This window comes from Oryctolagus cuniculus, chromosome 5 (assembly GCF_051225735.1).
Source record: "Oryctolagus cuniculus isolate XC-2025 breed Fujian yellow rabbit chromosome 5, ASM5122573v1, whole genome shotgun sequence".
Classification (NCBI taxonomy): Eukaryota; Metazoa; Chordata; class Mammalia; order Lagomorpha; family Leporidae; genus Oryctolagus; species Oryctolagus cuniculus.
This window is the reverse complement of record NC_142871.1, coordinates 103,281,213-104,434,645: the sequence shown is the minus strand read 5'-3', so window position 1 is coordinate 104,434,645 and position 1,153,433 is coordinate 103,281,213. Positions and strand designations below refer to the sequence as shown.

General features: G+C 37.2%; 2 protein-coding genes and 1 pseudogene across 9 annotated transcripts; 2 read left to right on the top strand and 1 right to left on the bottom strand.

Moving 5' to 3' along the window:
• Nucleotides 1-231,260: 231,260 nt before the first annotated feature.
• Nucleotides 231,261-232,312, bottom strand: LOC149126603 (uncharacterized). The gene is made up of 2 exons (XM_089333074.1): nucleotides 231,849-232,312; nucleotides 231,261-231,522 (listed from the first exon to the last, which is right to left on the bottom strand). The coding sequence occupies exons 1-2, from the start codon at nucleotides 232,177-232,179 to the stop codon at nucleotides 231,407-231,409; spliced, it is 447 nt and encodes a 148-aa protein (XP_089189200.1). The 5' UTR covers nucleotides 232,180-232,312; the 3' UTR covers nucleotides 231,261-231,406.
• Nucleotides 232,236-1,090,171, top strand: ADGRB3 (adhesion G protein-coupled receptor B3). 8 transcript variants are annotated; one of them, XM_002714524.6, is made up of 32 exons: nucleotides 232,254-232,837; nucleotides 234,239-234,404; nucleotides 235,514-236,285; nucleotides 557,293-557,403; nucleotides 563,594-563,755; nucleotides 569,743-569,907; nucleotides 582,983-583,147; nucleotides 583,582-583,746; nucleotides 602,507-602,608; nucleotides 602,959-603,065; nucleotides 623,340-623,534; nucleotides 661,943-662,011; nucleotides 666,524-666,632; nucleotides 694,639-694,788; nucleotides 696,908-696,983; nucleotides 713,128-713,230; nucleotides 730,130-730,173; nucleotides 906,088-906,214; nucleotides 907,790-907,893; nucleotides 911,725-911,827; nucleotides 1,021,866-1,022,016; nucleotides 1,024,916-1,024,985; nucleotides 1,028,073-1,028,139; nucleotides 1,030,406-1,030,491; nucleotides 1,037,066-1,037,164; nucleotides 1,037,475-1,037,646; nucleotides 1,051,736-1,051,831; nucleotides 1,053,654-1,053,693; nucleotides 1,059,399-1,060,042; nucleotides 1,072,284-1,072,319; nucleotides 1,082,479-1,082,583; nucleotides 1,089,364-1,090,171. In XM_002714524.6, exons 3-32 carry the CDS (start codon nucleotides 235,529-235,531, stop codon nucleotides 1,089,550-1,089,552), a joined length of 4,569 nt encoding a protein of 1,522 aa, XP_002714570.1. In that variant the 5' UTR covers nucleotides 232,254-232,837; nucleotides 234,239-234,404; nucleotides 235,514-235,528; the 3' UTR covers nucleotides 1,089,553-1,090,171. The 8 variants fall into 8 exon arrangements, with proteins under 8 accessions (XP_017200713.1, XP_002714570.1, XP_089189198.1 ...); XM_017345224.4 differs by lacking the exon at nucleotides 1,037,066-1,037,164 and having other exon boundaries at nucleotides 232,236-232,837; XM_002714525.6 differs by lacking the exon at nucleotides 234,239-234,404 and having other exon boundaries at nucleotides 232,463-232,837.
• LOC127493282 (U2 spliceosomal RNA) lies at nucleotides 718,956-719,127 on the top strand (annotated as a pseudogene).
• Nucleotides 1,090,172-1,153,433: the final 63,262 nt, after the last annotated feature.

Sequence of the window (1,153,433 nt, the reverse complement as noted above, 5' to 3'; positions counted from 1 at the left end):
AATCAAACTCTAAAATCAAACGTGTTTAATTGTTAGGAAAAACAAAGATATTTCCCTCTCTCCAGTCTTTTGGTCTTATAATTTACAGCACAAGCAATTTCTTTTCAAACGAACATCCAAGAACTAAAGGTGCTAAACGTTAACATCTGTTCTGAAGTAATTTGTTAGCCTTGCTACACACAGATGAAACATTCTTAAATGCCCACTTAAGCCACTTAAGTTTGCATGTGTTAGTAATGAATGTTAGGCACTTGACAACTTGTTTGCGTTGTTTGAAAGAAACATGGTATTATATCACAGCTTTATAATTATAATTATTAATGAAAATAGTTCTAGAACAATACTGAAAAGGAGTACAATTGTGTGGTGTGTGTGGGGGGTGGAGGTGTTAGTTTCTGTCTATGCTGTAAGAAGAGAAGATGAAACCATGATTGGGTTGACTGACAGCAGCCTGTTTACATGATCCAAACACCAGATTTGCTTGCTGGCATGTACGTACTTGTGTCTAAGAAATCACCCAACTGAAACAATTGATTGGACCTTTTAGGAATGGATACTCAGAGACACCATGTGGGCTAGCAGAATGTCCATAGTTAAGGATTTAAGCCAAATCTAAATAAACCAAGACCAGTTGTCTATAAATAGATTATTTAGTTAACCATTGATTTTGGTGCAGTCACTGTTTTATTTGTAATGAGTGATGAAAGAATTCTCATCTATAAAAATTATTGTAATCATTATCCAAGCATTCTGTTGTTGAAAATCTGGTAGAAGACATAGTAGTCTCATATTTCTGGCAGCCTCTTACACAAAAAAATTTTTTCTCCAGACAATGAGATTACATCAGCTAAAACAACAGGCCCATGAAGTGACATGTATAAAAATAATTTTAATGCTAACATTGTCAAAAAACTAGGAATTCTCTTTCGAATGAATTACTCTTGTTTTAAGACGGAAATCATACATAAAGGAAGCTAAGTTATTACTAACCATTCACTAAGGAGCCAATAATGACTACTAAATTTTCTCAACAGATTATTTATTAAATTCTATTTTTCATCTTCAGGCTAGTCTTGTACAAAAATAGTAAGTATTTTGAAAAAAAATTTTGCTCATACTCAAAATAACTGGGCTCATACACACTTCCAGATGACAGGTATAGTAGTAAGACATTTTTAAATTATCATAAAGGCCCAAGTCTTCCCAGTGGTGGGACTGATGCTTAGCTCTCCCTCTCAAATATATATTTACTGTTCAGTGGAAACATGAGGATGTGGAAATATTTTTATTTATTTATTCATTTATATTTGAAAGGGAGAGAGGAAGAGGAAGAAAAAGAAGCCTTCATCTGCTACTACCCTCCCCAAAATCCTCACAACAGCTGAGGTTTGGCCAGGTCAAAGCCAGAAGCCCAGTACCCAATCCAGAACTCCCATATGAATGACAGGAACCCAACTACTTGAATCATAGATTTTGCCTACCAGATATGCATTAGCATGAAGCTGGACTTGAAAGTGCAGTCAAGACTCAAAGTCAGGTATCAGATATGCAATGTAGGTGTCCCAAGAACATCTTAACACCCACCCTATGGACCTTAGAATATTAATCACTCTAGTAAAACTAGGGCAATTCACTTATTATTTCAAAAGCATTATTAACGTATTTGTTTTATCCATATTATCTTTTGATAGAGAAATTTCAAGAGAATATAGAAATGATTAGTTCAATTTTAATTCAGTGTTGAATAACTAAATGCAGTCACTATTCAATTAATGTTGAGTTATTTTAAATCATTACTATGTTAACACTTTCTTCTTTAAAAATTATTTTATTTTGTTTTATTTGAAAGGCAGAGGTAGAGAGAGAGAGAAAGAGAGATAGACAGAGATGTTCCATCTGTGGGTACACACCCCAAATGGCCATAACAGCTGGAGCTGAGTTCCGTCCAAAGCCAGGAGCCAGGAGCTCCTTCTGGTTCTTTCACCTGGATGACAAGGGTACAAGCATTTGCACCATCTTCCCCTGCTTTCCCAGGTGCATTTGTAGGGAGCTGGATTGGAAGTGGAGCAGCAGGATTTGAATTTGAAATGCCAACTTTGCAGGCAGCAGTTTTACCTGCCACACCACAGCACAGGCCCCTTTGATCTAATGAATAACATAACATATAAATTGTTATAGGAGTTAGAAATAAATCTGGATCAAACTTCTTCTATCATTCCTAAATTCTTTTAATCTAAGAATATTCCCATGGAATATGAAGATTACACTGAAGACTTCAATGAGGTGTTCTTGAAGATTAAATTAACTACATGTGAAAAGCATGGATTAATTTTTATCTCACAGCAAACATGTTTTCATAATTTACATAATTCTAGGGGGGAGATGAAACCCACATGGTACCTAAAGATCAAATTGTTGCATCAGGAGATATCTTTGTTTAGCTTTAGAATAAAGTTTATCTTAGATTTGTGCCCTAAAGATTGCACCTCAGACATGGGCTTTTTACCTGGCACTCCCCATACCCCAGTATTGTCAGCCTGCTCCATCAGCTATGGCTTGTATTAGGTCTACTTCATCTACTACAACATTTATTCCTGACTTCTAAAATGAAACCTGGAACTCTATATCCTCCTCTCCAAGAAGGCTGTTGGCTTGATTTTGCAAGTAAATATAACATTTAGTGATGAAAGCATTACCAATTTGTTGAATCCTTAAAAGTACAAAGAAAAATGTTAAGTAGTTTATGTGGATTATCACAATTATCCCTTTCAATAAATCTATGAGGAAGTTCCTACCTTCATTTACCATTTTAGGAACTTGGTAATTATAAAGGTTAAATACTAGCCCCAAGTCACACAGCTGGTAGGAGGCAGAGCCAGAATGACAGCCCAAGTCTGCCTGATGCCAATGACACTGCTCTGCACAGCCCTCATTAATCACCTCTCACCTGGATTATTGGAACAATTGTCTAACTTCTGTTTCTCCCTTTTTTTGTTGTTTTTTTTTTTCTTTACTGCTCCCATTCTAGGTGGAAAGATTAATAAGTATTATAAATCTGTCCTTGTAAGTTCTTGTACTAAAAGTTTTCTGGCTCCTAATTGCTTCTTAGGTAAAATTCAAACTCCTCATGGTGCCATGACTTCAAGGACAAGGACCCAATCTCCTAGTCAGCATATTCTTCCACCACCACTATCTTTCTACCTTATGTTTTTCTTATATTACACTATTTCTGCTCTGTTAACGCTACCAGTTGTCACCTTCTATTCTATATGCAATGAAGATGAAAATCCTCCAGAGGAAGACCCATTTACCCTTTCACCTAATCCAAAGTATCATTTAGTGAGATCATGTGGATATAACTGCTCCATGGAGACTTTTGAAATATTCCATTGTGAGTTAGACATTCCCACTTTACTACTGTATTTTATGCAATGCTCTAATCATTGCATACATAATTTGATGATTTAAGCCTATGAGCCCTGGCATCTGAAAGTTATGGGTTTCTACATCAACTCTCCCACTCTCTTATTATACTTTGACAAGTTATTGAACCTTTCAAAATCATAGTTAAGTAGTTAGTAAAAATAACATAAGTATAGAATTTCCTGAAAAGATTTGTCTTTCATTGTTTTTGTTTAGGATTACATTAAATAATTAACACAGTGACTGATTATAGTTAGAATTCAATAAAATGGTTGATGCTTTTAAATTTCACTCATTAAGCTTCTTAATGTTTTTTATTCTTTAAAGACACGTGTCTAATGTTAGTGGACTCCAAGTAAATATTGCTACTTGAATTAATGGATGTTTTTTAATTTGGAAGACATTTAAGTTGTTTGAACACTAGGGTTAACTCATTCAAGATCTCTTAAGATACCAAAAAATGTCATAAAAATATATATTTCTGGGTTTTGGACAAGAGGAGAGTTGATTCTACTCTCGAGTCTGTAGGAAAGAGTGGAAGAAACCAAATGAAGAATGTTGAGGTAATGAAAGTATTTCTTACAAATTGCCTGAACACACTAAGTGTTTCTGCTGAAACTAAGATTGAGGAGAAAAAACTGGAACATGCTTTACTGAAGAGATTGAATCATTTTGGAGAGCCATGAGCCAAAGAGTCAATGAGGGAGAAATATCAGGCATGCTGAGCAGTGGTCATGGCCAAGCTGCAGCTGCTTGGTATAAACATGAAGAAGTCCAGGTCTACTTGGCTTTAGTTCCTTTTCCAGTGTGGATGGAGTCCCTCATCCTGGAACCTGTGAAGGAGATTATCAAGGGCAGCACAAAGTGAGAATAAAGATTAAATAAGAAGAGTGCAAGCTGTTACTGCACAGTTGCAGAGGACCCAATCAGGTCCCAAAGGATTAGCATATATAAGAATTTTAACAGCCATTGAAAATGCAGTGATATAAAAATCAGATATGCTAATTCTGGAGCGTATCTTTCATGGATAAATCTCAAATGAACTAATATGATATGATTTGAACAGTGTAATGCTCCTTCTAAGGAACAGGTATTTTGTGTCAGAGTTAGAAAATTCCTAGATTCTACTTTCCAAAGGGTACTCAGAATAAAATTAACATAAATAAATGAATGAAAATAATGCCAAGCTCCTTTACCTTGAATGATAATGTGTAGAGGGTATTATATTAAAGAGAAAAGAAAGGCTCAGTATAAAATTAATCATTACTTTTTATAATCACAATAATCATAACACAGGTAACAATTTCATTCAAGTCAATTGAGAGAATTAACCTATGTAAATATAATTCATTTTGATGTGAGAAAAACTGACAAACTTTGCTTAAATTAATATACAGATTTTGTGGTTTATTTCTGTCTCTCCCTCTCACTGTCTGTAACTCTACCTCCCAAATAAATAAATAAATCTTGAAAAAAAAGTTGAAGACAATGAAATGGGAAGTCAGAATGGTCTAAGGTTTGCCCATGTGGATTCAGGGTAATGCAAGGCTTACACATAGGGCTGAATTGATAACCATGGCAAGACTTCAAGGAGAGTATAAATGGGAGTGGAGTATTGACAAGCAATGGCCAACAGCAGACATGACGAAATTATATAGAAGATAAAATCAGAAATCATCAACATCAAAGCAGAGTATACCTGTGTACAAGAATTTGGGGTCATAATGGTTTAGAGAGAGCAACAATGCAGTAAGGAACTTTTGAAATATCCTCCACATCTTGCATCTCCTGGGATTTGGGGAATTAATAAAATTCCATTTAAAATACTGGAAGTGAGATCATATGCTTAGGAAAGAAGGAGGTATCAGTAAAGGTTAAAGGAGGACCCATGGTGCAACAAGGCAAGATGTTTTGTTTTCATGAGATTGGAATTCCTCGGTTGAATACAAAGGTCTGAGTTGTGCTGGAGGATCAAATGTCTTGGAGCTGCCTCAAGAGCAGGAAGATGTTTTTCAGTGCCTAAGGATCCACCACATCTGGTGAACATCAGAATTCACATGACCAAAGACAATTTTAGCTTCTTATATATAAACCCTTCTCCAGAATATCTTTAAAAGGATTTGAATAAAAACATCCTCCCCTCTACATATGACTGAGTCGTGCAGTTATAGTCTAGATTCAAAGTGAGCCATTCGGATTCACTCTCTGCTGTGAAATTTTGATCATGAAAAAAATATACAGACTGAAATCTCATGAGATGCATGACACTTGATGGCAATTCCTTGGTTTTAATATCCAAGAATTCCTTGTCACTGGAGTTTTACTACTATCAGTTCTTGCAGAGGTTCTGCTGCTCTGTTCTTTCTTTACCTTTTGAATCTATGAAACCTTACAATAAATATCCTTAGCAGGTAAGTAGGCCAAGGGCTAGTGCTTTCTATTGCATATACCTGAAATAATCTTAAAAGATACAGTAAACTTGCTAGTCATAGACATGGAACTGTTCTAAGCCCAAGGGCATCATATTTATACTTAGACAGTTTTTAAAAATCTCTGCCATAAATAAATGTTAAATTTAGACCACAGGTGAATCAGAGAAAGTCCATTATGTCTCTGGAAAAGCAAATGGATATGAGCAAATCATTCTAAAAGTAGATTATAACATAAAGGCATACTTCAGAGATGTGTATAAATTGTGATTATAAAGATATATGGCTCATTTCTTAAATGTGTCATAGAAGTGATTTTATTGCTAGTTATAGCATATGTTTATCATTTATGAACAAAAATTTTATGGGCTGCATTTCTGTGATGATTCCTACTTTTGTTCAATTTACCAAGGGAAAAAAATGAAGGGAGATAAAATTAATCCATCTCTTATATTTACTGCAGTTCACTCTATAAAATAAAATGAAGGTGGTTGAAGAAGGCAATTATGAGATGTCGTTTTCTCTCTAAGAAGCTCATAGTACTTATCTGTCATTATTCAATTGATTTTGTGGGATTCCCTTGAGAGTTGTGGAAAACAGCTATTTTATAGCCTTAAAATTAATGCAGAAGCATCACATATTGTGTTAACTAAAAGAGCAGGATTAGGAATCACAACCTCTGACTTTGTGAAATGTTGTTAGCCCATTAAATTATGCCAGGTCTGTCCCAGTGCTTACATAGCTTCCTCCTCTTAACTGTGCTTCCAGAGCAGCAGTGAAATAACTGGCTAAACATTTTATGAACCTTATGCTTGTGAGGTGAAAGAAATCACTCGGTGTCAATTAACATCACTTGTGGATTAACCCCTGTCTTTACAATTCTCTGTGAAAGCATGTGGGTCACTGTTAAAATGCTCATGTGAAATAGGATTAGGCAAAACCATTCTAGTAGTTACAGTCACAATTTTCTGACTTCTGTTAATTTCATAGCCTGGCATTCTGTGTGTCCATTATGTCCTTAATGACATATGCCCTTGATTTTCTACATTCATCATCCACTTCAGCCAAACTGTTTTATTTCCCATGAGGTAAACATTACTTTGATCTATTCCACTTATTTTCTTTACATTTTTAATTTTTTTTAAGTCATGCTGATTTTCCTGGCAAAAGAACATTGTTTTAATCTGACTCTACCCAAATTCTACCTATCCTATCTTCTCTACAAACTCTTCCCTGGAATTCCAAGTGAAGTGATCCTTCTCACTTTTGAATCAAAACACATTTCTGGCACTGCAGCTCAATAGCCTAATCCCCAACCTGCAGCGCCAGCACACCGGGTTCTAGTCCCAGTTGTGGCGCCACATTCTGTCCCGGTTGTCCCTCTTCCTGTCCAGCTCTCTGCTGTGGCCCGGGAGTGCAGTGGAGGATGGCCCAGGTCCTTGGGCCCTGCACCAGCATGGGAGACCAAGAGAAGCACCTGGCTCCTGGCTTTGGATCAGCGCGGTGCGCAAGCTGCAGCGCACCAGCCCCAAAGGCCACTGGGGAGTGAACCAATGGGCAAAGAAAGACCTTTCTCTCTATCTCTCTCTCACACACTGTCCACTCTGCCTGTCAAAAAAAAAAAAAAAAGACACATTTTTGTCTTGTTAGGAATCTTACTACTGTTTATTGAAGTGAGTCCTCTTTCCTTGTATATTCATCCACCACTATTTTTATTATATTCTGTACTTTTATCTTTCCTTATGAAAAACAGGAAAATTAACTTACTTTAGCACACATAAAAACTAGCACAGTGATTTTTCTTAAAAATATTTATTTATTTATTTGAAAGGAAGAATTACAGAGACAGAGAGAAGCAGAAATAGAGATAGCGATAGAGAGACAGAGATTCCATACACTGGTTCACTTCCCAAATGTATGCAATGGCCAAGGCAGGGACAGTCCAAAGTCAGGAACCAGGAGCTTCATCTGGGTCTCCTATAAGGGTGGCAGAGGCCCAAGCACTTGGGTCATTATCTGCTCTTTCCTAGGCACATTTAGAGGGAGCTGGATAGGAAGAGGAGCAGCTACAATTTGAACCATCACATACATGGGATGCCAGGACAGCAGGCAGCAGCTTAACTTGCAATGCCACAGAACTGGCCCTGCACTATAATTTATCCACATATAAAATGCTAAATCAGTGAACAATTTAGAAGTGTTCATTGATTTAGTAGCAAGCTTAAATAAATTTGAGAACTATGATGTTTTGGAAAGAAGAGGGAAATAAATTATTGATTTATACTTATTAATAATATAAGAAAATTATATAGTTCATCTTTTCAAAATGAATGTTTGAAAAAACTTGATTTTAATAATTTCATAACACTGCCTAAAATGCTTCAGGATATTTTATGCAAGTTTAGCTTGCATGTGGTAGGCTGAGTAGAGCAACACTATGTTAATATGGTCTTGCTTATCATCTGAAATAAGATACTGTTTTTATTGATTCAGCATTTTATTCCACAGTCTATTCAGGCAGTCTCTGCTTTCTGTCTAAAACGCCAATGGCTATCCCTAAACTTACCTTAACTTTGAAAGCTCTGCCTGCTGTTCTGAAACTACCCATCCACAATTGTTACTTGCTGATACCCTAATTGCATACTTGATATGGCTCACAATTTTAACTATTTATATACAATTGTTTACTCCAGATTCCCTAGACCACCTCATTGCTCTGGGCTTCTTCTACGTGTATCATCCTATTCATTTCTTTATTCAAAACTCCACACATTCAATTAAACTAATATCTCTTGAGATACTAGCAATAGGGTACTAGGCTGGCTGCTTTTAATGAATCTACCTCTGTGTCAAAATATTTAAGAAGGCATAAAATGTGATTTAATCAAGTTATGCCACTCTAGGGTTTTACTCTAAGGAAACAATCAAAATTCAGTGAGGATATTTATGCACAATGATGTTTATTATAGCATTATATAAAGTGCCAAAACATTCAAAACTAAAACAAGGAGAATAAACATTATGTATTCATAAACATAACCCAGTATCAACAATAAGGAATATTTTAAAAGAAAAATTTGATGAGGAGCACAAATGGGAATCAAATCTTGTTCTATGGCATAATCTGTATATTCATTTATTTGAGCATATTTACAATTTCCTGCAATATGTCAGGCATAATTCACAGCACTATTTATATAGCCATAAACAAATAAACAAGTCTCTAAAGTTGTGAAATTTATATTTTCATGGTAAAAATAATAATAAAAATACAAGAAAATAAATAGAAAGTATCAGACAGCAATTGAAAAAATTAAGAAGAGCCAGACTCAGGTACTATTCCATGAATGGCCAGAGAAGATAGAATTAGTTAAACAAATATACAGAAAAGAGCATTTCAGATGAAGCAAATAATAAAGTGTTGATATTGAAGTGTGCTTGACATTGAATGTAATTGGCATCCAATGCCAATGAATGAAAGAATGAATTATTCAATTCTTTCTTCTGTGGTCTCAGAGTGTCATAAGTTTTATTGTTCAGCTCTACAAAGACATGTCCTATTAGACTTGGGCTTATAATAATTGAGTGTCTATAATTTTCCAGGTCCCTTTTTCAACTTATTTGAAATCTTTATCATGAATATAAAATTTTGGTATTATGCCTCCTCACTTCAGTGATAAGGGAATTGAGGTCTAGGTGGCTAATATATTTTTCCACACTTCCACAATCAAGAATTCAAAAAGAGTCATATACATTCTTCTTGAAAATTTTCTACTAGGTTCCATTGTCTTTCATGACAAATGATGTTATGAGGATATAAATATTTACATTTAACAAAAGAGTAAAAGTTGTCCCAGGTATTTACTCCCATAGGAAAGTGGACATGAACTTTCCCTACCTTTGGATATAGCATACTTAAGTAATCCTTGATACATTTAACAAAGGGATATACTATAATTTAACACTGTGATTCTCTTTAGAAAAATAATTAAGTAGATGGAAAACAGGTTAAATAGGAAGAATTGCTTTCTACTATATTTGCTTTTCATCATTTGAGTTTTGTATATTTTTCACACATTATCAATTTTGAAACTATAACATTCAAAAATCATACAGCGATCATTTTGGTGAACAGATACTGAAACACTGCACTATTTCTTCTGTACTTTGTACTCAGGTTAGTAACATATTAAGAGTTCTTAGATTCACGTAGAATATTTTATGGTATTTTATACCAAACTTTATACTAGATACTGAGTTTATAAACAGAATCAACAGTCTTGGCCTTCATCTCAGGAAGCACATTATTCAACTGGAAAAGCAAAGTATGGTCAAATAAATAAATATTTTAAGTTTGCTTTATTCAATATTTTTCAAACTCATTTGAATACATAGTTACTTTCAATGTGTGTCACTTTTAACAGGTCTTGTGACACAATCTAAGAACTCTAGGAATCCTCTTCTCCAACAGGAAGAAATTACACAAATGAAATATTCAGCAAAAGGAGAAGGAAGTGGGAAGTAGAGGATGACAAAAATAGGTTTACTACATGATTAACCAATACTTAATAAAGGAACTTAGGCAGCCATTGTGCATCAAATTAAGGCATCGCTTGGAACACCTGCATTCCATACCAGAGTGTGTGAAACTCAGTCCTGCCTCCACCTCTGCTTTTGATCCAGCTTCCTGCTAATGCACCTGGGAGGCATCAGATAATGACTGAAATACTGAGTCCCTTCAACCCTTCTGGGAGAGCCATGGATGGATGTTCTTGCTCAGGCAATCAGCATGGCCCAGCCTCAGTAGTTGCAGGAATTTGGGAAATGAACCAGGAGGTGAAAGATTTCTGACACACTCTTGGTACTTTCTCACTTTTCTCTCTCTCTACCCCTTCCTTTCAAATAAATAAAAATTAGTTAATAAACATTCTTAAAAACCAAAGGAAGAAAGTTTTTAACTCCTGACAATATACTCAACTTAATACCCAGTTCTTTGTTGACATTCTGTAGAATTAAGAAGATTGAATAAAACCATTTTATAAAGCATTATTTCTGGCACATAGAAATGGTTAATAAATATAATCCATCATTGATTTTTAAAGTAGGTTATCCATGATGGATTTTAAAAATATATAGTAAAATCATTTGAAATATTAAAGATGGCTGAATAGTGAGAAGCCACACTAACCTCAGTCAGAGAAATATATGAGAAAAACAAAGGAAGGACCATATTCACAGGGGGACAATTGAGATAAATTTTCAATGGATGGTGGACAGAACTGAACACAGACTCTGTGGGGCAATGAGGAAAAATGGCAGGCACCCTACTGCCAGTTGTGCTGCCAGCCACACCTACATCTACAATATCAACTCCCAGCTGGGAAAACGATGTTGCCAAGACATCAAGATAAGGTAGGAAGAAGCTGCTGTGGCTTGCACCACTTGCAGTTTTGACTGATAGAGAATTTGATGTTCTCCACTGGTTTCAAAGCCATGGTGGGGAGCTGGCAGGGTAAGAGAAATGACTTTTCTCTATGAGGGAAGCCCATGTTACCTCCCTCACCTCCCCCAACTAAAGCACCAGACACAGTTTGTCGTGGTGGAGTCACTGCTGAACTCTGTTCTGAACTAGGGGACAGAAGAATGCCTGCTGCTCCCAGTGGCCACTGGAGCCAGGGTCAGGGCACACAGCAGGGTGGAGAGCAGACTCCTTGCACCCTGTGACTGGGGATGTCTGGGTATAAATCATAAGCTAAGAAGGTCACAGTATGTAGCTGAGTGCCCAAGCATCCACCCAATATGTGGAGGCTCAAACTCCCTGCACACTGGGGATGTATTTCATGGTGGGGTCAGAGGATGCACCGTAGAATGAGTCGGTGCCATGGATGGTGCTCATACATGGGTACTTGAAGTGTACTCACCTTAATTGATAAATTGGCTGGCTCATCCCAGCACAGAGAAAAGCTGGGACTGCAAACACACTATAAAATGAGACAAATAAGAACATTATATATTAATAAAAGGATCAATTCAGAAAGAAGATATAAGAATCACAAATATATATGAATTCAACAAAAGAACATCCAGATATACACAGCATTCTATTATTGGTCAGTTGATAAGCACTCTCTATATGAGCTCCCAATACCCAGACCTCAGTGTATGGATCCTTCTCTTAGGAGCCCCTCTTGGCAAGCCAGTGTCTGTTTCTCAATAAAATCTATTTTCACTTGTTTTGCTCACTGCTCATCTTCTTGGTCTACATCATAATTCTTCATCTCTGTGCGACAAAGAACCAACTCTGACCTCCTGTAACAGAAAGACAAATATCATGTTTTCTCTTATTTGTGGAAGTTAATATAGAGAGAGTATAAAAATTGTTTGAAGATCATATCACTTGGTATTTAGTTATAAATACTGCTTCACTGAATTATACCATGTAAATGACACTATATTCTTTCCCAGTTTAAAAGAAAAATAAATGGAAAGGAGAGAGGGGAAAAGTAGGTACTCTTGAGGTACTAGCAATACTTTGTTTTTAATTTGGATGTTGGTTATGAATGTGCTCAGTGGACAAATATCTCATTTATCTGTATATGCATTTGGTATACCTGTTGTACTTCAATAAAATGGTTTATAAAAAGTAAGAGATGTTACGATAGATTATCAAAGCTGTATTTGCAAGCCCTTTTCCTAGGCTACCATCTAGTGTGATTTGAGTGGAAGTGAGCACATGATCTAATTATGACCAATACAATTAAAGTGATTATCCCTGAGTAGACCTTCCAAGATGCTATCCTAAAAGAGAGGATTGACAGCCATGCCTCTTTTAGCATTCACTATTTTTTCCTTGCTTTCCAGAGCATAGAAACAAGAACAGCAGTCATCTTACGACTTGGAGGGAGAAAGTCACATTCTACCAATGGCACACTGAAATATCAAAAACCCCCTGTTTCCTGATAGCATCATTTATCTTATAGGTAAGCTCAAGTCTGCTTATTGCCAGACTTCCTATTAAGTGGAAAAAATAAATGCATATGTGTGAGTTGGTTTTCAACTATTTGCAATGAAATGCATTCCTGGCAAATAAAAGAAGAAATGGGTCTCTGAGAAACATTGCTACAAAACTGTATGTTACCAGAAAACCAAATTTAGCAAAGTTATAAAATAATTAATTGTAGTTAAGATTGCTGCCCTCAAAATATATAGAGGGGCCAGCACTGTGGGGTAGTGGGTAAAGCCGCTGCCTTCAGTACTGGCATCCCATATGGGCACCAGTTCAAGTCCTGGCTGCTCCATTTTCAATCCAGTTCTATGCCATTGTACCTGGGAAATCAATGGAAGATGGACCAAGTCCTTAGACCCCTGAACTCACGTGGGATACCTGGAAGAAGCTTCTGGCTCCTGACTTCAGCCTGGACCATCCCTGGCTGTTGAAGCCATTTGAGGAGTGAATCAATGGAAGGAAAATCTTTCCCTCTCTCTCTCTCTATCTCTAAATAAATCTTTAAAAAACATACAGAGAGATAATGCTACCTGTATTTAACAGCCATTTGCTAAGATAGGAGAGTTTTACTGAGTTTACCATAACAGAATGGTTGTCCTGGAATGTTGACGGACAAGGAACAGCATGTCATAAATTCCCAGCTTTAAAAGATTTATTTATTTATTTTAAATGCAAAGTGACAAAGATAACAGAAAGAGAAAAAGAGACAGATAGAGAGAGAGAGAGAGATCTCCCATTTTCCATTCACTGCTTCACTTTTCCAAATGCTTACAAAGGCCAGGGCTGGGCCAAGCAGAAGCCAGGAGACAGAAACTCCGCCCAGGTCTCTCACATGAGTGGCAGGAATTCAAGCGCTTGAATGATCATCTGCTGACTCCCAGGTACACTAGCAGAAAGCTGGACTGTTAGCAAAGAGTAACTAGAAATTGGACAGGAGACTGTGATATGGAATTCAGGAGTCCCAAACAGCAGCTATCCCATTGTGTCACAAAGGCCACCCTAAATTCCCATTTCTGATAGGTGAGTTATCCATTATTCATCATGGATGCTTGAAAATTTGATCAAAGCGATCTCTGTTATTTTAAAAATTTTTAGTCAATCTGTGGACTTGTTCTTAGGCATACTTTATACACTTATTGATGAGAGAGTACCAACTCAATATTCAAAGAGTGCCATTTTACTCTGAGACTACAGGGACCTGAGCATAGGATCATGGGGATTTTTTGATTTAGAAAAAAACATTCACTGAAATCACTTTGTTGAGTGCTGATAAAGAGAATACAGGTAAGACTAATTCTATATAAAGGAAATTTCAGTCTAGTAGATGAGCCAGATATTTACAGAAATAATTTACAATGTGATATAAAGGAGGTGAAGTACTGAATGATGTGAAGACATCATAGTCCAGGTGCTATTATGCATTCTTGCAAAGCTTTCAGAGTAATGACTGAGTGTTGGAAAAAATCTGCCCAGGATCAGCAGTGATGTTCCTCCATCTCACAATCACTGGCACCAGGATTCCCAGATACACCCCTCCTCAATGCCACCCCTTCCTCATTGTCTAAAGGAATGATCATGGAGGGGGTGATTGGACTTTTAAGTCTTTGAAGTGGCTTAACATTCTCTCTTTGTCTATCAGAGTTCTCTAAATAAAAACTATTCACTCACCTTTATCCCTCTTAACCCCCCTGTCAGGCTTCTCTTCTACATTCATTCTTATCTTTTGTAGAACTCTTCAAATCCAGTGACTGAAGTGAATTCTGCCCCTCCCTGAAGCTGGTTGTATGGGAGGCTACTCTGTCTTTCTCCACATGTTTGATCTATAAAGATAAAATGCACACTTCTATAACTCTTTTAGTTTTCCATCTGCAAGCAGTGACTCCCTCCACCACCCATGTAGCTCTTGCCTTGCCTCTTTACCCACCCTTACTGCTCCTTCTCGGTGAGATGAAAGAGTTCCCAGTCCTCTTACAACCCCACACTCCCACCACAAAGGCAGACTTGGAGCCTTCGTTGAAGGGGTGCCGGTACTTCACTACGTATGTGGATGGCAACTCAACATCTTAGGAAAACCTCCCAGAGTTCTGACATTTTACTTAGAAATTCAATCACTGAACCCCGGATTCAACAACTCTAACATGCTATTTTCGGATTATTATCCTTAATCCCTATATTTTTTCATGATGTACCGACTCTAAATGTGTTCTTCATCTCATTAATTTCTACATTTTCTTGAATACTACCTTCTGTCTGTATTGATTAATCCCTTTCACTTCAGTGGTGTTTCAAAACAGCAACCTTACCCACCCAACAAAACATGCATTATAGGTTGGGTCTAACTCTCTAATCAACATGCTCAGCCTCCCTGGCCACTTACTCTCTAATTTTAGATCACTATGAATTTCTGAATTCTCAGTTTCTAAGCATGTTGAGTGATGATAGGGAAAAATCTTATGTTGCCCAGTGCTAAGGTATCTTAGTTATCACTCAGTCTCCTCCCGTTTCACCATGAAAATAAACTTACCAGCAGACTTTCTGGATTTCTGAATATCTGCTTCTCTCTTTTCCCATAGCAACTTCAAGTATTACAAAATATTTATCAATATGTTTAAAATGTGCATCTCAGTCTGCTCAAGCTGCTGTAATAAAATATTTTAGACTCAGTAGTTTTGAACAACAGAAATTTATTTCTCACAGTTCCAGAGGCTAAGTGAATCACATCAGGGTAGACCAGTCAACATCTAGTGAAGGCCCATTGCATAGTTCATAAGTGATAACGTTTGAATATTTAGATGATGGAAGGGGAATGGCAACTCCCAACTCAGAAGAAAGGGCACCGAATCCATTTAGGAAGCATTCACCCTCATGACATAATCACCTCCCAAAGGCCCTACCTCCTCATACCATCACACTGGTGATGAAGATATTTTTATATTTTTTATTTTTTAGAAAAAAATATTTTATTTATTTATTTCAGAGGTAGAGTTGCAGACAGAGAAAGAGAAACAGAGAGAAGTGTCTTCCATCAGGTGGTTCACTCCCCAAATGGCTGCAAAGGTCAGAGCTGGGCTGACTTGAAGCCAGGAGTCAGGAGCTTCTTCTGGGTCTCCCATGTGGGTGCAGGTGCTCAACTGCTTGGACCACTTTCTACTGCTTTCCCACGCCGTAAGCAGAGAGCTGGGTCAGAAAAGGAGCAGCCAGAGCCGGCGCCGTGGCTCAATAGGCTAATCCTCCACCTTGCGGCGCCGGCACACCGGGTTCTAGTCCCGGTCGGGGCGCTGGATTCTGTCCCGGTTGCCCCTCTTCCAGGCCAGCTCTCTGCTATGGCCAGGGAGTGCAGTGGAGGATGGCCCAGGTGCTTGGGCCCTGCACCCCATGGGAGACCAGGAAAAGCACCTGGATCCTGGCTCCTGCCATCGGATCAGCGCGGTGCGCCGGCTGCAGCGGCGGCCATTGGAGGGTGAACCAACGGCAAAAGGAAGACCTTTCTCTCTCTGTCTCTCTCTCTCACTATCTACTCTGCCTGTCAAAAAAAAAAGAAAAATAAAAAAAAAGAAAAGGAGCAGCCAGGACAGGAACCAGCACCCACATGGGATGCTGGTGCCGGAGGTGGTGGGGGAATACATTCAGACCACAGCACTGTGCTAGCCCCAGACTCTTCTCTATTAAAAGAGTTCCTGTCCTAGACTCAGAGAAAGTTAATCAGCAACTGCCTTGTTTTTGTTGTTGTTTTTTTTGTTGTTGTTGTAGTTTTGTTTTTTTGTTTTTTCTGCAGCTAACTGCAAATTTATCATTTGAATGGACTCAGTATCCTATTTGCTCACCTCCAGTCTGGGCTGGGGGGGAATCCCTCTGCTTATCTAACCATAATCAATTCAAGGAGTCTGGGTCAGAGTTCTCAAACAATAATGTGCTTATGAAATACCTGCATCTTCTTTATCTGAGATTGTTTTAGTAGGCCTGGAGCAGTGAGTGAGTTTCTGAAAAACTGCCAACATTGTTTACATTCCTGGTGCACCAACTACATGTATCCAGTCAAAAAAAAAAACAAAAAGCAATTTGGGTCCTGTGCTATGGCATAGTGGGTAAAGCTGCCGCCTGTGGTGACAGCATCCCATAGGGGAACCAGTTGGAGTCTCTGCTGCAGCACTTCTGATCCAGCTCCTTCTAATGTGCCTAGGAAAGCAGAGGAAGATGGCCCAAGTGTTTGCTCCCACGTGGGAGACCTGGAAGAAGGTCTTGACTCCCGGCTTCAGCATGGCCCAGTCCTGCCAATTGTGGCCATTTGGGGAGTGAACCAGCAGATGGAAGGTATCTCCTTTGCCACCTGTGTGTGTATGTGTGTGTGTGTGTATTCTGCCTTTCCAAATAAATAGATCTTAAAAAAAAAAAAGGAAAAGAAAAAGTTTAATCTTTTTTTCCAAGAAGTGGCTCATGAAGACAAAAATTCTTGGGACCCCACCAAGATACTAACATTGCCACAGCCATTATTTTCTAAGCCATAATAACTCTACAAGTCTTCAGAGAACATTTTTATTTCTCTAGTCCTCAAATGCAATCTATCACTGAGTGTTCGTAATTATACATCATTCTGGAGACAATAAATTCTGGCTTTTTCTTCTTTCCTCGCTGAGCTACTATTTATAATTTTACCCGCATGAATCTCTGTTTCATAGTGATTGCATTAAAATATAATGCCTATTATCATTACTTTGTTCAAAGGCCTCCAGGAATTTGAGTTTCCTACAGGAAAAAAAAAAAAAAAAAGACAGAACACAATCTCTTTAATGATAGGTGCTTTAAAAGCTTGCCAGCTTCACTTTCACTTATATACCCAATACTCTGTCTAAGCTAAATTATTGAATTTTTTATTCGCTTTTTGTGTTTGCCCAGTATTCTGTTATTTCTACATGCAGTTGCTTCTGACTGGGAAAACCATTTTTCCCCACTTAGCATGATAATTTTTCATTCTCCTTTAAAAAAAGTTTGTGTCTCCTTCATGCAGACACTGTAAGTATATGTAAGTATGGTTGTCCTTCAGTAACCTTGGGTGATTGGTTCCAAGACTCCCTGTCGATATCAAAATCCACAGATGCTTATGTCTCTTACATAAATAAAATGGCATAGTTTTGCATATATCCTACATACTGTCTCCAGCATATTTAAATCTTCACTTGATTACTTATAAAAAGTAATACAATGTAAATGTTTTGTAAATAGGTGTCATACTATGTTGTTTAGGGACCAATGACAAGGAAAATAAATTTTATGTGAGTTTTGTAGATTAAAAGTTTATGTTCTCCCCAAATTCATATGTCAAAGTTCTAAAATTCAATGTGACTGTTTTTAGATATAGACATTTTATGAATATGTTCTAACCTTCAATGCCACTGTGTTTGGATATAGGTCTTTCATGAACGTAATTAAAGCTAAAGGAAGTTATAAAGATGGGGTCCTGATCAAACAGGATTTGGTACACTTTTAAGAGATGCAGAAAAGATTGCTCTTCCTCTATATCTACCATCTGAGTACACAAAAATAAGGCAGCTGTCTACAAGCCAGGAAAAGAACTCTAATCAGAGTCCAACTTTGATGAAAAGAATTTCTAGCCTTTAGAACTGTGATAAAATAAATATCCTTTGCTTAAGCCATCCAGTTTATGCTATTTTATGTCATCTCTAGACTAATACAATGAAATAAAGGATATTAATGGAGGATACATGAAATAATTTTTAACAAGAATGTAAAGACAATTCAATGAGATAAAAAGTCTTGAACTGATAGTGTTTGAACAATGGAACATCCATTAGCAAAATACTTAAGGTGAACCCTCACACCAAATACAAAAATTAACTCAAAATCACATCAGATTTCTAAGTATATGAGATAAACTATAAGATACTCTGAAGAAAACACAAGTGAAAATCCTTGTAAACTTGGATAAGGCATTGGTTTCTCTTGACATTTTGTATCAAATGCAAAATCAACAAAAGAAAAATATAAATGAGAGAAAATATCGGCCAATAATATACTTAGGAAAGACCTAGCATCCAAAATATGTTAAAGAACTCTTACCAGTGAACAATATGGAAACAAACAACCCAAAAGAAAAATGCGTAAATTACTTAAATATATATTTATTTATTTCAAGATGATATACAAGAACAAATAATACATTAGTAGAATATTAATATCATTAGTGATTTGAGCCATTCAAATCTAAAGTTGTGTCACAACCAGTTATGCACTGCCTGCAATATCGGCATCCCATACTGGAGCACTGTTTTGAGTCCCCAGTGCTCTGCTCAGATTCAGTTCCCTGCTACTGCATCTGGAGAATCTCTGGAAAATGGCCCACATAGTTGGTTCTCCCACATGGGAGACACAGATGGATTTCCATTCTCTTGGCTTCAGTTTGCTTCAGCCATGACTGCTGTGGCCATTTTGGGAATGAACCACCTGATGGAGGATTTCTCTCTCTCTCTCTCTCTCTCTCTCTCTCTCTCTCTCTCCCCTTGTCTATCCCTTTCTCTCCCTCTTTCTGCCTTTAGAAAATAAAATGTATATTTTAAAAAATGAAAGTTAAATGAGATGCCATGTAATATACCCCAGCATGGCTATCATCAAAAACAGGACTAACCAGTTTTTACCTGCAGTGAGAACTGGGAAAATTAGAATCCTTATAGATTGCTGGTAGATAGTAATAATGATTTATCAGTTTTGGAAAACAGTTTCACTCAAAATGCTAACCATAGATGTGTCAGATGATCCAGTAATTCTATTCCTACAATACACACAAGTTTAAAAACATGCCCACAAAAAAACTTGCACACAAGTATTCATAGCAGCATTATTGACAAGAATTAAAAAAATTAAAAAGAACTCTAATGCTCTTGAACTGTTGAATGGATAAGCAAAATGGGATATATTTATACAATTGAATAATTAAATGTTATTTTTGCTATAAAAAGGAATGAAGTCCTAACATACGGCACTCCATTGATGAATCTTGAAAACATTTTAAGTGAAAGTAAAATGGTACAAAATAATACATCTCACATGATTCCATTCATATGAATTTTCCAAAATACGTAACAGAAATCAAATATAGATTAATAGTTACCAAGGGCCAGGAAAATGGAGAATGATGAATGATGGTTATAGGATTTCTTTTCAGATGAAATGTTCTGGAAACAGAAAACAATGATGGTCACTCAATATTGTGCGATGCTCAGGAATAAAAACAATAAAATTAATTGAATTATACAATTTAAAATGGTAAATTTAATAGTGTGTGAATAATATCTCAATATTTTTATGAAAAAAAATAAAATAATAAAGGATAATATGATATCACAAGGAGGATCACTGACCATATTTAGATATAGAAGAAAATTTCCACAGGATGTATAACCCAAGATTAGGAAACTACCAGGGCTGTCAATGTGTGTGTGTGTGTGTGTGTGAGAGAGCAAGAGAGAAGGAGGAGGTGTTATAGTCTGGTGTAATATATTGTGTCAATGGGAAAACTGGTGAAAGATGACAGGAAAGGTAAGTAGGCACAAAATTATGCAAAGACTTTGAAAAATAAATTCTTCTAAACCTGTATAAGAGATATGAGAAGATATTAAACAGATGGGTAAGTTCATTCAGTCTGGAATAGAGTAACTAATGACAAGAGCATTGAATCTTTTAGAATGTCATTGCAAATTCAGATGGGAAAGTATTATAGCTTGTATTGGAGAAAGGGCACTGGTCCTTGAGAAAAAATACTTCAAAAATATTTAAAAAGAAGGATCAAATGAATTTTAATTACTGAAGAAAATATCAATGTTCATGTAGTATAGAAATCTATGCATTCTATTTCTGGACTTCAGAATTAATCATTACTCCACAAAGACACTGGTAATAATCTCTATATTTAATTTATGAAAAAATTACACATTTTGTTTATTCCCACCTCTTCACATTTAACAAAGTTTAAAGCTTCTGAACTTCCATGTTAAATCCTTAAAATGCCACCAACAAAAGGAAGAATGAATTATTTTCTAAACAAAAGTGATATCTGCACATGTAAAAAACAGCATACTGATAAAAATTCATCACTTTTATTCAAACCAATAATGCAAATTGACTCAACAAAAATGAATAGTTTAATTCTACTGATTATATATAGATGCATTTCATAATGCATGACACTTCTTTTTAATTGCATAAGAAATTGATTCCAAAGAAGAAATGATCAAATCAGTTGACCATGAAATATCCTTAAATGATTTGAAGGCTTTCAAAACTTCACATAATCTCTATTATCTTAGAACATAACTGTATTTTATTAGGTGATCTTTGAAAAGGTAGAAACTTCAAAATGAGGTCATTAGGGTGGGAACTATTCCAATATGACTGTTGTCCTTGTAAGAAGAGATCTGTACACAGATATACCCAAAGCATAGGGTACACTGACATGAAAATTCAAAGACCTGTAGAGAGATTCAGAAGAAAACAGCCCTGGTAATGCCTTGATGAAAGTGGGTATGAGCTTCTGACCTCCACAATTGTGAGAAAATAAATCTCTGTTTTTTAAGCCACACAATCTGTTGCATTTTATTATGACAGCCCTCCAAGTGGCTGCCATGGCCATCGCGCTGCGCCAATCCAAAGCCAGGAGCCAGGAGCTTCCTCCTGGTCTCCCATGCGGGTGCAGGGCCCAAGCACTTGGGCCATCCTCCACTGCCCTCCCAGGCCACAGCAGAGAGCTGGACTGGAAGAGGAGCAACAGGGAATAGAACCCGGTGCCCATATGGGACAGCAGCACCACAGGCGGAGGATTAGCCAAGTGAGCCATGGTGGCAGGCCCTAAATTTTTTTAACTATTGTGAATATTGTGAATCAGACAAACTCTTTTTCAGCCATGGTATTGTTACTGTATATGAATGCTATTGACTTTTGTTGTTGATTTTATAGTTCAACAGACAGACTCCAGTAACAGACTATTGGAATGTAAAAGAGAGTTTGCATTCCAATAGTCTTGTAGTGGAGTCTTTTGGCTCATCTAATCTGCACACATGGATATTTTGACCCCCTCCTTTTCAATTTGTTTCATTTTTATTTGTTTTCATTTACTAATGGCTCTGGCTAAAATCTCCAGACTATTTTGAATAGTAATGGTGAGAATGGGCATCCATGTCTGGTTCAGAATCAGCGGAAATGTTTCCAGCTTTTCCCAATACAGTCTGATACTGGCTGTGAGGTCACAATACCAATTTCAAGACACACTATTTAAAAGTTATAATCAAAACAGCCTGGTATGTAGATGATGCTGTGTAAGTGTCTCTCATGGCAGCAAACTGCTCTGTAATTAAAGGAAAGGCCTCAGTTTCTGATTTATACCAAAACAGGCCAGGGGAAGGGCACACCTGTCCCCAAGGAATGTGGCAGTGGAAATAGCAGGGAGCTAATGGACATTAATTGGTACCATGGGTGTTTGGGGGAATTTGTAAACTTGAATGAGCATTTGAATGGACCTGTCTTTGAAGATGTACACCACAGTTCTGTTCTCTGTCATGGATCCCCAGAGCAGATTCCTTTCCACCTAAAGTTGTATACCAACTGTACCAATGTGCTTCCTAGCTTGTAGACTTGTTGGTACCCTCTAATAAAAAGTGCTGGCCAGAGCAATCTGGGGAGCACTCTTCCCGTGCAGATGTCTGTGTTATATCTCATTCATTTTTGAAGCCCCACGCTGGTACTGGCAAAAATAGATGTGTGGACCCATGGGAAAGAATACGAATCCCAGAAATCAATTTGAAGTAGGCAGGTATGCAGGCTAAAATTGATTAAATTTGTGAACTGGAAGACCACACCTTTGCCACGCCCCTGTGTGACCTCATGCCCCTACAGGACTAGTGTCTGCTAATACTAACTGATAGAATTAAAAAAGGAGAGAACCATCCAATGTGGGAAATGGGATACACAGCAGACTCATAGAATGGCAGATATCCTAAACAGCACTCTGGTCTCAGAATCAGCCCTTAAGGCATTTGGATCTGGCTAAAATGCCCATGAGAGCATTGCAGGCATGGAAAGCCAAGACACTATGGCAAAAAAAATGACCTAAAGGAAAGATCTCTGTGAGTGAGGTCCCAGTGGAAAGCACAGGCTATCAAAGAAGGAGGTACTTTTCTCTAAAGGGAGAAGAGGACTCCCACTTTGATTATGGCCTTGTTTAAATAAGATCAGAGTTGGTGAATTCAAGAGGTTTCCATAGCCTTGGCAACTCATGACAAGAGCCTCAGGTGATTAATGACTTCATAAATAAGAGTGTCAATTGTTAAATCAACAACAGGAGTCACTGTGCACTTACTCCCTATGTAGGATCTTTGTCCTTAATGTGTTGTACTATGTGAATTAATGGTAAAACTAGTATTCAAACAGTACTTTATACTTTGTGTTTCTGTGTGGGTGCAAACTGTTGAAATCTTTACTTAGTATATACTAAGTTGATCTGTATATAAAAATAATTAAAAATGAATCTTAATGAAGATTGGGATGGGAGAGGGAGTAGGAGATGGGATGCTTTGCTGGTAGGAGGGTGGTTATGGGGGAAAAACACTATAATTCAAAAGTTTGCTTTCGAAATTTATATTTATTAAATAAAAGTTAAAAAAAGAAACGTGAGGTTCTTGTTAAACACAGAGTGATTATAGGTTTGAGTTGTAAGCTTAGTCATTTATCAGAGAGTTAGCTCATGTTCAGGGTAGGGGCAGGGTGTTTTCCTGACATAGAGGTCAATGTTAAATTACAGAATAAGAGATTTAATATATGGTGGTAAACTCTCTTTGGAAAGAAACTCTTGGATGATTCAATCCCCAAACTAGCATGGGAGTTTAATAGATAATTATCTGGGAAACAAGCTGAGGAATTTTAACATTGTTTGGTTGTAGTTAGATTGTAAAACCTCATGTAAGCCATGACAAAATATTGACCAAAGATGGTTATGACTTGGAAAATTTGAGCTATGTAAAAGAAATTTATAACTAGCTAACCATTTAGAATGTAGACAACAAAATCCTCAAAGCAACAGGATGATACATTTTGAATGATGACTCCACTGAGATATCTTTTAAATACGGCTTAGATTTATATAATGCCAGTGCTACTTGTTTCCTTCCCATCTGCACAAATGTTAAGATAATATCCTCTAAATGATAAATAGGAGACCAGAAGAGTTGTCAACAGCATGGATTGGAACTCATACAGATAATCATAAGAGAAGTGATGATTCTATAACTCAGAATTTCCTGTGCAAGACAGTGGAAGATAAATGGAAACATCTTACCCAATTGTCTGTTTCATTATTTGGTGACAGCCAAAGCTGACTGAGATCAAAAATGCTACTAGGATCAAAACCTCAAATAATAAGATGTTTTTGCCAGTGAGAGGTGCTGTCACAGTGGATCAAACAAACAAATGCAGCCAATGTAACATGGGCAGTGGATTAGAGGATAAGACCCTGGCAACAACAGAAAGCAAAGCTGCTAAGCTGTTTATACTATTAGTAAGAACTTCAGAAAGAAATGGATGACATGCTCACGTTAGAATACTTTGACAGAGGAAAATATGTATGAAAGTAAGGACAATGCAGGGAACAAGTAATGAACAGTGCAGTATGCACAGCGTGGAATAGAGAACTTTTATCACTCCTAGGACTAATGAGGTAATGGCAGAAATTAGTTATTAAAACCTGGAGAGATTCTTGTGGAGAGGACCACCTTTAGAGAAACCTGGAACAGTCTGAAGGAATGCAGTTTCACCTAAATTAACTCTGCAAGGAGATCCCACAGGGTTTAAACAAGCACCACTGCCTTATCCAAAGTTTCACTTTCCACAGTTTTAGAAACCCATGGTAAATTATGGCTTAGACAAACTATTAAATGGAAAATTCCAAAGGAAACAATTCGTAAGTTTTACTTGTACAAGCTTCTCAGAGTGTGGTGAAATCTTGCACCATCTTGCTCGGTCCCTCCCAGATCATGAATCACTCCATTTATCCACTGTATCCATGTCATATATGCTTACCGGCCTGTTAGTCACTTAACAGTCAGATTAATGGTCACCATATTACAGTGTTTGCATTGAAGTATCATTTATTTTACTTCATAATGGACAAATAGAAAAGGACTAGTGATGCTGATAATTTTACTACAGTATTTTGTTACACTGTTTTATTATTAATTATCATTGTTAATCTTTTATTGACACTAGTTTATAGACTAACCATATCATTGTTACGCATGTAAAGAAATAAACATAGTATTATAAGGATTCAGTATTATCCACACGTGCAGTGTAGAGAGAAACTCTGAAAGAGAAAATGAGTAATAAGCAGAAACATAGACTTTTACCAGCTATTGTTACATTGAAGAACTAAGGAAGCCTCTGTCAGCAGACCAAAGGCATCTCTAAGAGTCTATACCACAGAATTTTGCTCTCATAGACTAGGAGTTGTCAGTACAATAATAGAGATTTCCTCAATATTAAACCCAAAGAAGAATATGTTGCCCTTGATTATTTTTTCTTTGCATAAACAAATGTATTCCAAAATAATTTAATTCCATAATCTTTTATATAAACAGCTACAAACATCTAATGTGGATTTATCTGTTATATTCAGTAAGAACATTCCACAATATGAAGGGAAAAATGTGTGTTCATGTAGTGACATTTATTTATATCAAAAAGGGTTGCTGTTACTATATATATATGTATATACACACACACAATGTGTTTGGAAAACAAAACTATGAAAAATAATGAATATGTATAAATATTTTCAGATATTCATTAATATTCATAAGAATATATATTTAGGTACTAATCCAATGTATAGTTATGTGAAAAATTATATTTCTTTTTTATACACTTGAAATTGCTTTTAATGATACATTCTTGTGGGAGGAAACAAAATTATGTCTTCATATCTTTAACAACTAAAGCCAGAGTTCCCACTGAGAATATTAGCAAGCTATTGAGATTAAATTTATCTTATTTATTAAAATATAACCTATATATTTCAAAAAGAGTGGAAAGAAGTGTATAGTAAAATTGAACTTAATGCAAAATATGGATATTGGAGATATGAAACAGAATAAAAACCATGTAAAGGGAGCAGAGAATGTAGATACTGCCAGGTAACTTTGCTATGTTTATCACATTCTGAATTTAATTCTAAACTTGTGAAAATCTAGCATAAATTCAATAACATTTATATTCTGAAGTGAACACATATGTTCACACATGCACATATACACACATATCAACCTAAGAAAAAATTTTTACCATGTATGTGTTTTTATGTTATAATGGTCAATAATGTAGAAAATGTTTTCATGACTAGTTTTCTGAAAGAAACAAAAATGCTATCCAAATAGATATATTTAAAAAGTTTTTTTGAGGATTAAATCAATGCATTAAAATGTATCCCAGGTACATATTTAATAGTCAATAAATGATCTTTATCATCTATATGTCATTATGAAGATTTTAGATATACCTTTAATTACTGAATAGAAATATTTATTACTTGAAAAAATGTATATGATTATTAGATTTCTGGTTATATATCTTAGTACTGGGATAGAATTCACAGACATAAGGACAGATAATTAATACATCTGTTATACTCTTTCTATTTGAAATTTCACAAGTCTTAAGCCAACCGTTGGCAGTTTTTATATTTCAGTCAATTAGTATTGAAATTCTTAAAGATGAATTCTAGTGTACAAATTACCTGCTGTTGGTTAAAGCGAGACACATATGCTCTAAGTACTGGATGTGAGGAAGGAAAAGACATATCTCTGGATATTACAAGAGTTGTCCTTGAGTCTTTTTTTTTTTTTTTAAAGATTTATTTTATTTAGTTGAAAGAGAGTTACAAAGAGAGGTAGAGACAGAGAGAAAGACCTTCTATCTGCTGGTTCATTCCCCAGATGACCGCAACAGCCAGATCTGTGCCAATCCAAAGCCAAGAGCCAGGAGCTTCCTCTGGGTCTCCCACATTGGTTGCAGGGGCCCAAGGACTTGGGCCATCTTCTACTGCTTTCCCAGGCCATAGCAGAGAGCCGAATCAGAAGAGGAGCAGCCTGGACTAGAACTGGCACCCATATGGAACACCGGCGTTTCATGCCAGGGTGTTAACCCGCTGCGCCACAGCGCTGGCCCCTGTCCTTGAGTCTTGATCATGGAGCATGTTAATATATTTCACTGCAGTCCTCAGCAGTTCATATTAGTCTCTAAAGTATTTGATTTTAATTTAAAGGTGAGACTATTTTAAAATGTCATCTTAAATGAACTGTCTGGCTCCCACAGGTGTAGAATATTCAAATCTCTAAAATAAGAAATAGTTGATAATAGCATCTCATTGAATAGAACACCCTATCAATCAGTTATCGGGAGAATGTAACCATTATCTTTATGCCAAGTACGAGAACATTTTCTTGGACACTCCAGAATCGGTTTGCCCTCGTTCTTGGGAATGTGTTATCAAGAGACTCCTTTACCCTCTTGAATACATGTGGGATCAGCCAAGGCAGAATACTAGAAAAAAATTAGAGGCAGGAAAGTGAGTGAGTTCACGATACTTATTTCCCCTTATATCCCTTCCCTGATTAGAACTGACTGGAGATGACCTTTGCACATAGCTTTTTCTCACTCCAGAGTTCAACACTGCTTTGTTCTCTTGATGTAGTCTCATCACTCTTGACTATCAGACATGGCTTGAGTTGGAGTACAAATAGAGAAGGCATTTGGAGTTATGAAGGATTTGACACTTACTCATGACAGGTACCAAAATACCATAGCTCACTTGCTACCGGGAGCATGGAGTGTGAGGTAAGGAAAAGGAGAAATTGAAAGTTGTATGTATTGAAATAAGACTGTGAGGGAAGAATTTGGCTTGATGGTAGCTCTGAGTCTCTACATCTTAGAAATGATTTTAAGCAATCATGTTTATCCATGTTATACTGCCAAATATATATTCAAAATATCTGGTCCCTTACTAAATAAAGAACACAGTAAGTTTTGTGCTTAATTTTTAAATACTTTATGTACTTAAAATACAATTTATGAATTACTTCCTTGATCAAATTTTGACATTTGCCTTTTTTATCCATCTTTTTAACTTGTTTTTATATGGCACTGAGAGAGAGGGTGCTTTCATATACTGATTCACTCACCAAGAGCCTAAAATGGCCAGCACTGGACTGGGGGCAGAGACAGGAGCCAGGCTTGCAACCCAGGTCTCCCAGGTAGGAGACTGCCTTCCTAGGTCTGCACTGGCAATTAGCTAGGGTCAGGAGCAGAGCCTGTAACAAACTAGGCATTTTGATGAGGTACAAGCACTTCTCAATTGTTAGGCTAAACTTCCACACCAATTTTTTTTTATTATTGCAGATACAGATAGCCCATATGATATCAATGTTTTAGAACTTGGTAACTGATCCATATTCTTTTTAAATTTTCAGTTTCTATTTTAAAATATTTCATGAGTATCATCAGTGATTTTTAGAACTCAAGTCTGAAACTATCTGGGGCCAGGCAATAAGGAGAAATCTTGTTGTTAAAATGAATAAAGCTATCCACATTTTCTATTTATTTTTTTTTTAAGATTTATTTATTTTACTTGAAAGTCAGAATTACACATAGAAAGATAGGCAGAGAGAGAGGTGTTCCATCTGCTGGTTCATTCCCCAATTGACTGCAACGGTCAGAGCTGCGCCAATCCAAAGCAAGGAGCCAGGAGCTTCTTCCCGGTCTTGGGCCATCTTCTACTGCTTTCCCAGGCCATAGCAGAGAGCTGGATAGGAAGTGGAGCAGCTGGGACTGGAACCAGCACCCATATGTGATGTCGGTACTGCAGGCAGTGGCTTTACCTGCTATGCTACAGTGCCAGCTCCTCTATTTCTTCTTGAGTTTTAATAATAAAGTTATAGTTTCCTAAGTCATTGTTTGTAATGCCAAGGTTTTCTTTGGCACAGATTCTTTTTTTTAGTAGCCTCTTACATTTTTAAGTCAAACTGGTAGTTATATCTATAGTTTCTCCATTTTTCTGAAGTTCTGCCTTGCATAATGTTATTTAGTTAATTTCACCTAAGTATTGTGCATTTTGTTATAATTTTATTGAATCATTTTCAGTTTGTAGAAACTACTCTATGCTTTCTATTCCTTGATTTTTCTGCTTTATCATTTACTTTTTTCCTCCTTTTCTCTTACTGACTCTGTACTTCCTTTTCTAGCATTGATATTATTTTATTAATTAATAAGTATCACTTGAATATAACATTTATGGCTCAGTTCACTTAATGATCCTAAAGTTAACCTTATACTAAGTGAAAGAGTTCAACAAATAGTATGAAGAAAAAATACACTGTTCCTCAATGGAAGAAACAAGGGTTATAAACAGTCACCCAATCTCAAATCTTTGTTATTACTTCTTCTCAACACTTTATTATGTTTTTTGTATTTTCTATTTTACCTGACTTCTTTGGGGATAATTAAAATTTTTAAATTCAATTGTATACTAATAATTACTCAGAAAGATATACATTCTATTTCTGTTCTTTTATTTGTAATTCTTTGATATAACTATCTGTAATTACTATAGCAAAGAATAAAACTTATTAATCATCTCTATTTTTTAAAGATTATTTTTAATTTATTTATTTGAGAGGTAGAGTTACAGACAGTGAGAGGGAGAGACAGAGATAAAAGTCTTTCATCCACTGGTTCACTCCCCAGATGGCCTCAATGGCCAAAGCTGTGCCAACCCAAAGCCAGGAACCAGGAGCTTCTGACAGGTCTCCCACATGATACAAGGGCCCAAGGACTTGGGCCATCATCTACTGCTTTCCCAGGCCACAGTGGAGAGCCAGATTAGAAGTGGAGCGCCAAGACTTGAACCAGTGCCCATGTGGGATGCCAGCACTGCAGTCAGTGGCTTTACCCACTATGCCACAGTGCTGGCCACTTAGCAGTACAAAGTTGTTAAGTTCTATAAGGTCTATAAGTCCTAAGTCTATAAGTCTTAAGTTCTTCCAGTCTTTACCAAAAAAAAGAAAAGAAATATCAACTTTAATTTGCTGCCATTTTTAAAAGATAGTTTAGTAGATGTGGTATTCAGTGTTGACCATTGTTTTTTTTTTTTTTTTTAACTTTTATTTAGTGAATATAAATTTCCAAAGTACAGTTTATGGATTACAATGGCTCCCCCCACATAACTTCCCTCCCACTCGCACCCCTCCCATCTCCTGCTCCCTCTCCCATTCCATTCTCAAAAGATTCAGTTTCAATTATCTTTATATACAGAAGATTGATTTAGTATATATTAAGTAAAGATTTCATCAATTTGCACCCACACAGAAACATAAAGTGAAAAATACTGTTTGAGTACTCGTTATAGCATTACTTCACATTGAACAACACATTAAGGACAGAGATCCTACATGGGGAATAAGTGCACAGTGACTCCTGTTGTTGACTTAACAAATTGACACTCTTGTTTATGGCGTCAGTAATCACCCTAGGCTCTTGTCATGAGCTGCCAAGGCTATGGAAGCCTTTTGAGTTTGCCGACTTTGATATTCAGACAGGGTCATAGTGAAAGAGGAAGTTCTCTCCTCCCTTCAGAGAAAGGTACCTCCTTCTTTGATGGCCTTGTTCTTTCCACTGGGATCTCACTCACAGAGATCTTTCATTTAGGGTTTTGGTTTATTTTGTTTGTTTTGTTTGTGTTTTGTTTTGTTTTGTTTTGTTTTGTTTTGTTTTTGCCAGAGTGTCTTGGCTTTCCATGCCTGAAATATTCTCATGGACTCTTCAGCCAGATCTGAATGCCTTAAGGGCTGATTCTGAGGCCAGAGTGCTGTTTAGGACATCTGCCATTCTATGGGTCTGCTGTGTATCCCACTTCCCATGTTGGATCGTTCTCTCCCTTTTTTATTCTTCCAGTTAGTATTAGCAGACACTAGTCTTGTAAGAGTTAAAGGGATCACACACAAACAAGACTATTGGGGTTTTTTTTAAAGATTTATTTATTTTATTTGAAAGGCAGTGTTACAGAGAGTCAGAGAAATACAGAGAGAGAGGTCTTCCATCTGCTAGTTCACTCCCCAAATAACCACAAGAGCCAGACAGGGCCAATCTGAATCCAGAAGCCGGGAGCTTCTTCTAGATCTCCCACATGGGTACAGGGGCCCAAGGACTTGGGCCATCTTCCACTGCTTTCCTAGGCCATAGCAGAGAGCTGGATCCGAAGTAGAGCTGCTGCAACTTGAACAGGCACACCTATGGGATGGCACTGCAGTCAGCAGCTTTACCTGCTATGCCACAGAGCTGGCCCAAGACTATTGTTTTCTTTCAACACCTTAAAGAAAGAATTTCTTAAATTCACATTATACTGTTACTGTTAATATCAATATAAATTTCCTTGAAGAATACTGAATATTGATATTATTTCTTTAAAGATTATCCTGCACTTTCTAAAGATCTTCACTTTGGTTTTGGAGCTCTATATATTTATTTCTTTACTTCCTTCCTTTCTTTTATCTTCTTTTATCTTGCCTAATGCTTGTGACTCATACATACTAGTGAACCAGTAGATGGCAGATCTCTCATTCTGTCTGTCCCCCTATCTGTCTGTAACTATGCCTCTAAAACCAATAAGTAAATCTTTCAAAAAATTTTATTAGGGGCCGGCGCCATGGCTCACCTGGTTAACCCTCCGCCTGTGGCGCCAGCATCCCATATGGGCCCAGGGTTCTAGTCCCAATTGCTCCTCTTCCAGTCCAGCTCTCTGCTATGGCCCGGAAAGGCAGTGGAGGATGGCCCAAGTTCTTGAGCCCCTGCACCCGCATGGGAGACCGGGAGGAAGCATCTGGCTCTTGGCTTTGGATCGTTGCAGCACCGACCATGGCGGCCATTTGGGGAGTGAACCAACAGAAGTAAGACCTTTCTGTCTCTCTCTCTCACTGCCTATAACTCTACCTGTCAAATAAAAAAAATAAATTTTTCTAGAAGAATTACTTGTGGCTATTCAATTTTAAGATAATTTTTGTCTTCTGGGTTTGATTTTTATCCCTAATCATTTTCAATACATGTGTATCTATATAATCTCTATCAAATAATTTGATTACCGAACATTCTTGGATTCAAATAAGGTTCATTGTCATTTGGGACTATGATTCATTGTAGCTTCTTTCGTAGTGTTTTGAAATTTTAGAATATAATTTTTTCTTTTTTATTTATTTTTTACATTTTTTTTACTTAGAGTAAACAAATTTAATGTAATTCATATACAAAGATCTAGGAACATAATGATGTTTGTCACCCTACACACCCCCCCACCCATGCTCCCACTATTTTATTTTCTCTTTTAATTTTTACAACGATCTACTTTGTTTACTTTGTACTCATAAGACTAACCCCACATTAAATAAGGAGTTCAACAAATAGAAGGAAAAACCACTGTTCCTCAACAGTAGAGACAAGGGCAATAAAAAAAATCATAGAATCTCAAAATGTCAATTTCACTCCTGTGCATTCCATTTTAGGTACATTATTAGTTATCAAAGATCAGGAAAAACATACAGTGTTTATCATCTTGGGACTGGCTTATTTTGCTAAGTATAATGGCTTCCAGTTGCATCCATTTTGTTGCAAAAGAAAGGATTTCATTAATTTTTATGGCTGAGTAGTATTCTATATTATACATACATACCACAATTTCTTTATCCAGTCATCAGTTGATGGACATCTGGGTTGATTCCATATCTTAGCTATTGTGAATTGAGTTGCAATAAGCATGGGGGTACAGATAACTCTTTCAAATGCTGAAAGTATATGGACTTGTGCCATCTTCCACTGCTATCCCAGGCCATAGCAGGGAGCTGGATCAGAAGTGGAGCAGCCAGGACTAGAATCTACATCCATATGGGATGCCGGCGCTTCAGGCCAGGGCGTTAACCCACTGCACCACAGCACCAGCCCCTAATATTTTATAATTTCCAAGTAGGGATCTTTCATATCCTTGGTTAAATTTACTCCAAGGTATTTAAGTTTTTGTAGCTATTGTGAATGGGATTGATCATATAAGTTCTCTCATCATGGTATTTTCTCTGTGTACAAAAGCAATTAGTTTTGTGTCTTAATTTTATATCCTGCAACAGTACCAAACTCTTTTATGAGTTCCAATAGTCTCTTAGTGGAGTCTTTTGGATCCCCTATATATAGAATCATGATATCTGCAAATAGGGATAGTTTGACTTCCTCCTTCCCAATTTGTATACCTTTGATTTCTTTTTCTTACCTAATGGCTCTGGCTAACACTTCCAAGGCTATATTGACTAACGATGGTGACAGTGGACATACTTTTTTGGTTCCATATCTCAGTAGGAATGCTTCCAATTTTTCCCCATTCAAGAGGATGCTAGCCATGGGTTTGTCATAAATAGCCTCGACTGTGTTGAGGAAGGTCCCTTCTACACCCAATTTGCTTAGAGTTCATCATGAAAGGCTGTTGTATTTTATAAAATACTTTCTCTGCATCTATTGGGGTAATCATATTGTTTTGTTCTTCAGTTTGTTAATATGATGTTATTGGTCTGTTTAGGTTTTCTATGGCTTATGACTCAATTTTAGTAGATTGTATGTGTCCAGGAATCTATCCTGTCCTTCTAGAATTTCTAATTTGTTGGCATACAGGTTGTTGTGGTAATTTCTGATTATTATTTTTATTTCTGGGTAGCCTTCATTACATCTCCATTTTCATCTTTACTCCTCATCTTTATCAGCATTTGGTTTTGTTTTGTTTTGGTTTGGTTTCTGTTTCTGCTTTGTCTTTTTGGTAGTATATATTCTAACTGGGGTGAGATGATACCTAACTGGTTTTTGTTGTTGTTTATTTGAAAAACAGAGGGACAGACACAGGGAGAGACAGACAGACAGAAAGACATATTTTCCTTCAGCTGGTTCATTCCCCAAATGACCATAATGGCGAAGGCTGAGCCAGGCAAAATCAGGAGCCTGGAACTCCATCCAGTGGCAGGGTCCCTTGCACTTGAGCCATAATAAGCTTCTTACTAGACACATTAGCAATGAATTGGATCAGAAGTCGGGGAGCTTCAGGATTGCAAGTCATGGCTTAACCTGCTGTTCCACAATTCCAGCCCACCATTGTGGTTTTACTTTGATTTCACTGATGGCAAATGATGTTCAATACCCATTTTTTCATATATTTGTTGTTCTTTTGAATTTCTTCTTTTGAGGAAGGTCTATTCATAAACTTTGGTCATTTTTAGTTGGATTATTTGGCATATTTTTGTTACTGAGTTTGTTTTTAAAAAGCTGTTTATTTACTTTTATTTGAAAGACAGAGTTTTCCATGCACTGGTTCATTCTCCAAATAGCCACAACACCCAGGCAGGGCAGAGCCAGTCCAAATCCAAGAGCTAGGGTCACCTACATGGGTGGCAGAAGCAAAAGCATTTAACCCACTATTGGTTGCTCTCCCAGGTATGTTAGCAAGAATGCTGAATTGAAAGCAAAGCAGCCAGGACTTGAGCTGGCATTCTGATACATGGTTTCAGCATTGCAAGCAGGAGTTTAACCACTGTGCCACAATGCCAGCACTTCTTACTGAGATTTTTTGAGTTGCTTATGCATTCTGGATATTAGTCCTTTGTCAGATGAATTCTTGACAAATACTTTCTCACATAATCTAAGCCTTCTCATCATTCTTTGTTTCCTTTGTTTTGTAGAAGCTTCTTAGTCTGCTAAAATCTCATGTCCATTTCTACTTTTCTTGATTGTGCTTTTGGGTTCTTATCTTAAAAAAATAGTTATATCATTATATAATATCTCAGAAACTAGAATATAGGTCTATTTGAGTTGGTGTTTGTAGAGGATGAAAGGTAGGAGATCAAGCTTGACTTTTCTTCATTTGGATATCTAGTGTTTCCAGTATCCTTTATTGAACAGGCTATCCTTTCTTCACTGTATGTTTTTTTGGGAACTTTACTGCAAATAAAGTTGATTGTGGATGTGTAGAATCATGTCAGGTCCCTCAATTCTGTTCTATATGTCTGTGTATCTGGTTTTATGCATGTGCAATACTTTATCACAAATTATCACAAATTTAATGCAACATTAAAGTTAATTAGCTATGCATCAAGTATGACTAGCATAGACATGAAAGCAATGGGTCTGGATTATGATGAACCTCCCTCAAAGTGAACATCAGCATAATAAGGTAGACCATTTGTATTTGGATATCACCAAAAGGTAGCTGTACTACTGATGATCTGATTTGAATATTGACAGGTAAAACTTGAATACAACTTAAAAGGTGTTAGAAATTTAATTAAAAAGCTTCAGAGTCAGGTACCTGATTATTAAATGTAATATAGGGGCTGGCGCTGTAGCGCAGTAGGTTAATCATCCTGCACCTGACTCCTGGCTTCGGATCGGTGCAGCTCCAGCCATTGCGGCAATTTTGAGGAGTGAACCAATGGAAGGAAGACCTTTCTCTGTCTCTCCCTCTCACTGTCTGTAACTCTACCTTTCAAATAAATAAATCAAATCTTTAAAAAACGTAATATGAAAGAATTTTTATTTTTTAAAGAGAATTCAAATTGTTTTTCCACAACGTTAAGAAATTTATGAATTTAATTTACTATTGATTCAGACATGGAGCTATTTGGGAAAATATTTCTTTTCATGATTAACAGCAAGTTTTTATAAACATGTTTTCCAATCTTGGATATTTTATCTTTTGATAGTTTTAAAAACAAATGTGGCTTGAATTATGAAATGGTGAAATAAAGTTTAATTGTATCTATGTGAATGAAACAGTGAAATAGTTCTGTTGTGAAGAATAAGTAAGATTAGCTTATTGGAGTTCAAACTATAATTTAAGATTACTCATTGTTTTTAAATAATCTAGAAAGATTCCTTATAGTTTTTAAATATTCTAGAAAGACTGTATCATCCTAAATTCTCCTTTTTAAAAATCGCATTTTAAAATATAGTTCTTATATTTTATTTATTGTAGAAGCATGAGTATGTATATTCATATATATGGGACCAAAAAGAAAACAGAAGTCTAAACGGAAATAATAAAGATAGTTTTTTAGGCCGGCGCCGCAGCTCACTAGGCTAATCCTCCGCTTTGCGGCGCCGGCACACCGGATTCTGTCCCGGTTGCCCCTCTTCCAGGCCAGCTCTCTGCTGTGGCCAGGGAGTGCAGTGGAGGATGGCCCAAGTACTTGGGCCCTGCACCCCATGGGAGACCAGGAAAAGCACCTGGCTCCTGGCTCCTGCCATCGGATCAGCGTGGTGCGCCGGCCGCAGCATGCCAGCCGCGGCAGCCATTGGAGGGTGAACCAACGGCAAAGGAAGACCTTTCTCTCTGTCTCTCTCTCTCACTGTCCACTCTGCCTGTCAAAAAAATAAAAAAATAGATAAAATAAAAAAGATAGTTTTTTGTATTTAGTGTGAATTGGCTCTTATTTTTAACTTTTATTTAATGAATATAAATTTCCAAAGTACAGCTCATGGGTTACAATGGCTTCCCCCCAATAATGTCCCTCCCACCCGCAACCCTCCCCTTATCCACTCCCTCTCCCCTTCCATTCACATCAAGAATCATTTTCGATTCTCTTTATATACAGAAGATCAGTTTAGCATACATTAAGTAAAGATTTCAACAGTTTGCTCCCACACAGAAACATAAAGTGAAAAATACTGTTTGAGTACTAGTTATAGCATTAAATCTCAATGTACAGCACACTAAGGACAGAGATCCTACATGGGGAATAAGTGCACAGTGACTCCTGTTGTTGACTTAACAAATTGACACTCTTGTTTATGGCGTCAGTAATCACCCTAGGCTCTTGTCATGAGCTGCCAAGGCTATGGAAGCCTTTTGAGTTCACCGACATATTTAGACAAGGCCATGGTCAAAGTGGAAGTTCTCTCCTCCCTTCAGAGAAAGGTACCTCCTTCTTTGATGACCTGTTCTTTCTACTAGGATCTCACTCGTGGAGATCTTTCATTTAGGGTTTTTTTTTTTTTTTTTTTTTTCCCCAGAGTGTCTTGGCTTTCCATGCCTGAAATAGTCTCATGGGCTTTTTAGCAGGATCCACATGCCTTAAGGGCTGATTCTGAGGCCAGAGTGGTGTTTAGGACATCTGCCATTCCATGGGTCTGCTGTGTATCTCACTTCCCATGTTGGATCGTTCTCTCCCTTTTTGATTCTATCAGCTAGTATTTGCAGACACTATTCTTGTTTATGTGATCCCTTTGGTTCTTAGTCCTATCATTATGATCAATTGTGAACAGAAATTGATCACTGGGACTAGTGAGATGGCATTGGTACATGCCACCTTGATGGGATTGAATTGGAATCCCCTGGTATGTTTCTAACTCTACCGTTTGAGGTAAGTCAGCTTGAGCATGTCCCGAATTGCACATCTTTTCCCTCTCTTATTCCCACTCTTATATTTAACAGCGATCACTTTTCAGTTAAGTTTCAGCACTTAAGAAGAATTGTGTATTGATTACAGTATTCAACCAAAAGTATCAAGTAGAACAAACAAAAAAAATACTAAGAGGGATAACATATCAAGTTGCTCATCAACAGTCAGGGTGAGGGCTGATCAAGTCACTGTTTCTCATAGTGTCCATTTCACTTCAACAAGTTTCCCCTTTGGTGCTCAGTTAGTTGTGGCGTAAATTGGCTCTTTACTTGCTTTATAAATTAAACATAAAGCAGAAGAAACCAAAATAGCTTAATGCTTAGATTTATTTTGATTAAATTATTCACTCAATGGATGAGAATCACACTGAATTCTCACCATTTTAATAAAGGGTATAGGTTGATTCTCAGCTGTTTAGAAATTTGTTAATGGCACAAGGTTGTGTATCTAATTGAATGAAACAATTAACTATGCATAAAAAGTCAACATCAACAACAATAAAGCTGTTCTACCAACACAAATCATGACATTAAGTGTGGTCAGCCATCCCAGGAAAGCAAGTCAACAGTCCCAATGGGATGGGTGCAACGTATTTTCTCTCCTGGAAAAGCAATTAAATATACATTCCCAGCTGTTGGCAGTTCAGCAATGGCATCTTAATTCAGGAAGACATCTTTGAAACAGAGATTCCTAAGGGAGAATGTATCTGTGGTGAAAGAGTAGGCACAAAACCCAAAGTGAACAGAACTAAATATGCAAAATGCCATAACTGCAACTACTTACAGATCTGAAGCTATGCGATAGTTTTGGACTTAAAGCCAATGCCAGGGCTTTGTTGACTCTCAGAAGCCTTTCAAACTTTCCTGTATCAAGTATACCAGGACATGCTAACTTATTAGCTTAGAAAAAGTAGATATATTGAGAACCCTAATAATGGGTCATTGCACAAGGTATATATTTTTTGTTTATCTTCAGATATATTTTCTGCTCTTAATATATACCTAAAAAGCTGACCCCTCTGAACTGCATCACTCAGCTTCTCCTTTCAACTAGCTTCCTGTTCAGTGTAGCAAATTGGTGGCACAATGGATCTGAGGGCAGGAGGAGAGTTGAATTATAGTATTTTTGCTTGTCTCTCTGTACTCTTCAGCAAAAGACAAAGTGATTGCACTCTAAGGCTTTCCACACACTAGAGACAGGACACGGGAAGCAGGTGAATCTTTCCTGTTCAGGCGAATCTCTGAAATTGACATAGAATTTGAGTAAGTTGCTCAATTTCCATTCTTCACTAACTCATTGATCTAAAGCCACAAATATTCTCCTTCTTTTCTTGTCTCCAAGTTTCGAGATGTGACCCTTCACATTTTTTCCCCTTGCTAAACTTACTTATCAAAATTGTTAAATTAATTTGGTAAATTTTCAATTGAATAGGTTAATTTACATAAGAAAATCACACAAATATTTATGTTCACAAAGTGAACATATCCATGGAAAAGTATCCTGCCTTCTGCCCCCAGATACCGGTTTTGTTTGTTTTGAAAGTCTATAAAAGGAATCATACAGTATATTTTCTTCAGTATCTGACCTTTTTCATTTAATTACCTATATCTGAGATTCATCTTCTCGTTCATCTTTCTCCATCACCATTCTTACTCTTGCAAAAAGAAAAAATAAATATTATTAAAAATCAATTTTAAATCAATAATTCTTTGCTATTTCTCTGTTGGACAGTCACAAGCCTAGCATATTTTTGCTGGTTCAAGACTTCTCTAAGGCTGGCGCAGCGGCTCAATAGGCTAATCCTCCACCTAGTGGTGCTGGCACACCGGGTTCTAGTCCAGGTCGGGGTGCCGGATTCTGTCCCGGTTGCCCCTCTTCCAGGCCAGCTCTCTGCTGTGGCCAGGGAGTGCAGTGGAGGATGGCCCAAGTGCTTGGGCCCTGCACCCCATGGGAGACCAGGAGAAGTACCTGGCTCCTGCCATCGGATCAGCGCGGTGCGCTGGCGGCAGCGCACCAGCCATGGCGGCCATTGGAGGGTGAACCAATGGCAAAAGGAAGACCTTTCTCTCTGTCTCTCTCTCTCACTATCCACTCTGCCTGTCAAAAAAAAAAAAAAAAAAAAAAGACTTCTCTAAAACCTGAAATTGGTCATTTTCTTCTTTCATTCTAAACACTATGTGGAAACTACTTCCTCCAAGTTATGAATGTTGGAAGACTGATTTCATTATTACGGCATTTCCTTTTTATTTTAGTTATCAGAAGGTTTTATTTGGCATTCACCTATGTCAGAAAATAATTCTGTAGAAGTCACAAAACCCTAGGTTTATAAATCATACTATTATAGCATGTGATGTGAAGTAATTACTGTTATAATTTTAAATTTGATACACAATCATAAAAATAGAATATTTCATAAAAACAACAATTTTACTTTTATTCCTTTGCAATATTAGAGTGGGAACCTAAGCATCCGAAAAAATGAAATACTTGCTTTCTTATATATATATATATATATATATATTTCTACCTATAATATTTGTTCGTTTTTCCTTTTTAAAAATTATTTTTATTAATATAAAGAGAACAGATCTCATATATTTCCTAGATGCAATTCTAACAATACAATGCAATTCTAAGATATTTTTAGTCTCTCTACCACCCTCCATCCTTACTTTTTAAAAAATTTTTGCAATAACATGCTTTTAATTTAGTTTCACGAGACTATAGACAAGGGCTATAAACAATAATCAACACAGGATGTTAATTCGACTCACATGCAAAGTTTTTGTACTCCATATATTAGCTACCACAAATCATAGAAAATATATATGTCTTTTTGGGTCTGGCTTATTGACTAAGAATAATGTTCTCTAGTTTCATCTGTTTTGCTGCAAAAAACAGAATTTGATTTTTTTTTATAACTGAGTAGTACCCATCATGTGTGTATATATATCTATATATATAATTATCTTTTATTTTTATAGGCAGAGTTAGACAGTGAGAGAGACAGACAGAGAGACAGATACAGACAGTGAGAGAGAGACAGATAGAAAGGTCTTCCTTCTGTTGGTTCACTCCCCCAATGGCCTCCATGGCCGACGCTGTGCCAATCCGAAGCCAGGAGCCAGGGGCTTCCTCCCGATCTCCCATGCGGGTGCAGGGACCCAAGCACTTGAGCCGTCCTCCGTTGCTCTCCTGGGCCACAGCAGAGAGCTGGACTGGAAGAGGAGCAACCAGGACTAGTACCTGGCGCCCCAACCCAGGGTGCCGGTGCTGCAGGCGGAGGATTAGTCTATATCACATTGTCTTTATTCAGTCATCAGTTAACAGACAATTGGGTTGATTCATATCTTAGCTATTGTGAATTGAGCTGATATAAACAAGCAAGTGCAGATAACTCTTTTCATATGCTTTCATTTTTTTGGATATATTCCCAGGTGTGAGATGGCTGGGTCACACAGTTCAAGGTTATCAATTTTGAAATAATTTTTAGTCTTCCCATTATCCCTCAACTTGATACAAAATTATGGTGATGTTTTAATACCTGCATGAGTCCAGCAGAGATTATACTGTCTTATTTATTGTTTGTTATAGTCATTCAATCTAGAATCCAAATGTGGTAGACTTCTTCCCTTGCTGCGCCATCTCTGTTACTGAACATCATTACTCCTCTTATAGAAACAATTCAAATTTCTGTTAAAATCTGATGTCAGAAGCATTTGAATGAATAGACATTGGTTCTTTCTCTGATAACTATAGTAAAGCGTAATTGTTATGGTGACCAGGCTACAAAAACAGTATTAGGAGCAGATATTGAAGCACAGCAGAGTAATGCCTCCATCCCACATTGGTATGCCTGGAATCAGTTCCTCCTCCACTTTCAATCCTGCTTACTGCTAATGTACTGAGAGGCAACAAGTGAAATTTCAAATGCTTAGGCCCCTGACACCCACATAGACTGCTGGAGGCATCTGGGGATGAACAAGAGGATGAAAGTTTTCTCTCTCTCTCTCTCTCTCTCTCTCTCTCTTTCATTATGTCTTTCCAATAAATAGTTTTTAAATGATTTATTTTTATTTCATTGGAAGGCAAAGTTACACACACACACACAGAGAGAGAGAGAAAGAGAGAGAGAGAGAGAAATTTTCCATCTATTGGTTCACTCCCCAAATAGCACAACAACAAAAGCTGGGGCTGGGCCTAAGCCATGATCCAGGAGCTTCATCTAGGTCTCTCACAAGGGTGTAGGGGCCCAAGCACTTGGACCATCTTCCGTTGCCTTCCCAGGCGCATAAGCAAGGAGCTGGATTAGAAATGCAGCACCCAGAAATCCAAACTGGCATTCATATGAGATGCTGGTGCTGAACACAGTAGCTTAACTGGTTACACAAAACTCTGGCCCCAATAAGTAATTTTTTACACCTGATATTACAGTATATCACTGTATGACTTATTGAATGATCCATTCCAAATGAGAATTTTCAAGATCCCTTTCAAACCAATATTTATATTTCCACTTATTTTTCAAATATTCACCCTCCATTTTGCCCTTATCTGAAAAAAAATCCCTGTATCTACAGCTATTCTCCTATAGTTATAAATCTAACTCAGTGTTACAATCATTCTACATGTTCCAATTCCTTCCAAGATCCATCCTTGAAAATAATTAACAACTTTCTAACGTGAATGTCAAATAAAGCCCTTTGAAATCTTCAGAAAAATTTCCTGTGCTAATTTCAGGTGGCTCCAAAGATGTTGACTTGTCATGAGAACAAATTTTCTGTTTCTTTGCACAATTTAACTGAGACTAGAAGGAAAAAAAATGAAGGAGAAATGAAATGCCATCCTACATATCTACAAGCATGTAGTCAGATGAATTACTTTCTTAAAATGTGATTTATTTAATAATCATGATGCTTTACAAACCAAATTTTCAGAATGGAAAGTGTAAAAACATTTTTCCCTAATGTTTTACATGTGCCAATTGGGAGGGCCAATTATGAAGTAACAGATGGTAAAATCAGATGAACTGTTTAAGCATTGATATGATGAGGATAAGTATACTTGGGCGAACTATAAAAAAAATCAACAAACAAAAGGAGTTGCAGCAATATGTACACCCTTATTCAGTACTATCATCAATCACGCATTTCTTCTGCTGTCCATACAAAGTAAGTAACAAAATTAAGAACAGTACCACACAAGATAAATTAAAATGTCATAAATAAACTTATATAATATGTACATTATGTAATTTGTAAAGGAACTGTGGTTAAGGCATGAAGAGTAGTTTATAGTAAGGTAGTGGGAGGAATAAGAAAGATGAGCACATAGATGGTATGAAAGGGAAAAAGTATAGACTCTAGCAATAAAAATAACAATGAAGTACGTGATTGTCTCTGAGAAGATGTTTGTGTTTATTGCGATTCTTTCACCCCAAATTTATGTAAATATATATGAACAATTATTCCCAGTAACCACATGACAACAGATAATATCTCTCATAAAAAATTTTCCCCAAACGTGTTTTTTGTGAAATATTTTTGAAAATAAAAGAAATAGGTATATCACTGTGATACCAGTGTGTGATTTGAAAATCCCCCTAGCGAATGCCAGGAAATACCTAGATGTATTTCATTCTCTCTCTTTTAAAATCTGTCTTACAAAATACATATTTTAGAACTTCAAAAGGTTATTCAAACACAGTTTGAAAAGTACTTGTGAAACTCAAGGAAAAACTGGTGTCTTTCTCTTTGAATTTGAGATTTCTAAAAAGAAACATGGCAAAATAAATTCTGAGAACACTTCTTTCCTCTTTCTATTGCAATAAGGTACAAGTGGCTAGATAGTTTTCTTATTCATAAACACAAAAGGTAAGCCTTGAACAAGCATTTCTTATGCAAAAGACTTGCTTTAATACTGTTTAATTCTGCCTCAAACTTCTAAAACTATATAAAATTGCTTTGACTTCCATCAGCAAAAAATGGGGTAAGATGAGTCACACCAAAATATCAAGCATCTTAGATGGTAGTCAAAATAAAAATGCATATTCATATTCATATGTATATGTCAGAGACAGAGATTGTCTTCAGATGATAACTCATAGATTTCAGTGTACATTTGTGACAGGCCCTACCTGCAAGAATTTGAAGACATTGTTTTGCTTCTGAAGATCAACAGATATGGTGATGCCAGTCATAACTCAACTTTCAAACTAGGACCCATAATTTATCTACAGGAAAAAGTAACCAATTATTTTCAAATAATCATAAGCTTTCATTATTTCCCAGATAAAAGTGACTCTTCAAAATCTTTCAGTTCTCATCATTTTTTTTTTGCTTTCTTCAATTCTTTTAGTTTATTTTTTAAAAGATTTATTTATTCATTTGGAAGGCAGAGTTACAAAGAGACAGAGGCAAAGAGAATAGGTGGGAGAGTCTTTCTACCGATTATTCACTCCCTAAATGGCCATAAGGGCAGGAGCTGAACAGATCCTAAGCCAGGAGCCAGGAGCTTCCTCTGGGTCTCCCACACAGGTGCAGGGGCCCTAGCACTTGGACCATCCTCCACTGCCTCCCACCCCTAGGCCACAGCAGAGAGCTGGATTGGAAGAGGAAAAGCCAGGACCTGAACTGGCACCCATATTGGATGCCAGTACTGCAGACGGTGGCTTTACCTGCTACGCCACAGCACCAGCCCCAATTCTTTTAATTTAAACACCTCTAAAAAGTAATTATTCCAAACTTTTTCTCAATATATACAGCAATATCAGAAAATACCTGTTTTTCCAGTCCAGTGAAAATCTATGTTTAGCTTAACAGCATTACAATTACAAGTGTGTTGTATGCAGGTAATTTTTGAATAAATTGACAAGCTGATCCTAAAATTCGAATGGAAACACAACGGCTCAGATCTGCCAAAACAATCTTGAACAAGAACCAAATTGGAAGACTCAAATTTACTATACAGCTATAGCATCAAGACAGTATAATAAATATAGGTCAGTTGAATGTAATTGAATATCTATGACTTTTAACCAGAGTGTGAAAAATATCAAGAGAAAAAGGATAGTCTTTCCAAAATAGACCCAGGATAGCTAAATTCACTGGCCAAATATCAAGGCTTAACACCTTCCTTGTACCACATTTAAAATCCATAGGAAATAAAGAAAGCAGACATTAAGCACAGCATTTAAGACACCTCTAGTGTGCCTGGGTTCAAATTAGAGTTCCACTACCAATTTCAGCTTCCTAAACTCTAAAATACAGCAGATGATGGTTTATGTAGTTCATGTACTTGGACCACTATACCCCATGTGAAAAATCCAGATTGAATTCCAGATCCTGGCTTCCCCTTGACCCAGTCCCAGCTGGCAGTCTCTGCCACCATCTCAAAACACTGACAAAAATCAATACTCCCATCACATAGAGTGGCCAAGAGACAGAGAGCTTAGGGCTATGTGTTAGAACTCAAAAGCCTGGACTACCATGCCAAGATCTGGCACCTGATAAATCCCAAAGACTTCTAGCCCCTAGCCAGTGCTCATGGACTGAGCCTAGATTTTCCTGGCATCAGGTAGAGATCTGTGATCCAGGAGCTCAGATTCATTCTAATATTTATCACTGCCAGCCTCTTGTGGGGTGGGCCAACACTCCTGAGATCTGTAGGGTCATGTGAGTGTGAGACACAAGTGAGAACAACTTAGGACCAATCTGTAAAGCCAGAGGGCTATTTTTATCATCTCCCTCCTGGACAGACCAAAAAAGTTCACAACACTACATCTTGGAACTCAGTGATGGCTGAATCCTAATGGTTTCTGTCTGAGACAAGTATTTGTGGACAGAGTTTCTGGGCATGCCCTAGTGTCAAGCACAGACCTGCATCCTGATAGGATAGACTTGTTCTGGTGTATATCACCACCAGGCTCTTTCAGGTCTGGTGTGCACCGCCAAGATTGCACAGGACCTGGTGCTTGTGATACCCAGGAGTGACCCACCTAGGTTCTGCCTGAGTAGCTAGGGCTGCCTATCTTACAACCTTAGGCAGACAGTGAGAGATCACAGTACACTTTGGAGACTCAATGATAGGCTGATAAAAATGTAGCATTGAGAAGATCCTAACGCTCCCTCCCTTAAGGCTTGTGCCAACAGACTAATCCTCTGGACCTTTTCAGTGCCCAGTAGAGTTCCATGGTTCTGGTCGTGCAGTCATATACTCCAGTCAACATGACCAGTTGCTGATAGGGCTTTCATTGGCAGTGAGCTCACCTCAGCAGTAGACAGACCATAGCAATGTGAGCTTTTACCCTATCCTAAGGCAACCCTGGTCTTAGTGGACTGAGGGCTGTACCAGTGACCTAGCGCCGTGCTGTTCATAGACCCAGGAAAGAGTCTGAGCCTACCACAAGACCAGAAGATAACTGCAGGGATGGACTTAACCTTTCAAGGCACTTCCTACCTAAATTCACACAGAACAAAACATCAGCTGCAGATTTGGGATAATTTAAGTTTGAGGAATACTGTAAGACTGAATCAGAAAAAATATATCAACAGCAAAACTGGGGCAAACTCCAACTTAGAGTGATATCCAGTGCTGAAACAGCAGAAGTATATGTAGGCTCAGAGAAAATACAGACTGCTTAGAATATCTAGAAGGACAGCCACAATCAAAGCCTGATTACTATAAATATTCCTTCAAAGTTTACACAATATTGTACACCAAGAAGCATGAAGAATTTCCAAGGAATTACAACATCAACTAAAGGAAAAAAAAAGGTGCCAGAAACCAACTATTGAGGAATTGAAACCCAACACTTGAAGATTTTCAAATAGCCATTTCAGGACAATTTAAGAGAACACACAGAAATTATTCAATATTGTAATAGAGGAAATTCTTAGGATAGAATAACTAAATAGAATCAAGAAGAAATTTTTAACTACAAAGTAATAAGTAAAATCAAAAAACATAACAGAAGGCATCAATTGTAGAATAGATCAAGCAGAGGAAAGAATCTGTGAGCTCAAAGATAGACTATGAAAATACACATAGCCGGAGAAAAAAGAACAAGAAGTAATAAAGAAAGATTATGAGAAATACAGAACAGTATAAAAAGAGCAAATATTCAATTCTGGGGGGCTCAAGAGGGAGTTGAGAATTCCAGAAGGATAGAAGGCACTATCAAAAAGATTACGACAGAAAACTAAACCTAGAGAAAGCTGCAACTATCCAGATAGAGGAAGATCAAATGTTACCACTCAGATTCGTTCCAACCACATCTATCCTAATACATATTATAATAAAGCTCTCTAAGATTAATGATAAAGAGAGTTTTCTCAAAGCTACAAGAAAAAAAGAAGAAGATAACACTCAAAATGATGCCAATACAGCTGACTGCATACTTTTCAGCAGAACTCTTACAGGCAAGGAAGGAGTAGGATGAAACTTTCAAAGTACCAGATGAAAAAAATCATTAACCAAGTATGTGTATCCACCAAAACTATTCTTCAAATATGAGGGAGAGATAAAGGATTTTTCAAACAAACCAATGCTGAGAGAATTTACCACCACCCTATCTGTGTTAAACAAAATAATAAGGTATATTCTTCAAACTAAAAGCAAGAAACATTAACAAGTTTAAAGAAAACATCAGCAGGTAGAAAACCCACAGGTAAGAGTAACTATGCAAATAAAATCAGCATATGCTAATATTTTAAATATGGTGGTAAATGATTTATATCTTCACTATAAATATTTCAAAGTACTATAATCACTACATTAAAATGACAAGAGTCAGGCAATATAAGAAGAGATCAAATGCAATATCCAAATTTCAAAATGTTATGAGTGGAGCACAAATTTAGAGGGTTTTTTAAATCAGTATTTATTATCTATTTCTTTTTATCTCTTTCTCTATATCTGTAATCAAGGATAAATTATTATTATTTCAAAGTACCTTATTATACCCACAATAACTTTGTAAGCCATATGGTGACCACAAAGGACAAATTTATAATAGACTTACTAAAAATAATAAACAAAAACTAAAATATAGCACTGGAGAAAATCACTTAACCACAAAATATTATAAGAGAAGGAGAAAGAAAGGAGCTAGAATATAAATACAAAACAAGTATTAAAATGACGATAGTGAGACCTTACCTATCAGTAATTATCTTAGGGGTCAGTATTGTGTCAGTATCAGTTAAAGTACCATTTGCAATGCTAACACTCCGTATTGAAGTGCCAATTTGAGTTCTATTTTCTCTGCTTCTTATTCAGCATCCTACTAACCCTACTAAGGTGTCTGGAAAGGCAGGGGAAGATGGCCTAAGTAAGATGGCCTGAGCACCTACCACCCATGTGAAAAACCAAGACGTAGTTGCTGGCTCCTGCCTTCAACCTGGACTGGACATGGCTGTTGCAACTATTTGGACACTGAACCAGTAGTTGGAAGAACATCCCCTCTGTCTTTCAAATAAGTAAATCTTTAAAAAAAATAAATATGAATTACCTTAAATGTCAGTGGACTAAATGTTCCAATTAAAACAAAGTATCACCAAATAGCTCAAAAACAGGGTTAAATTATATGCTGTTTATTAGAAACTCAATTCACTTCTAAGGACACACATAAACTGAAAGGAAATGATACAAGATGCAGATGGAATACACCCCAAAAAAGGAAGAGCAGTCATACTTCATTAAGATAAAATCAATTTTAAATCAAAAGCAGTAAAAAGAGAAGGTCACTATATAATTACAAAAGTTTCAGTGCAGTAAGAACAAATGTAGCCCAGGGGCCAGTGGCATGGCTCACTTGGTTAATCCTCCGCCTGCGGCGCCGGCATCCCATATGGGCGCTGGATTCTAGTCCCAGTTGCTCCTCTTCCAGTCCAGCTCTCTGCTGTGGCCTGGGAAGGCAGTGGAAGATGGCCAAGTACCTGGGCCCTGTATCTGCATGGGAGACCAGGAGGAAGCACCTGGCTCCTGGCTTTGGATCAGTGTAGCTCTGGCCTTAGCAGCCACTTGGGTGTGAACCAACGGAAGGAAGACCTTTCTCTCTGTCTCTCTCATTGTCTTACTCTATCTGTCAAATAAATTTTTAAAAAAAAGCATAAAAAAGAGAAAATGTAGTCAATACATATGCACCTATTAGTGAAGCATCAAAATAGATAAAGCAAATATTAATAAACATAAAGGAAGATGTAGTCTCCAATGCAATAATAGTAAGTGACTTTAAACTCTCTACTTTTGGAAATTGACAGGGCATCTAAGAAAGAAAATCAACAAAGCAGCAGAGCTAAATTGTATCCTAGATCAATTGGAGCCAACAGACATTTACAGAATTTTCTATCCAAAACCTGCACAATATATATATTTCTCAACAGCACGTGGAATATTTTCCAGGAGAAATCATATGGTAAGTCACAAAATAAGGCTCAACAAATTTAAAAGAGTAGAAATCATATTGAGTACTTTTCTGACCACAATACAGTTAAATCAGAAATCAATATCAAGGAAAAATGGAAGCTTCTCAAATACACAGAAATTAAATAAATTACTCCTGAACAATCAATGGATCAAGAAAAAAATCCAGAAGGGAATAAAAAAAGGTCTTGAAACAAATGAAAATGAAACCACAATATAACAAAATCCACAAGTTATAGCAAAACAATACTAAAAGGAAAGTACATGGCAATCAAAGCTTACATCAAAAAAAAAAAAATCTCAAATAAACAACTTATCAATGTACCTCAAAGAAGTAGAAAAATAAGGATAAACCAAATCCAAAATTGGTAGGTAGGAAGAAACAAGGAAGCTCAGAACACAAGTAAATAACATGGAGACTAAAAAGTGTTTTAAAAATTAATGAAATGAAGAGCTGCTTCTTTTACTAGATAGCCACAATCGATAAACCCTTATCTAGACTAACCAAGAAAAATGCCTACAAGAATACAAAGCAAATAATACCACGTTAAACCCATAAAAGTGTATAATTATTAATAAAATACTTAAATATTTAAAAATGAAAAAAATTAAAAACAAAGTATTCAAAAAGAAAGGTTTCATATACATAGAATCAGAGATGAAAATAGAGACATTACAACTGACACAACAGAAATACAAAGAACAATGGCAGTGTTGTAGTGTAGTAGGTTAAGCCTCCGCCTATGGGACTGGCATCCCATATGGGCAGCAGTTCCAGTCCTGGCTGCTCCACTTTCAACCCAGCTATCTGTTGATGGTCTGGGAATGCAGTGTAAAATGATCCAAATGCTTGGGCCTCTGTGCCTCTTTGGGAGACCCAGAAAAGGCTCCTGGCTCCTGCCTTGGGATCAACCTACCTCCATCTGTGACAGCCATCTGGGGAGTGAAGCAGTGTAGGGAAGACCCCTCTCTTTGTCTCTCTCTTTCTGTAAGTCTGCCTTTCAAATAAATAAATAAATCTTTTTTAAAAAATGAAATACAAAGATTGTTAGAGAGTATTATGAACAATTATATATCTACAAATGTGATAACCTAGAGGAAATGGAAAAAATCTTGGATACATATAAATTATTAAGGTTAAATTATGAGGAGGAAATAGGATGCCTAAATAGACCAATACTGAGTAGGAAGATTGAATCACTAATAAAATGTTTTGAAACTTTCATCAAAAATAAATAGCCCCAGACCAGATGACTGCATTGCTATATTCTACCAACCTTTTAAAGAAGAATTAATACAACATTTCTTCAATGATTAAAAAGGACAGATGGGAAGGGACTTCTTTCAAATTAATTCTATGGGGCCAGCATTACTTTTTCTTTTTTTGGGGGGGTGGGGGACAGGTAGAGTTATGGACAGTGAGAGAGAGAGACAGAGAGAAAAGTCTTTCCTTCCATTAGTTCACTCCCCAAATGGCCCCCAAGTCCGGCACTGCACCAATCCTAAGCCAGGATCCAGGTGCTTCTTCCTGGTCTCCCATGTGGGAGCAGGGGCCCAAACACTTGGGCCATCCTCCACTTCCTTCCCAGGCCACAGAAGAGAGCTGAACTGGAAGAGGAGCAACCAGGACTAGATCCTGGCGCCCAAATGGGGTGCCGGCGCCACAGGCAAAGGATCAACCAAGTGAGCCCCGGTGCCGGCCCCGGGGCCAGTATTACCTTAATATCAATGCCAAGGACACAATACTACCACTACCAAGAAAGGAAGAAGGAAAGAAGGAAGGAGGGAAGGAAGGAAGGGAGGAAAAAAGGAAGGAAGAAAGAAAAAAAGGAAGGAAGGAACAAACTTAGATAATGTCAATATTATTGATGAACAAAGATGCAAAAATCACCAATAAAATACTAGTTAAACTAATCCAAAAAGATCATGTAACATGATCAAGTGGAATTGATCCCAGGGATGCAAGAATAAATCAACATATGTATATAACAAAAGTGATGTATGACATCAACAGAATAAAGTATATAAATCATATAATTATCTCAATAGAAACAGAAAAGGCATTTGGTAAAATTTAATATCTGTTATAACAAGCCAACAACTATTATTGTATCAAATTTGGGAAAGCTGAAGGCTAGACAGAGAGAAAGGTCTTCCTTTGCTGCTGGTTCACCCTCCAATGGCCGCCACGGCCAGCGCGCTAAGGCTTTCTTTCTAAGATATGGAATAGGACAATAACGCCCATTTTCACCACTTTTATTCAACAAAGTACTGGAAATTCTAGCTAGACCAGTAAGGCAAGAGAAAAAAATAATGAGTACCAAATTGGAAAGGAGGAAATAAAATTGTTACTGATTGCAGATGACATAGTCTTTTACATATAGGAAACCCCCAAAGACTCCACCAAAAAGCTTTTAGAACTAACAAATAGGCAGGCACTGTGGCTCACTAGGCTAATCCTCTGCCTGCGGTGCTGGCACCTGGGTTCTAGTCCTGGTCAGGGCACCGGATTCTGTCCTGGTTGCTCCTCTTCCAGTCCAGCTCCCTGCAGTGGCCTGGGAGTGCAGTGGAGGATGGCCCAAGTCCTTGGGCCCTGCACCCCATGGGAGACCAGGAAGAAGCACCTGGCTCCTGGCTTTGGATTGGCGCAGTGCTCCGGCCGTAGCTGCCATTTGGGGGATGAACCAATGGAAGGAAGACCTTTCTCGATGTCTCTCTCTCTCTCTCACTAACTCTGCCTGCTTAAAAAAAAAAAAAGAATTAACAAATAAAGTTGCAGGACACATTAGTATCTTGGTCCTATGTACATTCATAAATTGTAGTGAATGTTTCTCAGTTGCCTATCTCACCTTACTTTTCTCTTTTGAAAAATATTCTGTGATTGAGGATTTTTATACTGTTTTCCACAATGTACAAATGTATATTTGAATTAACTGTATGCAAGTGTTCCCTTTTTTCCACATGCTTTTTTTTCAGATTTATTTTATTTATTTGAAAGGTAGTTATGGAGAGAGACAGACAGACAGACAGACAGAGATCTTCCTTTCTCTGGCTCACTCCCAAAATGGCCACAATGGTTGGGTGCTAGGCTAGGCCAAAGCCAGCAGCCAGGAGCTGCTTTCCCATGCCATTAACAGGGAGCTGGATCTGAATTGGAGCAGCTGATACTGGAACCAGCCCCCATTTGGGATGCTGGTGCTTAACTTTCTGTGCCAAACAGTGGCCCCTTTTCTTCCTACATCTTGCCAACACTTGTTATCTTTTGTTATCTTTTGTTTTTTGATAAAAGTCAATATTAATGGATTGAGGTGATATTTCATTATAGTTTTCATTTGCATTTCACTGATTAATAGTGATGTTAGGCATTTTTTCATGTTCTAGGCCATTTGTATTATCTTCCTTTGAGATTCAGCTCTTTAGATTTACTGGCCATTTTTATTTATTGTTTTTAAAGATTTATTTATTTAAAAATCAGAGTTACACAGAGAGAGAAGGAGAGGAGAAGTGGGGGGGGGGGGTCTTCCATCGGCTGGTTCACTCTGCAACTGGCCACGACAGCCAGAGCTGTGCCTATCCAAAGCAGGAGCAAGGAACTTCTTCCAGGTCTCCCACATGAGTGCAGGGGCCCAACGACTTGAGCCATCTTTTACTGCTTTCCCAGGCCATTAACAGGAGCTGGGTCTGAAGTGGAGCAGCCAGGACTGGAACTGGCACCCATATGAGATGCCGGCACTGCAGGCGGCAGCTTTACCTGCTGGGCTACAGCACCGACCCTTCCTGCCCATTAATTGGATTGTTATTTTTCTTCCTATTGAGCTGTTTGAGTCCCTCATATATTCAGGATATTAACCTCTTGTTAGGTGCAAGCTTGCAAATATGGACAAAGGAGAACCATTAAGGGATATTTTAGCAAACACGTATGTATTCCACACAATGTTTGAAAATATCAAATGATGACATGGTATCAAATACCTGATAAGAAAGGAAAGATATTAGGAGAGAAGTTATTTTGGTATTTCAAATATGAGTTTCTGAACTAAGGTAAAGTCAATATGAATATAAAGATGGTGCTAAATTAAAGCTTATTTTGAAAGAAAAATCAATAAAAATTGATGGATGATCAATTATAGTAGATTTAAAAACTGATATCAAATGCAGTTGCAACTGACAAAACTTGTGATAGATATAAGGAGACAGGGAAAGACAGAGAGAGGAGAAAGAATTTGGGAGGGACGTCTGATATAACAAGGGAAATAAAAAAGTTTCATAGATTTTTTAAAAATTTCTACTATATTAAGAAAAATATTTCCTTTGCATTCTTTGTGTTCATTTTTACTTCTCTAAAAATACATAAATGTTCATGAATGAATGAAACTATAAATACATGGCAACAGTTCTACTTTACTGAAAGAGTTTTCTGTGCTACATCAAGTGACTGTAGCCTGTAATTTGGGAAATGTTGCCTAATGCAACAAAAATGTATTTGAAATAGAACTCATTCTTCTAGTGAGCAAGCTACTACCTGAAAGCAAATTAGACACTTTTCCACATTGCATCAAACAATAATTTAAGGCCATGGGAGTAAAGTAATGCTTCTGATACTAAATGTATTCTCGTGTTTTATAGGAATTGATTCCACTTTCAAAAGCAGCTGACACCTACACTACGGTTTATTGACTGTAAAAATCAGGTTCTGGTTACATCTCCATGTTTTTGTCCTTCTATGAAAGTCCAGCTTCTCTTTATACTCTTATTAGCACCGTGTAGAAATCAGAGCTGCCTGGTAAATTTTTTTTTTCCTGTTAAAACACATAGATTTACAATACACTTCATCTGTCAATTGCCCTTTAGGAAAACAAGTCTAAAATGACTGCATACAGTATCTCAAACAGAAGATTTTGGGTTAATGTTTTGACTATCTCTTTTGGTAATCATTTAATACCAATACATTTAATACCAATACACTTCTCATATCCTTGGGAGATATTGTAATATCTCCAGTGAGCTTGACTCACTGCAAGGCAGTGCAAACAAAAAAATACAGTATATATAAAAAAGTATATATACAGTGGAGAAACTTGGTACACACTGTTTTAAGCAGATAAACCAAATTGAAGTACCACAAAATATTTGATCTGCACCCTCAAAAGTGCTAAGAGGGGTAGGTATTTAGTCTAGCAGCAAACCACTGATTGGGACTCCCATGTTCCATATTGGAATGCCTGATGTTGAAACATGGCTCTGGCTCTGTCCAGATTTCATCTTCTTGCCAATGCAGACTCTTAGAGGCAGCAATGATAATTCAAGTAATTAACTTACTGTCATCCACATGGGCAATCAGGTTTGGGTTCCCAGCTCCCAGCTTCAGTCTAACTCCAACTCCAAGCACTTGTGGGAATTTGGAGAGTTGACACACTGGATAAATATTCTTTCTCTTGCTCACTCTTGCTGTCGCTCTAGCTCTCTCTGTTCTCCCCTCATCCTCTCCCCATCTCCCCTTCTTTCTCATATAAGTAAAGCACACTGATAGTCTGGGGAGAGACAGTTTAATAAAAGTGGAGATACTGCAGGTTCAAGGAAGAGTAGGGGAAGAAACAGCAGAAGAAACTCTTCTGGAACGCGTGATTCACAGTGGACCTGCGTGGAGAGCGTGGGAGCCCACAGTTCGGGACACCAGCGGCAGACTCAACACACCAGAGCTGGAACACGAGGTGAGCCGAACCTCAATAGCCCGAGACACTTGCAGGCAAGCGGAAAGAGGAGACTAGAGGGAACGACCCCGGGGGGGAAAGTTCACCAGGCTAACTAGAAGAGAGAGAAAAAAAAAGTGATTGATATGGACACGGGTTTTTCTCTCTCTGCTCACCTCTCAAAGGCGAGCAAGACAAAGAGCAGGTGCCATCTTGGACATATGTCATAAGCAGAGTGACCTCAGGTCTGCACTGGCCCTGAGCCTAGCAGAAAAACCTGACTCTGGGCGGGGTGAATTAACAGGAGATTAGGACCTAGTGAATTTGTGGTGCTACTGAACTGAGACTGAAAAAAGAGACGGTGGGGGAGAGAACTCACGGAATTCACATGAGTACTCTCCAGAGACGCTACAATTCGGTAACTTTGGCAACCCAGTGGGAGACTGAAGGAGAATTTGAGCCCACTCTGAGGGCAGAACAGATTCTCTGTGTGGTCCTTGGGAAAGAGCTTCCAATCTCTGGCTCCTGTGGGTATATCATTTGCCTGCTAACTACCTCCAACTTCGTTCAGCTGTGCAGAATTACTTCCCTTTTGAATCAAAAAAAGAAAGAAAGAGAGATCTACCACGCCAAACCTGGGAGTGTCACCTTTGGCACACCAAACAGAGCTCTCAGGCCACACCCATCTCAAGCCTCTAAGGCTCCATCAAAAACAGACAGTCCACTTAATCTAGAGTCATAGTATAACAAGAAAAAGCACCACAGTGAAGAAACCAAATATCTCCAATATGCCAAATAACAAACGCAAAAACCGAGGTAATAAAAACAAGGAAGTCACTATGACGCCCATAAATGAAAAAGACACCCCAATTCAAGATTATGAAGATGATGAGATAGAAGAAATGCAAGAAGCAGATCTCAAAAAATTGATAAGAACATTAAGAAGTTCTCAAAAACAAATTCTTGAACTACAGAAATCCTTAATGGACAAGATAGAAAATCTCTCTCGTGAAAATGAAATATTAAGGAGGAATCAAAATTAAATGAAACAACTAGTACAACAAGAAACTGTGATAGTGACGAGAAATCATAATGAAGTGAAGAATTCAATAGATCAAATGAAAAACACATTAGAGAGCCTTACAAACAGAATGGGTGAAGCAGAAGAGAGAATATCAGACTTAGAAGACAGAGAACAGGAAAGGATACAGTCAGACCAAAGAAAAGAAGAGGAAATTAGAAATCTAAAAATATTGTCAGGAATCTTCAGGATTCTATTAAAAAACCTAACATTCGGGTTCTAGGAGTTCCTGAAGGCATGGAGAGGGAGAAAGGATTAGAAGGCCTTTTTAGTGAGATATTAGCAGAAAATTTCCCAGGTTTGGAGAAGGACAGAGAAATCCTAGTACAGGAAGCTCACAGAACCCCTAATAAACATGACCAAAAGAGATCCTCACCACAACACGTGGTAATTAAACTCTCCACAGTGAAACATAAAGAAAAGATCCTAAAATGTGCAAGAGAGAAACGCCAGATTACTCTCAGAGGATCTCCAATCAGACTCACAGCTGACTTCTCATCAGAAACCCTACAAGCTAGGAGGGAATGGCAAGATACAGCCAAGGTACTAAGAGAGAAAAACTGCCAGCCCAGAATATTATATCCTGCAAAGCTCTCATTTGTGAATGAAGGTGAAATAAAGACTTTTTATAGCAAACAGAAATTGAAAGAATGTGTCGCCACTCATCCAGCCCTGCAAAAGACGCTTAAAGATGTGTTGCACACAGAAACACAGAAACACGGTCATCAATATGAAAGAAGGTAAAGGAAGGAAACCTCACAGAAAAGATCACAGGGAATTCAAAGCATATATTAGAACTTATCATTGGCAACTGGCAGTGCAAAGTTACCACTTATCATTAGTCACATTGAACATTAATGGCCTGAACTGTCCAGTTAAAAGACACCGATTGGCTGATTGGGTTAAGGAACAAAACCCATCTATTTGCTGCTTACAAGAAACACATCTTTCCAACAAAGATCCATACAGACTGAAAGTGAAAGGCTGGAAAAAGATATACCATGCCAACAGAAATGAAAAAAGAGCGGGCGTAGCCATCTTAATATCGGACAACATAATCTTTACCACAAAAACTGTTAAGAGAGACAAAGAGGGACACTATATAATGATTAAGGGATCAATTCAACAGGAAGATATAACAATTATCAATGTATATGCACCTAACTACAGGGCACCGGTTTATCTAAAATATTTGTTAAGGGGCTTAAAGGGAGACTTAGACGCCAATACAATAGTACTGGGGGACTTCAACACTCCACTCTCAGAAATAGACAGATCAACAGGACAGAAGATCAAGAAGGATACAGTAGATTTAAGCGACACTATAGCCCAAATGGATCTCACAGATGTATACAGAACTTTTAATCCTACAGCTAAAGATTTTACATTCTTCTCAGCAGTACATGGAACCTTTTCTAGGATTGACCACATACTAGGTCATAAAGCAAGTCTCAGCAAATTCAAAAGAATTAGAATCATACCATGCAGCTTCTCAGACCATAAGGAATGAAGTTGGAAATTAGCAACTCAGAAATCCCTAGAGCATATGCAAACACATGGAGATTGAACAACATGCTCCTGAATGAACAATGGGTCATAGAAGAAATCAAAAACTTTCTGGAAGTAAATGAGGATAACAGCACAACATACCAAAACTTATGGGATGCAGCAAAAGCAGTGTTAAGAGGAAAGTTTATATCAATAGGTGCCTACATCAAGAAATTGGAAAGGCACCAAATAGATGAGCTTTCAATTCACCTCAAGGATCTAGAAAACCTACAGCAAACCAGACCCAAATCTAGTAGGAGAAGAGAAATAATTAAAATCAGAGAAGAAATCAACAGGATTGAATCCAAAAAAACATTACAAAAACTCAGCCAAACGAGGAGCTGGTTTTTTGAAAAAATAAACAAAATTGACACCCTATTGGCCAAACTAACTAAAAAGAGAAGAGAAAAGACCCAAATCAATAAAATCAGAGATGAAAAAGGAAACATAACAACACACACAACAGAAATAAAAAGAATCTTCAGAAACTACTACAAGGACTTGTATTCCAGCAAACAGGGAAACCTATCAGAAATGGATAGATTCCTGGACAAATGCAACCTACCTAAATTGAACCAGGAAGACATAGAAAACCTAAACAGACCCATAACTGAGACACAAATTGAAACCGTAATAAAGGCCCTCCCAACAAAAAAAAGCCCAGGACCAGATGGATTCACTGCTGAATTCCACCAGACATTTAAAGAAGAACTGACTCCAATTCTTCTCAAACTATTCAGAGCAATCGAAAAAGAGGGAGTCCTCCCAAATTCTTTCTATGTAGCCAGCATCACCTTAATTCCTAAGCCAGAAAAAGATGCAGCATTGAAAGAGAATTACAGACCAATATCCCTGATGAATATAGATGCAAAAATCCTCAATAAAATTCTCGCCAATAGAATGCAACAACACATCAGAAAAATCATCCACCCAGACCAAGTGGGATTTATCCCTGGTATGCAGGGATGGTTTCATGTGTGCAAAACAATCAATGTGATTGACCACATTAACAGACTGCAGAAGAAAAACCATATGATTATCTCAATAGACACAGAGAAAGCATTTGATAAAATACAACACCCTTTCATGATGAAAACTCTAAGCAAACTGGGTTTGGAAGGAACATTCCTCAATACAATCAAAGCAATCGATGAAAAACCCACAGCCAACATCCTATTGAATGGGGAAAAGTTGGAAGCATTTCCACTAAGATCTGGTACCAGACAGGGATGCCCACTCTCACCACTGCTATTCAATATAGTTCTGGAAGTTCTAGCCAGAGCTATTAGGCAAGAAAAAGAAATTAAAGGGTTACAAATTGGGAAGGAAGAACTCAAACTATCCCTCTTTGCAGATGACATGATTTTTTATTTAGGGGACCCAAAGAACTCTACTAAGAGATTATTGGATCTCATAGAAGATTTTGGCAAAGTAGCAGGATATAAAATCAATGCACAAAAATCAACAGCCTTTGTATACACAGGCAATGGCATGGCTGAGGAAGAACTTCTAAGATCAATCCCATTCACAATAGCTACAAAAACAATCAAATACCTTGGAATAAACTTAACCAAGGATGTTAAAGATCTCTATGATGAAAATTACAAAATCTTAAAGAAAGAAATAGAAGAAGATACCAAAAAATGGAAAAATCTTCCATGCTCATGGATTGGAAGAATCAATATCATCAAAATGTCCATTCTCCCAAAAGCAATTTATAGATTCAATGCAATACCAATCAAGATACCGAAGACCTTCTCAGATCTAGAAAAAATGATGCTGAAATTCATATGGAGACACAGGAGACCTCGAATAGCTAAAGCAATCTCGTACAACAAAAACAAAGCCGGAGGCATCACAATACCAGATTTCAGGACATACTACAGGGCAGTTGTAATCAAAACAGCATGGTACTAGTACAGAAACAGATGGATAGACCAATGGAACAGAATTGAAACACCAGAAATCAATCCAAACATCTACAGCCAACTCATATTTGATCAAGGATCCAAAACCAATCCCTGGAGTAAGGACAGTCTATTCAATAAATGGTGCTGGTAAAATTGGATTTCCACGTGCAGAATCATGAAGCAAGACCCCTACCTTTCACCTTACACAAAAATTCACTCAACATGGATTAAAGACTTAAATCTACGACCTGACACCATCAAATTATTAGAGAATATTGGAAAAACACTGCAAGATATAGGTACCGGCAATGACTTCTTGGAAAACACCCCAGAAGCACAGGCAGTCAAAGCCAAAATTAACATTTGGGATTGCATCAAATTGAGAAGTTTCTGTACTGCAAAAGAAACAGTCAGGAGAGTGAAGAGACAACCGACAGAATGGGAAAATATATTTGTGAACTATGCAACTGATAAAGGGTTGATAAACAGAAGCTACAAAGAAATCAAGAAACTCCACAACATCAAAACAAACAACCCACTTGAGATATGGACCAAGGACCTCAACAGAGGTCCTCAAAAGAGGAAATCCAAATGGCCAACAGACACATGAAAAAATGTTCAAGGTCACTAGCAATTAGGGAAATGCAAATCAAAACCACAATGAGGTTCCACCTCACCCCAGTTAGAATGGCTCACATTCAGAAATCTACCAACAATAGATGCTGGAGAGGATGTGGGGAAAAAGGGACACTAACCCAATGTTGGTGGGAATGCAGATTGGTTAAGCCACTATGGAAGTCAGTCTGGAGATTCCTCAGAAACCTGAAGATAACCCTACCATTCAACCCAGCCATCCCACTCCTTGGAATTTACCCCAAAGAAATTAAATTGGCAAACAAAAAAGCGGTCTGCACATTAATGTTTATTGCAGCTCAATTCACAATAGCTAAGACCCGGAACCAACCCAAATGCCCATCAACAGTTGACTGGATAAAGAAATTATGGGACATGTACTCTATAGAATACTATACTTTATCCACCACCCCTCAGTACGTAGGGTTCCCCTGGCTGCCAGCAGCCCCTTCTGCAGGCTTTTTGTCTGAGCTCACCAACCCCTCCTTCCAAAGCTGGACAGCTGTGGAAAGTCTGCTCCAATAGTGAGGAGGCTAGCCGCAGGGAGGATACTTGGTGAGTTTCCTTTTCCACATCGCTAGCGGCTGGATGTTCAGCTTCTGCTTGGGCACCTCCACCTCCTGAGGCCCTGGTTCTACTGTAGGATGATTCTAAATCTTAGAAGTTCTTCCTTGTAATGAGTGAAGTCCGCTTTCCTATGATTTCTACCTACAGGGCCTCGTTCTGTTCTCTGACACTGAAGAGAACGACTATTTACCCTCCTTTTCAGACTATAGAGAATAAAGATTTGGTTTTAGAAAAAAAAAAAAAAAAAAAAAACGAAACCTGGTCATTTGCAACAAGATGGAGGAATTTGGAAACATCATGCTGAGTGAATTAAGCCAGTCCCAAAGGGACAAATATCATATGTTCTCCCTGATCAGTGACAACTAACTGAGCACCAAAGGGGAAACTTGTTGAAATGAAATGGACACTATGAGAAACAGTGACTTGATCAGCTCTTGTCCTGACGGTTGATGTACAATGTAATACTTTATCCATTTTAGTATTTTTTTTTTGTTCTAGTACCATTGGTTGAACTCTGTAATTAACACACAATTATTCTTAGGTGTTTAAATTTTAACTGAAAAGTGATCCCTGTTAGGAATTTGGAAAACATTATGCTGAGTGTAATAAGCCAATCCCAAAGGGACAAATACCACTTGTTCTCCTTGATAGGTGACAACTAACTGAGCACCAAAAAGGAAACCTGTTAAAGTGAAATGAACACTATGAGAAACGGTGACTTGATCAGCCCTCACCCTGACTGTTGATGAGCAACTTGATATGTTATCCCTCTTAGTATTTTTTTTGTTTGTTCTACTTGATACTTTTGGTTGAATACTGTAATCAATACACAATTCTTCTTAAGTGCTGAAACTTAACTGAAAAGTGATCGCTGTTAAATATTAGAGTGGGAATAAGAGAGGGAAGAGATGTGCAATTCGGGACATGCTCAAGCTGATTTACCTCAAACGGTAGAGTTAGAAACATAGCAGGGGATTCCAATTCAATCCCATCAAGGTGGCATGTACCAATGCCATCTCACTAGTCCCAGTGATCAATTTCTGTTCACAATTGATCATAATGACAGGACTAAGAACCAAAGGGATCACATAAACAAGAATAGTGTCTGCAAATACTAGCTGATAGAATAAAAAAGGGAGAGAACGATCCAACATGGGAAGTGAGATACACAGCAGACCCATAGAATGGCAGATGTCCTAAACAGCACTCTGGCCTTAGAATCAGCCCTTAAGGCATACGGATCCGGTGAAAAGTCCATGAGACTATTTCAGGCATGGAAAGCCAAGACACTCTGGGAAAAAAAAAAAAAAAACTAAATGAAAGATCTCTGTGAGTGAGATCCCAGTGGAAAGAATGGGTCGTCAAAGGAGGTACCTTTCTCTGAAGGGAGGAGAGAACTTCCACTTTGACCATGGCCTTGTCTAAATATGATCAGAGTCAGAGAACTCAAAAGGCTTCCATAGCCTTGGCAGCTCATGACAAGAGCCTAGGGTGATTACTGATGCCATAAACAAGAGTGTCAATTTGTTAAGTCAACAACAGGAGTCACTGTGCACTTACTCCTCATGTAGGATCTTTGTCCTTAGTGTGCTGTACATTGAGATTTAATGCTATAACTAGTACTCAAACAGTATTTTTCACTTTATGTTTCTGTGTGGGAGCAAACTGTTGAAATCTTTACTTAATGTATGCTAAACTGATCTTCTGTATATAAAGAGAATCGAAAATGAATCTTTATGTGAATGGAAGGGGAGAGGGAGTAGGAAAGGGGAGGGTTGCGTGTGGGAGGGACGTTATGGGGGGAAGCCATTGTAATGCATAAGCTGTACTTTGGAAATTTATATTCATTAAATAAAAGTTTAAAAAAATCAGTAACTAAATACCTACATATTTTTAAAACGTATTTGAAAGGCAGAGAGATAAAAAAATGCTCCATCCACTGGTTCATTTCCCAAATGACTGCCAACAACCAGACTAGGTCATGTTGAAATCAGAAGCTGAGAAATTGATCCAATCATACCACATGGCTTTCCGGAAGCCAGATACTTGTGTGAGCATCGGTTGCCTTCCATAATTTCATTAGCAGGAAGCTGGGATCTGGAGTGGGATCAGGACTTCAATCCGGGGCAATTTGATATCAGATGTGGGCATCCCAAGCAGCATCTCCATCGCTACCTCAAATGCCCACCCCAATAATTGCCAAGGTCATGAGAAATAAGGAGGTCATAGACAAAAAACAAACAAACAAAAAAACCTTGTCATGATGACCATGACTAAAGCATTATGGAATTCAGGATTAGATCTGGGAAGAGAAAAAGGGCATTAGTGGGAAAACCTGTGAAATATGAATAAAGTCTACAGGTTAGCAGCATTGTAATGCAGTTAATTTCTTTGATGATTATATAACAATTATATAAGGTGCTAATTTTGGGGTTAGGTAGGGTCAGATTCACTTCTGCATTATACCTTTGCATTCTTCTGTAAATCTAAACTTATGTAAAAATAAAATGTTTAAAAATAGTTTACCCTCTTTATTTTCTATTTTTATTTGAAAGAGAGACAGAGAGTGATGTTCCATCTACTGCTTCATTCCTCAAATGTCTACAATAACCATGGATGAGCAAGGCCAAAGCCAGGAGACTGAACATCAATTTGGTATCCTACGTGGGTGACAGAGACCCAAGGATTTGAACAATCATTTTCTATCTTCCAGAATGTGCATTAACAGGATGTTGGATCAGGAGAGAAGTCAGAAGTCAAAGCAGGCTCTCTAGCATGGGATGCAGGCATCCCAAGTAATGACTTAACAGCTGAACCAAATGTAAGCTATTTAACCACATAAGTTTCTTATGAGAAAACACTTTCACCTAGGGATTACGGAACTACATGGGAGAGTTATGACTTTCTTCAAATCATAGTTAGTAGGAGATGCAAGACCAGAACCCAATTCATAACTCACCAAATGGCATTCTTTCCTTTTGTGTACTCTAATGAATAATTTAGCAGCAATGTCTTTGTCCCTTGTGTTAGTTTTTGTCTATGCTGTCTGTTTCTTTTTTTTAATCTCAAATTTTGAATTTTTAACTTTGTACAAGAGTGGTTGTCAAATTCTGTTCTGTGGGTCTCCTAAAAAATACAAACTTACCAGGACCTATAAATCTTTGAATTTGAAAAGCTATAATAGCGTAAGTTAGATTTTATAATATAACCTATTAGCCTACCATTATTATTATTACTAATTGGGTTTCTCTACACCACAGTTACTACTGTGAGCTCCTCACTAGATCCCTCATCTTGTGTAAAGTTGTTGATGGATAAAGTTTCAATGCAGCAACACATTTCTGACCCATCTCTAGCAAATTCAACCAACCCAGGAACAAAGATTTGTTTTCATTTTACTCCTATTTAATATTTTCTAGAAGTAACACTTCCTGGAAATAAAAATGAGGAAAACAAATGGTACAAATGTGCAAATGTAATACAAGAAAGTATGCATGACAAGAGATCATACATTGAATAATCAGTAGGCTCAATTAAATATAATTTCACATATTATTTATTACAGATAAACTTAGTATGGCAGAGTGTTGATCATCTATCAAATATCCATTGCTCTCTTTCAACCTACTCAGAAGTAACTAGTTTTGTTTATGTGTCTACTTCTCCTTCCTATACTTAAGGAAAGATGACCCACTCTTCCCCATTCTTTGAGTAAATCCTGAGTCATTCAAGCCAGGCACAGTGATTCTGCGGCCCACTGAGTTATCTAAAGTTTAACTGACGAATCCGAACATTGTGAATGAAGAAAGATTAATGAAAACAAAGCTATAATTTATGTTATTTTTCTGTCCTCCTTCTATGAAGAAAGGATGGCTCCCTGACTTGGTTCTGGCATGTATAGAAGTGTTGCCTAGAAGTACTGCATCCATCTTGCCATCTGCCTGGGTGAGAAGAGACAGAAAGGAGCACTACCTGGATAAAAGCCAACCTGTAGTCAGGGTTTGTTATCGCTTGCCATCCAAGATATTTTAACTGTCATATTTAACTCGGGCAAAAAATCAATTGCTGAACGAACTGATTGAACTGTATTGCGTAGTAATGGTAAAGTAACCTATTTTTACGTTGCGAAAGCTAACAACTAAATTCAGGATTAGGGTATTGTTGAGCTTCAAATCCTTAACAAACTGAAATAAGATCAGAATGGTCAGAGACTGTTGTTTATAGCCCTTGTCTATTCTCTGGCAGAACAGTGGTCTTTTTTTTTTTACTTGTTGAACTCTTCATTCAGTGCAGGATTAAGCCTGTGATTATAAATTTAATTTAAAAATATGTTGCAACAAATTTAAAAGAAAGAAAGAAGGAAGAAAGGAAGGAAGGAAAGAGAGAGAAAAGAGAAGAAAAGAGAGAAGGAGGGAGGGAGGAGGGAAGTATTACATTCTCAGAATTGTATCTATGAACTACATGAAATTTGTTCTTTTTATATTAATAAAAAATAATTCCTTCAAAGGATAAATTTACTCTAAAATAAGGATTTGTCAAAGACTTTCTGCCTTTACTGATGGTTATTCTTAGGATTAAATATTGTGCAAAATGCCAGCATAAAATTTTGTGTATGTTATTTGCATAATATGAAATTTAAATTATTTCTACACATTCTTTGAATATTAGTGCTATTGTCAATCCCATTCATTTCACCAGCTATAGAAAAAATATTCAGGAGAGATTTTTCAAGATACTAGTGAAAAATGATTAATTACATGGTTCTTAAAAAGCTACACTTACCAGCGAGTTACATTGTGAAAATACGTTATTGAGGCCGGCGCTGTGATGCAGTGGGTTAACACCCTGGCCTGAAGTGCCGGCATCCCATATGGGCGCCGGTTCTAGTCCTGGCTGCTCCTCTTCAGATCCAGCTTTCTATTGTGGCCTGGGAAAGCAATAGAAGATGACCCAAGTCCTTGGGCCCCTGCACCCTCATGGGAGACCTGGAAGAAGCTCCTGGCTCCCGGCTTCGGATCAGCGCAGTTCCGCCCTTTGCAGCCAACTGGGAGGTGAACCATTGGATGGAAGATCTCTCTCTCCCTCTCCCTCTCTCTCTCTCTCTCTCTCTTCCTCTCCTCTCTCTGTGTTACTCTGACTTTCAAATAAATAAATAAGTTTTTGAAAAAATAAAATGTATTATGCATTTATATTATACCAATAATTGAAGAGTAAGATATAAATGAGAATCACAAATAAACACTCCTATTCATCAAAGGAAATATTCAGAAAATGGTAAATTTTCATTCCTGAGCAAATGAAATAATTTGAATAACCATTGCTGTTGCTAATAAAAGTTGTACACTAAATTTTTAATGATCTGAAAATAAGTTCTATATTCTGAATTTGATAAATTAATAGTATCAATTAAAGTCAGTCTTGAAATTTTCTCTTTGGTTGCTAAGAACATGTAAAGTGTTCATTAAGAATATAAGAAAAGGAAGTATTTTTTTAACTTTATTCATATGTCTCTGTGCATATAAAGAGGCTATTTATCATTACCTATTTATATATGCCATTCATTTAATGCACACAAACATGCCATTAGTTTTTTTTCCTAAATCCCACATTGTTCTTTAATATTGAATACAATGTTCTCTCTGGAACAGAAAATATTGCTGTGTTGGTTTAATTTAGCTTGGTTATCCAGGGAAGAAGCCACAGACTATGAAATGTCTCATATATGTATGTTGCAGTCATCTACTGGGTCACCTTTTTCTAATAAGCAGAAACTGTCACTAACTTAAGCAAAATAGGAATTTATTGCAATCATATGATGACTTTTTAGAATCTAGAGAAAAATTAGAGAAAAGGCTGATAGAGGAAAGAGCAAAGATTATTCCACATACCCGTGAAGCAGAAATTACAAAACTGAACTAAATGCAGGATGATTTTTCCAGGGAAGCATTACTCAGACAAATAAACTTCAACCTTTGACTCCATTCATATTCCTTTCTGAGAAAGTCAGACATCAAGCACCAGTTATTTGCAGTTTAATTTACAAGTGCTGTGAAGCATACAGATAATTTTTGAAAGATACTGCCCTTGCTTTCAATAATCTTGCACACTGAGTCTGGATTCTGGTGCAGAGGGTTGGGCTGCACCTGCCATATATCAGCATCCCATATGGGAGCCAGTTCAGTCTCCACTGTTCTGCTTCATACCTAGCTCCCTGCTCATGAAACCTTAAAAGGCAGTGAAGGATGGTCTGAGTGTTTGGGCCCCTGGTACCCATGTGGGACACCTGAATAGTGTTCTGAGTGCTGGCTTCAGCCTGGTCCAGCTCAGGCCATTATAGCCATTTGGTAAGTTAACCAGCAGTCAGTCTCTCTCTCTCTCTCTCTCTCTCTCTCTCTCTCTCTCTCTCCCCTTCAAAAGCAAAGAAGGTACTGGCAGTGCTGTGGTGTAGTAGGCTGACTCAACCTGTGGCTCTAGCATCGCATATGGGCACCAGTTTCGTATCTGGCTGGGAAAGCAGCAGAAGATGGCCAAAGTCCTTGGGCCCCTGCAACCAAGTTGGAGACCCAGAAGAAGCTCCTAGCTCCTGGCTTTGGATCTGCCTTGTGACCATTTGGGGAGTGAACCAGTGGATGGAAGACCTTTCTCTCTGTTGCTCCCTTTGTCTCTAACTCTACCTCTCAAATAAATAAATAAAATCTAAAAAAATGTAAACAAAAAAGTTTGCAATCGAATAAAGACCCTTCTGACAAAAGAAATCATCAGGAGTTTAACATAAATATCAGTGAAACAGAAGCCAAAACTACTAAATACATAACTTGCGGATCTGTCTTCTTAAATTTATCTCTTGCCATTACTCTCCAAGGCAAACCTGTCTCAACATCTTTTCCTTTCATAGTTCTCTATCTTAAATTCTTCAGCTGGAATTCTGTCCTTTCCTTCTTTACATATTAAAGTGCTAAGAAACCATTGCATTGAGTTCAACTCTAACACTTCCACTAAAAAATCTGGTCCACACATCCTCAACGAATTTACTCCTTTCGTAAGTAAGCCTAACCAATAATGCCTATACTGTGCTTTTGGCAATTACACTCAAAATAATTGGACAGTAATGATTCATTTTTTGTTTACCTACATATGTATTTCTCCTTTTCCAACTTGCACTGTATGAGAGCGAAGAGTCATTTCCTAATTCTGTTTTCACCTTCTTTCCATTCTACTCATCTTCCCCCTAACATCTTGCTTCAAACATCATGAGCCCCAGGTATCCATTGCAAGATAACCAAGTTTGCCATAACTACTAGTCATTTTTGCAAATATATATTTTTAACAGAGTAATTTGTTTAATTGAAAGGTAGACTGAGAAAGTAAGAGAGAGAGAGACAGAGTCAGAGTCAGAGAGATATCTTCCATCTGCTGGTTCACTCCGCAAATGGCTACAGCAGTTAGGGTTGTGGCAATCTGAAGCTAGGAGCCAATAACCCTGTTCTGAGCTCCTACATGCATGGCACTTAGGCCATCTTCTGTTACTTTCCCAGACCTGTTATCAGGGAGCTGAATCTGAAGCAAAGCATCTGGGTCGCAAACTTGTGCTAATATGGAATGTCAGTGTCACATGCCAGCTTACCCCAGTGTTTCACAACATCAGACCTAAAAACATATAATTTCTTTTTTTTTCTTTTTACAGGCAGAGTGGACAGAGAAAGAGAGACAGAGAGAAAGGTCTTCCTTTGCTGTTGGTTCACCCTCCAGTGGCCGCTGCGGCCGGCATGCCGCGGCCGGCGCAACGCGCTGATCCGAAGGCAGGAGCCAGGTGCTTCTCCTGGTCTCCCATGGGGTGCAGGGCCCAAGCACTTGGGCCATCCTCCACTGCACTCCCTGGCCACAACAGAGAGCTGGCCTGGAAGAGGGGCAACAGGGACAGAATTCGGCGCCCCGACCAGGACCAGAACCCGGTGTGCCAGTGCCGCAAGGCGGAGGATTAACCTATTGAGCCATGGCGCCGGCCCATATAATTTCATTCATAAATATTTGTATTGATAAGGATGGATTCCATTTAATCAGCTTCCTCTGTCCATCATTAATGTGATTATTTAAATTTTTATTTTTCTTGGCTTTTGAAATGAACACGTAACACTTGCAAACTTTATGGGGTACAGTAAAACAGTTGAACACATATACATAGCATGAATATATCATTCTTTCATTTTCTTTATCCTTTTTTCCAAATCTTTATAGAGGTTGTAGTATGTTGTCATGAACTATATTCACCACAGTGTACTGTGGAAGACTAGACCTAGTTATTTCCATCAGAGTGTTTGGGTACCCATTATCCAAATGCCTTCATTTTTACTTGCCCCACCCTTTTCAGCCTCTAAGAATCAGCACCCTAACTGCTGATCTATTTTTCTAAACTTCCACATGTGAGAAAGGACATGTGAAATTTATCTTTCAGTGTCTGGTTTATTTCACTGAACATAATGGTCTATAATTTCATCCATTTGGGTGCTCTAGAATTAGCTGAATATACATTTAAGATCACCATATTTTCCTGTTGAATTGATACTTTATCATTGTATAATGACCACCTTTGTCTCTTTTTACTGTTTTCATCTCAAAGTCCTGCTATAACTATTGGTATAGCATAGAATTTTTTTTCTTTTCTTTCATTATGAATCTGTGTGTGTGTGTGTGTGTGTGTGCATGTATGTATGTGTTCTGGTGGAGTAAGTTTTTGTAGGCAGTATATCAATGGATCTCATTCTTTTTTTTTTTTTTTCAACCCATTCAGTCTCTACCTTTTAATTGTGAGATTTAGAGATTTTAAATTCAAAGTTATTACTGATAAGTAATGACTTACTGCTATCATTTAAAAATCTTATTTTTATTTTGAATATTTTTGTTCTTTTTCTGGTGACTCTTGCTTGTACTATTACATGTTTTCATCATAGTGGTTATCTTAATTTATTTCTGCATATAGTGATCTCTTATGCATCTTTTTCAAGGTTTATCTGATGTGATGAAGTCCTTCAAATTTTGTGTGTCCTAACTTTTCTTTATCTGTGAAAGATAGCTTCACTGTATAAAGTATTCTTTATTGGCAGTTTTTTCTTTCAGACCTTAGAATATATCGTTCTGTTCCCTTCTGGCCTGTAAGATTTCTATTGAAAACTCTGCTGTTTTTCTAAGTACATTTCCCTTAAAAGTGACTTGGGATTTTTCACAGAGTTTGAAATACTCTCTGTGTGTGTTATACTTTAGAGATTTTGGCCATAATATGTCATAATGAGAATCTTCACTGGTCATGTCTTTTTTTGGATCCTATGGTCCTCCTGTTCTTGAATGTTCATTTTCCCCAGATGGGGGAAGTTCTCAGCTATTGTTTCACGGAATAAGTTACCCATGTTTTTACTCTTCTCTCCCTGAGTAATTTCAAATTCTAAATGTTACTTGGTTAAAGATACCCCAAAGGTCTCTGAAGCTATCTTTATTTTATTTTGTTTTGTTTTGTTTTGTTTTTTTGTCTGAATGGAATATTTCTAAAAACCTGTCTCTTGATTCAGATTTTCTTTCTGTTTGCTCTAGTCTGTTGTTGAGGTTTTGCATTGCAATTTTATTAGATTTACTCAGTTGTTCATTTCTAAGATTTTTGTCTGATTCTTTTTCAAGGTATCTATCTCTTTGCTAAATTTCTCATTTATGTGAAGAATTGATTTTCTAATTTCACTTGATTATCTATCTGTATCCCTATCTATTTCTTTGAGTATCCTTATAATCATTATACTAAATTCTTTCTGAGATAATTGACCAATCTCTTTCTGTTAAGTCTGATATCAAAACATTATCAAGTTTCTTTTGGTGTGTCATAATGCATTTCATTTTCATGTCTTGTATCCTACTAGACAGTTGCATATCTAATGAATAAGTTGTCTCTTGCTTTTGAAAGGTGGTTAGGGGATTCAAAAGTTTTCTTTGACGGCATGACTTTTGGTGTTAGTTTGATAGGCTAATCTGACTTTAGTTCCAGAAGGATGCTGAAGTGTCAGTATCGCCTTCCAGGGGCTGTGAGAGTGGCAGCAGGAGAATGCGTGGAGGGCTCTCAGTTCCAGCAGGGCTTTCACATCCCAATAGTGGTGACTGAGGTGGTTGTAGTGCTAGACCTATATGTGAGGCATGTGTATGCAGCTGCCTTTTATCCACTAAGGCAGGGTGGGTTTGGATAAGAAACTGTATTGGAGCCAGAGTCCAAGGAACTCACCCAAACTGGAACAGGCTCAGGCAGAGGAATCACTTTGCTGTTGTGTAGGTGAATGAATGCTGCCAACCGCATTTACTAAAGCCAAGGAAGGCCTGGGTTGCAATTAAACTACAGACCAACGCACTCAACAAAATCAGGGCTCAGAAGGCTCAGAAGGGATACTTTTGACTGTTCAAGGTGCCAGTGGGTGTACAAACGCGTCAAAGCCAGGGCACACTGGAATCATGGTGGGGACAATATCCAAGGTGTTCAATAAAGCTGGGGCAGGCTCAGCAAGGACTTCCTGGCTTTTGTGACTTCACATCTGGGGATGACAAAAAGTGAAAAAATGATATAAAATGAATTGTTCCTTCCTCAAAAAATAAATGAAATCTATCCAAAGGAAAAAAGAAATTAATTTTTTTCTTTGGATAGATTTCATTTATTTTTTGAGTATTTTATTTATTAATAAAGAGAATGTAGTTCATGAATTTCATAGAGATGATTCCAAGAATACAATATTTGTCCTCCTCACTATTCCTTCCTTCTTCTCCTTTTTTTTCTTTTTTTTAAAATAACATACTCTCAATTTACTTTATAATCATAGACTCAACACCCCTCTAAACAAAGAGCTGTACAAATAAAAGGTTTATAGACCACTATTCTATGTAAAGACAAGTGTTATAGACAACAATCAAATCACAATATGTCAGTTTAGCTCAATATACATTAAGAGTTTTTTGTATCCTCTGTATTAGCTACAACTAGTGAAAACATGGTATTTTTCTTTTTGGGTCTGGTTTATTTCACTAAACATAATGGTCTGCAGTAGCAGCCCCTTTTTTTTTTTTTACAAAAGCCAAGTTTTCATTAATTTTTATGGCTGAGAAGTATTCCATCATGTGTATGTACCACATTTTACTTATCAATCATCAGTTGATGGACATCTGGGTTGATTCCATATCTTAGCTATAGTAAATTGTGCTGCTACAAATATGGGAGTACAGATAACACTTTCATATGCTGATTTCATTTCCTTTTGGTATATTCCCTGAGGTGGCATGGTTGGTTAAAAGTTTGTGGCTTTAGACTTATTTCTTGTAGATTACTGATAGCTAATATAGATAGGCATTAGGCTATTAAACTGCTGAATATGTCTAAATCTTATGTTTTTTTCAACACATCAAATAGAATCCAGAATATACATAGTTTTCTATTAATTGAATTCATGAGATAAAACCAGCCTATATTTTATATTATTAGACTTAACCAATCAATACATTTTGTTATACTCTATATCGTCTATTAAATCATTTTTGCATATGACACTTCTTCTTTTTATTATATTCCTTTGACTTCATTGTTAGTGTATACACACAGAAGAAGTTTATGTACCTATTAGAATACAGTCAACAATAATCCACAAACTTATGTCTCCTCAATCTAATCTCATGAATGAAGTCTGAGGCCAATGTGCACATATTCATATAAGATATACATTAGTCTTATGTTTTACACCTTTAGATAATATTTTTATACACAAATCAAATGAAAGTGAAATACTGTTTCATGTGTATGCATATTTCTTAGTAAATGGATGTAGACTTCTTGTACTCTTTCTCAGTAGAAAATGTTAGCATGCTTAGACTTCCTCAATTCTATGATTTTTCTCCAAATAGAAAATTTATGTATAAGATATTAGCCAGCAGCTGACATTAAAATTTTTTTTTGCTTGATATGAGCTAATTTATACACTCTTACAGAATACTAGATCTAAAATTCTCGAGTTGTTGGATTAGAGATTTAGAATATATCTTTGAGGTCATTATGTTCTGATACCAAAATTTCAGGGTGTATTCTTGTGAAGCATGTATTTTATATTGCTTTCTTGGTTTTCAAAATAACCTTATGAACTTATGATTATTGAAATTGCTCAATTTTGTCACCACAATACTATAATTCAGTCAAGAAAATTCAAACTTTTGCTTGAATCTACCTTTATATACACAATTTAGACAAGTCCCCCTGTTCTAAATTTCACACAATTTAGACAAGTCCCCCTGTTCTAATTCCGTCAAGAAAAATAGATAGTGTCTCACTATCTATTCAAGATAAAAAGAAAAGAAAAACTAGAAACAATAACACTAACAAAAACAGATACTAAGGATTTCCAGGCACTAAGATTTGAAATTCTAATTGAATGTGCTCCTTTATTTTGCATATATATTGAAAATCACTTTGCCCCTAAAAATATCCAACTCCAAACAGTAAAAGCATATCAAAATAGTTAAAGATATTGATTTCATACCAACTCCAGTAGGACAGCAGGGTTCCAGCTTATCGATGATCTTCTGTATATTAAGATAATCTTCTGTATACTAAGATAATCGAAAATGAATCTTGACGTGAATGGAGGGGGAGAGGGAGTGGGAAGGGGGGGGTTGTGGGTGGGAGGGACGGTATGGGGGGGGAAGCCATTGTAACACATGAGTCGTACTTTGGAAATTTATATTCATTAAATAAAAGATAAAAAAAAAATAACCTGTCAACACATAATAAATAATACATATTTTATGTATAAGCTACATTACAGTGACTTGACTTTCAAACAATATTTAAATGACTGGTAAATACTATACAAAATAAAATAATAACTCATTTATTGTTTTATAAATATATACTTATAAATAAATTATAAATAGTATATCTTGTTATTAGTATGTATAATTATGAATATATTTGGATGCATTTTTATTAAATGTAGGAATTATTGATATCTGTATTAGTTAGTTTTTATTACTTTAAATTATCAGGGAGGAGCTTCTTGAGAAAGAAAAAATTGGTTATGGCTTACTATTTGGAGATTCACAATCAGAATTGGTTGGCTCTATTAGTCTAGCACCTGGTGGAAGCTGGTACTGGTGTAGTAGGTGCAGAGAAAAGATCACATGGTGCAAAGGAACAATCTCATAGCAAAACAGAGAGAAGCTGGGCCAAACTCAATTTAAATAACCCATGCTCATTCCAGCACTACCTTTCAAGAACAAGTTCCAATGACCTAAAGACCTCCCATTTGTGCTTCTTTAGTGTTACCATAATTAGAAATTAACAATTAATTGTTAGCATAAGACTTTGAGGTTTAAACATCTGCATAGGTCTGGAGAGCCAGAGTAGCTGTATTGAAGGAAGTAAACAGGTAGAAAATGGTACAGGACTTTTGGAATAGAATGGCTAATTTACCACCTGAACTTACTAATTCTTATACCCTTAATCAGATTCGAATTTAAATGTTACTAAAAAATAAGAATAATTTCAGAATCTTTTAGGAAACTCTACTCCTCCAACTTTTTTATCATCAAAAATTATTAGAAAATATAAAAGAGATGGAATAACAGTGATGACAGAATGAAATAAACCAAAGAATTCACAAGCTTATCAAGTAACAAAACTTTCAAAATGTGAGTATCCCTTGAAAAACTACTCAGTAAGTCTACGGTCATTGGTATTAGTGAATTTTAGAAGGAAAAATCTGAGGCAAATGTCCAAGAAATTAGAATATTATCAGAAGACTACAGAACAGAGTGGATCTGGCATTTGTCTCCAGTAGAAAGCAACAAAGCAGTTAATCCAAAGATGCATAAATTTTATACTACATACAAATATAGCTAAATGGAACTTTAATTAATGAACCCGGGTATTTACCTCTCTTTTTCTCTCATCCATAGAACTAACATACTGATCCAGGGTACTTGAAATTAGATGTATCATCATCAGTGTTCACTTCAGCAATGGCTGCAGGAGGATGGAAAACGGATCACTCAAATATAAAATTTTAAAAAACTAAATACGAGGTTAAGCCATAAGTGTGAAGTTCTTCGGCTATTTTTTAATTAAATTTTACAATGACTGTATCAACAGAGAATTCTCATTAACAGTTTTAAATATGGAAAACTAGTAAAAATAAGAGCAGGAATATATATATATATATATATATATATATATATATATAGGCTGGGCAAAGGAAATTGAACCAACAAAAAAAAAGTATTAAATGAAATACAAAAGGATACTTAATTTTGTTTTAAGATTTATTGATTTATTTGAGAGGTAATAGTTACAGACAGAGAGAGGGAGCCACAGAGAGAAAGGACTTCCCTCTGCTGGTTCACTCCCCAAATGCCTGCAACAGCAGGATGCTAGGCCTGTCCAAAGCCAGGAGCCAGGAGTTTCTTCCAGGTCTCCAACCTGGTGCAGGGGCCCAAGTCTTGGGCGCTCTTCTGCTGCTTTCCCAGCCAACAAGCAGAGAGCTGTATGGAACAGGAACAGCTGGGACACCGGACATGAACAAATGTCGTTATAGGATGCCGGCGCCACAGCATGAGCCCCTGGATAACTTCAGTTTTTAGGAGCGAAAAATTTACAGATATAGAAAATGGTTAAAAGCCATTTATTTTAAGGAATATTAGTAGTGTTACACTGGGAAAAGAGGTGAAGTTCCTATTATAACATTTCTTTCTTGCCATTTCGCACTTTAAAATATAATTTTAGAACTCTAGTATACTGTTTTCTAAAATAAGAGTCATTTGGGCTTCATGAATCATGGATTTGGAGATACATAACTTCAGCCAAAATTTTAAGTCAAGCATTTCTAAGCAGAAATAATTGTATTAAACCTAGTATTCTAGTTCTGTATAATCACAAAATTACACATACATATTTATTAATCAAATATCATTCAACAGTAATTATGTCAATAAAACCTTGTAATGTGTTTCTTCCTCTTCTGAAAAGAACCACTGATTTTGTGATTTAACAGTATTGTGTTTACACTCACAAGTAAGGCTAGAGAGCAGGCTACTAGATTAGGATTACACATAAACTACTTTGGAAATCATAGGCTATTCTTTATAAGTGGCAATATTCTGTCATAAAAAACTAAGAAAAAGCTTAAAAGCCATATGTATAAATAACCAGGAAAAAATAAAAATATATGCTAAATAGGATATTTGAAATTCAAATTTAAATAAATCAGGCTTGATAGATAGGTTGTTTGTTACTAACATTAGGAAATGGAAAGACTGAATTAAAAAGAAGTAATCACAAACTGAAGAACTAAGTATTATGTTTTTACAACTGAAAAATAGTTGAAATCAATTGTTTGTAGTATTGATTCACAGGAGGATTGAGTACGAGTCTATACAAATGTCCATTGCACTATAACGCTTTAGTGATGGCCACTGTTAAGTGACTTCTGCAACAAAAGCTATTGTGGTAATGTGGCTTAGATAAAACAAATGGGCTTTAAGACCATCATTTTGAGAGCGAATCAATGAATGAAATTATGGTGGTGAGGCATAGTAACTGGGACTTTAGTGGGGTACAAGTGATATCACATATCTAGAGTGCCTTTGAAGAATGATGTTATGTACTAAACAATGATGGGAACCATGTGTCCTGATCATTAAGGCCAGCTAGAGTGTTTTCTGGGCTTGCAACATTAGAGAGAAAAAAGACACTCTGTTTTGTGGTTGGTATTTTTAATTGGAAAAATTTTGTTTTCTTGGCTAAGTTAGAATTTTTTGTCTATAGAATATATTGCTATGACTTTTTCAAAAACTACACATTAATATAAAATTAGAATGTGTGACATTTGTCTTTCTGTGTCTGACTTACTCTACTTAATATAATGTCCTCTAGTTCCTGTGATTTTGCTGTTCATGATAGGATATCATTACTGATGATATTCTATTGTATCACTGAATAATATTTCACATATAATTTTTATCCATTCATCCACTAATGGATATTTGATTTTTTACTTAATTTTTAATTTTCATAAATTTTAAGTTTTTTATTTATTGAAGGAAAAAGAGATTGACAGAGTTCCATCATTAGTTCACTCCTCAAATGCCCTCAGTAACTAGGGTAAGGCCAGGAGCAAAGAACACAATCCAGGTCTCCCACATGGGTGGAAGGAATCTAATTGACTCCTTATTGCTGCCTCAGGATCTGCATTGGTAGAAATCTGGAGTCAGAAGCTAGAGCTAGGAATCCAATGTTGGGCACTCCATATATGGCACAGGCATTTTAAGTGTAGAAGATATGACCTCTTGGATATCTTGGTTGATTCCATTTCTTGCTATTATAAATACTGAAGCAAACATGAGATTGTAAGCAGTTCCATGATATTGTAATTTCATTTCATTTGGGTATTTACAAGAACTGGGATAGCTGCATCATATAGCAGATCTACTTTCAGGTTTGTTTTTTTTTTTTTGGAATCCCAAGCTATTTTTCATAATGATTGCATTAATTTCCTAAAAGAGTGGGTAAAGTGCTATTTTTGCACCATCTCACCAGTATTTGTTATTTCTTAATTTATATCTACCATTCTAACTGGGGTGAAGTTATATCTCATTGTGATTTTGACTGGCATTCCCCTTATGGATAATGATGTTGACCATTTATCACAAATTTGTTGGTCATTTGAATCTACTTTGAGAAAGATATATTTTGTTCCATTTTAATTGAGTTATTATTTTGTTATTGAGTTTTTTTTAGTTCCTTTTATATTCTGGATATTATGTTGTTGATTAGTAGTAGGAAAATATTTTCTCTCATTATGTCTGTTGTCTCTTCAGTTTGTTAATTTTTCCTTTGCTGTACAGTCGCTGCATAGTTTGATATAATCTCATCATATCCAAAATAATCATTACCTATGCCAACATCTTGAAGTGTTTCCACTATTTTTTTCTAGTATTTTCACGGATATTAGATTTACATTTAGGTCTTTGATCCTTTTTGATAATATAAAATCGGGGCTGACATTTGGCATAGCAGTCAAGATATTGCTTTAAATACTTGCTTCCCATATCAGAGTGCCTATATTCAAGGTCTAGCCCCACTCCTGATTCCAGCATTCTGTTGGTGCGAATAGCGGGAGATGGCACATAATAGCTCAAGTAGGTGGGTCCCCGCCACGCACGTGGGAATTCCTGACTCCGACACCAGCAAATGAGATCTCTCTCCCTGTCTCACTCACTTTCTCTCCCTATCCCTTCCACCATTCTTTTCAAATATATAAATTAATCTTTTAAAAAAAAACTGAAAATCAAATACTGCATGTTCTACCTTATATGGTGGAGATAAAATTTAAAAACAAACAAATACTGCAAATATAGTTTTGTAAAATGCTGTTTTATACCTTTGTCAAACCCATTGTTAAGAATGGTATGCTACTATAGCTTTAATGCTCTGTGAGCATCCCAAAGTTTACTTAGAGTAATGGGTGAAACGATCATTTTCCCATTCAATTATTTTTTATGGTCATTGTCCGTATCCCCACTAAACCAGGGTATTTTTGCTTTTTACTTGTTAAACTTCTTATCCAATGAAGTATTTAGCCTTTTTACTGTAATATAAGTTAAAACACAGTATCTCAAAAACTAAAAAATGACAGAAAAAATAAAAATTAAGAAATGTGGGAGGAGAGAGGAATGCAGGGAGAGAGGGAGGAAGGCAATATCATTATGTTCTTACAATTGTAGCTAAAATGCACATTGATTCTGTTAAAATGAGTTAAAAATTAAAATTAAAAAATAAGCAGAATTACATTGAATTTATAATTTTTAAAAACTGAAAATCTATTGTTATACAAAGACTATGTACATGTGAATAACATTGGGTATTCTGTATGCTCACAAGCAAATCAGTGAAACATCATATGTATGACCTGTGAGTCTCATTAGATTTTGTCTTCCTCTAATTTTAAGGTTTCATAAATTGGTAGAGACAGTTACTGCACACAACTTCATCATGAAGTGGTAGTCATGGCAATCATGTATGGTTTATAAATAACAGATCATTAAAATTTGAATACAACAGTGTACATAGAGGGGGCAAGCTCAAATAACAATGTGAGAGAGATTTTTGCACTTTTGTCTCACCACCAAAATCTCCCAATCATATGCTTCTTGACACCCTCTCTTTAGGTTCCCAAGGAAGATTAAAAAGCAGTAACTAGAGAGGAATAATGACTCTTACAAAGCACTGAAAACTGAGTTTGAAATCTGAAAGACTAAAAATACCAAGAGAATCAGATTGTTTATCATATAGAATAGTTTACTGCTTTTAACCATAACTTCTTTTAGTAAACTAATTCATATAACAAAGTATTTATCAATGACATACCTTAACAAGTCTTCCTTATAGACATCAGGAATACTGTGAGAACTAAATCGAGACACCTACACTTAGGGAACCTAATAAACTAACAAGAAGAATTACAGTGAACCAGTGACTCATAGTACAATCCCAGAGAGAATGAACACAACTAAGTTGAACAGAGTGAAGAGCATTAGCAGCTAATTTAAATTGGCTGAAAGAAAAGTATTTTCTTAGGGGTAACCTCTAAGACATAGCCTGGAAAGACTACCATACGGCGAATACCACATCCCAATTACAGAGAGAGGCAAGTTCAAAAATGTTAATGCAGGTATTTTGTCAACTTGTTACTGTAAACATAAAGAAGGCCAACATGTTAGCAAAGGCTATAACACATTTTTATACATCAAAATCTTCTTTAAAATTAATTATAAAGACCTAGTAAGAATCCCAGATCTTATATAGAATTATTTTATCAACATATACTCTATATCTCTGTGACTATCACACAGCTTAAATTTCAGCTCCACTGTACCATTTTTAAAGAGACTTTCCTTCTATTATCCCTTCCATAAAAGAAGAATGCCATTTTCTGTGAGGGGACTCTTCTTTCGACAGTCAACAACACAATGGCAAGGCAGGGTGTCTTAGTCAGTGCAGTTACAACAAAAATATCATAGACTGAGTGACTTAAACGACCACATTTATTTATCACAGTTCTGGAGGATCTATTTCCTGGTAGTTTCATAGAGAGAGTGTTTTTCTTGTCTTAGCAATGGCATCCTTCTTGTATCCTTCCATTTGAAAAGAAAAAATTCTCTCTCTCTCTCTCTCTCTCTCTCTCTCTCATATATCTATCTCTATGTCTCTCATCTCTCTCATCTCTCTCTCTTTTTCCCTGCAAGAGTACTTATCCCAGAGCCAGCACTCTACCTACGATGTCCGAATCCCATAAGACTGCCACCTGTGATGTCTGAATCCCATAAAGGTGCCTGGAACAGTTCACTTTTCCACTTCCAAACCAGCTCCCTGCTAACAGCCAGGGAAAAACAGCATAATATGGCCCAAGTAGTTGGTCCCCTGTTTGTCCATATGGGAAGCCTAGAAAAAGCTCCTGGCTCCTGGCTCCTGGCTCCTGGCTCCTGCCTTCAGCCTGGCCCCAGCACTGGTCATTGTGGCCATCCAGGGAGTTAACAAGATAAGCTCTTTCCCTCTCTCTCCCTCTATACTTTTCTCCCTTTCCCCCTCTCTTCTTCTTTCTTTAACTTTGCCTTTCAAATAAGTAATATTTAAAAAAAATATTTACCCTATTAATGAGGGTTCGTTCCCCTCTCAATGCTAACCACCTACAAATTCTCCACCTACAAATTCTATTACATTGTGGATTAGCCTTGAACATATAATTTTTAAAACTTTTATTTAATAAATATAAATTTCCAAAGTACAACTTTTGGATTATAGTGGCTTTTCGCACCATAACCTCTCTCCCACCCACAACCATCCCATCCCCCACTCCCTCTCCCATCCCATTCTTCATCAAAATTCATTTTCAATTATCTATATACAGAAGATCAACTTGCTACATACTAAATAAAGATTTCATCAGTTTTCCCCCACACAGATACACAAAGTATAAAGTACTGTTTGAGTAGTAGTTTTACCGTTAATTTGCATGGTACAACACAGTAAGAACAGAGATTGGCCAGCACCGCAGCTCAATAGGCTAATCCTCCACCTGCAGTGCCGGCAGCCCAGGTTCTACTCCCGGTCGGGGCGCCAGATTCTGTCCCGGCTGCTCCTCTTCCAGTCCAGCTCTCTGCTGTGGCACGGGAAAGCAGTGGAGGATGGCCCAGGTCCTTGGGTCCTTGCACCCGCATGGGAGACCAGGAGGAAGCATCTGGCTCCTGGCTTGGGATCGGCACAGCGCGCCAGCCGTGGCAACCGTTTGGGGGGTGAACCAACAGAAGGAAGACCTTTCTCTCTGTCTCTCTCTCTCTCTCACACTGTCTAACTCTGCTTGTCAAAAAAAAAAAAAAAAAAAAAAAAAATCCTGGCCGGCGCCACGCCTCAACAGGATAATCCTCTGCCTGCAGCACTGGCACCCCGGGTTCTAGTCCCGGTTGGGGCGCCAGATTCTGTCCTGGCTGCTCCTCTTCCAGTCCAGCTCTCTGCTGTGGCCTGGGAAGGCAATAGAGGACGGCCCAAATCCTTGGGCCCTGCATCTGCATGGGAGACCAGGAGGAAGCACCTGGCTCCTGGCTTTGGATCAACGCAGCGTGCTGGCCGTGGCAGCCATTTGGGGGGTGAACCAACAGAAGGAAGATCTTTCTGTCTCTCTCTCTCACTGTCTAACTCTGCCTTTCAAAAAAAAAAAAAAAAAAAAAAAACAAAAGCGGAAGAACAGAGATCCTACATGGGAAGCAAGTGTACAGTGAATCCCATTCAACATATAAATTTTTTGAGGGACACAAAAATTCAGTCCACAGCACAAGGTGAAGAGGAAACAGCAAAGCTAAAAGTGCACAGCACAATGATGAAGATCATATCAAAGTAAATAGACTGTTTCAATCTTTTATTTGAAGACAGTTTTCAAGGCTGTGTAATTCTCATTTACAATATCCAAAATATGCATTTTCAACATACATATAGTTTAGAGTGAATAGATTAAAATAATCATATTCATCATAGTGAATATATATATATCTACACACACAGTTTCAACTTGTGGTATAGTAAGTCTAACATTTTCTAGCTAATGAAGGGGTATGTAAAATATACATAAATTTAAATATGCCTATTTATCTGTAGATTACATGTTTTTGTGCCTTTACTTTTTAAAATATTTTAATTTAAATTATTGTTAACACAATTTTAATGTTCTTAATTTTACATTGATGCAAATAAAAACAATTTCACAAATATCATAACAAGATAATTTTTTGTAAACTGTTACATTTTTAAACATATGTATAGTCCCTCAATATTGTGGAATGTAAAAAGCTTGAAAACAAACTGTTTAGATGAGAAAAAAACTTAAGAAAAAAGTTAATAATACAAAAGTGACCTTATGATACTAGAAGGAACCCCTGGATGTTTGTAAGAATCAATGCTTCGCATTTTTCTGGGAGAAAAGAATGAGAAGTGCTTTGAAATCCTGGAACTCCTGCCTAGTTTTTTGGTTTTTTTGTTTGTTTGTTTGTTTTTTAAGATTTGCTTATTGGGGCCGGCGTTGTGGCACAGTGGGTTAATGTCCTGGCCTAAAGCGCTGTATCCCATATGGGCGCAGGTTTGGACACCCGGCTGTTCCACTTCCAATCCAGCTCTCTGCTATGGCCTGGGAAAGCAGTAGAAGATGCTCCAAGCCCTTGGGCCCCTGCACCCATGTGGGAGACCCTGAAGAAGCTCCAGGCTCCTGGCTTCAGCACAGCTCCGGCCATTGCGGCCAATTGGGGAGTGAACCATAAGATGGAAAATCTCTCTCTCTCTCTCCCCCTGCCTCTCCTCTATCTGTGTAACTCTGACTTTCAAGTAAAGATTTATTTATTTATTTGAAAGAGTTCCTGGTTCTTCCTGGTCTCCCATGTGGGTGCAGGGCCCCAAGGACTTGGGCCATCTTCTACTGCTATCCCAAGCCATAGCAGAGAGCTGGATTGTAAGTGGAGCAGCCAGGACTTGAACCAATGCTCATATGGGGTGCCAACACTGCAGGCAGCGGCTTTACCCACTACAGCACCAGCTCCCTGCCTAATGTCTTAATGACCTTGGAATTTACTAGAATAACTTTACTGAGATACACAGACCCTAAAAAAGAACTGAAAAAATAATGAATACAACAATAGATCAAGTAAAGATGTGTTATTAAAGCCCACAAACTAAAGAATTGAATATGCTTAGCTAGGTTGCATTCCCAAGAGTGTGTCTACTGAAAAAGTTCATTTTCAATTTTTTTTTAATTTTTCACATGGATAATTCATGAAATTTACCAATTTATATATCTAATATGAGTAGAATATGTGTCAAGAATAGAAAAAAACATCAGAAAATAACATTGTATATGCAGATAAATGTAAATACTGACTATTAGGTCATTCTCAAATTATAACATACAGATTTCTTCACAGTAATTACAAATGTCAACTTTTGAGGATTAGTGAAAGAAGCAAAATTGATCCTGAAAACAAAAAAAAAATCCCTTAAATATATTTTAGAACATGCATTAATATAGCATGTAACTTAATTTAGAACACAGTTTAGGAAGACCTTGTACACAGAGTACATTTTTTTCACAAACATGTGAGGGCAAAGGCTATGTACATGAGTACAAGTGAATATTGTTCTATACTGTGACAGCTTTTTCAGAAAATATATAAATTATATTTTTCTTAATGGCTTTCACAGAAGTTGTGCCTTTTTTATGCATGTAATCAAATGAATAAAAAAGCAAACCATTTTTTCTCATACATAAATTGAGACTGAGCTCTATTTTAGAAAAAAGTAGCTTGCTTGCATTTTTCTTCATAGATACGTAATTTCATAAAGCCATTCCACCTTTGAATGTGACTGCTAACCTGACCTAACATGCATATGAAACTGCCAAGTGTATTCTGATCACAGCATCGTTAAACTATGAAAAATGAGTGTTATAGTAGAACAAGCAATCTAATTTTTATTGTAGTTCTGGCAGTATAATACTATTATCCTAAGATGAAAACTTTGTAGATCTTAGACCTTTATGCGTAGGTCTAAGAGTAAGGCAATGTAATAAAACACAGTATTCCAGCAATTCTTCTGCCATTAAGTTCAAGTCCCGGATGCCAAAGGTCTTAGAGTTATTTTAAATTTATTGTAATAAAACTCCACCTATAGAGAGTATTCTCTTGTACACCTCTGGTAAGTATTAAGGAAACAGTTTTATTCAGCCTTGTAAATCATTCATTTTAGATTAAAAATAATTAGTGATTAATAACTGCACAAATAATATCTTTTCCAACAAATTTATTTCTTTGTGGAGAACTAGTATGAAAAAGATAGGCAATTTTATTGTTTCCCTATTTTTAATGAACTTGAAAATCATACATATATGTAGGGTGCTGTGTGATTTTTCAATACATGCATAACTTTGCCTTTGAAAAAATTCCATAGAATTTTTAGATATGACTTTAGTTGACATTTCTATTTTCATGAGACCCTAGTGTAATATTTTCCTTCCCATATATTACTATAATTAATAACACTTGACGTTTTTGTGCAGTGTTTCTTCAGGGAAATTCAAAACATGTTAGTATTTTTCAGATATGCTTCAAGAAGACCTATTTCTATAATAACTTTAAAAACTAATCATGCACAACTTACCCTTTCTTCAAGGTCACTAGAGTGAATCAGTTTTTAAAATCAGGATTATAACCAAGATTTACAATGAAATGTCTATTCATAGTGCAGAAAATGACACCACCTCCACATCTCCCATTAAAGTTTGTAAAGGAATATACAGAATCCTTTGGATAAAATAGGCATTACAATTTTGTGACCTTGAAAACATTATTTTATCCTATTGTAAATTAAAATTGAACTCATCACATATAATAGGCTCATTATGAAATATAGAAGAAAATGAATTGAAAACCCTAATCGTATTTATGAAGAATGTTTTAAATTATTTCATCTGTACCTATGGCCAATGACCAGACAGACATTTAATTGGAACCAGATTCTAGCAGAAGAAACTCAAGACACATAAAAGTGCCACTTTTTTTCTATCTATTCTATTTCCAGACAGATTAGGCAATTCTGGTAACACCAAAAAAGCAAGTACAGAGATAATGTCAACACGGAGATAATGTCTCCTGTTACTTTCACTACTGGAATGAACACAGAAGTTAAATTGGAGGGACGGACGACAAGGGAATGTTGGCTCTTCTACTTAATTAATCCTGCCTAACACAGTGGAGAGAGGCCAAGTCCTAAACTTCAGGTGGCAAAGTCCAGGCTGAAAAGCAGGAACAATTGTTTGTAAACCTCCAATCATGATCATTTGCATAACAAATGACATATTCTAATAATTTTGTCATTTTTCCTATCTTTAACAATTTTTGAATCCTTTTAGGAGAAAAAAAGAAGAAAAATTAAGATGAATGCCACATTGAAAGAGTTTTTCAAACTGTGGTTGGGTGGCCCTGTAGGAAGCAGAAACTCAGACATAACTCAAGCTGCTGTTTAAGAATGAAAACTGTCTGGGGCCCGTGAGCAGGTAGGGCTGCCGCCTGCAGTGCAGGCATCCCATATGGGCGCCAGTTCCAGTCCCAGCTGCTCCACTTCCCATCCAGCTCTCTGCTGTGGTCTGGGAAAGCAGTAGAAGATGACTCACATCCCTGGGCCCCTGCACCCACGTGAGAGACCTGGAGGAGGCTCCTGGCTCCTGGCTTCGGATCACCACAACTCCGACCTTTACTGCCTATTGGGGAGTGGACCAGAGGATGGAGGACCTCTCTCTCTCTCTCTTTCTCTCTCTCTCTCTCTCTCTCTCTCTCTCCCCCCCTCTCCTCCCTTCTCTCTCTCTCTCTCTCAAATAAATAAATAACTATAAAAAAAAAAAAAAGAATGAGAACTGTGGTCACCCTCATCTTCTCAGAATCGACATCTAGAAAAGATAATTAATGTGTACCTAGTGACTCAAAGTGAATATGAAGAGGTTACAGACTCTACAGACTCTAAGTATATGCATTCTTTATTATGTATAATCACTTAGTCTCTTTCACTCAGGCCTTGTCTTCAAAGCTAACACAAGTTTCCCAAGAAAGAATTTAACTGATTCATCATAAATAAATCATGTTTGTTCATATTAGCTCCCACCTCCCTTGCCATCTTTGGAAAACTGACTTGGACTTATCTGAATCTGAATTTTCCAAATTGCAATTATTAAGATCCTAAATACAGTTCTTTTTCACTTTTGGAGTCTCTGAGTTGGATAACCAACAGAACCCACAAAATACTTTTCATAGAAATTTCTCAAAATATTGGATTATACCATTCAGATTTTTCTAAATCAGATTCCTTCAGACAAATGTAGTACATTTATTTAGGCAGTAAATGCAACAAAAAGATTAAAATTCTACAAAAATAAAGTTGAAACACCTTAGTTTAATTTACTTGGAAATAATACATAAGTAGTAAAATTGAAAAATGTCAGAGTTACGTTGAATCACATGAGCTGTTCCTATTGCAAATGTTGTTGATAGTATAGTTCTTAGAAGTAATTTTAAAGTTAAAACTTAAGGTGATTATACTTTTATGTTTATCCTAAGGTGAAGGAGCTTAGGTACATAAATTTAGTGGTAGAATTGCATATGACAAATGAAGTGCAGTTGAACTGTGAATTACATCAGCCCAAACAATTCAGATAATAACAATAAAAAGTGTGAGTGCTTTTCTGGTGATCTCAAAGTTTCCAAAGCACCATATTTTCTTTCTTTTTTTTTTAGATTTATTTATTTGAAAGTCAGAGTTACACAAAGAGAAGGAGAGGCAGATAGAGGTCTTCCATCCACCAGTTCACTCTCCAATTGGCTACAATAGCTAGATCTGTGCCAGTGCAAAGCCAGGAGCCAGGGGCTTCTTCCAGGTTTCCCACATGGGTGCAAGGGTCCAAGGACTTGGGCCATCTTCTACTGCTTTCTCAGGCCATAGTAGAGAGCTGGATGGGAAGTGGAGCAGCCGGGTCTCAAACCAGTGCCTATATGGGATGCTGGCAATGCATGTGGCAGCTTTACCCACTATGCCACAACACTGCCTGCCCCCCAAGCACCATTTTTTTTATAGTGGTTTTGTTGACTTCATTGCTGACTGAATAATCCATACTTCCCTTTTCTCCATTATCCTATCATGTTTTCAGAGTCTAGAATTGTGTGAACTTCATATTATAATACGAGAATATAATAGGCTTTCACATTACTGAATTAATTCTTCAAGTCTAAGCATCTGACCATTTACATAGCATTTCTGATTATTTTACTATAATAAGTATATGAGACTGCTGTGTTACCTAATTAGATTGCTTTTTTATATATGTTTGAAGATTGATTTATTTATTTGAAAGGCAGAATGGGGGAGAGAGAGAAAGAGATCTTCCACCCACTGCTTCACTCCTCAGATGGCCACAAAGCCAGGGTTGGGACAGGCCTAAAGTAGGTATCAGGAGCTTCATCCTGCTCTCCTATATGAGTGGCAGGTGCCCAAACTCTTGGAATCTTTGGCTGACTTTCCAGGCACATACCAGAAGCTGCTTCAAAAGCAGAGCAACTAGGACTTGAACTGACCCTCGCATACTGGATGCCTGCATTGCAAGAGAGCAATTTAACCCACTGCACCACAATGCCAGTCCTAATCTTATTTATTTATTTATTTATAGAAAATATACACATACATTTTTAGAGCTGATGAATCATGTTTATAGCAGATGACTGATTACCACACAGCTTGGTTTAAAGGAAGACTTGCCCTAAATGTGGCACTTTTAACTTTCTGTTTAAATTTGTAAAAAGAGGCAATATTAAATAGCAAGTTCTATTCATGGCATAGAGCTAGGAATACAGGATTTCATTTTATGGAATAAAGGATTTCACTTTATAGAACAGGGATATCTAGAAAATGTCATTTTTTGAGACTAAAGTTTACTTAGCATTTAAATTATGCTATATAATATATTGAACCAACAAAAATATGTAAGATGAAATTTTCTTCTACTTGATCTCAAAATAATTAATAATCTGAGACACAGCCCCTTACACTTTACAATTTTTCAAAATATTTATCAAATAGGCCCATTTATAAATACCACTTTTTTTTTTTTTTTTTTGAGGTAGAGTTAGACAGAGAGAGGGAAACACAAAGGTCTTCCATCCTCTGGTTCACTCCCTAAATGACCCCATTGGCCGGAACCAAGTCAATCCAAAGCCAGGAGCCAGGAGCTTCTTTTAGGTCTCCCACATGGTACAGAGCAATTTTCTCCTGCTTTCCCAGGCAACAAGCAGAGAGCTGGATCAGAAGAGGAGTAGCCGGCACACAGGACACAAACAATCGTTCACATGGGATGCCAGCACTGCAGGCAGAGGCTTAGCCTATTATGCCAAAGTGCCAGCCCCTATAAATACTACTTTCAATGCAATTTTTAATAGTTAATTTTTCTCATTTTGAATTAAAATGAATATGCAAATGATACCTTCAATATATTTACAACAAAGGGTGACAAAATTATATTTATACTTATTCCTATATATTTTCAGTTTTAGTCTCCATTTTCTACCTTCTACTTCTAGTTTTCAGTAAGACCCCTCATATTGGTCATTTATTTATTTATAGTTAACATTTAAAAATAAAGCATTCACATAACCTCAGCAAAGCCCACATGCAAGAAACCTATATTTTTATACTGAAAAATCATCAAGCTATTTCAAATATACATAATAATCTATATACAGAGATAGCTGATCTCTGTATCTCAGATTTAATCTCTTTATGATCCATGATACGACAAGGAAACTAGATAATAAGAACAGACACAATGACATTTTTTGTGGATTCCTCATGAAATTTGGAATGGCACTTTTTTCTAAAGTGCTAATTCCACTCTCACTATAATGACTTAAAAACCTAAATACCATTCATTTATTACAATTTGATTCTGATAGTATAAATTATGATAGACCAAAAAAAATAGCTTGCAGTAATGCAATTGTCATACGAGATACATAACCCTAGATTAAACTCTTCCTATCAATTTTTTTATGCTGCAAGAAAGATTGGCTGATATAAAAGTCATTTGTGCTTCCATTATACATTAGCAATTCTATATGGGTAATGACAAAATTGAATTTGCCCCATCATTACAAAAAATTGGAGAATTCTATATTATTTAGTAATATTTTGTCTCTTCTGTATTTCTGACAAGAGCTTTGTCTGTATATGCTTTCTCCTCAAATCAATATTAACTTGGGTGGGTGACTGACTGACTGCCAAGCTTCTATAACAAGAGGAGTGGAGGAGTCATAATAGCTCTGTGCTAATGGCTCTGTGCAACACATTTTTCAAGTTTCACATCAGGAACAGTTCTATACCCTATGCCCTCCAAGAAATCCAACATTAATTAGTTAGGATTTTCTATTGTACAAGCCAGTTATTTACATCCCACACATTTTTAATATGTTTTAATTTAGGTTTCAGCCTTGTTTGGCCCTTTGCGAAGCCTTTATTTTCATATCCTCTGCTACTTTATTTCACTTTTATTTTATCGGATTTCTTTCCCATTTGTCTGTTTTCCTTGGTTTAGTTTATTTTTAATTAACTTCAAGTAGGAATGGAGGAAAAACAGAATGTACACACACTCTGATGGTACAAGTTCAACAATTTTCTTTGATTTTCATCTCCTCAGAAGCCTTTAAAAGAAACCTGAAAGTCCCACACCTAGACACGGGGCCCTTGTTTTCTGCGTAGATCAGATTAAAACTGTTTCCTTTAACTATGCAGTACTACTCTGACCTGTATGGTTAGTTCAGGGGTGTTAAAGGAAAATAACTATTTTCTTATATTCAGAATTTCAATTGTAATACTAGATGATATCAGTTTACTCAATGCTTTTATTACACTCAATTTATCCAATGTTACTTACAGTGCTTATGACTTTTATGGATGGAGAAATCTGAGGAAATGTGCATTCTCTTTCACCTAAAGGTGTTCCTATACTTGTTTTCCAATGACTAGACAACTTAATGGAAATGTGTAAATATGTAAAAAGAAATATAAAGCTTTAGCAATTTAAAACCATTTGTATATTTTTGTAATATTTGTAATATTTTGTAATATTTTCTATATTGGTATTTGTGAAACCATACATTTTAAGTCTTTTAAGGAAGCAAAAGACCTGTAAGGTAGAACTGATTCTTATCTATGAAAAATATTAGTGAGTAGGGACAAGTTTCAGAATAAGAAACACAAAATGATAAAATGTTCTGCATAATATAATATGGGAAACATTTATTTTCAAGGGAGAAGAGCTGGGATTGTTTTGAGCACATTATTATTATTATTATTATTATTATTATTGCTTTTGGAGGGTTTGCGCTCAGCTCATGGATCTCCACAATGTATTCTTATATTTATACAGCAAAAAGAATTTTATACTGTATGTCATCTAAGAAATTCAGCTTTTTTTGATCAGATTTTATATTGTCAAAGTTGGTCATTTATTTCACTTATGATTTTAGTACCTTGCCAAGATGTCCAAAGTGATCATCCATCTGCCTTGCCACTACTGATTGCAGCATATCTTTACCACCTTTTAAACTGCACCATCTTCCAAGTTGTAGCTATTCTTACAAATCTATAATGATATTGCATCATGGTTCTATTTTGCATTTCATTAATTACTAATAGTGTTGAACATGTTTTCATATGCCTAGAGGTCATGGATATATTTTCTTCTGGAGTGTTTATTGAATTCTTCTGCCTGTTATTTATCTGTAAAAAGTTATTTTTATATTTAGGATATATATTCTTGGTCAGATAGATATGCAAGGAATGTATAACTATATTTATTTTCTTAAGTATTTTTCAAAAATCAAAAGATATTGAGCATATGAGTGTTGAATTTCACATCATCTTTATTCTTTATTCTGTTAATATGATTAATTCAATTTGTTTTCAAGTGTTATATAAACATTGCATGCTGGTATACATGTAATATTGGAATAACTTTACTGTATCAATTTGGTTAGACCAAAGTCTCCAATTTTTAATCAAACAATAATCTGGGCTTTGCTATGAAAATTTCTTTCAAAAATAATTAAAGTTTCTAATCAGTTGATATTAAAAGTAAATGAGTAAATGAGATCATGTTGGGTAAATTTCCTTGGTAGTCTTAATTCATCTGTTAGAAGGTCTTCAAATCAGAGCTAAGAATTTCTCCATAGAAAAAAGAATTTGTGTCAGTGGAGGAAGCTTTGGTTTATCCATAGAATTTCATCTTAGTCATGATCTTCTCTTCCTGAGAGCTATGGTCTGAAGATGATTTGTCCTCAAGAATTTATGCAGGAGTGTAATTCTCCAAGTCTCTTAATGGTATTAAGAGAGTAGAAACTTAATCTGATTAAGGTGTCTAAAGGCGAGACGTTTGGGAAGTGATTATATCAAATAAAGTCATAAGGATAGAGCTCCCACGATTGATCCTATTGGCTTTCTAAGATGAGTGAGAGAGGCACACAGACAGAAAGAGAAGGGCATCTGCATGTCTTATCTCTTGCCATGTGATACTCTGTGCTTCCTCCTGACTCTGTCAAAGAGAAAAAAATTGCTACATGAGGCCTCTAAGCCTTGCACCTCCAAAACAAGGATCCAAAATAGGCCTCTTTTCTTTTCAAAGTAACCTGCCCAGATATTTCATTATAGCAGCACAAACTTGACTAATACATTGATTGCCATATGAATTTCACACTTACTAGATTCCTATAATCATGTTAGGCAATTACTTACAATAAAGCTAACTGTCATATCTCTCTATCACCCATCTATCTAATCTCCTACTGGCTTTCTTTGTTGAATGTAATGCAATAAAAATATATTTTATGCATTGCTTAAATTAATATACTTGTATATCAAGATCTTTGTACTTATGTTCATGAGGAATTTGTTTTTAATTTTCCTTTATTAACTTGGCAAGGTTTTGTAAAAGAATTATGCTGCATTATTATAATTTCTGAAAGTTTTTATATAACTGGTAGTATTTCTCACTTAAATATTTATAATATTCGCCACTAAAATTATTTTGTTCTGGAGTTTTGTAGAAATGGCTTAAACAAATTTAAAGATGTTTATATGCATGTGCAAGTCCCTTCAGATTCTCTATGTCCTTTCAACTTTTGATAAGTTACAAGGAATTTGGCCATTTTTATCCAAATCATAATATACGCTGGCATGAAATTGTTTATAACATGTTCTTATTACTATTATAAGGTCTCTAACACTTACAGTGATGTGTGTCCCTCAACTTTTTTCTGGATTAAACTCTGTATGTTTGTCAATTTTTAAGTTAATTTTGGGTTAGCATTACAATCCTTAAGCTAGATCTGGATGATAATTAGTTACCAACTCTACAAATTATTAAATACATAGTTTTTATAATTACTTAATTTTTCTAGGCTCAGTTTCTGCATCTTAAAAATTAAGACAAAATCTAGCATATAAAGACATTGTAACAACCTAACAAGAGGTGAAAAAATTATTGGGAGAACTTTAATTGCACATACTGAGCTCCCTATGGAGAATCAGAAGTGTTTCATCTTGAAAACTGCTTCCTTGTTCATCTGTTTTCTTTAACAAACCCTTGCATTGCACCCCTTTTAGTTTAGGAGCTATTCTAAACACTCTACAAATACCAACTGTTATTGTTTGCTTAAGGTTTTAATGTCCCCCCAACACTCCAAGTGTTGAAATTTAATTTCTGTTATGAGATATTAAGAGGATGCAAACTTATTCTGACTGTAGTAAGACCTTTGGACAGTGCCAGCCACCAATCCGAAATGTAAGGTCTGAAAACCTTTTCAACAGTCCCAGACTAGAGCCTCCTAGAGTGAAGCCTCTCACCTCCAGAGTGTAAGACCAGCGCAGGAAATATCAACATACTTACTGAAATTTGCTTACTTAGGAGCAAAATATTTGGTGGAACATATTAATTAGCCTTTTCTAGTGCCCTAAAATTTCCAGAAATTATCAAAGGAATTAGTGTCCTCTGATGTAGTAAAAAAAGCCATCTCTAACCTCCTGTTACAAGCATTCTGGGCAATGTATGGCGTATAATTTGCCTGCAATAAATGATAGCACTTATTATAGTCCCATAGGACATTCCTCTAAAGTGTATGCAATTTATGCTATTAAAAGTGGTGTTTGCAATGCCTTTATAACTTCTTGATGTCTTATTTACCAACTAAGTCAGAGGGAATTTGTGTACAGCTAGTTACATTTATACTGTTTATTCATTGTAGGATGTTCTGTTTTTATACATATATATTTGCTTATGTATAATATGGTTAATTTTAAAACCAGACAATATAGATTGAAAAATGAATATATAAGTTACCCAATAAGGCCTTGTCAACAAATACTTATTAACATGAAAATCATGTAAGACAATGGTTAGACAAGGAAGACATCTACTAACTGTTTTCTTATGGGTATGTTTTCCCAGGGCATCCATTGCTATAAAAAGAATTTCACTATTTTTTTCTACTTTTTAAGAAATTGTATAAGAAGCAGTTTATAATCTGTAATAAAACTTATGTATAATATCTGAGAGTTTATAAGGTAACATTAACATAGATCACCAAGTAGGGTCCAACGTTGTAGTATAGTAGGATAAGCCTACCTTGCGGCACCAGCTTCCCATATGGGCACCACTTCCTGTCCTGGCTGCTCTCTTCTGATCCAGCTCTTTGCTTATGGCCTGGGAGAGCATTAGAAGATAGCTCAAGTGGTTGGGCCCCTGCACCCAGATGGAAGACCTAGAAGAAGCTTCTGACTCCTGGCTTTGCAGCCATTTGGGGAGTAAACCAGCAGATGAAAGACCTCTCTGCCTGCGCCGCGGCTCACTAGGCTAATCCTCCGCCTAGCGGCGCCGGCACACTGGGTTCTAGTCCCAGTCGAGGCGCCGGATTCTGTCCCGGTTGCCCCTCTTCCAGGCCAGCTCTCTGCTGTGGCCAGGGAGTGCAGTGGAGGATGGCCCAAGTGCTTGGGCCCTGCACCCCATGGGAGACCAGGAGAAGTACCTAGCTCCTGCCTTCAGATCAGCGCGGTGCGCCGGATGCAGTGTGCTGGCCGCGGCGGCCATTGGAGGGTGAACCAATGGCAAAGGAAGACCTTTCTCTCTGTCTCTCTCTCTCACTGTCCACTCTGCCTGTCCAAAAAAAAAAAAAAAAAAAAAAAAAAAAAAAAAAAAAAAAAACCTCTCTGTCTCTCCCTCTCTCTGTCTGTAACTCTCTCAAATAAATAAATAAAAATTTTAAAACAAAAATATATATCATCAAGACAAAAATCAAACTCAAAATACGTCATACCTGACTTCATATTTCATAACATGGCTTAATGTAACAAAAAATAAATTTTATAAATATTTCCATTATCATGACATGATTTTAATAAAACTAAATATCTATTTTTTTATTTAGTTATCTTTCCAAGTCAATAAACATTGAAATTAAAATTATGCATAGTAACAGTAAATCACTTAATAATATATGTATTAGTCAAGGTTCTTCAGATAAATAGAACCAACAAAATGTACATATAATAGAAATTTATTAAAAGTAAATGGTTCATGAAATTATGAAAGAATGTGAAATTATGTTCCCAGATTTGCAGGGTGAGTTGAAAAGTTAGGGAACTAAGAGAGCCAATGGTGTAGTTCTAGCCCTAAGATTGAAAGACTAGAAATTCCAGAAGATCTGATATTCCAGTTTGAGTCTGAAGGCAGAGAAAAGCTTATTATGCTTCAAGGACAGTAGAAGGAATCTTCTCTTGCTTAGGAAAGATTATACTTTTTTTTTCTATTCTGCTTGAAGTTGATAGGATAAGGCTACATCACAGTAGAGAGGAAAATAGGCCTTACTTAGTCTACCAACTTAAATCATAATCTTATACAGAACAATCTTTAATACTATGGCCATGTTAATAAATACTCATCCAACATAACATGCTTACACAAGATGAAATAAAATACTGGTAACCTTAGATGTGACTGGTAGGTATAGAAAATTGTGAGAGCACACTATGTATAGTGGTAAATTGAGGTGTTTTTCATCTTTCTGGGCTGCTATCTCTCATGTTAGTGACTTCTCTTTACTGACCACATTACCACATTCGAATCTACATGGTTTTGGTTTGACAGCATCTGTAGGATACATTGATCCTTCAGAGTTTGTGTATTTTTTCTAATATTTCTACATAGAAAAGGATAAAAACAGGTTACAATTTGTGAAATTTAAGTTCTGTATTTATTTGTTCAATTTTTACCAAGTATGTTTATATTTGTTACTACTATCCCAGTTTTCTGGATTCAGTAGTTCATTTCAAGATAGATGATGGTTGAATCCAGTTAACTTCCATGTCCTTTTTCTTTTTATAATATCTAAGAAAGATGCAGATAACAACTTTTATTTTTATGGTATAGAAGCTAACCTCAAAAAGATAAGGAATTTTTATTCTCCCTTGGCTAGTGTATTATTCATGAGACTGTTACTTGGCCAACTAAATGCTTAGAATCCTCAATTTTCACTTATGTAAAATGTGAAAGAAAAAAGCATACTTTATGGAATTAGTATATGGACTACTTAAAATAATGTATAGAAAGTCCCTAGGAAAATATCCAGCATAGTAAAAGTACTTGATTTTGTAAATATATTTCAACTAAGAGAATGTTAAGTTCTTATTTCTTATTTTAACTGGTTTGCATATCTGAGAATATTGTTCCCACAATAATATTACATTCCTATTTCAGTAACTCATCTTTTCAGAATTAAAGTTTTATCTTAATGCAATTGAATGTAGGAAAGAAAGAAATTCTTTTTCATCTTCTCTCTCTTTTAAGTGCATTTGAATTCTCATATGATCTTCACATTCAATACCACCAATTGTTGTCAAGTTGAGAAAATAATGGCCAAGATTTCAGGTTATAATATCTAATCTTGGACAATAGGACAGGCTTTGAACGTGTTTCAAATCCCTTGGCTTCTTGAGAAAACAGATTCTAAATCTGTCACTACACTCAAAATCAAGTAGTCAGCCTTTGGCCCCTTTCCAGTCTGTAATGGAACAAATTCCAGGCCTTTCCCAGAGTAATTCTTATTTGCAGTCCAGAGACATCAGGTTGTTTTGGTTAAACATTAAGAAAAAAAATCTCAGTGCAGTAGAGCAAAGCACAGAAGTAGATCTTGGTGTGTAAACCAAAGGGTCAGCTGTCATCTGACAGCTGTCAGGAAGAAAAGCAGAGAACAGAATTACAAAGCATGGTAACATTTACAGGTTAAAAAAATAAATTGCCATATTTTCAGAGGATTTTAAGAAAACCAAAGAGAGAGAGAGAGAAAGTCTGTGTTATATAAACATGAAAAGAAAAAAATGGGATTGAAAGATTTAGTGAAAATTCAATTATTTCAACCCAAATAATCCGAAAATTTCTTCTATAATAATATTATAACATTAATTATTTATTATTTCTATTAAAAGAAGACCATGTTCTGATTAACTCAACATGTAATTCATGACTTAATCCTCTAAACTGAATCCTTGTGTGGTTACTAAAGCCAGGTATATGTTGAAATGAGCAACAGCATGTAGAGAATAATATGTCATTATTTGTAGAGTTTTGTTGGTGACTAAATGGGTTAGGTTGCATTTATTGGTTATGGTCAATTAAGTAACAGCATTTCTTTTCACATGTATACAATGTCTTTAGAATTAAATTTAAAAATATATTTTTTCAGGCATTAAGATGGCAGAGTAGGGAGGAACTTACTGCTCTAGTCTAAGAGAAGATAATTTTTTTAAAAAAGTGGAGAGAGTGCAGTGTCAGGGAAGAGTTAGGGAGGAAACTCCATGCAAATTAGAGGGACACAGCAGCCCAATGTGGAGGATGTGGGCAGGCACAAATCAGGAGGACCATGGTAACCGAGAGCCTCTGCACCAGCTCTGGAGAGAGATGAGACCAGACTGCAGCAGCCCAAGCCACTGGCAATAATGCTGCATGAAAAGCCTGGAGGAATCTGGCTTGGAGCCCTGTGGGGGATAGCGTACCTGCCAAACTAGAGGAGGAAAAATAAGAGGGAAGAGCACATTTCTCTCTCCACAATCACCCCGCAGTGGCATCCTTAACAAGCTGATAGAATGGGCGTCATTTTGGACGTACATAACAGCTGTGCCAGCTTGTATTTGAGATCAGCAACCAGCCGAGCAGAGACTCCTGAGTCTGGTGGGGAGAATTTATTGGGGGCTGGGTGCTTGTGACTATGGGAGGCTTGTGTGCTGGGACTGTGAAAACACTGAGACTATGGGACTTGGAAAACACTGAAGCTGCATGGGAGGGCTCAGGTATGGCTGGGACTTTGGGCAGTTACTGGTTCCCTGGTTCCCTGGTGAGACACACTGCTGGGGAATCTACTTACAGCAAGGACAGCACAGATCCTTTGTGTGGTCCTTTTGGAAGTGTGGAAAAATATACCCACTGGGGCTAGTGCCCAGGCACTGGTCTCCTTTGAGGGGAGCAAATGAGCTGAGTCTATGCCAACAGAAGAAAAAGCTCACCTCTGATTGAAAAAAAAAAAGGAAAAAATGATTTACCACAACCAACTTAGGTGTCACTGTAACACTCCCTTTATCCTGGAGCACTTAACAGAGCTCGCTGGCCACACTCACCACATTCCTCTAGATATTACCTGAAAGCAGACACTCCAGTAATCTACACAGACATAGTCCAAAGGTAAAAACCTCCACAACAAATAAACAAAGAAGAAATAATTGAGTATCTCCACAAATACCAAATAATAAATGCACCAATTCAAGAAACAAGAATAAGGAACACAACGTTATATCCCCAAAAGAATACAACACTTCAATACTAGATTGAGAAGATGGAGAGTTTGAAGAAATGGAAGAAATGGAATTCTAAAAATTGATCTTATGATTACATAGAAGTAATCAGATGTGAATGCATTAACTAATGAAATCTGTATATGACATGAAAGAAAATTTTTCCCATGCAATTGAGATCTTAAAGTAAAAGCAAAATAAAATCTTGGAAATGAAAGATTCTATAGAACATTAAAAAGTACAGTAGAAAGCCCTAACAATAGAATCGGTTATGTAGAAGAAAGAATATCAGACATAGAATACAAATCACAGGAAACTATACTATCAGATAAAAACAAGAAGAGAAAATTAGAAAACTAACATACACTGTTGGTAATCTACAGGAAACTATTAAACCACCCAACATACAGGTTCCAGGAATTCCTGAAGGCATGGAAAGAGAGAAAGGATTATAGCAGTTTTTTAGTGAAATAATAACAAGAAGCTTCCCTAATTTGGAAAAAGAAAGGGACATGGAAGTACAGGAAGCCCATGACCAGAAAAGATCTTCACCACAACACATTGTAATCAAACTCTCCACAGTAAAACATAAAGAAAGGATTTCAAGAGGAAAAGTCTTAATAGAAAAAACTGTCAATCCAGAATAATATAACCTGCAACTCTTTCATTTATGAATGAAGGTGAAATAAAGACCTTCCATAACAAACAGAAATGTATAGAATTTGTGACCACCCATCCAGCATGCAAAAGATGCTTAAGGATGTGTGCTGTACACAGAAACACAAAAACATGGTCATCACTACTTTAAGAAGGTAAAGAAAGAAAATTACCCAGTAAAATTACAAAGGAAATACAAAGTAAATAATAGGAATATTTATGGAAAAATTGCAGGCAAAGTTGTTATTTATCAATTGTCACTTTGAATGTAAATGTCCTCAATTCTCCACTTAAAACACACAGACTGGCTGAATGGATTAAAAATAAACCCATCTATTTGTTGCCTAAAAGAAACACATCTCACCAACAAAGATGTATGCAGACTGAAAGTGAATGGATGGAAAAAGTTATTCCATGCTAACAGAAACCAAAAAAAAAGAGCTGTTGCGACCATCCTAACATCAGACAAAATAGACTTTGGTTGGAGGGACATTATGGGGGGGAAGCCATTGTAATCCATATTCTGTACTTTGGAAATTTATATTCATTAAATAAAAGTTAAAAAAAAAAAGATTTCTAACCCTAAAAAAAATACACAAAGAAGGACACTATGTAATGATAATGGGATCAATTCAACAGGGAGATGTAGCTATTATAAATGTATATGAACCTAATTATAGGGCACCTGGCTATTTAAAAAGAAATGTTAAGGGATCTAATGGAAGACATAGACTCAAATGCAATAGTAATGGGGGACTTCAATACCCCACTTATAGTAATGGACAGATCAACCAGACAGAAAATCCACAAGGAAACCACAGAATTAATTGACACTGTAGACCATATGTTCCTAACAGATATCTACAGAACTATCCATCTTACAGTTGCAGAATACACATTCTTCTCAGCAATGCATGGAACTTTCTCTAGGATTGCCCACATGCTAGATCATAAAGTAAGTCTCAGCAAATTCAAAGAAATTAAAATCGTACCATGCATCTTCTGGGACCACAATGCAATGAAGCTGGAAATAAGCAACTCAGGAATCTCTAGAACATATGTAAACACATGGAGACTGAACAACATGTTCCTTAATGAACACTAGGTCATAGAAGAAACCAAAAGAAAAATTTAAAAAATCCTGTAATCAATAACTACAACAATACAACATATCAAAACTTATGGGATAAAGCAAAAGCAGTGTTAAGAGGAAAGTTTATAGCAGTTGGTGCCTACATCAAGAAATTGGAAAGGCACAAAACAAAAGACCTATCAATGCATCTTGAGGATCTAGAAAACAACAGCAAACCAAATCCAAAACTAGTAGGAAAAAAGAAATAATTTAAATTAGAGAAGAAATCAACAAAATTGAAACCCAAAATTGAAGACAAAAGATCAGCAAAATGAAGAGCTATTTAAAAAAAAAAATAAAGAAAATTGACACACCATTGGCCCAACTAATCACAAAAAGGAAAGAGAAGACAAAATTAATAAAATTAGAGATGAAAAAGGAAATGTAGCAGCAGACACCACAGACATAAAAAGCATCATCAGAAATTACTATCAAGAGCTATATGCCAATAAAGAAGTTGATAGATTCTTGGAGACAGAAAACCCACCAAAATTGAGCCAAGAAGAAAAAGAAAACCTAAACAGACCCATAACCAAGACAGAAATGGAATAAGTAATAAAGACCCTCCCAACAAAGAAAATCCCAGGATGATGGCTTCACAGCTGAATTCTACCATACTCTGAAGAACGAACTTCAATATGTCTCAAGCCATTCAAAGCAATTGGAAGGGAGAGAATCCTTGCAAATTCTTTCTATGAAGCCAGCATCACCTTAATTCCTAAACCTGAAAATGATGCAACTGAGAAAGAGTACTACAAATTTCCCTGATGAACATATATGCAAAAGTCCTCAACAAAATTCTAGCCAATCAAATCCAACAACACATCAGAAAGATCATTCACCTGGACCAAGTGGGATTTAACCCTGATATGCAGGAATGGTTCAACATTTGCAAATCAATCAAGGTGATACATAACATTAACCAACTGCAGAACAAAAAACATGATTATCTCAGTAGATGCAGGGAGAGCATTTGATAAAATACAACACCCTTTCATGATGAAAACTCTAAGGAAGTTTGTGGGTTCAAAAGGCTTCTATGGCCTAGGCAGTTCATTTCAAGAGCCTTGGGTGATCACTGACATCATACATAAGAGTGTTAATTGTTAAATTAACAACAGGAGTCACTGTGCACTAACTTCCCATGCAGGACTTCTGTCCACAAAGTGTTGTGTTATAAGTATGTCTAAGTGCTTGCAAAAGATGTATCATTCTTGCGTGCTTTGCTAAAGGTAGGCAGAATATGAAAGAATTTAAAGTCAAAAATGCAAATAGCCCATAAATGAAAACTTCAAATACTTGCACAAGCAAAAAAAAATGGAATTTCTATATAAGATCCATAATCAATTATATTTGTAAACATTATAGAGACAATGAGGAAATATGTAAAATAAGAATATTTTAATAGGAATGATGTGGAAAATGGCAGAGTAAGGTGACACAGTTATGAACTGGCAAAAATAAACAACATCATTGTTTTTGGAACTCTCGAATCTAGTCCAAAACTTACAGCAAATAGAGAATTGATTTATGAAGAAAAGTGCAGTTGATTTTTAGTCAGATATTCCTATGGCATTTTTTTTCATTCGCCTATGATTTCTAATTCCCCAGCATAGTATTGGTACCGCTGGGTCTGTGATGTGCAGGCAATGTTAACTTTATTTTTTTAAAGATGTATTTTTGTTTATTTTAAAGACAGTGTTACATAGAGAGAAAGCCAGAGAGACAGAGAAGTCTTCCATCCACTGGTTCACTCCTCAAATGACTACAACAGCCAAAGCTGAGATGATCCAAAGCCAGGAGCTTCTTCCAGGTCTCCAAGGACTTGGGCCATCTTCTACTGCTTTCCCAGGCCATAGTAGAGAGCTGGATTGGAAGTGGAGCAGCCGAGACTCGAACCTGCGCCCACATGAGATGCTGGCGCTGCAGGCCAGGGCTTTAACCTGCTGCTCGACAGCACTGGCCCCCAATGTTAACTTTAAAATGTCTAATCTTATAGTAAACAAATTTAACCTTTGTTTAAAAATATGCTTTCCAATTGCTGTTTTTGAAGATATTTGTCCAAAGGAAACTAACAGTTGAAGAAAACACTGATTACCTGAAATTGAGGATGATTCTAGGAACATTTTACAAATGGTCTGTAACTTTTATGAAAGTCAAGGGAAAATGGATAAATTCCTCAAAATTCCAGACCAAAAAGAAATGTAATACAACCACCTGGACTCAAACCTTTTGCTATACATGACATTATTGAAACAACTGGTGATTTCTGAATAATATATATGGATTGTATTATTTTCTTGAATAAGTGTCAACAACCTGACCTGATGATGGCAATGAGCAGCTGGGTCCTTTTCAACGTGCCTACAGTTTTCAGGGATGAAGGGATGTCTTATCATCAGCTTACTCTCAGGAAAATGAGAGGAGTGGAGAGGGAGGAGAGAGAGAATGAATGTTCTAAAATGGTAAAAACAGTGAAACCTAAATGAAAAGTAAAAATGGTGTCCATTTGTGTTGTGCTTGCCTTACCACCTTAATTCTTATATTCATGTATTTGATCAATCTAACTCTACTGATTATTGTAAATGTGTTTGCCTTTGCAACTTTGTTCACTTTCTTGGTTTTAACCACTACTTTGATTTTAATGACTACCAAGTCCATACACTCATTTGAGAGCTTGCGTCTTAGAAAGCTCATCTATCTAGTTCCTCAGTGTCACAATCACTTTAAATTTCACACAATTATTCATTCATGCATTCATTCATTCATTCAACAAATAGTCACTGAACTCCTATACAGCAAGTGTTACACCAGGCATTAGGAGTACTTGTATATTTCCTATCTTCATATTAGATAGCTAGGGAGTTGAACTTTCACAAAGCTAACAGTCTTGCCATATTACTTTTAAGCTTTCCTTTGCTAACACATGTACCCTATAACTTCTTAGAGAAATCTAGGAATTTTCTGAGCATTCGTGGTTTCCCACACTCTACACGCATTTTGTTAGAAAGTAGTGTCAATTTCATTTCTAAGGACTTCTTGCATCTGCATTTCCTTTCTTGCCAAAGCTCCTTTCCTACCCCTGTGATTTCTGCTTTAATTTGCCACTAACTCGCCAGACTTTCTCAGAAACCTCTTAAGGGATTGTGTTACTTAGAAGTTTATCCAACTTAAATCTGTGTGGCATGCTGCAGTCAGGCTGATGCATTTCAACTAAAAGTTTAATTGTATTCATCCACTAAAATGATACCCTGAGCATAAGTTATCTTTAAAAGGTGTATTACTTTCAGCAGCACAATATGTTAGGGTAAGATATTTTGATGTTTCTACTAAAATATCACTTTCTTAATTATGCCTTTTCTGGCCATTTGTCCTCAATTTTCACATCTTACACACATTGTCCCCTTTGTTACTCTATTGCCCCGCTTTGTTCTAATCACCATAGCAGTTTCTTCATTATTTACTTATTTCTCTTGATTAGTGATAGTCAGGTTTCCTCTTCTTTGAGTAGAAGCTCTGAAATATCAGGACTTATATTTGTCTGTTTTGTTCTTTATTGAATCTCCACTACTTATAATAGTATTCCTATTTACATGAGGAGGTGAATTACAACCAAACTTTAAATTCTAAAACATATGAAGGAAGATGATTTAGAACGAAGATTGCGGACAAAACACGGTCATTGACTACTCTCACCTCACGTGTCTAAACCTATTATGACTTTGTTTTCTCTAAGGAACTCTAAAGCTACAGTTAGAGGTTATTCACATGAGACCCAATTATCAGCTGTGCATCTCAAAAGATCTCTTCCTTAACTTGTGTTCCAGTGTCAAGGATCATGGGTCTCCATGTATTTCTCCTGCTCTAGCCAGGCTGTGCCAGGCCCCTTCGTATACTCAGCCTACCCTCCTTTCTAAATACGGCATTATTTTCATTCTTTTCTTTTTCAAAAGAACAAAGAATATTTATGTATTTATTTTAGAGGTAGAGGTACAGACAGTGAGAGAGAGAGAAAGTCTTCCATCTGCTGATTCACTCCCCAAACAAACGCAACAACCGGAGCTGTACCAATCCGAAGCCAGAAGCCAGGAGCTTCCTCCAGGTCTGTCACAGGGGCTCAGGGGCCCAAGAAGTTGGGCCATCTTCCACTGCTTTCCCAGGCCATAGCAGAGAGCTGGACAGGAAGAGGAACACCCAGGACTCGAACTGGTGCCCATCTGGAATTCTGGCAATGCAGGTGGAAGATTAACCTACTGTGCCACAGCACCGGCCCCTACATTTTTTCTTTTCAGCTTCTACCCCCACATCAAAGAAACCTCTCCACACTCCCATATGTGACTATACAATCCCTTTCTAAAATAACAATCACTCATATTCCTTTTGAAAAAAACCCTATACACCTGCACTGAGGAGATTTTATTGTATGTAAACTATTACACAGCACAGCTGTCAAAAATAGTCAAATGTGAAATGGAACATCTTTCCAACTGGTAGGATAGATAAGGAGAATTTTTGTTAGTATAAGGAGAACAGATTTCATGTAGTTCATAGATAGTGTTCTAAGAACATACTGATACTTCCCTCCTACCCTCCTCCTTCTTTTCTTTTTTTCTTTTTTACTTTTTGATAACATTTTAAATTTACTTTATAATTACAGACTCCATTTAGTAAAGAGTTCAAATGCTACCTTGACGTTTTCCCATTTAAAATATTATATTGAGATTTTCATTTTTATTTTACACGCAATATTATAACCATGAGGAAAGCCTGGTTCATTGATTGAAATCTGATAAATGTTGGATAAAGATTTTAACAGGTGTGAAAAAATTGGCTTTAACAATATTCAAATATTGTGCTGTTTATAAATGAAGCATCAATATTATGTTGGGTTTCAATGTCCCAAAAATGCAGAACAAATAATATTATCATTAAGCTTCTTAATTCTTTTGATAGGCAAATAAACAGACCAACAGAGCTCCCAGTCTCTGGTTTACTCCCTCAATGTTGACAACAGCTCGAGCTGGGCCATGTCTCCTACATGAATGGCAGAAATTCAACTATTTGAGACACCACCTGCTGCCTCCCACAATGCACCTTAGCAGGAAACTAGAATCTAGAGCTGAACCAGGACTCAAATCTAGGCACTCTGTTACCGTGCACAAGTTTCCTTACTGGCCTCTTAACCACCTAGGACAAACACCCAGACCCCCTAATTAAGCTTCTCTTTTATATAAAAATCTATTATTCTGTATGGTTTTAATTCAAAATCAGAGATGTAAACTACTATTTACCTGATAAAGATTAAGGAAAACCAAACCATGTGAAAAAACACCAATAAATTAAACACATGAAACACACACATATATTTAGTACTTGAAAACAATTTTTTGCATTTTTTCCAAACACAAATAAAGAAAATAAAATTCTTAAGAAATCAGATATACTGCTCAAGGTCATGCAACTTATAAGGATCAGAGCTGAATCTCATGCTGATTTATAACATTTCAAACTACATAATATTTCCACTCTTTAAAAGTGTTCCTTTAAGAGCCATAAAATCAGTAGTAGCTTAAGATAATTGAATTTTTACTTGAACTTGGATTTTTACTTAACTTCTATTCATTGACTCATAAAAATCTTATGATTAATTGCTAAGATCTGAATCTTGATGTCTCCCCAAAATTTGTATCTTGGCACTTAATCTCCAACTGTGATAGCATTAAGAGGTGAGGCCTTTCGGAGATACTAAATCATGAGGTTGGAGCCCTCATGAATTAGGGTCCCACTCATATCATAGAGGTTGAACAGAATTGTCCTCCCTTTCTGTCATGTGGGGAAATGGAGAAAACACCATCTTTGAAGCAGAGAGCAGAATTCTGACCAAACACTAGTCTGCAGGTGCCTTGATCCTGGACTTGCCAGCCTCTAGAACTGTGAGAACCACACCTCTGTATATTGATGCAGATATACATTACTCTGTCTAACAAATATACAAATCATGCATCAATGGCATCTCCATTTCCTGAATGAGGAAACCAAGGTATAGAAAGATGAAATAATTCACACTTCCCTGAACTACAACTTTCAGAGAGTCTGATGTCATAATATTATTCTTACATATATGTGAATAACCAATGGGCTACAGACTTCTTGAGAGAACAATTTCTAGATACAGAATTACATGCTACTAAACATATATTACTAAACAGTTTGATTCCTATGACTTCAACTGTGGTGTAATGAATGAGAGATCAAAGTATTTTCCAATTATCAACAAAAAGTTCTCATAGAGAAGCAGAATTTCAAAAAGACTTTAATAAGAAATTAAATGAGAAAATATTTTTCTGAATAGGATTTGTTTTCTAAGGCAATTTCTAGTGTAGTTTATAAATGTAGTATTGTTTACTGAATATAAAAACTAGGCTGACACAAACTATTGTGTATCTTCTTCATTGATTTATCACAGTTGTCATGAATACCTGGGTTTGACTCATAAATATTATCTGATTGTATAATGGTAGGAGTAGAAATTATAGAGTAGCTTGCATTGAGTTAAAGTGTTATACTTTTATCTACAGTGCTACCTCCACAAAAGATAGCCTAAAAAGGAAATATTACAGCCAGGGAACAAGTTTGTAGTATGAACAAGTTTATAGTATGTGTTCCAGAAAGCAAAAGTTAGCATAACTAACAATTTCAACTAATATAGGAAGCCATCTAATATTATCAATGAAGCAAGGTCAATCTTAGTTCTCATCTTATAGGCCATGCATGGGAAACTGAAATTGATTTGAACATGAAAAAAATATTTGCAGATTGAGCTTATCCTGAAATATTCTGCATTTTTATGTGTATGAAGCATAAATACTATATAAATATATTCATATAAAACAAAATGTATCAAATGATCAATATTCCTAAAACAAATATCCAGGAAAATTCTGTTGAAACCTGTGAACTTAGGTGATATAAGTATAACTGTTTGGTAAAACATGAAGAAATATGATATCTAAACACACCAATAATGATTAGTGAGACTGAATCAATAAAAAGTTTACAGTCAAAGAAAAACCTAGGAACATATAATTTCTCTGTTGAATTCTAAAAACTGCTATAGGAATTAAAAACAAGAGTGCCTAATTTATTCATAAAAATAGAAGAGGAGGGAATCCTTCTCAACAGACTCTTAGACCAGCATTACCATGATTCCAAATCCAGACAAGAACACTATAACAATAATAAAAAGCAAGCTACATGCCAATATTATTGATTAACATAGAAGCAAAACTCAACAAAATACTAGCAAATTGAATTCAACAGCACATTAAAAGTAGTATTCATCATTTTCAAGTTGGTTTCATCCTGAAGATATTAGGATGACTCAACATAAGTATATCAATAAACATTGTAAACCACATTAGCAGGATAAAGAATAAAAATTATATGATCATATCAGTAAATGCAGAAAATTCATGTGATAAAATTCAACATCTCTTCCTGTGAAAAAAATCCTGAACAAATTACATGTAGCTAGAAAGTATCTCAATACAGAAACAACCATATAAATAAAGCTCTGTATCTCAAAAGATCTTGTTAATTTGTACATTAACATGAAATATTTTCCAGCAGTACATATTATGAAACATTCATAGTCAATACTGTGCTGTTCTTTCCAATTCATCAGAAGCAAAATATGTGTCATGGTATAAGTTTTATCTATATTCTCAAAAGTATCTTTCAAATATAATTGAAAATATACTCAAAACTCCAATGGCTAAAATTTTTGTGACAACTTGGAAATAGTCAGAGATTTCAAATGTAATAATTTGATAAAGTCTGAAGTTTGTTGCTTCAGTATTTATTACATATTTAAAGTAGGCAAGTTAGCCTCATTAGACTCATTTTTAAAAACTTTTAAACAAGCCGGCGCCGTGGCTCAATAGGCTAATCCTCCACCTTGCGGCGCCGGCACACCGGGTTCTAGTCCCGGTCAGGGCGCCGGATTCTGTCCCGGTTGCCCCTCTTCCAGGCCAGCTCTCTGCTATGGCCAGGGAGTGCAGTGGAGGATGGCCCAGGTGCTTGGGCCCTGCACCCCATGGGAGACCAGGAAAAGCACCTGGATCCTGGCTCCTGCCATCGGATCAGCACGGTGCGCCGGCTGCAGCGGCGGCCATTGGAGGGTGAACCAGCGGCAAAGGAAGACCTTTCTCTCTGTCTCTCTCTCTCACTGTCCACTCTGCCTGTCAAAAAAAAAAAAAAAAAAAAAAAAAAAAAACTTTTAAACAAGGGAAATACCAGGCCCTATCTGGACACCAGTGAAATTCAGTAACATGATTCCTATTGGACCCTGCGCTGTGGCACAGTGGTTAAAGCCCTGATCTTCAGTGCCAGCATCCCATATGGGCACTGGTTTGAGTCCTGGCTGCTCCACTTCCAATCCAGCTCTCTTCTACAGCCTGGGAAAGCAGTGGAAGATGGCCCAAGTCCTTGGGCCCCTGCACCTGCGAGGGAGACCTGGAAGAAGCTCCTGGCTCCTGGCTTCATATCAGCACAGCTCCAGCCATTGCGGCCATCTGAGGAGTGAATCCAGTGGGTGGAAGACCTTTCTCTCTCTCTCTCTGCCTCTGCCTTTCAAATAATAAACATATCTTTAAAATGAAAGATTCATGTTAACAATCCTTAGATTTAAACACAACAAATTTCAGCTGTGGATTATCTCCTCATTCTGCTTATTAGAAGTTTTTCCAATAGTATGGATAAGCTTCAATTATTAACATCATGATTATGTGTTATGACCAAAAGATAACTTCATTCAATATATTAACTCTCCATCAAGTTTCTGCAACCAAGGAAATATGATGGGATTGAGGGAACCTAAGAAGATAAAATTTAATAGGATTACTAGATATTTGCATGGTTTTGCTTCCCTTTGGCTTCAGAAATCTATAAATCCAATTATCTTGTGTTGTCTATTTAAGCTCTACCTTCTTATTAGTTTCTTCTGAAAAATTTTTTTCTTAGGGCTGGTGCAGTGGCGCAGTAGGTTATAGCTCTGGCTTGCAGCTCCGACATCTCATGTGGGTGCTGGTTTGAGCCCCATCTGCTCCACTTCCGATCCAGCTCCCTGCTAATGCGCCTGGGAAAGCAGTAGAGAAGGGTGCAAGCCCTTGGGCTCCTGCACCCAAGTGGAAGACCCAGAAGAAGCTCCTGGCTCCTGGCTTTGGAATGGCCCAGCCCTGGTCATTGTAGCTATTTGGGGAGTGAACCAGAGGATGGAAGATCTTTCTCTCTGTTTCTACCTCTCTCTGTAACTCTACCTTTCAAATAAACAAAATAAATCTTTTTAAAAATTTTCTTACTCTAAACTAGGTAGTGTCATTCTCTCTGATCAGAGATACTTTAACAATCATTAATTAAAAGGTGAAGTGAGGAGCCAGCGCTGTGGCTTAGCAGGTAGAGCTGCCACTGCAGTGCTAGCATCCCATATGATTCGAATCTCGGCTATTCCACTTCTAATCTAGCTCTCTGCTGTGGCCTTGGAAAGCAGAAGATGACCTAAGTGTTTGAGCTACCACTCCCATGTAGGAGATCCAGAAGCAGCTCTTGGCTCCTGGCTTCGGAGTAGCTCAGCTCCTGCTGTTGCAGCCATTTGAGGAGTGAACCAGTGGATGGAAGACCCCTTGGGCTCTCTCTCTTTCTCTTTCTTTCTCTGTAACTCTTTCAAATAAATAAATAAATAAATCTTTAAAAATTAAATAAAAGGTGAATTGAATGTCCCTCTCTGTAACTCTTTCAAATAAATAAATAGATCTTTAAAAAAATAAATAAAAAGTGAATTGAATGTCCCATAGTCAGATAAAGTAATTTTCAATAATGATTATGTGATTTTGTTAGCAAAAGTGATTAAAATATGAGCAGCAAAATGGAAAAACTTATTCATTTTTTAAAATTATTTTTTGAAAGGCAGAGAGACAGAAGGAGGGAGAGAGAGATTGAGAGAGAGAGAGAAAAAATATCTTCTACCCATCCTCTGGTTGAATCCTCAAATGACTATTACAGACAGGGCTGGGTCAGGCCAAAGCCTGGAGCCTGGAACACTATCTGGGTCTCCCACAGGGGTGTCAGAGGCTCAGGGACTTAGGCCATCATCCTCTGCCTTCCCAAGCACATTAACAGGGAGCTGGCAGAAGTCATAACTTTTCCTAGATGAGATGCTGACATCACAGAAGTTGCTCAACCCACTGTGACAAAATGCTGGCCCTAGAAATTGTTGCATCTTGAAAAATACATCATAACTTGATGACTTGAATCTCTGCCACCCACTTGGGAGATCTGGATGGCATTCCTGGTTCCTTGCTTTTGACTGGCTGTTAGGGCCATTTGGATTGTAAACCAGCACAGGGAGTCAGTCTCTCTCTCTCTCTCTCTCTCTCTCTCTCCCCCCACATCCTTCTCCCTCTCCCTCTCCCTCTCCCTTTCACCCTCCCTCCCTCATCTCTCTCTCTCCCTCCCCCTAACAAATAATTGAAAACAAATAAATAAATGTTAACAATACCAAGATAACTTTTCTTGCACATTTATATTCCATAATTTTATGGATGTTACATGATGTAATACGAAGGCAAAACGTCTATTAAAGGTGAATATGGAAAGAGGGACCAAATGAGGCTTGAAAAGTTTTTAGTAAAATTTGAAAATCCTTCAAACAGAAGAACACCTATGGGAGAGGATCAATAGTTTTTTACTTGATGAGTTCTACATTTTGGATTATGCATAACAAGAACAAAAAATAATAATTCTTATATGTACTAATCACTTAACATTCAAGAAATAAATTGTGATCTTAATGAATATTATGTAGTTATTATGTTTCGCTTCATGATGAACCCAAAGAAATGTTTCTATTTTGAATTTAAATTATTCCAAAGGGTGATTTATAATGAAAACTAAAATAAACTGTGCTGTAACAAAATGAAAATCAAGAACAATCTGGTTTAATTGACTCAGTTCAAAGCAACTTTAAGAACTTTTCAAAATTATTAGCAGTTGATTCTCCCACTGTAACATTGCATATAATTTTAGAATAAGATATGCAAGACCTGTCAACACCATCATTGTAAAAATGTCATTTATAAATCTCATATTCTTACTCTAATATTATGCATGGCCTTATCTTATGAGATAGAACAGATATCTACCAAGGATGCTGGTAGGCTACTCTTACCTATTCCTTTTACACCTGTTGCAATGGAGGATAAAAAAATCAACGTAACATGAAGAACCAAACCACTCCAAATTGGGACACGGAGGAAAATCATTAGCCATTTGCTTGTATTTATTCTGATTCCATCATCTTTTAGGTTCTGTTTTTGTTTTCTACTCTGAAATCTCTATCAGTAGAGTGCATTAACATGATGCATAGGTAAATACACATATATTTAGAGGGCACACACTAAAAAAAAAAAAAACTTAATTAACAGGGTTACATAATACACTAATTTAGGAGACCCCTATGCTAGATAATTATTCTTCTGTTTTGAAATAAGCTTCATTTTAGAAAGAAAAGAAGGTTATTTGCTCTTGTTTTATCTCAGTATTATTGTTGCTTTCTTCTAGGGCTCTGACTGTGTCACTATTTCAGTTTGTAGGGGAATAAGGAGTCTGTTAATAGAGAAATCAAGAATTACTTTCTTAAATTTTGGTTTTTTTTTTTTGAAGATTTATTTATTTTACTTGGAAGTCAGCATTACACAGAAAGAGAAGGAGAGGCAGAGAAAAAGAGAGAGAGAGGTCTTCCATCCGCTGGTTCAGTCCCCAGATGACCCAAGGGTCGGAGCTGTGTCTATCTGAAGCCAGGAGCCAGGAGCTTCTTCTGGGTCTCTCACTCGGGCGGAGGGGTCAAAGGACTTGGGCTAACTTTTACTGCTTTCTCAGGCCATAGCACTGAGCTGGGTAGGAAGTGGAGCAGCCAGGACTCGAACTGGTGCCCATATGGGATGCCAGCACTGCAGGCAGCAGCTTTATCTGCTATGTCACAGCACCATCCCTTTCTTAAGCTTTGGCCTATAGTCAAACTGCCCTGTTGGATTCTTAACATCTCAACTTATATTTTTAGTACACTTTTTTTTTTTTTGGAGACTTAATCCATTTTAGGTTAGTAATTAATTTGCATGTTTCTAAAATGATTTTATTTATTTATTTGAAAGACAGAATTACAGAGAGAGATAGAGAGACAGTGATCTTCCATCTGCAGTTCCAATCCTCAAAGGCCACAACAGCCAGGCCTGGGCCAAGCCAAAGCCAGGAGCCACGGGCTCCTGCATCGCTTTGTTTTAGTCAATAACATACTTTTTACAGGAAATAAGAACACTTTATACAAGAGGAGATTGTAGGGAATCAATACTTTCATCTTGATGTTTTCCACGTGTATGAGAAGAAATTTTGCGCTGGCATTGTGGTACAGCAGGTTAAGCCACTGCCTGCATCACCAGCATCCCAAATCCGAGCAGTGATTCAAGTCCTTGCTGTTTCCATTTCCAGTCCAGCTCCTTGTTAATGCACCTGGAAAGGCGGGGCAAATGTGCAAGTGCCCCTGAGATCCACACAGGAAACCTGGATGGAGTTCCAGGCTCCTGGCTTCCACCTGGTCTACCCCTAGTAATTGAAAATATTTGGGGAGTGAACATGTGAATGGAAGACCTCTGTCTCTTTCTCTCTCTCTCTCTCTCTCTCTCTCTCTGTCTCTCATTTTTTTCCCCCTTTGTAACACTTCCAAATAAGTTTTAATATTCTTTAAAAGAGACCTAGAAGATATTTAGCAAATAGGAGGTTGGATGACATTTCTACTTCCCACTGGCATTTTCAACCAAAGCAGATCCATTTTCATTTGCTAATTTTTGAAACATCAAGCAAAACTTTATTTTAAGAAAATATTACATTTGGGGCTGGCACTGTGGCCCAGCGGGTAAAAGCCCTGGCTTGAGCGCAGGAATCCCATATGGGCGCCGGTTCTAGTCCCCGCTGTTCCACTTCTGATCCAGCTCTCTAATATGGCTTGGCAAAGCAGTGAAAGATGGCCCAAGTACTTGAGCCCCTGCACCCACGTGGGAGTGAAGAGTTAAAATTGTATATGTGCGGGTGCAAAAAGTTAAGCTTAAGCTTACAGGTTTAAACCTTCCTGGTGCAGCTGTGAAAATAAGACAGAGTGAAGTAGCACCTTGACAGTAGGGACTCCATTTTGGAGCACTTGAGACTGCATTCTGAGAAAGCACCCCCCCCACCGTGAGACTCTGGTCTGAAACTATGATCTCAAATAGTCGGACAATAGCAGTGCACTACATCACGCTTGGCAGAGCACAAAAACCCCCTAGCATGATTGCTCAAGCTTAAAAGTAGAAAGGTTGCACCTGGGTTACCTGGGCTAATAATAAAGATGTGATTTGTCTGTATCTTGCATTAATGTCAAGTCCTAATTGCTAATTGTAATATTGTAACTGGTATTGTCAAGATTATGATAAATATTAATTTCACTTAGGTTTTAGGTTATGTTGACCCCAGTAACCATATACTCTCTTTTGATTTTAGCAACTGTGTATAGCAACCATGCATAGCAATCGTGTATTCCCCCCTTCCCGGTTTTGCGGTTTTTGCCTTTATAAACCCTAACCTTTGGTTATTCGGGGCTGCTCTGTTCATGTATGATCAGACAGCCCCAGCATGCTGGATAATCAATAAATCTTTAACCCTTTGCTGGTTGCATGAGAGAAAAGTCTCTTGGAGTCGTTCCTCGGGCGGTGGGCTTTTTCAGACTGTAACAGGAGACTCGGAGGAAACTCCTGGCTCCCGGCTTCAAATCAACGCAGCTCCAGCCGTTGCGGTCAGCTGGGGAGTGAACCAGCAGATGGAAGACCTCTCTCTTTGTCTCTACCTCTCTCTCTAACTCTGCCTTTCAAATAAATAAAATAAATTTTAAATAAAAAAGAAAATGTTACATTTATACAATGATTTTATTAAGCAGATTTTAAAGTATAATTTGACTCTGCTTTCATTTTCTTTTTATTTCTAATTCATGCAAGTAATTTTTCTAACTTTCATAATGCATTATTTCTCTTTAGCATTAAAACATTGCTTTTAATTAAACATTCTTTTCTTTTAATTTAAAGACAAAGAGACAGAGATCTTCCATTTGCTGGTTCACTACTTAAATGCCACAAGAGGTAGGACTGCACCAGGCCAAAGCCAGCAGCCTGAGACTCCATCTGGGTTTCCCATGTATGTAGCAGGTACTCAAGTGCTTGAGGCATCACTTCTCACCTCCTGGGGTGGGCATTAGTGGGAAGGTAGAATGAAAGCAGAGGAACCAGGAATCAAACCATGCACTCTGGTATGTGATGTGCGTGTTCCAAGAGGCAACTTAACTGCAATGCCAAACACCACACCCCATAACTTGGTACAAGTAGTAAAATATAAAAGATACATTTTTCATGCAAAAATAACTTTATAGTATTAAGTGGTTTTCAAGTATCATTAGTTAGTTACTATTTTCAAAGTTCTATGGAAAGTATGCACTCTCCTTTTTTCCTGTAATATTTTTTTCTTTAATCTAGGGCTAAAAGTCAAGTGTAACTTCTGTATACAAGAACATCTATTTTAGTTTTCTTTTTTTTTTTAAATCATGGGAATGTTAGAATGGAGCTGACCATTTTACTTATCTCAAAAATTATTAATCCTCAGGAACCATGCTTTCAATATTTCATATGTGTATTTTCTGTCCTTTTTGTTGCTGCTTGTTTTGGTTACCTCTTCCAAGAGTAAAATCTTCTCAGTCTGTGGGACTCCACAGGTTATAAATAAGCACATCGAGAAAAAAATAACAATGAGAGGCTGTTCCCTAAGAATAAGACAAATAGAAACTGTGAGTGGGTATTCAAATTTAGATTGTCTAATTGAATAATAAATATAATCTTATACAATAGCTTTCAATGAAAGTTTGATACAAATATTTAGATGGTTTTCTAAAGTACATCTACTTCTAAATGGTGTTTCAGGCAGAAGAAAAAGTATTCAATAAGTATTATTATTGTATTTATAAATATTCGTGACTGACATACATCTCTGAAATATGAGGGTCACTAGAAAGTGTGCCAATAGTTTTTGGACTGATGGTGTCAGCTTTATAAAAGACTGTACTGGAATTTTGTGAAGCTCACAGATATGGTGTGACTTTCTCTGTGTATTATGCCTTAAAAATTAATTCATTATGTTATAACATACTCATAAAGAAACATAAAATATAAACATACAATTAAAAAGGTAAGTAAAGAGAATCAAGCCGTTAGCTTACAAATTAAGCAACAGAGCATTCACAACACTTCTGAGTGCCTTTTATATTCCATCCTATGAAATTTTCATATCTCCCTTTGCAGAGTTGATGGTTATTCTAAATTTAAAGTTTATTCTTCCCTTGAATTACTCTATAGGTTTTCCATTATTTAGATACGAATGAGTAATATTTCCTTTATTTTTGTGTAACATGGTGCTTAGCAAACCTGGATAATACTTACATTTTCTTCACCTTATTGCTTTTATTAAAATTATTTTTTGAAAGATCTATTGTGCAATCTGTTCTTCACATAACATTCTTTTTTTTTTTATTTATTTTTTTTTTTGACAGGCAGAGTGGACAGTGAGAGAGAGAGACAGAGAGACACAGAGAAAGGTCTTCCTTTGCCGTTGGTTCACCCTCCAATGGCCGCCGCGGCCCGCGCACCGCGCTGATCCGATGGCAGGAGCCAGGAGCCAGGTGCTTCTCCTGGTCTCCCATGGGGTGCAGGGCCCAAGCACTTGGGCCATCCTCCACTGCACTCCCGGGCCACAGCAGAGAGCTGGCCTGGAAGAGGGCCAACCGGGACAGAATCCGGCGCCCCGACCGGGACTAGAACCCAGATACCAGCACCGCAAGGCAGAGGATTAGCCTAGTGAGCTGCGGCGCCGGCCCACATAACATTCTAATGCACTAAAATTCATGTAATCTCTTTCCTGCTTGGAGGCATTTTTTTCTTTCATGCTACTGATAATTCAAAATAATATATTATGGGTTTTTTAAGTATCTTTTGATGTGCACTTGGAAAAGATGATCAAATCTGTATCTTGCAATAGAATTACTATGTTATATAATCTTTCTCCTTTTTTCACTGCTAAAGATCTTTTATTAATTTTAACAAAATTATTATGCATTTATTGTGCACAATGTAGTATTTTGATATGTATATATATATATGTGTGTGTGTATATATATACAGACACATAGTCAAGCTAAATAACTTATTTATCTCTTTACATAGTTACCTTCTCTGTGTTTAGGAAGAACACTTAAGGTCTATTCTCGAAGGAAGTCTCAAATATATAATAAAGTATTATCAACCATAGTCCTCATATTGCATATTAGTATTTATAATGAAGTTATTCATTCTGTATAACTGAAACTTTTTAGCCTTTTACCAATGCTTCTCCATTCTTTCAATCATAGCCCCTAACAATCTCATGTCATTTTCTGTTTCTCTGAATTTGGCTATCTTGTATACTACATATAAATGAGATCATATCATTTTTTTATATCATATTTTTCATATCATATTTTTCTTTCTGTTTGGCTTATTTTACTTAGAAAATGTATCTCTGTACACTGTAAGTGGAAATGTAAATGGCTATAGCCATTATGGGAAATAGTATGGAGATCTCTAGATAAATATCATTTTTTTCTCATTTTTGAATTTATTTGAGAAGTAGAAACACAGAGAAAGAGAGACGGAAAGACAGATATACTGTACTCCCATACACTGGTTCACTCATCAAATGCCTACAGTGGCTAGGGCTGGATCAAAGCTGGAACCCAGTGCTGGGAATAAAATACAGGTCTCCTACATGTGTGGAAAGAACCTTATTACATGCTCCATCACTTAACGTACATTACTTACTCCATTGGTGGTAAGCTGGAGTCAGAATGCAAACCCAGACACTCCAATGTGGGGTACAGGAGTCTTGGCGCCAGTACCCACACCCCTAAATATCTTTATTTATTCTCAGCTTCATAGCCATTATTACAATTTCATTCTTTTTTTAGCTCTTTTTTTAATTGATCTGTTTTGGTTTTTTTTATTTAATAAATATAAATTCCCAAAATACAGTTTATGGATTACAATGGCTTCCCCCCCCCCATAATTTCCCTCCCACTCGCACCCCTCCCATCTCCCACTCTCTCTCCCATTCCATTCACATCAAGATTCATTTTCAATTATCTTTATATACAGAAGATCGATTTAGTATATATTATGTAAAGATTTCATCAGTTTGCACCCACACAGAAACACAAAGTGTAAAATACTGTTTGAGTACTAGTTATAGCATTACTTCACATTGGACAACACATTAAGGACAGATCCCACATGAGGAGTAAGTACACGGTGACTCCTGTTGTTGACTTAATAATTTGACACTCTTGTTTATGGCGTCAGTAATCTTCCTAAGCTCTAGTCCGACTGAGCATGTGCTGAACTGTACATCTCCTCCCTCTCTTATTCCCACTCTTATATTTAACAGGGATCACTTCTCAGTTAAAATATAAACACCTAAGAATAATTGTGTGTTAATTACAGAGTTCAACCAATAGTACTAGAACAAAAAAAAAAAATACTAAAATGGATAAAGTTATTACAAATTCATTCTTTAAGTCTTTGAAACTTTGCCTCCCTTCCCAGCATACTAAGCTTGTAAAAGTCACTTCCTGATGTCATACTTTGGGGCAAATATATCAGCCTTTTCTTAGAACTTCAATTTTTCAGTCACTACAGACCTTTGTAAGGCATTTAACTGTGGGAAATCACACCTTAAAGTTTCCCATGGTGTGGAGTCTTTCTTCTTTGTTCCTCCTGGTGACCCATGTTTTTGTCTAGAACTTCCCTGTCCCTGTCTTGGACCCTTATTTTATCTTTACTCAAATGTTAGATGTAGTTATTTTATAAAGATTGGTCTTTTGTTCTATTTAACACTCATTTAACATTGTTACTTTCTTTGGAAACTTCTTGTACTCATTTGGTTTTATAAGTCAACTTTTACAATTTCAACAAAGAAGGAACTTCAAAAAGTTCAGGGAGAAATAGAATTAAAAGATCAGTTTATTTGGATAAAAAAATGAAATTGTATATAAGGAGCTTTCAAAATGTTCATAACACATTAAAAAACAAAAATGATGTATGGATTTCAAAATCTTTTCACAAAAATTAGTGTGTTCTTTGAACAACATTTTATTTGTTTTTTTTAAGGTAACATTTACTAATTTACACTATAGTCAAAGGCTTAATGGCTGTAATAAACAAAGAGCTCAAATAATAAAAGGTAAAAAGACCACAAGCCAGCAGGAAAACAGGCAAGGATGATAAACAATAATCAAATGAAAATATGTCCAACTTCACTCATATGAATCTTAAAATATTCTTTGAATTCTATGCTTTTCATAAAAATTTTTAAATACTCTCATATGGAGAAGTGTTGGAACACAGCAGGCAATATTAATTTAATTAATCAATTAATATTGGATAGTTAAACCTCTACCTCTGACTTTTCACACAAAACAGATATTTTCATTTGTCCATTTGAATTTCTAAAAAGGTGAAACAGAGAAATATCCAGCTAATTAAACAGTACAAGTCAACATCATCATTCCCAGCCTCCTCTTTCTCACATTCTGGTTGTTGAAACAACAATTAGGATATTTATATTTCATCAAATGAAAATCAACCAGATTTTGACAGATACACTGATATTTAGGAGATCTATCTAGTAGAGAATTTTAAATTAGAAGATGAATTCATTTACTTCCCAAAATAGCCTATCTTTTAATTTGCTAAAACAGAAGACAAGAAAGGGACACAGCAGCTTGAAAAGTTATTAACGTCGTTCATCAAGAAGTAAACACTAGCATATAAACCTCTGCCAAATAAGTGATGCCTACAAAATGTTTACAACAGTTTATCAAAAAGTTCATGGAAATGCAATATGAAAAAACTAAGCATGGATTTCAGAATTTTTGCACCAAAATAAACTTTGAAATTCAATTTCCATGAACTTTTGAAGTCCCTGATTATTAAATAAGTTTCTGTATACAATTTTATGGTACACTCATTTGCTCCAATAATAAAATGTTTTTAGTAAATTCAAAGTGTGATCCACTTTACTTTGACTTTTCAAAAATGCATGCCATATATTAATTTTAAACTTACAGAAGAACACTTACATAAGAACACTAGTTAAAAGAACACTACCAAGAACAATACAAGAAAGTACATACTTTGAATCTCCACTGTTAACATTTTATTACATAAGCATTATTAGTCACTCTCTATTACCTTCTATAATTTGTTTCTAAATGATTTGAGGTAAGTGTAAATGTGATATTCTTTTACCCCTAAAAATATTAGCTTGTTTTTCCTATAAGCAATTATATTCTCCTTGATAACTTGAGTACAATTATCAATATTAAGAAACAAAAATTGACATTTTTGTATCTAATTACATCAACCATATTCATTTTTACAGCTACACAATTAATGTATTTTACAGGAAAATGAAATTCTGAGTCATATTCTGAAATCAACATTCAAGTCTCTTTATTCTCCTTTTATCTCTGATATTAACTCATATTTTGTCTTCATGACTTTATGTGTGTGTGTGTGTGTGTGTGTGTTGTATTAATTGACACTTTCTTATATCCTGGCCCAAATACATATTCCTTGGTCATATTAACTACTTACAGGGGCCAGTGTTGTGGTACAAGTTACGCCACTAGTTGCAACAATGGTATCATATGCTGGAATGCCAGTTCAAGTCCTTGCTGCTCTGCTTCCAATCCAGCTCTCTGTTAATGCACGTAGGAAAACAGCAGAAGATAGCCTAAGGAATTGGGTCTCACTTGTGTGTGAGACCCAGATGGAATTCATGGCTTCTGGTTTCAGCTGAATGCAGACCCACCTGCTGTGAACATCTGGGAAGTGAACCAGCAGATGGAAGATTCTCTCTCTCTCTCTCTCTCTCTCTTTCTCTCCCCTCTGTGTCTATCATTCTGCCTTTCAATAAATACATAAATATTTTAAAATAAATAAATTCTTTCATCTTTGACCCTGAGAAAAACTGTTTATCCAAGGAGCCCAGTTCCTTTAGCCAAAAATACTTAAGATCAGAATGCTAGGATTTACTTTTTGTCTCCGGGAAACGCATATACACATCCCAGACATATACATGCCTGAATGAATGTGGTATGTGTGTGTGCGTTTATCTTTATGTATATACTTCATGTTATTTCTATACTTGTATTGACATTTATTTAAAAATATGAGTTTTTATCATAACTCTAACTCAAATCAAGTAACAAAAGACAGCATAGGTGTCCTTTATCTATATAGTAACCTCTCTTGGTAATGTTGAGAAAGCTACTCCAGTTACTTACAATATAATTATCTATTTGCACAATTACAGAATATTAAGAAAGTAGCTTCAGAACTAATGAAACATATGTGGCACGTACATGGAAGTGTGACTGGTCCAGAATTCCAGCTGCTGCCCTTTGATTTTCAGTGCTGTACAGTACGCAAACCAGCTCACGCTTCCCATTAACTTCCCATGGGTCAGCAATGGAGGATGCTAGTGATAAGACAGAACTGTTCCTGGGAAAAGAAGACTTCCCTAACTGACTTTCATTCAGGTACCCACAGATTTTGCAAAGCTTTTCTTAGGCAACACAGCTATCTGAAATGCTTATACCTAACTCTTTCTCCTTCAGTTGTGATAAAAAAAAAAAATTAGCAAATTGGAAAACATGGCAATGTAAATTACTGAAAATAAAACACAGAAATTGCACTGCAGAACAACAAAAAGGGCCTAATATAAATGTAGATGGAGTTTCTGTAGGAAAGGAAAGAAGTGAGGAGACAATTCAAAGAAGTGTCCCAAACGATTCTTAAAGACAGACACACATAAGGAAAATTTTAAAAAACACAAATTTGTTGAAAAATGAAATACACAGATCCAGTAACATCAACAAAATGCAAGCTCAAGAAATAAAACTATGGCAAGACATATCTTAATCAAATTGAGTAAGATCTTCTAAAAATTTTAAGACAAAAATCTTAAGCAAACAAACAGCCTTAACATGTACAGAGAAATAAGAAAATGACAGCACTTTGCACATTGGAAATAGTGTAAGCTAGAATGCAGTTAAGCAGTTAAAATACTGAAAGAAAAAATTGCCAACCAGAATTTCAAAAAAAAGTTTTTAAATTTATTTGTGAGGCAAAGAGATAAAGATGGAAGCCAACAGACACACACACAGAGAAAGAAAGAAAGAGGGAGGGAGAGAAAGAGAGAGAGTTCCCATCTCTTGGTTCACTCACTAAAACCCACACGTTTGGGACTGAGCCAAAGCCAATAGCCAGTAAGACAATCCGTTTCCCACGTGGTGGCAGGAACCAAGTTACTGGAACCATCACCACTGTCCCGGGATCTGCATTGTCAAGAAACTGGGGTCAGGATCCAGAACTGGGAACTGAACCCAAGCACTCCAATGTGGAACAGGGGCATCTTAACTCCTAGGCTAAATACCCAGTGAAAATACAACATTTTTCAGATACAAAACTGAACACATCCATTATCAGCAGACATGTACTTAAAAAACTATTAAATGAAGTCATTTAAGCAAAAGAAAATATACCAGAATTAAATCTGGACTGCACTGAAAAATATGTAAGATTGTATTTAATCTTCTTAAAGGGTAACTACATGTTTCAATAAATAATAATAGGAGCCGGCGCTGTGGCACAGTGGGTTAACGCTCTGGCCTGAAGTGCTGGAATCCCATATGGGCACCGATTCAAGTCCCGGCTGTTCCACTTCCTATTCAAATGGTCTGAGAAAGCAGTAGAAGATGGCCCAAATCCTTGGGCCCCTGCACCCACGTGGGAAACCCAGAAGAAGCTTCTAGCTCCTGACTTCAGATGGCGCAGCTCTGGCCATTGCGGCCAATTGAAGTGTGAACCATCAGATGGAAGACCTCTCTCTCTCTCTCTCTCTCTGCCTCTCCTCTCTCTGTGTAACTCTGACTTTCAAATAAGTAAATAAATCTTTAAAATAAATAAATAATATATTAAAGTATTTATAACAGGACTTTTAATAAAATGTGTGACAATAGTGTCATAAACACCAAAAGAGGATAATGAAAGTATACCAGTTGTTTAATGGTAAAAAACACTTTAGTGATTGAATGACTATATGAGTTAAAGGTGTACACTGCAAGTGTTAAAGCAGTATTAAGATAATAAAAGAAAGATTTAGATCTAATGAGCCAGCAAAAATACATAAAATAGAAAAATCAAAACACAATGCAAAAGAAAGCAGAAAAACAGGAAATATTTAAAGTACAACAGGACAAATAGAGAAAATGTAAGGGGATAAACTGAAGTACACTGATAATCAAATGAAATATAAAGGGGCTGAAATTCACAGATGTTTTTGATATAAAAATATCTAATTACATGCTTCTCATTTCATATGCCTTTAAATGCAAAGACACAAAGATGATAAAAGAAAAGTAAGACAAAAGACATACCATAAAACTTAAGTAAAAAATATTTGGGTAGATGCTTAAAATCAGGGAAACATTTTCAGAACAAGTACATGAGTTAAAGGTATCCATTTCATAATGAAAATATGTCAGTTAATTAAATCAGCATTACAATACTAACTAGGATGTAGCTGATAATAGCTTCAAAATGTGTGAAGAAATGTTGATAGAAGTATAAAAAGAAATGAAAAAGTTCAAAATTATAATTGGAACGTTTTTACTACCTTCTTAGATATAGAAAGTAGACAGGAAATCAGTAAGAAGATAGATGTGAGTAAAACTATCAATCAACTTAACCTAACTGATATTTATAGAACATTTCACTATCAAAACAAAATATATTATTTTCTAAAGCATAAAGAACATGATTTTCCATGTTTTGAACCACAGTACAATTCTTAGTAGAATTAAAAGAACCCAATTTGTAAAAAAAAAAAAAAAAAAAAAAAAAAAAAATCTCCAGGCAAAATGAAATTGAGTTAAGAAACAAAGACACAAGACATTTGGAAAACCTACAGATAATTTTTTAAATTAAGTAACATTTCTTAACGACAATATATCAAAGGCAAAATCACAGAAATCACAGAAAACTTGTAGAGCATACTGTAGAACATATTAATAAAAATGTAATATGTCACAGTTTATGAAAAGCTACAAAATAGTAGTAGTCTGTCATTTATCAATTAAATACCCCTTTTTTACAAAAGAATTATCTTAGGTCAATGACCTCAGCTTCTATAACAAGAAGCTAAGGTAAGAAAGAAGTTTTATTAAACAAAGTAAGCAAAAAAAAGGAAATGAAAATTATTAAATAAGAAAACAACACAATAAATAGGAAAACAATAGAAAAATCCTAGAAACCAAAATCTGTATCTCTGAGAACAATAAAGCTGATGAATCTCTGCCTGTAACAGAACAAAAAAAAACACAAACTATTGTTTCAGGAATTAGAGATGTTATACTACTGCATATGCCACAGCTATTAAATGGCTGATAAAGAGATACTATGCCCGCAACTTCAATCTCATATGAATTAAAATAAAGCCTTAAAACACGAACTTTTAGGAACAGATGCTGTGGCACAGAAGGTTAAGCTGCTGCTTGGAACACCCACATCCCATATTGAAGTAACTGGAACAGATTCCCAGGTCCTCTTCCAATTCAAATTCCTGCACATGCATACATTCTGGGAGGCAGCAGCTGGTGGCTCAAGTAGTTAGGTCTCTGCCACCCATTTGGGAAATTACCTTGAATTCCTGGCTCTGGTTTTAGTCTGATACAGCCCTGGCTCTTGCGGGCATTTGAGGATTGAACCAGCAGATGGAAGAAGATTCATTCTCTCTCTCTCTCTCTCTCTCTCTCTCTCTCTCTCTCATTTCCCCACCCCCTATTGCTCTGCTTTACAATAAATAAATAAACTAGTTTTAGGAAAAAAAAAAACATAGACTTTCAAAGCTCACTCTAAAAAGCTTATACAATGAAATTACAAACTGTTGTTGAGAAAAAAAATAATGATGACCTAAATAAATGAAGAGTTATACATTGTTTACAGATTAGATGACTCTGTGCTGTTGGGTTATCAGTTCTTCCCAAATAGATCTGTTTAATCTGCTTATTCAATGCATTTCTCACCTAAGTTGTAAGCATACTTATTGGTAGAATTTGACAAGCTAGTTCTAATATTCATGTAATGAAATGCAAAGGACATAGGGTAGCCAATAACAACTTTGTTAAGGAATGATAAATTTAGATCACAGTAATCAAGGTAGTATTGTATTGTCATAAAGATGGATAAACAGAGTAACACAGTATAAAAGAGTCTAGAAAACCAATATATTCAACTTATTTTTTGACAGAAGGGCAAAGCCAATTCAATGGAGAAGAATTAACTTTTCAATGAATTTTGATGGTTGAATTAATATCCATATCCAAAAATGAGTGCATAAATTTGTTAAGGTCCATACCTCTCCTATCACACTAAAATTAACACAAATTGAATCCTTGACCTAAGTGGGAAGCATATAAAAATATAAAATTTCTAGAAGAAAACAGACAAAAATCTTTGCTAAATTGACCTTGGCAAATATTTATTTTTTTAAAGATTCATTTTATTTATTTGAAAGACAAGGTTACAGAGAGAGGGAGAGAGAGAGAGAGAGAGAAAGAAAGAGAGAATCTTCCACTCACTGCTTCACTTCCAAAACAGCCACAGTGCACAGAGCTGGGCCAGGCCAAAGCCAGTAGCCAGAAGCTTCATACCGGTCTCCTATATAGCTATAGAGGCCCAAGCACTTGGGTCATCCCCTGATGCTTTCCCAGGCACATTATCACAGAACTGGACCACAAGCGGAACTGCTGGGACTCAAACTAGCTCTCATATGGGATGTAGGTACCACAGGTGGTGGCTTATCCCAACACACTAATATACCGGTCCCTGAGCAAATATTTGTAAAAAATTATATTGAAGAACATCTAGGAAAAATGTGTAAGTTTGGCTTTCTCAAACTGAAAAACTTCTTTTTTAAAGATTTATTTATTTATTTATTTGAAGGCTAGAGTTACAGAAAGAGACAGAGGGGGAGACAGAGAAAGAGATCTTCCATCCACTGGTCACTCCCCAAATGACTACAATGGCAAGGTCTGGGCTGGGCCAGGCCAAAGCCAGTAGCCAACAGATTCCTCCAGTTCTCCCATGTGGGTGCTGGGGTCCAAACACTTGGGCTGTCTTCCGCTGCTTTACCAGGCACATTGGCAGTGAACTGGATCAGAAGTGGAACAGCCAGAAATCAGGATTTGAACAGGTGCCCACATGAAATGCTGACTTCATAGGCAGTGGCTTAACCTGCTATGCCACAATTTGAACACCCTGTGCAAATATCTAAGATATTACATTGAAGAAGAATATAGGACAAATTGAAAAGTCTGGCTTCCTCAAAATTAAAAACTTCTGCTATTTAAATACACACACACACACACACTTTTAAGAGAGTTAAGTCTTCCCTATTTAATCTTAGATAATTAGAACTAGGACAGAAACCTCAAATCTTGCAATTTGTTTATTCACAAAGAAAAAAAAAAAAGGACGTTATTGGGGGGAAGCCATTGTAATCCATAAGCTGTACTTTGGAAGTTTATATTCATTAAATAAAAGTTTAAAAAAAAAAAAGAGAGAGAGAGAGATAAACAACAGGGAGCAGAATGGTAGAAAATATCTGAAATCAGTTCCTGATTAAAAAAAAAAAAAACTTTTGTCTAGAATATTCAAAGAACTCCTAAAGCTCAATAATGAAAGATTAAACAATACAATTTTTAAAACAGACAAAATAATTCAACAGACAATTCACCAAAGAAAATGTATGACTAATAAACGATCACATGAAAAGATGGCAACATCGTTAGTCATTAAAATAAAATAACAGCATACCATTACACAACTATTTGAGTGGTTATAATTAAAAGATGAACCATACCAGTTTTCGGAAAGCAAATAGAGAAACTGAAACTCTCACACACGTTATGGTAGTAGTAAATATTGCAATCACTTAGCAATTTCTTAAAAAGTAAAATATATATCTACTGAACAATATAACCATACTACTCACAGGTATTTAAGTAAGTGAAATGAATTATATATCTACAGAGTCAAGCATGAATATTCATCACAGTTTTATATAATAGCCAAAAAATTAATCATAAAATAACCAACATTTACAATTACTTTCAACACTTCAAAGTAATTCTAGATTCTAATAATTTTAGTGTATGTCACCATATATTTTTATATCTATGCTTTAAATGTTTATTACATGCTGCATGAATAAGATAGGTTTTATATTCCTTTAATTCTTGTGAGTGGAATAAACATATTATGTTACAAAATAGTCTTTCACTGCTGAAAATACAGTGAAAATATATTTATATGTAACTCTTTTTCCCATTTTACCATTCTACTTAGTATTCCTTTATCTTACTCTTCCAGCATTTCATTTATTCTATGGAATGGGATATTCTGTTTTTAATTCAAACCAGCTTTTAATTTTCTTTTTCTATTTCTTTCCAGTTGTTGAGTTTTTCTACAAATTTCAGTGTAGTATAATCACACATGATAATATTAAAAGTAATCACTTATTTTAAGGGTAAATGCTAAAATATGTCTCTCACTTATAACTTAACTTTCAAATAGCAGCATGAATTTTATGATACTTGCAAAGCCTACAGTCAACTCTCAAGTGAAATGAAAGAAAAGAGAAAAAATAAAGCACCATTTTTATAACTATGGCATCTCTCAACAGTTTTTATTTTGTTTTCCATAATATCATATATAGCAAGTAAGATGTGCACATTCAAAGGTCCAGGGAGTAAGGCCCCTAGCATGACTTGTTCTGAATTCTGCTGTTCTGAATTCTGCTGATTATGAGTCTTAGAAGTATTATTATAAAAAAAGAGAAAGGAAACTCAGAAGTAGAGAATTAGGTATAATGTTATAAACTTCTGTATTGTAATATTTTATAGTTATACATATATGTGCATTTTTTAAAGTCAAAAATAAGCATCCTATGACCCCACCATATATGCTTCACTCAAGAAACTCACTTCACAAAGCACATTATATCAAAACTTGTGGGATATAAAAAAGCAGTATGAAAGAGAATTTTATAGCATTAAGTGCTTACATTAATGTCTCAACTTAAAGATCTAATGATACATCTAGAAGATTTAGAAAAACAAGAATAAAACAAACCCAAAATCAGCAGGATGTGAGAAATGATAAGGATCAGAGCACAAATAAACGAAATTGAAACAAAAAAAATACAAAAGATCAACAAAACAAAAAGTTGGTTTACTGAGAAATTAAACAAAATAGATAAATTTCTATCCAGTCTAGCAAAGAAAACAAGGGGAAAAAAAATAAGATTAGAGGTAAAAAAGGAGATATTACAATTGACACCACTGAAATACAAAGGATCCTATGAAACTACTATGAAGAACCATATGCTGGAAAATCTCAAAGAAATGGATAAATTTCTGGATTTATATAATCTACCAATATAAACTAAAAAGATACAGACAACCAAAATAGACCTATAAAAAACACTGAGATTGAAGCAGTAATCAAAAGTATTACATCAAGAAAAAGTCTGGGACCTGATGGCTTTACTGTTGAAATCCACAAAGCAGTCAAAGAGGAAGTAACTCCAACACTCTCCAAACTATTCTAAAATATTGAACAGGATGGAATTCTGCCACACTGGTTTTATGAGGCCAGAATTGCTTTGCTACCTAAAGCAAACAAACAAATGACATGAATAGAAAACTAAAGACCTGTATCCTTAATGGACATAGATGCAAATATTCTCAACTAAATGCTATCAAATTGAATCCAAAACTACATCAAAAGGATCATTCATCAAGCTCAAGTGCAATTTATCCCAGCAATGCAAGGGTGGGTCAACATTCACAAATCAATAAACATCATAAATCACATCAATAGAACAAATAACAAAAGCTATATTATTATCTCAATAGATGCAGAGAAAGCATTTAAGATTCAATACCCCTTCCACAAATGAAAAAAAAAAAAAAACCTTCCTCAAATTAGGTGTAGAGGAACATTCCTAAAAATTATAAAGTCTATATATCATAAACCAATAGCCAATATCATACTGAATGTGGAAAAGGTGAAAACATTTCCCCTCAGATCTTGAACTTGACTAGGATGTCCACTTTAGCCAATCTTATTCAATATAGTACTGAAAGTTGAGTGAGAGCAATTAGGGAGAAAAAAAATAAAGGACATTAACACTGGAAAAGAGGAAGTCAAGATGTCCATTTAGATGACATGATGTCGTACATAGAAAAACCTAAATTCTCCACCAAGAAGCTGTTAGAATTGATAAACCAACTCTGTAAAGTTGCAGATTATAAAATAAACATACAATATTAAGATAATCGAAAATGAATCTTGATGTGAATGGAAGGGGAGAGGGAGTGGAAAGGGGAGGGTTGTGGGTGGGAGGGACGGTATTGGGGGGAAGCCATTGTAATCCATAAGTCGTACTTTGGAAATTTGTATTCATTAAATAAAAGTTAAAAAAAATGGAAAAAAAAGAAAATAAACATACAAAAAACATAGCTTTTTGTATGCTAATGATGAATTCACAGTAGCAGAAATCAAGAAACAAATCCCATTTACAATAGTCACAAAAATAAAATATTTAGGAATAAATTTAACCAAAAAGCGAAAGATATCTACAAGGAAAATTATCAAACATTGGTGAAAGAAATCATCACAGACACAAAAAAAGGAAAGATATTCCTTGCTCATTAATTGGAAGAATTAATATCATTAAAATGTCTCCATTATTAAGATAATCGAAAATGAATCTTGATGTGAATGGAAGGGGAGAGGGAGTGGGAAAGGGGAGGGTTGCGGGTGGGAGGGACGGTATGGGGGGGAAGCCACTGTAGTCCATATTCTGTACTTTGGAAATTTATATTCATTAAATAAAACTTAAAAAAAAAAGAAAAGAAAATGAACATCATAAAGATTAGACATGAAAACAGCGCTGTCATAATTTGCAGACAATATGATTATACATGGAAAACCCATAAAGATAACTATTACAATTAAAGAGTGAATTCATGGTGGGTGTTTAGCCTAGCAGTTAAGGGACCAGTTAGGAAGCCCGCGTTGGAGTACCTGGGTTTGATTACTCCAGCTATAACTTCAGCTTCCTGTTAAAGCAGACCCTGGGGAAACAGTGATAATGGCTTAAGTGATTAGATCCCGGTCACCCAAATTGGAGACCTGGATTGACTTCCAGGCCCCTGACTTTCACTTCAGCTCAACCCCAGCCTTTGCAGGTGTTTGGGGGAGTAAACCAGCCTCTCAAATAAATAAATAAATAAAGTTTAAAAAAATTAAAAAAAAAAAGTCTCCATTATCTCCATTATCCAAAGCAATCTACAGATTCAATGCAATGCCCAAAAAATACTAATGGCATTCCTTACAGAACTAGAAAAAAACAATTCTAAAATTTATATGGACTCACAAAAGACCTAGAATGACCAAAGAAATTCTCAACAAGAAAAATCAAGCTGGAGGCATCAAAACACCTGCCTTCAAATCATACCAAAAAAATTGTAATAAATAAAGCAATGTGATACTGGTATAAAAACTGATAAACAGATCAATGGAACAGAATAGAGAGCCCAGAAGTTAATCCACATGCACACAATTGATTTTTGATAAAAGTATTTAGGCCATACAGTGGAGTAAGGATAATCTCTCCAACAAATGGTGCTGGCAAAACTAGATTTATTTTTGTAGAACAATGAAATTAGATCCATACTTCTCACCATATATAAAAATCAACTCCAGATGGATCAAAGACCTAAATTTAAGATCTGAGAATATGAATTTGATGGAAGAAAATGTAGGGGAAACACTCCAAGACATAGGTGAAGGGGAAAACTTCTTGGACAAGACCCGAAAGCACAGCCAACAAAAGCAAAAATAAACAAATAGGGCCATATCAAACCAGAAGCTTTTGCACAGCAAAGGAAACAATCAATAGAGTGAAGAGACATCCAACAAAATGGGAAAAGATGTTTGGAAAACACCTATCTGACAAAGGATTAATATCTTGAATATAGCAGCAACAAGAATCTCAACAACAAAAAAGCAACCATCCTGGGCAAAGGACTTCAATAGACAGTTCTCAAAAGAAGAAATACAAATGGCCAACAAATATGTGAAAAAAAGGCTCAACATCACTACTCATCAGGGAACTCAAAATCAAAACTATAATGAGATATCACTTCATCTCTGTCACAATGACTAAAATAAAAAACAGAGAGAATAACAAATGCTGATGATGCGGAAAAAGGGACCTCTTACACACTGTTGGTAGAATGTAACTTGGTGAAGCCACTGTGGAAAACAGTATAGATATTTATTTAAAAACTGGAAATGGACTTGTCATATGATCTAGCAATCCCACTACTGGTTATATACCCAAAAGACTTGAACACACTATATCAAAGAAATATCTGCACCACCTTGTTCATAGCAGCATTGTTCACAATAGCTAAAATCTGAAATCAACCAATGTGTCCATCATCAGATGAATGGAAAAAGAAACTGTGGTATAAATGCAGAATGGAATATTCTTCAGCTATATAAATAATGAAATTCTGCAATTTGCAACAAAATGGATGCAACTGGAGGACATCATGTTGAGTAGAATAAGCCAGACCCAGAAAGACAAATACTGCATAATCTCCCTTGTATATGTGAGATAAAATTTTAAAAAATAAACAAAAATGAAGAAAGAAAAAAGAAAGAAATGTCTGTGTGTATCAGTATCGTGGCAAATATAGTTTTGTAAAGCTGTTTTATATCTTTGTGAAAAAATGGTTAAGAATGTTATGCAATGGGGCCGGTGCTGTGGCATATTGGGTAAAACTGCCACCTACGGTGCTGGCATCGCATATGGGCACAGGTTTGAGTCCCGGCTGCTCCATTTCCAATCCAGCTCTCTGCTATGGCCTGGGAAAGCAGTAGAAGACGGCCCAAGTCCTTGGGCCCCTGCAACCACGTGGGAGACCTGGAAGAAGCTCCTGGCTCGTGGCTTTGGATCAGTCCAGCTCCAGCCGGCAGTTGCAGCCGATTGGGGAGTGAACCAGTGGATTGAAGACCACTCTCTCTCTCCCTCTCTCTCTCTCCCTCTGACTCCCTCTCTCTGTGTAACTCTGACTTTCAAATAAATAAATAAATCTTTAAAAAAAAAAAAAGAATGTCATACTACTGTAGTGTTAATGATCTGTGATTACCTTAAAATTTACTATATATGAGTGAAATGGTCATTTTTCCATTCAATTATTGTTTATAGCAGTTGTCTTTATTCCCACCAAACTAAGGTCTTATTGATATTGCTCGTTAAACTTATTTGTCAAAGTATCAAGACTGTTTACTGTAATATAAATTTAAAATATTTAATTCCAAAAACTAAAAAAAAAGGGAGAAACAAGAAGAGTAGGAGGGAGAGAGAGAGGGAGTGAACACAGAGGGAGGAGGAGAATATCAGTATATTCTTAAAATTGTACCTTCAAAGCATAATGAACCTATCTAATTAAAAATTAAAGGAAAAAAATAATACAGCAAAAATAAAGCTGGGAGAAAGTTGTTAAAATTAATTTACAGTTAATTCTGGATATTGTTGATGAATCTAGAAAATAACTAATTTTCTAAAAATTTTCTTTTTTTCTTTTTTAATTCCAGTATACACACACATGTGCACACACACACACACACAATCTTTCTGAATATATTTAGTTGACTTCATGTCTTTCATCACAAACTTCTCTCATAAACTCTGAAAACCTTCATCTATTTACTCTCTGAATTAAAACTAAATTATTCAAGCAGCTGACTTGGTTCATTAGAGTTTCAGATAAATCTGTATGAACCCCACCAAAATATTCTGCGTTACTTTGCCTACTACAACTGATCATTGTAAAATCACAACTCAGACAAGATTCAAGAGTAAAGGAACAGCTACAAGAGTGCTAATTTAATGTGAGTTTCAAAGATAACTATCAAAGGCTCTCCTCATTTCACATGTTTAATATTTTAAGAAAGATATCAAACAGAAAATTGGGTTTATTAATCACAATATTTTACATAACATTTTATGTGTTCTAGGAACCATTTTTTTTCTAAAATTGAATATTTGAAGTAACCCATTTTTAACATTTCTGTAAGGACCTGTAAGAGAAAAAAAGGAATGGTGAAAATTAAGTTTCTACTTCTTATTCATTAATAGTGTGACATTTTAGATTGCCCCTTAATGATCATTGACTATAGCAGCATGCAATAGAAATTTTTTCAGGTAAGTTAAATGAAAATAAAGATCTGAAAACTAAGTGTACACTTTATACATTGTCATCTTAAATTTAAATGATGAACAAAATTGGCCAAAGTGGCTTCAGTGAATACCTGTTTCATTACAATATGGAATATGTGTCATGTTTTAGCAGTTCTCTCCCTAGTCCTCAGTCATGTGCTGAGCTTGTGTTAGTCACAAAATGGCATAATAGGTATTTAGAAAGACTTGAATACATATTTCCCATAATTTTTATCTTTTTTTAAAGATTTTATTTATTTATTTATTTACTTGAGAGAGAATTACAGACAGTGAGAGGGAGACACAGAGAAAGGTCTTCCATCCACTGGTTCACTCCCCAGATGACTACAATGGCTGGAGCTGTGCCAATAAGAAGACAGGATTCAGGTGCTTCCTCCTGGTCTCCCATGTGGGTTCAGGGTCCCCAGGACTTGGACCATCTTCTACTGCTTTGCCAGGCCATAGCAGAGAGATGGATCAGAAAAGGAGCAGCCGGGAATAGAACTGGCGCCCACATGGGATGTCGGCACCACAGGAGGAGGATTAACCTATTGTGCCATGGTGCCTCCCATAATTTTTCTTACAGTCGGGTTTTTATTTCAGCAAGTTTCATTTTGCTTTCTCATTGGTTCATATGCTATCATTGACAGATTTCTAAAATTCTGATCTTGTCTAAAATGTATTGCTATATTAAGTTGATCAAGGCCAGTGTCATAAACCCACACAAATAATGAGTCAGAAAAGGAGTGGAGTTTATTAACTCATCTAATATAAAAAAAAAAATGAGCAGAGAGCCATGGCTGAGCTTCTAGAAAGGCAGGACACTACACAAGTACATGAAAGATCCCAAGAGTATGAACAAACTAACAGACTGTAGTGGGATAGCTTAAGATGCCCACATCCCTTATAAGAATACTTGAGTTCCATACTTGGCTTCAGCTCCTGACACCAGCTTCCTGCTAATGCAGAACCTAGGAAGTGGTGGTGATTGCTTAAGTGACTGGGTTCCTGCCACATATATGCAGGATCTGGATTGAGTTCCAAGCTCTTGACTTCACTCACCCAATCCCAGTATTTGAGGCCTTTTGAACAGTGAAGCAGGAAATATGAGATTTGTATGTCTCTCTACCTGTGTCTTTCTGCCTGTTGAAAAAAATTTTTAAACAGAAACTATGGAATTATATACAATGGAATGTTATTCGCATAAAGAAAAGAAAGCGATCCTGTTATCTATGACAACATAATGAACTCAGAGGCAATTATGCTAAACGACAACTTTTGCACAGAAAAAATGCTTTACCTCATTTATACATAACATTTTCATTTAAAAAATGAGCACACAGAGAGTTAGAATCATATTTACTGGGCGTTGGTGAGGAGATGAGGATCTAAGTATGCAAATTAGCAGTCATGGAGGATAAGTAAGTCTAAAGATCAAATATACAACCTGAGTAGTGTCAGTTATACTATATTGTATTTTGGTAATTTGTCAAGGGTGTACATTTTAAGTACCATTACTGTAAATACAATGTAGTGGTGACTATATATATATATATATCATGGGTATGCTAATTTTCAAGACTGCAGCAATCACTTCACTATGTATATGAACATCAAATAAATAAATGAAAAGATCATATTGAGAATTTTAAATATAAAATAAAAATGTACAATTATAAAATAGTAGGAGACTTAGTTAAGAGATATAATGTGGTCATGAATTAGAAAATTCTAAATTTAATTTAATTTAATTCTTCCTGAGCACGTCTATAGGTTCAAAGTCTATAATTTCCAACCATAATTTCAGCAGTATTTTTTTCTGGACAATGTTAAGCTGATTCTAAAATTAATACAGAAATGTGGAGAGCTTAAGATAAACAAAAAGAAATCTTCATAAGGAACATACTTGGAAAATTTACGTGTTACCAGCAATAGTTAAAAGACTGAATGACACCAAATGTTGGAAAGGAAATACAGTAAAGAGACTCTCATCAGTGTTACTGACAAAAAGCTACTGTCACTGTGGAAAAAGATGTGCCAGATTGTTAAAAAGACAAATGTGTACTTGACCTCTGGATCTGAAGTTTCATTTCAAGATAACTATACAAGATAAATAAAAGTGTAGGTTCACAAAATTATATGTACAATATGTTTATAATAAGCCCAAACTAGAAATAGGACATGTTCTGTTAATATAAGAATGTATAAACCAGCTGTGATATATCCATACTATAAAATAATATTCAGCAGTGAAAGAATGAACTACTGATACACAAACGCAGATAACGATCAAAAACATTATGCTGATAAAGTATACCTTATTGATCCCAATTATATAATAACACTCATTTCTTGAAATAGAAGAACAAATCTATGACAGGAACAAAATGAGAAAAGTGATTGCCATTTGGTGTCAGGGTCAGAGACTGCCTGTAAAACAGCATGAGAGAACTATTTGGGTGATGACAAAGTTCCTGATTTTAATAGGGGTTATTGTTACAAAATAAATTTCACAGAACTCATCAGAAGGTGGGTGTAGAGTTTACTCATTTTACCTTATATAAATTTTACAGCAAAATAAAAGTGAGAACTGAAAATAAATATTGAAATATATTTAAACATATTGAATGGTGACTTTTAATGATGGCTACATCTTTCATTGAAATTTCTTAAAATAAGAGAATGTATTGGTAAATGGATATACAGATACATTAATCAGATTTTCATCCCTATAACTAAACTCCTGACACGAGCTACTTATGAAAGAATTAAGTTTATTACAGCTCATGGTTTTGAAGGTTCACAGTGCAAGATCAGGAAGTCTCACTGGTCTGCAGGCTGACGTAGGCAGTGGAATGCAGAATGTATGAGTGGGGAGGATTACATAGAAGGCCAAGAAGCAGAGACAAGGAGCATGCTCATTCATGTGCTCTCACCTTATAAACCCTTCCTCATTCCAATGCAAATCAATCATTTCTGAGGGCTTATATTCAAGAATCATGATTGAATTTAGTCTTCACCCAATTCATAAATCTACGATTTTGAGGTTTTAATACATACATTAGTTGGGGAGCCGAATCATATTCAAACCACAACATAGATAATGAAATTATAATTCAATTATAGCAAAATGTTAAGAATAGTCATTAGTTATATGAAGATTCACTGTAAAATTTCTCCAGTAAAGCTGTTGAAAAGAAAATTCATATACTTATGCTCTTGTTCTGTGACACTTTTCAGAAGGTATTGTAAGGGGTCTGCATATTATAACCTCTTACTGATGGCTGCAATGCAATAATGCCAGTGTGTTAACATTTTCTGTCTCCTATGGCTATCTCTTAGAGTTAGCGTAATGTGCTCCAAATCCTATTTTCTAAGCTTTGGATATTAGTTTGGATGTTGAATGTCCCCAAAGATCTATGCGCTAAAGTCTTGTCCCTAGAGTCATCTGTCAATGGTACTAAGAGGACAGAAAACTAACCTAACTATTGTGTGGGATAAGGGTTGGGTTTTGGGGGGTGATTGATTTGGATTGGGTCATTAAGTTGAATCCCCCATGATTAAATGCGAATGGCTTTATGAGAGACTACATAACATTTAGAACAGGGTGCTCTGCCCCTTGTCTCCCTGTGATGTTCTCTGCCACATTGGGACTCTGCCAGGAAGAACATCAGTGCTGAAGTAACAGGTCCTGTGAGATAAAATAATCTTCTCTCCTCTACAAAATCGGGCTGCCTTACGTCAATGCCTTCAAAGCTACTGCTGAGGTCTCCATATATCATATCCTTGTTTCCCCAACTATAGCCAAGAGAACCACAGTTGGTTATGTGAACTTAGCTGGACAATCAAAGTCCTTCCCTGGGACTAAAGAGAGTGTCAATGTTAACTCTCACCAGTTAGCACAGAAGTTATCAAATTCAGGAGCCACATCATGCATCTTGAAAAGTGTACAGTTAGTCCAGACAACAAACACACAAAAGCAAAACCTCTCCACCCAGAAACATAAGTAAATAAAACTGAACAGGAAGGTATATAATAAAAGAGCCCAGAGCAATTACCTGGTTGACCCAGTCCCAGTCATTCAATGCCTTCTGCAGGGTGCAGTTCCATTCTTCACACGACCTGGTTATTTATAATTCTTGGTGTCTCATGAACCAATATACTCTGTGTTTTAGTTTGAGTTAATTCTCTCTCACTTGTACAAATACTTGAAAGAAATGCCCTAGTAGAGCATTGATTTGGGAAAAATCAGGGACCTTAGAAATTAGTTTTGATTTACAATCTGGGCTCTTCCATGGTATCAGTGTTTCTGAGTCATTTTCTTATTTCATGAATTAAATAACTTGGACTGGATGACTTCCAATTTCCCTGTCATTGAAATGCTTTGCATTGCCCCCTTCTACCCCATCCCTCAGACAACAAATGCTACAAGGTAGATTGGACCCAGGGTTCCTTTTTAGTGATTCCTACTAATGTAGTGAAAAAGCAGGAAAACTTAGGTTAAAAATGATTAGACTTTCTGTGATGAAGAGAAAACTGCTTGAGTTTAAATTATCAAATCTAAATAATGTCCTAGGCCTATAGTACTGTAATTTTCATCACATTCCTCCATACTTCCTCACAGATTGCTGTAAAGTCTGGAAGTATGGAAGAACATTTTGTAGAATAACTCTTCTAAGCTAAAACAATCAGAAAATACCTTGCCAACATACCCTTTTAAAGACATTTCAGCAATATTGTCTGCATTGTTTAGATTAAGTGACACCAAGAATAAGTTCTTATTCTTTTTTCTATACAATGGAAACTAAACTATTTAGTAAACAGTTTGAGATTTTCATAATTTTGGTTGAAATTTAATCATTATATAATATTTTTTTCTGAAAAATCCACTAGAATATATTTCTCTCTACTTGGAATTTTCATCCAAGTCCTTGAGAATCTCTCTGGATGCAAAAATAATTCAAAAGTATTTTAGCTGGCACCACAGCTCAATAGGCTAATCCTCTGCCTGCGGCACCAGCACCCTGGGTTCTAGTCCCGGTCAGGGTGCCGGATTCTGTCCCGGTTGCCCCTCTTCCAGTCCAGCTCTCTGCTGTGGCTCAGGAGTGCAGTGGAGGATGGCCCAAGTCCTTGGGCCCTGCACCCGCATAGGAGACCAGGAGAAGCACCTGGCTCCTGGCTTCGGATCAGTGTAATGCGCCGGCTGCAGCACTCTGGCCACGGTGGCCATTGGAGGGTGAACCAACGGAAAAGGAAGACCTTTCTCTCTGTCTCTCTCTCCCTCACTGTCCACTCTGCCTGTCAAAAAAAAAAAAAGTATTTTAAACAAGAGTATTTTTATCAGAAATATGATTTACATAACCTGCATATTCTTATTTTATCTGTAATGAGAGCAAATGCAGTGAATATATGTCACCTATCTACAAATCAAAATTGTTTGAAATTTATAGGTAAGTTGTGTGTTTCCCAAATACATGAATAAATTAAAAATATTTCTTATACTAACTTAAATGATGAAAACTCCATAGTTTTAATTAAATAAAATTATGTTTTGATTCCATCAGTCTGCTGAATTTTTATTAAACTAGCTAAAATAGAGCTTTCAGTTAGATTTTTAGAATAAAATTTATTATACCTAGAACCTTGAAAGTTTGATTCAATTTTAGGGGAAAATTGATTACATATATATATAACATTAAATCCAGAACATACAGATAACAGATTATCAACTTTCATAACCATTAACTTATTCTCTATCACCCAGAATTGAGATTCAATCCTTCAGATACATGTGGACCTCATCACAACACAAAAGCATTCCTACAAGTTCAGCATCTCTAAAATAAAAAACAATAATGTTAAAAATTACTAATATTAAAAATACTGCTGGATGCCCCTTAACAGATAATTATATAGACATCAATTTTCAATATATCTCCCCTCAATATTTCCATAATATATGATAATATTTTGAATATTTTTCATTAACAAAATAAATTTATAATCAGGAAAATGCAGTAGCCTTTACAATAATGAGTAAAAGCAGTGATTCTAACCTGTCCCAGTACTCTTTGGTGGCAGATTCCTCCCAGTTCTGCTATAAGTCAAAAGATTTGCTTCCAGCTATTAAGACTCACTTCATTATAGCTGGAAAAAAACTATTTGAATTTTCAGTTAAATTTCTGTAGCAACATCTTCCAGTGTTTATATGGATGATACCTTTAATACTTATTTTTTTAAATATCCTGATTACCTAGAAATTGCTGCTCCCTCAAAAAGACAAACTATATTAAAATTCATGTAAATAATTAGATGCTTAGATCAGTGTTCTGCAAGGCAAGGATTTAGTGCATAACTCCCTAGTGATTAAGATTTAGTGTTGTAATCAGTGAAAATCTATAACTCTTTGATCTTCTAATAAGCATTAATTTGCATGACATTTTACATAACATTGTTAAAATATTCCTTTGATATTAATAACCAAATATTTGACTAAAATTTTGTTTTCTTATTTATTATATCCAGTTTTACCAGTTATCGATAATTTTGACTAGATAGAGTAGAAAAAAAAAGAACAGTGTATTAACCAACAGAGTTTATTTCTCTTCCATAAAGGAAACCTAGAGGCAGGTGGTCTAATGTAGGTTCTACTGAACCATCAATGACTGAGATATTTAATTAAATTTTCTGCTTTACTGCCAAGTTCATCATTTCAATTCAAAGGCTCTTCACATAATCCACTATGGCTGCTGAAGATCCAGCCACAAAATGAAAACTGAAAAGCCAGAGGAAGGAAAAGAAGGGACAAATGAAGCTCCTCCCTGTTGAGTTGGCTTGTAAAAAGCACCTTTCTTGGAAAACTACCTTATCCTTCTTTTATCTCTGCTTCAGAATGGTTGCTGTATGTTAAGTTGTCTCTTGCAGAATTTGGTTCAAGCCAATAAGACATTCCCCCAATATCATCTAGCATATCCTCTAGCCTAGTACCACAGAACTGATGGCTATGTTTCTGATGTTTCTTTTTATGACATAAAATTGACATTAGTAGTTATCAACACTATTTAAAAAATATTTATTTTATTTTTTGAAATAAATAGTCACTCTCTCAGAGTGACTGAGAGAGAGGGAGAAACAAAGATAGAGAGACACACACACACAGAGAGAGAGTTAAAGAGAGAGGTGGAGGGAGAGAAAAAGAGAGAGAGAGAGAGAGAAAGAGAGAGACTGAAGATCTTCTGTCTACTAGTTCATTCTCCATCACCACAACAGCCAGGGCTGGGCCAGGCCAAAGCCAAGAGCCCAGAACTCCATTCAGGTTTCCCACATGGCTGTCAGGAGCCCAAGTACTTGGACCATCTTCTGCCGGTTTCTCAAGGACATTATCAGGAGAGCTAGATCAGAAGTGGATCAGTTGGGACTCGAACTGGCACTTCAATGTAGGATGCCAGCATCACAAGCAGTGGCTTAACCTGTTGTACCACCACACTGGTCCATATGTATCACATTATTGAAACGGAATTTGACTCATTATTTTCTAGCGTTCTTCTTTATAAACTAAAGTCTAAAACCTTCCCTTCCTTCCTAGATAAATTGTATCAATTTTTTTTTGCCTGATGATTTGAAGATGCTATTTTTACTATTAAAAAACAAAGGACCATGATATAAATATTTGTAGTTCTTGACCTTAGTGGCATGGGTCATTGGACATATAAGTTCAAGACTTTTTCAAATTACAAAATTTTTCATGTCTTTCACGAATTACACTGTGTTGTTTATGTTCTGTTTTGCATGTATTAACCTGATATCCAAATAAGAAAAGAATAGATATTTCTGTATTTTATTATTCTAATATGCTTAGTAAGATAATCTCAAAATCCATAAAAACATGCATTACTCTAATTATTCTCTTATTATATATTTGGGTTTATTTCTGTACTATTAATTCTGCTCAGCTAGTCTATTTTTTATCCTCGTGCCAAATGTAGCCTAAATTGACTTTATAGTAAGCATTGATTATAGGTAATATAAATAAATAGTCAATTATGGATTTTAAGTGTTTTGACTATTCCAGATATTTTGCATTGCCATATATCTTGACAATTTATATTTTTTTAAAAATTTGCCTGATATTTTCTTGTGACCATTATGTAAAAGCTGTAGATCACCTGGGAATAATGAAGATAGAAACTTTAAGATGAAAAATTATCTTGTATTATTTTGCATAGTTCATTGTACATCTTTTATATATACATCAGTAAATTGCTTATTATATGCTTTATATGTTGTTCTTCCATTGTAAAACTCAATATGTTGTAATTTTCTTTTCATTTGCTTGTTTCTAACCTATCAATATATATTTGACACTTTGCTGAACTTGCATTTTTAAATTGTTAAATTTTTACTGATTAGTTTTAATTCTTTAGAAACATTTATATACATGGTTACAAGATTTCCTTTTCAAAGCATACATCTTATATATACTTTTTGCCTTATTATCATGACTAAAAATCTCATTACAATGTTGACTAGAAAAGTCAAAATTTGATTAGGATTTTTGTTGGTTGTAATTTTATAGCAAAACCATCAACAGATCAGCATCAAATTTATTGTTACCTTTGAAATTTAAGTAGATGCCCTTCATTAGATACAAAGATTATCATTAATATCTTTTTTATACTATTTTTATCAATACATAATATCCAGTTTTGCAGATACTTGTTTCTCTTTCTATTAATATTTTCTCCATCATTATTTTAGTATGGTAATTTATATTATTTGATTTTTGAATGTTGGGTTAATTTCTCATATGTGAGATAAAACAGCCGGCACAGCAGCTCAATAGGCTAATCCTCCGCCTTGCAGCACCGGCACCCCGGATTCTAGTCCTGGTCGGGGCCCCAGATTCTGCCCCCATTGCCCCTCTTCCAGTCCAGCTCTCTGCTGTGGCCCAGGAGTGCAGTGGAGGATGGCCCAAGTCCTTGGGCCCTGCACCTTCATGGGAGACCAGGAGACGCACCTGGCTCTTGGCTTCAGATGAGCGCGGTGTACCGGTCGCAGCACGCCGGCTGCAGCAGCCATTGGAGGGTGAACCAATGGTAAAGGAAGACCTTTCTCTCTGTCTCTCTCTCTCACTGTCCATTCTGCCTGTCCAAAAAAAAAAAAAAAAAAAAAAAAGAGAGAGAGAGAGGGAGAGATAGAACACACTTAGTCACAGAGCTTTATTTTATATCTATATCTATATAGATATGAAGGGTGTTTAGTGACAATATTTATTATTTTATAACCTACTTGTGAGTTTTTCATAAAAAGTTAAACTGGTATCAGAAATTGAATCAGAAAGTATCTCTTTTCCTCTATTTTTCAAGAAAATTATTTCAGATTGTTGTATGGTTACTCCTTTATCTATTGGACAAAATTTACCAATGAACAAATCTGTTGCTAGGATGTTCCTTGAGGAAAGAGAATGCACTTTCAATATTTAAATAATTCTGTAATCATTTCACAGAAAATGTGTTTAAAAAATAATGTGGCAAAAATGTTTAAAAAGTCCCATGACCCTCATCTAGTTCCTGCAAACAGACATAATGAATATAACTACATATCAACCCAGAGATTGAATTGGTACAATTTGAGTACATAATTCTATACAATTTTATCACATGTATAGATTTATAAAAACACAACTACTATCAAGATACAGGCTTAAACCATTATCACAAAGATCCCTCAGCATTCCTAACCCCTGGTGAACACTAATATTCCTTCCATTCAATAATTTGGTCATTTTGAGAATGTTTTATAAATTGAATCTTGCAGTCTATGTCTTTTTGAGAGTAGCTTTTTGTTCACTCAGCCTTTGAAATAAATCCAAGTTACTACATGTCTCACTAGTTTGTTTTATTGATGAGTAATATTTCATCAAATAGAATGCAACAAAATGTGCTCTGTGGTGTTCCCAACTATTTCCTAGAGTCACTTTCAGGCTGCATTTTATAAAGCAGTAATCCCCGAAGAGCTCTGGATCTCCCTGAATATTCAGAGAGGTTGTGGTGGCCGGTGCCATAGTTCAAGAGGCTAATCCTCCGCCTGCAGTGCCGGCACACCAGATTCTAATCCCGGTTGGGGCACCGGATTCTGTCCGGGTTGCTCCTCTTCCAGTCCAGCTCTCTGCTGTGGCCCGGGAAGGCAGTGGAGGATGGCCCAATGTCGCTCCCCCTCTTCGTGGAGGAACGACACAGGACCCTGCGCTGTTCTTTCGTCTGCTCGGCCCTTCCCGGGTTTGCCGCTGGTTCCTCCCGGGTTGGCTACTATCCCTTCCACCTCCGTGGAAGGGCAGTTCCCCCTGGCCACATTCCCCACCTCCGCAGGGGAGCAGCACACCGCCGGCCGGCTCTTCTCGGGGGCTGCACAGGCGTTCCTTCAGCTAGATGTTCCCCTTAGATGTTCCCGGTGCATGCCGTCTCTCTCCTCCTTTATAGTCCTCCTCCGCCAATCCCAACTCGGCTGCCCACACGCCGAGCACGCTGCTCTCCAATCAGGAGCAAGTCCTACAGTTTATTGGTTGAACTGGAAGCAGCTGTGCGGAAGCTGTTTACTTCTCTCCCAGCGCCATATTGTGGGAGAGCAGATGCATAGAATAAGTCTTAATTCCAGTAACTCAGTCCAGTCCGGGCTGCTCCCCACAGCCCAAGTGCTTTGGCCCTGCACCCACCTGGGAGACCAGGACAAGCATTTGGCTCCTGGCTTTGGATCAGTGCAACACGGCGGCCACAGCGACCACTGGAGGGTGAACCAACGGAAAAGGAAGACCTCTCTCTCTCTCTCTCTCTCACTGTCCACTGTGCCTGTCAAAAAACAGAGAGGTTGTGGTGGCTAGATATTGTACGAGAGGACAAAACCAGTCAACTCTTCAGATAAGTAATGAATTTTATATGTCTAGTTTGAAACTCCTCATAAACAGGAAAATAAATGGGTCAAAAAGTCCCCAAAGCACAAACAACTGTAAGAATAGTAACTGAGAAATTTCATAACATAGGTCATTGCCTAACAGTATGTAAAGGGTTACAATTTAGTAATGAGGCTAAATTAAAACCTGAACAATGGCTAATATGGACTCAAATTTGTTAATAAAACTTAAACTTCAAAATATTGATTCTCAAATAAGTTAAATGCCTGCCAGAATAAAATCCAAACTTCACACAAAAATCCAGTATTTAGTCATAAAAAATTAACAATGTCTAGTATGCAGTCAAATGCATGCAAAGAAGAAAAAGAAATGGTCCTCAAGCAAAGAAATAAATCTATCACAAAATGAAAATTTCAGAAATTATGAATGTAGCAGATAAGGAATTCAAGACTGTTATTATGTATATATGTTTAAGTTTACAATCAAAAACTTGAAAATGATAAGTAACAGATAAGAAGACAAATGACCATATGATAAAAAAGATAAAAAAAATAAACTCACCAATCCTCTTGTGTACTCAAGCAGAAAACATGTGAAGAAAAACACAACACACATGATAACCGAATATCCAAACCCACTGGTAAAAACAAAAATCTTAATAGTGCAAGGGAAGACACACATATGCAGCATGAAAGAATAATGAGAGACATTTCATCTGAAACTCCACTGGCCAACAGACAATGGAATGACAATTGTGGGGTGTGTAAATGCATATTTATCAAAAACTTGTTTCAAAAAGCATAGTGAAAAAATATTTTCCAGGGAATTTTTCACCTAGAGGGAACTTTATACCTGGTGAAAATAAATCTATACAAGGAATAAAGACTGACTCCCCTCCAGAACATGGCAAATATATAGGAAAAGATAAAAAGAGTGTTTTCTCAATTTATATATTTTTAAGATTTATACAACTAATAAGAGCAAAATAGTAGTAATGCATTATACGGTCATTAAGACACATGGCAGAAAGAATACAGAGGTGGAGAATGGTACATATTGTTGAAAGGTTATTACATTATGTATTAAATGTGACATTATTATTATTATTTAAAAGTAGCCTGTGAAAAGGAAAAATATTACAATTCCTAAAATAACTACTAAAAATAAACAGATAAATAATTAATAGTGGAGATAAAATAGTGTATTTAGAAGAAATGAAATGTATCCAAAATAATACAGAGAAGGAAAAAGTAGAAATACATACCAAAAAAGTAGACCTAAAATTAACCATATCTGTAATTAAATAAATGTAATTTATCTAAACATATGAGTTACTAGAAAGATATTGTCAGGCAAGTAACTCATTTTGAATATAAAAATATGGAGAAGTTAAAAATTACAAATATAGTAAAAAGCTCTTATGTTTATTACTCATGTTCGATATTCTTTTATGAAATTATTGCGCTTATGTTACATACCATCCCCTAAGAGAAAAACAAAGATGGTATTTCTTTTATTTCTCACCGTATCCATATATGAAAACAACGTTGCATCACACCTCTTACAGAGTTTAAAGAAAGGCTTATTAAATAATGGATCATTATTACTATAAGCAAGGAAAGAAAGAAAGGAGCAGGGGAGGGAGGCAGAAAAATAGGATACTTTGGAAGTTACTTAGTTATCCTCAATAGAAAGTTTCAAAGAAAAGCTGGCTAACACTTAAAAAAAAAAAAGATTTATTTATTTATTTAGAAGGCAGAGTTACAGAGAGGCAGAGACAGAGAGAAAGAGAAATCTCCATCTACTGGCCCACTCCCCAAATGGCCACAATGGCCAGAGCTGGGCCAATCTGGAGCCAAAAGCCAGACTCTTCCTCCAGGTCTCCCTTGTGGGTGCAGGGGCACAGCTACTCAAGCCATCCTCCACTGCTTTTCCAGGCCACAGCAGAGAGCTGGATGGGAAGCTGAGCAGCTGGTCTGGACAGCGCCCACATGGGATGCAGGCGCTGCAGGCTGCAGCCCCACCTGCCACACCACAGTGCTGGCCCCCTAACACTTCTTTTGATTTGCCACAAGTGTAATGGAAGGAGAACAAAGGATTTGACATAAATCCAATGTTCACAAAGTGTGCATTCCAGAAAATATTACCACTGAAAATATATATGTGCCCTGCACTGTTGTCAGTCTACAGCTCTGTGCTTTCATTTAAAACAAAATTCAATTATTTGTTTAGAAAGGCAAAGCAATAGTGGAAGAGACAGAAATTCATCTTCCATGAACTGGTTCACTCCCAAAATGGCCACAGCAGAGCAGCCAGGACTTGAACTGGCAATCCCATATGGGGCACAGTAGTCACAGGTGATGGTCTAACTTACTGCACCGGAGCACCAGTACCCAGTTGTGTGCTTACAGAACATAGTGACATAAGGCACAGAAAATGAGAGCGAGCATGTTGGAATATTTATAGCTACTGGACAGGTTAGCTTTATGGCTTTTGAATCTAATAAAATGAGGGGTTTCAAAAGTTATAGTCCTTGTTTTGTTTTTATAATCTTTTTGTTTTATTTTACAAAAACATCAAACCAAGCAAAGTAGGTTTTTAAAATCTTTTACTCTGAATAGTTTGAAAGTACTGCTATAGAATGACAGTTCCCAAAATTTCTTGTTCTCTAATCATTGCATGGTAAAGTAAGTGTGGAAAATGTATTACTTTCTTTCTCCTAAAGATTGCAATGCACAATGTGGTAAATCAAAGTGTTAAAAATCTATGAAAATTAATGCCACCTCTTTAGTTTTAATAACCCCTTTATTTTTTCAAGTATATTTGAGCAAAGAATTGTTTTCATATGCTGTTATTAAAATTCTTGGGGACAGAATGATCAAAGGAACACACTTAGAACTCTGTGACATGACAATTACTAGTAATTATCCAAATTTGTGGCATTGTAATGAACATGTGAAGACCCTTTCAAGTTTCTTTTTATTTTATAGTGGTTGGTAAGAACATTAACATAAAATCTGCCCTCCTAACAAAATGTAAATTGCACAATATGAGGACCGTGCAGCATTTTTTAAATATTTAATTTATGTATTTTATTTATTTGAAAAACAGAGAGAGTGAGAAAGCAAGAGAGAAAGAGTTAGAAATCTACCATTTACTGGTTTACTCCTCTATTTAAATACCTGAAACAGCTGGGATGGGCCAGGCTAAAGCTAGGAAATCAATTTGGCTGTGTCATATGATCCAAATACTTAAAGGATCCAAATACTTACGCCATCACCTGCTGCCTCCAAGGGTATGCACTAGCAGAAAGCTGAAAGAGAGACTGGAATTGGAACTTGAACCCAGGCACTCTGGTTTAGGTGACCCAAGCAACAGTTTAACAGCTGCACTAAACATCTACTCCTCATACAATATTGATAACCATAGACACACTACTGTACAGCAGGACTCTAGAACTTGTTCATGTTGTTGAAGTGCAACTTGTTTTAAAAAAAGTGCAAACCCACTGAACAAACCTTCATTTCCCTTACCCCTACTCTTTGACAACCACCCATTATACTCTGTTTCTACATATTTGACTTTTCTGGATATTCCATGTAAGTGGATTGTAAAAATATAAAAATTGAGAATTTGTCCCTCTTTATTATTTTTTATTTTATTTAAAGCATATAAATTGAATGTATATCATGCATACAGATTTATGAACATAGTGATACTTTCCACCCTATCTTCCTTTCCTCCTCCTTCCTCTTATTCCTACTCTTAACATATACAGTGATCTACTTTTAGTTTATTTTATAGTCATAAGATTAATCCTACACTAAGTAAAGACCTCAAGATAATAGTAAGAAGAAAAAAAAAAAAAAAAAAAAAAAAAAAAAAAAAAAACACTGTCCCTCAACAACATAGACAAGGACTGAGAGAATTTGTCCTACCCTTAGAACAATGCCCCGAGGGCCCGCGCTGTGACATAGCAGGTAAAGCCTCCACCTGAAGTGCCGGCATCTCACATGGGCATCGGATCTAGTCCCAGCTGCTCCACTTCCGATCCAGCTCTCTGCTATAGCCTGGGAAAGCATTAGAAGATTGCCCAAGTTCTTGGGCCCCTGCACCCATGTGGGAGACCCAGGAGAAGCTCCTGACTCCTGGCTTCAGATAGGTGCAGCTCTGGCTGTTGCGGCCAGTTGAAGAGTGAACTAACCAGCAGATGGAAACTCTCTCTCTCTCTCTCTGCCTCTCCTTCTCTCTGTGTGTGTAACTCTGACTTTCAAATAAATAAATAATTCTTAAAAGAAAAACAATGCCCCCAGATTCATCTATGTTGTTACATAAAGCAGAATCTATTTTTAAAGCTAAATCATATCCCATTCTGCATATATATATATATATATATATATATGGACCACATTTTCTTAGCCACCTATATTTGGGTTGATTTTATATCTTGGCTATTGTTAGCAATACTGCCATGAACACGGACTGTAGGTATCTCTTCAACATTCAGATTTCCATTATTTATGGATATTTTCCCGCAGGTGGGATTATCCGATATGATAGTTCTGTGTGTAATTTATTGAGGAACTTCCATACTATTTTACGGAGCAACTGCCCCATTTCACATTCCCCTTAAACAGGATATAAGGATTCCAAATTCTCCACATCATCACTACCATTTGCTACTTCACTGTATCATGATAGTCATCCTAACAGGTATGGGATGGTAGCTCATTGTCATTTTGTGGAAAACCTAAAACTGTAAAACCCCTAGAAAAATCACAGGATAAATGCTTCATGACATTGGTTGAGGCAGTGTATTTGTGGATATAATACCAAAAGTATAGGCAACAAAGCCAAAAATAGACAAGTGTTACTGCATAAATATTAAGATTCTGCCTGGCAAAGAAAATAAGCAAGAATGAAAATATTTGCAAACCATTTAAGACAAGAAGTTAATATCCAAAATAAAGGAAGAATTCTTACAATTCAATAGCAAAGAAGGAGGAAGAAGAGAAGAAGAATAAACAAAACCTATTATAAGAATGTGTAAGAATTTGAATAGAAATGTCCCCAAAACATGTTAAAATGTCAATGAAGTATATGAAAAGCTGATCAACATTATTAATAATCATGAAAATTCTGCTATTTCTGGGACTAGTGAGATGGCATTGGTACATGCCACCTTGATGGGATTGAATTGGAATCCCCTGGTATGTTTCTAACTCTACTGTTTGAGGTAAGTCAGCTTGAGCATGTCCGAATTGCACATCTCTTCCCTCTCTTATTCCCACTCTTTTTTGTTTTTGTTTTTGTTTTTTAAACTTTTATTTAATGAATATAAATTTCCAAAGTACAGAATATGGATTACAATGGCTTCCCCCCCATAACGTCCCTCCCACTCACAACCCTCCCCTTTCCCACTCCCTCTCCCCTTCCATTCACATCAAGATTCATTTTCGTTTCTCTTTATATACAGATCAGTTTAGCATACATTAAGTAAAGATTTCAACAGTTTGCTCCCACACAGAAACATAAAGTGAAAAATACTGTTTGAGTACTAGTTATAGCATTAGATCTCAATGTATAGCACACTAAGGACAAAGATCCCACATGAGGAGTAAGTGCACAGTGACTCCTGTTGTTGACTTCACAAATTGACACTCTTGTTTATGGCCTCAGTAATCACCCTAGGCTCTTGTCATGAGCTGCCAAGGCTATGGAAGCCCCCTGAGTTCACTGAGTCTGATAATTTTTAGACAAGGCCATGGTCAAAGTGGAAGTTCTCTCCTCCCTTCAGAGAAAGGTAGCTCCTTCTTTGAAGACCTGTTCTTTCCACTGGGATCTCACTCACAGAGATCTTTCATTTAGTTGTTTTTTTGTTTTGTTTTGTTTTGTTTTGTTTTGTTTTTTGCCAGAGTGTCTTGGCTTTCCATGCCTGAAATACTCTCATGGGCTTTTCAGCTGGATCCGCATGCCTTAAGGGCTGATTCTGAGGCCAGAGTGCTGTTTAGGACATCTGCCATTCTATGGGTCTGCTGGGTATCTCACTTCCCATGTTGGATCGTTCTCTCCCTTTTTTATTCTATCAGCTAGTATTTGCAGACACTATTCTTGTTTCTGTGATCCCTTTGGTTCTTAGTCCTATCATTATGATCAATTGTGAACAGAAATTGATCACTGGGACTAGTGAGATGGGGTTGAATTGGAATCCCCTGGTATGTTTCTAACTCTACCGTTTGAGGTAAGTCAGCTTGAGCATGTCCCGAATTGCACATCTCTTCCCTCTCTTATTCCCACTCTTATATTTAACAGTGATCACTTTTCAGTTAAGTTTCAGCACTTAAGAATAATTGTGTATTAATTACAGTATTCAACCAAAAGTATTAAGTGGAACAAACAAACAAACAAAAAAACTAAGAGGGATACAATATCAAGTTGCTCATCAACAGTCAGGGTGAGGGCTGATCAAGTCACCGTTTCTCCTAGTGTTCATTTCACTTTAACAGGTTTCCTTTTTGGTGCTCAGTGAGTTGTCACCTATCAAGGAGAACAAGTGGTATTTGTCCCTTTGGGATTGGCTTATTTCACTCAGCATAATGTTTTCCAAATTCCTAACAGGGATCACTTTTCAGTTAAAATTTAAACACCTAAGAATAATTGGGGATCACATAAACAAGAATAGTGTCTGCAAATACTAGCTGATAGAATAAAAAAGGGAGAGAACGATCCAACATGGGAAGTGAGATACCCAGAAGACCCATAGAATGGCAGATGTCCTAAACAGCACTCTGGCCTCAGAATCAGCCCTTAAGGCATGCGGATCCAGCTGAAAAGCCCATGAGAGTATTTCAGGCATGGAAAGCCAAGACACTCTGGGAAAAAAAAAAAAAAAAAACCTAAATGAAAGATCTCTGTGAGTGAGATCCCAGTGGAAAGAACGGGTCATCAAAGAAGGAGGTACCTTTCTTTGAAGGGAGGAGAGAACTTCCACTTTGACCATGGCCTTGTCTAAAAATTATCAGACTCAGTGAACTCAGGGGGCTTCCATAGCCTTGGCAGCTCATGACAAGAGCCTAGGGTGATTACTGAGGCCATAAACAAGAGTGTCAATTTGTGAAGTCAACAACAGGAGTCACTGTGCACTTACTCCTCATGTGGGATCTTTGTCCTTAGTGTGCTATACATTGAGATCTAATGCTATAACTAGTACTCAAACAGTATTTTTCACTTTATGTTTCTGTGTGGGAGCAAACTGTTGAAATCTTTACTTAATGTATGCTAAACTGATCTGTATATAAAGAGAAACGAAAATGAATCTTGATGTGAATGGAAGGGGAGAGGGAGTGGGAAAGGGGAGGGTTGTGAGTGGGAGGGACGTTATGGGGGGGAAGCCATTGTAATCCATATTCTGTACTTTGGAAATTTATATTCATTAAATAAAAGTTTAAAAAAAAAAACTAAAAAAAATCATGAAAATTCAGCTATTTCAAATTTCTAACCATGTATAGAAATTTATTTATATTTTTGAGAACTTATTATTGTATCATAATTTTCTGTTTCCAAAATTAACTGATTCACCTTTGAAATAATAAACTATATATTTATGTATATATCTCACATAAATTACACTTTATGTGGCAAGTGTAAAGTTAGATAATAGTTTTAAATTATGTGATCATTTTAAAAATTACTAATAGGGGCCAGTGTTATGGTACAACAGTTTAAGCCACTACTTGGGATGCCTACATCCCACATCAGAGTGTCAATTTCAGTTCTGGCTGCTCTACCTCTGGTCTAGCCCTTTGTTAATGTGCCCAGGAAACAGCAGATGATGAATTACCCACGTGAGAGGGCAGGATGGAGTTCTTGGATCCTGACTTCAGACTGGCACAAGTATAGTTGCTGTGGACATTTGGAACATGAACCAGTGGTTGGAAGATCTCTGTCTTTTTATGTGTCAGTTTCGAATAAATCAATAATTTTGTTTAAATCACAAGTAGCAAGTAGTTTCCTTTTGTTGAATGCATTATCTGGATAATAAAGTTAATATGTAATTTCCACAATAATAAACTATAAATCTATTTTTATCATTCATCTCTAAGGTATGAGAGCTTTAAGGCTTTTCAACTTTTGCATGAATCTTCTTTATTTTCTCCATTGATCAAACTATTTTACTCTCGGCTGGTAAAAATTACAGAACCCCTTCCAGAGGATAGAATATGGTGATTTTTATTTATCAGGTACCTTTCAATCTGTATGTTGTTAGGAGTGTAGCACTATGAAATTATCTCAACATCTGTTTTTCCAAATTGATTATGTATACAGTTAGGAAAAAGTCACTGGTGTAACACAACTTTTCATAATCTCAGAAATACTCAAAGTATAAAGTACTCATAGATCCTATCTATCTTCACAGCTTATTTTCCATTCAGAAGATAACTAAACCTTAAAATCAAGAGCGAATAAAGCATGCTGGAAAATTGCCAAACAATAAATTGTCATCGTAAAAAAAACAAATAATTAAAAATAGTACTTACTATGATCCACTAATCAAGTAATATTTAGTTCTCACTTCTCTCATTCTTTTTTAAGCATGGAAATATTATCTTGTGCAGACAGATTTGACTTTTTTTTTGTTTAGTTCAACCAAAAAAGGCTACAGAAATGTTAATGAAAATCACAGAGTGTAAAATGTGTTATGTTTCTAAAATATCCAGTGATCATTTTATGATTTGTAGGGTTCATTAAACCAATTTGCCTATCTTTATATTATAGTCCAGTTTAAAAAATATTGACATGTCTTTGGAACAAAATAATGCTGCTCAAATTTTAGTTTTGTTCAAGGATGGAAAATATTTTATAAACTTGAGAGTCAAGATAACTTCAGTATTGATTAATTTGGTTAATGACTTTTTTCCATTTATTCCTGTAGGCAAATACCTTCAAAATTAAAGGAAACTAGTTTTTCATACAAGCCAGATCTGAACATCGGAAACATGGAACTTGAGTTATATCTATAAAATTAGTTTCACTTTATGCTTACAAGTTCAAGAAGTAAACTTCCTAGAGAAACAAGGCAAAAAATACTATAGGTGTGATCCTCAGGATGAATGATTTATTAGTGACTTAAGCTAAATGCTACAATAACTCAAATTGAGGCTTCAGGTTCTAGAGGGAAAGGAGTTTTGTTTCATGGAATCATCAAGAGACCAAGGCTCCTGTCATTATTTGCACTATCTTCCTTCAGATCCTAATAATTCTCTCCATTCAGACTGTAGGTGGAAGAAAGTGACAATTGCCCAGAATTTCTTCTTAATTCAACAGACAGAACCATGAAGCAATTTTATTAAAAATACAAAATTATGTACTATTATTTTTCCTTGAACTCCTGAAAAAAATCAAGACAATATCATACCAATTGTAAATATTTAGAATGCCTTTTTGACAGTCTTAATATAGAAGTCAAACTAGATAACAAACACAAAGCATTGTACAGGAGCAAGCATTTGGCATAGAAGATGCTGCCTGAGACATCCGTCTCCTATTGAATGCCTGATTCAAGTCCTGACTCCTCTCCTTCTGATCCAGCTTCCTGCTAAAGTACACCCTTGGAGGTAGAATAAAATGGCTCATGTACTTGAGTCTCTGACATCCACGTGGGAGCCCGGGATTGACTTCCCAACTCCTGGGTTCAGTTTGGCCCAGCCCTGACATTCGGAAAGTGGTTCAGTACATAGAAGCACTCCCTCGCTCACTCTCTATTGTCTCTCCCTTTCAAATAAAGTGAAAATAAATAAAATTTTTATGCATATAATATGATTTTAATATATATTTTGCAATATTATTTATCTAAATTGGATATCAAATTTTAAAGATAAAATGATACATATGTGGCTGGTGCCACGTCTCACTAGGCTAATCCTCTGCCTTGTGGCACCGGCACACCAGGTTCTAGTCCCAGTCGGGGCGCCGGATTCTGTCCCCGTTGCCCCTCTTCCAGGCCAGTTCTCTGCTGTGGCCCGGGAAGGCAGTGGAGGATGGCCCAAGTGCTTGGGCCCTGCACCCCATGGGAGACCAGGAGAAGCACCTGGCTCCTGCCATCGGATCAGCGTGGTGCACCGGCCAAAGCGCGCTGGCTGCAGCGGCCATTGGAGGGTGAACCAACGGCAAAGGAAGACCTTTCTCTCTGTCTCTATCTCTCACTGTCCATTCTGCCTGTCAAAAAAAATGATACATATGCAAATATATATAGCAATATATATAGCATGTATCTGTATGCCTGTATATATACACAAATAAAAGATATTGGACCAAGACTACAAACCTAGTATAAACTTTTAGCTTTCTTCCAACCCTTAATCTATCAATTTTAAAAATCTATATTTGAAAAAGCAATAAATTTATATGAAAAAATACAATTTGATGTTTTACATGAAAACATTATAGAAACATGTAAATTTCATGTTTTACCTGAAAATATGAAATTAAGCCATCATCAAAAAAGCAAAAAAATACAGAAATTTTCTTGGAAAGATGGAAAATGAGTGGGGTGAGACCAATAACAGGTATGAACTGAACACTGTAGCCCCAAACATCTGCATCATATTTTTTGACTGATTTATTTTTTTGCTCTTCCTTTCTGGATTCTTCCAATGGTGTACTGCTCTGGGATGGACTTTTGTTCCCTTAGCCAAATGAAATTTTTTAAATTGTACAAATCAAGGAGATTATGCATTATTTTTGTATTACAATCCTTAATATTAATATTGTAGATACTCATCATTATGATGCTAAAGGCTTTTAATTTGTTCAGCATTTAAGCACCCTATGTTTTGTCACAAGAAACCATTTTCTTATTAGGTATCTTGCATATCTTAATATATACATATATAAAAATGGGTATCATATAGGTAGGAGGAAACACTTGAAAGTTGGATTTTACTCATGTTAATCATTTTACTTAATTTTCATTTCCTATGGATGTGTACAGCTGGACTTTGAAATAGAATTAACCCCAAATAACTACTTTAAAAAAAATTATTTATTTGAAAGTCAGAGTTAACACAGAGAGAAGGAGAGGCAGAGAGAAAGAGGTCTTCCATCTGCTGGTTCACTCCCCAATTGTCTGCAATGGCTGGAGCTGCACCGATCTGAAGCCAGGAGTCAGGAACTTCCTCTCGGTATTCCTATGTGGGTTCAGGTCCTAAGGACTTGAGCCATCTTCCACTGCTTTCCCAGGCCATGGCAGAGAGCTGGATCAGAAGTGGAGCAGCTGGATCTCGAACCACTGCCCATATTGGATGCCTGCACTGCTAGGCTGCAGCTTTATCTGCTACACCACAGCACTGGCCCCAAATAACTACTGTTAAGGAAGCATTTTTAGTAACTTCTATGTTTTTCCTATAGGCCAATTTACTATTATCCTAATTAAATCATGATAAAAATTACGATCATTAAGTAAACTGAAAGAATGTGAAAAATTAAGAGAGGGAGGAAGAAGAAGGGTTGGAGCAAAGGTGGGAGGGCAAGTAGGAAAGGACGTATCACTGTGTTCCTAATCTGTACATATGACATACGTGAAACTTGTATGACTTAAATAAAAGTAAACAAGAAGAAATGAAAATTCCTAAAATAAATAAGTAAACCTAGGATTTATAGGGGTGTTTTGGTCTTACCTCTTCAAATAGTACAAACAGGGCCTATTATTTTAAATGCTTTAATATCACATAATTCACTAAAACATTGTTTCCTAAGGAATAATGTATTTCTTGACTTTCAATAATTTCACTACCTCCACACCTTCTTGGGCTGAATCAGCACAAGGAGATCCTGTGTTAGGATTCGAGAAGCTTTTCCCAAGTTAATTATCAGTAGAAGTTCCCCCAAGAATTGCTACTGCTAGAACTAAGAGCCAGGACAGGTAAAAGATAGCAGATTGGAGGGAAATGGCTTTAGCATTGTGGCCAAAAAGGCAGTATCACATTGTACTAACAAGTAAATGAGAGCCATGAGGAGTCATACACACAGCTCACAGCATAACACTGGGACTGAAATTAGTTTGAATTTAGAACAGAGAATAAACATAGAGTGATTTGACTTCATTTTGGATTTTTTTTCTCTTTGTTTTCTTTTTTTATTTATTTATTTGACAGGTAGAGTTATAGACAGTGAGAGATAGAGACAGAGACAGAAAGAAAGGCCTTCCTTCCATCGGTTCACCCCCCAAATGGCCGCTACAGAGCCAGGTGCTTCCTCCTGGTCTCCCATGCGGGTGCAGGGGCCCAAACACTTGGGCCATCATCCACTGCCCTCCTAGGTAACAGCAGAGAGTTGGACTGCAAGAGGAGCAACCGGGACTAGAAATGGCGCCTATATAGGATGCCAGCGCCGCAGGTGAAGGATTAACCAAGTGAGGCATGGCGCCGGCCCTTATTTTCTCTTTGTTTTCAACAATTGTTAACAATATTTACCAAATGTTTTCTAAGTACCTATTTTCAAGCTCAAAATGGCCTACTGAAGAGCAATGTTTCAAACAGAAAACAGGAAAAAGTTACAGTGGAAATGAAGCCAGACCATGATGCTTTCCACAGTTATTTAGCCGTCATAATTCACAAGGTTTTGAATGAGTGACGTCTTCATGGAGAAATGGAGGCTTATCTATGTAAAAATGTTTCATTTTTTTCCTGTTTCTCCCTATTTTTTCTCTTGTCTTACTCATGCAATCTTTTAGAAAACTTAAACTGTCAGCAACACAAACATCTTCTAGCCATAAATGAGGGTTTTTTTTGCAAAAATGAAAGTAGACATTTCAAAGTAGTCTTTGTGCTTTCACAGCTACAGGCATAGTCAAGAAACTTGTATTCCCTGGACATGAACAGATTCAAGTAAGCATATGCTCTCTTGAACAGCCCTGCCCGGAAAGTCTGGTTCTGCTACTAAAATAAGATTGCCATTTAGAGCAGGTGGATTCTGCTATTGTTTTTAGTCTTCTTCCCTTCCCCGACACAGTTCAGAACTAAGAAATCAGGTGAGACAAATATACCTTCCATAGTCAGGTGTCACAGTTTTTGTTAGAAGACCCATGACCATGTAGGACCAAATATCTTGAGTTGTGGTTACTTCTTAAATAGCATTTTCTTTATTCTGTCATTTTTTAAGGAACTGAAAACAGCTATTAAAATAACCATACGTTGCTGAACTATAAACCAGAATGGAACTCTTCTCAGATCCTATCTTTCAAAGATCTGTTTCCTTTTAGAACTGATTTGCTCAATCCTCCTTAAGAGAAGTATTGAGGGCCCACACTGTGGCTCAATAGGATAATCCTTTGCCTGCGGTGCAGGCATCCCAGGTTCTAGTCCCGGTCGGGGCGCCGCATTCTGTCCCGGTCACTCCTCTTCCTGTCCAGCTCTCTTCTGTGGCCTGGGAGTGCAGTGGAGGATGGCCCAAGTGCTTGGGCCCTGCACCCGCATGGGAGACCAGGAGAAGCACCTGGCTCCTGGCTTCGGATCAGCGGATCAGCACAGTGTACCAGCTGCAGCGCGCTGGCCGAAATGACTGTTGGGTGAACCAACGACAAAGGAAGACCTTTTTCTCTGTCTCTCTCTCACTGTCCACTCTGCCTTTCAAAAAAAAAAAAAGAGAGAGAGAGAGAGAGGAGAGAGAGTGACAGAAATATTGATGATGTATATTACCAAGGTGGATAAATTATGGTTTTCTGTATGGTTTTGTCAGTGGCCATTTTTGTGACTATCATAGTTAATCCAGACACATGTATCACAACCACTTTTAAAATCAGATGTTTGATGTTACACTGAGGCAAAATTGTAAAACAGGTGTTTTCCCTTCAGCCCAATTCATCTTCCCTATCAAGAATTCCCTTTCCCCACCAGTCATTCATTAATATTTCAAATTCTTTCCCACATAGCGTTACATTTATAATTTTAAGTAATTACTAGAAGTAAAGAAAGAAACTAATTCCTACCCAAGTGATAGTTGATAAATCTTGTGGTTCCAATACCTCTTAATGTCTGTCACTTTATAGCATGTAAGCAAAATACTCTTTAAGGCTGAAGCCTATTTGCTCCAAAAGAATTTATAACAGCAACATGTCCAAAATCAGGTTCCAGGTTTGAGGAAACAACTTTGTCCACAAGAATATTCTCAGTTAGCAGAGAACCAAGTCACTGCTTTCTTCTATCTAGAAGTTAGGACTAATTATAGGTTGTTCTCTATATCTCCAAACATGATATTTACAGTTTCAAGAAATGCTGAAGTTCAGAATTAAAATATCCTCCAAGTAATAAGCATCAAAGAAAATAGCTAACTCTGTGAAAAAAGTATTTCCCTAGCAAGGTCCAAGTATTTATATTCTGTGAGATGAATGTCACATGACATGGTCTGGGAAGAGGATATTAGTGAGGCCCAGATTCTTTGATAAGATGATTGGCCCCTGAGCTGGAGTTGATGCCAGGAAATTGGAATATGCTAGTGATGTCATATTGTTTTCAGTGTATTCTTGAAGTTGTTGGCAGAGAGTTGGGGGAAAAAATTAAACTCAAATGAAGTAAATGTAAATGCAGTAACCCTATTTAGCTAAAATACCAATATGGAGCATAGTTCTAACCAAGTGGAAGTGGAAACTACCTGAAGGCTGAGGCAGAGGTTCACTCACAAGAAATAAGAGTGAAATAGTCAACACTAGGGGCAGGGCCAATGCATTCTGAATGTCTACTTCTGATCACAACACATTAAGAGATTTATCCCTCTTCCTTAACTATAGGCAGGACGAAATATATGAAAGAACTGCTTTTCCAATGTTGAACAAGAAGCACAGGAAAATGATCCTTGAGAGAAAGGAAACAGGCAATGCGAGCTAGGACTAACCTAGCCCTACAGCCTGGAGAGAATATCCAGGCTCCAGTGAATCCGTTCCTTTATTGCTTACAAACAACATCTGTTTCCATTCCTTTACTTTTAACCTACTGGCTGATATGTTTTGATTTATTGTATCAGCAAAATATTGGATTTTCCTTTTCTGGAATCAGACAAGATAATCTGTCTGGAGTGTTTCAACCACTTACATTTAGTGTGATTGTTCACATTATTGTGAGTAAATTTAGCATCTTGATATTTGTCTTATCTTTTTCGAATCTGCTCACTGTGAAATTATTTTAGAATTTTCTGCATTGCTTTGAAATATTAGAGTAATTATAAGTACACCGAGTATATTCATTGTTTTGTAATTTTAGTGATTAATTTGGAGCTTACAACATGCAAACATACCACAATCTAATTTAAGCAATATAACATATAAATAAGAATATTACAACAAAGGATGTTAATCTGTATGCTATTATTGTCATACACTTCTTACATATAAAATATATAAAAATTTATTATATATTATATATAATATTTAAGTACACATTATATATAAAAATTATTTATAAAATTATATGTAAATTATTTTATATAAGTAGAACAATGTTTTATATTTTATGTATTTTTAGCTTTAATTTTTAACAGACACATAAAATTATACATTTTTATGAATTGCCATATGATGTTTCTATATATGAATATGTATATTGTACAATCAAAATAAATATTCCTATCTTTTCAAACATTTATCATTTACTTATGGGGAGAATATTACAAAATAATTTCCTGTGGTACTATTTAGAGAAATACACTATTTTCATGATCTGTAGTCACCTACTGGGTGATAAAAGTCCAAAAATTCTTGCTCTGATCTGGCTAATTCATAGCACCCATTAATCATCTTTTTCTAATCCCTTCCTTCCCAGCCTCTGGTAACACTATTATACTTTCAACATCTATGAGACCAATTTTTATATCTTATACCTATGATTGAGGTAATATAATACTTGTCTTTCTGTGCTTGACTCATATCACTTAACATAACAGCCTCTAATGTCATCTATATTTCTGCAAATGATAAAATTTCATCCATTCATGGCTGAATAGTATTTCATTGTGCTTATGTGCTATATTTTCTTTATCTATTCATCAACTGATAGACACTTAAGATGTTTGCACTCCTTCGATATTGTGAATAGTGATGCAAAAAATGTGGAAGTGCAGATGTCTTTTCAACGGAGTGATTTCATTTCATATATATATCCAGTCCTCGAATAGCAGGATTGTATCATAATTCCATTTTATTTATGTATTTATGTATTTATTTATTTTTAGTTTTGGAGGAATCTCCATACAGTTTCCAGAATGGCTATCCATTTCTACCAATAGCATCCTAGGGTTCCCTTTTCTCCACATTCTTTTTTCATAATGGCCAATCTAATTGAAGTGGAATAATATTTCATTGTAATTTTAATTTGCATTTCCCTGATGAGTAATGATGTTGAGCAATTTTTGATGTATCTCTTGGTTATGAGACTATCTTCATGTGAGAAATGTCTGTTCAGACACACTTCTCATTTTTTAATTGGACTATTTGCTCTTTTGTTATTGAGTCCCTTACATGCTCTGGTAATTAACCTTTTGTCAGGTGTAGAACTTGCAAATATTTTCTCATAAACTGTATGCCGTCTTTTCCTCTGATGATTGTTTTCTTTGCTGTACAGAAACCCTTCATTTTGGTGATATACAATTTGTCTATTTTTACTCTTCTTTCCTGTGCTTTTGGTATCTGACCCAAAAAATCCATGCCCATTCCATTGTCTGAAACATCTGTATGCGTTTTTATACAAGTTTCAAAGTTACATGTCTACCAGTTAGGTCTTTAATTCATTTTGAGTGGATTCTTGTACTTGTGAAAGACAGGAATCGGGTTTCATTTCTGTACATGTGGTTATTCAGTTTTCTCAATAACATGTATGAAAAGACTGATGTAGGGGCCAGCACTGCAGCTTAGCGGGTAAAGCTGCTGCCTACAGGGCTGGCATCCCATATTGGCACCGGTTTGAGTCCCAGGCGGGGTGCCAGATTCTGTCCTGGTTGCCCCTCTTCCAGGCCAGCTCTCTGCTATGGCCCAGAAGTGCACTGGAGGATGGCCCAAGTGCTTGGGCCCTGCACCCTATGGGAGACCAGGGGAGGAAGCACCTGGCTCCTGGCTTCGGATCAGCGTGGTGCGCCGGCCGCAGTGCACCAGCAGCGGGGGCCATTGGAGGGTGAACCAATGGCAAAAGGAAGACCTTTCTCTCTGTCTCTCTCTCTCTCACTGTCCACTCTGCCTATCAAATAAATAAATAAATAAATAAAAAAGAAATTGGGACCTTTCTTATATCTTTCATGTTTACTTGCCACCCAAAATTACCCCTACCTTTGTAAAAAGGGATATGTTATTAATACATATTTCTCATGCATCTGGTGTACAAATTCTATAATATACACTATATTTTGTTCTTTATTTTATATTTAAGCAATTTATTAGCACATAAGTTCTCAGGGTTACAGCAAATGTGTGACAATTACTATATGGCATATTTATCATTAATTTTCCTGTTAATGTGATATTAATACAAAGAGAAAAGATTCAAAATAATTCATAGGTACAAGTCTAAGAATGTAATACTTCCCTTCCTTCTTCACTCCTTCCTCAATTTTTAATTTTTGATATAACATATTTTTAATTTAAATTGAAGTCAAAGGCTTAATGCTCCACTAAATAAAGAGTTCAACAAGTAAAAATAACAGAATTCATCAGTTTGTTTATATGATTAGTTTTTGTCTTCATTGTATATCATAGATTTTTCTGTCAATGAATATCTAATTTTTTATTGGATGCCAGGTATGGTGAATTTCATATTTTGTGATCGAGTTTTTGCATTTCTTTAAATATTTTGAAGAATTGTTCTCAGGTGCAGTTACGTTACCTGAATAATTATTTGACTTTTTCAATGGTTGTCTTCAAAGCTTTGTTAGGTAATTTTAGTAATTCATTTAATTTAGCACAAATTTCTGCAATTATCTTTCTGAAAACAGTACTTAACACCCTGTGTTACAGGTTTTTTTTTTTTTTTTTTTTTTTTTTTTTTATTATGCTGGTTGGAAGAATTCCTGACTCTCTGAGAATCCGGGAGAATATTCCACCTGTGAATTTTTCCCCAGCTTTAGTAGATTCTTAGAAAAAGAAGGGCATATGAAACATAAAATTGGAAAAAAAAATTAAGGCAACAGTTAAAGAACATGAACCACTGGAACAAAAAAGAGAAATCCATATAGAACATCATAAATGCAAAAGCTTATTCTTTGAAGTGTTCAGTATGTTAATAAACTTGTATTCAGACTGAATGACAAAAAATAAAAAAAAAACAGATCATCACCAATAAGATAAAGAGAAGACATTAAAAGCCTGATGATGATGTATTATGAATAAATTTGTACTAACTTAAAAAGATAAATTGGGCAAATTCTTTTTTTGCAAGATTTATTTACTTACTTGAAAGGCAGAGTTAACAAACAGAGAGAAGAAAAAGCAGAGAGAGAGGTCTTCCATCTGCTGATTCACTCCCCAAATGGTCACAACGGCCGTCCGGAGCTGGGCAGATCTGAAGATGCTTCTTAGTGTTCCACATGGGTGCAGGGGTCCAAGCAGTTGAGCCATCTTTTTGCTGCTTTCCCAGGTGGATTGGTAAAGACCTAGATCACAAGCGGAACAGCCAAGACTCAAAATAGGTGCCCATATAGAATGCTGCTGTCACCTGCAGTGGTTTTACACACTACACCAAAATGCTGGGCCTCTGGTAAATTTTCTTAAAAGAGTTTATCAACACTAGTCTTGTTTATGTGACTCCTTTGACTCTTAATGCTATCATTATGATCAATTGTGAACAGAAATTGATCACTTGGACTAGTGAGATGGCATTGGTACAACCACCTTGATGGGACTGAATTGGAATCCCCTGACACATTTCTAACTCTACCGTTGGGGCAAGTCCGACTGAGCATGTGCTGAACTGTACATCTCCTCCCTCTCTTATTCCCACTCTTATATTTAACAGGGATCACTTTTCAGTTAAATTTAAACATCTAAGAATAATTGTGTGTTAATTAAAGGATTCAACCTATAGTATTAAGTAGAACAAAAACAATACTAAAAGGGATAAAGTATGAAGTTCTTCATTTACAGTCAGGACAAGGGCTGATCAAGCCACTATTGCTCAAAGTGTCCATTTCACTTCAATAGGTTTCCTTTTTGGTGCTCAGTTAGTTGTCACTGATCAGGGAGAACATATGATATTTGTCCCTTTAGGACTGGCTTATTTCACTCAGCATGATGTTTTCCAGATTCCTCCATTTTGTTGCAAATGAACGGATTTCATTGTTTTTTATGGCTGTATAGTATTCTATAGAGTACATGTCCCATAATTTCTTTATCCAGTCTACTGTTGATGGGCATTTAGGTTGATTCCAGGTCTTAGCTATTGTGAATTTAGCTGCAATAAATATTAAGCTGCAGACCACTTTTTTGTTTGCCAATTTAATTTCCTTTGGGTAAATTCCAAGGAGTGGGATGGCTGGGTTGTATGGTAGGGTTATATTCAGGTTTCTGAGAAATCTCCAGACTGACTTCCATAGTGGCTTTACCAGTTTGCATTCCCACCAACAGTGGGTTAGTGTCCCTTTTTCCCCACATCCTCTCCAGCATCTGTTGCTGGTAGATTTCTGAATGTGAGCCATTCTAACTGGGGTGAGGTGAAACCTCATTGTGGTTTTGATTTGCAATTCCCTGATTGTAGTGATCCTGAACATTTTCTCATGTGTTTGTTGGCCATTTGGATTTCCTTTTTTGAAAAATGTCTATTGAGGCCCTTGGTCCATCTCTTAAGTGGGTTGTTTGTTTTGTTGTAATAACTGATTGAATTAAAAAGGAGAGAATGATCCAACATAGGAAGCAGGATACACAGCAGACTCATAGAATGGCAGGTGTCCTAAACAGCACTCTGGCCTCAGAATCAGCCCTTAAGGCATTTGGATCTGGCTAAAAAACCCATGAGAGTATTTCAGGCATGGAAAGCCAAGACACTGGGGGAAAAAATGACCTAAATGAAAGATCTCTGTGAGTGAGATCCCAGTGGAAAGAACAGACCATCAAAGAATGAGGTACCTTTGTCGGTAGGAAGGAGAGAACTTCCACTTTGACTATGATCTTGTCCAAATATGATCAGAGTTGGCGAACTCAAAAGGCCTCCATAGCCTTGGCAACTCATGACAAGAGCCTTGGGTGATTACTAATGCCATAAACAAGAGTGTCAATTGTTAAATCAACAACAGGAGTCACTGTGCACTTACTCCCCATGTAGGATCTCTGTCCTTAATGTGTTGTACTATGTGAATTAATGGTATAACTAGTACTCAAACAGTACTTTATATTTTGTGTCTCTGTGTGGGTGCTAACTGTTGAAATCTTTACTTACTATATACTAATTAATTTTCCAAATGAGCTGGCTAGTTTTATTGCAAAATATGCTAAGTAATTACTCAACACAATGTCTTTTGTAGAGCTGTCATCTCAAATTTTGTATGAAAATAATGCAATATCAGATTAATTATTTGGAGCTGATTGTCTTCAAACATTTCCAAAATGTCTCACAGTGGCAAAATGGTTACTTGTTTCCAAGTCGAAGGACTGGTGTAGGAAATTGCTGAACAGTAGTCTGAATGCCTGAAACAAACAATATAGCTTCCAGAAAGTTTTCATTAACTGAAAGACGTAGTTTAAGATATAAGAAAATCTGCTGACCTCTTAAGCAATTATAGGAGTCCTTAGTCGATACAAATACACTGCTGAAATCTCAACTCCTCAGTTGAGTTGCTGGAATTAAATAATAAGTGCTTCAGTGACAGAGAGAAATTGTTCTCAGTGCTCTGAGAAGCACATTCAGAACAAAGAATGGAACACAGTACAATTCACTTTAAAATCCTTTCCTAATTTAATATAAGATTGTTAGAATTCTATAAATATTTTCTGCTTTTCAACTAACAGACATAATTAAAAGTTATGACATTTAATGACAAACTGTTTTCCACTGTCTTTTCATATTTTGTGTTTTATATGCAGCTCTTTAAAATGCATTTTCAGTCAAAGGACTATGAAGGCATTATAATTCCTTCATGATTCAGGTTGTAATCACTGCAGATCTTCAGATACAAATGTTTATTCAAGGTTTTGTACTATAAATCCAATTGCTACTTCTCATTGTACTGCAAAGCTACTACATAGAGCTATACACATAGTTTGTATTCAATAAATTTTATTAAATAATGAATGATTGATACGAGTTACCTTGACTTACACCTGAATTTCTTAACCTTAATGAACCCTCACATGAATTTTTGAAGAACTGAGATTATTCAAATTGCTGCATATAAGGTTTTATTGCTTTAAGGCTGTACTACCTCAGCTAATATTTTCATCAGCACACTGAATTAACCCCATTAACACCTCATCCATCCTTTGGTCCAAATTGTACATCTCCTCTATCAAATATATAACGACATTTACAGTAAATGGCCCCATCCATTTATGTCAATGATTTTGCACGCTGTTCAGCCCTTACTGAAATAATACCATCTCAATATTTTAAGATTTTAATAAATTTTAGGGAAGTAGACTTACTGTAACTTGAATGCAGAAGAAAATCTGTTTAATCATGTTGTCTTTGATTCAAGATCTATTTCTAAGAAAAAGACATATAGAAAGTTATAAACTTGCCTAGCACACTGGATTGAGTAGTACCTACCCAAACTTTGAGTACTTCCTGGAATCTCAGAATATGGCCATATTTCAAAATCAGGTCATTGCAGATGTAATACATGAGGTCATACTAGAACAGGGTGGGCTCTGAATCTAGTATAACTAGCATTATTATACAAAAGAGAAAAAGGGACACATAAGAAAGGCAGCTATGTGAATATAGGGACGGATATTCATCATTCAGCTCCAAGCCAAGGAAAGGCCGGAATTCCCAGCAACCACAAGAAGCTAGGAAGAAGCAAGGAAATGCTCCGTTGCCAAAGCCTTTAGAAACCAGCTTGACTCTGCAGATGCCTTTATATCAGGCTTCCAGTCTGCAGAACTACAAGAGAATGGACTTTATTATTTTAAGTCACTTAGCTGTGGGTAGTGTGTTAGAGCTGCTGAAGGAAACTATCATACCTATTATTTTTCAGGATTCTGATGCTTGTAACATTTACTAATGAATGAATTGACTTGATCACAAATGTTAAATTAAGAAAAAAATGGCCTGTTAAAATATCTGTAGACTTTCCTGGCCACTTGATCTGCAATAATCTCTTTGTAAAGTTTACTAGAATGCTTGAAACAATTAATTCTATAGCAATTTTGTTTTTAATCCTGAGTCACTTTTTATGTTTCAATAGAACTAATATTTAGGTATTAAGAAAAGCTTAAAGTAGAAATATTGAAAGTTTTGGATATTACATCATATGTTTTCAGATTTTTTTTTGTTACTTGTTTTTTGTTTTGTTTTTTTGACAGGCAGAGTGGACAGTGAGAGAGAGAGACAGAGAGAAAGGTCTTCCTTTTTTCCATTGGTTCACCCCCAATGGCCGCTGCGGCTGCTGCGCTGCAGCCAGCACGCCGAGCTGATCCAAAGCCAGGAGCCAGGTGCTTCCTCCTGGTCTCCCATGTGGATGCAGGGCCCAAGGACTTGGCCATCCTCCACTGCACTGCTGGGCCACAGCAGAGCTGGACTGGAAGAGGAGCAACTGGGACAGAATTCGGCTCTCCGACCAAGACTAGAACCCGGGGTGCCGGAGCCGCAGGTGAAGGATTAGCCTATTGATCCGCGGTGCCAGCCCTTATTTTGTTACTTGTCACCTATATTTGTCATGTGTTTTTCTTTTAGGCTGGCAATATAAAATAAATATTACAGACTGAAGTTTTATCTAGTAAGAAAATCACATTTCTCATATTATTATTATATTTACCACTGTGCATGCATATAGCAGTCTAGTAGTTTTAAAAATCAGTTACTTGGTGCTGATACACACACATACACACACACACACAGAGAGAGAGAGAGAGAGAGAGAGAGAGAATATATATATCTAGATGCCCATAACATTAAAATAAAAAGCATAATATACTATTGAAGAGATATCCAATCATGTTATATTTGGGGGCCCAAAATATATTCTTTATTTATTCATGAAATTTTTTTCAAGGTGTAAATAGGCATACATACATTTTAGTATTTGAAGAGCCATCAGGAATTTTATACGTCATTAAATGTAGGGACCTTGAATAGACCATTTAAGAGATAAAATCTCTGTGTTAAAAATTATAGCATTTACAGCTAAAATTTTAGCCTTTATAGCTGTTTATTTTGATAAGATCAAAATCATTGGTTTATTGTTTGGCAATAATGGAAATATGACAAGCAATTACTGAAAAATGAAACTTACTAGATAATAGTTTTTACAATATTGAAAAAATATACTCATGTAAATTTGACATATTTTAGAACTGTATATATTTACCATGATATAGAATTTAGAACTTCCTTTGTATGTGGTTAGATTCAACTTACATTGTAGGCTTATTTGATAGAGTCTTCAATGTTAGAAACTTTGTATCCTTCACAAACTAAAACAGAATTGACTATTTTTTAAGAAGTTGGGATTCCTCCAAGGGAAAAGTAGTGTCTAGAACAAGCACATTTTTGTACATTAGTCTATAGCCATTAATCTCCCACAAAGCCAACTTTAGCAGTTCTCATTAGATTTCTTCCCTACCCCATGGACATGATGATTTGCAAAGGTTAAATTGAATCATGAGCCCCAGCCCACAGAGTTTCATCAGATTCTGCTTCTTTACTGTCATAATACTGCCTTTCCCAACTAATTAGGTCTCTGTTGTGCTTCCTATTTTTAATTCATGGATAATATCCAGCCTTGCCTTGGCAAGTTATGTCTTTCGCATGATCAATGCCTCTTCTCCTGTAGGTAAGGTAATATTATCTCTGTTGAATGACCCAGACTCCTTCTTCATTCATTGACCTCCTGATGTTTACTGCATGTCTAGAATTAAAGGTGTTCTTACCATATACTTTATATATCAGTGTGTACTTGTTAATGCAATTGCCTGCCATTGAGCCAATGATATTCCCATCCAATGCCTATATGGTAGAGCTTGTCCCATGTAGTCCCATTATATGGTCTCCAATATTCTAAATGAGAGGCTATTTTAAGAACTGAATATTAAATATTACATCTTTTTTTTTTTTGACAGGCAGAGTGGACAGTGAGAGAGAGAGACAGAGAGAAAGGTCTTCCTTTTGCCATTGGTTCACTCTCCAATGGCCGCCGCGGCCGGCGCACTGCGGCCGGCGCACCGCGCTGATCCGATGGCAGGAGCCAGGAGCCAGGTGCTTCTCCTGGTCTCCCATGGGGTGCAGGGCCCAAGCACCTGGGCCATCCTCCACTGCACTCCCGGGCCACAGCAGAGAGCTGGCCTGGAATAAATATTACATCTTTAAATTTAATTATTGTGAAACTGTTGATCATATTGCAACTCTACCTTTTATATAAAAAAGAATAGTACATGTTCAGGAGACTTTTGACAATGTTATATTTCTGAAGTGTCTACTAGAGGGATTATAAACACCCAAATCAACAATACTCTTATGTAGAAAGGAATACTATGGAATAGCTGCCTGAAGAAACTGTATTGGGAGTGAGACTACTGGGTGGATACAAGACTCTATTGAATTGTTGAACTTTTTAATCACACACTGATAATAGAAATGGTGTATTAAATAATTTTAAGGAGATGGATCATCTGAAAGAATTTGTGCTGTAGATAGTTTAGGTGGATGCAGTGAACGGTGGAATGGAATACAATTTTTGGAAGGGAACCTAGAAACCTAGATTATGAGCAAAAATTGATTACTGCACCTATGCAAACTATCAACAAAGAGGATTTAATACAGAATCTTAGGGAAAAGCATGAATATGACTGATCTGTGGGAGTTACTTAACTCTGAAACTTCTAAATATGTTTCTGGGACTATTGATAGTTTCCTTTTCCCAATTAAGATTAATTTACAAGAAAGCCTACGATGGAATCAGAAAGTGGATGAATCAGTGGACTCAGTTCTAAAAAAAGAGGGGGCTGGTAAGGACAAAAGAAACCAGGCAGATGCTGATAACTTTCGTCATCAAATACAGGCATAAAAAGAGAAAACAGTTTCTAAAATGGTTGTTTCTGGACTATGTTGACTTTTAAGTTTGTGGGAATGTCAAGTAAAGGTCTAGCAGAAAGCTGATGTGCTGAGTACAGAATGCTGACGGAAACACGGGCTGAGAGCAATGGTGTCACTAAATACAACACGGGAGAATTTCAAAAAGAGAGAAGCAACATTATCTCATGAGTCGGAAAGATGGAATAGAATAAAGGCTGAAAATGGGCAATTGATTTGACAGTTAAGAGGTCAAACCTTTATAATTTTTGTTTCAATAGTGTGGTTAAGTAGATAGTAGATAACATTGAATACTAGCAAGTGAAGAAGTGAATGTAGTTGACCCATTCAAGGAGTCTGGCAATGAGTAAAATAAATTAGCTTAAAATCTGGTCACCAAAAATACTTTACACATTTCTTAAATCTTTTTTTAACATGAGAAAGTTAAAAGACTACTTTTAAAAAGCCAATGAAAAATAGAGGCCAAATATAATGTCTATAATGGAAAAGGTTTCATAATATAAAAGAGTACAGAAAACATCTTTACATTGATGTTAAAATATAATTTCTACATCTTTTTCAGGGAGAATTTTTCAAGAATCAGAAATGCATTTCTATATTATGTAGAAATAATTTGATTTATATTGTTCTACACTGAATGAATAATTAGGTTATTTCTGTAATTCTCTTCTAAATATATAATCAAATATAGTAGAAAATATATACAAACAAGCATATATAATCCTATTTTAAGTGGTAATAAATTGTAAGCTATTTTAGTGCCTCTTACTATTCTAAATAGTTACCTAAATATATGTGCATGTGATATAATATGGGAAGACTAAATAAACCCTTGTTTGGGGAAAATATGTAATGATGTGGCATAAATTTCAGCACATAACTATTATTTTTAAAAAGTATGATACTATGCTCAACGAAATATGCCAGACATAGGACCAAAAGATCATACTTATGTGTGGAATATAAAAATGTTTAATTCATAGAAGAGTAGTAGTTACCAGAGCCTGAGGGTGGGGTGATGTTAAGATGTTGGCCAACTGGTACAAAGGTTCAGTTAGACAGAAGAAATTAGATCTGGTTCTCAGGTACACAGTATGGTAAGTATAGCTAATAATAATAATATATTGGATATTTCAAAATTGTTAAGGGGATAAGTTTCATACATGTGCTATCACCACAAAAGTGGGAAGTTTCTGAGGTGATGTAAATGTTAATTAGCTTGATAATCATCCAACATATATGTTTATGCCAAAACATCACACTAAACACCATGAAATCATACAATTATTATTTGTCAATGAAAATGATAATAAACTCTAGTAAGTAGGGCATAAATATCTTTAGACCTTATTTCTATAATTTTATAAAATTGAAATACTCAGAGTAATCACAACCATGTGCAAAATTTGCAATTACAAAACAACTACTGAAAAGCAGTATACCAGAATCATTAAATGGAGTCAACCTTGGGTTGGTAAATTAATTAGATGTGCATTTGGATTTGAAAAGATTCATTTTGGGTACAGCAAGGATAGACCTTAAAAAGATTTAAAAGTGCATATGAGGAAAATAGTTAAAAGATTATTAAACAAATATCTGAGATTGTTGGGATTAGTATGCTAGTGTTAATAAGGAAAAGAGTAATAATCCTCAAGTTTTGAATATTTGAAAGTTGAATCAATAAGACTTGATGAAATGTGGTTGATTGAACTAGATCTCTTAATTATGACTCATAGGTTTCTCATAGGAATAGCAACAAAGACATTGGGACTTGTGATTGCTTATTGCTATATCCAACAATATTTTTATATTTCCTTCTTACATGCTCAGCAGTAGTCAGAAGTTTTTGCTACATTATCTGTGATCATCTGTTTTCAAGATGCATCTTTCCTATCTCTGTTTCTTATCCATCTCCTTCACTAACTCTTATCCTACAATATATATTACAATATCTAACATGTATATAATATATGATAGATATTGCATTTGCAGATCTAACGTCTCACTTTTTATTCTATATATTCTCCTTAGGTCAATGGCTTTAAAACAATAGTGATTGTGTTCTAAAGTAAAAAAAATGCATTCTACATGATACATATATGTATTTATGTATAACTGAAAAAAAAGATTTAGGAAATCATATTTACCAAAACCACATGCTTGTGTTCTGTACTATTTTATTTCATTTTTAAAAATTGTTTTAACTCCTCTAAATTTTTTAAAACTCATCAAAAGATCTTTGCCCATGATTTGAAATCATGATCTGGGGGGTTCTTATGGCAATAACCAGAATTATATACAAGCTGATTAAAAACAAATATGAATTCCTTATAAAAATCTCTCCTCAAAATCCTAACTCATAAATTCTTTCATTTTATAATGCCTCCGGAAGAAAATACAGACCATTCCAATTCTGCCATACTTCCAAAAATCCCTGTTTCAGTATATCAGCATCATCTAAACATTGTAGCAGCCAAAAACAGGTGGTTCTCTCTTATACCTCTTTCTCATTCTTCTCTATATTCAAACAATTGCCAGGTATTTTCCACTCTATGCATTTTATATTGCTTAAAGGTGTGTTTTTTATATGATTCCCCTTGATTTTATTGTTGAACACTTTAAAAATTCCCTAGATTAGTGTCATAAATGGTATCTCAGCTCCCAGACTAAACCAGAGAAAATTTTTTCCCCACACTGAATCTAGATGGATATTTGGGGAAAAAAAAAAACTAAGTATGTGCAGTATTTTTCATATGTTTAAAACTCCCGAATATTTTCATGATCACATGTAGCTTTTCTCTCTTGATCAAAATATTGGCAATTATCTCTGTGACACTAGATTCTTATTTTCCATATGTGAACAATTGTACAGATTTCAGCAGTTCCTGCTTGATCTGCTCTTCTTCCCCTGTTCTGAAAGTCATTATTTATGTATCCAGTAAATGCAACTCCTTTAAGAATATTTACTCATTTCCTGTAGACAGATGAGAAATAATTCTGTAATTCTTTGTCTTGAAATTCTTTCTAACATAGAACTAATTATACTGAGTTCTTATTGCTGATTTACTTAACTGTCTCCTCATTGGTCCCTGTACTCTTTTAGGAAGGGGACATTTTCTTGTTCATCACTGAAACTCAGTGCATCGTAATGAATGATTGCTACAAAGAAATAAATCATCTAAATGTAGGTGAAAAATGAGTGATCAAAAAATACCATGTGGTGACATTCAAGTTTAATATGTATGTTGAATCAAGACCCATTTTCCCCAACTTTGCATTAAAATACTGTGTTCATGATATTTATTGTGATTATGGTTTCATAAAAGATCAGTTCAGAACAAAAATAATTGAAACCAATTTAGATGCCCACTGACACAATCAGAGTGAGAAAAATAGGGAGCTATATGACCACTAGGTATGGAAACATACATATAATAGTATATTTACATATACTGGATTAGAAGTGGAGCAGCTAGGTCTTGAACCGGCAGCCATATGGGATGCCTGCACTGCAAGGGGAGGCTTAACCCGCTACTCCCAACGACAGCCCCATGTAAAATTATTTTTTAAATCTACTTTCATCATATTAAATATTACATGCATGAAAAGTATGTATTTACCATAAGCTTCGAATATTTTCGAGTCTGAGAGGGTATCTATCAGATGGAAGTCAAGTAGCTCCATTATAGATAGCATGTTCTGGCTTTTCTTAATTCAAGTTTTGTATTTATCAGTTCTAGAATATCTATTCAATCTTTTTTTTTTTTTTTTTTTTTTTTTTTTGACAGGCAGAGTGGACACTGAGAGAGAGAGACAGAGAGAAAGGTCTTCCTTTGCTGTTGGTTCACCCTCCAATGGCCGCTGCGGTCGGCGCGCTGCGGCAGGCGCACCACGCTGATTCGATGGCAGGAGCCATGTGCTTATCATGGTCTCCCATGGGGGCCAGGGCCCAAGCATTTGGGCCATCCTCCACTGCACTCCCTGGCCACAGCAGAGAGCTGGCCTGGAAGAGGGGCAACAGGGACAGAATCCGGCGCCCCGACCAGGACTAGAAACTGGTGTGCCAGCGCCGCAAGGCGGAGGATTAGCCTAGTGAGCCGTGGCGCCGGCATCTATTCAATCTTACAGTTTCAAATTTTCTTCTTAAAATTTCAATGTAGCTTGTATTTCATTGTGCATATGAAGCACGGTTATTTTAATGTCTTTTTCTGACAACTCCATTATCTGATCCCCTGTGGTTCTATTTCAATTATCTGTTGTTTGTTATGATTTAGAATCACATTGTCTTATATCTTGGTGCATCTGATTAGTTTTGATTGAGTAGTGAATATTGTATTCCAAAATTGTAGAAAGAATTTCAGGCCCATGATAATGTTATTTTCTTCCACAGAGAATTTGTTTTGCATCTTCCAGGTTCCTGGGGAAAACCATTCTGATAGGACTACAATCCAATTCAGTGACTGAAATAATCTAAAGCTGAGGTTCAGTCACTGTTGGATCGTTCCTACTTTCCTACTTCTGATTCACCTTTATTCCCGATGTGCAGGTCTCTGTCTCAATTCATTGCAAGTGCAATTAGATGTGTGAACCACTTGACAGATCTTTGATGTCAAGATCTGACCCTTCGCAATATATGATTGTCAAAATTATTCCTCAACTTTTCATATTATCATTCCCCTCCAAAATGGATAAATGTCTTCAGGGTAAAAGTAAACCCAAATTCTAAGCCTATGTCCCTAGTTCTCTACCCTCATCCTAATCTTGATCTAGTTTTTCTTCACAATCTTGATATCTTTCCATATCTTCCTACAGATATATCTATGTGATTTCTATTCTCTCTCTATATATATAATATATCAAATATGTAACAGTTTATGTATATACATACACACACATACACACACACATATATGTGTGTATATATATATATATATATATATATATATATATATATGAAGCAGACATTTTTGAGCCTGTGTTAAAATTTTCTCTGGGAAATTTTGTCAGAATTGAGTGGACTCTGCTTCTCTTTACTGCATCTTTACATTTGGCTTTATGGGATGTTTCTTTGATTTGGATACATTTTCAGGTTTATTTCTCAGCTTGTTGTTTTATGTGTCACAGAGATAGCTTAAAGTTGAAATCAAAACATTCAGAGTTCAGCTTTTTGACACAAATTTCAGTTACTATATCATTTGATTTAAAGACTAAATAGAAATATAGACAAGCCTTGTCCTCTGATAGTGGGAGTATTAGTCAAGGTTTTGCCCACTTCTCTACTTCTATAAATCTAATCAAGGTTGCACCCTGTCTCCTCAGCAGATGTTAAAATCCAAGCCCTTGGCTGTCAAACTGGAAAACCTCCTCAGCACTCAGCTCAGGTATTCTATTACTCTAATTCCAGTTCCCCTTTTATTTTAACTTTTTAATTTTCATTTCAGAATAGTTTTAAATTTACAAAACAAAAATTGTGAAAAAGTACAGAGTTCCCATTTAGCCCATAAGCAGCTTCTCCTATATTTTTTTTAATCCAAATTCCTATCCTGCTCAGCTTCTAATACTCTGAAAGCTTCTTTAGTTTCTTGAATGCTCAAATGGTCATTTAAAAATATATTTGATATATTTTATCCAGCATTTCTCCATATATGGTAACAGCAGCTTTTTTCAGAACAATTTGTCTGATACATAGCTGGAATTAGAAGTCTATTGAAAAATTTTATGTATACCGTTGCTTTCTGAATGAAACAGCAGTTAACTGTTAATATCAATAGCTGTGAAGATTCCCAAAAGTCACAGCAATCATAAAAGCACTGAAATGTGAGAATATTACTTAGAATGTTTTCACAGAGAAATGATACTAAGAAATCATCAATGAGCAATGAACGTCTTGACTTATAACGTAAATTAGCAGAGTCAAACATGAAGCATGTTAGAATTTAACTGAACCTTACAACAGGCCGGCGCCGTGGCTCACTAGGCTAATCCTCTGCCTTGCAGCGCCGGCACACCAGGTTCTAGTCCCAGTCGGGGCGCCGGATTCTGTCCCGGTTGCCCCTCTTCCAGGCCAGCTCTCTGCTGTGGCCAGGGAGTGCAGTGGAGGATGGCCCAAGTACTTGGGCCCTGTACCCCATGGGAGACCAGGATAAGCACGTGGCTCCTGCCATCGGATCAGCGCGGTGCGCCAGCCGCAGCGGCCATTGGAGGGTGAACCAACAGCAAAGGAAGACCTTTCTCTCTGTTTCTCTCTCTCAGTGTCCACTCTGTCTGTCAAAAAAAAAAAAAAAAAAAAGATTCACAACAATGGTATCTCAGTCATCAGTCTAGACATGCAGTGGTACTTCTTAGTCTCTGGGAAGATCTCTGTTGAGAGCAGTCCACTCTTTACACCCTGATGCACACTAATGCAGGAACTTTTCACAACCAACTGAGCAACACAGCTACTTTATCCCTTCATCCTCTTAGAGTTATAGCCTCCTGGATCACACTAAATTTCAACTAAGTAAGCCTCAGAGCAAAAGAAAGTGTTCTTTATCTACTATATCTTGGAATAAAAAGTTGACAAAAGAAGTCAAGTCAGAAAGTGTCTTCATGCAGTTTATCAGTTATGGTGATTTCATGTATTCATGTTTCTCAAAGAAGCACAAATTGAAAATTAGTATATAGTAATTTTCTCCCACAAATGTGATCAGACATTGGAGACAATATCGCTCCCCAGCCATCAATGCCTATTTATTTATTTATCCATCTATCTATCTATCTATCTATCTATCTGAGAGGTAGTACCCGAAATGTCCTCAACGGCCAGAGCTGAGCTGGTTTGAATCCAGGAGATAGGAGCTTCTTCCAGAGCTTCTTCCAGGAGTCAGCTGCTCCCACACAGGTGCAGGGGCCCAAGTGCTTGGCCCATCTTCCACTGCTTTCCCAGGCCATAAGCAGAGAGCTGGACTGGGAGAGGAGCAGCCAAGAAATGGCGCACATACAGGATGCCGGCGCTGCTGGCAGAGGCTTAGCCTACTACTCCACAGTGCTGGCCCCAACAATGCTGTTTTATACAAATGCAAGATCATGACAATTTGCTGGAAATGTATACACATTTAGACCATATCGTTTAAAACTGAGAAAAATTCTGCCCCTGCCCAGCATAACATTTACGTGCATAAAACAGAATATATATATATATATATATATATATATATATATTTTGACAGGCAGAGTGGACAGTGAGAGAGAGAGACAGAGAGAAAGGTCTTACTTGGCCGTAGGTTCACCCTCCAATAGCTCTCTGCTATGGCCTGGGAAGGCAGTAGAAGATGGCCCACGTCCTTGGGCCCCTGCACCCATGTGAGAGACCTGGAAGAAGCTCCTGGCTCCTGGCTTCGGATCAGCACAGCTCTGACCATTGCGCCCATCTGGGGAGTAAACCAGACCTCTCTCTTTGTGTAACTCTGACCTTCAAATAAATAAATAAATCTTAAAAAAAAAAAAAAAAGAAGCTGCTGAGGAAGAGACGTGGGAAAAAAGGACAAGAAAAGTGTTCATTAACACACTAATAGTAATAGCTAAACAAATTTAATAAATTTTTTCTATGGAAAAAAGTATTTTCAAATGTTTCTATTCCTAATATATGGGAACATAAGGAAAATTAACTCCTGCCAGTAACAGGTGTTCTTTTTAATGTAAACCACAAGTAAATTTTCTACAGATAAATGGAAGGCTCCACATGAAGAAATAAATCATAGGTAATACAGAAAATTAGAAGGAAACTAAAATGTTTTAGGGGCCGGTGCTGTGGTGCAGTGGGTTAACGCCCTGGCCTGAAGCGCCAGCATCCCATATGGGCACAGGTTTGAGTCTCGGCTGCTCCACTTCCAATCCAGCTCTCTGCTATGGCCTGGGAATGCAGCAGAAGATGGCCCAAGTCCTTGGGCCCCTGCACCCACGTGGGAGACCTGGAGGAGGCTCCTGGCTTTGGATCAGCGCAGCTCCAGCCATTGCAGCCAATTGGAGAGTGAACCATCAGATGGAAGACGTCTCTCTCTCTCTGCCTCTCCATCTTTCTCTGTGTAACTCTGCCTTTCAAGTAAATAAATAAATATTTTAAAAAAATTAGTGACTATGTATAATCGCTGCTAATATGTTTTTCTAAGCAGATTACATATAATCTCATTTAATTTCCATAGGAAGCCAATGATGTGGGTATTATCATCCCTCTCCCCTCCACACCTGTTTAGAAGCGGATTAACTGATTGTCAACCTTCAATCAGTGGGGAAACAATGAAGCTGGATTCATATGAAGCCAAGATGGTTATAGAAACTGCACTTTGAGTCATAGGAGGCACGTCACCTAAATTTGTTTTTAAATATCCTGAAATATTTTTAAACAAATAAGCTATAACAAAGAGATAGTGAAACAAGTGTTTTCATTCAAAGAAAAATTAAAATTGATTTTCATTTCCTAATCTTAAACAGATTCGTGGATTAAGAGTTTAACCAAGCTTTTGGCTTAGCAGCTAAGATGTTGCTATAAGTGCTTACGACTTGTGACCAGGTTGCAGGCCTGGTTCTGGCTCCCAATTCCAGCTTACCATTAATGCAGATCCTGCGAGACAGCAGTGATGGATTCTGCCACCCCTGTGGGAGACCTGCATTTTGTTTCTGGCTCTCCACTTTGGCCAAGCACAGCTGTGGTCATTATGGGAACAAGTGAATGGAACTTCTCTCTCTCTCTTCTCTGTCAAATGATATACAAATATGCACATATAAATAAAAATACACACACACATGTGTTTGTGTGTAAATCAAGACGTCTTTGGTCTCTAGTAACAGAAACCAAAATCAATGCATGAAATTTCCTGTTGCGGATCATTACAAAGTTAAACTGGTGTGACTATGTTCAAATGCGACAGATCCAGTGTTTCAAAGGGGCCCTTGAGAATGTGTGTCTCTCTATCTCTTTTCAATTTCTAGTATTGGCTTCATTCACTGGAAAGCCCTCTGCATATGATAACCAAGATATGCACAAGCTTCAGCTTTAAAAATTCTTAGTAATGAATGATTCACAAAGAAAGTAGTCTAGGATAACTAAGGCTACAAACCCTTTTCTGAACCGATCACTGTAGCCAGGTATGTGGGATCACAGCTGTACTCACTCCCGTGGCACAAGAGTGGAGAAGGAATTAATGGCAATCATAAGTGAAGGAGCGCTTATTCTCAAAAAGGATGAAAAGAATGAACAAAAAAGTAATAGATATCCCTTAAAACTTTGTAAATAAATCAAAGTGACATAAATTTATATAGAAAAAAAGGTATGCAAACTACACAAAAACAACATAAAAAATAAAATTGCAGTATTAGCATCAGGAAAATTTTACATAAAAGCACTGGGGTAGCAAATAGATCATTTATACTCAGGAGGTTTAGATGAATAATGAAAATTTAATACATAAAAGCAGCAGTGAATTGAACAATTCAGCAAGAAAATATAGATAGAAAACTGTTAAGAAAAATGAGAAATTGAAAGAAGGTAATTAGAGTGTAAAAACTAATAATACAGCAAACATTCTATGACAGAACGAATAGAAATATGAAGACAAAGAGGATTGTACAATGTAAGCAATGAGGAAAATACTGGTATAGTTTTACTTCCTAACACAACATGAAAAATGTCATTTAATTTTTCATAATATCATTTCAAAAATTAGTCTTAAATTTGAGCACAAAAGTAAAAACAATGTCTAAATTTCCAAAGCAAAAATTATCTTGGTTATAATTAAATAGTATTAAATTAAATAACAAATATTTCTATTAAAAATTCAGAAAACTTGAAAATTTTTTAATTCTCTCAAACTGATTGTTGTGCCGCCAAACAATTTGAAACAAACAAAAACACTCTTTGTAACTCCAAGATTCTAGGATTCTATGAAATGAAAAACAGTAATAAATATATTAGGCTAATGAATTCTACCATTTTTGAAATGAAATCATTGTTTATTCATGATTAAAAGTAATGAACAATTCAATAGCTAAAATTTAAATCATTGCTTTGAACTTAAAAATCAACTTTAATCAACTTAATTTTGTGTTTTTAAAGTCCCAACGAATGTTTCATTTTAAATCAAGTCTTTCAAACATAAAATAATTTATTCCTTCATATTTACTTCTTTAAAAAGACTGTTCATTAGAAAGCACCACATTTACACAAATGATAAAGACAATAAAGTTCAATTAAGACTGCGTCCAATGTAAGTATATTCTAATTGGATTTTATAGGAATGATTAACATGATGATCTTGAAAAAGTTTTCCCTAAATTTATCTTCAACTTCCCAAATTTTAATTAATCTTTACAGTCAAATACTAATGCTCCTTGTCTTTCAGATACCTCCAGAGTTCTAAATATCATGAATTTCCCAAGAGAACTTGGCAAAGCCTGTTGCTACTAGAGGGCAGTAAAGTCTTGTTATGTGCTCCGGAGATCGCCAGAACAATCAGTCCCTTGCAGAACCACTTGAGGTTACTGGATGATGCAACTTTCAGCTTTATATTCTGCCAAGTAGTTAAGTCTGCCTGAGAAATCAATTTGGCCCTAATATTTGCACTTTAAACAAAATCCAATCACTTGATCCAGCTCAATCAATAAACACTAATTAGCAAGCCAAGCATCATAATTAGGTTACAAATGTGTTAAAGTAGTATATTCTTTCTGAACTATCAGATACTAAAATCTAGGAAACTCTTCAAGTTGTTTTAGGATTTCTTAAAAACGACCATTGAAAAGTTTCACAATTGCCTCACTTAAGATGTCATGTCAAATATTTACTCTAAAATCAAGTATCTAGCAAACTTTTCAACAGTTAATGATCCATGGGAAAGAAATACCAAAAATGGAATTTTGGTACTCCAGGGAATGTATGTAAAAAAGGTTTAGTTGCCTAGCAACACTGGGGGGAAAAAAAGAGGAGAAACTTTGTATAGCGTTTAGCCAATTTTTTTTAAATGTTATTCCTGTCGTGAAGCGTATTAGATCAGCGTGGCTTGTGAACAGGATTTTTAACAGTCAGGAGATGTGACTGTTTAAGATTCCTTTCTCCAGTCACTAGTTCATTGTCAGCGGCAGCTACAGAGCAGCTTTATGTGCATTCAGAGACCGCCAGGAAATTAGTTCTGCATGACTGAGTCAGCACTGTAGCCCGGAGAACAGGGATCACCCATTTCCTTAAGCTTATTCCTTGTTGTGATAACAATATTAAATATTATACTCCCAAAGTAGAATAATAGTTATAGGATTATATTTCATGTAAAAATTAAATCACTCCTAAAAGTGTGACCCACATTACGGACTTTATGCTGACATTAAATGTGACTGACAAAGCTTTCCCTTCCTTTTTGTTGCCTTCCAAAGTGCTTGATAGATGCTGATAGCTTACTTAGTGTCTTTAGACTTTCTTCTAAACTACATGAAGCAATGAAATAAAAAGTTCAATTAAATGAACTCAGAGAAAATGGACACTTAAAACTAGCAACAGCTAAAATTAAACTGATCTTTAAAATTAAGGCAAATGATTTTGTTTCTCTATTATTCAAGGGGGAAAAAAGCATGGAATTAAGATGTTTCCAATCTGAACTAATTAATCAGCAGGCTAGATCCCAAAGTAAAGTAACGACTGCCCCATGTGCTTCACTGCAGCCCCATTCCTGCATGCATTCATTTCTCACGCTTCAGTCTCCAAACCACTGTCCATTTTTATCTTTTTTATATATTAAATACTGTCACCTAGTTAAACTGAACTGTTGATCTAAATAATGCTCCGGTATATCCTTTTAGATTGAGAGGAATTTTCCTCATTGCCACACACTGTATACATGCAGCTGTAAGCCTGCAAATAGAGTCTTAGATATTTTTTATATATTATCTGTATAAGCTTGCAAATAATGTCTCAGGTTTTTTTAATGTGTTATCTAACCACATATCAAAATGTGATATATGTAACCTCCTAATATTTTATAGTCATGCTAACACATATACATCTTGCCTGACTCCAAAGTTGTAATTAAAGTCAACCATTTGAGTAGGGAGAGAATTTCAAGATATGTAAGACCAGATTTCTACTTTATATTATATAAATAGGATTCCTGCTTTGATGTAAACAATGAGTGTGTGTGTGTGTGTGTGTGTGTACACATGGCCTCTTTGTAAGACTTCAGCAAAATCACTGTTACCTTTCAGACCTGGGAAACAGGTAAGAAAGTACAATCTAGAAACTGGTTGAAAATTCAAGCTGGAATAGTGCTACTTACAATGGTGAATACAGAAATAGATGTTTCTCTAACATCATGAAAAATACCAATTTACCCATGTAACATAACTTTGGGTTTCAAAATATAAGAATATATTCAACAAAATTAATTTGTTAAATTTAATAATACAGTGGAGAATAGAATGAAACTAGTATATAACCATAGATTTTCAAACTAATCACATTCCATTTTGTGATGAAATGATGGGTTTCCTAACTTGGGAGAATCAAGAGACATAACTTTGTGCTTCTACCTAATCATAACTATCAGCAGGGAAAAGATTAGGACGAGGTGAATCTGGTTTACTATGAACTGTTGGATCTGATGTGAGCAATGGAGTAACTACAGAAATAAATGTTAAATATATTAGCCAAAAAGACAACAGATCATTCCAGTAAAAGTCAATTGTGTAATTTGAACTTGATAAATGACAAAGTAGCAAGAAGCTAGTTCACAAAAATTATAAACCAAGGAACTAGAAGAGATTAGTATGCAGCAATCTCAATCAGGCAAGGAAATCCACGTGCAATAAAGCAAATTCAAAACCAAATGAGTTTTACAACTTGTGATATTTCCCAAAAAGCTGAGTCTCAATTTTTGGTGCATGTTTTGAGGGTATCTTAAAGCCATTCCTATATATAGATCAGAATCAAATGAAGTTACATTCTAAAGAACTAAAGAGCATCACAATTAACTTGGTGAAAATTTTAAATTTGATAAACAATATTAGAATACCAAAGTCACACAAGGGTCATTTTTAGAAAAATATCTGACAGGTTAAATTACTCAAGCTGTAACAATGTTATTAATTTGTGTGGATAGAACTTATCACCATGAATATCTTCCATATTTTATCTAGAATACTCATATGTGGACATAAACCTGGAATGTGATAGTAGGAAGGGAATACTACTGTCCTCTTTAAGCCCTACGATGTATACTGTATAGTGCTTAACTGTAAATATCATTAGGCATGATGTGCAAATTGTCTCCTGTACAAGGGCAATTGTCTAGGGAAGTTCTTGTGGACTGAAATCGGCATAGCCTGTGCTCTTGAAGGAATTAGCCACAGTATGGGGCTCTACTGGCCTGGAAGGAAGGGGGACACACACACACACACACACACACACACATAATTACACTCTGTGCTGAGTCAGTGGAGACCCTAGCTCTTGCCAACCTGTGAAAATTTTTCTGTAATAATGTTTCCTAAAGTTTTGTGCCATTTTGTAGTAAAGATATTAGTACTTTATACTAAAATAGATCTTTAGATGTGTTTCTAGTACTTATTGTAAAAAAAAAAAAAGCATTAATACCTAACTTGTATCTTTTGAGAATTGGTCTAAAATTTTACTATCTCATTGAAATTATTTTTTAAAAGTATCGAATATGTCTTTCATCAACATCTCAAGCACAATAATTAATACATTTAACAAATAACTATCTTTTTAATGATAACTAACCCTGTTTCATGTTCTTTAACAGATATGAAAATAAATACATTGATCTTTGTCTTATTTTATAAGTCAATAGTTGTACCTTGTTTTTAAAAAGAGCTAGTCAAACTGTAAGAATGAAGGAGTCCAGGGGCCGGCACCATGGTGCAGTAGGTAATCCTCCACCTGCAGTGCCAGCATCCCCTATGGGTGCCAGTTCTAGTCCCAGCAGCTCCTCTTCCAATCCAGCTCTCTGCTATGGCCTGGGAAAGCAGTAGAAGATGGCCCAAGTCCTTGGGCCTCTGCACTCACATGGGAGACTGGAAAGAAGCATCTGTCTCCTGGCTTCAGATCGGCGCAACTCCGGTCATCGTGGTCAACTTGGGAGTGAACCAACAGACAGAAGACTTTTCTCCCTGTCTCTTCCTCTCATTGTCTGTAACTCTACCTCTCAAATAAATAAATAAATAAATCTTAAAAAAATGAAGGTGTCCAAATTAGTTTTAAAGTTTCAGTTTTTCTGTGGGAGATTTACATAATTCTTGGGAAAGGAGAAGAAAAATATTAATGTATGCAAAACAGTGGTGTAGCACTAGCCAGTTGGAGCATTGAATACAAAATATTACTACCATTTTGACTACGACCCTGTCGGAATAAGATCGAAGTCAGCGAACTCAAAAGGCTTCCATAGCCTTGGCAACTCATGACTAGAGCCTAGGGAGATTACTGACGCCATAAACAAGAGTGTCAAATTGTTAAGTCAACAACAGGAGTCACCGTGTATTTACTCCTCATGTGGGATCTGTCCTTAATGTGTTGTCCAATGTGAAGTAATGCTATAATTAGTACTCAAACAGTATGTTACACTTTGTGTTTCTGTGTGGGTGCAAACTGATGAAATCTTTACTTAATATATACTAAATCGATCTTCTGTATATAAAGATAATTGAAAATGAATCGATATGAATGGAATGGGAGAGAGAGTGGGAGATGGGAGGGGTGCGGGTGGGAGGGAAATTATGGGGGGGAGCCATTGTAATCCATAAACTGTACTTTGGAAATTTATATTTACTAAATAAAAAAGAATGTTTCAAATTTTTAACTGTAAAAAGGCTACAATTTCACTAAAGTTGACAATCAGTCATAAAAAGCATTCTCTTCAAGGCAATTGTGTGACAAGACTTTGAAAAATTTATTTACTTTCCAGAAACATAATTGCAATTATAAGAATTTGGAGTTATGCCTGAAAATGTAAAGACTTGAGATTTCATAAACTGAGAATTTTATTGAAAGTCGAGAATATACCACAGGTGGTCTGTAGTATATGTGGATTGGTGATTAAGTGTTGATATTTTTAAAGAGAATGTGGCAAATAAAGATAATAAAGGCAAAAAAAGGCACCTTCACCTACATAAATAGACCAAAACAACTCAAAATAATGTCCTCTTTCCCATTTAATTGTCATTTTAGTTTAATTGTGTTTCATCTCTAGTCACTCCCTCGACCAACATTCTGCAGAGGGAGGCTCAGCAAATGGTGAAGGTTTATTTCTACTCTGACTCCTTAGAATGCTACAGTGTGAGGCTCTCACACAGTGTGGTCCATATGCAGGGATTCACTCATGGACCTAGGAGCATGAGTTTTTCTGGGAACAAGAACTGCTAATAGACAATTCCTTATTAGGTTATTACTTTTTGACTCTTACCATAGTCACTCAAGCTTTCCAATGACTTCCTGTGGAGTGTAGGACAAGGAAATCCACAAAAGATGTTCATAAAAGGCCAACACTGTGGTGCAATGGGTTAAGCTGTCACCTACAACTCTGGTTTGAAACTTTGCTGTGCTACTGCAACCCAGGTCCCTGCTAATGTGCCTGGGAAAGCAATGGAAGATGTCCCAAGTACTTGGACACCTACCACCCATGTGGGAGACCTGTCTCGTGATTTTTTCCTGGCCCAGCCTTGGACACTGTGGCCATTTAAGGAGTTAACCAGCAAATGTAAGCTGTCTCTCTTTTAGTCTTCTCTTTCTGTAACTCTGTCCTTCAAATAAATAATTAATTTTTTTCTTTAAAAAAAAAACAACAACAGATTGTTCAGGACATCACTGACCAAACTCATAAATGCTAAAATGTGAGAGACATTTACCATTTGTTGGATTCATGTGTTTATTCTGTGATTATTTTCTGTGGTCGTTTGTGTTTGTTGCAAAATTACACAATGCAGGAACATCTGTATATTACTACCATGTATACTTAGCAACTTTGTTTACACAAGGAAAATAGATGTTCTCTTGGAAAAATATAGTGAGTATAGCAAATAAACAATCAGCATAATTTTTTAAGAGTTCTGGGGGGAAAGAAAACCTACGATTGCTGCAAAATTTAAAAAGAGAGAGAGAGAGAGAGAGAGAGAGAATATCTTTTTTTTTTCAGAGTTACAGACAGAGAGAGGGAGAGACAGAGAGAAAGGTCTTCCACCCACTGGTTCATTCTGCAAATGGCCACAGAGGACTCCAATCTGTGCCCTCATGGGATGCAGGTGCCACAGGTGGAGGCCCAACCTATTATGCCACAGCACCAGCCCTGAGAATATCAATGTTACTATCTTTGCTCAAAAAAGGAATAAGTAACTGAATGGACATCTGTCATTTGAAATATGTTGAAAGTGTGTGGCAATGCTATTTGTTCAGTTAGGAATTACTGTGTTAAATTACTGAATTTCCATGTCCAAAATCAAACAAATACAAACAAATAGGATTATATCTGTTATGTAATGTGGTATTTATGGACATACATTTATTTGTGTGATTTATATTCGTAAAAATCTACTGTTATTTAAAAATGGACCTTTAACAATAATAGAAGTCAACAGAATAATGCTCAGAAAATAAGGTTGTACATGACCATAAGGCATTGCATATTTTCCTGAATAATAAAAAGCTAGAGAAAAGTGAGACTTGCACAAGATATTCAAGTGTAAAATTTTTAAAAGTTCAGAAATGAACTTCGTATTAGCAGACCATAATTGATAATGTATAATCATATTTTCTAGAACTAGATATCCTAACAGTGTCATCAGCTAACCAATTATTTTTCCCTCTTTTAAGTTACTAAATGCTCAAAAATAAAGTTTGTGAAGTAAAGTTTTTTCTTTCCCCAGTAGGCTCTTGACACTGCATCTGGAAGTTCTTATGAGTTTTCATCCATTAGCTGAATGAACCGTGGAAATAATCCCTTGTTTTGTCTTTGGTAAGTGCACTAACAGACATGTGATAGACTCATAACCCTTGAAAGTAATGGCATGAAACTGCTCCAAAACTGGATGGAAAAATTGATCCCATTTCAGTTCTCCTCTCCTGATGGTTGCAAATCATGTACTTTTGCCATGAGAGGATAAAAGTGCCCCCTCAAAGTCTATTCTTTGGTTTTAGTTTTCATGGAAAATAAGACAAGAATTTTGAAGTGTTAACAGTAAAAATCTCTTTATAAACAAATAGTGTGAATACAAAATCTACTCACATTTAAATACTGAGTATTCATGAATAAATCAAAGAGGATTTATTCTTTTACAAAATTTACACATAATGTTTTTAAAAGCATTAGTTTACCAAACATAAGAAATATCATCAAGCACTATGAAATGTGCATTAAATATATTTCAGCATTCCCCCTTTTTTTTCTTTTAACTTTTATTTAATGAATATAGATTTCCTAAGTACAGCTTATGGATTACAATAGCTTTCCCCGCCCCCCGTAACTTCCCTCCCACCCCTTGCGCTCTCTCCCCTTCCATTCACATCAAGATTCATTTTCAATTCTCTTTATATACAGATCAGTTTAGTATATATTAAGTAAAGATTTCAATAGTTTGCACCCACACAGAAACACAAAGTGAAAAATACTGTTTGAGTACCAGTTATGGCATTAAATCACAATGTACAGCACATTAAGGACAAAGATCCTACATGAGGAGTAAGTGCACAGTGACTCCTGTTGTTGACTTAACAAATTAGCACTCTTGTTTATGGCATCAGTAATCTCCCTAGGCTCTTGTCATGAGTTGCCAAGGCTATGGAAGCCTTTTGAGTTCACCAACTCTGATCATATTTAGACAATGCCATGGTCAAAGTGGAAGTTCTCTCCTCCCTTCAGAGAAAGGTACCTCCTTCTTTGATGACCTGTTCTTTCCACAGGGATCTCACTCACAGAGATCTTTCATTGAGGTCATTTTTTTTTTTTTGACAGCCATTCTATGGGTCTGCTGTGTATCTCACTTCCCATGTTGGATCGTTCTCTCCCTTTTTTATTCTATCAGTTAGTATTTGTATCACTAGTCTTGTTTATGTGATCCCTTTGACTCTTAATCCTATCATTATGATCAATTGTGAACAGAAATTGATCACTGGGACTAGTGAGATGGCATTGGTACAACCACCTTGATGGGATTGAATTGGAATCCCCTAGTATGTTTCTAACTCTACCATTTGGGGAAAGTCCAATTGAGCATGTCCCAAATTGTACATCTCTTCCTTCTCTTATTCCCACGCTTATATTTAACAGGGATCACTTTTCAGTTAAGTCACAACACTTAAGAATAATTGTGTATTAATTACAGAATTCAACCAATATTATTAAGTAGAACAAACAGAAAAAAATACTAAAAGGGATAAAGTATTAAGTTGTTCATCAACAGTCAGGGCAAGGGTTGATCAAGTCACTGTTTCTCATAGTGTCCATTTCACTTCACAGGTTTTCTTTTTGGTGCTCGGTTAGTTGTCACTGATCAGGGAGAACATATGATGTTTGTCCCTTTGGGACTGGCTTATTTCACTCAGCATGATGTTTTCCAGATTCCTCCATTTTGTTGCAAATGAACGGATTTCACTGTTTTTTACTGCTGTATGGTATTCTATAGAGTACATGTCCCATAATTTCTTTATCCAGTCTACTGTTGATGGGCATTTAAGTTGATTCCAGGTCTTAGCTAATGTGAATTGAGCTGTAATAAATATTAAGGTGCAGACCACTTTTTAGTTTGCCAATTTAATTTCCTTTGGGTAAATTCCAAGGAGTGGGATGGCTGGGTTGTATGGTAGGGTTATATTCAGGTTTCTGAGGAATCTCCAGACTGACTTCCATAGTGGCTTGACCAGTTTGCATTTCCACCAACAGTAGGTTAGTGTCCCTTTTTCCCCACATCCTCTCCAGCATCTGTTGCTGGTAGATTTCTGCATGTGAGTCATTCTAACCGGGGTGAGGTGAAACCTCATTGTGGTTTTGATTTGCATTTCCCTGATTGCTAGTGATCTTGAACATTTTTTCATGTGTCTGTTGGCCATTTGGTTTTCCTCTTTTGAAAAATGTCTGTTGAGGTCCTTGGTCCATATCTCAAGTGGGTTGTTTGATTTCTTGTTGTGGAGTTTCTTGATCTCATTGTAGATTCTGGTTATTAATCCTTTATCTGTAGCATCGTTTGCAAATGTTTTTTCCCATTCTGTCGGTTGCCTCTTCACTCTCCTGACTGTTTCTTTTGCAGTACAGAAACTTCTCAATTTGAGGCAATCCCAATAGTTGATTTTGGCTTTGACTGCCTGTGCCTCCCGGGTCTTTTCCAGAAACTCTTTGCCTGTGCCAATATCTTGAAGGGTTTCTCCAATGTTCTCTAATAACTTGATGGTGTCAGGTCGTAGATTTAGGTCTTTAATCCATGTTGAGTGGATTTTTGTGTAAGGTGTAAGGTAGGGGTCTTTCTTCATGCTTCTGCACGTGGAATCCAGTTTTCCCAGCACCATTTATTGAATAGACTGTCCTTGCTCCAGGAATTGGTTTTAGATCCTTGATCAAATATAAGTTGGCTGTAGATGTTTGGGTTGATTTCTGGTGTTTCAATTCTGTTCCATTGGTCTATCCATCTGTTTCTCTACCAGTACCATGCTGTTTTGATTACAACTGCCCTGTAGTATGTCCTGAAATCTGGTATTGTGTTGCCTTCGCCTTTGTTTTTGTTGTACAAAATTGCTTTAGCTATTCGAGATCTCCTGTGTCTCCATAGGAATTTCAGCATCATTTTTTCTAGATCTGGGAAGAATGTCTTTGGTATCTTGATTGGCATCACATTGAATCTATAAATTGCTTTTGGGAGAATGGACATTTTGATGATGTTGATTCTTCCAATCCATGAGCATGGAAGATTTTTCCATTTTTAGGTATCCTCTTCTATTTCTTTCTTTAAAATTTTGTAATTTTCATCGTAGAGATCTTTAACATCCTTAGTTAAGTTTATTCCAAGGTATTTGATTGTTTTTGTAGCTATTGTAAATGGGATTGATCTTAGCAGTTCTTTCTCAGCCGTGGCATTGCTTGTGTATACAAAGGCTGTTGATTTTTGTACATTGATTTTATATCCTGCTACTTTGCCAAACTCTTCTATGAGTTCCAATAGTCTCTTAGTAGAGTTCTTTGGACCCCCTTAATAAAGAATCATATCGTCTGCAAAGAGGGATAGTTTGACTTCTTTCTTCCCAATTTGTATCCCTTTAATTTATTTTTCTTGCCTGATGGCTCTGGCTAAGACTTCCAGAACTATATTGAATAGCAGTGGTGAGAGTGGGCATCCCTGTCTGGTACCAGATCTCAGTAGAAATGCTTCCAACTTTTCCCCATTCAATAGGATTCAGCATCTCCTTAACAACAAGGTTAGGAATGCCATTTTAATTTCATGTTAGGTTAAGTACAAAATCAGAAAGACAAGGTATCTTTCTCTGGATCAAGTCATAGTACATGCTTCATTTTATTGAAATCTTATTCTGCAGATTTCAAAGTCTTCAGATCACATTTTTGTCTTCAATGTATTTTTTAAATCACTTCATGCAAATTTGATTATTAGCGTGGACTGATTCCTTACAGAACAATAAATTGTTTTTAAATTGCAAAATTCTTTGATTTGTATGTGTTTGAACCATTTTTCCTCTGTGAGAGCTTAGCTAAAGAAAATTTACATGGCAAATTCTACAGTGTATGTTTTCTGCATATCCAGGAGAAATCTGATTTCTGTCTCATCCTAGCCATTATAATTTAATACCTTATTCTCAAATTACTATATTCAATAACTGGTATATTTCTTCCAGTTTTGAAACAGTCACATTTTGCCTTTAATTATTTGTTTTCTAAGGGCTATAGAGGGAGTTATAATATCTGTGATTTAGGTACGATTTCACTCTGCTGAGATGGATTAAAGGAACATGCTGCATCAGTCAAAAAAACTGCAGACAAGCAGAAGAACACACAGATAGTAGTTTTCATGAGCCAGAAAGATTCAAAGTACTGGAGATGTTATAATACATCTCTATTTTAGTAAAGTCATTCTCGTTTATCCTCATAACACTTCACAGAACAACCTTCACAGAATTAATAATCTTCACAGAATTAAAAATGTAATGGTATTGAAAATAGTTGGAGTAAATGATTTAAAAAATCATTGGTAAAAAAGTAAAATGTGTTCTTTGATGCAATAAAATATTGTGATCTTAAATAAATAGAAGATTGGATTTAAAAATACTGTGTTTGGATGACAGTGAACAAGTCTGAATTGATTAAAGAAACATGATAAAAATTGTGGAAAGTGGGTAAATTATAATGTTCAGCATTCATACCACTTCCCTAGGGAAGTCCAAAAGTGTAAATACATACATACATACATAAAAGGGGGGAGGAAGCCACGGCAACTTTTTGGGTTGCCTGATTAGCCTTTATATGAAGGCTGTGTACGCAAGCTATTAATTCTACCCATATCAAGACACTAAAAAGTTCAAGTGTTTGTCTCAGAAATAGGGGGTGGCACATTGTAGTGCAGCAGTCACTGCTTAGGATGCCTGACTGCATGCAACATAGTGTGCATAAGATCAAGGCCCTGCTCCACTTCCCACCCAGTTTCCTGCTAATGTGCATCCTGGGAGACAGCAGATGATAAACTGAATACTTGGACCCTTGTCACTCATGTGGGAGTTCTTGTCTCCTGGCTTCAGCTTTGCACAGACCTGGCTGTTGTAGGCATTCAGGAGTGAATCAGTGGGTGGATGACACACATACTCTTTCTTTTTCTAAATCGGCCTTTCAAATAAATAAATAAACTGAATTTTACAGGTAACTTTTAAAAAGAATGATTTATGATTCAATTACACAAAAATAAAAAGTTGTTAATGTGCATAATAGTTAAAAGGGCATGTTTTTGACTGAGGCATATAAGGTTTGTAGCTTAGTAACACTATTAGGCTTTCTTAGCAATTTTTAGTTCATGAATGATGTTACAGATTGAGTCACTGGACAGAAAATGTTAAGAAAATTACAAACAAAGGAACAATGATGCAAAATCAGCATATTGCACCATTCTGCTTCCTGTGGTACAGGCAATTCATCCCTTTATCAATATTCTTGTCCTTGTTAAATTCATCTCTGGTAAAAACTAATTCTGACCCATTCAGTCCTCTCATGGTGACTGCTTGGGCACTCACTATCCATGAACTTGTCAGAATAAATAAAAGTGGAGCAGGGAGAGGTGTCAGAATGGAGGGTCTCTAGTAGACTCAAGTCATTGGAAATTATTAAGATTCCAGGGAAATGTACTAGCATGACGAACTATAAATGAGGATGACCAGGTAGATGCTAACACTGACTCTACACGAGAGGTTTCATATGCAGTTAGGTAGACAACATGGTTAAAATCTGAAGAGCAGCAATAAAAAATAAAAGATTAGAAAATATGGCAACAAGGACTGGCGTTGTGGCAAGGCAGGTTAAACCACTGCTGTGACTCCAGCATCCCATATCTGAGTTTGATTCTCAGTTACACTGCTTCTGTGCCAGATCCTGCAAATGTGCCTGAGAAGGAAGCGGAGGATGGCCCAAGTACCTGGGCACCTGCCACTCATGTTGGAGAGCAGGATGGAGTTCCTGTCTTAAAGCTTCTTCCTGGCTTATCCCTGGCTGTTGCAGGCATTTGGGGAGTGAACCACTGGATAGAAGATATCTCTCTCTCTCTCTCTCTCTCCAGCTTCTCCACCCTCCCCCACGTGTGTGTGTATTTTCCCTCTCTCTGTGTGGCTCTACTTTTCAAATAAATAAATCTTTTTTTTTAAAAAAAAGAAAATATGTCAACAAATAGTCTAGGATTTTGGAAACAAAGTCAGGAATGAATATTTTCTTTTATAATTTTGTTTTCAAAGATTTTTTAGGAACTACCAGAAAATTTGAGGGAAAGTATAGATTTCCCACACTTAAATAACTTCCCCAAACCCCCCACCAGAGTGAAAGTATATTTGATAAACTTTCATTGACACATCATAATGAACAAAAATCCACAGTTTACTTTAGGGTTTACTAAAGTAACTGCTTTAGGGCTTACTAAAGTAACCAAATGGGCAGTAAAACATATCCATCATTATAGTATCATATGGAATATTTGTACTTCTCCCAAAATTTTGCTTTCCACCTACTCATTCATCCCTTTTCCTAACCCTTTAGCAGCTACTGATCTTTTTATTATGTCCTTATAGTTGCCTTTTGCAGAATATAGTTGTGCTAATGCAATATATAGCATGTCAGGATTGGTTTTACTCAATTATATGCAATTAAGACTTCTCCAAGTATTTTCATGATTTGATGGCTCATTTATTCTTAAAATTAAATAATACATCATTCTCTGGGTAGAGCACAGTTTACTTATCTGTTATTCTGTTGAAGGATATCTTGGTCAGTGATAAGTTTTGACAAGTATGACTAAAACTACTATAAAATATCTGTGTGCAGGTTTTTGTGTGCACATTTATTTTGATTTTGTGTGGAATTTATTTTCAACTCATGTAGGTAAGTATTAAGGAACACAAGTGTTAGATCACATTGAAGAACATAATAACTTTTGAAAGAAACTGCCAAATTATCTCTCCACGTAGTTGCCCCATTTTGCGTTACCACCATTAATGAATAAGCGTTCCTGTGGCTCCACATGATAGGCAGCATTTAATGTTGTTTTGAGGCATTCTGGATTTTAGAAATTTCAATATGAATGTAGTTGTAATTCATGGTTTTGTTTTGCTTTAGGTTTTATTTTCCTGATGGCAAATTTCTTTCATGGAACACACTTTTGTGTTTATCTAAAGGGTCATTGCCAAACTCAACATCATCTACTCTACTTCTTATGTTACTTTCTAGAAGTTTCATAGTTTTGCATTTTACATTAACATTCTTTATTCATTTGTGAAGAGTGCAAGGTCTGTGTCTGTAAGCTCTACACTTGTCACATAATATTTACATGAGCATAGACAGATCATGCTGAACTTCAGTTTTCTTCACTGAAAAATGGCAGATAGGAATACCTTTGTTCCAAGGTTGATTGGACTGTATTTGCAAGAGATAATATATTTGCATATTGCAAGTAGGACAATTATCATCATCAACATTCTTTTGAAAATAATGTAATATAATTTCAGGTTCTGCTATATCCAGTTGAGCATTAATTCAAGCCTTTAAATCACATTGATAAGGTTTTAAAATTCAAAGTGTTAGATGAGTATATGGCTTACTGGTTAAGACATTATCTAGGATTCCCAAAACCCAAATCATAGTCTCTGGTTGAATCTTAGATGCACTTCCAATCCAACTTGCCGAAGCAGCAGCAGATAATACTCAAGTAATTCAGTCCCTATCACCCTTCATAAGAGACCTGGACTGAAGTATAGTCTTCCTGGCTTTGAACTGACCCAATCCCAGCTCATGAGCAAATCTGCGTTGTAAATCAGAGGATGGAGGATCTATTTGTTTGACTCTAGGCCTTTGAAAATAAAAAGAAGAAGAAAGTAATGTTTTAAAAAAATTCTGTGATAATAAGGATAATGCCTCAGTTTTATTATCAGACCATATCTTCTCATATCTTCTTCATCTTTTTTTTTTCCCCAGGCAAAGTTATACAGTGTGAGAGAGAGCTATAGACAGAGAGAGAGAGACAGAGAGAAAGGTCTTCCTTCCATTGGTTCACCCCCCCAAATGGCCGCTACGGCCGGCACTGTGCCCATCCGAAGCCAGGAGCCAGGTGCTTTCTCCTGGTCTCCCATGCGGGTGCAGGACTCAAGCACTTGGGCCATCCTCCACTGCCTTCCCGGGCCACATTGGAGAGCTGGCCTGGAAGAGGAGCAACCGGGACAGAACCGGCGCCCCAACCAGGACTAGAACCTGGTGTGCCGGCGCCGCAGAGGATTAGCCTACTGAGCCGCGGCACCGGCCAAGACCATATCTTCTCCACCTTAATGATGGTAAAACTTGAGTCTTCATCTACTGCCTGGGACTTAATGCCACTTTGATACCAGATATCCTTCTGGGACCCAAAGCTTGTGCTTTCTTGATGAATTCTCCTCCTATTTTGATATAAGGGTATTATTTGCTACATGGGTGACATAGTGTGGTAGTAATACTTAACTCTTGTTTTTCTGAAAAAAATCTTTCTACTATACTGTTTCAATTTCTTTGTGACTTCAATTAAAACTCCAAATAGAAATCATAATCATAATTTTTGGCCATAAAATAAGACTTTTCATTAAAAATAAAAACTTTAAAATTCTGAGGTTTTAAAATGAATAAAACCACTATGTTTATAATGTATGCTTAATATAAATTATATTTCAACTTGGACAGAATCTTAGGTTGATTTCCAAAACTAGGTTAGAAAGTGTAATATATCCACACTTGTAATCTTTCCATTGTTAAGTTCTGGAGAGTACTGCATTGTTATTCTAGAATTCTGAGCTGTGTTAATCAGTATTATACGTCAACATTAGCTCTAAAGTTTCTTAAGTGTAGTAACATACTTAACATACAACAATTGATTTTTGACAAATTGTCACATTTGTAAAATATTTGAATTTCAATACAGCATTCTATTAAAATGTAATCTAAAGCAATTATAACTCAAATTATTTTATCAAAATAAAATGACTTAAAGAAAATTCCTGAAAGACAGTACATTACCTGGTTGTATATGGGTGATAGAAGAAAATAATTCCGGGGCCGTCGCCGTAGCACAGTAGGTAATCCTCCACCCGTGGTGCCAGCATCCCATATGGGCGCCAGTTCTAGCTCAGGCTGCTCCTCTTCCAATCCAGCTCTCTGCTGTGGCCTGGGAAAGCAGTAGAAGATGGCCTGAGTGTTTGGGCCCCTGTACCCATGTGGAAGATCAGGAAGAAACACCTGGCTCCTGGCTTCAGATTGGCGCAGCTCCAGCCATTGCAGCCAACTGGGGAGTGAACCAACAGAAGGAAGATCTTTCTCTCTGTCTCTTCCTCTCACTGTCTGTAACTCTACCTCTCAAATAAATAAATAAAATCTTAAAAAAAGAAAAGGAAAATATTTCCCCATATATATAGTAATTGGCACTGGAAACATATATAATTTCCCCTTTTGTTTTAGTCTTTGTTTGAACTGAACCCAGCAGAGAGTGGCCATGTGATAATGTAAATGATTAAATACATCCTAAGGTCCTGGCATCTTAAGTTTTATGGCCAAAGATTCAAACTGCTGCGCAACACATATCTCAGCATTAATGTATGAAAGAAAGAAGGATGGAAGGAGGGAGGAGTTATAGAGGAAAATGAGGAGGAAGAGTAGGAAACAGATGGAGACAGAGGAGATAGGAAGAAAGAGGGAAGAAGAAGAACAAGGGGGGCAGAAGGAGGTAAAGAGGAGGGGGAAGAAGAATTGGGGGGTAGTGGGGAAAGAATATGGAAGAAGGGAATACTGGTTTTCAGTGAGATTAATGTGCATATTTCAGTTGCTTAAATTCCAGTGCAAACTACTGTAGCAAAGAAATTAATTCTTTGGAAGATAGTAATTCTAAAATGACTTTAAAAATATATAAAGGTTGATGTTCAGAGAAATGGTTAGTCCACATTAAACATTTTGCTTTGATATTAATATAATCTTAAAAAGAGAGCCGGCGCTGCGGCTCACTAGGCTAATCCTCCGCCTTGCGGCGCTGGCACACCGGGTTCTAGTCCCAGTCGGGGCTCCGGATTCTGTCCCGGTTGCCTCTCTTCCAGGCCAGCTCTCTGCTGTGGCCCGGGAAGGCAGTGGAGGATGGCCCAGGTGCTTGGGCCCTGCACCCCATGGGAGACCAGGAAAAGCACCTGGTTCCTGCCTTCGGATAGGCGCAGAGCGCAGGCCACAGCGCACCCGCCGCAGTGGCCATTGGAGGGTGAACCAACAGCAAAGGAAGACCTTTCTCTCTGTCTCTCTCTCTCACTGTCCACTCTGCCTGTCAAATATATATATATATATATATATATATATATATATATAATCTTAAAAAGAAATGCATGTATTCCCCTATAACTCTCAGAAGTTAACCTTTTTCTGTCTTCCACATCCATGGATGAGAGGGAGATGTTAAGAACTCAGCTATATAATATTATTAAATACTAAGGACAACACAGGTGTTCTGGCAATCTCAGAAACTTTGTTGTTAGTTTTTTTGCCTCCTGTTCTTTTCCTAGCTTGAGGAAAGAGTATAAGACCCTACAATCTGATCCAAGTTTTTTTGCTTCATTTAAATCAGCAAGGACAAAGCAACAGCAAACCTATGTGAAATCGGGCTTATACTTGTGTGATGGTTTAGTTTTGAAAAGTTTCATGTCAAACTGTGAGTTAGAAAAATAATTCACTAGGTCAAGGAGAGGATTTCATTTCTGTCCAATTATTATAAACACAGGCCCTATCTACCCTTGGCCACAAAATTAGGTATTCTTTTTTGCTCATCTAACATGCCATAGTCACACAATTGAGTGCATGTCAGCCTTGCTAAAGCCCAATTTGACTCTTAATCAGGCAAGTAAATGGAACATTATTTAATGATGTAGTTGTTTCCATCACCAAAATACTCTTTAATCCTATAAAATCCCTAATGGATATTTTAATTGTTTTTCAGTTATAAATTTTTATGTGTGCTTCCCTTTTTACTTGAGAAATAATAATATTATTTATTTATATGGTACATGAAAGTTAACAAACATTTCACCTCTAGGATGCACAACATGGAAGTACTTGTCCACTTTTATCAGACTTCCTTTCAGAGAAATGAAATTTCAAATTAATCAGCAACCCAAGCCTAATCTCCCTGTGACAGACCAATTCAAAACCCATGCTCAGTCAGCTGGCCTCCAAGCTGCACATTCTCCTAACATTGATATTATTTATGTGAAATTTTTAATGCCTTTTTAAAGAAATATAGATTAAGGTTCGGTGCTGTGGCACAGTGGGTTAAGCCTCAGTCTGTGACACCACCATCCCAAGTGGGAGTCCAAGTCCCAGCTGTTCCACTTCCAGTCCAGCTCCCTGTATTATAACCTGAGGAAAGCAGCAGGAGGTGACCCAAGTACTTATGCCCCTGCACCCACATTAGGAGACATGGGTCCTGACTTTGGCCTGGCCCAGCCCTGGCCATTTTAGCCATTGGGAAGTGAATCAGTGAATTGAAGACCTTCGTTCCCTCTCTCTCCTTCTCTTGTCCTCCCACTCTCTCTCTCCCCTCCCCCCGCCATCAGCAAATATATCTTTAAAAAATAAAAAAAAAAAGAATAAATATTTTTTGACAGATCTTGTCTTGGCATACAATTCTACTAGGAAAAGCTAATTATTAATCCCTTATATCTAAGACTCAATTCTATTTTATAAAAACTATCACGTAAGAATATATTCATACTCAGTTAATTTAAGGACTATGTTGTCACATTTTATTATTCAAACACTAAAGGAGTTCTTTTTTATTTGATGTTTCCAGATAAATGTAAACCAATACCACTGGCATTTGGAGTTTTGTGATTTTATCCCCATTTTTTAATTTTGTTTATGCATTTTCTTCTATACTCTATTTTCCTTCAACCTCACTGAATAGGCAATCTTTCCTCCTTTGTTACTATGTGGTCTTGCTAACTGTGTATTATTGTGTTGTGTGCTTATAGTTTAAATTTTCATAAAAGCTACAGAGTTAAATAGCTGATTTTCTTTTGTGACTTTCCCATTGAGTGCTACATTTTTAAGATTTATCCATGTTGCCATGTGGACCTCAAATCAGTTGCTGTTAATTGCACTGCAACATAGTGTGAATAAAGCATACTTTGCTTCTACCCTCCCCTGTAATTGACATCCAAATGCTGTCAACTTCACACTTTCACAAATAGTTCCCTGCAAGTGTACATGTACCTAATCCCATATAGATTTGTACAAAAGTTACTCTGAGACTTTCATTTAGGAATATAATTGATGATTAAGCAGCGATATACTTTTCTCTGGGACAGCTGCACCATTCTACAATCCCTACAGCCACCACTGCTTTCAGCTTTGAATCAGACTAGGAGTGGCATAGAAAAATCACGTTTGTTTTCATTTACATGTATATGGTGATAATTAGTTTGAAAATCGTTGCATATGTAGTCTGTGGTCTCTTTGCTGCACAAAATTTCTGGAGTTTTCTATAATCCCAATGATCAGGTTTGCCCTCCGAAATGCACTTTCAAAAATTACTAATATAAAGAGAACAGATTTCAAAGGTACAATTCTAAGAAGATAACCATACTTCCCTCCCTCCTTCTCTCCTTAAACCCCTCCTCCTTCCTTCCTTTCTTTTTTTCCCCTCTAATTTTCACTACAATATGCTTCAATTTACTTTATAATCACAGGCTTAATGCAACTAACCTAATGTTCAACAAGTAAAAAGGAGAAAGACCACTGTCCCAGAGGTGTGTAAACAAGATCTAAAAAACAATAATCAAATCATGTCAGTTTCATTCTTATACATTGTTAGATTTTTTTTTCACTATTAAAGATTGCTTAATATTTTCCTATAGCTTGATCACAATGTTGTAGTTCTGATTCTTTTTTGTCTATTAACTTTTTAGTCCTATATTGAACATGTAGATCTTTAAGCCATCTAGAACCTTCCTTTACATAAGCAATTTTGTCTGTAATGTATAGTGCTTTCAAGTGTCTCAAAAGAACCAATAGGTGTAAAAAGTGGGAACGTGATATAAAGGCATAAGAGGAAGTTAAAATAACTGACAAGAAAATATACTCATGTTGGGAAAACAAATTGGTGAGAAATATTTTTAACAAATTCATTTTTTAAAGAAAGTCTATTTTCAGGTTTTTTCAGATATAGTCTAAAACAAACATGGGGTAAAGACTTTTAGGAAGAACTATGTATGAATTCAAACAGATTTCAACACGCGTTGTGGTCACAATTTTATTTTGAAAGTGAACTCATTATTATAACGTGGATATTTCTTTGTATAAACAAGGAACCAAATTCCAGGCTTCTCCCCTCCACTGTGCTTTTCACCACTCCTTCTGGTATCTGGCATATACATTTAGTAAGGATGAGAAATTAATAATACTATATAATTCTTACGTGTAATTTAATTTTTAAGCACTTGTCCAATCATGAAATAAGATAGATTTTAGAAATATCTTAAGTGTCATATCTAAGTCATTATCTAAGGCTTAAGATAATATGCAAATGTCAGTTTATTTTTGAAAGGTGGTGATTACATATTTTTACTGAACAACCTCTTCACATTGATACCTAAGTGATAATGATACAAAGTTCCATCTGAATGATAAAACCATGGTAAAAACCTTGATTGGCTGAACATTAAAAAGTTGATTAAAGAAATGGTATGGAATATAAAAAACATAATACTGTAATTAAATATATAAAAATAACTTTAAGGATTTTTTTAAAAACTAAACATCTCACATTTCAAAATTTAAATTTTCTTTCATTTGTACATTTAGAAAGAACATGTTAATGACAGTTATAAGTGTTGAAAGCTCCAAAATAGTTTAAATAAGTTTAGAGGAAACTATTTCAAAGGTGGATTAGATACAAACATTAAAAATTGTGAAGAAATTTAAGGGACTATTATAAGTGGACATGTTTTATCATTATATTGATTTTTTATTTAACATAAAATGAAGATGAAGACAACTTTATAAGCATAGAAAAATTAAAAGATCTGTTTTGGAAATGAAGAATTTTTGTAGAACAGTTGAATTAGCATTTTGTTACCTTAAATTACTACCCAGCCAAATATGTTATTTTATTAATTATATATCTCCAATCATAATCTTATTCTTTTATGTCAGATGTTTTGAAATACTTTTTATGATTTTATGCTTCTTTTTATATTTGGAGAAATTTTACTTTATGTAACAAGGCAAGTGCCAATTGTATACTTTGCTTTTTAGGTTTCTGTGAACACAAGTATTCCATAGTTGTGTGTGCATGTGTACAGTGATTGTGTGTAGGTACTATTTTACTTCTCTTAGTAACTTTGAATCAAATTTCCTCTTAGCTTTGACGTGAATAACCAGGTATACTTTATAAAAGCCTCATGCTTTTTATAAACCCAAAGCAGTTATTACTGTTGAAGTAAAAGCTTTCACCAGAAGTTTTGTATGAGCAGAACATAACTCCTACTGATTATCAGGGTCAGTTGGTGTTGACACAGGTGAGAGATCTTCCCCTCTGTCATCACAGCTTTGGGTGTGTTCCTTTTTTCTAGAAAACCAAGCATTTTATCAAAGAGAATGTCCTTCACAAATAAAGATAGACTTACTTTTTTGTGATGGGACTAACAGTAGTGGCAATTTGTAAATAAATTTAAGCAAAAACTGCCTGTGTCAATAATCAAATATAATCAAATGTACCAAGCACCCTGCTGATTTGGTTTCCTACTGCTGTTGAAGCCTGAAAAAATACAACATGATTATATTCTAATACTTGGGGTCAGAATTCTAACGCAGATCTCACTGAGATAACATCTAGGTATCACTTGGGTTGACTCACAGCAGCGTTCCTTTACAGAAGCTCTGGAGTGGTAAGTGTCCTTGCATCTTCCAGGTTTCAGAGGCTTCCTACATTCCTTGGTTTGTGGTCTGCCTTCTCCATTCCTCAAAGCTAACAAAGATGAATCTAGAAGGGGCGGAGCCAAGATGGCGGAATAGTGAGGGCGCGCACCGATAGTCCAGGAAAATTTAGTTTAATAAAAGCGGAGTTACGGTAGCCTCAGAAAAAGGATCAGAAAAAAATTGCAGAGGAAACTCTTCCGGAGCTATTCGCTGTGACTCAAAGGACCTACTGGGAGAGCAGGGACGCCCACCACGCGGAAGCCGAACCATGGGAGCCGCAGAGTCTGAGCGCCAGTGCGGGAAGGGGAGTCTATGTGACAAAGACAACAGCGGGGAAAGGAGAGACGCCCAGGGCTCCGAGTCCACACATCGGAGCTGGAAGCGGAGGTGAGCTCAGTGACCGGAGACATTGGCGGGGAAACGGCGGACAGAATTTTAGAGGGACGCGGGTTTCGAAGCAGGAAAGTCCAACAGACTACAGGAGAGAAGGAAAAATAAATAAATAAATAAATAAATAAATAAAAAAGTGGGGGCATACTGGTACAGACAAGTTCCACTCTCCATCAACCTTGCAAAGGCAAGCAAGAGACAAAGAGCTGGGATATACATAATAAAAGGGGAGACTTAAGGCTACATTCCAGTAGCCTAGGCAACCCAGTGGGAGTCCACAGGAGAAACCTAGCCTGCACTGACTCTTTGGGTAGAAGCCAGCTGAAGCTAAATACCATCCATTCTGCTCAGCCTTGCAGTATTACTTACCTCCTGAACAAAAAATGCAATAAAATAAATAAATGAATAAATAAATAAATAAAGAGAGATTTACCACGCATAACCTGAAGGTGTCACCTTTGCACACCTGTAATCCTGAAGAACCAAGCAGAGCTCTCAGGCCACACCCATCTCAAGCCTCCAAGGCTCCTCCAACAGCAGGCAGTCCACTTAACACGGACATAGTATATAAAAAAAAAAAAAAACTAACAGTGAGGGAAACAGAATTAACCATGCCAAGCAATAAACACAGAAATCGAGGGAACAAGATCAATGATGACATTATGATGCCTCAAATAAACAAAACACCCCAAGCCAAGATTATGAAGATGATGAGATAGAAGAAATGCAAGATATAGATTTCAAAAAATTTATGATAAGAACATTTACAAGTTTTCAAAAGCAAATCCTTGAACTACAGAAATCCTTATTGGACAGGATTGAAAATCTCTCTCGTGAAAATGAAATTTTAAGGAAGAATCAAAATGAAACACAGAAACTAGTAGAGCAGGAAAGTGTGATAGTGAAGAGAAATCAAAATGAAATGAAGAGCTCAATAGATCAAATGACACATTAGAGAGCCTTAAAAACAGAATGGGTGAAGCAGAAGAGAGAATATCAGACTTAGAAGACAGAGAACAGGAAAGGATACAGTCAAGCCAAAGAAAAGAAGAGGAAATTAGAAATCTAAAAAATATTGTTGGGAATCTACAGGATACTATTAAAAAAACCAACATTCGGGTTCTAGGAGTTCCTGAAGGCATGGAGAGAGAGAAAGGATTAGAAGGCCTTTTTAGTGAGATACTAGCACAGAACTTTCCGGGTCTGGAGAAGGACAGAGACATTCTAGTACAGGAAGCTCATAGAACCCCCAGTAAACATGATCAAAAGAGATCCTCACCACGACACGTTGTAATTAAACTCACCACAGTGAAACATAAAGAAAAGATCCTAAAATGTGCAAGAGAGAAACGTCAGATTACTCTCAGAGGATCTCCAATCAGACTCACAGCAGACTTCTCATCAGAAACACTACAGGCTAGGAGGGAATGGTGAGACATAGCACAGGTGCTAAGAGAGAAAAATTGCCAGCCCAGAATATTATATCCTGCTAAGCTCTCATTTGTGAATGAAGGTGAAATAAAGACCTTTCATAGCAAACAGAAATTGAAAGACTTTGTGGCCACTCGTCCAGCCCTGCAAAAGATACTTAAAGATGTGCTACACTCAGAAACACAGAAACACGGCCATCAATATGAAAGAAGGGAAAGGAAGAACACCTACCAGTAAAAGAGCATGGGAAGCTCAAAGCATATACTAGAAAATATCTCCAGGAAAATGGCAGGGCAAAATCACATTAAACGTGAATGGCCTAAACTGTCCAGTTAAAAGACACAGACTGGCTGACTGGCTTAAGGAACAACACCCAACTATTTGCTGCCTACAAGAAACACATCTCTCTAACAAAGATGCATGCAGACTGAAAGTGAAAGGTTGGAAAAAGATATTCCATGCCAACAGAAACCAAAAAAAAGCATGTGTAGCCATATTAATATCAGACAAAATAAACTTTAATACAAAAACTGTTAAGAGAGACAAAGAGGGGCACATATAATGATTAAGGGTTCAATTCAACAGGAAGATGTAACTATTATAAATGTATATGCACCTAATTACAGGGCACAGGTCTATTTAAAAGATATGTTAAGGGACTTAAAGGGAGACTTAGATTCCAATACAGTAGTACTGGGGGACCTCAATACTCCACTCTCAGAAATAGATAGATCATCCAGACAGAAGATCAACAAGGAAACAGCAGATTTAATCGACACTATTGCCCAAATGGATCTAACAGATATCTACAGAACTTTCAATCCTACATCTAAAGACTTTACATTCTTCTCAGCAGTGCATGGAACCTTCTCTAGGATTGATCACATACTAGGTCATAAAGCAAGTCTCAGCAAATTTAAAATAATTAGAATCATACCATGCAGCTTCTCAGACCACAGTGGAATGAAGCTGGAAATTAGCAACCCACTTAAGAGATGGGCCAAGGACCTCAATAGACATTTTTCAAAAGAGGAAATCCAAATGGCCAACAGGCACATGAAAAAATGTTCAAGGTCACTAGCAATCAGGGAAATGCAAATCAAAACCACAATGAGGTTTCACCTCACCCCAGTTAGAATGGCTCACACACAGAAATCTACCAACAACAGATGCTGGCGAGGATGTGGGGAAAAAGGGACACTAACCCACTGTTGGTGGGAATGCAAACTGGTCAAGCCACTATGGAAGTCAGTCTGGAGATTCCTCAGAAACCTGAATATAACCCTACCGTTCGACCCAGCCATCCCACTCCTTGGAATTTACCCAAAGGAATTTAAATTGGCAAACAAAAAAGCGGTCTGCACCTTAATATTTATTACAGCTCAATTCACAATAGCTAAGACCTGGAACCAACCTAAATGCCCATCAACGGTAGACTGGATAAAGAAATTATGGGATATGTACTCTTTAGAATACTATACCGCAGTAAGAAACAACGAAATCCAGTCATTTGCAACAAAATGGAGGAATCTGGAACACATCATGCTGAGTGAAATAAGCCAGTCCCAAAGGGACAAATACCATATGTTCTCCCTGATTGGTGACAACTGACTGAACACCAAAAAGGAAACCTGTTGAAGTGAAATGGACACTATGAGAAACGGTGACTTGATCAGCATAGCGCTGACTGTTAATGAACAACTTAATACATTATCCCTCTTAGTAGTTTTTTTAGTCTGCTCTACTTAATAGGACTGGTTTAATTCTGTAATTAATACACAGTTATTCTTAAATGTTGAAATTTAACTAAATGTGATCCCTGTTAAACGTAAGAGTGGGAATAAGAGAGGGAAGAGATGTACAATTTGGGACATGCTCAAGCTGACTTGCCCCAAATGGTAGAGTTAGAAACATACCAGGGGACTCCAATTCAATCCCATCAAGGTGGCATGTGCCAATGCCATCTCACTAGTCCAAGTGATCAATTTCAGTTCACAATTGATCACAATGATAGGACTAAGAGTCAAAGGGAGCACATAAACAAGTCTAGTACCTGCTAATACTAACCAATAGAATAAATAAAGGGGAGAGTGGTCCAACATGGGAAGCGAGATACTCAGCAGACTCATAGAATGGCGGATGTCCTAAACAGCACTCTGGCCTCAGAATCAGCCCTAAAGGCATTCCGATCTGGCTGAAAAGCCCATGAGAGTATTTCAGGCATGGAAAGCCAAGACACTCTGGCAAAAACAAACAAACAAAAAAAACCTAAATGAAAGATCTCTATGAGTGAGATCCCAGTGGAAAGAACAGGTCTTCAAAGAAGGAGGTACCTTTCTCTGAAGGGAGGAGAGAACCTCCACCTTGACTATGACCTTGTCTAAACAACATAAGAGTCGGAGAACTCAAGGGGCTTCCATAGCCTTGGAAACTCATGACTGGAGCATGGGGAGATTACTGATGCCATAAACAAGAGTGTCAATTTGTAAAGTCAACAACAGGAGTCACTGTGCACTTACTCCTCATGTAGGATCTCTTTCCTTAGCGTGCTGTACATTGAGACTTAATGCTATAACGAGTACTCAAACAGTATATTTCAGTTTGTGTTTCTATGGGGGTGCAAACTGTTGAAAGCTTTACTTAATGTATACTAAACTGATCTTCTATAAAAAAAAAAAAAGAATAAGAAATTATCAATTCCCAACTTGACTCTCACTGGGATTAAACATGACAATAGGTCTGATCTGATTTCATCATCATTTTAAAAATCATCTATTATTTTTCACTTTATGTTTCTGTGTGGGAACAAACTGTTGAAATCTTTACTTAATGTATGCTAAACTGATCTTCTGTAGATAAAGAGAATCGAAAATGAATCTTGATGTGAATGGAAGGGGAGAGGGAGTGGGAGAGGGGAGGGTTGCGGGTGGGAGGGACATTATGGGGGGGAAGCCATTGTAATCCATAAGCTGTACTTTGGAAATTTATATTCATTAAATAAAAGTTAAAAAAAAAGATGAATCTAGCATTTCTTATGTCACACTACTCTGATCTCTGTGATACTCATAGCTCAGCTAACTCCCTAGTCATATTTTAGGCCCACCTTTATAATCCAGCCTAATCTCTCTGTTTCCAGGTCTGTTGACTAACATCAATAATTCCATCTGTAACTTCAATCCCACCTCTCTAATATATTTATGGATTTGGGGGATTAGGACATGGACATTTTTTGGGTGCCATTATTCGTCCTCTGGCATATATCAGAAACTGACAATTCAGAATTTTCTAGTGCTTTATCTAAAAATGTATTGATCCTTATCAATGTTTAGTTCCTTTATTTGTCTATTCACTAATTCAATAAATCTTATTTTAGATTGTTAAGTAATAGGTACTTGCTTTCAATACAAAGCAAAATAAAGTTGCCATTTCCCCATCTCTTGAATCTGTTATCTAGACCAACGGCATATCAAAATAAAAACGGGCAAAACAAAAAGAAATCCTATAAATAACTGGTTATTGATTGTTTTCAGTCTCACTGGTGTATATATTTTTAATTTTGGAGAGTTATTAATATGAGGTTTATATCAGCCTAAGAATATCCAGGAAACAGGTCAAAATTTGAAGCATGATTTCTACTGAATACATATCACTTTCCTGCCATTATTAATTTGAAAAATTTCATCTTGAACCATAATTGTTAAATCAGGGACTCTATACATATCTACTTAACATTGTTCAACATCAGGAAATGAAAAAAATCACAAAGAAATATCTCACACCTGTCCTATTATCAAAAAGATAAAAAATAGGTGCTGGCAAGAATATGGAGAAGTAGGAATCTTTGTACACTGCTGATGGGAATGTAAATTAGTACAGCCTTTATTAGAAAACAGTACAGTTTCTCAAAAACAAAAAATAGACTGGCTATAAGGAAAGTAATTCCACTACTGGGTATGTATCCAAAACTTAAATGGGACTATGTCAGAAAGATGTCTGCTCTTTTGTGTTCATTGCAAACTTACTCACAATAGCCAAGATAAGGAAACAAAGCACATAGCAACAAATGAATGAATTTTACAATGTGGTAGAATAATATTCAGCCCTTAAAAAGAACAAAATGAAATAAGCCAGAAAGGCAAATGTCATTTGTATGTGCAATCTAGGAATGTTGAACTTAGAAGCAGAGAGTAGAATGTTGGTTACCAGAGGATTAGAAGAGTAGGAAGATAAATAAAATGGAGAAGTTGAAAAATAGGTACAAAGTTTGATAGGATGAATATGTTGCACAGAGTGGTGACTATAGTTAATAACAATGGAATCGTATATTTCAAAATTATTGAAGGAGTAGATCTAAATGTTCTCACCACAATATCTGAGGTGATGGATATGTTGATTGAATTGATTTGATCAGCCCAAAATATATAGATACATCAAAGCATCGCATTCTACTCATAAAAATACACTTATCATTTGTCAATTAAAATAAAACTTAATTACAAATAAACTAGAGTAAATGAATAAATAATATCTTTCAGAACTAAGGTTCTCAGTGTGAGAGAAGAGGACATAAACTTGGAATACAAGAAAGAACCCATTGAATGGCTGAGGTCTTTGGAATACTAACATGAATTCAGAGCTTTTCTAGCTCTGATCACTGTAAGGACCTAGATGCAATGAAGCCTCAGTAGCAATAAACATAACCAGTGCCATATTTTGGTTCCTAAATACCTATCAACAAAAATGAGGACAGGGGAAGGATTACTGGTGAAATTAAGGATTCCAAGTCAGGGTTGTAAAAAGTACAAGAGAAGTTAAGCCTGGAATATTTTGTTGCTATGCAGTAGTAAGGAAGTGTTCAAAACCTGATTACAAGATAGAATACAACTTGAAGGAGTTCCTCTTGATGACCCAATTTGGAACACTTACAGCATCAAAAATAATATCTGTGTGGAGTATTATACAACACACACATGCCTGTGTCTGTATCTATATTCATTTGCATGGGTACATGCGTGTGTATTGAGTTGTTACAGATAATAAAATATATATGGATGAAAAGCTTTTTTTTACCAAGTAATGATGAAAAATAAGTACAAACAAACTAATGGATGAAAAATCATCTTCCTCAAACTTCTGAAATAATAATTAATATAGAAAGGAATCAACAGTTGGTTAAAACCGTTGGTTAAATGATTGTTGGAGAACAGAACGATTGAATATATTGGCATTTTGCGCCTCCTGCTATGATATATTAAGGAGGACACAACACCTATACAGTGTTAATTCCAAAAACTATTTAGCCTTATATTGTAACATCATAAAGGAGCAATAATCAGATAAATTCAAATTGAGGATTCTCCTGTAAGACAATTGGTCTAAAATTTTAAGAAAATGCCATTGTCAATATCATGAACTTCACAACTGAAAAAGAGTAATTATTCTGAGAAAAAAGAGACTTTACTACTAAATTCAATACTTTAAGTTTTATTGGATTCTTGATGTGTTTTAAAAGCTAAAAGCACTACTAAAAATTTCAAAATAAGCTGTGTTTTACTATATCAATTGTTAAATATTTTCTCCTGGTTGTTAATGGTGCAGTTATCTGTCCACACTTTCTATCATTACTTAGGGAGGGACCCATTGTGGTAGTTACTACTGTCTTATCCCTTTCATGTCCCTGGCAGTCAATATAAATGCAATGAGTTGATCACAGTCATTAAGGTAACCTACAACTCATATCTGATGCCTAGAATGTTAAAATTTCATGTGAAAATCCAGATGCATTCTGGTCTCTGAAGACCACCTTTATCTGCAAAACCCTTTCCACCTGTTTTGTGTTGTGGGGACCCAATTTATTGTAGGCTCCCAAAACACACATCACTTTAAGTCCCTAAACAATAACACTCTGTGTTAATCCTGATGTTTTCCACCTTTTCCTTTACTCTCACAGCACCTCCCAATTTTCATAGTCAGTTCTTAAATGCCAGGTTTTCCTAAAGCAATTACTAATATAGTATATTAAATGATATATTTATTTATGAATTAATAAAATCCCAGAAATGTTTGAATGTGATCAATAAATAAACTTTTATTCAGAGCTGCAAGGGGATTCAAAGACCTTTGACAAAGTCTTTGCTTGACAGTTAACAACTAACTAGTTAGGAAAAATATTTAATACATAAAAGCATGTATTTTAAAATACAATGCAACATGTTAAAATCCTGTAATATAGAATGATACACAAAAGTGTCAAGTTATATGGTATAGACTAGTGCTTCTTAATTTTTAAGTGCTAATGAATCACTGAGAAAAGCTGACTTACCTAAAACGGTAGAGTTAGAAACATACCAGGGGATTCCAATTCAATCCCATCAAGGTGGCATCTACCAATGCCATCTCACTTGTCCCAGTGACAAATTTCTATTCACAGTTGATCATAATGATAGGACTAAGAGCCAAAGGGAGCACATAAAAAAAGACTAGTGATACAAATACTAACTGATAGAATGAAAAAGGAAGAGAACAATCCAACATGGGAAGCGAGATACACAGCAGACCCATAGAATGGCAGATGTCCTAAACCCTAAACAGCACTCTGGCCTCAGAATCAGCCCTTAAGGCATTCAGATCTGGCTGAAAAGCCCATGAGAGTATTGCAGGCATGGAAAGCCAAGACACTCTGGCAAAAAAAAAAAAAAAAAAAAAAATGACCTCAATGAAAGATCTCTGTGAGTGAGATCCCAGTGCAAAGAACAGGTCATCAACAAAGCAGCTATCTTTCTCTGAAGGGAGGAGAGAACTTCCACTTTGACTACGACCTTGTCTAAATATGATCAGAGTTGGTGAACTCAAAAGGCTTCCATAGCCTTGGCAACTCATGACAAGAGCCTAGGGAGATTACTGATGCCATAAACAAGAGTGTCAATTTGTTAAGTCAACAACAGGAGTCACTGTGCACTTACTCCTCATGTAGGATCTCTGTCCTTAATGTGCTGTACATTGTGATTTAATGCTATAACTAGCACTGAAATAGTATTTTTCACTTTGTGTTTCTATGTGGGTGAAAACTGTTGAAATCTTTACTTAATATATACTGAATCGATCTTCTGTATGTAAAGAGAATTGAAAATGAATCTTGATGTGAATGCAAGGGGGGAGGGAGAGGGAAAGGGGAGGGTTGCGCGTGGGAGGGAAGTTATGGGGGGGAAGCCATTGTACTCCATAAGCTGTACTTTGGAAATTTATATTCATTAAATAAAAGTTAAAAAAAATCAGACTCTATTCATTAAGACCTGAGAGTCTGAAATTCTGATAAATTCTAGCCCCTCTATCACAAATTGAGTAGAAAGGCATATAGAGTGTAGAGTTATAGAAGAGAGTATGCATTTAGAATTATACTAGTTAAGGAAAACTTCCTTAAGGAAAATAACCTTGATATCTTAAGGTTTTCAAAGATTAAGAGGCAAAGGGGAAGGTATAGATGTATAAAAGTACTATTCATTTTTTCATTCCTTGCCTTGGATATCTTCTTAGCATCTAACACGTAAGTTACATGCAGCAGCAAAGGCAGTGTTTTGATTAATCTTGTATTCTGTTGTGTCATTTAGAGGATGTGCTCAGTGAATGTATTTATTAAACTCAATTTAATTTATGGCTACGGAAGAACCTGCAAAAAGAAGTGGAGAGAAAAACCATGATGATGCAATTGTGAGTTGGTGAAATAAATAGTTTTGATTTCAGAGAGCCTAATTGTACCTGGCTGAGTAGAGTGAAAAAATACAGAGCATGTTAAAAGAATACCAGAGAAATATATCTGTAATGTAGTTAAAACTGTATTAATTGTGCAATGATATTCTAAAAATAGTGTTTTAGGAAAATTATTCTGACAATAAAACAGCCTTGATTGGATGTGCCAACTGGAGGCCAGTCAGAAGCTGTTGTATAATCCAGAGCACCAGGCTATCTTTCTAATATGCAGCCTTCTGACTTCAATCATGTCCTTTGCCATTTTTTTTATGTGGCAGAGGTTGAGGATACTAAGTTCATTCTAATTCCAGGACAGTAGATCACTGGTAAAAATAAGACCCTGGTCATTTTTTCCTTTACTAGTATCAAAGCTCTTACATTGGCAACTGATTTCTTTTTAACCTTTTACAAAGATTTCTTTTTAAGTTGACATTAAAGGAACTTGATGTCAAAGCTAAGGGACCATATTAATCTTTTTTAATCAGGTTCTTTCCTGAATCATTGATAGAGTTCAATTAGTGGGGCAATTATTGATCTTAGCTTGTTAGATGCAAACATTTGGAAACCTCTGTGTGTTACACAAAAACCTATTAGTAAATATTCACAAGTATAATGTGAATAATTTCTCCTTGTCCATGCTTGCATTTTCCTTCATGTTGTGTTTTCATGAACAAAATCTATTTTTTAAATAATTTATCCACTTTCTCATCTATACTTAATAAGACATTAAAAATTATCTGGAAACTTTATTTTAAAATTCATAATTTTGAGACATATCGAGAGGCAAATGAGATAGAAAGTTCTCATTCACCGATTGACTCCCCAAATGCTTGCAATGGCTGGGGCAAGTCAGAAGTGAAGCTGCAAGCCAGCAATGCGGTCTAGATCTCACAAGTAAGTAGCATTAATCCAATTACTTCAGTTACCTCTGCTGCCACTCAGACGGTGCATTAGTAGGAATCTGGAGTCAGGAGCAGGAGCCAGGATCAAACTTTAACATGGTGCATGAGAATCTTAACCACTTGTCAAAATATTTGCTCCTAGAAAGTTTTATAAAAGAAGAGAATGAATTTGAATCACTATATTAAATCATTTTATAAAGTTAAATAATTTAAACATCTTTGTTCTTCCAAGAAATTCAATATATAAATATTTGCAAATGGAGAATGCGGCATGCTAAGAATTTGTTAGGAATTCATTCATGGCACTGGAAATAAAGAAAAAGGACCATTGATAATTACTATATAGCAAATCATCATAAATGACCTCTAGATACAGCTTTTCTTCCTTCCTTCCTTCCATCCTTCCTTCTTTCCTTCCTTCCTTCCTTCCTTCCTTCCTTCCTTCTTTCTTTCAAAATTTACTTATTTATTTGAAGGATAGAGTTACAGAGAGAGAAAGAGACAGAGGCAGAGAGAGAGAGAGAGAGAGAGAGAGAGAGAGAAGGAGATGTTCCATCCGCTAATTCACTCCTCAAATGGCCTAAATGTTTTTGAACTGGGCCAATCCAAAGACAGGAGACAGGAGCTTCTTCCAAGTCTCCCACGTGGGTGCAGGGGCCCAAGCACTTGGGCCATCTTCCACTGCTTTCCCCCGCCATAAGCAAGGAGCGAGATCAGAAGCAGAGCAGCCAGTACTTGAATTGGCGCCCATATGGGATGTCAGTAATTGCTACATCTTGCTACATCATGGTGCTGGGCCCCTGGATAGTCTTCCAAAGGCCTCTCTTGGGGTTAACATCACTCAGGATAAGCTGTCTGATTTCTCTAATGTTCCTTAGTTAGCAATCCAAACTACAACTATAAAACCCCATCCTTTTGCTTTATTACCTAATTTAATAAGTGGAGGGTTATCTCATCATATATGTAGTTACTTCCCACATACCAGGTCTAGGGGGTAATACCAGAACATGTACAATAAAGGGTGGAAATTAATTCATTAACTATTAGAAGAAAATAATGGTGAACATTTAGTTCATTTCCTGCTCTAAGAAATAGAGGAATCCTAGAAGAAGATAATAGATTTGCTTATAAAATGTTTGTTTTATCAATTAAAAGTATAAAATGATGCAAGAAATTAAATAATTACATTTATAATTAAAACTTTTCATATGCAAATATCATTTGCTAATTAATAAGACAAATAATCTCAATAGGAAAATAGAATATTTATATTATAGTAAGAAGCTGAAAACAACATATTATTAACCAAATTGTGATACTTGTTTTGCTTTGTGACATTTTGTGGTGAGTGCATGCTGTCCTTTAATCTCCACAAGAATCTTGAGATAATATTATATCGTAACACATGTTAGAGATTGATACGTGTCCACTCCAGAAACAGATGTTAGGGATGTAATCCTCAGTATCTCAGAATGCAACCTTATCTGGAGATAGGTCCTATATGGGGTAATCAATTTAAAGTGAGATCTTAGAGTAGTTCTTAATATAATATCACCTGTAAAAAGAAGAAATGTGGACATGGAGATGGAGTTTAATAGGCAGAAGAAGAAAGAGAAACAGAGAGAAAACATTTGTATATTAGCCAAGGAGAGAAGCCTGAACAGATCTTCTCTCATACCTTCAGAAGGATTCAACCCCATCTACACCTTGATTTTTGAATCTTTAACCATCAGGACAGAAAGGCAATAAATTTCTGCTTTTTTATTTTTTAATAGTCCAGAGATCCTTTATTTATTTATTTATTTTTATACATTCTATGTCATGAATACAAAGGGAATGAGTTCCAGAAACTTGGGCTCCTTTCCACTGGCTCTGACAAAGTGGGCTTCTCTGTATGGAGCTGTCTGGTGCTTCAGTTGAACCCAGGGAATTTTCTCTTTGACTTCCTTCTTTTTCTGTTGATTTTTTTCCCCACACATTTCAGAAAGCTAACTTGGTTCGAAGCTATCTTGGCCCTTAGCTTGCTTAACATGCTCAACACACACTTCTTCACAAGAATCTTGCCATTAACTTGTTTGAATAAATTTCTATTTGTAAGCCACATAGTTCATGATCTTTGTTATTGCCACCCAAGTAAACTAATACAAGTATTCCTGAAAATGTTTATGGAAAATGGAATTAAAAGTGAGTTTATTTGATGCAGGAAAATTTTGAAATGCAGGAAAACAAGAGATGTCCAATAAGTTCATGGAAATAGTTATTAAAAGAAACTATGTATGGATTTCATTTTTTGCACCAAAATAAACTTCAATTTTAATTTCTTTTTTTTTTTTTTTTTTTTGACAGGCAGAGTGGACAGTGAGAGAGGGAGAGACAGAGAGAAAGGTCTTCCTTTTGCCGTTGGTTCACCCTCCAATGGCTGCCACGGCTGGTGCGCTGTGGCTGGCGCACCGCGCTGATCCGAAGGCAGGAGCCAGGTGCTTTTCCTGGTCTCCCATGGGGTGCAGGGCCCAAGGACTTGGGCCATCCTCCACTGCACTCCCGGGCCATAGCAGAGAGCTGGCCTGGAAGAGGGGCAACTGGGAAAGAATCCAGTGCCCCGACCGGGACTAGAACCTGGTGTGCCGGCGCCGCTAGGTGGAGGATTAGCCTATTGAGCCGCGGCGCCGGCCTAATTTCATTTTTCTTAAACTTTTTAATACACTTACATAGTTTTGTACATAAAAGAAGATAATGACTTAGATTAATTAATGTGTCAAATGGAATATATTTAATCATATCAGAACTTAGTCTAAAACTCCTTCCTCTCTGATGCTGAAGGTCATGTTCTTAATCACTGTGCTACATTGGAGAAATGCAGTCAATAAACATAAAAATAAATTTATCAGTAATATGGTTCAAAAGAAAGTGTATTTAAAGGACCAATGATATATCCTATTCTCTTATTAACAGAAAATAGTTTGAATATCAAATACTACATTGGGAGATGGTTTATTAAATTGATCATTCTTTCCAACTGTTAGAATGCAAATTAGGGGCCAGCACTAAAGTGTAGAGGGTAAAGTCGCCACCTGCAGTGCCAGCATCCCATATGGGCACTGGTTAGAGTCCTGGCTGCTCCACTTCCAATCCAGCTCTCTGCTACGGCCTGGGAAAGCAGTAGAAGATGTCCCAAGTCCTTGGGTCCCTGAACCTGTGTGGGAGACCTGGAAGAAGCTCCTGGCTTCTAGCTTCCAACGGCACAGCTAGGACTGTTGCGGTCATCTGGGGAGTGAACCAGCAGATGGAAGACCTCTCTCTCTCTACCTCTCTCTCTCTCTTTCTCCCTACCTCTGCCTCTCTGTAACTCTTTCAAGTAAATAATATTTAAATATATATAAATGAATCTTTATATTTATATATATGTAAAATGATGGGCATGGAATCTTAAATTTGATTTCAGATTATTTGGATACTATCCGTTGATCACCTTGTAAAGTTACTTTTTCCCAAAAAAATACTTGGATTTCTTCTATCAGTCCATCTTCCTTAGAATTTTTAATTACGCATAGTTCATAGTATAACAAAACCATGTGAACATTTCTTTTTAAATTTTGATTTTATTTGTTTTCATTTTCATTTGAAAGGCAGAGGGATATGTCATCTGCTGGTTTACTTCCCAACTGCCTGGCCAGGGCTGAGCCATGCCAAATTCAGGAGCTTAGAATTTCATCTGGGTCGGGGTCGACGCTGTGGCCCATCTGATTAAAGCCCTGCCCTGCAGTGCTGGCATCCCATATGGGCAACGGTTTGAGTCTTGGCTGCTTCAGTTTCGATCCAGCTCCCTTCTAATGCACCTGGAAAGCAGCAGAGGATGGCCCAAGTCCTAATGCACCCACATGGGAGACCCAGAAGAATGTCCTGGCTCCTGGCTTTGGATTGGTCTAGCTCTGGCCATTGTGGTGATTTGGGGAGTGAACCAGCTGCTGAAAGACCTCTCTCTCTCTCTCTCTCTCTTTCTCTCTCTCTGTAAATAAATAAAATAAATCATCTGTGTCGCCTATGTGGATAGCACTGCCATCATGCTGCCTCCCAGGGTGCACATGAGAAGGAAGCTGGATTGACAACAAAGTAGCTAGAACTTGAACCAGGTACTCTGATGTGGGATGCAGGCATCTCACTGAGCCATAGGCTCAACTTAATACAGCATTTCTTAATTTCTCTCCTACTTTCCAACTACTTAAATGATAAAAAATATATTTTTCATTTTCTGTTTTCAAGAGGACTTACAAATAGGACAAATTATTCTAATATTCAGCTACAAATGTGTAACAATTAATTAGGAGTACAATGGAGCCAATGCTTGTAAGAATTAGAATATAGACAAGGACTAGAGAATGGATAATAGAAACAAGAGATCAACAACCTGGGTTACCTTTACCAAATACAAGTGTAGCTCCAAGTAATCTTATAAAAGACATTATTTTCACATGCATTCATCAATCAGATCAAAGCACTTGTTTGACATACTAGATCCCTAGTGAAACTTACTATTTGAGGAGTTAAATATATATAAGTTATCTGGAAAGAAGGAAAATAAAATAAAATTCTTATTTGATAGCTCCAACACTGTCCATCTCAGCTGCTACCTATAAGCCAAAGTAACACAGGCCAGGGAACACTTGCTTGTGACGAAATGGGTTTCTGATTCCAAAGATAGCTTGATTCAGTGTACTAGTTCACAACCTACTCTGGCTCCAAAATATCCCAATCACTTCTTCACCTTGGGGCATCTTATTATTGAGTCTTGGCTTCTGCTCCTGAACATCCCAATGGAAGAAGTTGCAAAAACTTTGTACAGATGACATGATGCCTCAGTCTCCTTCTTTATGTTCTTTCTATTCTCTATAGGTTTCAGGTAATTGAGAAGTTGTGTGCTCAAGTGGCTTCAATGCACTCATGTGAACTTCTTTATAAAAAGATTTATCTATTTATCTGAAAGGCAGAACTAGAAAGAGAGAGAGAGAGAGAGAGAAAATATCTTCCATCCACCGATTCAATCCCCACGTAATCACAACAGGCAAGTCTGAACCATGCCAAAGCCAGAATCCCAGAATTACATTCTAGTGTTCCACGTGGATGGCAGGGGTCCAAGTACTTGGCCATCTTCCACTGCCTTCCCAGGAGTATTAACAGGAAGCTGGGTCAGAAGCATAGTAGCCAAGACTCAAATGAATCTATTATATGGAAAGGTGGTGTCACAAGTGCTGGCTTAACCTGCTATGCCACAATGCTGAACAGGGCTTTCCACTTTTCAGATAGACATTCCCTGCTAAAATTCATGTTACTAAAGAGAAAATAACCTTGGAATTGTATTCAAAACAATTAGAATTTTCATTTGAGTAATTCCACATATGCATAGATTAAATATGTAAGTATAAATATGGAATATTAGTCATACTTTATGAATCTAAGTTTTGGCATTTATAACAGGAATGATAAAATGGTAAATATTTTGGGCCTTGTAGGCTATACAATCTCTGTTACAACCACTCAACCCCCTCATTGTAGCTCCAAAGCAGCCATGAATAATGAGTAAGTGATGGGCATGGCTATGTCCAAGCACAATCTTATTTACTCAGATAGGTTGTTTTTTTGGTGTTCACCCAGAGGTTACAGTTTGCCAGTGTTTATCTAGGAAATCAGAATAATAATGCCAGCCCAGTTATTTTCACAAAATTGTTGAAAGCTGTCAAATGCAAAGAAAGGAATCACTTCATTTCTCGATAAATCACTATAAATCTGAACACTCATAGATGATGTTAGTTATTGTTCATTATGTTCTAAACTTAGAATTAATTTTGTGAGATACATTTATGTTAAAATTTCATGATGTAATCTTTCAATACCACAGTAAATAGCTTGTCTTGCTTCCATGAATAGCCTGACTCTAAAATCTGCTCTACAATGTTAAAATTCAGGATTCTAGTCTGTTAATCCTTAAGGATAACAGTTTTGATTCTTCATCTATGAATAATATGTGAAACAAACCATCACTTTATTTGGTTAATAGCAATTGATGAAAATATAGAATTAAATTAAATTATGAAGGGAAATAAAATTGATGATATAAAATGTAAAGTATGATACCTTTTTTTTTTTTTACTCTGGTACTTTAAGGAGATAGAATGTTCTGAAATGGATTTCCATCAAGAGTACTAAGAGATGATGCTATCCATTTAAATAGATTTTAATTCATTCTAAATTATAATTGAAATACAAAGCACATGAGATGGCCACATTAAAGAGTCATTGTTGAGCAAGTTGGAGCTCAGTGGCAGTTTTGATGTCTGCTTGGGAATGCTGAGCAGAGACAATAGCACTTCTGCTAGGAAATCTGGGAGAGCACATTTTATGGACATCTCTGAGGAGCAATTAAACTAACTGAATTCAATTAAAAATTGGCTTTAAACCAAGAGGATATGAACTTAGCCAGGAGAACAGAGCCATGTATAAAAAAATTAAAATTCCTCGTCTTGGAGGCAAGAGGTAGAGGATTGTACTGATTCTTTCAGATACTATCTTGAATGAGATTGTGTTATTTCTATAATAGCAAATCATTTTAATAAGCAAGGACCTTTAGGAATTATTTCCAGGTCACTGCTTCAAAAGCTGTACGAACGAACTAAGTATGAACCTAGCCAAAGTGTTTAGTTAGAAATTTCTTTTACACCACTTATTCTCTTCTTTCTGACTGGAATTTAAAATGTGCAAGAATTGTCTTAATCTTCCTACATGACACATCAACAATCACTTATATTTTTCTATGTGAATGATTTTGATTTAGTTCAATGTCATGACTATTTTTTTAAAAAAACTGCTCCCTGCATTAGCCTGGTCAAATACACATAAGATGTATATATAAGAAATAGTAATCTAGGAAGATATCCTCAGTAGATTGTCATTCATTTAGATAAATTTATAATTGGGAAAAAAGTATAGATTATCTTCCTTTCTTCATGTGCAAATTATTATTAAATAGAGGTTTAAACATCCAGAAAGATTAAATGCAGAGCATAACAGTTTGTAGAGAAGTGTAATTAAAAATATTTAATTTGGGGCATTTTGTTTTTGAAATCCATGCATAGTTTTTTTTTTTTCATAATATGTGTTTTCCATGAACTTTTATAAGTTCCTTTGTATTTATTTCCTCGTAGATATTATTTTTAAAGATTTTATTTATTTATTTGAAAGAGTTACACAGAGAGGAGAGGCTGACAGAGAAAGGGAGAGAGAGAGGGAGAGAGAGAGAGAGAGAAGGAGAAGGAGAAGAGAGAGAGAGATCTTCCATCCACTGGTTCACTCCTCAATTGGCCGCAATGGCTGGAGCTGTGCCGATCCTAATCCAGGAGCCAGGAGCATTCTTCTGGGTCTCCCATGCAGGCTCAGGAGCCCAAGGACTTGGGCCATCTTGCATTGCTTTCCCAGGCCATAGCAGAGAGTTGGATCGGAAGTGGAGCAGCCAGGACTCGAACCGGCGTCCATATGGGATGCCAGTGCTTCAGGCTAGGGTGTTAACCTGTTGCACCACAGTGCCAGCCCCTTGTAGATATTTTTCTAACTATTAAATAAAGGCTATTTATTGAATTTTAACATGTAGACCCAATATAAAGATTTGATTGTAGGTTGGTTAATATAAGGAATATAATTTATTAAAACTTTAAAATAATATAAAGATGGTCATTTGTTATTATCAATTGAAGAATATACTTAAAGGACACTGTGTTAGAAAATGATGCTGAGGGATGGGTGTTTGGTGTAATACTTAATTGCCATTTGAAATGCCCACATTCCATATTAGAGTGCCTGAGTTCTATTCTTGACTTTGTTTCTGATTTCAGCTTCCTGCTAATGCACATCTTAAGAAACAGCAGATGGTTCAACTAGTTGGATCTCTACCACCCACATGGGAAACCTGAGTTGAGTTTCCAGTTCCAGCCTCAGATGGGCCCAGATCTAGCTGTTGTAGGCATTTGGGCAGCAAACCTGCAGATGCAAAATTTTTGTCTGCTTGTCTATATATTTGTCTATCTTTCAAATAAGTAAATTAATAAAAATGTAAAAATAAAATTATGTACAACCACTACTAACTATTGCAATAAAACATATTGTTCACTACTGTGTAGTTTGAACTATGTTAGAATTTTAGTTGCATTTTTCACTTATACTTCACAATAATTTTATGAAGCTGATGCTATTAAGATTTCTAACTTATTTGGGGAAGCTGAGTAACCATAAAGGATTGAGAATAATAATTAGTAACTAATACTATTCACCATTAATCCTACAACTGTACAAGGTGAAGATAATTTTCCCCATTCTACTGAAGAATCTAGGGTTCAAAAAAAGTTAAGAAACCTAAACAGTGGCACTACATATAATTCCAGTTTTCTGATTTCAGAAGTCATCCCCTTAGGCAACACAATATGTAAAATATAATAAGCAATATCAGTACAAATGCTGATATTGATGTAGCAAAATAATATATCTGAAATCAGAATGTTTCTTGGGGAGGATATTTATTTTGAAAAATATATTAATGAGCTTCTAACAAGTAAGATTTGAAGACAAAGGTACCAGGAACACAGAGAAGATAAATTACTTTTGGCCATTGCTCTAGAGAGAACTTGGAGAGAAGGATACAGAAGAGGGAAATGTATGCACAAGTGTAATTAAATGAGATTTTAGGAATGTGAATGTATAATGTGCAATGTCAAATTGTGTGTTGGGTGGTTTGTAATAAAATCACTACACAGTTGTGAAAATTATTATTTTAAAGCATTCTTGTTAAGATCTCAGGAGACACAAGAAACAGCTAATTTACTTACCAGATTAGCTTTATTAGGAGTCTCATTCTCATTCCTAGGGGTTTCATTCAATTATTTCCATCTCATATACTTGTTTTGAATGTTGTCTTAGTCTTATCAAATAACTTTATCTCATCTAAATTTATAACAGAGCAAATTTGAAAAGAGTGTGAAATTAAATATCTGTATTAAAAAGAAAAAGTAGAGGCCGGCACTGTGGTGCAGCAGGTTTAACTACCATCTGCTATGCCAGCATCCTCTATGGGTGCTGGTTCTAGTCCCATCTGCTTCGCTTCCAATCCGGGCCCCTGCTGATGTTTCTGGAAAGACAGCAGCAGATGGCCCAATTGCTGGGGGCCCCTGCACACACGTGGGAGACCCATAAGAAGGTCCTGGCTCCTGACTTCTGTCTGGTCCAGCCCCAGCATTGGGCCAATTGAGGAGTGAACCAGAGGATGAAAGATTTCTCTCTCTGCCTCACCTCTTTATGGAACTCTTTTTTTTTTTTTTTTTTTTTTTTTTTTTTTTAACAGGCAGAGTGGACAGTGAGAGAGAGAGACAGAGAGAAAGGTCTTCCTTTTGCCGTTGGTTCACCCTCCAAAGGCCGCTGCGGCCGGCCCACCGTGCTGATCCGAAGGCAGGAGCCAGGTGCTTTTCCTGGTCTCCCATGGGGTGCAGGGCCCAAGCACTTGGGCCATCCTCCACTGCACTCCCGGGCCACAGCAGAGAGCTGGCCTGGAAGAGGGGCAACCGGGACAGAATCCTGTGCCCCGACGAAGACTAGAACCCAGTGTGCTGGTTCCGCAAGGTGGAGGATTAGCCTAGGGAGCCGCGGTGCCGGCCCTCTATGTAACTCTTACTTTCCAATAAATAAATAAATTTAAAAAAAAAAGAGTAAATTTTTTTTCAAAAAAAGAGTAAATTAAAGTAATGAAGTACCAAACAGAATATATGGAAATTCTATCAAAATTTAGGTGTCTAAGTCTAATTTTTGACACCACATTCCAAACCACATGAGGAGAATATACAGAGGAATGAATCATCCTTTGATATATAACACTAGATCTAATATAGTCTTCACATACTAATTTTCTTAACATAACAGTGGAGCTAATGTAATTCTAAATTTCCTATTGAATTTCAATAGAATGCCACAATTTTATGAGCTCCATGAGCAGTGATATGAAAATTTGATGTCTTTGCTACACAGTGATTATTTATGGAGATTAAGAATTTATCAGACAACATGAATAATGTTCCCTTCATAAGTTTCCTTGAGTACTTTTTCTCTTCTTGCATTAAAGTAATTAATACACTAAGCACTTATTAGAAAATGAAAATGTTGGTTGCTGTCTCTACTCTTACATCTAGTAATAAAATGTCGCAACTTAGAAACATGTAATAATGACCCCAAACACCATTTAACATCTTCTGAAAACTCCAAAACCTAATAACAACTAGAGTTTAACCTTCAATTTTAATTTGATGGAACTAAGTTTTCAGTGATTATTGCAGTCTGCTATTTGCTACAAGCAAACAACAAAAATTTAATTTTCCTATTATTTTAGTCTTATTACAGAAGCACTCAATTATGCTGCCAGAGTTGTATTCTCTGAGTGTTTTTCAAAATTTAATAAGTAGTTTGATATTAGCTAGAAATGTTCATCTCAGAATAAAACCACGAATGCAGTATCTCTTCCAGTAAACTTCATTCATGTAGATTTTTTGAAAAAGAAAACTATTACAGTTATAATACATCTTATATGCACTTTTATGAAACGCTTAAGAATTAGAATGGTTACTTTTAATCAATCAAGAATTAAAAATTTTAAAGTCCAGTAGTACTTTCTCACACATAGAGGAATTTTAATAGATATTTTCATAGTTTATTGTTTGTCTTATTTTCACAGGAAGAAAAACTAAATTTGAGTTTAAAATGCTAACATTATGGCTGGCGCCGCGGCTCACTAGGCTAATCCTCCACCTTGCGGCACCGGCACACCGGGTTCTAGTCCCGGTTGGGGCGCCGGATTCTGTCCCGGTTGCCCCTCTTCCAGGCCAGCTCTCTGCTGTGGCCAGGGAGTGCAGTGGAGGATGGCCCAAGTGCTTGGGCCCTGCACCCAATGGGAGACTAGGAGAAGCACCTGGCTCCTGCCATCTGATCAGCACGGTGCGCCGGCCGCAAAGGAAGACCTTTCTCTCTCTCTCTCTCTCTCTCTCTCTCACTGTCCACGCTGCCTGTCAAAAAAAAAAAAAAAAAAAAAAAAAAAAAAAAAAAAACTAACATTGCTCTTTAATCATGGGTTAATTATTCATTATCCAAGTCTGATTAAATAAAATTCTACAACAGAATTAGGGATATATAGGGGCACTGATTTTAGGTGTTACAAATAATGAAGTATTATACACAAATAAGGATAGGTTTATGTTTTAGATACTTACTATTTGAAAAAACATAATTCAACCAGGTCATACAAGCAATATATTTTGACAAAGTTTATATATATTCAGAATTTACTGGTAACAAGTCAGACTCTAAAGTTTATGGCAAAAATATATTATCACTAGAAAACTGTTTACTTCAAACATCTCTCTAAACTCGATTTTATTTTGCTTTTCATGGGAATATTTTAAGTAATTTTATTTTAACAATTAAACCATATCAAAGAATGATTTATATGCTATCTTATTTTAACTTTTCTTAGTTGAGTGCTTTTCAATATTTGATAAGCAAGTAATCTTAAGTCTACAGAAAATTCAAATGGGCCACAATTAGAATATTTAGTGTTAAACTCTTTTTTCTCCTCCATACACAGTGCTATCCCCACTGTTCCGATTGGATCTTTTCCTTGCATTTAAGAACAGGAAGCTGGGGGTTGATGTTTTGGTATAGCTGACAAAGCTGCCAATTCCCGCTATGCTGGCATCCGATATGGGTGCACGTTCAATTCCTGGCTGCTCCACTTCAGACCCAGCTCCCTGTTCATGCATCTGGGAAAGCAGCGGCAGATGTCCCAAGTGTTTGGGACCCTGCAACCTACATGGTAGACCTGGGTGACGCTACTGTCTTTGGCCTGGCCCAGCCCTGGCCACTGAGGTCATCTGGGGAGTGAACCAGTGGATAGAAGATTCTCTCTCTCTCTCTCTCTCTCTCTCCATCTTCAACTTTCAAATAAATAAATGAAACTTAAGCAAAAACCAGGAAACTCATATGCATCCCTATTCTCTCATTGCTTAACTCAGTCACATAATGTGATTGTAAACAGCATTAGCAGTTACCATTTTCAAGGTCCTTCTCATTTCCTCCACTAAATGTGATAAAAGATTATCTTTAATCTTCACAGTAATAGAGGTAAATGTTACTCTCTTCACAACTGATTGTTTTCAAATATTGAGAGTTGATGTTGATAGGGACTTCAGGGACACCTGAAAAAGAAAGAAAAACATAGGAAAGAAAGAACACACTATGTGACTCTCTAGGAACACTGAGGGAGAGGGAGACAGGAAAAGATGGAAACAAATACAATGTAATGTTCAGATATTGTTGACTCTTTTGAGTCTGCCAAATTGACCTCATTAAACACTCTGCACACTGAAGTGCAAAACATTCTACTTCAATGTCAGTTCCCTGCTTGGTTCACATAGCATGTCTCATTAGCATTTACTTTCAGTTCCCTGCTTGGATGTTATTTTGCTCTTGATTGGTTGGTATCCCTGCTTCCTGATTGGCTGTTAAAGTGCCCTTCGCATGATTGATTAAATTTTGATATTCTCAGGAAGGGGCCACTCATGCAGAACCACTTTTTGTATAAACAGCTAGTCTTTGAAAACTTCTTTGTCAGTTCCTTGGAGTCCCACTCTAGACTGCTGTGGCAGGAGAGTTTCTTTTTTTCTTTCAATAAGCTTCCTTGTGCTCACTGTATCTGTTTGTGTGGAAATTCTTCAACATGAGACAAGAACAGAGTTAGCCCTCATCATCCCATGACAATGTGACTTGCTCAGATCTACACAGTAATTAGGAGACTGTCAAAATCAAGTTTTAGTATGGCTCAAAAGTATATTGATGCTTATACAAAACCTCACTTAATGTCTTTTGATTACATATGCATTGTGTGCCATGATATACTCCTTTGAATTATTTGAAATACAGTATATGCATCGCTGTAGCAAAAGTATAACATTCTTAAATGGTTGCTTTAATAACATTTTATTAAATCTTTGAACAGCTCTCTTTTGCCTCTATGAAGTTCATACATAATTTTGTATAATTAATTTCAAGGAATTGTGTTGACCTCCCTAGAAGAAAATGAGGTAGCAATCAGGATTCCCATATTGGCTTGGTGAATAATAGAGATAGGGATACCATTTCATGAAATAAAAAGACTACAGGAAAATCACACTTCTTTGGAGTAATCAGGAGTATTGCTTTAATTATCAAAAATCTGAGATGACTGTGCAACATTGTTAGTAGAGTTGTCAATTAGATAGTTGATTATTTTAAAAAACCAAAGCTCAGAGTGGGAGGCCATCGTAAAAATAGATGTGTGGGGCTGGCACATGCGCCTGCAGCACCTGCATCCCATATGGGCACCAGTTTGAGTCCTGGCTGTTCCTCTTCTGATCCTGCTCTCCGCTATGGCGTGGGAAAGCAGTAGAAGATGGCCCAAGTCCTTGGGCCCCTGCACCCACGAGGAAGACCTGGAAGAAGCTCCTGGTTTGTGGCACTGGATCAGTCCAGCTCCGGCCATTGCAGCCATTTGGGCCAGTGAGCCAGTGGATAAAAGACTCTCTCTCTCTCTCTCTCTCTCTCTTTCTCTCTTTCTCTCTTTCTCTCTCTGCCTCTGCTTCTCTGTAACTCTCTTTCAAATAGATAAATATATCTTCTAAAGAAATAGATGTGTGGGTGCCTGTTTCTATGTATGAACGTATATATAGTAACATTCAGTAACAGAGAATAGATTAGCTCAGCAAAGGAAAGATGGTAAAGAGGTAGGAAAAGCAGATTTAAGACACAGCTCTACAGAAGTCAGAATTTCAAATTCATGTGGATAAAGAACCAGAAGAAGTGATCACTGAGGTGAAAGTACACTTGGGAGACTGTGATAAAAAAGAAATCAAAATAGAAATGGTTTTCAAAACAGAGGGCACTGCATTTCAGAATGTTGCTTAAAGTTTGAGTCAATGAGAAAGCTCTTTATACACTTGGTTTAGGCAATGTGAAGTTTGTTCAGATCATTTGATATGAAGTTTTTCAGTGGAATTACAGGAGCCAGGGTGGAGTGAGTTGAGAAATGAGAGGAAGGACAGGAAGTAAAGTGGAGGTTATAGAAATTATTTAAAAATTGGTTATGAATGGGATGGAGAAATAGAATTTGGTTATCAGAAGTTTTAGGATGGGTGACATGGCTATAAACATGTATGGTGATAGAAGTGATCCAAAAGTGAGGGAGACATGTTCGTGTGAGAGTTATAGAAGCAAGATCCAAGTTACTTGTGGAGAGGATGCCTTCCTAAATAAGGACAGAATCTTTCTGGAGACAGGGAGATGGGAAAAAATGGGTGAAGATATGGTAATTTTATCGAATTTATTATGTAAGAGGAGGGAGATCCGATTTGATCATTCTGTAAATGAAGAATGGTTATCAGTTATAATTGAAGAATTGAAGGAAAGCTCTAAGTTTTAAGTTAAAAGTTATAAAAATATGCATATGATATAATAGGAGAGAGAGCTTACCAATGACAGCTAGTGGGGTGAGTCCATGAAGACCTGGTCTTTGTAAACATATGGGGACACCAAACTACCTGAGGGTGTGGATTTCTTCAGCAATGCTCTTCTGTATGGATCCTGGATCATAAAGGGCAGTTGTGCAATGTAAGATATGTGGTGACCCAGCCAGGAAAATGTAGATAGCTTAAGGTTGTTGTAAGTAAATTACTACAGTGCTGAGCATGGAATCCATGGGGTATAGATTAGTTATCTATTGTGCATAACAAAGCATTCCCAAAGTTGGAGGTCAGACACAGCACATATTTTGTGTCTTGGAGTTCAGTAGGTCAGGAATATGAGAGCAACTAAGCTGGGTGGTTCTGGCTGAAAACCTCCCAAAACACTGCAACCAAACTATTGTCAATTCAAGACTTGGCTGAGGGAGTTTCCAATTCAGAGCTTACATGATTAATGGAAGGTCTCAGAAGATTTCCTAAGCAAACTCACATGTGCCTCTCTGCAGGACTGCCTCACTACTGTGGGCCGACTTACCCAAGAGCAATTGATCTCAGGGAGATGGAAAGAGCTCCCAAGATGGAAAACATGGTAATTTTACAACTCAAATTTGTGAGGAGGCACAGCAGGTGAAGCCTGAACGTGGGGTGCCCATATCCCACATGGGAGTGCCTGGTTCCTGTCCTGGCTATTCTGGTCCAGCTTCCTACTAATGTGCCTGGGAAGTGGTAGATGATGGCTCACATGCTGCAGTGTCTGCCACCCACAAGGGAGCCTCTGGCTTCCTCTGGCCTAGCCCTTGCTGTTGCAGGAATTTAGAGAGTGAACCAGCAAGTAGAAGGTCTCTTTCCCTCTCTCCCACCCTCTGTCTCTTCCTCCTACTATGTCCTTGAATGACAAAATAAAAGTTAAAAAAAAATTAAAGTGACATCCCACTACTACAGTCATATTCTATCTGAAAGAAGCCACTTTCTAAATCTAGGGGACATAGTAAGGCATGGATACCAGAAAGTAGGGATCATTTTGCTCCATGTTATAGGCTACTAACCACAGGGTACGAGGAAAGTTAAAAACAAGAGGATAAATAGATGAGATCAATTGATTAAAGAGAATTTACAAAAGTGGAAGGTTATAATAAGAAATTGGCACAGACATAGTTTAACATCTCTGGTCAAAGACCATAGAAAGGAGCCAGTGCTGTGGTGTAGTGGAGGAAGCCACTGCCTACAGTGCAGGCATCCCATAGGGGCACTGGTTCAGGTCCTGGCTGCTGCATTTCTGATCCAGCTCTCTACTATGTCCTGGGAGAGCAGTGGAGGATGGCCTGGGTTCTTGGGCCCCTGCACCCACGTGGAAGACCCAGAAGAGGCTCTGGGTTCCTGGCTTCAGATCGGCCCAGCTCCAGCCAGTTCAGACATTTGGGGAGTGAACAAGCAGATGCAGAATCTCTCTCTCTCTCTCTCTTTCTCTCTCTCTCTCTCTGCCTTTCTGTAACTCTGCCTTTCAAATAAATGAATAAAACTTAAAAAAAAAAGACCCTGGGAAAATGTGAATGTGATTGAGTTAGTGTTAAGGAAGACAAACGAGCAGAACTGAGGACCAGGCAAAACTGGAAAGGACAGATGGCATAACCTCTAAGGAAAAGGAAGAGTAAGGTGAAATGAGTGGTAAAAATTTGAAACCAGAAGGTGAGAGCAAGAATACTGATCTTGCCACTGTTTCTGTTTAACCAGGGTGACAAGGCTAGAATGAAATGCCATTTCTCCCTGAAGAGTGTGGTTCACTCAGTGGAGCAGGTAGAGAGGACATCCTGTCTAAAGGTTTTTTGGTGCTGAAGAGTAAGAAGGTGCAGAAAGCAAAATATGAGAATATGGCAGGAAGAGGAACAAAGTGGTAAGTGAGTTAGGATTGGTAAGGAATAGGACTGGAGAGACTTAAGATCAACAGATGTACTAGCTTCAGCAGCTTCAGTTCTTACCATGGTTAATGGTGGAGTGGGACCTCAGGTCTAAAGGAAAAAAAAATCAGAGTGAAGGAAGAATAAGAGAGAGGAGGGTACACATTGTGGTACAGTGGGTTAAGTAGCTGACTGTGACTCCTGCATTTCACATGGGTGCTGGTTCATGTTTGTGCTGCTCCACTTATGATACAACTCCCTGCTAATGACCTGGGAAAGCAGCACAGGTTGGCCCAACAACTGCCACCCACGTGGGAGACCCAGATGAAGCTCCTGGCTCCTGGCTTTGACCTGGCCCAGTCCTGGCTGCTGTAGCCATTTCTAGAGTGAACCAGGGAGTGAAAGATCTCTGTCTCTCTGTAACTCTTTCAAATAAATACATCTTAAAAAAGAAAAAGGGTGGAAAGGCTTATCTGTAAATAAGCAGATGACAGTAAAGTGGGAAAGGCAAAGCTAAAAAATCATGGAGATTTTCAAAATTAGAATAGAAGAGTCTTTCCAGGATTTGAGTGGGATATTTGTGATCCTTTGTAATCTAGGATTTTGCTGTATTTCTCTTATTGCTGCCATCGCTGGTGTGATGCTTTACTTTATTTAGATATCAAAAAGAACCTTAGAATTTATTCAGTCAATACCTTCTTTGTGAGATAACTGGAGTGCAGAGTCCACAGCTTCTGGTTCATAAAGAGGGATTTAATTAGTGTCAGTTTGTGGGTAAAAATTAAGAATTTTGGCCGGCGCCGTGGCTCACTAGGCTAATCCTCCGCCTAGCGGCGCCGGCACACCGGGTTCTAGTCCCGGTTGGGGCGCCGGATTCTGTCCCGGTTGCCCCTCTTCCAGGCCAGCTCTCTGCTGTGGCCAGGGAGTGTAGTGGAGGATGGCCCAGGAGCTTGGGCTCTGCACCCCATGGGAGACCAGGAAAAGCACCTGGCTCCTGGCTCCTGCCATTGGATCAGCGCAGTGCGCAGGCCGCAGCGCGCCGGCTGCGGCGGCCATTGGAGGGTGAACCAGCGGCAAAGGAAGACCTTTCTCTCTGTCTCTCTCTCTTACTGTCCACTCTGCCTGTCCAAAAAAAAAAAAAAAAAAAAAATTAAGAATCTTGATATCTACTGAGATAAAAAATAATGACACATAAAAAAACCTTATGTAAGATATGGACAAAAAATAACTGGCAAGTGAGGAATTTTGAGGTGAATTTATATTTGATTGAAAACACAATTTTTGGACTTTTGAAGTCCATATTTTCCAAGATGCTTATACAAGTCACAATGGTAACATTATGTTTTAATGACTCATTGCACTTCCTATGTTCCCTAATGAAGCCTTCAGGATTGATGACCCAAAACTTTAACTGATTGAATTTTTAAAATTTAGGTAATTGTATAGGGAAATAATGATTAAAAATGGAAAGTGGGCACTCAGGCTGAATTAAACTCCGGTGTGCCTCACATGTGATAGGTTATACTTGAGCTAACCAAAGATAACTGTCCTGTTGTATTTCCCTCATCACTAACTCTATCCTTTTATTTATTACTTTGTTATATACTTTCTGAGAAGTCTCAGTAGAAAATTATCAAACTTTTAAACATAAAGACTGAAGGGAATCCAACTTGGTTTCTGAGAGACTTCATTATTAAATAACAATTATAAGGAACAGCATTATGGTACAGTGGTTTAAGCTGCTGCTTGCAATGTCAGCATCCCATATCAGAGAAGCAGTTGGAGTCCCAACTTCTCTGTTTCTGATCCAGCTTCCTACTAACACCCCTGGGAAGGCAGTGGATATCCTCTGGCTCAAGTTCTTGGTTCCCTGACATTCATGTGAGAGACCAGGATGGAGTTCTTGGCTTCTGGCTTCAGCCTGGCTCAGATCTGGCTGATGAGGCCATTTGAGGAGTGAATCAGTAGTTGGAAGCTGCTTCTCGCTCTTTCAGTTTCTCCCTTTGTGTGTTGCTCTGCTTTTCATATAAACAAATCTTTTAAAAATAATAAAACCATGAAAATGAGGAGGAGAGGAAGAAATTATTTGTTTATAGTAATTATGCTAATATAAACATAATGATATAATCTTACAAAATGTTGATCATGGTATAACAGTATATTAAAGCATTTATTGACTATGATAAATAATAAAATAATTAAGGCTTATTTCTTTAGATGTTACAGTAATTATCTTTAATTACAAACTAGTAGTTTCAAAGGCTTTTTTTGTATGTATATTGGAGATACTAAGTATTGAAACATAAACTACAAACCTACCTAAGCTTCTTAAAGTCCTATTGATAATGATGTTACAAAATTTAGAATGTGATAAGATAGTAATACCAGAAAGAATATGAGAGAAAAGGGCAAGTAAAGAGAAAATACCTTCTGAAACTGAGTAGACATGTTCTAGAGATGTATTTTCTTTATCTGAGTCTGAGAACTGTGTAGAAGATACCAAATTATTAGCGATGATACTGTAGGTTGGGATTATTCTCAAATGCAGATGGACTAAGTTTAGCAAGAATAAAAAAGCAACAGATGAAAATGAGAGCTAGATTATACTTAGAGTTCTCATTTTCTTTACTGAAGTGATCTCAGTAGAATGAATAAATAACAGATAAATGGGAAGAAGTTTGACCTGAGATACTTGGGACAATTTAGTCTGTTATATCCATCAATAATTTGATGCAACACTGATTTTTCCATATTTCTTTGGAAAGTCAGTGAAGAAACCTAAATCATAAAGTTTATAATTATATAAACTCAATTTATGTTATTAATTTGCCAGTTGTGAAATAAATACAAAGCACTGTACTGCAACTCTGAAATATATGTCTATCTACTAAAATACATATGTACATATTATATATGAGGGTTCTTTAAAAAGTTCATAGAAAATGTGTATGAAAAAACTCAATGGATTTTTAAAATAATTACACCAAAATAAACTCATCTTTTAATTACATTTTCTGTGAACTTTAAAAATCAACCTTACCTATTTTTGTATGTATACTAGGAAATAATATAGGCATACATACACAAATATGGTATATGCATAAAATGTGTATGAGTTTGTATACATTCAGATGTATACACAGAAATGCACACTGCCTTGAAAAAGAGATCAATGAAAATAATTGTAATTTGAAGTGGTGATGTAAAACTAACAAATAAAAACAGTCCAGTTTCAGTAGGAAGGACACAGAGCCCAGGGTGAGTAAACCGCTGTTCTCTTTTTGTTGTTGAGTCAATATGTCAGCAATGCTTTCATATGGAATGTAGTGCAGACACGAAACAAAGTGGTTCCTCCTTGGTTCCTCTTTGGATGGTGCTGTTGTCAGGGTCCAGAGTCTGGATTCTCCACTTACGGTTCTTTTTGTGATTCTTGATTATGACCCCCTGAGGAAAGCAGAGGAGCTCGGGGTAACTGGAGCCCGGGTCTTGCTTGGCACATTTATCATCTACAAATCATCTGCTATAAATATACCTCAGCAGGACCATCATCAGGCCAGCTCAGTAGCCTGCAATTTATGAAGGTTATGGGAAACAGTGTGAAGGGTGAAGTGCTTTATTAAGGGTGGCTTTCTTTCTGACCTAGCCCTGTATTCTACTTGAATATGGATGATCCTAGGAGTGAGTGCTCTTTCCCATCTAGGATTAAGGCCTTTTAAATGGTCCCTTTGGGCTGTATTCTTATGTCACCGTGCCATGACTTTAAGAATTTCTAAAAAAAAAAAAAAAAAAATCAAAACCACACTGTTAAAATATGAAAAATCACATACAAAACAAATATCTAAGCCTCACATTTCTTCTCTTTTATGTAAAAATCATGCAAAGCATATTCTTTTTCTCCATTTTTATTCTACATCTCTCACCAATCTCTTTTTCTTTGGGGTAAAAGAACTGACCAAAATGTCTTGCAGATATCATTAGAATCTCTGCAAGTTGAAATAAATGGAACGTGTTTGTCCTTTAGATAGCTGAAGGCTCTCTGTTTTTAAAAGAAAATGTGTTTGCTTACAATGTTTTGGATTTTGCCTTGGACATAAACCTTATTTCCGTTTCACATTCCCTTAAATGAGTAAAAAATATTGTAATGAACCAAAGATGACATAAAGCCAAAACACCACCCAGGCTGCTCTCATGTGGTGATTTGTTCCTAGGAACAATTTAAAGCCTGCTGGGGGAATGATTAACTGTTTCCCTTACAGGGTGTTCCTGACACTCTTCCTGAAAGAGAAAGCTTCTGAGGAGGGTCGTTCTAGCCCTACAGATTAAGAAGGAAACGGCCAATTTTGATGTTTCAAACAACTCTGGTGGAGAAATGATCACTGGCATCTTCCTCTTTCCACTATAACTCTCTTCTAAAATGGTGTACTTGGCTCTCCAAGGACCCCGGGGAGAGGAACAAGAAGAGAAAGAAAAACAAAAAACACATAGGAGAGAAAATTGCTTTATTCAACTTCACCTGCCGCTCAAGTCACACTCCCTAGGAAAACTGGACACTTCGCAGGAATCCCTCCCACCACGTCTCTGCACTATCTGACCACTTGTTCTGCAAACCCCAACCGCTTTTAACAAGGGGAGATAGAATCAGGAGGCGAATGACCTTTTACAGCACACACCTAACATTAGGTCATCAAAGACTTCGTCAGCCAACTGTCCGGGAGGCAAAAATTAATAAATAAGTCATAAATAGGTTGATGTGTGTGTATATGGAAATTTCTCTCCCCCCACGACCCCCGCCCGCTTATATGGAGACTCAAGATAGCTTCTTCCCACCCCTTTCCCAAACCTGTTACTATGGAAACTCGGGAAAAGAATCGGATACATTAAGAAAACAAGACAAAACAAAAGTTTAGACCCCACAACAACCACGATCCCATCGCCATGCAGAAAGCAATGCAAGGTGCCCAACCTCGGTCGCCGCACCGCGGTCCCGGCAATGCCTGTACGGAGCCAGAACAAATAAGACGTTAATTGCGGCCTCGCTGAGGGAAACTACTGTTGCTTCAGCCAGAGACCTGCAGCGCCTCGGGAGCCGGGGTGTGCCCCGCTCCGCTGCGGAGTCGATGCGCTCTGAATCCCGGGGCTGAGATGACAGCCCTCCGGCCGCCACAGGTCCCCGCTGCAAGACAGGAAGAGAAAGACGGTCGAGTCCAGCGTCCACCTCCCACCCCTCGCAGTCGCCTTCCCGGCCTCCGCACCCCTGGCCTCGCCTCCTGAGGAGTTGGTCTTACACTTGCTCGCAGCCAGCCCTAGCGGTGGGAACTGAGGACGCCCAAACCTCCCACACTCAGAAAATGCCGCTTTCTGGACGTGCTTGGGTTTGAGTAGCCGTGACGTGCGCACCGCGGCCCCGGCGGGAGCTCGCCGAAGCCCACCCCTCACTCCCGTCCCGCCCGCCTCGCGCCCTCCCGCCGGGCCTCCCTCCTCGGCTCTCCTCACACACACCCGCCCGCGCCCGCGGGAGGCTCAACTCCGCGAAGGCGCCGCGCGCGTCGAGCCCCGGGGGCGGACGAGCCCCAGCGCACAGCACGGCCGCGGCGCTGGCGCGGGTCGCGCGGCGCCCGGGGACGCGCGCGCCCACGAGCACGCGGCAGGGTTCCGCGGGCGCGCACACGGGGAACGCGGCGCCCCCATCTCCCCTCCCGCCCCTTTCCTCGTGCGCGCCCCGGGGAAAGCGAGCGCCGCGCGCCGGCGCGCACACCCAAGACAGAGCTTTACTATCTCGCTCCCTCTCGCGCCTCCCTCCTCGCTGGGCATTCAAACAGCTTTCCGACATCAGCAGCCAAGGATTTTTCCCCCCCTCTGCTTAGTCGCCGTCCGTCCATCAGTACCTGCGGGGGGGGAGGCGGAGGGAGCCGAGCGGAAAGAGGAAAAAGCATAAGCTTGAGCCTTCCGAGCCGACCACCATCACTCCCGTAATAAACCCACCGCCCCAACAAATCTGCCTCAGCCGCCGCCGCCGGCCACTTCTCCTCTCAGCGCGTTTTTTGCTGCTTAGCTAATTGGCGTGTTGGGGGGTGAGATTTGCTAATACAAATCCTCGCTCTGAAACCACTTCCTTTTTTTTTTTTTTTTTTTTTTTTTGGTTTGTTTCTTTAGAGTCTCCCTTCGGGGGGCTTCTCCCCCTCCCCATCGGCTTGGAGGTTGGCTCCAGTTGGATAAGGCGCCAGGCTGTGGCTCCTGGAGGCTCTTTTTCTCTCACTTCTTCCTTTATCTCCCCACCACCACCACCACCACCAGCAGCACTCCCCTCATCTTTGGCTTCTCTCATGTTCGCATTTTTAAAAAAATAAAGCCTGCTCTTGGACGCGGAGCCGGGGAAAATGGGCAACGGTGACTGGGAGCGAAGGGGAGTCTCTCCGTCGCTGTTGCTGGGACGCGTACCGGTGCTGGTGTCTTAGAGCTGGAGCCTCCCAGAGCTTTCGGAGTGGAAGGTAAGGAAGGGGTCCCGGGGTCACCTTCTCCCCCGCCCGGGGGTCGCCGCCGAGGGGGCTCCCGGCCGGGTGCCTGGGGAGGGCGCGCGGGCGGGCAAGACTGTTGCCGGCGGCTGATGAGGCAGGCAGCACCTTCGACTGTCTGCATTCACTTCAACGCCGCAGTTGAAAAGTTGGAGAAGTCTGGTTTTCAAGACAGGTGCTGGGTCTCAAGGAATAGGCAGGGAGACCTAGGAAATCTGGCAGTTGTGTGCGACTGGGGTAATTTTATTGGGAGTGGGGTGGGGGATTTAGGTTAAAAGGAAGTTAAGATAAGAGGAGGCAGTGGGGTTTCTGTTGGGGAAAAAATCAGTGGAGTGATGGCGCCGTCTATGTTCGACTGAACTAAAGTGTCATCCGGAAAATCAGTTTAGAGAATAGCTGAACTCAAAGCCGATTTGTTTCTCGCAAGAGACGAATAAATAAATAAACGAATACAACATCCTTGAGACCACGGTGGCCAGACCTTAGGAACCCCCCCCCCCCCACGCCTGCACCCCCATTTGTTCTTTAAGAGAAAATACAGTTGTTTGAACTGGCCCTGCAGTCCGAAAGGGGGGGAGGGTGTCAGTGATTCATTTTCTGTTATTCAGAACAAAACAAGATAACGTACACCAAGGCTGATTGAAAATAAAGAGCATTAGGTTGAGGGTGCTCTCCCTGAGCAGGCTTGAAAGTGAAATCAGAGCTATTTTCTCACTCTTTCTCATCATTGAAGAGCACAGCATTGCAGACATGCACTGTCAAGTAAATGGATGCAAAAGTACCGATTTCATAAGGAAAAGAATTACGACCTCTTTTTGAGTTCCTGATGATAAAAACGAAGCCCCCTTTCATGGATGGAATTCCTAATTTAGACACTTATTGTCACATTGGCTCTCAACGCCTACACTCTATCCTGAAGAACACTGCGCAGACCTGCATTGCCTGCAAAGTGCTACAGCACAAAAAGAGGAAATCATTTCCAGAATTTCTACAACTTTCCCTGTCTCTTAACCTTTAGATGCTCGTTGACTCTGTTTTCTTAAGAAGCAGATGCCTTATGCCTTGAATTGTGTGTTCGAAACAGAGAATACTGTTTTGATAGTCCCAGCAGTTCTGGTGTTATTTTAAACTGCTGCCATGTAGAGATTGAGAGTTGGGGCTGCTTTTGCCTATATCAAAACATAGAATTTGAATTACAATCTGGAATATGCAGCTGTATCTTCAGGGACTTCGGTCACTGGATTTGGCGTGCATGCGTTGGTGTGTGTTATGCAATGGGAAGGCAGAGGGTTTTATCCTTTGCTTCTGAGAGGACCCAGGCAAAGACATGAAAACTCTTAACTGTCTATATGTCTGTATGTCTGTCTCTGTTTACAGAACAGTGGAAGAGACTGCAGCCTAAAGACTTTTAAGATTAACTTGGCATCACTTTTATCAGCTCAAAGGCTAAACAAAAAAGCAGTGTCATTTATTCTAAGAAATAACTCCTTAAAGGTTAAAGCTGAAAAATATTCAAGTTATTTTTGGATAACAACTTACAGAGGTAAATATAACCAAGGACTACTTTATTATGCAAGGCCAGGGTTTTAAAAGAGAAAGAAAGAAAGAAAAGAAGAGGAGCTTTGGGGCTGTTGTTTGAAAGGGAGCAATTCAATAATTGAAATCTGCTAAGAAAGAAAATGCTAATGTCGTTCATCTACCATGTGTAAATCTTAAATTATAATAGATAACTCTAGATAAAATAGCCTTCATTAAAAAAAAATAAAGAATGAAGGCAGCCCAGGTACTGTGTTTGTGGGATTTTTCACTGGCATTGCTTTTAGAAACAGATACTAATACAGTGATCCACTTTATGCATCCCAAGAGGGCATGTCACATTGAAATGACTGCCTTAAATCCTGGTTTTCAGTGGTGACGTTGAACAACAAGTCTTCCCTGTGTATCTGCCCATCTATTCCCTTTCTCAGGTGATGGTTTAAAAAATTATATTCGTCCATATGAGTGCCTGAGTTTTTGCACAGGAATATCACTCAGTTCACATGGTGGCCCCCGCAAAGGCAAGTAGGGACATTTGGGAGATGATGCTCCATCTGCAGCAAATTATCATTTGTGCTTTTAAAATTGTGGCTATAATTTATCATGATTACTTTTCACATTTAAGAGAAAAGAAGTAGTGTGGTGGCAGCTGTTCACAGATTATCAGATTAGATTTTCTGAGATGGTGTTGACTGAAGGCAGAGGACTGAGAGAAAAGGTTGTATAGGTTGTTTGAAAATATTCCAGCAATTCACAGTTAGCTAATGAGAGGGTTTTTAAAGCCCAGTGTTTTCTCTCTTCATTCAATAGGATGATAATGGATGTGGAGGAAATCCTGGTAGATAAATTAGGGCATTGCTATTAATGATCTATTAAATGTTATTTTTAAATTGAATGTTGAGAATTTGACAATTGAGAATGGCCACGTGAGGGCGCTGTTCACACAGCAACAGATAATTTTCCAACGTTATAAAATAAAATCACCTGCCCTTCTTTTAAAAAAGATTTTTTTAAGCTGAAATCTTGAAAACAGCTGGCTATAATATTGGAAGGAGTTTATTTTTTCAATGCGCGTAGACTCCTACTTGCATTTTACTTTTATTGCCATTTTTACAGGCCAAATGACATAGGATGAAGGCTGTTCGTAACCTGCTGATTTATATATTTTCCACCTATCTCCTGGTTATGTTTGGATTTAATGCCGCCCAAGACTTCTGGTGTTCAACTTTGGTGAAGGGAGTCATTTATGGATCATATTCTGTAAGTGAAATGTTTCCCAAAAACTTTACAAACTGCACCTGGACGCTGGAAAATCCAGATCCAACCAAATATAGCATTTACCTGAAATTTTCCAAAAAGGACCTTAGCTGCTCTAACTTCTCCCTCCTGGCTTATCAGTTTGATCATTTTTCCCATGAAAAAATAAAGGATCTTTTAAGAAAGAATCATTCTATAATGCAACTCTGCAATGCCAAGAATGCTTTTGTTTTTCTACAATATGATAAAAATTTTATTCAGATACGTCGGGTATTTCCAACTGATTTCCCAGGATTACAGAAAAAAGGAGAAGAAGATCAGAAATCTTTTTTTGAGTTTTTGGTGTTGAACAAGGTGAGCCCGAGCCAGTTTGGTTGCCATGTATTATGCACTTGGTTGGAGAGCTGCTTAAAATCAGAAAATGGGAGAACAGAATCATGTGGGATCATGTATACAAAATGTACCTGCCCTCAGCATTTGGGAGAGTGGGGTATCGACGACCAGTCGCTGGTTTTGTTAAATAACGTCGTGCTGCCCCTGAATGAGCAGACCGAGGGCTGCCTGACTCAGGAGCTGCAAACTACCCAAGTCTGCAATCTTACCAGGGAGGCCAAGCGACCACCCAAAGAAGGTAAGTGCCCAAAGAAGAGGGGAAGATGGGTCTTGGAGTGGGGGAAGAGGGACATTTGACGGATGGGTTAAAAATGTGGATTTTCAACAGTCAGGCCTCTTCATTGCTTCTTGAACGCTATCGTTTTTGGATTCATTTGATTTGTGATCTTTACTGATAAAGCTCTTTTAAGCTAGTTTTCGGTTTAAAGGTTTCAGAGATGTGGTGATGACTGCAAAGTTGAGCAACATGCCCTAGAAAGGCAGGTGGGATATTCAGGGGAAAAGAGATACAAAAATGTGGCGTCAGCTTGGCTGGAGGTTGGTAAAAAGGGAGAAGGATGCCTTTTTTCAGACTGTAGCCCCTTGGAATATATCCCCTAATTCCCCTCCACCCAATCCCCCAAATGGATTTGTAGACTTCTCCATTCTGTTCCAGTGCAGCAAATGGTCCCCTTCAATTCTCACTTCTTTCCCTCTGTGTCTTACTCTCTCCCTACCCACCCTTCCCCCAAGTTTGCACTTAGGGGCCATGTGACTCGTGTGGCACAAACTCAGTAGCAAAATGGTTTGGACCAAATAATTTCCCGACAAATGAAGTCAGGGATGCCACACCCAATCCCCAATCGCAGAATATTGTTTGAGGTGCTTTGCACAGTAAATTCCATGCCCTCCTCTGGAGAAACCCACTGGAACTGCAAACTCTGGAGGTCTTCTGGCTTTAATATTACCTACTTGCAGGGAAGGGTTGTGGATTAAAACCTGACAGTGACCCTTGAAGATGTGGTCTGCTTCTTGCAAGTGATTTTTTTTGTTCTTATCTTTTTGGTCCACTGTTGATAAAAATGAACAGAGAGGTAGTGTCTCAGAGGTGAGCTAGATGGGGAAAATAACATAGTGCTATGGAAATGCAAAGTAAAAGAAAAAAAAAAAGTACTGATTGATTTGTAGCTTTCACTCAGTCCCCAGTGGGGGAGCACCCAGAGGATTTGAGATTGTGGATTATGTTTAATAATGCAAGAATGCAAGACATTTTCAGAAAATGACTTTCTTGTTTGGAAGGTTAATGGCTGTGTTTCATTGGTTTGAAGACATGGCTGATACATATTCGTTTTTACTCCTCAACCCTGCAAGCAGAGAGTGTGTTGATTTCTTATGCAGGAAATGTTTTCTCATCACCACAAAGATCCCTGTCTGTGGAAAGGGACAGCCAAGCTCCAGTCCCTTTCCTCCCCCTCCCCCAACAGAAGTTGTCTTTGTGGCCAATATAAAATTGACACGTTGTTGGAGAATTTTCTTTAACGTTAGCCAAGACTTTGTAAAGGGAGGGATGTGGGGAGAAGAGTTAACTAGCTTAAGGCGTTTCTCTGCTGGCTGTAATTTGGGGGATGGGAATTATGAAGGAAATGTCACAAGAAGAAAAAAGCTGTTAGAAAATAAATGCAGACTAATGGCAAAGAAAGAGGAGTGAAAACCTTTAAGATTTCCACAGGTCAGTGTGTTCACTAACAGCTGTGACTGAAGAAAACAAAGTAGTTTTAAATTACAGGAGTTCTTTTCTCTAGTAAAAATCCCAGAGAAGCACTTGCAACTGCAGGGATGGTATTTAACACCATTTAAAACTAATTAGCGGCCCCTAGAATAAGAAGCTACAGTACACAGAGAAAATGGGATGTTACAATCTGGTTAATAAAACAGTTAACATCAGAAACTAGTTTTTGTTTCATAATTATTGTAATAAAATCCAAAAAAAAAATTGTTTCTTAAATGGTTGAAGTCTTATGGTCAAATTGAGTACAAATAACATTTGAGATTGAATCCAGTTTTTTAAAGAAAGGTAGGGAGTAACAAAAAGTCTCTGTTTGTGTTAAGCATGGTTTTCAAAGATTTTGCAGGTCATGATCATATAATATGGGTGAATTGCTGGGATTTACGGAACTTGTGCTACTTAGCCATTTATTTTGTAAATGGATGAGTAATTAGACCTTATGTCTTTAAATCATATAGAAGAATGTATATTTGTTATAGCTAATTGTAAATGAAAGGAATACTCCCATAGACAAATAATTATTTTGAAAATATAATGTCAGTACAGCTGACCTAGGAAAAGTTTGTGTAGTACAGATTATGTGCTATGTCAGTAAAATTGTACAGCCAATATTCTTTGTATTCTAAAATTGTGCTCTTTAATTGTTTAGGTAAGGATAAGTAATTTCTGATGACTTAATTGTAGCTAATGCTTTTGTAAGTAATTCTTATATATACTACAGTACTCTTTGCCTCATTCAAAGAAAATCGTTTTGGCTGTGCTACGCTGTAGAGAAAATGAATGAAAAATCTACAGATTCTTAATTTAGTCAAATTTATGCAAAGTATATTAAATCTTAAATATTTGATATAAACAATATGTGAAATAATGTGAAATAATTAATACCATTTCAAATAAACTACCCTGTGATGACATTTGTAGGTCTTAAGTATTATTACTTAAACTATTACCACATATAATTGTGCTGCTCTTATATAATTTTATTCCATAGTGTCTTCATATTATGTAAATAGGTAATTTTAGCTTTTGAAATGAAGCTTTAAAAATTCTGCTTACATTTTATATTACTTTGTGATATCTATTTTCTGTAGAAAACAGTCAAATTTCCCTGTAATTAATCAAGAAAATTAATACAAGATTACTCCCCAGTTTTGACTCCCATTTTACTCACTGTAATAAGTACTGACTCAGAAGGCTTACTTTGAGTAGAATTATTTTCTACATGAATTACATCTTAATGTTGACACAAATTTGATAGAATATTTAAACTTGGTAGTTGCACTTCTGGGTTGTTTTGTGTGAGACTGATGGTGATGGAAAAGATATACCAAATGTTGAATATTGTGAATGTGTCCATTGGAATTAAAAAAAAAAAATCACACTTAATATTGAGGAAGCAATAGACTGCCAAGAGTGGGATTTCTTCTTTGAAACAGTGTTTCTACTATAATGTTCTTTAATAATATATTCACATACTGAAAATATAACCTGAATACAGCAAAAAGGAAATGGTTACTATTTGTGATGAAACCTATAATCACAAAGGTTATTTTGAATATACCATCAAAGTAAATACTAGGATTGCTTCTTTAAAGGATTAAATTTTAGTTTGTTAAACATGTTCTTGATTAAGATTATATTTCACATGTTTGGGGTTTACATGAGATTATGGAAGTTTAAAATTATGAAGGCCAAGGAAATCAATGAAATATTGTTGTTTTTATTTTTTGAAAAAAGTCCTATTTCATGAAGCTAATCTGAAGCTAATCTATATGTAATTGATATATTCCTTAAAAGATGAAACTCAAATAACCTCGCTGTGTAGCTGATTTTTAGTTACAAATCTGGGGAAAGTGAGGCATTTATTCACAAAGTCATCTTAGTTTTCTTGAGGTCTTTAGTGTGCTTTATAATGACTGTTTTGCCAAAAATGATTCTGTACTATATGACAGGAATGAAATGTGGTATATGATCTTATTTCTTACCACTTCATTTAAAATAAGTCATTAAAACAGTTTAGGCTCAAAAATTCTGCACCGGCATATCTAAATCACGTAATAAGCCTTAATGGAATCTTTGTTTGCTACTACCATCAATGGCTCTACTTATGTGAAAGGAAATTGGGAACCCTGTATAGATTCCAGGAAATCTGAACACACATAGCCATTTGTCTTTTCACTCTGCTTCTTCTGATACTTGATATTCTACCACCCAAGGAAAGTCTTACTATGTGCCTGTGTAAACTTTAGACCATGTTTTGTGTCTTTGCATTTTTAGGCACATGTTTGCAATCTAGAACAATCTGTGTCTCTGTGGCTTTCTACCTTTCCTGTATTTGCCCCCACATCATTTTGTGAACCACCTTCCACCCTCCTCCTTTAAGCTCTGTTATATGACCTCCTCTGTGAATGACTATGCTCTCATCTTCTTCATCGGAATGTAGGAAGATAGACTTAATCTGCTGTTCCTTGATGAAAGAGAGCCTGACAGTTTCCCCTTTTTGCTGGATCTTGTAGCCCTCAGCATTTTCTGTACTGATGTTCTAGCATTTATCAAATTGCAGTGTGGTTTTCCATTTATATTTCTGTCTTTATCAACCAGACTTTGAGTTCTTCAAGTAAAAGGACTGTGTCTTTGAATAGTCTGAAAAGAGATTTATTAAAACTGGTTGAAATGAATGATGAGAAAAAAAATCTCAATAGAAAACTAACAGTTAGTTGACTGCAATCAGAATAAAAATACAGGACTTTTGGAAAGCAGCCACCTTTACCTTTTAGGGGAAATGGCTACCATTTATATATGTGTGTATATATATACACACACACACATATATATATATATATATATACCCACATACATATATATATATATATCATTTCCAATTCCACTAATGTGTTATTGGTTCCAGTTCTTGATCAAAAAGATGTTTAACATTTTAAAAATGAATGTGTCATTGAAAATATTACTAATTTCATGCATATATTTATTTTTCATTTTTAAGCATGGTCATCTGGGAAAAAATTAGAAAATTACTAACTTACATCTGTTTAACCAAGTTTATTTCTCTCTCTCTCCCTTCTGGCTCTGACAGTGTACAAACAAGCATATACAGTCTCTTTCCAAGAAAGAGGAAAAGAGTATTTGTATTGTCACATTATTACTCACTTTAGGTTTTAATATGTGAATAAGACTGGTCAAGTAAAATGCTGTAATTTTTCCTTTCCTGTTTTATCTTTTTAATTAATTTGTTTTTATTTATTGAAAGACAAGAGAGAGAAAGAGGGAGACACTAGTCTTGTTTATGTGATCCCTTTGACACTTAATCCTATCATTATGATCACTTATGAACTGAAACTGATCTCTTTGACTAGTAAGATGACATTGGTACATGCCACCTTGATGGGATTGATTTGGAATCCCCTGGCACGTTTCTAGCTCTGCCATTAGGGGTAAGTCCGAGTGATCATGTGCTGAACTGTACATCTCCTCCCTCTCTTATTCCCACTCTTATATTTAACAGGTTTCACTTTTCTGTTAAATCAACAACAGGAGTCACTGTGCACTTGCTCCCCATGTAGGATCTCTGTCCTTAATGTGTTGTACTATGCGAATTAACGGTAAAACTACTGCTCAAGCAGTACTTTATACTTCGTGTATCTGTGTGGGTGCAGTCTGTTGAAATCTTTACTTAGTATATACCAACTTGATCTTCTGTATATAAAGATAATTGAAAATGAATCTTGAAGAATGGGATGGGAGAGGGAGTGGGAGATAGGATGGTTGTGGGTGGGAGGAAGGTTATGGAGGAAAAAGCCTCTATAATCCAAAAGTTGTACTTTCGAAATTTATATTTATTAAATAAAAGTTTAAAAAACAAAGAGCGAGAGAGTAAGGGAGAGGGTGAATGTGTGTGTGTGTGTGTGTGTGTGTGTGTGTTTCATACATTGATTCCTCAAAGCCCCACAACAGCCAGGGCCAAAGCCAGGATCTACAAACTCAATCCAAGTCTCTCATGTGAGGTCTGAGCCATCCTCTGCTACCTCCCAAGGTGTGTATTAGCAAAAGGCTGGAATTGAGACCAGGACCAAAACTCAAACCCAAGCATGGCAATAGGAGATTTGGGTATCCCAAATGCCAAATGCCACTCTTCCTTTGCCATCTTATAATTTTGCCAATTTAGGAAGTAGTTTAATATATACAAATTTAATGAAGGAAATCTCCATTATGTGGCAGAATTATTTTTGCAGACAATTGATTAAAAATACTAAGTGGGACATCAAAATTTAAGTGTTTTTGTATGCATGTGTACCATGCTTCACAGTGTGCCAATGTGTGTGTTTCAATGTTATTTTTTTTAAATGACAGGTATAAGTAAATATTCTGCAAGTTAATTTTTTCCCAAAATTGAGATAGGAATTTTAATTCACTTAGAATCCAGCTTTATGCTGGGTTATTTACTTCAGCTCCTAATGTAAGCAATTTTATTATTTAACAGATTTCATAACTAACTTTTTAATATGTAGTTTTCTTTAGAATCTGTCTGGTATGTTACTTAAAAAAGTCAAAAAAAAAAGTCAACTGACTCTTGGAAGAGAAATCATTGTTCAAAAAGTAAATTTTTTTTTCAGAGTAACATTTGTTGAGCTTTAAGATCATGACCCAGAGAGAGCTGAGTTTTAATCTGTTCTTCACATAATAATGTGTTACTACGTGTTACTGCTTCTTTTTTCTCACATTATGTTAGTAATGCTGATTTCTCTGAGTAAGGAGACTAGAAAATGACATCATGTATAAAAAAAAAGGTCCAATCAACTAATACCATTAATGGTTTGAGAGTGCTTTAGTTTCTGTCAGTGCCTGTGGAAATTTCTTCCTGATTCAATTAACTAAGAAGAAATCAGAGAGGTATTAAATTTTTCTGGGTATGTCACTTTATTGAAATGAAAGAAATTATTTGGCGCTAGATAGACTTTGGTCCTTAGAATGACACAGTCATCTAGTAGCACCTTTGACAAGAGACTGAAGCTTGACTCATTAATAAATTGAGAATAATATCTACTATAATGGAGTGTTGCATTAAATAAGATTGTACTTGTAAAACACTTAGCACATTGTACAGCATGGCTCAAGATAACCTTAGGCCCTAGATAAATGTCAGTGCCTTACTCTTTTCTATAATCTCACTCTTCAAACTTGATGTATCAAAATAATTCTTGGTTAAAACTCATATTTAAGATATTTCCATATTCTTATAAAGAGTTCTTAAAAAATCTTGACAATATAACAATCCAGATATGCTCAGGATGGAAACATGTAACATTAAAAATTAAACTGAATTTGCATAGTGCTTCATATGTTTTTGTTGTTTTCGATCTGTTCTTTGTTTTGCCCTTTAACAAATCTTCATATGCAGTTACGAAACTTGACTCCATTTTTTTTTTTTTTTTTGATTTTGGCTGGAGACAGGGAATAATAGCAAAGAGGAAAAGAAGTGACTTCATTCACATTATAATGCTCCACAGTAGTTAGGTTACAACCTTGCTTTAACAGTGCAACTGAAAATGTTCTTGTGTATATGTGTTTTTTTTTAAGAGGAAAAGATGGATAATGCCAGTGGTTTAAAAATACTCTTTTCCTGTTGTATTCATTATTGTACAAACATTTATTTATTTAGTGGTTGGGGTCTACTGAGTACTTATCCCTGGCATTCTGTGTATGGAATGCTTTCCATAATGAGTATACACCAGATGAATATAAAAGGGAATTTAGGTTGGAAATTTTGAGAAACATTTGGAGTATGGGTTGAAAATCTGAATAACTAATGCAAAATTCAAATGAAGAAAGGCTGATAGTAGTGAAGCAGCTTGATGGAAAAAGTGTAGTAGATCTCCAAGAAGAAAATCTGAAGTTCACAGAGAATTCTCTTATAATCTATGCATTATAGGTGAAATAAGTTTTCACCAGAATATTTTTCACTACACTTATAACTGCTGATGATACCTCTTTGTCAAGCAAGAAGTTAGGTATTCTTTGTGATTTATACATTTAGGATTATTTTGCATCCATTTCTCTCTTTTTTAATACATTAGCATTGCATGGTACTTATCTAGTTGAGTTTACATATTTTAAAACATTTTATTCTGTATTATCATAGAAGATTCTCTTTAAATCATTGAAATTTTTGAAACTTTGATTTTATTCAATCCTTTGGCAATGAACACTGTGAACTGATAATAATGTAGATTATAATTTAGTTCTTTGAACTTGTCTTTGCAGTTAGGGAATGTAACAAAGGATAGTTAGGCCTTATGAAATAGTTTCCAAGTATTTTCATCTTTGCAGCATTATGTTAAGTGAAGTTTGTGCTTTGAGATTTAAATTTTTTTTTTATTCATTTGAAAGGCAGAGTTACAGAGAGTCAGAGGCAGAGAGAGAGAGGTTCTTCCATCCTCTGGTTCACTCCCCAAATGGCTGCATAGGGGAAGCTAGTAGCTTCTTCAGGCTCTCCCTCTTGGGTGCAGGAACCCAAGAACTTGGGCCATCTTCAACTGCTTTCCCAGGCTATAGCAGAGCAGTGGCTTGGAAGTAGAGCAGCCAGTACCTGAACTGTTGTCCATATAGGATGAAGGCACTGCAGGCGGCAACTCCATCTGCTACGCTGTAGTGCTGAGCCCTGTTTTAAGATTTTGAAAAGGAATTATCTTGAAATGCTAGTTCAAATTAAAGCATTTGAAAAAAGTAGGACTTTTCTAGAATTTATTTCACCGAAATGTGATCAGTAGTTGTTACTGATGTTATTGAGAAATACCATTTTGAGGATGGGAGAAGGCACAGTCAGGGTGTCTGTTCCTCTGGGCACATGTTTTGGGTTGCCCCAGGTAGACTGAATGCTCCTATGAAGGTCATAGCTTCTGCTATGTGAGCTCTTGTAGGGCTCTAATATCCAACCACGCTCTCCTGACCTGCTTTAGACCCATGAGCAGTAACAGCTCCCTACTTTTTTCTTCTCTCTGGTATTGAATATTTCTCTTTGATTTCTCCAGGCTGTCACTTGCTTCTTAAATTACTTACTTGAGGCTACCATCTGTTATTTAGTGAGACCCTGACTAAAATAAGAGTGTGTGATTGTGGTGTTGAGGTTGATATCTGATTACAGTGTTTTAAATTTTGGTTGTCCTATTAAATGTGCTAAAGTTCTTATATGCATATAATAATTACATAAGCAAATAAACCAGACCAAGTGAACAAGAAATAAACAATAATTTAATTAATTAATACAAAGTTAAATCACTTGGCCACTTTTAATTTTAGTTCATTTGGAATAGTATATTTTTTGCTTATTATAAACTCATCAGTGTGTGTTCATCGTAACTATTTTAAGTTTAGGACTCCAAGTGTTTTGTATCTTTATTTGGTGTTTTGTTGTTTTTGTTACCTGCCTTTAAATTATATAATACATATGCATCAATTTATATTATATATACATATTTTTCTGCATTGTTGTGATGCTGGAATATTTGAACTGTCCTGAACAGTGAAACAAATTATGTGACTGACTAGTAAAATCAATACCTTCCAGGCAGTCAGATAAAAACATAAAAATTCTTAACAGATTGAACCTTAGTGATAATTTTATATCACTATAAAAATGAAAATAGAATTTCAGTTGCTAATCCAGGCTTCATTTTGCCTGTTGATCTTAGTATCCATATCAAAGCAAAGGAAAAGCAAAACTCACACATTTTATAAAAAAAAATTATTTCAAATAAGGAATCAAGGAAGTTTTCTATTAAAGTTTCATAAAGAAAATTAGTTTTTTTTTCTTTCACATCCAGAAAGGAACCTGGAAGGAAAAAGAGTAACAGCAAAAAACAAACAAAACCAAAAAGGTACCAGCCAACTTTTCTTAACACAGCTTTTCATGTCTTTTGAATAAGTAATGCATAAAAAAATAATTTCTGTATCCTGGATGTTTTTGGAAATATTTCCTTTTACATTTCCTACACTCAATAATTGTACTATGAAAAATAGGGCACCTTAGGATTAGAAAAATCTGTTTACTTTATGTAATCTTTCTACATAAGTCTGGCAGACTTTCAAAGATCTGCTTCTGCACCATAGAATGAGAAATTTCAGTTTATTTTGGCTTCCCATAGAGGTCAGTTTCCTTTATAGGTGTGTCAGCCTGTGGTTAGCTCTCTCTGGCTGGCCTTGGGAGTTGTAACTTAGTGGTGCTTGAGGAACCAACTAATTATAAGAGCCTTTTTATTTTTCAGTGTACTTACTTTTGAATATGATGAAGTAAATAGCTGTAAAGCATGATCTTTTCACTTGCAAGGAATAGAACGTTTTAGTAACTTTAGCTTATAGCATATTAAAAATATACTCTCTTTAAAATGTATGGCTTCTTTCCGATTAGTGGTTTCCTTGGAATTTTCTGATGATCACATATTGTTATTCAATTGCTTATAAAGGGCATAAATGAGCTCTAGCCACAATAAATATTACATGTGCTTGTCTCTGGCCTCTGCATCCTGAGACCACAGAAACCACAAGAATGGAGCAATGGGAATTTTAAAGCAGGGTAGAAGCTGATCTAATAAATAGTTATAACTGAATTAGGCAAAGAAGTAAGTAAATGGTAGGATGTGAACTAATACAGCTTCTTCTATTAATAGTAGAACCTTTTTGTTTTCTAAGAAACACTTAACATCAGCTCTTTGGTTGACGTGGGCAGGAGAACTAGAGGACTGCTTAATCAGTCTTTTCTTAACTTCCTATGTTGGTCCAGAGGTAATCTTGAGAAACTACTGGAGAACTGTACATATTAGTGTTCACATAAAGCCACACATAAGAATTGATGTTATAAATGTCCTTCATCTGAGAAATGAGTGTTTTCAGCATTATGATCTCTGAAACATAGAAGAAGTATCATTTGTTTTTACTGTGTTTTGCTCAGAACAAATGTATGTTTCATTTATGATCCTGTGCCTCACATATCTTGCTTCATTTTTCTCCATACCCTCATCTTCCCCACCCAACACCATGATCAAATTTCCTTGGACCTAACTCCTCATGCAACCCCTCCAGCATCTTTTAGAGTGCTTCTCATGCAGCTTTTCATGCCTTTTGAGGAGTCTCTCACAAGCATTCTTGGTCAGCTTCTCCCCCACATTTCATCCAGTCTGAGGAACATTTGCTGTCTCCTGCAGGTGTCAGTGTCTCTACCTTTACTTAGCAGAGCCTTACTGTAAGGAAGCCCGGCTCAGTTTAGGTCAGAGGCATGACTCCCCTACTCTCCACTCTATCACAGTTTTCAAATAAGAGACCTCATAATCTGTCTCTTATGCCTGTATGTAAATGCTTTATTCATTATGTGTCTTCAGTTTGCCCTGAAGCTCCATGTGGCTCATGTAGGCACCAAGTTCCTTCTATCTAGTCATTTGGATTCCAAACCTCTTCCATCCTAAGCTTTTAAACAAAAATCCTTCTGCAGGTTAGCTAACTCCACACATCTCTTGATCACATGACAGTTTTCTAAGATAAATATGAATGTTCATTTAGAATCTTTATATTTTTAATTGCTGAATATTCAGAAATTTCAAGTGTAAATCTTCATAAGTATATGTGGTGGAATGAGGAGGTGAAAAGGTCATGCCAAGATGGCCACTGAGGTGAAAAGGTCATGCCAAGAGGGCTGCTGACAACAGAAACTGCCTGGCAACAGGCCGTGATGGGATGGCTTTGGAAACCACATGACAACAGAGCTTGACTGATGGCAGGCTGTGATTGGATGGTTTCAGAAACTGCCTAGCAACAAGAGCCTGACTGGCAACAGGCTGTGATTGGATGGCTTTGGAAACTGCCTGGCAACAGGCTGTGATTGGTTTAGGGCATGGACTGCCCCTTGACCGGATTGGCTGCCTTGGCTATATAAGCAACTGTAGCAACTGAAATAAACGAGTCTGTGGGCTGCTTGCCTCAGGCTTGCTTTCACCCGAGCCCCCCTCCCCCCCGGGGGGGGGGTTCTGTGTGGTGACTCCGCGCCTCTTGCCCCCACCATATTCCTCCTCTCAGAATGAACCCTCTCAGAAGAAATCAACAGCAACAAGTATACTGCATTTGGGTGATATTCATTCTGACTCTTCCTTACTCTTTTGTTAATCTCCAAATAGTTCAGTTGCAAATGGAGTAACTAAAGTTACTTAGGGCAATGAAAATTATTCTTAGTTCCATTGATTGTTCTAGCTATCCACAACTGGAGACATGTTGTTATTAACATTGAGATTCCATAGATATAAGTGGATATTTTGATTGAGATGTTAATACTCTTCAACAAGTAATTCCTGACTTCTGCCATTCGGGGCACCTGAGGAAATTCTGAACCTGGCCTGCTAATCATTGTGTAGGATCCTGTGACTGACTGTGATCAATGAATTGTAAGCAAAAGTGACATTACTCCCCTCCAAGCTTGGTCATTTCTTTGCTGGAGTAAGACCATGAAGGTTTCTTTATTTCTGGAGACATGTACTTACAAAGGAGGGAGCTCCACTACCAGCCTGAGTCACTGAGTGACTAAAATGAGAGGAGCCCCTGCTCCAAGCTCTTGGTAATCTGCAATCTACAGAGAAGCCTGAGCAAGGAAGCCTTCCTGTTTTAACACTAAAGTGTTATGTGTGTATTTTTAGTACTGCAGCCTAAGTTATCCTATTATGACTTATATATAATGTCCAGAAGAGGATTGGGAAGTAGTTATAGTGTGGTGAAAGATGCCTAGGCACATTGGTGATGTGTTCTGTAGTTTAACTATAATAATGTGATGGCAGGGTTAGTGCTGTTAGTGTAGCAACAATGGCATCCCATATGGTTGTGGGTTTGTGTGCCAGAAGCTCCACTTCCAATCCAGCTCCTGGATAATGGCCGAGGAAAAGTGGCAGAAGATGGCTCCTGTACTTGGGCCCCCGCCACCATGTGGGAGACCTGGAAGAAGCTCCTGGCTTGAGTCTGGCCTAGTTCCGGCCATTGTGACCATCTGAAGAGTGAACCAGCAGATGAATCATCTTTCACTTGCTCTCTCTGTCTCTTCCTCTCTCTGTGTAATTATGACTTTCAAATAAGTAAATAAATCTTTAAAAAAAAATAATAATGTGATGGCCATGTTAGTATAAGATATTCTGGGGGGAGGAACTCACATCTTGTACACTATATTCTGGGAGTAGCTGTATTTGAAATTACTGCTAACATTCTGGAACTCATTTGAAATATTTCTCAAGATATTATTTTAACCTAGTTAATTAATATTCATAGCTACAATAATTCTACAATTGTGTCACAAGATCTTATTATTTCCGCATTTATTCAAAAAAGCTACTGGAGTTTATATTTTAAAGCTAGATTAGAGAACTGGTATTGTGGTCTTTTGCTGAGCTGTGAGTGTTTAGGACTGAGTGGCAGACATTCATTCTAGGATGATAGAATTGCTGAAAAATGAAAACTCCTACTCTCTATCCTTCAGCTTTCTTTCTGCCTATCTTCCTTCCTACTTTCCCCCTGCTTTTTTCTTCTTTTGTATTGGTTTCATTCCTCTCTCCCTGTCTTATCTCTTTTTTCCTTTACTTTTTTTTTAGATGCATAGGCTATATTTTTAATTTTTGGTCCATAGATTATACATTGTAACAATTTACATTGGTGTGGTATTATTAATATCCAGTAGATGTTTTTTGTAAATAAGTGTTTCTGTGGTAGTTCATGGGGAGCCTGTAATCACTTAGTAAACACTGCTTCATTAATCTTAACAATTTTCTTGTGAGGCTAATTAGGTAGCAATAATTAGCTGCCCCCTTTGAGTAGGTGGGCTTTTGTCACATTGAAAAGTATTCCTACCTCTCCTGAGAGGAGGGAGGAAAAAGTAGGCGCTGTAAACTTTAAACAAGCCTCTGTGAAATCTTACTGGGAGGGTGGGAGTTCTTCTGGATGTTAGTGATACACTGACGAGTTTGTTCAACTAGTGCTGTGCCTTCCATTTGTTTTCCTGGCTTTCCTATTCTCAAGAAGTTTGTATTATCACTAATTGTAAGAGACACACTCTAGAATTCACTGGAGAATATATAGGCCATCGAGCAACTGAGAAATGAAAATAAAATAGAAAACAAAAACTTGTATTTTTTTTCTAAGTATGTGTTCTGAAGAAAATTCAAGGATGGAATTGACTGCTCATTGGGTCCTCACATTGATATATGTAACACACATACACATATGTGAATATGTTGCATTAAATATGCACAGGTGTTATATGCATATGTAATATGAAAAGATAAATATTTTTCATAGTTTTAGAATATTTTTCCTTTTAAACTGCATGTTTACTAAACATCCATTTAGCTGGAGTGACTCATGAGAACAATTTAGGAATGACAAAGAATAAATCTTTTGCAGTGGAATTTTTTTTTTTTTCTGACAGGCATAGTTAGTGAGAGAGAGAGACAGAGAGAAAGGTCTTCCTTTTCCGTTGGTTCACCCCCAAAATGGCCGCTATGGCCAGGACGCTGTGCCAATCCGAAGCCAGGAGCCAGGTGCTTCCTCCTGGTCTCCCATGTGGGTTCAGGGCCCAAGCACCTGGGCCATCCTTGCAGTGAAAGTTTTAAATGTTGTTTGAAAAGTCACTTAGAGTTTTTCTAATAAATAGCTACAGCGCAGTATTCTGGTCTTCTTGGATGTCAGACGTTTAACTTTTAATTAGGATTTACAGATAAATCATATGCCAAGTAGGGTTCTAAATTTGAAAACGAATGTCAGTTTCAAAAAGAGAAATTTGCTTTTATGTTTCTGAAGAAATCACATATCAAGCTAGAACAAATTAAGAATTTCAAATTCTCCTTAATTACTGATTATTACTTTGGAACTTTGTTATGTCATAGATGCCAAATATCCCACAGCTATCAATTCAGTGTTAGATTTTAGATACTTTGTTATGCAAGATAATTTTAATGTAAAACAAAAATTGTTGCAAGAGACATGTCACAGTTGTATTGGGTTTCAGGCTTCCTGGGTTCAAATCTCAGTTTCCCTATTTCAGTCTCTGTGGTCTTGGAACTATCACACAGCTTTGTAAATCTATGGTGTTTTTATTTTCCTGTGAAAAGGTAATGATTTAGTGAGGTAATTAGGAGATTGAATGAGCTAATGCATCTAAAATACCTGTACACATACACACAAATGCCTACATAGTATAGACAGGCTTAATAAATGTTTGGTGTTGTCAATTGTATAATCCTGGAACACTTTACAGCATTAGAGTCTTTACTGCAACAAATGAAATTTTGATTCATCATAAAAATAATTTATTTAATAGACTTCAGAAATTAAAATACCTCCTGGGTTGTTAAGTCTTCAGAAGTGTATTATATCTCTAATTCTGTATTTCCTCTGAATATTCATGTTCCTGGGAAAAACAGTCTAAGTTGATGTCTGTCTTTTTTCTTTTACTACTCATTCCAAAAGTGAACGCCTCTGTTTATAACCTCACCTTTTTATCTATGCTCTTTGAATGAGCTAGTCAGTGATAGCCACAGATTGCGTGACAAAGGGCGACTGCTCCAGTGATGGTCTCCTGAAGGAGATTTGTCCTAAATAACAAGCAGCTCCAATTGCCTTTTGGCCACTTAAGAAACTTCATTTGGGGTTTTTTCTCCTGTAAGTATGTATGCCCCTTTGGTCTAGTCCTTTCTTGATATTAATGCAGCTAAAATGGATTCACATTTTATTGGCTAAATCAAGTTAAAGTCTTCATTCTGACTCATTTCTAAGGACTGGTACACATGTTAAAATGAAGCAAACTATAATTTATGTCTCAACCTGCCAACAATCTCTTCTCCTTCTGAGCAGCCTTTCTCTTGGAAAAATACCTTGCTTGCTGTCTCCTTTTTAACATTTATTCTTGGGCTTAAAGTAGGAAAACAGCAATAAAATAAAAATCCATGTTTTATTTTCAAAAGATCATACATTTTTTACTTTAAGTTTTACAAAAGTTTTACTTTTTTTTTTTTTTTTTTTGACAGGCAGAGTGGACAGTGAGAGAGAGAGACAGAGAGAAAGGTCTTCCTTTTCCGTTGGTTCACCCCCAATGGCCGCTGCGGCCAGTGCGCTGCGGCTGGCGCACCTCGCTGATCTGTAGCCAGGAGCCAGGTGTTTCTCCTGGCCTCCCTTGCGGGTGCAGGGCCCAAGGACTTGGGCCATCCTCCACTGCACTCCTACTTTTGAACATTACAAACAAGAGAATTTAGAATATGACATAGAGTTTTTATTCTCTTTGGCCATCTTTATTTGGAGAAGTACTTGGATTAGAAGAATGAACTACTTGTATCCTGCAAGGGATTTTACCATAACTTGGAAGTATCAGGCAAGTCACATCACCTCTCAGAGATACCTTCAGTTCACTCAGTTATGAAGTCCAGAATGATTATGTAACTCAATAGGACTGCATGGAAAGTAAGATCTACTATACATGAAAGTCATTTAGAACATAGAAAGTAGTGTGCTCCAAAGTTTTGTTGTTATTGTTGCCAGCACAAGCTTGTCCATTTGATTATGTTTGTTAGTTTAGTTCATTGGCATGCTTGTCTTATGATGAATAACACAAATTATTGCATGAATTCTTTGCCTAGCTTTCCAGTAGCTTTGTGACATTTGGTGAGTTGTTTATTTTTATAAACTTTATTTTCTGCACCTGTAAAATAGAAATCATTTATGCTATTTCTTTATTTATTTAAATATAGTCTTAGAAAAGACGGTATTGAGATCAGTACACAAACAATGCAGAAGTTAGCAATTCTCTTAATTCAGATTTTTTAAAAAGATTTACTTATTAGAAAGGTAGAGGGGAGGAATAGAAAGAGAAAGGGTGAGAGAGGAGGAGGGGGAGAAGGGAAGAAGGAAAGGGGAGGATTAGGGAGAGAGACTGCAAGCACTAGGATAAACTCTGTCCATATCTCCTACACTAGTGTCAGGTACTCAAACAAGGGCCATCATTCAGTATTTCCCAGGTACATTCACAGGAAGCAGCATTGGAAGAGGAGCAGCCTAAACGCTGGCTCCAATTTTTAAGGTAATTCTAAATCTTAAGGTTTAGGTTGCCCAGAGTAAATGAAATATAATGACTTCAATTTTATTTAGTTATGTATTTCCTCATCTGCAGTTGATGATTAGAAATATAATGAATCCCTTTATAATAAGCTTTCACTCTTACAAGTAGAGGAGCATTTTGGAAAATAAGAACATCCTTTCTGTTCTTTGATTTCCTGGGAAATCAAAGAACAGATTAAAGGAGAATGAGTACAGATGAGCACTTACAGACATTGGGCTAATGTGGGGTTACGCAGCAAAGATAATAGATACATAACACACCTGTTAATTTCTACTTAAAAAATAGTCAACCTGTGAAGAGTTTTGCAAGCCCAATACTTGCAAAACACTTTATAAAACGAAGGGTTTTGTAGCAAAATCAATAGGCAGATATTTACCCAGACCTTGCATTCAGGTTGTATCAGCTTGCATATTTATTTTGGCTAATTATAGCTTGCTACAACTGGGCATTGCACAGCTTAACCCCTAATGTAATAAACTTTCCTGTTGACTTGGCATCTGTATGGAACAGCAACTTTAGTAATCCATTAATAGAAATTTGCCAATTGTAGTGAATATTTTTTGGAAAATCCAAATGGAGCAAAACAGATTATCAAACCTGTACTCCTAATTTAGCCCTTCTTGATTTGTTCATTTGATCATCACTTCCTGTGTGTCAGGTAAAATTTTAGACTGTACCTCTTGTAATACCTATTACTAATACTCTTTCACTTTTCCTATGAAAAGATGGAGATGTAAAGATGTTAACTGACTTGTCCTGTGTTACCTTCTGAGTGGACAGATTTGAATTCAAGTCCATGCGCTTAACCCTTCTAGTATGCAGCCACTCTATAAAGAGAAATGCATTCTAATATTTTTCAGTAGTTTTAAAGCTATTTAATTCATGTAATCCTTTGTAAACACTGGACGTTTTAAAATAGGATATGGTTTTATTTAAACCCTCTGAAGTACATTTCCTCAGATATGGTTAGTAGCCTCTATTAAGTCACCGTCCAACTCATTGTTTCCCAAGCCATAGGCTGCATGTATCCTCAATAAAATGAAAGGAGCTTCTTCAACAAAGTCCATTGTGTAAAAAATTCTTGTCTCCCGGGAAACCTCCAAGTGATTAAAATCAGGGTGTTGATTTTGACCTGCTCTGAGACGTGCAAATCTTATGAAATATCTTTATTCATTTCATTAATATAAATTTTGAATTTTTATAAAATCAGTTAATGTAAGTATTCATTTAGAGATAAGTACAGCCAGTTTTTAATATTTTATTCTGGAAAATATGAATGTCTTAGGTTGCAGGGGCATAGGTGATAAAAACTTTGCAGTTTAATTATCTTGAACTTCACTTAGCACCACATTAACATAACGAGGTACTTAATCTTTCCTGTAATTGTGATTATAGAAGATCAAAATAAAACTAGAAGTATAATTATCTTTTCTTGTATAAGTTAATGACTTTAAGTTGGTTAGATGTCATTTATATTAGACAAAAATAGTTTATAGTTAGATTAAGAATCTCTAGTACCAGAAGATACAGAATACATATAAAAAGAAAGGTGAAAAGTTCATTCTGTAGCTCAGGGAATATTTTATTTAATTTTTGCCTTTAAAATAATTCTCTAAGTTCCTTTCAAATTCTCACTTTTATTTGCTGGACATTGACTGAAAATGAATACTATCCTATTAGGAAAAAGAATAAATCCTGGTCCATTCTGATCAAAGTAATTCTTTGTGGATTTTCTTAATTGTGATAATATTCTGTTATGGAAAATGAAGCTGATGCATTTTTTTGAATGATAGTGACTCAGTGTTTTGGGTATATAAGGGTTTCCTGAGAGGAAGTAATCAATACAAAATTATTTTTGTTAATGAATGGAATAGTTAGTCAACTTACTCTATGAAAGGGAATTTTTCAGCATCTCATGGAGGTCAATGTTAGTCAAAAAATGGAAAAGATAACAAAATAATTATTGTTATGAAAGTACATCAGAAGTTTTAACATTTCTTTCCATTTTCTCTTTATTTTTTTTTACCTTGAATATCTTTCAGATCTGTATGTGCTAGGAAAGCATACTCATATATTCTCATAGAATTTTTTGATTTTTATTTATTTCTAATGTGCTTTGTAAGCATTACATTTTTATTGCAACACAAATACCAGTCCTGTTTTAATTTATATTTCATCATTTCAAAATTTATTTAATATTAATTACATTATAATTTTATATCATGCTAATTCTGTAGAAGAGGGACTTTAGGTACATGATTAAAATATTTTAGAATTTGAATAATTTAACTGATTAAGGAGAATGACTTAAAAAAGTATTTCAGGACAATTTACTTGTTTTGAACATCTGGTTAACAGCTGGAGTCATGAAAGTTACACAGCAGTAACCATCTTTTACACTGATCCTCCAAGCACACAAAAACACTAGGAAGGATTAACCACTATTAATTCTTGCTTTCTTTTGTCATAGGGATTTACTTTAAAAATGAAGAAGATTTCAGAATTCTTAACTGCAGAATGTCAGATGAAATTTAAATACAAAATGTGAATAACAGATTAAAACAAGGTTTCAACTTAATATAAATTCAAAAAAGGAGCTAGTTCTTGACTGCTGATAGTTCTGAGCACACACCTTTTATGATGTTTAATATGTTTGTTAGATAATAAACTGTATAGTGTATAATATATATGTAGAGTATTTTTTAAAGATTTATATATTTATTTGAAAGGCAGAGTTACAGAGAGACAAGGACACACACACACACACACAGAACTTCACTCTGCTGGTTCACTCCCCAAATGTCTGCAACAGCTGAGACTGAGCCAGTTCAAAATCAGGAACCAGGAGCTGCTTCTAGGTCTCCCACTTGGGTGCAGAGGCTGAAGCACTTGGGCCATCTTCAGCTGCTTTCCCAGGCACATTAGGAAGGAGCTGGATTGGAAGTGGAACAGATGGGACTCAAACTGGTGCCCAGATAGGGTGCTGGTGCTGCAGACTTGAGCTTTAACCAGCTGAGCCACAGGGTCAATCCCTTGCATATATTTTATAAGATAAATTTTAACATTTTCAAGTCCATCTATTTCTTATGTTTCAATTCTTCTGTTTAATATGTTGATGACTCTGGCATGCTTTTAGTTGAAAATGGTAAATAAGCTTGCATTCTCAGATCCCATAGAAAACAATTAATTTAATTTAACTTCAACAAATAAGTAATTGTTAAATGCTTAGTTACCCAGTGTATGAAACACCAAAAGGTGATGATATGAATTATCCTTTCAAGTTAAAGTTATTCAAAGTACACAAATTGGTATTCTTCCTTTTTAAATTTTTACACCCATATGTCTAAAACTCTAGATGTATTTAATACAGTGTCATTTAAAAATGAGGTTGAAACTCTTGTAAATCAAAACATGATGAACATCTTTTCTAAAAAAATTGTATTGTTATTTATTTGAAAGGCAGAAAAAGAGAGAGGGAGAGGAGAGTGATAGAGAGGAATAAAGATAGAGAGAGAGAGAGAGAGAATAGAGATAGAGGTTAGAGAGTGATAGAGAGTCCATATACTTGTCCACTCTGCAACTGTCCACAACAGCTGGGGGTAGGCCACACAAAAGCCAGAAACTTCTTCAGGTTTTCCCAAGTGAATGGCAAGAACCCAAATGCGTGAGCAATCACTTGACTCCTAGTCTGCACATTAGCAGGAAGCTGGAATTTGAAATGGATCTGCTACTTGAACCCAGACACTCCAACATGGAATGCCAGCATCCCAAGCAATTATATCCTATGCCAAGCGCCTAAATGTCTCATTTTTAGCTAAATGTCTTAGAAATACTCCCAAGTTATACTGTTTATAATTACTCTTAGACACTATTTCTGATTTTTAATTTCTTTTATTATTTATTGAAAGGCAGAGAGACAGACACTGATGGAAAAATCTCTTATTCACTGGTTCACTTCCCAAATGTATGCAGTGTGAGAGCATACATCAGGCCAAAGCTGGGAGCCAGGAACTCAGTCAAGTCTCTCACCTCAGTTACAAGTCCCAGCTACTTGAACCATCATTTGCTGCCTACCAAGGTGCTCAGTCACAGGAAGCTTAAATGGGTAGTGGCAATGGAATTCAAACCCAGGTACTCCAATACAGTATGTGGGTATTCCCAGTGACATCTTAATTGCTGTAGCAGATTCCTGCCTCACTAATTTCTGATTTAGTAAGCTCTTTTCAATAGAATTTTTTGAAGATTGATTTATTTGAAAGAGCTACAGAGAGAGAGGGCAAAAGAGAGAAAGAGCTCTTCCATCTGCTGGTTCACTCCATAGATAGCCACAACAGCCAGGGCTGACCAGGCTGAATCCAGGAGCCAGAAGCTTCATCCAGGTTTTCCATATGGGTGGCAGGGGCCCAGCACTTGGGCCATCTTCTGCTGCTTTTTCCAGGCCTTTAACGAGAGCTGGATCAAAGGTAGAGCAGTCAGGGCACGGATGGGGATGCTGCATTGCAGATGGTGGCTTTACCTGTTATACCACTGATGTCCCCTAGAAATGATTTTTGACATGATTTCTTCTCTTCAGCAAAGTGCTGATTTAGTTCATTCTGTGTTACAATAGTGTAGATGATATATATGTAAACAATTTTTATGAACTAACTTAGATAAATGGCTGAAAGGAAATCATGATTCTTGGTGTTTTCTTTCTTCTTGGCCTAAGATCATTTTCAAAAATGGTTATGTTTGTATATAATCACTCACAAATACACAGTTACTAACATATATGGCATCTCAGGGTGATGTAGTATTCTGTGAGTTCAGTGACTTTATATGGAAAGATGCTTGCTTTGAAATATTTTTCAAAAAATTCCTGAAGGTAATATATAAGCTGGTAATGGCTAGCAGATATTTGTTTCTATATTATGTTCTTGGCCTTGAAGTGAGACCCATGAAATACATATAAGAGAATATACTTAATGTATGATTATACCAAAAATGAGGGGGAGCATTTAGGTTTTTGCCTCATTATAAGAACTATATCTAGGAACTACATTGGATCTGTTCTCTTTGTATAAATATCATAATAACAAGAAGAAAAATAGAATATCAGAAGGTCCCAAAAAGAAAAAGACTTTTGCCATTCTTGGGAAGAAGCAAATACTATAGGTGGTCAAACAGAAAAGATCTTAAGTGTTGAAATTTAACTGAAATGTGATCCCTGTTAAACATAAGAGTGGGGATAAGAGAGGGAAGAGATGTATAATTTGGGACATGCTCAAGCTGACTTGCCCCAAATGGTAGAGTTAGAAACATACCAGGGGACTCCAATGTAATCCCATCAAGGTGGCATGTACCAGTGCCATCTCACTATTCCAAGTGATCAATTTCAGTTCACAGTTGATCATAATGAAAGGACTAAGAGTCAAAGGGAGCACATAAACAAGTCTAGTACCTACTAATACTAACTGATAGAATAAATAAAGGGGAGAGTGATCCAACATGGGAAGTGAGATACTCAGCAGACTCAGAATGGCAGATGTCCTAAATAGCACTCTGGCCTCAGAATCAGCCCTAAAGGCATTCCAATCTGGCTGAAAAGCCCATGAGAGTATTTCAGGCATGGAAAGCCAAGACACTCTGGCAAAAAAAAAACAAACAAACAAAAAAAAAAACAAAAACAAAAACAAAAACAAAAACAAAAAAAACCAAACCAAACCAAACCTAAATGAAAGATCTCTGTGAGTGAGATCCCAGTGGAAAGAACTGGTCTTCAAAGAAGGAGGTAGCTTTCTCTGAAGGGAGGAGAGAACTTCCACTTTGACCATGGCCTTGTCTAAAAATGATCAGAGTCAGTGAACTCAGGGGGCTTCCAAAGCCTTGGCAGCTCATGACAAGAGCCTAGGGTGATTACTGAGGCCATAAACAAGAGTGTCAATTTGTAAAGTCAACAACAGGAGTCACTGTGCACTTACTCCTCATGTAGGATCTCTGTCCTTAATGTGCTGTACATTGAGGCTTAATGCTATAACGAGTACTCAAACAGTATATTTCACTTTGTGTTTCTATGGGGGTGCAAACTGTTGAAATCTTTACTTAATGTATGCTAAACTGATCTGTTCAAAAAAAAAAAAAGAAATTATCAATTCCCAACTTGACTCTCACTGGGATTAAACATGACAATAGGTCTGATCTGATTTCATCATCATTTAAAAAATCAATTATTTTTCACTTTATGTTTCTGTGTGGGAGGAAACTGTTGAAATCTTTACTTAATGTACAATAAACTGATCTTCTGTATATAAAGAGAATTGAAAATGAATCTTGATGTGAATGGAAGGGGAGAGGGAGTGGGAAAGGGGAGGGTTGCGGGTGGGAGGGATGTTATGGGGGGGAAGCCATTGTAATCCATAAGCCGTACTTTGGAAATTTATATTCATTAAATAAAAGTTAAAAAAAAAAAAAAGAAAAGATCAATGTGGCCCCTGGCTATTAGAATTTAGGTTAGACTTTCAAATACTGACAAGAGTATAATTTATGTAAAAGGAAACAGGTTTTTTTTTTTTTTTTTTTTTTGACAGGCAGAGTGGACAGTGAGAGAGAGAGACAGAGAAAGGTCTTCCTTTTCTGTTGGTTCACCCTCCAATGGCCACTGCGGCTGGCGCCGCACGGATCTGAAGGCAGGAGCGAGGTGCTTCTCCTGGTCTCCCATGTGGTGCAGGGCCCAAGCACTTGGGCCATCCTCCACTGCACTCCCTGGCCACAGCAGAGAGCTGGCCTGGAAGAGGGGCAACCGGGACAGAATCCGGCGCCCCGACCAGGACTAAAACCCCGTGTGCCGGCGCCGCTAGGCGGAGGATTAGCCTAGTGAGCCGCAGCGCCGGCCTAAAAGGAAACAGTTTTAAAAGAGGTTACCTATGTGAATGTTTATGGACTGTTCTTCTGTAGTGTAGAGATTGGTTTAAAAGAGGTATGGGCTCATGTAGACATAGGTGGGATACATCAGAGAGTTCTTTATTTAGACTGAGGGTAGAGGAGGGTGTTAAAGGATTTTATGATGAGGGTAGGAGGAGGCAGGCAAAAAGTCATCATGAAGACAGTATAGCTTGAAAGAAGTGTAAGTTAGAGGAGTTATACTATCTGGGAAAGAGTATACAGAACCAGACACCCAAGGGACTAGTTGTGGGGCTTCTGCAGTAGTCAAAAACTATAACTAAAACAGTAAACATAAAAAAAAAAAAAAAAAAAAGCGGCCGGCGCCGCGGCTCACTAGGCTAATCCTCCGCCTAGCGGCGCCGGCACACCGGGTTCTAGTCCCGGTCGGGGCACCGGATTCTGTCCCGGTTGCCCCTCTTCCAGGCCAGCCCTCTGCTGTGGCCCGGGAGTGCAGTGGAGGATGGCCCAGGTGCTTGGGCCCTGCACCCCATGGGAGACCAGGATAAGCACCTGGCTCCTGGCTCCTGCCATTGGATCAGCGCGGTGCGCCGGCCGCAGCGCGCCGGCCGCGGCGGCCATTGGAGGGTGAACCAACGGCAAAGGAAGACCTTTCTCTCTGTCTCTCTCTCTCTCACTGTCCACTCTGCCTGTAAAAAAAACAACAAAATAAAAAAAAAAAAAAAAAGGCAGGATGAAAAGCAATGTGATCAATTTGAGAGATGTAAAGTCTAAGAGGTGATAAATTTTTGAAGTATCAAAGCAAAGGGAAAGAGAAGTCCTGAATTTTGGTGATTATGGCATTGTCACAAGTTAGAAATTTGCAGAATGGAGCTGATTCAAGCTGAGTCAAGCATGATGCAAAAATGGCGAGCCTGAGTTTTGGGCAGATCATTAAATTGGCATCATCCTATGAAAGAGTAAAGAAGCTTTCATGTTACTGCTCTGTCACTTAATAGCTGTGGATTTACCACATAAGGAACTGAATAAATCTAAGGAGCTTTGAATAGTTCCTTTTATGTAATTGGTGCTTAATATTGGAGGGATATGAAAAATTGAAGGAAATATTCTAATTTTATAGGAATAATTTATTTCATATTACCTATAATATAGAGAAAGTAATTATGATAAATATAGAATTGAGGTGAATTCCATAGGCTAGGGAAAGATTTTTAGAAGCACTAAATAGTGGTCACATGGTAAGAGCAAAAAATTAGGATCGTGAGACTTCAATAAATAGTGTTTGGTGAGGAATTCAAAGAGTTGGACATAGGTTTTGAATTTAGAAATTAGATATTTTCCAAAACATTATAAAATAAAATGTTTACAATCAAAATTAGTACTGTACAAGGCAAAATGGAACTCACAAATGGTAACTACACAAGGCTATTTTTCCTATGAATATTTCTTAAATATTTTTTAGGAGTTGATGGATTAAGTTAAAGATTGTGTCATAGTGTCTGTATACAGAAATGACAAGTTTGTATTTTTAAATATTGCTAGATATAAAATTCAACATTATAGACAATTTAGACTACAAAGTTTTATCTCTAAAAATATCTGCTATCCTTATTAAAAATCTATTGTTCAAGCAGATTAGTACTATCACAAGAGAAATCATGAAAATGATGTTTTTTACCTTTATTCACTGTTTCAAAATTTATAAAATCATTATTCTAAAACTATTCACTAATAAGAACAAGAAAAAAGAAAACAAATTAATTACTGAGGTTTCCAAAATGGATATTTTTATATCATAAAAATATGGGAAGTTCTTTTTCAGATATGACAAACATTTTATCAAGTGCACAATAAATTCCAAGTAAATTTATTGTATCAGATTTCAAAAAATGTTATAAGAAATTGAAATACATAGGAAAAATGTAATGACTTTATTTTCTTTAACAGTTATTACAATTCCTTTTTTAAAGTTTCATAAACAGATATCAAAGAATTCAGTTTTGCTTTCATTTTTCAATTAATAAATTCCTCTATGTCCATTATATAATTTTAACAGTATTGCCTGTCAATTTTGAGAAACTATTGGAAGTTTTTTTTCCCCCTTAGGTTAAATAATATGTAGTTCAGTAAAAATTTTCACAAGAAAGTATATGTAATGCAAAAATGATATGTTAGTACTTGAAAAATCTTTATATTCTGTGAATAATTTAAAGAATTTTAAACTTGAGTTGATATGATAAAAATACCCATTCAAATTCATGCATTCAGTTTTGTGCCTCCTCCCCAGCCCCAATTTTTATTTAATTGTCTGAGAGGCAAGGAGACAGACAGAGTTCCCAACCATTGGTTCATTCTACAAATGGCCACCACAGCTGGGGCTGAGATGAGACCAGAGCCAGGAGCCAAGAATTCAATCCAGGTCTCCTACATGGGAGGGGGGAAACAAATTACTTAAACTATCACTATTGCCTTGCAGGGGTCTGCATTAATAGGAGATGAAATCTAGAACCAGAGGAAATTATTGAACCCAGGCACTCAGATATGCAATGGATGCAGGCATCCCAAATGGCATCTTAACTTCAAGGGCAAATGTCAGCCCCTTTGTGCCTTTTTAAAATGTCAATTTTTGTTCAGATCTGTCATTAGTGTCCCTGTGTGTCCTGGCCATAGAAGGCAGAGTACTGTAGAAATACAAAGCTAGCATGGAACAGAAACAAATTTCCTTTAAAGAAGATAGAATTCATAGTTGCTTTATTGAAATTCTTGCCTCCATTATTTAGAAGTCATTAATAGCTTTGAATAGAAATAATCTGAAAGTAGCAGAAATTCTGCAGCTATCAATGAGGAAGTTGCCTTGATTTCAACATGAATTATGAAGGAAGAGCTTAATAAAGTATTTGGCCTTTTACTGTTTCTGTTGCATCTAGAATGTTCATAATTAAATATATGAAAGTCAGAGATTATTCCGGTATTTTAGTATACTACAAATTGCATTCTGATCTTTAGACTTACATCATCTATACATTACAAGTAGCCTAACTAAAACATCTGCAGAGTGGTGATTTCTGTGAAATTTAATTTTCACTAAAAGCATGAGAGTCTATGGATAAATTGCCCTGTCAGCAAAATTTGAATACAGAAATTCCATTCATGGTATAAAAAGATTATTTTAAAATGGAGCAAAATATGCTGAATGAAGTTTGTCCATTTCTGAATGATAAATATTCTCATTAATCATAATTTACCTTTACTTCTCCTGATATGTCATATATGTGTAGAATATAATATATGTACATTTTGTATAATACCATCATTACCTTTTTTTAAAAAATATTTATTTATTTATTTGAAAGTCAGAGTTACACAGAGAGAGGTCTTCCATCCGCTGGTTCACTACCCAGTAGGCTGCAAGGGCCAGAGCTGTGCCAATCTGAAGCCAGGAGCCAGGAGTTTCTTCCTGGTCTCCCACGCAGGTGCAGGGGCCCAAGGACTTGCGCCATCTTCTTCTGCTTTCCCTGGTCATAGCAGAGAGCTGGATCCGAAGTGGAGCAGCTGGATCTCGAACCACTGCCCATATTGGATGCCTGCACTGTTGGCGGTGGCTTTACCCGCCACACCACAGCACTGGCCCCAATATCATCATTACTTCAAGGCCATCATATATTGAGCAATATGAAATGTTTAGATGTGTTTGAAATTCAACATAAACTATTATTGTTGACGAATTTTTCTGTACCCCCAAAATTGATAATGTTGAAATCCTGATAAAAATGTGATGATATTTGGAGATGGGGCTTTTGGGAGGGAATTAAATCATTAGAGTGGGGTCCTCATGAAATGAGTGTCTTTATAAGAAGTAGCTGAGAGCTAGCTTGGTCTTTTACTTGCATTTGAGAACAAAAGGAGTTAGTGATCTGCAACCTGGAAGAGGGTCTACACCAGACCATGCTGGCACCTGGTGTCAGATTTTAGCGTCCACAACTATGAGAAATAAGTTTCTTTTGTTATCAAGCCATTCAGTCTGTGGTACTTTGTTGTAGCAGCCTGAGCTGCTTTCAGTCAGGGCAGGAGTCACCAGTTTTGTTTAGGCTCTACTGCTCAAATTAGCTTGTGTGCAGCCACTTCATTTATTTACATTAGCTCTGTGAAGAAACTTGAGATTTTGATTTCTGAACCTATATTTCTAAGGTTTCTTGCAAATTTAAGGTTGTTTCTATGTGACTCTTAACTTTTTAGAAGAGGGTTGAACTAACCAATCTTTATTTGCACCCACCAGTCCATTTAATTGTCTTATTCCTCTTGTAAAGAATGAGTGTTGCTATTTTTTTTTTTTTTTGACACCACAAGTTAATCATGTAGTGGGACCAAAAGGTTCCAAAAAATAATGTTATTTTTGTAAATGCCCATTGTTTTATAATCTATATAATTATTTTAAGAAAAAGGTGAGTGGCTGGCGCCATGGCTCAATAGGCTAATCCTCTGCCTGCGGTGCCGGCACACTAGGTTCTAGTCCCGGTCGGGGCGCCGGATTCTGTCCCGGTTGCCCCTCTTCCAGGCCAGCTCTCTTATGGCCCGGGAGTGCAGTGGAGGATGGCCCAAGCGCTTGAGCCCTGCACCCGCATGGGAGACCAGGAGAAGCACCTGGCTCCTGGCTTCGGATCAGTGCGGTGCACAGGCCGCAGTGCACCAGCTGCAGCAGCCATTGGAGGGTGAACCAACAGTAAAAGACGACCTTGGAAGACCTTTCTCTCTGTCTCTCTCTCTCTCACTGTCCACTCTGCCTGTCCAAAAAAAAAAAAAAAAAAAGTGAGTATTTTTAATTTACTGTAAGCAAAATAGCAAATTAAAATTCTATTAGGTATTCTTAATTTTATCATTGTCTATTTTTGATTAGTTTCTTAGAAAAATTTTTTATAAACTTGTGAATGTCAAAACTATAGCTTTATTTTGAACTTCACAGACTTAATTGAATAACTACCCACAAAATATAATCATAAATGATCTTGTTATAAAAGTTGTATAGTTTTGGCTTCCTAATGATTAAGATTCTGAGTTAATTTAAGCAAAAGTGGTTTATACTCTTTAGAAAAAGGTTATATCCAAGTAACTATGATCATTTTTACAATATTTTGTTATGTAGATAACCCACTACTCTCAACAGTACTACTTGGAAAATTGGAGTTGTCATTCAGTTCTAGTGGATTATTGTACAAACTGCTTTGCAGTAATGGCAGATCTCTATATAGAATTGGTGCATTCTTTTTTAACTTTTGACAAGAAAAGTATTGTGACTAAAATATGAGGATCAAATTTGGTAGCATTAGTTGAGCTTAGTTTATAATCATAACTATAGAATGGGAAAAGATACTTTTATTACTTACCAGGGAAGATTTGATAAGGTTCAGAAGTGATTACCCGGAGTGTAATACAGCTAGAAATTCAATACTGCAAAGTTTAGCCAAACACATCAAAACTTTGATGGTTTACAGTTCCACTGAAGCTGGACTGTAAGCCAGAGAAAAATGCCAATTCTTAGGTCTTCCTCTGCCTGAAACCAGCAGTTCTGTGTCCTCTGTTTTACCCAGAACAACACTTGTGAAACAAACTTCAGGAACTTTCTATATCTGAAATAATATCTCTGGAACCTGAGAGTCAATTAAATGATTTCTAAAATTAATGGGTATTTATAAAATAATTAAAAACAAATAATATGAAAAAGAATCAAATAATAAACAGCAGAATTTCATAGCTAATTTCCTTCATAGCATGATGTCTCAGGGTTCCAGAGAGTTTTTGTAGAAACCACAAGCCATTTTTTTTTCATAGAATCCCAAATTGCATGCTATTAATTTTTTAAAAAGATTTATTTATTTGAAAGGCAGAGTTACATTGAGAAAGAGATAGTGAGAAAGAGGTATCTTTCATTTGCTGGTACCCTTCCCGCATAGTTTTAGCAGCTAGGTCTGGTCCAGGCCGAACTCAGGAACTCCATCTGGGTCTCCCATGTGGGTGACAGGGGCCCAAGCACTTGGGTCATCTTCCCCTGCTTTCCCAGATAAATTAGCAAGGAGCTGGATCAGAAATGGAGCAGCCAGGACTTGAAACCTGTACTCTGATGGGATGCTGGCCTTGCAGGCAGTGACTTAACCTGCTGTGCCACAATGCTAGCCCCCATATTTCACTATGAGTTTTGTCCAAATTAACAACAAGGCCAGCTCAGATTTAAGACTTAGAGAAACAGACTCTTGATGGAAAAATTTGTAAAATATTTTCCATGTTTTCAGTCAACTACATCTTGTGCTTTGCTTTGTCCAAAGGACACTGAACAATGCTTGCAATTGTGACTCTCAAATTGCAGCTATTCCAGCAGTACTCAGCAATCCCAGCCATACAAGCCACGAATCCAGATATATGACCATCCAACTCTAGCAGAACTGCTTGAGAATCCGAAGAATCACCCAATTTCACATAGTCTTGAGAGATTATAAGTGTTTATTTTTGTAAGCCAGTAAGTACTGTGCAACATAGGCTGACTGATGATAATGTTTTCTGGCAACTCACCAAGAAGTTACCATGCCATACACAGGTTGTGTTGCAATTGCTTGAACCAAAATCTGAAGCCCACATTAGGTCTTTTGACAGCCTTCAGTAATGAGTCAATACCCCTAAAGACAAAATGCTTCATGGGCATCCTTATAGAAGAAAGTGCATCTTTCTTCAAACTCTTTTATAACAGCATCTAAAACAACAAAACCAACTTTAAGCAAGTGAGAGAAATGTTGATTTGAGGACTCCATAATTCACAGTACAGAAACTCATGTTAGAAACATATAATAGATGCTAAGCTGTAGTCCACCATATCTATTATAGTCAGAATAGGTTCTTTTTCTGTTTTGGTTATTTTCATTTCTATTAAGCATATGGAAGCTACTATTATTAGTCTTTAGGTATGGAAAATGATAGTCTGCCTTCAATTGATAACCGATTAACTTGTGTATCAAGAAACATAGGGCTAGTTCTCTTAGACTAAAGTCCACTATAGTTTTTGAAGTTTGGGATGGTAGGAAAGGCTCTTCTTTACCCAGTTTGTATATCCATATCCTGCTGTCACACTATTGCCCTGGTTTTTCTTTTGCCTATATTTAAGATATTCCTTTTACAAAACCTCTAGTTTCTCTTCTCTCTGCCTTTGGAGTATAATTAACAAATACTTGTCCTTTTCTTTCCATCCTAAATATCACTTTATGAATAAAACTTTCCCTGAATCCCCAGACTTTATCATAATCTGATAGTATTATAAGGAAATCTTAAGTGTTTCTCATAACACTGTATACTTTCTCCTGTAGTCTGGTGACAAAGGTATAGTTAAATTAATTATGGGAGGAGAATACCTACCAAAGAAGATAGAATTTAAAAAAAAATTTAATAAAATTTATCTAAAGGAATAGATACATCCTTGCATATTCTCAGGAGTTTTAATCTACCTGTCTATCTACCTTTGGGCAAAGGACTTAGGCTTTGTGTACAAGATGTATGATATCTAGGCTGTATTTTAACTTGAAATAAGGGTACTTACTGCCTGCTGCAGTGGAGTGTGATGACTAATTTTGTGTGTTAACTTGGCTAGGCCATGGTACTCAGTTTTTGTCGAAATACCAGTCTACGTTTTCCTATGAAGATATTTTTAGATGTAGTCAATACTTGAATCTGTAGACTTTGGTAAAGCAGATTACTCTCCATGATATGGGTGGGCCTCATCCAGTCAGCTGAAGTTTTTTGAGAAAATACTGAGGTCTCACAAAGGAGAAGGAATTCTACCTCCAGTTTTCCTTTGGACTGGAGCTGCAACATCAGCACTTCCTGGTTCTCCAGCCTTCAGGGAATGCCCTGCACATTTCACACTTACCAGCGTCAGCCAACACATTAAACTCAATCTCTGTATCTCCCTTTACTTTCTCTCTCAGTTCTCAATATTTGTGTGTATGTATGAACACATACACTCTATTTGTTCTGATTCTCTAATAAACTCTGTCTTATACAGAGAGGACAGAGGGAAGCAGGGTAACTAATCTACCATGTACACTAAAATTCTCATAGAAACACTAAAAAGTGAGTGTAATTATTGCCTTTTAGCAGGAGAAAAACTCCAGCTCAGGGAAGACAAGATATTTAACATGAAGATGTGCTTAGATTCCAGCCATATCAATCTCCATGCCCTCTGCTGTTCTCAGATTATCTTGCTACCTGCTCTCCCTGAAAAGAATTCTCTGGGGACCGTTTTATTAGCCAGACAAGGTAATGTGTTCCTAATACAAGAGAGGCTGTGGGAGCTAGAAGAGGGCAAAGGTTAAACCTCAAAATGTTATTAGGAACCTACCATGATTGTCACTGGGGTTTTACTAGCAATATTTTTTCCTCCCTGGGCTTCAGAGATGACAAAACAATTTCCTTTGTTTAAAAAATAGGATGATCTCTCCAGACTCATATTTTGTAACCCATTAGTGAGTTTTGGAAGTTTTTATTTTATGGCTTTCAAATTTATTACCTTATTCTCCTGAGGTAGGCCCCACATTTGCATATTTCACCAAGGCTTTCCTAGGACATATATTTGCCCTCCAGAGCAACAGTGTGTAGGGAATTTTTACTTCTTGTCCTGCTACCCATGTATGCATTTCAGTAGGAATAATTACTGAAAGAGTTGCCAAGATTATATACTCCTGGGGGAAAGAAAATTTAAAATAACTGTATTCGTTAGACTTTCAAATAAGGGATGGCCTTCAAAGCCCAAAGACAAAGCTACTTCTAAATATCTCCATTTTTCAGAGGTTCCCTGGAAAGCATCTCATATCTATATTTAGAGCTGGTTGAATATGATGACCTTAAGACCAGATGGAGGTGAATTCTCATAGGATCTCTGAGTGGTTGGCATTGTGTTTAGATAAAGAGGAAGGATTTTCTGATATAAGTAATGTACTATCTTTTGTTTGATATTTTGGAATATTTTTCACCCCAAGTAAATATAAATGAAAACATATATAATTTAACAGTAGAAATACATCTACACAAATGTATAAATAAATATAGTTGGTGTCATAGAGCAAATTCACATGAAAATCTGGTTTTTTTGATATGTTTATTAGGGATGACAAAACAAGTAGAAAAGAAATGTTAAAATAACTAGAATTTAAACGTAGTGTGAAAGAGGCATGAGTATGATACTGTTCTTGCTTTATCATGTACAGGAAAAGAAGTCTGGGCTATCTATGAGCAGATCCTAGAAGAAAGACTTGAGGGATGTCACCATGTTCAGACACTAGGAAACTCTTCTAGGTGGAGGTTTAGTCTGTGTGAGGGAACAGAGATACTAAGAGCCAGAAGGTAGTTGAAAACTGCATTGTTTTGAGCCTGATGTAAACAGTAGCTCAGAAGAATGGTTTTCCACAGTACCATAAGCAGTTAAGGAAGGGGGACAGTATTAAAAAACCAGAGTTTCTAGCTCCACATCATAGATTTTTTTTTTCAAAACTGTACTGGGATAGGAGAGGAAAATTATCAGCATTCATAGATTAAGTAGTCTTTTCCTGAAAAAGAGGACATGGATTAGAGTAAAAGTTAAGATAGGAAAGTTAGTTAAACTTTTATAATGTGTTTCAAGGGATGTCTGCATTGGGGTATTGAATGTATTTTTAGGCACTTCCTGTAATATGCTTCACAAGTGCTGAAATTTATTACATACCAACCTTAATTTTGATTCACTTTCATTGCATTTAGTTGCCAGGGAAAAGTTAACATTTTTTTAAGAACCCAAGAATAGAAAGGACATGGATAGCTGGAAGCAAGATAACTGCCATAATCCTTACTTTGAAATATTGAAATTCCCTCTTCCAAACTTCTGTCTTGCTGGTAGCTGGTAATCAGTATAAGAAAGGGAAAAAAGGAAAAAGTAATAAATGGATAAGTATTGCTCTCTGCTGTGGCCCTGGAAGGCAGTAGAGAATGGCCCAAGTGCTTGGGCCTTGCACCCACATGGGAGACCAGGAGGAAGTGAACCAATGGAAAAGGAAGAACTTTCTCTCTGTCTCTCTCTCACTAACTCTGCCTGTCAAAAAAAAAAAAAAAAGATTGAAATCAGAATGAAATAAAAGCCTAAAATATACATGGAAGATAGAATAAGACAACTCATAGGAAGAACTAAAAGTCTTGCAGAAGTGACACTGGGAAAAGAAGCAGCAGCAGGAGAGAATGGAGGAGAGTAAAGAAAAGTCCACTAAGATGTCCACTTCACGAGGAGTGTCCTGTGGCAGCGCAGCAGCTTCTCGGGGTTGCTTTCCCTGTGAGAGGGACTGCAGACCCACCTTGTGGAAAAGCCTGCAGTGACAAAGCAGCCTAATGTGGTTCCTGGTGGGGGAATTTTACACAGTCTTCCCTCTGTTTGGAAAAGTTTCCCAAGTTGAAATACCTCAAATAAGTAGTAATTTTTAAAAAATCCAGTTTTTATGAAAACCAGTTTTGCTGTTTGATTTATTTTCCTTTTTTGTTTGTTTCCAATTAGTTTCATCCTAATACACTACCATATCGTTCACTGCTTAACAGGGTTTATTTTTTGTCTCCTTTTAGCATTTATATTAAAAAAAAAAAAAAACTTTGGACATATGTATTCCAAGTATTTTGACTAAATAGAAAGGTGATCTTGCAAAGTTTTGTTGTTTGTTTCCTAAATGAGAATGTACCAGTTATATCAATGGCATTATCTTCCTAGAATTTTAATGCAGGGAACTAATGAAACTAATTCACAGCCAACGAAATTCTGTTTAAGCACCTACCTATGTTGTGAATCTCTTTCATGCTACACTTTTATGCACTTGCTTAGGTGTTACAGTATTTCCATGGTCTCACATTTCCAGCTAGACTGTAAAGTTTTTCAGATCAGGGCTAGCATCTTGGGACTTTTATGTCTTCCATAGCTCTTGATACAGTGCTGAGCAAAATGTGCTTGTTAATGAAGGTGTGTTGAATTAATGACACAGTTTTTATGTGCACATAACTTGAGTCATGTAGCATCTCCAAGTCACTAAGGGTTTTGAGTTAACTTTCACTTAAATGAAAATAGCTAGATAACATTTTTCTAAATTCTGATAGTCTTTAATTCAGTTTGCAAAATTATTTTTAAAAATGAAGTTACTCAGGAGCCAACCCTTTCAGAATATTTTTTATTAAGTTCCATTTTTGCTTTCTGATATAAAATCTTAAGAACAATTTATTTAGAGGAATCTTTTATTTTTGCAGAGTGTGTATATAGAGTAAGTACTCTGTATGTTAATTTCTGGCAAGAAAATTATACTAGCAAGATTTTATTGTTTATTTTATTTAGTTATTTGTATTTCTTTTTTAAAAAAATTATTTGTTTTAAAGGCAGAGTTACAGAGAGGCAGAGGCAGAGAGAGACAGAGAGACAGAGAGAGAGAGAGAGAGAGGGAGAGAGAGAGAGGTCTTCATCCACTGGTTGACTCCATAGATGGCCGTAATGGCCAGAGCTGTGCAGATCCGAAGCCAGGACCCAGGAACTTTTTTTGGGTCTCCTACGTGGGTGCAGGGACCCAAGGACTTCAGCCATTTTCTGTTGCTTTCCCTGGCCATAGCAGAGAACTGGATCAGAAGTGGAACAGCTGGGAGTCAAACCAGTGCCCATATGGGATGCCAACATTGCAGGTGGTGGCTTTACCCAATATGCCACAGCACTGGCCCTTATTTATTTGTATTTCTTAAAAGCCTTACAACAAATTAAAGCAATATGTTATGCAGAAGTGAAAATTCATTCTTTATGCTGTATTTATTTATTTTTTCTTAAATACCAAGATTTATTCTCTTGAGTGCATTTTTACTGGCACTGGTTTAATGCAAACTTTTGATAACTTTGAAGTTTTTTGAAATGTTTATTTATAATTTATTTTCTTTTTTTAAAAAATTTATTTATTTATTTGAAAGTCAGAGTTACACAGAGAGAGAGAACAAGATGCAGACAGAGAGAAGGAGGTCTTCCATCCACTGGTTCATTCCCCAGTTGGCCTCAATGGCCGGAGCTATGCTGAACTGAAGCCAGGAGCTTTTTCCTGGTCTCCCATCTGGGAGCAGGGGCCCAAGGACTTGGGCCATCTTGTACTGTTTTCCCAGGTCATATCGGAGATCTGGATCAAAAGTGGAACAGTCGGGATTCTAACTGGTGCCCACATGGGATGCCAATAGCTTTACCTGCTATACCACAGCGCCGACCCCTCAGTACTGATTTTGTAAGTTATTTTCTTTTGTCACTGCAGATTCTAAGAATCTTTTGCTTGGATATCACTACCTTGCCCTTTTTTGTTCCCAACTTAAGCTGAATGGTTCAATTTATTAATATCAGTGTGGTCAGAGGAAATTTTAATAGATTTTTAAGTAATAATAAAGAGGTGCTAAGTTAAAACAAGATACATCCAAAGTTTTCTCCTTTTCCTTATTTGTGAAAATTATTTTGAAATTTCATGAAATATAACCTTCAAAAAGTAACAGTGCTGATAATTTTCCACTAATAAAACCATCCCTGCAGATACCATGTTGTTTCTTTAGAACATGCTAACTCAAGCAAGAGTCCTAAGTATCTTTGCTTTCAAATGAACTTATTTATGTCCACCTTATTCGGTTACCTCTCAGTGCCTCAGAATTTAAATCATTTCAAATGCAACTCTGGATTTTCACTTATTTTCAAAGAAGACTCAAAGTACTGTACTGCATTTCTACAGGTCAACAATTACCTGTTAGTGTCCATAGCCCTGCTTATCAGCATTAATAAATCTTTCCACTTGAAACCATAGTCTATTCTGACCATAGCACCTCTCATAAGCACAAATCAATGCTAATTTTCAATAAAGAACCAAGTTAAAAAATAATAACTTGAGGATACATAGCTGCCGACATTTTATCACAACTCTCACCCCTCCCAACAAGTACATCCCAAAAATGTTGGTTACTCACCTAAACGCTACACTTTTTGAGTTTGTGATCCTTGATTTAGAACACATAAAAGGTAGATGTATGGAATGAAATACAAGGGAGTAGAGTGGAGATACTGAATTCATTTGGGGTGTGAGTCTAATCAAAGGAAGATTGAATGAAGTAAAAGATCTGAAATTGAGCTATAAACATATATATTCAGGGTCAAGTCATATATTAAAGATTTCTGCTTTTTGGATCTAATAACCAGTCTTGCATGAGAATTGCTCATATTCATTAATTTTATGATTTTTCATATGGAGGATTGTTAATATCATTATAAAAATCATAACGCTCCATTAATTCCAGGATTAACTTAAGACTGAGAGCTTTCAAATTAAAATAAAAGTGCTAGTAAATGCTAATAACAAAATGAGTGGAACATTATAATAATAACACATTTCAAAAAGGATATTTTTTCTAGTTGTTTAATGACTCATCTGACACATGTTTTGATGTTATGCATACAAATTCAAATTGATGATTTTTTAATTTTTAAACATTTATTTCTTTTCCTATTTGAAAGGCAGAGTAACAGAAAGAGAGAGAGGAAGAGAGGGAGAAAGAGAGAGAGATCTTCCATCCGTTGGTTTGCTCCCCAAATAGCTGTGGCAGACAGTTCTGGGCCAGGATGAAGCCAAGAGCCAGGAATTCATCCTGGTCTCCCAGATGTGTGAAAGAATCTGAGTACTTGGGCCATTTTCTGCTGTGTTCCCAGGCACATTAGCAGGATGCTGGATCAAAAACAGAGCAGCCAGGACTTTAACTGGCACTCTTATATGAAGTTCTGTCGTCTCAAGGGGCAGCTTAACTCACTGTTCTACTACAGTGGCCCCTGAATGATGCTTTTCTCAATGCCATTCCTTTTTTAAAAAATTTTTATCTTAATGAACTGTTTCAACTTTTATATTCTCTGTCATTTCCTTTTAAAATATTTATCCTGGGATCTTTCTCATTTCTAAATTATATAGCAGTCAGTTGCATACAATTGAATGTTCATTAGATTAAAATGAAAATATTCAATTGTTGATAAGAAAAAAAAATCACCATTAGGGATAGTGTGTTACTTTGTATTATTGTATGAAAAGCCACAATATTAGTAGTGTAATGTTAGATGCTACAACAAATTCCAAAGTATTAGTGGGCAAACATGGTAGCTGTTTATCTCTTGCTCATATAATACTACAGTGAAGGTGATCTTATTTTCCTTCACAGGGTGATAGGATTCACATTTTTTAAAGATTTATTTATTTATTTGAAAGAGCCACATAGAAGGAGAGGCAAAAAGAGAAAGAGAGAGGGATGAAAGGGTGGAGGGAGGGAGAGAGGGTGAGGGAGGATCTTCTATCTGCTGGTTCACTCCACAACTGGCCACAATGGTCAGGACTAGGCCAGGCTGAAGCAAGAAACCAGGAGTTTCATCCAGGTCTCTCACATGGGTGCAGAGGCCCAAGGACTTGGGTCATCTTCCACTGCTTTCCTGGGCAGATTAGCAGGGAACTGGATCAGAAGCAGAGCAGCCGTGATAGGTTGTCAACACTGCAGGTGACAGCTTTATCCAGTTTGCCACAATGCTATCTCCAAGATTCATACTCTATACTTGTGGATCTTATTGCTTAGAGATATGAAGTGCTAAGGATGTCATCCCATAGGGACAGGGAGTCTAATGGGTCCACGTAAAGAATAGGGAAAGCCTGTAGAGGAAGTATGCTTTGTCCTTAAGAACTGTGTCACGTCTGCTCACATTTTCATCTGCGAAAATTAGTCACATTGACACATCTACATACAAGGAGTATTGGGAAGGACACTCCCTGTGTAGGCATCTGCTTTTTGGGGACAACTTAATTGTATGAAAGAATTAGGAAAACTGTGCTGTACAGGCACCATCAGTCATAGACAATCATATGTGCTTGCATTAATGATTCCTTCTATTTGAAACCTCTGTGTATACTGAACACAGAGGTTCTGATAAGTAGGGAGTCAACTTTATTTTTAATAGAGAAACAAGTAGACAGAAATAAACTTGAGTGACTTGCTCTGGTGATTGGGAGCACTTGGTTGCTTGTGGACACACTTATACTTTGCCTCTCTACTTCAATAAAATTAAAAAGCAAAAATTAATTCATTATTTTTTCCTAGAACATAAATGAAAACACTTTAAAAATAAGTCAACAAATAATGAAAAGCACTCTACAAAATATTGTCATACTATAGTATGAAATATATATATGAGTATATAATAGTCATTTACTGTGATGTGAATGTTTGTGACATTCCACCCCACAACACACAGATCATATGTTGAAGTCCTAACATCCAGGGTGGTGCTAGTAGAGGGCAAGGCCTTTGGGAAATGATGAGGCCGTGAAATTGGGATTATCATGAATGGGAGTAATGCCCTTACAAAGGAGGACTGAAAGGGGTCCATGTTGTGGAATATTGGGTAAAGCTGCTGCTTGTGACACCGGTATCCCACATGGGTGCTGGTTCAAGACCCAGCTGCTCCGCTTCTAGTCCAAATCCCTCCTAATGCACCTGGGAAAGCAGAGGAAGATGGCTCAAATCCTTGGACCCCTGCATCCTTCTGGAATCTCCTGGCTCCTGGCTTCAGATCCACCCAGCTCCAGCCATTGCAGCCATTGGCCAGGGAGGGAGAGTAGAGAACCAGTGGATGGAAGATTCTCTCTCTCTGTGTGAGTGTGTGTGTGTCTCTCTCTGTCAACTGCCTTTCAAATCAATCAATAAATTGATCTTAAAAGAAAAAGAAGACTGAAAATGACTCCTGTCCCCTTCCATTATGTTTAGCTAGCTTTGTGTTCAACTTCCAGTGATGTATGATCTCATATTCCTGCTTCTCCTTGTTGAAGATCTCACTTTTCCAGTGTCTGGGTTTTCAGCTTCTTTAATTTTTAATTTATGTATTCTATTTATTTGAAAGGCAGAGAGACAGAGATGGTAGGTAGGTAGGTAAGTAGATAGATAAATAGGGTGAGATTTTCCATCTGCTGGTTCACTGTTCATATGCCCACAACAGCTGGGACTGAGGCCAAAGCCAGGAGCTTTTCAGTTAAATTTCAACACTTAAGAATAATTGTGTAATAATTACAGAGTTCAACCAATAGTATTGAGTAGAATAAAAAAATACTAAAAGGAATTTTTTTTTCACAGGCAGAGTGGATAGAGAGAGACAGAGAGAAAGGTCTTCCTTTTCCGTTGGTTCACCCTCCAATGGCTGCTGCGACTAGCGCGCTGTGACCGGCGCATCGCGCTGATCCGAAGCCAGGAGCCAGGTGCTTCTCCTGGTCTCCCATGCGGGTGCAGGGCCCAAGGACTTGGGCCATCCTCCACTGTACTCCCTGGCCACAGCAGAGAGCTGGCCTGGAAGAGGGGCAACCGGGACTAGAACCCTGTGTGCCGACGCCACAAGGCAGAGGATTAGCCTATTGAGCCGCAGCGCCGGCCCAAAAGGGATTTTTATTAACTAGATTTACAAAAAGACATGTATGTTAAAATTAGCTAGCATCAGTTATCTTAGAATTAAATTCCAACTAGTATATTCCTTCTCATGTTTTGAATTTTCCAAGTTTTCTATAGTAAGCATGTATTGCTTTATATTAAGGAAAATCAATATTATGAATATTGAATGTGCCTCTGGAATCAAGATGAATTTTATGGCATGATAGCTGAGGTTGTACGAACACTGCAAGGTCTTTTGATTCCATTTATCATGAGATGTGGGGCCAGTGGAAGGCTGTGAGTAGAGAAGTGACTTTATGTGGCTTATGTTTATACATACCTGCCTACAGTTTCCTGCATTAAACCTTTAAGTCAATGTTCTTTTGTCTGTGCAAATGCCTTATATAAGGCATAATAAATGTAACTTGGCCAAGACCAGGACCAGGACCAGGACCAGGACCAGGACCAGGCACATACATAAATGCGTAAAGGTGCCAAGTGATAAGTGAGAGGCCTGACTATAATATTTGAGTGGTGGGGCCACCAATAAACTGTCTGGAGAGAGACATCTGCTTCCCAGCTCCGCATGAATTTTGTTATTTGAAAATTGGAATAAGTGTTACCTGACCTAATTTGTTGTTAAGAAAGACCAGAAATCTACATTTTTATATGAAGTTTAAATTTTGTAATATAAGGGGCCACAGAAGTGGAATAATTATATTTTTGGAGTTGTAATTTGCAGTCTTTGTCATATTCTCACTTAACAGTGCCCCAGAATAATTTCTAATATTCCAGCATAGTCTTGATGTCTCCCATATTTGTCCTCCAGTTTTTCTCTGTCAATTTGGATTTGACCTACTTGATTTATTTACTTTGTCTATTTTATTTATTGACCTGTTTTGTTCAATAGTCTGCACAATGTCTTTCTTTGCCATTAACTTCTTAGTTTTCATTCTGTTGCATTGTTTGTTACAGTTTACACTGTCAGTGAGAAAAAACTCAATTTTAGCATTTTTAAAAATAATAATCTTGTTACCTCAGAGGCAAAAGAGGTATAAAATTGTATTTTTTAGGCCTTCTATGTTTAAGAAATGAAGAATATGGATATTTCTTGAGGGTTTTTTTTCAGAGACAATTTTTGTCATGTTAATGTAATGTTAATACAAACAGAACATATTCAATGCAGTTCACAAATACAATTCTAAGATATAATGATATTCCCTTCCTCCCCTGCTTTTCCTCCCTCTCTGTCCTCCTTTTCTCTCCTCCTTTCTGTTCCTCCCTCACTCCCCGCCCCCCTTCCTCTTCCCTCCCCTCTCCTTCCCCTTCCTTCCTTCCTTCCTGTATTCCTTATTTATTTGAAAGAGTTACAGAGAGAGGTAGAGACAGAGAGGTCTTACATCCAATAGTTCATTCCCCATGTGGCCGCAACGGCTGGAGCTGTGCTGATCCGAAACCAGGAGCTTCTTCCAGGTCTCCCACATGGGTGCAGGGGCCCAAGGACTTGGACAATCTTCTGCTTTCCCAGGCCACAGCAGAGAGCTGGATTGGAAGAGCAGCAACTGGAACTAGAACCGGTGCCTATATGGGATGCCGGTGCTTCAGGCCAGGGTGTTAACCCGCTGCGCCACAGTGCTGGCCCTTCTTTCTTTTTTTAGTTTTCTGAGTTAACATTACAGTCAAGGACTTAATGTTCAGCTAAATAAATAGATCAATAAGTATAAAGACCCAAGTTCAGCAGTATATAGGCAAGGGCTATAAACAATAATCAAATGACAGTATGAACATTTCACCCACAAACAGTAATTTTTTTAAAAAATCACAGATCATTGAATTATAGTAATATAACATTCTTAAGCATTAGTTTGGCAAAGATATAAAACAGTTACAAAAATATATTTTCAGCAACTTAGTTGATTCCATATCATGGCTATTTTGAACAGTGCTACTATGAAGATGGTGGTGCAGTGACTTAATCATATAAAATACTTCAAAAAATTGTGGAAAGTGGAATTAAAAGGTAAGTTCATTTTGTGTAAACATTTTTGGAATCTATGCATAGAACGGTCTTCAAAAACTTCATAGAAATGTGTATTTTGAAAAAACTATGCACACATTTCAAAATTGTTTCCACCAAAATAACCTTGCCTTTTAATTCCATTTTCCGTGAACTTTTTGAAGTACCATTGCACATTTTATAATAGGGTCATGGAAATCTGAAGTGAATTGTCTGGCCCAATTTTAATTAGGCCTTTCTTTTAATATAGCCCTTATTAAAAGGTTGATTTCCACTGGGAGGAAAATGAGAGCAATATGATATAAACTGCAATTATGAAAGATTTTAATGTTAATATAGGGGAAAATTTCCACAGAAATTTTGAGAACATGTTTACAGTACATTTGCTATACTTAAATTGTTTTGGATAGAACTAGAGCTATATAACATATAGCCATCTAATTTTTGAATTGTTATTAATCATTAAGGTTATCATAAAAGTCCATAGTTTTTATATCCAAGTCTATTCTATATATTTAAAAAATATAAATGTATGGAACCAAGAAGTATTTGAGCTTGGCTTCCCAGAGCCATAGGAGTATGGAATGACTTGCTCCTAGTTTTGGCCTGGCTCATTCCTGGATGTTGCAGACAAAACTTAATGAAATATGAAAATATTTTCATCCTCTGTTTTTAAAATCAGGGTACAGGGAAGAACTTTGCGACTTTACAAATATCGGAGCCAGATATAGGCATTGTGGTACAATGAGTTAAGCTGTTGCTTGGACACTCTATCCAGTTAGGATTGCCTGGAGTCGAGTCCCACCTGTGGTTTTGACCCAGCTCCGAGATTATGAGTGCCTCAGGAGGCAATAGTTGATGCCTCAAGTACTTGGGTCTTTGGCCTGCAACGTGGGAAACCTAGATAGAATTCCCAGCTCCTGGTTTCAGCCTGGCCCATTCCTGGATGTGGCAGGCATTTGGGAAATGAACCAGCAGATGGAAGATTTCTCTCTGGACCTTTCTTTTGTTCTTCTCTCTGTCACTCACTCTCTTCCTCCTCCTCTCACCCTGCCTTCAAATAAAATAGCAAAAAACAAATATGAGAGCCAAAGTAAAAGTTCAATATATAAGGCTGAGGTAAAATTAAAAGTACTAGAAAGTAGGAAAAGTAAAAAATGGATAATGGGAAAGGAAGAAATATTAATGTATTGAGTTATTCTGTCTACAAGCAATAGAGTGGAGAACATCTAAGAAAGAAGATGATGGTAACAGTCAGATAAAATCAAAACCCTCAACTTCCATGGTAGATAAATTTGTAAAGTTTGTGTATGCTCTTTATGACATTGAGGATTTGAGGAAAGTAAGAGAAATTTAAAAATAAGCAAAGACTGTTGTAATCAAGAAGGGGAGGATGTTAAGAATATAGTTTTAATCCTTTCTGTGGCTAGCATAAGAAAGTGCTTCCTCCCAGAGCCAAAGAAGTAAAACTGATGAGTTACGATTGAAGTTCTTAAAGAGGGCAGCTGATGAGCAAGATATAAGTTGGTAGCAGATGGAAGGAGTTTCGCTAGTTTTGTCTAGAAGCTGTTGAATCAATGTTGCTAAATACTGTTTTAAATTAATGAGATTTAATGTATGACTAATAGGAGTTCCAGGAATAGAAAAATATGCCAGAAGTAAATGTAGTAAGAAATTATTACATTTTAAAAAGTATTTTTAAAGATTTATTCATTTTTTGAAAGAGTTACAGAGAGAAGAGGAAAGAGATTCTTTCATCTGCTGTTTAACTTCACAGATGGCCACAACAACCAGAAGGAGCCAGGCTGAAGCCAGGAGTCAGGAGCTTTTTCCTGGAAAAAGTGCTTGGCAGAGGCCCAAGCACTTGGTATCTTTTGCTGCTTTTCCTAGACCCTTAGCAGGGAGCTGGATTGGAAATGGAGCAGCTGGAACTTGGACTGGTATTCACATGGGATGCAATTATCATAGGTTGCAGCTTTACCCACTAAGCCACAACACCTGTCCCAATTACATGTTTTAAAATGAAGAGTGAAGTTCTTGAGAATCCAGATTTGGGCCTAATTCCCCAGCACATTAAATTGGGTGAAGAAAGGGTATGTATAGCAAACACTTCATTAATAATTTATGAACATTGGGGAAAAAATGAGATATTGAAATTTTTAGGAAAACAAAATTTAAAAGTGAACAACAAAAACAGAATGAAAGGTAGGAAGCACACAAACAGTAGAACTAATTGAGAGGTAGAATGTTATTCCAGGGCCACATTGTAAGCTAGAGAATAATACAGAAATATCTTTAGATTTCTACTTGAGAGTTTCAATCCCAGTTAAATAATTCAGCAAGAAGGCTGGCTGTAGACACTGTAGGACAAAAAAGACAAAAATTTGTCTCCTGTGTTCTCTCTTGGATAGCTTCTGTGGCATTTACTGCAATATGAGGAACAAAGCAGCATAGGGGAAGATATGAAATCTACAGCATAGGAATTCAGAGAGAAATGAGCAGATGTCAGACTAATGGTAATGGGAAGTCCTACATGCTAATCTGCCACAAATTGAGCAACCAGTCTTGCAAGAAACGCGAGAAGGGTTGGCCCCAAGAGTAAAAGAATTCCTCAGATCTTGGAACATACCTAAAAATTTACCAAAGTCCACCTTAAGATTTTAAGTTCCAGTTCAAAAGTGCTTTCTAATTTTTTATAATCCAGGAGCAAATCAGTAAGCAGTTGTAACTTTTTTCCATGTAGTTCATCATGAATTTTGCTTATTGTATACAATGGCTTTGTGGTCCTTTTTTGTGTGCATGTAACCTATTAGATTGTAGAACCATTGAGATGAGAGGCTTTATTAAGCTACACATCCACCATGCTCCTTAGAGATTATGTCTTGGTAGTTTTTAATATTTGCCACCTTTCTGTCTGTCTCTCCCTCTGTCTGTAACTCTACCTCTCAAATAAATAAATAAAATCTTTACAAAAAAAAAAAAAAAAAAAAAAGAAAAAGGGAGGTGGAGGTCTGCCCTGTGGTGCTGCAGGCTAAGCCTCTTTTCAGTGGCAGCATCCCCTGTTGGTGCCAGTTTGTCCCAGCTGGGATCTTTTTTTAATGAGAGATTATACTGCTTGCATTTAATCTGCCATCTACAACTAATTGATGAAAAATCTGAATTGAATAAATAAACTTAGTGTGTGTTAAGTACAAGTTTATTGGCTACAGTGAAAGAATCCCAGGATAATTATATTGCTTTAGAGCTGGAAGAGAAAAACTTAAAGTTGTTGTTCAGATAGGTAAGAATCATGTTTACAAGGCAGAAATCGAATTTTCTGCACTCTAAATTACAAACACAATTTTAAAAATACATTTTGATTATTTGGAAGGGGAGAGGGAGTGGGAAAGGGGAGGGTTGCGGGTGGGAGGGACATTATGGAGGGGAAGCCATTGTAGTCAATAAGCTGTACTTTGGAAATTTATATTCATTAAATAAAAAAAAAAAGAAAAGTTACTGGCTTCTCTTTTTGTAGATCTTGAAATCTAAAGTACTTTTTCTGTTATGAGTATGATTGATAAATAGTTTTGTCCAAATTTTGGAAGTGAGCCAGCTGACTTCTTGTGAAAAGCAAAAAAAAAAAAAAAAATTGCTTTCTTTGGTCATGGTTGTTTCACATCGTTGCTTAAATTCAGCACACAGCTTACCAGCATTCATTAATTGATTCATTAACAATCAAGAGACACTATGCATTTTTTTAAAGATGTATTTATTAATTAGAAAGGCAGAGTTATAGAGAGAGAGGAAAAAGACAGAAAGTTCTTCCATCTGCTGGTTCACTCCCTAAATGGCTGCAGTTGCCAGACCTGGGCCAGGTTTAAGTGGGGAGTCGGGAGCTTCTTCTGAGTCTCCCGTGTGGGTTCAGGCATCCAAGCACTTGGGCCATCCTCTGCTGCTTTACCAGGTGTTCTAGCAGGGAGCCGGATCTGAAGTAGCATACCCAGGACCTAAACTGGCAACCACGTGGGATGTTGGTGCCACAGGTGGTGGCCTCACCCGCTACACCACAGCACCAGCTGCAACACTGTATTTTATATTTCTCACCATGAGCCTTTCAGAGAACAACTGGAATGTGTCAGTCACATGAACAAATATGCAGCTAATAATTTTTATAAGTTCTGTGAGGGAAAAAGAGTATATCATGTATAAAACATCTGAACATTCTAAAGTTTATATTTTCCCCCATACTGTCATCTACAAAGTGACTATTTCAGATGCATTAGTCACTAAGATTGTTAGGATTTAGTATAAGAACAATGTAATTTTTTGCTATGCCTGTCAAATAAATCCAGAAAGCGAGAAATATATTGTTATCTCTATTTGGCCCTTGAGGATATTGAGTCAAAGGGAGATTGAATGACTTGTCAGAGAAAAATTAAGTCATGAACTCTGAAGTTCTTTAACTCCAGGCAATATCGTAAGACCAAATTATTAGAGTTGACTGAAGACGAAAAACCTAAAAAAAAAAATGAAATAGTAACCCTCATCATTTTACAGATCAAATTTAGGGCAAGGACCTTGCCTATTGTCACAAAAATGCTGGAGCTTACCTAGTATGCAACTGTCTTGATTTTTAAGCCCTCTGTTCTCTTCACTTGGTGTTATATGCTACAATCGATAAATTTAACTTTAGATTGAGTCTAATTTTAAGAGATTTTGTCTCTTTTTATCTAAATATTTGATCTTGCCAAAAAACTATAATTTTCCTTTCCACCTGGCTTTGCTTGATGAGTTAAATGTTCGGTAATCACTCAGCATTAAGATCTGGAGAAGGTGAAATCCCTAAAATATCTTATCTGATTCCTGATTTCATTTCATGATTCCTGATTCATTTTCTTCATGCTGAAATTTATGTTGAGAGGGAAAGGGAGCCATACATATCCATTCCAGTTTATACTCCCCAAAATGCCAAAATGTTTCATAATCACTTAAGTTTATAACATATTATCCATCCCATTGATTTTTATGCATTCACATGCTCCACTGTTTGATTATGGAAAATGTATTACATTGCTGTCTTGATTTTCTGTGAAGGCCTTGTCCTCAATTTCTGTCCCTAATAATTTCCAATAAAAAGTAAACTGCAACAGTGTTTATAGAGAGGATACATTGAATATAAACATGCTTAAACTGATTTTGACTTTACTTTTTATATCCTGAGCTATATATATTCATTCATTGCATTGAAAAAATTCACTATTACTGATCTGAGTTTTGTGCTCCTTTATTAATATACCATTGTGAAGAGGTACTGTTATGTTTCTTATGTGTGTATGTGTATGTACTTCAAAATGTCCATGGAAATGGAATATGTTTATTTTGGTAAAAAAAATGGAAATCCATGAATAGTTTATTCATAATATACATTTTCATGGACTTTTTAAAGTAATCTCATTACATATTTTAAAATTAGGAATAATATTAATCTAGTTGGTGATCTTTTACTTATAGCAGGGAAAAATAACAAGAAAAAATAATTTTGTGATATCTGAGTCCTTACTCAATTAAAAATACAAAAGTAGTTATAAGAATGAATAAGATAAGGAAACAAATTCATAAAAATTGAAAATTTTAAAAATGGTAAATGCTACAAGCATTATGAAAGTCCAGAACAATACTTTAAAAATTGGAGTTGTTAACTGACTTAGGTTTTTAGAACACTTTTTCCCTAAATTTTGCTTGCAAAGCTTTAAATCGCCTTTTCATAGGATCTTATTTTTTTCCTTAAATAAATTAGAAAAAGAATTCAATTTTCCCTCTTGCATGGATTTTGATATAGGTGACTGAAGTGGATAAAACACATAGATTTGCACACAGATAAACTTGCTGTTTCTAGGACTGCTAAAGGTTTTTGCTCTAAAACGTAAGGGTTGTCTAAATACTTTTTAAAAAATATTTATTTATTTATTTATTTGAAAGGCAAAGTTACAGAGAGGCAGAGGCAGAGAGTGAGAGAGAAAAAAAGAGAGGTGTCTTCCTTCTGCTGGTTCACTTCCCAAATAGCCACAATGGCCGGATCTGAGCTGATCCAAATCCAGGAGCCAGGAGCTTCTTCTAGGTCTCCCAAATGACGCAGGGGCCCAAGGATTTGGGCCATCTTCCACTGCTTTCCCAGGCCACAGTAGAAAGCTGGATCAGAAGTGGAGCAGCAAGGACTCAAACTAGTGCACACATGGGAATGCTGGCATTGCAGGTGACAGCTTTACCTGCTAAACCACAGTGCTGGCCCCTGGTTTGTATAAATTCTAATACAATTACTATCCATAAATGAGAGGGAAAACAAGTATAACATATTATCAAGCATATTGATAGGCGAGAATATATGTTTTCACTGGGTATTGATGGGTACTAATTTTTTTGGTAAAAGTTGTATAGACTTGATGATTAGAAGTAATTTTCCACAGAACTTATTTCTAGCACATATTTCAAAATATCTCATCATCAGTTATCCTCTTTCTTCTATGGTTGAGCATGGAAAAGAATGTTCTAACTATAATAAAACTTTCATGCCACTCTATCAGTAGGCAAATTCCAAGCATCTGTACCTACCTTGGAAGTATATCAATAATAGCCCCATTACATATGGGGATTCCTATAGCCAAATAAATAGACCCCATGAAACTCAAGCTAAAATGGGTTCAAAATTGATCTTCACCTTAACTGGATTTCTTATTACCCAAAGTAATTTTATTGTCACCTAATGGGGATAGAATATGATGGAAATTGTCTTGGAAATACCTTTTTAATGCAAATTGTACAAAAATTAATTGCCATGTAAACAGGGTTCTGGAAGATTCCTACCAGTGAAAGTCTGAAGCTGAAGTGTCCCTGACTTCATAAAAAAGGAGCCTCTGGTGTCTGAAAGCTTAGAATCTAACATACAGCTCATATTTGTCAGTAGACCCAGAATTAGAATTTATTTCTGATTCTTCCATTAATCATACCCCATAGTTTCTTATTTTACTTTGTCATGCATTCTTGTATCATAGTCCCCAGCTAGTCAAGTGACACCCTCCAGGATTTACCTGAGGAGTTTAAGGAAGGGCTTATTTACAAACATGAGATCAGAGTTGAGGAGGAAGAGCCCAGGGACAAGGAGTAGTGGGAAGATGTCAAGTACTCCTTGCCCAAAGGACTTGGAGAGAACTCAGATAGAATCCTAAGGGGCTGGACTGGGCAGAGGGAGGGGGATAAGGAGGGAGATGGCAAAGGGGGAGGATTAAGGCAAAGGGCTGCTGTAATTAGACTTGAGGCATTGAAACATGTTAAGCTGCACCTGAAGAGGCTCTTGGTGGAGCTTCCTAACTGGCCAAGGGACTTTTCAGTGTTGAAGTTTCTCTCCCTCCCTCCCTCCTCTCTCTCTCTCTCTCTCTCTCTCTTGCGCGCGTGCATTTTCTTTCATTCTCCTCCCCTCCCCTCTCCTCTCCCATTCTCACTTCTCCTTCCTCCCATCCTCTCCCTTCCCTTTATTCCCCCTCCCTCCTCCTTCCCTCCCTACCTCCCTATCTCAGTGTTGCAGTTCTTAGAGTGCAAAGCATAGTGGAAAAGGAAAATAACAGTGATTGTAGTGGAGGGGAAAGACTGTGATAAGCTGGTAAGAGCAGGTCCTGGATACCTTCAAAGAATATCTGGAATAATGTACATCACTATTTCAATCCCTGAATACATGACCACAATTGAAAATTCATGAAAAAGAAAGCAAAACTGCTGTAAGTTTTGTGGTTGGTTGGTTTTGTTGTTTCTTTTGTTTTGCTTTTCAATAATGTGCCTGAACTAAGCAAGAACAAGTCCATTAAGATGCCATGAATGTAAGTGGTCATATAATACTTAAGGATTTGTTACTGAATGTGCTTGTGAAGAATGCATATCATGAATGGTGGGTGGATTGTAGTTTAGACACCACCAAATAAATTATTCTGCAAATGAAAGTTCAGAACAGTTTCTTCACCCCCAACATTAGCAGGCCTATTGAGAGCATTTTGCCTGCCTCTTCACCATGTGCTTTGCCATTTCTGCACCAGGAACTTCCTAGAAAACATTTTTGTCTTTAGACATTCTGTCTTACTCCTTATCCGTTGTGTCCATGCTGATAAGCCTAAGTGGGTGTGAAACTGAAGCCCTGGATTAAAGCTGTGGTTCTAGCCTCACTCAGGCAGTGAGTGGGAGGTAGCCTCTTCTTTCCTCCTCTGTCTGTGGTCACTGAAATGCACAATTTGCTGCGAAGTGAGTGATTAATGTGAATACACTAATTGTTTAGCCTTTATATGCTATTGAGCTACTGGGAACAAGTTATAAGATGAAAACTGCAGCTCGGGGTGTGTGGAGGAGGTTTGTTCCTAAAAGACTTGGAAGTATTATAATGTACCTTGTTAGTCTGTGTGCTTTTGAAAGCACAGCTTAAACATATTTAGGGGCTATAAGCTTTCTCTTAAACCTAGGTTGCTTGTTCCATATAATGAGAGTGGTTAGTAGCTAATTACTGTAAGGATTAAATACAGTTGTACAGAACAAACTTTGGATATTGTTGAGATCTCATATTTAACAGTTGTTTACTTTCAGTTTTTTATTTTGTGTTTTATTTTGTATGTGTTTTCCTATTTCATAGAGAATGCACTTCATATCTTAGTTTTCTTAAGGAAAGAAACAATGGAAGGGGTAATAATGTGATTATAATCAATTCATAATACACCTAGGATATGGGGTCGGCACTGTGGCGTAGGGGGTAAAGCTGCCGCCTGCAGTGCCAGCATCCTATATGGGTGCTCATTTGAGTACCGGCTGCTCCACTTCTGATCTAGCTCTCTGCTATGGCATGGGAAAGCAGTGGAAGATGGTCCAGGTCCTTGGGCCCCTACACCCGCGTGGGAGACCCAGAAGAAGCTTCTGCCTCCTGGCTTCCTATCGATGCAGCTCCGGCCATTGTGGCAAATTGGGGAGTGAACCAGAGGATGGAAGACCTCTCTCTCTCTCTCTCTCTCTCTCTCTCTCTGCTTCTCCTTCTCTCTCTGTGTAACTCTGACTTTCAAATAAATAAATAATTCTTAAAACCCTAGGATATTTTCCCAGACAACTAGATACTTTACCTGACAATATCACATTATTTTACACATATTAGGGACTTAAAAAAATATTTGCAAAAAACACTCCACTGATTTTATTTCATTTGTTATAATTATAAACTTTAGGAAAAAATAGGTTAAGATATATACAGTATTCAGAATAATTGTCCATTTTAGTTTGAATGTATCAGTTGAATATTTGAATGGATTTTAGCAAACTGATTGTGATTTATAGAGTACATGACTTTTTTCCTTAATTAACTGCTTGAATTGTGGTAGGCATTGTCAGTTTTTCATCATGTTTTCTTCTCTCTAAAAATAACTTCTGAGTTTGTAAGAATGCTAAGTCTCAGCTGCATGAACTCTTCATTTCACTGATCTTTTTTATTTCAATTTTATTTATGTCTTCCCTGGTATTAATTATTTATGCATTGCTACTAATTTTGGGTTTGGTTTGTTGTTGTTTTCCTAGAATCTTGAGATACATTGAAGGCTCATTTATTTATTTGGTGCCTTTCAAGTTTCTTGGTGTAGGCACCAATTGCTACAAACTTCCCTCTTAACACTGCTTTTACTGTCATACATTTTGATATGGTTTATTGTCATCTTCATTTCTGGAAAGTTTTTTATTTGTCTTTTGATTTCTTCCATGACTCATTGTTCAGGAGCATGTTGTTTAGTTTCCATGTATATGCATGTGTTCTTAAGATTCTTCAATTTCCTATTTCCACCTTAACTCTAATGTGGTCAGAAAAGATGCATGGTATGATTTTGATTTTTTTGAATTTGCTGAGACTTGATTTATGTACTAGCATATGGTCTATTCTAGAGAAAGTACCATGCACTGATGAAAAGAATGTGTGTTCTTCAACTGTGGGATGAAAGGTTCTGTAGGCATCAGGTAGGTCCATTTTCTCCATAGTGAGTTAGCTCTGTCGTTTCTTTGTTCATTTTCTGTCTGGGTGATCTGTCCATTGATGAAAGTGGGATGTTGAAGTCTCCCATTACTATTGTATTGGAGTCTATGTGTCCCTTTCAATCCATTAAAACACCCTGTAGTTGACTATATGATTATTATAGTCACATCTTCCTGTGGAATTGATCCATTAATCATTACATACTGCCCTTCAATATCTCTTTTAACAATTTTTGTGTTAAAGTCTATTTTGTCTGATATTAGGATGGCTACATCTGCTCCTTTCTGCTTTCTGTTAGCAAGAAATATCTTGTTCAGTCTTGTTTATGTTTGTTGGTGAGATGTGTTTTCTGTAGGCAGCAAATAGATAGATCTTTGTTTTTAATCCATTCAGCTACCCTGTATCTATAATTGGAAGGTTTAGGCCATTTACATTCAAGGTTATTATTTGTAAGTAACAAGTCATTCCTGCCATTTTTCTGTAAATATTCTTCTTGTTTGCTTTGGTTTTCCTTTGTACTTTCACTGGGAGATCTTCTGCCTTAACATTCCTGGCCTATGATATGGTCAGAGGCTGGGGGCACCTCACAGTCCTAATAAGGTTCCCAGCCCCCTGTCAGTCCTTTCAGCCAGACTCAAAGTCAATGGGGAACACTATCTTTCTGTTTTTTGTGTGGTACATCCTTAAGCATCATTTGTAGGGTTTGATGAGGTGTGAGAAATTCTTTAAATTTCTGTTTGTTATAGAAGATCATTATTTCAAGTTCATTCATAAATGAGAGTTTTGCAGGATAGAGTATTCTGGGTTAACAATTTTTTTTTCTTTTAAAATTTGCACTGTGTCTCTCCATTCTGTCCTAGATAAGAAATCAGCTGTGTGTACAGTTGGAAATCCTCTGAATGTAATTTGGCGTTTTTATCGTGAACATTTTAGAACCTTTTCTTTATGTTTTACTGTTGAAAGTTTGACATCTATGTGTTGTGGTGAAGATTTTTTCTGGTCATGTCTGTAAAGAGTTCTGTGTGCCTTATATACTTGGATATCCCTTTCTTTCTACATGTTAGGGAAATTTTCTGTAATTATTGCACTGAATAAGCCTTCTAATCTACTCTTTCTATCCACACCTTCAGGAAGTCTGAAGACCCATATAGTATCCCATAAATCTCTTAATACTGTTTTTAATTTTTTTCTACTTTCTTCTCTTTTTTTGTGCTATGACTGAAACATTTCTATAGATTTGACTTCCAGCCCAGATAATTTTCTTCTGCCTCACCAAGTCTTTTGGTAAGGTTTTCCACTCTATTTTTTATTTGAAATAATTGAATTCTTCCTTTCTAACATTTTATTTTGATGTCTCTTCAAAATCTGAATTTCATGGGGACATTTTTCTTTGTTTTTTTTTTTTTTCATTAATTTATTTATTTGAAAGTCAGAGTTACACAGAGAGAAGGAGAGGCAGCGCGCGCGAGAGAGATCTTCCATCCACTGATTGACTCCCCAATTGGCCACAATGGCCAGAGCTGTGCCAATCCGAAGCCAGGAGCCAGGAGCTTCTTTCAGATCTCCCACGTGGGAACATGGGCCCGAGGACTTGCACCATCTTCTACTGCTTTCCCAGGCCATAGTGGAGAGCTTGATCAGAAGTAGAGCAGCCAGGACTTGAACCGGCTCACATTTGGGATGCCGGCACTGCAGGTGACAGCTTTACCCACCAAGCCACAGCGCTGTCCTGGGAACATTTTCATTCATGTCATGTATGAATTTCTTTAATTTGTGAATTTGTTTCTCATTGCTTCTGAGTAGTCCTATGATTAATCTTTCAAATTTCATTTCAGGCATTTCATCAGTTCCTTCATCTTCACATTTTAATATTGAAGTGTCGTTGTGTTCCTTTGAGGGGTCATGTTGTCTTCCTTATTCTTATTTCTTGTGTTTTTGCATTTTTTAGGTATTTGTGGAGCTACTTGTTTTTTTTCTCTGATGGCTTTTATCTTTGAACTATTCTTCTGTGGCTTATTGGAGTGTCTGCTCTTTTAGTGAATACCCAGAGGTGTGTGCTGGATGTGGCCAAGGAGCTCTGGTCAGTGCTCCAGGGTGGGGCAAGTATCCCTGTTTGACACCCAAGTTGGATGTGGTGGATCTGGTTTTGGCAGAAAGGAAAGTATGATCACCTCTGTTGGTATAATCACACCCTCACCTCATCTCTTCCAAGGTGATCAGTGCTCAGGTATTGGCTCACAGTGAGTGCAGTACTCTGCCATATGAACCACACAAAGTATCTGTGCAGACCTCAGTATGAACATGGATCCCATTGCAGTGACCCACCCCAGGCAATCAGGAAAGTCTGTGTGTCTGGAGCTGCTCATATTGATTTCCCAGAGACCCATATGCACCCTGTGCCCTCTTGTGCAGTTACAGAGTTCTCACAGTCTTAGAACACAAGGTTCTGGCAGTCATGGGATGTGGAGGATCCACTCCACCCCACTAGACTGTCCCATCCACAGAGAGGCAGAGCTGTTCCCACAGCCAGTTGCCTGTGGGTGCTCTGCCTAGGCTGTTTGAGCCCTGCGGCCTATGATACGGTCAGAGGCTGGGGGCACCTCACAGTCCTAATAAGGTTCCCAGCCCCCTGTCAGTCCTTTCAGCCAGACTCAAAGTCAATAGGGAACACTGATTTTTCCCTCTAGCAGAATCCCTGGATCACATGCATGCACAGGAGCCAACGGCTACAGCCCTCACTTGTTTCACACTGTTGCCTTCTCCCCGCCAGTTGCCAGGTTTGTGCACTGGAGCTGCTGCCACCACTACTTGCTGACAAGATGGTGTCTTATCCCATCCAGTTGCTGGGAACATGCACAGGAGTTTCCGCAGCTGCTGCTTATGTCCAAAATGGCACCCATCCTCTTTCAGCTGGTTGCCGGGTCCTGTTGTGGGGTGGATGTGGAGAGAGAAGCCTGCCCCCTTTTCACTGGGTAAATGTATACCCTATGGCTCTTAGGTGCTCCAAGCCAGACTCAGGCCAAGGTCTTCTGGCTATATCGCCAGTAGCCCAGGCTGCTGCAGTCTTATCTCACCTCACTCTCTGTAGCTGGCTCTTTCTCTAGCTCTCAGCTGCTGGGGTTGTGTGTTTCTTTTCCTTTTGTAGAATTTCCACTGTGCTTTTCTTTCTAACTCTTCCCTGAGAAAGCACTTACCCCACGTTTTTATTTTTACTATTTACCCCTAGCCTATAGCAGTATGCTCTTTCCCTATTCTTCTATCTTTGAATCCCATCAATGTGCTAATTTCTGTTTCCACTCTGGCTGAGAATAAGTACTGTCCAAACCCTTAATTAAAAGGACCATTAAAGAGATATATATCTGGATATGTATTCTCCTTCCCTAATAAATTGTTGGAATTCAATGAAAAATGCTGAATCTTATTTCACAAAATGTTAGTATACAAATTCACTAACAAGAATGGCTACATGTTACTACTGTGTAATTTCTTTTACGACTGTAAATATTGACTCATATATATAAAAACCTATGTTTTATTAATTGCAATATTTAGACCACGTTATAACTGTGAAGCAAGAATTTAATATTTATTCCTAAGCATAATTTCAGATGTTTCCTAGAAAACTTAATTTATGACAGACATTTTCTAACACTTGAAGTGACTATGAAAAGATCTTGAAATCAGTTTCTAGAGTCCATTAACTTTGATGTCATTTAAAATGCTGTTTACATATGGAATAACTACTTTGATTATCTCCTGGGAAGTTAATTTCGTGTTTAAAACAATCAAAGCTGCTTTCTTCCACATTTATTACGGAGAGAGGGGCAAAAAAAAAAAGAAAGCAGAACAGCAAGCGAGGTAACAAACAAATACAAACCATACTGCTCAATTTATGTTTTCTCTTTGATCTTGAACTCTTCCTTGTTTATTTTCTTCTAAGTTGAAGAAGTGAGGTGATGCTTTTAAATATTTCATATGCTACACTATTTCTGCAGCTTGGTTTAAAAAATTAAAATAAAATATACCAGGAGTTACTTAAACCTGTACTGTAGATGCCCAAGGGCCCATGAAATACACATTTGTCAGCAGTGGTCTTTAAAATCAACCCAGCAAGAGAAGCCTTAGAGATATTTTGAAGTAGTTGTTTGAGACTAATATTGTCTACTAAAGGCTATGGAGCATTTCATTGGTATATTGTGTTCCTGTAATTCAGAAATTTGATAGAATTTTGGAAGTCTATATGACTATTTTTAAAAGTTTGACTTTTGACTCCCACTCCTAATTTGAAAAATGGAAAAGTGATTTTTTTATACTGCAGAGAAGGAGGATTGCAAAAAGTAATGAAAGTAGTAGCTACTATTGTAGAGAGACAGTAGCCTCCTTAAAAATGTCAACAATGAAATAATGTTTTCAGAAGTACTTTTAAAATCACACACTTAAAAACATATTGAAAAACAAAGGTTGCCTTTGAGACTTCCATGACATTAGTCAGCTCTGCATAATCAGCTTAAGGAAATTTAAACTCTGATTCATTAAATAAAAGTTAAAAAAAAAAACAGAATTTATTTAGCTTTAAGATAACCATGAGTTTAAAAGGAAATAATAGTAGGAAAATGGTTGTGGTAAAATATTTCCTAATAAAAATATTTACTCTTTAAGTGTTTATTGATGGTGTTTTTTTCTCATATGTACCTATAATCACATCACTTGGTATTGGGCTTTTGATAATTAATTGCACAACAAAAAAAGTAAATGAAATGAATTGTCAGGCCTGGGGTATGACTATCAAACATATTCCAGACATTGTAAGTCTAGGGAAAAGAATATGGCAGTGCTATCTTTTAAAGGTAGTTTTTCATATTTAAGAAATTTCAAAATTTTAAATAAGAAACCCTCCATTTGGCATAATATAAATTAGTTAACTTTAGCAATGCATATCACTTTCCATTTCATAATCACTGAGTACTTTGGAAAAGTTTTGGATTAAACATAGCTAATGCATATTTTTTCTAATACATTATTTTATTTAAAATTTTGATTAACATTTTTATGTACAGTGCAATGCCTTAACACATAAACATGACATAAACTGCTCTAAGCCAGGCAAACAGGCTTTCTTTCCATCTCCTATCTTTTCCTTGTGCTTGAAGCCTACCAGCTCCTCTCCTTCAGTTGTTTATACTTACTCTTGATGTTTCTTTTCTGTGATGTATATAGGTCTTTGATTTTCATGCATATTTATGTCTGTGAATTACCAAAACAATTTTTAAATCCCAAACTTATGATATCAGCAGGACTGGATGTTCTATACTAATTGACAAATTAGATGCACATTAATCACCAGGAACACATGGCATCTACCCCAAAATTTGGAAAGAACTCAAAAGTGTCATTTGCAAATTTGGGACTGATGACAAAATGGGCAGTTTTTCTTTTCAGGAGGCATGGTGCCAGGGGCCTGGTGAATTGACATATTGAACCCTATTTATAAGAAAGTATAAAAGGTGTGAATATAACTTTATTTCTCAACTTGAGTAATAAGATATGTAGATCCATTTAGATTCAACATCCATTAGGGTGGCAGAAACCTAACTATAGTAAATTTCTTAAAAGATCCATCCTCCATGACTTCCCTGAGATTTATCTAAATTCCAGGGGGTAGCTAGTCTGAAGTCATTGGCATGGAAGTGGGACAGAGGGGTTGTGTGTGGGAAGGCTTATCTCTCTTGTTTTAAAGCCCTCTGATCACACACACACAGATCTCTGCTGAAATATCCGTCATCCCATATGGCCCTCAATTATTTTTCCTATAGGTTACCTCAGAGACATGCTGTGTTCCTCTCAGCCTGACCCCGTAAGGTCTGGTGCTCCCTCCTTTTTCGAGGTTGGTAATCATTTTGTTGTTTCCAGATACATTAGGGAAAGGAAGTAGGTATTTAGAGCTTTCCAAAATCCTAACTGCTGATCTCTCCCAGATCTAGATTTTCTTACCCACTTTCTTCTTGCTCCCCGGGCCAATGTTCCTATCTTTGGAGAAGCCTTCAGTTTCCTTAAACCGCAGTCTTCCTAAACATTGTGATTATGCCATTGATCCTGTGGGTTTAGACTTTTAGAAACCAAAGTCAAGAAAACTAATTTCTGTGTTGTGTTCTTTTATATCTCCTGTTATGGGGCAATAGGGACAGTACAGTCAGTTTTCAATGATTTCTTATAAAATTTTATGTGATGATGGAAATATTCAGTGTCTGTGCCATCCAATATGGTAGCCAGTAGCCACATGTGGTTGCTGGGCCCTTGCAATGTGGCTAGTGTGACTGAGAAATAACTTTTAATTTTGTTATATTTTAATTAACTTAAATTGCCTTGTGTGACTGTTGGCTAGAATATGAGATGGCTCAACTAGCTTCTTGTATGAGAGAAATGAGAAAAGGGAGAAATATGTGAGGCATTTTTAGAAAATGGCTAGAAATGCAAAGTATTATGCAGTCCTGAAATCATATCTAGGAACAACTGTATAGCAAGTCAAAAGTGAATTTACTTGTTTTAACTCAGATTGCCGTAGCTATAGTGTCCCTACCTCAGTATGGAATTTATTCTTGTGTTCTTTTAGCACTCTTGGGCAAAAATGGGTAGCAGAGAGAGCAGAGGAACAAATTTAAACTTTGAGTGAAAGGTCTCTTCTGAGCATATTTTTGGTGTTTCATGAGAGTGCTCTCTTTATTCTAAGAGGGCATCAAGATGTAAAAGAAAGCTGATGACTATGACATCTGGTGATAGGGAAGGAGCACCTGACTGCAAGCCATTACCTGGGTCTCTTCTGGTCTCCTAACAACTGGGGCTATACAGGTTTGATGTCTGGCTAACTGCCTAGATACTGCTATTTTAGTTGATGGTTGGTGAGACTCCTGGTGTGTTCTTGATGTTAGCGTGCTGTGGATATCTTGATATTGGATGAAACCCAAAAGGATGGTCAGTTCTCAGGTTTTGTTCATCTGAATCTCCCCTTCCTGCCCTCTGAAGGCTTTCCATCCTTCTCCCCACCTGGGCAGGGCTTCTTATCAATCCTGTTACCAGTTGTTGATAGTAAGTTTTTATGATCTGATTTAGCCAAGTTTGAATCTTAAAATTTAAAGGGAAATTTTTGAATATTTAACTTTAAGTGAAGTGTGGCTTTCAAAATTATTGTCACTGTGAACTAAAATGCCTATCTGAGAAAATAAAAACTCAGTATGATTTTTAAATTGTTAGCTTTCTAGAATGAAAATAAGCCATATATAATAAAGTTTAATAATGATATATATGAACCTTGGGTTTTGTTAATATCTCTTCTATTCCTATATTTTTAAAAATTGAAATTTTTCACTCTTATATCCTAAAAAACAAAATCCAAAAAGAGAAAAGTATGCAATTTCACAGAGCCTAGTTAAAAGTTTAATAAAAAATCACAACCAAAGTAACAGATTTTTTGCATAAGGAAACTCATGAACTTGACATATTAATATTCTGACAAACAGAAAAATGAATCTCTACCAGCTTCTTCTAGAATGTTTGAAATTTTTAAAAGATTTATTTATTTATTTGAAAGTCAAGAGTTAGAAGGATAGAGATAAAAAGAGAGAGAGAGAGAGAGAGAGAGAGAGAGAGAGAGAGAGAGAGATCTTCCACCTGCTGGTTCACTCCACAGATGGCCATAATGCATAATGGCTGGTGCTGGGCCAGGCTCAAGCCAGGAGCCAGGAATTTCATCTGGGTCTCCCATGTGGATGGCAGGGACCCAAGTACCTTCACTGCTTTCCAAGGCCAGTAACAGGAAGCTGGATCAGAAGCGGAGCAGCTGGGACTTAAACTGGTGCCATCATGGGATGCTGGCATCGCAGGCAGAGGCTTTACCTGCTATGCCACAATGCCAGCTCCTAAAATATTTAAATTTATAAGAAATAAGAACATAATTTTTTGTAGTTTTGAAAAACTGTGAATCATAAGCATTTGTATAATTTTTGACCTAATAAGTAAATAAGTGGCAATTTTTGACCTGGCTCCAAATTATTAGGGTGTTAAACTACTTTATGGATAATAAAAGTATGTAAGTCCCTCAGTCAAGAAAATTAGCCATTTATTTTTATAAAACATGAGGTCAGCATGGAGCAAATCTAGGAAAACAAGTTAATTTTTGGTGTGAGCAGTTACTTTGCAGAAAGCCTAGAAACCCCAGATTGCTTTGGTTAATGATAAATCCTTTTACTCTTCTGTAAATTGATTCCATTGTGCAAATCTCCTGTAGTGTGGCACTTCTTACTCTTGGAAAATTACCACCTTTACTTTTAGTCATATCAGTCAGTGAGAATTAAAAAGAACTCATTGAAAAGTATTGTGATTCATCTGGTTAAGTAGCTGCTTAGGATACCCTCATGCCTCATCACTGTGCAGTTTGAGTCCCAATTACTCCACTTTTGGTCCAGCTCCCTGCAAGTGCACCTAGGAAGGCAGAAGATCATGGCTTAAATACTTGGATCCCTGCTACCCACTTGGAAAACATGGATGGAGTTCCTAGTTCCTGGCTTAGTCTTGGCCCTGTCCTAGCTGTTTACTGCTGTGTGGAATTTGAATTAGTATATGGAAGATATCTGTCAATCTGTCTTTCAAAAAAAAAAAAGACTTCAGGAAAGAACCACAAAGAATTCTAACCAAATATTCTGAGATACTTTGAGTAGGATCAAACTTTGAGATCAAAATATTCAACCCAATTTTATGTTTAAAAATATGGTTTGCAATATTTATATCTAGAAATAAACACCATTTTCTTTATTGGTGAGATATCACTTTTACATTATGTTGACAAAGGCAGATTTAATAAGTTGCATTTTATTTTTATTAACCAGTTTCTTAACAGTTCATTTGAATGGACCTCTTAAGATTGCTAATATTTTTAAAGTTAGAAATCTTTACGTATGGATGAAATAGACTTTTTATCTTTGAGCATATAGATTCATTTATATTTTTGTACATTTACAGTTGTATGGAATTCCTTTCTAGGAATTCTTGGTTAAAAAGAAACCTTTTATTTATTTTCATTTCATTTATCATAGGAAGTTAAGCCATTTATAATTTTTTTAGTGTTCACCCATACTGGCTATCTTATTAATAAATTTAGTCAATCTAATGGAGTGACCTAGCTGATTGGTTCTGCAAGATGCCAGTTACTGTCAAGTATCCCTAGCCTTCTTTCTCCTCTGTTCAGTGAAACAAACTGGATAGCACTGTCATTCATCCTACTAATGGGTGATGCCATTATTTGTCAACTGTTATTTAATCGTTAATATCTAAGAAAACAGATAACTTCCAATTTGCTCTACATTATCCTAATTCTCAAACACATGGTTACTTTTATTTTTTGAAGATTTTCAAAGGCCAAAGCATTTGTAATGAGAAGTGTCGCTCCCCCTCTTCGTGGAGGAACGACACAGGACCCTGCGCTGTTCTTTCGTCTGCTCGGCCCTCCCCGGGTTTGCTGCTGGTTCTTCCCGGGTTGGCTACTATCCCTTCCACCTCCGTGGAAGGGCAGTTCCCCCTGGCCGCATTCTCCTAAGTTTCATATCCGTCCTAAGTTTCCTATCCGAGCTAGGTTTCCTATCCGAGTCACGGCACCATTATGTCGCTCCCCCTCTTCGTGGAGGAACGACACAGGACCCTGCGCTGTTCTTTCGTCTGCTCGGCCCTCCCCGGGTTTGCTGCTGGTTCTTCCCGGGTTGGCTACTATCCCTTCCACCTCCGTGGAAGGGCAGTTCCCCCTGGCCGCATTCCCCACTTCCGCAGGGGAGCGGCACACCGCCGGCCGGTTCTCTCGGGGGCTGCACGGGTTCCCTTAGATGTTCCCCATAGATGTTTCTGGTGCATGCCGTCTCTCTCCTCCTTTATAGTCCTCCTCCGCCAATCCCAACTCGGCTGAGTACGCTGCTCTCCAATCAGGAGCAAGTCCTACAGTTAATTGGTTGAACTGGAGGCAGCTGTGCGGAAGCTGTTTACTTCTCTCCCAGCGCCATATTGTGGGAGAGCAGATGCATAGAATAAGTCCTAATTCGAGTAACTTAGTCTAGTCCGGATTGCTCCCCACAGATCCTCCTTTCTTTTTATTTTTTAGCGTTGATACGCGCCTGTCTTCGGTGTCCCGCGGCACACACTCTGCTCTACTTGCTAGAGTTGCCACAGGCTCTTACAAGTCCTATCAATCAGGAAAACCGAATCCGGGTCCTCTCTTCGCCATTGTGAGGAGGTTTTTAGGCGCTGATGCATGCCTGTGTTCGGTGCCCTGCAGCGCATGCTCTGCTCTGCCCGCAGGGGCTTACAAAACCTATCAGGCAAACCGAATCCAAGCCTTCTCATTGCCTTATTGTGGGGGAGACTTATTAGTGTTGGTTCGTGCCTATCTTCGGTGACCTGCAGCTCATACTCTGGTCGAGCTTTGCTGGCGCTTACCGCCTTAAATCAGGCAGACCGAATCCAAGCCTCCTAATTGTTGCATTGTGGGGAAGCTTTACTGATGTTAATTCGTGCCTGTCTTCGGTGACCTGCGGCTAGCCGCCCAGGTGCTCATCGCCTCACTAATCGGGCAGACCGAATCCAAGCCTTCTAATTGGCATGTTGAGGGGAGGCCTTATTTTTCTCTATTTCTCTATCTCCGGGCATTCCTATTTCTCCCATTTTACTTCTGTCTGCCAACATTCCTATTTCTCTTTTACTTCTAAACTTCTATTTCTCTTATCCCCGCAGCTTTCCGGCACCTCGCCCCGCCGGCGGGTTCCCGGCTCTGCACCGCTTCAGCCCGCGCGCCTCTCTCATCTGCGCAGCTTCCCGGCTTTGCGCGGCTCGGCTTTGCGCGCACACTCCGCGGTCTCCACGCTTAACCCTTTCGCGTCTGAACCACGGCCTACGCCAGCGTTCCCTATCTATTCACGCCCCGTGCTCTCTCTGCACGCGGCGGCTTCCGCGAGTAACACAGCGTAGCTTGCGTCTCCACCACTAGCATTCAATCCAAGTTCCCCGGGCTAGCCTGGCGAATTCAACCCAGCGTACGTCTCCGCCCCACGGTTTGGCTTCCCGTCCTTTGCTCCCCGGGCTAATCAGACGGATCCCAATCTGGCTTGCGTCTCAGCTTCTGGTTTCAACTTTTCGCCCCCTATTCCCGGGCTAACTTGAGAATCCCAAAGTGGCTTTCGTTTCCGCCTTGGCCTGCCCCCCGTGGCTTCAATTTCCCTAACATTTTTCTCTACCCGGTATGTTTCCCCAAGCTTTCCTCCAACGATATTCCTCCCTCATTTCTCCTGGCCTCTCCCCACAGTCCGCGTCCGAGTCTGTTTGTTCTAGCTTTCACTTTCGCTTTCGACCTTAGAGATTTCTCCCAGCTTCCCCCCGTAGTCCGTATCCGAGTCTATGCCTAGGCTTTCAATAGCTTCTTCCGGCTCCTTTTTCGTCCGGCTTTTCCCTAGGCTGTTTGCTAGTCTCTCTCTCCGGTATTTTCCCAATTCTTCCCGTTTCTTCCCGTTTCTTCCCTCCTAAGTTTGCTATCCGAGCTAGGTTTCCTATCCGAGTCACGGCACCATTATGTCGCTCCCCCTCTTCGTGGAGGAACGACACAGGACCCTGCGCTGTTCTTTCGTCTGCTCGGCCCTCCCCGGGTTTGCTGCTGGTTCTTCCCGGGTTGGCTACTATCCCTTCCACCTCCGTGGAAGGGCAGTTCCCCCTGGCCGCATTCTCCTAAGTTTCATATCCGTCCTAAGTTTCCTATCCGAGCTAGGTTTCCTATCCGAGTCACGGCACCATTATGTCGCTCCCCCTCTTCGTGGAGGAACGACACAGGACCCTGCGCTGTTCTTTCGTCTGCTCGGCCCTCCCCGGGTTTGCTGCTGGTTCTTCCCGGGTTGGCTACTATCCCTTCCACCTCCGTGGAAGGGCAGTTCCCCCTGGCCGCATTCCCCACTTCCGCAGGGGAGCGGCACACCGCCGGCCGGTTCTCTCGGGGGCTGCACGGGTTCCCTTAGATGTTCCCCATAGATGTTTCTGGTGCATGCCGTCTCTCTCCTCCTTTATAGTCCTCCTCCGCCAATCCCAACTCGGCTGAGTACGCTGCTCTCCAATCAGGAGCAAGTCCTACAGTTAATTGGTTGAACTGGAGGCAGCTGTGCGGAAGCTGTTTACTTCTCTCCCAGCGCCATATTGTGGGAGAGCAGATGCATAGAATAAGTCCTAATTCGAGTAACTTAGTCTAGTCCGGATTGCTCCCCACAAGAAGAACTTGAGGTTGACTTCTGACTCCATCAGTTAATATTCAAATAATGTTGAGCAGCAGGTTATTTATAATATAAAATCTAGTTTATTTATCTGTAACATTCTACTAATTGTATCTACCATTTGAGTTTCCTGTAAGGATCAAATGGATGCTGTAAGCATTTCAGAATGTGAAATAACAAAGAATGGGAAAATAACGATTATAACAACAAAGAATAGAAACCAAATGAAGAAAGACCAAATAGTAAAGAACTTAAAATCATACCAGGAAAAATAAGAATGATTTTTTCACAATAAATAAAAGTCCTTGATTCATAGATAGACTATTAATTGCTCAATTTTGTCAGTTTATTGTAGTCATTTATGATTGTTTATTTTTAATTTGATTTTCTATCTTTTTATTTATTTTATTTCACCTACAGCATTTACTATCATGTAAAGGATAAAAACTTCATTCCTACCTCTCCCAGAGTTTCTGATGGGCACAAAAGCTTTAAAACAAGTTTGTAATTTAGACAGATCATGGTTGTTGTTGATGGAAGGAAAAAAAATGCTTGAGAGAGGATGCTAAAAAAGAAAACAGAAGAGATGTTTATTTCATATGATTAGTTCCAGGGAGATCCTCTAAGTAGGTAGTGATGTGGTTTGCCTTTGTTATTCCAGATAAAACAAAGCAAGGAAGGCACAGGTAACCATCCTAGGTAAGAGCAGGATCATTTATATTGTCACAGATGTGTTGACTCCAAACCTCTAATAGGTAAGGCTTGGTATATGAATTTTTTACACAAAACTTCCAAGATGATTCTAATGTTTGTTTAAGGCTCTTTCTACTTGAACACAGAACTCTCAACTTTTCTCCTGAGAAAAATTAATAAAATCAATATTAAAATATTATTTAGTGACAAGCATTGTGGCTCAGAAGATTAAGTTGCCACTTATCTAAGTGCATGGGATTGAGTCTCGCTTCCATTCCAGCTTCCTGGTAATACACACCCCAGGAGAAAGCACAGGGTTGCTCAAGTACTTGCTTTGCTGCCATGCATGTGGCATTGAGTTTTGGGCTCCTGTCTTCAGCCTGTTCCAGCCTGGAGTTTTGCGGGCTTTGGGGGAGTGAAACAACTTGGAAGGTTGATATATCTCTCTCTCTGTTGCTCTGCCAATTAAAGAAAAAATAAATAAACTTGAAAAATATTGTTTAAAATGGAAATAGTTTGTTATGATGAAAATATTTCCTTATAATCCAGAGCCCAAATACTTGGGCGCTCTTCCAGTGCTTTCCCAGGAGCATTAGCAGGGAGCTGGATCAGAAGTGGAGCAGCTGGGACTTGAACTGGCACCAATATTGGATGTTGGCACTGCAGATGGCAGCTTTACTGGCTGTGCCACAGTACCAGCCCCATATAGTGGTTTATTTTGAATACCAGCACATGGGAGGAACCTTCATGAGTTCTTGACTAGAGTTTAAAGATCTTGGGATATATTTTTGAGAAACCGAACATACCATCTGCAGTACCTGATGGTGCTAGATTGTTCACATTTGTTGTATCCAGAACAGATTCTTCCTTTCACATTGCATGCCTTCTTTTGCATTAAAAGAGAATCTCATTTGTAGCCCCAAATCATACCTGAGGGCATAGTCACAATCACAAAGAGAAAACAAACTCCCAGATCTGTCACCCTGGGTAAAAAAGTAAGAGAGGGAAAAAAAGCTCAGCACATCACTGTCCAGAGCAAGTAAGCAAGACAGTGTGCTAGAGATTGCCCAGCATCCTTATAGCAGTCCTGTAAGCCTCCTGCCCTGCACCCCTCTGAAAGTAGTCTTCCCAGGTGCAACAGCATGACAGGAGACAACTGAGTCTCCCTTTCCAGGGAGAGAGGTGGAGTTAGTGATTGCAGCAGAAAGAAGTCTTTGGTCCTAGTGTATACGGGGTGCCTCCTGCTTTCATTGAATAGTAAAGATATCTATTAGCCATTATTAGGAAACCTGCAAAAAAAGAAAATGCACAAGTGCAGCCCTTGCAAACAAACCTGGGACTAGAGGAGAGAAAGTGGTAGAATAAAAAGTAAAAAAGAACATTATAAGCATTGCACTTAATGCAGAGTTAGGTATTTATACAAATAATGCAAATGTGCATCTTGGTACAGAGGGGAGGAGTTGAGGAGAAGGATCCTAGTTAGAGGAGAAGCTGTTCACCTTAACCCAGAGTTAGGTATTCATACAGATAATGTAAATGCCCCTCCTAGTTTATGGATCAGAGAGGAGCAAGGGGGAATTATCTTTTTTTTTTTTTTTTTTTTTTTTTTTTTTTTTTTTTTAAGACAGGCAGAGTGGACAGTGAGAGGGAGAGACAGAGAGAAAGGTTTTCCTTTGCCGTTGGTTCACCCTCAGATGGCCGCTGCGGCCGGTGCACTGCACTGATCCGAAGTCAGGAGCCAGGTGCTTCTCCTGGTCTCCCATGCGGGTGCAGGGCCCAAGCACTTGGGCCATCCTCCACTGCCTTCCCGGGCCACAGCAGAGAGCTGGACTGGAAGAGGTGCAAACGGGATAGAATCTGGCGCTCCGACCGGGACTAGAACCCAGTGTGCCGGCGCTGCAGGCGGAGGATTAGCCTATTGAACCGCGGCGCCGGCCCGAGAATTATCTTGAATGAGCACAGTAATGTTGAGACAGGGAGAGAAGTTTCATAGACATTTGAGCCCACAGGAAATTTTCTTTCTTTTTCCTTAAACTTTTATTTAATGAATATAGATTTCCAAAGTACAGCTTATGGATTACAATGGCTTCCCCCCCATAACGTCCCTCCAACCCGCAACCCTCCCCTTTCCCACTCCCTCTCCCCTTCCATTCACATCAAGATTCATTTTCGATTCTCTTTATATACAGAAGATCAGTTAGCATACCTTAAGTAAAGATTTCAACAGTTTGCTCCCACACAGAAACATAAAGTGAAAAATACTGTTTGAGTACTAGTTATAGCATTAAATCACAATGTACAGCACACTAAGGACAAAGATCCTACATGAGGAGTAAGTGCACAGTGACTCTTGTTGTTGAGTTAACAAATTGACACTCTTGTTTATGGCCTCAGTAATCACCCTAGGCTCTTGTCATGAGCTGCCAAGGCTATGGAAGCCCCCTGAGTTCACTGACTCTGATCATTTTTAGACAAGGCCATGGTCAAAGTGGAAGTTCTCTCCTCCCTTCAGAGAAAGGTACCTCCTTCTTTGATGAACCGTTCTTTCCACTGGGATCTCACTCACGGAGATCTTTCATTTAGTTTTTTTTTTTTTTTTTTTTTTTTTTTTTTTTTTTTTTTTTTTTTCCCCAGAGTGTCTTGGCTCTCCATGCCTGAAATACTCTCATGGGCTTTTCAGCCAGATCCGCATGCCTTAAGGGCTGATTCTGAGGCCAGAGTGCTGTTTAGGACATCTGCCATTCTATGGGTCTGCTGTGTATCTCACTTCCCATGTTGGATCATTCTCTCCCTTTTTGATTCTATCAGCTAGTATTTGCAGACACTATTCTTGTTTATGTGCTCCCTTTGGTTCTTAGTCCTATCATTATGATCAATTGTGAACAGAAATTGATCACTGGGACTAGTGAGATAGCATTGGTACATGCTACCTTGATTTCAAATAGGCATTTCATAAATTTACTGCCGAGTATTTATATTCCTTGAAGACAAATATTACATGTTTTCTATTGATTAGATCTACCTTATTCTCAAGATAATTTTAAAAACTTAATGTAATCAGTATTAAAGGAGATTAAAAATGAAATCTATGTTGAGTTTGTTGGAATCAGTTTAGCATCCAGTCCTAAGAATTATCCACATACCTGGTGGCGCATTTACATTGCTTACATAAATAACTGACTGTGCATTCAGGTACAGAGCTTCTCCTGTGACTCACTCCCTTACAACAAACACAACACTATGTTCATTCAGGGTAATGTTTTTTAATGTTTTCTTTCCCTTTCCACTATCATCTAAACAATTTTAATATAAAAAACAAATAGTACCCTCTTTATAAAAAAGAGAGAGACACAGAGAGAGTTGTAGACAGTAAGAGACAGAGAGAAAGGTCTTCCTTCCATTGGTTCATTCTCCTAATGGCTGCCACAGCTGGCGCTGCGCCGATCCAAAGCCAGGAGTCTGATGTTTCCTCTTGGTCTCCCATGTGGGTGCAGCGACCCAAGCACTTGGGCCATCCTCCACTGCCCTCCCAGGCCACAGCAGAGAGCTGGATTGGAAGAGGAGCAACCGGGACTGGTACTCAGCATGCTGGTGCCGCAGGTGGAGGATTAGCCAAGTGAGCCTTGGCGCTGGAGCAGACATTTGATTCAGCTGTTAAGTCCATCCATTGGTTCACTCCTCAAATGACTGCAATGGCCAGGACTGGGCCAGGAGGATCTCCTACATGGTTGGCAGGGGCCCAAGTACTTGGACCATCTCCAGCTACTTTCCCAGGCACATTAGTAGGCCAAGGAGCTGGATCAGAAGTTAAGCTGCCAGGACTTGAACCTGCTCTCATATGGGATGCTGGTGTTACAGGTGGTGGCATAACCAGCTGTGCCGTAACACCAGCCCTGGATTTTGCATATTTAATCCAAGAATTCTATAGAACACATGAAAAACTTAAATATCATAATGTATATCTTTGATACTATGCTGCAGTGAGAATAAATGGAATCCCAAATTATAAACACATTTTGAAATGAGTTGAAACTTGCCTTAATGAAACTTGCTTGTTTTTATAAACAAGCAAACGGCCTCTGACTAAAGCTTACATTATTAAAGAGATACAATATTAAAGCCAAGAGATCAATTTTTTTATCTCAGTATTTCATAGCCAATGACTGAAACATAATTTCAGATTAATATTTGACCCAGGGCTGACAAATAAGTCTTGCTGCTAGTTTCCTCCATCCTTTCCAGCAGTAGACATCAGTCATCATTAGATATTCTTCCCCATCTGGCATAAATGAGAATCGAGAATCACACTCACTATAAGGCTGCAGGCTATCACTATCAACTGATCAGAGCTGGCACATAAGATGAAGCCAGTTTACCCCCAACACACACACACACATCAGTATATCTCTTTATAGACTAATCAGCGGGGAAAAAAAAACCTTTTGTATTTGCAGGATGTTTGTGCCTGTGATTACAGTGCTTCTTTATGCGACATTAGCAGAATTTATTGAAAACTTGCTTATTTTACTTAATCATCTCTCTTTCTCTCTCTTTCTCTCTCTCTCTCTCTCTTTTTTACCATAACTTGGTTCAGGGTTCTTTTGATTGACAGCTTGCAAAACCACAAGACCTAAAGAGGTTCATTTTTCTCTTGTATTTTAAAAACATTTAAATTAGCACATCATAACTTGTTCTACTACCAAAAAGGAAATCAGTTTTCTAGGTCAGTTGTTCATAGCCACATGACATGAGGAAAGTTTTCCATTTGTACATTCATTCATTGTCCCAATTACTCTTAATATAGAAAGATTATTCATAAATGTGAAGTTTTAGCTTGTTTTTGTTTTTTATTTTTCATTTTAGTGGAAGGAAAGCAAATTATACAGGCACAATTAGTTCTAGTGTGGCCAGACAGATAAATTGTCCTGAATCTACAAAATATAAATTTAAATACAGTCTTTAACTACATTCATTCAAGTTATCAAAGTACTTTTAGACTCTTTAATGACTTGTCAGAGATGCCTGTCTTTGCTCCCTGAAGAATAGAGTAGGTGAGGCAATCAAAAAGGATCTGAATCCAAAAAGGTAGAGTACCCAGCACACCAAGTCTTTTTAAATGTTAGAGCCCCCTAGTATTTCTGACTTGTTGATAAGAACGTTCATGAAAGTATGAGAATCTACCAGAATATAAATAATCAATAGAGAGCTCATGGTAATATTTTCATCTTTTGGGCCCACTCCAAGTATATTGTTTTCCTAACTGGACCACAGCTGTGGTGCTTAACTAAAATATAAAATACATAGGATTTGCTTTCATTTTCTTCATATATTGATATGTGCTTAGAATTTCCAAACCATTCATACTACTTTGGGTCATAATTTCAGAATATTTAAGATTTTTGAAATTTCTTAGATTTTATTTCAGCAATTATGTATTGTTAATTTATATTAAAATGCATTAAAAAGAAGGTAGGCTGATGGGTATTTTGGAAGAATATTAATGGATAGATATTAATAAAAATGGTAAAATGCTAATAGTAAAATCTAGGTAGTAGACATAAAATTGTTTACTGCAAAATAGTTTCAACTTTGTTGTGTTTGAAAATGATCATAATAAAATTTTGCAACAAAAATCAAGTGATGTGGATTCTAAAACAATTTACTTTTTTTGTTTCTCATAATCGATACTTTAAAATTCTAAATAGTTTTGCATCTCTTAACTTACTAAAAGGAAAATCAAGCATAAATATACATTAATCATTCTCTATAGATTACTACTAATGATTGTAGCATCATTTTATAGTCATAAAAGCCAGATTCAGGTTTGAAGTTTTTTTTAACTTTTATTTAATAAATATAAATTTCCAAAGTACAGCTTTTGGATTACAGTGGCTTTTCCCCCCCATAACTTCCCTTCCATCTCCGTTCCCTCTCCCATTCCATTCACACCAAGATTCATTTTCAATTACCTTTATATACAGAAGATCAATTTAGTATATATTAAGTAAAGATTCAACAGCTTGGGCCAGCGCCATGGCTCACTAGGCTAATCCTCCGCCTTGCGGCGCCAGCACACTGGGTTCTAGTCCCGGTCAGGGCGCCGGATTCTGTCCCGATTGCCCCTCTTCCAGGCCAGCTCTCTGCTGTGGCCAGGGAGTGCAGTGGAGGATGGCCCAAGTCCTTGGGCCCTGCACCCCATGGGAGACCAGGATAAGTACCTGGCTCCTTCCATCGGATCAGCGTGGTGCACCGGCCGCAGCGCGCTGGCCGCAGCGGCCATTTGAGGGTGAACCAACGGCAAAGGAAGACCTTTCTCTCTGTCTCTCTCTCTCACTGTCCACTCTGCCTGTCAAAATAAATAAATAAATAATAATAAAAAAAAGATTCAACAGCTTGCACCCACACAGGAACACAAAGTGTAAAGTAAGTACTGTTTGAGTACTAGTTATAGCATTAATTCACATGAAAATTATCCCAGAAAACAATCATTATCTTTCACTCCTAATTTCCTAAAATAGATTATGGCTATTATTTGGAGCTTTTCCTGGTTGAAATACTTAACTGACATTTTAAAAATATGTCTAAAATATTCAGGGAGCTGTATTCATCAAGATTAGTGTATTGCCACTGATATACTACATTTAAGGGAGGCTTTGCCATGAAAACTACCAGTGGGAAGTCATCAATATAAAGTCCCTGGTACATGTTAAAATCCTATTTAATTATTTATATTTTGCCACTGAATAGTATTTCTCCATTTTAAATGTAAGTTATGAAATTTGAAAGTTGTCCAAGTTTGTTATAATGTAAGCAACAGACTTCCTGTAAGATTGAGATAGGCATAATATTACTGAAGCATTAACCTCACATATTGTATCTTTGTTGTTTTAAAAGTTTTGCTCTGTTTTTAGATTTGGGGCACTTAGAGAATAATGCCAAACTGATTATCATTCTCAAGTGAGCTCTCAAGAGTTCATTAAAAGTTGGGAAGAGAACAGCATGCTCTAGGAAGCAGCTATTTTTAACAGAAACAAATTTGAATTTACCTACTTTATAGCTTTTCACTGTTTTTAGAAAATATTCCTATCAATAATGTTTAGATTATATGTCTGTTGAAGCTGCAACTTTGAATTTCACCTTACAATAATCAGACATTATTGCATTCTGACTGAATTACTGAGAACTATATTATTTTACTTCAAATAGCCTAGAAAAAAAAAAGCAGAAATTGCAGGTTTGCTCTAAAAAGCAAACAAAAAAAATGTCAAAATACTGTTTAATTGGAGTCCATAGGTATTTATAATTATCTTGGATTTGATGAATCACGGCTAAATATTCACGCCATATGAAAACTTTACTGTATGGTAAAGGACTTAATTTAAAAGAGAAAGTTTAGTGCTGGCGCCATGGCTCGCTTGGTTAATCCTCTGCCTGCAGCGCCGGCATCCCATATGGATGCCAGGTTCTAGTCCCGGTTGCTCCTCTTCCAGTCCAGCTCTCTACTGTGGCCCGGGAAGGCAGTGGAGGATGGCCCAAGTGCTTGGGCCCTGCACCCGCATGGGAAACCAGCAAGAAGCACCTAGCTGCTGACTTTGGATTGGTGCAGCTCTGGCCATGGTGGCCATTTGGGGAGTGAACCAATGGAAGGAAGACCTTTCTCTCTGCCTCTTTCTCTCACTGTCTAACTCTATCTGTTAAATAAAAAAAAAGAGAGAAAGTTTAAAACTCCACCAATAAACAAACTCCTGTAACATTAGACATGATCTTCTTCTCAAGTTTAAGTTACAAAAGCAGTTCTTGAAAGCTGTAATATTTGGTTTGCAATTTAGTATTATCAAAACTATATTTATGGGGCCAGTGCCGTGGACTAGTAGGTTAGGCCTCCACCTGTGGTGCTGGCATCCCATATGGGCACCAGTTCAAGTCACGGCTGCTCCACTTCCAATTCAGCTCCCTGTTAATGGCCTGTGAAAGAGTAGAAGATGGCCCAGCTAACGCAGCCATCTGGGGGTTGAGCCAGCAGATGGAAGACCCTCTGTCTCTCCCTCTCTCTCTGCCTCTCAAAGAAAGAGATCTTTAAAAAAAATTTTAAAATAAATCTATGTTTACATTAAATGTATTTCTATAATCATATCAGTGCAAATTTATCATAATTACTTAGAGAATACTGGAAAAATATTTTAAGATCACAAAATGTATTTATGGACGGTTATCACACAAACGACTAATTTCCATTTTTGAAAGTTTGTGAAACACATTATAGATCTTTGAGGGATTCACATTTTCTGAACACTTTTTGCTTCTGTTTTATGTATCAAGATTCTTTCTACTCTTGGGCACCAGCTTAGTAGTTCTTTCCTCTAAGTCCATTTTCCTGATTCTAGAGACTGACTCAGCTGTCATTATTTTCTAATATAGCACCTGTAGTACTTCTACAATGTTTAATTGTGTAATTTCAGCCCCCTGGAATTTAAGTTCAAAGAGCACAAGGACTGTGATTTGTCCAATGCTTATTCATTGCTGTTTGTACCTCTCTGTGCCCAGAGTAAATGCACAATAAATTGGAGTAGTGAGCTTTTGCTATGTAGCCTCCTTTCTCTAAGGGTCATTCTATTGTAAATCAATACTGAAGTGATCTTGAAAAGGACCAAACTAACTTCAGCCCCCCCCCCCTTTTTTTTCATGCATATGAGTGGGTATTTGAAGAATCAAGGTGGTGTCAAATGGTAGTAGTTTGTAATTCTGTCTTTGTCCTTCAGGAATAAGATGGTCATGTGAAATATTTAATTCAAGAATTTAATAAAGGGACTATTTAGCGGTGTTGGCAGGATTAAGTGAACCAACCTGAGATGGGGAAATGGGGGTGAAGGGGACTAAGAACTTCCTTGCCCAGAAATGCATTCTAAGTATAGGTACATAGACTATGCACAGAATGATAAAGTTTATATAAAAGATGATAAAGCAAACATACTCACATGGGTATAGTTGAGGAGTGAAGTGGGCCAGAAGTACAAAAGCATTGGGGGGGCGGGAGCTAAAGAAAGCCATGGTGAGGCCAGCACTGTGGTGCAGTGGATTAATCCTCCGCCTGCAGCGCTGGGCATCCCATTTGGGTGCCCGTCCCAGCTGCTCCTCTTCTGATCCAGCTCTCTGCTATGGCCTGGAAAAGCAGTAGAAGATGGCCCAAGCACCTGGACCCAAGATCCTGTGTCCTGACTTCGGATTGGCCCAGCTCCACTGTTGGGGCCATTTGGGGAGTGAACCAGCAGATGAAAGACCTTTCTGTCTCTCCCTCTCACTGTCTAACTCTGCCTGTCAAATAAATAAATAAATAATCTTAAAAAAAAAAAACAAAAAAGAGAAAGAGAGAGTTCCATGGCACCTCAGCAGTTCCTCTCATCCTGGTCTCCTAGGGAGGAACAAGAGGCCCCTCCCAATTGCTGGCTTCTTTATAAGGTCAGAAGGGGAGTGGTACATGATGTTGCATCCACTCGCCAGCTAAAACAGAGTATTACAAAAACCAGTGACAGTCACAAATGAATTTTATTGAAAATGAGAAGCAAATGAGAGACAAATGAGAGGCAAGGTAACCGATCTGGACCAGCCACCGACCGGGACCGACACTCCTTACCAGAGTGTGGCCCCCAACAGCAGGTTACACAGCTTTTTATGGTATTCTGTCCACTAGGGCTCACAATTTTGAACCGGATCCCGGTATGCAGTGAACAATAGAAAGAAAAACCAGAATATGGTTGTAAGATAACAGTTAACAATAACAAGCCCAATAACAGATCCGAGATATGGTTGTAAGAAAACAGTGAAGGACACATTTCTGTCAACCTAGTTCCTGGGAATTTGGGCCCACATAGTTTCACGAGATATACCCTTAGCTGTTAGCAAGCAAAGCTAATATGTACAGAAGTAAGAGGTCTGCAATTAGCTTTTAGCCACACTTACTCCATTTTGATTCTGATTCTACAATGATACCTCCCAGGTACCAGGTAAAAGTAGACAAACCAGGAAGTGGGCAGCTTGATTGACAAGTAGGTGGGTAGAATAACATGGAGTGGGACCTTGCGATTTGTGACTTCCAGATCAGCTTGCTAACTTATTCCATATCAGGAACTAATGTTAAAGAACAGCAGAGTTGGACTGTCATTAAAGTGGCAAATACAGATTTTATTCAAGAATTATTGCAGTAGATGCAAAGGTAACTGAGTATAGAATTGGACTTAATTCTTAAAGCATCATGGGCCAGTGGTGATTTATAGGCAGAGAGCAGGATGTGTGTGAATGGAAAATTATTAGGAGGAAATATCGGGCATAAGGGAGGGTTCTGACTAAATTAACTATAGAGGATTCCTGCTGAAGGTAGACCAGGGATTAAGGGGGTGGAGGTTGAGGTTGAGGAACTTGATAAGCTATTGTGATCATCAAACATCAAGGATGAGGGATTCTCTGTAATCTGACAGCAAGACTTTTGCTAAAGTTGGGTGATGCGAGCATGGATATGGAAGTCCAAAGGTTAAGCCTCGTTTAGGAGAGTGATCAGGAGAGCCTGACCGAGTCTAGTGAAGAAGAGAGCTTTTTCATTAGCAGTGAGAAGCTGTTGTGACCCTTCAGACTTGAAGTAGCAAGGCAAAGGAAGATTATAGGATCCGGAGCTTAGAGGAATGCAGCCACTGCTAAAATTGGGGGAGCGGCAGGGAGCTGGCCTTCTGGAGGATTAAGGAGGTTTAGGGTGGGAAGGCTAACTCAGCTGGCCTACCCGACAGAGGCCAGTAAGTATGAGAACTCATTTACAGATGGCAACCTCTCAGCTGCAAATTGAGGCAGAGAAAGGCAAATGGAGCCTGGGGAGGGCTGAGTAGTGCCATAGAACAGTCAAGTCCCAGAGAGAAGCATGCAACGGTTGCAGAGCATTGGAATTTGTGCAAGGAACAGAAAGACAATAATTTCTGGAGATTTTCTAGTTATTTTGAGGCACAATGTTTAGAATCTGGGAAATGTTCATGAGTAAATCCCTTTTATATGTAAGCAGGGTTGAATCCCACCTTTCTTGACTAGAGACACATTTTAACTTTATGGCTCTTATCCTCCATTTTTTTTTTTAATTGAGGTATGTTGTAATAACTGCATGAGTATAAAGAAAAGTATAACTCAGGCAAGATTGTATTCATTATTCTTCTGATTTTATAAGAAAGCTAAACTTTCTACTTGCCCCTTGAAAATATTATGGATGCTGGGGTGTGTGGTTTCTGTACACAGTAGCTAATTATCCTTGACTTGATATTTTTTGAGAGGATTCCTATTCCCTATGTTCATCTGATTCCTACCTAAGAAAATGGCATTTTCCAATGGAATTTCTAAATGAATCAGTTCACTGATAACCTGCAATCTGTAAAATTAGTAGGAGTTTACAACATCACATGTAGAGTTTTCAAAAGCAAAACCTAAGGATATTAATGAGGTCTAGTATTTAAAAAATCCAAACTCCTGACATCTGTGCTGAATATTTTAAAAAAATATTTTGAATTCTTTCAAGAATAGCTAATTAAGAACCAGATACTGTCTTACTCTTGAAATATATCAGATTTGAAGCTTCATTTAATCTCATTTTAAAAATAGTTTTATCTCACAGAGAATTAAGTGAATATTTCATACTCACAAATGGTATCTTAGGAAGTTCTGAAAGTTGGCTTTTTTTTAGAGCTTGATTAATGTCAATCCCTATTAACAGTCTGTACCTACTCTCACTTTTTTAATTTAATAGCATTGAAATCAGAAAAAATCATTATATCTAACTCTGGTACATACACTTGGGTTTTATGAAATCAAATGCATTCTGCATGCACTCTCAGTAAGGATTTGTTTAAAATGTAGGTTGTTCTACTTTAAAACTCAATGCTGTAGACATTTTGAACTTTTTGCTTCATTAACTGCATTCATTCTAAAATACCTTTCAATTTAAAATAGGAGATAATTGTAATACCTTGAAGCAAATAAGATGTTATTGCAATAATTAAATCCAAAATGAGATGCAGATACTTTAGACCTGCTGCTGTTTCAGCTAGTTAATAGCGAATAACATTTCCATTGGTCACACTGATTTCTTTCTTTTCCAGTTGAGATGGAGTACTGCATACTAATCGTATTCTAATGCATTTTACAAGAGGTAAAATGTGTATTTAGTTCTATCACACTATTTTAAATTAATTTACTGTTGCAGAAATTATAATAATTATGACATGATGCTTTTATCCCATGGAAAAATGCATCAGCTTTTAAAATATAATTTTACATAACAATAAGATTACTTGAATACTAAGAGCATGTTTTCTCACTAATGAATGTGCTATTGTTATCTGGGGGCTTTTTATTGGCTCTCTCAAGCTTCAGAAACTTTCATTGTTTAAAAATATGCCTTAGGGACTAGTGCTGTGGCACAATGGGTTAAAGCCCTGTCTGCAGTGCTGAATCCCGTGGGTGCGAGTTCTGGTCCTGGCTGCTTCACTTCCAATCTAGCTCTCTGCTATGTCCTGGGATAGCAGTAGAAGATGGCCTAAGTCCTTGGGTCCCTGTACTTGTGTGGGAGACTGGGAAGAAGCTCCTGGCTTCGGATTGGTGCAGTTCTGGCCGTTGCAGCCATCTGAGGGAGTAAACCAGCAGATAGAAGATCTCTCTATCTCTCTTTATCTCTCTGCCTCTCTGTAATTCTGCCTTTCAAATAAATAAATAAATCTCTAAAAAATAAAATAAAATATGCCTCAACTTTTCAGCTGGAGGTGTGGAACCTGTCAGTGTGGTTGGATGTGTGGATGCCTTTGCATAGAGGAAAAAGCCACACTATTCTGCAAGTAGAGTGATTTTTTTTTTCTCTGTAGGGAATATCATTTCGATCAAGGACACAGCCCTGTATTACAATATTAAACTGAGATACCTTATTTGTGTCGAACTACGTATGCAGAAGGAAGTTTCTGTATATAGAATGACCTAAATAACTTTTTTTTGAGGAGCTACTTTGAGTAAATGGATTTCTCTTTTGGCAAAGACAATTGTGCACTTCAGTTTTTGAGAAGATGAAAACCATTGTGTTCTCGAATGTCCCTCATTTAATCCTTGCATTTCATCCCTTTATTTTTAAACATTACTTTGTTAATAATGATAGTAATGGCCATGATAACAGGCATGTGTTAACACTTGCTGAGTATTTACTGGGTGCTAGAAACTGCTTAATATTTTGAAAAATTATCACCCTAATCTTTAAACGATATACATATATATAATGTATGCTCATATTATTTCAATTTTATAAGCAAAAAAAAGGCAGAAACACCAGTGGTACCTACTTCTTAGAGCTAGTTATTAGATAACAAATTTGAGTCTATAAGGTCTAACTCCAGAGCTTATGCATGCGTGTTCTCTCTCATTAGGAGGTTTCACGAAGCAGGGAGGAGAGTTTAATCAATGATGTAGCTCATGCTGTTTAAAATGTATTGGGACTAGAACTTTTAACCAGTACTTTTATTAGAATACTAAGAAATCTCTCATTCCCTAGGTGCCCTTTCCTCTTCTGGTTCTCTTCAAATGATATTAAATAGTTCTGCTCTCATACTGATGCTATACGTTTCCAGTTTCTTTCCCTTGGGCCCAGGATGCTCCCATTTGTGTTGCTGCAGCTCATATCCTGGGTTGTTCTTGATCCTCCACTTTGTCCTCATTACTAACTTTTTGTATTGACTTCAGCATTTTTCAATGACAAGTAACCATCTGTTTTGGGGGTTTAACTCTCTTTCTTCTGGATGCTGATGTGCTGTGCAGAAGAAGAGCTGGTCTCTGTTTTCTATATCTATACTATTTTTACATCTCTAGTTGAAGGCCATGCATTCTCCTCTCCTGCCACAAACCTTCAAGGGATAAACTGGTAGCGATACTGCTGTACTATTGGCTGCTGCAGGCTGTATTTCTATGATGATACTCTTCAAGGGGATTCCTTTTCAGAAACTATTGATAATTAACAGGCCCAATGCCTGTGGCACCTTTGCTAGTTTCAGAGCCTTATTCTTGAGGATAGCTGCATTTCTTATCATTTGTTTGCCTTAGGTTCAGCTGGCAGATATTCTTGGAAGTTGAACACTTGGAAGTATTCATTCACAGTTTAAATCTCCCTGGGGTTTGACTCCTTCAGTAGTTTCTTTCTGGGATTCCTTTATTTCCTCCTTCCTTCTATTTTTTCTTTTCTTTTTTCAGACAATGCTTTCTTGGAGAAAAGTTAATTACTCTTGTTTCCTTTTTATTCCTCTAACTGTGCTATGAGATTAACCCCAGTATATCTCCATTGAGTGTCTATACATTCTTTGTTTTTCTATCCAGGACAGATCTCTCCCCATTAGTTGAGTCCTCACATAATGAAGACAGTTGATGCTATCTTTGTATTTTCATATCCAAATTTCATAACTCAAGATAATATTTCTTTTCCCCTGCCAAGGTTTTGACCTGCTTGTATTGTTCGCTTTTCTGTTTTATACTTATTTAAGAATTTTCTTTGTCTTGAATTCGTTTCCCTTAGAATGCTAGAAAACTATAGCTTCCAACCGTTATTTTACAAAATAGCTTTAAAAAGTAAATAATTTCTGTGGCCTGCCCTGTGGCGCAGCAGGTTGACGCCCTGTCCTGGGGTGCCGGCATCCCATATGGGCGCCGGTTCTGGTCCCAGATGCTCTCGTCCTATCCAGCTCTCTGCTATGGCCTGGGAGAGCAGTAGAAGATGGCGCAAGTCCTTGGGCCCTTGCACCCACGTGTGAGACTTGGAAGAGGCTCCTGGCTTTGGATTGGTGTAGCTTCGGCCGTCGTGGCCATCTGGGGAGTGAACCATTGGATGGAAGACCTCTCTCTCTCTCTCTGCCTCTCCTTTCGCTGTGTAACTCTGACTTAAAAAAAAAAAAAAGTAAATAACTTCTATTTTGTATGAGCATTTATGCTTACTTTATAAGAAAACAAAATAATTTACCAGATTATTAAAATATTCAGAATTATGGAAATGCCAGGAATACAGGAATACGTGTATGTGTATGTGTCTGTGTGCATACCCTAAGGTCTTAATTCAGAATTAAATGGGAGGTAGTTTTGCTTTCTAATATTTCCCCCCAAAATGTTCCTGCCTTGACTTTCTCCAGAAATGCTCACCTGCCAGCATTTTTTTTTTCTTCCCCAGGAGCTCAGACTGCTCAACAAAGCCAGTGACATTTAAGATTTAGTTGACTGCTGGGTTGGCAGTTAACCTGTCCCATCCAAAGAATGTCTGCTGTTTCACTGTTTTCATTCCCTATAGACATTCTGGTTTATTTATTCATCATCATGGCTTCAGTCATCACCCACCACCAGTTACTTTCTATATGACACATAGAAACATGTTTCTTGCTCCTTGGTAGGGGAAATTTAATTAGCATGAAAATTTATTGGGAACTAAGCACTGTGTCTATGAAAATATCTTTCTTAATGAGGTAAGATTGGGAAGAGCTGCTTTTAGGGGAGGCACAGCTTTAATATGACTATATCTTAAACATTCTGTCTGTTCTTGACTTGAAATATGAGACTATAAGAAACAAAAGATAACTCCAGGGTAAACAGTCTTAAAATGTAAAAGTTAAAGCTCCAAAAATAATGACTGAGGGCAAAAATATTATCAATAAATTTATTGACTTCCAGAGCACACTAAAATTTTTATGTAATGAAATTTGAGCAGAGGCTTAATTTATGTATGGAACATTATTTTGCAACTTATCTGAGTTCAGCAAAGATAAAATCCTTTCATAAATAAAGAGGCAGCAATTTTTGGTGACTATGAATGAGAAGGCAAAGGGCATAGCTATATTAGCAATTTTGGTTTTGATCTACACCACAGGCATTTCAATAGTTACTATTTCAAATTCATTTTAAGCTCATTTTTTCTTTTGCATTTTAATAGCTTTGTGTCTAACACTAGAATGCAAATGTGAATTTTTGCCCTTAGCATATTTTATTCCTACCTTGTCAAAAATCACTGGAAATCCATATTTTCTCATATTCCTGCACTTCTCAAAAATCAAGAGGAGAAAAAAATGTATGAATAAAATGAGAAGACATGGAAAAGGGTGGAAATACAAGAAGAAGACCTAGAAAAAAGTGAGGGACTGGAGAGACACAAGAGAAAATAGAACAATGTGAGATAGGAATACGGTAAATAATGATCTTTAATGTTTATACCAGCAGAATGGATTTTACTTTCTCCTGTTTACTTGGGTTAACAATCATTGTTAATTTCTATCACAGTTGTTTAGAATACTCCCTTCTGGGACAGACATTTAAGTCCAGCATAGTTAAGACACCTGACTGTAGGTCTGTGCTAAGGGAGACTTTAGGATGCAGTGGTGAAGACTGCCACCCACATGAGAGAAATGGATTTGAGTTCCTGGATCCTTGCTTCAGCCTGGCCCTTTGCTAACCACTGTGGGCATTAGGAGAGTGAGCCATCTAGTGGGAGCGCTCTCAGTCTGTCTGTCTCTGTCCCTGTCTTTTCCCCTAGTCTCTCTGCATCTCAAGTAAATAATAAGCAATAATAATAAAAGAGAACATTCTGGGGTTGCCATTGTATTGCAGCTGGTTAAAGCTGTGTTTGCAATGCCAGTGTCCCACACTGGAATGCCGTAGCTACTCTGCTTCCTATCCAGCTTTCTGCTACTGTCATGGGAAGGCAGCAGATGATGACACACTTGCTTGTGCCTGTACCACTCATGTAGGAGACAGCCTGACCCAGACCAGTCATTTGGGTAGTAAACTAGCAGATGGAAGATCTCTATCTCTCTCTTTTCCTCTCACTCTCCGTCTTCCTTTCTCTCTGTTGCTTTGTTTACTCTCTTCCTCCTTGGAAATGGCTTTGGTTTCTGTAGTTCAAAGTTTTAATGATCTTATTAATAAATCTTATTGTATAGTAATTTTTTTTGCAAATCCATGCAATAATTTTTAAAAATAAACTCATTTTGTAATCTTGTAAATTAGTTATTTACAGATTAATTTGTAATTACAGATTAATTTTTTGTGTTTTTTTATTTGTGTTTGAATGTCTTTTGACATTCAAATCTGGGCAACAGTTTTTTTTTTTTTTTTTTTTTTTTACTTTATTAAGGCTGTCTTGTACCAAAATAGCTGAAGGTTATACTTTGAATCAGCAGATATTTCTTACTTCTCAGCCTTTTCTTTCAAATAAAACTCAAGTTTATGGTCTAATTAGGGAGAGCATATGGTATGAACAATAACAAAATGACACCTTGATAGAAACAAGAAAGTCTGGGAGATAAATGAATTAGGCATTTTACCACCATTTGCAGTTTTTGTGATCAAATCATTCAGAGAAAATCGTTCTTATTCAGATAATCAGAGCAGCCACCAATTTGTCTATCAGCTCACTTACACACACACTATCTCATATATTTCAACCTCTCCTTTTTTCTCGTTTCCTTGAGTCCCTGCTTTTTATTCTTTTTTTTAAAAAAAATATTTATTTATTTATTTGAAAAGCACAGTTACAGAGAGAGAGGGGGAGAGATAGAGAGAGATCTTCCATCTACTAATTCACTCCCAAGTGGCTATAATGGCCAGAGCTGGGCCTGTCTAAAGCCGGGAGCCAGGAGCCTGGAGCTTCTTCAGGATCTCCCACATGAGTCCAGGGACCCAGGACTTGGGTCATCCTCCACTGCTTTCCCAGGTACATTAGCAGAGAGCTGGATCAGAAGTGGAACAACCAGGACTTGAACTGGTAGCCATATGGATACTGGCACCACAGGCTATGGCTTTACTGGATAAACCAAAACACGGGCCCCATGCTTTTTCATTCTTAAGGATATTTAATATGATAAAGTACTTCCCAGAATGACCACTTGTCTAAGTCTTTGACTTTGCCTCTATTTCTGTGTCTCAATCTGTCACCTTCTCCCTATCAGTTGCTTTCCTCATCAAATGGAAATTTGTTAACTGTACCTTAATATTTGCATTTGTTACACTTATACTTGGTTCTGTGATTGCTCTATGACTACCATTCTTGTTAACATGTTGAATTCTGCATGCTCCTGCATTATAACACTCCCACCCCAATCCAGCACTCTTTCTTTAGACTGAGCACTACCAGGATAACAAAGGGTAATACTTTACCTGTCAGTTATTCAAGTATCTTTCTTTCTTTAAACTCAAATTAAAATTTTATTTTTACTATGATAGAGATGAATATTTCTGATTTCAGAAAATATATTTATCCATGTATTATTTGTATGAAATTATCAATAAATGTTATATAACTGTTTTATAGTTATTAATAGTTTTGTTATCAGTTTTATGCTAATCATTTTATGTTATTTATCCATGACATTTATTATACATTTAATATATCCGCAGCATTTTATAAAGGAACATATAGGGTAATTATTGTTCATTAGAAATACTTAAAATTTATACTAGCTTATGTGGTTTTTTTATTAACATGCAATCTAAGCACTTTTTACCTATGCTTTTACTTATGAAAGGTAAACTATTAATGGCTCAGTAATTTCTATAAAATATTTGATTTTTTTACTTTAATTTGTACTTCTGACTCTAATTTCTAATATAATCTTTTCAATTTGAAAAAATCATAATATTGTATTTTCAAATTTGTCATGCATTCATCAGGGTTGTCTGTTGAAAACCTCATGAACATTTTATTTCCTAAAAACAAGAATATATGAGAGACCAAATGTAAAATAAGTATCTTTCCAAATATGCAGATATTTCTTTGTCAAAAATTATTGCATGTTTGGGATTTTTATTCCACTCACCACAAAGGGCACCATTGTAGTATCTGCAAAAGTTTTCTCACCATCTCGTAATAGTGGAATGACTGATGCACAGGTGTGCATTAACTACTCGTAGGAGCATATATTTATTTTACCTAATATTCAATCTGGAAAACAATGATGAAAAATACTCTGCAGGCTGAAAAACACAGCTTGATTAAATGTCCAGTGTACCACAGTACAATTGATGTATTGGAAAATAATTTTGAAAGCGTTTTCCACTTAAAATGTACATGTAATGAGGATAAAGGTGAAAATACTGAAGAGTTTATAAAATGGCAGGCTTGTGAGAGCATAAAGTTTATGATTTTATATTTGGTTTATTTTAGGAAAAATAGCTATTTTTGTGAGAAGAGGAAATTTTTTTCATAAAATATCTTCTGTTATAATGTAAAATATGTAAGCTTTGGAATTAGATCTGTATTCCTTTTTTTTCTGACATTTCCATCTTTGTAATTTTTGAAAAGTAAGTATTCAAAGATTGAGTATTGTCATATGTAAAATAAGCCTAATAGAACCCTTGTCACAGTTGCGATTGGGAAGAGAATCATGTGAGTTAATGAATGCCAAACATGTGGAAATTGTCTTTATCATCATTAAAGTTTTGCATTAAATAACTGCTTTTATTTATGAGAAAACAAAAACCTTTTAGGGAAAAGGAAAGATAATGGGACAAAACTATAATCTGTTAAGAAAACAATAGGAAAGTGCTTTAGTATTAATAACCATTACTGTTCTATTTATTGAAATTGCTGAGACTTGATTGAATCACTGATAAATGTAATAGTTTCCATAAACCTCTAGTTATTAGCTTCCAGATTTCATAACACACAGATACTCCTTACTTCTATAGGGGCTGGAGTAGAATTGAGTGTACTGATGTTTATCAAGCACTGATAATCTGTGAGATCTTCTCACGTTTTTGTTAGTTTCTCAGAGTAAAGTTTTTAGTAGGTAATATTAGATCCTTTTTGAAAAGTGAAGCTCTGAGGATTGGAGAAGGTTATTTACTTTCCCATAGTCATGCACCTGGTGAGTGGTGTGCCTATACTGGAACCAAGTTTTATCTCATTTCCTAGTCCATTCTCCTACTAATCTAAGTGCTATTGCAAGGAGTACTATTTATCCATCTAGGAAGGGAGAAACAAGCTTTTTGACTAATATGTGAGCAATTAGTGTATTTTCTTTCAAGTATTCCACCAGATGCTTTACATTATTATCATGTTAATTCTTATTATAATTCTGTAAGTCAACCATTTTATTCTCCCTTCCTGTTCATTAGGATACCACTGACAACAATTAACAGAAAATAATTTGGCTCAAAATGGCATAATAAAAACAAATCTACTTTACATAGCAATGTGTCAAAAAGTAAGAATAGGAATGACTGTCGGGTTGACAACTTGCATGATCAATTATACTCTTCAGTGGAATGGGTATGTTAGTGTTTATGTCTGTTAGAGATGATGACAGAGTTAGAGATATTAGTCTATGTAAGTTCCAACTAAGTGCCAAGCCCACTAACATTTTCTTATCAGGATTGGTATTATCTAGATTAGATAAATACATTGATGTGCAATTATTTTGAAAGAGTTATTCAGAGTGATCAAATGATCACTAATAAACTGAGCAATCAAATTACATTGTTCTGAATTAACTTCTGTATTTTTTACAGTGATCATACTATTTGTCCATCAAAAGGACTTGGGGATACTTGGAGTTGAGATATTCATCTGCTTCACTAAAACTAGTGTAAATTTTCACCCCTCATTTTATGTGGAGATACAGATATTAATATGTTTCAAAAAGTTTATGAAAGAACTGAATTAAAACATAATGCATATTTCCATGAACCTTTTGAGATACCCTCACATATATATGTTTGTGTATGTATATATTTATATGGATTACATGTAAAGATATAAATTAATTGAATATATTGAAGAATTATCTCACCTGATTCATCATAGCATCATGGTGTGTTCATGCTCATGAAAGCATCCTTAAGACTTTATGTAACTTCTAAAGTTGTAGATCTATATTTTAGTGTATCTACAGTACAAACTTTATTTTCTGCATTTATTTGTAACATGCTAAAATTTACATCAGTGCTTAGTTTTGGTTTCTTTTCTTGAGGTGTAGAGGAGTCAAGACATTCCAACTCACAGACCTAACGCTTCTTCTTAGCTCTGCTCCACTGATGTCACATCAGTAGCATGAAACCATGCCATTAGGAATATTTACACCATAGAAGTTGACAAATGCTAAAACTAAGAGTTTCCTCCTCCTTCATTTGCCAATCTTCCACCTTTCCCAATGTCTTGAGAGTCAGCTGCTAAACTTTTTCAAGTTCATCACTGTTCCTAACTATTTTACCAGCAAGCTTGCTGACATATTTGGGAGATTTGTGGAGTCTGCATCTAAGCAAAATAATTTATACTCCTGTTCCCTAGAGATAAGCACTGACTTTTGGAAAGAATTCATTTTCTCTGGGTCTGTAAACTTAAGATTCAAATATTTTTATTATAGGATTTATTAATTTTCTCATGTCTTTATTTCCATGAAGAGACCTTGTGATAAGCTGACTTTCTTCATTTCTCACGGAGGTACTTATCTTTCTATGTGGAATATTCAGCAGTTTTCAAGTTCTATCCAACAATGTTTTGTTTGAAATGTCCCCCTTTTTGAAAAAGTGCCACAACACTTTATAACATATTTATAAATAAATTGCTTCAACTTGCCTTGAAAATCCTTTCAATATAGGACAATTTTAAGGGAAATTTTTACTTTTGCTATATCAACAATTTTAAATGTAAAACATGCTTGACTCTTATGAAGGTGTCCTCATAGCAATCGGTGCAAATAAATAATTCATAGCATTTTATTATAATTCCAAATTTAGAACCCCAGCTATAGATGCTAAAATATCCAGCTCAAATACTCTGTAAAAACCTTAGCATTAATGAAAGATAAATTGTAGAATGCCACACATAAATATTGTTCAACAAATGTCTGAGATATTCCAAATGATGAAAATGGAAGTCATTCTGTAGAATTTCTTTTTATATGGCAAGATTAAAATGAATTTGGTGTAGATAAGTACAAGGTAATGCAGTTAGGAAAATTGATTCTACTTGGAAGGCAGTTGGCTCCAGTGGAGCTCCTGTACTGACAGAGGACTAGGATTGCCTTAAGCAATTTGATGCACTTCCTTTAACTCAAGAGGTCTTTACTTCAGTAGTCATGTTTAGTGAAGATATAACAGTTAACCTATTTTTTCTTATGAATTTGTAAATTAATAGTATCTGTCTACCATGTTTTGTAGACTTCATTGATGTGTCTCAAAGAAATCTGGAGAAATTCAGTTGAACAGCTGATTTGTAAGGGCAGGAATGTGAGAAAGACAAAAATGACTTACTACCTTTCAGAAAGCTGAAGCCTAAAAGAGGGAATAACTGAAGTGTAAAACTCATCATTGATATGCCATGGTGAACATAGGCTCATTCAGTGAGTTGAAATAGTTTTTAAGGAGCACCTTCTTAAAAGCACATTAAATAGTGAATTCAAGAACCCTTTTCTTGAATAGCAGGTAACATTTGGAGATAGTATTAAAAATATTCTAAAGTGGGTCAGCCTGTTTTAAATGATAAAAGTGACCAGTCTGTCTTAAATTATTAAGTATGTATATTTGGAGAGGTTTAAAGTGTCCACATACTTCAGTAGTTCTCCAAATTGTGGTTCAAAATAGAGATTTCTACACTCTACCACAAATCTACAGAATTAAAAATGCTGGTGATGGAGGCTCAGGAATCTAAATTTTAACAAATACTGGAGTTGCTGCAACTGAGCCATGGGTCACCTAGAGAAATGCTGCTTTTGTTGTTGTTAAGAAAGAAAATCCTACTACATTTTTAGAAAGCATGACACCTCCAACTAAAATGTGTTCTACTGCCTCTGTCAGCTTCAGTTACAATGATCTACCACTGACTCTTTGAACTAGTACTATGCTGTTAAGGTTTTTTTTTTTTTTTTCCCCCCTCAAAGTTGTTTCCTTTTGCTTATCTCCATATTTACTTTGAGGTTATATTCATTTTTCAAGGCTTGATTCCGGTCTTGCTTCTTCTGGGAAATCTTCAGTCAATATCTGTTTCTCAACCTGTTTCAATAAGACTTTAAACATATCAGAACACTTATAACAGTGTGTTTTATGCTATGGAGAGTTCTTTGCATATTATGTAAGTACTTACCTATCAACTTCAGCAAAGGCTGGACAATTATAATCTATGCAAAAATCCATCCAGCCCACTTCCTGTTTTGTAAATAATCTTGCAAGAATACAGCACATCTGTTCAATTACACTTGATTCAAGGCTGCCTTTTTGCTAAAACAGCAGAGTTGAATACTGGTGACAGTCACCAGTAATCCTCAAAGCCTGAAGCCTAAAGTTTTGCCCTCTGGTTCTTTGAGTTTTCCAAACTGTGCATGAGAATATGTGGTGTGTTTTACGTTAATTAATATTAACTCTCAATAAAATGTTTTCTAGAGATTGGGTCTATATGTTATATAAATAATTGATGAAAGGATGAAGAAAGAGTTGAAAAATAAATGTTTATCACCCAAAATAGGAAATATAAACTGTCAATTCCTGCTTTAGTTGGTCTCTGAGTCCCTGTCCTTGATGTAACTCAGAGATCCAATAGAACTTTTTGGCAAGATGCAAAGTGTCTCTATCTATGCTGTCCAGTACAACAGCCATTAATCCCATGTGGCTTTGAAGCACTTGTGTGACTAGAGTGATTACATTAGTCAGATTCAATTTTTAATTTTAATTGATATAAAGTTAATGAAAGTATTGTCACTAGTGATTATCACATAGGAAAATGTAGAGGAAAAAATAGATTTATAAATAATCTACCGAAAGACAAACATCATGTAATGAAAGTGAAAGAATTTAAACAGGTTTTAAAATCTGTAAGAGTTCTGATGTCTTTGTTAATAGCTATGAATTAGAAAGATATGTGGTTCCCTGGTTTGTGTTTTTTTTTTTTTTTTTTAAGATTTACTTTATTCATTTGAAAGAGTTAGAGAGGTAGAGAGAGAAAAGAGAGAGAGAGAGAGAGAGGCTTTCCATTTGCTGGTTCACTCCCCAAATGGCCTCAACAGCCAGAGATGAGCTGATCTGGAGCCAGGAGTCAGGAGCCTCTTCTGGGTCTCCCATGTGGGTGTAGGAGCCCAAGGACCTGGACCATCCTCCACTGCTCTCCCCCGGGCATTTCAGCAGGAAGCTGTATGAAAAGTAGAGTGGCCAGAACACGAACTGGTGCCCATATGGAATGCCAGCACTGCAGGCCAGGGCTTTAACCTGCTGTACCACAGTGCTCGTGCCCATGGTTCCCTTGTTTTATTTTGGTTAATGAGTCTGGATATGGGTGTTAAAAACAAATTAGAGACCAATTCCAGAAGTTTTCCTAAAATTCTTAAAATATTAATTTATCTTCTAATATTTCCATAATTAAAAATTTTCTCTTTAATTTGGAGGAGTCACAAAACCTCTTTTTTTGTGGTTTTTCAACATGTGTGTTGATACAAATTGAAAGAGTAAATTATACCAAGATAAAAGTGAATGAAAAAATAAATTAGGAACACCTAAAATTCGCACATAAATTTTGTATATGTGAGCCTGTGGTGTTGAGGTTGGACATGGAGTAGTGACCTGAGAGGGGACAGAGAAAAAGGAAGAATAGACTGATGGAAGGCTTTGGGTACATTATCATTGGTAATGAGAAAGTGGAGGACATTTGTGTTTCCCCAGTGTATTTGTCATAGTTATCATTGTTTCACTTTTTTGTAACTCAACTTTAATTAAACTCCACAGTGAACATGAACATATTTGAAAAGAATCCTACAGCTGTGGAAAAGTACAAATTCAGAGTCAACTGTGAATTGATAGGTTTGAGTTTACAGAACTGCTTTGAGGTAAACAATAGAGACCCAGCTAGAATGCACTGAAATGCAGCAGTCACTCTGGAAGTTCATTTTTATAGTTCTTATGTTGCTAAACTAGGATGTGACCCAAAAGAGGGAGATGATTCTTTCAGTATCAACTGCTACGAGAGCCCTAAATTCATATTCTGGTATCCATCTAAGACACATTTCCCTGATCTCTACCACCCTCCCTCAGAAGTGTTCCTTCCCTTGATATAATTGTATTGTTTTTCTTCATTAAGACTAACCTTATATTTTTTGTTTTACCTGATAATAATTGAATAAAATATTAATCAGGCAGAGTGTCTGTGAAATGTATACTGGAAACTCTTAACTTCCAGAAGAAAAGTATGACTTTTCAAACTCGGAAGTGACATTAATTATTTGTTGATACAGTTTCTCAATTTAAGGTGAGGGACCAATGTTATAATATTGACTCTAGTATTATTTAGAAAACCAAGTGAATTTTGTGTGTATGTGAAATCCAGTACAGTATCTCAAATTACAAAGCAAACAAGAAATGAAATGGCCATATGATTTTATTTGAATTCCACACTCTCTCCAGCCCACAGCTTACGTAAGAATCCCGCTAAGTCCTTGGAGAATATTTCCCTGGCCTCTGTGTGCTGGTGTAGGCAGTGATATACACAGGGAGGAAGGGATACTGTTTCTGAGGTTAGATTATAGAATTTGTGGAGCAATAAGACACCATCTTGACATGATAATGATTGTTGTCTTTTTGTTTAAAGTGACCATTTTAATATGTTCAGGCATTCTAAGAGTTTTCTAGCCTTCAAAATGGGTTAGACATACATTTAAATTATCTAAATATCAGTATGATATATATGAAAGTACTTTTAAAAAACTCAAGGAAAGAGTGGGCTTTTGCTGTAGCAATTAAGTTGGCACGTAGGGTGCTCACATTCCACATCAGAGTGCCTGAGTTTATGTTCTGATTCTACTTCAGATTCCAGCTCCTACTAATGTGCACCCTGTGAGGCAACAGGAAATGATTCAAGTACTTAGGTCCCTGTACCCGAGGGGAAGGCCTAGATTGAGTTCTAAGTTCTTGTCTTCTCCTTGGCTCAGCCCTGGCTATTATGTGCATTTGGGGAGTGAAACAACTGAGAGAAGATTGATCTGTATCTCTGTCTCTGCCTTGGTCTCTGTGTCTATGCCTACCAAATTAATAAATCAAGAAGAAATAAAATGAGTTAAAATATGTTTATTTTAGTGAAAAATACTTTGTTTGAAATCCATGCATAAATTTTTTCATGATACACATTTTCCATGAACTTTTTGAATACTCCTCATTTGTATATATTTAAGGTGCTTGGGTGTCCCCTAATTTGACTTCAGAGAGAAGTTTGGAAAGCTCTGTTTTTTTATTTTTAAAATTTTTATTTATTCATTTTATTTATTTGGAAAGCAGAGAGAACAGAGGCCAAGTAGATGGTAACAGCAAATATTAGGTGAATTCTCCTTTTGACGTATGGATATCTTTAAATAGGAGAACAGGAAAACTTGAAGATACTGTAGACATGATATATATGTATTTTTTTTAATTTGACAGGTAGAGTCATAGACAGTGAAAGAGACAGAGAGAAAGGTCTTCCTTCCGTTGGTTCACTCCCCAAATGGCCACTACAGCTGGCACTGCGCTGATCCAAAGCCAGGATCCAGGTGCTTCCTCCTGGTTTCCCAGGAGGGTGCAGGGGCCCAAGCACTTGGGCCATCCTCCACTGCCTTCCCGGGCCACAGCAGAGAGCTACTGGAAGAGGAACACCCGGACTAGAGTCCAGCGCCCATATGGGATGCCGGCACCACAGGCAGAGGATTAACCAAGTGAGCCATGGTGCCTGCCCTAGACATTATATTTTTAACCTATGATATTTAATTTGTTAAACAGTAATAGAATGTTACTGAATTTTTTCTTCACTCACATTTTATAAAGTGATTTTCTTATTCTTTTCATATGTATTGCTACAGCTTTTTGTTATCTCACACAGATTTATAATCTAACATCCTACTGAATTATTGGAAAATATCACTTTTTGAATTTGTGTATGATTTTATTCCAAGCTATGAATATACACTTGCATGAAATGATGATTTGAAAAATTGGTCTTGAGTTATATGTTTACGATGCCACAAAACACTGCTACTTAAAAGATGAGGTTATACTATTTTGAATATTGAATAAACTTGTGTTAAATTCCTTTCCTTCCTTTGTGACTGAACCTATCTGGTTACCTGTGTATTTCAAATCATCATTGTTTAAAGGCATTCAGGTGATTCTGCTTTCCCAAAACAGCATTTTATTTTTCAAAATGAGGTAATTAGAGATTACCACATAATATGAAACACCATAGGAAGGTAGGAAGGTTCAAATTAAAATCAGTTCTTTTCATCTCGTAAGGGTAGTTTAAGGAATGACTTTATTTTGTCTGTATTTAGCATCACCACAAAGATAAATAAATTTTTTTTTGAAATTCCAAAGAGGACTGTGTATACAACAAACGGCCCCTAGGAGCATGTTGCTCTTTGTAGTGCCACCCTATGTCAGCATACCTTTGGTGATTTTTGCCTGTGACCACGGCTGTACTCAGATAACGGTATTTGAAGATAGTAAGCATTTTATCATGTAAATGACTTGTGTTCTGATTTTCTGCTCAGCTAGCAAACTTTTGATAACTTGGCTTCTCCTATAATTTGCTTATGAAAAGATAATAGGAAGATGGTGTCTTGTAGAAAGATAATATGCTACACTGAACCTATTCTTGTTTTGACTCACCCCAAGTTGCCTCTATGACTGTCTGTTTTGTCTTTTTTTCTCCTCAGATCAAGTAGGCCTTCTTTAACTGGTTTCTTCTATCTTCAGATGCTGATATATTCAATGAAATTATATCCAACACCAATCTGGGAGATATCTGACCTCCTTAAGATGACATCTATCTTATCTGCTAGGCATGGTTTGACATTTTAATTCACAAAGGACAACTTCTTTCCCACTTGCTTTGAGTATGTAATTCCTGAAGAGGAATAACTATAGATTGTGCTCTGCTTCACTTAAAAAAATTGTTACTTAAAGACAAGCAAGGCAGATGCTGCTGATTTTTGTGTTTTTCTTTGAGTATGCAGACTTGAGCAATTTCTACAGTACTTATGGATTGGATATAGCCTGGAGCTAAGACATATTCTACTAGGGCACTTCAAAAAGTTAATGGAAAGTGGAATTAAAGATAATGTGCATTTTGCATAAATGTTTGAAGATACGTCTTATTTTTAGAATTTCTGAGATAGAGTATATCACAGAGTATCAAATATTAGCTCATACTAATTTTTTTCAGGAAATGTTTATTGAATACCTAGTATGTGTCATATGATGTGCTAAGTGATGAGTATATAATATTATAAAAAACAAGTTGAAATAGCTCTCAAATGGAGACCGTTTTACCCCATGAAGAAAATTTGGCAATGTTTGGGGATATGTTTCTCACCTGAGACATGTATACTGGTATACCATTTAGTGACATTTAGGGATGTTAATAAGCATTCTACAATGCATTAGGTAGTCTTCAACATCAAAGGTGCTTAAATATCAAGCCCAGCAGTGCCCAATTATCCATTAGCATGACATAGTGAAGTCTCCAAGAGAAATGTACATGGAATATTAAGGAAACAGTGTCAGTGAAAAGGTTGCTTTTATCCAGTTGATAGTTACTTCCTGTTATATTATATATTGATCAAGAAAACATTGAAGTCTTGAAAATTACTTTCAAGAGTTGTATAGATGTCCTGTTATCATTAAGAAGTCCAAGTTTCAGACAGTGACTCCTTTAAGCCATTTATTGCACAGCTTCCAAATTCCCAACAAGGAACAGTTTAACTGAAACATGGAGAATTTGAAATTAAATTAGAGGTTCAGTGGAGTTTTATTGACTTTTGGAAATGGTCAAAATATAGGTCAGCCACAGGTCAGTCTTCTATATCTCAATGGTTTATTGTCTTAGGAAGGAAATGTGTAATTTAATAAAGCTTTGCTTCTGGTGAAACAAACTTTTCTATTTCCTGGATACTAAAATATCTTTTAGAATTTTAAAAGGAGAAAGAAAAAAACAAGCAAAAATCCCACAAAGCTTTGTGAAGTAAGGAAGAAATCAAAACCATAAAATTTTAATGTGAACTTCTTTATGCCTTTGTCACTTAGTGTTTTAGAGTTATGGTTCTGGCAGTCCAGACTACAGCATATAAGAGTTAAGGACAAATAAGCAAAAGCAAGTTGTTTTTAAAATTTCAGACATTTCTTGATGAGTTCTTATGAAGAGTCTTTCCCATTCTTCTCTACTTCTTTAACTTTTCTCATTGGGGAAAATAAACTTCTAGGAGCTACTGATTTAATTCTAGGAATACAAATGAGAGCAAGGCATGTATTGTGTGCTAGATAGAAGTATAGTCACAGAGATTATAACCAAATGTGCACAGAACTGCCATAAATACCAGAATTTCTAGAGCTGTCTTATTGTTTAATAAACTAATCTACTGTGTCCATAAATATATTTATTAAAACTTCTGGCTACACTATTGGGAGTCAGAGAAATGTGCTTTTAATCAATGTTTGGGATATAAGAAAGTTTAATAGATTAGAAAGGGGTTAAATAGTCTAGGCAGAAAGGATGGGATATTCATGGACAATTTGCAACATGAACATGCACCACATGTTTCATAAAGAGTAAATCTGTGTTCTTCCCTGGTTTATTGGAGGAGCAGGGGGAGATGAAAACTAGGGTTCTGTGTAGAATTTGAAGGATGACAAGATATATTCACAGTTTTAGAATTTTTGCCATGAAATTTATATGCCTAAATTTTTAAGTCAGCCAAAATAACATCATATTTTTGTATTAGGACTGTGATCCAGATAGTAGTTCACTTGATGGATTAGATAGAAGGAACTATAGAATGACAGAAATCAATTAAGAAGCTGTTGTAGTTTTGCACATGCCAAAGATCTGAAATAAGCCATTAGGTGATATTACACAGAAGGAGTTCTATTGAAACAACATTTTCATCACAATTTGAAATGGGTTGATGGCCTTTGAGATGTCAGAAATGCACAAAGAACTAGAACTTGAGAATAATGCCATCGTTTCAGCCTTGGTAGCATGGGAAATACAGAACTGACTAAAGAACTGCTTTGAGACTAAGGAAAGTCTTTCGTTATCGTATACAGTATTTAGGGAGCAATTGGGAAAGCTAATCTGATCTCAAGGATTAGAGGGGAAGATTTGAAAATTACTAGCAGTGACAAGTGGTAGTTAGTGATTCTGATTCAAAGAGTGGATGAGTCAATGCTAGTTCAGAGCAGAGTGAAAGTAGGAGACAGTCGATGGAAGGGTAGGGTCTAGGAAAAGATAAAAGTCTGCAATTAAGTTAGTTAAAGAAATACAAAGGGCTTGCAGGAGAGTGTTGTCATAGATGTCAAAATTGAAGTAGAGGAAGGCTAGAGAATTAACAACAGAGTCAAATTATGTAGATTGTCTATGAATGGTAAAGATTATGAAACACACATACAGATTTCACACCTAGGAAATTATTAATATTGACTACAAATCTTTCCATAAAATTTCTGGGTAAGCATGAGTTTGTAGGGTTATGCTAAATGTTGGAAGGTTGCTGTTTACTTTAGATTACTTATGGTGAAGAGGTGAAGATTATCTATGAAATATATGCTTGAATGATTTTCTTTCTTTTTTTTAAAAGATTTATTTATTTATTTGAAAGGCAGAGTTACAGAGAGGCAGAGGCAGAGGCAGAGAGAGAAAGAGAGAGAGAGGTTTTCATCTGCTGATTCACTCTCCAAATGGCCACAATGGCCGGAACTGCGCCGATCCGAAGCCAGGAGCCAGGAGCTTCTTCTGGGTCTCTCATGCAGTGCAGGGGGTCAAGGATTTGGGCTATCTTCTACTGCTTTCCCAGGGCATAGCAGAGAGCTGGATAGGAAATGGAGCAGCCAGGACTGGAACAGACATCAATATCAGATGCCGGCACTGCAGGGGGAAGCTTTACTCCCTGTGCCACAGTGCTGGCCCTTTGAATGCTTTTCTTTCAAAGATCAGTTTTTCTGTTACCATCTGAGTGTTTTTTTTCCCAAATCCAAAGGTATACATGGTTACATAAAAATAGAAAAGGGATACAAATAAGCACTTTAGAGATTAATCAGTTTACAGAGGAAGAAATTAGAGTTAAAAAAAAAAAAAAGTTAATTGTCGACCAATATGGGAAGAAGTTAGAAACCCAAATCTGAGATTGGTCTCCCAATTCCAGGTCTGGTACAAAGTCCATTACTCCATGAACAGAAAGATAGAGGTCATTTCTATGCAGAGAAAAACAAATGAGCTGTGTCATTGCAGAAATGTTCTGCATGGTTTGTTGCCATCTGTCTTAAAGCTCAATCTGGACTGGCAGGAATTGAGACTGCTGAGCTGCATTTAGATGGACCATGTGGGCAGTGCATGGAAAATCTTTTGTTTGGAGGGTTTGGTTTTTTCCATATATGGCAAATTGGAGATACAAAATGTTTATGACAAAATTAAGAGCCTAGAGCTATGGAATCTTTGAAGTCTGACTTTGACATCCCATTTTGTTAGATTTAGTATATTTTATACATGTTAAAATGCTATTGGAGTACAATACTAAACACTGCTTTTAGAGGGAGAAAACTTAAAATCAGGCAGGGCACAGGGATGGAAGTCTAGGGTAGCCTGGATTCTAAACTGAACTGTGATACTGTGTGCCTGTGGACACTTCCTACTCAGAAGCTCAGGTTACTTAACAGAGGAAATCAATGATAGAAGCTGGAGGTATGTTGAAGCTCACTTTGGACTTACCTGGTAACCCACACACACCTTTGGAATGTTGAAATCATCAATCAGAAATGCTCTCTTTAGGTAACTTTAGATTACTTGTATACAACATGGCTGTTTGACATTTTAGTTTGTGATCCCTGATGTCTAATTCCATTTCAGCTTTGCCATTCAGTGATTCAGGAATAGAAGGATTCAGGGTTAGTAGCTCTGTGAGGCCAGGATTTCCTAGTGTGCATTTAGTATGTTGAAAATATAAGAGCAAACTTCCCCAAGTTTGTGTCTATGCAACAACAGAAAAACCCAAATCTAAACATTTAGTTATTTTTTAGATTTATTGTTTCCTGTAATGTAATAAGAGAACTCTTAGAAAACAAATTTAAGACTAAAAATTAAGAATTCTTTAGTTTAAAGAAGTAATGCCATTCAATTTAATTATGGTTATACAAAGAACATCAGAAGGAATGCACTGAGATGTAATCAATACTGTGCTTCTTCACAGTTCATTTATTTTGAATATATTTTCCAAATTACTTTCAATATTATTCAGCAAAGTGTAGAGAAAAAAAAACAAAAAACATGTAATTCACAGTGGTGCATTGTAATGTAACACTTTTTTTCTGAGTCACTTTTTAGATTAAGACATGTTCATTATCATAAGGAGTTATTACAATTCTGCATCTTCTTCCATTTGGATTTTCTGAGTTTAATTTTATAGGGCTCATGAGATTCATCATACATATGAAACATTAGGATTTTTATGTTCTACAGACATTCCTTGGAAATTCAAATGTCATATGAAAAACTAGGAACTTAATGCTAGGAATTATTTGTGTGATTTTTCTAAAGTGGGCCAATTGACAGCTAGTCTTTCTGGGTGATAAAAGGCTTGTCATCCCAATCAAATGAAATAAAGCAATTCTCCCAAGTTCAGCTGAAGCCCTTGCCAAAGATGACAGTCGAACTTTTAATAGCTTCTGAAAATGAAATAATCAAACATTTATTCCTCAGAAGCTTAATATAAATTTCTTCTGTTTTATTTCATCTGAGCATTTTTATTGAATTTTACTTGATTTGATTTTTCCGATTCTTGTATGAGAATGGCTTTTATTTGTAAGTTTCACTCAGATTGACATTTTGATGGTTTAAACCATTCATGAAATTCCAAGAAGATAGGCTATGTTATTTGAAAAATAAAATATTGACAGAGTACACTAGAAGGCACATTTTAAAGTGCATTTGATTTCCTTTGCAGCTTGACAACATATTTACTGATGCTTGGTAACTCCCAAAGCCATACTTTCCAGTACATGTCCAGATGAGATTTGACAATGTTGCAGTACATCTTTCTGCGTCTAGATTTATGTATGCAAATTGAGTTCTTGGCAGTCTGTGAATACCAGGAAAGTCTCATCTCCCTGTATTGCAATATGGGACTAAAAATAAATAAATAAAAAGTGCCCCTTAAATGGTGAAGGAATCTTTTCCAAAGCCATTGGAGCTTCCAGACGACTCAATCTAATTTGCTTTCTAAAACATTTTATTTTACAAAAAACACACATGCACATGTATAAACATTTTCATGGCACTATGTTCCAGACATTCTTCTAAATCACACACACACACACACACACACACACATTGTGTGTATGTATGCTTTTATGTATATATACATATAAATGTTTTCAATTTTTTTGGATAGCATTCCAATGATGTAGAGACTATTATTAGACCTATCTTACAGATCAAGAAATTGAGAAGCACAAAAGTTAAGTAATTCCCCACGGTCACACAGTAAGGAAAAGCAGAGCCACAGTTCAACAAGGCAGCTTGATACCAGGGTCCTCCAAGCTTTACCAACAAACTGTACTGTACAGCCCCAATAAAGGGTCAAAATACTGTGTCAGAGTATAGTCAATAGTCAGACCATATATTTATCAGTTCTTACTGAAGCCTTACTGAAGTCTGCAGTGTGCAATTTTTTTTTCCATTGAGACACACATATTTTTTCACTTTTCTCCTAGTTAAAAGCTAACATAAGCCACTGTGATGTAGGGAAGGAATTTACAGGATGTAAGGACAGAGTCACACACTCATTAAAGTCATAGAGAAATTGAGAACAGTTTTGCGTTCTTATCAGATTTTTAAAACATGATTAACAGCATGTTACTCATCATTCTGAAAGAATTCTTGAATTAGTCCATTTGCCCTTCTCTGGGCCATGGTCTTAGATGGTTAAAGCTATGCTCTTAAATGTTGAAAGTTCTCCTTTTTAATTCTGGTATTCCTTATGCTAATTTTGAGTTCAATACCAGAAGCATACCTGACTAAGTAGGAAAATGGGTTGCTTTTGGAAAGGGAAATGCTGGACCTAAAATATTTTGTAAACATTCCTGATTATGGTAAGGATATGATATGCCATCTGATATCTTATTTAGAGAAACAGAAACACAGAGTCCTATATCTCATGCTGGAGAGCCTGACAGACAATGGATATCAGACAAGAGCACAAAGATTCCAAATGACCACCATGAAGCAGATCCTGGTGGGATTTCTGTTGCTCTAGTAGCTCTATAACCTGACTTTCATATAGGTTTTTTGTGCTCTAAGGATGGTAGACAGTTAAGGCACTGAGCCAGCCTGGGGTCATAAAAGAATTCATGAGAATGTCTATCCTGTGCATGCTATTTACAGCATCAAGGCACAAGTTTTGATTATTGCTCTGTGGTTATTGCAATTACAGTTGTATTTAGGTGGCACTTTTCAGAACAGTTAACATCGGTGCTGTGCTGAGAAAGCATAGTAAGATAATGTCTTTCTCCTTGCTTTATTGATTCTCCATTTACACATACATATTTTTTCTATATTCTTACAGTATAGATCAAAATTCTAAATGCCAAAAATCTATTGTGCCAAGTTATAAACTGGTAAACTACTCAGCTTTGGGAATACAAAAATGAATAAGAAGCTGCATTTTTGTTTTATTTTTTTAAAATTTTTTTTGACAGGCAGAGTTAGACAGTGAAAGAGAGAGACAGAGAGAAAGGTCTTCCTTTTTTCCGTTGGTTCACTCCCCAATGGCCGCTGTGGCCAGCGCCCTGTGCCGATCCGAAGCCAGGAGCCAGGTGCTTCCTCCTGGTCTCCCATGGGGTGCAGGGCCCAGTCACCTGGGCCATCCTCCACTGCACTCCCTGGCCACAGCAGAGAGCTGGACTGGAAGAGGAGCAACCAGGACAGAATCCGGCACCCTACCGGGACTAGAACCTGGTGTGCCAGTTCCGCAGGCAGAGGATTAGCCTATTGAGCCGAGGTTCAGGCCAAAGCTGCATTTTTATTAAAGTCTGATGGCAACAGGTGATTGAAAAAATAAATCAAATAGTATTTGGAAATAGGGCTATATTTTATTTGTTTAGTTATCTGTCTCCAAAATTAAATGATGAGATGTTGGAAAACAGGGGCAGCATCTTATTCATCTTTCTTTTCTGATTGTACATATATAAATGTCTCTCCAAAACTGAATTAAAGGAATATTTAAATTCATAATTTAGTTAGCAAATAGTAAGTGAATATTTAAAATTTTAGTAGATTCTAAGTCATAAATTACCAAGTGATCTTCTATAAGTTGTTTAATTTTCTAAACTTAGAACCATCAAAAGAGGTTGGTGAACCTTCATAAGACTGAGAATTAACTTACCCCTATAAAAGGAGTAGTATTTTATAGATGTATAATACTTATTGATATATTCAGTTATATTAAGACTGTAAATACTATGACACATCTTTCCTATAGACACAGTTTTAGATGGAATTCTAATGTACATGCAGCAAATATCCAATAAGGATGATGACTCAGACACTGTAGAGTGAGGGAGTGAGAAGATTATTGAAATGATTCATGCAGAAGTAATGCATGTGCAGTTGACTGTTGTTAAGGAATTCTGAGTGGTATAGTCCTCTTTCATTCTCTCCATTTGACTTCCTGCTTTACATTGTTGGGTTCCCTCTTGCTGTTTGAGTAGGAAAGAAGTTAATTAAAGAAGGTAAAACTCAAGGTAATCTATTCTGTACTTTTCAACCATTCAATTATAAAGGGATGTAGTGGTGGAATACTGCTTAAACTATTAGTTTAAATAAGACTTTAAATTATATGTAATGTTTACTCATACATGAGTATCTTGATTTTCAGTTAGCCATAAGTCTGCAATTAGCTTTTATTCCAGATGTTGTTGTGCAGATTGAGAAAGTGCTTTATGTTAACACTACCATTGTTTTGCCATCAATCACAGGCTTTCAGAGGTATGTTCAGAAAGGGAAGGGAATAGCTTAATTATTCAGAAAGGCAAGTCAGGCCTCTTTAAGGAGGCAAAAATTTAATGAGTTTTCTGGATTTCAGCCAAATAAGTCAGCCCAAGTGGTTTTTTTTTTTTTTTTTTTTTTTTGACAGGCAGAGTGGACAGTGAGAGAGAGAGACAGAGAGAGAAAGGTCTTCCTTTGCCGTTGGTTCACCCTCCAATGGCCGCCGCTGCAGCCGGCGCACCGCGCTGATCCGATGGCAGGAGCCAGGATCCAGGTGCTTTTCCTGGTCTCCCATGGGGTGCAGGGCCCAAGCACCTGGGCCATCCTCCACTGCACTCCCTGGCCATAGCAGAGAGCTGGCCTGGAAGAGGGGCAACCGGGACAGAATCCGGCGCCCCGACCGGGACTAGAACCCGGTGTGCCGGCGCCGCAAGTTGGAGGATTAGCCTATTGAGCCACGGCGCCGGCCCAAGTGTTGTTTAAGCAAATCCAAGAAGCTATAGGAATAATTTCTGTCAGGATTACTGACAAGAAGCATGGGACACTCTGCTCCTCCCCCACAAAGAAAGCTTCAAAGATAAAGAAAAACAAAAAATAAACAGCTGCTATTCTGCTGGAATATTCAGAGAAAAGTACTAAAGTACAGTTGGGTGAACTGAAGAAATTAGAATATGGAGATTCTAAATGGCCATGTGTCTTGCACTGACTGTCCTACACTCCGAGTGGGGAACAATTTGAATTCAAGTTCTTCTCATCATGGGGAAAAGGTGTAAAAGGATGTCCCCAGTAGTCCCTTCCAACACCATAGATATCTGCAATTTTTGCTTCTGGGGATTCTGCAGCCCTTGTGATCACAGACTCCAGCAGGGAAAGCTCTTGCAGAGTGTGCTCCATTACAGTACTCTAGAGGGGAATCTCATTCATATTGTACCCTCTTCAACCCATGCTGCTATAGCAAGCACCATTTTGAGACAAAATCCAACTGTACTCTGCTCCTGCTACCATATACTGCATATATTTTCTGCATGGCAGAGTGTCACCACTTCCATGCCACCTACAAAGACTGTTAGTTTTGTGCTGTGGTAACCAGGCACCCTGACTCCACTACTGCGTGGGCTGTGGTACACTGGCCAGGCTGCGGAGTAAACCTGCCACCTGTATGTCTCCCATAGATTGACAATTGTGAACCCTACTGCATGGATGCCATGGCTCTACTATCACATGAGTTGCACTGCAGTAACCTAGGACTGTTGGAGTGGCAACTTGCTTGAGTGCAATAATGTTTATGCCCCCACATGAACATTGGGTATGAATGGACTCCCCACCACTTCAATATGCACTGCACCCAAATCTTTGGATTACAGCTGGAGAAGCCTTTCAGGGACTATGCTGGAGCCAAACCAACATGTCATATCAAGCTGACACCCTGCGACACATGTTTAGGGGAAAGTCTATCACTAAGAAAGCTAACCTATAAAGTTGCTAGAGATAACAAATATGCAAGATGTTCAAATATAAACATAGGGACAGAACAAGTAGAAAAAAAGCAAGGTAACGATATGCCTCCAAAGGAACAAAGTTACTCCATAGCAACAAATATCAAAAAAAAGAAATTCACAGAAATACAGAAAAAGAATTCAAGAGTCATTCCATGGCTAATCAATGAGAGATTTTTTTTTTTTTAAAGAAAGTCCATTTAACAAAATTAGGAACATAATTGCTGTTTTTTTAACTTTTATTTAATGAATATAAATTTCCAAAGTACAGCTTATGGATTACAATGGCTTCCCCCCCATAACGTCCCTCCCACCTGCAACCCTCCCCTTTCCCACTCCCTCTCCCCTTCCATTCACATCAAGATTCATTTTCGATTCTCTTTATATACAGAAGATCAGTTTAGCATACATTAAGTAAAGATTTCAACAGTTTGCTCCCACACAGAAACATAAAGTGAAAAATACTGTTTGAGTACTAGTTATAGCATTAAATCTCAATGTACAGCACACTAAGGACAGAGATCCTACATGAGGAGTAAGTGCACAGTGACTCCTGTTGTTGACTTAACAAATTGACACTCTTGTTTATGGCCTCAGTAATCACCCTAGGCTCTTGTAATGAGCTGCCAAGGCTATGGAAGCCCCCTGAGTTCACCGACTCTGATCATATTTACACAAGGCCATGGTCAAAGTGGAAGTTCTCTCCTCCCTTCAGAGAAAGACACCTTCTTCTTTGATGACCTGTTCTTTCCACTGGGATCTCACTGACAGAGATCTTTCATTTAGTTTTTTTTTTTTTTTTTTTTTTTTTTTTTCCCCAGAGTGTCTTGGCTTTCCATGCCTGAAATACTCTCATGGGCTTTTCAGCCGGATCCGCATGCCGTAAGGGCTGATTCTGAGGCCATAGTGCTGTTTAGGACATCTGCCATTCTGTGGGTCTGCTGTGTATCTCACTTCCCATGTTGGATCATTCTTTCCCTTTTTTATTCTATCAGTTAGTATTTGTAGACACTATTCTTGTTTATGTGATCCCTTTGGTTCTTAGTCCTATCATTATGATCAATTGCTGTTTGAATGAGAAATTCAGCAAAGATAATTTTTCAAATATTTATTTATTGAAAGGCAGAGATATAGAGAGAAACAAATGAGAGAGAGAGAAATATCTTCCATCCATAGGTTCACTCCCCAAATTGACCTGGGGCTGGGCCAGGCTGAAGCCAGGAGCTTCTTCTGGGTCTCCCACATGGGTGAAGGGGCCCATGCACTGGGGCCATCTTCCTGCTGCTTCCCTAGGTGCATTATCGTGGAGCTGGATCTAAAGTGGAGAATCTGGAACTTGAACTGGTGCCTGTATAGGATGGCAACACTGCAGGCAGAGGCTTAACCAGCTATTCCACAAAGCTGGCCCCTGAAGAGATATTTTTGAAAAGAGCCAAGCAAAATCTTCGAGCTGAAGAATAATCAGAATAAAAAGTACAGTTGAGAGGTTCAACAACAGATTAGGTTATGCAGAGTAAAGAATTTCTGAATATATGCAAGTCTTTTTAGACATCTCAGATATTTAACATTAAAGAAGAAAAAAATCAAAAGAATGAAAAAAAAAACCTTATATACTTAGAGAACACCATTAAGTGAAGAAATATTTATAGGTATTTTCGAGGAGAACAGAAGAGAAAAAGCATAGGAAATCTGCTTAACAAAAAATAGCTAAAGACTTTCCCAAATTTCAGGAAAAATAGATATCCAAATGCAGAAGGCTCAAAGGACCTCAAATAGAACTCCAAAATAGGACTGCCAAATAGAACTCTCTTCACAACATATTATTAAGTTTTCAAATCCAGGACAGCATCCTAAAAACAGAAGCAGGAAAGATCCAAATCACATTTAAGAAAACCTCCATTGGCCTCACAAAGATTTCTCAGCAGAATTCTAAACAGGCCACAAAGGAATGGGCTGACATTCAGAATTCTGAAAAGAAGGCACTGGTAGCCAAGAATAGTATACCCAGCAAAGCTATCTTTCAGGATAACTAAGAAATTTGTATTTTCTAGGAGAAGCAAAACCTAAAGAAATTTATCACCACCAGATCCACCTTATGAAATACCCTTGAGGGAGTCATTCGTCTAGAGGAAAAATGAAGGTAGCTACCATTATGAAAGCCTGTGAAAGAAGAAATCATATTAAAAGATCAGAAATGCAAAGGAGACAAAGAAAACAAATCTTTTTTTTTTTTTTTTTTTTTTTTTTTTTTGACAGAGTGGACAGTGAGAGAGAGAGACTGAGAGAAAGGTCTTTCTTTTGCCATTGGTTCACTCTCCAATGGCCACTGCAGCTGGCCGGCACACCGCGCTGATCCGAAGGCAGGAGCCAGGTGCTTATCCTGGTCTCCCATGGGGTTCAGGGCCCAAGCACTTGGGCCATCCTCCACTGCACTCCCTGGCCACAGCAGAGAGCTGGCCTAGAAGAAGGGCAGCCGGGAAAGAATCTGGCGCCCCAACCAGGACTAGAACCCGGTGTGCCGGCGCCGCAGGTGGAGGATTATCTTATTGAGCCCCGGTGCCGGCCTAAAGAAAACAAATCTTAACAACACAGAACCTCTTTGAGCCATGAAGACAAACAATGAGAAAGGAAGAAAGGAACAAAGCCATTAAAAGTAACCAGAAGAAAATTAATAAGATGACAGGAGGAAGTCTTTATGTATCAGGAATAATTTTCATTGTAAGCAGATTAAATTTCCGAAGTAAAGACATTATCAGGTTGAATAAGTAAAAGATATACAACACAAGGATGATTCAAAGTATATCACATCAACAAAATAAATGAAAAAATTCTATGATCTCAGTAGATGCAGAAAAAAGCATTCAATAAAACAGCAATCTTTACTGTTAACACTCTCAAAAAATTAAGTTAGAGAAGAGAAAGAACATAGCTGAAATAATAAAATATATGACAAAACATGCAGCTAACATCATATCAAATGGGGAAAAGCTATAAGTGTTTCCATCAAGGTCTGGCACAGGATAAAGATATCCACTTTCACCAGTCGTCAATATAATGCAGGAAATCTAAGAGAAATTAGGCAAGACAAAGAAACAAAAGGCATAAAAACAGGAAGGGAGTATGCCAAATTATCCCCTTTTTCAATATGATTCTGTCTATATAAAAATATGATTCTGTCTATGTAAAGGTATAGAGACTCCACCAAAAGACTGTTGGATCTGAAAAAATTACTAGAGTTGCAAAATAAAATATCAGCTTTACAAATCAGTAGCACTTTTATATACTAATGTTGAATTTCATGAGAAAGATACAGGAAAACAATCCTAATTTTTTTTTAAAAAAGCAAAGTTCTGATTTCTTATACTTTCAAGATTGCTTGAGTTTTAGTCATGAACATAATTTACAATATACACAAGAGATAAATACATATATACAATATACACTGACATATGTTCAAACCAAACTATTTAATTAATAGTAAAACATAAATTAGTCATTGCTAATGAAAAGGAAATACATATTTGGATATTGATATATAGACAATTGTATCCCATTACTATAAACATGTATTGCTATTTTTACAAGTAATGAGATTGAATAAATTAATTACCAATTTGAATATGTGAAATATTGATGAAGTGACAAGACCTACATAGGTATATTTAGCTTATCTTCTCACCAATATAATTTTTTAAAAGATTATTTGAGAGTTAGAGTTAAAGAGCGAGAGCGAGAGAGAGAAGGAGAAAGATCTTCCATCCACTGGTTCACTCTCCAAGTAGCCAAAATGGCCAGAGCTGAGCTGAAACAAGCCAAGAGCCAGGAGCTTCCTCTTTGCTGCTGACACATATGCAGAGGCACAAGCACTTTCTACTGCCCTCCCACACCATAAGCAGACATATGGATCAGAAGGGGAGCATCTGCGACAGGAATTGGTACTTATATGCAATGCTGGCACTGCTGGTGGAGGCTTAGCCTACTATGCTACAGCACCGGCCCCCAATATAATTTTTTAAATAATTTAGTAGCCTATATGGTAAATTTTATTTGTTTATTTATTTAGTTCGTTTGAAAAGCAGTGAGACAGAGTAAAATCTCCTACCATTTTTTCACTCTCCAAATGCCCCCAGCAGTCAGGGCTGGGCCAGGCCAAAGCCAGGAGCCTGAACCTCTATATGGGTCTCCCATGTGGGTGATAGGAACCCAAGTACTTGAATCATTACCTTCTGTCTCCCAGGGTGCACATTATCAAAAAGCTAAAATGGACAGCAGAACTAGGACTCTAACCTAGGCATTCTCATATGGGATGCCAGCATCCCAAGCAGTGGCTTATATCAAGTCTCCCCTCACCCCCCAATAATGTATTTTTTTTAAAGATTGATTTATTTATTTGGAAGTCAGAGTTACAAAGAGGCAGAGGCAAGGAGAGAGAGAGAGGTCTTCCATCCTCCAGTTAACTCTGCAGATGGCTGCAACAGCCAGAGCAGAGCCCATCCGGAGCCAGGAGCCAGGAGCTTCTTCCGGGTCTCCCACGTGCGTGCAGGGGCCCAAAGACTTGGGCCATCTTCCATTGCATTCCCAGGCCATAGCAAAGAGCTTGATTGGAAGTGCAGTAGCTAGACTCTAACCAGTCCCCATATAGGATACTGGCACTGTAGGTGGCTGCTTTACCTGCTACTCCAAAGCGCCGGCCCCCCAATAATGTATTTTTATAAAATTGAAGAATTATTACTCCTTATAAAGCTGAATTAACTATTTATTAAATAATTAGACATTTAAAAACAAATTATTGGTCCCAAAAGTTGTGTTTTAATTACTTTAAATATTTTAATCTTGAAATGTTTCTAATTATATTTACTGATTTTTAATTTATTTGAGTAGCAGAGTCAGAGGCAGAAGGAAAATATCTGTCATTTGCTTATTAATTCTCCAAATGGCAACAACAGCCAGGACTGGGCCAGGCTGAGTCTTAGAACTCAATCCCGTTCTTCAATGACTGTGATAGGGAACTGCTCAACTACTTGAGCTACATGCTGTCTCCCAGAGGGCACATTAGCAGGAAACTGGAAACAGAAGCAGAGCTAGGATTCAAACCCAAGTACTCTGGTCTGAGATGCTGGTGTTTGAAGAGATGTCTTAACTGCTGTGCCAAATCCCAGGCCCTAAAGTATTTTTAAAGGAAAGTTATTTCTGTTTATAAAATACAATTTGAAATTCAGAAACAAAAAAGTAAAAATTCATTATCTCATTGTGTGGCTATTATTACAATTTAGTCTGGTATGGGGAATAGTAGGGGGACTGAGAAGAGGTCTAAGGAGTTTGGGGGAAGAAAGTTTGAGATGGCTTTATAGAACATTCAGCAGAGCAGAACCAGAGCTAGGGCAAATTTCCTGAAATCTGTGTGGGAGTGAAGCAGACCATGGGACTCTCCTCTCATCCTGTATCAGAATCTCTGTGGAACCCAAGACTCTCACCCACATGCTTAGATTCATGCCGTCTGTGGTGAGACTTATAGGCAGGAATGTTATTTAAAGATTCCTGGAAATTGTCAGTGTGCAAGCGGGATTAACAAAATTATTTATAATTCTAAAATTTGGAGATCAGATTCACATGGAGAGTTTGTTGAAGGCTACTGGACCCCAACCCAGCATTTCTGATACAGTAGGACTTGGAACTGGACCAAAATTTTGTATTTCTTATGTCATCCCAGGTGATTATGTGCTGTTTATGTGGAGATCATGCTCTGAGAACCACTGCTTATTACTAGATCCTTTGTGGAAAGTGGCACCATCATAAACAAATCTATAAATTTGTAAACTTAAATATACAATAAAGCTGATATAAATATTTTTGTACTAGAACTGTAAAGTACAGTAAAGCTCAGTAATGGATTAGAGGAGGAAGGAACTATTAATGTTAATGTCAGAGGAAGATAGAACAGAGGCAGAAAGGAACAAGAATTTCTTCTTTCTCATCCAGAACTTTGAACATTTTATATGTGTACATTTCTTTTCCACTTTTCACTGCAAACTTATACATTATCTTCTAATACATACTCCCGATTCATAGTCAGTCATTCACATATGAAAATTAGCTTATTGTCCCTTTATCTTGACTGGAATTTATCCATTCTGGACTGCAGTTTGGCTTAAATAAGAGTTTGTTTTATACTTAATGGTATTTTAATTTATCAAGATGACCTAAGACGCTCAGGACACTAAATTCGGTTGTTTTTGAAAAGCCAGGGGAGAAGGATCAGAATGTTATGACTGCTATCAAAATGATATGATTAAAATCTTGAGCATGTGTGGAATGAAAATGTATAAGAGAAAACATTGAATTTGAGGTTATGAATTTTTGAATTGGCTTTCTGTATGTGTAGATATAAACAGATGACCATGACATTAAACAAGAAGTGTTAGTAGGAGAATGAAAATGTTGGACCATCCTTTAAAGAAAACAATTTGAAAAGTGGTAAACTCTTAAATGTTAAAGAGTTTAAACAAATGTGGTATAAGACAAGAGAAAATTCAGATTTTAATTTAGATGAGCAGAGTAAACCTATTAAAAGAAAACAAGGAGTCAGTATTTGAGGCCCCATGAAAGGACTCTTATTGAAAGTCTAACCCCGGTCTTCTGCAAGGAAGTTCAACCCTAAAATAGGTAAAGTGAAATGATAATGTAGAGATTACTTAATGTCAAATACTATGAAAATGAATAATGCTGATAGACAGCTTCAAGAAATTTTTTTTTTTTTTGGTTCAAATTAATGGTTTTATTTCCACCTTTAACACTAGCAGAGGAGTCCAAGACAAACTGATGTTCGTGGATACAGTTTAAATGCAACAAAGAGCGAGCTGAACTATGTACACTGAAGATGAGAAAAGGGTTTTCTCACACCAGCCTTTTCCTGGTTTGCAGTTTCGGAAGAAACGAAACACATTTTCCCCCAACTGAATTTAGGAAGAAGTAACACAACTTTTATGACCAACCACTTAAGTTGTAAGGATAAAACTTAAATTCTGAAATGGGTGTTACTGTATCAATTCGTCAGCTGGCTGTATGGTTACCTTGACTCCTAGTGTATCATTCCAACACAACAAAGGAGCATGTCCATGAAGCCCAGAGGGAACTTAATGGCAGCGGCACCCAACCAGAGTGCCGACGAGCTACGTGTCAAAATAACGGGTGCTGTGATCCCGTGCTCTTTGACTCCAAGTAGAAAATTATTACTTTCATTCACACTAACTGCCAAGTGAGCCAAAAAGTTAAAAAGTCAGAAGGAAGAATAAAACTATTTTCTTCACACACAGGAGGGACACTCCATCAGCCCCATAAAGTGAGTTCTGTGCTGAGTCCCTGTTCCTTCAGAGCGGCGATCTGAAGGCCAGTTATTGCTAGCAACGCCAGAACGGCCCCTCTCTCATGAAGACGTTTCACACGAAAAGGCTGCGGGTCTGGCTTGAAGCCCTCTGAGGAAGGGGAGGTATGCAGGTGGAGGCGGGCTGGCACTGCCAGGCCTCTCCCCTACCACTACCCCCACGCCCTGTGCTGTCGGGCTGCTCGGGCCACACTGCTGCCCTCTGAGAGAACCTGAGGTCCCCACGTGCCTGTGCACTGGAGCAGAGGTTGTTACCTGGGTGCCCCGGGATGGCTAAGTCGCCGTGGTTTGCCACCCAAAGCCTGTGTAGCAGTCAAAAGCCCAAGGACCAAAGCCCGCTTGGCCAGAAGAGCAGCTTCTGATATAAACACCAGCTGGTGGGGGCTGTTTCCCTGTTTGGGTAGTGTGCCTAAGAGCTGGGGCACACTGCATTTCTTTCTGGCATCTGCCTGTAGGTGGACCAGCCTACCTGCCACATGGTGACAAGCCAGACACAGTCCACCCAGCCCGAGGATCCCAGGTGCAAGAGCGGTCTCTGAGGCACGGAAGACCAACCCCTGGACTTCTTTCTTTGCTTGAGAGTCAGAGATCACCCTGTGATTCTGCCTGCACCTTATTCAGATGTGCAGTGTTTTCTGCAAATCAGGAGAACCTCTGCAGGGCAAACCCCCTGTTTCCTAAGAACGAAAAAGTGCAATAAAGCCCGTTCTTTACCTACTTGTCAGCAGCCCAGGAGATGTAGCACTGTTAGTGTCCTCCCCAGAGGCCTGATGTCTCCTGAGGAGCAGTGCCCATCCACCTTATCTCTGCTCACCAACTGTTCTCAGGAACCTTACCCATGCTCCAAAGTTTGTCACCTGGCACAGGACTGGGAGGTAAATAGGGCAGGCACATGTTTGGGTGCCCTCTCTTCCGGTAAAATCTGTCCTGTGTTTGCCACCACGTGTCCTCCAGTCCTTGCTGCCAGCTGCCTGTGTCTGCCCAAGTTCAGTAGACCCTGGGAGGTGGTGGCAGTGTTGTGGCCTTAATCAGCCAGCCGCTCACTTCCATACTTCTGTCCAAGGCACTGTCACTCCCTGTTTCAAGGAACGTGGCCCACCTGACTTGGCACTGGCTTGGCTAGCTTCAAGAAATTTTTTAAAAATTGTAATTTTATCACTAACCATGCTACTCCTAATTTAAATACTTAGTTTCCATTACAACTAAAACAAACAAAGAAATCCTTTGAGTCTCCATCCTTATCTTGTTCTCCTCTGTGTCATTTGGTATTCTGTTCTTATGCTATTGGGTCTCATTTGAATTACTAAAATGTCACCTTGATCTTTTATGCCTCCAGATCTTTGCTGGTCTCTCTGTCTTGAATAATATCCACTTCATCTTCCTCCAAACTCTCCTTAACTAAGTTTAGTTATGAGCTCATAGCCCTATCCTGTATATCACCCACTGTGCCTGTGGTTAGTTGCTCAATGTTTTTTTTTTTTTTTTCCTTCCTTTTAACTTGCAACCTCCAAGAAGCAATTGAGTCTGTCTTATTCACTGCCATGAGTGGCATGCTTGGTACATAACATAACACATGATTAAAATATTAGTTGAATGAATGATCATATTCAATTCTAGAATGAAAGCTAGTTAAAATATAAAGTATTGTGGGGAATCCCACAAGAATCTCAAAAAGAGTCATGGATCACCGCTTACCTGAAAAGGAGATGAACTGTGGAAACTCCACAGTAAAACATTGAGTTAAAAAGTTACCACTAGCCACAAAATAGAAGTAAAATGGAGTTATTCATATTAAGTCAGAAGCTGAGGCAATACCTAAAGGCTGTTAGGGAGATGCTCCTAATCATACCAAGCAGACTTCTCTGGTCAGTCAGATAACAGTGCGCTATGGACAATACCCTCCTACCCACGCTCACTGGACGGTTCAAACATAAGTAAGGCAGGAACAGTATTGACTGGATTGTTCAACTGCAAGCAAGGAGGAAACAGCATTGATTGGACAATAAGTTGGAGGATGGCAAGCTGGAGGACTGCCAGAAAATGAGGATAAAAATGGGAGCCCTCACACTACTCTCCATCCTTTCGGGGATCATGGCCTGGTGTGTGTGAACCTCTGGATCTCCACACATCTGGAGCTGAAGAGGCAGCCCATTACTCTGCATGGAGCAGATAGTGGCACAAGCCGACAACGGACAAAGGGCCCAGTGGGTGTGAACCTCTGGATCTTCTCGCACTTGGAGCTGAAGAGCCAGCTCGCTAGCCCCCTTGCTAAGTGACAGAAGGCAACTACGGGATCAAAACCCCAGCCGAGATGCTGCCTCACTGCCTTGCCTGGAGTCCTTATCAGTCTGCTGCCAGAGTTGACCACAGAGCTGGACCAGGTCTCAGCAGGGGACCTCTCCAACTTCTCATCTTGCCTTCCACCTGGGAACTTTGAGCCTACTGCCCAGAGTGACAGCCTTCCCACGACTTCCTGCCTGTAAGTGACTGATCTGAGATCCGTCTCTGCCGAGACATGGAGCTCTGGACCTTGAACACTGACACTCTTTTTCGTGACCGTGATACAAGCCTTGAAAACACAGCTTTACAAATAACGTTAGTCATGTGTAATATAATATATGATTATATAATATGATTTGACCCTATGTTTTGACCCTATGCAAGGTATCTGTAAATAATGCTGGAGACCTTGATGTACATATACCATTATAATTGGATAGCCCTCAAAATTACTTTAACACTGTATAATGTGATCTGTGGATTAATGAATAAGTTCAAGTAGTATTATTGATATTGATGGTATTGATTCCAGTAGCCCTCTAGTCATTAAGGAAATAGTGTTACTCTGATAGTTAAGTATTATAGTAAGTAAGTTAAGTAGAAGATAACTAGTTATGTTAAGCTAAGTAGCTAAGTTAAGTAGTTAAGTCATGATTAAGTAGTTGTGTTAAGTTTATTGATTAAGTGTATTAATAGTATAGATTGATAAGTATATTGATGCTGATAACTGTATTGACCTCAATGAACATGCTGATGAGTAGTGTGATCAAAACCCCCTGGTGTGTGCACAATAAAATCTCTCATTGGAAAGACAGTCTTGTGTCCTTGTGTTCCTTTCTTCCCCGTGACTGACAAGTTGTACGTCGCACTTGCTACTGTCGAGCTGTGTGACAGCACGCACTCACGACAAGTATACATAACTGCATTTTAGAGATTTCTGACATGAAAAATATGCTTACTCAGTTTCTGATAGTCTGATCAGTGCTCAAAGTAGCTAACATATTTTTACTTTTCTATAATGGAAAATAAAGTGATGACTTGGTGAAGTCTGAGGAATTACATGAATTAAAATTATATAATATATAATGTATACAATAGAGAAGAAAACATAATTTTATAAATTAGTAATAGAAAACACATTATTAATTTAGTGAGCAATAATTGGAAACTGACAAAGTTATGACAACTTAACAGAATGATTTTGGCTGCATTAAAATGCACTGACAGGCCGGTGCCACGGCTCACTAGGCTAATCCTCTGCCTGAGGTGCCGGCACCCCGGGTTCTAGTCCTGGATGGGGTGCCGGATTCTGTCCCGGTTGCTCCTCTTCCAATCCAGCTCTCTGCTGTGGCCCGGGAAGACAGTGGTGGATGGCCCAGGTGCTTGGCCCCTGCACCTGCATGGGAGACCAGGAGGAAGACCTGGCTCCTGATTTTGGATCAGCACAGCACGCTGGCTGAAGCAGCCGTTTGGAGGGTAAACCAATGGAAGAAAGACCTTTCTCTCTGTCTCTCTCTCACTGTCTAACTCTGCCTGTCCAAAAAAAAAAAAAAAAAAAATGCACTGACAATTACAGATTTGTCTAGTTAAATTGATTGCAAATTTCGGAACCTTTTAGCATATTTAACTTGAAGTTACAACAAAAATATCAGGGAAAGCCTTCTAACTTATATAACCTAAGGGTTGAGTTATTATTGACTCTAGCATGAGCTCATTCACCAATGAAAACTCGGTATTAGACTGACTCTAATTTACAGAGAAGAGGAACTAAAGGCTACATAAGAATATTTCTTTAGAGACAAACTCCTCAAACCTACTTTTTTCATTTTATCGTAACATAGGTGAATTCTTCAGTTGTGTTGAAAGGTTTTGTGTGAAATAAATTCCATGATCTTCATAAAGCAACTATCACTGAATTTTCTTACACTATGTTTTATGGTAATTTTTGCTTTGAATTTATCATTTTGTGGGGAACTATGTGATTTTAAACAATGTATCAATGTTTTATGATGAAATTGATCTATTAAATTTGCAGTACTGGAAGGAGGGACTATTACCAGAGGTCTGACATTTAAATGACAGCTCTGAGAGAAAGACTTCTGGATTTATAAGTAACAGAGAAAAACTTGGGCTGTGAAGCCTTGAGGAGTCTCTTAAAATAAGACTGAGGTGCTTTTAATAAAATGCCCTTAGTGATGATTAAATGAGAATGAAAATTGAATTTTATGAAACCAAAAGGCTTAACAACAAATAAATTAATTTAATTCATTTAATTTATTCATATGGCATCCTTAAATTTATTTACATTCCTGATGGAAGCAGCTAAATTAAAAATCTGGTTATTTTTGCATTTTTATAAATACAGAAAAGTAATCCCAGGACCTAGATGTCACTGCTCCAAGTTGTCATGTTTTCTTTTTTAAAACAAGCTTGACTTGATTTTTTTAAAGATTTATTTATTTATTTGAAAGTTAGAGTTGCAGAGAGAGAGGAAAATGTGTGTGTGTGTGTGTGTGTGTGTGTGTATAGAGAAAGAGAGAGGGGGAGAGAGAGAGAGAGATCCAATGATCGATTGATTGATCGTCTGTCCATTGGGTCACTCCCTAGATAGCCACAGGGCCAGAGCTGGTTAATGACAAAGTCAGGAGCCTGGTCTTCCACGTGGGTGGCAGGGGCTGAAGCACTTGGACCATCCCCAAGCCATTAGCAGGAACTGCATTAGAAGTGGAGCAGCCCAGACTTCAACTGGCACCCATATGGGATTATGGCATTGTAAATGGTGGCTTTATCTGCTGTTACACAGCACAGGCACCTTGAGTTGATATTTTAATATAATATGTCACACCTTTCAGACAGATATTTCCCATCATTAAGTTTTTTTAAAAGATTATTTATTGATTTATTTATTTGAAAGGCAGAATTACAGAGAGAACAGAGAGGGAGAGGGAGAGAGAGAGAGAATCTTCCATCCTCTGGTTTATTCCCCAAATGCTGCAATAGCCAGGGCTGTGCCAGGCATTTGCGAGGAGCCAGGAGCTTCTTCTGGATCTTCCACATGGGTATAGGGTCCCAAGGACTTGAGTCATTCTATGCTACTTTCCAGGCACGTTAGCAAGGAGTTGGATTGGAAGTGGAGCAGCCAGGACTTGAACTGGCACCCTTATGAGATGCTGGTGCTGTAGGTGTTGGCTTGACCTGCTATGCCATGGTGCAGGCCCCCCTCACTAAGTTCTAATAAGCAAGTTCCTATATGATAGACAAAATATTACATATGACTGTGTTGTATTTAATTCTGTGAGCAAACTGTAATTTAACAGGTTACTTTTGCCAGCAAACGGTAATAAATATCTTCTTGCCTAAATCTTTACATCTCTACATGTACCTCATATTGTTATTTTTCCTAAGTGGAATTACTATCTTAAGAGTTAAGAATAATGTTTAAGAGTTGTATGAAATAATTGTCCCTTAACCAGGGAGCCAGCTGCACATATCCTTCATAACACAGAGTAGTTTGTTATTTATTAGGAAAAAAGACATCCCTGTTTTTTGATATATTTCAATTCTAGTGATGTTACACATTTTTAATATGTTTGGGTAATATGTATATGTTTCCATTGGTATTCTTGTTATTACTTGTTTATAAACCTCTTTTAAAAAATTTACTTATTTATTTGAAAGGCACAGAGTTACAGAGAGGCAGAGGCAGAGAGAGAGAGAAGTCTTCCATCCACTGGTTCACTCCCCAAATGGCTGCAACAGCTGGAGCTGGACCCCTCCAGAGCCAGGAGCCAGGAGCTTCTTCTGGGTCTCCCACGTAGGTGCAGGGGCCCAAGGACTTGGGCCATCTTCTACTGCTTTCCAGGCCATAGAAGAGACCTGGATTGGAAGTAGAACAGCTAGGTACCCAAATGGGATGCAGGCACCGCACATGGCAGCTGCAATGTCACAGAGCTGACCCCTGTAAACCTCCTTTTAAAGTGTAAGTTATTTCACAATAAGTCTTTTAACATCTTAAGGATGGAATCAGAATTTCATTTCTGGCCTTTGGGTTCCAAAAATGCAGATTCTTGATTCCTATACATGTTCCTTATATAATGCAGGAACTACTATTAATCACTAAATGGGAGCAGTGGAATAAAGATCCTGTGCAGGAACTTGAAGCCTGGGAAACTGTGGGCCCTGGGATAGAAGGATCAAAGATCAGTTATGGGGCCGGCGCTGTGGCTCACTTGGTTAATCCTCCTCCTGTGGAACCAGCATTCCATATGGGTGCTGGGTTCTAGTCCTGGTTGCTCCTCTTCCAATCCAGCTCTCTGCTGTGGCCTAGGAGGGCAGTGGAGGATGCCCCAAGTGCTTGGGCCCCTGCACCCGCGTGGGAGACCACAAAGAAGCACCTAGCTCCTGGCTTCTGATTGGCGCAGTGCCAGCTGTGGCAGCCATTTGGGGAGTGAACCAACGGAAGAAAGACCTTTCTCTCTCTCTCTCTCACTGTCTATAACTCTACCTGTCAAATAAAAAAAAATTAAGGGAGAGAAGCCTAAGAAGGGTAAGTGGGAAATTTCATACCAGAATCTCAGAAGGCAGACCAGGGGTCATGTGTGGGAGTCTACAGGCCAGACACACAGGAACAGCCTTCAGGGCAGGAGCAGCAGCAAAATCAGGTGGTGTGCAAGAGGTGCAAGGAAGAGCAGGGGAGGGCCCAGCACACTGTAGGCCTCTTATTCACTGCCAAAAGGGAGATGTTAGGTAGTCTGATTGGCAGGTGGGTGTATACAAGTGAGATTAGGTAGGGGTGGGGGGGCGTGGTCTCCACCTCATGAATTTAATCAACCTAATCCTATTTCTCTGATTGGGCCCCATATCAGAGAGGTTCATATTTTAGTGGGTGAAGACAAATAATAAATACATTCATCCTGTAAATATATATTTTCCAAGCTGGTTTTAAGTGATGTGGAGAAAAAACAGAAAAGGAAAGGAATTTCTGGGAAGATGAGACAAAAGTTTTTGTAGAATGTTCATGAAAGCACTAAAACCACTGGTTGAGCACAAATATGTAAAAGAGAAAAAAGAGTAAAAGAGAAAAGAGAGCTATAATTAGCTTTGCGGGAATTTGTTCTCATTAGAAGAAATGGCAAGTGCAAATACATGATACAAGAGCATTGCTGGGGATTTGGAGGAAAAGCAAGGAGGCCAGGTGGCCAGTGTGACATGACTAAGGGTGTTAGAAGCTGCAGATGAAGTCTGAATGGTAAGGAGAAGGTGAGCACTTGTATCCTCTTGCAGGCCACTGTGAGTTTAGTTGTCCTTCTGGAGGTATGAGAGAAGATTGGAGGATTCTGTGTCATGGATTTACATTATGTGACATGCATTATAAATGCATCACTCTGGCTCCTGGACTGAGAACAGTTGGAGGACAGGGTAGAAGCTGAGAGGCCACTTAGGTGGAAAGCCAATCAGGAGTCTATTCCACTAACGTCCGTGAGACAATGACAGCAGACTCAACATATGAAGGTGCTGACTGGTGATATTTTATATTGACAAAGTATATGAGGTCAGGTGAGTGTTTTATTTGTTTTTAAGGTGGGAGAAAGTTTAGCATGTTTTGGTATTCTGACTAAAATTATTCTTTAGGAAGAAATAATGATTACCTAAAACATTTTCTTTTAAAAATATGTATTTATTTGAGATAGAAGACACAGAAATCTTCAAATCCCCACAACAGCCCTGCTGTTGGCCTGGCTGGAACAGGGAGCTGGGAACTATTCCAGGTATCCTGCATGGGTAGAGGGAACCCAACTACTTAGGCCACACCTGCTGCCTCCCAAGGTAGACATTAACAATGAACTAGTATTGGAGCCTCCTTGGAAATCCAGGCACTCCAAGACAGGATGCAGATATCCCAAGAGGGATCTTAACAGCTATGCCAAATGGCCACCACAAAAGTTTGTCTAAGTAGTTGAGAGCATAGTGAGGCATAGTGGGGAAGGGAGGATTTTCTTCAGATAGGTGCATGGAGGGAGACAAGATAGGCCAGAATGCATTAGTACAGATGGCAATTGGTGGTTGATATGATGGTGAGAATCCTTGGAACTTCTTTCTACTTGTTTATTTTTTGTGTTTAAATATCTGAGAGGGGGATAGGAGGTGCTGAAGGTCTGGAGAGAGAGAAGTGGAACAGTTGAACAGGGGAATTAATTTTCCTTCCTTAAATCCAATTTGTTTTCTTTTAAAAATCCATGATAGGAAATAACAATCCCCAGAATGTTTACATATTCAAATTGTAGGTTAATTATTAACAGCCATCCAGTCATCCGTGTAGTTCATTGTAGAGTTTAAGCCATCTAGTCATTTAGTTTCATTATCTCACCTGTTTGGTTTTAATTAACTTTTTATGCTTTTGTTTAACTTTCTGTACTACTAGAAGCAAAAGGTTGTAGCTTGTTAAGGGAGATGCTCACTTAGAATTTTCAAGTGAACAACAAAATTCATCAACAACATTTACAACCCTTAGTGGCTACTGCCAATTATTTAGAAATATTTGATCTATAAAAATACTCCTGACACTTATTTAACAGTTTCTGTATACATGACTGAGCCCAATACAACATTTTCTGCTTTTTTTTTGTCTTCTGCTAGTTAATGAATCCTTTCAAAAACAGATCTCTGGGTATATTGTGGGGAGTGGAAGTCTGTGCTACTAATAATCACATGCAGTGTTATGTGTTTAGAGAGGCTTTTCAAAAGGCTCTGGTTATAGTAATCCATAGTGATTAATAGAAAATAAGGATCAACTACAAACAAAGACACTGTTGTGGATAATTAAAATACCTTAAAACCATCAACTTGTCATTAACCTTCAATGAGAATTTGGCCAAAGGGTAGATGTCAAGCTACACAACTGTTTCTAAAAACATCCAAATTAGCCACTGAGTATAAATCATAAACTTTATAGTGACCATGGTCTTACATGTGCCACAATGTCAACGTTAATTTTTATATGTTCTTTTATTTTTAAAAATAGCATCTATTGAATTTAAAATTATCCTTTTAAAATACTGTGTGTTAATATAAAATATTTATTAAATATTTATTTTTCCATACTCCATAAAATTAGCTTTGTGTATATATATATATAGGATATCAATAATATTTTATAGAATTTATTTGGGACAAAGATTTTTTTCTCTTATTTCATTAACAAAGATTAAGTGAGTTTATGGGAACTGAAATGTAGCTAGAAGAAGTAAGCAGATCATTTTATTTTTTGTGACTGCCCTTACTCACTGTTTTTCTGGGTAGCAGAGAATGATGTCACATTTTAACTAAGGGAATTGGAAAGCTGAATAATATTGTCACAAAAAATTGAACATTTTGGTATCCTAAGGAAACAAAGGATGTGGAAGAGTAAGGGATGGATTTATTAGTTCCTAACATACCAATTGTTTTGAAATACTGAAACAAAGCTGCACAGTTGGTGGAAAAAAACTCACTTTACTTTATAGGAAAAAATGGAGGAAATACCACACCCACAAAACTAATTTCTAGTATCTTTAGAGAGCGTACCATGTGCCTGGTCCTGTTTTAAATGTTTATATTTATTAACAGATTTAATCCTCATTAAAATACTATAGTAAATACTGTTTTTACCCAACATAATGCATATCATGATACTGAGACATGAGGAGGTAAAATAGCTTCCCAAAGGGCACACGGTTATCAGATGACTGACATTTGATTACAAGCTGCTTTGCTTTCTTAACCACTGTGTTTTGTACTTTTTATCTTATAGAAAGAAGAATAGTATCAAACTGGTCTAGAGGAGTGACATTTTGAAATCTTGTTTGTAATTCCTTAGAGCCAGCAATGTTTCTGACAAATATTCTTCAAAAAAATTTCCCCCATCTTCTTTTGCATTTTATTCTTACATTATTTTAGATAATTCTATACATTCTTTCTTCATTTATAAGTGTGTGTGGTTAGGGAGAACATGAGAAAGCACACAATTTTGGAGGCCAAAATCCTTTGTCAAAAATTCAGTCAGGTTGATTTTGGCCTAGTGGTAAAACACCTGCGTCCCATGTCACATTGTCTGGCTAGATACCTGCCACTGCCACAGACTACAGTTTCCTGCTGATGTGGACCCTGGGAGGCAGGGGTAATGCTGCAAGGAGTTGGTTTGCTGCCACCCATGTAGGAGACCTGAATTGAGTTCTTGGCTCCAGGCTTTGGCTCTAGCCTGGGCCTTGGTGGTGGTGGGGGGCGGGGGGTAAAGAGAGGTCATTTGAGAAGTGAACAACAGTATGGGATCTATTTCTCTTTGTCTCTGCTCTCTCTCACATTCAGATATTCAACCAAAGGAGTAAATGTCTCTTGTATGAAGAATTTAGCTTACAAAAATGGAGGAAAACAACAGAGCAACTCTTTGAAATAAGAGTTGTCTTTCATTGACTACTACATCTTTACAAATGACTTTTTATTTTTTTTAACAGGCAGAGTTAGACAGTGAGAGAGAGAGACAGAGAGAAAGGTCTTCCTTCCGTTGGTTCACCCCCCAAATGGCTGCTTCAGCTGGCATGCTGCGCCAATCCGAAACCAGGAGCCAGGCGCTTCTTCCTGGTCTCCCATGTGGGTGCGGGGCCCAAGTACTTGGGCCATCCACCACTGCCTTCATGGGCCACAGCAAAGAGCTGGGCTGGAAGAGGAGCAACCGGGACAGAATCTGGCGCCCCAACTGGGACTAGAACCCAGGGTGCTGGTGCCGCAGGCAGAGGATTATTGAGCCGTGGCGCCAGCCACAACTGACTTTTGAAGAACTCCCGGAAGATAAATTGCTTCTAGTTTTTTCCTCAGTCTTAAAACAAATCATTGTTAATGAGAAGTTTTTTCATGATGTAAAATCGTTTCAAATTCAGCATACATTGTAGGTTTTCTAAGTTCTAATTAAGCTCATTGCTTATGTATTATATTTCATCATAAATGTCTGAATGAAGATTCAAACATTTCCAGTGACAGGTGGTATATATTTAAAAAGAAATCTGACAGTTTTTCCTAATTCTTTTGAGACTTGACTCTGAGAGAGGAAATAAAAATAAAAACACTATATCCATCATTCTCAAAAATAAGGTTTATTCTTTGAAAAGTGAGTTGTTATAGTTGAAAGAGGACAGATTGAGAATATGAAGATTGGAAATTGAGACCTAATTCCTCTACTTCTCACCTCGTACCGACTTTGGAGTCACTCTTCATAAAAAGGATAATAAAATACCTACCACATATATACATTCATATTTTTCTGAGAAAGTTAAGTAAAGGAGATAATGAACTTTTTAGCACAATATTTGATTCTCAATAGGCAATCAGTATATATTGTTAACCTACAGTATTAATTGAAGTTATAAGAAACTACATTCATAAAGTAATCTTGTAAACTCATTCTTTGTTGTTTTTTCTTATATAAGAAAATAAACTTAATGGTGTGGAGTTAAAACTTTTATTTCATACCATTTGATTGCAGATAACTTTTATATTATTTATGTTTTTCTAAAATTTTCCAAGTTTCATATAATAAATATGTACAACTTCTATCTTTGAAAACATTTGCACCCATTCCATGTCTGGAATTGCGTAGAACTTTTATGTTTATTCTTAGAGCTTGGTCAGTTTACCAGATGACTAGGAGTGAATATGTGTTAGCTGGAGTATTTAGATGGGATTTTGTGAGCCATTTATATAGAATCTATGGAATTTTTTTAACTCAGAAAAATTTGCTTCTATTAAATATTTAATTATGATTTCTTTTCTCACGATTCCTTCCTCTTTTTTCTTTGTTAACTAGAATTTTTGTTACTTGAATATATTTGCCAAGTTTCTTTTTTTTCTTTCTTTCTTTTTTTTTTTTTTTTTTTTGACAGAGTTAGTGAGAGAAAGAGAGACAGAGAGACAGGTCTTCCTTTTTCCGTTGGTTCACCCCCCAAGTGGCTGCTAAGGTCAGCGTGCTGCGGCTGGCACACTGTGCTGATCCGAAGCCAGGAGCCAGATGCTTCCTCCTGGTCTCCCACGAGGGCCCAAGGGCTTGGGCCATCCTCCACTGCCTTTCCGGGCCACAGCAAAGAGCTGGACTGGAAGAAGAGCAAATGGGACTAGAACCTGGTGTGCCGGCGCCACAGGCAGAGGATTAGCCTAGTGAGCCGCGGCGCCGGCACCAAATTTCTTATCTTAGCTCTCATATTTTCTTCTCTTGTGGATCTCTCAGGCTAAGATTAAGATCTGAGCAATAATGGTGTTCTCTTTGGATGTATCTTATTTACTTAGTTGAGAAATACAATTTTTCTGCTTATGTTTTGTCGATATCCAGAAGTTCTTATTAGTGGTGCATCTGGATATTTTAAGTGTTCTATTCCTCTTCAATTTTTTTAAAGATTTATTTATTTATTTGAATGTCAGAGTTACACAGAGAAAGGAGAGGCAAAAAGAGAGAGAGAGGTCCTCCATCCAATGGTTCACTCCCCAATTAACCATAACAGCCGGAGCTGCGCGATCCCAGGCCAGGAGCCAGGAGCTTCCTCCGGGTCTCCCATGCAGGTAAAGGGGCCCAAGAAGTTGGGCCATCTTCTACTGCTTTCCCAGATCATAGCAGAGAGATGGGTGGGAAGTGGAGCAGCTGGGACTCCAACCGGTGCCCATATGGGATGCCGGTGCTTCAGGCCAGGGTGTTAACCCGCTGTGCCACAGCACTGGCCCCCCATTATTCTGTGTAAAGTATTTTCTGGCTCAGTAATTCCTGTTTCCTGAGACCTGTTTTCTGTTTCTTGAAGCTTATCTTCCTTTCTTTATTAACTGTGATATGTATGTGTTCTTATAATTTTTCCATTTATTTATTTATTTGAAAATCAGAGTTAGAGAAGGAGAGACAGAGAGTGGTGATCTTATCCACTGATTCACTCCCCAGATCGCCACAACAGCCAGGTCTGGGCCAGGTTGAAGCAGGAGCCAGGAAATTCCTCCAGATCTTCCACATGGATAGCAGGGGCCCAAACCCTTGGGACATCTTCCACTGCTTTTTGTAGGCCATTAGCAGGGAGCTGGGTTGGACCAATGCCCATTTGGGATGCCAACATTGCAGGCAGTGGCTTAACCCTTTGTGCCACAGTGTCATCCCCTTTTTTTCTATTTATAAATTCATTTCTGGTTAACTTGTTGAGTTGCACCAGACATATACAGCCTCTCAGGTAGAAAATATAGTTTACTAAAAATGAAATAGGAATTTCTAAAAACAGAGGAACAGAATATACATATGCACTTATGTCAGTTAAAATAATTGATTTTTTAAAGAGGAGCATAATACTCAGAACTTATCATGGGAATGCAAATTAAAATGTCACTTCACTTTCTATCAACAGGCTATCAGAAATTAAGAAGCATAGTATTAATGCCCAGAGAGAGGAGACTACTTATAAATTGTTGATGGAAATAAAAATGCTGATAACTCACTCCTTTCTCTTTTTTTTTTTTTTGCAAAACAATCTATTAAAATTTAAAACTATAGGGGGCCAGTGCTGTGGCACAACAGGTTAAAAGCCCTGGCCTGAAGCGCTGGCATCCCATATGGGTGCTGGTTCGAGACCTGGCTGCTCCTCTTCTGATCCAGCTCTCTACTGTGGACTGGGAAAGCAGTGGAGGATGGCCCAAGTCCTTGGGCCCCTGCACCCCTGTGTGAGACCCGGAAGAGGCTCCTGGCTCCTGGCTTTGGATCGTTGCAGCTCTGGCTGTTGTGGCCAAATGGGGAGTGAACCAGCAGGATGGGAGACCTCTCTCTCTCTCTCTCTGCCTCTCCTATCTCCGTGTAACTCTGACTTTCAAATAAATAAATAAAATCTTTAAAAAAAAGTATATTATTAAAAAATTTAAAACTATATGGATATTTGGACATATGAAGTTACATGAAAATATTCATGGAAAAACTGAATTTAAAGAAGTTTATTTTGGCTAGACACAAAAAGACAAATACGTTTTTTTCTGATGTGTGGTAGCTAATATATAGAGTACAAGAAATGTAATATATGAGTGAAATATTTTGAGATTTGATTATTGTTTATAACTCTTGTCTATACTCCTGAAGAACAGCGGTCTTTCTACTTGTTGGATTATTTACTTAGTGGAAGACTAAAATTTTGATTATAAAGTAAATTGAAAATATATTATTGCAAAATTTAAATGAAAAGAATCGAAGGAGCGGGGAGGAAGGGTGGGAAGTATCATGTACTTAAAATTGTATATATTAAATACATGAAATCTGTTTTCTTTATATAAAGTAAAAAAGGTTTATTTTGGTGAAAATTTTTTTTTACATTCATGCAGAATTCCTGAATAACATGTTTTCTATGAGCTTTCCAAAGTCCCCTTATATATAGACCCTGTAACATGGAAAAATTATTGCCATGGATAAATTATGTATGTGTGTTTGTGTGGGTGTGATTTGACAAGTAGGGGTGGAAAGAGATGCGGAGAATAGAATTAAGATAAAAGGAATAGAAGAAAGCACACTTTTTATTTTATCTTTGAGGCTTATTTCTTATATATTACTTTTTAATACAAATAGGAAGTTATCATTTTTTCCAAATTAGTATATCAAATAAAAATGAAAGACGGCTTAAGACTCCAATTTGCATTGCATGTGATGTAACTGGAAACTGTTATGCTTAATGAAATAAGCCAGTCCCCAAAACACAAATATTATATGTTTTCTCTGATATGTGGTAGTTAATATAGAATGCAAAAAAAGTATAGGAATGAAATATGAAATGGACAAGTTGTGATTTGAGTTTTGTTTTTAGCCCTTTTTATATGCTTGTGGAACTGTGGTCTTTCAATTTTTTACTTGTTGAATATTATGGTTAGTGGGCCGGTGCCGCGGCTCACTAGGCTAATCCTCTGCCTAGCGGCGCCGGCACACCGGGTTCTAGTCCCGGTTGGGGCGCTGGATTCTGTCCCGGTTGCCCCTCTTCCAGGCCAGCTCTCTGCTGTGGCCAGGGAGTGCAGTGGAGGATGGCCCAGGTGCTTGGGCCCTGCACCCCATGGGTGACCAGGAAAAGCACCTGGCTCCTGGCTCCTGCCTTTGGATCAGCGCGGTGTGCCGGCCGCAGCGCGCCAACCGCGGCGGCCATTGGAGGGTGAACCAACGGCAAAAGGAAGACCTTTCTCTCTGTCTCTCTCTCTCTCACTGTCCACTCTGCCTGTCAAAAAATAATAAAAAAAAAGAATATTATGGTTAGTGGTACATTAAACTTGTGATTATAAAGATTGAAATTGTGTTTTTGCAAAAATTAAGAAGAAGAAAGGAAAGAAGGAGAAGGGGTTGAGGGAGGGAGAGAAGGAAGGGAAATATGGTTATCTTAGAAATGTACCTATGAAATACATGAAATCTGTTCTCTCTATATTAATAAGAATAAAAATAAAAACCTGTGACCCAGAAGTCTTACTATTGGATATGTATGTGTGTGTGTATATATATATATATATATATATATACATTTGCCAAAAAAATTGAAGACCAGTTTCAAAAGACACACACACACACACACACACACACACCAGTTCATATCTGTACTATTAACAGTAGCCAAAAGGTGGAAGTAATCCAAATATCCATTACAGGATGAATAAACAGAATCTAGCATACATATGACTGGCTTGAAAGGGTTTATGGAAAATGGAATTTAAGAAAAGCTTTTTTTGGTATAACTTTTTTTAAATCATACATACAAGAGGTCTTAAAAAAACTTCATGGAAAAATGAATTATGAAAAATATAGATTTCAAAAATTTGGCATCAAAGTACATTTATGTATCATTTGTATTTCTCATGAACTTTTTGAAATACCCATGTTCAATGGAATATAATTCCATCTTTAAAAGGAATGAAATTAGAGGCCGGCACTATGGCTCACTTGGTTAATCCTCCGCCTGCGGCGCCGGCATCCTATATGGGCGTTGGGTTCTAGTCCTGGTTACTCCTCTACCAGTCCAGTTCCCTGCTGTGGGCTGGGAAGGCAGTGGAGGATGGCCCAAGTGTTTGGGCCCCTGCACCCGCTTGGGAGACCAGGAAGAAGCACCTGGATCCTGGCTTTGAATCAGCGCAGCGCCGGCTGTAGCCGCCATTTAGGGGGTGAACCAACGGAAAAAGGAAGACCTTTCTCTATGTCTCTCTCTCTCACTGCCTATAACTCTACCTGTCAAATAAATTAAAAAAAAAAAAAAAAGGAATGAAATCCTGTCATATGCTACAACATGGATGAAATGTTAGGACATCATTCTAAATGTAATAAGCCAGTTGCAAAAGGTGAACACTATATGATTTCACTTATAATGGACATCTAAAATAGACTAATATCAATAGAAAATAAAATGAGAGTTATGGGGGTAGTGAGGAAGAGAGAGAAATTATGTAACGGAGTATAAATTTTCAGATTTGCAAGATGAAAAATTTATGTAGGTCTCATAACAATGTGAATATACTTACATTATTGAACTGTATACTTTAACTAATATGGTAAATTTCATTTTAGATGTTTGTACCAGAATGAAAAATTATCAGTATGCAAACCTCCATTATTCCATAGGATTTTTGTGCTATATGTGTATATAGAAATGAATTTGGAATATATTCATAAGTATGTATGCTTACATGTGTATAAATACACATTTCTAAATACTGTTTTTCCCCAATCAGATATAATTTGTTCTGTGCTGCAGGTGGTTTTTAGTACATTGCAGTATGACATGGCTCTCATTCCATGTCTGTGTTATAGCTTGTAATAATAATATTATTAATGATCATAACTTTAGAGCTATTGGCAACATACTATTTATAGGAACTATTTGCTGTTCTATTGATATATATATATATATTATTTTTATTTTTTTGATAGGCAGAGTGGACAGTGAGAGAGAGAGACAGAGAGAAAGGTCTTCCTTTGCCATTGGTTCACCCTCCAATGGCCGCAGCCGGCGCACCGCGCTGATCCGATGGTAGGAGCCAAGTACTTATCCTGGTCTCCCATGGGGTGCAGGGCCCAAGTACTTGGGCCATCCTCCACTGAACCTCCTGGCCACAGCAGAGAGCTGGCCTGAAAGAGGGGCAACCGGGACAGAATCCGGTGTGCCGGTGCCGCAAGGAGGAGGATTAGCCTAGTGAGCCGCGGCACTAGCTGATATGTATATTTTTTGAAAACTGGTGAAATTTATACATTTTCTAAGCAATGAATTTCTTTCAGTGAAATTTTGTATCACACATAGGAACATTTACACTTTTCCCAGTTTAAAAAATTAATATTGCTAACTTTGCCTGCATAGAGTTTTCTGATATGGCGGCAAACAGTGAATAAAATTAATTTCAACAATTTATCTAAAATTTAAAATTTGTTATTAATGTAATTTTTGATGTATCCTATTATCGCTGTAATTTGTGATTCTTTTATTCCCAGAGAGATGAAAACATTTTCTTATGTTCATTTGTGATTTGTATTTTTTCTTAGCTACTCTTGTTTATAACCTTCACCAAATTTTCCTTTTTTGTTTAGGTTATCTTTGTCCTCTTAATGACTTTACAGGAACCTTTTGAAGGAGAAAGGGTGTGAGGGAGGGCAGGGTGGGAATGTCACTATGCTCCTAAATCTGTATGTATGAAATGCATGAAATTTCTTCACCTTAAAATAAATAAATAAGTAAATTATTTTAAACAAGAAAGTCACTGTAAAAATGCTTATAGCTTTTATGTAATCAAACTGATGTTTGTTGGAAATACATGAGATTATATTGTAATAAGAATCATTGCTCATATCTTTACAAAGTTCATTCCATATGCCTTCTGAAAGACATTTCTTCATTCTTCAGTAGTAATGCTTTTCTCCTTTATCACTGCCACTTTCTAGTCAAGCATTTTATTATTATCCTTTGGCTTTCCCTCTTGTGTATTTTGTTCTCTTCTATAGTTTTTTCCAGACCCTCCAAAAGCATTCACTTGATTTCTTTAGTAATTTTTTTGTTCTCCAGTCATTTTAGACTAACATTTTTATTTAATACTCTTTGAAGATAATTTGATTGGCGTACCCTCTAATATTTCATTCTATGTTCTTTGTCCCATTATCTATTTGCTTTTCCGTGTGGATTGCTGAATATGCTCAATTATTAGGTTATAGTGTCTTTTGGAAGGAGCACATCAGTTGTAAAAGCTGAAGGCTCAGAATCTCATAGTTTCTGTTACTACTTTGTTAAGGCAGTGTGCACTAGGAATGGTTTACACAGGGTTTGGGTGAAGATGAAAAGGAGCAGTGAGCCTTTTAGAAATAAGGAAACAAAATTACCCTCAGGGAATTAAATTATATAATCCTTGTAATACATGAAATTATATGTATATGAAAAATACATTTACATGTAAAAGATAGTTCCCCTGGATCAAAAAATAACTGAGCTAGAACCCCCCCCCCTTTTTTTTTCTGGCTTTCAGCCTACCTGAAGGAAACTCTTGACTGTGTGGACAAAAGAATATGCTCATATGTACATGGCCCTCTGCTTCTCAGAGAATGTTGAATCATATATACATATATGCATCATGAACAGCAAAATAAGTGAAATCACTGTAGGACAAACATTTATATACCATTCATACATCTTACAGAGTTTGTGCTAGTAGATTAGTAACTCTATTATGGCCTATAATCAAATGACTTGCTCTTACTAATTTTTTTATGAATTTGAACTTACAGAATGCATTTTCAAGCCCAGAAGGAGTCTTCTGGAATTGACTCAAAATTGGAACTTAATATTTCCATATACTTTTAGGATATCACATCTAAGTACGTTAAGTGGGATCATTTCAGCCCATTGAAATCGCAAATTTGCCACTAAACATAAAGTAGGAGAAAAGATAGATATGAAATAAGAGAATATTTGATTAGTTTATAGGAGATTATAAAAGCTAGCAATACTCAGAATACCTAGAGTTTTTTTTTTTTTTTTAACAGCAAAATGCCTGAAGCTCTTGTTATCATTGAATAAAACTTGCCATTAGTAGTACTAGTATTTCATTGGCAATATTGCATGTGAATATGTCCCATATTATAATGTTGAAAAAAAGTGGCTTCAGATAACCACATAAAGGGGCCAGCGCTGTGGTGTAGTAGGCTGAGCATCTCCCTGTAGTGTTGGCATCCCATATGTGTGCTAGTTCCTGTTTTCGGGTGACTTTCCTTTCCAGCTCTCTGCTGTGGCCTGAGAAAGCAGTAAAAATGGTTCAAGCGCTTGGGCCCCCGCACCCTCATGGGAGACCTGAAAGAAGCTCCTGGATCCTGGCTTTGGATCGGCTCAGCTCTGGCCATTGTGGCCATTTGGCGAGTGAACCTGTGGATGGAAGACCTTTCTCTGTCTCTCCCTCTCTGTGTCTGTAACTCTACGTCTCAAATAAATATATAAAAGATTTTTTAAAAATCATGATTAAATTTTATATCAATGTGAACTGTCCTGTAACACTGAATATTCAGAAAATTATATACCTTAATTTCACTAATCGCCATGTTAATCACTGTGATTACCTGTTCTAACAGTTTACAATAATAACCATGACACTGCTGTGGATACATCAGATAGGACTCTATAGCAGAGGAAGCGATACCAAGAGTAAGAGATTTTGTATTCACTGGTTCACTCCCCCAATTGCCTGCAACATCAAGATTTCACTTTGCCCCAATTAGAACAACTATCATCCAAAAATCAAAAAAACAATAAATGCTGGTGAGGATGTAGGGAAGTACCCTTATATACTGTTGGTGGGAATACAAACTAATACAATTATTGTGAAAGACAGTATGGAGATTCCTCAGAAATCTGAAAATAGATCTACCATGTGATCCAGCCATCCCACACCTGGGAATTTTTCCAAAGGAAATGAAATTAGCATATGTAAGAGTTATCTCCCAAATCCTGTGTATACCATTGCTAGTGCATGCTACCTTAACAAAGTAGTGAGTTACAGAAACTATAATGTTCTTAGCCTGCTGCTTTTATGATTGATGTATTCCTTCCAAAAGAAACATATTGCAGCTCAGTTCACAGTAGCTAACATATGGAACCAACTCAGATGTCTATCAACTGATGACTAGATAAAGAAAATGCAGTGTATATATATATATATATATATACACACACACACATATACACACACACTGTGGAATACTACTCATGCATAAAAAATAAATGAAAGTCTGTCTTTTACAACAACATGGATGCAACTGGAAATGATCATGCTTAGTGAAATAACCCATTCCCAAAAAGACAAATATCTCATGTTTCTCTGATATATGACAGTTAATATAGAATATAAAAATGTGTAGAAATGAATTAGACATAATGTGTAGGAATGAATTAGACATCTTGTGATATGATTATTGCTTTTAGCTCTTGCTTGTACTTCTGTGGAACTATTCCTGCTTTTTTACTTGTTGAATATTATGACTAGTGGTACATTAAGCCTGTGATTATAAAGTGGATTGAAATTATGTCTTTCCAAAAATTAAAAAAGGAAGAAAGTAAGGGGATTGAAAGTGGAAGAGAGGGGAAAAGTGAAATTTGGTTATCTGTACCTATGAAATGCGTGAAATCTGTTTTCTTTATATTAATACAAAAAGAATTGTGACTGCTGACACATGATACTGTGGAAATGCATAATTGTAATAAAAGCTTTTAGTTTTTCAGAAACCTGTAATTTAATTGATAAAAATTTGTGCTTGAAAATTTGAGATGATCCTATGTGACATATGCAAGATAATACAAAGATAATGTATTATATATATTATAATAAATACAAATTGAAACACAGGATTACTTAGCTTATTAAGATATTATAGGGGCCAGCGCCGCGGCTCAATAGGCTAATCCTCCACCTAGCGGCGCCGGCACACCGGGTCTAGTCCCGGTCGGGGCATTGGATTCTTTCCCGGTTGCCCCTCTTCCAGGCCAGCTCTCTGCTGTGGCCCGGGAAGGCAGTGGAGGATGGCCCAATTGCTTGGGCCCTGCACCCCATGGGAGACCAGGAGAAGCACCTCGCTCCTGCCTTCGGATCAGCACGGTGCGCAGGCCTCAGCGTGCCAGCCATGGTGGCCATTGGAGGGTGAACCAACGGCAAAAAGAAGACCTTTCTCTCTCTCTCTCTCTCTCTCTCACTATCCACTCTGCCTGTCCAAAAAAAAAAAAAAAAAAAAAAAAGATAGGAATTGTCTTAGTCTGAAAAGATTATAGATTTTGGTTGTAGTAGAACATTTCTCACATATGAAGGTAGACTAACAAATCTCAGAATTATATAAATGGAATAAAGAGACATGTTTGAGATGAGAAGATAGATACAGCCAGTGAACACTTCTGAGTGTCAAACTGAGCTATTGGAGTTAGGTTCTAGAAACACTGTTTTAAGTTTTTTTCTCCAGGGAGTACAGACACATACGGTATATGTTTAATTAATTGCTTGACTGATAGTGTTTTGTGGGTAAATATGGTCTACCCTTGTGAAATATTTTTATAATAGAGAAACTTATAAGCAAATTCACTTTGAAGATGCAACTATTTCATATGACTTATTTCATATGACAATAGAATTAGCTTTGAAAATCATTAAGCAACTGATGCAGAAAGTGAAGGAGTTGTGTTCAGTTTTAATAGAGAATGCATTTGGGACAAGACCTATGAAGCAGATTAGGGAATGGTACCATCCTAAGCTATAAAGATGGTGTGGTATATAATACAATCTTGATGACTTGCAGTAAGAGTAGAATTCATACATAAAACTAGCAATGGCAATGTAAAACTATTCCTGCCAAGCAATTAATTTGTCAAATTTGGACACATCTTTGCCATTGAAGATTGATTAGAAAGTCCTTTGGATAAAACTGGACTTGGGATTGTCATTCTCCCACCACCACCCCTCCGTGGTAACATTAAGTGGTTTATTGAAGGTCACAGAGCTAATAAGTGGCAGAGCTAAGATTTGAAGTCATGTTTTGAACACATGACTTCGCTGTATTTGCTATCAATGATTCATTCCAAGTAACACAGAAGGCAGAAAAAGGAAGGAGAGGAAATTATTTCAGTCTCTTAGGTGTCTGCAGGGAGCAATGCCACAAGACATATGCCAGGGAGCAGTAGGACATTAGATTGTGAAAGCAGAGTAATTCAGAAGTCGTTTATCTGGAAAAGGGTCATTGGAAGATTTTTGAGCCAAAGGCTGATATGATAAATCTATTTGAGGAAGTCAAAATTGAGTTTGCATTATTTGACAGGAAGTAGGAACTATATGCAGGTACCTCAGTCACTGTGTAGTTACAATGGTCTATGTTAAATTTTTCAATAAAGAGGAGAATAGTAAAAATATCATGAACATGACAGATTAAAGAATTTTATAAAAATGTGAGAGGTGTGAAAGGAAAAAAAATTCGTGCATGTTTTTGAGATGATGTGTGATTGACAATAATAAATTGGCTGGAGGTGTTTGAAGGAACTTTTTGATTCCCAAGACAACACGATAAGTTTGATTTGAGCACATGGAAGGGTATGCATTGGAAATGCAATTTTTGAAGGAACAAGATTATTTTAAAATGGGATTTTAGAAATTAAATCATTTTATATAGAAGAATTTAGGATTTGGAAAGGCTATATTATTTGTCTGTGGTTACTACTAGAAATATGAAGTGAGTATAAATGCAGAAGTAGTTTGAGTTCTGTAGAAGAGTTGTCCTCAGGGAAGAGTTTACTGTTACATTGTGGTTTGGGTCCCTCCTTCTGTTAGCAAGTGAGATTAAGTTTCCTCCAAAGTCAGAGATTAAAACTATGAATAAAAATTTTACAAACTGCTTTCAAGTGTAATGCATGTTTGATCCTCATGTTTGACATGAATTAGGCAAGATAGTGTTATCCCCATGTTGGATTAAGAAAATTAGATTTTCTTAGTCTTTGAACACTCTTCTTTTATGCTAGTCCTCCAGCAGGGGAATCTTAAAGACCAAGAACTCAGAAGGGCAGGGTTTGGATAAAGGTGATCGAGTATAACTGAAAATCACGCAGATGGAACAGAGGCCTTCCTCTCTCCTGTTCACCATTCTAACATGTTCCACCTGTATCTAATGCAGTACTAATAGCTCTGCATTTTGCTTTCTCTATTCTGATGGATGCCTAAAGTATATACTGTATCTTAATGGTTATTTCCTTCTTTGCAGCATTTAAGATAGCACCTAATATATGGTCAGTAAATTTTTATTGAATGCTGTCTATCTACTAAGTACTGTTATAGAATAATTGGGTATTAAGAAATGTAACAGGGTGCCGGTGCTGTGGCTCACTTGGTTAATCCTCCACCTGCGGTGCCAGCATCCCATATGGGCACTAGGTTCTAGTCCCGGTTACTCCTCTTCCAGTCCAGCTCTCTGCTGTGGCCTGGAAAGGCAGCGGAGGATGGCCCAAATGCTTGGGCCCTGCACCCACATGGGAGACCAGGAGGAAGCACCTGGCTCCTGGCTTCGGATCGGCATAGCTCTGGCCATAGCAGCCATTTGGAGGGTGAACCAACAGAAGGAAGACCTTTCTCTCTCTCTCTCTCTCTCTCTCACTGTCTAACTCTGTCAAATAAAAAAAAGCAATGTAACAAATAGAAAATATGATTCCTGAGTTCAGATAAGTCATAAATTAGGTCTACATGAAAGTCCTTCCATTAACTTTAGAGTGCTTATCTGTGAAAGTTGTGTGTGGAGAATAAGGAAATAGGAAAATCAGAAAAACTATCATTTAAGAAGTTGAAGATAGGAACATATATTTCTGTCACTGATAATGCAGAAGAGAGGAAAAAGACTTGAGAATATTCTTGAATTACAGGATATGGGCTGAGAGGGGGAGACATGGCATGATGTCATAAGCAAGAACTGTCATCCAAACAAGGAATTAATGACGTTAGAGAAAAACAAGACAAATTGAAAGTAACAGTTTCAAATGCAACAGAATACTGAAAATATGGGATGTCTACATATTTGTATATGTGCGTGAGAGAGAGAGAGAGAGGTGAGAGGAGAGACTGCATGTTCTTGTTATTCAATAGATCCATAAACACAACTGCATTCAGTCACAAAGGAATTGGAGCAGAAGCCAGGGTGAAGGCACTAATAAGAGTGGGACAGAAGCCCTGGAATGAATATAGGAATGGACAGCATGGTTAAATACATTTAGCATTATCTTTCGCCTAGGTTATTTGTTGCTGTGATTATGTTTAAAGTTATAAAGGGAGGGAACAGACAAGTAAACAGCAAATACACTGTCACCATTGAGCCCTATAAGTAAAAAGACCCTTCTGGAGGCCGTGTAGGGTAGGATCCTGGGAAGCGTAGTGCCTACTTGGCAGAATGGAGTGGCTGTTTTTGACATTTGAGAGGACAGTAAGAGTAGGGATTGTGATTGAAGAGGAGGGCAACACTAGGTGTGAACTCAATAGATTAGATGGTATGTCTGGAATTTTCTTAGAGAATTAGGAGATAAGGCCACCTGCTGAGAATGAGGTTCATGCAGACCTTAAAGAAAAAAGGTGTTTGGTACAGCTACTCCATGGGACATGATCAATCATAAATGAATAAAGATGAGGGGAGGTTGAAGGGAGCCAGAGATCAATCCAGGGAAACTGGAACATGCAGTACTTGAAGAAAAGAGGGAAGAAACCACAAGAGAAAAAATATTAAAAGTATTTTTGATAGAACTGAGGAGAACTGCAAGTGAAACCTTTACTTGCTGGGGAGTGGAGAGCTCTTTGTCACAGGGATAATGGTTTCTTAATTTATGCAGGGTATTTACTTTGTAACATTTCACCTAAGACTTCATCTTTTATTTTGTTTTCTGCCAGCCTTTGGTTGTAGACATGTCCATTTGCCTAGCTTTACAGTAAAGCTTATTTTTATCTAAAAAATAAGCATTATTGAAGATAATTTTTAGGCAGAGTAAAATTCTTTGTCTTTTCTTCTGGATCCTGTTAGAGCTTTTAGAAAACATTGGTATATATTTGCTCTAAGTCTAGAGTTCCGATTAGGGGCATGTTGGCATGCTTCTGCTTCTTTCACCTGCAGCTCTGGGAAATCTCTTCAGGTCAAATTAAGGATAGAGGACAATGTATAATGCCCCAGGAGATGGTGTATGTAATTCCCATTTAAATGCCACCAATGAAAATATTGCCTTGGTTTAATTTAAAACATTTGGTTAAGGAGAGAGTTACTTTATAATTGAATAACACTGCTTCCTTCCTATCTACCCCATGGGTATGAGAGTTAAGAACTAAAACAATTTAATAAGATAATATTTCAAGTGCATACTGTACTTCCCTTTCCTTACACGGAACGCTTTAAATCCAAGGGGAATTGTGTGTGTAGAGGCAATATAGAAAGCTAGGCTTGAGGAAGGATGTGACTGCCTAAATACAACACAGAGTACCAAATAAAAGCACAGGCTCCTTGTTTACAAAATCCATTTGATAGCATGGCAATGGATTATTTTCCTGTAGTGCAGGTGCTCATTTTACTGCGGGCCATATTCAATACTAAAAAAATCACTCAAAGGACTCACGGGCTTCCTGTGCTACACAGAGACCAGATGGGAGCTCGGGGCTGTTCTGTTTATCATATGGCCTCTAATGTTGGAGGAAGTTGCCGCAAGGAACAGAGGCTGTTTAATTCCAAAACCCTTGGTATTCCAATAGGTACAGATATACTGCTTCTGCACAGAACATATTTTTATATTCATGGAGTGATTAGAATTGTTTGGGTACAGTGTTTCTCCCAGTGTGATAATGGGCATTTAATCGCCTGACATGTGCCATCTATTTGTGAAATATCGTGTAGCATTCAGTTGAGTTTGTGGTGTTGTCATGAGTTCCGTTTATCATGTCAGTGGTATTCTCGCATTCTCCCATAATGGCTGTTACACATCTTTGAGCTCTTCTGTGCTTTCACATTCTTTATACTGCACTCTGGATTCCTGGTGCTGTGAGAAATTAGAAACTGTTGAAAACTATCTCCACTTCCCTTCAATTTGATGATAAATTTCTAGGAATCATCCTTCTCATTATGCTCTGTATTAGAAGTGCTCAACCCCTTTCCAAGCTAATCTTTGCTGATAAGGACCTGGTCCTTAATTTAAAACACAATTTTTCCAACTGTCTGGATATGTGAGAATCATCTTTCCTACTTTCACCATTGGTATCTTTTACCACCACCCTCAGTTTTATATGGATGATCTATCTGCCATCTGCTGGCACTTTAGAACAAAGGTTGATTTCATTTTTGGACACTGCTTTTGTTGTTTTGCAGGACCTCTGAGGTGGCTGCATCTTGGCAGTTACCTTCTCTCAACCCCATTGGTCCAACTAACCTGTAGTTTAAAATATTTATTCCTTTTCATTTATTTGAAAAGCAGAACAATAGAAGGGGGAAGGAGGTGGAGAGAGGGAGAGGGAGCGGGACAGATAGGCAGAGGGAGACATCTATCAACATCTTCTGTCTGCTGTTTCATTCTCTGAATGCCTGCCACAGTTGGGCTGGGCCAAGCCAAGCCAGGAGCCAGGAACTCTATCCAGGTGTTCCATGTGAGTGGAGGGACCCAAAAGAATGAGCCATCATTTGCAGCCTCAAAGGTACATTAGCAGGAAGCTGGATTGAGAAAACAGAGGCACTCTGAAATGGCACACTGGCATCCCATGTGGTTGCTTAAAGCACTGTGCCAAAATGCCTACCACTTGCTTGTTGTTTCTAGCTGAAGCTTTGATCAGAAACTCCACATTGTATCCTCTTACCTTTTACTGTAGGTGTACATTTTTTGTGACTAATGGATGGCATCATGGTCAGAGTCTAAATATATGACCTGTGAGCCTTACAGATCTCTCTTCCTATTCTGGCCTCTGATAGTATGTGACATTAGAGTGCTGTTTAATTCTTCTTGAGCCCACAGATTTGCTGTTAAGATTAGAGGTAGTAGATATTAACATTTAGCAAGTTCTTAATAAAGAGCTCAATAAATAGTTGGTGCTATTCAGGCTGCTAATGTTACCAGCTCCAATATCACCACCATCATCACTATCACTACCACCACTGCCATCCCATTGCAATCATTATCACAATCATTATCATCACCATAATTATTATCACTGCCATTGTCATTACCATCACCTTAAATACTGTATCAAAAAAGATTTTCTCTAATCCTGTTCTTCCTCTATTGGAGGGCTTCAAAAGGCTCATGGAAAATTTACATTATCTTTTAATTCCATTTTCCATGTACTTTCTGAAAACTCCCTCATATTATTTTTTGTTCTTCCTTATCCTTTTCCGTTGACAGTGACACAATAGCTGTAACAAACACAGTACTGAGAAATAGTTCCATGTGTCTTGTTCATGGTAAAAATCTCCTGATTGTAACCCGTTTAATTTGCTGATGCTTTTCATCTTCTGATGTATTCCTATATCTGTCCTATGTTTAAGCCATAGGATGTCACACCCTTTCAGATTTCCTCACCTTAGTTGCTTGCCTGTGCAGGTAAATGTCCTCTGCATATACAACCCCGCTGAATTATTAACTCTCTCTTGATGTCATTTTATAGCCCCAAGTTGGAAGTGAATGATTACATATTCCTCCCACTGAGTTCATTCTGCACTGTTCATAGCATTTTGGCATTTATGTTGTTCTGCTTTGTTGTATAACAGATTGCTTATATGTGTGTTTGGCCTCTCCTCCCAATCCTAAAAGCTGCTTTAGGGTATCTACATTTTTTCATTCATTTTAAAATTACAACCAGCTTCAAACCGCAAATGCATGATTTCTGAGACTGACAGTTTTATACAGGTATACATGCATACACACACAATTTCAAGGGCATTTAGGTATAACAGGTGCCCAGAATATGAAATGCCCGGCCATTAACTTGTGTGCTTGAAAAACCTTGAAAGAGTATTCTGGCAGAAGAGGTTACCCGTGATAAAGGGAAGAAAAAACAACCTGCTGAGACAATAGTGAATTATAGAGAACCTAGGTTATTTAAATATGCATGTTAATGGTTTGTGGCCTGTTTACTATTAAGTAGAATATATGCATAGTTTTGCCAGGCAATAAAAATGAAATGCAAATATAATCAATGTATTCTTAAATATTTAAGTTAATTTGATACTCATTTTTCAGTTCAATATATTTACATATTCCTGTGAAATGTTTTTCTTTTAATTGCTTTCTTCAGTTCTTGAAATATAATTCCTACTTTCTTACCTAATCAAGAATTATATGTCTTTGTTAATCCTTTAGTTTTAGTTGACTGGATCTATTCCAATCCTGTTCTCTATTTTGAATATATATATTTTGTGTGCAACCTTAGATCATTGCTTTAATTATTCTAGAACTATTCTTATATTCTGATGTGTCTTATTTTACATAAAATGGTACCTATAGTTCTTATATAGTTTTCTTATCAAATTGATTTTTATGTCCATGATAATTTCCAAAATTTTTCTTAATGTGCATATTCCTCAAAGACAAATAAAACTTACATACAGAATATTTGTTGTGATAAAGAACATCCTCTCAATATATAAAAAAGAACTTTTCCTCCCAGAAAATAAGCAAAGAAATTGGTCAATCCACAGATGAAAATGGGGGCTAAAGTTGGAAAAAAATGAATGTTAGCACAAATTACATTGTCATATATTGTAAAAGGTTGAACTAAGAAAAAAACCTCATGAAATTTTATTCATTAACTAAATTAATATTCTTATTGTTCAACATTATTTTAGTTTGGCTGGGTACTATACTATACCTATGGTTTCATTCTAGTCAGTGTACCCTTAACTTGGAAAAATTGAATTTAATTGCATAATTTGCTGGTTAGACTAATTATTTTCCATTATATCTTTACTAAAAGCATACAATACAAACTAAAGCAAGTAATTTAGTGTATCTGACCCTGTGTAGCTTTATATTATTTTCAGCATTTTATAATAAAAATAATTTCTTAGTTGCAAATAATTCTACCTCTTTATGCCATCAAAGATGAGGGTAAGAATTTAGTATCTGAGTTACTTCTGGGAATAGCAGTTACACACACGTGCGCCCGCGCACACACACACACACACATACACACACTTATATCTCAAGGACATTTCTTCCCTAGGGGTCGTTGTCATATGCTTCAGTAATGGAGATTAAATTTCTTTTAGGTAGTTGGATAGATTTTTTTTTTCTTACAGAGAAGCTAAAATTCATTAAAAACTAATTAGAAATGTATAGAAAGTTAATTTTCCATGTTAAACCTTATTAAAGTGAGATAAGTAATTCATAAAATATCAAAGGATTGCTCTGGACTGAATCTAATAAAATGGCACTCTCAAGTATGGTTTCTTCATAAATTACAGAAACTATGACAGCAACTCAGGACAAATATCTCAAGTCCAACTCATGTTGCGTTATGTCAAAGGAAAACAACAAACATAATATCCATACAACTCTATTAAATAGTGGCTCCTGGCAAAGAGTCTGTGAAGTAGCAGCTGTCCATGCAGGTGGATCGCCTCCCTTTTAGTATTCTAGCTGGAGAAAACCATGCCATTTGCCAGGATAAATTTACCCTCAGCAAAATGTAACCGTGGGTGAATTCTAGCTAGATTCCATGTCCAATTACTGAGCCTACCACAGGACACTATAATAGCAGCATGTCCAGTTCTCTGAATAAATTTGTCAGCTGCATTCAACATGCAATTTAGATATATGGCATATTCTGGAAACGAAAGAAAAATATTCAAATACTACAATTTTTCTTTTTGCTAAAGTTATAATTTCTAGACTATATTAGCATGATTTTTAATCTTCACGTCTAGCAAAATATCTTGGGCTATTTCCATGCTGGATAAATTAAGTCAATTCTGTTGACATTATTTCCTGCTACCTCGTACAGCAGGTGTTTTCACTCCTCTTTGGTGGTCCTAAGAGACAGGACAGCTGCTGATAGAAGTAAACAGCAGTATGATTCCTGCAGTCCCAGTTCAGCTCACATGTTCTGTTAAGGCAATGAACTCCCAGCTCCCAGTTTCCAGCTGACAGGTAGAAAAGAGAAAAGGAGAAATAAGAAGTAGGTAGTGCACTAAATATCCTCAAAGAAGCACACTTGGATTTATGTACCTAAGTAAATGTCCTAAACCTCTTAACTTGGTTCCTTTTTTTGACTCTACCTAGGTTTTCAGTAAGTAATTTCTTATGGACAGTATCTGCTATGGCTCCTCCATTACCACCTTCCTCTTCCTCCTTCCCTCCCTCTCTCCTCCTTCTCCCACCTTCCATCTCTCCCTCTCCCTAAATTAGGCTTATAAATCCTCCACAGGTATTTCTTATTAAATGTGCCAGGATAGCTTGGGTTGTTTATGCTGTCCTCGACAAACTAACTTAGTGTTGTGTGGTACTTGCTTGGTTTTCTCCAACAAGGACACCATGTATTGTGTTCCTGTGTTCCAAATTAGGAAACAGTCATTTGTTTTCTGTTTCATTATATAGGCTACATTGGACATTAAATTGTCCTATTTATTTTCTCATTGCCCTCTCCCTTAGGTTATAATTTTTTTTAGTCCACCCTTGGTACAAATATGTTTGTCCTTAGATTAGATCTAAGGATTTAAAACATGAAATGATAATACATTTTACTATAAATTGTTTTCCCTAACATTATACTCACTTGTCTTTAATTGATCACATGGAAAATGTTGGTGTGGGCCCAACAGATATTTATGTATGTCAAGTTTGATTTTACTTGAGAAATATTGTATATATACATTATAACATCTAATATTTTTATATAGGAATGACATTTCCATTCATATCGTTCAGTGATTTAAATCATAGCAGCACACTTACAATCTTCCTTAATGTAACATAAGTCTAGTTAGTTAGTAGGTAAAATGATGTGAATATCGCTGAGATTTACCATATTCTTTTACCATGGTGAAGCTGTATAATATACAAATACCACGTTTTCCCCCAGCTACTTTATAGGTTTAATGCATTAATTTCTAAAAGTAACTTTCTTCTGTTTTGTCCTCTTCCTTTTCCTTTTTGGTCTGTCTTCCTCAGTCCCTTTTCTTTGCTTGTTTTTCCTCCTTAATCTTTCCTTTCTCCTCCCTCCTTTCCTCCTCTTTTTACTTTCTTCTTAAAAACTTAGAAGAGTCATCTGGAGTTTGTATGGGCGTACAAAGGGGAAAAATAGATGAACTATTTTTTTTTTTTAATCTAGAAAAGTGGCTTATTTAATCCACAGCTTTAGAAGCTGAAGTTCAAGATCAGGTGGCTCCATCTGTTTGGCTTCTGGTGAAGGCCCCACGTTGGGTGCTTTCATTTAACCTACTACTAAATAATAGCCAATATTGTGAGTCCACAATAAATAAATTAGTAATTTTCAGGTAAAATATAAAATTCAGACAAAATAGGCAGGAGCCCAACTATGAATAAAAATATACTGACAATGGATAAAACCTAATAAACTGATGAGTCAAAGAATTATTGAGTGTTATTCCAATGTGTATGTATATCAAATTTTCTTTTTTTAAATTTTTAAAAGATTTTTTTTAACTTTTATTTAGTAAATATAAATTTCCAAATTATAGCTTATGGATTACAATGGCTTCCCCACCCACCCTGTAACTAAAAAAAAATTATTTATTTGGAGGGCAGAGTTAGAGAAATCTTCCATCTCTTGGTTCACTCCCCAAATGTCTGCAATGGCCAGGGTGGGGCCCAGTCAAAGCCAGGAGCCACAGCTTCTTCCAGTTCTTCCACATGATGCAAGAACCCAAGCACTTGGGGCCAACTTCTACTATTTTCTAAGGTGCATTAGTAGGAAGCAGCCAAGTCTCAAACTGACACTCAAAAGGGATGCTGGTGCTACAGGCAATGGCTTTACCCATTATGCCACAATGCTGGTCCCCAAATTTTCTTTAACCAGTTATCAATTGAAGGGTGTCTGTGTTGATTCCATATCTTAGCTATTGTGAATTGAGCTGCAATAAACATAGGGGTACAAATAACTCTTTCGTATGCTGATTTCATTTCCTTTTGAGTAAATTCCCAAGAGTGGCATGGCTGGGTCATATGAAATAGATGAAACCTTTATATCAAAAAAAATTTTAAATTATTGAATATATGAGATAGTAAAAATTGAAAAAAACTAAAAAAGGAAAGATTGCATTCTTATCTTTCACCTAACCATAAATATAGTGAAATAAATAATAAATATATTTTCATAAATTACAAATGCATGATATTTAAGGTCAAGTAAAATTATCCTCCTATAATTATTGATAAGTAGAGCTCAAAGTTGACTAAGAATTAGATGCATAAATAGGAAAGTAAAGTAATAATAACAACATTGTCATTTACTAAAGCCCCATGTGTTCTCAGGTATTCTGGTCAATGGCTTATTTATGATAGCACATTTTTTTTTTTTTTTTTTGACAGGCAGAGTGGACAGTGAGAGAGAGAGACAGAGAGAAAGGTCTTCCTTTTGCCGTTGGTTCACCCTCCAATGGCCGCCGCGGCCGGCGCGCTGCGGCCGGCGCAGCGCGCTGATCCGATGGCAGGAGCCAGGAGCCGGGTGCTTTTCCTGGTCTCCCATGGGGTGCAGGGCCCAAGCACCTGGGCCATCCTCCACTGCACTCCCTGGCCACAGCAGAGGGCTGGCCTGGAAGAGGGGCAACCGGGACAGAATCCGGTGCCCCGACCGGGACTAGAACCCGGTGTGCCGGCGCCGCTAGGCGGAGGATTAGCCTAGTGAGCCGCGGCGCCGGCCTTATGATAGCACATTTTTTTAAAGATTTTTATTTATTTATTTGACAGGTAGAGTTACAGACAGTGAGAGAGAGAGAGAGAGAAAGAGACAGAGAGAGAAAGGTCTTCCTTCTGTTGGTTCACTCCCCAAATGGCCACAATGGCCAGAGAGCTACGCCAATCTGAAGCCAGGAGCCAGGTGCCTCCTTCTGGTCTCCCGTGCGGGTGCAGGGCCCCAGGCACTTGGGCCATCCACCACTGCCTTCCCAGGCCACAGCAGAGAGCTGGACTGGAAGAGGGACTAGAACCCGGCGCCCATATGGGATGCCGGTGCCTCAGGCAGAGGATTAACCTAGTGCACCACAGTGCCAGCCCCTATGATAGCACATTTAATCCTTTATTAATCATATGATATAATCTCTGTAAACTTCAAGTGAGAAACATAGGGCTTAATGATTTAAAGTAACCCACAAAACTCAAGAGTCAGAACTTAAACCTTAGCTTGACTTCATATATTTATTTGAAACACTTCCTTTGGTGTCATTTAGGTTGTTTCAGTTAATGAATATGTCACTGAGCTGAGCTTTCTGATACACACATATGCATACACATAATTGTGTTTGTTTAGTAGAGAAATCTTTTAACTTCTGTTGTTACTCTTCAAAAGAATTGACCACTTCCATTTTAATTTATTTAATATTATAATGGTATGCCTGTTGATGTTTTATTACAAGAAGGTTGGCACATACATTTTCAAACACTTTTTTATACATGTGGAAGGATTCTATCCTTCTAGTAGAATGCCTGGATGATCGGACACAAATGTTTTAAATGTTAACTAGATTTTATCAGAAGTGAAGTCATTTATGTCTTATTTCTGACTTCAAACACAGTGCATCTGAAGATTGATCATAAGTTAATCTTATGTTAGATTTGTTTGAAGAAGAGTTGCTATTTTTCTTTAGTGAAGTAAAGTTTTTAGTTCTTTTAAATTGGACTTTGTCAAATTTTTATGCCCAATTATTCTCTCATGTGAGTCTGGCAATCCGTATTTAATGTTCTTACAAAATATCTTCTGATTCTATTAATTGAAATTATGGAGCAAGAACAGATAGAACATGTCAGAATTTTGGATAAAGTCAAGATTATATTACATTCTTGACTTTAATAAAATTATCCTAATAGCAAAAAAAATTCTCCAGATAGTTCTCTTTAAGGTTTATATTAGAATTGAACTTGTTAGTTAATCTAAGTCAACATCTTGAAATATGTCAGTATGGTGCATTACTTCATTTATTCATGAGTTTTGTATCCTTCAAATTAAATGTGATAAAATATATAATTCATCTGCATATTTTTGTTATGGAAAAATTAATTCCATTCTATTTAATGAAATGTTATTGTTTATAAAAATTAATAACTGTATATATTTATATTTCAATATAATGGAATGTTTAATTTAGGATGTGGAACTTTTTTATAAAAACCTCTGAATTCTTTTTTTTTTTTTTTGGTTAAATTGATAGCTGTTTTTTTTTTTATCTTTTATTTAATGAATATAAATTTCCAAAGTACGACTCATGTGTTACAATGGCTTCCCCCCCCATACCGTCCCTCCCACCCACAACCCTCCCCTTTCCCACTCCCTCTCCCCTTCCATTCACATCAAGATTCATTTTCGATTATCTTAATATACAGAAGATCAGCTTAGTATACCTTAAGTAAGTATTTCAACAGTTTGCTCCCACACAGAAACATAAAGTGAAAAATAATAGATGATTTTTTTTAAATGATGATGAAATCAGATCAGACCTATTGTCATGTTTAATCCCAGTGAGAGTCAAGTTGGGAATTGATAATTTCTTTTTTTTTTTTTTTTTTTTTACAGAAGATCAGTTTAGTGTACATTAAGTAAAGATTTCAATCATTTGCACCCCCATAGAAACACAAAGTGAAATATACTGTTTGAGTACTCGTTATAGCATTAAGCCTCAGTGTACAGCACGTTAAGGACAGAGATCCTACATGAGGAGTAAGTGCACAGTGACTCCTGTTGTTGACTTTACAAATTGACACTCCTGTTTATGGCATCAGTAATCTCCCCATGCACCAGTTATGAGTTTCCAAGGCTATGGAAGCCCCTTGAGTTCTCCGACTCTTATCTTGTTTAGACACGGTCGTAGTCAAAGTGGAGGTTCTCTTCTCCCTTCAGAGAAAGGCACCTCCCTCTTTGAAGACCTGTTCTTTCCACTGGGATCTCACTCACAGAGATCTTTTTGCCAGAGTGTCTTGGCTTTCCATGCCTGAAATACTCTCATGGGCTTTTCAGCCAGATCCGAGTGCCTTTAGGGCTGATTCTGAGGCCAGAGTGCTATTTAGGACATCCGCCATTCTATGAGTCTGCTGAGTGTCTCACTTCCCATGTTGGATCACTCTCCCCTTTATTTATTCTATCAGTTGGTGTTAGCAGATACTAGACTTGTTTATGTGCTCCCTTTGACTCTTAGTCCTTTCATTATGATCAATTGTGAACTGAAATTGATCACTTGGAATAGTGAGATGGCATTGGCACATGCCACCTTGATGAAAAACCTCTGAATTCTGTTATATCTAAGAGTTCGTCTGTAGATGATTTGGATTCACGTGAAGATTAAATGTCTGTTTTGTAGAAATATGTTCATTTTTACTTTCTTTTTATGATTCTTATACCTTTTCTTTACTTTTATTATCTTTTTGTGCAAGCTGGGCCTCTAGTGTAATGTTGAGTCCAAAAATACTAGCTGATACTCATGCATTGTGTCTTATGGGATGATTGTAAAGTTATGCCAAATAAGATGGTGTTTGCTTGAAACTTGTCTGTTTTTTGATGTAGGGAAGTTATTTTCGTTAGACTAAGGGAGTCACTTTCTACTCATGATTTTCTGTACTTTTTAATGTTATAAATAGACATTGAAATTCATCAAAAACACTTGCTATGTTTGTTAATATTGATGATGTTGTCTGTGTTTTTTGTGATGAAATCACTTGGTAGATTTTCTAAATTTGGACTCTCATTTAGAAAACCCTTTTTGTCTATGTTACATAGACATCTGGAGCAGAGGGTTGAATTAATTAGACCCCATAGATCATACTGTGCTATCATTATTGATCCCTGCAAAGTTCTTGCCTTATTTAATTCATCTTTATAAGTTTGACAAGAGTATAATTTTTGTTCCATTGCATGCTCTATCTATTCCGAAGATCAAAGTTATTCTAATTCATAAAATTGGATACTTTTGTATCTTTTTCTTTTGTATAAAACAGTGTACAAAAGATAAGGAACATTTATTTCATGAAATCATGAAAAAATTCCTTGCAAAATTCTGGACTAAGTAGTTAGTTTTATTCCTTGGTCAATTTTGATAATTTATATGTTTCTATATATTTACACATATTTCTGGAAAAATGTTTCATTTGCATTTTCAGATTGATTTATTGACATACTAACATCACAGATTTACATGCAATTATATCCATTTTAGGTTTTTACAAGATTGATTGATGTCAGAGTTAGAGAGGGAGAGACAGAGAGAGATCTTCCATCTGCTGCATCATTCCCTGGATGGCTGCAACTGCCAGGCTGGGCCAGGATAAAACCAGGAGCCTGGAGCCACTTCTAGGTCTCTCACATGGATGGAAGGGGCCCCAACACTTGGACCATCTTACACTGCTTTTCGTAGACAATTAGCAGGGAGTGGGATTGGAAGTGGAGCACCCAGGACATGAACCAGCGCCCATATGGGATGCCATTTTTTTATATTTAATTTTCATTTAGTTTTGCCATGTACTTTTCCAGTCCTATTTCCTTTATTATTATAATTTTTAATCAATGATAAAAGTGTATGTATGATCACTACAGCATAATATTTTGACATATATATATATGCACAGTTGAATAATTAAATCTTGGTAATTAAGATATGCATTACCTAACATAATTATAATTTTTGTCACTTAATATCCACTGTTAGCATATTTTAAAACAATGTATTTTTATTAATTACACGTACCTTATTGTATAATAAATCTCATGAATTATTTCTCTGCTCTCACTGAGATTTTGTACCTTTTGATCAATATCATGCAAACTCCCTCTACGCCAGGTCCTGGTAACCAGCATTCTACTCAATAGTACCATGAGATCAACTTTTTTGGGTTCCACGTATGAGTGAGATAATATATTTTCTTTCTGTAGCTAGATTATTTCACTTAACATAATCCTGGTTCAGCCATCTTGTCTCAAATGGCAAGATTTCACTTTTTAAATGATTTATTGCATACATGTACCATATGCACTTTATACATTCTTTATCAATTGACAAACAGATCAATTCCATATCTTATCTGTTAAATAAGGCTACAATGTATGTGGGAGGTCAGCTATCTCATAGATATGCCAAATTCATTTTCTTTGAATATATAACAAGTAGTGAAATTGATGTATTATATAATAGTTCTATTTTTAGATTTTTTTAAAGAATCTTCATACTGTTTTCTATAATTTCTCTGCTAATTTGCATTCCCCACAACACTATGCAAGAGTTTCCTTTTCTTTACATCATTGCCAACACTGTTACCATTTATTTTTTTGGAAATAACCATTGTTAAGAGGTGTGAACTGATATCTCATTGTTATTTTTATTTGTTTTCCTAAGGATTAGTGATGTTGAGAATTTTTTTTATATATATGGTAACTATATCTTTTAGAGAAATGTCTAATTAGATCATCTCCTGATTTCTTAATTGGATTACTTGTTTTTTGCTGTTGAGTTAATTTGAGTTCCCTTATATTTTGGATATGAACCCCTTATCACATGTGCAGTTTGCAAACATCTTTGCCATTGTCACTTTATTATGTTAGTTATTTCCTGAGCTGTGCAGAAATATTTTAGTTTAATGTAATCCCATTTGTTTAATCTTTATTTTGCTATTGGTGTCATGAGAAATTATTTTTGCTGATCTACTCAATTTTGAATTTGCTGTTAAGTTCTATTTCTTTTATTTACTTGTTTTCCTTGTTTCTTAACATTTTTTGCATTTATTTCACATATCTTTTTCTTTTTTAAGATTTATTTATTTTATTTGAAAGGCAGAGTTACAGAGAGGCCGAGGCAGAGGCAGAGGTAGAGAGAGAGAGAGAGGAAAAGGGAAGTTGAAGCCAGAAGCCAGGAGCTTCTTCCAGTTCTCCCACACGGGTGCAGGGGAACAAGGACTTGGGCCATCTTCTGCTGCTTTCACAGACCATAGCAGAGATTTGGATTGGAAGAGCAGCAGCAGGGACTTGAACTTGCACCCATATGGGTTGCTGGCACTGCAGGTGGTGGCTTAACCCACTGTGCCACAGTGCCTGCCCCTGCATGTCTTTTTCAGCCAATTCCATTGAAAGCTTACTTACTTTAACTTTTTCGTGTTTTCCATTAAATGATATTTCAACTAAACATTTCCCTGGAGATACTGTACTAGCTTTTTCCTATGCCATATGTATTAAGTGAACATTTTATAGTATCATACATGTTGACTGCTGTTTTGGAGAGCTTATACTAGTTTGTATACACAGTAAAGCAATGTAGGAAAATGATTAAGTTTTGTCACTACATCATTTCTAGATGTGGAATTAGAGTTTATATGAAATTTGTAAAAATAATGAACAAAAATTACATAACATATTTTAAAGATTTATTTTATTTCTTTGAAAGACAGAGTTACAGAGATAGGTAGAGACAGAGAGCGAGGTCTTCTATCCACTGGTTCACTCCCCAGATAGCCACAACAGCCAGAGATGCACTGATCCGAAGCCAGGAACCAGGAGCTTCTTCTGGATCTCCCACATGGTTACAAGGGCCCGAGGATTTGAGCCGTCATCTAATGCTTTCCCAGGCCATAGCAGAGAGCTGGATTGGAAGAGGAGCAGCCAGGACTAGAACTGACACCCAAACGGGATGCCGGTGCTTCAGGCCGGGGCTTTAACCAGCTGTGCCACAGCACCGGACACAACCATTTTTAACTTTAATGTGATTGCCAAGATTTCATGGACAAGAATATTTTTAACATAATTTTATATTTACTTGATTTTTGCTTATTACGTTATTTTAATTTCCCTTAAAGAACATTATTAGCAAATATGCTAAATTGTTATTCATTTTAATAATTTATTTCTTGTTGCATGCCTTTTGATATTTTATAATCACTAATATCCCTTGTGCCAACTCAAAATGGATAAATCCAGAAAAAATCCAACTGAAGGAAAAAGTGTTATATCTCATTCATTAAGCAATTCTATAGCATCTAACAGAATTAAAAGCACAGGAATTATGTAAAGATCAACTCATAATGAAGTCTGATAATAGAACAGTAATCTATTTGTAGTGGACTCATTTTTTTTAAAGATTTTATTTATTTATTTGAGAGGTAGAGTTACAGACAGAGGGAGAGACAGAGAGAAAGGTCTTCCATCCACTGGTTCACTCCCCAAATGGCCGCAGTGGCCGGAGCTGCACTGATTGGAAGCCAGGAGCCAGGTGCTTCCTCCTGGTCTCCCATGCAGGTGAAGGAGCCCAAGCACTTGGGCCATCTTCTACTGCTTTCCAGGCCACAGCAGAGAGCTGGATGGGAAGAGGAGCAGCCTGGGCTCGAACTGGTACCCATATGGGATGCCGGCGCCACAGGAGGAGGATTAACCTAGTGAGCTACGGCACTGGCCCCATAACGGACTCTTTTGTAAACCATGACTCCTCCCAAAAATTGTATCAGGATACTTGTCTTTGGATTTCTTATATACATTTGACTACAAATAACCATATTTTATCATACCAGAAACAGTAGATTTTGCTCTATATTTTCTATATTCTCCAGAATGACCTCTCTGTATTTTTAAAAGTAAAAGCTGTTTTCAAAATGATTTTCACTTTCAGCTCCTTAATTATATGTTTCTAGAGACATAAATTATTTGCTTTACTATCTACATGTCATTGGTACAGAAATAATAGAGTATGCCATGCCAATTTATTAAGTTTGTGAATTAGAATAAGTAACTTTATAACACTGATGTACTTCCAGATCAGAAATTGTAATTTAAGAGATTCCAGGGGCAAAGATGTATATAAAATACTAGTGTTACACAAAGATGTATATAAAATACTAGTGTTATAACTCTTCATTGTAAGAACATAGCTAGGGGTCTTTAAATTAAAAATGTTAAACTTAAATGTTAATACAATTATAACATAAAATAAAAACAGATGTTATACTATATATGTCAGTACAATTGTATTTAAGATGTTGACAATAAAGAAGAGGAAGTAATAAAATTGGAAGTATTAGTAAATAGAGCAGTTCCATCATGAAGCATGTTACCTTGAGCAGTCAGTATTAAAATATTTTTATTGCTGTTTTTATAATGTTTTCTTCCAACTAAAATTCGTTTTCCTAGAAATATAGCTGAATTTATTCTATGATATTTTAAACATTTTTAAGTAACTTTGGATTTTTTTAGCCTAAAGGTGACTAACAAAAAGAAAGATTAATATTCACTGTAAAAAAGGATTCATCTGATTCAAATAAAAGGGAATACACAAAACAGATCTACTAACTTTTTATCCTCATTTTATTTACTGGCATTGTTTTAATAAAAGTAATATGGCACACATAAACTTACATGTGATATTTCAAAGCCTGTATTAAGTATTCTGGGACAAAGCTTCCTTATGCCTTTGAATTATATTGAATTACATTAATATGAGTTTTGATCTAATGTAATTAAATATTATTTTTTAAATCATTAAAACTTTAAAATTATATCTAAATTTTATGAAAACAAAAGGAATATATGATACTATTTCTCTTTGTATTTTCTAGGTGAAATTCTGAGAAAAGTGTTTGAGGTAATTTTATTAAAATTTTTCAAAAGAATGATATCATCATATAAGAATTTATTTCTAAACATCTACTCCTCTTATTCAAGTTGGGGGAAATTGAGGATTTACCCTGTAAAAAATGACCTAGAATGTTAATAGTTTCCTGTTGAAATTAACTATAGCTTAGTTATTAAAAACATGGTATGGCATATTTTTATGCTTTCAAGGCACTATTTTGAATGATTCTGGCTATCCTCATATTCAACTGACAACCACTGTCTTATTATGCTAATTGAATGAGAAAAAGAAATCTGCATACATTGTTTTCTGGTGTTTTATACACAAACCTCAGTAATTGGATTTTGAGACTCCATTTCATTTTTATCCCAGGGCTCTTATTTATTATTTGGCCAGAGAGACATGCACTCTGGAAGGAATACATTAAATGAACAACGGTGCTGTCTGATAAGTGGTTGCCAAAATTACCAATGTTGTAACTCTGGAAATGCACATCTCTGTCTCAAGGTATAAGGATGGCATATGCAGACCCTCTTCTCATCACTTTGTGCATTACCTGTTGCCTTTTTCCTTCTCATTAGCATTTGCAAGCTAATGTATACCAAAAAAGGGAGGAGGGAAGAAAAAATAAACTTGAGAGAATAATTGGAAGAGTTTTCTAGTTTTCATTTGACTCACAACTGCTAACACAGACGTCTATATGAAATAATTTACTCTGTCTCCATATAGAAAATTTGTTACTGAAGTGGAAGAGGGGCCATTTTCAAGGCAAATTTATACTTTGTGCAGGACAGGGATCCAACTTGGAGACTCTGCTATTATTCTTCAATTGTCCAGTGTTGTTGTTTTTTTTTTTTTTTTTTTTTTTTTGGACAGGCAGAGTGGACAGTGAGAGAGACAGAGAGAAAGGTCTTCCTTTACCATTGGTTCACCCTCCAATGGCCACTGCGGCTGGCGCACCACGCTGATCCGAAGCCAGGAGCCAGGTGCTTCTCCTGGTCTCCCATGGGGTGCAGGGCCCAAGCACTTGGGCCATCCTCCACTGCACTTCCTGGCCACAGCAGAGAGCTGGACTGGAAGAGGGGCAACCGGGACAGAATCCGGCACCCCGACCAGGACTAGAACCCGGTGTGCCGGCACCGCAGGTGGAGGATTAGCCTAGTGAGCCGCAGTGCCAGCCTCTCCTCAGTTTTGAGAATACAATAATATAGTATGATTTTTAGAGCTCATTATTTTATAACTAGGAAAGTTTATTGAATATCACCTAACAATTGAATGTAAATAAGAGAAAACGAAGCTCTAGAGGTTTGAGGCTCCATGTAAGACTAATGCTCTAACATCATCTGTTGTGATCTCTGAGACTGAGATACAGATGTATGGAGGGAATTGAGATACCCCTGCCATCAGACATACCTGGCCACACATCCTTGCTCACTTGCTTTGTGGCATTGAGGGTTCACTCATTCATTTCTACAAACTAGAAGATCTTTACTAGAGATCAAAAAGTTAGTTATTGTCTTTGAGCTACCTCTTAGCATTGCTGTGAAATTAGAAGGCAATATGACTGTCACATAGTATGCAGTCAGTAAATGCAGTTTCTCTGTTTGGTCCATTAATCCTAAGTAAAAGTTCTTTTACTTTGAATGAAGAATGCAGCCGTTAGTGGGTCATGGTGAATTATGTTAATATTTCATTGAAACTTTTAGTATATAAACTTCCACTTTGATTATGAAATGATTCTCTTTCTACCTGTCAGAATTTGATGACTGGAAAAACAAAATAGTTGAATTCATGAAAGTTTTTGTAAGAAACTGAAAGATGAGCAGTAATAAAATAAAATACCCAATATGTACACAAAATTCAACTTGATTCATTACTTATTGAATATTTGTAACATGTGAGAGGCTTGCTGTATATATTAGGGGATATACAAGTACATAATACATGAATCTGTGGTGATGTAAGATTACATTCTAGGTGAAGAGGTTTAAACGTATGTAGTTGATTTTATTTTGAAGCCCAATATATTACCCTCCTTCATTCTTTCATACATTCAATTAGTATTGTATTGAGTATTTACTCTCATGTAGACATTATTCTGTGTACTGAAAATACAACAGTGGATGAAATAAAGTCACTATGCTCAGTGAGTTTGCATTCTAACAGAGACAAACAATAAAATAGCAAGTAAATAAACAAATCAATATTAACATTTTTTATCTAATGTCATGAAGCAAGTTACAGCAGCATAAAGAGATATAGACTAGCAAATCATAGGAGTACAGTGTAAGCAGGGTAGGTAGGGGAGAAATTCTCTGATCATTTTGTGTCTGACCAGCAAGGGAAAGCAGAGATTGTAATTGAGACAAAAATGTGTAGAATTTGAGGGAGAAGAGGGTCTTTTCCAGGCACACGTGCAATCAGACCTCCAGGGTTTTTGACTGTTTGGTAAGAACCATAAGAGAGTAGGAAGACATTAATAGTGTCCTTTATTAAATGCTTGTATTTTTAATCAGAGGGCTACTGTGAAGAGAGTTGTACTAAGCTCTACCTCTACTTTGTAGGAGGAATCAAAGTACTAAAAAGTTCAAACCAGGTAAATCATATGGAACTAAGGCAATACTATAGTGAAGTGAGCATTGAGAATTTAATGGAGAAGGCTAATGTGAAGCTTGCAGAAGTGAAACTGAAAAGATTTAGCAGCCTGACGGGTACACAAGGGAAGGTGGGTAGGTGGAATAAAGAATGAGCAGGCTAAAGCTGTTTTTAAAGTTTGTGGTTTTTTTTTTAAGATTTATTTATTTATTTATTTGAAAGTCAGAGAGAGACAGACAGAGAGATCTTCATCCACTGGTACACTCCCAAATGGCTACAATGGTGGGAATGGGGCCAGACGGAAGCCAGGACCCAGGAGCTTCCTCCGGGTCTCCCACATGGATGCAGAGCCCCATGTACTTGGGACATCCTCTCTTGGTTTCCCAGGTGCATTAACAGGGAGCTGGATGAGAAGTGGAGCAGCTGGGATGCAAACCACTGCCTGCATGGGATGCAGATGTCGCAGTTGGTGACCCAACTCATTATGCCACAGTGCAGACCCCTGCTTTTGAAGTTTAAACTTGAGTAAGTAGGGGATGGAGGTGCCATCTTAGGAAACGTGGAAAAGGGATAGATGACTATGTGTCTGAAATTTGGACAGTTTATTTTAGATTTGGACTTTTAAGATATCGATGGGTTTCTTTGCTTGAGATATTCAGGAGATGTGTGCAACTGGGATTGGGATTTTGGAAGATTATAATTATAGATACTAATTCTGCAGTGAATGAATTCATCTTTAAAAAGATATTTCTGTGGCGTGTGATTTTTAAAAATTCTGGTAGTAGATTACTATTCCAGTAATCAATTCAGAGAAATTTATTATTATGTCAGTCATTGTAATGAGAGTTGTCTTCAACAGCATGAAACCAAAGCACTTTAGTAGTATAGACAAAAAATATACAAATTATAAATAGCAATTAAAAACACTGCAAAATAGCTCTTTATATCTTGTAAAAATGAACAAATGACATGCTCTACAAACATTTTGTCTCATTTTTCCCTCAAATACAGTATGTAGGAATCAGTATTAGAAAATTTCTCATTTAATAGAGAATGAAGTTGAAGCTTAAAGAAACAAAAGAACTTTCTCCAAATTACATGTGGCAGAGTTAGGACTTAAGTGCAATTACTCTTACTAGTGTTTAACAGAATACAGCTACTTTCACTAATGTTTAATGTGAAAAGAAAAATGCAGATTCTTCATGCTAATGTGTACTATGCTCAAAGAAATAATAGTATCCTACTTACCATAACTGTCTGAATCAGGAGATTTACTTATGCTGCTCATTTCAGAAACATTGAAAGAACCACAGTGAGGTAATTCATGTTCATTCATGTGTGCATTCATTCAACAAGCATTCTTTGAACATCTACTAACTGTTGGACATAGTAACCCTAGAGATTCAAAGATGAATGAGACAGAAATTAGTCCTTTCTGTATTTGTTTGATGTTCAACAAAAGGTATAGACAAGGTAACTGAGGGTTATCCACGTTATGTATTAAGTTTTACTATGGTAAGTCTGTGGTAATTTAGTAATAATATGTAGTCCAGATTAGGAGACTGAGGGAAGACCTCCAAAGGGAAGTCTGAAGCTAAATCTGGAAGTGGAACCTGGAGGTAATGTGTTCATGAAGAAGGAACTAAATGGGACACAGAGGAAGGAAGAAAGGCTCATTGAAAAGCTTAATGAGGGCTGCAATATCACTGAAGCATAAAGGGCAAAACAGGGAGTGTTCACCTGTAAACCAAAGAGGGAAACTGGGAAAAACTTTAAGGACCTTGACATGAGGTAAAGTAGCCATTGTATTTGCTTTAAATAAGATAATTAATTTCAAGTTTCTTTGAAAAATCCATTTTAAAACACATAAGCCCCATGTTTAAAATTTTTATTTTTCTGGAAAATTACCTGTATAAGCTTATGAAGTCCTGTAGAAAGGGGTCTTTTCTGTGATTCCTTATATTATTGTCTACTAAGTCAATGGTCCTAGGAAAGAATGAAAGGTTCTATAAGGATCAGGGAAAAAAACTAACAAAATAGTCTTAATAATGTATTTTATAAAATATAGTGCTTTTTTAAGATTTATTTTATTTATTTGAAAGACAGAGTTAGAGACAGAGGTCTTCCAAACACTGGTTCACTCTCCAAATGGCCTCAACAGCTAGAGCTGGGCCAGTCTAAAGCCAGGAGCCAGGAGCTTCTTCCAGATCTTCCATATGGGTGCAGGGTCCCAAGTAATTGGACCATCCTCTGCTGCTTTTCCCAGGTCATTAGCAGGAACTGCATTGGAAGTGAAGCATCCTGGATTCAAACCAATGCCCATATGGGATGCTGGCATTTCAGACAGTGGTTTTGTCTACCATGCCTCAATGCCGGACCCATGAGTGGACATTTTAATATCTCCCACCTTTCAGACAGATGTTTCCCATCACTAAGTTCCATCATCTGCTACTTTCCCAGGCTCATTAGTGGGAGGCTGGATCAGAAATGGAGCAGCCATGACTGAAACCAGTGTCCATATGGGTTGCCAGCACTGCAGGTCGTGGCTTAACCCACTATGCCACAATACTGGCCCCGAAATCTAGTACTTTTTTAAGCATATAATTCTGAAACTTCCGTTTTGCCTCTTTTTTTTTTTTTTTGTGAGTAGGTACCTGAAATCACTGAACTTTTCATTCTGTTCCCTTAGTAGTGGCCTCCTCTGAATTCCTGAGGAATATATGAATTTAATAATCTCCAATGAAACTAGGCTGAATTCCCCTCCAGTGTGACTTTTATAATTACATATCTTTTCAAAGACTGTTAATCAAAAGAGAAAGATTTTTGAGTGTCAAGCATTTGGTGGCATGCAATCTTTTTATACTGGTATTTATTGCAGTTTTCTGTTGTTTTTTGAAAAAATTTACTTCTATTCAGGAAAAAATAATGCTTCGGTGACACATTTATTTGTAAGAAACGTTTTTGAAGACATGAAATACAATAGGAAGCCTAGGAATCCATCCCAGTTGGCCCCTGGAATATGTTATTATGAAACATTAATTTGCATGGAAATGGAACTTAAAACAGTAATGTTTTGTTAATAAGTCTGTGTTTCTCAAAAGCAAACACATTTCAACAAAAAACAGTTGAGGATTCAACCATTATATTCCAACAATTGAATAAAATCCTGCTTTGTAAATATGCCCACACCCTGTGAGGTTTATGGAGTAGTTCTGATGGAGATTTTTATTTTATTTTATCTTCTTCTTCTTATTTTACACAGAGGCATTTTTACTGCTTAAGAGTAACCATCAGGTCACAGAGAGGCCTAGGTAATTATTAAAGGCTCACAATTGGGGCCTGTAAAATGTGGATAATAAGAACTTTTCTTAAGATTAAATGAAATAAACCCCACAAAATCCTTACTTCCATATCTTGTACAAGCTACTTGTTTCAACACAACAAACAACAGTTTTCTTGCCTCTGTTTGTTTCAGCTCCAGTCTCTATGTCCCAGTGACTCCTGACATGGGAAGTAATGAAGTCATGAGGGTGGGCATACACAGGCCAAGTTACAAGCACCACCTGCTGGAACGGCCAATGTGGTTGCCTCATGGGTCAGGGATCATGTATAGGCCCCAGACTCTTGCAGGTCATTGGAGATTTCCCTGGGGAATGAGAGCTGAAAAATCCCTTCTTTCAGGGAGAAAATAGTAAAATGAAGGCAATGGCCTCAATATTTGTGTGCCAATAACTTGACAGCAACTGGCCAGAAAGTTTTTGATTCCACGTTCCCTAAGAGAGTCCCAAGTTTCATACTTTGATATCCAAGAATACATGAGTTAATATTTATTAAGCACTCTAAAAAGTGACTGACATAGAGTGGGAGCTCTATAACTGTTTCAAGACCCTTTCTCTCTGACATTTCAAAAATGACAGGTAAGAATAGCAAGACTTCATATTGTGCTTTATGCCTCCTTTTTTTTATGTCCTAGTCATATACTTCTCTGTTTCAGTCATCACCAGTTATGACCTAGCAATGGAAAACTTCCTGTATTGCCTTTCTCAAATCATTTGAATCCAGACGCTTGACTGACAAGACTTTGTATTTAAGGAGATACCAAACTGATTATTATAAAGCAAGTTCGTTCATATAGTTCGTTCATATAGTATTAGTGAAGTACTGTATTGCATTTTTGTTGGTTTTAGTGGTGTTACAAATAAGAACTTGGATGGTTTATGTAGCATGGTGCTGCATCACTTCAGCATGCATAAATACAACCAAGCATTCTCCTTACATGCTTTAGCGCAAAGAGTGTGTGCATGTTCAGTCACGATACAGAGACTGAGACAAACCCAGTTTCTGTTACTGCAATAACCTCTGCTTCTCTAAATTACTCCGTTTATTGTCCACTAATAGCACTTCATTTTTTTAAAAAATGAATTGTCTTTTATTATAAAATATCTCAAATACAGGTAAGTACAACAAGTAATTCAATGAGCACCCACAGATTTAATAAGTTTTCCATATTTGCTTCATATGTAAACTACGTATATACTAAATATATACCTACTATTTTTGCTTTTTTGAAAGTAGAAGTAGATATATTAATGGGTAGTTTCTGACAAAGATCAAAAAATGAGGAAATAAGAGTTTATTATTATGTAAGAGTTATAATTCAGTGGGCAACTTTTATAAATATCTGTATATCAAATATAATATATCTTCCATGTATTTTCTAGATATGCATCTGAAATTTTATATATATTTGTATACTTTTGCATAAGAGAGCAAATGTTTAATTGTCAGTTTTTCTAAGAGTGAAGAATAAGGAAATATGGTACTGAGACTTGACTTTTCTATTCCTGGTCAAACCTACTAACAGCCCTAGTGAAAAAAGTTACAACATTTTTAAAAAGCTTGCAAATTTATGTAAATTACCTCAGACAGAGGTAGATGGGCTACGTATAATGATCTTGAAAAGTAGAATACAGTTTCACCCACCCAGGGTGGTCAGGAATAGAGGAACCTGAAGTCCATGGCGTGGATAGAGTATGACTTCAATGGCTTCCTTTTAGTCCTTTGATTTCATAATTCAAATGCATAATTTCTCATGCATTATTCAGAAATATGTGCACCCAGACTACTTTCTGCTAAATGCAGACTCCCACTCTTAAACATTGGTGAGAGAAGGCTGTTAACTGACATTTGCAATTTCAGGAAGGCATCGTGTGGGAGAGAGAACTGCCAATCATTTCTGCCAACATTACTCTCACGGGGAGCATAAACGAAGCTAGCTTGGTCCAATTAAAAGAAGCAATTACGAGTAATGGAAAGTAAACAAATCCAAGAAAAATGATATTGCAGATTATAGTGGGTACTCACAATGAAAGACTAGCCTGTTAGGTGTCACCTTTATTTCTAAAGCATTTAATCTTTGATTTTTCTTGAATATTTTTATATGAAATAATAAAACAATTTTAAACCTCATTTTGTACTAAGCAAAAGTCACCTTAGTGGAAAAATTTGAAATCTCTTTATAGATCTTTAATTAGGTCAAATTTCTACATGGCTTTTAGGTTAGGAAAATATATAAAATATTATACCATGACCCATTTTGATGCCTGATTATGGAAAATATTGCAAAACAGCCTAGCAGTCCTATTCTTCTTTGTGAAGGTTGAATTGATAATACATGAAATCTGTTTTTTTTTTATGTTATAATACAATCCAGCTGCCTTAAAATATTGACTTTGATAAGCTACATCTTTATGCCTTTCCTTGTGTGTGGGAGGCAGTGAACCTGTATTGTAATAGCCTGTAAGTGTTTGTTCTTATCTCTGAAAGCACAGTGATGGAGCATTACCAGTGACAAGAAATTTCACATTAAATTATTTGGTCTTAGTCCACTTGCATTCATTATGATGCAATAAACAGATGTATTCAGACATCAACATTTTGGATTTATATCCTAAATAGGAAGCAAGGGGAATATGTCTTTGGACACATGGAAAATGATGTTGAATGGCTGAAAAGAAACATGATCTTTAATCTGGAAAATTGCTAATGAGATCAAAGAGGATGGAATCAGTTCGTTGGTCTCTCTAGAAACTAAAACATCTCCTAAAGTAAGCCAATCTGCTAATATCTACCTGTAGAAAAGATTGGAAGCATCTCTCAAAGGTGTTGAAAGCTGAGCCCAAACTGAGAGGAAATGAAGGTACAGGGGATTCATGCACAGACATGTACACAGACTCTGCTTCAAACATACTCAGTTGAAAGCTGGTAGAAAATTGTGCTTCAGCTGATTTTTTAAACATACTAAAAAATGCTATCTTGTTAAACAAGGAAAGAAAAAAATATGCTGCTCTAGTGAGCTACCACACCTTGGAAGCAGTGAACCCGAAGAGCCTGTTGATATCAAATTTCAGTAGGTAAAAGACTACACATACTGAATCTACCCACTCTTGCTAGTCTATGGACCTGGACTTTTATCCAGTCACAGACATCACATCAGGCATCCTGAAGTAGATGCTATTTCATTAGCATCACTTACTGCCAGAAAATGACATGGTCTTGGAGCAGAGCCAGGCTCCTGGCATGAGAGATGTGTTAGAGATTCTGGACTGGATTTCTCCAGGGAATGGGTGAGAGCTATCTAATCTAGTACATGGTGAAGGCTGATATAAAACACAGATGGAAATGCCTCATGTACCTCATTTCATTGAGCAAAGTTGGATTTTTAAGTCCCTTTATCACAATTCTTTACAATTTCTTTTCATGCACATGTATATATGTTTTGTCTTAATTCTACCAGCAGTGCATTGTCATGCTCACTTTCCAAATGAAAACTTGAGGCAATTTTTAGCTTTGAAGCACAGGTAGATTACTAACCAAATGCAAATAGGGAATGTGGCCACAAACTTGAACACATTCTATGTTTTGTGGTTTTGTTTTCAACTCTTCCAGTGTCATGTGGCAAAAGATTAGGTTAGTCATCAAAATATTTTCAATTTAGCAGCTCCAATTGTTTGCTTTTTTATTTTTGCAGAATACTTGTGATGATTTCATATGAAACACCTACACTACATTTCTTACTGAATCAACCTGCATATTTTTCAGCTTTTCTCATTTCAGAAAATACCAGAATTAACATACTTCTCTATCCAAAATGCTGCCTCCCCTTCCCCCCTTAAGTCCCTCATTCTGATACGGGACTGCCATCTGGTGGAACAGAAAAGACACTTCTGGTTTAGGTTTAACCAAATTTAGATGATCAAGTTTTCTTAGGTTTCCAAAGGATCAGTATAGAAAATGGGAATTCTGTTTCTGGTCTCAAATGAGTATTAGCCAATCACCAAGAAAGTGGACAATGATGGTAATGACTGTAGCAGCCGAGAGTTACTGAGCACTGTGGGTGATGAAATGGATAGAAGAGGTCACTTTCTTAGCCTGTGTGTGTGTGTGTGTGTGTGTGTAGTAGACAAGGTAAAGAATAGAAGAGTATAAACATAGACTTCAAATGGTAGACCACATACAGCTGAGTACCTTTTGCCCCTTTATCCCCTGACAAACACATACCCCTCATGCCCATTCCCTAGAGTCCCTAACAGGAGCACACTCACACCATATACTACTGAGCAACACAAGGTCTCTGAAGATCTAGAAGCTGGAAGTCATTATTTTGGCTTTGCTGAAGCCCTGTTACCCTCAGAAACCCTGTCAGCAGGGTAGAAGACTTACACTAACAAACCAGAAACTACTACTGGAGCGTGTATGTAAGAATACATGGTGCCCCTGATCCTGAGCCAAAATCAGGATCACAGCTCCATACTTAGGCTTCTTGGAAGGCAGTGGAAAATGGCCCAAGTGCTTGGGTCCCTGCCACCCGAGGAGGAGACCCGGATGAAGCTCTTGACTCCTGGCTTCATCCTGCTCCTGCCCTGGCTGTTGCCATTTGGAGAGTGAATCAGCTTATGGAAGATCAATATCTCTCTGTCTCTCCCTCTCTCTCGTAACTCTGGCTTTCATATAAATATATAAATCTTTAAAAAAAGAAATATAAGGATCAGTCACTATGGGAAGAAAGCAAGTCATTCTGGATAGTTTTTTTTCCTTCTGGCTTCCTAGATTTTGGGAATTGAGCAGCGTTTTGAATGCCAAACACTGTGCCAAAGTTATCTAAACCAATCATAGACATTAAACATATGGCACTATTTTTATTTTTATTTATTTTATAGACAGAGGGGGGGCTTGGAGGATGAGAGAACTCTAATCCTCCCTTCTGCTGATTCAATCTCCAAGTGCACACAATGTATAATGCTAGACTGGGGCCAGAGCTAGGAGCCAGGAATGTAATCCAGGTCTCGTGTGTGTGTGTGTGTGTGTGTGTGTGTATGTAGCAGGAACTCAATTACTTGAGCACTCACTACCACCTCTCAGGGAAGCTGGAGTCAGGAGATAGAACATGTATAAAACCCATACAGTTCAGTGTGGGACAAGGACATCGTTTAACTGCCCAACAATGCCCACACCACAATTTTACTTTTAATGTGATGTACAGATTAACTATGAATTCCCTCAGAGCCACACATCTTTCATTTACGCTACAGACAGTGTGCTCTCAGCAACTGATTTCATGTGTTGGGAGAAAGAGATAGAGAGACAGACAGACAGACAGACAGACATACACTAACTTGAATTTTCCTGCTTCTTAATTCAAGCTATGACTATGTGATGGGAATAACATTTTGGAAGGAAATAAAACCCCAGAAAAGACACTTTCCTATGCTATAGAGCAATATCCTTAAGAGTATGCTTATTTCTTTGAAAATAATGTATTTAACATTGAAGTATCCCATTTTATCAGAGAAATATGCATGTATGATTTTCATCTGTAGGAAAGTAAAAATGGTAGTTTTAAATTCCATAGCCCTTATTCACTGTTAGAGGGGAGGTGGAGGGACTGGTCTCCATCACTAAGATAGCTAGAAGGCCCTTCTCCAATAACTAAGAAAGAAATCTTTGGGGCCAATGTTGTCTTATATCAAGTAAAGCCACTACCTGCAACACCAGCATCCCACATGGGTACCAGTTGTTGTCTTAGCTGGTCCACTTCCTATCCAGCTCCCTGATAATGGCCCAGGAAAAGCAGCAGAGGATGGCCCAAATGTTAGGGCCCCTGCCACAGGTGTGGTAGACCTGGATTAAGCGCCTGGCTTCAACCTGGCCCAGCGCTGGCTGCTGGTGGCCATCTGGGGAGTAAGCCAGTAGATGGAAAATTCTCTCTCTCTCTCTCTCTCTCTCTCCCCTCCTCCTCCTCCTCCTCCTTCCCTTCCTACCTCCCTCTGTAACTCTTACTTTCAAAATAAATAAATAAGCCTTTTTTTTTTAAAAAAGCATGGAACCTTGCTATTTGTATAAATGCTTCCTTTCTTGCCTAATTCTCAAAAATGTATACGTGTAAATCAAGAGAAAATATCATGGGGCAGTGACCAGGGTGTCAAGTTTAATGTATAGGTCCATGTTCTGTTTATTATTTTGAAAACTGAACTGTAAGGCATTTGATGACAAATTGTTTTCATGTATTCATGAGAGATGGCTAAACCTTCAAGCAGAAGAATTCAAGTTACATGAAACCCATGGCCAAATGAAGGGAAGATCAGAAAAGAAGGTAGCATACATCCTAAGTGGTAAAGGAAGTCTGTAGTAAAACAGCACATTCAGTGCATAATCCTGGACAGTACATGGTTGTAGAATGAACTAAAAATGCATGAATATATTAGTTATATAGCAGAGTAAGAGCTCTGTTTCTAATTTCATGTAGAAAATCCTTTTAAGGCTAAAAAATTAACACTTCAACTTTTCAATGGATTCTACTAAGCACAGGGTTTTTTTAAAAAAACTTTTTAGTTTGAAATAATTTTAAATTCATCAGAAGTACAAATATAGTACAGAGTTTCCATGCATTCTTCTCCAAGCTTTTTCCAGTGATAACATCTTACATAACCCAACTACATTATCAAAACAAAGAAATTAACATTGATACACTATTTTTTCTTTTTTTTAACTTTTATTTAATGAATATAAATTTCCAAAGTACGATTTATGGATTACAATGGCCTCCCCCACATACCGTCCCTCCCACCCACAACCCTCCCCTTTCCCACTCCCTCTCCCCTTCCATTCACATCAAGATTCATTTTCGATTATCTTAATATACAGAAGATCAGCTTAGTATACATTAAGTAAGGATTTCAACAGTTTGTTCCCACAGAGAAACATAAAGTGAAAAATAATAGATGATTTTTTTAAATGATGATGAAATCAGATCAGACCTATTGTCATGTTTAATCCCAGTGAGAGTCAAGTTGGGAGTTGATAATTTCTTTCTTTTCTTTTTTTTTTTTTTTTTTTTTTTTTTAACAGAGGATCAGTTTAGTATACATTAAGTAAAGATTTCAACAGTTTGCACCTCCATAGAAACACAAAGTGAAATATATTGTTTGAGTACTCGTTATAGCATTAAATCTCAATGCACAGCACATTAAGGACAGAGATCCTACATGAGGAGTAAGTGCACAGTGACTCCTGTTGTTGACTTTACCAATTGACACTCCTCTCTATGGCATCAGTAATCTCCCTATGCTCCAGTCATGAGTTTCCAAGGCTATGGAAGCCCTCTGAGTTCTCCGATTCTTATCTTGTTTAGACAAGGTCATAGTCAAAGTGGAGGTTCTCTCCTCCCTTCAGAGAAAGGTACCTCCTTCTTTGAAGTCCTGTTCTTTCCACTGGGATCTCACTCACAGAGATCTTTTGCCAGAGTGTCTTGGCTTTCCATGCCTGAAATACTCTCATGGGCTTTTCAGCCAGATCCGAATGCCTTTAGGGCTGATTCTGAGGCCAGAGTGCTATTTAGGACATCTGCCATTCTATGAGTCTGCTGAGTAACATTGATACACTATTTATACTATAGGCCTTATTTGAAAATCACAACTATGACTATTTTGATTAATTATTGTATTGCAGATAGCTACTTTATGTCTTAATTCAGACTCAAAATCTGCTTGAACCTGGATTTCTTAAGCAAAGCTTTGCTATCATCATTTATGATGCTATTCGTTTGTTTTTATTTGTGTTATTCTAAAATAAGTTAATAATGTAACCTTCCACTGAATCAACTCTCCTGAAGTTTAATATGATTGCTCATCTTTAAAACTTAGACTTTGAACAAAGTCCAAGGTAGCTGTCTTCCAAGAGGCCCCTATCTACAGTAAAATCATAATTTTTACTATTTCTGTCAGTGTCTTCTAACTTAAGAGCTCAGAAAATGTTTGCTGTACCAAGCTCAGTTATGTCTGTGATGTGGTGCTCTCCTTTAATCTACTGTGTAAGTCACATTTGTCATATAAGTAGCATGGTATCGTTAGAGGACATCAGTAGCTTTTAGAATATTGCTATGATAATCAGTGAAGTTAAGTAGTTCCTTTCCCATTGAAAAATACAAGGAGCAAAAAGTTGTGGTTTTGTAACAATTTATAGTTCAAAATGCTTTGGTATACAGAATATTCCTTGATCTTATATAACAACCCTGTGAAATAGGCAAAGCTAGTGTTTTTGTTGCCACTTAAGCTTTGTGCCTCCTGAAGAGAAAGGTCATATTCTTGCACCAAAAAAAAAAAAAAAAAAAAAAATCTGACTTTGGCCAGGAAGACATTTGTGGTAGATAAATCAATAGATGAAATTTAATACAGAGAATTTTATGTGGTGATTAGGATTAGATAAAGAATTTAAAGAGAAAGCAGGGAAAGATTAGACCTAATGTTAACCACTAACAGAAGCTGTCTCCATGCTTAGAGCTGGAAGGCCAGACAGAGCCAGATTACTGGATCCCAAGAAGTGGTGATACATTGTTAAACCAGGGCCACCCAGTGGCCAAACTGAGATAGAAGCCTAGTGACAAAAGGAACCTAAGAAACTTAGTTTCAGTGTATTGCCCCTGGTTTCCTTCATGATGCTGAAGTCTTCTGAGAACAAATGTGTTAATAATGCTGTGCCAGGCATACTCAAGTTTTATAAACATACCGTGTATGCTATGTTACTGGGCTGAAGGGTAGAGATTATAAAGATATTGTCTCTGTTTGCAAAAATGTTTTGATTTGTAAAGGGAAAGCCATCATTTAAACAACCAACCATTATTACTGCTGCTAATGTGTATAGTTACTATCAGTTAAATACATTAAATACTACTTGTATGCCAAGAACTATAACAAATTATTTAAATATAGTTTCTCATTTAATCCTTTGATTTCAGTTTGTCACTCCCATTGTACAGATGAAAAAACTGCTGCTTTGTAAGGGTAAGTGTATTGCCTAGGGTCACAAGGCTAGATATGGACTGTAGGCTTCTAAAATCTGTGCTCCTAACAGTATTCTAAATTGCTTTCCTATTTACAATAAAGTGTTTGAAAGTCTTACATTACTTTTATGTCCAGGATATAATGTAGTGACCATTTTGTCCCCAAGGGCAAGGCAGACTACAGAGGGAACTTTACATATAAGATTCTCCAAGTGAACAAAAAGGCATGGAGGAATCAGAGCAGGTTCAGAACCATTGGAAAACAGGATGGGAGGAAGAATTTTGATGAAAGAAGAAGCTAGGGAGACCATCAGGAGATACTTCACACTACAAAATGGGAACCTATTGAGGATAGTGTGCTGTGGAGAGTCTTAGTCATTTTCTTTTTTTTTTTTTTTTTTTTTTTAATTTTTGACAGGCAGACAGGCAGAGTGGACAGTGAGAGAGAGAGACAGAGAGAGAAAGGTCTTCCTTTGCCGTTGGTTCACCCTCCAATGGCCGCCGCTGCAGCCGGCGCACCGCGCTGATCCGAAGGCAGGAGCCAGGATCCAGGTGCTTTTCCTGGTCTCCCATGGGGTGCAGGGCCCAAGCACCTGGGCCATCCTCCACTGCACTCCCTGGCCATAGCAGAGAGCTGGCCTGGAAGAGGGGCAACCAGGACAGAATCCGGCGCTCCGACCGGGACTAGAACCCGGTGTGCCGGCGCCGCATGGTGGAGGATTAGCCTATTGAGCCACGGCGCCGGCAAGTCATTTTCAATTTAGAAATACTATTCTGTCTGCAGGGTTAGGTGGCTATTACATGTGCATAGAGTACATGATCGTTGTTTAGAGTACTGGTTTAAATGTTACTTTAATGCAGTAGAGGTACCATCAGCTCTATCTGACCTTTTACTATTCTTTCTTAACTTCTAGATCACTGAAAATCAGTTTTCTTCATTAGAGGTTAGAGATATTTTAAAGCAGGTTCAGTATAAATGCTTGATTATAGCTCAGTACTGATTTGGTTTAAAATCAAAGCAGTAGTATCTGAATAAATATATCATTTTAATTATATACTTTATTGTAAAAATATAACATTTTCACATGTGAAACCAAAATAATTCTGTGAGTTTATTAACATGGTTGTTTTTGGTATAATTTGAAGATGAGAAAAATGGATAGCAGTAAAGTGATAAAGCTGTTATAAACCTACTAATTGGAGCCAAAATCATCAACTTGACCCCTTTTGTTCAAACCATTGTTACTTGTGCATATGTTCATGGGTCATATTGTTCTGAATCAAATTATCTCAAAATACTCTGGTATAATCATGTCATATATTTATGTAAAGAAATTAAGCTTTGTTATAATCCCATTCAAGGTTTTAACATATTGTGTTTTCTCTAGACCTAGGTATAGATAAATACACTTTTATTTTTTCCATGTAATAGTGGGTATAATCTGGTGGGTATAATCTTTTCCATTGGCAATTGTCCACATCTCAGAAATGTCACTTGTCAAGTATATACATGTCCTCAGTAAATAGAAAGCTTTTGATATTTTTATATGATCTTTAAACTTAGCTAGACCTGGTTTCCATTATGTTGCAAGATGCTTTCAAGGTAAAAACACGTTTTTGTTCTCACTAACAGGTGAATATTTTCTTGCCTTTCATTTTGCTTTGGTTCATTTTTCTTTGCACTCATATCTGTTATACCTCATTTGTGATAAGATGGAAGTAACTTCCTATCAGCAAAGTAGAAAGAATTCTTGCTGTTGAAATAGTTCACTTCCTTTTCTCATTTTCTGTTTTTTCAGTGTTTATTGTTTAATGTTGTTTATTTGAATGCTGAGATCACTGCTGTATATTGTGACTAAAGCCACCTAGTGACTGGAGATGAGCAATAGCTGAATTTAATTAAGAGAAACGATCATGTGGAGAAAGCATGAAAAAAACCTCAGAATCTTGTAGAACTTCCTCATTACTACTTGTTTGTAAAAAGAATTAGTTAGTGGCTGGCGCAGCGGCTCAATAGGCTAATCCTCCGCATAGCAGTGCCAGCACACCGGATTCTAGTCCCGGTCGGGGTGCCGGATTCTGTCCCGGTTGTCCCTCTTCCAGGCCAGCTCTTTGCTATGGCCCGGGAGTGCAGTGGAGGATGGCCCAAGTGCTTGGGCCCTGCACCTGCATGGGAGACCAGGAGAAGCACCTGGCTCCTGCCTTCGGATCAGCACGGTGCGCAAGCCGCAGCGCGCCTACCGCAGCGGCCATTGGAGGGTGAATCAACGGCAAAGGAAGACCTTTCTCTCTGTCTCTCTCTCTCTCACTGTCCACTCTGCCTGTCAAAAAAAAAAAAAAGAATTAGTATTAATGAGTTTATCATAATTGGTTTATTTATGACTGATTTTTAAATTTTTTTTGAAGATTTTATTGATTTTTTTGAGTGGTAGAATGAGAGACAGTGAGACAGTGAGAGTGAGAGACAGAAAGGTCTTCCTTCTGTTGGTTCACTCCCCAGATGGCTGCAACGGCCGGAGTTGGGCTCTTCTGAAGCCAGGAGCCAGGAGCCTCCTCTGGGTCTCCCATGCGGGTGCAGGGGCCCAAGGACTTGTGCCATTCTCTATTGCTTTCCCAGGCCACAGTGAAGAGCTGGATTGGAAGAGGAGCAGCCGAAACTAGAACCAGCGCCCATATGGGATGCCGGCGCCACAGGCAGAGGATTAACCTACTGTGCCATGGCACCAGCCCCTATGACTGATGTTTTTAAAAAAGTATATCCCTAAGTGACAACTCATATCTTTATTGAGTTGCAGTCTCCTGACTTGCTGTATTAGTATCTTTCTCTGGCTCAGATGTAGTTTGAAGTATCAATGTAGGATTGAACGTGGTTAATGAGGGCAGTATCTTATCCAGAGAAATAATCTTTTTTTAAGAAAGAACTTAGTAAAATTATGAAGATTTATTTTTGCATTTTATTACCTCTATGTCTGAAAAAATTTTTAAATCTTTTTATTATTAATTGTAAGGTCGAGGGTCAGGAGAGAAACAGACGGACAGATAAACATTTGTCCTGATTTAAAAATCTTGACTACAAGAGTATAATGCAGTGCCAATAGTAGGAATCTCTGAAGACTGTTTTACTAAAAAAATTATAAAGGTTAATGCATTATGAAAATGCCTAATTCTTAACATCTTTATGGTGAGTACAATTTATTGTTGTGAATCGTCTGTGAAGAGCCAGCATGGGACTAGTCTATGAGTAGGAGATATGAGTTCTGGTTCACTCAAAAAGTTTACGAGTGTTCAGGCTTGCTCCTGTCCTGTGTGTTTTCATACCCAATTCTGTGACAGAGTCCTTATTGTTAAGCAGTAGCATATGCTTAGTCTCTTTCTCTTGGTCTGCAAAGCCAAGGCTGCTCTGTGATTCTGAAATCTTCCTTCTCTCTGACCTGAATTCCTTCAAAATGGTGTCTGTGCTGTCCTGGAAGCTCTACTTAGAACCATTAACATTCCTTCTCATCATCAAGAAACTTGGCCTTTTTAACCCTCTTTGGAAGATGAGTGTTCCTAGTATTTGGAGTCTGACCTGTAACTGTATCTCCTTGTAAACAGAAACAAGGATACCCTTATGATACTTATTTTTCACCAGCAGTAAACTGCCCCCACCTCTGCCCCTATCCCTCATACTTCTAATAGCTCAGATGCATTATAGTGGAAGCACTCTCTGTTTTATTCCTCATCATGTGAGAGAACCACGCTGGACTACCAGGTGTTCTACACAAAGCTACAAAGACCACTAGCAGAGAAAGAAGACCTGAAGCAGAAATAGGAAAAAAAAAAACCACCATATAGTCAGATATTGGACTCTCTGTACTCTCACCTTGGGCTATACCTCCCATCCTTTTCCATATGTACACTTTTCTCTTGTCCTCTTCTTCCTATTAGATATAGGGCCTTCCAACTTCCCATCTTCCATCTTAAAATTTTAATAAATGATTATTTTATGGAACACTTTTATATTAATAATTGGAACATTTTTCAGTTGAAGTATTTGTTTTGAGATACTTGAGGAAATGTACAAGTTTACCCCCTGGACAATGTATAATACTTACATATTCTAGAAACTCAGTAAAAGGACCAGTATTATAGCACAGTGGTTTTAGCTGCTTGCAATACTGGCATCTCATATCAGAGGGTAGTTGTTCTACTTCCAGTCCAGCATCCTGCTAATGTTTCCATGTGGGAGACCAAACTGGAGTTGCTGGCTCCTGGTTGATCCCTAGCTATGGTGGGTATTTGGGGAGAGAACCAGCAAATGGATGAATTCTCTCTCTGATACTGTATCTCTTTTCTCTTTCTGTCTCTCCCTCTGTGTTGCTCTGATTTTCAGATAAATAATTAATCGTTTTTGAAGAAAGAGACTTAGGGGGCTGATGTTGTAGCTGGCTCTTCTACTTCTGATCCAGCTCCTTGCTAATGCACCTGGGAAAGCGGCAGAGGGTGATGCAAGTGATTGGGCCTCTGCACCCATGTGGGAGACCTGGAAGAAGCTCCTGGCTCCTGGTTTCTGTCAGGCCTACCTCTGGCCATTTTAGCCATCATGGGAGTGAGCCAGTAGATAGAAGATCTCTCTCTCTCTCTCTCTCTCTCTAACTCTGACGTTCAAGTAAATAAAGTAAATCTTAAAAAAAAAGCAAGAAAAAGGGGACTCAGCAAAAGAAACTTAGCTAAAATGCAACTGTAAGCACATTTCTGAACATTATAGATAATTTCTTTTTAGTTTGTGTTTTTTTTTTTTCCCTTCATTTCTCATCATTAAGCACTCATAATTTTTCCTGGTCATTTTTCCCATTTTCTTTATGTCAGAAACCTAAGGCATTTGGCTTTCTGATTTGGTTTAGGATCTTGAATAAACCTAGAGCAATACCTCACAGGCATATGACTAAAATTAAGTAGAGGGAAATAGCACAAGAATATGTACAACAGGTCCTCCAGGCTATTTGTATTTCTCACGGTTACACTGCCTCATTTGTTCCACCCTACTGGCTTCATATCTAGATTTTGATCTTTAAAATTTATTCTTGTTATTATAATCAGCAACCATCAGGTCACACATTGTGTTTGTGTACTTAATTATTTTACCAAGAGGAAATATTCTATACATTTATATTCTTTCATGTGTGCCCTGGGTACATCATATACTCATTTTCTTTTTTTTTTAAGATTTATTTTATTTATTTGAAAAACAGAGTTACAGAGAGAGGTAGAGACACAGGGAGAAGTCTTCCATCTGCTGGCCCACTCCCCAGATGGCTGCAACAGCTGGAGGTGCGCCTATCTGAAGCCAGGAGCCTCCTCCGGGTCTCCCACATGGGCACAGGGGCCCAAGGACTCGGGCCATCCTCCACTGCCCTCCCGGGCCACAGAAGAGAGCTGGATCGGAAGAGGAGCAGCAGGACTAGAACAGGCGCCCATATGGGATGCTGGGACCTCAGGCCAGGGCTTTAACCCGCTACCCCACAGTGCTGGCCCCTATTCATTTTCTTTACATGCATAGATTTTCCCTTTGTCTTCTGAGTACAGTGTGAATCACATTCTTATCCATGTGCATGAATTTTTTTATGGCATATATAATTTTCTTTGAGATTATATTCTGTATTTTAAACTTGTAATTGGATAAACTTTCACACTACTTACAGGTTAGTTTATATTAGTTACAGTGTCACTCATAATTGGAAAAATTGTTCATATTTTATGAAAACTATATCATTAGCATGTAATTTACTGCCCTTAAGTTTGTGACACACTGAGCTTTCCCACTGCTTTCTCAAGATGCATGTATATCTGTCTCATTGGAACTTTAAGTGTTAAAAATCTCTTGTGCAGTTTGAGGCTAGTATATGAGAAGCACTATTTCAGCTCAGGCATTCTCTATTTTTTTAAATTTATTTTTTATTTTTTTCAATCATTCTCTTTCATACCTTCTAATAACAACCAGCACCTGTGCTTATAGATAGATAAATTATTTATTATATTAGCAAATTTTATGTATCCTTTAAAATTTAGAAAAGATTCAAAGCCACTACCAAAAAAAAATGTGTAAATCAGAATATAATCTCTTAGGGGCAAGCCGTGTGATGTTAAACCCTCTTAATATTTTGAATATATTGTAAGTGTATATATATCCATATATGGATATAATTCATTATGTATAATTCATAATTCAAGCTGCAGAATTAGTCTGAAATGCAAGCCAATTCATTTCAGTTTTCTTCAAAATGAAATGTAACCTGGAAAAGAAATTTATGCCATGGTAATAGCTGTAGCTCATATCATATACCATTTTATATACTTGTGTCTTTTCTTTTCACAATAATCCAATAATGTAAGTTCTGTCATTATTCTCACTTTATATGTAAGAGGAAGATTAAAGATTAAAGTAATTTTCCTTGATGTGGCAATTAGAAAATATGTGATCTAGTAGTCTATTTTAATAGTGGCTTTCTTTCCCTTGTAGTTCAGAAGTAAATTAAAGCCACAGAGATGAAACATGTTGCTATTAGAAATACATTTTAGTAAGTGTCTGACTTGGGTTTGGAAACTAATCCTCTTTGAGAGATTGGTATGCAGAAAGGATCACAGAGGTATTGGAGTTACATCACTTAAATCCAGTTTGATCTTGTCCTCTGTAAGATCGAAAGTGAGAAGATAATTTAAAAGTTTCAGTGCTGGCACTGGTGGCTTTGTAAGGTAACAGAATATTGTATTTCCTATTTCATTTCACATAGATGAATCACAGTGGACTTGACTGAGTTCCTGGGGGTATCTTCTGAAAAATTTTGTAAATGCTTTTATTCTTAACCTAAACTGTTTTTTACCGATTTTGAAATGATTGAATAAAGCCATTCATCTATAGGTGGGACCAAGTAATGAGTCTTTTAGGTAAAACTTCCACAATAGTTAAAGTGAGCACAAGTGTGCTAGTGAGGAATCCATGTCCCCCAAGCTGTCATGTGTGTTCAGTGATATTAATAATTAGCTGGCCTAGCATCCTATAGAATGGGGAAAAGTTGGAAGCATTTCCACTGAGATCTGGTACCAGACAGGGATGCCCACTCTCACCACTGCTATTTAACATAGTTCTGGAAGTTTTAGCCAGAGCCAACAGACAAGAAAAAGAAATTAAAGGAATACAAATTGAGAAGGAAGAAGTCAAACTATCCCTCTTTGCAGACGATATAATTCTTTACTTAGAGGATCCAAAGAACTCTACTAAGAGACTACTGGAACTCATAGAGGAGTTTGGCAAAGTGGCAGGATATAAAATCAATGCACAAAAATCAACAGCCTTTGTATACACAAGCAATGCCATGCCTGAGAAAGAACTACTAAGATCAATCCCATTCACAATAGCTACAAAAACAATCAAATACCTTGCAATAAACTTAACCAAGGACGTTAAAGATCTCTACGATGAAAATTACAAAACCTTAAAGAAAGAAATAGAAGAGGATACCAAGAAATGGAAAAATCTTTCATGCTCATGGATTGGAAGAATCAACATCATCAAAATGTCCATTCTACCAAAAGCAATTTATAGATTCAATGTGATGCCAATCAAGATACCAAAGACATTCTTCTCAGATCTAGAAAAAATGATGCTGAAATTCATATGGAGGCACAAGAGACCTCGAATAGCTAAAGCAATCTTGTACAACAAAAACAAAGCCGGAGGCATCACAATACCAGATTTCAGGACATACTACAGGGCAGTTGTCATCAAAACAGCATGGTACTGGTACAGAAACAAATGGATAGACCAATGGAACAGAATTGAAACACCAGAAATCAATCCAAACATCTACAGCCAACTTATATTTGATCAAGGATCTAAAACCAATCCCTGGAGTAAGGACAGTCTATTCAATAAATGGTGCTGGGAAAACTGGATTTCCACGTGCAGAAGCATGAAGCAAGACCCCTACCTTACACCTTACACAAAAATCCACTCAACATGGATTAGACCTAAATCTACGACCTGACACCATCAAGTTATTAGAGAACATTGGAGGAACCCTTCAAGATATTGGCACAGGCAAAGAGTTTCTGGAAAAGACCCAGGAGGCACAGGCATTGGGATTGCCTCAAATTGAGAAGTTTCTGTACTGCAAAAGAAACAGTCAGGAGAGTGAAGAGACAACCGACAGAATGGGAAAAAATATTTGCAAACTATGCAACAGATAAAGGGTTAATAACCAGAATCTACAAAGAGATCAAGAAACTCCACAAAAACAAAACCAACAACCCACTTAAGAGATGGGCCAAGGACCTCAATAGACATTTTTCAAAAGAGGAAATCCAAATGGCCAACAGGCACATGAAAAAATGTTCAAGATCACTAGCAATCAGGGAAATGCAAATCAAAACCACAATGAGGTTTCACCTCACCCCAGTTAGAATGGCTCACATACAGAAATCTACCAACAACAGATGCTGGTGAGGATGTGGGGAAAAAGGGACACTAACCCACTGTTGGTGGGAATGCAAACTGGTCAAGCCACTATGGAAGTCAGTCTGGAGATTCCTCAGAAACCTGAATATATAACCCTACCATTCAATCCAGCAATCCCACTCCTTGGAATTTACCCTGTGGGGAGCAACTCGGACTAGACTGTTACTGGAATTAAGACTTATTCTATGCATCTGCTCTCCCACAATATGGCACTGGGAGAGGAGGAGTAAGCTTCTACACAGCTGCCTCCAGTTCAACCAATAAACAGCAGGACCTGCTCCTGATTGGAGGAGTGCAGCGTACTCGGCGTGTGGGTAGCAGAGTTGGGATTGGCGGAAGAGGACTATAAAGGAGGAGAGAGACAACATGCACCAGGAACATCTATCTGAAGGAACACCTGAGCAGCCCCTGAGAGAGCCAGCTGGCGGTGTGCTGCTCCCCCATGGAAGTGGGGAAAGTGGCAGGGGGAACCGCCCTTCCATGGAGGTGGAAGGGACGGTAGCCAACCCGGGAAGAACCAGCAGCAAACCCGGGAAGGGCCGAGCAGACAAAAGAACAGCGCAGGGTCCAGTGTCGTTCCTCCATGAAGAGGGGGAGCGACATAATGGTGCCGTGACTCGGATATGAAGCCTAGGCAGGGTTCAGTGTCGCTCCTCCACGAAGAGGGGGAGCGACATAATGGTGCTGTGACTCGGATAGGAAACCTAAGCAGGGTTCAGTGTCACTCCTCCACGAAGAGGGGGAGTGACATAATGGTGCCGTGACTCGGATAGGAAACCTAGGAGGAAAGAAACGGGAAGAAGTGGCAAAATACCAGAGAGAGAGACTAGCAAAGAGCCTAGGGAAAAGCCGGATGGAAAAGGTGCTGGAAGAAGCTATCAAAAGCCTAGGCATAGACTCGGATATGGACTGTGGGAAAGAAGTTAGGATTGAAAGCTAGGATTGAAAGTGAAAGTAAAAGGAAGAAGAAACTTAAACTCAGATGCGGACTATGGCGGGGAAGCTAGGAGATTGAAAGCGAAAGTGAAAGCTAGAAGAAACTTGGATACGGACTGTGGGGAGAAGCCAGGAGAAATGAGAGGGGAATATTGTTGGAAGAAAAGTTAGGAAACATACCGGGTAGAGAAAAATGTTGGGAGAATGAAGCTGCGGGGGCAGGCTGAGGCGGAGACGTAAGCTAGCTTGGGATTCGTCAAGTCAGCCCGGGGAGCAAAAGGCGAAAAGCTAAACCAGAGGCGGAGACGCGTAAGCCAGGTTGGAATCCGTCAGATTAGCCCGGGGAGCAAAAGACGGGAAGCCAAACCGGGAGCGGAGACATGAGCTAGGTTGAATTCGCCAGGTTAGCCCAGGGAACTTAGACTGAATACCGGTGGCGGAAACGTGAGCTAGGCTGTGTGACTCGCGGAAGCTGCCGCGCGCAGAGAGCGTGCGGGGCGCTAATAGAACACGGGGCTGGCGCGAAGGCTGTGGTGTGGGCGCAAAGGGTGCGGAGACTGCGGAGTGCGCGTGAAGCCGGGAAGCTGCGCAGAGCCGGGAAGCCGCCGCGGGGCGAGGCGCCGAAAAGCAGCCTTGGGGCAGGCGCCGGGAAGCCGCAGGGATAAGAGAAACAGAAGTTTAGAAATAAAATGAGAGAAATAGGAATGCTGGTAGATAGAAGTAAAATAGGAGAAATAGGAATGCCCGGAGATAGAGAAATAGAGAAAAATAAGGCCTCCCCACAACATGGCAATGAGAGAGCTTGGATTTGGTCTGCCGGATTAGTAAGACGATAAGCACCTGTGGGCGGCTGCAGGTCACCGAAGACAGGCACGTTATCAACACCAATAAGTCTCCCCACAAGACGGCAATGAGAGGGCTTGGATTCGGTTTGCCTGATTGGTAGGGCTTGTAAGCACCTGCAGGCAGTTCTAGCAGAGCAGAGCATGCGCTGCAGGGCACCGAACACAGGCACGCATCAGCGCCTAAAAACCTCCTCACAACATGGTGAAGAGAGGACCCGGATTCGGTTTGCCTGATTGGTAGGGCTTGTAAGCACCTGTGGGCAACTCTAGCAAGCAGAGCAGAGTGTGTGCCGCGGGGCACTGAAGACAGGCGCGTATCAATGTCAAAAATAAAAAGAAAGGGGGAATTGTGGGGAGCAACTCGGACTAGACTGTTACTGGAATTAAGACTTACTCTATGCATCTGCTCTCCCACAATATGGCACTGGGAGAGGAGGAGTAAGCTTCTACACAGCTGCCTCCAGTTCAACCAATAAACTGTAGGACCTGCTCCTGATTGGAGGAGAGCAGCGTACTCGGCATGTGGGTAGCAGAGATGGGATTGGCGGAAGAGGACTATAAAGGAGGAGAGAGACAACATGCACCAGGAACATCTATCTGAAGGAACACCTGAGCAGCCCCTGAGAGAGCCAGCTGGCGGTGTGCTGCTCCCCCATGGAAGTGGGGAAAGTGGCAGGGGGAACCGCCCTTCCATGGAGGTGGAAGGGACGGTAGCCAACCCGGGAAGAACCAGCAGCAAACCCGGGAAGGGCCGAGCAGACAAAAGAACAGCGCAGGGTCCAGTGTCGTTCCTCCATGAAGAGGGGGAGCGACATAATGGTGCCGTGACTTGGATATGAAGCCTAGGCAGGGTTTAGTGTCGTTCCTCCACGAAGAGGGGGAGCAACATTACCCAAAGGAATTTAAATTGGCAAACAAAAAAGCTGTCTGCACCCTTATATTTATTGCAGCACAATTCACAATAGCCAAGACCTGGAACCAACCTAAATGCCCATCAATGGTAGAGTGGATAAAGAAATTATGTGATAAGTACTCTTTAGAATACTATACCGCAGTAAAAAGCAATGAAATCCAGTAATTTGCAACAAAATGGAGAAATCTGGAACACATCATGCTGAGTGAAATAAGCCAGTCCCAAAGGGACAAATATCATATGTTCTCCCTGATTGGTGACAACTGACTGAACACCAAAAAGGAAACCTGTTGAAGTGAAATGGACACTATGAGAAACGGTGACTTGATCAGCATAGCCCTGTTAATGAACAACTTAATACACTATACCTATTAGTATTTTTTTTGTCTGTTCTACTTAATACTACTGGTTTAATTCTGTAATTAATACACAGTTATTCTTAAGTGTTAAAATTAAACTGAAATGTGATCCCTGTTAAATATAAGAGTGGGAATGGGAGAGGGAAGAGATGTACAATTTGGGACATGCTCAAGCTGACTTGCCCCAAATGGTAGAGTTAGAAACATACCAGGGGATTCCAATTCAATCCCATCAAGGTGGCATGTACCACTGCCATCTCACTATTCCAAGTGATCAATTTCAGTTCACAATTGATCATAATGAAAGGACTAAGAGTCAAAGGGATCACATAAACAAGACCAGTGTCTGCTAATACTAACCGATAGGATAAATAAAGGGGAGAGTGATCCAACATGGGAAGCGAGATACACAACAGACTCATAGAATGGCGGATGTCCTAAACAGCACTCTGGCCTCAGAATCAGCCCTTAAGGCATTCGGATCTGGCTGAAAAGCCCATGAGAGTATTTCAGGCATGGAAAGCCAAGACACTCTGGCAAAAAAAAAAAAAAAAATGATCTCAATGAAAGATCTCTGTGAGTGAGATCCCAGTGGAAAGAACAGGTCTTCAAAGAAGGAGGTACCTTTCTCTGAAGGGAGGAGAGAACTTCCACTTTGACTATGACGTTGTCTAAATAAGATAAGAGTCGGTGAACTCAAAAGGCTTCCATAGCCTTGGAAACTCATGACTGGAGCATAGGGATATTACTGATGCCATAGACAGGAGTGTCAATTGGTAAAGTCAACAACAGGAGTCACTGTGCACTTACTCCTCATGTAGGATCTCTGTCCTTAATGTGCTGTGCATTGTGATTTAATGCTATAACTAGTACTCAAACAGTATTTTTCTTTTTGTGTTTCAATGTGGGTGCAAACTGTTGAAATCTTTACTTAATGTATACTAAACTGATCCTCTGTATATATAGAAAATTGAAAATGAATCTTGATATGAATGGAAGGGGAGAGAGAGCGGGAAAGGGGAGGGTTGCGGGTGTGAGGGAAGTCATCGGGGGGTGGGAGGAAGCTAATGTAGTCTATAAGCTGTACTTTGGTAATCTATATTTATTAAATAAAAGTTAAAAAAAATTAGCTGGCCTTAAATTTGTCAAGTTGTCTTGGATAAACTACAGGTAAATGAAAATATCCCAGAAGGAAAATATACCTTGAAAAAAAAAAAGTAATGCATAAATTCACATTATCCTATGACAGACGAGACATTTCATTCTAAAAAAACATTGATTAGATGTTCAAAAAGCTATATGTTGCTATGAAAAATATAGGAACAATTATAAATTCAAGGATGCAGTTTTAAAAATGCAAATTTTAGTATGTTAGGTAGCTAGAGGTCAAATCAATGTTTTTCTTCAAATCAAAACATCTGAATTTTTCTTCAGTGGAGTTTTAATTTGTAAAGGTTGAATATTTATGGGGCATCTGAGAATTGATATTGTCAGAAGTCCTTGAAAAAAGGTTAAAAAATGTAATAAGGAAATAGAACATTCATGAATGGGCTTGAAGATACCCTCGAGCACCTTGAAATAAATTGAAAGCATTCAGAGCAGGAAGTTTGTATTTTTCATCAGATTTTTAATTGAGTCCAAAAATTATGTTGGTGAATCTCTTCTGTTTTTTGCTACCAAGTAAATGATAACCCTGTGCTTAAAAACCACTGGTTTGAAAGAAAAAAAAAATCTTAGGAACTACATAGATTTGAGTTCAAACATTACTGTACAACTTGGTTAAATTTGATAGCCTTTTGAATCTTGTCATTCTTTACCTCATAATGATGCTCATGTATCAAAAATTTTAATGAAAAATAATAATAAAACACTTGACATCTAGGTAAACCTTCACATTAGTCCAAAGTGTTCCATTCTGTATTTTGCCACTTTATCGGAATATTCTATATATAATACTGACTAAAATATGCCTAGATAAAATTTTCCTCCAGTGGTTCCATTTTGACAACTTGTACTTATATGTTTCAAGTATAAACTTCTTCTATATTCATTCCTAATATTCTAGGGTTAGTTACAAGTATCCTCATTATCTTTGTCATTCTTTTGAAATATTCAGAATTTTGTGCTAGAGTTGCTATAGTCATTCTGCCACTGGTCTTTCTAAATGATTTCTGAAAATTTCCTGTTTCAATTGAAAGCTTCAGTTAATCACTTTCTGAATGCACATCTTCTGGGAATATGTTTGTGCTATCTTTGAGGTTCATTGCATTGTCTTGGGAACAATGATACTGTTAACCCAAGTTAAGAAAAATGAAATTTTTGCTTTTATAACTTCTGATAAGTCAGTTTGGGAAATACCTTTGCCCATTCATAGTAACTTGGGAGTAATTCTTTTTGGAAATAAAATAGAAAAGGTTTTGCAGCCATTGACAAAGCTTTCAGATACTAATAAATGTTTATATATTTGTGTTTCTGCTACTTATCTTCATTTGAAAAATCATGGCAAAAGAGTCTCACAGATCCTGGTAAAGCTGCCTGAAAATAATTCCAAAGATATGAAGATTTGCTAGTCTAATTGTCTAGTGTTTTGGGTCACAGAAAACATGGCTAGAATATCCGTTTCTTCTTGTCTCAAGTCATTTCTGGCTGCTGAAGTAGGCTTTGACTTAGAAATGAATGAGCCGTCATAATAATCTCTTATATTTGTCATAATAATCTCTTCTATTTCTCTTCTAACACATCAATGCATTGGTCGACATCTGGCATTAGTCAGAAGCAATGCTAGAAGCTTCTGGTACAGAGAGGAGAACAACAGCTCCTGCCCTCTGGCAGTTACTATGAGTGAAAGAGACAAACATATGAGCAAATTTGATGAGGAAAACAAACCGTATACAGAAATGTTCATGACTATTTAGAGCTGCAATGGAAGACTTTCTGGGAATAATTTTTTATTTGAGTCTCAGCAGTTGAAGAATGGGGAGAGGGTAGAGAATTTTAAGCAGGAAGAGCAGACCTTCATGTGAGGAGGTCAGAGAGATCCTGGCATCCACTGAAACTCCTGAGCTATCTGGCCATGCTTTAGGGCAGGTGGCTTCATCCTCCTTCAAACTGCAATGTCTATAGAAAGCAGGGAGATCTAGAGGCATTTTCTATCTTTTGTAAGTGAGGGCTGAGGTTCAGGGAACTTGAGGGCTTGGCCTGGGAGCTCTTATTTAATCTGTTGATGGCTGACCTTGAACTGAGGACTTCCATCTCTGGTCCAGTGATTTAACGCTCTCTCCAAATGCTTCTTATTTTGGCAGTTTGGAAACAAGGGATCCTTCTATTCATCAAGTCCTGCTCCTCAGATTTTAATTTGAATTCTTTTTTTAAATTTTTTAAATTAATTAATTAATTAATTTTTATTTTTTGACACAGTGGACAGTGAGAGAGAGAGACAGAGAGAAAGGTCTTCCTTTGCCGTTGGTTCACCCTCCAATGGCCACCATGGCTGGCGTGCTGCGGCCAGCGCACCGCGCTGATCTGATGGCAGGAGCCAGGTGCCTCTCCTGGTCTCCCATGGGGTGCAGGGCCCAAGTACTTGGGCCATCCTCCACTGCACTCCCGGGCCATAGCAGAGAGCTGGCCTGGAAGAGGGGCAACCGGGACAGAATCTGGCGCCCCAACCGGGACTAGAACCCGGTGTGCCGGCGCTGCTAGGTGGAGGATTAGCCTAGTGAGCCGCGGTGCCGGCCTTGAATTCTTTTTTTGAGTCATGGGTATTCTTGCCTGTATTAGATGGCAGTTCTTAAACGAGGAAAATTTGAAAACATTTAAGATTACCTACTTTGTTTTATTAGTAAGTAATTTGAATATGTTTGTAAATGACAGATTTATCCAGTGACCAATGGATGTACCAGTGTACTCTTTCTATTCTTACCATGTTTTCCTTCTTCCTACTTATAATTTATTATTATAACTTTGTCAAAGTTCTTATTTCTAGGTTGAGGCAATTCTAAACCAAGTGCATTTTAAAATTAAAGGATATCTTCCTGCTACCTCCTCCTTGGTAACAGACATTTTTCAAGTCAAATAATAAAAAAGCTTAAATAAACCCTACATATGAGATACATTTATGGAAGTATATTTTAAAGCAGCTTAGAAAATATTCATGAAGTCATATGCCTTCTGTTTTAGGTATTCTAGAGGATTAGAAGATGAAAAAACTGTCTCAGGTCAGTAGTGGAAACTGACATTTAAGCTAATGAATTGGAATCCTGAATACAGGATAAGTAGAAGCACATTTAAACTATAGAGATAGCATTGAGGAATGATTCAGTCTGGAGAGTAAGAAAATGTTTTCTGAAGGAACCTCAAAATTGTACTTAAAACTTCAAGGAGTTTTCTAGAAGGAGCAAGTTTGTGGATGTAAAAAATATCCCATGCAAAATGTGGATGGGGTGAAATTCCACGGATTGCTCAGGAAAGTTGAAGTCCTTCAGCCTATGGAACCCTCAAATGTAAAAGGACAATGAAAAGAAGTAAGGTTGGTGCCACTGGATAGGCTGTGGGTAAAAGGCATTAGGCACTGACAATAGTGCTCTGATTATATGGAAGACAGCTGAGGCTTTCAAGGAAGAGAGAGATTTGAAAAATTTGTATAATAGAAAATATAAACACCTAGAGTTTGAAGAATAGGTTGGTGGGTAGAGGAAGGGGGAAGAGTACAACTTTAGATAAGGAAGGCATGTTAGGAAATAATTACAAAATGCAAAAGCAAATAATAAAGCATTAAAACACACACATACACAACCACATTCATAAGTGCAGATGACATTGTACCATGACAGAAAGCTGAACAAAGTTATTTATGGGGAAGAGTCACACAAATCTAGTGGCTCATTGGATTTGGCTAATGAGGGAGACAGAATCCAAAATTACTTCTAAGTTTCATGCCTAGGGGAAACAATAGAAAGTGGTACCCTCAAGGCAGAGAATAAAGAAAAGGGAGGCTTGGGGAGGCACACTCATTCATACATTTTGAGAAACATTATTCCAATGTTGTTATGTGTGATATACATAGAAAATATAAAACAGACAAATTTTGTGTATTGAGGTAGCTTACATTCTATAGAGGAAACAGATGATATACAAAAAGATTGCATAGCAGATGGCGGTAGGTGCTTTGGAGAAAACTAAAGAAGGTAAGAAAACAGATCTCAGTGGGCTGGGTTTGTATTATAAAGTAAATGATTGGAAAAGACAGTATTTAACTGGAGGAATGCATGAAGCAGATGTTCATGTGATGATTGGGAAGAAAGATATTCCAAGAAGTGAGCATGATAAGCACAAACGTTTCAAAACAGGACTAATCTTGACAAGGAATGGAAAGAGCCAAATGGGGAAATGGGTAGGGGAGTAGTGGGAAATGAGTTTCAAAGAGAAAAGAGGAAGACTTGTAATGGAAAGAAATGTGGGTTTTATGCTATTTGAGATGGAAACCCTGAAGAGTTTGGTGATGTGACAAGATCTATGTTTTTAAAGACCATGTTGGTTGTTTTGTAAAGAAAATAGATTACAGGAGGTAAGAATGGACATAGATTTGATGGAAAGCTGCTGGAGCAGTTTAGGAGGGATTTCATGGTGTCTTGTACTAGAGAGCTTGTGAGGAATTGAGGAGGTTTAGAATCAGTATGTTTTATAATCCATGGATATATAGATGGGTTAGTTTTAGTGAAAGGAAGAAAAAGAGGAATGCTTGATTTTGGGGGGGTTGATCAATTAAGGTGTGAGAACAAAGTTTTGGGAGAAGATACAAAAGGGATGATAAGCTTGTGATGCTTTTTGGACATTCATTTAGAGATGCAGGTACTTAGTTGGACATCTTCTGGAGTTAGTGATATAATGTTGGGGATCACCAGCATACTGGCATATGACATCATCTATACTAGAGGAAGACAGCAGATTGAGAGGGGCAGAGGTATGGAGACTGGAATTATATTACAAAAATCAAAACGAGGGCACCAGCTTAACTGTGAATTTCACTGACATAAATAGTACTCATGTAGATCAAGTACGGCAGCTGCCACGTAAGGTTAACAGTATTGTGCTGCTGAATGAACTAGTTCATAAATTATGAGTTAAGGTCCGTAGTATAAAATTAAATACATATGGAAACATGTTATTACTTAAGAAAGACAGAAATTGCTATTGTGGGAACACAGAGAAAGAAGTGCGTGTAGTTAAATGGATAATAAAGAATGGGGTAAAAAAGCTACCATTTCAGAGCCTGAAGTAGCCCTAAACAAGTAGGCACACCTGTGCCTTGTAAATTTTTTAAGGTACCCCACATCTCAAAAAACGATTCTGTGCTTCTATTGAGATGATGTCTAATTTCACTTGTTTCTCCTAGCCCCACTGGAGTATGTATATAGGTTTGTGTAATATGTATAGCCTTTATGTCATTATTTCACTTGCTTGTTGTCCAGGTATGTATGGAAAAATGCAAACTTCCTGCACTGTCCTGTATTATTTCTAGGAGTTCCTTCAAGCAAAGATTCCTCAAATGTTCTGTTTGAAATAGAAACATTTGTCTTCCATTTTCAGTGCCATGTTTATTCTTAGAAGCACTAAGTAAAAACCTTCCTTTAGTTTGGAATAATAGACTCTTCCCATAGAATGGAAACTCAGAAGAAAAAGTGTCTCTGTGCTGTTCTTTCCATTTTTGGTTTTCAACACTTCTTACTCCCCACATCCAGCACCAAGAGCACAATTCTGTCCCCTCCCTTCTTAAGCAAATGGTGGAAATTCTCACAGCATGTGTAGCTATGCTCTGCTCCAGTCTGTTCCAGACAGACATGTCCAATAGTGGCTGAACCACTTCAATGGCTGTTCTCTTTCACACATATTTTTTAAAGGATTTATTATTTATTTGAAAGAGTTATACACAGAGAAGAGAGGCAGAGAGAAGGAGAGAGAGAGGTCTTCCATCTGCTGATTCACTCCTTAGATGGCCTCAACTGCTGGAGCTGCGATGATCCAAAGCCAGGAGCCAGGAGCTTTATTCAGGTCTCCCACACAGACCTAAGTAGTTGGGCCATCTTTTAATGCTTTTCTAGCCCATACCAGAGAGCTGGATCGAAAGTGGAGTAGCCAGGACTCCAACCCATGCCCATATGGGATGCCGGCACTGAAGGTGGTGGCTTTACCCAGTATGCTGCAACACTGGGCCCTCTAACATAGATTATGGGATTTAGAGGAGGTTGAAAGCACACAATAATGAGGTTAACAAAAAATGAAAGAAAGAAAGCCTTAGGGAAAGCAAGGAAATATTCTAACTTCTTTATTTTTCACTGAGGAAATTGAAATCAAATAATTTCAACTGATAAATCTAATGACACAAGGCTCAATTTTGTATAAAATAGATGTGAATCCAAGTCTTAAATCCCATGCTATCTATGGCAGTTGTAATAGAGCAAAATGCACACAGTCACACACAAATACCACAGTAGCTTAATATTGAATTCTTTTTAATTCTTTTTCTGAGTAGGTAAATTAACTTTACTATAATAAACATTGTTATATGTGAATGTGTTAAATCATGAATGTAAATAAAAGTTTGTTCAGCTGATTTCTCTTTGTGTTTCTTTTTTTTATTTTTTTATTTTTATTTTTATTTTTTTTGACAGGCAGAGTGGACAGTGAGAGAGAGAGACAGAGAGAAAGGTCTTCCTTTGCCGTTCGTTCACCCTCCAATGGCCACCGCAGCCGGCGCGCTGCGGCCGGCGCACCGCGCTGATCCGATGGCAGGATCCAGGAGCCAGGTGCTTTTCCTGGTCTCCCATGGGGTGCAGGGCCCAAGCACCTGGGCCATCCTCCACTGCACTCCCTGGCCACAGCAGAGAGCTGGCCTGGAAGAGGGGCAACCGGGACAGAATCCGGCACCCCAACCGGGACTAGAACCCGGTGTGCCGGCGCCGCAAGGTGGAGGATTAGCCTAGTGAGCCGCGGCGCCGGCCCTCTTTGTGTTTCAAGTTCCAAGTTTATTCGCCTGTTACAATGTAGAAACAACATTTTTGACTATATCTGCTTACAGGATGGGAGCTCAATAATTATTGACAAGAAATTTTAAAATATTCATATTTAATTTCTGATAGTTTTTGAATTTTGTGTAGTGTAGCATGGTATAAGAGAATTTTCATAAATCTGTGTTTAGTGAAACAACTGTTGAGTTCAAAAGGAAGTCTAGTGAAGCTAATCATTTGGTTAATGAATCGGTTTTATCAGATGAATTCATAGTTTTGCAGGTTAGAACTTTTAGAACTTAGGTGCACAAGTCCATGAGTTTATGGAACCCATTGTAATTAGATTTTCCAGGGTTGTCTGGGAATGTGTCTGGGCTCTATGTTGCCACTAGAGCTTTTTAAAAACTCTTTCACTAATGCAATCATCTTAGAATATTTGACAACACACTATTTCTCGCTGAATGTATTTCAAGTTTCAACATCTTAGCCATCTACCTAAAGTTACCTTTGAAACGTTGTATCTAGATTCTGTTCTTCCTTTTGTTTTTCTAGCCAATTTATCTACCTATCCATCTACCTATATACGTTTTATTGAATAAGTACCCCAAATTTCAATTTTCCCTACACTTTTCACTCCTGTGCCTTTCTTAATGTTTATATCTGTTACTAGACTGACCTTCTACTTCTTTTCTGCTTGTTCTATGACCTCTCCAAAGCCCTAGATAAAATGTCAACTAACATAAGTATCCAACAACTGCCTACAGGCTCCATTACAGTTCATAGTCTCTGTATTAACAGAACCCTCCCTGCTGCTCAGCTTCCCTTTTGCTGCATTCTCCAAGGCAGACAGATGAGATTTTACCACTTTTTTTTCAACCTCCCCATCATACTACTGTTACCTTTCATTCAACAGACTTACAGCCTGTTAAATGTGAACTCTACCAAATTGTATATATCCTGCATCCACCAAATACATCTGTGTTTTCACTCCAGATTTGCTCACCCCCGTTATGCAAAATGATTACCTTCCAGATCTTCCACCTGTGCTCCTTTTCTCATTCCTTGCATAATCTGGAATTTTGCCATAGACTTTTTGCACCTTTGATACCTTCTTTCCCATTGTCTCTTTCCTATAAGCCCACAATAGACTTGATTTTTTAGTTAGTATTTAATATAACAGTGTTTTCCAAAATCTCTGCTTCTTCTCCAAACTTCCGCCATTTTGATGTTTGCACTTTTTTTATTATATGAGCACATGTTACTTGATATATTTTGTGTTGTTTCACTTCTATTCATTCTTCATCTGTGTGCTTAGATGTTAATTTCCACTGGATTCCTAAAATGGTTCTGAAATCCAAGTTAATAGTTTCTTTTCCTTATAAATGGTCTTTTCATCGTCATTCTCATTTTTCTTCATCTTTATCCAGTTTTCATTATGATTGAACACCTGTTCTTTTATGAAATACTGCTCATTCTCAATTTAAAGATCTGAGTCTTACAGTGTCTTCTACTTTCTCTTTTGGGTCATGTGTTTCTTTTCTGTTGGGAGCTCAATACTATTTGAAGGACAGATGTGATCATTTCTCTCCTTAATGAAATATCTTCAGTGGCTCCCCAATGCCTACATAATCAACTGCATTGCCCTTCACCTCCTTAATAAAATCTAACTTATGCACAGCCTTTGTAGAAACTAAGGAAGAAAGCCTTCTAAATATCATGCATAGTCATACCTTCAGACATTGGATTATTTTGTTGTTCTCTGTCTAGAATGTTGCTTCATACTTTTCAACTTGAGAAAATCATGCTTCTCTTGCAAATTATATTCTAAGCTTTGGCAATTTCTATGTACCATAGTTCTTACTACATGCCATACCATGTATTGAAAGTATTTTTTGAAATCTCTCTCCCGTTATATTGTTTTTTGCTCACTTAGGTTCAGGTTTCTAATAATTAAATTTTATAATCAAGTGCTTTGGGACCATAAAGTGATCACTAAGTGTTGATTTATCTTAGGATTCCTCCATTAAAGCTCTTTGGTGCGGGAAATTCTGTAATATTTTCCCATATTACTTATCTATATTATATAATGATAGTAATTGAATGCAAAATTTTCTCTTTGCAGATTAAGTGGTGAGTTTTCCATAAATAGGAGAAAAGTTGTTTATTTTTTTCTTACAGTTGTTAAAATTAAATATATATATCTTTTTTTTTTTTTTTTTTTTTTTTTTTTTTTTTGCCAGGCAGAGTCAGACAGTGAGACAGAGAGACTTAGAGAAAGGTCTTCCTTCCGTTGGTTCACTCCCCAAATGGCCACCACGGCCGGTGTCTCCCATGCGAGCACAAGGACCCAAGCACTTGGGCCATCCTCCTCTGCCCTCCCGGCCACAGCAGAGAGCCGGACTGGAAGAGGAGCAACCGGGACTAGTACCCGGTGCCCCAACTGGGACTAGAATCTGGGGTGCCGTCACCTCAGGGAGAGGATTAGCCAAGTGAGTCATGGCACCTGCCATAAAATTAAATATTTAAATGAATATTTTAAATACTATAGCCCTTCCATATTTTTATATGTCACATCAGGCAAATTAATAGTTATTGGATTTATTATTATTTTCTTTTTTATCATTTTTCATCTCTGGCTTTTTTCTGGTTTATCATATCAAAATATGAAGGGGCCAGCATTTGTGCTATTGAGTTGAGTCACTATATCCCATATTTTAGCATCTGATTCAAGTCCCAGCTACTCCACTTGCTATGCAACTTCATACGTAGGCTCTTCACTGAGAGACACTGGTTTACATACAAGGGTCACAATCACCCACAGGGGTGAAGTAGACAGTGTTCCAAAGTCCTGGCTTTGGCCTGGCCTAGTCTTGACTGACGTGGATATTGGGAGTGAATTAGCAGATGAAAAATTTCTTTCTTTATATTTTTTAGATAAGTAGATAGAAACTATGCACACTACAGTTTGGAAAAAATATATGTTGAACTAAAGACACTATAAAACAGTGTTTTACAAGTTCTTAAAAAAATTTGATTGCTCATCTGGTAGTCCCTTTCGCTGATCAGTCTAATTCTGCTTTATTTACTTTATTGAATTCTATCATATTAGTGATTATAATTGAATGATTCAGTGAGGCTGTTATGAGGCAAACTGCATTCTCTTTGGCCTAACCCCATGAAAAAATCTCCCATCTCTAAAGGAACATTCTGAAATTCTTACCCACTGAAGGCTTTTAGAACAAGGATGAAATTATTTTACTATCTGGGGCCATTGAACTGTGGGATGTGTTTGGACCCTACCTTTACCAACCAGATCATACCCATCGTTTGGATGGGCCCATGTCTTATATTGACTATATGACACTTTGTGTCACTGATACATAAAGATTGCACCTATTAGTGGAATATCACATAATAAATTGATACATGTATACATTCTATAATATTCATATCATGGTAAAATAGCTCCTTAAGTATTTATCATTTCTGTAAGCAAAAGCATTCAAAACCATTTCTCCCAGATTAATATAAATTATTTAATATAATTATATATAATATGTACTCAATAATTATTATTTATTATATATAGTGCCCTACTATGCCATAGAACAACAGAACTTCTTTCTTCTACCTAAACCGTATTTAGGAACCATTTGTCAGCCTTTCCCTATCTTTCTCTCCCCTTTACTCTCTCCAACCTCTGCTCTCAACTTTCATGAGATCAATTTTTAGATTCCACATATGAGTCAAATCATGTGATACTTCTGTTTTGGTGCCTGATTTATTTCATTTAATGTAATAACTTCTAATTCCATTCATGTTATCACAAATGACAGAATTTCATTCTGCTTTTTTTTAAAATAAAGGATGAAAACCTTGTGTTTTGTGTTTGTACCACATTTTCTTTATGCACTCATTAGTTGATGGACTCCTAGGTTGTTTCTATTTCTTGGCTACTGTAAATAGTGCTGCAGGAAACAAAGGAGTGCAGATGTCTGTTGGACACTTATTTAATTTTCCTTGGGTATATACCCAGTAATGGGATTGCAGTATCCATGGTAGTTCTATTTTCAGTATTTTGAGAAAGCTCCATACTGATTTCCACAATGGTTGCAGTAATTTGCATTACCACCAACAGTGTGCAAAGGTTTTGTTTTCAACACAGCCTCACTCACCTGTTCTCTTTTGTCTTTTTTTGATGATAGCTATCCTAATTTCAGTGAGTGGTATCTCATGGTGATTGTGATTTGCATTTCCCTGTGGAATGATGTTGAACATTTTTTCAAACATACTTGTGATCCATTTGAAAAGTGTCTATTTCCTTTGAAAACTGTATATTTAGATTGATTGCCCACGTTTTATTAGTATTTCATTATTAATATTTTACTATTGAATAATTGGAGTTCCTTATATAGTCTGAACTTAACCCCTGTGAGATGTATCATTTGCAGATATTTTCTCCCATTCTATAGCTTGTCTCTACAGTTTGTTATTTGTTTCCTTTGTTGTTCAGAAGCATTTCAGTTTGATATAATTCCATTTTTTTGTTCTTTTTTTGGGGGTCTTTAATATTTTTTGCCCATTCTGATGTCCTGAGTAGTTTCCCCTGTATTTTTCTCTAGTCATTTCTTCATTTTAGCCATAATAAATTTCCCATTTCATGAACATACGGAGTCTTTGTATTTATTTGTGTTCTCTTCAGTATTTTATTTTTTCATCAATGTGTTATTGTAGAGATCTTTGATCTCTTTGGTTAAATTTATCCCTAAGTATTTTACTATTTCGGTAGCTATTGGAAATGGATTGATATCTTCAGTTCCTTTTCAGATAATTTACTCATAGACTGTAGAAAACCACTGATTTTTATATGTTGAGTTTCTGTCTAGTCACTGTGTTGAATTTATCAATTCTAATACTTTTGGGCTATAGTCTTTGGGATTTTCTACATACAAAATCACGCACTTGATCAGCCCTTGCCCTGACTGTTGATGAACAACTTAATATGTTATCCCTCTTAGTATTTTTGTTTGTTCTACTTAATACTATTGGTTGAATTCTGTGATTAATACACAGTTATTCTTAACTGTTGAAACTTAACTGAAAAGTGATTGCTGGTAAATATAAGGGTGGGAATAAGAGAGGGAGGAGATGTGCAATTTGGGACATGCTCAAGCTGACTTGCCCCAAATGGTAGAGTTAGAAACATACCAGGGGATTCCAATTCAATCCCATCAAGGTGGCATGTACCAATGCCATCTCACTAGTCCAAGTGATCAATTTCTGTTCACAATTGATTATGATAGGACTAAGAGTCAAAGGGATCACATAAACAAAACTAGTGTCTGCAAATACTAACCGATAGAATAAAAAAGGGAGAGAATGATCCAACATGGGAAGCGAGATACACAGCAGACTCATAGAATGGCGGATGTCCTAAACAGCACACTGGCCTCAGAATCAGCCCTTAAGGCATGCGGATCTGGCTGAAAAGCCCATGAGAGTATTTCAGGCATGGAAAGCCAAGACACTCTGGCAAAAAAAAAAAAAAAAAAAAAACCAAACAAACAAAAAACAACAACAACAACAACAACAAAACACCCAACCTCAATGAAAGATCTCCGTGAGTGAGATCCCAGTGGAAAGAACGGACCATCAAAGAAGGAGGTACCTTTCTCTGAAGGGAGGAAAGAACTTCCACTTTGATTACGACCTTGTCTAAATATGATCAGAGTCGATGAACTCAAAAGGCTTTCACAGCCTTGGCAACTCATGACAAGAGCCTAGGGTGGGCCGGCGCCGCGGCTCACTAGGCTAATCCTCCGCCTAGCGGCGCCGGCACACCGGGTTCTAGTCCCGGTCGGGGCGCCGGATTCTGTCCCGGTTGCCCCTCTTCCAGGCCAGCCCTCTGCTGTGGCCAGGGAGTGCAGTGGAGGATGGCCCAGGTGCTTGGGCCCTGCACCCCATGGGAGACCAGGAAAAGCACCTGGCTCCTGGCTCCTGCCATCGGATCAGCGCGGTGCGCCGGCCGCAGCGCGCCTACCGCGGCGGCCATTGGAGGGTGAACGAACGGCAAAGGAAGACCTTTCTCTCTGTCTCTCTCTCTCACTGTCCACTCTGCCTGTCAAAAATAAAAAAAAAAAAAAAAAAAAAAAAAAAAAAAAAAAAAAAGCCTAGGGTGATTACTGATGCCATAAACAAGAGTGTCAATTTGTTAAGCCAACAACAGGAGTCACTGTGCACTTACTTCTCATGTAGGATCTCTGTCCTTAATGTGCTGTACATTGTGATTTAATGCTATAACTAGTTCTCAAACAGTATTTTTCTTTTTGTGTTTCTATGTGGGTGCAAACTGTTGAAATCTTTACTTAATATATGCTAAACTGATTTTCTGTATATAAAGAGAATCGAAAATGAATCTTGATGTGAATGGAAGGGGAGAGGGAGCGGGAGAGGGGAGGGTTGCAGGTTGGAGGGAAGTTATGGCGGGGGAAGCCATTGTAATCCATAAGCTGTACTTTGGAAATTTATATTCATTAAATTAAAGGGGAAAAAAAATCACGTCATTTTCAAAATGTAACAATTTGACATGTACCAGTCTAGCACATTGTTTGTAGATAAAGAATGTTTGTGACTGAATGAATGATGATACCATGATATTTATATCCCATACCTAAATTCATGATATTATATTTCCTGTGTTGTTTTAGGGTTGTAAGGGTGTTTTTAATCAGTATTTCAGATATATTACTTGATACAGCTACTAAAGTTAAGATGAACTATTTTTTTAAATCCAGAGGATTTATTTTTGTCTTTTAAAAATACATCAGCATAATAACACTGACTATAAGTATAATAGAATTAAAATATCCATATGATTACACTTTGTAACTTTTAATCTAAACTTACTGTGGCTCATACACTCATAGCCAACCCTCCTTTTACAGAATCCCACCCATTTGCGAGTTTTTCGGGAATAAGTAAATGTTGAATATGTGAACTCCAGGAAAGAGTTGTAATACTTTTAGATTATGTTCTTGATGTACAAATCTGAGTTCAACCAATTTTCCATTTTTATAAAGCCATATTAATTTTTAAAATTTAAAAACAAAACAAATAACACTTCATACTTGATGACCTCATAAATAATTGGCATTAATCTTCCAGGTTGCATTCCAGATAACTTGTAACACTACCATGAACTCTTATTGACAATTTCATTCTGTGTGTCCACATATTGTCAGACAGGATTGCTTGTATTGCTTAAATCTATTAAATTATTATTTAATATAATACAAATTTGGTTTTCTAAAATTATGTTATAATTATTACTTCATATTCATTTAAATTATTTATTAGAAAATATTAATCAGCAAGCAGCCTAAAATTAAAAAATAATATTTATAATTTGACTTTCCATAAATAATAGCAATATTTTATGGTGTAGCATTAATTTTGAAAATATCTAGCTATATTCCTAACTGTCCATGCAAGCATACATAGGAATATAAATATATATATAAAATGTGTATTTTTAAAACTGTCACCATATAGTAAGAAGAATGTATATTTTATAATTGATTTCTTATAGGAACTGTATTATGACCATGTGCATATTTGTTTTTGAGAGTTACTTCCATAGTATTTCTCTCTTGGAGTATATCATACTTTTAAAGTAGTCTCTATTATTGCACTTTAAAAATATATTTAATTTGCTGATATTTTAAGCAATGAGTCTGTATTATTATCCAGTAGTCTTATTAGTTACTTAGGATAAATTCTATTTTTTTAATAGATTTATTTATTTTATTTGAAAATCAGAGAGTTAGAAACAGAGATCTTCCATCCTGTATCCTCTCCTCCACTCGCCAGATGGTTGCAACAGTTAGGGCTAAGTCAGGCTGAAGCCAGCAGCCAGGAGCCAAGAGCTTCATCTGGGTCTGCCATGTGGTTGGTAGGGCCCCAAACACGTGGGACATCTTTTGCTGCTTTTCTCAGGCTATTAGCATGGAGCTACATTGGAAGTAGAGCAGCCAGGACTCTACTAGTGCCCATACGGGATGCCAATGTCATAGGTGATGGCTTTACCCACTATACCACAATAGGATAAATTCTTAAACCTATGTTAAAAGTATGCAGATTTTTTTAGGCTTTAGCACCAATGGACCATATAACCTCATTTCGGAAAGTTTATGCAAAGTTGTATTCTCAATATCAATGATGTAACCCAGTTTAACCTTTTTGAACATTTTAAATGTACTCTTTAGTATGAATTACTTTATCTGTAAACCTGTTATAAAATATCTTACTCAAATAAAACCCAATACTAGTTATATACAGTGTAAGATAATGGTCACATTGAATATATTCCTTCTTTTCTATCACATTAAAATATACACTAATAAAAAATGAGTGTGTTGAATATATTTTTACTTATTACGTTAAATGTTATTTTTTAATATGACAGCAATTAGTGATATATTCTGTGCTTGTTACTTGATTATAAATTCCAAAATAAATATGAAGGCAGTATGATAATGATGCACAGGAAGTTACATCTCATCAGTGGCTTGTAGACAGAGTTATTTCAAATCAATAATTTTGAAAATGTTTGTATGTGGAAGGTACTTGGCAGATTAGTAAATATATCATTTGAGATACATGCATTTGATATCAGAGTGACGGTGTTTGATTCCTAGCTCCTCTCCCAAAACTGATTTCCTACTAATGTGCACTCTAGGAACATGTGGTAATGACTCAAGTACTTGGGTCCCAGCTACTTATGTGGGAAATCCAGATTGAGTTTCAGGCTCTTTTCTTTGGTCTGGCACAGCCCTAGCTATTGCGGACATTTGGTCAGTGAACCATTGGGTAGAAGATCTTTATGTCTGTTTTTCTCTTTCTTTCTCTCTGCCTTCCAAGGAAAATGAAAATAGCTAAATAAAATTTTATTTATATATGTTTAAATAATATTTCATAAATCTGTGAAACATGAAGAAAAGTCTGTTTTTTATCTCTAGGAAACACTGTATCTTTTATAAGTGAATAGAAACAACTCAGTTAAATGTATCATTAGTTAATGCTTGGAAGAATTTCATAAATGAAATTGAGTGTTTAATGAATGTTATGAAAACATTTATTAAGTATGCTAATTCTCATTTGGTTTTCCTTACCTTAATATCTATTCACAATATTTTTATTATGCATATAATAAAGCTCTAAAATATTTGTAAAATGTGTTCAATAGGAATATTTCAATGTCAAATGAATATAATTTCCTTTTATACCTGGCATGATAAAGTCAAGTATAATTAAATCAGGCTCCCTGGATTCCAATGATAGTTTCTGTTCTAACATTCTGCGTTTTGCAAAGTACAATCAATGAGTAAAGTATTTATTTTGGTAACATTGTCCATCACTCTTTCAACTACACACAAATTAAAAATTTGGCTTCTGTCAGAAAACATCACTGGAACAGTTTTTAGAATCATAGGCTTCTTCCCTACTCTGGTAAGAGAAAACAATCTCATTTTTCAAGAACTTTATTTTGCTACCCTTAACCATATGTTTACTATATTTAAGATTATTTTAAATTTTCAATACTATGTAGTTTTTATAATTTTCTCTCAAGTAGTTTTTTCATGTATGTACTATATTCTATGAATGGGTAAAATGGAAATATTAAATTAAACTTCAAATCTAATAACTTTGTATTTAATATCTCTTAAAATGTATTAATATCCAAGACAGCATTGGAAAATAATATCAAGAAGATATTGGAGGAAAAGAAGAAGAGGTACAAAAAAGGAAAGGGCAGGAGAAATAATGAATTATTAATAAATAATCAGAGGCCTTTGTACAGACAGCAGTTATCAGAGAAGTAGCTACAATGATATTCTTCCAATTGTGGTCAGAGAACTACCTGCAGAATTCCTTGTTAATAACAGAGATACCAGCATGTTACTCCAATTCTGCTAAGTCAGATTCCCAGGATATGGCGCTCATGGATCTGTATTTTTCATGAGTACCAAAGACAGGTCTTATGCCCACTGAAGTTTAAAATCTATTGAACTTAAGTTTAAAGTTAACTGAAAATTCTGACCCCTGGCTTAGAAAATCCATATTATGATTTGTCTTCAGGCATTAAAAAGAATATAAATTCCAAGAACACACAAAGAAAATAAACTTTTATGGAGAACATATGGGAAAGCAAAAACTGGTGGGGACATGTTTATCTCCTTTTGGTCACTGCTGCTGGTATATGCTTTCTAAAAAACAAGAGCACTGAAATTTTAGGATGTAATGGATTATTTTTCTTTCAAAATAACCTGAATGATGAGTGTGAATAACGTTTAAATAACAAAATAATTAAGAGGTAGTGGTAAAGTTTTCTTTCTGAATTACTGAAACATATATATTATTTTAGGACCTTGAATACAAATTCTCTTCTCATGCCAACATATTGACTATAAATTGATTGAAACCACGACATATTTTACCCAAATATTGTAAATGTAAGTTAAAGAATAGGTAAAGTGGCTGCTTGTTGTTAACAGTGAGTTTTGTTAAAATACATACCTCATGTATACTTTTTAATTTAACTACAATTTCTGAGATTATAAATCTCTTTATCTGTAAAATGTATGAGATGTTTTTCTCAACTAATAAAATAGTGTAAAAATTCAAGAAATGAATTCACAGTCTTAAAGGTCAAGTGCTAACTTTATATCTCCTTTATTTAAAAATAGTCAATATCAGTGTAAAAATTATTGGTTAGTAATGAAGAAAATTTCATATGGGTCTTTTTTGACATACTCATGTTAGTATGTATTAATGTATAAGTCGCTTCCTCTTTTCCCTCCAATGTTTGAAGTTGAATTTCAACATAAGTATATTATGCAAATCAAGACAGTTCTTTCCAAAACACTGAAAGTTAATGTCAGAAAAAACATATTTTAGCATACATTATTTAGTGAAAAGTTCATTTTTATTTTTCAGCATAAGCTCTCAAAGCTTTGGAGTAAGAAAATTTTGTGGTTCCTCAGTTATACCATATGCTTTAGAGGCTTTAACTTCCTTGTAGGTATCCAAACATGTTAATATCTGACCTTTCCTGTCAATGCACTAATTTCATTTTCTTGTTGCATTTGCTGCTGTTGTTATCATTATGAATGAACATAAATGGAAAATTACTCAACTGATCAGTGATCAACAACCACTTTCTTTCCAGTCTATTAAAAAACTGTGATTCCTATGGGAAAGTGGATCTGTGTGAATTCCTTAGAGAGTATTGGGAGTACATTTGTCTATAATTAAAAATACCCCATAAATGCATCTGAAAATAATCACTACTACTGCTAAACCTCTTCAACCCAGTTGAGGATCATTGCTTTGGATGCCAACAAAAATAATGTGTTATCTATCATGCAAAGTTTCTACCACAAAGTAATTGGCTATCAAAAATGGGTAAGTAAGTATTGAGATTAAGTGGACATGTTATGCAGTAGAAAATAATTATAAAAAATTAAGATTATTAATAATGAAAAATATTTATGTAAAACAAAACAAACCAACACGAAAAAATGTGCCCAGGATAACTCAGTGTTGTCTGAATCTTCAAACTAGCATACTACTCTGTGCCGACCAGGCTTTAAGTGGGCTTTGTAGTGTCAGCTAAATACGTTAATGGTCACAGTACAAACCAGCCTTCAAAAAATAGTAGATACTATACCTAAAATTACTTGTTCAGGTATGTAGGCACAAACGTGACTTGCCATATGTAATAGAATGTTTCATCTGAGGCAACAAATCCTTCAGGGCCCTATGCTCAGTAGCTTAAAATATTTAGTATGCAGTTTAAGGTAGAATTTAATTATTATTTAATTAAATATTTTTCTTATCAGACTAAATACTGAATCTCAAAGTATAGATATTATCTGGTTTTGAGTTCTTACATAAAATAACTTACAACACTGGCATCCTAATCAACAGATTAAATTTGTCAAAGTAAACTGAAATTGTCTAATATTTATGAAAAACCCAACAACAGCATTCTGTGCAATTGAATGATATTTTCTAGGAGATTTTAAAAAAAATATTTACTTATTTATTTTGAAAGGTAGAGTCAGAGCAGGGAAGTCAGAGAATGAGAGAGAGAGATGAGAGATCTATCTTGAGTCTACTGGTTCACTCCCTAGATGGCCACAGAGGCCAGTGCTGGGCCAGCATGAAGCAAGGAACAAGGAACTTCATTTGAGTCTCCAAGATGGTTAGCAGAGGCCCAAAAATTTTAGCCATGTTCTGTTGCTTTCCCAGGCCATTAGCAGGATGCTGGATTGGAAGTAGAGTGCCTAGGACACAATGCAGCATCCATATGGGATGCCAGCCTCATGGGAGAGAGTTTTACCCACTATGCCACAATGCCAGTCCTATCTAGGATATTATTTTCAACCTCACAAAGAAAAAAAATCAGTTTTCTTAGCATGTTTTTTATTTATCAAGAAATACTTTTAGCGGTAAGCAGTTAACTGTCAAGATAGCCGCAAGACTGATTTGGTTATTAAGAACAATTGTGTGTGTGCATATGTGCATGCAGATTCTGTTCACTATCATAGTTATGTAAAAACTCCTTGTGAACTATGAAATTCTGCTGAAGAAAAAGTTATTGGCCTTAAGCATTTTGCATATACCAATGCATAAAATGGACACATTAAAAGATGCAAAACCAAAAATTCTTAAATATATTCAGTAATGTAAATATTTTTTATTTATCAGCTCACTACTGCCCCCAGGATAAATTTGAAAGTCTGTTAGTTGCCAACTTACAGCTCTTTATAATTGGATCCCACTCATATTTACCACCTCTCATACTTAATTTACCATGTCTCTAAAGTAGTGAGATTAACTTATTAATCTACTTGATGTCTCCAAAGAACACATTGTACATAACCAGCTCATACTTTTATTCATGCCTATCCCGCAACATATATATGTGTGGGTGTTTATATGTTTTTTTTAAAGATGTATTTTATTTTATATTTGAAAGAGTTATAGAGAGAGGTAGAGACATATAGAGAGATCTTCCATCTGATGGTTTACTCCCCAGATGGCCTCAATGGATGGAGCTGAGCTGATCCAAAGCCAGGAACCGGGAGCTTCTTCTGGGTCTCTCTGGTAAATGCAGGGACTCAAGGGCGTAGACCATCTTCCACTGCTTTTCTGGGTGCATTAGCAGGGAGCTGGATCAGAAGTAGAGCAGCTGAGACTCGCACCAGTGCCCATATGGAATGCCAGCACTGCAGGCCAGGGCTTTACCCTCCTGTGCTACAGCACTGGCCCCATATATGCTAAACCCTATACATAAGACAAAGGACAACTGTCTTTTGACAGTTTTTGTAATTTATCTGATAAAGTGTATAAGTGTTTAAAATCAGACGTATTCTGGGTATTTCAGTTTCTTTTCTGTTTGTTGGTATATAAATACGCACATACATGTGTACATATTGCTTTTACTGGTTTTGACAAAACTATATATCTTGAAAGCAAATCTTCAGTAGTATAGTTAGATATGGGGGAAGGGTGTCTTGCAATCCTTTCTTCTTTTTTTAGCTTTCAGGATTCTCAAAGAAATCAAAAAACGAGTCATCACTAGAAGAATAATGGAATGAATTAAAGATCAAGTACAATTAGATACAGTGTACAAAAGCTTCTACTTGAAAGTAAAAATATTAGTTCATTTATGAAATGAACATAATATCATTTCATTATTTTTAATTAACTAATAAATCAGTTTATGTTGAATAACCAATCTAATCAGTCATTAGTATACTGAGATATATTAAATGTGAAAAAAGAAATATTAAACTTGGAACATGGAGCCAATGCTTATTGGAGTAAAAGTTATGCTTATTTATTATCATGAAAATGATTAAAGATTTGTACCAAGTTATGACACTGTTAAATGAAGAGTTATTAGAAAACATAACAGAGTATTAATATCTAATTATATAAAATTGATTTGTAATTAGCTCTACAGAAGTGCAAAAATAATTCCTGCAATATTAATGACAACCAGATTAAAGAGGAAAGATTTTTTTTCTTCTTGCTCTAATTAGTTTGGTTTACAAATTATTATTTATGAAATTTTTATTTATTTCCTCTAAAAGCCTGTGACTCCCAAACCACCTTTTATGGTGCATGAAAAGTTCAGTTATCTTCTCCTTACTTCGCCTTAAAGATAGTAAGTAATCACACAAAGCCTACAAGTAATAACAAGAAAAACCAACCAACCAAAGACACAGATCCAGTACTAATCAATCATGTGAATCAGAAACCTCCCAGATTTTACCTTCCTATTTCATTTTTAATGTTTTCTACTTAAAATTTTAAGACATTAAGATTTAACATGTTTATAGGGTGCTGTGTGACATTTCAATACATTTATACATCGTATACTGTCTATACACTATGTAATAGTGTAAATATATCTATCCCCAAACATTTAACATTTCTTTATGGTGATAACATCCAAAATCCTATCTCTAGTTTTGTTTTTGATAGAGAAATATACAGGACATTAACATTATCTTTAGTAACCCTATTATACAACCCAACATCAGAACTTCTCAGGACTATCTACCTATAATGTAGCCCTGTTAACCTCTCTCCCTTCTTCCCTCTTCCTTGTTCTAATCCCCTGCAGAGTTTAGGAGCCCTTGGGGGTACGTCAGCATCATCCCTCCTGTCATATCACACCTGCCTGCCCTTGGTGAGGCCTGTTCTTTTTAGTCTCATAACTTCCATTGCCTCATCAAAACTCAGCTCTATTGGATCCCATTCCACTGTCTCTCCATTTCTTCTGCTGGCAACTGGTTAATCTGCTGTGAACCTTCTAGGTTTATTATGCTCTGAAATATTATTTGGGAAATATGTAGAGACAATTTCCTAAACAGTCTTTTTAAGTCAACCCTGCCTTTAACCTTTACAACATTCACTTTTATAACATGAATGTGTGTATCCTTCATACTCATTTTATTCCTTGCTAGATTAAAATTCTCAAATATGGGAACACCTTTTTATTAACATCTGTGTTTCTCAGAGGCAAACCTAGCCCCTGCACTATGTGCTCAGCCATTGCTAGTATTTTCTGTGTATTTGAGGAAAGAATGCAAGGGAAAAACATAAGAGTTTTTAAAATATGAATTGTAATATTCAAGGACTTATTTAATCAATTCTGAGGGAATAAGTAATGTGTAAGTATTTATTATTCCTATTCATTCTTATTTATATTAAAATTGTGAAGCTATGGCTTACATTTTTAAATGCATTAGTTTCTTCTAATTATTTTTCCAAATATGAATACAATTTTCCAACTGACAATTCTGTACGATTTAAAAACCCGGATTAATGTAGTATTCTACTGGAATTCTTTTTTAAGATTTACTTTTTTATTTGAAAGTCAGAGTTACACAGAGAGAGGAGAGGCAGAGAGAGAGAGAGAGAGAGGTCTTCCATCAACTGGTTCACTCCCCAATTGGCCTCAACGGCCGGAGCTGTGCCGATCTGAAGCCAGGAGCCTCCTCCGGGTCTCCCATGAGGGTGCAGGGGCCCAAGGACTTGGTCAATCTTCCACTTCTTTCACAGGTCATAGCAGAGAGCTGGCTTGGAAGAGGGGCAGCTGGGACTAGAACCAGTACCCATATGGGATGCCGGTGCTTCAGGCCAGTGCATTAACCCGCTGCTCCAGAGTGCCAGCCACTCTACTGGAATTCTAAAAGAGGACTTTAAAGTCAAAAGTTAAAAACATTTGTGGGTAGAACATGTGTGGTAAAACCACAGAAACACCCAAAATGGGTCTTCTAGCAATAATTAAGGTGGTTCTAATGTTTTGTAAAAGTATTTGTAAGGTATCTGGGACATTGCTTCTCGTATTTCACCCTCAGTAAATTGTAGCTGTGACTGTATTTCATTTTTTTTTAAAGCCAGAAGCACTTTTTTTTATGAGTAGCAGAGAGGCCATTTAAAACAGTGGCATAGGCTCAGAATCAGCCCTTAAGGCATTCGGATCTGGCTAAAAAGCCCATGAGAGTATTCAGGCATGGAAAACCAAGACACTGTGGCAAAAAAAGAAAAAAGAAAAAAAATGACCTAAATGAAAGATCTCTGTGAGTGAGATCCTAGCAGAAAGAACAGGCCATCAAAGAAGGAGGTACCTTCTCTGAAGGGAGGAGAGAACTTCCACTTTGACTTTGGCCTTGTCTAAATAAGATCGGAGTTGGTGAACTCAAGAGGCTTCCATAGCCTTGGCAGCTCATGACAAGAGTCTCGGTGATTACTGCCATCATAAATAAGAGTGTCAATTGTTAAATCAACAACAGGGGTCACTGTGCACCTGTTCCCCATGTAGGATCTCTGTCCTTAATGTGTTGTACTATGTGAATTAACAATGTAACTAGTACTCAAACAATACTTTATACTTTGTGTGTCTGGGTGGGTGAAAATGTTGAAATCTTTACTTAGTATATACTAAATTGATCTTCTGTATATAAAGATAACTGAAAATGAATCTTGAAGTGAATGGGATGGGAGAGAGAGTGGGAGATGGGATGGTTGAGGGAGGGAGGAAGGTTATGAGGGTAAAAAGCTGCTACAGGCCAGCGCCGTGGCTCACTAGGCTAATCCTCCGCCTTGCGGCGCCGGCACACCGGGTTCTAGTCCTGGTTGGGGTGCCGGATTCTGTCCCGGCTGCCCCTCTTCCAGGCCAGCTCTCTGCTATGGCCAGGGAGTGCAGTGGAGGATGGCCCAAGTCCTTGGGCCCTGCACCCCATGGGAGACTAGGATAAGCACGTGGCTCCTACCATTGGATCAGCGCGGTGCGCCAACCACAGCGCGCCAGCCGCGGCGGCCATTGGAGGGTGAACCAACGGCAAAGGAAGACCTTTCTCTCTGTCACTCTGCCTGTCAAAAATAATAAAAAATAAATAAATAAATAAATAAATAAATAAAAATAAAAATAAAGTTGTACTTTGGAAATTTATATTTATTAAATAAAAGTTAAAAGAAAAACAGTGGCATAGCAGAGTTGGCATTGTGGCGTGGCAGGTAAAGCTTCTGCCTGGGACCCCAGCAGCCCATGTGGGCATTGGTTCGTGTCCTTCTGATCCAGCTGCCTGCTAATAGCCTGGGAAAGGCAGTGGAAGATGGCTCAAGTCTTTGGGTCCCTGTAACCCACATGGGAGACCTGGAAGAAGCTCCTGACTTCTGCCTGGTCCTGCCCTGGCCATTGGGACCATATGGGAAGTGAACCAGCACAGGGAAGGTCCCTCTCCCACTCCTTTTCTCTTCCTCTCTAACTCTGTTAAATAAGTTAATGAATTTTTAAAAAAGAAAAACAGTGTTGTACTTCACATGGGAAAGTCGCATGATAGAGCTTTGGGAAAAATTAGTAATATGTTTCCACTGTTATTGTCATCCATTCACTCCAATAAAATAATTATTGTGATTATTATTTAAATATTTATTGCTGTTATTTACATAATTTTAGAGGTTTGTATTCTAAATAATTGAGAAGTACATCCTTTATTGAAAGTGGAAATAGATAGAGGGGAAGTGATTAACTGTGTTACTGTTCCCCTGTTTTAAGCCACCAAAGTTTAGGGGTTCTGTTCTTGCAACTGGGACCAGTTCATTATTTCACTGTGTTACCTGAGAAGCTCACTGACCGTAGGCTGTTAGAGAAGAAAGAACAGAAAATACATTTATGTTTCCCTGAGGCCTCAGCCTTCACCTGCACATTCTCTTTGTACTATGAGCTGAAACAGGTACAGATGCTGGAGTTTCACACAGTTTATTTGTTCACACCTTTAATATTGCTATACTTTCATAAGAAATAGAAAGCTTGTTGCCCGCCTACATTAATAAGGACTGAAGGAGGCCAGGACTGAAAATGTCTAGCACCATGCATAACACGCATGAAATTCTCAAGGTTTTCTCACTTCCCCTTCCATTTCCAGACCCATCATCCAATTGGCTGTGGTGTGTGAAAGCACTGTTGGTGAAATATAATGGCTTGGTTTGGTGGCAGATACTAAAATGGGGAAGCTTTAATTTAGAGTAAATGGTTTAAATAGCATGAAACCTTTATTGTAAAGGAGAAAAATGTTCTGTCCTAGCTTTGTCCCACTAGCTATGTAATCTTGGTCTCTCAAAACTTTTTGGATCTAGTTTTTCTCCCATAAAATTTGAGTTTAATAATTTATCACTTGCAGCTCTAATTATCTACTATTCAAAAGTTAACTATCAGAGGCTTCATATACTCAGGCAGATAGACCCAAAGAAATGTTATTATATGTTGCCAATACAAAAATTTGCAATACAGAAAATTCAAGAACAAGAAAGTCTCTCCATTCTTTATATAATATTTCAGACTTTCTCTTTGTAATACTTAAAAAAAACTCTCTGAGGCAAGATAATTTTCAAAGAAATCTGCATTATTTCTATAAAAGTTTGATAAGTACATATTTTACTGTTTAAAACCTTTGAATTCAATGGAACAATGCACATGGCAGATGCCTCATTTCAAATTTCCCAGCTGTTGTCCGTCTGCATCAGCAATGGTTAAATGAATAGACGATTTACTTCACCAAGGAATTTATGCAGCCATTAGTATATGGATATGTTTTTCTTTTGTCTGACCTGTACATCTGAAAGAATGGCACATACCTGTATTCATCTGTAACCTGCTGCTTATTGACAGATGTGCTGTCCTGTATACCTTCACTCCCCTGTAATAATCCTTCACCCTTTTCACTCTGTTATAATTGATCCTTCCTTTTACAATGACTGTCTGTCTGACCACTTGTTATCTTTTCTCCTCAATTTCTGCACACTATTTGGTACTTTCCATGACACCCTTCCCACGTATACATGCCCTTGAATTCCTCTGTGGTATTTTGTATTCCCTTTCCATTCCTTGCCATCTCTGTTAGCCTACTTTTCTTCTGTCTTCAGCTAGATTGTATCCTCAAATGACTGCTCTCTGTATAACTCTCTTGTATTAATTCACTCCCATAAATTGAGTTTAGTTGGTACTTCTAGGGATATGACTCTCAAATTCCTATATATAGTACTGACATCTCCCATAATTACTCAGCTGTTCCTGGGTGTTTCTGCCAGGAAGTACCACTGTGCACCTCAAAGTCTGAAGATCCAAGGCAAAACTAATTGCTTCCTATGGAAATTTATTTCTTTTTTTTTTTTTTCATATCTTGTTAGTGGAAGCTTTGAAATTACAAAGCGACTTCTTACTTTCACACTCTCTTTTGGTTTTTGTTTGATTTGTGCTATGGAATTTTCTTCTATGATTTTTTTTTTGAAAGTCAGCACTTCTTTTTTTCCCACCATCACTAACCAAATTTTATTACCATTAACCCAAGCTGTTTTTCTATCCAAAGAAAACTTATTAAATATTCAAATCAGTTGTGTCATTTTTCTTTAAAATATTTTTCATTTCCTTCTGCGTTAATCTGGCATTCAAGGCCCTCTACAGAAAGGCTCTGTTCTTCCTTATATTCACTTTCATGTTGCCTGTATATAGGCCAGTTAATTCTGTTGCAGCTGTACGCTTCTCTCTACTCTTGATCATGATTTCTCTCTTCATAAAACTCTCTTGTGTTCTCACTACCACAGTTTGTTAAATTTGTGCCTTCCCTCACCCCTGCCTTCCCCATGCTGTCCTTCCCTTCCTACAGAAAAGAGTCTGGGACAGTCCTTTATAGGCTAAGTCTGTTGTTCAGCACTCTCCTCAGATACTACCTTCTTCAGGAATCTCATTCCAATCACTTGTCCATGATGTAAATTTTGTGCCTCAGTAAAAAATAAAACTTTATGGAAATAAGAATTTTTGCTGTTTCTTTCCATTGTTATAGTCTTTTTTTTTTTTTTTTTTTTTGACAGGCAGAGTTAGACAGTGAGAGAGAGAGAGAGAGAGAGACAGAGACAGAGACAAAGGTCTTCCTTTTACATTGGTTCACCCTCCCCCCGCCCCCCAATGGCTGCTACAGCCAGCGTGCCTGAAGCCAGGAGCTAGGTGCTTCCTCCTGGTCTTCCATGACGGTGCAGGGCCCAAGAATTGGGCCATCCTCCACTGCCTTCCCAGGCCACAGCAGAGAGCTGGACTGGAAGAGGAGCAACCGGGACAGAATCGTGCGCCCCGACTGGGACTAGAACCCTGGGTGCTGGCATCACAGGCAGAGGATTAGCCTACTGAGTCATGGCGCCGGCCCTCCGTCGTTATATTCTAAACACCTTAAGAGCAAGTCATCATGAGTGCTCCATGAATATTAATAAAGTGAGACCCTGATTGATGTAACTGGTTCTTTGTTTTCCCTCATTTTGAGATACTTAAATTAGTATGCTACAGTATATTCTGTGATTATTTGTATATTTATCTTCCCTCCAGTCTGTAAGTGCCAAAAGCTTCCGTTTGACTTACCATTCTGTTCTCACAATGGTTAACTCGATTTATAGTATTCTCAAATATTTATTGAATTGAATTAGCCATATTCATCCAAAGCTAGCAATTTATATATTTACTAATTAGATACTGATATTAGACAAGTGGCAGTGGTCTTATTTGCTACTTGATTATTTACTTTAAATTGGCTGTCTTAATAACTTCATCTGTTTATTATTTGTTTCTGTAAAAATGTTTGAATTTTAAATGAAATGGACCATATATATAATCTGCCTCTCTTTTTAATTTGTGCAAAGTCTAGCACTATGTCATATAAATTGAAAGACTTGAAAAAGATTTACTAATTTTAATAAGCTCAACAGATAACAGAACTGTGTTATTTTATTTAAATGTTTGTTGCACTGACAGTTATTTATGTTTCATACGTGCATTTTGTTAAGAAATGAAAGCACTTAGTCTCCTGATGCAATTGAATCTTTGCAAAGCTACATGCAATACTACTGAAAAATATGTAATGTATTTAGTTTGTGTGTGAGACTGTTCTTAAGACAGAGCCATTCAATATTTGATAACAACAAGAGCGTAGGCAGTGTTCTCTTTTGAAGCTGCAGATGAAGAACCTCAGGTTATCAGAGTTTATGTAAGTTATTGGGCATCACACAGCTAGTAGGTGAAATTGTTATGGCAGAAGTTTGTAAGTGTGGATCCAGATTCTGTGGCCTTGAGAATGTTGCTCTACTACCTCATCTACATATGCGTGTTCCTGTGAAATGAAAACAAGGAATGCTGATGACATTTGGAAAATAGAGAAGCGAGACTAATTTCAAGGATATTCCTAAAAATATTTATTAAATAATTTTGTAGCTTTTTATGCAGCAAATACCATCACTCCTGAAGTGATGAATAATAAAATAAGAAAATTATATAAAAAGGGAATTAAGGGTAAAGTGAAGTAGTTATACTGTGACATATGCAATTCCAGATTTCATCAAATATAGTGATCAAAAGCAGTCTGGTGAGGTCTTAATGACAAAGAGTCTGATTTCTTTCTTCCTACTTCTTCCTTTTCTCATCTTTTGTTCCACTTGAAATATTTAATATATTTGAGATGCGTAGTCATAGTGAGCATAGTTTAAACACTTTTTTCAAATGGAATGATTGTGTCCTCTGGACAATATTCCTACTTTTTAGCAGTTTTTCTCATTAAAATTCAAAAGCTATCATTTGTAGTCTATCTGATGTCTATGTGAACCACCAGATGTCATACCAAAGAATGGTTTTTGTGCAAAGTTTCTGTTTTAGGACCTTGAACCATAGTTTAAGAGAATCTGTAGTGATCTTAAGAAATAGAAATTTGTTCACGTAGGCATTTCATGAAGCACTTCATTTCAGACTCCAGAATAAATGAATCTCTGGTCATTACAGTCAGTGACAATTTGCAGAGACAGGGATACCACGAAGTCTTTGGAGGCATCCTTCCCTTTTATATCCTACAAAAATGCTATGTTCATTTTCCAATCAGAGAGTAAGTTGTTTCACTTCTAGGAAACTAAAAACAAAGCACAAAAAATTAGGGGCACAAAAATTATTGCTGTGTTGAGTAATTCACAACAGAAGAGATATACCAGGTTTGTGTATCTACATGTGTCATGTGTAATATTATGTAGGTACTAACAGATGCTAGCTAAAGATTCTAATCAGTGTTTGGAAGATTTAGAACCGATAATTCTGTAGTTGATAAAATCATAATTCTGAATAATTGTGCATAGGAAAAAGGGAACAAGACAAATATGACTTTTTAAATTTTCTATACTTCTAAAACTTCTATTTTGAGTATGAGAATACTGCTCTTGTGGTTAAAAAAAAAAAGAACCTCTCATTGTACTTTACCAAAGTGAAGTTCTCCCATGTTAATTTTTAGGAGCTGATATACTACCCCATTGAGATAAATAGGTAGATTTATTTTAGTATTCTGAGATTTATTTAAACCACTCAAATGTTTATTAAGGTAATATAGAATGAAATCTGTTTCATTTTCTTCTCTTGATGTTTTCAGACTTTTATGATCTTTTTCTTAGATGTTTCTTCCAGTTGTTCATGGAAAGATTTTTCTTGGAATTACTTATGTTTTGGTGAAAAATCAAGTCAGCGACTAAGAATCTCAATGATGCAAATGAATTCATGCTTTGTTAGATGACCATAGTAGAATTTTGAAAGCTTTTTGGAATATACAGGTTGTGTTATAAAATAGGAAATTGAAATTGATTGCTTTATTAAGCTATATAATCACTACTTGCTTGAAAATGCTTCCTTCAAGTTAGAAGTTTTCAGTGAGTTTCTGTTATTGGTAAAAATTTTCAGGCTTTGTATAACAATGACATAGTCATTATCTTATTCTTATTATTGGGTATTCCATTCTATGTTATTTTCTGTGAACATTGTAGAGTTAACTTATCTTACTTATCTTCTGATACTTATTGTACTATTTTGCCTTACAGTTATTACTTTAGCATACTTTTTCTTTTTAAAAATTTTATTTTTTATTTATTTGAAATGCAGTTAGAGAGAGGGAGGGCAGCGAGAGAGAGAAAGAGAGAGATCTTCCATCCTCTGGTTCACTCACTAAATGGTCATAAAAGCCAGAGCTGGGCCAGGCTGAAGCCAGCAGCCAGAAGCTTTATACAGGGCTACCATGTGGGTGGCAGGGGCCCAAGAACTTGGTGCATCTTCTGCTGCCTTCCCAAGGAACATTAGCAGAGAGCTGGATCAGAAGTGGACTAGCTGGAACTCAAACTGGTGCTGATATGGGAGACATGCATTGCAAGTGATGTCTTACCCTGCAGCACCAGAATCCTGGCCTCATTTAGCTTTTTAGACTTTCTGTGTTTCTTTGTCCTTCTTGAATCTGAGATTTCATGTCCTTCATGAATTGTGGGAAATTTTCACCCATTTTCATTTTGAATATATCCATCTTGCATTGTATTAATTTTCACACTGTGAAACTCATGTTAGATCCAAGTTGGACTTAATCTACTTTCTACATTTCTTAACCTCTCTTTCAACTTTCCATTTTCATTCTATGTGAAGAAGTCTGAACAAATTTTCAGTTTTATCTTTTCAGTCAGCCCTCCTCATATCCAGTCTAACCTATTTTTATATCATTTCTGAATCTTAAATTTCATTGAGTATATTTCTTTTTTATAAATTATTTTTAAATCATGTTTATCAAAGTAGAATTTATAGGCATGTGTTGAGCATATTTAGGGATATTTATATGATACATTTTAATAATTTCAAATGTACAGATCATATATAGGGTCAACATACACAGTCACAAACTCATGAAGGTACTTCAAAAAATTCATGGAAAATTTAAGTACCCCTGTGTGTGTGTGTGTGTGTGTGTGTATAAAATCATGGAGCCATTAACACAATCATTACAGAAAGTACTTATATCAGTTCTTTTTTTAATTTTTTCCTAATTTGCCTCTTTTTTCTTGAAAGCATATTGTTGCTTTTACCTATTTTCCATCATTACTTTATGTGTTTAATTATTTAAATGCATTTATTTTATACTATATTAAGAAAATCTATATCTAAACTCTAATTATACTTTTTTTAAGTTGTTCTCAGAGTAGCTTCTCTCTCCATGTATATTTGCAGATGTGCATTGTGAATGCATGTCTCTGCAAATTTTCGTTGATGACAATTCTATAGTTCTGTGTGATCTATGCTAGGGGTATGTTCTTCAAGGAGGATTGCCATTTGTTTTTACTGGGTGTCCAACAGGCATAACCACTTAAAAGTTTTTTTTGTGTGTGCACTGTTCCACAGAAAACCAGAATTTCAAAAAATTTTAAGTTATAAAAGATATTTCACATCTACAGATTTAGGAACATAGTGATATTTCACACCCTACCCTTCCTCCTACCCCTGCTCCAAACTTTCTTCTTCCTCCTTCTTCTATTCCCACTCTTAATTTTTATAAAGATCTACTTTCAGTTTACTTATGATCATAAAGTTAACCCTATACTAAGTAAAATAGTTCAACAAATAGTGTGAAAAAAAAAAAAAAACTTTTCCTCAAAAGAAGAGACAAGGGCTGTAAAAACAATCATCGAATCTCAAAATGTCCATTTTACTCCCATAAATTACATTTTAGGTACTCTATTAGTTACCTCAAATCAGGGTATCTGTCTTTTTGGGAAGATCTGGGAAAACATGGTATCTGTCTTTTGGGGACTGGTTTACTTTACTAAGTATAATGGTTTCCAGTTGCATCCATTTTGTTGCAATAGAGAGGATTTTTTTTTTTTTTTTTACAGCTGAGTAGTACTACATAGTGTATATATACCATAATTTATTTATCCAGTCAACAGTTGATCCACATCTGGGTTGATTCCATATCTTAGATACTGTGAATTGAGCTGCAATGAACATGGGAGTACAGATAACTTTTTCTTATGCTGATTTATTTTGGTTGGGTAGATTTCTAGGAGTGAGAATCATATGCTGGATCACATGGTAATCTATATTCAGATTTCTGAGGTACCTCCATACTGTCTTCCACAGTGGCTGCAGCAGTTTACATTCCCACCAACAGTAGATTAGGGTACATTTTCCCCACATCCTCACCAGCATTTGTTGTTTATTGATTTCTGTATGAAAGCCATTCTAACTGGAGTGCAGTGAAATCTCATTGTCTCATTGTGGGAAAACCAGAATTTTAAACACATACACACACATTTTATCTAAGTGAAACGTAATAATAAAATAAATACCTTTTCAGTCCTCACAAATTAAGAAAAAGAAGTTGACATTATTTCTTTTCACAGTAATTTCTCAACACTCGACTGTCCTCTTGGGTGGTCAAGGTTTTCCCCCATTCTTTTTGTCAGAAAATGTTTCTTGTGAGAAAATTAATCATTTACTTATATATTCAACAGATATTTACTGAATATGCACTAAGTTTCAGACATGATATTAAATACTTATGGGAATGAGCAAAACAGACAAGCCTCCTGCTCAGAAAATTTCCATTCTAGTATTGTCCAGAAGAAAATGGAAAAGTACTGAGCCAAAAATAAGAATTAAATCTTGTCTTTTGTGACAAAATGGATGCAACTGGAAACCATTATGCTTAGTGAAATAAACCAGTCTGAAAAAAGAGAAATATCATATGCTTCTCTGATATGTGGTAGTTAATATAAAATACAAAAAAAAAGAATAAAATGAACATCATGTGATGATTGTCATTTTTAGCCTTTGTTTATATTCCTGTGGAACTCTGGCCTTCCAACATTTTACTTGTTGAATATTATGGTTAATGGTGAATTAAGCATGTGCTTATAGAGTGGATTAAAATTGTATCTTTGCAAAAATTAATTTAAAAAGGAAGGAGGGGAATTGAAGGAGGGAGAGCAGGAGAGGGAGAGAAGTATGGTTATCTTTTTAGAATTGTACCGATAAAATACATGAAATCTGTTCTCTTCATATTAATAACAATTTTAAAAGTAATTTAAAATAGAAGTAATGCATATATTATGCTAGACATATTATGCTAGATAGAGAAAAATGCAGAGGGAAAAATGAGGAAAAGGGCATAGGCGGTGTTGTTTGGGGCAGGAACTTCACTTTGGAAAAATAAGTCAAGAAAGGTTTCAGTAGAAGAAAGGCTTGAAAATGATGAGGAAGTGAGCAGTAAAGTTGAAGTTGTGCATGGTAGTCCAGATAGAGGAAAACACAGAGACAAATGCCCTGAGGTGATAGGGCCCTTAGAAGGAAAACAATCGAGCCAGCTCGGAACCACCATGTGGTTGTTGGAAGATATTTCATTTTTATTCCAAGTGGAACTGGGAGTCTTTGGAGGGTTTAAATTGTTAATTTATTTATTTAAGAGGGAGAGAAGCAGGAAGGGTGTGTGTGTGTTGTGTGTGTGTGTGTGAGAGAGAGAGAGAGACAGAGAGAGACAGACAGAGACAGAGACAGAGAGAAACCTGGGGAACTCTATGTTCTGACATCTTGAGAGATGAGGGGAACTAGAAAAGCTGATTTAAACCGAGCATCCCATTAATTAGAACGAAAATGAGCTGAGTGTGATGGCCTGGATGTTAGGACACTGATGGAGTGATCAAGTGTGCCAAGTGGTGCTGATGGCATCAAATCAGATGTGGGCTGTAATTTGACCATAAAGGCAGTTGTAATTTGGAGGGCAGGTAAAAGGCTGATTGAAGTGGTTCCAAGAGAGAATGGAAAGAAAAGAAGCAATTCTGTCTTTTAAAATAACATGTGAAAATGGGGCCATAGTTAGCAAGGGGTGGAGATAATAGAGGTTATTTTTTCAGATAGGAAAACATAGCACTGTTTTTAGGGAGAAGAAGTGATGATGCAGGAGAGAGAAGGGAGGACTGCTGGGATTCTGTTCTGGAACAGATGAGATGAGGAAAGGGGAGAGGTAATGAAGCTTAACTGGAAATGCTGTTCTATGCTCACTGCACAGAGAACTTTGGATTTAAATGGATGTTTGTTTTAAGGCTGGAGTTTTTTGATTGTGTAGTCATCATGGTCGTGGTTTTTGATGATACAGTATACAAGGTTATCAGGAAAGACAACATATTTTCACAGAGGTAATGCAACAGCTTTGTGTACCACACAGGGCCTTGCATAATTTATCCCATTCCTCTAAAGTCTGGCAACATGGGCCCTTCAGTTACAGAAAGCCTCATGTTCCTGCTCACCACAGGGCCTTTGCACATCCTGTCTGCGGTGGCATCATAATACATTCTTCATATAAACATTTTCATTCGCTCATTTGATTAGCATCAGCCTGTTCCACTAGGCTTTAATATAAACCTTGGACCATGTCTCTTCATTCTAAAGGCATGTGTGTATATGTGTATATGTGTACTTATTTGAAAGGCAAAGTGACAGAGAAAGAGGGAGATCTTCCACCTAATGATTCACACCCTAAATGCCTTCAGCTGCCAGGACTGAGCCAAGGTAAAACCAGGAGGCAGGGACTCCATCCATGAGTGGCAGAGACCCAAGTACTTGAGCTATAATCTTCTGCCTTCTAGACACGTTAAAAGGAAGCTAGTCAGGACTCTATAGCAGGGACTTCAATATGGTATGTGGGTTTCCCAAACTGCGACTTAACCTACTATGCCACAACACCCACCCACACACCAAATTTCTTGAAAATGTAATACAAAGCACACACCTATGTATTGAGTGACAAACAATGACATCACTTTTCTTGCATATTGGTGTGCTAAACACATTTTTAAAACCAAGTACTTAATCTTTAGTCATATGGGATGAAGTAAATAATGCATGTGCCTCTCTTTATTCATTTTGGCTGCCTAAGTGGCATATAGATGAAGAAGATTATTGCTGTAATCTCACTGTGATGTCTGGATAATATATCCTGGTGAATACATGTAATTTCAGTAAACCAGTAAGTAGTTTGCATTAGAAGATGTTCTATCATTTTATTCAGAAAGAAAAAAATTCAATATAGTTCTGGAGGTTCTAGCCAGAGCTATTAGGCAAGAAAAAGAAATTAAAGGGATACAAATTGGGAAGGAAGAACTCAAACTATCCCTCTTTGCAGATGACATGATTCTGTATTTAGGGGACCCAAAGAACTCTACTAAGAGACTATTGGAACTCATAGAAGAGTTTGGCAAAGTAGCAGGGTATAAAATCAATGCACAAAAATCAACAGCCTTTGTATACACAGACAATGCCATGGCTGAGAAAGAACTACTAAGATCAATCCCATTCACAATAGCTATAAAAACAATCAAATACCTTGGAATAAACTTAACCAAAGACGTTAAAGATCTCTACGATGAAAATTACAAAACCTTAAAGAAAGAAATAGAAGAGGATACCAAGAAATGGAAAAATCTTCCATGCTCATGGATTGGAAGAATCAATATCATCAAAATGTCCATTCTCCCAAAAGCAATTTACAGATTCAATGCAATACCAATCAAACTACCAAAGACCTTCTTCTCAGATCTGGAAAAAATGGTGCTGAAATTTATATGGAGGCACAAGAGACCTCGAATAGCTAAAGCAATCTTGTACAACAAAAACAAAGCCGGAGGCATCACAATACCAGATTTCAGGACATACTACAGGGCAGTTGTAATCAAAACAGCATGGTATTGGTACAGAAACAGATGGATAGACCAATGGAACAGAATAGAAACACCAGAAATCAATCCAAACATCTACAGCCAACTTATATTTGATCAAGGATCTAAAACTAATTCCTGGAGCAAGGACAGTCTATTCAATAAATGGTGCTGGGAAAATTGGATTTCCACGTGCAGAATCATGAAGCAAGACCCCTACCTTACACCTTACACAAAAATCCACTCAACATGGATTAAAGACCTAAATCTACGACCTGACACCATCAAGTTACTAGAGAACATTGGAGAAACCCTTCAAGATATTGGCACAGGCAAAGAGTTTCTGGAAAAGACCCGGGAGGCACAGGCAGTCAAAGCCAAAATCAACTATTGGGATTGCCTCAAATTGAGAAGTTTCTGTACTGCAAAAGAAACAGTCAGGAGAGTGAAGAGACAACCGACAGAATGGGAAAAAATATTTGCAAACTATGCAACAGATAAAGGGTTAATAACCAGAATCTACAAAGAGATCAAGAAACTCCACAAAAACAAAACCAACAACCCACTTAAGAGATGGGCCAAGGACCTCAATAGACATTTTTCAAAAGAGGAAATCCAAATGGCCAACAGGCACATGAAAAAATGTTCAAGGTCATTAGCAATCAGGGAAATGCAAATCAAAACCACAAATGAGGTTTCACCTCACCCCGGTTAGAATGGCTCACATGCAGAAATCTACCAACAACAGATGCTGGCGAGGATGTGGGGAAAAAGGGACACTAACCCACTGTTGGTGGGAATGCAAACTGGTCAAGCCACTATGGAAGTCAGTCTGGAGATTCCTCAGAAACCTGAAGATAACCCTACCATACAACCCAGCCATCCCACTCCTTGGAATTTACCCAAAGGAAATTAAATTGGCAAACAAAAAAGAGGTCTGCACCCTAATGTTTATTGCAGCTCAATTCACAATAGCTAAGACCTGGAACCAACCTAAATGCCCATCAACGATAGAATGGATAAAGAAATTATGGGATATGTACTCTTTAGAATACTATACCACAGTAAGAAACAACGAAATCCAGTCATTTGCAACAAAATGGAGGAATCTGGAACACATCATGCTGAGTGAAATAAGCCAGTCCCAAAGGGACAAATACCGTATGTTCTCCCTGATCGGTGACGACTGACTGAACACCAAGAGGGAAACCTGTTGGAGTGAGGTGGACACTATGGGAAACGGTGGCTTGATCAGCATAGCCCTGACTGTTAATGAACAACTTAATACATTATCCCTCTTAGTAGGTTTTTTTTATCTGTTCTACTTAATATGACTGGTTTAGTTCTGTAATTGATGCACAGTTATTCTTAAGTGTTGAAAATTAACTGAAATGTGATCCCTGTTGAACATGGGAGTGGGAATGGGAGAGGGAAGAGATGTACAATTTGGGACATGCTCAAGCTGACTTGCCCCAAGTGGTGGAGTTGGAAGCATACCAGGGGATTCCAATTCAATCCCATCGAGGTGGCATGTACCAATGCCATCTCACTGTTCCAGGTGATCAGTTTCAGTTCACAGTTGGTCATGGTGGAGGGACTGGGAGTCAAAGGGAGCACATAGACAAGTCTAGTACCTGCTAACGCTAACCAATGGAGTAAATAAAGGGGAGAGTGATCCAACATGGGAAGTGAGATACTCAGCAGACTCATGGAATGGCAGATGTCCTAAATAGCTCTCTGGCCTCAGAATCAGCCCTAAAGGCATTCGGAGCTGGCTGAAAAGCTCATGAGAGTATTTCAGGCATGGAAAGCCAAGACACTCTGGCAAAAGATCTCTGCGAGTGAGATCCCAGTGGAAAGAACAGGTCATCAAAGAAGGAGGTACCTTTCTCTGAAGGGAGGAGAGAACCTCCACTTTGACTATGACCTTGTCTAAACAAGATAAGAGTTGGAGAACTCAAGGGGCTTCCATAGCCTTGGAAACTCATGACTGGAGCATAGGGAGATTACTGATGCCATAGACAGGAGTGTCAATTGGTAAAGTCAACAACAGGAGTCACTGTGCACTTATTCCTCATGTAGGATCTCTATCCTTAATGTACTGTACATTGAGATTTAATGCTATAACGAGTACTCAAACAATATATTTCACTTTGTGTTTCTATGGGGTGCAAACTGTTGAAATCCTTACTTAATGCATACTAAACTGATCCTCTGTAAAAAAAAAAAAAAAAAAAAAAAAAAAAAAAGAAATTATCAATTCCCAACTTGACTCTCACTGGGATTAAACATGACAATAGGTCTGATCTGATTTCATCATCATTTAAAAAAAATCATCTATTATTTTTCACTTTATGTTTCTGTGTGGGAGCAAACTGTTGAAATCCATACTTGATGTATACTAAGCTGATCTTCTGTATATTAAGATAATTGAAAATGAATCTTGATGTGAATGGAAGGGGAGAGGGAGTGGGAAGGGGGAGGGTTGTGGGTGGGAGGGACGGTATGGGGGGGAAGCCATTGTAATCCATAAGTCGTACTTTGGAAATTTATATTCATTAAATAAAAGTTTAAAAAAAAAGAAAAAAAAAGAAAAAAAAAGAAATATGTATAATATTTGCTCATTAAAATAAAACACACACTGGTCCCCAAAAGCATGTGTTTAGTACAGCATGTTCATCTCGAGGCTGAAGGTCAGTTAGTGCTGTGGGACCCAAGGATTGGAAATTAAAAATTGAACAAATAAATTTACATCAGTGATTCCCTATATTCAAATACTGTATAAACAACATAACAAGAATAAAATGGTATAGCTGACTAATATTTTATTGAGGCCCCAAAGTCTGGAGATGTTTAACAGTAATTAAAAACTAGAAGTATAAGTTATTACATCAAACTAGGATTCAAATAAAATGAGTCTTTTAGTTCTGATTATTGCGACTTGTGTTATTGTCAACAGGATTTTAGATAATACAAGCCTCATTTCCATAACTGGGAGAGAGATGCTGTAGGATCCTTCTACTTATGGTTACCATGTGACTAGTGTTTATGAGACAGGAATGTAAATTTAAATGTTGATGACTTAGGTATTCCAACCTTAGGTGCAACAGACAAGTTTTCATAATTGCACTTTTCAAATATAGTCCCTGCTACAGTGCAAAAACAAAATTAAGTCTTAATAGTTTCAGAATACAGTAAATGTAGAATTTCCTGATAAAAAAATCAAAGGAATGAAGGAATCGAGGTAGGTGAGGTATTAACATAAAATCTCTTACATCTCTAGATCTTCAATGTAATTTTCTATATCATCCTGGAATTAAAAGAGGGATGGCAGGAAAATTTTATATTTTCATATTTGAATTATATAGAATTAATTTGATATTTACAAGGATTTAATCATCTTAAAAATACATTAATTTTAGCAAATTGAATATTGTGATGGGTCATGTGCCAGATTGAATTTCGAGCTGTGTTGAATCAAAATGAAGAATGTCAAAATTCCAAAATTATTGTGACTAGTGACTTCTTCTTGGAAAATAAGTTGATAAGTATTGAGGAAGGCAGAATATTAAACATTCACCATGCCTTTAATGCAACTGTATTAATAACCAATATTCTTTTGATGAATAGAAAGTAGGAAAAATTGCATTGCCAAGTGCTTTTAGTAATTTGAGATACTTCTTTTTTGAGAATCTGCTTTTGAATGGAATTGTTATCAAATGAAGTTCACTTAAAATCAACCATTCAGGTTAATTGTTATTAATTTTCTCCACATTGTATTCAAATTGCTATCATGTAATGAAAGATCTATTCTTCACTTTGATTAAAATAGAAAATTATGTTCTGAATGGAATTTACTATTATTATACAATGAAATAAAATTATCTCATGTAAGAAGGAACACAGTGATAATAATGAATATTTGAAGTAGTAGCTGCATCTGTTGTTCTAACATACGAGTTCCAAAATTATCAGTGGGTTGTTTAAAGGAAGCAAAAAAACAAATAAGCTCTTAATATCAAAGCAGATATAATAAGTTCTATCCAAATTTTCACTTTTAGGAATAATAGTAGAATATGAGGCTCATTTTAAGGAAAGTCTTAATTTCTTCTAATTCATAAGCATTTTCATAATCAGAGTCCATTAGCAAGTATTATTTTTGACATTTTCAAATCTAAGGTGGTATTAGGACTGGAATATCTTGCCCTCTACTGTCACATGGACAACTAAATGATAAATGAAAGGAGAAGAAGGAGAAAAAAAATTCCACGTAAGGAAAAGTTTATATTCAGAATTGGAACTTATAATGTGAATCAATGTTTTCTGTAACCTACATCTCTCGATTCCAACAAGTTCAGTGTTTAAAAGCAGAATATAAAACTTGGATTTTTTTTGCCCTAGTTCTTTTCTCCTCTACATTTTATTTGATTTAAGAGATTTAGCATTGATGCCTTTCAGTTTAAAATATACAATTTAGAAGCTTCATTGACAGTTTTGTGCTAAATGGCCAGAAATAATGTATTTAAAAATACCAAAGCCCTGAAAATGTTGGGGATTGATTACCTAACAGATAAAGTAAAGGTTGTAAGGAATTAAGAAACTGTTGATGTACTAAGAATTGCTGGGGTCTCATTGCCTGGTTATAACCATATCAACCATTGATACAAAAGAATCAAAGATGAGAAATTATGAGCTGCAGTTTAGAAACTTTACTGGTGAGCTTGGGTTACCAGTCACCATGCTTAAGAACTTGGATGTCATTATAGAATTAGTAGGGAATAACTGAATTTAGCCTTGTAGAAGGTTTATAGAGAAGGGAATTCTAGAAACACACTGTTGTAGTGATCTGTGTGAAAGTGGCAAAGAACGTCATTATGGCAGGGAAAACAGGAATACATTTTTTAAATGTGTGGAGACAGTACAGGAATAATGGTAAAAAGTAGATATGAGTATAAAAGAAAACAATGATGCCAAGACCTAAATTCTTCTAACTTACAAAATAGGAAAATGGTAAATGTTAAGGAGGTAAAGACAGAAGGAAAGACTTTATTTGAATGATTTTGGGATGTTGAATTTGAAATATTCTGGGTTTTTATGGACTGCATTAGTGGGAAGATCACCAAGCTGTTGAGAAAATGAGCCTGGAACTCACAAGAGAAGATTAGGTTTTATCTATAAGATTGCTCAAAACTGATGTCCATGGGACATACAAGTCTATCTTATTATAGGCTTAGAGTCATTGAATTTTGTGAAACTTGAATAAGAGCAATGAAGGAAATCCACAAAAAATAGTCTTTAGACTTAGGAAAGAAAACAATTGAGTGTGGAACCTGGGGAATACCATTAACTGAGGAAAGCATCAGGGATGTAGGAAGAGAACAAGAACAGAGGGAAGACTTGGAAGTCTGATTTTTCAGGAAGTCATATAAATGAGAAATTAAGTTGTGCCCCAAACACTGGTAGAAATAGTTATATTCTCTTTCCATCCATCTACCAAACTCAGATCACACCTGTGTAAACTTTTTGACTCATACTATAACATTATGATCTGATTCAATGAAGACATCCACAAATTTAGTGAGAAAAGTAACATGGAAACCTAGAATAAACAGGTGAACTCTTTGATATCGTTCTGTGCAACTCTGATCAGTTTTTTAGTCTGTGCAGTATCCAAAGTGACATCATATCACATCACTTAATTTTGAGGTTCCTGCATTTTATACTCTTTGATTCTTAATATATAAGGACCAAGTGAAGATGTATGTCTGTCTGTGTAGTGTGTAAATCAGCACAAACCTAAAACCATCTTAATCACAATTATGCAAACATCATGATTTCTTGAGTATGGGTCAATGTTATTTTAAACCAGAAAAAAATAAGACATTATTAAAATAATATTGGCACAATGTTGAGGATTTTATGTATGATAGTTTACCTTCAAAATCTAAATTATAAATTGAATAAGGTAGTTTGATGGTTTGCTCCAGTGCCTGGTTGAGCTAAATTCAAAATTATGAAACAAAGTAATTTAAAAAATAACCACTTTGTGTGAAGGACCAGAAATCTAGAAGATTTCAGCTAAGTTGCTATCTTTCAGGAGAATACTTCAACACTGTATTTCCCTAGGCTTTTAAATTCTGTTAGGTTTGCTGAGTTTATTCATGGATAATCCATCTGTTCTGTACAGCGACAGCCTGGAAGAATATATTTGTGGGTGGTAACTAAGTACAATCTGATGAGTCACTAAAACAAGAAAGTCCTATGTTCATACTTGAATTCAGCAGGGCAAGGGAAATATTGTTTGTAAAATAAAGTTCAAGTTTGTGTTTTGAAGACTGTTGGTCAAACCCCAGGCATTTAAGTTTTGGACAAATCAGACCTAAGTATTTTTCTCTAACTAAAAGTTCCTACTTAGCCAAATTGAAAATATATGAATTGAGAAAACTAAACTGAATCATTAAAAATTATTTAACATATTTATTTATATAACCTCAGTCCTTGAAATGTTTGGCATACCATATTAGAGGAGAATTTGAGAAGAAAATTTAAAAATGTTTTCAACTTTTAAACTCTGACTTCATAAAGTGGAACTTCAAGACAAAGTGGTCAAAAGGGTCTGCTAAAATAAGGAGATATTATTTTATTTTTTAAAGATTTACTTATTTTTCTACTGGAGAGGCAGATTGACAGAGAGGTCTCTCATCTGCTCGTTTATTTCCTGAATGGCTGTAGCTATGACTGGGCCAGGCAGAAGCCAGGGCCCAGAAATTTCATCCAAGTCTCCTATATGGGTGGCAGGGACCCAGAGTGCTTGAGCCATCATTTACTGCCTTCCTATGTGCATTAGCAGGAAACTGGAATAGAAGCAGAGCAGCTCAGAATGCAACTAGCGCTCTAATATGGTTACACTAGTATTGTGAGCAGCAACTTATTAGCTCCCTGTGCCATTAGGCTGGCTCCCAAGGAGATATTATTTTAAACACATCCACATATCTGCTGCTTTCTGGATGGGAAGTATTGCTGGGCCTCAAGGAGGAGCTAGGCAATTTGATCATCTTAGACCAACACCGATTTCCTTATTCTGCCTGGGTTTATATCATTGGAATATTTAAAATCCTGGATCTCTGTCTTTCTGTGCCATTTGTAGTTAGATAAAACATATACAAATATGTGTGTCTTCCTTGTTCTCTTAATTTTAGAAGGAATTGGATATTTTTAGAGATAATTTTAGAAAAAAATAACTATCCTAAATGCAAATACTTTAGATGAGTTAGTAAAGAACCTGGTTATACTCTGAACTCACATAAAAATGAGATATGATCCTATTACCATTCTTTACTTTTTTTATTTTTACTCTGGCTCTTCCAGCTCAAATTTATTCTATGGTTTTCCTCTTCAGCTTGTACCTGTGTTTTTAGAGTTCTTATATTAGAAAGATCACAACCTCCGCATTTATTATATTTCAAGGAGTCTTTATAATTTTTGTCAGCTTTATGGCATACTTTTTCTGCTATGGATTCATCATTTGCCTTTTTTTCTTTCTTTTTTTTTTTGTTTTTTTGTTTTTTTTTTTTTTTTGTTTTTGGTTAAAAGCTATTTTTCCCCTGAAGTTTACTCATCTTTTAGTGGGGGAGAGTTACTTTCCCAGGCTCAGTCCTAAGCTGGTGGGGGTTATATATGCTGGTGGGTAGATATAAGCTGGTAGGGGTTAGCTCAAGGAAAGTCCACCTCTGCTCTTGGCTAGCAGGTCAGCTGGGCTAGTGGTGATGCTTTGCATATTTATCGTTGCTCTGGGCATTACAATTCATTTTTCTCTAATACATTAAAGATACAAATATTCCCTTGTCTTAACTCATTTTAGCCTCTAAAAAACAGATGATCTCATAGAAATTAAAGATATACTGATTTTACCAGAAGCTGGGGATAGGAGAAGGCAGCAGAAAGGGATGGAGAAAGGTTGATTAATGGGTACTAAATTATAGTTACACAGGAATAAGAAGTTATGGAGTTCTATTTCACCATAGGATAACTAGAGGTAATGTTAATATACTATATATTTCTCTATTAAATAATTAAAATATGGTATTTTGAATGTTTTCACCATGAAGAAATATTAAATGTTTGAGGACATAGATATATTTACTCTGATTAGACATTACACAATGTATACATGCATCAACACATCATATTATCCCATAAATATATACAACTATTCTGTCTTTTGAATTTAATAAATGCACAGCTACATGGGTGTGCATTTGGTGGTTAAGACGCTGGTTGAGACACCTCTGTTCCACATTAAAGTATCTAAGTTCCATACATGGCTCTGGCTCTTGATTCCAGTTTCCCGTGGACCCTGGGAGACAGCAATAATTGCTCAAGAAGTTGGGTTCCTGCCACCCACTTGGGGGACTTGGATTGGTTTCTGACTCCTGGCTTTCGCTCCTGGCTATTACCAGCATTTGAGCAGTGAACAGTGAATGGGAGCTGTCTCCACCCACCAACTCCCCAACTCCCCTCCGCCCCACCCCCGCCACAGCTGTGTGTGGATGTGGGTATGTGTCTGTCCCCCTGTCTCTGTGTCTTTCTGCATCTAAAAAATAAATAAATAATTAAAAACTGAGAAACAAAATATAACACAGCTCTAGAGGTAACTTTACTCCTTCAGGTAACAATCCAGTGCCCAAGTTTTATTAGAAATGTCATGAATCCGTTTTCTTGCCTGACCACACCTTCCCTTGCCAATGTTTACTAGGAGAATGTAGTGTCTCATACATACTGGCCCATACACCTGAATCATCTCTTTCTGGGCAAAAGAGTTTGGAAATGAAGGGTAGAGTATATGCTGCCTGAGAGCTGCATTGGAATGGGTTCATGGATTCACTCTTTGTTTCTTGTTTCCACCAAGTCCAAGTATACATTTTTTTTTGCCTTGCTCTTAGATTGTGGTTCAAGGTTGTGATCATTTGCTAGTTTCAGTAGAGATGGGATTTTCTTTCCTGTTTTTGTATTCATGTTTCAGAAAAAAAGAATCAGGCAGAGACAGCTTTATTTTAACATCTTTAACTGAAAGTTCCAGACTACATTTAAATATGGTCAGTCTCTTTTGAAATTCTGATGAACTGCCTGCTGCAGGTACAGATAGATACTTAATCTGCTAGGGAAAAATATTTTCCTCTTTGTAGTAGAGAGCAAGAATTAATAAAATTTTACCTCACTTCCTGATTTAGAAGTGAAATTTCTGTGAAAGAGGATCCGTGAAGGTGGAACAAAGTTACACATGAAGATATGTTACATGAGGTTTCAAAATCCATTTTCATTTGATTATGAATTTAAAGAATTAAAAATCCATATGTCTGCAGAAGAATAACCTTCCCTTTGTTGCTCTTAATTTAGGGAAGTTGGAAAACTCTCTGACTTTCCTTCTCTGCAATCTGCTCTCATTATTCTAACCTCTGACCCTCCATATCAGCCGCATTCTACTCAAACCCTTTGATAGGAAGAAATGCATTATTTTGTACCGTTTTTCACATCAAATCTAGGAACTGAAAACAAAACAATTGAAGAGTTTTTCTCTAAGACTTACATGCTGGCTATTAGGTTTTCCTAGGGAAATTAATTAATAGTCTCCATTCACAAGGCTACTTCATTGGATACCTTCTGTTCCAGGGGATGTATTAGAATATAAGGCTAAAGATGATAATCATTCAACTATTGTGATAAGGATACAAAAATGGAAAATCAACATATTTGATATATTTTTGCATTATAAATAACCTTTGTAGTAATAATTTTTACATTTATATAAATAATGTATGCAATGATTCATATTCATTATAGATTATATAATTAGCCTATATTTAGTAATATATAATATTGATAAATATAAGAATTTCTAGGGGCCGGCGCCATGGCTCGCTTGGTTAATCCTCCGCCTACAGTGCCAGCATGCCATATGGGCACCGGTTCTAGTCCCAGTTGCTCCTCTTCCAATCCAGCTCTCTTCTGTGGCCCGGGAGGGCAGTGGAGGATGGCCCAAGTTCTTGGGCCCTTGCACCTGCATGGGAGACCAGGAAGAAGCACCTGGATCCTGGTTTCAGATCAGCGCAGTGCTGGTCATAGTGGCCATTTGGAGAGTGAACCAGTGGAAGGAAGACCTTTCTCTCTGTTTTTCTTTCTCTCTCTGTCTATAACTCTACCTTTCAAATAAATAAATAAATAAATGAAAAGAATTTCTATAAAGTGCATGTCCTTTAAAGAAAAAGAAGAAAAGGGAATCATCAATAAAAAGTTTCATTTGCTCTTTTTGATGACTTGAAATAGGATTGAATCTGAGTTATATCATTCAGGGATAGTTTATGGCTCTAGCTGAAGAAATAGATATGGGCTTAAAGATGGGCCTTCCAAACTGGGATTATAGTTTCCCATTTGAAAAATTGGTTGGTGACCTGGGGGGTATTGCATGGCTTCTGAAGGCCAAGAACCCTCTGAGTGGATTTATCATTTGAACCATCTAGATACTTTGACTCTCACTCACTCTTTTCAAGGAGAAAGCTACTGTCAAAGGATTTAACCAGGTTTAAAATCTATTTGTAGCAGCAACTTCTAAACCTTATCTCAAGCTGAGCTATGACAGAGCCCATCAAAGTTAACTTCCAAGCTATTTTGATAAATCATTCTGGACCTTGAGTTTTCATCACCTAAGTTTTCATGTTTATGTGCAAAAGCAAATAATCAGTGTAAAATTGCAGCATTCAGAAAGCAAAAAAAAAATGTACAGAGAAATGCCAGTCTGAAAAATGATTAAAAAAAAAAAAATACCTGGAACTGATTGCTACCAGGTTCCCAGAATCTGGCTTCAGAATCCAGTTGAAAGATGCATGCAGGAAAAAGGGCTTAACAGACCTTGAGGTGTTACCATGGCTTATTTCCCAGTGTCTCCTCAAAACAGGGGACATAGCACTAACATCAGAACACACCATCTGAAACGATGACCTGGTCTACCTCCCTCCCTTTGTAGCTTATAGGATTACAGCTCCTGGGGTTACATGCATATGTAGCAATTTACCTCATTTTCTTTTCTCACTCATGAAAAAATATTGAAGGAGAAAAAGAACTTTAAAAGTAAAAACAATCTTCTGTTACTAAATGTAATTGATTTGCTTCATTTCTGCCTTTCTCACATCACAATTGCATTCTTTTCCAAATACTACTAATTCAGATGACATTAACAGGAAGTAATAATATAATGCTTTTATTAAGTAAAGGGATTTTTTAAAGTGATTTATCTATTTGAAAGAGTTATATAGAGTGGGATGGACAAAGAGAATCTTTCATCTGTTGGTTCACTCAGTAAAGGATTTTATTAATAAATATTAAAGTGTTGTAGCAGGGCCTAAAGCGGTAACAGACATTTGTTTAAATAAGAATCAGTATCCTACCTTTGAGTTCCAGGTTTATGGGTTTGGTTTATACGAATTGCTTCATATCTTCATGCTTGATATGCTGATATGAGGGTGAATATGCTGATTCATCAAGCTTAAAGGGTTATTTTTCAGATGGTTTTATGTGCCAGTTTGTATATATCCTTTTTCCTTGTTTCATTCCAAAATAACTCAGAAGCAAATTACAGGAGTACATTAAATCAAAATTAAGCCAAGGCAAAAGCTAAACTAAAGGTAGAATTGGGGCCAGCATTGTGGCATAGTGGGTGAAGCCATAGCCTGTGAGGCCCGCATCTCATGTGGACATTGGTTTGAGACTTGGCTGCACAATTTCCATTGTAGCTCCCTTTTAATGCACCAGGGAAGGCAGCAGATGGTCCAAGTACTTGAGTCCCTGTACCCACACGGGAGATCTAGAAGAAGCTATAGGCCCTTGTCTTTGGCATGGCACAACTCTAGCCATTACAACCATTTGGGGAGAGAACCAGGAAGTGGAAACACACTCTCTCTTTCTCTCTACCTCTGTCTCTCCCTCTCTCTCTCTCTAACTCTCCCTTTCAAATAAATTTTTAAAATCTTTAAAAAAAAAATATAAAAATAGCCGGCACCGTGGCTCACTAGGCTAATCCTCCACCTTGCGGTGCCGGCACAATGGGTTCTAGTCCTGGTCGGGGTGCCGGATTCTGTCCCGGCTGCCCCTCTTCCAGGCCAGCTCTCTGCTGTGGCCAGGGAGTGCAGTGGAGGATGGCCCAAGTCCTTGGGCCCTGCACCCCATGGGAGACCAGGATAAGACCTGGCTCCTGCCATCGGATCAGTGCCGTGCGCTGGCCGCGGCGGCCATTGGAGGGTGAACCAACGGCAAAGGAAGACCTTTCTCTCTGTCTCTCTCTCTCACTGTCCACTCTGCCTGTCAAAAATAAAAATAAAAATAAAGATTCAAATCAAGCTAACTTCCAGTTACTAGAATTCAACACAGAAGGATACACTAAACTGGTCCCATAATCTAGTCTCATTCTCTCTCTCTCTCTCTCTCTCGTACTTTTTTGAGTGATTTTCTCTTATGCATCTCAACATCATCTAGCTTCTTACAAAAGCCAGATAAAGTTTTATTCTGTCATATTCCTACTCCAGTATTATAGCATATTTTAGTAAATGCTTATCTGAAATCATAAACTTCAAAATGTACAGCTTCCCATCGATGACTTGATTATGTAGACTATCAAATGACAGGTCTGTTCTAAAAGAAAAACATTAACATTTAGTATCCAGAATAAGACTTTTTTCCTTATGATTTTATTTCTTACTTTTGAGATAATATATTTTATATGTACTATATCAAAAGCTTAATGCGCCACTAGTAGAGTTCAATTAATAAAGTAACAAAGTCCATAACTGAGCAGAGAAATAGGCAAGGACTATAAGCAATAATCAAATGAAAACATGTTCTACTTGATGCATGTAAAGTAAATTTTAAAAACTCATAAAATTACTAAAACATAGTACTATATAATTCATAACAATCTGACAAAAATTTAAAACAAAAGCTTTTGTCACTCCCCCTCTTCATGGAGGAACGACACTAAACCCTGCCTAGGCTTCATATCCGAGTCACGGCACCATTATGTCTCTCCCCCTCCTCGTGGAGGAACGACACAGGACCCTGCGTTGTTCTTTTGTCTGCTCGGCCCTCCCTGGGTTTGCTGCTGGTTCTTCCCGGGCTGGCTACCAACCCTTCCACCTCCGTGGAAGGGCGGTTCCCCCTGCCACTTTCCCCACTTCCGCAGGGGAGCGGCACACTGCCGGCCGGCTCTCTTGGGGGCTGCACAGGTGTTCCTTCAGATAGATGTTCCCCTTAGATGTTCCTGGTGCATGTTGTCTCTCTCCTCCTTTATAGTCCTCTTCCACCAATCCCAACTCTGCTACCCACACGCCGAGTACGCTGCTCTCCTCCAATCAGGAGCAGGTCCTGCTGTTTATTGGTTGAACTGGAGGCAGCTGAGTAGAAGCTGTTTCCTCCTCTCCCAGCGCCATATTGTGGGAGAGCAGATGCATAGAATAAGTCTTAATTCCAGTAACTTAGTCTAGTCCGAGTTGCTCCCCACAGCTTTAAAACAGTGTTTCACAAAAAAACTGCATTTGCAGTAAAATTGATATACACAGTCATTTTTTTGCTTTTATTTTGTTTAATTTTTAATTTTAGCTCCTAGATATAAGGGAGAATATGCAGTATTTGGTTTTCTGTATCCAGCTTATTTGATACAACATGATGTCCTCTAGTTATAGCCATTTGTATGCAAATGATACCCCATTAATGGTATGATATATGTCTATTCTTCAGCATACTTGTACTGTTCCTCATTGGCCACTATAAAAGCAAATTAAAGGGAATATGTAAGTATATAAATTGTAAATTCAGAAGAAATTAGTGGTGGATTATATATGGAAAGAAAAAAATAGGCAGATGGAAGGAGAAAGGAGGATGGAAGGAAAAATGGAGGAAAGAAAAAAGGAATAGAGAGAGTAGAAAGTGATGTTAACAAAGTAAAAATTTAAGAACCTGGGGGTTGACTTTATGATGCACTAGGTAAAGCTGCATCCCATATGGGCCCTGGTTTGAGTACAGTTGCTCCACTTCTGATCCAGCTCCCTGTTAATAGCCTGGGAAAGCAAAAGAAGAAGGTCCAAGTGCTTGAGCCCCTGCATCCATGTGGGAGACCTGGATGAAGCTCCTGGCTCCTGGCTTCAGACTGTCCCAGCCATGGCCCTTGTGGCCATTTGGGGAGTGAATCAGAGGACAGAAGATATTCTCTCTCTCTCTCTCTCTTTCCCTCTATGTAACTGCATTTTAAATTAAAAAAATCTTATTTTTTAATTTTTTAATTTTTATTTTTTGTTATTTGACAGGTAGAGTTATAGACAATGAGAGAGAGACAGAGAGAAAGGTCTTCCTTCCATTTATTCACCCCCTAATGGCCACTACAGCCGGTGCTGCGCCAATCCGAAGCCAGGAGCTGGGTACTTCCTCCCGATCTTTCATGCGGGTTCAGGGACCCAAGCACTTGGACCATCCTCCGCTGCCCTCCCGGGTCACAGCAGAGAGCTGGACTGGAAGAAGAACAACTGGGACTAGTACCCAGCGCCCCAACTGGGACTAGAACCTGGGGTGCCGGCGCCGCAGCTGGAGGATTAGCCAAGTGAGCCATGGCACCGGCCATTTTTTAAATTTAAGAACCTGAGTCACACATCTGAGAAATTATGTCCAAACAAAACATCATCAATATAAAATAATTTCTTAAACTCTGAGACTTAAATAAAGAAGAGCTAATAGTTTGTAAACCATATTATGAAACTAAATTGATATTAAATGAAAATAATTTACAAATTTGAAAGTATTAGAATGATTTAAATCTAAAAAATAAGAATTAGTGACTATTAAAAAGACATTTTTAAAAGGCAATTAAGGTAGGCAAGAGTAAAACTAAATTTTCCAAGCCAAATCTTCATGCCAAGGCTATATTTGCCCTGAACTTTACATAATATATAAATAAAAGCTATTTTATTATTACTATTAGCAGTAACAATAATAAAGTGAAAAATACCATTGTAATGCTGATCTTCACTGAAGAGATTCTAAGCAGATGGAACTTAAATTTAAATATTTTCATTTGAAATATACACTTTCATGAAAATAAATTAACTCTTTGGAGTAAAAAAATCAAAAATTAACATAATAGCTATAAAGAAAGAGGGGCAGAACAGAGCAGAGACAGAATAAGAACTCACAGTGAAAACAAATTCATTAAAGGGAAAATAAATTCTCAGAGATGGCCAACTGCCAGTGTGCACACAGACAGTAGCTAGTGTTTTGCTTCAATTTAGGAAACTAGCTATCAAGTATTACTCTCAAATTTTTAAAGGGTCTTTTCTTTCCAAGCAGCAGCATATAACTTTTTTTTACCATGTTTTATACAATTCTACTAAAATATGTGTATAGGTTTTTCTTTGTGGGCTAGTCAATCACAGTTTCTAATTCAACTGATCAAAGGAAGATTCTTACTGAGATAGAAAATAATGTAAGCAGTTTTTAGTTTTGCCAAAATTTGCTTTACCTTAAAAGTCAGTTGTTCTCTCAAAAATCTATAAGAATATAAGCTCTAAGAATGGCTATAAATTAGGAATACTTAATAATCATTTCATACATATCAACAGGAAGGTATTTTACTGAGGTAAAGATAGCGTTCTGTGAATTTTCCATTTATTTTTGAATATTGACGGTTCAAAGTTTTCTAGTTTTTTTGTGCATCTTTCCATTTAGGAATATTGCCAGATCTGGAATTTGTTAGGGGAAGTAGGAGGTAATAGGAAAACACAAGAGATTGCTTTTCAAGGTTAATGAATTAAAAAATATATGTTAAATTCTCAGACTTCGATGATTATTGAAATGTTTGAGGTGCTTGATCAGAAAGATTTTTTAAAAAGCAGTATTTGCTTTGATATGTAGGTGAGAAGTTTCTCGTGAATCATGAAAAAGTCCTATAGAAAAACATTAATGTCCTCAAAGTAAAATGTTCCCAGTAGAAGTATGTTATAATTTATTTGTATTCATTATTTTTTAAAAAATCTGTGTCTGCTCTAGGATTTTACAAGAGAATCTAAGCAATGACCAGAATGGAAACTACCATCTCGCTTTGTATTTTAAGTTAAGGTCAAAGTTAACAGTTAAAAATTGTTACATTATTTTTTGTTAATTAGAGATAAGGTTGAAAGAGAGCTCCCAGTCACTGCTTCGCTTGCCAAACGTCTGCAACACCTGGGTCGGGCCAGGGCAAAAGCCAGGAGCTGGAACCTCAACCCAGATCTCCCACCTGGCTGCCAGGAGCCTTATTACTTGATCTGTCACTGCTGCTTCCCAGAATTTGCATTAGAGAGAAGCTGCAGTCAACAGCCAGAACTAGGAATCTGTCTGAGGCAGGCCCACTCTCATCAAACTTGCAGATTTAAAAAAAAAAAAAAAATCACTAAAAATTAATGTGAATTTCTCTTAGGAGAGAAGATACCAGGGAATGAATAGTTAAGCCAATACACATACATGTTTAAAACATAAATTATCTGGAGCCGGTGCTGTGGTGCACTAGGTTAATCCTCTGCCTGTGGCACTGGCATCCCATATGGGCACCGAGTTCTAGTCCCAGTTACTCCTCTTCCAGTCCAGCTCTCTGCTGTGGCCCAGGAGTGCAGTGCAGGATGGCCCAAGTGCTTGGGCCCCAGCACCTGCATGGGAGACTAGGAAGAAGCACCTGGCTCCTGGCTTTGGATTGGCGCAGCGCCAGCCGTGGCGGCCATCTGGGGAGTGAACCAACAGAAGGAAGACCTTTCTCTCTCTCTCTCTCTCTCTCTCACTGTCTATAACTCTGTCAAATAAATAAATTAAAAAATAAAACATAAATTATCCAAAACTTGAAAAATCTTCAATAGGATTCAACTACTATAAATTACAGTATTTCATTTTTACACATTTGCCTTTCAGTGCTTTTGATACAACTATAAACACTTAAAGAATGCAAATAATATGATAACTAAAGATGAAAATTAAAATTCTACCTCTCTAAAATTATTATTTTTAACTTTAATTGAACCCCATCCCACACATCTTTCAATGCAGCCATTCTAATTTCTTCCCGGTGCAAAAATAGAAATTTAGATGGATGAATGGATGGATGGTTAGATAGAGGGATATATGGAAAAGATTTATAATATAGAAATAAAATGTCCACTTAAGTTTCACTTCATTTTTTTTAAAGATTATTTATCTATTTGAAGGGCAGAGTTAGACTGGCAGAGGGAGATAGAGAAAGAGGGCTCTTCCATTTGCTGGTTCACTCCCCGAATGGATGCATATGCCTGGGCTGGGCCAATCCAAAGCCAGGAGCCTGGGGTTTTTTTCTGGGTCTCCCACGTGGTACAGGGGCCCAAGGTCTTGGGCCATCTTCTATTGCTTTCCCAGGACATTAGCGGAGAGCTGGATTGAAAGTGGAGCAGCCGGGACTCGGGCACCTATATGGGGTGCTGACACTGCAGGCAGCGACTTTACCCACCATGCCACTGCACCAGCCCCCATAACTTGAATTTTATAAAATATAAAGAAGTCGCCAAAGTCTAAAACAGACTGGTAGTTAAAGAGTGTCTTGGAAAGAGGCTAGGAAAAGAGAGGAGAGGCAAGTACAGAAGAGGACAGCAGTAGTAAGAAAAGATTATAAAACTTGTTTATGAATGAATCATTTTAAGCTACCTATTTAACTTAATTCTGGTGAATCCTTGTTTATTCTACAGTTATATCTATGAACTATATTGAATCTGTTTTCTTTGTGTTAATTGCTCTTTAACATGAGAATTGATGAAAACTGTGTTGTAGTAATTTTCATACATTTACTGTGACCTTGAGAATCTTAATGTATTAATACATTCCTTAAAATACTAAAAAGAAAAAAAGTGTATTATTAGTCTCACATATCATCATTTTAACAATATATTTTACTATTTATATTGACTAAATTTATAACATCTATGGCTTATTCTGTATCCTTAGGCCCCATGTATTTTTTTTTATTAATAGTTCTCTTTGTAACTGGATTCAGTGTGCCTCACAAGTCTTAATAGTTCTCTTTGTAACTGGATTCAGTGTGCCTCACAAGTCTTTTATAGTATGAATTCTCCATTTCTCTGTGTTTATTTTCTTGTAACTTTTTTTTTTAAACTTTTATTTAATGCATATAATTTTCCAAAGTACGACTTATGGATTACAATGGCTTCCCCCCCATAACGTCCCTCCCACCCACAACCCTCCCCTTTCCCACTCCCTCTCCCCTTCCATTCACATCATGATTCATTTTCGATTATCTTAATATACAGAAGATCAGCTTAGTATACATTAAGTATGGATTTCAACAGTTTGCTCCCACACAGAAACATAAAGTGAAAAATAATAGATGATTTTTTTAAATGATGATGAAATCAGAGCAGACCTATTGTCATGTTTAATCCCAGTGAGAGTCAAGTTGGGAATTGATAATTTCTTTTTTTTTTTTTTTTTTTTTTTTTTTTTTTTTTTACAGAGGATCAGTTTAGTATGCATTAAGTAAGGATTTCAACAGTTTGCACCCCCATAGAAACACAAAGTGAAATATATTGTTTGAGTACTCGTTATAGCATTAAATCTCAATGTACAGTACATTAAGGATAGAGATCCTACATGAGGAGTAAGTGCACAGTGACTCCTGTTGTTGACTTTACCAATTGACACCCCTGTCTATGGCATCAGTAATCTCCCTATGCTCCAGTCATGAGTTTCCAAGGCTATGGAAGCCCCTTGAGTTCTCCAACTCTTATCTTGTTTAGACAAGGTCATAGTCAAAGTGGAGGTTCTCTCCTCCCTTCAGAGAAAGGTACCTCCTTCTTTGATGACCTGTTCTTTCCACTGGGATCTCACTCGCAGAGATCTTTGGCCAGAGTGTCTTGGCTTTCCATGCCTGAAATACTCTCATTGGACACGTTTCATGGCCAAAACTTTATTTTTCTCAGTAAATGTTCCTGGACATTGAATTGTTTTCATTTATTCTTCTTTGAGGATACTCACCTGTTATCTTTATGCAAAAATAATACCTTGAGTAGTTATATAATTTTTGGTGGTAATTTTGTTCCCTAGAGTATTGTTTTATTGTTTATTGCCTCTTGCATTGAGTTTTGGAAATGTCTGCCTCTGGACTAATGTTTTCCCTCCCCTTCAGTGATGAGGGGGAAGGTTAAGAGGGGTCTGGAGAGTCAACTGGTTGACCATAGCATGTCCTGGCATCAGCTACTTTGTATCGAATTTGTTCTAAGCATGATGTGTTCCTTTTATTTTTAGATGCAGTTCTTTATTTGAAGCAACTGCATTACAGATTTCAAATCCAGCTTCTTTTGCATTTGTTGGATCTCTGCTTCATAGAAGGAAGGATCTTTATGCTGGATTCCCTTTGTCTTATTTGTAGATCTTTGACTTTTTCTCCAATGATTTTGATCCCTTTAAATTTTAAAAATCAGTGCTCACAATATAAACCTTATTGGTTTCCTCAATTTTGCTTATTAAATTTTTAGTTGATTTTGTCTCCAGAGTTTCTAAATTATATATTGTTATAAAATATTAGAATTTTGATCCTAAATTTTGTTGAGCAGTCTTTGCTGGCCATTTTAAAATATTTATTTCATTTATTTATTTGAAAAGAGAGAGAGAGAGAGATGGACAGGTAGACATCTTCCATCTACTGTTTTATTCTGCAAATGTCCACCACAGCTGGGGTAGGCCAGGCCAAAGTCAGGGCCTAGAACTCAATATGGGTCTTCCATGAGGGTAACAGGAACCCAAGTGCTTGAGCTTGTCTGCTGCCTTCTGAGGAGGAGGAATCAGGAGGTCAGTCAGGAGCTGGGACCAGGATTAAAATTCAGGCACTCCATTGAGATGTGGGCATTCCCAAAGAGCCTCTTAGATCCTGTGCTAAAAGCCTTCCTTTTTGGTAGTCATTTTAATGTCATTAGTTGTTTTGTCTCACTTTTCAGCTTATTCTTGAAAACTTCACATTCTCAATGTTATTTTTTAATATAAAATAATTGTGATAAATTCAATTCTGTTTCCTCTATGTTGCACATTTGGTCTTCCTAACTTTGTTGAGAGTTCTAAAGAGATGTTCTATCTGCCTGAGATGTTCTAGCTGTTCTAATAATAAATAAAATAAAATATGGATTACATGTTTATTATCTTCCTACAATATCTTAGAACTGTTAATTTTTTCATTCAAATATGCAGTTTTAGCTGCATACAATATCAATCTCTCACTAGTATTTTAAGGTTTTTGAGTTATATGAGCCTAATTACTGTTATTAATACTGTTTATAATTTTTTGCATTGATGTCATCATTTGTTGCTTATTTTACTTGGTAGTAGTGAAGAAAATTCCAGTGCTATCAATATATTTTGGCCATCTTAACAAGAAGACCTAAGCACAAAACACCTGATTTAATATTTAAAGTTCTGCACACCTGCTGGCAAGTGATTTTACCACATGCGATTCTTAATGATCATTGTGTTTCCAAAACAATTTTGCTACATGAACAGTGCCATTTTAAAAACATTACATTTTAAAATCTTTCATTAATGCTGTAAAGTTTATGATATTGTATTGGGATGATCTTTAAAGATTCATGTATCTCTGGACTTGTGTTTTTGTGTAAAATGTCTTTTGGAATATTTCAGCAGAGTAAATAGAGTCTGTTAAACATGGATTTCACAGAAACAGTTTATCCCATTTCTGATGTTGCAGACTGGTTGATAAAAAAACAATGAGTCCTGGGGCCGGCGCCGTGGTGCACTATGTTAATCCTCCGTTTGCGGCACCTGCATCTCATGTGGATGCTGGGTTCTAGTCCTGGTTGCTCCTCTTCCAATCCAGCTCTCTGCTGTGGCCTGGGAAAGCAGTGGAGAATGGCCTGAGTACCTGGGCCCCTGCACCTGCATGGGAGACCAGGAAGAAGCACCTGGCTCCTTGCTTTGGATTGGTGCAGTGCCGGCCGTGGCGGCCATCTGGGGAGTGAACCAACAGAAGGATGGCCTTTCTCTCTGTCTCTCTCTCACACTGTCTCTAACTCTACCTATCACAGAAATAAATAAAAATCTTAAAAAAAGATGAGTCCTTTTTTTCTTTTCCTATAAAAGCAAGACACCAGCCCATGTTTAAAATATCTTAATGAAATATCCATTTCAACATTTATTATTATTATTATTATTATTATCTGTTGTAGTAGGTTTTTAAGACCTTAAACTTTTAGCCAGCGCCACGGCTCACTAGGCTAATCCTCCACCTTGCGGCACCAGCACACCGGGTTCTAGTCCCGGTCAGGGCGCCGGATTCTATCCCGGATGCCCCTCTCCAGGCCAGCTCTCTGCTGTGCCCCGGGAGTGCAGCGGAGGATGGCCCAAGTGCTTGGGCCCTGCACCCCATGGGAGACCAGGATAAGTACCTGGCTCCTGCCATTGGATCAGCGCAGTGCGCCACGCCGACCACGACGGCCATTGGAGGGTGAACCAACGGCAAAAGGAAGACCTTTCTCTCTGTCTCTCTATCTCACTGTCCACTCTGCCTGTCAAAAAAAATTTGAAAAAAAAAAAAAAAAAAGACCTTAAACTTTTATCCAGTGGCTGGTTTACTACTTCCTAAATAAATTGAAATTTATATTCCCTTTCCTTTTAAAAATCATTAAAAAGTACTAACATTGTCTGCTTGCAAATGTAGTCTAAACATGAGTGCTCAGATTTTAAAGATTTATTTATTTATTTATTTTAAAGGCAAAGAAAGAGAGAATCTTCCATCACTGTTTCACTCTATGTCTGCAATAGCTGAGGTAGGGCCACATCAGACAGGAGCCAAGACACCATCTTGGTCTCCTACATGGGAAAAGACAGGGACTCAAGCACTTGGGTCATCATTGACTGCTTTACAGGTGCAGGGAGCAGGAAGCTGGATCAGAAATGGTATAGCCAGGTCATGAAACAGCACTCTGATATGGGATGTAGGCATCTCGTACAGCAGTTTAAACCATTGAGCTACAACATCTGCCCATGAGTCCTCAGAAATATATAGAAATTTAGCTTTGATCTATATATAAATCACGTATATTCTTTAGTTATTTTATTCTTGGTAAATATTGTGTTCCACATAAATGCATGTAAGTAAAAGGGTTAAGGAGTGTTAAATAATTAAATTAGTAAAATACAGAAAAATGATATATGCTTGTGAATATCCAATAAAAATCATAATATTATCTTACATAAGTCATAGAAAATGTTAATAGTATACACCCAAAAACTTGTGTATCTTTAAGGACAGCTGTTTTCAAAAAATTAACAGAGTTCACCTAAATTTTTTTCTTTCAGAGGTAAATAAATGGATTTTGGATTTATTAAACATCATGAACTTTTAAAAATTTACTTCTGAGGATTTATTGTGAAGTCCACAGAACCTGGGTGGACTCACCCAATGCATGCAAGCCAGTCACTGACCTTAGGATGGTGACAAAATGTAGGTACTTATTTGTCTAGCTTAGACCACAGAGCCAGGCAGCTATCAATTAACTTCCAGACTGAGGAGTGAGAGGTTTAGGATCTTCTAGATTGAAGTGTGGGTTGTTTAACTGCATACAAGTGTGTAGGTTTTTGGTTGATCCACTGTGCTCATGTCCCTCTTTTGGTGAATGATATCATGTTCTTTTAGGAAATCTTAGGATGGCAAAATGGGCAAAATTATGTAGTGTTTCCTATTTCCTTAGGGCCTGAGGTTTCTGGAAAAACTCTTGAGAGAAGACAGAAACATCAAGGTGGTATCTATAGAGGGATAAATACCCTCTTGGGTTTTATGTTCAGCAACACTATAGGGCCAGCTGTACCACTCTCTGAATTTAGTGAGTTAATTTTAGTAAGAGATTCATTTACAAAGAAACTTTAAGCTAAGGGAGGGAGACAGGGAAACTACGACCTGTTATTCCTTCATTAATGTGTTAAGTATAGAGGCCCTGTTTCAGCCTTAATGCCACCACCACCCACCAGTGGTGTATTTTTAATAGTATCACTCTTGAAACAAAAGCAGTATAAGCATATTTTGCTCATTTTTTAAAGTTACCAACTTTTTTTCTTAAAAAGAAAAAAAAACTACCCTTCAGGGCTACACACTGTAGCAATAGGGCTGTCGAAGATTAGATAACAAATTTAGCTGGAAATTAATTAATGCTGTCCTCATCTTCACACTAATTTCGTTCAGATTTTGTCTCAAGTAGACAATGTTGGCTCTGCATGTGGAATAATGAGTTACTTCTTTAGATTCAGTGGACTAAAATGCCAGGAATAGTAACCATGTCACCTTTGTGACTGGAATATGAAATGATAAGCTGTGTACTGCTCAACAGGAAAAATGTCCTCAGTGCAGATTTGATCAATTTGACCAAGTTTGATACTTAATCAAATACCTGAAATACTGTATAGCTTGCATTGTATGTATTCCATAGTCCCAGTTTTTTCTCATAGGACACTTATTCATTAGTGTCCCTAATTATTTTTTACCCATGGGTAAACCTGTAATCATCTCTGCAATCATGACAAACCAAAGCAGAACAAATTATGATATATATTTGTACAATAATATCTGATGGAAATTCCTCAGAGTAAATATAAAGTAAAATGCATTTGGGGAAAAGCAATTAGCTAACAATTTAATTGCCTGTAGATTTCATAACCTGTATTATTTTCAAAAGATTCTAAAGCCTGCTATTTAATAGCCAAACGTTTATAATAAATGAATGGTTTATTCATGTTTTGGCAGTGCATTTAATGTTTTTCATTCTGAAGTGACTTTTATCCTTCCAGGTTAAAAAAAAAAAAGCCCTTTCATTAGTAGAGAAAAAAAAGTTATTACTCAAAGGAGAAACATGTTTGTAATGGGAAAAAAAACAACTAAAATCTTAAATATGTCTTTATATTTTGATTTAAAATTGTATTTGTAAAAGATTTTAAAATCCTTTTGTGGCTAGTCTGTGAATATTCTCAGTGTTTGTCAATTTGGCATCTATTTAAAAATGTTGTTTAACTGAAGAAGTTCTAAGTTGAACTAGAACTGAACTGATATGAGATGATTCAAATCAAACATAGAATATACTGTTTAAAAATTATTAGATAATTCACTTAAATATGAATAAGGATAACATGCATTATAAATATTGTAATTCTGGGCTGGCGCCGCGGCTCACTAGGCTAATCCTCCGCCTAGCGGCGCCGGCACACCGGGTTCTAGTCCCGGTTGGGGTGCCGGATTCTGTCCCGGTTGCCCCTCTTCCAGGCCAGCTCTCTGCTGTGGCCAGGGAGTACAGTGGAGGATGGCCCAGGTGCTTGGGCCCTGCACCCCATGGGAGATCAGGAAAAGCACCTGGCTCCTGGCTCCTGCCATCGGATCAGCGCGGTGCGCAGGCCGTGGCGCACTGGCCGCGGCGGCCATTGGAGGGTGAACCAATGGCAAAGGAAGACCTTTCTCTCTGTCTCTCTCTCTCACTGTCCACTCTGCCTGTCAAAAAAAAAAAAAAATTAAAAAAAAATTAAAAAAAAATTGTAATTCTGATGTTTATTTCCAATCTGTCAGTAGCAAGTAAGTACTGAAACCCTTTACCCCGTGTGGGCCAAGAGAATTTTCTTTGACCTAGTGCTATGAAGATCTTTTATTGATTATCTAAATTCTTAATTCTACATCACCTGCTAATTTCTGGATGTGCTTATTTTTGTGTGATTTATTTAAGCATGGCTAATTCTTGCTTTAGAGACACAATGAGGTTCTTCTGCTTCGGTTGATCAAAGACTCTATGTGCACAGGCTATATGACCTATCCATGTACAGCGCTTGTTCCCTTCTGTTGGGCAGTCTGTAGATCTCTGGCCAAGGTTGCCTTTTTTTTTTTTTCGTTTTTAGAAGGAGCTTCTCTGCATTTATTTTGATCGTTGCAGTTAAAAGAGCTAAATTTTTGGAGCTGTAGTTGTTGCGGAAAGGTGACTGACTCAGAAGGAATTGCCTTCATCTGGTTGTGGGAAAAGACATTTCCTGCCAGTGCCAACATTTTACAGATTTAGAGTGTGGTCTGCCAGATCTTAGCCACCAAATACCTCACTCTAAACTCCATTCTCTCCTACTCTGAAGCTAGAACACATCCTTCCCTCTGGTTTTGTTGCCTTAACTTCCTGACATGACTCCTGACCACCATCTTGTCATTCCATTTCCCCCTTTACACCAGCTGCCAGCCTCAGTGATCCCCCCCGCCCAGTTTTGTCATATCTCCTGGGCAGGGGTATTCATGGAGGTGATCCCTGAGTAGGGAATAATTGCCCTTGATGATCCAATCCCAGGAGCCTACTTCCTGTACCCTGTTCCTTCAAGTAGCTAGCTTCTCACTTCTCCTTTTCTGTGCCTAAAGAACTAGAGCCAAGTAGGGCGGCTCTTGTTAGGAAGGAAACTTCTTCCAAGCTTATTTTGACATAAAAGAGCTTCTTCCAAGCCCCGAGTCTTTTGGTGTGTGTTGCATTTATTAAATAGTCCCTTTGTGAAAGCTCAGGTATCTCTTTTACTCTTTTATGGCTGCCTCTTGGTAAATAAAACTCCAAATATCTTTAAATGTCCACAGCTATGGTGTTTATAAATCATACTTTTATTTTTATTAACAATAACTGTACTTACTTATGAGCTACAGTGAAAAATTTCAATGTATACAATGTGTACTGATAAAATCAGTGTAACCAACATTTCCTATTTTTTGACATTATATTATGATTAGACTCTTGGAGCTCCAATCTTCTGTTTGGCCATAAAATATATAATATTTTAGTCATCCCATTATTCAGTCATAAAAATGAATGAAATATTGTCATTTGCAGCAAAATGGGTAGAACTAGAGAACATAATGTTAAATAAAAGAAGACAGACACAGAAAGACAAAGACTACATATTCTATCCTATATGTGGAAGCTAAAAAACTCAATCTGAGTACAGAATAATGATTACTAGAGTCCTGGAGGGGTAGAGGGATAAAGATGGTTTGCATATCAGGTACCAAACCAGAGTTAGAGCGAATGACCATATGTTTTAAAGACAACATGAACTCTAATTTTAAATACATGAAAATGAGAAATATAAATTTGATTTATAGTGTTTTCAAATAGTTCCATGCCCACTGCCCATATGAGAGTCAACCGTGGACTTTGTGATCCATAAAATTAATTTTAACATTTCAAAGAAAAATAATCAATACCAGCTTTAATTTCTACAGATCTTTATAGTATTCTAAGTGGGATTCTTTTATTATATTTTAGGTAATTTCTAAAAGGATATCCTCTGAGATAACCATTTATTTCAGTTTGCACAAATAAATGAAATAATTTTATGAAAGCATGTTAAATCGTGACAAACTTTATTTTGCAAAGAACAGCAATAAAATATTTTATCTTGTTGATTTAATTCTATTGCCTGCTGTTAAGAATGCATTGTATGGGGCCAGTGCCATGGCTCACTTGGCTAATCCTCCACCTGTGACGCCAGCATCCCATACAGGTTGCTCCTCTTCTAGTCCCGGTTGCTCCTCTTCTAGTCCAGCTCTCTGTTGTGGCCCAGGAAAGCAGTGGAGAATGGCCCAAGTGCTTGGGCCCCTGCAACCGCATAGGAGACCAGGAGGAAGCACCTGGTTCCTGGCTTCAGATCCGCGTAGCTCCAGCCGTAGTGGACATCTGGGGGGGTGAACCAACAGAAGGAAGACCTTTCTCTCTGTCTCTCTCTCTCACTGTCTAATTCTATCTGTCAAATAAAAAAAAATGCATTGTACTAGTAAGTCTTAGCATATTTACATAACTGAATATCTCAAGATATGCAACCATTTAAAAACATTGTTACATAATAAAATGACAAATTTTTAGTTTGTATTGAGAAATAGAAAAGGTAAAAAAAAACTTTATACATATTATTAGCAAAATTAAGAGAAAAAGTGCTGGTTTTAATGAATATCTACTATAGGCTAATGAGTCCAAAATTTTTGGACCCAGAAAATATTGAGGGTCAGTAAAAATAATTTCTATTTTTTTATGTTTTATTTTTATTTGTTTTTTATTTTGGACGGGCAGAGTTAGACAGTGAGAGACAGAGACAGAGAGAAAGGCCATCCTTCTGTTGGTTCTCCCCCAAATGGCCGCTATGGCCGGCGCACAACGCCAATACGAAACCAGGAGCCAGGCACTTCCTCCTGGTCTCCCATGTGGATGCAGGGCCCAAGCACTTGGGCCATCCTGCACTGCACTCCTGGGCCACAGCAGAGCTGGACTGGAAGAGGAGGAACCAGGACAGAACTGGCACCCCAACCAGGACTAAAACCCGGGGTGCTGGCGCCGCAGGTGGAGCATTAGCCTAGTGAGCCGTGGTGTCGGCCAATAATTTGTATTTTTAAGATTTATTTTATTTATTTGAAAGACAGATTTACAGAGAGAGGTCGAGACAGAGAGAGAGAGGTCTTCCATCTGCTGGTTCACTCCCCAGATGACCACAACGGGCGGAGCTGCGCCGATCCGAATCCAGGAGCCCGGAGCTTATTCAGGGTCTCCACAATGGTGCAGGGTCCATCTTCTACTGCTATCTCAGGCCATAGTAGAGAGCTTGATTGGAAGTGGAGCAGCCAGGACTAGAACTGGTGCCCATATGGGATGCTGGCACTTCAAGCCAGGGCTTTAACCCACTACGCCACAGCACTGGCCCCCAAAATAATTTCATAATATAGTAACAGCAATAAAGCATTTTGTGAAAAGTACTAATATTTTCCCAAAAAGAGGGGAGAACAAAAGTGGTATTGTTTTGTATTTTAACATATCCTTAATATCTGGGTATATGGAAGAAAGTTGAATTTCCATATCTGCTTCTGCATTCAGTATTCTGTGATATGCTCTTATGTAATATATAAGAATATTCACATGGATAGGCAGTTCAAACGAAGATCTCTTATTATCCTTTTCAAGTAAAAAGTATCTTATTTGGTGATACTGCAAAACTCAACAATTGATATTTTCATAGAAGTTAGTTACAATGTGGCATCAGAAACCCTATCAATACACATGGCAGGCTTATTCCATTGAAATATATTAGAATTAGGAGAACAGCAAGGGCTGTAACCCATGCACCAAAATATTGGACACAGCTGTTACAACTGGTGTCCTAATGCCTGTCTCTCTCGTATTTTGTCTGTACTGAAGTTTAAGGTAATTTGTGGTTCTTTAGCAATTAATATATTTGGACTAAAATGAATATATTTTATTTTATTTTTTAAAAGGCATAGAAAGCAATGACTTATTTCTTTTTTTTTAAGATTTATTTGTTTATTTGAAAGTCAGAGTTACCCATATAGGATGTCGGCACCGCAGGTAGTGGTTTTATCCGCTACACCACAGCACTGGCCCAAATGAATATATTTTATTAATATAAATAATATTAATATAAATAATATTATAATAAGTCAAAGTTTCGGATAGTCAGTAACAAATCTTTTTACAAAATTTACAAATCTTAATTGAAGGTCAGTCTGATTAGAAAGTCACATGTTTTACAAAACTGTATATCCATATATATGAAAATTACTTATTGATTACCATACTTAGAGAGAGAGAGAGAGAATGGCTTATTTATAGAATGGAGTTTTTTGGATGGCTGATTTCCAAATGGCTGATGATTATTGCTCCTAAGCACAAAAAAGCTTTATTAGGCGGTCTCAATGTACATTTTATTCAACTCTGCCTTCTATAAAAGAGCACAGCCTTTTTCAAAGACACTTAATGAATCTCAATTAATGTTCTCAGGTACTTACAGAATAAAATGGTGAGTACAATATCCCTTTTAGTAAATCACTGTGTTTATTATAGATCTTTGTGCTGTTGAACCTGTATATTTTTGCTAATTATGTTTCCTTCCCGGCTACCAAAGCTCATTATAATTCAGTACTCTAAACTCTTTTTCTGTTTTCTTCATTCTGTTAATTGGTTATTTCTGGACTTCACACCATATAATCAAGATTATTTCACTGGGGTAAAGACTTATAGTGCAGTTTTGAGGGGCTCTTGTGTGACTAAAATGCACCAAGCTTGGTGCATGGATTTAACAATTTATCGGACTGCATAGAATTTATATTTTCATTTATTACTAGATATGGCCATATTTATGTGTGCTTAGTTTAGCAGTATAAGGGATGTATTAGCCAATGCTATTTGCTAGTTTGCCTATGTTTTTCTTCTTCAACAATAGTGTCAACAATGTTGACCAGGAAAAAGCTGCCATGTGACTAAGTTTTGAGCAGTGAAATGGAGAGAAAAATGTGCCATTCTCAGGAGACAACCTTGAAGGAAGAAGTATGGCTCCTGTTTCCAGCATAGTTTTTTGGAGTTCAGCTTACTGTCAGGGAAATGATGAGAGTCTGATGGATTCATGGGACATTAGTAGGGCTGATGGAACAAAAGCCGGTCAGGGATCCACTGAACTGAGAACAGAATAAATGTCTCTTTTTAAAAAAATATGTTGTTATTTAGGGTCTATATTTGTTTCTGCCAATTAATCCTAATTAGTATGAGGGAATAGTTAGTTGTGTGAAAACATCTTCTCTGGAGGTGCTGGCCAGTTCATTTGTGTTGGGTGCACCTAATTGCAGTTACAATCCTTTAAATTTCATCTAAATCTCACCTAGTCAGGTCCTGAGGTTTGACACATTAGCATTTTCTGAAGATAGTTGTCTGTCCTTAAGTTATTAACTTGCAAAATGTTATAAATAAAGGAAGTTGTGGCTAACTAGTCTGTTGAGCATAGCAAGGCTGTTTTTTTCTCAGTCTTCTTAGATTGGAACTCTAAGTGAAAATTAAACTATATTCCGTAATTGGTCATTATTTTGACCTTTTGAAAATTTGAAGGAATGGTGGATGCAAAATATTTGTCTGAAAATTTATTTGTACCGCTGGTTCCAACTTCATCATCTCCAAATACAGATGTACATCCAAAAAATAACATAAGATGACAAACATTAAACTGAGTATTGGTGTAGTCTCAGTTTATTGAGGAATTACATCTCAATTGGAAATTTAAATATAAAGTAGATTTGCTTTTCTTCAGTTGTGGGTGATCCGCAGACATTATTATTTAACAATGTTTTGGATACATTATCATTTTATTATGACTCTGAATGTTAAAAGCTCAATTAATGTAGGAATGTAATCTCATAGTTGATTAAAATTGGACTTTCTCTTCTCTCCGGAGCACAAGCTTGACCATTTCTGAGGGATCTGAAGAAGTAAGGAAAGGGACCAATCTGCTTTTTATTTATTTATTTATTTGAAAGGTAGAGTTACATACAGAGAGAGGGAGAGACAGAGAGAGAGAGGTCTTCCAGCCACTGGTTCATTCTCCAGATAGCAGCGATGGCTGGATTCGAAGCCAGGAGCTTCCTCCAGGTCTCCCACATGGGTGCAGGGGCCCAGGGACTTGGGCCATCTTCTACTGCTTTCCCAGGCTATCAGCAGAGAGCTGGATGGGAAGAGGAGCAGCCAGGACTACAACCCGGTGCCCATATGGGATACCGGTGCCGCCGGTGGAGGATTAACCTCCTGCACCACAGCGCTGGCCTCTAATCTGCTTTTTTTTTTTTTTTGTAACCTTTCTCTCCCTTCAAGGTTTACTTTCTTTCCAGTGAACAAAAGAAACATTAGTTTTCTGATAGAATACACATGTGCATGATTTGAGGGGTTCTGCAGGACCTTCCAGCTGCTCAGTTCCCTGGTGTGTGATTTCAAGAATACCCCAGAACGGAACCCCTGAGCTATCTTAAGCCTCATCTCTGGTGGAATACTCACTCCCTCTAACTACAAGGGTCCATTAATTTGTAGGATTGCTCTCTTGAGTGAACTAAGAATGACTGAGGTCCACAAGTCCCCCATGCTCTTCAGTGAAACATGTCCATGGACACTCTCACGACTTCCCACACCAAATGTGTTGTGGTCCAATGCTTCCCACTCTGTCTTTCAACCAGGCTGTCTCTAATTCTCTTTTGCCCAGAGAGACCAAAGTCAGACCAGTAAACCTATTAACCAACTGGATATATAACCAGGGAACCTAATGATACTCTTGCTCCTTTCAACATGGCCACAAGAGGAAAGTCTTTTTACCAGGAACACAAAATTATCCTGTGACATACGACTCTATCTCTGTGGTTCTCATATGTATCTACTAGTTAAAAATAAAAAGTATTCTGTAGTCTCTTCACTCTTCAGAGAGGGGCAGTTACAGGCACCTCACCATAGAAGGTGGGTTACTTAAAAACTTTTTGTGTCAGTTTGGCAGTAAATCTCTCAACATGTTGTTACTTTTAGGACGTTGTGTGTAGTGGGATCATATACCATTTTTTTTTTTTTTTGACAGGCAGAGTTAGACAGTGAGAGAGAGAGAAAGAGAAAGGTCTTCCTTCCATTGGTTCACCCCCTAAATGGCCGCTACGGCCGGCGCACTGTGCCAATCCGAGGCTAGGAGCCAGGTGTTTCCTCCTGGTCTCCCATGTGGGCACAAAGCCCAAACACTAGGGCCATCCTCCACTGCTTTCCCGGGCCACATCAGAGAGCTGGACTGGAAGAGGAGCAACCAGAACAGAATCTGGCACCCCAACCGGGACTAGAACCCAGGCTGCCGGCGCTGCAGGCGGAGGACTAGCCAAGTGAGCCGTGGCGCCGACCCATATACCATTTTATACACAATAATGCTTAAGCCAAAAATATAAAATTGGTTTAAGCTGTTGTACAGTAGTTTCACAACACACATTTAAAGCATGCATATTTGTTTTACCTTGGTCCCAAAATGCCTATATTTAAGAAACTATAAAGTACTGCTATTTATAGGTTTTGTTTTGCAAAATCTAGTTTGGGGAATTGTTATAACCTTGATAACTATTATCTTTCTCTGAAATGTTTTGAGTAAGTATTATGATACACATTGGTGCAGTATTTCCGTGTAGGCATATGCCAGATGTGTGATGACATGCCGCCTTGTTATACAATAATAGAAGATCCTGGAAGAATAGTAACCAGGAAGTATTTTATATACTGAATATAACTCTGGAGATGGAACTTGCAGATTGTGTGTGTGTGTGTGTGTGTGTGCTTTAAACTTCTTCTCAGCATCCCATCCCACTCTAAAATCCTGTGCTTTGGTTTTTCTAATGCCCTCTCAAAGCAAAACGAATTCTTTGCAGAATATGCCAGTGAAACTAATGAGTTTAACCTCAAAGATTTTATCTTTCTCAGCAGTCAACTGGAAGCTAAAGTACATCAGAGAAAAACTAATTACAAGATGCTTGCATTTCAATTATTCTGAATTTATCATTGCAATTACTAATTTTATCCATCTTTCACTTGCTAAATACAGAAAAATGAAAAACAAAGATCCTGAAATTCGTGATCCCCTCAGAAGTGAAATACTCTGTAGTTGATACACATGCTTATTTATATATTTGTAATTTTAACTCTGATTTTATCTTTATGTTTATAATATAAAATATAAAATTAAAGATTTTCTGAAATAGAAAATTAAGGAATATCTAGTTGATTTGAGTATATCAAATGTATGGTTCAAATTTAGAGTGATAATTATATCTACAGGAGCTTAAATTTTCTAGATTGGAAAAGCTGGGAGACAAATCATGAAAGAACATCAAAGATCTATTTAAGTATGTGAGTTGCAAAAAATGAAAGCAGATAGTAAAACCTAACAAGCAATATTTATATAACCATATCAGATCATTCAGTTTATAAATCCAAAAGTATTGTTTCAAAGATGAAAAATAGGAAATAAAAGTTATTTTCGGTTATTTAGAGTTCTGGGATAATTCTCACATGTGAATGACATATGATGAGAGAGAGAGTGCTCCCATCTACTAGTTCACTCTCCAGATCCCCCCAACAGCCCAAGACTGGGTCAGGTCAAAAGCAGGAACCAGGAATCCAATCTAGCTCTCCCAAGAGGGTGGCACAGAACCAACTATTTGGAACATCCTCTGCTGCCTCTTAGGGTACTGCATTAGCAAGAAGCCGGGTCTGGGAGTAGAGGCAACACTCCAATTCAGACACTATGGTTTGGATGTGGGCATTTCAACTCAGTATCTTAACTGCCAGGAGAAATCCTTGTCTCCCATATAGTGTTACTTTAAATTCCAATTTTATGTAATAGATACAGACATATACCATTTCAAATAAGACAAAATTCTGACTATGGAAAGGTAATTCATCTTCCTTAATATTGTTAGCAAAATGATTTTCTCTGATGACCTATGTCAGGAACAGGTCTCATCATTTACTTAATTTTTCCGTAAGCAATGAATGTTAAATATAGTGTCACATGACACTATTGGTAAGTATTAGGACAGTGACTCTAGAAGAAACCTTAGAGGTCATCGGGTTTAGGTGTCAACTCAGTGGTTCATGGGGCAACGTTCAGTAACAGTTGTGCTTGATCTAGTTAGTGTTTTAAACATTTGAAAATTTCACGTAGAAAATTGATTCTCAACTTGTTTTGAAAAATCAAGATGAAATTGTTTATACTCAGGATTTGTCTGCCATTATTCAGATCTCAGTTAACAATGAATCATTTTGAAAGGACACATTTCCTCTGGGTTTCCACAGTTCATACCATTCCCACTGTTTCACAGTGTCCCAATTATTTACTGACTATATAACCTCCACAGACATTTAAAATGTTGGCTTCAGATGAAGCCCATTTTTTTTAACAGGCAAAATCATTGAAGTCTGTTTTCCCCCTGAGTTTTCTAGACAATAAAAGGCAATGCTTAAGAGCATGGTCTCAAGAATCAGTCATGAGTTCAAATCCCAGCTAATCGACTTAGCAGTTCTGTGACCCTGAGGAAGTCATTGAAAATTTCTGAACCCTAGTTTCCTCATATTTAAAGTGAAGAGAAAAATATTTCCTGCTTCACTGGGTTTTATGAGGCTAGAATAATAAATATATGCATGTGTTTAGAACAGTGCCTGGCAAATGTTACATTTTGGCTATGTGTTATTAAATCAGTCTAGAGAAGTTAAGGCCCAGTGTGCCTGCCCAAAGGACAAATGACCAAGCACCAGATCTAAGTACTGCTCAAATAGACCCATCCATTTGATTCTCTCTCTGTTTATCCTATTCCATGTCAGAATGTTTGAGTTTGAAAGTCCATGCAAACTTGGTGCTTGTGGATTTAGATAATGTGGTCTTAAATATGAGAATATTATTAAGGATGACAAGAAAAAAATCGGTTCCAACATGCAACAGACCAGGCACACAGGTCATCAAAAAGATTGATTTTTGCTGTTCTTATGTAACTTTACTTTTTTATTAAAAGATTGTGGAAATAGAGATGTCACTTGTGAATTCCACCTTTAGTTGTCAGCTATAAGGAGGAGGAATAATTTTTTCCCATTTCTATTTGAAAGATGCATAATTAGTATTAAAATTGTGAAAAGCTAGAAACAGGTCATTCACTGAAGGAGAAAAGGGGTGAGACATGGTAACTCTTTTTCAAAATATTCTTTGAATGTTTTCGGTGAATTTAATGACCTTTTTTGGAATTGCATTTATTGCTTTTGAGGAAAATGGTGTCTTTTTTTAACTGATTGTTTTTATAATTTATACACAATAAAAATAACTTCTTTAGATTTTAGATAAGTTATTTAGCTTGTTTTTCACAGAAGTTAATATATATATATATTTTTAATTTTTAAATTAGATTTGAAGTTGACAAGCCTCTCTGAAGTCCAACCAGGAGAATTTTTCCTCTAATTTTTTTAAAATAAATTATAAATAATTAAGAGAGATGTTCATGAGTATTCATCTATGGCAAAATGGGCTTGAAAGTTCTTCATATAAAGGGGAACATTTTGTTTTGAACAGAAATATGTGGGATGTATGCCATGCTCATCAAAATGGGAGACTCCATTATTCTCCAAAGAAAATTTTGTTTTATCTTCCCTAAAATCTTTGTAGCGACAAGGGGGAATATTTTTATGGTGTGAATAATATTTCATTGGAATTAAATCTATTCCTTCTTCTGACTAGGTATGCTTTTTCCTTTATAAAGATTATTTTATTTTATTTTATTTATTTGAAGGTCAGAGTTACAGAGAAGGGGAGAGACAGAGAGAGAGATGGAGAGATCTTCCATCGGCTGATTCATTCCCCAAATGCAATGAGCTTTTTTTTTTTTTTTTTTTTTTTTGACAGGCAGAGTGGACAGTGAGAGAGAGAGACAGAGAGAAAGGTCTTCCTTTGCCGTTGGTTCACCCTCCAATGGCCGGCGGCCAGCACGCTGCGGCCGGCGCACCGCACTGATCCGATGGCAGGATCCAGGAGCCAGGTGCTTTTCCTGGTCTCCCATGGGGTGCAGGGCCCAAGCACTTGGGCCATCCTCCACTGCACTCCCTGGCCACAGCAGAGAGCTGGCCTGGAAGAGGGGCAACCGGGACAGAATCCGGCGCCCCGACTGGGACTAGAACCTGGTGTGCTGGCGCCGCAAGGCGGAGGATTAGCCTAGTGAGCCGCGGCGCCGGCTGCAATGAGCTTCTTCTGGGTCTCCCACATAGGTCCAGGGGCCTAAGCACTTGGATCATCTTCCACTGCTTTCCCAGGTGCATTAGCAGGGAGGTGGATCAGAAGCGGAGCAGCCAGGTCTCAGCTGGTGCCCGTATTGGGTACCGCTATCTCAGGTGAATGGCTTTACCAGCCATGCCACAGTGCCCATCCCTAGGTCTGTTTCTTTGTAAGATCATTGCTGATTGGACATGAGTGCAATCTGGTTGCGACTTCTGTTACCCCATTGGCTCAGCTGATCTGGCTAGCTAGGCTGGTGTCCCCTTCCTCCCTCACCTCTCCACGTGTTGTCCCTCCTGAAGCTGCACGTTGAGTGAAGAGGACAACCTTCTCTGCTAGAGGCAGGCCAGTCCTCGGTCAAGGGTATACAAGTAGCTGCACTCCCCTCCTAGAACCTCCGAACAAGCTCTCAAGATCACCTTTGATGTTTAAACTTGTGCTAATGATTTTTTTTTAGCTTTTATTTAATGAATATAAATTTCCAAAATACAGCTTATGGATTACAATGGCTCCCCCCCGCCATAACGTCCCTCCCACCCGCAACCCTCCCCTTTCCCACTCCCTCTCCCCTTCCATTCACATCAAGATTCATTTTTGATTCTCTTTATATACAGAAGATCAGTTTTGCATACATTAAGTTAAGATTTCAACAGTTTGCTCCCACACAGAAACATACTGTTTGAGTACTAGTTATAGCATTAAATCTCAATGTACAGCACACTAAGGACAGAGATCCTACATGAGGAGTAAGTGCACAGTGACTCCTGTTGTTGACTTAACAAATTGACACTCTTGTTTATGGCATCAGTATATAGTAAATTAAATTATTTTCACTAGTTATAAATTACCTCTGTAATAGCTTATCATTTGTTAACTTTTATAAATTAATTTTTCTTGCTATACCTTTCATATAAATACAGTGGATAAATATCCTTAAGTGCAGGGATTTACCATTTGTGTTTAGAAAGCATATTGTAATTCTGTGTGGCAATATTTAGAATTTTTTTTAGCAAACAGGGACTTCTGTTGGTTTGTAGGAAGTGAGAATCTCTTTGAAGATAAGTCTATTCCTGCCTTAGATAGTATTTGTGGAAATACTGAGTAGTGACTTGGCTCTCTGTTATTTATTTTCTTTAATGCATTAGCTAAATTAATACTGAGAGGAGAAAAGTACCAAAAAGGCAAAGATAGCACTTGTCAGGGAAATATTCTTTGAACAATAGATACAACTAAGCAAATGATAAAGAGGAAATATATAAGAGAAAGCAAGAATTAGAAGAGTAGTGAATTTATTGGATTGAAAGTTTGATAGTCATTTTTTAAAGCTCCAGCTTTCTTTAATTCCGTTAAATGAAAGCATTATACTGTCTCCAGATCTTCTGGGGGTTGCCTGTGTATATTGCTGGTATGCAGTATACTAGTACATCAAAAATGTTGACTGTTGCAAAAGAGTTTATTAATACTATTTTTTCTATTTTATTATTTGAATTAAGTATATAATTCTTAAAATAGCATATCCACAAAAGCTGTAACACAAGCATCTTTTATTATTTCTTAAAATAATTATTAATATAGAGATTTAATATATTCCATAGAAACAATTCAATATAACCATACATCCTTCTGTCCTCCTCCCTCAATCCTCTTCCTTGCTTTCTTTTTTCTTTTAATTTTCTTTAATTATTTATTTCTTTATTTGAAAGAGTTACAGAAAGAGAGGGATTGATAGAGAGATCTTTCTTCTTCTGTTTCACTCCCCAGATGACTGCAACAGCAGGGGCTAGTCCAGGCTGAAGCCAGGAGTCAGGAGCTTCTTCAGGTCTCCCACATGGGTAGCAGCGGCCCAAGCACTTGGGCCATTTCCCACTGCTTTTTCCAGGCCATTAACAGGGAACAGGATTGGATGCTGTTGTCTCAGGCAGTGGTTTTACCCACTATGAAAAAAAAAAAACATTGACCTCCTTTTCTTTAATTTTTACAATAACATTTTCAATTTGCTTTATAATCAGAGGCTTAATGCATCACTAACCACAATATTCAACAAGTAAAAAGTAAAAAAGTAGAAAGACTACTATTTCACAGGAATATACACTAGGGCTATAAACAATAATCAAATCATTAGATGTCATTTTCATTCTTACACATTTTTTGTATTCTGTATTAACTACCACTTATCAGAGAACACATGAGATATTTGTGTCTTTGAGACTTACCTTTTTCACTAAGCATAATGGTCTCCAGTTATATCCATTTTGTTGCAAAAGACAGGATTTCATTCTTTTTATGGCTAAGTAGTATTCTCTCTGTGTGTGTGTATGTGTGTGTGTGTATCAAATTTTCTTTATGCAGGCCTCAGTTTATGGACATCTGAATTGATACCATATCTTAGCTATTGTGTGTTGAGCTGCTACAAACATAGGTTACAAACAATTCTTTCATCCAAAAATCAAAAAAATAACAAATTGCAAGGATGTGGAGAAAAGATACCTTAATACATTGTTGGTGGGAATAAAAAGTAGTGCGACCTTTATGGAAGACAGTATGGGGATTCCTCAGAAGTCTGAAAATAGATCTACCATATGACCCAGTCATCCCACTCCTGGGAATTTACCTGGAAATCAAATCAGTATACAAAAAAGTTGTTTGTTTTATGATTTATGTGGCTATCCGCTTTGGATGTAACCACAAAGAATAACTCAAATGAACGTCCTTGTGCCTACTTGCTCTGAACAGGAAAAACACACTGGCTATATGCAAAGGTCCATTTGGAGACATCTGGACAAGTTCTGGGACCTCAATCAGAATTCTAGTGTGTTTTATTTTTGCTTGATCAATATCAAGAATTCTACAAACATTTTAGAATTATTTTACAAAAATAGAGAAAGTGGGTAGATGAAAAACATATTGAATACTTAGATGTTTAGACTATTAAATACCCTTAAGTGGCTTCATACTGATCTTTCTCTAAGTTCACAAACCCAAAAACGCATGTGTTCCTTTTTGAAAGGAACTATTTGAATACATGCTGACTTGAGAAAACAAAGCAGTTAAAAAACTAGAATTAAATTTGCAGTTTGGAAAATTGTGACAAATCCTTCCATATATCTTAAAATGCATGGTATTAATTTGTTGTATGCTAACTGCACTAGTTTTGTATAATTTTGATCCAATCTTAGCAAGGAAAATAGATGAAAATCACTTCTAAACAACAGCTGAACATTTTAGTTTTAGGTTTGGGTACTTTTGTGAGATTGTAGGTTGGATTAGGACCATATTTCTCTCAGAAGGCTAATGAAAATCCCCTGGATGTAATACCATTAATCCCTAGAGAAGAATAAGTGGGGCACCATTGGTATAACAGATGTGATTTCTCTAAGTGCCAGTGGTAAGATAGGAGTTAGTACATTAGATTAAAGGATTAAATAAGGAAATTTTAAAAATGGGAACAAAAGTTCTGCTTGCCCTGAAGGAAATTTCACACCTAACCAATGCATTTGATTGTTATTTTTCAATAACATTGAAGTAACAATACATAAGATTCAACCTTAAATTATTGATGGTTAATTTTAACAAGGAAAAGTGTAGGATACTAATATAAGACTAGACTGCATTATCAAAGAAATGATATTAATATTCACTTTTAGAGAGAGGTGAAAAGTAAAGTATTATTATAATAACTCCATTATACTAAGAATTTGTATTAAATATTCAGGATCATTATATTATGTTTCTCTGAAGGTAATTCAGTATGTTTGTATGAGCATTTTATTCCATAAAAAGTAAGCATGCGTTCTCTCTTCACTTGTTATCTTAGTTAATGTTTTTTTTTTTTAATCGGAAACCCCTATTAAGTGAAAATTCTATAAGTATTGGGTCATTAAACAGTATAATGATTCAGTACTTAAGATTTCTGGATGTGATTCCACATATCACAGTATATACTGACTCTGAAGTATAACTTGAGTAATGATGGCCTGTGTTTTTCTCATGTCTTATGAGATTGCTAGAATTTTCTAATAAGATGGGATAATACTCCTTTTAATAAGTGCTGGCATTTGTAAATGTATTTTGCCCAGCTTAAAAATGTATGATTTCACATAAATATTACTATTTTAACTCTTTTTTTTTTTTCTTGACAGGCAGAGTTAGACAGTGAGAGAGAGAGACAGAGAGAAAGGTCTTCCTTTTCAGTTTGGTTCACCCCCAATATGGCCGCCTCGGCCGGCACGCTGAGCTGATCTGGAGCCAGGAGCCAGGTGCTTCCTCCTGGTCTCTTATGTGGGTGCAGGGTCCAAGGACCTGGGCCATCCTCCACTGCCTTCCTGGGCCACAGCAGAGAGCTGGACAGAAGAGGAGCAACCGGGACAGAATCCGGCACCCCAACTGGGACTAGAACCCAATGTGCTGGCGCTGCAGGTGGAGGATTAGCCTAGTGAGCTGCAGCACCAGCCCTGTTGTCATAATTTCAATCATGAGTCACAGACAAAATTTTTGGTTTGCTCTTCAGAAATAAGAATTTAGAGTCCTGAGAAAAGTATGATGATGAATGAATAGTTTCCTATGTGGAGCAAAATTATAAACTAAAAGCAAGCTTAGACTCACAATGCCTAATGTTGCACTTGAAAACCTGTGTGTTAGAGAAAATGCTCCCAATGCAAATAGTAGATATGTCTTAGAGTGCCTTTATGAAAACACCCATCATCAGCAATGTGGGTAGAAATGAAGCACCTCTCTTTGCCTCCATCCCTCCCCCGTTCCCCTTCCCTCCCTTTTCCTCCCCTTCCTTTCTTTTCTCATCCTCTCCCTCCTTCTCTCTCTATCTCTCTCTCTCCCTCTCCCTCCTCTCTTTTCCAGCCTCCCTCCTTTCTCTCTCCTCTCTTCTCTTTTCTGTTTTTTTTTTTAATGCCTAAAGTAAAATTATACAAATAGCATTTGATCTTTTTTTCCCCTTTCTTATCATCACTTGTCTAAATCTACTGTTACATTCGACAGGGTTAAACAGGAAGCAAGAAAGTAAGAAATTGTGAAACAAGTGATTTCCTGTAGCTCAAGATGTCCTACAGTGACACCTAGCAACAAAGGCATGTGCTTAGTTATAACTGTCAAAAGCAGTTTGAGGGACTGGCGCTGTGGCACAGTAGGTTAAAGCCCTGGCCTGCAGCGCCTGCATCCCATATGTATGCCAGTTTGAGTCCTAGCTGCTCCACTTCCAATCCAGCTCTCTTGTATGGCCTGGGAAAGCAGTAGAAGATGGCTCAAATCCTTGGGCCTCTACACCGACTCGGGAGACCCAGAAGAAGCTCCTAGCTCCTGGCTTCGGATCAGCTCAGCTCAGGCTGTAGCAGCCATTTGGGGAGTGAACCAACAGATGGAAGACCTCTCTCTGTCTCTGACTGTACCTCCCTCTGTAGCTCTTTTGAATAAATAAGTCTTTTTTTTCCAACTTTTATTTAATAAATATAAATTTCCATAGTACAACTTTTAGATATTAGCAGCTTTTTCCCCCCATAACCTGCCTCCCACCCTCAACCATCCCATCTCTCACTCCCTCTCCCATCCCATTCTTCATCAAAATTCATTTTCAATTATCTTTATATACAGAAGATCTACTTAGTATTTACTAAGTAAAGATTTCAACAGTTTGCACCCACACAGACGCACAAAGTATAGAGTACTGTTTTAGTAGTAGTTTTACCGTTAATTCACACATTAAGGACAAAGATCCTACATGGGGAACAGGTGCACAGTGACTCCTGTTGTTGATTTAACAATTTACACTCTTATTTATGACGTCAGAAATCACCCGAGGCTCTTGTCATGAGCTGCCAAGGCTATGGAAGCCTCTTGAGTTTACCAACTGTGATCTTATTTAGACAAGGTCATAGTCAAAGTGGAAGTTCTCTCCTCCATTCAGAGAAGGTAGCTCCTTTTATGATGGCCTGTTCTTTCCACTGGGATCTCACTCACAGAGATCTTTCATTTAGGTCATTGTTTTTGCCAGAGTGTCTTGGCTTTCCATGCCTAAAATACTCTCATGGATTTTTAGTGAGATCCGAATGCCTTAAGGGCTGATTCTGAGGCCAGAGTGCTGTTTAGGACATCTGCCATTCTATGAATCTGCTGTATATCCTGCTTCCCATGTTGGATTGTTCTCTCCTTTTTAATTCTATCAGATAGTATAAGCAGACACTAGTCTTGTTTCTGTGATCACTCTGACAATACTATCATTATGATCAATTATGAACTGAAACTGATCACTTTGACTAGTGAGATGACATTGGTACATGCCACTTTGATGGGATTGAATTGGAATCCCCTAGCATGTTTCTAACTCTACCCGTTGGGGTAAGTCCAATTGAGCATGTGCCAAACTGTACGTCTCCTCCCTCTCTTATCCCCACTCTTATATTCAACAGGGATCACTTTTCAGTTAAATTTAAATGTCTAAGAATAATTGTGTGTTAATTAAAGAGTTCAACCAATGGTATTAAGTAGAACAAAAAATACTAAAAGGAATAAAGTAGTAAGTTGTTCCTTGACAGTCAAGACAAGGGCTGATCAAGTCATTTTTTCTCATAGTGTCCATTTCACTTTCCTTTTTGGTGCTCAGTTAGTTGTCACTGATCAGGGAAAACATATGATATTTGACCCTTTGGGACTGGCTCTTTTCACGCAGCATGATGTTTTCCAGATTCCTCCATTTTATGCAAAGGACCAGATTTCATTTTGTTTTAAAAAAATGCAGCTTGATGTATTTTTTTTAAAAAGAGTGTGTGTACTGGGGCCAGCATTGTGCCATAGTGGGATAAGTCTCCCCCTGCAGTGCAGGCATCCCGTATGGGCACTGGTTCAAGTGCTGACTGCTCCACTTCCTATCCAGCGCAGCCCCCTGGTTATGAGCCTGAGAAAGCAGCAGTGGAGAACATCCAACTAGGTTGGGCCCTGTACCCAATTGGGAAGACCAGAAAGAAGTTCCTGGCCCCTGGCTTAGGCTCGGCATGTATGTATTGGACACAACCATTGAAGCACCACTTGGGATGCCTCAATGGTTATGATACAATGTAGTTCCTTTGTTTCCATCCTGGCTCTATCTCTGATTAAGTTTCCTGTAAATGCAGACTCTGGGAGGCAGTAGATGATGACACAAGTGCCTGTGTCTCTGACACACATGAACCAGATTCAGATTGAGTTCTGGCCTCCTGACTTCAGCCTAGCTCAGCCCTGCTTGCTAAAGGTGTTTGGTAATAAAACCAGAGGATAGATGATTTCTCTGTCTCTGTTTCTCTCTTTGTCTTTCAAATAAGTGAAAATTTTAAGATGATAGCTCAATTTTAATTGTTGGCTATTTCCCCCCTTTTCCTAATGCATAACTGTCAATTATTAAAACCTTATTTAGCATCATTTTCTGAGACCATTTATGAGGATAACAGATAATTAATGCCATTGTGAGATAAAGCAAGAAAGCATATTGCCTAAGTATTCAGAAATATTCCAAAGTATTACAGTATTTTTTTGAGATTTATTTATTTATTTGAAAGAGTTACATACAGAGAGAAGGAGAGGCAGAGAGAGAGAGAGGTCTTCCATCCATTGGTTCACTCCCCAGTTGGCTGCAGTGGCCATAGTTGGGCTGATCTGAAGCCAAGAGCCAGGAGCTTCTTCCAGGTCTCCCACGTGGTGCAGAGTTCCAAGGACTTGGGCCATCTTCTGCTTTCCCAGGCCGTAGCAGAGAGCTGGATCAGAAGTGGAGCAGCCAGGTTTCAAATCGGCGCCCATATGGGATGCCGGCACTGCAGGTGTGGGTTTATCCGCTACGCCACAGTGCCAGCCCCAGTATTACAGTACATTAAATATTAACTATGTTCATATACAGTAAATTTTAAAATAATCACAGATAAATAAAGCTAAAGTAACATATCATTCTTAACTATTGGTTCGAAAAAGATATACAACAAAGTTTGACAAAAAATGTATTTGAATTAATACTGATACATAAGGCATTTCTTTCTGTTTTTTATTTTTTTAAATTTTAATTTATTCCACATATTAGAGCAGATATGTGATACTTTTCTTTCTGTGTCCAGCTTATTTCACTCAACATGATTTCCTCCAGTTTCATCCATTTGGCTGCAAATTGTAGAATAATATCCTGATGGGTGTGTGTATTTATGTGTATATATTTAAGTATATATGTGTGTGTGTATCACATTTTCTTTATCCATTCATCTAATGATGGACACCTTGGCTGATTCCATAATTTGGCAATGTGAACAGTGCTGCTGTATACCTGGCAGTGCTGGTATTGCTTTGATCCATGTGTTCATGAATTTTGGGTATATACCTATTAGTGAAATTGCTAGATCATATGGCAAGTCTGTTTCTATTCTCTTAAGTAATGTCCATACTGTTTTCCACTAATTTACATTCCCAAAAATTGTGTATAAGACATCCCATTTTTTCACGTCCTCACCAACATTTGTTAGTCTCCATCTTTTGGATAATACACATTCTGACAGAGGTGAGATGATTTATTATTGTGGTTTTGTTGCTTTTCCTTGATGGCTAGTAATGCTGAGCATTTTTTTTTTCAGATATTGATTGACCATTTGTATTTCTTCTCTTGAAAACGGTCTATTGAGGTCCTTTGCCTGTTCTTAAGTGGGTTGGTTTTTGTTGATGATGATGGTTTTTGAGTTGCTAATACGTTCTGGATGTGAATCCCTTCTTGCATAGGTAGCTTCAAAATATTTTTCCTGTTCTGTTGGATATATCTTCACTCTGTCAATAATTTTCTTTGCTGTGCAGAAGCTGATTTTGACATAATCCCATTTGTCTAGTTTTGCTTTTGTTGCCTGTGCTTTGTTAATATTTTCATTTGATTATTGTTTATAGCCCTTGCCTGTATATCTGCTGAACTAAGATCTTTTTGCTTTTTACTTTCTGAATACTTCATTTAGTGTAGCATTAAGCTTTTGACAGTAATGTAAGCTAAAAATATGTTTCCTCAAAAAAGAGAGAAGGGGAGAGAGAGAATGAAAGAAAGGAAGGAAAGAAAGAAAAGAAAAAGATGAGAATATGAAGAGAAAAGGAAGGGACAGAAAGAAGGAGGGAAGATAGGAATATCATTATATTCTTAGAATTATATCTATGAACTGCATTGAATCTGTTATCTTTGTGCTAATACCATACTAACAAAAAAGGTAATGGCACTTTAGAAACACAATACATATCAACTATGTTAATATTATTTTATTCACATTAAAGAAACAAATTACCTTATTTCAAGTACATAATTTGATATTTTAAAAAGAAAGTTTTCCGGAGAATATTTTATTACATAGCAATTTGTATTAGTTTTTTATTAATTAACTCTAAAGCTACTTTATTAAGGAAAAATCTTTATTTTGGTGCACAGTTGTAATGTTCACAGTCCCCAGTGGTTGAGCCTGTGGTAGTGGCATGTTGAAGTGGCACATGGCAAGATAGAGGGAGTATACATGTCTGTCTCTATGTGGTCTCTCCTAAAGTCACCATATTCAATCATGGGGGCTCTACCCTAATTATAAAACCTACTCTAAACTTTTCCCAAAAGTATATCCTCTAAATAACCATATACATTAACTTTCTACCCTGTTTGTACCATTTATAAAAGACTTGGGAGTTTAACCTCATGCATGAGTTCTCAGGGACCTATAAGAAGTTGCATTGGGTTTTTGTTACTATAATGAAATACGAGACATAACTGCTTAATGAAGGAAAAAGGTTTATTTTAGCTCACAGATTTGGAGGTTCAAGTCCAAGATTGGGCAGCCTCATTACTTTGGCATCTGGTAAAGGTGGCAGATGGCAATAGAAGAGAACAGTTGGAAGAATGATCAGTGGCAATTCAGGGAGCAGAGTGGCTGAGTGCAGCTTGCCTTTTATAATCTACCCTATCATAAGAACTACCTTCTAAGGGCAAGCACCCAGTTTCCAAAGGACCATCCACTGGGTTCCCCTGCATAGCTCCATAATTCAATGAAGGTTCCATCTTTTAGGGCTATTCACTTATGAATTTGAGGTTTAATATTCTCCACATGCAAATAGGAAAAAGCAAGCCCATCCATGTGCACAACAAATGAGAAGGAGCAAGCCTATTAATGAGTACCATATTTGTCAAATAAAATTACAAGTCCTATTTTTATCTGAATCCTATATAGTAAAAAGTTATTTGTTAATGTTTTCTACTCAGTGGTAAAGGATAAACTAAAATGAAACATAATGGAATTATTTTAGATAAATGTATGGCTTTTTAATTTGAAACTTATTTCCACCCATGTTTAATATAGTAGACAATCTTAAGTATAATATTAAGTGTAAACAATTCATTTGTTCTTTCAATCCATAAAGATGTATAGCGGACACCAGACATTGAGTATGGGGACTGAATTAACTAGGGAGAGTCTCTGTTCTCAAGTCACTTCCTGACTAGTCCTGACTATACACATACACAAGGTGAAGAGTGTCTCTCAAAATATAATAGACAGGTGAACTGCTGCTTTGTGAGGACTCCTGACATGAGCTCTATCATGGTGAAGTATGCAGAACTTTTCTTGTGTCAAAACTGAACTCTATCAATCTACAAGAGATGATCAAGCATTGATCTACATATACATTTTAACTAAAATCATAAAAGAGAGACCTGGAAATCAATCCATTGTTTTGTTGATTTCTGAAAGATGACAATAGTAAATAATTTTATTAGAAGTGGTTGTGACTTGAAATTATTAGTAGTAAGTTTTGGTAAATATATATTCACAGTGAATAAATTGATAGATGGTGTCAATGGATGAATAATTTATTTATCTTCCATGAAATTACCTCCAGTCCATTCCCAAAATGTTTTGATTGACCAAAATAATTTTATTTCCCAGATATTATTAATCCTTATGGGAAGTGATAAATATTTTAAAATGTTTATTGTACATTATTTTTATAGGCTAACACAAGAACCATTACATTAAGTAATGTAACAAAAACATTAAGTAGGTTGACAATTACATTTATTATTATTTTTTATTACATTTATTATTTTTTTCCTGAATATACCTTAGTCATTTTCATCAGACTTGGGCCTTAGCCTTCTTTGAATATATACAGATCATATTATGTTTTTTTTATGTAAGGCCAGGTTTGCTTTTTATTGATGATTTTTTTTTTTTCTTTTTGACAGGCAGATTTAGACAGAGAGAGAGAGACAGAGAGAAAGGTCTTCCTTTCCGTTAGTTCACCCCCCAATTGGCGCAATGCGCCAATCTGAAGCCAGGAGCAAGGTACTTTCTCCTGGTCTCCCATGCGGGTGCAGGGCCCAAGCACTTGGGCCATCCTCCACTGCCTTCCCGGGCCACAGCAGAGAGCTGGACTGGAAGAGGAGCAAGTGGGACAGAGTCCGGCGCCTTGACCGGGACTAGAACCCGGGGTGCCAGCGCTGCAGGCAGAGGATTAGCCAAGCGAGCTGCGGCGTCAGCCTTTTTGATGATTTTAACTAGTTTGCATGGGTGGCTTTTAAAAAACCTTTTCTCAAAATTAGAAATATCATTTTATTACGTCCTATAATGCATTGGAAAAATTGAAGTCTGTAGTTATATATTAAATACTTTATCATAAAATAAATTCTTCAAATATTTTATTTAGGAAAATGTCAAAACATTTAAATTTTTTGTTATATGCATTATTTTGGTGCACATTTATGTTACTTGATTTTTTTAACTTTTCTTTTGCTAAGACTACTGATAAAATATTAATTATTCAATAGATCACATCTTTATTTACCTTCAGTGAACATTTAGAGAGATAAATATATATGTAAATTTGAGTAAAATGAGGTTATTGGATTTTTAAATAATTTTCATAATCTCTACTTTTTATTTCTACACATTACAAGGCTGTACTCAATTTTAACCTTTAGGTGGCAGCATTTGAGAAGAGGTTTAGATAGAAAGCTCCCACCATTTAGAAAAATATAACAAAGGACAACATATATGTTTAAAATAAAGCATTTGTATATATTATTATTTTCATTCAGACTCACTTTGGGTGCTTATCAAGCCATAGCACAGTCCCATAATAAGGAATGCTAAAAAGTACTTTCATATCCACATAAGGCTATTAAATTTCCAGAAAACTCCCAGGATCTTTTTGCACTGCCATTTGTTCATTGTTTACATTTTGCTGAAGGAAGGCAAGCTTCCAAATGTATATTCCCAAAGGATCTTTGTTCCCAGAATATCTCCAATTTCAATGCATCTGGGCTAGTTTTACATATCTGAAAAGTCCTTCTGAAGTATTGAAGATAAAAACATGTTACCTTCTTTGCAATTCATTGGTTTAAAACTACTTGAAATTTGTATATTGTGAGACATTAAAGGGGAAAATACAATTTAAACTTATATCAAGAAATATGGTTAATAGTCCATTATAGTTGCCAACTGGAGTAATCATCACAAAATATAAATTATGATCAATAATTGATTGTTCAGACTTATCACTTCAATCTTTTTTTTTCAGAGCTATGGTCAACCATTTTTGTTTCACTACCTTAGTACCTAATCAAGATCAGATCATATATGAATAACTTCATTAAGTGATATAGTCATAACTAGACTCTCATTTAATGAGATTTGAGTGCTTAATTTTATAGTGGATCATTTCAGCCTCTTCATAGTTATATTTTTTCTTGCTATATTAATTTTTTAATTGGAAGAAATAAAATACCACTTTTTATTTTCTTCCATTTCAGTTTCAATATATAAAAAGAAATCTTTTAGGATGCCTTCCATTTAATAGTCATTATTTTTTTGAAAATTAGGTATTACTGGCAAATGTTCCCATACTTCTATCCTGATTTAAATTCATATTTATTTGATTTTATCAAGTGCTTATTATGTTATTTTATAAAGATAAAATTTCAGGGCCGGTGCTGTAGCACAGCGGGTAAAGCAGCTGCCTGTAGTGCCAACATCCGCTATGGGCTCCGGTTTGAATCCAGCTACTCCACTTCTGATCTGGCTCTCCGCTATGGCCTGGGAAAGCAGTAAAAGATGGCCCAAATCCTTGGGCCCCTGCACCCGTGGGGGAGACCCAGAAGAATCTCCTGGCTTCAGATTGGCACAGCTAAAGCTATTGTGTCCATCTCGGGAGTTAACCACTGTGTGGAAGACCTCTCTCTCTCTTTATCTCTCTCTCCTTTCTCACTCTGCATCTGCCTCTCTGTAACTCTGCCTTTCAAACAAATAAATTTTTAAAAACAAAATTTCAAATAATCTAATCAAAGCCATGTTTATAGGTAGCTGTTCAAAAAACTGTGTATCTGCTTATTTTGACCCTCTAAATCTTAAATAGGGGTGCATGTTATGGCATATGTTAATGGTTAAGCCATGGCTTGGGAATAATACATACCATATTGACATGCTGGTTGAATCCTGACTCTCCAACTTCCAACCCAACTTCCCTCTATTGCATCCTGGAAAGCAGCGGATAATGGCTCATCTGGGTTCTTGCCATCCACTCGTGGGAGACCTGGATTGTGTTGTGGGCTCCTGGCTTTACCTTGGCACAGTCCCTGTTGTGGGCATTTGGGGAGTAAACCACTGGATGGGAGGGAGAGCTCTATTCTGTCTCTCTCTCTCTCTCTCTTTGCTTTTCAAATATAAATATAAACAAATATTTCTAAAAATTGAACAGTTTTGCTGACAAGTGTTTGCAGTGACTCACTGATTGCTCTAAAAAGTATCTTGAAAGTTCCCATCATCCTTTAAACATCTAGAAAATTATATATTTTTTAAGAATTATATATTTGAAAGGCAGAACAAAAGAGAGAGAAGAAGAGAGAGAAAGAGGAAGGATGAGGAGAAGGAAAAAGGGAAGGGATATATATATATATATATAGAGAGAGAGAGAGAGAGAGAGAGAGAAATCTTCTGTCTACTGGTTCATTCTCCAAATACCTACAGTGCCAGGGCTGGGCCAGGCTGAATGAGGAGCCAGAAACTTGATCTTATTCTCCCATATGGGTGGCACTTGGGCTAATGTTCACAGCCTTCCCAGGAACATTAGCAGGAAGCTGGATTGGAAGTGGAGCAGCTGGACTAGAACCAGCACTCCAATATAGGATGCCAGTTTCCCAAGCAGTAACTTAACTTGCTGTGCTACAATGCCAGCTGCTGCTTCTTGTTTTAGATGATTGTATCTGTGCTATGTATATTAATGAACATTTGAAAGAGATTTAAATATCCTAATATGGGGGAATTAATAATTATGAATTACTTTGTGCTATAAAATATGCACAGTCCCCATGAAGGCACAATGCAAATGTGTGTGCATTCTGTGACAATTTAAGTTTTTCTCAGGATTATTTCATTTGCATGGGTCATTACAAATGGCTTAGACAAGAAAAAGGATTCATTGTCCCAATTAACTAAAGCTTCCAGGGGCTTGTCTGACTGGATCCAGATGCTCAAATCATGTTGGAAATCTGCCTCCCAATTTCTCTTCTCTGTTTTCCTTTTTTGCTGCCATTATTCTCTGTACATCTTTTCCAGCTGGGGCAAAGGAAGTTCCAGCATTCTTGAGAGCATCCTAACAATTAAAAGCCTAAGCATCCATCTCCCTAGTGGTTTCAGTGAGTGACCCAGGGAAGGCTTTTATTGTCTCCACTCAACTCACAGCCCCATGCCTCAGCTCATCATCATAAGAAAGTGTGCTCTAGTCTGCAGCTGGACAGGTCACATGATTGATCTAACCAAGGAAGGAAGAGTTTGACTTAACCTCACCCACATAGCATAGACTGAGCAGGAGTAAATCTAGTTTCCTAGAGCAAATTTGAGGATTTTTACAAAATAATAAATATATATAATTGCCAGAGGACTAAAATAATAGATATTCATCAAAGTATTCTAGATATTAAATACTAGATTACTTTATTATTCTTTTTTTTTAAAGGGCTGGAACTAATCTTTTTTTTTTTTTTTGACAGGCAGAGTTAGACAGTGAGAGAGAGAAAGACAGAGAGAAAGGTCTTCCTTCCATTGGTTCACCCCCAAATGGCTGCTATGGCCAGCGTGCTGCGCCAATCTGAAGCCAGGAGCCAGACGCTTCCTCCTGGTCTCCCATGCGGATACAGGGGCCATCCCCCACTGCCTTCCCAGGCCACAGCAGAGAGCTGGACTGGAAGAAGAGCAACTGGGACAGAATCTGGTGCCCCAACCGGGACTAGAACTTGGGGTGCTGGCGCTGCAGGCAGAGGATTAGCCTAGTGAGCCGCGGTGCCGGCCTAGATTACTTTATTCTAAGAGAGAAATATTGGGACAAAAATTAGACATATAAATCAACTGTTCTTCGATCTTTTTCAAATTAATGGCTAGTACATAAATGAAATACTGAAGACTGAAGCCACTTACACAAGCAAGCTTGTTTAACTCAAGTATAACTAAATGTACATTGTGCACATAATGTAATACTAAAAATTCTATCTGTAGTTTTTCTACTATCTTTAAAATAGCTATTTAAAATTCATAGAAGGTTTATTTCTTATTTATTTGAAAGGCGGAGTTAGAGAGAGAGAGGGAGAGACCTTCCATCTACTAGTTCAACTCTCCAAATGGCTACAACGGTTGTGGCTGTGGTTGCCAAAGCCAGGAGCCCTGAACTTCTTCCAAGTCTCCCACTTGGGTGCGGGGATCCAGGTACTTGGGCATCTTCCATTGCTTTCCCAGGTACATTGACAGGGAGCTGGATTATAAATAAAGCAGCAAGCAGCCATATCTCATTTCAAATCATACCCATACAGGATGCTGTCATCACAGGTGATGGCATAACCCACTATGCCACAATACTGGCCTCTAAAATAGCTTTTTGATAAAACTTCTTTAATATTTGTCAGCTCTCTACATATTCACATAGCAAAAAACATAGCTGGTATTATTTTTATAAGACTTCCACATACAAATTCTAAGAAAATGTTATTTTTTAAAAAAATGTAAAATTAACAGAGGCCAGTGTCTTCTAAATTGAGGTGATACAAGGCAACCCAGTAGAACATTCAGAATATTTCTGTATCTACTTTAACTATAATTGCCATAGAGCTGTATTATTTTATATAAAACAAGATTGTAATAAACTCAGTTTCCTATTTAGTAATATATGGATATATATAATACACTGCCTTTATAACAATTTAATGAGATTGTAATTCACAGAAACTCACATTGAGGATTTTCACGTATGCCATGATACAAATAATAGTTTTATGATAAAGGTTATTAAAATGAAAGTCTATTTTTTATCTTTGGAAAGAGATTTTATAAAACATTTTCTTATAGTTTTAAATTTACCAAGCAAAAATTATGATGTAGTAATGCAATATGTCCCTCACATTATTTCCCCTAATAGCATCTCATAATAGTATGTTTTTATAATTAAAGAATTTTAGTGATAGACAAGCTGTGTTTTATATATATATTCACAAAGTTAAGATTCAATAGATTCTTTAAAAAATAAGAATATCATGACCCTTTTAGATTTATCTAAAGTCCTTAGTTTTCCTCTTGAAATTGATTTGCCTAAAAGAAGTCAAGATTAAATGGCAGCAGGTGGAGTGGAGAGAGGAAGGAAGAGAGCGAGAGACAGAATGAATAAGATCATGATTGAGTGACTGTTCCTCTTTCTCAATGATAGCATAATCCAGCTGCCTGCTTCCTTGTGATCATGTTATTTCTATTTCTATGAATATGCTCATTCTAAATTTAAAAACAGCCCTCTTGTACTAAAATATTTGGTTTTATGAAGTGCTTTCCATGAATAGGTACTGAAAAATATTGGCAGAATCTGAGAGAATTGATCAATATTTCAACGTGTATTTTTTTCTGAATTCAAACTGCAAAGCAGTTATGATGTGACAAAAGTTTGATTTTTTATTTTCCTAACTGTAATTTTAAAATATTTATTTATTTTTGTTTTATTTGAAAGGGGTAAAGAGGGACAGAGGAAGGTAGTGATATATCTTTGATCCACTGATTCACTTTCCAAATGTTTTTAACTGCCAAGCTGGTCCAATCCAAAACTGGGAGCTAGGAACTCAATCCAGGTCTCTCATGTGAGTGGGAGGGACCCCAGTACTTGAACCATCATCTGGTGTCTCACAAGGGTCCATTAGCAGGAAGCTGGATTGGAAGTAGAGTAGCCAAACTTGAATCAGATACTCTGAAATGGGAGAATGACATCCCAAGTATGGATTTAATTTCTGTACCAAACACCCTCCAAAGACATATATTTTAGATCATGCACAGTCCAGTCATTTGGCAGCATCTGCTGATCTTAATGCTCAATAAAATTCTGGACAAATGAGCAAAAGCTATTGTTGAGGCTTTTTGCTCTTTCTTCTGGCACTTTGATCTTGGTCAGTTGTATTAATAATGTATTTATAATACAGCCAAAGAAATTGTGACATGCAAAACAATTTAAAAAGGTGGAATTGTGTGTATGTTCTTTTTTTTTTTTTTTTTTTTTTTTTTTTTTTTTTTTTTTGACAGGCAGAGTGGACAGTGAGAGAGAGACAGAGAGAAAGGTCTTCCTTTGCCGTTGGTTCACCCTCCAATGGCCGGCACACTGTGCTGATCCGATGGCAGGAGCCAGGAGTCAGGTGCTTTTCCTGATCTCCCATGGGGTGCAGGGCCCAAGCACCTGGGCCATCCTCCACTGTACTCCCTGGCCACAGCAGAGAGCTGGCCTGGAAGAGGGGCAACCAGGACAGAATCTGGCGCCCCAACCGGGGCTAGAACCCGGTGTGCCGGCGCCGCTAGGCGGAGGATTAGCCTAGTGAGCCGCGGCGCCAGCTTGTGTGTATGTTCTTACAACTTCCTAATAATGTGTACACATTCCCAGATTGCTTGGAAACTATTCAAAGTTAAAACTTCTGAATCAGGAGATATTTGTATATTGTCAGAAGATTTATACATTAAACATCTGAATCTTTGACTTCAGATATGTATATCTATTACTTTGAGATGAGGAAATATATTACTGAGATCTGTCTGATAACTCACCATCAGACAGGCAATGTTAAATCAGAATCACAAGCTGTCCCAGAAGCTAGGAACTGCATCTGAGTTTCCCATGTAGGTGATAATAATTCAAATACTTGAGCCATTATCTGTTACTTTCCTGGCAAATTAGCAGGGAGCTGGATCAGAAGTGAATTAGATGGGACTGAACCCGCACTCTGATAGAGGCATTGAAAGTAGTGACTTAACCAGTGCCCACTCTTCTTTTATGTATTTTAATTGTCCTTTTATTGGTGGAAGTTGGGGGCATAAATAGTTTTCCTTCTTTATACGGGATAAGTGATAGACTTGGAAGACTAATTTAGAGGCACTATATTGGTTGATGAAAAGTTCTGGGTTAAGTTGCTTAATCCTGTTATAAAGCATTTTTAAATTACTGCTTCTTATAAGGTTTTTGAAAAATAATACTAAAAATATATGCTGAATATATTTTACATATTTTGTGGCAAATTCACAATTTTGTGAATGATCAACCCACACCTTGCCTCAGTTTCATTTTTTACCTATGTTGCAGTATAATCTCTCTCAAAACCAACCTTTTTCATGATCTTCCTTTTCTACTTTTCAATCTTCAATATCTGCTTCGTGTTCTTAGGGCAGTTCTTCGCGTGTACTAACAAGGCTCTTTATGATTTCATCCAGGCTCATTCCTCCAGCCTCATCTGAGATCTTTTATTCTCAACTCTCCTATCCTGTTACTTTGACCTTCTTTTAGTTCTCCTAATGCAGCATGCTGCCATTTTTATTAAAGCCCCACCGTTACCTCCCTCTGTCCTTCTCCTTAATCAGAATTCACTTTGCTGTAGTGTCTTCCTTTAGAAAAGGTTCTCTGACTGATTACACTCCCCTCCCATCTCAACATTCCTTGGCTCTTTTATTCCATGTATCAGAGCACCTAGCACTTACTATTGCAATTGCTTTATTACTAGCTGCCAAATATTTAGCTCCACAAAGGTAAAGACTATTTGCTTTTTTACAGTGCTTAGCCCAGCATTGTCACATAGGAGGTGCTCCATTAACATATGTAGAATAGGTGATCTATGTTAATGTACAGTGATTTTTCTGAATGAATATTGATGTACAAGCTACTATACTGCATTACAAGGATGAGTAAGATACAGTCCTTCTCTTCCCTTGGCTTTGCATTTAGTATGTTTAGGCACTGGGATAATTCATGGCATATTATAAATCTTAAATCATATTATAAGGCAACATGTATGCACTAAAGACAGTCACTCATGAATAAATGGCTATGGGGACTTAGTCTCAGATATAAATATTATGGAATCCCTCAGAAATTAGAATTTATTGTGGAATATTTTGGTTAGTGCTTTGAAGGTAGTTTTTTCTCATAGTAGCTAGATTTTAATTCACTTTTTGATAAATAAATAAAACATTCTCTTTATGCTTGTGTTTCCATTTAAAGTACTACAATGAAGTATCATATTAACAGGTTGCATGCCAAAGTCAACAAAATATATGATATATGTTTAAGTATTATCATAACTATAGTTTTTATTTTGTTAGGCAAGGTATACCTAGGTTTTATATACACAGGTCTGAATTATAATAATCTATTCCAAATTGCTTTTGTGAAGTCTATAAATCCTTCTTTCTATACTATTGTGTCTTCCTAAGCGTTGATCTTGTAGATCCATTGGCAAGCTTTAATGTTTGCTTAAAGGTTCTTTGACTTTGATTTAGAAATGATACACTCCCATTTGTTTCATAAATATTCTCTGATTTTTTTCTAAACCTGAGACATAATATAGATCTGATTTCTACTGAAAATTATGGATATTATCAGTAATTGCTCTATTACTACAAGGAAAATGCATTTAGATTATAGAGTTCCATGATATTTCAAACAAAAATCTTTTGAAGTAGTGATTCGATATTGGTAATGTATGTACTTTGCATACAAATAATAGTTATTATACTTTCATGTATAACATTTAAGCCACAGGATACTGAAGTTCTCATTTCCTGTTGGGAGTTTTCCATATAAATGTTGTACTGTGCTTCTAACTAAACAGCTACAGATTTCCATTTTATTGTATTAAATGTACAACAGTATGATACATATTTTGGTGTCATTTTTAAGGCATTGTTGTCTCAAAAATCTTAAAACAATTCTATGCTTCCTTACATTGCATATTCTTATTTTACTCTGTGATAATATTCCATATATTGTCTCTCTGAATTGAAGTTTATTCCGTGAATGGAATCATCTTTTTTCTGTGTAGTTGCCTCAGACTCCTCCCTCAACATCAGTAGTTGATATGAATTATTTGGGGTTATTATCTGAATGTATAGATTTCTTCCTCTTGCCTGCTTTTATTTTAAAGTTTATATGAACCTAAATATGCTTTTTGAAATAATGTGACATTAAACATTCCCTTATTGTTTGTTCCCCCTGGAAGACCAACTGGGTAGACATACAATCCTTTTAGCTGTTATTTCTGTCATCACTTATGTAAGGCAGATGTGAGGAACCAGCCTCAGAGTAAGAAACTGCTTATAGGCCAGCGCCGTGGCTTAATAGGCTAATACTCCGCCTGCAGCACCGGCACACCAGGTTCTAGTCCCGGTCGGCGCTAGATTCTGTCCCAGTCACTCCTCTTCCTGTCCAGCTCTCTGCTGTGGCCCTCCCGGAAGTACAGTGGAGGATGGCCCAAGACCTTGGGCCTTGCACCCTCATGGGAGACCAGGGGAAGCACCTGACTCCTGGTTTCGGATCAGCGTGGTGCGCCGGCTGCAGCACACCGACCGCAGCAGCCATTGGGGGGTGAACCAACAGAAAAGGAATACATTTCTCTCTGTCTCTCTCTCTAACTGTCCACTCTGCCTGTCCAAAAAAAAAAAAAAAAAAAAGAAGAAACTGCTTATAATGGTGACTTTGTCATTCTCAGATGGTCTATAAAACTGCTTATATGAAAAGGCACTGAGGAAGAATTAATGCTCATAAGTATTTCATTAATTAATTCTTAATTGACCATGTTATAATTTTTATCTTTTTTGTTTTTCTCTTAAGGAAATTATAAAAATAATGGCCAACTCTTCTCAAAGTACTAAATTTTTTTAAAAATAAATATAATCTATCCGGATGGTCTTACTTAAACTACATTTGTGAAAGAACAATTTAAGGTATGAGCTTTGAGCATGGTGTTAAAAAAATCTACTAGGGGTGTAGGTATGTTGTACAGCAATTAAGACACAGCTTGAGAATCTGCATTCTGTATCAGAGTGCCTGGTTCTAGTCTTAGCTATAATTCGTCCCATCTTGCATCATGCCAATTTGACCCTGGGAGGCACCAGGTGATGGCTCATGTATTTGGGTCCCTGGCACCCAAGTGGTAGACTCCAGCTTGAGCTCTGGGCTTCTAAGTATGGTCTGGCTCAGCCCTGGCTGTTGCAGGCACTTGTCAAGTAAATGAGCAGAAGAGAGTTCTTTTTTTTTTTTTTTTTTTTTTTTTTTTTGACAGGCAGAGTGGACAGTGAGAGAGAGAGAGACAGAGAGAAAGGTCTTCCTTTGTCGTTGGTTCACCCTCCAATGGCCGCCGCGGCCGGCGCGCTGCGGCCGGCGCACCGCGCTGATCCGATGGCAGGAGCCAGGTACTTATCCTGGTCTCCCATGGGGTGCAGGGCCCAAGCACCTGGGCCATCCTCCACTGCACTCCCTGGCCACAGCAGAGAGCTGGCCTGGAAGAGGGGCAACCGGGACAGAATCCGGCGCCACGGCTCACTAGGCTAATCCTCCGCCTAGTGGAGTTCTATCTTTCTCCCTCTCCCTCTCCCTCTCCCTCTACCTCTGCCTCATCCTCTCCTCCTCCCCTTTCCTCTCCTCCTCCCCCTTAATTGGATGAACTTCAATTAAATTGAATCAGGAAATAATGATCTGAGGGGGTAATGGCTTTAGAACTGTGAAGGGAAAGAAAAAAATAAGCCCTATGAAGAATGAGGCAGAACCTTGTACCCCAGGCAAAGGGAAAAGTTTACAGAAAACCCCTAAGGCATGAAATCGACCAGGAGTCCAGGACACAGTCTGAGATGAAGTTGGAGAAAAGTGGGCATTAGGGCTGACCCTAAATACAATGAAAATCTGACAGTAAGAGGGAGGGCAGGAGGGAGCAGGGAGAGAGAGGGAGGGAGAAATGAGAGGGGAAATGTTAACTGTAGGCCACATGGTTTTAGTAAGATGGCCTTTAGAATTTGTGGGAGCGGGAGAGCTGTTTACAGTGTACAAAGATAAGACTCTGGATGGGTGAGCAGTTTGGCTGTTTTTCATTTGTTTATAAAGATGTATGCATTTTTTTGAAAAGGCCTGGTTCTCAGAAAGATAATGTGTGCATGTGTATATGATAAGAGTACATGTGGGAATTTTTTTTTTTTTTAAGGTTCATGTATTTGAAAGGCAGAGTTACAGAGGGGGAGAGAGAGAAAGAAAGAGAGAAAGACAGAAAGAGAGAAAGAAACAAAGAAGATCATCTGCTGATTCACTCCCCCAGATGGCCATATTGGCTTGAGCTGGGCCCATCTGAAGCCAGGAACCAGGAGCTTCTTCCAGGTCTCCCACACAGGTGCAGGGGCCCAAGCACTTTTGCCATCCTTGGGTGCTTTCCCAGGTACATTAGCAGGGAGTCGGATTGGAAGTGGAGCAGCTGGCACTCATCTGGGCACCCATAAGGAACACCAGCGCTGTCAGCAGCAGCTGTACCCACCACACCACAGTGTGGGCCCTTACATGTGGAATTTGAAGTCTGGAAAATTTTCTTCAAAGGGCTTCATATACCTCCTAGGAGTACTTATACTGCCATCTAAAGATCACTGATTTAAAGCTCAGTGCCTAATCTAAAAAAGTTTGATAGGTATATTGGAAAAATTAATCATAAAATCTTTAATAGTTCCAGGAAATAATAAAGGAAAGATAGTAAGCAAGCCATGTGTAATTGCCTTTATAATTGCCTAATCAACTCTACAGACAGTGCTTGGTCAGAGGGCTGCATCGGCCAAGGAATTTTTTTTTTTTTGTATCTAGCAAAATGGGAAGAATTGAAGTGGGCTGCATGGAAGACTTATGATTTTCCAGTACTAACGATACTGGATATGTATAAAGAGGAAAATTGGAAGATATTTTGGGTAACTATAAATTACTAAAGTGAATAGAAGACTAGCAGTTTGATTGCAAAGTGCATGGAATGTTAGCTTTCAATATTTTATTTTGTGAAAATTTTAGTTGACAAATACTGATTGTGTATATTATATATTTATAGGGCACAATGTGATGTTTTGATATGTGTTTGATTATACCGTGGAATGATTCAATCATGCTCATTGACAAATCCATCACCTCACCTGTTTATTTTTTGTGGTGAAAATATTCAAAATCTATTTTAGCAATTTTGAAGTATACAAGTCATTATTATTTATTATAGTCCAAAACATAAGGCAGGCACAGAGAGACAAATATTATAATATCTCACTGACTCATGTTATCAGAAAATATTGAATTTATGGATGTGGAAAGCAAAATGGTACTTACTAGAGGCTGGTGGGAAAAAGGAGATATTGATTGCTGGGACAAAATTTTAGTTTGGCTGCCTTCAGAATGTGTACCTCTTTTTAAATAAACTATTTATTTTATGTATTTGAGAGATACTGAATACTTCATATATGGGCCATGGAGGCCCACTAGAGGGTTTGGAATAGAAAAATAATAGGAACAGTTTGACATGGTGGAGGGATTAGAAAGAGGAAATGGTCAAATTTAGAAGTCTAAAGTCAGAATCCTGTTTTGAGACAATAAAGAGGTTGGATGATGGATATAAAAATGTCATCAAAGCATTCCCTCCCTCCCTCCCTCTCTCTCTCTCTCTCTCTCTCTCTCTTTCTTTCTTTCTTTCTTTCTTTCTTTCTTTCTTTCTTTCTTTCTTTCTTTCTTTCTTTTGACAGGCAGAGTGGACAGTGAGAGAGACAGAAAGAAAGGTCTTCCTTTTCTGTTGGTTCACCCTCAATGGCCGCTGCAGCCGACATGCTGTGGCCGGCGCACTGCGCTGATCCAAAGCCAGGAGCCAGGTGCTTCTGGTCTCCCATGTGGGTGCAGGGCCCAATTGAACAAAGAAGCACACAAAACAATAAAGCAATAAAAGACAAGACTGTATAATTTTATATAGATATGCAAAGAAAAGTGTGGAGTCTAGAAGACAAAAATTTCACTTCACAAGCTTTGAAATTTTTGTAATTATGTAATCACTTGGAATTTTTGGTGAACTATAATTAGGAACATGAGTAACAGTATTCTCCAATAAAAATCATAGCTATGTATCATCTAGAAATTCTATCCTTGTTCTATAATTTTATTTTCTTATTGTAATTGTAATAGTACTGACAATGTATCTCTACAGTTTTCAAATTCTTTTTTTAACTTTCATTTAATAAATATAAATTTCCAAAGTACAACTTTTGAATTATAGCAGATTTTCCCCCCATAACCTCCCTCTCACCCACAACCTACCTACTTCCACTCCATCTCCCATCCCATTCTTCATCACATTTTCAATTATCTTTATATACAGAAGATCAATTTAGTATATAGTAAGTAAAGATTTCAACAGAATGCACCCACACAGAAACACAAAGTATAGAGTACTGTTTTAGTGGTAGTTTTACGGTTAATTCACATAGTACAACACATTAAGGACAGAGGTCTTGCATGGGGAACAGGTGCACAGTGACTCCTGTTGTTCATTTAACAATTGACACTCTTATTTATGACATCAGAAATCACCTGAGGTTCTTGTCATGAGCTGCCAAGGCTATGGAAGCCTCTTGAGTTTACCAACTGTGATCTTATTTAGCCAAGGTCATAGTCAAAGTGGAAGTTCTCTCCTCCCTTCAGAGAAAGGCACCTCCTTCTTTGATGGCCCATTCTTTCCACTGGGATCTCACTCACAGAGACCTTTCATTTAGGTAATTTTTTTTTTTTTTTTTTTGCCACAGTGTCTTGGCTTTCCATACTTGTGAAACTCTCATGGGCTTTTTAGCGAGATCCAAATGCCTTAAGGGCTGATTCTGAGGCCAGAGTGCTGTTTAGGACATCTGCCATTCCATGGGTCTGCCATGCATCCCGCTTTCCATGTTGGATCATTACTTCCTTTTTAATTCTATCAATTATTATTTGCAGACACTGATCTTATTTATGTAATCCCTTTGACACTTAATCCTATCTTTTTGATCAATTATGAACTGAAACTGATCACTTTGACTAGTGAGATGGCATTGGTACATTCCACCTTGATGGGATTGAATTGGAATCTCCTGGCATGTTTCTAACTCTACCATTAGGGGTAAGTCAGAGTGAGCATGTGCCAAACTGTACATCTCCCCCTACTCTTATTCCCACTCTTATATTTAACAGGGATCACTTTTCAGTTATATTTAAATGCCTATGAATAATTGTGTGTTAATTAAAGAGTTCAACCAATGGTATTAAGTAGAACAAAAAATACTAAAATGAATAAAGTAGTAAGTAGTACTAGATTTCAGGACATACTACAGGGCAGTTGTCATCAAAACAGCATGGTACTGATACAGAAACAGATGGATAGACCAATGGGACAGAATAGAAACACCAGAAATCAACCCAAACATCTACAGCCAACTTATATTTGATCAAGGATCTAAAACCAATTCCTGGAGCAAGGACAGTCTATTCAACAAATGGTGCTGGGAAAACTGGATTTCCACATGCAGAAGCATGAAGCAAGATCCCTACCTTCTACAAAAATCCACTCAACATGGATTAAAGACCTAAATCTATGACCCGACACCATCAAATTATTAGAGAACATCAGAGAAATCCTGCAAGATATAGGCACAGGCAAAGACTTCTTGGAAAAGTCTTGGAGGCACAGGCAGTCAAAGGCAAAATTAACAATTGAGATTGCATCAAACTGAGAAGTTTCTCTACTGCAAAAGAAAGAATCAGGAAAGTGAAGGAGCAACCAACAGAATGGGAAAAAATATTTGCAAATGATGCAACCGATAAAGGATTAATAAATTTTATATGATTATGCAAGAGATGGGCATCCTATGTGTCTATGCATTTGATTTTGCAGACTTGAATGGTCTTAAAGGATAAAATTGATATTTCTCTCATTCTCTTTTATTCAAATGATGTTTATTTTTATTTATTTATTTCTCATCAGCATATGTAAGGTACTTTTAGGGGTAGTAGATAGACAACCAAAAGTAAAGCTTCTGCCTTCACTTACATTCTAACCAGATTGATAACAATCAAGTAGTTATGCCATATAATGTGAAATAATGGTAAGAGCTATGAAGCAAAGTAAAGCATGGTAGGAAGATCAAGAAATGGAGACTTTTATTATTATACGGGATGTCCAATGTAGGGAGCGTTGAGGAACTTAAATTTGAACTCCATCCTGATAGACACATGCGTTAAAGACTGAGGAAAAAACAAATGGGAAGTTTCTGAAAAGGAAGTGTACTTTGCTGTTAGCATATTCAAGGATTATTTTCAAGTCTATTTCTAATTTTCTTAAATTTTTTCAAATTAAAAATCCAACTCTATTAATTGCCTTACTTGTATAGAAAGTAAGAAACATAAAATTTATGTTTATTAACATTACTGTTTTCAGGCATAGTGCTTTTTGTTAAGTCCTTTCAGTACTGGAAATAACTTTCAGTAGTAGAAAGACAAAAAGCTGGTAGAGGTGAATGTCAGAGGAAAGATTGGATCTATTGGGGTCGATAGGATAGTAGAAAAAAAAATGTGTAAATTTTAACAAAACTGTTTTAGTGGTGTTACTAATGCCCTGGAAGAATAACTAAACTAATTGGTCTGCTTATTTAAATATTGGAAATCAGACTTCATTTTAGCTCAGTATTTTGCTTTTTTCATGATTCAATTTATAACTTAAAAATAATATTTTAGGGGCATTGTGGCGTAGTGGGTAAAGCCACCACCTGCAGAGCAGGCATCTCATATGGGCAGTGGTTTAAGTTCTGCTCCAATCCATCTCCCTGTTAATGTACCTGGAAAAGCAGCAGTGTGCTGCTTGGCCCCTGCATGCACATGGGAGACCCAGAAGAAGATCTTGGCTCCTGGCTCCTGGCTCCTGGCTCCTGGCTTTGTCCTGGTCCAGCCTTGGTCATTGTACACATTTGGGAAATGAACTAGAGGATGGTAGACCTCTATATCTCTCTATCTCTGCCTTTCAAATAAATAAATCTTTCAAAAAATACTATAATATATGTACATTTGCTTCCTGAATTGTATTCATGGCTAATCAATCTGAGTCCTTGAAGCTATACAGTGATACCTAATGGAACCAGTTATATGATATCCATATTTTAAACTGTGTCCTATTTGTTGCTCCAGTCTAATACCAAATAAATATCACTTAAATCTAAAAGATCAGCAGACCACCAAGCATGAGGCTTGTCAGCAGCACATAAAGATTAATCCAAAACTATGGAGTATAACTGCCACATTCCTTTCTAACTATGTATGTATTTTAGGTACATAGTTGTACAGTGATAGAAATAGTAACAGCTATTTTTACAACAGCTGCTGTAAAATTTTATACATGGCCATCAACTAATTATGAATTCAAAATACTTGAAGTGATTTCTCCAAAATTCTATGCAAGTAGTAAAACTTCAATGATATTTTCTGTGCACCTGATATACAGAAAGGATGAAAGTATTTTCTTCTTGAAATCTCTTATTCAATAAAATCCTAACGACATAAGAAAGCACTAGTTTCATCAAGAAATCGGCTTATCTGTTCTTCATTTTGTTTGCCACACATCGAGAGAACTATACCCAGTATCCAAAAGCAAATCATGACTTTTATGTTCTCAGACATTCATCTTGCAGAAAAGAATCTGAGAACTGAAATCTTGGCAGAAGTTAACTAGCAGGTAAGTACAGTCACTTGAAAATTTCACACATGATGCTTAATTTATCCTTAGCAAATATTTTCACCTTGAAAAAAACAGAACATTTTTTGCTTCTTTCCACAGGTAAGAACTGTCCATCTGAGTGACATCAAAGTGACTGAAGACTTCAGTTCTGACACCTAAAGTTTTTTAAGGAAATATTGTTATAGCTGCATTTGAGCAATCTTTACAAGAGCATTAGACTTTGTTGCCTATATAAATCAAGGCAGGACATTTCATCACAAAAACTTTTAATGACTTTTGGGACACACACACATATAGATATATACATATAATTTAATAAATATTCTAAATGCTATAAGGCATATGCTATTCTTGTTCTGAACATTACTTGGTAAAATACATTAATAAACTCTGTACTCCAAGGTATAAAATTATAAGCTCAAAATAAATAAATAAGACAAAATGACATCAAGAGATTTTTTAAAATGCAATACGAATTAATGAATGAGAATATCAACTTTTTTTTTTTTTGACAGGCAGAGTGGACAGTGAGAGAGAGAGACAGAGAGAAAGGTCTTCCTTTGCCGTTGGTTCACCCTCCAATGGCCGCCACGGCCAGCGCGCTGCGGCCGGCGCACCACGCTGATCCGATGGCAGGAGCCAGGAGCCAGGTGCCAGGTGCTTTTCCTGGTCTCCCATGGGGTGCAGGGCCCAAGCACCTGGGCCATCCTCCACTGCACTCCTTGGCCACAGCAGAGAGCTGGCCTGGAAGAGGGGCAACCGGGACAGAATCTGGTGCCCCGACCGGGACTAGAACCCGGTGTGCCGGCGCCGCAAGGCGGAGGATTAGCCTAGTGAGCCGCGGCGCCGGCCTCAACTTTTTAAAGTACGATTTCGTGAAGGAAATAGCATTTAGATGATAAATTTAAAGAGGGTTTTAACAGACATAAGTGAAGGTGAGACATTTAGCACGTAGAGAAATGAGAGCCCAAGGAGATTTGAGGTTAGAAAAACATGACATGGGTTCCTAGAACATTTTTATAGAAATACTAGGAAAGCAATGTGTATCTTTTAGGACCTTGAAATTTTAAGAGGACAAACACACCAATACTATTTTAGAATGAATTTTATCAAGGATATCACAATAGCTTATGCAAGAATTAACAGGGCCATATTGGCAGTGAACAGTGTATAAAAGATATTATAGTGGTAGATTTATGTATGATGAAACAACTTACTGAATGACTAAGAGGTGATCAGATAACTTCAAGCTGGTGACTAACAGATTGGTAGAGCCATCAGTAAAATCATATGGGTTAGGAAGTCAGTGGTTCATGGAGAAAAGAAAACACTAATGTGTATCCTGAATTAAATTGGCTATCATAATGGCTCTATGCAGTTGTACAGCAGGCTGCTGAATACCTGTTTCTGAAGTCGGGGAAGAGAAGAGGGAGGCACTAAAGGAGAAGGAGGCTTGAAGTGGAAGACTCAGGAAAATGAGGAGTTTTGAGGAAGATAAGAGTGACCTGACACCTGGCAATCCTGCAGAAAGGCAGAGGAGCTGGAGAATAGAGGTCAGGAAGACATGGGTGATGTTCAAGCAGCACAGCTGGGGAAAAAGTGCCCCATCCTGATAAACATGTCCTCCAGCTGTGCTGTTCAGCATTGTGGTCAAAAGACACTTGTGAGTATTGAGCTGGATTTTCAATTATGTTTACTTTCAAATTTAACCACAAGCAGGGAGGCAGCACTGCTGAATAGCAGGCAAAGCTGTCTCCTGCAGTGTCACCATTCCATATGGGTGCTCCTTTGAGGCTTGGCTGCTCCCCTTCCAATCCAGCTCCCTGCTAATGTGCCTGGGAAAGCAGTGGAAGAAGGCCCAAGTCCTTGGGCCCCTGCACCCACATGGGAGTCCCTGAAGAATCTCTTGGCTCCTGGCTTCTGATGGATCCAGCCCTGGCCTTTGCAGCCATTTGGGGAGTGAGCCAGTGGATGGAAGATTTCTCTCCTCTTCTGCTCGCTCGCTCTCTCTCTCTCCCCCCCTTTATCTCTCCCTTTATCTCTCTTTCCCCACTTTGCATCTACTTCTCTGTAACCCTTTCAAATAAATAAACCTCTAAAAATATAAAACAATAAGATAACCACAAGAAGCTAGTGACTGCTGAATAAAGTGCAGTTTGGGAGAATTGTTAAACTATTTAGCCTTATGGCAGTCACTCTTCCATTCAGCCACCAAGTGACATTCCTAAAACATAAATCGGAACATGTTTTTTCTCCAGTTTAAAGCTCTCCAGTAGCTTTTTGTTGGGAATAAGATCGAAACTACCGAACCATGACAATATGGAGGTCTTGGATTTCCCAGAACGGGCTAAATCTGTTCCTGTCCAAAATCTTTTTCCTTTTCTACTGTCCCCTTCCATCCTTCCTGCCCAGAATTTTGTCATTACTCGGGTCTCTAAGTGCCACTCCTGAGAGCAGTCTTCCTTGAGCCACTTATGTAAATTATGCAAATCACTACTATTATTATCCAACTCCACAATCAATTTTTTTATTTATGCTACAGATCATAATTAGTACTCATTTGTTTATTTCCATCAGCCACTTTCATTGGATTGTAAACTCCTTAAGAACAGAGATACCGCTCTCTCCCTTTTTTATTCTATCGCTTAGTATTAGCAGACACTAGTCTTGTTTATGTGACCCCTTTGACTCTTACACCTATCATTATAATCAATTGTGAACAGAAATTGATCGCTTGGACTAGTGAGATGGCATTGGTACATGCCACCTTGATGGGACTGAATTGGAATCCCCTGGCACGTTTCTAACTCTATGATTTGAGGCAAGTCCGATTGAGCATGTCCCAAATTGTCCATCTTTTCCCTCTCTTATTCCCACTCTTATATTTAACAGGGATCACTTTCCAGTTAAATTTCAACACTTAAGAATAATTGTGTATTAATCACAGAGTTCAACCAATAGTATTAAGTAGAACAAAAAAAAAATACTAAAAGGGATAAAGTATTAAGTTGTTCATCAACAGTCAGGGCAAAGGCTGATCAAGTCACTGTTTCTCAAAGTGTCCATTTCACTTCGACAGGTACACAGCAGACTCACAGAATGGCAGTTGTCCTAAACAGCACTCTGGCCTCAGAATCAGCCCTTAAGGCATTCAGATCTGGCTGAAGAGCCCATGAGAGTATTTTAGGCATGGAAAGCCAAGACACTCTGGCAAAAACAGAAACAAAAACAAAAACAAAACAAAACAAAACAAAAACCTATATGAAAAATCTCCGCGAATGAGATCCCAGTGGAAAGAACAGGTCATCAAAGAAGGAGGTACCTTTCTCTGAAGGGAGGAGAGAACTTCCACTTTGACCATGGCCTTGTTTAAATATGATCAGAGTCGGTGAACTCAAAAGGCTTCCATAGCCTTGGCAGCTCATGACAAGAGCCTAGGGTGATTACTGACGCCATAAACGAGAGTGTTAGTTTGTTAAGTCAACAACAGGAGTCATTGTGCACTTACTCCTCATGTAGGATCTCTGTCCTAAATGTGCTGTACATTGTGATTTAATGCTATAACTAGTACTCAAACAGTATTTTACACTTTGTGTTTCTTTGTACACCGTGTGGGTGCAAACTGTTGAAATCTTTACTAAATATATGCTAAATTCATCTTCTGTATATAAAGATAATTGAAAATCTTGATGTGAATGGAAGGGGAGAGGGAGTGGGAGAGAGGAGGGTCATGGGTGGGAGGGAAGTTATGGGGAGAAAAAGCCATTGTAATTCATAAGCTGTACTTCAAAAATTTATATTCGTTAAATAAAAGTTAAAAAAAGAAATGCAAAAAAATAATGAACAGAGATCATGCATGTCTTGTATTTCTCAAGCCTGTCAGTGTGCAAGACATATGCTGTGTATGTGATAAGTATTTGTTGGATTCTTACCAACATCTGGTCAAACAGTATGCATCTATTAGAGAGAAGTTTTTATAGAGAGATTTTTGTTGTTAAATCAGTATATTTTGACAAAGAGGACTTAGGAAAATGTAAACAGATTAGCAAGCTATGTACTCCAAAAAAAATTATAACAAAAGAAACTAATATTAGTTGAAAGACACAGGTTGGGTAGTACTTAAGGGCAAAAAAAAATTGCTTAACTTTAAACTGTAGAAAGCCTTAAGTCAGCCTCTCTTACTTTCATTCAGCTACCTCCTATAAAAGAAGATTTCCTTATTAACTGCTCCTTTAATGCATGCCTCAGATTTGTTCTTTGGGCTCTTTGGTCATTTAAATGCATTTGGAATTTTTTGTTCAAGGTTATTTACTAGAATTTCAATAATGTTTATCATTACCACACAGAAAACAAAACAAAATAAAATTTATAGTTCTCAGATTGACAGTTTATGATAGAAAGAAAGGATCTTGCTTAGAAACACATCATAAATAAGGGTCAATTTATCTCCTAGAAAAATAAGTGTTTACTTACATTGTATGAATAAAATAAAGCAGTTGACCTGTTGAACTGCTTCCATTATTTAAGTAATCAGAGAGTGATACTTTTAATAAAATTTTATTTCAGTAGGAATGAAATTTATGGTGCAACATTTGTAGATGTTTAAAAGACATTGTCTAAGACATAAATTTTTAAAGTTAAATATAAAGAGTTAGATATGTGGAAGTCGGTATTTTTCTTTGGCATTTAAAATGGGAGTGCATATATGCTGATAAGGCCAGGACAAGCAGCCCTTTTTTCCAATATCATTCTTCCTATTCCACTGCTAAGAATATTTTAAAAATAAAGGACAAAGAATGAAAGGGTAAAAAGAAGAAAAGAAAGTAAAAAATGAAAGATGTACTCTAGGAAATATTCTAATATGAACTTGGGAGGTTTGATCTCAAGAGTATGAGTTTAATGAATGCTAATTTGTTTCCAAATTTATATTTAAAAAAATAAATTCTTTGTGCTTAAAATCTGTGTAATTTTTATTTGTAGTCTTTATAAATATCATGGGCCTGGGATATAAAGTTGAATTTTAAAAAGAGTCTAACCCTAATTCTAACTCAATTCAGATATATATATATATATATACCTTTATCCAAGATTTTTGTCTCATATCCAAATGGATGATTGCAGAAGTCAATTTGAAAAGCATAAAATTTACTAAATGTGTATAATATGCATATAGATGACATGAGTTATTTTAATGTGTTCCTAACAATATAGTTACTTTCAAAGGTAAAAAGCAGTCCTTCCAAAATTGTTCTCAAATTGTTGGCAGCCTTATTCATAATGCTGTGAAATAACTTTTCTTTAAAATCCTTTTCTAATTCTTTCATCTTCCCACTCAATTAAACACAATTAGCCCATGACCCAATGCTTGGCAGGTAGTGTTTATGTAATTAGATAAGAAAACATCCCCATGTATGAACACAGTGCTTCCTGACTAATGTTGTTCATTAAGCAGAGTGAGCCTTTGTTTTAACATTTCCAATGACAACCTGGAACATAAATACAGGATATATAGTGTGTGAGCCATGGAAGATTGTGCTGGTATGTTTGTTGAACCTACAGAATGTCTGTTCTGAAGAAAGATTCCTGTACTGTGTGAATTAGAGTTAATGTCGTTAACTTGTTCCTAGACTGCCCCTATTTAGGTAGAAAATTTGAGAAAATAAAAGATGACTCCCAAGTGGTGAAAATTATAGCATAGAGTCCATAAAAGTCTGCTAGTGTTTCCTTTATCTTCCTCCCTGGCCCAAAAGGGTGTATTAGAAAGTAGATAATTACCTTACTAACTTGTGTTGGATCCACAGATAGATTGGTGAAAATTAAAAAAAAATGCATTAATGGCCTGTGAAATGCAGATAAAGTAATTATTTAGATAGCTCCATCAAAACATGATCTCATTCTGATCTAAGGAACATGTAGTGTGCCCTAGTAATTTTGGTATAAACATTTCTCTTCAAAACATGAGTTAAGATACAAGCTTAATTTGTTACTTCAAATAATTATTAATCCACTTGCTATGTGAATTAAAATATTTTTCATCTGTGTATGTAATCAGACAAGATCTCATTACAGCTGGTAGTCCCTCACTAACTGCGTGTTTTAGGTTGTTGAAAACAATCCTAGTTGGAAAAACAAACAAACAAATAAAAAACCCTCCTGCTAGAGTCAAAATCAAGATCTCATGGTTAAAGGGGTTAATGGAAAGTTATTTAAATTACATAAGCACAAAAGACAAAAACAATTTTTCTTTGTTTTATTTTTGCAAGTCTTGAGGAATGTGTATTTAGTGTTCAGAATTTTGCGAATGTTTGTGATATTTAAGAGGTTCTCTTTGGGATCTGGGGTTCTAGCTACACACCAAGAAGAGTGGAGTTGAACAAAATTATTCATGCTTTATTCATGGATCTGTTGTGTGCCCAATGCGAAGGGAAGAGTATTTGTTATATGTTCTGATTCCGTAGGAATAAACTGAAGCTGTCTTATGTGAAAATACTGTGTGTCTTAGAATATGAGTATCTATGGCAAGTGCTGCAGCTCACTAGGCTAATCCTTCACCTGTGGCGCCGGCACCCCAGGTTCTAGTCCAGGTTGGGGTGCCGGATTCTGTCTCTGTTACTCCTCTTCTAGTCCAGCTCTCTGCTGTGGACCGGGAGTACTGTGGAGGATGGCCCAAGTGCTTGCACCCTGCACCCATATGGGAGACCAGGAGGAGGCACCTGGCTCCTGGATTCTGATCGGCGCAGTGCGCGGGCCGTAGCAGCCAGTTAGGGGGTGAACCAACGGAAGGAAGGAATAACTTTGTCTCTCTCTCTCTCTCTCACTGTGTAACTCTGCCTGTCCAAAAAAGAATATGAGTATCTAAACACTGTCCTGTATTCTCAAATTTTGATACTGGGGACAGAAATTACGGTGTACCAATGGTTCAGATATTTATTTTCCCTAGTGATTCCTGATGGTTAAAATCACAAATTAACTTTTTAAAATGCAAAAATATAAAGAACCAGAGGGTATCAGTGAAATCTGAATAACTAGAAGTAGACTGGGAATTCACATGATGTCATTTTTCTCATGAGTGATCTTAGGTGTGCATTATCTTTTTCTTTTTTTAATTTAAAGATCAATTAATTAACTAATTTGAAAGAGAGAGAGAGAGAGAGAGAGAGAGTGAGTCTCATGCACTGATTTGTCCCCAAATTGTTGGAATAGCCAAGGCTTGGACTGCGCTGAAGCCAGAAGCCAGAAAATCTGGGTTTTGCATGTAAATGTCAGGAGCCCAAGTACTTGGGCCATCCTCTGCTGCTTTCTCAGGCCCATTATCAGTAAGCTGGATTGAAAGTAGAGAAATGGAAACTTGAATTTTAATATGTATAAAACTTTAATCTTTAATATGAGTGTCAGCATTATGGCAGCATAACATACTGCAACACAATACCAGTCCCCAGTGTGAATATTATTGAAGGAAAATTTTTTAAGAAAACTGATCAGCAGTAAAAAATAGTAAAGAATGAAAGTAATATTTATAAGCAAAAGTAATGATATTTTATTAAAAATATGAAACAAAGTTAAAACAAATGGCAGTGGTATTTCTTTTTATAGGTAACAATTTCACATGGGGAACTTAAAATTCTGATATAAGGACAAGGAGCCAAAACAAGGTTAGCAAAGGCTTTTTGTGGACTTAAAAGATTAATGAAACTGATAGGTTCATTTAAGAGGACCATATAACTTAATTATGAACATGAGAAGGATAGAGATTCACTTACAAATAATGCTTGAAAGCTATGTTTCTCTTAGATCTTGTTGACCTGATGAGTAATGATCATGTAGGTTTTTGAATAAATATGTAAAGTAGTTGGAGAATTTAAGATGATTTCTAAATGTCCTCTATGTCCTAGTGCATACTATGGAGAGTGAAGACTAGATGAAAAATCCAAATAACATTGGGACCATATTCAGAAATTGTCAGGAAGGGATGTAAGAATTTCTCTTCCTTCTCCTCTCAGCCTAGGATTGTTCTCAGCTGCTATGGAGGAAAAGAAATGAGAAAAATAATTAAGGTAAAATCTTTCAAAAGTGGCAATTTTAAAGTTATGGAAGAAGCAGAACACACTGAGAATAATTTTACTTTCATCAAGAACCAGTTCTGCTTTTAACTGACTATAACTTCTCCAAACTGCAACCTTTCTGCCATAATTAAGTGTACTTAAAAAGGTAAAATCTTGTAGATTTGAATGTTTCACTGACACAATCCTGTTCTTGCTTAGGAAGCAGAAGGTGTGAGAGGAAAGAAGAAAATAAATAAGGGGAATCAGAATGGAAATTGGAGTTGAAAATTTGATGTTTCAGTAGGAAATTTAAGAAAAGTAATATTCAAAGTCATTTCCTGAACCAGAGTAATCATCTAATCATCAAAGGTGAAAATGCCTGTTTGTTGTGCCAGACATTATTTTTCTGTTGCCACGCCTGACATAACTTATGCTAGAGAAGCTTACTTCTAGCACATGATTCATGGAATCTAATTTTAAACAGACATAATTTTAAATTATGCCTCTAATTTTAAACAGACATAAAATCCTTATTCCTATATTTAAAAATCAGTGAATCTCTTGGCCTCCTGGCCACACCCAACAACCATTCTAGGTAACTCTACTAGGAGTTACAAGAGTGATCCTAAGACTTTAATCTCAGCCATGCTTTGCCAATGCTAAGACGCAGTGAAAAGACAACCAATTGATCACAATCTGCTGTGTGTTTAACTGGTGAGAAGATAATTGAATACTGGGGAAAAATTCAGAAAGAAGAGATGAAAATAATTTTATTGTGAAACAGTACTTTAGATTTAATTTTCCTAATACAAGATATGTAGAGAAATACATTTCTATTGATCATGATTCTCCAGAGAGATAGGAATAGGATGATTGCATACAGAGTGATGTAAGATGTGGTTCACTATAGGAACTGTCTCATGTGATTATATGGAGGCTAAAAAGTCCAAAGTGTACGTTGGTTAACTTGAGAATGAGGAAAGTCATGTTGTAATTCATACTGCGTCCTGCGGACTGAGGATTTGGAGGCTGCTGATAAAAGCTGAGGAGCCCAAGGGCTAGAGTACCTGAAGCTCTGATGTTCAGAGACAGAAGAAAATTCGAAGTTCAAAGTGTGGTTTCTATTGAATGCATATAGCTCACACCATTGTAAAGTTGCAAAATCATAAATCAAACCATCTGTTTTGGGAAAATCCAGTATAAAAGAACTGCTGCTGCAGACATAAGGGGCCATTAAATAAAGGGAAGAGGTAGATAAATCCAGGATTACAGAGTTTAATTAGGGACTTGTGAACAAAAGTGTGATCTTTAGTAGCCAGAAGACAGTCTGTACCATTAGGTACGATAGAAGGATTTTACAAGTAAAGATGGATCTTGTGACTAACAACTGGAATGTACCTGGATTTTCTAGAAATTCTAACATTCTGGACAACAGATGAGAGACATTCTAGGAATCACATAAGAGCATCAGGTTATCTTTTTTTTTTTAAATTATTTTGAAAGTCAGAGTTATAGAGAGGGAGAGACAGAGAAAGGTTTTCCATCTGCTGGTTAACTCTGCAGTTGCCCACAATGGCCAGGCCAAAGCAGGAGCAGAACCTTCATCCTGGTCTCCCACATGAGTGGCAGGGGCCCAAACACTTGGGACATCTGCTGCTGCTTTTCCCAGGCCATTAGCAAGGAGCTGGATCAGAAGTGGAGCAGTTGGGACTTGAACCACTGCCCATAGGGGATGCTGGCATTGCAGACTGTAGCTTTCCCTTTTCACAACAATGCTGGCCCCCATTAGGTTATCTTAACAATTTTGTTTACCCCGTAAGTCTTGGTTTAATCTACAGGGTCACCTAGAGGATAAGATGAAGATTATATATCCATGTTGGCTGTAGTCATGTGAAGCTGTATTTTTTTTTTTTTTTTTGACAGGCAGAGTGGACAGTGAGAGAGAGAGACAGAGAGAAAGGTCTTCCTTTGCCGTTGGTTCACCCTCCAATGGCCGCCGCGGCCGGCGCACCGTGCTGATCCGATGGCAGGATCCAGGTGCTTTTCCTGGTCTCCCATGGGGTGCAGGGCCCAAGCACCTGGGCCATCCTCCACTGCACTCCCGGGCCACAGCAGAGAGCTGGCCTGGAAGAGGGGCAACCGGGACAGAATCCGGCGCCCTGACCGGGACTAGAACCCGGTGTGCCGGCGCCGCTAGTCAGAGGATTAGCCTAGTGAGCCGTGGTGCCGGCCGGTGAAGCTGTATTACTATTCCATTATAAGTTGAGGGTGTCTGGACTAACTGCATATGAATTTGCCTTCCCTCCACATGATGCTTCTTTCAATATTATAGTCTATGAATTTATGTAATACCTGATCCACTAGTGTGATATTCCAATAAATACTTCTCAACAAGGAACTAATTTCTTAGTAAAAGGCATACTGTTATCCCATGTGCATTGGACTATTGTTCTCACCATGAAGTATGCATCTATTCCACAAGTCTGTTTTAGTTATCTATGTTTGGAAAACAAGTTATTTAAAAATGTATCAGTTTAAAATAATAAAAAAGTATTCATCATTCCTATGAGTCTGGAATATGGCTTCTCCTTTAGCTAAGTGTGTGAGGTTACCATTGACCAGACTATGGCCCCATCTGAAAATAGCTAGTAGTAGCCCATGTTTAAGGTGCCTGCCTTCAGGCTCATTCATGTGGTTATTTGCAGACCTACTTTCCTTGTAACATAAGAAAGTAACTGGCACAACATGGTAACTGGCTTCCTCCAGAGCAAGAAATCCAAGAGAAAGTGCAAGAGAATACTAGAGAGAAGAATCTGCAGTCTTTTTATAGCCACAGTCTGGAAGTCACATACCATCATCTCTGCCATACTCATTTGGAGAAATAAGTCAAATTCACAAAACTCTGGCACTACATCCAGGGAATTACATAGGGATTGAATGTCAGATGGAGGTTAAAGGGAGCCACCTTATACATTGCTTACTAAGCTAAGTAAATGAAAGAAGAAAGAATGAAAATGTATTCTTTATCATTACTTGTGATATCATTGTACAATTTTAATAGTAACTTAAAATGCCAAAAAATAGGAAAAGAGATTCATTCATTAAAATGTAAGATAAGAAATCTTTAAAATAGTTACATATACCACACAGCGTAGTAGAAAATTCTTACAAATGAACAGAAAATCAGAAAACAAAATTATGTATGTTTATGCATAAGGGGAAAAATTGGCATAAACACAATAGCTAAGATATAGAACCACCCAGATGCCCATCAACTGTTGATTGGATAAAGAAATTATGGTATTTATACACTATGGAGTACTACTCAGCTGTAAAAAAAAATCCTGTCTTTTGCAACAAGATGGTTAAAACTGGAAACCATTATACTTAATGAAATAAGCCAGTCCCAAAAAGATACCATATGTTTTCCTTGATCCAAGGTAACTAATAGAGTACCTGAAATGTTATGTATTGGAGTGAAATAGACATTTCGAGAATAGATGATTTATAGTTTATAGCCCTTGTGTCTTCCATTGAGGAACAGTGTTTTATTTTTTTTATTTTTTTTTCCTCTTCATACTAGTTGTTGAACTGTTTTACTTAGAGGAGGGTTAACCATATGATCATTAAGTAAACCGAAAACAAATCATTGTGAAAAGTGAGAGTGGGAATCCTAGTGGGCAAGAGTGGAGGTATAGAGAGAAGTGACACTAGGTTCTTAAGTATGTATAAATGAAATATGTGAAACTTACATAACTTAAAAAAATTTAAAAATTGGCATAAAAGACCCAAGAAGCTAAACAATGTTGTGGGGTTAGAATGATAGGATTAAGTTTTCGTCTTTCAAAGAATAGCAAAGAATGCTTGCTTTGCTGGAAAATGTTTCTACAATTTAAATGGAAGAAATGGTAAAGTATTTGCAATGTTAAATATCAATGTATTTATTAGCTGTAATAAACGTCATACATATATATATATATATATAAATTTCTGTTAACTGTAATAAAATGCACATGATTGAGATGTGAACCACTCAGTACAAACTTGTTTAGGTTTTTAATAACAGCATCTTAGTCTATATGGAGTCTACAGTTTTGTATCATATATTTTCTTATCTATGTTCTGAAAGGAGTATTTGAGTAATTTGTCATTATTAATACTTTCTAATTCATAGTGTCACATATAGCTATAGATGTTCAACTATTTGTTTGCTAAATATTGTATCTATTATTTCACCCAAAATGGTACTAATAATAAAGGGTTTGTTCTATGTGACCTTTGTAGGACATTAAATCAAACCATCTGTAATAATACTGTTTTTTTTTTCCTGTGTAGGAAATCATTGTTAACATATGGTTATGTCAAATGATTTTAACTTTTCTCTCATTAAGCAAGAGACAGCATGTCCTCCCTTCAGTAGATGGGACATTGTGTGAGTGTTTTTTTTTAATATGAATAACTAATCAAAAATATTGCCCATTGTCCTCTCACTGCTATACCATGAAAAATTTTAAAAGTCCCAAATATATATAAAGTAAGATTTTAAGAAAAACTTGACAAGATTCTGTTAGTGTGGATTTCAATGTGAATATATAATTGGTTGTAGAAACTTGAAAATTGGTGATGGAAAAGTCAACAACCTATTCAAATATTGCCTTGGAAGGATGAACTGTATTATGTGCTATAAAATGAAAAAGGGCATTTAGACAAATATAATTATACAAATCTTTTTACATTTGAATGACAAACTGAATAAAATCTCTGCCTAATGATCTTAGAATTAGCACTTTCTACTTTAATTCAGCATGATGGAATTAAAAGTGTCTGATGTCACATTACAGTGTATACTTTGGACATCATTTTAAAATTGATTAATAACAGGTTGCACCTGATTGCAATTTTTTTGGTTGAAAATTTTCAGAAAATCAAATACAAAAACAAATACCAACCTGCATGTTCTGAAAAGCATGAATGATAAATATATAGAATATTTAAATTGTTATTCTTCCTAAAACTTATGACATATAATTTAATCTTGAATGCAACTCTAACGAAACTAGCAGTCCATAATATACACTTCTGCTTTGAGTTCATTAGCACTAAGCATAGTGATGAAACCATAAAGGAAAGCTTTTGTGAAAAAAAGGTAAGATATTTTGGGAGACTGCAAGCAACTTTGTAAGTAAGAGTCAATCATAAATGATGACAATACATAACAGATAACAGGCCCAAATTAAACAGTTTCAAGATATTCAAAAACATCCTCTAAATATCTTAGTACTTAAAATCAAGAAATGCCAGTGATCTCTCTGCATGAGAACCCAGCATGAAAATTCTGACCGCAGATTTCTTTAAGAATGGAAAATTACAAATTTAATGATTAATTTCCAAAACATTTTTTCCTAACCAACATGTGTTTATTTTCTTCAAGATGTGTGCATTTTTTGTTGCAGATATCAGACTTAAACATAAAGGAACTAGTAGTCCAATACAAATACATCTGCAACAGGTTACTGCTGTTCAGAACATGATAAAATAATTCTCTCTGATACAGATCATTTATTTTAAAAATACTGATACAGATAAAGAGAATCGAAAATGAATCTTGATGTGAATGGAAGGGGAGAGGGAGTGGGAAAAGGGAAGGTTGCGGGTGGGAGGGACGTTATGGGGGGGAAGCCATTGTAACCCATAAGCTGTACTTTGGAAATTGATATTCATTAAATAAAAGTTAAAAAAAATACTGATACAGGCTATTTATTTTAAAAATTTGGAAGTGAAAGAAACTAGAGTAAACATTAAGTGGCAAGGACTTTATAAAGACAGGCTTATTGGAACATCACATTGTTCTGTGAAAATTTCTGATTTCTAGTTTAGTAATTTCAATGTCACACTTGATCCCTAAGAAAGCACAACTCAGCGATGAGCCAAGCCCACTCCTTTGCCCAGCTGCTTTCATCTTAGAGACCCAACCACATATAATTTTTCTAGTTATCCACATTAAGAAAAAATGTTAGATCTGAAAATACTTGTTTTTAGCAAAATTCAAAGGAGTTGTGTGGGTTTATGTCACTGTAGGTGAAATACCATTTTGGAACAGATTAATGCAAATAATGCTTGTGGAAGTGATAAGGGATCCAATAGGACAAACATTTTTGTTGTATTTTGATTGTGGAATTGAGCTGTTCATGACTTGAATACAATGTTCCTATAATGTACAAAGCCAGGGAAGATAAATATAGTGCATTTACACCGAAGTTCCTTATTGTAACAACCTCCCTCTTCAGTCATAGTTCCCTAATGCTCATCTTTTAAATAATCATTTTCCTTGTACTTGTGTCAACAAGTCCACAGCCACCTCTGGTATAAAACTGCCTTGAAAATATACAATCACCTATTATCTTTATTTGGACTTCTAAGTATGAGAACCTTTTGAGTTTTCTTAACCTTTGACTGAAGTTCTGTAGAGACTTTTAAAAGAATATTCAGTGCCAATTTTAAAATTTTTATTACCCATATTCACTGTAAAAATGTCAAGCTATACAAAATTATATTTTGACTACATTGCCATATCCACCATCAGGCTTTAGCACAAAGAGGTAGTTAATCGTAAGTGTTGGTCTAATTCTTCAAAGACATTTCTACATTCATTCATACACAAATGTTTTAGTAAAAGTCTAAATAAATGGAATTAGTGCAAGTTGTCTGATGCTTTATTCACTAAATAATGTACCTTGAAGATTCTTCCTAGCCAACACACAAAACTTTAATCCATGAAAAATCTTCTAGATTTGGCTATCTTCTGATTTATGCAGTTGTTGCTCATTGATAGACATTTGGGTTGCTTCCATGAAAAACACAGATATCCAAGAACTTGCTGGTTTGATTTCTTGTTTCCTTATCTCACTCTTGATCCTATTTCAGACATTGCTGAAACTGTTACCAAAAAATACTCCTTCCTCAAATACACAAAAGAAGTGCTATTGTTTGTCTCATCCCTTAAGTAGGGATAGGACTCTTTATTTTTTTTCCTTTTTTAAAGATTTTATTTGTTTACTTATTTATTTTTATTTAGTAAATATAAATTTCCAAGTACAGTTTATGGATTACATTGCCCCCCCCATAATTTCCCTCCCACTCGCACCCCTCCCATCTCCCGCTCCCTCTCCCATTCCATTCACATCAATTATCTTTATATGCAGAAGATCGATTCAGTATATATTAAGTAAAGATTTCATCAGTTTGCACCCACACAGAAACATAAAGTGTAAAAATACTGTTTCAGTATTAGTTATAGCATTACTTCACATTGGACAACACAATAAGGACAGATCCCACATGAGAAGTAAGTACACAGTGACTCCTGTTGTTGACTTAACAATTTGACACTGTTGTTTATGGCATCAGTAATCTCCCTAGGCTCTATTCATGAGTTGCCAAGGCTATGGAAGCCTTTTGGGTTCGCTGACTTCGATCTTATTCCAAAAGGGTCATAGTCAAAGTGGAAGTTCTCTCCTCCCTTCAGAGAAAGGTACCTCCTTCTTTGATGGCCCCATTCTTTCCACTGGGATCTCACTCACAGAGATCTTTCATTTAGGTTTTTTTTTTTTTTTTTTTCTTGCCAGAGTGTCTTGGCTTTCCATGCCTAAAATACTCTCATGGGCTCTTTAGCCAAATCCGAATGCCTTAAGGGCTGATTCTGAGGCCAGAGTGCTATTTAGGACATCTGCCATTCTATGAGTCTGCTGTGTATCCCGCTTCCCATGTTGGATCGTTCTCTCCCTTTTTTATTCTATCAGTTAGTATTAGCAGACACTGGTCTTGTTTATGTGATCCCTTTGACTCTTAGCTCTATCAGTGTGATCAATTGTGAACTGAAGTTGATCACTTGGACTAGTGAGATGGCATTGGTACATGCCACCTTGATGGGATTGTATTGGAATCCCCTGGCACGTTTCTATCTCCTTGGGGCAAGTCTGATTTGGGGATAGGACTCTTTATGAGTCAGTATTTCCTCCCTCTTAATTTAAAGTGGGACTGATTTATGAAATTAATGATGTTACATGGTAATGAAGTTTACTCCATGTATAAAGATGGACATGGCCACTCTATGTTGAATATCAACTTGGCTCATATTGTATGAAATCCTGATGAAGACATTGTATGTTTAGGATTTAGGGGCTGCCTCTTGTATCTTATATTTTCTGGCCAATATATTGTGTTGTTATTGGTTATATCTGAATTAATAATCTCACATAGTATATCAAAAGCCATGCTGTAGTTTATCAGCATTCATTTTCTACAAAGATGAAAAAAGTTATATAGGATATACATATAAGGTCTTCTAATGAGTCCTAAGGTTTGCTTTCTTTGTGATTATTTTATCCTTTCTCCAACTGACATGAATTTTATAAAGCTACTCACTGAGCCTCTGGTATTAGGAATGCCTAATAATAAATTATTCTCTTCTTTAGTACCTGTGACGTGTCTTTACTTCCTGTCCATCAGGATTCAGCAAAATATTTTCCCTAACTATAAACTGAAAATACAAAATTAATGGCCAATAGATGTATTTTGCAGCAAAATAATGTCATGATCTGTTTTAATCATAATAGCAATGACAACTCTAGCAGGCTTCTCTTTCTGCTTGGTTGGTCAAGCTAACAATAACTTGTGTCCTTCTACCAAGTCTACCTGCTGCAGGCTGGTCCGTGACCTCCATCCTTAACCTTATCTTTCCACAGCACTGAGCAGAAATGGTGATCATCCCCATGTCTCCTTGCTTCACAGCAGTTCATTGATTGTCTTCACACTGTAAATGAGTTTTGCAAATTAGGTTAAAAAGTTTCACAAATATTCAAACTCTAATCTTCCCTCTGGCTATTGTCCTAATTTTCTTTCTTCTTTTCATATAGTTATAGAAGGAACTTTCCTTTTCCTCACCACCTACTCTCTAATTAAATACACAAGTCTATTTCCCCACCCTATATCCTAGAGAGAATCTGTGCTGAACATCAGTGTTTTTCAAAGGTTCACTTCCTTTTTTTTTTTTTTTTTAGATATAATACACCATCATTTTGGATAATTTTGCAGCAGGAAAATAATCATGGAAATAAAATGATAATTTCATAAACTATGAAAGCTATTTTTAAAAATTTTAGTCTTTTCATACTGATTTATAAATGTAGGAGTAACATTTTGTTTTGCCATTAAAATTTCATAAAAATTGTTTTCAGATGCTGTATTAATTTCTCTTTTCCCAAAGAAGCCATTTATTTAATGAGTACAAATTTCATAAGTACAACTTGTGGAATATAGTAATTCTTCCCTCCATATCCACCCTTCCACCCCAACTCCCACCATACCTCCTCCTGTCTCCCATTCCCAGTCCCATTCTCCATTAAGATTCATTTTCAATTAACTTTATACACAGAAGACCAATTCTATACTAAGTAAATATTTCAACAGTTTTCACACACATGCGTGCACACACACACACACACACAAACTGTTTGAGAACAAGTTTTACAGTTAATTCTCATAGTACAACTCATTGAGGACAGAGGTACTGCATGGGAGTAAGGGCACAGTGACTACTGTTGTTAACACTCTGTATGATGTCATTGATCAATCAAGGCTCTTGACATGAGCTACCAAAGCTATAGAAGCCTTTTGAGTCCACAGTCTCTGTCAGTATTTAGACAAGGCCATAAGCAAAGTAGAAGTACTCTCTTCCCTTCAAAGAAGAGTACACTCTTTGATGGCCCCGTACTTCCACTGGGGTCTCACTCACAGAGATCAAAAATGTAGGAATTTTTTTTTTTTTTTTTTTTTTTTTTTTTTTTTTTTTTGCCATGACTGAAATGCTCTCATGGGCTTTTCAGACAAGAATGCCTTTAGGTCTGATTCTGAGGTCAGAGTGTTATTTAGAACAATTGTCATCCTGTGAGTCTGCCACGTGGTATGCTTCTCATGAATGAACATTCTTTCCCGTTTAATACTATTATTATTACCAGACACTTGATCTTATTATATGATCCTTTTAACATTTAATCCTATCTGTATGATCAATTTAACACTTAATATGATAATATGATCACTTTAACACTTATGATGGCATTTTTTCACCCAGCTTCATGGGATTTGGGGTCCCATGAAAGTTTTTAAACTGTACCCTTAGAAGTAAGTCTGTAGGAATGTATGCAGAACTATATAGCGTCAAAATTACAAGCTTCTTCCTCCCTCTCTTATTCCCACTCTTACTTTTTATTGGGATATATTTTCAATTTGCTCTATACACATATGTTTAACTCTATGTTAAGAATTTCAACAAATAGTATTAGGAAGAAAAAAAAAAACTGTACCTCAACAGGTAAGACATGAGTTGTTCAAGTCATTCCTTCTCAAAGTGTCAATTTCACTTCTACATATTGCCTTTTAGGTGCTCTATTAGTTATCACAGATCAGGGAGAACATATGATATTTGTCCCTTCGGGACTAGTTATTTCAATAAGTATGATGTTTTCCAGATTCATCCACTTTGTTGCAAATGACCAAATTTCATTTTTTTTACTGCTTTGTAATATTCCATAGAGTACATATCCCATAATTTCTTTATCCAGTCCTAAGTTGACAGGCATTTAGGTTGATTCCATGTCTTAGCTATTGAGAATTGAGCTGCAATTAATAGGTGGGTGCAGATAACTCTTTTATATGCTGATTTCATTTTCCTTGGTTAAATTCCCAGGAGTGGGATGGCTGGGTCATATGGTAGTTCTTTGTTCATCGTTGAGGTATTTCCAAACTGTGTGCCATAGTGGTTTTACCAGTTTATGTTCCCACCAACAGTGGATTATGGTACCTTTTACCCCACATCCTCACCAGCATTTGTTTGTTACTATATGAAATCCATTTCAACTAGGGTGAGGTGAAACCCTCATTGTTATTTTGATTTACATTTCCCTGATGACTTGTGATCCTGAACATTTTTTTTATGAGTCTGATAGTCATTTGGATTTTCTCTTTTGAAAAAATGTCTGTTTAAGTCTTTGGCCCATCTCTTAAGTGGATTGGTTGTTTTGCTGTTGTTGAGTTTCTTGATCTCTTTATATATTCTGGTTATTCTTTATCAGTTACATAGTTTACAAATAATTTATCACATTCTGTCAGTTGTCTCTTCACTTTCCTGAGTGTTTCCATAGCAGTATGGAAGCTTCTCAGTTTGAAGTAATCCCAGTTGTTAATTTTGGCTTTGATTGCCTGTGTCTCTGAGATCTTTTCCAAGAACTCCTTTGCATGTGCCAATATCTTACAGGGTTTCCCCAACGTTTTCTATTTGATGCTATTAGGTCATAGATTTAGGTCTTTAGCTCATTTTGAATGGATTTTTAAGGTGTAATATAAGGGTCCTGCTTCATTCTGCTGCATGTAGAAATCCAGTTTTACCAGTACCGTCTGTTGAAGAGACTGTTCTTGCTCCAGGTTTTAGCTCGTTGGTCAAATATAAGTTGGTTGTAGAAGCTTGAATTAATTTCTGGTGTTTCTATTTTGCTTCATTGATCTATCTGTCTGCTTTTGAATCAGTACCAGGATATTTCGATTATAACTGCCTTAGGTATGTCTTGAAATATGATATTGTGATGCCTTGGGCTTTGTTTTTGTTGTATAAGGTTTCTTTAGCTATTTGAGGTCACCTGTGTTTCCATATGAATTTCAGCATCATTTTGTCTAGATCTAAGAAAAATGTCTATGGTATTTTGATTGGTATCACATTGAATCTGTAAATTGCTTTTGGAAGAATGGACATTTTGATGATATTGATTCTTCAAATCACTGAACATGGAAGATTTTTCTTTTTTTAATCTTCTTCTATTTATTTCTTCAATGTTTTGTAATTCTCATTGTAGAGATCTTTGACATTCATGGTTAAGTTTATTCCAAGGTACTTTTTTTTTTTTTTTGTGACTATTGTGAATGGGTTTGATCTTAGAAGTTCTTTCTCAGACATGGTATTGCCTGTGTATACAAAAGCTGTTGATATTTGTGTATTGATTTTATCTCCTGCTACATTACCAAACTCTTCTTTAAGTTCCAATAGTCTCCTGGTGGAGTCTTTTGGATCCCCTATATATAGAATCATGTCATCTGCAAATAGGGATAGTTTGACTTCCTCATTCCCAATTTTTATCCCTGTAATTTATTTTTCTTGCCTAATGGCTCTCATTAAAACTTCTAGGACTATATTGAATAGCACTGGTGAGACTAGGCATCCCTGTCTGGTAACATCTCAGTTGGCATGTTTCCAACTTTCCCCTATTCAATAGAATGTTGGCTGTGGGTTTGTCATAAATTGCCTTGCTTGCCTCTCTTATTTGCTCTTTGGGTGTGGACCTGCCCAATCTTTGTTGGTCTCCTGGGCTTCCCGTTGCAAATTTCCCATGGCTCCTAGTGAGAAATGTGAAATAAAGACAGAGATGGAATGACTTAGATTCCAATAAGCTTCTATTAGTGCTCATTTCACTGTTCTCTTAAAGGTATTTACTAGTTTGCAACTTCTGCTGATTTAATATATAAAAGTAATTATTATTATAATAGTTTATGGCATTTGAATTACTATTAGAATTAGCTTGCTTGTTGTTGTTATTTCTTTGTTGAATATGTATGCATGTAACAGCTGCAAATATTTTCCCAAGTTTATTTTTAAACCTCAAATTTTATTTATTATTTTTCTGATAAACAAGACCACTCATTTTGTATAAAAAGACTCCCACAGGAAAAAAAAATCCGTCCTATCTCTGAATATTTACCTGTGTCATCCCCAGTTTCTATTTCATCATGTTCATTACTGCTTTGCTTTTCCTCCTTATAACTGTGTGACACCAGGCAAGTTTATTCACTATTTAAGACTCAAAGGGAATTAATATACATACAGCATAATAATTTTAAGGAGTAAATAACTATGGTGAATCACTCAGCAGTTAATAATTCTGATTGAAATTAGTAGCTTTGCTTCATCTAGCTTTAGCATATTCGTTCTTTTTTTAAGATTTGTTGCCATGAGCATCTCGGGGAGTCTGGCCAGCAGACTCAACCCAGGGCCCGCAACGACAGGTTTCTTGGGCGAGAAAAGAATGAACAGCGCTTATCGGTCTTCAGTAGACTTTTTATTAGAGAAAGTAGACATGACAGAGGTAGGGAGGAAGGAGGAAAGGAGAGGAGAGAGAGAGCTTCCTCCTCACACCCGCGGCTTATATACAAAATGTGACCAATCAGAAGCAAGCTAGAGTCCATGCATCAGGCACACCAATCCGGTCTCTGTTCACGTGAAGGGCACGCATCCTTCGGTCAATCAGGTGAGGTGTCACGCAGCAGGCAGGCAGGCAGACTCACTGCAGGGGTCCTGGTGCCATCTTGTTGTTTACCGCGACCTTGATCCCTCCGCCTCCAGAGAGCCCCGCCCGTTGGAAAGCCCCTGGTCAAAACTGAAACTAAAAACCTCCACCTAGCGATGCTGCCGCGGACTATTCCCCGACAATTTGTATTTATTTATTTGAGAGATGGAGTTACAGACAGTGAGAGAGAGAGAGACAGAGAGAAAGATCTTCCTTCTGTTGGTTCACTCCCTAGATGGCCGCAACTGCCAGAGCTGTGCTGATCCGAACCCAGGAGCCAGGTTCTTCTTCCAGGTCTCCCATGCGGGTGCAGGGGCCTAATCACTCCGGCCATCTTCTACTGCTTTCCCAGGCCATAGCAGTGAACTGGATTGGAAGAGGGGCAGCCAGGACTAGAACCAGCACCCCTATGGGATGCTGGCGCCACAGGTGGAGGATTAACCTACTGCTCCACAGAGCTGGCTCCAGCATATTCATTCTTAATCATTGTATTATACTTTATTTCCAGTAAATTGTTAGAATACATCTTCTAAAATCAAATTTATGGTACAGCAAAACTGTTAAATTGAGCACTTTGTTGCATGCTCAGACATGATGAACGCTTTTTAGAAAAAAGAAAAGATTTATGTGAAAGGCGGAGTTACGGAGAGAGAGGGAGATGCAGAGAGACAGAGATCTTCCATCTGATGATTTATTCCCCAAATGGCCACAGTGGCCAAGTCTGGGCCATACTGAGGCCAGGTGCTTCTTCTGGATCTTCCACTTTTGTAGCAGGAGGCCAAACATTGATCAGTCTTCTGCTGGTTTCCCCTTTTCATCAGCAGGGGCTGGATCAGAATTTGGAGCAACTGGGCTACAAACCAGCACCTGCATGAGATGCTGGTTTCACAAGCAGCAGCCTAAACCCCTATGCTACAATGCTGTTCCCACAACGAACTCCTTAATTCAACTAGTTTGTAAGTTAAGCTTTCTAGGTAGATAACTAAACAAATAATATACATATATAAATAAAATACAAATAAAATTTGTATCTTATTTTAAAATTCTATGAATCTGATTATGTTGAATCTATTTCCAAATCATCATTAAATAAATATTATTACAATTTCCATCCATAATTTGCGGTTTTTACTTCTAAGAATGTAGAGTTTCATCCCAAACTACAATAGAAATATTGGTTTGAGGTTTCTGTTTTTCCCCAGTCATATTAAGGGTTCCCATATTAAAAATATGTAATTATGAATGATGGAGGGAAGGAGAGAGAGAGAATGAGAGAGAGAATAAAAGCAGAGTCAGGTCTTAAAAACAGGCATTCTGACATGGGGTATGGGCATCTCAAGGGGTATTTTATCCACAAGCACAAATGCCCACTCCAACATGCAGTATTTTAGTATTTTCAACTTTTGTTTATCAGACAATGAAATACTATGATACTGTGATTTTACTGAAAATTACTTCCCTTCAATTTAATATTTTACTATACCACAGTGCTGGCACCCATAAATTTATATTTCTAACTACCTGCTGAATATTTCCATTAAAGAATTAAACTCAAAGTGAAGTTAAACTCATTTAGAACCATAAACTTCCCAAAAGTAACTCCTTGTTGTGACTATCCAATTGCTGATAGACAATTTAATTTAATTATAAGCATTTGAAGTTATCCAAATCCTCACCTACTTCCCAAAGCTACAGAAACTAAGTCACTCCTTTATTTGCAGTTCACATAGCATCATGGAAGCATCTCCTTTCTCCTCTGTGTGTGTGAGACCACACCAGAGTCGGCAAGCAATTCTGATTATTAAATGGATATCAAATCCTGATATCCCCCCCCAGGTTTTTAAGTGATTCTCATGAGGTTCACTCTTTTTCTTCTTTTAGGTGAAAAATTGTCAATGGTAAGAAGTTCCCTTCTGTCCTTAGGAGAAACTGGAAATTTTAATTTAGTACATTTTTCCCAATGATGAAATCTTTCACTATTAGATAATCCCTGGAACACGTTCTCAAGAAAACCTCACAACTGCTAGTTATATGTTCCTAACCCCAAAAGAGAGTACCAAATCCAGAAGATAATAATGGTAAAACAATTTTGGTGATTGAGTTGTTACACATACACTATACACTATAATTTTGACAGTATCTCACATTTTCTGAAAGAACCTAAATTATTTGAAGTAAATAATACCCTGCTTCTGTGTTTACTTTTAGTACTGTGGGACAAACAACATGAGCTTTGAACAAAGACATACTCATCTTAGCTCTCTAATTTGTACTGTAGCTGGACACTACTACATAATCCTTCACTTCCTCAATTTTACACTAGGTAAAGGAATAAGAAGCTTTTTCATAGAAAGATAAATGAGGTAACAAATTTTATCCGTCCACCAAACCATCATGGCATCATAAGAGCTAAAAGAATTCTGGTGTCTTCTTAAGAGCAGATGGAAAATATATTAACACATGTTTCTGTGGGTTTTGAGCTTAAATTCATATGATTGTGTTATGGAACATGGTCATGTATTTATCAATATTGCTTTCTCGTTGGTTTCAAGGTGAGACATAAATGGTTCTCACCATCCTTTTCGAGGCAGTCTGTTGCTTGAAGACTAGTGATAGCCATCTGTAGAATTCACATGAGATTTGGAGGGTTAAACTGGAGGTCAAGACAACAAACTACAAGTTTGCTTTGCCACAAAATTCAGAAACTGCACAATAACACTTGATGCTTTATGTATTTAGAGGAGACTATAGAATTTGTATCTTAGCACTCAAAATGAAGATATATGTTTAGTGGAATAATCAAAATGATTCAGCAGTGTTGTAACATTGACATGAGAATTGATGGAGCATTTCTACTTAGTCTGAGCATTTAACAACACTAACTTCAGTGGTATTTGCAGAAAAATTTAGTGCTAGTAACTTCCTTTTTAGCTGGTAATGTCTTTTCATTTGCAAATTTGTTTCTGGGAAAGTTTGAATGTTGGCGTTTTGGAAAATGACTTTTTTCCTACACAAAGGTCATTCTTAAATGTCAAACATGTGTTAATTGATTGTGTTTGATTTTTTTTAATGTCTGGAAGTATATTTTTTCCAGACTTGTTTTTGAGGTCAATTTCATACTTGGGATAGTGGGAAATTTTGGTTCTCTGAAAAACATAAGGTTTGAGAAAAACATGTTACACAGAAAAATAAAGTTCTTGTATGATTCAGTTGTGACCTGTTCGAATGATTAACAGATTGGTTGTTTCTCAGCCAGTTATTGAAGAGAATTGAGTACTGTTGGAACAATTGTAATATTATATTAAAATTTGAATCAAAAAACCTTCAAGATACCCAGAGAACACCAAAATTAATGCCTTTCAAGCCTCAGTAACTTAGGGGTTAAATATACAAACTCTTCTGATTTTTTTTCTGTGCCTCTTTCAAAATGAATGTAGTATAGTTTAGTACTCACACTTTTAAATGCTTCATTTAAAATATAAATTCCCCCTTCTTTTTATGTTCAATATAGGAAACTTTGATACATATAAAATTAAAAAGTAATTCAGTTGCCAAGGGTGCAAACATTATGGAAGAAAAACAGTGTGATATATTACTCACCATTAAAATATTTCCATTATATCTAAATTCATGTTAATGACACTGTATGATTACATTTTTTTCAGGACATTTAAATGTCAGTTAACATTGTGAGGGTCTTAATTTGGTATATATTCTTTCCTGAGGATTATCAAATAAAAACTACAAAACAGCTGGAAGGGAACTACAGTTGAGAATTATAAAAAAATTGAGGATACAGTTTCCTGATTCTATATTAATAAATTTTGGTTCATCTACCATGATTAAACCATAATACTACATACTCCTCTTAATTTAGAGAAACAAGAGATGAGAAGAGCAAGGGTATAAAGTTAATTTAAAAATTATTTATCTTGTTAGTGAATATGCCCTTATGTATTTGAGAGTATGACTTAAGCATCAATTAGATGTGATTTTTTTGAGTCCCATACTAACATATATAATACTCATAATATTGGACAAGCATTAGAATCTCTTGAAGCCACATTACATTCATATTTAAAGTGCGAAAAATAATAGCACCCCATTTTTTACAAAAGATTATGGTTTCTATGTCATTGGAAAGAATTCCAGTCATATGGCAGAATGAGATAATATGAATGAGTCCAAATGTTGAAAACTCATAGAAATACCAGACAAAATGTAATAATCAGAAAAATGAGTCAAGTTCAAAAGGTAAGGAAATCAGTAGGTGTTTCTAAAACACAATGACAGACAACAAGAATTAGGTGACAGATAAAATATTAAATGCAATCTGGGGACTTTTAATTGTTTGTAGAGTTATGAGTGCTAAATGGCTTAGAATTGGGACCTCAGTGCTAAGTGTAGACAAGAGAGTTTTCTCAAATTGTATAGTTTTGGAAAACTGTGGCTAAGCAGATCTAGAACACATTCACTCAGTCACCCTGGGACACTGAGAAGGAAGCTTGTGTTCTTTCTGAAACCTTGGTGTAGTGAAGGGCAGAGGAGAATTCCCGTCTCCCTCAACAAAACACCAGCACATACAATGGAGGTGTATGGTGTGATTTTATACTTTCATAATACAGCAATCTGATTTTAAGAAATTTACTGCTGTGGAAGGAAGATTTTACACAAAGCCCTTATATGAGTTTCACAGGAGAAATTAATATATGCAAAAATGAACCTTTAATGGAAATAAAACAAACTATGGGAGAAAACAAAAATCTGCAAAACAAAGGAACATATTGAGAACTAGGAAAATAACACCAATTGTTAATAAAGTGTTTTACATATTTATATTATATATAGTCTAATGTGACTTTAGAGAGTATAAAAGTTTAAGAACAGAGAATACTTAGAATAAATAAAGAATGCAACAATAGAGGGAAAATATAAGTAGATACATACATTGAAAGACATCACTTGGTACCATGCAAATATGTAGTTTTTGTATGTAAATTAAAATAAATTTCTTAAAAATCAACAATGGTCATAAAAATATAAGTATTCTAAACTATATAATCTGAAATAAGAAATTCAGTGAGTACAGTTTTGGATACTATAAAACAAAATATTTGCGAATTGGAAGACAGATCTCAGGAAGTCACCTAGAATGCAATAAGATTAAGATGATGAAATTATTCAGTAATAATTATCTATCCACTTCCCTTCTCTTTCTTTCTCTCTCTATACCTTCCAAAGTTCTTTTGAATCACTTACAAGACACAAAATGCATTGATGGATAAGATTGACCCCAGTGACCTCAGCATCTCTTTCTTGTGCAACTCACAGTACAGTGGGTTTGTGCTTATTGTTATTAAATAAATGAATAAATCGAAATCTATGTGCATGTATATATAAATTCTTTGCAAAGAATTAAAACTGATTCTTACTAAGTGTATTGCTACTTTGTATTTAGTGGTTAAGGAAGCCTCTTGAATGAATAAAATTTTGCAAGTTAGAATCATCAATGCAAATATAGATGTTTTCTCATTACAGAATTCAAATACTGCAAAGGAGATATGAGTTATGTATGTTTCAGGAACTAAAAGAATATCAGTATTGTTAGGGCATGATGAGTACTGGGGAGAAGGGTGTGGGATGATCTTGGAGACAGGATCCTTATAAGAACCAGAATAAAGACTCTGGATTTTATCTATACACTTGGGAAGCAATAAATGGGCTTTCAGAAGGAGCATTGCATTATCTGTTTTACTTTTTAGTGGATTTGTCTTTCTAATGGAATGGATTTTCAGCAAGAAAAATAACAAAAGGTTGGAATTGGGAGGCTGTTGCTATACTACCAATGACAAAGACAGAGTTTGATTTGGATCTGAGTGGTTTTGTACCAGAGTGATGAGACATTGACAGATTTGGAAACTACACTGGATGAAACATGAAGGAAGTTTAATGTTTATAGAATATGGAGCTTGGAGAAAAATAAGACTCACATTCAATTCACAGAATAGAGATAAATCCATGTAGGAATTTGCCATTCACTGCTTAAACATTTCCATTGATGTTTAATTGATATTATCAAGATTAGTCACACAGAGAGCAGTATAAGGATAGCAGTTTATAGCCTACTGTTGTGATCATAATGTTCCAAATTTGCCAGCCTTCTGAGATAATCCATGTGTTAGTATCAATTTTAAACAAACACATGGATTGAGCTTCCATAAAATTTATAACTAGGATTTCATCCACTCCCTAATAGTCCTGGAGGTTCTTTCAGCAAGGGGTTGCATATTGTCCTGCCAGTTAACTTGTCCATGTGTTACAGCTATGTTACCATTGCTTTGCATTTTCCTTCTGGGTCTATTCTATTTTTTCTTTTCTTTGTCACCTCAATATGAAATCAATCTTTATTTTCTTCACTCTTCCCCTTTATATACTTTTAACACATGTTAAATAGGCTTTTAATAAAACTTGGCTGATGTGGAGACATAGTGTCAATCTGTAGATTCACACCTAAATATCACTGTTAATAGTTTTTCTTTTTGATATCCCTTTCACAAAATATTTCTCAAAGTTTTCTCCTCTACTCTCATCCCGCTATTTTCCGAACACTTCTCTCTACTCCTAAGATTTCTTTTTTTGTAATTTTATTTTATTTATTTATTTATTGAGAGGTAGAGTTACAAACACTGAAAGGGAGAGACAGAGAGAAAGGTCTTCCTTCCGTTAGTTCACCCCCTAAATGGCCACAAGGGTCGGAGCTTCACAGATCCAAAGGCAGGAGCCAGGAGCTTCCTCCAGGTCTCCCACGAGGGTGTAGGGGCCCAAGGACTTGGGCCATCTTCTACTGCTTTCCCAGGCCATAGCAGAGAGCTGGACTGGAAGAGGAGCAGCCTGGACTTAAACTGGCGCCCACATTGGATGCCAGTGCCGTAGGCAGAGGATTAACCTACTGTGCCAGGGCGCCCGCCTCCTAAGATTTCTTAATACATCCCCTTTCTCTATTGACCCCAGTGACCTTAGCATCTCTTTCTGGACGCCTCAGTAAACTTCAAGTTATCATTGTGCTATTATGCAAAATAATCTCTTTAATTTATATCCTTCATCTTCAGATCAGGTTGGTATTTTGTATAACCAGAATGGTCCATCTTAATGTTTGGATAAACCTAACACAGCTTTCTGTGCTATTTCTATGCTTCTCATTTACTTTGCTATTTATTTATCCTCATTTACTTTGCTATTTATCAAATATTTATTTGCAGCACTGTATGTTTTTAAAAACAAATTTGAAATGTACAACTAGGAAAGGTTCTCCTCAGGGAAGTGTTTAACTTGTTTTCATAAATGCAAAATTTGCCAGCAAACTTAACGGATTTGTGACCTAGAAGATTGTAATGGGTCTGTGAGAGTCAGAGGCTGACTTTAGTGTGCCTGAAAGCTATGCATAAATCTGCAGGAATGGATGAGATTGTCAGGGGAGAGACTGTTGAATCAGAACCTAAGGGGAAATTCACATTTAGAGGATGAGGAATAACTAAGGCAATGAAAGAGACAGAAATGTAGTCAGGATGAGGAAGAAAATAAAGCTTCTGTCAGCTTTGAAAGACAAGGGAGGTGAGCACTTCAAGAACGATTGTGGGATGGGGAAGGGCAGGAAGATGTCTAATGGTAAAGGGATTGAGATGAGCATGACAGTTTCTGAGAGGCAGCTGACTTTCCAGAGATCTGATTCATTCAAGGAAGGGGATTTAAAGTCAGGATTTAAAGTCAGATTGCTTGATGTTATTGAGTAAGAGGAGAGTGAGGAATTATATGATACCCTTTTGAAATATTTCTGTAAAAAGGAAAGGGAATTGTCCAGAAAATGAAATGAGAAGTAACTTTTGTTGTCACTCTTTAATAACCAAAAGCCAGGGGCTCAATTGTCCCAGAGAAAATTCATACTGAATGTGTAGGGGATGGAGATTGAAGTATAGGTTGATAGATCTCAGAATGTCCATGCCAGACAAAGAAGAAAACAAAGAAAGGGGAAATTTGGCTAAGGAGGAAAACACATTCAATGTGGCCTGCTAAAGTGCCTGTCTTTGTATTGAAAAGGAATATAAAGAACCAGATAACCTGAATAAAAAAACTAATATCTAAGCAGATATTGGTAAATTTTCAGAACTTCAAGGATAAAAGAAAAATTCTAAAAGGCATCTAAAAATAAAAGCAGATTCTCCTTAGAAGAGGACTTTTCATGGGCAGCGCTGGATACTAGGATTTGGTGAAAAGTTCTATTTCTAAAGTTCAATGAGAATATACCTTTTGGATATTAAATGGCTGGGCCTAGCCAAACTAACATTCAAGTTGAGGGAAGAGCAAAATGAAAAAATGAATCCAACAAAGAATATAAAGTTAAAAGACAAACAGTTACTTCTAAATTATTGAAGCATAATTTTAAAATATCATGGTTCAGAAGTAAATAACATATGATATCAAAGCAGAAGGGGAAATGTTAGCACACCCACTTCTTTCCTGGGTTTGGGAAAATGTTTGGATGCTGATTAACAAAAAAGACTCATTTTTAATAAATACATTTTATGTACATTATAAAATTTTATATAACACTTTTGAATAATTATAATATCTGCAGAAACAAACAGTGATTAAAATTCCTAGTAATCCAAACAATATTGGGAAATTTGAAAATGAATAAACAGTAAGAAACATGCTAGAGAGAAATTCTAATAAAAGATAAAAGAAATAAGTTAAACATTTTAATATAATGAATGTGAATGGATTTAGTTTCCCATAAAAAGAAAAGGATTAGATTTTTTTTAATCTAGCTGTATGAAGAATGTTCAAAAAATTAATGCAAAATGCATATTATGGAAAAGCAATGCATACATTTAAAAATGTATATACCAACATGAATCTATCTTTTAATTCCAGTTTCTACTAACTTTTTGTAATATCCTCATATGTGTTGCATGTAAGATACATGCCTGTGTGATTGTCATCAAGTGGCTGAATATGACATATAGAAAAACTTAACAGACAAATGGAACATCAAAGCAGGAATAACAACCTTAGCAGCAAGCAAAATTTTAGTTAAGCAGAAAAGCACTAATAAGGCTAAAATGGAATGTTACATGTTTTTGAAAATAAAATCAGCCAAGAAGTTTAAACTGCACTGCTGATAGTAAACTACATCAAGATGGATATCTGAGAGGTAAATGCGACAGTATCTATCAAAAATTAAATTGTGCTGAGCCGGCGCCGTGGCTCAATAGGCTAATCCTCCACCTTGCGGCGCCGGCACACCGGGTTCTAGTCCCGGTTGGGGCGCCGGATTCTGTCCCGGTTGCCCCTCTTCCAGGCCAGCTCTCTGCTATGGCCAGGGAGTGCAGTGGAGGATGGCCCAGGTGCTTGGGCCCTGCACCCCATGGGAGACCAGGAAAAAGCACCTGGCTCCTGGCTCCTGCCAGGATCAGCGCGGTGCGCCGGCTGCAGCGGCGGCCATTGGAGGGTGAACCAGCGGCAAAGGAAGACCTTTCTCTCTCTCTGTCTCTCTCTCACTGTCCACTCTGCCTGTCAAAAAAAAAAAAAAAAAAAAAAAAAAAAAAAAAAAAAAAATTAAATTGTGCTTCCTCCCAAACCAAACCACTTTAGGAATTTCTTTTAGTAGTAAGCCTTCAAAGTCAATGTAAATTTCTAGCAAGAGAAAGAGATAAATGATGTAATTAAAGTATATATATATATTTTTTTTCCTTGGATAGTTTTCAAAAATCAAATGTCAGCTTTCCATATGGGCACTGATTTGAGTCCCAACTGCTCCACCTCCAGTCCAGCTCCTGTTAATGTGCATGGGAAAGCAGCTGACGATGGCCCAAGAGTTTGGGCCCTGCAGTCACATGGGAGACCTGAATGAAACTGCTGGCTTCTGGCTCCTGGCTCTTGGCTTTGGCCTGGCTCAGCCCCAGCAATTGTGGCCATTAGGGGAGTGAACCAGCAAATGGAAGATCTCTGTCTTTCTCCCTGACTCTACCTTTCCAATAAATAAAATATTTTAAAAAATCAAAAGAAGATAAAATTCTAAAGATAAAACAGCAAGACCACAATGTTTTGGCCATGGTACATGGCTTTTAGCTTTTAATTTAAATAGTCTTTTAACTGATTTCTGTTGAGTAATATGAGTGAGATACCCACAAATAGTATTTATGTTATATAGTATATGAATGAATTAATTAAAAGATATTAGTATGATAAATTCATACATGGCTGCTCATAATTACATTTTCTACAGAACTGTCTAGTGATTTTAATATCAATATAATATTTCTTAAGCCTTATATATCAGACTAGAAAAACTATAACATTTTTCTTAGAAAAACAAATTTTGTCTGCTGTATTCCCTGAAATTTCTTTAGGTCCTAGAATGCTGTATGGAATTTCATAAGTCCTCATTTAATGTTTGTTGAATGAGTGAAATTCATTTATTCCCAGATGCCTTTTAAAATAATTCTTCTAAGAAACATAGCCATATCCAAATGGATGCCAACAAGAATATAGATATATTTGTGTAAATATTAAAAATTATTCCATATGAGACCTCTAATGCAAAGTGAACCTTGATATAGTGCTTTGATATGGATCAAGACAACTGTTCAAAACTGGTTGGTTGTTTTGAAGTAGTAGAACAACTCCTTAAGTTATTCAGATTCATGAGTGTGTGCTCATGTCTGTCTATGTACAAACCAGTTAATGAAGATGGATCTGGTCCTTGAGACCTCTCAGTCTGTTGAGTTAGCCAACATGTTTGTGGACCTACTTTTCACTTGATAACATAATGTAACTTTAGACTTTAAGGAGACCTTGGAGATAATGTTCCCTGTAGCCCCATTTACAAGTTGAGAAAAACAGGTGCAGGAAATTTGAGGCATGATACTGTGAAAATAAGCTGCATCTCCTGATTGCCTATTTGTTTTTCCACTCTTTCACTTTGAGCTTTAACCTACATCTCAGATAAAATCATCTTAACTATCTTCAGATATGAAACACTGCCTTAAAAAGGCAGATGGTTTTTAGATCTCTCTGTAGAATGCTTGGACTTTAATAGCCATATTGAAAACTTATGGAAACACATTTGAATATATGTTAAATGATTTTAGGAATAATTTATGTAGGAGAAAATACTTAACCTATTTGCCATATACCTTAATCTGGCCCTTAAAAATAAGATAAAAGTTAAGGGATTAATATGGCTTTATTGTTTGTTTTAGAATTTGTAAGCTGTATGTTTATTCTAAAACTGTATGTTTTAGAATAATTTTCATTAACAAAGTCAGCCTTGGTATTTCATTGAATAAATATATATAAATGGTGGTAGTTTAAATTAAAATATTCCACAAACAACTATAGAAATATAGCAATAGATAAATATCAAAACATAACTAGAATAACTGACTCTGCTTTTTGTATGAATATAAGGGATAATATAAAATATAAAAGGAATAATATAATTTTTTCTTCCCTCCAAGCACAAAAATAAAACTTACTGATTTAAAAGTCAACTAAATATAACTCATGTACAGTAAAGATGTATCAGAGTGATATAGATAGCAATGTTTTATGGATATTTCATGGATTACCTAGAGTTTACATATTGAATTTTTTTGATTAAGAAACTAATCATTTAACTTTCAGTAGAGATGTAATATTTATTTTGTACCACTAATATGCTGATAATATAGTAAAAGTAATATAAAATTACTTATTTTTAGAATATCTTATTTCATTATTTATTTCAGCAGTTTTAAATATACATCAAAAAGTTTGTAGAAAACTGATTAAATGATACTTATTTTGGTCCAAAACCCAATAAAATCCATGATTTTTTTCATAACATGTATTTTCTGTGAACTTTTTGAAGACAACTAATCAAGTATAGATTTAAAAAAATTTATGCCGAAAAACCTTATTTTCTATGAAATTTTTGAGTTACTGTCATTTATACAGAGTGATATTGCTTTAAGTTAATTTACTCTATACTATATTGTTCTAATAAGTGAAAGTAAACATTGGCAAATTTACAAGTGTCATGCAGACATGAACCTTGATTAAAAGATCATATAATAATAATATTTTAAGGCAGAGCCTATGGTCTAGCTGTTAAGATGTCACTTGGGATGCCCACATCCAGTATTGGAGTGCCTGTGGTTGAGACCTGGACCAGATTAGAATTCTAGTTGCCTGCTAATGTGCACCCTGGGAGGCAACAGGTAATTACCCAAGTACTTGGGTCCCTGCCCCCATCTGGGAGACTTGGATTAAGTTCTGGGCTCCTGGTTATGGCCTATCCCAGCCCCAGTGTTGTGGGCACTTGGGAAATGAGCCAGTAAATGAGAGATCTCTGTCTCTCTTTGCCTCTCCTCCTGGTCTCTCCCTGCCTTTCAAACAAATAATCATTTTTAATAAAATATCTAAGTAAGTATTATATTACAAGGGTAAAATCTATCAAAAACATTAAACTAGCAAATATCACTAATTAAAATAATGGACTCCCTTATAAATCAGTTTTCCTCAAAACTTTGGGGTTTGGGAGATTGCTTTATTTGCCATGAGTTTGGGCCCAGTGGTCAACCTGTCAGTTCAGTTCGGAATGGCCAGTTGTTGTATGTGGTTCTAATCCTTCATCCAATAGGTGTACCCCTGCCTCCTGCTTACCAAGCTAAGATGCTGCCAGTGAATTGTCCATCCTACCTCACCCTCACTCAATTTTTGAGTATTTATTCATTCATTTATTCATTTTATTTGAAAGAAAGAGATGGAGGAGGGAGGGAGGAAGAGAGGGAAGGAGGGAAAGAGGGAGAAGGAGGGGGGAAGGAGAATGTGAGAGAGAGGGGAGAGGGGAGTGGTGTGAGAGAAGAGAGTGGAGAAGGAAACAAAGAGATCTCCACCCACTGGTTCATTCCCCAAATGTCCAAAACAGTTGAGGCTGACAGACAAGGCCAGGAGCCAGGAACTCAATCCAAACCCTCCCGTTGTGTCAGCGACACAACTCCCTCAGCCATCACCTACTGCCTTTTAGCGTGCACATTAGCTGGAAGTTGGAATCGGTAGCAGAGGCAGGACTTTAATCCAAGCGCTGTGATACGATATGGATGTCCCAAGTAGTATCTTAACCATTAAGCCAAATGCCAGCCCCTCAATCACAGATTTATGTGGATAATTGCAATAGCATTTTAGTGATTTATTCTGCCTCTAAGTTTGTTTCCCTCTAATCTACTTTCCATTAAATTAAGTTAACACATCTGCAATTCAAATCAAAACTTGATTCTTGATTGTTTACATCAAACCCTTCAAAGATTTCACATTTAATCAGATATAGATACATTCGAGGGTTGTGAGTAAAACATATAAGAGGCTTTCTATGGGCCTTAACCTCTTCAGGAACATCTCTTCTCTTTTTAATTCTATATATTCAAAAAACAATGATCATCTTATGATTCACTCAATACTGAATATTCTGCTGTTACTAATATCCATACCCTCTACCACACACACATTTCTTAAGCTGTTCAGTAACTCTGGAGGAGTGGCTTCCTATCTCTAGGTAACGTTATGTTTCCAGGGAAGCCTGAAAGACAAGTGTTCTCTCACTGCCAGTGTTGTGTCCCTTCCCTTTGGAAGCCCCTGCAGTCTGCTCTGCAGAGAGGGTCTCTCTGTGTGTCAGAAAGCTTGTCAGGAATGAAGACAACCCTGATCCAAATTGAAAAATACAGAAACAACTTCATCCAGGGACAATTCAGTTTAGTTTCTTATATTTCAAATTTTCTAAGATCAGGCCACTTTAACAAAAGATTATTAAAATCTTAGAGTGTGCAAATATTTTAGTTTGTACAAAAGGTGTTAGAGCTACAGGAAAGCATCATATTTTGCCACTGGTGTAGTAATTTATTAATTAAATTCTAGGTACAAATCAGACATTGAACAATAGTTTATTTTTGGAAATATAATTATATTTATTATTTACATGCTTTTTCTACATTTATTTTCTATACCACTAAAAATACAAGTATTTTTCAACCAAGTCACTATTGTTAGTTCATAAGAATTTAGTAGTTGCCTCACCAAGAAATAAAATCATAAATTATAATTGGATGCTATGTAAGGAATATTAACAAATATTTCCTACTTGATTATATAGGGTGATGATTTCTTGATGGAAGAATGTGTCTAACTTACAAGCATTTCCTAGGAAAAAAACAGAAAAAATGTAAAAATGATAATGTGAAGATTTATACCCCAGATTTCTTGGAATAATTCTAGAAATTACATATTTTAAATTTTTTATGGATTATTAGTGAAGGAGAGAGAGGGAAAAACACAGAAAGGGAGATCCCTTCTGCAATTTCACTCCTCAAATGCCTTAAGCTGGATCTAAGACTAGACATAGGAGCTGGGAACGCAATGTAGGGCTCCCACAAGTATGATCAGAACCCAATTACATGAGCCATTACTGCTACATCCCAGAGTTTGCAGTAGCAGGAAGCTATAGTCAAGAGCCTGAACCAGGAATCAAACTGAGGTACTCCAGTATGGGCCATAGGCATCTTATGTACTAGGCTGAATACCCACTCCCTAAATACAATATTGTAAAATGCAATTTCCAAATACATATTTGTTTTGAGGTGTTCTGAAAAGTCAGTATGATATATAATTATGTCAAAGTTCCTATATGGAATAAAAGCATAAAATAAAAAAAATATAAAATATAAAACTCATTATCTGAGAGTTGGAGGTGGGTATTTGGATAAGTAGTTAAGATGCTGCTTAAGGAATCCATGCTGTGGCTAATAGACTGGACTTCCACCTGCAGCACCGGCATCTCATGCGGGCACCGGTTCTTGTCCTGGCTGCTTGTCTTCAGATCCAGCTTGCTGCTATGGCCTGGGAAAGCAGTGGAAGATGGCCCAAGTGCTGGGGAACCTGCACCCACATGGGAGACCCAGAAGAAGCTCCTGGCTTTAGATTGCCCCAGCTCCGGCCTTTGCAGTCATATGGGGAGTGAACCAGAGGATGAAGGACCTTTCTGCTGTCCATCCCTCTCTCTGACTATAACGCTACCTTTCAAATAAATAAATAAATCTTTAATAATAACCAAAAAAGATGCTGCTTAAGACACCCACCTCCTAAGAGTGCTTGGGTTTGAGTCATAGGGTCACTTCTGATTCTAGCTTCCTGCTAATGCAGAATTTGGAAGGCAGCAGGTGGTGACTCAGGTAATTGGATTCCTGTGACCCACATAGGAGACCCAGATGAAGCTCCTGGCTCCTAGTATCAGCCTGCACTAGCCTCAGCTGTTGTGGGCATTTCGGGAATGAAATGATGGGAGATCTTTTTCTGTCTGTCTCTATCTAGTTTTCAAATAAATTAATACTTTTTTTAATTTTGAAACTAACAGTTTATATACTAAATATATTTGGTAGTCACCTATGTTTTGTTACATAATTCAACAACTTCTTGAAAACTCAATTTTTAGCTTATTTAAAAACATAATAGCAGAATGAGAGTGTTTGCCTTACCAATTAAAGAACCCACATCCTATTTTCGAGTATCTGGCTGTCTCCTCACTCTAGCTATTACTAATGCAGACCCCAGGAGGCAAAGGTTCTGACTCAACTAATTGCATTTGAGTCACCCACATGAGTGACCTGGATTGAGTTCATTCTGATTCCTGGCTCTTCCTCTGGGTTTGGTCCCAGCCCAGCCCAGTCCAGTGATTGCCAGCATTTGAGGAAGAAAACAGTGTCTGAAAGAAGCTCTTTCTTTATTTGTCTGTGTGTCTCTCAAATAAATAAATTGAATTAAATACTAATGGCATGTGCTTTGACTATTCTGTTTTACCAGTTTTTATAAATGCCATGAAGTTACTTATCTCATTAACAAAGCCATGGCTTTATACTTAATAATGGGGGAAAAGCTATAATTCAGAAGTTGTACTTTGGAAATTTATTAAATAAAAGTTGAAAAATAAATAAATAAATCTTTAAAAAATAATATTATCTCTGTGTGAATATTTTGAAAACCAAAATTCTGTTACTGTAAGAAATTGCATCTTGGATCTTTATAGTCATGTATCTAAATCTGGAAATAGAACCAAAAAAATTGAAAGGAAAGAATTACAATTAACCTGTAAATTTTAATGATGAAATTATCAAAATTATCATCTAAATGATAAGATTCCTGATATTTTAATATGTCCTATTTAAATATTTCCTAATATTTATAACATTATAAATTTTCATCATTGAATTCTTTGTATTATATTCCATACATTTATTTTATTTCAGTTTGCTTATTGGCAACACTAAATTAGTATATTTATATTCAATAGTAAATTTTTTTTATAAAATGTGCTTTGTAATTTCAATTCTGATGTATAAGTCATAAATTCCAGTTTCTCATAGTTGGTCTTCTAGTAATGTCTTTGGTTGTACATCCTCTATTGTTTCTCTCCTTTCATAAAATACTTGGCTGTGTAAATAAAGAATACAACTTTTAAATCTGATCGAATTTTGAAACTTTAAAAAAGTTTTTTAAAACTTCAGAAATCAGAAAGATTTCAACATGCTAATAATCTATCTTACTATCTCCAAATATTAGTCAGGAAAAATTTTGCATGCATGAAAATTATTGTGCCAACATTGTTTCCAATAAATGTAAAAGTAAATAAACAAATTAATTAACTTATATGAACCTAAAATATATTAAAACTTATAATCTTATTTCAGAGAACATTGATTACTTTTTAATGGAAGTTACTTGTCTACACCACCTTTAACCATGCAGATCATAGAATCTTTCTTCAGCTAACAGGTCAAATATTTAATATTTAGTATCATATGTTATGATAATAAAAGATGTAAGTTCAAATATCCAGGTACATGACTTAAAAGATGTATTTTTTTCCTTGAAGATATAACATCACAGAATTTTAGTTAAAGGTTCTTAATGATTTAGGAAATCAATATAAATACTCAATTGTAGCCTAATTATATTTGGATTAAAATAAATAATTTTACATTTTTCAAAGGAACAAATCATATTTAGTGGATTTCCTTGAGCAACATGCTTTAGAATGTAAGACACCATTTCTTATTCATCTTTAAAAATTTAGCATCTAAAATATACTATGTAATTAATAAATGTTTATTGAGAAAAAATAAATCTTTGCAGGGTAATGGGATTCAATTACTGAATAAAGTAACATTTTACTTATTTTAATAATAATAAATACATTTGTAGATAATAAATCAGGTTGACAACAGGAATGTTGATCATCATAATCATACAAAACTAATTTTCAAGTACTTTCTGAGAATTTTAATTCATCAAGGACTTGTACTAGATATCTAAAAACTTGAATTTTGAAGATGCAATTCTTAACATAAAATATATTTAATTTATAAATAAGAATTATATTTTATCACAACTATACAAAGCAGAAGCTAAATTTAAAATTCATAAGCAATGCTTTCTTTCTCTTAGGAGTTTATAAAATAGTAGGTACAATAAAGCATTTTGTCTAATCGTTGAAACTATTGATTCAAAGCAAAATTGAATTTAAGAAAAGCAGAGGCTGCATCCGTTTGGTTGATGAGATAGTAATTCACCATGGAGGTGGTACCATTGTAGTTGGGATTGGAGAGGAGCTTTGTTGCAGGCATAGCTGGAAAAGCAAATGTTTCAAAGTGGATGAAAATCTGTACAAGGGAACAGAGTCTTGACTATTTCCATGATGCAAAGTAGTGCTGTTTGACCACAAAGTGTGAGCAGGATGTAATTCTGTGTTTGCTGAGGAACAATAATGCTCTGGGCTATTATTACCGTCTGGAAATACAAAGGAAATTTAGCTAGCAACATGAAGCTAGAATTAATAACTGTTACCTACTAATTTAATAGTATTTGTCCCTTTGTTTAAAAATAAACATGCTAAAATAACAAGTGAATATATGTGTGTGATTTGGCTTCTTCATGAATTCAATTCGACATGATTGTAACCTTTGATTTCCAGAAAAAAACTTCTTAACTGCCATTGAGTAGAAAGAATCATGTTTAAAGTCCATTTGTTTTTAATGACTAATTTATATATTCCTGGACAAGACAAGAAAACACATAAAACTATACTTAAGGCAGCAGATTTCAAAACTTTTCTCTCATGTAATTTTGATTGTAATCATTTGAAAAGAGGACTGCATTTTAGCAAGCACAGTAAAAAACTGACAAAATATATCTAAATATAGAAGTCATAATCAATCATTTGGGTTTTATACATAAAATTATTTACCCACAAATTCATTGATACTATCATTATTAAGACATAGGAAATAATCCTGTATTTCCATAAGCCATATGCCATATGAACATATATAATATTATGCTATACATTATTTCATTTTATTTCATAGCTTGTTTTTCATTGCTTTCACCAAAGCAGATCATCTTTTTATTTGACTATGCTATTTTCCTTGTGTAACTAATGTAGTATATTATCTTTTCCAACTCAGCATTGTTTTGATATGAGTCAACCACCCATGGAAAGCTGATATTGTTCAGAGAGGGTAATATGCTAAAGGCGCACCCCAACCCACATCCAACACATAGAGAACAATAGCATAAATAATTATTTGGTCTTTTCTGCATTTTGGATGATCTGATTGGCTTTTGTTTTCATTAGAAGTAAAGAAGATAATGCCACCTTGAAAGGGAACAGAAATGTTTTGAAAATAATCTAGCCGGCGCCGCGGCTCACTAGGCTAATCCTCCACCTAGCGGCGCCGGCACACCGGGTTCTAGTCCCGGTCGGGGCACCGGATTCTGTCCCGGTTGCCCCTCTTCCAGGCCAGCTCTCTGCTGTGGCTAGGGAGTGCAGTGGAGGATGGCCCAGGTGCTTGGGCCCTGCACCCCATGGGAGACCAGGAAAAGCACCTGGCTCCTGGCTCCTGCCATCGGATCAGCGCGGTGCGCAGGCCGCGGCGCACTGGCCGCGGCGGCCATTGGAGGGTGAACCAACGGCAAAGGAAGACCTTTCTCTGTCTCTCTCTCTCACTGTCCACTCTGCCTGTCCAAAAAAAAAAAAAAAAATCTATTGTAATATATAGGTAGAATCACATTTCTTGCCAAATATTACCATTGACAATAACCCTAATGCAAAAAAAAACTTTTTATAGTCAAACACTTGCATATAAACATTGGCAAAAGAAATTGGTTAGATAATACTTTACTTATTTACTTACAAATTTCTAATTATTTTATATGTGGAATAATAGGTCTGAAATATTCAAAAAATACCACCATAGTGTTGTTTTTCCAACTGAGAAAAAGAAATTATTAGCATGTTCTCTATTTTATAGAGTTAAGTTATAAAAGGCCTCATATTAATAATGATTTAATTTTTAAATAATAATTTCATTTTAAACTTTCGATTATGAAAGAAGTATGAAATCAAGTCCAACTCCATAAATTACTGAATAAATTCTTCTCTTAAATACTGTAACCCATGAAAAACTTGGTTCATATAACTAATTATTAATAAGTAAAACTGAATATAATGGTTAACATTGAAATTTAAATTTTATTACTTATATTTTTGAAATACATAAGTCATATTTCAGCTAATTTATAAAATAAGTTACCTAAGTTCTGTTTTTAAAATATAAAAGTTTCACTTGTGTTTAAGCTTCAGAAATTATTAAGAATGGAGCATGACACATTCAAAGTCTGACCAGTGTGTTCACCATCAGACCCTGGAATTCAAGATTATAGTCCCTACACAAGTTCTTTTCTCTTAGAAGAGATTGCAGTCTATATCATGCTGCCACCTAATTTAAGAATTGTCTTCTGCTAGAACAAGTGACAAGAGCATAGTTACTATATAAGTTAGAAATTGTAGGCATGAAATAATATTTTTAACAAACTTTTGCCCTCCCAGTGTCCAAACTACCTGACTGTGATCTGAGAGTCCCTGACTATGTAAACATTAAACATTTATAGTGCTTTAATGCTTAAAGTGATGCTCACATAACAAATTATAAATGTAAGAGGAACAAAGATAAACCATACTGTTTTTAAAAATTACTACTAACATTTTGGCTAGTTAAGATTCAGAAAAATTTCAGTTACATGGAGTATTTTAAAAATTGGACAGTATATAGGAGTAGAGATATAATTTTCTAAATACTCAATTTCCAAAATCATTGAATTATGTGTAATTAGATAATTCTGATTACTCTGTGAACCATGATTTAGGGTTAAGTACACAAAATGATGGAATAAAAAGGGTGTTTGAGAATAATGGAAAATAGTAACAGATTTTACAGGACCAAATCAACTGACATTTTATGGAAACTTCCTCTTTCTATCTTGAATATTATATAAACTGACTAAAACACACATTTAGAATTTTCTAATTTCTGAGGAGACTTTTCTCTTTGTGTGGGATATCTAGAAAGAATTTTTATTTTTATGTGGATTTAACTTTTATGTGGGAATTTGCCAGGACAGAGGAAAATGCGTGCTGTCTTTTCTCTTTACATGAAAGATGAGTTGGCAGAACTGGTGCTTACAAAATACATTATTTAATCACCCAAAGTAAGTTATAATATGTTGGCAGGAAATAATTTAAAATTTGATGGGGGAAAAAAGCTGAACAATGAACTAGTGAAATTATCAAATTTTCACTTATTACTTCTGATAATATATCTACACAATCATTATAACACAGTTGACCCAATCATCTTTCTCATGTATAAAAGATGTGGTGCAAACAGCCCAATCATTTTCCTGATGGAAGAGAAAGCACTTAGTGTTGCCTCTGAAGATTTCCCTTCATCCACCTACATTCCTTGAGCCAGAACCAACAACTATTCCGTGTACTGGGCTTTTTTTTATGGAAATCACTTTGTAGTACCAATTCAATAACATAGAACATTTGATTAATTCTAAGCATATGAATTTTTAAGCCCTTAATTTTTAAAAATATATTGCATAGAAGCTATTATTTTGTCAAATGTTTTTTTTTTTCACCTTTTTTTTCACTTGCTTCTGACTTAGGCCCAGATTTTTGTCTTTCTTATGACTGCAGTCCAAAGAATAAGTAACAGAAACCTGGAATCATTCTCTTTTTAAAATACACTAAAACCTATTGAAAGAAAAAATAACATTTTTTCACATGTAATGAGAAATTGGGGTGAGGAATCTTGAGACAACACAAGACAGAATGAGAATTTAAAAGGCCATAATTCGGATTAGAGATTAGTCCATTAAGTGGATGTTTACCTTAGAACAATTAGGTGGCAGGAATACTCATTCCTCAAGATAAGTGCTGAAAAACTCATGGCGGGGGATTACTATTCAGCAAAGGAACAGCTGCTACCCAGTCAGTATGTTCTCTGAAAAAACAACAGTTAACACTGTGGTTGTATTTTTTCTGATGTCTTGCTTCAAAACATTATCAGAAAACAGTACAATATTTCTGCTAACAAGTTCAGTTAAAGCTTGGTGTGTCATTTCATTGACTGTTATTATTGTTTCTTGAAACTTTGCTCATGTTTATAGGTTTTCTGACTTGAATTTAGAGGTTTCCAAGCACATCAGCCTAACAAATTTAGAATTGTGAATTTAATCAATTACTTACAGGTATGTGTAGGAACATATTGCATGAGACAGTGATGTAATTTGTGAGAAATGTCTACACACAAGCTTTCATATACCTTTATTCTGTCTTTAGAATTTGGAATGATGGGAGATCATACAATTAAAAGTCAGCGACCTCGATCTGTTCATGAAAAAAGGGTCCCTCAGGAACAAGCTGATGCTGCTAAATTTATGGCACAAACTGGTAATATGTTAGTTACATTTTTCTATTTACTGTCGTTAATTTAATGAAACCACTGCATGTTTTCATAATCTTTTGCTGCACATTTGTCAGTTTTTGGAGCTGATATTTTTTTGAACCATTTTTTTTTGTCACCAGTTAAAGTCCATAAATAAAGTAGCTGTGAATTGAAAGGTGTGCAGAAAGTATGTAAGACTTACTTTGTTTTTGTATGGAAGATTTAGGACTTACTTATCTTTACTTATTTATGTTATACTTAAATGTATTATTAAACTCCCAAGGAAAGACAACAAATTTATTTCTTAAATACTTTATTGAAATAGGACTTCCAAGAATTAGAATTTCAAATAGAACTTTAGAGGATGAACTTTAATTTAATGAAATTGAACATATTGAAGTTCTCCAATGTAAAATACTTATAAATGTGAGTTGATTGTTAAAATTAAGTAGCTAGGACATTATTTTAGAACTTAATATTTTTATTTAGTGAGTTGTTATATAAGCTAAGTAATAAGAAACTAACCATCTTCTCAGTAAGCTGCAATATCTTACAAATAATTAAATACCAACAAAAATAACTTGCTGTTTTATAAAATTTTTCAATTCTAAATTAACTAGGTTACTTTTAAACCCTCCTTTCATATGTCTATATAATTTGCGCCCATACATTTAGCTATAGAGTTTGAACAAATAAATGCTTCAATTTTTTATCTCCTCACAATGAATGGGCTCTAATTCTAGCTAGGTACATTGCATGTGACATCTCCTTATATGAATAAGTGTTTAGAATTATGTTGTGAACGTGTTTCAGCTATTTCCTTTACTTAAGGAAATTAAAGCTATATATTTTATCTATGTCTTCATGAAGTTTTATACATTCAAATCTAGATTGTTGTATCACTAATAGAGATAAATGAAGTACATGACCAGCTGTCTCACATGATATTCAAACTGATTTTGATGAAATTCCCTAAAAGAATGTCTATTTCTCCCAGTTCAGAGTTCCAGGGTAATGTTTATGCAGAACATTAAATCTGAATCTATAATTCAAAATGAAAATTTTTTTTTATGAATTGTGGGCTCTTGTTAATACTTGAATAGTAGATTTTAATATAGTAATTGCAAGTAGGTTAAATTGTCAGAACCGGATGTTTAGAATACATTTATAAGGGCATATTTTTAGTTTTTTTTTTTTTAAGGTGTTACAGGCAAATCCAGAAATGAAGAAAATGTGCTTATCCGGATCTCTTTTAGTACATCTTTTTACTTAAGAAAAGATGATTTATGTTTTTACTATTTGCGTAAACAAATCCAAAAGTATATTAACAGATTCAGGCAAATTTCCAGTTTTCTAAATATATCTTTCTGTTTTATGGGGAGCAAAAAGTTTCAACCACTGAACAGAGATTAAGGGACGTTTGGGTCCAAGTAGAAGCAAAGAACATATACTGACTGATTACTCAGCCTCTTGGACACCCAATCCTGAGAGCACTTCTGCAAGATTAGAGAAGTTGTCCTTCCTTTGTGCAGAGGAGTTGGCAGGCATGGGTTTATTGAAGTTCCTGAAAAGGGTGTCAGTGGGGATTGAAATTGATTATTAGAATTTTAAACTTCAACTAGTGCAGTAAAAGTAGGGTATGCCTATGTACTATACAATTTAGCCAGGAGATTTTTTTTTTTTTTTTGACAGGCAGAGTGGACAGTGAGAGAGAGAGAGAGACAGAGAGAAAGGTCTTCCTTTGCCGTTGGTTCACCCTCCAATGGCCGCTGCGGCCAGCGCACTGTGCTTTACGATGGCAGGAGCCAGGTCTCCCATGGGGTGCAGGGCCCAAGCACTTGGGCCATTCTCCACTGCACTCCCTGGCCAGAGCAGAGAGCTGGCCTGGAAGAAGGGCAACCGGGACAGAATCCGGCGCCCCGACCGGGACTAGAACCCGGTGCGCCGGTGCCGCAAGGTGGAGGATTAGCCTAGTGAGCCGCGGCGCCAGCCTAGCCAGGAGATTTTTTATAAATCAGTTTTTGAATTTGCCTATTAATATATACCAAGAAAATTCACAATTTTTAATCAAAAGCTTTATGTAGATTCAAATCTCATGGAACATTGTTCTTAGTAATAAGTTACTAATTTCAGATTGTGCATTTATTCATTTTATATAAGCATTGTATATATCTAATATATATTGAGACATGATTTGTTAAGTAGATGAAATATTTGTTAAATAGATTGATGAGTAGATTTAAAACCATATATGTGTTATTTCTAACAATAGCAGAAAAGGTAGTGAACTTCAAAATTATAAAATTCTTAAAAATATTAATTGGATGTCTGAATTAATGATTAAAAAATATTATTTAATGTTAAGCCATAAATGTTATAGGCAAATATAAGTAAATTCATAATAAATATTTTAAAACTAAATAACTATAATACTGATTTAATATGGGAAAACTGCATTGTTTAAAAATTATTAATTCAATTTTAATTCATAACTTAGCAGTAGGCAGTTATAAAAATAAAAATGGACTTTTTTCTACTTAATATCTTCTGAGATTGCACTTTTTGGTTATTAATGTAACTGACTAAATACATGTGTCACACAATGAGATTATATAAAACTCAAGCTTTATTTATTATACTTCTCTGTTTTTCCAACCAAGATATGGTTGTTGCATATAAACAGTTATAAAAATTTGTTAACAGCAATTTAAAAACAAAGAATAATGCAGTAGAAGTAAAAACTGAATAATAAAAGAGACATATAATAATGTTATTTTAATTATGGTAAAAAAGCCTTCATAATTTAAAAATTATAAATTAGTGATATGAGTTTTCAATAACAATGATCAGTAAACTTTTAATTAAAACCAAGCTTTCAAAAGGGAGATTGAGTGAACATTTAAAGAAACACTTAATAACTTAATATTACATTCTCAAAATAACTTGATTATTTTGGTCTATCCAATTAGTAAGATAGTTTAAACATAAATGGCAATGCTCTAATAGCTGAAACAAAAACTATGGTTAAAGGAAAATGAAGTGATGAAATACAGATATAGATATTTAATATTGACATCTAAATTAAATCCAAAAAAAGGACTTAAGATATTTTAGTTACAATTGCTAATGTTTTCTAATATCAGGATAATCAAATGAATTTATGGACATGTTTACAAATTTTTTTACAGTGGGGAAAATAGCCTCCATTAGTGATATTTAGCATTTTATCCAAAACAGAAAAATAAACTTAAAAGTGCCTCTGATTCCATGATTTTGATACACTAAAAACATTTTATATTAATGTATTGTTCATAAATTTAAATGTACTCTTTTACATTAAGCCACTCAGTCTTCTAAATAGATTCTGAGGTACATATATTACTTATTTTATGGAAAAGGTTCAAGGAAATAAAGTGACTTTCTCAAGGTCCCAGAGCTAATCTTCAGTAGCTTTCCATCAAACACAGATGTTCTGACTTTAATTGCAATGCTTTTCCAGTTTCCTTTCGTGTTTCATGCCAGCATGACGAGCCTTAATAGTGCCTTAGATACTGCAATTTTCTACATGATCTTTAAAATGCATTCTCAGTCTACAAGACCCTAGATTAGTTTGTGTTGTCTCCAGATACACATTCCAAAAATAGTAGACTTTATGTTATAGTGTACTATTTTAAAATCACTGAATATTTTTAATATCTTAAAAGTATGTTAGCTATTGTTCACAATTACCTAACATGCTCAACTAGAATAGCCCTTAGCCTTTATGATAAGGAAGTATCAGCATGAAAATCGGAAGTATTTAGAGGAAATGTCACTTGAAACTGTAGCATTTGAGTTATAAGAAAACCTTTTTTTTGTCGGGATGCCACTTTTAAGTTAGTGGTAAAATTTGATGCAAAATTTAAAAGCCCATATCTCTTACTGTTTCTTTTTGGTCAACAACATGAACTATAAGTTTGTAGGAGAATGAAGAAAGCCAGTTCTTAATGTTAATTGTCAATTTTTCATGATCCAGGCACCACTGCTTAGCCTGTTCAGTATCACTGCAGTATCATGATGAAGCAACCCAATTATTTAAATATTTGCACAAAAATGCATTTAAAAGTTGGCCTTCATCCTGATTCATTTCTCAGTTTAACTAAAATATTTTTGCTGTCATAACAATGCAATGGGAAAAGAAGAACTGGTTTTATGGGAAAAATAAAACTAATTTTATGCATAACTTACCATTTCACTTATTATGGAATTCATATTGTTCATAATTTTTGTACTTTAATTAATAATACATAACCTTTATATATTTGCTTAATCTCATCACAAATAGATTGGAATATCATAAAACAGTTCATTATGTTTTTCTAACTTTCAGATTACATTTTTCATTGCTAAATACATATATGCATAATTACATATATGTGTTGATAATTTTTAACCATTGTCATATTACTGGTTTGACTGAGTACTCCTTAATTCAAAACAACAAATTATGAGGCATGGTATTATTCCAATAGTTATCCAAATTTCATGAAATTAAATATCTGAGGATATGAAATACTGAAACAATCAAGGGTGAACTAAATGAATACTCTCCAGGCAAATGTTGATCACACAATAAAAAGTAGTCTTATTTAATGTAATATGTCATTCCAGTTACTACTAGCTATGCCCTTCTGATATATACTCAGCTATAAATCCATTGTCATCTATGCCTCTGGGTGCATAATGCAGATCAGTATATGAGCAAATGCTACTTGGCGTGGTCTGTAGGCCAATGCTTGTCTGCAAACTGGTTGCTTTGAAATCTCAAAGATATAAACACTTTCCACCAGAATGTAAAATCAGCTGCTTCATCAAACCCGTTTTCTCTCAGCCAATGTTTTTCTTCCTTCCTTCTCCCCTACCCACTCCTCTCCTCTCTTCTCCCTACTCCTCCTCTCCTGTTCTCTCCTCTCCTTTCTCTGTCATTTCTCTACCTTCCTTCCTATCTTTCTATATATCTCTCTCTTTCTTCTTTCCTTTCTTTTCTTTTTCCTCCCTCCCTACCTCTCTCCCTCACTCCCTTCCTTCCTGCCTAATAATGAATCTCTCACTAAGGAAATCAGTGTGTTGAATTACATTCTGTTGAGATGATTTCTTCTGTACTTGAGCACCAGTTTGTAAACCAGCTACTTTGGATGGTACTTCAAATCATTTCTATGTCATTTATCAACTTTTCACATAAAGTTGAACAAATATATTCTATCCTTCAAAGTATATTCTGAAGGAATTTCTAAACAGAATCTATAAAATATAAATTATTCCTTGATCTATATCATAAATGATGCAAAGATTTTTAGAACTAGCTTATCTGCAAACTCTTTCAGTGATTAAATGATTAACTTAAATAGTTATTGCTACCATATAAATTATCCAAATTGAATTCAGAGAAAAGAAACTACAAGTTTTCAAATCAATTTCAGAATTTCTCCTGGACATGATACCAGAAGAGATTTAGAAGCCCACTGCAATGGTCTTAGAAATTCTTGATTTTAAGTCTCTTGGGGCCATGATTTTAGATCATTGATAGAAAGTAGACATAGTTTTAGTGTGATTATAATGCCAATAGAAGAATTCAGAAATTAATTGGCTTTTTAGGGTCCTGTTTGGAGTTTTTGTTCATAGCAAATTAATAGGAATTACAGAGGAATTATAAGTGTCAATGATTTACACAATAGAAATCAGATGCACTCATACACTAGGGTTCTACCATATCTGCCACTGTAAAATATGTTACTCTAAAAAGGACTAGGAAAGAGGACATCAATATATCCCTGCCTATCAAATCCATAGGGTCTACTCAGTTTTGTTTTGATTTCTTTCGCATCAAACTGCAAAGCCTTAGGATGGTTTGAAGAGAATTGCTTCAAAAATTATGTATCTAAAAAATGCTGACTAGTTTCTTCAGAGTGTTCATAACACAGTGGAATTTACGAAGAGTAGTTTTTCTATAAAGATAAAAACATTTTGTCTTTGCATTGGTATTATATGCATGACTCTCTAAATTTCCTTTTCTAAATTGTTTTCTTGTATGTCTGATGTATTGTTATATTTCTACATTTAAATTATTCATGCATGTCACTATGTCAGTTTGGTCTAACGTTTATTAAATGAAAATTCAAGACAGTATTTCATGTTTATTTGTTGTCTTACACACAGGTGAATCTGGTGTGGAAGAGTGGTCCCAGTGGAGCACATGCTCAGTTACTTGTGGTCAAGGGTCGCAGGTGCGAACCAGAACTTGTGTATCACCTTACGGGACACACTGCAGCGGCCCATTAAGAGAATCAAGGGTTTGCAATAACACTGCCCTCTGTCCAGGTAGTGTTAGCAGCAACTACAACTGTGGATGTTATTGAATTGTGTCATGCTACGCATTTGGAACAATTTGTTATTTTTATGTGAACTGGGTATAGATATTTAATTAGAGTGGATAAGTCTAATTCTTATTCATTTGTGATATTTTGTTATGTATGTGCTTATTTCTGCTTTCAGAGCTGTCATAAAAATTGCATAAGAGATATTCCCCTTCCTACTGCAAATCTCAGCTTTGTATTTCTATAACTGTTATAATGGTATTTAAGGTTCTAATATCTTTCCTAGGTTTTAGAAGGTAAAAATATCCCATTAAATATTTGAAGAAAAATATAATGTGCTAGTTTAGTGGAAATATGAGATGTAAACATTTTTGAAGGCAGCATCCCCATTTAGTGTCAGATTTTCTGTTATATCAAACTGTATTCTACAATGCACATATGCATATTTTAGATATGTATTACAGTCATACTACTGACTTAAAAAATAATACTAGTGGGAATCTGGCTTTTCTTTCAAGAAGATCAGAACACATGATTTTGTTTACCTTAGGTTTGTATTATTGTCTAATCATTTGTTGGATGGATGACTGTAAACTTACTTATCACTACAGTGGACATATCTCTGCATTCACAACCTTTCCAGAGGCCTCTGAAAGTAGATGGATATAAATAAGGAGACTTACACTGCAACAGCCTTTAATCTGCTAAGTCATGTCTTAAAGTTTCCCAATAAGTTCCATTTCCAGAGATGCCTGATTCTGCAGTTGCCAAAAGCCAGAGTAGAAAGTGGGTGGCATGAAGTAAGGTCAGGGATATTCCCAGTTGCTCAGCTGAGTAGGCATGTGATGCACTGAAAGTCCTGGAGAGCTCCTGTTTAAAAGGTTTATAGTTTCAACTTTGCAAAATGAAGAAGTCCTGCAGATCTGTTTCATCAATACTTAATACTGAACTGTACACTGAAAATGCTTTAGATTAAATTTCACATTATGTAGTTTTATGACAATAAAAAAAGAGAGTCTGAAGGTAATGAAAAGTTGTGGAGTGGGAAAGATGCAGTAAGGTGAGAATTCCAATATAAAAGAATTGGAGAGTAGGAAAGCAATGGATAAAGGTAGAACTAAAAGCTAAATGGGGAAGAAAGCTGAAGTATGAGGAAAGAAAGTCAGAATTATGAGGGAAACAGCAACAGTAATTGCCCCTGAAAACAAGAAAAATCAGGGAGGATCAGTGGGAATTATACTAGACAAAGAGCATGATGTGAAGAATTAAAACCTCAGAGAAAAAAATAGGTTCAGGAGGTAATAGAAGGAGGAGGTCAGTGAAAACAAGGTGATAAAAGTGGGAGTTACTGAGACTCAGATTTTAGGTATATTAGGCAACAGAAAGAAAACCAGGATAAGAGCTGAGGGTTTTAGAAATGAAATCTTCAGGCTACAAGGGTAAATGCTGGTGCATTTTAATTAGGGTCAGAATAAAATGGATTGTATGGGGAGAATACTTAAAGGTGGCCAGGACTTAGAATTTTACAAAAGGAGTTCTAGAATCAAGTTCCCTGTTCTTGTCAATGAGAAAAGTATCCCTAGAGAATTAAATTGCCTTTGAAAGAGGAGTTGATCTGATCAGCATCTATTTGAATAGTCAAGAACCTTTCAACAATTAACAGCCGAATCTAATGGAAAATAGATAACCCAAATGGGAGTGTGAGGTGTTCCTAAAGTCTTCTGCTTTCAGAGTTTATGCTCCAGTTACTAATTACACACATTCATAGGGCAGACATAAAATGTCTTAACCTCTCTGCTGGACACTGTTGATTAAACCCAGTGGTGGGTCCAGAGAGCCTGTGTAGAAAGACCAGACTGTTTCTCTCTTGGGAAACTCCCAGGCTCTCTCTTCAATTCTGGATCCAGTGTCCAAAAAACTGAACGATATTCCATGATGATTTTCATCTGACACCTATTGGAGAAATACATACTAATTGCTGGTTCCTATTCTTCTTCATATACATAAAGTTTTTTTCTTCCTATATTTGGTTATATTATTATATTTTGATTATATATATTATAGAGTGCTGATAATAATTGTAATATAACTTTTAATTATTATTATAGTCACAAAGAAATTAAAAGTTTTATTTATTAAAAATTTTCCAAATATATAGAATAATTTAACAATTTCATTATTTCAAAAATGCAGAATAAGTATCCCACTAAAGGAAACTGGGATTTCTTTCATATTGTTATAGTATTTGCTATTCAATATTTTGTGGACAATATTTAGTTGTTTACTGTCTGGTAAATATATACTTTCTCTTTTTTCTAATATATCCTAAAAACAGTAAAAAATAAATTTTAAAAATTTAAATGATGTTTTAAGCAATATAAACATCTTTCTCAATAATAAGCTCTCAAGAAAAAAATAGCTCAGAAATCAGTAACTAATTTGTCACACTAAATTTTCAAATTTATTTGGCACTTATAAATGAAAATGCCAAAAGAAGGAATTGAATGTTAAAATCACTTTCCACAAAATATGTAGAATGATAGAACTAAGCTTATATTCATCTGAATTATAAAAGCTGATTAATAGTGTTATGCATTAGCTACATTTCACTCATATTCATATTTCAAAAGAATAATTTTTAAATTAAATTGCAATATTATGTGTTGCTTCTAATGTGAATCTTAAGATACCCTGCCTTTTACAGAATTTTTGCTTTGACATACACTTTTTGAAAGCTGAAATTATTGATTAGAAAAATATGGTGATAAACATGAAGTAAATTGGGAAAATTAGAGCTACATTCAGTTATACATGTACTGCAGTTTTATCGTCTACTTCAGTTTCTCAACCTTTCAACTATTGGCATTTTGACCCCAAAAAACCTATATGTTTGTATGTTGAGGGGAGTGAGGAACAGAGGCTTTTGTGTGCGTGTGCAATGTTTAATGGCATCCCAGGCCTCTACCCACCACATGCCAGCAGTACCCATCTCTGCCCAAAATTGTGACAATCACATATCTCTAGATATTTGTGCATGTTCCCTGGGGGCAAAATGTGCTTAGTTGAGAACCATTGGTTGAGAACTACCCTATATATATTCTCATCCTATAGAAGTCTATTTAGGCCAAGAAATGGTTTGGGATTATTTTTATTGGATATTTTTTGGTAAGCGCCATAGTTGCCATGTACATGTATTTCTTACAAAAAAAGAAACTTTCACTTAAAGGAGTTACTTTACATACAATCCAGTCTCAATCAAAAGAGAATATGTGTTCATTTCAAAAATTGGTGGTAGTATATTTTGCATATTGTATATTTTATTTCATTTTTAGGCAGCACCAAGAAGAATTTGATCATACAATGACCTAAACTAAAGAAGAAAGCTATAGTATAATCGGATGAACTTGATTTAAACTTATTGACTATATCATTTATATAGTTTCATTATTGTACTTGAAAATAAAAATTCCTATTAAACAATTTGCCATTAAATAAAATAATTTGCCATTAAAATAAAAATTTCTAATCTTTATCATAAACTTCATGAATGCCATCTATAACCATTGTAAACATATAAACATTATAAAGTATATTCTACAATTTCCTTCTAATTCATTAGTATTTATAACAAATTGTTAATAATTTTTATTTCCAAATAAAAATATTTTAGCTTTTCTTAAAAAGTTCCAGACTTAAGAAATATTACCATGAAAAAATTTAACCATATAAAAAATGGTAACATTAACTTTCTGAGGGTTTCAGTTTCATAATTTTAGCTAAACAGTCAAGTTCATCAACATTTTTGAGATTTGTGTGGAAAAATTTGCTAATTTAGCAATTTGGTTTCTGGGAATGTACCATGCAGTATAATTGGATAGAACAGAAAATGAGCAGGTTCAGAAATATGAAATGGTATGGGATCATTGACATTTTATGTGGAAAACAGAAGACAAAAGTTTATTTTAAATGCTGAAATCTTGGTAAGGAAATAAATGAACAAACTGACCAAATATAGATTCTGCATAACAATATATATAAATGTGAATCATTTTTAAAATATTCTGCCATAATTAATTTTACAAATGAGTTTATACATGTGTTTTTGTGTAAACATATCATTTTCTTATAGACAAATACAGATTTACAACATATTCTTCTATCAATGGATTCAGATTGGCTTTGTTTTTCCCAAACTTTCCTGAAAAATATGAAAACATTCCCATTCCAGTTTCCTCCAATCTCCTGTTCTTTATTGAATGTTATTTTAAAAAATATTTTTCCATCATGTTTCATGGAATTTTAAAGAGCTTTTCATTCAATATTGATCAAATTTCACTAATTTTTACAATATTTGAAGATCTTCACAAGTATTGAACTTAATAACAAACAGAAAAGAATAGGGTACCTCACAATTAAAGTACTATAGCTGAGTTAATTTCTAATTTGTTTATTTTAGAACAATAAATAGCTTTATGTTGATTATGTACTATATGATGTTTTCAGGTGTGTGTATATATATATATATATATATATACCTGTAGTTGATGAGGATACTTAAATATTGTATTTTTGAAAAATGCTAAGAATTAATGGTAAGTGTTCTCACCACAAAATGTGAGATAATTCATTTGTTAAATAGCTAGATTTAGCTGTATATGTTTTTAAAGTAACAAATTGTTCAGCATATACATCAAGAAGACTCTAGATATAGGAGGGTACTTCAAAAAGTTCATGAAAATGGAATTTTTGGTGCAAAATAATGAAATACACACATTTTTCTTCATAACACACATTTGCATAAACCTTTTGAAGATCCCCCTTGTTTGCATTTACTTGTATATTTTTTCTACTTATTTATATGGATTTGTGGTTACTCTACCAACATTGAGAAGATAATGAAAATCATCTTTGCTATTTTCTACAATAATTTTCTACTACTCTTACTCATCTCAATGAGTAACATATAAAATATCTGAATTCTTTTATTAAAACATACTAAGACCAAAGTTTCTGTTCTGCTTTTGAACTAAAGGAAACATTTTTCTTCTGTTCTTTTTATATGTGTTATCTCTGTAATGATATTACTTATTGTCCCAAATATTAAGAATTGGGTTGAGACTGGTGATTTGACTATGCGGGGAAAAAACCTCAGCTTTGAAACCTAATGGTCATTTGTAAAAGATACCAGCATTTATTCATAGTGGTTTTTCTGAAGAAGCACAAACTATGTAATTTCTGATGAATTTTTATTTTATTGTAGTGGCAAATTAGAAATATTTCTATATCCATATTTATATTAGGCAAAAATCATAATTAGATATTTTAAGTTAGAATTTATGTTAATAGGGATTTCCAATCTGATCAAGTTGTCAGAGGAATAAAAACGGTACTGGCTTCATGACAAATCTGTCACTCATTTTGAAACGTGCAAAAGATGAAGTTTTTATGCCAATAATTATAAGAAATTATCCCTCTTACTCAAATATGGTGATGTTAGACCACAATTTTTTGTGGAAAATTATTTCTTTTCTAAAACGTTGATTTAAAAACTTTTAAATATATACCATTGGTTTCCAGATCTTTTTTAAATCCCTTTAATTCTGAAACTTTGTAAATGTTAGAGAAATTTAGTTGACCTTTGGATACTTAAATGCAAATTTGACTCCAGAAGATAATCTTTGTCATGAGGTATTGAGTTGTCTATAATCTTACATTAATTGTGTGACTTTGATTTAAAAATAACTCGTGGATATTTTACCATGAGGGAAAGAAGTGTATTTTAATTTCAAATGCAGAAAAAATGTGTAATTTTCCATTATTTTAGTGAATTCTTGAATAACTTGCATTTTATAACAAATAAGAAAGTGATTGCAACTGAATTTTTAAAATACTTCATAGTGATCTCTTTGGTGAGTTTTCTTAATTATAAAGACAAGAAATTTTATGTGACCCCTCTGTTTTTGTTGTTGAAGCTCTTTTGCTTTATTACAGTACATGGAGTTTGGGAGGAATGGTCACCATGGAGTTTGTGTTCATTTACTTGTGGTCGAGGCCAAAGAACAAGAACGAGGTCATGCACACCTCCTCAGTATGGAGGAAGGCCGTGTGAAGGACCTGAAACACATCACAAGCCTTGTAATATTGCTCTCTGTCCAGGTGAGTGCATTCTGCTTTGAGTGAACTTTTCATTTAAATACTGATTTTATTGTCCCTGGTGTACACAGAAATTATTAAGATCACAACTTTCACCCATTTATATCACAAAATGTCTTTTGTCTAGTCTTTCTTGCCATAAACTGTATTTTCCTTGATTCTATGATATACAGTGATGTTTAACATTACCTTGAGTGAGTACCAACCAATGCTCATCCTTGTTGGGTTTCTATAAATGTGTACATTAATGTTTTCCAATAAAATTGTATCTATATGTTATTTTCCTTCCTGAGAAAATTTCAGAGGCTTAAATACTTGAGATTGATTATTACACTATTTTTTGACAGACAGAGTTAGACAGTGAGAGAGAGAGACAGAGAGAGAAAGACTTCCTTTCGTTGGTTCACTCCCCAAATGGTTGCTACGGCTGGTGCATTGTGCCGATCCGAAGCCAGGAGCCAGGTGTTTCCTCCTGGTCTCCCATGTGGGTACAGGGCCCAAGCACTTGGGCCATCCTCCACTGCCTTCCCGGGCCACAGCAGAGAGCAGGACTGGGAGAGGAGCAACCGGGACAGAATCCAATGCCCCAACTGGGACTAGAACCCCGGGGTGCCGGCGCCACAGGTGAAGGATTAGCCAAGTGAGCCACTGGTGCCAGCCTGATTATTACATTTATATTGTAACTTGAAAGACTTGATTTAGAGGCAATCCTTCCAATGTCATTCTCTCATACTCATTCAAGTAAGGAATGGGAATGTATCACTGATGATATATGAAAATGACAGAAATTTGCTAGGAAATCAGACTTTCTAGATCTCCTACTAGATAATACAATGGTGAGATTATTAATTATATGCCATATCAATGTGTTTGTGAAAACTATATAGTCTATTATTAAAATGAATTTACATTACCTTAAATTTTTCTTCCCTTGACATATTTTAATTTTTTTCATCTTCCCTTGATAGTTAATTTTACCCATTGTGATAGGAATAAATCTTTGTAATGCTGTTATTTAGGTTATCCCAACATAGAAAAGATACCTCCAAAATGGATAAGACTGATTTCCAGGTTCTAGAGACTCTCAGTTTACAATTTCCCATAATTAGCAAAGGCACATTTTGGAGAACAGATTAGTGTGGATGGCAATTGTCCAAAGCCAACAGAAGTACCAAAGACCCATATAAATAATCACTGTCTACTCCTGGGGAGAATTTTCTCATTAGCCTACTTAGTCACATATTTAGCACACAAGCAGCAGAGGTGAGATCCCAGTAATGTAGTGCCGAAATACATTATTCCACTCAGATTGAGTCCCTTTTGGACACTAAATTCCCCAAGTTAATATCCTACACAATAAGGCAGTGCTTCAAATTTCTGTAGATTTTATCAAGCTTTTGGAAGAATGTAAAAGCTATCCTAAATGTATATATGTCAAGGTATTATCAGAAGTTTAATTGGTTCATTTACTTTAGAGATGAACTCCTTAGTTCCTAAGCTTAAGTAACATAGACATAAAGATTATGGAGGTTTGTTGAATAATATCATCACTCTGTAGGATTTTGTAAATTCTATGAATTATAGCTATAGTTCATGCAAGTCAATATTTATGTAATTTTAAGTTTGACAGGGTAAAAGTCATGATTACATGTTTGTAAACACTTGTAGAGAAATCTAGTTACGAGATCATGTTATGCCTTATTTCTCCCTCTATATGTAAATACCCAGGTACACAGAAAGATAAATAAATGCTTATGCCTTGCTTTCTTTTTTTGATTTTTTTAAACTTTTATTTAATAAATATAAATTTCCAAAGTACAACTTTTGGATTATAGCAGCTTTTCCCCCCATAACCTCCCTCTCACCCACAACCATCCCATCTCCCACTCCCTCTCCCATCCCATTCTTCATCAAGATTCATTTTCAATTATCTTTATACACGGATAAGTAAAGATTTCAACAGTTTGCACCCACATAGACACACAAAGTATAAAGAACTGTTTGAGTAGTAGTTATACAGTTAATTCGCATAGTACCACACATTAAGGACAGAGATCCTATATGGGGAGTAAATGCACAGTGACTCCTGTTGTTGATTTAACAATTAACACTCTTATTTATGACGTCAGTAATCACGGAGGCTCTCGTCATGAGTTGCCAAGGCTATGGAATTCTATTGTGTTCGCCAACTCTGATCTTATTTGGACAAGGCCATAGTCAAAGTGGAAGTTCTCTCCTCTCTTCAGAGAAAGGTACTTCCTTCTTTGATGGCCTGTTCTTTCCGCTGGGATCTCATTCACAGAGATATTTCATTTAGGTGGTTTTTTTTTTTTTTTTTTTTTTTTTTTTTGCCAGGGTGTCTTGGCTTTCCATGCCAGCACCATGGCTCAATTGTCTAATCCTCCACCTGTTGTGCTGGCACCCCGGGTTCTAGTCCCGGTTGGCGTGCTGGATTCTGTCCCGGTTGCTGCTCTTCCAGTCCAGCTCTCTGCTGTGGTCCAGGAAGGCAGTGGAGGATGGCCCAAGTGCTTGGGCCCTGTACCTGCATGGGAGACCAGGAGGAAGCACCTGGCTCCTGGCTTCGGATAGGCACAGCGTGCCAGCTGTAACAGCCATTTGGGGGGTGAACCAACGGAAAAGGAAGACCTTTCTCTCTGTCTCTCTCTCTCTCTCACTGTCTAACTCTGCCTGTCAGGAAAAAAAAAAAAAGAAAAAAAAAAAAAGAAAAAAAGAAAAGAAATACTCTCATGGGCCTCAATGGCCAGTGCTGGGCTAGGTAAAAGCCAGGAGCCAGGAGCTTCTTCCAGGTCTCCCAAGTGGGTAGCAGAGGCCTAAATACTTGGGCCATCTTCCACTGCTTTTCCCAAGCCATTAGTAGGGAGCTGGATTGGAAGTGGAGCAATCAAACACAAACTGGCACCCATATGGGATGCCAATGTCTTTGAAGGTGGCTTTACCCACTATGCCACAATGCTGGCTCCTAGAAATTTACCATTTTAAAAATTATTTTATTTATTTATTTATTTATTTATTTGCGGGAGGGAGGGAGAGAGCTAGTGAGTGAGCGAGAGAGAGAGAGAATTCTCCCATCTGCTAGTTCACTCCCCAAATTACTGAAATGGCCAGGGCTGGACTGGGCCAAAGCCAGTAGTCAGGAACTCACTCCAGGTCTCCTATATGGGTGGCAGGAATATGATTACTTGAGCCATCACTGCTGACTCCCAAGATCTGCATTAGTAGAAAGCTACACTCAAGAGTGCAGCTGGGTATCATACTCAAGCACTCTAATATGACACATGGGTTTCCTATCTGGCATCTTAGCTGTTAAATTCACCCCAGATTTTTACCTTTTGATATAACTGTGTTACTCCCTTGATCCTTGATATCTTTGTGTCTAAAATGTGGAATAGTACTCCCCACTTCACAATTATGTTAAGACTATGTGAATCACTTGTAAGGGAAAGAAAATATATTAAGGGATTCAAGCTTGTTATGGGTAACTTGAGGTGGGGTTTAAGGAAGACCGACTTTGTGCGTTGGATGTTATAGGGAGAGGGAACAAGTTCATGTTTGGGTTTCTTAATTATCTAGAAGAAGGGAGGACCAGTTGCAATTGGTAAAGAAGTAGCAGTCACTACATTAGCAACAATAGAAAAATGTCTGGTATTTTGTGGGTTGTACTGCAATCTCTCTTTTTCTCTGAATGATCTTGTCTGATAGTAATATTCTCCTGGATTATTTTGTTCCAAAAAAAAAAAATAACACCACCCATCTGTGAGTAGTCAGGCAAGCTGCTGTCAATAAAGGTCTCACTAAAGAGTCAAACCAGCCCCTTTATAGTGACTCCTCCCCTAGGTTGATTAGATCACTGTATAATCCATTGTCTTTAATGGTCTTGATTTCTATTAATACTTAGCTGAAGAAATGTGTCAGACATAACTGTATGTTTCCATTTTCTAATAGGTCATCCATTAAAAGATAGACATATATCTCTATAATAAAACTTATAGAACCTTATCCAAATTTAAGCACTTCAGGGAATGTGAAAGCTTAGGTTCATATCAAAGCCTCGAGCATCATGGTAATTTTTCATAGTATTTTACTGGATAGTAATAATATTTGCCCTCTGTTAGTAGTTGAAAATTAGAGAAGCAAGTGATTCATGTCTGGTCCTCAAAGGGTTTCTCTTTTGTCATTTATCAATCTGATTACTTATATACATGTAGTAGAATTCAAAATTATATAGAGGATGGGTTAAATGATAATTGAGTGACAGAAAAGGACTCTAATACATTAAAGATCTACTGGCAAATAAGTTTTTATTTATATACTGAAATATGTATAAATGAACCTAACTATATGATTCAGTGGCAAACAGAGTTGTCTAGAATTCAGGAGACATTGATTAAAATTCCAAACCTGTTCTTTCCACTGGGATCTCACTCACAGAGATCTTTCATTTAGGTTTTTTTTTTTTTTTTTTTGCCAGAGTGTCTTGGCTTTCCATGCCTGAAATACTCTCATGGGCTTTTCAGCCAGATCGGAATGCCTTTAGGGCTGATTCTGAGGCCAGAGTGCTGTTTAGGACATCCACCATTCTATGAGTCTGCTGAGTGAACCTCCACTTTGACTATGACATTGTCTAAACAAGATAAGAGTCGGAGAGCTCAAGGGGCTTCCATAGCCTTAGAAACTCATGACTGGTACATAGGGAGATTACTGATGCCATAAACAGGAGTGTCAATTTGTAAAGTCAACAACAGGAGTCACTGTGCACTTACTCCTCATGTAGGATCTCTGTCCTTGATGTGCTGTACATTGAGACTTAATGCTATAACGAGTACTCAAACAGTATATTTCACTTTGTGTTTCTATGGGGGTGCAAACTGTTGAAATCTTTACTTAATGTATACTAAACTGATCTTCTGTAAAAAAAAAAAAAAAAAAGAGGCCGGTGCCGCGGCTCACTAGGCTAATCCTCCGCCTAGTGGCACCGGCACACCGGGTTCTAGTCCCGGTTGGGGCGCCGGATTCTGTCCTGGGTGCCCCTCTTCCAGGCCAACTCTCTGCTGTGGCCAGGGAGTGCAGTGGAGGATGGCCCAAGTGCTTGGGCCCTGCACCCCATGGGAGACCAGGAAAAGCACCTAGCTCCTGGCTCCTGCCATCGGATCAGCGCGGTGCACTGGCCGCAGCATGCCGGCCGCAGCGGCCATTGGAGGGTGAACCAACGGCAAAGGAAGACCTTTCTCTCTGTCTCTCTCTCTCACTGTCCACTCTGCCTGTCAAAAAATAAAAAAAAAAAAAAAATTAAAAAAATAAAAAAAAAGAAGAAATTATCAATTCCCAACTTGACTCTCACTGGGATTAAACATGAAAATAGGTCTGATCTGATTTCATCATCTTTTAAAAAATCATCTATTATTTTTCACTTTATGTTTCTGTGTGGGAGCAAACTGTTGAAATCTTTACTTAATGTATGCTAAACTGATCTTCTGTATATAAAGAGAACCGAAAATGAATCATGATGTGAATGGAAGGGGAGAGGGAGTGGGAAAGGGGAGGTTTGTGGGTGGGAGGGACGTTATGGGGGGGAAGCCATTGTAATCCATAAGCTGTACTTTGGAAATTTATATTCATTTAATAAAAGTTAAAAAAAAAGATATTTCACAGACATTTGCCCAGAGACACAGAGGGAAATTGAATAAAATTCTGCCATCAAAAAAAAAAAAATTCCAAACCAATTCTTAACTAGAAATATTTACTTGGTGAATTTATTCATCTTCTCTATTCAATTATTTCATTCATAAAATAGAGCCCATATTCATTATTCTTCCATATCATGAGATAGGTGTGTCTTCAGAATTAGATGGAAGTACCTTGAAAAATATCTAATTAATATGTAGTGGGTGATGTTTATCATAATTTATGTATACTGATATTCATTTAAAATTAAGGTATTTTGAAAGAAATGGGTCAAATAAACTTTGGAAATTCCAATGATTTTTAGGTTACACAAACTTTTTTAAAAATATGGACTAAAGGGGTCCTTCTCCCAGTTTCATTGTAAGGGAGGACTCAAGCCAAACTCCAGGTGGGATGCCAGTGCTGCAGGTGGAGGCTTAGCCTTTTTTTTTTTTTTTTTTTTGAGAGGCAGAGTGGACAGTGAGAGAGAGAGAGACAGAGAGAAAGGTCTTCCTTTGCCATTAGTTCACCCTCCAATGGCCACCGCGGCCGGCACGCTGCGGCCGGTGCACCACGCTGATCTGATGGCAGGAGCCAGGTGCTTCCTCCTGGTCTCCCTTGGGGTGCAGGGCCCAAGCACTTGGGCCATCCTCCACTGCACTCCCTGGCCACAGCAGAGAGCTGGCCTGGAAGAGGGGCAACCGGGACAGAATCCGGCGCCCCGACCGGGACTAGAACCTGGTGTGCTGGCGCCGCAAGGCGGAGGATTAGCCTATTGAGCCGGGGCGCCGGCCTGCTTAGCCTTCTTTGCCACAGCCCGGCCCCTCCTCCTGTTTTTGAGAAATGTATCGTTGTGCACCCAGACTTCCTGGAAGGACACTACCAGGTCCTAGTTTCCAGATGTATTTGCAAACTCTTACAAACCCTAAGAGGGGAAGAATCACACAAAAGTGGATCTTCGGGAGTACATCCGCATCCAAATTTCTCTGTTACCTAGAGCAAAAGTTGGGTCTTCTGTGGACCTAAAATTTTGATCCTCAGCAACTGTGGGAGGATGGCCTGCCAGTGACCCCTCTGCAGGAAGCCCTTCATAGAAGACAGTGAGTGGAAGGATGCTAAACATTTGCCTGACTTGGTTCAAAGGTCCCTAATTTTCCCTGCATGAGGATGTTATAATTTGAAACTCAAATGTTGCCTTCTTAACCTAATCTTTAATTAATTTGGCTTTTATATTCTTAACCTTCTAGTCTGTTGTATGGCATTTGTGGTTGTTGTGTGTCATTTTAAATTTTAGCATTATTCTGGTGATTTTTAAGTTCTTAGCTTATAAGGCTTTGAAGGTTAATTGTTTCTTTTACAGATCTTGAGGTACTGTATTTTACTGTTTGAATTTTTAAATTTAAACTTGTTTTAACTTATTAACTTTTAAAAATCCTTCTTCACCTTACCATGATCACTTATTTACACTTTTAATTCTGATTTTTAAAAATGATACTGCTTTTGATTTTTTTTCCTTTGGGGTTTATTTTAGAATAGCAAATAGGAAGCACATTTTTATTCTTCAGCATATATCTAAAGCAGAGGGCTGGGTTCTTTTACATGTCAGTCTTGTGTCCTAAGAGAGTCCTTCCAGATTCTAAGGTAATTTCCAAAGCAACAAAAATCTGAACCCACCAACTTCGTCATCACTAAATCCCATAACTTCTAACCCAGTTCTCCCACATATCTTCTCCATACATATGACTAAATCAGCAATTTGCAACCCAGAACAGTTGCTAAAGTATTCATTTTGTAATTCAAAATATTTATGATTTTTATTCATGGATACATAAAATAATTTGTGATTATATTTCTCTTATTTGATATCATCAGTTATATATTTGTGATATGAATATATATACTGAAAAAATATTGATGAAAATCTAAAATTTCATTTGGCCCCTATACATGAAAGAAAGTTTTGTCTTCCAGGTAAATGTAGTTTCAACTCCCTGTGTATGGCAGGGTTAAGATCATGTAACAAAATAAGTCCCAAGAATCTAACAATTTATTCTTTATAGTTATAAATCTTCTGAGTCTGGAAAACTTAGTAATTTTTCACATTGCTGAAGTGAAAATTTAACTGTCCCCAGTGTTACATTTGTATATAAAAAAGCACATTGTGTGATGGTAAGACAAGTCTGATCTCTCAGCATTGTCCCAGGTTCAACACAGTGTTATTGTTCTCTATTCTTAGTCACCTTTGTAGAATGACTCATGAAGTAATAGGCACTTGGAGTTTTTAAACTGAAAGCAACACTAAAATAAAAAATTGCAACTGCAGGCTCTTATGATGGATATGAAAAGAACTCAAAAATATGAGAGAAAATGTCGATTCTGATCTTCCTGAATATTATAGAATAAACTATGTATTTTAATGCAATATTTACAAAATGGTGTCCTATGAAGGAGTTGGGATATTATACACTCTTCAAACAACTTTGAGTGACACAATTTTAAGCAAAGTTTAGTATTACTAACAAAATTTAGTACTACTTACATTATTTCCAAACAGGCATTCCAAATTCTGCCTCATTAAAATAAAAATTTTGCTTTCAGATATATATATATACTCTATCTATTTATTTATTTTGACAGGCAGAGTGGATAGTGAGAGAGAGGCAGAGAGAAAGGTCTTCCTTTTTCCTTTGGTTCACCCCCCAATGGCCTCTGTGGCCGGTGCACTGTGGCCAGCATACCATGCTGATCCGAAGCCAGGAGCAAGTGCTTCTCCTGGTCTCCCATGCGGGTGCAGGGCCCAAGGACCTGGCCCATCCTCCACTGCACTCCCTGGCCACAGCAGAGAGCTGGCCTGGAAGAGGAGAGACCAGGACAGAATCCGGCGCCCCGACCGGGACTAGAACCCAATGTGCCGGCACTGCAGGTGGAGGATTAGCCTATTGAGCCACAGCGCCAGCCCAGATATATATACTCTTGACCTGGTTTAACTCACTGGTTTAACCCAGTGGAAGATGAGGAACCAACCCCTCATTTGTTTATCCAGAAAATAATACAGATTCATCTACTTCAGATATGTTCACTGATGCCATCATAACCTGAGCCCTCATCAACTTTGCCTGCATTGTAGAAGAGTCTCCTAGTATCTCCCAGCACTCATTCTTGCCACTGTATGGTCCATTCTATATATCACAGCAAATTTAAGTTTTATCATTACAGTTCTCCCAAGGTCTAATAGAGCACTGTCAGTCACAACCCAAATTCTCTGTAAATCTTTGCTTGTCAATGCCTAATGATACTCCCAGAGGGGTTGTGTATATATTTTTCAAAGTAATGGAATGCTAAGATTTGAGTCAGCTTTCACTAGGAACACCATTTTTGAAAGAAAGCTTCTAGGCCTTTTAAAGTTGCAATAACCCTAGTATCATATGCCATGAAATGTTGGAAGTCAAGTAAATACCTGGGACAGGTATAGGGAGAGGAGAAGCATTAATTGTCTCTGTTGCCTTGCTACTAAACCAGGTGAAAAACCTGAGTTGAGGGTTGAAGGAGCAGCAGCTTAGTCACCACTTTGTCTCCTCAGGTAAACATCAAAGGAAAAGAAAACAGCCAGGGTGCAGGTGTTTGATACAGTAGGTAATACATCGCTTGGGACACAGTCCTCCCATGCCTGGGTTCATGTACTAGCTTCACTTCTGATCCAGATTCCTGCTAATGCACACTCTGGGAGATAGCAGGCAATGATTCAAGTGCTTGGGTCTCTGTCACCATGTAGGAGATCCAGATTGAGTTGCTGCTTCTTGGTTTTGGCCTGCCCCAGCGCTGGCTGTTGTGAGCATTTGAGAGTGAACCAGCAGATGAAAAATTTCTAATCTATTATATATATATATATATGTAGATTATACAATATGATACATAGATTTTTATCCCTGAAAGATAATCTACATATCCTACTTATAAATGCTTAAATGTCCAAAACAGATCTTTTAATTTCTACCTCCCAACTTTCTGCCTTTTTTTCCCATTCAGTAAAATGACATTACCATTTCTTGAAATGTCTTGGGGCTGACACCCTTAAAAAGAGGTAACAATTAGTCATTAAAAAAAATCCTAAGTGGCCAGCGCTGTGACATAGTGGGTAAGGCCACTGCCTGCAGTGCCAGCATCCCATGTAGGTGCCAGTTCAAGTCCTGGCTGCTCCTCTTCCAGTCCAGCTTTCTGCTGTGGCCTGGGAAAGCAAACGATGGCCCAAGTCCTTGGGCCCCTGCACCCACGTGGGAGACCAGGAAGACACTCATGGCTCCTGGTTTCAGATTGGCACAGTTCCAGCCATTGAGGCCAATTGGGGAGTGAACCAGCAGATGGAAGACCTCTCTCTCTCTCTCTCTCCCCCTCTCCTCTCCTCTCCTCTCCCCTCCCCTCCCCTCCCCTCCCCTCCTCTCCTCTCCTCTCCTTCTCTATGTAACTCTGCCTTTCAAATAAATAAATCATTAAAAAAATTCTAAAATCTCAAACTAAGGAGAAAGAATTCCTAAAAATGAAGCAATACTTCACATTTGACACTAAAAGAAATTCTCATGTTTATGTAATGGTCATTTCCTTTCTAACTTCTCAGTTTTCCATTTTCCCAGTAACTTGGACTGACATACTAAAGGAATACATACTGGGATTTTCCATTGTGCTTTGTAATGGGCTTTTCTGTTTTGTTTATTTTATCCAGTGAGTTACTTTGTTAAGTCAATTCTTTCATAACAGTGCAGTTAATGTTCAAAAAAAAGATTTTCCCGTCTTCAGTGTAAAATGAAGTAGAAAAAAAGTAACTACTTGATATATCTTCAAATTCATTATTTGTTTTCTGTAGCTGACTTTGTAAACAAAATTGTTCACATCTAAAATATATGATTTGCTGATGCTTATAGTAGTGCTAGCCTCAAATTTTCCCTCAAATTTCTAATTTTAAGTCAATCTTAAACTTTAGCCAAAATAGAACATGTGCATTTTCAAAAAGAACTGAACAGGTCATACTGAAAATGTATGAATTTAAATGCATTTTTTAAAACTAATGGTGTTACAAATTCCTCTTCCAAGAAAAGTATACTGAGCAAAACACTTCACACATAGATGTGCTCATACTTCCCAAACTCCTTTCAGAATGGTCTTTCTTGTTCCTCACAGAAAAACGACCACCTGCCAGATTTTCTTCTTTCTCATTTTCGTATCTTGCTTGTTCACTTGTAACTCCATGTCTTTTTATCAGGGAAGAATCATGTTTGCGTCTGCTGGTGATTGTGTAACTTCTACGTTCACAGTAAAACATAATTAAAATGCACCTCTAGCCAGAATATTTAAGGTCAAACACATCCCTTTCTTTGTCACTGTATACCTAAGTAAGCATCACCTAGTTCATCTTTGATTATGTGTTACTTTCTGAATGTTCTCAGTAATGTGCATATTCACACATTCTTTTGCCAAATAGATTATAAAGTGCAGAGTATGAATCTTTTTTCTATAAACCTTTCTCAATGCTTAAGATAGTAAGGGTTCATAATGTAAGCTTAATTTTTGTTACATTTATAAAGCAAAATTCTGAAATGAAAAACACAGTCATCTTTAAAGCCAAAATAGGGGGCAAATGCATAATTTATGAAGTCCTATTGATTTACCAGAACTTTCTTGTTTTCCCTAGTAAATGGACCACATAACCAATAATATTTTATCAGACAATTTTAATATAGTAAGGTGCTAAAATTGCATGAATGAGATGATTAACTTGACATTTTTTTATTTTTAATCTCACAAAGGGTTTATTAAGTACAGCAAGATACCTATTAAACAACCTTCTTTTTAATAGCCACATGTGAGGCTTGAAATTAAGTTGAAAGTACTTATTCATATTCTGCCAATCTTTCTTATTTGCTTGGGTGGATTTTCACAGCAACATTAGCTCTGTCTGAACTTTTGACTTAGAATGAATTCCCTAGTACTTGTAATCAATTGACTAATAACTATAAAATGATGTTAGAAAAAGTAGGCAGCCATATACTAGTGCATTTATGACATTTATATGCTAGTGTATGCATTCTGATCTGATAAATATTTTTGACTTAATCCTGTGCTCCTTTATGTATTGTGGCATATGGCACAATACAGTCAGTGCTTTCTCCTTTGCCTAAATGATCCAAATCTTGCCAATTACTTCCCAAGTAGATGTAATCTCTGCTCTGAAAGCTGGACTACTTCATGTGCCATGTTAAAATGTGATTGCCTTTAACTTTTCATTTATATATTTATACTTAATTATAAGATTTTTGAAGTTAAAATTTACATTATTTTATTTATCTCTCATTAGCAGCTATCACAGTGTCTGGTAACTAACAGATTCTCAAAAATCACTTGAAATAGTGAGTATATAAAAGAACCTCAATTTGAATTTCTCATAGACAAATTCACTGTCTGTATTAAATTCTGATCATCCAATAGTAGTCATTGAGGGGTCGCTGGAGCCTCTGTTTCAGCTGTAATGTCCAATCCTTCAGGAGATCCTCTTGTCATCTCTCTGTAGTAACTTTCTAATTTCTCTAAGACACTCCATCGGCACTAGATCAGAGTGTCCCTGACTCCCCTGATTTTTATGCACCCTGTGATAAATCTAATAATAAATTATCCCATTTAAATCCTTTAACTTCTTTTTAATGATCTAATAATAGTATCCAAAATGTCCAGAAAAATCTGGCATTTGCCTTCTTATCCACCTCCTTTGCTAATTCTTTCCCTCCTACTGTCTGGATTCTGTCTACAATGACAAGTTTCTGAAGGTCCCATATTTCTCTGCTGTGGGCTCTCTGTATCCTTCTGTATGGAACATATCCTAACCCTACACATTTTTACATTATCCTTGAAATCCACCTGAAACCTCACTTGTTATTTAGAAAAACTCTCTGATGCTCTGAACTCTTACCTCACAGTGATCCAAAATTATATTTCACAGCACTGCTGTGTACTTGGTTTACTTGGCAAGTAATTGTTTACTTATAGGAGTTCCTTCTTTTAAACATGAGCTTTTTTAGGTATTGGTCAGTATTTATTTTGTTCATTGTTCTCTGTATCCATCTCCTAGTCCAAGGCTTTGCATTATTGAGTGACCAATAAGTATCTTTGAAGGAATAAATGAGTAAAAAGGCATACAGGCATACTGTATACATAATAAGTAACAGAAGTGAAAAATAAGAAAATGGTAGTTTGAGAAGTAATGATAAAATCTCATGCCAAAGTGACCATCGGTTGTTGCCATTGAGTACGCTGATTTGCACTCATTTCAAGGTTGGATTACATTGTGCTTTCTGTACACGCTTCCCTAATGGAAGATCTCCTTACACTGTGTCTCTTTCTGCTTTGGTAGTTGATGGACAGTGGCAGGAGTGGAGTTCGTGGAGTCAGTGCTCTGTGACGTGCTCTAATGGGACCCAGCAGAGAAGCCGACAATGCACTGCAGCTGCTCATGGGGGCTCTGAATGCAGAGGGCCGTGGGCAGAAAGCAGAGAGTGTTACAACCCTGAGTGTACAGGTAAGGCCTATGACCTATATATAAAGGACCACCTGCCACATGACTGAACTATGCCAGATGGCCATGGATAATGTCATGATAGTTATATATTTCCTTTAAATGAAGGCTATTAAACTACAACTTATTCTATATACCATGCTAATAAGTAATAAAATTCAGGACATTCTGAGGATAAATACCAATAAAGTTGTTGAGGCTTAGTACTAAACTTGCACCTTTTTACGAGTAAGGTTTGTTGTCCATTTGAACAAACTTATGAAAATGTGTGTACCTCACAATGCCCTGTAGTTAACCAGTAAGTCAAATATCTGAATAAGATTTACTTATGTTGGCAAATTAATAAAAATTGAGGGGGCAATGATGTCTTCAATTTAAAAATCCCTACAGCAGTGTGCAGTACATTGCTACCATTCACCATGATGCATTTCTTCCAGCCAATGGTCAGTGGAATCAGTGGGGTCATTGGAGTGGATGTTCCAAGTCCTGTGATGGCGGCTGGGAAAGGCGAATAAGGACATGCCAGGGTGCAGCAATAACGGGACAGCAATGTGAAGGAACGGGCGAGGAAGTGAGAAGATGCAGTGAGCAGCGATGTCCTGGTGAGAGAAACACAGAAATTGCCCCAACTATAAGCATGTTGTATCCTGAAAAACCAAAGGGTTCAAATATTGTCATTCAGGTGGGTGTTGTGGCACAGCGGACAGGTTAGCTGCCCCAAAGAAGCCAGCATCCAGTATTGAAGTGCAGCTTACAGTTACAGCTCCTCCACCTCTGATACAGCTTCTGGCTAGTGCAACCTGGCAGGCAGGAAAGATCTGAAATTGCCCAGATTATAGAGTATGTATTTTAAGAGATTACCTAAGACAGAGACTCCTTCCAAATCTTGTATACGTCCCATAAAATATAACTGACTCATTGAGAACTCAATAAATATGTGAGAATCAGGATTTTGGAATGATATTATATGCAAAATCTTTATAAATTTATTAAAAAGATGATATTATAGGATTTTTAAATTTCATAAGAGATACAGAGGAAAGTACTGAATTTAGAGAATTTATAGACCCAGTTATGGTCCATTGGCTGTTAGTGATTCTTTAGGGGAAAGCTACCTGTTCTATGGGTCTTTGTTTCCTGGGAGTACAAATGAAGCTGGTTGCAAAATCTTCAAGCTTCCTTTCCAACTTAGAAAGCTATAAATTTCTTTCCCTATTTAACATAACTGCCTCATTATAGGAAAAAACAGTGTGTTCCTAGACATATCCAAGAGTCAAATATTTATATTTCTCCACAATGCGAATCCTAAAGACTTCTTTTAGTTCAACACTGAAATACCAGCAGAAATTCGATTTCAAGAGTAACAGTATGCCAGGAGATTTTTCAGAGCTTAAGAAAGACTTGGGCTGGTGCCGCGGCTCACTTGGCTAATCCTCTGCCTGCAGCGCCAGCACCCCAGGTTCTAGTCCCGGTCAGGGCGCTGGATTCTGTCCCAGTTGCTCCTCTTCCAGTCAAGCTCTCTGCTGTGGCCTGGGAAGGCAGTGAAGGATGGCCCAAGTGCTTGTGCCCTGCACCCACATGGGAGACCAGGAGGAAGCACCTGGCTCCTGGCTTTGGATCAGTGTAGTGCACTGGCTGTGGCGGCCATTTGTGGGGTGAACCAACGGAAGGAAGACCTTTCTCTCTGTCTCTCTATCTCTCACTCTCTAACTCTGCTTGTCAAATAAAAAAAAGAGAGAGACTTGGGGCAGGGGGTTGTGGTGTTGTGGCTTAGAAGGTAAAGCTGCCACCTGCAACACCAACATCCCATATGGATGCCAGTTAGAGTCCCAGATACTCCACTTCTGATCCAGCTCACTGCTAATGGCCTGCGAAAGCAGTGGAACATGACCCAGATGCTTGGGCTCCTGCCACCCACATAGGAGACCTGGAAGAAGTGCCTGGCTCCTAGCTTTCACCTGGCAAAATCCCAGGCTGTTGCCATCTGGGAAGTGAACCAGTCAATGGAAGCTATCTGTCTCTCTCTCTCTCTCTAGTTCTAACTTTCAAATAAAGAAATAAATCTTTTTTTTTAAAAAAGACTTGAAATTAGTTTTGTTTATTCTTACAGCCATTTGAATTCAGAATGGTAAGATATAACCCACATGAAGGATTTTGATGAGAAGGATACCTACCCAGCTTAACACTGTGGAATTTCTCCCTTGCTGCCTAAGAATTAAGAAGCATTAAACAAAAAACATCCATTTTGCCAAGAGAGAAATTTCATTAGAACAGTAAGGCATGATTAAATGAGGCTTTTTTTAATATTTGAAGTTGTTTAAGCCTGTCTTAGCATACTAAGGTTCTTAACTGGTCTTTTAAAACCGTCTTTCATCTGTGTATAGAGAAGGAAGATAGTGCTGCTGAAATCAAATTTACAAAGATTGCCACCTGCTGTTTGGAAAACATTTTACAAACCTATTTACAAGAAAGATTTTATGCCTTATTTGCTTGGTTTCTTTGTTGGTTTTCATGATTAAAGACAGATTGAAAAAACTATTACATAAAAATGAAACATTTTGCATTGTACCATATATTTTTTATAAATATTTAACATTTTCATATTGCTGTATAACCAAATAATGTGATTTGAGAAAAACTACAAATGCTAGAATATAAATATACTTTCGTAATTAAAATGAGTTCTTTAATTGGCTAAATAATCTACAAATTGATATTTATTTAAGGGATAAAAAATAAATACATATGCCAAGTCATTGTTTCCTAATCTGGTGTTTGAGCATGAACATAAATTGCATTATCCATAAAAAATTCTATGTGATTATAAATTTCAAAAATGCCTTTGTTTTTAGAGAATATAGAATTTTCTCAAATAGAAATGGCAATTTCTTTTATATTTCTTTCTCTTTTTTAAAGATTTTTTTTTTTATTCTTTTGAAAATCAGAGTTACAGAGACAGGGTGATCTTCTATTGGCTGGTTCACTCCCCAGATAAACTAATCCGCCAGGGCTGAGTCAAGCTGAAGCCAGGAGCCAGGAGTTTCATCCATGTCTTGCACGTGGGTGACTGGGACCCAAACACTTGGGCCATCTTCCACTGCTTTTCTCAGGCCATTAGCAGGGAGCTGGATTGGAAATGGAGCAGCCCGGACAGAATCCTGTGCCTATATGGAATGGTGGTATCACAGGCTTTACCTGCTTTGCCACAGTGCTGGCCCCTTATATTTCTTGTTTAAATTTTCATGTGTAGTCATATTAAAGTATTTTATCAAGAGAAAAAGAATTTTATTTTTCCTTGCATCAAAATAAACCTATCTTTTAGTTCTGTTTGTCCATGAACTTTCTGAAGTGTGATTAGGAGCATGGTGTTCCTAATGTCAGCTATTACATTTCTTCACATTTACACAATAACAAAGTAAATTGAGAAAATTCTCTAATTACTCTAACATTTACTGAAGCATTGTTTATTTCATGTTCATAACAAAGCCTCCTAAATGTTTATTTTAATTTTTAGTTTTAATTCACTTACCTTATTTATTTGAAAGCCAGAGAACTAAAGAGAGAGACAGACAGATGGATAGAGATCTGCCATCAGCTGGTTTATTCCCCAAACGCCCACCCGCAACAACTGGGCCTGGACGAGGCTGAAACCAGAGGCTGGAAACCAGAAGCTTGGGAACTTGTGAGCGTCCAAGAACAAACACTTGTCATCACCTGCTGCCACTGAGAGTGCACATTAGCAGGACGCTGGAATCTGTAATAGAACCAGGACTCTAAAAGAGGCACTCCAATATTGGATGTAACATCCTAAGTGGTGCCTTAAGGGCTACACCAAATAATGCCCCTGTTTCTTTTAGAGCAATGTGCTTTTTCTAGTGTTATTTTTACTGTTCATTCTTAATTTTTCTTCATGTTTCTAAAAACAAAAAACAATCATTTTCTTTTTGCACTTCACTTAATTTGAATGCAAATTAATAAAATTTGCTGAGAGGCCCTGTGTTTTCAGGAAGAGGAAATATAATGTATGAAGGTCTTTGTCTAGGTAATTAATAAAAGTAATTGGTCATCAGAATTTAGTCAAGAAGCTCTTATGATGTCTACTGAAAAAAGAAAATGAAAATATTTTCCCAAAATGTTAGGGTATTTGTTTATTGATAAGTAGATAAAAAATATTGAAAATGGCATCACTGACCACTAATAAGGTAATTCTTTTGCCTGCATAAGATTAAGGAATTGTAGAAATTAAGCATTATTTTTTAAAAAATATTGCTAGCTGGGAAATAGAACAGAATAGAATAGGGCAAATAATTAAGTGGCCTTAATTTTAAAATGGTCAAACTCATCAAATCACAATTTTATTTGTCTCACTCCCATTGTACCTGCAAGATTTGAGGAGTAAAATGTTAAGATGGTAATAGTTCTCCTGATTTTATAATGTAGCTAAAATATGAAAACATACAACTTGTAGTTTCATTTTTCCAGGATCTTTCTGGTTAATATTATTCAGAAAGAAAATGTTACTGCTGGATTAGCCTAAATTAATTTTCTGGCTTCCCGTAGATCTCTTTGCTCTGTTCTGGGGAAGAGCTTTCTTCTCTTTCTACAATCCCAATCTAGGATCTAGTATACTTTAGTCATCAACTAACTGCTAAGTCTGAGTCTACCATTTATAGGTAGATATCACACTTATTTTAAACATAAAATGTCCTTCTTTGCAAATGGTGATCAGAACCTGTACGTTGAGACAAGCCTGCCTTGTCTCAAATGGCAAGTGCTGAGGACTTATGAAGATAGCTCTATCATAAATGACCCAATAATAGCACCAACGAGTGCTCTAACAATTATTGTGATATTTATCTCTAAATATTCATACCAAAGGAGGGCAGCAGTAACATTGTTAATGCAAAACTTGTCTTGAATATTGTAATGCATTTGTATTTGAATGTGACTCCCTATAATATAGCGAATGTGAGCTCACTACCTTCCACTTAGGAGAAATATCATACCACGACTGAGTATTCCTTATCTCTGTAACAATGCTCTCCCACAAGATTAGTCTTCTCTGGAGACCAAGAGAGACCTCCTTTGATTTTTGAGTAATTAGTTTCCAGCAGCATCAGTAGGAAGAAAGAATCATAAAGCTTGCTTCCTTTTTGATTCTGTGTTTCTGAGTGTTTCCTGTCATTGACTGAAGCAGAGCCCCTCAAATTGTAGTATACATAGGAATCACCCAGGATGCTTGTAGCAACACGTATTCCTGAGACAGACTGCCAGCAACTCTGATTCAGCAAATATAGTATGGGTCTCAGAATTCACATTTCTAACAAGCTCTCAGGTGATGTTTGTGATGCCTATCTATAAATCATACTTTTGATGTAAGTAAAATAATATTAATGATGATAGTAATCTGATAAAATTAACAAAGAAATGGAATATACATATAATCCTCCACCTCAGATCCTCTGTGAAAGTTGAGATTTTTTTTCTCAAGAAAATTATAAAATTTTACTGTATTCGTGCTTCTTTGTAAATAATGAGGGATTGTTTCTGGAATCAATTAATAATGAAATACAGACAATTCAGTTCAGGTCTGCCCAGTCAATTCATGTTTCACTCAAAGTAAGATGTTTAGAGCAGCCATTTAAAGAAAAATGGGGTTATTAACTACTTGTTGTGGACAAAGAAATATAGTGTCATCATTATATAATCCTCAGTTTTCCACTCCTCATTTTTCCTGTTCCACAAAGAGAAGAGAAACAATGTGGGTATCATTTGAACAAGGTTGATATAAAATTATCCACACCACCAGATCTTCTGTCATGCTGCCACCACCATCCCAGTAACTTTTCTGCTGAGCAAGGGTGTTTGCACTGCCTCCTATCCTCCATGGCTTTGTAACTATAGATAGATAGATAGATAGATAGATAGATAGATAGATAGATAGATAGATAGTGCAGATGTCTAACATTCGGCATGGGGTGGAGTCAAGGAGGAAGATAGGTCTCAGCTCCCACTAACTTTCTACTCAGGTCTCAGTTAGTGGAATTGGTGAATTAATCACGTTCAATACAAATATTTTTGTCTTTAGTAGAAACAAGTTTAGTAAGTTTAATATTAGAGTTTTCCAATTGTTTGGACTGCTTCATTTTAAGGATAGTCATTATTAGAAACCCAAACACATCACCTTTAAATTTGCAGTTCTTTTCTAAAGAGAACAGACATGTCAAAATGTTTGCAAGAAATTGACACTAACTTCACCAATTCTATTCCAAACCACAAGGTTAGTTCATTACAAGCAGTACTTTAAAAAGCTCCTATTCCATTGAAGTTTCTATCTCCCCCTACCAATTAGAACAAATGTTTCCACTGAATGATTTTGGACAGAGCAAATAATGTCACACTCAAGAGTTCATAGCAATTCTTCACCTAAAGAAACCACCGAGTTCAGTGTTGACAGCAGGTGGCACTACATATTGACTTCTTTCATCTTAAATGTATTTGTGCTTGTGAAGTCACCTCAGATAGATTTTTAAAAGTAGAGAGAACTAAATTAGAACTTAAATCACCCAGGAAGTGAAAAAGGCACTTAATAAGTATCCAAAATAGCATCTGATCCTCCCAAATAGTGGCACTAGGTTTTATTTCGTATTCCAATCAATGGCTCTGGAAATAATCAGATCAATTTTATGGGAAGAATTGAGGAGGATCTACTGAGTTCTAAAGGAATCTATTTGTATACCATGTATTACTACATTCTGTTCTTCAGACCTGTTGCTATGGAGATAATTATAGCATAATTTGCTTTATCAGATTGTTCATCAGATGTGACTTTGAGAAAATGCATCTTCTTCATGGCAGAAACTTAAAAATAATTTATTTTAATCTTGTATGACCCTACTGGGTCCAATAAAGAAATAGTTGGCAATGTGCTGATTTTTCTAAAATTGAAAAGAAAATCCAGTCAGCACAACTTTTTTTTTTACTATTTTTCTAAATTTCTTTCATCTCACATTGTTTTCAGAGTAAAAATAAACAAGTTTTAGGAGCCATTTAACAATCATCATAAAATTTATAAAATTAAAATTAATAAAATTTAAAATAATGAATACGACACCTACAAAAAGGTGGCTGTGTTTACCAAGGCTCAATGTTTATCACGCTCCATGTTTGCTAAGACAATCAACCCTGAAATTTAGCCCTTGATGTTTCTCATACCTACTTATTTCTAGGGATGACCCTAGAGTTCTGCCCTGAACTCTTGTGCCCTGTCTCCCACATCTTCTATCACTCTGTGAGGAACAAATCTACATCTTTATGTTTAATCTCTGACAGTGCCTCCTATAACCTTTTCATCCAGAGTGTGCACACTGAATCTCTGTGACATGGGGACTTTTTCTAACGACCAAATTCTTTTTGTCGTCTTGAATAATTCCTCATTCTGGCAATCCCTTTTCTAGAGATGAATTCTACATCAGTTCTGTCCTCAGTGGCCCTGCTTCTCTTCCCCTTGTACCACCCACTAGTGAAGGAGGAGTAATACCTCATAAAGAGCCTGAAATGTGTACTCCAACAAAGTTTGAATTTGAGAGTCAGTGCTGTCATGTGTAAAGTGCAGCAAGGGGTGGGGGCCATGGTCAGTCAGTAGCAGAGTGGTTATGATGCCTTTTGGGACACCCACATCCCATATTAGAGTGCTAGGTTTGAGTCTAGGATCTGCTCCCAATTCCAACTTCCTGCTAATGTGCATGCTGGGAGGCAGCAGGTGATAACTCAAGTACCTGGGCCACTACCACGTCCAGATTAGGTTTCAGGATCCTGGCTTTGGCTTGGCCCAGTCCCAACTGTTGCAGGTATTTGAGGAATGAACAAGCAGATGGGCAATTTCTCTGTGTACTTGTCTGTGTCTCTGTCTCTCTGCACTTCACATAAGATATAATTAATTAATTAATTAAGATAGAGCAGATGATTCTTTCATGGATGAAATGATGGAACAGCATTGCTAATTAGGGTTATTAATTGGCAGTTTATGAACTCTTTTTCCCCTACATTATTTCAAAAATCTCTTCTACACAGGTTTATCTAATTGTCCTTGCCCATTCATAGTCTTAGTCATGTGACTCACTCGCTCAAGAAACTTCCATGGATTTTTATTACTTGTCAAATTCAGTGGGCCGGCGCCGCAGCTTGCTGGGCTAATCCTCCGCCTTGCGGCGCTGGCACATGGGGTTCTAGTCCCGGTCAAGGCACCGGATTCTGTCCCGGTTGCCCCTTTTCCAGGCCAGCTCTCTGCTGTGGCCAGGGAGTGCAGTGGAGGATGGCCCAAGTGCTTGGGCCCTGCACCCCATGGGAGACCAAGAGAAGCACCTGGCTCCTGGCTTCAGATCGGCATGGTGCGCCGGCCACAGCGCGGCCATTGGAGGGTGAACCAATGGCAAAAGTAAGACCTTTCTCTCTGTCTCCCTCCTCTCTCTCTCACTGTCCACTCTGCCTGTCAGGAAAAAAAAAATCAGTGCATACTGGGATCCCAGAGATTTCAATATACCCATCTATGGCCTCTCCTAGTTTTTAGTTCTCTCTTTCTCTGTGTTTAACTACATATGATACATTAATCTATTAAATATAATACAGACAAATTGATATGTCTCTGGTTCCTTACTTCAGGGGCACATATTCTGTCTTTATGCTGTTGTTTCTTGTTTGCATTGTTATCCACTTCAATTCTCTTAGTATCTGCCCTCCACATTTGCCTGTTGATATGGAAACATCTTAGAAGCACATCCTTTAAAATCTGTATCATTCCTTAGTAATTCTCATCTCTCCCACAGGCTCATGCCTGCTGTTTCTTTTTGAACCCTACAAACTTTATTTCTGCCTCCTGTATTAGGTTTGATGTATTATTACATACAATTATATAATATCTATTAGCTAGAATTCTTTTTTTTTTTTTTTTTTTTTTTGGGCAGGCAGAGTGGACAGTGAGAGAGAGAGACAGAGAGAAAGGTCTTCCTTTGCCGTTGGTTCACCCTCCAATGGCCGCCGCGGCCGGCACGCTGCAGCCGGTGCACTGCGCTGATCCGAAGGCAGGAGCCAGGTACTTCTCCTGGTCTCCCATGGGGTGCAGGGCCCAAGGACTTGGGCCATCCTCCACTGCACTCCCTGGCCACAGCAGAGAGCTGGCCTGGAAGAGGGGCAACCAGGACAGAATCTGGCGCCTTGATCGGGACTAGAACCCGGTGTGCCAGCGCCACTAGGTGGAGGATTAGCCTAGTGAGCCGCGGCGCCGAGCTAGAATTCTAACACCTTTCTGAAGAGCAATCTACTTTCAGCTTATGGTATCCCTTCCTCTGCATTTCACCAAGTTGAACATGATAGGTCATATATCATAAATCCTATAACTGAACTAATGAAAATGCTTGTATAAGAATATGTAAATGAAAAGTTTACAATGACTATGATATTAAGGCCTTCTATATTAGGATATTTTATTCTTTCAAAATTGTATTAGTTAATTACATGGATAAACTAAAGGGAGGATATTTTATCACATATGCAATTTTTATATTGTAGTGATAATTTGTGGTGTGATTCTACTTCTATTACAGATAAGTGAGATTTAAGAGGTAGGAAAAATATAGTAACTTATTCATTTTTTCCCAAATATCAGCTCATCTTATTCTTTTAAGCCAGAGCTCTTGGAGGCAGTCCCATAGATCCCTGTCATTTTGGGATTGGTCACAGATATGTCCAACAGTGATTCATAAGGCCTACTGACAGTTGGATGGACAAGAAACTGTGGTCAGTGACCTCCAGTCTTATGTTTCTTTGCCTGTTTAATCCACTATGCCTCCAAATGTCATCATTTTCTACATGTTTTAGGACTTATAAAAGGCCAGGAAGCACTTTTGTCTTCAGCTTTTTCTTAAGTAACACAAAAGGCTAAAAAACTATCCAGGGCCAGCGCTGTGATGTAGTGGATAAAGCCAACACCTGCAGTGCCGGCATCCCATATGGGCACCGGTTCCAGTCCTGGCTGCTCCACTTCCAATCCAGCTCTCTCCTATGGCGTGGGCTCCTGCACCCGCATGGGAGACCTGGAAGAAGCTCCCAGCTCCTGGCTTTGGATTGATGCAGCTCCAGCTGTTGCAGCCAATTGGGGAGTGAAACAGCAGATGGAAGGCCTCTTTCTCTCTGCCTCTGCCTCTGTCTCTCTAACTCTGTCTTCCAAATAAAATAAATAGTAATTTAAAAAAAAAAAACCACAATTTTCCAGAAATGTCTTGAATGTATTCCAACGTCAAACTTAATCCAACTAAATTTAGTAAATCGTTACTTCGAACTATTTCTCAAAATTAAAGTTAACTATTATTAACTTTGCAACATATTTGAACTGGAATTACATTGTCTACTGGGTTAAGTATGGTATTAAACAATAATAATACAGAATTTTCTAGGGCTTGGTGCTGAGCCTGGGGGTTAAAATTCTAGTTAAGACCTTTGTGTCCCATGTTGAAGTACCTGGATTCAATAGCAAGCTTGGACTCCTGACTCTAGCTTCCAGCCAAGGCAGGAACTGAGAGAAAGAGAGACAGCCACTATTGCTCAAATAATTGGATTCCTGACATCATATGGCATATCTGAATTGAGTTCCCAGTTCCAGGCACTGGCCTAGCCAAGGCTAGGTTGTTGTGGGCATTTGGGAAGTAAATCAGTGGGGGTAAATGTTTTCTCTCTGTTTCTCTGTCTCTGTCTCAAATAAAAGCAAAATTTCAAAAGATAATAGGTAGTGCATACTATTTGTGAATAAACTTTAAATTCATGGTTTGTTGACTTCCAGATCTAAAAAAAAAAAAAAAAAAAAAAAACAATCAAACAACAACAGAAAAGCTTTCACAAAATAGATATTTAAAACTTGCTTGCCATCCTAACAAAAAGGATGCCTAGATAGAGAATACGTAAATTTCTCTGAGAATTAACTTAGCAGTTTGACCTTAATCTACTCCCTTCTCACTGAGTATCCTCATGCTAGACACCTCTCTCTGCCTTGGTTTCCTCATGTTTAGAATGGATATAGCAATTCCATTCTCTTCCTTGACTTACTATGAGAATTTGAGAAACTGAAATATATAATGCACTTAGAAGAATAACTAACTCATAGTGATTTGCAAATTGCTGTAATTGTATGCTGTTTCAACTTGAGAGAGATAAAAACCATCTTCTATATGAGGAATGCTGTGATGAGACACACTTCATATACACTCTTCTTTTTCCCTCCGACCTTTGCAGCCGCAGGAATTCCTCACATGAGTAGGTTCCACCTCTGAAATTAGAGCTGTGAGCCATGTGGATCTGCTTATTTGCCTCTACAACCCCCTGCACAGGGAATTCCCAAAACATAAGAATTCCTGAATTACCGGCAAGTGAAACTTACATGGAGTCACCAGTAGTGCATGTTTTCCTTTTTATGCATTCTAGCTCTACAGTTTAGAATCAATTTCTCTTTAATGCTGAAATTCTAGCATATGGAGTGAAAACTAATTTTCCACATCAAATTGATTTAAGCTCTGTATAATTTTTGCTATTTTTAAGAGACAGAAAATCAGTTTGAATAGACAGATTAACAGCTAATCACTAGGTAATTGCTACCTTGTTCCAAGGGAGCATGCTAACTACATACTTGTGACTTGAAGTACAGTTGTATCTGACAAATGAATTTTTATAATTTTGCACTAGTGAGGGTAAACAGTGGGATCTTTCAGCTGATGAACAGAGTTGCTATGGCATTTAAGGTGTGTAAACAAGAGCCCTTCATATTGCCATACAACAGTATATTTTTCTTTTAAGGGAGTGCCTGAACTAAGTAGGCGTTTTCTAATTTATGAAATACACACAGGTAACATTGAACAGAAAAAAAAAAAACCTACAAATCTCCACCTCCACCTTGTGTTTCTCTCTTTAGCTTTGGTTCCATATTCCCACTGACTTTCTGATAATACCTAGATGTGTTCAGATATCTCAAACTCAACAATATTTCATCATCTCCTCTCCTAAGCCATCTCTATTCATGTGTTATAGCTCAGGGAATAGCAATCAGACATTCTTCTGGAAACTTGAGTTCTGTCTTTTCTTTCTCTCTTCCTACTTCATACATCCAGTCAGTAATGAAGCTGGGCTAATTCTGTCTCTAAAATAGATTTTTTAATCCATCTACTTCCTACTGCCACCTCCTGTGATTCTTCACTCCTTCTCCCATGTAGACTGTCAAAAGGCTCCCTACCTTCAGCCTGTCTCATTCAATCCATTTTCCAAACTGTAGATGTAGTATTTATGACAGTATAATAAATGTCTCTTGCTCTTAAAATAAATCAAAACTTCTTGCTTCTGTCATCATTCATCACCCCTGCCCTCTTAAAGTCACCTACCTCTGCTCATTCTCAGCTGTACACACTCTCCTTTCTGAACTCCCCCCCACACACACCCAAATATCTTGGATATACCAAATTCTCTTTGTCCCAGATCTCCCCACATGTGATTCCCAGGGAACACTTTTCCCTGCTTTGTAGGTGAACTCTCATTTATCTTTTAGATCTCAGCTTGGACATCTCTTCTGAAAATCCTCTGCTATTAGGCTGTCTCCTATGTATTTCCAGATCAGCCTGACATTCCAACCAGAGTGGGCGTCTTTCTGTACCACGATTTCTCAGATTGTCTTCCTGATGATCTTGGAAACTGAGCAACCCTGACTATTCTTATTCATCCACTTGTTGACTGGGGAGGACCTAAAAAGGTTCTCACTAATTGGGACTTCATAAACCCAATATAGCAGAAAATAAATTGTTATTTTAATGTATAGTTTGTTTTGCTTTTTGTTATAAGCATAGATGAAACTATTTTATGGGCTAAATTTTTTAAAACTGAAAAATCCTGAACCGGGTCGCAACTTTGAATCTGTGATTCCCATGCCATTTTCTTTGTCATTTTTGTTTTGGGTTTCCTGCTGTACAAAGTACAATAAATTAATTTTCTTGATTGTACAGAGGAACAAAGCAAACTTTGTTGACCTTTTAGGTTTAAAAATTAATGTTTTTTAATGTTTCTTGTTTTGTTGGTCTGTGCTTGTCTTTTTTGTCTAAAGACCAAACTGATAAGAAAATCAGCATTTGTTATTAAGTGGTGTATTGGGCAAAGGAGAACTACTATTTAGATAACTTCTTCCTTAACTAGAGCAGGGGTAGTTGTAAAGCATATTGGGAGATTCTAAACAGAATCCCAGTAGATGTTACCCAGTCAGACATAATCCTCCAATATCAATATTGGTCAACACCTGATACCTTGGGAATCTCTTTTCAGTAATTTTTAGGAAAACTATAGTAGCTGACTTCTTTCTCTGTCTTTTTTTTTTTTTTTTTTTTTGCTCCTAATTGGGCTGCCTAGGTACTTTCAGAGTGATACACACACACACACACTCTCTCTCTCTCTCTCTCTCTCTCTCACCCCCTCCCTCCCACCCTCTCTCCTGCCCTACCCCCCACAAAAATATACACATAATGTTCTCACTGTTTTTCATAATCATCTTCATTCCCTGTAGTCTTAATAATTGAGGAAATTGAAAAAAAAATTTAACCAAATGAAACAAATAAATTAATATACTAGGAAAATTAGGTTTACATTACAAGGTGGCAGGTACTTTGGAGAAAAATAAAGCAGAGAAGGGGATTGAAGAGTGTGAGGGTATGGGGCTGGCGCCATGGCTCACTTGGTTAATCCCCTGCCTGTGGCGCCGGCATCCCATATGGGCGCCGGGTTCTAGTCCCTGGTTGCTCCTCTTCCAGTCCAGCTCTCTGCTGTGGCCAGGGAAAGCAGTGGACCCAGGAGGGCAATGGAGGATGGCCCAAGAGCTTGGGCGCCTGCATCCACGTGGGAGACCAGGAAAAGCACCTGGCTCCTGGCTTTGGATCTGCACAGCACGCTGACCGTGATGGCTATTTTGGGGGTGAACCAATGGAAAGAAGACCTTTCTCTCTGTCTCTCTCACTGTCTAACTCTGCCTGTCTAATAAAAAAAAGAAAAGAAAAAAGAAGAGTGTGAGGGCATGGTCAGGGAGTCATTGAGGTGAGATTAAAGACTGAAGGTGGTGAAGACCTAAGCCACACATGCTTGAGCAAAGAGAGGAGGGATATCCTTGGCAGTAAGAACAAGCACATAAGCTCTGTGGAGCAGGCTTCCTGCAGTACTGGAGAAGGAATAAAGAGATGCAGGTATCTGGGAAGCAGACAGCGTGAGTGAAGAAAGTGACAATAGAGGTAAAGGCAGACATTGTGACCAAGGGCTAGTGTAAGCATTAAATATACTTACAGGAAAAGAAGAAATTTTCCTCCAGATAGTAAGCTTTAAAAAAAAAAAAAAACACACACACAACACACGCTGACCTACTTTTTCCAGCAGATAGTTACTACTTCTGCCCACCTTGATTTTGAATTTCATCAGTTTCACCTAGAGCCCAGTGAACATTTCACCCTTTTGGCCCATCAGTGCCATCTAGTGGTGAATGTTGGAAATTTTGGAATTTTACTTCACAAAAATTACTCCACAAAATTCCAAATCCCACAGCAGTGGATGTGTAGGTTGAACAAACAGAGTAATCAATTGTAATAGAGTTGTGATATTAAATACAACCAATCATTATTAAGAATAGATAAGTCATTGTATGTAGAACTCAATTATGTAATATTTTAGTCATAGAGTATTTTATAGAATTTATAAAAATATTCTGTAATAGTTTTTGTTAACATTTACAGAAACTCATTGTCATTTACAGTAGCATTGTCCAATATTGGTAGATATTTGATTTAATTTACATTGGTTAAATTAAATAAAGTTTTGGTTCTCAGTCCCACTAATTGTGTTTCAAGAACTTGCTATTTGCATTTGGACAGTGAAATACAGAGCATTCCCATCATTGTAGAAAGTTCTACTGGATGGCCCTGGTCTATTATGTTGTTTTCTCAGCAAAACTGATTTAATTAAAAAACTTGTTGGAAACACCTACTATACGCATCATGGGAGTTTATTACAGCAGGTAGTCTTCTAAAAAGAAAGCTTTTGAAAATTGAGGAGATTCACACACATAGTATTTTCAATCCTTTGAAAGAACATCTATAATAGCTGCATATTCAATTGCTGTGTTATTAAAAAAAAAAGGCTTGTAGGAGAATACATCATTTAAGCTGTTTTAAAAAATAAATCAAAATTTTACCCAGAAAAATGAAGGAAGAGAGTATTTTAAGTAGAAGCTACAACTTTTCCAAAGACAGGTAAGTATGGATGTGTGGACCATTTGGGAGATGGCAGTTAATTTTGTGTGACTGATGAATCAGCGACTAAATATGAGCTTTGATGAGAAGGGTAGGTTAGGGCTTGCTACAAGGGCTTTTTTCATCACACTGAGCATAATTATCTTTATCCTGTCAGGACTGAAGAACCATGGGAAGGTTTTAAGCAGCAAATTATGGGATTAAACTTCATTTTAGAGATTGCTCTGTTGATGAGGCATAAAAATTGGATTAAGGGTGAAGATGCAGCAGAATGGCATGATTTTATGCCCGATTCTTCAGCTCAGAAAACAGGCATCATGTTTGATCCTTTTGTCTCCTTCATTCCCTCACCTTATTCAGTCCACAAGGAAAATGCATCTTGTGTCTATTTTGTCTTTAGTCCAACTGCCCTCCCTAAAGCCACCATCATTTCAGGTCTGAAGCACTGTATTAGCCTTCTCAATGGTTTTGCTTTTATCTGTTCTGCCTACAGAAGGCAAACTGACTCTTCAAATTAGAAATTGGATCACATCAAACCTTGTTTAGAGCTGTAGTGGCTGCTCATTCTTGGCCTGTCTCAAGGCCATTACTCCACAAACTTCTCATCCCAGCTCCACTGTCCTCAGTGCCCAAGATCTGCCTTGCTTCAAGGCCTTTCACACACTATTCTCTCTTCCTGCATCACTTAACTGCACCTCACACTACCAATCTCAGTTAAAAATATGCCAGGAAATCTTCCATACTCCTTCAAATTTTAGATTGAAACACCACACTCTACTTCTTTTTGAAGTGCTTATCAGAATTGTACCCACGTAGTTGTGTGTTCAGTTGTTTGACCTCTGCCTCCTCCATTTGTCTAAAAGCAGCACAAGAAAGACTGCTATTATTATGCACCATTGACTTTCTCCAGAATGGTATGTAGCATTTGTTAGGTAAATATGTGAATGTACTGATGAGGTCATTCTCTAATTCAAACAGGACAGTAGAGATAGAATTAAAGAAGGTTAAGAAGAAGAGAATAGTGAGTAGAAGATAGATTTGATGGAACAAGACTAGGGCATTATTATCATAGTTTGGAAATATAATACAGGAAACAAGCAGCATTATGGAGAAAAATGGTGGGAGCAGACATGTGGGTAGCCTGACTTTGAGATTACTTTGAACTAGCCGTGTAAAAACTGCTAGTCAGCCGCTTGCTCTGCAATCTAAAACCCAAGACAGCCAACTGATCCAAAGTATATTTATGTTTCTAAATCATAGCTGTCAGTAAAGGAAGTAACTATACTACAACAAGCTAGAGTGTGAGATCAGTAGCCAGCTGATTGAATTCTCCCTGGGACTCCCACATTTACTAACTTTTCTTCTTCTACACTGCTTCCACTTCATTGGCATTAATCTGAGCATGATCTTGTTCCATAGCAGTGACTTCATCACCACTGTCTTATCTCTGGACTTTGGCTTTTCTTCCTGATATTATTGTCTCTCCCTTTACTTCGTTGGAAATCATGGCCCCTGAGTGGGTTGCTGATTGGGGCAGCAGGACCAGGTACACGATTTTCATTGGGATGGGGGACAGACACCACAGATAGTGAAGTGTCTCCCAGCTTGCTAACTTCTGCAACCAATGTGGGAGTTAGTGGTTTATGAGTACTTGACTGATAGTGACTGCTGCATCCGTTAGTTTATTCTTCGGCTGGTTTTGTTTTTGAGATACTGGGTGAGAGAGTCCTGCACCGAGGCTGCCTCTCCCCTCACTTTAGTTGTACATCTTTTTTGTAATGAGTTTTGTTTGCTCATTTTATATGTTTGATTTATGATTATGACTCTACTCCTATTTATAACTATCATTCCCAGGCCAGTCCTAATAACAAAATGAACTCTCGGGTCTCAGAAAGGGCTCTTGACAACCCACAGACAGAGCTCCTGCTGTGTTTAACAGACAGGTGTATTGAAGGGGCCAGGAAGTTGTGGGTTAGCTCTCAAATAGGGAGGGGACAGTTGGGCACCTGGATAGGTGAGCTTTTCCCATGCAATATGCCCCGTTTGCACTTTCTTTATCCTCTTGATTGTACAAGTGATAAAGTTTGGAATTCATAAGGGAAAAGTTAATTCACCTCTCTGTGCCTCTATTTCTTTTCTGCCAAATAAGGATAGCTGTCATGTCTAACTGAGAGTTGAGGGAAATTAATAGAGTCTGTGTATGTTAGGACCCAATGAATGTAAATATTATTGCTATTACTATTATTAATATGTTTAAAATTATCTAAGGAAGCATAAGGAAAGGATAATGTAAGAATGATGCTATAAAAGACACAAAGAATGAGACAAAGAATGGCTCAAGGTCTTGGTGAAGGCCTGAGAGATAATGTGTTTCTAGAACCCTATAGAAAGTATTTTTAAGGAGGGAAATCTCAAGGTATAAAGTTCTGCAGGGAAGATCTGATAAGTGAATATTAAGATGAACTCCTTATGTCTGGTGGGAGATCATTGGTAAGATGAATAAGAAGCATCTTATGAAAAATGAAGCTAGTGAAAATTAACTCAGCTGTTGAACCATTCATCAAGCAAAGAGTCCATGATTTGGAAATAGTCACATATGTCTTTTAATGAGACTGCAGGGGGTTATATATATTTATATCTATCTATCTATGTATACACACACACACACACACACACATTAACTCAGAGGGAGAAAACTATCTTGAACAGTTTAAAGTAATAAACAAGATATGTGGGAAGTCAAAAAGAAGATACTGAGAAGTCAGGATTCCAGGATCCAGTCCTGCCTGTACCTGCCCTGGCTCTGACACCTTAGAGTAGGCTCTTCGAGGGCTTTGGTACTCTCACCTGTAAAAAGGAAAGTCAAGGTATGGAATGATTATACTTTCAGCTCTAAAATGCCCACCTGTGTAAATCATTCATCTTCTCTTGGTAATTATAAGAGAAATTTTAGTTCAAGTTCAGTGTGTCCAGTTGCATTTTTTACCTACTAATAAAAACAATGTTACCTGATGAGTTCATAAATTCAGAAGTAGTATTGGTAGCAGTAGAATTATCATGATCACAGATTAAATACCACAGTATTTCTAAAAGAAGACATCATGGACTTATTTAGGTACTTTATCATTTACTTATTTTATTTAGATGCCTTATAAATTATTATTACAAGGTATTATTTTATTATACAAGGTAATAAGTGTTATATAAATGACTTATTATTTATAAAGCATTTATGTAACTATGTAATCATTGAAGCATTCATTCAATTTTCTGCAAGTCCCTTGTGCTAGCCACACTTTAGGTGCAGGTGATACAGAGATAAAAAAACACAAACAAGATCCCAGGAAAGTGATAAAGTGCATGGACCATAAATGACGTGTATGTAAAAAGTACATGTCTAGAGAAGAGACTTTTATTGAAGGCCTTCATTTAGGAGCAATATGTTAGACTTAACACAATACAGATAAATCTCCTTTCATGATGATTTGGTTTTTATTATGTCATGTTATTTATGTGTCCATTATTATTAAAATTTCTTCCAGTTTTCTTGATTAGTAATTAAATTCAGACTCTGAAAATAATAAAACAAAAAGATCAAATCAATTTCTTAACATCATTGCTCTTGGTTGAAGAATTTTGGTTAAAGATATATATTTGCTCTTTAGGAATATTTATCCCTAACATTTATAATTAATAATTCTATTAATTATACTGTACACAATGCAAAACATTATTAATATTGGAGGGATTTGGGACTGATATTCTTGAGTGGCTTCAATATATAGACAAATCCAAATTGTTTCTTTAAAAAAAAAAGTTTACAGTGAGTAGTTTCAAAAGAAATTACATTTGTATGAAGATTTTGTAGATACTGAAATAATACCTTGAGTTTTTGATTATGAAAATATCTCTTAACATTTCAATAAACAATATACTTTAAAGAAAATGGAAGAGCTCTGCAGTTAGAGTGCTGCATTTGAGGATTGTTTATTGCCAATATTTTGAAAAGTAAACACAGCTGTCATTCAGTTCTCTCTGTTTTAAATTGCAGCACCTTATGAAATATGCCCAGAGGATTACCTGATGTCTATGGTGTGGAAAAGGACTCCAGCAGGCGACTTTGCATTTAATCAATGCCCACTGAATGCCACAGGTACAGTAGAATAAGCCACCCAAATCCAGATGATAATTTCCATCCAAGAACAATGTGCTATGTTTGTGAAGTCATGCTTTTTCTCCTATATCCATAAATAAGTCTTTGAATAAGCACTTAATGAAATAATTTTAGTGAAATTTCCATAATGAAGCCAATGAAGGGACCTAGAAAATATTGCCGATGATTTCTTAGTGTGACTAATATATATTATAGAAATCATCAAAATTATAATTTTATGTGCATGTTTTTTGAAAGCAAACATGTATAATCCCAATTTTTAGCCTAATTATGTGATGCCTTTAAGCATCCCTGTTATAAAGCTTTTTTCTGTTCTTTGTGACACACAGGCACCACTAGCAGACGCTGCTCTCTCAGTCTTCATGGAGTGGCCTTCTGGGAACAGCCGAGCTTTGCAAGATGCATATCAAATGAGTACAGACACTTGCAGCATTCAGTAGGTGCAAAGCCAGCTTTAGTACTTGCTCTGTTTATTTTTTGTTAACGATTACTGTGTGAGAATTTAACCTTCTGCTGTACAATCTATTCAGCAAAATCTGTGAAAAAATATCTAAAGGAAAATGAACGGTGATAGATAGCTTATTTTTATAAGTCAGGGCTAAATTGTTTGTTCTTAGGCCCTTGGATTTTTATGGAACCTGATATCTAAATGAAAGAAATCTTTGTTTTATGGGGGAAAGACCTGAGCAAAATCTGTTATTCAGTTTTATGTATCAGAGTTAAATTATATATTATGATTCACTTACTATAGATCATGATTTGACTTACATCAAAATGCCATTCATTTTTAAATGAAATTCATTAACCTTTCAGTAGGAAAAAATGCTGAAGCTGTGTCACAGGTAACAGATTAACAAATTCCTTCCTGAAGTTTGATATTGAAGCATTAAAAAAAAAAAAACCTGAAAACCAAATACTGTCAAATATGTATACATAGCAAATCAGTAATTGAGTTGATGGATATTAACTACATACAGCCTTACTTCTGTCATATATGGGTGTGTATATATACGCATATATATTAATGTGCCTATCAGTAACTGATGATTATTTTACTATACACAGTCCTACTTCTGTTATAAGTATATATTTTTTAATGTTTAAATGTTTTATATTTATATATTATATAAAGATTGAAAACAAATATGAATACAGATATGTATTTCTTGAGTGGTCAAATAATCATCAATTCGATTACTGACTTTGTAAATAAAGGTATTAGGTAGTTTTTGGTTTGCAGATCTTTATTTGTGTTTGCATGCATATATATATATACACACACACACACACACAAACATGTATATAGATACAATGGCAAGAAACATTGCATAGTTTTATAACAAAAATGGAATATTACTTCTAAATTGCTAGAAGTAACTCAGACCATTGTAATTCAGAATTAAATATAAGAACTTTAATGAATTAATTTTTATGAATTTTATTTTCCCAAATTTTAGATATTAGACTTTGTTGTTTGTAATTCATATTCAATTCTAATTTTTTCATAGTAATGAATGGGAATAATTGCATAGATTAAGTAAATTATAAGCCAATCCTTAAAAATTTGTTAAGAATGAATAACTTTACTTTTCTTGCAGAATTTCTTTTTTACTTTCTAAATTCAATGTTTTATACAGAAATACATAAATGACTTTGCATTCTATAAGTACAGGACATCTAATAATAGGGACAGATTCTCTCCATGATATAGAAGAAATTAAATCTCAAATTATGAATCCCCTAGAAGCCATTAAGTCAGTAGTTTGACAGCCAATGTCCATACCTGTTGGTTTGGTAAGTAATCTTGTAAAATCAAAAGCATTATCTATGAGTTCAGCTCCTACAAGTACCGAGAACTTGATGAGGCACTTTTATAAATAAACTCCAATTCTCACAAACCTGTAACGTGGATATTCCTCCCTCAGTTTGCCCAGAAACAAAATCTGTATGGCAGTAGTCCACTTAAGAGAGGTAAAAGTGAAGGTTACACACAAGCACAGGTTTTTGTTTTCCAAAGCTTAATCTCTTTTCTGAATGTCATACAACCTCCTGAAATAAGTCTGTGGGTTTGAAATCATCTTCCCTAGCTCTGGTGCTGGGGGCAGTATTTTCTGGTTGCATATCCTTAAGAAAAGTCATATTATTTCACTCAAGTCTTAGTTTGATGTTTACAAAATGGAAATGGTACCATCATGTTAGCATCTAAGTTTTGCAGAAGGAACAGATGAGATACCATAAATGTTTGTAAATTGTAAAAGGATGTATAACTATGAGACATTAATGTCTTCGTGAATGAGGAAACAGAAAAGCTAGAGACCAAGAGACTGAAAAAAGGAAAAGATAGAGAGTGGGAGAATAGATTTGCTTTACTTTTCCCCACACTCTCTATTCCCAGTTGAATTTTGCTCCTTTGCAACAAAGCACCTCACATTTCCTACATTTCTAGCTACTGCCTCATTGCATAAAAATGGTAGTTCCTTTTATTACTGCATCTTATCTAGAAGAAACAGAAAAACAATAGTCATATTTTTGTTTACATCAAATATTTATTAAGCCAAAAAGTATGTAAGTCTTACTGTTTCTTAAATGACTAATTAAAGGACAAAGATACCAGTTCAAGGTCCAGCTGGTCAGGGCAACAAGCAGAGGATTTTAGTTTTCAAAAACTCACCAATTAACGGAGGGTGAGTGAGCCTGAGAAATAAAAGTTCGGCAAATTTTATGTAATACAGTATGGCTACAAGACGGCAAATGAGGGGGAAACAGTGAAAAGCTAGTTCTTAATCCCAGCTGAACATTATACTCGCATGCAAATTCTTATATACGAGGAAGCTCCCCAAGACCAATTAAAATAGAATTAATTGTTAGCAGGCTATACACATTCAATAATTTGTTATTAATAATTACAAAGTTGATTTGGCACTCACATGTTTGTGTGATCTTACGTAAGCATCTGCCAGGGACTGATTCCAGGACTCCACTCCCCACTGCCACCACCACCACCACCAGCAGCCTTGGCCATGTGGTTCCAGAATTGAAGATGCTCAAATCCCTTATGTTAATAGAATGCTATTTATGTATAACCTAAGCATATCATCCAATACACCTTAAGTAATCTCTAGATTACCTGTTACATCCAGCATATTGTTGGTGCTATGTAAATAGTTTGTTGTATTGTTTAGAGGTACAGCGTCTATACATGTTCAGCACTAACACAGAGTTTTTTCAAATACTTTTATGTTTAGGATTGTTACAACTATGTGTGATCCAAATGTATTTTTTTTTTTTTGACAGGCAGAGTTAGACAGTGAGAGAGAGAGACAGAGAGAAAGGTCTTCCTTCCGTTGGTTCACTCCCCAAATGGCCGCTGCAGCCGGCACGCTGCGCTGATCCAAAGCCAGGAGCCAGGTGCTTCCTCCCGGTCTCCCATGCGGGTGCAGGACCCAAGTACCTGGGCCATCCTCCACTACCTTCCCGGGCCACAGCAGAGAGCTGGACTGGAAGAGGAGGAACCGGGACAGAACTGGCACCCCAACTGGGACTAGAACCCAGGGTGCCGGCGCCTCAGGTGGAGGATTAGCCAAGTGAGCTGCAGTGCCGGCTGATCCAAATGTATTTCTAATAACATGGCCCTCTCATGAAATAAGATGGACACCTTTTTTGTAACTATCCAATACATAGCATTTACTGCCTTTTTATTCTTGTTACCAAGCTCCAAATGATTGTCAAACATCTTCACTCCCTGAAGTCAAATAGTCATTATAAAAATTGAACAATGCCAAGGAAAGTTAAAGGGCATTTCTTCCTTTAAAATGACCAGAAGCCTCTTAATTTTATCATAACAATGTGTTAAAAGTTTTGAGATCTGAATTCAACTCCACAATTACAAATTTTAAGCTTTTTCAACTGTTTTAACTTTGTATGTTTAATTACAGGTCTAGAGCAAGTCTAGAAAACTGTTTTTGCAAGGACAAAATAGTAAATATTTTAGACTTTACATGACATATTAGTGCAAGAACAGCTCAACAAAGCTGTTCCAGAAAAAATTTTATAGAAAACAGGCAATGGATTAGATATGACCCATAGGTTATAGTTCACTGATTTCTGCATTAGAATCTGTATTTCACTGTTTTAAAGGTTTTTATTATTGGGTTTTAAAAGATATCTTTAATTTAAAGGGAGGGGAAGAGAGAGTGACAGACAGACAGACATTCCATCTACTGGTTCACTCCCTAAAAGGCCTTGACAGCTGGTACTTGGTAAGGCTAAAGCCAGGATCTTGGAGCCGTATCTGGGTCTCCTACATGGGTGGCAGTAGCCCAAGTATTTAGGGAGCTGGATCAGAATGAAAGCAGCCAGAACTTGAACCAGTGTTCCATTATAGGGATGCCAATGTCTTAGGCAAGGGGTTAACCTGCTGTACCTCAATGCTACCCCCAGTTTGCTCCCACACAGAAACATAAAGTGAAAATACTGTTTGAGTACTAGTTATAGCATTAAATCTCAATGTACAGCACACTAAGGACAAAGATCCTACATGAGGAGTAAGTGCACAGTGACTCCTGTTGTTGACTTAACAAATTGACACTCTTGTTTATGGCCTCAGTAATCACCCTAGGCTCTTGTCATGAGCTGCCAAGGCTATGGAAGCCCCCTGAGTTCACCGACTCTGATCATACACTAACTGAGCACCAAAAGGGAAACTTGTTGAAATGAAATGGACACTATGAGAAACAGTGACTTGATCAGCTCTTGACCTGACGGTTGATGTACAATGTAATACTTTATCCATTTTAGTATTTTTTTGTTCTAGTACCATTGGTTGAACTCTGTAATTAAATTTTAAATTTTAACTAAGTTACAACTTTTGAGGCCTATGTTGTGATGTAGCAGGTAAAGCCACATCCTGGTTTGAGTCCTGGCTGTTCCACTTCAGATCCAGCTCCTTACTAATGCACTTGGGAAAATGGTGAGAGATGGCCCAAGTACTTGAGCCCCTGAACACATATGGGAGGCTGGAAAGAAGTTCCTGGCCCCTGGCTTTGGATTGGCCCAGCTCAGACCGTTGTGGCCATTTGTGAAGTGAACCATTTGAAAGATCTCTCTCTCTCTCTCTCTCTCTCTCTTTGTTCCTCTCTCTCTGTAACTCTGACTCTCAAATAAGTAAATAAATCTTTAAAAAATTAAAATAAAATGCTAAGTTTTAGAGATTTTCCATTGAAAAATGAATAGTTTATTTTGTCATTTTTTTCTCATATTTTCTTTAGCAGTTAAGCCGTAGTAACGCAAAGTTCATTATCAGCTAAGTCTAATATTTATCTTCCTCTGAGTTCATTCTTTTTTCTTTTCAATTATCAGTCATATCTTCTTGCCTCTTTAATATCTAATAGTTTTTAATGGAATATCAGACATGGTATAAAAGAAATATAGTCTCAAGACCATGTTAATGTTCACCAGAAAGCATCATTTTTTCCTTGGTTATTCACATACACTGAAGATTGGAATTGATAGGTGACAGGGCACTTTTATATTTGGGTAAAAGTACATCTACTTAGCCCCCTTTCCTCCACTGTGCCTCAGATAGGCTTTGAATGGAAAGCTTTTCTGTGCCCATCCCATCAGCATTGAGAAACTGTGGAAGATTCCGCTCTGCCCTTCAGTCATTCCTAGCTCAGTGATCTAGCTTTTCTCCCTCAGTAACTTCAGATCTTGGTGCTTAAGGTTGAACTACTCCTTCAGTAGGCATTTGTGTCCGAAGTTCTTACAAGAATAAGGAAAATAATACTCTGCATTTGAGCAGTTTTCACCCTAACTCCTAAGCTTCCTACACAGGCCAAAAAATCAAAAGCCATCTTATGGGGTAACATCCCATCCAAACATTTAGGGTCCCTCCAATGTCCAATGTAATTCTCCAGCCCTTGGCAAACAAACAGCAATAGTCTGTCTCCTACCCTCAAAGTTTCTGCATGGACCGTACCTGCCTTGCAAGTGTTTTCCAGATTTAACAAACCTTCCCAAGAGATGGAAAAATGGTTGAGAATTTTGATTTGCTTCAGAAGGCATCTTGGCTTTCTGGAAATTAGTTTCTTTCATTCTCAATGCTTCCATGTTTCTCTGGTGTCCTTAAAAGTGTGATTTATAATTTCTGTGGTTTCTAGTTGTATAGGAAGAGCATTTTCTTATAAGAATTAGAGGTTATACTAAACCAGTGAATTTCAGCTGTCTTACAGGGAAAAAAAAAGCATGTTTGAGCACATACAATTGTACATCCTGGGAAATTTAAAAGACATCTACTATATAGATATATCAATGAAATGCCTCTTATATGAATTTGACTTCTTTTTTAAAGATTTATTTATTTATTTGAAAGGCAGAATTACAGAGAAGGAGAGGCAGATGAAGAGAGAAAGGAGTCTTCCATCTGCTGGTTCACTCCCCAAATGGCCACAATGGCCAGGGCTGGGCCAGACCAAAGTCCAGAGCCAGGGGCTTCATCTGGGTTTCCCATATGGACTCACGGGCAGGAGACTTTTCTGCTGCTTTCCCAAGAACTTTGGCAGGGAGCTGGATCAGAAATGGAGCGGCCTCGACTTGAACTGGCACCCATATGGGATCCCTGCGCCACAGGTGGCGGCTTTACAAACTACTCCACAACACCAGTCCCAAATTTTACCTTTTTTTATTCTTATTATGTTGTACTTTTTTTTTCTATACAAATCCAAAATATTTTCAGGCTCCTCCCAGATTATGGAATTAATGTGAATTGAGGAAGAAATGCTAAAAGTTAATATTAAACATTGAAATTCACTGAATTGAAAATTAGTCATAGAATTATTTTAATAGAATATAATTATGCAGAGAATTATATTGAGACTAATACTAGAGAAAAAATATTACAAAGTAAAATATGCTGTGGTCTTCTTTCTTTTCTACCCTTTAAATCATTCTACAAATGTTCACTGAGATTTGATAACGTGCTAAACACACTACTAAGAACCTGGGAGTACACACACACAAATACAAAATAAAGTAAATGTAAAAAAAAAGACATAACAGTTAACAGATTGTGATATATTAGGGGAAATTAGCAAGCATCAACATGGGCAATGATGTTTGGGGACTATTTTACATAAGAAAATCAGTGAAGTTTCTATGAATAAGTGACATTTGATATTGTAATTTGAGAGATGTATAGGTCTAAAAATGCAAAGGCTGAATAGGGTGAGTTTGTCAAGGAAATGAAAGAACGTTTATTTAGAGGGAATTGATATAGAAAGATCTGGAGGTATTTAAGGAAGTGAAAAAAGGCTCACTGGCCCGAGGGAATAATTAAGATGAAGGCTGAAGAGCTAGGTGGGGAAGGATTTGGACTTCACCATAAAGCCTTTTCTAGGTGTTAGGATTTTGCTGTAAGTGTGAAGGGAAGCCACTGGGAGTAGAGGAGTGATGTGATTTAATCTAATTAAAGGGGTCTTCACTGTTCTGAAGAATAGGCTATAGGGTGGCAGAGCTGAGAGCTGTGAAGCCTGCTGCAGTAACCATGTGAAAGCTGATGGTATCTTTATGAAGCTTCAGTGGTCACATTTCGTGCTCTGTGATGTTATTTTCTGAGATGTGGAAGGCAAGACCAAGAGGGCTAGCTTGGCACAGGTGGGATTTGAGTTTGAAAGGGTTGTTTTTATTCAATATGAAGAGGATAATTGAATATGAGTGTCAGACTTCAGCATCAAACTCCTGGACAGGAAATAATTTTCATAGTCACCACCACAAAGAATCGGAGATGAGGAAGTGAGGAAAGGCCACGTGGTCATCGCTTTCTACATTGTGATGGTGATTGAGAGCAGGAGACTGAGTGAGTAGTTAAAAGGAGAAAGAAGGTCAAAGCAGATTTTTGAACTGTTTTATTTTAATTGAGGAGTATTTGAATATCCTACCATTCCAGCTCAGGCTCCGAATAGGAGGTATGGAGTACCAATGTCTGTGGTTGGTAGAGAATAATCAACGATTAATGAACGTAAGTAGGGCTAAAATGGCTGAGTAAGCATTAGACTGTAAATCTAAAGACAGAGGTTGAGCCCCCTTTTTACCAAGCTCTGAGGTGAAATTTTCATATTGACTAGGGGCTGGGCTTGAGTGCTAAAAGGCTCAGAAGAAGCCTGCAAAAAAGAAGACTTCTGAAACAATGAATAGAATTATTCTATTTTCAAAGAAATGATCCAATAGAAAGAAAAAAAGCAGAATTTAATGAACAAGAAAATTAAGGAAGATTCAAGAAGTCACAAGCAGCCAAGATCTATAGAAAAAGTAAAAAAAATAATTTTGGTAGAGAAGATAGTTATTCCATTTTTTTCTAGGAAGAGCAAAAAAAGATGGAGAAGATGAACACAGGGAAAGCAGCTTAGTGGGTTTTGTGTATAAAGGATTATGGGTTTTTTCATGTGATGGACTCTCTTTTCTCCACTAAGTATGATGCAGAATCATTAGCTAAAAGTGAGGATTTAAGAGGAGATGTGTGTCTTCAGGGGAGATGAAAATGTGTGAAATAGTCATTCCCAGGATGTTCAAAATAAGCCTATTTGAGAATTATAATAGGATTACGAGGCTGCCTTAAGTACAATCTGGTTTGAAATAAGGAATTTACAGTAGAGCCAGTTTCGTTGTGATTTCTCTTCAGCAATATTGGGCTACTTGGATACAGGTACAAAGAAGGCACTTATTAGAGCCCTGCTATTCTAAATGTTTAAATGTTTTCTTTCTTTCTTTTTGTTTTTGTTTTTGTTTTGAGGACCAGAAGAATTACCAGTACCCAAAAGCTTATGATAAATGTAGAATCTCAGACCTTGTACTAAACCTGCTTAATTAGAAACCACATTTTGAAAAGTTCCCTTTGTGATTCATATGCACATGAAAAAAATTGAGATACACTGTAATAGATTTTATTAAGGGTTGGAATTTTGTTGAAAGAATTAAAGGAGTCAGCTAGGGGCTTGAAGATGTAAAGTGACTTTACCTCCTTACCATCCTAAGGCATAGTGTACTAGTTGATTCTGATTTTCCTCTCCTGGGCACACCGAGCAGACTGGACCCCTTCAGCCCCTGGAAGCCAGGTGTACCCATGTAGTCTGGTGATTGTGTATGGGAAGTGATCTTTTTCATGTCAGGCCTGAAGATGTCAGAGCCAGTGCAAGATCTATTAACATACATCATCTCAAGCCACTGAATGACCATGAAGAACAGAGCCTCTCTAATGGTGTTGGTTGTTGTTTTCAGGCACTGAGATTTTGGAGTAGTTTGTTGTCAGAGTATGACCTTTCTACTCTGGCTGATGCACTGTCACTAAAATTAGAAAACTTAAGTAATAGAAATAGAATTGAGAAAGCTTTAGAGAAATGCTAAGTTACTTAGTGCCATGCTTCCCACTAGGGGGTTCCTGAAATCTTGTGACCACTATCCTGCTTTGAGCTCATAGAGCATACCCTAGTTCTATCCTATGACTCTAAATATTGATGAAAACATCTGGATTTATTTGGTGTTCAGAATAGCAATCTAATTTACATATGCCTTTTGCTCAAGAATTGTGCTTTTGTCAAATTCTAGCCATAAACTTCTAAATTGAAGCTTCTTCAGTTTCCTCTGGATAGTTAAATATACTTTCCTTGCATTCTCACTTTGGAAACTTAGAGATTTTATACGCTTCATACTTAACTTGGTTTTCTTGATGAATCAGTTTATTCTTCTAAAAATAACTAAAAATCTTCAAATCCCTGCCATCCCATCTCTGATTTCAGAGATCTCACAGACAAAAAAAAACTGGAATTTTAATGCCTGGTTGGCCAAATGCCATTCAAACCATAAGACAAGTCATATAAGTGGTTTTTTTGCAGAAAAATTCTTGTCTAAATCTTTTTTTTTTTCAGGGAAAGAGGAATTGAAGATAAATTTATTTGGGTGTAAACACTCATCAAATAATTTTTTTTACTCAAAAATTTCATGGAAAATGCATATTATAAGAAATCACATTTTTCAAAAATGTTCTGTATCAAAACATAGTTCTTTTAAGTCCATTTTTCCATGGCTTTTTTGAAGTGTCTGCATGATATCTTGCTGATTTTATATGTCTTTTTTTTTAAGATTTTTTTTTAACTTTTATTTAATGAATATAAATTTCCAAAATATGGCTTATGGATTACAATGGCTTCCCCCCCATAACGTCCCTCCCACCCGCAACCCTCCCCTCTCCCACACCCTCTCCCCTTCTATTCACATCAAGAATTCATTTTCGATTCTCTTTATATACAGAAGATCAGTTTAGCATACATTAAGTAAAGATTTCAACAGTTTGCTCCCACACAGAAACATAAAGTGAAAAATAATAGATGATTTTTTAAATGATGATGTAATCAGATCAGACCTATTGTCATGTTTAATCCCAGTGAGAGTCAAGTTGGGAATTGATAATTTCTTCTTCTTCTTTTTTTTTTTTTTTAACAGAAGATCAGTTTAGTATACATTAAGTAAAGATTTCAACAGTTTGCACCCCCATAGAAACACAAAGTGAAATATACTGTTTGAGTACTTGTTATAGCATTAAGTCTCAATGTACAGCACATTAAGGACAGAGATCCTACATGAGGAGTAAGTGCACAGTGACTCCTGTTGTTGACTTTACAAATTGACACTCCTGTTTATGGCATCAGTAATCCCCCTATGCACCAGTCATGAGTTTCCAAGGCTATGGAAGCCCCTTGAGTTCTCCAACTCTTATCTTGTTCAGACAAGGTCATATTCAAAGTGGAGGTTCTCTCCTCCCTTCAGAGAAAGGTACCTCCTTCTTTGAAGACCTGTTCTTTCCACTGGGATCTCACTCAAAGAGATCTTTCATTTAGGTTTTGTTTTTTTGTTTTTGTTTTGGTTTTTTTTTTTTTTTTTTTTTTTTTTTTTTGCCAGAGTGTCTTGGCTTTCCATGCCTGAAATACTCTCATGGGCTTTTCAGCCAGATCGGAATGCCTTTAGGGCTGATTCTGAGGCCAGAGTGCTGTTTAGGACATCCGCCATTCTATGAGTCTGCTGAGTATCTCGCTTCCCATGTTGGATCACTCTCCCCTTTATTTATTCTATCGGTTAGTATTAGCAGGTACTAGACTTGTTTATGTGCTCCCTTTGACTCTTAGTCCTTTCATTATGATCAATTATGAACTGAAATTGATCACTTGGACTAGTGAGATGGCATTGGTACGTGCCACTTTGATAGGATTAAATTGGAGTCCCCTGGTTTGTTTCTAACGCTACCATTTGGGGCAAGTCAGCTTGAGCATGTCCCAAATTGTACATCTCTTCCCTCTCTTATTCCCACTCTTACGTTTAACAGGGATCACATTTCAGTTAAATTTCAACACTTAAGAATAACTGTGTATTAATTACAGAATTAAACCAGTCATATTAAGTAGAACAGACAAAAAAAAAAAACTACTAAGAGGGATAATGTATTAAGTTGTTCATTAACAGTCAGGGCTATGCTGATCAAGTCACCATTTCTCATAGTGTCCATTTCACTTCAACAGGTTTCCTTTTTTGTGTTCAGTCAGTTGTCACCGATCAGGGCGAACATATGGTATTTGTCCCTTTGGGACTGGCTTATTTCACTCAGCATGATGTGTTCCAGATTCCCCCATTTTGTTGCAAATGACTGGATTTCGTTGTTTCTTACTGCGGTATAGTATTCTAAAGAGTACATATCCCATAATTTCTTTATCCAGTCTACCGTTGATGGGCATTTAGGTTGGTTCCAGGTCTTGGCTATTGTGAATTGTGCTGCAATATACATTAGGGTGCAGACCGCATTTTTGTTTGTCAATTTAAATTCCAAGGAGTGGGATGGCTGGGTCGAACGGTAGGGCTATATTCAGGTTTCTGAGGAATCTCCAGACTGACTTCCATAGTGGCTTGACCAGTTTGCATTCCCACCAACAGTGGGTTAGTGTCCCTTTTTCCCCACATCCTCGCCAGCATCTGTTGTTGGTAGATTTCTGTATGTGAAAATATGAGTTGCCTTTTCTAATTTGGACTCCTAGCCCAAGTCAACTCTGAGGTGAACACAAATTCTTTATACCAAATAGAGAAAAATATAAGAAACATTCATGTTCTAGAACTTCAGGTATATCTTCAATTTTTAAGATTTATTTATGTATTTGAAAAAAAAAAAAAGATACACAGAAGAGGGAGACAGAGAGAGAGAGAGAGAGAGATTTTTCATCCTCTGATTCACTCCCCAAATGGCTGCAATTGTTGTGGCTAGGCCAGACTGAAGCCAGGAACCCAGAGTTTCCTCTGGATCTCCAACATGGGTGCAGGGGTCCAAGAACCTAGGCCATCCTCCGCTGCTGTCTCAGACATATCCGCAGGGGAGCTGTATTGGAAGTGGAACAGCTGGGACAGGAACCAGGGTCCATATGGGGTGTCAGTATCACAATCTGTAACTTACCTTCTGTGCCACCTTCTTTTCAATACAGGGTCCTCTCTGTCTCTCCTGGAGACTGCAGATAGATACGTAAATAATTTAAGATTATCATCCACTGAGTGACTTTGGTCTTCAAAACTAACAGGATGCTGAACTAAATCAAATTATGTATACTTAGATTCTTGCTTTCTGAAAAGAAGATTAATGTATAATTATCTTTAATTGAAGCCACTTAGAACTGTGAATACCTTTAATATACCTTACAGATGGACTGTAGGAGTTACTGCTGAAAATTATATATAAATATATGATGTTTAAAGTGTGTCATTTGCACAGAGCAACTATGATAAACCTTTTTTTGGATTCACACAATAGAGGCAATTGTGGCTGGCTGTGGGTGGCATGAAATGAAATGAATAAGGTTATTTCAGAAACATGCCTACTCTTTAGACCATGACCCTCACCACATCTCTATTTATAGAGCAGGGAGGCTTAATCCAGAACTATGAAGAGCAACTATTTTTAGACTTCATTTTTATTCCCCTTTCTCTGTTGATCTTGTCAACAGTACTAAATATGAATGACACAGAATCTTTTAAGGCTTGTCCTTTGCAGCAAAATTGCTCACAGAGTGTTGCAATGTGAGCAGGCATAATCACTTATAATTATAATTTTTAAAAGTACTATTTAAATTATAAAACCTTTTTGACACTGTAGTGACTAAATGAACAGAATTTAAAAATACTACCCACAAGAAATAGAGTCCTTGATGTATCCTTTGGAGCATTCTTCTCTACTTGAATAAGACAACCTACAAAATCGTTTGTAGATGTTAGTAAATGGTTTCAAAAGCATGTATGTATTATATTCCAAAATAATAACTACTGCTCAAACAATTGACAATACTTTAATAGTCTGGTAAATTGCTTCAAGTTTGTTTTTTGTACTCCTTTATATGAAAAGGTTTAATGTCTCCTCAAACATAGTTGAGAGTGATTTTTAAATATTTAGGAATTTTGATGCTTTCTAACAAAAGGACTGCAAAAAACTGAGTTCAAAATTTAGTAGATAAGTTCATGGATTCTGAAATCATTCTACCTGTACTTAAATTTCAGTACAACCATTACTTAGGCACTATGCAGTACTGGAGCCTGTGTTTAACCATGTTAAAGTCTCTGCTCCTTCATCTGTAAATGTGAGTAATTATGGCACTTAAATGGTCATTTTAAAATTCAAAAGGTACTTCATGAAAAACATAGTCCTAATCTTGTCATATTATAGGCGCTGAACAAATGATATATTACCAGTGTTATTCTTTTGTAAATATAATAATTATATACCTATAATTATAGTTGCTTAAAATTTGTGAAATCACTTACCTGTTCATATTAATTGGATATTATTTAAAGGCAATTCTTCCAGGAAATATGAAAGTTCTCCCAAGTATTATATATTTCTTAATTTTAAATAATCTTGAACTGCTGTTTTTACTTTGTCAAGGTTTAAGGGTTATAGTACACAAAAGAATAAAGGAAATTCTTCTTTAGATTCAGTTCAATTTTGCAAGCACTTTGGAAAGATACCTTTGTGTAGCAGAGAATATACCAGAGATTACAGGGGGAAACAAAGATGAATAAGAAACTGTAAGCCCTTTAGGGGTTTATAATCTAGTTGAATGGATACAATAAGAACACAAGCACTATAATAATGTTAGATAGAGCAAGATTACTTCCATGAAGCTTGAAAGGAGAGATCATATCGTGCTTGCAGTTTTCTAAAAAGAATTCATGATGGAGAAAGGAAACTAGAGAGTTTAGGGTGGCATTTAAAGTTATGGTGGAGCAAACAGGGTTTGTAAAGTACCAAGAAGTTCAGAATGGTCAGTATTAGGGTACATGCAGCAGTAGTGGAAGAGGGGGTGGTTCAGGCTGTCCTTCATGGATCATAATGAGTTATACATAAACTAAGCAAGTGTCTATCTCTAAAAACTGAGTTACAGCTGAGCCCAAAACATAGATAGGGAAGCCCATCGGCCCTGAAAATTAAGGGGAGTGATTCAGAACTATAAGGAAAAGGGAAATTTGTAGGAGTTTCAGATCATATGCAATCTCTAGTTCTTGGAGCTACTGACATGTCCTCTCCTCTACAAGCCATAATGCCACACCAAGCCATCTGCAACAAACTGACCCTGTCTTGCTGCTTTGGCATTGTAAACTAGAAAAACCTATGCCCTCCAGGCCTAGGATGTGTCTGGGAAATTTATAATTCTTAGAAAATGTGGGGGGAGGAAAAAGCAAGAAATTACCTTTCAAAAACTGAGAGTTCTAATCTGAACCATGAACAGATGGAATTAACATGAGTCCCCTCCCCCAGAGACTCAAAACTACTGTCAAGCAAACTCTTTCACAAACCAGGGAGTTTGGGCTTCCAAAGGGTAAGTGCAACCCACTGAATATGAATTTATTATGATTACAAATACCATGAGCCAAAAACACCATTAGGGAAAATCAGCAAATTCAGGATCAAATTTAGCAGAAATTAAAAATAGAAAGTATGGGAAAAATTATATTTGTTTAAAATAATTTAGAGATAAGAGAAAATAGTTAAATGATGGAAGACTGTGAAAATAATTAAATAGAACTTCTAAAAGAGAAACATACTGTCATTGAAATTATTGAATAGGATAGTGAATTAGATCTAGCTGAAGACAGAATTAGTGATCTAGAAGATGAGTGTTGAAGACCTGGGCCCGATCCATCTCATGTCCATTAAGAAAAGGAGGGATTACAATAAACATTATGAGCAAAGCTGATATTTAGAGGAATTTGAAAGTGGAGATGGGAGAAGAGGTAACAGTTACTGAATGTCCACTTTTAACCTCTATCTTTAAATTAACCCATTATAACACTCATGTGGCATTTTCCCAGTTTTTCCCCACACAAATAAAATGATCCTAGAAGAAAGGTAAATAATTTGTCCACTGGTCTTGTGTGGTAAGTGATAGAACCACAATTTAAATCCAGGTCTTTTGGCTCCATCCATTTTTAGACAACATATTAGCAAGATTTCCAGAAAGAATGCTTAGTAGGTAATTGGAAAGTTTAAATTGCAATATGAAAGATATATTTCAAACTAGACTTACTACTTCTCTACCACAGAGAAAACAGCAGGTGAAAGGAAGTTATCAATATACAAACTCGATATTTGAATAATATATTTAATAGGTTATATTTTTGAGAAAGGGAATTACTAAACTTATTAGATGCCATTCAAAAATCATAGCAATAACTAAAGGGTTAAGCTAACAGACAGACAAAAGAGGAGAGCCAGAATTTATATTAAAGGCCATTAAAGTAGCTCACTAGGCTAATCCTCTGCCTGCGGTGCCAGTACCTCGGGTTCTAGTCCCAGTTGGGGCACCGGATTATGTCTCGGTTGCTTCTCTTCCAGTCCAGCTCTCTGCTGTGGCCCGGGAGGGCAGTGGAGGATGGCTCAAGTGCATGGGTCCTGTACCCGCATGGGAGACCAGGAGAAAGCACCTGGCTCCTGGCTTCATATTGGCGCAGCTCGCTGGCTGTGGTGGCCATTTGGGGGGTGAAACAATGGAAGGAAGACCTTTCTCTCTCTCTCTCTCACTGTCTAACTCTGCCTATCCAAAAAAAAAAAAAAAAAGCCAATTACATTATATCAAAGCTAAGATGAGGAAACTAATTTGGAATCATCTTCATAATCTAGAAAAGTGAGTCTAGCAGATAAGGTTGAATTTGCCTTTTTAGAAAAAGGTAGTAAAAAGGAAGCAAAAAGTAAAAAAAAAAAAATCTTTTGCAGTATGCTCACGCTGTGAAAAGAAAAATCAAGAAAGTGGAAATTGTTTTTCAATTAGTCTATGTAGAAATGCATCTTATCCAAACAGTGTTTATAATTTGTACAAATGTTATGAGTAGTCTACACCAATGTGACAACATATTACAAGGTGTTTTTCCTGGTTACTTTGTACTGACAGTGCCAGAAAGGATGCTAATTAGAGCCAATTGTGAAAGCTGATGTAGTGATCTGGGCACCTGTGTGCTAAGCGCAGGACTGAGAACAACTCATTCCACATTAGGCTGCTAAACAGCTGTCAGATGGCAGTGACGTGAATTTATTACTGACTCAGACTGGGTTTCATGCTGACCCAGATTGGGAACACTGGCTTTCCTATCTCTGATTAGTAGAGCCATCCAGTGCCTTCTGTAACTTTTTATTGCAAACAGAGAATATGTCTAAATGTTTTATTCTTCAAAATTCAAGTGAATATTATGGTGCTCTTATTTGACAAGAAGCATACGTTAGATCTGTACAAGGTAGACCCCTCACAGGCATAGGTGTTGGATGCCAGAATAATAGATGAGGGACTGACTTGAGGCAATTGGGTATTATTTACCTTGGCAACCATTGCTGCCGTCTCATGGAGAACAATTTAAGTCCTCTGCAGCTCTGAGGATCACAGATGTGAATTATATTACTAGCACAAAATTGAAGCCTGAATTTTATGACATTTTAAAGGCTATACCCTGTTAAAACTTCATTTGTCTTCAAAATGTTCTTCACTCTCCGTCTAGTGAAGTAGACACATTTTTTTAAAGATTTATTTATTTATTTGAAAGGCAGATTTAGAGAGAGGCAGAGGTAGGTAGAAGAGAGAGAGAGAAAGAGAGAGAGAGAGAGAGACAGAGAGAGAGAAAGAGCTTCCATCCGCTTGTTCACTCTCCAAATGGCCACAATGTCCAGAGCTGGACCAATCTGAAGCCAGGAGCCAGGAGCTTCTTCTGGGTCTCCCACATGGGTGCAGGGGCCCAAGGGCTTGAACTGTCTTCTGCTGCTTCCTCAGGTGCATTAGCAGGGAGCTGGATCCAAAGTGGAGCAGCCGGGACTTGAATCAGCACCCATAAGAGATGCCGGCACTGTTAGTGGTGGCATTACCTGGTAGGCCACAGCACCGGCCCTGAAGTAGACACATTTTAACCCAGAAGCTGCATTGTCTCATTATGTTGGGGAGCTTACTTATCCCATGCTATTGCTACAAGTGTTTGCAATGGGCCAAGTTAATGAATGTCCTCATTTATGAGGTAGGACAGCTTTGAAGTGAGCATTACTTAATCCTATTACCTAACAATATGAGAACAGAAGAAGCTTGAGTTGCTCCTTCACTCTATAAGTTAGATAGTCCTCTACATGTTTGGAATATATCAGTAAAGAAAATAGACAAAATATGGACAGGCAAAATTGAGCACGATGAAGTAAGGATATGATGATGGAGAATGACAAGGCTGTAATTTTAGTTAGGTAGTCAAGAAAGATCTCTCTGAGTGACAAAAAAGCCCTATGAATCTCTGTGGAAACATGTAGTCCAGGCAAAGGGGAAAACAAGCAGAAAGGCCCTGAGCCTGGCTTGTACTTAATAGGACCAGAATGCTTAACACAACAAATGAAGAAGATGTCAGAAATCTCTAGGGACGGAATCACGCAGGGTACTCAGACTGTGGTGAGGCAAGATGCTTTTATGTACATGTAGTAGCTTCTGTTAATTCTCTCCTGATTGTGTGATTTCATTTGAATTAAGAAAATGATTTTTAAGGATCTATTTATTTATTTGCAAGGAAGTTTGGCATAGAGAACAGGAGAGACAGAAAGATCTTCCATCTGCTGCTTCATTCTCAAATGGTCACAATAGCCAGATCTGTGTTAGGCTGAACAAAGAGATAGGAACTCCATCCTGATTTCCCACATACTTGTTGAGCAACATACTAGTGGCCTACATACTTGGACCAGATTCCACTGCCTTCCCAGAAGCGTTAACGGAAAGCTGGGTCAGAAGCAAAGCAGGTGTAGCTCTAAATGGCAGTCCTATAAGCAGCAGTTTAACCTACTGTGCCACTGCACTGGTCCCAAGAAAATGATTCTCAAATGTTTTTCCCATACAAGTGTATTTTTCAAATCTTAGAAGAGACAAGATAAAATGAGTCTCCAGTGTACTCACCTATATAACTAATAATCTGCAAAGCTGAAATCCGAAGCAATAGGCCATAAAACCCTTTCTGTTGTATTACACCCCAAAGGAATAGTTGGGACATAACAACTGAATACACTCTAAAAAAATTTTACTGTGTTATATGCCTAGGCTGTGAATAAGACAGGAAACTTCTCTTCAAGATACAGAAAGACTTCTGGGGCAGAAAAATAAAGTAGCAAGGCATTGTTATTCACTGTGATAAGAGGGATGCATGTATAAAGTGATACAGCAAAAGGGAATTATTAACTCTGCTTAGAAATTTAGAAAGAACAAGAGCTAAATCTGAGTGATTTTTAAATAAGAGATAATGAAAGGGAAGAAGGTAGAATAAAGCAAAAACATGAGGCCATGGAACACAGGGCCTCAACAGAAAATTGCAGGTAGTTATCAGTAATTTGGTAGTGGGGCTGGATTTCAGGGCAGTGGTACATATTATTGCAGCAACACAGCTCCTACTCTGAGGATTAGTGTCCTTATGATTATCCAAAGCTGTGTCTCTTCATGATTGAATGTGCTAACATCACTCCATAGCAACTGGCACTGAGACTAAAGAGATAAGTAAAGGCTAGATCATTTATGCATGCTCATCATTTAGGGATCAGTCTGTGGTTGATGTCTACCACTGAAGGGAGATGGAGAAAAATGAAAGAAGAAAATGGGAAGAAATAAACTGCTTGCATTCATTTCTTAAGCATAACACAAAGGAAATAAAGTATGTCTCTGAAAATGTGTATTTTACCAAAATATAATTTGGACATTTTCATAGATAAAAAAATGAAATATGGGAAATGTCAAGATAACACTTTGGAAAATATGATCTTCAGAACATTCTTACTTTTTGATTAACTCAGATGGACTGCTTTAAAGAATTTGTTAGCTTTTTTTAGAGGGAAGTTGATAATTACAATTTTTACCCTTTAATTTTTCTGTTTCAATATTTCTCTGGTATATTTGTTCTTTACTGTTTCATGATTTTTAAGTTAATTTTACCTTAGATTTAACAATGGAAGGATGAAGATTAGCCTTATAGAAAATTAATCTTTTAGTGAAACTATAATGGATCCTTGCTATGTCATTATTTCTCTTTCCTTTCCATTTTGCATCCTAGGAAATGTTTTTCTTCCCTCAGACTGTAATATAAGTAAACATGAGAATTTAAAATCACTTCTCTGGCCATTAATCTAATTTAGTTTCTGTATCTCAAGGTTTTGTTTACTTCTGACAACCAAGCAGAAACATTTTCTAGGTGTTTTTTTTTTTTTGCTTTTTTTATTTAAAATTATAAATCTATAATCATCTAGCTTTCAATCATGTCATAGCAAATTTTTAAAGTTTAGAAATAATTTCTTAAACCAAAATTTTCCTGTGACAACTTTTTTGCTGCTATATGATACATTTATTTTTAGAAGTAAGGCAAAAGTTATTAAGCTCAACATATTAATAAACAAGGATATTTTGAAATGTTTTTATTCTCCATCTCTGGTCATACCTTACGAAAAAAGAACTCATGTTTACCACATGCAAAAGTATTTTGAGGCCGGTGCCGCAGCTCAATAGGTTAATCCTCCACTTGCGGTGCCAACACACTGGGTTCTAGTCCTGGTTGGGGCGCCGGATTCTGTCCCGGTTGCCCCTCTTCCAGGCCAGCTCTCTGCTATGGCCCGGGAGTGCAGTGGAGGATGGCCCAAGTGCTTGGGCCCTGCACCCCATGGGAGACCAGGAGAAGCACCTGGCTCCTGGCTTTGGATCAGCGCGATGCACCGGCTGCAGCGCGCCGGCCGCAGCATGCCGGCAGCAGCGGCCATTGGAGGGTGAACCAAAGGTAAAAGGAAGACCTTTCTCTCTGTCTCTCTCTCTGTCCACTCTGCCTGTCAAAAAAAAAAAAAAAAGTATTTTGAAATACTTTACTCCAGTTAAAAACCTAAATTATTACACATTTTTCCCAATGTGTTGAATTATATATTCCAACCAGAAGAGACAACTCTGTCAAGCCTGAGAGAAGATATCTACTCATGAGTTTTTATCAATGAATGTTTACCCACCTGAGTGTGGGACACACACAATTTCTAATTGTGAAATCCTCCCAAATATTGCAAGTCTATTTTATAATTGTGCAATTTTAAATACAGTTGTTAGATGAAGATAAGTAGTGAAATAGTAATGAAGATTCTGATATTTATTCTCCTCTTTGACCATCACAGATTAAAGAGCACCTTGCTAAGGGACAGAGAATGCTGGCAGGTGATGGAATGTCCCAGGTAACCAAGACACTGTTGGATTTAACTCAGAGGAAAAACTTCTATGCAGGAGATCTTCTGATGTCTGTGGAAATCCTGAGAAATGTGACAGACACGTTTAAAAGGGCAAGTTATATCCCTGCATCTGATGGTGTCCAGGTAAGGGAGGCAATTCAAATATCAGTGAAAATGGAATCTGTGTTTAGCAATGCTTCCATCTTGGAGGCAGCTTGGACTGGAAAGAGAGAACATTCACTCCTAGAAGGAGGTGGCAGTGGAGGGGGTGGGGGATATCCAGGTTATGCTTAGTGTGAACTCTGGAAATGACCTCAATTCTCTTGGTAATTCTGCCCCTCAGTGTCCTCAGCCATAAAATGCACATATCACACCTCAAGGAGAAACTGAATGGGAATGTGTGAAGTGCTTTGAGCCCTCAGATAAAAGGTGTTATAGAAAATTCAAGGTGGTGTAATGGATATTTTATTCCCACATTTTATATTATCATCTTACCATAGGAGACTATGAAAAGTGCATTAAATATAATGAAAGCACATCAGCTATAACATACAAAGAAGACGGAGTTTAAGGTTTCGTTGGGAGTTTGCTATTGGGGGGGAACATTTAATTTTGAGGGACCATTGACTAAAAATATAAGAAAAATAGATAATTGTTTTGTATTGAATAATAGGGAATTCCATAACTGCTCCTAGCATTTTTTTTCTTGTTATGGAAGACTTTTAGAGCAATATCATTTGTTTCATAACGAAGTTTAAGTATTCACCCAACTTCAGTATTGCCTTTTCTATTAACAAAGCTTGTTGAAAGGCAAACAAAGCATTTTAGTACAACCTCAGTTTGCATTTTAAATTAACTCTTTTCGTGCTATAGACTAACATACACTCCTGCCAAGAATGTTGAGTTGATTTCTGCATTTCCAACATTATGTTCTTCCTGTATGTCTGCATAAAGTTCATTAAAATAGAGGTTGGCAAAACTCCCAGATCGGGTCTTTTTTTTTTAGCTTAATCTTCATTTGGAGGTTTTATTTGCATTTCAGTTGGAGGAGGCATTATTTTTATTTGTTGTTGTGGTAGTGCTGGTAGAGTTTTTGTTTGTTTGGTTTGGTTTGGTTTGAATTAACTATTGAAGGAAAGAGGAAAAGAAGGCTTTTGGAAATCATGAAATCATTCATAAATGATATTGATTTTCTGATTTGAATAGAAGTACATATATTGCTAATATATGCTTTCACTGCTGAAAGCAACTGCTGTGAGATTAGTGCAACAACCTATATAATACCAAGAATGTCCATTTTCAAAACTGTAATTGTCAAAATATATTAAGAAAGTTGAAGAGATTAACACCATTGATCGTTTTGAAGATGCTATTTTTCTTACAAAGACTGAAACAGTTTTCTAAGTAAGCCAACTATAACGTTTCCCACATTTCTGAATAATTCTATTAGCATTTACATTAAAAATAACATTTGAAGTCCTTACCAACAACTGTAAATTATAATCCCCCCAAAACCCAGACAGTGTGTTTATAGTTGAAATAGCAGGCAGGATACTGCACTAAATTATCTCTGACTCTCAAGAGTATAGGGCTTTATGTTTTAGATGCTGAAGTTCAAGCATTAATGACCACCAGGTAACAGGGATTAAGATGATGGAGTAGGGAAGGAGCTTGCTGCTCTAGTCTAGGAGTAGATAGTTTTAAAAATGTGGAAAGAGTACAGTCTCAGCGAAAAGTTAGGGAGAAAACAGCAGAGGAAACTACACAAATTGGAGGGACACAGTAGGTCTACATGGAAGGTGAAGACACAACTCAGAACTCCAGCAGCCAAGAGCTTCCGCACTAGTGTTGCAGAGTGAGATGAGACCAGATTGCAGCAGCCCAAGCCACTGGCAAAAAGCTGCAAGAAGAGCCTAGAGGGAATTCAGCTTAGAGGCCTGTGGGGGATAGTGTACCTGTCAAACTAGAGGAGAAAAAAAAGTGGGGGCATGTTTTCACTCTCCCTGATCACCCTGAAGTGGCATCCTTTAACAAGCTAAGAGAGCAGGCACCATTTTGGACATACATAACTGCTGTACCAGCTCATGTCTGTGCCCGGCAACCATCCAGCTGGAGACTCCTGAGTTTACTTGGGAGAACAGATGGGGCTGGGTGCCCATGTGGGAGGCTTGTGTGCCGGGACTGTGAAAACACTGCAGCAGCATGGGAGGAATCAGGGTGTGGCTGGGACTTTGGTCAGTCACCATGGGAGGCTCCACATGATCAGGGCTCCCTGGTTACCTGGCAAGATACATTACTGGGGAATCTGAGTTTACACTGAGGACTGCACAGATCTTTTGTGTGGTTCTTGTGGCAGAGTGGATGAATAATGTACCCACTGGGGCTAGCGCCCAGGCACTGATCTCCTTTAAGGAGAGGAGCTCAGCTGAGTCTATACCAACAGGTAAGAATAAACTTCCCCTCTGAATAAGAGAGAGAGAGAGAGAGATTGAGATTAACCATGCCAAACCTGGGTGTGTCATCTCAGACACGCCCTTCACCCTGGAGCACTGGGCAGAGCTCCTTGACCACACCCACCACACACATCTAGGTACTCCCTGAAAGCAGACACTTCTTTAATCCACACAGACATAGTCCAAACATAAAAGCCACCACAGTGAGAAAACAAAGAAACCAATGAGTATCTCCACAACTGATGAATGACAAACACACCAATTCAAGAAACAAGAATAAGGAAAACAACATGACGCTCCCAAAACAAAACAACACTTCAGTATTAGATTGTGAAAATGATGAGATTGAAGAAATACTAGAAATGGGATTCAAAACATTGATCATAGGATTACTTAGAAGTAATCAGAAGCAAGTGCACCAACTAATGAAATCTATAGATGACATGAAAGAAAATTTCTCCCACAAAATTGAGATCTTAAAGAGAAATCAAAATGAAATCTTGGAAATGAAGAATTCAATAGAAAAATAAAAAATGCAGTGGAAAGTCTTAACAACAGGCAAGAAAAAGAAATTTAAGGGATAAAAATTGGGAATGAAGAAGTCAAACTATCCCTATTTACAGATGACATAATATATATATAGAGGATCCAAAAGACTCCACCAAGAAACTATTAGAACTTATAGATGAGTTTGGTAAAATAGCAGGATATAAAATCAATACACAAAAATCAATAGCCTTTATATACACAGACAATGCCACAGCTGAGAAAGAACTTCTAACATGAAACCCATTCACAATAGCTACAAAAAATCAAATACCTTGAAATAAATTTAACCAAGGATGTCAAAGATTTCTACGATAAGGATTACAAAACATTAAGACAGAAATAGAAGAAGATGCAAAACAATGGAAAAATCTTCCATGTTCATGGATTGGGAGAATCAATACCATCAAAATTTCCATTCTTCTGAAAGCAATTTACAGATTCAGTGTGATACTAATCAAAATACAAAAGACATTCTTCAAGATCTGGAAAAAATGATGTTGAAATTCATATGGAATCACAGGAGACCTCCAATAGCTAAAGCAATCTTATACAACAAAAAGAAGGCCAGAGGCATCACAATACTAGATTTCACGACATACTACAAGGAAGTTATAATCAAAACAGCCAGGTATACCTACAGAAACAGGTGGATAAACCAATGGAACAGAATAGAAATTCCAGAAATCAATCCAAGCATCTGCAACAAACTTATATTGGACCAAGGAGCTAAAACCAATACCTGGAGCAAGGACATTCTCTTCAACAAATGGTGCTGTTAAAACTGGATTTCTACATGCAGAAGGATGAAGCAGGACCTATACCTTACACCTTACATGAAAATCCATTCAAAATGGGTTAAAGACCTAAATCTATGACCTGATACCATAAAGTTATTAGATGGTATCTCCAATGAAGAAACCTGTAAGATATTGGCACAGGCAAAAAGTTTTTGAAAAAGACCTCAGAGGTGGCCGGCGCTGTGGCTCAATAGGCTAATCCTCCACCTGCAGCGCCAGCACACCGGGTTCTAGTCCCGGTCGGGGCGCCGGATTCTGTCCCGGTTGCCCCTCTTCCAGGCCAGCTCTCTGCTGTGGCCCGGGAGTGCAGTGGAGGATGGCCCAAGTACTTGGGTCTTGTACCCACATGGGAGACCAGGATAAGCACCTGGCTCCTGGCTTCAGATCAGCACGGCCATTGGAGGGTGAACCAACGGCAAAGGAAGACTTTTCTCTCTGTCTCTCTCTCTCACTATCCACTCTGCCTGTCAAAAAAAAAAAAAAAAAGACCTCAGAGGCACAGGCTGTCAAAGCCAAAATTGGCAAATGGGATTACATTAAATTGAGAAGCTTCTGTACTGAAAAAGAAACAATCAGGAAAGTGAAGAGGAAAATGACAGAATGGGAGAAATTATTTGTAAGCTATGTAACTGATAAAGGATTAATAACCAGAATATATAAAGAGATCAAGAAACTCCACAACAACAAAACAAACAACCCAGTGAAGAAATGGGCCAAGGACTTAAACAGAAATTTTTTCAAAAGAGGAAATCCAAATGGCCAACAGAAACATGAAAAAAAAAAGTTCAAGATCACTAGCCATCAGGGAAATGCAAATCAAAACCTCAGTGAGGTTTCACCTCACCCCAGTTAGAATGGCTTTCATACAGAAATCAACAAACAACAAATTCTAGTCAGGATGTGGGAAAAAAAAAATCCTTAATCCACTGTTGGTGGGACTGTAAGCTGGAAAAACCACTATGAAAGACATTTTGGAGATACTTCAGAAATCTGAATACAGACCTATCATATGACACAACCATCCCAATCGTTGGAATTTACCCAATGAAATGAAATCAGCAAATAAGAATTATCTGCACCCCCATGTTTATTGCAGCTCAATTCACAATAGCTAATGGAATGCATTCAACCTAAATGCCCATCAACAGAAGACTAGGTAAAGAAATCATGGGATATGTACTCTATGGAATGCTACACAGTGGTAACAAAAAATGAAATCCAGTCATTTGCAACAACTTGGATTAATCTGGAAAACATCATACTTAGTGATATAATCCAGTCTGAAAGGGACAAATACCATATGTTCTCCCTGATCTGTGATAACTAATAGAGCACCTAAAAGGAAATCTGTGGAAGTAACATTGACATTTTGAGAAGCAATGACTTGAACAGCCCTTGTCTTGATTGTTGAGGAACAGTTTTTGTTTTTTCTTCTTAATGCTATTGGCTGGAGCTCTTTACTTAACATAGAGTTAATCATATATATATATATATATATACACACATACATATATATATGTATATATATAAACTCATTTTAAAATAGATCTCAGTAAAAAATAAGAGTGGGAATAAGATAAGGAGAAGGAAGTTTGTTACTGTAAAATTCTATAGTTCTTCATATATTCCTATGGACTTACCTTAAAGGGTACAGTTTAAAAACTTGTCATCGGTTTTATACCCTGCTACTTTGCCAAAATCTTCTATGAGTTCCAATAATCTCTTAGTAGAGTTCTTTGGGTCCCCTAAATAAAGAATCATATCATCTGCAAAGAGGGATAGTTTGAGTTCTTCCTTCCCAATTTGTATCGCTTTAATTTCTTTTTCTTGCCTAATAGCTCTGGCTAGAACTTCCAGAACTATATTGAATAGCAGTGGTGAGAGTGGGCATCCCTAGCGAGATACTCAGCAGACTCATAGAATGGCGGATGTCCTAAACAGCACTCTGGCCTCAGAATCAGCCCTAAAGGCATTCCGATCTGGCTGAAAAGCCCATGAGAGTATTTCAGGCATGGAAAGCCAAAACACTCAGGCAAAAAAAAAAAAAAAAAAAAAAAAAAAAAAAACACCTAAATGAAAGATCTCTGTGAATGAGATCCCAGTGGAAAGAACAGGTCTTCAAAGAAGGAGGTACCTTTCTCTGAAGGGAGGAGAGAACCTCCACTTTGACTATGATCTTGTCTAAACAAGATAAGAGTCGGAGAACTCAAGGGGCTTCCATAGTCTTGGAAACTCATGACTGAAGCATGGGGAGATTACTGAGGCCATAAACAAGAGTGTCAATTTGTAAAGTCAACAACAGGAGTCACTGTGCACTTACTCCTCATGTAAGCTCTCTGTCCTTAGCGTTCTGTACATTGAGACTTAATGCAATAACTAGTACTCAAACAGTATATTTCAGTCTGTGTTTCTATGGGGGTGCAAACTGTTGAAAGCTTTACTTAATGTATACTAAACTGATCTTCTGTAAAAAAAAAAAAAAAAAAGAAATTCTCAATTCCCAACTTGACTCTCACTGGGATTGAACATGACAATAGGTCTGATCTGATTTCATCATCATTTAAAAAATCATCTATTATTTTTCACTTTATGTTTCTGTGTGGGAGCAAACTGTTGAAATCTTTACTTAATGTATGCTAAACTGATCTTCTGTATATAAAGAGAATTGAAAATGAATTCTTGATGTGAATAGAAGGGGAGAGGGAGTGGGAGAGGGGAGGGTTGCGGGTGGGAGGGACGTTATGGGGGGGAAGTCATTGTAATCCATAAGCTGTACTTTGGAAATTTATATTCATTAAATAAAAGTTAAAAAAAAAAAAAGAGAATGGGCATCCCTGTCTGGTACCAGATCTCAGTGGAAATACTTCCAACTTTTCCCCATTCAATAGGATGTTGGCTGTGGGTTTTTCATAGATTGCTTTGATTGTATTGAGGAATGTTGCTTCCATACCCACTTTGCTTAGAGTTTTCATCATGAAAGGGTGTTGTATTTTATCAAATGGTTTCTCGGCGTCTATTAAGATAATCATATGGTTTTTCTTCTGCAATTCGTTAATGTGGTGTATCACATTGATTGTCTTGCGCACATTAAACCATCCCTGCATACCAGGGATAAATACCACTTGGTCTGGGTGGATGATCTTTCTGATGTGTTGTTGCATTCTATTGACGAGAATTTTATTGAGGATTTTTGCATCTATGTTCATCAGGGATATTGGTCTGTAATTCTCTTTCAATGCTGCATCTTTTTCCGGCTTAGGGATTAAGGTGATGCTGGCTTCAAAGAAAGAATTTGGGAGGACTCCCTCTTTTTCGATTGTTCTGAATAGTTTGAGAAGAATTGGAGTCAGTTCTTCTTTAAATGTCTGGTAGAATTCAGCAGTGAATCCATCTGGTCCTGGGCTTTTCTTTGTTTGGAGGGCCTTTATTACTGTTTCAATTTCTGTCTCAGTTATGGGTCTGTTTAGGTTTTCTGTGTCTTCCTGGTTCAATTTAGGTAGGTTGCATGTGTCCAGGAATCTATCCATTTCTGATAGGTTTCCCTGTTTGCTGGCATACAAGTCCTTGTAGTAATTGCTAGTGATTCTTTTTATTTCTGTGGTGTCTGTTGTTACATTTCCTTTTTCATCTCTGATTTTATTGATTTGGGTCTTTTCTCTTCTTTTTTTAGTTAGTTGGGCCAATGGGGTGTCAATTTTGTTTATTTTTTCAAAAAACCAGCTCCTCGTTTGGCTGATTTTTTGTAATGTTTTTTTTTGGATTCAATCCTGTTGATTTCCTCTCTGATTTGAATTATTTCTCTTCTCCTACTAGATTTGGGTCTGGTTTGCTGTAGGTTTTCTAGATCCTTGAGGTGAATTGAAAGCTCATCTATTTGGTGCCTTTCCAATTTCTTGATGTAGGCACCTATTGATATAAACTTTCCTCTTAACACTGCTTTTGCTGCATCCCATAAGTTTTGGTATGTTGTGCTGTTATCCTCATTTACTTCCAGAAAATTTTTGATTTCTCTTTTAATTTCTTCTATGACCCATTGTTCATTCAGGAGCATGTTGTTCAATCTCCATGTGTTTGTGTATGCTCTAGAGATTCCTGAGTTGCTAATTTCCAACTTCATTCCTTTATGGTCTGAGAAGCTGCATGGTATGATTCTAATTCTTTTGAATTTGCTGAGACTTGCTGTATGGCCTAGTATGTGGTCAATCCTAGAGAAGGTTTCATGTACTGCTGAGAAGAATGTAAAATCTTTAGCTGTAGGATTGAAAGTTCTGTAGATTTGTGTTAGATCCATTTGGGCTATAGTGTCATTTAAATCTACTGTATCCTTATTGATCTTCTGTCCTGTTGATCTGTCTATTTCTGAGAGTGGAGAATTGAAATCCCCCAGTACTATTGTATTGGGGTCTAAGTCTCCCTTTAAGTCCCATAACAAATCTTTTAGATAAACCGGTGCCCTATAATTAGGTGCATATACATTGATAATTGTTATATCTTCCTGTTGAATTGATCCCTTAATCATTATATAGTGTCCCTCTTTGTCTCTCTTAACAGTTTTTGTGGTAAAGTTTATGTTGTCCGATATTAAGATGGCTACGCCCGCTCTTTTTTCATTTCTGTTGGCATGGTATATCTTTTTCCAGCCTTTCACTTTCAGTCTGTATGGATCTTTGTTAGAAAGATGTGTTTCTTGTAAGCAGCAAATAGATGGGTTTTGTTCCTTAACCCAATCAGCCAGTCGGTGTCTTTTAACTGGACAGTTCAGGCCATTAATGTTCAATGTGACTAATGATAAGTGGTAACTTTGCCCTGCCATTTGCCAAAGATAAGTTCTAATATATGCTTTGAATTCACTGTGATCTTTTGCTGTGAGGTTTCCTTCCTTTACCTTCTTTCATATTGATGACCGTGTTTCTATGTGCAACACATCTTTAAGCATCTTTTGCAGGGCTGGACAAGTGGCAACAAATTCTTTCAATTTCTGTTTGCTATGAAAAGTCTTTATTTCACCTTCATTCACAAATGATAGCTTTGCAGGATATAATATTCTGGGCTGGCAGTTTTTCTCTCTTAGTACCTGGGCTATATCTCGCCATTCCCTCCTAGCTTGTAGAGTTTCTGATGAGAAGTCAGCTGTGAGTCTGATTGGAGATCCTCTGAGAGTAATCTGACATTCCTCTCTTGCACATTTTAGGATCTTTTCTTTATGTTTCACTGTGGAGAGTTTAATTACAACGTGTCGTGGTGAGGATCTCTTTTGGTCTTGTTTATTAGGGGTTCTGTGAGCTTCCTGTACTAGGATTTCTCTGTCCTTCTCCAAACCTGGGAAATTTTCTGCTAATATCTCACTAAAAAGGCCTTCTAATCCTTTCTTCCTCTCCATGCCTTCAGGAACTCCTAGAACCCGAATGTTGGGTTTTTTAATAGTATCCTGAAGATTCTCGAAAATATGTTTTAGATTTCTAATTTCCTCTTCTTTTCTTTGGTCTGACTGTATCCTTTCCTGTTTTCTGTCTTCTAAGTCCAATATTCTCTCTTCTGCTTCACCCATTCTGTTTGTAAGGCTCTCTAATGTGTTTTTCATTTGATCTATTGAATTGTTCACTTCATTATGATTTCTCATCACTATCACAGTTTCCTGTTGTACTAGTAGTTTCATTTCATTTTGATTCCTCCTTAATATTTCATTTTCACGAGAGAGATTTTCTGTCTTGTCCATGAAGGATTTCTGTAGTTCAAGAATTTGTTTTTGAGAACTTCTTAATGTTCTAATCAATTTTTTGAGGTCTGCTTCTTGCATTTTTTCTATCTCATCATTTTCATAATCTTTAATTGGGGTTTCTTTTTCATTTGGGTGCGTCACAGTGACTTCCTTGTTTTTATTACCTCGGTTTTTACGTTTGTTATTTGGCATATTGGAGATATTTGGTTTCTTCCGTGTGGTGCTTTTTCTTGTTATACTATGACTCTAGATTAAGTGGACTGTCTGTTTTTGATGGAGCCTTAGAGGCTTGAGATGGGTGTGGCCTGAGAGCTCTGTTTGGTGTACCAAAGGTGACACTCCCAGATTAGGCTTCGTAGATATCTCTCTCTCTCTCTCTCTTTCTTTTTTTGACTTCTTGGAAAACACCCCAGAAGCAAAGGCAGTCAAAGCCAAAATTAACATTTGGGATTGCATCAAATTGAGAAGTTTCTGTACTGCAAAAGAAACAGTCAGGAAAATGAAGAGACAACCGACAGAATGGAAAAATATATTTGCAAACTATGCAACTGATAAAGAGTTGATAACCAGAATCTACAAAGAAATCAAGAAACTCCACAAGATCAAAACAAACAACCCACTTAAGAGATGGGCCAAGGACTTCAATAGACATTTTATAAAAGAGGAAATCCAAATGGCCAACAGACACATGAAAAAATGTTCAAGATCACTAGCAATCAGGGAAATGCAAATCAAAACCACAATGAGGTTTCACCTCACCCCAGTTAGAATGGCTCACAATCAGAAATCTACCAACAATAGTTACTGGAGAGGATGTGGGGAAAAAGGGACACTAACCCACTGTTGGTGGGAATGCAAACTGGTAAAGCCACTATGGAAGTCAGTCTGGAGATTCCTCAGAAACCTGAATATAACCCTACCATTCAACCCAGCCATACCACTCCTTAGAATTTACCCAAAGGAAATGAAATTGGCAAACAAAAAAGCTGTCTGCACATTAATGTTTATTGCAGCTCAATTCACAATAGCTAAGACCTGGCACCAACCCAAATGCCCATCAACAGTAGACTGGATAAAGAAATTATGGGACATGTACTCTATTGAATACTATATAGCAGTCAAAAACAACGAAACCCGATCATTTGCAACAAGATGGAGGAATTTGGAAAACATCATGCTGAGTGAATTAAGCCAGTCCCAAAGGGACAAATATCATATGTTCTCCCTGATCGGCGACAACTAACTGAGCACCAAAGGGGAAACTTGTTGAGGTGAAATGGACACTTTGAGAAACAGTGACTTGATCAGCTTTTGTCCTGACGGTTGATGTACAATGTAATACTTTATCCATCTTAGTATTTTTGTTTGTTCTAGTACCATTGGTTGAACTCTGTAATTAACACACAATTATTCTTAGGTGTTTAAATTTTACTGAAAAGTGATCCCTGTTAGGAATTTGGAAAACATTATGTTGAGTGAAATAAGCCAATCCCAAAGGGACAAATACCACTTGTTCTCCTTGATAGGTGACAACTAACTGAGCACCAAAAAGGAAACCTGTTAAAGTGAAATGAACACTATGAGAAACGGTGACTTGATCAGCCCTCACCCTGACTGTTGATGAGCAACTTGAAATGTTATCCCTCTTAGTATTTTTGTTTGTTTGTTCTACTTAATACTTTTGGTTGAATACTGTAATCAATACACAATTCTTCTTAAGTGCTGAAACTTAATTGAAAAGTGATCACTGTTAAATATAAGAGTGGGAATAAGAGAGGGAGGAGATGTGCAATTCGGGACATGCTCAAGCTGACTTACCTCAAACTGGAGAGTTAGAAACATACCAGGGGATTCCAATTCAATCCCATCAAAGTGGCATGTACCAATGCCATCTCACTAGTCCCAGTGATCAATTTCTTTCACAATTGATGGTAATGATAGGACTAAGAACCAAAGGGATCACATAAACAAGACTAGTGTCTGCAAATACTAGCTGATAGAATAAAAAATGGAGAGAATGATCCAACATGGGAAGCGAGATACACAGCAGACCCATAGAGTGGCAGATGTCCTAAACAGCACTCTGGCCTCAGAATCAGCCCTTAAGGCATGCGGATCCGGCTGAAAAGCCCATGAGAGTATTTCAGGCATGGAAAGCCAAAACACTCTGGGGAAAAAAAAAAAACCTAAATGCAAGATCTTTGCGATTTAGATCCCAGTGGAAAGAACAGGTCATCAAAGAAGGAGGTACCTTTCTCTGAAGGGAGGAGAGAACTTCCACTTTGACCATGGCCTTGTCTAAATATGATCAGAGTCAGTGAACTCAGGGGGCTTCCATAGCCTTGGCAGCTCATGACTAGAGCCTAGGGTGATTACTGATGCCATAAACAAGAGTGTCAATTTGTTAAGTCAACAACAGGAGTCACTGTGCACTTACTCCTCATGTAGGATCTCTGTCCTTAGTGTGCTGTACATTGAGATTTAATGCTATAACTAGTACTCAAACAGTATTTTTCACTTTATGTTTCTGTGTGGGAGCAAACTGTTGGAATCTTTACTTAATGTATGCTAAACTGATCTTCTGTATATAAAGAGAATCGAAAATGAATCTTGATGTGAATGGAAGGGGAGAGGGAGTGGGAAAGGGGAGGGTTGCGGGTGGGAGGGACGTTATGGGGGGAAGCCATTGTTATCCATAAGCTGTACTTTAGAAATTTATATTCATTAAATAAAAGTTTAAAAAAAATAAATAAATGAAAACAAAGCTTTGAAGAAAAAAAAAAAAAAAAAAAAAAAAAAAAAAAAACCTTGTCATCGGACCCCAAATCTCATTAAGCCGAATGGTAAAAATGGTCTTAAGTGTTAAAAGTGAGTATATTAAATGTTAAAGTGATCATATAGATAGGATTAAGTGTTAAAGGGTCATATGAATAAGATCAAGTATCTGGTAATAAGAATAGAATTAAAAAGAAGAGAATGTTCCAACATGTGAAGAAGTCCACACAGCAGACTCATAGAATGACAATCACTTTATTTATTTATTTATTTATTTTTGACAGGCTGAGTGGACAGAGAGAGACAGAGAGAAAGGTCTTCCTTTTGCCGTTGGTTCACCCTCCAATGGCCGCCGCGGACGGTGCATCACGCTGATCCGAAGCCAGGAGCCAGGTGCTTCTCCTGGTCTCCCATGGGGTGCAGGGCCCAAGCACTTGGGACATCCTTCACTGCACTCCTGGGCCATAGCAGAGAGCTGGCCTGGAAGAGGGGCAACCGGGACAGAATCCGGCGCCCCGACCGGGACTAGAACCCCGTGTGCTGGCGCCACAGGTGGAGGATTAGCCTAGTGAGCCGTGTGCCAGCCCCTACAATCACTTTAAAAAACACTCTGACTTCAGATTCAGCCCTTAAGACATTCTGGTTTGGCTGAAAAGCCCATGACAGCATTTCAGGCATGGAAAGCTGAGACAGTGGGGCAAAAAAAAGTTTTACATGAAGGATTTCTGTGAGAAAGACCCCTATGGAAAGAAGTGGCCATCAAAGAAGGATGTACTTTTCTCTGAAAGGAGAAGAGAACTTTCACTTTGCATATGGCCCTATCTAAATCTTGACAGATATTGTGGATTCAAAAGGCTTCCATAGCCTTGGTTGCTCATAGCAGGAGCCTTGGGTGATTGCTGACATCATACATAAGAGTGTTAATTGTTAACAGGAGTCACTGTTCACTTACTTCCCATGCAGGACTTCTATCTTCAATGTGTTGTATTATGACAATTAACTGTAAAACTTGTTCTCAAATAGTTTTGTGTGTGTGTGTAAATTTTTGAAATTTTTACTTAGTATAGTTTGTCTTCTGTGTATATAGTTAATTGAAAAATGAATCTTAATGGAGACTTGGACTGGGAATGGGAGAAGGAGGAAGAGGTAGAGTGGGAGGCTGGGTATGGTGGGAATAATCATTGTATTTATAAAGTTGTACTTACGAAATTTGTACTCATTACATAAAAGGTCTTTGGGGAAAAAAGACCACAAATTTATACTGGGAGTGTATTTTGATTGAACTCTTCATTAAAATGCATTACCTCCATGAACAATTACTTCACCCTATTGCTTAGTCATGGGCATTAGTTGGTTTAACTTAAAAAAAAGCAATTTGGCTGATTATTTTGTTGTAGGCATAATCAGAAATAAGCTTCTCTGTTTGGATCCCACTTTCTTATCAGTTCTCTACACATTCTTAAAATCCTAAGCATCATTGCCTCAGGAATGGGATCTGGATTTTCCTATCTCATTGACTTTACTGGTATCTTTTCAGCGCCTGGAATGCACTCCCCTTCTAACGTTCCTCCTTTTTCCATCTCTGCCAGTCAAAATCCCAGTTGAAGTCTATTAAGTGTTTCTGAATGTCAGCTGTCAAGACTTCATTCTTCTTTACCTGATTGTAAACGAGTTTGTAACCTTACTTAGCATTCTCTGTACCTTAGATAAACAAGGTATCTGACATTTCTTATTGACTAGCACCTCAGGTTTAATAAGGCATAACATTAAAGTTAACTTACTTTGAATTCTAACCTGTATTTTATACTTTTCTTTGTAAAAATTAGCAATCTTCAGACTAAAATTGTAACATAATTTTGACTTTTTGCTTCTCTTCTTTCTTCTGCATGATACTTCTTCCATCCATGCTTTCCTTTGTCTTCTAACTGCCATTATCCTGTCAGCCTCTAATCATTTCAGCCTACGTTGTGTATATGTCCTCTTTCTTTTGATCCTGACATAGTTTCCTACATTCCTGTCTCTAGTCCTATTAGTTGTTCTAGAACAGCTCCAATTATGTTACTCTTCACTGAGAAACATTTGGAGCCTCAAGGCCCCATGAATAAAAGCCTCAAATCTTTATCCTGGCTTCTAATGCATTCCACTATATGTATGTTATCTACCTTTCCAGCCTCATACATGGATCATTACTATTTCTTTATACAGACCACACTCTTGAACATCTTCTTGCATCCTGAATACATTGTGTGTTCTTGGTTCTGGGTCTTGGTTTCTTTTTTGCTTTCATACTGTCTTTGTCCTTCTCAGTATTCTAAAGTGATATCTTGGTACACTCTGGGCCTGTGAATGCCAACAGCATTCTCTTTCATGCACCTACTTATATCTTGTATTATTAGCACTTGTCAGCAAATCTTTGCAAAATAAGACATCTTCCTGGTCCATCTTTGAAACTTAGCCAAGCTCCAGCTTACTTCCCCCCAAGAAGATTTGTATAGAATCTTGATTGTAGGTTGTTTAACAAATGTATATTGAATTAACTAATTAACATCATAATTAATAATCATGTAGGATTTTTCCTCAGCTTGGAAATTATGAGCAAAGACCAAAGAAACATTGAGTAGACCTACTTAAAAATAGTATATTCTTCTATATGTAGTTGTTTGTAAGACATTTTATTTAAAATGCCCAGTAATGATGGGTTTAGTAAAAGACTGATATCATATTTTGATGAAAGAGACAAAAGATAGCTACAACACTAGAAATCTGATGAAGTAAACTTTTGTGAAATCCTTAGAAAAGATTAAAGGCCTTTAAGATGGTGATTACAATGTTATGAATTAAGAGCATGAAAACTGCCATGATTTATTCCGATACATGAGATCCTTCTCTTTGTTCAAATGGCTTCCCTGATAATTATCTTTATTACTTCCCAAAGGCAAAGTGTTTGTCTTTGGTTTTCAGAGACAGTCTGTCCATGGAAAACTTCATTGAACAAAATTTCTAAATACTATTAAGACATTTTATTTTTATAATTTTATAACATCTATCCCTGCTCAATAATAATACACTGAGATGTGAGAAATTAATGTAAATATTTTAAATTAACAAACCTTTAGAACTGTATGTTTACTTTTAAAGTTTTAATTTATTTTCACTTTTACTTGAAAGAGAGAGAGAACTTCTATTTGTTGGTTTGCTATCTTCAAATGCTTACAGTAACTAGATCTTTAAGAGGAGAATTTAATGCAGCATGTGCTAGCTGTACCTGGCCGGTTTAGCTGCTGGGCCATAAAATCAAGCTCTTCATGAAGCCACTCTATTTACTCAAAGTATCCATTTTTTTATCTGATTGCACAACTACAGTTTTTCCTGGTATATACAGATGTTAACTATAACATAATATACACTATCATTTTGTGTCCCTCCATTAAGCATAGCAGTTTTTCATTTTTAGTGATTTGTGAGGTATTAAAATAGAAAAAAAAAAAACTAAAATTAAAATGTGATTCTCTGTATTAGAATGACAAGCCATGGTAGCACTTTTCCTTTTTTCAGAAACTGGTAGAAGATATTCCAGAAGTCTTTTTCCTTCACGGACATTCTTTTCCAAACCTTTAAACTTTTTTATCTCTGAGACTCAGCTCATATTAGTTCTCTGCATTATATCCTGCCCTTTTCCATTATGACATATGGTTCTTCAAGATCAGGCTCAAAGATCATTTCTTCTCAAAAATCATCTCACCAAATCCCAGGCAGAATTTGATTTTTTTTATTACTTGCTTGGCCTTTTGAAACCTTGTAAACATCCCTACTGTAGAATCCTCACATAAAATATTGTAATTGCTATTTTTAAGTCTGCCTTTAATAGTAAATTTTAAGCTTGTTGAGAGATAATCATATTCCCAAGACTTGTCCAGGAACTTGAAGTCTAGTAGACACTCAAATATTTGATGAAATAGTTACTGAGTGAATCAAGGTAATATAATAATGTTTGGGGAATTCACTTGTTTCCACAAAAAATAAAACATCTCAGAATACCCAATTTAGATTGAGAGGGGAAGATAAACATTTCCATGTACTTGTTTTTATTTATTTGAAAGTCAGAGTTATGGAAAGAGACGAAGAGACAAATCTTCTCTGTACTGGTTCACTCCCCAGATAGCTGCAATGGTCATAGCTGAGCGAGGCCAAAGCCTGGACCTGGGAGCTTCATCCATGTCTCCCATGTGGATGGTAGGGGCCCACGTACTTGGGCCATCTTTTCCCAGGCCATTAGTAGGGAACTGGATTGGGTGTAGAGCAGTTAGGACAGGAACTGGCACCCACATGGGATGCCAGTGTCTCAAGCATTGACTTTACCCACTATACTACAACACTGGCCCCCATTTACTTGCTTTTATAGCACTGGAAAAATTCACACTATATCTCATGCTATCACTAAAATATTGGATTTGCAACATCCACAGAAGAAGCTGTAAATCTTGATAAAGCCCAATGAAATATGTAAGTTAAAATTTCAACTTACCCAGTAACTAACTTGGTCTTCTCAGACACATTATTTATCCTTCTTCTATCTTATTTCTTCATTTCTAAAAAGGAAGTAAAGATGGTATAACAGTACAGTTTATTGCCATTATTTGTGGTAGTTATATTCTATAAAATTACAGCAAACACTAAATTGATGATTACTGAATCATTGCTCCGAGGGGAAATACAGGATTCAGTTACCTTGATATTCTGGTCATAATATAATCATCAACCAATCAAAAGGACCTTGTTTAACTTGTGTTTTTGTTAAAAGATATCTCATTTAATGTATGTTGTTAATACAACAACATTGAACTCAGATAACAGCACTATTCCTCAGATAAAGTTTATCTGACATGCATTTTCTACTTAAGGCACATCACAGACTTCTGCTTTTAATCACTCAAAAACCTTTCGGTACTATGCTGACCACCTTTTATATAGTGAAATCACCACTAAACAAAAAACACAAAGAATATAAGAAAATTTGTACTAAATAGACCATGAAAATATGATTGTTTACAATATAAAATATGAAGAAAAAAAGGTAGAGTATCGCCATGTTTGACATCAACCAGGAATATGCACATTTTGCAACTCAAATGTTTCTCAGTCAGCATATTTCCATGATAGACCATGATAGCATATGGGATTTGATTTGGGGATTACAAGTAAATTTGGTCGGTGTGTGAATTCACAAATACAGACTCTTTTAATAAAGAAGATTGACTGAATCTACTTCTCAGGGTTGTCATGAGGCTTAGAAATAATGAAGGTTAAACACACAATGATCATTGTTAATTATCCATTACACAAGAGTTGCTCCATAATGCCATTGTTGATACTGTTATGAATCTTAATATGAAAGTAAAATATGGACCTTGCTCTCAGCTGCTTATAATGTCATTGAAGAAAAAAGTACTAATGAAAAAGGCTCCTTTTCTCTGCCTCTCTCTCTCTCTCTCTAACTCTGTCAAATAAAAAAAAGGGCAGGTGCCAGGGCTCACTTGGTTAATCCTCCAATCCTGCGGCACCGGTGTCTCATATGGACACTGGGTTCTAGTCCCGGTTACTGCTCTTCTAGTCCAGCTCTCTGCTGTGGCCCAGGAAGGCAGTGGAGGATGGCCCAAGTACTTGGGCCTCTGCATCCGCGTGGGAGACCAGGAAGAAGCACCTGGCTCCTGTCTTCGGATTGGTGTAGCTCCAGCCATGGCCGCCATTTGGGGGGTGAACCAACGGAAGGAAGACCTTTCTCTCTCTCTCACTCTCTCACTGTCTAAATCTATCTGTCAAATAAAAAGAAAAAAAAGGCTAAACTGTGATAATGAGAAAGGTATAAGCACATTGTGTTACACTTCTAGCAATTCTAGAAATATAGAGATCTGAACTGAAGTAGTTAGAAAAGAAAACATGAGAGAATTAGGACTTGAGTTGGAATTTGGAGAAGCAAGATGAGCATAGAAATAAACTACAATCAAAAGCACAAAAGTGACATAAGCAAGGCATATTCAAGAGACCAAGATTTGTAGTAAATGGGATGCATGTTGGAAAATGTAGATCATGAAAACTGGAAAATTAAGACAAATGAGAAAAGTTGGCTTATGATTCTCTATAAATGAGGTCATTAAATGGAGATTTCATTTTTAGAAATTCTTTTTTTTTAACTTTTATTTAATGAATATAAATTTCCAAAGTACAGCTTATGGATTACAATGGCTTCCCCACCATAACGTCCCTCCCACCTGCAACCCTCCACTTTCCCACTCCCTCTCCCCTTCCATTCACATCAAGATTCATTTTCGATTCTCTTTATATACAGAAGATCAGTTTAGCATACATTAAGTAAAGATTTCAACAGTTTGCTCCCACACAGAAACATAAAGTGAAAAATACTGTTTGAGTACTAGTTATAGCATTAAATCTCAATGTACAGCACACTAAGGACAGAGATCCTACATGAGGAGTAAGTGCACAGTGACTCCTGTTGTTGACTTAACAAATTGACACTCTTGTTTATGGCCTCAGTAATCACCCTAGGCTCTTGTCATGGGATGCCAAGGTTATGGAAGCCCCCTGAGTTCAGTGACTCTGATCATATTTAGACAAGGCCATGGTCAAAGTGGAAGTTCTCTCCTCCCTTCAGAGAAAGGTACCTCCTTCTTTGATGACCCGTTCTTTCCACTGGGATCTAAATCGCAAAGATCTTGCATTTAGGTTTTTTTTTTTCCCCCAGAGTGTTTTGGCTTTCCATGCCTGAAATACTCTCATGGGCTTTTCAGCCAGATCTGCATGCCTTAAGGGCTGATTCTGAGGCCAGAGTGCTATTTAGGACATCTGCCATTCTATGGGTCTGCTGTGTATCTCGCTTCCCATGTTGGATCATTCTCTCCATTTTTTATTCTATCAGCTAGTATTTGCAGACACTAGTCTTGTTTATGTGATCCCTTTGGTTCTTAGTCCTATCATTACCATCAATTGTGAAAGAAATTGATCACTGGGACTAGTGAGATGGCATTGGTACATGCCACTTTGATGGGATTGAATTGGAATCCCCTGGTATGTTTCTAACTCTCCAGTTTGAGGTAAGTCAGCTTGAGCATGTCCCGAATTGCACATCTCTTCCCTCTCTTATTCCCACTCTTATATTTAACAGTGATCACTTTTCAGTTAAGTTTCAGCACTTAAGAAGAATTGTGTATTGATTACAGTATTCAACCAAAAGTATTAAGTAGAACAAACAAACAAAAATACTAAGAGGGATAACATTTCAAGTTGCTCATCAACAGTCAGGGTGAGGGCTGATCAAGTCACCGTTTCTCATAGTGTTCATTTCACTTTAACAGGTTTCCTTTTTGGTGCTCAGTTAGTTGTCACCTATCAAGGAGAACAAGTGGTATTTGTCCCTTTGGGATTGGCTTATTTCACTCAACATAATGTTTTCCAAATTCCTAACAGGGATCACTTTTCAGTTAAAATTTAAACACCTAAGAATAATTGTGTGTTAATTACAGAGTTCAACCAATGGTACTAGAACAAACAAAAATACTAAGATGGATAAAGTATTACATTGTACATCAACCATCAGGACAAGAGCTGATCAAGTCACTGTTTCTCCTAGTGTCCATTTCACTTCAACAAGTTTCCCCTTTGGTGCTCAGTTAGTTGTCGCCGATCAGGGAGAACATATGATATTTGTCCCTTTGGGACTGGCTTAATTCACTCAGCATGATGCTTTCCAAATTCCTCCATCTTGTTGCAAATGATCGGGTTTCGTTGTTTTTGACTGCTGTATAGTATTCAATAGAGTACATGTCCCATAATTTCTTTATCCAGTCTACTGTTGATGGGCATTTGGGTTGTTTCCAGGTCTTAGCTATTGTGAATTGAGCTGCAATAAACATTAAGGTGCAGACAGCTTTTTTGTTTGCCAATTTCATTTCCTTTGGGTAAATTCCAAGGAGTGGTATGGCTGGGTTGAATGGTAGGGTTATATTCAGGTTTCTGAGGAATCTCCAGACTGACTTCCATAGTGGCTTAACCAGTTTGCATTCCCACCACAGTGGGTTAGTGTCCCTTTTTCCCCACATCCTCTCCAGTATCTATTGTTGGTAGATTTATGAATGTGAGCCATTGTAACCGGAGTGAGGTGAAACCTCACTGTGGTTTTGATTTGCATTTCCCTGATTGCTAGTGATTCTGAACATTTTTTCATGTGTCTGTTGGCCATTTGGATTTCCTCTTTTGAGAAATGTCTATTGAGGTCCTTGGCCCATCTCTTAAGTGGGTTGTTTGTTTTGTTGTTGTGGAGTTTCTTGATTTTTTTGTAGGTTCTTGTTATCAACCCTTTATCAGTTGCATAGTTTGCAAATATATTTTCCCATTCTGTCAGTTGTCTCTTCATTTTCCTGACTGTTTCTTTTGCAGTACAGAAACTTCTCAATTTGATGCAATCCCAAATGTTAATTTTGGCTTTGACTGCCTTTGCTTCTGGGGTGTTTTCCAAGAAGTCATTGCCAGTACCTATATCTTGTCTTGCAGGGTTTTTCCAATGCTCTCTAATAATTTGATGGTGTCAGGTCGTAGATTTAAGTCTTTAATCCATGTTGAGTGAATTTTTGTGTAAGGTGAAAGGTAGGGATCTTGCTTCATGATTCTTCACGTGGAAATCCAATTTCCCCAGCACCATTTATTGAATAGACTGTCCTTACTCCAGGGATTGGTTTTGGATCCTTGATCAAATATGTGTTGGCTGTAGATGTTTGGATTGATTTCTGGTGTTTCAATTCTATTCCATCGGTCTATCCATCTGTTTCTGTACCAGTACCATGCTGTTTTAATTACAACTGCCCTGTAGTATGTCCTGAAATCTGTTATTGTGATGCCTCCAGCTTTGTTTTTGTTGTACAAGATTGCTTTAGCTATTCGAGGTCTCCTGTGTCTCCATATGAATTTCAGCATCATTTTTTCCAGATCTGAGCAGAAGGTCTTCGGTATCTTGATTAGTTTTGCATTGAATCTATAAATTGCTTTTGGGAGAATGGACATTTTGATGATATTGATTCTTCCAATCAATGAGCATGGAAGATTTTTCCATTTTTTGGTATCCTCTTTTATTTCTTTCTTTAAGGTTTTATAATTTTCATCGTAGAGCTCTTTAACGTCCTTGGTTAAGTTTATTCCAAGATATTTGATTGTTTTTGTAGCTATTGTGAATGGGATTGATCTTAGCAGTTCTTCCTCAGCTGTGGCATTGTCTGTGTATACAAAGGCTGTTGATTTTTGTGCATTGATTTTATACCCTGCTACTTTGCCAAAATCTTCTATGAGTTCCAATAGTCTCTTAGTAGAGTTCTTTGGGTCCCCTAAATAAAGAATCATATCATCTGCAAAGAGGGATAGTTTGAGTTCTTCCTTCCCAATTTGTATCCCTTTAATTTCTTTTTCTTGCCTAATAGCTCTGGCTAGAACTTCCAGAACTATATTGAATAGCAATGGTGAGAGTGGGCATCCCTGTCTGGTACCAGATCTCAGTGGAAATGCTTCCAACTTTTCCCCATTCAATAGGATGTTGGCTGTGGGTTTTTCATAGATTGCTTTGATTGTATTGAGGAATGTTCCTTCCAAACCCAGTTTGCTTAGAGTTTTCATCATGAAAGGGTGTTGTATTTTATCAAATGCTTTCTCGGCATCTATTGAGATAATCATATGGTTTTTCTTCTGCAGTCTGTTAATGTGGTGTATCACATTGATTGTCTTGCGCACATTAAACCATCCCTGCATACCAGGGATAAATCCCACTTGGTCTGGGTGGATGATCTTTCTGATGTGTTATTGTATTCTATTGACGAGAATTTTATTGAGGATTTTTGCATCTATGTTCATCAGGGATATTGGTCTGTAATTCTCTTTCAATGCTGCATCTTTTTCCGGCGTAGGAATTAAGGTGATGCTGGCTACATAGAAAGAATTTGGGAGGACTCCCTCTTTTTCGATTGTTCTGAATAGTTTGAGAAGAATTGGAGTCAGTTCTTCTTTAAATGTCTGGTAGAATTCAGCAGTGAATCCATCTGGTCCTGGGCTTTTCTTTGTTTGGAGGGCCTTTATTACTGCTTCAATTTCTGTCTCAGTTATGGGTCTGTTTAGGTTTTCTGTGTCTTCCTGGTTCAATTTAGGTAGGTTGCATGTGTCCAGGAATCTATCCATTTCTGATAGGTTTCCCTGTTTACTGGCATACAAGTCCTTGTAGTAATTTCTAGTGATTCTTTTTATTTCTGTGGTGTCTGTTGTTACATTTCCTTTTTCATCTCTGATTTTATTGATTTGGGTCTTTTCTCTTCTTTTTTTAGTTAGTTGGGCCAATGGGGTGTCAATTTTGTTTATTTTTTCAAAAAACCAGCTCCTCGTTTGGCTGATTTTTTGTAATGTTTTTTTTGGATTCAATCCTGTTGATTTCTTCTCTGATTTTAATTATTTCTCTTCTCCTACTAGATTTGGGTCTGGTTTGCTGTAGGTTTTCTAGATCCTTGAGGTGAATTGAAAGCTCATCTATTTGGTGCCTTTCCAATTTCTTGATGTAGGCACCTATTGATATAAACTTTCCTCTTAACACTGCTTTTGCTGTGTCCCATAAGTTTTGGTATGATGTGCTGTTATCCTCATTTACTTCCAGAAAATTTTTGATTTCTCTTTTAATTTCTTCTATGACCCATTGTTCATTCAGGAGCATGTTGTTCAATCTCCATGTGTTTGTGTATGCTCTAGGGATTCCTGAGTTGCTAATTTCCAACTTCATTCCTTTATGGTCTGAGAAGCTGCATGGTATGATTCTAATTCTTTTGAATTTGCTGAGACTTGCTTTATGGCCTAGTATGTGGTCAATCCTAGAGAAGGTTCCATGTACTGCTGAGAAGAATGTAAAATCTTTAGCTGTAGGATTGAAAGTTCTGTAGATTTCTGTTAGATCCATTTGGGCTATAGTGTCGTTTAAATCTACTGTATCTTTGTTGATCTTCTGTCCTGTTGATCTATCTATTTCTGAGAGTGGAGTATTGAAGTCCCCCAGTACTGTTGTAGTGGGGTCTAAGTCTCCCTTTAAGTCCCATAACAAATCTTTTAGATAAACTGGTGCCCTATAATTAGGTGCATATACATTGATAATTGTTATATCTTCCTGTTGAATTGATCCCTTAATCATTATATAGTGTCCCTTTGTCTCTCTTAACAGTTTTTGTGGTAAAGTTTATGTTGTCCGATATTAAGATGGCTACGCCCGCTCTTTTTTCATTTCTGTTGGCATGGTATATCTTTTTCCAGCCTTTCACTTTCAGTCTGTATGGATCTTTGTTGGAAAGATGTGTTTCTTGTAAGCAGCAAATAGATGGGTTTTGTTCCTTAACCCAATCAGCCAGTCGGTGTCTTTTAACTGGACAGTTCAGGCCATTATCCTTCAATGTGACTAATGAAAAGTGGTAACTTTGCCCTGCCATTTGCCAAAGATAAGTTCTAATATATGCTTTGAATTCACTGTGATCTTTTGCTGTGAGGTTTCCTTCCTTTACCTTCTTTCATATTGATGACCGTGTTTCTGTGTTTCTGTGTTTCTGTGTGCAACACATCTTTAAGCATCTTTTGCAGGGCTGGACGAGTGGCGACAAATTCTTTCAATTTCTGTTTGCTATGAAAAGTCTTTATTTCACCTTCATTTACAAATGATAGCTTTGCAGGATATAATATTCTGGGCTGGCAGTTTTTCTCTCTTAGTACCTGGGCTATATCTCGCCATTCCCTCCTAGCTTGTAGGGTTTCTGATGAGAAGTCAGCTGTGAGTCTGATTGGAGATCCTCTGAGAGTAATCTGACGTTTCTCTCTTGCACATTTTAGGATCTTTTCTTTATGTTTCACTGTGGTGAGTTTAATTACAACATGTCGTGGTGAGGATCTCTTTTGGTCGTGTTTATTAGGGGTTCTATGAGCTTCCTGTACTAGGATTTCTCTGTCCTTCTCCAAACCTGGGAAATTTTCTGCTAATATCTCACTAAAAAAGCCTTCTAATCCTTTCTCCCTCTCCATGCCTTCAGGAACTCCTAGAAATTCAGTATAGGAGAGTTAGATAACACAAATTAGTAAATGAAGCCTGGAGGGTGAGGAAAAAAACCATGATGATTCTGTGATAGTGATCTGGAGGTGAGAAAAGAAGAAAGTATGTCTTAGTACTAGTGTGTCATAAGATACAGAAAAAGAGATCTCTTAGTGGAATGAAAGGTAGGTCCTTGAGACAGTTTAGATTTGTGTCAGGAAGAAAGCAGATATTGGAGAGAGTACGAACAGGAGTGCCTCTACTCAGGCATCTGTCTGTTCCTTGCCAACAATTCTGTTGTTCTAACACAGTGCTTTCTAAGTATGTTTGGCTATAACCCACGCTAAGACAGGCAGTTTAGGGGCAGGCGCTGTGGTGCACTAGGTTAATCCTCCGCCTGCAGTGCTGGCATTCATATGGACGCCGGTTCTAGTCCCAGCTGCTCCTCTTCCAGTCCATCTCTCTGCTATGGACTGGGAAAGCAGTAGAAGATGGCCCAAGTCCTTGGGCCCCTGCACCTGCATGGTAGACCCTGAATAAGCTCCTGGCTCCTGGCTTCGTATCGGCACAGTGCCGGCCGTTGCGGCCATTTGGGGAGTGAACCAGCAGACAGAAGACCTTTCTCTGTCTCTCCCTCTCCCTGTCTGTAACTTTACCTCTCAAATAAATAAATAAATCTTTAAAAAAAAAGGACAGGCAGTTTATATCAGCAACAGAAAACTAAGGTTTGACACAGTAATATTCACCTTGCTATGTTTAATGCTGTATGTAACACACCCTTGCACTTTCTCTTCTATTTCATTAAGAAAAGCAATCATGACCTTCAAACAGATCATTACTCAATACTGGCAAACAATTTGTTTATCTGACACATTCTCTAGGGTTGAAAAATTGATTTTCCAATGATGACATGAAGTAAGAAGATTTAACCCTAGTTTTCCTGTTCCTTTTTTTTAAATGCTGACGGTATTCCAAATAAATGTTTCAGAATTATGTAATCAAGGAATTAAATTGAAGGCACAGATAGTGGTTTCAGTTAAGTCAGACATCTTCTATATTAATTAAAACACTTGATGAGCTAATGTAGGTGTTGAGTGGTGTGCCATTCTCATGCTGGCCATCAATAGCTGTGATCACCTGGTAAGGACAACAATCTATGTATTCCAGCATGCATCCATTTTCCACAAACCTTGGTCTCCTGAATGTGCTATGCTTATGCCACTTTCTGTACTTTTGATCACATAGTTCCTTTCTGTGCTCATCTTGCTTCTCCACATTCTATCTCAAGTCCTAACTCTTCAATGATTTTTCCATGTTTATTTTAAGATTATTTATTTGAAAGTTAGAATTACAGAAAGACATAGAGAGAGAGAGCGAGCAAGAGAGAGAAAATGAATCACAGTTTTACTCCCCAGATGGCCACGATTGCCAAGGCATTGAGACATGCTAATTAGGTATGTATTCTTACTGATATCTTGTCTGAAGCTAATTGTTTCTCACATTCCTAGCAGGTGGATCAGTATAGGCCCTTAGGTACAAATTAGGTCGGTCATTTTCCTATGCAGTAACTAAATGAATACCAGAGACACTATATGTTACATTCAAGATTTTAACCTACAACTCTCAAAAGAAAGTTTAACTTCATTATTTAAAATACTTTGAAGAGGATTATAACATTTATATATCATCTTTCTTTTTGAGGCAAAACGCATTTTATCAAATTTAATGGACCTAGCAGCACATGAGGATTGAGTAACTTTTTCATGTCTCCTACAAATTTTTTTAGATTTATTTGTTTTGTTTTGTTTTGTTTTTTTGAAAGAGTTATAGAGATAGGGAGAGACACAGAGATCTTCCATCCTCGGATGTACTCCCTAAGATGGCCACAGTGGCCAGTGCTGGGCAAGGCTAAAGCCAGGTGCTCTTCCAGGCCTCCCATGTGGGTGGTAGGGGCAGAAACACTGGGACCATCTTCTGCTTTTCCAAGGCCATTTGCTGGGAGTTGTATTAGAAACAGAGCAGACAGTACATGAACCAGCACCCAGATTGGAAGTCAATGTCATAGTTGGCAGCTTTACCCACTATGCCAAAATGCCAGCCCCTCATGATTTCTTTTCTTATTTCTACAGTTCAGACCTCTCTATTTCTAGAATTGCTAGAAATGGGGCATACTGTATTCATGTCTCTCTTCCTCATTACCACAGCTTAGCCTAAGGATTTAGTAATAGGCACTTTTACTATTCGCATGTAAAATAGAATGTCAATAAATATGACAGCAATTGTTAACATGATAATATATCATATGATGATAAGCCTCATCTAAAGAGTAATTTAATTTTCTTGACCTAATAAGATCTGATCAGGGCTCGTTTGGTCTGGAATTACGGTACAGCTCTAGCATTCAAGGCACAATCGGATACCTTGAAATCATTATCTCAACAAGCATGGTGCCACCAGAAAGGTTATTTGTTTTCTCAACCTTGAGTATAGTAATAGGAAAGGCAGTAGAGTATGAGGATTAGAGTGTTTGCTCTGGGGGCCGGTGCTGAGGTGTAGCAGGTAAAGTAGAGGATGGCCAAGACCTTATACTGCTTTCCCAGGCCATAACAGAGAGCTGAATCAGAAGTGGACCAGCCGGGACATGAACTGGTACCCATATGGTATGCCAGCACTGCAGTCAGTGGCTTTACCCGCTGTGCAACAGTGCTGGCCCCTAAATAAATAAAACTTAAAAAAATAACAACAACAACAACAACAAAACAGTACTTGCTCTGTAAGCAAGATTCTAAAATTCTGAATGTGGCTCTGACACTTGCAAACTATGTGACTATGTGCTTACTTACTCTCTATTTGCTTCAATTTTCTCTTCCATAATATGGGACAATAATACCTGCTTCATGAGAGTGATCTGAGGGTTAAATTATCTATGTGAATCATTTACAAGGTGTAAGGCAATAGTAAGGAAATGTAGTTGATATGATGGAACAAAAACAATGTCACAGGTAGCTGCTGCCAATGCATATTTACATAGTATCTCTCCTTCCAAGAAGGAAGGGTATAATATTTCTCATGGCACCACCTAAGGAAATGTGGCCATTACTTTTTTCCCCCTACTTGTTATGGGAGATAGGGTAAGGAATATGTCAGGAGAATTGGGAACAGAAAAAAAGCATTTGTCTTCAAGTTCAACACTGCCAGGCCATTTTAGAGTTTGAGAGCAAGTAGAGAATTGCTTAAATCAATAACTGGGATTCCTGACTGTGGAAACCAACTGGCAGCCCATACCATAACTCCCAGCTGACAACCACTCTCAGTCAGAAATGGTAGCTGTTTTCAATGCTGAAAGGCCTGAGAGAATTTCCTATTGTTTCTCTGCGGTAAAAAGAAAACCTTGTACAGCTAGTGTCTCTTTATAGCTGGCATTGAAACCTTGTCCTTATTATTAACACAAAAATAAGAGATTCCATACCTAATAACTCCCTTAAATGGGCAAAGTATTAAGCAGCAAATCTTGCTTCATAAATCAACTTGATTAAACCCTGTCATGAACAATATTTAGAAGATAGCTGCTGGGAGTATGCATACACAGCAACCATGTGGGAACAGGAGGAGAGGCAAAGAAGTGTTAAAAAGATGCATAGTGCATTCCACCACCAAATAAATGTCCCATAATATGAATCAATGATTTGGGTTGAGTTTTAAAAATACAATAAAACCTGTAATGTGTGACTTTACCCTTTCAGAATCTTCCATAATTGCTTTCAAAGTCAAAACAGTATTGAGATTTGCATTAACAAGATAAACAGTCATTTTCTATTGTTATTTTACTTACTAGCACAAATCTTAAAACATATTATTGGAGAATGTACCTATTTGTTAGGGCTCCCATAACATACCATAGAATGGGTAGCTTAAACATTTATCTCACAGATCTGGATGATAGAAGTTCAACTTTTCAGCAGATTTGGCTGCACGGGGCTTATTTGGTTTGCATATGGCTGTTTTAACTCTGTGTCTTCACATGGTCCCTATTCACCTGCTGCACACATGCATCCCTGGTGCCTCTGTGTGTTCCAATCTATTCTTTGTGTAAGGACACCAGTTATTCTGAATTTGGGTCTTCCCTAATGTCCTCTTTTCAGCTTCATCTCCTCCAATATCCCTATCTCCAAATATAGTAAAGCTGATAACTGGGTATTAGGGTTTCAGCATATAGATTTGATGTGTAGTTAGCAGAGCTGCATTTCAGTCTACAAAGGGAATCTTAAAGGACTGAGAGAAATTCCTTTTATTGAAAAGGTGTGTGCCAGACACTGTACTGCAGTAATTGCCTTGGTGCTGCCTGCAGTGTCTCCAGGGGTAAACCTGTCTTATGAGGATGTGTCTCTCATGTGGTGGTCAATGGACACATCATCCAGGCCTGCTCAAAATTAAGGCACACTGCTTACTTCATTCCTTGCTTAAGAAGCATGACCTGTCTGGATTTGATGATGATTTTGCCACACAGAGTTTATATATATATATATATATATTTATTTATTTATTTATTTATTATATATTATATAAATATATATATATTTAACATTGGCTGCTTACCAGGCTGCATCTAGGGGGATAATCAGTTAGCATATTTAATCTTATTAGCATCACTGTTTATTACCTTTCATTTTTAAATTAGTGCTAGAAAGCAGCACAGAGCTCATGCCCCAAAGCATTGAGGATTGGATGGCTTCTCCATTCCCTTTAGTTGTACTGGATCTACTGTACCACAAACCACACTCTGCTGCCTCTTGCTGGAGTCTGTGGTCCCAAACTTAGTATGGAGAGGCTAGTAACATTGTTTGAAAAATTGCCCATCCAAGCTATTCAGAAACTCTACAGGTCATACTGCCTTATATCATGGCAGAGTAATGAGATTAGTATTAAAGACAACCAATGATTCCTGGAATGCTGTTTTTATGTAATTCTCAAAATGAGTCAGAACTTTTGTGATAAGGTGACTCAAAGAAGAAGAGGGAAAACAAAACAAAAAGTGTCCTTGGATATTCCTATTTATTTAGTTTTGCTTTCCATAACTGGTGCACGTTAGGGGATATTTGTTTCAACAACCTGCTCTCACTTTCTTCTGGGAATGGCAGATTAGTGGCTGAGTTGGGTCAGTCCAGCCCTGCTATTGGGAGCCCTCTGACCACAGCTCTCAGGTCCAGTATTCTTGCCCTGCTGCTGATTCCTCTACTGGCCTTAATATCCCAGGTACTTCAGATGAGCACCTGACTTTCATTTTCTCATGTTCTAGAAGTTCATTTTCTTGCCTTTAAATTCCCTATTCCATATATTCTTGACCCTGAAACTAGCCAGGAAGCTGCCTTCTTGAATCCTTTGATAGTTTCTAATTTCCAATGGATAATTGATATGCTGCTTGGATAAATATTCTAGATAAAAATATCTAAACCACAGTAGTGTGACTCTGTCCTTATAAATTTTAAATATTTTGTCTGTCTGTTACAAAAATAGAGCATTCTTTGAGGACTGTTTAGTTTTTTCTCAATTTGTATAAGGAAAAATTTGAGATGGTTTGTATAGTAATGTTTATGTTACTCAATTTTATTTCTGAATACTTAATTGACTAGTAGCAAAGTAAATCACACTAGATCACAGAGAATCTTTAATCTCTGCTTTAATCTGTAACCATGATTTTATACATGGCAAATGTCATTGGCTAAGTGCACCAAGGCTGAAAAAAAATGAGACTTGTAGATCTGTATATTGAACTGTCTTTGTATTTTTATGTGGAGAATGGTCACCCTTCTCTAGGTTGATCTCACCAGTGGGTTGCCTTATTTCTGAATTCAATATTATTCTGACACTTTGACGATCTGCTTCTCTTCTTGCTTCCTCAATTGTCTTACTTACTCCTCTTCAAGTCTGTCTCCAATATTTTAACTTTGACTTTATCCCATCCAACTCTGTAACTAGTAATCCTGCTTTTTATTCCCAAAGGCTGTTGTTGCCAACTAAGATTAATTATTCACCTATTTTACCTCTTGGGCTCCAGGCTTGTGGTTAAACCTGACTGCTGAGCCCCTTATCTTAACCTTATAATGAGTCATCATACTCAACTTGTTCAAAACTAAGGTCGCTATCTGACTCCTGAACACTGTTCTTACATGGTATTCAGCATACCTAACTGCATCATCATTCTGTATTGCCCAAGCTGAGAACCAAAGACGATCTTTGATTCTACACTTTGTTTCCAGTGCGATTCATTATCACTCGTATCTTTTTGTTTCCCTATATCAAGATACTGTAATCTATAGCCTCAGAAATTAAGACAGACTACCTTCTGATCTCCGTGTTTTTTGCTCTTACTGCCCTATATTTTATTTTCAATTCAGTGCCCAAAGCTAGACTTTAACTTATAATGGAATTTATCATATAACTACTGTGAGATCAAGGCCTGACCCCTGTCTTTTTTGTCCTACAGGAACTACTCCAGCTATATTGTCTTTCTTTTTATTTCCAAACTTATACAGACTGTCCATTAATCAGGAGTTTGTACTTTCTCTTCCCATAATTTTCTGGAAGATAGCCTCTCTGTCTCTCTGTCTCAGTCTCTGTCTCTCTCTCTTTCACACACACACACACACGCCCCTACCTACCTCAGTTAATCTATTAATATAACATTATATTTTTAAGATTTGCTTACTTATTTTGAAAGAGTTACAAACGGAGAGGGAGAGACAGAGACAGAGAGGGATGTTCTTACATCCACTGGTTCATTCCCCAGATGGCCACAGCCAGGGCTGAACCAGGCCAAAGCCAGGAGCTTCTTCTACGTAGGTAGCAGGAGCCCAGGCACTTTAGCTATCTTCTACTGCTTTTTCTCAAGCCATTAGCAGAGAGCTGGATCAGAAGTGCAGCAGCCGGGACATGAACTGGCACCCATGTGGGATACCAGTGTCATAGACAGAAGCTTCATTGGCTGCACCACAATGCCGGCCCCAACATATTACTTTTTTTTTGTTACTGTCTCATTCCATTTGTCAGTCATACCAAAATACCGGAGACTGAGTTACTTATAGAGAACAGAAATTTATTTTCTTATAGTTCAGGAGGCTGGGAAATCTAAGATCAAGGCACTGGTAGGTTTAATTGTCTGGTGAGGGCCACTGTCTGCTTCCAAGATGGAGACTTGTTACTGCATTCCCCAATGGGGATGGGAGGCTGTGTCCTTACATGGCAAAAGGGAATGCTAGCACATACTTAAGCATCTTTTGTAAGGGCTTTAAGCTTGTTCATGAGGGAGGAGCCCTTGTGGCCTAGCCACAATTTCCTAGCACCATCACATTGACAATATCTGAATTTTGAGGAGGAGGCCACATTAAAACCATTTCAATCACTTTATTTATTTGTTCATTACCACTCTTCACCCACTGGAGTATAAACTACATGAGGGCAGGTACCCCATGTGTCTTGTGCACTGTTATATTTCCAGCACTTAGAATGGTGCCAAATTTGGAGAAGACATTCAAGACATATTTCTTGAAGAAGTAAATACCGTTCTACCTCAGGTATTTCCCATTATTTCCTTATCTTTCCATTTCTACATCAACTGCTCTCCTTTTAACTCCTAATTGCTCCTTTGGACTATTGATAAAGCCATTCTAGTGTTGTTCCTTTCTCCAGTTTCTTCCCTTGCCAAAGCTCCATGCACTTTACTGCCTGGGTTATATTTTTGTAACTCTATGTGGGATTCTTTAGCTAGACAAAAATGATACTTGTATTACCAAATGCATTCTTCCAGGGCAAGGTGAGGAGTAGTAATGCATAGGGAAGCCTCCCTGTATTTAGCAAAGAAAATTATCTGTGTTTATGGAAGAGGAGGCCCCTATCTTGGGTCTTATTGCATCTAAATCTAAGGACTAGACTTGTATATCACAGCTACTTCCTCATTATTAAGCTCTCTGACTTTTCAGTGTATCTGTATTCCACAGTGGCCTTGGAACTTAAAAGTACCATAGGAAGAGTTTGATACCATACTCACTCAAGATAACCAGTTTTCCTGTCTGTAAAAATTACTGTCAGATCTCATTTCCTGGACACATTGAGAACAATAGTGGCATTGTGGTCATCACTAGTGGAGAATGGTGTTAGATTTTGAAATGAAGAATAAAATTAGATGAAAATCATCTTTATAAATTCTATGAATGTATAACCCATTACTTTAAACATAGTAGTCATACAGTTAATTTACCCATCTAAGCATATAGTCAATTCATGTATGTGTTTACAGTTTTTTGTTTTTGATGCTCTGTACTTGGGGCATAAGAGTACACAAAGTTGAAAGAATCCATGATAGATTATAGGGTGGTAAATGACAAAGCCCTAAATAAATAAATCATCATACAAATAAATAAAATTATAAATTATGGTATACTTCAAAACAAGATTACACCATGCAATGAGAAAAAAAGAGAATACATAAAACCTATACACTAGGGGACATGGATGGTGATCTGATAAGTCCTCCTTTGAGAAAAGTGCATGTAAACCTGGACATGAAGGACCAGAAAGAGTTATGTGAGTAAAGGATGGGAAATAGCAGTCTGAGGAAGAGAATTGCATGTGTTTATAAGAGGTCTTTAAGTAGTTCATGAAAATGTCTATTATGAAAAAAATGCATAGATAGAAAAAGCTTTTACATCAATATGAATTCTTTTAATTCCACTTACCATTTTAAATTCCCCTGTACATCTACAGGCAGGACAAAAAAGAGTTTGATATGCGTAAAGAACTATGATGAACATAGAGTATAGAGAATACAGATCTGGATAGCATATGACAAAATTGGAGAGACAAGAGTCTAGACATACATAGTCTTGCAGCCATCAACTGATCTCTAGATTGTGGATCAATTATCTATCCTTTGCTTTGCATCCTTCTCCAAATACTTTGTCTTTACTTGATTCTTTAGCCTTCAAGTCTTTCATACAGCCACTCCCCATATTTATAGTCAAGACCATCACATTCCAAGTGTTAAGCTCTATATTATTAAATCTTGTTTCTTAAAATTTGTCTTTTTCCCTTGGTGTCCAAGCATTTTGCTTCTGAGTTAAGATGGAGAACACATTTTCTGTTTTCTTTTCTCTTTCCATTATGAATTCATCAAAAGTTAAATGCTAAGATATGCTTTAGCATATTTGTAGAAAACTATATAATTCATAAGAAATCTGCAAAGGGAGGCCCATGAGAAATAAAACAAAGAATTACTTTCTGCTTTCCTTAAGATAAAATATTTCTTTTTTGTCTCTTAAAGAAAAATCTAAGGCTTGCACTTTGAATGTTGCAGAAGCACTTGTGCTTCTTTTTATAACATACATTTACTACACTAATTTTCATAATACTTCCTGCAAAGAAAAATCAGTGTTATGCCTCTTTGACCTTTGTGTCTCACAGCCATTTAGCACAGTGCCTCTTACATATAGGTGTCTAATAATAGCTACACTGAAAACCCCTTCTAGCAGAGCATATTCTGAGGAAGGAGAGCTTTCTGCTGACCAAATTACAGACCTTGAAGTTAGTAGTGGCTCAGTGTCGCTCCCCCTCTTCATGGAGGAACGACACTAAACCCTGCCTAGGCTTCATATCCGAGTCACGGCACCATTATGTCGCTCCCCCTCTTCCTGGAGGAACGACACAGGACCCTGCGCTGTTCTTTTATCTGCTTGGCCCTCCCCGGGTTTGCTGCTGGTTCTTCCCGAGTTGGCTACCATCCCTTCCACCTCCGTGGAAGGGCGGTTCCCCCTGCCACTTTCCCCACTTCCGCGGGGGAGCGGCACACCGCCGGCCGGCTCTCTCGGGGGCTGCACAGGTGTTCCCTCAGATGTTCCTGGTGCATGTTGTCTCTCTCCTCCTTTATAGTCCTCTTCCACCAATCCCAACTCTGCTACCCACACGCCGAGTATGCTGCTCTCCTCCAATCAGGAGCAGGTCCTGCTGTTTATTGGTTGAACTGGAGGCAGCTGTGTAGAAGCTGTTTCCTCCTCTCCCAGCGCCATATTGTGGGAGAGCAGATGCATAGAATAAGTCTTAATTCCAGTAACTTAGTCTAGTCCGAGTTGCTCCCAGTTGCTCCCCGCAGCTCAGTTCTGTGTTCTTCATATTGCTGAGACAAGAACAGATATTAAATGTTGATAGGAGAGAGTGCCACTGGTTGTGAACATCTATATCAACTTTATAGGAGCCTGCTCACCATAATATGCCTATAAATACAAATCGTACAGCCAGTCATATAAAAGATAATATAGTGGGAATAAAATTATAAAGCCACCATATATCAAGCACTTAACATGCATTATGCACTGTGCTAAGAATTAGCTCCAAGCTCCCAACAGCTCTGCCAGGTATCTGTTATTATTCCTCTCTGGTAGATTAGAGAAGTAAGCATAGGTGGGCAACACTTAGCCAGAACTATACAGTTAATAATCCATGGACAAAATTATTTGATTTGCCAAGTTCAAGCTTCAAACAACTCAGACTGCACTTGAGCAATCAGTTTTTCAAATCAATCTGGGTCATAGAGATGAGAACTGGTTCACACACTGGCACATGAAACCTACTGTTTGATGCATTTCATGTACTGACATAAGTGACCCAATTCATAAATCATCAATCGAGACATTATCACCATTTGCAGAGCTTTTAAAGAACTTTAGCAAGTAGTGGCTTTGCTACCATGAAAATAACTTCATACCTTGATTAAAATTTAGTCAAGTAGTTCGAAATGTTTTGAGTCCCCTCTTCAAAATACTGTTCATTCTGTCTACCATTATAATATTTGAGCAAATTTTAAAGTGAATTAATATATGTAATAATTAATGTGTGTTTTTTTTTAATGTGTGTGAGGCAAGCTAGAATAGAGCCAGCTCAAATGATTGTACTGAATCTTGTTAGAAAACTTGAAGTATACTAACTTGGTAACTTCATTATTTCCTTGCTTTAAAAATTCAGAATTTTATTGAATAGTTACTTTGGGCAAGGCATTACATGGGCTAAATGTACACTGATGAACTAGGAAGATTCTGTTTCTCCCTAAATGCTTCATCACCAGCTGAGACATTCAAGTTTAACTGCACCCCAACATAGCCAGCACTAGTTGAGGCACTACTACTGATTATTCTGAAACCAATTAACAGTCAGATCAAAACCTTAATTTTACTGCCTTTCCACTCTGATTTAGTAAATCCCATTTTTTGGTCTTGAAGAATAATACAAAATTTTTCTCTATGTTTACTTGATACATTGTACATTTTAATAATTTGTGTTTTTTTATGTCTACCCTCTTACAATTTAAAAAACTGAACTCAGGATTTATTATTTTCATCGAGGAATTGTATGTGTCCAATGGCCTTCATGTATTGCAAGGAGTCATTGACCTGCTCTCAGTTAAACATGATTTGCAAAATGTTTTCCCAGAAACAGAGATGCATTTGCACAAATTGCTCCTATTCTCTTGGTGTCCCTAGTTAGCAGCAGCATGCATTTTACATGAAAGCTGGTAAGGGTTAGAATGTAGACCGAGGTCATGGACCTCAGCATAGCTAACTGGCATGCACAGGGATGATACCTGCAACTTTTGCCTCATTAGCACCGTGTCCCCCACTGAGTTAACCAGCCACAGGCAATTGGAGAATTCAGAAGGTTAATGCTTTCTAGCCATAGGTAGAGTTACAGCTCAATGAACTAAGGCCTTAAAATGTTAACACCTGAAGAAGGAAAATTTAACTCGTAAAAAAATGGCTGGTAGTACAAAAGGTTAAATGAATTAAAAACAAACTTAAAAGAGACTTGCAATTTTCTCAACAGTTGAAAAAATATTCTGCAACTTTTATAGAGGTTATGACTCAAAACATGTTTCAACCATGTGATTGCTAAGAACTATTAAAATAAATAGCACAAATAGGGCAATTAAATATAGATACTAACAGCTTCAAACCACACGAGAAGAGGAAACGAAGCAGCTTTGTTTTTCATCTAAAAACACCCAGGTGAATTTATTTGGAATTAAAGAAAAATGCTATCACTCCTAGGCCTTTTGGCTAAAATCAAGTGAGAAAAATGCTTGTTTTTGAAAAGCTAGATTTAGAGGAAGACTTATTAGACAAATAAATCAGGCTTATTTCCACCCTTGGAGTTCTACCCTACAGTAATTTATCAATATAAAGTAATGCTCCTACTAAATTATGTACAAACTAGTTTAGACAGGGAGGGTTCTGAGCACATAACCGAGCAACCATCATTCGTGTAGCTGAAGAAAAGTCCCATGCTTTCAGTTGATATTTCTTGGGTCTCTTGTGACCCTAAGTCCCTGCTTAGGTACCCTGGTTTCCCTCTCCTGGTTCCTGTGTCTTAATGCACAGCATACTGTGAGAGTAGTAAAAAATATCTCCCTGTAAATGTAAAATGTAAATGTAAATGTAAAATTTAAATGTAAAATGAGCACTAACAGCTTAACTGATGTTCTTTGTGTGTCCATGGTGAATTAAAAAGGAATGTTAAAATGTGCCCATCTACATGGAAAGAGTAAACACAGGGCTCACTTATGTGCTGCTAGTTGAAGATAAAGCCAATAAACTCTTCAACAATCAGAGACAAGCATAATGGCAAGGATTTGCAACTCTAATAGGAACATTTAATGTGTTCACTCATTCATCCATGTTGCTTTGCTGGCAAAAGTCCAAAAAATAACGAGTAATAATTTGAAAATACCTTAGATTTATAGAGCAGTTATATGCTATTTGCCTAGAACTTAGAAAGTTTCAGTTGATAGTTTCGATAGGTACTTTATTTTTTTTTTGAAACTGTCATGGTTTTTATTTTACTTTTTTAACTTTTATTTAATAAATATAAATTTCCGAAGTACAGCTTTTGGATTACAGTGGCTTTTTCCCCCCACATAACTTCCCTCCCACCCGCAACCCTCCCATCTTCTGCTCCATCTCCCGTCCCATTCACATCAAGATTCATTTTCAATTATCTTTATATCCAGAAGATCAATTTAGTATATATTAAGTAAAGATTTCAACAGTTTGTACCCAACGGAAACACAAATTGTAAAGTACTGTTTGAGTACTAGTTATAGTATTAATTTACATTGTACAGCACATTAAGGACAGAGATCCTACATGGGGAGTAAGTGCACAGTGGCTCCTGTTGTTGATTTAACAGTTGACACTCTTATTTATGACATCAGTAATCACCCGAGGCTCTTGTCATGGGGTGCCAAGGTTATGGAAGCCTCTTGAGTTCGCCAACTTCAACCTTATTTAGACAAGGTCATAGTCAAAGTGGAAGTTCTCTCCTCCCTTCAGAGAAAGGCACCTCCTTCTTTGATAGCCCGTTCTTTCCACTGGGATCTCACTCACAGAGATCTTTCATTTAGGTGGGTTTTTTTGTTGTTTGTTTTGTTTTGTTTTGCCAGAGTGTCTTGGCTTTCCATGCCTAAAATACCCTCATGGACTCTTCAGCCAGATCCAAATGCCTTAAGGGCTGATTCTGAGGCCAGAGTGCTGTTTAGGACATCTGCCATTCTATGGGTCTGCTGTGTATCCTGCTTCCCTTGTTGGATCATTCTCTCCTTTTTAATTCTTTCAGTTAGTATCGATAGGTACTTTAAAAGTACATTAGCCAGGAAGGACAGAATCAGGATCTAATTGAGAGAGCCTATCTTGCTTCCAGTTTGTGCATAGTCAATCATCTTACTACAATGTTCTTCAAAGCAGTAGTATAAGTAGCAATCATGGCCCATAATCAACAGGATAACTTATGAGACAAATACCTGTGTCTTTCATTACAAAAGTATCAGTACTTATTTGTGAGGAATAATTATACAATGGCAGTGAAGAATAGAATCTGGAGACTATTCTGTAGGAAATAATTGTGAGTCAAAGTGTTTTACTTCTTTTTTTTTTTTCCTTAAGGACATGCAGTTATGTAGAAATCCTAATATTCTGGTACAGAAAAGAAGTACCCCCTACTGTTTTAGGACCATAAAGTGATAGAACAAAGCTTTTTAAATCTTTGTTGCATAATCATTGTATGTGGTTGAAAACTATATTTTCCCATATAACATGAATTATATCTAATTTAATTCACAGAACTTCTTTCAAATAGTTAGCAACCTTCTGGATGAAGAAAACAAGGAGAAATGGGAAGATGCACAACAGGTAAGTTTCAGGTTATTTACAGAACATAAAGTGAAGGTGGCTGAATGAAGTGTAAAAAAATATGAAAAATAAGTTGCTTGATATTCCAAGTACATAAAAGGAAGTGTTTAGAAGTCTCCCAGGATTATATGTTAATAGTTTTAGAAAAAACAAGTGATCTTTTATAATATCAGTCTATGGAAAAAATAGTATAGATATAGATGTAGATATATAGATATATAATATTAAAAACTGAGGAAGTTTAAGTAATTTCTAACTTAGAGATAAAATAAATAATAGCTATGTACTTTACAAATCAATTTCTTTTCAGTCTGTAAATGATGGGAAAAAACAGCAAATCTAAAAGCACAAGTGTAAGGGAAAATGAGGGGGCATGACCAGTCAAGTCATTTACATTTAACACAATACTACATATGATTTGGATCATATCTTTGATGGACATTGTATTCAAAGCTGAGATTTGTAAAACTGAACTCTCATAAAAATTTATATTCTGAGTTTTCTCTTTCTGTTGTGCCTTATCATTGCAGCAAGTGACCTTATTGGTTTCATTATTGTTTTAAAAGGACTTGAATTGCCATTGTGATATACAGACATGATTGTAAATTACAGAAAATGTGGGTTGGAGTCAAGAAAGGAGGAATAAACATGTTTTCTAAAGATCCTATGGAAACTTAAATCTTCTACTTGACTCTTGTTAAGAAAAAAAAAAAACTAAACAAGGGATCTTGAAAAAAAAAAGAATGAATATTTACAGAGGATCAAGTGAACTATCTCTTTTTCCCCTTATAATCATATTCTGGGCCTTCAGGAATAAAACTTGCCCTTTATTCCTATTGTGATAGGAGCTCTAAAAATAGTTCAGTGTGGGTCCACTTCATTATCAGACACAAATTCTGTGCTTCTGGCATGGCAAGAAAAGTCACCTTTTAGCTTGAGACCCCAAATCTGTCTTTTCCTACTAGTTTGAATTACATATTTGTCCTTGGCTTTCATCTAGAGGACAGCCTCATTCACTCCATTTAAGAAAATTGTGTCTTTCCTTGGAAAAAAGCTGCAGAGGTTAAGCACATCCCTCTAGAATGCCAAAGACTATTATTTACAGACATATTTAGAACAAATGCATAATACCCTATTTAAAAAAAGATTGACATTATTTACTGTGATTTTTTAACTTGTACAAATAATCAATGGTGGCAGAATTTCTAATTAATGGAAAATCTTGAATCCATACAACACTTATTTAACTTATGAATTTGAGTTAGCTCTTTTCTTAGTTTTTAAATGTTTTCTCATTATGCATGATTCTTAATGCTATTCTGAATGACTTAAATTTAAAAAACTGATTTTGTAGCTTTCACTAAATGTAATGCCATCAGCTCAGTCAAATAATAAGTGAATGAGTCTCCAAGTTTGTGGCACAAAGAGTGACTTCTCAGAAATAAGCGCTGTTTAATATCTACCAAAAATAGCCCTTGTGCATCTCTTATTTTAGAAAAGCCTCAACAAAAGAAAATCTAAATCAGAGTTCTGTATGCATTTGGGAAGCTAGCTGAGTCAAATGGTGAATATTAACATCAGAAGGTTATTTTAGAACTTAAGCTGAAGATGGCTAAATGAATTATAAAAAAAATGTTGCTTGATATTCCAAGAACATACAGGGAAGATTTAGAAGACTTCCAAGATTATATTGTAGAAGACTTCCAAGATTATATTATATATCAAGATTATACCAAGTTTTGCAAATAAATTATAATTTTGAACAATAAAGTAATTTCAGAATTTCTTAGTTAACCATGAGCCTCAGTTATAAAGGCTGAAACTATGCTTAGATAAAGTATCCTCTGAAGGATATACTTGTACTATTGCTTCTCGACCTTTTGGCTAAGATCAAGTGTACTTGTACTAAAGTGAAAAAATACACACTTTTTAAAGCATTACTTTATATAAAACCAACATGGAATTAACAAATGCATTTCAATCAAGACAAGTCATTTTAGTTATGTATTATGTTTTGTATTTCATTGTGATACTGAAAATATGTGTCTCTAGCTCAGGAGTGGGCAGCAGCCAGCCAAATTAACCCTGATGCTTTATTTTGTAAATAACATATTAGAATATAGTCATCTATATTCATTTACATATTGTTTAAGGCCTTTTATTGTACAATAAACTCAGATTTGAACTGTTCCAACTGAGACTCCCTCCATCTGCTGGGACTAAAATATTTACTCCTTGTCCCTTTACAAACAAAGTTTGCCAAGCATTGTTCTACAACATTTCACTGCTGTTGGGGAAAATATATTTTTTTTTCATCTGTAACCTAAAATCCTCTCCGCAGAGGTAGAGAAAAAGGAACATTTCTTTTGCTGATAAACATTTAAACCAGAATGTGATGCATGTCATAGGCAATCCCCTACGACAGAAAGAAACCGTATCCATTTTTAGAACCAGACAGAGACAACCTTTGGTTTAAGTGTTTTCAAAACACACAGTAACTAGTCCTTGAGTAAAAGGACTTGACAGCACCATTTGTCACACATACTCCATCCTAAATTTACTTGGTATCTGGGGGTGACCATCTTGTTGGTTATTTGGCTGTATTCAAAGGAAAAATAAGCTTCTCTATCTTTATGACTGGAGGTAATTTTGCAACTTGAAGGAAGACTGATGACCTTTCAAGTCGGGTCCTACCATTCTATACCCTTCTAAGGGAGAGGGACACTATCTCCCTTGATGTTTACATTTCAAAGGGAAACATTCCTGGATCTTTAAGCTGGTAGGAGGCTATTTAACTTTTATAAAGTGTATATACATATCAAAGAGGCAGAGGAAGAGTTTAACAATTACTGACTTTCTAAAGTAAATACTGTATAAAAAGGCAAAAGAGAGTGGATGGGAGAGGAAGAAAGTGTGAATCTTATTATTTTCAAAAGGGAAAATTAAGTCTCTCCTTTTTAATTTGTATCTATTCTTATATTACACAATGCACACACACAGCTACACAATAACAGGAAAAAATGCAGTAGTGGCAGGAAGCTTTATAGCCAATGGAAATTTTATGCACATTGTTAGAATGGGTATGTTGAACTTTCACAATTCATATTTCATGACTAAAATGTAGATAAGAAACAGGATTTACCCCCCCCCAAATCTTCGTGAAATTAAAATTGCAACCATCTAAGTCATATGTTCCCAAATGTAAGATCTATTTACCATATCTTCTAGTATATGTAGTTATATCATGGATATCGTGTGTGATTTTTAAATGTTCACAGCCACAAGCACTTATAAAATAAACACTGTGTGCCTGCTACCTGACCTGATCAAACCATTTTTCCTTGTAGTCCAGTCCCTTCTGAATATATGCTTTTCTGCTCATCAGAGTATGTCTTCCCCTCTGCACTTGCCTTTGCAAATACAAAGCAGCCAGAACTCTCTAAAATCCACTTAATTTTTCGTGCCTAGAAGCTGCAGTCATGCTGAATGGCTACAAGAAATGAACCTAACTTCAAAAGACTTTCTTCTCTAATGTGGTTATATAATGCAGGCTGATTTTATAAGGTTTATGGGTTGCACATGTGGAAATTCATGTGTCCTTTTTAATGGCCTTCACTTTCCACACACTATGAACTATTGCCAGAATCCTGTTGTATTTAAGAAAACACTCAAATGTTTGTACTTTATGAGGTACCATGTTATAAAGAAAAATATGTGGGCCATGGAGGCAGATAGCCTTATAAGTAGGAAGGTATCTAGGAAGTAAATAGCTAGGTGGTCATAAGTATGAATAGACAATAGGTAGGTGGGTAGATAGATAGATATGTGGATAGACAGATAGATTGACAGATATAGTTTAAGTCACTAACAGGTACAATATGGCTTTAGTTATACTGTTTAACCCCCTTCAGTTTCTACTGCTTCGTATCTAAAGTATGTATAATAATCTCATAGGTTTGTTTTGTTTATGGACATGTAGAGTACCTACACTAGAGTTGTTATAATCCTAAACTTATTGCTAAATGTTATTATCCAATGACTATTATAATTAATAGAAATGAATATTTCTACCAAGATATTTATTTATTATGTAATAGATTGCATAGTTTGTAAATATTCTCATGATAGTAATAATAATGGCTTTTTTCTTCTTGTGTATCTCATATAAATGCTAAACTAAAAATAAAAAAATTCAGTACATGTTCTATGTCATAATGAGCGCATCAAAAGTAATGTCATGCTGTTTCTGAGTAGACAACCTATTGGATGTTCATAATTTCTATAGATTTATGGCAGACCAATTACTTCAATATCACTTCCCAAGTTCTTACTGAGTGATGCCTGATGTCATCCTCAACTATTAATTAAAAAAAATACAGCTATAGCCAGTTGCAGAAATTTCTTCATTTTGATCTGACATCATTTTGATCTCATTATGTAAAGGTTTCAAATTCCAGTTATATATTTTCTTATAGACTCCTTGTTCCATCTAACGTTTGCTTGTTTTTCTAGATTTATCCAGGCTCAATAGAGTTAATGCAGGTGATTGAAGATTTTATACATATTGTTGGAATGGGGATGATGGACTTTCAGAATTCATACTTAATGACTGGAAATGTAGGTAAGAAATAGGAATTTCTTTTGCAAAATCTTTCAGAAAGTAAAAGCATTGCAAGTATCTGCAACATACATTCCTAAATGTAATGTTCTTGTCATATGAGTGAATATATTATGGAGACTTGGTGTCTGATTTTTAAATGGGTACAATCAGATGGATACATTATATAAATATGTACACACATACATACATATGCACACAGTAGGCATTTATATCCATTTTCATGCATTTATATGGATACCTGTAGGCCTATTTGTACATATATATGTAAAGCCTAATAGCTACATCTTTTTTCCCTTTTAAAAATATTTATTGATTTATTTGAAAGGCAAAGTTACAGAGAGAAGGAGAGACACAGAGAGATCTTCCATCCCCTGGTTCACAACAGCCAGTCTGGACCAGGCCAAAGCCAGGTGCATCTGCAGGTCTACTACATAGGTAGCAGGGGTCCAAGAATTTGGGCTACCCTCTGTTGCTTTCCCAGGGACATTATCAGAGAGCTGGATCAAAAGTGGTGCAGATGAGATACAAACCAGCACACGTATGGGATGCTGGCATCATAGGCAGCACCTTAATCCACTACACCACAATGCTAGCCCCAACCACTGCTTTTTCTAGTTGGCAAATGCTCTTTGATATCCAACCTCACTTTGAATATTTATACTCAGGGATTTTTAAAAACCTACTTTTCATTGTCTTCCATTCATTACTTATGAGGACACTAAGTTACTTAATGCTAGGTTTTCCCAAGTAAGTCCTGAATCTGTGTGTTGTAGAACATATCAGATACCTTCAGGAGTCAAGATGATGATGCTATTGCTATCAGATTTCCTGAATGCCCTTCAGAACACAATGGGTCTCTCAGATCCTTCAGTCTGCAATTTTAAACACATGAAGTGAAAATGTGTTTCTTCCTTAGTTTTCTTCAACACTGTCACTTAAAATAGGGAGAAAATCTAAACCTATACACACTTGTATGCTGCCACAATCACCTTGAGCCAACAGCAGTCATATTAGCCTACTGGCTCATTTGTCTTTACAGTTAAAAAATTGTTAGGAGCAAACAAATGGTTTTCTTAATTATTATGCACATTGAATTGATGTAGGTTTACAATACTCTCATTTCTTTAAAGCTTTTTCATGTTTACATGATTCAGAAAGATTTTCTTTTTATATATTAATAATTTTCAGATAAATATCACTGAACTACAGTTAACAGTATGTTTAAATAAATTTTTTATCCCCAAGTTCCTAGTCACAAGACATTTAGGTTTTAGTTTGCCAGCTGCATAGACACTGCCTTCATTGGGTGTTAACTAGGGAGGTTCAGTATAATATTTTTGTGGTTAAAGCTTTTAGTGGTTCATTTTATACTTAATTTCTTCTAAAGGATCTCAAGTCTTGTAGGGATTTGTTTGATACTAGGCTGCCTTCTACCATGTGGTTTCAGATTGTAATACGTTTTAGCTAAGTATCAGTAAAATCATTCAATTGAGGAAAGTGTGAGGGAATCCTTAAAAATCAGGTACAGTTTGATGCCTCCCTACTCCTTTCATGCAGCACAAGGCCTCACCAGTTAGACTGATGTCTTCATTCACCTTTTGAGCCACTTTGAGGGCAAAGCTTTTCCTGAGTGGCTTTGAAGCATCTTGTGCTACTTTAGAAATGGAGTAAGTTATCCCTTCCTGTGGGCATTGAGCTTAAAAAGGAGTCAAAGATAGTACTTTTGTGAAGGATGAAGTCAGAAATCAGAGAAAATCCAAATTGTGTCCATTCCTTAAGTGGTTGATCAAAGGAAGGAAACAAAATCTGCAGGACAGCATTGCCATGGTGGGCTGTGACTTAAAGGGCATTTGGAAGGAGGAACCTAGATAGAGTCCAGGGATGCTGGTCATTCAAGCTAGAGAAAGAGCTAAGTAAGGTCCTTGGTGGGTGGCAAAAGAGAAAGAGGGAAAAGTGTACCAGACTAAACAATTGGCAAAGTGATTTAGAAGTAAATCTGAGGAATAAAAATAAAGAACTATTGTTTTCTTGTTCTTTCTGTAAATGTTAACCTAATTATAAAGGGCCTTGCTAATTAAAAGTGTTATCAGATCAATACTTGCCATTTCTTCAAGAGTGTTTGAGAAAAAAAAAAAAAAACCTTAGGGAAAACCAAGTAGATATCAGAGTGTAGTAAGCTTAAACTTGCATTTATTAGGGTTTTAGAGTAATAGCAAATCAGATTATCTAAAGTACTGCTTTAAATATTCTTTTGACTTATAAATATTGTATATTTGAAAATATGCTATCTTACTTTTTGCAATGATATTATGTTATCTAGCTTTTTCTACTTCCTTTACTATCCAAAAGCTTTAAGGGTTGTGCTAAGCATGACTCCAAGCAATTCAGTACTGCAAAAAACCAATGTCATCCTCTATTGACTCCAATCTTGTGAAAGTACAGTGTGAGTGCTCAACCTTCTTATTGCTTACGTAGCACCAGTTATCTGTACTTTTTAGAAGATGTATTTATTTGAAAACTAGGGTGACAGAGTACCACACACATAGAATCAGACATACACTGGTCCTACAAAAACTGGTTCACTTCTCAAATACCCACAACATCCAGGGATGAGACAGGCCAAAGCAAGGAACCTGAATCTCCATCTATATCTTCCATGAGAGTGGCAAGGACTCAGGTTCTTTGTTTGTTTGTTTGTTTGTTTAAATATTTATTTATTAATTTATTTGAAAGTCAGAGTTACACACTGAGAGAAATATAGACAGAGAGAGAGGTCTTCCATCTGCTGGTTCACTTCCCAATTGACCGTAATGGTTGGAGCTGTGCTGATCTGAAGCCAGGAGCCAGGAGTTTCTTTGGGTTCTTCGTCTACTGCTTTCCCAGGCCATAGCAGAGAGCTGGATCCAGGTCCCTAACCGGTATGTATAGGAGGCCAGCACTGCAGGCAGCAGCTTTACCTGCTATGCCACAGTGCCGGCCTGAGGGACTCGGGTTCTTGAGTTATCATCTGCTGCCTTCCCCAGGTGGGAGGAAGTTTGATCAGAGTAGAGGAACCAGGACTTGAACTAATACTTCTATATGGGATGTAGGTGTCCCAAGAGGAGGCTGAACTCACTGTGCCACAACACTATCTCTAATTAATCTGTTTTTTTTTTTTTAAAGCTTAAGTTATATGAACAAAAATACCAAACATTATACTGACTGTTGAAACAACATATTAGTCATTGTTGATTTCCTTAAATCCTAGCCCAGGGACTGACTTAACTGACTGTAGTTTGATGCCAGACTGGAAGGTTTTTTTCATATTGAGGAATTTTCCGCAGACAGAAGGCGATGGCCCGGGTACTTGGATTCCTGCCACATACACAGGATAGTGGAATGGAGTTCAGTTTGGCCCAGTCTCAGATGGTCAGGCATTTTCAGGAGTCAGCTGGTTGATGGGGAATCGATCTCTCTCCATCTCTCTCTCTCTCTTCCCTCTTCTTCCCCCTCCCTCTCCCTCTCTGTCTGCCTCTCTCCCTGCCCGCTACCCCATCTCGCCTTCTGTTCCTACCTTCCTCCCTCCATCTGTGTCCCTCTTTCAAATAATAAAAACAAATAAAAGTACTTAAAATTATTTTTTCAATAAAAAGGGCATTATTTTTCTTCAAACAAAAATATTCTTTTGAAGAATCATTTAAACTCTTTCCCTACTCCTCAAACATTTCCTCTACATCCCAGGCAATTCAATGTTTCTCTCACCAGTTTTCTGAAACTCTTGTTGGAAACACTCTGAATTGTCAAATTAAATCTCCATTCACTCTGCATGTTTTGTGTCCTCTCTGCCCTGCTAACCATTCTCTTTTTCTTGGAACTATCCATTCCTTTAGCATTTTAAATTTTTGCCTCAGCAGAAAGTAGAATTAAATGATAAAAAATGATCTCATGATTTGGAAATATTTGCATTTTTTGAGGTAATCACAGAAATTGAAGAAGATGATACACTGACAAGGAAAAAAGTACATTATTTGAGACTCAGCTGTGTCAATTTCAAATAAGGAATACAATATTTGCAATCTTACATGATTGGAACACCAGGGCACATGTGTGGATCTCTTTTGTTCTGATAATTTGTCAAACATTACAAGGAAGTATTGTATAGTATTTTAAATTAAGTTTTTAATAATACATCTTCCACAGTAACTTTAGATAGTCTACTGCATTTGCTTTATTGATAAGAGTAGCCTATTCTTTGGAAATTAATTGTTTTAATCTTGAATTTAGAACTCGAATTACATTCACTGAACTAAATTCAAGACAGAACAGTGATATGCTGCATATTGCTAGCCTACTGATTATGTTCAGTTAAAAGCAAAAGGAATTTATCTTTTATCATATGCAAAGCCTTTGTTAAATGATCCTGGTCATTAAAGTAAATGAATTCTGTTTAGCCTGCATGGAGATTATATTCTAGTTTTATATAAAATGATTCTATACATAAATAAATACCACTAGTATTTGCTATGTGCCAAATAAATCCAAACATTAGAGATTAATCCCAAGAGATATTATTCTGTGTAAGGATCAAGAAAACTTCTTAGAAAGGAAAAATTTAAGGTAGATTTTGAGGATGTCTAGATTATTGGCAATTGAATAAAAAGGCACTGAGTAACAAACAAATGGTTCCATTCCAGAACATTTCTTTAGCAAATACGGTAAAGAGACTTGAAATTGTGTTTGTGGGATAAGGTGTCTATTTTGATAAAAACAGTATGTATTATACAAATAAAAAAAAAGTAAAACTCAGAGTGCTATACTGAAACATGGTTCTGAATTCTAAAGACAATAAGGAGGCACTAGTAAGACATACTGTAGAGCAGAAAAAAAGATTCTATTGGGATTTGGGAAGAGTACAAACATAGCTAATCTACCTATAATAATAAAGCTTTTCCTGGTTATCCATGAAGAAGTTAATAGACTTGAATTAGTGGGAGGAAGAATAGAAATGAAAATTTGTCTATGAATTTGAACACCATCTGAGGCTAGAACTGATAGATAGGATTCCACAACTGATTGATATATGGGGAGAAAAATATCTGAGAGTATCTTTCACATGTTGATGTTTAGACAAATGTAACCACTAAGTGAAACAATAAATGAAGATCCTGGGTTTCAGTACAGAAAGTGTACTTTGGTGATTAAATATTAATATATAATTAATATTTGGTGATGAAGTCCTAGGAGTTTTTCCAATTGTCAAGAAAGTAATGAGAGGAAAGAGACATAAAGTGTTGTCTACATTAAAAACAAAGAATCATGGACGTTATCATAGTAAAAATGGTTAGAGGTAGCAATTCTAAGAATTCCAGCATAGGGCAGTATAAAATCAGTGTTATATAATTAACAGGAAGGAGAGACTGTTTCAAAATGAATATTCTAATTAATATCAATTACTAATAAAGTTCAGAATATTAGAATTAAGAAAAATTGTATGTGATTATTGATGACAAAGCATGAAACTTCTCCATGAAAAGTGCATAGACAATGAACTGGCTTTAAATTTGCAAGCTCTTTAGGGTGGTTTCAATGGATCACACTCTTAACATTTTGATATTGTTATCTACAAGGGTTTACTTTGCAGATAAATGTCACTATACTCAGTCACTCCTGAGTCACAATTGTCCCAAAGGAATTATTTTAAATGAATCTTATACAATAAAAGGGAATATTCATTAGGTCAATATTATCTCTGGGGTGAGTGTTTGATGCAGCTGCTAAATCGCCTCTTGAGAGGCCTCTTTCCCATGTCAGCATGCCTGGTTTGAGGTCAGTCATGCATTTGCTTCTGATTCCAGCTTCCTTACAATATATATAATGAGACAGCAAGTGATGACTCAAGTAGTTGGGTCCCTGCCACTCATGTGAGAGACTGGGGTTAAACTCTGGGCTTCTGCCTTCAGCCTGTCCTGCCCCTGGCTGTTGCAACACTTCACTTGAGGAGTGAACCAGTGATGGAGTTATCTTTGTCATTCTCTGCCATTCAAATGAATAAAAATAAAGAATCTGATAGCTTTAAAAAATTTAGAACTATCTTATGGCTTAATTAAAAAACTCCAAATATACAATGTTGTAGTTTTTAATTATAAAAAATTTCAAGTTTTTCCCATATGTGAACCCTAAGAGATACACAGTTCTAGAAAGTATGATTGCAGTTCTTCTCCAGTAATCCAGTAAGACCTGTGCCTTGCAAACATTAACTTAGGAAATCTCTGTTTACCAAACTAAATATCACTTGCTTTAGAAGTATATTCTTTAGAAGTATATTAGAAGTATGAAATATTGGACTTTCCAAAATGAACATTTATACTTTATATTTTGTGGAAATTGAATTTAAATTCAATATGAATTATTGTATAATACAATTTTGACATCTCTCCATAGTACCTTTCCGTTAACATCAAATCTATGTTATTTCTTATATTCACTGGCAAAATTAATTATTTCTTTTGTTAAATATCTTGTTATTCAGTTGATAAGCTGATTTTCACTCTGATGATGTAATTATAAAAATGGAATGACTTCTCTTTCTAGGCTTGACTTTTTTTTTCTCCTTTCTGTCACTATTTAGTTATGTGCCTCACACACCTCAGTCACTTGCTTAACTTCCTTTCTTTAAAAATAAGACACTTGTGAGTTGACACCAATCCCTAAAAATATACAGTGGATCATCATTTTTGTTTATTTGTGGCACCGGATGTCAGTTCAGTCAGCTAGACTTGAGTCTAACAGCGTTAGATTCCACTTCTGCCTCTGGCTCACAATCAATCTTGCCAGACATTTGAAGCAAGTGAGTGTTTTCTTTTCCCTGTAGTTCACCAAGAAGAAAAAAAAAGTACTTGTTTCTTTCTGGTACAAACATAACAGTTTTCTTGAGAAAGCAAATAGTTCAAGCATAGTTTAAAAGTAGGACTTGAAATTCCATGTAGCACTATGATTAGTTCTCATTTTGCAGGGGTTATCTAATGGTATTTGCTATGATACGTTTCTTCCAAACAAATGGCAGGAGGTGGAAGCACTGGGGAGGTTTTAATGAAAGGCCATATCTGACCACTCAAGGTACAGGTGAGATGAGCTATTAGGGGATAGAGATGGGTTCTGTATTAGTCCATTTTTGTAGCTGTAATGAAATATTTGAGGCAGGTTAACTTTATAGAATTTTATTTTTACTCATGATTCTGAATCAAGGTCTAAACAAGAAGATCAAGGCATTTGAGAGGGTCCCTTTGACTATTTCACATTCTAATGGGAGCATGCATGTCCATCTGAATCTGTGGAGACTCTTTTCCCCTCCTTATAAATCAAGCAGGATTCATTCATAGGTGCTTCCATCCTTATGCCCTGTTCTTCTGCAATCATTTCCCAAAGGCCCTATCTGTAATTATCACACTTGGATTAAGTTTCCACCCTCCTAATGCTGTCAACATAATACTTTGAGGATCAAGTTCCCGCAAGAGTTTGGACAGGTGAACTTGTGTTCAAACCTTGACAGACTCCCTTCCAGCCTGCTGAGAACCCCAGTTTACATTGCTCCCTAGTACCAGTATAATAGATTGGCAATTATTTATAAATTTAACATGCCATGTTCTGTTCTATGTTCTGAGGATTTTTCATAAAACAAATTAGACAAAGCTTTTGTTGTTATGGTACTATATTTTATAATAGAGAGACAAATGCCAGACAAATACCATCTACTATGCCCTGTGGTTGTGTTATAAAGAGATAACAATCCAACCAGATAAAGTAGTAGATAGTTAAGGAGGCTGATTTCAGATAGGATGGTCAGGAAAGGTCTCTCATAAGTGAGGTGATAGTTGAAGGTAGAACTGAATGCCTTCAGAGCATGAGCCGCGGTGATATGGAGGAACGGGACACTTTCAGTAGAATGGAACAGTGAGTGTAAAGGCCATGATGTGGGCTTTCTGCTTCATATTTTGGAGAAACCAAAGGAAGCCACTGAGGTGAGGGTACTGAGGAAGGAACTGTGGGAGGAGCTGAAATAAAAAGGGAGTGGGGAGGAGATTGTGAAAGGTGTTGCCCCAAGGTTTGAATGAGATGCACTACTCCTGGAGGGTTTGAATGGAAGAATGACATAATCTGGTCAATATAGTAAAAGATTCTGACTCTGGAGTCGGGAATGGACTATAAGGAGCATGAGTGGATTTAGGGAGAACAGGGAGATGCTTATTTCCATAAGCCAGGTGAGAGAACGCAGAGACTTGGAGCAGTGATGATGGAAGTAGTGAGAAGAGATGGGATACTATACATAATTAACAGCTGATCTGACAGAGTTTACTAATGGTTGTAGAGTATGAAAGAAAAAGAGGGTTCATGGAAGTGTCTCCACTGCCTCTCTGAGAATCCAACTACAGAAATAAGACAATTTATGTCTAGGGCCTGCCTCCACTATCTTTTAAGTGCTCTAAACTTTAGCTTGTTTTGGGTTCATTTTTATACGTTCTTTCTCCTAAGCACAACACAAATCCTCATTAATGCAAAATTTAAGCTTATTTTAGTTTTCACTGTTTTCAAGAAGATTGAAAAATTATCCTGGAAGCTGTCAGCTTCCTGTCATCTTTCTACCATCTGAATCCTTGCTTAAAAGCCATAAAGATATTGCTCATTAAAATGACTTTGTAAGGCTGTAATTCAGATTGAGCTGCCAGTTAACAAATGAAGTAGATCTTACTTCCCTACTGTTTTTGTGTTTCTTCTTCTATTTGTAAAGTCATGGAGCCTCAAGAACACAACTCTAAATGTTCAACAAAGTCTTTCTTTTGACTAGTCAGCTCCATTCTACTTTTAAAAAATTGTTTTATGTGTTTTGTAAAAAATTAAAAAGAGAAATATATAAAAGTTTATTACCTGTGGTAGAAAAATTCTTGAAAAACATCCTTTTCTCTACAGCTTAAAAATAATTTTTCATAATAGTGCTTCTGTGATACCACTGGTGGTATGGCAGTGCCCCTATTTTAACTCTGTGGAAAACACTGATAATGTTATGGTGTTTCAAATTATCAGCAGACTGTAATTCTTTCAGAAGTTAGATGAAAATAGTTACTTAGTGTTTTCAGGGTTACATAATTTATTTCTTTTTTAAAAAAACTTTTCTCTCTCTGTCTCTCTCTCTCTCTTTCTATTTTAAGATTTATTTATTTATTTGAAAATCAGAGTTACACAGAGAGAGAAGGAAAAGCAGAGAGAGAGAGAGAGAGAGAGGTCTTCCATCTGCTGGTTCACTCCCCAATTGGCCACAATGGCCGGAGCTGTGCTGATGGGAAGCCAGGAACGAGGAGCTTCTTCCTGGTCTCCCACAGGGGTACAGGGACCCAAGGACTTGGGCCATCCTCCACTGCTTCCCAGGCCATAGCAGAGAGCTGTATCGGAAGAGGAGCAGCCGGGACTCAAACCAGCACCCATATGAGATGATAGCACTGCAGGCAGTAGCTTTACCTGCTATACTACAGCTCCGGCCCCACTTAATTTATTTCATATAGCTGCACAAGGGCAGTTATTCATGGAGTCATTATTCAGTAGTGTATCTTGTTCCTGAAAAATTTGAAATGCTTTGAATGGGCATGCTTTGTTATTTTCAGTAATCCAAGTATCCTAAACTTTTTCTAGCTCTAATCTTTTTTTTTTTTTTTTTTTTTTTTTTTTTTTGACAGGCAGAGTTTAGACAGTGAAAGAGAGAGACAGAGAGAAAGGTCTTCCCTCCATTGGTTGACCCCCCAAAATGGCCGCTACTGCCAGCGCGCTGCGCCGATCCAAAGCCAGGAGTCAAGCACCCCCTCCTGGTCTCCCATGGGGGTGCAGGGCCCAAGCACTTGGTTCATCCTCCACTGCCCTCCCAGCTAGCTCTAATCTTAATCCTAGCTCTAATCTTAATCATCGCTTTTCTGTGATGTCTCATTAATCTTCAAACCTATATATTAACAGTTTTTGCTCCTTTGTCTTCATTTAATATACCATTAAGAAATAATAAATCTAAACATTGCTACTTTTAAAAACCTCATTTTTGTTGTACCTTATATGAAATTATATGAGAACACTTTTATGCTTTTTATAAAAAAAAGATTTATTTATCTATTTGAAAGTCAGAGTTATATATAGAGAGAAGGAGATACAGAAGAGGGAGACAGAAATCTTCCATCCACTGGTTTACTCCCCAGTGACCGCAATGACCAATGCTGGGACAGGCCAAAGCCAGAAGCCAGGAGCTTCACCTGGATCTCTCATGTGGGTGGCAGGGACCCAAGTACTTGAGCCATCTTCTGTTGTGTTCCCAGGCAAGGAGCAAGAAGCCGGATCAGAAGTGGAGCAGCCAGGACTCAAACCGGTGCCCATATGGGATGCCCGCATTGCAGGCATTAGCTTTACCTGCTATGACACAATGCTGGCCCCATGAATACTTTAATGACAGTTTGCCAGTATTAGACAGTGACTGTTATTCTATGGAACTCTTTTCAGAAGTGACATTAAAATGTGATGTAGATTAACATGTTTTTGTTCATTTTTTTTTCTTTTTATTCCTCACACTTTCTAAGAAATGTTTGAGTGCAACATCTCTTACATTATATAGTAAATTATATTATATATAATATATATAATTATATAGCATTATATAGCAAATTAGTGTTTTCACAACTATCCATAATATTCTTTACTCTTCACAAACTTGCTAGCTGAGTGTTAAGGGCATCCACATCATTTGTCCTACATCAGTGCTTCCCATTCAGATGATGCATTTTTCTCCCTTTCCTCTTAGTAATTGAAAGTTAAAGATTTGTTTCATTATCTTGCTCAGCCAACCACACTCTAGCCTACTTCTATTACATGAAGAACTTCAGTATAGTTTCTTTTTTTTTTTTTAATATAACGTTAGGGAAATATCACTCCTATGTTTTGTATTTCTATATCAAAGTAAAATGATTCCTATTTGTTTTCTTTTGTAGTAATAGTCTTCATAGATACCTAATTTATTAAGCACTTAAAATTGCCTTTCTGACTAATTGCATGTTTTAAAGGATGTTAAAATTATACCTCTTTTTTTAAAAAAAGATTATTTATTTTCAAGTCAGAGTTACACAGAGAGAGGAGAGAGAAAGAAAGAGAGAGAGACAGAGAGAGGTCTTCTATCCCATGATTCACTCCCCAATTGGCTGCAATGGCAAGAGCTGAGCTGATCTGAAGCCAGGAGCCAGGAGCTTCTTCTGGGTCTCCCATGCAGATGCAGGGGCCCAAGGACTTGGTCCATCTTCCAAAGCTTCCCCAGGCCATAGGGGAGAGCTGGATTGGAAGTAGAGCAGCCAGTCTCAAACCAGCGCCCATATGGGATACAGGCACTTCAGGCCAGGGCATTAACCCGCTACACCACAGTGCCGGCCCCTCAAATTATACCTCTTATGAAACTTTTATAATACATCTAAGCTATAAACATTTGGTGAGCTTATTTATTACTCATTCAGTCTCTATTTTTTTTTCAGTAACTGACCAACAGGAAATATATAGATATAGGACCAAATTGTTGAACCTAGGGCTCATCATTTATTTTGGGTTATATATTTACTGGGAAAATGCTCGTGGTATAAGTAAACCTAAGGAAGTCATATGAAAATTGGAAAAGTACAATACCTGGAAAGCACAACAATGTGCAGAGGCATGTGACCACACTTGGTTAAAGCTGAGGAAAAGTTGGATTCTCCTACAGCTATGCATATCTATGAGGAAAGAGTTTAAGGCCTATGGATGAATTGTATATAGCAGAGATGGTTTGCAGGATAAAGTTGTAGTCATACATCTTGTTGTATGGAACATGGATTGTGAAGGCTGTAAAACACAGGCTGATAATTCTTGATTTTCACATACGTTGACATATAGACCTCACCGCAAACATTTTTGGTTTGAGTTCCCCGTATTTTCTTTCAAGAACACTGGTTTATGCAAAGATATTTTGATGACTGTTGTGTTCTAGGGAAGCTTTGAAGAGGACCTTTGCATAAAGGAGTCGGTGCTTTGCCTCATTTCAAGAGGTCTAGCAGAGAATTTTTGAAAGCTTTTAGAAATGGGGTTAGAAAAAAAGGTTCATCTGAGAAACTAAATGACTTATTTATGATTTTCCTGGAAACCTTTATTTGAAATGTTTTTGGGGTGGGCATTTGTTTGTTAATCTTCTGTTTGGAGCACCCACATTTGATGTGCATTGGTTAGAGTCTAGGCTGTGTGTCCATTCCGACTTCCTGCTGTTCAGACTTTGAGTGATGGTTCAGATGGTTGGGTGCCTGCCACCAAAGTGGTAAACTCTGATTTTGTCCCAGCCCTCGTTATTGTCATGGTCTAGCCCCAGTTTTTGCTAGCAATTGAAGAGTGAACCAGTGAGTGGGAAATCTCCCTCTGTCTCTTTGTCTTTCAAATACATTAAAATTTAAATAAATAAATAAATGAATAAATAAAAGATCTTGGAATTATACATCTTCCCAAGATGACTTCATTCTTCTGTTTGAGATAAGTTCTTTCAGAATTTGATACAGTCACACTTATAAGCATAGATAAAAAGACAAAAATCTAAAGCCAAGTAAAAGCAAAATTTGAAATTCAGAAAATATAAAACTTTGTAAAAAAACTATAAAATTTGAAAACTTTGTAAAATATTTCTGGTCTCTTTTGGTTTATGCAATAAGTAAGGATTTTTTTAAAAATGATGTATTTATTTATTTGAAAGTCAGGGTAACAGAGAGAAAGGGAGGGACAAAGACAGAGAGAGATCTTCTGTCTGCTGATTCACTCCCCAAGTGCACACAACAGCCAGGTCTGGGCCAGGACAAAACCAGGAGTCAGGAACTCTACCTGGATCTTTCACATGGCTAGCAGGGACCCAAGTACTTGGGCCATCATCTGCTGCCGCCCAGGTGCAGTATCAGGTAGCTGGACCAGAAGCAGAATAGCAAAGACTTAAACTAAGCCCTCCAATAAAGGCTATGGTCATATCAATCAGCAGCTGAACCCATGGAGTCACAGTGAGCGACTCTGGTAAGGAATTTAAATTAGTAGGAATTAAGTGTACTATATGCCATCTTTCCAATATTACTATTCAACTGAATTAGAAAGAAGTTACTCTAAGTTTATGTGAATATGAAAAATAATGATATATTAACTGTTTCTATGGCTTTAATTTTTATCTTTATGACAATATTGGTCTCCCTTTGTCACACTAACCAGTGAATAGAAGCACAGACTTTTAACAATTTTTTCATTTTTTCTATTTTCATGTTGTCACCTTTCCAGAGTCTTTATTTCATATAAATTATACTATGAATTTTATGCTAAATTACTCCATTTCTTCATTGCTTCCTTCACTGAATTCCAAATAAATAGGCTTTCATCTGAATTTTCAGACTGAAAAGTCTGACTCAGATGCTCTTATGTCAGTGCTGGTAGCTATGTCATTCTATTTCTTTTAAAATGTGCTGGCTTTGGAGGAGACACAGCTGGCTGCAGGCCTTGGCTAATTGACCTTTCTGCAAGTTATTCTATCTCTGAATTCCTCATTTTTCTTCTTTTCATAGTAAAAACACTTTTATCTTCCTGGTAGAATTATTGTCAAATCTAAAGATAACATATATTTACCACCTAGAACACAACAGGTCCTCAGTAACTGGTAATGGAAAAAATATGGAGCTAAATACAAGTTCTACTGATTTGGTGTATGAATTTGGTTCTAATACTCAAAGGCTTTAGTCAAGGTCTACACTTTTAGGGAAGGAACTTCTAAAGTTCCCACCGAGTTTTATTATCCTGTATTTTATAAAATCTGAGCATTTTGCATATTGTTTCCTTCACAAGAAAGATCAGGATCTCAGATTTATAGGAAGGTAATACAACTAATGTAGAAAACCATGTGTGCTGTCTACTTTAAAATGAATGTGATAACAATAAAGACCCACAAATATTTCAATGGTATTTTGCATTATGTTATTTTAAGAAGCTACTCTTCTATTTATTTGTCATTAGTCCATATCATATTCTAGCTCCCTTGAATAATCATACAAAGAACTCTTTCCTTCTTTAATTTTAAAATTTCTCCTTAAGTAATTCATCAACTGCAGTCTGCACTTATTTTCCCTAATTCCTTCAAATATGTTTTTCATGGTCCCTAAAGTGAGATGATATAATCTCTATTATGTCTAAATGTATTTGGAAAATTTAGACTATTTTAGAAATATATAATTTTAAAATATGGAGCATTTATTTTTAAATAACAAAAAAGTAAACACACTATTGTGTAATATTGAGGTGACATAGATGAAACAAATTATAATTGTTATGCTCTTTTTAAGTATATATAATTTACTATAGTGAAATAGAGCACTCAATATGATATTAGAGTGTGGGTCTGTGTAGTGAACAAAGAGGAAAGAAAGCTCTTGTTAAGGATTGTGTGTGTGTGTGTGTGTGTGTGTGTGTGTATGATCCAAAGGCCAAAATCGTTTTCTGAACCTTAATTGCCTTTATAGTCTATATGGGAAAAATTGTTTTTGCAAATATAGAGTTATGTATTGATTTTTTTTCAAAAGACATTATTGGCTTGTTTATAATTCTAACTGTAAACTCATGAATCTCTACTATAATACCACTAGGATTTAAAGATTGTTTTTGCTTCATGATGATTGAAAACTGGTCCATAAATGGGATTAATTATGCTTGATTCAGAGTGTGTGGGAGATCAAATAAAGGAATGTAATGGCGTCAACACTTAAATGCTTAGTAAATGAAGTCTTTGTTATTCTTATTTTTCTCACCTCTTTCTTCAAAAAATTATGTTTGGCTAGGTACATGGATTTTCCTAGCATTGAAAAAGCATAGAGCCTATGGTTTCTTTTCAGTGACATGAAGTAGCTAAAATTCTACCAACAAGCTAAGATCTAATGGTTGAGTAAGAATTGACTAAGAAAAGTTGTTAGAAAACAAAAGGATGCAAGTATGACTGGAGAATAGTTGTTCATGGGAAAGTTTATGAGGTTACTTTCAAAGGAAAGTTGAATACTGGGTCATGGAGACCTTAGAATGGACTTTATATCTTATGTAAGTGTAAGGGAAACCATTGGAGAGACACAATTCAATTTATGCTTAAAACCTATTTTGACTCAAGTGTGAGAGTGAATGTGAAAGGCATAATAATGAACAGAGGAATATAGTGAATTGTTAATTTCGTTAAGATTTGATGGTCAAATACACTAGGCACAGTGCTGAATTGAGTTCAGGGGCTGAGAATAGGACATGTGAAAGGTAACTTGCTGATTTCCAATGTGAGAAAAGGGTGGGTGCAAGTTCCCTTCACAGAGATGGAGACTGCATAAGGAATGGATAATTTGATGAAGAGTATATAGAGACCAAAAGTTAAGGGTGGATTTGTGATGTTTGAGATGCCTGAATACATTCAGTGAAACAGTCCAGATGGCTAAGTATTAGATCTAGACTAAGAAGAAAATTTCCTATACCCATTTTGCTGATACTTAAGATATTTGTATGATACATGTCTCTCACTGGCTTGTAGTTTCATTATATGTAAAGAATATTTCTTTATAAATTTTGGCTCTTCTACAGTGTTTTACACAAGGCAGATAATGGTTAGGGAGAAGAATAAAAGGGAACTGACATATATTGTATCTCACTATATATAATAAATGAGCTAACTGCATTTGACTTTGTCCTCCTGAAAGGCTATTGATTTTTGCAGATGTTCAAACTGAAGAGCAATTAAATGACTTGCCAAAGCTCACAAAGTAAATGAAAAATTCAGACTGTGTAGCCTGAGTTAATCATATTAAACCCCCTGCCTCCTATTGAGCACCTGGTAAATCTCATCTGTTAAGAAATATACAGGCACTTATTGTTATCAAACCCACAATATGCTAAGATCCTACCATATAATAGTAAACAGGAAAAATGTGCCATTTTTGATGCTGATCATCTAGTGTGGGAGTTAGAAAATGAACATGTCTATGTAAAAAACAGGATGATATAATAGAGAGAAATGGGGACTTTGATCTCCTTTAGATGAGGTGGTTAGGATGAGCTAAGCTTGAGAATAATTTAGCAGAGAGCCAAAGATAGGAATAAGGAAAGAATGTTCTAGTTAGGGAGAAAAATCTCAGTGGTAGAAAAGAAAATACCTCCCCAGCTTGATCATGGTCAGAAAATATGACAACTCTGGGTAATGTTACTGTAAAGACAGACAGCAGCCAAGCCACAGAATGCTTTGCAGGCCATCCTATAAAATACAGATTTTAATCTGTATCTCAATGGCCAACCATTGAGATATTTCAAGTAAGGGGGAAACATGATCTGCTTTGTATTTTAAAAAAGTCAACTCTGGTTTTTGAGAGAGGAAGGAACTCGGGACAAGAGTAGAATAAAGGTCAGTAAGACAGCCCTTGAATTAGTTCAGGTGAGAGATTCTGGTGGTCTCCAAAGGGTTTTGGCATGGAGATGAAGGGAAGGACAGTGATCTAAAACACACTCAAAACAATCCCAAGAGTAAATGTTGATGGAAGGGTTATACAAGTAAAGAATGATCCCAGGTTCTTGGTTTGAATGTCTGATTAGATGACACTTTTTACTAAGATTGGGGATGTAGAGGCAATTCCTTTGATATGAAAAGCAAATGTTCTACCCAATAAACATTTGTTGAATTAAAGAACCACTGTATCAGTCAGGTAAGACAATTTTGATTATATAATTAAGTACTACATTTCCTTGTATGAGCCTTCACTTATGAATTGTATATGGCTACTTTCACATCGTAATAAGAGGTAGGTAGTTACATCAGAAGCCCAATGGCCCACAAAGCTGAAAATATTTATTTTTGATCCTTCATAGTAAAAGCCTGTCAACCCTTACTATATAACATGACCTAAATCTAAATTTAGATATGGCATTGCTTTTTTAATCCAATGGCTGTTCATTCTCTATAATCTTTATATAGTGTCTATACTTTTCACTATCTTCTTATTACTAAATTACATCTTCCTGTTTTGTATTCTTGAGTTAGTTTACTAAAATTGTTCTCTAGTTCTTCCCATCCCCCTCCATTTAGTGTGGTGTCCTTCAATGTTTATTTCTTCTTACCACCTAAAATTGGGTCTTTCGTAAGTTAGAGTTTTCAGCTTTTTGTTCTGTCATTTCCTTAATATCTTCATAGCTCCATATTTTCCTTCTTTCCAGTATCTACACAAATACCAGATTACCAAAGAAAACGTCTATATTCAAAAGAGCTTCCTAACTGTAAACCATTGTTCGTTCTCCTATTATTTATCATTACTGATGCCCTGCTCTGTTGTTTATTTATTCTTTGTCACTCCCCAGAGACTGTCCGTTCTATACGGTAGGAACATTAACAGTTTTGTTCACAGGTTTATTTCCAGTTCCTAGAACTGGCACATAATAGATACTCAGTATTTATTGAATCAAAAATCACTCTATGATATTCTCTCTTTAGGGAAACTTATCCATATTTACATTAGCAATTATTAATTAGAAGACATCCAGTTTACATTTCTATATTCTAAATTTGATAATTCTCAAAGCCTAGATCTCTAATACAACAATGTTATTTAAAGATTTATTTATTTATTTATCTGAAAGAGTTACAGAGAGGGGGGAGGGGGAAAGGGAGAGGGAAGGAAAGAGAGAGTTTCTATCTGCAGGTTCACTCCCCAAAGGGGCCACATCAGCTAAGGCTGAACCAGGCTGAAACAAGGAGCCAGAAGCTTCATCTGGGCCCTGCCTTCCCACCATGAATGGCTGGGGCCCAAACATGTATGGCATCTTCTACCGCTTTTCCCAGGCTATTAGGAAGCTGGCTCAGCAGTGGAGCAGGGGGCTGGTGCTGTGGCTTAGCTGGTAAAGCTGCTGCCTACAGTGCTGGCAGGGTGCTGGTTTGAGTCCCAGCTGCTCCACTTTTGATCCAGCTCTCTGCTGTGGCACAAGTCCTTGGGCCCCTGCACCAACATGGGAGACCTAGAAGAAACTCCTGGCTCCTGGCTCTGGCTGGGCCCAGCTCCGGCCATTGTAGCCATTTGGGAAGTGAACCAGTGGATGGAATACCTCTCTCTCTCTCTGTCTTTCCCTGTCTCTCCGTTTGTAACTCTGCCTCTCAAATAAATAAAGAAATCTTAAAAAAAGAAAAAAAAATATATATGGAGAACCTATTCTTAGATTATATTTCTCATTAATGAAAAATTGTAAAATTCAAAAATAACCTCTCGAAAGTATATCTAGAGAAGAGATAGACAAATATTTTTCATGAAAGTCCAGATAGAATTTGTGGACCTCATAGACTCCTGTGCAACTACTCAACACTACTATCATAGCATGAAAACAGCCAAGGACAATAGGTAATGTATGAGCATGGTTGTGTTGTAATAAAACTTTATTTGAAGCCATTAAAAATTTAATTTTTACCTGGCAAGAAGTATTATTATTATTTCATTTTTTTCAATCATTTGAAAATGTGAAAAGCATTTTAAGCTTATTGACCATGCAGAAATAGGCTACTGGGACAGATTTGACTTGCAGGTTATAGTTTGTCAACTCCTGGTCCAGACAGTTCAGCTTGAACAAGCTGTAAGTATAGCTTTGAATGTACTTGAATATTGCTGGGAATGTGTAAGTGACCTAAGAATAAGCTGAGTCTCTCACAGGAAGCATCAAAGCCTGGCAGAAAGCAAACATGGGCTCTGCTGCTCTGAGACTCCCAGGCATTGTAACAGATAATGGATAAATCACAGAATTTAAGGCTGATACATCACAAGTAATTTTCAGGTGTTTTTCTCTTTTGATACTGGAGAAGAAATGTGCAAAATGGGTAATTATTTAAAATTTCTTTTAAAGATATTTATATACTTGAGTCGCACACACACAGATGGACACAGAGAGAGAGAGAGAGAATCTCCCATCTGTTGGTTCACTCCCCAAATGTCTACAACAGCTGATGCTGGACTAGATGGAATCCAGGAGTCAGGAACAATATCCTGGTCACCCATATGGATGGCAGGGGCCCAAGTGCTTGGCCACCATCTGCTGACTTCTCAGGCATATTAGTATGAAACTGGATTGAAAATGAAGCAGCAGGGATTTGAACAGGCCCTCTGTGATATGGGATGTTAGTGTAGTAAGCTGTGGCTTAACCACTGCACCATATAATGACATTAAAAACTAACAAGTTGAGGAGTCTGTGCTAATGTACAGCAGTGCTGATATGAGTCCTGGCTGTTCCACTTCTGATCCAGCTCTTTGCTATGGACTGGGAAAGCAGTAGAATATGGCCCAAGTGCTTGGGCCCTTGCACCTGCGTGAGACACAGAGGAAGCCTGTGGCTCTTGGCTTAAGATCAGTGCTGCTCCAGCCATTGCAGCCATTTAGAAGACCTCTCTTTCTCTCTCTGCCTCTGCCTCTCTGTAATTCTCTGCCTTTCAAATAATTAAAAAAATCTTAAAAAAAAAAACCTAACAAGTTGAAAATCTTTAAAATCCCCATAGTTACTTTCTTGACTGTCTGCCTATTTTGTCTTCTTTTGAAAATCAGAAGAACTGTGTTTTCTCTAAAAGAAATTGTAAACTCCTAGTGGGAAGAGTGTTTCTAATCCAAATCCCTGTGACATTGCTCCTGAAACTTGGAGACCTTCAGCTGTATAATTATGGAAGAGAATAAGCTGATAGAGCTGTCAGAGCACTGTGGTCACTGCTGATGCCCATTGTATGTACCCTCCAGCAACCCTCTTCTTTCTCTGTGATCTTCAACAGACAAGATGAAGGAAGTAGGGTATAGAGCAGTGTGACCAAAAATTGTATCTGTAAATATCTAAATGTTTCCCAAATGAATAGTCCAGTGTTTCAGGGTCCAAAAACATGATTTTGCATACTGATGTTAGAACATAAATATTGTGCTAGGTAAACTGAAGTGCATATATTTACAAGGAAACTTCAAAAAGTATGTGGAAAATGGAATTAAAATATATTAATTTTGGTGACAAATTTTTTGAAATCCATGCATGGTTTTTTCATAAATTCATTTTCCACAAACTTTTTGAAAATCCCTCATGTATATATATATATCCCTTTTGATACTGCCATTCTTTAGTGAGGTCTAGTTTTGCTCTAATGATGGATGTGTGAGAGTTTTATTTCCTTGATTGAATTGTTAGGTCTCTTTCTTTACCACGTAGAAAATTTAGCCATGAGGCTAAAAACTAAATTTGCTGTTAATTTGTTAGGTAAAATCAATCTACACCACACGGTGCAGAATCATAGTTTTCTGAATAGACAAACTGAGATTTGAGACACAATAATACCACTTGTGACCTTGGGGAAGTAACTTAAATGGAGTCTGCTTCCTCACTTGTAAAATGAGAATCTTGGTAGAAATGATGAGGCAACTAATAATTACAATACCCTGTAGGGTTGTTTTGAATATTAAATAAGATATCATGTATAAAGCATCTGGCCAAGTGTTGTGTGGAAGAACAGTGCCTAGCACAGAAAAAGCATTTGATAAATACTTAATGGTTTAGCAATTACAGGATGAATGAAAAGTGCCAAGCTCTGACAAGGGTTCAATAAATGTTAGCTATCTTTCTCTTTCCTCAAGTGCCCTCAGTATTCTACAAGGCACTTAGCATTTCTGTATAAGTGTAAAACCATGGTGTTGGGGCCAGCATTGTGGCACAGAGAGTAAAGCTGCCACCTGGGACACTGGCATCCCATATGGATACGGTACCGGCTAGTGTCCCAGCTGCTCTGCTTCCAATCCAGCTCCCTACTAATGGCCAGGGACAAGCAGCAGAAGATAGCCCAAGTACCTGAGCCCTTGCCACCCACATGGGGACCTGAAGAAGCTCCTGGCTTCCATGTGGCCCAGTACTGGTCGTGGTGGCCACTGGGATGTGAACCAGTGAATAGAAGATCTCTCTATCTCTCCCTCTGCCCGGCACTCTTTCAAATAAATAAGTAAGTCTCTAAAACATGGTGTTTTAAACTAAATACCAAAGGGTCACATTGTGTGTAGGCTCAGATCAGTCCCTGTGGTGCTTGCTGTGAATATGCTAACAAAACTAAAAGGTTCTCTCTAACACAGTGAGAAAGTGCATCATTCTCCCTTGTCCCCATATTATTCTTATAGGATTTCAAAACTGTGCAAGTGACCATCCTGTAATATTGAGTGATATTTTCCAAAAGAAATTCCATTTTGATACTGGAGTGATTTTCTAGTATTGATAAGTCAAGGCCTAGTTTGTAAGCTGTTTCCTTTGAATCATTGTGGAAAATGAGGCAAACTTCAAGTATATTGGAAACATCAATATAGGGGAACAATGAAAAGGAGGGTTTTCAAGGTAGCTCTTAAACTTCTATACCCCCATACTCATATGTCTATAGTAATAAGGTGCCCTTGCCTGGAGCTTTCCTCTGTTTGTATTAAGCTCTACAGCATTTGTGGTGCTGCATAAACCACTTATGTGGATGCTTTAAAAGCAGGGCTTTTGAAGTGCTCTGTGCAGTCTGTGGGCTTGGCTGCAGTGAAAATACTGCATTTGTCATTCATGATGCAGTGATTCTCTCACTCCCCTCGGGTAATTTATTTTTAACCTGGCTGATCTTGTGTATTCAAATAACCTGAGAAATCAGCCCCTTCTTTCTGGCAGAGACTATCAGGAAGAAAAGAGAAGAAGGAGGAAAAGATGACGAAAAAAGAAAATAAGATTGAGTATGAAAGAACCCTTATTCAACTCCATATGTGGTGTATTTTAATTACTGAACAATGAGCTCATTTATTTTAAGTACAATCTTCCTTTGTTTATTTGAATATAATCAACATAAAGTTTTAAGTATATAATTTCAGCCTGGGGTCACTAAAGAACAAACAAAAAGTAATGCTGACTACAAAAGTCAAATATTTTATCATATATGGATTATACTAAGATGTGGTTTACCTGGACTTGATTATGGGAAAACTACTCCAGAAATAATAGCTAGCACTTAACAAGGGGGCCACCCATGCTCCAGACACTGTTCAGGGGGCACTGTTCTCAGCTTTGACAGCTACTGATTTATTTACTCTTTCAACAGCCAATGAGATAGATAATATTATTATTCTCAGAAGCCCAGATTGGTTAGACAATTTTCTGAGAGTAACACAATTTATAATACACATATGGAAGTTATCTTTCATACAATCTTTTAAGACTGATAGGGGATACTTTTAATAATTATACAGAACTGGGGCCAGTGTTGTAGTATAGTAGTTAAAGATGCTACCTGCACTGTTGGCATCCCATATGGACCCTGGTTCATGTCCCTGCTGCTCCATTTCTTTTTTTAAAAAATTAATTAATTTATTTGAAAGACAGAGTTACAGAGAGGCAGAGGCAGAGAGAAAGAGAGAGAGGTCTTCCATCTGCTGGTTCACTCCTCAATTGGCTGCAATGGCCGGAGCTGTGCCGATCTGAAGCCAGGATTCCAGGAGCTTATTCCAGGTCTCCCATGCAGGTGCAGGGGTCTAAGCACTTGAGCCATCTTCTACTGCTTTCCCAGGATATAGCAGAGAGCTGTATCAGAAGTGGAACAGCCAGGACTGGAACCAGCCCCCATATAGAATGATGAAACTGCAGGAGGTGGCTTTACCTGCTAAGCCACAGCACCAGCCCACCTGCTGCCTCAATTCCAATCCATCTCCCTGCTAACTTAAGTCCTTGATACCCAGGTTGTAGACCCAGAAGAAGCTTCTGTCTCCTGACTTCAGCCTGACCTAACTCAGGCCATTGCAGCCATCTGGGGAATGAACCAGAGGATAGAAGATCTCTCCCTCTGTGTCTCTCCCTCCTCCCTCTCTCTCTGTAACTCTGAATTTCAAAACAATAAATAAATCCTCAAAACAATAATTATACAGAACATATGGATAAACCAGACCTCGCCTTTGATAACTAGGATGTATGGTTATCCTAAAAGTTAGGGATCTGAATCCAGGGCTCTGAGCCTAAGTCTACATGTAAGTCAAACTGGTAGAATGCCATTTTCAGTAATTGGCCATCATTTGCCTATTTTCTCATCTCTACAGCCTTAATCTATGGACCCCTAGACTCTTGCTCTCTAGTCTTCTCTTTCCACATATCCATAACACAACTCATATATCCAATCACCTAACCTCAGTTTGTAAGCAGAGCAATCACAGGTTAACAATGATAAGCAAGACAGAGTCCTCACCATCTGGGACCTCAAAAAAGGAAGAGTTAGAGCCTCATAATTTTCCTCAGGGAGTAAGTTTCAAAGCACTATCTTTCTTTGCTGTGTCAAAGAAGTGCTCATTGGTTACTTGGTTACCTAAAAAGAAACAAAAAAATGGTTGAAATGCTTTTAGATCCATCTGCAAAAATCCTCTCATGCTTTGTGACGAACAGAAGTCTATACTGAACCAGAATCTTTTTAGAGATCAGCCAATAAAAGATATGATGCTCTCAAAGGAATTTTATGCTGCATATCCAACTTCAAAATGTTAGTATTAAAATTTTAAAATGGAAGTGCAGCTGGTTTTTCTGCTGAGTTTATCAGTGATGAGTCACCTATTTTTATTGCATAAGAAATGAAATTTAGTGTTGTAATGTAACAGTACACTGAATTTAGGATGATTCTTGGAGCATTCAAGATGTGCCTGTTTGTTCGGGGACACTATGTCCTTTAAGATATCTTCCAAACTCTTTAATCTTCTGTAAGAAAGGGATTTTTTTTCTTTCACCATTTGAGGAAAATTGATCCATCACCTAAACAACCACACCAACTGGTGTGTAACAGGTGTCACAGAAGCAGAGTATGCAGATTGGGCACTTGCACTTTACTTTTTTGCACCTTTGTTGGCACTGGGTACATATTTACTCTAAATACAGTTTAAAGAATTAATTTTGCAATCTTCCCACTTTTCTGTTTACTTAACATTTGAGCTTCCCATTTCTTAGAAGACTTTAACTACATCTGAATTCTAGCTGTGAGTTTAGAACTGTTAAACTCTAGTGGAGACAGGAAGGGATTGGGTTTTGTTTGGTCCAAATGTCTAGTGTAGGGACTGAAGGAAAGAGGAATAAAAGTTGTCTTTATTTTTGCCACATGGAAATAGCTTTCCTCATAAATCCTCCAGAAATCAGGAAGAACCACAGTGTTATCATGGATGCTGATAGGTTTGAGGTAAATAATTGTAAATGCTTCATAGTTTAAAGAACGTGTGCGAATGGATCTTCAGACAATTTATAGAAAATGGGGCCAATGTTGTGGCATAGTGGATAAGGCCACCAAGTGGGATGCCAGCATCCCATATGGGTGCTAGTTTGTGTTCCAGCTCTGACACTTCCGATCCAGCTTTCTGCTAATGACCTGGGAAAAGCAGCAGAGGATGATCCAGGCGCTTAGGTCCCTGCACCCATGGGGGAGACCTGGAAGAGCCTCCTAGCCTTGGCCTGGCCCAACCCTGGCTATTGTGGCCAACTAGGGAGTGAACCAGCAGATGAAAGATACTCTCTCTTCCCTCAACCCTGTCTCTCACTCCCTATATCACTGAAACTTACATAAATGTTTTAAAAGACGTTTATATTAAATGAACTTTCTGAAAAAGTATGGATTTCAAAACTTTTTGCACTAAAATAAACTTGTCTTTCATTCTATTTTCCACAAACTTTTTGAAGTACTCACATATATTGATGATTTGAAGGTTAGCATTTGAATTCTATCAGTCTACTAAGACATACACCTTTTTATAATGGTTTTATTGAAGATATCTTACTTTAAGAATACATTACTAAGAGTTAATTGTGAATGATTCACTACAAAAAAAATAAAAATATGTGAGACAATTCTTGTGCTAATTATTTTAATTTAGTCATTCACAATGCGGACATATATCAAACCAACCTGTTATTGATGATAGTTATATATAATGTTATATATGATGTTATAAATTGTGTTATATATTATTTTGATTGTCAACCAAAAAAGAAATACAGGAATATTTCAAAATCTTAGTTACTATCTACACAAAAATCTCAAACTATTTGGAAATTATATATATTTGTATAATATATATTTTATAAAGCAATTATGTTCTTAAGTATAATTAATGAATAAATTTTTGTTTTTGTTCATTCCCCATGTTGAAGACTATGAAATTTAAAAGTCTCGTTGTACAAGTTAGTGATCCTAAATGAGTTTTAAATTTCTTTATTCTAGACTATGTTCAAAGATACAATCAAATATAAATTTCACAGCTAGTGTACCTCTAATGAGACAGTGAATGTTTTTCTTAAACTAAAATGCACACTTGTATAACAATATTAATTTATATACTTATGAATGTACTATTAAATTAACATTTATTCATGCTAAAGTGATGTACTTTTGGTACAGAATATGTTTCCTCCATTTGTTACTACTTTATTCATTTTGTTTTTATCCAATGTATACAGAAACAAAGGTATTATTAGATATCAAGGCCAAAGAATTTATCTTGTTTGTCTTCCTTGGATTGGAAACCAGTTGTGTGAAAATCAGAAAAAATTCTTCATTTATTTTCTTCAATTTTTAGACAAGAGAGGTGTAATAAATTTATTCTAGATCTTAAGACAACCATAGTTAAAGTCAAAGAAATTGGGGCCGGCACCATGGCGCACTTGGTTAATCCTCCGCCTGCGGCGCCGGCATCCCATATGGGCGACGGTTCTAGTCCCAGCTGCTCCTCTTCCAATCCAACTCTCTGCTGTGGCCTGAGAAATCAGTGGAAGATGGCCCAAGTGTTTGGGCCCCTGTGCCCACATGGGAGACCAGGAAGAAGCACCTGGCTCCTGGTTTCAGACTGGCATAGCTCCGGCAGTTGTGGCCATCTGGAGAGTGAACCAACGGAAAGAAGACCTTTCTCTCTCTCTCTCTCTCTCTCTTTCTTTCTCTCTCTCTCTCTCTCACTCACTCTCTCACTGTCTGTAGCTCTGTCAAATAAATAAATAAAAAAAGTCAAAGAAATTGAAAACAGATGCACTTAGTTTTACACGTTGAATAAAGCTTTGGGAACTCATGAGGGAATGTGCTGTTAACAGGTAGCCCTGTCCCTCTATATGCGACAGAGAATTTTTTTTTTTTTTTGACAGGCAGAGTGGACAGTGAGAGAGAGAGACAGAGAGAAAGGTCTTCCTTTGCCATTGGTTCACCCTCCAATGGCTGCCGCCGCCAGTGCGCTGCGGGCGGTGCACCGCGCTGATCCGAAGCCAGGAACCAGGTACTTATCCTGGTCTCCCATGGGGTGCAGGGCCCAAGCACTTGGGCCATCCTCCGCTGCATTCCCTGGCCATAGCAGAGCTGGCCTGGAAGAGGGGCAACCGGGACAGAATCTGGCGCCCCCGACCGGAACTAGAACCCGGTGTGCTGGTGCCACAAGGTGGAGGATTAGCCTAGTGAGCCGCGGTGCTGGCCACGACAGAGAATTTGGACCTTGAGAATACTGGTGCTGGCTTATTTATGACCAACAAAAAGTATATTATGTAAAAATTAAAGAAATTCAAATAAGTGGAACTTTTTACCAAAAATAGTATTTAATTGTGTGCGCTTCAGCAGCACATATACAAAAATAGTATTTAACACCCATACCTGATTTATATGTTACCTAGTATCCTCTCTCCTTCAACATTCAGTTTAAAAACCTTATTTAAGCTTAATATGTCAAATTACAGACCAAACAAAATTCCATCTTATACTTATAAACGATGTGTATAATGGCCTAAAAGAGCTCTATAATAGGTACAATTTCATTAGTGGGGCATGGTAATACATAAGCAATTTAATTTGAAACTAAGCTAGTAGTACAGAAATATATTTATCTAACTTATACTGTTAAATTCTTAATTTTCAACCTCTATTGATTTAAATTACACATTCCTTTACAATAAAACACACCAAAGAGAGCCCTAATGGTGTTTTACTTTGGCTTTCCTATTGTGATAGCTTTTGTAGATTTCCCCCATCATCTTTTCATTTAAGTCTTCCATGGGACATTTGAAACTTTTATATAGAACAAGAAATGACTATATAAAATTTTGCAATTTTTACACTCTGCTGAAAAAATATATAATCTAAAAGTACCTAAATATTTATATAAAAATTTACATGTAATATAAATATATTGAGATGTCACCAAATATATTATTCATGATTTTCTCTTTATTTTAAAATTATTTATGGCTATGTAACATTAATGTCTATACATGTTTTTATTATAACATTAATATATATACATGTTTTTATTTCAATTTTGGGAGGGAATTTTTAGAGATTATTTCTTATTAATCTATTCAATGAACATTTGTGCATATTATGTTGGTTCTTTGGTAATAGCATTACTGGTGCTTCATTATTTGGATGCTGTATTAAAGAACAGTGTGACATTGTTTTTTATTTCTTTATGGTGGCCCATCTAATCTATGAAATTTTTTTCCAAAGACAACATTTGGATGAAAATGCAGAATGTATATTCTGAACACAAAATTCAGATTTAAATGCAGATTTCAGATTGTCAAATGTGTTAGTAAAAATATTTAACAAAAAAATACAGTATGAGCTTCTAACAATTGAACTGGAGGCCAACCCTAAAAAAATAGTATGGTAACAATTGCTGATAGAATATCCCCTGATAGACTATCTTAGAATATCGATTCTATCATTGACCAGCATTGTATGATTCTTGCTGAAGACAGCAAAACTAGACTAAATGAAGCAATTAGTAAACTTATTGAAAAGCATTGCTTACCAATGAGATATGTCTATTTTGTTCCTCTGACAAATATAATTTGGATGTTTCATTTTGAATATATTACAAGGTTTAGATTAATCACTTTTTGTCATGCTGAAAAATACAGCAAGATTAGTTGACAATATGATTTCTTTTTTAATAGTGGCTAGCATTCAGAAGCTTCCTGCAGCCTCTGTTCTAACAGACATCAACTTTCCAATGAAAGGACGGAAGGGAATGGTTGATTGGGCAAGAAATTCAGAAGATAGGGTTGTCATCCCAAAAAGCATCTTCACTCCTGTGTCATCAAAAGGTAAATATAGGCTATAATATGAACTTTGGACAAAAAATTTCTGATGTCATTTAATGAGATATGAGGTACATGCCATACAATGAATAATTTGGAAACAGCCTGCAATCATATATATAAATTAATTTTGTAAAAATAGAAACTTGTCTAAATTTGCTAAAGGAAAGAATCTATTAAAGTGGGAAAAAATACAAGTGCAAATTATTGACCTGAGATTAGCATGGTCAAGTTTTAGTATTGAACATTACCCTGGGTTAAGGCATGTGTTCTAATATTTTAACTTTAGATATTGAAATGTTACATGTTCCATGGAAAGTCATTTTTATTTCTGCCTCATATTAACTTTTACTTTGGTTTGAAGATAATATTTTTACATATAAAGATAATTTTTGGAAAATTGTTTTAAGAACATCTTAAGTTAGCCTCTAAAATTGAAGGCTAATTTCTAAAGTGACATTCTTATTACCAGGCACTTGATGCTATTTATATGATCTCTTTAACACTTAATACTAACTATATGTTCACTTTAACACTTACTATGATCACTTTAACAATTAAAATGGCATTAATAGGCATAATTAAAAAGAGGGAATGTTCAACATGGGAAGCTGTCCACAAAGCAGACTCAGAGAAAAACAATCACACTAAATTGCACTCTGACCTCAGAATTAGCCACTAAGGCATTTGGATGTGGCTGAAAAGCCCATGAGAGCATTTCAGGCATGGAAAGCCAAGACACTGTGGCAAAAAATATCTTAAATGAAGGATCTCTGTGAGTGAGACCCCAGTGGTAGGAATGGACCATCAAAGAAGGATGTACTTTTCTCTGAAGGGAGCAGAGAACTACTTTTCTTATGGCCCTGTCTGAATACTGCCAGAGTTTGTGGTCACAGAAGGCTTCTGTAACCTTTGCAGCTCATGGCAAGAGCTCAGCTCATGGCAAGACATCATAAATAAGAGTGTTAATTGTTAAATTAACAACAGAAGTCACTGTGCACTTACTCCCTATGCAGGCCCTCTATCCTTAATGAGTTGCACTATCTGAGAATTAACTGCAAAACTTGTTCTCAAACAGTACTTTATACATTGTGTGTGTGTGTGGGGGTGCAAACTGTTGAAATCTTTACTTAGTATAGAGTTGGTCTTTCGTATATAAAGTTAATTAAAAATGAATCTTAATAAAGAATGGGATGGGAGAGGGAGTAGGAGGTGGGATGGAAGTGGAGGTGGGAGGGTGGGTATGGATGGAAGAACCACTATATTCCTAAACGTGTACCTATGAAATTTGCATTCATTAAGTAAAAGCATAAAAAAGAATACCTATGTAAAATGTGGGATATACTTGAATGCTACAAAATAAAGATACGAAATTTGTCTTGTTAAAAAGAAAAAAAGCCGGCGCCGTGGCTCAATAGGCTAATCCTCCACCTTGCGGCGCCGGCACACCGGGTTCTAGTCCCGGTTGGGGCGCCGGATTCTGTCCCGGTTGCCCCTCTTCCAGGCCAGCTCTCTGCTATGGCCAGGGAGTGCAGTGGAGGACGGCCCAGGTGCTTGGGTCCTGCACCCCATGGGAGACCAGGAAAAGCACCTGGCTCCTGGCTCCTGCCAGGATCAGCGCGGTGCGCCGGCTGCAGCGGCGGCCATTGGAGGGTGAACCAACGGCAAAGGAAGACCTTTCTCTCTCTGTCTCTCTCTCTCACTGTCCACTCTGCCTGTCCAAAAAAAAAAAAAAAAAAAAAAAAAAAAAGCAACATTGTGTCCTTATTGTCACTAAAGATTTTTGACCTTTAAACTTAATGCTCCAAAAGAGAATTGGCACTCTTTTCCCATGTAATTAGGAATTTAAACGCTTTAAATGCAACTAAAACAACTTCTTGTCTCAGTATTTTGAAGGAATATTTGTTTCGTGATGAAAAACTACCAAAAATACATCTTACAGAACTATCATCAATGTAAAGAGTAGATAACCTGTCCTATGCATGGTTAGGAATGTATTTATCTACTCAGCTTCATTTTTTCATCAAAAACTACAAGAATACTCTGTGATGAATGTGTTAAAATTTTATAAAATATCATCTTTTCCTTGCTGTTTTACTAATATTTTTAATGTTATTCTTTCTAGAATTAGATGAGTCATCTGTATTTGTTCTTGGAGCAGTTCTATACAAAAATTTAGATCTAATTTTGCCCACTTTGAGGTAAGCTACAAAGTAATAAGCTGTTGTAATCTTTGTAAATTATTCTAAAATGTGATTATAGCTCATTCTATGAAAATTGTCAAATAAGCTTTGGTAATACAAAAGGCTTTTCTTAAATGGAATGGAAAATACCAATTTAATGAATAGGTCATTAGCATATTATGCATTTGAAAACAACTAGAAAAGACAATTTTGGTGTCTGATTATAGCCCTGAGTTTCTTTTGTAGCTAATCATGACTTGCCTTAAGACTGAAAAAAAAAATTCAATTCTCTTTAATAGGATGGGTCATTGTAAAAATTAATTTGTCTTCTTTCTTTATTTGTGCTTAATGATGCTGTTCATCAACATTACATGAAATTACAGGAGTGTCATGATGACAGGGAAAGCATGGTTTTGTTTCTCATTTGCACAGACCTCAATTTGTTTAGAAATAAATTTTCAATTACAATTACATTAAGAAAAATGATATTGTTCAATTAGAGAACTATTTTGGGAAGAAATTATTTTGATTTCTTTCTTCCTAGTCATAAAATAACGATTACAAATGTAATTCTACCAACATTAATTTATTTTCTCTGTTGTCTTATCTGTTTTGCCAAATCTCACAGAACATATCATTCACATGTATTAGGAGAGTGATGTTATCACTCATGATGATCGTTTCCTCCATACCACACCATTTTAGAGAATTTAAACCAAGTTGTATTTTAGTAACACACAGCCACTGTCGCACTTACCTTTTTCTCATGCGATCATAAATAAAGCTTTAAGTGTTTAGGGATGAGAGAATCTGAATGATGTGTATAGTTATACCAGGGCACAACAAATAGACTAATAATAAAAACAATTAGAGTTTAGTCCAGCAGAAAATGATCTCCAAGGAAGCAGCAGTGAACAGTTGAGATTCTTTGAAAAAAATCCTCCTGTGTGAAGCATGTCATGACCATTCATGTGTTGTTTTGTTGATGGAATGCAGGTCCTCTGTCAGCCATAGAGACAATCATGGGAAGTTGAGTTTTCTTTTCTCTCTTCTCCTTTACATAGAATTCAGGATTTATGTTTGGTTTTGCTTTGCTAATAAACAATTCTCAAAAGTAATTCTCTCAATTAATCAATTTTTTAATTAAAAGACATTAGACATGTTACAGAAAAAAATATCCGTAGTTACTCTTCCACTGTCCATAGGATGTTTATTGGAGGAGCATTGTGCTGAACTTGAAAAGGCTCAGATAATCAAAGTTAGACAGTTATTTCCACAAGATGTTCATTTATATAAAACTTATTGCACAAGCAGTCCAGAGTAAACACTTAAAATTAGGTGACCCATGTTTTAATTTCAACTTAACATGACAAGAGTTTTATAAGCTTGTCTGGTCACTCAACAATTGTCCACCTTCAGTCCCCTTTAAAATAAAAGCACATTTATGCGCAGTATTCGCCTTATTTTGCCTAGAGAGTTGTAGTGAATGCAAGTAAAATATTCAACACAAAAATGCAGTAGATGATCAATTACTTTTCCTCCTAGTCTAGCAAAGTTACAGTATGATTAATCTAATTCTGTGTAATATCATAGAACTCACTTCTCTTGCACAAAGGAAATCAGGTTATTTCAAGTTTGATTAAAAAAATCTATGCAGTCAAGGACATTTGAAATTAATCCAGAGATATCAGACATTGTGGAAAAAGAAGAAAATATTTAATTAGTGTTTTAGTATTTTTTTAATCATGGGAGAGGCAGTTTTCACTTATATTTTATGGATAGATTAATGGATATATTGTGGATAACTTAATATAGCACAGAAGAGTCTGGAAGAGTGGCTCACTTAATACCACATTTGATACAAAGAGATTCAGAAAGCCTAGGGGTCAGTCATGGACTTATGAAAAATATGCAAAATGTGGAAAAGGAACTTGAAGCTTCTTTCTTTTTTTAAGATTTATTTTCATTTGACAGTCATAATTACAGAGAGATAGACTGAGTCTTCCATCCTCTGATTCACTCCCCAGGTGGCCACAATGGCCAGCCCTGGGACAGGCCAAAGCTAGGAGCTAGAAGCTTCATCCAGGTCTCCCATGTAAGCTACATGACCCCAAACACTTGGGCCATCTTCTGTTGGTTTTCCCAGGCCAGTATCAAGGAACTGGATCAGAAGTGGAGCAGCCAGGACTGGAACCAGCATCCGTATGGGATGCTGGAGGCATTACAGGCAGCATTCAAACTTCAGAATTTCGATCTTTGTTATAGAAAGTTTGTGTATATTCTTCAGACTGAAATCTTTACTAATCTCTGTATAAGAATTATGAATATGCAATCAGTACAAAGTAACAGGAGGAATAAGCTCTATGTTCTGCAGATAACAACCATTTATATTTAAAATAGCTAAAAGAGAGGATTTTAAATGTTCTCACCACAAAAAAAGTTAAAAGTTGGGAATGATAGATACTTTACCCTTATTTGAACATTACTCAATTTTTACAATATTAAAACATCTTTCTGTATCTCATAAACATGTACAGGCATTATGTGCCAGTTAATAATTTTAAAGTTTTTATGAATATATATATATATGTATACTCATACTTTCTGTCTAGAAAAAGAGTCATGAAATGACCATCAGAAAACTAGTCATTGACTAGAGATAATGACAATATCAAGCTCCAGATGAAATGTTTACGTAATCTTTAAAAATGGCATACCAGTGTTAACTCTTTTTTTTTTTTTTTAAGTATAGTGGGTAATGTGACCATTATGTGTTCTCAGGCTTGTTTTTTGGATTTTTCAAGAAATTCTTTCAGGTGCAAGCATTTGGCACAGCAGTTAAGCCTAATCCCACTCAGAGTGCCCAGGTTTAGTCCTGCCTCAACTCCCAATTCCTGCTTCCTACTAATGTACATCTGGGAGATGATGGCTCCAATTGTAGGATACCCATGGTGGAATTTCCAGCTCTTGGCTTCAGACTGGTCCAACTCTGGATGCTGCAGGCAACTGGGGAGTTAGCACCCAGCCAAAGGGAGAGAGTTTTTCTCTCTCTCTCTCTTACTCACTGTTCTTGAAAAAAATGAAAATCTTCCAAGAATTCTAGTAAGTGACTGTACCAAATTAGAAATCTGCTAAATAAGAGTATAACTTCTGGGGCAGGCGCTGTGGCATAATGAGTAAAGCCTCGGTTTGTGACACTAGCATATCGTATGGGTCCCAGCTGCTTTACTTCTGATCCAGCTCCTTCCTAATAGCCAGGGAAAAGCAGCAGAAGATGGCCCAGATATTTGGGCCCTTGCCACCCATGTGGAAGAGTCGGATGAAGCTCCTGGCAAGTGGCTTTGGCCTGGCCCTGCCCTCGCCATGTGGCCATCTTAGGAGTGAACCAGCAAATGGAGGACTTTCTCTGTCTCTCCCTCTGTTATACTAACTTTCAAATAAATCTTAAAAAAAAAAAAAAAAGAATATGCCTTTTAACAGACAAGGGTGATTCTTTCACAATCACTCAGTAAACATTTGCTAAGCAACAACTTTGCTGATGGCACTATATTAATGGTTTTAAATCTCCTCTATTGTCAAAATGCCCAGAGTAGTCATTAATAAATAATAAAGGGTGAAGGATGTTTTCTGGAATAATTGTTCTATTTTTCAGCATATCCTATGTAAGCCATTTTAAAAACTAAGGTTCATAGAAGTTCAATGTTATACTTTGAAGCCATTTTAGGAACAGAGGAATAAAATACATATATCTCATTGTTTAACCATATAATTTTGTGTTACTTGAACACAGAAAGAAAGGATATGTCTTCTTACAGAAACTGAAAAATGTACAAATTTATTCAGTATGTTAATTGATTATTTATAAATTTTCTTGGAATTTATCCTCCGTGGAGAAAGTTTGTCATAAACAAAATGATGTTAGGTTTGCTGTTAGATTTCCAGAAATTTTATGTTTTGGTATAATAATTTTCAAAATCATACTTTGCATCATTTCCCTTGTGGGGACTATGAAGGAGGACTTTACAGAATGTTTAAAATAAATATAAAATATATATTTTTAAATATAAGACATTATTCTGAGGAATAAAGTGGGAGTCTCAGGATAGCACAGATTTAGTTTGAACTTGAGATTAGTATCCCTCCTTCAATTGAAGGAATAATTTGAATCTATTTAAATTTAAAAGGAAAGACAAACAGAGAAATGAAAGTTGCAGCTTGAAGAATAATAGATGTATGTATATTAGCAGAAGCAAAGAAAAGAAATATCTAAATAATAAAGTAAATATGCAAACTATTCATGTCTTTGTATGAAGCCACGTCTAATTTATATTTATTTTAAACATTCTGTAAAGTCTTCCTTCATAGTCCCCACAAGGGAAATGAGATATTAATTCTGCAAGACAATTTAAAATGGTGACATCTCAAATCTCATCTTTTACATGAGATACCTGATATCCTACAGCTAGAATGACCTGCCCAGGATTATATATCTAATCTGAAACAGATCTAATCCAGCTCAATTCTCTTGTCAGCCAAAACAAGACTCTTTCATTCACCATATCTCAGCGCTTCTATGCTGCTAATATTAATTTCCTTAAACAAGATAAACTGTGGTTAGCAATATGGACTGTGATTTTGTGTGAATAGACATGTTATTCTCTGTAAAAAGTATTGTACAGTCCAGGAGGGAGGTGGCTATGTGTGTGAAAATCTCAGGGAGCCCTGGTTTGACCTGATGGCACCAAACTAGGCAGTCAACACCAAGGCATGAGTTTGTGATTCCTCCCACCCCTCACAATCACTTAACGTGTTTGACAGATGAAGGCGGGACAGCTCAGGCCACAGAATCCTCTGGGGTAGATGTGACACACAGACCCCACTTACATAAAGAAATTCACAAACACCTACAGCCTGACTAGCTCATAATTTGCCTTGAGAACTTAACTCATTTTCATAATACTTGTGGAGATAAATTTGGTAATGTCAAAACTTAAAAATTGTTGTAGCAATTCTACTTCTAAGAATCTTCATTAAGGAAATTATCTCTAAGAAAATCGGAATTATACCCAACCATAGATACACCCAAGTCAAAACTTTAAGAAATAGTTGTAAACAATCTATTCTCTGACTCATTTCATTGATGGAAGTTCCAGTTTTGTAGAAAAACCACTGTACTGCTGAATATGTGAACAGTGTGTGGTTTTCCTTGTAAGACATATGGAAAATTTAGTCCGTAAAAGAAAAAAAAAGCCAATATATTTTAATGTAGCTGTTAACATTCAAGATAATACAAAGAATCTAACTAAAATTGCACACAAATTTTGTGGTATAGCAATGCCAGAAAAAAAATACATATGAATTAAAAATTACAAGTTATCATAAACCAATAGTAGTTAGATGATATCTTTTTTTTTTTTTTGATAGGCAGAGTGGACAGTGAGAGAAAGAGAGAGACAGAGAGAAAGATCTTCCTTTTCTGTTGGCTCACTCCCCAATGGCTGCTGCGGCCAGCGCACCACGCTGATTCGAAGCCAGGAACCAGGTGCTTCTCCTGGTCTCCCATGCGGGTGCAGGGCCCAAGCACTTGGGCCATCCTCCACTGCCCTCCTGGGCCACAGCAGAGAGCTGGACTGGAAGAGGAGCAACCAGGACAGAATCCAGCGCCCCAGCCAGGACTAGAACCTGTGTGCTGGTGCCACTGGTGGAGGATTAGCCTACTGAGCTGCAGCGCCGGCCAGACAATATCTTTTAAAAATAAGCAGATTTCCATATGGCAAAATCATATAGGATTCCTGTCAAGTGCAGTAACTTGATAAATTATGGTTAAATTTTTGTATATCTAGGCCGGCACCGTGGCTCACTGGGCTAATTCTCTGCCTGTGGCGCCGGCACTCCTGGTTCTAGTCCCGATTGGGCGCTGGTTCTGTCCCGGTTGCTCCTCTTCCAGTCCAGCTCTCTGCTGTGGCCCAGGAAGGCAGTGGAAGATGGCCCAAGTGCTTGGACCCTGTACCCGCATGGGAGACCAGGAGGAAGCACCTGGCTCCTGGCTTCAGATCAGCACAGCACGCAGGCCGTAGCAGGCATTTGGGGGTTAACCAATGGAAGGAAGACCTTTCTGTCTCTCTCTCACACTAACTCTGCCTGTCAAAAAGAAAAAAAAAAAAGAAATTTTTGTGTATTTAGGAAATGGAACTCATTTGAGTTCCCAATATTATAGGAATTCAACAAAAACAGGAAAAGAAAATGAAGTAAATAATGTTGAAAATAATAAAAAGAAACAAAGGCAATCACTTTTACACAAGTGCACCCTGAAGGCAATGAACTAAAAGTAGTCAGTTCTGTGAAGAGAGCATTTTCTTTAGTTTCAGTACCTCAAGTTTTAGCCTTGCTTCTTCAATCTTAGAGTGCACTGAAACCTTGTAATTTCATGACATGTATCTTGTGGTAATGTCCTATCATGAAGATACTAACAATTAAAATTATCCATGGAGATGATAAATTGCTCCGGCCGTAGCTGCCATTTGGGGAGTGAACCAATGGAAGGAAGACCTTTCTCTCTGTCTCTCTCACTGTTTAACTCTATCTGTCAAATAAATTAGAAAAAAAAAAAAAGTGAACTGACTTCCTGAACATTTTTGTTATTCTAAGTTCTATATTTCTTAATAAACCTAACTTGAAATTCTACTTGGTTTCTGTGGGGAGCAACTCGGACTAGACTAAGTTACTGGAATTAAGACTTATTCTATGCATCTGCTCTCCCACAATATGGCACTGAGAGAGAGCCCAAACAACCTCTACACAGCTGCCTCTCGCCAGTTTGACTGATGAGATGCAGGAGCTGATCCTGCTCCTGATTGGAGGAGAGCAGCATGCTCGGCGTGTGGGTAGCAGAGTTGGGATTGGTGGAAGAGGACTATAAAGGAGGAGAGAGACAACGTGCACCAGGAACATCCGGATAACATCTGAGCAGCCCCCGAGAGAGCCGGCCGGCGGTGTGCCACTCCCCCGCGGAAGTGGGGAACATGGCAGGGGGAGCCGCCCCTCCACGGAGGTGGAGGGGTCGGCAGCCAACCCGGGAAGGACCAGCAGCAAACCCGGGAAGGGCCAAGCAGACAAAAGAACAGCACAGGGTCTAGTGTCGTTCCTCTGCGAAGAGGGGGAGCGACATAATGGTGCCGTGACTCGGATAGGAAACCTAGGAGGGATAAAATGGGAAGAAGCGGGAAAATACCGGAGAGAGAGACTAGCAAAGAGCCTAGGGAAAAGCCGGACGGAAAAAGTGCAGGGAGAAATCTAGGGTTGAAAGTGAAAGTGAAAGCTAGAAGAAACTTAGACTTGGATATGGACTATGGGGGGAAGCTGGGAGAAATCTAAGATTAAAAGTGAAAGTGAAAGCTAGAAGAAACAGACTCGGCTACGGACTGTGGGGAGAAGCCAGGAGAAATGAGAGAGAAATATTGCAGGAAGAAAAGTTAAGAAAAGTACCGGGTAGAGAAAATAAGTTAGGGAAAGTGAAGCCGCGGGGGTAGGCCGAAGCGGAGACGTAAGCTAGGTTGGAATTCGTCAAGTCAGCCCTGGGAGAAAAAGACGGGAAGCCAAACCGAAAAGCAGATACGTAAGCTAGGTTGGGATCCGTCAGATTAGCCCGGGGAGCAAAAGACGGGAAGCCAAACCAAAAAGCGGAGACGTAAGCTAGGTTGGAATTCGTCAGGTTAGCCCGGGGAACTTAGACTGAAGACCGGTAGCGGAAACGTGAGCTAGGCCGTGATTCGCGGAAGCCGCCGAGCACAGAGAAAGCGCACGGGGCACAAGCGGAGAGAGCGCACGGGGCGCAAGTAGGTAGGAGAGCGCAGGGCTGGCGCGGAGGGGAAGCTGTGGTGCAGGCACAAAGGGCGCGGAGACCGCAGAGTGCGCGCGAAGCCGGGAAGCCGCGCAGATGAGAGAAGCACGGGCTGAAGCCACGCAGAGCCGGGAAGCCGCCACGGGGCGAGGCGCTGAGAAGCAGCCTCGGGGCGGGCGCCGGGAAACCACGGGGATAAGAGAAACAGAAGTATAGAAGTAAAATGAGAGAAATAGGAATGCTGGCAGATAGAAGTAAAATAGGAGAGATAGGAATGCACTGAGATAGAGAAATAGAGAAAAATAAGGCCTCCCCACAACACGGCAATGAGAGGGCTTGGATTCGGTCTGCCTGATTAGGCGATAAGCACCAGCAGGCAGCTCGAGCAGAGTATGAGCCGCTGGTCACCGAAGATAGGCACGAATCAACATCAACAAGTCTCCCCACAACACGGCAATGAGAGGGCTTGGATTCGGTCTGCCTGATTAGTAAGACGATAAGCACCTGAGGGCGGCTAGCAGAATATCCGCTGCAGGTCACCGAAGACAGGCACGTTATCAACACCAATAAGTCTCCCCACAAGACAGCAATGAGAGAGCTCGGATTCGGTCTTCCTGATTAGTAAGGTGATAAGCGCCTGCAGGCAGCTCGAGCAGAGCATGCACTGCAGGGCACTGAACACAGGCACGCATCAGCGCCTAAAAACCTCCTCACAACATGGCGAAGAGAGGACCCGGATTCGGTTTGCCTGATTGGTAGGGCAATGTCTCAGAACATCCTGTTGCTATACCACCATATTGGCCCCACCACCCTAGGCACCAAGCTTTCAATTTTTTTACCATAAGCTATTATGTTAGCCTTGCATATACGGTCTTTACGATGTTGAGATCATTTTCTTCTATTCCTAGTTTGTTTAGTGTGTTTTATTTTTATTAAAAGGTGTTGAATTTTGTCAGATACTATTCTCCAATAGTTGATATAATTATGTTATTTTCATGTTTAGTATTTTAATGTGGTCTATTACATTGATTGATTCTCATGTCTTGTATTGTCTTTTAATTCCTGGATTTATTGATCATGGTATATAATATTTTTAATGTGCTACTAAATTAAGATTACTAGTATTTTATTCAAGATTTTTACTTCAATGTTTGTTGGGTATATTTGTCTGTAGTATTCTATTCATACTGTAGTTTTGTCTGATTTTAGTATCCAGGTAATGGAGGCCTCAGAAAATGAGTTTGAGAGTGATACCTTCTTCAGTTTTTTTGGTAGGGTTTAAGAATGGTTGATACCAATTCTTTAAATGTTTTGTAGAATTCTCCAGTAGAATCCTATGGGTGTGGGATTTTCTTTGTTGAGAGGTTTTTTTATTTGATTCAATCTTTTTGTTAGATAATAAGATTATTTTGAAAATTTATTTATTTTAGATTTTATTTATTTATTTGAGAGGTAGAGTTATAGACAGTGAGCGGGAGAGATGGAGAGAAAGATATTCCTTCCATTGGTTACCCCCCAAATGGCCGCTACGGCCAGCGCTGTGCCTCTCCAAAGACAGGAGCCAGGTGCTTCCTCCTGGTCTCCCATGTGGGTGCAGGGACCAAATACTTGGGCCATCCTCCACTGCCTTCCTGGGCCACAGCAGAGAGCTGGACTGGAAGAGGAGCAACAGGGACAGAATCCGGTGCCCCAACCGGGACTAGGACCCTGGGTACCAGCACTGCAGGTGGAGGATAAGCCTAGTGAGCTGCAGCACCGGCCCTGAAAATCTATTTTTTATAATTAAGTATAGTAAGTTTTATGATTCTAGAAATATTTCCATTTCTTTTAGGTTATCCTGTTTGTTGTCATATAAGTAGTTCTACCACTGTTCATAGTAGTCACTTACAATCATCGTTACTTCTGTGACTTCAATTATAAATTCTCCATTTCTTATTTGTTATTTGATTTTTCATTTTTCTCTCATTGGTCTAGAACAGTGTATCGATTTTGCTTATTTTTTCAAAAAACCAACACTTAGTTACATTCATTTTCCTTTTTGTGTATTTTTACTCTAGTTTTTTGTGTTTTTTTTTCCTCTAGCTCTCTGAGGTTTGCTTTTTTTTTTTTTTTTAATTTCTGACAGGCAGAGTTAGACAGTGAGAGAGACAGAGAGAGAGAGTTATATATATATACATTGAGAGAGAGACATAGAGAAAGGTCTTCCTTCCGTTGGTTCACTCCCCTAATAGCTGCCATGGCTGGCGCTGCGTCCATCTGAAGCCAGGAGCCAGGTGCTTCCTCCAGGTCTCCATGAGGGTGCAGGGACCCAAGCACTTGGGCCATCCTCCACTGCCCTCCCGGGCCACAGCAGGGAGCTAGATTGGAAGAGGAGCAACCGCGACTAGTACCCAGCGCACCAACCGGGACTAGAACCTGGGGTGCTGGCACCACAGGCGGAGTAGTAGCCAAGTAGGCCTCGACACCAGCCTAGTTCTCTGATTTGTAAAGTTATATTTTATTATTTGAGATATTCTTTTTATAAAGTAGGTGTTTAAAACTATAAATTTTTTTCTTAATAGACTTCTATGACATCCCATAAGTTTTCTGTGCTGTATTTGCATTTGTTTAAACATGTTTTCTAATATGTCCCATGATTTCTTTTTTGACCCTTTGTGCAAAAATGTTTTGTTTAATTTTTACATACTTTTAAATTTTCCTTTGGATATTTATTGTTTTCTAATTTAATTCCATGGAAGTAGAAAAGATACCTCGTATGATTTCAGTCTTCTGCAATTTGTTGTCACTTGTTTTGTGGCTTAATATGTGACCTATCCTAGAAAATTTTCAGTGTCTACCTGAGAAGAATATATTCTCTGCTGTTATTGTGTGGAATGTTCTATATATGTTTGTTAAGTACATTTTATCGTCTATTTTGTTCATATCCTAAATCTTATTAAGGAGTCTGATTGATATATCCATTATAAAAATAAGGTATTGAAATTTTCTGGTATGTTACTGAATATTTCTACCATAAGCTTAGTCAGTTTTTGCTTCATATATGCAGATTTTCTGCTGTCAGGGGAACTTACAATATTTTTAAATTGTTACATGTTCTTGGTGTATTGAACTTTTTTTGTTATCTAATGTTCCTCTTTGTCTCTTATGGAAGTTTTTAACCTGGGGCCTATTTTATCTAAGTGTGTCCAATTATCTTCTTTTTTGAATGTCATTTATGGGAAATATTTTTCTTTCACTTTCATTTTCAGTCTGTCTTTATAACTTTATAACTTTCAGTACAAAAGCCTTTTCTTTTAAAGATTTATTTATTTATTTGAAAGACAGAGTTACAGAGATAGACAGAGGCAGAGAGAGAGAGAGAGGTCTTCTATCCTTTGGTTCACTCCCCAAATGGCCACAAGGACCGTAGCTGGGTCAGTCTGAAGCCAGGAGCCAGGACCCTCCTCCAGGTCTCCCACATGGGTGCAGGGCCCCAAGGACTTGGGCCATCCACTACTGTCTTCCCAGACCATAGCAGAGAGCTCGATCAGAAGTGGAGCAGCCGGGACTCAAACCGGTGCCCATATGGGATGCTGGCACTGAAGGCAGCGGCTTTACCCACTACACCACAGTGCTGGCCCCAGTTATATTAGTCTTTGTAACTGCAATGAGTCCTTTGTAGATAGTTCTGCTGTATTTTTAATTTAATTTAAGGTAACTATTTAATTTTAAGGTAACTTTAAGATAATGGGACCAAAACATTTTAAGGCTTTGCACACATTGTCAAGAGTAAGTTGGTTCTACTTTTAGTTTTAGAATCAAACTACCACAAGTCTCAAGGACAGGGAAGAACTTCATTACTTTAGTCATAAAATCCATTTGGCTATAAGATTTGCTTTCCTGACAGTGAATACAAACATACACTCAGCCAGGAAGCATTAGCAGATCACAAAGCCTGATATGGCACATCAGGAGCCAGCTATTCACTTATGCAAACTAGAGTAAATTCATGGAATAAATTAAAGATAATTTACTATACACTTAAAAAAGGGGGGAGTTATTACATAACATAAATTTTTCTAATTTTTCCTTCCTTGGGCATTTTAATACCACCATATGGACATTACATTTTAAATAAACTTGGCCACAATTTTAATATTTTATTTACTATGCATTTATTTTTAAAAATATTTATTTATCTGAAAGGCAAAATTGTAGAGAGACAAAAGGACACACAAAGAAAGACACATTGAGATCTTCCATCCACTGACCACTCCCTAAATGGCCACAATGGCCAAGGCCGGCCAAAGCCAGGAGCCTGAAACTCCATCTGGGTCTCCCATGTATGTGGCAGGGGCCCAAGTACTTGAGCCAACTTCTGTTGCTTTCCCAAGTACATTAGCAGGGAACTGGAGGAGAAATGAAGCAGCCCAGACTTGAATAGGCACTCATAGAATCCCGCATCACAAGTCACAGCTTAACTTGCTGTGTCACAGCCTGGGCTCAAGTATTTGACAAGACATTCTAACATATTTTGAGCATTAAAATGAGCAAGTGGGGCTGGCATTGTGACATAGCATGTAGAGCTTCCACCTGTGATGCCCACATCCCTTATGGGTGCTGGTTCATGTCCCTGCTGCTGTACTTCCAGTCCAGCTCCCTGCTAATGGCTTGGAAAGCAGTGGAAGATGGTCCAAGTGTTTGGGCTCCTGCCAAGATCCTGAGACAGCCCCCGACATTGTGGTCATCTGGAGAGTGTACCAGCAGTTTCTTTAAATAAAGAAAATAAATAAAATGTGCCAAGCATAATGCAAATGAAGATATATCAATGATATGTACAAATTGTGCCCTCATTGACTTTATAAATTTAGATTATAATTTTAGGAAGGAGGCATGCATAGAATTGATAAATTGCTATAAAGATGGGTGCGTGTTACTGTGTTGTAGTACAAGATGAGGGATATTCACATAAATTAGATGAGCATATCTAAATTTAAGTGCACAAATAAATGGTCACATATTCCTTCCCAAATAGTTTTTAAATATTTTACAACATGGGACCAATGTTGGGGGCATTGTGGCACACTGAGAAAAACTGCCACCTGTTTCACTGGCATCTCATATGGGTGCCAGTTGGAGCAACTGGCATCTCACATGGGTGCCAGTTGCTCCACTTCCTATCCAACAGCCTGCTGATGTACCTGGGAAAGCAGTGGAGGATGACCCAAGTACTTGATGGCCCTGTACCCATGTAGGAGACCCAGAATAAGCTACTATATCCTTGCTCCTGATTCATGACCAGCCCAACTCCAGCTGTTATGGTCATTTGGGTAGTGAAGTAGCGGATGGAAGCTCTCTCTCTGTGCAACTCTGCCTTTCAAATAAATAAATATTTTTTAAAATGAGGCAACACACATTTGCATACACCCATACACAATGCAAAAGCCATAAAACAGACTCCTTCCTTTAGGGATCTTTTCCACAAGCCCAATAAAGTACAACATACACGCATAGGGCTGTTTGTCTTAGCTGCTTCCTTTCTCAAAGTCCAGTCCCCAGAGAACAAAATCCCTACATTCTCATACCCACAGAGAACTTCACACATACCTTTTTAAAATTTGATTTGTTTATTTGAAAGGGAGAAAAGGAGAGAACCCATCTGCTGATTCACTTCCTATAACAACCCTGAGAGAAATCAATCCAGGACTCTCATGTGGGTGGCAGAAACCCAATCACTTGAACCATCACTGCTGACTCCCAGGGTCCAAATTAGCAGCAATATAGAGACAGGAGTAGAACCTGGATCTGGGATTTGATCATCCCGACCTGCATCTTAACCAATCCCATTAGTGTCTTAACATAATCTCAAATTTCAATACAAGAATACCTACATCTGTATTTCCCAATAATTTATCCAGCTATGCAACTTAAAAAAATACAAATACACACGTGCTATAAAAATTAACAAACATGAATTAAAAATAACAACCATTGGATTTTCTCTGTGGCATAGAAATTGGATTATAAATATTTCCAAAGCAAAGAAGCAGATGGAATTTGGGGGATGCATCATATTGTTGTGTTGTCAAGTAACCAAACCAAAATCCAAACATACTCGGGCTGATCTGAGGGGAAAAAAAGGAACTTGTATTTATGCATTCAAGACCAATTGTTATCTGAGAGAAACTGCCTTAATTTTTCTGGTGGTGACAGGCAGACATTCCTTCAACTCCCAACTATATACCTTGCTGTTGGCTGGGAGGCCTGTCAGCTCTGCTAATGTAATCAATCACCCAGGATCACCTCCCAACTTTATTAATTCCCTCTATTCCCACCTGGTACCCTGATTGCTTTCATTCACAGAAGATAATTTGGCATACAGAAATTGACATTTAGAACTTAGTTTTTTATATCCTTTCCCATTCAGCTTACCTTCAATCGACTCATTTAGTAGCAAATGAATCAAAGGACAAATAACCAGCTCTCTCTGTTTTCAGTCATCTTCCCTCTAAGGAAAAAAATAATTTGTGTTTTGATGTTTTGTATAAATTACTATTAGGCTGAATAGCTTCCTGAGTGTTTTGCAGTTTGCTATTTGACATGACTAAATACATGATAAATGGGTTTAAAATGTTGTCATCCTTGAAATGTTCTTATAGTCATTTGCTACTAAATTTAGTAAATCCCTACAACCATGGAGTAGCTCAGCCTTCCTTTCAGCTGAAAGCTCTTGCAAAATATCATCCAATTAGAGAAAGTATTATCAACAAAAAACGTGAGGCTCAACATTGTTCTACCATTTCAGAATAATATGACTTCTTCAGTGGTACAGCCACTCTAGAAAATAGTTAGGCAAAAGCTTGTAAAAATAAACATGATTTTACCACATGATCAAGCAATTGCATTCTAAGGTATTTACCTCAAAAATATGAAAACGTATGTCCATGCAGAAAAAATGCATAGCAATTATTTGTAATAACCAAACTTGATTAGCTCTTGTTCAGAAAAACTAAAGACTAGAAGAATCTCAAAGTGTGCTTACTTAATTTGTGAATAAATCAATGTTGTTATATGTGCATTCCATGGAATATTACTTAATATACAAGGATACAGAAGAACTGTATCAGAAACATTATACTATGTGAATTATGTCAAATAGAAAAATTAGTGTACCCTATGGTTTTATTTAAAAGATATTCTAAAACAGGCAAAATCATACTGACAGCAATTCCTTGGTCACCTGGGACTATGGTGGGAATGCATGGAAACTATTTAGGGTGAGAATTCATTTGTCTGTCTTGATTGCAGTGGTGCTTCCATGGTAATGAACAATTACCATAGTACTGTGCTGTACACTCATAATTGCTGGATTTTATTTTCTGTTAATAAAATCTTTAAAAACAAAAAAAGGATGAAAAAATAACTTTTTCTTTGGTACCTAATAGGAATTCACCAGAATAATATATGCTCTATGCAAGGGCGGGTGGGTGGTTTATTTCAAAAGAAGGGATGAATATATAAATTTCTTTAAACACATAAAAGTACAATCAGATCTATAAATCTCCAAATAACAGATGTTCTGCAGCATTTTAAATTTTTTGGATGAAAACCTCCATTTGAAAAAAGTCCATTTCGTTTTTTATGTTTATAATTTTTGTAGCTAGTAAATATAATTATACTTTAAAATCACTTAAGCTTCTTTGTGAACAAACTATACTCGGTAAGACATTGCAAAGGGAAAATATGTTTCTTAAATTGAGAATACTGAGATATATGTAAATATATTTGACATGTAAATATTGCTGACAAAAATGGTGGTCAGTTGCATTTATTTATCTTTAAACTCTACCAGCGTTTATGTTATTCTACATTCTAATTATTCATCTTAATGCATTTTGCTGTTTTACAAAAAATGTCAAGGTAGTGCTTGGCAAGAAGAGTATTTGGTCTTGTGAAAAGCAAAACTGTTAAGTCCTCTTTGAGATATATGAACTGCATTCATCCAAAGATGGCGCTAGAGTTTGAATTCACAATCTATCACTCTTGTAGGTGATTTAGATTTAAGTCAACAAAAGTGTGTCAGTGATGGCGCTTTTTCACTTCTTCTGCATCCAAGTTAGCAAAATTATTTTCTCTGCCAATCCTCTCCCCCAAGATTTTCTAATTCAAAATAGGCTTTGTTTATCAAAGTAAATTGCTTGTGATCATTCAAGAATAATACCATGATGTGTATGTTTTGCTTAGGATACATTTATTTAATGTCATCCTAATTTGTACTGAGCTACTATAGAAATCAGTTTTCATCAATACTTTCTCCTGATAATCATGATTATTTTGTTTCAGAAATTATACTGTCGTTAATTCCAAAATCATCGTGGTCACAATACGGCCTGAACCCAAAGCAACTGATTCGTTTCTGGAGATAGAATTAGCTCATTTGGCGAATGTAAGTACCATCTCATTGGCATTGAATTGCTTCTAGAAGTACTCTTTAAAGAATGTAAACAGTCATTCTTTTGACCAAAGAACCAGACCATATTTTTTGACCTTTCATAGTTGAAAATAGATTAATTTATTGTGAGCATTTGTATTACATATAAACAGAGTGACATAATATTCTATGCTTTTGTTCCTGAAAAGACTGTTTTCAGCTTGTCCAAGATAACAGTTAATAAATTATTTATCAGTATACACATTTTTACTGAGCTCTGTGCCAGGTACAGGAAGACCAAGTGACTAACAGCCTTTCTATTTGGTGGAGAAGACTAGGTTTAAAATAATGTAGAAATTATAAACACAGTTACAAAGGGGAGTCTTTAACTCAGAGGAAGTGGTAGCTAGTGAGGCAGCATGTGAAAGTACTAAGTTATGGAACAAAGAAGAGATTTTATAACTATCTATGTGATCCTTTTGTCAGAGGTGAGGAAGGTGATTCCTATAAGATCTATCTTATTATACTTTGATACTTTCTTATTAAAATAAGCTAGTCTCATGTTTTACAAGGAAATACTTTCATTTTATACTTTACCAAGTTTCTATAAAATTGATCTTTACATAAAAAATAAACTGAAACAAAAATAATTAAGTCATTTTTTCAAGTTCATATATTTAGTGAATGACAGAATTTATAAACACATCCTTTAGGCTACAAAACTTGCCTGTTTCTTGATATTGTATAATTTCCGATTTCCCCCAAGAAATCTGTCTTGGTTTTATAAAAAAATGATAATCATCTGCCTTGTGAACGAACCACTTTTTACTAGATGCCTCACGCTTCCTAGATTGTTTAATGAAAGCTGCAAATCTTTCTACAATAACTTTCAAACATCATGATTTTTTTATTTTTTTATTTTTTTATTTTTTTTTTTTTTTGACAGGCAGAGTGGACAGTGAGAGAGAGAGACAGAGAGAAAGGTCTTCCTTTTGCCGTTGGTTCACCCTCCAATGGCCGCCGCGGCCGGTGCGCTGCGGCCGGCGCACCGCGCTGATCCGATGGCAGGAGCCAGGAGCCAGGTGCTTTTCCTGGTCTCCCATGGGGTGCAGGGCCCAAGCACCTGGGCCATCCTCCACTGCACTCCTGGGCCACAGCAGAGAGCTGGCCTGGAAGAGGGGCAACCGGGACAGAATCCGGCACCCCAACCGGGACTAGAACCCGGTGTGCCGGCGCCGCTAGGCGGAGGATTAGCCTAGTGAGCCGCGGCGCCGGCCCAAACATCATGATTAATATTTAAACTGTTAGGTTTTTTTCTACTTTTAACTTTTATCAAATTGTTACCATACTGGTTCTGTCCAACCTCAAGGATGTGTTTTATTTCTATAATATCTACCTCCGCATACATTAATATGGGTCTTATCTCATCATTGCATTGAAAACTAGGAGATAATTTTAACATTCTAACATTTGCTTTTGAATAAGGAATTTATGTATTTATGTGTTCAAAATTTTTATGAATTTTTATCTATTTGCTTGTTTTCTGTTTATGTTGCTAGTATTTATTATTTACAAGCATTTATTAAATATAAAAACATTAATTCCCTGTATCAAAAAATTATTGAATTACTGAAATAAAAACACAATGTGAAAACCTCTTTCTTATGCAGAAAACTCTTCCCAAATGTATATTTAGCAGACTTTTCTAAATAAAGTTAAAATTATTATTTATAATTTAAAAAGCATGATAATTAAAGGAAAATTTTTGACAAGTTGAATAAAGAGTAACCTCAGAAATAGCATTGAAAAAATTGTCCCACATTTTTTTCAATTCAATAAAACCATTTGAAATAAACATATATAAGCTTTGAGTCAAACTTTTATCTTCTAGGACTACATTTTATTAACCAACTTACAAAAGAGGTAAACCATATATGAAAAAATTATTTCTACATATAGAAAACAGATTGTATAATCAACAATTGTTATTAAGCACCAGTTAGATAGTGGAGTGGTAATAAAAGCATAAAAACAGATGAGATAATTACTGCAAATCATTTGGAATTAATTTGATGTTTTTAAGTATGCATATTTTGCACAAGTGAATGATCAGGTTCTCAAATATAAAAGTCCCAGGTTAAGGAAAGACTGACAAACCTATTACCAAAAAAGGGGGTGGGAGAGAAGAAGAAAAGTATTTATGCTATGGAAAAAGAAGCCTAGAAGAATTTGCATTGCCCATCTATCTATCTTATCATCAGAAGCCACTCCAATTACCAAACTCACAATGGAGCTTCTCTGGGCTGCTGTGGACTCCATCTATTTTAAAAAAATATTAATTTGTTTAGTCAAAAGGCTAAGAGAGAAGGGGAGGGAGGGGAGAGAAGGAAGGTAGGGGTAAGAGAGAGAGAGAGGGAGAATGAGATTGAGATCTTCCATTGCTGGTTTACTCTCCTAATTACCACAACATCTGGGGTTGGGCATGTCTGAAACTGGGAGCCAGGAACTCTTGCTAGGTCTCTCAAATAGGTGGTAGGGGCTCTTCCTGCACTGCTTTCTCAGGCACATTAGCAGGAAGCTGGTTAGGAATTAGAGCAGCCAGTACTCCAACTGGCACTCCCATATGGGATGGTGGCTTCACAAGCAGAGGCTTAACCCACTAGGCCACTATGTCCCCTCCCTCTATTTTAACCATATATTGCACTGCTGCCTGTACAATTTATATATAGCCCTTCATGCTTTGCTGTTTTGAATTTCTAATACTTGTTGCATCTATACTAATCTTATCACCCAAATTAACTTGTAAAATGCCTTATTGTTCATTAAGGGAAGGAATATGTGACTGATGTATTGAATATATTAATGTCTTCATTTATTTATTTATTTGAGAGAGAAGGAAAACACACGACAAGCACACTCCCCTCTGCTGAGTCACTCCCTAAATGTCCAGAAGGAGCCAAGAATTCAATCCATATTTCCCACATAGGTTTCAGAGACCCAACTACTTTAGCTATCTCCTGCTGCCTCCCAGAGTGTGTTTTTTTTTAAACTTTTATGTAATGAATATAAATTTCCAAAGTACAGCTTATGGATTACAATGGCTTCCCCCCCATAACGTCTCTCCCACCCGCAACCCTCCCCTTTCCCACTCCCTCTCCCCTTCCATTCACATCAAGATTCATTTTCGTTTCTCTTTATATCCAGAAGATCAGTTTAGCATACATTAAGTAAAGATTTCAACAGTTTGCTCCCATACAGAAACATAAGTGAAAAATATTGTTTGAGTACTAGTTATAGCATTAAATCTCAATGTACAGCACACTAAGGCCAAAGATCCTACATGAGGAGTAAGTGCACAGTGACTCCTGTTGTTGAGTTAACAAATTGACACTCTTGTTTATGGCCTCAGTAATCACCCTAGGCTCTTGTCATGAGCTGCCAAGGCTATGGAAGCCCCCTGAGTTCACTGACTCTGATCATTTTTAGACAAGGCCATGGTCAAAGTGGAAGTTCTCTCTTCCCTTCAGAGAAAGGTACCTCCTTCTTTGATGACCCGTTCTTTCCACTGGGATCTCACTCGCAGAGATCTTTCCTTTAGGTTTTTTTTTTTTTTTTCCCCAGAGTGTCTTGGCTTTCCATGTCTGAAATACTCTCATGGGCTTTTCAGCCGGATCTGCATGCCTTAAGGGCTGATTCTGAGGCCAGAGTGCTGTTTAGGACATCTGCCATTCAATGCGTCTGCTATGTATCTCACTTCCCATGTTGGATCATTCTCTCCCTTTTTTATTCTATCCCAAAGGGATCACATAAACAAGAATAGTGTCTGCAAATACTAGCTGATAGAATAAAAAAGGGAAAGCCAGAGTGTGTTTTAACAAGAAGCTGGAAATGGAAAAGGAGCGAGGACCAAAACCCAGGCACATGGATATAGGATTTGGGCATCCCAAACAGTGTTTCTTTTTTTCTTTAAATATTTATTTGTTTATTTGAAATCAGAGTTACTGAGAGAGAGGAAGAGACAGAGAGAAAGAGATGTTTCACCCACATATTCACTTCCCAGGTGGCCACAGCAACCAGGAGAGGGCCAGGATAGAGCCAGGATGAAGTCAAGAAACAGGAACTTCCTCGAGGTCTCCCATGTGAGTGGCAGGGGCCCAAGTACTTGGGCCATATTCTTCTACTTTTCCCAGGAACTTGCAGGGAGATGGATCAAAAATGGAGCAGCCGGGACTTGAACCAGCGCACATATGTGATGTCAACATCACAGGCAGCAGCTTTACCCACTATGCCACAATGCTGGCCCACCAGCTGGCAGCTTAACTACAACATCAAACACCTGGCCCAATTATCTTAGTATTTATTACCAGTCAAATGAACATATGTTCTGTAAACTTATACTATTTTATTTCCATTAAAGCAATAATAAAAAGCCTTTGTTGAAAAATAACAGTCTTAGCTAAAATATGAAGAAAACACAGATCATGAAAATTAATATTGAAATTGACAAGAATAAACTAAAACTGGGGCTGGTATTGTGGCACAGCAAGTAATGCAGCCGCCTGCAATGCCCATGTAGGCACTGGTTGGTGTCTTGGCTATTCCACTTCCAGTCCAACTCCCTGCTGATGGCCTGGGAAATTTAGCAAAAGATGGTTCAACTGCTTGGGCCCCTACCAAATAAATGGGAGGCCCGGGTGAAGCTCCTGGCTCCTAGCTACAGCCTGGCTCAGCCATGGCCATGCAACCACTTGGGGTGTGTGTCCATAGATGGAAGATCACCCTGTCTCTGAAATTTTCAAATAAGTAAATATTTTTTAAAAAGCTATAATTTCATTATATATATATATATATGTATGTATGTGTGTGTGTGTGTGTATGTCTGCTATTACCTTGACATAGAAATATTTTAGGTATGGCATATCCCTAATATGAAATCTGTCTCCTTTTTCTGCTGCACTGGGATGAAAATTAAAAGCTATATTTAGTCAAGGGAAAAGCCTGATAATATTTTCTAAATGAAATGTTTTCTTTTAGAAAGCATTTTACAAAAAGCATTTAAAGTATGTTAAATATAATAAGGCCCATGGGAACTGATAGGAATAGGTAATAGAATGTAGAACCTTGCAATCAAAATTGTATTTAGCAAAGTCAATTGAAAATTTAAGCAGCTCCTAGCTCATTAGTGAGTAATATACTATTTTAATCACTTTTTTTCAGGCTGATGGCTTCATTTTCATGATCCATACAGTCAAGAGTTTGTGGTACTTACTGTTTGGACATAGTCATTATTTGGGTTTAAGGAATAACAAATTTGCTTTTTCAGGAAATGAATTTTGTTTTTCAAAATTACTTATAGTCTCTTTAAAGTGACATTTATATTTATCAAACTGTTAGATGCTATAATGCATAAGGAGAGCTAGTAATTTTACTGAAAATATTGTTGAAAACTAAGTTAAATTGAGTATGAGTGTATGTGCAAAACACACACACATATAACATATATATGCACACACACACATATACACAAACACATACCTCTTATTAGAATTTCTTGGGTCTGACAGTTTGGAGCCTAGAATGACTTTTCATGGTGGATGGCATCTCCATTTTATAGAAGAGTTAGAGGAATTTTAAAAATGCATCTTAGTTATCTCGTGTTCTAGCAACTTTGCAAGCCTCAATGCATTATTTTTCCAAATAAAAAGTCTTCATGTAGTTTCCATTTAGAGCGGAAAGATAGATTGCTTCTGCACCTTTTGGCTAAGATCAAGTGTAATATCTGTTCTTATCAGTAAAATAGAAATTAGAGTAGCCTTTACTCTAATCTTGCTTTTTATTTTTTAATTTCATCCCCTGGGTACCAACTCTAATGTAGGGAACTACTGCCATCTTTCAAGGTTGGTAAAAACCTATCAAGTGTATATGTAGTTCCGAAATTGGTCATATGTACAAAAGAGTCAATGAGAATTTCAGCTTCTGGATTTGTGTCTTTTCTTGCATACAAATAGATCAAGCTATGAAATTAAGACATTTGATTCATGAGTATGTACCATAACCTTTATAAATAATGTTGAGAAACATAATGGACTACTTTAATACATGACTATATGCTTGCTACCATTAGATAAGCATGAAAAACAATGCAAAGAAATTACAGCATTCATCAGTGGATATTTTCATGAATGCCGAGGGCTAATCAGCTAAAGAATTAAAAAGCATTTGGCAGAGCTATAAAATGTCCAGTCTATGCATCTATATTTGTCAGCAAGGAGTGTTTGTATCCATTTACTTTTAAAATTACTTTTCTACCTTAGCTTTTGTTCATTTGGAAGAGATTGTTGGTTTTTACTGCTTAGAGTTCTTGGAAATTTTTATGAGAGAGTCTAAAAATGGTAACTAGACACTTAGGCTAGGAGATTGATGATTCTGCCAATAGCTGAAATTGAGATAGAAATTGTTCTCCAGCTACAATTGTTTCTCAGTTATATCATAAATTCCTAAACTTGAGTAAGCATCTTTCTCACTTTTGAAATTCAGCTTGTTTTTATTCATAATATGTAATTGATATTCTTCAAGATTTTTAAATAAATGTGCTACTCTTGGGGAGCAAGGATCAGCAAACTTTTTCAGTAAAGAATCAGAAAGTAAATATTCTAAGATTGAGAGCTGCAATGGGTCCTGTCACATCCATTCAACTATGCTGTTACAATGTGAGAGCAACTGTAGGAAATATATAAAAAGATGGACGTGTCTATCCAAGAGTATTTTATTCACAAGAGTAAGTGGCAGGCCAGATTTGATGAGGGCTGTAGTAGTTTGTTAATTCCTATGTAGTAGGTAGAATAATGATCTCCCATAGTAATCCCCAGAAATTCTAAATATGCTATTACATATTACATGTATGAAAAAGGACTTTTATATGATCATACATCAATGGGGAACTCCTGTGTGCTGTAATTAAAGGTAAGGATTTTTGAGATGGGAAAATTTTCCTGGATTATCTGAGTAAGCCCAGTTTAATTATAAAAATCCCTTATGAGTGGAGGATCTTTCCTAAATGAGGTCAGAAAGATGTAATGTCAGGACTCAACCTGCATTACTGTCAAGAGGGCTGTAGGCTAAGGGAAGCGGGTGGCCTCAAAGCTGGAAATAATCCCTGGTTTGCAACCAGGAAAGAAATGGAGATCTTACTGCAAGGAGCTATAACTGGATTCATCGCCACATGCTCCAGAAAGGAGTTCAGTCTGGACAACACTTTAATTTCCACTGAGTGAGACTCACTCAGCTGAACTCACTAGACTCCTGCCCTATGAAAACTGTGAGAAAATGCATGTGCTTCTGTGTTTGTGGCAATTTGTTACAGCAGCTTTCGAAACCTAATACACTTTACATTAAAATATGGTAAATTCATTTTTAAATAATGATAACATATGTGTATATCAGTAGTGCTATTTTACATCAGATTCACTGCAATATTGTTAATGCGTTATTCAATGAAAATCAATTAGCAGTTCATTTTTTCTGGTAAATTTTAAAAATAAATTTATTTATTTATTTATTTATTTTTAAGTCAGAGTTAATATCTTACATTCACTGCTTGAATTCCTAGAAAGGGCTGGGCCAGGGCAAAGCCAGGAGCCAGAAACTTCATCTTTTTTTCCCACGTGGGTGGCAGGGGCCCAAGTACTTGGGCCATCTTCTGCTGCTTTTCCTAGGCTGTTAGCAAGGAGCTGAATCAGAAGTGGAACCACTGGGACACGAACTGGCACACTTATAGGATGCTGGCACCTCAGGAGGCAGCTCTACCTGCTGTGCCACAATGCCAGACTCTTTCTGGTAATTATTAGGGTAGCACTGTAGGAACTTTATTGAAACAATCAGCAGACAGTGAGAATGGACATTGAAAAGTGCTGGATAATCAGGGAAATAGGAGAATGCCATGAAACAGAATTACCTAGGCAGCCTAAAGAAGGGCCTTATGGAACAAGGTGCTAACTGTCAAGGGAAACTCTAATATTTGAAGATTTGTTATGCTCTTGAAACAACTTAGAAAAGCTTCTCTACTGGCAGATAAAAGATTGAGCAGTGGAAATCACTCTTGCTCTTTTCTCTGCTACAGCTGGAAAATTATTATTAGGACATATTGTTATGTTCTCTCAGATATAAAGGGAAAATTCCCAAGCTATATGCTTTATTTAAGGACTCGTTTATTAAGTTATTGGCCACTTCAACTTATTGAAATATTTGGATCGTTTTTACCCGTAGAAGATCATTTATTTGCTGAGAGTTACACCCAGACTTTATGTAGCCATTGCTGAAATGATGCAATAATGTCTGGGTAAAATACTAGAAGATGTTAGGCAGTGGCTTTCTTTGAATAATATACAAACCAAAAAATTCCTAATGATGGTTCTACTTTTACTGCTTCCCAGCAGAAAAATAGAAGTAGTCATCAGGCAATAATGTACATTCAGATTAGTGCTATGTGTCAGAAATTAGAGAAGCAAGCTCATATCACATTTATAAAAACAGTGTCATTTGGTTAATATTGTCTACAAAATAACCATATCACAGAAAGTGAATTAAGTATGTTCCCTCTCCTTGTGTTCCTATTAAATAGCTGACAACTCCCTGAGAAGAGCTATGTGACACAGATGTGACTCATTCTGGTAAAACAATATTCTGCATTTCTTACTTCCTTGTGGGTTAGCTAAATCCAGCACTTCTTTTCCACGCTTGTGGTTTAACTGGTTCTCAATATGATGCTCTATACAATCCTTGTCAGAACATTTAAATATGTAACAACACATATTTGTGTTAAAGAGACTCTTTATACATTAGTTTTATGATAGCTACCCCCTCAAATACAAAATAAGAGTAATATAAAAAGTTGCTTCTTTCTTTTATCATTTAAAATACTAAAATATATTGAATAGAACTTACCATACTTCGAGAAAAGGTTTGGAGAAGCACATTCAGAAGACTTTTTCTTGGTATTTGGTTTTATACTATATTTTTTCATGTACTTCATCCACTTGGATGGAGTACTACACTTTCATTGACTGTGGAGCTCTGAGAGGGTTCCTTTCATTATTAGCTCTTAGAAACCCATCAGAGGTTTGACTGTGAAAACGTTTATGTCTCCTAATGCCGTTTTTCTCCTCCCACACATTTCTAAGAATGTTTTATGTCTCTTTTTTCAAGTAGTATCAGAATTATAAAGAGGATATGGATTTGTCTTTGCAGGTCAGGTCAATCACATTGGAAATGTTCCTAACGAATCCCTCAGATCCATTTATGCAATCATTTGTAATAACGATTACACTTTAGTGAGGAAAGAAAGGGTGGATAGGCTCAGCAAAATTTAGCTCACTTTATGTGTTGCTTTGCTGTCTAAAAATTGGAAAATAAAAGTGAGGTTGTGGAGTGTCAGTTGAACAACTTTTCTTCCATCCATACCAAGAAGTCAATGTCCAATTCACTGGATAATGTGACAGAAAGAATCATCCTGGGATATCTGACTCAGAGCAGTGGGAGTGAAAAAGTAGGACAAAGTCACTGCCCTTCTTCCTGACCTTGGCAGCTTTGCCTATTTGCTTGCTTTACCTCCACAGAGGAGGGGTTAATTATGCCTCAAGAGGAAAGTCACAGGAAAGTTGTAAGGTTTCCCAATTAGTAATTCAATATGGCACATGAGCACTAAACAATCAAAAGTTTAAACAAAAACAGAGTAAAGTAACCATAGTATTTCTTTTATTTAATTTTATTTTTATTAAAATGTTATTTATTTGAGGGGCAGTGAAAAACAGAGACAGAGAAACTCCCATCTGTTGGTTCACTCCCAAATGCCTATAATGCCAATGGTTGATTGGAGCTAGAGCCAGGAGCCACGTACAGAATGGGTGACAAGAATATAATTACTTGAGACGTCATTGCTACCTACCAGGGTCTACATTTTCAGGAAACTGGAATCAGCAGCCTGATCTGTGAATTGAACCAGGCTATCCAAGTGGGATACAAGTGTCTTAACCACTAGGCTAAATGCCCACACCTATAAGTTTATTTTTAATTGATAAATAATAATTGTCTATAATTATGGTTTACAGTATAATCTTTTTATTTTTAAAGCTTTTATTTAATGAATGCAAATTTCATAGGTAGACGTTTAGGAATATAGTGGTTCTTACCCCATACACACCCTCCCACCCTCATCTCCCCTCCCCCTTTCTGCTCCCTCTCCTATCCCATTCTTCATTAAGATTCATTTTTAATTAACTTTAAATACAGAAGACCAACTCTACACTAAGTAAAGATTTCAATAGTTTGCACCCACACCCTCACAGAGTATAAAGTATACAGTGGTAATCTTTTGATATATGTTTGCAAAATAGAATGACTAAATCTAGTTGACTAATAAATCTATCACTTCAACAAGTTTCAGACAGTTGAATATAGTGATCTCTTGCAGAGAATGGAGACTATAATAAATAATAACACTGCTGGATTTCAGAATTACTGTAAGAGTAGAATTTAAATGTATCCACCATGTCATTTCTGTGCCTTCAGTAGTGATTCTCCAAATTTCATGTAAATATGGAAAGTGGGGTTGATAGAGGAAGTTATTAAAATGTAATTTCTTAGGTTTAGCTCCTGTCTCAAAATTCCTGGAGCTAAGGAATCTATTTTGATAAGTATTCATTGCACCTGGTTCTATAGTAAGTACAAAGAAAATGCTTTGAAAACATTAAGTAAGCAAGAGTGTGATTAAAATGACATATGAATTTAACTTAGAATTTAAATAACAAAGGAAAATTTAAATAAGCATGGTCACCATTTGCTTTTATTGCAACTTTCTTATCTTTTGTGTAACCAATTTCCTTCAGATCTCTGTTCACATATCATCTTATTAGTGAAATTTTTTCAATACACAAATTTGCAAACTGTCACCTTCCCCAGTCTTTCCTATTCACAGTGATTTGCTTTTCATTATAGCAAATGTGATGAGACTTCAAAAAGGTTTTGTAAATATTGGATTAAAAGATAATATTTCATTTGATGCAAAAATTTTGAAATCTGGGGCACATGTGTGGTCTAACCACTAAGATGCTGTTTCAGATGCCTGTACTCTACGTCAGAGTACCTGGATTCAATACCTGGCTCTTACTCTTACAATGTGCTTCCTGCTGATGTACGCAAAGAGGCAACAGATGATAGTTTGTATAACTGAACTGGGTCCTTGCAACCTATGGGGTAGACCTAGGTCGAGTTCCTGGGTCCCAGCTTAAGCCCAGCATAGCATTGGCCACTGCAGGCATTTGGGGAGTGAACCAGAGGATAGGAGTTTCTGTCTCTCTCTCTCTCTCACTCTCTCAAGTAAATAAATACAATTTAAAAATTTTATAATCCATGCATACTTTTACTCATGGTAAACATTTTCCATGAACTTTTTGAAGGCTCTCGTATTATATATTTACTTACTGACTTTTTTTTTTTTTTTGCCCCTTCCACCGTTTCTGAGGCAGAGATTTTCTTTGGTTCAGTCTTATATTACAGTGTCTACACTGTGGTTGTTTCCTAAATTATTTCTGCCTGAATGAGTAAAGGAATGGATGAACTTGTTTTGATCATCTTTCTCTTTTTTTCTGACTTACCTGTTTTATAAGAATAATTTACCATAGTTAAATGTAAGGTATTCCATAGAAAAATTATTCTGAAAAATTTCAAAAGAATAAAATGAATTTAATTATGTTATTGTCAAACCAGAGAGAGCTAGGGTTAGAAAAGTTGGGCAAATTATCTATTTTATTAATAAGAAAACAAAAACTATTCAAACAAAAAGACAATAGAATGCCACTTACATACTTATGTGGATAAAGTTGTTGATATAGTCTACTGTTAAATAAGTCAGTTTTGTTGATATTGAAATAAAGTAGAGAAGATTAAAAAATAGGAAATATACTTGAAAGTGTAAGTGAGAATTAAGAAATATGGGTCATGTAGTATTTTTTAAATGCTTAAAAATGAGTAGAAATGTTTAACTTATGTTCATCTATGCTCTTTTTAATACAGTCAAGGAGGCAGGTTTCTGGTGGTGTTGTGTCTGTGTGGGTTTCTTTTTCTTTTTTTTTTTTAGTGTATTTTGGTTTTCTGCCAAAAATGCTTGTCAGGAATAGCATAATCTTCTCAAAAGTTTTCAAATATACACAGTTTTAATATTTTAAATGCCAATTATATTGACAGCTTGGCAAATTAATCTCTTTAGCCCATCTGTCTCATTTACCTGGCAAATTTTGTTTTCTTAGTTTAACATTTCTAGATCAACTCCTAGAGGTTAGTTCGCAGCTTGCTTATTTTCCTCTTGCTCTTGTCATTGCATTTTTCTTTCTACTGTTATTGGGCTCACAATTTCCTGTTATTGATTTCCTATAAATTTCTCATAACTGTTATAGCCACGTCCCTTTGAGAAAGCGATCTGAAAATTATAGCAAATAGCTTGTAAGTAGTTTCGCAGCAGAAACTTTTTTAGCCTTTTTAAAAATGTTTAGAATTCATTTATCACTGTCTTTTAAGTTATGTGTTTCATTTCACTTTCTTATCCTTTAAGTGACTAGTCTATCCAGGTTCTAAGACTCATCTACTTTATTTGTACAGATCGTTTTTCTAAACTTCAAATATTTAACTAACTTCAGCATGTAAACTTTCATATCCATGGAAAATGTATTATGAAAAAATTATGCATGAATTTCAAAAATTTTTGGATCAAACTAAAGTTATTCTGGGGATGACGTTGTGGCACAGTGAATTAAATCACTACTTGCTATGCCAGCATCTCATATTGGAGTGCCAATTCAAGTCCAGGATCATCCATTTCTGATGCATTTCTCTGCTAACATGCATGAGAAACCAGAGGATGATGACCTTACCACTCACGTGGGAGACCCTAATGGAGTTCCTGGCTCCTGCCTGGCCTGGCCCAAACGTGACTATTGTGGCCATTTGAAGAGTGAAACAGGACAAGGAAGATCTCTCTCTCTCTCTCTCTCTGTTTCACTATATCTCCCTGGTGTGTGTGAGTGTGTGTGCGTGCACAATTATATCCTTCTCTCTCTCTGTCATTTTCGCTTTCAAATAAATTAATTAATTAATCTTTAAAGTTGTCCTAATTCCAATTTTCCATGAACTTTTTGATGTTCCTTAATAGTGGTGATTGTATTAAAATAAATACTTACTTAGTAATATCTGTTGTATACTTCACACAATAGTGACATTTAATATTAAACACTGTATTTTGGAACCAATAATGATTTTCACATGGCTGGTGTCTTAATTCTCAGAATATGGTTAGACATTTAGCCTAGTGGTAAGATCCCAATTAAGGTACCCATGTCCCTCATGAGATGGAGTTACCTGGGTTTGATTTCCATCTTGGCTCCTGATTCCAGCTTCTTGCTAATGTAAGCCTGGGAGGAAGTGGCAATGGCTCAAGTAATTGGTTCACTGCCACCCAAGTGGGAGACCTGGATTTTGTTCTCAGTTTCTGGCTTAAGCCTGATCCATCCCAGACCATTCCTGTCATTTGAAGAATAAACTAGCAAATGGGAGCTCTCTGTATCCTTCTCTGTATTTACCTCTCAAATAAGTGAAACATCTTTAAAAGATAAATTTTTGTAAGGACAGGAGGAGAAATGGTATAGTATCTATAGATAAGGAGGAGCTAAGGAGGCACATGATATAGTGTCTAAGAAGCAAGAGTGAAAGATGATCAAGTGTAAAACTGGGTGTTGACAAAAATATGGAATAATTAAAAAAGTGTTTCTTTTTTAATGTAATTTTTATTTATTTTTATAGAAAGCTTTTATTTAATAAATATAAATTTCATTAGTACAACTTTTGGATTAAAGCTGTTCTTCCCCCCATAGCTGCCCTCCTACCCCCAAACCATCCCACCTCCTCTTTATACTTTTGTTTGAGTGGAGATCAGTTTCTTTAACGGAATAAAAAGGAAATGAATATCCAAACAAGTTTATATTGTATTTCTTTTCTAATATTATTTTGTTTTGCCATAACATATTATGAACAATAATGATGAGGTAATAAGCGTTTAGACAGTATTGTGTATTAGTTTATATATAGACTTAAACTAATTAATATATTTCTAAAATCATTGAGCTATGTGTAAATGCTCTAATATCATCTACATATATGCTCCCATATACTTCATTGTCGTGTTCCAATGACAACTTGTTGCTTATAAAGTGCTTTGAGCTCTGTTGAATATAACGCTAAATAACTACAGAATAACCTCATAATGCAACATTTTAGCTATGCTGATGGCTTATCAGTTAAGTCATAAGCTGCATGAAAAAAAAAATTCCAGGTAAAACTAGAAAGGGCTGGCTGGCACCACGGCTCACTAGGCTAATCCTCCACCTTGCAGCGCCGGCACACCGGGTTCTAGTCCCAGTCGGGGCACCAGATTCTGTCCCGGTTTCCCCTCTTCCAGGCCAGCTCTCTGCTGTAGCCTGAGAAGGCAGTGGAGGATGGCCCAAGTGCTTGGGCCCTGCACCCCATGGGAGACCAGGATAAGTACCTGTCTCCTGGCTTTGGATCAGCGCGGTGCGCCGGCCGCAGTGCGCTGGCCGCGGCGGCCATTGGAGGGTGAACCAACGGCAAAGGAAGACCTTTCTCTCTGTCTCTCTCTCTCACTGTCCACTCTGTCAAAAAACAAAACAAAACAAAACAAAACAAAAAAAAAAAACAACAACAACTAGATAGGGCTTCATAATTTAGAGGAAGACACATACCCTTTTATATCCCTCGAACATCCAGATCCAAGACTTTTATAAGAAACATATAAGAACCTTCTTCTTCCATAAAACTCTACTAAATGTCATTTTCCCCTTACTTGGTAAATTCTGACTAGTGACATTGATACGAACATTTCTCTTGTGTTGTTAGATAAAAATTCCATATGTGCATTCCTTATCTACTACTGTGTGACTAGGACTCTTTTATTTTCAGGGAAGGATGTTTTTATTTTCTAGGAGTCTATTCTAGAAATAGTAACATTTGACAAAATAGATACTTTGAATATGTGGTTTGAGGAGAATGGTTATGATCCCTTAATATTGGCGGTAGTCAAATTTCCCAGTGAAACTGAATGATAAATTAAATTTTGGTAGATTTCTTAAATTCTGGAATAGTGAGTTTAATTTTTATTTCTACAAAATTCTAGAATGTAAACAGCAAACAGCACTTTATAAGGGCACCATTCACAAAAAGCCTGCTTATATTTGTGAACATGTTGTTATGCCAGACCCACTCTAGTACTTGTCAGATTATTGACAAAATTGAAGCTTGAGATTTGTCACAGCTTTCTGGCACTAAGGGAGTGTCTCAACTTGTGGAAAAGAGCCAGTGGCCTGTTTTAGAGCTATATCTTTGAACTGTGTTCACTTATTTATTGTCTTTTATCAATGACTTGGTTGGATAAGAACGCAGATGACCCTTTTTGTTTCTTGATCCTGCAATGATGCAAAGCTTGGAAGAAATAGTGAATGTGTGGGATGCCAAAATCATGACTTAAAAAGAACTCAAAAGATTGCAATACATGAGTCATGCCTGTCAAGCTCAAGAAGAGTCTACCAAAATATCTGTTAGCATCTTAGTTTGCATTGTTGGAATTATAGCATCTAAATTGTAGAGACGGTAGTTCCACCCTGCTCTTCACAGAGCAAATGGGTATTTCCCTACTCTATGAGTATATGCACCAAGAAATGAATGATGTGGAGGATAAGAGAACTTGAAGACTACAGAATATGTTTAATGGTTAAGTGAAGATTCTACAGGGATATAATAGAATCTGTATATATCTAAAGATACTAGTTAAGGGAAAAATTACTAAGTTGTTTCAAATGGCAAAATAAGGCCCAGTGAATGTGAACAGGCAGACAGCAAGAAGAAGCTTTACATTATTAGGACTCTTTAAATAAAAAAAATATATACTTGGGAAAACAGATCAAAACTTCCAGGAAGAATTCTGTGCAAAATGTTGTAAATAGCTAAATATGGGTTTGGTCACAATATTAAATATGTTGCAAGTTAAGTTCTGACTCTAATTGTTAGTCATTTTTAAAGCATTATATTGAAAAAAATCTGAAGTCACATCTAGTTTTAGTGAAAAAAAAGCATTAGATCAACTAAAAAATATACTTGGGATAATTGTATGGAAATTTCATGTGTCATCCTAAATGTCTTGGTTAATACTCAATACTTCATGATTGAACTGAATGAAAATCTAGCACTTCTTTCTCAAAGTTTCACTAGAAGTAATGTTATCCAAACATGATCTGTCAGTGAATAAAGTACTGAAAATCAAAAAACTCTGCAGAAGTGGACAGTTTAATATACCACCTCTTGCCTCCAGGAAGCACCGGCTGGAGGGTGAAGAGGAAGTGGTGGTGGTAATTGTACATGTGTCTAATATGATATGCTTCATTGTAATTTAAATTTTGACTACTTAAAATTTGACTATTTTTAAGGAAAGTAGCACAGCAATTAAAATTTTAGAGAAACAGATATGCAACTGAAACACTCAAAATATGGAATTACACTGTATGATAGCTTTGCTTTCAAATTCTCACAAAAGTAAATGTAGGTTGTAATACTAAGACTAAATATATTATTGCTTTCACAGAGTGTCACAAAATGTGTTATTAAGTCTACAAGAAAGGAAATGTACATTTCTTAAGAAAAACAAACTGAGGTGAAAGCTTTAAAGAATCCTACTGCAAGAAGAAACCTACCATTCTGTTTGAATCTCACATAAAAAGTTTATGTGAGATTAACTTAAAAGTTAAGTTTTTTGTATGTATTCACGATCTATTTATTGAAACTTTCTCTGCTTTTTTTTAGGGTACCTTGAATCCCTATTGTGTATTGTGGGATGACTCAAAAACGTAAGTGACAGATGTTTTCTTATATTACTTTGTGCTGAATATTCAAAGCACATTAAATTATTTCAGCCACTTGTTAGTTAACAGGAATATAATCCAGTGAGATGTGAGTTACACTTAGAAAGCATTCTCCATTTTGGATCTACAGGAGAGTGTGATGAATGTATTTGTGTGCAGTGATGACATCAGGTTACTTCTTGAGATAGGATTGCATTATCTAATGCTTAAGTCACATTGCAATGTGAATTCCAAGAGGATTTTTTAAAAGCTCTGATATTTTAGAATTATAGAACCTCAAATTTATTTTCAGTGTCTTCACCAGTAATTTGGCTTAGTATTGAAAAATGATGTAGCAATCTCTGCGATCATACAGCCAATACATTACTTGCGTGACCTTGAATTTACTACAGATTAGTACAATATTTCTATTTTTCTTCCACTTAGTTTTATTATGAATAGATTAACATTTAATTTTTTCCTGCACCGCGGCTCACTAGACTGATCCTCCACCTGCGGCACCGGCACCCTGGGTTCTAGTCCTGGTTGGGGCGCCGGATTCTGTCCTGGTTGCTTCTCTTCCAGTCCAGCTCTCTGCTGTGGCCCGGGAGTGCAGTGGAGGATGGCCCAAGTGCTTGGGCCCTGCACCCACATGGGAGACCAGGAAGAAGCACCTGGCTTCTGGCTTCGGATCGGCATGCCAGCTGTAGCAGCCATCTGAGGGGGTTAACCAATGGAAGGAAGACCTTTCTCTCTGTCTCTCTCTCTCACTGTCTAACTCTGCCTGTCAAAAAAAATTTAATTTTTATATATTTTATGATTTCAGGCAAAAGAATATAATTTCACAAAAAAGGATGAGTAATTCTTTTGTGTATTTCTGTTTGTACAAGTAGTTGCAATATATCTGATCAAAATCATTTTCATATCATGGATAATTCTGTGAGATTTAAATATCTCAAATAGCAGAAAAAATTAACAGTTAAGTCTTACTCTCCTATACTTTAAGTAGTTATATAGATTATAAACTATGTTTGTGCTTTTTTTTTTTTATGGCAGAGAGCAGAGGTTCAAAGCTAATAGCACATGTGTGCTGTCAGAGCATGATATTGTAGTGTTCTATGTATTCAAAGATTCTCTCAATGTTCTTCAACCCAAATGTGACCAGTATTTCAAGTTTTGTGCTGTTACTTATCCCTTAACAGAGAGTCTAGGAGAGAAATATTATTAGAATTTTTGGAAAAGGAGCAAAACCCCCTAGCAATTTTCTCAGTCCAAGGGAATTAATTTAATTGAAACAACAAAAATGTCTTTATGTGGGTGAGAAATCAATAATATTAAGCATATCTTTCACTTCTACTTTCTGATATTCTAAGGAGTCTTTTCTCCTGGTACCTTAGGAGAATCCCAGCTTTCCCGAGTGATAAATGGTCAAATGCCCTTGTTGATAAAGTTTTTTCTTTATTCTTTATTTATTTGAAAGAGAGAGTAGGAAGGGGAAGAGAAAAGGAGAGAGCAGGACACAGGAGACAGTGACCTTCCATCTGCCAGTTTACTGCAAATGGCCACAGTGGCTGGGAGTGGGCAGACCAACCCAGAAGCCAAGCATTCCATCCAAGAATCCCACATTGGTAGCAGGGGCCCAAGCACTTGGGACATCATCCTCTGCCTTCCCTGGTGCATTTCGAGGGAGCTGGATTGAAATGGAGCAGCTGACACTCAAAACTGGTGCTCTGATGTGGAAAATCAAAAACCATAAAATCTCTGTAGGCTTTCCTCTCTACACAAATAGCTGTAGAAGACTTTGGTTGTATATTCTGAGGTGCTATTTAGTGTTGTTTAGTGTGTTTTATAGCCAAAGAAAGAATAAATACTGTAAAGTTCCAACTTAATTATCAACTTATACTATCTTAAACTCCTTATTATAGCTACTTGCATATCTCGGTGAATAAAAGCCAATTTTGATTTAGTTTCATCATCATTTTACTGGGGAGGATGGATTTTTGTGTTGACCCAAACAAAGGAAAGTGTTATTTACTCCAAAAGTCCTTTATGACTATTAAAGGGACACTACAAAAAGAAACATTCCCCTATTTTATACCTCCTTTGGTTTCCTTTCACAGACAGTGTAAAGTGTTGGATTTTATTTACAAAGCCATTGGCATTTGAGGTCAGCATTAACCTTAGGAATCAATCACACTCCACTTTCCCCAACATTTGCTGATAATGTGACTCTGATCCATCACAAAGAACATGTGTAGCTTTACAAAATTCAACTTTTAAGGTGTCCTTGAAAACACTATTGAGAGAGAGAGGATATGAGTTTAGTTGCTTTTCAAAGCAGATAATCTCAAGAGATCAGTATATTTCATGTTTCCTTGATGTACCTGAAAAGCAATCAAAAGACTTTACACTGTGAAGGTACTTGTGTCCTATTACACTTTTTACCAGAATGTTTTATCATCAAACAATGTTTTTCTGCGTCAATTTTAGAACAATGAAGGTTAAGACAACTTTATTTTCTTTCTCCACATCTGTTCTATTTTAATTATGTTCACATATACAATAATTTTATTGATATGAATATTTTAACTTTTAGTATAGGTCTTCTAAGAACAGTTAATAGTTAAGAGGTAGTGCTACTTTTTTTTTGTATCCCGAGAAAGTTTGACTTAAGTGACACTACAGCAATGAAGTTGAAACAAGAAATGTTTTAATATTGATGGGTCAAGTTGCTATCCTTTTCATTTCTTAATTTTTATTTACCTATTTGAGATAGAAATATATACAGGAATACAGGCAGAGTTCTTGTTCATTGATTCATTGCATAAATGCCCATAATGCCTACCCCCTGGGCCAAAGCCAGGAGCCAATAATTCAATTCATGTATCCCATGTGGGTGACAGGAACCCAATTTCTTGAGCCCTCACCACTGCCTATCAGGGTTTGGGAAACAGAAGCCAGAGCCAGGAATTCAACCAACTCTGATATGGGATAGCAGCATCCCAAGTAGTCTTAACTGCTAGACTAAATGCTTATCTTCCTTTTAAATTTTTTAGCATTAATTATAATTTCAAAAGGCAAAGAATGAATATCTCTTACATGCAAAATATTAAAACATATTGTTATGCTAAACATTGACCATCACTACTCTTGGTCTTCATACCTGCCCACATCTCGAAGGCCACATTTTTGTAATTGTTAGCAACCTTAATTTCAAAGTCAACATATATCTTGGACTTTTTTGTGTTTTGTTACCTGTATTTCATGCCTTTGACCTACTGCCTTGTATAGATACTGTGTATGTATATGTATACACACACACACACACAATTTATATATGTCTCACAATTTATCTAATACTGTCTGTATTGATGATTGTTGATGTGATTTCTATTTTGTTTTATTCTATACCCTGTGCTGGGTATACCTCCTTATACATTCTTCCTTGAGGATGTCTCTGGCTTATTCCAAAGTGTTACCTTCTTGCTCCTTTGTGTCACCTCATTTTATATTCTTCACAGCATACTTTCCTACTGTTATTATTTATTTTGGTTTGTTTGTTTTTGCCTATCTCCCTCACCAGAAAATTGGCACCATAATAAAGATGCTTTATCTTATCACTGCACTTTTGATGCCTGCTATACATTCACTTGGTATGCATTCATCAAATTTGTTTTTTGTAAGAATAAATGCAGGTTTCTTATGTGCTCTTCTTGTTTAAGAAGTATTACCATTTTGGTTTTATCTTATTGGTTTATAAATATTTCAGTAGTTTTCAGATATAATATTAGAAGTTTGAAGGTAGAATGCCCCAGCTTGTTACAGTTCTAAGCTCCATTATAAATAACTAATTTCATTTCTAAGGGTACTCTATTATCTGATAATCTGAAACAAAGCCACTTTATTTTACTCTCGTTAGACCCAACAGTTTTAGGCAATTTAAAATAATATTTTGATCTTGCTTTAGCTCACTAATTACCAGGATGCCGAAAGTGCTTTATAAATTGATCCATAAAGAAAATTAAAGAGCAGTTTCCTCACTTCAGAATAGGGTTATTTTAGATAAGAGAAATATTTGTTTTTACATTTTTCTTTTAAAAAATAGCCTACAAAATTATCATTTAAATAATTGACAGATAATTTTCACATTTTTTGCGCTACCATAATCGTAGTTTTTGAATGTTAGACCATGTGTGTTGACTGCATAACCCAGAAACCTTATTTTTGTTCCTTTTAAATCATCCTGTAGTTTTTCTCTGTGGATTTTGTAGTGCAATCCATCTGATGTTGTCATACTTGTGAAGGATTAACGTTTTTTTCAGAAAATGTTTCAAAGGTTTAATTGCCTATGCTTCCATTGCAATTATTAGTAACTATTGCTTGACTGTTGCTAAACTATTTTATTAATCTATTTGTGATTTATTTACCTATCTTGTAGGTAACCAAAACTTTATAACCCTGAAATTTCCCACATTGCTATATTTCAAATTGATATATTGATTGACGTGATAATAGTTTGTCTCACAGTTAAGTAATTGAAGTGATTCATCTCCTTTGCTTGTGTTATCCTTATTTCTTTACAACCAGAACAACATCATCCTCTCCTTTTGTTATTCATATTGGAATCATCATTTCATTTAACTTATAATCTAACTCCTAGAAAATATAAAATAAACACCTCTATGTCATTGCATTAGTGCAAATAGCTTATCATTTCTTTTCTCGCTGGGTGATTTTGACAAACCTATGCATTAGGGCAACACAGTCATATACCCTAAGAAAGATCTGCTACATCTTAGAGGTTCAAATCAACTATACAAACCATTATCATTATTGGATGGTTAACCTTTCCTCTCAAGGGAATAATCAAATGGTAAAGCCTATCTATCTATCTATCTATCTATCTATCTATCTAGTTTCATTCAAATGGAGCTAGGCCGGGAGCAAACTAATATAAAGTGAGATTAATTTTCTTGCAATTATATTAAAGAAGAAAAAAAAAAACAAGAGAGTCTTATTGGGAGCCTAATTTGTACAATAGTTACTAGAAAAAATAGACCAAGAATAACTAACCTTATAAAACAGTGATTTCATGGCCTTTGAGGGAAATATCGAAGTATACTTGCAGTTATCTGCCTGAATCATTTCCTTGAGTAGCAATGAAAAAAGAAACTACATTGCAAATATTCAATATACTAATAGGCATGATTCTAGTAGATTACTGTTTCTAGAATTTCCTGGTAAATCATTGATTAGAGAGGGTTTAAAAAAAAGAAAAAAAACTAATTTCAAGAACTTCTGATCCTTTTTTATTGCACAAATTGATGAGTTTAAAACTTGTTTATTTTTTCTGATTTTTTAAAATTTTATTTAATAAATATAAATTCCCAAAGTACAACTTTTGGATTATAGCAGCCTTTCCCCCGATAACCACCCTCCCACCAGCAACCATCCCATCTCCAACTCCTTCTCCCATCCCATTCACATCAAGATTAATTTTCAATTATCTTTATATACAGAAGATCAATTTAGTATATGCTAAGTAAAGATTTCAACAGTTTGCACCCAACAGAAACACAAAGTATAAAGTACTATTTAAGTACTAGTTATACCGTTAAATCACATAGCACAACACATTCAGGACAGAGATCCTACACGAGGAGGACTCCTGTTGTTGATTTAACAATTGACACTCTTATTTATGGTGTCAGTAATCACCCGAGGCTCTTGTCGTGAGTTGCCAAAGCTGTGGAAGCCTCTTGAGTTGCCAACTCAGATCTTATTTAGACAAGGCCATAGTCAAAGTGGAAATTCTCTCCTCCCTTCAGAGAAAGGTACCTCCTTCTTTGATGGCCCATTCTCTCTGCTGGGATCTCACTCACAGATATCTTTCATTTAGATCTTTATTTTTTTGCCAGAGTGTCTTGGCTTTCCATGTCTGAAATACTTTCATGGGCTTTTTAGCTGAATCTGAATGCCTTAAGGGCTGATTCTGAGGCCATAGTGCTGTTTAGAACATCTGCCCTTCTATGAATCTGCTGTGTATCCCGCTTTCCATGTTGGATCATTCTCTCCTTTTTAATTCTAACAGTTAGTATTAGCAGACACTAGTCTTGTTTAAGTGATCACTTTGACTCTTAATCCTATCATTATGTTCAATTATGAACTGAAACTGATTACTTTGACTAGTGAGATGGCATTGGTACATGGCAGCTTGATGGGATTGAATTGGAATCCCCTAGCATGTTTCTAACTCTACCATTAGGGGTAAGTCCGAGTGAGCGTGTGCTGAACTGTACATCTCCTCCCTCTCTTATTCCCACTCTTATATTTAACAGGGATCACTTTTAGATGAAATTTAAACACCTAAGAATAATTGTGTGTTAATTAAAAGTTCAACCAATGATATTAAGTAGAACAAAAAAATACTAAAAGGAATAAAGTATTAAGTTGTTCCTGTACAGTCAGGACAAGGGCTGATCAAGTCATTGTTTCTCATAGTGTCCATTTCACTTCAACAAGTTTCCTTTTAGGTTTACAGTTATTTGTCACTAATTAAGGAGAACATATGATATTTGTCTCTTTGGCGCTGGCTCTTTGCTTTTTTTCTTTTTTTTCTTTTTTTGACAGGCAGAGTGGACAGTGAGAGAGAGAGACAGAGAGAAAGGTCTTCCTTTACCGTTGGTTCACCCTCCAATGGCCACCTTGGCCGGCGCGCTGCGGTTGGTGCACTGCGCTGATCTGAAGCTGGAAGCCAGGTGCTTCTCCTGGTCTCCAATGGGGTGCAGGGCCCAAGGACTTGGGCCATCTTCCACTGCACTTCCGGGCCACAGCAGAGAGCTGGCCTGGAAGAGGGGCAACTGGGACAGAATCTGGCACCCCTACCAGGACTAGAACCTGGTGTGCTGGCGCTGCAAGGCGGAGCATTAGCCTATTGAGCCGCAGCACCAGTGGGACTGGCTCTTTTCACTCAGCATGATGTGTTCCAGATTCCTCCATTTTGTTGCAAATGACCAGATTTCATTGTTTTTTACTGCTGTATAGTATTCTATAGAGTACATATCCCGTAATTTCTTTATCCAGTCTTCTGTTGATGGGCATTTAGGTTGAATCCATGTCTTAGCTATTGTGAATTGAACTGCCATAAACATTGAGATGCAGAAAGCTCTTTTATTTGCCAATTTCATTTCCTTTGGGTAAATTCCAAGGAGTGGGATGGCTGGGTCGAATGGTAGGGTTATATTCAGGTTTCTGAGGAATCTCCAGACTGACTTCCACAGTGGCTTGACCAGTTTGCATTCCCACCAACAGTGGGTTAGCATCCCTTTTTCCCCACATCCTCTCCAACATCTGTTGTTGGTAGATTTCTGTATGTAAGCTATTCTAACCAGGGTGAGGTGAAACCTCATTGTGGTTTTGATTTGCATTTCCCTGATTGCTAGTGATTCTGAACATTTTTTCATGTGTCTGTTGTCCATTTGGATTTCCTCTTTTTGAAAAATATCTGTTGAATTCCTTGGCCCATCTCATAAGTGGGTTCTTTGTTTTGTTGTTGTGGAGTTTCTTAATCTCAGATTCTGGTTATTAATCCTTTATCTGTTGCACAGTTTGCAAATATTTTTCCCATTCTGTCAGTTTCCCCTTCACTCTCCTGACTGTTTCTTTTGCAGTACAGAAACTTCTCAATTTGATGCAATCCCAATATTTAATTTTGCCTTTGACTGCCTATGCCTCCGGGGTGTTTTCCAAGAAGTCTTTGCCTGTCCCTATATCTTGCAGGGTCTCTGATTTTCTCTAATAATTTGATGGTGTCAGGTTATAGATTTAGATCTTTAATCCATGTTGAGTGACTTTTTGTGTATGGTGTAAGGTAGGAGTCTTGCTTCATGCTTCTGCACGTGGAAATCCAGTTTTCCCAGTACCATTTGTTGAATAGACTTTCCTTGCTCCAGGAATTGGTTTTAGATCCTTGATCAAATATAAGTTGGCTGTAGATGTTTCTATTTATTTCTTGTGTTTCTATTCTGTTCCATTGGTCAATTCATCTGATTCTGTACCAGTACCACACTGTTTTGATTACAACTTCCCTGTAGTATGTCCTGAAATCTTGTATTGTGATGCTTCCAGCTTTGTTTTTATTGTACAAGATGGCTTTAGCTATTTGAGGTCTCCTGTGCCTCCACATGAATTTCAGCATCATTTTTCCACATCTGAGAAGAAAGTCTTTGGTATTTTCATTGGTATTGCATTGAATCTATAAATTGCTTTTGGGAGAATGGCATTTTGATTATATTGACTCTACCAATCCATGAGCATTGATAGAACATTTTTCTATCTAATTCTAAAAATGATAGAACATTTTTACATTTTTTGGTATCCTCTTCTATTTCTTTCTTTTAAGATTGTTTTTGTAGCAATTGTGAAGTGGATTGATCTCAGCAGTTCTTTCTCAGCCGAGGAACTGCCTGTATTTTTAAGGCTGTTGATTTTTTTGTTTGTTTGTTTGGACAGGCAACGTGGACAGTGAGAGAGACAGAGAGAAAGGTCCTCCTTTTTCCGTTGGTTCACCCTCAAATGGCTGCTATGGCTGGCATGCTGCAGCTGGCGTACCACGCTGATCCAAAGCCAGGTGTCAGGGGCTTCTCCTGGTCTCCCATGCAGGTGCAGGACCCAAGGACTTGGGCCATCCTCCACTGCACTCCCTGGCCACAGCAGAGAGCCGGACAGGAAGAGGAGTGACCGGGACAGAATCTGGCACCCCGACTGGGAGTAGAACCCGGTGTGCCGGTGCCGCAGGTGGAGGATTAGCCTATTGAGTCTCGGCGCCAGCCTAAGGCTGTTGATTTTTGTGCACTGATTTTATATCATGCTACTTTTCCACACTCTTCTATGAGTTTTAACAGTCTCTCGTTGGAGTCATTTGGATCCCCTAAAGAAAGAATCATATCATTTGTAATGAGGGATAGTTTGACTTCTTCCTTTCCAATTTGTATCCCTTTGATTTCTTTTTCTTACCTAATGGCTCTGGCTAAAACTTCCAGTACTATATTGAATAGCAATGGTGAGAGTGGACATCCCTGTCAGATATCAAATCTCTGTGGAAATACTTCCAGTTTTTCCCATTCAATAAAATACTGGCCATGGGTTTTTCATTAATTGCTTTGATTGTATTGAGGAATGTTCCTTCTATATCCAATTTGCTTAGAATTTTCATCATGAAAGGGTGTTGTATTTTATCAAATACTTTCTCTGCATCTATTGAGATAATCATATAGTTTTTCTTCTGCAATTTGTTAATGTGGTGTATCACATTGATTGATTTGCAAATGTTGAACCATCCCTGCATACCAGGGATAAATCCCACCTGGTCTGGGTGGATGATCTTTCTGATGTGTTGTTGCATTCTTTTGGCCAGGATTTTATTGAGGGTTTTTGCATCTCTGTTCATCAGGGATATTGGTCTGTAATTCTCTTTGAATGCTACATTTTTTTCAGGTTTAGGAATTAGGGTGATGCTGGCTTCATAGAAAGAATTTGGGAGGATTCCCTCTGTTTTCGATTTTTCTGAATGGTTTGAGAATTGGAGTTAGTTCTTCTTTAAATGTCTGGTAGAATTCAGCAGTGAATTCATCTGGTCCTGGGCTTTTCTTTGTTGGGAGGGCCTTTATTACTGTTTCAATTTCTGTCTCAGTTATTCTGTTTAGGTTTTCTATGTCTTCCTGGTTCAATTTGTGTAGGTTGCATGTGTCCAGGAATCTATCCATTTCTGATAGATTTCCCTGTTTGCTGGCATACAACTCTTTGGAGTAATTTCTAATGACTCATTTTATTTTTGGGGTGTCTGTTGTTAAATTCCCTTTTTCATCTCTGATTTTATTGATTTGGGTCTTTTCTTTTTTTAGTTAGTTGGGCCAATGGGGTGTCAATATTGTTTATTTTTTCAAAAAACCAGCCCTTTTTTTGCTGATCTTTTGTAATTTTTTTGATTCAATTCTGTTGATTTCTTCTCTAATTTTAATTATTTCTCTTCTCCTACTAGTTTTGGGTCTGGTTTGCTGAAGTTTTTCTAGATCCTTGAGATGCGTTGAAAGCTCATTTATTTGGTGCCTTTCCAATTTCTTGATGTAGGGACCTATCGGAATAAACTTTCCTCTCAACACTGCTTTTGCTGTATCCCTTAAGTTTTGATATGTTGTGTTGTTATCCTCATTTCCTTCCAAAAAGTTTTTGATTTCTTCTTTGACCCATTGTTCATTCAGGAGCATGTTGTTCAGTCTCCATGTGTTTGCATGTGCTCTAGGGCTTCTTGAGTTGGTCATTTCCAGCTTCAATCCACTGTGGTCTGAGAAGATGCATGGTATGATTCTTTTTCTTTCTTTCTTTCTTTCTTTTTTTTTTTTTTTTTTTTGACAGGCAGTGTGGACAGTGAGAGAGAGAGAGACAGAGAGAAAAGTCTTCCTTTTGCCTTTGGTTCACCCTCCAAAGGCCACTGCAGCCGGTGCACTGCGGCCGGCGCACCGCACTGATCTGAAGCCAGGTGCCAAGGGCTTCTCCTGGTCTCCCATGGGGTGCAGGGCCCAAGGACTTGGGCCATCTTCCACTGCACTTCCGGGCCACAGCAGAGAGCTGGCCTGGAAGAGGGGCAACCGGGATAGAATCCGGCGCCCTGACCGGGACTAGAACCAGGTGTGCTGGTGCTGCAGGCGGAGGATTAGCCTATTGAGCCATGGCACTGGATGATATGATTTTAATTCTTTTGAATTTGCTGAGACTTGCTTTATGGCCTTGTAAAAGGTCAATTCTAGATTAGTTTCCATGTACATCTGAGAAGAATGTGGATTCTTTATGTTTAGGATGAAAAGTTCTGTAGATATCTGTTGGATCCATTTGGGCGATAGTGTCAATTAAATGTTCTGTTTCCTTGTTGATCTTCTGTCTGGTTGATCTGTCTATTGCTGAAAGTGGAGTATTCAATTCCCCCAATACTATTGTATTGGAGTCTCAGTTTCCCTTGAATTCCTAACATATCATTTAAACAAACCAGTAATTAGGTGCATATATGTTTATAATAGTTACATATTCCTGTTGAATTGATCCCTTAATCATTATATAGTGCCCCTCTTTGTCTCTCTTTTTTTTTCTGAACTCTAAATTTATTTTATTTTATTTTTTTAAACTTTTATTTAATGAATATAAATTTCCAAAGTACGGCTATGGATTACAATGGCTTCCCCCCCATAACGTCCCTCCCACCCGCAACCCTCCCCTTTCCCACTCCCTCTCCCCTTCCATTCACATCAAGATTCATTTTCGATTCTCTTTATATACAGAAGATCAGTTTAGCATACATTAAGTAAATATTTCAACAGTTTGCTCCCACACAGAAACATAAAGTGAAAAATACTGTTTGAGTACTTTGTCTCTCTTAACAGATTTTGTGTTAAAGTTTATTTTGTCTGATATTAAGATGGCTATGCCAGCTCTTTTTTGGTTTCTTTGGCATGGAATATCTTTTTCCAACCTTGCACTTTCAGTCTGCATGCACCTTTGTTGGAAAGATGTGTTTCTTCTAAGCAGCAAATAGATGGGTTTTGTTCCTTAATCCATTCAGCCAGTCTGTGTCATTTAACTGGACAGTTCAGGCCATTAACATTCAATGAAGCTATTGATAAGAAGTGACTTTGCCCTGGCATTTTCCCAAAGAAATTTCTAATATATGCTTTGAACTTCCTGTGATCTTTTGCTGGGAGGTTTTCTTCCTTTACCTTCTTTCATATTAATGGCCGTGTTTCTATGTGTAACACATTTTTAAGCATCTTTTGCAGGGCTGGATGGGTGGCGACAAATTCTTTCAATTTCTGTTTGCTATGAAAGGTCTTTATTTCACCTTCATTCACAAATGAGAGTTTTGCAGAATATAATATTCTGGGCTGGCAGTTTTTTTCTCTTGGTACTTGGGCTATATTTCACCATTCTCTCCTAGCCTGTAGAGTTTCTGATGAGAAGTCTGATGTGAGTCTGATTGGAGTTCCTCTGAGAGTAATCTGACATTTCTCTCTTACACATTTTAGAATCTTTTCTTTATGTTTCACTTTGGTAAGTTTGATTACAATGTGTCTTGGTGCGGATCTCTTTTGTTCATGTTTAATGGGGGTTCTATGAGCTTCCTGTACTAGGATGTCTCTATCCTTCTCCAAACCCGGGAAGTTCTCTGCAAGTATCTCACTTTCTAATCCTTTCTTTCCATGCCATCAGGAACTCCTAAAACCCAAATGTTGGGTTTTTTAATAGTATCCTGTAGATTCCCAACTATATTTTTTATATTTCTAATTTCATTTTCTTTTCTTTGGTTTGACTGTATACTTTCCTGTGCTCTGTCTTCTAAGTCTGATATTCTCTCTTCTACTTCACTGATTTTGTTTTTAAGGCTCTCAAATGTGTTTTTCGTTTGTTCTATTGAATTCTTCATTTCATTTTGGTTTCTCTTCAATATCTCAAAATTTCATGTTCTACTAAATTCCTCATTTCATTTTGATTCCTCCTTAAGATTTCATTTTCACAAGAGAGATTTTCTGTCCTGTCCTGTATGGATTTCTGTAGTTCATGCACTTGTTTTTGATAACTTCTAAATGTTCTTATCATAAATTTTTGAATTCTGTATCTTGCACTTCTTCTATCTCATCATCTTTATAGTCTTGTATTGGAGTGTCATGTTCATTTGGGAGCGTCATGATGTCTTCCTTGTTCTTGTTTCCTCGGTTTTTGCATTTGTTGTTTGGCATTGTGGAGATATTCTTTGGTTTCTTTTTTTTTTTCTCACTGTGGTGACTTTCCTCATTATACTATGACTCTAGATTAAGTGGACTGTCTGCTTTTGGTGAATCTCTAGAGGCTTGTGGTAGGTGTGGCCAGAGAGCTCTATTCAGTCCTTTAGGGTTAAGGGTGTGCCAAAGGTGACACAACCAGGTTTAGCATGGTAAATCTCCTCTCCCTCTTTTTTTTTTATTCAGAAGGGAAGTAATTCCGCTCAGCTGAGCTCTTCTCCTTGATGGAAGTCAGTTCCTGAGCACTAGCCCCAGTGGATATAATATTTGTCTGCTCTCTCCCAAGGACCACACAAGGGATCTATGTAATCCTCAGTGTAAGCTCAGATTCCCCTTCAATGTCTCTCACCAGATTGCCAAGGTTACCGAGTTTGTGGCATCTCACACTGAGACTACTCAAGTCTCAGCCACACCGTGAGTTCTCCCACACCCCCTTAATTTTTTTTCTCAGTCCTGGTTCATAAGCTGCACACATTCACTAGGTCTTAGTCTCCTGTTATTACTCCCAACCAGAGTCAAGTTTTTCTGTTTGGCTGAGGGTGGACACAGTCCCGAACTGGCTGCCAAACTTGTTTAAATGTAGTGGTAAAGCAGTCAATACTTTGGAAAGAAATCACAATATCATATGACAGATATATGAGGTTCAGTTTTCTAAATTAGTGTTGATGATGAACACCTTATAATATGTCCAATACGTGACCTAGATGTCAACGTTAAATTTTTGGGTAGGGGGCCGGTGCTGTGGCTCAGTGGGTTAACACTCTGGCCTGAAGCGACAGCATCTCATATGGATGCTGGTTCGAGACCCAGCTGCTCCACTTCTGATCCAGCTCTCTGCTGTGGCCTGGGAAAGCAGTAGAAGATGACCTAAGTCCTTTGGCCCCTGCACCTGAGTGGGAGACCTGAAAGAAGCTCCTAGCTCCTGACTTCGGATCGGCATAGCTCCAGCCATTGAGGCCAATTGGGGAGTTAACCATTGGATGGAAGACCTCTCTCTCTGTCTCTCTCTGCCCCTCCTCTCTATGTGTAACTCTGACTTTCAAATAAATAAATAAATCTGAAAAAAAATTTTGGGGGTAGTTCTTAAGATCATATTTGTTCTTCTGTAATTGAGTTGGTAAGAAATAACTATTTGGGGCTGGCATTCAATCAGAATGGATATAATTATAGAAGTTATTAAGTTTTTGGAGTTAGCATCTAGGATGTCAAGCTTCAACTTTTGTTTAGGTCCAATAGTCAGTTCTCTAATAATATAAAACTATAAAATGCTTTTTGTCTCTTTATTATATTTATACTGACAGAAATGAAAATAGTTAATTTTTATATTAGAAAAACATTAGTCCTTGTAAATGAAAATTTGTCTGCTCTCAAGAAACAAAATACTCTGTCATAGTCAAAAATAGTAATTCCTAACTTTGGGATAGTTTCTTCTCAGGATTATTGATAAAATTTTTCCTTCTATTTACAAAGCAACAATGCCCTTTGGAAAGCATTTCAGGAGTAGACATTTGGCCTAATGGTTAAGATGCTAGTTGGTATGCATACATCCCATTTTTGTTCATGTACTGGCTCTACTCTTGGCTCCAATCTCCTGCTGATTTACAGCAGTAGTGATGCTTAAGCAGTTGGATGCCTGCCACCAACATGGAGACCTGGATTGAGTTCTTAGCTCTCTACCTCATATTTGTTCCAGCCCTGGCCACTGTGAGCATTTGAGGAGTGAACCAACAGATGAGAGTGTTCTCTCACTCCTTTCTCTGTCTGTCTCTTTCTGTATCTCTTTCTTCCTTCCTCCCTCTCTCTATACCTCCCTCTCAAATAAGTAAATACAATATTTTCAAAGTGTGTGTAAATGCACTGCAAAAGGCAATCAAGAAATCTTAATTTCCTAAAAAAAATATAGTTGGGCCAGCACTGTGGCTCACTTGGTTAATCCTCTACCTGCGGTGCCGGCACCCTATATGGGCGCCAGGTTCTAGTCCTGGTTGCTCCTCTTCCAGTACAGCTCCCTGCTGTGGCCCAGGAGGGCAGTGGAGGATGGCCAAGGTGTTTGGGCTCATGCACCCACATGGGAGACCAGGAAGAAGTACCTGGCTCCTGGCTTCGGATTGGCACAGTGCCGGCCGTAGTGGCCATTTGGGGAGTGAACCAATGGAAGGAAGACCTTTCTCTCTGTCTCTCTCACTGTCTGTGACTCTACCTATCAAATAAAAAAATTAAAAAATTAAAAATATAGTTAATATATAGATATAGTTACAGTACTCATTGGTGGGAAATGAAGCTTCATTTATTTTGCTTTTCTGCCTTTCACTATATATTACTTTTTGAAGTTTTGCAATATCCACCATGGTGTATTTTCTTATAAAGTAATTATAATTCAAAATGAACTTGTTTCAGCTTTCTTCAGGGAAATTTTTTTTAGCTTTAAAGTGTTTTAAGTTTTCTTTACAATTTTTTAAATTACATTGTAGATTTTATAGTATTGTCTTTTTTTTTTTTTTTTTTTGACAGGCAGAGTGGACAGTGAGAGAGAGAGACAGAGAGAAAGGTCTTCCTTTGCCGTTGGTTCACCCTCCAATGGCCGCCACGGCCGGCGCGATGCGGCCGGCGCACCGCGCTGATCCGATGGCAGGAGCCAGGAGCCAGGTGCTTTTCCTGGTCTCCCATGGGGTGCAGGGCCCAAGCACCTGGGCCATCCTCCACTGCACTCCCTGGCCACAGCAGAGGGCTGGCCTGGAAGAGGGGCAACCAGGACAGAATCCGGCGCCCCGACCGGGACTAGAACCCGGTGTGCCGGCGCCGCTAGGCGGAGGATTAGCCTAGTGAGCCGCGGCGCCGGCCATATAGTATTGTCTTAAATTCCAGTTTCCTGAAGACAAATTCTTGAATTAGTGTATAAATGATACCTTTTTGCTGATAAATTTTATATAGATGCCTCTAACATTATTAACAACCCATTATGTACATTAGCATGGGATATAAAGTTCAAGAAACATTGCATAAAGTGCTCAGCAAGAATTCTGAGGGCAAACAGTGGCAGTAAAATGGTGCCACATATTTTTTATTGTAACCTCTGCATTGACCCTTTAATGCAGGGGTTGGCAATCTATAGCCTGTAGCACAAATCCAGACCATTTTTTTCAGTAAAGTTTTATCAGACACAATCATGCCTTGTATGTATTTTCTGTAGCTGCATTTGTGCCACAACTGTGTAGTTGAGTCACAATAAATATATATAGTCCACAAACCCTAAATATTTACTATTTTTATTTAAAAAATTTTTATTGGAAAAATATTCATCCCTGGACCAAAATAGTGCTTTACCACATTTTTCATTGTCACACAGAAAATATTGATTATATATCACATTGAGGTAAATGAATGAAAATGTTTGCAAGTAGGGTCAGCAAGGGTAGAGCAACTTGATATCTCTGTTCTGAAAATTCTCAATCATCATTTTTTTCAAATATAGATTTCCCCATTATCTCACTCATCTTTATATGGAACTCTAAATTAGGTTGTTTTCTATCATTATCATATAACCTGTCATCCATATTTCTACTTTTTCCCCATCTAAGACAACCACTTTAATTTATCATTCGGTTTCCTAATTTTCTCTTCAATTTTATCTAATCTGGTATTAAATTAGCCATAATGCTTCTAATTCAACATATTATCATCATTTGTAAAATTTATACAGTTTTAATTTGGTAATTTTTTTTCAATCTGCTAGATAACCTTTTAGAATTTTATGTTTTTGCTGGAGATTTTAGGTTTATGTTTTATTTCTTTTAACTGAGTATGCACAGTTATTTCATAGTCTGTGGCTGATAATTTTTACATTTGGAATGTTTGTGGTTCTGTTTCTGAGTACCTTATTTCTTAGAGCACAAGATTATGCCATGTAAGTTGCCTTTAAAAATATATTGGTCAGGATTCTTTGAGGCAAGGAAATATGTATTTCTCCAGAGATGATTTGTATTTACTTCTGCATATGCTTGATAACTGAATTGAATCTTGAAGTTTCCTGGGTCATCCAGGAGATGTGAACCTGGCTGAAAATCCATGTGATGACTAGATCATTGTTACTTTTTTTTCACATATTTTAAAGCATTTCTAGCAGCATCCAAATTTTTATCATTGGAAATAAGAAATCTCATCAATGTCTTCTCACAGCTATCATTTTTGAACAACATACTGATGTTCCACAGCATATTTGTTGGAATAGTATGTTCAAAGGTAAAAATTTCATAGGTGAACAGATTAAGACAAGGATAAGGAATGCCATTTAATTCAATAGATGTATTTTTATTCATTTGAATGACATATGTCAAGATGTCACCATTCATTTATACAATCCCTGTTTATTTAGTGATTGCCCAACATAAGCAAGGAGTCAGTTCAGGATCCATCACTGTTTTTCCTGAACCACCTAACCAGCTCTTACTATTTTGTTGTATGGTTCTCTCAATTCCTGTTAGCCTCCCTCAAGTGTTTGGCCTTAATTTTCTGTTTGCTGTCAAATCTGTCACTCTGGCACCACAATAGTCATCATTCCAACTATCCAGTTCATTTGTGTAGTGATTGAGAAGTGGTAGGCATAAATTATTAAATGAAAGATAATATTTTCTGGAACTGAAATAGCTAAGAATTCTGGTTGAAAGAAATTCTTATTTAAATTAAAAAGACATTTGTGTTAAAACAAGTCACTAAAGGAGCAGAATCTATTTATATTTGCCTTTGTTACTCCAGTGATATATTCAGTCTGCTTCTCACAGCGAAAAACTTTATTTGGCTCACAACTGTAGAGACCAAAACTCCAAACATCACAGTGCAGACTCTATTGCATAATTGATGATGGATGTAGGAACACATGTCAGAGATTCAGATTACATCTGGAAACACAAAACCAGAGAGTGGGAAGGGGAAGAGTGAACCATAGAGTTCAACTTCTATAACAACTCTCTCCCAAGAACTGACCAGGTCCCACAAGAAATATCTCAATCCATTTCAAGGATAAACCCACAGATAACTAAAGAGCTCCACTAGGCTCTGCCTCTTCAAGTCTTCATCAGCTCCCAATACTACCACCCTGAGGAGTAAGCTCCCAATATACAAACCTTTGCAGGGGGAGAGGATTAAAAAAACCATATACACTACATAACTACTTTTTTCTTAAAGATGTATGTATGTTTTTGAGAGGCAGATTCACAGACAGAGAGGGAGAAACAGAGTGAACAAGGTCTTGCCTCTGCTGTTCACTCCTCAAATAGCAACATCAGCTGAGGTGGGCCAGGCTGAAGCCAGGAACCAGGATCTTCTGGGACTCCCACGTCATTGCAGGGCCCCAAGCACTTGGGCCGTCTTCCACTGTTTTCCTAGGCCATTAGCAGGGAGCTGGATAAGAAGTAGAGCAGGAGCTGACACTGTGGCGTAGTGGGTAAAGCCGCAGCTTGAAGTGCCAGCATCCCATATGGGTGCTGGTTCCAGACCTGGCTGCTCCACTTCTGATCAGCGCAGCTCCGGCCCTTGTGGCCAATTAGGGAGTGAACCAGCAGATGGAAGACCTCTCTCTCTCTCTGCCTCTGCCTCTCTGCAACTCTGCCTTTTAAATAAATAAATAAATCTTTTAAAAAAGAAGCAGAAGTGGAGCAGCCAGGACTCAAACTGACTCCTATATCAGATTCCAGTGCCACAGGTGCAGGTATAACCTACCACATCACAACACTGGCCCCTGCATGCTTTTTTTTTTTTTTTAGAAAGCAAGAGGATTTATTTGGCATCTGCGCAGACAGGCCTTCTGAACTCGGGAGTCCAGAGAGCACCCCCAGTACAAAGCCACACAGTTATATACCTGCAGCGACCAATCAAAAGCACTATAGTGTCCATGCACACAGCAGTCCAATCCGTGAGCTGATCATTTGATGCGTCTTCTATCTAATCAGCTACGGGATCACATGGGAGGCATGCACCTCGTCGCCATTTTGTTGTTTACTTCTTTTTTTTTTTTAAACTTTTATTTAATGAATATAAATATCCAAAGTACAGCTTATGGATTACAATGGCTTCCCCCCCCATAACATCCCTCCCACCCGCAACCCTCCCCTTTCCCACTCCCTCTCCCCTTCCATTCACATGAGGATTCATTTTCGTTTCTCTTTATATACAGAAGATCAGTTTAGCATACATTAAGTAAAGATTTCAACAGTTTGCTCCCACACAGAAACATAAAGTGAAAAATACTGTTTGAGTACTAGTTATAGCATTAAATCTCAATGTACAGCACACTAAGGACAAAGATCCTACATGAGGAGTAAGTGCACAGTGACTCCTGTTGTTGACTTAACAAATTGACACTCCTGTTTATGGCCTCAGTAATCACCCTAGGCTCTTGTCATGAGCTGCCAAGGCTATGGAAGCCCCCTGAGTTCACCGACTCTGATCATATGGTCAAAGTGGAAGTTCTCTCCTCCCTTCAGAGAAAGGTACCTCCTTCTTTGATGACCCATTCTTTCCACTGGGATCTCACTCACAGAGATCTTTTATTTAGGGTTTTTTTTTTTTTCCCCCAGAGTGTCTTGGCTTTCCATGCCTGAAATACTCTCATGGGCTTTTCAGCCGGATCCGTATGCCTTAAGGGCTGATTCTGAGGCCAGAGTGCTGTTTAGGACATTTGCCATTCTATGGGTCTGCTGTGTATCTCACTTCCCATGTTGGATCGTTCTCTCCCTTTTTTATTCTATCAGCTAGTATTTGCAGACACTATTCTTGTTTATGTGATCCCTTTGGTTCTTAGTCCTTTCATTATGATCAATTGTGAACAGAAATTGATCCCTGGGACTAGTGAGATGGCATTGGTACATGCCACCTTGATGGGATTGAATTCGAATCCCCTGGTATGTTTCTAACTCTCCCGTTTGAGGTAAGTCAGCTTGCGTATGTCCCGAATTGCACATCTCTTCCCTCTCTTATTCCCACTCTTATATTTAACAGCGATCACTTTTCAGTTAAGTTTCAGCACTTAAGAAGAATTGTGTATTTATTACAGTATTTAACCAAAAGTATTACTTTTTAATATTAATTTCCAAACAAGGTATTAAATTTCAGAAATGAAAACTGACCTTATTACTAGCATTTTTAAATCCAAAATATTTCCAACAATATATGGATTACTATTTATGAATAATGATCTGAAAATGCCATAATTCCTTAAATGACTAATATTGTTCAATAATCTCTTCATAGTTTAGTTAAACTGGCTCTCCATGTCTTTAAAAGATTTATTTATTTATTGGAGAGACAGAGTTACAGACAGAGAGAGGGATAGACAGAGAGGTCTTCCATCAACTTGTTCACTCCCCAAATGGCTGCTACAGCTGGAGCTGGGCCAACCTGAAGCCAAGAACCAAGAGTATCTTTCAGGTCTCTTGCATGGGTGCAGGGTTCCAAGAATTTAGGCCATCTTTGAGTGCTTTCCCAGGCCATTAACAGGGAGGTGAATCATAGGAGGAACAGCCAGGACATGAACCAGCGCCCATATGAGATGCCAGTGCTACAGGTGGAGGCTTAACCTACTACACAACACCACCAGCCCTATGGATATTTGCTAGTAAAGGTTACCTATCTATTTGTGGTTATAGGATTGAAAATTAGCTTCAATTTTTTATCATCAATAAAAATAATGCCAACATATCAAATCCATCTAAGTTCCAGTTTACTTAAAAAAAATCCAAATGGGCATAATGCTGCTATTGGCATTGGGATAGTATTGAGGATCATCAAAACAGTGCTCTAACCTTTTAGTAGACCAGTGTCTAAAACACAGCAGGTGCTTAGTAAAGTGTTGGGAACAAATTAATTGTCTGGTACAGTTGTTGGTTAGTGGGAGACTCTAACAGGGAAGGAGAGGTATTCATGTTCCCTTATTTAAATAGTGAGCCTCATGTATCTAGAAAAGTTATATTTTTTAAAGACATCATATACCTCAGGAAGGAGTTCCAGAGTGGAAAGGGGAAAAAATCTGGATGAAGCAAGGCTAAGAGATGCCAGCCAAAAGACTCCTAGGTGCCATGAACAGATTTTGTTAGTCTGTGTTAGAGATATGCATTGCAACTTGCCCCACTTATGTTCTTTGTCCCTGCTAGCTCAGAAAGTCATTGAACTCAGTTTTAAAAGTATTTACTTAAACCAAATGTTATAAAAATCAATAATAGTAAAACTGGGAATTCTTCCAATAGTTCTTACCAATTTATACTGATTTTAAGGGCTCTGGAATGTTTCCAAGAGATACTTTTGACAAGATTTTTAAAATTATGTTGTTAAAATATTAATGAGTAAAGTATTAATAGGAACAACTAGATCTGGTTGTTAGAGATAGATCCCTGGTGAATCTCCCTTAATTTGCTAATGTCTGTGGTTCTATTTCAAAAAGATGCAGGCTTTAAATTGCTGAGATTTCATATTAGATAATTTTAGGATAGTGCTATTTTTTTCAGTCATTTGAATGACTCACTAAAATTTTCCCTGCACCCTATAAACAACAGACTGGACACTTCCCTTAATATTGAATTTGCTATTTCTTTTCTTATTTTAAGCCTCAGAACTGCCCACTTATGCTGTACTTAACTATTTTACAAGTTTGGTGTTACAAACACTCAATAATTAAAGATAGCTAACATCCCTCCTTAGACATTATTAACCAAGCAATCTACTATATATTGTAAATAGTCCCTAAAATTCTTATTAATATCTTCAAAAATTATTATTTTTTTTTGACAGGCAGAGTTAGACAGTGAGGAAGAGAGAAACAGAGAGAAAGATCTTCCTTCCATTGATTCACTCCCCAAATGGCTGCTACGGCCAGCACTGCGCCGATCCGAAGCCAGGAGGCAGGTGCTTCCTCCTGGTCTCCCATGTGGGTGCAGGGCCCAAGCACTTGGGCCATCCTCCACTGCCTTCCCAGGCTACAGCAGAGAGCTGGACTTGAAGAAGAGCAACCAGGACAGAACCCTGTGTCCCACCTGGGACTAGAACCCGGGGTGCCAGCACTGCAGGTGGAGGATTAGCCAAGTGAGCCATGGCACCAGCCCCAAAAATTATTCTAAAATTAATTTGAGTGAACATTAGTGAATATGAGATCCATGTAAAGAAAGATATTTTGATGTCTGTTATTTGATACAAAGAGTATAGATTCAGCTTTGGGTGTTATGAGGTAAAAACAGTAGGGTAAAAATCCATGTAGTGACAATTATTGTGATTGAAAAAATTAAAAGCTTCCATTTAATCATTTTTGTTTGGTATAATGAACATAAGTAATTATACTTGAAGGTTGTAAATCAAGTTACAATATTTTACAAATTATATTTGGAATCAAACTGAGTTCTTATTGCAAATAACATGTTTTGCAAAGACTGAAAACACAGGAAAGCATTTAAAAGTATATGCAAATAAGGAAAATAACTTGACAATCTGCACTTAAATAGATATGAGTATGTTCAACATAAAACTAAAATGCTATATTGTCATTATATATTATGTAAATAACTATATGTCCATTCTTTTTGGTTTATGCTAGCAGCTCTTTTAATATGATCTGATGTTGTTCAACTACTTATTGATGCTATGACTATAATTGGATTTTGGCAAGAATTGGGCAAGTTTCATTGCCTCAAATTTTTACCAGCATCATAAGCCAGCTGTGTTCTAAAATGGTGTATATACAGTAGCCTAACTCAAAGTGGAGGGCACTATTTCCAGTCATTGTAGGTTGTAGTAATGACTTTTAAAAATATAATTGTGTGGTGAGAAAAGGAAACAGGAGAATTTGAAGAAAAATTTTTAACCATGTACATTTATAGTTATTTCAAGCATTACAATGCTAACTACTCAGGAATTTTTATGGGAGGATATCTGTGTGCTTGCAATATATTATCAAGTAAGCAGTCTATGAGATTTATTATATAAACAAGATTAAAAAATAAATATGCTCTGATATGCAAGGGATACTTTGCATATAGCTTTAAACTACTGTATTAAAAACATTGAAATAATGTTTCCTGTAGTGCCAGAATTCAAATACGACTTACCAAAGTCTGCACCCAGTAAATACTTTTTATGGGATGTTTATGGTTTACGACTTTGAACCTATACTAAAAGTGAAATCAGAGAAGGGACCTAGACCATATTCATATATGTTTCCAACAATGGGAATTTCATTTCTTTGTTTTGCTTTTCTTTTTTTTTTAAAAAAAAGATTTATTTATTTGAAAGGCAGAGTTACAGAGGGGCAGTGGCAGAAAGAGAAATCTTTCATCCCCTGGTTCACTCCTGAAATGGCTACAACAGCCAGAGCTGAGCTTATCCAAAGCCAGGACTCAGAAGCTTCTTCCAGGTTTCCCATGCAGGTGCAGGGGCCCAAGCACTTGGGCCAATATTCTACTGCTTTCCCAGGCCATATACCTCCCAGGCCATAGCAGAGAGCTGGATTGGAAGTGGAGTAGCCAGGACTTGAACTGGCAGCCACATGGGATGCTGGCACTGCAGGCGGAGGCTTAGCCCACTACACCACAATGCCAGCCACTATTTCCTTTTATTTTTGTCAATTTCAAGTATGAGTACAAGACAGTGGAGACTTAGAAGTCAAATTTACCATTACCTTTCTAAATTCATTATCATTGACCTCTCCTAATCTTGGAACCATCTGGTTAATCAAACAGCTGTGAGAATCTGGAATAATACTTAGGCTTGTGGTCAATACTCCCAAAATCAGTATGTTGAAACCTAATTTCCAGTGCAGTGGTGTTGGTAGGTAGACATATGGAAACTGAATAGATTATGGAATTAGGGCTCCTGTGAAAAACAGCCAAGAGAAGTATCCATTCATTTTTCTTCTACCATATGAGGAATCATCTTCACCAGATACTACATCTTCTCACACCTTGACCTCGGACTTCCCTGCCTCTAGAACTATGAGCAATAGATTGATGTTGTCTGTGAATTACTCAGTCTAAAGTATTTTGGTATAGCATCCCAAATGAACTAAAGCAATGGGAAAACCAAAAGAAAGTATTTTTTGGAAAACAAAGAGTGCTAGCCTATTTTATAGTTAAAAGAAATGGTATTGACATCTTATGATTTCATTATCATTTCTAGCCCTTGGCTATATTCCTGTGGAACAGTGGTCTATCTTCTTTGACTTGTTGAACACTATATTTAGTGGAGTTTTACGCCTATGATTATAAAGTGAATTGAAATTATATACAAAAAATTGAAATTGTTGGAAAATTGAAAGTGTTACACAAAAATCTGAGTTTTATGATTAGATATAAAGATTAAAATACTTTCTTAGAGTTTATAGTTCATATAATCCAATATAAATGTTGTACTGCAATCTTACATGTTCCCCAAAGTTAAAATGTTCTTTTTTCATTCTAGAAATAAATAAATTCTTTTTGCCATAAAAAAATACAAAGTGATTCAGTGTTCATGGGAGGAATTCATAATTCAGGCTCTTATTTTCACACTGCCTTTCAACAACACCTACACCACCCAGAATAATAATTGTTAAGCTGCAGTGCTACAAAAAATTTCAATGAAAGAAGGAAATTATTTTCACAATTACTGATAAGTTCTTAATTTGTTCTGCTAAATGGTAAATCAGCCATAGTTGGTGAAAGAAACAATTATTGTGTGTAGGTATTACAGGTTTAGAAAAAGAGCTTTGCAGTTGTCTTGAAATACTAAGGAATGATACTAGGGAATACTAATATACTAGTATACTAGGGAATGATAATTTCAAGAAGACAAAGGGTTAATTAATGGAAGTGTTCTGAAGCTCTAAAGAGACATTGTTATTGCTTTCTAATATTTACAATGTTTAGGAAAGCCAATTCTACTATTACTGAAAGTACATGATAGTTTTTTTTTTTTTAATGAATAGGCTTGCAGGGTATCAGCAGGACAAATTCAGTTCAAAACATAATTAAAAACAAATATCGAACGGTAGGGTTATATTCAGGTTCCTGAGGAATCTCCAGACTGACTTCCACAGTGGCTTGACCAGTTTGCATTCCCACCAACAGTGGGTTAGTGTCCCTTTTTCCCCACATCCTCGCCAGCATCTGTTGTTGGTAGATTTCTGTATGTGAGCCATTCTAACCGGGGTGAGGTGAAATCTCATTGTGGTTTTGATTTGCATTTCCCTGATTGCTAGTGATTCTGAACATTTTTTCATGTATCTGTTGGCCATTTGGATTTCCTCTTTTGAAAAATGTCTATTGAGGTCCTTGGCCCATCTCTTAAGTGGGTTGTTTCTTTTGTTTTTGTGGAGTTTCTTGATCTCTTTGTAGATTCTGGTTATTAACCCTTTATCTGTTGCATAGTTTGCAAATATTTTTTCCCATTCTGTTGGTTGTCTCTTCACTCTCCTGACTGTTTCTTTTGCAGTACAGAAACTTCTCAATTTGATGCAATCCCAATATTTAATTTTGCCTTTGACTGCCTGTGCCTCCTGGGTCTTTTCCAGAAATTCTTTGCCTGTGCCAATATCTTGAAGGGTTTCTCCAATGTTCTCTAATAACTTGATGGTGTCAGGTCGTAGATTTAGGTCTTTAATCCACGTTGAGTGCATTTTTGTAAGGTGTAAGGTAGAGGTTGTGGGGAGCAACTCGGACTAGACTAAGTTACTGGAATTAAGACTTATTCTATGCATCTGCTCTCCCACAATATGGCGCTGGGAGAGAAGAAAACAGCTTCTACACAGCTGCCTCCAGTTCAGCCAATAAACTGTAGGACTTGCTCCTGATTGGAGGAGAGCAGCGTACTCGGCGTGTGGGCAGCCGAGTTAGGATTGGCGGAGGAGGACTATATAGGAGGAGAGAGACGGCATGCACCTGGAACATCTAAGGGGAACATCTGAAGGAACACCTGTGCAGCCCCCGAGAGAGCCGGCCGGCGGTGTGCCGCTCCCCTGCGGAAGTTGGGAATGTGGCAGGGGGAACCGCCCTTCCACGGAGGTGGAAGGACCAGCAGCCAACCCGGGAAGGACCAGCAGCAAACCCGGGGAGGGCCGAGCAGACAAAAGAACAGCGCAGGGTCCTGTGTCGTTCCTCCATGAAGAGGGGGAGCGACAGAGGTCTTGCTTCATGCTTCTGCACGTGGAAATCCAGTTTTCCCAGCACCATTTATTGAATAGACTGTCCTTGCTCCAGGAATTGGTTTTAGATCCTTGATCAAATATAAGTTGGCTGTAGATGTTTGGATTGATTTCTGGTGTTTCAATTCTGTTCCATTGGTCTATCCATCTGTTTCTGTACCAGTACCATGCTGTTTTGATTACAACTGCCCTGTAGTATGTCCTGAAATCTGGTATTGTGATGCCTCTGGCTTTGTTTTTGTTGTACAACATTGCTTTGGCTATTCGAGGTCTCTTGTGCCTCCATATAAATTTCAGCACCATTTTTTCCAGATCTGAGAAGAAGGTCTTCGGTATCTTGATTGGTATTGCATTGAATCTATAAATTGCTTTTGGGAGAATGAACATTTTGATGATATTGATTCTTCCAATCATTGAGGCTTAATGCTATAACGAGTACTCAAACAGTATATTTCACTTTGTGTTTCTATGGGAGTGCAAACTGTTGAAATCTTTACTTCATGCATACTAAACTGATCTTCTGTTAAAAAAAAAAAAAGAAGAAATTAGCAATTCCCAACTTGACTCTCACTGGGATTAAACATGGCGATAGGTCTGATCTGATTTCATCATCATTTAAAAAAATCATCTATTATTTTTCACTTTATGTTTCTGTGTGGGAGCAAACTGTTGAAATCTTTACTTAATGTATGCTCAACTGATCTTCTGTATATAAAGAGAATTGAAAATGAATCCTCATGTGAATGGAAGGGGAGAGGGAATGGGAAAGGGGAGGGTTGCGGGTGGGAGGGACGTTATGGGGGGGAAGCCATTGTAATCCATAAGCCATGCTTTGGAAATTTATATTCATTAAATAATAGTTTAAAAAAAAAAAAACAACAAATATCCAGGCCGGTGCCGCGGCTCAATAGGTTAATCCTCTGCCTTGCAGCACTGGCACACCGGGTTCTAGTCCCAGTCGGGGCACCGGATTCTGTCCCGGTTGCCCCTCTTCCAGGCCAGCTCTCTGCTGTGGCCAGGGAGTGCAGTGGAGGATGGCCCAAGTACTTGGGCCCTGCACCCCATGGGACACCAAGATAAGTACCTGGCTCCTGCCATTGGATCAGTGCAGTGCGCCAGCCGCAGCGCGCCAGCCGTGGCAGCCATTGGAGGATGAACCAACGGCAAAGGAAGACCTTTCTCTCTGTCTCTCTCTCTCACTGTCCACTCTGCCTGTCAAAAAAAAACATATCCAAAAATAACAAAAATCATTAAAACAAAGTCTATATTGAGACTTACTTTGAATATAGGCATAATAATTAATTTTCAGATTTTTGATATATGTGAATTAGGTGCTCAGTAATTATTTGTTAAAGGAAATATTTGTTCAATAAGTGGAGATTTATATCATTTTTTTCTAAGTCTCTCCCTTGTAGGATATATATATATATATGTACACACACACACCATGAACACTTTTGAGCCTCTATTGTTTTTTTTATTTTTAACTTTTATTTAATGAATATAAATTTCCAAAGTCCAGCTTATGGATTACAATGGCTTCCCCCCCATAACATCCCTCCCACCCGCAACCCTCCCCTTTCCCACGCCCTCTCCCCTTCCATTCACATCAAGATTCATTTTCGATTCTCTTTATATACAGAAGATCAGTTTAGCATACATTAAGTAAAGATTTCAACAGTTTGTTGAACCTCTATTGTTAGGGCAAAGTAAATTAGTGGTTCGCCAACACTTCATTATCTAGCATCACTGGAGAATGAAGTAATGCTGATTAAGGAATTCCTGGTAAAATGAGCTTATCTCCTTTTACAACCACTTTATAATCATACCCATTTAAATCTTTCTAGGACCTATGTCATCTCCTCAAATCTGTATCTTGAGCATGATCCAGAATGATATAGTCTTGCTGCCTTAGACCATTCGCTGGCTGTCTCCCTCTATACCCCTTCCCACAACATGCAGCAAGTAGCAGTGTCTCTCAGCTTTGATATTGCAAAGTGTTGAGCAGCATCCCTGACTTCTGTTCACTACACTCCAGTAGAATACCCTATCTTAGTTGTGAAATACAAAATGGTCTACAGATATTGCCAAACATCTCTGAAGGTGGGGATGGCAAAACCATCTCTGGTTTAGAGCCATAGAAATAAGGGAACTTGTTTAACATGCAGACTTCTGTCTCCAACTTAGATTTACCAAGTAACAACTTCTGTGAACTTTCTAAATACTCTGTGTGTGTGTGTGTGTGTGTGTTTATTTTATTGACAAGTTAGTCTTTCCAAGTGAGTCTAACATACTAAATTTGAGAATCATTATTCAAGTAGCCCTCACTGCTTTTCATCTTTTTAACTTCTGTTACTTAGGAGCAAAAGCAAGTACCTAAGCTAAGTGTGTCAACTTAGTATTATGTGTGTTTCTAAAGATCTTATTAGTATCCAAGAAAATGCATTGACTATGAAATAATGAATTTCCTCAGCACCACTGGGCCCCCAGCTGTTTTTTTCTCCAGTTGGAAACCTGACCACACACAATTTCTGTAGTGATGTTCTGTACAAACTAGAGGAATGGGTGATGTCACCAGGCAAACAATCCTTTGGTTGGAAGTACACTATGGACATGCCTTCCACTACATGTGATGAATTTTCCCAGACCAATTAAACAAATAGCCAGCACAGTGGATGGGGGCTTCACAGGCATTCATTCATTCACTCTTTATTTCACTCAATTATTCATAATTCAAATGTTATTTAATGCGTTCATCCATTCATTTATTCAAGAATGATTTCATTGGCACTTTGTACTGGTAATATAAATAGAAAACAAGGTCTGAAACATGTAATCTACAGGAGAAATATTAAAGTTGTGGTCAGAGCCCATGCTCTTCATTAGAAAAGGGCTTTAACTGAGCGAAGCAGCTGTGGAAAGTTAATTAGTAATGCATCTATTCAGCAAATGAAAAATACCTTGATTATCTGGAAAAGATAATTTAGTACCTAATGTTTTCCTCAGGCACAGCAAATAGGGAAAATTAGTTTAATAATGCTGTACAAATATTTCCTGTATTCTTACTATTAGGAAATTTTCCTGAAATTTAATTAAATTAACATAAATGGTTTAATTTTAGGAAAAAATAGTAGCCATCCATACCTTCTATTAATTTTAAGTTAATAATCATTATATTAAAAGTCCAGAGTATTTTTGGACAAGATTAAGAAAATGTTAAAAATTTAATTATGAAGTTGGGAAACAATCATTGAATGAGCTATTTCTTTCAGTTCCTGTCTGGAGCCTATTTACTGAAGCAGTTTATGGATGTGACCCCTTTTTCTAGTCCCTAGATTCCCATTTGTTTTTAAATTCATCAGGGACTTCAACAGTTGCACCCTTTGTCTCCTGTTTCTTCAGTCTTGCCCTCACCACAGGTTGCTGTCCTTGTTACTAGCAAAGATTCCAAAATATTTCTTAAATAAACTTCTTTTAAGCTATTTAAATGTTGTATTCACTTCACAAGTTTCATTCACAAGCTCCAGAAACATCTTGTACCATTATATCGCTTACATTGTCAATTTTGGAGAGAAAGAGAAACAGTAGACTGACTCTGTATTTTATCTGCCATTGAATGGATAATTTGAAGTAACATTTCTAATTAACTTTTAATGAGTTTACTTCTTTCACCAACTAGATTGTAAATTTGTTGCAGACAGAGAGAATGCATCTTTCTACCTCTATATCCACCTCTGACCCCATCAGAAAACTTTACATTCTTTTGTATGCAGTAAGTGATCTGAAAAGATGTTGGAAAAATGATTTGTTGGTAATGGTTGTAACCAACATGAATTTAAAAACTTTCATAAGCAAGTCTCCGAACTGGGCACTGAGAGCACACAAATTAGCAAGCACAGGTCCTTCTCTTTGGACGTTTTGGCTAGTGATGAAAATAAACAAAAAAAGCAAAGAAATGATAAACAAAAAAAAGGATAAACAAAAAAAAATGCATACGGGGAGCTGGCACTTCACGCAGTGGTTGCCACTGCTTGAGGTACCCATATCATGTTTCAGAGTATCCCTGTTCAAGATCTGATATCAACTTTCTGCTTATGTGTACCTTGGGAGGCAGCAAATGGAAGATTCTCTCTCTGTCTCTCCCACCCTCCCTCCCTCCTGTGTGTGTGAGTGTATGTGTGTGTCTCAGCCCTTCTGCCCTTCCTCCCTTTCAATAATAATCAATAAATAAGTAAATACATTTTTAAAAAGGGCAGATAGGGCATTGGCTATCAAAGTAGGGGATCCAGAGAAGATCTTTCAGAAGAGATGATGCCTGAACTGACTCCTAAAGGCATTTCCCTATTAAATTTTGGGTGGTTGATTGGCAGATGAGGTGAGGAAGCTAGCAAAGCAGAATAAGCAGCATGCATAACAGCATGGTGTGTAAGTACCTAGCTTGCTCAGAGTACTTAGGGCCTAGGTTCAGGGTATGGAGGTAGTGGGCAGCCCCAAAAGTTGAAGGTAGTGAGACCCAAAGAGGAAAAAGTTATGTTTGCCTTGCTAAGGAGTTTGGACTTTTTCCTAAAAGCTATGGTAAATTATGACAATTGCTCAAAGCAGATAAACGTACAAGGAAACATTTTAAAATAAATTATCTTAGATAGTGGTTGAGAATGCAGACCAGTGGCATCAAGACTGCAAGCAGGAAAGATATTTATCCAGTGGTTGTAGATGAGGATGTATGGACAAGGTAGAGAGGTGTCTAATACCTAAAGCCAGGAGAACTTGGTGATCAACTAGACCTGAGGTATGAGAAGGGAGAAGGGTTGAAGAGGACTCTCAGGTAGGTACAAACACAGTGTCTGTGTAACATCTTGTTAGTATAGATTCTTATTCTATTCTGGAAGGAAGTTTAATTAATGTCCTTTGATTAGACTCAGAACTGATGACTCTCACATGCTCTGACCTATAATTGTTGAAATGATTAAAAATGTAATCCTTTCTTTCCAAAATCATTCACTTAAGAGTTACTGTTATGTTTATGTTTATGCAAGATGCTGGGAGTGACATTTATTAGGCCAAACTACTTTCTGACTTGGCACCAAGAGCAGACTAACTCACAAATGCTAATTAATAGTTAGCATCCAGATATCCATATCTAAATTAATTTGGCACTCACACAATGTAAGATTGAATTTTGCTGTTGCGGTTGAATGCTATATATCTTTCTGTATTTATAATTATAGTTATCATAAGTTTGCTTTCGTTATTCCATCAAATGCAGTTGCTCTCTCAAATCTTCATGGTTAGCTCTCTGTATAGAATGTAAGATTAAAGGCTTTTTAATTACAAATTTTAATTTTTATTATTTTTAAGATTTATTTATTTGAAATGCACAGATACAGAGAAAGACGGAGATTCAGAGAGACAGAGATCTTCTATCCACTGGTTCATTCCTCAGATGGCCACACTGGCTAGGGTTCAGCCAGACCAAAGCCAGGAGCCAGGACCTTCATCTAGGTCTCCTACATGGGTGGCAGGGGCCGAAGCACTTGGCCCATCTTCTGCTACTTTTCACCTATGGTGCCTACTATGTCTGCATGTTGTTTAACACTTGAGAAGAAACTAGATTAAAGAGCAAGAATATGCCAAAAAACAAAATATTTAATGATCTGCTTTTGAAATTTCTTAGTAGTCAGAATTGGGAAATTTGATCCCAGGAGGCCTTTAGCTAAAAGGAATTGTGATCAGGATTTCAGAAAGGAAGTGTGCTCTGTGCCTGCACAGATAAAGAGAGATCTGAGAGGCATGGCTGACAGTGGCTTTTACATTGAGGATGGGGGAGTTAATTTGTTCAAAGACATAACCAACATAGTCTTCAGTGAAAACAATGAAAGTAGGCTGGTTACAGTGGGAAAGACTAGTCAGTGAATATTATTGAATTGCAGGCTAAGAAGATTGGGTTTGGCAGAAAGATTTTTTTTCAGTTTCTCCAGATGTTTTAATAACTTTTCAGTCTGGAAGAAAGTACAGTGCTTTGGGATATTTTTACTTTTTACTTCATGAGTTCTAGCTACAGGATATTTATTTACTTCATAGAGCAATCACAAAGTACTTTTCAAACAGAGTTGCCTATTGAAATTTATTGCTTTAATATCCTGGATGACACCACACACACACACATACACACACACACACACACCACACACTTTGCTTGTTTGTACTGTTATATTGTATTTTGAGTGTTTTTCTTTCTGATATGTCCTAAAAGTATCACACCAGTTTTGATCATTTCTTTGTTAAAATTGTGAAAGCACAGAACAGATATAAAAAATGAACAAAATTGTCAGAGTGAGGACATAGATACCTTCAAAGACAATTGATTGTCTTATTTCAGATTTTTCTGTGACTCACATTGACTTTTTTGATGAAGATTTCTGTTTCTTCTTAGAATTTATATTAATATTATGATTGGAGCGTTTCTAATATGAGGAAGCCTGGAAGTCCCTTTAGATCATAAATAAATATCTCTTAGTTTGCCCAACTTTTCACTACAAACTTTTATCATCCAAATAATGAAATTTAATTTAACATTTTTGCATCATGATCCATAGTACCAGATATAGAAGCAACCCAAGTCCCAAAGCTATGTGAAGTTGTGTTCATTGAAAACGATTATAGTCTGACCAGGGAACAGGAATTCTTTCCATGCCCTGCCTGTCATTATTAATCATTTATTACCTGCATCTACTCTGTAATCCATATTTCCCCTGAGACTAAGAAAAGTATTAGCAATTATGTTAACTATATGAAGCCACCAAAACGTTCTTGGAATATTAGCTTCACCATTGCCCTGTTTTAGTAAGTATCTAAGTTCCTAGCTTGTTCACTTCAAATCTAATGTTTTCGTGAGCCCAGGCTTACTGTTATTTTTGCTTATAGTTTGTGATTAATGTTTTTCTTTATCAAAAAAATCTCTTTCTACTCATATGACCCAACTCCCATAGAGGCTAGTCAGTTTTAAAAGTCACCAGCACACCATCCAAATGCATTGTCTCAGCTTCCCCATAGATGGCAATAACTTTCTGACCTCTCTAATTGCCTCATTTAATCTTACAGAACAGTTCTGGCACCCAGAGGTTTTTTCTTCTATATTTTAACTATACTAAACAGTGCATTTAAAGTGAGATGCAAACTGAATCTCAAGGTCTCTCAGGAATCCAAATGGAATTTGCATGGAGCCTTTGAAAGAAAGTGAATTCACATTTTCTCTGAGAGTTAGCTATTTGAAATTCCGCCTTATTTAAATACTGGAAGCTGACCCTGATGTCCTCTAACATTAAAGTAAAAAGAGGACACTAAGGATGTGATTTCACTTTAAAGGCTTTTGCTGGTAATGAGAGTTAAGTGTTAACATTCTGTTTCATTTTATCTTTGGGAATGTTCAATAATGTTTAAAGACAGGTCATGTTGATGCCACTTGGCATGTCATGAGATTAGAATATCTATGATTCAGATTAAGCTATACTCAGTGACCAGCCTAATAATAATGAACCAAATATATCTCTGTATTTAAGCATTTCAAGTGAATGGCACTATTACTAGATGAACAGCTTTAAGCCAAATGATTTCACTAGAAGAAAGTTTGTTCTTTAAGTAACTGCTAGATCATGGATGAATTCATTAATCTTTTGCTTAAAGGACATTTCAGTTTTGGTGATCTTTGAGGGTTGTATCTTTCCTAGTATTGTTAAATGACAAGCATCTCCTACATATAAATGCAATATATCTGATCAACCAAGTCTAAGCGCCTGAGACAGTTTGTCTCAATACATTGTACTTTTCAAGGCAGTGTTAAGGATAACTAAGTTAACAAATCATATATAATAGTAACATCACCATATGCTTTTTTAAAGGCCACATACTGAAACAATGGATTATAAAATAATGAGAGAGACAATGTGTGTGTGTGTGTGTGTGTGTGTGTGTGTGTAGGATATTGTGAATGTTGGAAAAATCTGGATATACCAAGCACTTTGGAAGTGTTTCCTAAAGTTCTTTTAAAACATGAATATATTCACCACAGCTGAAATATTATGGTACTCTCTCAACTTTATCTCAACAGATAAAAATCTTTAAAAAATACACATTTATAAGTTACCTTAAATTATATTACTTGATAGAAAAAGTGAAACAATTACATGAGCATTAAAACTCTAAATTTTGTTGCTTCATGTTTGCAATTGGATTTAGAAAATTTGAGTTAAAAATAGGTAATTCTTTGAGTTACTCAGTGAATGTCTTCTGACTTTAATAAACTGCCTCAGCCATATCAATTATTTTACAGTCCTGTGTTTCACTGTGATTCCACGTACACACAGACACACCTAAAACTTATTAAGGAAAGTATACAACTTACTCAGATTTCACTACTTTGGGTATCAGAAACATAACTGAAATAAACACATAGTTTAAGTATTACTAATTTAAGTCTCTGAGAGACAGCATTAGAGAATATTCCTTAAGAATGAATGAAACCACACTACAAGATATAAACTCATGCTTACTATGTTTTGGGATGCCATAGGATCCCAACAAATGACTATCAACTTCTTATTTTATTAAAAAAATAAGCACTTGACTGTCACTATCACATCATTAAAGAAAGGACACATTGAGCTTAAAAATTGAAGTTAAAAAAAGCAATATAAAGTATGAGGGACCTTCAAAAAGTTATTGGAAACTGCATATGATGAGAAACCTGTGCAGGAAAATAAAAATATTTTTGCAGCAGAATAAACTTTTAATTACATTTTCCATGAGCTTTTTGAACTACTCTGATACATTTAACTGTGAAAAAAAACACAGTCGCATCTAAATTTTTCTTACTTTGTTTCATTTCTAAGAAAATTTCATCAATGTCAATTTACTCTCTCGAAATTGATATTTGAGAAAAATTCACTTAAGCTCCACCCATAAAATGCTGGTATGTCCAATTTTGATGTCAACGTCAAGTATCTTCCAGTGATTCACAACTAGTGGTGGTTTCACTTCCCAGAAGACATCTGTCTATATCTGAAGAGAATTTTTTTTGTCATGAGAGGTGGAAGTGCTACTGACATCTCCTGGTGTAGGCCAGGGGTGCTGCCACACAACATACAATACATAGTGCAATCCTTTTGGAGACTCATATTGCATTACTGTTAACATATACATTAGTGAAAAGTTTCTTTTAAATAAAACCTCTGTCCATATTTTCCTGGAGAGGCTTTGTAAAATATTCTACAAAAATATGGCCTTCCTCAATCCTCCTATGCTGTACTTGCTACTACTAAGTTCTTATTGATTAGTTTTTCCCAAAATACAAACACTCTGAATAATATTATATGACAAGTGATCATCTGAGAATAAAATGGGTTTCCTTCAGTCACACATGGCAAAAGTGGGGCCATCAGCTCCTGTGTAATGCCATACTCTGGGGTAAGAAGGTCCAAAGCTTTCCTTGTCCAATATCCTGTGAACTGTATGTAATAAGACAAGCTTAATGTCATCGCTCACCAAGATTTACATATGGAATATGTGTTTTCAGTCCTTTGTTTCATTGTGTGAATATTTATGTTCATACATAAATATCCATTAAAGAACAAGGTAGGAAATGTGGAATAAATCCAAATGTTGAACTTTTCAAGTATATTTTGTGCATCATATTACTAGATTTACACTAAATTAAATAATATTTTCTATAAAAAACTCCTGATACCTCTCTAAGCATTATTTCAACGTTTATTAGAGATGCTCATTGGCAAAGGGATATGTGTGAATTTGTTTCCTTCTGTTTTAGTAGATATTTCTCTTTAAATCATTCTGGGTACATCTATAAGTTTTAAAATATATATCCTACATTAATTTTGTCTATTAATTGGACTTCCTTGCTTTGGGGGCTTATTTGTTTTTCCCTTACATCCTGTGGAACACATATATAATTCATTGTTCAACTGGAGAGTTGTAACTGGATACAAAATAACAAAAAAAATTTAAATACATTCATTCTAAGTCATAATATGTTCACCAGGAAAATAGTGTCTTGAAAATGAGTCTCAAAAAGTTATTTATACTCTGAAACATGAATAACCTCCAACAAATACTGTTTATTTTATACCTCTGTTTATTTTGTTGTACAACTGAGAAGTACATCGAGTTTTAGTGAGGTGTATATCAGGTTCTTTATACTCAGAGTGATAGCCTAAGAGACAATGGTGTTCACAGCTATGAATTTCAGCTTTCAGCATAAAAGATGAAAAATGAATGCATCCCCAGGCTAGTATTTTTTTGTCTGGCTTCTTTCCACAAAACAAACAAAAACAAAGATTTCTTTTGTTTAAGAATAGTGAGAGAACAAGAGGAGAGGGTGGAGAAGAAAAGCCAAAACTAAGTTTTAATGTACCTAAAATATGTGTCTAATTACAGAAAGTGATTGTTATGAAATTTTTTACCTTTTAAAGGATTTTAAATTCAATTTTACTCTTAGAAGAAGGATAACTTTAATGGGAGAAAGGAAAGAAGAAATGAGGAAGAAATTAAGGGAAGGAGGCAGGGAATGGGGTGGTGGGCAGACCTATTAAATCTAGAAGCAGGCTTGACAGGTATACCCAGACACTTGGACACCGCTGATATGCTGTTATGCTCCGTGGGGAAGCATTCCTAAATATTACAAGGGATTTCACTTCCTGCGTTGTTTTCCAGATTAAGGACACTTAATCTGATCATTTTCAGTAGTGTCTACAGTGTCTAACCATCCCCTAGCATGAATAATCTAGAACACTTCCAGAGTGGATAAATTGCTTAAAAGAATATGGTCCTGTGGTTTGTTGAGGCTAATGTATATAAACATGTATAGATTGCTGGTGTTTAAATCTCTAAAGCACAGGAAAATGAAATTTTGCCAAAATTTTTTCTCAAAAATAATTCTATCTCTTTGTTTTTATTCAAAAGATTATTTTGAATACCAGAATACCTTTAAGGGCTATAAATGCAAATGGTATGTATTATATGTTTGTACTACAGAAAAATAGGAACATACAGTACGGACTGGGTTGAACTGGCACAGAATTTAGCCCTGAAAACTGCAAACTTTTTGTTGGGGTTTTTACTTGTCACTTATTTATTATAAAAATAGGCTATTAAAGAAATAGATTTTGACTTTTATTTGCTTTTTTCCATACTGTACCAGAAATATTTATATGATACCCTGTCCTAAGTTACATGTAAAACAATATATGTAAATATATGCAATCTCATAAAGCCTTATAAAATAATATCATCCCCATTTTGTATAATAGGAAATAAGCTCAGAGTGATAAATTTGCACAGCATCACAAAGCTAGTGAAGGTAGGATGGAATTTGAAGACAGTCTACTCTGCAAAAGTATTATGTTTCCCTCCTATTATATATATTAAGGAGCTCCAATAAAACCATTTTAGCATAAAACTTGCTTAGTCAGTTTGAAGTCACATTTGAATTATTATAAATTGCTATAATGGATTTAGAAAATTCAAACAGTAGAGAGACATCTTTTCTGAAATTCTTACAGAATTAAATAGGTCTATATCACGAGAACCCTAGAAAAAGTCCACAAAATATTCGAAATATGTGCATTTTTGTACATTTTAAATGGTTTTAATGTGCTTTTAAGAAGCACCTATTTAAAAAGATGACGTTAGGAATCAGGTCACTGGCATTGTGATAGAGGCCACATATCCTGGCTAACCAGAGGCAAGGCATTCATGTCACCATGAGTATAACGTGATGTTAAGGCACGGATCAGTGAGCAACAGGCCTGCAAAGGAAGGGCTGGTGGCACCCGAATGGAAAACAGAGCTTCAGTAATTTTATTCTGATTACTTGGTAGAAAAGAGTCTACCTGGTGCCACATCTGATTTATGGAACAGATTGGACTTGTAATGAGAGTCCAAATATAACTGACCTCTTCCAAAGGAAGTCACAACCTTTTCTTTTGACATATTTGTGTGTGGACTCTTGAATAAAGTATCTCTCTGCAACTTCTTATTTTATTCTGGAGCTCATTTTCTGTTTAGATTTATTCATATTTTACCATAAGAATAGTCAGCTGTAGCCTCAAAAGTATAATCTGTTTTATTCTTTAATGCTCCCTTCCAACTGTATATTTTGTGAAAAAAAAAAAAACATTGTGTTATATTGTACTTGTATATTCATTCTCATGACAACAGTTCTAAAAAGAAAAATATGCTTGGCATGAAGCCATTTCTATACGATACTCAAAATGAAAATTTTCTAGTAATCAGGTGTCATCCTCAAAAAAACCGACCAAATTCTACTGACCTTCATAAGGAGAGTGGCACAGCCTTGTTGCAGCATGTACATACGATGTTCAGCTATATTGTATATTAGGGACAGTCCGTATGTTTCTGCTATACTGGTTGAAATAAGTGAGTAGTAACTCTGCAATTGTTACTGAATCTGTTGAATCGAAATTTAGACCATGCCAATACATAGAAATATCAAGCAAAGTAAGTATCAAAAACCTGTTTCACTAGCTCTGCCTAGATAACTACATTATGCAAGTTATTTTTACAGATTTAACTACACATTTGGTAACTACAGTAAGTCAATATCCTGTCTAAGTATTCACATTTTCTTAATATACTAGCTAAGAGGGAAAAGGGAAAAATAAGAAGTCTCATTAGGCTGTGAACTTCTGCATTTTTGTTAATAATGAAGTAGTCATGTCTTCTTACCCAATTTTTAAAAATCCTTTATCTTATCGTAAATGGCTTAGAGATTTTTAAACAGTCTTCTCTTTGATTGCCATCGTTAGTTTCATTCTGTAATGAATTGTGAAAGTAATGAACAAGAAAATTTGAATGGCTCATTTTGCATCTATATTCAGAAAAGTTATCTTGGTCATCTACATATCCAAGTGAGTTTGAACAAAACATTAAAATTATAAGTAACAGATATTGCTGAAATATTTGTGTTTAAGAGTTATCAGGTAGTGACAATGGGGGAATTTATAGGCAGACTAATTAGCAGTTAGTTCCTATTTCTCAAGTGTTCATGCATGCTGTCATCAATATTTAAATTAGATATTAATATGCTAGGGACTGAATAATGTTATGATGTTGGAATTTTTGTTTATAATCTATACTCCCTGAAACTTCATATTTTAATGTGTTAAAGATCAAAGGACAAAGTTTGTATTTTCCTTGTAAAATTTTAATTTGGAACTTTTGTTTGCTTTATGATTATTTTTTATCTTTTGATAAAAATGTATAAACGTAATGAAATGATCATGTGAAGTATATTCTACTTATTTCTCTAATATAATAAAGGAAATGGAAATTCCTAACCAACTACTTATGTGGTAAAAAACCAAAGAATAACACTGTACACACACTGTTTCAGAAAAAATTTCCCTTTTTGTTCAGTAGTTCAATATTCCATTAAATTAGCCTCCTATTCCCAGGTAATTCTTTTCTGGAATTCATTTGTAGTCTGCCTCAAAGAAGTTTATGAAAACATGTGTATTCTGTTTTAGTTTCATCATATGACCATTTTCATCTGGATTGTATCTTTCTTGTTAGTGAGACACTAAGTTCCACAATTGAAGTATGACTTTTGTATATGCGGTTTTCATAACATTTGGAAAGTGAACATACTTTAACATTGTACTTTATATCAAATGACTTAAGAATTGACCCTCCAATATATGAGACAGCAGGTTTGTCAATACTGTTAATAATGGTGCTATGGGCTAAGGAGTCCCTGGGTGGATTTATTCCAGATTCTTCCTTCAAGGCATGAAAGAATTCAAAGTGGAGACATAAAGATGTTCAGGGAAATAAGTTTTACACAAAGCAAAGGAAAAGTGCAGGAAAATTTGAAAGAAAGAGGAAATGAACAAAAAATATATAAAGTCCCCAAACAAGGATAAAACCCCTACAATGAACTGCACTCTGTCTACAAGGTTAGACCTTCCTTTTATATATCTGGAGGCAGAAAGAGTGATGTCTGGAGTGCAGCATAATTGAGTGTTCAAAAGGAGAAGAAGTTTTGGGGCAGGGCTTGAATGCCACCCATTCTAGGCCCCCTTTTTTAAACATCAGAAATACCATAGTCAGGTGCATGATGGGTGTGCAAGAGTCCCCCATAATAAGTTTATTACAATGACATTATAATGACCTAAAGTTCATCACAGGGACACACCCTGGAGCAATAGTGGATATTTCTAACTAGCCCTGGTTCTAAGTTAGCAGTTTCTACTACATGAGAGGGAGTGGAGAGGAGAAGGGAGGATTAAATGATATACAGAAGGCAAGGCTAGATGGAGCACTTAAAGGGAGGCTTGGGTGGTGATCACAGAAAGAAAAGGGAGTTTCTGTGGTGCACAGAAATGGAGGCTTGTTATGGGCCAGGCCAGACTGTTATGCAGTGGCAGGCCACAGCAATACTGTAATGGATCAGCTTCAAATCTTGAATGGCTTGGAGTTGTCCATCAGTGACCCACATTACCACACCGGTTGGCAGGAGCTGTCCAACAACAGTTCAGCTGGAACTGTCAGACCTCAGTTCTCCCCTTATCTGCTGACCTTCCCACATCATTAGTGACATAGGGACAGATATATTGTGGATATAACTTTTGGTCCATAAACTGTGTAAGACACATCTCATTATCCATTTTCTTCAAAATAAAAATTTAATCTATTTCCATGCATCTCTCTGGTGCTGAGTTCCCCAGAAATTCCCTCTAGCATCACTGTACTACCTGTCTGTTTCTCCCTCCATTCCCTCCTGCTCATTCTAGCCTTTAAAGATCCCAGATATCCAAAGGGGACATTTGGGGACTTCCACTGCTACTGACTTCACTTTGGCTACCATGGATGAGCAGCAGTATTTCTGCTGCTTCCTTTACCTTCCAGGGCTTGGAAATTCTTAGCACTTGATCCAGGCACACTAGTAACTACAGAGATACTCTGCTACTTCCTATCCTCTCCTAATAGTGATAACAAACAGCACCATTCAGTCTAAATGACCTGCTGCCTCCTTACTTTTCAAAATCTATCTTTCCAGTCCAAACTCATATTTCATCTCTCTCTCTCACTCCTTTCCATCCCCTCAGTCCCATTCCTGCCAAGTCTAGTACTGTGCCTCATTATGTTTTGTTGTGTTTTTGTAAACCTATTTAACATTCATAATAACTCTGTGATAATGTTACTGTTTTGTCCTCTTTTTATGAAGCAAAAAACTGAGAGTGGGACATGCTTAGTGGGGTGCCTAAGTTCACATGAAGGGTTAAGTGGAAGAACCAGTGTTGAACTGAACCTATTACAAAGATCTGGTTATTTGATTAATGGGTAAAAAAAAGTAATACTAGAAGAACAAGAAGGTTAGAAGAAAAGAAAAACTTTCTGCATTATTTTTTATTTGTTACTTAGACATACCTACTCAGCTGTGCATTTCCAGGTATGAGCTTGTAAAGAAATATAAATTGTATTTAATTAAATGATGGTACAATTACCCTGGCAAGTTTAGATTGAAGTCATACTTCTATCACTTACTTCTTTTATTGAACCTTATTTTTGCTGTCCTTACTGGAACTAACAATGAGAGAAAGGGCATTCATATGCTCTCCTACCTTCCAACAAAAAGCAAGTTATCATTTGAAGAGAATAAGTAAGTAAAACTTTTGCTTGTCAACCAACTTATTTCAGTTACCATTGCTGGTCAGAATCATTTGTTTTACAGAAGAGTTGAGTGGATTCAGCAGTATTCCAGAGGCTTAATCATATTATATATTGCAAAGCTAGAAAAGGCACTTTCCTCAAGGGACTTCTGTTGTAAAGGTCTGTGTTACTAGGAAAACATTCATTATAAATTCTTTGTTTGTACCTGCAGTATTTGGTATTGTAGAAATAACCACTGTGGCTGCCGCCGTGGCTCAGTTGGCTAATGCTCCGCCTGCAGCGCCGGCATCCCGGGTTCTAGTCTTGGTTGGGGTGCTGGGTACTAGTCCCAGTTGCTCCTCTTCCAGTCTAGCTCTCTGCTGTGGCCCAGGAGGGCAGAGGAGGATGGCCCAAGTGCTTGGGTCCCTGCACCCTCATGGGAGATGGGGAGGAAGTACCCGGCTCCTGGCTTCGGATTGGTGCAGCGCCGGCCATAGCGGCCATTAGGGGAGTGAACCAACGGAAAGAAGACCTTTCTCTCTGTCTCTCTCTCTCTCACTGTCCTCTCTGTCTCTCTCTTTCTCACTAACTCTGCCGGGCAAAAAAATAAAAAAATAAAAAAAAATTTAAAAATCTATTAAAAAAAAGAAATAACCACTGTGCTATGGGCCACATAAAAGGCTAACGGAATGTTCACATAGTTGAAGTGGAATCCCATCAGGATTTGCATGTACTTAAAGTGTTCTACTAAGGGAGTATCAAAGGGTATTTCTGGGGCCCACACATAAGAAGCATGGAAAGCTTCCTAACAGAAAAAATCAGAAGGCAAGAAATTTTGGTCTATTCACATTAGCTCACTTGAACATAAATCTATCCAAATTCCCCAGTCTCTCAAAACCTGTTTTACTTCACTGAGGTTCTTCATGATGCTATCATACATAAATACCTTCAGTGATTTTCTTCCCTAAAGAATGTCTAAATACATCTGGGATGTACTTATTAACTAGTAAAACAATAGGCCCTATGACTAATCTTTGTCCAGTTTTTATAAGAAAATTACATGGTAAATGTAGGTGTAATTTCTAATTAATTGGCCTTTTATAATTGAAGAAACAAATAGATTTCTGCTTAAGTATATGAATAAGAGATTTGGGAAATCCAGTTTTCCTAAAATTTTATGTTGTTTTTATTCATATATATGTATATCACTTTCAATTGTATATTTTTAATATATCACATTAAATGTTTGCAAACATTATATAAAGTGCTAGGAATAAAAGTTTTCCCTCTACATTTCTTCTTGGATTGCAGCTTTCTTATTGTGAAAAGCCAACAGTGCGTGCATTATTAGAACTTAAAAAAAATACACTAGAACCTATTTATACATTTTCAAAAATATTGCTCACATAAAAAGTAGTAGCCAAAGAAAGAACTGTCTTGATTGGATGGATAGTGGAGTAAGTTAGTAGTAAGAATTGGGACCCTTACCTTCAAGTTACAAAGACTGTTGAGGCTTCTCCTTTTAGGAGGGATTGTTAATGTTTAATCTCAGCCAAGAGGTCTCTTCATAACATTGCAATTCCTCTACCTCTTGAAATGGAGTACAGTGAAGTTACTGTTTACTTAAACTGTCAGATTACCACAGCATGTTCAAATGTTTGAGATATGAGTCAGATAAACTTGAGTTCTCATATTTGCTCCATTTGTAACTGACAAATTTCTTGTGTTTCCTGAATCACAGCTCTGAAATGAGGATAAGAATGACTACACAGTGGATTTTGGGGAGATATAAATCAAATATTATATGGAAACACTTAACTTCTTCTACCTTAAAATGTAGAAATGAAGTAAACAAACACTAAAGCTCTTCATTGTGTGTATGTATGTGTTTATAATGGCAAATTATGATGATAAGGACAAGGATTGCAAAGACAGAGATGCCATGATACAGAATGAGGTACAGTTCAAAATTTCACATGGAGAATTTGAAGAGTATTTTTGAGGAAGCAAAATCAAACTGAGGCCTGGATAGCAGGTAAGGATTATCCAGGGAAAGTACTGGAAGAATATTGAAAGAGCTTAGTGCCTGCCCTCAGAGATCTGAAAAGCCAATGGTAGGGTGTGGCTGGGCATGGGACACAGAATACATTGGACCTCATTCGGAAGGTGATTACTTAATTTATATTCTGAACTAGGAAACTTTAAGAGGGGAGGTGATGTAGAAGATGCAGTATTCATCTTTATGTAGAAACAGCAGGCATAACCTGTATCTGTCTTGGGTACATATGGCTCTACCAACACTTTGAAGCAATAGCTCATTAATAAAGTAAATGAGGAAGAAGGAAAAGTGTCTTATAATTTTTAAGAGGATGTACAAGTGCTTTCACTGCTGGCTACTCTACTTCCAAAATCAATTGCTCAGGATACAAAAATTGTATAATTTTCCTTTTCCATTCTTACATTTCCTGATGCTCCATTTTCTTTGTCCTTTTGTACTTAAGTGTGTGGTTTATTAATCCTCACATTATTCAATAACAATAAACTATGTTAATAAATATGTTAACAAGCAATTATGTGAACTAGTAGTACTGACTATCAGAAAACATGCTATTGATTTCACATCATTATCTCATTTAATTTTCAAATTATGAGGTAGTTACTATTTACTTATTTTATAGATGAGAAAACTGGGTTTTATGGGGGTTAGGTAACTTTTCTAACTATATAAATACTAGATTAAAAGTTGAAATTCATCACAGGCTGTCTGATGGCAGAGTACCTGTTCCAGCTGTCTCTACGGTGAATGGCAGGTTGGTGACTTTCAATTTATTTTCATGATGCTCTGAAACTAGAAAGAGAACAAAATTAAATATACTTTGATGGGTTTCATAAAGCAAGTTTATTTCTAAGGTCAATTTTTTGTGCAATCAATGTTATGAAAGATTTCTCCTGATTTGAGGGGTCATTGTCATCATTATTTCATCTTTTAAAAATGCTTGTTCAAATCCTTAGCCCATTTCTTAACTGGATTGCTTGTTTTGTTGCTGTTGAGTTTTTTGAGCTCTTTTGAGATTCTGGATATTAAACTTTTATCAGTTTCATAATTTGTAAATATTTTCTCCCATTCTGTCAGTTGCCTATTCACTTTGTTTCCTTTGCCAGGCAAAAGCTCTTCAGCTTAATGTAATCCCATTTGTCCATTTTTGCTTTAATTGCCTGAGGTTCTGAGATCTTTTCCAAGAACTCCTTGCCTATGCCAGTGTCTTGCAGAGTTTCCTCAATGTTCTCCTCTATTAATTTTATGTTATTAGGTCATAGATTTAGATCCTTGATCCATTTTTAGTTGAATTTTGTGTAAAGTGTAAGATTGGCATCGTGGTTCATTCTTCTGCATGTGGGGATCCAGTTTTCCCAGCCCCATTTGTTGAAGAGACTTTCCTTTCTCCAGAGATTGATTGTAACTCCTTTGTAAAAAATTTTGTTGGTTGTAGATGTGTGGATTGAATTCTGGGGATTCTGTTCTGCTCCATTGGTCTACCAGTCTATTTTTTGTGCCACTAGCAGGGTGCTTTGATTATAACTGCCCTGTAGTATGCCTTGAAATCTGGTATTGTAATGCCTCCAGCTTTGGTTTTGTTGTTTAAGATTGCTTTAGCTATTTGGGGTCTCTTGTGTTTCCACAGGAATTTTAATACTGTTTTTTCTGGTGAGAAGAATGTCATTGGTATTTTGATTGGGATCACATTGAATCTGTAAATTGCTTTTGGTAATATGGACCTTTTGATGATATTAATTCTTCCAATCCATGAACATGGAAGATTTTTCCTTTTTTGTGTGTGTTTTCTTCTTTTTTGAATGTGACTGTTCTTACAAGTTCTTTCTCAGCCATGGTATTATCTGTGTATATAAAAGCTATTAATTTTTGTCTTAATTTTGTTCCCTGCAACTTTACCAAACTCTCTTATGAGTTTCAATAGACTCTTGGAGGGTCTTTTGGTGTCCATATGTATAGAATCATGACATCTGAAAACATGCATAATTTGACTTCCTCCTTTCTAATTTGTATCTCTGTGTGATTTCTTTTTCTTGCCTAATGGCTCTGGCTAAAACTTCTAGGACCATATAGAATAGTAATGGTGAAAGAGGGCCTCCTTGTCTGGTCTCAGATCTTAGTGGAAATGCTTCCAACTTTTCTTCATTCAATATGATGCCTGCTATGGATTTGTTATATATTGCCTTGATTGTGTTGAGGAATGTTCTTTCGTATAGAAAAAACTTGCTTAAGGTTTTCATCATGAAAGGATGTTGCAGTTTATCAAGTGTTTTCTCTGTATCTCTTGACGTAATCATATGATTTTTATTCTTTAAGTTGTTACTGTGACATATCATATTTATTGATTTGTGTGTGTTAAATCGTCCCTACATGCCAGAGATAAATTGCACTTGTTCTTGTGAATGACATTTTCAGTGTATTGGATTCAATTGGATGCAATTGGCTAGTATTTTGTTGAGGATATTTGTGTCTATTTTGATCAGGGTAATTGGTCTGTAGTTCTTGCTCTTTGTTGTATCTTCTTTAAGTTTTTTAAGTAAGTGGATGCTGGCTTCAAGAAGGGCTTGGGAAGATTCCTACCCTTTTGATTATTTTGAGTAGTTTGAGAAGAATTGGAATTTGTTTTTCTTGAAAAGTCTGATAAATTCAGCAGGGAAGCCATCCAGTCTTGGGCTTTTCTTTGTTGGGAGGGTCTTTATTACTGATTCAGTTTCTATCTTGGTTATTGAGCTGTTTAGGTTTTCTAAGTATTCATGAGTCAATTTTAGTAGATTGTATATTTCCAGGAATATATCCATTTGTTCTGTATTTTCCAATTTGTTGGCATATCGCTGTTTGTAGTAATGCCTAATGATTCTTTTAATTCCTCTGGTAACCATAGTTACATCTCCTTTTTGTTGAATTGAGTCTTCTCCCTCTTTTTTTTTTTTTTTTTGGTTAGTTGTGCCAATGATGTATCAATTTTGCTTATTTTTTCAACAAACCAGCTCTTCATTTCACTGATCTTTGTTTTATTTTTCTGGTTTCAATTTTTGTTGACTTGTTCTCTAATTTCAGTTATGTATATCTTTCTACTAATTTTGGATTTGGTTTGATGTTTTTCTAGATTGTTGAAATGTATTGATAGATCATTTATTTGAAGGCTTTCCAATTTCTTGATGTAGTCACTAATTGCTATAAACTTACCTCTTTACACTGCTTTTACTGTATCTTATAAGTTTTGATATGTTATATTGTCATCTTCATGTTTCCATGATTTTTTTTTATTTCCTTTTTGATTTATTCTGTGATCCACTATTGATTCAGGAGCATGATGTTTAGTCTCCCTGTCTTTGCAAATTTTCTAGAGATTCTAAAGTTGTTTATTTCCAGCTTCATTTCATTGTGGTCAGAAAAGATGCATGGTATGACTTCAGTTTTTTTGAATTTGCTGAGACTTGCTTTATAGCATAGCATATGGTCTATCCTAGAGAAAGTTCCATATGCTGATGAAAGGAATGTTTATTCTACTGTGGGATGAAATGTTGGTAGATACCATTTAGGTCCATTTGGTCCATAGTGTAGATTAGTTCTGTTGTTTCTTTGTTGATTTTCTGTCTAGTTTATCCATCCATTAATGAAGGTGGGTTCTTGAAGTTTCCCATTATTATTGAATAGGAGTATATGTCTCCCTTTAGATCCTTTAACATTTGTCTTAAATAGCAAGATGCCCTGGCATTGGGTGCATATACATTTATTATAGTCTGTTGAATTGATTCCTTAATCATTACATAGTCTCCTTCTTTGTCTCTTTTAACAGTTTCTGTGTTAAAGTCTATTTTGTCTGATATTAGGATGGTTACACCTGCTTATCTTTGCTTTCTGCTAGCACAGGATATCTTTTTCTATCCTTTCACTTTCAGTCTGCATATATCTTTGTTGGTGAGTTGTGTTTCTTGTAGGCAGCAAATACATGGGTCTTTTTTAATCCATTCAGCCAGTCTTTATCATTTAACTAGAGAGTTGATGCCATTTACATTCAAGGTTACTATTAGTAAGTAATGACTTGCCCTTGATATTTTCCTATAAATATTCCTGTTGTTTACTTTGGATCTCCTTTGTACTTATTAAAGGAGATCTTTTGTTTACACATTCTTTCATAGTGATGACTATCTTTCTGTGTTTCTGTTTGTAACACATCCTTAAGTATATTTTGTAAGGCTGGACAAGTGGTGAGAAATTCTTTCAATTTATGTTTGTTATAGAAAGTCATTATTTCATCTCCATTCATAAATGAGAGCCCTTCAGGGTACAGTATTCTGGGTTGACAGGGTTTTTTTTTTTCTCTTTAGAGTTGGACTGTCTCTGACCTTTCTCCTATCCTATAGAGTTTCTCATAAAAAATAAGCTATAAGCCTAGTTGGAGATACTCTGATGGTAATCTGCCATTTCTCTCATGCACATTTTAGAAGTTATTCTTTATTTTTTACTGTTGAAAATTTGACTGCATTGTGTCATGGTAAATTTATTTTCTGGCCATGTCTGTTAGGAACTCTTTGTCCTTCCTATACTTGGATTTCTCTTTCTTTCTCTAAATTAGGGAATCTTTCTGTTATTATTTCACTGAATAGGCCTTCTAATCCATTCTGTCTTTCCACACCTTCAATAACTCCTAAGACCCATATGTTGGGGTTGTTTGATAGTATCCCATAAATCTCAAATATTGAATACTGTTTTTAGTGTTTCTAATTTATTATTTTTTTTCTTTTCCGGGGCAGTCTGAATGAGTTATTTCTTCTAGCTCAATTAGTCTTTCTTCTGCCTCACCTAGTCTGTTGTTAAGGGTATCCACTGTATTTTTCATTAACATATAGAATCTTTCATTTCTAATAATTTAGTTTAATATAGTTTCAAAAATATCTATCTCATGGGAAAATTTTTCATCCATGTCTTGTATGGATTTGTTTTTAATTCATGAATTTGCTTTTCTTTTATGCTTAGTAATCCTATAAACATTCTTTTGAATTCCTTTTCAGGTTTTTCATCAGTCTCTTAGTTCTCGCATTCTAATAACTGATGTGTTGTGTTCCTTTGAAGGAGTCATGTTGTCTTCCTGTTCTTGTTTCTTGTATTTCTGCATTTGTTTTTAGGCATTTTTGGAAACACATATTGATTTTCTCCATTAATGGGTTTTATTTTTTAACTATTTCTCTGTGGCTTGGTGAAGTGTCTACTCCTTCAGTGTATACCCAGTGGCATGTGCTGGGTGGAGCCAGGGAGCTCTAGGCACTGCTCAAAGGTGAGGTGAGAATCTAAGGTGACACCCAAGATGAACATGGTAGGTCTCCTCTATTGTCAGCAGGTGGGCAGGTATGCTCCCATTTGTTGGCATAATCACTACCTCACCCTCTGTCTTCCAAGGTGATCAATGCCCAGTGTTATCCAGCAGTGAGTGCAACACTCACCCATACTGCCACATGAATCACACAAAGGATCTATGAAGTTCTCAGTGTGAGCAAGGATCCCTCTGCAATGACTCAATCCAATAATCATGGAGTTTTGAGCCTCTGGTGCCAGTCAGAGTGATTGCCCAGAGACTCTGCTACACCCTGTACCCTATCGTGTGGTCACAAGATTCCCACAGTCTCAGCAGGCAAGACTCCCACAGTCATGGAGTACAGAGGATCCCATCTCTGCTACGTGAGCCTGCCCCAACCACAGAAGGAGCTGTGTTGTCTCTAGACCCAGATGTTTTGGGTGCTCTGCCTTGCCAGTTTGAGCCCAGGAGCCTATGATAGGTTGAGAGGATGGGGCACCTCACAATCCTAATTGGGTGCTCTCCCTCTCTGTCTCCCTCCCTGTCTCTTTCCCCCACCTCTTCCCTCCCCTTCTCCCTCTCCTCTAATTTGAGAGGGAGAGAGAGAGAGAGAGAGAGAGAGAGAGAGAGAGAGAGAGAGAAATTGAGAGAGAAGAGCTCCCATCTACTGGTCCACTCCAGAGCTGAAGGCAGAAACCAGGAATGCAATACAGGCCTTCCACATGCATAGCAGGAATCTAATGACTTCCAGCTACCACCTCAGCTTGCCAGGGTATTCATTAGCAGAAACCTGTAATCCTGAGCTAAAGCCCAGAATTGAGCCCAGGTACTCTGATGTGGTTTCTTAACTTCTGGGCTAAAGAACAACTCTCTCCTTTAATCTTCTTAATAGTTCTTAGGTAGGCAGAGAGTCCAGAGGGTGTAAATAGCTCTGGTTTCTGAGATCACCTGAGAGCTCCCACCACCCCAAATGGCTGACGGTGCTACTTCCTCGTCATCTACTCGGTTTCTGTATCTGGATCCAACAGAGATAGCTGCTGCACTCATCACCCTTTCAAGCCAACAGAAAAAGGAAGATGAGACTAAATAGTGTTTTTTTGCCTATAAAATATGATTTGGTAGTTGTTCATATTGTTAACATTTATATCCTGTTGATCAAAATTTAGTCAAAAATCACATGACTCACTCAGTTGCAATAAAGACTGAAGAAGGTAATCTCTGGTTAGAAATTTATAGGATCCTAAAAGTATAGAGAAGGAACACTGGGGACACTTTATGCGTCAAAAGAACATTACTGTATATAGCTCCATCACTGATACAGCTTGGATTATGGTTTTTAAGTGTGTCCCCTAAGGATTATTGTGTTAATTTTAATATCCACTGTGAGGTAGTAAGAGGGGAAATTTTTATATGACTATGTTATTTAGAAGTAGGATCTTTGGGAGGTGATCAGGATTAGATGAAGTCATTAGGTTGGAACCCAATAATTGGATACTGGTGGCTATGTAAGAAGAGAGGGAGTAGGCAAACAGAGGATATAGATACATGTGTATGCTTCCTGTCTTTTGCTTTGTAAAGCCTTGTATTTTCCCATGGACTCTGCCAGCATGCAGCCCATCATCAGATGTGGCTCCATGACTTTGGACCTCCAGAACTATGAAGCAAAGTAACTTCTTTATAAGCTATCCAGTTTATGGTATTGTTAGAGTAACAGAAAGACAAATACGATGCACCTCCAGTTCCTCGCTGTAACAATACTTTTTACAAATCTCCTATAACACTGGAAATTAATGGAAACTCAAGTTAATAAAAAAAACTAAATGTTATAATTAGTAAACACGGTACAATATAATTGAATCCCTTTATAGTTTTCTGTAAATTCAATACAAAAAGAAAATTTTCAATAGATTGTAAATATTTATATTTGTCGCTCCCCCTCTTCGTGGAGGAACGACACAGGACCCTGCGCTGTTCTTTCGTCTGCTCGGCCCTCCCTGGGTTTGCTGCTGGTTCTTCCCGGGTTGGCTACTATCCCTTCCACCTCTGTGGAAGGGCGGTTCCCCCTGGCCACATTCCCCACTTCCACAGGGGAGCGGCACACCGCCGGCCGGCTTTCTCGGGGGCTGCACAGGTGTTCCTTCAGCTAGATGTTCCCCTTAGATGTTCCTGGTGCATGCCGTCTCTCTCCTCCTTTATAGTCCTCCTCCGCCAATCCCAACTCGGCTGCCCACACGCCGAGCACGCTGCTCTCCAATCAGGAGCAAGTCCTACAGTTTATTGGTTGAACTGGAGGCAGCTGTGCGGAAGCTGTTTACTTCTCTCCCAGCGCCATATTGTGGGAGAGCAGATGCATAGAATAAGTCTTAATTCCAGTAACTCAGTCCAGTCCGGGCTGCTCCCCACATATATTAAATGACCAACTGCATTAACATGCTAATAAAGTTCAGAAATTTATATTATGATTTATAATATGAATATGTGAAAAGATAAAATTATGTGATTCTAGCTATTGGTAATTTATTTTGCTTCTGGTGGATTATTTATTCAGACTACATGAGCAACAGAGGACATAATTTTTTTCTTTTACAGATTAACAAGGTTTATTGGAGATAGAGCATGTGTCAGAATGGAAGGGACAAAGAGATTGCTCAGTCACTCAGACTGGGGGGAATTATGATTACTTGGTTAAATGGAGAGAAAACACCTGGCAGGCCGGTGAGCAGCTCAGCAGAGAGCTGAGTGCTGAGTGCACAGTCTTTGTTCAAAAAAGCAAACAAAACACAGCATTCAATCCTCTAAAAGGCTGACATGACTAGGCCCCCCACAACAGAACTGCTAAATCCAGTTTTTCAAACAGGCAGGCCCTACACCTGCTTAACTGCTGCCCAAGAAAGTACTGCCAAACTAGGGGTCAAAATAGAGGACATAATTATTATGCTTATAGTTTCTCCTAATAATGTTTTTTAGAATCAAATAATTTAATGGCAATTACCTTAGGTCTTAATTAGACTGAAATTCATCACATCACGTCAGTCAAATGGACTTGTTGAGTTCATACACTATGGGAGCTCTCTTTTAAGTGCACATTAAAACAGATTTGTAATACTAAATTTTGTGTGTCCCCAGAGTATTACTACAGTGTAACTTTTGCAGAACTTAAGGTGCTGGACAGTTAAAAGCCCAAGCAATTTAATTGTGACAGAGAAAAATGAAAATAGCATTTTAACATGGCTTTGGTAGTTTTTGGTCATTATTTTATGAATATGCACTTTGTCCCGGGCACTGTCCTAATTTAATCAGTCTGTAGGCAGTTACTATCATCACCATTTTACAGATGGAAAACCTGATGCTTAGAAAGATAATGGGAATAGATAATGAGCAGGAAATTTTTCCCTCTCCTTTTTCTAATTCCAAAACTTTGTAGTGTGTACAAATCTTGTTCCCATTTATGTAAAAATGGATATATAAGTCAAGGTTCTCCAGATAAACTGTTTCCCAGATAAACAGAACTACTGGAGATATGTATACACAAGATCTTCAAAAACTTCTTGGAGGGGTAGGTATCTTAGAGTAGTTAAAAAGCCCGTGTCTCACATCAGAGTACTTGGATTTGATTTCTGGCTCCAACTTTTCACTAATACACCCTAGAAGGCAATGGATGATAGTTCAAGTACTTGGATTCCAGACACTCCCATGGGATACTTAGTTAAAGTTCGTACCTCCTGGTGTCTACCTCCACCCAGTTCAAGCCATTGCAGGTATCTAAAGAGTGAACTGCCAGATGTGAACTCTTTCCCTGTCTCTCCATCATTCAAACAAATGAATAAATATTTATGGAAAAGGCATATTATGAAAAAAGCTATAGATTTCAAAATTTTGTCCCAAAGTAAACATATTTTAATTCAATTTTCCAATAATTTTTGAAGTACTTTTGAAGTATGTGTGTGTGTGTGTGTGTGTGTGCATGTGTGGAGAGTGCGAGAGAGGCAGAGACAAGACAGAGACATAGAAAGAGGTATTTGTTTTAAGAAATTGTTTTGCACAGTTATTAGGGTTAGTAAGTCAGAAATAGAGAAGGCCATCAGGCTGAGAATTCAGGTGTTTATGTTGCAGTCTTGAGTCTGAAATGTGTAGGGCAGAGAAGCAGATTGGTAACTCAGGCAGTTTCTGTTTTATGATCTAAATCAGAATTACTTTACCAGAAAACCTGATTTGCTCTTAAGGATTTCAACCTCTTTGATGAAGCCCCTCCACATTAAGGAGGATGATCTGCTTTATTTAAAGTGAACTGATTGTAAGTGTTAATCCCAACTAGTAACATCTGCACCAGTGTTTGACCAAACAACTGAGCATCCTTGCTTATCTAAGCTGACACACAAAATTAACCATCACAGTGGGTTTCCAAGTAACACCCTATACACACCTGCTTTCTCCTATACCTTTTTTTAAGCAATGGCATAAACCTAAAACTAAAAAAAGAAAGCACATTAGGTGTCCCACGATTTGAATAGGACTGTGAGGAAGCTGGACATGCATGCAAGTTATTTTCCAAGAGACAGATTGGGTTTAAAGTTGTATAAATTGGAAAAAATATTGTAATACTCATGTGAACTAAAGGAGGGATCAATACAAATAAGCAATTGTGGGCACTTATTTCCACCGATTATAATAAAATCAAAGGCAGCCTTTTGCCCCAGGTGATATTAAGGAGAAGTTTCTGAAAGATATAGTATTAGACAACAGCTGTGCCTTCTTTAAGGTTAACACTGCTAGGGTGAGATGAAGGTAGATGGTTTTCAGAAGCACACTTTCATTAACAAACTGATTGTCCTTGGGCAGGTGGTTCATTGCCTGGGGCAGAGCTTTGTGAAAGCATATTACAACAATGTACACGCTGCACTTAGTAATGTGCTTCGTTGATAGGCCTACTTCATTAGTACTTTCCAAAGGGGGTTCAGTATTGCAAAGTTGGCTGCATAGCTGCACCCTATACCAGTTTGTTCATGCTGACTTCAGAAGTTAAAGCCCTAAGGATATTTTTTCTACTTCTAATTGTTAATATTTTTTCTTATTGAAAAAGTAATACATGTATATTTCCTGAATAAAAATAAGAAAATAAAGGATAGACCAAAAAAAGTATCTTTAATCCCACCAATTACATTGGTGCATTCCTTCAACTCTTTAAGTTTAGCATGATATTTACTTGAATTTGGTTATGGATATAGGTAGAATATAGTTATAAAAATAGATTAAAGCTTTGGATTGTGATTTATAACTTGTCTTCTCATTATTATATCATTAATAAAGTTCCCTGTCAATAGTATTTCTACAAGTGTCGCTTGGACTCCTTAGAATTCTCTTATATTGACATTCTCAATAGTGATTGCTGAAGCAAAGTGTGTAATCCACTGATAAGCATAAAGTATGATATTCTACTAGAATACACATTCCTGAGATTTTTGTGGCTCTCGGGCTACCAAGCAACAGTAATTATTTTCTGTCTTTAAACAGGAAGAGTAGAAAATGAAAATGATATTCTTGTGCTTTCTAAATCAGCACCCTCTGATAAGTAATATCAGAGCCTTATTAAAGTAAGCCAACTTCTTGGAGGTGATTTGTAATACTTCAAGGGTAAATATTACTTTTAAAATTTAATTATCTCAACAATTTCAGAAATAGGAGTGATGAATCAAGGATGGCTCATTTTTAAAATTTTTCAGTGTCTCGAGCTTTAAGGTAGCAGGCTCCAAACAAATTTTCGGTACCCTCCATATATAGTCTTGTCTTCTTAAGTCTGAGTATGATGTGTTTTATTGTATTAGATTAAAATTAAGCTTGGGAGCTATTATGCAGTGATCCCTAAGAACACACTTTTTCTCTGTTTTATGAATTGCTGATATCCTTGATGTAAAGCTGTGCCATTCTTTTCTAGAAAGACTATCTTAAAACATGTGAAGATAACAGAGCTGACTAATCCTTACACTCAGGTTTTCCTTCACTGTATTTTGGACCTTTCTACCAAAACATGCATCTCAAGTCACAAAAAGAGCAGTTTAACTAATACTTTTAGGTCTAAGTCTACGTGATATAATAAGGCCTACTTTATACAAAAAGGAATGCTAGGAATCTAAGTGTGGGCTGTACCACAGTCAACTTAAGAATAGCTGGCTGTCAGTTTCATTAGCTGAAAAATGAGGTGGTAGAACATAAAGGGCCATATATAGTGTATATGTGTATGTAATTGTGTAGAGTCTAATATAATATTCCTTCTTGCAGTGATCATTGAGTACCAGTCCTGGGATTCTATAGTGGTCAAACTAAAAATGCCAAGAAAGAGTCCAGTATAGGAAGTTTAATATACAATATTAAAAGGTTTAGTGAATCATCTGAGCTGAACTTAAAGAAGTGATTCCCAAAGCCTCGAAATAGAACTTGGCCTGTCCACTGAACAACTGATGTTCCTGCTATAATAAACTCTCAGGCATTCAGGATAAAGGCCTAGGTATAATCTATCCTTTCAAAATGGATGTCTGGTACCCTACTTTTCTTCTCATTTACCTCAGTTCTAAATATAAGCATCAAATGAGTACATACAATGGCTTAGTTGCAAGTGTCTAAGTGTCTCTGGAACATATCATATTTTAGCTGTTCAGCCTCCAATGGCATTCCACCAGACAGAAGGTTGTATCTGATATGAAGGGGTTCATATCACAGTCCTAAATGTTTTCACTATCAGATTGGTACCAGAAACCTATAAAAAGACCACTGTTTTTTTTAGAAAAAAATGCTTCTATATTGTAGCAAGTACATATGAAGATATTGCTGTAAGCTTTGAAAGTTATTATTTAATAAAATAATAACCAAGCATATTAGATCCATCCATAATAAAATTTCATTTTTGTATAGTATATCAAATATTGGTTTTCCTCTTAAAATGTAGAGGATGTGATAAATAAGCCCTAAAAGAATGTAAGATAAGCTATAATGCTGCAAATATTGTATTCCAATCAAAAAGAATTAAATCTATTGTAATGGACATATTTCCATGCTTTACATTACAGATTTCTCAGAGCTAATGTTAGTTGTTGATAGTATTTGAGTCCACATACTGCCGTATAAATAGTGCTATACCAGGTAATCTCTGTCATAGAAAATTTCTGATTGGCATATGTGTTTTCTATGTATGACTGAGCTGATTATTTCAGAGAGGGTTGGTGAGTGGCTGGTTCTAAAAACAGATCATTAGCATTGAATTTATCAGCCTAAGATAAAATATTAGGTTAGTAGTAAGAATTATTCACTCATTCATTCAGCAATTATTTATTTGTTTCTTCTATGTATGAGGCATGGAGTAAGAGTTTATAATAAATATATGAGAAAAGCAGCAAAAGATTTCTGTCTTCTTGGAGTATGTATTCTAACATGGATAGATCAGCAATAGATAATTAGATAATAAATGAAAAAATTGTATTATAGAAGATAAGATTATTTTGAATAAGTTAGAAGTAAAGCAAGGTGATGTGGTAGGGATTGTGGTGGGGTATTGTCAGCATAACCCTCACTAAGGTGATTGTAGTAAAGACTTGAAGGAAATTAGAAGGTTTGATTTTGTTATCTTCTGGAGGAAGAGAATTCCAGGGAGAAGGATCAGGTAGGTGGGGGAGGTATTAAGTTGGAGAGTGCCAAATTTGCATGCAGAAGAGGGAAAATACTGACATGGCTGGAGTGCAGTGAACAAGAAGACTCAACAGAGATTAACAGTCTTCAGAAGGCTGGATCATAAAGGTCTTACAGGCTACTGACAGAATGTGGAATTGGCACTGAGTAAATGAGGAGTCACTACAGGGATTTGAGCAGAGCAGTGTTACAAACTTATATTTAAGTGGTTTTTGTTGTGTCTGCTGTGTTGGCTGAAGGCTGCAGTGGGCCAGGTGAGAGATGATTGTGTCTCCTTCACAGTGCTTACAGCAAGGTTAGTGAGAAGTGATCAGATTTTGGATTTAGATTGAAAGATTAAATTTAGAGTCTGTGGGAAGTAAGGAACACCAGAGTAACTTCAAAGACTTTGACCTGAGCTACTAGAAGAATGGAGTTGCCATTAAGTGAGATTGGAAAAATAATACAAGCAGGTCAGATTTGTGGGTTAGGAAAGGAAGTTCTGCATCATTTTTGCTAAAGACTGGAAGATACGTATTTGTTTATTGCAGGGCTTCTCAAAATGTTGTGCCTGGACTAATAGAATCAGCATCATCCGAGAACTTAGTAGGAAGGCATACCCTAGATCAATTCAAGCAGAAACGCTGGCCAGGCTCAGCAATCTGTGCTTTAACCAGCCCTCCAGGTGACTAGTGTACGCTCAAATTTGAGAAACACTTATCATTTCCAAGGGATAAGGACTAGAGACCACTGTTTTTTTTAGAATGGGAGCATCTTGGGGTTTGGAATTAGAAGAACTGAATTCAAATCCTGACTGATTTGAGGCAATATGACCCTTCTACCTGAGCCTTAATGTCTATGTCTTTAGAGGGTAGATAGTAGTGACATCTATGTTACCAGCTACATGGATGAAATACTTTGTATGAGCAGGAAGCAGGATGTACAACATAATTTGACTCTATTTTTTTCTAATATACTTTTAGTTTCAAGAAGTAACAATGAATACGTGGAAAGTCAAAGATTTCTTTTCAAGGTTTGATAGATATTTAAAAGATAAATAATAAAGACAAATGCCTATCAAATGGAAGACTAATTCATTTAGAAGGGGTGGCTGTTTGGGAGGGAGGGTAGGGTAGGAAGCATCACTATGTTTCTAAATATATATATATACACATATATATATATGAAATATATATATGAAATACATGAAACTTGTATAACTTAAATAAAAATTTTAAAAAATGAATGGCTATTTGAATTTCAAAAATTATTTCAGTTATATATTAAAGTAAATATAAATATATTTTATTATAAAGTGGGAAAACCCTGCTTTAATATGAATTCATTCTCCAATTCTGTGTAATTACCTATCTTTTACATCTGTGTAAATTTGGTTTGCAGTCTCCAGGTTTGTTTTTTGTATTTCACAAAGGTTATGATGTCTATGAGTTTTACAGAAGTTTGCAGATAAGTTAAAAATAATGGAAATATAGACCTTTGAACTGCTTCTCCTTGAAATATCATTATTTGTTCATTGATTTCGTTATAAGAAAAGATCTTCAAGCTGTTTGTTAAGACCAAGTCTATGTAGTGACAAAATAGTGTTTTAAATTTCAGAGGACTTGTATGTCATGAGTTTTTACATTTGTATCATTACCAGCCTCCCATTGGCGATGCTTTAACCAAATACATATATCTGAAGCCAACTTAGTTCTACCATTGCTGATTTCCAGACAGAAATGTCAACTAATAATTAGCCATGCTAATCTTCATTTTTGTAGGTTTCTGATTAAGGAGCTATAATGGTTCATATAGAAATGAATAAATTTTCAAAGTACAGACTACATCAATGAGCTGGAAAATTGCAAATTAGCTATGAATTTTTATTTGTATGCATTCCATAGAAAATGAAGACAACATATAGGACCAAATAATACAGTTGTTAAAAATAAAGTCTGCTTCCTCCGCCTTGCGGCACTGGCACACCGGGTTCTAGTCCCAGTTGGGGCGCCGGGTTCTGTCCCGGTTGCCCCTCTTCCAGGCCAGCTCTCTGCTGTGGCCAGGGAGTGCAGTGGAGGATGGCCCAAGTGCTTGGGCCCTGCACCCCATGGGAGACCAGGATAAGTACCTGGCTCCTGCCATCGGATCAGCGCGGTGCGCCGGCCGCGGCGGCCATTGGAGGGTGAACCAACTGCAAAGGAAGACCTTTCTCTCTGTCTCTCTCTCTCACTGTCCACTCTGCCTGACAAAAATAAATAAATAAATAAAAATAAAGTCTGCTGCATATAATTACAACTTAAGTAAATCCTCATTTGCCTTTTTTGGCAACTTGATTCCTGCCTCTGAAATTTTCCACATATATTCTTGTAGACTGTTCAACTTTCATTCACCAAGTATATGCTGAGCTCTTACTTTGTTTCTGCCACTATTACAGATGCATAAAAGTAAACTAGACAAACAATCCCGCTGTCCCATAAATTATATTCCAATGGATTTAGGCAGGCAATAAGAAAGCAGATTATGAAACATGCTACATCTGCTACATAATGATTGCATGTAGATATATAAAAACAGAAGAGAAGGAGATTAATAAATATTGGAGAATTAAGGGAAAAGGAGTTTTCCACAGAGTGCTTAAATAAAGCATCATTGAGAAGGTGACACTTGCGTGTAGACCTCATGAGAACGAAGGAGTAGCCCATGTGGATATTTGAGAAAGGGAGTTCTTTGAAGAGGGATTATTAATGCATGCAGTTGGATCACAGCTGGCCTTTCCTTGGAGCAGCAAGATAGCCAGTGTGACCAGTGATGAATGGTGGAGACGTTGGAGATGAGGACAATAAGATTCAAAATGTATACTGTCTTAGTAAAGATTGAATTACTTAAAATGAAATAGGAATCACTGCAGATTTGGGGACACAGGGTACTCATGATAGATATTCATTCCAATGATCATTCATTTTTGCATTTTCACTTGATTGGAAGTTTACTTGGAAATAAGCTTGTAGGACTAAATCATCTTTCCTATAAACTTCGAGCAACCATTGACCACCACATGCAGCACTGCATGTGACTCTGAGTTTTGTTTGTTTTAAAGGTGACATTGTCTGTTCTTCATAATGTTTAGCATTTCTAATTATATTTCTATTTTAGATTGAGTGGCTTTTCAGGTGCATGCCTTTTCAGTTTTTCCCAATTTTGTTCTTCTCATATAGCTAAAAATTCTGACCTTTCTTCATTTCAGTGACAACCCCTTCTATTATTTCTTTCTTTTTCATGTGACACTTTCTAAAATAGTAATAAAGTGAATTAATGGATTTTTTTGTATTTTTCTACATCTCCTAATGTTTCATTTTATGAATCCCACTTTTTTTTTTCTACACCACGAACTGCTGGTGTTAAGATTCTGTGTCTGCCAACTTACTCTGTCACCTTGAGCTAATTGCTTAAATTTTGGGTGTCTGTGATTCTTCCTGTAGAAAATAAGCATAATAAAACCTACATTTTGGGTTATTGTAACATTTAAATAAATTCATAGGAATTAACAAATTAATGTTAATTATTTGTCAGCCAGATTACTTATTCAAGTTCAGTCATCTTTGTTTATAATTGAGCAGTTCTTTTGGTTTTAAAAGTAGTCAGGCAGTTATAATTTTAACTTTGAAGGATTTTTCCTGCTTTTTTATGTCTCCTTTCTATATATCAGCTTATTTGTTTTATTATGAATATAAGCAGTATGATACCAAGTCTCCTGAGGAAAATTTTTTTTTTTTTTTTTTGACAGGCAGAGTGGACAGTGAGAGAGAGACAGAGAGAGAAAGGTCTTCCTTTGCCGTTGGTTCACCCTCCAATGGCTGCCGCTGCAGCCGGCGCACCGCGCTGATCTGGTGGCAGGAGCCAGGAGCCAGGTGCTTTTCCTGGTCTCCCATGGGGTGCAGGGCCCAAGCACTTGGGCTATCCTCCACTGCACTCCCTGGCCACAGCAGAGAGCTGGCCTGGAAGAGGGGCAACCAGGACAGAATCCGGCGCCCCAACCGGGACTAGAACCCGGTGTGCCGGCGCCGCAAGGTGGAGGATTAGCCTATTGAGCCACGGCGCCGGCTGGAAAATTCTTATAAAAATGGGGAGTTCTTTTCTTCCCCAAGTTGATTATTTCTGTTTCCTGAGTCTGAAATTCTATTTCTATCATCTGGTAGTTTTATTTTTGCCATTGTTTTTCTTCAAATGCCTGGAAATGGGCAAAAAGGCTCACTTAGGGTCTACATCTCCAGACTGGGGTGTCAACAGGAAGGCTTCCTCTAACAGGACATGAACAAGGAACAGGCAGTCATACCAGACAGCTGCCAGCCTGATGTTCCTCCAAGACAGTATTGCCTTTCCCTGACGGTGTTTATTTCCATATCATTTGTGGAACTCCACATTTCCTTGAGCCTTGCTTAGATTCTTTTCAGCTCAAGGAACCCTCTTCAGGCAGACCAGGTACTTTCTTTGGGGTCTTTTTAGGCTATAACATAATTTCTCGGTAGATATCTGCTATGATCTGAATGTTCATTCTGCTGAACATTCACATGTTGAGATTCTAACTGTCCCCCATAAGATGTTAATATTAGGGGGTGAGACATTTGGGGGATGATCAAAGTCATGAGGACTGAGCTCTTATAATTGGGTTAGTGCCTTCATAAAATTAGAGACCCCAGAGACATCCCTTGGTCCTTGTGCCATATGAGGATAGAAGGTATCATCTAAAACAGAAGCTAAATCTACCAGCACCTTGTTCTTGGAATTCCCATTCCTCAAAACCATAAGAAATAAATTTCTGTGGTTTAAAAGTCACCCACTCTATGGTATTTTGTCATACGTATTTTATTATAAGCACTGTCATGACAGTTCATAAATATTCTAGCAACTTCTAAGGACTATGTAAAGTTATCATATAACATAGTCTATTCAAAAGTCACTTACAAGATGCCCCCACACCATCAATTTCACGCTTTTAAAAACTGAAAGTGTGACTAGAAACTGAGTTTTCCCTTACCACACTTAGTCATAAAAACTGAGGCCCTGAAGTGGCATTCAATTCATCGTAAGCCTACCAAACATATTTTATATATTATTACTTTTACTGAGACTTCTAAACCAGATTCTGCCTTAGTACATTTTAGTCAATTGGTAAATATTATTTGATTTAGTACTAGAGAGGGGAAGATGGTACAATATGCATGGAGTTATTTCATGCTTCACAGACTCATATTAATTACTGTTTGTACATGGATTGACCTAAATGAATTTGAAATTAATCAAATTTAATATTTCCTGCCTTTGTATTTGTGTATTTTTGTCATTGAAGTTGTTATTTCTAAGTTGTAGTTCTCAACTGAATTTTTCACCATCTGTTATATAAAAAAAATAAGTGTATAACTCAATGTGAATCTCTTTTGGGTTAAGAATTTCATTTTTCTCTCATGAGATTTTCTGAGCTATGTTCTAAGTCTGTTTTTGATCTGTGATTCCTGTTTTTTTTAACTTTTATTTAATGAATATAAATTTCCAAAGTACAGCTTATGGATTACAATAGCTTCCCCCCCCCCCATAACTTCCCTCCCACCTGCAACCCTCCCCTTTCCCACTCCCTCTCCCCTTCCATTCACATCAAGATTCATTTTCGATTCTCTTTATATACAGAAGATCAGTTTAGCATACATTAAGTAAAGGTTTCAACAGTTTGCTCCCTGTTAAAACTGATCCTGTGCAGGTCAGTATGACCCATAAACTACATAAAATTATTTTTGAGATTACAAACCTTAATATCAGATAATGTCTAAATCTATCACACAAATGTGCCTAATGTTTTCTGTTCCACAGATATTAATTGCATCCTTCATAATCACATTCAAGTCTTAATAGCTATGCTGCTTTAAAAATAGAGGGAAAAATCTTTTTTTAACCCTTAAGTTCCAACTTTTCAATTTTGTGAATATTTCAATGAAACTGAAAGTTGGAAATCATAATCTAGAGTTTATATATTTTTTATTATCACTTAGAACAAAAATAGAGATTCTCCTAAGACAGTAGGACAATATAGTATTATTTATGTAAATATAAGCTTCTGTATATAGAATATAGAATATTTCCCAAATATAGAATATTTGGGAAAGTATGATATTATTTCATACATTGCACAATACAAAAGTGACTTTTGTGACCTGTTCAACAGTTACTTTTGGCAGAAAGAAGCAAAACATTTCAAACAAAGGTTTATATCACATTTTTGACAATATGTGTTTGGTTTCACATGACATGGCTTGTTTTGATATATCACTGTTCTTGCCACTTCAGAATAATATGGCTTCTTGTGTCAAATCTGATATCATCTTGAACAGTAGCAAGTCCAGGAGTATATGCTTTCTTCCTCCTGATGGTTTCTCATTGTATCATTTTAGGTATGCTAAGCAGATGTGTGTTTTGCAATCCTGCAAATTTCTGAGAGCTTTCTCATCTTTGTTCATAAATTTATGAATAATCCATGAATTTATAATGCATATATCAATTATTTGAGTGAACAAAGTCCAATACTAATTTACTTCTAATACAAGTGGAATATTTGGAAACCAACCAACCATGTTTATCCGTAACACCACTGAAATTGTTATAGGAACCCAGTACCTTTAATTGAGGCATATTGGTTCTACTTTCCTTTTTCCATTGTTGAACTTTGCCAAACAGTTCCACTATATTGCTGTTCATTCCAACAGTGGCATATTTACTGTATAACCATTTTACGATGAGAACTTCATTATTTTCAACAAATCTGTAATCCTACAACACTCTTATTTGGTTTTTCATCACTGTTGTCGGTGTGAGAACACACTTGTTTGGTCTGTTTTACATCATGCTGCCTGTGATTTGGAATTCAGTATTTTGAAGTTGTACCAACAAGTCATAACAAATGAATAGATTGTTGAAAAAGGCAGTATGATTGTGGATTTTCCACCACTTTAAGAATTTGTAGAACCATTTCACTATCAAGCACACAGGTCTAAGCTTGTCAGGAAATAACCACCCTAGAATCTGGTCAGGCAGTAATGTGGTACATGTTACTATGCAGTGTACATTGTCACAGCGTCCTATTTATAGGACAGCTAGTTTCAAAAATTGATCATTTGAAATATGGCACATTCCTAGAGACACATGACAAAAAATTCTAGAAAATACTTTCACAAATTCACTTATAATATATATCAGTTACATATGTAATCTTGTGTTCAACTGAGCTTTTAGTAAAAGTAAATTTGCAGTAAGGTTTATGCCATATTCACAATGATTTTTAAAAAATTTAAGTGCTACAATTGTTCACCTGTTGCTTTTCTCAAAAGAATAGAAGTCTAAAAAAGCATATTTATTTCAAAGTTACCATACAAGTATATTTATTGTTCACTTAAATTTTTATATGTGTCAGATGTTTAGGACTGTGGGTTAAAAACACATGATTCTCTTTGCAAATTAAGTACTGATACCTATTATTTCTAAATGAGGAATTTATTCTATAATTGTTTTCTTATTTATTGTAAAAAAAGAAGTTGGTGCTGTAATTCAAGTCACTGATATGTGACTCCCTGCTCTAATATTCTTGAATGTGAGTGGAGTCTGTCCTTATGTAAAATTTCCCCTGTTTCTTAAATACAGGCCATCAGTCAAACTGATCATGTCTTTAACTGTCAAATGAGGGTGTGGTGGTCTGGTTATTTCTCCAATTCAGTTTTTATTCAGTGACCAAGAGACTTGGTACATGTCAAATAACTTTCTCTGTTATAAAAATGTGAATATAACATTAAGTTAAATAAACCAAGCACAGAAACACAAATACCACAAGTTTTCTTTTTTCTTTTTTTTTTTAAGATGGAGAATAGAGTGTACCCAGTTTTCCTTTTTTTATATATTTTATTTTATTTAATGAACATAAATTTCCAAAGTACAGCTTATGGATTACAATAGCTTCCCACCCCATAACTTCCCTCCCACCCACAACACACCCCTCTCCCACTCCCTCTCCCCTTCCATTCACATCAAGATTAATTTTCAATTCTCTTTATATACAGAAGATCAATTTAGCATATATTAAGTAAAGATTTCAACAGTTTGCACCCACACAGAAACACAAAGTGTAAAATACTATTTGAGTACTAGTTATAGCATTAATTAAACACCTAAGAGTAATTGTGTATTAATTACAGAGTTCAACCAATAGTTTTAAGTAGAACATAAAAAATACTAAAAGGGTAAAATATTAAGTTATTTTTTTCTGTTTCTTTTTTTTGTTTGTTTGTTATATAGTTATTTTATTTATTTAATAAATGTGAATTTACAAAGTGCAACTTTTGTATTGTTGTGGCTTCTCCCCCCCAACCTCCCTCCCTCCCGTGTCCCTCTCCTCTCCCACTCCCTCTCCCATCCCGCCCTTCATCGAGTTTCATTTTCAATTACCTTCATATACTGAAGATCAACTTAGTATATACTAAGCAAGGATTTCAACAGGCTGCACTCACACAACCGCACAAGGTATAGGGTATTGTTCGACTAGTAGTGTTGTTTTTAAGTTTCATAGTAGAACACATTAAGGACAGAGATCCTATGTGGGGAGCATGTACCCAGTGATTCCCGTTGTTGATTTAACAATTGGCACTCTTATTTATGACGTCAGCAATCACCCGAGACTCTTGCTATGAGCTGTCTAGGCTATGGAAGCCCCCTGAGTTCACCGACTCTGAACTTGTTTAGTCAAGGCCATATCACAGTGGAGGTTCCTTCCTCCCTTCAGAGAAAGGCGCCTCTCTCCTTGATGGCCTGTTCCTTCTGCTGGGGTCTTGTTCACCAGGATCTTTCATTTAGATTGTTTTTGCCACCATGTCATGGCTTTCCATGCCTGTACCACAAGTTTTCACTCATAAGTTAAAGCTAAAAAGAAAAAGAGAGTAGAATATTGATTACTGGAGACTGATGGAGTTGTGGGGAAGAGGTGGACAGATGGAGGTTGGATAGGAGGAGTAACTTCTAGTATTTTACAACGGTTTCCAACAACCTATTATATACTTTGTGATGAGCTAGAAGAGAAGAGTTTGTAGGCTCAAGCACTTGAAGTGATAAATGTTTAAGGAGATCAAAATTGCAGTTATCTTGATTTGATCATTATACATTATAAACTTGTATTGAAATACCACATTGTAGTGTATATATTCAATTATTATGTGTCAGTTAAAAACTTTTTTTAATGGAGATATCAACTACTGAAAGGACACTCAATGTACAAAAAATAGCTTGGTTATTGTTAATGTTTTTAAAAAACAAAACAACTTTTTCTTGTTTATGTTGTAGAAATCTGTTATAATTCTAGAATAGTTAGATCTCCTAATTAGGTTGTATTTCTTTTTTCAAAAATTGATATTGAAAATGCCTTGGTACCAACACAGAAATCAGAATTTACAGCTGTAAAATATTAAAACTTTGCCAGATGAGTGCGCCAGGTAGTGTAGGAATTTTTATGAAGCAAGGTCTATGAAGCAAAGTTAAAACCAACATAATAGGTATTCTTTCTGTCATGGTGTTTGGATGCAAATGCCTTTAAAGATCTCCTTCATACCCTACCCTCAAAGAAGTCCTGGAGCTGTCTCCTTAGAAAAGAAAAAAAATGCCAAGAGTCAGCATAACATATCAACATACACAGATCCACTATTTAAAAAAAAACCAGTTAGTCTCTTTCTAATGAAAAAATACAGGTAGGTTGTACAAGCTGTGAAATGTACAAGCTGACCATGAACTATCTATGCTTATTAGTATTTAGGGCACATTCTCTTATACTCTCTGTCACTTCTCTATTCATAAGACTGTCTCAGCTGTTTCTTTATTTGAAAGTCAAATGCATTTCTGTATCTTTGCCACATCAATTTCATTTAAATACTTAATTCCCCAAAGACAAAATGACAAAATACACAGCTTAGAGTATTTTAATAAATTTAATTTAGAGTATTTTAATAAATTTATTAAAAATTTAAAGCCTCAGTTTAAGTAAAGAGAGCTGTTAGGAGACCATGTGGTCTGTGCTTTGAAGACAGTTGTTTAGTCTGCAGGAAAAATATTGATAATTTAAAATGTCGCTTCTCTGCCTTTAACATACAGTAACTGTAATCATAGATTTTTTTTCCTAAGGTCATTCTCTGCCATTTGGCGAATCGTGGAGGAGATGTAAACCCATTCCCACCTCCAAAAAAAAAAGAAAAAAAGTCCTCCAGGAATCATTGATCAGAGCTTGTTGCAAAGCAATCTATTTTTAGTACTTTCTCAACAAACCACACAATAAAAATATAAATGGAATGGTGCTGCTTGCTCCCGAGACTACTTTATAAAGTGTCTAAGTTGATGCTGCTTATATTGTTTATTGTCAGTCTTTAAAGAAGTTAGTTACTCTAATTTAGGGGCCTTCTTATTCCAATTTCAAAATAATTGAAATTGGCATGTTTCTCATGGGCTTATAATATCTGGCCTTGATTAAAAATCCGAGGATCAACTTGACATATCTTCCTACCGTTGGTTGGTTGCGCTATTGTCATGCAGCAATTGTTTCTCAGCAAAGTCTTCATGTGACTCATAGATCAGTGAATTTCAACTTGTGAATCTGTTTTCCATGTGATGTTCATTCAGTCAGGCTTTTCTGGGGGCATTTGATTACCTTTCTAGAACACCGCTAAGTTATGAATTCATTAGGGACAGAGAATGGTATTTTAAACCTTTGTTAACCTTTGCAGCTTTATGAGGTAGACATCACTATTATCTTCATTTTACTGATGAATACAGCAAATATTTTCATCCCAGGCAACTCTTTAACCATATCTTACATTGTCCGCTAACTATTGGAGAGTAGGAATTCAGAGCATTTGTGTAAAATTAAATAAGCTCCTGTGGAACCAAGTAGAGCTGTTTAAAATTGGAAATGATGTACATGATATGAAAACATAAAAATGAAGGAAATGGGAGCTGGCATTGTGGCGCACTGGGTTAAGCCACCACATGCAATTCTGACATCCTATATGAGTGGTAGTTCGATTCCCAGCTGCTCTGCTTCTGATACAGTTCCATGCTAATGTGCCTGGGAAAGCAGTGGAAGATAACCCAAGTCCAAGAGCCCATGTGGGAGACTCGAATGGAGTTCCAGGCTCCTGAGCTTTGTCTTAACCCAGCCCCAGCCATTGAAGCCATTTTGGCAGTGAGCCAGCAGATGGAAGATCTCTCTCGGTTTCTCTCCCTCTCTCTGTAACACTGCCTTTCAAATAAATAAATAAATCTTTCTTTGAAAAAAGAAGAAATTTACAGAATAAGGAAATTGTAGAATAGCTCCAAAAAAATAGAAATTAAGAAATGATGAAGAAGAAAATTAGCCTAAGTGTGAAATATTTAGTGGTAACTTAGTAGGAAACAGTTAAAAGAGCTAGAGCAAGATTCAGGGTGAAATATCAAAAACATGAATCACAAAGATGACACATGAAAAATAAAAATTGTATGCCTCCTAAATTATTTCTGAAATTCAGTAGCCACTTAATTAAAACATGTCCAGGAATTTCAAATAAGCACATGCACCATTAGTATGGTCAGGTCAACCTGAGAATACTATTCCATATAGGATTGCCGCCAGCCTACACAGGGCAGTTAGTCTTATCTCCCAATACCAGTATTTAAAGATCTTTAAAGACTCGTTGCTGGCCCGGTACCATGGCTCAATAGGCTAATCCTCTGCCTGTGGTGCCGGCACAGCAGGTTCTAGTCCTGGTCGGGGCGCCGGAATCTGTCCTGGTTGCCCCTCTTCCAGGCCAGCTCTCTGCTGTGGCCTGGGAAGGCAGTGGAGGATGGCCCAAGTCCTTGGGCCCTGCACCCACATGGGAGACCAAGAGAAGCACCTGGCTCCTGGCTTCGGATCAGCGCAGTGCATCGGCCGCAGCATGCCGGCCGCGGAGGCCATTGGAGGGTGAACCAACAGTAAAGGAAGACCTTTCTCTCTCTCTCTCTCACTGTCCACTCTGCCTGTCAAAATAAATAAAAAATAAATAAATAAATAAATAAAGACTCATTGCCCTGAGTGGCCACATATTGAAGTCAGCTCACAGAAATGGCAGTTCTATTCCATCTTGACATTCTGAGCTGCCATCGTTGCTTGATTATTCTCTTAGTGTGTCAATTTTCCAATGGATGGAGCAGCTATAATAGTCACCTTATTTCTCAAGGATACTGTAAAGTCAGTTATAAATTGTCTTCACAAAATTTATTATACCAATTGAGGCATCTTTGTATTTCAGCAATTTATTATATATAAATACATGATACATTTATCAGCTACTACTTCTAAGAGTTTAATATTTTTTCCCAAAGAAACCATTTATTTAATGAGTACAAATTACATAAGTACAACTTTAGGAATGTAGTTATTCTTCCCACCGGGCCTGCCCTCCCACCTCACCTCTTCATCCCTCTCACATTACCAGTCCCATTCTCTACTAAAATTCATTTCCAGTTATTAACTTTGTACACAGAAGACTAACTCTATACTAAGTAAAGATTTCGACAGTTCACACACACACACACACACACACACACAAATTGTTTGAGAATAAGTTTTACAGTTAATTCTCATAATCAAATCATTAAGAATAGAAGACATGCATGGAAAGTAAGTGTACAGTGACTCCTGTTGTTAATTGAACAATTAACACTCTTATATATGACGTTAGTGATCATCCAAGGCTCTTGACATGAGTTGCCAAGGCTATGGAAGCCTTTTGATCCACAGTCTCCATCAGTATTTAGTCAAGGTCATAAGCAAAGTGGAAGTTCTCGCCTCTCTTCAGAGAAAAGTACATATATCCTTCTTTGGTGGCCACTTCTTTCTACTGGGTTCTCTCTCACAGAGGTCCTTTATGTAGGACACTTTTTGACATAGTGTCTCGGCTTTCCATGCCTGAAATGCTCTCCTGGGCTTTTCACCTCAACCAGAATGCCTTAAGGGCTGATTGTGAGGTCAGAACAAAATTTAGAGCAATTGTCATTCTATGAGTCTGCTGTGTGGACTTCTTCCCATGTTGGAACATTCTCTCCTTTTTAATTCTACCTATTATTATTACTAGACACTTGATTTTATTTATATGAGCCCTTTAACACTTAATCCTATCTATATGATCACTTTAATACTTAACATCACTTTGATACTTAAGATTGCATTTTTACCACCCAGTTTAATGGGATTTGGGGTCTCATGGCAAGTTTTTAAACTATACCCTTAGAAGTATGTTCATAGAAATGTGTGCAGAACTATATAGCCTTCAAACTTTCTCCTAACTTCAAACTATACAAACTTTCTCCTCCCTCTCTTATTCCCACTCATTTTTTTTTACTGAGGTCTATTTTCAATTGACTTTATACACATATTATTAACTCTATGTTAAGCAAATAGTTCAAAAAATAGTATGACAAAGAGAAAAAAAACTGTTCCTCAATAGTCAAGACAAGGGCTGTTGAAGTCATTGCTTCTCAGAGTGTCAATTTCACTTCTACAGATTTTCTTTTAGGTGCTCTATTAGTTATCATAGATCAGGGAGAACATATGGTATTTGTCCCTTTCAGACTTGATTATATCACTAAGTATGATGTTTTCCAGATTCATCCATGTTGTTGCAAATGACTGGATTTCATTTTTTGCTACCACTGTGTGGCATTCCATAGAGTACATATCCCATGATTTCTTTATCCAGTCTTCTGTTGGTGGGCATTTAGGTTGATTCCATGCCTTAACATTTGTCAGTTGAGCTGCAATAAACATGGGGGTGCAGATAATTCTCATTTGCTGATTTCATTTCCCTTGGGTAAATTCCAAGGAGAGGGATGTCTGGGTCATATGATAGGTCCATATTCAGGTATCTCTAAACTGTCTGCTATAGTGATTTTACAAGTTTACATTTCCACCAACAGTGGATTAGGGTACCATTAGTCCCACATCCTCGCTAGAATCTGTTCTTTGTTGATTTCTGTATGAAAGCCATTCTAACTGAGGTGAGGTGAAACCTCATTGTGGTTTTGATTTGCATTTTCCTGAAGCTAGTGATCATGAACATTTTTTTCATCTGTCTGTTAGCCATTTGGATTTCCTTTTTTAAAAAAAAATTTTAAAAATATTTATTTATTTATTTATTTGAAAGACAGAGAGTTACAGAGATGCACAGGCAGAGAGAAAGAGAGAGACTTCCACCCGCTGTTCACTCCCCAAATCGTCGCAATGGCTGGAGCTGCACTGATCAGAAGCCAGTAGCCTGGAGCTTCTTCCAGGTCTTCCATGTGGTTGCAGGGCTCCAAGGACTTTGACCATCCTCCAATGCTTTCCCAGGATGTAGCAGAGAGCTGAATTGGAGGTGGAGGGGCTGGAACTCATACAGGCATCCAAAAAGGATGCCAGCACTGCAAGCGGTGGCTTTACCCATTATGCCACAGTGTCAGCCCCTGCATTTCCTCTGTTGAAAAATATCTGTTTAAGTCCTTTGCCAATTTCTTTTTTTTAAGGGAAAGAGTTTATTGGGGGAAACACGCAGACTGGAGGAAAGGGGCAAAGAAGGAAAAGAGACAGAAAGAGAGCATAAGAGAACAGAGACAGAGTTCAGGAGACAGAGGAAGAGAGAGAGAGAGAGAGAGAGAGAGAGAGATGAGAAAAAAGTAGAGAAAGAGAGAAGAGAGAGCCACATGTTCAGGAACAGGTCCATTTAAAACTTTGCCAGGGGGTGGGCACGGAAGTAGGAGCAGCGAATCCCATTAGGATGGGGGTGGAACTAGACACCAGTGGTTGGGCCATGTGGCCACCTGGCTTCCAGCAGTGGTGGCGGGGTCTAGATCCTAGGATGGTGTCAGAGTGTAGATCACACCATTGATAAGACTGCACCATTTTACTCATATTCCCCCCTTTTGTTTTTTATAAAGCAAGAGCTGTATGGGATTACATTAGTCCCGAAAGTCCAGGAGAGGTAGAGGGACTATGATCTGCCTTTAGAGCTACTTCCTGCTGACATGGAGCGACAAGGTACTTTTCGCTGACGTGTCTCAAGATGCTGTCTCCTGGGTGGGAAGCCGAGTATATCCCTGTAGCGGCATTTGGTTGGCCGCCTGGCTGCTGAAGGCCTTGGTTCGTTCCATTATCACCTCCTGTAAACACTTATGCAGAGACAGTAGTATAAAAGACAGGGTGAGAATAGCAACCATTGATCCTAAGAGCGGCATTAACCAGGTAATGAGAGGATTTCACAGAGGAGAGGAAATGGGGAGGGGAGGAGCGTGTCTCTGAACCCTTGGGAAGACTGTTTAATGGACATGGTTTAAAGCTGATCCCAAACAAGACCAGGAGAAATGCCACTCAACTTTTGCAGGTAGAGGGGTTTGTCTGTAGAGGAAATCCTGAACAATCACAGCATTAAGTGGGGGAGAGGACCATCTACCCACAGGTTGGGAGTAGAGCCATTGATGTTAGAGTAGAGGCTATGATTAAAAAGGAATGAGGCCCCAAGTTGGCTAGACAGGCTCTAGAACAAAGGACAGGGTCATTATTAGAGGACCTAAGAAAGGTGCTATCTAAGCCACAACTGTTTTCTGATTAGGAGGCAAATAGAAACTGACAGAATGGCTTGATAATAATTTGGTGGGCTTTGAGGCCTTGTCAGGAGGCCCAGACCTATCTATCTCTTCACATGGGGTACATCCTAAGGGAGGTGTGAACCTCTTGGGGAAGGCACCCTATTGACTCCCATTATCTAGCTGGCCCTTTGCCCATTTCCTAACTGGGTTGTTTTATTTTTGTGGAGTTTCTTGATCTCTTTATATATTCTGTTTATTAATCTTTTATCAGTTGCATAGTTTGCAAATAATTTCTTCCAAAATGTCAGTTGCCTCTTCACTTTCTTGAGTGCTTCTTTTGCAGTACAGAAGCTTCTCAAGTTGATGAAATGCCATTTATTAATTTTGGCTTTGATTGCCTCTGTCTGGAGTCTTTGCTCTTTGCCCATGCCAACATCTTGCAGGGTTTCCCCCAATGTTCTCTAATAATTAGTTGATATCACATCATAAATTTAGGTCTTTAATCCATTTTGAATGGATTTTTGTGTAAGGTGTAAGGTAGGAGTCTTGCTCCATACTTCTGCATGTGGAAATCCAGTTTTCCCAGCATTGTTTGTTGAAGAGACTGTACATGCTCCAGGGATTGGTTTTAGCCCCTTGGTTGTAGATGCTTGGATTGATTTCTTATCTGGCTGTTTTGATTATAACTGCCTTGTAGTATGTCTTGAAATCTGGTATTATGATACCTCCTGCTTTGTTTTTGATGTATAAGATTGCTTTAGCTATTGAGGGTCTCCTGTGTTTCCATTGAATTTCAGCATCATTTTTTTTTCTAAATCTTGGAAAAATGTCTTTGGTATTTTGATTGGTGTCACATTGAATCTGTAAACTGCTTTTGGAAGAATGGACAGTTTGATGATATTGATTCTTCCAGTCCATAAACATGAAATATTTTTCCATTTTTTGTATCTTCTTCTATTTCTTTAATGTTTTGTAATCCTCATTATAGAGATCTTTGGCATTCTTGGTTAAATTTTTTCCAAGGTATTTGATTTTTTGTAGTTATTGTGAATGAGTTTGATCTTAGAAGTTCTTTCTCAGCATTGTCTGTATATAAAAAGGCTATTGACTTTTGTGTATTACCAAACTCTTCTATGAGTTCCAATAGTCTCTTGGAGTCACTTGGATCTCCTCTATACAGAATCATGTCATCTGCAAATAGGAATAGTTTGACTTCCTCCTTCCCAATTTGTATCCCTTTGATTTCTTTTTCTTGCCTAAAGACTCTGCCTAAAACTTCCAGGACTATATGTATAGCAATGTTGAGAGTGGGGACCCTTGTCTGGTTCCAATTCTCGGTGGTAATGCTTCCAAATTTTCCCCATTGAATTGGGTGCTGGCTGTGGGTTTGTAATAAATTGCCTTGATCATGTTGAGGAATGTTCTTTCTAAACCCACTTTGGTTAGAGTTTTCATCATGAAAGGTGTTGTGTTTTATCAAATGCTTTCTCTGCACCTATTGAGATAATCATATGGTTTTTGCTCTTCAGTTTGTTAATGTTATGTATTACCTTGATTGATTTGTGAATGTTGAACCATCCCTGCATACCAGGGATAAATCCCACTTGGTCTTGGTGCATGATCTTTCTCATGTGTTGTTGGATTCAATTGGCTAGAATTTTGTTGAGAATTTTTGCATTTATGTTCATCAGAGAAATTGGTCTGTAGTTCTCTTTCTCTGGTATGTGTTTTCCGAGTTTAGGAACTAAGGTGATTCTGGCTTCATGGAAAAAATTTGGGAGGATTTCCTCCCTTTCAATAGAGTTTAATAATATTAAACCTCTTGTCTTTCAAGCGATATAAATGAAAAGCTCAAAATAAATACATAGAAATATTTAAAGGAAAGGGTATTAAATAGAAAATCTTCAGAAAACATCAGTGGCAAGCTGGGAATGCTATCACAAATTGAAAATAAAGGCTCAATATTTTATTTTTAAAATAGTTATATATTTGTATTTAGATTTTTGCTTCTCATTTTACATCCTTTGTAATCACCCAGCCTGTCAATCCCTTATTCCCATATTTGACACCAGTTCAGGTGATATGGTTAGGGAAGTCATTTCACTGGACTCTTCATATTGGTGGAGTTTTATGGTTCACTGAATCTTTTATACCCTTTTGTCACCTTGTCAGTTTTCCCTTTCTACTAAACAGTCTATTAATAACCAATGTTTGTAGAGTCTGGTTAGTTATAAAGATGGCAAGAAGTCTCTTTTTTTTAGCCTTTTGGAGTGGTTAGTTGATGACAACATAAATGTTTATCTGATTGTTCTGGAAACTTTGAAATCTAAACAAAGGCACTGACGGACTTGGTATTTAGTAAGAGTTCATTGCCTGGTTCATAGATAGTACTTTCTCATTCTGTTCCCACAAGTTAAAAGAGGAGAATTGGGTGTCTTGGGCCTCTTTTAAATGGGCACCCAATGACAAGGCTCCCACCATCATGAAGTAATTTTATCCCAAAGGCCCAACACATTAAAGTTATGATTCAAAACAGATAAATTTTAGGGTGACATAAATATTCAGACCATAGCATCACTATTTTATTCTTATAATGCATTATCTTAGCTACCTTAAGGTATCCAATTTAGAACTCATTTTCACCGTAATCATACTTATGCCCTCAGATGGCTCTATCTATAGGAACCAGCATTCTTGTGTAGTGGGTAAAGCTGCCACCCGTACTGGCCAGCATCCCATGTGGGCACCAGTTCAAGTCTTGGCTGCTCTGCTTCCAATCCAACTGCCAGCTAATGTGCCTTGGAAAGCAGTGGAAGATGGCCCAAGTGCTTGGACCCCTTCATCCACGTGGGAGACCCGGAAGGAGCTCCTGGGTTCGGACTGGCCGAGCCCTGGCCATTGTGGCCATTTGGTTAGGGAACAGGCAGTTCTCTCTCTCTGTCTCTTCCACCCTCTGTTTAACTCTGACTTTCAAATAAATAAATCTTTAAAAAAAAATAGTATGAATTAGCTTGAAAATATTTAACTCAATACCCTGAAAGTATAAGACAATTATAAATTATGGAATTATCAAGGAGGTCAAATAGAGCATTGAAGGCTAATGTTGGAAATTAACCAAAATAGGATCAAGAAATGACACTGAAAACTCTCACTATGTCTAGCACCAAACTGAAAAAAAGTAATTTTCAGTCTAAACACAAGTCCCTCCTATGAAATGTCAGTGAGCACAATTTCTATGTATGGCTTCTCAACAGAAGCACAGGATTTAAATGGGACTGTTGGAAAATTACCACTTGCAAATATGTTTTTAAGGAATATTCTCCCTACATATCATCCACTCCATTCTTCCTCCCTTTTCTGTCCCCATTTATTCTCTCTACTCTTCCTCTGCACCTCAGTTCTTACCCTCTCCAGCTGAAGGCAAAAGTGAAGTCCCATTTTCCCCTGAGGGTTTTCTTCATCTCTCAATTCCCTATTTCTTTTTCTTGTTGTTTAAAGATTTATTTTTTTACTTGAAAGTCAGAGTTACACACAGAGAGAAGGGGAAGCAGAGAGAGAGAGAGAGAGAGAGAGAGAGAGAGAGAGATCCTCTCTCCGCTGGTTCACTCTCCAGTTGGCCACAATGGCTGGAGCTGTGCTGATCTGAAACCTGGATCCAGGAGCTTCATCCAGATCTCCCACATGGGTGCTTCTACTGTTTTCCCAGGCCACAGCAGAGAGCTGGGTCGGAAGTGGAGCAGCCAGGACTCAAACCAGCACCCATATGGGATGCCAGCACTGCAGGCGGCAGCTTCACCCACCACACTACAGCACCGGCCCTTAGAATTTGCTATTTCTTTTAGAACAATGACATTTTATAGATACCACCCCACAATCCATTGATTGATCAGCTATTGTTGCATGTATTGTTTTGCTAATCGAACTCTAAGAATACACTTGATATTGAGGATTAGACCTTTTACCTCTATATCATCTGTGTACCACACTGTGTGTCATGTTGCACAAAGGATTCTTACTGCATTTCTTAGCCCTATAGTAAAAACTGGGCAAGAGGATGCAAGGATTTCAAAAGGACATTTTCTGCGCTCCTAAATTTAGTGAGATCTAATTGAAGGGCATACACACATACCCGCCTAAAAATAATTGAATAATACTCTTAAGTACATACTCAAGCATGAGAACAATAGGAAATGCAAAGTAAATTAATATATTTCTTTTTTTAGGAGATTTATTTATTCATTTGAAAATCAGAGTTACACAGAGAGAGGAGAGGTAGAGAGAGAGAGAGAGAGAGAGAGAGAGAGAGGTCTTCCATCCAATGGTTCACTCCCCAATTGGCCCCAACAGCTGGAGCTGCACTGATATGAAGCCAGGAGCTATTCCAGGTCCCCCACGTGGGTGCAGGGGCCCAAGGACTTGGGCCGTCTTCTGCTGCTTTCCCAGGCCATAGCAGAGAGCTGGATAGGAAGTGGAGCAACTGGGTCTCGAACCAGCACCCATATGGGATGCTGGCACTTCAGGCCAGGGCATTAACCCGCTGAGCCACAGCACCGGCCCCTAAATTACTATATTTCAAGAACATTTGAAGAGTAACATCTACAAAATGCAGTAAGTCAAAAAGGTTAACTATATATATATATATATATATATATAGTTTTGGATGTAATTTTTTTTCTAAGTTTATATGTCATCCTGGGCATATAAACAATCCTTGTTTATACTGCTATTTTTGGTTTCTGGAAAGAAAAATACTTTTTATAATATTCTCTGGTATAAATTTCAATGCATTGAGCATTTCATTTCACACAGGCCTTGACATATTCTGTAGAGACATGAAGGACCACCTGTCTTTGTAGATGTTAAAGTAATAAAAGGAAGCTTTTAAAATTCCAAATAAGTAACAGATCTGATTATACTAAATAATGACCTTTTTTGTCCATTGTAGATTTTTTATCTCCCATTTTCTTCCAGAAATAGACTTACAGATACAAATGCTATTCAGCAGAAATCACAATTGCATTTTATTTCCTATTGATTTTAATGTATTATATAAAGTCTATTTCAGTAAAGCATTTTCATATTTTCACCTGGTGACACTGATTTCAAAAGGGTCCATAGAAATGTACTATGCAAGCTAATTTAATGACAAGAAAAAGGTACTAATCTTTTTTAGAAAAAAAGTTCTCTTAATTCAACTGAATTCATGTACTGCTATATTAGACAAGGGAAAGAGGTATATATTAATTTCTACATATAAATTTTATAAATGTAGACAACATGGCAGTTACACATTTTTGTGTCTTTATTTTAAAAATTCTTGTCTCAGTTAAAAAAAAATCTCGCAAGTGAACATATATTAATTACCAAGAATTCTCAGTCTTTTTTGCTTAAGGACACCAGAGAACCAATTTCAACTCCAACATGGGAAATTCAGCAACTTTTGTTTTTTGACAAACCATTATCGAAAGCCTGCCTGAGAATAAAAGGTCCATAAAATCCAAGAAAATATACCATGGGAACAATGAGGAGAAAAAGAAAATATGCCAAGTGTTGAATTTGAGAAAGTCATAACAAGTTATTTTGTGGCAATAAGCAGAAACTAAAACAGAAAAATGTTCCCTGTACGGAGGATTACCTGTATAATTGAAATGAAATACAAAGAAATGTGCCAAGACATAACTTTGACTTAGTCTTCACAAAGGAAAGTGGAAAATCACAGGAACCAAAATTAAATATTAACTTTTTATCTCTTTCCTACATACCCTTATGAATATATCTAAGGATACATCAAAAGTGCATATAAAATGGAATTAAAAATAAGTTTATTTTGGATCAGAAATATGAAATCAGTGCATAGAGGGGTTTTGAAACAGTTCATGAAAAATGCATATTATGAAAAAGCTCTGCATGGATTTCAAAAAATTTTTCACTAAAATAAACCCCTCTTTTGATTCTGTTCATCCATGAACTTTGAAGCACCCCTGTATAATATACAAGGATATATATATGTATGTATGTATGTACACTTATATGTTTATAGGTATGTGAGTATATGTGTGCATGGAGGTATGTGTGTTCACAAAAATGTACATATGGTTGTAATAGGTACAAACTACAATGGTCATAAAAATTTTAGAACATAAGAAATGTTACACTGAATATAGCATTAGTTTTTTCGGTCTCATACCCTGTATGTATGTAACACTGGTACCAAAAATATTTTATGAATATAATACATGATGAGCTCAAAAATTCAGGAATGTACATTTATTGCTTTTCTTTTTTTAATATTTGAAACTGAGTATTTTTTTCAAAGATTTATTTTATTTATTTGAAAGTCAGAGTTACAGAGAGAGGTTGAGACAGAGAGAGAGGTCTTCCATCCACTGGTTCACTCCCCAGATGACCACAACTGCCAGAGCTGCGCCAATCCAAAGCCAGGAGCCAGGAGCCTCTTCCAGGTCTCCCACGTGGATGCAGGGCCCGAGGACTTGGGCCATCTTCCACTGTTATCCCAGGCCATAGAAGAGAGCTGGATCAGAAGAGGAGCAGCTGAGACTAGAACCTGCGCCCATGTGGGATGCCGGCACTTTAGGTCAGGGCTTTAAACCACTGCACTACAACGCCGGCCCCTTTATTGCTTTTCTCAATCAATGTATCACTTTAAAATTTAAATAAGTCCCTTTTAAGTGTTGGACAGCCTATACTACATTCCAGTAATGTTTTATAAGACTTATGTATATTTTATTGAAAATTAATGTTTATTTTGTTTAATATTAACTTCTTGTCTACTTGTATAGTTCTGTAAATTTCAAATTCCCCAAACAAATCTATTCTCTTGTAAAAATTGCCTTCATCATTGTTTCCCTTTTGGTTATTCTGTACTTTTTATCTGTTTTTCTTCTTCAAAATGAAGAATTCAGGTTTTATTTTTGATCATTTTAGTTCCTCTTTGAAACTTAATTTCATTTAGTAGTTAGAGCTATATTTACAACCCAGAACTTCCAGTAATAGCTTGTTTTGGTGATGTGTGTGTCTAGAGAATATTTTTTCAATAGAAAATATCCTTCATCAACCCACCCCCATAGTGTAACAGTGTTTCTTTTTTTGTAAGATTGGTTTAAGCCTCAAATTAAAGAATATGATCAGTAGCCCCTTATAATTGCCTTTTATGAAAGTGTTTTTAATTTGAGAATGAGGTGTGCCCCATCTGCTATTTCAGTTCCCAAATACATGTGATAGCTGTGTGCTATAACTGATGCTGAGAACCAGGAACTCAAACCAGGTTTTCCACATAATAACAGGAACCAAATCATTGGAGCCAATACCACTGCCTCCTGGGGTCTGCACTGTCTGCAAGTTGGAGTCGAGAGTGGAGTCATGTATCAGACCCAGCCACGCCAATACAGAACATGGGCACCTTAACCAGTGCTAGCCCAAATACTGCCCCGATTATAGAAATCTTCATGCAAAAATTCACAAATGTATAAAGTCCTTTCCCCTCATACAGACTTTTTTTCTCTCAAACTGCTGTTAGCCTTTTCCCAGTTGGATATATTTGAGTATAATATTAGTGATTTTTATCTTTTGCTGAATATCTATGTAGTCACAAAATGATAAAATGAATCTATAAAAATACATTTTCTGTAGTTAGATAGTTTAAGTGGACTGACTAGCTTATGTCATGATAAATTTAAAACAAACACAAAACAAGTTTTAGTGGCATAAAAAGCTATTGTTAAAACTATTGTGTTCACTATATTAATTGCAGTATATTGTAGGAAAGAACCTATTGCTATATATTGATGAAGATCTTTTTATCTTCTTTGTGTTAAGAGAACAATAGACAGGTAAAGAGTTTCACAAGGTGGTATTCTTATAAACTGTCCTCATACCTTTAGCATCTGTTCAGAGGTTGCTTTAGGGTCAGATTGATTCCAAGTTAAAACAAATATAGAAACATATGGAAAAGCAAGTATCGGAGGTTTCAGTGACCCAGCCCTCCAAATAGCACCCATTCCTTCTGTGGGCATTTGGCTAAAACAGTATCACATTACCATACTTAAGTTCAAGGAAAACCCCTGGCATATATGGTTTTCTTTGCTCCCAGGAAAAGGAAGAAAAAAAAAAACATGATTTTGGACACTAGCTGGGAGTCTCTACCACTCTCCTTTACTCAGCAATATTCTCCCAGAATAAGGTAAAAAAGGTGTACGGAACTGGCATTGTAGGATAACAGGTTAAGTCACTGCCTGCAGTGCTGGCATCCCATATGGGCACTGGTTCGAGTCCCAGCTGCTCCACTTCCAATATACCTCCCTGTTAATGTGTCTGGGAAAGCATAGGCAGATGGCCCAAGTGCTTGGCCCCTGCTCCTATGTGGGAGACCCAGAAGAAGCTCCTGGCTCCTGGCTTCAGTCTGGCCCAGTTCTGGCCATTGCATCCTTTTGGGAATTAAACCAAAGATGAAAGATCTCTCTATCTCCCTATCTCTCCCCCCAACTCTACTTTTCAAATAAACAATACAAATCTTTTTATAAAAGGTGTAGTAGCAAGACTTTAGTGTTATAGGTTATTTATATCTATTTCTAGATCTTCAGTGTGTTCAAAGTACATTCAGCTGCAAATGTCCAGAGTTGACTTTTTAAAAGAAATCTATCTATGTAAAAGACACACACACACACACACACACATACAGAGAGAGAGAGAGAGAAGAAAGATTACATGTACAGTTCACTTCACAGATGCAACAGCCAGGTCAAGGCCAGGCCAAAGCCAGGAGCCAGAAACTCCATATGGCTCTCTTATGTGTGTGGCAGGAGCGCAAGCACTTGAGTCATCATCTGTTGCCTCCCCGGATGCATTAGCAGGGACCTGGATCGGAAGCAGAGGTGCCAGGACTTGAATTGGCATTCAGCATGGCATGGGGGCATCCCAAGTTAGTAGCTGAATCTGCTGCATCACAGTGGTCACCCTACCAGTTGTTTTGAGGTGCAAGCACGGATGTATTATGATTCTGGCATGGTACCATCATTTTATCATTATAAATTGCAAATAAGCTTATTCAGTGACAGTGAGTGTTCAAGTATTCACCATGTAACTGTGCCAAAGTCGGAGTGCAATTTAAAACAATATCTAATAGCTTCCACCCTATATAATTCTGTTGACAAGTTATTTGATTCTTTTATAAGTTCTTTTTTGGAGAAGGAGGCTGGCTCAGTGTCAGTTTGTTGGCTGGTTAAAATGAATTATCAGATACAATGAGTGCTTTTTTATTGAATGTACTATTCTTCCTTGAATTCCAAATTAATAAGATTTACAATATTAAGTTTATAAAATGCTAAGTTAATGAATTATAATGAGGAATAAGGACATTTCATTGTAAAGCTGCCATTAATACTAAAAGGGAGAGCTATATGAAGAAATTCACATCATAATTCAAATGACTAAGGAAAGCAAAGGTTATAAGAAGAAAAAATGTTAATGTGAAAAAAATTGCTTTAGAACTGTCAGAGGACTCTAGAGGAAAATATTATTTGACTTTAAAATTAACTGGTGCATGGCTGCATTCAGAGTAAGAAGATCTTGGCTTCTGAGTTTACTCAAAGCTCAAGACTTTTTATTTGAAAACAGCCAAGGGGCTGGCACTGTGGCACAGAGAAGCCACCGCTTGCGTAGTCCACATCCCACATTGGAGTACCAATGTGTGTCCTGGGTGCTCCACCTCTGAAACAGTTTCCTGCTAATGTATCTGAGAATGCAGTGCATGATGGCCCGGGGACTTGGGCCTCTGCTACCTGTTTGGGAGACCAGGACACAGAGTTCCTAGATTCTGGCATCCACCTGTCCCTGCCTCGGCTATCATGGACAACAAGGGAGTAAACCAGCAAATTGCAGATCGATCTCTCTCTCTCTCACTCACCTTCTATCACTGTGCTTTTCTTTACTTATTTATTAATTAATTAATTTGAAAGGTAGAGTTACATAGAGGCAGAGGCAGAGGCAGAGAGAGAGAAGTCTTCCATCTGCTGGTTCACTCCCCACAGGCTGCAATGGCCAGAGCTGGGCCTATCTGAAGACAGGAGCCAGGAGCTTCTTCCATGTCTCCCACAAGGGTGCAGGGGCCCAAGCATTTGGCCTATTTTATACTGCTTTCCTAGGCCAGAGCAAAGAGCTGAATCAGAAGTGGAACACCCAAGACTCGAACTCCATGGGATGCCAGCACCACAGGCAGAGGCTTAGCCCACTACTTCACAGCACTGGCCCCTTCACTGCTTTCCAAATAGGTAAATAGATATGTAAAAAATAAAACTGACCAATACTGACACAAATAATTTGACATGAGATAACTGCTACTCATGTCTCTAAATGCCTTTATTTTTTGAGTTGTTTAGCCCTTATTTTATGCCTCTTCATCCCCTCTCCACACCAGACACCTGGTTATATCTGGCAAAGCAGAACTTCTACAAGACAGTCCTTTACCAGGGTTTGCCTTTCTAGCCTATGTCCTATAAGGTACACCTGTACTCAACTGTTCACCTCCCATGCTGTCAACACTCATTGGCCTAGTAGCAATCCCTTGAGGACTTGTTGCTATGGGCACTCAAAGGCCAACAAATGCATGCTACTCATTAACATTAGGACCTGCTCTTCAGTGTCGTTAGTATTATTACAAAAGTAGCTGCTGATACAGGAATTCCAGGCATTTTTGTACACAGGAAGGAATTTTATCATAGGTATATCCTCGTCATCCCTCAAATTATGGCTAATATCTATTGGATAAGGCTGCATTTTATGGGAATAACTATGTTTATTTTTATATTATCAGTATAATGAATTATTTTTATACATAAACTATATAAAGAAATATGTAGAATAGATAACAAAAGCTACCATTGGTGACAATTGAGTGCCATTCACCTCTATAACTATTTGTTAGGTTACCTTCATTAATCCTCCAAAAATTTATAGATTTTCTTCATTGTGTTACAAATGGAGAGATAATTTTTTTAAAGTTTTGTAAATTAATGTACATTTACTCAGCTAGTGAGTGGGAGATGAGCTAAAAACAAAAATCTTTTGGGGATCAATACCCATTGGCTTTACCACAACTAGATTACTCTGACTTCAGATACATATTTTAGCCTTGACTCTCAACATGAAATGAGGAAATGAGAATTCTTTTATGTTTTCAAGAAAATTTTGAGATCACTGTATACAAAGCAGTTTTTATTCTGAGACCTATGCAAAAGAAATGCCCCAACTTCACAGTAACCTAATTGGTTAAAGCATAGCACAGATTAGAACCAAAGTTAAGTATTCTTACCTCAGTAGCATGCTTTCCTCTTGCGCTGTAGCCTAGATGATTCATCATATATGCCATTTTAGAAATTGGTCTCTCAAACCTTGTCCTTTCAGCATCTTAGCATCTCATATTGCAAGCATAGCATCTTGGAAAATGGGAAAGATTCTTTTTTTAATAGCAACATACTACTTGGCAATATTTTATGGTTAATTTTATACTCTAAATTCACAAGCATCTGATGTCTTATACTAACATTTCAGTAAATACAGCAATTCACGGGAATTGTTGCTGGACTCTGCCTTTCAAAAAAAAAATAAAGAGAGAGAGAAAAGAAAAGCATGGGAAAACAAAACAAACCAAAAGAATGTCACTCTTATTTGATCATGTCCTGGATTAGAATATGTATGTACTTCCACATAAAGACAACCACTGAGCTGTCAGCAAAGTCTCCTCACAGACATGAGGAGAAATTCACACTGTGAAACAAAATTGCTTTCTTCTGTGTTTGTTGTCATTAACCACCAAAGGAACCACCTTTACTACAACTCAAGACTAATTAGTGGATTGCCTGTGAGTATTAAAAAGATGCTGTTGACCTATGATCAGTGTGGTGTACATCCTGAACAATCATTTTTCCATCAGCAATGATACACTTATGTGGCACTGTCCTTGTGACCAAGGGCATGGATTTTGAAGACAGCTGGTCAGGGTTTGAGATGTTATTTCACAGCTGTGCTGGAGCCAAGGTGCCAGTCCCAGGGAAGAACTGATGGTCCCAACTTAATTAGTATCAAGGGTTAACCAACTAGGCTAAATGACCTCAGAGCACTTTCCCATGAAGCCTTGCCCATGCACCTACACTCAGACACAACTAAAGGCAACAAAACCAGATGCTTTTTGATTATGCAAATCACAAAGCACCACTGTAGGTCCCCATACCAGTTTTTGAGACCATTCTAAATTAACCTCTGAAAATAAAGTGTAGGGACTAATCAACTTAACTGATTGAAATTGTCCTCATAGAAAATGGTCTAATTGAAAACATTCAATAAAAGAGATACTTGCCAAAATCAAGACCAAAATACAATATCAGAAAACTCCACTTTCCCTCTACATTTTTTACTGACTATTCATCTTGTATCACTCATCAATATCAGTATACATAATCAATATCACTATAACTATTCAATATCAATATCTACTCTCCTCCAAATTAAGAGATTGCTACTGAAAAGAGACTGCTAATGTGATTTTTTAGGATTTAGCTCCTAGTCCATCTGTTTATTACCAGCTACCATGGGCAGATCCCACTTGCTCTTTGTTTTGCCTTTCCTTATCTTACAATAGAGTATTTAGACTGGTCATATCTATCTAAGACACTCCAATTTGTAAGTTTCCATTTCCAAAATTTACTATTTTTTTTTTTTTGCTTTCCCATGCCTTCAGTTAACAACACTCTTCCTAGATTATTCTCCCAAGATAAAAAACTATCTTTGCTGTGATCCTTAATGTTCTCCATGTGCCACCTCCTCTCTGGTTCCTCTTCCACTTGATTTCTTGCTCTCCATGTCATTCTGACCCTCTCACTTCTCATACACACCAGACATCCTTGAAATATCCTGTGTACCTAGGAAGACTCTCTAGATAACAGTCTGACTTGTTTTCTCACTTCTGTAAGCTCTTCACTCAAGAATAACCTTCTCAGTCAGGTATTGTCTGCTCACCCTTTTGAAATATTTGTCTCTGCATGGACTCTTCCTACACTTTCCCCACTTGATTTATTCTCCTGAACATTTACAGTCCAAATACTATCCATTTTACTCATATATTCTGCTTATTACTTTCCTCCAAAATTATATACATTACATTTAGGGAGATATGTGTATTTTTGTTCATCATTATAGCTAATACAGTGCCTGATACAAAATAGGCCCTCATTAAATGCTTGTTCAATGAATAAATGAGTGTACTTAACCTCTTTCTTAATTATCCTTTCTAGGCACTCCTGTCTCTGTATTTCTGACATTATGAATGGTTTGTATATTATTTGTATTATTCATAAAATTTCAACAATAGCTTACTAGTCCATTGTATTTTTCTCTTGGGTAACAAAATAATCTTATATAAAAATACTCTTATTTTTTTAAGCTCTAAATCTTAATTTTATGTTTCAAAAATGCATGCCTTGTTCCATAATTCCTCCTTAAAATGGTTTCTCCTGTGAATCCATTGCTTCTTGTAGCTTCCACAGCATCCAGAGAGAAATTTTATAATGGTTGTGTTTAAATTCAAGTCCCAAATGTGACTCTTCTTAATGCAAATTGAGTATGAATTTATTAGAAACCATTAGTGGAATAAATGTTCTCTTATTATGTAAATCTGTATCTTAATCTGAAATGTGGAAAGCAAGTTGCTTTCCAGAATATCTAATCTGTGATTCTGTAATTAGGCGAACAGGTGGTTAATTATAGGTGCTGTTAGTGACTTGCCCCTCATTACAAGAACACAGATAGCTAACTCTATGTGTCCCAAGTCAGTTACAGGGCAGTTGTGTTGGCTAAACAATTTTTAAATCAATTTTAAAAACAATTGTGTTAGTACCTGCATACATAAGCAGAACTGGGTATGTGTTTTTATTTTATAGATGCCAAAGTTGACCCTTCACAAGTGATGCACATTTAGGAACTTTTTGGTTGACATATTTATATGGATATTTTGAGCTGTCTTACAATAATTCTTGCATAAATATCCTTAAAGCTGATGGGACAGTTAGAGAAATTGTATGTATCTACATTTTTAATATTATACTATAATAATATGTGAAATGTCTAAATCATTAAAGTAGTCATTTATATCTTCAGGATTAAATTGAAGATTCTAGAACTGCACTGATGCACTTGGTTTATGATCTCACATATTTTCAAATAACTATTTAAGCTATAGTGCTAAGGAAAAGATTATGAAAAAACATACTCAGATTCTGAACTCAGAGTCATAACCAGTAGTATGTAGTCTTAGAAGCAAATTCCCCATGAGGTGTCTGCCCAGATATTAAAATGATTATACTTAAAATGTAGGAAACTCAGTATAAAAATTGGATTTTAATTCTAAACTGTTAAGGCATAAAAAATGTTTATAAAATATGGAGTGAGAACATGGTATAGGGGCAGAGATTCACCCATAGCATAAGACAAGAGAAAAAAACTGAAAAAAATGTTCTTAAAGACTTAGGAATATTCCAGACCTTCTTCCTGCTTCTAAGCACATACCTTTGAAATCCAGTGATTTGTATTGTTGTCTTTTTTCAAGCTTGATAATTCTAAAGACTTTTAAATGCACCCACACAAATGGAGTAATACATGGAGAGAGAGGTTGGAAGAAAAATTCTGAGAAAGATTGTAGAATAACAGACTGAAAATAGGTGGAGAATAATCAGGGATTGACATTTTGATATTGAAAAAGTTGTAATTGTCCTTCAAAGAAATGAGAAGTTTTTTTTTCTTTTTTTTTTAACTTTTATTTAATGAATATAAATTTCCAAAGTACGATTTATGGATTACAATGGCTTCCCCCACATACCGTCCCTCCCACCCACAACCCTCCCCTTTCCCACTCCCTCTCCCCTTCCATTCACATCAAGATTCATTTTCGATTATCTTAATATACAGAAGATCAGCTTAGTATACCTTAAGTAAGGATTTCAACAGTTTGCTCCCACACAGAAACAGAAAGTGAAAAATAATAGATGATTTTTTTTAAATGATGATGAAATCAGATCAGACCTATTGTCATGTTTAATCCCAGTGAGAGTCAAGTTGGGAGTTGATAATTTCTTTTTTTTTTTTTTTTTTTTTTTTACAGAGGATCTGTTTAGTATACATTAAGTAAAGATTTCAACAGTTTGCACCCCCATAGAAACACAAAGTGAAATATATTGTTTGAGTACTCGTTATAGCATTAAATCTCAATACGCAGCACATTAAGGACAGAGATCCTACATGAGGAGTAAGTGCACAGTGACTCCTGTTGTTGACTTTACAAATTGACACTCCTGTTTTTTTTTTTCAACAAGGTATGACAACATAGCCTTGTCCTAAAGAGGAATCGATCAAGTTTAATGTTCAGCATATAAAAATGTGGGAAATTTCAAATGGGATTCATCAGATAAATATCACTTGACTCTTCTCTGAAAACTTCCTCCTAGTAAAAAAGAGTTCAATATCAGAACTGTTAAGAGTAACTTGAGTAACTTAAATCAGATTAGATACAGAATAGTAAAAATGGAGCTTGTATGGGGCCGGTGCTGTGGCGCACTAGGTTAATCCTCTGCATGTGGCGCCTGCATCCCATATGGATGCCAGTTCTAGTCCTGGTTGCTCCTCTTCCAGTCCAGCTCTCTCCTATGGCCTGGGAAAGCAGTGGAAGATGGCCCAAGTGCTTGGGCCCTTGTACCCGCATGGGAAACCAGGAGGAAGCACCTGGCTCCTGGCTTCAGATCGGCACAGCTCTGTCCGTTGCGGCCATTTGGGGAGTGAACCAATGAAAGGAAGACCTTTCTCTCTGTCTATTTTTCTCTCTCACACTATCTGTAACTGTCAAATAAATAAATAAGAAATCTTTAAAAAAATGGAGCTTGTATAATTTTAATGAAACAAAATGAACAACAGTGTTGAAATAATGAACCTAACTCCTGTAACCACACAGCAAAGCCTGTCTTCCATGCCATAAGAGTCACTTTTTATATATGCACTTCCTTTGCCTAGAGTTTTTTGCTTATTCCTTGTCTCTGTAATGGATCAATGTTGGGATTTAAGAAAAGCTCCTAGTTTTCAAGTGATGATGACAGACCTTCATTGATACTCACTAATTGCAGAATACGATGTGATTTGACCCTTAATCTATGGCTCTCAATTCCATCTTCCATTTTATTAGCAGCACATTTTATCTTTTGATGGCCCTTACCACCTCATTAGATTAAGTGCAGACTTGTAAAATGTATAAGACCTTTCATGATCTAGACTCTCTCCCATCATTCTCTCTTCTCGCTTCCCTTCCACATTCTCTGCCTTCTTATTCTAGGAGTTTGCCATTCATAATATCACAAATATACCAGAAGAAAATTACCTTTCTTCATGCTGTTCCATTTGCCCACAGTAGCTTTCTTCACACCCTCCCTCTTGGCCAGGCAAATTCAAATCACACTGCAGTCTACTGTCTCTTTTCCCAAATTGCCCTTTACCTAACACATAGTAATGAGCTTCTGTGTTATTGGTACCCTCACCATAGAAGTACCAGAGTAATGGTCAAAGACTTTCCCCATCAACCTGATTTCCCAAGTCCCCTGCTCAATTCCTTTCTTGCAGTAGATACTCATCTGTTAATTTGAACAATATAATATACCTTATTCTGCACAATGTATCCTTCCACTCATCTGTCCCTTCATTCAGACAGCCAGTATTGATCTTTTTTTTAACCAAGGACCTTACTATGTGCTAAAATAGCATGTTCTTCTAAGCAAAGAGTGATTACCTTAAAAGGTTTAAAATTGTAATAGCTTTCACAGTTTAAAAGTTATAGACTGAGCAGAGAATATTGAAAATATATTTTGTTCACATTTGGTGATTTAAGGAGCACTGAAACTCTTAATAGACTTTGGAAATATTCTAAAATTCAAGACCTGATTTATTGAGTTGGATTTGATAATTAATTCTTAACAGCTAATAACCTAATGTGACAGATGCCTTGTATGGAGCGAGATGTCCAGTATATCTATAAGAGAGAAAGAAATAAACGGGTGATCACATGCCTTGACAATGTGTGCCCTTCTCAGCCATTGACTCTGAAGATACTACTACAAATAACTTTAAGACAGGACAAACATCTGCATTTGGGGATAAGCCAGTATGTAGGTTTTGTGTGCTCATTTTCATCTGCCAATCTAAAAATAATAACCCACCATGTTTAATTTCCTTCCTGGAAAAAAACAAAGAAATTCCAAGGAAATACAAAATATAGCGTTATGCCATCATATGCCTCAGTGAATACCTTTTCCTGTTCATCAGCATATTTTATAGACTCTAGATTGTTATAAAATTTAATCCAGTGATATTTTTAAAGAATTATTAGATGTAGGGATAAATTTAATCACCACAGAATAAAGAATTAAGAACAGTCAGCTACTACTATCAATCCTTTTTTTTATTTATTTATTTAATGAATATAAATTTCCAAAGTACAATTCATGGGTTACAATGGCTTCCCCCCCCATACCGTCCCTCCCACCCACAACCCTCCCCTTTCCCACTCCCTCTCCCCTTCCATTCACATCAAGATTCATTTTCGATTATCTTAATATACAGAAGATCAGCTTAGTATACCTTAAACTACTATCAATCCTAATCAATCTATTACTGTCATCTAAATTAGAGTTGTTTCTAAAGCAGACACTGAGTACAAATAATCTCAATCAGTTGAAACCTTTTCATGGGCCAAGCTGTTTCTTAAAAATACATGACTCTTAGACTAGGAAGATAGTAGTTCAGGAAAATGGGGAAATTTTTTTTTGCATTTGGAAGCTTCAAGTGCCGTAAATCATGTGACATTAACTGTTTTCAGTCCTTTTTTTTTTTTTTTTTTTTTTTTAAACAGGCAGAGTTAGACAGTGTGAGAGAGAGAGAGAGAGAGACAGAGAGAAAGGTCTTCCTTCCGTTGGTTCACCCTCCAAATGGCCGGTACAGCCAGCGCGCTGCGCCAATCCGAAGCCAGGAGCCAGGTGCTTCCTCCTGGTCTCCCATGCGGATGCAGGGCCCAAGGACCTGGGCCATCCTCCACTGCCTTCCCAGGCCACAGCAGAGAGCTGGAGTGGAAGAGGAGCAACTGGGACAGAATCCGGCACCCCGACCGGGACTAGAACCTGGGGTGCCAGCTCCGCAGATGGAGGATTCGCCTAGTGAGCCATGGTGCCAGCCAATTAACTGTTTTGAGTATTAATATTTCAATAAATTCCAAAGGAAAGTGAATCCTTTTCACTGATATTATTTATACATGAGTATGTTCCTATACTTGTTTAATGAAAGCCAAAAATTAACATACAATAAAATTATAATTAGAATATTTATTAATTTAGTTTTAGATATACTCATCAATCTTAAAATAGTTCATTGTTACCATTGTCAGTTAATTAAGTCTTAAGATACTGTAATTGTCTTTTACAGAAATAGGAAGCTCATTTTCAGTAAGATATCACTATTGTAGCTGTTGACCATGGAGTGGTTATAAAATGGGCATTATCCCTGCCCTGAGATTAATGACAAGATAATTTCAGAAAATGGAATAAGCATGTGAAGGACACAAAACAGGACAATGTGATAAATAATGATTGTGTCAGCAGTGAGGCTGAGAAGGTCTATGTGAGACAGCTTGTTCAAGTAAAACCACTGTAAAGAAGTAATATATGAGTTGAGTTCTAAGTGATGAGGAGGAGCCCTGTGATTTACTGGTGTAAGACTGATAATAGACCAGTATAGAGCAGGGCAGTGTCCCTGAGGCAGGTAACAGCTTGCTGTGGCAAAGGATGGGAGGAAGGTCTCTGTGCCTCCAGCTTCTTGGGTAAGAGAATAGGTACGTGATCAGATCCTGCGGAGTCCTTAGGCAATAGTTAGGAACTTGGATGCTTTCAAAAAGCAATGAGAGTCTTATGGGCCCTTTATCTAAGGGAATAACATGATGGATTATTGGTTTTAATTTTTTAAAAGATGCCTTAGGTTGCCATGTGAACAATGGTTTGTACAAAAACACTAAGATAAAAAAGCACTGACTTTCAACTTGTAAAATCTGCTGCAGTTGTCAATTCTATCATTGAACATTTAAGATGGAAATGATCTTGGAGATCATGGTTTTTCTTGCTTCACAGAGGAAGAAACTACAACACAAGGATGTTGGGTAACACAACATACTACTTGATAAGCTGTGTCTCTTACTACGCCCAGGATAGCCAGACTTCCAAGAGGCCTGCAGTTGGCAATTCAGAATAGACCCAGGTTTCCATAAGCCATTTATTTAGTAGCAAAGTGGTCAAGATGCCCACTATGATTGAAAATAACCTGGTTTTAGGCCAGCACTGCGGCTCACTAAGCTAATCCTCTGCCTGCAGTGCCAGCACCCCGGGTTCTAGTCCAGGTTGGGGCGCCAGATTCTGTCCCAGTTGCTCCTCTTCCACACCAGCTCTCTGCTGTGGCCTGGGAAGGCAGTGGAGGATGGCCCAGGTCCTTGGGCCCTGCATCCGCATGGGAGACCAGGAGGAAGCACCTGGCTCCTGGCTTCAGATTGGCGCAGTGCCGGCCATAGTGCACTGGGTGTAGCAGCCATTTGGAGGGTGAACCAACGGAAGGAGGACCTTTCTCTCTGTCTCTCTCTCTCACTCTAACTCTGCCTGTCAAAAAGAAAAAAGAAAATAACCTGGTTTTTATACACTTCTCTATTTTTCTGGTTATCTGACTGTGTGCAAGTTCCTTAACATCATAGGGCCCCGTTTTCTCATCTATAGGAAGAGATAATAATAATTCCTACCTCACAGAGTTGATGTGAGAATTACATGAGTTAATATTCATAAAACACTAAAATCAATACTTGATAAGTACTATTCAAAGGTCATTAAAAATGTAAGAGCAGGACACTGAGCAAAGAGGTGGCAAATACTGCAAGCATCAGATGCCATGCACCTGAGAGACTTGGGGAACATTCATACCTGATGGGACACTTGGGAGGGAATGCACAGTAGTGGAAAGACAAATATACATTGTTGAAAGAAATTACTTGATGATGGCATTCTTAGGAGCATCCATTTCTGGTTTCCCACCCAACAGCCATTTCCCTTCCATTTCTTTTTTTCTTGTAGAGTTTATGTCTCACAACAAAGGCCAAGATGTCATATACATTTTATTTCCCAGAATTCATTTCTAGATGGCTGTATGAATCTGGCAAGGCACCACAGGGAGGATCTGTGTGTGGCAGAGGGAAGGGGGACAAACTATTGGTAAATTACCTCTCTGATTAAAAAAGAAAAACAAATACCTCCTGCAAAGATTTCCTTTCCCCATCATGATTTTGGATATTTTCATATAAGGAATAATGGTTACAGTGGTGGCAGCCAACTTATGATGGAAAGCTCAAGTGCTTAACAGAATGACTAGAGCCCTAAAGTGCTGAATTATCCAACTACAGTACTATGGACCTACCCACATCAAGCATTCTTTTTAAGTGTGATTTTAAAATAAATTATTCTTTGGGGCCAGCACTGTGGTACAGCGGGTTAAAACCCTGGCCTAAAGCACTGGCATCCCATACGGACACCAGTTCTAGTCCTGGCTGCTCCTCTTCTGATCCAGCTCTCTGCTATGGCTTGGGAAAGCAGTAGAAGATGGTCCAAGTCCCACCTACGTGGGAGACCCGAAGAAGCTCCTGGCTTTCAATCAGCGCAGCTCCAGCTGTTGCAGCCATCAGGGGTGTGAACCAGCACGAGGAAGAGCTCTTTCTCTATCTCTACCTCACTCTATAACTCTGTCTTTAAACAAAAATAAAATAAATAAATAACTTATTCTTTTTAAGCCTGTTTGTCCTGGTGTAGTGTTACTTGTAGTTGAATCATCCTCTCTGATACATGCTATGCATTCATTCATTTTTTCCAACAAATATTATTTAAATCTATATAATGCTAGATCTTCTATGTAATCTTATTATACTAGTATTACACAAGTAAGTTATATATGGATCTCAGTAGCACTTATGATGACTTTCTTATTCACTCTTTACTTCTATAATTCTTCCCTCTGTACTGTAAACAATTTGAAATCAAGGATTATTTTTTATGTGTTTCCCTCCTCATACCTATAGAACAGCTGCAGAAGTTCCTTGGGTATTATATGAAATTGACTAATGTTTATTGAATTGTATATTGAATGACTTTGGATAATTGCATCTTCCTTCCCCCATCTCTTCTAACTATAACTCCATATAAACTAAGATGATTAAACTTAGATTGAAAAGCATGTATTACATTAAGTATTAATTTTCTCACCCTCCACTAAAGTTCAAAGAAAGCAATATAAAACAAGTCTTGAGCAGTCTTAGAATCAATATGAATAAACGTATTGCTCTAATTGAAGACATTCTGGTTAAAACCTATGCCTCATTCCAATGAAATATGATCTTAAAAATAGGAAAAAGAAAAGTCATTTTGAATTTACAATTTTGATAAACTTCCCTCATTAATACTTCTCATTAGAAGATTTTGCAAAAGGAGGGAGGACCTGAGGTGTCCCTATCTTAAGTCCTTCAGCAATGCTAAAGTACTGTGACAGCTTTCTCTGAAAACTGCTTGAAGTTTTTTTTTTTTTTCATTTGCTGCTACTCAGCTTTTTCTCATCTACTTCAAAGTGAACATAAGAGCACTTTCCAGAGTGAGCTGGTCTTCCCAAATCTACAGTGAAGAATTGCAGTAAGGCAAACTCTAATATCATTTGATTATCACAATTTTTCAGTCTTTTTGAAGATCTGAATAAGGCAGAATCAAGCTCCTAATTCCATAGTTTTCATATGGCATTATTCATCTTCTCTTATTTCCCCCAGGTTTCAACCCCTCTGCTGTATGCTATGTCTTAGGAAATTATTCTTAGATTTCAGCAGGTGCAGAACATTTGATCAGAGTATGGCTGAACTCTAATATCTGAAGTTTTAAAATATCCTTTGGATTCCTATATAAAATCTGAAATGTAGACATTCATAAGTAACTAAGCATATGTTTCAACTGAGAGCCTCCTATTATGTTTGGACTACAATAGATTTTTCTGATTTTTTATCTTATTCTCTTCAATTTTAAGCAGAGTGATTACACCAATAGATGGTTCAAAGACATGAATTAAATATCTGTTATGTACCAAGTACCTGGAATGCAAAAGTAGCATAGATGAGCCCTGGCTAATGGCTCTTCTATTGGGGAGAGAAATGAGCAAGCAGACAGTCTGCTAGGTATACAGTAAGTATTTAATAAGTGCTTAAGATGGAAATGTAGGAGTGAGAAAGGGATATATTTTAGTATACACATTTGTTCTTGGAATCTTAAGGATTTTATCTCTATTCATTTTCTTAATGATCTCATCCGGTCTCATGGTTTTAAATATTGTATATAAAGTGATGACTCCCAGATTTATAACTTCCCTATTAGTTATTCATCTGAATGTCCCTGTAAATCCAATTTGCATGTGGCTATCTCTTCTTGGATATCTAATATGCTTCATGAACATATAATTCCTAAGCCAAACTTACATAATGTTCCCCCCAAACCTGTAATTCATATATTCTTCTCTGTCCCAGTAATTCATAGTTCCATCAAAGCAGTGTATAGTTTTTCTTTCATACCACACATCAAATCCATTAATAAAATAAAAAAAAAAAACTCTGTCTCCAAAATGTACCAGAAAACAATCACTCCTTATCATTTCCACTGCTATCATCATGGCACAAGTTACCACAGTTAACTTGTTTCCTGCTTCCAACCTTGGCCACACAGTACATTATCAAAATATTATCCAGAGTGATAATGCTGAAACAGAAATTAAACCGTGTCATTCCCTTGATGGTACACCCTTCCACAGACTTGCAACCCTGCAGAAAACTCAACATTCCTTACCATGGGTTAAAAGGTCTTTCTTGATGTCTCCCTCCTTTCTTCTCTGATTCCATCTGCTCCCTGCCTTTTAGCTTAAATTACCCAAGCCATGCATGTTTCCTTTGTGTTCCTCCAACAGAGGGGATACTCTCTACCTCAGAAACTTTGCATGTGCTTGTATATGATCGTAGCAGTCTCCTATCAAGATTTCAACCTGCCTTCCTCACTTTCATAAGGACTTTGCTCACATGTTATCTTTCAGGGCAAGCGTCCCTAATCATTGCATTTAATATTGTAATTCCCTTGCCACCGTTACTTAAAGTATCACTAATCTTTCCCGGTTTTATTTTGTATGTTTTTCTTATTATCATCTAGAATAACTATTTGTGGTTTTCAAGTATTTCTTTATCTATGTATTAGTCTTTTTTGTGTTGCTGGAACAAAGTGTTAGAGAACTGGTAATTTATAATAAATAGATCTTAATGATTACAATTCTGGGGACTGGGAAGTCCAAGGAAGAGGGGCTTACATCTGGTGAGGGCCTTCTTTCTGCATTATCCATAACAGAGGGTAGAAGATCAAGACAATGTGTAGGAGTGAAAGACAAAGCCAAACTCCCTTCTCTAACAAACCCACTCTTGCAATAATAAACCTATGAAATCAAAGAAAGATGTATGATTCCAAAATACATAGTATAGATTTTCCCATTCCAAAATGGGGAAATAGATAAGAATAGAGGAATAATTTGTCTGACAAAAGTCCAAAACCCAACAAGAAACCTATGATTAAGGTTTTTTTTTTTTTTTTTTTTAAGATTTATTTCTTTGTTTGAAAGAGAGGAAGAGAGATCTTCTATCCACTGGTTCACTCCCCAGATGACCACAATGGTCAACACTGGGCTAGCTGAATCCAGGAGACAGGAGCTTCATCCAAGTCTCCCATTTGGGTTCAAGGGCACAAGTACTTGGGTCATCTTCTGCTGTTTTCCTAGGTACAGTAGCTGGGAATCAAACTGGTGCTCATATAGGATGCCAGCATCACAAGTGGCAGGTTAACCTGCTGCATCAATGCTGGCCCCCATCCTGGACCCATCATTAAGGTTTTTTTTTTTTTTTTTTTTTTTTTTTGACAGGCAGAGTGGATAGTGAGAGAGAGAGACAGAGAGAAAGGTCTTCCTTTGCCGTTGGTTCACCCTCCAATGGCCGCCACGGCCAGCGCGCTGCAGGCTGGCACACCACGCTGATCTGATGGCAGGAGCCAAGTACTTATCCTGGTCTCCCATGGGGTGCAGGGCTCAAGCACTTGGGCCATCCTCCACTGCACTCCCTGGCCACAGCAGAGAGCTGGCCTGGAAGAGGGGCAACCGGGACAGAATCCGGCACCCCGACCGGGACTAGAACAGGGTGTGCCGGCGCCGCAAGGCGGAGGATTAGCCTAGTGAGCTGCGGAGCCGGCCTCCATTATTAAGTTTTAAAGCTGAAGAATAATTTCCTCTGACTCCATGTGCTACATTATAGGCATTCTGAGATGGGGGTTGGGCTCCCAAGGACTGAGAGAGCCCTGCCGGTATGACCTTACTTGGATCAGTCCACTCAGCAACTCACACAGGCTAGGATCTTAGGTCTGCAGCTTTTCAAGTCCGGAGTTGCTTGCTGGTGGCGGTACAACCCTGGAGTCTCACCAGAAAACATTACCATAGTAGGTGCTCGGTGCAGCAGCTCTGTCCCTCTGACCAGTTTCTGTGTGGGTTCTCAGGCAGCCCATAGCATATTTTGAAATCTAGGTGGCCACTGCCACTGCCTCCTCACAGCTTGTGGGCTCTATAAGGCTCCTAAATTAAAATCATGTGGGCACCACCAAGTTTTATGTCTGTCCTTCCCAAACAACAGGTTAAGCTGCTGCAGCTAGGGTAGTCAAGGTGAACAGCACCAAAATTCAGGAAGCAGTGTCCTGAGGTGGCTCTGGGCAGCAAACACTGAGTTCCCTGTGTACCATTCTGGATGTCTTGCCTTCAAGTTCCTAGCTTTCCTCAAATATCTCTGAAATGCCTTCAGGGTTATTTTCCCATTGTCTTCATAAATGAGTACCTGGCTCTTTTCTATCCTTACTGATCTCTTTAGCAAATAATCAATTGACCAGACCCTTATTTTGCTCTCCTAAAGATGTCTTTTCACTCTTTTGTGGCTAAGCTGCAAACTTTCTGTTTTGTTTTTTTTTTTTTTCTACTCTTGCTACACCTTTAATTACAAATTCTGTCCTTAAATCATTTCTCTCCTTTCACATCTTAAAAATAGCCATATAACTCCTTAAATATTTTGCATACAAATTTCTTCCACCAGATATTCTAGTCAATCTCTCTTAACTTTTGCCTTCCATAGAGCATGGATACAATTTAACCAAGTTCTTTGCCAGTTAATAACAAGATGACCTTTGCTCCAATTTCTAATAAGTTGTCCCTTATTTTCATCTGGAGCTCACTGGAATGACCTTTTACTGTCCATATTTCTCCCAATACTCTGTCCATGACCACTTAAGTAATCCCTAAGAAGTTTCTGAATTTTCCTATGGCTCTTTTCTCACCAGAGTCACCTTTAACACTCCATTCATGGTAACGTGAGTTTTTTCTAGCCTTCTCCATTAATTTATTTCAGAATCTACCTTTCATCCAGTTCCAAATCCATTTTTCAGTACCAATTTTCTGTCTGGTGCACTGTAACAGAGCACCAGAGACTGGGTAATTCATAGTGAATAGAGATTTATTACTTATAATTATTGAGTCTAGGAAGGCCAAAGTTCAGAGGCTTTTGTCTGGTGATGGCTTCCTTGTTGCAACATCCACAGCAGAAGAAAGAAAGGAAAAAACGTATGTATGAGTGAGAGAGGGGACTGACTTCACTCTTGCATTAATGAACCTGCTCCCACCATAGTAACTTTTTTCCATTCATGAGGGAAGAGCTCTCATGACCTAATCACCTCTTAAAAGTCTCACCTCTTAACACTGTTGTTTGGGAGATTAAGTTTCCAACGCATGAATGTTGGTAAATGCATTGAAACCATCATGAGATGTTTGTCCTTGCACTACAATGAAAGCTCCAAAGCAATACATTTTTATGTGTTGTTTGTTTAAATTAATAACACTTGGAATGTTAGCAGGTAAAATTAAGCTTTCAGTGAATATATGTTGAATGAAAGAATGAATATTAACGTGTCTCTGCCAGAAAAATACTAAAATAGTTCGTAAGTTCAGCCATCTTTGAATTGGTTTAATGAAAGAGGCATTGAGATTTGAGAGAGCATAGGGAGCTCAGAGAAATTCAGACTGTGTGTGTTCTGGGAGGCACCATGGCCCACTCATGCACTATGTCAGCTCTGTAGTCAGATTCATGTCAAATAATGGCTTTATTACTTACCATCCATTTACTCAGACATGTTTCTTTATCTCTCTGAAACTTGTTTTTCTCCATTGTAAAATGAGAATAATAAAAGTATCAATCTCATAGAATTTGGTTAGAAAATTATCATAAGATATTATAGAGTGGTTATAATAAAACATTATATGTAGTCCACCCTCAAGAAGTGGTATATATTATTTTCATAATAATTATTAGTGAAAGAAACAAACTGTATGATCTACCAGCATAACTCTTGGTAGCTAATATGACAGTTATTGGCTTCTAAAGCTTCAGCTGCAACTGTGGCTGTTGAAATTGGATAAAAAGGAAATTTCTTCGGGATATCACAAGTTCAGGTGACAAAGGCTTAAAAAGGGGGACATAGAAAGGACCTTTTAGAATTGCCTAATGGTTTTGGAATGTATCCCGTAAAGGAATGATTCTCAATCACACCTGCATCAGAGTTGCCTGGAGAACTTGTTAGAGTACTGATTTCTGGGGCCCACCCACAAAGCATCTAATTTAGTAGACCTGGAATACATTCTCAGATTTTGCATTTCTAAAAAGTTCCAACTGTATTCTTTGTCTATGGTTGCATAAGAAATTATCCCAAAATTTCTGACTTAAAAAAATAAACATTATCTCATAAGTTTTATGGGTCAAGAATCCAGTTGCAAATTGCAGGGAGGGTGTCCACTAGGGCTGTGGTCTCATTTGAAAGTTTGTTTTGGGGAGGATCTGCTTCCAAGATTATTCATGAGGTTATTGATAGTGTTCAGTTACTCTCCAACTATTAAACTAAGGGCCTCAGTGCCTTACAGACTGTTAGCTGAAGGTTTTCTCAGGTCTTCAGCAGGTAGCCTCTCCATAGAGCAACTCATGATGTGGCAGCTGATTCCCTCAGAAAGAATAAGCAAGAAAACAAGAAACAGCCCCAAGATTAAAGACAAAGATTTTGCAATCTTGTTTTAGAAGTGATATGGGGTTATACCTGGCACTTTCTTTTTGGAAAAGGAAGTCACAAAATCCAGCCCACATTCAATAGGAATGGATTATATAAGGGTGAGAATACCAGGAGGTGGAAATCATCAACAGCTATGGGGATGGCTATGGTGATGGCTATGGTTCTGCTTCAGGGAGCGTAATCTGAGAACCACTGCTGTACAGAATTTTAAGCAAGTGTGTAACATGAATGGATCTAGTGTGAATAGACATTGGAAATGGAGTGAGATTCATTAGAAAACTGGTGTAATAATTGAAATCATCACTGATTTTTGGATAATTAATATTTTTAATATTTGGAAATTTAGTATTCTTTAAAACATTTTTATTAAAATATTGATGTAAACTTCATATATTAATGAAACATTTTAACATAACTGTTTAGTTATAGAAAAAGAACCATGTAGAGCTAAATTCCATTAAGAGTTTCAGTAGGATTTTGTCCTTGTGTTTATCATTAAGCACACATTAAATAGAGAGAGGCTGCAGCTTGGAGTATCAATAAAGATATTTCAGCTTGGCAATGACTACATTAAAAGCAAAAGGCAATTGATGGCACTACAGCTGCTTTTTCATGTTGGCCTTACAGATGTCAGTCTCTTTAACTAGAAAATTGTAGATACAATAAACGCTTTGAAATGATCCAATTATAAACATTCAAATACTTCTCTCTCTTTCGCTCTCTTTCTCTCTCTCTCTCTCTCTCTCTCTCTCTCTCTGAAAGCTTAAATCACCTGGCAGATGAATAATATGATTAAAGACACATAACTGTTAAAATTGCCTAAAGAAGCACATACACAGTGGAGCAGCATTTTATTAAATGAAGGGATATAATTTTAATATAAAGATGTAAGTAAATGATTTTGAAAGTGTAGTAAATTGTACAAAATCTTGGGTATTTTTGGATATTGTCTTTCTTTTAAAGATTTATTTTATTTATTTGAAAGGCAGAGTTACAGAGAGGTAGAGAGGGAGAGAAAGGTCTTCCATCTGCTGGTTCACTCCCCAGATGGCCACAATGGCCAGAGCTATGCTGATCCGAAGCCAGGAGCCAGGCACTTCTTCCAGGTCTCCCACGTGGGTGCAGGGGCCCAAGGACTTGGGCCATCTCCTACTGCTTTCCCAGGCTATAGCAGAGAGCTGGATAGGAAGAGGAGCAGCCAGGACTAGAACCAGTGGCCATATGAGATGCCAGCGCTTCAGGCCAGGGCATTACCCTGCTGCGCCACAGCGCCAGCCCCTGGATATTATCTTAATGGAATTCTTTTGTATGGGAATGCGTAGTGCTCTGGCTATATATTTCAGAAGCTTCTAAGTGCAGTTGAGACTCTGCATGTTGGACTAAAGTCATTGGTTACATACGACCTAGAAGCTGTCTTCTAGCTGAGAGGGGCAGTCAGTTTGCTTGACCACTTCACTGTTCCCTCCCAGACTCTGGGAGTTGGTGACATGCATTTCCAAAATCAGGTTTCATATTCTTTGCTGCAGCACCAGGAGGCAGCTTAGCCTTTCCAGCTGGGGATTCTGTTCCCATGGCCTGCTTATTTGTCTGGACTCAATTCACTTGCTTTAGCCTATTCTTACCTCCCGGTTATTGATTTTGGCTGACATTTAGTTCAACATGTTATCAATTCTCTTAATCATCTCAAAGGGAGAGAAGGGAGCAGAGATGCCCTAACCATTACCCATCACATCAGCCCACGACAGCTTCAGGTCATCCATTCCCCAGATAGCAGCTCAAGTTGAAATAAGTGTTTTCCTGACCATTATCAGCTACAGCCAAAAGCAATGAAAAAGTTAGTGCCTGCATCCAAAAGTATCTGAAATGACTACTTCCTTACTTTAATCAAGCAATTATTCTCTATCTCTATTGCAACCATGTATCCCAGCCACCTGCCTGTATTGCCATGGCACAAATGATTAATGCACAGCTAAGTACAAATAGACATGATTTTGAAAAGGTTAAATACTACTCAGAAAACCACAAGTGAAACCATGCAAACTATATAAAAAAGTTTAAAGGCAGAGAAAAGTTTTCATTTTGGCCTTATAAATGCTAATCGGTTCAGCTAGGGAATTGTAGATATAACACACTGCTTTGGCATGACCAAATAGAATGGGCAGGCAGGTGCCAGTCACCAAGATTGCCTGAGGATAGATTAAGAAACTGATTGAATTGTAAATAATGTGCAATTCTGTCATAGAAGAAAGTGGTTTCTGCAGTACTAAAGTAAAGTAATTAATTATACAACAATACTTATATAGAATTATCTTACATTAATTTATGGGAAAAATCCACTGATCACTTGAAGAAATGATTGACATTTTAAAGATATACATTGGAGTAAGCTTCTTCATGTATTGCATTATTTGAGCCATTTCTAGCTTCATCTGTGACTTTCTCCTAAATTCTAGAGCAATAAATCTAATGCCTAATAAGATATCCTTCAGGTATGAACTTGCTCCTTCTCCAGAATTTCCTGCCCCTATGAAGTGCAAAGCCATCTGTCTTGTGAGGTCGTAGAAGGTGAGGTATTATCTAATTCAGCTGTGTAGCCCCAGAATTCTTTTCAGAAGGCAAACAGGAGTAATCCCTTTCTTTCTCTTCTCTCATCACTCTTTTTATTATAATTACTGTGCACGCGTGTAACTGTCATCACAAATTAAGCCACAGACTGTCTATGGGTAGAATCTGGGTCTCATTCATCTTTCTTTCTGAACCCAGTGCAGTGCATGGCACATAGCCAGTACTGAATGTGTTTTCTGGATGAGGAAAAGAGGAGACCAAAGGAAGGACATAAAAAATAAATAAGCAATTATATTTTTCCTTGTCAAGGAAAAATAAAAACTTCATTAAAGGATTGATTTCATAAACAAACTGTGTAGAGTAAGAAGCAAGAAGGTATAATCACACCAGTAGCACATTGAATTGATCCGATAAAGAATCTGAGGAAACAAATGTATTTCTTTCTAATTTGTAAACCTTAGGATAGCAAGGATCCCTGTCTAGAAGGACGTTGTCAGTAGAAGATAGTAAGACAAGCATTAGCACCAGCCTGGAAACCTGTATCAGTATGTTTGTTGTCATGAACAATAAACACCAAGAAGAGGACAGCGGAAGAAGGACCATTAAGATATTTTTAAATTAAATGATCATTAATTGAACACTTCTTTGTAGGCAGGTTAGAAGATAGATGGATAAGACGTGGTTCCTGAGCTCTGGGATCTTTCATTTAAGGTGGAGATATAGCACTTACACAATTATAATTATTCATTGTCTGTCTTTGTCTCTTCTATCAATTTCTAAGGACTAGGAATTTCTATTTTTGGAAGCTGGCACGCATTCCACACAGCCTGTAGAATGGCTGAGTCATTCTAGTACTACATGGAGAGCTGTCCTCTCCTCTCTTTTCCTCTCCTCCCCGTGCTCCTGTCTGGCCTCTCACAGGCCATTATTCTGCCTGGACACTTTGCAAAGGCAAAGCTTCAGGTACCTCATTCCAAATCTCTCCCCAAACATCCTTTCTTCACCCCTGATACTACAAGAACTTTACTAAAACCAAAACTAATCCTGTTTGAAATCCTTAAAGCCATGCCCAACAACTAACCATGTCCCTTCGTTTTAGGAGAAGCAGATCTGTTGGAAAATCTGGTGTAATCTATGGAACATCTCCCCACTTAAAATGCATCAAGAAACTGACACGTGGGAAGTTAAGCTTTAAATCTTGACTTAATAACTTTAACTTGTTAAAATGAATTTTTAAAATGAATTGAAAGGCAGTATTACCAATTGAAATGCAGAACTATCAACAAATTACTGGAACAGTACATAAAATAGCTACTTTCTCTGAGCACTAGCTATACTCTGAGATTTTGGAATTTTGCATTACATATTATTATTAATGTTTTCCATGTACAACAAGGCAAGTATTGGGTTTCGCAATGGGAAAAGCAGATTCTCTTATTTAATCCCTTCACACTTTGGAAGATTTCTATGCAATCAGAATACAGAATAGGGGAGTTTTGGGAAAGCTTCTTAGAGCAGCTGGTCTATGAGTAAAAATGACTAAAACAAGAGTTTTGGCTGATTTGTAGCTTGGAGAAAGCATTGAGTATGATAGAAGTGTGTCATCTAAGGAAGACAGTTGTCTTCTCAGAAATATCTCTACAGTGAGTAGATCCTTAGTACAGTCACCGAGTTTCACCCCATGCTTTGGGGATTTATAAGTATGAATTTTAATGCTCCTGTGGATCATAAGGTTTTAGAAGATTGATTCAATTTAAATAAATTACCATGAAATCAATATATAAAAACTAGAACAATGCTAGTTTCCTAATCCATTCACTAATTAGTAAATTTACCCCTTGCTGCCAAATCTGTTTGAAAAGTTACATCATAATGAAAGGATTGCCAGGAGACACATGATGAAAACTGTGGGAGTTAAGAAAGTTTTCCAACAAATATTGAGTGCATTCCTATGTCACTCACTGTTTTAGACAGAATACAACAGTAAGTAAAGAAAGGCAAATATCCTTTCTCATGGATACTAAGTAATAGAGTTGCATCATGAAGTCCTGTGGCCCTATCCTTCCAGCTTCAGTATAAATAACCCAATCACATTCTAACTTTCAAATAAATAGATCTTTAAAAAAATAGATATAATAATTGGATTCATATTTTTAGAAGATAGAAATTTCAGAACAAAAACTCAAGAATCCAAGAAAACAGACACTTTGTGTTAAAATTGATCTTAATTTTTATTTCTAGGCTCCATTCCTTAGTTTACAAAATGTAATCCTATTTGTTTTTTTAAAAAAAAGTTTATTTATTTATTTGAAAGGCAGAGTTACAGAGAGGCAGAGGCAGAAAGAAGGAGAGAAAGAGAGGTCTTCCATCCGCTGGTTCACTTCCCAAATGGCCACAACAGCCAGAGCTGCACCGATCTGAAGCCAGGAGCCAGGAGCTTCTTCTGGGTCTCCCACACAGCTGCAGGGGCCCAAGGACTTGGGCCATCTTCTACTGCTTTCCCAGGCCATAGCAAAGAACTGGATGGTTTTTTTTTTTTTTTTAAGATTTATTTATTTTATTTGAAAGTCAGAGTTACAAAGAGAGAGAAGGAGGGCAGAGAGAGATGGAGCAAGAGAGAGAGAGGTCTTCCATCCGATGGTTCACACCCCAGTTGGCCGCAACGGCCTGAGCTATGCGGATCCAAAGCCAGGAACTAGGAGTTTCTTCCAGGTCTCCCACGTGGGTGTAGGGCCCAATGACTTGGGCCATCTTCTATTGCTATCCCAGGCCATAGCAGAGAGCTGGATCAGAAGTGGAGTAGCCAGGTCTTGAACCGGTGCCCATATGGGATGCTGGCAATGCAGGCGGCGGCTTTACCCATTGCGCCACAGTGTCAGCCCCAAAGAACTGGATTTGAAGTGGAGCAGCCAGGACTCAAACCAGTGCCCATATGGGATGCCAGCCCTGAAGACTGGGCTTTAACCCGCTGCACCACAGTGTTGGCCGCATTTTTTTTTTCCTTAAGGATTTATTTACCTATTTATTTTAAGATTAGGGTTTTCTCATTGAACATATAAAATCATGGATTAGGATTTTTCTGGTTTGTTTGTTTCTCATATGAATTCTAAATCATATCTTCCTTGACTGGAGGATAATATAATTCCCCTGATATATTTCAGATCATAAGAACAGAAGATATATGTGCCATATTCCTGAAGAGAGCCCAGGAAAATACCAAGCACTAGATTCCCTTGCCCTCCAGAAAGGCACAAAAGCTGTACCACAGAAATAGCTGCTCAACCCATATAGGAACTGGGTGAAGGGACTAGCATTTATATGGTTAGTGTTCTTGGGTATTCTCCTCGATGAGTTTTCACAGCAATGGGATCTTTCCTGTATGTTCAAGAATAGAGAAATAGCTAAATAGGGATTTGGATTTAGAGTGACCATGCAGTCCTGAATGGGGCAGAATGCACATACTGGGGAGTTATTTAACTCCCTGTAATTTGGGTACAAAGTTAAGGGTTTATTAGAAATAGAAGAAAATTACACATTGCTTATGCCTGTCTCTGGAATTCTAACCTGGAACATATTTTAAGTATCCATTTTGTTTTTATGAAAGGCAGAGAGAAGGTGACAGATATCTCCCATTCACCACTTTACTCCCTAAATGCTTACAGTAGCCTTAGCTGAACTAGGCCAAAACCAGAAGCCACTAAATTCATGAAAATATGGAAAATACCACGCTCTGTTTCATCACTTAAAAAGCAATTTTGGGCTAATACAATTGTAGTTACCTGAAAACTTATATTTCTAGCATGTGAAAAAAACAACGAAATTAATTGACTAGGTAAGATAGGAGCATATTAATTACCTGAATATTCAACATCTCAGTACCCAAGTCATAATATTGATGAGTAATCAAAGATTGCTTAAATGGAAAATAGTCCCTATTGAAAACGCTCTATACAATTTGTAGCAGCATTTATCCCCACCAGTCTGATCAAAGCTTTTTTTTTTTTAAATTAGTCTCATTGATTCTGAATCATAAATCTTAACTTATGGGAATAGGCATTTCCTGCAGCATTTAATGAGTCATTTGGGACACCCACATCCCATATCAGAGGGTCTGTGTTCAAATTCCAGCTCCACTTCTGATTCCACTTTCCTCCTCATGGGCACCCTGGGAGGCAGCAGGTGATGGCTCAAGTGCTTGAATCCTTGCCAACATCCATATAGGGGACCCAGATTGAATTCTAGTCCTCTGGTTTTGGCCTGTCCTACTCCCAGCTGGTGCAAGCCTTTGGGCAGTGATCCAGCTGCCAGAAAATCTCTTTCTGTCAGTCTGTGTACCTTTCCAATAAATAAAAATTATTTAACTTCTTTTTTTATACATTTGAAAAACATAAAAGAGACAGACAAGAGAGTTAAGCAGAGAAATCTACAGACAACTGAACTCTCATATAATGAGCTCCCATCTATAATACCAAATAAAAGAAATGAAAGTTTGTGTAAGAAAAGTGGATAGTTCCTCTATAGTCAATGACTAAGGAATAGTACATTAAAAGGGAATGAATGATGATTGGGGGTAAACTGTATCCAATAGATGGATGGATTGCAAAACAAATGTATGCTGATTATAAATCCTTAAACAATTTTATAACTACTACTAAAAATACAGCTTTGTAGGGATTGGTGTTATGGCATAGCAGGTAAAAATACAGCTTAGTTAGAAATATGCAGCCCACATCTAGTTAAGTATGCAGATCTTCAGGGTGTACATGCTGTACTCAGTGTAGCTTTACCAGAGTTTATGTTGCTATCCTTAATTTCTTTGCCTATCTATCTTATTTCAAGTTCATTTTGTTTTTCAATGTTAATAGCTACCTCAAAACTAGATACAAATGGTATTATACATTTGATAAATAAAAAACAATAAACATCCTGAAAAAAGTAAAGTTGAATCTGTTGAAGATATTATTTTGGTTCTTAGAGGTAACCAACATCTTCTGAGGACAAACTAAAGGATGCTATTCTGTAACTACTGGTTTCCAATTTAAGTTCGTGGAAGAATCAGCCTTTACAAATGTAGCAACTTAGGAATTGTTTCCTGGCAACTATGGCCTGGTAGATGATAGTTTACCGTTTGACCTTGAATTATATTATCTTGCACAGACTCTATTCAGTCTTAACAGTTTTGAGACCCTTGGCCAGCTAAGTGCAGAAAAACTTAGAATTGGCTAGAAGGCTCTCTCATGCATTTTTGGAACCTAATAATTCTATCAGCAGTCAGCTCAAGAAGACCACTGAAGGTTTAGGAAGCACTGCCAGTTCTAAGCACCATTAATGAGGGGAAGTTGACCCCAAGCAGAAGGTTTGAATGAATTTTCTTTATTCCTACTCTCAAAGGACCCAAGAAAGCAGAAATGTCATGAACATTTTACTACTATTTTAGGCTGCATTTCTTTGAGACACTCAGAAGTAATTTTCCAAACTTTTATAATAAGAATAGGTCTGAGAATTTTCCCCCTTAAACTACCTTATTTCAAGTGTATGTTGAAAATTAAGCATTTGCTTAAAAGCCCCTAAGTCTATACTCTTTGACTGATGTAGATTCTCAACAGCATACTTTTAACATTCATTGGAAATGCTCTTTTTCTTTATGCCATACAACTAATATTTGACCCATTCAACAGCCCTCTGAGTCCTTTCTCTTTCTCCAGCACATACTCCCTAATTTCTGAGCCTTCCTTCTAGAATATACCTATCTTTCCTCTGTCCAGAAAAGAAAGTATGAAGTGTATAGAAGTGTTAAGACATACAAACAATTCCTATAATATAAAACAAAAGGTATTCTCTGCCATGAAAATGTGTAGGTAAAGTTATATGGTATTGGAGAAGGTGAAGATAAGCTGGGAAGGAATCATGGTAAGACTTGATGGAAGGGACAACACCAGAAGAAGAGCTTAAAAAGAGAGTGGAGGTGCTGGCAATGTGTCACTACGGGTTAAGCCACCACTTGCAACGCCAGCATCCTGTATTTGCTCCTGCTTGAGGCCCAGCTTCTCCATTTCTGATCCAACTCCCTGCTAATGGCCTGGGAAGTCGGCAGACGATGGCCCAAGTACTTAGGCCCCTACCACCCATGTGGGAGACCCAGATGAAGCTCCTGGCTCCTAACTTCAACCTGGCCCAGCCCCAGCTGGTGCAGCCATTTGGCGAGTAAACCACAGGAAGCAAGATTTCTCTCTGTGTCTCCCTCTCTTTCTGTAACTCTGCATTTCAAATAAATATTTAAAAAAAAGAAATATGTATAGGGATAGGGAATTCAGGTATTGAATTAGTTGCAAGTAGTTCAAACTTTCTTGAAGTAGAGGAAGACAACTTGGAGAGTCCATCTAAGGTAATATATTAGAATCAAAAATCTTGGTCACTGTCACACAATGAAAATGTAATTTAAGTCACATATGTAATTTCTCACCTTTTATTTGCCATATTAAACATTAAATATAAAGCTAAAATTAGGGCTGGTGCCGTGGCTCACTTGGCTAATCCTTTGCCTGTGGCACTGGCACCCCGGGTTCTAGTCCCGATTGAATGTTGGGTTCTAGTCCCAATTGCTCTTCTTCCAGTCCAGCTCTCTGCTGTGGCCCAGAAGGGCAGTGGAGGATGGCCCAAGTGCTTGGGTCCCTGCAACCCTCATGGGAGACCAGGAGGAAGCACCCAGCTCCTGGCTTCAGATTGGCACAGCACTGGCCATGGCAGCCATTAGGGGAGTGAACCAACGGAAGAAAGACCTTTCTCTCTGTCTCACTGTCTATAACTCTCTGTCTCTCTCTCTCACACACTAACTCTGTGAAAAAAATAATAAAAAAGCTAAAATTAGTTCTAATATGTTTCATTTAAAAATATATGTATAATATTATCACTTAACATGTAATCATTGCATAATTTATTTTTTAAAGATTTATTTATTTATTTGAAAGTCAGAGTTACACAGAGAGAGGCAAGGCAGAGAGAGAGAGAGAGAGAGAGAGAGAGAGATCTTCTGTCCGTTGGTTCACTCCCAAATGGCCGCCAACAGCTGGAGCTGTGCCGATCCGAAGCCAGGAGCCAGGAGCTTCTTCTGGGTCTCCCACACAGCTGCAGGGGCCTAAGGACTTGGGCCATCTTCTGCTGCTTTCTAGGCCATAGCAGAGAGCTGGATCAGAAGTAGAGCAGCCAGAACTCGAACCAGCACCCATATGGGATGTCAGCACTGCAGGCAGCGGCTTTACCCACTATACAACTGAGCCATCCCCTGGTGTATATGTTTTACTTACAGAACATCTCAGTTCAGACTAGATCCCTTTCAATTGCTCAATAGCCACGTATTGCTAAATGCCTCCTATATTGAACAGTATGATTAATGAGCTAGCATTGATTTAAAACTTTTGTCTTTATTTTATTTGTTTGAGAGGTATAAAGAATGAGAAGAGAGAAAGAGAGAGAGAGAGAGAGACAGAGAGAGAGAGAGAGAGAGAGAGAGAGAGCTCCAATCTGTTGTTTTGCTTTCAAAATGCCTACAATAATTAAGACTGGATCAGGGCTTTAAGCAGGAGCTAGGAACTCAATTCACATATTTTATGTGGTGGCAGGGAACCAACTATTTGGGCACATCACCTGCTTACTGCCAGGATATGCATTAGCTAGTAGCTCAAATTAAGGAGCTTTGCTGGAGCTCAGCCAAGGCGCTCCAGCATGGGATGCGGGCATCCTAACTGGTGTCTTAACTGCTAGACCAAACACCCAGCCTAGATTTTAATTAATAGGACAAACAGTGAATGTGTGAGTGAATAAGTGAATTAAAAAAAAATTGAGACATAACACTCTTCATTCAACATGTGTTCCTTCTTTATGTAAGTTGAGAAACATGTGCAACTCCCCCGATAGCCAGCCTATATGCTACTCCTTATAAGGAGTATACTTTTTGCTATTCTGATTGTCATCCAGGTATCTACGGCTTCCACTCTCAGTCCACTTGTCTTTCAGTTCTACAAAGGTACATGTGATTCAACCTCACTTTAATCAATTTAATCCCTTCTGGATGTGGTGGTTGATTCAGATATGAATGGTGAGATTAGAGGATAAGGATTCTTCCTCACTGCATTGAGAAGGCAATCTAGGGTGATTTGTTTTTTGTTTGATGTGTACACAGAGTTTTAGGCACACATGTTGCAACCACTTAGGCAGTAAACCAAAACAAAGAGTATGCAATCAAAAAGAGATCTCTTGATTACATCAGTAAACCACAGAATCTACCTAACTGTATATCCTTTGAAAGAGGCTACTACCAAATACTCTTTTCTATTTCTTTCTTAGCAATGCACTTTGATGTTTGATTCTGGCACATTGCAACACAGAACAAATTCTGTATTTTTCAGTTTCCTTTCTAGAGAGGTATAGCCATGTGACTAACTGGTCAATGAGATGCAACAGGAGTATTACATATCATTTATTTGAAGTCTAAAACTGTTGGCAGTAGCATAGATGAGAAAGAATAGTAGCTTCGACCAGGATGGTAGCAATGGAGATAAAGATGGACATATGTAATTTTAGATACTTAAAACATTGGATAAATTGGAGGAATATTGTACAATTTAATTAACCTTCGAGCACTGTTTTTTGTTTTATCTCATTGTAAGGCATCACTACTCATAGGTAAATAATGACAGGTAAATAGAAAATGTTAAAGAATAGCACAGTGTAAGAACAATCGGGGCACCTAAGAACTAGTTTCAAGGTACAAAGCAAGTGAAACAGAGGAGGACTTATGACAAAGGACAGAAAGAGGAGGACAAAGCACAAAGTAAGGGATGACATTGGACAGTGGAAATTTGCTCTTTTCAAAATTTTATCAAAGTCATTCTTGTAGAAAACACATTAGCTGATAGGATGAGTTTTTAAGCACTGAAGAAATGGATCTTCCATCATTTACTGGCAAGTAATAAAACTCTCATTATTTTAAACAAAATGACTTGTTTAGTATTATTAATGTTTTATTCATGATATATGCCCTTCACACTTAATTTTCTTCATGATATTTGTATTTTAAGAAATACTACATTCTTTATCATATAGGTTATATTAATAACTCATTTTTAATTCAAATGTTTCTTTTAAAAACCTATAATATACTATATATGCATCATAAATATATGTAAGATACTAAGAAATAATATATATAATACATATATATATAAATAAAATATAATCCTATTATATTTCAATAAATCATATATTAAAAACTTTAATTGCTTGAGTATTGCATAATTTTCTTATCACTTCCTAAATCTCATACATTTAATTTATTTTTCCCTTTTTATTTTATAATTTTTTAAATTTATTTTTAAATTATATTTAAGGAATACAAACTTCATGCATTTCATATATACAAATTTAGGAACATAGTAATTCTTCCCACCCAACTTCCCTTCCGCCCATACTCCCACCTGTCTACCTTCTTCTTCTTCCATTCCCATTCTTATTTTTTACAAAAATTTATTTTACAAAAATTTAATAAATTTATTAATTTATTAATCTTAAGATTAACCCAACACTAAATAGTGGGATGAACAAATAGTTTGAAGAAAAAAAAGCGTTGTTCATCAATAATCAAGACAAGTGTTCTTCAAAATTATCACATCATAAAGTCTCAGTTTCACTCCTATAGATTGCCTTTTAGGTATGCTATTAGTTACCACAGAACAGAGAGAACATTTGATATTTTTCTTTTTAGGACTGATTTATTTCACTAAGTATAATGGTTTCCAGTTGCATCCATTTTGTTGCAATTGACAGGATTTCATTTTTTACTGATGTATAGTATTCCATAGAGAATATATGTACCATGATTCTACATCTAGTCTTCAGTTGATGGGCATATCCATTTGTTCCATAACTTAGCTATTGTAAATTGAGCTGCAGTGAACAGGGGGGTACAGATCACTCTTTCACATGCTGATTTATTTTCCTTTGGGTAAATTCCCAGAGTGAGATGGCTGGGTCACATGTTAGGTCTATGTTCAGGTTTTTGAGGTATCTCCATGCTGTCATCCTCAGAGGCTGCACCAGTTTACATCCCCACCAATAATGGATTAGAGTACCCATTTCCTGACATCTTCACCAGCATTCGTTGTTTGTTAATTTCTGGATGAAAGCCATTCTAGTGGAGTTGAAATGAAACCTATTGTAGTTTTGATTTTCATTTCCCTGATGGCTAGGAATCCTATGCCTTTTTTCATGTGTCTGTTAGCCCTTTGAGTTTCTTCTCTTGAAAAATGTCTGTTCAGGTCCTTTGTATATTTCTTAACTGGATTGTTTGTTTTGTTGTTGTTGAGCTTCTTGTACTCTTTATAGATTCTGGAAATTAATCATTTATCAGTTGCATAGTTTGCAAATATTTTCTCACATTCTGTCAGTTGCCTCTGCACTTTCCTGAGTGTGTCTTTTGCAGTGAAGAAGCTTCTCAACTTGATGTAATCTCATTTTGGCTTTGATTGCCTGTGTTTCTGGGGTCTTTTCCAAGAACTCTTTGCCTATGCCATTGTTGTATGATTTCCCCAATGTTCTCTAGTAATTTGATGGTATTGGTTTGTATGTATACATCCTTGATTCATTTTGATTGGATTTTTGTATAAAGTGTAAGGAAGGTGTCTTATTTCATACTTCTACATGCAAATAGCCAGTTTTCTGAGCACCATTGGTTGAAGTAACTATCTTTGCTGTAGGGATTGATTTTTTCTACTTTTCAAAGATTAGTTGGTTATAGATGCATAGACTGATTTCTGGAGTTTCTGTTCTGTTCCATTGGTCTACATATCTGTTTTTGTGCCAGTACCAGGCTACTTTGATTATAACTGCCCTGTAGTATGTCTTGAGATCTGGTATTATGATGCCTCTAGCTTTGTTTTTTTGTTTAAGATTCCTTTAACTATTTGGGGTCTCTTGTGTTTCATATGAATTTTAGCATCATTTTTTCTAGATCTGAGAAGAATGTCTTTTGTATTTTGACTGGTATTGCATTGAGTCTATAAATTGCTTTCAGTAGTATGGACATTTTGATGATATTGATTCTTCCAACCCATGAACATGGAAGATTTTTTTTTACTTTTTTATGTCTTCTTCTGTTTCTTTAATGTTTTAAATTTTCAATGTAGAGATCTTTTATCTCCTTGGTTAAATTTATTCCAAGGCATTTGATTTTTTGTAGCTATTGTGAATGAGTTCAATCTTAGAAGTTCTTTCTCAGGCTGGCGCCGTGGCTCACTAGGCTAATCCTCCGCCTGCAGCACTGGCACCCTGGGTTCTAGTCCCAGTCTGGGCACCAGATTCTGTCCCGGTTGCCCCTCTTCCAGTCCAGCTCTCTGCTGTGGCCCAGGAAGGTAGTTGGCTTCCTGTGTTTCTGAGTCTTATACATGAAGTCTTTGCTTAGGCCAATATCTTGTAGCATTTTACCTATGTTCTCCTACAGTAATTTGTCAATTTAGGTCTTAATTTTAGATCCTGAACCCATTATGATTTTTGTATAGAACATGAGATAGGGATCTTGTTTCAAACTTGTGCATGTGGTTATCCAATTTTCTCAACACCATTTGTTGAACAGACTGTCTTTTCTCCAAGGAATGGTTTTAGATCATTTCTCAAAGATTAATTGGTTGATGCATAGGTTAATTTCTGATGTTTCTATTCTGTTCTATTATTCTACACTCTATTTTTGTGCCAGTACCATGCTGTTTTGGTTATAATCCTGTTGTAGATCTGGAAATTTGATACTGTTATGCCTCTGGCTTCGTTTTGTTTGAGATTGCTTTGGCTATTCATGGTCTTTTATGTTTCTATATGAATTTTAGGATTGTTTTTTCTACCTTTGTGAAGAGTATCCCAGGAACTTTGATTGGGGTTAAATTCAAACTATAAATTGCCTTGGGTATTGTGGACATTTTCGTAACATTAGTTCTTCCAATTCATGAACATGGGAGATGTTTCCTTTTTTGTGTCTTCTTCTATTTCTTTCATTAATGTTTTAAAATTTCTGTTATATTTCATATATATATTTCAAGATATTTCAAGATATTTCATATCCTTGGTTAAATTTATCCAAAGGTATTTAAAGTTTTGGTAACTATTGTGAATGGGACTGATCTTGTAAGTTCTTTCTCAGTCCAAACATTGTTGGTGTATAAGAATACTAATGATCCTTTTGTGTTGATTTTATATCATGCAGATTTTTGAAATCTCCTTATGAGTTCTAAAAGTCTCTTACAGGAGTTTTTGGCTCCACTATATTAAGGTTCATGTCATCTGCAAACAAGGTTAATTTGACTTACTACTTTCTAATTTATATCACTCTGATTTCTTTTTCTTGCATAACAAGTCTGGTTAAAATTTCCCGAACTGTATTGAAAAATAGTAGTGAAAGTCGGCAATCTTGTCTGTTCCAAATATTAGTGGAAATTCTTCCAATTTTTCTCCATTCAATATGATTCTGTCCATAATTCTGTTGAGTTGTGTTCCTTCTATTCACAATTTCTTAAGGTTTGATTATTGCATGTATGTTCATCAGGAATATTGTTATAATTCTTTTTTGTTGTCATATTTTTGGTTTTGGATTTAAGGTGATGCTGGTTTCATAGAATGAGTTGGAAAAATTCCCTCCCTTTCATTTGTCATGAATTTTTTTTTTTTTTTTTTTGACAGGCAGAGCGGACAGAGAGAGAGAGACAGAGAGAAAGGTCTTCCTTTGCCGTTGGTTCACCCTCCAATGGCCGCCGCAGCCGGCGCACTGCGCTGATCTGATGGCAGGAGCCAGGTACTTCTCCTGGTCTCCCATGGGGTGCAGGGCCCAAGCACTTGGGCCATCCTCCACTACACTCCCTGGCCACAGCAGAGAGCTGGTCTGGAAGAGGGGCAACCGGGACAGAATCCGGCGCCCCGACCGGGACTAGAACCCGGTGTGCTAGTGCCACAAGGCGGAGGATTAGCCTAGTGAGCCGCGGCGCTGGCTTTGTCTTGAATATTTTAAGAATTAGTATTTGTTCTTCTTTAAAAGCTTGGTAGATTACTTCTCGGCCTTTTGGCTAAGATCAAGTGTAAAAGTTTGGTAGAATTCCTCAGTGAAGATATCCAGCCCTAGGCTTATCTTTGTTGGAAAGTTCTTTAGTATTGACTCAATCCCAGCCCTGTTTATTGATCTATTCAAGTTTTCTATGTCTTTGTGCCTTAATTTTGCCAAATTATGCGTCCAGAAAGCTATCTATTTCTTTTACATTTTCCAATCTGTTGGCACACAGCTGTTTGTAATAATTCCTATGATTCTTTGTATTCTGTGGCATCAGTTGTAACATCTGCTTTTTCATTTCTAATGTTATCAGTTTAAATCTTCTCCCTTTTTCTCATGGTTAGTTGAGTCAATAGTTTATCAGTGTTGTTTATTTTTTCCTAAAACCAACTCTTAATTTTACTGATATTTTGTATTTTTTTAACTTTCAGTTTTTTTATTCTCTAATTGTATTATTTCTTTCTTTCTACTAATTTGAGATTTGGTTTGTTCTTGTTTTTTTAGGTCCTTGAGATGCATTTTCAGATCATTTATTTTATGACTTTCCAATTTCTTGATGTAAGCACTAATTGCTATAAGCTTTCCTCTTAATACTGCTTTTGCTGTATCATAAAAGTTTTAATATATTGTGTTGTCATTTTCATTTGTTTCAAGTAATTTTTTTATTTCCCCTTTGATTTCTTCAAGTTACTACTCATGCAAGAACATGTTGTTAAGTCTCCATGTATTTTATATTTTCTAGTGTTTCTTTTATTGTTCATTGCCAGCTTTTTTCAATTGTGGTAAAAAAAAGAGAATATGATATTTTTGGAATTTGTTGTAACTTGATTTATGGCCTAATATATGGTCTGTCCTAGAGAATGTTTCATGGACCAACAAATAAAATGTGCATTCTGCAACTGTGGAATGGAATGCTCTGTGGCTATCTGTTTGATCCATTTGGTCTCTAGTGTAGATTAGATATGTTGATTATTTTTTTTTTTGGAGGGGGGTGAGTCTGGTTAATCCGTCTATTGATGAAAGTGGCAAGTTGAAGTTTCCCATTATTATTGTAGTGGAACTTAAGTCTCCTTTTACATCCATTAATATTTGTTTTATATAACTGTGTGCCCCAGTATTGGGTTCATATACATTTATATAGTCACATCTTCTTGTTGAATGGATCCTTAATCATTACATAATGACTTTGTCTCATGTAATAGTTTCTTTAAAAAAAAAAGGAACCATTTTTTTTTCTTAAATTTATTTATGTGTTTGAAAGGCACAGTTACAGAAAGGTAGAGGTGGAGGTAGAGGTAGAGAGAGAGTGGAGGGAGAGAGTCTTCCATCTGCTGTTTCACTCCCCAAATGGCCACAATATCCAGAAATAGTCCAATCCTAAGCCAGGAAACTGGAGCTTCTTCCAGGTCTCAGAGGTCCAAGGACTTGGTCCATCTTTCACTGCTTTCCCAGGCCATAACAGAGAGCTGGATCAGAAGTGGAGCAGCCAGGACTCAAACCAGTGCCTATATGGTTTGTCAGCACTGCTATGCCACAGTGCCAGCCCCATCTTATTATTGTTTTTGTCTTAAAGTCTGTTTCATCTGATATGAGTATAGCTTCTTCTGATAGCTTTTGATTTATATTTGCAGGGAATATATTTTTATATCCTTTCACTCTCAGTCTCTGTGTTCCTTATGTTTGTGTTGGTGTTTCTTGTAGGCAGCATCAAGATGATTTTTGGGGGAGTTTATTCCATTTGTATTTGAGGTTACTATTGATAAGTAATGTCTTAGCCCTGACATTTTTCCATAAACATTTATGCTATTTATTTTAAATCACCTTTGTTTCATGAAGAGGTTGTCTGCCTTCGTTTTCTTTTATGATGATGATTATCTTTCTCTGTTTCTATATATACTATATCCATAAGTATAATTTGTAATGCTGGCTGGGTGGTAACAAGTTCAATTTTTGCTTGTCTTGGAAGGTGTTTATTTCAGATTTTTTTTATGAATGAGAGCTTTGATGGATAAAGTATTCTGGGTTAGCAGTTTTTTTCTTTTAGAATGTGGACTATGTCTCTCCATTCTCTCCTGGTCTGTAAGGTTTTTATTGAGAAATATGCTGTCAATCTGATGGGAGTTCCTTTAAAAGTAACCTTATAGTTCTCTCTTGCAAATTTTAAGATACTCTGCTTTACTTTTGAAAGTTTGACTATATGTGTCATGCCAAAGATCTTTTCTGATCACTCCTATTTGGGCTTGTATGTGCTTCCTGTATTTTGATGTCCATATCTTTCTCCAAATTGGGGAAATTTTCTGCTGTCGTTTCATTGAATATGTTTTCTAAATCATTAATTTTTCTATTCCTCCAAGAACACTTAAGACTCATTCGTTTTCAGGTGTTTCATCAATATCAATTTCTTCATAGTCCAATATTAATGTATCATTTTGTTCCTTTTTGGGAAGTCACATTACCTTCCTTGTCATGTTTCTTGTATTACTATGTCAGTGTTTGCATATATCTGTGGGATATCCTGTTTCAGTTTCCTTTGGAGTACCTAAGGATTACACATGAGCACCAGGTGTGTATTTTGGATTGGGCCAGGGAGCTGCATCTATCATTTAATGGGTTTTGCAAGAATCCACGGTGACACCTGTGAAGGGCCTGATGGAGCACCTCTGGCTACAGTGAGTGAGGGGGATGGGATGTTGGAGCTGACTGATGTGACCAAAGACCCTACCTTTCTTTGTGCCACAGTTAACTGGCTGAATCACAGCCCAGCGTGAGCCCCCAGCACCAGTGCCACCCACCCACTGAGATGTACACAATGTCCAGAGCACTGACTCGCTCTGTGGTATGCCCCTGACCCCACTGTGGGTATAAGGGAGCCCAGCCACAATTCATGATTTTATGCCCACAACTCCCACAGCTACAGGGTTTAGGGGATTTGCTCTCCATTCAGTAAACCACCCTGTTTATGGCTGCAGGAGCCTCTGGTAGCAGCAGAACTGCTTGCTTTCCCCCAAGTCAAGACAATCCAGCAGAAACTCTACCACAGCAAACTGAGTCCAGCTGTTTGGTGGGTGGAGGGAAGGAGGGAGGTAATGTGGCTTTCCTTTTTGGAGCAAAATAGTCCTTCAGACCCCTGTCAGATCCCGAGGCTGGACTTGAACGGAGTAGGGACTACAGAATTTTCCCCTCAGTTAAAGCTGCCATTGGTGGGGCCCATGGCTCCTTCTTCCCACCTTCTCTGGACATGATGGTGTTTCCCAGCCAGGAGGTGCTTGCCTAGCTGCAGGGATGACTGGCAGTGTGCTTAGTGGTGGTGACATTTCTGCCCTGTCTTCTCACTTCCCATGGAGTCTCTGTTCTGTTGTTTTTCCACTAAAATTTCTCTCCATCAGTCCCCTGGAAACATGGTCCTTCCTTTGTTTTTCTGGTTTCTTTCATGTGGCTAAAGTCAGTGCAGCTTCTTAACTAGTCAGTCAGACTACCTTTTTTGTTTTAATAAATAATTTTGAATTAGCCATTTTTGTGCATGAATCCCTATCTTCATTTCAAGATTATTTCCTTAGATCTTTTTTCTAAAAGCAGAATAATTGAGTCAAATGTGTAGGCTATTTCCAGCCTCTTTTGGAATTATCCTTGACTCTATTTTTCTTCCTTTCTTAAGTTTATCTAATGACTATGTGCTGTAATTTCCATTTTTGCCTTAGGTCTCAAATCAGGCACATCTTTTTCTTCTCACTAGCACTACTGTAGTTAATACCTGAGTAGCACATTCATCAAACTCCTGTGGTAGTCTCCTCTCTAAACTTCTTAATTCCTTCTGTCCTTACTCAAATCAGTGATAGATAGATAGATAGATAGATAGTCATGTCTCACCAGATTGATAACATTTCTCAGCTCAAAAATCCTTTCAGTAGCTGGGATTTGACTACTTAACTCAATACAAACACTTCATCCTAAAAATTAACTACTAACAGACTCCTGGTAGCTTTTCTACTATTCCTTATAGTGATAGTGTACCCTAGACTGGGACTTGGAACATGGCCTATTATGTCCTGCTTCTGTAAAGGTTTAGGAATAATCTGAAATTTTTCACAATTTGTTTAGAGTCTGTTAACTTAGCCTCTTATAATTACATGTATGGTGAAATTGTATTGAAAGACACTGAATCAGAGACAAGATGTAGTTTATACTGTAAAAAGGGAATCTAGAGTCACAGCACTTTTTGTGCCTATTTTTCGAGCCTCACTTACACAGATTGACATAGAGAGGGCCTAACAACACCTGTGCTCAACACAGATTGTGCTACAGGAGAGGAATCCTGAGTTTAGGGAATCTGAATCTTTTATAATGGACAAGGAAAGTTCCTATTCTTTGCTCCAAAAAAGCAACACTATCTCCATTTTGGAAATGTAGCCCAATAAAAAGTGTGCTCCTAGGACATGCAAAAACAGATCCATGGAGAATTGTTGCCCGACAACTTCCATAATTTTCCTTTTGCCTGGAATGTCATCTTCTTAAGTTTTGTCTTATCAAAATAAAGGCCACAGGGCTGGCGCTGTGGCACAGCGGGTTAACGCCCTGGCCTGAAGTGCTGGCATCCCATATGGGCGCCGGTTCTAGTCCCAGCTGCTCCTCTTCTGATCCAGCTCTCTGCTGTGGCCTGGAATAGCAATAGAAGATGGCCCAAGTCCTTGGGCCCCTGCACCCACATGGGAGACCTGGAAGAAGCGCCTGGCTCCTGGCTTCGGATCGGTGCAGCTCTGGCCGTTGCGTCCAATTGGGGAGTGAACCATTGGATGGAAGACTTCTCTCTCTCTCTGCCTCTCCTCTCTCTCTGTGTAATTCTGACTTTCAAATAAATAAATAAATATAAAAAAAATAAAGGCCACTTAAAACTTTTTTTTCTGAAATTGCCTTCATGAAGCCACAAATATGTTCTTCCTTCTTTGAATGTTTATGTCACCCACTTTGTACCCCTTCTATTCTACCTACCTTACTCTATTTTTTTCCTATAATCATGTAGTCAACTAGATTATTTTAAATGTTTGTTTATTCATTTTTATTTGTTTGAAAAGCAGAGTGATGGGGAGAGAGAGATCATGTACCTGCTGGTTTATTGTTTATTTCTCAAATGCCTTCAACAGCTGGAGCTGAGCCAAGCTGAAGCCAGGGGCTAGGAACTCCATGACAGTCTCCTATGTGGGTGGCAAAGACTCAGGACTCAGATCTCAGTCATTGTCTGCTGCCTCCCATGCACATTGGCAGAAAGCTGGATAAGAAGTAGAGGCTGAGGAGATACTCAGTCCCTGCCATTCTGCTGTGAGATGCAGGCAGAACTAGAGTTATTTACAGCCAGCTTGACTGATAATTTCTTATGGTTAAGGATAACACTACTTAGCATTACTTCCAGTAATTCCTAGAGATACTCAATAAACAAGCAAAATGTATAAAATTCAGTAGTTGCAGTAAAAGAACTTTTGTGGCAGATGTTTATCACAGATACTGGCTCACCAAATTTCTCAACCACAGTAATTTTGACTTGGAATATGGGAAGAAATCAATTGCTTGCCAGAAAAGACTGACAGTGAAAAGATGCATATACATAGATGCACACAAGCTGCAGGAGGGGTCTTCTTGAGATGTGCAAAAAACTAAGTTACAAGTTACAAATTCAGAATCATAGTTAAGCACAAAACTGTGACAAAGAGAGAAAATGCAGAGTGCAGTATGAAGAAACTAGTTAGTATAGGAAGATAAGCATAGAGTTGCATGAAAGAGCAGAAATCTAGCTACAGAATCCTGAGCTAGGATTCTTGTGCTGAGGTGACTTGAGCCATCTTCAAATTGAACCACATGGGTCCGGCGCTGTGATGTAGTGGGTAAAGCTGCTGCCTGCAGTGCAAGCGTCCCATATGGGTGCCAGTTCAAGTCCCCCTTGCTCCACTTCCAATCCAGCTCTCTGCTATGGCCTGGGAAAGCAGTAGAGGATGGCCCAACTGCTTGGGCCCCTGCACCCGTGTAGGAGACCCAGAAAAGGCTCCTGACTCCTGGCTTTGGATCAGCGCAGCTCTGGCCATTGCAGCCATCTGGGGAATGAACCAGAGGATGGAAGACTCTGTCTCTGTCTGCCTCTCCTTCTCTCTCTGTGTAACTCCAACTTTCAAGTAAATAAATACATCTTAAAAAAAATTTAACCACTAACTATGACTTACCATTTCAACATTGCTTTTATTTATTCACCATTTGGTTCTTCTCTTCCTATTTGGCCTGGGACTCTGCTGTTGCCTGAGAATCATTTTTATTATTCTCTTCATGACCACCATATTCCTGGGTTATTTGAGGCAACCTAAGTCACCCTTTCTAACAGTTGAAAGAGCCTAACATAGAAATAAATTGGACATAACTAGAGATCTGCTGATAAGTATTTAATGAATGACTCTCCAAAGGAAAAATGCCCTAATCTGTAGCATTTGTCAATTTTCATGGTATAAATACTTCTACCAAGGCTGAATTCCAGCTCTCAACACAACATCACAGAACAGTGCACAACTGGGAAGACATATGCACAATTGACTCTTGGTAGCATGTTTGAACTGACTGTGTGTATCACTAGATGAAATGCTAAATCTCAGCTTGTACTCATAGATCTTGTTTAAACCCTACCTTATAAAACTCAGTACCTGCTTTCAGAGTTATTACTTTAAAAATATGGTATTATTATCATATGACTGTTACCTACCCCCTTTACATCATGCTATTTTATGTCAGCTAACCAATTCATAGGACAATTTAACTTCCTTTTACATGTTGGCAGCTACACATCATTTTACGTTTTTATATTTTTCTCTATATGCACTTCATTTTTGCTATAGTTTTGGTTAAATTTGAAATTACTAAGTGTCTTTTGAATTGTTACATTATAAAAGCTGCTTGGCTTTCAAATCGAAAGACTTCAAATGAAACGGGAAAACCTTTAAGTACTTTAGTGCTTTAAAATTGCCTTACACTATACACAGTGATTTAAAATTATTGTGCTACTTTCCTTTTTTGTTATAAGTGCCTCTCTCTTAAGTAGTGGGGACTCTGAACTTACAAAGAAGAAAATAATTTAAAATTATTGGAGTGCTTCAGGTTTTTAGGAGACCTTCATTCTTCCAAATTGGAATTCCAATTTGTGAAGTGCTCCAGTAACTTTAAATTGCTGAATGCTATAGACCCAAGATTCAAGTACAGAGTTCCTTGCTGAAGCACTTATAAAACATTAAAAAAATCCTTCAACTAATTCTCAGAGGACATGGTCAGATTATTGATTTCACTTACTTCCTTAATCTACAATTTTAAAAGGATATAAATGACACATGTGATGAATAAAAGTACATACATTTAATCATCTATGTTAAATCATATCTTTAAATTTTAATTTCTCTAAGATATATAGTTTATTAGACTTCCAGAAACACTAGAGATGTGAAAAGATAGCAGTGAAAGTAAATTTCATAAGTAGGCTCAAGCTCATTTTATGAAATAAAACATTCTAATATCATGGTTTGCTTCATGAATATGATAGCGTTAATAAATTAAGTGTGTCCTTATCTTCCTTGTATTATAATAATTTTATGGAAAAAATAACTTATGGTAATTGTATTCCAGTTGAAATAAAAACAGACACACAAAAGCACAAATGTAAAAACTCAAACATATTATGATATGTAGGAAAATGAAAGCATAAAACTTTTTTATCTTCATAATTGAAATAAGCATTAGGGCCAGTGGTCACGAGATTTTATGTTTAGTCTATTCAGTAAACAAATACATTCTTTGACTACAGTGAAATGAGTGATTCTTTGCAGTTCTGTTAATTACATAGAAAGGGGTCTGAATCCACTGACTTCCAGTGCCATTTCCATCATTTGTTATAAGTGTGCTAACCGTTATACTTAGTGAAATAAGCCAGTCCCCAAAAGACACATACCATATGTTCTCCCTGATCTGAGGCATCTAATACAGTACCAAAAAAAAAAAAAAAAGTAATGTATAAGAGGGAAATTGACATTTTGAGATTCAAAAAAGAATCAGACAAATGGTAAGATACTTTGCCTTTCCTCACACAATTGTAGAAAAAATATCATTGTAATTTTCCTTCCATTCAACTCAAAAATAAAAACAAAACCAATAAAGCACCACTATCACCACTACCACTAAATACCACCAAAAACAATGCAACAGAATTATTTAAAGAGGGAAAAAAAACTAGAGAATATGACGGTAATTCAAAAGGTTCAGAGAGTAAAATTTTTCATGGATCTTTGAAAAATATAAAAGATACTTCCATATGAAACTATAAGATAATTACTCTGTGGACGAGAAAATAATATAAATGGAAATGTTCTGGAAAATACACTTATTAGCCAAAACTGATAATTTTTATGTGGGGAGCATAATTATTGGGTAGAAAATAATATGCCCTAAAAGTGACCTGTAGATTACTTTAAATTTGTTTTTAAATTGCCTGGTTTTGAGGATTGAGCATTTAACCTAATTGATAAGATGTTGGTGCAGGGGTCCAAGGACCTGGGCCATCTTCTACTGCTTTCCCAAGCCACAGCAGAGAGCTAGATTGGAAGTGGAGCAGCCAGGACTCCAACTGGTGCCCATATGGGATACTGCCACTGCAGGTGGCAGCTTACCTGCTACACCACAGTGCAGGCCCAATACATTGTTTTAAATTTTTTTCTTTGGCCATAGAGCTACCAGGAGGATATAAAAACTCTCCTGTATCTTTCAAGAAAGGAAAATTACTGTGTAAGTGAAGAACCAAATTAGACTGGATCCAGGAACATTTTCAGCATAGAACAGAACATTTCATATTGGTACAAGAACCAGTGTACTCTTAGAATTGCTGCCTTCATTTTATCGACCACTATTCTCAATGTAGGAACTCTGCAAAGTGAAGTGCTTGCTGAACTCATAAAAGACCACATTCATTCTTATCACTTCTTTTACAAGAAACATACGCTGATCTTATTTCAGAGTACTCTATATTTAGGTCTTGATTCATGTAATTGAAGGAAATAAAATATGTGTGTGTACCTTATCTTTCAAAGGCAGAACCTACTTATCATTGACTTTTAAGTTGCAATGAATACACAATGACTTCTGCACACCCTGAGAAGCAATTAGCATACTGTGAATTCCCAAATGTTAAATGAAATCCTTATTCAACAGTCTAGCATCTGATGCATTTTGAATTTATATTTCCAATAAAATATGCTGTGTTGAGTCTCTTTTTTTTTTTCAGTACCAAATAGAGAGAGTCACTATTGGCCAGAGGACCAAAATAGTACAAGAAAAAAGGAAATTGGGCTTTCAGTTTTAAAAATACATGGGTTATGTGCAGGTGTTTGATGACAAATGGAAAGTGGGATTGTCAGGAAATAGTAATCAATTAACTTCATTGGCTATTTTTGCTGACCTAGAGAAATGGGTAAAGCTTTCATGGAAGAATAAAAGACACTGGGAGTCTCCTCCACTGGGCATTCAAGTAATTCTTCAAATATGCCACCAAATGGAACAACAAAAAACATTTGTAAATTGGCTAACACTTTACTGCCCACATAGCCCTTCATGTTGTTATTTCTGTGCTTGTCCACAGCTAGACAGAAAGACAACATAACTTCTTATTTTATAAGTGATAGATCTAAACTCATGTATTCATCTTTTCCATAGAAGAAACACTAGAAGGCAGCATTGACTTTGTTGCCACTCAGAAATCTGTAATCTGTTCTGAAGACGGCTCATGAGCTTACTTCAATTACATCTCCTTTCCCCAGTCATCACTAAACCAACTTACTCCCCACACAGTGTACACCAAGAATGCAAATCCAGGAAGCAGTCAATCTGTCTTCTTCATTATATGATCAGCACCTTAAACACAGCCTGGCACATATTAAAAGGTCAGTTATTATTTTGTAATGCAGCTATAAAAAAACAAATGATTAAACAGGATAAGATAGAATCTCCAAGTTACTATTTTAACCTTGAACCAAATGTTGTTTCCTCAAAGCCAGCAGCAGTTCTTGACATTTGAGACTTTGTGTATATGTGCATGTGTACATAGAGGTTTTAAAAACCAGGTTGTGCTATCACCAATTGTTTGGGCTTCTAATTCTTCTTCTAATTCTTCTCATAGCAATATTTTTTAAAAGACAGTATGGAGCCGAATTGAATATTTAGTGTCTCCAGGTTAAGTTATGAGACAGCAATAATTAGGATGATATATATATTTAAAATATGATTATCTCTTATTGATTTCCCTTATTGTTTTCTGAAATTATAAGGATCTCAAAACCAATACATACTACCTCGTAGTATTTACATTAGCACCCTGTGTTTTACAAGGTATGAGGGTGAGTGAGAAAGTGAGACTTGAGAGACTGAAATCATTTTTGCTTAAAAAAATTCTTCTATGGCCATCAAAGAAAGATGTACTTTTTCTCTAAAGGGAGGAAAGAACTTCCACTTTGTTTATGGCCTTATCTAAATACTGATGGAATTTGTGGACTGAAAAGGCTTCCATAGCCTAGGCAGCTCATGTCAAGAGCCTCAGGTAGTCACTGATGCCATACATAAGAGTGTTAATTATTAAATGAACAACAGGAGTCACTGTGCACTAACTGCCCATGCAAGCCCTTTGTCCTCAATGAATTGTATTATGAGAGTTAACTCTAAAACTAGCTCTCAAATAGTTTTTTTGTTGTTGTTGTTTGTACATGTGTGTGCAAATTGTTGAAATCTTTACTTAGTATAGAGTTGGTTAATTGCAAATGAATCTTAATGGAGAATGGGACTGAGAAGGGGTGAGGGAGGAGGAGGAGGGGTGGGAGTGTAGGTGGGAGGGTGGGTATGGTGGGAAGAATAACTACATTCCTAAAGTTGTACTTATGAAATTTGTATTCCTTAAAAAATAGATAAAAGTTCTTCTAAGTAATTATTTTAAAAAACAATTATAAAATTAAAAATTATTATATTTACCCATAATATTAGATCTGAAACCTTAAGGGCCAGAGATAAGATTTGACCAGTTATAAAGCTTAATGTATTTACAGCTGCTGTTTGCATGAGACTGCCTGGTGATCTAAAATAACAATGGAATGTCTGAACAGTGATATTGCCTAACAGGACTAATAGACAAAGATCAGGTCTTTATTGAGCAGTGTTTGCATCTGTTGATTGAAAGTATGTGACTCATGTAATATTGAAAATCAGGGAGTAGTTATAAGTTCATGTAGCAGTATTCATACGGCAGCTCATCATCACCTTTGAAGTTGTTACCTGCGGAGTTTTGTTTCCTGGAGCTTAGCCAACTTAAAAGCAGAATGGAAATCAGCTACTTCAGTTTCAACAAAAATCAAAGACGGATGTTTACTAGAATGTTCTACATATAGGAAGTTTTAAGAGCCCATATTTCTACAGAACTTCCCCTGCTTTTGAAAGAGCAGCTCTTGGAAGGCAGTTGGAGGCACAATGTGTGTGAAAGAGAAAAGCAGCCAAAGATACCAGGCTTGCCAGGCATTGGCTAGTCACCAAGTTCTGCTAATCTAGATAGTCCAGAAATCAACAAATGTGGAGGAAATCTGGAGGCTGTTGAATCCCTCTAATTCCAGAGTTATTCAGAGAATAAATTATTCTACGTCTTGTCCAAGTGTTGATCATATTCTTATTAGACTAACGATCTGATTCTTTACAGAAATCACATTAAAATGTGATTTGTTTTGTAAAAGGACATGTTTTTCTCAAATTTCTATTCTCAAATATCTATTATCTGATTAATATTACCTTGCTTCTAAACATGACTGAAGAAAGAAGCAAAGTTTAGATTTAGGAAATAAAAGTTTATTTATTTTTATTTTTTATTTTTATTTTTTTTGCTTTTTCCCTAATAGGTATTTCATGAAGTGTCTTTGCTCTGAAAGTTATTAGTCAAGAAATAGTTTAAGGCCATTTTCACTATTTATCCCCCATCTAGTCTCTTTTTACTAGGTTTATATTTCATAGCTTTTCACACAACAGATATATTTTTTTTAAAGATTTGTGTTCTTTATTTGAAAGGCAGAATTACAGAGAGATAGAGAGAGGTATAAAGAGACAGAGAGGTCTTCCATCTGCTGATTCACTCCCCAAATGGCCACAACAGCCTTGGCTGCCAGGCTGGAGCCATTAGCCAGAGCTTCATCCAGGTCTCCCACATGGATGCAGGGGCCCAAGCACTTGGGCCATCTTCCATTGCTATCCCAGGTGCATTAGCAGGGAGTTTGATCAAAAGTGAAGCAGCTGGGACTCAAATTGGCTCCCATATGGGATGTCAGCACTGCAGACAGAGGCTGAACCTTATATGCCAACTGCCCTGGCCCCTGGTACATTTTTTATCATTTTTTATGCCATTTCACATCCAAGTCCTTGATCTTAGAGAAAAAAAAAAATCATGAAACTCATGTCACAATATCTATGTATCTTGGATTAATCATTTTGTAAACATTTTTTGAATTATAACAAACTTGTTTAGAAAGTGCAAATCTACAGAAGCTATTTTTCTCCATATATCTTTATTTGGCACCACAACAAATGAAATTAATTTATAAATGCCTTTTTTTTAATTTATTTTTTGACAGAGTGGACAGTGAGAGAGAGAGACAGAGAGAAAGGTCTTCCTTTCCTGTTGGTTCACCCTCCAATGGCCGCTGCGGCCAGCGCGCTGCTGCTGGCACACCGCGCTGATCCAATGGCAGGAGCCAGGTACTTATCCTGGTCTCCCATGGGGTGCAGGGCCCAAGGACTTGGGCCATCTTCCACTGCACTCCCGGGCCACAGCAGAGAGCTGGCCTGGAAGAGGGGCAACCGGGACAGAATCCGGCGCCCCGACTGGGACTAGAACCCGGTGTGCCGGTGCCACAAGGCAGAGGATTAGCCTAGTGAGCCGCGGCGCCGGCCTATAAATGCCTTTTATATGTAGTAAAATTAAACTTCTGAACTAAGATAAAATAAAACATCATAAATGCTCTATGATATTTTATAGTAAAAAATACATTTTTAAACTTAATGGAACAGGAGTTATTTCTACATTCTTTCTCCACAGAGTTACTTATGAAATTATATCTATTTAACTTAACCTTTCTTCTGGACTACTGTGTGTACTTTCTAAACTGTTGGAAGCAAAACCACAGTTCTACAATTTGAGGAATATCATGTTAGTGCCAGTAACTGTTTAATTACATATGTTGAATAACATCTTTTCTCTGATACAGTCAGAATTGGGACTTGAACAGTTCAGTATTTATCCCAGTACTTCTAAGTCAATTCTTCTGGGGACTATCCACCAAAGAATTATGTTCAACTATAGTTTGATGTTTGCATTTATACCAGTATCTTCCATGCTGACAGTCCCTGCTAGTGTTTGTCCTCAATGGTGCTGTTTCATATTAAAGATGCTTGTATCAACAACATAAATAAAAGATTTCAGGATTGACTGTTGACACAGCACAAGTATAAATATCTTTTGTTATTACTTTGTTAGAAATACTATGGAATTATTAATGTGACTATACTCAGAGTCATACACATATTAACATTCACATTCATTTCTCTGGAAAAGAATTCTGTCTGGTAAAAATGCCAGCTGGTTCAATATGATTCTCCTTAGGGAATCTCTCAGAATTATAAAGAAGCACATCTATTATAATTTAGGCCAATTTCTGCTAAAGTGAGTCAGCAGTTGACCTTAGATTGCTCATCAATAAAATTCTAGTCTCCTTACTTTGTAAGATACTGCAGCACATTGAATTTTATTTACTAATATCCTCTCAACTTATTCTAGAATAGAAAGGTCCATTGTAGACTGTAACCCTAATGATATCCTGTATTTTTATGCTGCTGTTGAGTTAACAGTTTCATATTCTTAACTCCACCTGATGTTCTTGAAAGGTATCATCACCTCTTCAACATCAAACACCAACCTCCAAATATTATGAATTCTATTTGAAATTACACGGTTACTAGTGAAGAACTTAGGACAGGAAGTCATGGCTTCTTACTCCTAGTTCAATGTTTTCCATACTACCAGACTGTTTCTGCTTGTAATCATTCTCAGTAATTCCAAATGTAAAAATTTGGGCTTTTTCAAATTTAAAGATAATGTATTTCTAGAGAAATGCTTTAAGAATATATAGACTTTCTGTGAAATCCATGAAAATAATGGAAATTATAAACTAATATATGCTTTTGGCAAATAGTCATTGATTCTTTAATTAGTATTTGTATTAGGAAAACAAAATTACTCATTTCTCATATAGAGAAATAAGCAATTGACTAAAACATGGTACTGTTATATGATTCATCGTCATCATAATTATACATTATGGTTATATAAAAATATACTTTAACATATTAGCTGAAATAATTATTAGATGCTATTTTACTTTGTCATCAAATATGTATCTGGTGGAGGAAGCTTGATAGTTCTCAAGTTCAGAAAATTAAGTGTATTTGAAATACATTTCAACAGATACTTGCAGAGTGCCTAGTATGCACCAGTCAGTATATTATGTTCTGTTAATACAGCTGTGAATAAATGAAACATTCCTGGCTGGAACCAAGAAATTTAGGTTAAATTGGGGCCTTGGAGAAGTCATTACAGTACACCCCAGATGAGTGTTAATGATTGAATGGTATAACATTGGAGGAGTGGAAAACAGGCTATAGGCACTTCTAGGACAACTATGAATGAATGTTTCCTTATCTAAATCTAGAGTAGGGAATTAAAAAGTAGTTTGAGGGAGTGAAGGAAAGATAACTTGGCAGGCAAGCTTCCGATGATGTAATAATCCTTATCTTTAATCCTTATCCTTGTGATTTTTAGTTGATGAGTTTTCACTCATTTATAACATAAAATAATAAAATGGTTATCAAACTGAGTTTTTGAAAATGATTTGTTTTTTCTAATTTCAAAACAGATAAATTTGGATTATCAAATGATTTGAGTATAAAGAAGTATGAATGTCTCGTTATTACTTTGTTAGGAATACTATGGAATTATTAATGTGAATATACTCAGAGTCATACACATATTAACATTCACATTCATTTCTCTGGAAAAGAATTCTGTCTGGTAAAATGCCAACTGATTCAATATGATTCTCCTTAGGAAATCTCTCAGAAATATAAAGAAGTACATCTTTGGTGCTCATCTCTTTAGGCTAGAGATGGTGTTCATCTCTTCTTTGGAGCTCTTATTTATGTCTTTTTCACTAAATAGACATTTTGAGAGTCTGGTATATTCTGTATTATAATAGATTAGAGAGATACAGCAGTGAATTAGACAAGCATGTCTCCAGCACACTTAGAACTTTTAGCTACATATATTTATTATAGGTTTTCACAGCTAACTGCAACATCTTTATACAAACTCAACTAGTATTGAGGAGCATTATATACTTTGTCAAGTTATTATTTTTCTAGAGTATATAAATACATATGTAAATATTCAGAAAATGTGCATGAATGTTCAGAAAAATATTTAAATAGAAAATGAAATTGATGGTCATTCTTTCTCATACATTTTAATAAGATGAGTCCAAAAGCATAAAGATAAATTACCTTCAAGTATATTCCCTTTTTTTTTTATGTCATGACTTGAATTATCTCTGAGATTCTTATGTGGAAAACTCTACCAGTTTTTCCTCCAGACTGCCTGCTCCTGTCCTCCACATCCATCCCAACCTGTCCCATATCCAATTTCACCTCCCCTCTGGGTCTAGTCATATCTTCCTATGACTCAACATTCCATCATCTGCCAGTTTCCTTCTTCCTCTCAGCGATCAGGAAAGTGTGATATGAGGTAATGTGATGGCTGGGCTGCAGGTATTTGCCAGCAATAAAAAGTAACCAAGAAAAAAACTATGTTCTGTGATGGTGATGGTTTTTTGAGCCTTGTTCACATTTGTTGTCTTGATGGGAAAGAATTTCATAAAGGAAAATAATATCTATTAAGGAATGTGTATTTGCTTCACTGTCTATGTTTTCCAGCCCCTCTTCTCACCTCAATCTCATACAAAACTGAGAGAAAGAGAGAGAGAGAGAAAGAGAGAGAGAGAATACTCCTAGAGACATCAATATGAGAATGTGCCAAAAACTAAGAGAGCTAGACTTATTTCATCTTTTCTGATACTGTAACATCATACTATAAGTGCATGTTGAAGAAGTAGTATCATGCACTGGAAAGAACATTGAGTCTATAGTTGGCACACATGGGTTCTGCTACTTATTAACCATGTGCCCTTTGGAAAACTAGTTAACCCTCTGAGTCTCAGTTTCTTTCACTTGGAAAGTAAAATAATAAGATTTCTCTGTGAATTAAGTGGTAGGTAAATTATGAAGCATAGCACAAATTAAGATGACATTATTTCAGAACTTGAATCATGAGAAGCTCAGGTTATGTCTGGTAGGGAAAAAAAATGGAGCCAGGACAAAGAAATAAGTCTCAAGTTTATCCTTCTCCTTGACATGTATCCACTTTCCTTTCTCCAGCTACCATTTTACCTCTTAGCTGTCTTTTCCATCTGCTACTTTCATTTTCCAGTAAGTCTTTCTTCCTCGTCTTTCTGACTCTTCAGCTGTCTCCCTAAATTTTCAAAGAAGTGATTTTCACCCCATAATTTCTCTGTTGCTTTTTCCATTTTACCTCAAGTATTGCCATAAATCTCTAAAACAAAATAAATTTGAGTTCATTTCAGTTTTTTAAATATAAGTTGTATGGCAAATAGTTAAGGAAGTGGATAATAATCTTATGCAAAATCAAAGAGTAATACAATATACCACTCTGCAAATGGGTTAGAAATGGAAGGTATGGTGTTTGATTTAACTGTGCCTTATCCAACTGTTAGTACAGTATTCTGTTCCTCAGAGACAACTCATATATATCTGGTCATAGTGATACTGATCAGGTTACATCATTACTGAGGAGATTTTATCTTCAGAGCTCAGTGCTATAACTGGATACTCTTTTGGCTTTCTAGAGGACAGTCAGCTGAATTTTTTTCATACCTCTCTGGTTCCTCCAAATAAGGGCATAGTTTGAAAGCTTAAGGGAAAGAGGGGAATTAGTAGTGAATTCTACTCTTCATTGCAAAAAACAGTTTTGTGATTGTGTGAGAATGAGCTTGTGAGATATTTGATTTTTGGACATGGTTCGACTTATTTATATTGTTCATCATGTGATGTTGATCAATCACTTAACCTCTAGTAAAGTTAATCTCTTAACCTTACTAAAGGAATTTTGGTGCTCACAAATAAAGCATTGTTATTACTAGAAACTTTAGAGATTAATGATTAGGAGTAGAACCTCTGGAGCCATGTTGTCTGTGGTTTGAGATTAACTGTAAGTTTTGTGTATTTAATATCCCTCATCTCAGCATGACCAAGTATAACAGGAGCCTTTAATTTGCCACTCCAAGCAGTATTAGTACCTGGCATGCACTCAACAAATGCTAGCTGATTTTACTTTTTATTGTGCGGGGGAAAATGGCTAGATATTGGTGTGGTTTTGTAAGATGTTGAATTAGGCAGACACATTGATCCCACTATTTTTAGCAATTAATGGAAGTGAGAAGAAAGATATCCATTTCAATGTCCTAAGAATTCAGGGACAGTCTTTCCCATTTTTTTTTACATCTCACTGGGCTCTTTGGGGGAACTATAGATTGAAATTTTTTCATTATTCACAGTTTAATTAATGAAAATATTTCAAAGGGGTATAAATTGCAGATACTACTCTCCAAAGTTTAAGACATTGCCTGAACTTTAATAGAATGTGAAGCAATTGAAAACCATGATTTCACCATTGTTCTGTTGCTTTTCTTCCCACACCTACTTATATTCTGTGACAAAGGTCAGGTCTTCATTTATTGGTTTTACAGTTGGAGAAACCAATACACAAAAATATTTTATATATACAAGAGCAGACTAAACAGATCCCTAGATGTACTACCTCTCTTCCTGGCCTGCATCACCTTTCTAAACATCAATTTAAATAATTTTTTCTTTATGCTTCACAAAAGCATAAATATGTCATAGCAAGGCCTTATGAAAAACTTCATTTGAAATTAAAAAAAGAATGTTCTGATAAAAGTTGTACACTGCTCAGAGAATCTCAAATTATCTCAATATAAAAGTTTCCATTTGTCTTATATTTTTATGATATTATGTACAGGTGCATATACTTATAAACTTTCATATATTGAAAATCTTCTCTTTTGCCAATTACATGTGAATTAGAGTTATAACAAGAGTTCTTTGTCGTAATATCATCAAGCCAGCCTTCATAAGATGTCAAGCAGGTCAACCTTAAGTATTGGCTTGAGTTGCTATAACAAAGTAGTATAGCCTGGGTGGTTTAAGCAACAGAGGATAGTGGTTCAAGATCATGGTATCAGCAGGTTTATTTTCTCTTGAAGCCTCTCTCCTTTGCTTGTAGATGGCCACCTTCACCTTCTCACTATGTGATCACATGACCTTTCCTCTGCACATGCAGAGGAATTATAAGAAGGAATTAGAAGAGAACCAGTCCATATGGGACTGCCCTCCCCCACCCCCGCCAAAGGGCCTTATTTAAACAGAATTGCCTCTTTAAAAGCCTCATCTCCAAATGAAGTTACATTCTGAAATTCTAGACCTTGGACTTCAATATATGAATTTTAGAGGAACATGATTCAGTCTTTAATACCTACATAATGTGAGAGCAGAGAAAATAAGGCCTCATTCATTTATTTATTTTGTTTTTATTTAAAGAAACAAATGCCTGGTTTATCTCAAAGGGTGATTTGTCATCTAATGAAAGGCATCATGGCATAATGAAAGGGGCAGAGGCCTAAAAGAACTTTCTGAATTTGAATACATTGTTGTTGCAGGCAGTTTATTTTACCTTTCAGAGCCCTTTTATTTCATTTGAACGTGTAGATTATATTTACCCAGCAAGGTTGTTATGAGAATTAGAAGTAATTGCACCAATCACATCTATGTATGGATGTCTAAGAGCTCTTATTATGATGTTGTTAATATTAATATCATATACAAATTATGTCTCTTAGTTGCAAGACCAAAGATAAGAGATAAAATTCTGCTAGTAGATTTTAGCCTAAACTGAACTTTTACTGTTCAACTTAATAAGTTATTTTCATATTTAGTAGTTATAATTCAGCTAGTTCACCATTTTATCAAAAAATTTAACACTTTTATTTTTACAAATTTGTGTATTTTTATATAAAGAGTTCTTATAATGTTGCATACACATGTATTTTCTGTTATAAACAGAGTTAATGTTTTGGTCTAAATTATGAAAGCAAAATGCTTTATGATCATTATTCTGAAGACTATTTTTATATTGTTGGATTTTTTAGTTGTCCACTTAAGTGAAAAATTCTGATAAAACATTGACTCATTTCAGGGCTTCAAAACAAGAAAATGTACACAAACACATATATCCTTGGGCATGCTAATTCATGGAAAAGACATAAATATAGTAAGTATATCAGCTGCTCAATTTAAATTTCCACTGATTTTCTAGCTTTACATTTCCATTCACCTGTTCTAAATGTGGGATTCCTGGATCCCTGTGTCATTTAATTCATGTTCTACACTGAGGCACAGAAAAAGCTGGAGTCAAATGCAGATTATAGCCTTTATATCACCAAATAGTATCTAGGATAGGTGTTTTATTGATGTGGGAATCATGTCAACCCAAGGAAACATGCTAAGAAATATAAAATCTGGAAGGAAATAAGACAATCTGAAATAAAGAAAAATGCATAATATAGTCTGAGAAAGATTTAATTTTACGTACATGGAGGTTTTATGCTTTGTACTCACTCATCCATCCAATCATTCCTTCCTCAATTCAACACTTACTTCCTTTGATTCCTTAACACCCTTACTCCTTCTTGAACATTCCACTGACATTCATACCCTTTGACTCCTTTGTATTTATGTGAATAATTGTAATTTCACCAGCATAGGAATAATATTTTATATTTATCATTCTGAACCTCTTAATGGTGATATTACTATAGGTATTCAGATTATCAATTTTTTACCATCTGACATAGTAAATAATTATGTTTTTTTTTCTTGTCATTGTTATCCACTAGAAGTTAAGCTCTGCAATCCTGTTCATAATTGTATCCCAGAACTCAGAGAAGTGACAGGGAAAAACTAGGCACTCAAAATAAGTAACTGAAATAACTCGAGTACTATTCAGGGTTCTGGTAATAAAGAGATGAATGAGACTATTAAAGCTCCTACTCTCATGAATTTACATTCTATTGTAGAAAAATAGAACTACACACAATTGCACCTACCATGTGATTGGCTAGGGTAAGTTGTGTGCAGATAAAGCAGGGTGCATGGTTGGAGAGTGGGACAGTGGAGTGGTGTTTTAGATAAGGTATTGGGAAAGTTCTCTGGAGAGAAGACATTTAATCAAATACCTAAATGAAATAAACATCTAAGAATTTGGGAGATCAAATTATTACAACAAAGCTAGCAGCAACTGCAGAAGCTCTAACGTAGTAATAATTTCAACATGTTTTTCAGGAAAAAAGCAAATAAGGGAACCCAAGGGAAAGTTATAAGAGGAAAGTCTGGAGTGATTAACAGGGGCCAAATCATGTAGGAACTTAACAATCATCTGGAAGGAGTTGGGATTTTAATTTGAGTGTACTGGGAATCCACTGAATGAATAAATAAATGAGTGAGTGAGTTGATGCCCAAATGTGATGTGATCTATAAAAATTCACTTAGAAGAAATTAACTGATTAATTGCTATAATATGGTTTTCTGCATAATAATCAAACCACCTATCAAAATCCAAAAGAAATCTGATCATTTAATATGAATCAAGTGCAAGGGCTGGGATCATTGGAGCAAATGATGAGAACCATAGACCAACTGAGTGTGCAACTAAATGCAAGTATATTAACTTCAGAAGTGGAAATGAAACAGAAATGTGCTAATAGACGATGGGTTTCAGAACAGCCATGGGCGTGGCAATAAATATCTCTAGGGTGGATAGACTTACTCGGAAAACTTTATTTCCTACACTTTTCTTTTTCCTTGTTCCTTGTTCAGCACATTTCTAACACATCTTTGGGTACTGTGTTACTATTCTAGACCAACTGCATTCCAAGCATTTTTTCTGAATTGGAGTATTTAAAGAGGTTAGCCACCAAGGCTCTGGAGTCAGTTTGTAAAGACAGCTGAGTTATTGTGGACAAGTTAAATTGTCATTGCTACAATTTCCACATTGACAAATAGAGATAACAAAAATAATCTTCACAATATTACGGGGAGAATTCAATGTTGCATTTGAAGAGTAGTTTTTGGTACGTGATAAATATTCAATAAACATGAACTTTTCATTTATAACCAGGAAAAACATAGAATTTTCCTGGCATTCAGCCTTACCATGATTATTTCTACGGTTGCCAAAAATTAAGTTTAGATTAGCCTTTTTCAGAGAGATGAAAAACTCATCTTATTCTGACTTTCTTAGTTCAGGACAAAACATTACTGGACTATGAGCCATGAACATTCTCAGAAACAGTAACACATTTCTTGGAGGTAATGTGGAATTTTAGAAAGATCTTGGGATTTCACCCAGGGAATGTGGATTTGAGCTTTAGCTCGGCTACCTACTTCACTAATGAACTTTTGGAACTATTTGACTCTATAGTTTGATGGTCTTGACTATCCAGTGAAAGTAGTTATGCATTTCTCTTGCAAGTCTTTTTTGAATTAACAGTGAGCATGTACATAAATGTCTCCTATTGCCAATGTAGTCCTATTCATATATTTGTTGTTATTAAAGTTTTTGAGTCGTTCATTGTTAACCATAAAATAATTTCTTAAGATGGAAAAGGTGCATGGTCAGTTCTGGCATTAGCGTTCTGAAACAGAAGTAAAGTGTTAAAATGTTGTTATTCTTTTAAGATTGCTAGAAATTGACATCATTGGTTTTCTTGTTTGAGTACATTTCTGTCTCCTTTGTTTAACCAGAAATGAATTTCAGGTTTGTTTTTTTTTTTAACAGAATAGGAAAAATTCTACTGAGACTGGTATTTTCATGCTGAAGGTGTTGGTTTACAATTTAAAGAAACTGAGAGAGAGAAAGCAAAGCTTTAGAGCAGTACCTGCATTTCATAAAAAACAGCTATTTTGGTAGTGGTAGCTTGAAGAAAAACTCTAGATACTCCATCCTTGACATTATTTTGGCAAGCATATAGCACAGATGTGGCAGAGAGAACATTAAGGCTAATTTTATAGCATCAATCTGTTGTCATCATACAAATGAAATTAAACCCCCTTTGACAGCTCAGATTACTAAAGGGAGATGTGTGTGGAGGCCCGAGAACATAAACCCTGATGACCTGAGACAAAATGTTTAGGGCTAGAGTTTAAGCCATCAACAGAGCATTATCTACTTGCAATATTTATTTGCCTGAAGCTTTTGACTGAAGATATAATATTTCTGTTCAAACCAGAAATCTAAGTAATCTACAGAGAAACAAGTGGTTGTTATGACCTGATGGGAACAGCTGTGGTATTCTGATGGCCTCTGCAAAGCTCCTCTCTTGCATTGCCTTGGAGTCCCACTGGCTTTAAGTGACACATTATGACTGTGGTACAGACTAAAACAGACCAGAAATCTGTAAGCAGGTGGCTTTTGGAAAACTAAAAGAAGCCATTTCCTAGCTGCTCAAAGTGGAATTTTAAAAGCTAAGAGAAATAAAAGAGAAATGCCAAAGAAGTTTTTCTAAGCCCAACTAAAACCCATTATCTATGCAGTTTCCTGGAAACTTGAGGCCCATGTTTCTATCTTTATTGATTTGTTAAAAAATGCAAAAGATAAATTTATTTAATAAGTGATGTAAGATGGCAAAAATATTTCACTAAGCATATGACTTTACAGCTTTAGGAAGAAAATCAATATTTTCATTCCATTCTGTTTTTCCTCATATGATTTTGCGCAATAAATCACCTTGTACATTCTCTAGCTCTTTAGGTATGTTTACTCATATTCTTTCTAAACAAGCAAAAAAAGTATCAAAAGCATGATTATTTCTCCCTCATCTAAAGATGTACATTTTTCCCCTCAAACTAATACCTCATTTCTTGAAGTGCTTTGTTGAAATGTCTTCACACAATGGTCTACACTTAGTGCCTTCTCATTGTCACTTCCCTGGATGAATTTGACTTCCTCCTTTGGCTCACTATATTTTCCCATTCCCAAGAACTTGTCTTGGCTGTTTCATTCCTGGACCTCTCTCTGACATTTGAGTCTATTAAGTATCCATGAATCTTATAATACTCTGTTTTCTTCCAACTTTACTCACCTCATTCTCTCACCCCTCCATCTCTCTCATTTGATCTGCTTCCTCCAGATTTTTGATTCCTAACTCCTAAAAGTGGAAATTTCCTAGAGCTATAATTTAATTCTGTTCTCTTCTATGTATCTGTTATTTACTAACTTAAAATATCAAAACACATACATTTATGCTACTTCTATATCTCCTCTCTTAACTTCATATGGTCAGCTACACCACTTTCTTGTCTAGTCCAGAATTTTAATCATTTGGGAATTATTGACATTAGGTCCATCCTAAATTTCATCTATAGCCTTACTCATTTCCTAGATTGACTATTCCTACATATTCAGGATATTCTGACCATTCACCCATCCAACAATCAAACACCAATATATCTTCAATTTTCTATCTTTATAATTTAAAACTATATAAATAGGGGCCAGTGCTGTGGTGCAGCAGGTTAAAGTCCTGGCCTGAAGCGCCGGCATCCCATATGGGCACCGGGTTCTAGTCCCAGCTGCTCCTCTTCCAGTCCAGCTCTCTGCTATGGCCTGGGAGAGCAGTACAGGATGGCCTAGGTCCTTGGGCCCCTGCACTCGTGTGGGAGACCTGGAAGAGGCTCCTGGCTCCTGGCTTTGGATCAGTGCAGCTCCAGCCATTGTGGCCATCTGGGGAGTGAACCAGCAAATGGAAGACCTCTCTGTCTCTGCCTCTCTCTGTAACTCTTTCAAATAAATAAAATAAATCTTAAAAAAAAATTTATAAATAACATATTCAAAAATACAACATCACTGTCACTACCAAAATATCTTATTCAGGGAAAAAGAAATGAGCTCTCCTTTATAGTTCTTTGTATTTTGAAATAAATGCCAACTTGGTCTACTAAGTGATTTGCAGTCTTTCTGCAGCAACAGAAGTTGAATTTAGGCTTATCATGAGGATATATTACTTCAGTTGATTCACAGATATTTAACATAGTTAGGCTATGTTTTATTTACAAATGTTTTAATGTTGATGAATGGTCACATGAAACTGATGCTTTAGGTTTCCATTTTGCCTTCTATATTGAGAATAATTTTGAGATTAAACTAATATCTAATAAAGAAGTTATGTATAGTATCTATAAAAATGTTTCAAACATTTTCCTTTCCATACACTGAATTGGAACCTATCTTCTCATATCTAGACACTAAACTGGTTTTTCATTATCCAATTTAATTTTAACTCAATAGCACTCTAATCTATACTTTCCATGTATGTGTGTGTATGTGTACATGTGATAAAACAGTTCCTTTGTTTGTCTCAAAAATCATCTTTTAAGCCACAGTTTACACCCACAGTATTAACAGACTTTTTCATAGGTAGAACTGGACATATTATTTTTATATCTAAAATAACACAGTGAAGTGCCCTGTTGATATTTCAAATAATGTTTAGAACTGAGATGGCTACCAATATGTATTTGAAGTTTGAGTGTGTAGGTAACTGAATTTTTATGAACACCATTTCTTATAATACTGAATTTAAAAAATCTGGATATAAGAACAGAGGACATTTGAGAAATCAGATACTGCATTGGCAGCTACTAGAAATAAGTGCCTACTGACTTTAGCTTTGCTGGTTGAAAAGTGATAAATTTCACAGAAGCCTGAGGCGTTGCCAGAAGAAAGTCTTTCTCTGGCAAAGAATGCAGGATGTGATCAAATGCTTTAACAGGACATTGGAGTTTCATGACCTTCAACAATAATAGCCTAGTAATAAATTAGTCTTCCCAGCTGCTAGTGCATAATCATAACAACAAATATTATGTGAAAATTAAAATCATGACAGATAGTAATCACTGTAACATTACATATTGATCACAACCACTAAAAGAGAGTACTGAAGCCTGAGAGAAGCTCAGTTAAGAATACAGATATTTTATAAAAAGCTACTTGTGAAATCAGCAGAGCATAATGCATAGAACTTGTGAAAACAGTTTTAAATCATAGCTTAATCCTGGAAAGTACAAGGGCATGGCTGGTTCATCAGCTTATCATTGTCATAGTTTAATTATCATTATCATCAAGTATGTTTATAGCAACTCCACATTCTTATAAACCATTCATCAACAGAACAGAATTCTGTAGAGACCTTACTTTTAAGAACAAAAAAAAATCAGAGCCCTCTGCTTGTTTCTCTTTCCATTATTCCTTCCTTCCATTTTTCTGTCTCCATCCATTATGAGAATTGGTTAAAGTCATGTCAGTGTCTCTTAGAACAGCTCAATGCTATACTGTCATAAACCATCATAAACAAGATAAAACCAGCCTTGGAAATGTGACCCTTGAAGTCCTTAAGCAACTGACCCCTAATGATTCCTCCAGCCACATAATTTCTGTTTCCTCTCTCACACATTATTCTCTGAAACCTCTACTTGCTCTCATGTCTCATTACATCTTTCATTGAATCTAGCAAACATATTGATGTTTTCATGCTTAACCCACACAAATGGGGCATCATATGATATTCCAAAAACCTAGAACTCTCTCTTAATTGGGTACATCATTTGAAATCTCCTGGTAATTTCCTTCATTTCCACCAAAATTTTATCTATGAGTAACCTTTTAAATAACTTTTCTCAATTCCTTCCTACTCCCTACTCTCCCAGCCCCTGGTAATCACCATTATACTCTAAACTTTGTGATGAGATCAACCTTTTCAAATTTCACGTGCATGGGATCATACAGTACTTTCTGTGGTTGGCTCATTTCACTTAACATAATGAACTGCTGTTCCATCCATGTTATTTCAAATGACAAGATTTTATCCTTCTCTGACTATATAGTATTCCATTGTATATATCTATGGCATTTTCTGTATCAGTTCATCAGTGAGTGGACACTTAGGTTGCTTCATTTCTTGTCTGTTCTGAGTAGAGCTACATAAACATGGGAGTGCAGATATCTCTTTGACAGAGCGATATCATTTTCCTTGGATATATCCCAATAGTGGGATTCCTGCATTATATGGTAGTTCTTTGTTTAATTGTTTTGAGGAACATCCATGCTGTTTTACACAACTGCTATACTAGTTCACATTCCCATCAACCATTTGCAAGGGTTCCCTTTTCGCCACATCTTTGCCATAATTTGTTACCTTTTGTCTTTTTGATAATAGTTAATCTAACTATAAAAAAGACCTGAACAAAAAAATTATACAAAATTGAGTCATATAAGTAGCAGTATGGTAGCTGATTGTCCTGTGTTCTCTTTGTTTTGAGTTTGGTATGCCAAGTATAGGGATAAGAGATAGATTCATAAAATCATTTCCTTTTTTTCTGGCTCTTTTTTTTTTAAAGCAATTCATCTAGAAATCAGAAGATATATCCAGTTGCCACAATTGAACTTAGTGTTTTATTCCTTGTACAAATCCTTTAACCTTGTTTACCCCCAGTTTACAAGACTATAAAATTCTAGAAATGTAGTAAATTATTACCAATCTCTTTTACAACTCCAAGACCCGTGGACAAAATTAAGTGGCATGTAAATTAGATAATAAGTTATTTGGAGTTTATAGAATTGTCAATTTCTGAAAAATCATAGGGTTCCTGTTAACATGTTCCTAAGGTAATATTCAACAAAACCTAGAGTAATAAGGGAGGATTCCTTTGAAGTTGACTTTTGTCAGATATGCTCATGTAATTCTTTTAAATTGTTGTTTAAAACATTGTACAAGTGAAGGCTAAGTAATTTGTAAGTTTTTAAAACATAAATCAATAACCCAGGAGTAGACCTCATTAAAACAGAATTCTGTGGGTTGAACAGAATTTTGCCTAGCACTTCTACCATCAAAATATTGACTTACATTGGTGATATTCACTCAATACAACAAAGCTTTATTTTACTTCATGTTATCTAGAGGCCCTATTGTTGTCTGGATTCCTTGCCTTCTGGAAAGATACTCGGAGACAATAAAAGTTGCTCTAAAGAGAGAGACTCTTCTCGTTTATGCTTGCCCCACATAAGGGAGGCTGAGAATGCAAAAACATTCTGCCTTTCTTCTATCATACTACAAGTCCTTTCATTTTTAGCTGGAAAGTAAGTAGCCACTTGATAAAAAAACAAACAAACAAAAAAAAAAAAAAAAACAGTAGGGGTAAAAAAAAAACAGTGGAGAAAAAAAAAGCCTACATTACCAGGACTCCTTTTCATCTAAATCAGGTTATACAATGAGATATATTAGTAAAAGAAGTATATGTAACTTGAAGGAAGTAGCCTTAGGAAAGGAAGAAAGTTCTCGTTCTATGTATTTTTTGGCATGTTGGCTTCAATGAAAATGGGCTGTCTGAAGCTGTGTTGATTATCTTGGGGCTTAACTGGGAGGTCACAGATGACAGAGCAATAGAAGAGAGGGAACCTGTGCCCTGCCCCTGGCACAATGCAGTTTGGTCTCAGCTGGACCACCTTTCTTCAGGTTTTATGTGCAAGATAATATTATCTGAAGCTTTCTGTTAAACTTTGTCCTGTAAACTCTTAACGAATTTTGAGTGCACCTAAGTGCTCTGGTCTACCTTAACATTTTACCTGTATTATATTGTTCTGTCTAGTACAACTCCATGAGGTAGGTTATACCATAAAAGATGTAAAGCTGAGCTTAAAAAGGCCAAGTTGCCCAAGTAGAAGGTCTGGACTTCTCCATCACTATTTATTCCCTTACCCTGCTCTGCTTCTTCGTATTAGATTGCTTCTGGTTTATACTGTCATCTGCTCCTGACTCACATTTCAGGGCAAGGACTTTTTGAAGCTATGTCCCCAGAATCTAAAACTAGGCCTGAACAGTTTGAGTACATGAGCAGATGACTCCAAATGTGTCTCTTAACCACTAAATTACACTGTTTTCTAGTGTTTCATATTTTATAACAAATTCTGTGTGGGCTACAACAAGGCTACAGGTACTTCACATATCCTAGTATTGTTAAATTATAGGATAATGTGGCCGGCGCCGTGGCTCACTAGGCTAATCCTCCGCCTAGCGGCGCCAGCACACCGGGTTCTAGTCCCGGTTAGGGCGCCGGATTCTGTACCGGTTGCCCCTCTTCCAGGCCAGCTCTCTGCTGTGGCCAGGGAGTGCAGTGGAGGATGGCCCAGGTGCTTGGGCCCTGCACCCCATGGGAGACCAGGAAAAGCACCTGGCTCCTGGCTCCTGCCATCGGATCAGTGCGGTGCGCCGGCCGCGGCGGCCATTGGAGGGTGAACCAACGGCAAAGGAAGACCTTTCTCTCTGTCTCTCTCTCTCACTGTCCACTCTGCCTGTCAAAAAAAAATAAAATAAAAATAAAAATAAAATTATAGGATAATGTTTAGATACTATACAATCCAGAGAAATATACCAAGGTGAAAAGAGATACATTCAAGAATACACTTTTTGGGGCCAGTGTTTTACCTATAGCACCGTATAGGTGCTGGTTAAAGTCTGGCTGCTCCACTTTATTTTAGATTTATTTATTTATTTAACAGGTAGAGTTACAGACATTGAGAAGGAAAGACAGACAGAAAGGCCTTCCATATGCTAATTCATTCCCCAAATGGCTGCAACAGCTGGAGCTGCACCCATCCAAAGCCAGGAGCCAGGAGCCTCCTCTGGGTCTCCCACACAGGTGCAGGAGCCAGCAGCCAGGAGCAGAACCGGCACCCATATGGGATGCTGGCACCATAGAAAAAGAATTAACCTTTTGTGTCAGATCGCTGGCCCCAGTGCTCTGCACCACTTCTGATCACCTCCCTGCTAATGGGCCTGAGAAAGCAGCAGAGGATGACCCAAATCCTTGGGCTCCTTACCCACATGGGAGACTCAGAAGAAGCTCCTGGCTCCTGGCTTCAGCCTGGCCCAGCCTGGCTGTTATGGTCATTTGCACGGTGAACAGTAAAATGGATGGAAGGTCTCACTCTCTCTCTCTCTTTCTCTCTCTCTCTCTCTAATAAGTAAAGTAAATCTTTATAGAAAAATGAAATGAATGATCTCTGTGAGTGAGATCGCAGTGGAAAGAACGGGCCATCAAAGAAGGAGGTGCCTTTCTCTGAAGGGAGGAGAGAGCTTCCACTTTGATTATGGCCTTGTCTAAATAAAGTCAGAGTTTGTGAACTTAAAGGGTTTCCATAGCCTTGGTAGCTCATGACAAGAGCCTCGGGTGATTACTGACGTCATCAATAAGAGTGTCAATTGTTAAATCAACAATGGGAGTCACTGTGCACTTACTCCCCATGTAGAATCTCTGTCCTTAATGTGTTGTGCAATGTGAATTGATGGTAAAACTACTACTCAAATAGTACTTTATGCTTTGTGTGTCTGTGTGGGTGCAAACTGTTGAAATCTTCACTTAGTATATACTAAGTTGATCTTCTGTATATAAAGATAATTAAAAATGAATCTTAATGAGGAATGGAATGGGAGAGGGAGTAGAAGATGGGATGGTATGCAGGTGGGAAAGTGGTTATGGGGAGAAAACTACTATATTCCAAAAATTGTACTTTCAAAATTTATATTTATTAAATAAAAGTTTTTAAAAAAGGAAAATGATTATGCTTTGGGAGTAGGTGTTTTACATAGAGCTTAATATGCTGATTGAAGCACCTACTTCTCAGGTCAGAGCCTCTAGGATCAAGTCCTGGTTCCACTTTAAATTCCAGCTTCCTGCTAATGTACACCCTGGAGGGCAGCAGTAATGGTTCAAGTAGCTTGTTCACTGTCATCCACATAAGGAGACCCAAAAAGAATTCCAGGTCCCCAGCTTTTGCCTGTCTTTCGAGTATAGTTGAGAAATGAATCAGCAGATGGAGGATTTCTGTCTGTTTCTTTCTATTTGTTCCTCTGTGTTTCAAGTAAAAAAAATTTTTAAAGTAGAAAATAATGTATCTTATTATTCTGTGAACTTAGTTTTATTCTTGCATATAAAAGAAGTTTAGTATTTTCTGGCCTTTATATGTAAGAGTACAGTCAATTTCCAGTGTTAACTTGATGAATTTGCAGGAAATCAAATGTTATTATAAACTAATTTTGAACATTTGAAAAGGCTTCTTGCCTGTTTGTTCAAAGTGTTTATGATGGCCTTTTCTGGTATCCTTCTCTAATAAGCTGGCTGGACTGGTGAAAACATAAATTGCACAGAGATACATTTTAAAAAGTCAAAGTGCATGCACAAGTTATTTCAGCGTGAAATGGGAGGAACTCAAGGCTTTTTATTTAAGAATATTTCAGACTACACTATCTTGAGTTCTTATTTTATGGGGAGTGCAGGTTTTTTGTTTGTTTGTTTGACAGGCAGAGTGGACAGTGAGAGAGAGAGACAGAAAGAAAGGTCTTCCTTTGCTGTTGATTCACCCCCCAATGGCCGCTGCGGCCGGTGCACCCCGCTGAATCGAAGCCAGGAGCCAGGTGCTTTTCCTGGTCTCCCATGGGGTGCAGGGCCCAAGCACCTGGGCCATCCTCCACTGCACTCCCTGGCCACAGCAGAGAGCTGGCCTGGAAGAGGGGCAACCGGGACAGAATCCGGCGCCCTAACTGGGACTAGAACCCGGTGTGCCAGCGCAGTAGGTGGAGGATTAGCCTATTGAGCCACGTTGCCGGGCCAGAGCACAGGTTTTTTTTGTTTGTTTGTTTGTTTGTTTTCAAATGATAACCTGACAAGAGAGCTAATTTATGGTGTTTTTAAAATGATTTTAAGGTTAAAGATGGTTATTATTGCATATTTTTGTATGAGTTTATTTAATTTTTTTCAAAGAATCTGCAGTAGATACTGAAGTATATACCCTTTTATTTTATTTATCCAAACTAATAATCATACATAAAATCACACTTATTTATTGTCCTGCTCCTTCCTTGATTTGGTAGGCAGAATATTTGAAATGTTTAATTGAACAATTATCTTTACCTCAAATCCCATTGCAGACAATTAAACTACTGGCTTGTTAAAACTTAGTATGTTAGAAAAGAAGAATGGCAGTGGGGGATGCAAAAAAGTGGCTCTGCTGGTGAAGCCACTGCTGCACCACCAGAATCCTATGTGGGTGCTGGTTCTTGTCCCATCTGCTCCACTTCCGATCCAGCTCCATTCTAATGGCCTGGAAAAGCATCAGAAAATGGCCCAAGTCCTTGGGCCCCGGTACCCAATCTGGGGTTCCAGATTCCTGGCTTTAGCCTGGCCTAGCCCAGGCCGTTTTGGCCATTTGGGGAGGGAGCCATGGGTGAAAGATTCTTTCTCTCTCTCTCTCTCTCTCTCTCTACCCCCCTTCTCTGTAACTCTGTCTTTCTAATAAATAATCTTTTTTAAAAAAGAGAAGACTGAATCATGTAACCTTTATCAACAAGTCAGAGGAGCTTTCCATCTTCTTGCTTATTTTAGAACTTTCTCATTGATCCGTGGGACTGAGATGCCTTTTTGTGGTTCTGGGGAGATGGTAGGAGGTAGCAGATGTTATTTTAGTTTTAAATTTATAAAAGAGCAAAAGGGAAAATGATATTTTCTTGTATAACAAAGCTAATACATAGACTGACAAAAGTGTTCCTGTAATATAATCAAATAATGTTCCAGTTTAACCCACTAATCTAATGAAGTGAATAGGTGAGAGCTATAGATGAACTCTTCATTTCGTAGAGAAGTCATTTTATTTTGTGATGACTGTGAATACTTAGCATAAAATTAAAATGTATGGACATAAAATATTCAGCTATTTGTTGATATCATGCTCTCCTCACTGCCTTAAAGAATTTCAAGTAACCATAGTTTTCTTTCTTATTTATATATAAATTCAAGAATGAGAAAACTCAAAAAACAGAATTAATTTGTACTTGCCTCTCACATTGTATTTATCTTATGTGTTAAATACGTATTTATGTGTTTCCCAGGAAGCTTTCTTCCAAAACTATAAATATGCACATGTATGTTGGTTTAGCAAACCTTGACTAGTACTTTTGCACAACTCAAAATTATAGCTCAGTGTTGGTTTTGGAAATTAATATTTGCCATATATTGGTTTTGAGGTTTAAAGAAATCATTACCAGAACATTTTCTGGTTATACAATGTGATCTCATGCATTTCATGATATTGTGGGAACTATTTTTTTTTTCATATTTATCACAAGCACAATTTAAGCTCCATCTCCAGTAAAAGCACAGGACAGTATAATATGCATTTTTCTGGATACATTCCTGGCTCCTTCATTTGACCCCTACTTTTTCAAACCAATTTTTGTTAAATATTATTTTGATCTTTCATTGCATGAAAGATTAATTAAATATCACAATTAATCTTCTTGTAACCAAGAGGGGAAAGCTAGGTTAGATAGATGGATCAGTAAATAGGTAAATAAAAAGAATATGATATAGTATTTGCTGTCTTAGTGTTTTGAAAGTTTGTAGTTCATTTGCTCTGCGATCATTTTTTTACCACCCAAGATGTTCAAAGTTAGTGCCAAGGAGACTGATATAATCTCTGATGGATCTGAAAATTGAGTAGGGAGAAAGAGGCCACGATAATTAACCATTGTGTAATATGCTGTTTGCTAGAAGCCATGTATAAAGAATGCTTTCAGAACACAAAACCCTGGACAGGCCTGGGTATGAGACATCAAGAGAAGAAGAGAGAGTGTTTGACCTAGAATGGAGAGAAGCAAAAACATGTTAGGGGCAAGTGGGGAATGCTACAGGATAAGCAAAGGGTCAAAGACCAGAATGTATGTGATGGATTTGAAAAATCTCTTCAATTCCCTTTTTGTCCCAATTTTTGATTGATGTATCAGACTAGTAATAAATGATTGCAGAAGGTGCCTGGTATGGGTCCTCAGCAGCTGTGGAGTAATGCAGTCAGTGCTGCTGGACTCAACCAGGAGTTAAACATCCTCTGCTGTGGGGAGCGATCCGGACTGGACTGAGTTACTGGAATTGAGACTTGTTCTGTGCATCTGCTCTCCCACAGTGTGGCGCTGGGAGAGAAGTAAACAGCTTCCGCACAGCTGCCTCCAGTTCAACTAATAAACTGTAGGACTTGCTCCTGATTGGAGGAGAGCAGCGTACTCGGCGTGTGGGCAGCCGAGTTAGGATTGGCGGAGGAGGACTATAAAGGAGGAGAGAGACGGCATGCACCAGGAACATCTATGGGGAACATCTAAGGGAACCCGTGCAGCCCCCGAGAAAGCCGGCCGGCGGTGTGCCGCTCCCCTGCGGAAGTGGGGAATGTGGCTAGGGGGAACTGCCCTTCCACGGAGGTGGAAGGGATAGTAGCCAACCCGGGAAGAACCAGCAGCAAACCCGGGGAGGGCCGAGCAGACGAAAGAACAGCGCAGGGTCCTGTGTCGTTCCTCCACGAAGACGGGGAGCGACATAATGGTGCCGTGACTCGGATAGGAAACCTAGGACGGATAGCAAACTTAGGAGGGAAGAAACGGGAAGAATTGGGAAAATATCGGAGAGAGAGACTAGCAAACAGCCTAGGGAAAATACCGGAGAGAGAGACTAGCAAACAGCCTAGGGAAAAGCCGGACGAAAAGGGTGCCGGAAGAAGCTATTGAAAGCCTAGGCATAGACTCGGATACGGACTACGGGGGGAAGCTGGGAGAAATCTCTAAGGTCGAAAGCGAAAGTGAAAGCTAGAACAAACAGACTCGGATGCGGACTGTGGGGAGAGGCCAGGAGAAATGAGGGAGGAATATTGTTGGAGGAAAGCTGGGGGAAATATACCGGGTAGAGAAAAATGTTAGGGAAAATGAAGCCGCGAGTGCAGGCCGAGGCAGATACGAAAGCCACTTTGGGGTTCTCAAGTTAGCCCGGGAATAGGGGGCGAAAAGTTGAAACCAGAAGCTGAAACGTGAGCCTGGTTGGGATCCGTCTGATTAGCCCGGGGAGCAAAGGACGGGAAGCCAAACCGTGGGGCGGAGACGTATGCTGGGTTGAATTCGCCAGGCTAGCCCGGGGAACTTAGATTGAATGCTAGTGGCGGACACGTAAGCTACGCTGTGTTACTCGCGGAAGCCGCCGCGTGCAGAGAGAGCACGGGGCGTGAATAGATAGGGAACGGGGCTGGCGCGAGGCCGTGGTGCAGACGCGAAGGGCGTGGAGACCGCGGAGTGTGCGCGCAAAACCGAGCCGCGCAGAGCCGCGAAGCCTCGCAGATGAGAGAGGCGCGGGCTGAAGCGGCTCAGAGCCGGGAAGCCGCCGAGAAGTAGCCTCGGGGCGGGCAGCGGGAAGCTGTGGGGATAAGAGAAACAGAAGTTTGGAAGTGGAGTGAGAGAAATGGGAATGTTGGCAGACAGAAGTAAAATGGGAGAAATAGGAATGCCCGGAGATAGAGAAATAGAGAAATAGAAAGGCCTCCCCTCAACATGGCAACGAGAAAGTTTGGATTCGGTCTCCTGATTAAGTGAGGCGATAAGCGCCTGCGGCGGTTAGCAGCTTATGCGCCGCAGGTCACCGAAGACAGGCACGAATTAACATCAATAAGGCCTCCCCACAATAGGCACGAACCAACACTAATAAGTCTCCCCCACAATACGGCGATGAGAGGACCCGGATTCGGTTTGCCTGATTGATAGGACTTGTAAGAGCCTGTGGCAACTCTAGCAAGTAGAGCAGAGTGTGTGCCGCGGGACACCGAAGACAGGCGCGTATCAACGCCAAAAAATAAAAAGAAAGGGGGATCTGTGGGGAGCGATCAGGACTGGACTGAGTTACTGGAATTGAGACTTGTTCTGTGCATCTGCTCTCCCACAGTGTGGCGCTGGGAGAGAAGTAAACAGCTTCCGCACAGCTGCCTCCAGTTCAACTAATAAACTGTAGGACTTGCTCCTGATTGGAGGAGAGCAGCGTACTCGGCGTGTGGGCAGCCGAGTTAGGATTGGCGGAGGAGGACTATAAAGGAGGAGAGAGACGGCATGCACCAGGAACATCTATGGGGAACATCTAAGGGAACCCGTGCAGCCCCCGAGAAAGCCGGCCGGCGGTGTGCCGCTCCCCTGCGGAAGTGGGGAATGTGGCTGGGGGAACTGCCCTTCCACGGAGGTGGAAGGGATAGTAGCCAACCCGGGAAGAACCAGCAGCAAACCCGGGGAGGGCCGAGCAGACGAAAGAACAGCGCAGGGTCCTGTGTCGTTCCTCCACGAAGACGGGGAGCGACACTCTGCCCCTGCTGATTCACTTCTGATTTATTTTATGTTAGGCAAGAGACCATCTTTATATTGTTTGGTCAAGCTCTGTGTTCAAGAGCTATGCTATGTTAATGGAAGGAAATTTCAGCAAACCATAACCATAAAAGTGACTAAATCAGCATCCAGACTGGTGACATTAGCTACACAGAATTCACTCCCCAAATATACCCAGGTTTCAAATTAAGAACATTCTCCAGTGGGTTAGTGGGCAGATGATTTTGAAGCATTCAGGGTGTTAGAAAAGAATAATTCTTTCCCTAGAATCACCCGTATCTCAATATCTGAAACAGTTCATCTACTCAAAAGAAAATACATCTCCCCAAAATATGCTTATTAATTACAAATGGAAAACATGAGTAAACTTGGCAGATGCAACCTTAACCACATGCTCAGAATTAAATTAACATGACCAGGTATAAGACCTACATAAATCATGTACTTTCTGATTTTATGTACCAATAAAGGCAATGCATTACTTCTCTAATATTCCTGCTTAAAAAATCCGTCACCGGCAGGCGCCGCGGCTCACTAGGCTAATCCTCTGCCTTGTGGCGCCGGCACACCGGGTTCTAGTCCCGGTCGGGGCACTGGATTCTGTCCCGGTTGCCCCTCTTCCAGGCCAGCTCTCTGCTGTGGCCAGGGAGTACAGTGGAGGATGGCCCAAGTACTTGGGCCCTGCACCCCATGGGAGACCAGGATAAGTACCTGGCTCCTGCGATCGGATCAGCGCGGTGCGTCGGCCGCGGCGGCCATTGGAGGGTGAACCAACTGCAAAGGAAGACCTTTCTCTCTGTCTCTCTCTCTCACTGTCCACTCTGCCTGTCAAAAAAAAAAAAAAAAAAAAAAAAAATGCCACCAGGGATATCCCATATCAGAGTGTCTAGGTTTGAGTCTTGCTTTGCTTCCAATCTAGCTTCCCATTAATGCACACTCTGGGAGGCAACAGTGATGTCAACCCAAGTACTTGGATCCCTGCCACCAATATGGAAGACCTGGATTGAATTCCAGGCTCCTGGCTTTAGCCTGGCCCACTGCTGTCACGGTGTTTGGGGAGTGACCAGCAGATGCAAGACATTCTCTCTCTGTCTGTCTGTCTCTCTCTGACTTCCAAATAAATAAAAATAATTTTCCAATGCATAATCTCTTACTAGAGGTGGGGGAGGGGAGGAGGGAATAGATATAGAATGAAGTTGAATATGGGGGTTACCAAACCACAGTCATATGTAAGTTCTAATGTTCAACAGCACAGTTTGGTGACCATAGTTCACAATAATGTATTACATTATGTATAAAAAACTGAAAGAGAGGTGCTGGTAGACTCCAAACACAAAGGAAAAGTAAGAAAATAGAAAGGTTAGTTGTCTGGTTTGATGAGCTTATGCTGTGCTGTGTTGAAATATTGCTCTGAACCCCATGAAAAATATGTAGGTGTTGTATATTATGAAAAATTCTTAAAAATGATTTTTTTACATGCATGACTTCAATATACTCTTAGAAAAAATATAGAAAACTGAATTGAGGAACCTTCTGCAAAATAGGTGTTCAGTGTTCACACTTTTCCAAGTCTTGAAAGACAAAGACTGAAAATGGTCCCAGGTTGGAAATTGAGATAAAACAACTAAATGCAGTGTAAAACCCTGGGTTGGATAATAGATCACAACAAAAATATTAAAGCTACTGTTTGATTTGGAATAAGATTTGGAAATAAGCTAAGGTTGATTTCATAGCAGATTAATTATATGAAAATTATATCTGATTAACATATAAGAAAAGCTGGATGATGTATTTGTAGGAATTCTATGTACTATTTTTACAACTTTTTATGTCTAAAATTATTTCAAAATAAACCATTAAGGAGAGAAAACATGAATCATAGTTTTTCCCTTTTCCTTTTTTTAGTCCCAGCTTTAAAAAAAGAGAAGTTACAAAATGAGCAGAAGCATATAATATTGTGGATATATCATTCAGCTCTATGAAATGGCCATTGCTTTTACCTAAATTCAGCATTTTTGCTCTAATAAAGAGTCATAAGGCATACAAGATATCTAATGTAGTCTGTCCTCACAATTCGTATTCTTAAGACTAACTGAAAGTCATCCTTCTATAGTTAAAACAAAATTTCTCTGGTTTTTTAGTTAGGGAGAAGTGTGGGTGTCTGTCTTTCACACAATGAAATAAATTTCTTAGAACCAGGTAATTCTAAGCAAAATGTCGCCAACCTTTTAAATTCTTTTTCACAGTTGACCTAGATTGGTAAAAATGAATGCAAATCTAAACTGAATTCTCTAGCCTGACTACTTTCTAAAAAACAAAGAGTGTTTTCAGAATCTTCTGTTGAGATAGGAGATTATAATCTAAGTAAATGCGTATTCCTCCCAGCATATTTTTAGACAATACTGAATACTGATTTAGTGGTTTTGGTGACACATTATCTTTTTCATCTTCCTCAAGTGCTTAATAAATGCCTGACAATAGTAGACACTTTATTTATTAAAGGAAGGAATGGATGTAAGGCCCTAGGCTAAAGAATTTACTTGATTGAGAGACCCTAATGGGTCTAAACAGAACTGTTTTCCATCTCCAAAGACTCCTGCCTGAGGTAATTTGCATTTGAATGCCCAGAATTAGTGAGAAAATTTACTTAAGACTGCCTCGGGATCCAGGTTCCTATTGAGAAGCTCAGTTACTTGAAGGGCTTTAATACCTTGTTAAGGAAAAAGTCACCCACAGGGTCCTGTTGGGGCTATCTGAAGGCATGCCTCATACTGCTGGGCCCAGGCAAAGGAGAGCAGAAATGTAAATAAGGCTGAGCTGCACACTCTGGGTTACACCTACAGGTAAAACTAGGACTGTGGGAAGACCAGAATCACAGAGTTCACTGTGGGAGACCTGAATAAAGAGAACATATTGGCATTTAGAGTCCCCAGTGCAGAGCCATTTTAAGCAACACATGAAATAAAGCTCCATGGATTTAGTTCTGCAGAAACAGGAAAAATAGTCTAGAGAGCCCTGGAAAAGTCCCATGGAATCCAAGGCAGAAAGAATCTACTTGGACAGAATAGCTGGAAGGAGTGCAGCCTTTAATCAAAGACTGATGGTAATCATGATCAGCTTTCAGGGAAGTAGAACCCCAGTGGCTTTAATATTCATTTTCAGTGGTGGTCTTCAGTGGAGGTAGGAAACCTGGGTAAACAGAACAGCAGTTTGGAGATGAAGAGGCCACAGAATTACCCATTCAACTCCCACGCCTGAATTCACTTCCACCTGTAGCCTGTTTTATCCAGAAACTGTGAAGGGGCTTCCTGAGGAAAAAGGGTTCATAAGGATCATGATTCTTGTTCCAGGAATAGACAAGAATATAAATCACCTCAATTCCTTTCAGCCAATCTGGATCCAGAACAGCTGAGTGGCTGTGAGAAGAGGGGACCCTCAGCATTTCTGAATCCTGAGTGAGTGGATCAGATGCCTTATATAGGGCAGGTGTCTTTGAAGAAGAATCCAGGAACAAGCCAGCAGTGTGGTCCTTAGTAGGCAAGTCCCCTGGAGGCTAGGCTGGAGTCATGGCAGCAGTCACCAAGAAGTGTGGGGGGTGTAGATTGGGCATTTTGGTTAAGACACTGCTTGGAAGCCCACATATCATATCAGAGTGCCTGGGTTCAGGTCCCAGCTCTGCTCCTGAATCCAGCTTTGGTGGCACTCTTTATTTTTTATTTATCCCAAATGCCCACAGTAGCTACAACTGTGACATGCTAGAGCTTGGAGCCTGGAACTCCATTCATGCCTGATGTGGGTGGCAGAGACCCAAGTTGTTGGACTGTTATCTGCTGTCTCCAAAGATGTACACCAACCAGCAGGAAGCTGGTTTGGAAGCAGAGTTGGGACTCTTAACACAGGCACTGCAACATGGGATGCAGGTGTTCCAAGTAGCAGCCCAACCTGCTGCATCACAATAACCACCCCTTTGGCTCTACTCTTGATTTCAGCATCCCACTGATGTGTACTGTGCATGGCAGCAGATGATGGCTCAAGTGGTTGAGAACCTGCCACCTACATGGGAGACCAAGGTGGAGTCCTTGGCTCCTGGGTTTGGCCTGGCTCAGTCCTGGCTGTTGCAGGCATTTTGGAAGTGATTGAACAGGTAGAAGATTGATATTCTCTCTCTCTCTCCTTTAAATTAATAAAACATATGAGTAAAAAATAATTTACAAAGAAATACAGGGTACAGTGGATCTTATCAGTACCCATACTGAAGGCAAAGTCTGAGACTATGACTGGCTTTTTAACTACAAGTCTCTAAGATACATCTGCACAATGATTGCAATTAAAACTCACATGAAGAAGAAAGACTTATGAAGCAATGAGTGGCACACAAAGCAAAATTAGCAAAACGTGGCTTGGACATCTAATTTTCTGTTTCTTATTCCTGAGTGTTGCAGTCATAAATTATCTATAGTTCAGCAACATGGCTGGTAAGAAAGACTGTGTGATACAGAAAGAATGCAGTGCTTTGTTCCAAGTGGCCTGGCTGTGAGGAAAGGAAGCTGAGTGTTTCCCAGTGTCCCATGGGCTGCAGAGACTTCCATTTGCCTGAAAGATGCAGTGGGTGTTTGCACGTTCTCTCCTTTATGCTGCTAGGATGATTAAAAACCCTGATTTGCTTCTCTTCACAGTACTCTTAGCTGTCAGGCAGAAAAGCTCTCTGTCCTTGAGTCCTTCCTGAGATGTATCTGAGAATGAGATTTCAATCTGGCAGAACTGAAAATAATGTGCCTATAGCCTTTTTCTTCCTAGCCCTATTTCATTTTTTTTAATGTATATAATATAAGTGATGAGGAATTTGGCTCAGAATTGCTCACTTTTTTTTTTAAGATTTATTGTTTTGAGAGACAGAATTATAAACATAGAGATCTTCCACCTATACTGGTTCATTCTCCAAATAGCCACAATGGCTAGGGCTGGGCCAATCCAAAGCCAGAGGCCAGGAGCTTCTTTGAGGTTTCCCATGTAGGTGCAAGGGCCCAAGCACTTGGGCCATAGTCCACTGCTTTCGCAGGTCATTAGCGGGTACTGGATTAAAAGTGGAACACCGAACATGGTACCCATATGGGACGCTGGTGCCACCGATAGAGACTTGACCTGCTATGCCACAGCACCACCCCAGAATTGCTCATTCTTAAATAAGGATGCAAAAGTATTGGTCCATTTTCTACTGCTATGATGAAATATCCAAGATTGGGCATTTTATAAAAATAGGAAGTTGATCTAGTTCACAGTTCTGAAGGGCCAAGAGCATGGCATGGGCATCAGTTCTGCTCTTGTGAGGAGCCTCTTGTCTATATCACATGGTGAGTGGTAATGTGGGAGGAGCACATGTGAAAGAAAGCACTTGGCTGGAGAGGAAGCCCAAGAGCAGAAAGGGGCTAGCCTCACTCTTTTATAACTCATTCTGGTGGAAAATTGGAGATCCCACAGGAACTATCAAGAACAGTGTCCCCCAATGATCCTACCACTTCCCACCACACCCTACCTCTTAAAGGTATAACCTTTCACACTGCTACACTGAGGACTTTCAACTCAAACCATATCCACACCATAGCAAAGATCCTCTAATACATAGAAGATCTTGGATGAGTATTTCATTCACATAACATTAGTATTTCAGAGTGAACTTGTAAACCTTACCTCCAGGTGAAAGAAAGAGAATACCTCCAGACCTTACATTGTAAAAAGAAGAAACCATTGTTATATTAATATAAAATATTTCGGTTGTTAATATGTAAAACCCCTTAATGTCAGGATAGATTGTGTTACTGAGAGACTTTTTTTAAAGAAAAGCATCTTTGTTAATTAACTCAAATTGGTTAGAATGACTTTTGAGGAGTATAATCTGATTGTTTATGCACAATCGATTTACCAATTTTCTGATTTTTCTGTGCCCCTTGTGTATTTTTGTAAAAGATTTCTTTATTTGAAGACAGAGTTACAGAGAGGCAGAGGCAGAGAGAAAGAAAGGGAGAGAGAGAGAGATCTTCCATCCTCTGGTTCACTCCTCAGATGGCCACAATGGCCAGAGTTGAGCTGATCCGAAGCCAGGAGCCAGGAGCTTCTTCTGGGTCTCCCACATGGGTGCAGGGGCCCAAGGAGTTGGACCACCTTCCACTGTTTTCCCAGGCCATAACAGAGAGCTGGATCAGAAGTGGAGCAGCCAGGACTCGAACTGGAGCCAACATTATATGCTGGCAGTGAAGGCAGCAGCTTTACCCGCTATGCCACAGTGACAGCCCAGTACTTATAATTTAAATAACAATCCAATCTTAGACTCTATTAGTAAATATTTTCCATGTCCCAATCAAATCAGAATTTTGTGTAAAATGCAGCCCTTGGCAGATTATATCCCAGTGTAGATATACAAACAAGAATCAGGTGAGTCTATATTTTAGCTCTCTGGGAAGAAGAGAAGAGAAGCTGGGTTACTGTAAACAATAGTTTTTCCATAGTTCTATATTCACAGGGATATGAATAAATGGATTGACTTAAGGATGTCTGTATCACAACCTAGCAGAAATCATGCTTAACTACTAGAATATAGAGGTTCTCAGGAATCAGGTTCTTCCTCTCTTTTTTGTGCTTGACTTCCGTAGAGAATCTGTTTTTATAGTAGGTTCTGTTCAGCAATTTTGTTGGCAACAGGAGCCTAGTTTGGTAAAGATAACTCAGGAGGGAAAATTATGGTCAGTAGGCAAGATGGGAGTCAGTGAGTATTTGTGTGGTCACCTGCAATGAAATTTCCATACATCTAACTTTTTAAAAGTATTTTCCAAAATCTTCTTAATTCATGTAATAACGTCATGATCATGTGGAGGTGCCATGGATTTCTATCAGCATTTTTTTATGCTAAAAGGTACAGAAGTCACTTTAGTAATATAAAACTACTGCTCCAGGATGTTGTTATTGTACTTCCCAGGATTGTTTTTAATCTGCATCTCTCAGAATAGCCACAAATAAACATTGAAAATATGTTTAATGATCTGATTTAGAGAAGTTTGAACATAAATAATGTGTTTCTTTGTCTTGAAATTACAAAGCTAGGAATTGTAATATTAGCAAAATGAATTTTATATGCTGCTCTGAGGATAAACAATTTCTTACCAATCTTGCCAAATATACCCTCAATAGGAAAATTTCTGATCTCATGGAGTTTTCTTTGTATCTTAGATGAGTAGAAAAATAGGTTGTTCAGAGGTGGGCATTGTGGTGTAGCTGTTAAGCCCTGGTTGGCATGCTATGGGATAGAGTCCTGCCTCTGCTTCCAACCCAGCTTCCTGCTAATGCACATCCTGAGGGGTAACAGATGATGGCTCAAATGCTTGGATCCATGCCACTCATGTGGGAGACTTGGATGGAGTTTCTGGCTCCAGTCTGGCCCAGCCCCAGCTCTAGCAGGTATTTTAGGAGTAAACCAATACATGGAAAATCTCTTTATCTTATCTCTCCCCCCTCTTTGTCATTCTGCTCTTTCAAATAAGTAAATTAAAAATGATACAAATGGCGAAAATGGTAAGCTAAAAACTAGGTTGTTTATATTGTAGTATATTATTTTGTTATCTGATTCTCTTTGGGCATCTTGTAGTCAAGTTCTCCAGAAGAAATTTCCATCAGTGACAGGTACCATGTGACAATTTTTAATAAAATCAATCAACTGTGTAGGGCAGCCATTCTAATACTTTGTTTAATAAAAAGATTTGTTTATTTATTTTGAAAATCAGAGTTATATATATATAGAGAGAGCGCATACTCTTCCATCTCTTGGTTCATTCCCCATATGGCCACAATGGTCAGGGTTGGGCCAGGTGGAAACCAAGAGCCAGAAGCTTCATCTGGATCTACAGTGTGAGTGGCAAGTCCTGAGACATTTAGGCCTTCTTCCTCTGCGTTTCCCAGGCCATTAGCAGGGAGCTGGTTTGGAACTGGAGCAGCTATTACTCGAACTGGCATCCATATGGAATGCCAGCGTCACAGACAGAGGCTTTACCTGCTATACCACAATGCTGGCCCCTACACTTTAATCTTTGTGGTTAAAAGAAAAGCAAACCAACTTAGGGATATATGAACACAACTGGAGTTTATAACTTGCTAAAAGATTGTGTAACTCATAATAACTCATAATAATAAAAAAAGATGCATGGCATCTTTGGTTTTGTGACTGAATTTGTGAGCAAAATATATTGTCAATAAGCTAGTTAAAAAATCTATGTGAATTACAAACAATTACATCTTCCTTACAAAGATTTTGAACTGTACTTCCTTGTCATCAACAAATATGTCAAAATACTCTGAGATTCTGTACTCTTTACCCAGTAATACTATTACCTATATTGCGCAGTGTGTACAGTGTACATTATAGTAATGGTTCTACAATAATCAGAAATGAGATATGAGAACAGAAGAAACCAAGGTTTTATATTAGCAATGCTATATTAATTATGACAGAGAAAGCTTCTCCATTATAAGCTTGAAACTTTCCCACAGGAATTCTTCTCTTGACAGGTAGTTTTTTCTTTGTTTATTTGTTTTTTGCCTAGTAATGAAAACAGGGATATTGGTTTTCATGTTTTTGAGAGATTTTATCTTGAAATAAAAGTGATTTTCTATCCATAAGAACATTTTTAGGTAGTTTCTGGAACCTCAAAACAAATAGCTTTTTATTGACCTTCAAACTTGTCTCTGATGAAAAAGTTTGGTACCTGTGTGGTATTAGGCAAACTTTGATTTGCAAAGCCAATGCTTCCTCTGCATATTGTTATGTCCCCAAATAGTGGTTAGCCCATTGCACCCTTCAAATGAAGGGAACTTGGAATTACCTGGTCACTTGCTGAAAATTAACCACTTCTTTATTGTGAGTGTTATGGGTCCAGTTTTTGTGCGTGCTAAAAGGAAAGCACACCTGAAAACTAGTTATTTGTTACAAGGCACAGCCAGACATAAGTGAACTTTGTTAACAAAGGAGGGAGTAGTAGCAAGCTGAAACTGTGGCCTGTGTGATCTCTTGTTGTTTAAAACCTCCATAAGACAGAATCACCTCATTCTTTGTGCTCAACGCATTGAGATCCACTCAGGAGACAAACAATTGAGAGCCAGAACATGAAAGGTCTTGACTGCTCATTAAAATGTTAATTACACCATTGAGACTTCAGTGCTGTCCTTCAACCAAGAATTCTCACTGCTTGCCTTATTAATGTATTAAGAGGCATAGTACTAGAGGAACAGCAACAGGCTAGGAAGTTAGAGTACACACTTTCTTAAATACACAACAATATGTGTTTCTTCAAATACGCGCTTTCTGAGAAACAGACTTATGGAATTATTTTTTCTTTATCACCACAGCACTAGCCACACCTCCACAGTTTATAACTGGGCTACAGATTTTGCAATTTTGTTAGTTGGGGTAAGGAAAGGACAACCTATGTGTGTGTCTACACAGTACACTAAGTGCAGGAAACATTTTTATCATTCAGGTTTTGAAATCCAATGCTTAGTAATGTGTCTACCACAATAAGGACACTATGCTGTTTTATATAAACTTTCAAATGTATGAAGTTAAAACAAAATTTTGAGGTTCCCCCAAAGCCAATTTATAGAAATCTTTAGTTTTATGAAAATTTATACACTGTTCTTTTTTGATCAAAAGATATTATTTTGGGGCATTATTTTAAATACTCATTGTTTCCAAAGAGATTACTTTAAATGCAAGTTTGGCATTGAGAATTTCTTGCTAATAGTAGTGTTTAAAGGATAGAAAGAATACATCTTTCACATTTCATGTTAAGGTACGACAGAGACTCTTCCTGCTGGTAATGTATAGCTTTTCTTTTGCTATTTTGCTAGCCACCTATGTCATTATTTTTTTATTTTTATTTTATTAAAGTATACAAATTTCATGTGTTTCATATATATATACAGATTTAGGAACATAGTGATTCCTCCCATCTTACCCTTCCTCACACCCATACTCCTACCCTTCATCCTCCTCTCTCTCCTATTCCTACTCTTAATTTTTACAATGATCTATTTTCAGCTTATTTTATATCCGTAAGATTCACCCATGACTTTAAAATAATGCTTGTCTTAGCTGTATACTATCAGTGACTATGTGATCCCAAAGAAGTATGCTAATCCGGGTTTTCATTTCTACCTCTTAAAGTCCTTACAATGATTTACAAAATTTCATGATGAAAGTCAATTTGTATCACCTTTTTTCTTCTTCCTGAGGACATTAACTACTTTAATTCTTGTAAATTTGGATCTTGCAAACCTGGACTCTTATTCTCCTCTCAAACCTGGAAATGTGATGGTCTCACTATAAGAGACAGAATGTTTGATGGATCCTCTCATTCATGTTATTTGACCCCTCTGCTATGTTTTTCTTATTAATAAAATGGCACATGTGATCCCTATGATAACATGTTGCATTTATGTAGAACATTTGCCTTGTAGAAAAAATTTGTAATATCACTTACAATACTTGACTCTTATAGCCATTAAATAAACAATTGGCAAAGCTATCTATTATCTTGATCTCTATCAGTACACTATTGCTATAAGATAGGTAGAACATGCAGGTGTCCAATTTTATACATACAGACAGAGTCCCAGATTAGAATGGTGATATCTTCCAAATGGTAGCACTCAGGTAGTACAGATGAAAGCAGAAGCCAAGTTTTCTGTTGCCACACCTAAAGTAAAACAATAAACTATATGGAGGACAAAGATACTGGCAAACTTTTATATATTATCACAAACCAATACAAAGTGTAAGTAATTTCAATTAGAAAGAAAAAAATGAATTTTTTTCTGTGTATTTACTGCAAACAATTTTAAAAATTTTGATTTAGTGGTAAACTGATTTCTGTCATTGAGTAGGTAGAAAATATTTTCAGCATGCCTTTTATTGAATGAGCTTTTTCATTTTCAATACTGCATTGCTGAGATATTGATTAGTTTTAAAATAATTCAGTAATTGCAAATGAGTGATATTGGGACTGGTATAAAATTAATGCCTTAGATTAATAAATATGTGATTACCATACACTTAATTTGAAGTAAAAACATTATTATCTTAATCTGTATTTTAACTGAGTCCAGTTTTTCATACTGAGACACCTTTATCCTATTTCTTTGTGTTTGTATATAAGTAGTGTTTTGTTCAGCCATTCCAACTGTCTCCATTTCTTCTCTACTAATATACAGGTTCCCAAATTATACATAATAAACTGAGGAACTGAGCACAGAAACATTTTCCTGATTCTCAGGGCTCCTATTTTCAGAGTTCCAAGAATATCATACCATCCAAATAGTCATCTAAGCTGTACAATTGCCCAGTGAACCTCATATTAAAATTTTCTACGTAGGCAATGACAAATTGTATTTTTGAAGTGTGGTTAGCTCAAGATTGAAAAATTACTATTTTCTGAAATGAGCTCTGAAATCAACATCACATATTCCTAGAACCATCCCAGAACTATTGGATCCGAATTTTCAGTGAATTAAACTTAAATCCCTAATTGATGTCCTGTTTTTTTTTTTATTTCAGCAGTAAATTATTGAGAAGTATTCTTTGATTGCAGTAACGTTGTAGACATTTGCTCAAATTTTTAATTTACAAAGCAGCTTACCCTTAACTCAATGCCGAAAGAAAAACTAGATCAGTGCTTAGCCAAGCCACATCCTAATGATAATTTCAAAAGGAATGGAGAAAAAGGTGTAAAACAGAAATAATTGCCTTAAATACTTACTCAGTGATCCTGTTGTTAAAATATCCAGCATTTTAGCCTAAGGAGACTGTTGTATGTCATAGATGTATGTTATTCAACTTCATTAGATTATTTTATGAAATATTTTTAATAGATAATGTGTTTAATAGCATAGAAACTTGTTAGAAATTATGGAAGAATCCATAACTTTCTTTTTTTTAAAGGTTTATTTATTGATTTGAAATTCGAGTTACACAAAGAGAGAAGGAGAGGCAGAGAGAGCAAGGTCTTCTATCTGCTGGTTTACTCCCCAGTAGGCTGCAACGGCTGGAGCTATGCTGATCCGAAACCAGGAGCCAGGAGCTTCTTCTGGGTCCCCCACATGCATGCATGGGCCCAAGGACTTGGGTCATTTTCTCCTGCTTTCTCAGGCCATAGCAGAGAGCTGGATCGGAAGTGGAGCAGCTGGGACTTGAACCAGTGCTCAGATGGGATGCTGGCGCTGCAGGGGGCAGCCTTACCCGCTACGCCACAGTGACAGCCCCCATAGCTTTTTAATCTATTCCCAAGATAGATGTTATTAATTTTCAAGAGAAACAGCTGACCTGTTTGTTTAGGACTACATACTATTCGGTTTTGTTTATTTTAAATATTTATTTATTTGAAAGATAGAGGGACAGACAGAGAAAGAGAGAGAGATTTTCCATCTGCTGGTTCACTCGCCAAATGTCCTCAATGGCCAGAACTGGGCTGATCCAAAGCTGGAAGCCAGGAACTTTCCAATCAAGGGCCCAAGAACTTGAGCCATCTTTCACTGCTTTCCCAGGAGCATTAGCAGGGAACTGGATCGGAAGTGGAACAGCAGGGACTCCAATTGTCACCTATATGAGATGCCAGCACAGCAGACCACAGCTTAACCTACTACGAATCATGCCAGCCCTATATATATACTGTTTTACAAGTTGTCTTTTTATTGGCTCTTCTTCAAAATAATGATTAAATCCTAAAGATAACCATTGTAAGTCAGTGGTTAAATAACTTGCAAAATGTTTCTTATTTCCATAAATACAGAGAGATTATTTATGTAACTTAGCAAAAGATTATGTAAGATTATACTTCCTCAGTAAGTAGTGGAAAGTAATAAAAGTAGGCATCAACTTATGAACCATTGTTAAGTTGATTCAGTGTATCATGATGCTACTATAACATAATAGAAAATATTAGCATATTAGCATAATAGGAAATATGCTTCCATAAGACTTGATAACCAAGAATAAAAAACTTAAATAATTCGTTTTAACTGTTTTATAATTCTAAATCACATATAAAGGCATATATAGGGGCCGGCACTGTGGCATAGTGGGTAAAGCCACTGCCTGTGACACTGGCATCCTATATGGGCACCAGTTCATGTCCTGCTTGTTCCACTTCCAATCCGGCTCTCTGATAACGGCCTGGGAAAGCAACAAAAGATGGCCCAAGTAGTTGGGCCCCTGCACCCTCATGGGAGACCCTTAAGAAGCTCTTGGCTCCTGGCTTTGGCCTGACCCAACCCTGGCAGTTGCAGCCATTTGGGGAGTGAACCAGCTGATGGAAGATCACTCAGGCTCTCTGTCTCTCCCTCTCTCTGTAACTTTGCTTTTCAAATAAGTCAATCTTTCTCTCTTTAAAAATAGCATATGTATTTTGAAAGGCACATACGGATTTACCTGTAAGATATAACCTTTAGTTTTATGATGATAGCGTTGTTTGATTCAAGTTATAAAAACACTTAAAAAGAAATATTTAATTTTCTGTGGAGTATAAAATATTTAAACTGCAGTAATTGCATATTAGCTTAATATTATTTCATAATGTCCTTTTTGGGTCTCAAAATACTTTTTTGATTGTGGAAATAGCATGGGGAAAATGGAAAGTATAAAAAGGAATAAAAAATTACACCCATATTCAGTGCCTTGAGAAACTGATTATTTTAAAAGTATGATTCTACTCTTTTTTCCAGAGTGTATTTTTCTGTGAGTGTCACATTTGGGATTACTTCTCCATAAAAGATTTGTGAAGCAAAATCCATTAGAATCAGGGAATGAGCAAGCTATTATCAAATTAGTGAGCTCTTCGATGTACTTGTAAATTTTATAAAGACTTTATCCTATTCAAGGAATGCCTTTGCGTTCAGATTGTTTGAAAACTAGTGTAGAAAGTAGCATATATTTAAATTTGCTCCATTTTATTTCATTAATCTTGCTTTTTCAGGGTTGTACATCACAACCCCTGTAGATTGAATCAAGCTAAACATCAGTTACTATCCCATACAAACCATTTTTTGAAGAAGAAAACATTCAAACGGTGTGAATGGTTTTGTAATTTTGAGGGTAACACTCTATATAAGACAATTCAAAGTCTTTTGAAAGGAAAAATAATGTAGGACATTCTCCTGTCTACACCACTATACCCAATATTAACTTTGTAAATAATTATAATATAGTTATATATAGAACTAAAGTTTTTTTTTTATTTTATGGGACATATACATAATTCATCAATGAACTTAAGTATTTAGTAGCATTCTTCTTCAATTCCATAAAAAATTCTATTTTTGTATTCCCTAGAGTATCTCTTTATTATCCTTATCAAAGTTCACCTTTTAAAAGCTGTTCTAAATAATTTTTTAATAAATTTCTGAGGAAAAATAGCTTTAAATGATATAAGTGAAAATTTAATCTTGGATTTTCTTTCATGTTCTTGAATGTAATAGTGCTTTTCCCTTTGTAGTTTCAGTAGAAGATAGTTTTTCTTCTTAATGTTAATGTCCTCACTATTGATCTGAATCAAATTGTGCAAACTGTATCTCATCATTGCTACATCATATCATGATATTCTCTCTCTGTCTCTCTCTGTCTTTGTCTCTGCTGTTCAAATCAGCATTGTGAACTGTCTAGATCTATGTTGTAAGATATTTAGAGATTGATTCCAACCTCCAAGTACAAACAGTCATGACAAAAAATTTAAATTTCTATGCTGTTTCAGTCTTTTTACTCTTATTGTTAAACCCTTCAATAGCACAAGGTTCCTTTTTTAATTTCTAGTAATCTAATTCCTATGTGACCCTTCTACTGATATTATTCTCTCAAAAGCTCTCAGTGATCTCCTTCATGCTGACCATGACCATTCTCAAGCTACATTTTCTTAGCCATTATTTGACCTTTGTCAACCAATCATTCTTTTTCATGAAAGCTCCCATTTATTTTTTTGTAAGATTTTCTCAATTACCTTTTACCCTCTTGGAATGTTCTTTCTGTATGATTCGTACTTTGGCTGTGCTCTGTCGTTGCTTCTACCCCTCACTGCGAGAAAAGAGGAAGGGGAATCTGCTTTGGAGTCATGCGTATTTGGGTTCAATTTTTGCCACTGCCTTTTACCAGCTGGGTGTCCTGAAGAAAGACACAGTCTCTTTACTCCATTTATTTTCCTTTGAAACATCAAATAATAACAGCAAAGGTAGGCAATCCAGTGCTTGCATGAATATATTACATAGATTGAGGGATCCATATAAGTTTCAACTCAAGACATTTTTATCTCTGGAGTCCTCAAGGTCCTACATGCACGTAGAAACCCATTTTTCCATTTCTCTATAGGGAAAGTAGCAATATATACCTTGATATTTAGTTTAAAATTTTTAAAATTTGTTGGTTATCCACCACAGCATTCAACACCAAGTGTACACTCACTCACTAAATGTTAGCTGTTATTTTCATTAACATGATTATTAGTATTTGCCTATTGACTAATGATGCAGCAAGCATATTTTAACCTTTAATTATTAATAAGTCACAGTTAACATACATATTTATAACTTAGTAGATTAGCTTCCTTAATGTTATTTCCCATACTATTTTCTACTCTTATTATTTCCAATTTAAAGTAATAACTAAAAAAGTTGTTATTGGCAGTAAAATTGAATCTTATCATTCTTGTAAATGATGTCCAATGACCCCAAGAGTGACATAATGTTGATTTTAATGTGTGTTTTATAACAAAGAGGTGGTGACACTATACTTGCAAGATAATTTCCATTATATCTCTCAAGCTGTAAAAGATAAAGTGGAAATTAATTATGTCTTCAGCAAACCAGCACAATACCTGCATCATAGTAGCTGGTAAATAAATATTTGTGGAATAAATTAATGATGTGGGAAGGTACAACTAAATCAGATCATAATGTACACCACATATTCATTCATTCAATAGACACTTACTAAGCAGCTACTATGTGTCTCAAGCACTGTTTTAGAATCAGAAGAAAAACAAAGTAAATATAACAATATCTCTGCCCTCATAAGTGCTTATATTCTAGTGAATAAAGACAATAAAATCAAATTAAAATACATGTAGGATATATTAGAAGAAATAAGTGCTATGGATTATAACAGATCAGAGTAAGGGCAAAGGGCAAATAGAAAATTCTTGGTATTGTATCAATCATTATATAAAAAACCTCAAGTATTATGGCTTAAAACAAAAACCATTTTTATTTCTTATCAGTTCTATGGTTCAGCTATTAGGTTGAGTTGGCCTCATCTGCTATCAATCATAAGGCTACCATCTGACTATTTATTCTAGATGTATATGTCTTCAAATGGCTTGATGGTTGGTGCCAATCTCATCCTCAACAAAGTTACCCTTGGGTACTCATATAATAGCAGCATTTCAAGATGATGACAGTAGAAACTGTAAGACATCTTGAAGCATAGACTGAGAAGTCATACATCACTTCCACTGTACTCTTCTGATCGAGTCACAAGGGACACCCATAAATAAAAACAGGGGAAACGGATTCTGCCAGTTGATGGGAAAGACTTTGTAGAATTTGGGACCATTTTTTCATATATCACAGATTGAAGGTTACTATCATTTTAATTTTTTATTTGTTCATTTGTTTTATTTATTTGAAAGGCAGAGAGAGAAAGAGATCTCATCTGCCTATAGCAGTTGAGACTGAGCCAGGCAGAAGCCCAGAGCCAGAGGCAGGAGCTAAATCCATATCTCCCACATGGGTTACAAGGAATCAACTATGTGTGCCACCACCTGCTACATCCCAGGTGCACATAAGCAGAAATCTGGAATCAGGAGCAGAGCTGGGAGTTGAACCAAGGCATTCTGATATGGGAAGCAGGCATCCAAAATGGTAGCTAAAACACTATGCCAAACATCACCCTTGGAAAATTGCTATCTTATTTTGGATAGTCAGTAACAGCATCTCTGATGGGTTGACATAAAAACAGAAACCTACATGATGTCAGGGAACAAGCAATATGAAAACTTTGAGTACATTCTAGACCAAGAAAACAGCACAAAATGCCAACATGAGTCACCAAGGAGTTCAGTGAGGATCGAAATTATGAACAAGAACAGATGTGTTAAGAGATAAATGTAGAGGAGTTGAACTTTTGCCGAGAAGTTAATTAAGACACATGCCTCCCACATTTGACTATCAGAGTTCAATTTGTGGCTCTGGCTCCTGATTCTGCTAGTGCAGGCCCTGAGGAGCAGCAGTGATGGCTTAAGTAGTTGGTTGCTATTACCATGTGTGCAGTCTGGACAAGTTGAGGGCATTTAGGGGAGTGAACCAGTTGATGGGTACTGTATCCACCACCTGCCAAATAAAGAGGTAAAAAAAAAGATGTTTTAAAAAGCGAGAAATATAGAGAGGCAATGAAGGGACAGATAGTACTCATAGGGCATTGTAAGGGATTTTTTACTCTGAGATCAGAAAAATCATTATAAGAGATTATAATAGAGTGGCATCCAGAGCCAGGAGCTTCTTTGGGGTCTCCCACATGGGTGCAAGGGCCCAAGCACTTGGGCCATCTTCCATTGCTTTCCCAGGTGATAACAGAGAGCTGGATCAGAAGAGGAGCAGCCAGGACTGGAACCAACACCCATATGGGATGCCAGTGCTGCAAGCAGAGAATTAACCAAATGCGCCACAGCACTGGCCTCTAAGTACATATTGACTGGTCAGTGAAAACTCATACCTTACCATTGGATTGAACATAATCACCAAAGGATGTTGAATTAAATAATGTTTGAGGACTGGCACTGTGGTGTAGCGGCTTAGGCTGTCACCTGCACTGCCAGCATCCCATTAAACATGCTGGTTCCATTCCTGGCTGCTTCACTTCCAATCCAGCTCCCTGCTAATATGTCTGAGAAAGCAGTGGAAATTAGCTCTAGTGCTTGGGCCCCTGAACCCATGTGAGAGACCCAGAAGATTCCTGGCTTTGGTCTGGTCCAGCTCTGGCCTTTGCAGCCATTTGGGGAGTAAATCAACAGATGGAAGATGGATCTCTCTCTCTCTCTCTCTCTCAAACTCTGCCTTTAAAATAAAATAAATAAATACATTTAAAAAATGATGTTTGATTATGCGGGGGAAAGCCATTGTAATCCATAAACTGTACTTTGGAAATTTATATTTACTAAATAAAAGTTAAAAAAATAAATAAATAAAAAAGAGTCAACAATTACATCGATATTTTCAATAAAAAAAATGATGTTTGAAGGCCAAAAGCAAAAGATGAGCCTATTAAGATCCACTGATAAATTACATAGTTGTTGTATGCAAGTGAACTACAGATAAGAAAATATGTCTGAATTGAATTCAGTATTAAAAGCTTTCCCTAGGGATCTGGCATTTGGCCTAGTGATTAAGACACCTGTGTCCCACATGAGAGCACTTCGATTTGATTCCTTCCTTCAGCTACTGATGCCAGCTTCCTACTAATGTATATTCTGTAAGGGAACAGTGATCATTCAAGTAGTTGAATCCTTACTACCCATGTGGGAAACTTGGATTGTGTTCTCAGCCCTCAGCTTCAGCTAGGACCCAGCTCTATGTGTTACAATTATTTGGGGGAGTAAACCAGTAGATGAATGCACGCTTGCTCTCCCTTTTCCCTTCTCCCTCTCTCCTACTCTCCCTCCCTTCTTCTCTCTCTCTGCCTATCTGTCTCTCTTCCTTGTCTCTCTAATTTTCAACAAAGTTTTCTTTAAAAAAAATCTTGAAATCCAAAAAATCATTACATCAATTGAGTTTTTATAATTATTTCCCTACTAAATGAAATGCACAGTGTTGGGGATTCAAAGTCAACAAGATACAGTTCTCAAAAGTACGGTTATTCTAATGTGGCATGGAGATTGATAATTATATAAATTAAGAAAATGAAGTGAATTTATCAACTAATACTATAGTGTTAGATGGAAAGCATAAGTAGGCACACAGGAGTGTGAGGGAAGGTCTAAGTGTAGACTGTTGCTAGAAATAGATAATTTCTAGGTGACAAGTTAAAAATCTGGTGTTATGGTGCTATTAATTCCAGGCCCAGCGGAAGACAAGCATTCATCCTGGAGATGGGAGAATAGCTGCTCTAAATCTCAGTCCAGTAAAATATATATACTTTATGTTGTTATTACTCTTTTTTTAAATATTTATTTTATTTATTTGAAAGGCAGAATTATGTTGAGAGAGGAGAAAACAGAGAAAGGGATATCTTCTGTCCACCAGTGTAATCACCCAAATGACAGCAACAACCAGGGCTGGGCCAGCAGAAAGACAGAAGCCAGGAACATCTTTGGGATCTCCCACATGAGTGGCAAGGGTACAAGCACTTGCGCCATCTTCCACTGCTTTCCCAGGCACATTAATAGGGAGCTGGATTGGAAGTGGAACAGCCAGGTCTCAAACCAGTACCCATATGGGATACCAGCATCGGAAGTGGCAGCTTAACAGAACTATCCACAATGTCAGCCCCTGGTGTTACTCTCTTTCTAGCAAATATTTAGATCTGCTCTTCTTGTGATTTCATAAGATATATTTGTTACATTCTGATTTTCAACAAATAACCATGGAATCTTAATAATTAAAAATAATCCCAATTTGGAAATGAGAAGCCCAGCTTTGCTTCTCACTCTGGCTTAACACAAGTTTCCTAAATTCACTATACTTCAGTCTCCCGGTCCATAAATGGGTTGATAGAGATCAGTGATTTTCAACCATGGCTGCACATTAGAATCATCATGCTTTTTTAAAAGTAGTAATACCACAGGGCTTAATTTCTAAAACTCTCCAGGTAATTTAATGTAAAGTGTTAAAAACCAATGGGCTAGCTGGTCACTAAGGTTACTTCTAGTAAAATCATGTTTGGAATAGTAACAGTTGCTAGAGATAGCAGTGTTCTTAGTATTTACCTAAAAACTAGTACCAAATCATCATCTGGGTGTAAAGCATGCATTAAAAATAATGTAAATTCACCTGATTCTTAGAAATTAACTATTGTTGGCCGGCGCCACGGCTCACTAGGCTAATCCTCTGCCTGTGGCGCCAGCACCCCGGGTTCTAGTCCCAGTCGGGGAGCTGGATTCTGTCCTGGTTGCTTCTCTTCCACTCCAGCTCTCTGCTGTGGCCCGGGAGTGCGGTGGAGGATGGCCCAGGTCCTTTGGCCCTGCACCCGCATAGGAGACCAGGAGGAAGCACCTGGCTCCTGGCTTCAGATCGGTGCAGCGTGCTAGCTGTAGCGGCCATTTAGGGGGTGAACCAACAGAAGGAAGACCTTTCTCTCTGTCTCTCTCTCTCACTGTCTAACTCTGCCTGTCAAAAAAAAAAAAAAAAAAAAGAAAGAAAAGAAATTAACTATCATTATGATTGGAAAGCAGTTACTTTCAATACTCATATGGTGTGAATACACTGTATTCAGAGATTATATGTAAATGTGTCTTAAAAATGCCATTGTAACTATTTTGATTTTTCAATAAATGGGTCCTTAAGATCCTAATCATTTTTTTTTTTTGACAGGCAGAGTTATACAGTGAGAGGGAGAGACAGAGAGAAAGGTCTTCTTTCCATTGGTTCACCCCCCAAATGTCCGCTACGGCCAGCGCTGTGCCTATCCGAAACCAGGAGCCAAGTGCTTCCTCCTGGTCTCCCATGCAGGTGCAGGGCCCAAGCACTTGGGCCATCCTCCACTGCCTTCCTGGGCCACAGCAGAGAGCTGGAGTGGAAGAGGGGCAACCGGGACAGAATCCGGTGCCCCAACCGGGACTAGAACCCAGAGTACGAGCGCCACAGGCAGAGGATTAGCCTAGTGATCCATGGTGCCGGCAAGATCCTAATCTTTAGGGCCAGCGTTGCAGCACAACAAGCTAAATTGCCACCTGCAACCCTTGTATTCTGCATCAGAGGGCTGGTTCGAGGCCAGGCTACTCTGCTTCCCTTCAGTTCTCTGCTAATATACCTGAGAAGGCATCAGAAAATGTTTCAAGTACTTAGGTTCCTGTTACTCATGTGGGATACCAGCACAGACTCTGGACTCCTGGCTTCTGCCAGGCCCAGCACTGGCTGCTGTGGCCATTTTGGGAGTAAACCAGCAGATCTCTCTCTCTCTTTCTCTTTCTCTCTCTCTCTCTCTCTCTCCCTTTCAAATAAATAAATAAATCTTTACTCCTGAGTCAATAATCTTCCTAAAGTGTATTACTTATTTTGAAAAAATAACTTACATACTGATTTATTATGAGGCATAATAGGCAGTTTTGTAAGAACAATTGAAGTGAAATATCTAGCTCTATTGGTGTTTCAAATGACTTAAAGTTTGATTTCTTGAATCTATTTTGAATTGCATCACTGTAAATGTTGCCATCAGTTTTTTACAAATGCATTTTCATTACAGTAAACAGATAATTTTCCCTTTAATTTTAAATGTTAAAGTTGATAAACAAAAACTATATTAAAGTATATGAGTTAAACAGCTCCCCCAAATACCCATATTCAAAAAGAAACTGTGTAGACTTATAGGAAATTGAGGAAAGGCCTCAAATAAACATGAAATTGGAAAGTATATGTTCTGTGTCCTGTATTTCCACAGAATTCTGTGTTTCTGTAGTTTATTTTTGAATACTCAGCACAGGCAAACTCTTTTCTTCTTTTACTCAAACTAATAAGAAGAAGAAAGAAAAGGGGTACAGATGACAGGTAACAGCTAATGTGGGTGAATGTAGGTGCAGCCAACAAAGAATTTGGTAGCTGTTTGGAATTTCTGCTGGCATACTTATGTAGGAAAAGTATTTGGAAAAAATGGCCCAATGCCCAGAAAAGACACTATGAAGAAGAAAATATATGATTTTCAGTAATATGTGTATGCCTGTGTCATCATTCTGTGTCTGCTCCTGACATTGTCAGTCTGTTATTCTTGTTATATCTTTAATTTCCATGCATATTTCACTGTATTTCTTTGCCCTCTTGATGACAACCTAGATATACTTAATAACTAAGAATTCACAGACATACAATTTATTATAGCATGAAAAATTATGACATTAGAAGAATAATGTGACTGCTGTAATAGTCCACATGTTTAAAAACCTTGCTCTGTGCAGAATGGGGAAGCCGTTTTGCTTCACATTAGCTCTACTACATATCAGTTTGCTTTACAAGGTCTCCCTGAAATCGATCAGACACGTGTACCATGCTTTCAAAGAGTTTTGAACAGTAGGAATGAGCCATGAAAAGTTTTAAAATACAAACCACACACACGATAGGGTTTATAAAAATAGTTATATGTATTCTAGTTATTAAAAAGCCATTTTATAAGGGCTTTATATGATCGAGAATATCTACAAGTTTTGTGAAACAACATAAATTTTAGTATCAAAATGGAATCATACTTCTTATTATTCAACTCTTGGGAGTGACCAAATTCAGGACTTGATATTTAACTACTTCACCTTTCAAGATCTTTTCTTCTACTCACCTGTTCCTGATTCTGTTGTTCTACCAGATAAATTATTTTGTATTACATATCTTCTTTTAAACTAGGACAAGCACATTAAGCTGTATTCAGTCACTCATGTATTATAGTATACACTTAGTTTAATCAGATAAAGTCAACAAAGGGATAATAGGTCTGCAGAAAGGGAAGGACAGGGGTGATGTAACCTTAGGAAGGTATACAGGAAAATAACCTTGGTAAGATTAGAAGCATTTCATGCTTGGGAATAGTGAAGAACTAAAACCTGGAAACTAGTATTAGTTACTTTCCAATATTGCCTGGGGCTGGGCCAGGTCAGCAATGCAATCATTGTGCAAAGTAAAATAAATTGACCCAGTTTTCTAAAAATGTCATATAAAATTTACTTGATCTGCAAAGCCTAACAATTTTGAATATTGGATATAGACTTTATATCTGATAGCCAGAGTTTAGAGATGCTAACATTGTCTTGAGTAATGAATATTAATTACAAGAATATAAATACATAACTTTATTGATATTATTTGTAGTTAGGGTAGTTAAGTTTTTGCTTGTTAAGATATCAAATCGGTCTGTAGGGCATAGCTGCATAATGTACAAAGTGTAAGTTCTGTACTCCATCTTGAAAGCACAGATAGTGCATTAAGTAAGGCCATCATCTAGGATGAATAATGCAGGTGTTGTTTTAGAACATGTCAAATTCTCTTAAATGTATCTTCCTTCTTTAAACTTTGATCAACTGAGATAAATGTTTTTAATTTGACCTTATCTGTTTATCAAAATAATATAAAAGACAAGCTATGAAGTAAATTGATATGCTACTATGGTTAGATAGAATTGGAATTCAATACTTTTGAAACTGAAGGTTTTTTAAAAAGAATGCATAGCTGTATGACACCATGAGAAAGAAAAGAGACCTCCAAGGTTTTGAAATGGTTAAAATTTAAAAGTATTTGGATAAGTTGGGCATGATTTTTATCTAACTCTTCCAAATACAATGTATTCTTTCTTAAAGGAAGTTGTAATTAAGAGTACATTGAGTCATGAATTTTAATGATATCAAATCATGAATATTAAAATATATTGCTTATAGATACCAAAAAGTAATAGTGAGAATTATAATTTGTGACTCAACTTGTAATGTCCAACTGTAACAGAAAGCCTCTCTCATTGAAATCTCTTGGAAATAGACTCATGCATATTTAACCTAGTAACTTTGGGCATTCAGAAATGAAGAAGGCTAAATCAAAATACAATCTCAAAATCAGCATCGAACCTTGTGTTTTTCTCTCCTAGTTTTAGTGATTTTTAACACAGATAGTAAGTTGGCTTAAAATTGAAACATGCACATATATACAGGTTTGCTAGCTGGAGAGTTTCCACGCCTGGGGGAGGGTAGGTGACAATTGGTGCATTCAGTGTAGAACACGTGTAATGATAATAAAGTTGATTGGTTGAGCTCTATAGCTTTTTTCCCCCTTTTTTCTTTCTTCCTGTAGAGTAGTTCAGTGGAGGGGCAGGTGGTGGAAGGGTTCTCTCCCGTCTTCCCCCTCCCACTAAGGAGAGTGGGTTGATACCATTTTTATTGTTCTGCTGGGGTGGGAAATAAGCCATATGCTTTAGCGTTTTGAATGGCTACACCAGAGATAGCCAAAGCATGCCCTCTTTCCCCCTCCTACTGTACTTTTGGGAGGAGATATTCCTCTAAATGTTTCTGTAGGATTTGGGGTTAGCTTAATGTTTCTGCCCCAGGGCAGAGAGGCGAGTGAGCAGAAGAAATGACAAGGGCTGGAGAGGCACGTTGGGCTGAGCGAAGTGTGGAGTGGGAAGCTTATGTCTAAAACCCACCCCTCCCCTGTATACCACGCAAAGGCAATGAGAGTCGGAACCAGCTGATGCCGCTGCTGCTGCTTCCCGTTTCCAGGGTGAAATTTTCACAGCAGGCAATTCTGAAGGGAGGAAAAATCCCTAACAAGCAGCGGAGAAGATCTTATCACCCAACCCAAGCTATGTAACCTTTAGACAGGCTTTTCCGAAACAGCCGCATTTTAAAAGCCAGCATTCACTGTCCAAAATACGGGCCGGGAATCAGAGCTGGTATGAAAATATGAAAAGCCTCTTTACACCCTGAGTGTTTGAAACGATCCGATGAGCATAGGAAGTGGCTGCCAGCGCTCTGGCGGCTGCTCGTGCTGCCGCTGCCGCCGCCGCTGCCGCTGTTCCTCGCAGAGGGCTGGACAGAGCTAGTCCTGGTTTCAGCACCTCCGGCGCTGGACAGCTCTCTGCACGCCGCACCGCCGCCTGCTTGCTTTTGCTTTTTCCCACTCTCGCTTTGCATTACTGGAGATGCATCTAAATTACGTCCTGTTCAACAACAAGTAGATTTTTTTTTTTCCTGTACGGGAATTACAGTAGACGATTCTCTCAATTAAACAGCATTTTCTTCTTTACGGATTTGGCTGTCAGGCGTATTTATCCCGATCTCCACCCCTGCCCCCTCCCTTTGCAGGAACGAGTCTTTGGGAACGTGGTCCACCCAGGGATGTAAAACTGTGCTTACCGATGCATCCCATACGAAATGCTTATGTGATCGTCTCTCTACCTTCGCCATTTTGGCTCAGCAACCTAGAGAAATAGTAAGTAACAAAGGGAAAACACGGCTTTAATGCAAAGGCAAGGGACATTGTGGCGAGTGTTTCTCTAGGGAACTGCATTTTAAATGGGGAAATGGAAATGTTGCAGGGTGGCAAAATTGGGTTCTTCTCCTTAGCTACAGTGGCTTGGTGAAATGAATTCTAGTTGGTGTGCTATAACTAAATTCTACTCAATTTTATGTCTTCTAACTTGAAATTTCTGCAGTGTAGTTTGGAGGATGTTCTCCAATCATATTACTAATATCCTGCAAACTTTAAAATAAAAATTATTGCCAACTTAACCTTTATTTTAAAACTGGAAAGCTGTTATGGGTAATTTGTGAGGATACTGTTAGTAGTAGACTGAAGACCCCAAATACTGTAGCTGAACACATTGCATCTGCATTGGATATTTTCAGTACAGGTTTTCTGGGGGTGTCCTTGGCTATATATAATTTAGTATATATCTAAATAAGATGAAGTTTTATGAGAGTATCACTGTCAGGAGCTGTAAGATCATTCCTTAAAAGTGTATAGATTTTGCAAAAATAGTTTCTGAAAAAGATAGATGTACAGAACTATCCAAACAAAAATATTAAATATATTTTGAGAAAATATTACAAAGAAGAATAATTATTGAGATAAATGTGACTTTTTGCCAAAATCTGGCCTGAATAATCACCCTTTTTACTTATTTTGGTTAAAAAGGCCTAATTTAATTTGACATGTATTTTTAGATTTTAGAACTTACCTAATCTTAAAGTGTATTCCTTCAAACTTCCAATGTTAAATTTATGGAATACAATGGATTTCAATAGGTAATGTCATGTTAGTGTCTAAAGAAAGAAAACTCTCAGATCGGTGAATGCCTCTGATATTTATATATGTTTGAAAAGATATAAGACTTATTTTTCAAGGTCATGCTTTTAAGGACTGAAACTAGAATTGTGAAAATTAACTTTACACATTATGTTCATGGAAAAAAACCACAAAATATACTTGAAGGTCTTAAATTTGACATTTCATTTTGTTCTATATCCTTAGAGGCCAAGCAAGTGAAATTTAATGTGAGAATCTTTGACTTAGACCAAAGTTGTCAAAAGTCAGAAAGTTTGAAAAATGCTCAACACCTATGTACAGATTTGGGTAATGCAATAAGCATAAATGGGAGGATCAAGAGAAATTTTTACCAAAAACATAGTTTGAAAATGACTGAAATATAGTTAATTGAAAAAAATGACTACTACCAATTTCAGCTAAAGAAAATTTAACATATGTAGTTGACTAACTTGTAGTTTCAGGTCTTTATGTTACAAAACTGTTAAGTAGGTGATATGCCATAATCAAGCATAAAACTCGAGGTATTTTATTACTTCACAGTTGGAGAGAGCAGAGAGCTAGAATTAGTCATTTCAGAGGTTGAAAATATGTGAACACAGTGGATCCTTGGGTAATTATCTGGTAACTATAACAACGAAACAAGCCATTTTTGAATGATACATTAGTTTTGCTGAGCTTAGAGATTGTTTTAGTTTCTTCAAAAATTTTATCTTTTTGTTTGTTTTGTTTAATTTTCAGATCATGGAATCCTCTGGTACTCCTTCAGTCACACTAATAGTAGGCAGTGGTCTTTCTTGCTTGGCCTTGATCACCCTAGCAGTTGTCTATGCAGCATTATGGAGGTATGTAATCAATTGGAAGATTGAAATGGGATACTTAGTTGTTCATAGTTAAATTTGGGAATGTAATAATCATTCTGTATCTCCTGTCTTTTACTTTAATGAACACAGTAGTTTTACAACAGAGTTATAAATGCTGTGATTAAGCTGTAATAAGTGAAGTGTGTTTACCTAATTTTCCTGTTTATATAGCTAACAGTGAGATGAAAAGAGCACACACACACATACACACACACAAACACATACACACCACACACTTCCCACTTTTCTTCCCAATTCAAATGAAAGTTGCCTTCAACAAGTTGCTTGTCCCTAAGGATGGCACTCTTAAACCCCAAGTTCAGTTTATATGTAGTTACTATTTATCCCAGTTGATATTGAGCATGAGACTTTGATTAGTACAGTCAAATGAATTTCTTAAAAAATGTGTTGTCAAATTCTTAAGTTTCAAACACAAGGTTTCAGTATGTCACAGACAGTAAATTTAACCTCTTTTAATATTTAAAGTACTAACATCACAATGCTCTAGAAAAAGCCTCTTGGTTGGGTGTTTCCAATCAATATGGTTTTAACAAATTGATTAAAAGATGTCATAAAAATGCATAAACAGGGAGAAGTGATTGAAAAAATTTTTCCTATAATATTTGAATTTTAAACTTTAAAATTGAATTGCATCTCTTTGATGTTATGTGAAAATTGAGTATTTCCCTAAGTTTTATTCAAATTCTGTTAGAATGATACTTGTGAGATTTATTATATCTATGTATATAAAGATAACAAATATAAAACCATATGGCCTAAAATCATAATTGATTTTTTTTATTTTGAATACTAGACATGTTATACCCATTTTAGTCATTAAAGTGATCCAAATACACAGTTACTACATTAGTAGATAGATAATTATCTGTTATTTCCTGAATGTTTATTTAAAATTGTGAATGTAGATATTCCTACCTCAAAGGTCTGCCAGTCTGTATCTTTTACTTAAGATAAAAACAATTATATTGAAATGCTAGTTAAGTTTAATAAGGAAAGGCTGTTTGACTTAATGTATTTTTTAAATTTCTACTCCATTATGATCTTCACTCTTTTGAGAGAAAGCATTAGATGTTGAAGATTAAGAGTTTCCAAGCTTTGTGCAAAAATAAAATAAACAATCATATTGGCCTATTAGCACAGGTACCCCAAAGAAGTTCTGCCACCCTGAGAAGGAGTTATCTGATCAAAATACCCTGGTGATATGGGGCAATCTGACAAAATATGGGTGATTCCAGGAAATGAAAAAAGGCTTTATTGTAGGCATGGCATTGTAGGCATAAGGATCCTGGTTTCAAGACTCAGTCAAGTAGTCATTCATTGTCCTGGTAACATAAGAGCAAGATAGACAAAAGCTGGGAAGGAAACAATTTTCTGTCTCACAACTGCCTGATTGGCAATTCTCAGAAATCAGGCAGAATTTAAAGACTGGGGTACTAGATAATAACAATAGCATCATAACTCACACTCAAAGCAGTATTTAGAACTAAATTTCCTTTTTCAGCACAAAAGAGTATAAGCACCAATTCTACTTTCTTGTCATCTCTCAATATATATGCCTAACAAGTGTAAACATTATCAGTATTAATGATATATAAAGTGAATCAAAGATGGATTAATTCATCCATCATAGACTTTTCTTTAATTCAGAAAATCCAGGAAAATCACTTAATACAATAGTTTTCTAGGAAATTCCAAAAGACTTTAAAGGATTTCTCAACACTTAATATGAAATTGAGAATTTCAGAACAAAGTACAGAGAAACAACCAGATTTAGATAGCTAAGAGGTAGTGGTCAACAACTTATTGTCTGCTACTACATGAATTTAAGTAGTATCAGTATTTTGAAAGAAGTGTCAAGTCTCATGTATTATTAAGTTTTCATGATTAATTCAACACCTTTTAAAAACACTAAATTCACCCTATGATATTACTCTATGGTAATAAGTGTATTAAGATCCTGCTACCATTTTTTTGGTAGAGTTATATTGTTATGTCAAAGAGCAATTGATCATGTCCTTTTAATCAGTGCATTGATATGAAGAATTCACAAATTTTGTTTAAACAAATGTTGAATGACTAATTTTTAAAGTAGAGATATTTCATACAAACTTTTAACACAATAGTGTGTCTCAATATTTATGAAAATGGAAAGAGCTAGACTATTCAGGGTGCTCAGGTCTGGGTCACTTGTTATCATAATTTTCCTAATTACTAGGCCAAAAACACCACTGAAACTCTTGATAATGTCATCTTTATCCTTGTGCTGTCATGGAAAACATTAACAGGAAATAAAGGGTTAATGTTATAAAGTCCTTAAATGTTTTATATTATATCTTATACCTATAAAGAAAAAGGGCAAGTTAATATTTGATGATGACTTCGGCATCCTAGTGTGTGGCTTGTTGTATTTTTCCACTGGGGATGCAAGGGCAATTTCTCCAACTCTTGAGGCCATTTTGTGCTGAGAATCAACCTACTTTAGTCTTATTTGGGCTTACTTTGTCTAGAAAGGAAATTTCTTTTGTACTATAAAAGCTCCGTTTTGTATTTTGTCGTTAGCCTTTTTTTTTTTTCTTGCCTTTTTTTTTTTCTGAAATGTGTGATGGAACATGGGGCATCTGCTTAAATGTTGTTCAAAGACGGGGTGGGGGTGGGGTGGATTTTGTTATATTTTACCTTCCAAACAGTACCTCCATATCTTTGGCACTTCTATTTAACATTGCAAAAGAAAGCTCATGCCTACTGGGGAATGTGATTCCATATTACAATGCAAATTGAACAGACTCAAACACACAGTAAATGCAAGGGTGTCTTTTAGTTACTGTCATTCAGTGATTTACCACAAGGCACAGTAAAATAAGATAGCTATTACTCTTTCAGGGTAAACAGCTGTAGAACATTTGATTCTGAGCAGTTTTCTTTATAGCTTATGTTCTTTTACATTTAAAAATCGTATAGTAGACCATATATAAACACTTCTTCATTAGGTAAAATATGGCAGACAGCAAGTAATGATCCAGCCCAATGGAAAATCATTACTTGTGGATTATATTCATCGTTAAAGATAAAGATGAATTTGTTTGAAACAATTAATCAAGAAAAGGGAAATATAAAACATCCTCCAACAAATCTGTGGAAAATGAAATTTAAAAAAAAGTTTATTTTTATTCAAATTTTTTGAAAATCTATGTGTAGTTTTTCATAATATGCATTATCTTCAAACTTTTTGAAATACCCTCATATAACATGTAACAACCTGACTATATAAAAATACTTAAGTGGATGAAAGTGTTCATGGTTTCATGAAGATAATGGCATCCTTCTGATAAACAAGGATGATGTTTTAGAATCTGTATGGAATTTTTCTTTTTGATTCACAGAGGTTGTTTTTGTTGACATATATGATAACATTAAGCATATGATTTATATACTTATGAATATAAACATAATTATACTAGTTGATATAGTTCTTAGAAATATTATACTTCCAGGAAGAAAAGAAATGTATCATGATAACAAATGTGCAACTATGGCTGTATCAGAACTGCAATATTGTCCACAGTAATGTCCAAGGTGAAAAATAACTGTAAAGTATTCTTGGACATGCCATGTCATTATAAAATTGGATCTGAAAGAATAATACTTAACTTAAAAACTTTCTTATATTTATACACCTGTAAAGATAATGTTTTAATATTTTCTTTTGCTGATAAATTTCACCAAATACACGATAAAGAATTCTCATCTTGCCATTGAATTTTAAAGTTCCACACTGTTTTTCTCTTTGATTAGGTACATACGCTCTGAGAGGTCCATAATTCTGATTAACTTCTGCCTGTCTATAATCTCATCCAACATTCTCATATTGGTTGGACAGACTCAGACACATAATAAGGTATGACTGCTAATTATTTTGATTCTTTTAATGTGTTTATATTTTTGGAATTTTTTGGTTATTCATAGCCTATACATTATTCTAGATAAAATAGAAAACTCCTGATGAAATTTTTAAAAATATTTTATTGGTTTCTGAATAAAACTACTATCTGTTCCAGAAATGTACTCTTTTGGCTTAGAGGGAATAATGACTAAGAAGTTGGTTATTAAAGTAAGAATTTGTGTTTGTGAGACTTTGTATCAAAGCTTTATGAGTTCAGTTTTGGATATCAAAAGCATTGGTTTAGATTCATTATCCTATTTATGATAGGACTCAGTTGTATTGTCATGGATACAGGATACAATGACTGTGTTTTGGTCTAATTTGTTAACATACTGATTTCTAAAAGACAATTATAAATTACTTACAAATATAGCATTATTCTTGAAAATCCACCCCCCAAAAATGTCTATAGGCAGTATTTGAAGAGGTTGTTAGAAAAAAGTTACTCTAGATTGTACACCTTTCAAAATTTTTACTCAACAAAAAAGCTTTTTGATACTTAAGCAACATGGCAGTTATTTAACTGCGAGTCACTCTTTTAGTAGAATATAAAAATGTATGCCCTATTTATATGAGTTGACCAATTTATGAGTTGACTATGTTTTTCAAGAAATGATTGTCTTTACTGAATTATTCTGACATGGTCCAAGAAATCCATAATGGCATCTTAAATTAACTTACTCCATCCATTAAAGAATACTGTTAAATTCTGATTTTATAACTTACTTGGTTTTAGGCCTGTTCTTTGTCCAGCTTTTTTCTTTTCAAATACTAAAGTAAATAATTGATTTTTTTCCAACAAGCTGTATTTATTTTTAAATCAAATATACTTTTCAATAGATTCTTTAGGTGTACTAGATATTCTCAGAACATGTATCAACATCAAGGATAATGGGTAGTCTGTTCATTTCTGCTAAGTTATATCCTTAAGACTGGTGATGCCCAACCAAATAATTTGATTTGGGACCTGAGTGGGGCCTAGGAGATAACAGATGACTCTGATGATGGTTTCTTTTGAACCACATTTCTCTTGACCATGAGAAGGGCCCAGAAGAAAGGCCACTAAATCTTCAAGAAAATAATACAAACAGCAACCTAATAAATGGTTGAAGAAAAAATACTTTCATACATTTTAATTTTTTCCTATTCTTTCTCTGTCATTTCTTCTTCTTCTTTTTTTTTTTTTTTTTAACAGGCAGAGTGGACAGTGAGAGAGAGAGAGACAGAGAGAAAGGTCTTCCTTTGCCGTTGGTTCACCCTCCAATGGCTGCCATGCTGCGGCCGGCGCACCGCGCTGATCCAAAGACACGAGCCAGGTGCTTCTCCTGGTCTCCCATGGGGTGCAGGGCCCAAGCACTTGGGCCATCCTCCACTGTACTCCCAGGCCACAGCAGAGAGCTGGCCTGGAAGAGGGGCAACCGGGACAGAATCCAGCGCCCCAACTGGGACTAGAACCCCGGGTGCCAGCGCTGCAAGGCGGAGGATTAGCCTATTGAGCCGCGGCGCCGGCCATCATTTCTTCTTAAATAAAGAAGGTGAAAGAATATAAATTCTATTAAAGTATAATTCATGTTCATGTTATGAACATATAATAAAAAATTTAAAGGAAATGCAAAGCAAGAGGGAAAACAAAAGGAGAAAGGAAAAATACCAAAGGTAAAGGAGGTAGAAACTTATTGGAATTGGGAAAGGAGAAAGATGACCAGTAGAGAAAACAATGAGTGTAAATAGGGGTCTAAGCTGAAAAAGAAAGGGAAGACAAAGAGGAAAGGAATGGAAAAGAAGAGATGAAGAAAAGATGGGACTGTGAGCCTAAAGGAATCAATAAACCACTCCTGTCACCCTTCCCTTTTGATTGTTCACTTTGACTAGGTTTCCCAATTCCTCAGAAAGGCTCATTGATTGGCTAATTAATGCTCATTCTTGATTCTTTAACTGTCCTCCATCTTTTGTTCAGAAGAAGGGAGATTCCCTCTGAGGTAGGAATTATATGTTGAGTCCAGGAATTGAAATAAGTCAAGTTAGAGTTCAGCTGAGTCCATATTTTAAGTTTTCCCCATCAAATCATTCCTTCTTGTCATTTTAAATCCTCCAAACACCTTGAACCATTCTTCCCATCAGATATGGAAACTTGTATGATCTTCAGTAGGAAATATAACTTTAAAACTTCATGCTGGGCCGGCGCCATGGCTCACTTGGTTAATCCTCCACCTGCGGTGCCAGCATCCCATATGGGCACCAGTTCTAGTCCCGGTTGCTCCTCTTCCAGTACAGCTCTCTGCTGTGGCCCAAGAAGGCAGTGGAGGATGGCCCAAGTGTTTGGGCTCATGCACCCACATGGGAGACCAGGAAGAAACACCTGGCTCCTAGCTTCGCATTGGTGCAGCGCCAGCTGTAGCGGCCATTTGGGGAGTGAACCAACAGAAGGAAGACCTTTTTCTCTCTCTGTCTCTCTCTCTCACTGTCTATGACTATACCTGTCAAATAAAGAAAAACAAAACAAAACAAAAAACCTTCATGCTGGGTGGCAAAGTTTTTTATAAAATTTTAACCAAACATTAAAATAGAATTTTCCACAAAGTTTGCTACACATTATAATGGCTATAGTCTAAATCACTGTTGCCTAATATGAATACCAAGAAACAAATGCAAAGCATATTTAAAATTTAAAATTTTTAATTCCTACAGTGACAAAATATAAAAGGAAATAGGTTAAATTTAAGATGTTAATTAAACTCAATGTATGAATAATATTACAATTTCAATGTATAATTAAAATAAGATTTTAATATAATATTTTAAAATTATTTTGATTCTCCAGAATCTGGTCTATATTATATACCTACAATACATTGCATTTGGACTAACTGTATCTTAAGTTCTCAGTGGCTACATGCAACCAGTGATTACTAAATTGTGTAGATCCAAGTGACAGAAATGGTTTCAAAGAATTACATTCTGCCTGCCCATTCTGGCCTTTGCAGGTTTCCAATCTCCTTTTTGCTCATAAAAGTGTCTTTTGAATATCTTCAGATATTATGAATATCAAAGGCAAGATAAGACAAGTCTAGGATTCTCAGAAATTTCTGGTATGGGCTTAAAAAAAGTTTGTTATGATTTCATTTTTCCCTAGGTAACTAACTACAGAATAGATTCCATGTGATTTTGAAGATGCAGTGGTTCTGTTCCATGTTGACTATGCTAATTTTTGCTGTTACAGTTATTGAGCTTATTGGAAGGAATGGGTGGGAGGTGGTAGTGATGAAGAGGAAAATGAGAAATTATTAGTTTCCACTTACGCTATATTAGTTTTTCCTTATTAGCACTGAGTAGATGTTCTGGCAAGCTTAGGACAATTTGCATTAAAGTGATTAGCAGAGAAAATTATAAAATACTGGGATTTTATTTTCGTATTGTCACCAATACTGAGTTTTCCAACGGGGATAAGTATGTATCTTAGTATATATGCTTTGAATTGGGTTAAATTGACGCTATTTGATTTTATACATGAGATTTTTTTGTTTGTGTCTCTGTTTTTATTGTCCTTAGAATTAGTGATTTCTTTAAAGAATTATAGAAGAAAAAATACAAAGTATATCACCTATAAAATGTATGATTTAACAAACTCCAAAAAAGTGTTTTTAAAAAGGTAACATATTGATCGGTGGCTACAGTATTTTATTTAGGTTGGATGTAAGGCCCTTGTACTGATTTAGGCATTTTGTAACTTGGTCTGATTCCTGTCTTTGGCCTCCCTGATAAGTTTTAATTGATGCTTTGGTGTTCACTACTTGGAAAATGGGAACATCTGAGAGAGCTTTTTGGTGAACAGATTATTTCATATTGCCTCTGAGAGTTGTCATGTCTAGTTTGTATGAAAATTGGTATTTGATGTTGATGTTCAGGTTAATTTCAAAGTATCATAAACTAGAATCTTTCTCTGAATTATTTGATGAAATATAATTGACCTGATTATCTCACTGTTCAATATCTCTGCTTGCTTTTGAATTGAGATACATAGAAGCCAAAATAATCCATTGTTTGAAAGATGAATGTATTCACATCTTTAAACCTTAGATTCAATTGCTGGCAGCAAATAAGGTACAAATACAATTTCTTTTATCTCTTCTTAAAAATGCTGTTGTAAAATTTAATTATAACCCACTTCATTATATTTTGAGCTTTCTCATAAAACAACATTGCTCTTTGATCTCCCAATGAATTTAAAATTTCAACCAAGATGAATGTTTATGTATCACTCAAATTTATTTGTAAAAAATTTCCTTTACACTTTAAATGCATGTTTTTTGTTGAGCAGCATAGACTATTTTTGCTTTTCTTATTTTACCAAAAGCAAGAATGATATCAGAAACAGACAAATTCATGGAATAATTATCTTAATCACAAAAATATTTGTTTCTTTAAAAAGAATTTGAAGAGATTTTTCAAAGATTGTGTAGCACTTTCCTTAACTGATACAAATAAAATTTGGCAAAGCTCTTATTTTGCCAATAAGAAAATGGTGCTTATACATAGCTTCTCTCCCACAACCTCTCTATCTGGTTACAATGAAAGCAAATGTAGGTCCAAATTTTATCACATATTCAGATATTAGCAAATCAAGAACCCTCATTAGCAAATCAAGAACAAAAGCTGATCATATGTTCAATGAAAGCCTAGGTCTCTGTCCTTTTAGGTATTTTGACCATACCATGCTTGTAATATTCATTTGATGTGAACATAGCAATACCATAGAAAAAGTGTTCTATACCCTTTAGTCAGAAACTCTTCCTAATTTATTGTCTTGACACTGAGTGGTTGTAAAGAAAACCATTAGCCTCATCTTTTTTTTTTTTTTTTTTTTTTTTGACAGGCAGAGTTAGACAGTGAGAGAGAGAGAGAGAGAGAAAGGTCTTCCTTTACCGTTGGTTCACTCCCCAAATGGCCACTATGGCCAGCACTGCGCCTATCCGAAGCCAGGAGCCAGGTGCTTCCTCCTGGTCTCCCATGCAGGTGCAGGGCCCAAGCACTTGGGCCATCCTTCACTGCCTTTCCGGGCCACAGCAGAGAGCTGGACTGGAAGAGGAGCAACCAGGACAGAATTCAGTGCCCCAACTGGGACTAGAACCCCGGGGTACCGGTGCCGCAGGCGTAGGATTAGCCTAGTGAGCCAGCCGAGCCCCATCTTTTAAGAGGTGCAGAATATAAGCATCAATTGAATCTCACACACAGTTAATTCAATAGAAAGAAGTTTTTAGCTGTATTAGCCAGTCCATAGATTCTCAATGTCTTTATTTTCACCAAAGAGAACTCAATATTAACCATCAAAATGATTAACTGTATACTAGTTCATTAACAGTAAATCCTTTAGTTTTAGCTTGATATTGAGTAATGCTAGTTGTAGATAGGTATAGCATATTCTATATATCTGTTAGAAGGACTTGTAGCTGCCAACTCTGTAGTAGGAGGCTTCTAAATATACTGCCAGCTGACCATCCTGGCATGTGCTTTCTGTACTACATCCAGAAGTAAAGGTTAAACAGACTGGCATTTCATCTTTAGAATACCAAAGTGTAAAATAAATAACAGCATTCTAACAAACATATACACCTTAATATTTTGAAAATTAGTAGTCAAATGTGAAATGACAAAATCAGACCCTAGCTTTGGTCTTAAAAGCTCTAGGAATCAAGTCAAAGTCCTTATTAACAGATAAAGGGAAACTTCTAACTTATTTGGGATTGACAAACATTTTTTCAGCATTACTTAGGAGGAGTTTATCTCATGATTCTTTGTATATGAATCTTTGGATTACATTTTGGGATGTGTCTTTTGATTCGTTGTACCAAGATAGAAAAATGTCTCTGTTCTTGAGTGCTTTAGAAAATTCACTTACTTTGCAATGTTTCTTATTTCATCTCATGCTTATTTACCTTTTGTAAAGATATGTTTGTGTTCTGTAGTTTGGAGATATAATACTAAAGATCATAAAATTAGAAGGTTTAAGTCATTTGAATTGTGTTGTCAGTATTGTGTTTTTTAAATATAAAACCTTGAATTTGAATACCTCGAATTGGGTCAAACATTCTATAATCCAACTATTTCACCTATGGCTTTCTTTTGCCATAGACATAACTTTATCAAACCTTTACTCACATTCTTAACCTCTGACTGTCTATGTTTTCAATTTGTGATAAGGAATATTAAATATTAAATATACTTTTCCACCTACCTGTTTTTGTCCATACTGATAAGCTGTAAGCAGACTGCCCCTGCCTTTAGGATTTAGCGCACCACATACTTTCCTGGGAAGTAGTAGTCTGTATTCCATTGCAGGAATCTTAAACCTGATAGGCCTGTGTCCTAAATCTCCTGTTTGGATGATCTTGAATTTTATACACAGAATTTATAAGCCTTCGCAATTGCCACAGTTGCATGCGATAGTACATGTGAAGCACTTAGCCCAGACCCTAGTCGTTTGTAAGCATTCTTTGAACCCTAGCTGTGATTGTGGTGATAATCAGATGTATATCTGATTCTATGCTTTTCCTCCGCTGGGCTTTAGATTTCCTCCTGTACAATTTTCTGCTCATTACTAAATTTGGCATTTGTGTTCTTGCACTACCCCAACACATTCTGTATAAATAGAATGCTCTTCTGTGGTTTCCAACAGTCATATAATCCAGATCTGTGAGAGTTCTGCTTAATTTCTCCTTCTCACTCATGAAGTAAATGTAGTTAAGTCATAAAATTATGCCAATTGAATCCTGAAATATTTCTAAAACCCATTTTTTTGGTTCTATCAGGTACTCATCATCATCAGGTGTACAGCTGCCAGCATTAAACACATTCTCTACACAGGAACCCAAGTGATAGAACTAAAATTCAAATCTGACCACCCTACCCCCCTTCTATAAACATTTTATTGTCATGTTATCTCCTACAGAAATGATTTTCAAACAGTGCTCAAAGTAAAAATATTTTATTTTTCTGTAGCAATTTTTATAAAGTGTCATTCTTGCAATAATACATCAGAACTCCAGAGTAATTTTTACTTGAGAAAGAGCTCTGCAGCTTAAAATACTCCAAAAATGCCATCTGTAATAATAACCTATGTTGACTTCTCCATCCTCATTGTATTTTACTTTGTTTTTATTATGCCAGCAACACCAAAAATGCTTATAGTTCATCAAAACTAACCTATGGTTTTTTGTTCCATGCTGTACTTCTTCCTGGAGCAGTGTTCTTCCAGCCCAAAACACTTGACTTCCTGAAAGTCTTCATTTAGCTTGTGCACATTCTCTGACAGTCTTCTCAGTTCTTTTACCTCTTGGAAACACGCCTCTGTCTTCCCTGCTTATGCACACAGGCTCAGATTCCCACGATTCTCAGTGCATAATTATTATTTTATAATCTATTACTTGATTCCAACCAGACTATTCACTTCTTAGATCGTCACTATATAAAATTCATTCTTAAATTCATTTCTCCACATAGTCTAGGAATAGTAAGCAAATAATAAATAATAAATTAATGAATAAATTATTTGGATCCATCATTTTGACTTATACTTCTGAAGTTAATAGCTTTTTTTTTAAGATTTATTTATTTACTTGAAAGTCAGAGTTACAGAGAGGCCGAGGCAAAGAGAGAGAGAGAGGTCTCTTATCTGCTGGCTCACTCCCCAAATGATAGCAACATCTGGAGTTGGGTCCATCCAAAGCCAGGAGCCAGGAGCTTCTTCGGGTCTCCCACAGGGGTATAGGGGCCCAAACACTTGGACCATCTTCTACTGCTTTCACAGGCCATAGCAGAGAGCTAGATTGGAAGTAGAGCAGCTGGGATTAGAACCAGGGCCCATATAGGATGCTGGCACTGCAGGTGGTGACTTTACCCTTTAAGCCACAGTGCCAGCCCAATAACTATATTTTTACAAAGGAGTAGAGAACCCACACTACACAGGATTTTAGCCAATATGATGGAAAATACTCATTTCTGTGTACCTTTCTCAAGCTTTACATGATTAATAGCATACTTTAAAGGTGATCTGGTTCCTGAATTTTACTTAAGAAAGCTAAACCTAAAAAAAGTAAATAATTTCATTTGATAATTCATGTTAAATAGTGTTCACAACTTTGAAAAGAAATAAGATTAGTTGCAATTCTCTCATAGAAGGCATATCCTGACAATAATGTCCCAAATGTGTGCTTATTTTTTCTCAAAGGTATGTATTATCCTAGTGACTGCAGCTAAAGCCTCCTATTTAGATTTATTAAAACTAATTTGTTTACTTGCTATGATATTTGTAAAAGGATTTGAATATAATAAGCTTATGTGTGGTTTATTTGAGTCCATTTGGAGGTATCTTAGTAGCTGCTAGGATTCTTCTGGATTCATCAAACTGCTAAAGAGAATGAGTGGTTACTCTCCTAATTTTCCCCCACCCCTGACAATGAAATATTATTTTGTCCTGTTAGTATTAGAATAACAAAATGGAAGACATTAGGATTGCTGAGATTTTCTTGTTCTGCTGTATCCCTCAAGCCCTTGACAGGGACTCAACTACTTGATCCATCATTGATGCCTCCCAGAATGTGCATTAGCAGGAACCTGGTTTCAGAAGCAGGGTTTGGGCCACAATGTAGGTGTCTTAACTGCTGCATCCAATGTTCACCCATTTCTAGATTTTATAGCCACTGATATTAGGATTTGTTTGATGTTATGCCATCAATCACTGTTGAGTTAATTAATTTATGGCTCTGTCTATTGAATTATGGGTAATGCAACTGTAGTATAGCTATCTGTATATTGGGGCCTTATTTTGAACAATGGCAATCCAGGACAACTTGTGTATTATTCTTGTTGGTTTATGATGAGATAAGAGTTGAAGAAAATACTTAGGACTCAGAATACATTTGAGACGCTCTGATGAGAGATGCTAAGTTAAATCAGATTTTTCTTAATGTAGGATCTTTGAAAGAGAATTTGAGAAAGACCCCTGCAGGGGTCTTACAGAGAAGTTGAAGATTGTTATTTTTGTCCCTTGCAATCAAATATGTAGAGAAATTATTGATTTCTTCCTAACTTTAATCTTTTACCATCTAAGTACACAGTCTGAACTATTCCAAAGTTTGGCTAATGCCAGCAAGGGAACCATGTTGTGGTATAGCTGATAATGTCTATGAGAATGCTTGACATACTATAAAATAAAGTGCTAAATAGCCACCACAGAAGTGAATTATTTTATTACATAGACAGTATCACCAAAAAATGAAAGGCTCTTGAGATAATATCATGTCCCATTATATTAGCTTTTAGACTATGCCTCCTTTAGGGTGAATATGGGGTATAGTGGATAGAATTTAGGCTATCAAAAATATCTCTAGGCCAAGACAAAATTTGTCCCGATGAGAGATTGAAAAATTATGGAAAGCATACTCCAGAATCAATTTCAGGGGATGTAAGCATTTGGATTAAAGGACACATAGTAAATACTTTAGGCTGTGTGGGCCATATGTTCTTTACAAAATCTGGTTATCTCTACTATTGTAGATTCAAAGAATCATAGATATAAAGGCATGGATGTAGCTAGATTTGGCCCAGTGCTGTTATATACCAACTTTGGGCAATTTTAAGTTTTCTAGAAGAACCAAGTGTAAATAGAAACAGAAGAACTACAATGTAAGGTGAAGCCAGGCCATTTTTAGGCCAATGCTTTTGTGTAAAAATGACCTGAGGTTCTGAAATATCTACTCAAAGTTTAGCCTCTGTAGCCTGTAGAACTGGAACAGAGGACATTTGACAGTTTATGAAACGACCTCTACAGAGATAAAAAGCGTGCAGAGCACTTTAAGTTCCTTCTTTGGAACAAGAACTAAACATAGAATTCCTTCACTTTGTGGTGACTATTGGTTACCTGTATATAAGAATAAGAAATAAAACTTGAATTGAATCACTCACAACCAAGCAGGGCATTTAGAAATTGCAGAAGCTAAAAATAGGTAACAAATGCTCAATGCATGAGACAACAGTTCTGGCTTTTTGTAGAATAAAAAAATACAGAAATCAATATAAAAAGGTCTTATTAGAGAAAGTCTCTCGTCTGACAGCCTTAGTTAGAGAAGTAACAACTGAAGCACAAAATAGGGATGGCAAATTCCTGATAATTCCCAGTTAGTTTATTCACAGTACTCTTCTCTGTGCCTGCAGCTCCTCACTCTATGCTAAGAGCTGGATCATTATTATGTATATTAGATCATAAGCATTGCTATAACAAACCTTAGAACCAAACCAAACTCTAATACCTATAATCAGAAAAAAAAAGCATGTTTGAAGATTAAGGTCCATTTTTCACATATTTATTGATGGCTACTCAGTCTATTTTAGATCTTAAGCCTTAGAGAAAGAAGCAAGCATAAGGTTGAGTTTAGTATTAGCTCTGAAATTTAAGGTGTATGAAATTCAAAGTAGTATGAAATTCAAAGTGAATAAATTAAGATATTTGTAGTTATTCTAGGCTGCTGTTCAGTGGACTACATCAAAGATTAATATTTCAATTGTAATATAAAATAGCTTTAACAATGGAAACATAAACAGAAATTTAAATCATTGACAGTCATGAAGAAGGCCTGTAGAAGTGGCCCAGGTTAAACTATAATGCATGTACTATTTTATAAATCACTGTATCACTACAGAGTTGTCTTTGGTAGATCATGCCTCAATATACACAAACAATTAGGAATAAAAAAGGTTTTGAATGAATCTTAACTATATTTAGCAATGTATTTGAAAACTATTTTTTATTTTAATTTTTAAGGCAAACACATTTTATGTATTTCATATATACAGATTTAGTAACATAGTGATTCTTCCCATACTACACACCCTCTCACACATAACCCTATATCCTCCCTCCTATAACCCTACATCCTCCTTCCTCTCCTATTCCCTGTCTTAATTTTTACAGTGATCTACTTTCAGTTTACTTTATACTCATAAGATTAACTGTACACTAAGTAGAGTTCAAACTGTAATAAAAAGGAAAAAAAGGACACTGTTCTTCAGTAGTAGAGACAAGCATTATAATTGAATCTCAAAATGACAATTTCATTCCTTTACGTTCCATTTTTATGTACATTATTAGTTACCACAGATCAGGGCAGATGTGGTATTTGTGTTTTGGAGACTGGCTTGTTTAACTAAGTATAATGATTTCCAGTTGCATCCATCCTGTGGCAAAAGACAGGATTTCATTTTTACAGCAAGTAGTATTCCATAGCATATGTATATAAACCAAAATTTCTTTATCCAGTCACCTGTTGATGGACATCTGGATTGATTCCATATTGTTGCTATTGTGAATTGAGTTGCAATAAAAGTACAGATAACTTTCACTTGCTGATTTCATTTTGTTTGGGTATATTCCCAGGAGTAGGATGACTGGTTTAAATGGTAGATCTATTTGCAGCTTTCTGAGGTATCTCCATGCCATCTTCCACAATGGCTGCACCAGTTTTCATTCCCATCAACAGTGTATTAGTGTACCTTTTCCCCCACATCCTCACCAGAATTTATTGTTTGTTAATTTCTGTATGACAGATATTCCAGCTGTGGTGAGGTGAAACCTCATTGTGGTTTTGATTTGCATTTTCCTATGGCTAGTGATCCTGAGAATTTTTTCATGTGTTTGTTGACCATTAGGATTTCTTCTTTTGAGAAATGCCTGTTCAAGTCCTTATTTCAATTCTTAACTAGATTGTTTATTTTGTTTTTGTTGAATTTCTTGATCTCTCTATAGATTCTGTATATGAATCCTTTATCGGATTCATAGTTAGCAAATATTTTCTCCCATTATGTCAGTTCCCTCTTCACTTTGATAAGTGTTCCCTTTGCAGTACAGAAGCTTCTCAACTTAATGTAATCCCAGTTGTCTATTTTGGTTTTGATTGCCTGTGCTACTGGGGTCTTTTCCATGAAGTCTTTGCCTATGCCAATGTTTTGTACAGCTTCCCCAATGTTCTCTAGTAATTTGATGGTATCAGGTCATAGATTTAGATCCTTTATCCATCTTGAGTTGAATTTTGTATAAGGTGTAAAGTAGAGGTTTTGTTTCATAGTTATGCACAGGGCAATCCAATTTCCACAGCACCATGTGTTGAGCACACTGTCCTTCCTCCAGGGAATGATTTTAGGTCCTTTGTTAAAGATTAGTTAGTTGTAGATGTGTCGATTGATTAATGGAGGTTCTATTCTGTTCCATTGATCTGTGTGTTTATTTTTGTGCCAGTACAAGTTTGTTTTGATTATAACTGCTGTAATATGTCTTGAAATCTGGTATTGTAATGCCTCCAGTTTTGTTTTTGTAACTTAAGATTTCTTTAGCTATTCAGGATCTCTTGTGTTTCCATATATAACTTTTGATGGTTTTAATTCTTCCAATCCACAAACATGGAAGACTTTTCCATTTGTTTTATGCATAATAATTCTTTCTTTAATGTTGTAATTTTCATTATAGAGATCTTTTGCCTCCTTGCTGAATTTATTCCAATGTCTTAATTTTGTTTTTTGTAGCTATTGTGAATGGGACTGATCTTAGAAGTTCTTTCTCAGTCATGACATTGTCTGTGTATACAAAGGCTGTTGAATCTTGTGTATTGATTATATAGCCTGCAAATTTACCAAACTCTTTTATGAGTTCTGGTAGTCTCTCAGTGGATTCTTTTAGTTCCCCAATATATAGAATCTTGTCATCTGCAAATAGGGATAGTTTGACTTCTTCCTTTCTAATTTGTAACCCTTTGATTATTTTTCTTTCCTAATGGCTCGAGCTAAAACTCCAGGACTATATTGATTGGCAATGGTGTGAGTGGGCATCTTTTTCTGTTTCTGGATCTTAATGAAAATGCTTCCAACTTTTCCACATTCAATAAGATGCTGGCTATGGGTTTGTCATAAATTGCCTTGATTGTCTTGAGGAATGTTCCCTCTATACTCAGTTTGCTTAAGGTTTTTATAATGAAAGGATGTGATATTTTATCAAATGCTTATTCTGCATCTATTGAGAGAATCATATGATTTTTATCCTTCAGTTTGTTAATGTGATATATCACATTTATTGACTTGCATGTGTTGAACCATCCCTGCATACCTTGAAAAAACCCACTTCGTCAGGCTGAATGTGCTTTCTGATGTGTTGTTGGATTCTTTAGCTAGTATTTTGAAGAATTTTGCATCAATGTTCATTAGGGATATTGTTCTATGGTTCTCTTTCTTTGTTGTTATTTTTTCTGGTTGAGAAATTAGAATGATGCAGGCTTCATAGAAGGAGTTCAGGAGGATTCCCTCCCTTTCAATTGTTTTGGACCTTGAGAGAACTGGAATTAGTTCTGTAAGGGTCTGGTAGAATTCAGCAGTGAAGCTATCTGGTCATGGGTTTCTTTTTGTTGGGAGGCCCTTTATTAGTGATTCAATCTCCATCTTGGTTATTGATCAGTTTAGGTTTTCTGTGTCTTCATGACTCAATTTTGGTAGATTTTATGTCTCCAATAGTCTATCCATTTCTTCCAGATTTTCCAATTTATTGGCATAAAGTTGTTTGTAGTGATTCTTGATTATTCTCTTCTATTTCTGTGGTATCTGCTGTTACCTTTCCTTTTTGATCTCTGATTTTATTAATTTGAGTCTTCTCCCTCTTCTTTTTGTTAGTTTTGCCTGTGGTGGATCATTTTTTAAATTTTTTTTCAAAAAACCAGCTCTTCCTTTCACTGATCTTTTTTATGTTTTTGTTTCAATTTTGTTTTTTTTTATTCTCTAATTTTAATTATTTCATTCCACCTACTAATTTAGGGTGTGATTTGTTGTTGTTTTTCTAGGTCCTTGAGATGCATTGATAGTTCATTTATTTGATGCCATTCCAATTTCTTGATGTAGGTACCAGTTGCCATAAAGTTCCCTCATAACACTGCTTTTTGCTGTATCCCATATGTTTTGATAGTTGTACTGTCATTTTTATTTGTTTCCAGGAATTTTTTTATTTCTCTTTTGATTTTTTTATATGACCCACTGTTGATTCAGGAGCAAGTAGTTCAGTCTCCATGTGTTTGCATATTTTCTTGAGTTGTCAATTACTAGCTTCATTCCATTGTAGTCAGAAAAAAATGTATGGTGTGATTTCCAATTTTTGAATTGACTAAGACTTGCTTTATGGCCTACAATATGATCTATCCTCAAGAATGTTCCACAGACAGATGAAAAATGTTTGTATTCTGCAACTGTGGGATCAAAGGTTCTGTAGCTATCAGGTCCATTTGGTCCATAGTGTCAATTACCTCTGTTGTTTCTTTGCTGATTTTCTGTCTAGTTGATATGCCTATTGATGATAGTAGGGTGTTGAAGTCCCCTGGTATTATTGTATTGGAATCTATGTCTCCCTTTAGATCCATTAACATTTGTTTTAAATAGCCAAGACCTTTGGCATTGGGCACATATACATTTATTATTGTCACATCTTCTTGTTGAATTGATCCCTTAATCATTACATAGTGCCCTGATTTGTCTCTTTTAACAGTTTTTCTGTTAAAGTCTATTTTGTCTGATATGTGGATAGCTACAGCAGCTCTTTTTGGCTTTCTGTTAGCATGGAATATCTTTTTCTTACCTTTAACTTTCAGTCTGCAGGTGTATTCATTTGTGAGATGTGTTTCTTGTTAGCAGCAAATAGATGGGTCTTGTTTTTTTAACCCATTCAGCCAATCTGTATCTTTTAAAGGAGAGTTTAAACCATTTACATTCAAGATTACTATAGATAAGTAATGACTTGGCCCTGCCATTTTCCCATAAATATTCCTATTGTTTGCTTTGGATTTCCTTTGTACTTTTACTGGGAGATTTTCTACCTTTACACTATTTCATAATGATGACTATCTTTCTGTGTTTCTGTGTGTAGCCCATCCTTAAGCATTTTTTGTAAGGTTGGAAGAGTGGTGTAAAATACATTCAATTTCTGTTTGTTATGGAAGGTCTTTATTTCACCTTCATTCATAAATAACAGCTTTGCAGGGTACAGTGTTGATGGTTTTTTTTCCCTCTTAATAATTGGACTATTTCTCACCATTATCTCCTAGCTTGTAGGGTTTCTGATGAGATGTCAGCTGTAAGTCTAATTGCAGATCCTCTGAAAGTAATTTGATGTTTCTCTCATGCACATTTTAGAATCTTTTCTTTATGTTTTACTTTGGAAAGCTTGATTACAATGTGTTGAGGTAAAAATATTTTCTGGTCACGTCTATTAGGTCATATCTATGTGCCTTGTGTATTTGAAAATATCTTCAAACTAGGGAAGTTTTCTGTATTTATTCCAATGAATAGACCTTCTAATCCACTCTGTCTTTCCATACTTCAAGAACTCCTAAGACTCATATGTTGGGTTGTTTGATAGTATCCAATAAATCTTAAACATTGTTTTTAATTTTTCTAATTTATTTTTCTCTTTTATTTTGTTTGACTAAGATAATTTCCAAATATTTTTCTTCTAGCTCAGATATTCTTTCTTCTGCCTCACCAAGTCAGTTGTTAATGCTTTTCACTGTATTTTTTATTTTACATATTGAATTCTTCATTTCTAATATTTCAGTTTGATTTCTTTTCAAAATCACAATTTCATGGCCAAATCGATTTCTTTTACTCAGGGATTTGCTTCTCTTAGCTTCTCAGTAATTTTCTGATCAAGCTTTTGAGTTTTTTTTTTTTTTTCAGGGATTTCATCAATCTCTGCATCTTTGCATTCTAATATTGAAGTGCTGTCTATGGCCATACCACCCTGAACATGCCCAATCTTGTCTAATATTTGTGTTGTTGTGTTCCTTTGGGGGTAGTCATATTGTCTTCCTTATTCTTGTTTCTTGAATTTCTGTATTTATGTTTAGGCATTTGTAGAAACACGTGTTGGTTTTCTCCTCTGATGGATTTTATGTTTGAACTATGCCTCTGTGGCTCAGACCAGTTTTTCTCTTTGAATGAATACCCAGGGGCATGAACTGGGTGTGGCCAGGGAACTTGTTCAGTGTTCCAGTGTTGGGTGAGTATCCAGGATGACACTCAAGTTGAGTGGTTTAGATCTCCTGTATTGTCATCATGGACTAGTGTATGATGACCTCTGTTGATGTATTCACACCCTCACCTCTTCTCTCCCAACGTGATCAATGCCTGGGGGTTAACCCACAGTGGGTGCAATACTCTCCTATGCTGCTACATGAATCACACAAAGGATCTGTGCAGTCCTCAGTGTGAGCACATATCCCACTGCGATTACTCACCTCAGGTAATCAAGGAGCTCTGAACCTCTGGCACCAGACACAATGATTGACCAGAGACCAAGCTACAACCTTTACCTTGTACAATCAGAGTTCCCATAGTCACAGTGTTCAGGGCTCCCGCAGTCATGAGGTACAGAGGATCCAGCCTGCCCCGTTAGCCTTTCCCTTCTACAGAGAGACCAGAGATGTTTCCAGAGCATTTCCCCTTGTGTGCTCTTGGCAGTTTGAGCCCCGAAGTCTGTGATATGTTAAAAGGCTGGGCACACCTCATAGTCCTACATGAGTGCCCAGCCCCTATCAATCCTCTAGGCCAGACTTAGAGTCAGTGGGGAACATGGATTTTTCCCTCTGGTAAAATCCCCTGATCACACACACACACAAGAACCACTGTCAAAATGGCACCTACTCCCCACCACTTGCTGGGCACCCTTGTTGGGGGTTGGAGAGAAAGAAGCGTGCTATTCTTTAGCTGGATTAGGTGGGTACTCTGCCCTCTATTAAGGCTTCAGGCTAGACTTAAATACAGTGTGGCCCACAAAGCTCTCCCTCAGGCAATATCACCAGTGACAAGGGCTGCTGTGGTCTGCTCTCACCTCATTCTCCAAAGCTGACATATACTCCAGGTCTTGGCTGCAGGGTTTGTGTGTGGTTTCTCTGCTTGTTGCTGCGTGTCCATACTTTCCACATTGCTCCACAGCATCCGTCTTCCTTCTGTAGAATTCCCACTGCAAACTTCTGTCCAACTCTCCCGTAGGAATGCACTTCCTCTGCTTTTCTTCTGCTATTTTTCCCTTGTCTAAAGCAGTATGTCTTTTCACCATTCAGCCATCTTGGCATCCTTATATTTAGCATTATTATTGCCAACTAAATTCTGTTTGAATCTTTTTTTTTTTTTTTTTTTTTTTATTATTTTGACAGGCAGAGTGGACAGTGAGAGAGAGAGACAGAGAGAAAGGTCTTCCTTTGCCGTTGGTTCACCCTCCAATGGCCGCCGCGGCCGGCGCGCTGCGGCCGGCGCAGCGCGCTGATCCGATGGCAGGAGCCAGGAGCCAGGTGCTTTTCCTGGTCTCCCATGGGGTGCAGGGCCCAAGCACCCGGGCCATCCTCCACTGCACTCCCTGGCCACAGCAGAGGACTGGCCTGGAAGAGGGGCAACCGGGACAGAATCCGGCGCCCCGACCGGGACTAGAACCCGGTGTGCCGGCGCCACTAGGCGGAGGATTAGCCTAGTGAGCCGCGGCGCCGGCCTTAAATTCTGTTTGAATCTTAAAGTGATTTTCTAATGGATAGAAATGATATATTGCTTTAACAAAATATAAATTAATTCTATTTTTCTGATTTTATTCTTTAAATGATACTTGTTTTCCTTTTGTTTCCTTTTTACTAGAAATAAGAGCATCTATTTCTGTTTATAAATTTGTTTGCATTTTCTCTACCTCAAAAATAAAGCTAAAAAGTGTATCTTGTGGCCGGCGCCGTGGCTCAACAGGCTAATCTTCGGCCTGCGGTGCCGGCACCCCGGGTTCTAGTCCCGGTCGGGGCTTTTTTGCTGCTATATGATACATTTATTTTTAGAAGTAAGGCAAAAGTTATTAAGCTCAACATATTAATAAACAAGGATATTTTGAAGTGTTTTTATTCTCCATCTCTGGTCATACCTTACGAAAAAAGAACTCATGTTTACCACATGCAAAAGTATTTTGAGGCCGGTGCCGCAGCTCAATAGGTTAATCCTCCACTTGCGGTGCCAGCACACTGGGTTCTAGTCCTGGTTGGGGCGCCGGATTCTGTCCCGGTTGCCCCTCTTCCAGGCCAGCTCTCTGCTATGGCCCGGGAGTGCAGTGGAGGATGGCCCAAGTGCTTGGGCCCTGCACCCCATGGGAGACCAGGAGAAGCACCTGGCTCCTGCCTTCGGATCAGCAAGGTGCGCCGGCCACAGCACACCAGCCGCGGTGGCCATTGGAGGGTGAACCAACAGCAAAGGAAAACCTTTCTCTCTGTCTCTCTCTCTGACTGTCCACTCTGCCTGTCCAAAAAAAAAAAAAAGAAAAAAAAAAGTGTATCTTGTATGACTAAGGAAGAAGATCTTCTATTGCAATGAAAAGGATAATCTGTACTAGTTATTCATTGCCACTTAACACATTACCTCAAAGCTTTGTGGTTTTCAGAAAACGATGAATATTTATAATCCTCACAGTTTCTATGAATTTAAAGGGAATTTTTTAAAGATTTATTTATTTTTATTGAAAGTCAGAGTTACATAGAGAGAGAAGAGGCAGAGAGAGAGAGAGAGGTCTTCTGTCTACTGGTTCACTCCCCAATTTTTTGGCCACAATGGTTGGAGCTGTGCCGTTCTGAAGCCAGGATCCAGGAGGCTCCTCCAGGTCTCCCACACAGGTGAGGGGCCCAGGGATTTGGGCCATCTTCTACTGCTTTCCTAGGCCATGGCAGAGAACTGTGTGGGGATTGGAGCAGCTGGGACTTGAACTGACACCCGTATGGGATGCCGGCACTGCAGATGGCGACTTCACCTGCTATGCCACAGTGCCAGCCCTGAGAGTGATCTGGTAGGCAGTTCAGGGTCTCTCATGAGGCTGCAATGAAGATGTGTCAGAACCACAGTAATCTGATGGCCTGATTGGACCTGGAAGGTATACTATAATGTGACTCAGCCTTGCAAGTGTAATGGAAGCTTCATTTACTTTAACTGAAGTAACTTACTGGCTGTGTGCCATTTTTCAGGTTACTTAACCATTCTTCCCACAGCATTTTAGTGATCTCTTAAGCTTGTAAATCAGATCATGACACTTGTCTACTCAACACTCTTCAGTTAGAGTACGTGATGCTTCTATTACACTTGGAATGAAATCCAAATCCTGTAACATGGCCCACAAGCTCCAACATGATCTGGCCATTGTGTACTTCTCCCACCACACTTCCTGGTATTCATTACTTTTCCTTTCCTTTCATTATATTCCTGCTAGGCTGGTCATCCACCGGAAACCCTGTAGGGGTAGCCAGTAAGCCAGCTGACCATATTCTTAGTTTGTACCTGATGTCCTGGTGCAATTATTAACAAGGCTTCTTTCAGAAGTGTTGCATCAGTGACATGCTTTGCCTAGCATACAGTTCTTTCCTCTATCTCTTTCTCACATATTCTTCCCTCTACCACCATTCATCTTCTTCCACTATATATATATATAAGATATATATTTACAGTAGATATATATATATATTTAGTAGATATACTTTCCTTTAGAAAAAATGTAATTGTATCAGAGAAGTCTTCCCTAAAACCCTACTCCACTAAAACTAAAACACTTTGATGGTTTACCATTATCATCTCTAGGAACCTACAGTTAATTTCTTTAATAATCATTATTTGTCATTGTATTTTTAAGTTCAGAAGAGAAATGACATAATTATTTAATTTGCACTATATACTCAATTCCCAGAACAGTGCCTAACACATATCAGTCTCTCATTAAATATTTTAAATGGATGAAGAAAATATCTATGCATCAGATGTTGTTTATTAATCTAGAAGTGAGAGGAGGATGTTATAAGGATCAAGTAACACTGTACTTAAAGCAGTATCTAGCACACAGTAAGCTAAACTTTTTTTAATTTGCATGATTAACAAATTAAAAATTGTATATATTTCAAGTGCAACACAAGATGTGTTTTCACATACATATATCTTGTGTAATAATTCCCAGTCAAGTTACTTAATATAGCCCACCTAACATAATTACCATTTTTGTCACAAGACTACTAAAGACTTAATTCTTTAGCAAATTACTAGTATACAATATGTTATTATTAACTATAGTTACTATGCTGTACATTAGATCTCTAGAGCTTAGTCATTTTATAACTAAAGGTTTTTTTCCTTTTATCAAGATAAAATTACATGCAGTGAAATGCACAGTGAATATTGTGATGAATGCATATCCCTAAGGAACCAACCCACCAATCAAAATATGAGGCAGTACCATCATTTAGAAAGTTCCTTCTTGCCTCTTTCCACTCAACCCTCTTCTCCCATAGGATTCCATAATTTCTGTCATCATGCGTTATTTTTTTCTATGTCAGGCTTTCATATAAGTGGAATTATAAAGTGCGAACATTATTTGTTCTGACCTTTCACACAACATAGTGTTTTTAGATGCAACCATACTGTTGTTATATATTAGTAGTTAATTATTTTATGTTTTTAAGTTTTATTGTATTATATGAATATATCACAATTTATCAGTTTCCCAACTGACAGACATTTGTATTATTTTCAACGTTTTTTTGTTATTAAGAAAGCTGTTCTAAAACTCTTTTGCAAGTCATTGCCTGAACATATATATTCATTTTCTTTGGTAAATATCAAGGAGTAGTACCACTAAGTTTAAAAACAGGTTAGAAAATTTTAAATTTAAAACATAAAAATTGTTGAATAGCTTTCTAAAACAGTCATAGCATTTTATACTTGTACCAACAATCTGCTAGGTACATTGTACTGTATCTTTGGCAACATTTTAATTTATGTCTCCCTAATAACAAATAAGGTTTAGCACATTTCTAAAGCTCATTGGCCACTTAACACCTGAAGGGGTTTTTCAAACTGGGAGACAGGACACGGGTGCATCCATTCTAAGAGCACGCCACTGGATAGCTATGGGCTCCCACTTTTACTTAGAGGGTACCAGCAAGTCTACAAGCTAGCAGGCATGTAGGCAAGGTTATACATCAACTTAAGGATTTGGGGAAAGGAATTCAGTCTGGTGGTCTAACATAAGGATTAGAGCTGTGTTGTAAATCTTCAGACAGGCTCATTTGGGTGCTTGTGCAAATTTACAAATTCCCAAAAATATTCCAGGTACCAATTAATGTCCATTAGCGCCCTGCTGCTCCTGCTGCCACATTCCTTTGGGACAGGTGTGCCCATCCTCCGCCTGTTTTGGTGTGAGCAGAAACTGCAGCCCTGCCTCTAATTTCAGGAGAGTGTGCCCCACTGAGAGGCATTTATGCAGCATCCCTACAATCACCTTTGTTATGAAATGTGTGTTTGAATTGTTTTTCCATTTTTTTAATTTTGATTGTTGCCTACAATCCTTTTGTCATATATATAAACAAATATTTTTTCTGTAGCTTGTCTTTGCCTTTTATTAAAGGCATTTTTTTCTGAATTGAAGTTTCTTTTTTAATTTAGTGAAGTCCAGAGTATCTTATTGTTTTTATAGTTTGTGTTATGTGATTTCTCTGTAAGATATATTTGGTATTCTTCTAGGTCATGAAAATATTTTCCAATATTATCTCCTATAAGCCTTATTAAACAGTCTTATTTGTGTAGATCTATGAATCACATTGTTAATTTTTATATATCATACGGGATAGGGGATGGGATTTATCTTATTTCGTATGGCTATCCAATTTTTCTGGTACCATTTGTTTAAAAGATTGTCCTTTCCCACTGAATTGCTTTGGTGCCTTTGTAAAATCAAGTGATTATGTTTGTAGGTCTATTTTTAAATGTTGTTTTGTGTATCTACATGTCTATCCATAGGCCAGTACTGCACTCTTTATTACTCTGGTTTTATAGAAGACCTGCAGATCAGAGGGTCTGAGTCCTTTAACTTCGTCTTGTTGTTTTCTACATTATTTTGTCTGATATAGTTATTTTGTCTAGATTTGTCTAATCTAGGTGTATTGGGTATCTAGAAAATTCAATTTCTTTGTTGATTCTAAAAGGCTGTTAGAAATTGGTTGATATTACATTCAATCTTCAGGTTAATTTAAGGAAACCTTGTTATCTGCTTTCAATACCTGTTATTATTGATGCATTGATAATGGAATGGTTTCACCTCATGAGACAGAATCAGTAAGATCTGGTGAGCAATTGAAACAGGCTGCTGAGAAGAAAGGACATCACAAAGTACTGTGTTTGCACTCTTGCATGCACTTATTATTAAAGTGAAGAATAATTGAAGAGGGAGGCTGGCATTTGGCCTGTTAAACTGCTTGTTGGAATGCTTGTGTGGATTCCAACTTCCTCCTAATGCACACCCTGGCAACTAGTGGTAACAGCTGAAGTAACTGGGTCCTTGCTGCTAATGTGGGAGACCTGAATTAAGTTCCCAGATCCCAGCTTCCACCTGTCTCAGCCTTAGCTGTTTTATGTGCATCTGGGAGTAAAATCAGGAATAAGATCTCGATATCTCTCTCTCTCGCTCGCTCTCTCTCTCTCTCTTTCTCTCTCTCTCATTCTTCTCTCCCTCTCCCTCTTTCTCTCTCTCTCCCCCTCCCTCTCTCTCTCATTCTCTCCCCTCCTCCCTCCTCCCTCTCCCTCTCCCTCTCTCTCTTTCTCTCTCTAATAAAAAAAAGAAGGGAAATGAGAAAATCAGTAATCCATCAGGGGAATTTGGTCTCCACTCAAGGGAAGAGTTTCTGCCTCAAGCATTTGTTTCCTTGGTCTTATTCTCCTTGCATCCTTCCTTATTTTGGGGATTTTCATGCAACTGCTTTTTAAATGTTATCCTTTAAAAGTAGAACACTTTCCTTCCAAAATGCTATCTATTTCCAATATGTAAAAACATGACCCATTATAGATCCATTTTTATTTTCTTTGAATTTCTTGGGTCTGTTCATTACTAATTGAGGGCAAAAACATTTCTAAGATCAAGAGCTCATGAGCCACTTTTCTCTTTAAGCATGTAGGAAAGCATGCACCTCATGACCAGGCACAAAAAAGGTATCTCAAGAGCATTAAGGAATAAACAGTCGTGTTCTCTGCCTGGAGAGTCAAAGACTGGTGGTATACTTCTTACGTGAGGCAAAATTTTTCAAATTCATAAAAATTTTAAAAGCACAGAAGGATGAGAATTTATGCCAAGCAAGCACTCTTTGACTCACTTCCAGTGAATGCAAACAAGTTTTAAAGCCTATCAGAAAATATTCTATCTAGAAACATTGATGTTTACATTCTACTAGCTAGTTAAGAAAAAAAAAATGTAGGCAGTACTCTGTATCTGGCCTCTTTTAAACTGCTCAGCACCCAAATACCTGAAAACGGCTAAATATTAACAAAATATGATGAATGTTGTTAGCCAAAAGTTAAATAAGGTATTTATTTATATGTCATTAATAAAGTCTGGTTCTTTTTGCTAAAAAAATAGAGTAAGTATGCGTATATTTTCTAAAACATTAGGAAGGAACTTTTGTATAAAGTGGGTTCTAAGAGTTTTCCACTTTTCCCTGCGAGGGTGTTTCAGTGATATGAAAACATGATTTTTTGGCATAACTATTTTTACATTATCTTTTCTTTCTTTTTTTAAGTTTTATTTATTTATTTGAAAGTCAGAGTTACACAGAGAAGGAGAGGCAGAGAGAGAGAGGTGTTCTATCCCCTGGTTCATCCCCAATTGGTTGTATGGGTCGAGGTGCACCTATATGAAGCCAGGAGCCTGGAGCCTCTTCCAGGTCTCCCACATGGGTGCAGGGGCCCAAGCACTTGGCACTTGGGCCATCTTCTACTGCTTTCCCAGGCCACAGCAGAGGGCTGGATCAGAAGTGGAGCAGCTGGATCTCGAACCGGCATCCACATGGAATGCCCGCACTGCAGGCAGAGTCTTTACCCGCTATGCCACAGTGCCAGCCCCTCTTTATTTTCTTTTATTTTCTATTCTGCCAAGAGAGAAGTGATGAATTTTCTTTGATCACTAAATATGAAGCTATAAATCTTACAATTATGTCCACAGTACCTTACTGAGTGTCTTTCCTTATTCAATTAGAACTGATACTTTTTTTTTTTTTCTAAGATGTCTTTGTATTCCATCCTGTGTCCATTGCAGCCCTCTCATTTGGCTTCCATAGCTCATCGTTGTAAATAAAAAATGAAATATCATCTGAATAAGCAAAATACCATTTGCCTATTTCCACTGCTAGAAGTTGGTGATCAACTCAGCTGAAAGCAAGTGACAAAAATGCATATATAGATGGGGATAAAGCTAATTATTTTCCATTCTGTCTACTTATCATGTTTAAGATTTAGTTGGCTGGTCCGCATTAGTGTCTCAAAGGGAGACAGGATAAATTTTGTGAGAGAAGTGTGTTTTCAGTGTTCCTTCTCCCTTGGATACCTGCTTGTAATTTCTTTTGGTGATGATAGAGCTTAGCTATGTGCATCAAGGGAAAGCCAGATTCTTCAGGGTATCATGCAGGGTAACTCATCACAGTACACTTAATGTGTGTTGGCAGACCTCTCTGTTGAAACGTTGTTATTATTCTATAGTGGAGATTGCTAGATTGCATTTATACAGTTTTGTGAGTCTCATGTCCAGTGATGAAGGGGATCCTTGTTAAGTTTCTAGAGCCCATTTCTTGTGAATGAAGAATTTTAAAAGAAGTTTCCGCAACTAGTAATATAAAGAAGAAAATGCTCAAGCTCCATTTTCCAAAATGGAATTGTATTCAAAAAGAAAGTTTTTTTTTAAAAGACAACCGTTTCTCCTGGTCATAAGAATTCTAAGAAAGACAAAAGAATTGTTGTGGATTAGAGGAAAACTAGGAAGTTACAGAATTGAAAATAAGCCAGTTCAAAAGGGACAAATATCATATGTTCTCCCTGATCGATGACAACTAACCGAGCATCTAAAAGGAAGCCCACTGAAGTGAAATGGACACCATGAGAAACAATGACATGATTAGTCCTTGTCTTGACTGTTGAGGAACAACTCACTATTTTATTCCTTTTAGTATTTTTTTGTGTGTGTCGTTGTTTTTGTTCTGTTTGTTCTACTTAATACCACTGGCTGAACTCTGTAATTAACACACAATTATTCTTAGGTATTTAAAATTAACAGAAAAGTGATCTCTGTTAAATATAAAAGTGGGAATAAGAGAGGGAGGAGATATACAGGTCGGCACATGCTCACTCCAATGGTAGAGCCATCTCACTTGTTAAAGTGATAAGTTTAAGTACATAATTGATCAAAAAGATAGGGTAAGTGCCTAAGAGATTTCACAAGTAAGAACAGTGCATGCAAATAATGAAGGATAGAATTAAAAGAGAGAGAATGATCCTGCGGGGGGGAAGCGGGACACACAGCAGACTCAGAATGGCAAATGCCCTAAACAGCACTCCAGCCTCAGAATCAACCCTTGGGGCATTCAGATCTGGCTAAAAGGACCATAAGAGTCTCACAGGCATGGAAAGCCAAGATGCTGTGGCAAAAACAACCTGAATGAAAGGTCTCGGTGAATAAGACCTCAGCAGAAAGAACGGAACATCAAAGAAGGAGGCACCTTTCTCTGAAGGGAGGAAGGAACCTCCACTGTGATATGGCCTTGACTAAATAAGTTCAGAGTTGGTGAACTCAAGGGGCTTCCATAGCCTCCATAGCCTCGACAGCTCATGGCAAGAGCCTAGGGTGATTACTGACATCATAAATAAGAGTGTCAATTGTTAAATCAACAACGAGTCATTGGGCACATGCTCCCCACGTAGGATCTCTGTCCTTAATGTGTTTTCCTGTGAGAGTTAATGATAACACTACTAGTGGAACAGTACTCTATATCTTGGGCAGTTGTGTGGGCACAGTCTGTTGAAATCTTTGCTTAGTATATACTAAGTTGATCTTCTGTGTATAAAGATAATTGAAAATGAAACTTGATGAAGAGTGGGATGGGAGAGGGAGTGGGAGATGGGAGGGCTCTGGGAGGGAGGGAGGTTGTGGGGGGAGCCACAACAATGCAAAAGTTGCACTTTGTAAATTCACATTTATTAAATAAAACACAAAAAATAAAAAATAAAAAGAAGAAAGGAAAAATATAATATTGATGCAGAGGAGCTGATTTTCTGATATTCCATGTTTTGTTTTCTTGGAATGTAGAAGGAATATGAATAATGTGCAATGTTGGTGTTTTTTTTTTTTTTTTTTTTTTGGACAGGCAGAGTGGACAGTGAAAGAGAGAGACAGAGAGAAAGGTCTTCCTTTGCCGTTGGTTCACCCTCCAATGGCCGCCGCGGCTGGCGCGCTGCGGCTGGAGCACCGCGCTGATCCGATGGCAGGAGCCAGGAGCCAGGTGCTTTTCCTGGTCTCCCATGGGGTGCAGGGCCCAAGCACCTGGGCCATCCTCCACTGCACTCCCTGGCCACAGCAGAGGGCTGGCCTGGAAGAGGGGCAACCGGGACAGAATCCGGCGCCCCGACCGGGACTAGAACCCGGTGTGCCGGCGCCGCAAGGCGGAGGATTAGCCTAGTGAGCCGCGGCGCCGGCCAATGTTGGTGTTCTTTTCATAAAATACTGATCTGTCAATGTAAGATATTTCTGCTTACTGAATTCACATTATGAGGAAAGAATGTATTCATTGAAATGAATACCTTTCCAAAAAGATCATAGAAAATTTACATTTTATAACTACATGGATTTCAAAAATTTCTTACACCAAAACAAACATAACTTTTAAATCAATTTTCCATGAATTTTTGAAATACCCTCATATATAGAAGCAAAGAACAGGTGGGAATTGTGCTGATTATAAGAACATTAGATAACGTGAATATATTCAACAAACTGAAAAATTGCAATGTCGTTAAAGAAATGATCAATCTTTATGTAACACAAATATCAGGACTCACAGTGGGTATTGTGGCACAGTAGGTTAAGTTGCCAGTTGAGACACCTGCATCCCATGTCAGAGTGCCTGGGATCAAGTCTCACCTCTATTTCCAATCCTGCTTCCTGCCAATGGGCTTGGGAGGTAAATGAAGGTCCAAGTACTTGGACCAGCAGGTAGGAGACCAGGATGGAGTTCCTGGCTCCTGGCTTCAGCCTTGCACAAGCTAGGCTGTTGACAGCATTTGGGAATTGAACCTGCAGAGGGAAAATCAACCTCTCTCTCTCTCTCTCGTCATTCTGCCTTTCAAATAAATATATAAATGACTTTTTTCTGAAAACTGTTAAGGCTCATATACATTTTTTTCTGAAAGACAGAATGTTATACAGTCCAGGGCCTCTAAGTAGAAACATTTTTAAAATGTTATTTATTTATTCATTTACTTGAAAGGCAGAGTTACAAAGAACAGGCTTAGGCTGACCAAAGACAAGAGCTAGGAACTCTGTCTGGGTCTATCACATGTGTGGCAGTAACCCAAGTATTGGGACAAGTGTCTGCTGTCTCACAGGTGCATTAACAGGAAGCTGGATGTTAAATAGATGTGTGATTCAATTCCAGGCACTCTGATATGGGATATGGGTTTTCAAAGCAGACTTAACCTGCTACACAACACCACCTACTTCCAGGAATTTTTCAACTGTTATAATGTACAAACAGGTTTAAAAGAGAGACTTTAAAAGGAAATATATTTAAGAATCAAAGTGTATACATCGAGAAAGTAAGCTAGGACAATAGTTTAGGCTAAAGTAATAAGGTAAAGAGGACAGCATATTCAGAACCACCTGGAGAGTTTTCAATCTGCTTTCCCAAGACCCTCTCCAAATTCCACCTTGCCTTCAAGAATTATATGATGAAACTGAAAGTGCCCCATAGCTGATTCTGATTGGCATCTTGGTTAAAAATCATTGCTGCTGGAGCTGGCAACAGAAAATGGAAAGCTGGGTAAGAACCAAAAGGATGAAGTCTACCTGTCATCGCTTCTTCTGTGTTTTCCATGTAATCTTCTACCTACCTCAGCTTTATGAATGTCAAATAAGATATAATATACTTTAGCAATGTTGTGGAGATTAATATAAAACTCTTTGACCTTCCTGGAGAAAAGTACAAGATATTAAGAAAAAGAAATCCGGAAAAGCTTAAAATATCGTATTATTTCTAATTTGCTTAATAAGAAAATGAGTCAGTACAGTGTAAATTAATGCAAGTTCTCAGCTCTAAGCAGATGATATTCAACAAAATCTGGGCCCTCAAGGGATAATTTTAACTAACATGGAGCTTATAAGTATTCAATGATTAACCTTATTGCAGCCAAATTTGTCAGCCTCCAACTACATTTCTTTAATTTTTTTCTACTGTGCTTGTATTCAAGAGCATATAATTAGTTTTAACCTTACAATTTTAAGCAAGAACATGTCTATAGTGTTACCCCATTCTATATTTACAATGGCATTTTACAACATAATCCAACAGATTTTATATACACGCATTACAAGTGGACTCAGATATAAAGGCATTGTATATACCAGAGAATGAAAATAATGGAATAATAAAGCAGTTCTTTAAGCTAAGTTTTCCTTGTAGGTTATAATAAGAAGTATTTCCTGACCACAAAATTACAATTGGTGATAGGAGAAGGTAACTGTAAGTTAAAAATTAATCTTATTTAACTCAAAGTCATACTATCAGAAACCATCTGTTATCTAGGGATGCCTTGTATACAGTTTATTACACAGCATTGTTCTTATGTTGTGTCAAAGTACATGCATTTGAGTGATGTCATTTGTGCTCACTTATAGATTTTCTTTGTTATTCTCCATTTTCTGATGAGGGAGAGGATGGGAGGGAGGAGCATATTAAATGTCACATTTAAAAAATAATGTTACATCCTTTTACTGCATAGTATGCCAGAATGGATGAATATAGCTTTTAGATAAAATGTTTTGTGTCTGTGTTTTCATATGGGAAAGCTCTATTATTTTATACATTTTATCATTTTAGGGTCTCACTCTCCAGAATCACTAATTCAGATACACATAATAAGTCCCCTGCTATTCATGTGTTTATCTCTCTTTGAGCAGTGCAAGGGAAATAGAGTGGCATTCCTCACTAGGCATAGAAGTAAATCTATTAACTTTGTCTTAGTATTAGGATTTCATTTCAAACACTATTTCATAGTCAACTTGGCACAGCAGAAAGAGTCCTTGTCTCAAGTCCTAGTCTGTCACCAATCAATATATGATGGAAAAGTCTTCTAGCTTGCCTCCATACCAGTTTTCTGAACATTAAAATGTAAACATGTGTGCATTTGTATGGTAGAAGGTGGGTAAGTAGGGCTGAGGTCTGCTAGAAGTGCTTATATGGAAATCATCTTTAATAGCTGTAAGATATTTTTCCCTAGAGAAGAAATGGTGTTGCTTTTCTTTCCTAGTGTTTTTATTGCAATGTCTGTAAACTTAATTCTAGGCTACTATCTGTTTTTATCCATATATTAAAATGTCCTGTGTTTTGATATTACAATGAGGACCTAAATGATCACTATTGTATTTTGCACAACAATTCAGTGGAGATACGTTGATATACTAAAGATGGAAATTATTTTATTATTCATCTAAACCAGTCTGAACTATATTCATGAGCATTAGCTCCCTGCAAATTGTCCAAATCTTCCCTTAGTTGCTTACACAAAGATCTCACTAATGGTAATTGTCAGTAAATAGAGTAAAGCACAGAAGTGTGTCAAAAGTCATAGGAGTTCATTTCCTTTCTGGGTGTTTTTGCCATCATCTCCACATTCTTTTACAATAGGCTTTTATATTTGAATAATTACATGCAGTTGCATTACTGCATAGAAAATTGTCACACACACACACAACAAAAAACAAAACACACCAAAAAAATTGTAGCAACAAGGCTAATCTATAGTTCTGATCTTTGTTAATGAGTGTTGCTGGGAAACTTTTCAGAACCCTGCAGGAAAGTGCATGTTTTTGTAAGAAAAAGGTCTCAAGCTGTTAGAACTGATAGAATTTCAGAAATGCCAGAAGTTCAGCTTGCAATAGATTTGCAGATTTTTATGAACAGAATAAAGAAACCTCTTAAAAAGATATTTCTTTGAAATGAAAGTTCATCTCCAATCAAAAACTACCAGTTGTAAGGAACTGAAAATAAATTTGAACCCCAAATATGGCTGTAGGGACTACTGAATATAATAGGACTTTTATATAAATATGCTGATTTCTCTGTTTAATCTGTTTCTACAATACAGTACCTGAGTGAAATCATTCAAGTGTTTTATTGAGGAAGACCCTTACAGTTTTTCAAAAGCTATGTAAAATGAATAAACATATGTATGTTTATGAATCTGTGTCTCTTTGGATGGAAATACCTTCCAAGACATCGTATCTAATATTTGAGCACTCAGGGTAAATTATTGGTTTCTGTTATTTAACATCACTTTAACCATCTAAGCTGAAAATTAAGATGAAATTATTTTTAGACTTTTTAGAGAAAAAGTCTATGGTATAATACAAAATATGACCAGAATTAGAAGAAGTAAATTAGTTGAGAGCTAAATATATGCTTGTATTTATTTGTTAATAACAGAATAAAAACAGGATCATAGAATGTTTTATGAAATGATTCAGCTCCAATTTATGATAAAAGTTATTTTAATTAATAGGCTGTAAGCACTTACAATCAGTGTTAGCATGCCTTGCCTTTAATGCATTCTATATCATCTCTAAACACATAAATATGGTGTTGGGGGAAGAGTAACTTAATGTGTCATAAGGAAACAAAATAGCCATCCATTTCTTGTCTTTAAGTCAATAGACCTTTGATGGGGTCCAAGATACATTGGCCTTGTATCAAACTCTGGCTTGTGCTGCACAAAGCAGTAGTATTAGTGTGTGTTACTTAAAGAAACAGGCATACATTTGTTTGCTTGCTTATTAATTCTTTAGTTCATTATTTTCTGTACATATTTGTATTTTTGGCACCTTGTTCTAAAAGTTCTTCAGTTCAAAACATAAACAGACTTGAAAGCATATGAAAGGAAAATACCTCTGAGGAAGACTTATTTTCATCCTTGTTTGATTTGGTTGTGTTGGTATCAGTTCCTTTATTACACAAATGGTTTTTTCAATGGGCATTTAGAACCATAGTCATGATATTCCATTTTCAATTACCTTTATGTTTCAAAAATCTGTAATTTTTATAATATTTTAATTTATCTCATCAACCACTTAAACCAATTCCAACAATTGAATTTTAAAATAATGGCACATTTGAGATTTTTACACATGTATTTTCTATATACAGATATTAATTTCCTCAAAAGGGAACTGTCTTGGATTTGATTAGAAGGGTTTCAGAAAGTATTAGGAATCTGACACATAATTGTAACATGAAGCAAATTGTAGGTATAATTTATCTATATTAAAATGTAAATTTCAAGAAATATTAAATAAAATTACAAACATCACTTTGCTATGACTTTCTACAGTTAACCATCAGGCAAAGGAAGAAAGCAAATCTGAGACTTTGTATTAACTTGTGGATAACCAATACTTACCTCAGTGAAAGATATTTATGCTACATTGATACCCAGAGGGAATACAAACCATTATTTTATCCTTCACCTGCTGTATTTCAAATGTATATTGCTTATGATAAAGAAAAATTGCTCTCAAGTGTTTGTCCCAGAAATCATGTTGATGAGAAGGGTTTTTTTTTTTTTTTTTAAGTTTTATTTATTTGAAAGTCAGAGTTACACAGAGAGAGAGAAGAGGCAGAGAGAGAGAGAGGTCCTGCATCCGATGGTTCACTCCCCAATTGGCTGCAACTGTTGCAGCTGTGCCTGTCTGAAGCCAGGAGCCAGGAACTTCCTCCGGGTCTCCCACATGGGTGCAGGGGCCCAAGAACCTGGGCCATCCTGTACTGCTTTCCCAGGCCACAGCAGAGAGCCAGATAGGAAGTGCAGCAGCTGACTCAAACCGGCGCCCATATGGGATGCCGGTGCTTTGGGCTAGGGTGTTAAGCTGCTGCACCACAGCGCCAGCCCCAGGGATAGTTTTTTCCATAAGGGCATCTCAGTGACTTTTTCATTTTGACACCACTAAGTTGACCACATATGAATGGAATTACTGTTACTATTAAGCAGCATTCAAGTTTCCTAACAGCACAGTGCTTGACAGTACCCTCTGGAAGCCTCAACGATCTACTGGAAACACATGTTGTATTTGCCTGGTGTGCAAGTCTTACATTTGTTAACTTTAGGCTAAGAAATCACAGCTAAATATAAAGATTGCAACCCTTGAATTTCCAACTTTATCATAAATGTGGGTGGGTTACTAATCTACTCTTTTGACCCACTTGGGAAGACTTCAAGGAGAAGTGAAAATTCAGGCATATGAAATGCTAAGGGAGATCAATATGATGTCTCAGGAAATCATGTAATGTAAGAAGGTGTCTAAATGATTAACATCATTCAAAGCTTCACTCTACAAATGAGGGAACTAAGACATAGATGTTTGATCAAAGTAAATATCTCACAGCAGATCTGGAAAAACAGCTTTCTCCAGTTATTTGATGCTCAAGTAAACCTCATTCAGCTATCTTTTCTGTAAATTTAAAATATTCATTTTAGGCCGGCGCCGTGGCTCACTTGACTAATCCTCTGCCTGTGGTACTGGCACCCCGGTTTCTGGTGCTGTGGCCGGGGAGGGCAGTTGGAGGATGGCCCAAGTGCTTGGGTCCCTGCACCCGCATGAGAGATGAGGAGGAAGCACCTGGCTCCTGGCTTCTGATCATCGCAGCGCCAGCTGTGGCGGCCATTGGGAAAGTGAATCAATGGAATGAAGACCTTTCTCTCTGTCTCTCTCTCACTGTCTATAACTCTACCTGTCAAATAAAAAATAAATAAATAAATAAATAGAATATTCATTTTACTCCCTATCCTTACAACTCATAGCTTAACCTCAGAGTCAAAATTGTAGAAGAACCAAAATGCATTCATGCATAGATGGGGACCTCTGCTTATACTGCTACACTTACTTCCTGCTTGTCCTCACTTTTTTACAAAATCAAAAAGAGATGCAAAGAGAAAACTATACCTATTAACATTTCTTGGAAAAGCCAGTTTACAAAGTGAAGAGGAAAATCTCTGGGGAAATTCATTTTTCCTGAAACACAAAAGTTATGTAAAACTAGGGTATCTGTGATCCATAGACTAAGGAGATTTATATCTTATAACCACCAAGTCTGTTTCAAGCAGAGCAAGGCTTTGCTTTCATGTGCGAAAAACTATCTATCGTCAGTGTTAAGTTGAACTGTCAGTCTTAAAAATCTATTATTTCTAACCCCTCTTCTGGTTTTAACACTGTATCTTCTTAACTATACCTGCATCTTTCGTTTTTTTCTATTCCTTTTTTGTACTGAGACCATCTTTCTGGCTAGACAAGCATGTCATTGCCACCTCCTCTTTAGGATTTCTGTAATAACTTGACTGTTGTATTACAAAAGCCGTTTAGCACTGCACATACTATTTCACGATCCTGATTTGACTTATATTTGTATTTTCACTCTAAGACTTTTCACTGGCACTCATTCCAGCTCATTCCAGGCCATCCTCTAGAACAAGCAATAAAGGATAATCCAAGTTATTTTAAGCATTAAAAATATATCTTTTCATAGTTATCAGAAAAAATATCTGCTTGTAAGAGAGCTGTCCTGCAGTATTCTGAAGATCTTGTTCATGTTACTGTTGCATTAAATTTCTGGAGAGTCTGCATCATTGCTTAAGAAATGTAATCTCACTGATTTTTGTCCTAGTAAGATCACTATCCAAAATATAATTAGCCTTTCTATTGTCTCTCTGCTTTTACCTCCTCCCCCTTTTTTTTCTATCTTTCACCGAAGTCCAGATAATAGCCTTTCATCAGGAACAAATAACTGGAACATTGCCTTATATGAGTGGTTCTCAACCCTGGAGTCTCTTCAGAATCACACATCTAGCTATTTAAATCTGATAGTCCTGGGACTCAACCATGAAATTGACTGAATTAGAACCTCTGCAAGTGAACTCTGGGAACTAGAGTTGAAGAAGTCATCACCTGTAATGCTCATATGGTATCAGAACTGAGTCACATAACTTATAATTGACCTTTTAGGGTAACAGGGTTGATTTGGCTCAGGTGAAGCCTTTGGCTGTCTATATAGTATGATGTAAATATTTGTGCACAACACAAGCATGACCCCACACTCTTCCTTCACCCATCCCTCATCCACAAGAACACTCTGCTTCCTTCCCCTAATTAAAATTGATTTCACATTGGATTCTTACAACAATCTTGTGCCCAGTTCTTATCCCTCTCATTCAGGTCATCATATTCCAGATGGAGAAATTGCCTAATTTTATACATTTGTCTGAAATAAATAAAATTTTGAACTTTTAATAACATTTAACTTAATTATAAAATCATCTATAAATTTAATCTGATTTAGATGAAAAAATTAGCAAGTTATATGTTCCAAAAATAAATTATTTTGAAAAAAATCCAAAATGTTACATCTCTATTCAAATACTTTAAAATCCTAAAGTTATGGGTTAATGTTAGAAATAGAAGTTGTTTGTGGTCATTTTTTTTCTAGCTTTGTTCTCCCCAAATGCTGTCTCTGATTGGGCCCTGAAGCACATTTTCAGTTAGCTTAACACAAATCTCTGATGGACTGAGTAAGCAAACAGCTCAACTATAGAAGACGAATGGCTTCTTCAAAGCAGATGCCTCAGTCCCTTCTTCATTCCATGTCCATTATCTACACGCATAAAAACTGAGAAAGGATACAGAATTAGTGAAAATTACTTGCATCCTTTCAGAAAGTATATTAAGATAAAAAGGAACAAGAGCTTTCTTATAGTTTTGTATGATTTTTGTTTGCTTGTTGAAAGGGCAATGTTTTATGCAGCAAGTTTCATTATTTTGGGTTTTTTTTTCTGCTTCATAACTGCAAGAAAGGAGAAAAAAGAAAAGGAAAATATGGTTCAGAGCTACTGACAGGGAATATTCACTGAAAAATAATGGTAATAGATGATATTTGTGTTAAGTATTTTTAAATGTGTAAAGCAGTTCTTTAAAAAGATGTATTTATTTATTTGAAGGCAGGTTTACAGAGAGGCAGAGGCAAAGAGAGAGAGGGAGAAAGAAAGATTGAGAGAAAGAGAGAGAGAGAGAGAGGTCTTCCATTCACAGCCAGAGCTGTGCCGATCGGAAGCCAGAAGCCAGGAGCCAGGAGCTTCTTCCAGGTCTCGCACATGAATACAGGGGCCCAAGGATTCGGGCCATCTTCCACTGCTTTCCCAGGCCATAGAAGAGAGTTGGATCGGAAATGTAGCAGCCAGGACTCGAACTGGCACCAACATGGGATGCCAGCTGCAGGCAGCTTTACCTGCTATGCCATAGAGCCAGTCCCATAAGGTAGCTCTTGTTGACAGTGCTAGGTAAAAAATTCTGAGTGTGTGTGTGTGTATGTTTTAATTTAGAGGAACCTATTTTAGTTTTTCAGTATTGATATTTTGCAATTGTGAAAGGTAATAACCCAAAGTCTCAGGAGGCTTTAGTTAGATACAGATGTAAAATTCTCCTTTGAGGCCCAATGTATATTACTCTCTCCAGAGACCAGAGTCATTGACACACAAGACTAATCTCAGTCCACAAAAGATTTGTTAGGACAGATGGGCCATAATAGTTTTTGTACTTGTTAGGATATTTATCTGTTCACCAGATTCAATGTACATTTTAGTAATTTATCTGATAATCCTTCCCACTTACTCTTTTAAAAGCCACATCACACCGGTATGCATGTATACACATACATACATAAACATATTAATTATAGGTAATTAAATTATCATAATTTGATATTCCAAATAAAGCATTTACTTATGTAGAAGCCACTTGAGGCCTAAAAAACCCTATAATAAAATAAATTTTATTATGTAAGCTGAATTGGAAGTTTACTTAAGTGATAATTGAATTTTCCATAAGGTTTAAGTTCAGCAACTTTGAACTAACTTTGAGAGCCTTGTTGTCTTGGCTTAAGTGCCTGTTGTTCACTGGACATAGAACAGTAATCTATGGGCAATAACACTAACAACAGTAAAATCTTAAGTGTACACCTGAAAACCATGGTGTGAGGGTAGGAATATTATCTCTATGTAATATTACCTTTATATAAGGAGAGAGATGTTACCGGTATATAATACATAGATTCTGGTTTACCACAGCTGTGTATGTTTCTAATTTATATTAAAATACTCATGAGCTTATTTGTTTATTTGCAAAGCAGAAAAGCATACTGTATTCAAAGTTATTTTTATTCATAATTTATAACATGATGATTTAAAGATTCCTCTTTTGGAACAAACCTTAAAAAGCATGTAGAATATTTTTAGAGGTATGTTATATATGGTTGTATTATTTTTTCTAGTCTATATATCTCATTTAAAATAGTAATCTGACAATAAGGACTCCAGCACTACAGTGACAGTATTTGGAAATGTAACTATGGAGATCTGGCATAGAGTTTTTCCAACATGTTTTTGTAATGCGCAGTTATAATTTAAAAAACCAATAATGGCATTCTGTGAAACCTAAGGAATGTCTGTATCTTATTTTGCTCGGCAGTGTTACTGAACTAAGTCCTCTGAAAAAGAATCTGCTTCTTTTTGGATGGATATGAAATCAGGTTCAATGTATCACATTAACCATTTATGACATTGTATCCAGTTGAATTTATTGCTGTGCCTGTTAGACTTCTCTCCAAGTGATCACCACATGACAAGATAACCCTACTAATATTTTAAGGCAGCCAGAAGACTGATTTGCTTTCAGACTTCTGGGGCATTTCAGTGTCATATACTAGGATTGGCACATCCTGACCTGGAGGCTGGGGCCCTTTATTCCTCAGGCTTTAAAACTCAGCATGGAAATGGTTCTTGGGATAGAAACTTCTTATCAATTTCTGGGAAATCAATGAAGTGATTTAACATTGCTCTCTTGTCATGGGTGATTACTGTCTATTCATTAAAGAAAGGCTTCTTTTCACCTTGACTCTGGCCCCACTTTTTCTGTGTTCCCCACTTCTAAAATGGGCTGGCAGGGATTAGAGGCAGGACTGGTTAGTAGGAAGAGAACTTTAGAGAGAATTAAAAAACTGTCTTCCTTATGATGTCACTAAAGGTTTCTGGGCCCTAATGTTTTCTTAAATGCAGGATGAGGTAAGCAAATGATCACAGAGGTTATTGGTTCAGGTTTTTGACACATACAGTTTAAACTATTTTTCTTGGCACTCCTACTATTTATATTCACCGTCATCATAACTACTCTGCATATACCCAGCATTTATTGAGCATTTACTTTCTGTGAGATTCTGTGCTAGATACTTTAGATCAATCATCACTGAATATTCTTTTATTTTCTCACATTTTAGACATAAGGAAGCTGAACACTATAAATATCAAATACTATGCTATTGGTCACACAGCTAGTGTAAAACAGAACCAATCTTTGAATCTAGATTTTTCTAACCCTAGAAACAATATTCTTAGTTGCAATGGAATACTGAGGGTTTTATACAGAATGAAATATAAACACAGATTGTATCAAATATGGTGATTTCTTGGGGTCATTTGAAGAGGATAAAAATATTTAAAATATTAATCACTTGAAATTATTTTGGGGTCAATATTTGGCACAGCATTTGAGGTGTTATTTGGGACACCTGCATTCTATTTTACAGTGCCTGGTTCAAATCTTGCTTCCAATCCATCTTCCTGCTAATATGCACCCTGGGAGGCAAGAGATAGGTATTAGATATTAAGTGTTAGATATTAAGTGTTTCTCTTTAATCAGAATTTGAATTGCATAAACATGTAGTTTGTCAAATAATTTTTGTATTTCTTCGATTAGCATAAAACCTTGATATTTCCAAGAAAGTCAATGCTAGCACTAAATCATTTACATTTCAAATAAGGAGTATCATTACTAATGTGCTCACAGAGATAATCATTTTATAGTGTCATGATTTTATAAGTAAGGACTAAGAAGTGAAGCAAGAAATTGTTATTACCATGAGGTTTCATTTAGTTCATTTATCATATTCTAGATTTTTAGGGTTTATCAAATAGGATTTATTGTAAAACAACTTGCTTTTGAAATTTAAAAGCAAATGATGTAGAAGTTACATTACTTCATTGTCCCACAGAATCCTTCTTTCACCAAACCTATGAAACACTTGTAGTATTAACATACTTGTAAAGACTGGAACATTAAAGACTTAGGAGCAATTTTGTTAATTAAAGACTAGTTTTCAAGAACCAAAAGTTATAAAATGCACTTTCTCATCTTCATACCATGGTTCATCAGAGTTGCATGCCTGGCCAGGACAATTTTTGGAGTTTGTGATGGGCTTATTATACTTAATGAGCAGTTTCCTCCACGATGGCTGACATTTTGATATTAGACTTCCAGCAGTGAATTCTTGTCAAAGATCAGCTTTAGACCACCAGGCTCTCTATGATTAAAGCATTTGATACATAATGTCAAGTACATTAATCGGTTAAAGGAATTAATCATAAATGAGCATACTGTTGGTAACACAGCAACAAAAAGAAAGGTTGTCATAGAGAAAAGCCTTGGGATTTGGAATATATCCTCTTCTTTTGAACATCAGCTCTTATTTGTCCAGTGTTTCTCATGTGAACTTTAGAGGGCTTTGTTTTAAGCGTAGAGTGGAGGGCATGATGGAAATGAAAAATTGTATTTCCACAATAAGATATACCAACCTATAAGACTTTAATATTGAGAAAAATAAGGCTGCATCCAGCTTTGAAAAAATGTTTAAGAATAATCGAATTGTTCTTTTATGGGATATACAGGTGATTATATACATTTTGTTGAGGCAGAAATTAAAGCATATAAAGAGACTGAGGAAAACCCAATCCATAAACTAATCAATAAACCATTTGGTCTCTTTTAGTAAAAAGGTTAGCCTCAACTCATAATCATATTGCAAATCACGAAGAGAAAGGGGACTGAGATCTCAAATATACTTACTGCCTCACTATTTGGTAGAGTGGTATTGCTCCTTGTTAACACACAGATTAAGTCAATAACATACGTTAATTAAAGTTGGTTTTGGAAATTTTTTTGTTTTTATATCACTCTTATAGTATATGTGGCTGCCCATATTTCAAAGGAAAAAAATACATGAAATAGGCATTTTTCAGAGAATCTAGAAAACTTGCAGTGTGGATTTAAATATTTACCAGGGGCCGGCACTGAGGCTCACTAGGCTAATCCTCCGCCTTGCAGCGCCGGCACACCGGGTTCTAGTCCCGGTCGGGGCGCCGGATTCTGTCCCGGTTGCCCCTCTTCCAGTCCAGCTCTCTGCTGTGGCCAGGGAGTGCAGTGGAGGATGGCCCAAGTGCTTGGGCCCTGCACCCCATGGGAGACCAGCATAAGCACCTGGCTCCTGCCTTCGGATCAGCGCAGTGCGCCGGACACAGCACACCAGCCGCGGCGGCCATTGGAGGGTGAACCAAGGGCAAAGGAAGACCTTTCTCTCTGTCTCTCTCTCTCACTGTCCACTCTGCCTGTCAAAAAAAAAAAAAAAAAGAAAAAGAAAGAAAAAAATATTTACCAGAAGATATAAATATTTTTTATTAAACTGGGAAAACTAAAAATTGTGTCATTAATGCAAGAACTCTCCAAGATTGTATTAAAAACTAGAAAATCATCTTCTGCCTTAGGATGGAACAACTGTGAGAATAAATAAATGTGAAATAAAACTGAAAAATAAATGAAGCTAGGGCACAATTAACACGGTATTCAGGTAAGTGGGTCCTGCAGGTTGAGGATTGACTAGCAGAGAACAAAATGTCTATGTATAAGCTATTATCAATATTCTCTCTTTAGCATTATGTGTCTGGGTCATGGATACATGTTATATTATTAATATAGTCAATGAATAAATGGTTTAATGAATTAAAGAGAGGCATGCATAGATCAGCAATGTGACACTGTCATAAAACCAGGATAAAGATTAATTCAACATTGGTACACCTGAGATTTTTAAAAAGTTAATTTTATAAATTTAAAAATTCGTTGTTTTTTGATTATAAATAATATCTTAGGTAATGGGTTTGTAAGTCTATAGAAAAGCATCAGTATTCCCTTATTATGTAACATTGTATTCTGAACTTCAGTTTTCTATTTTAAGCCAAAATATCGTGTGAAACATGTTGGCTAACTTGTTTCAAGTCAGAAACTTAAACCTTTCTCTCCCCCTTCCTTCCCTATCTCTCTCATTCTCATTCTTGCTTTTGTTCTCTTTCTCTCTCTTTTCCTTCATCCATCTGTTTGATATGGTTCTCACTTGCTCTTTTTTTTTTCTCTCACTTGCTCTTGAAAGTTCATGCAAATAATATATGCAAACACATCCTTCTAATAATAAGATGAACTATTATAATTAAAATTTCTAATTAATCATTTTTTTTGTTTCAGCCTTATTTGGTTTTTGCCTTCTTAAATTTGAAAATTCATTCTTGATTTAGTAATTACAGCATATTAAAACACCTAAATCTTTCCTTATTTATTAACAAAATTTTAGTGTATAAAGGCATCACTTTCTGTTTTATATTTCACATATCTCTGCTTTGCTGAATGATAAAAAAAAGCTCAAAAATATTCCAAACATATTAAGAAAAAAATAATTAAGAGTAGAAAAGGAGCAGGCATTTGGCCTAATGGGTAAGATGTCAATTAAGAGATCCACGTGCCATATTGGAGTGCCTAGGTTTGAGTCCTGACTATGGTCTTAATTCCAGCTTCCTGCTAATGCAGACCCTAGGACACAGTGGGTGAGGGTTCAAGTAATTTGGTCTCTATCACCCATGGAAGTGACCTGGACTAAGTATTTGGCTCCTGGCTTCAGCCTGGCTCAGCCAGGTTGCAGGTCTTAGGCAGGGGGCTTTCTAAGTAGCTTTTTCTCTGTTTCTCTCTGTGTCTCTGTCTCTTTCTATCTGGCTCTCTGTCTTTCTCTCTCCTTCAGTTAAAAAATAATAAAGAAGTGCTCACTTCAGCAGCACATATACTAAAAAAAGTAAAGAAGTAAGGATAATAAAATACAGAATATAAAAGCAAACATGTACATACACATATATACAAACACACACACACTGGCCAATAGATACATAGGTGTACCTAATTTGGTCCAATAATTGGAGAAATTTACATCTGAATTTAGAATATGCCCTGAGTTTTATTTTTTAGTTCCCCTTTCTTTCATTCACCTGCACCACCCCACCACTAGGTATTGGGATGCAGAAACAAATAGGTTTCATTTCCTGTTGTAGATGAGATAGGCCATTCAGCTGATTACTAGGACACAGTTTGGTTATTGGTTATTCTCTCTCTTCCCTCAAGAGAGCAGGGAGAGAATAAATCTGAACAATGAAAGTAATAACAGAAAGGAGAAGTCAAGGAAAGCTCCATGGAAAACATGGAATTTAAAAAGCTATTGGCATATGAGTAGGAATCAGACCAAGCAAGAAGCCTGAGTGAAGTAGACAATAACTAATGTCCAGTGCACTTACAACACAAAGGACTAGGTAAGGGAAAGGAGGCATCTGGAGCTGGGTTGAGATGGGCTCTAAATGACATGGTGAAGATGTTGAATGGGCACTGTATTTTAGAAAAACAAAATTGTATACTGTATGAAGGATGAATTAGAATGAGGAGAGACTGGAGACGAAGGGACAAAGTGCAAATCAATTACAACAGATGAATAGGAGATGATGAGCCCTCGGGTAGAGCAGCCACAAAGAGACTGGTCACTCTAGGGAGCATAGGAATAAAAAAAATTTGACATTAGACTAACACTTCTGCCTATTCCCTAGCATCTAGGATGAGTTGGGCCCACAATAACTAAGTTTTGAGTTATTCCATAGGTCTGAGATTTCCACCACTATTTTATATTTCCAATAGCTATTGACATCATTGCCATTTTAAAACCAAATTCCCTTCCATATATATCTACTTTGTGAATGGTATGCCTAATTAGGTTTTGCTAATAATTCATTGTTTGTATTAGAGAAGGTATGTAAATTCCAATTTGACACCCAGTTCTCCTCTCTAAAAGAAAATGAGGCCACATAGAATAACAATTGTAATGACATTCATACAACATGGTAAAAAAAAAAAAAAAAAAAACAAATTCATGCAATCTAGAAAAATGGAAAATTTGTCCCTGTGTGGATTGTATTAAAGACCTAGAAATTCTTTCTTTTGGATGTTTGTACTACTCTAGAATTTTAAAACTCAGGTCAGCAGTAAGGACTAGTGTGTAAGACATAGCATATAGCTGTACTTTGGGTTTTGTGATTTAGTTTGGGTTTTGCAGTTTGAGTTTTATACTAACAATCTAAAAATTTAAGGGATATTTCTCCCTTGTTTTTTTTTTTCAGTTGTTTGTTTTTTGTAAAGATTTTATTTATGTATTTATTTGAGAGGTAGAGTTATAGACAGTGAGAGGGAAAGGACAGAAACGTCTTCCAGCCATTGTTTCACTCCCCAAATGACTGCAATGGCTGGAGCTGGGCTGATCCGACCCAAGAAGCCAAGAGCTTCTTCCAGGTTTCCTACACAAGTGCTTGGGCCATCTTCTACTGCTTTCCTAGGATAGCAGAGAGCTGGACTGGAAGAAGAGCAGAACTGGCACCCATGTGGGATGCCAGCGCCACAGGCGGAGGATTAGCCTACTATACCACAATGCTAACCTCTATCCCTTAGTTTTGAGAATTTTATTTGTAGTTCCATTTTGGGAATTTTTATATGCTAGACATTCTTTGGAAAAATGACTGCTTTCAACTCTCTCTTTGTGATGACATAAAACCATTAATACTGAGGAAAAACAAGACAACCTTTAGTAGTTGTGGAAGACTTGCAGAGCTTCTAAGGTGCAGTGTGGTTCTGCTGCTGCTGAGAGAAAGGAGCTACAATATACTGCAAGTTATCGCTATTATTATCAAAAGGACTATGATTGTGGAAAACACTGTCAATAGGTTGAATTCTCACCTGTCATAAGCCACTTGAATTGCAAATGATACATTGAATTAGAATATGAAGGAAAGTTCTGGAATCCTGAACTGATTCTGTGAGAATCGGCATGATGGTGTGTTGGTTGTGGATGGTTTTAGGAGGTAGGATAAAAACATAGAGAAATCCAGGGTCAGCAAATCTCTATTTAAACTAAAAGGAGCGGAAATGAGCATTTTGAGCAAAGCAAGGTCAGGGAGATGCAAAGATTACTCGTACACTGAAGTATTCCCATTTATAAGTTGTACTCTAAAAAAGTCTGAAAAGGAAAAAACAAAAATCAATGCTTGCTGTGCTGGTACACAAACCTTTCACCTCTGGGAAAACTCTTTGGGTTCTTAGCCAAATCAATTTTGTGAGTTTTACCCTTCAATCCCCAGGTCACAAACAGCTAAATAATTTTGCCTGACTTGCAGTGTTCATGGCAAGAACTAAGGAACTTTAGAGTTTATTACAGAAGTGACAGTGTAGTAGAAAATAACGTGTACTGAGAAAAAGGCTCTCTCTCTCTCTCTCTCTCTCTCTCCTTCTCTTTCTTTCTCTCTCTTTCTCTCTCTCAGATTTACTAAGAGTGAAAATCCTATGCTTCTGGTATGTTTTCCAGATCTCTGATGTGGGGCTGAGATGCCAAGAGCATTGTAATCTCACTACTATTGCCTTCTAGAATCTCAAATACAGTGCATTGGATGGGTTGGTTCAGTGCCTTGTACAAAATCTCAAAAGTGCCTGAGGACCTGAATTATGATTTTTCTGTCTTTATTTGAATCGAAATTCTTTAGAAAAATTTTTTAAGTCCAAGATTTGCATTTTTTAAAAAGTAAAAGAGCCGTGCTCAATAGGCTAATCCTCCGCCTTGCGGCGCCGGCACGCCGGGTTCTAGTCCCGGTCGGGGCGCCCCCGGTCGGGGCGCCGGATTCTGTCCCGGTTGCCCCTCTTCCAGTTCAGCTCTCTGCTCAGGCCTGGGAAGGCAGTGGAGGATGGCCCAAGTGCTTGGGCCCTGCACCAGCATGGGAGACCAGGAGAAGCACCTGGCTCCTGCCATTGGATCAGCGCGGTGTGCCGGCCGCACCACGCCGGCCGCAGTGACCATTGAGGGGTGAACCAACGGAAAAGACCTTTTTCTCTGTCTCTCTCTCACTGTCCACTCTGCCTGTCAAAAAAAAAAAAAAAAAAGTAAAAGAAAATAGGAAGGAAGGAACAAAGGGAGAATGAAATGTTCATGTATTAGCAGTTGTGATTCCTCATTGTTCTCAAGATTCCAACTACATCTTTCATGCCAAGGATTTTTCTTTAAACTTCAGTTCTTTTGGGGAAGGCAGTAACCAAAGTTAAATATACATAATTATAATACACTATTATTCTTTCTTTCATCAAGTAATGAATATAAATATTAATAAATGTACATTATATGATCATAATATGTGATCTAGAGGCTGGTATAAAATAAAGGGGTTTCACAAAGCTCACGAAGAATGTGCATTATCCTTCAATCTCATTTTTTCACAAACTTTTGGAAGCCCCTATATGCGTATTCAGAAAACCCTTTCCTATAAAATATATGCTGTAATCTGTTCCTGCATTTTAAAGTATAATTTGGTTAAATAAGTCTCTGACAATAAAAATTATTATATGATTTTTGTCCAGGACTAGATATAGTTCTAGAAACTTCAGTAGACATGCAGATATTTTCTCAGTACGTGACACTATGTGAAAATACTTATTTAAAGTATGTTTTCAGTATTTTGAGGTTAATGGGATGATTTCTCCTTAATTTCAAGGCCCATTTCATTCTGGAGGAAAAGAGAATTCATCAAAAATAAGAAAAACATCATATTCAGTAGTACATCCTTTAAGATTCTCTCATCATTTCACTGAATCCAAGTAGGGCCTAATCATTCTCGTCTTTTCCTTTAACTAATATATCCCTATGATAGTAGATATTTATTATTTTTGCTTGTATGTATTAAATCATGAAGCTTTCACTTCATTGAAATTTAATATAGACACTGTGGGCCTTCTTATATGGTAAAAAAGTGTAGTGACTATAGAAAAATATATGCATTAGTTTAAGTTGCAAAGAGGATTGCTCTTGAATTCTACAGCATCTGGTATTTAGCCCATTTCTGTGGAATGTCTCAATGTATGCTTAAGAAGGGTGATTCAACACCATGAGGAAGAAGGAAATTTTAATCATATCCACAGATGACACAAATATCTAGTTATCAAGTAATAGTCAAATAGAGGAGAAATTAAATGTGGAATCTTATGAATGTGGGCTATGATCAGGGGACATTCCAGTGAGTTTTGAAAGAAAAGCAAATAAGCAACCTCTCAAGCATAAGTCATTCCAAATCTGAATCAGTACAAAATAAAAATGCTCCAAGGCAGGTGGGAAGAAGGAACTCCCGGCAAGAGAAACATGCTCAAGTGAATTTCTGTCAAAGATTTTTTAAATAAACATATAAAATATTATGTAAGAGGCTTCTAATTTTAACTCTTCACCTTCCAGGAAAAGGATTTCTAAGGTTTTCTGTTTAGCTGTTAGTGGAGGACCTAGAGGTTTTACTGAGAATGAATAAACAGGATACAGATGGTATGAAATTAATTCACCTCACTGCTGTTCTCCTTATAGCTTGTTAACTTGAGGCCTCTCTGGCCTTCTGAAGCCTACAGCATAGGGTGTTTTTAGAAGACAAATCACTATTGTCTTAAATTCATACTCCGTCTGTTCAGTTAAAAATTGCAAGTGAGAAAGTGTTCTACAGCAGTCACCATCATTGCTGTGTGCTACACCAGGTAACACCATTGCTTCTGTGGGCACCATGGGCCGTTCTGTGTTTCACAGGTATCCAATACAGATGGAAATTTAATACACTGGTAAACGCAGGATACCACATTGCTTAACATTTTTGTCTAGTTGGCAGAGCTCAAGGAAGCACCATGGATTCATAGAATAAGCATTTCCAAATGACTTCAAAGGGTTTTGTAGCTCTCATGTAGATTATCACAATGTCAGCTTCAGATAGTATTATTAGCCACACCTTAGAATTGGGATTTGCTGTTAAGGATTTCTGCAGAGCTAATGTAACCCTGCTCTCAGTATGATGATGATGATAAAGAAGAAGCAGGAGAGAAGGTGGTGAAAAACACAAATGCAGAATATGGTCTCCTGGATCCACCACTTGCTCTCAGAACTTGGGAAAGTTATTAGCCATTCTTGCTTTATTTACAGAATCATAAAATGCAAACAATGACTGTGGTTGTCTGGTATTTTTGTTGCATTAAATGAAATAATAGAAGTGAAGTGCTTAGAAAAGTCTGCAGCATGTGGTAAGGATTTAATGGATGTTGATTATTCTTGCTACTTCTATTTCTTTATTATGTTGCATACCAAGAGCAATGTTCTGTCCTTACAGACATTTGTGCTGGTTCATGTTAACCATCCTTTGCACATGAAATGTCTCCTTTTTTCTTATTGAAATTTTCTGGACATGTTTTTGAAGGAAAAGAAGATGTTTCCTCTAAGAATAGGGTTTGAGATATGAAATTCATAACTATACTTACAGAATTCCAATGATAGGGAAATGCTGACTGGTCTTTAGCATTTCATATACCATGAGGCATCCTGGAAAACAAAGTTGGAATCTATTCACACAGAAGACATTTTCATACATTCTGATTTGTTTCTCTTATTTTATTTTAAAAATTATTTGAAAGAGCAACAGGGCGGGGATGGGGGAAGAGAGACAGACAGACAGACAGAGAGAATCTTCCATCTGCTGGTTCACTCCCCAAAATGGCTGCAAAGGCTGGCGCTAGGCCAGGCCAAAGCCAGGAGCCCAGAGCTCCATCTGGGTCTCCAAAGTGGGTAGCAGGGGCCCTTGCATTAGGGCCATCATTTGCTGCCTCCCAGGCACATTAGTGCGACCTGGATCAGAAGCAGAGTTCTCCAATGTGGAATGCCATCATTTCAGGCAGTGCCTTAACATGCTGTGCCATAATATCAGCCCCAATCTGTTTCTTTTAAAAGAAGACAAAAACCACTTTGCTCTAACTTCTTCATCTTTTTATCAAAACATTAAAAAATGATTAATCATCAGAGATTTTAATTTAGAAAGCTCTGATAAATTCCTGTGATACATACAGTATTATATTAGTGGTAGATTAATTCAGCATAACAATTGAGCAATTAGAATTTCCTCACAAGTTATTATCACAAGAATTATCTCAAGTTATTTTCTTCCCATGGTATATGAGGCCTTGTACCTATCTTCACCTCACCAAATCTGTCTTTTTGTGAACAGCATTAATAGCTCATCTTAATCATAATTCAGCAGATTCTGTTAACCCTTCTGTAACCAAGTTTACTGAAAAATGAAGGAACATTTACTTATTATCTGCTAAAATCCAAAGCAGTGCCTTCATTTCTTTGGTCTTTGCTTTCTTTATTTGATTTGGCCTCAGGTACTTTGTAAAAATGCAAATAATAATATTGTCTAGTTTAGAAGGTTATTTAAGGGTTAAAGAAAACAGTAAAGATGTTAAATACCTAGCAGTCCCTGGGGCAAAAGAAAGTACTCATTCTATTTAAAGTATCTTTAGGGGCCAGCATTGTGGCATAGCAGGCCTCCCACAGTTATGAGTTAACTGTGCTCCTGATTCCTGGTGGGGTTCCCTAGTGATCCACAGAAGATTAATTCCTCAGAGGAGAGCTGACAACCAGAGCAAGGAGGGAGAGCAAGATTGTGAGACTTAAAAATATAATCGTATGCTCCTAGTTTTCATGTTTGTGCTCCAGTCTGCTCTATGCAGAGAACATTCTTCACCGTACTAGAAGTCCAAGGCCCGACAGCCTGTGGATCTCAATGATCAAAGCTACAAAACAGTCAATATATGTGACTATCAAATCGCAAAGCTTTCCTTGATTTCACCATGTAGACGTGACTAACCTCCCATTTATAGGCTCCATCCCCACATACATGGAAGTACTTCAAACAGTTTGTGGAAAATGGAATAAAAGATGTGTTTTGGAGCAAAATGGTTGAAATCGGTATATGAGGAGGTCTTCAAAATATTTGTCAAAAATGCATATTCTGAAAGCAATTAATGAATTTGAGTATTTATTTAGTTCTATTTCTGTGCATTTTAAAAAATATCCTTATATCTAATTCTAGTCTATATCTTTCTGAGAGGCATTGTTATGTATTGTGGTTAAATCAAGCTCTCTGGCCTGGTTTGGAATGTTGGCCTCCTCACCTCTTGTCCATGTAACCTAGAGCACTGCCCCAGTTATTTTTTTCCCAGTTACTTTATTTAATGGGAATAATAACAATAATAATAACACATCTACCTTAGGATAGTACTGTGAAGATTAAATGAGTTAAAATGAGCAAAGTACTTAGGAGACTAACTGCTGCATAATGAACTCCATCCAGGGGTTCACTTTTATTTTTGAGAGATAGGTAAAAGATTTTAATCAACCTCTTTACTCTCCAAAACTCACCACAATGCCACTAATCTAGTTCTCAAAGGCATAGCTATAAACAGCAGGTACCCTACACAAGCTTCAATGGCAAAATAAAATCATATGTTTCTGTACCTACAGAAAAAGTATAAGAAATATAATGAAAAAGGAAAAGAAAAAGAAAAAAAACCAGTTCTGTGTAACAGGAAACAGAATCTCAGTGGGATCTCCTTTCTATCAAACTAAAATGTCCTAGTAACCAATCTTTGAGAATCCCCTCCTGAAATACAGCAGCAGGCCAATTAATTAGTATGAAAGCTTAGTCAAAAGGACAATGCTACCTGGAGAACTAAGCAATTCAGTCCGCCTCACAGCATCTAATTAAGCCACAGACCATGGAGCAACTTTGTTTGGTAATTTAGAGCATACATTTCCACTGGAGCGTGTTTTCTGATTCAGGTCCTCTGTCTGGGTGCTTTTTTTTTGCTGGTCAAATGTGTGCAGACATAGAGGAGAAACCAGCATGTTCTGCCCACACCATGGGTACAACAGCATAGACTACCAGGCTCTTCTCCATATTTATTAGGGCATTTGAGCCTACATTCTGACACAAATACTGATTCTTAGTATATTAGCTCTCTTAAATTTTTCCTTCCAGAACACATTCTGTAGAGCCATGGGATACTAGATGAGGGAAACCTGTGGTGGTTTGAGAGCATCTTAAACAATTTGATACTCAATATAAATGTTGTGTTGCTTATGGAAACCTAGCATAGGAGAGATTTATCTGGGTGTAGAGCAAACCTTAGGTACCTGACTCAGGTAAGTCAGGAGAGTCTGTTTCAGCCCCCCTACACCTGTTGCAATTCTGCTTGCCATGTCCTAGGTTCTCTTGAGTATGAATTTCCCCATAGTACTGGCAAAACTCCTCTGTATCAGAGATTGGTCCAGCCTGCGAAGATTCAGCAAGGATTAGATAAGTAAGTCCATGGAGGGTTCATTTAGAGAGATGCCACTCTTAGATAAACATGAAAACCTGACACTGTGCTGGTTGTTGATTGAAACTACATAATAGGGTGGGTGTCATGTCCTGGAGGATTAAGCTGCCACTTGGTTGGTAGACCAGCATCCAGTATTATAGTGTAGGTTACAGTTTTGATCCAGCTCTCTGCTAGTGTATCCTGGGATGCAGTAGATGATGGCACAATTGCTTCTGCCCCTGCCACCCATGTGAGAGACGCAAATGGAGTTACACTGACTCCCAGTTTTTGTCTGGCCAAGCCCTGGCTATATTTGGGGAGTGAACCAGCTGATGGAAGATTCTGTGTGTGTGTGTGTGTGTGTGTGTCTAACAATGCCTTTCAAGTAGATGAAAATAAATACACTTAAAAATAAAGAGAAAATACGTAATGGAGAGCTATGCAAAGAATAAAAAGAAATCATTAAATTCAGCACTATTTATTATATAGCTGGAAGGAAAAATTGAATTCCCTGATGACCAGGGAAAGCTAGCTGCCTCACAAATTTATTGTTACTCTGATTTGACAAGTTGATGGGACAGAAAAAAAAAACCGACAATATCTATAGGGGCATTTCTCTTGGCACATTGACTAGCATGCAATGCTCACAAAGAGGAAATTTGGGCTCACATTGTACCCTCATCAAAGGGCTCTCTTGTGTAGTGGAGCTTAGTATGGAAAACTGTTCCTCTCCCAGTACTCTTAGGGGTCTTGCCTATAACTCCAAACCAATTTCTCCAGAGAAATAGCTCAAATGAGAGTTCTTTGGCAATAAGAATTAATATCGGGATTTGGGCATCTGATATACAAAGCTGCTTACATGGGAACCCACCCACTGTTTTAAGAAGGCATAAGATGCTTGAAGTTTATTCCCAGAACTAAACGATGAGATGGGTTTTGTGAGACTAAAAGGATAATCGACATCAAATAAAAGAGCAATAAAAATGTCTCAACCAGTATGCAGCCACAAGTATATAAAAGTAAATTTTAAAGGGGAGAGACAAATTTAATGAAGGCACTGAAGAGTCTAAATTACTTTTGTAAAAAGTAAATTGAAATGCACTTAAGCTACTCCATCTAAATAATATGATACTTCAGAATTTGATTTTTTTATGTCTCAATTTCAAAAAGTACTTTTAAAGGGCTTACCACAAAATTATAATACAGAGTTTGATTTTTTAAAGTCCTGTAAGGTCTGTATGGGTTGGGGAGGGGGAGTGTAAAACATATACAGTGACCAATAATAGAATTATTTGAGCATAAGGAAGATAGGTAAAAAATATTGGAGGGCCAACACTGAGGGGCAGTGAGTTAAAACCTTGGCCTGAAGCACCAGCATCCCATGGGGGCACCAGTTTGAGTCTAGTCTGCTCCACTTCCAATCCAGCTCTCTGCTAATGTGCCTGGGAACGCATCGGAGGATGGTCCAAGTCTTTGGGCCCCTGCACCCATGTGGGAGACCCAGAAGATGCTCCTGGCTCCGGATGAACTCAGCTGTGGCCTTGCAGCCATTGGGGAGTGAACCAGCGGATGGAAGACCTCTCTCTCTGTCTCTTCCTCTCTCTGTAATTTTATCTTTCAAATAAATAAATAAATCTTTAAAACAAAAAGAAATAAAATACTGGAGATGGGCTAAGGAGGAGATGCACTAATGAGGAGTCAAAGTTACACAGAAGAAAAGCCAGGGAGAGGGGAGTGATTGTAAACAGGTCAGCAGCAACTCCAAACTCAGAACTTCAGAAGTGGAAAAAGGAAGAGGGGCCTAGGGAATGAATTGAAACTTGAGGTAATTGCCAACAGACTGGGAGATACAATAAAAGATATTGTTTTTGATTCTGTTTTGTAACAGGGTAGTGGCACAATTAGAAAATGCTTTGGGGGAGAGATTAAATTATAATAAAAATCAAATAAGGCTGTTACACCAGTGATTATCCAGGGAGCAATCAAACCCTGGGGTCCGTAGGCAATTTTATGCATCACCCCTTTTCTCCAGGGGTGGAGAGGGAGTGCCCTGTCACTCAGCTGATTGTGGAGAAGTTACCTTGTTGAGGGAGGTCCTGTCACTCTCAAAAGACTGTGCTTCTTCACTCCAGCATGCAAGACCTCCCAGAGAAGTTGGGCATTGTTTCTGTTCCTTGTGATGGGAATCTATATTCAACTTAATGGCTGCGTGAATGTGAACATGTTCCCTGACCTCTTCATCCCTCTGATTTCTTCTCATAAAGAAAGCTTACCACATTGGTTGGCATTATACTAAAAAGGCAAGAACTAATAAGTATGACCATAAAGTTATATACCGTAGGCTCACATTGGGTTCCTGAATATTCTTTTTAGTAAACCAATGTGTACTCTACGTCCTTTGGTACACAATCAGAAAGAGTCACAGATAATGTAAGAGAAGGCTCAAAATAAATGAGTGAGGCATTAGCATTTTGAACTGTGACATTACTAGATGAAAAACATGTTTAGGCAGAATGGTGTCAATTGCAAGGCCATGCTTTGTACATATTCCCCCATTAAAATGCAGCAGCATGAGACAGTTACTATAGTCTGCAAGCTCTTCCCTGAAAAGAGAAAAAACAACCATGACTCATAGGCTGCTAGCTCATTCCACAAAAGGGTCTCTGGAACGATGCCTCTTTTACCCAAAATTGCTTTTGCTACTGCTCTATGTAGGTGATGAAGAAGCTGTGATTCCCATTGTTCTTAAGATTTATATTCTTAGGCTTTTCAGAAGCAGAGTAGAATTGATCATCTATCACCCCTCACATTGCCTGGCAGCACTGGGCCAAAGCAGAAACCTGAGATTTTCTTTGTTGCTCCTCATCTCCCTGCCCACCTTTCATCTCTCCTCTCTGGCACACTGCCTCTCTATGCCCACACTTTGCACAGAGTCAGCATATTGTTTCTACTACATTTGTAAACCAGCTTTCCTTGACACTCCACCAGGCAATGAAAATAATTGATCCCTGTAGTGTTCTTGGTAAAGGTCAGAAAATAGGATCGTATCAGCCGACTTGATCTGCTTGCCTATTGTATTAGGATTCCTGCAGTGGCAACCTGAAGAGCTGCAAACTTAGAATTAAGACTGTAAACTTGGCCAAGGACTCAGCAAAACCCCAATAGGCATCACATAAAATTAGGCAAGGAGTCCTGGTTACTGCTTTGCAACATCTGGCTCTTTATCGAAATCTTTCTAAGAGGAGTGGAAATGCAAATTGAAGCAGTATTTTATTTTTCTTAGCATTCTTAATATCTTAACATTCTTAGCATTTCTTAATGTTTCTTAACATCTTAATGTATCCTGCCCTACCCAAAAAACCTGAGTTTTAACTGATTTTACCCCTTAACCTAAGAGTTAGCTAAAGGTACTTCCCAAACTGTCCAGTCATTAGTGTGTTACCAATGTTTTGCGCTCCAGTTTAATCTTCTTCATTAAAAATATGGAGAGAAAGAAAAAATACGTTTTATGTGCGTAATGTGCTTTATGGTAGGTACAGAAAACCAGCAGGGAGGATTGAGAACTATAAGAAATACGCTTAGGAAATAAAATAAAGTTTGGATTTAACTAATGAAATTGGTAAGAAATTGCAGAAAAAATGTATTAAGAATACAATTATTCTTCAAAAATGAAAAAATGATTGAAGTTGACAATAAAAAACACATAATCCCTTTTGGGAATAATAATAAGTTCACAGAAGACGTTAGAATTTATAGGTTTGTTCTTTGAGTTTGTTTGCTCTAGAGGCATAAATGTTTAAATAGTCCTCAGGGATTAACAGGGTGGTACTAGTTCCCATTATCGAGAAATCCAATGAGAGAAATTGAGCAAAGGGAAACAGATGCTGCACGGTGAGCCGTTAGAAAAGAGAACATCGGTTAGCTTGTGAGGCTGCCTCTTGATAAGTACATATATAGCCTCATCTGCCTTACCTGTTTCCAAAAACCTGTACCACCCTCATAATTGACTCTGTGCCCCAGTCACCTTCCACCTGATCCCTACAGTAATCTTCTTAAAGTGATACTCTCATCATGGAGCCTCCTACTCAAGAACTACTTGAAACCCTCTTTCTATAGTTTGAGATTCTGTATAATCTCACTAGACCTGCCCATATTGAGCTTTACCTCAGAATCTTCCCAACACACCTTGTGCTTGAGGCTGGCCTTTCTCCCATTACCTCTAGGCATATGCCAGACTAGTTCTACCACTAATATAGGTCTACCATGGTTTAGGTAAAACAAGAGCTATACCCTAATTAAATGCTTCTCTGATTAAAACAGGAAGATTACTCATGCCTCTGCAATTCTGTATGGTTACTGACCATAACTGGTTTTTAACTTCTGAAAGTTGGGTATTCCAAAAACCTTGGGCCACTCTTATTCCATGATTGCTTCTAAAAATCAGGCTGCTGAATAAAGGAGAATTGATAAGAAAGAAACAGTCCACCTAGGGGAGACTGACATTGATTAACAACATTTCCTGGGGCTGGCGCCGTGGCTCACTTGGTTAATCCTCCACCTGGGGTGCTGGCATCCCATATGGGCACTGGGTTCTAATCCCAGTTGCTCTTCTTCCAGTCCAGCTCTCTGCTGTGGCCTGGGAGGGCAGTGGAGGATGCGTGGGAGACCAGGAGGAAGCACCTGGCTCCTGGCTTCGGATCAGCGCAGCGCTGGCCAAGGCAGCCATTTGGGGAGTGAACCTACGGAAGGAAGACCTTTCTCTCTGTCTCTCTCTCTCTCACTAACTCCGCCTGTCCAAAAACAAAACAAACAAACAAACAAAAAACATTTCCTGATAGTCGTCATTCATAATCATTTCCTGCCTGCCCCTACTGTCAGAAATATATCATCATTTCTAAATTTTGCATTTTCCCAGTTCTCTTCAACATTTGTTCTCTCCTTCTCTGATTTGCCCTTTCTTCCCTTCTCTTATCCCTTCCTATAATATTCTCCTTTCCCATTTTTCCATCTTATGTTCTCTTGCATTAATTCTGAAACCTGTTGCTTCCTGCTTTCAAGTACATATTTCTGGCTGCATTGTGGGAGCCCCGAATTGCAAAGGAGATGCTGCTTGCTTGTCATGTTTTAATTGCCATCTCACTAAATGCTGTGTATGCCAAGATCCCAGGTGCAGCAAGACCAGCCTGGCAGGTGAGGCTAGAATGAGCAGCACATCCACAGGTCCAGAGGAAGACCTGCCAAAAAAATGATTCTGTATCCAATAAGAGAATGCAGATGTTGCCATCATAAATAATAGACCAGGGAGACACTGCTAAAGTCTTTTCAAAACTGGAAGCGTGCGGGCCGGTGCCATGGCTCACTTGGTTAATCCTCCACTTGCGGCACCGGCATCCCATACGGGCGCCAGATTCTAGTCCAAATTGTTCCTCTTCCACTCCAGCTCTCTGCTGTGGCCCAGGAAGGCAGTGGAGGATGGCCTAAGTGCTTGGGCCCCTGTACCCGCATGGGAGACCAGGAAGAAGCGCCTGGCTCCTGGCTTCGGATCGGCACAGTGCCCGCAGTAGCGGCCATTTGGGGAGTGAATCAGCTGAAGGAAGACCTTTCTCTCTGTCTCTCTCTCACTGTCTATATCTCTACCTGTCAAATAAAAAAAGCTTTAAAAATAAAAACTGGAAGCGTGCATTTTAAAAATAAAGTGTTTCAATAGTTAATATGTTTATTTTCATCATGAAATTCACGTAATTCTTGATTTGAGAACAACCTGTTATTAGGAAAGATAATTAAAATTCTAACTTCTAAAAAATAAAAATTGAAATGAAGTTCTTCACATCTTACTACAAATTAAATTGGTATATTATATTGTTCCTATTAAATATGTAATATTAATGATCAACTATTTTAACCTCTCAGGTGAGCTTAATGTTAAAGCTTAATGTTAACATGCTGTTGATCTTCTCTCATCAATCGCCTATAATGCATGAGTTCTGTTAAGTTTATTGATCCATTTCACATGAAAACGATTTTAAAGCATTCAGCTCCAGGAACTTAATATTTGTGTTGTATGAACATAATATGTTGGTCTGAGGAACAATGACAACAGTTCGAAGGTTAAAGTTTTTAAGGTATGTGCATGTGTGTTGTGTATGTTAACATACATGTATGGGTACATGTTTTACTTCTCCCCTTCAAGGTTGTGTAGCCTGTTTTTGCATTTCTGGGGTTGCTCTGTGCCTGGTTTTTGATGCTTATCCGCAGAGTAGAGAAGGACAGCTTAGTAAGAAGGGGTGACAAGACCCATTCAGTCCCCAAGTGACGTCTCCTCTGGATTAAGGGAACAACAGGAAGGCTCTTCCCATGTGAATGGTATTTTAAGAGTGAAATAGACTTTGTCAGTGCTGAATACCATTCTTTATGGAAGGGACTATTACAGTAATGAAAGAAAAACTGAACCTATTATGTAGCAGGAATTAAGACTCGTACCTTCCCAAATGTTGACCTATTGAAACTTCACAACAATTCAGAGACAGTGTAATTTTCTCCATTTTTTCACATTTGATGAAACTGAGGCCCATGAAGATCTGGATCACATAGATAATAAATGATAGAGCCAAGATTTAAACCTAGATGACCTGGACTTGAAAACCCATATTCTTTTTCATTATACACACCTTTTAGACATGCATTTGCCTCAGTTTCTCCTCTAATAATGTCATACCAAGTTGGTCTTGTGTCCAAGTTACTTATAAGATTGCCTGAATTTCAATTTGAACCTTTTCTATAACTGAGAATTTCCAGTCACTATATCATCTCTCCTGCAGTCTTAATAGCAGTAATTCTTGTTTTCTATTGTTCAGGAAAGGTTACTGTAAAATATATAGGAACTGTCAGAAGCTTACCTTTTTTAAAAAGTGGCAATTTGAATTCTCACTGTGTTCTGTTATTTGGGTGGCTGAAACACAGTAGTGTTAAAACTTGGTTTCTGACAGTGACTTATATATTACAGTTGAAATAGTTGTCTTTCCTCCAAGCTCCTTACTTAGCATTCTAACGTTCTCTAACAACTTAAAGGATGTTTCACTCTTATCTCTTTACATAGTTACATCCTGAGAGTTTATTCAGTTGGCACAGCAGCTTAAATAGCCAAGGGAGCCAATCGGTTCAAGGGGTGGTCTATGCTCTAACCAATCAGAGCCTGTTGCCGGGCAGTTTGTTGCCAGTGGCCATCTTGGCACGGCATTCTTATTCCATCACATTTCCCCCTTTTTGTTTATTTTTGAGCAACGGGAGGCATGATTCTTGCCCATACAATTGTTGACCCCATTTCCATGTGGTCTCCATACACGCTGTGCCTGTCTTAGGGATCTTACCCATCGTTGACTAACCAGCGCTCAAAATGGGAGACCACAGGAGTACTTGCTCAGATGGGGGTAGGAATAAGCAACAATGGTAATCAGGAATGGCATGACTGCACGCAGGCTGTGGGCTGTTTGAGTGGCTGACCAGAGCTAGTGGGGTATAAAACAGTAATGGATGTGGCTGTGGCAGTTTCTCAGAGTAGGGTGATAGGGCAGGTGTGTCTGCTCACAAGGCGGACTCTCAGTCTTGTTCAGCTGGTTCTGGTTGACTGTCAGTTGCAGGCTTGATGTTTCTGGCTGGTACCCAAATGGGCTGTACCACATTCTCTGGAAAGACACAAACATATCCTCGACCCTTGGTTTGCAGAAGCATTTTTACAGGCATTGGAATCCAGGGCCTGAATTCTGCATCCGCTACTACATTAACGGCAAGCATGCGGGTGGGATGGGGTCTAGCAGCTGCCCTGAGAGCCTGGGGTGTCTGAAATCTGCCACAAATGTGAGGATCCACACTGGGTGTGGATGGGATGACCTCGCATGGGTTATTGCCTCGAGGTCATCTAAGTTCATCCCACGGGTATTTGCGGGGTGGCTGACTAGGCATTGCTGCCTTGTCTGCTGTCATGTCATTTTCACTAAGTCATCAACTGTTGCCTGTGAGGCAGCGGCCTGGAGTGTCAGGCTCTGATCACTCACAGATTCACTGTGTTTGGTAATATGTGTGCTCTTCTGAGAGGGGGTTATCTTTCCCATGTTTGTGTGTTTAAGAGCAGCACACCATGCCAACTCTAGCTAAAGGAAAGACACCCACAGCACTGCTGCCATAACAAAACAAATTCCTAGCAACTCAGCGGCTGATGGCATTATGCCGGGGTTTCCCAACATTAGACGAACAGACAGTAGTGTATCAGATCGTAAGTATGTCCTGTGCTTAGTGCGGGACTTCCTTGATTCGTTAGGTCAAGGCCATATGCCCACATGGTGTCTCTGGAGTGTCACCTCTCTCGAGTGAGGGAAGATGACTTGGTTCTGAATTCTGGGATGATCAGTCCCTTAGGTGAATTTGCCAGGCGAACCAAAAGTAAAAGGTGGAGCCGAGAAGCAGCGTTACTCTTCTGGGCAGTGTGTGCCTAACCTGGGGTCACTTAGACCGAGGACAAGGATAAGGAAAGGGGCATAGAAGGGGGTTCTGTGCTCACCCTCACAGAACCGAACAGCACACAAAACACCGAGGGGCCTTCTTGCCAAAACTAAGGGGGGACCTTGCCAGTCTGACACGCTGTCTCTCAGTCACGTTGGCGTGCCAGATGTTGAGGTTGATTTGTTCTGAGAGGAGGAGCGTGGTGGGGGCAAGAGGCGCGGAGTCACCACACAGACCCCGGGAGTCGGGCAAAAGCTGGCCAGAGGCGAGCAGCTCTCAGACTCGTTTATTTCAGTTGGCACAGCAGCTTAAATAGCCAAGGCAGCCAATCTGGTCACAGGGCGGTCTATGCCCTAACCAATCACAGCCTGTTGCCAGGCAGTTTCCGAAGCCATCCAATCACAGCCTGTTGCCCTGCAGTTTCTGTTGCCAGCGGCCATCTTGGCATGGCCTTCTCATTCCACCACAGTTAGCTTCAGTACTGGGTTACTTTCTAGACAACTGTTTGGTTTTAGCTTTCCCTGCCCAGTTATGTTTTATTTATTTTTAATTGAATATCGTATCTTCTGGTATGTTGCAAAATTTGTGTTGATAGCAATGCACCCTGGAATCAAGGAGTTATAGAAAAAATAATTTGTATCAATTTAGCTTTCTTTATATGTCAAAGTGGTATTGGTACTAACAAAGACAACTATAATGCAAAGGAAACAAAGCCTTCCTTTGTACACCACACTTCCTTTTTCATGGCATTTTATTTGCATGTACACACCTTTACCCAGAAAAATGAAATATCTCTGTCCTGTGTTTATTCCCTTGTGGTCTATTCACATTTCCAAACACAGAGATCATGAAATTGCACAATAATTGGTGAGGAAGGGCCCTATCCTGAACCTTACTAACACAAGAACATTTCAGAGATGATCTCCTGAGACAGAGTCCAGTTTTCTACCCAAGAGAGTAGCAATAATAGTGTGAATTTTAAGCCAACTGCAAGAGGTAAGTACTACAGAATCAAGTGATAATTTTGGCATTAGAGTTTTGAGCTGTCTCACACATCACCCCTCTGAGACAATCACCTCAATAATACCTGCAAATCTTGGAGGCTCCAACATTCCCATCTTTCCCTTGGGAAGAAGATGTGTACCTCAGTACAGTACCAGCTTGTCTAAACATCTAAATATCCCACTTTTGCATGCTTAATGAACTCTAGTGGTGAAAGAGAGAGGGAGGTTTTTCTATTCCCCCATTCACAAGAATAGATTTTATTTGTGGAATTATAATGACAGTTCTTTGCAGCCACATCTGTTGCACCTCTTACCCATGAATGACGTGGCCCTATTTTATAAGTTATCCATGCCTGCGTGTCCGTGCCACCAAAGATAGCTTTAGCTGGGTGTGAATGTTTAGGACCAAGATATTTGATTTTCATGAAATTAGTGCATGATTTTCTGTTCCCAAAAACATTCTTGGTCTTGCAGTTTCACTTCTGCTGCAAAAAAGGCATCTGTATGGTCTGGGCAGGGAGAGCAGTCTCAGGCTTTCTGTTGTGGTTTTTCAATAGTGCAATGTGTCCTCCAGCATCTGTTGTCCAATGTATCTGTCACGTGATCTGCATGTTATGGTGAAGTGAGTCAGTGCATGGCACAGCTGTGGGAAAATCATCTCTTCTGGGGAGTATATACATCCTCTTAGTTGTGAGGAAAGAAAGCCCAGGAAACACCTACAAACATTTTTGTTAGTGGAAGCTTGCATTTTCATTGGTTACTGATGCACACACCTCATGACTAGCATTGTGGCACGTTGGGCTGCCAGTGTATTATTGCAGTTCAAGTTGCCAGGCTCAGAGGATTAATTGTGCCAAACATTAGCAGAATGAAAAGGGAGTTGTAGGGAAGAATTGAGTCATCCTCATCATTAATGTAACTGAGTGATTATAGATCCTTTCCCAGGAGAAAATCCAACAGTAACTAGCCATTGAAATATAAAATAGAATCTGAAGAAGCTTGGCACGAGATCTGTGCACTGTAGCTAAGAATAGTAAGGTTAATTACAGAAGAGAGTGAGAGAATCAGGAAAGCAAGAGTAGCACAAAGGAGAGGTTGTTGTAGAGGTAGTTCTAAAATAGCTGGTAAGGGGCCATTTGTGGAGTTTCCAAAACGTTAACCCTTGAGGAATGAAACCGGGAGAGAATGGGAGAGGGAAGAAAGAGAAAGAGAAACATACAAGTGTAGATCATTTGTGATTTCAACTCGAACTCTTGCACTGCTGTGATAAAGAATACCAGCTTATTACCCTAGTTAGATTCTGCCTATTAATTGCAGTTGTCAATATAAGACCAAATCTCTTTAAATTAAGAATGCATGATATGCAAAGATACTCATACAATTCTGTGTCAGTGTTATTCTCTAATCAGCACTAAATTCTGTAATAAAAAGTGTTTGTGTCAGCCAGTGCTGTGGCTCACTAGGCTAATCCTCCACCTGCGGCGCTGGCACCCTGGTTTCTAATCCCAGTTGTGGCGTCGGATTCTGTCCCAGTTGCTCCTCTTCCAGTCCAGCTCTCTGCTGTAGCCTGGAAGGCAGTGGAGGATGGCCCAAGTGCTTGGGCCCTGCACCTGTGTGGGAGACCAGGAGGAAGCATCTGGCTCTTGGCTTGGGATCGGCGCAGTGCGCCGGCCGTAGCGGCCATTTGAGGGGTGAACCAATGGAAGGAAGACCTTTCTCTCTGTCTCCCTCTCTCACTGTCTAACTCTGCCTGTCAAAAAAAAAGTGTTTGTGTCAAATAAGCAAGTAAATTTCACAGAGTCTAAAAAATCTTGGTTGATAAATTCTGTAACAATATAAGTCTATCATATATAACAGTACCACAGACAGAATCTTGTGAAACTATTTAAGAAAATGAGGATAATTGTGATAACATTTATCAAAGTTTTTTTTTTAATTTTTTGTTTATTTATCTGAAATGCAGAATTATAGAGGTCAGCACTGAGGCATAGCAGGTAAAGCCACTGCCTGCAGTGCTGTCATCCCATATGGGCGCCAATTTGAGTCCTGGCTGCTACACTTCCAATCCAGCTCTCTGCTATGGCCTGGGAAAGCAGCAGAAGATGGCCCAAGCCCTTGGGCTCCTGCATCTGCATTGGACACCTGGAAGAAGCACCTGGCTCCTGGCTTAGGATCAGCACAGCTCTGGCCATTGTGGCCAGTTGGGGAGTGAACCAGTGGATGGAAGACCTCTCTCTCTCTCTCAGCCTCTGCCTCTCTGTAACTCTGCCTTTCAAATAAATAAGTAAATCTTTTTTTTTTTTTTTTAAGAGAAAGAGTTACAGAGAGGGAGAGAGAGAGATTGATTTTTTCACCCACTAGGTCACTTCCCAGATGACCACAATGGCCAGGACTGGGCCAAGCTGTAACCAGGAGCCAGGAGCTTCATCTGGGTCTCTCACATGGGTGGCAGGGACTCAAACAGTTGGACCATCTTCTACGGCTTTTCCCAGACCATTAGCAGGAAGTTGGATCAGAAATGGAGCAGCCAGAACTCAAACCAGAGTTCAAGTTGCAGTTGGTCACCCATATGAGATGCCAGTGTCGCAGCCAGCAACTTTGTTGTGCCGTAGTGCTGGCCCCAAGATTAGTCAAAGTTTAAGTGAACACAAAAACATCTAATCCAAGTCATTATAAGGTTGCCCTTATTTGTTTTATTTATTTTGTCCTTATTTATTTTCTAAATGTCTAGTATTTGTAAGTTTTCTAAATGTTTAGTGTTTGTTTTCCCTTAAGATAATTCTAGACCAATGTTTGTTACTTTTGTAAAAATGGCTTCTGCCATTCCACTTGTTTTCAGCTTTCATTTTTTGTCATATTTCGTTGTACAGACCAAAAAACTTGAACATTAACAATGAAGAATAAAACATTTAAAACTAGAAATGATTTTCAAAAGTGAAATTTATCATTCTCCTAGCGTTTCTTGGATTAATTGTTGTGAGATAGGCTTCATTTGCTTTGCTGAAAAGTAGAAATGAGGACTTCTTTAGCTCTGAAATGTGTGCCTTCCTTCAGATAAGTCTTGGAATTCTATCATCTGCTGGCTTTATTATTATTACAGTGATTATCATCATCATCATCATTTTATTTGTCATGTAAGCATCTACTATGTGACAGGCAGGTGCTAGAGTATTTATGTACTTGAGTTACAAATTGCAACTATATTGGCTATTATTATCTCCATTTGCAAGATGAGAGGACTAAGGATAAATGATGTTTAGCATTTAACTAAAGATATACAGTAACTGTTAATATGCAGAACAAAGGTCCAAATTAGAAATTTATAGTTTTGCCAAAAAAGCTACTGCTTATTTAATTTTGTCATAATTATTATTATGAGTCCTAACTTTCTAAATATGAGTTGGCATTAAGTGACATTTACTTTTAATATTTAGAACTGAGTTACACAATATTTTCTATATTCCTTAACCTCAAGCCCAGTTTAGAGAAGCTTCCCAGCTTTGCATATGATGTGGTTTCTTCAAAAAGGAAAACTGGGGCCACCACTGTGGCGTAGCAGGTAAAACCGCCGCCTGCAGTGCTGGCACCCCATATGGGTGCCAGTTCGAGTCCTGGCTGCTCCACTTCTGTCTGATCCAGCTCTCTGCTATGGCCTGGGAAAGCAGTGGAGAATGGTTCAAGCACTTGGGCCCCTGCACCTGTATGAGACACCTGGAGGAGGCTCCTGGCTCCTGGCTTTGGATCAGCGCAGCTCCGGCCATTGCAGACAGCTGGGGTGTGGACTGGTGGATGGAAGACTTCTCTCTATCTCTCTCTGCCTCTCCTCTCTCTGTGTAACTTTCTCTGACTTTCAAATAAATAAATAAATCTTAAAAAAAAAAAAAAAAAGGAAAATTCGGCCAGTGCTGCGGCTCACTAGGCTAATCCTCCACCTTGTGGCGCCGGCACACCGGGTTCTAGTCCCGGTCGGGGCGCCAGATTCTGTCCCGGTTTCCCCTCTTCCAGGCCAGCTCTCTGCTGTGGCCAGGGAGTGCAGTGGAGGATGGCCCAAGTCTTTGGGCCCTGCACCCCATGGGAGACCAGGATAAATACCTGGCTCCTGCCATCGGATCAGCACAGTGTGCCGGCCGCAGCGTGCCGGCCGCGGCAGCCATTGGAGGGTGAACCAACGGCAAAAGGAAGACTTTTCTCTCTGTCTCTCTCTCTCACTGTCTACTCTGCCTGTCAAAAAATAAAAAAAATTTAAAAAAAGGGGAAAATTTATAGCAACACCTTTCCCCCAGATATGGCACTTTGGCATATTCAGTATTTTAAACTGAAGGAATTTAAGAAATGATAAGTGCAGATAGATCTTTCTGATTTTCCCCTTCACACTTCTTTCCTGAAGCAGGTCATCATATCTACAAAGTATTTGTTGGTCTTCCCCTGAAGTAGAACATAAACTCTTACGTGAAAGGTGCCTTCCTATTCCTGGAGCAGAAGAACATCCTCATCTCTAAAGAGGAAAGAGCACAGAATAGTCTGAACACGACAACACTTATTTCCACAGTTTATTGCCATTAAGTCCTATTCTGCCTGATCAAATTTCTCCCCATCATCTGGCACTCTTCATGAAACCTAACACAGAAATACTTAGTTTTAACTATTCTCATGAGCCTTCATTTTTCTTACAAAGATTCCCACATCATGAAAACCTCCATAAACTTGTATATTTTTCTCTTGTTAATCTATTTTTTGTGATCGGGACATCACATATGAACTCAGGATGGAGTCATCTATGCAAAAATTTTCTATTTTTAGTTGGAAAATAATTATTACTAAGTAGAGTGAAGGTTGCTAATCATCTTCCATATCACCTCAATTCTCTTCCCTTATTGAGAAGGTGATTGAATAAAGAGTGGCATACTACATGTTCTTCATTCTCAAATGTCTTTTTTTATTTTAAAATTGAAAAATAAAATGTATATATGTATATATTTATCATACAATATAATGTTTTGAAATATGTGTACATTAAGGAGTGCCCTTATATAAATAATTTATATGTGAATTACTTTACATTCTATGATTTTTTGTAGTGAGGCACTTACAATCTCTTCTCTTAGAGATTCTCAAAATACATTCCATGTTATCAACTACAATCATCAGTGGATGATTATAGATCCCTTGAAATTACTCCATCTCTGACTGAAGTCTTGTTTCTGTTAATCAACCTTTTTGCAACATCTTAATCTACCAGCCCTGGTAAACACCACTGTAACTCTCCATTTCTGTGAAGTCAATGTTTTTAGATTCCACATATATGTGAGATCATACAGCATTCATATTTGTTCTCTGTGCCTACCTTATTTCACTTCATAGTCTTATCCAGGGTTACCTATATTGTCACAAGTAGCAGAATTCCCTATTTTAAAATTTGAATAGTATTCCCTGGTGTGTATACATACCACATTTTCTTTATCAGTTCAGTACTTGATGGACACTATCTTAGTTCATTTAATGCTGCTATAACAGAAAATCTGAGACTGAGTCATTAGAAATGTATTGGTTCACAGTACTGGAGGCTAAGAAAGCCAAGATTAAGTAGCCAGCATCCGGGCCTTCTTGCCGTGTCACGCAAGAGAGCATGAGAAGGCAATCACAAGGGAGCTAAATATTCCCTTTCTTAACAGACCCCTTTCTTTTTTTTTTTTTTCTGCATTTCAGCATTTTATTCTTTTAGACTTTTTTATATTTAAGGAATAACACATTATTTATAAAGTTTAACAACAATCAGGAAACTTTTTTCTTTTTTAAAATTTTTCAACTTTTATTTAATAACTATAAATTTCCAAAGTACAACTTCTGGATCATAGTGGCTTTTCCCCCCATAACCTCCCTCCTACCCGCAACCATCCCATCTCCCACTCCCTCTCTCATCCCTTGTTAATGTGAAAACATTAATTCACACACTCCACTCTCAGGTCCTAGTCACTTCCTATTTGGCCCCACCTCCCAATAGTGCTTCTAATTCATATACTTTTTGGGAGATACTTTCAAACAGTATTAGACAAACTGATTTCATTTTGTTGCTATTGTTAATAGTGCTGCAATAACCTTAGGATTGTATATATTTCATCAGTATACTGATTTTATTTCCTTTGAATATACAGCCAGTGAAGGGATTGTTGGATCGTGTGGTAGTTCTATTTATAATTTTTGAGGGGGGGAACCTACACAGTGTTTTCCATAATGACTGTACTAACTTACATTTCCACCAAAAGTCTGCAAGGGTTCCCATTTTTCCAAACACTCTCCAACATGTGTTATCTTTTATGTTTTGATAATAACAGAGCTGGTGTGATGTGATATATAATTGTGTTTTTAATTTTCATTTATCTGATGGTTAGTGTTATTGAACATTTTTGTATGTCTGTTAACCATTTACATGATTTCTTTTGAGAGATGACTAATTCAGTTCTCCTGCCCATTTTTTAATTGAGCTCTTTTCAACAGAATACATTGATGTATTTATTTTTATGGTATCCTTTGTCTGTCTTCTCCCATTCCCACCACTTTTTCTGATGTGCTCCCCTCAAGATCATAGGAAACCACATTTGCCAGGCTCTGTTGCTTTTTGGCTGCTGAGTAGGCTCTACCCATGGGATGAAATGAAGGAAGATTTAAGAGGGGAGTTCATAAGAAGTCTCAGTCTCTTTCCATGCTTACAATGACTTCATCTCCTCTGTAACACTTGGCTCCAATAGATTACCCCTCCCTCCGCTGCTCTTTTCCCACCTGGCAATATGTAACCAGGAGTCTAGCTCCCATTGGATTACCCTAGCTTTTTGGCCTTGGTCAGCCTGTCCCAAAATTTGAAGATCTCAGGACAAAGCTACAAAAGAAAGCCCACAAATATATGTTCAAAATCAAATGCAAACTATTAAAGTATTTTTCATATTTTATTTTTGACAAAAGCATCTTCATAGTGGCATTTTAAAAATCACTGGTTTGGGAATCCACAGGATAGACACCCACTTCTCTTACTTGTTGGGAGACAGAGGGTGAAGTTTCCTATCTTCCATACCCAAGACTTGGCTACTCATGCAAGTGTCCATCCTCCCTCACCCCACTGTCTGGGAACTACAAGAATACTCTGAGGAGAGTGAGACATTTCTCCTTACTCCAGCTTGTTCAAGCCAAGAATTCTCTGCCCTGAAAGTGCCCCAGATCTCCTAACCTGGATAATGGTGACCCTTTAAGTTCCTCAAAGAAACCTAAAGCTGGAAATATGGGTTCAAATTTTAAAATTTCAGATTTTTAGTCCTCAGATTTGTGGTACATTCTTCTTTCTTGATTCCATTCCAAGCTGTGAAGAGCTCTGAGCATATTCACATGGACAATCTAGACCTCACAACCAAGCTGTATCCACTTCCCAACCCCATCCCGCCATGTGCAAATAAGTGCCTGCTGTTGGCCATCTGTGACTCTATGGATCTGTGCTACTCAAAGTAGAATATACCCAAAGAGAAGTTTCCTTCTGACCTGGGAGCCAAATTTCATCCATTTAGAGTAAGCCAAAAAACTTACCCCCATAGAACATGGTCCAGAAGGAGTTTGAGGCATGGGATCTGGATAATTATGTTCTCGTGAGTCATAGGTTTCTTCTGTTAGAAAGAACATAGCTGGGAAGGAAAAGAGTGAGGTATTCTGAAGTGTGGAACACAGGGCAAGGTTCCAACTTGCCCCAATCTAAGAGTGCCACCAATATTGAGAGTCCCCAAAGATGGTGGTAGGGACATCTTTCCTACTGTTGCTATTCTCCTGGCTATATCATTGTCTTCTTAGCTCTTATTTCATCTTCTTAAACAAATCCTTATATTAAATTCCCTTTCCTTGGAATATCTAGAGATGTTTCTGTTTTTCAGACTGTAGCCTGAGTGAGGTAGCTTGTTTGAAAACTTTTCAAAAAGTGTTATATTGCAGTGAAATTTTCGTGCATTGTTGATTGGATTAATCTAAAATTATAAGAGGCCCCATTACAATGATAGATTCAGAGATATAAAGTGTTTTGTGACAATCTATGTCTTTTCCTAACACATGTGCATTTCATAAGTCATATTTTAAAAGGCATTATATATTTAGCTGTACCTAAATTTGCATGTGGAGTTACAAGGTAAATAGGACAGATGGAGAAAAATAGAAGAGGAATATTTCAGCATGCCAGCAGAGGGGCAGGAAAGTGATAGTGAATCAACTAAATGCTGTCTCTTACTTAATATAGAGCCTTTGATGACAAGCTGCAGCCTTTGGGTTCTCTACAATCCGCTCCACACTTCCCACATTGGATCTTTTTCACGTGTCATTCTACTAGGGCAGTGCACTGCTAGCTCTTAAAATAAGGCTTACACATATGGTACTTATATAATGAAGATAAAACCCATGCATCAGGGCTGGAAATATTCACATTTGGTCTCTTGATAATGCTTGCAGTGATACTGCTTAGATTATATAATAATTCAATTCCCAGGTTAGTTTTCCTTTTTCCTGGAAGGCACAAAATTTGACATATATTTGACTTCTAATCTTTGCCCCTTTTTGCTAAGAAATAATATTTTTCTGTTTTTGAAAATTTTATTTTAGTGTTAAGACATAGTCTCTGTTGTTATAGTCTATATCACCATGTACAGTTTATCACTGACAAGATCATTACTGAGAAAAATCGAGAATATATTTGGTGATGTTCTGTCATTCCTGTTTCCATGTCTTTGTTTGTAACTCCATCTCACTGCAGCAAGCCTGCTCTGACTGACCTGGCATACACTGCCAAGATTTGGCATTTGCTTGCCAAAAGTAATCAACTTTACTACCTGATGTTACTAAAAACTACAGCTAATTTTCAATTATCCATGTCAGTAGATGCAGGAATCTTTGAAATCCAGATCCAATCTATAAATAACAAGGCAACAAGAGAAACAAAACAATGGAGCTTTATTTGATCAGTAGTTACAATCTTTTTCATAGAGATTTCTAAGGTAGTTATCATTTCTTACTTCTAATTGAAAAGCAGGTCAGACTGGTAGAGCTTGCACTTTACTTTTAGATAAAAGTGTATCCTCCTAGCCTCTCCCCACTCAACAGTGTTCCTATTGAATTTCCTGCCTAGAGAATGCAGGAGGAGCAGCTGGAAAATCTTGAGGCTTCTGCACTCAAGGCCAGGTTACCTGGGCATCAAGGGACATGAAACAAACTTCTACAAAGGCTGGGGAGAGGTCACACACCTTAAACCTGTCCAGTGGAGGGAGGGAAGAGTGAGAGGTGACTGTAGGGGTCATTGTAGTACTTCTCTATCCTGGGTACAGATGCTGCATGGTACAAATATCAGGCAAGAAACAGTTTTTCCTAGCACTCACTCCTGAGCTATTAAAGATATGGAGTAGTCTAGTTTTACTTTTGACAGTAGCTAGACCATTCTTAATGAAGTCAGAGGAGGAACATTAATAACCTGCAAATCACATAATGAATCCCAATGCCATGAAGAGCTGAGTATTTATATTCATTCTCTATGTTTATTCGGTTCCAAATCTTGAATCCTCCAAATATTCACACGTAGGGGCCAGATCCTGCAAACCAGGAGATCTTGTTGACATCTTATGGGAAAAATTCGACACTATATCCTACTTGATGGACTAGTAGATTACGTTTATTTATGTAGAATGTTTATAATGCTTTCCAGCTAGTCTATGTAGTGATATTATACTTAGTGCTTCTATTGGCATTTAAACCAAACAATAAATTGTACTTAGTCAGTGATCCCCATCCAACATGGAACCTTTGTCATACTATTCATATTTAGTAAGTCGATGAACAAAGTGTGAGAGGGTTATTATTATTAATAGCTGTAATAAGTACAATAGACAGAATTATGCTGTAAATTGCAAGAAAGTAAATAGGCCCATGAAGGTTAATTATGGTAACTAACTGCTGCGCATGGTTATTTCCTAAGTCATGTTGTATTACAAACAGGAGACTCAACAATGTTTCTGTCTCATCATTTTTCCTCGCTTATTTTATCTTTGCTTACTTATCCCTCTTCTCTCCATCTCCCCAAAGCACATTTTGGGACATGGCAACATTTTTCAAGTGTTAATATGAATTCATGTCTTCCTTAGAAATAATTAGAGCTCTACACATGTCAGAAAATTATGAGACAGAGTGTCTTTCATCTCAAGTTATGTTCCAGCACAGGAGGCGATGAAAACGCATTATCTGAAAATTACTCCATATAAAGTGAATAGTCATGTTCTCACTTGAGTTCTTCAGAAACAGATGGCCACTCTCTTAGTAATAAAAATAATTCTCCTTACTTAACAAGCTCTTATTTCAAAATATATTCACTTGAATTATGTCATATTATCTTTGTACCATTCCTTTGAGGGAGAAAGAAACCAAGACCTGATACTTTATGGAGGAGCCCTCAGAGAGAAGTCTACACCCAAACTCTGAACTCGTCATCACCTTCAAGTGATCTCATAGCTCCTTTCTTTAGCATGGGGATTGGTACATTTATAAACATGGTTCTTCCCTGTGAAAATTTACTGCTGTTCTTTAAAAAATATTTTTTAAATGTTAAAATGCATGTCAGCATGGGAACATTGAAGCATCATTTGGCCAGACTCCTACCTTTTTCAGATTTTCACTCCAGGGTAAATGCAGCCTGAAGGATACATAACAGCACCAACTGCATCAATAGTGGAAACCGGTGTTCAGTCAGCAACCCTTGGTTCTAAGTTGTGCCATGGCAATGATAGTGGAGATCATGGTTGTTTAGAATAGTGGTTGCTTGTTATTGTGTGAATTCAACAGAACCAATTTGTATGCATCAGCCCAATAAATTCTGAGGAAAATCCCACATTCTAAATGACTTCCAACTTTCCATAAATTTCATACCACAGACCACTTAGGAAAGCTTAAGGAAAATTCTAACTTTAGAAATCATGCTTTGGGGCCAGCGCTGGGTGTAGTATGGTGTAGTAGATTAAGCCTCCACTTACGGGACCAGCATCACATATGGGCACCAATTTGAGTCCCAGCTGCTCCACTTCCAATCCAGCTCCCTGATCATGGCCTAGGAAAGCAGTAGATGATGGTCCAAGTGCCTCTGCATCCATGTAGAATACCTAGATGAAGCTCCTGGCTCCTGGCATCAGCCTGGCCCAGTCCTGGCTGATGTGGCCATTTGGGAAGTGAGCCAGTTGTTGGGAGATTGCTGTCTCTGCCTCTGCCTCCTACTTTCTGTAATGCTGCCTTTCAAATTAATAAATAAATCTTTAAAAAAAGGAGGCAAAGGTGATAGCTCTGAACTTTCTTCCCCAGCAATCAGGATACTAAAGCAGGGGCCAGGTTAGGGCATGGGGAATGTCAGTTGTCAGAGGCATTAAATGAGAGAATAGAATATTTGAATGCCTCACAAGTCATACAAGGTAAACTCAAAAAGAAGAGCAATGGTTAGGAACAAAAAGCTTTTTAAAATGGGAGAAGTAGTCAAGCAAATGAATACTAAAAGGGCAACTGTAGTTGAGCTCAAAATAGAAAAAATTCAGTTGTGTTTATAATGTGTTTATTTAAAGATTTATTTTTTAAAATATTTATTTATTTGAAAGGTAGAGTTATAGAGAGAGGAGAGACAGAGATCTTTTTTTCTTAAATTTTTTTTATTATGACAGGTAGAGTTATAGACAGTGAGAGAGACAGAGAGAAAGGTCTTCCTTCCATTTGTTCATTCCCCAAATGGCTGCTATGGCTGGAGCTACGCCAATCCGAAGCCAGGAGCCAGGTGCTTCCTCCTGGTCTCCCATGCGGGTGCAGGAAACCAAGTACCTGGGCCATCCTCCAGTGCCTTCCCTGGCCACAACAGAGAGCTGGACTGGAAGAGGAGCAACCAGGCTAGAACCCAGCACCCATATGAGATGCCAGCGCCGCAGGCAGAGGATTAACCAAGTGAGCCATGACGCCAGCCCCAAGAAAGAGATCTTTCATCCACTGCTTCAATCTTCCAAATGACTTTAACAGCTAGGACTGGGCCAGGCTGAAGCTAGGAGCCAGGATATTCTTTCTGGTCTCCAGTGTGGGTGCAGGGGTCCAAGCACCTGGGCCATCCTCCACTGCTTTCCCAGGCACATTAGCAGGGTTCTGGATTGGAAGTGGAGCAGCCAGGACTTGAACAGCCTATATGGGATGCTGGTGTTGCATGCCACAGCTTTAACCCACTGACTCACAGCACCAGACTTAATTAATTAATTAATTAATTAATTTACAAGGCAGAGAGCCAGTGAGAAACACACAGAAAGAAATCTAAATGCAGGACTCACTCCCCAAAAGCCCAGAGGCAAGAGCGGGGCCAGGCTGAAGCCAGGAACATGGAACTCCATCTGGGTCTCCCACATGGGTGAAAGGAACCTTCGTACTTAAGCCATCTTCTGCTGCCTCAGAATACACAGTAGCAGGAAGCTGGATCTGATACGGGGCACTCAATACTAGCAATAGCACTCCAATATGGGATGCAGGCATCATAGTAGCGGCTTAACCCATTGCAACAAATTCTTGCCCGTATAATCTGAGTTGTTTTTTTTTAAGACTTATTTATTTGAATGTCAGAGTTACAGGGAAAGAGAGACAGAGAGACAGAGGAGGGAGGGAGAAATCTTCCATTTGCCCATTCATTCGCCAAATGGCTGCATTGATTGGAGCTGAGTTGGTTCAAAGCCAAGAGCCAGGAGATTTTTCTGGGTATCCTTTGCAGATGCAGGGGCCCAAAGAGTTGAGCCATCCTCTGGTGCTTTCTCAGATTCATAATCAGGGAGCTGGATTGGAAGTGGAGCAGCTGGGATTCAAACTGGTGCGGGTATGAGATGCCAGCATCACATGCAGCATCTTTACCGGCTATGCCATAGCACCAGCCCATAATGTGTTTTTAAATAAGAAAAATACGTTTAAGTTTTTTAAAGATTTACTTTTATTTTTTGAAAGTCAGAATTACAGAGAGATAGGTAAAGATCTTCCACCCACTAGTTTACCCCCCAGATGGCCAAAAAATCCGGGGCTGTGCCAGGCTGAAGCCACGAGCCTTTAGCTTCTTTTGGGTCTCCCACATGGCCATCTTTAGCTGTATTCCCATGTGCATTAGCAGGGAGCTGGGTGGGAAGTAGAGCAGCTGGGACTCGAACTGGTGCCCACAATGGATGCAAATGTTGTGGAGGTCACAGGCAATGGCTTAACCCACTATACCACAATGCTGGCCCCCCAAATATATTTAAAGCAATTTCTCTCAAGTTACACTTTTTGCATGATATTTGGTTTTCCCTTACATGCATAGAGTGGGGAAAAATAAAAAATTGGCCTTACAAAGAGGGTTTGATTTCCTATTTAGGCTGTGTACTTTCGTTACTTGGCCTCTTAGGGTTTTGGTGTTCTCACACCATTCAAGAGTTATTGTGAGAGGTACATGAAACCATATATACAGGCATCCATTGATACTGAATTCATTTCCCTTGTGAAAGAAAACATGCCCTGAGCACTTGGTAAAAATGGCAAAGGAAACTTTTCATTCAACAGGGGAAAGGGGTTCCTGCAATAGGACAAAAAGGTTGAACTCAACTCTACTGAAACAAATGGCAGGAGGATTTTTAATCACTGGAGTGAGCTATTGGAACATTACCACACTACTAGAAGACTTTTCAAAGGAGGTTGGTCAATGTCATTGCGCCATCTGTGTTTGCTGATTGTCAGCTGCCAATCTCCCACAGAGCCTGGGACAAAGGGGTATTGTGGGGAGCAACTCGGAATAGACTGTTACTGGAATTAAGACTTATTCTATGCATCTGCTCTCCCACAATATGGCGCTGAGAAGGGAGTAACAGCTTCTACGCAGCTGCCTCTTGCCAATTTGATTTCCTGAGCTGCAGGAGCTGATCTTGCTCCTGATTGGAGGAGAGCAGCGTGCTCGGCGTGTGGGTAGCAGAGTTGGGATTGGCGGAAGAGGACTATAAAGGAGGAGAGAGACACCATGCACCAGGAACATCTAAGGGGAACATCTATCTGAAGGAACACCTGTGCAGCCCCCAAGAGAGCCGGCTGGTGGTGTGCCGCTCCCCCGCGGAAGTGGGGAAGGTGGCAGGGGGAACCGCCCTTCCACGGAGGTAGAAGGGATGGTAGCCAACCCGGGAAGGACCAGCAGCAAACCCGGGGAGGGCCGAGCAGGCAAAAGATCAGCGCAGGGTCTTGTGTCGTTCCTCCGTGAAGAGGGGGAGCGACATAATGGTGCCGTGACTCGGATATGAAGCCTAGGCAGGGTTTAGTATCGTTCCTCCACGAAGAGGGGGAGCGACAGGGTATTATCTTGTATTATCTTTCTTGCTGGTTATATTTCCCCTGTGCTGACTTCCAGGTCCTTGACAAGGGCATTTCTAGGTAGTAGATTTATAGCACCAAAACAGAGATGAAGAAAGAGTTTACAATTGCTAGTTCTCTAAAGTAAATGCCCTAAGAGAAGGGAGGTCTGGGGCTGCCAGTCAGGAAGAAGCCCATCTAGCTCAAGGGTAAGTTGAGGCATCTCAGTCACTCTTCCCCTTCCTTGCCATGTCCTGCTGCCAGTCAGTCACATTCAACATTTTTCCGTCTCAGAAAGTTTTGGTGTCTAAGCAGCTCTCCTACATTCTGATCCCTTGGGAGTCTATCTCATCTCAAACTTTTCTTTCCATTTTTTACCATTTTTACTCTGTTATCTTCTTTCCTGCACAATAATAGACATTACTGAGAAATTGCACATAAAACTGACCTATCTGTGAAGGACCTTCTGTTTAATGGAAGGCCTGGGAAAAGTAGCTTTTATTTTTTAAGAGTTTGGGATTTGGCTTAGTCATAAAATAGGACCTCGTGATTAGCTTTATAGCAATCATCTCCTATGAGTTATGAATCTTCTCTGAAAGATATTTTCCTTGACCTCAGAGTGCTTCAGAGGACTCAAAGCCTCTCTACTCCATATTTATTCTTACAGTTCTAACTCTGTTATGGACCCACCATAGACTTTTGTCTGCTTTTAACTTTTCTGTCTGTTTTTCTTCTTTCAATAATCTGAAAGTATTCTCGGCAAGAATCTCAGCCAAAACAGAAGTTTAAAGAAAAGAAGTTTACAATATTGTTTTCTAATTTCCAAGTTGAACAAAATTTTTGCCACTCCTGGGTTATAACTAAACAGTTTTAACCAAAGTTGTAATCAAAGTGAACGTAGCAACCTTGAGTCATTGATGTTTTGTTTTTCACCCTAAAATATTATATTGAGTGAATAATTAAATCAACTTGGAAAACCACTTTTTGTCTGTAGCTTTTGAACCATAACAAAAATATAACACTCACATGAGTTGATCATATTTACTAAGCTCAAGCACATGGTTCCAGAACTATAAAGACCTGTGGGAAATAATAAACTGAAAAGGTCTCTCCTTTTCTTACTAGCACAGTGAATGTGATAGAGTAAAAATAAAACCACTGAATCTTAATAAAAATGTAACTAGATAAAATAGATCCTTCAACTTTCTCTATTTTTCCTCTTCAATCATATTGCTTATAATTTTGAATACATTATACTTGAGCATTAGCTATTTCTTTGCTGGTACTTGTCAGTTTTTGTATGTCGAAGATACACATCCAATTCTTTCTTGTACTGCTTTGTTTTTGTCATAGTGAAACAATGGTCAACAGTACAGAACTCGATAGTGTATTCTTGACTCCCTCTCTGACTTGTCATGCTTTGGAGGCACAATATTTCTATATTTTTCTAAGTTTATCTGCCTGAAAAGCTAGCACAGTTATTTCTGTCAGAGTTATCTGTTTTGAAGGCATGTATAGTATTTGTCTTCTAAAATGATTTGCAAATGAACAATTCAAGCTAATGGGATGTTTTGGTCTCCAAATCTGTTGTGAACATATATTAATTTGTAATATTCAAAGATTAAAAATAAAGTATAATTGGCACTGTGGCATAGCAGGTAAAGCAGCCGCCTGCAGTGCCGGCATCCCATGTGGGTGCCGGTTTGAGTCCTGGTTGTTCCACATCCAATCCAGCTCTTTGCTATGGCCTGGGAAAGCAGTAGAAGATGGCCCAAGTCCTTGGGCCCTGCACCCATGTGGGAGACCAGGAAAAAGCTCCTAGCTTCAAATCAGAACAGCTCCAGCTATCACAGCCTATAAGGGAGTGAACCAGCGAATGGAAAACCTTTCTCTTTCTCTCTCTGCCTCTCCTTCTCTCTCTGTATAACTCTCACTTTCAAATAAATAAATAAGTCTTTTTTTAAAAAAAGAAGCAGCATAAAGTAATATAGGAGTATGGGCTAAAAAGTTCAGGGCATTGGAGTTTGAGTCCCAGCATGCCTTGTTCCATCTTTTGGGACCTTGAGCACATTACTTGTTTTACCTGAGCCTCACTTTCCTCTTCTTTAGATGCTAATGGCAAATTATAGTGCTTTCTGGAAGGACTAATGATGCAAATAAAACTCTCAGCACTGTGTCTGGTTCATAGCAGCCACACAAGACAGAACAAAAAAAAATGAGTTTTTCTTATTGCAAATGTAATTTTTATAAATTATACTAATCCAAACTGTACTCAATCCTAAAACAGGAAAACATAATTTAATCCCTCTTTGATTATTAATCATAATGTGTTCAAATTGTGACCATGCCACAAGGCCGTTATTGCTCACAGTGATTTTTATTATTTTCAAAGATTGACTGCTTAATACATATTGCTGATTGATAGGATGTGATTATTAAGAAACCACCTTTATATAATCAAGAAACTTCATCTCATCTACATTAAGCTTCTGCCCTTCTGTCATGAATGAGATGCTCCTGGCTAACTGAAAATTCTTTTCTAAAACTAAGATTAGGTTTCTACCTTTCCATACATAGTTTCCTTCACAGTTACTCTGGGGCCAGTTAAGATTCCTGTGTTAGAGTTTAAAGAGTAAGAGAAACAGAGTGAAACTGAATAATGCACATAGGGACTAGACCTAGAGTCAAGGTCACAGTTTTGGAATTTTAGCTAAATAGTCTACTTAAGCTCAGGCTCAGGTTGTAAATAATCAACACTTAGCTATTTCTTTTTTTTTCACTTTTATTTAATGAATATAAATTTCCGAAGTACAGCTTATGGATTACAATGGCTTCCCCCCCCATAACTTCCCTCCCACCCACAACCCTCCCCTTTCCTGCTCCCTCTCCCCTTTCATTCACATCAAGACTCATTTTCAATTCTACTTATATACAGAAGATCAGTTTAGTATATATTAAATAAAGATTTCAACAGTTTGCACCCACATAGAAACACAAGTGAAAAATACTGTTTGAGCTGGCGCCGCAGCTCACTAGGCTAATCCTCCGCCTTGTGGTGCCAGCACACTGGGTTCTAGTCCTAGTCGGGGCAACCGATTCTGTCCCGGTTGCCCCTCTTCCAGGCCAGCTCTCTGCTGTGGCCAGGGAGTGCAGTGGAGGATGGCCCAAGTGCTTGGGCCCTGCACCCCATGGGAGACCAGGAGAAGCACCTGGCTCCTGCCATCGGATCAGCGCGGTGCGCCGGCTGCGGCGGCCATTGGAGGGTGAACCAACGGCAAAGGAAGACCTTTCTCTCTGTCTCTCTCTCACTGTCCACTCTGCCTGTCAAAAAAAAAAAAAAAAAAAAAAAAAAAGAAAGAAATTTCTCAATTTGATGCAATCCAAATTGTTAATTTTGGCATTGATCGCCTGTGCTTCCGGAGTCTTTTCCAAGAAGTCTTTGCCTGTGCCTATATCTTGCAGGGTTTCTCCAATGTTCTCTAATAATTTGATGGTGTTGGGTCATAAATTTAGATCTTTAATCCATGTTGAGTGGATGTTTGGGTAAGGTGAAAGGTAGGGGTCTTGCTTCATGCTTCTGAACGTGGAAATCCAGTTTTCCCAGCACCATTTATTAAATAGACTGTCCTTGCTCTAGGAGTTGGTTTTAGATCCTTGATCAAATATAAGTTGGCTGTAGATGTTTGGATTGATTTCTGGTGTTTCTATTCTGTTCCATTGGCCTATCCATCTGTTTCTATACCAGTACCATGTTGTTTTGATTACAACTGCCCTGTAGTATGTCCTGAAATCTGGTATTGTGATACCTCTGGCTTTGTTTTTGTTGTATAAAATTGCTTTAGCTATTCAAGGTCTCCTGCATCTCCGTATGAATTTCAGCATCATTTTTTCCAGATCTGTGAAGAATATCTTTGGTATCTTGATTGGTATTGCATTGAATCTATAAATTGCTTTTGCGAGAATGGACATCTTGATGATGTTGATTCTTCCAATCTATGAGCAAGGAAGATTTTTCCATTTTTTGCTATCCTCTTCTACTTCTTTCTTTAAGATTTTGTAATTCTCATCATAGAGATCTTTAACTTCCTTGGTTAAGTTTATACCAAGGTATTTGATTGTTAGCTATTGTGAGTGGGATTGATTTTTTTTAACTTTTATTTAATGAATATAAATTTCCAAAGTACGACTCATGGATTACAATGGCTTCCCCCCCCATACCGTCCCTCCCACCCGCAACCCTCCCCCTTCCCACTCTCTCTCCCCTTCCATTCACATCAAGATTCATTTTCGATTCTCTTAATATACAGAAGATCAGCTTAGTATATATTAAGTAAAGATTTCAACAGTTTGCTCGAGTGGGATTGATCTTAGCAGTTCTTTCTCAGCCGTGGCATTGCCTGTGTATACAAAGGCTGTTGATTTTTGTGCATTGATTTTATATCCTGTTACTTTGCCAAACTCTTCTATGAGTTCCAATAGTCACTTAGTTGAGTTCTTTGGGTCCCCTAAATAAAGAATCATATCATCTGCAAAGAGGGATAGTTCAAGTTCTTCCTTCCCAATCTGTATTCCTTTAATTTATTTTTCTTGCCTGAGGGCTCTGGCTAGAACTTCCAGAACTATATTGAATAGCAGTGGTGAGAGCGGACATACCTGTCTGGTACCAGATCTCAGTGGAAATGTTTCCAACTTTTCCCCATTCAATAGGATGCTGGCCGTGGGTTTTTCATAAATTGCTTTGATTATATTGAGGAATGTTCCTTCCAGATCCAGTTTGCTTAGAGTTTTCATCATGAAAGGGTGTTGTATTTTATTGAATGCTTTCTCTGCATCTATTGAGATAATCATATGGTTTTTCTTCTACAGTCTGTTAATGTGGTGTATCACATTGATTGATTTGTGCACATTGCACCATCCCTGCATACCAGGGATAAATCCCACTTGGTCTGGGCGGATAATTTTTCTGATGTGTTGTTGTATTCTATTGGCGAGAATTTTATTGAGGATTTTTGCATCTCTGTTCATCAGGGATATTGGTCTGTAATTCTCTTTGAATGTTGCATCTTTCTCTGGCTTAGGGATTAAGGTGATGCTGGCTTCATAGAAAGAATTTGGGAGGGTTCCATCTTTTTGATTGTTCTGAATAGTTTGAGAAGAAATGGAGTTAATTCTTCTTTAAATGTGTGGTAGAATTCAGCAGTGAATCCATCTGGTCCTGGGCTTTTCTTTGTTGGGAGGGCCTTTATTACTGTTTCAATTTCTGTTTCAGTTATGGGTCTATTTAGGTTTTCTCTGTCTTCCTGGTTCAATTTAGGTAGGTTGCATGTGTCCAGGAATCTATCCATTTCTGATAGATTTCCCTGTTTGCTGGCATACAACTCTTTGTAGTAATTTCTGATGATTCTTTTTATTTCTGTGGTGTCTGTTGTTACGTTTCCTTTTTCATCTCTGATTTTATTGATTTGGGTCTTTTCTCCTCTTTTTTTAGTTAGTTGAGCCAATGGTCTGTCAATTTTATTCATTTTTTTCAGAAAACCAGCTCTTCGATTGGCTGATTTTTTGTAATTTTTTTTTATTCAATCCTGTGATTTCTTCTCTGATTTTAATTATTTCTCTTCTCCTACTAGATTTGGGTCTGGTTTGCTGCAATTTTTCTAGATCCTTGAGATGCATTGAAAGATCATTTATTTAGTACCTTTCCAATGTCTTGATATAGGCACCTATTGCTATAAACTTTCTTCTCAACACTGCTTTTCCGTATCCCATAAGTTTAACACTGAGCTTTTTTTTTTTTTTTTTTTTTTTTTTTTTTACAGGCAGAGTGGACAGTGAGAGAGAGACAGAGAATAAGGTCTTCTTTTGCCGTTGGTTCACCCTCCAATGGCTGCCGCGGCCGGTGCGCTGCCGCCGGTGCACCACGCTGATCCGATGGCAGGAGCCAGGTACTTATCCTGGTCTCCCATGGGGTGCAGGGCCCAAGGACTTGGGCCATCCTCCACTGCACTCCCTGGCCACAGCAGAGAGCTGGCCTGGAAGAGGGGCAACCGGGACAGAATCTGTTGCCCCAACCGGGACTAGAACCCGGTGTGCCGGCGCCACAAGGCGGAGGATTAGCCTAGTGAGCCACGGCGCTGGCCTACTGAGCTGTTTCTTTAACCACAGAGATGTCTCTTATACTTTTAATGACCTCAAATAGGTTATTATCATTGATTCTAATTATATAGTGGTGTTGGGATGAGGTGGGAATTAATGAATTACTATGGATTTTCTTGTATACTACAGAAATTAAAAGTATGTCAATTATCCACCACCATCATTTTGTTTACATAAGACCAATTATGTCTCAATGTTTTGCTGTCTAACACAGAGTTTCTTTTTAAAATCAGGACTACTAACATTTATTTTCTGTTTTGCATTCAATTTAAACTTTCCAATCTCTTTTATGAGTGTATATGGATTTCAAAAACTTTTTGTATTAAAATAAGTTTTTTATTTAATTTCATTTTCCAAGAACTTTTTGAGATTTCCCTATATAGAGTAATATGCTGCCTCTTCTCATTCATGGAAAAAATAAGAGTACCTTCTCATTCATTGATTCATTAAGTTGATAACCTATGTGTTAGGCATAGAAACATATAGAGGATCAAACTATAAATAGAGCTTCTTTAGGAACTTACATTAAAGTAGATGAGGCACGTACATCAATAAAAAAATATGCAGACAGAAATTGCTGATTCAACTAGTAATTTATTCATTAAGCGACTCTTAATTTCAGAACAGACTAGACTCATTGCTCAGTTGTAGGATTACAGTGATGAACAGCAGTAGCAATAATCACAAATAGAAGATTTTTTTTTTTTGTTATTACATCCTGATGTATATGTGGTAGGGAATGTGGGATGTAGACAAACAACTGTGATAATATAGTGTGAAATTTACTAATTTGGCCATGGAGTTGGGGCAGGAGAACAGGGCCCGATGGAACATAGGAAAGCATATCACAGATTTTGCAGATCAATGAGATTCTCTAGAGTATTCCATCATTTTTCTTTGTACAGGGCCTGTTACTTTGCATGGCAAAGATTGCAGTTCTTGGTTTACCTGCCTGTTATTGCCAGCCCCCACATGCCCTCTCTATATTTTGTGTTCATGACATTGTAGTGCCTACATTTTTTTTTTTTTGCCTCCAACAATTTTCTTGCTTTTCTAATAGCAGCCATACTCTCATTTCACACTATAGTAGTAAGAATAGCCGCATTGTATTCTCAGTAACTACTTCTTTACATTTTATTTTGTATTTAATTTGCACAATCTCTCCTAATATCTTCTACAGAGTTATGATATTAGAGACTTAATCACATTTTAACTGATTAAAAAGGTATTGTAACTAAATTTCTCATGAACTTCAGAATCACACTTATGTGGAGTGCTACATTTTAAACAAAGCTAGAATGGCCCATATTAAATATGTCAGGCTAAAAAAAAAGAAAGTTCTATAATCTCTTTCTCTTGTGTAATTTGAATACTGGTACATTTTGAGTTCCTAAAACACCCTGTTGAAATAACTGTCAAGTGGATGTTATATTATTGGCATATCTCCTACCTTCCTCTTTTCAACTTGTCCTGATACTTTTGGAAGTTCTGTCATTGACCAAGTTGTATCTCAGGTCCTGAGTTCAAGATACGAAAAGTATTACCTATATATTTTTTCTTATTTTATTACAATAACCCAGTCTGATTGGGCCTCCCTAAAGAAGAACTGGGGAAATTCTAGTTGCAGTATTATACTTAAGAAGTATGCAGCACAGGCATCTTGACATGAATGTGCTGGAAGTGCAGAAAGGAATCATGTGAAGATTTAGTTGAGTAACAAGTTCTAGATGTCTCAAATTTGCTCTGGTCTAATAATCTGAGCTGATACAGGCCATTTGTAATTCAAACAGATTTACTAAGACTGTTTTGAGTGACTTAAAATAAATGACATCTGGAAAAAAATCAGTGAGTCTGAATATTTAAAGAGAATGTTTTATTCATCCATAAAATTAAAATGATAATAACCATACATACCTTTCTTATTGAGCTTAAGGGTCAAATGAGCTGCTAGGCATTAAAGTATTATGTAAAACCTATCACACTACAACAACCATTTATTGGTAAGTGAAAGAGGATTTTGTGGAATCGAGAAAGATAGGGTCCAGAGTTTATTAAATGAGCTGTAAATATTTGAATTAATTCCAGAGCTTGGCATATGAGTAATTTATTCCAGTCAGTTCACAGATTGCATTTGCTCAAACATAGTATCGAATATTCGATCAATTAAGAGTAAATTATATGTGTCTGATTGTATGTATTGATTCCAAATGTAATCTTTAGATTTAACTGTGACTTTGAATTACAGGAAAATCCCCAAAAATGGGAGTGATAGAAAAGATAGTTTATTTCAGTCTTACATAAATGTAGGTAACTCCATGACCATTGAGGAATCATTTCCTACTAACTATTTTTTCCTGCCATACTAAACTTGTAATTTCCACTTCAAGGTCCAATGTAGCTGCTCTAGCTCCAGCTATCATGTAAAGATACTAACTGACAGGGAGAAAATGAAAGAGAACAATATTTCCCAGTTTCATGTACTATTATTATTTATCTTCCATTGACAAGAATCTAATTATATGGCTTTAGCTAAAAGGAATTATTGGAAATTCAGATTTTTTTATGGTGTCTCTTGTACCAAAGTCAGATTTTAAAAAATCCTGATTTGAGCACAAGGAGAGAACAAATATTAGAAGAAGCTAATCATCCTTACAGAAACAATGATTGGACAACTTTTCTCAGTTAATCACCACTAAGCAATAGTGTGCATGTCCAGAGAAATCCTCCTTGAAATCATTAATATATCTATTTTCTACAACAATTATTTCTAGGATAAAGCCCGTGTGGCTGGTATTCCACTGAACATAAAAGAAGGAGTTAATTTCTTTCTTCTAAGATGCTATAATCTAACAAACAAGTATAAAAATAGGAATTTCCAACAAATATTGTGATGATACAAGAGAAGGTGATTTTGAATTCATGGAAGAAAAAAAGGTGTTGCATTTTGCTGAGGTGCAGTCATTATTTGCTGTAGTCATGCATGAAATGGCATCCTGGAAACCTAGAAAAATGTCTTCCTCTGAGTGCTTCATTTACTACAAGGGAATATTTCATGCACTGAGAGACTGTAATTGAGAACTGAATGTGAATCACAATCTGATTTCTGTTAGAAGTATACACTTGATATGTTCATGCTGAATTGAAATAGATGAGTAGGTACTCAAAGACAGATATTATTTTTTTAATATTAGCCCGATTTGAGAGGATTCACTTACTTATACAGTGTTTGGCTCATTTGATTCCAGTAGATTCTACAGCAACATTTCCTTGCAGAATTCTGGCATTAAGGCATTGTGTTTACAGTAGGAGGACAGGTTGCTGAATGCAATCAGATTCTCTTTCTTCTCTCTTTCCTGATCCAATACCACTTTGACTATGCCACACCATCCCTCAGAAGGCAAAAATGTGTGGAAAAGAATATCAGTTCACAATTGATCACACTGATGGTCTAAGAGTCAAAGGGATCACACAAACAAGACTAGTGTCTGCTAATACTAACTGATAGAATAAAAAAGGGAGAGAATGATCCAACATGGGAAGCGAGATACACAGCAGACTCACAGAATGGCAGATGTCCTAAACAGCACTCTGGCCTCAGAATCAGCCCTTAAGGCATTCAGATCTGGCTGAAGAGCCCATGAGAGTATTATTGGCATGGAAAGCCAAGACACTCTGGCAAAAAAATAAAAATGAAAAATAAAAAAAATAAATAAAACCTGAATTAAAGATCTCTGCGAGTGAGATCCCAGTGGAAAGAACGGGGCCATCAAAGAAGGAGGTACCTTTCTCTGAAGGGAGGAGAGAACTTCCACTTTGGCTATGACCCTGTCGGAATAAGATCAAAGCTGGCAAACTCAAAAGGCTTCCATAGCCTTGGCAACTCATGACTAGAGCCTAGGGAGATTACTGACACCATAAACAAGAGTGTCAAATTGTTAAGTCAACAACAGGAGTCACTGTGTACTTACTCCTCTTGTGGGATCTGTCCTTAATGTGTTGTTCAATGTTAAGTAATGCTATAACTAGTACTCAAACAGTATTTTACACTTTGTGTTTCTGTGTGGGTGCAGTCTGTTGAAATCTTTACTTAATATATACTAAATTGATCTTCTGTATATAAAGATAATTGAAAATGAATCTTGATGTGAATGGAATGGGAGAGGGAGCGGGAGATGGGAGGTGCAAGTGGGAGGGAAGTTATGGGGGGGAAAGCAGTTGTAATCCATAAACTGTACTTTGGAAATTTATATTTACTAAATAAAAGTTAAAAAAATTTAAAAAAAGAATAGAAGAGGCAAGGTTGGAGGTGGAGTGAGAAGTAGAGCTTTTGCTGCTCAAAAATGGGGGGAATGATATTGTAACTCTCCAGAGAACACCAGGGACACATTTCCCCATTTCCCCTCCTCCATTTCTTTCCTCCTTGTCCTCCTATACATCTCTCTGTCTCTGTATCTGTCTCTCTCTCTCTCGCCATTAGTTTTATGCTTATGGGAAAATAGAAGGAGTTTCTCATCTCATCTCATCTCATCTGCAATACTTTAAACTTGTATTTTAAGTCATGATACAAGAATAAAACATTAAAAATATTTGGCAAGATCTATTTTTTGCTTAATAGTCTTTTAGGTTTTGCTTCTTTTGTTTGTTGATGTGTTTCCCTGTTCTATTTTCAAATTAAAATTGTAGATATGATAAAAAGAAATGGTATAATATAGAATATGACATTGAAGCCAAAGGAACTTAGTAATCAAACTTTGGCTCAAGCCAGAAACATTGAGATCCAGCTGTCACTATTTCTAAACAAAGTTAGAGGTAACTGAATAATCGAATGCTAATTTTTCATGCTCTGAAAATAGAAAATAAAGTAAAATGATGTTTGACATCCTTTCTTTTTTCCATCAACTATTTGCTAGTCCCTTTAAAATCAGCCTTATTTTATATTGGTAGAAGGGATTAGGTAATTTTAGGAATCTTTTTTTATATACAAAATAATAGCAGCAATATGAGTACAGAACTGGAAGTATCCTTATTTTCTTAATGTTACTTATTCCAGTAACCCATTCTAAGCACATGCATATGTTGTAGTTGCTTAAAGTTTTTTTACTCATTTAGTTTTTCTTTTCATTCTACTGTAAAATGTTTATAACTTTTTCTTACACTGATATCCAATATTTTGGGGTTTTTTGTTTATTTTTTAACTTTTATTTAATGAATATAAATTTCCAAAGTACAGCTTATGGATTACAATGGCTTCCCCCCCCCCCATTAACGTCCCTCCAACCCACAACCCTCCCCTTTCCCACTCCCTCTCCCCTTCCATTCACATCAAGATTCATTTTCGATTCTCTTTATATACAGAAGATCAGTTGAGCATACATTAAGTAAAGATTTCAACAGTTTGCTCCCACACAGAAACATAAAGTGAAAAATACTGTTTGAGTACTAGTTATAGCATTAAATCTCAATGTACAGCACACTAAGGACAGAGATCCTACATGAGGAGTAAGTGCACAGTGACTCCTGTTGTTGACTTAACAAATTGACACTCTTGTTTATGGCATCAGTAATCACCCTAGGCTCTTGTCATGAGTTGCCAACGCTATGGAAGCACCCTGAGTTCACCGACTCTTTTTTTTTTTTTTTTTTTTTTTTTTTTTTGCCAGAGTGTCTTGGCTTTCCATGCCAATAATACTCTCATGGGCTTTTCGGCTGGATCCGCATGCCTTAAGGGCTGATTCTGAGGCCAGAGTGCTGTTTAGGACATCTGCCATTCTGAGTCTGCTGTGTATCTCGCTTCCCATGTTGGATCATTCTCTCCCTTTTTTATTCTATCAGCTAGTATTTGCAGACACTAGTCTTGTTTATGTGCTCCCTTTGGCTTTTAGTCCTATCATTATCATCAATTGTGAACAGAAATTGATCACTGGGACTAGTGAGATGGCATTGGTACATGCCACCTCGATGGGATTGAATTGGAATCCCCTGGTATGTTTCTAACTCTACCGTTTGAGGTAAGTCAGCTTGAGCATGTCCCGAATTGCACATCTCTTCCATCTCTTATTCCCACTCTTATATTTAACAATATTTTGTCTTACGTTTATATTTTTGCATTGATTTTCTTACATTGATACTCAATATTTTGGCTCCAAATTCCTCAATGACAAAACTTTTTAAGACATGCTAAAAAAATAAACAAATAAAGCCACCTAGGGTTTTCTGGACTGAGTTGTTCTGTCCCAATAAATGCATGCCTTCCAAAAAGGTGTTTATAGTCACTACTTATAGAAGTTACGGTACTAGAAATAATTTGTTTTGCCATCTGTTATTTTGGTCAAATCTAAAGTACAGTACCCTGACCATAGCTATGTCTCCCACATGCTGTTTAGCTGAGAACTTAGCCTGGTAGGGTTCCAAACTTTGAAAGGTAATTGTTTATTAAAAAGATAACAAGCAGCTTGAGACACATCTTCAGCTTTGCTTCAGAATAAGTGTGATTTCAGCATTTCCTAACCAATGGACTGAAATTTTGATTTATTTCTATCAAATCTTGGATTGCCTCCCTAGAGCTAATTTATCTCCTCTTTTGGTACAGTACCAAGGAGTGTGTCACAAGAAGTCAAAGTGGAAGGAAATGGAACTGTACACTGAAATGGTTCATGAAATGAGGAACCAAGAGAAATCCCAAATAGAAAAACACCACCACAAGTATTTCTCCACCTTTACAGAGGATTGACTTCCATGGTTCCAAAGTTGGAAAGGGATGGATACTTTGGATAGTTAGTTTTCCCAGTGATAATGAGCTGATAAAAATGGATGGTCACTCAGTTCTACAAATGCTTCCAGTCTTCCTGATAATTCCATGTTATCTGGCTCTCCAATTCTGGGCAAAGATAGTTTCCAATCTGTTCCAGTGCACTCAAACCTCTGATTTCCCTCCTACAGCTTTAACTTTTGCATCTGACCCAACTCCTACTCCAGAAAGCATTTGATAGCCATCACAGACTGAGATTATCTCACCTTCCCACAACACAGTATATTAATTTATCTACATCTACCCTCAGGCTTTCTTCCTTTACATTTTTTTTCAAATCAGGAGGCACTCTCGTTTTATCAGAAGCTTTCCAGGTCTCATATGCTTTAGGGTTCATTTCCCAGACTGCTCCAAAATGTGATGCAATCAGTTCTTTCTCACTCCTAATTCACTGGTCTCTCTATTTAATTCTTCATTTCATACTTAAACCTAATTTGATATTTCTCATTAAAAATAAATTCCATACCCATCCTCTCTTCTAATAATTATAAAAATAGTTAACTAAACCTCATATATGTTTAGCACTTTGAATATATTAGATATTCTTGAAGACTTTCAAAAACTTTAAGAGGAAGGAGCATCCTCAAGGCTTGTGGAAACAAAAAATCATTGAACTCAATGTATCATAATTGGATAAAATCAAGTAGGAATTGGTAATTAATAGAATTACAAGGATGACATCCTCCAGTTTCTGATTTGATTGGGAATGATAATTTTCTTTCATGGTATCAAACACTAAAAGGGTAACTGGCTTAATTCAAAGTGTGAAGTTCATATTTGGACATGGTAGACTTGAAATATCTGAGGTTTATAAATAAATAGGGGTTTAAAAGGCACAAATAGAATGAACCAAACTCAGGATTGAAATTGTTGATTTGGAGTACAAGTTCTTTGAGATCTCCAAAAACTGTCAAACCCAAATTTCCAAAATAGGCCTATTGATGCCATTTAGGTTATTCAGCTGTGCATGTAGTGCAACAGTGGTATGCATATTCTCTCAGGAGTCTGGAAAAGGCAGAAGGGCAATCAAATTAGTCTACTTTCTTCCTATACACTTTCAAGGACAGCATTCTTGTATTTTTGCTTTTTTCTTTAAATATGCCTTTCATTATGTGAAAATTCTTCCTAATAATAATTATATTAATTAATGTTTTCATCGCATGTTCTGTAAGAAAATCTATCCTTTCTAGTAGCACTATAAATTAAAATATAAAGGAATAGGAGGATGTTCCATTTTTGTTACTTTGAACTTTGCAAATTGGCTAATTTCAATCAAGTTACCATAATGGGTTCAGATGGTCTACAAAAGGTCATTATTGTTCATGCTTTTGAAAAATTTACCAAGAACTAAGCACTGTATATTTATAATAAGTATTTTTCATAGTAGTTATTTTCACTCATTTCTTACTAATGAAAAATAAAGGCTGTGAGAAATACAATACTTTTGCAAGATTGTCCATTTTGTAGCTTTGGTAGCTAAGAGTCAGTCCATTACTCTCTAAGTCCTTGATTCTGAACACTGGACGTCCATTAGAATCCTGGGGAAGTTTAGCAATTCTAATGTTTGGGGGTTACCTCAGACAGATCATATCAGAATCTTGAGAACTAGTACTAATCGATCCATAGTTTTTAGTGCTTTCCAAGTGATGCCAATGTATAGCCAATGTTGACAAATACTGGCTTGCCAGTAAACCTGTAATCTTCTGATGTCATGTGATCTCTAAATCAAAAATTGCTTTCATTATATGATGAAATAGCCTTGTAACACCAATAGGGCCATTGATGAAACATAATAAACAGAATAAGTAGATACTTCCTTCATAGAAAAGCATTTATCTTTTTCTGCCATCCAAGTTATCAAAGAAACATTTTCAAAGCCTAGAAATTCTATCAACAGAGCTGCAGAGTTTTGTTTGCTCTGCTTGTTACAAATTGAAAGCAACTTTACATTTGCATTTCTATTATCCTTGGTTTTGAGAGACCATATATGGTGCTTACAAGCTGGGAAAGCTATCTGAACACACCTGAGGGTACTAAACCCACGGACAAATGATTTCTTTCACATTTTGAAGTTTCTAAATTATTATAAAGCTATAGTTGAACTCTTGGTCTCATTTAGCAAGTGACTTTATTTTTATTCCATTTTGAATAAAATTGTTACTTTCTTAAGCCTAGAGTATATAATGAAGCATCTGCTGTGTATAATGCACAAATGGTTGGATTCCCACAGGACACATTTCAAAAAATCAGATTTTCCTGTTAAGTGTGACAAACTTTCCAAGGTCTTCAAATCATGATTATATTTTCTGCAGGATACATATTTTTGACATCTGTGGAACAGATTGTTATCCCCATTGACTTATATCTAGCATCTATTTTTTTAATAGTACTTTTAAATTTAATATGAAATTATAAAAATCTAGCAAATTAGAGTTGTTTCTTGAGATATTTATATTTAATAACTGCTAATTGTTTCTTCACTCACTAATTATTTTGTGTTATACACTTATTCATATTGACAACTTCTCCTGTTTAGGGTCAGAGATATAAACGATTCTGATGATGTAGAAAATAAACTCCTTCCAAATTTTTGAAAATGATGGAACAGGAATGGATGTTTAACCTAGTGGTTAAACAGCCTAAATCAAAGTACCTTGATATGATTCCCAGATAGTGCTCCTGACTCCAGTTTCCTAACAGTCCACACCTTGGGACGCAACAGTGATAACTCAAGTAATTGGATTCCTGTTTCACAAGTGAGAAACCTGAATTTTGTTCCTGGCTCCTGGACTTGGCTCTAGCTCATCCTGGCCATTGTGGGCCTTCAGAGAGTGAACAGCTTTTAAGAGTGTGCTCACTCTCTCTCTAATAAAAAAATAAAAATTTAAAGAAGATAGGTTGGGGTTGGAGCTGTGGTGCAGTGGGTTAAAGCCCTGGTCTAAAGCGCCGGCAATCCCGTGTGGGCATTGGTTCTAGTCCCAGCTGCTCCACTTCCAATCCAGCTCTCTGCTATGGCCTGGGAAGGCAGTACAAGATGGCCCAAGTCCTTGGGCCCCTGCAGCCACATGGGAGACCCGGAAGAAGCTTCTGGCTCCTGGCTTCGGATCAGCACAGTTCTGGCCATTGTGGCCATTTGAGGAGTAAGCCAGCGGATGGAAGACCTTTCTCTCTGTCTCTACCTCGCTCTGTAACTCTCTTTCAAATAAATAAAATAAATATTAAAAAAAAAAGAAGACAGGTCAGGGAGATGATGATTTGTCCATACCATTATAAAAATTATCTCGTTTAGAAGTCACAGAAAGAGAGAGAGAGAAAGCTCCCTTCCACTGGTTTACTTCTCCAAAAGCCCATAATGATTGAAGACAGGAACCCAATCCAGATCTCCCACATAGATACCCAGCCACCTCAGCCATAACCTCTGCCTGCCAGTGTACACATTAACAGGAAGCTGGATTTTCAATGCCGTAAGAATGTTCCCTTAATTTTCTGAAAACATGAAGCTTCTGTCCATTATGCCCAATGATTTTAGAGTGATTCATTTCATTGAGGTTGGTGTGCTCTATCCAGGTAACTTTCAAAGAACATTTGCACATGTGTTAATTGAGTCTATCCAACCAAAATATATTTGGAAATTAAGCATTTGTCAATTCTAGTTGATGGTGATTTTGAAAATAAGGACTAATGAGTTAATCTAATTTTTGTTTAATCATAGTATCTATTAATTACCATCTGCTGTTTGTTTCAAAAATAATTTGAGGTAGCTTTAAAATATGATATAATCATATAAAATTAATGTTACCAAAATCAGGATCCATTAGAGCACAAGACATATATTATATGGGAAGGGCACTTGCTTACTTATTTGCCACATGTGTAATTTCATAGAAGTTCTTCATTACCTCCTTTGTAAAATATTCCCAATGTAGCATTGCTGCAAGTATTAAAGTTTCAGGTAGAGTAGATGCTCGAAAAATTAGTTTTCTCATCACTCTTTTAAGATATTGTCACACATGTTCAAGTATATTTGTTACCCAAATAAAAAGTTAAATCATGTATTGGATTAAGTTTTTTGGCCGCCGCGGCCGGCGCACTACGTTGATCCGGGACAGAATCTGGCACCCCAACTGGGACTAGAACCTGGTGTGCCAGTGCCACAGGCGGAGAATTAGCCTATTGAGCTACAGTGCCGGCCCTGGATTAAGTTTTTAATGTGATCTTATTAGTACTATCATTATATTATTATTATGTGTATTATATTAATGTGTGTTATATTATTATATAATTTTTATGTGTACTGCCAAGTACAAAGCCCCCATTTTACTCGTTATCTTTATTTTATTGACATTAATTGGGTTTTTAGTCTGTAAGAACTACTCTCTCCCAAATAATGTCAATATCCAGCCATTAATGTGGCTTTTAAGGAAACACCTGTGAAATCATTGTGATGCTGAGTCAAAGATTTCCTCTTGTAGCATATTTCATATGTAAGGAGTCACTGGTATGTTCAGAATTACTTTGCACCTGTTTTATTCTATTTGAATAGCAGGATATATGAGTTTCTAATTTATTTATTACAAATAAGTCAGTATGTGAATGGATAAAATTACCTGAAGAATTCAAACAACCATCACTTCATGTAGAAGAATTATTTGTTTCATCTAAGTTTGCTAAAAAGTATTGCTATATCTATAAATATAATCATCAATTACCCCATAAATACTACAGGCATGCAGATATTGATAGAGTTTCTAAATGTTGTATTAAAGTCCTTCATTTCATTATTATGTGTTTTTGTATTGCTAGCAAATATAGCTTCTTTACATTCTGTATTACATGGAGGGATTTCTTTTATATCCTGTATCTTTCATAAAAAAAATTTTCTCTTTAGCTCTTTGAAATATTTACAAAATAGATATCTAGATTGCTTGTTTTTTTTTTCTTTTTTCTTTTTTCTTTTTTTTACAGGCAGAGTGGACAGTGAGAGAGAGAGACAGAGAGAAAGGTCTTCTTTTGCCGTTGGTTCACCCTCCAATGGCCGCCGTGGCCGGTGCGTTGTGGTCAGTGCACCGCGCTGATCCGAAGGCAGGAACCAGGTGCTTCTCCTGGTCTCCCATAGGGTGCAGGGCCTAAGCACTTGGGCCATCCTCCACTGCACTCCCTGGCCAATGCAGAGAGCTGGCCTGGAAGGGGGGCAACCGGGACAGAATTTGGCGCCCCGACCAGGACTAGAACCCAGTGTGCCGGCGCCGCTAGGTGGAGGATTAGCCTATTGAGCCGCAGCGCCGGCTTAGATTGCTTGTTTTTAACATGCTAACATTTATCTCATTTATTTAATGTTGGGAAACTCATCACTGTATTAATGTAATAATGTTTTTTCAAAGTATAATTAATCATTAAACTAAAAAAAGTTAATAAGAAAGACTTCTTTGATAAATCTAATAAGAAATAAGAAACACAGCAACATTAAAAATGAAAATTCTGAAGGGAGGAGAGAACTTCCACTTTGACCATGGCCTTGTCTAAAAATTATCAGAGTCGGTGAACTCAAAAGGCTTCCATAGCCTTGGCAGCTCATGACAAGAGCCTAGGGTGATTACTGAGGCCATAAACAAGAGTGTCAATTTGTTAAGTCAACAACAGGAGTCACTGTGCACTTACTCCTCATGTAGGATCTCTGTCCTTAGTGTGCTGTACATTGAGATTTAATGCTATAACTAGTACTCAAACAGTATTTTTCACTTTATGTTTCTGTGTGGGAGCAAACTGTTGAAATCTTTACTTAATGTATGCTCAACTGATCTTCTGTATATAAAGAGAATCGAAAATGAATCTTGATGTGAATGGAAGGGGAGAGGGAGTGGATAAGGGGAGGGTTGTGGGTTGGAGGGACGTTATGGTGGGGGTAAGCCATTGTAATCCATATTCTATACTTTGTGAATTTATATTCATTAAATAAAAGTTAAAAAAAGAAAATAAATAAATAAATATATTGAATAAAATGAATGAGTCAAAAAAAAGAAAATTCAAAAACTTATAGTTCTTAAAAGTTGTAAGAGAGCATTATATAAAATTATATTCCAACACATGGGAAAATATAAATGAAATATAAAAAGTTTTTAGGAAAATATGGGTTTCCGAAACTAATTCAAAATCCGAAATCCTTTGAAAAACCCCATAATAAGAATCTCCTGAATTGTAAATGAGATTTAAGTCTAATGTTTTTGTGGCATACTGAAAACAATCATTAGCTTTGGAAATTAGGAGGCCTTAGATGATCCATAAGGTGGGGAAACTCAGGGCAGAAGCTAGATGACAATAAGAAAGATGTGAGCAGGCAGTAAAGAAGTTGATGTGTGGCTTAACCTTTCAAGAAATTTGACAATTGGAAAAAAGATGCCAATGAGAACATGCCAGTAAAATATAGGCTAGCTGGTTAGATACTTGGCTTGAGATGGAGAATTCAACAGATTCATGGACAAAGAGATTAATAGGATTTAATAGGAACTGCATTGAATATATTTATCAATCTGAGAGAGAGTGGCACTCATATAATGTTGAGTCTCTGAATTCATTAACAGTGTATTTTCTATTTTTTCATATCTTTTATGTGAAATGTTAAAATTTTCTACATGAAATTCCAGAACACTTTTGTTAAACTTTTTGAAGGTACTTTATAATTTTTGTTTTTATACAGAATTATACCTTTGCTTTTATCTGATAATTTTCCCTTAACAATTTTGTTTTATATATGCAGTTTCTTTAATCAACCCCTATAGAACTTAGTCCTTTCTTGAAATGTTTCTTTTTCATTTTTGTTTTAAAGATTGATTTTACAAAGCAAAGTTACAGACAGAGAAAAGCAAAGACACAGAGAGAGAAGTCTCCTGTCCACTGGTTCATTCTCCAAATGGCTATGATAGCCAGGGCTGGGCCAGACAGAAGCCAGGAGCCTGGAGCTTCATCCAGGTCTTGCACATGGGTGCAGAGGCCCATATTCTGCTGCTTTCCCAAGTGCATTTTCAGGGAGCTGGAGCTGAATCAGAAACAACCAGTGTCCATGTGGAATCCCAGCATCACAGGAGCTGCTTAACCTGCTATATGCCACAATGCCGACCCTGAAATTTTTGTCTATACTCTACTGTCTCCTTATACCTTTTCCTTTTTTATTTGTCTTTTTTTCCTATTTTTCCAATGTTTAAAGATTTTCTAAATTATCTTATCATCCTTGGCTGCTTATTTATATATGAAAATTATAGCTGTGGAGCCAGCCTTGTAACATAGTAGGGAAAGCCACTGCCTGTGATGCCAGCATCCCATATGAGCACCAGTTCGTGTCCTGGCTGTTCTCCTCCTGATCCAGCTCCCAGCTAATGTCCTGGGAAAAGTGGCAGGAGATGATTTGGGCCCCTGCATCCACGTGGGAGACCCAGACGAAGCTCCTGACTCCTGGATTCCACTTGCCCCAGACGTGGCTATTGCAGCTATCTGGGGAGTAAGCCAGTGGATTCAAGATCTCTGTGTTTCTGTGTCTCTCTGTAACTGCCTTTCAAATAAATAAATCATTTAAAAAATTGTAGCTGTGTATGAATGGATGGGCTTACTAAATGATGGGTTTCACAGTGTTAGTCAATGATGAACTAGACTATGAGACTTCTTACTCTCTGGGGGAGAATTTTAGTCTCTGGCATTCTGTGAGTAGATGTGACAAGGAGAGGAAGAAGTGTCCCATGGTTTAATGAATACAATTTTGCCTGCCCTATACACCTACTCACTAATGACTTGTGTCTGGCTTCAAAATCCAATTCACTCAATTTCTCTAGAGCTCAAACCTTCCCATGATAGTGCTGAGCTGTGTGGAGTGGGGGAAGAAGCGCTTTCTGCTATTCTGCATAAAAGAGTACTACAAAAAGTTTATGGAAAATGTAATTTAAAAATACATTTATTTGGGTGCCCCCATTTTTTTTTTTTTTGCCTGAGAGAACAAAAGAGAAACAGTGTCAGGGACATTTAGATAGGAAATCAGAGCTTCCCTGTGCTCTCTCTAAATGCCTGAAACATCTGGGGCTGGGCCAGGGCTAGAGAGAAGCCAGTGGCTGAGAACTCAATCTAGGTCTCCCACAAAGGTATCAAGAACCCCACTGAATGAGCCTCCCAGGGTCTACATGAGCAAGAAGCAGGAATCAGGAGGCAACCTAAGGATTAAACTCAGTTACTCTGATGTGGGATGTGGGTGCTAGACTAAATGCTTGTCCTGATGTACAAAAATAAATGAGAAATTTATGGACTTCAGAAAGTCCATGGAGAATGCCTGTTATGAAAAAACTATACATGGATATCAAAAACTTTTGCACCAAAAATAAATTTTTTAAAAAAGATTTATTTATTTGAAAGTCACAGTTACACAGAGATGAGAGGCAGAGAGAGAGAGAGGTCTTCAATCCACTGGTTCACTCTCCAAATGGCCACAATGGCCGGAGCTGTGCCAATCTGAAGCCAGGACCAGGAACTTCTTCTGGGTCTCCCATGCAGGTACAGGGGCCCAAGGATTTGGGCCATCTTGTACTGCTTTCCTAGGCCATAGCAGAGAGCTGGATCAGAATTGGAGCAGGTGGGTCTCGAACCAGCACCCATATGTGACGTGGGCGCTTCAGGCCAGGGCTGTGACACGCTGTGCCACAGCGCTGGCCCCCAAAATAAACTTTTAATTCCATTTTTCTACAGACTTTAGGAAGTACCCTAAATTTTTCAAACAAATTCTCTTTTCAGCCCTTTGTAAACCTATATTCACCAGTTTCTGTTCCCTATTATTTCCAAATTTTAAATCCTTCAGAAAGTCTACAGATGAATTGGCCCCCTTACAAATAGTTTTTTCATTACTGTGCTCATGCCCAACAAATGCTTAGTCTGTAAATTTCTCTACCTGTTCTGTATCAGTTAAACCTTCTTCCCTAAGCACCTTCCAAATTTGAGTTCACTGTGTCAACTATTCTCTTTTTCTAAGTTACTTAGTAAATTGAACAGAAAGGAGAAGAGAAATAAAGCTATTAAATTTACATTTTTGCTACATTTTCCAAATTAATTTCTTGGAAAATTGGTTTCATATATTGATCTTGTATGGGAAATAAAAGTTTAGTATGTTGACTTTAGATCCAGCCACTTTTTAAACTCTTTTTATTATTTAGAGTTCTTTAAAAGTTAATTCTCTTGGATTTTCTAATAGGGAGATATCTGCAATGATGACAATATTGTTTTTTTCTTCCCTATTGTTTCTCCTTGTTTTAATTTGGAGAGGACCTCCTGTGCAATGTGGAACAATAGTGATCATGGTGAACACTCATGACTGATGGGAATTCTTCTGATATTTCATTATTTTTTATTCGTTTGTTTTTATTTTTTCACTTTTATTTAATGAACATAAATTTCCAAAGTACAGCTTATGGATTACAATGGCTTCCCTCCCACCCATAACTTCCCTCCCACAACCCTCCCATCTCCTACTCCCTCTCCCACTCCATTCATATCAAGATTCATTTTCAATTCTCATTATATACAGCAGTTCAATTTAGTATATGCTAAGTAAAAATTTCAACAGTTTGCACCCACACAGAAACATAAAGTATAAAATACTGATTGAATATTAGTTATAGCATTAATTCACATGGAACAACACATTAAGGACAGAGATCCTACATGAGGAGTCAGTGCAAAGTGACTCCTGTTGTTGACTTAACAAATTGACACTCTTGTTTATGGCGTCAGTATTCTCCCTAGGCTCTTGTCATGAGTTGTCAAGGCTATGGAAGCCTTTTGAATTCGCCGACTTTGATCTTATTCCGACAGGGTCATAGCCAAAGTGGAAGTTCTCTCCTCCCTTCAGAGAAAGGTACCTCCTTCTTTGATGGCCCCGTTCTTTCCACTGGGATCTCACTCACATAGATCTTTCATTTAGGTCCTCTTTTTTTTTTATTTTTTTGCCAGAGTGTCTTGGCTTTCCATGCCAATAATACTCTCATGGGCTCTTCAGCCATATCCAAATGCCTTAAGGGCTGATTATGAGGCCAGAATGCTGTTTAGGACATCTGCCATTCTGACTCTGCTGTGTATCTCACTTCCCATGTTGGATCATTCTCTCCCTTTTTTATTCTATCAGTTAGTATTGGCAGACACTGGTCTTGTTTATGTGATCCCTTTGACTCTCAGTCCTATCATTATGATCAATTGTGAACTGAAATTGATCCCTTGGACTAGTGAGATGGCCTTGGTACATGCAACTTTGATGGGATTGAATTGGAATCCCCTGGCATGTTTCTAACTCACCATTTGGGGCAAGTCAGCTTGAGTTTGTCCCAAACTGTACATCTCCTCCCTCTCTTATTCACACTCATATTTAACAGGAATCACTTTTCAGTTAAATTTAAACACCTAAGAATAATTGTGTGTTAATTACAGAGTTCAACCAATAGTATTAAGTATAACAAAAAAAAATACTAAAATGGATAAAGTATTAAGTTGTACATCAACTGTCAGGACAAGGGCTGATCAGGTTATTGTTTCTCATAGTGTCCATTTCCCTTCAACATGTTTCCTTTTTGGTGCTCGGTTAGTTGTCACCGATCAGGGAGAACATATGATATTTGTCCCTTTGGGACTGGTTATTTCACTCAGCATGATGTTTTCAAGACTCCTCCATTTTGTTGTAAATGACCTATTTCATTGTTTTTTTTTTGTTTGTTTGTTTTTTACTGCTGTATAGTATTCTATAGAGCACATGTCCCATAATATCTTTATCCAGTCTACTGTTGATGGGATTTAGGTTGATTCTAGGTCTTAGCTATTGTGAATTGAACTGCTATAAACATTATGGTGCAGACAGCATTTTTGTTTTCCAATTTAATTTCCTTTGGGTAAATTCCAAGAAGTGGGATGGCTGGGTTGTATGGTAGGGTTATATTCAGGTTTCTGAGGAATCTCCAAACTGACTTCCATAGTGGCTTGACCAGTTTGCATTCCCACCAACAGTGGGTTAGTGTCCCTTTTTCCCATATCCTCGCTAGCATCTGTTGTTGGTAGATTTCTGTATGTGAGCCATTCTAACTGGGGGTGAAGTGAAACCTCATTGTGGTTTTGATTTGCATTTCCCTGATTGCTAGTGATCCTGAACATTTTTTCATGTGTCTGTTGGTCATTTGGATTTCCTCTTTTGAGAAATGTCTATTGAGGTCCTTGACCCATCTCTTAAGTGGGTTGTTTGTTTTGTTGTTGTGGAATTTCTTGATCTCTTTTTAGATTCTGGTTATTAATCCTTTATCTGTAGCATAGTTTACAAATATTTTTTCCCATTCTGTTGGTTGCCTCTTCACTTTCCTCATTGTTTCTTTTGCCATACAGAAATTTCTCAATTTGATGCAATCCAAATTGTTAATTTTGGCATTGATCGCCTGTGCTTCCGGAGTCTTTTCCAAGAAGTCTTTGCCTGTGCCTATATCTTGCAGGGTTTCTCCAATGTTCTCTAATAATTTGATGGTGTTGGGTCATAAATTTAGGTCTTTAATCCATGTTGAGTGGATGTTTGGGTAAGGTGAAAGGTAGGGGTCTTGCTTCATGCTTCTGAACGTGGAAATCCAGTTTTCCCAGCACCATTTATTAAATAGACTGTCCTTGCTCTAGGAGTTGGTTTTAGATCCTTGATCATATATAAGTTGGCTGTAGATGTTTGGATTGATTTCTGGTGTTTCTATTCTGTTCCATTGGCCTATCCATCTGTTTCTATACCAATACCATGCTGTTTTGATTACAACTGCCCTGTAGTATGTCCTGAAAACTGGTATTGTGATGCCTCCAGCTTTGTTTTTGTTGTACAAGATTGGTTTAGCTATTCGAGGTCTCCTGTGCCTCCATATGAATTTCAGCATCATTTTTCCAGATCTAAGAAGAAAGTCTTTGGTATTTTGATTGGTATCGCATTGAATCTATAAATTGCTTTTGCGAGAATGGACATTTTGATGATGTTGATTCTTCCAATCTATGAGCAAGGAAGATTTTTCCATTTTTTGGTATTCTCTTCTATTTCTTTCTTTAAGATTTTGTAATTCTCATAATAGAGATCTTTAATGTCCTTGGTTAAGTTTGTTCCAATGTATTTGATTGTTTTGTGGCTATTATGAAAGGGATGTATCTTAGCAGTTCTTTCTTAGCTGAGGCATTGCCTCAGCTGTTGATTTTTGTGCATTGATTTTATATCCTGCTACTTGCTGAACTCTTCTATGAGTTCCAATAGTCTCTTAGTTGAGTTCTTTGGATCCCCTAAATATAGAATCATATCATCTGCAAACAGGGATAGTTTGACTTCTTCCTTCCCAATTTGTATCAATTTAATTTCCTTTTCTTGCCTGAGGGCTCTGGCTAGAACTTCCAGAACTATATTGAATAGCAGTGGTGAGAGCGGGCATCCCTGTCTGGTACCAGCTCTCAGTGGAAATGCTTCCAACTTTTCCCCATTCAATAGGATGCTGGCCGTGGGTTTTTCATAAATTGCTTTGATTGTATTGAGGAATGTACCTTCTACACCCAGTTTGCTTAGAGTTTTCATCATGAAAGGGTATTGTATTTTATTGAATGCTTTCTCTGCATCTATTGAGATAATCATATGGATTTTCTTCTACAGTCTGTTAATGTGGTGTATCACGTTGATTGATTTGTGCACATTGCACCATCCCTGCATACCAGGGATAAATCCCACTTGGTCTGGGTGGATGATCTTTCTGATGTGTTGTTGCATTCTATTGGCGAAAATTTTATGGAGGATTTTTGCATCTATGTTCATCATAGATATTGGTCTGCAATTCTCTTTGAATGCTGCATCTTTCTCTGGCTTAGGAATTAAGGTGATGCTGGCTCCTAAAAAAATTTGGGAAGATTCCCTCTTTTTGGATTGTTCTGAGTAGTTTGAGAAGAATTGGAGTTAGTTCTTCTTTAAATGTGTGGTAGAATTCAGCAGTGAATCCATCCGGTCCTGGGCTTTTCTTTGTTGGGAGGGCCTTTATTACTGTTTCAATTTCTTTCTCAGTTATGGGTCTGTTTAGGTTTTCGATGTCTTCATGGTTCAATTTAGGTAGGTTGCATGTGTCCAGGAATCTATCCATTTCTGATAGATTTCCCTATTTGCTGGAATACAAGTCATTCTAGTAATTTCTGATGATTCTTTTTATTTCTGTGGTGTCTGTTGTTACGTTTCCTTTTTCATCTCTGATTTTATTGATTTGGGTCTTTTCTTTTTTAAGTTAGTTGGGCCAATGTTGTGTCAATTCTGTTCATTTTTTCAAAAAACCAGCTCTTCGATTGGCTGATTTTTTGTAATTTTTTTTGATTCAATCCTGTGATTTCTTCTCTGATTTTAATCATTTCTCTTCTCCTACTAGATTTGGGTCTGGTTTGCTGCAGTTTTTCTTGATCTTTGAGATGCACTGAAAGCTCATTTATTTGGTGCCTTTCCAATTTCTTGATATAGGCATCTATTGCTATAAACTTTCTTCTTAACACTGCTTTTATTGTATTCCATAAGTTTTGGTATGTTGTGCTGTTATCCTCATTTACTCCCAGAAAGTTTTTGGTTTCTCTTCTGATTTCTTCTATGATCCATTGTTCATTCAGGAGCATGCTGTTCAGTCTCCATTTGTTTGCATACACTGTAGGGATTCCTGAGTTGCTAATTTCCAACTTCATTTCACTGTGGTCTGAGAAGCTGCATGGTATGATTCTAATTCTTTTGAATTTGCTTAGACTTGCTTTATGGCCTAGTATGTGGTCAATCTTAGAGTAGGTTCCATGCACTGCTGAGAAGAATGTAAATTCTTTAAGTGTAATATTGAAAATTCTGTAGATATCTGTTAGATCCATTTGGGCTGTAGTGTCATTTAAATCTACTGTTTCCTTGTTGATCTTCTGTCCGGTTGATCTATTTCTCAGAATGGAATATTGAAGTCCCCCAGTACTATTGTATTGGAGTCTACATCTCCCTTTAAGTCCCTTAGCATATCTTTTAAATAAACTGGTGCCTTGTAATTAGTTGCATATACATTGATAATAGTTACATCTTCCTGTTGAATTGATCCTTTAATCATTATATAGTGTCTCCCTCTGTCGCTCCCCCTCTTCGTGGGGGAATGACACAGGACCCTGTGCTGTTCTTTTGTCTGCTCGGCCCTCCCCGGGTTTGCTGCTGGTTCTTCCCGGGTTGGCTACCATCCCTTCCACCTCCGTGGAAGGGCGGTTCCCCCTGCCGCTTTCCCCACTTCCGCGGGGGAGCGGCACACCACTGGCCGGCTCTCTCGGGGGTTGCACAGATGTTCCTTCAGATAGATGTTCCTGGTGCATGTTGTCTCTCTCCTCCTTTATAGTCCTCTTCCACCAATCCCAACTCTGCTACCCACACGCCGAGTACGCTGCTCTCCTCCAATCAGGAGCAGGTCCTGCTGTTTATTGGTTGAACTGGAGGCAGCTGTGTAGAAGCTGTTTCCTCCTCTCCCAGCGCCATATTGTGGGAGAGCAGATGCATAGAATAAGTCTTAATTCCAGTAACTTAGTCCAGTCCGGGTTGCTCCCCACAGATCCCCCTTTCTTTTTATTTTTTGGCATTGATACGCGCCTGTCTTCGGTGTCCCGCAGCACACACTCTGCTCTGCTTGCTAGAGTTGCCCACAGGTGCTTACAAGTCCTATCAATCAGGCAAACCGAATCCGGGTCCTCTCTTCGCCATGTTGTGAGGAGGTTTTTAGGCGCTGATGCGTGCCTGTGTTCGGTGCCCTGCAGCGCATACTCTGCTCTGCAGGTGCTTACAAGCCCTATTAGGCAAACCGAATCCAAGCCTTCTCATTGCTGTATTGTGGGGAGACTTATTGGTGTTAATTCATGCCTGTCTTCGGTGACCTGCAGCGCATAAGCTGCTAGCCGCCCGCAGGTGCTTATCGTCCTAATCAGGCAGACAGAATCCAAGCTCTCTCATTGCTGTCTTGTGGGGAGGCCTTTCTCTATTTCTCTATCTCCGGGCATTCCTATTTCTCCTATTTTACTTCTATCTACCAGCATTCCTATTTCTCTCATTTCACTTCTAGACTTCTGTTTCTCTTATCCCTGCGGCTTCCCAGCACCCGCCCCGAGGCTGCTTCTCGGTGCCTCGCCCCACGGCGGCTTCAATCCCTAACATTTTTCTCTACCCGGTATGTTTCCTAACTTTTCTTCCAACAATATTCCTCTCATTTCTCCTGGCTTCTCCCCACAGTCCGTATCCGAGTCCAAGCCTCCTCCAGGTTTCACTTTCGCTTTCAGTCTCCTAGCTTCCCCACCATAGTCCGCATCCGAATCTATGAAAGCTTTCACTTTCGCTTTCAATCCTAACTTCTTTCCCACAGTCCATATCCGAGTCTATGCCTAGGCTTTCAATAGCTTCTTCCGGCACCTTTTCCGTCCAGCTTTCCCCTAGGCTCTTTGCTAGTCTCTCTCTCCGGTATTTTCCACTTCTTCCCTCCTAGGTTTCCTATCCGAGTCACGGCACCATTATGTCGCTCCCCCTCTTCGTGGGGGAACGACACAGGACCCTGTGCTGTTCTTTTGTCTGCTCGGCCCTCCCCGGGTTTGCTGCTGGTTCTTCCCGGGTTGGCTACCATCCCTTCCACCTCCGTGGAAGGGCGGTTCCCCCTGCCGCTTTCCCCACTTCCGCGGGGGAGCGGCACACCACCGGCCGGCTCTCTCGGGGGCTGCACAGATGTTCCTTCAGATAGATGTTCCTGGTGCATGTTGTCTCTCTCCTCCTTTATAGTCCTCTTCCACCAATCCCAACTCTGCTACCCACATGCCGAGTACGCTGCTCTCCTCCAATCAGGAGCAGGTCCTGCTGTTTATTGGTTGAACTGGAGGCAGCTGTGTAGAAGCTGTTTCCTCCTCTCCCAGCGCCATATTGTGGGAGAGCAGATGCATAGAATAAGTCTTAATTCCAGTAACTTAGTCCAGTCCGGGTTGCTCCCCACACCCTCTTTGTCTCTCTTAACTGTTTTTTTGTTAAAGTTTATTTTGTCTGATATTAAGATGGCTACACCCACTCTTTTTTCATTTCTGTTGGCATGGAATGTCTTTTTCTAAACTTTCACTTTCAGTCTGCATGGATCTTCATTGTAAAGATGTGTTTCTTGTAAGCAGCAAATAGATGGGTTTGGATCCTTAATCCATTCAACCACTCTGTGTCTTTTAACTGGAGAGTTGAGGCCATTAATGTTCAATATGACTATTGGTAAGTAGTAACTTTGCCCTGCCATTTTCCCAAAGATATTTTCTAATATATGCTTTTAACTTCCTGTGATCTTTTACTCTGAGGTTTTCTTCCTTTACCGTCTTTCATATTGATGGCCGTGTTTCTGTGTTTCTGTGTGTAACACATCCTTGAGCATCTTTTGCAGTGCTGGACGAGTGGCAACAAATTCTTTCAATTTCTGTTTGCTATGAAAGATCTTCATTTCACCTTCATTCACAAATGAGAGCTTTTCAGGATATAATATTCTGGGCTGGCAGTTTTTCTCTCTTAATCTCTGGGCTATATCTCGCCATTCCCTCCTAACCTGTAGGGTTTCTGATGAGAAGTCTGCTGTGAGTCTAATTGGAGATCCTCTGAGAGTAATCTGACATTTCTCTCTTGCAAATATTTGATTGTTAAACATGATTTTACTTTGTTTTAGATAAACAACTTTCATAGAATTAGAATAGTCTCCTCTATTCATAATTTGCAAATACTTTGGTGAAAATTTGAGTTCTGAATTTTATCAAATGTTTTCACATGTGTATATTTACATGATTGTCTTCTTAGTGTAATTATATTAATCCTTTCTCATCACCATAATGAATACCTGAAATAGGCCTCATTACAAAGATGAGAGGTACCTTTTGGCTCACAGTTCTGGATGTGCAAGATCGAGTGGCCTCATCTAGTGATGGACTTCTTGCAGGCAGACTCCTGAGATAGCCCAAAGCATACTTAGCAAGGGACAGGAGTGCAATTATGTATGTGTGTCTTTGTCTTTGTCTTTGTCTCTGTCTCTGTCTCTGTCTCTTTCTCTTTCTCTTTCTCTTTCTCTTTCTCTTTCTCTTTCTCTTTCTCTTTCTCTTTCTCTTTCCTTCAAAAGCCACTAGGATTCGGAAGACCTTACCTCCAAACACCATAGTAGGTTTAACTTTCCACTTTCTTTAATATTTCACAATAGAGATTAAATTTCAACATAAGATGCTTTGGAAGACACTCAAACCATATCCAAACCATAGCAGAATGAAATTCTATGGAAATGATATCTAATATTAAATCACCCTGCATTAGTGGACACATTCTGATTTGATACTGATTTGTTATCCTTATATTGTGTTTCTGTGTTTAGCTTTTATTTAGTACTTATGCATTTATGTCGTTAAACACAAGTGCTTTATAGGTTTCTTGCTCATGTTAGTATCAAAATTAGCCTCCTCGTAAAATGAGCTGGATACTTCTTTTGCTTTAGCCTGAAAATGTTTTTCTAAAATGGGAATTTTATATTATGCTTACATTTGTTAAAATTTGCCTGTTAATTTTTCTAAATGTTTTATCTCTTTTGAAGGGTTACTTCTCTCACCATTATTCCATTTTATCACTCAGGCCAATTTCAATAACTCATGTTTCACTGGTAGAACTTTCATTTTGTGTAGCTTTTCAAGTTTTTATGTATACATTACATGCTATCATTATGATCTTTTTAAAAAATGTGTTTAGTTACTTAAAAGTCAGAGTTACAGATATATATGGAGACAGAGAGGCAGAGAGAGAATCTTCCATCTGTGGTTCACTCCACAAATGGCTGCAATAGCTGGGGCTGAATCAGAAACTCAAAACTTCTCCTGGGTCTCTCACGTGGGTACAGGGGCCCAAGTACTTGGGCAATCTTCCACTGATTTCCCAGGCACCTTAGCAGGGAGCAGATAGGAAGTGGAGCAGCAGGGACTCTGACCTGCCTCCCCTTTTGGTGCCAGCATTGCAGGCCATAGCTTGACTCTTTATGCCACAACACTGGCCCCAGTCATTTTCATTTTAGTGTTACTATTTTGTCTTTTCTGTTGCTTACAAATATTACTTTGCTGAGGCGTAGTTGCTTTACTGGCCTTTCAGGCTTGGGTTTGGTTTCAGACATGATTATTAATTACAAAAAATTCTGTTTTGCTAATTTCTGATTTTATCCTTTTAAAATTCTGTCTTCTGACATCTTTATGTACCCCATTTGTTTTCATTTTCTCTTGTTTTTTAATCTATTTATATCTATGAGTATGTTGAGAATTCCCATAGCAAAATATTTTTTGTATACCTGCTTCCTCAATTTTATTATATGTAATTTATAATTTAGATGTTAGCCTCCCCTTAATTCATTAATTATTTAAAAGCTTTTCCACTCAATGGTTGAAAATTTTGATTTCTACTTTTATTGTGCTATTGTCTTTAGGTATGCTATAAACTTTCTGGAGTTTATTTTATTACACCAAGACTAGTTTGCATCTATAAATGTTCTGTTTGTGTTTTAAAGAATTGTGCATCTTCTGGTTTTTTTTATGTACAGTAGTTCAAAGAAAAAAGTAAAACACTTGTATTCATTGTGTTAATATACTCTTCCATATTGTTATTTTTCCATGCCCTTCTCAGAGGTATAAGACTTTCATTATAATCTTAGTTTGACAGTCCATCTTCATGTTTTCCCAATTTTTGTTTCATATACTTCGAAAAATTATTATTCGTTTCATAATATATGTTACCTCTGAAACTTATTAATGGCCTGTTCCTTTTATCAGTATGAAAATCCTTCATTTCTTTTAATGTTTTCTCCAATATTAACATTTTGGCATCTGATTTTTGCATATTAACATTTGCTTAATATAGCTCTTTTCATCTTTCTTTTTTTCAGTTTCCCTGTATCATTGGGTTAGAGGGATGTCTTATAAAAATTACTGGAATTAGATTTTTTTAATCAATATGAAAATTTTTAATTTTTAACCATTGAATTTTAGGCATTTCCATTTATCGTTATTTTGGATGTTTGGAATTATTATTTTCTTTCTTAACGTGTTTTCTAGGTTGTGATCTCCCTGCCCACCTTCTGTTGGACTGATCAATTTTTCTTAATTCTATTGTTCCTCTGCTATTTTACAAATAAATTATGTTTCTACTTTTTTGTGGTTACCTTTACATGATTAACAAAAATGTTCAAAAATATTTTTCTATCATTCAGAGCTAATAAATATCACTAAAAACAACAAAAAAGAGCCTTAGCATATTTCATTTTCTTGTATGCTACCTTCCAAATTGCATCCCTATTATATTTATTTATTTATTTTTTTTTTTTTGATAGGCAGAGTGGACAGTGAGAGAGAGAGACAGAGAGAAAGGTCTTCCCTTGCCGTTGGTTCACCCTCCAATGGCCGCCGCTGCAGCCGGCGCACCGCGCTGATCCGATGGCAGGAGCCAGGATCCAGGTGCTTTTTCCTGGTCTCCCATGGGGTGCAGGGCCCAAGCACCTGGGCCATCCTCCACTGCACTCCCTGGCCATAGCAGAGAGCTGGCCTGGAAGAGGGGCAACCGGGACAGAATCCGGCGCCCCGACCGGGACTAGAACCCGGTGTGCCGGCGCCGCAAGGTGGAGGATTAGCCTATTGAGCCACGGCGCCGGCTACATCCCTATTATATTTTAAACCTCACTGCTATTATTTTGAATTTTGTATGCAGGTGGTTTAATTTTCTGACTCACTCATATATATGTATAGTTATATATATATATGTGTGTGTATATGTATAATGTCTACTTTAAAATATATTTTTATTACTTTCTTTGCTATCTATGATTTCTTTCATCTTATTCCTTCAGTGTGGAGTTTTTCTTATTGATGGTTTATATTGTATAGCAATTCTTTCAGAGATAATCTTGAGTAATAAACTGCAAACTTCCTTTCAATTAAAAAATAAATCTTTTCTTCTACCTCTCATTTGGATAATTATTTGGCTATAGAATTCCATCCTCAAAGTTTTTTTTCCCTTAACAATAATGAGGATATTATTTTGCTGCCTCTTGTATCCTAGGTTGATCACAAGAAATATGATGTCAGTCTTATTTATCTGTAATCATTTTTTTCACTCAATCAGCTTTAAAGATTTTTCTCTTTATTCTTGATGCTCACCATATCTAGGTATGTGAGTGGACTTCATCTTTAATATGCACCACAGCCAGAAGAATTTTTTTAATTATGAGAAAATTCCCATAATGCTAAATGCTGTATTTCTCCCAATTTTCTGTATTTATTCCTCCTGGAAGTGCCTTTAATAGATATTAGAACTTAATGCCATCTATGTATCATAACTCATAACCACTTTCCACGTCTTCATTCCTTCTCCCCACATATAGCCGTGGTGTCTGTCTGCAATTTGTTCTCATCTGCTGTCTTCATAGGTTTCACATGGTTCCTAATCCATCTTGCTTCACAGTTCCATTTTGCAGTTATTTAAAATATCTTTTCTGTTGTCTTTAAGGATTTGGGGTGAAAACTGTATGAGGACACTTCAAAAAATTCATGGAAAATTGAGTTAAAAGACTTTATTTTGGTGCAAATAAACTTTGCAATCCATCAGCAACATTTTCATAATATTTCCCATGACCTTTTGAAGACCCTGCCTAAGCATGGGTCAGTTCTTTTTTGCACCAAGATTAATTTATCTTTTAATTCCATTCTCAATGTACATTGTGAAGTACTTTCATCCTTGAGAATGATGGTTATAAACAGTACTCATTTGCCAACTTCAGTCCAATTTATGTTTTGTAATACTTGTTAGCAGTGTAAGTCAGCTGTGACACTGATAGGATGAGATTGGAGTTTGCCCAGGCAAGTAAAGTAGAAGAATTGGATGATGAAGTAGAGGTGCTCATAAGTTCATCTTTGGAATGGTGAACTTGAGTACCCAGTTGTAGTGGGAATCAAGAGCAGACAAACAAATGCTGAACTTGGGAAAGCTGTAAGACGAGAGTTTCTGATCATGAGTCCCGTGGTACTGATAAGTGAACTGGTAACTGGTATCAAGATATGAACCTATTTATAGAAAAAGAAAATCAGACTTTCAGGTTTATAAATAGAAAACGTCCCCATACTGAGGGAATGTAATGGATGTGTTTGAGGTTTGCTGATGAGGGATTTAGGTTTTATAAGAGAATCAAAGAATTTTGAGATCAAAACGTTGGAATGGTCACTTCTGTGGAAGCTGATGTGACATTTGTGGCCGTTTATAAAAGTTGTATTTTCAAAAGACTATTTGCATTAGCACAGAATATGAGTAGAGAATTGGTGTGTCAAGTGTTTGATTTTATATACTTTTCCCATGATGATAAAGCAAATGTAGTTCTCTTTTTCTGTTTCTCAGGATCAAAGATTTTGCTATAATCTTAAGTTAAGGCTAGTTTTGTGACTTTAGACCTGTTTAGTCCACATATACACACCTTTTGGATTGAGATTACTTGCCTCCATACTGAGAGCGAATATTCATTTGGACATAAAAGGATGTTATTGCTTATAAAACTAGGCCTTATTTCTTTGGTTACAATGTAGTCCCCTCACATGCTGTAGCCATGTTATTACCCAGAGACATGAATTATTGAAATAAATGTCAGCAGCCTAAAATTACATGTAGCTCAATTGTATTTGAATTAAGATGAATATCAGAGAGTCCCAAAGTAACAAACCCAATATATATGCTTTTTAATTTGTTGTTAAGACACTGAATATTCATTATTTCTTATAATTTCAGTGCATCTAGCACTTAGAGTCAAACATTTCAACATTTTAACATTGCTTGTTGATACAAGCTTTTATTGATTGTTCAAAAATGGAGAAGTAATAGCTTTGCCAGCACTTACAATTAAGATAAAACAAACTGGTGAAAGGAAATGAAATGTGAATTAAAAGTGTAACTAATCTTCAGATATTGAACAGGAGAGTTATCTTTGAAATTCAAATTGGGATCAGGGACTATAGATCAGAAATGAACAAAGTGGTCAACTTAGAGGTATTTGAACCTTAATTTTGAGAAGAAAAGTTTCTGCGTAAAAAGTGCAAAAAAAAAAAAAAAAGAATTAAAGCTACTACCTTTTACCTGAGACAGGAACAAAGACGTGAGGAAGAGAGTTCAAGAAATCCATGATTTTATCATATGGAGTTTGATCTCTGTAAGCACAAATTTAAGTACTAAGTAGATTTAACCACTACATGAAATAGGAATCACATGCTGAAATGTGTTAACTTTGTTTATTGCTTCTTACGTTAATGAGGACCATCGTCCTAACTGGTTAATCAGGTGCTGTATGTCTAGACGAGTGCTACTCAATTTCTAGAGGTTGTCTGTCATCACTGAAACACTGTGGTGTGCTAATCATGCTACAGTTCTTTTCAGAGTATCCAAATAACTGGAAGCTAAGATAACATTTGGTGAAATTCAACAAAATAAAGAATTGATGTGAATACCTTGGGGCAAAAAATAAAAATTCTAGTCAGAGATTCATCGTTAGAGATGAAGTAGAGTACATCTGGGAAGGTGGTCATTTTAGTTTTATTTATTTAACTTTTATAATGTTATTTTTTAGTTCCAATGTCCTTTGTCTTTGTCTTTTCGATTTTTGGAAACAGCAATACTGAAACGTACAAAGGAAGTAATTAGTTCTGTTGCTGCCTTTGGTTTAAATGGTTTGCAGTTCAGCATGATCTGCACCAAGAAATTATAACAATAGTGTAATAAGTGGCAGCCTTTACCAAAATGAAGCAGCTGATTTTTTGCACACAAGTCATAACTAATGGCTGGCATGTTCAGAGTGATTAAGTTGCATGAAGAAAATATCTATGAAATCATAGCTGTATACTACCCATGACTTGATTACGACACACATCGCAGTATAGTAACACAGAAACAGTTCATTAAGTGCTTTTAAAATACATGTTAGTTTTGTGCTAGGCTATTAGCCAAACCTCATTTTGTACTTTGTTATTATACCTTGAATATCACACATGTATAAAAGCAAAGTAATTTTTCCTTTTGAAAGGCTGTTGTACTTGTAAATGTAATCTTACTATCAATGCAGATAAAACAACAAAGAAGCCTTCTTGGTTACAAAAGAAGGATAAAGAATGTAACCAAAATAATTATGCAAGCTCTCTGTAATGTAAATCAAATAAAGGACCATTCTCATAATTATATTTCAGGAAAAAATTCAAGTAAAGCAGTAATTTTAATCTCCCCTGAATGTAAATTTACGTTCATGGCTCTCCTCTTTAAAAAATTAAATGCAAATAGAATTAGGACTTCCTTTTTTTTTTCTGTTGTAGATCTTGTTCATAGTATAAAGACTACAGGGTTTCTAATTTCTGTAAATAATTGTTCAGTCACTGAGAAGAGGTAGGTATGTGAAATTAAATCAGTAAGTCAGACATGAGCAGCCCCTGAAGGATGCGAGATTTCCCTCCTAGTCTCAATGGGAGTTGTTTTTTTGTTTGTTTCCGCAGAGTATCTGTACAACCACCACTGCGTTTTTGCATTTTTTCTTCCTGGCTTCATTCTGTTGGGTTTTGACTGAGGCGTGGCAGTCCTATATGGCTGTAACTGGAAAAATTAGGACACGGCTTATAAGGAAACGCTTTCTGTGCCTTGGATGGGGTAAGCATATATGTACAACCCTTTCATACTCTTGTTAAAATTATGTTGCACATTTACATTCTGAAGCAGTGGAGGGTGATTATCCCCAGGCTACTCTGTCTTTGATTTGATATGTAGACATGGAAATATATGGAGGTGGTTAGTTTTGAACATCATTGATCACGGAACTTTAAAAAGGAAAATATATTGAATATGCATGATGTTATTCAGTTAATCAGCAGTGCCTATATGGTGTAAGATAAAACTTGGGGTACAGGAGTACAAAGTACTTTCTTATAATGCTTTTGGAAAATGAAAAAAAATATTTGGAGTTCAAAGAATGACAATTCAATAGGCATGCACTCCCTTCAAAAAAACTTTAAGGACTCCATGAAATCTCAAAACAATTTTCCAAAGAAAACAAAACAAAACAAAAAAACAAAAAGCTGTTCATGGGGCTGGTATTGCAGTGCAGTTAGTTAAACTGCCGCTTGGGACACCATCTTCCCCTATCAGTGTCAGTTTAAGGGCCAGCTCCTCTAATTCTCTTTCAGCTTCCTGCTATTATGCCTGGGAAGGCAGTGGATGATGCCCAAAGTCTTTGGTCTCTGCCATCCTCATGGGAAACACATATCCAGTTCTGGGCTCCTGGCTTCCTCATGGCCTGGCCTTGACTATTGTAGACATTCAGAGGGTGAACCAACAGATATCCTTCTGTCTCTCTGTCTCTTCATCTCTCTCCCCTACCTTTGTATTGTGTACTCTCTCTCTCTCTGTTAATCTGCCCTTTAAATAAATAAATCTTTAAAAAAAAAACTGTCATGTCATAGGAAGAAAGCCATTTAGAGAATGAGTAAAACCTCATGGTTAGTCAATGGGGTCCTCAAATAATTTCTAGATAGAATCACTGATGAACTGATAATTAATTAATTATTTGCATGCTTTATTAGGAAAAACGTCTCTCAAATTGACTCACGACAGGGACATCTCAAAAATCTATACATGCCGGTGCTGCGGCTCACTAGGCTAATCCTCGCCTTGCGGCGCCGGCACACCGGGTTCTAGTCCCGGCCATTGGAGGGTGAACCAACGGCAAAAGGAAGACCTTTCTCTCTGTCTCTCTCTCACTGTCCACTCTGCCTGTCAAAAAAAAAATCTATACATTTCATGGGGCCTATTTTAATGATAGCTTAGTTAATTTAAGCAACTGGTTTTATGAAAAGCCTAGGACTTTTTTTTTTTTTTTTGAGTGGTAGAGGATACACACTAAAAATCTGGTGAATTTAAAACCAAATATACTTTTATAACAAATATCTACTCTATCAAATGAGAGAATAGGATACAAGAGGTAGCCTGGGAACTTACAAGTAAATGGGCTTATGACAATAAAAAAATTATGCTGGTAAAAGAGGACCAAGAACATCTAAAGATGATCCATCAGATTTCATAGGGGTTTACCATGTCTAATATGTTAGGACTCTGCCTAGTTAACTCTACCAGTTAAGATGTAGTAGGAAAATATGTTCTGCTTAAACTTTCATAAAATTTCTATATGGGTTCCATGTCAAAACCTTCTAAATTTGGAATCAGGCCCATTGTTGTCATGACTTAGTACCATAGATAAAAGAAATAGAGAATGCAGGTAAAAGAACGCATTTGTTGATAGAGAATAGTCATGATTTGCAAGATTGGTTACCACCTTATGTAATATTATTTGTTTCTAACTAGTCTCTCAGTTTACAGTTAATATTAAAATATTCTGAGTAGTAAAAAGCCAAACTTCCTGTGGCTGGATTATCAGACATTCTGTGAGTGGGCAGAATAGTGGCATGTGGATTTTGTTATGAGTCACTACAACCTAATGAATTCAGGAAAAAAATTTAAGCACAAATTCTATGTAACATGGAGTTTTAATCCCTCAATTATAACCCAGGAAAGAATTACTTTTTTCTAATGAAGATAGTCCAATCAATCAAAAAAGTCAATAAATACCTACATGATTAAGGAAAGAGTAGTAGAGATGGAGGAGACTAAATTTTTAATTTGTTACATATGTAATCATCTGTATTTGTTCAAAACTACCATATGTCTCTCTGAGATGCTGTCTCTAGTTCTTGACATGAAATCTCGTGAAGGAACATGATGTCACTAGAGAAGGCTCACAAAAGAAAGAGCAGCAGGAAGGATGGGAATGATAGGAAGAAATAAGAGGGGCAAAGGGAATGCAAGATGATGGCATGATGAGCTTTCCAAACTGAAAGGCAAATATAATCTTCCTGAATAGAAGGAATGACCAGGACTTGGACAAACTGTAAATTAGGTTGAGCTCTCTTCACCAAACTCAAATGAACCAAGTGTGATTTACATAAACATAAACTAAAAGAAGCTCTTAGGCCAGAATTGGTGCAGGTAACTGAATTCCCTGTTCCTACATTCTCATTATATTAAGTGAATTATAAAAACAGAGATAACTGATGAGATTTTATTTTTTCTACTTTATAAGTACAATTTGATGTGGGTCAATATGTGGCCAACTGAATGTTGCATTTCTCTGATATTCAATCACACTAGCATATCCAGCTTTTGCCTTTCTGACTTTATAACTATAAATTTCCTTCATAACAGTGTCAACCCCTAGGGAAAAAATAACTTAAAAGATATACTAAATCTCTGTTATTACTTCCCTTTAAACCCATGCCAAATGTGGTGGTAACCTAGCAACATCAGAGAAGTGCACTAAGTTAAAAACCCAGCTGTCCCTCTCATATTTTGTACTTGAAAGAAATTTTGTAATGGAAACATACTTTGTGAAATACGCCATCCAAAAGTAGTCACTTTGGATGTTTGTCCTGGCTTTTCTTGGGCCCCTGTGCATGGTGGTTACAGCTGAATATGAAATGTAGCATCGCTTTTCTTGCAGGTTTACCAGCATTAGTAGTGGCCACATCAGTAGGCTTCACCAGGACGAAGGGATATGGCACTGATCACTAGTAAGTCAATCCATAGTGATAAATCATATTTGCACTTAAGCAAGTGATTAAATATTTATCAGTCTTTTTTGGCATTACTTATATCTTGCATTTTGTTGTGGAGTCATTAACAATGATAGAACTTGCATTAATGAAAAATGATATAAGACCACTTAAGTGTACAAGATTTAAGAAATAGAGGCCACATCACTGTTTAGAATCCTTGTTTTAATATCCCATTTTAATAAGACCAATGTGTTTATTTTTTAAATATTTCACTATTCAAAATGCATATTGTCTCAAAAATATTTTAGAACTATATAAATATTGATGCATTTTCCTTTTAGAATGTGATTCTGCTCTGATACTTTAATTTTATTGATGCTAGTGTATATTATTATTAGCCAACTTATGTTACATTGGTTCAAATTTTGTTTCTATGTTGGAGTAATTATACTAAAAATTATAGAACAATCAACTGATTTTACATTAGGAAATTCTTGGGCTATGAAAGAAATTGGAAAGGAGAAAAGGTACTATGATTCCAACCCATTTATGACTATAATGTTGATAAATTCTGTGAGAGACTTATAGTAAAGCTTACATTTAAGAAATCAAATTTAAAACAATGAATTCTTATGTTTTACTGCATTTGTTCTGAAATTTTTATGGGCAGTTAAGAAATGATGAAAGAAATGTGCATGAATTTCAAAATGTGATGTTCTGTTTAATCCTCTTTAGGTTTGAGATCATTTAATTAGGCTGTCTGGTTGGTTCATCCAAATTGGGAGCATACCAATAGATATCACTGCACTTGTGCACCCAAAAGAAATATATGAAGAGTTTAAAGATGTAGTGTTATCATAGCACTTGCTTTTCTTATGAAATCTGCACTATCAAAAAAAAAATTCTAACAGCATACATAGCAGAATGCTCCTAACTATAGTACTACTATTTTTATTATTTTCTACAATAATATGACTACAGATAATATAATCCACTATTTGATAGGCACCGTATTTGAAATATGGAAAAAAAGCAGGATTATAGTTGTTGTAGTTCCTATCTTCAAGGAGTTTATAATTAAAATATACAATGAAATGAGTAGTGTATTGATTTTATAATTTTTCTTTATAACAGGATAAATGCCTAGGGTAAATATAACAAGATATACTGTATCTCTGTTAGTATTACTTCTAAGATAAACTAAATCTCAGTTGGAAGACTAACTTAGACAATAATACAGGAGACAGTCATTGGGAGGCTCAGAGACAACAAAATAAAATGTTCTGTCAGATTAAGTTATTTTTCTCCAAGTTATCTAAAAAAATAGATATTTAATTATTTACCCCAAGGTGGTAAAGTAAAATTTTGTCTATGTGCTGTAATAGTAAGGAACATTAGCTAAATGAAGACTTTGAACATACATGCACACATATATGTGTGTCTAGCAATACATGTATTTGTGTGTATACAAGTATATGTTCATATATATTACTAATTATAAATTTCAATTATTGTAAGTTACACTGAGTGACAGTCACCCTACTAAGTGAACAGTTCTGTGAGTTTTGACAAATGGCTAAGTCAGTAACCACCATCACAATCAATACAGAAAAATTTATTGTTAAAACAGACGTAGAGCAGTTACTACTGAGGGTTATTTTTAAAGGCAGCATGCTGATTCTGTGAACTGAGAAGAAATAGAGAATGGGTCAAATACAAGAAAAAAAAAACAGTTGCTTGAAACGATAGGCATGGCTTTGCATCCACAATAGAAAAAAAATAAAACAACAAAAACAATCCCTCACACTTTTCTCATGTTGAGTCTCCTGGATCATGCATATGCAGACATACTGCCCTGCAAAGCCTCTGTTGCCCTCTCCTGTGAGAGAATGAATATTAATGTAAGTGTACTATCATGTCTATCAAGGCAAACCCACATCTCTTGGTGAACTTAGTCATTGAACCAAACACAACTGCACTTAGTTTTATTCAAAAGCTTATTTTTAGTGGATTTTCTTACTAGTATGGGAACAAGTAAAATTAGAAGAAAAAACATGTAAATGTAGATGATCCATTTCATGCAGTGATGGCTTTTAATTCAATTTATCCAGATAGCTCAGTGGCCTCAAGGAAGAATAGTTAAATATAAAATTCTAAAAATAACACTGTTCTTGCATTTGTTATGGGTGTTATGGGTGACAAGATTACCTTGGTTCTTTGTCTCACATGGAAGAAGAATTTCCAAGTGGACAAAGCAGAGAGAAGGGCAAAATTTATTTAAGTCAGAGACCTCCTGGTGGAGAGGCCAGGATGGGTGCTCCAAGAGAGGCAAGACCTGGAGGAGCTTGTGGTAGTGGGATATGTAGGCACAATTTTGGAAAAAAGAAAAAGAAAAAAAAAGAAAAAAAACTGACAATCATTAGTTATAAAGCAGGGACACAACACATCAAAAGATCTGATTTGTAATCTTATTTGCCCTGTCTGGCTTGCTCATGATAAAACAAAAAGGGTTGGGTAGTTAACTTGTTTTCACAGTAATCTGTGAACTCAGAAGGATGGAATCACCATTCCCTTGCAATTCTCATAAGACTGGAAGCTCCCAAGGTGTAGGGCAGGCACTTTTGACCTTGCTAAAGATTACTTTTGGGGGCAGCAAGCACTTTACACCCTCAGTTTCCACTGGGACCAACCTGACTGCCTATTAATCTGTCTGACTCCTCACACTTTAAAAGTATGTTTGAAAAGTCCTGTGAGGTATGAAGCAGCATTTTATAAAACTTAAGTAATCGTCATCCTTCCAATGAAAGTAAATATAGAAATCTCACTGCAAAAGTATTTAAGTAAAGTCTTTTAACTGTCTGAAGGTAAAGCTTTATAATTAAAGTTTCTTTTCAGTGAGAGGTAAGTAATGTTTCTTGCTCATAAAGTAATCTAATTCTTGCTTTCTCCATATCATCTAAGTTCTTTCTAAGTTTACAAATCTTTGAAACATGCCAAAATTCCAAGACTAAATATACTATAATCTAAGTTATATGTAGCACTCTTTAGTGGTCTAATACTTATCACTAATTTTTGTTAGTTTTTATCTAATATCATTTCCAGCTGCTGGCTCTCTCTCGAAGGAGGACTACTCTATGCTTTTGTTGGACCTGCAGCTGCTGTTGTCCTGGTAAACATGAAAATAAACTATTTTATTTTCTTAGAAAAACAAACAAAAAAACTTGTGGTCAGTTAGAGTGACAATTTTAATAATGTATTCATTATGTAGAAATTTTAAAATTCAGTGAACTATTACTCTGGTTTGAATAGCAGTTGCTTTCAGTCTTTTGTTATCTTAAATATTCTTATTTTAAATACTGAAAAATTTTAAACTTGGGAGTATGATATTTCTCTTATTGTAATTTCAGATTTGTGAAGAAATTTGAGTGAATTTTAATAAATACTACTTGTTTAATGTGTAGAATCTCATCATTTTTTATCATTTCACGTTTATACTGTTCTATACAATCTAGATAATTATTGGTAGGAAGATGTCTTTGAGGCTGCCTCTACCTAATATCAGTTTATGTGTGTGTGTGTGTGTGTGTGTGTATACACACATAGTAGGGTTTCTCAACCTCATTGATACCAACATTTTGAAGTAGATATTTCTTTGTTATGGGAGCTTTCCTGTGCGTTTTAGGATGTTCAGCAGCCCACTCCTCCACCTTCTACAATACTAGTATCATCCTCCAGTTGTAGCAATCAGAAACAGACTCCATACATTTCTGATCCTGGGAGTCAAAATAAACCCTGGTTGAGAACCATTGCCAGATGTAATGCGTAAACATCTAAGCATTTGGTTTTTTATTCCCAAACTAATTCCTTAAAAATTTCCACTATGGTAACCTGCAAATTTTTTTTCTCTCTCTCCTTCCCTCCTACCCTGTCTCTTTTTTCTTTCTCTTTTCTCCCCCACCACTCACTGGCTGATTACTAATCTTTGAAGAAAATAAGGGAGAAAAGAAATGGTCTGAATTAAATACAGAGATTCATATCACTATGCAATTAGATTTCTAGTTGGAAAATTAACCTTTGATTTCTTTAACAATTTTTAAAAACTAGAAGCTTGTGATATCTTTCTTAATAATCCTGATATGTGATTTTTTCTTCCTCTGAAGTGTTTCTTTCCCTCCCCAAAGCTATAACAGGGAGCAGAAATTGTCCACGAATCACCAGGAAACAAAGCATGAAAACTAGAGAAGAGCACAGGGAAATTACAGCTAGTAGATACGTTTTTGTCTGCTGCACTGAATTTTTATTTAATCAATTGAATCATTTCCCTAAGCTTCCAGGTTAATATGCATATAACCCCAGCATGAGGAAACAAAGACATGTGTATAATTGAAAACCAAAGAATGGTCTTTGGAGTGGTGATTAATTCCCTCATGATTAAGTTATAGATCAGCAGAATCCAGGGAATCCATTTCTTCTATTAGTTCAAATAATGAGAAGGTCAAAGATGAATCACTATTCTCTTGATTAAGAGGTATCCTGTCAAGAAACTGTGAAAAATGACACCTGTTAGGTTCTTACTGAACAGTTGTGCTTTGGACCTTCTTCTATCAGCAATTAGATTCAACATCTTATCACTCTTTGCATTGGCAGAGGTGGAAGGGTTTTTGCCCAGCAATCATGGAGGAAAGGGACAAGGAAGGCAAAAAGAAAACACTTTTCCCTATTGTCTAGGTTTCTCTGCTGCACTGGATTCTTTTATCAGGAAGTGTTAGCTGGTTAGAGAACTGAGGGTTCTCATCTTAACAAGCTTCTACAATTACTAGCACACCTCAGAAAGTTTCTGGAAAAAATGAAATGCAAAGATATATTTATTTTAGTTCAAACAGTTTTTAAAACTCTACAAAATATTTCATAATACAGAATTTTCAGGAACTTTTTGAAGGCCCTTTGCGTGCATAAATTTCAAACATTTTTTGTAGCAAAGTAAATTTATCTTTTAATTCCATTTTCCACCAACGTTTCACTCAAGCCTCCCACTCTGAGATTCAAACTATTTTTCCTCTCAGGTATAGGGTAAACCTCATTTAGTCAATTGATTTTATTTAGGGTTGACTAGGAAAAAAATTCCAGATTGACGTTTGGAGCCATTTGAAACTTACACAATTGAAAGATGCTTTCCTCAATATTAACTGCAAAGTATGAAAATTAAATGTACTTAAGGGTTTTTTTTTTGAACTTTGAAATAAAATACCACTGTTAAGTTGTTCCTTATGCCTTTATGCACTTAATAAAATGTGAGGGATATGCAGCCTATCACTACTATTGTGAGTATATAACTCTATAGTGATTATAAATTGATTGACTCGAGTTTTCAGAAGAAAGAGGGACCTGATTCCCTTCAAAATCATTGAAAAGCCAACTTTGTTTCTGTTTGACAGGTCAACATGGTGATTGGCATTTTGGTATTTAATAAACTTGTTTCCAGAGATGGGATCCTAGATAAAAAGCTCAAACACAGAGCCGGGTAAGCTGCAATTGGTGGATTTTGAAGAAACATTACCAGTGAATCCCGTTCTTCAATTCCAGATCATCACTGACTGCATTTCACTGTGCTTGTATTTTGTTCTTGATGTACTAGTGTGTCTGGTAGATTCTGCTATTCCAAAGTTTGCAATGTGCTGTTTTTGAATAATATTACCAAAAACATAAAAATAATCTAATAGAACATTAAGAAATCTGGGTTTATGTATTTATTGCCTCTTCTTAGACAAGAAAACTAGACTTAAAATAGTTATTCTTAAGTAAGAGTTTTGAAGTCCTTCCGTTTTTTCATCACAAGGACAGAAGATAGATTTAACCCAGTGTTCGTGTGTAACAGGTGTCAATTAGGGTAAGGAAATCTAAACAGAGTGAAAATACTACATTTTCATTGGTTTATTATATATTTACATAAATTTAAAATATCTGAAAAATCTTCACTTGAAGAACTAACTTATCAAACACTATTCTTGTTAGATGTTTTCATTCATTATGAAATTTTGCCTATAACTTGCTAGAGTTATTCATAATTTGACTTACCCATTTTAACCACTTTAAAATTTAGAAAAGCATCTATTTTAATTTCATTGTTATAATATCATTCTAGTGACTTAATAACATTTCATATGCAAATTGATAGCAGCTTTTTAAGCTTATTTCATCACTTCAGAAAAAATTTGTAGAAATTTGAATGAAATATTAATGTCTTTGATTTTCCTTTTGTGTCATAAAGAGTTTGTAGCTTTCTCCCTTCTGTTAAACTGTGCTGCCATTCAAAACATACTCTTGTTATTATTCCCTTTGTTTTCATAATGTATGGCATTATTCAATATTAATATTGTTTGATCACCTGCTGGTGAGAATTTTTAAGTCCTCTATGTTATTATAATCTATGTAATAATTTATAAAATAAGGTAACCCAGATATGTTCTTCCTAGTAAAAGACTAAAGTTAATTGCTTTCAGTATAAAATGTTATCACTCATGTCCAACATTAAAATTGCAATGGGATAAAAACATCATGATAGCTCATTTTTGAAGGGAGATCAGTTATCATTTAGAGACTTTTTCATTGTCAGTGAAATGGGATCTTTGACAGGAAGGCTTGAACCTGGTAGAGGTGTTGAGCTTTATATACCATTTAGAAATGAAGCTTTCATATGATGACTCTCATTAGTCTGCTACATGTGGTTGGAATTGAGAAAATAACTCTTTCAATAACTTCTGCATAGAATACATTGATCATACTGAGTACTGAGTACAGAAACAACTCTGCAATATAAACGGAGGTGTTTAGTGGTTAGGATAATGCTTTGAAATCAAAGAAAGCCCTTCTCAGTATCCAGCTCTGCAATTTTCTAGCTCTGTGTGTGTCTTTAGGCATTTTTCACCTCTCTGATACTGTGTCCTCATCTTTTAGATTAGGAAAATAATCCTTACCTCATTATATGTATGAAATATTGTGTATATAATATATTCATTAGGATACCTAGCAAATGGCAAGCAAGCATTCATTCAACAAACAGTGGCAATTCTTGTGATGAGTGAAATGAGGAAGCTAAGTTGAACAGGCTATAATCAAAGATCTCTAAATATCAATCAGGAATCCATTATTCCATCATCTATGATGTTAAGGGGACGAAAAGGGATAATCAAAATGAGTGCAATGCTGAGGATTTATTAATTGCAGAGCCAGTATGATTTTTCCCTGGCCTAGTTTGATTCATTCCATTATGAATTTAGAAAATATTCAGGGGGCCAGCGTTGTGGCTCAGCGGACTTGAAGCCCTGGCCTGAAGCACCGGCATCCCATATGGGCGCCGATTCTAGTCCCGGTTGCTCCTCTTCTGATCCAGCTCTCTGCTATGGCCTGGGAAAGCAGTAGAAGATGGCCCAAATCCTTGGGCCCCTGCCCCCATGTGGGAGACCTGGAGGAAGCTCCTGGCTCCTGGTTTAGGATCAGCACAGCTCCGACCATTGCAGCCATCTGGGAAGTGAACCAGTGGATGGAAGACCTCTCTCTCTGTCTCTACCTCTCTCTGTAACTCTGTCTTTCAAATAAATAAAATAAATCTTAAAAAAAGAAAATATTCAGTCTACATATTAATGAAGATAACTAAAATGTTGAAACTTCTAATTCTAAAAATATCTTTAGCATTAAATATTTCTCACTGGGTAAACCAAGTTTTAATTCAAAGGCCATTGTTGAGAAACATAAATGTTCAATGTTATAAAAGCAAAATACTTGTTACTGTCCAAAGCAGAAAAGAGTTTAATAAATTAATGACTCTGTTTTATTTAAGATTTATTTATTTATTTAACATGCAGAGTTGCAGACAGAGAGAGGAAGAGACAGAGAGAGATCTTCCATTCACTGGTTCACTCCTCAGATGGATGCAATGGCTTGAGCTGGGTGAATCCAAGCTAGGAGCCAGGAATTTCTTCCAGGTCTCCCACCTGAGTGCAGGGGTCCAATCACTTAGACCATCTTCCATTGCTTTCCCAGGCTATTAGTAGGGAGCTGGATTGGAAGTGGAGTAGCCGGGACTTGAACCAGTGTCCATATGGGATGCCAGCACTGCAGGTAGAGGCTTAACCTACTACGCTACAATGCTGGCCTCATATCTCTAGGTTTTTAAAAAGTATTTCTATAATGTCAAATGCCATGGTAAGCTAAATAATTGCAGATCAAAATTTTTTCTCTATTACAAGGTGGTATTGAAGGAAACTTTTTTCAAATCTGTGAATGCTCAATGTCAATTTTAGTTCACAGAGAAGCTTTCAGGATAGTAATAAAGATTTCAGTGAAGAACAGATAACCAAAATTAACTAAAGAAACATTATCAGGAGGCTAGTTGATTAATTTAATTTGTCTCTGTCACTCTGAAAATTGACCATTTCAGGTTGTTTGAATATACATGCATGCAAACAATTTCTTTTGAAACTGGTATTATTTAGCACTGAATATAATACAAAGATGTTCCTTCTCCTATTCTTGTCTATTTCTTTGTTCCCTGTCTTCTTTTTATAATGAATGATTTGATATGGCCAAGTGTATAGTTATTGCTTATTCACTTTAAAAGAATGAAAAATTTGTTCTCTCTATATTAATAAATAAATAAATGCAATAAAAAATTTTAAGGTAGTATACAGCTTCACAAGCTTTATAATACCTAAACCATATTATGTTTTTTCTAATACATAAAATACATTTACCAAGGGAGGATTCATTGCAAATAATACTACATCTTGTATAAATGATAATTAGAAAGAATAAAAACAAAGTAAAATAGCATGTGTCTTTTAGAATATCTTAGAAAATTAAATTTTCTCTAATTTTCTGCAATGGTGCTTTCTTACATATGGTTTTAAATTGCTTTATCTTCTTACTTGACATTAAGGAAACTAATTTACTAAGATCATCTATAAATTTCATGAGATGTTTCCAAATGGAAGGAGGCACATTTTCTTTCCAATGAATTTTTTAGATAATTAATAATAAATCAGATGAATGATTTTTCCTAAAGAAAATTGGAAAAAGAACTAGAACCTATATTTTAGAAGACTTGTAGTAATAATGAGAGTAGACAGGACTTGGAGAGACAGTAGTGATTTGACCCACGTTCCTACCCTAGTGCACGAGTGGATATTGGTTACAACTGAACAAATAGTCAATTTAATGTGTTTTAAACTTTGAAATTTTTAATTTATAAGCGCATAATTTTCTTTATATCAATGAAATTTTATTGTAGCAACTCAATTTAGCATCTAGACCACATATTTTTCACATTAACATCGTGGAGGTCATATACACTGAGAAACATGTTACACCTCTGGGAAATTTATTGTTCTTTTACACCACTCACATCCAATAAAGGCATGCCAAATGTGTCTAACCAGTTAGCATCAGGCATAGTTTTCAACAGTTAGCTCTGGTTAAGGGAAGTACGTATTAAAAAGCATAATTAAAAATCAACCTCAAAATATATCCATTAGAAACAAATAAGCATTTTGAATACTACTTTAAAATTTGTCAGAAAACTAATACACTAAATTATAGTTTTTCAGGATAGAATACTTGCTTAAATCATGAACTGAAAATTATTTTTCAGTAATCTGGCTTTTCACTCTTACTTCAGAGCCTAGAAACAAAATATCCTTAATTTGAGAAAGATCATATTCATTTTCCAAGTATAAACCCTAAATAGCCTGTATTCTTTGGTAAAGAAACCAATAAATGCCTATTCCTACCTTTTAAACACATACCATTGGACTAGTGCTGTGGGTAGTAAGCCAAGCCTCTGCCTCAGTGCCAGCATCCCAGATGGGTGCCAGTTTGAGTCCCGGCTGCTCTTCTTCCAATCCAGCTCTGCTATGACCTGGGGAAACAATATAGCCCAAGTGCTTAGGCCCCTGCACCTGCATGGGAGACCTGGAAGAAGCTCCTGGCTCCTGGCGTCAGGTTGGCGCAGCTCTGACCGTTGCAGCCATTTAGAGAGTGACCTCTTTCTCTGTCTTTCCCTCTCACTATCTGTAACTCTACTTCTGAAATAAATACATGATATACATACATCATACATATGTACATAAAATAAATAAATAAAACCATGCATTTAAAAACTAATCATATCAGACTTTGAAACATTGAAGAAGCTCAAATGTATAGAGAAGTGGAGGTCAATTAATCAGAATAATCTATGGAAGTTTAATAAAGACAGATGTCTGGATCCCATTAACTTAGGGCGAGGATCCCAATTAATGTGAGATTGGGGCCAGATAGATAGCTGATGGGCAGCCACTGTGGAAATGATGAGCTAAGGTAGCCCTTTGAGAGTCTATCATTCCAAACACTTTGGCTTGCTCTGTGATGCATTTGTAAACTAAACTGAATGGACTATTGGTCATGAGTTCTCTTTTTTAAGATTTATTTATTTATTTGAAAGAGTTATACAGAGAGAGTAGGAGGCAGAAAGAGAGGGAGAGAGAGAAAGGTCTTCCATCCGATGGTTCACTCCCCAACTGGCCGCAACGGCCAGAACTGTGCTGATCCGAGGCCAAGAGCCAGGAGCTTCTTCCAGGTCTCCCACGAGGGTGCAGGGGCCCAAGGACTTGGGCCATCTTCTGCTGCTTTCCCAGGCCATAGTAGAGAGCTGGATCGGAAGTGGAGCAGCTGGGACTCAAACTGGTACCCCATATGGGATGCCTGCAGTGCAGATGGTGACTTTACCCACTATGCCACAGCACCGGTCTCGGTTATAAATTCTTTTACAAGTTTGAACTCATGTGTCTGGCTGGTCCATATGGCCTGACTTGGACTAGCAGAGTAAGTCATTTTGTGTCATGCCACCCCCCCATCCATACCCAACACTTAATGCTTGTGTTTTTCTCACAGGATCCACTAATGAATCCACTTCCTTCATAGCTTTCAGATTTATCTTATCTGAGTACTATTCATAAATATGTACACTTATTTAAACTAACTATATTATAAGCATATTACAATTTTCTCTCTTCTGCCACTTTTGTTATAGACAAGGCAAGGAAGTTTATGACATTATGTTGAAAACCTACAAGGCAAACATATTTTAGACATAAACACAACTATATGGGTAATGGACTAGGGAAGCAGACTGCAGAAAATTGTTTCAAGGTGTTTTGAATTTTGATTAAAGTAATTTGTTTTTGGTTTTTCCTAATAGGTTTATGTTCTAACAAGCACATTATTTTCAATGAACACTTCTCTAAAGCAAAATGTGTATAAACTTTTTTTTTATGTAGCAGATTTTGCTTCTAGGATATAGTAAATGGAAATGTAGATTTACTGCCAAAATCCTCTAACCAAAAAAGACCTTTCAAATACTGTGAGGTCAGAGTCTACAACAAATGATTAGAAATAGTATTTTGAACTTAATAATTATGTTTTATTAAAGCAAACAAACTATCATTCTTTATTATCAACTAATATTTCATCAAGTTTCATCAGTCCCTATATTCAGGTCATGCAAAAATATGAAAAATACATTGATGCTAGAAGAAATTTCAAAATATGAACTGTTGATATAAAAGCTATTTTTCCACAATTGAAAACTGTTAAGATGTGTACCTTCCAATATTGAACTTCTAAAATAAATGTTTATTTATGTTTTAAAAAGTTTTAACTAATTTATGTGCCTTCTGCAAATGACAGTGAACACAATATCATTCTGCAAATGACAGTCCTCACAAGGGTCTGAATAAAGGGTTTTCACTGTATGTCTACACAAGAACATGCTTATGTTTAATTCAGTATATTGGACAAATTTGATCTGAAGACACAAGGGCCACTTGTGGTGTAAAAAATGGAAATAGCTTTGCATGCAACAAAGGCCCATCTTATTAAAAGAGAAATGTTACAAAGATAATATGTAGTGTAAATGCATTTTTTAAATGTCCTAGGACATTCATCTTTGATAAATATACTTTCTGCATGAAATTGTATTTAAAATCTAACTTAAAGCAGCAACTCTTTTTGGTGACAATTCAATATTTTGTTCTTTTTGTGGGTGTTCTGTTTGTTTGCAGTCAGATGAGTGAGCCTCATAGCGGTTTGACGCTCAAATGTGCCAAGTGTGGAGTAGTTTCAACAACAGCTTTGTCAGCCACCACCGCCAGTAACGCCATGTTAGTCCCAATCATTTACATCTTCTTGTTACAAAACTTTTACAGTGCATGTGAGAAAATGCTATCATGAAAAAAAAAAAAAACTGTGTTTGCTAATACTAGAGTTAAGACCATACTTAAATATTTATAATTGGCAATTGCCTTTGTAATTATTGTGGGATAGTCTTTAAGATAAATGTTATCTGCCTTGTGGTTTCCAAGTTAATGGTCTTGGTGCCACATACAAGAATGCTTTGTTGAATGGGGGTTTGGTTATGTCTTGGGGCATGACATGCAGCTACGTAATGTTGCTTTCTCTGTCTCTCAACAGGGCATCTCTTTGGAGCTCCTGTGTGGTGTTGCCCCTTCTGGCTCTGACATGGATGTCTGCAGTTCTGGCTATGACTGATAAACGCTCCATATTGTTTCAGATACTTTTTGCTGTGTTTGATTCATTGCAAGGCTTTGTTATAGTCATGGTCCACTGCATTCTTCGGAGAGAGGTAGGAAATACAATTCTTGAGAGAGAGATGAATGGGTATTTCCTTGCTAACATGTATGCTGTTTGTTTTAATATCTTGATCTTCAGGTTAAAGCTAATATTTCCCAATGACAATTACTCAGGAGTCAGAGCAGCAGGGAACTTTTAAGATATATTTCAGAAGGGCCCTGGCCCTCTGAAAGTGATAAATTAAAACAGATGGGACTATACAAAGAAAAATACAACTAGAAGTACCAGGAACCAAGGATAGTTGATGGAGGAGAAGCCATGTGGAGTGATGGGCATACATCAGTCTGTTAGAGGAATTTGTGGTTAAGAGGGTGAGGTGGAATTTTTCAAAAGACAAATTCATACACATAAGATGATCATATTTCTTAAACTCATTCTCTCACTCATGCTTCTACACACAACACAATCTCGTTCATAATATTAACTAATTTTAATTTATATGGAAATGTTGAAGATTAATGAATACTACTTTTGTCTCCATATGAAATGTGGTTAAGGTCACTAAAAAGTAGTAATTTTTATATGCACGTCTATGTGCAGAAAATATGAGAAATGTACACAGTAGGGTATGACGGGCAGTCATTGTCTTTAATAGTGATGGACTGATAATCACAGAATTTCTCAGGGTTATAATTGAGATTTATTGTTAGCAAAGAGAGAAGGGAAAAAAATCATCCTTCATGAGGGGAGACACTAACTGATGCCAAATCTATCCAGAACAGCAAGAGCTTTCAGACTTGAGTTGTTTAGGGTTAAAATGTTTTCCCACCATGAGAAAATTATTCTGAAAGCTTGCAAGCACTGACACGATATTTACAAAGTTTATGAGTCATTTAGTGTTTACTCTGGGGATGAATAGTGACTAAAACACAGGCTGACATAGTGCTATGCTAGTAACTCTGAGAAAAGAGTCAACTCTGTCATTTTGCATTATATAGCTTGTTTGGGAACTTTATTGTGATGTGTATAATTGCAAAGAGATACACGTACAAATGAGCACACACCACATAGTTTTTACAATCCTGTGTGAAGGCAACCAAAAGCTTTTACCTGACATACCAAATGTGGAGAACAGTATTTCTGAACTCTTTCAACAAGGTACATATGTCAGCAATAAACCCACAGGTGTATTCTAGGAACATTCTATGATGAAAACAGATGAAGAGTGGCTTCACATTGCAAAGGTATGAAGGGTGTCTCATTTACGAATCTGGTGTACCTTACTGTTGCCAAGCCCTGCTATAACCTCATTACAATATCAACATTAAAAATCTTTCAAGTGTCAAATTCTTTATAAATCAAAGGAGTAAATGTTACAAGGATATTGAAATGACAACTTGGATTATGTTCTTCTCCAACTATAACTATCTTGTGGGTGGTTTGTATTATAATCTGTAATATGTTTAAATAGCAAAATTATCCTAAAAGAGTAGTCACATAATGCATTTTAAATATAACTTTGCATATTTATGGGTTATAGTATGACATTTCAATGTATGTAAACATTGCATAGCAATCAAATCAGGGTAGCCAACATGACCCCATCTTTGACATTACTTTATGATTGGAACTTTGGAGCTCCTTTGATTGACAGTTAGGGAGGAATGGTTGCATGTTGTCAGTAAGATACTTTTACATACCTGCAAGCAATTTTCATAAGATATTAATATCTTAGGTGTTAAAGGGTACAAAAGAGCCCATTTTTATTCAAGCTGTGCTTATTTTTATTAGAGAGAAAGAGTGAGAGGGAAAAAGCAAGAGGGGGAAGGAGGGAAGGAAGGAGCAGAGAGGGAGAGAGACTCCCTTTCCTGGTTTATTCCCCAAATACCCACAACAGCCTTGGCTAAGCCAGGGCCCGGAGCCAGGATTTGGAAACTCAGTCCAGCTCTCCCAGGTGGGTGGCAGAAACCCAAGTATTTGAGCCATCATCTGCTGCCTCCTAGTGTGTGCATTGGCAGGAAGCTGGAACTGGAAGCCAGAGCCAAGACTCCAATCCAGGCTCTCCAGTATGAGATTCAAGCATCTTAACTGGCAACTTAACCACAAGGCAAACAGCCCACCCTAAGCATCTCTTTTTTCTTCAGAAATAAACATCTAGATAGTCTTATTATAATCAAAATAGGCAGGTTTTTAAGTGACAGATATAATGGCTTATTATCAAATTTTTGCTGTTTATATGAAGAAAAATACTTGTCACAAAAATTCAGAACTTTTCCTTACTAGCTAATTGGACTATTAACTGTCAAAAACATGATTTAAAGGTAATTAAATCAAATCATAAAATAAATGCTTCCGCTAAAGTCAATGTCTGTAAATGCATGTTTTCTGTATTAATGAAGAGTGAAAACATGAATGTTGCCTCAGTTACTGTTACATTTTCAATGATTAATTCAAATTAAATGATTTTATAGCTGATAAATTCATAGCAGATTGTCACAACAGTCTTTACTTCCAAAATTGAAATGAAAGACCACACTTTGCATATTCTTGAACTGAACTTTAAAAGTCTCTTATAATATCACTACACATACACAGAGCAGATTTTAATTGTAAGACAAGTCCCCTACAAAATTCCTAAGGGAACATTGTTACTAAAAAACAAAAGGCCTTTGTTTGAAAGGGGTTTACAAAGTCCAAGGGAAATATCTTTATATGCCTCCCTGGACTCACAGAAATTCTTTTTGGCTTCCTAAATATATATTTCCTGATATTAGCAATGGATCCATCTCATATTACTTGTGGTCATATTGCCCTAACGTTAATCACATCTAAAATGAAAGAAGCATCTTCCCATATCCTCTGTATCTCCTGTAACCTAGAATTCAATAAAAATAAACCAAATAAAATGGACTACATAGCAACTTGTAAAATAGTGGGTAAGAACTCATATCTGTTAATCTACCAGATAATCCAAGGGAGATCCTAGGAGTAACAGTTCTCTCTTGAGTACATTTTCATTCAGATATTTTCATCACAGTAATTCAAGATAATTCTTCTCTTTTAAAAAATATATAAGCAGGATAAGATTTTTTGAGTAGGTAAATATATAAAAATTCCTATTTCTATGTATTTTGATATGTAATTTGGTTCTTTTTAGTTTTTATTGATTAGTCTGATATGAATTTAAAAGGCTTTAAACGATATTTACTTGTGCTGTATTTTTATGGAGGAGGAAGGTATACATATGGAGGAATATAACCTTATGGAAGGAGAAAGAGAAAAGAAATGAAATACAAACTGGTATTTTGAATATGATGTATATGAAGCCTAATTCATTTAAAAGTGCCTTTGTGTTTAGTGAGTTCAGTGTTAAGACTAAAATCATTTCAAATCAGGAGTGAAGGAAGAAATGATCACTCTGGTTGTGCCAACTTAATTATATTCCAATTGACAAAAAAGCATATTGAATATGCTTTTTAAAATAACATAACTATTTGTTCTATCTTCTGGCCTGATATCTTAATATTTAAATTTTTTAAATGGTACATTTTTGAAAATATAGTTTCTCCTTCTGGAATACTTTTTTCTTTTGCATTACTTTAGCATGCTTCCATAAACAGAGAAAAAAATGAGAGAAGAATTTTAAAAATTAAACTGTCTGATTTATCAAAGCACATTACTTCTAGCAACAAAACCTAAATCTTGGAAACTAATAAAATATAATATAGCCAATAAGATAAAATCTAATAGAGCAAGTATAGATGTTTTCTTCATTTAGGTATCATTTGTTGATTAGAATTCATTTGAATTAAGCAGATAACAACACATTCTATTTACTATTCTCCGCATTGCTATGGAAATTGAAACTACACAAGAGTTATGGAACCTTTGAAATAGTTACTGTTGCTAGGAGACCACTTTCTTGGTGCCTGCACATTCTTCTCATCTCTTGTCTCTGGCTGATCCTGGCTCTAAGACAATCTTACAGCTTGATGTCAGACAGGGAAAATAACAAGATTGTGATACAAAATAAGCTACAATAAAACACTTTCACTAACAGGAAGGGAAAAGGGAAAGTACTTAAATGGATAATTTTGTGTGTGAGGATCCTGTGGCTGCTCTGTGGCATCAATTACAGGGCCAAGCTCCTCTTTCCTCTTTCCGAAGCATTGGCAGAACTATGCAGTCCCAGATGAGGTCCCTGAATCCTTCAAACCCTGTGAAGCTATATTGTAGCAAAAGGTTTAAAATAAACATGAACTGTTTCCTTCCCTCCCCCCCCACTCCCGCCATCTACCCCCATTTTGGCCAGTTTCCCATTTGGCTTTATTATTTCTGTAAGGAGTACAGACAAAATGATTTGTAAGCATGCAGTCGTGAATATATACAACATACAAGCATTCTCACCTATATAATCTAAAATCAATATTTTAAGGAAACTACTTAGAAACACAAATGAAAACAGTATTAATGAAATAACTAGACAACAATATGAAGAGTCCATATAGCACACAGTTGAAATGACAAATTGTATGAAAATTAAGTTTTGACCATTTATAGGGAAATTAGGTTTCACTCATTAGTATGGAAGCAGGTATCTGTGCCCTCAATGACTAGTGGGGACAGGATAATCAGCTAGTCTTTGAAGATGAAGACATAGCTGTTAGGAGACTTCAGAACTTATCAAGGATCTGAGGAGATACTAGGTTGGAGGATTAAGGAAGTAAAGGTTTCAGGTGGAGGAAGCTACAAATTACTAATACATGACTTCCATGGAATGGAACCTGTTGTGAATAGTACAGAGTGTGATTCTTCTTTGGACAACATAGAACACCAAGAGACATAAAGCAAATGATAGGATCCTGGACACCACTGTCCTTTGTTTTTTTGTTTTGTTTTTAAATATTTATTTTATTAATTTGAAAGCCAGAGTTACAGAGAGAGGTAGAAACAGAGAGGGGTCTTCCATCCACTGGTTCACTCCCCCGGATGGCTGCAATGGCCAGAGCTGCACAGATTGGAGTCAGGAGCTTCTTCCAGGTCTCCCGCGAGGGTGCAGGGGCCCAGGGACTTGGGCCATCTTCTACTGCTGTCCCAGGCCATAGCAGAGAGCTGTATTGGAAGAGGAGCAGCTGGGACTAGAACCGGCGCCCATATGGAATGCCGGCGCTTCAGGCCAGGGCTTTGACCTGCTGTGCCACAGCGCATCCCCCTGTCCTTTGTTTTTAATAGCTGGCAATGCAGTGTTGAGAGAAACGTCATACTGATAGCATGCCTTCCCAAGAGTTCAGTGAATGAGTCCTGCCAGGCATTGCTATCACAGAGATCAAGACTCTGGCATGTCCGCCAGAGAGCATATAATCATGGCTTGCTGTTACCCAAAATTCTTCCTGGGAGCCTCGCAGTGCTCTCCCAGCTGTGCTGCACTCTGAGTAGTAGCACAATGTTTCTGTCTGCAGTGCATAGGGCTCCTGGACACAGGCATGTGGTCAGGCAAGTTTCACCTTTCTCTCCTTCCAGATGGCCAGGCTCCCGCAGTACAGCATTGTAAAACTTGTAACAATAAGTTCAATATGTCTTGAATAAAGGTTTAAAGTAAAAACTGATCTAGTTGTGTCATATCTTAACTAAATCCTAAAAATTAGATTATAACAACTTAATCCTGATTGAAAGCAATTTTTGGATTCATTCCTTTGTGGTGCTATGGAAGCAGGATTCACTTTCACTTCAAACAAACTGGTTCCATTCCCAGCTCTGCCACTTATTGTAATGATCTTGAAGCAAATTACTTCATCTCTCTGAGCACCAGAGTCCTTATCAGTGGTATTGGGACAATGTGTGTCTCAAAGGAAATGGTCCAAGGCTGAAATGAAATATCCCCCGTGAAGGCATGGGCTTGTGATACATGGCTTATAATTTATCTTTTCTTCTTTCCCATTTGCATTCTAAAGAATTTTTTTTTTCAGATGATGTATGGTGAAACATCACCTAGAGAAATGCATACTCAATGACCCCCCTTCCCTCAAGCTGATGCCAATGAGTATTTTGGAATTAGGAAGCTAAAACAATTTCAGAGATTACGCGATAGATCATTTAGGTGTTTGAGAATTTCAACAGAAAATCATTATGTCTGAAATTTGAGGTCGCAGTCCATATTATCCTTCATTGGATAATAAATGACAAAAATTTATTCATTTATTTATTCAGCTATCAGAAATGTCATGTAATACTTTCATAATGTGTCATAATGTGAAATTATTCATGATGCTTATGTTGACTGGCATAATATATATATGAAATTAAGAGCAATCTTATCCAATGATTAGATTATACAAAATTCAATATGATTTTTAAGATTTGAGCCATTTGTTGAAATATGAACAATACGAACAATAGTAAATGTGAGATGTAGAAAACAAGAAGTAGACCATATAAGAAATCCTGCTGCCTCCAAGGAAACAAACTCAAATAATTACCAGAATATAATTTTATTTACTTTCCTAACTTTAATGATCCTTCAGACTCAAAAGTCAAGAAGAAAAACTGCAGGTAAAACGCTCCTCTTAAAAACTGGAGGTACAAGTTTGAGCAATGCAGAAGACAAATGCAGAGCCTGTTTCAAACTGTAGCTCTTTGCTGCAGGTTTCTCTAAATTGCAACACTGCCAAACATGGCTCAGTGAGCTTCCCCAGCAATCTCTAAATCTGGCACTGACTTCACAGTGAAACTCTGCCAGCTGCCTTTGGAGGAAGGACCAATTGAGAAGCGTTCAGCCTGCTGCTGCTGAGATGAACCGAATCCCTCTCCCCATGGGAGAGAGACGTAACCAAACCATGCCCCTACAAACCTCTTTGAACTCATGTCATCCAGGAATCCGTCCACAAGAAAAGCTGTTGCTTTTTCCGTGTTGAGAGCTACTGCCGGCAGGAGCCAGTCAAGACAACTTAGGTGGTAGAGCTGCATCCTTCCTCATGAGACAACCTCCAAGGCTTATTGTTCTCATTTCACCTTATTTCTGAAGATGATTTTTGTCACTTTTTTTTCTGCTTTACAACATGCCATAAGATTTTCCTTTAATTTCCCCCAAATATTCCAAGGCTAGTTATATGTTTGTCCCTAGCTATTCCCGTGGCTATTTAACCCTCTGCCTATCATTTGATGCGAAATATGTGTTGCAGAATATTGTAAAAAGAAGAAATTTTGAAGTCTAGATTTTAACTGTCATACTTTATGTTAAGTATTTAATTGTTCCTGGTGGATTTGTTTACAAGTTGTATATACTAATCATGTAGCTTTTAAAAATGTTAATTTCATGAGAATTCCAAATTATACTTATTTTTAATACCTAATAACAAATTCTGTTTGTTACCTAAAATAAATTTTTTCTACATAAATATGAAATCAAAACCATTATTGTCTAGCATTGTAAATATGATTATTGGAATAGAAGATTTTAATTTCAGGAAGGGATAGTTGGATATAGAGTGCAGTTTTATCTATATTTAAATTTTTTAATGCTTCTACCTTATCTGGAATTAAGGTCATTTAAACTTGGTTATTTTAGAATTCCAGTTATTTTTCATCACCACAATTCACATAGATTCACCAAAGACAAAACTCTGTGTACCTCAGAGGAAATTCAAATTAATTTTCAAAATATCTCCAAATAGTTGTGGATCCTTTTACCTGCACTGCCTTGTCTGCAGCATCATCTTCTGTGATAAAGAAAATGTAGTGTGATATCTAGTCTGATCATTTTTCCCTGACAGTGTTGGACAAATATTCAAGGCCAATTCATCTAGATTGCCCCAGTGAATTTTGAGGAACTTCTTTTAATTAAATGGGGCATTTGGAATCAAGTGGAATGTCTCCTGAAAATCTACCTGAATTAGGGTATCAGAGGCACTAAAAAGTGCCAGAGAACCTAATTCTTAAAATGCTGCATTTATATGACCATTAAAATGCCCTTGAATTTACTGGAGACTTTTTATGCTTTTCTGTTCTATATTTCTTCTGAACAGCATTGACTGATTCTTGAAGCTGACATCATTCTCTGTTGTAGAAATGCCCTTAATCCACTCTCACATTTGGAGTGTGGTAGTTGAAAGTATTGATTTTGTATGTTTGTGTTCTAAGCAACTGTTAGATTTCTTTTGTATCTCCTCGAACATTTATATAGTGGATTTTATAGAGAAACTGACAGAAGTTGCTTGTCCATATTTTATTGTAAACATGAAATATCATTGACAACTAAACTCTGAAGGTTTCAAAATAGAGTGATTAGCAATGGCCAGTCAAATTAACATTTGATATTACCAAAATGTTTCATATTTTATATATGCTGATATTTACAAATAGTTTTGAAAGCAATCTTTTCATGACAAGCTCCCAGAAGGCAACATTTCTAACATATCATTTATCTTCCTTTATAAATTGTTCTACTTCAGTAGATGCATTTGGGGCATAAACAGAAAATATGTACCTATTTTTCTGACACTGGCTCTTAAGATTATTTTTTGGGGGGCCAGCACTGTGGCTCAGCAGGTTAATGCCCTGGCCTGAAGCGCCAGCATCCCATATGGGTGCCGGTTCTAGTCCCAGCTGCTCCTCTTCCAATATAGCTTTCTGCTATGGCCTGGGATAGCAGTAGAAGATGGCCCAAGCCCTTGGGCTCCTGCACCCTCGTGGGAGACCTGGAGGAAGCTCCTGGCTCCTGGCTTCAGATCAGCACGGCTCTGGCCATTGCAGCCAGTTGGGGAGTGAACCATTGGATAGAAGACCTCTCTCTCACTCTCTCTCTGTCTCTCTTCTCTCCATGTAACTCTGACTTTCAAACAACAAATAAATAAATTTTTTAAAAAAGATTATTTTTCCTGAAAACAGATATAGTTTCTTAGTGGTTTCCCCAATACAAATTTCTGCATAATAGAAAATATGATGATCTGGCAAATACCAGACTCATTGCCAATTTTTGATTATTAATGTATCACTTTATAACCTACAACAATGATTTCTTTTTTTACTTTTATTTAATATATATAAATTTCCAAAGTACAGCTTTTGGATTACAGTGGCTTTCCCCCCCAATAACCTCCCTCTCACCCACAACCCTCCCATCTCCCATTCCCTCTCCCATCCCATTCACATTAAGATTCATTTTCAATTATCTTTATATACAGAAGAGCAACTTAGTATATGCTAAGTAAAGATTTCAACTGACTGCACCCACACAGAAACACAAAGTGTAAAGTACTGTTTGAGTACTAGTTACACCGTTAATTCACATAGTACAACACATCAACGTCAGAGATCCTACATGGGGAGTAAGTGCACAGTGACTCCTGTTGTTGATTTAACAATTGACACTCTTGTTTATGGCGTCAGTAATCACCTGAGGCTCTTTTCATGAGTTGCCAAGGTTATGGAGGCCTTTAGAGTTTGCCAACTCCGATCTTATTTAGACAAGGTCATAGTCAAAGTGGAAGTTCTCTCCTCCCTTCAGAGAAAGGTTAAGTCCTCCTTTGATGGCCCATTCTTTCCACTGGGATCTCACTCGCAGAGATCTTTCATTCAGGTTGTTTTGTTTTGTTTTGTTTCGTTTTTTTTGCCACAGTGGCTTGGCTTTCCAATGCCTGAAATACTCTCATGGGCTCTTCAGCCATATCCGAATGCCTTAAGGGCTGATTATGAGGCCAGAGTTCTGTTTAGGACATCTGCCATTCTATGAGTATGCTGTGTATCTCACTTCCCATGTTGGATCGTTCTCTCCCTTTTTTATTCTATCAGTTAGCATTAGCAGACACTTGTCTTGTTTATGTGATCCCTTTGACTCTCAGTCCTATCATTATGATCAATTGTGAACTGAAATTGATCCCTTGGACTAGTGAGATGGCCTTGGTACATGCAACTTTGATGGGATTGAATTGGAATCCGCTGGCACGTTTCTAACTCACCATTTGGGGCAAGTCAGCTTGAGCATGTCCCAAACTGTACATCTCCTCCCTCTCTTATTCACACTCATATTTAACAGGAATCACTTTTCAGTTAAATTTAAACACCTAAGAATAATTGTGTGTTAATTACAGAGTTCAACCAATAGTATTAAGTGGTACAAACAAAAAAATACTAAGAGGAATAACGTATTAAGTTGTTCATCAACAGTCAGGACAAGGGCTGATGAAGTTATTGTTTCTCAGTTTCCATTTCACTTCAATAGGTTTCCTTTATGGTGCTCGGTTAGTTGTCATCGATCAGGGAAAACATATGATATTTGTCCCTTTGGTACCGGCTTATTTCACTCAGCAAGATGTTTCCCAGATTCCTCCATTTTGTTGCAAATGACTGCATTTCATTTTTTTTTACTGCTGTATAATATTCTATAGAGCACATGTCCCATAACTTCTTTATCGAGTCTACTGTTGATGGGCATTTAGGTTGATTCCAGCTCTTAGCTATTGTGAATTGAGCTGCAATAAGCATTGAGGTGCAGACAGCTCTTTTGTTTGCCAATTTCATTTCCTTTGGGTAAATTCCAAGGAGTGGGATGGCTGAGTTGTATGGTAGGGTTATATTCAGGTTTCTGAGGAATCTCCAAACTGACTTCCATAGTGGCTTTACCAGTTTGCATTCCCACCAACAGTGGGTTAGTGTCCCTTTTTCCCATATCCTCGCTAGCATCTGTTGTTGGTAGATTTCTGAATATGAGCCATTCTAACTGGGGGTGAGGTGAAACCTCATTGTGGTTTTGATTTGCATTTCCCTGATTGCTAGTGATCCTGAACTTTTTTTCATATGTCTGTTGGTCATTTGGATTTCCTCTTTTGAGAAATGTCTATTGAGGTCCTTGACCCATCTCTTAAGTGGGTTGTTTCTTTTGTTTTTGTGGAGTTTCTTGATCTCTTTATAGATTCTGGTTATTAATCCTTTATCTGTAGCATAGTTTGCAAATATTTTTCCCATTCTGTTGGTTGCCTCTTCACTTTCCTGACTGTTTCTTTTGCAATATAGGAACTTCTCAATTTGATGCAATCCCAATTTTTAATTTTGGCTTTGGCTGCCTATGCCTCCAGAGTGTTTTCCAAGAAGTCTTTGCTGGTGCCGATATCTTGCAGGGTTTCTCTAATGTTCTCTAATAATTTGATGGTGTCGGTCATAGATTTAGATCTTTAATCCATGTTGTGGATTTTTGTGTAAGGTGTAATGTAGGGGCCAGCACCGTGGCTCAATAGGCTAATCCTCCACCTGAGGCGCTGGCACCCCGGGTTCTAGTCCCGGTCGGGGCGCCGGATTCTGTCCTGGTTGCTCCTCTTCCATTCCAGCTCTCTGCTATGGCCCAGGAGTGCAGTGGCGGATGGCCCAAGTGCTTGGGCCCTGCACCTGCATGGGAGACCAGGAGAAACACCTGGCTTCTGGCTATGGATCAGCATGGTACGCTGGCCACAGCGCGCCGGCCACAGCGGGCATTGTGGGGTGAACCATCGGAAAGGAAGACCTTTCTCTCTGTCTCTCTTTCTCACTGTCCACTCTGCCTGTCAAAAAAAAAAAAAAAAAAAAGGGTGTAATGTAGGGATCTTGCTTCATGTATCTGCATGTGGAAATACAGTTTTCCAGCACCAATTGTTGAATATGCTGTCCTTGCTCTAGGAGTTGGTTTTAGATCCTTGATCAAATATAAGTTGGCTGTAGATGTTTGGATTGATTTCTGGTGTTTGTATTCTGTTCCATTGGTCTATCCATCTGTTTCTGTACCAGTACTATGCTGTTTTGATTATAATTGCCCGCAACCATGATTTCTTGATCTAAACAGGAGAAGCTTAAAACCATTCACAACTAAAAAAAAAAAAATTATTTGTCTTTGTTGTATCTCCTTCACTGGGAGAAGCAGAGTGATTTTTGCCCTAAATATTAAATAACAAATTTTTCAATAAAAGGTAATTAGGCTATATTTCACTATATCCGTACTTTCACTGATGTGTTTGAAACAGGAAAGAAAAAATTACTGTGTGAGTTTATATCAGACAATTCCTCATTCTTTTAAAAGACAATCTTGGCCAGCGCCGTGGCTCACTAGGCTAATCCTCCGCCTAGCGGCGCCGGCACACCGGGTTCTAGTCCTGGTCGGGGCGCCGGATTCTGTCCCGGTTGCCCCTCTTCCAGGCCAGCTCTCTGCTGTGGCCAGGGAGTGCAGTGGAGGATGGCCCAGGTGCTTGGGCCCTGCACCCCATGGGAGACCAGGAAAAGCACCTGGCTCCTGGCTCCTGCCATCGGATCAGCGCAGTGCGCCGGCCGCAGCGCGCCAGCCGCGGCGGCCATTGGAGGGTGAACCAACGGCAAAGGAAGACCTTTCTCTCTGTCTGTCTCTCTCACTGTCCACTCTGCCTGTCAAAAAATTAAAAAAAAAAAAAAGACAATCTCATGGGGCTGGTGCCGTGGCGCAGTAGGTTAATCCTCCACCTGCGGCGCCAGTATCCCATACGTGCGCTGGTTCTAGTCCTGGCTGCTCCTCTTCCAATCCATTTCTCTTCTTGGCCTTGTAAAGCAGTAGAAGATGGCCCAAGCCCTTGGGCCCCTGCACCCACATGGAAGACCTGGAAGAAGCACCTGGCTCCTGGCTTTGGATTAGCGCAGGTCCGGCTGTTGCGGCCATCTGGGGAGTGAACCAGCAGACGGAAGACCTTTCTCTCTTTCTGCCTCTCCTTCTCTCACTGTGTAACTCTGACTTTCAAATAAATAAATAAAATCTTTAAGAAAAAGACACAGTCTCATATATTAGAATCAGAGTGGAAAGGTGGCCAGAGTATACTGAGTCCATTCCCCAGCCCCTTATTTCACAACTGTTATGACTATGTCACCAGCACAGAACCTGAGAAAGAGAAAGGAAGTGAATGGAAGTCTCTTTGGACTGACTGGCCAGTCTATGGTGGTAATTACACTCAGTGTCACTTTCCAGATCCCGAAGTTTGGGAGAGAGAATGCTAATGATATGAAATGAGTGATAGACAAGGAAGGAGCCTAAAACAATAAGCTCAGTGTTCTTTGCCATTTTTTTCCTTCTGGCTAATGTGTATATTATGCCCCCTCACATGAAAATAGTGGCAAGATATTTAATATTAGTGCTTCTCATATGAAAGATCAGTATATGTTTACCTTGGCAATCTCTATAATGATGCTTCCGTATAATAGTGGAAATATGACACAGTCTGTGCTTTATTTTTTCATTCAATAAAAGTGGTTACAACAAAGAAGGGGAATAGGCATTCTATGAAGCCAGGGAAACAAAGTACTAGTAAAATGACCTTGCCATTGACCTGGCATAATAGCTACTTGTGGAGATGTCTGTCAACAGCTTGTAAGGAGCCTAATGAACCACAGGAAGTGGGACGAATGTGCTGCTGCTGAGGCATCATCTGATCAGAGTAACTGCCAATTACTTCTTGTGTTTGCTGTTCAGCCATTCATGTATATTGTCTCATTCTTTATTAAAGGACTCAATGTAAAGCTCTCAGAACTTCCTTTGCTCTTCATTCACTATATGATTATGAATAGATATGAAGGAAGATTAGATGTGCTAAGTAATTTGTTTCTGAGACAATCAACCAGAAGTAGAGAGCAGTTTTGTTTTTCTTTTGTTTCATCGTGCTCTGTTTTTGCATCAGGGCACATAGCACTTGAAGGAGACTAGAAATGGTTTCCCCAAAGATCCCTTACATGAAACATAAAAGAAAAACTCCTAAAGCAATCCCTATCAAAAGATACTCATTACCCCATTTTTCACAAAGTTTAAAGCCGTTACAAGGATTATGCCATCCCAAATAGAAAATTATCATCGAGAAACAGACTTATGTTTGCAACAGTAGAAATAAATATTCCCTCTGGGAACAAGTATTGGGGTTGAGTCAGATAGAGCCATTTTGAGAGCTAAGGAGTTCCTTATACTTTCTTCTACATATGATGGCAAGTGTCATATTGCCTTGGCACAGAGCAAAGTTCAGGTGCACCTGCTTTTGTATTAAGAAATAAACAACATGGGTATTAGATCACAAAAGCACAGATAACCAGTTTCTCTTAGTTGATTATCAATATAGACAGTGTCAGTCACTATCAACAAAGAAGAAAATTAATGTGGTTTTTCCCTCCCACAGGTTCAGGATGCATTTCGATGTCGATTGAGAAACTGTCAGGATCCAATCAATGCTGATTCTTCAAGTTCTTTTCCTAATGGGCATGCTCAAATCATGGTGAGCTTTTATTTTCCCCTCTGTTAATGAAGTCATGAATTTTCAAGGGGATAAACAAAAATCCTTGTCAGTAAGATAGTAGCAAAACCCCATTTTGAGTGACTCTGGCTTTAGTTTAGTAACAGTTTTGGAATTCTAGGGTCAAATAAGTATTCTGCCTAGATTGTCTGGGTTTGTTTTTTTTGTTTGTTTGGGTTTGTTTTTTTTGTTTGTTTGTGTTTTTTGTTTTTTTTTTTTAGCTCCCTGTGAGGTTGACTGTTGGGGTTCTGTATAACAATGAAGAATATTTTCATCCTGCGTGGAGTTAGGGATAATTGTTTGTATGTAGCCTTTTAAAAATATATTATAGCCGGCGCCGCGGCTCACTAGGCTAATCCTCTGCCTTGTGGCGCCGGCACACCAGGTTCTAGTCCCAGTCGGGGCGCCGGATTCTGTCCCAGTTGCCCCTCTTCCAGGCCAGGGAGTGCAGTGGAGGATGGCCCAAGTACTTGGGCCCTGCACCCCATGGGAGACCAGGTTAAGTACCTGGCTCCTGCCATCAGATCAACGCGGTGCGCCGGCCGCAGTGTGCCGGCCGCGGCGGCCATTGGAGGGTGAACCAACGGCAAAGGAAGACCTTTCTCTCTGTCTCCCTCTCACTGTCCACTCTGCCTGTCTTAAAAAAAAGAAAAGAAAAAAATATATATTATAACACTATGAACCTGTATTACTCTAGAAGCATGGTTCTGGGCCTTGATTGTACAATATACTCCACAAAGAATTCATGCACCAAACCAATTAAATCAGAATCTCAGGGATGAGACCCAGTCATTGGTGGGTCCAATGAGAACCTTGTGCTGAAATCTAAGAAGTAGCCACCCTTCTGGTGAAAAGCCAGTTTTCCTAAGAGCTCTGACTGGAATTAAGGGATACTTAAACATAACCACTCCTGTGTATTTTAGAAATGAGATAGGATTCAAACTATATCATCAAAAGCAGGGATTGAATATAAAAATTTTTATATTTGTTTTGCTAGTAACTTTTTTATGGCCTCCATGACATAAAAATAGGCTAAATGTTCTAAGTAGGACTTGAGAAAGAATCATTACTTTCTTATTAAGAGCAAAGAGATAATTCCTCAAATCTCTGACTTAAAAATATTTTTTAAAATATGTAAAATATTTCTGGGTAAAGGTATATGATTGGTAGAACTTATTTAAGGCAACCAAATTTAATTTTGCCAATTAAAAATCAGCTCATTTGTTCAAGAATGAACAAGAAAGTGAAGGGAAGTATGATGATAGAGCTAAACCTTAGCAGGTTCCAGGTCAGATGAATAATGTTTAATCTTTAATTTCGTTTCTACACCTGAAATCCTGCTGTCACATTTCAGTGAAAATGAATCATTAGAAGAGTCTAGTTTGAATATTAAGGGTTTGACACACGCGTATTTTAAGATGTTACATTACAAAAATTATATTCAGATTGATTATTTAAAAATAATTGTCAAAAGCATTTAAGAAGATTCTTGATAATGCAAATACTAATCTACTTGTTATGGTTAGGGAATTACTATAAAATTCTGTTCTTTTACATAGGATTGTCAGTTTCCAGACTAAAGATGACACTAGGTATTGTGTTGCTTTATTAAACTTTTTATTCCAAGTTTCCATTGATTTTATTCAACATTTGGTCTCTAGGAAATACTTTTGAAAGCTTTGCACAAAACAATTAACTGGTACTGCCTAGTCAGATATCTGTGCATTTCAGATAATTTGATTAGTAAAATGCACTTGAGGTCTTCATTAAATGATGATCTATGCCTTATTATTTTTTGTTACAGACAGACTTTGAAAAGGATGTAGACATTGCTTGCCGATCAGGTAAGAATATTTGGATTTTGAAAATATAATCTTTAGGAATATTGAGTTATTTCTTGAATATTTATTTTAATAAAAATGGTAAAGTTTATGTCTCACATATTCATGTGCATGAGTAAATAAAATTTTTGAAGTGGAAGCATTGTACCAGCAGAAATGTGTGTGTGGAGGGAAAGCCATAAAGGAGAGAGACAGAGAGAAAGAGAGAGGAGGAATAATAGAGAAACTAAGAATGGTTCATTCAGAGCCCCATGACAGGAGAGAAAAACTGATGTGGAGGCAAAAGACTGATTGCACTGAAAAATGCCTGTTGAGTGTAAGGTTAGCCTCTCTGTGACTCAGTTTTGTCATGCATGGAACCTGGGTTGTTGTAAGCCTAAGATACCTGTGTGTGTGTGTGTGTGTGTGTGTGTGATGGTTATTATGTTTTTAGAGAGCACCAGGAGATTCCATGCAGCACATCTGCTTAGAGTACTGAAATTCCATTGTTCTTCAGTCTGTGACTAAATTCTCACCACAGTAGATGGATGGCGTAGGAGTTTTAAAGAAAACTACGTGTCTCATTGGGTAGTTCAGTTGTTTGAAAATCCTCCATAGGAAAAATTACCTCATTTTATTTTTTATTCATTGGTATTAGTGCTGCATTCTAAAACAAAATTGGATACCTATTTGATCTAAATACACAATATCTGATAGCAACAATCATTAGCCCAATTCAAGTCATTTTTCTCCAGATTGTACAAGTCATGTCTCATCACTGATTCCTTCCAGGCACGGTAACTGAGGTAGCCTCCAGTCCATCAGTAATTTTAAACTAGGGTATCCAAATGTATACCTTCTTATTTATACTTGCCTAGCATTTATCACAATTGGTTCTTATAATAATAAGAATATTATTATTAATAATATTAATGTTATTATATATAGTAATATATAATAACAATATTATTAATGTCATCTACATTTTAGTATGATTTCTATTTCAGTACCAGTGTCAACTTGTCTTCTAAATTTCCTAAGACTTTTTTAAAAACTGCCAGGACTTCCCCAAGTCTAAGATTATTTAAAAGTTCTGTTTTGGATATGTTTTCTCTGGGGGGAAAATCTGACACTTGCTTTTATTTCTGCTGTTAACTTACTACTTTCAGGTTAGCATACCACCCATTTGAGATTAACCATTGAAAATGTGATGAGAATACAGTCTGAGCTTCCTTGAAACTTTGAAACTTCTTTGAAAGGTATTGAATGGCAACAGACCTAAGCTAGAACCATTCTGTGTTCAGTGTGGCAGCCTCTGCCCTCCAGCACATTCTCTCTGTGAGAGGTTTCCAGATCTATCTTTTAGCTACTAAACATCTACAGTGAATTTTAGATCACAGTTTTTTGTCATGGGCACAACAATGTGATAGAAAAATCTCATCTTCTCCTTCCTGAATTTATCAAAATATGTAGAGTATGGTTATAGTAGAGCAGTAAAATAACTGTTGTGATTGAGAAACTCATAGTAGACCTGTGCAGAGAATTAGAAATCATGTCTTGTTGAAAATGTAACAAAATGGGGTGCCAGCGCCATGGCTCACTTGGCTAATCCTCTGCCTGCAGCGCTGGCATCCCATATGGGCACTGGGTTCTAGTCCCGGTTGCTCCTCTTCCAGTCCAGCTCTCTGCTGTGGCCCAGGAAGGCAGTGGAGGATGGCCCAAGTGCTTGGGCGCCTGCACCCACGTGGGAGACCAGGAAGAAGAACATGGCTCCTGGCTTCGGCGGCACAGCGCCAGCCGTAGCAGCCACTTGCAGGGTGAACCAACGCAAGGAATATCTTTCCCTCTGTCCCTCTCTCTCACTGTCTATCTCTATCTGTCAAAAAAAAAAAAAAAAAAAAAAAAGAAAGAAAGAAAATGTAACAAAATGTTGACAAGATACAATCTCATGAGTGTTTACTTTCCAGAGTCTACCATTTCTTTCTTTGGATAATTTATAAAACATTTCCCTTTATTCTTTCCCCCACAGTAACTGTTCACAAACCACATTTACATCCAAGATGAGATGTAATTTGTCGGGTCCCAAAAGCCTGAATTTATTTATAATTATTAGGTATTTAATCTCCAATCTTCTACCCTCAATTCTTTTGAACTTTTTTTGTACTCTTTATAATTCTCTTTGCTAGAAAGGCAGTCCAAAAGAAGACAGTTCCTTCTTTAATAACTATTAACATTAAACCAGTGCTAATCAAAGTATAGTTTCCACAACAGCAATCTTAGTATTATTCAGAAACTTATTAGAGTACTGTGAAATGTACATAATTAAAACTTTTAAATGGTTTTATTTTCTGTATTTTTGATTGGTGCCCTTTTTAGTTTAGCTTATTAGAAAATGTCTGTATGTATTGAAATAACATTCAATTTTAAAGTCTCAATGGACTCTGGAGGTTGGAGCTGTGGCATAACGGATAAAGCCGCTGCCTACAGTGCCGGCATCCCGTATGGGGTGCTAGTTCAAGTCTTGGCTGCCCCACTTCCAATCCTGCTCTCTGGTATGGCCTGGGAAAGCAGTGGAAGATGGCCCAAGTCCTCAGGCCTCTGCACCCGCGTGAGAGACCTGGAGGAAGCTCCTGGCTTCTGGCTTTGGATCAGCGCAGTTCTGGCCATTGCAGCCAACTATTGAGTGAACTAGCAGATAAAAGACCTTTCTCCCTCTGCCTCCTTCTCTCTGTAACTTTGCTTTCAAATAAATAAATAAATCTTAAAAAAAAATTAATGGACTCTGAAGAAACTTTCTCCAATTTGTGTTGAAATTAACTTTCCTAAAAGGTAGAGTATACATCTGATTATGCAAAATATCCAGGTGCTTTTTTCTTTGGTTTGGTTTTCGTTTGCGTACTACCTTTAACAACTTGATTAATTGTATTCGAAAGTCTCATCACTTCAACATCATGTTTTCCTGAGTAGATTGTGTGGATGCGTCTATGTTGCATTTTCTAAATGTGGATGTACAGTTTAAGCAAGTCTGACAGGCAGGCAGTCTCTCATACAGGGGAGATACTACTTTGTAAAAATAGTTACATTTCCCCAAATATTTAGTCTATATAGAAATTGTCAATAAACATGGTTGTATCATTTTTAAAATTGCTAATAATAACTCATGTTAAACCTGTACAAAAATAAATGTTTTTCATACAAATTCAGTTTATGAAGTCAATACTCAGTACTAAAACTTATTTATAATTTAGATTAATAAAAGTAAAATTATATATAAATACATAATGCAATATAATAGATTCTTATAATTTTCCTTCAAGTTTATTTTTATACATCTTGGATTAAGTTCTGTATGAAATAAAGAATTAAAAATATGTTACCTAACTGGAGATATTTCAGATATTTTATTCAGAATATCATTAAATCTATTCATTTAACATATTTTATTCCTCGACATATTTATGTATGCTTTTTCTTAAAAATCAAAATACATTACTGGATATTATATTAAGAATTTTAGATGTTTCTCCTACTTTTTTATTATATAATGGTTACAAACAAGACACGGCCAAATTGTAGATTAATTGTAAAATATCTACATGTAGATTTATTGTGATTTTTTTACTGTCTAAAATAAAAAGACACAAATATGAGAACAAAACACACTGTATCTAAAGTTAACATATATTATACAAATGATGCATTTTTTCCATTTTCCATGACATTTTTGTTTTTTATTTAATTTGATTTAATGTACAAGTTTTATGTATTTCTTATATACAGATTCAGGAACATAGTGGTACTTCCTACCCCACCCTCTCTCCTACCCACGCTCCCACTCTTCTTCCTCCTCTCTCTCCTATTCCCATTCTTAATTTTTACAAAGATCTATTTTTTGTTTATTTTATACTCATAAGATTAACCTTACACTAACTAAAGAGTTCAACAAATACTATGAAGAAAAAAACATTGTTCCTCAACAGTCGAGACAAGGGCTATAAAGAATCATTGAGTCTCAAAATGTCAATTTCAGTTCTATAGATTACCTTTTAGGTACTCTATTAGTTACCACAGAAAATAATGCATGTTTTGAAATAATTTGAAAGATTTTGGTAGGGAAAGACATTTATAATCTTCTGTTTTCAATTTTTATTCTAATGCACATAATTATGATTCTTTTTATTTTTAAAGATTTATTTATTTACTTGAAAGGCAGTTACAGAGAGAGGTAGAAGCAGAGCGAGAGAGGCAGAGGTCTTCTGTCTGTTGGTTCACTCTCTAAATGGCTGGAACTGCCAGAGCTGGGCCAATTCTAAGCCAGGAGATGGGAGCTTCTTCCAGGTCTCCCACATGAGTGCAGGGGCCCAAGCACTTGCGCCATCTTGTACTGCTTTCCTAGGCCAAGGAGAGAGCTGGATCAGAAGTGGAACAGCTGGGACTCGAATGGTCACCCATATGGGATGCCGGCACTGCAGGCAGTGACTTTACCTGCTACACCACAGCTGTGGCTCCAATAATTATGATTCTATTTGAAAATTAGATAACAATAGATACAATTCAGTATAAATTAAATTTTGACAAGGAGACAAGAAACCAAATATTTCAGTTTTCTAGAGCTAATGAAATTTTAAATGTCAACTGCTTGACTTTATAAATAGGATGATATTAGGTGTGCATGTTGAGCCAATTTTCACTCAGTGCTCTTTTGTATACTTTCAGTACCAAAGTCACCACAAATATTTCTTCATTATCTTCTTTCACATGCTTGGAACTGACAGCTATTCACAACAAAGATTCTTTTTGAGTTGTTTTGTCTCTCTTATCCATACAATATTACTTTTTTATACAGAGGCCCAAAAAGGGAAGAAATTTCAAAAATATATTTTCATGAAGAATTATGAACCCTTTTGTTTATTGGTTTGTTTTGATTCAGTTTGTCATTTTAGTTACTCTCCTTCATTGTACAAATAATCATTTTTTTCCTAAATCACTATTTTTCAGGCTTAAAATAGAATGGAATCTTCAGAGGATTATAAAGTCTTTTTATTTTTTGCTTAAATTAATTTGGCATTTTGGCATTTAAATACATTTTCAAGGGTATTCAAGTACATGTATTGATCTTGCACAAAAAATTCTTGTTGTTCCTATGTAGGATTTAAGATTACATTTTTTTAAAATCCTGTATGTACCTTGAGTATGTGGACTTCAATGGATAAATGCTCATTAATTTTCAACATGTGTAGTTTTGGGAGAGATTTCTGGTCAGTTCTCATTAATTATCTCTTTTAAGAAATATTTTAATGAATAAAACTTACAGAACACTTTAAAGGAAGAGACTTTAAGAAAAAAGTCAAATTTATTGATTGTATCCATAATTTTATAGAAAAACTGTGAGTAGATTGACGGAGAAAACTTCTCTTGGTAATCTGCCATTATCCTGAAAATGTATGAAGAGCTGTTTTGGGAGAAGGAGAAGGCAGTGGGATTGTTGAAAGCCCATTAATCAACTTTAGGTTATGCTTTAGCTGTGGGCAACCTGAGATCTATGAAGGCAAACAGAATCAATAAAGAGTGAATAAGTAATCTGAACCATATATACACAAGTAGATATGTAATTTTTCTGTGACTTATTTTTATAAGGAAATTGTTCAGTAGGAAGAGAGACAACATACTATAGTCATAAAAAATAAACACTAACTTTCATTTATGAACTTTTGTGTTTTAATTTACAGTTCTTCATAAAGATATTGGTCCTTGCCGAGCAGCAACAATAACAGGAACACTGTCCAGGATTTCTCTAAATGATGATGAGGAAGAAAAGGGAACGAACCCTGAAGGGCTAAGCTATTCAACATTGCCTGGCAATGTCATTTCCAAAGTCATCATCCAGCAACCCACAGGTCTGCACATGCCCATGAGTATGAATGAGCTGGGCAATCAATGTCTTAAGAAAGAGAATAGTGAATTGCGGAGAACTGTGTATCTATGTACGGATGATAATTTAAGAGGCGCTGATATGGACATAGTCCATCCTCAAGAAAGAATGATGGAAAGTGACTATATTGTGATGCCCAGAAGTTCTGTAAATACTCAGCCATCAATGAAGGAGGAAAGTAAGATGAATATTGGCATGGAAACCTTGCCCCATGAAAGGCTATTGCACTACAAAGTGAATCCCGAATTTAATATGAATCCCCCTGTAATGGACCAGTTCAATATGAACCTAGATCAGCATCTTGCACCCCAGGAACATATGCAGAGTTTGCCCTTTGAGCCTCGCACAGCTGTGAAGAATTTCATGGCCTCTGAGTTGGATGATAATGCAGGACTGTCAAGAAGTGAAACTGGATCCACAATATCAATGAGTTCTTTAGAGGTGAGTAATAGAAAACTAAATGTACATATTAGATGTAATAATTGATTGGTTCATGTGATACTGGTGGAGGAGAAGATTTACACTGGCTTTTTTAGTTATCTGTCTTATCAGAATTTCGGGCATGAAGAAATTAAGATTATGGACATAGTGTTTTCCAGTAGTGCATTAGAATTTCTTTATTCAAAATCATGTTTTCTTTCTTTCCTTTTTTCTAAAGAGCTCTCCAATTTTTTTCTTTTCAACTTTTATTTAGTAAATATAAATTTCCAAAGTACAACTTTTGAATTATAGCAGCTTTTCCCTCCATAACCTCCCTCCCACTTGCAACCATCCCATCTCCCACTCCTTCTCCCATCCCATTCTTAATCATGATTCATTTTCAATTATCTCTATATACAGAAAATCAACTTACTATATACTAAGTAAAGATTTCAACAGACTATACCCACAAAGACACACAAAGTATAGAGTACTGTTTGAGTAGTAGTTTTACCATTAATTCTCATAGTACAAATTAAAGGCATGGGAAGCAGGTGCACAGTGATTCCCATTGTTGATTTAACAATTGACACTCTTATTTATGACGTCAGTAATCACCTGAGGCTCTTGAGCTGCCAAGGCAATGGAAGCCTCTTGAGTTCACCAACTCCAATCTTATTTAGACAAGGCCATATTCAAAGTGGAAGTTCTCTCCTCCCTTCAGAGAAAGGTACCTCCTTCTTTGATGGCCCATTCTTTCTGCTGGGATCTCACTCACCAAGATGTTTCATTTAGGTTGTTGTTGTTGTTGTTGTTTGCCAGCGTGTCTTGGCTTTCCATGCCTGAAATAATATCATGGGTTTTTTTGTTTTTTTTTTGGCCAGATCCAAATGCCTTAAGGGCCGATTCTGAGGCCAGAGTGCTGTTTAGGACATCTGCCATTCTATGAGTCTACTGTGTATCCCACTTCCCATGTTGGACCATTCTCTCCTTTTTAATTCTGTCAGTTATTTGCAGACACTGTTCCCATCCATGCAATCCTGTTGACAAAGAAAACATTACCTATCATTCCTAATTTTGTCCTTTTTGGAGCAAAGTAAAGCACATAAAGGAAAACAAAGATCCTCATGATATTTCTGGTACACCAGAGATCCTTGTGGTTGATCGAGTTATGTCATAAAGGGAGATCTGGATCTTCTGTGTAAGAGCAGCTATTACAAAGAAAATTGGAATGTTTTTCTGAGTCCCACTATTACACTGATTATAAACTCTAATTATCATTAAAAATGTCAGACTAGATGTTTTGCTCCTAACTTTTACAGATTGATGACCACTAAAGTTTTTAGCCTTAAATTGTGAATTGTCAGGAAGGAGGTTATCTGAGCATGCCCAGAGTTAGGATTCTAAACTTCAACCAGATGGCTGTATGCTTCATATATCCACCAGGAGACAAAAAATGCAAACTTCTCTCAGCTTCTTTTCTGACCATAAAGTAAAGTAGAGAGTAGCTAACAGCTATTAATATCATTCATGTTGCATTAGAATTATTCAAGTAAGAACTATATCCTATTAATAATTTGTATGTGACTCTTAAATCTTTTACCTTGAAATTTTGTTGTAACCCTGCTGCTGATCCATATGGTCAGAATACAAGGTAATAAATGTATTCTTCTGTACATACTGCTGGTTATTTCATATAATAAGTCACTGCATTAGATACTATAGAGAGAGACATCGTAATTGGTAGCCTGCCCCTTCCATCAGAGTTATCCTGATAATTGTATATGCTAGTGTCCACAAGTAGACACGATGTTCCTATCTCCTTCCCAAAGCCATTCCTCCTACTAGTTCAAGATAAATAGGCTGAAGAAACACGATGAATAATGTAATTTTAAGGTTTTTCTCAGTTGGATCAAGGGAATTCTAGACCAAAATGAGGAGGCTGGCAAAATCTAGAATAAGTCCTATGTAACCTCGAACAGATAAAAGTTTCCAAGGATAACTAGGTCAGAATCATTTTTTAGAATCAAAGGCAAAGATAGGGGTAACAAGGCCAAGTTCAACTCCAGAGTAGCTGGGACTTCCCCCTGGACAAAATCATTCCATTCTTCTAAATTAGTATAATAATTACTGTTTCTCTATTCGTTACTTGCATACCTCAGAGACTAGCAGGACTGCTACAATAATAACCACATAAGCACAAACTACAAAATGTTTATGTAAAATTCCAAAAGTTTTTAAAATGACTTTCAGTGAGTACACAAATAATAACATAACATCCCAAGTATCTATAATGACTCTACAGAACTTTCTCCATAAAATAGTTCTTTTCAATGTGTTAAAGAAGTTTGAATGGCATTTCATTAAAATACTTTGGATATAAAAATGTTTTACATTTAGAAGCCTATAAATCTTGCTGGGTTTGATATTATACAATGTATGTGGCTTGAACAATAGACTATTTCCAAGTACTGCTTTGCTCAGTTTATATGTTTTCCAAGTCTTTGTATCTTAATTATTAAGTATAAGCATCACAGGTAACTATGATTCAGCCAAAAGATCTGCATTTAAATGGCCTGGAGATTACAAGACTTAAAGCTCGAAAGCAAGTAAATCCAAGATTCACAATGAAGTTTTAGGTCCTCATTTTCAGCCCTTAAAAGAGCTTAATAGTTTATAATTGCTTAGGGTGACCATTTTAGCAGACATCTGAAAGTGAATATATAGATGTGAGAGTGAATAATAAAATTAGCATTTATGTAGCATCTTTCTTTAGCAGATCCTCAAATCACCTTAAAAACATGAATTAATTAATCTTCACAACACTTCTGTGCAATGGATAAATTGTTATAATCTTCAAAGTAAAGTCATTTGTTCAAGGTTACAGAACAAGTGTATAGCAAATCTAGGAATAGAATCTTCCTGTCCTGATCAGTTTTATGCTGTCTAGAAGAGACAATAATGAGCCTGAACATTAGCATGAAGGTAACTTTAAAGTTCGTTTGAACCCTTCTCAGACACTTGGTCCTATGGTGAATAAAGACATGAAATGGAAAAAGCTTTTGTCCCATTAGTGCATACAACTGAAAAATCTTAGCAGTGGTACTGTGATCCATGAAGATAAAGTCAGTGGGATGGCTTTCTCTTTGAGCTGAGTGATGCATTGTCAGTAGAGTTGTCAGCTGTGCTAGACTGTATCTGCAAGATGAAGAGGGAAGGAAGATATTCTAACAATAATTGGGAAAAGGAGCAAGATGGCTACATATCCATAGGAACAGTGGGTATGCAGAGTATCATGAGATGTCTTGAGCCTTAGAAGATAATATGAAGATCAAAGTGGGTGAATGTACAGGTTATGTGAGACCTAAGTGATAATGTAAGTCTTTTCCCTCAGAGTAAGAAAGGAGATTAAAATCACAGTAATGTCCAGCCTGCGAAAATGACAGAGCAGAGTATGGCCAGGTGTGCTTCAGTAGCCTTTCAGTGATGTGCCACAAAGCTGCTCATATTAATGCAGGAATTTCCTCCAGAGGAGCTGGTTTTGCCAAATTGCTATCATGGGAATGGTGAAGGGAAGATGGAAAAGAAGGTGAAAGCTAACAAAGTATAGAATTTTTTATTCATGAGAAAAGTACAAGTGAGAAAAAACAGGAGTTGAAAGAGAGAAAAAGAAAGCCAACCAGACTTGATTGGGTGAGTGGATAGAAGTATTTATTCAAACAAGCAGAAAGCAACGGAGAAGAGGGAGGCTCCCCAACCAGGAAGGTAGCACCAGCAGAAAGACGCAGGCTTCCAGGAGAATTTATTCAGCTAATCCCCAATCCTTGGGTGTAAAATGTCTAAAAAATCAGTGAATGTTCTTAGTATGAAAGCATATTCATGTTTTCTCTGTGCCGAATATCACCCTGTTTTCTTTATTTCTTGTAATGTGCTGTCATCCTAAGGGTAGTCATTCCCAGATTGGACTTGTTAAGCAATTCTGAAATTTTTAGATTTAGAGTTTCTGCAATTATGGAATAATTGAAATAATAATATGATGGAATTTCTCTTTTTTAAAAAAGATGTTTTTGTTTACTTGAAAGAGTTACAGAGAGAGAGGGAGGGAGGGAGGGAGGGGGAGAGAGAGACAGAGAGAGAGAAAGAAAGAGACTACTGGTTCACTCCCCAAATGGCCACAATGGTCAGGGGAAACCAGGTAGAAACCAGGAGTCAGGAGCTTCATCCAGATCTCCCACATGAATGCAGGGGCCCAAGTGCTTGGGCCATCTTCCAGTGCTTTGCCTGGCACATTAGCAAGGAGCTCTACTGGAAGTGGAGCAACTGGGACACAAACAGGCGCCCATGTGAGATGCTGGTGTCAGAAGTGGCAGCTTTACTGGCTTGCCATAATGGCAGCCCCAGTAGGAATTTTCTTAACCGTGGCTCCAGCCCTAACTTCATTGTTAAGAAGAGTTACATTGTTGCCAGCACTTTGATCATTCACCTTAAGTTATTTATCAAAATATGTGTGTATTGTGCATGTAGAGAAAATATAGCAACAAAAAAAAACACACCAAGTTTTTGCTCTGGAGCAAGAAAGAACAAAAGTATCATAGTTCTCAAGCTCTTTGCAATTTATTTAAATCTTGGGTTATGATTCCAAAAAAAAAAATTGGGGTATGGTTTCAAAAAAATAGGTATATCACTGTAAGAAGAGAGATCAGTGTTTGTTTTCAGTCACTGAAGTACAGTTAGGGCACAGCTGTTAGTTCTAAATAGTAAACACTGTCACTCTCAGAAGTCTTCCCAGTTCATGTTATGTCCTGGGCCTGTTTGGTGCGTGATCCCTCCTCTGTGCTTTCTCCCCATACCTCTCTGGACTGATTCCATTTCCCGTGCCACTGACTTTTGTCTGGGTTCAGCTAACAGGAAGCATTGAGAAATTGGAGGTTTTCAGGGGAGAAAGAAGAAACCTAGGCTATTTCTCCCTCGCGCCTTCTGCTCTGGCAGCATTTTTGTGTCTCTTTAGCTGCAGTTGTCACTGTGCTTCCAAGCTCATGCCAGGTGCCAGGTGGTTTAATCCCTGGGGTTAGACAATACTGCCTCCTCTCCTCCAGCCCCTGCAGTATATTGGCCTCTCCTGCTAATTGCTGAGTTACCTTCAGGGCCCCTTTTTGGAATGTTTGAGGAACATTTTATTCTAATGTAACATATCATATCATCTCTGTTGTTCCCCTGATAAATCATACTTAATTTTCTTAGTTATAAAATATTTTAATACCTGATAAGATTTAATAATATATTATAAAATTATTTATCAAAAGCAGAAATGTTTCCAGCTCCAGTATTTCTGACTGTGTATATAAGCTTAGCTATGTATATATATGAAAACCTTCTCAGTTTCTAAATCTAACTCAATTTCTAAGTGGGTAGAAAGACACCATTCTGGGCTAAATTTTTATATGCCATTTATAGACCTCTCAGCATAATTGTTTTTCAACATAAAATGTTTTAGTGATAATGTCATATCACAGGTGCCTCCCTTATTGCTGTTGTGAGGTTAGAATTAGCTAATGTACATGATAATCCTTTGAGGATCATAAGGAGTACTTCAGATATAAAGTTGTGGTATTATTATGTCATTACTGTTGCATCCTAAATTTCTGCAAACAAGCTTGAGTGCTAGCATGTTAAATCAATATTTGGGATATTAGACAAAATATTATTGCCTCACTTGGGAACTGGGAAACTGTGTCACTAATAGAAGCCATTATAAAATTGACCATGAACAGAAACAACTTTTTCTTTCTTACTTTTTTTTTCTCATGTAGGTCTGGTGAAAGGAATTTTTACTGTCCTCTGCTGTTTTGTTTTGCTCTTGGATTAGGGAATTTTGCCTTTTATATAGGCATGCAAGCAAAATTATTTAATAAAAGTCATTTTTTTAAAAATTAATTAGTCTCAGACTTCATTTCCACAGCTATTTTTAATGGATTTTGCTATCAAAGCTTTCTCCTTGCACATGGGTTCATTGCTCACCCTGTAATAGGAACTTTTAATGGCAGTCATATTGCCATTCATTAGTTAGTGAAATTTATTACTTGCTGTGAATCTTCTAATGTCTTGTCGAGCTTAATTTGCAGAGACAAAAACAATGAAGTATTCCCTTTGAAAAATTATTCATCATTTTACAAGACTCAGACATGAAGAGAAGGCTCTATGCATACACTAAGTATTCCTCTGAATAGCCTCATGCTGTTGTACATTTTTATACTTTTAAATCACCCTATAGAATTTTCCTGTCTGTTATTCATAAGCCCACCTTCCTGTAAATTCTCTTGATTCCCTTGGCTATCAATTGATCCTTTCATAATGATTTTTCTTTGTACATTTAGTCCATCTGTTTCTCCAGATTTTCCCAAAATATTCCTGAGAAAAGCAGCAGCAAAAACAGCACAAAGTCTTATTCTTTTGAACATTCTTGGTTACCATAGTAAAGCTTCTTTAATCACATAACAATACTTTTGTGAATGTCTACTATTGTGCAATACCCTATTCTAGATGCTGGATATATTTAAACATGATAAAGATGGACATGCTTCCTGTCCCTGTGGAGAAGAAATTCTAAAGGAGAGGCATATTATTAGCTATTAAACAAGTGAATTGTATTGGGGAGTAACCTTGTAATGTGAAGGAGAGCCTTCCTTAGATAAGGTTGTCTGAGAGGCCTTTGAGAGTACTGTGTGGAGGATGAAACACAGTTGACACGTAACAGTGCCTGGGAGGAAATGTGGGAGTAAGATAATAAAACAGGCAAAAGAAACTGCAAGTGCAAGGCCTTAGTGTAGGAAAGAGCTTGGCATATTCTCATAGGCTCAGAAGATCCGTGTAGCTAGGGGAGAGCTACTTAAGATGAAGTTGGAATAGGAAGAAGAGGCCTTGTAAAACGATGTTAGTGAATGAAGACTGTTAAGCAAGAGATTGTCGTGATCATTTCTCTAACCACCCATCCACACAAACCTCCATCCGTCCATCCATGTATCCATCCATCCATCCATTGCTTTTGTGGTTTAGAAGAAGAAGGATTAGGAGCCAGTGATGATAGAAGAGGGACTGAAAAGTACAGCTAGAAAGATAGTAAAGTAATCCAGACAAGAAATGAGAGCAACTTTGTGTTGAGGTGAACGTTTAGGTTGAGGGAAGGGCCAGCGCTCTAGCGCAGTAGGTTAAACCTGTGCCTGCAGCACCAGCATCCCATATGGGTGCTGGTTTGAAACCCGGCTGCTCCACTTCCTATCCAGTTCTTTGGTATGGCCTGGGAAAGCAATGGAAGATGGCCCAAGCTCTTGGGGCCCTGTACCCATGTGGAAGACCTGGAAGAAGCTCCTGGTTTCAGATTGGCCCAGCTCTGGCCATTGTGGCCATTTGGGGAGTGAACCAGCCTGAAAGACCTTTTCTCTCTGTCTCTCCCTCTCACTGTCTGTAACTCTACCTCTCAAATAAATAAATAAAATCTTTTTATCCTTTTAAAAGTGTAGGTAGAAAGGAATGGCAAGATCAAGACATATTTCAGTGATACAACAGAGAGCAGGTATTGGTGGATTTGATCAGGAATATGAAGAACAGGAATGAATGAAGGCATAAGTGACAAAGTTTCTTAAATATTGGACTTGACCAACTAGATAGTCAGCATTCTGTAGGATGAGAAAGCTATGATGAAGAAAAGGATGTTTGGAGCTTAAATGATAGTGTTTAAAATCCTAGGAGTTAATTATGTTATCCAGGAGACAATATGAGAAAGATGATTACTAAGGAAATCAACATTAAGAAAGCAGGAATATGAGAGAGAGCCAACAAGAGGAACTTGAAAATGAGCTGTACCAAGTAAGAGGGAAAAAGATAAAACTGAGAAATGAACTGTTTTTAAAAGAAAAAAGTGATCAGGGTAGGCATTGTGGTACAAGGGTTAAGTTGATGCTTGGGACATTCACATCCCAGATGGGAGTGTATGGTTTCAAGTCCTGCCTCTGCTCCCCATCTGACTTCCTGATAATGCCTCTGGGACATGACAGAGAGTGCTTAATTATTTGGGTTCCTCCCATCTTGGAGACCTGGAAAAAGTTCCAGGCACCTGAGTTCAGATCCTGGCTGTTGCAGGGCATTTGGGGTATGAACCAGTGAATGAAAGATATGGCCGGCGCCGCAGCTCACTAGGCTAATCCTCCGCCTTGCGGCGCCGGCACACCAGGTTCTAGTCCCGGTCGGGGTGCCGGATTCTGTCCCGGTTGTCCCTCTTCCAGGCCAGCTCTCTGCTGTGGCCAGGGAGTGCAGTGGAGGATGGCCCAAGTGCTTGCGCCCTGCACCCCATGGGAGACCAGGAGAAGTACCTGGCTCCTGCCATCGGATCGGGGCGGTGCGCCGGCCACAGCGTGCCAGACGCGGAGGCCATTGGAGGGTGAACCAACGGCAAAGGAAGGCCTTTCTCTCTGTCTCTCTCTCACTGTCCACTCTGCCTGTCAAAAAAAATAAAAAAATAAAAATTAAAAATAAGAAAGATATTCTCTCTCTCTCTCTCTCCTTCCCTTTCTTCCCCCCTTCCTCTCCCCATCTTCCAAGTAGATGAAAATCAATCAACCAATAAATAAAAGAAAAAGTGGATAACTTACAAAAGCACCAAGAGTCTAATAAGGATAGAAATTGAATTTGGAATTTTATAAGTTGAAGCTTAGAGATCATTGACAAGAAGGATTTTCATAGAGTATTGAGAATGGAATTGGAGTTCGGATGCAGTTCTAAGTAGGAAATTAGAGATAGGAAACAGAATAGAAGAACATCATCTATTGTGACAAAAAGCATTATCTTTATCAAGTTATTTGAGAAAGTGGGGACACTTAAATAGAGGGACCTAAAACTTCATAAAATATTTCAGTATCATGCTGGCTTACTTTAAGTTTACATGTAGCATTTTTGCAATCATCAGCTTATCAGAAAACCTGTTATATGGCAAAATCACCTTTCCTAATTAATTTTCATTTTTAAACATATAGCCATTATTTCTAACCACTTTCATACCTTACTATAGCATTCCAGAGAGCCCAGAAGATGTAAGTCAGCCACAACTTCAACAAACTCCAGTACTTTGAAAAACATTCCAATATATTGTCTTTATATCATGAGTGGAAACAGAACAAAACTGACAAAATTAAAAACTCTATTTCTTTTCTTATACTATCATGTTCCCAATGCTCAATACTTCCTAAAAATAAACTATATTTTGCAATGGAAGAATCACATCTGGAGGTAGATAAGCATGCTACTATTATTTTATCATCACTCATGAACTATCCTACATTAGAATGATATTCAACTGACTTTACTCAACATAGGTTTTCTTTTTCAGAATACAACTGACATGTGAAAGTTAATCTACTTGACCTCGTTTCATGCTTAGATAGCATCTCTGTCCCTCTGCTATCAGCCTAAGACTGCCTGGATCATCTAAATTATTCTCACTGAGTTCTATTAACTATCAGAGGCCAAATATCACAAGCATCCTGGCTATAAAATTTTACCCTTCTGTCACTGAGCAGATAGTGTGAGGTAGTAGGGAAAAACAGCAACAACAACAAAAAAAAAACCCCAGTGTTCGAGTCAGAAGAGCTGAGTCTCAAGCCCACTCATTTGCTTACTTCTGAGGTAACATTGGTGTTTGTCCTTAGTTGTCTCATTCGTGCAATGGAGATAATAAATAATATTTTCCTTGACCATCCCACAGGGTGGTTACTGTGTCCAAATATGAAAGCACCTTATAAACAAAGGTTGAAATACTTGGTCAGTGTTGTGGATATTTGAATAAGATTACATGAATTTTTAGCTCCTTTGGATTCAAAAAAAAAAAAAAACTTCTCATATTTTGCCTCACTCTCTGATTTCTTCACTGCTTTATTTCACATCCACTGACACACACACTCCATGCCACCTGCCACCACTCCCGTCTTTAGGCTCTTTTGATTAAAATCTGTTTGCTACATTTGTTCATTACTTAGTCTAATCCTTCAAGACTGCCAGTTCCACTATACCCTTATATTACAATTTAATTTTAATAAAATTAAATAGAGGGAGAGATCTATTTGCAGGAGTGCATCCATTTTCTTTTCCATATTTCACATCGACTTAGCTGACATCTGTTCTCAGAAGCAAAATCTATCTCTGGTGTTCTTCTAGGTTCTCATCTTTTGCTCTTGCTTCTGAAATATGTAGCCTTTGGTGACATGTACTCATCAACGTTTCCAGTTTTCAGGCAACACAGCCCTGCGTTCAGAGATAAGCAGGGGAGCATATGCTCATGGCCACCTCTGGCAACAAAGAACCACTCAGCACATGTAGCAGAAGGCCCTGTTAACTGTTGAGCTAGCTATACCTTTTTCATAAGATTTCACTCTAATTTTCAAATGCAATGTGGTGCTCATGACTAATGTTGTATAACTGCTTAAAACTAAGTGTTTTCATGCTAGGATTTTACTGTATTAAGACAGAATTTTGCTTAATGTATACTTACAAAAACGTCGTGCTGAGTCACAGTGCCAAGAAAGCAAAGGATCCAACAGTAGAATGGAAACACTGACATTTAGTCTAGCATATTGCTGCAAAGTGTGGTGCAGTATGTCGGAGCCTGATTTTTAGACAGCACAGTTAGATAACAATAGCAGGGTGATGGCAAAGGAGGGCTGGCTTCAGTGCCTTCCCACATACTTTGCTGCTTCTGGGATGTCACCAGGAAGAAGCCAGGGTGTTGTTGGAGACAAGGACAAAATGAGATCAACATGCTAAGTTTCCATTTAATAAAGCAGTCTCCTTTCTGCTCTCTCTTTGATTGCACTTGCATCTGTATTCTCAGTTCTAAACAACTGCACCAAAATAAAATAATTTCAGAAGTTTTCCACCTTTTTAAAACAAAACATTTATTTTGTTGTATCCTCTTCGGTCTGCAGAAATGTGCTTTGGGTAGTAAGTTACACAGTGAGGTTCTGGTTTAGTAATAACAATGGGAAGCCCAGCTGCAGAGATTTGATCACAGTTTTCAATAAACTACATTTTTGCTTTCCTTTGTTGCCTAATGTTCACCAGTGACAAGATAGGACAGAATCTCTTACATCTCCTGTCTTGCATATGATTCTCTCCTCAGGTAGTGAAGTTAAGACTGCAGGTACTATGAGGGGAGCAGGGAGAAAAGTAGAACAGAAGTTTGCCAAATGGTTTACATATTTCCCAGCTGCCTATAAGTATTTCTTGCTTTAAATATTTATTATACACCATGCATTTCATCACCACTTCCTCCAAAAAATATAATAAAAGGTTTTAAAATCTATGATGGATATTTGCTTTGTTCTCTGAAAATCTGAAAGGCTTTTTGCAAGTTTATCAGAATCATCCCTCTGAACCTCAGCCAATTTAAGATCCCAGTAGCTTCCTGGAGCAGATACGAAAAATACTTTCCCCACACCAACATCATGAAAATCATGTCATCACATGAGATTGCATTAATTTCATTTTAATAATGTTTCCTGATTTTATCAAGCCTACTGCCTAATTACTTTATTTCATTAATGCATATTTATCTATAACGAGATTCGGGAATGGTTAAACAGATTCAGAGCTGTAGAGGAACACTCTGAAACATTTATATCTGCATTTTCCTGGGGTATGGAATATTTGTTATTGGTTTTATTGAATTAGAGCAAATACTTCAGTTCCTAAGGGCCAGCAATTAGGAGGACTTTCCTGTCATGGAGGACTATCAGATTCCAAGAAATGTGTGCATAAAACTACAGGAACTTTGGGATTTACACAGAGGGCCAGGTGGAATTTCATAGAAATGTAATCTAGATATTGGTGGGTGGGAGATCTTGAGGTAGTTGGTTTTTTTCCCCCATTTAATATTTAACCCTCTGTATTTCTATTTTTGCCATAGTAAAACAATTGTTTCAGGATTGAAATGTTTGTGTACATTTTCATAGGAAAAACCTCTCCTTACTGAAAATTAGGATTAAGAAATCAACATCAGAAATATTCGGTATTATGTTACTCTGTTTAAAGTAAGCTCAAAGTTAAAATGGAATAATATGATGTAATATATTGGAATCATAAAAATGTTCGTGTTTTTACGGGAAGGAAATTTGTATAATACAAAAAAGCAGGATAATTGAAAATGTTTTTCATTTTGTTTGAATGATTAAGCATAACTATTGATTTTCTCATTCTCTCTAAAAACACTGGCTATCAGAGAAGAAAATCACGATATTCAGACCTTGACTTTGAGGTAAGCTTCTGGGAATTCTTTTATAATTTTAATTATGTGAATTAAAACTTGATATATAACTCCTTAAATATGTTACTCTGTGTAGCTTAGTGGAGGTACTACTAGTTTGATTAAATAAGTCAAACATTTTTAATTAAAATCCATACTGTATAGATAATTGTAGAAAGAGCACTAACTGCTTAAAGTGTATACTAAAATGAAATTTTCTGGAAAAGTAAGATATAAATGCTAGGAAGAACATTTATGGTGGGAATCAAAGTTGTTGTTTCCTGACTTTTACATTTAAAATGTTTTTCTTCCTTTCATTCTAGTAATCACCTGAAGAGATCCTGTGAGGACATTTAGACTGATTAGCTAGGCTTTTTCTGGGACTTACTTGCTTTTTGTTCTGATTCTTGTTGTTTAGGTTCTCTGTGATACATTCAGGTTCATGATTCCAATAGCAAGTGTTGGTTCAATGTGCTTCTGTGTTTAGAAATGCCTTTTCACACATGTAAACAAGATAAAGATTTTCATTTTTCTAATTTACATTGAATTTATATTAATGCTTGAATATTGATGCTGGAAAATGCCAAAATCATACCATTTGAGCAACTTATGCTAAGCATAAAATTAATGATGTCTCATCATCACATAAATGCATTTTTGATAATTGGATATGATTTCTAGCCTGCTGACATAATTGCATATAATACATTATAAATTACTCCAGCATATTTGTACCCTTGTGATACATACATAGAACTTGATACGTTTAACTGATGTTTCCAAAATTACAGAAGCTTCCTGGAATGTGGGAAATCTTAATTTAATCATTTCGTTCATGTAGATGAGTGTTGTCATACTACAATGTGCAGTCTGTGTGAAAAGTGGAACTTATTTTTATTTACTTCAGTGATGAGCAGTGGTCTTACCTTGAGTGGGATTCAAAGAAAACTGTTTTTTGGTACTAGTTCAGACTACAAGAACAAAGAAATGACAAAGAATCTGACCTTAATAAATATCAAATTTTAGTGCTCCTATAGAGTCTCTGTGGTAGCCTGGCGTAGGATGTATCTTTCACTGCATCCAAAGTTTTTTAGCAGAAAAATATCAAGACTATAAATTTGAATAGAAAATATTCAGAATTCTTCACCTGTTTATTATTTAGCGTCTGTTTCAATCATGTATTTTAAGGCTTTTTCCTACCAATTGTTTAGTTTGCCTAAAATAGAAGGCCATATCATTTATATTTTTGTCCTAAAAGCAATGAGTTGTTACATTAGTACAAAGAAAAGGAGGTGTGAATTAGCCCACTAGGCATCAGTGGCAAATTATAGTAAAAACCTAGATCTAAAACTAAACCTCAGTGAAACCAACCAAAGTTATATAACCACAAGCACTCAAAAGAAATCTAATCATGCTGTGTTGTTGGGAGCATTAGACAAACTGTTCTTTTTTTGTCTGTTCTCTATGGCAACTGGTAGCAGATTCCTTCAGCTGATACTTCTTCCTTATGTCCCACACATAAAACCACAGTATTAACAAAGCATTTGCTAATAATGGAAAGAAAGTACAGCACAAGGACCTGGGCATTTTCTGTAGCCCTTTAGTTACTGTAGTTATGGCATGATTACTGTAGGTGCCAAAGTTTGAGCAGGGGAACTTTGATATATTACCTTTTCTTATCAGAAAAAATATTTATTTTTTGCTATCACTTAATGCTATTCCTTTTTGCTTCATGTGCAATCACAGGTATGTGGCAGATATCTCAGATGTTGAGAAATTTCAAAATGGATAGTCTAATTATTTGCTAAAGGTGATCCTTGAGGAAGAGTTCAGCCTTTCCCCTTTTTAGTTCAGGCTGGATGAAATTTATGTGAAGTTTGTTAACCTGACTTGTCCCCCAGCAAACTTAACCATGCAGTGGCCAGTTTAAAAGCTTTACTATTGAAGGACTATCTCCTAGACTCCAGAAAGCATCTTCCCTTTTTCAGGTTTAAAGGTTAACACACTCCCCAGAGTCTGTTCATGATAATAATATTTTTTCAACTCATATATTTATGAAACACTGTGGCTAGGTAATGTTATACCTAGGGCAAAGCTCCTTTAATATAGCTAATCTGCAGAACAACACTGCATTTCTTAAACAAATAGAGCAATGCATTGAGTCATAAATCATAAACATTGATTCTTGCTTTCCAGAAAGTATTCAGACAATACTGTGATGATTATTCCTATGTTCAGTCACTAAATACCTCACTGCATTTGTATTTCCAGCTACAAGTACAGATCCTGGTACATAGTAAGCATTCAATACATTTTTGTTGAATGAATAATAGAAAATAAAATTGTTTTTCAATGCAGTTCATTTTAACAAGAAGTCATACCTGAGTTAAGGCAGAGACTAGTATAGACAGTGGATAAGTATGGAGGCGGCACTTCCAAGATAGCCACATTGTATTTCAAAGATATTCATATCAGATATAACTTGAGGAGGTACAAATAGTAGGTAAAAATTCTAAGAGGAAAAGGCATGGAAGTATGATCATGTGCAGCATGCCCAAGAAACAAGAAGCAAGTCAAAGTGCACTTAAACTAGGGTCTAAGAATGAAAATAATAGATAAAGAGGGTAATTTTGAAAGTATCTCTTGCACCCCAGCAGAAGGAGTTTTTACCAAACCTGTTACTAACTGTTGCTAAGGATTTCTATTGTACTTTGTTTTGCTTGTCTTTTTAGAGTGATTTACTATGAACAGGATTTTAGAAATATTAATATTTCAGTAATATGGAGGATAGATTGTAATAGGGTGAAAGAGGAAGTTGAATTATGAATACTAGTGTCTGGTCATAGAAATGTTAAAGTCCTCTGCCTGGACATTGTGGAAAAAGTAGCACAGAGATGCTACAGAGACAGAATCTGTAGAATTTGGTTCTTGAACATAGAGTAAAAGAGCAGAAAAGAGATGACTCTGCAGTTATGACCTTGGACTTCTGCTAGTACCAGTAATACAATCAGGGAAATCATGGAGACATATATTTAGGATAGGTTCCACTTTAATACTATGCAATTAAGGTGCCTAACAGGATATTGAATAATAAATGTTAGGCAGGTTGTTTAAATTGGCTTAGGTTGAAACAAAGATCAAGGACTTCCCAGAAATGCAATTAGACATGCACTGTGAAACTGTGAATAGATAATAGTCTGCATTCCTGTTAAACATCTATGGATAGAAATATTTGTACTTTCACCTTTTCTTCTAAAAGCACAGAGCTATATCTTATCACATCTTCTGTGACAATCATGTAGCCCCCTCACACCCACTAAATTCATCTTCTCAAACTGAGGGGATAGTGGTTGAGGGCAGATAGCAAAAAAAGACATAGATAGTTATGCTCCATCTTTGTGGGGACAGGAAATTTTATTGGAAGTTTAGGGCAAACACGGTCAAGTTAAAAACATTATTTTATATTAATTTTATATCATTGCAACCAGCTAAACTAATACATAAAGGGTAAAATTTGTGTTAGTATCAAAATCAGAAATGTCTTGTTCATAATAGGCCCTTCCTGCTTTCTCCCTGACCCCAGTAGTAAGTGCAGTCCGTAGCACTTTTGGAGGAAAAGTTTGAGCAATTTGGTCATAGACTATATCCATCTTTTTTATGTTACTAAATTTAAACTCTTGCAAAATCATGTATTTAAAGCCAAATATACTCTTGATTGACAGCAGCAAAATAAAAAACATACACTCATTTTTTTTTCAAACCCTTTGTTTAGTTTCTCTTAAACCATGGAAACATATTTATTCAAGTACAAACACACTTGAAATATAGAACCATGAAATATCAGACGTCATTCACAGGGCTACAGGCACTATCTTAAGGACACAGTGTGACTATGGCTACGGAAAGCTTAGAATACAACTTTAAAAGTTAATCTTAATTCCTACGGTATGCATTTATTCGCTATTAGGAGTTCTGATGTTGACTTAAGATAGCCCACTCTGAAAAAGTGCTCATATACAAAGCAGTGGATAATGGACAATGGCACTGTATAAAACTCTAAGACTAGAAAAAGTAATTCAGACAAATCTGATTCTAGTTCCTCTCAGGCAGTGATTTCCAGGCACTATACTCTAAAGTTTATAATTCAGAGATTCTCCAACTTATTTTGATAGTTTCTCTCAGTTTCAAAAAGTCCATATGCAAGAATATCTCTTACTTATCTTTCCAACTTAAACCCTAACTCCATGATTCATAATTCTGATTTAAAAGTGAAAACCTCCAAACAGTTTGTAAAAGATGGTTTCTATTCCAAGACAACACTTCAATGGTACTTTCCCTGCTCTACATCTATGTTATCTTACTCATTTCATTTATTCAGTACACATTTGTTGATCACCAGCTGAATTCCAGACATTGTGTAAGTGTCAAAGATATGTAGATAAGTAAGTCACTACCAAAGAGATGTTCAGAGACAAGTGTGAAGACCAGGCCTTAAAAACATAATTACAGTTCTATGGGAGAGTTGCAGACCGAATCAATATCTAGAGATTATGGGCTCACTTCTGAAGGTATAATCCATCTTACATTTGTTCAGTCGTATTCCGCCTGAATCAGTCATAATCAGAAACCTAAAAATATAAAAGTTGAGTGCTTTTTGAATCTTTGAGATGCATGTAAGACAGCATACAAAGAGAACTGAGTTGGGATTCAGAAGGGATTCCAGCTATCCACTCCTGTAAGTTTGTGAGACTTTCCTTTTTAAGCTTTAGTTTCCTAATCAGTAAAGTGGAGGTAATGCCTCCTATCTCCCACAGTTATTGTGAGGATTAAGAAATATAACAATGCCTGCCATTTCCTAAGTGGCTCTTATCAGTGTAGTCCAGTGCTAAGTGCTTTTTATCCTTTTCTTTTTATCTTCAAAATAACTCTGCGAGGTAAGTCTGATTACTAAAACTGCCTGTAAAAGGAGATTGGATTTCATGTGTCAGACCACACAATTTGAAAGTGATGGAACTGGGATCCAAACATAAATTTTTCCAGATCCAAATCTCTCAGACTCGGCATCTTCCGAGTACTTAAAGAAGCTAGGAGAGTTTCCTGGAGGGTTATGTTGTGTCCTCATTTTTTAGTCAAATATCTGAAATACTATGAATGTATTTTATAACCTACCTTTTTTTTTCCTCTAATATCAAGAATTAAAATGTTGCAAAGACTGCTTCTCTTAAATTACAAAAATAGAAACTTTAAGGAAATAAGCTACTCGGGAGAGAATATTTCCACGCAGCTAGGCTGGTGGTGTTCTCAGGACGAGGATTCATTCACAGCTTCAAAAAATGTGAGATATTAATCTGAGTGGAAGGAACACTAATTACAATGTGTTTATCTTTACTGCAAAAGAAGCCTTTAATACTGATGGGCATTATAATAAAGGAGCCTGAATTCTGTAGATATCATCAATCAAAAAACATCTATTTATTTAAGTTAAAAAACCACATGTATTAGAATTTTACCATCATTACAAGACTAAAAAAACTGAGTTATAAACTGAGTTTTTTTTTTTTTTTTTTTTTTTTTTTTTTAATTTGAAAGTCAGAGTTACTCAGAGAGAAGGAGAGGCGGAGAGACAGAGAAAGGTCTTCTATCCGCTGGTTCACTCCCCAGTTGGCCACAATGGCCAGAGATGCACCAATCCTAAGCCAGGAGCTAGGAGCTTCTTCAGGCCTCCCACGTGGGTGCAGAGGCCAAGGACTTGGACCATCTTCTACTGCTTTCCCAGGCCATAGCAGTGAGATGGATCAGAAGTAGAGCAGCCAGGACTCAAACGCAGGCCCATATGGGATGCCGGCACTGCAGGCAGCAGCTTTACGTGCTACACCACAGCGCCGGCCCCCTAAACTGAGTTTTTCATGTAACTCAATTTCTTTGGGAAACAGGGTAGATTCCACAAAAAGGAAAATGATGAACCCTAAGGTCAGTAAAGTTCCAAAATAGCCATTAAAATTGACTGATAATATTTATAAGCATGAAAGCTTCTAATTAGGTAGCTAACATCAAAGACATGAGTACTACAAAAAATACTAATACAAGTAAATAAATAAAGGAAAATGCTTAATACTTAAGAAAACTAAATCACAGCTAAGTTTTTATTCCAGAATATTGCTACATTAGAAACTTTCTGATAATATGAAGCTGGTACTTCTATCAGTGGAACCTTCCTTAATAATAAAGGCTGAAAGATGTTTTTGAGACTGTGAATAAGGAGGAACCAGGCATTGAAAATCAAACTGAGTCCATGTCAAAGACATGAGCTGTTAATGGCAGCTCTAACGTGACAATTCTGCCAGAACACAAAACCATCATTGCTATGGTGATTTCTGGCTTTGCCAAGGTGGCAGTTTTAAATTGGAAAGATTATCTGGCATGAAGATGTATTTGTAATTAATGTTTCTAGATAAGAAGAGCACTATATTTCAGCATCCACAATTTTCATTTGCTTCCATATTTCACTTTATAATACTTGAGCTTATTTGTTAAGAATAGCATTCTTGAGCCTTTGTAGAACATTTCCCAATGCTTTCTGTTTTTATAAAACACTGGTAACCACCACAACTTTGTATTTTCCAAATATGCCCTAGCATTCGAACTCAAGATAAAATCTATCCAGCTCAGAATCAGGAAATGCATATTCAATCAGATTATGACTATAAAACCTCAATCAGTTAATGAAACCTTCTTTTCCATGGGGCATATCTGATACTTGGTTTGCTTCTTGAACATGTTTTTTTCTGGAGGTATGTTTTTTTTCCACAAGAAACATGTAATGACTTTGACTAACTGACAAAAGACAATTTTAGTAGAAGGAAATGGACTAAGTCACCTCTTCCAGGGAACAGTAAGGACCTTGATTGACATTTCCAACAATATGGGAAGATACAGCTCCACAAAGCAAGTCTGTATTCTTGTAAGATGATGGATAAATGAAGACTTCACAGACATTATTAGATGTGTATCTCGGAAAAGGCACTCTACCTCAAGCACCAGCTATTTTAGAAAAGAATGAGCTTTTTATCTTTGGAGAGGAAATGTCTTGTTGAGGACAGGGCTTTCAGTCATAGGATCTTCTGAATTCTAGAAAATGGACAGGAAAGAGTAGATGAAGTCTTGGGAAAAAATAATTTGAGAATTTTCAAGTTAAATATGAATATGTGAAAATTTAAGGATTGTCTCACTTGGGTTTGTCTTAGCAAGTCCCCATATCACTTACACTCACAGCAACAGCACATGTTTTCTTATCACAGTTTCAATTTTATATTTATTTGAATTATTATGTATTAATATCTAAGTCCTCCATTTGAAATTAAGTTACAGAGGGCAGGAACTCAATCAGATTTTGTGTATCATTGTTACTCCAGTGTTTGGCATAAGGTGATGCTCATAAATATGTATTAAATGACAGAATGAAATATCCCTAGAGAAACATCAGCAGAGTGACATAGGACAAAGACTGTACCAAGTAAGAAAATAACTCTATATAGTAAGATTTATTACTATGAAAAACACATGATTTGTGAGTTAGAGGCTGGGCTAGTATTCTAACAACAGTAGATTTTTTTTTAAAGAAAATGTTCCTTGTGGCACAATCTTAATTCGGTTAGTGTCTTAGGGCCTGGTGTTGTGTGGAGTATTTGTTTCCCCACGTATGGAATGTACTGCATTATGTTTTCCAGTGACATGGTCCTCAAAATCCCTCTGCTGAGTTGCTTATGCAAATCTTCTCTCTCATAAATCTCCATCAGCTATCACTAGTCAAATTATGTTTGCCTGGTGTTTCTCTGTAAATCCTGCAAATCTGTTTTGTGTGCTCTCCCCAAAACTGATGGGAAGTTAATTGCTCTGTAATTGCTTGCCTATGTTTCATGTCCCCATCATGAGTAATGTTGCCATGTTCTCATCCTCAACCACCTGATTCTTCAACAGCCAACTCCTAGAGATAAGAGGAGCAAAGATGGAAATCGGTTATTTCAAGACTTAAAATGGCAGAATTCCCTCACATGAAAGTTGGCTTTTAAAATCAAAGACTGGGTAAATAGTGTGTTGCCTAGATATAAATTCATTCAATATAGGAAATTAAAATTTGCATAAGAGAGAATAAGCTTATGTAATACTTCAGAATTCAATTTGCATTTTTCTTTTGCCTTTTTTTTCCTCAAGGAATAAAGTGCTCTCCAAAGCGTCTTTTTAAAAGAAAATTATGCATTTCAGATTTTTCCTCTAAAGATTTAATTCTTTTTCAAAACAAATTCTTGTGAAAATATTTAGTAGTTGAAACAGTTAACCAAACACTCAAAGCATAAGCTTAGACATGAATATATCTATGCAAACTATGTGAGCAGTTGGTGAGTTATGAAGTATATGATTTAAATACTGTAAAATCTTGTATCTTCATACTTATAAAAGTATGAAGGCATAATTGCAGACTATCATTGAAATATTGAATTTTAATTTTAAAAATCGAAATTTAGGAAGCCATTTTCTCCTTTAAAACAACATTTGCCAATTCAAGGGATTTATTACCCTAGTTATTCTTTGTTTGTGCTCTATTAAAGGCTCTGTAATAGACAAAGATTCAACCCATATCATTTTATACTAGGGTTACTTTTATTTATTACTCCATTTGTTGAGTTATAATGATGTTAAGAGAAAAGACTGTAAAAGGGAAGAAGAGAATTAATATTCATGTTTGTATTTGTGATTTTAGTTTATTAATCATGTAAATTATGCTCTGAATCCTAATTGTTAAGATTCATAAACAAATAAATGAAGCCTAGGAGTCAGATTTGTCCTTCTGCAAAGCCCAATCATTGTTCACTTGGAAAGTGTAAGGATTTAGATCTTACACATGTTTAGACACTTTAGTGTATTGAGTCAGTTTTAGTGGCAAGGCCCAGAATTTTCCTCCTCCTTTAGGATAGCCAGCAAGAATTTTAGTGTTTATAGAAATAAAACATAAAAATGTAATATTTCCCATGATGAAGATCAGGGATTCAGGTACTTGACAAGTCCAAATTTTTGAATATTTTTAAAAATATTGCAGTTTTTGTAAAATGTCTTTTAATATTTGAGTGATGAAAATCTTATGCAGAAATTATTGCTACATTTTTGATGCACCCATATGAAAAAAAGTTCATTTTTTAAAAGATTTTATTTATTTATTTGAAAGGCAGGGTGACACACACAGAGAAGGAAAGACAGAGAGAATCTTCATCCACTAGCTCACTCCCCAAATAGCCACAACAGTCAAAGCTGATCCAGTTTGCAGTCAGGAGCCCAGCATACCATTCGGATCTCCCACTTGGGTGACAGGGCCCAAGCACTTGAGCCATCTTCTGTTACCTTCCTAGGCCCATTAGTAGGAAGCTGGATAGGAAGCGGAACAGCTGAGACTCAAACTGTTGAAAGTGGTACCTTAACCTGCAGAGCCATAACTCCAGCCCTGGAAAAAAACTAGTTTATGGTAATCATGTAAATAGAAAATTTTATTCATGAAGCTGGTGTTGTGGTGCACTGGGTAAGGCCACTGCTTGAGATGCCAGCATCCCATATCAGAGATGCCAGTTCCAGTCCCAACTGCCCCACTTCTGATCCAGCTCCCTGCTAATGCATAAGGGAAGCAAGCAAAAAACGGTAAAATTGCCTGGGCCTCTGCCACCCATGTAGAAGACCTAGATGAAGTGCCAGGCTTCTGGCTTAGACTTGGCCCAGTCCCAGCTGTTGCAGCCATTTGGGAAGTGAACCAGCAATTAGAAGATATCTCTCTCTCTCTCTCTCTCTCCCCCCCACACTCTCTCCCCCCCCCCACTCTCTCTCTGTCTCCCTCTTCTCTCTCTCTCTCTCTCTCTCTCCCTCTTGTTTGTGGGTATGTGTGTGTGTGTGTCTGAACCTTTCAAATAAATAAATCTTTAAAAACAAAAAAGCATATTCTGCATGTTCAAGAAATGCAGAATAAGAGATATGTATTTGATGCAACTCATTTCCATTTGTGGCATTTTGGGGGAACTCCCAATTCCCACCAAACTTAATTCCCTTATTATTAAAATAAAAATATTAAATCTCTATTTTCAAAATACACAAATCAAATTAGGAATGAGAGCCATGCTATTCTTTTTTGCAGAAGGTCATGCATACAAGGAAGAGGCATATGGAACTGTTTCAGGAACTAAATCAGAAATTTCAAACTTTGGACAGATTTCGGGATATACCAAATACAAGCAGTATGGTGAGTATACTTTGCTTCATCAGTGTCTGGTGCCACATTAGGTGGTACATGGTACAGATATTATCCCTTCCCTCCTGGAGTCCTGAAAAGTCTCAGGAGCCTAAAACTACCATGAACATAAAGAAATAGTAAGTCTCAAAAAATGTACTTTGAGAACACTACTAATAGGCAAAGTAGAGATTACAGAGTCTTTAAGCATTTTATTTACATTTCAAAGGCCCTCCATTTATAAGCTTTAATTAGAATTAATTATATATCAAAAAATGCATTGGCTTCAATGGCCAAAAACATGAGTTAAAATTCAGTTAATTCAAATATCTAAATAGTTGGCTAATTTTAAATTTCATTTGGAAGCTTGCCATTTTAAGGTCCTAAAATATAATTACTAAATATATAAAGTTGGTACCTGAAACCACTGTGGTAGGTTTTTGTCTCCAAGTGACTCGCCTACTTTGGTTATTGGTCATAATCATTCACTTCTCATTCATTCGCACCACTACAACTTTAGCATCTGACTCCATCAAATACAACAACATTGTACAGTTTCTGTATGCACAGAGCAGTCACCACTTCATAATTCTTTGTAAGAGCATTGGTAGTTGAAAGTTTAAGAACTGTCTGATCTTGAGCAGGTTACCCCACTTATGTTTCCAAACCTCAATTTCATTCTCCTAAATGGATAATGGAAAACAGTAACTAATATATGTCTCATATGATCCCCCACAACACTTGCAAATGCAAATATGGCACTTTACAGTTTGGTAAACTGAGGTAGGCTGGGACTGCCATCTGATACCAGTTCTTCACTCCAAATTTGGTGCTCACTCTTTGCCTCACACTCGTTGTAGTCCTTGGGTAATTCTCCTCTTAGTGATATATAGAGTTAGGTGTGCGTGTGTGCACATGTGTGTATGTGTGTGTTACTCAAATGTACATATTTGATTACCTTCTAAATCTAGTGATGTTTCCATATGCTTTTTATGAGTTATATCACCAGCTTCCTGATTAGTAAGGTTAGTTCATGAAGAGCTGAACAGCAAGAATTTACTATCCATGATTTTCTTTTATTCCTCTTAAAACTGGTACAGTGTTTATCATGGTAAGCTATTAGTAAATGGTTGCTATCAATTTGCATGGCTATGATAATTCAATCTGTGTTTGTTAAATGAAGGTTATAAGGAATACTGTCCACTTTAATTCTTAAGTGATCTCTTAATAGTTTATGTATATGTCAATCTATTTTCATCCTTAAAGCAAGAGTCATGCATTATTTGTTATCACCAGTACAATGGTAGCATGTAGAAGGTACTTCATACATAATGAGTACTTATTTCTCATCTACTGCTAATATTAAGCTGGCAGTTTTTAGCTATGAGGCAAATGAGAATTACACCATTGAGATTAGCCCTAAATACATTTAGCTACTCATTTTGAAATATTGAAAGCTAACATTGAAATAAATTGAAGAAATGTCATTTGCTTGAAAAAAAAAAAGGAAAGGGTTATGTTTACAAATCTGAAAGCCTTATGCAAGAGATACAGCTGGCTGAATGCTATAATATGATTGTAATTTCCCCTTGTTGTTCAGTCTGGGTATTAAATCATTAATGGCACAAATATCTGTATCTCAGTTTCCTGACAACCAAAATAGTCCACTAATTACACCACATCCCTGCAGCAGCGTGCCTTTTCTAGAAGAGATTTATAAATATTTACCATTTGGGAAGCTAGGAGTGGAGAGCATAGAGCTGTTATTGCTGCTTGAGTATTGTCCTAAATATCTGAGAACAGAAAAAAAATGAGTTCCTTATTCAGTTTTTATCAATAATGAGTATGTGAGTGAGTTCATTATCCTTAATTTAGTCACATAATTCATTGCAGCACATTGCTAATGAAAAATTGCATAATTGGGTAGAGAAAGATTTTTTTAAACCTCAAATAAATTGTTTTTCCTTTTTTTTTCCCATGCTGCTAACTTACACCTGCCTAGCACAGTAAATGATGGTAATTATGCAGAGTAATAGAATTTGGGGAATCAAAAGGAAACCGAAAGACCACTTAGTCCATTTTCCTGCTTCCAGGCAGGAAAACATTTAAATCACACTACAAAGAAAAGGCACTGTTTAATGACATCCAGAGAAGAAACTTGTACTTTGAATATGGCTCACAAATCATTCACAGTCAAGATCTCTTTTTCCCAAGTAGTTTCTCCAAATTCTTGCTCTTTTAGAACAAACACATTCTGTTTTGCTATGTCCCTACCAAAAGGTAAATTGAAAGAAGGAAGGAAAGAAAGAAGGAACGGAGGGGAAAAGAAGAAAGGGAAGGAGTAAAAAAGAGAAGGATGGAAGGAGGGAAGCCTGTTCCTAGCCTTGTGAACTACAGGGGACACTCAAGCAGGCGTGCCACATTTTGGGAGGCTCCTAATTCTCATAATCATCTAACGGTCTAACTACCGATGCAGTTTAAGACCAAATCAGCACTGTTGGAAGCTTTGTGCATATTGGCTTATATTTAATTTGTGCATGTGCTTTAACACACAGCCTTCAGTTGAACTACATGTCTTCCTTCCTCTACTTGAGCTTTAAAAAAAAAAAAAAACCAACAGCTGCATAATTGCAAATACTACACTAATCCATTTGAGAGTCTGTAGGTTTCCTTCATGTCATACCCAATCCACAGGAAATGAGTGACTTGTGGGCAGCATCCACTGACACCAGCTCTTTCCTCACTCTCTTCAGATTCTGTTCCCTCTCTGTCAACTCGACACAGTAGTTCTACACTATTAAAGAAGCAGGGGGCCTCCCTCTGAATTAAAGGGGGTCCACACATTTGTGAACAATGGTGGGAGCCACAGTTCAGCTGAAAGTGCCTGGTAAGGCCACAGGAGTTGGACAAGAAAGCCCACCTTATGAATTAACTTATGACTCACTAATAGAATCCCTTGGAAATTCAACAGGTCCTGTAATGGCAAATAGTACTCTTTGGAATCAGATTGAGACATTCTACTAAAGCTTAAAATTGGCCATTTAAATTAGTTAATTAATTCTCATTTTATTTGACAGGCTGAGACAGAGACAGAGACCAAGACAGAGAGTGATCTCCTATTCACTGGTTCATTCCCCCAATGCCTAGAACAGGTGGGGCTAGGCCATGCTGAAGTTAGGAATTTAGAACTTAATCCAGGTCTCCATGTGGGTAGCAAGGACCAAACTACTTAAGACGTCACCTGCTACCTCACAGAGTGAGCATTAACAGAAGGCTGGGGTACGGAACAGATCCAGAGCTTAAACCCATTCACTCTGATTTGGAATATGGACATCCTAAGCAATGTTTTAACCACCATGCCAAATATCAGCCCCCAAATTGGCTATTTTAGTTTATGTATTTCTGGTGTTTGATCTTCAGAGTATAAAAAGAAAATCACACCTGTTCCAAGGGTTTCAGAACCTTATTTTTCAAACAAATGCACTAATACTTCACATACCTTGAATCCTTTCAGAGTTGAATGAATTGGACTTTCTATAAAACTAAAGATTTTCAGAAGGCTCCTTTAGACACAGCTCTTTGTTTAAGATAAATAAGTTCATTCTATGTACATGATTCAGCAAAATTCATACTGGTGAACCTTTTAGCTGTTGATTGATGGTTTAGGCCATTGTAGTGGCCCTAAGTTTTCAACAGTCCCCTATTGCCTACAAAATAAATTCAAAATTGAGTAGCCTGACATTCAAACCCCCTATGATTTGGCTTCCAGTTCTTCTCCTGCTTGTTTTTTTTTTTTTTCTGCAATTCTTTCCCATGCCAAGTAAAATAAACAAGTCCCTGTTCTTAGGGTTTTCTTGTTTCCATACTTTATTTTATTTCCTAATATACTTGTCCGAAACCAGACCCTCAACAACCTACATATCTTCAATGCCAGCTCTTCCTGCTTTGCCAATCCTAACACTTTTCTCAGGTTTATGTGCTGCTTTTTAGCCTCCACTTAATCCTTACAGCACTTTTCCTAGACCATGTTATACATTTATCTTTTATATCTCTGTTTACCTGTAAGTACCTTCCATGGTAAATATGGTTACTATATGGTGAGCTTTTGTTAAATCGTCAGGAATTATTCTAATTCTCTGCCAATTTCTCTCTCTCTTTCTCTCTCTCTCTCTCTCTCTCTTTCTTTCTCGTAGCCTCACAAGGTAGGTGTTGATCCACAGTACAAAGTATTTAGCTGTTTTGCAGATACTCAAGTGGAGGTTCACAGACATTAAGTAAATTGCTCAATGTTGCTTCATATAAAATAGAGGAATGGAAATTTGCACCTGCATGTATCAGGTTTTAAATCTTAAGTTCCCTAGTGGACCATGCTGCTTTTCCATATTTTATTTATCATTTTATCCTTCCTAGTGTCTAATATGATGTGTGACACAGAGCAGCTGATAAATAAATATTAGTTGAAGGGAGGCAAAGAAGTATATTTAACAACAACATAATTAAATAATCCCCTACACATATCCAAAAAGTTAACATCTTACTATTTCTTTACCTACAGCTATTTTTTCCTTGAGTAATACTAATTGTTGAAAATGTACAGTGTATAGAGGATTTATAAAAATAACCTCTATCTATGATCAATTTTTCTATAAATTGTTTTTCTCTCTTTTTCTCTTACCCGTAGCTTGAGGTGATGTTTATTACATTGAGTGGAACCCAAATAATAATTTGATGATGACTGTATGTTTCATTTGTTAATATAATCATTTGAGGGCCAGATTTTGGGAAGAAGGACTCATTCAAAAACTATAGTATTTGCACTAAACATAATGTCACATCATGAAAAATGAAGATAAGATTCAAATATTTTGCTTCTAAAAATAATCTTTAAAAACAGGAATGTAGGGGTAATAGATATTTAAAGTTGTTCTTTGAAGAGGAAAACATAAATCTTGATAGACTTTGTTGGTATAAAATTGAAAGTAGAAAAATTATTCAAAAAAAGTTAAATTATTTCTCATGAATAATGATTAATGTCAGTGAGAGTCTATATTGAATGAAATCTGGACTTAGAATAACTGATGACTTTTACTTGCATTTCCTTTTGTGACAATGAGTAGATTTAATTTTAATCAATATGCTATATACTACAATATCCATCCGGTTATCCAGTGGTGGTTTTAGTTTGTTTTCTTTTACTTTTTTTTTAAGATTTACTTATTTATTTGAAAGACAAAGTTACAGAGAGGCAGAGGCAAAGAGAAAGATCTTCCATCCACTGGTTCACTCCCCAAATGTCCAAGCAGCCAATGTGAAGCCAAGGGCCAGGGGCTTCTTCTGGGTCTTCCACATGAGTTCAGGGGCCCAAGAAGTTGGGCCATCTTCTACTGCTTCCCCGAGCAATAGCAGAGAGCTGGATTGCTCTCTGTGGAGCAACCAGGATTCAAACCAGCACCCATATGGGATGCTGGCACTGCAGATGGAGGATTAACCTACTGCGTCACAGCACCGGCCCCTTTTGTTTGTTTTATAAGGAGCTTTCAGTTATGATTTTCTTCTTTGATGATACTCCCCTTAATCTGTCCCATTCAAATTCTCTCATTTACAGAAATCTTCAAACAACACTTATCTAAAATATAACAAGTTGGCAACTCTGAGTGGAGTTGTACTAGGTAAACCTTAATTCTTACATAATAATAAGGGGAAGTGCACTATAAAACATAATAAGGAATAATGGCTTGCAGACATTTTGAAAGGCTCCCTTGGATTACTAGTTATGTTCCCCACAAAACTAGTCATTGAAGGGAAGAATGATTTTTGCTAAATTAGTATGCCACTCACTCAGCTATACAGAAAACAGTGGGAAATACATAGAAAAATATAGTTCACAAAACAAGAGAATATAGCAGCACTTAAATATCCTAGGAAAGATGACTTCATCTGAAAAAAATTTATTTATTTTATTTTATTTATTTGAGAAACAGAGATTGAAATAGAGAAAATTTCCCATCTGCTGGTTCAGTCCCCAGAAACCTGGGGATGGCAAATCCCATAAATAGCTAGGGGCTGACAAAGCCAAAGCTGGGAGCTGAGAACTCAATCCTTATGTCCCACATGGGTGGTAAGTCCACAAGTAGTTAAGCCATCACCATTGCCTCCCAGAATTCACATTCACATGAATCTAGAATCAGGAATGGAAATAAGAATAAACCCAGGCCCTCTAACGTGGGACGCATGCTTCCCAAGTGGTGTCTTAACTGTTGGACTAAACACCCATCACTAAAAAGATTCATTTCTTAAGAAAAACTAAACAAAGATGATGATCTAATTTTTAATGAAGTACTGTTAGTTTGGGTAAGTCTTTATTATTAAATAATATGCTCCATTAAATATTCTCAAATTTATTTATCCCACAAAAGATTCTGCCATAATACTAGTATTTTTGACATTGAATCTTAGCAGTGTTTCAACTTTCCTTTCTATTTGACCATGTAGCCATAATGACATTTCGTAAGATGTACACCACAAAATATTATGTACTTTGCCTTTCGCAATATTATTCATTTCCTTTAATTCCTGAAGACTGCTGGATAGCGTAGAGATGGTGTTCATCGGCTTGTTCAGTGAAAGAAAACTGAAATCAAAACTATTTCCTGCAGCTGGCCACAATTACAAATCATCTCTGAATCATATACACTGGATTAAGGTTACAAACACGCTCTCTCGCTGGGAACATCAACAAGCAGCACCGCTAATCCTTGAATAAATGACTATCTTCCTTTCTCTTTTCCACAGGAAAACCCAGCACCAAACAAGAATCCATGGGAAACTTTCAAAAACCCCAGTGACTACCAACATTACACCACAATCAATGTCTTAGATACAGAGGCAAAGGATACTTTGGAACTGAGGCCGGCAGAATGGGAGAAATGTCTGAATTTGCCTCTGGATGTGCAGGAGGGTGACTTCCAAACAGAAGTTTAGCAAAGGCAAAATGGACAGAGGTGGAAACTAAACAGTTGATTGCACTGACACTTAGGAGTTGGGAAGCCTGACCATTCTATCTGAACAGTGTGACTATCCTGTGTCAGGACCTCCACGTGCCAAACGTCAGTGGTGTTTTCTTATGGTAACTTCTCACTAGTCAGGCTAGTGGAGAGACGACCAGGTGTACAGTTCTGACCATCCTGTGTTGTAAGTACCCGTGGAATGGATTTGTAAGGTAATCTTTATAGATAAACCTCAAGCAACGATTCATGTTGTAACCGCTTCATATGGTTTAGTTTTCAAAAAACTTCACCATGAAGCACAATGTATATATTTATGCAGTTTTTAAAGTTTATAACAGTCTGTTTGGCCATTACTACACTTTTTACTTTATAATATAAAAGCAAAGTTTTTGTCATTAAATGAATGTTTGTTGAGCTACATTCTTCATTGCTTTAAATGCAATAAAGTAATAATCTCACTTTTATATGAATAATATATTTCACATCTTTATTATTGCAGTTTTCTCTAGAAAGCTCTGAGTAGCTTTCTCTGCTGCAGCTGTGTAAAAAATATTTAAAATGTTGTATGGTGTAAATAAACTTTTGTCTACATACCAGTTTTTAGTGCATTTTATTTTGGATTTGTTGAATGGAAATTTGCGTATTTATAAAGTTTTTTTTCAATACAGATATCAAAAATATATTCACGATTTTAAAAGAAGACCATTATTACTCCTTTGAGGCTAATGATTTTTCAAATGTAATAATGGGTTTGTACAGTGCTTCTGTATTTCTACTTAAACACCCTTTGGAACAATGTACCATGTAAATGGGGCTTGTCAAAAAATCTGCTTACTATCACATTCTTATATAAATATTATGTTTTTTCTATCTTATGGCAAAAAGGCAACTAGTGCACAACTGTAAGTTAACACACAGAAATAAGACAGGGAAAATGTGATTTTTATGTAGTGAAATTCACTGCATGTTTCACAAATGAAGCTACTCAAACAACAATTCTTCATAGTATATAAAAATAAACCTGTTCAGGACTTTTTAAAGATCTTTATATATATTCTCTAGCAGGAGAAAAGAGGGGTATTTGATGGGATGATTTGTCTCTGGTGAGAAAGTGTAAAGCCTGCAGTGAACAACTGCACAAATGGTCCTGGGTGCTCTCTTTTGTGTAAAAGCCACACCAGTGATAGCTCTAGCTCCCTTCCATACACATTAAAGCAAGCACAATTGGAAGGAATTCAGCAGTGTCACGGTCCTTCCAAAGATCTGATGTTGTGTTTTTCAGTCTGAGGCAAATAAGGGCAGGTAGAAGAAAGACTGGGGTCCTCAGAATTCCCAGAATGTTTATTTATTTTATGCATAAACCTGACCTTTGCCAGCATTGTAGTGTAGTGGGTGAAGCTGCCATCTACAATGCTAGCTTTCACGGGCAGCAGCTCGAACCCCAGCTGTTCCGCTTCTGATCCAGCTCCCTGCTAGTGCCTAGGTAAGGCAGCAGAAAATGGCCCAAGTGCTTGAGCCCTTGCTATCCATAGGAGAGACCTGGAAAAAACTCCTGGCTCCTGGTTTCAGCCTTGCCCAGCCCTGGCCATTTTTGGCCATCTGGGGAGTGAACCAGCACAGTGGAAGATCTGTGTGTCTCTCTTTCTTTCTCTATCTCTCTCTCTCTCTGTAACTCTGCCTTTCAAATAAATAAATAAATCTTAAAAAAAAAAAAAAGAAAAAGAAAATCTGAGCTGTGTGGTCTTCTGGGGTCTGTCCAAAACTCAAGTGACTCAGTCCCTATTCCACATGACCTTGGGGACCTGGCACTCAGGCCATGAGGCAGAGACAATGGTGCTTCAGACACACAAGTGCACCTCTGAGATGGAGCCTTAAAAACCACATGACTCCAGCTGAACTCCTGTCAGATACATATAATACCTCAGTGTCAAGATTTGAAAATTATATTTTTAATCAGATTTTTAAAGTGAAAGTGAAGACTGATTTTTCAATATAGTAAACTTAATGCTAGTTATAATGTCATTGTATAACCTATTGAATTTATAGGATGACTTTTTGGTGTTGAGAATAATATTAAGTGAATATCTCCCATACACACATATGTACATATATACACACATTTGTTTAGATATGCATATATATGTATAAACCACTAAGTCTCAGTTTCACCTCAGCTGTGAATGCAAAACATAATTTAGTAACTCATTCCAAATTTTATAATCTTCATTGTAAAAAAACACCCTAAGCATATGTTTAAAAATATACAAGTCACAATATATTAGGTTAATATTTCTTCTAAATATTCACTGCCCTGACATAAAATATTACTTTTTAGTTTGTTTTCTTTAACTCTAGTAACTCAACATTAAATTAATATATGATAGCTAACTAAAAATTTCATATTTAAAAATGTTATGATAGATGTTTTTGATTACTCTAAGAAAGATGCCAAGTTATGGTAGTGGCAGTGAAGAGTTTATTTTTTTCTATAAAAAATGAGAGCAGATTGGTAAGTACACAGAACAAAATTTTAAGGAGCCCTCTTCTAGTCCACTCCTTTTAAATTTCTGCCTCTCTTTCTCTTTCTCTCTCTCTCCCTCTCTGTCTCCCATTCCTTCCCCCTCTATTTGTCATACTCTACCAAAGCTGAGCTGCAGCTGTCCCTTATCCAGGGCATAAGTCCTTCAACCAAGGACAGATCCTTCCCAGCTCACTGCATTCACAACCCGCCAGTTTCTTTGTGTCCTTGGACAAGAAGTTCTTCCCTTTCCGCACGTCTACATTTTGCTTATGCTGCTGCTTACAAATCATATTTCATCCTCATGAACTTTTTTTTTCATTTTTCCAAGCTAGAAATAATTTCTCTTGTGAACTCTTATGGAACTGCTTCTGTACCTCGCCTAGGATTTTTCAAATCTTAAATCTTGTTATTTATATGCATTTCTGATATCCTCTGGTGTACTGTAAGTGCCCAGAGGCCAGGATTCGTGTCTGATCCATTTTGTATTTCTTAAGGGACTCAGCACAGTAATGTTTAATGTTCATACAATAAATGTTTATTGAATTATTTGTGGAATTCATTTCAATATGGTTCACAGTCACACATATCAAATCACACACTCAAAAAAACTTAATGAGCAACTGTTATGCATTAACTCCTAAGCAGTTAAGGTATTCACAGGGCCTCAGTTTTAGTTAGCTCACTATCTATTGAAGATATACACATGTAACACAAGTAACTATATTTTAAAATATTAATAAACCCTCATTGCCATGCATTACTGATTTTTCTGTTTAAGAATAACACATGAGTCAGGAATTAATTATCCTAAAGAAATGAAGGGTCAGAAGAGTTTAATTGAGCCACGTAGGACCATCATATCATTTACTTAAATGATAGACCCAGTCTTAGATCCTGTCTTGTGACTCAACTCTAAGGTTGTTTCCATGACACTATGGCATGTCCACTGTTCCTTCTAGATCGAGTCCCCAAATCAGATAACAAATTCCCTGGAAATATTTTCAGATCCAGACTGGAGGCATAAAACTGGAAACTCTATTAGTTGCCATAGGAGAGATGAGACCAGCAGCTGATTGTAGCAGAAAAAGCCTACCTGATCCAAATTAATTGGTGATCTTAAATACAGTTGGATCTGTAGTAGTGGTTTTAGTAGTACCAATTTTAAATGTTATTATCTCCTAGATTTTTTTTTGCCTGCACACAGGAGACTGAAAGGAGACTGCAAAGGAGACTGAGGAGAAGCCAACTAAAATTTTCAGATTGTCTTAACACTTTGTAAATGAAACATAGCCACATTTCTTAAAACACACACACACAGTCAACAAGCCTTTGCCTCTGAGAATTGTTTTATTAATTTTGAAACATCTTCAGCTAATTAGAAAACATTTATTGAGCTTTTTGCTTTCCAGGGTTATCCATGTCAAACTCAATGAACTACATTTTGTAAAAGTGTAGTGCTTCATTGAAAAATATGAAGTTAGCATGCCTTTAGCATGTCACTATACACAAACCTTTTCACAGTAACAAAACCATCTTGCCCTTGAGATGACTCTGTAGGTAAATTTATAACAAGGTAGTAAAACAGGAAAGAGATTTCAAAACTAAGACCCACTGGCAATCAGTGAAAATGCCCATCATTTTCTGGTGTTAAATAGAAAACAAATCCAGGCTTAGAAAATGGAAGACTTTATTTGAAAACACCATTGGAGTAGGACAAGAGGGACTATTGCAAGGGGGAGAATGTTCCAACTGTAAGATCTATAAGCACCTTATAGGGCAGGCAGAAAGCCTCTTAGATATGAAGGAACAAACAAGACTAGAGCAAGGGATGTAATCAGGTGATTGACAAAGAAACATCTTTCCTTGTGGTCAACCAGTTATGTGAGAAGTTGATAGGAGAGGTTGCTCTACCTTCCAGTGTTTGGCTAAGATGCTAGTTCTTGGTTAAAGCCAAAGATGCACCCAAGTCCAGGGAGGGAAGCGAGAAGGCTGACAAAAGTTTGGTAAAGTGCTCACTTCGGCAGCACATACACAAAAGTTTGGTAAAGTCATCAACTCTGTGGTTCAGATTGACTGCTGTGGACCGTAGTTCAACTAGTCAATTCTGAAATGAAGAATAGGAATTTGGGAGATTTGTGTCTGGCTTTGTCATAGTACATGTTACTCCTTGTGTCATTCAGATGCCACACATAAGTAACATGAGGAGAGATATTCTTTGCAGAAATAATTCCAAATTTAAGTGGTGAATATTTCCACTAAGTGAGAACACCTCATTTTAATGCTGGGCTTGATGATCATGTCTTAGCCCTGACTCTTCCATGTACCATTGAACTATACAACTAGCCATTCTTGAGATGCTGGTTCAGAAATATTTATCTTTCTAACACGTAAAAAAAATACTGGCATGTGTTTTTGTAAATTAGGCCTCAAGTGTCATTGTCGGGAGTCCACAGACATGGCACTCCAGAGTCAAAGTACAAACTACAAAGACTTTATTGAGTCTCTTGCAACAGAGGGAAAAACCCAGAATTCAGACTGAGCTCAAGGGGCTGGAGAGAGAGATTTTTAAAGAGCTCAGATAATGGGAGGGAGGGAGGAGTCATAGGCCAGTTGTATTTGCTAATTATCCTTACCCACAAAGAAACACAAACTTTCTTCTATCTTCACGCAGGAGGTAGTACCTGCAGAAGATAGATTCCTACCCATCTGTAGAAATGAGAGGTGGGACACTATCTTCCTCAATGATAATTAACATTCTAAAGGGTTGGTTCCAAGGTGCTTGAGAAAGATGTCCTTGGACTATAAAACTGTCAAGAAGCTTTTTTAAAAATATTTCATCTCAAAGAGGCAGATAAAGAATTTACAAGGGAAGGGGTGGTATGGCAAGCTAAGGCACCAGTTCAGATGCCCTCATCGCAGAGTTCCCAAGGTTGAGCCCTGTGTTAACTTCCTGCTAATGTGCTCGGGAGGAAGCAGATTATGGCTCAAGTACTTGGGTCCATGCCATCCACATGGGAGACCTGAATGGGGTTCCTGACTCCAGGCTTCAGCCTGGCCCAGTCTAGCTGTTTGTAGGCATTTGGGGAGTGAACCAGCTGATAGAAGACTGACTCTCATAAAAATTAATTACAAAGTTTTAAAAAATAAATATCATATGAACAAAACTTACATAAAAATGAATTTACATGTTTTCATGGAGAAGGCATTTGAGGCAGGTTGGCACAGTGGTTAAGACACCACTTGGGACACCCAAATCACCAAGAAACCAAGATGGCCCAACTCCTTGGGTCCCTGAACCCACATGGGGGACCCAGAAGAAGCCCCTGGCTCCAGGCTTTGGATCGACACAGCTCCAGCCATTGCAACCAATTGGGGAGTGAACCAGCAGATGGAAGACCTCTCTCTCTCTCTCTCTCTCTCTCTCTCTCTCTCTCTGCCTCTCCTTCTCTCTCATTGTAACTCTGACTTTCAAATCAAATAAATCTTTAAAAAAAGTTTAGTCAAGTTGAGGAGACTATTAAGACATTATTGGCCACAAACTAATATATTGGTAACAGAAAACCAGTCTCATTGAGAGTATTCATCCATGGGTTTAATCCACTAGAGTAGTCCCCTCACAACACACAGCTTCTAATACTCAACATCCTGTGCTCAGATTTAGGAGGTTTTTTTTGTTTTTTTTTTTTTGTTTTTTTTTTTGTTTTTTTTCATTTTAGCTCCCGCATATATGGGAGAGCATGTTGTATTTGTTTTTCCATGTCTGGCTGTTTTCACTCAAAATGATGTCTTCTACTTCTAACTATTTTGTTGCAAATGATGGGATTTCATATTTTTTAATTTTTTTAAAAAAGATTTAATTATTAGAAAGACTGAGTTACAAACAGAGGGAAAGAGAGAGATATCAATCTTCCATCTGATGGTTCACTTCTCAATGGCCACAATAGCCAGGCTGGGCCAGGCTGAAGCCAGGAGCATGAAGCATCATCCAACTCTCTCTTGTGGGTTCAGGGACACAAGCACTTGGGCCAACTTCTACTGCTTTCCCAGGCACATTAGCAGGAACTGGATTGAAAGTGGAGCAGATGGGACTTGAACCAGCACTCATAGGGGATGCTGGTATCATAGGCACCAGCTTAACTCTCTGTGCCAAAATACTGGCATTTGCTCACTCACTCGCTCACTCGCTCACTCGCTCGCTCTCTCTCTGAGATGAATAGTATTCTATTGTGTGTCTATACCACATCTTCTTTGTTCATCTGATGATGATCATCTTGGTAGATTTCACAATTTGGCTACTGCGAACAGTGCTACTATAAACATGTTGGAGTAGGGTGGGAGGGACATAAGGAATTTGGATTTAAAAATAGGGGAATCTGGGTGTGGTTCATTAATTGTGAAAATATGCTAATACGAAATGTTAATAAAGGAAATGCAGGGAGGCATATATGGGGACTGCCTAGTCTCCACCTGACCCAGCCCAGTCAAGCTGTTTCAGGCTTTTGGGGAATGAGCCAGTGAATGGGAGCTCTGTCAATCTCTTTGCCTCTCAGGAAAAAAAAAAATATATATATATATATATATATATATATATATAAAACAAATATATATTTACACAAATATAACTTCTTACAACAGAACATTTGGTAATAGTTATTTAATACTCAGTATAAACCTTTGAAGCACATTCTGTCACTGTTTCCATTTCATTTTATATATAATTAAGTGCATAAGTTTTCCAATATTACACAGGTAGTAGAGCTAGAATTGATCTTCACAGATTAGCCTCTATATTCTCAATTATTATGCTAAAAATTTAGGGGCCAGTGCTGTGTAGTAGCAAGTAAAAGCCACCGCCTGCAGCAGTTCAAGTCCTGGCTGCTCCACTTCCAATGCAGCTCTCTGCTATGGCCTGGGAAAGCAATAGAAGATGGCTCAGTTCCTTGGGCCCCTGCACCGGCGTGGGAGACCTGGAGGAAGCTCTTGGCTCCTGGCTTTGGATCGGCGCAGCTCCTGTCATTGCAGCCACCTGGGGCATGAACCAGTGAATGGAAGACTTCCTCTCTCTCTCTCTCTCTCTCTCTCTCTCTCCCTCCCTTTGCCTCTCTGAAAATCTTCCTTTCAAATAAATAAATAAACCTTTAAAAATATGCTAGAAATTTAACTACTTTTAGGCAGCAGAAAGTTCAAGGTTAAACTGATATCGACTATTTGGGGATGGATTGAGAGCAGATCTGTGTGCTTTACTGTCTACAGAATCCAGTATGGAAACACAGGGAATCAAAAGCTATCCACCGCCCTTTCTGCGTGGGAGAGTGTTGAGGAAAACCCAGCAAGAATTTCCTCCAAGCACAAGTTCGGGTTTGGAACAAAAATAAAATCTTCTGAAAGAATGAGATCCCAAAGCTCTATATCAGGGAATATCACAATGAAAACTTTTGCTTAGAAAATGTCATCAGTAGGTTACTAAAGCATGTTTTGTTCATAAAAGTATTCAAGTACAATCTTCATGGAACATTTAACTTTTAGGTGATATCATTTTCAGTGACCCATACAGTATAAACTGGCTGAAAAATATAAACCAAAGCAACTGATTAGAATTAATTAGTCATTTAATATGTACTAAAGTTATAATCAGAGTTTTGAAATTGTGAATTTAAAGTCACACTTATAGATAATGATTCCATCAGAGATCTCTTATGGCCATACAATTTCATGATCATAATGTCATAAAGGGAGGGATGCTACAGAGGATTATTTACATCTTTCTTTTCCTCAAGTTGGAAGAGACAGGCAGTGTATCCAGTTCAATAAGAAATGGTAGCAGGGCTGGTTTTGTAGCGCAGTGGGATAAGCTGGTGCCTGTGATGCTGGCATCCCATGTGAGCACCCCGTATGAGCACTGTTTGAAGTCCTGGCTGCTGCTCCACTTCTAATCCAGCTCCCTGCAGATGCTGCTGGAAAAGCAGCAGAAGATGACCCAAGTTCTTGGGCCCCTGCCACCCATGTGGGAAACCCAGATGATGTTCCTGGTTCCTGGTTCCTGGCTGCTGTGGCCATTTGTGGCAGCAGACAGAAGATCTCACTCCCAATCTCTGTCTCTGTAACTATGTCTTTCAAATAAGTTAATACATCTCTTTTGAAACATTTTTAAAATACTAACATTTGGCCAGCACCACGGCTCACTAGGCTAATCCTCCGCCTGCAGCGCCGCACCCCAGGTTCTAGTCCCGGTCAGGGCACCGGATTCTGTCCCGGTTGCTCCTCTTCCAGTTCAGCTCTCTGCTGTGGCCCAGGAAGGCAGTGGAGGATGGCCCAGGTCCTTGGGCCCTGCACCCGCATGGAGATCAGGAGGAAGCACCTGGCTCCTGGCTTCGGATCGGTGCAGTGCACCGGCCGTAGCGGCCATTTGGGGGGGTGAACCAATGGAAGGAAGACCTTTCTCTCTGTCTCTCTCTCTCGCTAACTCTGCCTGTCAGAAAAAAATATACTAACTTTTTAAAAGTGGTAGCAAGTCATTAATGTCCCTAGCTTGGTTTTGTCTCTGAATTCTCTGGAATTGGTCCTTTGGAGGGATTATTACCATAAACAATTTCTCTCAAGGTAAAATCAACACACAGATTTTTATATAAACATCATTAAACAGGGAATCATAATGTTGAGCAGATAGTTTTAGCGTTTTTGCTTTCACATTTTTTTTTCTTCTCATAGGGTTCCCATCAAAGTGCAAAAGAGCATAATAACTAAGAATCAAAGAAAGACTGGAGGGGCTGGCACTGTGGCATAGCAGGTGAAGCCACTGCCTGCAGTACTGGTATCCCATATGGGCACTGATTTGAGTCTACTTCCAATCCAACTCTTGCTATGGCCTGGGAGAGCAGAAGATGGCCCAAGTCCTTTGGCCCCTGCACCTGCATGGGAGACCTGAAAGAAGTTCCTGGCTCCTGGCTTCAGATCTGTGCAGCTCCAGCTCTTACAGCCATCTGGGGAGTGAACCAGTAGATGGAAGACCTCTCTCTCTCTGCCTCTGCCTTTATTAAAAATAAATCTTAAAAAATAGTACCAATAAATAATTGAAAAAAAAGGAAGAAAGAAAGACTAGAACTCACTAGCATTCCTATCAAGTAATGGCCTTGGAAGCCAACACTTTGAATTTTTTGCTGTTGTACAAAACTGCCCTGCGCTTTAGATGAAATGTCTAGCAACTAGCAAAAATAAAATTTGTCAATAACTTTCTTCAATATTTGCCCAGGAAAGGATTAATGATACTTCGAGGATCCAATTGTCAAATTTGCCAGGTATATTTACAAATAAAATGTTTTTAAAAGATTTATTTATTTACTTGAGAGGCAGAATTATAGACAAAGAGAGGGAGAGACAGAGAGAGAGGTCTTTCATCCATTGGTTCACTCCCCAAATGGCCACAACAGCCAGAGCAAGGCTGATCCAAAGCCAGGAGCCAGGAGCTTCTTCCTGGTCTCCCACACGGATACGGGTGCCCAAGGACGTGGGCCATCTTCCACTGCTTTCTCAGGCTTTCAGCAGAGAGCTGGATCAGAAGTGGAGCAGCTGGGACTCAAACCAGCACCCATATGGGATACCTGTGCAGCAGGTGGATGCTTAACCTACTAGGCCACAGCACCAGCCCCACAAATAAAATTTTGTATCTTATGCTCATATACATTTTATTACATGATTTTCATTTGCGTTATGTCACCTGATTAATTCTAATGGTCTTACACATATTTATATGCAAATTCTGACCACCTCATACTTTTAATAACAATAGTTTAGCCTATGCCTAGTGACAGGTTCTTATACCTGAGCCTAGGAAAGCTTTCACATTGATGCTCTTTGTTGATCTTCCCTTTCATGAGAGCACAGGGAAACTGAGAACAGAGGCAACCAACAGGGCCTTCTCTCATTGTCCAACCCTTCTGGCAAACCAAACATCAGAAAAGCAGAATAAAGCACAGACCAAATTCATGGTACGGCCTTTTCCTCTCTTGAACTCTAACCATCTTATCACCTCAGCAGACAGATTCAGCTGCCACATTTTCTTGAAAAGTGGGCTGAGTCTTGAGATCACTCTCAGCAAATATCTGGCACAAGGCCATTCTGCCCCATACTTTTCTGCACTCTTGTGTTAGAAAATCTCGGAGCACCGCCAGCTTTTAGCCAACTATAACTTTCCTCTTCATCTCCAAGGTTCCTGACACCTGTCCTCCAGACAGGTAATCCATAACAGCTGTCCTATCTGATAGAAGACCAGCAATTAGAAGGTGAAGCAGTTTACTTGCACATTTTCACTCACAGTCATTCACCAGACAGGTGAGAACTGGACCGACTTCTCTTCTTGGTGAGGGGCAAGTGTGAAGTGTGACACTTATGCTTTGCATGAGGTGCTCTGCCCACTATCATGGTCTCCAGTTTTATTCACCTGTGTGCTCATTTGCCAAGAAGCTTGATTGCTAGGCTATGTGAAAGCGATGGAACACACAGGTGCATAGGAAACGGCGCTGGGGCTGGTTGACCCAGATGGAGTGGTGCTTGTGATGGAGAACCAGCTACAGGGCCAAGAGCTTTTCTCCTGCCACAGAGAAGCATGAAGGAGGAGGCCAAAACAAACCCCTGTGCCTGCCAAGTTTGGCACTGGATCAGAGAGCACTTCATAGAAACCCATCCCGTGGCCTCCTGCGTGGGAACAAGGCATTTGTTACAGGCACAGTTTCTTTTAATTGAACAACAGATCATTTATCTGATGAAAACACTTCATTAGGCTCTTAAAAAACTTGAATTGTAAGTAGGGTGTGGCCTTTCATTTTTAGACGAAAGTATCATTAGACGTGATTTCATATATTTTTAAAAGGTAGTTCTATGAGATGCATGCTTTTGTAGAGTGACCAGAAAATTGTTAATAACCACACTATACACAGATTTCTTGTGAACCCAAGCAGAGAACCTCTGCTGAGTGTTTACAAGACAGGTTTTCTGGGACATCACAGAGCTGAGGTTGCACATCTTTCTGTTGACATAGACATTATGACAACCATGTGTTTAGATAGTAGCAGGCTAACCCTTGTCCACAATTTTCAATGCTTCACTTCACCACAGCTGTGCAGAGACCTTACTGACCCTATTTTAATTAGTGTAATTAACTTCCAGCATTATAATTCTAGCATGGTAGAGAGAGGAAAAAAATTCCTAAATATTATTTCATCGTTAGAAGAAATTATCCCACTTTCTATAACTATGTATCTAAGAATACCAAGTAGATACTCACAGATACCCTCCTAGCTGTATATGACCTTCCAACAGAATTGTGTGCATTCATACACACTCTGATTAGGCTAGGGATGCCCCAGAAATATTTGTTTGTTGAGGGTAAAGAAGATTGGACAATCCATTCCATTCTTGCCCAAGGCCACCTTAAACAAGTAAGGATCATCTAGCAATGACTCTTTTCCTCCTAATCTTCATTGTACTTACAGAGGTCCAGGTATCTCATATTTCTACATACTAGAAGGTTTTCTACTACTATTAATGTTAGAAAAAGGCACAAGTGGAAAAAAGGGTTCCAAAATGTAAACTAAAGAGTGAAAATCAGTGTATTTCTCTGCTTGGTGTTCAGTGTTTTTCTAATTCAGCAACAAGTGGAATAAAACCATGAGCAATATTTTTAGGGGCTGACTAATGATGAGGGGGAGAGCGGAAGAAAGGGGGGAGTAGAATGAGAATGGGAAAGATTGACAGCTAAATTGAGATAAATACAAAAGACATATGTAGAAAGTAATCTGGGGACAAGAAAACAAATGTGTGCTTCTCTGCTAGCCAAAAGCTTGTAAGACTCATGGGGTTAACAAAGCATCTAATCTTGGGTGAAAAACACCATGTGAAAAGACAGACCAAGAAGCATTGTAGTGCAGTGAATGGTGAAGAATGGAGGATGCTGAAAAGGTAAGAAAAACAGACTTGTGATAGTGATGCCGAGGAGACACCAACAGGGATACTCAACTGCAGGGCGCTTTTAAAGGCTGCTTCCTGGGGGTTGTTCCAGCTGTGTGCCACTTGTTGCTCCCAACAATGAGAAACATTTTTCATTTCTTTTCCAATACAGGCTTTTCACCTATCTAAGGAAAATTGGTTTTCTAGTAGATGGTATGAAACCTTTGCAAAAATGTATTTACAGTACTGTAGAAATATTGTAAGTATATGGAAAATTACCGTTTTTCAATTTGGCTTGATGTCCTTTTTTATAGTTTTCCAAGTACCAAGATTAAGAACAAGATTTTTACCCTTAGGAGCACCCTTAGCCTAAACTCTTGACTTGTTATACAAACAAGCACTCTATTTCCAACAGCCCAAAGGAGCAATTGTTCTGCTTGCTTATGCGTAAGAAATGAAAAGAAACTGCTGGGGAAGAAAATATGTAGTGATGAAGAAAAGGAGTAAGAAAGGGGAAAATAGGAAAAGACATGTTCATGGAAATAATTGTTTTCTACTTGTGTAGGAAGTGTGACAGCAAAATAGGACTAATATCTCTGCTATGTGAAGGACAGTTTATTGAATCTGATGATCTTTTGAGATCTCCTCTAACTTAAAGAGTTTCTGATTCTGATGACGGATTTTGATACTCCAAGTTTACAAACCCCATAATCAGTCATATTAAAATATATAAAGATAATATTGGAAAAATAATAAGGATATTTCAAAATGTTTGAGGAAAATGGAATGAAATAACAAGTATATTCTGTTGCAAAAAATGTGAAGTCCATGCAGATGAGAGATTTTCAAAAAGTTAAAAGGAAAATGTGTATGATAGACACTATGCATAGATTTCAAAAACATCTTGCAGCAGAAAAAACTTATTTTAATTCCATGTTTCTACCAACTTTTTGAAGTATCTTGCATGTAATTGAAGAAGTCATGGGATTTTGCATTCCTATGACAGAAAATTTCTGGAACATAAATCCTCTCCACAGAATGCCATTTCATTGCCATTCCTGATTTGGAAGTGATACAAAAGTGTTCCTTGCTCCCATCTTGGGGGGAGAAGCCCATGGTGCCTCCCTTATTTTATTACTTGGCAGGGTCCTTGGACATGTACAGTGTTCTCTTAATAAATTTTGGTTTTGTCATGCATCCCCCCGGCTCCGTTAAAAGGTTAAGAGAAGAAAAGCACTTAAAGACCATCATCACACACCATCACATTATGGGAAATGGCATAGAGGCTATTGCTGTTTGATAATATAACCTGGTTACATAATCTGATCAATGTCATATGAAATGTTTTCTTTCTCTGGAGACAGTAAGAGGATATTGAAATACAAGATAAGATTGACCGGGCCCAGTAAAAATACCTACTAGTAGCAATAATTTATTTCTTTTTCTGAGAACAAAGAAATCTTTTCCTTTTCAGACTAGGTAACAAAGCAATTAAACACTAAGTTATTAAAAAGTATATTATTGGGGGCCAGTGCTGTGGCATAATGGGTAAAGCCACTACCTGCAGTACCAGCATCCCATATGGGCACTGGTTCAAGTTCCAGATGCTCCACTTCGAATATAGCTCCCTTGCTAATGTGTCTGGAGAAAACAGTGGAAGACAGACCAAGTCCTTGGGCCCCTGCACCCTCATGGGAGACTCAGAAGAAGTTTCCTGACTCCTGGCTTTGGCCTGGCCAAACCCTGGCTATTGTGGCCATTTGGGGAATAAAGCAGCAAATGGAAGCTCTCTCTCTCTCTCTCTGTCTCCCCCACTCCCTCTTACTTTCAAATAAATAAATAAACCTTTTTAAAAAAGTATATTATCAAGGTGGGCGCCGTGGCTTACTTGGCTAATCCTCTGCCTGCAGCGCCGGCACCCCAGGTTCTAGTCCAGGTTGGGGCGCCGGTTCTGTCCTGGTTGCTCATCTTCCAGTCCAGCTCTCTGCTGTGGCCCAGGAGGGCAGTGGAGGATGGCCCAAGTGCTTGGGCCCTGCACCTGCATGGGAGACAAGGAGGAAGCACCTGGCTCCTGGCTTTGGATCAGTGCAGCGCTGGTTGTAGCAGCCATTAGAGGGGTGAACCAACGGTAAAGGAAGACCTTTCGCTCTGTCTCTCTCTTTCACTAACTCTGCCTGTCAAAAAAAAAAAAAAAGTATATTATCAGCATGCAGTCTTTTCTTGATGTAATCAGATACACTAAAAAGGTGATTTGGAATGTCAGTGAGGAAGAATTTGAAGAGAAATAAGCCACTTATTGGTTGGTAACAGGGTACATAAACTCTTGTAAGATTGTTGTCATTTATCGGGCCTCACCCATTAAAGTCTTTTTCTCCCTTTGGCTCCAAGCTGAATCTGACTCCTTAAATCAGGTTTTCTATAGCAAAGTGATTCTGGTGATAGAGCCTGCTTAGCCTGCCTTCCTCCTCTGTGCTGGGCTATGTGTCTCAGCAAGGACACAGCAGCAGTTTCCAATCCTCGCCTGGCTCTGAGCCTCACCTTTCCTACCATTCCAACTCTGGGAGCATCCTAGACAAGCTTCTCCAGGGCGGCCACCAGACCCTGCCCTTCACACATGGAAGACTTGCTAGCCTTGCAGCAAGCATTCCTGCTTGGATGACTTCAGAGTTTGATCTATCAGTTCAGAAATAAATATTCCTTATGAAAAGGCCATTGTACAGAAAGAAAATGTTGCCAAGGTTTCTTTGAAAGCGTACTTGTAGGTAGGCTTATTGTACCTTGAACTACAAAATAGTACAGAGAATGTCCTTCAGTTACTTACTATCCCTTAATGAAAGCTAATGATGATCTTTAAAAATGCTACCTAATAATACAGAAAAAATCATTGAAACAGCTTCAACATCTCTCCTTCCCTGAAAAAACATACTTCTTACCTGTAGTCTAGAACTTTGGAGAACACTCTGATTTTCAGACAATAGAATTTTTTACACTAAATCACGTTTACATCAAAGACAGATGTTTAAATCATTTCAATTATTAAAGTATCACAGAATACCCTGCCTATCATGTTGCTGTCAGCAACACCAGGCATGTGAGTGGATAACCATTGTCACAAAGCAATTTAATTCTCCAGCAAAGCGTTAGGAAGCTGTGCTCGTCTCAAAACCTAGTCTTCATTTGTCAGATTGTTTTTCATCCTGTGGTTGAAATTGGAGCTTCATAGATTGTTTCACCAAAGTTTCAATGTTGCCTCAAATTTAGTTCTCCAGTGTTTGGAAAAAATAGAACTACTTCCGTGAAAAGCTTAAAAAGATAGCTGTACAACTTATTCTAGAACAAAAGTTTTCGGGAACTTATACCCCCATCCCATCATCACTCAAGTATTGCAAAAATTAAAATAAATCAAGAAAGAACACATGTTGACAAGAAAATTGCTTCTGAATTATGTACCCCAGAAGGAAAAGACTTAAGAAAACAATTCAAGAATAATTAAGGGTAAAAAAAAAAATGTTTCTGGCCAACTGCTGCGTGATTCTGTTCCGTTTCAGCTGTGGCACTGACACACACCTGTGTTCTGGGTGCTCGATCCAGGGGAACCACAGTCAAACAGCACCCGAAGCCAGGGAATGCCAGGAGTGAAGCGACTCATGTCATGATTCCACCCAATGCACAAACCATTTCCAGGTTATTAAATAATCAAAACAATCCACCAGTGAGACAACTACAGTACTTTAATAGGCATAGAGGTGCTTGACGTCCACTTCCTGTTTCACCACATACAGTATTAAGAGGACCTATACAAAAGGGTTGACATTTAATATAAGTAATCATTTTGACTGATTCACTAATGCCATTCGTATGTGGAAGTGGTTTTGTGCTGCTTTGCTTTTGTTTGTTTCTCTACCAAAAGTGCCTTGAAGAGCAACACAATGACTTTTAATGAATTTGTTGCCACTGCTTTTATTTGTCACTGTTATTTTTATGCCATTAATATGCAAATATCAACACAGTGATAAAGGCAAGTAATTTTGACATTATTGTGAAAGCAGTTTCCATTTTGTGAATGTACATTGAGAATCACAGGAATAGTAAAATCTCCATAAGCATTAAATGATAAAGGAAAAGTACACCATAAATATCAACTGTGCATGGCATCAATAATGGCTATACTGATGGAATCACTGCTGTTGGTCTAAATACAATTACAACATGACTGTGTTGGGAAAAGATAAAATTGTGTATTGGTGGTGGGAATAAGGAGGTTGAAAGAGTTACCATCTAAAATGAAAAGGAAGGAAATAAACCAGTGGGACAAATATTATGGCATAGGGGGTTAAGCTTCCACATGGGATGCCTGTATCACATACTGGAGTGGCAGTTCAAGACCTGGCTGTTCTGTTTCTGATCCAGCTTCCTGCTAATGTATTCTGGGAGGCAGCAGGGGATGGCTCAAGTGCTTGGTGCCTTTCCACCCATGTGTTAGACTTGAATAGCTTTTGACTTTGGCCTGGACCAGGCCTGGCTATTATAGGCATTTGGGGAGTGAAACAACAGATAAAACACATTTCTCTCTGTCCCTGTCTCTCTCTCTATTGCTCTACCTTTCCAAGTGGTGGTTTTTTTGTTTGTTTTTTTTTTTGTTGTTTTTGTTTTTGTTTTTTTTTGACAGGCAGAGTGGACAGTGAGAGAGAGAGACAGAGAGAAAGGTCTTCCTTTGCCATTGGTTCACCCTCCAATGGCCGCCGTGGCTGGCGCGCTGCGGCCCGCACACCGCGCTGATCTGATGGCAGGAGCCAGGTGCTTCTCCTGGTCTCCCATGGGGTGCAGGGCCCAAGCACCTGGGCCATCCTCCACTGCACTCCCTGGCCACAGCAGAGAGCTGGCCTGGAAGAGGGGCAACCGGGACAGAATCCGGCGCCCCGACCGGGGCTAGAACCCTGTGTGCCGGCGCCGCAAGGCGGAGGATTAGCCTAGTGAGCCGCGGCGCCTCCAAGTGGTTTTAAAAATTTAAAACAAAAGAAAGAAACCACCTGAAAATAAAAAGTAACCATACTTAATTCACAATATATGGGAAATAAGAAACTGCAGCAAGAGTTTCAAGTAGTCCTGATTTTCAACACTCTTCATGTTCTGCTCCTCCTTCTCTGCCCACATCCCTTTTCCACCTTTGCTGACTGTGCTATCTGGGCAGAGCTGATCTCTCATTGCCTCAGGCCTTTCCCACTGAGGCTCATCTGACTACTCTATGTGCACCTCCCCCATGCCACCTGTTGTCTTCATTTTGCTCTGCCTTCCTCCATATCCCAAAACTTCCTACCACAATCACCCACAGTAAAAATTTACTGGTTTACTGTTTTGTTCATCATCTTTTGTCTGTGTCTCTCCACTCTGAAATAATATAATTTCTAGGCAGGCAGGGATTTTTAAAAATGTGTTTTACTCTCTAAAATATCCCAAGCACTAAAAGCAGTGTGTGTGGCATTTAGAAGATGCTCAACAAATACTTTTTGAATACAAGACCGAGTGAGGAACAGGAAATGTTGCATCACAATAGCTAACAGTCTGCTAGTTGTCAAATGAAGCCTGTAGAGCCCTTTGACTTTTCAACCTGCGCATGTGTGACTTCAGTAAAAGTAACAGACAAGTGGCCAGCATTTGGTGTAGCTAGTAAGCTGCCGCCTGTGATGCCGGCATCCCACAAGGGCTCCGGTTAATTTCCCAGCTGCTCCACTTCTAATTCAGCTCCCTACTAATGGCCTGGGACAAGCAGTGGAAGATGCTCCGAGTGTTTGGGCCCCTGTCACCTATATGGTTCACCCCGATGAAGCTCTTGGCTCCTGGCTTCGATCTGGACCATCCCTGGCCAATGCAGCCACTTTGAGAGTGAAACAGTGGATGGAAGATCTCTTGCTCTCTCTCTGTCTCTCCCTCTCTCTCCCTAACTCTGCTTTCAAATAAGTAAATAAATCTTTTTTTTTTAAAAAAAAGTAATGGGCACATTTATAGAAATAAATATAAAATAAAATCAGAACATAGGTATATGCACATAAAAATAGTGCTACAATTATCTCAGAAAGATTCTTTATGGCTCTTTTTGTTTGTTTGCTTTGTTGGTGTTCTGTAAGACCACTTAACATGAGATCTACTCTCTTAAAGTTTCAAGTGCACTATACCATATTGTTAACTCTAAGTACTACACTTAGAACAGATCTCTAGAACTTACCCATCTTGCATCACTGAAGCTTTGTGCTTGTTGCACAAATTAGAAAAAGGCAGCCTTTCCCCCGGATGGGAGCATACCCAAACAGGGCACATGGCTTGAAAGCAGACCATGCACTTGATTTCAGCTGCTTCCCACCCACTCAGCCAAGTGTTCTTGTGCAGAAAAAAATCTGCACAAACCATTGGCAACAGCCCTGATTCACTTGAGTCCTGGGAAAATCAATGCAAACAGAATTTATCCTTTTCTACTTCCGCAGTACCCTGAGTGAGTTTCCAGCAGCTCCAGGCCAACAATAGGCCTGCTCCTTCCTAGAACAAATCTCTGAAAAATGGAAGGAAAGGCAAGGTGAAAATGACCACTCTCAGAACCATACCTGTTTTAACACAAGGAGACAGATAATAAAAATGAGAAGACCCGAAGGTGAGAGGGTAATAGATCAATACTAAGGGGAGAAAATGACAGGAGAGACTGATCAAAAAAATAAGTGTAAAGTTCTGGTGTCAGTTGCTTTTCTGTTTTAGTACAAGGAAAAGAATTTGAGAAAAAGGGATCAAAAGGGTACTGAAATAGTGGCCACAAAGGACACAAGGAGGACACAAAAACCTTCACAAATTGGCTTGGAGTTATGTATGATTAATTCTGTGGACAAACAAAAACCACACAGATCTGCTGTTGTCCTTGGGGTATGAACAAAGTTCAGCTCAAACCCTTGCTGCCCAAGCTCCTTCACCTGGTTTAGGAGATTTGCTTTAACCTCATTCACATCATTATAAAGCAGCATCAGTGGGCAGGCATTGTAGGCCAGTGGGATAAGCTGCTGCTTGAAGCTCCTGCATCCCACAATCAGAGTGCCTGGGGTTAAGTCCTGGCTCCTTGATTCCTACTCAGCTTCCTACTACTGTGCTCTCTGAGAGGCAGCAGATGATGGACCAAGTGTTAGGGTCCCTGTCATGCACATGAGAAACCTGGATTGAGTTCTAGGCTCCAGCTTTGACCTGACCCAGTCCTGGCTGTTGTGGGCTTTTGCAGAGTGAAACAGCAGATAAAAGATCTCTCTCTCTCTCTCTCTCTCTTTCTCTTTCTCCATTGTTCTGCTTTTCAAGTTAAAAATAAATAATTAAGCAATTAATAAGTAAAAATTTTAAGTTAAAAATTAATAAGTAAATATTTTTAAAATAATTAGGAGCATTAAACTAAAAAACTCATTATAGTCATTAAACAATCCATTCATTCAACAAATTATTATTCAATGCCTCCTTTGCACCAGGAGCTACTTGGAAAACTGGGAGCACAATGAGGAGTGAAAAAAATGGTCCCAGATCTTGTGGACATGTATTCTTATGAAAATTACTGTTAATCAGGAATGTCAGGGGCTTGCACTGTGGCATAATAGGATAAGCCTCCATCACATGTGGGAGCCAGTTCATGTCCTGGCTGTTCCTCTTCTTATCCAGCTCTCTGCTAATGCCTGGGAAAGCAGCAGAGATGGCCCAAGTGTTTGGGCCCCTGCACCCACGTGGGAGACCAGAAGAAGAAGCTCCTGGATCCTGTCTTCAGATGGGCCCAGCTCTGGCTGTTGACTGAACCAGCGGGTGGAAGACCTCTTTATCCGTCTCTTTCTTTCTCTGTAACTCTTCCTCTCAAATAAATAAATTAATATTTAAAAAATCACGAATGTCTGAAATAAGTGCTATGGAAGAGAGAAGTACTAGAACACAGTGCCAGGAAGCTTATAAGAGGAGGATTTCTCCTAAGTGCAAACGTGGGCTTCATGTCCATAAACTGATTTTTTTGAGAAGCCTCCTAAGATGAGGGGATGTGTCATGGATAAAAAGCAGAGGGTTGAAATAGCTCATGATGAAAGAGGTAGACAGAGAATGAAGTGTTCAAAGAAGGGGCATGTTCTAAAGTATACATAAGACTTTGGGACAAGTTTCAGGCTTGGCAGTGGCCACAGCAATTGGAATATTTTAGATCATGTTATGGAAATTTTTGTCCTTATTCCGAGAGAAAATGGAGAGAGTATGAAATATTTTAAGCAGAAGGGTGATGTGTTATGAGCTACCTTTTGTAAACATTTTGTTTGGACATAATATGAAGAATGGGCTGGGTGGGAGTAGGTGGAAAACACAAGGTAGGAAGTGGCAGAGTTGGTAAAAGTTGATTGTCATCCAAGATTGAAGCAGTTCCTGGAAAGACGGAGAGAAGAGATTGGATTCAAATGTCAATGAAGTGATAAAATCACTAACACTTAGGATGGGTTGGCTATGTGATGGTAGGAAACTGTCAAAGTGAGTACTTGATATCTAGATTCTGCAACCAGATTAGCAATGGTGGCAGACATTCTTCAGGTGGCAGACATTTGAAGAAGATTTTAAAGTGGGATAAAGACTGAGATGCTGGAGAGCATGAATTTAATTTTCAGTTAAGTCATTGGGACACTCAGTAGATGATATTATGTGGGAAGATAAAGCTTGCACTGGTGGTATACATGTGATTGCTCTGCTCATGGGTGATCCCTGAATCTGTAGAACAGATGTCATCTCCTAGACAGTGCATGACAGAAAGTGGAATTGTGACCTCTGAGGTATGATGACAGGTAGAGAAAAGAGAGCTTAAAAGATTTAGAGATGAAACAGGCAGAGTGGAAGAACATAACAGTAGGATGCAGGGCAGTGCTGCTCCATAGAACAATTTTATTTGCAGTGGGAAAAATACCCAGAGTATTTTTGGTCAAACAGGAATGATCTGGAGTTCATGAGAGAGATGTTAGAATCTATTAATGATATGTTAAAAATTGCTCACTTCTGGCTGGCTCTGCGGCTCACTAGGCTAATCCTCCGCCTAGCGGCGCCAGCACACCAGGTTCTAGTCCCGGTCGGGGTGCCGGATTCTGTCCCGGTTGCCCCTCTTCCAGGCCAGCCCTCTGCTGTGGCCCGGGAGTGCAGTGGAGGATGGCCCAGGTCCTTGGGCCCTGCACCCCATGGGAGACCAGGAGAAGCACCTGGCTCCTGCCTTCAGATCAGCACGGTGCGCGGGCGCGGGCGGCAGCGCTGGCCGTGGCGGCCATCGGAGGGTGAACCAAAGGCAAAGGAAGACCTTTCTCTGTTTCTCTCTCTCATTGTCCACTCTGCCTGTCAAAAAAAAAAAAAAAAATTGCTCACTTCTAATGAATTATTCTCCAGACTTCAATAAATCCAAGCAGAAATGACTGACCCCTTATGGATAGTAAACCACAACTAGCTTAAAATAAATATCAAGCGACTTTCAGCCACTACTAATATCACTAATATCCCTGACTCCTATGAAAGACTGATGAACTGTGCTGAGAAAAGTTGGAACTGACATAGCCAAAAAAATTCTGTGATGAGTTAAGAAGCAATTGTGAAGCTGTATTTTATGTAAAAAGTAATATGAAAAGAGTAATGCTGCAAAAAAATTTAGACTCAAGTTCAAGAGAGCAAAGCTGTTTAAAATCAATCCTAAATAATGGTATCTCTGATAAATATGATATGAATTTGGGAGTGATAATAAGACAATGTGGCTGGTTGTTTGCCAGAAAACATTCTCTTTTTTTTTACTAAGACAAGGATGATATTGTTATTGTTTTAATGTTTATTTACTTTTTTAAAAAGATTTTCTTTACCTAGAAAACTTTTATTTAAGTATACAAACTTCAAGCATTTTATATATACAAATTTAGGAACATGGTGACTCTTCCCACTCTACCCTCCTTCCCAATTACACTCCCACCCTTCCTCCTTCTTCCTCTCTTATTCCCATTCTTATATTTTACTAAGATCTATCTTCGATTAACTTTATATACATAAATTAACCTTATACTAAGTAAAGAGTCCAACAAACTAGAAAAAAAAAAAACAACTATTCCTCAACCGTTGAAACAAGGGCTGTTGAAAATCATCGCATCTCAAAGTGTCAATTTCACATCTATAGATTACCTTTTAGGTGCTCTATTAGTCATCATAGATCGGGAAGGACACATGGTATTTTCCTTTTGGGGATTTGCTTATTTCACTAAGTATGATGTTTTCCAGTTGTATCCATTCTGTTGCAAATGACAGGACTGAGGTTTTTTTTTTTTTTTCCACTGTGTAGTATTCCATGGTGTACATATACCATAATTTCTTTATCCAGTCTTCTGTTGATGGACATCTGGGTTAATTCCATATCCTAACTATTATGAATTGAGTTGAAATAAACATGGGATAAAAGATTTATTTTATTTACTCGAAAGGCAGAGTTACAGAGAGAGATAGAGAGAAATAGAGAGGGAGAGATAGAGAGAGAGAGAGAGAGATTTTTCCATCTGCTGATTTACTCCTCAAATGGCTACCACAGCTGGGGCTGGGGCTGGGCCTGGCTGAAGACAGGAGCCACGAACTTCTTCCAGGTCTCCCACGTGGGTGCAGGAGCCCAAGGATTAGGACCACCTTCCTCTGCTTTCCCAGGGGCACTAGCAGGGAGCTGAATTGGAAGTGAAACAGCCAGGACTTGAACTGGCACCTATATGGGATAACAGCATTACTGAAAGAGGCTTAACTGTTTACGCTACAATGTTAGCTCTTCATTTACTTATTTTTTAATTATCTCAATGGCAGAGAAATGCAGAGAGAACAAGGGGGGAGAGAGAGAGAGAAAGAGAGAGAGACCTTCCATCTGCTGATTCACTCCCCAAATGCTCAAAACAATCAGGGCTTGGAACTCCATCCAGGTCTCCCACATGTGTGGCAGGGACTCAAGTACTTGGGCCATCCCCTGCTGCTTCTCAGGATGCACATGAACAATAAACTGGATTAGGAGCAGGTGAGCCAGGGCTCTGCCAGGGCACTCTAATATGAGATGCAGGCATCCCAAGCAACAAGTTAACCAATTTCATCATAATACCCATCCCAAGGCCTAGAATTTTAACTGGTCACATTGTTATCCAGTTAAACACTGCATATTCTGGCATCTCTTACAGCTATATGTAGCCATGTGATGAGAGTGGTATAGGGACTTCTAGAGAGTCCCCTTAAAGGGCAAGTCTGCCCTTCCTTCCCCCCCTTTCTAATTCCTGTTGGCTGACATGTGAATATGAAGGTTGTCAGTGAAGCAGTCATCATGGATTATGATAGCAAAACTAAGCATCAGAAAGCAGCAAGAGAGAAGGTACCTAAACCCCTGATGACTCTTGAGCTACCATAATGGTTGTTGCTTGAGATTGTGTTTTTTTTTCAATTGTGATAAATATAAGTGTCAGCTACTTTAAACCATGATTTTGATGGGATTTTGGTATATGCAAATGGACCTAGTCCTAACTAGCTAAGCTTAGTACCTTTGACAAGGGTACTAAGAACATGCATTAACTATAACCACATGGGAAATATTTAGATGTTATATTGTCATTGGCTGTATTTCATTGAAGGAAATTATGAATGACTACTTAGCCAAAAAAAACAAAAAAAGAAAGAAGATGTCCATATTTTCATTAAATGGTGCTAGGAAAATTGGATATCCACCTGCAGAAGCAGAAAGTAGACCCTTATCTCTTACCATATACAAAAACAAACTCAAAATGGACTAAAAACCTAAATATAAGACCTGAAATTTTGAAACTATTAAAAGAAAACATAATGGAGATGCTTCAGAACATCGGAATAGGAACAAATTCCCTCTGTCAGACCCCAAAATCTTAGGAAACAAAAACAAAAGTAGATTGAATGGGATTCGTCAACTAAAGAGCGCATAAAAGGAAAGAATCAATAGAATGAAGAGAGAAACCACAGAGCAGAAGAGGATATCTGCAAGCTTGCTATCTGACAATTAGTTAAAAAACACTATACAAGAGGAAATCAAACATCTCAGTAGCTAAACAGCAAATAATGCAAATTATAAATGGACAGTAGATTCAACCAGGCATTTCTTAAAGGAAGACATACAAATGGCCAATAAGTACACACATTGTTGGAGAAACACAAATCTAAACCACAATGACATATCACTTCACCCCAATTAGATTGGCTATTATCAAAAAGACAAAAGATAGTAAATTTTGGTATGGATATGAAGAAAAGGGAACCATTGTTCACTGCTGGTATAATTTAAATTAGTTTAACCCTTGTGGAAAAGGTATGGAGACTCCTCAAAACACTTAAAATAGAGCTACTGTATGATCCAACAATCCTGTGGTTATATATCCAAGGAAGATAAAATCAGCTTGTCAGAGACATCTGCACTGTCATGTTTATGGCAGCATCATTCATAGCAAGCCAAGAAATGGAAACAGTCCAAGTGTCTACTGATGAATGGATAAAGAAAAGGCTGTCCATATATACAATGGAATAATACTCAAACATAAAAAGAATGAAATCTTTTCATTTGCAACACCAGGTATGGAAACAGAGATCATCATGTTAGGTGAAATAAGCCAAGCGCAGAAAGACAAGTGCTTCACAATCTCACTCCTTTTGGTGTCCAAGGAAAAAGCTGATCTCATAGAAGTTAAGAATGTAAGGTGGTTATCAAAGCCTAGGGACTTAAACAGGGAAGAGGTGTGGGGAAAGGCTGATTAACAAGTTTGAGATTTAGTTAGATATGAGTGAGAAGTTCTATGGTTCCATTGCACAGTAGAGTGGCTATAATTGATATTACTGTACTGTATATTTCTCTATAAAATGAGAAGATTGAGTTTTGAATAAAGAAACCTTAAAAATTTGAGTAGATAGATGTATTTACCCTGATTGAAATTACACAATGTATACATACATTGAACTATCACATGTATCCCATAAATATGTACAATATTTATTTGTTAAAATTTTTTTTAAATTAAAAACAAGGTACAGAGGTAAAATCCAGGTGACACATTAAGGGTGAGACAGGATAACAGAAATTTATAGTACCACAGAATAATGTTTTAAGAAAAATATAAATAGAATTAATCACAATGATTAATTTTATGTAAGATAATCAACTTTGGATTAGTAAATTTATATTTTTTTATTTATTAGAAAAGCAAAGAGAATGACATACAGAGCTCTCATCCACTGGTTCAATTATTGAGTCTTTGCAATGATTAGGAATGACTAGACTGAAGCCAGTAGCTGGGAACTCAACTCAGGTCTTTCATGAAGGTGGCAGGGGCCCCTACTCCTTGGGCTATCATCTGCGGCATCCAGGGTTTACACTGACAGAAAGCTGGAATCAGTAGCACAAGCTAGAAATCAAACACATCTGATACAGGACTTAATCACTAGGACAAACACTAGTCCCTGCAGTGTTAATTTTAATACAGGAAGATTGAATAATTCTTGAGTTACATGCCCTTTTTTATTTGTTTTCCATAAAATTTGACAAGCCATTTTCCTCAGGCATTTTCTTTCTCATAGCAGAGAGTTAAGCTAGCTTCCATAGTTAGTAAGAAATTTCAGAATCTAAATTTCATAAAATGAGAGGTAAGAAAATGTTGGAGTACCTAGTTGGCTCTTTAAATGAATGCTATTCTCCAAGAAGGATATATATTGCTTAGAAGTATTGAAGAACAAGCAGAAGAGAACTCAGAACCTCTGTGTTTAGTCACTGAGGGATAATTGAGTCTGGGAGATGTGCCAGAGGTGAGATAGGCCCTTGTTCCAGGAATTCCAGAAACTATATATCAGTGAGCTTAATATACGTCTCCAGCAGAATTCTAGAATAGATAACTAAATGAATGATTTCTTAGCATTTTAGAATTAAAAAAAAAGAGGGAGTAGAATTGATGATCTCTCAGAACCAGAGTAGAAGGCTGTCATTCCTACTCACTCCCACCCACTATTTCATTTTTCTTACATATGGCCATTTACTAGGACTTTATTACCAAATCTGTTTCTGCGAGTTGGGCATTCTCCTCACTAGGATATCTCAAATATGCTCATGGCTTTCACTAAAGCTACTCAAGGGCAACCAACAAGACAAATTTGTGAAATCCCAGAAGCACATGAGAGAGTAAAGTATTTTAATACAATCATTCAGGAAGCATTACAATGTGCAAATATGAGAAGAGTGAGGGCAACTGTTTCCTGTTTGGAAACAACAAGGAAGGTACTCAGTCATGAAAAAGAGAGTAAATACTTTCTCAATTTTCTACTCAGTACGCCTTAGTTCCTCCCTCTCTCTAGCTTGCCTTGGAATTGAATAGACAACACACAGAGGCAAAACAATGAGGAAAGTAGTGAATTTGCAGGGGAAGAGAGGACAGGCCTGTCATACAGGAAAAGAAGGAATTCTTGGGAGAAGCAATAACTGAGAGCATGTATTTAGCACAACACATTTGAAATAAAGAATCTGTGGATACCATACTGATGGCTCTGGTCCAAAACTGAAATCTGAGCAATTACAGACAAATTTATGAACAGTACTTCTGGTATGAGACAAAAACAGCATAGAATACAGAATAGGACCAGTACAAGCTGGAGGAAAAGAAAGAAAATGATCATCACATCTGACTGAAGAGTCTCACCAGTTTATAATGAGAAAGACCTACATTTGGAAATGGTTGAGTACCACTGCATATTATTTAGAAATTTTCTAGGATAGACCTTACCTGCACTTGCACTTTTATTTAGATCTTATTTCCTAGTGTGGGTTCAATTATTTTCAATTAATTCTTCTATCATCTTTTTTAAAATTCTACAAGATGCACTCCTGTAGCTGTGGGTATAGATGGAGATATTGGATAAGATGGTCCTCTCCTGATAACTGCTGTTAAGATTCTGTTGCTGGGAGATAGCAAGTCATCCAGGTAAAGTGTTTGACTTCCAGAATGATGCCTTCTAAGGGTCATGCCCATACGCACTGCTAATATGAAATCCATTAGTAGATGGAGCCTTCTCCATTCTGACTATCTGACTACATTTCTGCTTGCCGTACATTGACATCTCAAGCTCATGGGGAAGATCTTGTCATTCCCTGCACCATTCTCTACCTTACTCTGTGGCATTGTTATCCTCATCCATCTGGTCCGATCTAGCTAGACTTCTGAGTTATCCCAAATTCCTTCCTACCTCCCTCACTCCCTCTGTATCCCCTCTGCCTTTCCATCAATCACCACATCCTCCTGATACCGTTGCTAGAATTCTCATGAATCAGTCAATTCTGTTATCTTCTTTCCTCCTGCCACTGCCCTAGTTCAGTTCCCTATCTGTTTTTGTCTGCAGTTATCTTTCTGAAATAAAAATCTAATTATTTCATAGTCTTACTTCAGAAAACCTTTTATGGTTCCACTCTGCCTACTGGATGACAGCCAGCCCTTTAATTAAGCTTTCAAGGCCCTTAAGAATTGAGTTCTACTTGTCCAGCCTTATCTTCCCTTTTCTCTCTTGCCTGTTTCTTTTCTCCCTCTGTTGTTCATTTCATACACACACAGACACAGACACACACACACACACATTTGTACACTCCCTATAAACAATAAAGGCTAAATTTCCTTTTTTAATATCTATTTATTTATTTGAAAGACAGAGTTACAGTGAGAGTGAGAGAAAGAAAGAGATTTGCCACCTGCTGGTTCACTCCCCAAATGGCCATAATGGCTGGGCTGGAACAGACTGAAGCCAGGAGCCTGGAACTCCATCCAAGTCTCCCTCATGAGTGTCAGGGGGCCATCTTCCACTGCTTTCCCAGGTGCATCAGCAGGGACCTGGATAGGAAGTAGAGCAGCTGGGTATTGAACAGGCAGCAGCATGGGATGTCAGCATCACAGGCGGTGGCTTAACCTGCTGCATCACAAAACCACTCTTTAAATTTTCTAAATATAAGAAATAAATGTTTGCTCCCTCAGAGCCTTGACATAGGGCTTTCCCTTTGAGTCTGGAATTACTGTACTACTATCTTTATAACCACCACTAACGCCAGTTGTCATGCTACCAATTCTCAGGCCAGCTCAAATATCACCACCTCTGAGACATATTCCCTGATTCCTAAAGGCTAAATGATGTTGGCTTGGTTCTTTTTTGTTTGTTGGTTGGTTTTTTGAGTTCCTGTGATGTACCAGGACTACTCACAGCCCAGGAGACTCAGGTATGGAAGGGACACCGCAGGTCATTTGTTGAGGATATTGCAGGTTGGACAGATTACTCCAGGAGTATCATCCAGAGGATGTGAGATTGCATGAAGTAGAAGAACAGAGAAAGGTCTTCCAGTGGCTTAGTGTTTTGGCTTGTGTTCCATCATATTCAATATTTCATCAGTGGCCTTGTTAAAGACAGAGGAAGCAAATTGAATAACTCATTAGATAAAACAAAACATGGGAAAACCTAAGATAGTAAAACACAGACTAAGAACAAAATATGTGTCAGTAGATTTTATTTCCAAGCCAACATAATGTAATATATGGAAATAATTTGAAGACATGCATTTCATGTTCAAATCACTGACTGCCCAGGAGAGGTACTTTGTGTGTGGGGGTGCTGATTTGATAGCAATATAAATTAGATTCAATTGCATAAAATAGCTGCTATTGAATATGAATTATGCTAAATGCTTTATATGTAATGCCATTTTTGTGATCACAACAATACTATTATCTTTTTTTAAAGATATTTTATTTTATTTGAAATACAGTTACAGAGAGAGGGAGTGATAGGGAGCAAAAGAGAGAGATACAGAGTGAGAGAGATTTTCTGTCCACTAGTTTACTCCTCAAATGGCCATAATGATCTGGGCTGGGCCAGGCCAAAGCCAGGAGCCTGCATCTCTGTCATAGTCTCCCATGTAAATACAGGGGCCCAAGTGCTTGGGCCACATGCCTCTGCTTTCCCAGGTACATCAGAAATGAGGTGGATTGGAAGTGGAGCAGCTGGGAATTGAACCAATGCCATTATGGGATGCCTACTTAAGCTGCTATGCCACCACACCAGCCCCAAACAATACGATTATCAACATCTTCATTTTACAGATGCAGAAACTGAGGCACAGAATGATTAATTTAAAGTTACACAGTTAGAAATCATGGATCTAGGATTTGGAATCAAGCCATCCATCTCTGATTAGTATTAGGCAAAACTGTCTAGCATGAGCCAGTTGTAGGATATGACTAATTTAAATACTAAATGCAAGGTTGGACTGTATTAATAGAAATGTATTGTATAAATCAAAGGAGATAATTTTAACTGTAGTTGATTGCTCACTGACCAACCCAAATTTGGGGTGTTGAGTTTAATTCTGGGACTATAGTTGAAAAAGACCATACACTAATGAAGAAAAGGCTAAGGCATAAGGGTCCTGAAATTTAGATATTTGAAAGATAGAAGATCTGAAGACAGCCTAAAGAAAAGAAAGCTCACTGAAAATATATTAGTTTTCTTTATTTAGAGAAGAGCAATCACATAAAGGATATTAGATTTATTGTAGAATGCTATAATTGGCAAAATTAGGACCAAAGATGAAAACAAGGAAGCAGGCTTCACTTCAATATAAATAAAAAATAACATTTAGTGTTGTAAACAAATAGTTCTCTTCACAAACTTATAAATTCCTGTGACAGAAGTATTCAGGGGAATCTAACTGATTTTATGCAAAGTAATGTAGATAGGGTCTCTGCTAATTAGGAAAGGGCTGGGTTGGTAATAAGGAAGAGAAAGAAGTGGGTACAAACCAAAAGAGAGAAAAAAAAAAGAAGCAGGTGGCATGTGTTCAAAGAATGGGAGTTGGGAAGCCTTCCTGGACTGGATAAGACAAGGAATGCACAGCAATGGAAACAAAATTGCTATTTGGAGAACTAGGTATAGGGAACCAACCTCATTGCCTTATAAAATAAGCCTTATAAGCCTTGTAAAATAACCAACATCAATATTTCAAAAACAGTCAATATAGAATGAAATACCTTTGCAAACTTGATAGTTTTTTGACTAAAAAATGGGTATTTTTCTCAAGGAAGGAAGAGAAGATAATAGCTACCTAATGTCTACCAGTCATGGTTCTGAGGCATATTAATAGGTATTTCTACATTTAACTCCAAAGAAATCCAACAATGCTGTTATTATTATCTCTATATTAATGATGTGGACTGTAAGGCAGCTCAGAGTTTATCCAATTAGCAACAAGCTTAAGTCTGAAGGCCAGATCTGTCTGTTTTCAAAACCTGTGATTTTGTGAACAGCAAGGTGATGGTTGAAAACAAAGTAGGCTGAAGAACTCCATCTACATGAATTAGTCAAGTCTAGGCCAAAGCACCTTTGATTGCTACCATCTTATAATTCAACTTCTTAAATCAAAATATGGAAATGACAAAATATTTTCTTAGTAAGTTCCTACCGTCATAACAAAATACAATAGACAGAGTAATTTATAAACAATAGAAATTTATTTTTGGCAGTTTTGAAGGCTTTGAAGTCCAAGTTCATTGCATCAGCAGACTTGGTGTCTGATGAGGGCAACTCTCTCTGCTTTCAAGATGGCTTCTTCTTGCTGTGTCCTCGGATGACAGTTGAGCAAAAACAGATAAATGCACCTCATATAGCAGAAGAGATGGAAGGGCCAAAGGCTCTCCAGTACCTCTTTGAAAATCATGAATTCCATTCACAAGGGTGGAATCTTCATGACTTAAGCATTTCCCAAATGGTCCACCTCTTAGTACCATTACCTTGGCTTTAAGTTCCAATACATGAATTTTGGAGGGGCATACACATTCAAACTACAACAAACATGTAGAAACATTAAACCTTCTTCCACCTCCTAATGATATTATTAAGATGAGCTACATTCTTCAGCTACTTGGTGAGCACACAGAGAAAAGGATGAGTCTTAAGATGAGTAAGGGCATAGCTAAGCCTTGTATTTAGTAAGCTTTTTGGTGTGAGACAGTGTTACCCTGTGTAGGCAATATGGCATGAGAGTCTGTATTAGGGTGTGTGTGAGGCCAAAAACAAAGTAAAATAGATCATTTGGATAGGAACCAGATGCCCAAATTGAGTCCATTTCTCAAGGGTGACATGCTTGTTGGTGTGTGCAAGTTCTTAAATCACTCACAGGTTTCTCCTTCAGCCTTCCCACATAGTCTCTACCAAAGCTACTTCAGAAGCCTTCCTTTCAGAAAACTGGTAACCAGAATCCAGTCACTCTTACTGTAATTAAAAATTGAAACCACTGCATCTTAACCGCCTCATTTTGAATCACAGTTAGGAAATGATCCTAAGCTTAGTCTATTCTAAAGTCCACGCACAGGAAATGTGGCCAGTGGGATGTATAAGGTCCATGAAATTGTCTGGTCTGGTTCTGCCAAGGCAACCACAGTTGGAATTCAAAATTCAATAAATCTATAGCAGGCTAATTTTTATGTTCATAACTTTGTATGGCCTTTGAATGATATTATAAATATCCAAATGGGCCTTGGCGGAAAAAAAGTTCCCCACCTCTGGACCTAAACCATCAACTTCCCAGCAACTAAGTCATCACTTTTCTGTAATAAACATGTAGACTCTGTTCTCTTTGGGAGGGAGTAGGGAGAGCAAATGAAGACACCATCCAAGGAAGGCAAGCATTTCTCCCAAAAGTTGAATATTTATTCTATAGATTCTTGCATAAATATTCTTTGCATATGAGATGATATCCCTATAGTAATATTACATTAATACTAGCTTCATTATTTTACCACAAGCAGGAAGAGACTTAATAGAAGATAATTATATTACTGGTTTTGGGGCTTCAGAAAAAGAAAGAAATCAGTATTACATTTGCTCCTTCCTAATCCCCTAACTCGTCTCAGGACTTTTCAAAAGATAATTGCCTGTAATTCAGAAAGTTCATGAGTTAAATTACTTAAGACCCCAGAAACACACATAAGATCTGAGGAAGGCCTAGAGACACCATCTGTAATCTTTTTCCTAACAGGATTATCAAGACAGAATGATTATAAAGATGCTATGCTAAAATGATATGAAAATAGTCTTTTCAGTTCATGTATATCTACAAAAGGCATAAAAGAAATAACATATTTCATAGTATTGGTACTAAGCAACATATTTTAGCACTTTTATTATAAAAGTAATACACATATGTGATTGTTTTTGGGGGGACTGAAGGTATTTTTTATGCAGCCCTTTTTATGTTTACTTTTTTCAGTTTTTAAAAATTTTATTTAAGGTATGCAAATTTCATGTATTTCCTATATACAGATTCAGGAACATAGTGATACTTCCCGCCTACCTCCTCTCTCACCTTCATTCCCACCCTTCTTCCTCCTCCTTCTCCTATTCCCGTTCTCAAAGAAATAATATATTTCATAGTACTAATACTAAGCAACACATTTTAGCATTTTTATTATAAAAATAACATGTATATGTGATTTTTTTTAAAAGGCAAAACATTTACAATAAGTAGCAATCCACTTCTTGCCTCACCTTCTAGCATACCTAAATATTTTTTCTTAAGATTTGTTTTATTTATTTGAAAGGCAGAGTTTCAGAAATAGAGGGAGAGCCAGAGAGAGAGAGAGAGAGAGAGAGAAAGAGAGAGATCAGATCTTCCATCTGCTGGGTCACTCCCCAAATGTGTGCAATGGCCAAGGTTGGGCTAGGCTAAAACCAGAAGCCTGGAACGCCATCCAGGTCACCCATGTGGGTGACAAGTTCCCAAGTACTAGTGCTGGGACCAGTACTGTGGCATAGCAAATAAAGCCACCACCTGAAGTAACTAGCATCCAATATGGGCACTGGTTCGAGTCCCAGCTGCTCCACTTCTGATCCAACTCCCTGCTAATGTGCTTAGGAAAAGCAGTGGAAGATGGCCCAAGTGCTTGGATCCCTGCATCCAAGTGGGAGACCCAAAAGAAGCTCCTGGCTCCTAGCTTTGAACTGACCCAGCTCTGGCCATTGCAGCCATTTGGGGAGTGAATCAGCAGATGGAAGGTCTCTCTCTCTCTCTCTCTCTCTCTCTTTTTGTCTCTCTCTATATATCTTTGCCTTTTGAATAAAATAAATACATCTCTAAAAACAAAGTATTGTTCAGCAGAGAGCTGAATCAGAAGTGGAGCAGCTAGGACTCATACTACATGTATATGGGATACTGGCGTAATAGATAACAGTTTAGTCCACTGTGCCACAACTCCTTCCCCATTACACCCTAAATATTCTCTCCTAAAGTTAACTACTACAAAAGTATGTATCTATATATAAACCTTTATGTATTCTGAATTTCTCATTCAAATTGTGTTCATTTAATACACCATGGATATATGTCTTACAAAAATACACACGTGCATATCATTATTTATAATGGATGTCTGGTATTCCCTTTCATGGCCATATAATAATTTGTGTCACTAGTAGCTCACTAAAGGACATTTAGGTTTCCAGATTTTTACTTCCATAATTATTATTGTATTGAGTTTGAACCTATACAAGGGAACTTCAAAAAGTTATGGAAATTGGAATTAGAAGATAACTTTATTTTGGTGTAAAAAATTTTAAAGTCATGCATAGATTTTTCAAAATACAAATTTTTTAAAGATGTATTTATTTTGAAAGTCAGAACTTAAAATAGAGATGGAGACACATACACCCACATAAAGAGAGAGAGAGAGAGAGAGAGAGAGAGAATCTTCCATCTGCTGGATGGTTCACTCCTGAGATGATCACAATGGCTAAGGCTAGGCCAGGCCAAAGTCAGGAGCCAGGAGTTCATTTGGGTCTCCCACATGGGTAGCAGGGGCATAAATACTTGGGCCACATTCTGCTGCTTTTCCAAGGTCAGTAGCAGGGAGCTGCATTAGAAGTGAAGCAGCCTGGACGTGAACCAATGCCAGCATCCCAGACATCAGCTTCACCCACTACGTCACATCACCAGCCCCTCATAATACAAATTTTTCTTTAATTTTTTCAAATCCTTCCTTGAATTTTCATATAGTGAGATCCTATTCATTGATAAATTATCACTAGAGGAAATACTGGATCAGAAAATACATGTATTTTAAAAATGTGTCAGCCCATCCATGTGCTGTATATCCGTGAAAATAAAAAGATTAATTTCTGTAAGTCTGGTGTTGTGTTTCAGCAGGCTAAACTGCACTTGCAATGCCAGCTTCCCAGATTGGAGTCATGGTTCAAGTACCAGCTATTCTGCTTCTCATACAGCTTCCTGCTAATGTGCCTAGGAAGGCAACAGAAGATGGTTCAAGTGCTTGGGCCCCTGCCATCCATGGGGGAGAGCAAGAAGGCGTTCCTGGCTCCTGTTTTCTGCCTGGCCAAGGTCCAGCTCTTGAGAGCATTTAGAGAATGAAGCAACAGACCTAAGATTTCTCTCTTTCCCGTTCTGTCTCTTCCTTTCTCTTTGTCACTCAATAAACACATAAATCTTTTTTTAAAAAAAGAATAATCAGTAGGTTAAACTTAGTGATAAATAATTATTTTAACCAAAATAGAATAGAGGTTATAATTAATGATTTGCCTCTAAATATGAGGGAGTTAATATGAATTCTTTGGCTTCCCTTAAAACTAAAAAGTTATAATTCTTCTCTTGAACATTTCAGAAAAGAATTTCCATGCATCAAGACCCTGAATGTATTTTAAGAATATACATTTTGAATGATGCTTCATGCTTACATATTTCAAAAATTCCAGAAAATAAACATTTTCAATGAAATAGTGTGGAAAAGGAATAATTATTAATTATTTGGAGCAGACATAAGTAAATCTTATTCCTAGTGGATGAAGATCTATACTTCTTAATAAGATGGTTAATAATGCTCAAGAATTTGAGTACACACATAAGCATGATTGTGTGTAGAACAATCTACAGGAATGTGTAGCTCCACCTGCTCAAATATGCAAAAGACATTTCATGATTGTTATAGTCTAAGATAAATTTTCTTGGACATGCCCAGCCATGCATGCATTAGACATGCCTTTCAGCCAAAATAAACTGCACTTCAATATGGAATGGAAAGCCAATTCATGCAGTAGGTCTATTTTCTATGCTGTTCTTTTGAAATACTATTTTTTTCACTTTCTTCATTCTCTAGGTTCTCTCTATGCATTAATTAATATAGGGATTTTTCTAAGAAATGTTTCCAACTATACATTTAAAGACAAATTGGATAGACAGATGATGGGTAATAGATAGATAGATAATAGGCAGATACATAGACAGTCTTTAAATGCTAATCCTTAATCACACATCCCTCCTTTTGGGGGCTTTGGTCCTTTGTCAGAATTGCTAAATATGAAGGTACAGGCAGCCAGTGATGGCTCCCTTGTCAATCTCAGTGGGTATGAGCAGTCGCTGGAGCTTGCAGTATCCGTTGCTAGGCAACCTGTTCATCTGCTGAGCCTGATATTTCAATTCAACAGCAGTAAAAGTCTGTTATGCTACAGCCTTTCAGAACTACCTTCATTACATAATATCTACCATTATAATAAAGGAGTGCCAAATGTTTAGGGGTGTGAGGGGAGCAAGGAAAATCAGTGCAGCTGTGTCATGGAGATAATGTCAAATTAGACTCTGCATATAAAAAAGTATAAAATGATGACGTTCTTAATGCTCAGTTCTTCCTGGTAGAGCATCGAAAAACATCCTGCGAGGCTATTTACTTGATGATATCAAATCAAATATTGTTTCTGTTTTAGAAAAGTTCTTAACTGCCACTGAAATGAAGCTAAAATAGCAGTGGCCTAGAGAAATAATAGGAATATTAATATTCTGGGTATAAAATGAGGCCAAGTATCTGTCCAAAGGACAATTCTTGAAAACAAGGCTTTTATGGAACTGCATTTGAGTCTGAAAAGCAGCAGTGATGTTGGTATCCCCAAGTGCTAAACTTGCCTAAATATTTTCCTTAAAAATTGCCTGAGATTCTATGACATTCATTGGAAGTGGCTTCAAATAGTCCACTCATTATCCTTGAGTTTATTTTAGAAGAAGAAAATAATTGTTGTAATCAGTTGGCTCGGACCACAGTTTTTTTACTTATCTTCTCTGTGCCAGCCTTCCCTATTTACAAAATAGAAGTGGTCTCATTTCACTCACACTGCTATGACAAAAACAGCATAATCTGGGAGGCTTTCTAGAGTTTGAGAAATCCAAAATCAGATCACCAGTGGATTTCATGTCTAGCGAGGGCTTGCTCTGTTTTCTGGATGGTTTCTTCTATGTATTTTTAATAGGTGGAAGGGATGAGAAAGCTCCCTCAGACATCTTTTATAAAGACATTGGCCCCAGTCATGAGAGCAGATCATATTCCAAACCTGTCAACTCTTAATACCATCATATGGGAGATTAGGTTTCAATGTAAATTGGGAAGACATAATCATTCAGACCACAGCAGAAGTAAACTAACCAAAATATAATTTTGGATTCAACAATGCCCCAAACTTGAAATAGCAGCATTTTAAGCAGTATAGACAGTAATTTTTTCTCCCATGTAACAGTTTAGATAGAAATCCAGGGTTCATATAACCTCTTCTGTTTCTCCCCTTGTCATATTCAACTTGTAGTTTATTTTTTATGATCTAAAATATCCATTACAATCTTATTCAACCCAGCCGGAGGCTAAAGGAAAGTGCATCTACACTCTTTCCCTTTCAGAGAAATACTGGTAGTTGTACTCATGATGACTGCTCCGATCCCACTGGACAGAAGTTGCTCACCCAAACTGGGAAATGAAGGTTGTCAGTTGGGAGGGCCTATTTCTGTCCAGCTAAAACTCAGCATAGCTATTATTGAAGGAAAGGTGTAACAGGGGATATTGGGGGAGCAACTATTTGTCTCTGCCATCTCAGCAGTGTTATAATTTAGAAGTAATAATGTCGTCTTAAATTGTAATGTAAAATTTCTTTTATAAGCTAGAATTTAATTAATATAATTTATCACATAACATATATAATACAATTACACTGGCATCCTATATTGGAGTGCCAGTTGTAGTTCCAGCTGCTCTGCTTCCAGTCCAGCTTCCTGCTAATGGCATGAGTGTAGTGGAGGATAACCCAGGTGCTTGGGCCCCTGTCACTCATGTAGGAGACCAAGATGGGATTTCTGGGTCCTGGCTTTGCCCTGACCCAGCCCAGACTGTTAGAGGCATTTGGGGTATAAACCAGCGAATGGAAGATCTCTCTTCCTAACCCTCTCTCTATATATATCCCTCTCCCCCTCTATCCTTCACTTGGGCTTTCTTTCTGTTACCTGGGCTTTCAAATAAAAAAATGTCTTAAAAAAATGGATAGTGCCTGGAGAAAACAAATAGCAATTTAGAGATGACAAATATGTCCCTTTATTTGATTATGGTGATGGTCTCATCTATGTATAAACAAGTCAAAATGCAGCCAATTATGCATTTTAGATATGTGCGGGGGCCAGCGGGCACTGTGGCACAGTGGGTTAATGCCCTGGCCTGAGGTGCTGGCATCCTATGTGGGCACCGGTTTGAGACCCGGCTGCTCCACTTCCGATCCAGCTCTCTGCTGTGGCCTGTGAAGGCAGAAGAGGATAGCCTAAGTCCTTGGGTCCCTGCACCCACGTGGGAGACCCGGAAGAAGCTCCTGGCTCCTGGCTTCAGATTGACACAGCTCCAGCCATTGCAGCCACTTGGGGAGTGAACCATCAGATGGAAGACCTCTTTTTCTCTCTCTCTCTGCCTCTCCTCTCTGTGTAGCACTGCCTTACAAATACATAAATGAATCTTTAAAAAAAAGATATGTGCAGTTTAATGTATGCTAACTATCCTGATTTGAACTTCTTTTTACAAAGAATAAGGTATCTAGAAAACAAAAAACAAAAAAACCATGCACTCAAATAAATTCCATGGTTTTCCCTAGGGAAGCAGCTGCCAACAGGGTTAAGTTCAAGGCCCTCAAGGTAATAGCTTCATCAATAAAGTTATCCAGTGAAGCAGAAAGCTCAAATATGTGGCACTTTGCTGGGACAACAGTATAAAGTATATGGAAAAAAAAAAAGAGGACTTTAGCTGGAAAATGGATCACTGAGTCACTTGCAGAAATCAGATTTGTTTCTTAATGTTTTGTTCCTGACCTCAGCTGGGTCATCAGCAGAAGGATCTACAGTATTCAGTTCAGAGTCAAGTAATTACGATAAAGAATAGGAGGACAGTCCTCCTGGGGAAAACGGAAACATGAGAATATACTCTCTTTGGGAAGAGTGGTCAGAACCTCCAGACAGCAAATGATTAGCAAAGATGAGGGAAGCAAATGCACTTTACTTTCCTATGAAGATAAAAAGAGGAAGAGGGAAATCACAGGCACCACAACCTTCCTGCTTACAGTAGCTCTCACTGAGAATGTTGTAAGGTTGTGAACTTACTAACTCCTTTTTTTGTCATCTACACTTTTCCTAATTTTAATCAGTTTTATTAATTCTTATCAGTATAGATTCTGTATTCTTTATTTATTCAGACATTTCTTGAGTACCTGCTTTTTACCCAGCAAACACTTTGCCAAGCACTAGGAAGAAAAAAATAAATTACTAGGGGCCAGAGTTGTGGCCTAGCAGGTAAACCCACTGGCTGTGGTGCCAGCATCCCATATGTATGCCAGTTTATGTCCCATCTGCTCCACTTCTAGATCCCTGCTAATGGCCTGGGAAAAGCAGCAGAAAAATGCCCAAGTATTTAGGCCCCTGCCACCCATGTGAGAGACTTGGATGAAGCTCTTAGCTGTTGGCTTCGGCCTGGCCCAGCCTTGGCCATTGCAGCCATCTGGGGAGTAAACCCGTGGCGGGAAGTACGCTCTCTCTCTCTCTCTCCCTCTCCCTCTCCCACTTCCTCTTCCTACTCTGTCTCTCCCTCTCTCTCTGTAACCCTGACCTTCAAATACATAAATAAATCTTTGTAAAAATAAATAAGAAAATAAATAAATAAATTCATCTCCAAAGACGTTCACAGTATGGGAGAAGGAGGTAGGTAGAAACCAAATTTCTACAGCTCAGTTTATCCATTTATTTCTGGATTTTTATGAATTTATTGTAAAAATATATTTCTTATAAGCAAGCCCAGTAGATAAGTGGAAGAAGACTGTTTTCTGTCCTAGAATGCAGAATCCCTTTCTTTTGCACACCATCAGGAATTTTTTATCTGAAGTTTAGAATACCAAATTGGTGGGCTTGGCCTCTGCATATCCTTGGCATTCCCTGTTTCCATGATATGGTAATATAAATAGAAGAAGACAGATTGAGGAGAAATGAGGCATGCATAAATTTCAAAAGTAAAATAAAAGCTAAAACCTTTATCGTGGAGCCAGGAGAATAGTGAGATTTTATGTTAATTAATGGCCTATAAAATAAAAAGGAAACAGTGTTTTATTTTACATTTCACATAATTGCTTTCCATGTTGCTTTATCTTTCATCTTGCCTTATATCAGTAAAGAAATCTGAAATATGTTTTACTGTATCAGGTGACTTGCCCATTGCAATACCACATCTTTTAAAAATACAACTCTATCATTTTTTTTTTCCAAAGGAGCTGAGAAAGTTTTCATCAGAAGAGGGTATGAGCTCAAGGTTGACATTTTTTGCTTCTTAGTCAGGTGTCACATTTTGAATCCATTACATTTGGATGAAATGTGAACATGTGGGCTTGCGAATGTGGTAGAAGCAAGCTGAACACAGGAGTATGTCTAAATGGCAATGGTGACAACAGTCTAGGTGAAAATAATCTTACATCATTCCATCCAATCTATAACAAGCCCAACATTCCAAATGTTAATTAGCTAAATTAATTTATGTGAACAAGATGATTCACAATTTTAATTTGTATGGCTCCTTACTCATGGTCCATTTTCCATGTCTTCAAAAGTTTTCTAAATTCTTTATAAACCTTCATTTTCTTGGCGCTTTATAATGCCTTTGTAACCTCTTGGTTAAACATTTCATTTTTATTTTAATACTTCCATTGAATCTATAGTACATATTCAACTAGTTCAGTAGGGCGGAGGAGACTTTCACCCCAATATCACTTTACTGATTAAGTAAGCTGACTGAATTATAAAGACTGTGCTTCTGTAAGCAAGCACGGAAGCTGATGTACATGGGTCCTACCTTCTGTCCCTCACTCACACAAACACAAACTTAATTAGTGTTCCCAATTTTCTCCAAATTACTAATGCTGTCACAGAAAATTTGAGTGCTGAAGGAGTAAACACATTTTTCAAAGGAAAAACAACTCACTCCATCTATCAAAACTTTGTCACTACCTAAATAAGTTTTCATGTAAGTTAACCATAAAGAGAAATTCATCACCCAAAACTCAAATGCTGTAGAGATGCTGCCATTTATACTTTTGCTAAATAATGACAATGATTATCTTGATTTGAAATAAGAGCTAAATCATCCCACTCTCTTTGACCAATGGTTGTTACTACCCCCCCCCCGAAAAAAAGAAAACAAACAAAAAAACAGCTGTGGATTCATAAAAGAAAAAGTAATGCCTATAGTTGCTAGTTTGTGGATTCTATAACCTTGAATGTGTTTTATATTTTTAAAGTGGAGTCTTTCTCCACAAAGCTGCAGATTTTCAAGTGTTTTGGAACCTATATGAAAATGTTCCTGTGGGGAACCTGAAGTGGATGTCTTGCATCCCAATCTCAGATTTCCTTGGCAGCTAATCTCAGCCACTGGGAATGTTCACAGTGGAGGGTTCATTTGTGCTTTTATAGGGGACTCAGGATGAAAGCATTGAATTGAAAAGAAATAAACTAAAATGGTCAGTTAGGGTTGATATTTTAGGTACATTTCCTAGATATATCTCAAGTAAATCACATGGATGCTTGCTTAATCTCACTTGTTAACTGAGATAGGATCTGTGTGTAGCACGTTCAAATAATTCCCTAGATTATAGATCATATTTTGGCAACTTCTGTGTTTCTGAGTTGCTAACTTCTACATGTTGTCAACTCACTTAACCTACTAAAAATTCTATTCATGTAGTAGATAACTATGGTGTCATGAGATGGGTAAGATATTGGAACTTCAACAAAGAACAACACAGATATAGTTTTCTAGTCCATTCTAGAACTGTCTGAAAACCAGTGGGCATGGAGCATGGATTTATTTCAGAAAAATGGCCTGAAAGAAGCCTGTTCAAGCAGGGCCAGAGGAAATGTAGATTAACTCATCAGAAGAAAACAAGTTGGTCATTACTGAATGGTTACCACATTTAAGACAAGTTTATCTAAACCTAAACCTCCCTTATGCTTTCTGTGCCCCTCTCAACTTTTACGTATGTTTGTATGAGTTTTTTTTTTTTTTTTTTTTTTTTTTTTTTTGACAGGCAGAGTAGACAGTGAGAGAGAGAGACAGAGAGAAAGGTCTTCCTTTGCCGTTGGTTACCCTCCAATGGCCGCCGCGGCCTGCGCGCTGCAACCGGCGCACCACGCTGATCCGAAGCCAGGAGCCAGGTACTTATCCTGGTCTCCCATGGGGTGCAGGGCCCAAGCACTTGGGCCATCCTCCACTGCACTCCCTGGCCACAGCAGAGAGCTGGCCTGGAAGAGGGGCAACCGGGACAGAATCCGGCGCCCCCACCGGGACTAGAACAGGGTGTGCGGGCGCCGCAAGGCGGAGAATTAGCCTAGTGAGCCGCAGCGCCGTCTGTATGAGTTTTAAATTACATAGCAGATATTTCTTAAAGCACACTGAATGTGTCTTATTTAGTAGCAATATTATTGGAGCTCAGTCAAATGTAAATAACAGTAAATTATAACATTATAACATTATCAACATTTGTCAAGCAAAATGATTATATATTTTATTACACAGGCTAGTAACAGTGTCACTTATGCAGCATTACATATTATATCATAGAGATTAGAAATTGAAAGATCTTTATAAGTCATGTCATCTTGCACCACTCATCTGTAGTGGCAGCATAGGGAATTTACAAGGTTGTTCAACTACCCAGCAGGAGTGCTGTAGGGAGAGCTCAATTTGCTCTTAACTCAACAGGCCTCCAAGGACAAGGAATTCAAACATGTCTTTTAATATTCTTTGAAGCTTATAAAGCAAGAGAGATTGGTCTTTTTTTGGAGATAATATCTCCTTCTTTGTGGAACTGGGGACAACAAGGCTATCAAAATATCAAGTGTTCCCTGCTGACAATTTTTGCTTAGTTCTAAGAACTGGGCAAGTTAAAAACCAGAGTCTCTTTTGTATCCCCAGGGTCAGCAAGCTTTTTCTGAAGCTCAAGGGTCTTGTTAGGTGGCAGAGGACAGTGTTCAAATACTCAGACCTTCTCAGCAGATCAGCTGAAGACCAGCAGAGTGAGCAGACGGGGACAGATCATCTGCAGAGAGAGTCTGGTGAGAGAGTCAAGCGCAGGGCCTGACTTCATGCTTTTCTCCTAGTATAATTAGTTCTCCTATAAATAGAAGAAAGAAGGAGATTGACCTTACCCCACTGAAGGCTGTTGGTTGGCCTCAATATGCAAGAGGGATTTTCAAAAAATTCTTAGAAAATGTGTGTGATTTTTAATGTGATTTTCATGTGAACATTTTAAAGTATACTCATATCTGAAAACAGGCATATAAGTGGAAGAGTATATCCATAGGATCTTGCTTTCAGAGGAACATGTTATATGTGAATATTATCAAAGGGAATGAATTCTTTGCATTTGCATGGTTATTGTTCTTTCCTTGTAATACCCAGTTAACCATGTTGCTATTTTAACTTCAGGAAAGCAAAAACCCTTTCCAATGATCCCCACTCCTCGACTCAGGTAGGTTTTATTTAGAAATCATGAGACTTCCAAATAGTTAAATTACTACAACAATAAGTATAATTTTTCATGAGAAAGAGAAGTTCCATAGAACTAAATACAAAGCCCATAGGCTGTCCCTTTCCCTGCATATAATTGCTAGAAGTAAAACCAAAGATCTTTTTTCCAGATGGGGGAGAAATCTGGTAACAAAAAAAATATGTTATTGATGCTCATTCATTTTTATTTACTGAGACTTGAGTTTATTGTCTCTGCAAATTGCAAAGCTGTGACCTTAAATAATACATGTAAATGTGTTTCTTTAGAAAAAAATAGAAATTCGAGTCAGAACACAATTTATTTAGCTAGACGTTGCTGTCTCTTCTTTTTCAAAAGGAGAAAAAACTGAAGTCCAGTTCATTTGTTGTTCACTTTCCCTCTGTTTCCAACCTATGCAAGTCCTCCCAGGATGGTGCTTGTCAAGAAATGGCATTTTTCATTTAGAATCTCTCTCTAGAGTTAAAAACATATGCCTGGATGACCACAGAAAGATCTGGTAGAGGTCTGAATTATAAGTAAGGGTGGATATTTATCAAAACTACAGCCCATGGTAAGGTCAGAGGGTTCTGTCCCTAAAAGTCTGGATGGAGATCAGCAGAAGAATGTGGATAGGTATATTAGTTTTAGATGTTCAGTTCCCAAGTGATATAAACCCAACTGAAGCCAAGAAAATTAATTTTGAGAATCTGAGATACAACTGAATAGCCAAATTCCAGCAAGGGTAGAGACTTAGAAAGCTTCAGAAGCATTTGAGATCATGGAATCCTAACTGAAACTTCAGGAGAGTGCTTCTATTCCTAACTCTGTTTTTCTGCATATTGTCTCCATTCTTCTTTCTCACAACCAAGAATATTTTTCCAGATGACAAGAAATGTGACTGCTGGTAGGTCCACCTTAGGAACAAGATAAGAGAGGAGAGAGAGAGAAGAGAGAGAGAAGAGAGGGGAGAGGGGAGATGGGAGAGGGGAGAGGGGAGAGAGGAGAGAGAGAGAGGAACCTTTTGTGACCTAGATGTGAATCCCAGGGAGTGATTATGATGTTCCTGGTTCACACATCTACCCACTGAGTAATTCATTGTTTTCAGAGAAATGAGTTACTTTAACTGGTCAGACCCAGAACAAATACACACTTACCTATGTTTGGGTATCTCAGTGATAATGTCTGTGAGCAGCGCAGAGGCAGCCTAAAGCAAGAACAAAGCTGTAATGGGTAATGTAGTAGCTACTCTTAACAGCTGAGGGAGGGGTGTTTGGTATTCTGTGGATTTCACAGTGACCCTGTCACAGTCTCACTTAATGTCTGAGAGTGACCTTGTATAATGTTGATGTTCTATGAGATGGTTTATGTCCAACAGGAGAAAAACATGGTCTAGCTGTGAGAATCAGACTAACTTCTGTAACACCCAGTCTTTGCTACTCCAGACCAGATTGTACTAAATGATGCCATCTGTGAGCATCAGAGGCATTTTTACATGTCAGAGAATTCTTTTTTTCTTTCTTAAATATTTGATAACCAGGCAGTCTGTAGATTTTTTTTGGAAGTTTTGCAACAATTATGTATTTGAGAGGCAGAGAAACAGAGAGACGGGACAGTGAGAGAAAGATATCCCATAGTTCACTCCCCAGTGCCCACAATGGCCCTGGGCTGGGAGCCAAGAACTCAATTCAGATCTCTGTGAGTGGTAGGAACCCAATTACTTTTATCATCACTGCTGCCTTCCAGGGTCTGCGTTAGCAATCAGAAGCCAGAGCTGGTTATTGAACCCAGGCATTCTGATATAGGATACAACTGTCTTAACCGCTTTCTTGAATAGGACAAATGACCATTCTGTAGAGATTTGAGAGTTTAAAATTGTTGAGGATTAGTCAATTTTGAGTAACTGGTAAGCAAGTGATCCTTTATAAACTTAAGGAAAACCTAGATTGAAGGGAAAAAATTGACCCTGAGGAAAGAATTAGAAAACTGAAGGATTGAAAGCATCTATAGGCAGATTTTTGGAGCCAGTAAAAGAGGATTAATAAATCTACAAGGTGCTTGAAGAAGCAAGAGAGCACATGACAAAGAACTTGTATACTTATCTCCAAATTCAAGTTACACACATGTGTACATATTTTTCTATGTCTTCATACCTCAAAAAAGTGTGTGTATTTTCAAAAAGAATTTACTCCCTGTTTTGGACTTGAAGGGAAGAACATGATTAATAAAAGCCAAAAACTTGAGATAAAACTTCAGGGGCTGGCACTGTGGTATAGCAGGTTAAGCTGCCTCCTGCATTACCGACATTCCATATGGGCACCGGTTCGAGTCCCAGCTGCTACACTTCCAATCCAGCTCTCTGCTATGGCCTGGGAAGGCAGTGGAAGACAGCCCAAGTCCTTGGGCCCCTGTACCCATGTGGGAGACCTGAAAGAAGCTCCTGGCTTTAGATCGGCACAGCTCCCGCCATTGCAGCCAATTGGGGAGTGAACCTGCTGATGAAAGACCTCTCTCTCTGCCTCTCCTTCTCTCTCTGTGTAACTATGCCTTTCAAATAAATAAATAAATCTTTCTAAAAAACCCTTTAAAAATAACTTATTAGTGGATCTCAGTCTTAATATGTAATTGACTATCAAGTGTGAATAAGAATGGGATCGGTATTGGAACAGAATAAAAAGGCACCAGGGTACCATGAAGAGTGTGTCCATAATCCTTTAAAAATGAAGAAAGAATGCATTGTGGGTTCAACTAAAGTCAGTCCATATGAACTTATGATGGAACTGGCTCCATCCTGACTCCAAAGAATCATGATACAGACATTATCATGGCACCATGTTGGATAATGATATTTTATCCATAGATTAAATAAAATGTTGATTTTATAATTCTAGTATTTTGAATATTTAGATAAGGCTGATTCCTGATTCTTATGAAACTCAACCTGAAGAATTAGATTTTAGAAACAAACTCTGCTGTTCTCATCTTATAGTGTCAAAATCTCTACAATGCTACCATTTTAATTTTATTTATTGACTTATTTGAAAGTCAGAGTTATAGAGAAAGAGAGGTAAGGGCAGAGAGAGGGAGGTCTTCCATCCTCTGATTTACTCCCCAAATGGCTGCAATGGTCAGGGCTGGGCCAGGCTGACTCCAGAAGCCAGGAGTTCTTGACGGCCTCCCATGGGGGTGCAGGAACCCAAGCACTTGGGCCATCTTCTACTACTTTCCCAAGCATATTAGCAGGGAGCTGGATCTGGAAGCAGAGCTTTCAGAATTGAAATCAGCACCCATATGGGATGCCAGCACTGAAGATGGTGGCTTTACTAGCTACACCACAGCACTGGCCTCTATTTTAATTTTTTTTTAATCCACAAGCTTTTCATCTGATGTTAACAATTTGAGAAAGTTGTAGTCAAGTTCAGATATGTAACTATCTAAATTCCAAAATGTTTAATATTTATCCTATCATATCAGTTTATATGAGTGAGTACTGGTTAATGTCTTCAACATGGGCTCTGAGCTAGGAAAGAAGCATATAAAGATTATTATAACACGACTTGACATGGATCTATTTAATTGCTATTAACTCAGACTTCTATAAAAATGATCTTTATCAAAATGCCACTAAGCATATGTTAACATGAGATAGGTGACATGTTAAATCAAGTAGATTTTCTGCTATGTTAGTGGCTGTAGAACTATATCAGATCTGAAATCACACATATATTAGGTTGACTTTTCTTTTCTACCTATAAACCAGAATATAGTTGTTGGATATTAAATGACTTATTCAAAATTAAAATACAGTGTTGAATATTTCACAATCTCATTAGGGATTTTGAAAATTGCTTGAATCCATTAATTCTAAGTTCTGAGTTCGAGTTTGTTAGTTCGAGTTTGAACCAATGGAAGGAAGACCTTTCTGTCTTCCTCTCTCTCACTGTCTAACTCCATCAAATAAATAAATAAAATCTACAGGAAGAGCCTAGAGTGAGTCAGGATTGGAGCTCAATGAGGGATAGTGTACCTACCAAACTAGAGGAGAAAAAAAATTAGGGACATATTTCTCCCACCCTGATCACCTTGCAATGGCATCCTGTGACAAGCTGATAAAGTGGGTTCCATTTTGGACATATGTAACAGCTGTGCTAGCTCGTGACCATTCCTAGCAACCAGCTGAGTGGAGATTCCTAAGTCTGGTGGGGAGAACTGACAGGGGGCTGGGTGCTTGACTATAGGAGGCTTGTGTGCTGGGACTGTGAAAAAACTGAAGCTATATGGGTGGGCTCATTGTATGGTTGGGACATTGAGCAGTCACTGTGGTAAGCTCCATATGTTCAGGGCTCTCTGGTGACCAGGTGAGAGACATTGCTGGGGAATCTGAGCTTACACTGAGGACTGCATGAATCCTTTGTGTGGTCCTTGGAGCAGAATGGATGAATATTATACCAACTGGGGATAGAACTCAGGCACTGGTCTCATTTTAGGAGAGGAGCTTAGCTGAGCAGAATAAACATTCCCTCTGATTAAAAAAAGGAAAAAAAAAAGAGGAAAAAGAGGAGATTTACTATACCAAACCCAGGTGTGTCACCTTTGATGTGCTCTTCACCCTGGAGAACTAAAGATTTCTCTGGCCACACCCACAACATGCCTCTAGGTAGTCACCAAAAGTGGACACTCCACTAATCTACAGATAAATAGTACAAAGATAAAAGCCAACACACACACACACACACACACACAAACACAAAGAAGAAACCAGTGAGTATCTCTACAAATGCTGAATAATTATCACATCAATTCAAGAAACAAGAATAAGGGAAGCAATATTATGCCCTCAAAAGAATACAACACTTCAATATTAGAAGTGAAGATGATGAGATTGAAGAAATGCCAAAATGGAATTCAAAAAATTGATCATAGGATTTTTTTAGAAGTAATCAAAAGCAAATGCACAAACTAATGAAATCCATACAAGACATGAAAGAAAATTTCTCCCACAAAATTGAGATCTTAAAGAGAAATCAAAATAAAATCTTGGAATTGAAGAATTCAATAGAACAAGTAAAAAATGCAGTGGAAAGTCTTAACAACAGAATTGGTGAAGCAGAAGAAAGAATATCCGACTTAGAAGACAAAGCACAGGAAATTATACAGTCAGATAAAAAACAAGAAGAAATTAGAAAAATAAAAAGCACTATTGGTAATCTACAGGATATTCTCAAATTACCCAACATACAGTTTCTAGGAGTTCTTGAAGGCACAGAAAGAGAGAAAGGATTAGAAGGCTTTTTGATTAAAATAATAACAGAAAACTTCCCTAATTTGGAGAAAGAAAGAGACATCCAAGTACATGAAGCACATAGAACTCTTAACAGACATGACCAGAAAAAGATCTCCACCACGACACATTATAGTCAAACACACCACAGGAAAACATGAAGAAAAGATTCTAAAATGTACATGAGAGAAATGTCGGATAACTTTAAGAAGATCTCCAATTAAACTTTCAGTGGACTTCTCATCAGAAACCCTAAAGGTTAGGAGAGAATGGTGAGATATATTCCAAGTCTCAAGAGAAAAAAAAAAAATGTCAACCTAGAATACTATACACTGCAAAGCTCTCATTTATTAGTGAAGTTGAAATAAACACCTTCCATGACAAACAGAAATTGAAAGAATTTGTTACCACCTGTCTAGCCCTGTGAAAGATGCTTAAAGATGTGCTGCATACAGAAACACAAAAATATGGTCATCACTACGAAGGAAATAAAGGGGGAAAATCTCCCAGTAAAAGTACAAAGGAAATCCAAAGAAGAAGGTAGGAATATTTATGGATAAATGGCAGGGCAAAATAGTTACTTATCAATAGTCACCTTGAATGTAAATGACCTTAACTCTTCAGGTAAAAGACACAAACTGACTGAATGGATTAAAAAGCAAAACACATCTGTTTGCTACCTTCGAGAAACACATTTCACCAACAAAGATGCACACAGACTGAAAGTGAAAGGATGGAAAAAGATATTCCATGCTAACAGAAACCAAAAAAGAGCTGGTGTAGCCATCCTAATATCAAACAAAAGAGACCTTAACACAAAAAACTGTTAAAAGGACAAAAAAGGGCATTATGTAATCATTAAGGGATCAATTTAACAGAAAGATGTAACTACTGTAAACATATGTGCACAAAATTAAAGGGCACCTGGCTATCGGGATCTAAAGGGAGAGGTAGACTCCAATACAATAGTAATGGGGGCCTTCAATACCCCTGTTCAGCAATGGACAGATCAAACAGACAGAAAATCAGCAAGAAAAGAGCAGAGTTAATAGATACTATAGACCAAATGGACCTAACAGATATCTACAGAACTTTTCATTCTACAGTTGCAGACTACACATTCTTCTCACCAGTGCATGCAACTTTCTCTAGTATCAACCACATGCTAGGCCATAAAGCAAGTCTCAGCAAGTTCAAAAAAATCAAAATAATACCACGCATCTTCTGGGACCACAATGCAATGAAGCTGGAAATCAGCAACTCAGGAATCCCTAGAACATATGCATACACTTGGGAACCAAACAACATGCTCCTGAAAGAACAGTGAGTCATTGAGAAATAAAAAATTTCTGTAAACAAATGAATATGTCAACACAACATATCAAGACTTATGGGATACAGCAAAAGCAGTGTTAAGAAGAAAGTTTATAGAAATAGGTGGCTACATCAAGAAATTGGAAAGGTACCAAATAAATGAGCCATCAATGCATCTCAAGTATCTAGACAAACAACAGCAAACCAAACCCAAAACTAGTAGGTAAAAAGAAACAATTAAAATTAGAGAATAAAAAAAATTGAAACCACAAAAACAATATAAAATGTCAGCAAGACAAAGAGCTGGTTTTTGAAAAACTAAAATTGACACAGTATTGGCCCAACTAACCAAAAAAAGAAGAGAGAAGAACCAAATCAATAAAATTAGAGATGAAAAAGGAAATGTAACAATAGACATGACAGAAATAAAAAAAACATCAGAAATTATTACAAAGATCTGTATGCCAACAAACCAGAAAACCTAGAAGAAATGGATAGATTCTTGGACACATACAACCTACCTAAATTGAGCCATGAAGACACTGAAAACCTAAACAGACCATTAACCAAATTGGAAACTGAATTAGTCATAAAGACCTTCCCCCTTCCCCCCAAAAAAAACACCCAGGACCGGATGGCTTCACTGATGAATTATACCAAACATTTAAAGAATTACCTCCAACTCTTCTCAAGCTGTTCAAAACAATCGAAAGGGAGGAAATCCTCCCAAACTCCTTATATGAAGCCTGCAACACCTTAATTCCTAAACCTAAAAAAGAAACAACAGCGAATGAGGACTAAAGACCAAGTCCTTGATGAACATAGACATAAAAATCCTCAACAAAATACTAGTCAATTGAATCCAACAACACATCAGAAGGATTATTCACCTGGACAAATGGGATTTATCCCTGGTAAGCAAGGATAGTTCAACAATCACAAATCAATCAATGTGATACATCACAATAACAAAATGAAGAACAAAAGCCATATGATTATCTCAGTAGATGCAGAGAAAGCATTTGATAAAATACAACAACTTTCATGCTGAAAACTCTAAGCAAATAGGGTATAGATAGAACATTCCTCAACACAATCAAGACAATTTATGACAAACCCACGACCAGCATCCTAATGAATGGGGAAAAGTTGGAAGCATTCCCACTGAGAACTTGAAAGAGACAATGATGCCCACTCTCACCATTGCTATTCAATATAGTCCTAGAAGTTTTAACCAGAACCATTAAGCAAGAAAAAGAATTCAAAGGGTTACAAATTGGAAAGGAGGTAGTCAAACTATCCCTATTTACAGATGACATGATTCTGTTTATATAGGGATCCAAAACATTCAACCAAGAGGCTATTGGAACTCATAGAAGATTTTGGCAAAGTAGCAGAATATAAAATGAATACACAAAAATTGACAGCCTTTGCATACACATATAGTACCAAGGCTGAGAAAGAACTAAGATCAATCCCATTCATAATAGCTAAAAATAATCAAATACTTTGGAATAAATTTATCCAAGGATGTCAAAGATCTCTACAATGAGAATTACAAAACTTTAAAGAAAGAAATAGAAGACACCAAAAAATGGAAAAATCTTCCATGTTCATGGATTGGAAGAATCAATATCATAAAAATGTCCATTCTTCCAAAAGCAATTTACAGATTTAATGCAATACCAATCAAAATACCAAAGACATTCCTCTCAGATGTAGAAAAAATGATGCTGAAATTTATATTGCAATGCCAATCAAAATACCAAAGACATTCCTCTCAGATGTAGAAAAAGTGATGCTGAAATTTATATTGAAACACAGGAGACCTCCAATAGGTAAAGCAATCTTATACAACAAAAACAAAGGTAGGGGCAACACAATACCAGATTTCAGGACATACTACAGGGCAGTTGTAATCAAAACAGCATGATACTGGTACAGAAACAGATTGATAGACTGTCGCTCCCCGTCTTTGTGGAGGAACGACACAGGACCCTGCACTGTTCTTTTGTCTGCTCGGCCCTCCCCGGGTTTGCTGCTGGTTCTTCCCGGGTTGGCTACTATCCCTTCCACCTCCGTGGAAGGGCAGTTCCCCCTGCCACATTCCCCACTTCCGCGGGGCAGCGGCACACCGCCGGCCGGCTCTCTCGGGGGCTGCACAGGTGTTCCTCAGGTGTTCCCCTTAGATGTTCCTCGTGTATGTTGTCTCTCTCCTCCTCTATAGTCCTCTTCCGCCAATCCCAACTCGGCTGCCCACACGCCGAGTACGCTGCTCTCCTCCAATCAGGAGCAGGTCCTACAGTTTCTTGGTTGAACTGGAGGCAGCTGCGTAGAAGCTGTTACTCCCTTCTCAGCGCCATATTGTGGGAGAGCAGATGCATAGAATAAGTCTTAATTCCAGTAACAGTCTTAGTCCGAGTTGCTCCCCACAGATCCCCCTTTCTTTTTATTTTTTGGCGTTGATACGCGCCTGTCTTCGGTGCCCCGCGGCACACACTCTGCTCTGCTTGCTAGAGTTGCCCACAGGTGCTTACAAGTCCTATCAATCAGGCAAACCGAATCCGGGTCCTCTCTTTGCCATGTTGTGAGGAGGTTTTTTGGCGCTGATGCGTGCCTGAGTTCGGTGCCCTGCAGCGCATGCTCTGCCAGAACTGCCTGCAGGTGCTTACAAGCCCCATCAATCAGGCAAACCGAATCCAAGCCTTCTCATTGCTGTATTGTGGGGAGACTTATTGATGTTAATTCGTGCCTGTCTTCGGTGACCTGCGGCGCATAAGCTGCTAGCCGCCCGCAGGTGCTCACCACCTCCCTAATCAGGCAGACCGAATCCAAGCTCTCTCATTGCCGCGTTGAGGGGAGGCCTTATTTTTCTGTTTCTCTATCTCCGGGCATTCCTATTTCTCCTATTTTACTTCTATCTACCAGCATTCTTATTTCTCTCATTTTACTTCTAAACTTCTGTTTCTCTTATCTTCACGGCTTCCCGGCGCCCGCCCCGAGGCTGCTTCTCGGTGCCTCACCACCCCGTGGCGGCTTCCCGGTTTTGCGCCGCTTCAGTCCTCGCTTCTCTCATCTGCGCGGCTTCCCGGCACCCACCCTGCAGCGGGCTCCCGGCTCTGCACGGCTCGGCTTTGTGCGCACACTCCGCGGTCTCCATGCACTTCGCGCCCGCACCACGGCCTCGCGCCAGCCCCACGTTCCCTATCTATTCACGCCCCGTGCTCTCTCTGCACGCGGCGGCTTCCGTGAATCACACAGCGTAGTTCACGTTTCCGCCACTGGTATTCAATCCAAGTTCCCCGGACTAACCTGGCGAATTCCAACCTGGCGGCCCACGTCTCTGCCTCTGGTTCCAGATCTTCGCCTCTTGCTCCCCGGGCTGACTTGAAGAATTCCAAGCTGGCTTACGTCTCCGCCTCGGCCTGCACTCGTGGCTTCATCCTCCCTAACATTTTTCTCTACCCGGTATGTTTCCCTAAGTTTTCTTCCAACAATATTCCTCCCTCATTTCTCCTGGCTTCTCCCCACAGTCCATATCCGAGTCTAAGTTTCTTCTTGCTTTCACTTTAAATCCTAACTTCTTTCCCACAGTCCGTATCCAAGTCTATGCCTAGGCTTTCAATAGCTTCTTCCGGCACCTTTTCCGTCCGGCTTTTCCCTAGGCTCTTTGCTAGTCTCTCTCTCCAGTATTTTCCACTTCTTCCCGTTTCTTCCCTCCTAAGTTTCCTATCCGAGTCACGGCACCATTATGTCGCTCCCCCTCTTTGTGGAGGAATGACACAGGACCCTGCACTGTTCTTTTGTCTGCTCGGCCCTCCCCGGGTTTGCTGCTGGTTCTTCCCGGGTTGGCTACCGTCCCTTCCACCTCCGTGGAAGGGCAGTTCCCCCTGCCACATTCCCCACTTCCGCGGGGCAGCAGCACACCGCCGGCCGGCTCTCTCGGGGGCTGCACAGGTGTTCCTCAGGTGTTCCCCTTAGATGTTCCTCGTGCATGCTGTCTCTCTCCTCCTCTATAGTCCTCTTCCGCCAATCCCAACTCGGCTGCCCACACGCCGAGTACGCTGCTCTCCTCCAATCAGGAGCAGGTCCTACAGTTTCTTGGTTGAACTGGAGGCAGCTGCGTAGAAGCTGTTACTCCCTTCTCAGCGCCATATTGTGGGAGAGCAGATGCATAGAATAAGTCTTAATTCCAGTAACAGTCTTAGTCCGAGTTGCTCCCCACAATAGACCAATGGAACAGAATAGAAATACCAGAAATCAATCCAAGCATCTACAACCAACTTATATTTGATCAAGGATCTAAAACCAATTCCTGGAGCAAGGACAGTCTCTTTAACAAATTGTTCTGGAAAAAATGGATTTCCACATGCAGAAGTATGAAGCAAAACCCCTACCTTACACCTTACACAAAAACCCACTCAAAATAGATTAAAGACCTAAATCTATGACCCAATACTATCAAATTATTAGAGAACATTGGGGAAACCCTGCAAGACATTGGCACAAGAAAAGAGTTCTTGGAAAACATGCCAGAGGCACAGGCAATCAAAGCCAAAATTAACAAATGGGATTACATTAAACTGAGAAATTTATGTACTGCAAAAGAAATACTCAGGAAAGTGAAGAGAAAACCTGACAGAATGGGAGAAATTATTTGCAGACTATGCAACTGATAAAGGATTACTAATCAGAATATATGAAGAGATAAGAAATCCCACAACAACAAAACAAACAACCCAGTTAAAAAAAGGGCAAATGACTTAAACAGACATTTTTTCTAAAGAAAAAACCCAAATGGCCAACAGATACATGAAAAAATGTTCAAGATCACTAGCTGTCAGGGAAATGCAAGTCAAAACCCCAATGAGATTTTACCTCACTCTAGTTAGAATGGTTTTCATATAGAAGTCAACAAATAATAAATGCTGGTGATGATGTGGGTAGAAAGGTACCCTAATCCACTGTTAGTGGGAATGTAAACTGGTATAGCCACTATGGAAGACAGTATGGATATACCTCAGAAATCTGAATACAGACCTACCATATGACCCAGCCGTCCCATTCTTGGGAATTTACCCAAGGGAAATGAAATCAGTGAATAAAAGTGTTATCTGCACCCCCATGTTTATTGCAGCTCAATTCACAATACCTAAGACATAGAATCAACCTAAATGCCTGTCTACTGAAGACTGGATTGAGTATGTGATATGTACACTATGGAATACTACACAGTGGTAAAAAGAATAAATTTGGTCATTTGCAACAAAAATGGATGAATTTGGAAAACATCATATTTAGTGAAATAAGGGAAAAATACCATATGTTCTCCCTGATCTGTGGTAACTAATAGAGCACTTAAAAGGATATCTGTAGAAGTGAAAATGACACTTCAAGAAGTGATGATTTGAATAGCCCTTCTCTTGACTGTTGAGGAACAGTTTTTTTTTTTTCCATACTATTTGTTGAACTCTTTACTTAACATAGAGTTAATCATATGTATATAAAGTCAGTTAAAATAGATATCAGTAAAAATGAGTGAGAAAAAATTTTTTGGCTTATGAATAAAAAGATAGAAACCATAACTGTGAATTCAAATCTGTCCTCATTGAAAATCTAAAATTTTCCCAGGGAAGATGTAATGCTACTAATCATGTTTCCTATAGAAGTCTGCAAGACTTCATTTCAAGATCATGCATTTGGTGAGTTTGTGTTTATTTCATAAAAATTCTGTGGCATAATGAAAGTAATGGATTAAAGATATCTTTCATCTTGGCCTTGCCTTAAATCAAAGCAATTTTGTCCCACTGCTAACATCTATAGCAATCTGGTACATTTAAAACTGTTGTGACCTTTCCTTGCAATTTCATTTCTTGAAGTTCTAAATTACTTTAATTTTAGTTCTGTGTTCATTTAACCTAACCAGATTTAATTCATTGGAATCTAAGAGGGGTAATCTTAATTAGTTGTTCCAAGGAAGGGAACTATGGCTGTGTAGAGATTTCTGCATGACTCAACTTGGGCCATTGTCTCAGTGCGCAACAGTCAGAGATGTAGGAATAATTGTCTTGCTTTTGACAAAATGGTTTAAAAATTACTCACTTTTATTGAACAGAATGTAAAGGGCACAGATATGTCAACTAAAAAAAAATATGGGCTTAGGTCAAGCACAGCTTTGCTTAAAAGATTATTGCAAGAGGAGAACAAGAGAGTTTTACAACAGGGAGAAGGCTCTAACTGTAAGACTTGAAGCACCTCTTAGGCAGAAAGGGATTTCCCTCTGTAGAAAGAGTAAGCAAGGCTAGAGAGAACCCAATGCACATAGTGGAATAAACTCAGCATTTTGTTCTAATTGATTAGGGAAGCAAAACCGTTTAGTTGAATTATTTATGAGGCAAAGAGTAGCAACTTTGGAGGGTCTTTGGCTTTGTCATAAGGCAGAAGTAGAATTAAAGCTCACAATCAGCTAACTTCTCTCCAGCAGAAAGAATGTAGGAGACCTTTATATCAATCGTCTTCTAAATCATTCTGCATAGTAAATCATATCCCTATGCATTTTCTTACTCTGCAGAGCCTAGGCAGTGCCACAGAAATGCTATTAAATTGCCACTGGAAGGTTGAAAACTGAACGAACTCCTTGCTTCTCCAGCGGTGAGGAGTCCTACTCTGAATTGCCACTAGTCCTTTGGAACCACTGAAACTCATTTCCTTCAATACCAAGTAAGATTTTGTAATATTTTTTTCTCTTGACTTTAAAAAACAAGTACAATTTGTTTTTAAAGATTTGAGCCTAGAGTTACCAACAATGGGGAACAATGGGAACTAGCTTAGTGACACACAGTTGGCTGAGTATACATTCTTCAAAACCTTTCTCTCAGGTTATATGTGTCTGTAAATACTGAATTTCTCCAAGCCCTTCTCCACTCATCTGTAAACTAAAAATGACAATACTCTCCTCTCATGAGATTATAAGTAATACTTAAGACATTCTGTTTATATATATGCATACATACATACATACATATACATAACATTTAATGAGCATCAATAACGCTAGCTGCTATTAAACAAAAGTATCATAATGAAGGGGATAGAGGGTTTTACTTTTATTTTTGTTATTTTTTAAATATTTTCTCCCTTAATTTGAATGTGCCCCTAGTTAAAATTCTTGATGTTTTGTTTTTTATTTTCCTGGGGGTGTTGTTGGTTACTTAATTTTGAATTCTGTGGGCTTTTTTTTTTGTTTTGTTTTTATTTTTTGTTTTTAAAATCCAGTAGAGGCATAAAGACAAAAATCATAGGGCATTCAGGATTTAATTTTCAAACCATTTCACTAACAAAATGTTAAATTTTATCCAAGAAAAAAGAGGGTACTCTTTGTTTAGAGGCAATAATGAAACAACAAAGGAATTTTTGTCAGGTTATTGAAAAGACATTTTCTGAGGTGAAAAACAGAACAAATCTTACATTAGAACACAATGTATTTGAATGGATTTAAATGCTTTGGCTATTAGGGCAAAGTAGACATAAATGCTCTTATAACTGCAATTTTGAATGATTTAATAGCACAAAAGGTAAAATAATAAAATTTGAAGGATAATTTTTTCTCATAAAGACCAAGTAAGAAAAATATTCACCATTAATTTCCAGTTAGTTTGCTTATAATGCTGCTTATTTTTCCTAGGATGAAAAAAACCTCAGAAAAGCTTCTTAAGTGAATCATTGGGTTCCAATTTATTTTTCTGTCAGCCTTGCCATTCAATTAAAAATTATCTGCACATTTAATTTTCTGATTGAACATAGAAGTTATTTATACATGTCAAAATCTAGAAAATTCTTTGTAGTTTGCATTTCAGTGTTAAATGACAGTTACCACTAGCTTGATCTCCTAAAACCTAAGAAACCCCTCTAATAAAACATTATTACTGAAGTGTTCACTCTTGATAATAAAAGAATAAAAACTCAAAAGAGAATGTGTGGCCTTAAAATGATCAGCATCATGTAAGAAACTTGAATATCCACACGCATGGGGGAAACAGAACAAAGGAAGGAAGGAATCCAGGAACAAGCTCTGCAACCCTGTGCTCTTTCTATTGATAAAACCTCTTTCAGGGCATAAACTGCCTTAGGACTCATAACACCATCCTCTCCATTTGCACCTAGGATAATCCATCTGCAGTTATATAGCGTATTTACAAATTAGAGCAAAGAAGCGCAGTGTTACTTTTTGGTTGGTGGAGATTTTTGTTGGCTCAGGTGTCACATATTTGTAAGTGTATGTGACAACAGCCAGGATATTCTGGTGATACAGGCTCCATTCCAGGCATTCCGTTCCAGCACTTTCTTGCTACAGATGAGATACGGGTGTGGGTTGGCAGAATAATTTATTGGGAATGACAAAACCCTGATGACAACACACAAGGCCCAGGTTTATTGTCTATGAAGTCACTTTTAGTTATTATGATGCAATTTCAGAGTTGTCTATAATTAAGTATCAGATTAAAATCCTTGTGGAAATGATGCATCATCTTATTGAACTGAATTTCTGGTTTTTGTTGTTGTTATTCTTTCACTTTATTTTCTTTCCCCAACAACAATCCCTTAGTTTCTATCTACCTGTATTTTATTACATTCCCTACTGCTATAAACCAATATTCCTAGTCTATTTTTCAGCAGTTCCATTAATTTGTTTATTTCGTATTCATATTCCCTAATAAAAATGCTAATTATGATCATATCTAACAGTGACTGCTGAGGCACCCTACCAAGTCCTTCCTACCTCCAACTGGAGCAATTCACATTTATCATCAGGGTTTGGTTTGTCAGCCAGAATGCAGTTTTCCCAACTGCTTTTCCTCGAAGCTGCTAAGCCCACTCTGGGAAATAAATCCAATTCATAAGACACTCTATCAATTATTCTAGCAAACCTCAGAAGCAGAGCCACATTATGCTTATTTGGCAATGTAATATTGTTGGGAAAGTGAAAAATATTGAAGATAAGATTGGATTTATTGTTACCTAGTCTCATAATACGATCGCTTTACTTACTGATTCTATGTGTTTTCAGTTTTCTGTAATCATCTCTCTGAATATGAACTTCTCATGTTTGCCTATCTTTAATGAAAATGCAAATAATAAATCTTTCTGCATGAAATTCCTGCTTATTGCCGTCACCAAAATGTATTGAAAATTGAATCTGATCTCTTGACTTTATTTTAGTATTCTTGAGCATTCGTGTTGTTTTCCTAAATTCTATTTTGACAAATTATTTCATGCTCTAAATAATAAAAACTTGTTTATTGCTAATTGACTTAATGAATACAACCCACTTACTTTATTTTTTTAAAGATTTTATTTATTGATTTATTTGAAAGTCAGAGTTACACAGAGAGACGAGAGGCACAAAGAGAGAGAGAGAGTCTTCCATCCACTGGTTCACTCCCCAGATGGTTGCAACAGCCAGAGCTGCGCTGATCCAAAGCCAAGATCAAGGAGCTTCTTCCAGGTCTCCCAGGTGGGTGCAAGGGCCCAAGGTCTTGGGCCATCTTCCACTGCTATCCCAGGCCATAGCAGAGAGCTGGATCAGAAGTGGAGCTGCTAGGACTAGAACTGGCGCCCATATGGGATGCTGGCACTGCAGGCCGTGGCTTTACACACTACAATCCAGCACCAGCCCCCAACCCACTTACTTAAAAAAAGTCTCCCTGTTCACTAAACATTCACTACCTTATTTACTAAAAACTTTTCATTTTTCAAAGATAACTTTAGTCTTCCAGATATGGCATTCACTTAGTTTTTTTTAATGTTCTATTTTATAAGCTATACAGATACTGGAAAAATAATTCACTGTGCCACAAAGGAATGATTTGCTATAGAAGAAAAATGCATTCAGTCTTTAAGTAAAACTATAGGCTTGTTGAAATCAGAATATACCCACTTTTCTTAGGAAATTCTGAACCACTCTACCATTTTCTTCAACCATTTTTCTCCTTCTCTTCTGTTTATCCAGAGACAAACAATTCCTTTTTATTTGCACAAATATGCCACTCTGAGTGTCATTTCCAATCTCTATCAGCTGTAGTCCTTGTGTATATCAGCTCTACTAATGCAATTCAGTGTTTCCAATAGCGCTGCCATGAAAGTGATTTCTTGTTGAACCCACAGCCACAGATAAAGCAATTCTGAAAAGATGTACCACCAGGAGTTCAAAAGCAGCTCTGGTTTTCCTCATAGAACTTTACCTCCTTTTATCTGAGTTTTGTAACTACAGTTTGGAAGCAAGACCTGTTGTGCTCACTTACACAAATCCATCCTAGTTGTTATCAGGTTGTTAAATAACACCTGCCCCTCTACAATATCGTTCCAATTTCAGTTACCACAGTATTTCAACTGTGACTGATTCTATAAAGTACTAATGTCACTGCTAGCTTTACAGCCCACAAATCACTAGGCAGATAACAGATGTGCATCACGACCAGTGAACAATCACATGACTCCTATCAAAGTCTAAATGTGCGTGGTCCGTGTCTAAACGTCACGGAGTTCGCACAGAGCAACATGTGCTCTTCCGTTGCCTCTGTGTGCTGCTCCTTTGTTTTAAGTCCATACGACATATTACAAACTAGAATAATTGAAAGAGTTGAACAATAGAAATGAGAATAATGACTCTGGCAGTGAAATGGAAATCTAACTGTAGTGGAGCTACAACTGACTGTGGGACTGTTCACACTGTCCCCAAGGCGCAGACTCTGGTTGTGCCACTGGAGAACCAGGAAAGGTGAAGCTATGGAGGACGCAGTCATGAAGAACAGGATGACTGTGTCCCAGAGGAAATGATGCTGCCAAACACTTCTTATAAAAGGGTTTTTAATTTTTTTATTAACATAAAGTGAACAGATCTCCTGCATTCCATAGGTATAGTTCCAAGGAGACAACCACACTTCCCTCATTCTCCTGTTCCCCCCAAATCCCCCTCCCTTCCTCTCTCCCCTCTCTACATCAGTTTTTGCAAAGACATAATTTTAATCCAGTCTATATTCACGGACTTAATTTGCCACTAATCATAATATTCAATAAGTAAAAAATAAGAAGACCACAGGAATTGTTGGTGATATTTCATAACATTGAAAGAATAAACCATAAAGTGTTGTTTCTGAAGAAACCAGTGTGACAATTGGCCAAGGCATAGAAAAATGCTCAATGTGTATCATTAGCTACATGATAACAATGCAAGCACTGTTCAAGTTACCCTGTATACATTTTTACAAAGAAATAAGATACTTTAATTATTAATGGTTACAATATTTTAAACAGCAGTGTGTTAAATAAATATCATTATTTTACATTTTAAAAGGTATCCCAAGTATACTTAAAAGCAATAGTTGCAGAGTTAGTAATATTTTGACAACAATTTCTAATGGTCATGGAATAATACTAAATTTCACTAATTGTTAACTGATAGATTTGCATGCTTTCATCTTGCATAGGCATTTAATATTCTTTCACTATTGTGCAAAGTTTAGGACTACCTATAACAAAAAAAATTAAATATATTTTTAAACATCAATAGCCACTGGAGATTTATTTTTAAATTGAGAAAAGAGGGCTTTGGTTATGATGTCCTCATGGGCATTCAATTTTAATGTTTCAACACAAAATAGCATATTCCAAGTGTAATTTCTCACACTTCCTCCTCAGAATCTTAATCTAAATGCTGCGCAGGTTCTGATTTTCTTCCTTCCTGTACAAAGCTCAAGTAGCTCACACTTCTGATAACAAAGTTGTGTATTGTTCTCAGATGAGTGCAGATGTCTACATCACCCAGGAAACCAGAGATGCAACTCTAAAAGGAACTCTCAAGGGCTTACAATTGACTGAGTTCCATTGGATGCTGGTGCTGAATTGCGCCAAGAGAGCTCTATGTACACACTTTTGAGCCGAACCATGGTTGTTCAAAGACTGGAAGAGGTTTGGCAATTCATGGGGAAAAAAGAGCTCAGAGGAGTTGATGGAATCTTTTTCTCAGATTTGCAGATTGTCTAAATTAAACTTGCCACTCAAAGTATGAACACAGATTGTCTCTTGTTTATTCAGAAACTTAGAATGGCCCAAAAGAAAGTGACTGCCAAAGGGACAGAGTTACTAGAACAGAACAAGATGTCCCCATCCTGCGATACTTTTTGATTCCAAAGAATGTCATTTGGAACCCCAAATGCATTTTCTTCTATGCTCAGTGTAACACATCATGGACAGGACAGCCACAGAAACCTACTTCACTCAAAGTGCAGCTCAATTGTGGTGATCATTATGTGGCAGTAATCCTACATTTTTCTAAAGGTTATTTATTCAACAAGATCAAAACAAGGAATATAGTCAGAGCCCTGGAAAGGCATAAGTAGTCTACAGAATCTGTCTTTAACATGTTATTTTGATTAGGAAACCTAGGGAACAATAAAAAATATGACATAACTACACCACCTACAGATAACTGTTTATTATTTTAATGCACGTTTTCTAGCATTTGTTTATATGCAAACATGTGTGTGTGAATGTGCATAGTGACATTTTTAACAAAAGTATGATGGTAATATGAATTTTGTTTTGAAATCTGCTTTTCTTAATACATTACAGCTACTATAGTAATATATATCTACATCATATTTATGAAGGGCTTTATTTGTTAGGTAACTACAGCAGAACTTACAAAGCAAACTTTATTTTGGACATTGTTATCAGCTGAAGGTTTCCTACCTCCCTTCCCCCACCCACATTAGTGGTGGATCCTTTGGGGAAGTGAATTAGCAGAGCATCATGAATGGGCCTAGAGCCCTTATAAAAGAGACCCCAGGGACCTGTGTTGCTCTCCCACTATGTGAGAATAGAGGTAGAGGGCACCATCAATGAGAAAGGGGCTCTCATCTGATACTGAAGCTAAAATCCTCCTGATTTTGGACTTTCATTTCTCCTAAACTGTGAGAAATAGATTTCTACTACTTGTAAGTCACCAACTTTATGATATTTTTCTGTAGCAGCCTAAATGGACTAAGACAGGCATTTATATTCTTTTCTTATTTTTGCATAAGTACATGTATGTGTTTCATTGAATATCTTCACATATGGAGGGGCTCCATAAAAAGTTAGTGGAAAAATGGAATTAAATGATAATGAGCAGGCCGGCGCTGTGGCATAGCTGGTAAAGCCGCTGCCTGCAGTGGTAGCATCCCATATGGGTGCTGGTTAGAGTCCTGGTTGCTCCTCTTCTGATCCAGCTCTCTGCTATGGCCTGGGAAAGCAGTAGAAGATGGCCCAAGTCCTTGGATCCCTGAACTTGCGTGGGAGACCCAGAAGAAGCTCCTGGCTCCTGGCTTCATATTGGCGCAGCTCTGACTGTTGCTGCAACTGGGGAGTGAACCAGCAGTTGGAAGACCTCTCTTGCTCTTTGCCTCTCCTTCTCTCTGTGTGTAACTCTGACTTTCAAATAAATAAATAAATCTTTAAAAAAAATAATGAGCATTTCCCATGAACTTTTTGAATCTTTGTTGTAGGAAACCTCTGCTTAAATTGCTAATATTAAATTGTTAAGAAAAACAGAATATTGCATTGAGTGATTTTGTTGTATATCTTTACAAAAATGCCTTTTATAAAAGTTGTACTCCCTTATATTCCAATCACACTGTGTGAGAGTAATTTAAAAAGCTCAAGGTCTCCCACATGAGTGCAGGAACCCAGGGACTTGGGCCATCTTCTACTGCTTCCTCAGGCCATAGCAGAGAGCTGGATGGGAAGTGCAGCAGCCAGGACTTAAATCAGTGCCCATATGGGATGACAGCACTGTAAGTTGCAGCTTTACCCGCTACACTGCAGTGCT

Bases quoted from the DNA above. Each gene is read 5' to 3' on its own strand.
- ADGRB3 (XM_002714524.6), top strand. From the start codon at position 235,529: ATGAAGGCTGTTCGTAACCTGCTGATTTATATATTTTCCACCTATCTC. The intron at 623,535-661,942 runs GTAAGGGAGGCA...TTTAATTCACAG, and splicing joins CTGCATCTGATGGTGTCCAG to AACTTCTTTCAAATAGTTAG. The intron at 1,022,017-1,024,915 runs GTAAGCATATAT...CTTTTCTTGCAG, and splicing joins CTTTCTGTGCCTTGGATGGG to GTTTACCAGCATTAGTAGTG.
- LOC149126603 (XM_089333074.1), bottom strand. From the start codon at position 232,179: ATGTCGGAAAGCTGTTTGAATGCCCAGCGAGGAGGGAGGCGCGAGAGG. The intron at 231,523-231,848 runs GTGTGTGTGAGG...CCTGTCTTGCAG, and splicing joins CCTCCCGCGGGCGCGGGCGG to CGGGGACCTGTGGCGGCCGG.